Source organism: Chrysoperla carnea, chromosome 1 (genome assembly GCF_905475395.1).
Source record: "Chrysoperla carnea chromosome 1, inChrCarn1.1, whole genome shotgun sequence".
Taxonomy (NCBI): domain Eukaryota; kingdom Metazoa; phylum Arthropoda; class Insecta; order Neuroptera; family Chrysopidae; genus Chrysoperla; species Chrysoperla carnea.
Genome location: NC_058337.1, coordinates 136759747 through 137882194, shown reverse-complemented (window position 1 = coordinate 137882194; position 1122448 = coordinate 136759747). Strand labels below are relative to the sequence as shown.

Genomic DNA, 1122448 nt, shown 5'->3' with positions numbered 1-1122448 from the left:
CATAGGTCAATTAGGTTTTGGGTCCGTAAGACCCATCTTGTAAACCGTTAGAGATAGAACAAAAATTTAAATGTAAAAAATGTTCCTTATTGAAAAATTTTTTCGTAAACATCACTGTTTACTCGTGAGAGCGCAAATTAGGCTTATATTGTATAGTTGTATTATATGGGAATATTAGTTATGTATGTGTAATGTGATAGAGTAATCAACAATGTCTATGCATGGTATTTCAACAATTAACTCAGTCAATTGTTTGTTTTCACTTGTTTAAATAAAAGTTTAAAAATAAAAAAAATTTATTTTTTTTAAATAAAAGTATAATTTTCAGGTACATTACCAGCGTGATGGCTACTATCGTAAAATCTACTTTTCGACAGAAATTTAATCAATTTTTTTTCACAAACTAAGTATAAGGATAACAGCTATTAAATCTCAAAGTTTCAGAAATTTTGACCGTTTAGAACGCGAATTGTTAATGCCATAGTTCGTCATTTTGACGTAAATTGATCAAAATTAGGAACTTATATAGGCATTAATTATTTCGCGTTCTAAGCGGTCAAAATTTCAGAAACTTTGAGATTTATTAGTAAGCCTTATTCTTAGTCTGTGAAAAAAATTGGTTAAATTCTTTCGAAAATATTTTACAGTAGTGACTACGTGGGTTATTATACCTTAAATTTTAAGGATACTATCTTATTTTTACTCCGACTATACAATGGCGAGGGTTATGTGTTTGGTCCGTATGTATGTATTTTCATCTGTTCCATGCTAGCTTCTAAACTGCTTATCATAATTTGACAAATGAGGTATCGTTAGAAGCGTCTTGATCGCCCACTGGTTATAGGCTATCTGACATCACATTAAATTGGATATGGCAATTTCTAGAGGACATAAAGTTATGATCGAAAAACAAATTTCGATTTAATGATAGCATGTTTGGTATCAAATTAAAGGGCATAATTAGCACTATTCAAAAAAATATATATTGTTATATTTTATCATAAAAATATAACCGAAAAAAGTTTAAAGTGTATCAATTTTCGTTTGTTCCCACCTAGCTTCTAAACTATACTTATCATAATTTGACAAATGAGGTATCGTTATTCGTTAGAAGCGTCTTGATTGCCCGCTGGTTATAGGCTATGTGGCATCAAAATTAAATTAAATATGGCGCCCTCTAGAGGACATAAATCATGATCGAAAAACAAATCTGGATTTAATGAAAGCGTGTTTTGATATCAAATTAAAGGGCGTAATTAGCACTTTTCAAAAATATATTTATTGTAATATTTTATCACGAAACTATAACCCCAAAATAGTTTAAATAAAATAAAGTTCAAAAACTAAAACCCCGACGTTCTTAAAAAATCGAACTCTTAAAAGTATGAAAACAGGAAAACATTTTCATATGAAATTTTTATAATAAGTTAAATCGTCATTACAGTCGGGTGACCTCTTTTCGTTCCTGTGGAAAACTGGTTACTCTTCGAGGTCCCCGACTGTAATGACGATTTAACTTATTATAAAAATTTCATATGAAAATGTTTTCTTGTTTTCATACTTTTAAGAGTACGATTTTGTAAGAGCGTCGGGGTTTTAGTTTTTGAACTTTATTTTATATAACTAATCTTAAATAAGAAGACATAAATGAATCCTTTATTCTGAATTCATAAACAATAATTCTAAAGAAGTCTTAAATAAGCGCTCTTTCAGGGCTCTTTGTTAAGATGTCAAAAAAAAGACTTCTTTAGAGCTATTGACGAAGCTAACAGTTCTTAAATCGACGCATTCGACGTTCTCAAGACTTCTTTAAGTGTTCATTCTGAACAAAATAGACACGTTCAATTCGAAATAAGAAATATTTAAGACGTCTTAGTGACACAATTTAGTGCGTAGCTTCAATATTTTTAAGCGCTACAAACTTGGTACTAAACTTAACATACCTTGATATCTTTCAGATATACATGGTATAATAAATTATTGAAAACAAAAAAAACCGTAATGCCCAACTAATTGGGAATGTATGAGCACGGTAGTGGGGACACAATTTTAAAAATGTATATTTTTTCAATTTTGATGGTGAATTATGTTATAATTATGCTATCTGGAGTAATCTTGAAAATATCGAAAAATGAAAATTTTGTTTAATTATTTAGCTTTCGATATTTCGAAAACCAAGGCAGATATCGAAAAATTTAATTTTTAGTTTTCACCTACACTTATGAATTAAGATTAATTAAAATAAGTACAAATAATTTCAACCACAGGTCTAAACTTGCCTTGGCGTTCGTACTACTTTAAGGATTTTGATTTTTGAAGTCGTGTTGAACATACCCAAACAACCTAACTGAATTACTGAACGCGTTCATTAACAAGTGAATACTACACTACTACAGTACCACAATACGCATGTGTTACAAAACGGTTAAAGAATCTGTAAATAAATTTTTATTTTAAAAGGTTATGTTCAGTTATAGTACAGAGTTATTTTTTTATTAATGTTTTAAACATTAATGCAAAAATGTCCTCGAATTCTGATTCAGATTCGAGCCGTAGTGCTTCACCGTCAGGAGTAGGATCTGTACCTGCTAATGGTTTAGATCGTGATTCTAGGTAATTGTTTTATACTTACTTAATACCACTCACCCATTTAAATTAATGGTATTTGAGTAGATCAGTATCACCACCACAAACTGATCGATCTCGATCTCGATCCGGATCACCAGAGGGCTCACAACATTCAGGATCAAGATCACAAAGTGCTAATTCTAATCACAGTCAATCAGGTTCAGGCTCTGCTTCACCAACATCTCAAAGATCTAGATCTCGATCTCGTAGTAGATCTGTATCCAGAAGTGCATCACCAAATTCAAAGCAACAACGATCTCGATCACCATCCGGTTCAAACAAATCCAGGTATTTTATTATTTATATTCTATAATTCTTACTTGACTCTTAATGTATGGGAATCCTCATAAAAGTAGCACGGTTTCATTAACTTTTGTCAAACATCAAACAGTTGGTTAGGGTAGAACGACTTTTTAAATATTACGTTTGATGTTTATTTTTGGTATATTTGGTATATTTGTATTATAAAGACCGACACGCTTAGATTTGTAACCCAATCAAGTTATTAATGCACGCATGAATTTAAAACTTTTACTAATTTTAATATGGAATCCCCCTATTAGTATTTTATTATTATATATCAATGTGAAAATCTATTAAACGCACTTTTTATTCTTTTTTTCTATTAAAGGCACTGGCTCTTTGATGACATTCAAAACTCTGAATTAATGACCAAACAGAGTTTATTATTTAAGTAGGTAGATTATTAATTTTTACATTCTTCGTGTCTAATCTAATGCTGTTTACTTGTATCGAATCTATCCATGTTTCAAACAAAATATATTAGTTTTTTAATAATTACTTAAGAAATTTTTCATTAAAAATTTTAAACGATTTCTTAACTCAAACAAAATCGAGAATAATTTTAATCTCAAGATTCAGATTCAATTAAAGGTCTCCGCCTTGAACACGAACTGAACAACTTTTACTTGAAACATTACTGTATCTGATTTAGCTTCTTAAAGGATCTGAATGACTGATGACTTATCGGACATACTGTATAAGGAAGTCTAAAAGCCTTCGACTTGTAAGGATTACTCTCAAAAATTCAAAAATCAATAATTATCAGAGTGTCATAAGGTATAAATATCTTAAAATTAATAATAATAATCGAGTGCCAGTCAATGAATCTTTATAAAATCTGTGCGACTGCACTACTCCAGTCATCTTAGGGTTTCACCTCGAAATCTAACGGAATAAGTTGAATTGTTGTACAAACCTTTATTTTGATAGTACAATTAATGTTGTCTCCAAAGTCACGTATGATCACGCGTGCGCGTCCTTAGATATTCAAAGTTAAAAGTCTCGAAAGTCAGTTTTTTTGTGAATTTCTCGTTTCTGTTGCCTTCAATCGTATTAACATTTATTATAAAAGTTGTAGAAATTAAAATTTTCTATAAATTTTGTTTGAAACTTTTTTTTGTACGTTAAACCGTTTTTGAAATAGAGGGCGCAGAAGATGGTGCACTCAGCTTAACGTACTTCAGTGCTGGGTCACTATGAATATAAATACTCCAATCATTTTAGGATCACTTATTTTGACTAAGATGATCGGGCTAAAACTATTAAAGAATTATTTAAGTAATATTTAATGAATAATTAAGAGAAAAAACCGCATAATAGACTGAGATTCACTATTGACCCTGTCTATTATTCGGTTTTTTCACTTAATTATCGATTAAATACTACTTAAATAATTAAATATTACTTTATATTTATAAATATTGACCCTGCACTAAGGTAAGTACAGCACAGCGCTCCATCTTCCGCACCATCTATTTCAAAAACGGTCCAACGCATAAAAAAAGCTTTTAGACAAACAGTATCTCAGCGATACGTACCTTAGTGCAGGGTCAATATTTATAAATATAAAGTATTAAATTATTATTATAATAGTATTTAATCGATAATGAAGTGAAAAAACTGTATAATAGACAAGGTCAATCGTGAATCCCAGTCTATTATGCAGTTTTTTTTTCCATAATTATTCATTAAAAAATACTTAAATAATTATTGAATACCTTATGTTTATAAATATTGACCCAGCACTGAAGTACGTTAAGCTGAGCGCAACAACTTCTGCGCTCTATTTAAAAAACGGTTCAACATACAAAAAAAAAGTTTAAAGTAAAATTTGCCTCTACAACTTTTATAATAAATGGTTAATACGATTGAATGCAAAAAAAAAACGAGATATGTGTTCACAAAAAACTGATTTTCGAGACCTTTGACCTTGAATATCTAACAACCCGCACGCGTAACCATACGTGACTTTGGTGACAACATTTGTCGAATCAAAATAAAGGTTTGTACAAAAATTCAGCTTATTCCGTTAGATTCCGAGGTTGATTGCTTATTTTGACTAAGATGATCGGGTTACATTGTTTAAAGCTTACTTAAAGAAGTTAAAAATACAAATTTGTGCGATCTTACCCAGGGGGGTGAGAGCTTCTGCTGCTTGGAGGTGGAAAAATTTATGCTGAAAATGACAACGGGAATCAAGGATATAGGAATAAATTCTAAGCAAAAAGTTGATGAGTTCATTGAACCATATTTCGAAAAGTCAATACTTTCTGAGTTATTGGCAATTTAAATTCGGAGTATTTAATGTTAAATAATAGAAAAATTTGACTTTTTTGAAAAAAGTATATCATATAGTTTTTAATCCATGAAAATGAAAAAGTTACAAGTCATTTGCATGAAAATTGACGGAGTTATGATGAAAACAAAATTTATCGGACGTTTCTTTTTATGTTTTATTCAGCACAAAAACTGATGAATTTAGCACGGGAACTAAAATTAATGTTTGCCGCTTTCCAACAAACTTTATTTAGGTGCTGGCAACAGCAACGTACACTGCAAATAAATTAAATGGGCCGAAATCTGGCAACAAAAACGTGCTTTGTTGTGGGATTGGTTTTCTGCGGTAAAAAGTGGATCTGAATCTTGCACACATTACTAATAAATATTTTACATTAATAAAAATATTTGAAATTGTTATCTTTCGATGGCTATGATCCCGTTCAAATCGAATGTTTCTGCATGCCAAAAAAGGTTTTTTTTCACCAAAAACCCGATTTCGGCATCAAAGATTAATAAATTTTACTTGCTGCTAAAATATCACGCTCAAAGAAGTCTAAACGAAAAGATTAGGCCCGAAAAAGCAAACGTTTGTTTTTAAAACAAGCTGACGCTGACGCCGACAACCAACAAGCCGTCTGTGAGTTGTGTTCGTTTAAAGTTCAAATTCCATGTTCTTTACTCTCATTTTATGATATTCAACACAAAAGAAATATTGTTTGTAATCGAGAAGTCGCTCGTGACCATGCTGTGCGATTTATGCGCGACTATTAAATAAACTAAAAATGAAAAATAAACAAGTGAAAACAAACAATTGACTGAGTTAATTGTTGAAATACCATGCATAGTCAGTGTTGATTTCTTTATCACATTACACATACAAACATGTGACACATACATAACTGATAATCAAGTATAGTACATATTATAAAATTTCTGCCTAATTGGCGTCCTCACAAGTAAACAGTGATGTTTACGAAAAAATGTTTCAAACAAAAGTTGTTTAATTTTTGATAAGGAACATTTTTTACATTTAAATTTTTGTTCTATCTCTAACGGTTTACAAGATGGGTCCTACGGACCCAATTGACCTATGATGCTCATTTACGAACTTGACCTCACTTTTTACGTCCTGAGTACGCTGTAAAAATTTCAGCTCGATATCTTTTTTCGTTTTTGAGTTATCGTGTCCACAGACGGACGGACAATCGGAAATGAACTAATTAGGTGATTTTATGAACACCTATGACAAAATTTTTTTCCTAGCATCATTATTTTTAAGCGTTACAAACTTTGGACTAAACTTAATATACTATGTATATTTCATATATGCATGGTATAAAAACTGTGCTATTATGATTGAAATAAATAGGTAAAATAACTTTGTGATTGGAAATGGAGTTATTGGCCATAATTTTAAATATATCAAATGATTTTGAAAAATTTATGTTTGAAGAATTTCAAGTACTGTGCATATGCAATTCGTGGCTTTTTTGTTACACCTCTAGAGCAGGGCTTCTTAAACTATGGGTCGCGACCCCATTTGGGGTCGTGTAGCAAAATTCTGGGGTCGCGAAAGGTAAAAATACAATTTAACAGAAAATGTTTTTTAACTTGTAAAATTATTGTTATAAAGATAAAATAACAATTATCGTAGATAAATATATCATAAAATCTTCTAGTTCGGAAAGATTGTTTGTACCTGCATTTCTATTAAGAGTATTATAATAACTTGAATAACATTTACTATGAATTATGAAATGTTATTGGAATTAATAAAAAATATAAATTTATTTTTGTCAATCTCTAAAAGCTGAAATAATCCCGAGAAATAATTATCAACAAAATTTCTAGGTATTAATGCTGAAGAAACAGCTTTAACACATATTAAATCCCAATATCGTTCAGCGATAAAAAATGTTGAAGAGGTCTTACGTCCAGCAGTTTCAAACATTCCTCCATGATTTGATTTGTTATACAATAAAAAACAGGCACATCCATCTCATTAAATTTTTAACTTATACTTTAATTTAATACTTACCACGCAACTACTTGAATATATTCGAGAGAATTAAGACGGTCAAAATATTAATTTATTTTTCTTTTATATTTGTATGGGGTCGTCAAGAAACTCCCAATCATAAATGGGGTCGTGAATTACAAAAATTTAAGAAGCCCTGCTCTAGAGTATACTTTTAAAATATGTAACTTGAAACTTTGAAGAATTATGAATTCCATTAAAAGAATTATAATTTATTATTATTTCGTAAAATATTGTAATTCAACGAATTGTAATCGTAAAGGTCCATCAAAAAATTTACATTTTCATAGACAAAATAATATTTTGCTGAAATTGGGGGGGGGGGGAGGTATCTTTGAAATAATAAAAACAAGTTATCAAGATTTGAATAAATGGGAATTTGGACTTTTTTTGATGTGAAACATCTATAGCCGCTCGTAAAACCGATTTCTGGCGTGGCGCAACGCTATATGACGGTATATATATACAGTCTATATGCAGTAGTGTGTAGACAGTAGTAGTAGCTATATGATGGTATATATATACAGTCTATATGCAGTAGTGTGTAGACAGGCAGTAGTGTGTACAATAGATGCTGTATTTATTAGATATCTTGATAATGTTATGTCCAATACTTTGGTAACATACTTCAGTTACCATCGACCAATTGTCACAGTAATACCGTCCTCAGAGGCAACATCGAATGTAACTATTACCGAAGTCACTGATTAAACGAATTAAGTAGTCACGATTTGAAATAAATTCGTAAATTTTTGTATTTAATGAAAATAAATGTTTATTCAATAAATAGTCATCGTTATCTGGAAAAAAAAAAATTTTATTTTATCATTATGAAATATTTAGTTCCTATCACAATCTGTTCTTTTCTGCATATTACTTTTACAAAATAATGTCGATGTTTCACATCTGCCAGGCGTCGCGGCCCGCGGCTCACATTTTGTTTGTTTTTTTGTTTAAATTTAATCTTTCAACATTAAATTTTTCATAAATAGTCTAATGTAATTAGGTTTTGAGGGCAATAAATTTTTAACAGGTAGCGACTTGGAAATATGAGTTTGGGGTGTAAGTAACATAGTAAAAAACAATTAAACTCGAGACCTTTGGAAAATACGAAATGGGGGTTCATTTTAGGGGTTGAAAATTTTTTTGCGATTTAGGGCAAAAAATGACCTCGTAGCGGAAAATGATCAGCAGGAAAGTTCTTGATAATAATTAATTGTAAAACTTCTGTAAGGAACTTTTTTCAACATAACCTCAAATTCCATGAGAAATCGCGAAAAACTGTTTTTTTGTTTTTATTTTTTTTCTTGGTCAAAACGAATTTAATTTTCATGAACCTTGGTCAAAGTGTTTCTTTTTAACTACAGAAAATTCATGAATTTTTATGAAACCGAAAGACAATGTTTTCTCAGATTTTCGTTAAAATTGCTCATTTTTCAACGACAAACTCTCTTGATGTTTTTTTTCTTCGATTTTCATATTCTGCTTGGGCTTATTTAAGCCGTTGAAATGTCTATTTTAAAATGGCCTATCTATGTGTATGGTTTACTTTTCATTTAATCGCTTAAAATCCTGAAAAAGCGAAAAAACGATTTTTCGTCTGTAAACATGATTACTCCAGAACGAAAAGAGATTCAAACTAAAATTTTTATGGCCTGCTAAGGGCATAAAAAGTGAGTTAAAGCTAGTAAATGAGCAACAGCGTGTTAGAACCTCTATCGCTAGATAGAGTCTTTCTTAGCATTAAAATCCAATAACATATATCACAGTTATAAAATTATATTGAACTAATACAGAATTTTATTATACCATGCATATATGTTTAGTCCCAAGTTTGTAACGCTTAAAAATATTGATGCTACGAACAAAACTTTGGTATAGGTGTTTATAAAATCACCTAATTAGCCCATTTCCGCTTGTCCGTCCGTCTGTGGGAATTTTGACAGCGTACTCAGGACGTAAAAAGTGAGGTCGAGTTCGTAAATGAGCAACATAGGTCAATTGGGTCTCGATCTATGGGTCCAAAGGACCCATCTTGTAAACCGTTAGAGATAGAACAAAAGTTTAAATGTAAAAAATGTTCCTTATCAAAAAATAAACAACTTTTGTTTGAAACATTTTTTCGTTAACACCACTGTTTACCCATGAGGACGCAAATTAGGCGTAAGTTGTATAGTAATATATAAATTGTATATGTATGTGCAATGTGATAGAGTAATTAACACTATTTATGCATGGTATTTCAACAATTAACTCAGTCAATTGTTTGTTTTCACTTGTTTTAGATATATATTTTAGTGTTTTAACCATTAAAAACGTATGTATATGTTCTTGTCTGGCATTGAATATCAACCTTAGAACTAGATATATTTCTTTTTCAAAAAATATGTATTAACAATGTTTATTTATTCACTTTAGTGAAGTATTTAGTTTATAGAGATAGATACTATAAAAAGAAGTACAATTACTGTAAAAAAATTATTTGTCTCGCTTTTCGATATTAAATATATAACTATATTAATATCATTATCATGTATTTAACAAATATATTTTAGAGAAAAAAGTGTGGCAACTTTTTACATTTGTATGATATATTTTTTTTCAAAAAACGTCCAATTTTTCAGTTATTTAACGTTAAATACTACGAATTTTAATCACCAATAACTCAGAAAGTATTTGCTTTTCGAAATATACTTAAGGGACATTTTTTGCTTAGATTTGAGCGCTCTATCGATTCCCGTTGCCATTTTTAACATAAACCTAAAAGGGGTGGTTACCACCCTCTGGAAAAAAGCAACACTAGGCACTATATAACATTTGATATAGAGAGTGAACAAAGCTCAAAGCTCGTTTACTGGAGTAAAAAATGGATAAAATTTTTGTATTTATTTATATAATTTTAAAATATTAACAGCTTTCGATGGAACCAAAATTTATTGTTCTAAGTTTAAAAGTAATTCTTTATAAAATCTATATTTTAGTATATGCTTAATATTCATAAAATTATTACATTACGGTTTTAGATCACCTTCTGCTGAATCAAATGGCCAGCCTTCTGATAAAGAACGATCAGCGAGTCCTCAAAATCGGGCTAGTGCATCACCGGCTTCACAAACTTCACACAGGTGAGTAAATTATTTATTACAGTCAAATTATACAAATATTTATGTTGGTTCAAACATTTTTTAATTAATTTGAATTTAGACAATGTAAGAAATAAACCATATAGCCTTAAAGTTTAGGTTTTCGATCCCGATTTGTATGAAACTTCGAAAAATGCTCACATTAATGTTTAGTGTTGACCGGAGTTACCGAAACTGAAAGTTCATTTTTCGCTGATTCCACCAAAAAACTATTAATTTGAAATACAACAAATATCATATTTGAATAATATCAATAAACAAAGTTTGATTCCGCATAGCCTCCTGAAAATTTTCTTGCGTATTCTCACTGGTGTAGGGAACAATGTTTGGGGGTTACAAATCTGGACTAACGGTGTCTTCGGTAGGTATCAGGTAATCTAAGGGCGCAATACCTAAGCTCTCTCACGTTAAATTAAAAAAGCTGAAATTTACACAGAGTGTTCTAATGACCATTCTAAGTCAATATTGAAAAGGCCAGACCTATCCGAAGGGTCTAACACTCCCTCAGACGCAGTAGAAGGTCAAATACACAATCTACATTTTCTTCCATGATTATAATTTTGCTTCTAAAATTTTCTTTCGAAACACTACCTTCGACTCATATATTAAAATATTAAAATATTATAGTGATATTTCATTGAATATTATTAATATTACAGATATTATAAAAGTTAGTTACTCTTGTCTATAATGCACTAAATTACAGGTCTTATTTTATTATTTGAATATGATCAGTATCACGTACTGAATGTAAATGCACAAAATCCTTACAAAAATAGGCGGGGGAAGTGCCTCCATTTTAAGGAAAACCGTTTTAGGCAAGATCTCCATAATCGTGCACTTAAGACCAAAAATGGTAATAACTTTTATTGTAGATAATTAAATTACCTACCTTTTTTAAAACTAATTTTTTTTGTATCACTAACCGTTTATGACTTATACAATTATGACGATTTACTCATTGACTATTTGACCGATATGTCTTCTAAGATTTGTTTCCAAATGTATAAATTATCAAAATATAATAAATATAAATTTAAATTTGTATGACTAACAATCATTTTAAAGAAATTTTTTGTAAATACTTTTTCATTCAAAAATTATAATTTTTAATTTCATAGTGCTAATTTTTCAAATTTAGGTCAGGTAAAAAATGAAAATAATGAAATAATAACTCTTAGAAAAGCCTAAAATATAAACATTTCATAATTTGAATATCAAAATTCATAATTAATGTCAAAAAATAAGCTTAAAAATATATTTTTTTTATGTATAGCTAAAATTGAGGCCAAATTATGAGTTTTTTTTTCCGAAGTCTTATATATCGAAAACGGTGAGGCTTAGCAAAAAATGCCAGAAGTCAAAAAGTATTTAGAATGGTCCAAAATAAAAGTCATATACTTTTCAAATTAAACTTTTTGCCAAAACCACAAAATAATCTTGATTTTCGTCAATAACGAATTTTTGACAAAAAAGGTTTTTTTTTTCAAACGCTTATATATCAAAAAGGATGAGGTTTGGTGAAAATTGTCAAGAATACAAAAATGCTTATAATAGTCTAACGGTGAGGTTAAGTAAAAAATGTTTAGAATTATCCAAAATATAAAATCCAATAGATTTTTTAAATGTTTAATAAAGACAACATGGTGCCCGGGAGTATGGAAATTCTGCTCCGCCGCATGGGCGTAAATCGAAAAAGCACAAGCACTCACCTATATGACATTTTTGAGTACACTCAGACAAACATTTTACACCGGCTCCCATAAAAATCTATTGACGAGGAGAGAATTCCTCAGTTAGACTCTAGGTTTTTTTGGTTTCAATACCTCGATTACATGGGCTGTATTTTATTTTTAAAAAATTAGGGTTGCGTTTACCAAAAGTAAACGGAATATATTTATATATATTCCTTTATTTATATATATCACTTTATTTATATATATCACTTTATAATCCATTATAAAGAGATGCAGTATGATACCATTAAGAAGTCATTTTTGAGACCACTACTACTTAATAGATTAAAAAAATTTCTTCACCTACAGAATGCTACATTATCACCAATTAAGTTGTTTTATATTTTACTAGCTGTTAAACCCGCTTCGCTAGGTTGTTTTTGCACTTTTAAATATCAAAATTGTTAAATGAAAGACTTTTTTTTTAATTCTCTCTGTGTGTACGGAACAGTAAGATGTTTTTGGCCGATCCCAATATTATGTCTACACTCTCTGTGTGTACGGAAAAGTAAGGGAAAGATCGATAGAAACCAATGGAACATTCCAGAATATTCGAGAAAGTTCTAGAAAATTCGATAGAAATCCATAGAACATTCCAGAATGTTCGAGAAAATTCTAGAAAATTCGATAGAAATCCATAGAACATTCCAGAATGTTCGAGAAAATTCTAGAAAATTCGACAGAAACCCATGGAACATTCCAGATTGTTCGAGAAAGTTTGATAAAATTCAATAAAAATCCATAGAATATTCGAGAAAGTTCTAGAAAATTCGATAGAAATCCATAGAACATTCCAGAATGTTCGAGAAAATTCGATAGAAATCCATGGAACATTCCAGAATTTTCGAGAAAAATCGAAAGACATTTGTGCCAGTAGCGCCATCTAGTGAAAATTGTACTATTGACAGTGGCGCCATTTATTGAAAATTATTAGAACTAAAAAATCGAAAGACGCAAGAGTGATTTTTATACCCTGTATATATCTAATATATATCAAGGTATATTAAATTTAGACCCAAGTTTGTAACGCTTAATTATATTGATGCTACGAAGAAATTTTTGGTATAGGTACATTTGCAGTAGCCCGCCCGCCTGTCTGTGGCGCGATAACTCAAACCCGAAATGAGATATGAGACCCATCTTGTAAACCGTTTGAGATAGAACAAAAGTTTAAATGTAAAAAATGTTCCTTATTATTGCTACTATTCGTGAGGGCGCACATTAGGACAAAACTTTTGTGTTCATTTTTTCCAAAGCTATAAAAGATACAGAGTTGAAAATTTACAGGTAGCTTTCAACTAGTGGTCCTGTGAAACATTCTCGGAAAGAAAAGTGAAAAAATCTAGAAAATATTTTCGTAAACCAAATGAATAGCGACCGTAAGACCGCCATAATTGTGTTCGTTTTTTAAACTCTTCTAATTTATAAAAAAAATAATCTAATCGTTGATATTCAACACTTTCTATACAAGGTATTACGACAATTAACTCAGTCAATTGTTTTTTTTCACCTGTTATATAAGTTATATAAGCAAAAATATTGTTTAATTAATATAAATAACTAGCAGTTATCCACGTTATAGTCTTCAATTCTCTTACCTTCACTTTTGTTCACTAATTAATGGACTTTTACTATCATTAGCAATTTAGGCTGGGTGTCGATATATCAGTCACGACATTGCCTTTTCCCTCTCCAGATTATTTCCCCCCTCTGAAATGTTTCCGATTTTAAATAATATACAAAATAATAATTTCGAAAAAAAAAATCAAAATCGAAGCTGCTATTGACGACTTACGAGTAAAAACATTCATTGATTCTAAATGATTAAACTCATACCGGAGCGTATTGTCTAATAATTTAAGATACGTCATTTCCTCCCAGTTGAAAATTTGTAAGCTGATTATTAATTAACTGCGGGTATTAATAAAAAAAAATCAGGTAGCAGTAAGTTGGGGGAGACCTCGACAGCTGATGCATTTAAATAGATAATATATGCCCTCGCTTAACTACTCCATTACAACTTTTAAAGCATCATCTTACGTTCTTTTCAATGAGACAAGGCCAGCTGATATACATATTTATCCATAATTGGATATAAGCTTTCATCAGGTAAATTTTCAGTTGAGAGGAAATGACTGATTAAATTTTTTTAATTTTTTTTCTTCATGTTTGGGAGGCTACCGCCACTAATCCCCAAAACGAAACCTCAACTGACGTTCACGAGGCTTTATGATACTATTCTTTGATGCGTCTTACCAATTACCGTTCGAGAGGAAATGGTCGACCAAATTATCCCACGGGCTCATGTACTAAACGTTTGTTTAAGTTTTTTTTTATTGGTTAACTACAAAACGAGCTATTAGCTATAATGAATTAAAATGGTCCACCTTGTAAATCGATTAGCAGCTGCTAGCTTCAGTCTCATTGTAAGAAATACTTTGTGTTTTGGTTTTTTTATAGAATTACTCAGGGATTGATGTAAATCAATAAATCGTTGATGGTGGTATATATATACCTTAAATCGATATCAGCTGAATGTTAACGAACATTGCACCTGTCTAAAAGTGAATGAGATTCATTTTGAAACTAACAGTTAGCAGATCATCAGCATTAGAGACAGCCATTTAATAATTAAAGATGTCGCAGTTCGCAGCTTCTTTTCAAAGTTTTCTTTATAGATTTGGAGCGCCATCAAGAGCGTTGGTGTGTTTTTTTTTTTTTAGTCTAGTGTGTCGTAGTCATTGGCTGATCAATAATGTTTTAATTTTCCCTGGTGAAAATATTTTTCTGCTAATAGTCTAATTTAGTCTTGCAGTGTTCTGAAAAATAATTCTAGAAGAATGAGCAACTCTAAAAAATTTTAAAACACTCTGAAAAAGTCTGACAAGATCTATGTAAAACTTATTAAGCAGTTTGAAGACTGCATTATTACAAGTTTTTGGACTCTTCTAGAAGACTTTTTCAGAATTAATAAGAGATTTTATGAAAATTTAGCTAAAGATATATATTGAAACGACTAGATAACTCTGGTTACTCTTCAGAGCGAATAAGTAAGTGAGAATAAATAACTTCCTGGCAAATTTTTATATTCCTTAAGAGAAAAGTATTAAATATTTATATATAATAAATCCTGCAGTAATTGTTTTTTTAAAAATCTGAAATATATATATATATATATATATATATATATATATATATATATATATATATATATATATATATATATATATATATATATATATATATATATATATATATATACAGATGATGTCGACATTTCTCTTGTGCGAATGACCATATATTTAAGATAAAAATTAATTATTCAGTACATAAAGACCATTATTTCGAAAATGTAAGAGAGCTAAACTATGCTCAAAGTTTAGCAAATTATGGTCTTTAATGTACTGAATACAACTATCACGTAAGTCAGGAAAACTCTAAATAATTTCCTGGTAAATTTTTATATTCCTTAAGAGAAAAGTATTAAATATTTATATATAATAAATCCTGCAGTAATTGTTTTTTTAAAAATCTGAAATATATATATATATATATATATATATATATATATATATATATATATATATATATATATATACAGATGATGTCGACATTTCTCTTGTGCGAATGACCATATATTTAAGATAAAAATTAATTATTCAGTACATAAAGACCATTATTTCGAAAATGTAAGAGAGCTAAACTATGCTCAAAGTTTAGCAAATTATGGTCTTTAATGTACTGAATACAACTATCACGTAAGTCAGGAAAACTCTAAATAATTTCCTGGTAAATTTTTATATTCCTTAAGAGAGAAGTATTAAATATTTAAACATAATAAAACCGGCAGGAATAATTTTTTTTGAAAATCTGAAATGTTTTAAATTTTACTCTGATTAATTCAGAATAAATCTTAACTTTAGCTAAATTTTCATAAAATGCCTGATTAATTCTGAAAAAGTCTTCAAGAAGAGTCCAAAAACTTGTAATAATGCAGTCTTAATAAGTTGTACATAGATAGATCTTTTCAGAGTGTTTTTATAATTTTTAAGACTTACCCATTCTTCTAGAATTATTTTTCAGAACACTGAAAGACTAAGTTCGTTATACGCCAGTCAAATCCTACATTAAAATCGCAAAGTGTATAGCTACTTTTTTAGTATGTTATTTGGACCCCTTAGGAGAGTGTGAAACCACATTTTGAAAGCAAAAAAAAGTTGTAATTCCTGCGTAATAAGTGAAAAACCGAAAAACTTTTAGTTGCCATTATCATTTTGAAAGTATACTAAATTTAAACAATTTAAGTTGATCTACAGTTCCGTATGTCTAATGGTTTTTGAGATATGATGCTTGGAAAATTTCAGAAATGCTAAAATTTTGAGTTTTGCTTATGCTAAACCGTTAGAGATAGCAGCTTTGTATCGCTATTCAGCGCCATTTGTACCAGGTGTCGAAAATTTAAAAATTTTTTCGAAGTATTAGCTAGAAAACTTTTTTGGATTTTTTTCAATAATTTTTCATAAGGATCGCAAGTTGAAGCTACCTCCAAATTTTCATCCCTCCATCTTTTATATTTTTGGAATACTTTTGCTCTATACTTTTGAATATCTAAAAATAAAAGGAATTCGTATTGCCCTATAAAATTTAGTGTTAATATTATCGCCTTATATAAAAATTTGTTTTTTCCCATGAAAACCTTTATGCATTCTCTATTACAAAATTATCATTTTGTTACCTATTTTAAAATTTGATAATTATGCAAATTCATTTTGTAGTTGGATAAATTTAGCGGATTTTGATAATGAATTCGAAAAATATTTGCAATTGGCTAATTTTTTTTCAATAGGTTGCTTTTGTTGTAAAGAAATGTAGAAAAGAAGTTTTGCGGTTCTGAAACGATCCGCCCGACTGTGTTTTTTATCTCTACATTGTTTTTTGGTGACGTTTTTTTTGAAGATCTCTGCTTCTATTGATCGGATTGAGGCGAATAAAAAACAGAATTGATTGTTATGAATATCATTTAACCTCATGTTTTCAATTTTCTCTGATAACTTTTCGAAAAATGAAGGAAAGATGTAACTTATGGTGACAAAAAAGGGTGATAAATTTTAGTCCGATACGCATCCTTAATTTTGAGAAAAATGTTTTGTTTTAATAAAAGGTCATTCATGTATCAAACAGTAGAGAAAAAATATTTTTCGAATAACTGAAAAAAAAAACCAAGATAAAAGCTATGAAAGATTTGTTTATGTCTTTTTTTAGCAAAACAGAATTAGCATGGAGTTCTTATGGCAGACACAGTATATGACGTCAAATACTATATCCGAGGTCTCTGTCTAATATCCGTTTAATTAGCAGGTTAAAAAGCGTATATCTTACATATTTCTTAGTCGATTTTAATTTCAAGTCTTCTCTTTTACGATATTTTCATATTTTATTAAGAAATGCAAAAATAAAATTCCCTATTCCCTATTGAAAGTTTCCAATTGTTGATTATGCAAATCTGGATTTTTTCGAGCTTTTTGCATTTTTTTTTTTTTTGTAATGTTTCGGTTCATAATCCGATAAGTCTGATGATTTACCTGAACGAGTTGTTGAAATTTTTTCTCAAAATTTAGGTTAATTTATCACTCTTTTTTATTACCATAAGTCACATCGTTTTCCAGAATTTCAACTCAATTCCTTCATTTTTCGAAAAATTATCAGAGAAAGTTGAAAATATGAGGTTACAGCGGTTTTTTGAGATTTTGAGAAAGAGAGAAATCAATCCGATCAATAGAAGCAGAGATATTCAAGAAAACTTCATCAAAGAAAACTTCACGTGCAGAATCGTTCCGCGGATCGTTCTGGAACCAAGAAACCTATTTAAAAAAAAATTAGCCATTTGCAAAAATTTTTCGAATTGTATTACCAAAATCCGGAGAAATTCTGAAAATTTGATAATAATTATTAACGTGTAATCTGAATTTCTGCCAACGGCATCCATGAGAAAACCTTAAAAGTTTTAAATTTGCAATAAGCATGCACGACAAGAGGGCGAATAACTCAATACTAAGCCAACCGATTTCGATGATTCTTTTTTTAGTGACAAATTAGTTAGTGTGCTTCAAATTCACTAAAAATCACAAAATAAAAAAACTTTCAAAAAGAAAACCAACTTCAAAAGAAAAACTTTTCCAGTTAGGTTAGAGTAGCTGTCCTGCGGTGAGACTGTGGAGTGTAGAGAAGAAGGAGAATCATCTCTTATGACTGTTTGACCAAAAAAGTGTCCACAAAAAGCTGTTAGATTATAGTTCCAAAACCAACTAAAAAGGCGCTGATGACCACTGATGATTCTTGGCTATCCTACTCTATTAACTTGTTTAGTTATCTATCCTACTCTTATTACTTTGAGAGGCGCTGATGACCACTGATGATTCGATGTGAATTTGGCTATCCTACTCTATTAACTTGTTTAGTTATCTATCCTACTCTTATTACTTTGAGCACATGTTTTAAAATGTACACTTTTGATACATTATTTAATGCTTTACGATGGACACTTTTTATATACAGAGATGATTCTCCTTTTACTCTACACTCCATAGGTGAGACATACTTAGACCATAGAATCCGTTGTGATACTAAAATGGGCTTGGCCCATTCCTGACCACTGCTCCATGAACCATTCGGAGCTGTTTAAGAAGAGCTGGAAGAGCTATTATTATTGTAGCTCCACTTACAGGCTCGTCAATTGTAAGAACAAAAGAAAAATTTTTTAAGCCACTGATTCAAAAATTTGAAAGTGCATTCTTTTTGATGCTTTTTCTTAAACTTGAAGGCGATAATTATATTAAAACATGCTTTTAATGCATTAAATATTTTTATTTATATATATTTAGATCTAGACAATCTCAAAAATCAGCTGCGTCTCGTCGATCCGAATCAGGTGATACACAAAGATCAGGATCTGTAGCTACACATCGATCAGGATCTAGAACATCACAACGATCAGTATCTAGAGGGTCAAGGAGATCAAGATCTAGAGCATCACAAAGATCAGGATCTAGAGCATCCCAAAGATCAGGATCTAGAGTGTCACACCGATCTGGCTCAAAAACTTCACATCGTTCTGGGTCAAAAGGCTCTCATCGATCTGGCTCAAGAACTTCACATCGATCTGGATCAAAAGTGTCAAATAGATCAGATTCGAGAGGTTCTCAGAAATCTGGTGGTTCACAAGCATCTAATCAATCTGGATCACAAAAATCGATTTCTTCCAAAGCTCGTTCTCGATCGGGATCCCGAGCTTCAAATAGATCTAGATCAGCAGCATCAAATCGTTCTAGATCTCATCGTTCGGATTCTAGAGCATCTAATCATTCTGGGTCTCATGCTTCGAATCGTTCGGGATCTAGAGCAACTCAACGATCTGGATCACGAGCTTCTGAGAGGTTAGTGTATATTTTTGTTTGTTGACAATTTCATTTTAATAGTGAATCTGTAGTAGTATTAGTGAATCTCAAATTTAAATGTTTTTCACACAACTGAGAAAAGTCAAACAACGATAACTATTTATATTTAGCTACCATTCTATACATAAAAATTGAATGAAAAATGAATAAAAGACAATAGATCGCCCATTTTCTATTATATATAGGTCAATTAAACGGATCATACCGTCAATCTTTTTTTATACAAAATTAAGGTTGAACAATTAATTGAGCAGCTGCAAAATTCTAGGTCATATTACACGTTATAGCCTAAGAGCTAATGAAGTTATGTGCGACCTTCAAGTATGCAAGTATCTGATCGGTGCTCATTTCAAAGACATTTTAATTTTAATTAACTTTACTGTGAGCAATTACAAAAATTTTTCTTAATAGCGATTATGAAAAGAACTAGAGCAAGAGGGACATGCAAGTTTTACTTTCGAACAGGTACGTGAATTTTCTGTTGCGGAAAATAAAGATTTAAGGTTACTCTAATTTAAAAGAAAGTGCTTCTGGTATCCGCTCTATAGAAAAAAAAAGTTGAAATGTTACTCCTAAATTTTGGCGCTCTATAACTAATTTTAATTGTAAATATATTCTTTCATTAGATCACAGCATACAGTCTGCTTTCAGAATATATAAAGAAAACATCTAATCATATCACTTTTTTGTTTTATAGTTATTCTGGGACGGAACTAAAGCAACTTAAAGTTTTTACATTCCGCACTAACGTACCATCCCCTTGATATTAATCATCATTAGAATATAGAATTTCTATCTGATAAATCGGTGTGTGCAAACTTAAAAAAAGATTTAAAACGTAATAAAGACATTTTTAAAGATCGTGGAATAATCAAAATAAATTATTTTTAGATCTGGTTCAGTAGGCTCACACAGAAGTGGTTCACATAAATCAAGATCGAGATCTAGATCTAGATCAAAATCACAAGTGAATGATGCCGTCGAAGTTGATCGACAATCTGTTGCTTCAAACGACTCTGATGTAGGTGTTAAAAAATCAGATAAAGATAAAAAGCGGAAGCTGATTGATTCTGACAGTGAACCCGAAGAAAGTGCTGAACCTTCTGGTAAGTCTTCAATATTTATTTTTATTATTATTATTATCATATCAATTAGTTATAGTTATATTTATTTCTCTATAAAGACTTCCAACCTAAATCATTTTGAACATAATCCCTTAACGTTAATTAGAGAGGAGGAGAAGGAGTCCTCTAAGTTAAAAATTTTTAGTGATCATTTTTAAAAAGCGCATCCTCTCGTGTAGATTATGGACATTGTTAGAATGCTTATGGTTGAATACGTCTTTTAAAGATAAGTCAAAAATTTCCAGTAACATTCTCACGTCACATGAATATCATCTAGAATATTGCGTGAGATATAAGCTCACAAAGTTGAAAAAAATGTGGCGCTTACCGTCTCTATCTTCTCTTTAAACCATGTCATTCAGAAATCTGGATAAATTATCGATAGTAGTCTTCGGTAAAAACTGTCAAACAAAATTATTTCAGAAATGATCAAAGAATTAAAGGTGGAGGAGGGTTTAGCAAAAATTTTGGCGGATCTTTTTTTGTGCTTTGTGCCAAAAATTAGCTTTTAGACGCTCAAGCGGAGCTTAAAATCGGAATTCATTGAATTAACGATATTCCAGATTTTTTACACATAGCATAGTTAGTTTTACTTATTTATGAATATTCTTTTCGGTAGTACAAAAATACATAAATTCCAGCCGTTGCTATAGGATATAGTTGGGTAGGTCTTTGAATGATTACTAAAAAGTTTTTAGTAACATTTAGCATCATGTCAATATTGTGCAAGGTATGATAATTTAGCAAAAATTGTGCCTCGAAGTACATTTAAAACTTTTTTTTTTTATAATTGTATAAAGAAAAACAACAATAGAACTCTGAGAGGGACATGCAAGATTTATCCGCCAACAGGTACATCATTTTAATAAAGATTCAAGGTTACTCAAACAAAAGTCGGGACATTAGGCAGGCAATTGGGAGCAATAGATCTGAGTGGAGAGACAAATATGCAAAAAAAAAAAATGTTTTCGCAACTCCCAGATACGTAGCTGATATTTTGTTAGAATGTTGAAAACAGTTTTCCAAAATATGAGCCAGAAATTTGGGGAACCCTCAAGTGGAAGGGAGTGGAAGTTAAAGTATATACACGCTCCTTGTAGTGAAATAATGTATAATTTTGAAGTATACTGTACTAATTTGATCAACTGTTCATATACATATACATAATAATACAATAAATATCAAGTGAACGATGAGTGAGTCATTTTAGTTTTAATTTTTTAACTAACAACAAATACATCAATGATCACTGATCAGTTAGATTTTTTAAAATTTATGACTGTTTTTATACCATGTATATATGAAATATACATAGTATATTAAGTTTAGTCCCAAGTTTGTAACGCTTAAAAATAATGATGCTAGGATAAAAATTTTGTCATAGGTGTTCATAAAATCACCTAATTAGGTCATTTCCGGTTGTCCGTCCGTCCGTCTGTGGATACGATAACTCAAAAACCAAAAAAGATATCGAGCTGAAATTTTTACAGCGTACTCAGGACGTAAAAAGTGATGTCAAGTTCGTAAATGAGCATCATAGGTCAATTGGGTCTTGGGTCCGTAGGACCCATCTTGTAAACCTTTAGAGATAGCACAAAAGTTTAAATGTAAAAAAATGTTCCTTATCAAAAATTAAACAACTTTTGTTTGAAACATTTTTTCGTAAACATAACTGTTTACCCGTGAGGGCGCCAATTAGGCGAAAATTTTATAATGTACTATACTTGATTATCAGTTATGTATGTGTCACATGTTTGTATGTGTCACATGTTTGTATGTGTCACATGTTTGTATGTGTAATGTGATAAAGAAATCAACACTGACTATGCATGGTATTTCAACAATTAACTCAGTCAATTGTTTGTTTTCACTTGTTTTTTTTTATAAAATTAAAAAACTTGTTAATGCTCACAACCAATCTCCAATGCTCTCCATGTTAATGATCCGAACTTTAATCATTCTTTCGTAAACATCACTGTTTACCCGTGAGGACGCAACTTAGGAAAAAACTTCGGTGCCCATTTTCTCCAAAACCATAAAAAAAGCGTGTTGATTTTTTTCAGGTTAACTTCAACTAGTGGTTTTGTAAAACATCCTAGAAAAAAAAAAAAAACAAAATCTAAAAAATACTTGCGACATTTTTGAAAGTATTTTGGAGACGTCCCTCATGAGTAAAAAGGAATGTTTATAAAAAAATATTTCAAACAAAAATTGTTTATCTTTTTATAAGACATAACTTTTACATTTAAAAAATTTCTATTTCTAACAGTTCTACTATTCTATTTCTAACAGTTTACAAGATGGTTTTTTTTTCATTTGATTGAATGAGCAAAAAATTCAAGAAAATATTTTCAAAAATAGAATCACAAAGCCACTAGTTGAAAAAATTAACACACTATTGAAAAAATTAACACACTTTTCTTTTTTTTATAATTCGTATAAAACTGATTAAAACCACCCCCCCCCCCCCAAAAGGGGTTAGGTACGCTACTACGGGATCAACTTTTTTTACGCAATTTTTACAACCTAATAAACCACTAATAAATAAAATTTCAAAGATGCATTAATTGAATTAAGATGCAATTAACGCCTCTATTTGAGGGTGGCTTGAATCACAGGTGTTGTTTAGCAAATTGTTTTAACATTAATTTTAACATTCTGGCAAAACATCAACTAAGTATTTAACCTGGCTACTACCCCCGACTGACGCTGTGCCGTCATTTGTTTGAGTAAGCTTGAATTTTTATTTTTCGCAACAGAAAATTAATGTACCTGTTGGCAAGTAAAATTTGCATGTCCCTCTTGCTATATAGTAGTAGTAGTAGTAATACAATCAAAATTATTTGGAGACTGACCAGTGCAGTTTTACATTTTCTGACGCGATAGATTTAGCGGATCATGTGTTTTTAGTACAAAAGTTTTATAAAAGTTACTTTTTCACTTAAAAACTTGTTCTGGTTTTAATGTCAAATGAAGTGTAACATTAAAGATTAGTAATAAAGAGTCACTTGTCAGCTATGTTTGGATATTTGAAACCTTAACTGAAAATTTGATCTAAGATATTTTAAATCTTAAAAAAAATATCTGGTGTAAGAAATTTTTTCAAAACTTACTTCATCACACACAACACAAGATTTATTAAAGGCAAAAGATTCATAAAAACTAAAATTATGTTGGAACGCTGCACTATCCGCTGATTCCATCCACGAGTCTTCCAAATCTGTTACGTTGGAGCAGGGAACCAGTCAGAGAAATTTTCACAAATGTATTTTGTTTGAAATATAGCTACAGCAGAAGCATTATTTGGTGATGCTGATGATATTAGCAGTGAAGAAGAAAAAGGTGACGATGATAAACAGGAGTCAGATATTGAAAGAGATCGTGTTCGTAGTCGATCACGATCACGATCACAAGAACGGGATGATCGCAGTCGACGTGGATCAGACGATGATGAAGAAAGAGAGAAACATGATGTAAGCGATTTGTATATCTTATATATATATAAAACAAAGTCGTGTTAGTTAGACTACTTATAACTAAAGAAACTGCTTATTTATTGCCATTAAGGCGGAACAAAGTTCGCCGGGTCAGCTAGTTATTTATAAAATAGCTGTTGTATACCACTTCAATCAACGACCAACGACACTTAAAATCACTCGAAATATTTAAAAATCTCAACTCTGGGCATGGCTGTACGTTGGGAGTTTACCGAAAAACCTTCGTAAAATTATACATGAAATAAATAAACCGTTTTTCCAATTAAAAACATTTTCTCTATCGCTTGAACGGTAAAAAAGATACCCTAATGATCAAGGAAAATTCCTGAACACGATGCATCCAAAAAAAAAACCGAGTGCCTATATAAAATAGTATACCATTCAAGTAAGATTGTCAATCTTTTTAATTTTATACCATGTATATATGAAATATACATAGTATATTAAGTTTAGTCCCAAGTTTTTAACTAGAGCTTACAAATATTGATTTTACGAACAAAATCGATTGAAATCGATCGGTAGTTCTCTGAACTCAAAAATGAAGATGTTCGATGCTTTTGAGCTTCTAGCTCAAAAATTTCATAGACGTTTGATAAAACACGAATGAATAAACCGATTTTCACGCGGTTGGTGACATTCGACGCAGTTTTTGAAGCTTCATGAAGAATCTTTAAGTTTCAATTGATAGAACAAAAAGTTTTGAGGTTATTCCGAAAAAACGCTTTTTTGGGTTTTCTTTCGTCAACGATAACTCACGAACGAATCAACCGATTTTGACCGGACTGGTGGTGATCGACGTGGTTTTTTGATGTTGAGAGCGTGGTTTGATTTTGGAATTGATCGATATAGCCGTTTAAAAGTTATTCAAAAAAAACCACTTAAACAAATTTTTTTGCAGTTTTTTTGAAATTTCTCGAAATCTATCGGTTCGAATCGGTCCAAATAGTCCTCAAAATCAAAATCAAAAGTTTGGTCAAGCCCTTTCGGATGGCACCAATCGCGATCAAATCGGACAAGCCGTTCAAAAGTTATGAGAGGTTTACATACATCCACACACACACACACACACACACACACACACACACACACACACACACACACACATACATACATACAGCCATACAGACACCCTCGCGGAATCAGGGAAGCTTCCTGACACCTTAAAACGTCGAGATCTGATGAAAACTCGATTTTGGCAAAACGGGGTGAAAACAATAACTATGTCTCAACTCGAAGTCAACAAGAATTCATCCTTAAATAACTTCCCTATTTTCTTAGCGGGAAGTTAATAAAAAATGTGGGTCTTTTTCTGACAAAATTTTTTTTTATATTTTCTGTCACACAAAAATTGACGGTTTTTGTAAAAATTCGAAATTTTTTTTGTCCAAAGCAGCCAAACTGCTAGAATCCATCAAGCTCTTTATATTAAAGTTAATCCTAGACGGAATACGATTAATTTCAATTTTGGTGGAAATGGCACCTATGAAATCCATTGATTTAAAAGAAAAAACCATTAGATGTTCCTCTTATTTGCATTACAGCTCACTCATTTTACGTGCAAAATACTTTTAACAGTGCTCATTTTAAAGCTTATTTCAAGCACTACAAAACCCTATTTCATTAGAATGCATAAAATGTATCTGCTCGCCGCTAGATGGCATTAAATCACGCATCGATTAAATTTCTGACAAATTAAAAAACGGCATTGATCTTAAATATCTAGCTTAATATTGCACACTTAATAAAGAACCCATTTGTTAAATTTTTTACCTGCTACAATTTCGTTAATCGTAAAATTTTCGTTAAAATGCATATTTTTGGAGGTATTTGCAAACAAGTGAAAAAAAACAATTGACTGAGTTAATTATTGAAATACCATGCAAAGATAGTGTTAATTACCTTGTCACATTCCACATACATACATGTCACACATAAATAACTGATATCCCCAAATAATACATACTATACAATTTGCGCCCTCACGGGTAAACAGTGATGTTTACGAAAAAATGTTTCAAACAAAAGTTGTTTATTTTTTGATAAGGAACATTTTTTACATTTAAACTTTGTTCTATCTTTAACGGTTTACAAGATGGGTCCTACGGATTCATAGGGCAAGACCCAATTGACCTATGTTGCTCATTTACAAACTCGACTCACTTTTTACATCCTGAATACGCTGTAAAAATTTCATCTTTTTTCGTTTTTGAGTTATCGTGTTGTCAGACAGACGGGCAGACAACCGAAAATGGATTAATTAGGTTATTTTATAAACACCTATACCAAAATTTTGTTCATAGAATCAATATTTTTAAGTGTTACAAACTTGGGACTAAACTTAGTATACCTTGCATATTACATATATGCATGGTATAAAAACCGATGAAAAACATGAAAAAATTTCGAATTTTCAATTGCCAATAACTTGTAAAGTATTGGGTGTTTTGAAGAACTTTACAGAACATTTTTTCTAAAAATTAGGCCTTCTATCGATATCCAATGTTATTTTGAAAAAAAAAGTTTACACCACCGAGAAGGGGTTGCAACCTCCCCCAGGGTGCGTGCGGAGTTCAGATCATTAACACTTTTGAAGTTAATGGTAAGATAAGCCTAATTCCAAAATTTCTTGTAAATTGGTTCACAGTTAAAATATTCGGAGGTAAGACCCTATTTTTCGCTTCAATGACTGCACTAACGATGTTTAATCAAAATTTATCCTAATTAAATTTGAGAAGATATTTAGGTGTTGTGACAATTTTTCTTTATATAGATCGTATACATATTGGTAATTCGATACAAAGATTGAAGAAGGTTATACTCGGACTTATTTGCTCAAAATTTATCAATAAATCGAGTGTCGAAAATGTATGATGTTCGAGTTGCATTTTTTAACATTTTGACCCTTTTTTCCTACTAAAAATGGCGTATTGTACCAAAACTATGGCGTTCTTTTCGAAAAGAACGGAGTGTTTGGAATTTTTTGGAAATTTCAAACAACTGTCTCCGTAAAAATCATTAGATCTCGGTCATCACAGTTAATTTTAAAGCTTAAACTTCTAGAAAATTTGCATCATAAACTACCGCTTTGAGCCTGGAAAAATTGGAAAATGCGATCAAAATTATTGCTTATTTTTTATGAACTTTGGAAGCGTACAGGGAATGTACAAATGATTTTGCAAGAAATCGAATCACAGTCGTCTTATACAGAGTATCTTTTTTAAGTTAACATCTGTTTGAGACTTGAAAAATAACTTTAATCGATAAAAATGCTTCTAGGCACACACCATACGCAGGCATATTAAACTAGTATACTTCATAACTGGTAATCGATAGATGAACACTTTAAATTAGAAAGTTTTTATTGATTAAAAAAGTAACATTTTTCTCCAGACCTTTTTGAAAAAACCCTTCAGTTTAGACAAAAACGGACTGAAAAGTTTTCCCTAAAATTGTTTTTACGTATCAAAATTGTTATTTGGTATCAAAATTGTCATTTCGTATTATTGTTTCTGCGAAATCCTGTCTTAAACTATTCGGTTTACACAAAAATGTTTGCTTAATTATGAAGAAAAATTTTCTAATTTAAAGCGTTCATCTAATATTTTTCAGTTATGAATCAGAATGAGCTTTTAATTGAATGAACATGAAAACTTAGATCAAATTCAATGCCCGTATAAGATGTGTGCCTTTGAAATTAACATTTTTAATTTACAGCATTTTCCTCGATTAAATTTATTTACCGAGTTTCAAGCATATGTCATAGGCCAGTCATATCGAACACTAAAATCGCAAGAAAACGGCTAGTTCTGATTTTTTAATATGTTGTTAGGATCACTACTATCAGTAGCATATATCCAAGTTTGGACCTTCGAAAGACTGGTGCTAATTTCGCAGAACTCGAAAAATAAAAATCCTAAACAATGCGTTTTTTTAGAAAATATTTTTTATAAGTTTTTAAAATAAAAGAAATTTACTACAATTTGAGATCAGAACCATCTCTGTAGATTCAATACTTACCGAGATAAAGCTCCCCAAATATTGGCAATTTTTTCGAAGAAAGTGAAATTTATATTTTTGACTCTGATATCGGGGAAAATGCATGCAGGTACTGGGAAACCTTCAAACCATAATGGTTCGATTGTGTCACTTTGTCAAATCCAGTCGTACTCTTCATAATTTAAATTAATTCACATTGGTTCCGTTGTAATTTTCTTTGGTAGCAGTGGTAGCATATATTGTGCGCAACACTTTCTGGTTCGGTGATTTAAAGCACGGTGGGATTGTACATGAGTCCAAGTTTGTCACTTTAAAAATCTTCGTTGATCGAGTTAGAAATAAAACAGTTTTGGATCAATATTACTCGGCCAGGTTGACGCTTTTACAATTATTTACTCCGTATATATTTTACAAGTGTATTCTAAAATCGTTTCCTTAGATGTTTCGTCATATGCAAGTTTTTTTTCATCGAAATTAGCGAAGAAATCTTGCAGTTTTTCATAATTTTTAACCGACTTCAAACAAGAAAGAAGGAGGTACTCCATTCGACTGTATTTTTTTATGTTTGCTTTACCTCAGTACTTTCAACTGAGTGAATCGATTTTGATTATTCTTTTACTATTTGAAAGCTGGTGCTTTCCACGTGGTCCCATTTCAATTTGGTCCAGTTCTGACGATGGCATCCATGAGAAAACATATGTCTTAAATTTGCATTAAGTATGTGCACGACAAATGGACGAATAGCTCAATATTACGCCAACTGATTTGGATTATTCTTTTTTTAATGACAAATTAGTTAGTGTAGAAATTTTTCTATAATTTAGAAAATAAAGATGAACCTGAAAAAATCATTTGATCGTTTAGAACTAAGAAACCATCCCTACCATGTTTATGGATTTCCAGAGCCTCTAGTAGATTCATTTTTAAACCTTTTTGGGCAAAAAGGTAAAATTTAAATGATGTCGTAAGGTGTTTGCTCTGAGTCCACTAGGTGTTTTGCTAAAGTAGAATCATCAGTGTTGTTTTGATAAGATCCTAAATGTTCCCTTTTTTCAATTCAAAATTTCTACCGGTCTGCCCCAAGTATACTCCCGAGCAATCGTCGCAGGTTAAGTTGTAAATACCTGATTTTTTCATTTTTTCCACTTTTTTAAAATCAAATTCCACTTTTGCAAAACATCTAGTGGACTCAGAGCAAACACCTTAAGGCATCATTTAAATTTTACATTTTTGCCCAAAAAGGTTCAAGAATGAATCTACTAGAGGCTCTGGAAATCCATAAACATGGTAGGGATGGTTTCTTAGTTCTAAACGATCAAATGGTTTTTTCAGGTTCATCTTTATTTTCTAAATTATAGAAAAATTTTCTTCTAGTCAAATTGCCATTAGTTTCATTTTATATTTAATTATATTTTATATTAATTTATTTTATAACTTTTTAACCGTTTTTCTGAAAGAGAAAAAAATTATCTATTTTTATTTTTATTTATTATTTAGTATTTTTAAGTAATTTTTATCAATCGAGAACTGCCTTCATCTCTTTTAATGAGTAATTTTAACGATCTTGGATCATACAATAGGGTATTCCACTATTTTTGAAAAAGTACTTCAAAACGTTGATTTTGCTAATAAAAAGTCACCAAAAATTTATTTCGGAAAAATACACACGCTTTCTTGCCAAAAACTTAAATTAAATTTTAAACCTTTTTTAAACTGTTAAAAACGCGGGCATCCAATTTGATGACGTAATATGGGTGGTGTCACTATATGAAATAACACAAATAACTTTGACAGATATATTCATTGACATCTGATTATAATAAATATAAATACTTATTATCAATGTATTCGCCCCGTGTGTGAGTTTCGTTTCCATGGTAACGATACACTACTTTAATTTTAGAATTGTATGGATACATATATAATTGTATGGATTGCATTTAAGACTTACATTGAAAATTTAATATCATTGTCTCACAAATTTCAATAAATAATTATGATAATTTACATTTGAAAAATAATATTTGTGCAATTTGATTTCTTATTTTCACAATTTTTAATGCATTAAGTTTAATTAATTCGTGTTTTTCAATAATTTTAATTTGACATTTCTATAACATTAACATGTAAAGAACTGCAAATTAGTCATAACAGCCTCCTTTAATGCCAAAATTTTTCACTGGAAGCGCTGGCATCGATTTTATTGTCCCTACCATGGCTACGCACACAACGAATACATTATACCCAGCTGTCTACACTGAACTAATTGATGGTCTATGACTCATACCGCTATGACATCACAGCAGGGCTTACCCAAGTTTAGGTCACGTGATATACAGTTTAAAAATTACGATTTTTAATTTTAATATTTTACAAGAAAAATGTGCTTTTATGACTCGAAATCAGAATATTTAAGTATATCTTTACATAAGTTTTAACTTAAATAACGATAATACCCTATTGTTTTTATAAATATTTTTCAACAATTCTACAGGTTTCGTTATCACCTAATAATTATATAATTTCAATTTTAATTTTAGTATAAATATAGGTACGTTGTTTGTTTAAAATTATATTGTTATGAATTTTAAGCAAATAAAAATGTGTTTATTTAATAATTAAAGAAAATATTTCCTTAAAAAAAAAGTATAGTTTAGGAGTTATATTGAGAAAACCAAAAAAAAGGGTAAAAATTTTGAGGTTTTTCGAGTTCTTCGAAGTTAGCACCAGTCTTTCGAAGCTGCAAACTTGGATAAATGCTACTGATAATGATCCTAACAACATATAAAAAATCAGAACTAGCCATTTTCTTGCAATTTTAGCGATTTTTAGTGTAATATATGACTGGCCTTTCAACTTAAAAAAGCACCCTGTATATACACGTGTTTATCTAAGAGTGACTATCTTTCTTTACTTACATGACGTAAAGAACAAACTATTGGGTAATCAACACTGTCTTTACATGGTATTTCATCAATTAACTCAGTCAATTGTTTGTTCTCACTTGTTTATCTCTTTATGTTCACGGTCATCAAAAGTTAAATTTAATTAAAGGAAAGTTACTTAAATTTCGAAAAATTTTTTAAATATTTCATTTAAAATTAATGCTAGTATATTTTGGTATAATTCCATGACCCATCTAAAAAACTAAAAAAAAATTCCGCTAGTATTATTATGCTAAACTATTATATCGATTGGTTTCGTTTTATAGGATGAGGAACGCGAACCAGAACCAGAACCGGAACCTATACCCGAAACACGTATTGATGTAGAAATTCCGAAAATTACAACGGACTTGGGCAAAGATATACACTTTGTAAAATTGCCGAATTTCTTATCAGTTGAAACACGACCATTCGATCCTGAAACATATGAAGATGAAATTGACGAAGAAGAAACCTTGGACGAAGAAGGGCGTGCGAGATTAAAGTTAAAAGTTGAAAATACAATTAGATGGCGTGAGTTTTTAGACAAAGAAGGCAACAACGTAAGACAATCAAATGCTAGATTTATCAAATGGTCTGACGGTAGCTTAAGTTTACATTTAGGATCCGAAATATTCGATGTGTATAAACAACCTTTACAGGGTGATCATAATCATTTATTCATACGACAAGGTTAGTACAACAAAAATAAAAATCTACGAAGGGAAATTATTTACAGGTCTAACTGCAGTTGGAATAGGTACATTTTAGTTTCAAAAAATAATTAAAATCGAAAGAATAATGTCTGAGAATTATCTTCCCTCTCTGATAGGGGTTTAAAAGTATTTTGTTTATTTTTTTTACTCCAGTAAAAAGGGAGAAAAAAGTCGCAATTTCTAAATTTTTACCTATAGCACCGATTTTGATGAAAATTTTGGATTAAGCTTTGTTCATCCTCTCTAGATCAAAAGTTATATGGTGCCAAGTGATGCTTTTGCTCAAGGAGTCCTAATAACCCCTTCTAGGGGTGGAAATATATATGTTGAAAATAACGAGAATCGATAGTGTGATGAGTTCTAAGCAAAAAGTGTCATTTCATTTCAAAAGTTAATATTTTCCAAGTTATTGGCGATTGAAATTCGGAGTGTTTAACGCCTAATAACTAAAAAATTTGAAGTTTTTTGATAAAATTATCCCGTATACTTTTTAAAGTACTATAAAAGAACTTGAAAATGAAAAAATTTTCAAGCCATTTGCATGAAAATTAACGGAGTTATGATGAAAAAATTGTATCTTTTTTTTTATGTTTTATTCAGCACAAAACTGAAATTTAATTTATTTAAGTACTGACAACATAATCAAAAATTTCTAGCTGTTTCGGGCGGATTTAAGGAAAATAGACCCAAAAATAATAGACCGAAAAAATTTCTGTCATAGTGTCCCATTTTTGAGTGCATAAGGGCTAAAAACTTCAGAAACCAACCAACTCCTCTATAGCCAACAAACTCAACTTAACCAACTCGTAATTACAACAATACTCCAAGTCTATGAAATTTTCTGTCTATTTTTAACAATTACCATTTCGGATGTATATTTTTAACATTTTTGTATATTTGGATGTATATTTTTAACGAATTTGTTATTTTTAACATTAATAATTTTCCACCCCCTGGGGAATATCACCACTCTGCAACATATAATTTTTGTTTCTTGGGGTCTGTCTTATCTACTTACCGTCAAATTCTCAAATCGATTGGATTTATAGGAAATAATTTAGAAGTTTAATCATCGTATACTCGTGTTTAGACCAATATTTCAAAAAAATATGTCAAGTAGTAGTAGGGAAAAATTTTTTTTGATTATCAAACATATTGTAAAATATCATTAGTTTTGGGCGCGACTTTTCCTGTAAGCATCGCCCATAAATCAAATTTTTAAAGAAATAATTCGGAATTGTATATATTGCATATACCTTAGCACGAACCGCCCATAAAGTTGAAAAAATTGCATCAGCCTTATTAACTTTGGATCTCCTCTAAAGTACTTGGCTCGTGTATAGGCCATAAATTTGAATTTTATAGTTCGTGGGCATTATAACTTTTGATTAGCACTCTAATCTAGCTTTTCTCAGAAACATAAGAAAATAGCCAAGTCCTTTGCGTTGCTTGGTCGTTTTTTTTATCGATACTAAAATGTATCATTTCCGTCTACAGTCAGACCTGTATAAATTACTTGGAATAAAAAAAACCTAATTTGATTCGTGCAGGTACTGGTCTACAAGGTCAAGCTGTATTCCGTACAAAATTAACATTCCGACCACATTCAACAGAGAGTTTCACACATCGTAAAATGACGTTATCGTTAGCGGATCGTTCAACTAAAACTAGTGGTATTAAAATATTATCACAAGTTGGTATTGATCCAGATCAAGATCGCGCAACTTTATTGAAAAAAGAAGAGGAGAAATTACGTGCAACACCTCGAACGAAACCAACCCGAAGACGTGGAGATAAAGATACTCCACGTGTACATGTGGGTGGAGCAGGCAGTGGACCTGGTAGTGGTGGTTTTAGAGAAGACGATGCAAGTGACGATGAAGGCGCAATATCATTAAATGCTATTAAAAATAAATATAAATCAGGTTCAAATCAAAATAAAGGTGGTGGTGGTGGGGGAGCTGCCATTTATTCATCTGATGATGATGGCTCTGATTTGGATGCAGGTCGTGTTAAACGTATTGATAAAGCCAAAGTATTAAAAAGTATTGGATCTGATGATGAGAGTTCACAAGCAAGTGATTAAATTTAAATTATCCTCCACCAGTACCAGTACCACCAGTACAGTATCAAATCAATCAAATCAATTATTAACAGGACAACGTACAAAATATATTGTTTTAGGTCTTAAATACAATTCAAAGACTTCAATACTACACTTCCTAGGACCAGTCTATATTTTGGTAACTTATTTGATCAATATCTAATGTTTGAGTAGCCGTTGGTCATTGATTTTTACACATGCTATTTTTAAACGCTCTTTCCTAACTAAGGAGAATAAAAAAGTTTATTTTCTATGTAAAAAACATTGAAAAACAAACTTGCAGTTGTAATATTGGAGATCGGACTTTTTTAAAGTTTGTTGCCATAATATACATTAGCCCTAGACCTATTATGGGAAAATAGTTTTTAGGCCATCTAGCTGAAACTTTAGATTCTAGTGATCCTTCTTGATATATAAATAAAAAGTCCACTAGGCACAAAATCTTATAAACTCAGATTTTTCAGATATGTCCAAACATTATCTGGCATAATATTCGTCTAAAGAGAAGAAAGAATCAAAAGACTCTTTTTTTTAAAATAAAGATCCGTCTTATTTTCTTCATAGAGCGTAAAAGAAAAGAGACGGAACTAAATATCGCACGTCTCTATTTATAGACTATTATTATTTGTGTAAGTAAGTTACTGAACTGAATATATTTGAATTTATTGACATATTAAATGTTTTGTAAACAAAATCTACAGCATTAATAAATATTATTATTATTTGTTTTACTCTTCAAGTAAAATACACACTTTTGGCTTTAAAATGTCTTTCTTATCTCCTAAAACAATAATTCAATGAAAAGATTAAATTAAAAGCCATCAAATAATTTTGACATTGTGAATATTGTCATTAGCAATTTATTCTTCCTTAATGACGTTTCCTACGCAATATCTAGCAAAAACAGCTAAATGTGCAGATTTAGTGGCGTGAGTGCTGTCGTCAACGCATAACGATATTAAAGGAGATTAAAGGAGAAAAGTTAATGTCAATTTTTTGTTGATCTGTTACATTTCTGGTCAGGTTTAAGATTCTATCTTTTATTGTGCTTTTAGATAGAGGAGTATCTTTGATGCACTGAATTATCATACCTTTTTTATCGAAATCATCAAAAATGAGGGCGCACATGCTAATCGGGCTTGCTTCAAAAATTCTCTCGACAAGGATTGCTTGCCAACATATTAAATCATAGGCGTCGACTGTTTCTGAAACTATTTCTGACTTTCATTGCACTTGCAAGTAATTCCTTTTGCTCTGGTTCGCTCCTTAAATTAACGGATTTGTGATTTATTTCAATGTTTGCTGTGATTTGTTAGATGCGTTTAATTTTGATTTGCCCGCTAGTCAAAGAGCGCTAAGGTCGAAGGGCTTTGCTTCTTCCTTAAATCGTGTAACAATTTTCTTTATCTCTTCTAGTGTGGACATTTTCGCTTCACCTTCCATTTTGATAAGTATTATACGATTATTGTATTTAAAGTAACTAAACTCGTTTAAATACTGGAATTTTATTTTTCTGTACCGGAACCAGCTTTCCAAACTGAACCTTGTCAAATAACTATGCAAAAAAAAGAAAGTATTTTCAAGTGAAATGATAAGCTTTCGTATGCTTTTATTAAATTGTTTGAAACGAAATTTTTGCAACTTGCTATACTCTTTCAAATCTTATTTAAAAAAAAATAAGGAATACTTTTTTAATCACACTTTAAACCAATGAGAGGGATCCAGTTGCGTTCATTTTTAGCGTTGATGTATCAAATTTTTGAAATTTCAAATAGTTAATGTGTTTCACATCAAATGGCTAGTTGCGCACAAAAAAACTTTTGCTCTATTCGTAAAAAAGCTATAAAATTCATCTGTATTTTAAAAGAAATGTTACTGAAATTAGAAAACAACGTATTTTGTGCGTTTAAGACATAATTATGAGGGTAAAAAACCTGTACAGGGAATAGAGAATTTTCCCTTGCATTAAATTACAAGATTTATTTTCTTTTTTAAATAGGTTCAGTATGACTTTAAAAATGCACAAAACCCCTACAAATTTGGAAGGCGGAAGTGCTGCCATTTTGAGAAATACCGTTTCGGCCTATGGGACAATCCTACTAAGGAAGACTCTACCTAAGAATTTTAATTGGAACCTTTTTATAGGCCACTTTATAGACATATAATATTATACAGATGTACGGCTTCGCCATAATTATGATTGTTAATTATAGTAACACATTGAAACTAAATATAGAAAATTTATTAAAAAAAAAGCACAACACGATAAAGTACAAAATTTGTATTCGTTGTGTGCGTAGTCATGGTAGGGACAATAAAATCGATGCCAGCGCTTCCAGTGAAAAATTTTGGCGTTAAAGGGGGCTGTTATTACTAATTTGTAGTTCTTTACATGTTAATGTTATAGAAATGTCAAATTAAAATTATTGTAAAACACGAATTAATTAAACTTAATGCATTAAAAATTGTGAAAATAAGAAATCAAATTGCACAAACATTATTTTTCAAATGTAAATTATCATAATTATTTATTTAAATTTGTGAGACAATAATATTAAATTTTCAATGTAAGTCTTAAAAGCAATCCATACAATTATATATGCAACCATACAATTCTATAATTAAAGTAGTGTATCGTTACCATGGAAACGAAACTCACGCACGGAGCGAATAAACAGTATCCGAATACACAAAACAATAATATCAAAAGTATTTTTAAAAACACAAAACACGCAAAAGTCAAAGAGTGCAATATTTTTAAATATCAAAAGGAAACAACAACTTCCAAAACTCAAAAGCACGCTTTAAACACAATAATACAAAATAAATAAATATATCAACGCATTCTTATCGATCAACTGGATGATATAATGAAAAGTTCATTTTTTTACTAACGCGGCTCCGAGATCTTAAAAATATATAATTTATTTATTGACTTTTTGATCGATATCTCTTCTAATAATTGTTCAAACAATAAAATGATGATAATAATAACTTAACTTTTAAATTTACTTTCTTTTAAACTTTTTATTCTAAAATTAATATTATTAAAAAAAAATTATTTAAAATAAATAGATAGTGAACATTTATGGTCTAAAATGAACGATTGCGGAAATATGGGCCGAAACGGTTTTTCTCAAAATGGCCAAACTTCAAATTTGTAAGGATTTTGTGCATTTACGTGATTTTGTACGTGGTAATGAACCTATTTAAAAAATATTGCCATCGTAATTTAATGCATTATAAACAACTGTAACGGGCTTCTCTATTGCTTATAGTAAGGAAATTAATGAAATTATAATTTTGTGCCCTATTTTACAAACAATTATTGTAAAATATGTTTTATTAATTTATATAAAATACATTTTAAATTACAAAAAAAAAAAAAAAAAAAATTATTAATTCAATATAATAATCATAAATATTTATTGAAAATTTAAAAAATTATATCTTAAACATATTGAACAAAGAACAAAATACTTGTGCCATTGATCGTTGAATGGTTTTGGTATTAACCTTTTTTTGGTGCTATAATGCCTTCCAGTTGGGACTGAAATATTGTAAACAAAAACAGATTTATTAGTGAATCACTCAAAATTTTGCTATTGACAAAGAAAGGGATAAATTTATTGATTGACTGTGGAATCGATTTTTAAAATATCTTACGATATTAAAATTTTAGTTAAATAGCAGTCCTTCGATTTTCAATATTCTTCAAATTTTTTGGATAGACAAAATAAGTTTCCAAGATTTACTGACTAAAATAACGGGTATTTTGCCTGTTTTTAAAAGTCATTAATTTATACTTATTACAAAAAATTATCAGAAAAGGGCAGAATAATTTTTATGATTTTTAGAAAGCATGTCGCTTATTTTTGTCAAAAATACGATTAATTAGAACTAAGGATCCGAGTTAATGGACTTTTAACGTGTGATAATTAATGTGCACGTTACTAGCAGATATCAATTAAGACTGCTCATGCATGTTCTACAAGTTGAAAAAACATTAAAATGTATATTTTTAAATTTTTCAGAAATTATTACTCTTCTCGAAATTTCAAACAGGTATATCTCAGCGAAAAATATTTGGATCTGAATAATATATACAGTATGTCTACTTAAGTTGACTCCATATGGAAGACTTTTTTATTATAAGGTTCACGAAAAAAAGTTTGGTTCACGAAAAAAGGCAATAAAAATGAACGAACTGAAAATAACTGTAATTTCAATTTTAAATTAAATTTTGCAAATCCTACTTGTAAAAGTGAAATAGGGAGTCCGACTACACATGACAGTTGTGGTATCGACAGTAGGTACTACTTTAAATAAGAAGGTATTTGCAAATTTTCAACTCGGATAAACAAAAAAAATAGTGATGTTTACGAAAAAATGTTCCAAACAAAAGTTGTTTATTTTTTAATAAGAAATAAGTTTTACGTTTGGCATATTTCGACCAATTAAGAAGCTACAAAGTCGAAAAAAAAAACAAAATGTGCACATTTAAATTAGCTAGAACTTTTTTAATTTGGTATATAGTTTTTTTGTAATTTGTAATAAACTGTTTAAAACTTCCAACTACCTCCCAAAAAAGGGATATTAATAACTGTGGGATATTTCAAAAATGCAAAAATTTTTAGCTTTTAGTATCATGATTTTTGATTTAATTTTGTTGTGCTATTAACAATACAAAATATAAAAAAAATTGCTAAAAGTTTGCAATTTTCGCAAGAATTCAAAAATAACATTCTAATTTAACATAAAAATATATTTTTATAATTATTTGCACAATGAAACTTTGTCTAATTATTTTACGTTTTGTGTTATCATCAATGACTTTTAGAGCATATACGACAAATGAAAAAATATCGCGGAAACACGAAAAATGAAAGAATCTTTTTCCATAATTCCTATACTCGGACCCTGTTTAAAACCTCAATTTTCATGATTACCAAACTAACATTTCCAAAACAGATGAAAAGAATGTCAAAATTTGGGTGTAATATTGGATTGACTATGTAATTGATTAAAACACATTAGCCTAATGTAATTAGGTTTGAGAGCAATAAAATTATTAACAGGTGTAAATGTGAGTTTGGGGTGTAAGTAACATAGTAAAAAATTAAACTCGAGACCCTTGGAAATTATGAAATGGGAGCTCATTTTAGGGGTTGAAAAAGTTTTTTTTGCGATTTAGGGCGAAAAATGACCTACTAGCGGAAAATGTTCAAAAGAAAGTTCTTGATAATAATAAATTGGAAAACTTTTGTACGGGACTTTTCCAACATAACCTCCAATTCTATGAGAAAATCGCGAAAAATTTTTTTTTTTTTTTTTTTTTATTTCTCAGGCAAAACAAATTTAATTTTCATGAACCTTGGTGAAAGTGTTTCTTTTTTAATACAGAACAAGTATGAATTTTTATGAAATGGTACAGTAAATCCGGCATTTTGACTGGAAAAAATTACAATAGTGACTCTGAGGTTATAGATCGTTAGGGGGGCATGTAAACTTTAAAAAAAATTAAGAGAATTTTTCGTTCCGCTGTTTTTGAGAAAATCCAAAAAAATGGGAAAAAACAATTTGGAATGCGTTTTTCTCGGAATCTATTGATTTAAGGGAAAAGTTTTTCAAATAAAAAATGTAGAAGACACTGTCAGCTACATTTTATGTCATTGGAGCAACGTCATACGAGTTAAATTACAAAAAGTAGGTGGCGTTAAAGTATCAAAAAAAGGGTTTTCTACGATTTTCATTAAGAAAAAATGATTTTTTTGTAAAAGTGTAAATGAAAAAGTTGTTTGACTCAAAATTAGCTTCAACTTTTATTTAAACAATTTTTTTGTAAAACTTACCGTTTTTGAAATACAGCTTGCTAAAAAATCTGAAAGTTAAGTTTTTTAAAATTTTGAAAAGGAGTACTTGATTTCCTTTTTATTTTCTTGGTTTATTTTAAACATACATTGTTTTACTATAGCTCGGAAACGGTAAGTTTTTCATAAAAATTGTTTAAATAAAAGTTGAAGCTAATTTTGAATCAAACAACTTTCTCATTTACACTTTTACAAAAACATCATTTTTTCTTAATGAAAATCGTGAAAAACCCTTTTTTTGATACTTTAACGCCACCTACTTTTTGTAATTTAACTCGTATGACGTTGCTCCAATGACATAAAATGTAGCTGACAGTGTCTTCTACATTTTTTATTTGAAAAACTTTTCCCTTAAATCAATAAATTCCGAGAAAAACGCATTCCAAATTTTTTTTTCCCCATTTTTTTGGATTTTCTCAAAAACAGCGGAACGAAAAATTCTCTTAATTTTTTTTAAAGTTATTTAATGCCCCCCTAACGATCTATAACCTCAGAGTCACTATTGTAATTTTTTCCAGGTCCGGCCTTTTTTTCGTCTATATTGACTGAATCAAAATTGAAAAACAATTTTTTACATGAGATTTTTCAAATTTTCCGTTAAAATTGCACATTTTTCAACGACAAACTCTCTTGATGTTTTTTCGATTTTCATATTCTGCTTGGGTTTAACCGTTGAAATGTCTATTTCAAATGGTCTATCTAACTAAGCTCAAGCAGAATATGAAAATCGAAAAAAATATCAAGAGAGTTTGCGTTGAAAAATGAACAATTTTAACGGAAAATTCGAAAAATCTCAAATAAAAAATTGTTTTTCGGTTTCATAAAAATTCATGCTTGTTTTGTAGTAAAAAAGAAACACTTTCACTAACATTCATGAAAATTAAAATTTGATTTGTCTGAGAAAAAAATAAAATCGAAAAAAACAGTTTTTCGCGATTTTCTCATGGAATTTGAGGATATGTTGAAAAAAGTCCTCAAAAATTTTCTAATTTATTATATCAATAATTTTTCTGCTGAATATTTTCCGCTAGGACGTCGTTTTTCGCCCTAAATCGCAAAAAAACTTTTTCAACCCCTAAAATGAACCCCCATTTCATAATTTCCAAGTGTCTCGAGTTTAATTGTTTTATACTATGTTACTTACACCACAAACTCACATTTCCACTTAGTCGCTTTTAATAATTTATTAAATTAGGACGATGAAAAATATTAATTAGACTACATAACATACACTTGTACACTTGTACATATTACTTAGTACTTGCCTTTAATTGTAAATTAGTTTTCTTTAACAATGTAATTTCTTCATTATGTTTACGTTCTGATGTTGCTGTTTGTTCAGCAAAACGTCTCTCAGCTAATTCAGCTTTAGATCTTTGTTCTATTAATTGTCTTTCTAAACTTGCTTTTTCATCCTTCAATCGTTCAACATTCGATTCTAAATCAGCTTTACCTTGTTCTGACTAAAAACAAAGCTGTTTAAATCATCAATGCAAAGATGTTTTGTTTAAGAGCTAGCCCAACCAAAACATACAAACATTATCTCATAATTATCTCATCTGTCTGTTAACCTGCAGCAGCAGTACATTTGATATCAGCATTCATTTGTGAAAGACATCATCAAGTGCATTATATTAATTTATTAATTAAGTTATTAATTTATAAATGATGAAGATCGTTTCTTTCTTAGTCCATAATTTAAGCCGTTTCTTTTGAAATTATTTTATTATTTTATTCAACTTTGCGTTACTTCAAAACATGCCTTAGATCGACAATGTTTGAAGATCGGTTAAGCATATCGAGAAGTTTATTGATCCTAAAATCCTTTCCGATAGTTTTGAGGGGTTTAAAGTGGTGGTAGATTCAACAAAAATTTTTTTTTTTCGTTAAATAAAATTTTTTTTTGTAGTCTAAAATTTTTCGAAGGAAAAAACCTAACTGTCATTTAAAGTTCCAAATTTTCAGTGAAAAACGAAAAATTATTCTAAACGAAAATCAAAAAATTCAAAATTTGAATCCAAAGTATTTAGATTCCAAAATTTTTTCGTACAAGAAAGAGGAAGATGTAAAACGCGAATATTTGTAGAGCCTATACGTGTAGAATTAGAAAATGTATAAGTACTAACTTCAAAATCTTTTTTATTATAATTGTTATTTCGAATGTGTATGTGAAGTAATATGGTGTATACTAGAATACTATCGATTTTCTACAAAAAAGTAAGGATACTTTTTTGTAGAAAATATTTTGATCTAAAAAACACCAGTAAAATATTATCAAAACCTGAGAAGTTTGCACATAGTTTTACCGTACATTGACAAGGCTACTGACTTTTTCCAGATTTTATTTTAAGATGGTTGAATTTTGGATTTTTTTTTTCAACTTAAGTAGGGATGAAGAAAGTGAAGTACCCCCGAAAAAAGCTGCAAAAATTGCTGATTTTAAAATAATTTAAAGACAATTTGAAAAAAAATAATTTTTTTATGTTGTTAAGGACCCAAATGTTCTTGATTGGAATTAGTCTAATCGTTCTACCTTTTTTTAACAAAAAAATTCGTTACAGGGCAAACTCAGCGGAAAAGGATCGAAAAAGGGATTACTATGTTGAGTAAAAAATTCAACAGCTGAATATTTGCCGGTGAAGAGAAGTTGGGGCTTAAAGCGTGGCAAATGCTTTTTTACGATTTACGGCGTAAATACTCGTCCTATCAAAAAAAGTTAAATGAAATAGTTCTAGACAGTAAAAATAGAACTTTTATTTTTATTATTTTTTAACATAACTTCAAAATTTTCGAATAAAACCCAATAACCATTTTTTTTGGTTTTTCAATTTTTTATTCCGCAAAAAAAAATGTATTCGTTATGTAATTTGGAACAATTGAATTTATTTGAATTCCAAATAGTCTGGTTATGGGAATATCAGTTATGTATGTGTGTGTAAAGTGATAGAGTAATCAATACTGTCTAGGCATGGTATTTAAACAATTAACTCAGTCAATTGTTTGTTTTCACTTGTTTTTATTACGTAATTAGCGCTACTGGCCGTGAAAGACAAAAAAACGTGGTTTTTGGTAAAAAAATAAAATTTTTCAGTTTTTTGAATTTTAAGATTTCAATTCAAAATTCATATTCATACGTATATGAGACAACTTCTACACAATATTACATCAAATATATAATTAGTATTGCATAAAAAAATTACAAAATGGGAATGGACAATGAAATTTAATCTATATATATATAAAAATAGAGTGTTTGTTTGTATGTCCCCGATTTTCCCTAAAACTAACCATTGACCTTCGGTAGGGGATTATGTCATTGGGTAGCCCTTAGGCTCCCATTGTGAATAAGGGAGTTTGGTGGGGGTGCATTGTGAATAAGGGAGTTTGGTGGGGGTGGAATTAAAAATGATCTAGGAATTCATAGAAAATAGATTAAAAAATAGTTCTAATAATTTTCAATAGATGGCGCCACTGTCAATAGTACAATTTTCACTAGATGGCGCTACTGGCGCAAATGTCTTTCGATTTTTCTCGAAAATTCTGGAATGTTCCATGGATTTCTATCGAATTTTCTCGAACATTCTGGAATGTTCTATGGATTTCTATCGAATTTTCTAGAACTTTCTCGAATATTTTCGAATGTTGTATGGATTTTTATTGAATTTTATCAAACTTTCTCGAACAATCTGGAATGTTCCATGGGTTTCTGTCGAATTTTCTAGAATTTTTTCGAACATTCTGGAATGTTCTATGGATTTCTATCGAATTTTCTAGAATTTTCTCGAACATTCTGGAATGTTCTATGGATTTCTATCGAATTTTCTAGAACTTTCTCGAATATTCTGGAATGTTCCATGGATTTCTATCGATCTTTCCCTTACTTTTCCGTACACACAGAGAGTGTAGACATAATATTGGGATCGGCCAAAAAAATCTTACTGTTCCGTACACACAGAGAGAATTAAAAAAAAAGTCTTTCATTTAACAATTTTGATATTTAAATGTGCAAAAACAACCCAGCGAAGCGGGTTTAACAGCTAGTTATTATATAATTTTTCAGTTTTTTGCAATTTAAAGAATGTTTTTATGAATAGTGAAACATTTTCTTTGATATAATCAGTCAATAAAAATGATTGTGCAACGTTTCCCAACAGAATAGCACACAATCAATTAATGTGTTAACACATTCAAATCAAAATATAGAAGGAAAATGCCAAAATGGCAATGTTTTAAAATTATAAATATTTTACTATTAATTTTCTTGAAAATGCAGTTTGATTAATAAGAAAATATGAAGTTTGATGTGAAACAAAATTTTGAATGCAATAGAATTTTACTTTTTGAAATAATTGAGTGAACTTTAAATTTTTAAGGATTCTGCCCTCCCTTGGCGATGCCTATGATAATTTATCTTACGATATTAAAGCTGATAATTTATTCTAAGAGGTCAAGTAATCTGATACCTCCCGATTTTGAGGCGAACTCATTATCTACAAAACTTCTGACTAAATTGTTTAATACAATAATCATAATCGTAATTCGTTGTGTGCGTAGTCATGGTAGGGACAATAAAATCGACGCCAGCGCTTCCAGTGAAAAATTTTGGCGATAATGGACGCTGTTATGACTAATATGCAGTTCTTTACATATTAATATTATAGCAAATGTCAAATTAAAATTCTTGAAAAATACTAATTAATTAAACTTAATGCATGAAAAATTGTGAAAATAAGAAATCAAATTGCAAAAATATTATTTTTCAAATATAAATTATCATTTAAATTTAAATTTGTGAGACAATAATATTAAATTTAATCCATACAATTATATATGCATCCATACAATTCTATAATTAGTGTATCGTTGTCATGGAAACGAAACTTGTACACGGTGCGAATAGTAAGAGTAGATTATTCGGTGAAAAAAGCGAAATGTATGTCACGATAAAAACAAACAAACTTGGAAACGTTACCGCAGTCTGAACCGTATTTTACCATTATAAATGATGACTGAGTGGTCTTCCCATTTACTTATGATCGCAGTTTGAATAAAATTTTACCAACTATTTCATATGGTATGTGGCCTATTTCATTCGTGAAGAGGAAGATCTCAGCTTCACCTCAAACCTAAATTGAAGTATGTGTTAATTGATGGGTTAAGGATGTACGAGTCGAGTGTCAGGGTAGTTTTGAAAAAAAGGCTTGATTTTTTGGTATATGAAGTTTGACTAATAGTCGGCTAAAGGAATAAATAAAATAGCATTCTTAGGGAGTACTCAATAATAGTTCCGATTTTTATGATTTTTTTCAAAATGATTTTTTTAATCGACTTCAAACAAAAAAGGAGGTTATCAATTCGACTGTATTTTTTTTTTATATGTGTTACCTCAGAAATTTCGTCTGGGTGAACCGATTTTAACGGTTCTTTATCTATTTGAAAGCTGGTACTTCACGTGTGGTCCTATTTTATTTGTCCAGTTCAGACAGAGGCATCCATGAGAAAACCATAAAAGTCTTAAATTTGCATTAAGTATGCACGACAAGAGGACGAATAACTCAATATGACACCAATCGATTTCGATGATTCTTTTTTTAGTGACAAATTAGTTAGTGTACTTCAGTTTCACTAAAAATCGCAAATATAAAAAAAAACTTTTAACAAAAAGAAAACCGACTTCAAAAGAAAAACTTTTCCAAAACAAATTAATATGCACTAAAAAGTAAAAAAATAACGATAATATAATGTAGTTAAAATTATTGTTATTTTTGCAGTCGGTGTCAGCCAAATTAATGTAGCAAACTAGCCTGTCACAGTTGTTTTCTTGGCTGACACCGACTCCAAAAATAACAATAATTTTAACTACATTATATTATCGTTCAGCAAAGTGAACATAATATAATGTAGCAAAGTGAACATAATATTTTCAGGGAAGTGAAATAATCTGGAGGGGAATGGGCAATGTCGCGACTGGTATAACAACGCGCAGCTTAAGCGCTAATGATAGAAGTTTGAAATTTCGAGAGGATATTGATTTTATACTGTGGGTGTTATTTAAAAATATCTTTTTCGAAATTTATCTCCTAAAAGGGTGAAATAAGGGATGAAAGTTTGTATGAAAATATATACAAAGCTTCATTTTTGAGTTCTCTACAAAACTGATTTTAAAAACTCCTTTACCTATACAATGCTACATTATCAGTAAGTAACATGGGCTGTATTTTATTTTCAAAAAATTAAGGTCCCGCACCAAAAATTAAAAAAAATTCGTTAAAAAGTAAAACTGTCATTAATTGTTGTGAGCTTTAATTTGTGGAAGTTCATTGTATTTTCTTAATTAGTTTCGACAATGGGATAAAACCCGAAACATGTTAACATATTTTTTAAAATAAAAATAGTGGAATTGCAAATTATAATAAATAAATAAATATTTTTAAATAATTAATTTATAAAATTTTATTTTTCTAAAACTAAATTAAAACTGTCATTTTTGAGTTCACTAATTGATTTAAAAATTTTTTCACCTATAGAATAATGTTACATTATCACCAATTAGTATCGGTTGTACATATTTTATTTTTTTTAAAAGCTAGGGTTCCGCACTAAAAGTTAAAATTCATTTTTATTGTTATTAAGTTTAAATACATTTTTTTGTGAAAAAAATCACGCTAGAGTGATTTTTTTAATTAAGTTGTACATATATTGTTTGAAAAATATAAATAACTAGCAGTTATCCACGTTATAGCCTTCAATTTTCTTAACTTCCCTTTTCTTCACTATTTAATGAATTTTAACTTTCAGTGCGAATCCCTAATTATTTTGAAAAGAAAATACGACCATGTCATTTGCTGATAATGTAGCATTCTATAGGTGAAATAATTTTTAAAATCGGTTACGTAGTGAACTCAAAAATGTCGATTTCACTATTTAACGGATTTTTACTTTTGATACGGAACCTTAATTTTTTAGAAAATAAAATATAGCCCATTTTACTTGCTGATAATGTAGCATTCTATAAGCAAAGGAATTTTTAAAATCAGTTAAGTAGGGAATTCAAAAATGACGATTTGCATATATTTTCATACAAACTTTCATCCCCTATTTCAGCCTTTTAGGGGATGAATATAGAAAAATCCTTTCTTAAAAAACACCCACAGTAACTATCAAATATCATCAAGTGTCCTAGAGTTAACTGTGTACGTTTTCATGAAAAACGTACATTTTTAGATTCGAACTGATTTTAACAGATTTACAAGATAACTCAAAACCGAAAAGAGATATCAAAGAAATTTTTATAGCGTGCCCAGGACGTAAAAAGTGAGGTTGAGCTCGCAAATGTGCAACATAGGTCAATTGAGTCTTGGATCCGTAGGACCCATCGTGTAAATCGTTACAGATAGAAATTTTTGTTTGAAAATTTTTTCGTAAACTTTGGTGTCTATTCTCTCTAAAACTATAGATGATAGGGAGTTGAAAATTTGCAAGTAGCTTCAACTAGTGGTCTTATGAATCATTCTCGAAAAACGAAAAAAAATTATAAAAAATACTTTCGAAAATCAATAAATGGCAGCCCATTATTGTGAGTTTTTTTTAAACTTTTCTAATTTATAAAAAAATAATGCAAGTACAAATGATTTTAAAATCAGTAATTTTCGCAGCCGATTCTTGCCACGTAAAGGCAGTAACACAAGCGTTAACGTGTCAGATGTAATTTGAATAAGAAAAGGTAACTAAAATCGAGGTGTATTGAAATAAAGTAATATTTTGGTGAGTCTTGTTGTTAGCTCTTAAACTTCTTATATTGTGTACATACCAGTAAAGCTTTACGCATTCCAAAAGCTACACTACTAATATATAAAGTTTGATATGCTTCCATTGTCATTTTGAGTTCATCACGCACTCGTAATAATAACAAACCACGTTCAGCACAATTGATTGTTACTTGTCTAATAATTTCATCTAAGTAAATTAATTACAACACAAGTAAATATAATTTAATTGAATTGAATATCATAATTATTAAATATTAATATACTATACTATAATATATTAAATTACCAAAACATTGCGTGTATAATTGTCTTCGTATTGGACAAATGCCCGTTTCTCTGGCTTGTCTCTGATGTAATCGCATATCCAATTGTTCTTGTAATGATATCACATCTAATCTAGTTGCAGGTGTTGTTGATACCTTTCAAAATAAAAAATATACCTGCATTTCTAAATGAATATACTAATGGTGCATTGCATTGCATTGTCATTCACTCCACCAGCGGCGTGCATTACATATAGACAGAAAGACACTGCCTACCCTATATAATTCAGACAAATATGTATAATCATGTTCTGATATCTAATATTATTTACCTACGAGTACTATCAATAAACACAACATCTTAACGGGTATTATCTATAATTCCATACGGCATACATTGAATTTTGAGTAACTTTGCATTGCGCTGCACTAGCGCTGTCGAGTGCCTCCAGACAAAGTATAAATACAATAAAATGCCACACATAAGAACGGATAGAAAGACAGTGTCTTTTACAACACGACAAACTACGACATTTAACGAAGTAGCTTCGTTTCTTATTGATTTAAATACACCTACACTACAAGTTTGATTGATCAGTTGTGAGTTGATCTCCACACTTTATAGCGATTAATAGCAATATTATTTTCGTCTTATTGCTTTTATACTGAGTCGAGTCGAATATTGATTGTTTTGGTTTGTTTGTGGTTTTATTATAGTGTTTAAGATTTTAACATTAATAATAGAGAAAAATGGATAATATTCACTGCCAAACTTGTTCAGATGGTGTGTGTATAGAAAAAAAGGACATTTTCAAAACTATCTTTCGATGAAAAAAACCAAGTGATCGTGAAAGGTCGTTGTACACCGGATTTGTAATTAATACAAACTAAAGGTAAAGTCAATCGTAAATTCAACACAAAACGATCTGATTCATATTATTGACGGACAGATTGCAAATATAGCAATCGTTTGTTTTGTTTCCCTTGTCTACTATTTGCCAACAATAAAACCATCTGGAATGATACCGGTTACAAAAATGTTCATAATTTTTCTACGGCCGCAAAAAAACACGATTAATCTGAAAAACAATTAGGAGCTTCCCTTAGTATCTCACCTTTGGAAAAAATCCGTATACTACTAACACCACCATCTTTTAACTGCTATTACTTATTTAATTTTAATCTTTAAAGATCAGCCAATCTATGGATATTTGTGGTTACAAATCCCTACATCTTTATTTACTCACCATGACGATGAACCAAAACCAACATACAGTATTTTCGATTATATAGTAGCTTTTAAAAATTTCTGCCTACTCTGTCTAAAAACTCCGTGCACGCCACTGCACTCCACCAAAAAATTTTGCGAGTGTATATGATGAGATAAATGAAAAAATATTCCAAGAAAATTTGAATGGCATTTTAGCAGTTGTTTGTCTTTAAATATGGCAAAGAAAGCTCTTTTCGAATCAATCAGATTAACTATTGTTATTTAGTCAAGTTTTAAATTGACATAAATGTAGCCGAAGAAATGCCTTTCTGTAAATCCAAATATCCACCACCAGTTGGACATTTATTTTTCGAGGTTAGTGATGGACAAAAATTACAAATTTGTTTTTTACCCGACTGTCAAGGAGTGGTTATGTTCATCGCGCGTATCTTGTATATATGTTTGTAAATTTCTTTATTGCATTTTTCATCATTATATTTTTCTCCAAAACCCAAGTATTCTTAGATCGGTGTTTGAAAAAAGAAATTACAAAACCTATCGAGTAAGGCATCAAAATAAAGGAAATTAAGAGGGGATTACAAAAATATAAATGTTATATGTTTAAATTTAATCAGGAATAATAAATTGGTTTAACAGTTTTAATATAGCATAATAAGAGGGTTTTTTTAAGTGCTAGGAAACTAAAAAGACTAAAATAAAATTAATAATTAAACAAATAAATAAACCGAATGTGTTAAATAAAATCTGAAAAGAAAGAAACAAGTCCAGTAGTTTACATAGCGAATTTAACAGACTGTTAAAGTCGCTATGCAAACTACTGACCTTGTTTCTTTCTTTTCAGATTTGATTTAACACAGTCGGGTTATTTATTTTTTTAATTGTTTATTTTTTCTTTGGCTGTTTTAACTTGGAAATACAGATATGAATTCTTTATTTAAAAGAATCTTAAAAATCACTCTACTCTATTTTTAGTTAATTTACTAGTTAGTAAGTATTCTTTGTACATTGTTTTGTAAAAAGGTTGATGGTTCTTTGAAATAGGTGGTATATCTGTCATTTTACCACATTTTTAATTTAAATTTAGCCTTCTGGTAACGCAACTCATCAAAAACAAGCAATTTGATTTTATTAAATAAAACTTGAAAACAATAATATAAGACCTGTTGTCTCCAAGCTTGTCCATCTTCTTCCCATTCTTTTGGTGGTAAAATTGCATTTAGTATTTCTTCAACTTCGCGACGAACATCCGCAGATGGTGGGGCACATTTTGGACGAGTTGGTCCACCTGTATCACCGATTTCTTCCTATACAAAAATAAAAATATGATTATTTCTGCATAAATTTGAAGAATGATTACAACTTGAGAGGAGAGTGAATTGATATTTGATAAAGTAGATACGTACTTTTTTCTTGTCTGGTTGTTGAGTTTGTAAAACTGGATTATCATATTTGACTAAAGTGTCTGCTTGTGCTAATATACGTTCTGTCATCGTCTTTTTTATAAAATAGATGTGCTGTCAATCGGTCAATCAATATGTAGTTGTAGCGGCAAGTAGAAGGTAGGTATTCTCATTCATTCGTTGAAAATGTTCTCTATTTTTATTTTTGTTTATTTTACATAGTTACAATTTCATTGATCATTTAAATATTTCCATGGTAACGAATTCCGATGTTATAGATATAAATACATTTTTAGATATTATTATACAGGATACAGGGTTTTTAAAAAGTGTGGATCAAGACCACGGATCTAGTAATTATAGTAGGGATGTAGTATAAAGTCCTACTTTAGACGAGGGGGGTGTATCACTCAGGGGGGAAGCAATGTGCCTACTTTTAATTGGCTGCGGCTCTCATTTGCGGGAAATTCAAATAGAACGACAATATTTCGTATGTTTTAGATTTTAATATTTCTATATCCATGGTTTTAGATTGCCTCAAACAATATGCCTGCTTTTGATTGGTTGCGGCTGTTCGCACTCTCAATTGCGGGAAAATTTAAATGGGTAACGAATTCTGCGTGTATTGTAGATTGGCCCGAGCAAAAAATCTTTCTATTTAAAGTAAAATCTTTTACCCTAAAGAAAAAAATGTATTTTTTTTTTAAATAAATTTAAAAATATAATATTTTTAACTAATTACCCTTGGATGAAGGAATATACCTTTAATATTCCTATGACCGACTAATTACCTAAAGAATATATCGTAAATAATTCGTAAAATAATAAAAATAAAACTTCACTTATTTAAATTAAGATTAGGTTCACGGGTACATAATTCAATACATAAATAAGTAATAATTTCCCCAAATAAATTTTTACATTAATTTCATATTTAAAAAATTCTATAATACGTTGAAATTTATTATTGAAAATTAATCGACGTATTTTCGATCCCTTATAAAATATTCCTATATCCATGGTCAAGACATAAAAAAACTTGTGAAAAACAATTTGAAAAACGAAAAAATATGTGTACAATATTTAAAAAAACAATCTAAAGAAATTAAAATTGAACCCTCAAGTTCATCCCCTAGCCTGTAATAAGGGTCAACTTTAAAATCTTAGATGGAAACACCTCATTTTACAAGCTTTTATTTAACTTGCAATATACTTATGTATGTATGTTTGTATGTTTGTCCGGATGAAATCTTGCAACTCAATTTTGAAGCAGTTATCCTCAACCGATTGAGCTGAAATTTTGTATACATCTTTAAGGACCCACAATAAAAATATTTAGCTAGATTATAAAATTATTAACTAGCTAGACCGGTTTCGATTGCTTTGGCAATCCTCTTCAGTAGCATTAAACCTCTTAAAATTAAAAACTCTTAAAATTAAAAAATTAATTACAAAACTCCGAAAAAGGCCGCATCACCTTGAAACAAATAATAATATTTTTATTGTGGGTCCTTAAGGAGCTCCGTATACTTAGCAGATAAAATTGTTATTTTTCACTCAAACTATTTCCATTCATTTGGGAATCGTTTGGGAGGATTTGGGAATATAATTTTAGAATTTGGGAATTATTAGTTTTCCTGTAATTAATGATTCTTTTTTCAGCGTATAGTTAGCAGGTAGGAAATTAAATCCACTTAATTTTTATGTTATTCGAAAGGAAATCATTTGGGAATTACGATAAACACGGTTTCAGAGTTTGGGAATGTATAATTAATTAATTACATCTATTTTTTAGTTGATTGATAGGTTATGTTAATTAACCGTACACCTGAACCATTAATTGTTATATAGCAGTATGGCGCCAATATTCAAATATTACTGAATAATTTATTTTATAATTTATGTAAATGTTAAGTTTTATTTTGCCTTAAAACTGTTCTTATTCAATTGTAAATCGTTTGGGAAGATTTAGGAATATATTTTTATTATTTATAACTGATTAGTTTTCATTTAATTAATTAGTTCTTCAAAGCGTATACTTAGAAGCTAAAAAATTAAATTTTCACCATTTTTACGTTATTTGATAATAATTTACATGGAGACTAATCTAACTAATTTGGGAATCACATTAAACACGGTTTCATCATTTGGGAAAGTATAATTAATTTATTTAATATATATTACATTTATTTTTTAGTTGATTTTTTGTGGTTATATTAATGGCGGCAATATTCAAATGTTACTTCATTTGAAAATACGATATATTATCACTATATTGGCATAGATAATATATGGTGTTTAATGCATTCCCGTTTTTAATTGATATAATTTCGCAAACTCAAGTACGCCTGATCCCTGCTTCATAAGAGTTTATAGCATATACTTGAAACTCGATGTCGATATTCAAATATTACTGAATAATTTATTTTATAATTTATGTAAATGTTAAGTTTTATTTTACCTTAAAACTGTTCTTATTCAATTGGAAATCGTTTGGGAAGATTTGGGAATATATTTTTATTATTTAGGACTGATTAGTTTTCATTTAATTAATTAGTTCTTCAAAGCGTATACTTAGAAGGTAAAAAATTAAATTTTCACCATTTTTACGTTATTTGATAATAATTTACATGGAGACTAATCTAATTAATTTGGGAATCACATTAAACACGGTTTCATCATTTGGGACACTAAAATTATTTAATTACATTTATTTTTTAGTTGATTTTTTGTGGTTATATTAATGGCGGCAATATTCAAATGTTACTTCATTGACAATAATTTTGTTTTTTTAATTTATGTAAAATTTAAGTTTTATTTTTCATTAAAACTATTCTTATTCAATTGGGAATCGTTTGGGAAGATTTAGGAATATAATTTTATTATTTAGGACTGATTAGTTTTCATTTAATTAATTAGTTCTTCAAAGCGTATACTTAGAAGGTAAAAAATTAAATTTTCACCATTTTTACGTTATTTGATAATGATTTACATGGAGACTAATCTAATTTATTTGGGAATCACATTAAACACGGTTTCATCATTTGGGACACTAAAATTATTTAATTAATTACATTTATTTTTTAGTTGATTTTTTGTGGTTATATTAATGGCGGCAATATTCAAATGTTACTTCATTGACAATAATTTTGTTTTTTTAATTTATGTAAATGTTAAGTTTTAGTTTTCATTAAAACTATTCTTATTCAATTGGGAATCGTTTGGGAAGATTTAGGAATATAATTTTTTTATTTAGGACTGATTAGTTTTCATTTAATTAATTAGTTCTTCAAAGCGTATACTTAGAAGGTAAAAAATTAAATTTTCACCATTTTTACGTTATTTGATAATGATTTACATGGAGACTAATCTAATTAATTTGGGAATCACATTAAACACGGTTTCATCATTTGGGAAAGTATAATTAATTTATTAATTACATTTATTTTTTAGTTGATTTTTTTGTGGTTATATTAATGGCGGCAATATTCAAATGTTACTTCATTGACAAAAATTTTTTTTTTTAATTTATGTAAATGTTTATTTGACATTAAAACTATTTTTATTTAATCGGGAAATTTTCGAAGATCAGGAATCGTTTGTGAAGGTTTGTTTGAAGTGTTTTGGGAGTGATTAATGTCAAAATATTCAGATTTTGGAATTTTATTATTTGGGACTGATTAATGTCAAAATATTCAATGGATATTTTCTATATGATCATTTGTATCATTTTTTATGTAGGTGCAGATTAATGCTTTATGCGAAACTACTTTCAAATTTTTATTAAAGATTAATAATTCGTCCAATAAAAGAAGTGTTAATTAGGAAGTGTGAAGTGTGGATAGGATGTGGATAGGAAGGAAAATTATTGATAGTCTAACTGTTTATTCTAATAAAGATAAATAAATTGATCATCAATAAAAACTGCATTTGTATTGATAAAATTGTAAATAAAATATTTATTCTCATATAGTAGGTACAGATACAAGCTAGCATAGGAGGTATTTGAAATGTATTTAATTTGGTTTTCTTTTTGTACTATATAATTTCACAAATTTGGTTGAGTTGGTTTGAGCATTTTACAGAGTTTTTAACTTGATATATACGTAAAACTCGAAAAATTCAGTCTGATCCATAACTTGCAAACATTAGCCGAGCACTTTTTTTTTTGTAAATAACCGAATAGTTAAGACAGAGTTTTAATTTTTTGCGTGTTTCTTCATTCCAATTTGAACAAAAAATGATTTTTTATGGAAAAATAAACCACTTTCATTGGAATTATTGGAAAATATATTTCGAAGAGTGTCTTGATGCCGTAGAAACAATTATAATTATTTTGGGTAATAATTATTTTGGGTAAAACTTTTCAGTCCGTTTTTTCGTTAATTATACTGTTTTCGGCAAATGTTTCGAACAAAAATGTTACATTTTTAACCATAAAAACTTTCTAATTTAAAGTGTTTCTCTATCTGTTACCAATTACGGAGTAGATTGAGCTTTTCATTGAACTTAAAATCTTCGGTCAAATTTATAAATATCCGGTCAAAATTATAAATATAAATTTATAAATTCCCAAATGATGAAACCGTGATTAATATGATTCCCAAATTAATTAGATTAGTCTCCATGTAAATTATTATCAAATAACGTAAAAATGGTGAAAATTTAATTTTTTACCCTCTAAGTATACGCTTTGAAGAACTAATTAATTAAATGAAAACTAATCAGTCCTAAATAATAAAAATATATTCCTAAATCTTCCCAAACGATTTCCAATTGAATAAGAATAGTTTTAATGAAAAATAAAGCTTAACATTTACATAAATTAAAAAAACAAAATTATTGTCAATGAAGTAGCATTTGAATATTGCCGCCATTAATATAACCACAAAAAAATCAACTAAAAAATAAATGTAATTAATAAATTAATTATACTTTCCCAAATGATGAAACCGTGTTTAATGTGATTCCCAAATTAATTAGATTAGTCTCCATGTAAATTATTATCAAATAACGTAAAAATGGTGAAAATTTAATTTTTTACCTTCTAAGTATACGCTTTGAAAAACTAATTAATTAAATGAAAACTAATCAGTCCTAAATAAAAAAATTATATTCCTAAATCTTCCCAAACGATTCCCAATTGAATAAGAATAGTTTTAATGAAAACTAAAACTTAACATTTACATAAATTAAAAAAACAAAATTATTGTCAATGAAGTAACATTTGAATATTGCCGCCATTAATATAAACACAAAAAATCAACTAAAAAATAAATGTAATTAATTAAATAATTTTAGTGTCCCAAATGATGAAACCGTGTTTAATGTGATTCCCAAATTAATTAGATTAGTCTCCATGTAAATTATTATCAAATAACGTAAAAATGGCGAAAATTTAATTTTTTACCTTCTAAGTATACGCTTTGAAGAACTAATTAATTAAATGAAAACTAATCAGTCCTAAATAATAAAATTATATTCCTAAATCTTCCCAAACGATTCCCAATTGAATAAGAATAGTTTTAATGAAAACTAAAACTTAACATTTACATAAATTAAAAAAACAAAATTATTGTCAATGAAGTAACATTTGAATATTGCCGCCATTAATATAACCACAAAAAATCAACTAAAAAATAAATGTAATTAATTAAATAATTTTAGTGTCCCAAATGATGAAACCGTGTTTAATGTGATTCCCAAATTAATTAGATTAGTCTCCATGTAAATTATTATCAAATAACGTAAAAATGGCGAAAATTTAATTTTTTACCTTCTAAGTATACGCTTTGAAAAACTAATTAATTACATGAAAACTAATCAGTCCTAAATAATAAAAATAAATTCCTAAATCTTCCCAAACGATTTCCAATTGAATAAGAACAGTTTTAAGGTAAAATAAAACTTAACATTTACATAAATTATAAAATAAATTATTCAGTAATATTTGAATATTGGCGCCATACTGCTATATAACAATTAATGGTTCAGGTGTACGGTTAATTAACATAACCTATCAATCAACTAAAAAATAGGTGTAATTAATTAATTATACATTCCCAAACTCTGAAACCGTGTTTAACGTTATTCCCAAACGATTTCCTTTCGAATAACATAAAATTAAGTGGATTTAATTTCCTACCTGCTAACTATACGCTGAAAAAAGAATCATTAATTACAGGAAAACTAATAATTCCCAAATTCTAAAATTATATTCCCAAATCCTCCCAAACGATTCCCAAATGAATGGAAATAGTTTGAGTGAAAAATAACAATTTTATCTGCTAGCTATACGGAGCTGTTCAGGTGTACGGTTAATTAACATAACCTATCAATCAACTAAAAAATAGGTGTAATTAATTAATTATACATTCCCAAACTCTGAAACCGCGTTTATCGTAATTCCCAAATGATTTCCTTTCGAATAACATAAAAATTAAGTGGATTTAATTTCCTACCTGCTAACTATACGCTGAAAATAGAATCATTAATTACAGGAAAACTAATAATTCCCAAATTCTAAAATTATATTCCCAAATCCTCCCAAACGATTCCCAAATGAATGGAAATAGTTTGAGTGAAAAATAACAATTTTATCTGCTAAGTATACGGAGCTAGCTATTATTCCTATCATTTTTTTAACATAACCTCAAAATTTTCGAGTAAGATGTAAAAACCATTTTTTTTTTTTAAATTTTTTATTCCGCGAAAAATATGCAATATTTATGCATTTTGATACAATTGAATCTATTTTATTTCCTAATAGCATCGTTTTTTTTCTATGTCAAGTAGTTTCTGAGAAATTCACGTTTTTCGGTAATGAAGACCTCATTTTTAAGTCGCTCAAAAAGGTTTTTTTAACGTTAGGCAATTTCTGCGACGGCCATTTTTTCGTAAGGACATCAAATTTCATATAAAAAAATAAAAATATATTACTGTATTCAAAAAACTGAAAAATTATATAATAATCAAATTTCATATCCATTTCCACTTTGTTATGTTTTATGCAATACAAATTACATATTTGTAATATTGTGTGAAAGTTGTCTCATATACATGAGACATAAAATTTTGATTACGATTTTTTTATCAGTGATATATCTAGTCAAGCTAGATGTACGCTAGAAAAACTACCATAGCTAGTTAAGCAAGAAAAACTACCACCTACCGAAGGAGCTGCAAAAGAACATGTATTCAGGGCATACTTGCAACTACAAACTTGGCTTGGAAATAAAAAAAATCCTACTGACTGGGTGTTAGGGATATTTCACAAGTTAGTGTTTTTACTTTTTTCTTTGGTGATTTTAATTAATACCAGGTTGGTATTAACTGACTTTACCAAACTTCCGCTGTGGTGACTATGAGTCTACCTAACACACTTCTTGTGTTGCATAAGTTGTTTTTGAACACTTGTTTGAATCGGTCGATCCATGCCATGGATCGACCGATGTGTGTTCATAATCTTTTATTTTAAAAAAAATCACAATTAATTAGTTTCTTGATCTGAATAGATCGTTTCTTTCGGTTGATTTAATTAATCAATCTAAAAATATAATTTAAAAGTCGAGTCAGTGATTCTGTTCTCATTTTCTAAAGTTTCAATTTCAAGTGTTTGTTTTTCAATGTAGAAACGTGTGGTTTTCTACATTTAAATTTGCTATTTAACAATGTGTTAAAGTTTAATTTCGAAATCGATATTTATCTTGATAATCAAATTTAATTTTGGATTTAAATTCGAATAGTTCTCAGTGAACCATGTGTTTTTAGTGCAGTGCATTAAACATTTTACATATTTTTTCCCGCCATTGCGGGATTTAACGCAAACTACCATTTTCATCAATTAAAAGTCAATAACCAACAGTAAAACAAAAAGGCGTGAACAAATACAACGTAAAGGTTTGATAATTTACCCTAAATTCCCTTCTTCCTGACTTTATCCATATCAAACCTTTAAATAACAACTTTTATTCTTCTACCATCAACCTGCATAAAAAACTGGTGAGTACATATTTTTGTTATACAGTCCAACAGCTCTCAAACCTTCTTAAAATCGCTGAGTGTTGGGAAATATTTTAATTTTTGTGAACCAGCGATCAACGCCCCAACATTTTTGGTCCTTCGAGCCGGATATACGTTTTTTTCATTCAATTCAAATAATCACGTGTTTTTTCGTGTTTTTGTTCTTGACAAACAAATTATGTAATAGTTCATGCTTCTTTGAAAAACAATATTCGACGTCATTTTTCATTTTTCAAATTTGACAAATAATAAAACTACTCTTTTCATAAAATAGATGTCACTATTGACTATTTTTTGTTCAAATCACAAATCATAATATTTACATTTTTTTTTTCCAATTGTCAAAATTTATTAAATGACATTTCAAAAATAAATGTAAATAATTTACTTTTTTTTGACTTTAATTGTTAATTTCAATTTTTCTGAAAAAATTTAAAATTCTTTTAATTAAATCGCATTTGATTAAAAGTTCGTATTAATTCAATATTATTATAATACTCAATTGATTTAATTAGTTTCAATTTCTTGGGAAAATTCGTAAACGTATGGTTATTGACTTTGATTGATTTTTTTTTACATTAATTAATTTCACATTTTTTTTTTTTTTTCAATTCACCATTGTATTCTAAAAAGTTTAAATTGTTCATTCTTGGGTATCAAATAAATTCATTATTCATTCATTGATTTTCACTCTCAAGTATTCGAGTTTTTTTTTCAAAACGAATTTCATTTCATATAATATTGAGTTTCCGGGTAGCGTATGCTGATTTGTTATAATTTATTAAAATTTTCTTTTGATTTCAAACAAATTTAATTTCAGTGGTTCTGTAGTTCGATTGAGATCATCAACGTATCGCTTATCAATAATATTTTAATTATTTAAAGTCATTTGATTGTTTTATCAATCCTTCATCAATTAATATTATTCCTTTTTTCAATTTTATTTGCATTTTCATTCAAGCATGGCACAAGTCATTGACAGCTTACTCCAATATGGAGAAAACATGGAAGCAGTGAAGGAAAACCTACTCCTTCATCGTGAAAATGCCTTTGCGCAAGTAAACGCAATGTATGACACTGTAAGGGGTCTTACACAAGACGATTTCTTACAATGTGAATTATTATGTAAAGAATTGCCATCCTTCATTGAAAACCATAAAACAATTCAAAGTGATATTTTGAAATTTAATTCTGCCGTAGAAAAACGTAAGCGAATCGAAACAGTTTCAGCTCAAATAGCTTACGATCAGTTGACATTTTCAATCAAGCTGCATTACCACAAAATGAAGGCGTTAATGCCAAACAAAGTTTCTGATTCAACATCGGTTGATTCAGTCAAACCTCTTCAACAAGATAACAATTTAGCTCGTATTAATTTACCCCAATTCAATGGCGATATAGATTCCTGGTTGGAATTTATTTCTATATTTGACAGCCTTGTCCATTCAAAACATATGGACAATATTTGCAAATTTCGTTACCTTAAAACCTCGTTGAAAGGGGACGCTGCAGCAGTGATTTCTGGGTTTGCCTTAACTAGCGAAAACTATCCATTAGCATACGAAGCATTACGTTTTCGCTACAACAATAAAAGGCGCATAGCCAGTTTTTATTTACAAAAAATTTTAGAGTTCAAGACAACCCATTTGTCTAATTTAAATAATTTAAATTCATTTCTCACCACTCATGAAACTGCAGTAAAATCTATTCGCTCTATGGATTTACCAGATTTAATTGATTTCATTTTTTTCAACCTAACACTAAATAATCTGGACACTAATATGCGCCGTGAATTTGAATTACGTCATTCAGACAAGGAGATTCCGTCATACACGGATTTAATCACATTTGTTACTAATCAGCTTCGCTCATTAGAGTTGCAATTACCCACTACTCGCCCTAGTAGCTCAACGTTTCCAAAAGCAAACAAACCCAAATCATTTTTAGTAAACACCGCTCACAACACTAACAAAATTTCTTCATTTAAACAAAACTCCTTTTCAAAGTGTATTCGCTGCAGAGGCCCTCACAATCTCGCAGCTTGTCCTTCATTTTTAAAAATGGAATTATCGAATAAATATCAATATTTAAAATCACTTACTCGTTGTTTCAATTGTTTAGGTTCTCATCTTCGAAGCCAATGTGCTTCTAAAAATGTATGTCGCAAGTGTGATTCTAATCAACATCACACTACCCTTCATCCTGGGTTTCAATCACCGGTCACGTCGGCAACCAAAGCCACCGTTTCGGACTTGAATGCGTCTCCCTCAACCTCAATCACTCAACCCCCTCACAGCACCGGTAACGACATCCCGGCGCTGTCATGTACTTCATATGCCCAAAACCCACAAGGGGTCTTACTGGGCACAGCGCAAATTTTAATTAATACCCACAGTGGTAATTATTTTTCTGTTCGGGCACTTGTGGACCCTGGCTCCCAAGTGTCAATTATTTCATTATCATGTTGTCGTGCTCTTGGTTTACCTATCAAACCCACTTCAACTCAAATTTCTGGTATTGGCGCCACCGAAACCTCTTGTCATGGTACGGTTTCGTGTATTTTAAAGTCAAAATATTCTGACATAAAAGTCTCTACAATTGCATATGTCATGTCTACTATTTCGTTAAATTTACCTTCAGTTGAATTGTCTCAAGAAGTCATCAGTCGCTTCACGTCACTCAAATTGGCAGATAGCCAATTTTATAAATCATCCCCCGCGGATTTCTTAATAGGGGCAGATTTGTTCCCCTCTATATTGTCATGTACGGATTCTCAAACTATTCAGGGATTCCCTTCCGCCATAAACAGTATTTTTGGGTGGTTAATTATCGGTCCTGTTGAGGGCAACCCCCCTACTCAACCCATTTCACTTCTGAGCACTGCTCAAATAAGTGATCATTTACAAAATTTTTGGGAAACTGAAGAAGTTTCGGTTTCCATCCCCTCAAATCCTTCAGATATTTTGGCGGAACGCCATTTTAAAGACACGCATTCGCGTGACTCAACGGGTCGATACATTGTCGCTCTTCCGTTTCGTCCAGGCAGCCTCCCTGCCCTTTTCAACAAGGAGCGTTCACTCGCTTCCTTTATTAATTTGGAAAAAAGATTGTCTAAATTTCCTGAAAAATACAAGGCGTATACCGAATTCATGGATGAATACATTTCATTATGTCACATGTCAAAGGCAACTAACTCATCAGGTTATATAATTCCCCATCATTGTGTCACTAAGGACACTAGTACATCCACCAAATTACGTGTTGTTTTTAACGCATCGGACCCAGGTTATAACAAAATTTCTTTAAATTCATTATTGTTGGCCGGTCCTAAATTACAAAACGATATCTCGGATATCCTTTATTCATTCCGTTTTAACGCAATAGCCTTGTGTTCCGATATACGTCAAATGTATCGACAAATTTTGGTACGTCCAGAAGATCGCATTTATCAGCATATATTTTACCGACCATCCACTGAATCCGACGTCGTTGAATTTGAACTAAATACCGTAACATACGGCTTAGTTCCTTCCGCTTTTCTTGCACAAAGGTGCCTAAAACAATTAGTTATCGACGAAGGCAATCATTATCCTTTGGCTGCTCAAGCCCTTCTGCACAACACTTACGTTGATGATATTATTACTGGTGCTTCGTCTCCTGAACAAGCCAAAACTTTAATGACACAATTACAAACTTTAATGAGTAGGGGAGGTTTTGAGTTGCGAAAATGGACTAGCAACGATCCTTCTATATTAACTGATCTCCCTGTAGATCACATCGAGACGCCATTTATGTTCGAAACGGAGACTGTGTTCAAAATACTTGGGCTGCTGTGGGACCCAAACACAGATAGTTTTCTATTTCAATTCAAATCATTCGAAAACGTTTTGACAAAACGCACTTTGCTTTCCCATGTGGCAGGAGTGTATGATCCTTTGGGTTTTTTAGCACCTATTACCTTTAGCTTGAAGTGTATTCTGCAAAAGTTGTGGTTAGATCACTCAGGGTGGGACGACCCCGTACCTCCACATATTCGTCAAATTTGGGACCTCCATCAACAAAACATGTATCTCGTAGCTCAAATTCGCATTCCCCGTTTTATTGCTCCTTCAGAAAGTAGGTCGGTATGGTTGGCCGGTTTCTCTGACGCTAGTCAGCTTGGATACGCTGCTGTGCTTTATCTCTGTTGTGATGATGGATATTCAATAACATCCAATTTATTTGCTGCTAAAACTAAGGTAGCTCCATTGAAAACCCTGAGCATACCGCGCCTGGAACTCTGCGGAGCACTTCTGCTTAGCAAACTCGTCTCGTCTGTCCGTCAAACTATGCCGAATTTGTTCAAAATTCCCCCACGTCTATTCACCGATGCTCACATCGTTTTATATTGGCTCAACACTCCTCCACATTTACTCAAAGTTTACGTTGCCAATCGTGTTGTAGCCATTCAACAAATTACTCAACACATGTGCTGGTCATATATTCACACTTCTGTCAACCCTGCTGATATCGCATCTCGTGGACTGACTCCTGATCAGTTTTGCAAACCAACTCAACATAACTTGTGGTTTCACGGACCATCGCTAATTTCGGAGCCTCTCAGTCAATGGCCTCCTCCTTTTACGGATACAATTTCCAATATTGCTGAGCTGCCTGAAATTAAACCCTTGGTTCTCGCAGCCAATTTAATTACTCCGGATCAAATGTTAGAATTGTTTTCTCACTTTTCGTCATGGACGCGTTTGATCCGAGTTGTCGCATGGATGCTTCGTTTCATCAAACAGTGTAAAGCACGCCTACAGCATCTAGAACCCATTTCTGGTCCGTTGTCCGTCACTGAATTAGATTTTGCGAAAATCAAAATCATTCATATAACTCAAAAATATTATTATTCTTCCGAAATTCGTTTGTTGTCCGCTCATAAAGCTCTTAAAGGCAGTCTCAGCTCGCTCAGTCCGTTTTTAGATTCTTCTTCCATAATTAGAGTGGGTGGTCGCCTCAACCGCTCCCCACTCTCTTCAGCTTCCAAGCACCCCATTTTGTTGCCCAAATTGGCACACATATCTCAATTAATATGCGTTCATGCTCATTTGTGTTCTCTTCATTCTGGGCCCAGAGCAGTCCAAGCTTCTGTTCAAGCCGTTTATTGGATTCCCGGGCTTCGTGGTCTTGTTCGGAAAGTGATCCGTAACTGTCCCACATGCTACAGATTCCGTGCTGTGCCCTTCGCGCCTCAAATGGCCGCTTTACCCGAATCTCGTGTCACCCCCTCGAAACCATTTTCTCATACTGGAGTCGACTTCGCCGGTCCATTCATTGTTAAATCCGGCAACCCACGTAAACCTCGTTTAACAAAAGGTTATCTCTGCATTTTTGTGTGTTTTTCCACAAAATGTGTCCATCTTGAGTTCGCTTCAGAACTCACTACTCAATGCTTTCTAGCAGCACTGGATCGATTTGTAGCTCGTCGGAGTCTTCCATCCGACATATATTCCGATCAAGGTCGGAATTTTCTTGGCGCCTCACGCCTTTTAAATGAAATTTCTATTTTCTTACAAGAAAATCGCGAGAACATCTCCGATTATTTGTCTCTTAAAAGTGTACAATGGCATTTCAACTGTGCATATGCACCATGGTTCGGGGGTTTATGGGAAGCTGGCGTCAAATCCGCCAAATCGCTCCTCAAACGCATGTTCAAGGAATCTTCCTATTCCGTTGAAGATTATTTCACGATATTCGCCCGCATTGAAGCGGTGTTGAACAGTCGCCCACTGTGCGATCTGCCTGCTGATCCTTCTGAGGCATCGTCTTATTTAACCCCTGGACACTTTCTTACCGGCACCCCCTTGACCTCGTTGCCCGAACGTTACCCACCTTGTGAACAGCCCGTTCGTGACCGTTGGTTGAACCTACGACGCTTGGTTCAAAGTTTTTGGAAGCGTTGGTCAAAAGAGTATTTAAATACTTTAATTCAAAGAAACAAATGGAAATCGCCTGCCGCCACCCCTGAGGTTGGGGATGTCGTATTAGTAAAAGGGGATCAAACTCCCCCACTTTCTTGGCCTATTGGTCGTATAATCAGACTTCACATGTCTGCAGACGGTATACCTCGTGTTGCCGATTTAAAACTTGCGGATCAGCAAGTAGTTACTCGGGCGGTCGCCAGACTGCTTCCACTGCGTGGGTCGATCGAGTAGTCCCATTTTATCCTTCGCTTCCCCATTCATTTTATTTATTTATTTATTTATTTATTTATTTTTTTTTTTTTTCTTTCTTTTCCAAAATTTAATTATTTATGTATATCAAATATATATATAAATTTTCATGAAAAGTCATATTGTACACTTTCATAAGACAGGTTAGCATGGATTCTGCTTTTCTTATTAAATTTTTCTATTACAGCGGTCTTTTAGTCCACTCTTCGTCTGTGATTTTATCCACAGAACATGAGGGCAAATTTGAATACTCCATTATCAAATCTTCAATAGATCTATGCCTTGGATTTTTTTCTTTATGCCTTTCTTGTGATGTAAACTCGGTTAGTAATATGTCAAAAACATTTTTCATTTTTACCTTTATCTTTTATCCTTTGGATTTCAAATATCCTTGTTCTCTCTTATTGCATCTATATTGTTGACATTCTCAATTTGTTCGGTCCCATGTAACTGAATTTTTCCCTTTTTGTTTAGATAGGCTCAAATTCTATCGAATTTGGGGGGGCGACTTATGTTAGGGATATTTCACAAGTTAGTGTTTTTACTTTTTTCTTTGGTGATTTTAATTAATACCAGGTTGGTATTAACTGACTTTACCAAACTTCCGCTGTGGTGACTATGAGTCTACCTAACACACTTCTTGTGTTGCATAAGTTGTTTTTGAACACTTGTTTGAATCGGTCGATCCATGCCATGGATCGACCGATGTGTGTTCATAATCTTTTATTTTAAAAAAAATCACAATTAATTAGTTTCTTGATCTGAATAGATCGTTTCTTTCGGTTGATTTAATTAATCAATCTAAAAATATAATTTAAAAGTCGAGTCAGTGATTCTGTTCTCATTTTCTAAAGTTTCAATTTCAAGTGTTTGTTTTTCAATGTAGAAACGTGTGGTTTTCTACATTTAAATTTGCTATTTAACAATGTGTTAAAGTTTAATTTCGAAATCGATATTTATCTTGATAATCAAATTTAATTTTGGATTTAAATTCGAATAGTTCTCAGTGAACCATGTGTTTTTAGTGCAGTGCATTAAACATTTTACATATTTTTTCCCGCCATTGCGGGATTTAACGCAAACTACCATTTTCATCAATTAAAAGTCAATAACCAACAGTAAAACAAAAAGGCGTGAACAAATACAACGTAAAGGTTTGATAATTTACCCTAAATTCCCTTCTTCCTGACTTTATCCATATCAAACCTTTAAATAACAACTTTTATTCTTCTACCATCAACCTGCATAAAAAACTGGTGAGTACATATTTTTGTTATACAGTCCAACAGCTCTCAAACCTTCTTAAAATCGCTGAGTGTTGGGAAATATTTTAATTTTTGTGAACCAGCGATCAACGCCCCAACACTGGGATTGGAAGTCGTCACCGGAAGTTAATTTAATGCCAAAATACACAGAGGATATATGGATTAAAATGCACCAATTTATGTTTGAATTGTTTTAATTGCAACGACTGCTCTAATATTGATGCAGATAATTTTGAATAAAGAAGAATTAGATAATAATGAACAAAAAGACGGCACTCGAGAAGAAGAAAGCGAAGAAGAAAGAGAAAAGGTAGAGGAAGAAGACGAAGATAATGAACATGACAAAGAACAGTTTATACGTAAAAAAGCAAGATACAGGTAATAACAAGTGAAAACAAACAATTGAAACAATTGAGTTAATTGTTGAAATACCATGTATAGATAGTATTGATTACTCTGTCACATTACACATACAGACATGTCACACACATATAACTGATATACCCATAAAACACATACTATACAATTTGCGTATAATTTGCGCTCTCGCGGGTAAACAGTGATGTTTACGAAATAATGTTTCAAACAAAAGTTGTTTATTTTTTTTATAAGAAACATTTTTTACATTTAAATTTTTTTTCTATCTCTAACGGTTTCGATCTCACTTTTTACGTCCTAAGACCGCTATAAAAATTTCAGCTTGATATTTTTTTTCGTTTTTGAGTAATCGTGATGACAGACGGACAGACAGACAACCGGAAATGGACTAATTAGGTGATTTTATGAACACCTATACCAAAATTTTGTTCAAAGCATCAATATTTTTAAGCGTTACAAACTTGGGGCTAAACTTAATATAACTTGGTATATTTCATATACATGGTATAAAAATGTTTATATGTATAATTAATTTAAAAAAAATATGAAATAAAAGCGATTGAACTTTTATAACGCTGCGTTTCCTAATGAATTAAACTACATTTAATTCGATTGAACGGAAATAAGTATCGGCGTCCATAAATTACGTGAGGTGTTTTTTTAAATTTTCTGTCCCTCCCTCTCCCCTTGGTGAGATGTCGTGAGGTTTTAGTCAACCCCCTCCCCCGTCCCCCAATCTCACGTGAGATTTTTCAGAATGTGGGTTTATTACATAAACGCGTTAGATTGTTTATTGTAAAAAGAAAAAAACAATTTGGTTTGTGCTTTTATTTACGACTAGTTAAGACTACCAATCAATATTGCTGAGAGTTATAAATGTAATAAAAAGTTAAGAATAGAATACTTAAATTATGTCTACTGTGATTAAAAAAAAGAATTACTCTAATTCAGTCCATGGAGAATTATGCGCGGTCTCAAGAGAGACTATTGGAACCAACATGTCCATATGATTTTCGTGTGTCGCTGCCACTCAGCTCGTACGCTCTCGTTCATCGAGTCGCAAGTTCGGCTGATAGTGGCGCGGAAACAAAGGACAGGCTACACTGTACCGTGAATTAAGACTAAATTGAGCTATTTAGTATAAAATAAATATGGTGGTTCGACATTCAGTAGATATATAACGTCGAAGTATGAATGAAATAATTTTTTTCCGAACGAATTAGTGAATAATCGTAATCATATTACGTTAACGCTTAAGATTAAATTTTAAACATGTACATACAATTTGGATTAAATTCAACAAAATAGTATAATATTTTTTTGTTTCAATCAGAAAAAAAAATTGCGTGATATTTGTCGAGACCCCCCCTCTCCCCAACGTGAGATTAGATGATATTTGACTCGACCCCCTCCCCCCCTTAATCATCTCACGTAATTTATGGACGCCCCCTAAGGGTCACCTTTAATAATAATAATAATATATTAGCTGGCATACGTCTTATATTTAGGAATTTTCTTTTTTTTAAGATGCCGTTGAAATAGTTTTTCATTTTTCATACATAATTAGCGCTACAGGCCGAGAAAAAGAAAAAGCGTGTTTTTTCATAAAAAACATAATTTTTCAGATTTTTTAATTTTAAGATTTCATTTCGCATACAAATTTCATATTTATATGTATATAACTTTCAATATTACAAATATGTAATTTGTATTGCAAAAAAAATTACAAAGTGGAAATGGATATGAAATTTGATTATTATATAATTTTTCAGTTTTTTGAATACAGTAATATATTTTATTTTTTTATATGAAATTTGATGTCTTTACGAAGAAAATAACTGCCGCAGAAATTGCCTATGGTTAAAAAACAACCTTTTTGAGTGACTTTAAAATGAGCTCTTCATTCTCAGAAACTATTTGACATAGAAAAAAAAACCAGGCTATTAGGAATTAAAATAGATTCAATTGTATCAAAATGCATAACGATTGCATTTTATTTCGCGGAATAAAAAATAAAATGGTTTTTACGTTTTACTCGAAAATTTTGAGAGATTTCTAGATTTTTTTTACTGCCGAGAACTATTACATTTAACTTTTTTTCGTAGGACGAGTATTTACGCCGCAAATCGCAAAAAAACGTTCCCTACGTCTTTAAACCTCTCCCGCAAACTTTTCACCGGCAAACATTCAGCTGTTGGATTTTTTATCCAACATTCGTAACCCCTTTATCGACCCTTTCCTGCTGAGTTTGCCCCGTAACGAATTTTTTTGTTAAAAAAAAACTAGTAAGCTTACACTATTAGTACAACTTCATATAAAAGAAAAGTCAAGCATTTTATCCAAAATTGCTCTTACGCTCGTACATCTTTTAAAGAATTGATTGAATTTTACAAAACTATCAATAAAATATACATTTGTATAATTTTCACCAACTGAAACCCATCCAATAAAATATTCGATCGATACACGATACACAGATAGCTGAGAGACAATAAAATATAACATTATTTTATGTTATATTATAAAATATTTTCAATCATTTCAATTTATAATTAGAAAGAAATTACATTATTTTATTCAATTTATTATTATTATTATTATTCAATATTCAATATATTTATTATAAGAGAAACTATCGATAATTATTACTATTAAAATTTATATTATTTAATAAATATTTTAATTATTATTATTATTTATTTTATCAATTAGTTTTAATTTTAACTTATTAAAAGTTATTGTTACAATCTAAATGATTTTGAAACATCATATTCAGAAATTATAAACCTATAATGAAATTAGTTTTAACAGGGACGGAATTACATTAAATGGGGCTCCGGGATCCAGAAGACGCAGATCAAATCTGACGCTAGAATATGATGTCCTACTTAAATCTGAATAATTTTTGTACGAAACATTTTTTTCTAGTGTAAGTATCTTAAAAGATATTTGGATCCATCGATTAAAATGGGTTACTCTGTAAACAGGATATAACAATACAAAATTCCGATATCTTTTGGGGTTTCATACGAACAGTTTCTTCTTCGCTTTTGATTTATTGCAGATAAATAAAAATGCAACTTAATTTCTAATTAGTACGATATAATTATTATGGAAAAAATTAACAATTTATAATAATTTTATTGACAAAGTAATTTTATTATAATTCAATGAAAATTTTAAATCATTTTATAGTTATTTTAGTAATTTTATGGTAGGGAAGCTGGCAGTTCTTAAGTCATCATTTGAGTAAAGTTGAGAACACATTTTATCGATAGTACTGACCCAATACATTCGTAAGCTATGTATTGGGTAAGCTATGTATGTACATTAATAAGCCGTATGTGTTGCAGAGTCCGGCCGGCCGCAGGGCCCAAAAAGTCGCAAAAACAATTTTAAAAGTACAATTTTACCATAAAGACGAAACTTATGGATTAATTAAAGTCAAAGAACATTGCAAACATAATTTTAAAATGTACAAACTGACCAAGGTTGAACTTTGGTTAGTAGATCTAGATAGTTGGCGTAATTAATGGAAGACGACCATTTTCTATTTACTTAAGTAAGTTTAAACATTGGTCAATTTGAACAAATTTTTAATTACTTTTGCAATGTCTAACACGATTTCTTGTTAAAACTTTGATAGAGTACAGACGTATTTATTTCTGCTCTACAACAATAACAAGATATATATTTATTCTTATATTAATTAAACATACAAATTTTATTAAAAATAGTTATATAAAAAAACTAAAATTTTTTGTTTGTGTTTAAATTGACACCTTCTTATATACCGGGTGAGTCTATACTTATTATAGCTGTTATTTAGTAATTATCAATTTTTGTTCTTTTTTTTTCTCATTTCTAATTCAAAAATATAATTTTGTATTCTTTAATATTATACATTTTCAACATTATTATCACCAACTGATAGGAGGTGGCTGAGGATGATCCTTCTCCAGACCCTTCTCGGAGGGGTCTGGATAACCCTCCTCTTGATCCTGCAATCCCCGTAGAAACAGATAAGCTACCCATCCCATCCAGCAAAGATATCCCTACTAAAGAAAAACCCACTTATAAATATGCGGCCAATCTCATTGGGGCCTTTTAAAATCTTTATAGAATCAAATGACCAAAATTTGGGTAGATTACACCCATTAGCAGTTGGGCGTATATTATTTAATAATAATATACCCGATATTGCAAAGGTTGATAATTTGGGCCGCAATAGGATTTGCGTCCAATTTAATTCCCGCACATCAGCAAATCAATTCCTAAACAATCCCGTGCTACAAAAAGAAAACCTTCGCGCATATGTTCCCACCCACTGTGTCACTCGAGTGGGTGTTGTCAAAGATATCGACGAAAATATAGATGAACAAACATTACTTGAAAATATAAAAAACAATAAAAATACTAACATACTAAAAATTCATCGGATGTCAAGGAAAATGACATCTTCTGAAGGCGAAACATCCTATAAACCCTCTACTACCATCCAAATTACCTTTGAAGGCACAATACTCCCCGACTATATCACCCTATTCTACTGTTCCCGCCCCGTAGAAATGTATACCTTTCCCGTGACCCAATGTTATAATTGTTGTCGATTTGGACACATAACAAAAAATTGTAAGAGTTCTCCACGTTGTGCCAAATGTTCCAATCCCCACAAATCCGCTGACTGCACAACAGATCCCTCTCTCCCCAAAGTATGCATTAGTTGCAACGGAGACCATTCAGCAACGTACAAAAACTGTCCTGAATATAAAAGGCAACTTGCCATTAAACAAATAATGGCTTCAAATGGCCTTACTTACTTTGAAGCCAGTGGTCAAGTCCCAAAAATTTTAAGCAACGACAACCCCTCCAATTCTATCAATGTCTCTTCAAGACCCCAACAATTTCCCTTGCTATCAAATAACACACCTACGAACACCACGACTAAACCTACAATCCGACGGACGTACTCCAAAGCAGCTAACACGACATCTGCCGCTCCTATCCTCAAGAGACGTAAAGAAGCTTCCCCCCCTACAAGCCCTATGGCGGCCTAAATTAACAGCCTTCTGAATAGCCCCAATGGTAGGCCCAACTCACCCATATCTTACAATTTCCCATCATCCTCTACTTCTAATTTACCGTCACCCAATAATCCATTTTTTGCTACACTTATTTCTGTATTAAACTCTTTTGAACTAGACCCAGCTATCAAAACTAATATCGTCCAAACTATAATAAATAAATTCCATTATGGATCAGGTGTCCAAAGAGCTCAAATTGCTCCAATGGAACATCCGCAGCCTCAATCATAATAAACCCAATTTAGTCCTTATTTTATTTTCCTATCCCACTGATGTTGTATTGCTTGGTGAAACTTGGTTAAAACCAAATTTACCATCAAAGTTTCGTGGAAATCAGATTTTTCGAAATGATAGATATGATGGTTATGGTGGCACTGCGATTCTTGTGAGGAGGGGTGTTTCGGCTCAGTCCATTCCGATTGATTCGGGTAACCCTTTTTTCCAAGTAATCGCGGTGAGAGTTGCTGGCATATCTATAGTTTCCATCTATAATAATTCATCTCAAAATATTTTATCCTCTGAAGAACTCAACCTGTTGTTTCAGAATGTTCCCGAACCTATAATAATTGCCGGTGATCTAAATTACCATCATCCTCTATGGGGCTGCAATGCATCCGATAGGGGAGGTGATATTCTGACGGAATTCATGGATTCCAAAAATTTGGTTTGCATGAATGACGGATCGCCGACAACTATTCCTTCACCTCAACAAAGATCATCGGCTATTGACATTACTTTTTGCTCCCCTCACCTAAGTTTAATTTCCTATTGGAATATCCTAAATGATAGCTATGGTAGTGACCATTTTCCTATCTTGATAACCATTAATCATCAACACAATCTTCCCCTACCCAAACATTTTCCGCGAAGACAGTGTGAGAGGGCAGATTGGGATTTGTACTCTCATATTGTCGACGATTCCCTTCCAACTTTCACAACTGAAAATAATCCCTTGGAATGGTATTCCGTTTTTCACCAAACTATTACTTCTGCTGGTGATCAGGCCATTCCATATTCCAAACCTCCTAAAAAACCTATTTCTCCCACACCCTGGTGGGATAACGAGTGCAAGACTCAAGTACAAGCAAGGAAGGAGGCCTTGAAATCTCTTAAGGGTAATTTTACCCCGGAGAGATTCTGCACATTTAGAAGGCTCCAAGCACTAACCAGGCGTCTATTTAAGGAGAAAAAGCGAAATTCCTGGAAGATTTTCTGTGAAAGTCTATCCAGGAACACGCCTATCAAAGAGATCTGGAATAAGGTCAAGATGTATAGAAAGGCCATTAACCCTTATCCCCCTACTGCTGATAATCAAACTTGGCCCCTAGTTTTCCTACAAAACTTAACTCCGGATTTTGTTCCAATCCCTATAGAAATTCCGTTGATCCAGAACGATCATCCATTGGATTGTCCGTTTGAAACCTATGAATTGGAGGAAGTCTTGTCTGGTCTGGTGGATTCGTCCCCTGGTCCAGATAATATTTCCTATAGCATGTTGAAAAACATATCTGACAACGCCAAAACATCATTTCTGTCAGCACTAAATCAACTGTTTTTGCATTCATCTGTACCAAACGAATGGAGACACACAATGATCGTTCCAATCCTGAAACCCAATAAAGATCCTAATGCACATCAATCCTATCGACCAATTGCGTTAGCCTCGTGTGTATCAAAAGTTATGGAACACCTGGTAAAAAACAGGTTAGAGTGGTGGTGTGAATATAACAACATAATCCCACCGTACTCACGAGGCTTTCGTAAGAAATCGTCTACCCTAGATAACCTCTCTATGCTCTTGACTGATGTTCAGATTGCTCTCTCCGAAAATGGATACCTGGTTTGTTGCTTTATAGACGTGAAAGGAGCGTTTGACAATGTTGACATAAATATGCTTATCAACATACTTATGTCTTTGTCTGCTCCTTCTAAACTAACATCATATATATACAATTTTTTAAAAGCTCGTTATCTCACTGTAAAGTCCCAAAATCATTTATCCGGCCCTAGAACTGCATTCTTAGGCTTGCCACAGGGTGCAGTTTTAAGCCCTCTCCTTTTCAATATATATACCACTGGTTTACAAACTGTAAATCAGCCTCCCATCCAGCTCCTGCAATACGCAGATGATTTTGTCCTTTATTCGTCTTCCAAAACCCTACAAACAGCTATAGATAATGTTTCAAACGCTTTGTCCACATTACAAAATCATTTATTATCTATCAATTTGGAAATATCTGCTCCAAAAAGTTCAGCCATCGTTTTCACCAGGCATAGATGCAATGTTGAATCCATTCCTTTTCTCAATTCAGCTATCATCTGTCAAGCATCCTCAAAATTCCTAGGAGTCATTTTTGATGAAAAACTGAAATGGAGTTCACACGTCGACCATATTGTAAGTAAATGTACACCACGAATTAACATCCTTCGTGCTCTCACCAAAGTTTGGTGGGGAGCCGACCAAAGTACATTGCTTGCAATGTATAGACAAACCATTCGAAGTTTCATCGATTATGGTTCCTTTCTTTTATGCCCATTATCTAACTCCCGATCTTCAAAGATAGATAAAGTCCAATACCAATCCTTACGCATTGCCCTTGGACAAATGCGCTCCTGTCCCACTAATTCCCTACTAATTGAGGCAGAGGATGCCCCATTAATAGTCCGTCGTCTGTATTTAGCAAAAAAATATTTCCTCAACCAATATTCTTCCTTATCTCACCCTTTAATTCCTAAACTTATCCAGTTTAACAACCAATGTCTAAACTCCTCCTATTGGAGAAACAAAGAACTTCCTTTCCTTGTGGTGGCTTATCGTGTCTTTGCGATAATTCCCATTTACCAATCACTGTTACCACCCTTTTTCTCCTTTGAGTTTCTATCCCGATACACAAAAATCCCGGTGTTTGTTGATTGTGGGCTTGGCAAGAAGGATGCTGTTTATGGTTCATTTTTTGCCAATTCCACATTTAATGATTACCTTTACACCATCCTTCCTAATTACACTTACATCTTTACAGACGCCTCCAAGTTGACTGCAGATTCACGTGTGGGAGTTGCATTTCATTGTACTACCAGCGCACATTCTGCTTCTCTTAGTATATCTGAATTTTTTTCCAGCTTTTCAGCAGAATGTGTCGCTATTTTAGAAGCTCTCTCATACGTGGAGTCGAATAACATAAAAAAAGCAGCTATAATATCGGACTCACTGAGCTCACTTTCCCTTCTTAAACAAAATTCCATCTCTTCTAAAACTCCATCTATTATAGTATTGATTAAAAACACCGTACTTAATCTAATTCAAAATCGTTTCTCCGTTGCCTTTGTGTGGTGTCCATCACACATTGGTATACGTGGGAACGAGTTTGTTGATATGTTGGCTAGGGATGCAGTCCAAAATGGTGTACATGACAGCTCACCACCACCAGCACAAGATCTCTGGGCTGTCTGTAAGAAGTCTATGTTGAATGATTGGAACCGAATATGGAGCACATCGACAAAAGGGCGCAAATTGTTTGACCTACAGCCCACGTCAGCACTCCAAACATGGTTCCATGAATGGAATGTGGGCAGGAAAAATATCACAATAATTGGTCGCCTAAGAACGGGACACAACAGTTTACCCGCCCATCTACAAAGAATAAATATTGTTCCTAACGCTAATTGTAGATGTGGCTATGAATATTGTGGCATCAATCATATTACCTTCGCCTGCCCACTCTTTAATCAACATAGACCTATACTTCTAAGCTCCTTAGCCCGTATGGGTGTTTTTGGTCCTTATTATATGCCCCATCTCCTATCCTTAAACAATTTTGAAATCCTCTCTGCAATTTGCACATTCCTTAACAAGACCCAACTCCCAATTTAAATACAGACAAGTTATTTTTAAACATTTCGACTGTAATGTAACATAACACTTCTCTATTGTAAACATTTCCGCGGCCCCCAACCTATGTTTTTATTGTCATGTACCTTTGTTTAAAGTCTCGGCGGGTCCCGACGACGAAAATCCTTCTAATTCCTTATGTGTCCTCGTTTAACTATTTTTAAGTATCCAATAAGAATTGCGTTTTTTTTATAACACCCCTTTTTTTTTTACATTTTTCGTTTTTTTTTTGTGTCAAAACCTGAAAGTAATCTGTCCTAAACTCTGAAAAAAAAAACAACTAATTTTTTACTTCCTTTTTTCAAATTAATGAATTTTTATTTTAATGTTTTTTGTTTTTAGGACTACCGAAAATAATTTTCTTTTTGTTTCAATTTATGTATTTTTAATTTTTTTTTTTGCATTGTAAATTAAATGTACCATTGCTAATGGCTGTATAGCAGTAGCTAAAGCCAGTTTTAAAAAAAAAAAATAAAAAAAAAAAAAAAAAAATGTCTAACACCTGGGGAGACGAATTTTACAACATTTTTCTAATGGAAAATTAATTTTTTCTCATTTCTTTGACTTTAAGTTTCGGCTTTGGTAAAATTGTCACTTAAAATATTTTTCATGACAATTCGGGCATTGCGGCCAGACTTTTCAACGCATACGTCTTGGAAGATCAATAGCTTAATTACTAATGTATTGGGTCAGTACTATCGATACAATGTGTTCTCAACGTGAGCTCTTGCTCAAATTATGCAAAAATTTTTTTGTCACCAGCTTCCCTATCATTATATATAATTCAATGAAAAGTTTAAGTTTAAACTAAAAATTAAGAAATAAAAATGAAAATTGAAGTTGGTTATTGTTGATGATTTATTGCCGTTTCTTTAGACTTTTGATAAATGAAGTAATCTTTTACTAGCATCTAAAAATTTAAATATTTTATAGAGTACAATTCTATGGCATTTCTACAACAATTTAACTAAATTTTTTTAAGCTATAAATGAAAATTCGAAAAATCGGAATAAAATGTTTTGATATTTCGCTTAATTTTTCGAGATTAAATTAAACAAATGAAAACAAACAATTGATCGAGTAATTGTTGAAATATCATGTATAGACAGTATTGATAACGCAATCGTTTGTTTTTTGACGTTACGTAAATAAAGAAAGATATCCACTCTTAAATACATAACTAATATTCCCACACATAACTAATATTCCCATACTAATACATACTATAAAATTTGCACCTTATTAGCGCTCTCGTGGGTAAACAGTGATGTTTACAAGAAAATGTTTTAAACAAAAATTGTTTATTTTTTTATAAGGTTAATTTTTTACATTTAAACTTTTATTCTATCTCTAACGGTTTACAGGATGGGTCCTACAGACCCAAGATCCAATTGAACTATATTGCTCATTTACGAACTCGACCTCACTTTTTACGTTCTAAGTACGCTATAAAAATTTCATCTTGATATCTCTTTTCGTTTGTGAGTTATCGTGTTGGCAGACAGACGTGCAGACGGACAGACAACCGGAAATGGACTAATTAGGTGATTCTATGAACACACCTATACCAAAATTTTTTTCGTATCATCAATATTTTTAAGCGTTACAAACTTGGGATTAAACTTAATATACTATGTATATTTCATATATACATGGTATAGAAAGAATATTTTTGGAGAAAAATTTGTAGCTAGGTACAAAGGAACCGATCTAGCATGAACTGAAAGGGACATACGAATTTCCATCGAGTCGGCGGAACGTTTAGTATATCGGTTAAAACGTACTAAACGTTCCAGTAACGTGACTTATTTCCTGCTTCTATACAGTGTCTGGAAGAAACCCTATAAATTTTAAAATTTACAAAAATTAATACTACACCTACTCTTAATCTGTTATGCGCTTTGGCTCTCTTCTGGTATTGTTTTATCAAAATATTGTAGCGCGTCTTTCTTACATTCAATTCTTCCTTTAAAGCTAGAATATATTATTATAAAAATTTAAAAAAGATTTCAAAAATTAGTGGCCAATGGTTGTCGAGATGCAACTTACATTCAATTTCACGCTGATATGTTTCAGTTCTTTCTTCAGACTCAGCATGAGTTTTCGAAATATTTTCCATAAGGATTTTTAAAGTATTTTTTAAATGTAAAATCCTATTATCCATTTGATTTCCTAAAAATTTCAATCCCCTTCTGGCAATATCTATAATTAAATCTTGCCTTAATCCTGCCAGCATTAGCTATGGATAAAAATTTTGGTAAAATTATTTCAATTGTTTTTGTAAAGATAAATTTTTACATACCGATTTAGTGATTTCATCTGGTTTTAAATTTACACGCTTGATATGTTTAGATGTTTCTAGTCGCATGTTACATGCGGGGCAAATTAAGTTAGGTTCCGTAAATATTTCTAACAAAGTATGTTTGGTACAAAATATATGCGAACATGTTGTAACATACGCTGATTTGAGCAGTACTTTAGAACATTGTCGAAAATTACAAACTAAACGAAACTGAGACATTTTTTTGGAGTAGAAAGTTTAAGATTTTAATACTAAGCAAGCCAACTTTTATAATTGTCAAATAACAGTTGAATAGCAATCAGATTCTGCGTTCTAAGTAATAAAGCCAACCTAATAATATAAAATAAATAAAAAACTTTTGCTCACGAATTCATATATAAGGAAGTGAAACTACTATGCCGAGTTATAAGCGCCCGTGGCTAAATTATTAAAGCGCAATTTCATTGAGGCAACATTAGCATACGGCATTGAAGTATGCTACACATAGTATTTCAATAGAGGTAGAGGGAATACAAAGCGACAAAAAATATATCTGCTTGGCGCATGCTAAAAGTTGAACAGTGTCGTCGTCTATCCAACAGTGAACGGATCGGTGCGGATTGTAGCATGCAACGTGGAATCTGGACAAATTTAATTGACTACGTTGTCGCGCGCTACAATAAGCAACACTTGGCAACATCGAGCAACATGTCACCCAGTGTTGCTTCAGTGGAATTGCGCCTTTACATACATTCTTGTTACAGCGCCTATCTGTGCGCTGTAGTCATCGGTCGTTGCGTACTTTGAACTGCGCACCAGGCTGTCTTTCTATCGAACGAGAGAGAAAGCAATGTTTACTCAATTGAAATTGTTTAAATCACTTTAAATTGATTGAAAACAAAAGACAAAAACTGAAGACAATAGATAGACCTAAATTTCGATATTTTCAAAAGTATTTTCTGAAATTTTTTTTGTTTTTCTAGAATGTTTCACAAAAACACTAGTTGAAGTTAATTTGAAAAAAATCAACACTTTTTTTTTTAATAGTTTTTATAGTTTTGGAAAATGGACGTCCAAGTTTATTTCTAAGTTACACCCTCACGAGTAAACAGTGATGTTTACGACAGAATGATTCAAATAAAAGTTGTTAATTTTTTTTATAAGGAAAAACTTTTACATTTAAACTTGTGTTCTATCTCTAACGGTTTACAAGATGGGTACTTTTTTAATTAATTGAATAAGCAAAAAAATTCTATTTAAAAATTTTCATATCTCGGTCAATTTTGAAGCTAGAAAGTCGAGAGAAAAAGGAAAATTTGCCCAAATACTTGAGCTAGAACCTTCATTTGAATTTTTTTTTAATTTAATGCATAGTTTTTTTGTTAAATTGTAAAAAACTAATTACCCTCCCCCAACTACACCCCTCAAAAGCAAGAGGTTAGGCATGCCTCTAAGAGGTCGACACTTTTTTACGAAGTTTTTACAACCTAATAAACAACTGTGGAAAATTTCGCAGATGTATACATTTTTTTCTTTTAAATATTTAGTTTAATTATACTAAAATCGGTGTATAAAATTTATACATTACTATTTTATAAAAAAATAGGGATAATTTTATCATTTTACATTTACATAGGTCATGTAGGCGGGTTTAAGTTCTGACTTAATTATGAATTCTCACTAGGGGATTGTTTTTGGGTATACCAAGCTTACGAAGATATATATATTTAGAAGCAGGTTTAAGTAAAAATTGCTAAAGAAAATATTACAGCATTAGGATATTAATGCAAAAATACTTATGCTTAGAATAAAAAACAAGCTACCTACGGCTTTTTTTTACCATTTTTTAAAGTAAGACCACTATAAACGCATCTTGAGCGGGTTATGATTAAAAATAAACTAATAACTTTCAAAACCTTTATTTTCTAAAGCTTTACGTGAGAAATTGGAAGTGAATAAGAAACGGTACGAAAATTAGATTAGTAGTGTTATCTGACCTTTATAATCAAATAATCTATAGTGTCAAATGATCTTTAGAATGTATAAGTTTCAAATAGATGTCACTAGCTACTAGCGAAATACTTCATATACAACTCTCGACATATGAATACATACGACATACGAATATACACGACATACGAATATATACGTCATACGAATACATACGATATGAATATATACGATACAAATAACTCTCGGGACGTACTAAGCTCCGTATACTTAGCACATAAAATTGTTATTTTTCACTCAAACTACTTCCATTCATTTGGGAATCGTTTGGAAGGATTTGGGAATATAATTTTAGAATTTTGGAATTATTAGTTTTCCTATAATTAATCATTCTTTTTTCAGCGAATAGTTAGCAGGTAGAAAATTAAATCCACTTAATTTTTATGTAATTCGAAAGGAAATCATTTGAGAATTACGATAAACACGGTTTCAGAGTTTGGGAATGTATAATTAATTAATTACACCTATTTTTTAAGTTGATTTATAGGTTATGTTAATTAACCGCACACCTGAACCTATGGAGTGTAGAGTAAAAGGAGAACCATCTCTGTAAATAAAAAGTGTCCGTCGTAAAGCATTAAATAAGGATAGCGCAGTTGTATCAAAAGTGTACATTTTAAAACATGTGCTCAAAGTAATAAGAGTAGGATAGAGAACTAAACAAGTTATTAGAGTAGGATAGAGAAACTTACATCAAACACCCTTTTGCTACATAAGCGCCATTATAGCCACTTTATTTAATGCTATTTTGTGGACACTTTTTTGGTCAAACAGTCATAAGAGATGATTCTCCTTTTACTCTACACTCCATACCTGAACCATTAATTGTTATATAGCAGTATGGCGCCAATATTCAAATATTACTGAATAATTTATTTTATAATTTATGTGAATGTTAAGTTTTATTTTCCCTAAAAACTGTTCTTATTCAATTGGGAATCGTTTGGGAAGATTTAGGAATATAATTTTATTATTTAGGACTGATTAGTTTTCATGTAATTAATTAGTTTTTCAAAGCGTATACATAGAAGATAAAAAATTAAATTTTTCACCATTTCTACGTTATTTGATAATAATTACGGTTAATTAACGGTGTACGGTTAATTAACATAACCTATCAATCAACTAAAAAATAGGTGTAATTAATTAATTATACATTCCCAAACTCTGAAACCGTGTTTATCGTAATTCCCAAATGATTTCCTTTCGAATAACATAAAAATTAAGTGGATTTAATTTCCTACCTGCTAACTATACGCTGAAAAAAGAATCATTAATTACAGGAAAACTAATAATTCCCAAATTCTAAAATTATATTCCCAAATCCTCCCAAACGATTCCCAAATGAATGGAAAGTTTTTTTTCGAAAGTTTTAGTGAAAAATAACAATTTTATCTGCTAAGTATACGGAGCTTCCTTAAGGGGATATATTTTAACAAAATGCATAATACAGCCCACAGAGATGCTCATCTTAATTTGAATAATACATCTTTAGTTTGAATGACAATGCAAGGTGAGTGGCATCCTAATTAAATCCCATCGCTTCCATCATATTTGAAATACATGCGCTTTTTAACACGCTTTTATTAACATCATATAGTACAGGAGCTCGCAACGTTTTCGATAGAGAATTTTATTATTGCTGATTTTATGATATGTTGTTCCTCTTGCTTTTTTCGATAGAACTTGATCCATTTGGCTGGTAGTGGTTGCGTTTGGTACTGCGCAGCCTAAATGTACAGGTAATAATCCTTTTAAAAGTGTTTTAGTATAATTTTAATGTTATGTAATTTAAGTGTAAAAAAACTAAAATTAATTTGCCAGACGCTAATTCGGTTGCTAAACCTTGAATAAAAGCGGAAAAGTTATGAAAAATATTGCAATACTAATGACATTAGTATTGTATATACTTTATGTTATGACAATTTACAAGTGTGTAAGATGGCCGCGGTCGTATGGACTATGTGCAAGGGGGAGGGTCTTAGGTTTGGCAATACACGTGGCGCGCCGACGGAAAAATGCCGAACTATTTACACGCCAGCCGCCGACAATGTACATTGAAAATACATTGACAACTACTTTTAATATAGAGTACAAAATGTAGTATATATTGTATAGTGTATTTATATTATACTAGTATTATACTTTGGTAAATATTTCGAATTCTACCTATTTAATCTCAGTTTAAATATTAAAATTATTAATGCTATTTTCTCAATAAATTTTTATAATCAAAATAAGGACACAAAATATAACGATGTTAATATATGTGTCTTTGTTTAATAATTAACGTTATACTTTATAATATTCAATCGACTTCAATCTTTAAGTGTAAAATAAAGATTTTTATTGCATTTTGTGTATAATGTTATCTTTATTTAGTTGTTATCTCTCTTTAATATATAGTGTTTAATATTTGTGTATTTGGTATCCTTGTTACACTTCTGTTTAAATATGATACCAACTCCACATGGTGGTTGTAAAATATTGTGTACTCTTTTTAACACACATTTAAATACTATAATGCTATTTCATTTTTCTACATTTAATACACATTTTTATTGAGAACGAGTTGAAATAGCTAACGAATGTTTATTTAATAATTACAATACCTTTTTTGGCGTTAGTATATAATAATTATAACAAGTATTGCAAAAAACTTTCTGCTCTTTTTACATGCAGTTCAATGTATACAAAGAAAAACAATGGCCGCATGACAGGTGAATAGTTCTACACTTTCCACTAGTTGGCGCCACTTGGCTTCATGCACATAGTCAATAGGCGTTGTTGTTTTTATATAATTTTAGTGAAAACAGCAGCAGTCAGCATTCTTTTTTTTTTTAATTATCTTATATAATTCTATTGATTTTTTTTTTAATTTTTTTAATTTTAGGGTTTTGTATACTTAAATAACATAATATTAAAATTACAGACATACTAACATACTTTTAAAAGGTATATTACCTGTACATTTTAGGATTATTCCCTGTTAATTTAGGCTGCGCAGTACCAAACACAACCACTATCGCCAGGCCCAAATTTAACATCTGGTATCCGCTTCTAATGTCCGTCGAACTCTCATTTATTCATTATTTAATTAATTACTAATCATTTGTATCGTTTTACAACATTTGGTAGCAAGGAGAAACTATTATTTTTTGTTGCATTTAACAGATATATTGTAAATTTTGTAACATTCCAATGAATAAACCAAGTTTGTAACCTCGAGAGCTAAACGCAACTTTGTCAAAAATCGAAAAATCAGTGAAAATTTCGGATTTTATCGATTATAATTCTAAAGGACTAGTTTTTTATAAATCTTTTTCAGAGCGTTTTTAAAGCAGACTAAATTTGCTACAATATGAGACGAAAATGGACTCTGTAGACCCAATACTTTCCGAGATGAAGCCTTTCAAAATTTATCGACGTATCTAACGTCAAATCTGTTGAGGAAATCGAAATAAAGCTCTTGTGGTTAAATATTTAGAAGTAGTGTATTTTCAAAAATGTGAGTCTATATATTAAATTAAAATTAAATAAATGCAGTCAAAGCATTATATAAATAATAATTTGACATACATACTTAGCGCGTGTAAGTTCATTGAATTAAGCAATATTATAATTACATATTTTCAACAAAATCCGGTAGTTCTGATTTTTAGCAGACTTGTTTAAGATGTTGTGCCAATGAATAATCTAAATTTGTGACCTCGAGCGACGAACGCAACTTTCAGATTTTTTCGATTATAACCCTAAAGTGGTAGTTTTTGAAGTACCATTTTAAGATGTTTTTAAAGTAGACTAAATTTGCTATAATACGAGACTAAAGATCCAATAGTTTCCGAGAAAAAGCTTTTCAAAATTCATCATTTTTTCTAATTTCGCAATTTTTTGCAATTTTTAAGACGTCATTCCAACAACTCTAGCGGGAGGTATTTCCACTTACCTCCGACCACGTGTGCTAGTGTTGTTCATTGTCAAAATTCGTTCAAAACGACATAATATATTGCAGAAAATTGCGAAGTTAGAAAAAATGATAAACTTTGAAAAGATTTATCTCGATCTATTGTGTCTACAGAGACGATTTTAGTCTCATATTGTAGCAAATTTAGTCTACTTTAAAAACATTTTCAAAAGATACTTCAAACCGTTCATGGTTGTAATCGCCAAGATCAGAAAAAGCCAAAATTTTCGCGGGGTTTTTTCGATTTTTAACGAAGTTGCGTTCAACGCTCGAGGTCACAAACTTGGATTATTTATTGCGACAACGTCTCAAACAAGTCTGCTAAAAATCAGAACTACCGGATTTGACGTTAGCTCTGATGTATAAAGCTACGTCGATAAATTTTGAAAGGCTTTATCTCGGAAAGTATAATAACAATAATAATAATATTTAATTGCAAAGATCATTACATTATGGTATACAAATTGTCATACATAATTGATAGCAATAAAGCAATGGGACAAATAAAGATATATATAAATTCGATAGCAAAAATGTAAACAATAACAATATATAACGGGTTAAAAACAATAATAAGCAAAAAATGTAAATAACAGTAAAGGCTTCAACAGATGTTAATAACTAAACCGTAAAGAAAATTTGAAGATATTCTTCAAATTTTCTTATCGTAGAAAATTTGCTCTTACAAGTATATTGAGGTCGTATGGTTCAATTTCTATAAGATATTTTTTTAGTTTTCGCTTAAATCGGGTATGTGATTGTTCTTGTTCTTCTTTAATTGATGCAGGCAAATGTAGCAAATTTAATCTACTTTAAAAACGATTTGAAAAGTATTTATAAAAAAACTAGCCCTTCAGTGTTATAAGCTTCAAAATCCAAAATTTTCACGGATTTTTTTCGATTTTTGACAAAGTTGCGTTCAGCGCTCGAGGTCACAAACTTGAATTCTTTATTAGACCAACATAATAAACAAGTCTGCAAAAAAAAGGAACTACCGGATTTGATGCAGACTACTCCGTACTTTCAAACGACAAGGTTACTGTATTATTACTTTTACCAATAAATATTTACAATAAAATATTTACAATAATTGAAATTTAGCAACCCACGCTTTTTACGATAAAATGATTTTTTTTAATTGAAGGAAATTATTTTGTACCTTTTAGCTCAGCTAGTTACAAAAGTTTGTTTTTTAGTTTTTTTAAACTATTATTTATTTATGGACTAAGAGATAGAGACGTATTCTGCTCGTGATCTGTAGTCCTACCAATGTTGTCTTCATTATATGTAAAGGGGCTGTGGAAGGGAACCTTTTTCGGTAATGTTAGATAGAATCACTGATGCGAGGGTAGAGGATGCGAGGGTGAAAAGGAAAATCTGCTCGTGTTATGTAATACGTCCGCCCTTTTTGCAATATAATTTGCGTCACCTAAGAAGTGAAAATAGAAATGAGCGGATGACTAAGTCTTGCTCAAGGAGTGAAAAAATAGAAATTAAAAAAATCATATTTTTTGTTTTGCCATTTGATAAATAAAGGTGAAGGAGATACAATGTATGAATATCTGTAATTGCCTAAACATTAAGAAATATATTATGTTATAAACAAATCCTTACTAGTCCTTACTAATATTATAAAAGCGAAAATGACTCTGTCTATTTATGTGTTACGCAATCACGCCTAAACTAATGAACCGATTGAAATGAAATTTGGTTGGTTCATTAGTTTAGGCGTGATTGCATAACACACAGAAAAACAGAGAGACAGAGTTATTTCCGCATTTATAATATTAGTAAGGGCTAGTAATGTTTTGTTTATCACATAATATATTGCTAAATGTACCTGGCAATTACATTAACTATAAAAACTCCTAACTTAACATTACTTACATTATTATTAATAGATGTCCATAAATTGTATCTCCTTCACCCTAATTTATAAAATGTCAAAACAAAAAATATGATTTTAATTTTTTTTTCACTCCTTAGACAAGACCTAGTTATCTGCCCATTTAAGTTTTCACTTTTTATTCGACGTAAGTTATAATGGAAAAAAGGCGGACTTATTACATATCACGAGAAGATTTCAGATCACTTTCACCCTCGCATCCCTCACCCCCGCAACAGTGATTTTATCCACCACTACCGAAAAGGGTTCTCCCTCACTCCTTTTACATAATGACAACAACATTGAAAGGACTACAGATCACGAGCGGAACACGTCTCTATCTCTTCGTTCATTAGTCTTAAAGTTAAGTTTAGGCACTTTTCTTGAAAATCATCCTAGCAGGTCAGGAAAGTAGTTACGGACTTTTTTTAATTATTAATTGTATAAATAAAATACTTTTTAAAGCACAAGCTTTTATTGTACTATGATTCACTCATACATGACTATTGGTAATAGCTTGAGACGCTCAATATAAAATTTTAACAATGATTCGAAGCAGCTCAATGTATGTGTAGATAGCCACTGTTTTGTAATTTTCATAGTCACTGTTTAAATTATAGATATATATAACATATTGACTATGTGCATGAAGCCAAGTGGCGCCAACTAGTGGAAAGTGTAGATTCACCTGTCATGTGGCCATTGTTTTTCTTTGTATACATTGAACTGCATGTAAAAAGAGCAGAAAGTTTTTTGCAATACTTGTTATAATTATTATATACTAACGCCAAAAAAGGTATTGTAATTATTAAATAAACATTCGTTAGCTATTTCAACTCGTTCTCAATAAAAATGTGTATTAAATGTAGTAAAAAAGGTATTGTAATTATTAAATAAACATTCGTTAGCTATTTCAACTCGTTCTCAATAAAAATGTGTATTAAATGTAGAAAAATGAAATAGCATTATAGTATTTAAATGTGTGTTAAAAAGAGTACACAATATTTTACAACCACCATGTGGAGTTGGTATCATATTTAAACAGAAGTGTAACAAGGATACCAAATACACAAATATTAAACACTATATATTAAAGAGAGATAACAACTAAATAAAGATAACATTATACACAAAATGCAATAAAAATCTTTATTTTACACTTAAAGATTGAAGTCGATTGAATATTATAAAGTATAACGTTAATTATTAAACAAAGACACATATATTAACATCGTTATATTTTGTGTCCTTATTTTGATTATAAAAATTTATTGAGAAAATAGCATTAATAATTTTAATATTTAAACTGAGATTAAATAGGTAGAATTCGAAATATTTACCAAAGTATAATACTAGTATAATATAAATACACTATACAATATATACTACATTTTGTACTCTATATTAAAAGTAGTTGTCAATGTATTTTCAATGTACATTGTCGGCGGCTGGCGTGTAAATAGTTCGGCATTTTTCCGTCGGCGCGTCACGTGTATTGCCAAACCTAAGACCCTCCCCCTTGCACATAGTCCATAGATAGAGGATCCCCATGTATTGAAATTGGTCTGAATTTGAAGTTGAATTTATGATATATTTGAAATATATATATTAGCGGCACCAAATGACTGACTAGCACATAACATATGCATTGAATGGGTTTATTTAGTTCCCAGTCACTTACACTCAGGCGCTGTTTTACCTCCTTGTCTTTTATGTATACTTACCATGGAGATATAAGTAATATTTATCGTATATCATGTATATCATAGACATTTTACTTTAATTTTTTATAAATATTTTTTATTTTAAGTAGAAATACATATTAAGTTAATATTAGCTGTAAAGGTCAAATGCAAACATGAAAAGTTTTCTTTCAGTATTTTTTTTATTAAAAAATATTACAAATATAATTATATTACCCTCATGCATTAAATTAAACGTAAATCTAAATATTTCTGAATGGTGAGTATTGTAGTGAACAATTTATATCACAAAAAAAAACTATTTGTTTTATTGACGTTTAAAAAATTTCACTACAATAATTGATTCACAAGAGCTCTTGCACTATTTTTTGATTGTTAACTTGATTAAAATGAACTTATATATTGTACTGACCAAAAGCGTTGCCTGCTCTGCTTTATATAGTATGTTGCATCGAAAGAAAAAAGATGCTAGAAATATCTGGAATAAATAAAAAAATGTAAATCGCTGATTTGAAAACAATCGAACATATATATAAAAAGGATGAATATATGTTCTCGAATAAAGTAAAGTTTATGTGTTTGACAGAAACAACCATAATATCGAGACATTCAAAGAAAGATATGAATACAAAGTGTATTCATAGTCGAAAGTTGTTGCTGTTACCACAGTTACCCTACAGTATAATTTATTTGTGTTAATGGTCCATTAGTGGCTCTTATTCCAAAAAATGTTTTTTATCATCCAAAATACATCATCAGATGCAAATTTTAGACCTCCTCGATTTTTTTAGAGAGTTTAAACTTACTACCCAGTGAACACATGACCTTAATATGACGTCATATATAGGTCATAAAAAGATCATAGGTCATACGTCATATTTTACGTAAACATGACATAATGGTGACTCAATTGATGATGTTAATATGATGTCATATTGAATGACTTCACTAAATGTCCTCATGTCATTCTGACATTAAATGACCTCATGTCATACTGACATTAAATGTGATTTTGATATGATGCCATTTTTATGACTTTAATGTTACGTAAAACTGATGTCATATTTTAATCACATTATGACGTCATATCAATGTCGCAGGTTTACGTAATATTAACGTAAATCATATTCTTACCTCAGAAACAGGTCATACTGTTATGTAAATCTGATGTCATATTTTAGTCACATTATGACGTCATATCAAAGTCATAAGTTTGCGTAATATTTACGTAATATGTGAATCATATTCTTACCTCAGAAACAGGTCATACTGTTACGTAAAACTGATGTCATATTTAGTCACATTGTAACGTCATATCAAAGTCATAAGTTTACGTAATATTTACGTAATATGTGAATCATATTCTTACCTCAGAAACGGGTCATACTGTTACGTAAATCTGATGTCATATTTTAGTCACATTGTGTCGTAATATCAAAGTCATAAGTTTACGTAATATTTACGTAATATGTGAATCATATTCTTACCTCAGATACAGGTCATACTGTTACGTAAAACTGATGTCATATTTTAGTCACATTGTACGGTCATATCAAAGTCATTAGTTTACGTATTATTTACGTAATGTGGGAATCATATTCTTACCTCAGAAACAGGTCATACTGTTACGTAAATCTGATGTCATATTTTAGTCACATTGTGACGTCATACCTAAGTCATAAGTTTACGTATTATTTACGTAATGTGGGAATCATCAGAAATATACTTATACTCTTGTATATATATATGCCTCTCTCAACTAGAATATCACTGCTTCTTTCTACTAGTTACAACTTGGTGTATTATTCGCGGAGTTAATTTTATGTAATTTAGGGTATATAATCATGTTCCTTACCAGCAGTAGATATTGTTTTGATTTCTCGGCTGTACAGCTAAGATATTCTAACCCACAATGAGTAAATACATCATTCTGATTCAATGTATAAATTTTTATTATTGTCTAACAGGAATCAATAGATCAATTCATTACATACCGTTGACATTTTAATCTCGTAACCCCGAGCAACGGAAAAATTAGGGAACCTTACGAAAAAAAAAATCATATTATAGGAAGGTATTTGACATCATTATGACATCATTTCTAGGTCATTTTAATTACAATGTCGTGACATATAATAACGTAAGAATTATGTAAACCTTACGTAAGAATAAATCATATTTAAGTCAGATATTTGACATAAACGTGACGTCACTGTAATATCATTGTTAGGTCATTTTAATTACAATATCGTGACATATAATAACGTAAGAATTATGTAAATCTTACGTAAGGATAAATCATATTTAAGTCAGATATTTGACATAAACGTGACGTCACTGTGATATCACTGTGATATTTACGTCATTTTTTACGTAAAACTCTTACGTCAGGAAGGCGGAAATAATGACTCAAACCTGACTCATCTGTGACTCATATCTTACGTAATTATGACATTGCATGACGTCATTCTGACGTCATATTTACATCTAACAAATCACAGAATTTATCACAGTGAATTTTGGACTATAAAATACGCAGCACCAGCAGTATGTTTTATCATTTCTTCAGTGTATTCTGTTCAAAACCAAGATTCATTTTCTGATCTTCTATGATAACCATGTTCAAATAAACTGCTCAAAAGTATAAAAGGAACAAAATTTTTACACAAAATTTTACCTGAATTCCAAACAGCTGCATCTCTGCGAAAAATCATCAAATTTGGAAACTCAACAGTTCATTTGAAAACTTGTAATTTCTAGTCTTGGAACATATTGCTCAAAAATTTTTATCAACCCTTGCCGCTTTGCATGGACGGTTGAAAGGGTAAAAAAGGTCATCCCTAAATTTTATATAAGTTTAGAAGCTTACCAAAATTTTAAACATTATTTTACAACAAACTTGTTAAGACTTCTCGAAAGCTTGTTTATTTTTCTTGAAAATCAGCTATCAAAATTTACCATATGAGCTTTTTAGACCAAGATATTTGCATTTCAAGCAAATTTGAAAGGTTTTTACTAAAATGTTTAATAACTTACTACGATGTATTGTATTGTATTGTGTTTTACTAGTTATACCATGTATATATGAAATATACATAGTACATATATTAAGTTTAGTCCAAAGTTTGTAACGCCTAAAAATATTCATGCTACGAAAAAAATTTTGGTATAGGTGTTCATAGAATCACCTAATTAGTCCATTTCCGGTTGTCCGTCCGTCCGTCTGTGGACACGATATCTCAAAAACGAAAAGAGTTATCAAGATGAAATTTTTATAGTGTACTCAGGACCTAAAAACTGAGGTCAAGTTCGTAAATGAGCAATATGGGGCAATTGGGTCTTGGGTCCGTAGGACCCATCTTGTAAACCGTTAGAGATAGAACAAAAGTTTAAATGTAAAAAATGTTCTTTATAAAAAAATAAACAACTTTTGTTTGAAACATTTTTTTGTAAACATCACTGTTTATTCACGAGGGCGCTTATTAGGTGCAAATTTTATAGTATGCATTAATATGGGAATATCAGTGTGTGTGTAGCTATTTAAAAGTGGATATCTTTTTTTATTAACGTGACGTCAAAAACAAACGATTGTTTCATCAACACTGTCTATACATGGTATTTCAACAATTAACTCAGTCAATTGTTTGTTTTCACTTGTTTTGTATGGTTGTGTGCTGTTAAGGTAGTACCTACACGAAAGTGATATTCCAAGAATTTCTCAAAACTCAGAATATAAAATATTTAATTCATAATACACTTGCTGTTAAAATTAGAAGATGATTTACCATGCCATACATGAGATATTAGCAATTAAAAGTGACGCAATTTGTACGTGTACATGGGAGAAGTGTATAAAAATACACAAATTTACAAATATTATATTTATTTACCAATGAATGACGTCCACCATCTCTATGAAAAACTAATATAATGTAGAATACTATATTTAGAAAATATATAAATAAAAATAAAAATTATTTACCATATAGTTTCGATAAAAAACTTAAATAAATAACTCGTTTTAGCGATAATTTTTGTGGAAAGCATATAAAAACTAATGTTAAATGTATATATCAAAGTATGTGTGTGTATACGAATAGAAGATATAATTGTGTGTAACTACAGTCTGTTGAAAATAATAATTGTATATGTATAATAGTCATAGCACAGTTAACGCACTGAATGATAGTATTAGTCCAAAACTTTTTGACTGGACGGTCGCGGAGGAACTACCTTAATGTTTGTGCCTAAAATATGGTAAAATTATATTTTTTGAAATGTTTTAAAAACGAAAAGTGGGTTATTTCAGCTAATACAGGATTTCAAATCCAACTTTTCTTAGAAAAGCGAATAACTTGGTCAAAAAAGCTCGTACGGGAATTATATATAGCTCATTTTCAAGAAAAATAAACAAGCTTTCTAATAGTCTTCACAAATTTGTTGTAAAACAATTATATAACAATTTTAAGAATTTTTTTTTTTAATTTTTAGTTTACAATGATAAAGAATATTTGAAAAAATTTTGTTAGTTAACAATTGTCTAACTTGTTGAAAAATTAACTTTAAGATAAATTCCCAACGGTAATAAATATTCTTTAAAGTATTCAGAATACACCATAATTTTTTTAATTTTTAAATTAATATTTAATATCTTATTTAGTGTGAGATATTCGTTTTTGACGACATTACAACAATATAATAAAAATGACGCAAAAAGACCTATTTTCAGTATTAAATTAAAGTTATAAATAATGGAGATAGATTTTCTAGAAAGGGGTTTTTATAGATTTTCGAATGCGAATTTTAGTACACGGATACTTAAAATTTATATTGACGAGATAATTTTACCATCTCATTGTTTACGAAAACTCATTTTGAACAAATATTTCGAATTTCGTAAAACAACGGATCTAAAAATCAGGTCTCTCTAAGACTACGACGAATGCTTAGTCAGGTAAAAACTAAGCGTGGTAATTGAGTGCTTGCCTATTTTCCTATCCTGACTGTTTAGCACTTAATAAGCAGCTAATTGTGTTTCCTTAACATTCATTACTTTAGGATTGAAGAAATTTTCGATGGTACAGACAGACAACTGAATCAATTTTTGGATTATATCAATAACTTAAATTCTAAAATTAAATTTACGCTAGAAAAAGAACACAACGCGGAAATTAACTTCTTATATTTACAAATTTCCAATCTGGGTAGTAGATTGGAATATGACATATTTCGAAAACCTACATTCTCAAACATCACGATTCCCATTGATTCATTACATCCCACAAACCAAAAAATGGCAGCATATCAGTCAATGATCCATAGAGCATTATGTATACCACTGTCCACAGAGAAGTTTCAAAAAGAAATAAACACCATTAAAACCATTTGCGATCAAAAATGGTTTTGAAACTTCAATGGTGGATCGAATATTGGCAAATCACCAAAGAAAAATATGTCTAAATGCGGCATACCAAAGGGAAATATCCAAACCCACAAATTATAAACTCGTGACATATTATGGATGCACTCCTGACATAAGAAAAAATGAACTTCAAAAACTTGGTATTAACGTCGCATTCAAGGCTCCAATAAAACTCGTGACATAATGATCAACAACAAATAAAAACCGGACAAATTGAATCAATCGGGAATCTGTAAACTAAAGTGTAAGGACTGTTCTGGGGTGTATATAGGTCAATCAGGGAGAAACTTCAAAATTAGGAAAGGTGAACATTGGAGATACTGAAGGAAGAAAACAGGTGAATCAACATTTGCAAGCCACCTAATACAACAAGGACACATTCCTGACCAAGAAATGGAGATTTTGCATGTTGCCCAAAAGGGTCAAAAATTAAATCTATGGGAAGCTATTGAGATATATAAACATTAGAAAGGAAATTCAACCTTACCAAACGACCAAACGGACTTCCATTCGACCTTTTTCGACATTATCCAATAGCCACAAAGTAAAGCTCTCTACAATTAATTCATTATTTTATTATTATTTTCATTGCGTTGTGTCACTAGTACCACATAATGCTAGCAACGCAACTTTGAGTATTGAGTTGCGGTGTAAGTTACAGGGCACCTAATTTCTGATTTTGGTACCTAACTAGCACCTAAAAAGTACCTAATTTTAGGACAAAACTTTGTTGTTCATTTCCTCCAAAACTATAAAAGATAGGCAGTTGAAAATTTGCAGGTTATTTTAACTAGTGGTTTTGTAAAAGATTCTCAAAAAACAAAAAATAATTCTAGAAAATAATATCGAAAACTAAAACAAATTGCTGCCAATTGTCAATTGTTTGTTTTCATTTGTTTTTGTATACTATAAAATAAAAATTTGGATACTTGAAGCATGCCCCTTGTAGAAATAAATCTGTTATGGAACTCAGAATACTTAGTTTGAAATTTAGAAAAAGAATATGTGAAGTAAAACTATTTCTGAAAAGTCTGAAAATATTAATCAATCATTTAATAACAGAAAATGGTAATACATTAAGTTCTCCTAGAAGACTTTTTAGAAGTAATAAGAAATTTTATGAGAAATATCGACATCAAGTATATATATCATATATATTTTATTGCTCTTGAGAAATGTCGACATCAGATGTATATATATATATTGAATATACAATCATTCTGGTTTCTTTTCAAAGTTAATAAATTTAAATCAGAAAAACTCTTTAAATAATTTCCTGGTAAATTTTTATTTTCCTTAAGAGAAGTATTCAGTATGATAAAATTATAAAACCTACAGTAATTAATTTATCGAAAATGTGAAACGATTTAAATTTTACTGATTATAATTCTGAAAAACTCAGAAAAAGACTTACTCTTACTTTATTTAGCTAACTAAATTTTCATAAAATTACTGATTAATTCTGAAAAAGTCTTCTAAGAAGTCAGAATATTTCTTCCGAGGAATATCAATCTATTACCATTTAAATGATTGATTAATAATTTCTTTGATATTTTCAGACTTTTTAATCAGAGATAGTTTTACTTCATGTACTTCTTCTGAATTTCAAAGTAAGTATTCTGAGTTCCAGAACAGATATATTTCCACAAGGGGCGTAATAAATATGACTGTATAAGATATTTCGTTAACATAAATTTTATTCAAACTAAATAAATAATTTAATTTTTTAACATTGATAACAAATAGGTATTTAATATCTACTACATAGGTATTATTTGTTAATGCCAATAAGTTTAACAATTTAATTCACATCTATTATTGTTAAAAACAGATTCAGTTAAAAAGGTAATAGTTCAGTTTAGGCACTTTTCTTAAAAATCATTATAGAACATCAGAAAAAAAAACTATTTCAAGCATTTTGTACGTAGATTACGAATCCGTTGGTGGAGATAATGAAAAACTTTTTCAAAACACTTTTTCTTTAATTAAGGAAAATATGCTCAACTTTCTTGGTCAATATAAGTTATATTCCGAGCCTAAAATGAAATGAATATATGAAACTTTTACCACTAAAAATATTAGCCAGTTACATACTTTTTTTACTTAAACAGCTTCGTTACTGCATCTCGTAGATATAGATACTCTCCCAGTCCCAGTCCCATTATTCTTCCAGTCACATAGAAAAATAAAGTGTGGCATGTATTTTGCATTTTGGATTAAAAGGATGTTGACAATAAAAACATTGATTCGCAGCTGCAGGATCATTATATTCTATGTAAGTTAAACATGCTTTACAAGAACCGCATTTTACTATTTTATCTTTTTCAAATTTAATTGGGTATTGCACAAACAGGTGTTCTTCTAACAAATTATGGCACAAATAGCAAGCATAAAATTTTTTACATTGATAACACTTATTGGCAACTATATCCACTTGTGTATTGTAATGTTCACAACGCCCTTCTTCATCAACTAATAAACCATAAATTATATTCGACATTTTACGTCCATATTATTATTAATATAAAATTTTAATTTATTTACACAAATAATTATTTTAGCTGACTGTTAGTTACATCAGAGAATTTATCGGTAAAGAAGAAACGAAAGTCAATGCTAGTTTTTATCGCTTGAAATTTAATGCCATCTCTGAATGTACTCGAAAACTAAATGAGAACTAAAGAGATCTATTTAGTCTATAATAAACTAAATAGATCTCTTGATTACCTTATATAATAAGGTTTTTGTCTTGCATAAAAATTGTATTTATCCTATATGCATCATATTAGAAAACTTATAAGTATTTAATTAGCCTTTTTCCTTTAAAGATTAAAAAAAGATCCTCTAGATGGCAAGATATATTTGTACCTCCCCTCCCTAGTGTTTCCATCTAGCGGATCTTTTTTTAATCTTTGAAAAAAGCTTATTAACTTTGAAAACTTATTTATAAAATTCGATTATGTATAATAATTAAGTTGTATGTAATTTTTAAAATTGAATTTTTTAGATAATTTTTCAAAGTTAAAGATTATAAGTTTTCTAATGTCATGCAAATAGGATAAATACCATTTTCATACAAGCTCATATATTTTATATATTTTAAATTTTTATCTTTTATTTCGTGTGTTCAATTTTTAATAACCCAAATTATATAGTCGTTGGAGTCTCTGTTCTTTGTTTTATTATCGTGTGAATAGTCTAGTAATGAAATGTGAAAATATTCTGATAATCCAGTAAAGAAGACTCTGAAATCAAGTTTTTCTCTGATACGGCTGAAATTATATGGAAATAATCAGAAAAATGCAAAGAAAACGAAGGGCAAAGTAAAAAAGTTCTAAACCTCCGGGAACGGGGTAAAAATAATGAAAAACTACCCCGAAATACGACTTTTTGGGCTATATTTTGAAAATATCAAAAAAAGTTTCAAATAAAAGTTGTAGAGTATAAAATTTTAGGCCTAAGTCTTTCAGAAAACTCCCCCGAAAATTAGTGTTTTCTGTTCTATACGTGCTAGAAAGATAGGAAATTTTGTAACATTTCAAATATAACCGAAAAACGGATTTATCTCTTTTTAAGTAAAATATTTCAAAAACCTTGCGTATTACAGAAATTCCGAAGCCGAATACGAATTTAGCGACCCAAAAACTTTAAGAAACGTTTTTCTATCGCATCAATGTAATAAAAAAAAATTCGATTATCTGGACCAGTAAAAAATAATGTTATCAATAAAATTTATAAAGATAGTGTATTCTTTTATTATTCAAAAATGAAAAAAATAGATCTGTAAATGTGTTTGTTTATTAATAACATAATAATAATACCATTTGTTGACTTAAAAAACTCATTACAAAAAAACAGATAAAATCACAAAACGCGATGTAAAGCTACTTTTTTAGTATGTTATTTGGACCTCTTAGGGGAGTGTGAAACCACGTTTTGCAAGCAAAAAAAAGTTGTGCTACCTGCGTAATACGTGAAAAACTGGAAAATTTTCGGATTTTTTTCAGTTTTCGCAGATTAATACAAAAATGGACTTTTGACATTAGTTGCATATTAATAATTAATAATTAATAATAATTTTGAAGGTATAAGAAATTTGAAACAATTGAAGCCAATCTCCAGCTCCGTATGTCTAATAGTTTTTGAGTTATGATGCTGTTGAGGTTTGGTGTATATTTTCTCCAAAAATATAAAAGATAGTAAAATGAAAATTTGTAGGTAGATTCAACATGCGAGCCTTATGAAAATTTTCAAAATTTTCCACTACTAATATAAATGGCGGCTGGAAGCCGATTGGAACTACTTTTTTGGTATGTTATTCGGTCACCTTAGAGGAGTGTGAAACTACGTTTTGCAAGTAAAAAAAATGTTGTGCTACCTGCGAAATACGTGAAAAACTGTCGGACTTTTTTCAGTTTTTGCAGATAAATACAAAAACTATAACTTCCTAATAACATGAAACTGTGGGCATTATGTGAAAAAAAGTATACAAATTTCTTGAGTCTGTTGAGATTTATAGGTTTACACAAAATAGTTATTAGATCACAAAAAATTCAAATTTACTCTTTTTTGAGGGTCTCGGTTGACCATCTTTTTGAGACAACTCTTCTTTAGATAACAAGCCTTCATCAAAAGTAATACGTTTTTCGATGTGTTCTTCTGACGATAAGCTTCGCACTTCCCAAACGAATTTCCAACGACCTGTTTCACTCCATGAGTACACTTTTTTTTTCACATAATGCCCACAATTCCATGACAGTTTTTTTTTGTGTTTTACGATTAAAAGAGAATTATGCTATACAGACCCTGTTTTGCGCTTAAATGAAAGGTAATTACCTTTCATGTGAATTTTTCAAGCACCATAACTCAAAAACTATTAGACATGCGGAGCTGGAGATTGGCTTCAATTGTTTCAAATTTCTAATACTTTCAAAATAAAATGTCAAAAGTCAAAAACTTATGTCAAAAGCCTATAAATTTTGAATTAATCCGCGAAAACTGAAAAAAATCCGAAAATTTTCCAGTTTTTCACGTATTACGCTATTACGCACAAGTTTCTTTTGCTTGCAAAACGGAGTTTATACTCTCCAAAGGTGAAATTGTCTTGGGAAAACTAGTAAGACAAAATATGAAATGCCCGTGCCCCTAAAATTAACAATAGACTTGCGAAAACTCCCTAGACAAAATATGAAATGCCCGTGTTGTTTAAGTTCACAAAAGTCTTGCGAAAAGTAGTTAGACAAAATATGCAATGCCCGTGTGTGTCACTTCACTTAACAATAGACTTACGAAAACTCTCTAGACAAAACATGAAATGCCTGTTTTGTTTAATATAACAATAGTCTTGTGAAAACTAGTTAGACAAAATATGAAATGCCCGTGTTGTTTAATTTTACAATAGTCTTGCAAAAACTAGTTAGAAAAAATATGAAATGCCCGTGTTTTAATATTCTTGCGAAAAGTAGTAAGACAAAATATGCAGTGCCCGTGTTGTTTAATTTTACAATAATCTTGTGAAATCTACATAGACAAAATATGAAATGCCTGTTTTGTTTAATATAACTATAGTCTTGCGAAAACTCCCTAGACAAAATATGAAAGCCCCGTTCAGATGGAAGTGTGGCAGCACATTTTATGAGTATATCACAAATATTTTTCATCCCTGGCTTATCGAACAAAATATAAAGAGGCCCATATTATTTTCATATTATCGACCATAAATTACTAATTAAAAGATAAAAAATTTACATTTGCTTTATAGATTTTGAAAAGGCATTTGATTGCATTGATCGTAATTTACTATGGTAGAAGCTACCCAGCATAGGTCTGGCGAGATGGTATGTGTCACCGGACATGGTGCGCTGACTGGTGGTCACATTATAAACTAGCGCTAGGGTGACAGCTGGTAGTTAGCCATACATAAGAATAAGGCAAATTTTTATGCTATCAAATTTTGTTTATTTATAATTCGTCTATTAATAATAAAAAGAGTGTACATCAGTGAAAATTAACACTTAACTATGGCCTCTGATTTATTAAATAATTGGGGAGCTAGATTTTCTCAAAAAAAAAAAAAACAAAAAGTAGAAAATACTGTTGTGTTTATGGATGTTCAAGTAATGCAGTCCAAAATCCAGACGTTCGTTTTCATCATTTTCCAAAATCTAATCGGTTTTTCGTTAAAATCGAAAATTATTTTGGTGAAGATGAAAAAGTAGATTGTAGGCAAATGTGAGAACGAGTTTTGAAAATTGGAGTAAATGTTACTGAGCACATGGTGGTCTGCTCTTTGCATTTTACTAAAAATGATTACTTTTTACCAAGTGAGTTAATAATTTTGTATCTTTCTTTACTTATTGTTTAAAAATATACATATTTCTATAAGATACAGAAAATTAGTTATTTCATAATCTTGTTCTTTAAAAGACTAACACCTAAATGCATGCTCTATTTCTTAAGTTCATGTAAATTATTATTTGAATTTAAACTTAATATCTAATTTCTTATTTAAAATATAAAATTTATGCAAAGAATACACTCTTTAAATCAGCAGACAAAGATTTTTTAATTTTTTCAAAATAGGTCAAAAATAATCTGCAATTTTACGAATATATTTTTTACGATTTATATATGTATTTTATAATATTTCATTTTAAAAGAAAAACAATGAAAAAGGTAAACTATATTCAGTGTCATTAAAATTTACACTTACCGAGTACAATATAATAACACCGCTGTGAACTGTTTACATCTTTCACTAAGTCCAGCTGTGCAACTACACTTTGATGAAACAATTTGACTATTTTTTTGTATAACTGTTTTTATTTCATGGGGTTTATCTCGAAAAGCTGATGATTGTATACAATACGACAAAATATCGTATTGATCATTGTTTTGATTTTCCAACCCATTGTAGATTAAATGACCTGCATTAATTATTTCAATAAAGTCAAGAACTTGGTTTAATGATAAAAACATTTCAATTATTTGCGATTATATAAATAAAAACTACGTAACTCTAGGTAATTAAATCACAGCTGTCAACCTAGCAGTAGTTATACTTTTTAACCACCAGAGCGCGTAGCGCCAAGTGACACTTACCAATAGTGCCGGGAGTGGTTAAGCGGACATTTGAATGTATGGACATGCGCATAAGAAGATAAGTCAGAAATAATATAATGGGCGATAGAACACGAACACGAGAATATGTATTTTATCTTTGTATAACAGTAATGTCTTGTAAACAATTATTAATAAATCCAAAGTCAATTAAACTATGGTTTCTCATTCCATCTCAAAACCCACGATTACAAAAAGTGGCGACGAGGATGGTTATGGATTACAATAACGGTATGGTTATGGATTAAATAATATGTTAATGAATTATCAAAACGTGCTCATATGGGAAGAAATGGCAATAAACTTCGAAAATTGCTAAATATATTGGAATAAATTGATGAATTAGTATTATTATAACAAAAAAATTGTGATTACAACGAGTTTGATAAATTACAGAAATTTTACTATTGAAGTATTTTCACATAAAAATGGAAATTGGAAAACATGGTTGGAAAGGCCTAAACAAGCTTTTGAAATTTATGAAGTTGCAGGAGATAAAACGGTGCATTACTTACTTCATTACATGAGAATTGAAGCATATGAAATGCTTAAAAATGAAATTGCGCCAACTAAACCAAATGGGAAAACATATAAACAAATCATGGAAATTTTAAATAAACACTATGGTCCTGAAATATTAGAAATTGTTGAAAATTACTACTTTTATAAACGAGAACAAGAAGATTGTGAAAATGTGAAAAGTTTTTTGGCGTCATTGCGAAAAATTAAAAAAAATAGTGGTTTTCGAACATAAGCAAATACTGTTTTACGTAATCAATTGGTGTTTGGTTTACAGAATAAAGGTGCGCTAAACAGATGATTGGAAAGAAAAGATTTATCACTGGAAAAAGCGCTGGAAATTGCTATGAGAGTTCGAAATCTTGACCGGAAGTGAGATATTCAAGATGGCGGCCTTTTTGTGCCTTTTTTAGTTTTCTCAATATAAATTCAAAAGATTTGTGAGTGAACGATATGGCCTAAAGACATCGTTCTTTGCCTATAATAAAGCTAATTACATTTGCTATAATATCTTTTGATATAAGCAAAGAACGATGTCTTTAGGCCATATCGTTCACTCATAAAACCCAATTGCCAAAAAATGTGTAATATCGTTACAATTGCAGGATAACATTTTATAGCGTAGAATAACACAACTATTGATACATTTATTTAATCGTAGAAACTAATATCTACATCATAGTCAAAGTAGCAGTCGTCTGAAATATCGTATTCGATTTTGTCATCGTTACTTTGACATCAGTAACGTATGCAGTAACATACTGGGGAACGGCTGGATACAGTCGTACTCTTCATAATTTAAATTAATTCCCATTGATTCCGTTACAATTTTCCATAAAGGCGAAGCATAAATTAAGTGCAAAACTTTCAGGTTAGGTGATTTTAAGCATGGTGGGATTGTGCCTGAGTCAGAGTTTGTTACTTTAAAAATCTTCGTTGACTGAGTTAGATATAAAACAATTTTGGATCAATATTACTCGAAACAGGTCGACGGTTTTACAATTATTTACTCCGTATATATTTTACGAGTGTATTCTTGAATAGTTACCATGGCTGTTTCGCTGTATACAAGTTTTTACTAGCCATCGAAATTTTTGTCTAGTTGAAGAGGTTTTGTTTTACCTTTTTGTATTGTAAAGAAGCTGTATAGTTGGAGACAGGGCACGATAGGCAAGTAATGATTAACATAAAAGAGTATCTAACATCATCGTTAACTCAGACATATTGACATTTCACTTAGGCACTAAAACAATTATTTTTAATATCTACTACTTCCTAAAATTTTTTATTTATGTAAAAAACGATCATATCGCAAATAATAGAATCGCTAAATTTATACTGTCGAAGGTGGTTGCTTTAATTTTCCAACCGATTTGGGTTGGCAACCTGTTCTTGTAATGTTTTTTTTCGCTTGTTTCTGATTTGTTTGCAGGCGGAGAGGCTAGATAAAAAAAAAACGTAACAACTTTTTGTGTAACAAATATATATAATATCTATGGAAACAAAATAAAGTGTAACAAAAAAACGAAACCGATGTAATAAAAATTAGGTAATTGATTCTGATCTTTGTTAACTTCTGATTATTCTGTTATTAATAAGAATAGACATTTTCAGAACTTGATAAACGAAAACTTGATACATAATTAAATAATACATACTTTAGAACGAACGAAACATAGTCCCTACCTGGTGTCCCACAACACCTCTATTACCGATAAGACAAGTTATTTTGCGATTCGCTTCCGGACGATTGTAGATGTACATGATTTATCCTTTCAAACTACCTTCAAACTATTATGAAAACTAAACAGCAAATTGGCGAAAAATGCAATTTCTCTTTTTTTGGATTTATAAGGTTTGCGAGTGTGCCCTAAAAACGTCGTTCTTTGCTTATACTAAAGCTAATTACATTTGCTTTAACATCTATTCCCATGATTTTACCCATAAAATGAGTGTTTTCCTCGATATCTGAGCCGAAAATAGACCAAGTATGAACATTTCACTTTTTCGAAAAAATTGCCAATTTTTGGAGAGCTGTATCTCAGTAAGTATTAAACCAACACAGCTGGTTTTGATAGAAATTTTCTTCTATTTTAAAAACTTATAACTTACTTAAGAAAAAGGGTAAAAATCTGGCTGACATCTTGAATATCTAACTTCCGATCGAGATTTCGGTTGGGCAACCGGCATATTCGGATTCAGCAGGGTCAAAATGGGGGAAAAGACCTTCTACCCAAAAGTAATATGAAATGCTACTAAAAGTTCGATTTCCTGAAATTCTTATTAGTCTATTTCTTTTCATACTTTAAAAATAAACGAATTTAAACTTAAAATTAATAGGGTATTCCATTATTTTTGAAAAAGTACTGCAAAATGTTGATTTTGCTAATAAAAAGCCACAAAAAATTTATTTCGGAAAAATACACACGCTTTCTTGCCAAAAGCTTAAATTAAATTTTAAACTGACAAAAACGCGGGCATCCAATTTGATGACGTAATATGGGTATCACTATACGAAATAACACAAATAAGTTTAAATACTTATTATCTATGTATATATTATACCCAGCTATCTACATTGAACTAACTGATGGTTTATGACTCATACCGCTATGACATCACAGCAGGGCTTACCCGCGTTTTAGGTCACGTGATATACAGTTTAAAAATTACGATTTTTAATTTTAATATTTTAAAAGAAAATGTGCTTGTATGACATTTCATTTTTTCAAATTTCATTATTTATTTTTGACTAACGATAATACCCTATTAGTTGCTGTGGGAGTAATTAGGATTGAATGTGATACAGTGTTGTAAATGTAAAAAATTCAAGTGGTAATAATTTTAAATTGAGTCTTTACATATTTACCTATATAGTTTAAAAACTAAAAAGCACGCTTGTTGCTTGTTCTAAGTATTTATGTATATTATGGTTATCGGAAGTGTAATAAATGTATATAACTGATGATGTTCTATGTATGGGTATGATATTAGAGAGTTACCATACATACATACATACATACAGGTGAAGCTAATATAAGCTTGTTGAAAATGATAAACAACCACTCATTGGTAGAACGAGAATAAGAACGTTGGGAATTGATGTTAACAAAAGTTTATTTTTAAAGAATGACATGTGTAAAGGCAATATCTAATATTCTAGATGAAATTATGACAGAATTAAAAAACAAATATCCGAAGGTACTTTTCGAGTGATTTTGGAAGGACTAACACCTGTGGTTAAACCAATGGTTGAGTGCGGACTAGAAAAACTAGTAGAACTAGTAGAGTGCGAACTGAAAAGACAGTATTTTAGTTAAAGTCAGTGGGCTACTCCAATTGTTCCTGTCATTAAATCTGGAAATAAGAAAATATTGTGCAGTGATTACATAATTACTATAAATCTTCATTTGGTGATTGATGAGCATACTTTACACACAATTGTAGAATTATTTGCGAGTTTAAGCGGTGGTAAAATATTTTCAAAAATAAACTTATGTAAAGCCTATCTTCAATTACCGGTAGCAAAATAATTTCGCGAATTACTAACACTTAGTACACACAAAGAACTATATCAACCTACAAGATTAATGTTTGGCATGGCTTCGGCACCAGCATATGGCAAAGATTTATAGAGTCCATTTTGCAACATATTCCAGGAGCCTCTGTTTTCTTAGACGACATAAATGTCACGGGGCCAAACGATCAAATTGGCATGGAGCGTTTAGACTTAGTAATTGAAACATCAAATAAATGGAATATGCGGGTTAATATAAAAAAGTGTGAACTTTTCAAAAAACAAATCGAATATGCGTATACATAATAGGAATTTGGAATCCATAAATGAAATCCAAAATACAGGCAATATCAGGAATGCCTAGACCAAAGAACAAAGATGAAGTTCGATCTTTTGTAGGCTTAATAAATTATTACCGTCGATTTTTCAAAAACCTGAGTACAGTTTTATACCCAATCAAGAATTTACTTAAAGACAATGTTCCTTTTAATTGGAATGATGAATGTGAAAATCTAAAAAAGAAATGCAATCGGGTCGAGTTTTAAACACATTATAATCCAAAGCTACCAAGTATTTTAGCGACGGATGGTCCGTACGGCGCGGAGTGGGGCAGTTTTAAGGGACGTTACTAAAAACGGTGAAAATCCCATTATATATGCATCGCAAACTCTAAATGAAACACAACAAAAATGCTCACAAATAGATAAGAAAGCATACGGAATAATCTTTGGAGTAAGAAAGTTCTTTAATTTTCTCTACGGAAGGCACTTTACACTGTCAACAGACAATAAGCCGTGGATGCAGATTTTTCCCCAAGAGAAGGCTTACCTATACTGTCAGCATCGCGAATGTTACACTATGCAGCGTTCATGCCAGGATTTAGTTTTGACATTAAATACAGAAATACTCTTGAGCATAGAAATGCTTATTTTATGTCTAGACTATCTTGTAATGAATCTGGATTAGCAGCACGGTTACAAGCTTCATGACCACAATTTCTTCACTCTCGCATATGCTGTTGACATCTTTCTTCTCGGCAAAAATGCTGAATTCTTGAGAACTCTTGCATGCAGTTCTAAAGTTCCAACCACCGAAGTCTTTCCTACGGAATTTACCATCCAAGGAGGAGGACTGACGGTTTAAAAAGACGGAGAAGAGTATCAACATCTCGGTGTACCAATGGGCTTCTATGTAGCCCAAACTCCCCTTGATGCCATTTGGGTCTTCAAGGAGGACGTCCAGAAGGTATACGATTCTCTTCTCGCCCCCTGGAAGGAAATTGGAAGATACAAATATGTTAATCCTTTCTCGGCTAGCCTTTATACAGCGAGGCGGCAATGTCGCCAAAGGACTTTTGACTGACGCAAACAAGACGATCAAAGGGCTAGCTAAGAAATGGATGAACCTACCTCAGTGTTTCTTTCCTGAAATTTTATTCATCCCATCTTACCAGGTTGGCGCAAATCTTTTACCGTTGACCGATTCTACGGACGTAAGCACCGTAGTTCACGTTTTTACACTGTTGACCTGCAAGGACACCATTGTCAGGGAAAAGGGTCTGGTCCTGCAAGGACACCATTGCCAGGGAAAAGGGCCTGGTCCTGCTTGAAACGAGTAGTGAGACGTCGTATGGGAGAAAATCCAACCGAGGAAATGCTCGCAAAGTATCGGTCTGGGTCTGGCTCACTTGAGGGTTTATTAACACCTGACGGCGGAGACATTTTAAGTTTGTGGTCACAAGCTAGAAATGCGTGCCGTCGCTTTAACAGTAAAATTAGTGTGGGTTTCCATTGGTGCAGAGTAACGCGCGATCTCTCTGTCACCAATAACCGTCCTGTGCAAAGACTGTAGCGTATAATTGTCCCGGAGACGGCGCAATCCGTTGTTGTTCGTATGCTACGTTCAGCACTACGAGCATTCTACCTTACTAGACTGCTAGACAAAAAATATCAGGGAAAGGCGTACACCTGTACAACTCTTAAGGAAAGCGAGCAACCAGTTCCTCGGCGTCGTTCCATTAAATGGAACACGGCGACTCGGGAACGGGAATAAACGGTGCCGACGTTGTGGTTATATCAATGAGACATTACCATAGGTACTGAATCATTTTACCATTCATTCAACGGCGGCATAACATCCGTGGAAACGGCGACATAACGCCGTACAAGACCGGCTTGCTCGCGGATCGCGACTACCCCCAGGTGCTACCCTTAACATCAATAGGCAAGTACCCCGCGTAAAGAGTACTCTTTGCCCGGACATTGTGGTTCTAGAAGAGACTTGTAATGAAGTCAAAATCATAGAAATCTGCAAAAGCTCGACAAATATAATCAACTTGCTGCAAATATAATCATCTTCGAAAGGCTATAGGGTCTCATTGGATGCTTTTGTCGTTGGTTCGCTCGGGTCCTGGCTAGCTCAGAACTACGGGGTTGCGAAATCTTTGGGAATATATCCAAAATATAGCGCAGATCATGACACGATTGATGGCGTCAGGCAAGATCCGCTGGTCACGTGACATATATATTGAACACCTAGCCGGGCAGAAACAGTTCTATGATCAGCCTCTGTGACCCGCACACACTGTATTGGATTGAAAAAAATTATTGTGAAGTGATTACTTTGATATGTGTGTGCCGTGTGCTTTGTTATTGCGTATCTTTTTAAAGATTATTAAAATAAACGCTTTAATCTTATTTTAAGGTGGATGAAGTAGATTTAATAGAATCACCACAAATTAACACTATGGCTGTTAATGTAGATGAATTAGGAACGGCAACATTAAAGGACGATTCAATGAAAATATTAATTAACGGTTTGAAACATGGAAAAATAGTTAACGTGTGTATACCGATCGTTTCTTATAAAAAAGTATTGGAGGAAATTCATGCCGGGCATTTTGGTATGAGTCGTATGAAATTATTAGCAAGGATGTATTGCTGGTGGAAAGGAATCGATTCGGATATCAAAAAAACAGTAAAAAATTGCACTGACTGTCAATTAACACCAACAAACCCGACAAAAGTTCCTTACATAAATCGGATATTCCGAATAACCCATTTGATAGAGTCCATGTTGATTTTGCAGGTCCTTACAAAGGGAAGCTATTTTTTCTCTTAATGGACGTATTTACGAAATGACCTGAAATAATTATAGTTCCAAATATGTCGACGGTGTATCGAACTACCATTCAAGTGTATCGAACTATTTGTTCTGGATTCGGATTACCTTCAGTTTTAGCGATCACGGGCCACAATTTACTAGTGATCAATTTAAAAAAAATTTTAAAACAAAATGGAATTAGCCATAAAATACGGCGCCATACTATCCCGCTACGAACGGGCAGGCGGAATGATATGTTCAAACGATGAAACACATATTAAATTCGAAATTGATCGAAACTTTTTGCTGATGTTCCGTACAACGATACATCCAGCGACGGGAAAGTCTCCTGCGATGTTAATGTTTAATAGAAATCTCAAAACACGGTTAGACATAATGATTCCAAAAAAATGCAGAAAAACACTCAAAAGAAATTTCTAAGAATATTTAATTCCTCGAGGTGAATAAAAAAGTCGCAGTTCGTGAATACTTAAATAATACAAAAAAGTAGGTGTTTGGAAAAGGTATAAAAAGATTAGGAAATCTTCATTATTAAGTCAAATTAGATGACAGAAGTGTGTGGGATAGAAAAATCGACCAAATGCGCGAGGTAGGGGAAAATGGGTCATCGATCGACGAATCCAGAATTGCGTACTTTTCAGAATATCCTGAAGACCCAGATACGGTGAATAAACAAAAGAGTGCAGGTTTTTGTCTGACAATACGTATCAGTAATTCAGTGTAAGATTTAAATTTGAAACGTGCGTAGCTAATGAAGAGTTGGCATTAAACGAAAGTGTATGCTGGCCTGTGATTGATAAAATATCCGTTTTTTGTAATTTTGCGTCGATTAATGAGCAAAAACGTCATTCAAACCGTAAGTAACTATAAAATAAAAAATATATTTCTAACACTCTCTGACAACGTTTGCAAATCAAAAATGTGTTTAGATTTAAAGTAAATTGAATAAGGTAAAATACCCAATACTCGGATACAGAAAAAGGAGACCAATGTACTTGGACAACTTCAAACAATTTCGATAATTAGTAGATAAACATTCTAGATTTAAATAATAAAATTCATTCGTATAGGCTATGTTTTAAACTACATTAAAACATCATCAATACTAATTTCAAGCTATACAAATTTTAATAATTAAATTGTTTTTAACCAAACCTCTCAGTTTTGTTTTACTGATAACTGAATATTAGTTATGATAAGTAAAAATTGCAGAGAACTAAAAAGAATAGAGAGTTACGGGGAGTATTCGGCATACAACCGAATACAATGTTATATTAAAGTAATTTATATATTTATAAAAACGATAAATATTGCAAGAGTGCGTATAAACAACCCACCGATATATAGATGGATAGATGATTTGGAACAGTTAAATTGTTAGGATATCTTTGGTATGTAAAAGGAATACTTAGTACGATTCCAAAGGTACAAATATTAACGTTATCATTGCTGGACCCATTAATTTAAACGGTAGAGGTACATAGTCTTGTAGCTAAGCGCTTTCTGAGTGTAAAGTATTATACCTAAAACTTTCTAAGAAATATTAAATAATAAAATAGTCATTATTTTCCGAACAAGAAATATATTCATTCATTCTATAATGATACTATAAAAGTTAACATACCAACAAAATATTACAAACTGATAATGTTAATTCAAGGAAAACATTACCAAAAACAACAGATGTATATTAATAAGTAATAATTTTATAACTAACGTTAGTGAACATATATTAAGATATAAAAAAAATACTCTAAATACAATATATGACATTAGATTAGTCTCCATGTAAATTATTATCAAATAACGTAAAAATGGTAAAATTTTAATTTTTTACCTTCTAAGTATACGCTTTGAAAACTAATTAATTACATGAAAACTAATTAGTCCTAAATAATAAAATTATATTCCTTAATCTCCCCAAACGATTCCCAATTGAATAAGAACAATTTTAAGGCAAAATAAAACTTAACATTTACATAAATTATAAAATAAATTATTCAGTAATATTTGAATATTGTCGCGATATTGTTATATAACAATTAATGATTCAGGTGTACGGTTAATTAACATAACTTATAAATCAACTAAAAAATAGGTCTAATTAATTAATTATACATTCCCAAACTCTGAAACCGTGTTTATCGTAATTCCCAAATGATTTCCTTTTGAATAACATAAAAATTAAGTGGATTTAATTTCCCACCTGCTAACTATACGCTGAAAAAAGAATCGTTAATTACAGGAAAACTAATAAATCCCAAATTTTAAAATTATATTCCCAAATCCTCCCAAACGATTCCCAAATGAATGGGAATAGTTTGAGTGAAAAATAACAATTTTATCTGCTATGTATACGGAGCTATAAGTTGGCAATGTATTGACCAATTTTCGTATTAACATAAAATATAACCACAAAATGTGTAGTACCAATTCATATTAAAGTTAATTTTATACAAAAAACATGATATCGTATGATTGATATTTAATAAAAAAAGAAAAGCAAGACAAAAAAAAAACATACGTGCATAATTAGATTTAAGTGTTAATTAATCTAAATTACTAGAAAAATATTGTAATGGTGCTAGCCCCATTAAAAGGCTAATAACATTTAACCATCATGAAGCCATGAGAATATTAAATATATAAAGCGCTAATATGGTGATTAAACGAAATGTTGCGAATAACGCTAAAAAAAATTCAGCATTTTGTTAAACATCAGTAAACTAAATGTTCACGTATAAATGGGTCAATCACATGTGATTTATGTAAGTATTTACTACATATTAATTAAATAAGATAAATTAATCCCAAAACGTTTTGCGTAGTACAAATATAAACTCACAAAGCATTTGTTATTAATAAGTTATTTCGTTTCAGAATAAAAATTTAGATATTACTTAAATCAAGAATAAGAAAAAAACAAGGGAAAACAAACAATTGACTGAGTTAATTGTTGAAATACCATGCATAGTCAGTGTTGATTTCTTTATCACATTACACAATGCTCATTTACGAACTTGACCTCATTTTTTACGTCCTGAGTACGCTGTAAAAATTTCAGCTCGATATCTCTTTTCGTTTTTGAGTTATCGTGTCCACAGACGGACGGATGGTCGGACAACCGGAAATGGACTAATTAGGTGATTTTATGAACACCTATGACAAAATTTTTTTCCTAGCATCATTATTTTTAAGCGTTACAAACTTGGGACTAAACTTAATATACTATGTATATTTCATATATACATGGTATAAAAAGTTAATACGTGTTTTAACCATTATAGATACTTGGAATTTTAAACAATGAATATCCGCTGATTAACCATAAGTTAAGCCAACGTGGTGTGGTAATTTGCATATGGGAATAACATGTTTTTATAAATAAATTATATAATGATTCCAACTGACGATCGAAGTTTTATTGTAAATGTTACCCTAAGGAGAACCAGTAATTTACTATCTTATTTGAAATCACATCCGTTCATCATAGGTGAAAAAAGTGAGTTGGCAATATATATTGTATCCTTTACTAAACTAGTGGCCTTTCTTTGAACTAAAAGGATGATACATTTTTAAAATTCCATTACAAAAAAAACTGATACTTCATTACATGTACTGGTACTGGTACTTGGACAAATAAATTTTTATATAGCATTACTGAAATAACCTCAATTGTAAAAAAGTTATTAAAACCTTTTCCAATTCAAATATGTATTTTTACTGTTACAATAAAATATTTTAGTAAGTCCATATATTATTTAGATTCTTTTGATAACTGCTCGTTATAATTTACAATTTTTTTCTGGTGAAATAAATAAATGAAATTAATCAATGAAGAACTATAAATTTTCATTTATTATAAATTGATTTAACAAATTACTAACTACGAGCAATTTAAAATAACTATATTAATATATAGAGATCTACGTCTAGATCGTTCGAGTATTGGTCTCTGTTCTATTCAAGTTCTCCGATCAGTATAAAGCTCTGTCCAACTAATGCGGTTGGTTACTGTTTTACTATTTTCATTTTATTTATATTACAAATAAATAATGTATTGGTTTTTTAGCTTTAAATTCAATTAAAAATAATTCAATTTCTTGAATTTCGGTTATTAGGCTACAAAAATAACTACTCGATTATGAATTTAATTGAATACAAGTATATTTATTGTAAAACATTAGTTTAAAAATACAGAGACACGTTTTAGAATTAGTTAAACAATGACCACTCACTTAACGTCAGATTACTAACAGTAGTACCAACTTAGTTACAACACAATACCCTAGTGTTCAGGACAAAAATAATTCGATTTCTTCAACACTTTCCCTTATTTGAAGTCCAGGCAAACTAATATGATAGTCCCAGATTCTCTCTGAGAGCATGAAGTCTAAGGCGAGGAACAGGCTTCGTCAAGATGTCTGCCAACTGATGTTCAGTTCCGATATGGGCCACAGTTAACATGCCCGCTTTAATTCGGTCTCGGATGAACAGGTATTTTCGCTGAATGTGCTTGGTCCGAAAGTGAAATTCAGGGTTGTCACTAAGTTTTCTTGCTGACTCATTGTCAATTCTGAGAACAGGAACTGCTGATAAAGGATTTTCTTTATATATGCTGATTGGCCGACTTTGATGTCACCATCATGTTGTTCTATTTCAAGCTCAAGAAAGAAGGACGCTTCTTTCACAACAATATCAAATTGTGAACTTAGTTGTTTAATGAACAAGTCCATTTCAGATTGGCAACTTGCTGCGACCAACCCATCATCAACGAAAAGTGCAACGATGATCTTGCCAGCAGGAGTTTGTCTAATATAGACACATGGGTCTTCAGGGCTCTGAAGAAATTCCAAGCCAATCATAAAGTCATCAAACCGCTTGTTCCACAACGTGGAGCCTGCTTAAGGCCATACAAGCTTCTCTTCAAGCGGCAGACTCGATTAGTCCCATCTTCATACCCCTCAGGTTGCTTCATGAAGATTTGTTCCAGAACATCATCGAATAAAATTGCTGTTGCAACGTCAAACTGGCACAACGCCATCCTTTCCACAGCTGCAATGGACAACAACGATCGGACAACTTCCAACCGTGCAACCGGACTAAAGGTGTCTGCATAGTCAATGCCGGGCCGTTGCGCGCATCCTTTGATGACCAATCTCGCGCGATATTTGTAAACACTTCTGTCAGGATTACGCTTGAGTCGATAAACCCACTTATTGCTGATAGCTTTCTTTCCTGGAGGGAGTTCAGTCAATTCCCATGCATCATTCTTATGCATGGGCTTGATTTCGTTGTCCATGGCTGATCTCCATTCAATGCTATCTTTACATTTAATAGCTTCACCAAAATTAGTTGGTTCGTCATCAGTCAGAAATACTTCAGCAAAATTAGATGTTACATAGCCCTCTAGCCCTGTTGGGGCTTTTCTTTCCCGAGTCGGTGGCTTAGATGGTTTGTTAGGATTTTTAAGAGGCACAGAGAATGAATCCGAATCATTGCTTGATTCCCTATCTGAAACATCTGTGTCGGGCTCGTCTTCCAATGTTTCCTCAGCAAGTTTTTCTTTATGCACCTGATCTTCCTCAACATCACCACTCTTTTCTTTCTTGATAGGCCTAAGTTTCTCGATGTTACAATTTCCAACTTTCTCATGAAATATTACATCACGTGAGTCAACAACATTTCTCTCCTCAGGGATGTAGACCCGATATCGCTCATCACCATCATATCCGACAAGGTAGCCGATTTTTGCCTTTGGATCCATTTTCCATCTCTTTTGTGTTGGAAGGTGAACGTAACATTTAGAGCTCACCACTCGCAGGTGTTTGATCCGTGGTTTCTGACCAAACCAGAGTTCAAATGGCGTTTTATTAGCAATTGGCGACTTTCCCACTCGGTTGAGAATGTACCCAGCGGCGATGACAAGCTCCGCCCAAATTGCCACAGGAAATTTGGCATCAGGATTTGCATACTTAAATGTGCGTGCCATTTCGACTATTGTCCGATTTTCTCGTTCCACAGCACCATTCTGTTCTGGTGTGTAGGGGGCAGTTAGTCGCTGGGTCACCCCATACTCTTTTAGAATTTGACGCACATCACTGTGCAGGGCCTCCTTAACTGCTGATTTTTCTTTGGCGAAAAAACAGTAACGGTATCTTGAATAGTGGTCCTTAATAACGATTAAATAACGCCTACCATTGAAAGATGGGTCAAATGGATCGCACACATCACCAGACAACTCACCAGGAGCTGAGGCCTTAACTCTGGTTCCAAACGGTAGTCGATGCGCCTTTCCAAACTGACACGGCTCGCAAATTTGTTTGTCCATAGGAACTTTGATACCTAATTCAGATTCAAGTTTTAATCTGACATATCGTTTGTCCATGTGATGTAGCTGTCCATGTAATGTAGCTGACATATCTCAGCTACATTAACGCACACCTCTGCTGGTTGAATCGTGTGGAATGAAGCACAATATAGAGTTCCACCTGAGTTCCGAGTATCCCTGAACACTGTCTGCTCATTTATACTGAAGTGACAATCAGTGTCAGTTGATTCAAATTTGCTGTCATGATTCCGATCATGTGCCGCAAGTACAGACACAAGATTCCGTGATATATCAGGAACGTACCATACATCATTGAGAGTGAAAGTTTTCAATTTTCCTTTGTCATAGTTTGCGACTTCAATTGTTCCACTGCCAAGAGCCGCTATTCTTAACCTAACAGTCTAATCACAACACGAAATACCGCATTTAAACGTAGTGGGCCCATAACCTCTTGAATTTCCGTTATTAGGTTACAAAAATAACTACTCGATTATGAATTTAATTGAATACAAGTATATTTATTGTAAAACATCAGTTTAAAAATACAGAGACACGTTTTAGAATTAGTTAAACAATGACCACTCACTTAACGTCAGATTACTAACAGTAGTACCAACTTGTTACAACACAATACCCTAGTGTTCAGGACAAAAATAATTCGATTTCTTCAACACAATTAACATGTCCACTAATAAATTTTTGTCAAGTTATATTATATTCAAGTTGTATTATACTTATACAATACAATAAAAAATAGATTGAGGGAGTTTCATAACTATTTTATTTTGTCATTAATTTTTGATTATATTACTAGGAAAGAGTCAAGATATCAGTAAGTACTGTTTTGGAATAATGATTCTCGCAAAGAAATTGACGTGGTACTGTTGTGCCCTTAAAATGTTAAGCCATCAACCATTCCCTTAAAATTATTATCCCTTAAATTTACAATATAAAATTTCCCTCATTTATAATTTAGAATACAATGACCTGATCGAATATTAATTCATAATTACAATAAAATATTTTGCAATATTCTTTTGTTAAATACTCGTGTATTTAATATATAAAATAAAAATTAAATTTAAAAAACCAAAAACCCGACTGAGTAAAAAGTAAACCTAACTTCACAAAAAATGAACTGAAAAGAAAAAAACAAGTACAACAGTTTACATAGCGACTTTAACAGTTGGGACCTGTTAAAGTCTATACCGGCTCAAATCTTCCTAATAATGAGTCCCGATTGTTAAAGTCGCTATGTAAACTGCTGGACTTGTTTTTTTCTTTTCAGTTCATTTTTTGTGAAGTTTGGTTTACTTTTTACTCAGTCGGGTTTTTTCATTTTTTAAATTTAATTTTTATTTTACCCTTTTTTAGTTATGATTATAAGGAGGTAAATTCCGCAATCTTGTCCTTTCCTTGAGAGAGTTAATATCATTGGGTTTATTAAGTAGCTTACGGTGATCCAAACTTCTGATCATTCGCAAAAATACGTGAATTTAAATCAACTACACCTTGATCTAAAGTAGTTCCTTGTAATTGTAAGTAAAACCCCAACATAATATCAATGGCAACATTTTTTGCTCTATTTTGCCCTGACCTCGAAGTTCATCAAATTCTTTCGTCGATGGTTCGATTCTACTCCAGGTATACTCCTACTCCAGGTACATTGTCTTTAATGATTTTGACACCAAATTCTACATAAACAACCTAAGGCAGTTTTGGAAGTTCAATTTCTTAAATTCCTAATTATGGAGTTCCATGAAGTGAAGGTTCCCACAATTTATTATATATATAAATATTGGCTTATAAAAACATTCCCTGTAATAAGAGTCGAGACCCTTTGTAGGGGAGATTTCAGCCGGTCTAGATTTTAATCGATTTCGATTGTTAAAGCTACTATTCAAACGACTATATAGTCGCTATTTATAATAAGTTCTTTTTCTTTCAGTTTAATTTTTTTAATGAGTATAACGTCAGTCGAATAGTCTACTTACAGCTATTCAATGATACACCACTTGACATAGTTCGTCGGGAATCAAAATCGGCCAGCGCGTTGGCATCTAGTGCGCCACATGGGAACACACATACATTCCTTTACCAATATGGCGTCTGTTGGTCGTCATATTTCATTTTCATTAGATACTGCCATACCTTCAGTAGCACTAGCAAAATTAAGACAAATCGGACGTCTGGTGGTCGCCATATAGAATTTTCATGACTGCGATATCTTCAATAGCACTCACAAAGTTAAGACAAATCGATTGACGTCTGAATCATCAAATTCGGCCCACACGTTTGGTCTCAAGTAAGCCATATAGAAACACACATTTTCACAATATGGCGTCTGGTGGTCGCCTCATTAAATTTTCCTGACTGCCATATCTTCAGTAGCACTCTCAAGGTTAAGACAAATCGATTGACGACTGAATCATCAAAATCGGCCAACGTGTTTGGTGTCTAGTGAGACAGATAGAAACACACATGCTTTCTTTTTCACCATATGGCGTCTGGTGGTCGCCATATTGAATTTTTATTACTCTCGTATCTTCAATAGCACTCACAAGGCTAAGAGAAGTCGATTGACGTCAGAATCATCCAAATCGGACCACGCGTGTGGTCTCAATTGCGCCACATCCATTCTTTTCACAATATGACGTCTGGTGGTCGCCATATGGTATTTTCATGACTGCCATATCTTCAGTAGCACTCCCAGGGTTAAGACAAATCGATTGACGTCTGAATCATCAAAATCGGCCAACGCGTTTAGTGTTTAGTGAGACAGATAGAAACTCGCATGCTTTCTTTTTCACAATATGGCGTCTGCTGGTCGCCACGTTGAATTTTCATGACTGCCATATCTTCAGTAGCACTCCCAAGGTTAAGACAAATCGATTAATGTCTGAATCACCAAAATCGGCCCATGCGTTTAGTCTCTAGTGAGACAGATAGGAACACACATATATAGCTGATAAACACATTACCACTCTTTTGCGTTGCTCAGTCGGGTAAAAATGCTTAATTCAAGTCAGCATTTTCAATTTAATTTATAAAAACAATCCGTCACTTTTTGTTTGTGGACACACAAAATTTTTGTATAAATACCTTGCTAATACTTTTTATTTTGTAAAATCAGAAGTTTGTAGCGTAAAGTCATGTTCAACTAAATTGTAATATTTCGTCGAATTAAATTATATTATTTATTTTAAATATATATATTAAAACAAGTCTCAATTAATATTGGTGTTTACTTTCACAAAAGAAATAATTAAAGTACTGGTGTCAGTTTCCTGATTTTCGAATGATAAAATATTGATAAAGTACAATTAATAGATCATACAAACCATCATACACGACAAATTGGTGTCAGAAGTGGGATACAACAATTGGTCGTCGATATTGGTTTCTGGTTTATTTTAATACCAGCTGCAGCAATAAAAAGGTTAGAATCAATATAAACATCGATCAACATTGTATCGACGATACGAATTCGCCAAATCCGCTCGCAAAACTATTCGGAAAACTTCAATCAGCTCATCAAAAACTGTAAGTGTTGAATCTAATTTTTCATATTTTGTTTTTTCCTTGTTTATTCCTTGAAAAAAATTATTTATCAACATCTTTTTGCGATGAGTTACGGACGAAGTACATCTACAATAAATACAAACATGACTGACGATATAGATTTTCAAACATCACTTAGCTCCAACTACAACAATAACAGAACGCCCAATTTCACACACAATTGGGGAATACCTTAAAAGTAACACTTCCTTATTTACATACTGAGATATTGATGGATGCTTTCAATAAATTACCTATATTGACATCCAAGACGAAATAGTTGAGATTTCATTAGAATGTATAGCAAAAACTATTAAAAGAAAACTTCAAACAACTAGAACACAATATTTAATAGATGTAAACATTACAAACACAAAACAAAATAGTTCAGAATCCGTTTTAAGTTACTTTGAAAAATTTAACCTTTTACGGATGGAACAATTAAAATTATCTCGAGAAAAAGAACCTATTTCGTATACTGTTGTAAAGCACTACATCGAAAAAAATATTGCAAGTAAATTTTTAATTAATCTTAATTCTCAAATTTCGATTCACTTAATGGGTAGAGAATTCAATTCGATTGACGAGATTCTTCCCATAGCCCAATAATACGAAAATCGATTACGAGAACTAAATATGTTAAGAAATGCCAATGATAGATACTGTTTATTCTGTCGTCTCAAAGGTCATAATACTAAGGATTTTAGCTCTTTTCCTACAAATAGTTCAGAACCGATACAAACATCAACTTCTATTCAAAATCCTAAAGTTTGCGGCTTTTGTAAATTTAAAGGGCATACGATAGAAGAATGTTTAAAAAAAACGAATTGATGATCTTAAAACAACTCTCCCCGCTAGACAAAACCCAATAAACCATTCAGAATCCCATGATAATCATTCTTTAAACTATCAAAAAACCACTCTGGGAGCCTCAGAGATGGATTCCCCCACACAGAATATTACGGCTCAAACACTTCAAACGGAAGAATGCAACTTTCCAATTCTTCCTCTAAACTTATAAAGTTAATCTTTAAAAATGGTAATAAAAATTGTTCTTTTCTAAATGATACCGGGGCTAAACTCTTTAGAAAAATTACATCTATCAGGAATAGAGAATACAGTGCAATATACTAAAGACAATGTACGACAATGCACTTAATTCGCGATAAATTTCATTTCCCTTATTCTTTCCAAGTAGTCGACAATACCTTTAATCTTTTTACTGACGGCGTATTGGGAATAGATTTTTTAAATCATTATCATGCTAATATAGATACAAAAAATAATATAATTAATTTTAAAAATGCAATTTGCTTGAATCAAATAAAAAATGTCAACGTTGACAAAATAAAATATATAGACAACAACTAAAATTGAGTCATTTAAATGATACTATCGCCACACAAATAAAAAAATTTTTGTTTTAATAATGAGGAAGTATTTTTTGCTGATAACGAAAAACTTACTTTCACTAATACTTTAAATCACAGCAAAAAAATAACTGATTCAATGCAATCTATGCCAAAAATTATAGGTTGCCTAAAGTTAATGAATTAGAAATAAAAAGTGGAAAAAATAATTCTAACGCAGACACTCTTTCTAAACCTGTGTTAGTAATTCAAGATCTGCTAGCTGAAAAAACTTCCGACAATTTTAAACGTTGGTCTGAAAATATAACACATCTTACCAATGATGTAAAAACAAAGATTGCAAATAGTAGAAAAATTGCTATAAAAAATTTAAACACTTCAAAATGGCAAAGCAAGGCCCAATACGATAAAAATACCAAACCAAAAAAATTTGAAATCGGACAGAAAATACTTGTATATGATACCCATGCTCCCAAGCACGACAAGGATAAAAAATTAAAAAGTTACTATCAAGGACCCTTTGAAATAAAAAAAACATATCCCGAAAAACACGTAGCTCTTATTAAAATGTAAAGATTCGAAAAATGGATACATTTTAAATTTTTGAAACCTTTTGTTTCCGATGATTCTAATATTAGCGACAACCCTGATCCTAGCAAACCAGGCCCTAGCACAAGTTTAGATTGATCAAATTAAAACCCAGCATATTTTAACCATCTAGACGAAACTAAAATTATTAACAGTTACTTATCCTTAATCCATTATTACAATATTAGTTTTATAGATAGAATAATTAAAAACATACCCCAATATCTCAAAGGACTTGATCTGTGTAACATTAAACGACATACAAGGACAATGCAACCCTATACGAGAGTAATGTAAGCTTACCTTAAAGATTGGATCCAATGATCTAGCCGAAAGTTATTTCGATACTAATAGAGTCAAACGTACGATTAAATACGAACATGGATGGTTCGATGGTATAGGAAATATCTGGCATAAATTAACAGGAAATTCAGACGCGAAGGACACAGACTTCTTAATCAAAATAAAAATACCACTAGTTGACCTTAACGAATACGATATCTACCAAATTTATTCCCTACTTATATCTGATATATCCCATCGTTAAAAATCTTTATCAAACTATCAAAAAAAAAAAAAAAAACCCTTCCTGCTAACAAGCAAAAATCTTAGGCGACAAATATTAGAAACATCACTTAACAGTTGTAAATAATATCAAGAGCAAAAGTTCATATGCAAAGAAGACACAAAGTACATTGACAACAACGCGAGGAATGCGAATCCAAACTTTTCACCATAACAACTCACCTGATTCCAAAAGAATGTGGAGTTCTCGGGAAAATATTTTTCAACATCCAATTGGTTTACGGTCAAATTTACAATTGCACTAATGATCACACTGGTTATTATATATGTTTGCTTTAAATGTGGATGTCTACCCATAATATATAATTATCTACAATTTTGATGGTACAAAATCTCCTGTTCTAAAAGCAACCAAATTGCACCTGTAGTCCATTTCACGAAACGCGAAGAAGAAACCCAAAAAGCTGAAATCGAGCCACAATCTAACCACAATAACAAACCAACCCGCCATAGAAGAAAACGTCTACAGCCGCATGATTCTTCGTGGTTATCGTATGACAGTAACACTAAAACGTGTTATTGTCAGTATATGCCTGGTCCATATGAACAAAAAAATTGTAAAATAATACAAAGCATGATAAAAAAATGTGATGAGCCACTACCTGATTGACCTCAATACCCAATAGAAATAAGAGGAAGAGCAAGTAAGCCATAGTAATTTAATAATTTCTAATATGAGATAAAAATTTCATTTTAGGCTCGTATTTATTTTTAAACATATTATAGATTATTTGCTGAATCTATAAACGTATATTGACAATTTTCCCAATAATTTTTACATTATTTATCAATAATATTACAGATACTTATGAAGAAGCTCAGAAACGAGTTCAGTAATTAATGACCAAACCATATGCATATACAAGTACAAAAAGAAAAAAAAGCACTGAAAATTAGAACTAATAGTAAAAATTCAGAAAACCTAAAAAACAAATTGGATTCAGCTGCTATCAAATTTACTGATTCAACAAAAACACTGAGTACCTAATAATTAATATAATAATTTAGTAAATTATAAGAAAATTATTTATTTAATGCTAATTATTTATTTTTCTTTATTTAATGATTATTTGCGTTTAATAAAACTTTTTATTTTATGTGTAGTAAATATGATTTTTTAAAAATTACTGCAAATAGTAATTTATTTTCTGATCTACTTACTTAAATAGTAATTTTTATTTTTTTTTAAACAGAAGCTATTCGAGGTAAAAAATTTGAAAGTTTTAAAATTAAGAAGACTCAAGAAGAACATAAAAACCATAAAAAGATTAGTGAAATAAGCTTAAACGATCATCATCATCGTCGTCTGATAGAATAAGCCTAGTTGAATCAACTGATGTTAGTTATTTTGAAAACAGAAAATTCAGCTATTAGCAAGTCACTAAAAAAATCCAAAAAAAGGAAAAAAAAAAAAACCCACAATAAAAAGAAATTTATACCACATCATGATAGCACTACTGATACCAGTACTACAAATTCAAGCAGAAATTCGTTTACAACTGTCAAAAGTACATTGGAATATAATAGCAATAGTCTGTTAGATAATAGAGATGAAAAAGATGTAGCCTCAAATGAAGTTGATAATATTATACTTACATCTGATGAAAAAGAAACAGTTAAACAATCTTCTCATGAATGTCACAATAGTGAGTTTTTGATATGATATTAACAGCTAATGTGATAATATGAAAAAAATCTAATTTATTTACAAAAACAGAAAGAATTATTATTAAATATTTTCAAAGTATAAGTAAACAAATAGGAAATTTGAATAGCCAAATGGTCCAAAATACTACAGAAGTCAAGCTGCTTTCAGAAGAAATAAAAAAAATCTGAAAATGTTCCTCCAAAAATTCTGATTACGATAGTTATAATAAATCTTTTGGTAATGACGATAATAGTAATGATGGGGACATCGAAACCATTGAAAACAACAGAAAAATTACATTTGACTTTCCTTGTGAAAATATTGAAATTTTTACTCACTTTGATGAAACACTCAGTAACAATCTCAATTATCGCAAATCTGTAGTTGACTATGTTAACCCGATAAAATGCTGAAATCTATTATTTAATATTATACCATTTTTCTAGATTCAGAGGTTTTTTCATATGCTTAATAAAAATGAAAAACTACAAAAAAATATAGTGTCATAATACGAGGGTATTTAACCCGTGAAGTGGCAATACAATACGTTCCATCAAAATTATCTAATTTAGATAAAAATAAAAAAAATTTTAAAGACACCGAATCTTATAAATGTATCGTCGATGAGTAATTTTATTACGGTTTAATTAGCTTATAACAAATTTGTATTATTATTTATAACTTTACAGAAGCTAATTGACGTCTGATGTAAAAGACTCACTCAGTGATAAAGAACTTTTGGATGCTATGGCTACTGTTATTCGAAATGCAAGAGACTGGGCCGGGTTCAGACTTTTAAGATTACAAAAAACGAAAGTTAAAAAAGTTTTTTTATTACTTAAGATTATTTCCATTTAAACTATTTTTAATACCACAATAATAAATGAATAAAATAAAATTAACATTCGTTTTTTATTTCGGCATTATTGTTACTTCTAGTGAGCTTATTATACCATGTATATATGAAATATACATAGTATATTAAGTTTAGTCCCAAGTTTGTAACGCTTAAAAATAATGATGCTACGAAAAAAATTTTGTCATAGGTGTTCATAGAATCACCTAATTAGTCCATTTCCGGTTGTCCGTCCGTCCGTCCGTCCGTCCGTCTGTGGACACGATATCTCAAAAACGAAAAAAGATATCGAGCTGAAATTTTTACAGCGTACTCAGGACGTAAAAAGTGAGGTCAAGTTCGTAAATGAGCATCATAGGTCAATTGGGTCTTGGATCCGTAGGACCCATCTTATAAACCGTTAGAGATAGAACAAAAGTTTAAATGTAAAAAATGTTCCTTATCAAAAATTAAACAACTTTTGTTTGAAACATTTTTTCGTAAACATCACTGTTTACCCGTGAGGGCGCCAATTAGGCGGAAATTTTATAATATGTGTACAAACTATACACTAAATGTCGGTCGGTAATGCAGAAACCTATAAAGTCATTTACATATGTACTATACTTTATTAGTTATGTATGTGTCACATGTTTGTATGTGTTATGTGATAAAGAAATCAACACTGACTGTGCATGGTATTTCAACAATTAACTCAGTCAATTGTTTGTTTTCACTTGTTGGATTGATAAATTTATATTGATCTATAAAACTATACTTTTTTTGTATAAAATTGCATGAAAAAATTGAGTAAAAAGCGGGCCCAGACTGGGTTTGTCTCATTGGGCCCCAATCATGTTTTGCGTTACATCCCAATGTGGGGTCCCATTAGGCTGCCCAATGGGGACCCAATGAGGCTTACACCAAAATTTCTAGTCGAAAATTTTTCTGTACGTGATATTTCTTATAAAATTGATAAACAGTAGTAATTATTCATGTGAGGATCCATTCTTTATTGACAATAACAAATTAGTCAAAGATGAATCTTTACAGTACGACCCGATTTTCCTATTGAATAATTTAGTTACTGAACTTCAGGGTTGTTTTTTTCAATTAAGCTGGCACAAGAGAATTGTATTCAATGCTTGTTGCATAAAAAATTGTCGAATTTGTTAAAAATTGTACAATTTGTCAACAATTTGAACCTTATAATAAAAATACTAATGTCCACACAAAGTCAACAGTTCCCACTGACATTTGGGATAAGATTTGCATAGACTTTATCGGTCCTCTAATTCCATCTTCAGATGGTGGAATGAAATATATTTTTGCCATTTAGTAAAGTTGCTATTACATACTCTACACGTAGAGCTACAGCCGAAGTGGTTGTTAAATTTCTTCACAAAACGTTCATGCAATATGGCTATCCTGCTTGTGTTGTTAGTGATAATACCAAATGTTTTCTAGCCCAAAAATATAATTTTTTTTTATTTAATCATGGTGTAAGAGCAGCTTATATATCAAGCTATCACGCATGTGCGAATACGTCTGAGAGATTGAACAGAAATTTAAAAATAAATATGGCATGTTTAATAAAGCAATATGCTTTAGAGGGCCAGCGTTAGCATTCGTACGATAATTATCGTACACATTACATAATTTAACCCTACGTACGATAAAACATAGAGGTGTCGTTATGTGACCAAATTGTACGATAATCCAACGTATGCAACATAATTTTGCGATAATTTTTTTCTGTTCAAATGTTCCCACCAAAATTGAAATTTCACTACGCTGCCCTCTCGTATTAACTTCCTGAGTTTCAAATCATCGCGGTATAATTTGGATTTTTCTAGCTACTATCTGAAATTTTTTTTCACCACAGATATCACTGAATATAATCTGAGATAATATTCAATGTCATCTTGTTCTATCCGTGTACATTTTTAAACATTTAAAAATGTTATAATTATAGTTAATAAGATATTTTCATTTATAAACAAGTTGAGATAATATTTTTAAAGTTTAAAACAGTGCCAATAATTTAATTATTAAGAAGATATTTTAATTTAATGTATCATTTTAGATATTTGTGATTTAAAGATTAAATAATGATTAATTATTTTCATACTTCGCGCTCAATAATAATAAGTGAGACGACTATGCCTTTCTAATTTATTGAAAAATTAAATTATTTTAGAAAAATAAATATTGTTTTGTAATTAAATATTGTTTATTTACTATTTTGCTTATTAAAAATTAACATAGCTCACATAAATAGGCTTTAAAAAAAATTTTCTGTTGGTACGATAAATTGAAAAAAAAAAACGATAATTTTACGGCCCTGAACACATAATCCTGTCGGCCAACTATGCCAAGCTTTATGCTCTAAATTAGAGCATAAAGCTTGGACAAAAGTTTTACCATATTTTACTTTTCAATATAACAATAGCTACCATACTTCCGTTGGAACCAACACTTGAAGAAATTAAACAAGCATCAGTTAAAATGAATCATATAATAAATAGACGTAAAAGTAATTCTGTAGATGTTAAATACGAGTAGATCAGTTGTCTGTGTAAAACTTCCTAAATATCGTGCTTAATTTGATTCGGACAGTAAATTTCAACCTAGATATTCGGGTTCGAAAAGAATTTTACGTTTTACTCGACCAGTGTGAGTTGAGTTTTTTGATGAGAATGATAATACTCTATCTCGTGTACATGTTAGTCATCTGAAACCCTATCAACCACAGATAGGACTAAATAAATTTTTTTTCTCTTCTTTCCGTTATTCTTCGAATTTTTTTTGGGTAGGAGAGTGTTACAAATTGTTGGAAAATTAATAACAAATTAATATAATAATAATTAATAATAAGTTATAAATATAAAAAAATGTCTGTGAAAAAGGTTATTTGTAATATTTACTCTGTCCGTGACTGTGCTTTAAATAAAGAAATAACGTTAGGTTTGAATGTTAAAAGTTGGTTCTTTTTAACAACTCACCGTCATTGAAACAACATCTAATTTCAAAAATGGTTTGGCAATTTATTTTTTGAACACATATCATGTGTGGCGTAAATATATTTTCATATTTATAAATTATATTTTCGTTTGATTTTTAATATTAATTTTGAGAAATTAATTTAATTCAAAACACAAATAAAATAGTAGATATTTTCTTTGTCATTTATTTTTTGTTACACACAAGTAATCGACATCTGTAAAAAGACAGGGTCATATTATTTTTGGTCTTCGTATTTTAATTTACTAAGATCAAGTAAACCTGTGTATTAAATTTGTTTTATCATTTGAAATAATTTTTTTTATATATTTCTTATTTAAATTTCTTTTTTTTCTCGTGTTGCTTATGGCGGTCAGTTGTGAAGGGGCAGTTAATTAAATAATGTAATAGTCCATTGAAATGTTACAATTTTAGGGCCGAACTGAACATTTTCGGGGAGGACGCGATTTTATTTGTGGGACATGTAGAGGAGGTCAATACAACCTTAACCCCAAGTTTGTGGGGTTGGCGCCCTTGTCCCCCGCCCGCCATCTTGAAAAAAGGGGTGGAAACATATTTTGCTGTATCTCGTAAAATATTCATTTCTCAAAAAATTTGTTAAGACATAATTTGTAGCAAATTGTCGTAAAAAATTGATGATAAAATGACAAGAAAAAAGTTATTAAGCAAAAAAAGAAATTTTTGATTTTGTTACTTTTTTGCTCATAACTTTTTAAATTTTAAGTTTATCGCAAAAAGTCAAATAGACAAAATTGTAGCCACAACAATTTGCTACAAATTATGTCTTTACAAATTTTTTGAGAAATCAATATTTTACGAGATACAGCAATATATGTTTCCACCCCTTTTTTCAAGATGGCGGGCGGGGGACAAGAGCGCCAACCCCACAAACTTGGGGTTAAGGTTGTATTGACCTCCCCTACATGTCCCACAAATAAAATCGCGTCCTCCCGAAAATGTTCAGTCAATGTAACATTTCAATGGACTATAATTAATTAAATAAATTCACACTGATGGGCAAGACACATAACGAGGCTAGAATATGTTTCTAATTTGAACAATACTTAAACTTTTTTTTTGGATGTGAATTAATTAAGTTTTTTTAATTAAATTCTAAAACGTCAGACCAAAATGGCTGACGCTTTAACTTTGAAAGTTTGATATATTTGTATTTAAAAATCAAATATCTTTTGTTTGTTTAAAATAAACTAATGTTTTTTTAACGGATTTCTAGAAATTATTTCTTGTGAAAAATACCCAGGGGAACATACATTGGATACATATTTGGAAAGGTCAATGTCTGTCTGTATCTGGGGGGTAATCGCCTTCAGCGATTGCCTGGGGCCTAGCACGCAAAATCAAATTTCCATACGGATAGCATTTTAAAACCTGTTGTGTAATTTATTTTCACTTGATATGTTCCAGGGTTGATCATTCAAACACTATTTTGGTGAATGAACCATTCTGGAATGTTTCCCTTTTGAAACAACATTTCTATTAATTTTTAATACGAGTGTTTTGGGGGTTACGGAGGGAATTTCAAGAAAAAGTGGTTGTTTTCTTGTTTCTCGAATATTTATCGAGAAACAATTAAATAGCCCTATCCGGTCTTTTTTTTCCGTAACACTAATTTTGTTTAAAACATATTTTATTTCATTTTTGATGTTTAATTTCATTTTAAACAAAACTATTTTATGTTGATTTATCGTTAGCATGTTATTTAAATATTATTATCAATAAATAATTTTCGACTCCCTTTTTGTAGCTTTTTCGTTAAAATTGATGCATAATGGATTGTGATGTTATTGTGATATAACAAAAGCTCACGGTTAAAATTTTCAAAATAGTAAATCCGAATTTTTTATTAGAAGTAACGAGTAACTGAACGATACTATAGTAACGAGTACTAATTGTTATAGTAACGAATACATACGGGTACGCTTTTTTCGTTACTTTTACACCTCTAGAGTATTATATGAAATAAATGATAAATTAATCGTTACTGTCGTGTCAATTTGATTATTTACCTTCACAACTCTATATTATGTCTAAATCACTTCAAAGAGAATCATTTAATTTAGTATAAATACGTTTTGATTTTGAATTCTAGCAAATAAGAATGAACGTTTATTAAAATCATTTATGATGATGACGTATATATTTCTTAGTATCTTTTACTTTTCGGTTTAAAATGTTTTTCATGGCACAGTATGAATGCATATAAGAACTTGAAAATAATCGAATATCATTTATTAAAATTTAACTTCCAATTCACTTTTTTTGTTGTGTTATTTACTAATGTTTAGGAGATACTGGAACAGCAGTTTAGAATTGCAAAAGCAGAATGTGCTCAACGTTCCGAGGAAATTATTAAAAGCAAAATTACAGAGCTCCCAGAATCTCAGCAGCTTATAGTTTTGTATTGCTTTGATGCAGCAAAACTAAACAGTAATAAAATGCGTCGTTACGATTTGTCTTGGATATATGAGTGTATATTGTTCAGATTAAAAAGCAGTAATGCATACAATTTTATTCGTGAGCGAAATATTCTACCTCTTCCTCACCAAGATACACTCAATAAATATATTCAAAAGATAAGTGCGTCGGTTTTTGGATTCCAAACCGCTCTTTTTGATTGCATAAGAACAAAAGCATCATGCATGATCGTGTAAGATCGTTGTGGAATTCTACTTGTTGACAAAATGCAGCTTGCATCAGCAATTTTGTTTGATAGGCAGAAAAAAAATTCACTGGATTTGTAGATTTAGGGCGGCACACTCCAAATCATCAAAAAACGTTGCTGGAGACCATGCATTGGTTTTGATGTATGTTCAATTTCGTAGTCGATGGGTGCAAGCTTTGGCCTGTTTCATTTCCAAGAATGCTACTACCACTTCAATTTTACATCAACTGATTTTGGAATGTATCATTCTTATGGAAAACGCTAATTTTTATGTGGATGTATCAAGTGATGGAGCACAAACGAACAGAGGAGTCTGGGATATTTTAGGAATATCTGAAGATTTCGAATTTTGTGAACATCCGTGTAGGTAACCCACGTCGAAAACTGTTTATGTTTTCAGACTTCTGCCATCTCATTAAAAATGTTTGGAATAGTGTTATCAGCATTCATGGTTTCAGGTAAAATTAATATTTATCTATTTAAAAACAACAATACGATCATAAGAAACTAAGGTTTCTTTTGAAACGTCTACTGAATAATACTTAATACTCATATAATATTTTAGACTCCATACAGAATAGTAAAAAACGTCACTGAGAAGATGTACTGAATATTGAGAGATATGACGCCACCAACTCATCCCTACCCAATTGGTTATTAGAAGATGAAAGTTTCCTTAGCATTCGAAGTAAAAGTAGTTCCATTCATATTTAATAAACATGATTAGAAATATAAAATTATGATATCATTGGAGCATTTCTTTTTTAGTACTTCTCGACGCCCGTTGCAGAAGCTATGGAAATTTTATCGAAGACACATATTAGTTTAAAAGATTCTTTGCCTTCACAGCGTTTTATCCGACTGATTGACAATTTAATCAGAGCGATGATGTCAAGAACTCCACTGCAAGCTTTAAAATATTCACAATCGGAAGTGTATACTACAAAAAACAGGTATTTTAGCATTGATTTGCTGTTTCTGAAATAAGCGTTGATGAATTAAAATGAATTAACTCACTAAGATAACCATTTTGAAGTCGATCGTTGTCGTCTTTAAAATATTTTTCATTTTTTTCAGAACGTCAGTCGCTGTTCACGCAGTTGAAGGCTGTTCATCTGTTATACTTATTTTTTTCTGCAATATAAAATGAAATACATGATTATTTTGATCTTCTGAAATCAATGCTGACAAAGAAAATGTCATTCAATATTTTATTATGATAAATTCATGGAGCTGAAAAATTTTTACATAATAAATTTACCAATTATTATGTAAAAACTTGTTCAGCCATAAAAATATATGTATTATAGAATACATGATTATAGAGTTTTAATCTAGACAGTGATACAGTGAACACTTACTTATTGTTGTGATTAAAAAATAAATTGTCAACTTATTATTCTAATATTTACGTGAAACAACAAAAATACATAAATAGTTATAGTACACATAGACACATATACAACTACTCACTCTGAGTGAGTAGACCAAAACAAGTTACATAAAATATAATACCTACATGGATATATTAATAAAAACAACCAAAAAATTAATTTGTATACAACAAACAAATTAAAATAAAATATACTTAAAAAAATCTACACCATAAAAACAACTACACTTAAAACACTCAACATGCAATCACCAAACATTTTATCTACTCAATCACCATCAACCTCCACATACTCAAATATACTAAAAACTGAAACATACCCTACAAAACATCATGCGATTGTTATACAAAAAATAGACAACGTAGAATTCACCGATCATATATTAGCACTACGAAAAATCATAAATCTAAACGAAATCACTGACGCATACCCTATGAGTTTCAATAGAATATGTATATATCTGAAAACAAAAGAGATAGCCAACGAAATAGCGGAAAAATATAAAGAAATAATTGTAAATGGACATAATACCCCCCTCAGAAAATTAGTAACTCCAACGAAACGACTATTAATAACTGTACCAGCAAATATCCCCAACGATATTATATTACATCACTTAACAATCAACAAAATAAAAACAACATCATCAATAACCAGAGTTAAATTGGCAAATCCAGAATTGATGCACATAAATAGCGGAAGAAGGCAAATTTACTATCTTCCACAAGAAGAAACGCCGATTCCAGATTCAATTCTGATAGACCATGAAAATGAAACCCACCGAATCTATCTCAGTACTGAAAAATGCGAAATCTGCAACAAACATGGTCACACAAAAGACCGATGCAGAAATAACATGCAAACTACCACAACAAATACCTCTCAAATCCAACACTTACCAAATTCAAAAGAACAAAATATTCAAAAACCGGATGAAACAGAAACAACCCACACAGACATTCAAACCACAGACAACAACAACCTAGAAAACCCAACCATACAAAAAACCACCAACGATAAACCAAATACTCAAAATGTCACCATTAATTCAAATAACAATGTTAAAGAAATAGTAACAACCATCTCAAATAAAAATCAAATCCTCAAACGACCCCGCTGTACTTTAAGCACTAGCAGTACCCAAGACTCCGAAAATGAACAAACAATAATTATAACAGCTTCTCAAACTCCACACCTAGAAATAGAACGAAGTATTACTATAGAAAAAGCACCATCCCCCCAAGAAAATCCTATTACAACGAACCAGCCAGCAATATCAAACAAAGGACAAGGTAATAAAAAATCAAAAACTGATAAACAAACCACAATAGATTTTATTCAAATATTTAAAGAACCCATGGCATTGGAACCGGAAAAGTACATACTTAAATTTGAACAATTCCAAAAATTTATAATTGACACACAAGGTACCACAAATCCAACTAAAATAAACCAAATCATAAAAGCACTGAATATACGCCCAGAACACATCATAGAAATGATAGACGCCCTATATTACATCCCAGAAAATAATCCCAACGCTAAGTCCGCACTCACCAGGTTAAAAAAGAAAATTACTGCTAGCCCTAAGCAGAAGTCAGACAATGATGCTGATGCATCAAGTACTGGTGAGGAAGACGGAATCTCAACTTAAAATGAATCTTAATAAAACCATAATACAATGGAATGTCAATGGATTTTTTGCAAGACTGTCTGAATTAAAAATACTAATTAACAACTATCAACCCAAAATACTATGCTTGCAGGAAACTCACCTGACACCTGACCAAACAGCTCTATTAATGAACTATAATCAGTTTAGACACGACTATGTAGACAATGTAGAAAAGCATCCGGTGGAGTTGCAACTTATGTACATAAAAATTTATATGCCCAACAAATCAATGTTGAAACTCATTTACAAGCAATAACGGTAGAAATTTTCCTCACACAAAAAGACAAATTCAAAATATGTAACATATACATTCCACCAGACAAACAATTTACTACCGAAGAAATTCAAAACATAACCGACCAACTAACCGGACCATACATATTGTTGGGAGATTTAAACACACATACAACACTTATAGGAAGCGAAATCACAGATACTCGTGGAAAACAAATTGAAGATTTAATATTTACTAATAATAATTTAACGATATTAAACAATGGTAAACCTACGCATATTTCAACATCTACTGCCAAATTCACAAATATTGATATAACACTATCCACAACACATCTTTCCAGAAGGCTTATATGGGACACACACGAAGACCTCTGCTCTAGTGATCATTTTCCTATATTGATTGATCATTTACTACAACCGAAAAATAATCACACGACAGTAAAATACATATTTGAAGATGCTAACTGGGAAGAATACAAACTATTAACAAAAATTAAGGATGTAAAATCCAACTCGCTACGTGAAAGATTAGATCTCTTACATACTACAATAAACAATGCAATACCACAATGCATACAACAAAAATATATACATCACAAAAACAAGCAGGTTCCCTGGTGGAACAGTAATATAGCTGAATTAATTAAAAAAAGAAAAAGTATGATTAGAAAATACAAAAAAACAAAACTGCAAGAGTACTTCCAGGAATATAAAAAACTAAGAGCGAAAGTGAGGCAAGAAATATTAAAAGAAAAACAAAAATGCTGGAATGATTTTACCCAAAATATTAATAGCAATACATCAGAGCGGGATATATGGAACAGTATAAATAGAATTAATTGGGGAATTACTAATAACCAGAACACAATTAATGCGATAAACTCTAATGGTCAAATAGTAACGGAAAACAAAGACATTGCCGAAGAACTTGCAAAATACTACGCAAATATTTCTACTAATTATCAATTTGATGACAACTATTTTCAACAAAGAAATAAAATTGAAATAACATCCAATATAGACTTTACCACCCAAAATCAATTACAATACAACCAACCATTTACATTCCATGAATTTTCGCTGTCACTTAATCATATTAAAAAATCCTCACCTGGCCCAGACAATATTCATATAGAAATGTTCCAGAAATTACACGAATCATCTCTTAATCTACTATTAGATATAATGAACGAAATATGGAAAACAGGCGAAATCCCCTACAATTGGAAGGAATGCGTTATTGTACCCATATACAAAAATGGAAAAAATAAATTAGATCCCTCTAGCTATAGGCCTATATCTCTGACAAATCATATTTCAAAGATACTAGAACGCATGGCTTATAAGAGGCTCCAATGGATTATAGAAAAAAACTCATTACTTCACAATCAACAGTATGGCTTTAGAACCCAACGATCAACAATAGACTGCCTTACTATACTTGATATTGATATTAAAACCGCATTTGCAATCAATCAAAATGTCAATGCAGTCTTTTTCGACATAGAAAAAGCCTTTGATACGACATGGAGACATAAAATCCTACAAACTCTACACAAATGGGGATTGCGCGGCAATTTACCTCTATACATCAAAAACTTTCTGACACAAAGAACATTCAAAGTGAAAGTAAATGGCAAATATTCACATGCATACACCCAAGAAAATGGCTTACCACAAGGATCCGTCCTTTCTGCAGTTTTATTTAACATCGCTATTCGCTATCGATGATATTACACAAATAATTCCCTTTCCCACACGTTTCCTCATATATGCAGACGACATAATTATATATATCCCAACATCCAACCTAAACTATGCTCAAAAATATTTACAACAGGCAGTAAACCAAATAAACGAATGGGGTAAAAAAAACGGGCTCCATTTCTCAACGTCAAAAACCAAATACATGTCATTTCATAGAAAAACTAAACATAAACTTAACCTACAAATAAACAACAAATCCATAGAAAACACCAACAGTAAAAAGTTTCTAGGTCTACATTTTGACGAAAAGCTTAAATGGACTGCTCATGTGACTTACCTCAAAAATGAACTCACTCGGAAAATGAACATCCTTAAAATACTATCGAACAAAAACACAGGATCAGACCGCAAAACTCTAAAAAAAAATTTACTATGCACTCGTCAGATCAAAACTAGACTATGGATGTCATTTATACGCATCCGCAAAACCAAGAACTCTGAATCCTCTAAATATTATAAATAACTCTGCATTGAGGATAATTACTGGAGCTTACCGGACAACTCCGATAGAAAGTATTTACGCAGAATTGGGAGAACCAAACCTGGCGGAAAGAAGAACATTTATGCTGATGAAGATATGTATCAAAATTCACGAAAGACAAAATGAAATCTTAAAGCGCTCCCTCAAAATTCCTCTCATACTCAAGCACATCTTTAATAATAAAAAATCCCTTCCTAAACCAATTGCCTTATACCAACATATAACCCTTGAAAACTTAAATACAAACCTAAATCTAACCGATCACATTCTCCCTAAAAATACAATCCACCTACTACCACCATGGCAACGATTAATAATTAATGTAGATCTTACATTAAATGAAAATACTAAGCAATCAACACCAAATGAACTCTATAAACAAATGTTTTATGAACTCAGGCAAAATAAATACCATAACTACATAACCATATATACTGATGGTTCATCAACAGCAACATCGACCACCTGTGCCTTCATTTATAATGAAGCAGAGACTCACAAATTCAAATTGAACTCACTGGCTACGAACTTCACGGCCGAAGCACTGGCAATTGATCAAGCATTAAAGTATGTACAGTTGAATAAAGAAAAACTTCATAAAATTCTAATAGCATCTGACTCTTTGAGCACACTAAAAGCGATTCAAAATGAAAATACGCAAAACTCGCTTATACAAACCATACAACAGAAAATTTATACCCTCACCCAAACTTATCATCTAACAATCACACTGCTATGGGTACCAAGCCACATTAATATTCCTGGAAACGAACTAGCAGATCAAGCAGCCAAGGACGCTCACTGTAATGGAACACCCCTCCAAACAACTATAAGCCAAGATGCCATAAATGCAATAAAGCTACTCCTTAAAGAAAAACGCGACCAACAATGGTCTCGAATTACACAAAACAAGCTCCGCAATATTAAAGAAAATACAACCGAATGGCAAACAAGTTATCAAAACAAAAGACAATATGAAATAGCACTTACACGTTTAAGGACCGGACATACAAAAATTACACATTCATACATTCTAAATAAAACTCCTCAACCGATATGTGAACTATGTCAAGAGCCAATAACAGTGAATCATATTCTAATAAGATGTAGAAAACTAGAACGTATTCGAACAAAAACAAACTTCCCTGATACGATTGCTATTGCACTCGGAGATGACCAGGACACCATCAACACACTATTCTCGTTCCTCCAGCAAACAGGATTACTAAACCAAATATAAAAATTTAAACTCTATTCAAACTAAAATAAAATCAACGCTATCATATATATTATTAATTTTACCATGGATTATCATAACTAAAACATAATTATCTATACCTACTTATTTAAGTTCTTCAATATTATAATTACATTTATATACTATCTGTACATATATCTTCTAATGTTTCATCTATCACTGTGTAAATGACCTAGTTGTTAGAAACACAGTATAATAATAAAAATGTATGCGTCAGTCCAAAACTAACAGCGTCAAAAGTGAAACTTTTTATGTAATTCAAAAACTGTCAATGAGTGTACAAAAAAATACATTGCAGCAAAGAAAAATTGACTGGAAATTATAATAAAAATGATTTATAATAAAAATCAAGAAAAATCTACAGACTATCCCGAATTAATTACTAGGGAAGTTTCACTTGTACGTATATGTATATAGTTTTATGTATATGTAAATAATAGTACGTACGAGTGAAACTTCCGTAGTAATTAATTCGGGATAGTCTGTAGATTTTTCTTGATTTTTATTATAAATCATTTTTATTATAATTTCCAGTCAATTTTTCTTTGCTGCAATGTATTTTTTTGTACACTCATTGACAGTTTTTGAATTACATAAAAAGTTTCACTTTTGACGCTGTTAGTTTTGGACTGACGCATACATTTTTTGTATCTTCATTGACAATAACTGAGAATAAAAACAATATACAGATAACAACAAATAATAGATATACAGATAACAACAAATAATAGAGAATAAAAACAATATACAGATAACATTTAATAAATAAATAAAGATCGACATATTAGATTTAAATGTAAGTAGGTTTGAACTATTCTTGTTTAATAAAAACGCTAGTGTCCCATAAAAAGTTTCACTTTAATAACATTTAATAAATAAAGATCGACATATAAGATTTAAATGTAAGTAGGTTTGAACTATCCTTGTTTAATAAATAAATGGTATATGTACAGTACTTTATAATGGTATATGTACTTTAATAACATTTAATAAATAAAGATCGACATATAAGATTTAAATGTAAGTAGGTTTGAACTATCCTTGTTTAATAAATAAATGGTATATGTACAGTTATCAAGTCCCACGGCCTCTCTCACTCTGCTGGAGTAAATGGTAATAAGAAAGAGACAAGGAGTTTAACAGTTTGTTAGCTTGTTAGCTCTACGAGTTAACTCTCATGACAAAACGCTAGTGTCCCATAAAAAGTTTCACTTCAACTGTTAAGTTTATTTTTGTTGAATTTCTATTAAAAGTAAAACTTAACCTGAAACTAATTAGACCTAATGTATTAAACACTTAACACATTAACTGTGTTTGTAATGGTATCTACATAATTTGTTTTGGTTTCAGAAAGTGAACTCGAGATCCAAGAGCCCAATGGGGATGCTGTAGCAGATGATCCAAAACCAACAAAAACTCGAAAAAGAATAAATTAGAAATGAAAAGAAAAAAGAAAGCGCCTCAGAAACTTAGGTCTTGAGTACACTACAGAGAAAGGCAAAACAACTCATGGTAAGAGTTTTGTAAATACCAACTGTTCATGCAATAAAAAGTGCTTTGATAAGATAACTGAAGAAGCACGGAAACATGCATTTAAGTCGTTCTGGCAGTTAGGCTCATTTACTGCGCAAAACTGCTATTTGTGTGGATTGGTTAAACAAAGTGTATCAAAAGTTAGACGTCCTACAAACGAGCCTCGCCTTCCAAAGTCAGTCTCCAACAGTTTTTTTTATACATTCAGAAGGAGCAACTATCAACGTTTGTAAGAAATTCTTTCTTCAGACATTCCAAATCTCTGATGGCCGAATGACTCAAGAAATAAAGAACTTGAAAATTGGAGAGCAAATTGGATCTGACAAGCGAGGGAGTAGTACTCCGTCAAACAAAATTTCAGACGTACGCTTACAATCTGTTCGTGAACATATAGACAAATTTCCAAGTTTTCAGTCGCATTATACAAGAGCTAAAAACCCCAACCGTAAATAGTTATCACCTGATCTTAATTTGACTCTTTTACACAAACTTTATACTTTATCGGAGATACAGCTCTGTACTGCGAGCTTCTGCTGGTTCAAAAGAAGGCAAAACAGCTCGATTAGCAGAAATAACTTTGCAAGGCATTGCATATGAAGTAAAGAAGGCGTATTATATAGATCTGGGATCGCCGACTAATCTAAAGTGAGTATTATTATTATCCGAATGACTCTGCCGGAATTGTCTCTCAAACTTAAACCGCGTTTTTCTTGAAATTACATTTTTGGAGGTAGTTGACATGATATCTCAGGTTCTACTCGAACGATTTCTTTGAAATTTAGAGGGAGTCTTCCTTATAAATTTTTCCATCACCTGTAGTTAAAGAATTAGAACTGAAATATTTAAAAAAATTTCGAAAAGGTCCAAAATAATAGAGTTATTTACTTTACTTAGTAAGAATTTTAAAAATTTTTTGAATTCAGATCACTACAAGGTCTGGAATCGTGTCAACCAGAGTGTCATGATTTTTGCAGGCCACACTTCTTGAAGAATTTTTTAATTTTTTGCAGTTTTGAAAAGTGTCTACAATTGAGGCTTCTAGTCCAGAATACCTCCTTAATACTACTCTGCGATAGTATAGAGTAGGCTACATTAGAGAGACCATAAAAACAAATCTTACCACTTTTGGAGGGCATTGGTAATTAGTATCATTAATTTTAGATTTTATTAGTGGCATAATAAATTTTTCAGTTTCCCACAGACTGCAAAAGTTTTGCTTTTTCAATTGCAATAATGGTGAATCCTGATATCCGTTGCCCATTTTTTGAGCAATAGTTATTGATACCTAAAATTGATCAATATATATTAAATATAAAAATAAATATCAACCATCTATACTAATTAGACCATGGGATAGAAAGAGTGTTTTGTAAAATGATTATTAATTCATACTTGAAATTACGTGCGTGTCTTCCTTTTGGCGACTAACATTAATGATTATCGAGGTCCACACGAAAAACCTCCCAGTATAATAAAAAGTTATAAAAAGGTCTTGTTAACATTTATAGATCATGTTTCGAACATGTTTTGCAGCTTATCCTGAAACGATCATTATCTCCATAGATAAATGATGAGTTTCATTCACTTTTCAGATTCTGTTTATCGAGTTTTTCCAGTTTTTTTATTACCATTAAAAACGGCTAAACCAATTCTGCTGAAAACTCTTTCAGTTCTTCGCAAATACGCGATTACGCGAGATAATTGAGGCGAATGAATCCGAACTAACATACGTACACATACACACAGACATCACACTGAAAAGGTTTGGTTCGGATATTAAGGCCTTGAAATCGGGAAGAAAATCAGCAAAAGTGAACCATGTATGCATTCAAAAACAAAAATGCTCATCGGCAAAGTATTTTTGTCGGGCAAAATATTTTATTGTTTAATAATTATTAATGTTATCAAGTAGCCATAGAGTTCGAAAAATTTTCTGCTGCGTTTTTTCAGATCGATAACTTAAATATGACGCTATCACGCCCATTAAAATACGCAGTACTTTCGAATAAAGTCGCAGAGAGAAGTTTGGTAGACTTGCCAAAAGGAAGCCCTCAGGAAGTTTCGAGTATATATTAATCGTTTAAGAAAAACACTTTCTGTCCCGCGTTCTAAATACTTTAACTGTACCAAAAAATTTTCTTTTTCAATATTATCCCGAACCACATTAAAAATTCCATCTATAGCATAATGAGTTTTGTTCCGTTTTGTGAGTTTCAAATCTTTTAAATCCAAAAATGGATTCTTAATTCCTTCATCATGCTCGAGTCCTTTCAGTTTTACGATATAATTAACCTAAAAACAAAGTTTTTTTCTTTAAAAAAAATATTTTCTGGCAATACAATTACGGATTCGAAATCTGCATTTAGAGAAGAGAGATGTATAAAAAATTGTTTCGAAGAAAAGTTGTTTTTAGTTTAGTCGGGGTAGTAAGATGTCTATCTCCACACAAATATAACAACTTATACTCTTTTCTACCAAAACGCATTAATGACGAAAAAAAATTTAGATTTTGTACAGGGTTGGATAAAGTACAAAACTCGAAACTGTTTCATTGGCCAAAATGTTGACTTTTAATTTGTAAGGCAATAGCCGTAATCAGCTATTTCTTTATTCCTGTAAAGAACCTCGCACAAATTAAATATAATCTGCATTTCTGTCAAATATTTTCAAATTTTGGGAAATGGTAGTTAAAGTAGTTTAAGTACTCATTTATATAAAAAAATTATTGTAATTTAATTGTCAAAAATCATGTACGTATATATGTAGATGAAAATATTGATCCTAAAACTCCATATTATTGATCCACTGAACATTTAACACTGCTTCTTCTTTGAATTTCGTAAAATATGTCTCAAAAAAACAAGAATTAAACAAGTGAAAACAAACAATTGACTGAGTTAATTGTTGAAATACCATGCATAGTCAGTGTTGATTTCTTTATCACATTACACATACAAACATGTGACACATACATAACTGATAATCAAGTATAGTAAGTACATATTATAAAATTTCCGCCTAATTGGCGCCCTCACGGGTAAACAGTGATGTTTACGAAAAAATGTTTCAAACAAAAGTTGTTTAATTTTTGATAAGGAACATTTTTTACATTTAAACTTTTGTTCTATCTCTAACGGTTTACAAGATGGGTCCAAAGGACCCAAGACCCAATTGACCTATGATGCTCATTTACGAACTGGACCTCACTTTTTACGTCCTGAGTACGCTGTAAAAATTTCAGCTCGATATCTTTTTTCGTTTTTGAGTTATCGTGTCCACAGACGGACGGACGGACAACCGGAAATGGACTAATAAGGTGATTTTATGAACACCTATGACAAAATTTTTTTCCTAGCATCATTATTTTTAAGCGTTACAAACTTGGGACTAAACTTAATATACTATGTATATTTCATATATACATGGTATAATATGTATATTTCATATTACTGGAGTAAATCTAAACAAAAAAGTCGGTTATATGGATTAAATATTGCCAATAATTCCAATAATTCCAATTCCAATAATTTTTCCTGAAATTTCAAATCTTCATTCATATGGGAAAAAATGTTTAAAATGATTTTAATAATTGGTAATAAAAAAATTCTTTTGAAATTTTTTTAAATATTTATACACTTGCGTGTTTAAACAATTACAGAAAAAAATTTTAATTTTGTATAAATTTCAGTTTTGAAACTTTGATCTCTTATTTAGTTGAAAATAATGTTTCGTAAAACAATTTTATATCTTTTTTTATGCTTTTTTATCGATTGATTATGGAGAATCGATTGGAGTAAGTAATTCCTTAAAATTATCATCGTTTAATAATTTCGATAATGATATTTTATACCTCAAAATATTTCGAACTCATTAAATTTATCGTCTCTAGTTGCTGAAAATTTTAATAAAAAATAAGGGACAAGCTTTTATTGTACTAAAAAATAGAAAATAATTTTGTCTATAAGTCATACCCGACTTTTTGTAAAAGCTTGAGGAGTTTAATATCAAGGATGAATCGAAAAGTAAGGCATGTGGAGTAGATGAGGCGTTCCGATTCATTTTTGATATTTTAAATTAACCGCTTCAAGCTTTTACAAATAGTCGGGTATGAGTGGCTTATAGATAAAATTATTTTCTACTTATTTAGTACAATAAAAGCTTGTCCCTTAAAAAGTATTTTTTATTAAAACTTTTAATTTAAAGATGTATTTATATAAAATATGTTGGAAGCGATGGGAAAATCAGGACGGCGTCTTATCATGCATTGTCATCCAAGATAAATGTGCATGCAAAATTTCAGCTCAATCGGTTGAAGATATATATCTACTTCAAAATTTAGTTCAAAGAATCCACCGTAACATACATACATACATTGCAAGTTAAATAAAAGCTTTTATTAAAAATAGTGAACGCAACTATTTTCAAACTATGTTGCCAGTTTATATTTTTCGCTCTCTGAGGATCTCGAATAAGTCAACATACAGGGTGTTTATGTTGACATATGCTTGAAATTCGATAAATAAATTAAATCGAATAAAATGCTTCAAATGTTAGTTTCGTTTCGATTTATTAAGGATGTATAAGCATGGTAGTAAAGGATAGTAGTAAATTATAAGACGAAAAGTAAAGAATACAATTTTTTGATATGTGAAGTAATTTTCAAAATATCGAAAATTGAAAATTTTGTTTAATTATTTATATCGAAAAATTTTATTCTTATTTTTCGTCTACATTCATGAAGTTAAAACAAAATTCATCATCAAAGTTGAAAGTGAGGTACAAATAATTTTAACCACAAGTCTATACTTACCTTGGCGTTCGTACTACCTTAAAAATAAAAAATTGAACGATTTTAGGTTATAAGTTATAATATAAAGTTAAAATCAATGGAAAAATATGATGGAATTAAAGATATCTACAAGATTTGAAAATGAAAAAAGTCAACAAGACACATTATGCTCTGGATGGCATTTATGCTGTACTTCGAGATAATATTCCAAGGGAAGATATAAAGGTAATGAAAATTATCTCGATTAAACAGGTTGATATTAAATTTTTATTTATTTCCGATGTCGTTTTATGCTGCTCGCAGAAAAGGTAATGGGTATGAACCATTGCCATTTGCTCAACTTCATAAAAAAGATTTTTGTGATTGTTGGGAAAATGATCAATTCGTAATGCCAGCAATAAAAAATAGTATTAACGATACCAATTATAAATGTCCACCGTTAAAGGTAAGGTTGCTAATGAATGGTGTAATAAATGAGTTTTTAAGTGCTCACGTTATGAGCATTTTGTTCACGCTTTTATCTTTCAAATATATGTGGATAAAACTTTTTTTATTTTCATATAATTTTATCTATTTTCAAATAGTGAATTTCAGATTTCTTCAATCTGTCTACAGTTTTTATACCATGCATATATGAAATATACATGGTATATTAAGTTTAGTCCCAAGTTTGTAACGCTTAAAAATATTGATGCTAGGAAAAAAATTTTGTCATAGGTGTTCATAGAATCACCTAATTAGTCCATTTCCGGTTGTCCGTCCGTCCGTCTGTGGACACGATAACTCAAAAACGAAAAAAGATATCGAGCTGAAATTTTTACATCGTACTCGGGACGTAAAAAGTCAGGTCAAGTTCGTAAATGAGCATCATAGGTCAATTGGGTCTTGGGTCCGTAGGACCCATCTTATAAACCGTTAGAGATAGAACAAAACTTTAAATGTAAAAAATGTTTCTTATCAAAAATTAAACAACTTTTGTTTGAAACATTTTTTCTTAAACATCACTGTTTACCCGTGAGGGCGCCAATTAGGCGAAAATTTTATAATATGTGTACAAACTATACACTAAATGTCGGTCGGTAATGCAGAAACCTATAAAGTCATTTACATATGTACTATACTTTATTAGTTATGTATCTGTCACATGTTTGTATGTGTAATGTGATAAAGAAATCAACACATGGTATAGCATGGTATTTCAACAATTAACTCAGTCAATTGTTTGTTTTCACTTGTTTTTTAAATATATTCTTTCAGGTTATTCTGGAAATGCGAGAATTTCTCCCACCATGAGAGTAAAGGTGTAAACAAAAAATATTAACTTCCGAAATTGTAGCCTGTTCGTGTACTTTCGTTAGATTTATATAAATCGTATTTAGAATAGGGTATTATCGTTAATCAAAAATAAGGCATCAAATTTGAAAAAACTTAAAATTTATGTAAATATATACTTAAATATTCCGATTTCGAGCCATAAAAACACATTTTTCTTTTAAAATATTAAAATTAAAAATCGTAATTTTTTAACTGTTTATCACGTGACCTAAAACGCGGACAAACTCTGCTGTGATGTCATATCGGTATGAGACATAGACCATCAGTTAGTTCGGTGTAGACAGCTGGGTATAATATATGCATAGATAATCAGTATTTATATTTATTATAATCAGATGTCTATGAATATATCTGTCAAACTTATTTATGCTATTTCGTATAATGATACCGATATTACGTCATCAAGCTGGATGCCCGCGTTTTTGACAGTTTAAAATAGGTTTAAATTTAATTTAAGTTTTTGGCAAGAAAGCGTGTGTATTTTTCCGAAATAAATTTTTGGTGGCTTTTTATTAGCAAAATCAACATTTTGAAGTACTTTTTCAAAAATAGTAGAATACCCTATTCATGATAATAGAACATTTATTGAAATCTTCTATAATGTGTTAATATAAAATCGAAGACGTAATTGAAGGGTCGTGTTTGAGAAAATAACGAAAAAAACACGTCCTTAACACTTAACTGAACTCATATACTTATTTCAATCGCCTGACTCGATTTGGAGCGGCTTAGAGATGCAAAATAGAGCCTAAAAAATTGCGAAACTCCTATAAAATTCCAACCTGTTGAAATTGTATATTTATATTATTTTCGCAATTTTCAAGAATTTCTTATTCATATCATTTTTATATTCTTATCATTTTTAGCCACTGACTGGTTCTTTTTTGAGCCAATGATTTGTCTTTCTAATTTGCGTTTTCATTTGTAGGGTACATTTGCATTGGTTAAATACATACCTGACACAAGTAAAATTCCAGCGAATATAATCGATGGATTGTATAGAATTAATTATGAATTTTATAATAAAGAGGAAATGGTTGGTGGATATAAAATATATGCAGAACTTAAAAAAGAAGAAAATTTGGACGCGAAGATTTAATTTTTATTCATTAATATTCATATTTACGATCGTATTTTTACAATAGAAAAAATGGCTCTAGTAAAAGTTATTTTGCTCGAAAGGGGTCTCTTTATGGTGAAACTCAATTTCAATCAACTATTATTTATGATGATGATGAGATTTAACAATATTCCGAGCAAAATAATTAAATTTTACTGGGGTCACTTTTTCCAAATCATTTGGAAAACGATTGATAAAAACATGATTTTGTAATGAAGGATATTAAAGGTTTTTTCAAGATTGATAGTATGTTTCATTTATAATTCTACAAGTATTGCAGTTTAATGAGTGTTATTCAATTCTAAACCTTTTTGGGAACTCAGAATCCACAAAATTTAATTTTGCTCTATCCCATCCAAATTATATCAAATTTTGTATAAGTATTATATCAAGTATGTAATCCTTCTAAATTTGGGTCATATTTTTCAAATTTGTGGTCAAAATTATCCTAGCTTTAATACGATTCAAGAATGTGGAGTCCTGGTCCCGGAACTAAGCACATTAGTGATGGCTAGCGTAAAACTGACATAACAGCTGAAAAAAGTGACCCAAAATTAGTGGGATTAAAAAAAAGTTCCAATAAGATCGAATCAAAATTGCCCGTGTTATCAAAAAAATCGAATTTTTGAACTTTATTACGTCATCGAAATCCAAAAAATTTAATTTTGCTCTATTACATCCAAATTATATCCAATTTTGATTAACCAAGTATGTAATCCTACTAAATTTCGGTTTAACCTAGCTATAAGAGCAAGGAGATCTTTCTGGAGATTAATGAGTAAAAGTGCCATGTCAGTACCATTTAGGAAACCGAGGGCTACCATATATAAAAACGGTTATCAAGATGATACTTTTTTTATTTTAATAAACAACAGAAATATTAATATTATTTAATTATTATAAATAGGTAAATTAAAAACAAAAATTTTAAGAATTTGGTATGAAATTTTCATCCCGGAAATTCTTCTATTTTATTGCCATATATAGAAAACTCTGAAATTCAAACATGTACAAAGAAAAAAATCGAATGAAAAATTTTACGAATTGTTCGTTGAAATATTTTATCTTCTAATCTGTAATGGAAAAAAATGTCCTTAATGTACACTTTTCATACCATGTATATATGAAATATATACATAGTATATTAAGTTTAGTCCCAAGTTTGTAACGCTTAAAAATAATGATGCTAGGAAAAAAATTTTGTCATAGGTGTTCATAAAATCACCTAATTAGTCCATTTCCGGTTGTCCGCCCGTCCGTCCGTCTGTGGACACGATAACTCAAAAACGAAAAAAGATATCGAGCTGAAATTTTTACAGCGTACTCAGGACGTAAAATGTGAGGTCAAGTTCGTAAATGAGCATCATAGGTCAATTGGGTCTTGGGTCCGTAGGACCCATCTTGTAAACCGTTAGAGATAGAACAAAAGTTTAAAAAATGTTCCTTATCAAAAAGTAAACAACTTTTGTTTGAAACATTTTTTCGTAAACATCACTGTTTACCCGTGAGGGCGCCAATTAGGTGGAAATTTTATAATATGTACTATACTTGATTATCAGTTATGTATGTGGCACATGTTTGTATGTGTAATGTGATAAAGAAATCAACACTGACTATGCATGGTATTTCAACAATTAACTCAGTCAATTGTTTGTTTTCACTTGTTTTTTTTAGAATTATTAATTTGCATGTACAAACAATTGAACATTTTATAAAATGAAAATAATTCTTCCTTTTTCCTATAAATTTTAGTTTAAAAATTAAATTGAGTTGATTTAGTTGAAAATAATATTTTATAAAGTAATATTAAAAATTTTTCCGGAAGTAATGTTCTATAAAACTCAATTCCATATTTTGTTGGCATTTTTATTTATAAACTATGTTGATTTGGCCTCTGTAAGTCTTATTTAATTGTAATTTAATATTTAAGTACTCGAAAATATTTAGCAATTTTTGCTTAGAAATAACGTTTTACATTTTAATATTATAAAATTTTATGGGATTCGTTAATAGTGATGAAAATGATTTCAAACTTGTTACACGGGGGTTTCTGGAGTTGCTAAACACGAATATCGTGACAGAATTGGTCTCATAGGTACCTGGTGCAATGATATCTCCGGCGCCTAATGGATTTTTCGAGAAATTCGTCATATGGTCAGTCCAAACTTGTTACACGGGAGTTTTTGGTACCTCTGAGACCAATTCTGTCACGATATTCGTATTCAGCGGTCTCAAAAGCTTCCTAATATGGGGATACCGTTGCACCAGGTACTTCTGAGACCAATAAAGTCACAAAATTCATTTTTAAAGATTCCAAAAACCCCCTAGTAGCGATCATCCAACCTCCTTATGCCAACTGGAAAAGATGAATTTATGCAATCTGTTTGACAATGATGTAATGTTGTGTCCAGCTTTGAAGGCCCATATCAAACCGGAGTTAACAGTATGTCCAGTTCCTGCGGTGAGTTCAATATTTGTATGTTAATTAACATTGATGTTATTTTCCCAAGCTGTACGCCGACACGCGTATGACTAGTGTCTTTTTTTTCTTGTATAAAGTATTGTAATCGCAAAAAAACTCGAACATTTTAATCAAAAAAAGTGAAATATGTACTTCATCTTACCTATCACAAGATTCAAACATTCGTTAAGCGATTTGGTTCATTTAACTATTTAGTACAGCTCGGCAGAACCATAAAAAAAATTAAAGAAATCCGCCGAGATTTGTCAGACGATAATACAAGTAAATATATAATTAACATTTTTTTTACATGCGAATACGATAATACAAGTAAATATAATAATAATGGGGTTTAACCTCCGTTTCTCTGACATATACGCCTATAACACAGGCCACCCACATCATTATTTTTAATCTTTATTTATTTAATTACAAACATATTTACAATTACATTTTGATGTGGGTGGATTCGGTTACTTCGTTCTTATCCAAGCGACGACAATGTGATCAATTCTGCACTCCCATTAATTATAAATTGTTCACACTGCCGCTGCCTGGATTCGAAACCGCAACCTAAGTCTAAATGGACAAACAGACAAAGACAAACGCCTTAGACCGCTCGACCATTTAGGCTCTACAAGTAAATATATAATTAACATGTTTTTTATATGCGAACAGTGTACGTACAAAATGACCAATTATATACCAGATCCAAATGCGTATCCACCATTTGTACCAGGATCTCCAGGACAAGATAATTGGAGAGTAGCATTTACTTTCTATGATGGAGATACAATTATTACGGGACTATATGCATTTGTTCAGTTTTCTTATAAGACTGATATACGTGACATTTTATCTTAATATTATAAGATCAGTAACACACGAGCGCTGATTTTAACGCATTCAACACACGTTAACAAGCGTTAAAATTAACTTCCGTGTTAACGGTTCTATTTAATACAATGCATTGAAATACTTGCTTAATTAAATCAAAACAAAAACATTGAAAGAATTTCGAATTACGGGAACATTTCAAATTACTAATCATGTCACTTTTGTTAGAAACATTTTGAAGAAAAATAATAAGATTCTACAGTAATTATACAACAAACAATTTTGGGTGAAACTTTGCATTCAATTACCTTTTTAATAAAGTACAAATTCTCAATTTGATTTACTTTTTTTATTTCTTACCAGATACGCATCTGAATGAGCTTTTAATTGAACCTAAAAGCTTAGATCGAATTTAAGATCGCGTAATATGTGCTTTTGAACCTGAAAATTTTTGTTTTAAAACATTTTAAAAAGATTACGAATGTGTATTATCTGTGTTAAAAATAAAAACAAAAGTTCAATGTTAAAGGTCAATTTTTTTAAACCTTCGCCCTATTCCATCTTTTCATTTTTTTCTTTATTTTAAATACTATAAGCATTTATATAAATATAAAGGATTTTTCGGGCATATGAGATGACCTTTCAAACAATAGAAATCAAAATCGATTAATCCGAAAAGTCAAGAAGCTACGATGCCACTGACAGACACACAGACATGTTAAAGTTCACAACCCTTTCTGTTAGTCCTGAGTTAGAAACATATTATTTCATGAAAATTAGTGACATAACTAGGATCATAGCTGGCAGGTTTCTCTAAAAATACAAACATTCTTATTTTGATGTAAGCAAAGTACGTCTTAATACACCATCCTCTAAGAATGTACAAAAATGGCCCGGCTTTTTGAAGAAACGGTAAAAAATGTTAGAAATCGGATCGTGTTAGCCCCAAAATTTATTCAGGATCTTCCCGATAGTATACTTAGGACCAAAGATGTATAAGTTCATGGTGGATATACTTCATTCAACAAAACGGCAATTCCTTTGAATATTTAGGTACTTTGAATATTGCCTAATAAATTTCTTGGTGCTCCAATATTTCAGTCATAAAGAAAAATATGTTTTATGAACTTTTTTGCTAATTTTGAGCTAAACACGCACCTAAAACAGTGCCATTTTTTCAGTTTCAACAAATGAAAAAAATTTCGCATATTTTCTGAACCAATTTCGCTGATAAAACGTGAATACCTTACATATAGGAGGAAAATTGAGCTGCCCTCTTTTTGACGTCTATTAAAAAATCATGAATTTCATGTTTTAGTGTTTTTTAATGTTTTTCGAGAAATTTTACATGCAATAATCAAGGACAAACCATTATTTGGTAAAAAAAAATGCTTTCAACAGTTCTGTTGTATTTTTAATTTTTAATATTGTATAAAAAATTGTTCATGATGCTTTTTAATTCAATTCTATTCATTTTTTTGTCCTATTTTTGTGACAGTTACGTTAATTCGATTGTAAGTTTTCATATTTTAACGTTTTTAACATCACTTGCAAACTTAGTCCATGGCTTAAAAAGTTGCTGGTAACGATTGCATTATTTATGTATTCTAGGAAAACTCCTTAAATAAGAGAAATTTTTGAACTGTGACGTCCTATTTTATAAGCTAATAAAATAACGATTTAAGGATTAATTTTTTTTACGAAAATTGGCGAATTGAATGAATTAAGTGATGTACCTTTCAGTGTGTGTTGGTTCCGTAAAATGTCTCTCTCCGAGTAAAACAACTTTAACTTTTTTCCTAAAATGCTTTGTTGATCAAATAATTAAGGTTGCATGTCTCTCTCCTAATACAAAATAAAGTAAACCCAACTTAATTGAATCCCAGCTAATATAACAATGATAGAAAATTTTGTTTTTAGACTACTTATGATATAAAATTAGTCCCATAAAGGATGGGAGTAGTATAGTCAGCCCACTCCTGGCACAAAAGAATGGTACACTTTTACAAAAAGGGCAAACCTAGTCAAAATTGGAACCCTCAGTTGAGGATAGGTGACGTCACACAACCAAGATGGCGTCGGTAGGCGTGGTGAAAGTTGAATTGGTGGAGGGCAGACAGGAAATGGACATAAACGGGGGGGAGCGTTTTAATTGGACGTAAGATACGCGAAAGGGGTGTTATAATTAACCGAGCGAAATGAGATAAGCGAAAGGTGCGTTTTAATTGGACGTAAGATAGGTGAAGGAGGCTGGACTAAGGGAAAGGGGGAGTGAGATGACTCGAACGGGGGGCGGGACGTAGACATTAGTGATGATAAAATATAAAAATAGCTGGAATAGATAACATTTGACCTTGTTGTTGTTACGACTATAATTTATGGTTTATTTTTTTTTTTTTTTTAAATAAAAAATTAATTGGAATAGATAAGATTTGTTGCCTGTTCAAACTTGTTTGAATCGTCGTCTTTGTTCTAATTTTACACGTGCTATGAGATTAGATAATAATTCTTGTTACGACTATAATTAAAGACATATTTTTTAATAAAAACTAATTGGAATAGATAAGATTTGTTGTTACGACTGTGGCGGATGTCAGTCGGATAATATTCTTTGATCTTGTTTTCGGAAATTTTAATTGGGAGGAAAAAATAGTTGGAATAGATAACATTTTACTGAGATGTCATCAACCTGTTCAAACTTGTTTCAATCGTCTTTTTGTTCTTAAAATAATTTTACACGTGTTATGAGATTAGGTAATAATTTCTGGGGGGGATTTTTTAGAGTGTCGGTAATCATATAAAAAAGGTGTTCGACATTACGATAATATCAGTTTTCATTAAATATTCATAATAATAATAATCAAAATGAATCAAGCTGAATTAAAATTATTAAGTGGTTGTGCAGTGCGACCGTGTATAAAAATCGACGACTTGCCGCTGAAAACGAAAATAACCATACTAAAAATGGAGCGAATTCAAACGAAACATGGGCCATCAATAAAAGTTATACTGGATATACGCATGGATGGTACGGAAAACGAGGGAGTTTTTCTGCCATCTAGGTATGTGGTGTTGACGGACAATATGATCAAGTTATTTAATACCAAACCGGGGTATTTGAGGGTGGAGGAGAAAATTGGAAGAAGTCACCAATTAACGCTGCGCCTATTCGAAGACGATGATTGTGTTGACATCGAAGAAAGTCAAGCGTTATTTTAAAATCATTATTTTGTTGAATTTTGTAACTGTAAGATATATATATATATTTTATTGTAAATTGTTATAAACAAAAAAATTGTAAAAGTTTATGTTTTGATATTGTTAAAACAAAAATAAATATATTATGAATATTTTTGAAAAAAATGGTGTTTATTTCAATTCATTACAATTATGGGGTACAATGTCACTACAAAATCATATTGATCTGTTTCAAAATTCGGAGATGATTTATCCTGAATATTTTAATGTGAGTATTGTTTGATAAGATCAGTTTTTTAGAAAAATGTAACCAAATATTTTTATAGATGGAATTTTATCAACTTATGGACGCATGTCGTTGGAGTATACCTACAAAGTTAATAGACGCATTACGGTATTCTTTTTTAGAAGTTGATGATTGTTTTCATATTGCTGCATTTATAGTAAGAAATTGTTTGGATCCAATCCAATAGACAAGATCAAAGAATATTCATACCAACCGACTTCCTAGTCGTTCTAATTAGTTTTTATTAAAAAATATGTCTTTAATTATAGTCGTAACAAGAATTATTATCTAATCTCATAGCACGTGTAAAATTAGAACAAAGACGACGATTCAAACAAGTTTGAACAGGCAACAAATCTTATCTATTCCAATTAATTTTTTATTTAAAAAAAAAAAAAAAAAAAACCATAAATTATAGTCGTAACAACAACAAGGTCAAATGTTATCTATTCCAGCTATTTTTATATTTTATCATCACTAATGTCTACGTCCCGCCCCCCGTTCGAGTCATCTCACTCCCCCTTTCCCTTAGTCCAGCCTCCTTCACCTATCTTACGTCCAATTAAAACGCACCTTTCGCTTATCTCATTTCGCTCGGTTAATTATAACACCCCTTTCGCGTATCTTACGTCCAATTAAAACGCTCCCCCCCGTTTATGTCCATTTCCTGTCTGCCCTCCACCAATTCAACTTTCACCACGCCTACCGACGCCATCTTGGTTGTGTGACGTCACCTATCCTCAACTGAGGGTTCCAATTTTGACTAGGTTTGCCCTTTTTGTAAAAGTGTACCATTCTTTTGTGCCAGGAGTGGGCTGACTATACTACTGATGGGAACAATTGCAGGGTGCAGATGACACTCCATTCATAAAGAACTTTGTTTATAAAATTCATTCAAAATAATTCCTAAATTTTTATCTCATTTCAAAGGTAAGTGTAGTTGGTGCTGTAAAACTTGATAATGGCTATTCAGACACGTCATTACTCCAAATGAAAAATGTCAGTTTTTGCCAAATTTTCGACAACGACAAAATGATAATGCCAGATTTGTTAGCATGTATACAACCTACTGTTCTTGTTTGTCCTTATCCAAAGGTCAGTTTTATACGAATTGAATAATTTGTATCAATTTTTTGGATTTTAAAGTTATTAGTGGAATTAAAGTCGGCCGAGGCGAGGCTAGTCATCATTCTATCTCGGCCGAGAACGAGGCGAGGATAGTAAACATACAATCAGAGGCAGAGGCAAATGTCATATTTAGAAAGCGAGACAAGGCAAGCATGTACTAAAACCTCGCCTCGCCTCGTACCTCATGAAATACTAATAACTGTAATCATTTTAACAGTTATAACTGTAACGTATTATTATGTTGCGCCAAAAACACCCATCTAACGACACCGTTATTGCCACATATAGCAGCAAGATTATATTTTGGCCAGCAAAAATAGGTTATTCCTGTTTGTATATTCAAGGTATCAAGGTAAATACATACTAAAGATTGTCATTTAGAAAGTCAATTTCCTTATGTCATATGCTTGGTTCAATTTCCTTTCAAAATCTTATCAATGATTTATATCATTTTATTTTCTAATCAACATCAAAGGATTATGATGAAATTGTACTTATCCATACCTTTACATAAAATTATTTTTGAAGAAATTTACTTTCATCAACTTCAATTATTTTCATTTATACAGTATGTGCCATTCCCAGTGTAACAACCGTCAAATTTTGAAGTTTGTGCGAGAACGATTTTACGATTTATCTAAATAATTTTTTCAACATTCAGAGACGATGGTATGTGAGTTAAGCTGTGAGTAAATCCAGACTTAATGTCTAAAGTCATCTACAGTAATAAAAAGTTACTTAAGATCAGAATCAGATGGAATTTGGCGAAGGAGAAATTAAAAAAAAAAAAACATATTGACCTGAATGGGGTTCGACCTGATCATCAGCTTCATTTGGAATACTTATTTTTAGTATGAAAAATACTTAGTTTTTGGTTAGTCCCTAATCGCCGAATATAGGAACATATTTCCAAAAAAAAATTTCACGATATTTCATACACAGGTTGAATAATTTTAGTTTAAATTTCTTTTATTTCAAAAGGGTATTTAAATAGTTGAAACATTATTTGTTATTTTCACTGATTTACTATTAATTTTAATTACATTAAAAAGATGATTTTTTTCTGGCAACGTTACGAGAGTTTATTTCAAGACAGTTGAGATATTTGAATAATATCGCGATGTCGGATAACAATCTCTCTCAGGTAACGACCGTTCTTCTTCATTCGTTGAGTAATCCAAAATCCAACCATCCTAAAATCATTTTTTTTCGTAACGTTACCAATTTGGACGTGTTCAGTGTCGTATTATATTAAAATACGTATTAACTGTTGATAAAATTTGTACATCATCCAATATATCTATTGAGACTTTCCATTGTTCACCAGGTATATTTTCGGGTAGCTTATCTGGATCAGGCATATAATTTGTGAATGAATATACTCCCTAAAATGAAAGTTAGTTTTTTTTTAATTAAAAAATACTCTACTATATTTGAAAATGTGCTTCAAAATGTTGATTTTCTAAGAAAAAGACTCTTTCTTGCCATAAAATTTAATGAAATTTTAAGCCTTTTTCTCTCGCAAAAATACTGTCTGCCATTTTGATGACGTAATATTGGTAAAAACAACAGCCGAGTATGTAAATATTATATGTATAAATAAAGTTGATGGCAACATAATCTACAATTAATATGAAAGCCATCATCAAATTATTGCGTATTTTTGCCTATATGATGTCATATCACTTAAGGTAGTACCAGCATGAAATCACTTTTCGACAGATTTGGCCGAATTTTTTTTCTCGGGTTTATAATTGCTTTATTTATGAATTCCTAAAATTTCATAATTTTTGACCGTTTAGATCGCGAGATATTTAAAGACAAAGTTCGCGATTTTGAGGGTCATGTCCCATTTAAAGCATGTAAAATGTCCGGTTTCTCCAACTATTTTTTATGATATTTTTATATATTGAAGAAAAAGTAGAAAAAAATGTTTATACAATACAATTCTAAAAAAAAAATTTAGAAATTAATTTTCACTTTCGAGATATTAATTTTGACGTAAATTGATCGAAATTGGGACGTTGGCATAATTATTTCCCATTTTAAACGGTCAAAATTTCTGAAACTTTGGGAATTAATAGTAAGCATTATTAAATTCTTAAATTTAATTTTTCGTTAAATTCTGTCGAAAAAAAAATTGTACCATTGCTTTAACATAGAAACTGCAAATACCATGCTGGAACTACGTTAAGAGATAATTATTAATGGGAGAACGTTTTCTGCCATCATCTCCCGGTCTATGAGTACTACAATAAACGAGGAGAGAAAAAACGAAATCTATAAATTTTGACCTCATCGATTGTAATGAAAATTTGGTATTAAGCTTATTTCAACCTCTAGATCAAAAGATATATGGTGACGAGTGATGCTTTTGACCACGGGATGGTAACCATAGTTATTGCATTAAAATTGAATGGAAATATTTATTGGATTAAAAATCGTTACCTTTGCTGGTGGACATTTGTCTTTGGTATAGTTCGATGCAGCTATTATATCTGGAACGATCATCTTTTCAGTTTCAACGGTTTCACAAAGTAATTTTTTTTCTAGGTATAAAAGAGGTGATACTTGCCATCCATTTGGATATTTTTGATAACCTTTAATGTTTATCTAATTTTCAAAAACAAAAAAAGTTAAAAACGTGCATAATTGGGCAAACTAATTTTGTAATCACTTATATAATTATTACTCTAGCAAGTTTTCTTCTGTCCTACTCTTATCTCTCTTGTTGCTTTATCAAATTTCATAATTCATTCCTCATTTTCAAGCTTATTATGTCTAGATTTGACGAAAAATGTACTAACGGTGTAAAAATGTACCGATTAGGAAATAACACGCTAGACAAATAACTTGAACGAAAAAGTATCATAAATTTAAATAATAAGTTTATTCGGCAAACATGTTAGTTATTAAAGATGCTCTGCTAATACTCTAGAGATATAATTACTATTTTTTATACATGTTCTCCTAATACTAATTTAAGAATTTTTTTTTCAACACTTTTCTACGAATTTTGTTGTTTGTTGTTTTCAGCCACTGGTACGGGGTAGCCATGAATTGCGGTAATCTCGGAAGCGGAATTCCTCTCGGGTCGAGCTAGTACTTAATAAAAAAGGATATCTATCTTACTTTTAGTTTATCAGCAGAAAGATCATCACGCTTAACTTCAACCAGACCGTTAAAGCACATGTGTGTTTTATTTATTTTTGTTAATTTCATATATTTAAAATTAAAATAGGGATTGCTAGATTCAACTTCATCAAACCCTTTCATTTTTATGTCGTATTGTGCCTGAAAAAAAAAATTAGTTTGTTAATAATATACACGAAAGACGATTTTAATTGTAGAAAAATTTCGTACCATTCGTTATTTACAGTTAGTACAAGATCCGACTTAGGGTCGACCTTCACCCATCTGTTTACCGAATGAAAGTTATTTTTTATGAAATGTAAAATATTAACAAATATTCCTGTAACGGGTTGCCTTAAAAAATATGGTCCAGACCATTTTTAATATAAATATCAAAACTTGGAAAGCTTGTAAACATTATTTTTGACCAATATTTTGTGGCCAATCATATGCCACCGTAATTGTAACAAAATTATCTTTATTTAGATATGCCAGTCAATGAATTAACAGATGCACGTAATTACTATTTTCAACTTGTATAAATGCGATAATAGTGAACGAAAAAAGGCAAACAACATAGCTGCTACATATTCTTTATGGCTTTTACTTTCGAGTAGATCAAAATTGGTAAGATATGCAAGTCAGTGAAAAATTTCTAAAAATTTTACTCTTGATATTTTCACTAAAAGTAGTCTGGACCACATTTTTATAGGCAACCCATTGCAGGGATATTTGTTAACATTTTATATTTCATAAAAAATAACTTTCATCCGGTAAACAGATGGGTGAAGGTCGATCCTAATTGGGATCTTAGACTAAGTCTAATGGTAGTTAAAATCGAGGCTGGATGGGGTAATTTTGATCCAAAAATTATAAAAATCAGGTTAATTTAATGATTGGATGCCGAGTTTCTGAGATATCGCAATATTTAGATCGATTTTAGTCCGTATCTCAAAAACTATTCGACCAGTCAGCAAATGCACCCGATTTTTGTACTTCTTTGGTCAAAATTACCTTATATACTGAGTTTTATCGAAATTGGAGACGAAAAATGTTTTCCGATTTTTTGCAATTTTTTAAGGGGTAGTCAAACTCAATTTCAAGGGGCAATTTTCCTTTGAAAAAATCGAGAAAACCGCAGAAAAATTTTTGTTTTGGAATTTGACGAAACTCAGTGGATGGGGTAATTTTGATCCAAAAAGTATAAAAATCAGGTTATTTTAATGATTGGATGCAGAGTTTCTGAGATATGGCAATATTTGAATCGGTTTTAGTCCGTATGTCGCAAACTATTCGACCAGTCAGCCAATGCACCCGATTTTTGTACTTTTTGGGTCAAAATTACCTTGTATGCTGAGTATTATCGAAATTGGAGATAAAGAAAATGTCTCGATTTTTTGCAATTTTTTTAAGGGGTAGTCAAATTCTCTTTTTGGGTTATGAGTACGTTATGAAAATTTCATCTCGATATCTTTTTTCATTTTTGAGTTATCATGTTGATGATGGGACGGACGGAAAAACAAAAATGGACTAATTAGGTGATTTTATGAATACCTATACCAAAATTTTGTTTGTAGCATCAATATTTCTAAGCATTACGAACTTGGAACTTAACTTAAAATACCTGAATATATTTCGTATATATAGAATACAAAAAGTTATTGAAAGTGAAGCAGTTTTGATCGGTTCCCCAAAATATTCAAGTTTCTTTAAATTTTAATCAAAATACTTACCGTAAAAGCTTGTTGGTAAAAACAATACAGTAAAAGCACATAACAGCAAAAATAACGCAACATGATGAAAACTGAAAAAGATTAAATGGTTTTTGACTCGATATATATGTCAATGAGATTTTACAAATACGTGATTTATAGTTTCCGTGTTTTAAAACGGAAATGTTAACTTTTTAAAAATTTACTTGGATGTATGAAGTAGAAAAAGCAAGTGTACCTCTGTATACAAATGACAGGCTAGTTTCTAGACCGAAAAATGTTCAAAATCATATTCTCACAATAATTGCATAAAACTATATACCTGTCTTTCCAATGAAGCCAATTTCATTGATATCTGATATCCCCATCTCTATATATTATAAATGTGAAAGTAAGGATGTTTGTTTGTTTCTTTGTTACGCTTTCACGCAAAATTACCAAATGCATTTGAATGAAACTGTACAACAATATAGCTCATACATCATAATAACACATAAACTATAATTTATAAAGATACTTGCAGATACCCGCCCGCTTTGCTGGGCAATTTCTCCTTTTTAAAACAAAGAATATCACGTTATAGTCCTCACTTATCCACCCTTTTTCACAATTCACAATTTTATGGATTTTATTTTTTCGGTGGGGAGCTCTAACTGTTTTTGAAAATGAAGTTTTGCCCATGATACTCGTTGACATTGTAACTTTCTGTAGGTCCAATCATTAAATTAACTTGATTGTTATACTTTTTGGATCAAAATTACCCCATCCACTTAGTTTCATCAAATTCCAAAAATTTTTTTATCGATTTTTTCCTTTTAAAAAATTGCAAAAAATCGAAAAATTTTGTTTATTTCCAATTTCGATAAAACGCAGTATATAAGGTAATTTTGACCCAAAAAGTAAAAAAATCGGGTGCATTTGATGACTGGTCGAATAGTTTTTGAGATACGGACTAAAACCGATCCAAACATTGCGATATCTCAGAAACTCTGCATTGTAACTCATCATAGGTGAAATAATTTTTAAAATCGGTTAAGTAGTTAATTCAAAAATGCCGAATTATCATATAAACTATGATAATTCTATCATCTCCTTTTCACCACCAAAATTACAAAGTTTCATATAATCTTTCACCCCCAATTGGACTCTCTTAAAGAATGCATTTGTATGAAAAATGTAAAATAAACTTTTGTCTCAAACAATGAGCTCATATATCAAGTTTTACATTTCTAACTTCAAAAATGACATAGTTTCTTATAAACTTTCACCTCCTTGAAGAATGAATTTTTTGAAAATAGTAATACAGGAAGCTTTTGTAGTGAACCATGCTCATATATGATTTTTTACATTTCTTCAAAATTTACCAAGTTTCATACAAACTTCTTATCATTTTAACTTCTCGAAGGATTAATTTCTTGGTGCACACTTACGTAACTTAAGGAACATTTGTACAAATTTTCATTCTTCTACACACAGCGGTCTAAAAAACACCTTATTTGTGCATAGATGTCTAAATGGTTTGGAATGTTTTCGACGTGATCACGACAATATTAAATTTAATATTTAAATCCTATGCTATGTTTTACTTGGAATTGATATTTAATGGTTAACATAATTATTTCATTCATGATTAAATTAAATTAATTAACTTTTTGTTTAAATGTTATTCTTTGAATTTTTCCTTTTCTAGGAATATTTTGCTCAGTGGCGTCTTTACGACATTTTCTTAGGGGGGGGTAATAACTTTAAGAAGTCGCCTTGTAACTGTAAGAGAGGGTTAAAGGGAAAAAAATTAAAACAAACACTTTTTTAATAACACTTTATTATTTGTAATTTTAAATCTCTATGTAAAATAAAAACACTTTACAAAAATAAACTTTAGGGTTTTAAGGAACATAATGGTTATTAAAAATTATTAATAATAAAGTAACATAAACGTAATTTTTTTTTTGTAATTTAATAAAATACTACATAATACGTAAGAATGATACATAATATCACAAATATAAAATAATTATTTCAACAGATAAAATCTAATTTTCTTTTTTTTCAGTAGCAAACTTATTAATTATCGAATCAATATTAATTTCAACTTTGTGAGAAAACGTTTTTGAGTCAAAAAAACTTGCTTCCGGTATACCAAGTTCTCTGAATTTTGGAAAATTAAATGCGCGGAATGGGAAAGTCGGAATTCTCGTAACAGACTTGGAAGGATATTTAAATCTGATTTTCGACACAATAATTGAGTTATGACTCTGGGAACTAACTACTACCGAAGATTTGATTTTGTTTTCTCTTTAAGATTCATCTATTCCATTGTTTTTGTCAAACTTCAAATTTTATTTGAGACCCGATTTTCTTTTTTGTTTCCTTATTTCTGGGGGGTGGGGTAGTTACCCCTATTACACCCCCCCCGTAAATACGCCCTTGATTTTGCTTCCGGAGATACAATTAGAAATGGACAAGTCTACATATGAAATAGACAAAAATGCTGGATATATTGTTTTAAATTTTGCTTCCAGTTTTAATTCAATAGCATGGAGGGTAGAGTTGAGGAAGACCATATTAAATAGGAGTCAAAGTAAAAAAAAATGTCCAGCTGAATACATCAAATAACAGTTCTAAACTTGACCAGAATGGTGCTTGTTTATCAAAAGGTATTGGATGTGAACTTCTCCTTTTCTAACAACTTTTTTAGATCTTTATCTTACTCATATTACTTTGAGTACTTCTTTTAAAACTTACCATATTTGATAGCCATTTAAAATGTTCATTGATAAACTGTAAACGAGACGAAGTAAAACTGTATACAAGAGTAATTTTACAAAATATTTGCAAGAAACAGCGTGCCAAAATTTTATAAATGGGGAAAAACGTTTAAACAGTCTTATTCAGTACTAGCTGGGAACTACCCGCTTTGCTGGGCAACATCCCCACTTGCACCCCTCCCTCCACATTTCCCTTGCGTGGGATAACAGTTTTGTAATGTACACGTCATGTTCTTTTATTTGATACCCCACTTAGGTATATTTGTAAATATTCGATAATTCCTTCCCACTTTCTCGCTACACCTTTCTACCCTCCGAAGGTTAAAAAAATTTCTAAATGTAATTTAAAACATTCTGACCAAGTTTTGAACTATTAAAAGCCATAATTTAAAAATATGAATTTTTTATTCATGAACACCCCCGCAACCCCCCTTGTGGGTGGAATTTCGTAAAATCCGTTCTTAGCTGACCTCTGCATGGCAAAAGGAATATTCCTGCCAAATTTGAAGTCTCTAGGTCTTATAGTTCCAGAGATATCGTGATGAGTGACTATCTATATAGGTCTATAGAAAGTCTCCTATATATATATAGATTATAAACCGGTACTTAGCCTATAAAATAGGAACATGATGCGACTTACATCTGTTGTTGGGAATATAACGATTTACAATTTTTAGTTCAAATTTGATCACCATTTGAAACTGATTGCGTTAATTTGAAACAGATTTTAAAAAGTGCAGGAAATGAGCCAAGAGGAAAGATAAAATAACGGGAGTTTTTTCTAGAGTTCGCAATTTTAAATTAATATAAAACAAGAATGAAAATATTTTTAATGATATTTCGCAAATAACTCGTCGAATGTCGTCTCTGGTTGTCAGCGTAGACATCCAAAGAAACACGTGGCTTTCGCGTCAGACGTGTACCTTGCACAATCTGGATGTCTAATTTTCACACATCTTTTGCAGAAATTGCGATCATATTTCGCTAATAAGTCGTCAAATGTCGTCTCTGATTTAACAGGATAGATAAATGACTTTATATATTTAGATCGCACAATCTTGGAGAACAATTTATTCCTTCAAAATGAAGACGGAAATTAAAAAAGTAGGAAATGTTTTTATAAAAACAATCCTAGCAATTGACGTGAGTTGCCTAAGAATTCTGACCCATTTTCGGGACTAAGTACCGGTCGTCGTTTAAGGTGAGGTTATTATTGAGGTAGTAATCAATAAAACGAAAACAACTTTTTCAATCATTTTTTTTTTATTTCTAAGCTTTTCTACATTAATAGGGTGCTGTGGGTATTTTGTATCTAATAATAGTACGAGAACAGGCAACGTTTTCGAGAGTTAATTCTAAGACGGCTGAATCAAAGATATTTCTTGCAATGCAGTTGCGCTAACTACTTGCGCTGGATGTATTTAAATAATCGAATTTCTGCCTGGAAAAAAATTACATTTTTTGATTTTAAAACTAAATTACTGCCACACTAAGATGAATAGGTTTTTATTTTTAATTATGTCAATAATATCTGGCGCGGTTTTAGCAACGACTAAACTATCTGTCAATTATAATTTATACTGCTAAAAGCACATTAAAATGATTAAAAAAATTATTTTTAATTATTATAAAATCAGCGAAACTTCGCAGCTAGTTTTGGGAATGCGTACTAGTAAAGGCAGTTATCACAACCGTTTTCAGATACTAAATGCACTTCATCCTAACCAAATTTCAATAAACAGAAATATCCAAACTCCAGCCATCTTTGAAATGATATTTTTCCTGACGTTGGTAGCCCTTATGGCATAAAGAGACTGTTGCTCTAAGAAGTCTACTTGTCCAGTGAATTAAAATTACACAAAAGCTTAATGTCGTACGATATTGAGAAAAACACTCGCTTTTGAAATTATTTTTCCTTCCTCAAACACCTCCATTGTGATTTTCCATTGATCACCAGGTATATTCTGTGGTAATTTACGAGTATCAGGCATGTAATTCTTAACTGTATATACTCCCTGAAAATAAAAGTATTATTTAGTGAGTAAATAACATAGTCTCAGAGACGGTATAAAGTCGACCTACATACATCTGATAACCAGAAAAGTGTTCATGGCTATCATTAATTAAATTTAGTTTAAGGCTGTTCTATTCACATTTTTGATTGGCGTGAAACTTTATAATTTTTTTAAGAATCCTCTTAAATATTCATTGGTGGAAAAAAAATTTATAAAGAAAACCGGTTTTCCAGACAATAATGATTAGAGTTACAATTGAATTTCAAGCACTGCGATTATACCCTTTACTCTATCGATTTGAAATTTGAATAACGTTACTTACTGCTAGCAGACATTTCCCTCCCCACTCTCCTTCCAAAACGCTCGAAAAAGGGTAACATGGTTTGATTGATATTAGTCAGGAAGGGATTATTTCTCGGGATTATGAGAGAAAAGGCTCCATTTCAACTAAGGAACTTATTTACGACGTAGCACAAAATTAGCATTCATGGATTCTTTTACGTGCTAAATCCTAGAATACAATCGGATCGAATTTTTTATTGGATAACCGCTACAATTTATAATATTCACCTTATTGCAGTGAAGTCGTTTTCTCAATTTGAAACGAAATCATTCTACTAAAAATAGAAATAAAACTAATAGATTTGTGCTAAAATACCTTTCGTGGAGGACATTCGTCTGTAAAATTAGAAACATCTCTTACACCAGGCATAACCATCTTTTCACTATTGTAAATATCACAGTAGCGTCTATTTACATAATATAGTATAGGTGACTGTTGCCAACCGTTGGAAATTTTTTGGTATCCTTTAATATTTACCTTGAATATAAAAAAATAAATGTTTTTATTAGTATGGCAGACTATACGGGATAATTTTTCAAAAATTTGTCACTCTTATATTTTCAAAACGGAATGGACAAAAACGTATTGGCAGGGATTTAAATTATACAGTATTTAATCTTTTTTAAAGCGATGCCCAATTTTTTATGTGGATCTACATTTTTTGTAGCCGATTCTTGTCGCATAAAAACAATTTTGGTTTGAAAATTGTTGGCATCTCATTTTAGATATTTGTAGGTTTAAAAGCCTCTACAAAGAAAATTTTTAACCAGTTAATTCTTAGAATAAAGTTTTTTACCGATCCTAATTTTTGTTTTGTTTTTAATGTTTTTGCTCACATTTTAATTCTTAAAAAAACCGTAAAATCAGGTATCGTCAAGTGTTTTTTTTGGCTGTATAGAGTTTACCCCTCTTTGACGTCCACGTTTGAAAAAACTTAAGACTCGTTTCTCCTAAAATATTTTCGTTCCTCATAAAAATGAGTCTATTCCTGTTTTTCACAGTTTGTGATTTTACACTCCGTTTTGGAAATATAAGGCTAGAAACTTTTAAAAAAACCCCTGTATGAATGTAATTTTTGTGTTTTCGAAAGTTAAAAAATTTCTGTCCGCGTACGCAAAAAGCCCAGAGTTTTTCTCCAAAAGTTTTACAAAATAGGTTGCAATTTAGTAGCTTCTAGTTGTTCATTCGTGTTTCATTACCAACGTTGGCCACCTGGTGAATCTTTTATATGAATAAGAAAAATTTGGTATTTATTTATTTTAACAGAATGACGTTTGTCGTTGAAATTTTAAACAGTGTGCCATCATATTTTCGTTATTTAAATTAATATCGATTTAAAATTTTCACATAAAATTCTTACAAGAGTATCTTAAAAAAAAGTGATCCATCATCCTGTATGACTCCATCGTAAATGTGAAACACTATACTATACCGGTAATCATTTCAAATACCGAATGTAACCCATTTATCTCCAATAAATTAGGATAAAAGCTCTAGAATTAAATTCACTAAGACAACTACCCAACTACAAAAATTTTCGTAGAGGAAAAATTTGTTAAACACGACTCAAATTTCAAATTTCCCGTTATTCTGAAATGATTGTTAAATACTACGCTTGGGCCTTGATGAATATGCATATTCTGATAGAAATTTTACACTCTTCGTTGATCGTGGTAGCCACTTATACAATTAATTCATCATTTGAAATATCGTCACGCATTATTGACAAACGACCATTAAAGCATATTTGTGTCTTATTATATTTCGTTAATTTCATTTCATCCAATTTAAAAAACCGTTTTTTATTGAAATATCGATCGTCTTCACTCCAGCCTTTGAGTTTAATTTCCCAGTTCCTAGATCCAGATCCAGGTAACTAAAAAAAAATTCTCGTTAATAAAAGAGAATGTATTATTTATATTTTTATTTCGGAACTGATCATAACTATCAAGGTAAAGACAATACACTGTTTTTTTATCCACAAACTAAAAAAAAACAAACTTCGTGACCTAACGGTCTAAATAGGCTAAATAGGTTAAAGGATTAAGTTGATCATAGTGATTTCTGTTTTAAATCACTGTTTATTGGCGATTAATTTGTAATGTCATCTTCAAGTTTAAAATGTAACATAATAAATTTTGGGGAACATCATGTTCTGGCATCATATTGGGCCTAGTTTTCCAAGTTGCTTTAATGGTCAATTAGGACTCTAAAAGATAGAAGATAGAATAACACTTTAAATAAGTCAAATTTTCCTTAAAAAACTGACATTTTTTTATTGAAAACATCATTTCTAAAATCATTAGGTTTCAGAAGAAAGGAGACTTAAAAATATTTCGTCATTGTATTACTCGAAAGACAAAACGCTACTTACTGAAAAAGGTTTTACCCAAAAGTTGTCAAGGGCAATAAAGGACATTCGCCTGTGCCCTGAAATTCTAGTTTTTGAATTCTAGAACCAACCTTAATATACCTAAGTATCTACCAAATAAATTTTTTCATCAAGTGGATTCTTAGAGAATAGGATGTAACAATCGAACAAACAGGCACATGTACCTTCTATAAGGGTTCTTTTTGTCAGTTTTGATAACGGAAGACTAAAAAAAAGCCATCTTTAAACTGCCAGGACTCGCGCTATGAGCATTTTGCACTCGATTATAAACATAAATAACTTTTAGTTATCAAATGGTATATGTGCTTAAAACTTTTTCTATCTTCATATCATTTTATTTATTTTGAAATTATAAATTTTTCATATTTTTTCAATTTGACTACGTTTTAAAAAAAAAATCCTTCAGAAATAATGAGAATTTCTCTCATCACGAGAGTAAAGGTGCCAGAAAAAATATTAACTTTAGAAATTTGTAGCCATGGTTTGTGTATTTTTGTCCGTTTAATATTAGTCGTGTTCAGTAAAATAAAAAATAACTTTTGATAGAAATATAGTGAAATTAGTTAAAATGAATTTCATCATTTAGATTATTGCTCTGTTCTCATAGTCTTACTTTCGAACAGCATCCACTAATAATGTAATCAAATTATTTATAATTACCAAGTGCATTAAACAATAAATTTATATAAAACTAGCGGCCCCGACGGACGTTGTCCCGTAAAAACGTAACTCCAATTCATGAATACCTATACTACGTTTAGCCTGTCCGCTAAACCCATCCCGCTAAACCCCAATTTAACTCCTATTTATTGGAGTGGCCTGACCTTCGACCTTTGGCCTGACCTTTGATAGTAGAGCTCGCTGCGCTCGCATATGGCTCTAATAAATGCCTATTGACAATACCTGAATACTATTAAAAATACATAGTACACATAGTAAGTTGTAAAATAATGTGATATGATTTATATGCGCTCCCACCATTTAATGAAATTTCATTTTTTTCGTACGGAGCCCTCAAAAACAGTTGTACTGGACCAAATTGTGAATCTAAACCATTCTCAAATCCCCTTGAACTCACACAAAAAATTTCATCAAAATCGGTCCAGCCGTCTAGGAGGAGTTCAGTCACGTACACACGCACACAAGAAATATATATATTAAGATTATTTAGAGGCTATGATTTTCAAAGTTAAAAATATTTAACTCGCGAAATATTTGACGCATTTGCAGAACCCATGACCTCACGTGACTAAAAATTACCGAAAGATCGACGCAAGTGCTGAAGGATGAAGTAAATTTCGAAATAATAGTTTATTCGCCCACTATGTGAGAATCACTTAAGTCATATTACTTACACTCGGAAATGCGGCATTTATATGTTGGTAAAAGCATTGCAATAAAATCACATAAAAATAACTTAGCAGCATGATAAAGACTAATAGAGATCTAAGCGTATTTCACTTTATTTATAAAATGTCTATGGGATGTAACAAACACGTTAATTGTGACTTTCATGTTTTTAATCGGAAATAATTTTTTTTTTCAGATGTTCACATCATTTCCCCTCTGTATACAAGTTAAATTATGATTACTTGAAGCCTTCCATAAAAGTACCAAGCTAATTTCTACTACCAAACCATAAAAACAATAAGTGTTTTTCATTTTGAAGTAATCGCTCCTTAAAGAAAAGTTTGGTTTTGCTACATTTATTAACTGAAAGCATTTTATTCCAGTTGTCCTTTTGTCCTTTTGAAATTGTTAGCATTCTGACTGAGGAATATTACTCTCAAGAGAGTAATGGTCCTTGAAAATTGAAAATTTCGTCCGCTCAACGATTATTAAAGACAAGTAAACAATCTTCGCTGGCAATGCTTTATGTTGTTCTTAAGAATCAGTTCACAATTATCAAATTGAATCGCAAAGAGCTTTTTTAATAAGAAATTTTCGTATTTTAAAAAATTTTTACTCCATTAAAATGTTTCGATGTTTTGGTTATTTTTCGTACATAGAAGTCTGTACAAACATTAAATTTTAATTGATGTTTATAAATAAACTAATTCCCATGCTATGCAATTATTATTTATTGAAAATTGTCATAATTTTTCCATTAAAAACAAATATATACTTTTTTTTAAATTAATTATTTTCTTTTAATATTTCCAGTTATTTCCAAATATTTCCACTTAAAGTGGTAGTCACAATAATTTTCGAATATAAATTTTCAACATACTTAAACACTTTTTTGATATATTGTTACGTAACTCAAACTCACGGTTCATTTTAATATTTAAACTCTAGCTGTTTAATATTTAAACTCTCAAAAAAAGTAATTTCCTATGTCTATATTTAAAAAAAAAGAAGGTAAATTGTGATTCAAGGTACGATATTCTCTCCTACGTATAAATATTTCGTTCAGACATTCGGATTATGTTTGTTAGACACAAGGATTATTCTATATTGGAATTTCCACATGTAATCCTTTTTAGGTAAGCCAACTTAAAAACTTTTTCCTTTTAATATATCTTTTATACACGCATTTGTGATAACTTTGGCAAGAAAAACTTGTATTATGTTTGTTTCGATTTATATTTACACCTACAATATATTTTTCAGGGTTCCATACCAAAAAATAAATTCTTATGGAGACTTCTAGCGGAAAAAGCACTCGTGAGCAGTATAAATCTGCATCGCTTAGGTCAGATCTCCCATTCATTTGATTTTGCTTTTTATTAAAAACATGATTGAAGATTACCGGACTAGGCTAGAAATGTTTTTTCGGAAAGATTCTATCAACTGATAATTCTATCAATTCTTCCACCGAGTTTCATCAAATTCCAAAACAAAATTTTTTTTTGCGTTTTTGTCGATTTTTTACGACCTTTAAAAAAATTGCAAAAAATCGGAAAAAATTTTTCGTCTCCTATTTCGATAAAACTCAGTATGTAAGATAATTTTGACCCAAAAAGTACAACAATCGGGTGCATTTGTTGACTGGTTGAATATTTTTTGAGATACGTACCAAAATCGATTCAAATATTGCGATATCTCAGAAAATCTTCATCCAATCATTAAATAAACCTGATTTTTATACTTTTTGGATCAAAATTACCCCATCCACCGAGTTTCATCAAATTCCAAAACAAAATATTATTTTAGATTTTTTCAAAGGGGTACCCCTTAAAAAATTGTAAAAAATCGGAAAAAATTTTTCGTCTCCAATTTCGATAAAACTCAGTATATAAGGTAATTTTGACCAAAAAAGTACAAAAATCGGGTGCATTTGTTGACTGGTCGAATAGTTTTTGAGATACATACCAAAATGGATCCAAATATTGCGATATCTCAGAAACTCTGCATCCAATCATTAAACAAACATTTTTTCGAGCTGGGGATTTTTCTACACTTAATCGATGTATATTTTGTTCTTTGCCGATGATGTACAACTATCAACGATTCTACGAAACCACCTTATGAACAGATAGACAGACGAATATCTTACACACCTCTCTACGTGGTTGACTTTTATATCTTATTTATGAAAAAAGATGATGAAAAAGAAAAAAAAAAAACAGAAAAAAAACTTATCCGATATTTTTACAACAAAGATTATTTCTGTATTTCATTTACAGTCTCGATGCGTTTAAAGATTTATAACATTAGTGGTTTGGCTATGTTGCAAACGAGCAAAGCTGAGTTTAGCATTAATATTACGTTATTATGACATGTCTTATATTCATTTATTATATATTGCTTCGGACATTTTTATAAAAAATAATAATCTGGAGACCATAGAGATATGACAGATAGAAAACGCTAGCATTTAAGTGGATGCGAAATTGGAAGCGAGAGAAAAGACTGCCAGTGAGTTTCCCTGTGTCCTTGTCTAATATATATATATATATATATATATATATGATTATGACAAGGACACAGGAGAACTCACTGACAGTCTTCTCTCTCGCTTTGCATATCACACCCACTTACAAGCTAGCAGACCCCTGGCGTTCTGGAACTGTATTTTATCCATGGTGAAGACCTCATAATTTCTTTAGCCTCAGTTTTTTAATTATTAGTCCCGTGATGAGAGATTTTCTCACGCATTCTGTACATCTGCCATTATTCTTTAATTTACTGAGTACGAAGTTCAATAAGTGAATAATTTTATAATAAAAATTAAGATAATCATAATCGTATTCTTACATTATAGTGTAAATATTGATTGAAGTAATTCTTTCTTTATTAAAACTGATTTTTCTAGAAAATAAATATACTGATAGGTTATGTACCAGTAAGAATGCTTTCAATAAAAATTATAATTTTCAAAAGAGTTACAAGAACGTTATCTGCATTTATTAAACTTATTATTATAATATACGGTTCATTAATTTTTCTCTCAATATTTTTTGCTTGAACCTTTAGTCTCGTGATGATAAATTTTCGTATGGCTACGTTCCTAAACCAAAATAGGTATACAATTTGATACATTAGTTCTAAATATAAAACTACATTCTACGGCAAATTATTTTTGAGCTACATGAGACACTAATAGTTATATGTCCGCTTAGCTTGGCTAGTTCAACTTTTAAAACAAAGGCTACCATACCCGTCACTTTCCTTGGTCTCACTTGTCCCTCCTTTTTTTTTCAATTTCTCGGGTGTTACTTTTTTGGTGTAGAATGCCAATTTTTATGAACATGAAATATACCCATGTTACTCGCTTGTAGGTTTTTTTTTTGCTTTCGTAAACATTGAGAAAAAATGACAAGAAGCTGTAAAATCTAGTATTAGCCGCGAAGTTTTTATCTTTGTTTTTCCTTTACACTTTCCACCCACTGTTATTGAACTAAATATCCAATGGAATCAAAATTAAATAACAAAACAATAAATAAAAATGAAAAGTTAATAATGCTCTATATAAACATAAATTTTTTTAAATATTGAAGTTTTTATTCAATACAAAGACAATGGACATTCAATGTGTAATTAAACAAAGTTTTATACAGTTGTTATAGTCCTGTGTAATACCGATTGCATACATTTACCTATATCTATGAATAGTTAGGATCCATTAAACTATATTAAACTCTAATGAAGCTGAGCAAAATAGATAGAAAAAAATATATTGTAATATCGTCCCAAAAAAATTTATCTCCTTTCCTAAGGACTCCATACATAAATTTTAGGTTTCGGTTAAAATTTTTGAAAACTATAGATTAAAGTAGTTTTGATCATGCTGATCAAAAGTTCTTATGGGTTCAACCATTTGTCTTTTTTTTCTGAATCTATTTTCAGCACTATTCTAATATTCCCGCTTAAGATCGAAACTAATGCAAATTATATTAATTATATTTGCGTAAATTTGATAAAAAAGATTTTTATGCTGTAGAAGCACCCTGACCGAGGTCTATAATTTATTTCTGATACTTTTTTGCTCAGATTTTAAAAGTATATAGAACTAAGTATAAATTTGAATAGAAAATTTATAGCTAGAGATAAACATTATTATATATAAACTCATATAAAAAATCGTTTTTATTGCAATTAATATATAAAATGACTTTAATATAAAAATCTGTTAAATGGCATACCGAGTGTTTTCATAAATGATTCAACAACGATTATCCAGATTTCGTACTTGTCTAATTTTTCCACGTAAACTTCCTGCCATTTGTTTCTGCGTATTTTAAGGTAAATCTCTCCGTTTTTAGGTAAACGGCATACCGTAAACTCGATACTCGAGTCATGGTAAAAACATCATTATTCCGTATTTTTCTTTTTTTTTATTAATCTCCCAAATTTGCACACAAAAAGAATCATTGAAATTCCATTGGCTCACGGTAAAAAATATACTGTTATACCAGTCTTTTGATAACTAATTTTGATTTGTTATACCAGCCATTTAATAGTATACACCTCCCCTAATAAGGATGTTTTCTCTTAAAAAATGCATTTTTTTGTCCATATCTCAAAAGCCATAAAATATTAAAAAAATTTACAAGAGGAGAAAAAAATTGGCCAAGAAGTAAAAATAGATCTACTGAAAAAGAACACTACATGATCTAGTGAAAAAAGAACACTACATCATCAAGTATTTCTTAAATCTGTAAACGCAAAAATGAATGTATGAAAAAGTACTTCATTCTTAACAAATCACCCTCTACATAGAAATATTCCAATTGTTAAATAGATAACATTACTTATTATACCTTCCGCTACGTAGCGTAGAGTCAAACGACGAACGGCAAACTATTCTTTGTGTATCCACTTTCTATGTAATTCCAATTAGTCGCAGAAACGAAGCAATGAAGTTCGAAGAATTTGAACAGTAAGTCGAATTTGAATGCGGTTTTCGGCATTCGATTCGTTTTAGCGTCAGGAAATTTTGTGACCTAAATTGATTTATAAGAAATTAAAAATATGTTCAAGCTTTTTGGGGTCGCTGAACACGAATATCGTGACAGAATTGACTTCCACGGTATCCTGGGTACCAGGTACCAGGTGCCCGATTCTGTCGCAATATTCAGCGACCCCAAAATCCCCCGAGTAACGGGTTTGGTTCGATTATATAACGAATTTCGCGAAAACTCCAAGAGACGACAAGGATACCGTTTATCCTGTACACCAGGTACCTTGAAGACCAATTCTGACACGATATTCGATTTAAGCGACCCTAAAAAGCCCTGAGTAACAAGTTTGGAATCATTTTCATCTCTATTAACCGAATTGTGAATTTAAAATAATTTAAATAAAATATTTAAGGTTAATTTAAAATACAATAATAAAATGCAAACTATTGATGCATTGAAATCGACTTACAGTTCAAATTTTTCGAACTTGACTGTTTTTAGTGTTTCGTTTTTGCAACTAAATACATATGGTTGGTTGATAGTTGGTACAATTAACAGCTGTATTGTACTGATAGTCGTTTCTACATGCACTTTAAAATGATAGCACATTTTGTAAATACATATGTATTTATTATAACAATTTATTTTATTAGTTACAATGTGTTCTGGGGTATTTCCAGCAGTAAAGCACTTGGCGACAGATTTGCTAATTTTGCTTTTTCGCAGACTCAGAATAATGTTCGCTGTGAGATCTCAAAGTTGCAGAAAATTGGGATTTAAATAAAAAAAAGTTTAAAGAAAACTCCGACATAAAAGCAGATTTTATCGATTCGTTTGTAGAATTGTAGCTCCTTTACAGATGAAGCGCGTTTGATTTTTGTTTGTTTAAGAGCTAATTTGATCGAGAGTGTTCTGGGCTATATTTCCAGAAAATCTACTTATCCGTAAGAAGATCATCACCTCTATTCTAGTTTCTATCGAGTACGGAACCCTAAACTTGAAACAGAGCTAGAAACACTCTCGATCTATTTACCTTTTTTACAAAAAAAACCGGTTCATCCGTTTAGGAGCAACGATGCCACAGACAGATACTCAGATACACAGATGCACAGATATGAAGACACACAGACACGTTAAACTTATAATACCCCTGGTTTTTAACCTCCCGGGGGTTAACAAGTGTTGCCATTGTTTAGATGTATAAAATTTCTGAATCACTCTGTGATTTCGTATGTATTTTATTTTATTTTTATATAAAACGGTAATATATCGTACAGTATTACATTTTGTAATTTTGTAATTGAACTAAATTCACAAAAATCTGTAATTTTATTGCACTTACAAGTATTTAAATATACATACAGATATTCGAATCGAATATAATAAAATTTCTATTTATACGGAAAATATACTAAAGTGAATAAAATAATAACTTTAAAGTACTATATTAAAATTAATTTATTATTTTAAAATATTTCCAATAAATTACTCTTAAACCAATTCTTACAAATTCACTCTGTTGCATGAGTTTTTCATTTCAGGAGTTCTCATGGTAATGATCCATTACTTTTTATGAAAATATTTTTGTTTGAATATATGGTATTGAAAATTTAATATTACTTGATAACAAATTTAAAAAAAATTATGTATGTAATTTTGTCTTTTATTTTCACAATCCAAAATATCAAAGTTATATATTATGTTCGTGATTACCCTTTATTGATTCAAATAAGAAATGCACTCTTCCGAATAACTCCTAAAACATTTAAGCAAAAAGATTTAAGAATTACAATGATAAGCGGCATGTTAAGAATGCTTCTTTATAAATCGAAAATCTAAAATTATATTTTATCGTTGTACGAAATATTTGAAATAATGTTGGTCCATTCTATATACTTAAAGTTCAAATCGACAGAAAAAGTCGTAGGTAAAACCATTGAAGATAGAAATTTGAATTATTTTTAAAGATTTATAAAGGAAAAACCATAGTATAATCGAATTTCCTAGAAAATCAAATATCTTAATAAGGAAGAATGATAATGGGTGTGAAAATTTTATTATAATAATTAAAAGAATAACGGACTGAGCCTGACTAACATACAACGCACAGCCAAAACTTGCCACTGAAGATGAGCACTAAGGAAGAATTTGGGATTTAGCTCTTATGGTGGTGAAAAAGTGAATGGAAATTTTTGGATATATTAAAATGATCAGTAGAAAAACTGTTTATTCGATTTTTAAAATAATTTACCTTATAAAAAGCTAAATTATCAGCGAGTAACGAAGGTGGGTGTATTTTTTTTTTCAAAAATATTAGGATTCCGCACCAAAAATTAAAATCAACGAAATTGTAAATGAAAGCGGGATGTTATGTAAAGTTGTAATATAAAAGTAAAGTTTTATGCTCCTCTATACTTTATACATGTCGTAGAATAAAAGCTTCAATGTTTTTATAATAATTTGTTTAAAATTTGTATTTGAATGTTTGAATAAGTTTCTATAAATGTTCATGTCAACAATAATACAAATTGTATAAACACACATTTTATTGTATTTGTATGGAATTTAACCAAGAAATAATAAGTGTTAGCTAAGTGAATGACTCTCTATATCTTCTAAGTAATTGTACTTTGAGTACTTAGCAAGCGAACAAACGTTTATTTAAATGTAAAGTGGTTAGAAATATTATTATTATTATATTTATTATCATATTTTATCTTATATACGATTCTTTATTGAATAGAATACAGCGCCATTGCAAAAAGTTTATGATTCAAGCCCATGCAACATCATTCCAAATTGAAACGGTCCAACTTGACAAGCCTTGGTTTATCAAACTTTGGTTATGCTTTTGTTTACAAACTAAGATCATCTTGGATAATAAATCCCATCTTGGCCTTAGTCTAAGCCCATTTCCCAGCCCTAGCCTAAGCCTTAAATTGGGAAAAAATTTAAATAAAAATACTTTTTAAAGGACAAGATTTTATTGTACTATAAAGTAGAAACAAATTTTATAGGATATCTATCAAATCAGCTAATTTAAAGAATGCATGTAGGGAGCACCCCACGCTTTGAATTTATCCACTTTTTAATTTAATAAAGCATGTTATTTTAGTTTCCTAAGCCTTGTAAAAACTATATTAATGGAAATTTCTTTATTTGTATCTAAATTAGCGTAAATTCGGTCTTTAAAGTGATATTAGATTATCACAGAATCATGTTTTTTGTGACCCAGAGATACTTTTGAATACAAACTATGTCTATATGATGTTGTTGCCAAGCTTGCCAAGCACATTTTTACGAAAAATTACTAATACTATTTGTTGAAGATGTTTGTTATTGTTAGGCCCTGGACGGCGTTATCCTTAAAAACGTGGTTTCTAACACACAGTCAATCAAAAATTAGTATTATTAAGTAATTACATTTTTATAATGTTGTAACCTAATTTGTAAAAGTAACATGGTTTGATTTATTTAGCTGGTCAGCAAAAATTAATCTTTAATATTTTAAATTTACGTCACAATATTTTATATTTTGACCTAAATGTTTTTACATTTAAAGGCAAGCTAAATATGAAAATTCATACAGTGATTATTACTTAGAATTACAACTTAAATTTTAACCACATCATACAGGTATTATACATACTTAATAACATCATACAGTGATTATTACAACCTAAAGTTTAACTAATAACGTAAACCATAAGTCAACAATAAAGTGATATTTTCAAAAAAAAAAAAAAAAAGTCGTATTCATCTATAAAGGATTCATAAGGTCTCTCCTTTCAAAATATAAAGACCTTTGGTGGCAGCATCTCCCTGGACCCTTAACTAATTCAGTACCGTAACATTATACTAAAAAATGACATTAGCTTCTACATTTGAGGCGATTAATATTGTATCCATAGTTCTTATTTTTTTAAAAACCGTCAGTACATTTCGATTATCGAATCCTTCCGATTGCTTATATTATCGTTTAGATATTTTTCTTGGAAAGAGGATGTTTATTTTTAAATAAAAATTTACTCACAAACTTTGAAATATAAACACCTTGTACAAACATTTTACATGTAAGCATATATTATTATTACATGTAATAAAATATGAAATATTTATAAAAACTTTAAAACTAACTACATTTCGAATAAAATAACGAGTGATTATTCTTTTAAAATGCATACACATAAGTCTTTTTTGTTTGCAAATTGACAATATAAATGCTTTGAAAACATAATTTTGGTATAAAACTGGCATCGTTATAAAATCCCTGAGAGCGGTTGCGTACATCTGTAAAAATTGCTGATTTTATAATCATTTCAAAAAATCTTTTCCGTTAATGAATCACAACGATTTCTTTTTTGTATTATTTATTGCCATTTTTATATCAATTTGCGACCAAAAAACCGGTTTTTTTTTTTACAAAAACGAGCAATTTTTTTAAATCATGACTAATTTTGGTATTTAACGGACTAGAGATTTAAGATTTTATTTGCTCCTTTTTTTTGTTTCTGGGTCAATCTTTTCAGCTGTTTTGTCATTTCTTCGCTAGCTATTATTTTATGTGCTGAATTCCGGGACCAGGACTCCACATTCATTAAACCTATAAGAGCTAGGTTAATTTTGATCCCAAATTCGAAAAGTATGACCCAAATTTAGTAGGATTTGATACTTAGTTTACCAAAATTGGATAAAATTTGGATGTGATAGAGCAAAATTAAATTTATGGATTCTGATGACGTCATAAAGTTTAAAAATTTTTTTTGTTGATATCACAGGCAAATTTGATCGGATCTTATTGGAATTTTTTTTTGAAACCCACTAATTTTGGTCATTCTCTTCAGCTGTGATGTCAGTTTTACGCTTGCCATCACTTATGTGCTGAATTTCGGGACCAGGACTCCACATTCATTAAACCAAAAAGAGCAAGGTTAATTTTGATCCCAAATTCGAAAAGTATGACTCTTATTTAGTAGGATTACATACTTGGTTTATCAAAATTGGATAAAATTTGGATGTGATAGAGCAAAATTAATTTTTTTTAGCACAGGCAAATTTGATCGGATCTAATTGGAATTTTTTTTGAAACCCACTAATTTTGGGTCATTCTTTTCAGCTGTGATGTTCGTTTTTCGCTAGTTATCATTTATATGCTTAATTTCAGGACCAGGGCTCCACAATTTTGGAATCTATTAGAGCTAGGTTAATTTTGATCATAAATTCAAAAAGTATGAGGATTTAGTAGGATTACATACTTGATTTATCAAAATTGGATAAAATTTGAATGTGATAGAGCAAACGTAAATTTTTTGGATTCTTATGACATCATAAAATTAAAAAATTTTATTTTTTTTGATATCACAGACAAATTTGATCGGATCTTATTGGAATTTTTGAAACCCACTAATTTTGGGTAATTCTTTTCAGGTTTGATGTTTTTCACTAGCTCTCCCTTATCTTCTTATTTCCGAGACTAGGACTAATTGACTGTTAAATCTGCATTTCCGATTATTGTTTTCCACCTCTATACATTTAACTTCGAACGGTATTATTTTATATAAATGTATTTCTTTTCGATGTCGTCATATATTAAATATTTGCGGAATAAACGTTAAAATTTGCAAATAAAAATCACATCCTGTGGATATATATTCTATTGCTTTCTATATTTAAGAAGTAATAATATAAGTATTCTGATTCTCTCACAATTTTAAAGTAAAAGTTAAAAGTAGAACAGTGCAGTAGCACATTAAAACAGATGCAACCATACACATCCATATAATATTATGTGACTATAGAGAATTTACTTACTTACTTACTTATTGTTTGTTTGTTTAGCTTCAAGCATTAAATGCAATAAGGTACCTACCTATCTTTACTGCTTTACTGTATATATACTTTATATGGGAATGGCACAGGATGCTAGAAAATAGTTATTTCTTTACATCACTATTTGTGTAAAGCTGAATGATCGGGTAAAAAGAGTTATATATAATTATATTTCATATTATATATAATTATATATAAATTTATACAATTATACAGAAAAAAAATCCCTATCCCTATCCCTATATATTATAAAAGTGAAAGTAAGGATGTTTGTTTGTACAATAATTTCGCTCATACATCAGAATAACACATAAGCAATAATTTATAAAAGTATAATTAAAAGATATATAAATAAAAATAAGAAAAATTAAATTTGTTTTTTAACATTTCATAAATCAGGGTGAAGGAGACAATTTATGGACATCTGCCAATCAAGGTTATTAGACTAACTTTTTACATTTACAAAAACTGAAAACTGATTATATGAACTTTTATTTTTAAGCCACTTTTAAGACAGTAAAAAAATTTTATTTACTTTACTCACTTTTTAAAGATCTTGCCAGCTATTTACGGACAAAAACGCGGGCGCAGCCGCGGGAAAAAGCTAGTATATTATAAATGTAAATTATTAGATGAGCTTTCGTATATGATTTCCCTTACATCTTGTACACATATAGATAGAAAGCATCATTGTCTTTTCTTAATATTTATCCATCTTTCATTTCAACTTTATACAAACAACAACTATAGTAGAGCTGGCTGTAGAAGTAAATAATTTTAACTATATGTATAGTAACTAGAATCATGTTTATTATATTCATAGTGACTTTAAATAACAAAGATGGTTTTATATAAGTTATATTATACAAGAAGTATCATGGCCTACAAGCTAAGAAATTTGTCAAAATCCAGCATTTTACTTGGGAAAGTTAATGGATCTGGATCAAACCTATACGGTTAAGCAACAATGTTTCACCGTTACAGCGGATTTCCTATCAAATACACTATAAAGAAACAAAAGCCTCGAAGGTTTTCTTGACTCTCTATGGAACTTTGAATATTTTCTGCACTTTAAGGGAAAAAATTTTCTTGATACAAGAAAAAAAATGTGTGGATCGTAGGATCACGACAGAAGTGATTATGTAGAATGGCAATAAAATGCCATCTGTAAATTGGAAATATAACTATTTTTAATTTTAGTACACGAATGGCCTCTATGAGTGGGTCTTTATGAACGGTCTCTATAAAACTATTGATAATTTTAAAACACAAACGCTCCCTGTAAAAGGGAAATGAAGAGAAACCAAACATTACTTGCGTTTGATTCCATTGTGATGGAATGGATATAAACTTTAAAACCAAGGAATGCATTTTTTACACATAAATTTGTAATTAAATAAAATTTTGCTATCAATAATCACAATCTATTCTTGAAAATAAATATTTTTTACGCTACCATATGCAGGAAGACTTGGTTGTAACACAAATTAACTTATAAAGAAATTTTTTGCTAGAACTAATACTTTTTTATGTCGTTTCACTAAAAGTAATTGGTTCTGTATCATATTGTAACTGAATAGAGAGCAATGTATGTAAAATCTTGAGTTTTAATAACAATTTAAAAGTAGATTTCTAAGAAAATATTATTATATATGTATAGACTACCTACTTAAAATAGTTATAATAATATAGAATTTCATTTATATAGGGTGCCTATTTAATACAGTTTTCATTCATACATTTCGAAATCGACTCATTTTTAGGAGAAGTGAATATAGTTTTTTTTTTTTTTTTTTTCTGAGACGCCTTCACTTGATAGGCAAACACGGGTAAACTTTGCTTTTTTAAATAGAATTACATATTTTTCGTAGCAAATTTTTAATTTTTTATCTAAAAAAGCAATTTTATTGAAACATTTTTTTCCTTGACTTCAATTTCGGCCCGTGATTTCAGATATTTCCAGGTTAAAATGGATCCACTAAGAAAATTTTAAACGAAAAAATTTTCAAAATGATTTTTTACAGATTGAGCAGAAACTTAATTCTTCTTTTTATCTAAAACCAAGAAATATTTGTCCACAAAATTGTTTCCCTAAACGATGATAAATCCGGGTCTATCCTAAATTGAGGTCTAGAATTTTTTTTAAACAATAGGTGCTTTTTTCGCAGCAAAAAACAAGAATCTGTTATAGTACAAGAGTCGGTATAAGGTGGCCCTTAACCCATCTGATATGAAGACGAAACATTTTTTTAATTGACTTTTATTAATTGATAAAAACACCTATGATAGTTTGTCTATCGAAAAGTGGAAATGAAATTAATTTTGATCAACTCACCCCACAATAACGCTTGAATATTTATTTGTCTCCAAGATCGTGTGATCTAACCTCATTATTTTCTTTGGGGATATGTAAAGTCACTTGTCAACGCCGATAATTTAGAGACAGTGGACCACTTGGTATTCAACATTTGGCGAGCTACTGGATGCATAAATCATATTCCAACGTTAATGACATAAAAGTATCTTTCCCATAAAACCAGTTTCATTGATATTAAAAATATGTTTCTTTGTTTTATTTTGATTTAAAATTTTGATCCTCTAAAAGAAAAACACCCGTTACTATACCAAGTTAAAAAGAACAAACGAAAAATATTATATATATTAAAACAAGGAATAAAATTTTTATATTATATGCTCCCATCCATATATCAAGATTTAGGTTAATACTCTTCATTTTCCGTGTCATTGCCGTAAGGAAGACAAGAGCAAAAAAAAAGAAATTCAAGGTAGTAAAAATATAAAATTAAATTATATTTATATTATTATTATTCCTTTTTTCTCAAAAAAAAAAAAACAAAAACAAAGTTTTTAACGACTAAAATTACAATTATATTACTCATTACGTTTTTGCTTTTCTTTTTGTAAAAAAAAAGTTTAAATTATTAATTTTTTTATTTCGGTACTTCAAATATGGTTATAATAAAAGTTTTTCTTATTTTATTCCATAAAAATTGCATGTAAGGAATACCATAAAAGAGTAAAAATTATATATTTTACAATAAGTTGTTTTTATAACAGTTTCATATAGAAATACCAGAGCCTAAATGGCCGAGCGGTCTAAGGCGTTTGTCTTCGACTGTTTGTTCATTTAGACTTAGGTTGTGGGTTCGAATCCAGGCAGCGGCAGTGTGAACAGTTATGATTAATGAGGGCAGTAGAATTGATCACATTGTCGTCGCTTGGATAAGAACGAAGTAACAGACTACACCCACATCGAATATACTTGTAAATGTGTTTGAAATTAAATAAATAAAGATTAACAACTAATGGTGTGGGTGGCCTCTGTTATAGGCGTATATGTCACAGAAACGGAGGTTAAACCCCATTATTATTATATTATTATTTTCATATAGAAATACCTAGCCCAAAAAATAGGTCAAAGCTTTAGGGTACCAGTATTATCAATAGGGTATATACGTGAAGTTATTTTTTCGTATTTCTTTACCTTTACTTATTCTCTTCATTCATCAAGCTTCATTGAGATGGGACAAATTTGAGAGTGTTATAAAATATATTTTTTTACTTTAGAGGGTCTTTTCGCCACCCATGTTAATTAAAAAATATAATATTACAAGGAAAAATCGATCATACTTTACCGGGTACATTTTTGTGCAAAAATGCATAATTTACTTCCAGCCGGCGAAACGATCTCCTTAATGACGTTATCAAAATAATCATATTTTTCAAATATCTGGTCCTATTTTATCTATTTTGGTTGATTTCAAGAATGGGGGATCATACTTATAAAAAAATTTCATTCAGATTGGATAAAATTTGGCAGTGTTATCAAAAACACCAATTTCTAAAAAATAAATAAAGCTCAAAAGTGAATGGTAGCGAAAATTTAATATGCAAAGTAAAATTAAGATCCAATTTACGAACTTAAACTCACTTTTCGTCCTGAGCACGCTTTATGAATTTCAGGTTCGTACCTTTTTTTTTGTTTTTGGAATATCGTGTAGCCAAAAAATTAAAATGGACTACTTCAGGGATTTTACGAATATTTATATGGAAATTATCTTTGAACCATCAATATTTCTAAGCCTTACAAACTGGGGACTAAATTTGATATATATTTCATATACAAGGTATAACACCTCGTATGATCATTTCCAGATTATCAAATGTGTGTAAAAAATAATAAATACTTCAAAATATTGGTCATGAAACTATTTAATGAAATGGATGTTTTTTTATTTATTTATTTTTCCCGTCAACATGATAGCATCACCAACAAACACATTGATACTCTTGTTCTCTCACTAAGAGCATATATCGTAATTTCCCATGAGGGGTCGATCCACTCGAACCAAACAATATGTGTTCTATGTTTTAAGGGGAGTTAAAAGAGAACTGTCATCTAATGACACACAAGGGACTGTCATACTAGACAAATGACTAAGGTTTTACAAGTTGAACTGGACATAACAACTCGTTTTTTTTTTTGTGTGTCCACTAGGTTTGGTGTATATATAAGGATCATCTAACACAATCAAGGGGTAAATGAAAATGAAATATTGGTTTATTTTTCTCAAATACAATTCATTAGTTATTTGATAAAATTTATTGTCCATTTTACTTCCGTTACTATAAAAATTTATGGAAAAATCGAAAATATGCCATACACATAAGAATTTCTAAGAGATGATTTTCATTCACATAGAAGAGTTTTAGGCATTTTTAACCTGTATATGAATAATATATATCAAGGTATTGCAAGTTAAGTCCCAAATTTGTAACGCTTAGAAATATTGATGCAACGAACAAAATTTTGGTATAGGTGTTCATAAAATCACCTAAAGAAATCATTTACCATTTCCAGTAGTCTGCCCATCTGTCTGCCTGTCGGTATGTCGGTCTGTCTGCCATATCAAGCTAATTTTTATACCGTGCTCAGGACGTAAAAAGTGGGGCTAAGTTCGCAAATGAGCCACATAGGTCAATTAGGTGTAAACCGTTAGAGATAGAATAAAAAATTTAACATCACTGTTTACCCGTGAGGGCACAAATTAGGACCAAATTTTGGTGTTCATTTTCTCCAAAACTGTCAAAGATAGGGAGTTTAATTAATTGGGTTGGTTTCTTAAACTCTTCTAATTTATAAAAAAAAATAACGCAAGCACTGATATTCAACAAATTCAATACAGGGTATTTCAACAATTAACTCAGGCAATTGTTTGTTTTCACTTGTTTTATTAAAATTTTTCTTCTTTGACGATGTTTTTGTATGCTGTACAGTTACCCGCCTCTTGTCACAAATAGTGTATCGCAAATTGCAAGCATATTTCTACTAATTGACTAAAACGAACATTATACGTTAAAAACTTTCATAAGTTGTTAGTGTATAAGAGCATTTTGAAACTATACTATTCGTTATGTGCGTAGTCATGGTAGGGACAATAAAATCGATGCCAGCGCTACCAGTGAACAATTTTGGAGTTAAAGGAGGCTGTTATGACTAATTTGCAATTCTTTACATGTTAATTTTATAGAAAATGTCAAATTAAAATTATTGAAAAACACTAATTAATTAAACTTAATGCATTAAAAATTGTGAAAATAAGAAATTAAATTGAACAAATATTATTTTTCAAATGTAAATTATCATAATTATTTATTTAAATTTGTGAAACAATAATATGAAATTTTCAATTTAAATTTTAGTATTATTTTTAGACTTTGACATAAATTTCAAGCAACTTAACCTATACTGTTTACTACATTCTTTATTTTCTAGCATTACACTTACTTGTTTTTGGTTCATTTAACTAGTGAAAAAAATGACACATTCACTGTAAAATTGTCACATATTTTTATGTAAATTTTTTTTATTATTACATATAATATTTATTTATAATTTTTGTCTCTTGCTATAGGCATACATATAAAAACATACTCTGACAGCCTCCCGTAGTTCATGTTTTGTGTGGCGCTGCAGTCACACTCGAAGCGAATATGGACATACGGTATTCAATTGTAGGGAACTGCAAGTAACATTGAAATTCTACAGCGTTTTCAGTCTAAAGTGCTGCGTATGATAAGTGATTCACCATGGTACGTACGAAACGATAACCTATATCGAAGTTTATATATGTTTACAGTGCATGAAGAAATAGTGCGATTTAGTGAAAACTATGTGTATCGTTTAGAAATGCATCCAAATGTTTATGTGCTTAACCTTCTTGACAATAGTGAAACCTTAAATAGACTAAATAAACTTAATATTTTAGAACTAAAATATAGATTTATTTGTCATTCTAGTGATAATTATTGTACTTAAATTTTAGTATATAATTCTTTATTTTTGTATCTTCCATTGGGTAGATACAAATCACGATTTTTATCAAGTAATCACTCTATTCATAGTTCTTATTAGAACTGGTAATAGTTAAAATTAGGACGCTAAAAAAAAGCTTCAAAACATTTTTATAGAAAAATACATGTTTTAATGGATGTCATATGAAATATTACAAATAATTTTTTTTTTGTATTTTTATTATATTGTGTACTTTCACTTTTGCTTTGTTTTTTTCACAAATGGCTATCAAGTTACACAAATAATAATAATCATAGAACACTAACAATATCCTTTTTCTAAAAATGAATAATGATTTCGAATTCATAAAATGCTGTACGCTCTCGTAACATAACATAACATACCTACTTGTTTTCGTAAAATTATATTTGACTTTTATAAATGGTATTTCATTATTAACACACAAGTTATAAAAATAATAAAAATAATCATAATGAGAAAAGGTACCTATGTAAGGGAATCATATATTTATATATAAAAAAAACAGGAATAACAGGAATAACATACAATTATATCAACGGGAATTATTGTGGGAGGATATAAATTTATGTGCTTTTACCTGGATAATTTAAAAATAATAATAAAAAATTTATATTTATCAAAACAAATTAAATAATGAGATGATATATATTTTGAAATTATGAGCTCTAAGGAGTTATTATACCATGTATATATGAAATATATCAAGGTATACTTAAGTTTAGCTCCAGGTTTGTAACGCCTAAAAATAACAAAATTTTGGTATAGGTGTTCATAAAATCACCTATTTAACCCATTTCCGATTGTCTGTCTGTCCGTCTGTCCGCCCGTCTGTTAACACGATAACTCAAAAACGAAAAAGATATCCAGCTGAAATTTATACAGCGTCTATATATCTCGACAGTTCAATAAGTAAATTACCTTCTAAAATTTAACCCCCTTATAAGCTCTCGAAAACGTTTCCAGTTTTCGTACTATAAGATATTTGTTTTATGAAGAATAAACATACACTGATAGATTTTTGTATTCAATATTTTTAACTTATTGAATAATGCTTTTTAGCGAATTATTCGAAGAAACCGAAAAATACATACGATAACGATATTCAATTCAAAAGATATTTATAGTTCTATGAATGAATGCATTAGTTTTATATTTATGCTAATGTGATGAGAAAATTTATTACAAAGTTGTGTCGAAAATTGTAACCACTGCACTTTTTCTCACATAAAAATTGATTAGATCAGCGTCTGGGATTTGTGCTTTGTTATGGGAATTTCTGTTTGTTGATATTTTTCTTCCCTTGTGTAATAAAAAATAAAAGTTATTGGCATTTATCTATAAATATATAGGAGACTTTCTATAGATATAGATAGATAGATAGTCAGTCACTCATCACGATATCTCTGGAACTATAAGACCTAGAGACTTGAAATTTGGCAGGAATATTCCTTTTGCCAAGTAGAGGTCAGCTAAGAACGGATTTTACGAAATTCCACTCACAAGGGGGGGTTGCGGGGGTGTTCATGAATAAAAAATTCATATTTTTAAATTATGGCTTTTAATAGTTCAAAACTTGGTCAGAATGTTTTAAATTACATTTAGAAATTTTTTTAACCTTCGGAGGGTAGAAAGGTGTAGCGAGAAAGTGGGAAGGAAATATCGAATATTTACAAATATACCTAAGTGGGGTATCAAATAAAAGAGCATAACGTGTACATTACAAAACTGTTATCCAACGCAAGGAAATGTGGAGGGAGGGGTGCAAGTGGGGATGTTGCCCAGCAAAGTGGGCGGGTAACAGCTAGTTTGTTAATATATAAGTTTTTATTCAAATTATTTTGTTTGTGTAGTTTAGTGTATATACATTGATTACAATTTAAAATAAATCACGAATAAAAACTTTACGACAAAACTTAGTGACAAAAGTCAGTTCCATATTTAAAGAAGGGATTTCTCCAGAAAGATCAACTAATCTTAGAATCATTTGGAGCTATATCACAGAGGAGTATCAGAGACTTGAGTTTGACAGATTTCAACTACGTCTAAGAATTGCTCGAAGTCTGTCATTCATTTCAAAGAAAAAGTCGTACAGTGAAAGATGAGACTAGTGATCGACACTTGCTGATGATGAGACTAGTGATCGACACTTGCTGATGATGAGACTAGTGATCTGCGCTCGCTGTGAAGATGAGACTAGTGACGTGCTACGAATAGAATAAATACGTGATAGAGTGGTAGCTATTTCGGAGAATGAGCTTACCCCGCAATTGGGCGTCCTTGGAATATGCGCAGATCACTAGCCTCATCTTTATCATCATATATATTTATTTATTTATTTATTATGATATTTATTTTTATATTTATTATATATTTGACTAGTGTCAGATTAAAATTACACTAATCTTGTTTAGAGTTGATCGGCAACCCCGTGACAACTTAGGAGACGGATAGTTTAGAGTTTTTGCAGTCGTGACTATCAGAGAAGACATCTGTATTTTTGCAAATTAGATATTTGTTATCCACTCGAGTACTCCATTAACGACTTACTAACTTCATTTGATACACAGTTTAATTTATTTTTAAACTTAGAATGTAATGCGCCTTTTGGTATCAAAACTTTTTCATCAATCTTTAGCTGTAAGATGTTATTGAGAACTTATTTCTAGATCCTTTAAGCCTCTCTTGGTAACGTATAGTTGCATTTGAGATACACTGATGTAAAATTTTTAGAAGAAATTTCCTAAATGCCAAAAAAGTGACTTTCGTGAATAGTAAAAAAAATTATTTCACTATCAGTACCTGTTTGTTTACAGTTTACAATTTATAATCAAGTTGATAATTTTTGGCACAAAATTAACTGTAAAAATGCAAATAAATAAATAACAATTTTTAGTTAACGATAATTTTGTTGTTGATGATAACAATATTATTATAATAACAAATATTCATATTTATATGAAAATAAATATGCACAAAAAAAAAATAAAATTAAAATTAGTATAAATTTAAAATAAAATAAAATCGTGCTGCAGTTGTCAAATTATTGCACAATTTTTATTATCTAAATAAAAATGATAATTACATTTTTCACAAAAATAATAACATTATTTTGTAAATGGGCTTAACAATCTGTTTAAAAAATATTTTTTAACAAAACACTATAGTTGCAGTGTTGGTTATAGTAACTACCATTTTTGTTGTTTTATTCAGTTAGCGAAAAAAATCGGGAAAAAATCGTACCATTTTTCCCAAGTGATAAGGTATCAACAGGGGAAGATTTTGTGTGTACGATTTTAATGATATACCATGTTTTAGCTGGGAGAATTCTGGACAACTCGAAAGTCTTTTCGGTTTATTCTGAAAACTTTTAATTGCGCCATAACTCTAAAATTTGTTAAAAAACCCACTTTTTTGTTATCATAATAGAAAGATAACAAATGAAAAATTTAAAGAAACATCCGACACAAAATCACATCTGATCGATTTGTCTGTGACATCGAAGCTCCTAAACGGATTTTGAATTTTTATCTTGATCTAGAGTATTCTTTTCTATGTTTCAAATGTGCGTGACGACAAGCACACGAAGAGTTCCTTACCATCGTACAAGATATAACATCTGTACTTTTGAAATACTTGTTTGTATTAAATAAACAACAAGAGAGAACAGTAATAAATTACTAATTTAGTGTAATTTATGTTTACCTATGCAACACACATTACAAGTATGTATTATAAGTAAGCTACCAAATACAATTATTGATTAATGGTCGACATCTTTTTCCGTTTAGTGACCATTTTGTAATTCACCAACTCGGTTTTTATTTGTTATTATAGTTGTAATATTAATACACACTCTTAGAAAATTTAAAAAAAGAAAAAAAATTCAGCAGTCTATCGCCCTCTGTGAAATTTCGAAAGAACTCTGACAGACAGGCAGCCAGTAGAGTCTTATAGTACTAAAGTTCTGTTAGTTATCCTTCTGGTATGGAACCCTTAAAAGTATAATTCTAATTGAAAGGATGCTATATCCCAGCAGCACTAGCGTCAGCCATTCGGTAATCTTTAGTCGCATGATGAGAGATTTGCTCAAGCGTCATAGCCTCTACATAATTTTATATTAATTAATTTTTTAATGCATTTTCTTATTAAAAATAGTTTGATAACGTGATTATTGAATGATGTTTTAGAGTGATAATATTATAATTTTTACTAATTTTACCACAATTCTTTCACAAGTTTCTTTAATTTACTAAGTAGGACTTATTTTCTAACTAAATATTACCAGAAAATTTCCTAAGTTAATATTTTTGCTCTCACTTTTTCACAATTTCTGAAGGACTTGAAACGAACATCTTTTGAAACTTTAGATAGTTTCAATCACATATACCATTTGTAAAAGAAGAGTTATTTATGTTTAAAGTCCATAAAGTAGCATCATGGAAGTAAAAAAATTTAGTTTTACATACAAAAAACTATGACAATAGATAATTTGACTATACCGTGTGTTTTTTTTGTATGTTTTAATTTTTTTTATCTATTGTATGTTTAGCTCGTACGTTTATATGTATGTTTGAAATCTCTCCATGATGGTCGAGACATAGGAATGCAAATGACATGCACCAGCAAAAACAAAAAAAAATATTTTACCATTAATGGGTGTACGGATTCACCACACTTATCTTCCCAGTTTTTTTTTGGGTAACAATCACATTCCCTTCAGCTCACAATATTTCCTTCCATATATTTGGTGTGTATTTTGATTTTTTTTCTGTCTGATTTTTGCAACGGTTTACATAAAACTAGCGTATGGATTAAAATTATCATGGAACTATTTACAAGCCAACGTCCAGTGAAATCTTATTTACGTGAATGACACAATCCACTTGCGGTAAAAATTTCAGTTAAGATTAACGTGATTTCTCATTGTGATTCGATGCCAATAAAGAAATAAATATTAGGAATAGTATTGCACAGTGTCTTCCATTCTTTGGAGTATTCCTTTTACTTGATTTGTGGCTTAGGAATTATTCGACAACATTTTACTCTTTGAAAAAGATACTGGAGCAGGAGCAATTAAAATGCTATTATGTGATGGGAAGAAAAACTGTATGAAAGAACATTTCGGACTTTCATGATCTTCCAGTAGTATCAAAAGAGAAACAGCGTTTCTTTATGGCTCAGACTTCTAGGGGAGACTTCTAGTGAAATATATAAGTTTATCTCCTCCTAACATGAAGAATTTTGGATTTTTCTTGGATGTGCATCTGACTTTTCAATTTCCACCGTATTGACTTCCAGAGAACATTTCTGGGTGCGTATAATCTGTGACTTTTTCCATTATCTGTTTTTTAAAGAAAATCCAGTGGGTTCTTCTTTGAAGTCCTTCGAAAAAATACTCTGGTCTGGTCATTTTCCTGTAATACTTTTATATGACGGGAAGCAACACTCTTTGAATGAGTATTTTTAGCGTTCATGATTTTCGTCGTAGAATCTACAGATCTTGTCAGATGCTGATCTCAGTTCCTGTTCAATTACAAGATTGCTTCAGTCCTTGGGGAAACTTCGAAGCAGTCTTTAAGTATTCCCTTTTCTCCCAGACTTTCTTCCTTTTTTTAAGTATTACCTTTCTTCCAGGTGTCTCATCTATGACCCCCAGACAATATCAATTTTTTAACTCTCGAACCAGAAAAAGGGCGATTCAGTTTGGAAAAGTCTCTACGGAAAAAGGTAATTTAATGAAGATATGTTTCAAGTGCGGTCTCATCTATGACCTCCAGACAATATATATTTTTAGCTCTCGAACCAGAAAATGGCGGTTCAATTTGGAGAAGGCTCTACGAAAAAACGTAATTTAATGAAGATATGTTTCAAGTGCGAGTTTAGGGTTCGAATTTCACTTGATATCAAATGCCCTTAGGGTTCTTATTTTCGTTACCGTGTAAATATACGCGCATAAAAAAAATGTGTATGCCTACTTTTAACCGTGGATGCCACTAAATACTATCACATGTTATTTAATTTTTTAGCAATGTCAACAAAAAATAAAACCTCAATTTTTTCGTTTGTCACTGGTTCGTTACAATTAGAATGTGTCATATCATGTGTGATGCATATTGTTATTATTCGTGTGATTTTTATCATGTCAATTAGTTTTATCTTTTGGACGTTTATTTAAATTTTGTGTTAGTTGAATGAACATCATTTATTCGATTCAATCGTATTCAATTCAATCGTATTCGATTAAAAATATTTTTCACACTTAAGTGGGATGGCAATTATTTTGAGAAAACTGATTTCACGACATAATTTAACTTAATACACTGTTTTCTTATTTACGCCGTACGAGTTTTATTGGAGGCGTTTCCATGGTAACGATACACTACTTTAATTATAGAATTGTATGAATGCATATATAATTTTATGGATTGCATTTATGACTTACATTGAACATTGAATATTATTGTCCCACAAATTTTAATACATAATTATGATAATTTACATTTGAAAAATGATATTTGTCCAATATGATTTCTTATTTTCACAATTTTTAATGCATTAAGTTTAATAAATTTGTGTTTTTCAATAATTTTAATTTGACATTTTCTATAACATTAACATGTAAAGAACTTCAAATTAGTCATAACAGCCTCCTTTATCGCCAGAATTTTTCACCGAAAGCGCTGGCATCGATTTTATTGTCCCTACCATGAATACGCACACAACGAATACAATATATGATATATCAAATTATACTTATTACAGCCCAAGTTTGTAACGCTTAGAAATATTGATATAAAATATTTTTTGTTGTAGGTGTTCCCAAAATTCACCAAATTAATCCATTTCCGTGTTTCCGTATTCATGTCTCATGATGTACAAATGAGTTTGAGTCCGTAAATGAGCATCATAGGTCATTTGGGTTTTGGGTCCGTGACTCAATTTAAAAGTAAGTGGGCAAATTAGGACAAAATTTTGGTGTCCATTTTCTCCAAAAGTATAAAAGATAAGGAAATGAATATTGGCAGGTAACTTCAAATAAATGTTTCCCAATTTTTCGAAAAAAAAAAATCTAGAGACAGGAAAAATTTTGAAATTTTCGAAAACCAAAACAAATTACATCATATTTGCGCTGATGACTTTCAACACTTTTTATACAGGGTATTTCAAATACTCACTCAGTCAATTGTTTGTTTTTACCGTTTAAACAGTAATTATTTTTAATTTTTATTCTCATATTCTGGGTGAATTTTTTCCATTATATTTATGAAAACATTTCAAAATTTCAATTATAAAAAAGTAAATAAATTTTGTAATAAATGACTAGATTATTTTTCCTAGTCTATGAAATATAGAAGCTTCAACAATAGTGACAATAGTTTGTACGTGTTTCAAGATAAAAAAATGAAAAGAACTCTGTTACAGAAATAGATAAATCAGATAAGTTAAGAACAATAAGTAAAAAGGCCTCATATATTCATGTTTTCAACACCAACATTGTATGCAGTGAAAAATATGTGAATTTTATTTTCTAAGATTAAATCAAATTGACTATACCAGATCTATAAGTTGTGAATATATTGAGGGTAGACGGTTTTCTTTTTTTTTTTTTCTTTTTTTTTGAATAACAAATTGTCAAAGGTGTTATTTTAGAAAATAGACACATACTATTTAAGTATATGAATTGGTCCAGAAAATCCAATGCATGTAAATAAAAAGAAGATAATTTTAAACATTTTATTTATTGCGTTTTTGCAATAATATCTTCTTATTAAAATTAAAATTAATTCTAAGAGAGAAATCGTACAGGAGACGCTATAAGATCGACCTTCACCCATCTGATAACTCAGATCCTACACATTTTGTAAGAAATTTTATAAATAGATAAACACGTCTCATTAATTCGGGGATTGATAAAATGAAGTTTGATAATCAATTAATTAGAAGTTATAATCGAAGTTTGAGAAACAAATTTATGGAAAGTTTTCGTGGACAGCAGTTAGATGCGTGGAAAAATGGCAGAAAGTTTGTAACTGTTGCAACTGTGGTTAAAATAAATCAAAGTATATAAATTGTAAAAATTGTAAAAAAACAAAATTATTTTTCAACCTAATCAACAGTTGCAAATTTTTTGTCATTTTTTTTCCATGTATTCTGTTTTCCATAACTTTCTTTTAGCGAATTTCTTTATTAACTGTTAGAGTTCAAATCTTTCCGCCAAACTCGTCCGTCATATATTGATTGATCTAGTGATTAGAGTATTAGTTTTCCTTACTCTTTCTAATAGATATCTATCTCTATCTCTGTTTCTATGATACAGTATTGACATGTGTTCAATTTATATAATTTCTAATCTGTTTATATTAAATTAATCGTATCAAATAAAATTGTGTTTATCATTAATTATTTCTTATAAATAATAACTCCTTCCACTAACGCATAAACCTTAATAGGTTATGGGCCCAGTGGTCAGTTAATTATATGCAAAATTGAAGTGAGAAAATTGAGGTTACACTAACACGTGCCGTCAATGTATAAGAAATTAATTATGAGTATAATTAAGATCTGTGAGCTGAAAAAGGACAATTATGATTCCTGGAAAATTCATGCTCAAGCTTTGCTAGTGAAAAATGGTGTTTGGGGCTATGTTGATGGTACAAAAGTTATTCCATCATGCTCAACTGGAGCTGATGCCGCCACGAGGCAAATTGAACGTGATCAGTGGATTGAAAAAGACCAACTAGCAAAAGCAGATCTAATTTTGTCTATTGGAGCAGATGAATTGCATCATGTTGGAGATTGTGAGACTTCCAGAGAGGTTTGGCTTAAATTAGCTAGTGTTTTTGCACCTCAAGGTCCTTTGAAGAAGGTACAGTTATTGAAGACTTTGTTATTCACTAAACTTCAAGAAGGAGGTGATGTGAGAGAACACATTCGACGATTTTTCGGTGCCTTAGATAAGTTAGCTGCTATGAAAATTAATTTTCATCCAGATGTTGTGTCCATTGCATTGCTTTACAGCTTGCCTTTAGATTGGCAATAGAAGCTCGTGATGAATTGCCATCAGCTGATATTCTAAAAACAAAAATCTTAGAACATGCTGACACACAAAATAGTAATGAAGTGGTACAAGCAGCAGGTGCTATGGCTAGCAGAAATAATAATAAGGCAACTAGGTTCAACAAGTTTAATAAGAGCAATAGTAAACCAAATAAAAATCGTGATATAAAGTGTTATAATTGTGGAGCTCCTGGTCACAAATCACCAGATTGTAAGGAACCAAGGAGAAATAATAATTCCAATAGACGTGGTCAGAGAAGTCAGGCAGCAAATACAGCAGATGAGTCATACGCTGTGTGCTTTGGAGCTGTTTCTCGAGTTAACAATCAATGCAAGTTAATATCAGATGAACCATGGATTTTAGATAGTGGGTGTACTAGTCATTTGTGTAATGACCGAACCAAGTTCGAAGATTGGAAAGAATCAGTCGGTGGACAACTACATTTAGCCAGTAATTCGTCAACAGATGTACAAGGGCCAGGAAAGGTTGTGATACCTTTGCATAATAATGGATATCCAAAGGTGGTAGAATTAAAACATACCTTATTTGTTCCTGATCTTAGATCTAATTTAGTATCAGTTGCAAAAATTACTGATAGTGGTCATAGTGTCACTTTTACCAAAGATTCTGCTGTAATTATGGATCAAGAAGGTAGGGTAAGACTCAGTGCAATTAGAAAGAATAATTTATATTTTCTTTCACAGAGTTCCCAGTTTGCTAAGGTATCTGCTCATGTTAGTCAAGATGATCTACGATCATGGCATGAGAAATTGGGTCACTTAAACTACAGAGATGTGACAAAAATACTCAAAGATACCATAGGTCTAGATGCTGGAAAGATTGAGATTCCTGAGTGTGACATTTGTATTAGAGGAAAGATGACCAGTCTACCATACACGAAGAGTAAATCACCATGCAGTGAGCTGTTAAAAATCGTACACTCAGATGTTGTTGGTAAAATGCGAGTGCAATCGCTAAATGGGGCTCAATATTTTGTTTCATTTATAGATGATGCCTCTAGATGGTCGGAAGTATACCTTCTAGGACGAAAGAGTGGAGTAATTTCGGCGTTTGACCAATATAAGAGCCATATGGAGAACCAGATTGGGAAAAGAATTAAATATCTCCAATCAGACAACGGTAAAGAGTACCTGAGTAATGAATTTGATGGTCTACTTAAGAGATATGGTATTCAACGTCGGCTTACGATTCCACATACGCCTCAACAAAATGGAGTCGCAGAGAGATTTAACCGTACTATTGTTGAGATGGCGAGATGTCTGTTACTGCAATCAAAACTTCCCCAGACATTTTGGGCTGATGCTGTAGCCACAGCCTGTTATATACGTAACAGATCGCCAACGTCTGCTCTGGGTGGAATGTCTCCATATGAGAAGTTGAAAGGAAGGAAACCCGATTTATCTGAATTACATATTTTTGGATCTCCGGTATATGTGTTAGACAAGCTTCCAACTAAAGATAAGCTTGCTCCGAGATCAACGAAAGGTATATTTATAGGTTATCCACGTGAAGCAAAAGGATTCCGGGTGTGGTTACCTGATGCCAGAAAAACTGTGATTGCTCGAGATGTTAAATTTGTAAAAGACAATTTAGAGTTGTCTAAAGAAGAAAAACTGGTAGATTTCGTCGATGATGAAGATGAAGATAGTGAAGATGCCTCATCAAGCAGTGATAATGTGATACAGTCTGTTGAGACTACAAATAAGCAGGGACTTAGCCCGAAGAAAAGTCCGAAGATAAGTAAATCAAGTAGCAGCCCGTCTAGTCAATCTAAAACACCAAGATCTGCACCATTAAATCAGCAACCTCCAAGGGGTCGTGGCAGACCTAGATTTTTACGTACAGGTTTCAGAGGCCGACCAAGAAAAATATTTAGCAAATCACAAACTAGTGATGGGGGTATTCCAGATGGTGAAGTTGGTGATGATAATGTTGATAATGATGATAATGATAATGATAATGATTCTGATGAGCTATTTGCTGGTGTAGCAGAAGTTTCCATAAATGAAGCTTTAAATAGTGACGAAAAGGAAGCCTGGGAACGAGCAATTCAAGCTGAAGTAACGAGTTTGATCAAAAATGATACATTTAATATTGTCAAACACAACCAAGGACAAAATATAGTTGGATCTCGCGTTGTCCTCACAAAGAAGTATCTACCAAACGGTAATATAGATCGTTACAAAGCCAGGATAGTTGCTAAGGGGTACAGTCAAAGATTTGGAGTTGACTATCACCAAACGTTTGCCCCAGTAGCAAGACTAGAGTCTATTCGTCTGTTAATGGCTATTTCCGCTAGATATGGCCTTCAGGTGCATCAAATTGATATAGTTACTGCTTATCTGAATGGTCAACTCGATGAAGAAGTTATTATGGAAATGCCAGATATGTTGGAACAAATGCTTCATCGAATTAATCAAGGTAATGATCAAAATATGAAGTTCAAAGCTAAGAAACTTTTAAAAGCTATAAAGGATGGTGGTGATGCCTGTAAACTCAACAAAGCTTTATTTGGTCTTCGTCAAGGTGGAAGAAAATGGAATGAAGCTATTGATAAAAGGTTGAAAGAAATTGGATTAACTCCAACGTGTGGCGAACCATGCCTTTATTATGCTCAACGCAATAGTGATGTATTGTTTCTACTATTGTATGTAGATGACATTTTAATTGCTTCAAAAGATGTCAGATGGATTGAAGAAATTAAACAAGGTCTAGGAGAAACATTTGAAGTTAAAGATCTTGGATTAGCAAAGTCATGTTTAGGACTTGAAATAACACAAACCAAAGATAAAGTGGTGCTACAACAAAGAAGCTACATCCTAGATATTCTTCAACGTTTTGGTATGAGCCAGTGCAATAAGGTTTCGACTCCGTCTGAATTAAAAGTATATGAGGATGTCGAAGAAGACTCAGCTGATAATTCTCAAGAAAAATTTCCTTATCGTGAACTTATTGGTGCTTTAATGTATTTATCAGTAGCTACAAGACCTGATATATCGAATACTGTAGCTAGATTGGCACAATTCACGACCTGTTTTAAAAGGTATCATGTTGTAAAGGCAAAAAGAGTCCTAAGATACCTAGCTGGAACCAAAGACTTGGGTTTAGTATATACTAAGTCAAATGATTCAATTGTTGGCTATTCTGATGCTGATTGGGGAAATGATCCTGCAGATCGTCGCTCATTTTCTGGATATAGTTTCATATTGAGCAACGCAGCTATTTCATGGAGATCTCAGAAGCAACAAACAGTTGCATTATCTACAGCAGAGGCTGAATATGTTAGCCTAGCAGAAGCTTTCAAAGAAGCTCTACATCTTCGAAGCTTAATGATTGAGATTGGTCTAAAAGAACTCAGCAATATCAGACTTTATACTGATAACAGAGGTGCTGAATGTATAGCCAATAATCCTATGTTTCATAAGAGGACGAAACACATTGATATAAGATATCATTTCATCAGGAGTGCAATAAAGAACAACTTAGTGGATGTTCAACATATTCCAACTCAAGAGATGACTGCAGATGTCTTAACTAAGCCATTATGTCGTACTAGTCATGAGAAATGTGTACAAAAATTAGGATTAAAACTAATTGACAGACTCTGATGACGTTCGATTTGAGAGGGGAGTGTTAGAGTTCAAATCTTTCCGCCAAACTCGTCCGTCATATATTGATTGATCTAGTGATTAGAGTATTAGTTTTCCTTACTCTTTCTAATAGATATCTATCTCTATCTCTGTTTCTATGATACAGTATTGACATGTGTTCAATTTATATAATTTCTAATCTGTTTATATTAAATTAATCGTATCAAATAAAATTGTGTTTATCATTAATTATTTCTTATAAATAATAACTCCTTCCACTAACGCATAAACCTTAATATTAACAAAGGTTTTTTTTATCAATCAATGGGACTAAAATATGTCAAAAACTTGACTATAAAAGCAAATTGAGATTGTTCATAATATCTTTTGACAAAGGCTCATTCATAAAGAATTCACTCGAGATTTTGATAGGATTTTTTCTACTCGATTTTGAATGTACCTACACTCTTATGAAAAGTTTAATTTTTTTTTTCAATAATTTGTAAAGGTTTTAACTTAAATTTAAACAGTTTTTTTTTTAATTTCCATTGACTAGGTTTAGAGAAATCTATGACACCATATCATCCATCTACCGTTTAAATACTAAACTAATGCCATCTTTTAAAGTCATTTATTTTTAGACCAACTTCAAAAAAAATCAAGCTTTCTATTGAAAATTCCCTTGGCGCTCGTATATCCTTAAAGGGTTCCAGACAATAAAAACTAGATGGATAATCTGAAACCATAGTATTTTACAACAAAATTTTTCAAATGTATCGATGAATAAACTCGGCATTCATAGTCCAGTTTTTGAAGGGACCATTCTGTAGACCACTGCTGTATTTTTTTAAGAGTTTAACCTGCTTGTCACCGCCATATTGACTGCTTGACGTCATCAGTCTATAATATTTTTGTAATTGATTAAATTATAAAATAATTTATACAAAATATCTAATAAATTCTTTAGGACCCAACTTGTATATAAACTGTGAATAAAGGTCAACTTTATATCACGAAACTGGTACATAAATCGGCTTAGTTTAAGATATAAATATCATCTACTGTGGTGGTATATATGGAGAGATTTAGTTTTTTCTTATCTTGACTTATATTTTTAGAGAAAAGATATTCTATTTTTTTTTCTCCTTTTTCACACTAAAATATTTCCTTATAGGTAGTAGGTAGGTACGTATGACGTTGTAAGTAGAAAAAAATAAAACAGAATAAAAAAAAAAATGCTGACAACATATATTATTCGTTAAAGATATAGAATATATCATTTACCTACAAACAAAAAATCTGTTTGTAATAATCCTCTTAAGAGAAAAAAAACGGTATCAGAATTTTACACAAGGGTTTATAATCAGTACAAGCACTTATTTCGATACCAAATGAAATGAAAATGATCCAAAAAAATTTGAAATTTTATGTATCCATTAAGGTGGTACGAAGTCGCCCTATAAGCTCAGTTGGTTAAGGCGTAACCAATTCCGTCCGCGGTATTTTTAGGGTAGCGGGTTCGATTCTCGCCGTCGCAACTCTTAGGCTTCATAGCCTAAGTGTGTCCTTCGTGGACAGCCATTATAACCTAACCAAACCTAAGGTAGGACGAGCGTCAAGGCAAGTTTAGACGAGCGTACAGGCAAGTTTTTGAAATATCGAAAGCTAAGTAATTAAACAAAATTTTAGATATTTTGAAAATTACTTCAAATATCGGAAATTTTTATTCATACTTTTCGTCTTATATTGTCAAGTTATAACATAACTCATCATCAAAATTGCAAATGTATATTTTTTTTAATTTGTGTCACCACTATCGTGCTCATACATCCTTAATTAGTCTCGCACAATGGATTTTTCTTATTTTCAATAATTTATTAAGTTTTGAACTTTTAAATAGTTTTGTTTTAATTTCAATCGTCTAGTTTTGGAGAAATCTATGCAAACATATCATCGATTTATCGTTTTCCCGTAAAATCAATGTTAATAAATATGCCTACTTTTGAAGTCATTTATTATAGCACCCCTAAAATTTTCAGAATTGATTTAGACTTCGTCCAACTTCCGGTAAAAAAAAACAAGTCTTTTATTTTTATACGCGCTCGTACATTCCCAACTTTTATATATCGTTTGTGAAAAATTCATATCGGTTCTCTGAATGGTTTAGGAGAAACTAATTATCAAAGTCAGTTTTTTTAACCAAAAAAAGGTCTTTCTAATGTCGTTTTAGAAATACCTAAATCGTGTACTTTTTTTTATTTGTTCACAAAGGTGTTTTACTTTATTTTAATAATAAACCATAAAAAGTAAATCTGACATTTTTTTGACATTTCTTTGACATTTAATCCGTCTCAAGTAGCGTGACTTGAAGTTTAAAATTATATCCATATTTAATTGCGAACTTTTTTTTGGTTTACCGATCAAACATAGGTACTTAATTTTTCTTTAATCGAATTTAATGAACAAAGGATTCGTCAATGAAAAAAAATTCATGCAGAAGCTGCGTTAGCTAAGCAAATTCACTCAGAGATTGAAAAAATAACATATTTTTCTTTTAATCGATTATTGTATTTTTAATTTTTCAAGAATTCTTATTTCAAAAAGCAAGCGTCTGGATAAAAATCACAAGAGTATTTTTTTGCTTAAAACTATACAAAATACAAAAATATTTTTATTTTGAAAAATTAAAAATTTTGTGCTTTGTCCACACAGTTTTTTGCACTAGAAACTGGATTTCAATAAATTTGAAGCGTGGGGTGGCCGATATCTGTCAAAACAGCTAATTTAAAGAATCGAGGTAGAGATCACCCGATGGTTTGAATTTTACATTAGCTTTAAAATTGCTAGCCACATTTTAGTGTAATAAAGCGTGGTTTTTTAGTTATTTTTAATATATAATAATAATTAAAATTTCCCATATCAAACTGTTACTGTTTTAACAAATAGAGTTTTTCTTTTCGTCCAATCTAAGTCGACGTTTAAATACTGATAAATATCTCATTTAAAAACACTTCGAATTATTTCGTTTCAAAACACTTCGAAAGCAGAAGGGATAATATTAATTAAGAAATAACTATATATTATAAAATCATTTGTCTATGTCTCAAAAGTTGAGAAATATAAATTCTATAACATCACAAGGATTGTTAATGAAAAACTCATGACATTTTCTCTGTTGAAATAATATAATTGAGGGTTCTCATTTAAAAATCTATTTCTGAAGTGTTTTCTTAATAGAGAAAATGATTGTGTAGAAAACATCCCCGAAAATGTCTAGTAAACCCTTGTGTTGTTTAAGTGTCCTGATCAAATTAGCAATTGATGTGGGTAATGAGTTTATTGTCCCCTTATACAATTGTTTTATTTAGTTGTAATATATATACGTTTAGATTTACAGAGCGTAACAAAAAGAGAGTTGCCATAATTAATTAATCATCAAAATAGAAGGAAGAAAACATTTATTGAAGGTTTTCCATTGAAAGTGATATAACTTTATACTTAAATTAAACATATTGTATACTCATGACATATCATAAAATTTGTTTTTGCGAAGATTATTATTTTATGGCCATTTATGTGATTACAGCCAGAATTTTACCCGCAAGTTTTCTGAAAGGTGCGTGTCGGAAATACAATTTTTCGACCCTATACCTTCCGTTCGATATCATCTATGGCATTATTTTGGGTAACGTTTAAAGAAATTCGACCAAACCGCATTTAATGAACGCGACGTTCACATGTTTTTATACAAAACCAGTCGATTTAAAATTTCTTACCAAAGGATGCAAATTTGACTCATCGACAGAAAACTCATGCTCAAATTTATCGGGCGAAATGATCCACTAGGAATCATGTTGTAAAAGATGCTCCTACATGTAAAAGTAAGCTTAAGCCCCATGGCGTCAGTTTTACGCGGTACAGGTGAGTACAAGTGAGAATATGAATATCACACCCTTTGGTGTTACACCCTGGCACCAGTAAATATGTACGGCGTTGTTGGATACTACCTCTGAGTAAGTAGTCGAAAAGAATTACATGCCATTAAATGCCGTACAGAAATATATACCGAAGTTACCGGAATATTACAAAAATTTTTGATCACCCGTTAATTTCCGAAGCCCTACATGATTTGTTTCTGTAAGGAATTTATGTAATTCGTTTGGAATACATATTCAGAGTTAGTATCCAGCAACGCCGTACATATTTACTGGTGCAGGAGTGAAAAACCAAGAGGTGTGACATTCATATTCTCACCTGTACCACGCAAAACTGATGCCATGGTGCTTAAACTAAGTTTTACATATAGGAAGATTTTTTTCAACATGATTTTCGGTAAGTCCCCTAGACCCAAAAAATTTTTGTTTGAAAGGTAATTTGATCGAAAATATAAGAGAGCCACAAACGGAACGATCAGAGCTAATTTTGTGTTTCAGGTTTCTTTAAACTTTTAATTTATGTGTAATTACTTCTCGTACTCGACTAACTGTAACTGTGTTTCTGTTACACTCTGTAAATAGCTAATAGGATATTTATATGTTCATTTTTAGTAATGAATAAATTATTTGCTTTGTCATACTTAAAACCATTTCATGAGGGTTTGTTTAATTACATGTGCAGCTACCAGCTACCCCCAGCTACTCGACTATTTACCCTTTATTATTGTGCAAAAAAAATCAATTATACACAAAACTTGATTTTGTTGTATTTTATCAAAGTTCATGCAAAATATTATTTCATTTAATTGAAAACAGCAAATAATTAATTTTAATATGACCAATTTGGCTTCGTTTTCATAACAAACGATATGGTGTGAGGACTATGAGACCTGTCATGCAACCCATTAAAATGATTTCTCTAATTTGTATTAAATGTCTGATAAACAATTTGATAAGTGTCAATTGTTTATCACACCAATTCTGCTCAGGATTTGATAATAATCTGAAAGTCGCTGATTTGTTGTTGCCCAGAAAAACGGGTAGTTCACAGCTAGTAAAATATGTGTTAATCTGCGTTGGATAACTTTCTAGGTAATGTTATGAGTAGGTACTCAAGTTATCTACGCGACTTTATATCCGAACACTTGATATTTATCGAGAAAATTTTTTTTTTTTCAATTATAGAGAATTCAAATTTATTCTAGTCTCTATGCAGATGCTTGAACATAAGCATCTAGGTATGAAATCAATCTCTTGTGTATTTGAAAATTTAAATAATTCAATTTTTAATCTCAAACCAGTACGAAAATATTTGATAAACTAAAAACCTCAACAATCTATCTCTAGTCTATCTCTAACAAATTTATCGCCAGCTTCACTATCAAGTGTGTGTGTAGTATCTATACATATAGAAACGTAACACATGATTGCATTCATGTACACATAGAAACTTCTGTAATTTGCCAGAATTTTACAGAATGTTGCATGAAAAATCGCAAATCTATAACATAAGACCTAGATACAGGTTAGTACGATACTTTCCTTTTTTCTTAAAATGTCTAGACATTAAAATCAAGAACGTATGTAATAAAGACGTAAAACACGAGTGGAGAGGGTAAAAAGAAAAAAGGCGCTTATTTGGGCGAGGTCTAGTCCTCTCGTTCGTTGTGTCTTTTGTATTGCGCATCAGGTAGTAGTTTGTTTTCAATTTTCAATCAGTTGAAAGTGACTGAAAACATGTTTTAAATCACTAAGACAGCCTGTTGTGTAGTAGCTCGGCATAGGAAGTATTATGCCCTTATTATATGTCGTTCTTGATTAAATTATTCTGAAGGAATGCCCCCAGTCCAATTATATATAACGTGAGTGCTGACGGGTTAAATATTTAAGCCTGTTAGTATGACAGACATATTGATTGGCAGATTTTCCTAATAAGAACAACGTCTCCTTTTTTTATTAGGGCACCGGAATAAATTTTTTTTATCACTTCAGATGATGAATTCTCCCTCCACGAATAGAAAAGTGAAGTTGGTTTTAGAAAGCTTGACTAGTGAACAAGATATGAACGTTTAAAATTTCGAACTAAGCAAAAGAGGAAGATACGTACTAGTGACGTCTTACGTAGGTATCGCCGTAGAGATTCCATGTAAAATTTTGTTTGATAAGAGGAGATGGGCAACCTTTGAATGCAATCTTTGATTGCTTATAACTTCTTCGCTTTTTAATCAATTTTAATTTAACTCAATTTTTGTCATGGTATCAAGTTTAGTATTACGTTTTTATGGGTAATATTTCCAATTCGACATCAGGAGTATCCCCTATTATCAATAATATTTAAAACAAATTTTCTTGCAAACTTGTACTTTTCAGATACAGAATTTGACCAACTTGTTTGTGACATCCTGGATAATAATGGCATCTATACACTTATCTAGTAGGAAGAGTAAGTATTATTACTAAACTATCGTAGTGGATATAAATTTAAAATTTTAACTATTTCAAAAGTGTATAATATATAATTATAGAGCAAGCCAATGTCATAGCTTCACTATATATCTAGTATATAAACCTACATATTAACCATACAAAATGTTCGATTTACATCTAGGCATATAAATATCATGAGTATGACAGAATACATGCGTTAAGCAATACATTTAAATGAGAGGCATTATATACATGTGTTGAAGCTTCGATGTGCGTTGAGATAGTTGTAAGACGCTTGGAGAGTGGGAGTTGCTTAGTTGAATAGATCAACTACAACATTTTAGCCAAGATTCACAAGTCACTTTTGCATTTTCATATAACACCCTAAATACCTCTTACTTAGATGCATTACTTAACGCATGTACTCTGTCATACACGTGATATTTATATGCCTAGATGTAAATCGTACAATCTGTATATCTACAGAAATGATATATTCGTAGAACTAAATACTTTTGATCCATCCACACACATTATACAATTATAGACGTAGATATAAAGTGTTATCATCGTAGTTTGTGACTGGTTTTCTAGTGTGTGGAGATTTCTAGGAAGGTATAGGACTGAAAATAGTTATAGTTTGAACATGACCAGATTGTTTATTGGACCCACAATGGACTAAGTAATAGTAATAAAATAATTTAAATAAAATATATTTCCTAAAAACCAAGCTTTTATTGTAATAAAAAGTAGAAAATATTTAGTTCTATGAGGCATGAATATTGGTTAAAGATTAACGCGCTCGTTAAGAAATATCAAGGGTGATTCAAAGCGCTTCAAGCTTTGTGTGAGTCACCTATAAATAATTTTTAGTTAAAGCCAGAGGACCTCAATTTTAAATACCAAGGTTGAATGGAAACGTTTCAAGCATTTACATTTAAGCGTTTCAAGCCTTTCATGAAAAAAGCCGTTATGAAATAATCGCTTTTGAGTTCAACGCATTTTTCAGCTCCACATTGAAGCAGACATCTTGGAATTTTTCAAAAAAGATCATTCTCAAGAGATTTACTCTGTTCCTAGAGCAAATAACTATTCGAGTTTAATGTAGGCTACACAAAAGTTATCAGCACTATATATAAATTCATGTATAAAATATAAACGTAGAAACTTGTTAACAAATTGAAACAACAACATAAATACAGAGTGAACATAAACTCTATTAGATTTCAAATATTTCGGGTGTTATTCGAACTGAAGTACTCAAAACGGGTTCAGAACTTTTCTAGCAAAGGATATATCTATTAAAAACTAAAATTCGAAAATTTTCAATATCGCTAAGTATGATGGAGAAGTAGATATACATTCAATAAAAACGTGACACTCTCCACAGCGTATACCATTTTAAATGAAGACAGTTTCATATTTTTGTTATATATTTAAATATCGATTGAAATTTGGCACAGGTATACAGGATGTTGGGTTACATTTTTTAAGATACTTAACCGAAATCAGAACTTTAAAGTCACCGTATACTACAAATTGATAAGTAGGACCGCTTCTTAATATTTTGCCTAGTGTCAGAAATCATTAAATATATCAAAAAAAAAAAAAAAAAACTAGTAGAAAAAGTTGCTTAGAATATATTATATTTTTATACCCGTATACCGATTTTCATGAAAAAATTTGCATTTTTAATTTTTTCCTTATTTTGGTAACTCATAATAAATTACAAGTTTATTAAAATATTTGAATATCTACATAACACTATTAAATTATCAATTTATCCAATTTTTACATTCCACAGCACACTGGCTATAAAAATAAAAAATAAACTTTTATAACTAATTTGCTATGTAAAAACTGGACAAATTGATAATTTAATAAGGTTATGTATTCAAATATTTCAATAAACTTATAATAATTATGAGTGTATGTATATACAAAAATATAAGTGACTTTTTTAATGATCGATTTTTCTTCCATTTACATATACGATCCTCTAAAAATCTTCAATTCACCCTGTATATAATTAACATTGGTATTTAAATAATTTTCTATCACTTAAAGCAGGTCACGGATTTAAGAGTAAGCTAATTAATTCATGATAATGCATCAATGCGTAAAAGGATCATGGTAGGATAAATATCATTCTATACGTACACAACATTCATTCTACATACTCATCATGCTTTACAGTTACACAATTAAAATGAGATAGATATACAAGTTAGACTATATGAGAGAGTCTTGTACCTTGAATCAGAATTAAAATTTACATTTTTACAAGTTAAATTTACAAAATTTAAAAAAACCTCGACTAATATTTCAGACACGGAACCATAAACGGGCACTTAAAGTGCATTTTGAAACACTCTTCCTTAAGTTATCTTTTTTCTTAGAGCCTTCTCCAAACTGAACCGATTTTGAAGATCATGGCCTATTATTTAGTTGCTCCGGGTAAACTGGCAGTTGAAACATAGTATTCTCCAACAAGTGCACTTTCCATTAGGTACCTTTCAAACGAAACAATCAAAATCCGGTTCATCCTTTAAGGCGCTACGATGCCACAGACAGACAGACAACACACTCACATAGCGGTCAAACTTATGATAGTCTTCTTTTGGTTCGAGGGTTAAACATATATTAATGGATATAGTCTTTGCACACTATGGATAGACCTTAATTGTACCATGGATCACATGCAATGTACCTACTTAAGATCGTTTCCATTGATTGGAGGTTGACTGGAGGTGCTCATGTCAACATATAGTATTTACAATCTCACTTTAGTGGATAATATCGTACTACGAGATGAAAAGTTTAAAAACCTTACAAGTTTTTCTTATGTACACGGTAAGAAATTTATGGCGTTTACTACAATGCTGTTAAGGTATAGACATAGATATTATAGCATCTATATTAGCATAAGTAATATTATAATATTGAATAGGACTATCCCCCAGAAGTATTGTGGGTATCGCCAACCTGACTCCTATACTGCATTGACTCGTCCGCCATTACCATTGCTTATATTAGTATTCCCTAAAATGAAAAATTATTATCGCGTTCACTCCAATGCAAATATAGTGATATATATCAAAAAATTTCTTCTCTGAGACACTTCAGTCTCCCGGATGTTTGTTTTCCAGTTTTTAAACTTTGTTTTTAAGTAGTTGCTGTCTCATAGATAACCTACAAGCAACTAAATGGTGTTATATGGTACTTTATTCTCATGGTACAACGATTTATCCTACCGTATAACTTAATATATAACGGTAGCGATAGTACAAGGAATATTAAATGTTCTGTTTGAATAGTTTTTACCAACAAACAAATCGAAATCGGTTTGTTTGACATTTTAATAGTTTCGAATAACCGTAGATTAAATACTAAACCGATATTTATTAGGTATATAGAATTTGTTAATGTGAATTTTAACACGCATTTATATTTCTTTCAATTAAATATGGTGAAAATAACCGAAAATAAATAAATTTAATTTTATAATATTTACGGAAATTATAAATTTTTGAAATACGGACTAAAATCGAGCCAAATATTGCGATATCTCAGAAACTCTGCATCCAATCATTAACATAACCAGATTTTAATACTTTTTGGATCAAAATTACCCCATCCACCGAGTTTCATCAAATTCCAAATCAAAAATTATTTTATAATAAGTGGAAAGGTTTTCTTAATGTAAAATGTATGACTAGATTCTTAAACAACAAAATAAAAACATTTGAATATGATACATATTTTAAATAAAAATTTCTATGAAACAAAGTATAAAAATCATTTCGATTTTAAAATGAAAATAAATATAAAAATAATAACAGATATCTATCTACATCTAGTTGGTAAGTAGATGTTGAGAGAGATATAGTTATTTTAGAAATTCGAGCAAAATATTTTATTTCCTGAATAAAAATGTAAAGTGAGTTTGTCAAATTTTAAAACTAAAAATGATTTTAATAACCTAAGCACATGGTTTGTTAGTATCTTTATTACAATTTCAAAATAATATTTGAAATATTAATTTTCTGTTCTAAGTTCTACTTTCCATTTCTTCCTCTTCAATATTGAGCAGTTGAAAAATTCACAGAATTCTGACACACAAAACTTTTTAAGAAACAACTGCTCGCATTTTGCTAAAATCTCATAAAATGTGTTTCGTAGGTGTCAAATACCATAATAATAATGTTAATAAATAATAAATTGTTAGTTCAAGGGAACGGTTAATGTTAAAGTTGACTAACAAAATTAATGAATAGGCAACCTGAATTACGTATATGTTATAGATGTATAATAATTTTTGATTATTTGACAAACACTCAACATTTACATCACACAAGTTGCCTAATTACTAACTTTTTAAGTGAACTTTAACATTGATCGTTTCATTGAATTAAAAATTTATTGTTTATTAACAAATAGAAACATTTGCGCCACTAAGTCATATGCTACTAATGAAATTCGACACCTATGAAACACAAGACCTATTTCCTATATTAGCCGATTTTTGTAACATCTTTTACTGTACTATAACTGTATATAATTACACATTGGTTTTTACACTGCAAAATTTGGATAAATTACGAATATATGGACTGTCTTATTACTGATTACTTTAAAATATTTTCCGATTTCCACAGATTATCAAACTTCCAGTATAATAAAACTTGTAAAATATATCGGAATATTCATTATGTTGTCTTAGAAGTGCCTTGTGAATGTTACTTCTACCTACTCTACTTGTTTTATTTCTATTTTTATATTGCACATAATATAGAAAGTCTAAAAACATTGATATTGTAAGAGTTTTGAAGTCAAGATGGGTTGTTAAATAGCTTTGGTTGGGTGAACGATATCATGGTATGTATATTCAAGAGTAAGAGCTAGGAACGTCGCCAGAAGAGTTGATTATACACTAGTAGCGTCCACAGAAAAAACAACCAAAATGGCTGATAAATCCATTTAAAATAAAGAAAATTTGCATCAATTTTTATGTCCTTTAAGCAATATAAATTATAATTGCCAGACAGTTTTGCCGTTGTTGGCACCGTACTAAATCATATTCTAATAATTAGTGAAAAGTATATTATGAAATTTTGTAAAAATTTAAATTTATGTAGAAAAATACCTAGAAATTCTGATTTTGAGTCATAAAAGCACATTCTTGTTTTATTGTATTAAGTCGTAATTTTTAATTTGCATATCACGTGACCGAAAACACGAGCCACCATGATGTGACATCATATAGGCAAAAATAATATCTAATAATTACTAATTTCCTGATTGCACTCATGGTAATTGTAGGTTACCAATATTACTTCACCTAAAATAGTTGACATCGTTTTTGCGAAACTAAAAAAGGTTTAAAATTTAATTTAATTTTATGGCAAGAGAACGTGTTTATTTTGCCGAAATATATTTGTTTGTGGCTTTTTATTAAGAAAATCATCATTCTTGATAATAGTAGAATACCCTATTAGAAATTTTTTTAAATTCAGCATTCTTAAAGTGAACTTTAAAAAACGTTCCCAGTTCTCGTACAAGAATGCAAGTATAACCTACAATTCTGGTACGAAAGTAGAAATATCTGTTGGTATATCTTTTCTAGTTACTGACTATAAAATTGTCAGAATATCGTATATACCGCTTTTTACTATAATCTTATTAAAGTTTTATGTATTTGCTGCTACTAAAAAGAAAGAGGCGAGGTAGATATATATTTGCTAGATGGTATAGTAAGTATCATATCTAGTTTTAGTCTCTAGTAAATCGGGCACCGAGTTCAATCCAAAAAATATTTTAAATTATTCGATATTTTAGGAAAGTAAAGGTTTCTCGACACCTATAGAACTGGGTTCGATACCCTTAGGCTGTGTATTTTTCACTTCTTTATGTTTGTTGGAACTATGTTCCCTTTCTCAAGATATTCGTTTGCTGGTTGGGGTTATACCAAAAAAAAAAACTGCAACATATAGCAAAAAGCGACATCCAGGTTATCTAGGAAACTAAAACTTTTCAATCGATTCAGGTTGCCAACTATCAATTTGTATTTTTTGTCAAAAATTTATGTTTTATCATGTAGAAAAATTGAGTTGTCAAAGTTATCAGTAGTTAAAGAAAACAGAGATAATTTAAAATAAGTACAATGCAATTTTTATGTTATGCCATAATAAATATCCTGATTAAATCAAACGTAATATACTCACATCTTGGGTTGACTACTAAATCAGAATACCTTTCTAATCTAATACTAGAATTATTTCATACAAAAAATACCAAAAGTAGCTATAAAATTAAATTATTTAAGTATTTGACTTCTAAAATTAATACCTTAAATTTTCGTAAATAAAAAAAGTAAGCGCTACATTTATGATGAACCAAGGTATGAAAAGAACATAGTTCTTACCGAGTGCCCACGACACCTCTCGATCTTTTTTCTATATAAAAAGTGCATACTTTACGTGCAACCAATATTACTAAACTATAGCTGAGTGTAGCATAGCTTTTACTAGCCAGGTAGTTTTATATGTATGTGCGCACATAAACTACATATGTTTAGGAGAATATAATATTTGTACAAGAGCACTTAAAAGTAGAATAGATTGTATTATAGGGTAATTTTTAGTACCTTGAATCATTTGTATCTTTATTTTGAAGGGCACATTTTTCAGACTATATGAGAAATACCTAGCAAAGTTAAAATTTTAAGTTTTCAATAAAATTTATTATAAGTTCAGGAATAATAGTATTTTAAGGAGATGCGGTTTTACTTGGCATATTTGGATGCGCTGGTATTACATACTCCCGTATTTATGACGAGCAAAAATTAATTTTAAGATGAACACAAGGCTAAAACTTATTAAAATAATTTCATGATTTAAGTAATTATAAAACGAGATGATAATGCTTTTTGAAATGATTTTATATTTAAATTTCTTGGAAATCATTAAAATAATTTTAAATATAGCGCTATGTAAAAAACAAATTTATTTTACTCAGAAAATATTATCGCACATCAAACAAGCGTCTTGGATTCTTAGAAATATCCATTAAATAAATTGATATATAGTATTAGCGTTAATTTTTACCTTCTTTTTCGTTTACAACCCACGTTGATTTATAAAAAATGTTTAATTGATTTCAAATGAAAACAAATTCTGAAAATGAAAGCAATTTATTGTAGAGAGCTTTAATTTGTGGAAATCCATTTTAATTATTTTAATTTTACTAACCATTTCCACTTATTTCGTATGTAATATGTGAATTATGTTTCGAATTATGAATCCAGTTTCAAACTGAAAAAGTAAATAAAAATATTTATTGAAATTAAAGTATAAGTTTTTTTATTACAAGTGAAATTTACAAAATTTAAAAAAATCCTCTCCCTTAAAATACCTTTTTTTCTTAGAGTCACCTCCAAATTGAACCGATTTTTATGATCATACCGAGGATTATTCCTATTTTTTAGTTGTTTCGGGTACGGAACCCTATATTCGCACTTGAAACATAGCTAAGAACACTCTCCATTAAATTAACTTTCAAACGAAACAAAAAAAATCAAAATTGGTTCGTCCGTTTAGGCACTACGATGCCACAGACGGACAGATAGACAGACACACACACACACAGCGGGCAAAGTAATAGCAACTGTTTTTTGGTTCGGGGTCAAAAATTAGCTTGCAAAGTACTCAAAGTATCAGAACAATATTGTAACGTTCTACCCATAAGAATTCTTCGAAGTTTTGCTATCCTTTAATATTTTTAATACTGCCCTGTAATATCCTCCATTCACAACGACTGTCCGTAGAGGACTAACTTGTTATTTCCACATCATCCATAACTACACTTATTCATACATATCATTTTACGCCACCTTAAATGTCAAATTAATTTTATTATTCTAAAAACGACTTTCAAAGCTACCTACGATGTCAGACTTGTTACAATATGTGAATCGCCGCTGGTTTTATCATAACAACTTTTGTATGCTTTTGTATATCCTATGAACAAATAAGATAAAAACAAAAATGATAGATTTTTGTAAATTTTTTTTTGTTCCATTTTTCTTTATTTTTATTATAAAATATAAATAAATAAAAAAAGAATTATCTACCAGGTGTAAAACCTTCGGTTCTATCCGCCATCTCATGTAACTTGATGTATAAACTATAAATGGAAGTTTCTATTTTTTTATTTCTATCTCATCTTGTACTGGGTGGGGTATAAAACTCAAGTCCTTTTGAATCGAGAGGTACTTGTACTTAAGAAAAGTGCAGGGAATCTCTTACTCAAAAAATAATTTTCCAGATGTTATGGAATTTGGCATGCGCAATCTTAACATGAATACGTTCGAAAAATTTTCCAAAAAATTTGAGTTAAAGAATGAATTGCAAAAAAATTACACACTCCCCTCTAAGTACTATATAAGGTTAGGTTCTAGTCTGCCCACGATTAACACACTTAGACAAAAGGGCCAATTCCACAGTCACTCTGACAGTCCGTGGATTATCAGCTCCTTAATTATTCTGAGGGGCTGAGTACATCTCCTTTTTACGTGTTTTACACCAGCCTGTCACGATTATTAAACAAATTAATTTTTTTGTGCGTGCGGGAATGGTGAATGCTACCGCGTACAGAATTGGTTATGCTTAGCCAATTTAGTCGATTAACCAAGTAATTTCTGATCTAAAACTACTTTTATGCACCCGCCTGTATATTTCAGTAATTTTTTTATTTTTAACTGATTTAAATTTTCTTTTCTATCATAAATAAGTTTCGTATATCTTATCCATAATTCTATGTTGAGTTATCAGTAAAGGTTGGATTATATTGCAAGTAAAAACTCATTAATGTATATGCATTTGTAATAGGGGAAGTTGTAGTACCTAGAATATAAAATATCTAGGATTTTTTTAAGGTATGTTGATACCGAAAAAATGAAAATGATCCAAAAAATCATCCTTTTATACGTCTTTTGTGAAAAATTCATATCGATTCTCGAAACGGTTTATGAGAAATTACCTATCAAAGTCAGTGTTTTTAACAAAAAAAAGGGCACATTTTCCATAAACCGTACAGAGAATCGATAAAAATTTTGTATGAAAGATTAATTGATAAATAAAATTAAAAATTTTTGTAATCATTTTCATTTCAACTCCTTAAGGTATTTCGATACAGTAAATTGAAAATGATACCAAGTATTTCTATTTATCAATTAATCATCATTTTATACGTCTTTTGTGAAAAATTGTCGCTTCACTATTTCAAATTGAGCAAACGTAGAATCGTTGTATAATCTGTTTAATCGGGCTAGCCGGTGTCGCGAGCAAAGGAATTTTAATGAGCAAAGGAAAGGGGTGGTGGTAAAGGCAACTCCGAAATTTAAGGAAATAAAAACGCACTAAATTTAATGTTCTTCGGTTTGGTGCTACATTTACTTATTGCTAAATATGTGTCTCGCAATACAGCTAGGGAGGAAAGTTTAATAAAAGCTTCTTAAAAAATAAGAATACAAAGTTAAATAAATAATTTTCCAAAAATAGTTTAGACCATAAAAATTGTAAATTTTGGATAAACTGTGTAATAAAATTATCTTAATTTGAATAACTTTTCATAAAAATGGAAACTTTCCGAAAAATGTACAACTTGTTTTGCTTACTTTGTTGTTGATTTTTTATCGAAATACGCAGACGGGAAAGTTTAGAAAATTTGTTAATAAACCAGACAGTGATTTTAATTGAAATACCTAATTGAATAAAAGTTTGATGATAAAATTTGTTTTTGTTTTGCCGATGGGCAATTTACTATAACATGTTTTGGTAGACAGTCGTTTTTGTCAGCTAAATAATACAACCGATCAGAATAGCACTTATTATCAAACTTATACTATACGGTATAAAACAACAAGTGAGAGTTATTATTTATACAGGGTGTCTTCACTTTTCAAACGGATTACAAATTACAAATTATGAAATTTTAATTATTCATGCGTTATTAGTTAAAAACTTTAAGAAAAAAAAAGTTTTTTTTTTTTTTCAAGCTTGCCACCAAATGAATTCGAGCATTCAGTCTATAGTCTCACGATTGTTTGAAATGCAAGGAATCGCGAAGGAACAACTGCGATTCTTTGTATTTCATTTCATCGGTTTGCGTACTTTGTAGGTGAAACTAAGTTGGATATCGGAATAGGGTATTATCGTTAGTCAAAAATAAATCATGAAAGTTGAAAAAAGTTAAAATTTATATAAAAATATACTTAAATATTTTGATTTCGAGTCATAAAAGCACATTTTTCTTTTAAAATATTAAAATTAAAAAACGTAATTTTTAAATTGTAAATTACGTGACCTAAAAAGTGTGATGTCATAGTGGTATGAGTCATAGACCATCAGTTAGTTCAGTGTAGACAGCTGGGTATAATATATTCATAGATAAAAAGTATTTATATTTATTATAATCAGATGTCTATGAATATATCTGTCAAACTTATTTGTGTTATTTCGTATAGTGATACCCATATTACGTCATCAAATTGGATGCCCGCGTTTTTGACAGTTTAAAAAAGTTTAAAATTTAATTTAAGTTTTTGGCAAGAAAGCGTGTGTATTTTTCCGAAATAAATATTTGGTGCGTTTTTATTAGCAAAATCAACATTTCGAAGTACTTTTTCAAAAATAGTGGAATACCCTTTTCTCGGTTGACACCAATTGACACAATTTGATTTAAAAGCAACATCACTTGCGAATACTTAATAAATAAATCTAAATAAAAATACTTAGCCCCCCACCCCTCTCCTTCATTTACTCTATCCTACTATTATGTCAAATGCTGTACACTGTAAAAAAAAAAGCGTTAAAGAAGATTATATTGAATTTGATTAATTGAATCCAAAAAACTTTTATAGAAATGTTTGGAGGCTAGACTTTAATGCTTCCTGTATTTACACGAAAATGTTTGATAGTATCCATTGAAAAATATCTTTATGACGTGAATACTATTTATTGTTTAGCGAGTGAGAGTTGTCTGTCCATTATTCGAATGCTTGAATGAATATCATCCAATCCAACCAACAATATGACTGACGATTCGAATTAAAAGTTTACATTAATTAATGACAAAGTTTTGCTGTATACTCTCTACATATATTGTAAAATAACAACACCAAAACAATCATCACAAATACAGGGATAAAGTGGGATAGATTAGATCAAATTGGTACGATATTTATTCCATAAAACACTAAAAAACAACCCTGTCGAATTTCGAAAGATAAATATACTCAGGTTTAATAAAAATCAAATTGAAAAATTTTATAGGAAGTTCATTAATTATGTTCATTAACAATAACTTCGGTAAAAATCTTGTTATGAGTCTTAGTCTTCCGCAAATCAGTCTTGATCTTGCAGGGTCTTGGTCTTGATCTTAATACATATATAGATAGAATTTTGGTATTGGTCTTGTCGAGGTGGTACTATATATATTGGTCTTGGTATTCATCTTGAAAATTTTGCAAGTCCAAGGCGAATACTACAACACCGAGACTAATTTTGTTTATCACTACTGTTTAGTTATTTTTCGTGGTTGATGGGTTGAACTAGCACGTGTTGATGATTTTTTGATATCTCGCATTACTAGACTTATTAATGATTTATTTTTCGATATTTTCCCAAAAATAATTGAAAATTTTCAAAAAACTTTCCTTTGAACTTGGTGCCTTTATGTTTCCAAGTTTCATTGTGGAAAATTTTCAATTCAATTTTGCCAATATATCCTAATCTATTATACAGACAAACCATATACCTAGTATAAAATGGTTTTGTATATCGAATAGGATAGATTCAAGAATAGAACGTTAAGCGTATATGGCAGTCAATTTATCAGTGCGGTTTAGACTGTATATGTAAGTATGTATGTATGTATGATGGTGTATACTTTTCCTTCACTACTCATGTAGGTACCCACTTCTATCTAGATACTTTTTAATACAAAGCTTTATCCAAACTGTCCTATACAGATTGTTTTATATAACTTGGGTCTAATTGGTACAGTAAATCTGGCATTTTGACTGGAAAAAATTACAATAGTGACTCTGAGGTTATAGATCGTTAGGGGGGCATGTAAATAACTTTAAAAAAAATTAAGAGAATTTTTCGTTCCGCTGTTGTTGAGAAAATCCAAAAAAATGGGGAAAAAAATTTGGAATGCGTTTTTCTCGGAATCTATTGATTTAAGGGAAAAGTTTTTTAAATAAAAAATGTAGAAGACACTGTCAGCTACATTTTATGTCATTGGAGCAACGTCATACGAGTTAAATTACAAAAAGTAGGTGGCGTTAAAGTATCAAAAAAAGGGTTTTCCACGGTTTTCATTAAGAAAAAATGATTTTTTTGTAAAAGTGTAAATAAAAAAGTTGTTTGACTCAAAATTAGCTTCAACTTTTATTTAAACAATTTTTTTGTAAAACTTACCGTTTTTGAAATACAGCTTGCTAAAAAATCTGAAAGTTAAGTTTTTTAAAATTTTGAAAAGGAGTACTTGATTTCCTTTTTATTTTCTTGGTTTATTTTAAACATACATTGTTTTACTATAGCTCGGAAACGGTAAGTTTTTCATAAAAATTGTTTAAATAAAAGTTGAAGCTAATTTTGAGTCAAACAACTTTCTCATTTACACTTTTACAAAAACATCATTTTTTCTTAATGAAAATCGTGAAAAACCCTTTTTTTGATACTTTAACGCCACCTACTTTTTGTAATTTAACTCGTATGACGTTGCTCCAATGACATAAAATGTAGCTGACAATGTCTTCTACATTTTTTATTTGAAAAACTTTTCCCTTAAACCAATAGATTCCGAGAAAAACGCATTCCAAATTTTTTTTCCCAATTTTTTTGGATTTTCTCAAAAACAGCGGAACGAAAAATTCTCTTAATTTTTTTTAAAGTTATTTACATGCCCCCCTAACGATCTATAACCTCAGAGTCACTATTGTAATTTTTTCCAGGTCCGGCCTTTTTTTCGTCTATATTGACTGAATCATAATAATTCACAATTAGTTTAGAAGAACAATAATAGATCGTTAGATGAAGGGCTTACGTTTGTAAATTGTCCTTTTATCTCGTAGGAGACTGAAAACTCTAACAGCATTAACTATAATGACGGGAAATTTTTGAGAACTTGTACCTAATATCGTGGCTAATATCGATGAAAAATTTGTGCATAGTTCGAAATAACTATGGTATTATGACTTTGGCAGGTTTACTGCGGGCATAAGTAATAATTGGTTGAATATGGACTTGATTTAATTAGGAAGTTTTCACCATTTTATCAGTTTCTTTCATCACCACTTTTATACTTCCGTTTTTGTAGTTTTCATCCCCGTTTCAAAGATGAATCAGGAGACTTTTCAAATGAGGTCTATATTGATTAAGCCTTCTCTAGTTTTAACCAATACAATATAGTTTGAACAACAAATATAGACACACACACACATATATATTTTGAAGCGACCATATTCTTCCTCACTAACATAAATGGATATGTAATATACACATAGCAGCCAATAATATACATATAGAAATAATTTAATCCATTTATATCATACACACAATACATGCTACTATGGCTGTATGCATGTATACAGCCTGTTCCATAAGTCCTAAGCCATCCTTTGGTAAAAAATATACAGGTGAGCTTGAAACGGAAACATATTTTTAAAAAAAGTTGTAAGATTAAAAGTAAGATATCTCTATAATACCCTTAATTCGATACTTCAAGAAATGTAAAATTTATCCCTTTTATGGCGTAAACTGCTATATGACGTACAAAAACAAACGATTGCGTAATAAACACTGGTTCATACTTGGTATTTCAATATTTGTTTGTTTTCACTTGTTTATAGCTAACGTAACCTACGATATATTTTTCATTAAAAGGTGTCGAAGAATTTCTGAATCATACTCTAGAAGCACAAGCATAATATGCTTTGTTTATACGCGTATATGGGCAACGGAACCAACACTCGTGGTAATGTGATGGGTATGATTGGACAGTGGGATATGATATTACATATAAATATCATGAAATTGCGCTGTTTGTTGATAAATTTTCGAAATTCTTTATATTCGATCAGGTAAATATTTTGGAAATGGCTATTGAATGATGCGTAAAGGTGGATTTTATTTCATTGGATAGAGATAGCAAATCAATGGCACACATGCAATTGAGTGTAAGTTCGAGAAATCGACTGCAGCTTTCCATATAATTGTATACAGGCGAATATATCGAATTGAAGTCACATCTGCTAGTAGGTAGTCCGTTTGATAGTCATAGTTTTATGATGTAGTTTACTTCGAAGATAAAGGAATGGAAGTAGAGATAAATTGGTCATACATTCATAAAATCAGACAGGATAAATCCGCAAGAAGTAAGGAAGAGATGTCAAAAAATAATACACAGCGAAAGAGAACTGAAAGGAGCCGAAAAATTATAAAGCGAAGCAAAACAACTCACTCAATACAGAAACGGATGTAGGATATCCCTAGGAGAAGCGACAAGATCTGATGATGATACTCCAGTAAGGCTGCTGATTTTTAAGCCCCGAACTTAAAAAAAGGGGGTGTTATAAGTTTCACCGGTATGTGTGTGTAGGTCTGTCTGTCTGTGGCATCGTAGCATTTAAACGGATGAACCGATTTTGATTTTTTTGGTTTTGTTTGAAAAGTAATGGAGACTTTAGGGTTTCGTATTCAAAAAAACTAAAAAATGGAGATGCTCTTCCAAATCGGCTCACTTTGGAAACAAGAATTTAATGGAGAGTGTTTTTAGATATGTTTCAAATGCGAGTTTAGGGTTCCGTACCCGCAAAATGTGTCGATGGTATTTTAAATTTTGAAATTGCACTTGTTCAACAGGTTTTCAAATAAATGAATATGGGCTACATGTATTTATTTGAGTCTACATATGGAAATTGTTATGTCAAATGTGAAATTTCACTTTGTATAATTATTTTATTTAAAATGGTGTATCTAATTCTATGAAATGTATCTGCTCTAAATATATAGATATATCTACACAGATTTTACAAATAAAATGATTGATATAATTTTTTTTGTACTTTTTTTTTTTTATATTTAAAACAATTTTTAATTTTCTTTCCAACAATTTGTGCTTTTATCGAATTGAAATCGAAATGAATTTATTTATTCATTTCAATTTTTTTATTTTATTTTCAATTTTAATTGCATACATAAAACAATTTTGCTTTTGTTTAAAACATAAAATATATGTTTTTAATTGCAGTTTTTATGTTTTGAAAATAATGGCATTGTTTGTTTTTATAATAATCGATGGGAAACTTTATTTCGCCGTATTGAATAAGTAATAGGGAATATTCATGAAATTTAAATTTGGTTCAAATATTTTTTTTTTCCGTATCTTTATTGGCTGGACATTTCACCTAAACAATTATTTTAGAAATTAAAATTATTTTAATTATTAAAAATTAATTAATAAAAGTACAAATTCAGTAAGAGAAATTCAAAATTTCTAAAACGGAAATTCAAACTTTAAAACGGACATAACGTCATAGTATTCGCTTGTTAAATTCGTTGACATACTTTATGGTATTAATTACTTGTATTTTGTATGGAATTACATTGAGTTATATTATTCTACGACTTTTTATTAGAAAGCTTAATAATAGCGAATGTAAATTTTGTGTTGTAAAGTCATTTTTTTAAAGTGTAAATTATACATTGAACTGTCACCAATTGACAGGTCACATATTAATACGTCATCAACAGAGTCATTTAAAAATTATTCTGTATTTTAAATATTTTTTTACACTTAACTAACGCATTTTTAAACAGCATTTATATTTTTAACTATGTTATGACGATGAAAACAATGAATTAAAAATATTAAAAAAATACATGAATATTCCCTAAAAACAAAGTGAAAATTTCGAATTTGAAAACTTATATCTCTATCTCTGGGAACGTTACCAAAGTCAATATACAGTTCTAATAAATACAACCAGTATATCGTGGTTAGTTTTTCAGCATATAGAATTACATAATAAAATTAAAGGTAGAAACAAGTTTCTAGGATAATAATACTTCGTTAATGTCACGAAGAAGGTTAATTTTACATGCATAGAACTAGAGAAAGAACTTGATTGCTATTACGATTATCCTTGAAAGAGTTTAATGGTTATGTTAGACTATTAAACTTGCTGTTATCATTTTATGAAATGTAAAAAAACTAAAGATATAAAAATATATCCCATTCCTTAAATATTCATGGTATAAAAAAATCTAAATAAGAATAGTTCACTTCACAATTGGTTCAAAAAGTCGGTAGGTATACGAAGAACAACCCATGCCGTATAAAATCATTTTTCAAAAAAATTTAACGAAGAGTTTTCACGTAATTAATTATTAAAAATTGGAATTTTGTTGTGAATATCAAATGTTAAAAATAAACACTTACATTTTCGATAATGTTGCTGTCAAAAATTAATTAATAAATTGTATTATTGAAACTAAAGATCAGAACTCGCTAAACCAACCACCTAAAATAAACGCTTCTAGCTTATTACCACATTTGAGGCACATACATTTTGAGTAGGTAAACGAACTTAAATTACAAATTTAACTTACAGGACAGACATTATAGTTATGGCTGTAGAAATTGAAAATAATAATTTCGTATCTCCGTAATTAATTATTGTATAATTTTCGAATTAAATATGTTAATTTAATGATCCTCTAGATGTTCGAAGACATCGTTATCATTTGCCATGTTTTTTAATCAACAAGAAAACAATAAGCTCATTCTAAGAATAGAAAAACAAAGATTAAGCAGTCTAGTAAATACCAGTAATGACCAGTGCAAAAGGTCTAGAGTCAAGTGTAGTATTTGACACACATTTCACACAGGGTGTTATCAAGACTGTGATTTACAAATTTTTTCTCTACGAAAATTTTCCTATCTGCTGATTTGTCTTTCGGAGGACCCAGAAAATTTTGATTCATTAAGGATGGTATTCAAATCCCAAGATGATCGAATGACAAATGAAACAAAAATTTTTCTCATTAAAAAATCATACTTCAATAAGAAAAAAAATTCATACAATTTCATACCATTTGGCATTATTTTTAAACCAGCCTCTCAAATTTCTAGTCGATTTGATGTAACTATGAAATACTAAGCTTGACTCTAGACTTACTAATTTAACATGTTAATATTATGATCCTGTTAAATGTTCAAAGACATCATTTCGTTTGCCTTTTCTTTTTTAATCTACAAGAAAACAATAAGCCAAATCCATCCAAGAATAGAAACAAAAGCTTTTAACGGTCTAGTAACCATCGACCGCATCAGTGATGACCATTGTTAAAGATTATCAATTCTCTTTTCCACTTAAGAAAATTAACTTAAAATGTGTACTAACAATTTTCTATAATTATTTTCTATCACATTTTGTTGTTAATTTTCATTAAAAATAAAGCTCTACGTATGTATGTGTGTATGTGTGTATGTATGTAGGTATGTATACAAATATTTTCATATGACTGACATAAGTCGATTGGCTGCTATAACTTCGAAGATAACTCTACAAGTTGAAAATGATAAAATTGAGTTTAGTTTTATTATTGATATACCCTGTGTATAAGTTCAATTATTTCGAGACAGCACCCATTTTATTAAATGATGAAAGCATACTTGAAACTTAGTAAGTGGATTTTTTTTAGCGAGTCTACCAAACACTCTCTGTACGACTTTTTTTGAAAGTTTTGCGTTTTCCAATAGGTACAATATTGTCATATTTAAGCTATCGGCCAGACAAAACCCAGCAGGGAATTTGTCGGATACTATGATCACTTGATAACATTTTACTAAACAATAAAATATTTTGTCTGACAAACAAGTCGTAAGTTTTTTGAGCTATGTACCATAGTTTTTGAAACATTTTTATTCCCCTTTTTCTTGGTCTTATTCGTGTACCTCTTGAGGATTAATTCGACGAATGGAACGGCTTTCTTCTTCTTCATCTGGCGAAGTCTGGTTCATTGCAAAGAGTGCATTCGAAGCTGAGAGTATCTCTGAGGTAAACGCCATCTTCGAAGCTACGACAGACTCAATATTCGGCACATTGTCTTAAATTTCAGGTTGTTTGCCGGTAGATTGGTTGTCTCCGCCAGTTTGCAAACTAATCAGTGTTCCAGGTCTGGCTTGGATCTTTTTCCTCTTCTGCGTCGAATCCTGTTAGAGTTGTAGCCCCGTGTCTCCTTTAAAAACTCCAGATGACTGTTATTAAGGATACGTCCACTTATATTCAGGTAGATTCGTTGTGAGATGCGAGTGAGACTTCTCGCACCTTCGTTAAAGGCCATCCTCGTCAGTGCGAACTGTACCGGCTCGCTGCGTACACGTTGGAATGATTTTTTGGCGCTATATCGCCAAAAATAACCACCATGCCGTTTAACGGTACTTTTAAAGACTCTTCGATATTGGATTTACCTGTTAAAACTTTAACAGCTAAATTCTAAAAACACCGTAAGGGCTATTAAAAAATTTACCTGCTTATAAACGGTATTAATGAGATTGAGCATATACACGATCTAAGGATGATCCAAAGAAAAAATGACTTCTTTAAATCAATTTCATGCAGATCCATTGGATTTATTGTAACGGAAAAGAAAACATCCGGATATATATAATATACACAGGGTACATTTAATATTTACTCAAGAACAACAGTTGAAAGTATCAAAATTAACATTTATTAGAATTAGTGATTGTCTAAAAAGTATTAAACATTTTAGTATAACGTTATATAAGCTTTACGTTTTAGTTTTGATGATAGGATAAAACTTTAACTTTGGGTGATAGTGCCCTTTCTGTATATTTAAGATGGTCGATACTAACAACAGTCTAACATAGTATTATAAACACAATAGCTTGCTTGCTTGCTTGTGTGACTCTACTATGTACATACATATATAGTTTAATACTAAATGCATATATGATGTCAGTTTTCTAATAAAACTAATTAGATTATCTCATTTTATAGCCGATTTCACATAAGATATCAAACTATATCTGTACAATGTTATTATATTACATACAAGTATACATAGTATAATAGTTATATGTATATATGTATGTACAGGATGGAGCAAAAGTATTGATACTGTTAAATATCACGTCAGGATATTAAGATATCATCTCCTAGAAAGTTGTGGATATTATAAGTCAACACTTCGTTCTTTACCACGCATTTCTTTTAATAGTTTACCAGGTGTCTTCCGCAACACTACGCTGTGGGAAATTACAGTTTTTATGGAAAAAGATTAGAAGTTTCTAGTAAATTTTACGAAATTTTATAAATCCCCAATAAAAGAAATCAAAACTTTTAAACGGCTGATCTGATTTTCATGTAACTTACAGTGTTTTAATGTACACGTCATGCCCCTTCATTTGGTACCAGACTTGGGTATATGTGAAAATATTCGTCCCAACTTTCATCCCTTCCCATATCCCCTTACGTCGGGATAACAGTTTTGTAATGAACAACGTCATGCTCTTTTATTTAATATGCACCACTTGGGTATATTTGAAAATATTTGATTGGTCATGAATAGGAGCAACAACATGCGTGCACATAACGGAAAAAATTTAGTAGATATTTTATAGAACCGCAACTATTAGAAGTTCTGTATCAAATATTCATTCCATGATAGTTGATTTTAAAAGAAAATCTTTTATACTGTATTTCCTTTAGAAATCGGTTTAAAAATTTAACCTTGAAAATATCCTTCAAGGTCAAAATTTGAGAGACCATGTTACACAGAATTTTAATACCCTGAAAAGTGGTGTAGTTGCCATCCACACTCTGTAGGTATGCATGTATATTACAATTTTGTTAAACTTAATGGTTTTTATAGCATTAGTAAATGTTATACTACCTTCTTGAAAAGACTATATAAACGATTATACAGTACTTGAATCATATAGAGATTATATTTACAGGGTGTCAATTTATATCCGTTTTTTGTACATACATTAGCTTAGAGGAGTTGAACGAATAAAATAAACAAATAAAATCTTAAATATAGACAATTGGAAAAAGTAAAGAATTAAATTTTGAATTTATTCAAAATAAAAAATATTGTTGTATTTTTTGAACAGTTTTAGGCAAAAAATTACTCCTCTGATTTTTTCTCCAAGCGTTTAGGTTTCGAAATAAAATTTCTTGAAAAACTAAAGATGCAATTTTCGATTTAAAGAAAAAAGTGTTATTTTTTTTCCATCTCTAAGAGTATTCCCATAGTTAACTCAGCTCCTGCGTTAATCCAATATTGCAAAATAGTGAGTGTGATAAAACTAGACGATGAAAATTTGAGTATTTCAAGGAAAACAATCATACGCCATAACAAGTTAACTAAAACCACGTTAAATAGCCCAAAAGAAAAAGAATTCCCAGGATTTTATCAAAAATCGTTGGTATTCGGAGGAAATGCGATTTAAAAATATGACATTGTTACATTTAAATAAAATTCGGTAAATTTAGAAAAATTTTTTTGACAAAAGCTATCAAGGACAAGAAAAGTCATTCATCTGTTAAGATCATTTGAAAATCAAATTCAAATTACTAAAATTTCAATTCAAAGTCATGGACTCAGGCGAATGTCCTCTATCACCCATTACAACTTTTGGATTAAAGTATTTTTCTGTAGCTATCGTGTTTTCTTTTGATGTAATGAAGACACATTTGTCCGAAAGCCAACGATTCTTATGAGAATTGACTATTAAAGCAACCCGGAGAACTAGGTTCAATCTGATGTAGGTAAGAACATGATGCTCTACAAAACGAGCAATTAGAAATAACAGATTAAAATATTAAAATAGTCCACTCTGTATTTAGCTATTTGGCATTAATTTTAAGCAAATACGGTTTCATGATTTAAGTGTATGTGACTAACGGAAAGATATACGCTGATTCATATCAAAGTTGTGACTTTGAGTTTTATAGAAGCATTCATGAGATTGACACACCGTATATACATGTTTATTTCGTAAAAAATATACGCTAGTTAAAATTATAATTTGATTCTGAAAATAGCAAACTGTGAAATTGACAATTTTATGCTTTTTATTATTATATATTTTTTTTTTAATAAATTTAATTTGCTATTTTTAATGACAGTGATTAAGACATTTTAATAAAATTAATATGATTACCTTTTAACAAATATTCGTATCGATATTTTAATAAATATGACGATAAACAGAAACCTTGTAGCATGCCTTTTTTTCCCTACTTTAGTCTGGAAGGTGCCTAAAAAGTATTTAGGCTTTTACTAGCGTAAGGGAAAACTTTCGAGGTTTCCGCGTGAATAACATCATGTCAATAAAACGAAAAACCATTGGCAAAAGTGGCAAATTGGTTAAAAAGTTGAAATAAGCAAGATTAAAGATTATTACATAATATTACATCCTCTTTTTTTATTGTCAGTGGCTAAAAGGAGATGAAAAACAAACATTTGTTGGATTTTAAAATAAAAAATTTCGATAAAAATTTCATTATTACAAAATATGAAAAATTTTATGAAACATATTTTCGTGTTTACAATGTATAAAATTTTCTTCATAAACTCAATTCGAAAAAAAGTCAATATAAAGAAATGCATTACGGAGATTTATGTTTCGTAAATACCTATAGTAAACTTCAAAAGATCATCAAGTGTGTACAAGACTATTATCTATGAGATCATTCCGAACAAGAAAAATTTACGGTGATTTGAAATTTGTCTTATGACCATGGCCACTATAGTAATCCTGATATGGGTACCGAATAATGGGAATTGTGAAGCTGGCGAGCTTACAGGGGGAGGAACGAACGTGATCTCGCACTGAGGCCTTATCTCACTTCAAAGGGTCTTTATCTCTTCAAAGTCATTGCAACACTTATTAGAAACTCGCAAGTTTACAGGCACGCTGAACGATTGGGATTTCCAGTATTCATGATTATTAAACCCTATCACAGTGGGGAGGAGGAGGAAACAATGTCTCATCTTCTCTGTCACTGTTCAGCTCTTGCCATGAGTTAATTGGCTCATTTGAGTCAGCTTTTCTTTGAAAATTTCTCCTACCAAGAATCTTTTGACATTAAAGCACTCTCACTGTTCTTCAACAATTCTAAATTGTACGTGTAGAGGCCGGGGATGGGGTAATCCCCTTTTCATGTCATAATAAACCCTATAGTCTAAGTGTGTCTCAACCCTCGAGAACCCACTCTTATCTAAGCTAACCAAGCCCACTATAGTTCTCTTTAAAGCTAGTATAAATCCTTTCATCGAATGTTGATGATAATTATATATCCATTCTTCGAAAAGTAAGAGCAAGCTATTGCCGCTACAATTCGAAATATATTTGCTCAAAAATGTTCCATCATTCTGACCTCGAAAAGAGGAGCTCCATGCACCCAAGTGGAAAAGGAGAACATGAACATAAATGTGAATCTTCTTAATGATCATGATTGGAAGTTAATAGACTGCTAAAACTAGCGTAAAATCGGTTTGCTCTGTTCGCAGAGTAAAGTCATTTACATAATATTTGGTTTGCCGTATCTTTGTTTGAGACTATCTCAAACAAAGATAGGCGGATATAACTGCTTTATTAGGGCTCTGATAAAAGCAGCTACGCACCAAAAAAACACGCACATAATATACAATTTTTCAATATATGAACTTAACGCATATACAAAGACAACAAAACAGTAAAAATTCACAAGCAGCAGCAAATGGTCGATAAATATAAAAAAATAACTCAATTTCCAGATAACTTCATTTGATGGTCACAATAATTTCCTGAACATAAAGATTTGTATCACTCAAAAATACATATTCGATATTATAATACAATGTGATTGTTTCATAACGATTCATCACCTTGGTTGATGGACTTATTCTAATCAGATTAAAAATTATTTTCTTTAAAATTTTAATAAACTATAAATCTCAATCCTCACTACTGAGAAACTTGATTCCAGCAGACATTAAATTAGAAATCATAGTAATTTACAATAATACTGTTCAAGTGTATGAATAAACTATATAATAAACAGTCGCTCACTCCTACTTATACTACTAAGCCTACTTATATTATTATACATATAAATCATATTTTACTTATAACTTCTATCTTAATATATATATTTCTTGTGTGCGTGTGTATGTGACTGAACTCCTCCTAGACGGCTGGACCGATTTCGATGAAATTTTTTGTGTGAGTTCAAGGGGATTGGAGAATGGTTTAGATTTACCATTCGGTCCACTACAACTGTTTTTAAGGGTTCCACACCAAAAAAGTTAAATCTCATTAAATGGTGGGAGCGCATATAAATCATATCACATTATATTACAACTTACTATGTGTACTATGTATTTTTTATTGTCAATAGGCATTTAGAGCCATATGCGAGCGCAGCGAGCTCCACTGCCGAAGGCCAGGCCAAAGGTCGAAGCTCAGGCCGGTCCAATAAATGGGAGTTAAATTGGGGTTTAGCGGGATGAGTGTAGCAGACAGGCTAAACGTAGTATAGGTATTAATGAATTGTAGTTACGTAAAAGAGTAAAATTTGGGTTTAGTTGGTCTGTTGGGATGAGCTAACAGGTGGGCTTAGCGGGCATAGCGGGCAGCTAAACATAGTATAGATATTAATGAATTGAAGTTACGTTTCTACAGGACAACGTCTGTCGGGTCCGCTAGTAAGTAGTATAAATTCTTTTCATCAAAATTTTAAAAACTAAAGCTAAATATGCAAAAACTCGATATCATCAATTGTTTTCTAGAAATTAGTAAGAAAAATACCATAATATCGTCGTAACTTGTAAATACAATTGGTTGTTAATCACTTCTTTATCGGATATCAATTGAAAATCACCCTGTAGTGATAGATAGAAACAAGATGAAATTTGTTTGTAATACTTTTTGATTTTGTTTTCACTGGAATTTGTTTATTTTGCTCCAATGATTAAATGTGATGCTTTATATTTTCAATTATTTAGTTCGCATGACATAAAAACACCAGAAAGGTTTTTATTTGTGTTTTTTCTTTTTCGAAAAAGAAAAACTTGGAGTAATTTTAATAATGCTTCAAATAGTCAAAGTTTTTTTATTTGTATAAAAAGTTTGTTTCCTAAAAATAAATTGTGTGCAAAAACTTCTTACACTGAAATTTTTTTTAGAAACCAACTGAAATGCGAATATTATTTTCTGTGTAAGTTGAAAAATTCATTACTGGTAGACAATTGGTTCTCATTGGTTCTACACAAAATAAGTACAGAAGAGATATACGCCGCGTTCAATTTTTTGCAAGTAGAACCCTCAATTTTAATCGTAACGTCATGGAATTTCATAGTAGATAAATAACTCTGCAAGAAACTTAAAAAAAGCCAAGCGAAACAAAAATGAAGTAGGGACACTGAAATGTTTATTTAATCCAGTTTCTCAGTTGTTAAGCGTGTCAGGCACTGCCCATCTATGGAAAATTTGATGAGCATGAGAAGAGTGCTTAAGGTCTGACACACCTGCTCCGGTTTTTCGTTAGTATTAGAGGAGTTGCAGGTGAACACTGTTTTTGGTAGACTTCTTCATTCATTTGTAAAAAATTACGGAAATAATTAAGGTAATCTTGTATGAGTAGAAAAAAGTGGTATATAATGATCCCTCGTTGTTTTAAGTGAATCATTAAAGCCATCTAGTATATCTATCGATAGATGGCTTTCACGTGATCAAATTAATCGTTCAACAAAAACCAAGGGCGATGTATAAGCTTATTTGTGTTGTATAGCAAAAATATTAATTTTACTGCTCACGGTCGATGGTAAGGCAAATTTTGACATAAAATTTCTTTTTTTGTGTTAGTTTTTACCGGCTACTTGTTTTACTGTTGGCTTCTGTTGGCTTTTAATAATATTATAACACATTTTGATGTGCGTATAATTAATTATAAAGTCAGTTTTTATGACGATATTCAAATATGTCGTTACGGGTAAAATGATCCCCTTTAGATACGTAAAAATGATCCCTATTTATTGTTTAAAATTATAATACGGGTCTTGCATGTGATAATTTACATAATTTTAGCCTTCTCTAGCTCTAAACTTTAGTAAACTTCAAACATAAATTATTGATCGTATCAGATATTTTAACATCTTTTTTTGAGATTAACGAAAAATAAATTGGATAATTTTCAATAAAATGACAAACATTTTAAAGATTATATATCTTGTTCTTACATTGTAAGATGACACACATAAAGCTTTCAGATATAATTATAGAGGCTTTAAAATAATATAGGATTTCTCATCATATCAATGAAATCAGGGCATTTTGTTAAAAAAAAAATAAAAAATAAGATTTAAAATAAAAAAAAGTTGTTAAATTGATTATTGTAATAAATTCAATGATATAGATATATTGAAACGATGTTAAAAAAGAAAATTAAATGTGAGAAGTGGGGGAAACGAGGGGTGGACTAGTAAATGTTGTTATTATGTATATTACCAAACAAGTAAGTATTACGCATTTGAATAAAAGAGACTCGATAACGTATGATAATGATGAAGTCTTTGAGGATTTAGTAGATGCCAGAATCATCACGAATTTCATTCGTCTGGCTTCTAGCTTTGAGCTTTCTTTAAGGATGTACGAGCGCCACGGCAATTTTGGATAAAAAGGCTTTATTTTTTTGTATATGAAGTTGAACTAAGTCTAAATCAATTCTGAAAATTTTAGGAGAGGTTACCCGATCTAAATCGACCTAAACTTGCCTTGGTGCTCGTACTGATACTTCTTGCCTTCATTATATATCCTAAAATTGTAGCCCCGTTCCCTTAAGTGATGCAAAGAACATGCTCCCTACTTTGTTTGGTCTCATAATGAAGAATAGTATGTATGAAATTCTCAGGATTTCATTCGTTAAACAGACAGGATGCAAAAGAAGACTCGTAATATATAATTTTAAAGATTCTTGTGTCCTACGGTATCTATACGTTTATGTGTCTGTAAACTTTCTAGCGATCGGAATTCAAGTCTTATTTGAATAAAATTTTGTATCAAGAAGGGTTTTGGTATTTGAAAGATCAAGTTTGTTAATCAGAAATATCTACCGATAAACAAGAGGCGGGGAGTGCAAAAAGTACAAAATTTTGAATTTTTTCAAAACAAAAATATTTTTATTGTTTTTTCTTGTGATTTTTTCTCTAGGCGCTTAGTTTTCGAAATAAAAATTCTTGGAAAACTAAAAATGCAATATTGAATCTTTTAAGAAAAATGTGTTATTTTTTCTATCTCTGAGGGAATTCGCTTTGCTAACGCAGCTCCTGCTCTACGATTTTTTTTATATGTATGTTATCTTATTCTTTACAGTTGTGTTTATGGTATGTAAGTCACCGTGTTATTATTTAATATATTTGATTTTATATCTGAAATAACTGTACAATATCCTAAAAGGATAGAAGACAGTTTTCGATAAAAAAAATTGAATATACTTAAAAAAGAATCAAGAAAAAAATTTTTATGTTAAGAAATTAATATCCGCGATAAAAAAAATAAAATTTATAGGATGAATGTAGTACAGGAGACAGAAAGAGAGACAGAAGAAAATAGATGGTTGATAACACAATGAGAATACGATAATGCGATAGAATTGAGAGTGTAATAAAATAAATTGAAAAAAAAAGAAAAGAAAAGAAAATGATTATGTAAATGAAGAAGGAAAAACTAACTACTATTCCACATTGACAATATGAATAATAATATTTTTTATATAAAAAAAATTGTCAAGCATTGCTGATTATATAAATAAATTATTATTAAAAAAAAAATAACACTATAAACTGTTTTTGAAGTCCCTGTACTGAAGTACGTACGTAATACGTACGTATTGAAGTCCCTGTTTTGCATAATGTGAGTGTCATATCAGCTAGGCAGATGCCATACTTTTGGATTTCAGCTCCAATGTCAGAAATATCATTTACTACTTTTTTTTTTATAGCTAAACATATATTAATGAAAATTTCAAAAATAATTATTGCAAGTGCAAAACATTTAACAGACACAGTATGCCATGTTGGTGAATTATGTATTATGTTCTCCAGTTCAATATAAAAAACTAGCAGATACTCGTCCGCTTTGCTGGGCAATTTATCCTTTAAAAACAAAGACTATCTCAAAGACAGCCCTCACTTATCCTCCCTTTTGTTCACAATTTTATGGATTTTAAATTTTTGGTGGGGAATCTCAAATTCATCAAATTCCAAAACGAAATATTTTTTGGCTCAAAAAGTACAAAAATCGGGTGCATTTGATGACTAGTCGAATAGTTTTTAAGATACGGACTAAAACTGATCCAAATATTGCGATATCTCAGAAACTCTGCATCCAATCATTAAACTAACCCGATTTTTATACTTTTTGGGTCAAAATTAGCCCATCCACCGAGTTTCATCAAATTCCATTAGAAAACTTTTTTGCGTTTTTCTCGATTTTTTCAAAGGGGTACCCCTTAAAAACATTGCAAAAATCTAAGGGAAGAACATGACTACTCTTTAACTACTTATAACCTCGTTTTTAAAAACTATACGATATATCGCCTGCCTGGTAACTATATTTTATGTTGAGAAAATAAATTTAACATTTCAATAACTTAATTTAATTGAAATGAATCAATATATATTTTATAAATTAAAAAGTCTCGTCATAATTAAAAAGTAATCAATTAATAAAATTAAAGCACTTGTGTTTTTATAGGCTGATTGATAAAAAATTCATATTTTCAGAAAAATAATAAATATTAGAAAACAACCCGGCTTCATTTGTAATAGAAAAACATATCATTCATCATTCAAAAATTATGATACAAATTAATAAAAAATTAAAAATGATATTAATTTTATTAAATTTATTTGGCTTAGGGCCAAAATATTTAATAAAAAATAATATTGTAAAAAATATTTATTTTATTTATCAATTTATTTTTATAGTAATTTATGTTTTAAGCTTAATTTTAAATATTTATCGTAAAGATTATTTAAATAGTGTTATTGAACCATTAATGAATTTATATTTAACTTTAGTTTCCGATTTTTTAAATTTACTTTATCTTTGTTTACAAACCAAAGTTGTAATAACAAGTGAAAAAAATTTACAAAAATTAATTGAAAAATTGAATATTCACTATAATTTTATAAAAAATCAATTAGATAACAGCGTTAATTGGATACTTTCATTTTTTATTTTATTTTTTATTTTTTTATTTTTTATGGAACAAATTTTATCACCAGAATATAATGAAATGATATTTTTTACGAAACATATTCCAGAAATATTAGAATTAATTTATTTTATTTTTATTTATTTAATTTTCGATATATTTTATCAAGAATTGAAAATATTTAATCAAAATATAATTAATAAAAATTATAAAATAAAAAAATTAATTAGAATTCATAATGATTTTATTAATATTCTACAATTAACACAAAATATGTTTTCGATAATATTTCTATGTTGTTTTCTATTGAATACGATTATTGTGGCAGATGTTTTATTGTTTACGCGATCAGTTTATAAATATTGGGACTTATATCCATATGGAAAATTTATAGTTATTTATTTAATTTTGTGGGTTTTTTTTAAATTATGTAAACTTTTGTATTTAATTAAAATTTGTAATAGAGTTTGTAAACAGGTATTGATTTTTTTTAAATTTCTATGCAGAAGAAAAAAACTTCAGTTGAGAAAATTGTTTAAGTCTCCTTAAACCAATAACATTTTCTCGAATTAAATCAATCCACTTTGCGAGTAAGCTCAGAAAATATTTTATACTATGAAAATCTTTTATTTTGTTATATTTATCAAATATATTTAAACAATTATTTTATTTCTATTTTATACATAGTTTAACTGAATGTATATTTTGGAAAAAAATTCAAAAGAAAAAAATTCTTCGAGTTTTTTTTTTCATAAACCAAAAATATCTTTCTTAAAAGAGAAATATCTTCCTAAACTAAGGAAAACTGATTCGAATATTTTGGTTCAAATAATTTAATTCAAGTTAATTTTCTTCTGTTTATTAATTATTCAATTTTTAAATTTATTAATTCAATTAATAAATTAACTTTTGTCCAGGCAAATTATACAGTTATAATTTTACATAAATTAAGTAATAGAAAATCAATTAATCAAATACATAAACTTATTTTACCAATTTTATTATTAACACATAAACATACTGAGTTCAAGGCTTATATAATAAAAATAGATTTCGTCCTTTATATAACGGTACGGTTGTTGTTAAAAATTTCTAAATCGAATGTTTCTAAAATGTTAACTTTTATTTTACAGATTTTGCAGGCTATTGGAAAAATTATAACTACTCTTATTCAATTTGAGCAATTTTATCCATCACAGCTAACAATTTGGAAAACTAAACATTCACAAATTAATTAGTTTAAGGGTTAGTTATTCCAAAATTTAAAGTTTTCACTTCCATCGACAGTTCTTATAAGTAACTGACTATCTTTTTGTTTTTGATATTTCAAAAAACAGGGTGAACAGATACAATTTTATACGTCACCTTTAATCTTCATATATTTTCACCATATGGAAGAACAGATGATAAAGTATACAGAAGCATCCTTGGTATATCCTAAAGGTGAATTGATTGTTTCTCTCTCTATTTTAAAGGGGAATTGGAATAAATGTTGTATAAATATTAAGCAATAAAAAAAATTTTCATATTATTTTATTTACTTTTTAATGATCTTTGCCAGTTATTTATAGGTAAAAAATGCGAGCGAAGCGGCGGGTAAAAGCTAGTTGATTAATAATAATCTGCGAATTAAATGATGAGCGATAATATTTATTTCTCTTAATATATAAAAATGGTAGGCAAAAAATTAATATAATTAATATACGTTAGTGACAGTTATAAGAAAAAAATTCTAAGTGCAAGAGCTGCGTTATCTAAGCGAATTCCCAAAGAGATTGAAAAAATAACACACTTTTTTAACACACGTCTAGATAAAAAAGTATTTTTTTGCTTTAAACTAATTATATTTTTTATTTTGAAAAAATTCAAAATTTTTTACCTTGCACAACTCTCCTTCATCGATTTTTTTTCATTAACGAATTTGACGTTTCAAATACCAAAACCCTTGATACCAAATTTTGTGTAATCGGACTTAAATTGCGACCGGTAGAGAGGTTACAGACACATAAAAACATACATATATACATTTATTTATAAATTTACCACGAAAGTCAGTTTTGACATCTATTAGGCAGGATCGATGAACATTTCAAGAAATTTTTTCACAATTCCATCCTCACTACAAAAGCAATAGCTCCATTTCCTTTGGAAATTCGGTAACAGTCAATTAATAAAATTAAAATATTTATTATTAAAAAATATAAGTACTTAATCAAATTATGGTGAAAAAAAATCAATTTATAACAAATTTTTATTTTTGTTATAAGCAACTTTTACATGGATTAACTCATAAAAAATATGACGAATGTTAAAAAAAAATTAAAAAAAATATTAATTTTGTTATTAGTTTTTGGTTTAGGATCAAAATTTTTCATAAAAAATAAAATTTTGAAAAAAATTTATTTTTTTTATCGTTTTATATTTTTATTTATTTATATTTATCATTTAATTCAAAAAATTCATAATGATAAATATTTTGAAAATCCATTAGCTCCATTATTGAATTTATATTTGAGTATGTTTATAGATTGTTTAAATTTATTTTATGTTTTTATACAAATCAAAGTTGTTATAACAAGTGAAAAAAATTTGGAAAAACTTTTTAAACTTTTGAATTCTCAATACAATCTACTAAAAAATCAATCGAATAACAGGCATAATTATTTCACAATTTCTTTATTTATTGTATTAATTCTCCAATATGTTTTATTTTGTTATATGTTTTTTGAAACTGTTAATGTTCCGTTATTAATTCTTGAAACTATTCCATACATTTTTGAATTTGTTTATTTTAGTTTTATGTTTGCAATTTTTAATATATTTTATCAAGAATTTAAAATATTTAATGATAATATTTTTAATAAAAAATATAAAATTAAAAGATTAATTAAAATTCATGATAATTTTATCAATATTTTGAAATTAATTCAAAAATTATTTTCGATTATAATTGTATATAGTTTTTTTTGGAATACAATGATTGTAGCAGATATATTAATGACATGGAGACAACTACGCAAAATTTATAAATTTCTTCCTGCGGGAAAGTTTTTACTTAATTTTTTGGAATCTGTGGTTTTTTTGAGATTATTTAAAATATTATTAATGATAAACGCTTGTGATCAAGTTTGTAAACAGGTATTATGTTGCTTGTATTTATTTTAATTTTTTAATTAAATTAATGAATTTCTTTTAGGCAAATTATACGATTCTTCATTTACATCAATTGATTAACAAACGACAAATTACTAAATTACAAAAATTAATTTTACCAATTTTACTCTTAAAACATAAAAAAATTGAATTTACGCCATATAATTTTAAAATTAATTTCTTCTTGTACATAACGGTAAGGTTCGATATCATAAACTTATTGTCAGCGCCAAATATTAATATAAAAAATTAATATTTTATTTTTAATAATATTTTTTAAATTATTTACATTTTGTTTATTAATTATTAATAAAAAATTGTTATATTTTTAAACAAATAAAACGGTAGTGACGTTTTAAACCCCGATGAGGTCGTGAGCTAATCGGTTTCTATGGAAATTTGCGTTATAATATAGTGAAACCAGCTTAGAAACAAACCATTTATCATTATTCATATTATAGTATCAATATCTGGATGACCGAGCTTTGCTCGGTTTTTTTTTTACTTAAAAAGACAAATTTTTTCACTAAAATAAGAACCGTTTAAAACTCCACATAACTACCAATTTGAATCCCTTGGTACACCAATAGATGTCAGGAACAGTCCTATTTTACATTATATGTAAGAACCGTTTAAAACTCCACATAACTACCAATTTGAATCCCTTGGTACACCAATAGATGCCAGGAACAGTCCTATTTTACATTGTATGTTTCAGTTTTTCATGAAAAGGCGGATAAAACGACATTTCTGATAAATGAAACCTTGTTAGATCGACTTATCGCCCCAAAAAACCCCTACATACTTATTTTCATGAAAATCGTTGGAGCCATTTCCAAGATCGTAAATATATACATACAAGAATTGCTCGTTTAAATATATAAGATTTCTCCGTGCGATGACGTTACGAAAGCGAGGTGTTGACGCCACTGAATTAATAAGTATAGAAAAGCCATTATCAATTGTAAAATTACATGAAAAATCATTTTAGATAAAAAAAATTTTTTAATTTTTTAAAACAATATTTAGTAATCTATCGAAAAAATTAAATAAAAAAACATGCAACTTCTTTATTGTATATTCTGAAGGAGCATTTCAGGAGCAATTTTTTGATATATAATTGATTTTCATATATTAATATATGGCTTTAACTAGTTTATGGTATGTTTTATTCAAATTGCACATTTTTCAATTACACTTAAATTTTACATTTTGTTTCACAGATTTTACGAACTATCGGAACAATAATAACTGCATTTAATCAATTCGAAACATATTATCCATCGTTGATGACAAAATCGGCCTCCAAGCATGGAGAGGCTAAGCATTAGTAATTAATACCTATTAATGAATAATTAAAGCATAAACTAAATTTCTAAATTGTATTGGTATGTATTGATATTGAGAATAAAAAAAGTATTAGTAGGATGTTCAAATACTTTTTTATAACTGAAACTATAGCTACTTTTATTTTGTAAGAAGTCATAGTAAATGCAAGAAAATCACATCAAAAAGGAATTAAAGAACAGACATACAGGTTGCATTTCTTATTACTGTTTATATAGTGCGAAAAAACTGAAAATAATGTCAGAAAGCAACAGAGAGAGCTCCTAAAAAAATTTGGTTACTGATAAAAATACAATTTTTGTGAATGTAAACTGTATTCAACGTTTATGATGAATAAATATAATCGCATTAATGAATTTTTCACTAATATATACTCTGAGGGGGAGGCAATGTCTTGACTGGTTCGTGAGGATTTTGATTTTATACTGTAGATGTCATTTAAAAAAGGATTTTTCGAAATTCATCTCCAAAACCGGTGAAATGGAGAGTGAAAGTTTGTTTGAAAGTATATACAAGTCATTTTTGAGTCCAATGTGTATTTTTTTCAAATAAAATAAGTTCCACGCAGAAAGTGTACAAACATCCATTAAATCCATTAAAGGGATTAGACCAAGTATTAGATCATGCTTGACCGCCCAGATCATGGAGTTTAACATTATTGGATTTTTTCCATGGAATTTTTTAGAGTCTGACTTTTCTGATAACGAGTTTCTTTCGATTACTCACGCCTTGAGGGACAATATAGACCATTAACACTATTTAGATACATTTATGCAAAATTGAGATAGAAAATTTCAACAAAAAAAGCTTGTCTGTTATTCCATACAGAGCCCTATACTGGAAACTTTATGAATCAATAAAAAATTTACAATTTTTAATTAAAAGCCTTTGTTTTCTATCTCAATTACTTCTTACGTTAATTTTCTTTAAATCAGTTCCATGTGTTTGTCTTACGGATAAATCTATGGTTGGAGAACTTTCTCTATTTTCTATTTGCATTTGTAAAAAATACAACCTGATGAAAAAAGACACAAACATATATGGAATATCTTTTTATTTCTGTGACTAATAGTAAAGAGAATTTGAAGAAAGATTATTGCTTACTTGTATGATCGTAAAATTCATTCAAATAAATAAATCCATATGAAGATTTAATATGCTTATTGGAAAAATACTATTACACTGCATAAAATGTACTTACTTATATAGAGCTATTTGGCATCAAATACGGGTGTATTTTTAAAGCAAATGCAAAAATATTTGCTGTAGACGAAATAATGACACGAGCCAAACATCAATCTCAAATGTATGAAAGAATATCTAGACGTTTTATTTCGAAAATATAGATAGTTTTGAAGTGAAACATAATTTGGTAGATATGCAAAATATCTATAGTTAACAGTTTGGAAGGAAATCCATTTTCTTAACAGATATTCGAGCAAGAGAGACATTTGATGATTCACTGGTGCAATTTCTAGCCCTGAAAAGGGATTCAACAAATTTCAACGTTTAAATGATCAGAGTATCAAAATTCCTTTGGGAAGAGTATACAAAATATCCTAGAAAAATGCTTATCATCCTCAACGCAGACAAAAGGTCACCTTACAGCAAGCCTCTTAGACTGAATCAATACGCCATTTTACGCCAGGGAACCGAGCACCATGGATTACCTTATTTGAATAGGACTACTTATCAGTATCATTTTAAACCTGGAATATATTAAGTACCATGAGGACATTCCATCATTTCTATGGTTTATGGTCAGCAAATGGAATGAAATTACAAATTGTATACTACTCTTGAAGGAAACCATCATAAGAAAGGCCAATAATAAATAGGAGGAAGAACTTAATTGCGGATCTGCAAAATCGGCATGGCGAAGCTTCGAAGATACAAACGAAGCTTCGAAGATAATAACTCCTTTCAAACGACATCTATCTGCAGTTTTATAATACGTTATTACAAAGACATGGCTGCGAGACATCAAGCATACCGAGAGGTTTGACCAACGATTCAACCCCTCCGAAATGTGATCTCCATACACCAAACTTCGTCGTCCACGCGGAAAGAAATGTATCGCGTTAGCTATAATGCGGGTATGATATAGAGACAGGTACTATAACATCTATACTAGCATAAGTAAGTATTGAATTAGGATATGCACCATAGGTATTTCGAGTATCGCCAACCAGTATGGGCCTGACGCCTAGACTGCAGTACACAGTATGGCATTCACACCGATACTGACATTTGGATAACTCCAAATAACTTGTGCTCGATCTCTTTTTCCATTTTTAAAGATCAGTTTGGAAGACATAATCTCAAAACTTATGAAGTTAATTTTCATAAAAAAGTTAGTTTCTCTTACAAGAATAAATACAACTTTAATAACACTCTATATATGTATGTATAAACTGAATTTAAAATTATGCGAATGACACAAGCTTTTATACAAAGATTTTATTACTAAACAATACTACCAACTGCCATATCTCATTCTATAATGTTCAATTCAATTGTTTTCCTGAACATTCATTTGTTAAAATAAAAACGATATTATAACATTTACTTTATAGCAAATAATACGTTCTTCTATATACATACATGCAAACGTTTTTTTTTCTTTTTCATTTTTATGTCATTTCATATTATTGTTTTTGATAGAACAATAAAAAAAAAAAAACTTCAATAAATATTAGCACACTTTTAAAAACAAACAAATAATTTCAATTGTTATAAAAAAGTAAGTAAAATAAATCGCTTATCCTCACTTTTCTGTATGTAGGTTCACCTATGAGTGAGAAATTTGACGGGAAAAAAATTCGAATGGCTACTCTGGGTAGGCTAGATTACAGTGGTGTTCCGCGAGGCACGCACATTAGCCGTAAAATCTATTTTGATTCCCGATCTCCGAAAGAGGCTGTTCCACAAAGAGGATCCTTCGGAGGTGTTCAAGATCACCAGAATGTGTTTGATGCTGGTAGTTTTCCATTCGAAATTGCTGACCCGAGTGAGTCAGATGTCTTCAAGTAGTCCAGACAGGTGCATGAAGGATAGATAATCGTTACTGAGACGATTACTCTTTGAATTGGAACTACTTGTTCCAGTTATAAAATAACAACAGTTGGAAAATAAAAGTAAAGGTGGATTATGTTTCACGCTTCGTACCCGAAGTTCGCTGGTTATATTGCTTTTCCAAAGCATGTGGACCTGTTTTGTTTTCTGTAGAGTGCCGTTCTCATAAAACGAAAATACATGTCAAAATGAGCCTGGACGCTATTGACTAATACACAACACCATTTTTAATAACAAGGCGATTTCTAGGTAATGAAAATCAGTGACTAGGACGTAACAACAGCCTCTCAAATATGCAGGCAAAATAGCAGTTTTTTTTCAAAATACATATATTTTTACCACCATAGGAACCAATTAACAAAAACCTGTAATTTTGATTCAGGAAACAAAAAATAAGTAATATTGGTATCTTAAAACTACTGTATATCGTCGATCTTGCAGTGAAAAGTTTTTCGACGAGTTTTTACAAACGCTAAATAGAGAATCTCTTAGAATCCAATAGATAAATATAGTAGTCTTATCATATTAAACTGAATAATATCTTCTTTTTTTTTTTTTAAAGATTATTCAAAAAAAACGTTTTAAACTTTGAATTAAAAAGAAAATCACAATAAAAGAAACACCCTAAGGGTAACATAACCATACAACTCATAAGACACGGTTAAAGATTTTAATGATAACAAATTATGAGAAATATGAACACTTTTAAAAATAAAAACAAAATAAAGATATACTCTAGACATTGCAGAAGGTAAACAATTAAAGATGCAAGCTTGCCGGTAGTTGAGCGAACCACACAGGCAGGATTAGGTATGATGTAGTTTACAATTTTTTGCAAGACAAGCACAATTAGGGAAGCTGCCATAGACGGACGTTGTACAATATTTAAAATATTATATATTTTGTTTATTATTTGAGTCAGAACAAAATCGGTTGTGAATTAAAAGAAAAGAAGTCCCGTTGTAAGATTTTATATAGTATGAAAGACTGACCTGCCGTGGAGTTAATTGAAAATAGCGGCAAACGAAGTCTGACGACTCAGTATAGCAAACGCTCTATGGAATGAAAAGGACTTATATAGTTTTGTAGTTGCATTCAATTTCAAAGTATACGACCACAATAAAATTCCACAGTAAATCTGAAAGAAAAATCAGAAGTGAAAGAAATTGGGGTATTAGAAAATTATATTAGATAATAATCCAGCGGATCGCAATAATCCTAGATAGAAAAAGATAAAACCATAGCAAAGTTAAACAAAGTAATTTCTTATGCGCTGGGAAGTAATCCATTGACCTGCTGCAATAAATATTGTTCGCTCTGAAAATATATGTTTTCAAGTCGTTTAGCCACATTTTTGGGTCTAGGCAAAGAATTTCATTGATGCCTTTCCAGTAGTTGCTAATTTGAGGTCATTAGATGAGCATATTCAAAAAGTCGAAAGCACCATACCCTACGAAAGATGAAAATTATGAAATCTATGTTCTATTAGGACCAAGCGAACCTATTTCGTAAGCAAATTTCATTTCACTTCATCAATTTTGAACCAACTCTAAAATATTAAAAAACAAAAATAATAGTGTTTATTTTTGTTAAAAATATACATAACATTTCCCACTCAAAAACAAACTATATACACAAACCGTATTTTTTTGTTTCCCTCTTTTAAAATAAACAGGACAGGTGCCCATAATATAACAATCATGGGTGTTGGGTTGTAAAGCAGTTAACAGCCGCACTCGGTTGTTGCAACACACACACACACACACACACAAGTGTATAGTTTTGTCGTCGCATTCAATTTGTGCATTGCATGTAACAATGAGAGTATACTAGTCCGCCCAGGTGTTGCATAAGATATATGGTTTTATTATAAATACATGACATAACAAAAAGTATAGTCAGCAAAAGGTTTATATTGTGAAGTAAGCCGAAGGGTCAGGGGTAAAGTTTGAGAAAGGGAAATTTGAGAAGCTTTAGCGAGGCTTTGGTGTCAAACCATATCTTCTCCTTCGAAAATTTGCATATAGAAGGACTTTAAGGAGGCTTGGGGAATTTGTTGAGGTAAGGTTGCATGGGTTATCGACGGAAGGCATGCTTAGGCTGCAGAGCTCATTCCGCTGAAAATAGGAAACATTTCTTCACTATTTTGAGAGGCTGAGTACACCTCCTTCATGCATCTACCATACAATACAGCAGCCCTTCAATTAAATACTTTTGTATTGTGCATGTCTAAGCCATCTTCAACAAGAATTTCATGGACGTTTGTAAAATTCCTAACTTATGAAAGCTTCGTAAATTTCAAATCGAGATTTTGACTTCGTTAGCCTTTTTTCTGGCCTGAATCCATTCCCCTGTAATGGGGAGATGCCCGATATCATTCGATCGGAGATGCCCAACGATCATTCGGTTGACATTGTTCTTTTGTGAGTAGATGAGTAACCAACTCTTCGTACCCGAAATTCTCTGGTTATGTTGCTTTCCCAAAGCCGGTAGACCTGCTTTGTTTTCTGTAGGGTGCCGTTCTCATAAAACGAAAATCCATCTCAAAATTAGCCTTTAGACGCTGTTGGCTAATAAACAACACCTTTTTTAATTTCCAGAAACGCAAACCTCTCAAATTGCCAGGTAAAATACAAAATATTACGAAATACAATTTCTGAAAGGCCATAGACTACACTTGACTCTTGACTTATAGTGTTTGTTGCCTCCACAACTACTTATATTTTCCTAACAATGTGCTCTTCATAAACTTTTAGAACAGAAATAACAACAAACACATTAACTCTTGAGAAAAAAAAGGTAAAAGAAAAATGTCTCATTACAATATTTAAGTACTTTTATATATTTTTATGTTTTTTAACGTTTTTTACCATGAGATGACGACTTGGATCGTTAGTTCTGAAACAAGAAAATAAAAATATTAAAAATAATAATATTTATAATATAATACGTTTATACGTATACCTAAGATATAGTAAAGTTGTTACCATTTCTTATGTTTTTACTTTTTAGTTAATTAAGATAAAATAGTAAGAATAAGAAGTAAAATACATGTAAATGTATCTTTTTTATCCAGGGCTCGTAGTATCAAAACCGTTACATACTTCGAGAGGAGAAGGAAAAGTACCCACAATCGTACCACTAACCTTTAAAGCCTTACAGCTTGTGAATTAATCTTATTTCCTTTTTTTATTTGTTCAACTCTGTATTTTTACGAATTATTCATCTTTTTATGTACCCCCCTCCCCAGACTCTCGTGAAGTAGCACAAGGTCGAGTCAGGAACGAGAATGTGCAGTGGTTACTTGTAGTGCCTCGCCTGTCCTCGCTTCTTCTTGTCAGACTTAAAAAGCGTTTTTTGCCCCCGAGCCAAAGGCAACACGAGGCATCCTTACGAGTATCCTTCATTTCCACATTCTCGTGATTATTTGTGTAGTCTAGTAGCTAAACTCTACTCGGTCGGTGCGGTGACAAACTAAGAACTGCTACTGTTTGATAGACCACTACTCACCAAGGTAACAACTCTGACCTAGGAGTTTTGGTAGCCAAGATGGAAGACACACCAGAAGTTTTGGCGCTTAACTGGGTGCAACCAAGGGGCCTTCCACATCGGAGGGAGAAAACATTTGCATTATTTAATCAATCTCATTATTTTCTAAAAGTTTGTTTTCATTTTATTTTACAGCCCTGTTTCGAGTTTTGGGGGAGGGGGAGTCTGAGGGGTCGGAGGTGGATAACGAGCAATAATGAGCTAAATATTCTTAAAAGCTAAGGTTTAAATAGCAATTACTTCATGTCAGAATCAAATTAAAGCTTGATTTTTTGAGTTGTGATTATTATTTTTTGTATACCATACCAATAATTTCTAAGTTAATTTCTTGGGTGCACGATTAGCTCTGCAGCAATCGACCTCACTGTAGCATTACTCACAAAATATGATTAAGAAAAATTGTAACTAGGCGTCTGTAAGCCGCCATGCCACCTCGAAGCTTTGTAATACATTAAATTGTAACATGAAGAAGAAAAAAACCTATTCACATTTTAAGAAGGGAATGCTACACTTTTATTGTCATTTTCATAATATCCTTACAAGATTTATCTCATACAACCACAGGATGTTGTCAAGCATAGAATTAATGTGACAGACAATTCATCACCGAAAAAAACTTAGTGTGTAGATATGTTTGTCTCTATAAATCAATCATTCATTTATGTGTATTTCCTCGACTGGAAAAAGACGAGAAATTTAAGGTTTTTTAATTAAAGTGGGATTCGATATAAATATATATATATATATATTATGATTATCCTTGTACAGTTTTACGCTAAAGTTTGTACTAATTTTACAAATAATGATCTGTTATATGTGAAAACAATTACCAAGGATTCAAGGCTGGTAGTATATCCGAAATTCTTTACCAAAAAGATAACCTCCACTAACGATAAGAAGTTAAAGGAAATGTAGGCTAGTTGCTACAGTCATTTTAAAACTAAAATTTATAACGATAAACGATTCATGAAACCATGTAACCAAAATGCAGCTTTATAGATTTTTTCATGAAATAATGTATCTGGTTGAACTTAGAGCCGCTTTTAAAGCTACAACAAACACCTCATGCTAAAGCGTTAAAAATAAGGATGTTGGATTCTTCAGGGACTTGGAAAAATTAGACTAAAATTAAGAGTAGAATTTTCGATATATACCATAGTTTTTGTAATATTGATGCCTATAGATTTAGAGAAAATCACTTATAGAAGAAATAACACAAAAATGTCATTTATTTCATCACTTTAAATGTATTTTATGGAAAAACGAATGCCGCTTCTTGTAATTTTTTTGATACGAAAATATTTGTCATGCTTTTAGCTCATGAATGTTAGTTTTGGAAATTAATCTTAAAAAAATTAGCCTTGTTAACATACATAAGAAAGCATACTGTTAAAAACACTTCATTATGGGATTAATAGGTTAAAAACTCAAAATTTAACAGCTCAAATCCGTAAGGGGTATTAAAAACTATCTGCTTTGATAATAAAAATAGCCCTGTTGTTGCCCCGAGGAAGCATTCATTTACAAACATATGGATATCGTACACCGTTTTGTTTTTCTATCAATTAAAAATGAATAGCTCTTTTTTATCAAACTCAAGTAACAATTTTTCTTTTCTGGTATAGGTACTTTTGTCTTTAGGATCAAAAAGTTTTTAATTTTAAACAACAATTTGCAAGTTTTTGGAAAAATAAACTATTTCTCTAACATTCAAACATACTTTTTGAATTATCTTGTAAAAATAATGGAAGAAAAACTTTTGATTATAAAACAAACAAACAAAAATCATATAGAAATAAATTTTCCACAGACTTTTATTTTTATGTATGTAAGTTTGAGAATTTTCTACATTATCAAACACAATAAGGAAGTTTTAATAGTGAAAACAGGAAAATTACCTTTCTAAACATTATATACATGTAGGTAGTTATATAGATATAAATAAATTTATGCAATAATTAAATTTTGGTTTTAACTACACATATTGATAAACAAAAACATTTATAGTTCTATGAAATCCCAAACCTATCCCAAACCTATTTCATTAATAACCTTCTATATATAAATAAAGGTAATAATTGTAAAAGTGTACACCTTACGTATCTTTAGGTTATTATTAAAAGATATTTTAACAATTTACGTTTCTAACAATTCAACTGTTTGAAAAACAAATTATAAGATGTTTTCTTGGTATTCATCCAGATAACTTATTTTATTGATAAGGCTAGGAATTGAGATAACTGCTGTACACTTTAGTAAACTGTAAGTCTTGGTGATTAATGCCCGTTACAATAGTTTTTTGCGAAGTCACCATCTTAAATCATTGGAGCTGTTATTAGAACTCTTATAATATCTTGATAGCTTATAGACATTTGAGCAAAATGTTGTGCTTATTTTGGGTTATATAATGGTAAACAGCATTCGCAATGTTAGGTTTTTTTAGTTATCTTAACTTGAAATCGGTTAAGAAGTTTGGACTCAAAAGTGTACCAATGTGATAGGCATTACTGACCTGTCCTTGATATTCGCTTTTTTGGAGAATTAACAGTAGTAAGACACTGTCAGTTCCAGCTCAAATAAGAAGTGCGCAAAGGTTACGTAGATTGGAACGGCTTTGTTGTAGATCTATGCTCCCTGGTCTGATGATGTTTATTTGGAAGAGCTTGTCTAGTGACCTAGATTCGAACGGACTTGTCTGGTGACATAATTATGAGATAAAGCAATTATTTTTTTGACATAATTGTCTAATGGTGAATTGTCTGTTGACGTAATTGTCTGATGATGTATCGTGGAAGCTACTGGAACTAGATATGGATGAAAATGTTTTTTAAATAATTTCGAAATCAAGAATGAGATTTGAAAGCTGAACTCTGCTAAAATAATCCTCAAGGATCAACACTAACATGTGAAACCTGGTAAAATACATGTACGTATCCTCTGTTTGTCTGATAAAAATAGTATTTATTTTGAAACCCCGAACCAAAAAAGGGGTGTTATAAGTTTGACCAACGGGTGTGTCTGTTTGTGTGCTTGTTTGTGGCATCGTAGCGCCTAAACGGAAGAACGCATTTTGATTTTTTTTGTTTCGTTTGAAAAGTAATTTAATGTAGAGTGGTCTTAGCTATGCTTCAAAGGCAATTTTAGGGTACCCTACCCAGAACAACTAAAAAAAACCATGATCCTTAATATCGGCTTAGTTTGGAGAAGGCTGTAATGAAAAAGGTTATTTAATGGAGAGTGGTCTTTGATATGTTTCAAGTGCCAGTTTTTGGTTCCGTTCCCAAAGAATTTGTGGGAAGTTTTTCAAATTTTGTAAATTTCATTAGTGGAAAAATATTTTGCCTAGGCCTCAAAAATTATATTAATACTCGAGAAGGTCCAAAATTTAGTTTTTTGTCTCGCTCAAAATTTGCCTTTATTCAGATCAATTTTTCCGATAAAATGTTGTACGATTTGTTTTTAAATAGAATGAAAGATATTTTTTGAAATTTCGTGAAAAATCAGACATCCTTAAAATAATCATGCTGTATAATTTTTTATAGAATATTTTCCAGTAAACATTTCCTACAAAATATTGTGGTTTGTGATAATAACAAGGCAGTGAACATAGGTAGGTACCTTAATAAACATTTCTCTAAAATTAGCTTTGTGTGGGTACTCTTTGTTGTAGAAAAGATAAGTATTGTCGTCATTATAGAAATTGAAAAAGTGTTTTGTTAAGTTTAATTACCTTTAAATAATAATTATATAAACTTTTATCATGTTGTTTATTTTAAATGGTTCCTTTATTAGTTGTATTGATAACCCATACAAAATATTTGTACATAAAACTTTACGAAATTATCTCCAAAAATTTTATTGGTCTAACAATCTAACCTTTAATCCAATATTTTGTGATGTTCACAAAATAAATTTATGATTTGGTGGTTTCGGGTACATGGTATAAGAGCTAGTAGCAACGAAAAACTTAAAATATAATTTAAAACGGCTGGATTTCAGACACTTCTTTTCTGATTAAAATTGCGTCTGACCCCTGAGAGCGTTTACTGCGTTTACTATTGCGCATTATTGAAAAAGACTACAAAAATTCTGATTTTAACATCATTACAGGACGATTTCTGCTAAGATCATTTTTTCTTGTTGAATTATTGATTTTATATGTTTGGTTTTTTATGATACAGCGGCATTGTGTCTAGAACCCATATTTCCAAGTTAGGTAAGGCACTGTAAGAATGAATTTAAGATATACAGGTTCGACTCCTAGTATATGTTTCTTTTTTTCAGATTAAGAGTCCTCTGTGCCCCCCTTGGGAACGACCTGCCCCCAAAGGTGAGACGTATTCGGGTTGCAGTGGCTATTAAAATCGGATGATGCTCACAGCTTCTCTCCGTTGGGATCTCTCCCAGGATTTATGGATCCAAGGTTTTGGAAACGAACATTCTAAATCTGGCGCCTTGCAGATTTCTGCAGGTGCAAATAACATGTATGGAGATTTCGTCATCGTCCACACAAGCTCTACACAAGTGGGCTAATTAGAGATCCCCATGTTATGAAGGTGATAGTTTCCTGTCAAGAGTCCCATCACACTTGTGCTTAGATCACGCCAAATATTATTCTGATAATAAGAGTCTTCAAATAATTTTAGTGTTACTGTAAAGGGATAAATGACTGATTCCCACTTTGCCACATTAGCCGTGAAAACATACCATAACAAAATTTGAAATTTAAAATTGATTAAAAAAAGAAGTTAATCAAATATCCTTACCCGTCTTCTCTTTTGTTTAATTGCGAGATTTAAACGTTGATATTTTACAGATTTTTAAAAACCAATTTCACTCTTCTGTCGGTTCAGAAATAATCCTTTACCTGAAGTGACAAAAAAAAAACATTTATTCATCATCACCATTTTAAAAGAGATTAAACATCAGATGCAAGACGTTCTTCTTCAAGTTGAATAATGAAAGAAATATCCGAAATTCATATGTATTAAAATAAAGTCTCGAAAACGTTATCAGCTCCTTTACCAATGTCTTTATACTTTTATCACTTCCAGGAAGCTTTTAAAGCGTTAATAGCCTTCGATATAGTTTTATCTTCTTAAAATTTACTATTGGGAAAGCTTTTATGTTCTAATCTTTTAAAAACTCTTCAATTTTAAAATATTGAAAATTTTATAAACTATAAAATAATATTGGAAAAACACTAAAATAAAACGGTTTCAAATACAGAGTGACATTTCTTTTTTGTGGAAATGTTAAAATCAAACTATGATATAAATGCCCAAGAGGTCTAAAACAATAGGCTGTGCAAAAATATGATTTTCGAACATCAAATTATAGAAAGTTATCAATATGTTATCAATAAAACAATATATATGATAATGAGTTAAATATGACTATTCCAAAATAACATTTTCTTTAGGCAAAAATTAGTTAAAAATATTTTATCGATATTAAGGTAGTTTATTCGTGAATCCATTTTTTCGTTAAGAATTACTGAAAAACTAAAATAAGAGACTAAGAACAAGGTAGTTTTGCGAGAGTAAAAGTAGGTACAGGAAAACAAAGGAATCATTGCCAATTATCTTTGGGAGGTAAAAGTGAAGTAGAAGACGTTTAATGGAAATAGTTAAATACACGGGAATGTCAATTGTTTCTTTGGCTGTTATTTAACTAGCCATGTTTGTATTTATCTTTGTATATTTCTTTTTGGGTATAATCTTGCAAATGAATTTGAAAGCAGTTATACTTAACCGATTGAGCTGAAAAATTACACACACGTTTGGTTTGGATGACAATTTATGGGTAACTAAGTGACGGCCTACTAAATCCAATATTCCTAATACTGCCATGACATTTGGTATCAAATGAAAGGGTTTGCTGAGAAGAATACGAATAAAATATGTAATGATAATGCATTTTCATGGTATAATTTTCTATCGTTTCCACAATATTTTATATACATAATACTAGATACCCGCCCGCTTTGCTGGGCGATTTCTTCTTTTTAAAACAAAGATAATCACGTTATAACCCTAACTTATGCTCTCTTTTGTTCACAATTTTAAAGGTTTTATTTCTCGGTGGGGAACTCTACCTTTTTTGAAAATGAAGTTGTGCCCACGCTACTCGCTGACATTGTAACTTTCTATAGGTTCAATTATTAAATTAACCCGATTTTTAAAAAATTTCCAAAAAATCGAAAAATTTTTATAATCTTCAATTTCGATCAAACTAAGTATATAAAATAATTTTGACCCAAAAAGTAAAACTCTGCATCAAATCATTAAATTAACCTGATTTTTATACTTCTTGAATCAAAATTACCCCACCACTGAATTCCATCAAATTCCAAAAAAAAAATTTTTCTCGATTTTTTCAAACAAATTTTCAAAAAATTATGTTATGTAATCGAACATAAAATTCATGACTATTTGTATAAACTCAAAATATGATTTGGAGCGCCTCAAGCTTTTACAAATGTATTATGAATGACTCATTAAAATAATAGAAACAATTGCAAGCTAAATAAAAGCGTATTATATAATTTTAGTATGTTTTTAGCTCCGATTATGATGAGTAAACTTCCTTAAACAAAAAGTTTGATAACAATTATTTAACAATATTAATGGCTATATATACATACGAGTATTGTAAAACTTGGATATCTGTATAGAAAGTTTTACTGTAATAACTAAACTGTATACAATTCATTGGTTATACTGGTAGGTACTGCTATAACTTAATAATAATATATTTTAGATTGTATAAAATACAGCTACATTTTATATACAGGATGGACCACGTCAAACAATAATGGCAAAAAATTGTGAAGTAACTAAAATATGGATCAATTTTTCACAAAAAAAATTTTAGACTCAATGGGGGCGTCTCTTAGACACCTTGACCTTCAGAGTCTTTTAAAAGCCACATTGAACTCGTAACTGATCTTTTCTTAACTCATCACAGTAGCAAGAAGTTTCGGGCAAAGCACGATAATATGGATGTGATATTTACTTGTGGTGTATCGTCTGTCCTTGCCTCGTTTTGTTGAACTTCACTAAAAAAGCGATTTTTGTGCCCCAGTCAAAGACCAGACGAGGACCCAGGTGAATTAAAGCGAAGTTGATCTCCATATTCAGTAGCTATTGTGTCTAAAACAATAAAATGCCTATAACAATATTTTACAGAAAATTTTGTCTCATAATCAAGCAATTATCTAAAAAATGTGCCACACTGTATAATATTAGACTTTCTGTTTGTCTGTCTGCGTGTTGAAAGTTTTGGCGGTAGTCCTTCGTGTTATAAATCTGACTTAGACAACTTTATCGTATATGATATAAATTATTTAAAACTGTGGTAAAGCTCTCCAATAATCCACCAGGGCTGGATTAATCAAATAAGTATCCTGTTGTTTAGTTAGAAAGTCTTTAGTTAGGAAAGTTTTCTTAATAAATGTATAATTTACTACAATACACAAAGAAGAAATTTTAAAAGAAGAAAGAATCGTATTGCTCTCTTAACACTTACTCTAGACATGTAATTACTATTTTTAATACATGTTCTGCTAATATTAATTTAAGGACTTTTGACTTTTTTTCACAACCATTCTACGAAATTTGTTGTTTGTTGCTTTTAGCCACGGGTAAAGGGTCCCCACGGGTTACGGTAGCTACGGGTGCGTAATTCCTCATGGGTCGAGCTAGTTAATTTTTAATATCTAATAATTTTTAACTCCCGAACTAAAAAAAGGAATGTTATAAGTTTGACCGCTATGTATGTGTGTCTGAGACTTTGTCTGTCTGTGGCATCATAGCGCCTAAACGGATGGACCGATTTAAATTTTTTTGGTTTCATTTGAAAGGTAATTTAACGGGGAGTGTTCTTCATGTGCGAGCTTAGACTCTTATACCCGGAAAAACTAAGAAATTGTCGATGATCTTCAAGATCGATTCAGTTTGGAAAATGCATAACATATAATTTTAACATATAAATAATTACTATGGAAATGAATGGTCAAATAAACATGACTCAATTCATTTAGTTATTGGCTCAAGTTATTCATTAGGTTATGGCTCAAGTTATTCAAAACTATAATCCAAAGAACAAACTCAACTTAAATATTTCCATTTGAATTAAAATATTTCCAAAAATTTGTCCCAAAAAATGATGGCTCTCTGAGTATCCTTTTCATCCCATCTGATGTCCTTAACCATCACTTTGATAATGATTAAAGAAGGAGTGCTATAAGTTTAAAGTGTTTATCTTTGCGTCCGTGTGTTTTACAGTGGCATCGTAGCCCTTAAATGGTCGAAACAACTTGATTGAGAATATTTTATAGCTAAGTTTCCAAAAATCGATTTACAAAAATCAAATCGAATTTGTCGGGGGTTTTTTAAATTTTGTAAATTTCACTTGTTAATTGGCGTTTACTGTATCAATTACATGTTAACGATTGAAAAATAGTCAATATTTTAAATACAACGTGTGATTTATTGGAAATTTTATAAGAAAACAGCGCTTCATTTGATTCAATTGTCTCATTCACCTACTCTGCACACAGCGTATACAAAAAATCAATTTGAAAGCCTTAAAATATCTGTACTTGATAAAAATCAAATAAATTATTTCTAGTAAAACCTTAATCCAACTCTATTTATCAATATATTACCAATAACAACTGAACTAGTATAATATTTCTGTAATTCGTATACCATAAATATTAATACAAGTATAGTAGTTATCCCCCGAAAATTGATGAAGCAAATGTCACAAATTTTGTAATTTATTATATTATATTTTGTGTAGAATCTAAAATATATTTATTGGTGGATATCTAAAAATAATTGGCATTAAAATTAAATTAATAACAATGTTTTATTTTTATTTATATAAATAATTGTTTTGAAAAATTTAATTTATTGTCCAAGTCATTATGAAATATATTTGCTATTTTTTTTTAGTTGGCTGGGTTACATGCTTGCGGGAAAAATATTTAAGGTAGTTGCTCCACTGTTACAATTAGTACAGTTAAAGATGTTACAAATAAAGGAAAATGAGAGAAACCGCTTTCATTCTGCTAAAACGTCTTGGAAAGTGTGTCTTAGGTATCTTCATGAGTAAGTGGTGGAAATATTTTTATTTGTTAATGAACAATAAATTGTTAATTCAATGAAACGATGATTGTTATAAAGTTTACTTACAAAATTATTAAATAAGCAACTTGAATTACGTAAACGTTATACATATATAATAGTTTTCGATTATTTGACAAACATTGATCGTTTCATTGTTTGAGCACTAAAAAATCATTCATTTTTCGTCTTGCACCTTATAGAATAGTTACATTAGTTGTAGCACATTTAACTCGAAAATAATTTATTTTTAAACTAGTTTAACGTTAGCATGTAAATAGATATCAAGTTTTGTGTATAGTATAACATGAGTACAATATTCTCAGACAAATTAATGATCATACAAAAATGAGCCCTGGAACAAATTATGGTTCACTGATTTTGGGGTTTCAATAAATATTTGTTCGGAAAAAACTTGCAACTTTCGTTTCTTGATTGAAAATTTGTTGAAATTCTCCATTTACTGCCTGCCTCTATGTATTTCGCACGAAAAATCACTTAACTAAAAATGGACGATTTTCTACAAATTCAAATGTTTATCTGTGTAAAAAAAAAGCGTAACCTAAATTGTATTAAATAAGCCGGTTGGCTAGAAATAAAAACCTTAATTCTAGAAAATATAAATTTTTGTTTCTGAAAAAGCTATAAATTAATATTTTATACTCTTTTTCTTAACAATGTTTTAAAATATGCATTTATAAAGTGTTCATGATAAGAATACTGACAAAAATTGTCCAAAGCTACAAAATATTGTGAGATTCTTTTTGGTTCTTGAAGAAACGGAAGAAAATCGTAGAATTATTAGGTGCCAAGTTTTCATTTTGTGCATTTCAGAATCCATTTTGATTATGGAATACTCAAAATGTATGAAAGCATGTTGAAAATGTAATTAGTACGTTTCAGATTTAAGATAGAATGTCCGTAAACGAATTTTTTACAGAATGAAATAAAATTTTGTGTTTTTGGCACCACGAAAACGGTTTTTGACCATCTTGTTAAAAAAAATTTGTAAATATGTAGCTGGGTATATAATTTGTATATGTATACATACTTCTTATGAATATTATGTATTTGCACGCGCCTGTTGTCATAAATAGTGTAGGTACGGATGCATATAGCATGATTTTTACCCCCCCCCCCCCCAACAAAAAAGGGTGTTATAAGTTTTAATGCTATGTGTGTCTGTGTGCCTGACTGTGGCATCGTAGCGCCTAAACAGATTAATCCATTTTGATTTTTTTGGTTTCGTTTGAAAGGTAATTTAACGAGTAGTTTTCTTACTATGTTTTAAGTGCGAGTTTAGGGTTCCGTACTTGAAACAACTAAAAAACTGTCCTGGAGGGACACACTTAGACCATAGGGTCCGTTCTGATACCGAAAAAGGGTAGACCCATCCTCGGCCACTACTCCATGAACCATTTGGAGCTGTTAAAGAACAGCTTGAGTGCTTGGACGAAGAAGGCTCTAAGGAAAAAGGAAATTTAATGGAGAGAGTTCTTAGATACGTTCCAAGTGCGAGTTTAGGATTGTCTACCCGAAAAATTTCTCGAGGGTTTTCTAAACTTTGCAAATTTCACTTGTATGCACTTTACTAAAACGGATATTGTAACAATTATTGACAGATTCTACAAGAAATTTCGAAGAAAAGTCTCATCACTACTTCTTTTTAGAGATTACACGGTTCTTCCACAGAAAATACTGCAAAGAATTATGATGTTACATACAACTGTTTCATAATTTTAAAGCTCTATACTTCTTTACAATTCTTAAACTGAATAAAGTAGATACCATATTTTTCTGTTATAAGAAACATATTTAATGTACATTCAACATGTTTTAAAATATAAATCTTTATTTAAAGAGAAAAAGCATAATATAATAATAATATACAAAATACACTAAACAACACTACTGCCATACTTATGAGAAAAAAAATGTTATAATTTATTTTAATATTTTTCTGTATAAAATGTATGGTATGACATACTGACAGCCAGCTGAGTCAGTCATAACATAACCTTAGCAAAAAAAAAAAAAGAAAATTATAGAAATACAAAGAAATAAATAATCATAATAAATTTAAAATGAAAACTGAATTATATTTTAATCATAATTTTACGTAATATATATCAAAATTTATTATTGACTTAAAAAAATTAGTCTATGTTTTGTTTGTGTTTATTGATATCACTTGCAGTTATCCACATGCTTCGCTGAGCTTTTTACACTTTAAAAACAAGTGAAAACAAACAATTGACTTATGACAGTGTTGACCACGCATTTTTTTGTTTTTTACGTCATGTAAGTAAAGAAAGATAAACAAACACACACGTACATAATATATGTAGTGTATTTTTAAGTATTAACAATAGGTACCTGTATATATACACTGTGTTCTGTTATTAACTGCAGAAACCTAACTTCTCAAAATAAGCTCATCAAGAGCAACAAAAAAACTCTTTTCCAAATTTCGATCTGAGCCTTAATTTGGGAGCTACAGGTATGACAAAAATTGATAAATTTGATTATTCACTGACTGTGATTCGATAACCAGTAGCCAATGATAATCAGAAGATATTAGTAAATTTTTTTAAAATAATATTCAACTGAGGTAGGGATTTTTAGAAATTATAGCATAATTTGATTGGATTATATTATTTTGCAAAAACATTGAATTATTGTACTTAAACAAACAAACTATGTGACAATAGGTGTGGTTTGCTTGTTTACGTCCAATGATAGATTGTTTACTTATAAGTATTATTATTTTCTCAGAATAATAAAAAACAAAGAATTTATAAAATATTAAATTGTCCCACTTTTTATAATTTAAATATTTTTATTCTATTATTCTGAGAAAAATAATAATTATTATAAGTAAACAATTTATCATTGGACCTAAGCAAACAAACCACACCCATTGTCACATAGTTTATTTGTTTACGTACAATAATTTCATGTTTTTGCAAAATAATATAATCCAATCAAATTATGCTATAATTTCTAAAAATCCCTACCTCAGTTGAATATTATTTTAAAAAAATTTACTAATATCTTCTGATTATCATTGGCTACTGGTTATCGAATCACAGTCAGTGAATAATCAAATTTATCAATTTTTGTCCTACCTGTAGCTCCCAAATTAAGGCTCAGATCGAAATTTGGAAACGAGTTTTTTTGTTGCTCTTGATGAGCTTATTTTGAGAAGTTAGGTTTCTGCAGTTAATAACAGAACACGGTGTATACTATATACTGTTTCTAAACTATTTTGCGCTCTCACTGGTAAGCAGTGGGTAGAATACGAACTCAAGACCCAATTGACCTCTGTTGCTCATTTACAAACTGAACCTCACTTTTCACGTTCTTAGGACGCCATAAAAATTTCAGCTTGATATCTTTTTTCGTTTTTGCGTAATTGTGGTGACAAACGAACAGAAAGACAGGACGACGGACAACTGAAAATGGACATATTAGGTGATTTAATGCACATATATACCAAAATTTTATTCGTATCACCAATATTTTTAAGCGTTATAAACTGGGGCTAACCTTAATATACCTTGATATATTTCATATATCCATAATAAAGACTACTGCGCTATAGTCTTCACTTCCCTTGCTTTTACTTATTTTCCATTTTCACAATTTCATGGGCATTTTGCTTCATTTAAATGAAATAATTTTTTTAAATCTGTTCAGTAGTTTTTGAGTTGATCCATAACTAGCGCTGGACAATTTCACTGTAGATTGAAAACAAAGACTTCATTTATTTGGCTGTCACTTATTTCTATTTTTGTTTTCACAATTTCCAAGATTTTAATTTTTGGAGCGGAATCCTAATTGTTTCAAAATAAAATACGATATTGACTAGGTGACAATGTAGCTTTCTATGGGCGCAATAATTTCTAAAATCGGTCCAGTAGTTTTTGAGTTTAGTGCAGTAGTCATTACCAAAAAAAATCAAATGTTATCTCTTTTTTTAGAGTGGATTTTATACCCTGTATATATGAAATATATATCAAGAAAAATTTGATTTTTGTTTCGCATATTTTCTGATGCGAGAGCTTTAGTTTTTTAAGAAAATTCTTAGAATGTAAGAAAAGTTCATTATTTAAAAACAAAATCATGAAGAATTTTTCTAATTTCTGTAATACATTTTGTTTTTTCTTTTTTTCAAATGACTAGTTAAAAAAGACAAACTGTATAATTAATTATGGGCAAATTTTTGACATCTTGCGTTACATTTTTGAAATTTTCACCGATTATCTTCATTGATAATAAAGTTTTCATAGAGAACATTCTTTCAAATCCGATTAGTTATTTCAAAGGTAAGCGCGTTTAAACCAACTTCAAATATAAATCAAATTCTTCAGAATCATTATAGTTGGATATATTAGGTATATAATGAATTGAGCGTCATAAAATTGGACATTCGCGTCCAGTTCTTTAGAGAAAACACTCCATATGATTGGCAATCAGCCTACCTAAGATACTAAATTTAACATTTGGTATATATCAAATAAAATTACTATTTTTTTCGGGGATTTCTTATTAAACTTGTTTTAATGTTTTAATAATAAAAATATAACAAAACAAAAATAATACGAAAAAAACAAATTGTTGTGTATCTTATTTTTTTCTGGGTAGGTTTTTTTTTTTTGTTTTGTTTCCCAAGTTGGTAACAAAACATTTACTTGTTATAATAAGATTTATATAAAAATATTTTTATATCTTTTTATTTGACCTGATTCATCCCGTTGTTTTGATCCCTAAAGACAACTGACTTGTATTTCTCATATTTGTTTTCTATTCGGATATTGTTTATAATTTGTACAGGATGTACTTACGTACTTAAAATATTACGCATCTACAATAATATACAGGGTGCTATTTAAATTGGCAACATATTGAAAACTTTTTTATTATAAGGTTTTCGAAAAAAAGTTCCTCTTTATAAAAATCTCTGATTTCGAAAATTCAGATATTCACTTTTTACATTGAATGCACGTGGTGTCCATAAATTGAGAGAGTTCGATAGTAATGTTAATGTTCGTTTAGAAATGTAGACCAATTTGAACAGATAATTATGCAAGCGGTTCAAGAAATCACTCCCGAGATATGTAGGAATGTATTTAAACAATTTTGCAAAGGAAGAATTACATGTATGGAATGTGATGGTGGATAAGTCGAGGCAAAAACGAACTGAAAATATTTTGGGGCCCGAGTTTGATTGAGTTACAAAGAAACAGCAACTGCATTTATCCTACTTTTTGGACAACCAAGATCTCATATAAATTGTGTGATTTCGATGTAAGTCTATGAGTTTCAGACTGGTTTTATTAGAACAATCCTTGCAAGCAAGATAAAATACAATTTTCAATGAATTATTATAAATGTCTAGTGATTACTGCACAGTAAAAAATGTACTAGTTACAATGAAATATGCCTTAGCATGGTAGCAAGTAAATATTTACTTGCTATACTTTCAGCTATCAAATTTTTATTTCCTTGAAATGAGTTTTAATTGACTCGTTTCTTCTAGTCACTCTGTATTAAATAAACTATTAGTAGAGTGAAATTACGCCTTGTGTATGGATTAAAAGTTCGAGCAATGAAACTTTGGGGTTTTTCTTTTCACATCAAAATAAGTATTTTTTGAAATTTTTTACTTTCCCGGAGTGGTGCAAGATCAGCGACCCCCAAAACCCCTTTATACGTCATAAAAATTTTGAATTTGCAAAAAATATGAAAGCGGGAGGGGAAGGGGTGGATGTTGTAAAAAGTGCTATATTAATAAAAGCATCTAAAATTTTGGGTTCCTTTAGCATTTTAAACTATTTTGACCTCTTTTTAAAATCTTTTAAGATACATTTATTTCATACACCCCTTCCCCCTTACAGCGCGGGGGTTAAAACTAAAAAATTTTGCTTTAAACCATATAGACCTCTTTTAAAAATAGTTTTCTCATGCCAAAGCAAAAAACACCCCCCAAAGCCCGTCCATACACCCCCCAAACAATTATTTCCATAAAGTGTTAAATTTTCCGTTTTTCGCTAAAATATGGATCAAGGAGTCATTTTACGGGTAAGCCACTTATTATAAAATCGAAAGATAATAAAAAATTCTACAATTTAAAAAAAAATTTAACCTCGTAGGACAAAATGGCATAAAATGGCAGCCATTTTAAACAATTCCCTAAATTGGAAATTTTTGCCGAACTATTTAACGGATTTCGCTAAAATTTTAACCGAAAGTTGTAAGTAATAAAACCTACTATTGATATTAGTTTCATTAAAATCAATCGAATATTTTTCCAGTTATAGTCAAATGAACTGTTTTATCATATGTATGTATACATATATATATAACTGGGAGGGGAAGGGACGAAACCCCACCAAAAAATTATGAGGAGTAGTTCTTAACATGGACTACAAACCTACCAAATTTGGATATGCACCGATGTCTCCTTTTGCGAATATAAAATAAAAATGATAAAATTTCTGAAAAAAAATTTCATTTTTGACGCCATTTTGTTTTTTAAACATGTTGCACCACTCCGGGAAAGTAAAAAATTTCAAAAAATACTTATTTTGATGTGAAAAGAAAAACCCCAAAGTTTCGCTGCTCGAACTTTTAATCCATATAACAGCCTTTTTTTGCTTAGATTTACTCCAGTATATTCTTTCTGTAAATCTGTATTAAAAATGCCTGATTACATATTATATAGTTGTATAGAACAGATTGATACTGCTAGAAATAGGTTTTATGTTTTTAATCCGAGAAAATAGAAAACTAAGCTTTTTTTTCATTCTTGTTTGAAATGTCACATAAAATTTTTGTTTAATGGGCAATTGACTTGACCATATCATTTTACAAAATGTTTCAATCATGTTTCCTTCGAAAAATAACGATGGTTTTTTTTCCTGTTACGCAAATTGAATCTTGACGCCGTTCGTGCTATCGAAAAAAGAAAAAAAAAAAACTTAAAAAATGGTCGTCACGATTTTTACATATTTTAGGGCATGACAGACTAACAAAAAGTCTATATACATCAAATTCTTTGTCCTTTTTTGACCTGAATAAAAATAGTCGGTAGTCCTCACAATCGGTTCAGTTTGGGGATGGCTCTAAGGAAAAGGGTAATTTAATGGAGAGTATTCTTAGATACGTTTCAAGTGCAAGTTTAGGGTTCAGTACTCGCAAAATTTCTCGGGGTTTTTTTTAAATTTTGTTAATTTCACTTGTAAACGATTTTTACAATTTACTTATGGATACATTTAGGCAATATTATTACATAAAAGATAAAACTCTTGTGTGTAAACTCAAATCAATAATATAATGATACTATTTAGAAGTTATAAAAAACGAATATAATATACATTGGTCTGAATATTATGACAGCAAGTGCATAAATAAATGCTGACTTTTGATCTTTCTGACTTTAAATTCTTTTTAAGAATTTTATGATAGAATTTATTGAAAGATTCTACTTATTTGGACATCTTGAAATTCAAAACACAATCGTACATTCATGTCAAATATGTCTTCACTTGTCTTTGCATGTAAGAAGGTTCTTTGTTTTATATCTAAAAAACGATTTACATACATTTGAAGTCAATTTATTCCAAACTAAATAAATATTATTATAAAATGCATGCACTTCCATGACACATTGATGATTACACTTGACTTTTACTTATAAGTCGAAAATATACCCTGTGCACAAGAGAATGTATCCTGTGGAAAAGAATCTTTTTATTGAGTCATCATATTCGATATAAAGATTTTCAAAAAACTTCACTTCTCGGTCCGTGCAGTAAGAATTCCTCACCTGAAGTGAAATAAACATTTAGTCAATGTATAATGAAAATGGTGCCATACAGCCTCCATAATGGATTTTTTTACTCAAAACTATATAAGGAATCTAACGATACCCCATCAATACTATTTAGACCTTAACTAACCTTCTAATAATTTATTAAGTTTTTTTTTTAATTTCCACTCGACTAGTTTTGGATAAATCTATGAAAACATATCATCCATCTACCCTTTTCCCATAAGACTAATGTTAAATATTCCTACTTTTGAAGTCATTTATTTATTTAAATAATCAGGCCACCCCCTTAAAATTTGCAGAATTAATTTAGACTTAGTGTAACATCATATAATCCTCATTGGAAAACAATGATGTTTATGAAAAAATGAAAAAATGAAATTAAGTCTTTTATTCAAAATTGCCCCGATTCCCTAACATTCTTAAGTATTTCATGTTTTTAAATAATGTTGACTTACGAATTGACTTTATTTACATTTTGTATACATTTCGTTTACACATGGTATATCAAACTATTACAAATGATTGAGATATTATTATTTAAAATAACCATCACGATATTTCAATAAAATATTACATGTGTTCTTTAGAAACTTGCACTGCACACTTATAACTTGTTTGATATTTGCTGCAGTTAACTTTTTCGTTTTTCCACTCTTAAGGTGATTGTCCCAATACATGGACAGCTCTCAAGAATGAACGATAAACAAAATGCAATTATTTTTAATCTTAATGAAGACTTTGAAATTTTGATATTTTATGCTTACGAACTTCTGGCCAATTGTTTCCTCGAACGCAAAACTTTAAGTCAATTGCCAGATTTAACCCAAACAACATACATACATACATATATACACACAAACATTGCAAGTTAAATAAAAGATTGTAATGAACAAAATATATTTTTTTGTGGCTTTTTATTAGGGTAATCAACATTTTGAAGTACTTTTTCAAACATAGTAGAATACACTATTCGATGAGTTTCCATTAACTACATCCATTACCCTAAAATTATTCTGGTTGTGTGTAATGTGGTTTCATACAAATGTGGTGTGCTTCAAAACGTGAATTTGTATTTTCTTTAACAATAATATTATTATGATTTGAATGAAATATAATATTTGAAGTTCAAGTCTAGTAATAGTAATAGTAATACTAATGGGTTTCCCATTAAGAGTGTACGAATTTTAAACTTAAATTAAACAAGTTTCATATGAGATGTTTTTCGATTTTTTTTTTTTTTTTTTTTTTGAAGGAGTAGGTATTTCAGAATATTTTTATTGGAGTATAATACGTATCAAATGTTGCTCTTGTGACAAATACAATTCTTCAGTTTCTGAAGCACATAAATGAGGCTCGATATCATCGATTAACTCGATAGTGTTCGGTGACGTTCATGTGACTATATACCAAAGTTACTTTTTAAAATTTTTACCAAACAAGGAAAATGATTTTTTTTGGCGTAATTTTTTGGAGGAGGGAATTTTTTTAAAGGAGAATTTTTTCTTGGGTTATTTTATATGGTTTTCTATATGTAATATATATCAAGGTATACTAAGTTTAGTCCCAACGGTTAAATATATTGATGCTGCAAACAAAATTTTGATATAGGTGTTCATTAAATCACTTAATTACTCCATTTCTGGTTGTCTGTCCGCCTGTCATCACGGTAACTCAAAAATGAAATGAGAAATCAAGATGAAATATTTTATAGCGTGCGCAGTACGTAAAAAGTAATTTTGAGTTCGTAAGGGAGCAACCATAGGTCAACTGGGTCTTGGATCTGTAGGACACCTCTTGTAAACCGTTAGAGAGAGAGAGAAAAAAATAATTAATAAAAATTTTCCATATAAAAAAATAAACAACTTTTGTTCGAAACATTTTTTCATAAACATCATTGTTTTCCAGTGAGGATGCAAATTAGGACAGAACTTTGATGTCCATTTTCTCCAAAACTATGAAAGACAGGTACTTGAAAATTTGCAGATAGCTTCAACTAGTGGTCTTGTAAAACATTATTGAAAAACGATTATAGCAACAAATTTTTAGGAAATACTTTCGGAAATTCTCGAAAACCAGATAAATGGCGACAGAAAGGCCGCCATAACTGTGTTGGTTTTTTAAAAATCTTCTATGTAGTTAAAACATATATATTTAAAATATGGTATGGTTTGAAAGGGAAAAGTGCCCATAGTTTCCTCGAATGAGACGACTCTACACTTATTTAATTTAGGTTTAATATTAGGACACTCTTACTGGAATACCGTACACTAGAAATAGTAAAATTATATGAGTGTAGCATGTTACTATACTATTACTGGAGCTGGTAGTAAGCTAGAGTTACGTGATTGTGGTTTGAATTTAGTTATGTGAACTGGACTGGACGTACGTGATATATTCGAACAATTCTATGTAGTGGGTAGGTATAAGTTTAGTGCACACTAAACAGTTATAAGAGTATTGAGACACAAAAAATTATAATAATATTATAAAAAGAAAATAAATTGAGAATTATATTCAAATGAGATATATAAAATATGGTTTGCTTGTAAGCAATACAGAGTGAGTGACTCAATGAAGGTCACTTCAAGGTCAAATCGAATCCTTTTGATTGTAAGCGTTTTCAAGGAATTTTGCATCAAATTAAGGAAAAATCAACAAATTGCTCCAGAACAAAAGTTCTATGCGATCAGTGACGTGAAAAATGCAAAGTTATGAAAACTATTTGGCAATTTTATTCTTATACTTTTATAGTAAATTTATTTAAATATATCATTTAAAAAATCAGCTAGACCTTCAAATGATCTCCATGTTCAAGGTTAAGGTCAAAGTCAAGGACACCACGAGATATAGATTTTATAAGTGATTTTTCAGTAATTATTTTCTAAAATCAGAGGATCTCCAACCGTAGGCGTAGGTATCAAAAACCTAATATTTTCGCAAAGACTTAGTTCTTTTCTCTGTCTTTTGTATTCTAGTTGTGATAATATTTTCAACATTGAATTCTTAATTAGTTTTAATAAACGCCTTCCATTTTATCTTTAAAATTGAAATTTACATAAATTAATTATAAAATATCGATAAACGTATATAACAATATTTTACATTTTACTCCCTTCATACTAGAATAATGAATTCTTTGAAAACAGATTTCATTTGAAACTGATTATATATTCAATACTTTGATTCATTTATTATTCAATTAAAGATTATAATAACCAAGTACTCCTTACACCAAGAGCCAGCGGTTTGGAAAGTGCGTTAATTATAGCCAGTGGTGTGCTCAAAGTAAGACCACGAAAAAAATAGAACGATTAAAATAAACGAACGAAAAAATAGAAGAATTTTAAATAGAGCAAAATGCTCAGAAAACGAGTGTTGACGAGTTGAAACAAAACCATTTTTACCTTCAAAAAGTTTCAAGATCTTCATTTCTGAGATCAGAGGGAGTTTTAATACTTTATGAAAATCTCTCTTATTGGTATGTGCCTACACAATGAATCTAGCCCAGTTTCCAAAATTTTCAGATTTGGCTCTTGTTGTAAATCTACACAATTACTCATAGGAATATGTTTGTAATTGATATATCATATTATATTACTATAGATTGAATAATATATATTTAATATAAGTAATCTTTACTTGGGATTAATAAAGTTTATTGAATGTCTAGACAATTCTGATTCAATTCGAGAAGAGTGAACAGTATCAAGTTCTTCAGGTACAAATAACATACAATATCTTAGTGTGTTTCTACTGAATATTAAACTTCCAAATTTACATTATATAGGTACACAGGAAGTATGCGAAATAGCACACTTAACTTTGTGGAATCATTTTTGAAGAAGTTTCTTAAAGAAGACATATAACAGCCAATATGGTCAATTACTTAAATATCTCAGTATATACAGTCGAAACTACTTATAATGACGAAATTGGAAGATCCCTACTGAATTTCTATATAAACACATTCATGAATGTATCGGCTATAATAACATCCACAATAGCGACTAATATTCATTGGAATTATACACATATCGGCTATAACGCCCAACGCATGTATATATAGTCTGTTGCATTTAAGATGAAGACATCCTCATATTTTTTTTTAGTTATTTATACGAATATCGATCTGAAATTTTGCACAGTCATACAGAGTGGTGGGTCACCTTTTTTTAAGAGACTTTAGTGAAATCTGAACTTTAAATTCAGCCTACTACAATTTTACAAATATGGCCGATTATTTAAATTTTGTCTACAATTAGAAAAAGTAGCTTAGAATATATATTGGTCCACACTCAATATATAACATAACTATTAAATTATCAATTTGTCCTTTTTTATATTCCATAGGACACTAGTTATTATTATTATATTTTATAAATATTCAGGTAGTATTATGGAATTAAAAACTGGACAACTTGAAAATTTAATAGTGTTATGCATTCAAATATTTCAATAAATTTGCAATAATTGTGAGTGTAGTTTTTACACACGTCAAAGTCGAAATTAAGATTATCCAGACTTTCCTGGTTGAAATTTCTTTAGAAAGACTTGAGTTATTACAAATTAAATATCCAGCTATATTTTGTATATTTTTCTCTTTCATTCTGTATATGTGAGAAATGTAGACATAGATTCAATTAGTTTTGGGACAGTTAATAGTTTTTTTTATCATCTCTATTGAATTATTGTATGCAAATTGAATTAACATCGAGACGACAGCTGACACATTTTATATAGAAACACGCATACAGTTTTGTAATTGTGAGTAAAAAAAATATCTATACATTTTAATAGCTTTTGATTAAATGGAGCTTTGATAAACAGTCGTACGCAGGATATTACTTTCTTAAATAGATTATTTATACTAGTATATGTTCAGCCCTTACAGGTATAATTTCAAAATCAATGTCAAAATGTTGGAATTTTAGCTGATAAGCTATAAATTTTATCGGATATGCTATTCTATACACAACCCTTTAGTGTATATAATATTATGAATTAATATAAAATTTACAACTTTTTAACTGAAAAACTGTGTTTTTCTATTAAAATTCCTTCTTGCGTTAATTTTGGAACACTCTTTATAACTGTGGCCACCTTGTAGAACTATTATAATATAACTAATAACAAAGTTTTTAAATAGAATATTTTCGGGATTAATTATTGGTAGACATTAATAAAGATTGATAAGAAAGCCTGTTCTAACTAATAGACATTAATTTTCCTTTCTTATCTTAAACGTTATTGTTCGTTCATTTAGAATAAAAAAATGTTGGAGCTAACAAGATTAATATCGTCTAGCCAAGCCAATCTAAACCAAAACAATATGAAGTTAAATTCATTAACGAATATGTCTGTAATAATAATTCATTTGGTTTTCATTTTATTGTTCTAATCAAAGCAAGAACTGTGTAAACACATAACGATAAAGGCATACAGGATATCAGACGTAGATAATTGGCCCAACTATAGTTTTGTCTAATAGTAGATTACTGACAAAGGCATTATTATTTGTTTTTTTAGATGATTCCTCAAGTTAAAGCCAAAACATCATCAACATTTTTGAAAAAATTTGTAACGCTATATATGACGTCATCAAAATCCAAAAAAATAGAATTTTGCTCTATCATATAAAAAGTTCCTCCAATTTTGATGAACAAAGTATGTAATCCTACTAAATTTGGGTCATACTTTTCAAATTTTTGGTCAAAAATAACCTAGCTATAACAGATCTTAATTATGTGGAGTCCTGATCACGATTGCAAGCATACCGGTAGTAGGTTGTGAAAAACTTATATCATAGCTGAAAAGTTTGGCCCAAAATTAGTTGATTTAAAAAAAAATTCCATTAAAATCGGATCAAAATTGCTTGAGTTAACAAAAAAATCAAATTTTTTAACTTAATGACGTCATCAAAATTCAAAAAATTTAATTTTGGTCTATCATATCCAAATTTTTTCCAATTTTGATGAACAAAGTATGCAATCTTACTAAATTTGGGTCATACTTTACAAATTTATGGTCAAATTTAACCTACCTTGAATTTGTTCTAAGATTATAGGTTACCCAACATTTTAATAACGCAATCCTTCTGCATGCGTACTTCATCCCATCTAATTTCAATAAAAATATAAATGTTCAAAATCCAGTTGATTTTGAAAACGACTAAGGACAACCAACGCGTTGGTTTAATTTCATAATTTTAATAATCATGTAATGAAATAAACAGTATATGAAGTTTGTAATGAAAGAAACAGCTTTGACGTTCTGCTAAATGATAAAATTAAAGGTGACCATGGATCACACTGTCGTGTATTTTTTTGTGGTTTTGTGGTGGCACTGTTATTTTAAAATATGGTAGCAGACTATTAAATTTAAAAAATTTAATAACAATAACAATTTTCCACAATTGTTGTTAAATGTTATGATTTACGTTCGTCGAAAATGTAACCAGAAGTTAATTTAGAAAAATACTCATTAGGCTGGCATTTGCACAATGTCATGTTATATGGATTTTTATTGGCAAAGATTACCAAAAATACCCTGTTTTAAATATTACCCCTTTAACGAGTTTTTGATTTTAGCGTACAACTTGTTCGAGATAATGTATTTATAATATTACCGAGCAGATACGTATTGAGTTACATCTGAGGCGGTGTTATTATTATCTCCTTCCAAAGCCCAAATTTTGATATATCAGCAGAATCTTATTCGTATGTGAGCGAAACTTTGATAACTGCTTTGATTGAAAAATTTCCGAAATTGTTCTTAGGTATCCTAAACCGGATTTTGACGTGTTAATTTTGATAATCCAAAATGTCAAAATTGAAAAATAAGGAATAATTTTCAACATTTAGATTTTGTGTGGCTTTCCAAAATTAGTTTATTCTTACACTATTAACAAATTGTTGTACTATTTTTCAACAGGAAATCCATTGTCCAGACTTCTATAGTTATTTCGTGTATAAATAGCTTGCTGTAGGTTGGTGTTTTGTAACATCTGTGAATATTACAATACCTAAATTATTACCAGTAAACTGTACTACTTTATCAAAATTTATTTTAAACTGTTGAACCATAATTTTGTAGTGTTATTTGTCTGGAATTACTGACCAGATTTTAATATTCCCATAGAGAATGATTCTTACTTTCGGCGGGATAGTGACCGATATGAGTTCTCCCATCAGGTCTTCTCGCTTTGGGAATTTTTCAGTTATTTATGCAACAATTCGAGGGTATTTTATGCAACAGGGTGGGCCATTTTAATCTATACACCTAAATATTTAGTTTTGTAGCCAAGCAATCAAAAAATATATAAAACAAAAGTTGCAGAATTTGATGGATGGACATCGTGTTCTGACATCAGATTGGACCTAGTTCTTCGGGTGAATAAATATAAATATAAAAAGTTATTAAATATGATTTACGATTTCAAGTCACCCGCGGAAATAATCTTTTATCTTGGCCCTCGTGGATGAAAGTCATTAAATTTTAGCGGTGATTATACCATGTCTATGAAATATACCAAGGTATACTAAGTTTAGCCCCAAGTTTGTAACGTTTTAAAACATTGATACTAAGAACAAAATTTTGGTATAGGTTTATATAATCACCTAATTAGTCCATTTCCGGTTGTCTGTCTGTCGTTTGTCCACCTGTCCGCCTGTAAAAATTGAGGTCGAGTTCATAAATGAGCAACATATGTCATTGGGTCTTAGTCCGTAGGACTCATCTTGTAAACCGTTAGAGATAAAACAAAAGTTTAAACGAAAAAAATGTTCCTTATAAAAAAATAATCAACTTTTGCTTCAAACATTTTTTTGTAAACATCACTGTGTAGCCGTGAGAGCGCAAATTATGAGCAAATTGTATAGTATGTATTATTTGAGAATATCAATTATATATGTGTCACATGTATGCATGTGTAGAGTAACCAACACTGTCTATACATAGTATTTCAACAATTAACTCAGTCAATAGTTTATTTTCTCTTGTTTTTAACTTTACCGGTAAAAGAAAATCCAAACACTTAAACATTGTAAATTGTTAACCGTATAAATTAGGTATAATTTAAATAACAGATTTAATAATTTTCATAAATAAAAATCCCGCTATCGATTCTAATCAGGAAGTTTTAAAAACTTTTCGAAATATTATTAATATAAAATTTTTTTTATAATACTTAACAAAATAAAGTTCTTCGTTTATTAAAATATTTCTCTGTTACTTATAAAATATATAGGTTAAAATCTATGTGATAAAATTGAACGGAAATATAGAATATATATATTTTAAATTCATGCAAAACTTTCAAAATATTTTAACGATGGATGCTTTATTTCCGTAATTTATTTGAAATTCATCAGTTTATAATATATAAATAGTATAAGATATATAAATATAAGATGAATAGGTGTAAAATGGAAATGAAAAATCTTATTTTATTGAAGCGCTTCATTTCACTTTCGTAAACTAGTTAATGAAAAGCCGTTTTCAGTTTTCAAAACCGGCTCAGTGGTCGAGTTTGGCTACTGACTTGGAGGTTGTGGGTTCGAGTCCATTCAGCGGCAGTGTGTAATTATATTTAATGTGGGTGCAGAATTGATCACAATGTCGTCGCTTGGATAATTTCTTGTTTAAGAAATTTTATAACATTTTGTACAATAAGTTATTTGACAGTCTAATCGTTCTTAAGAAATTTTATAACATTTTGTACAATAAGTTATTTGACAGTCTGAAAATTGAAGCCACAATAGGGAATTTGCAGCATTATTATTTATTTAAGAAAATATACAAGGATTGAATAATACAAGGAATTTCAATTAAACCTTTATAAATACATTTTTTGATTAACAAAGTTTTCAAAAATCACAAAAAATTTCTAGGTCATCGGACTTTTTATCATTATTTTATCTTTCAAAGTTGGCTGAAAAAATGATGAATCATATAGGTCCTTATAGTATCCTTTTCAATTGGATATTTCTATATCAATAAATCTAGACAGTGTGATCTAGACAATCTTGTAGTTTATGAAAATACCATAAAAATATAAGGTGGTCGATGATATACATACAAAATTTTAATTTAATTATGAGTTCATCGAAGATCCATCATTTGATGAACGGAGACGACTATAGTAAGAGTATTGATAATTGAAGAGCGATATCTATATATTCAAATTTATAAACATCACTTGCACACAATTTATTATATATTTTTGTAGTTGGGTTGTATTATAAATCAAATTTAAAACCATGGTTATATGTATGTACCGTACAATAAACCTTAACTTTTTTTACAATTCTGTGGGCTAACAATCACCTTAAGTACAAAATTTTAAATTTTTTTTAAATAAAAAATATTTTTTGAATAGTTTTAAGCAAAATTGTACTCTTGTGATTTTTTCTCTAGACCCTCCTGCGTTACGAATTTTGTCATTGACCCAGTGCTTAGGGGATAAATAAAGTTAACTTGTAAATAATTCAACATTAAAATCAAGCTTTTTATGTTTACAAAAGCACATGAACAACAATTCTGTCGTTTGCTTGCAGCAGGAGAATTTCAATACTTCCACTAAAAAATCATAAATATGAACAGATTTATATGAAAGTAATATAATATAAAATATACAAAATATTTTCTGTTGTAATTTATATATTACTTCATATAAGATTTCTTATATATATAACCCGCTCGCTCGTTCGTTCATTCGCTTATGATCGCCTGCTAAACTCTCTATGGGTTGTATACTACTATCCTATAGTATATGGTCCAGGAGTCCAAAGGTTTTTTTGTCAGGGTAAGAAGCATCAAACTGATATTTTGTAAGTGGCTTCGTTTCGAAGAGATGTATAACTATTTTATCTACGAAAACTGTTGTAAGTAGAATGTTCTCTTTCACTCGGCTTATAAACTTTTAAATCCCAGGTTCAAGCACTAAAACTACGCAAGCGCCAGCGTATAATCGTGAAAGTTTGGATGGATGGATGTATGTATGTTTGTTACTGAATCAAGCCAGAACGGCTGACCAGATCTGCATGAAATTTTGCACAGAGATAAACGATTGCCTCGATTGTATCCCGGTAAAATGTATGATTCTCGTGGGATAAATTTGTTTTAATTTTTTTATAGAGAAATGGATCGTCATAATTTTTTGCATAAGTAATGATAGTTAATGGGCCAGAAAATGCAATAGGCTAATTTTTATCCCGACAAAATGTTTGGTTCCTTTGGAGTAGCATACAGGAACTGTGTTTTTTGAATGGTCTATAAAGGCTCCCTTTTGAAACAACCTTGATGCTTGTCATCACAAAAAAACGCTTTGATCTCCCGGACTAATAGTATACATACATATCTCTTAATGAAATACCACCAACTTTCGCAATAGGGGATTATATTCGTTAAGTCTTATTTGAATTTATCTTCGTAAATCTTGACTACCTATCTTTACCAGCTATAGCTAGCTAGTGTTTGTGCTCGCTTCCTTGTTTACTTTATATAAACATTTATACATCCGATCTTATTTAAACTAAGAATGAAATTGAAGCTTTGAGATATTTTTATGTAAATTTTACCTGGATATTTATGGATGCATTCATGAGCGTACCCGGTGTGACATAAAAACTTTTGACACAAAGTTAACTTTGATAGCCCACCCATTTTTCTAAATTGCGTAACACAGTACATTCCAATATTTTTTTTATTTGAAGCACGTTTTTTGTAATAATTAAAATTTTTATAAAAAACTCAACAACTTTTGTTTAAAAATTTTTTTTCGTTAATATCATGGTTTGTCCGAGAAGGTGCAAATTAGGACAGCTTTTTTTTTTGGTGTCCATTATCCATTTGGTATCCATTTTCTCCGAAACTATAAAAATTTGAAAGAAAAAAGAGTTGAAAATTTGCAGATAGCTGCAAATAGTGGAGTTATGAAATTTTTTCGAAAAATAAAGAAAATTTCTAGAAAATCTTCGAAAACCAAAACAAATTGTGGCCGTAACCGCCATAATTGTATTGATATTTTAAACTCTTCTAATTTATAAAAAAATAATGCAAACATGGTGAATTAACACTTTCTATACTGGGTATTTCAAGAATTAACTCAGTCAGTTGTTTCTTTTCACTTGTTATTCATATATTTGAATGTTTCAAATAAGAAGCGACTCTAAGCAGCTTCAAATGCTACTAATTAGGATGTAATACGAATAGATATTTGATATTTTTTGTTCGAATAAAATATATATTAAGATATTGTTATCTCTTCTCTCCTCACAAAGAAAACGTTCCACTACGACCTTGTTATGTAACTCTTACATACATATTTGTACAATTTTGTTATTTACCACCAAAAAAACAAAATGATAAGAAATTATACCTTATTATTATTACTTTTGTTGTTACAAAGATAGAAAGACCCCGTATTGTTTGAAACATTCTACGGATTCTAGTAAAAATTTATTATTGTTAAAACTATACGCAGAAACCATACAGCTTACCATGACTATAAAATATGGATTATTTTAAAAGTTTAATGATATGTTTTCTTTAATTCTTTTATTCTATTATTATATTTTAATTCTGAAAATTATTTTTTATTTCGATAAGATTATTAAAAGAGAAAGTATTTTTTACGATTTCTGGCTTGTTGGTTATATTATATCATGTATATGAAGTATATCAAGGTATACTAAGTTTAGTCCCAAGTTTTTAACGCTTATAAATATTGATGTTACGAACAAAATTTTGGTCTATGTGTTCATAAAATATTAAATTAGGCTATTTTCGGCTGTCCGCCCGTTTGTCTGTCTTTCGACAAGGTAACTCAACGGAAAGAGATATCAAACTGAAATTTTTATAGCGTGTTCAAGAAATGGAGGATGTGGATTCGACATTTTTTGGTCAAGCTACGTTGGCTTAACTTTTTTTTATAATCAAATAAAGAGGAGTTTAAAAGAAACTTAAAAACGAGGAATTTGTTGCGTTCACATTATGTTTGTAACATTCATTTGAACAACGTAAAAAAGGTACGTCCTATTAGAGAAAAGCTTTAACAAAAATTGAATTTTTCTAAATTTATATTTTTATATTTCTGTTGTTTTTTTTTAACAATTTAATAACAAAATAGCAAACATTGTTTATTTGAAGGCAAAAAGAAAATAATTTAAGATTTCATTCACTGCAAGCACGAATTACGTATAAAAAAATAAATATAAAAATGGAACAGGAACAACAAACTTCATGTTAGGTATGAAAATTGTATATTTTTCTTTCATTTCCATTTACCCTTTTTTATTATTATAAGTTATTATTATTTACACTATGTTTTTATACTAACAATGAACGGGGGCGGGGGAGGCTTTATTTCATTTATTTCATACTGGTTGTATTTATTTAAAGTCACGGGTGTACACAATGAGGATTTAGTAGGCTAAATAGTCTAGAGCGGTAGATTTTAGGGACGGTGTAAATGGTAATAAAATAGAAGTGAAATATTAGTTGGCTATAAAAATGGTAAACAACTAACGGCTGATTCACAACGATTAACAAAAAAATGCACAAAAATTCTAATATGGCCATGAAGGTAGGTAATTAGGAAAGTGATAAGTGGAAAAGAAAGTAAAAAATTCTAGAAATTACACAAAAGTTATGTTTGGGAATTGACTGAATCCTAGGTAATTAGGATGATTTTGAGCCATAAAATAAAAAATTAGGGTTAATTTAAAACTGAATGACTAATTTTTGAGATATCGTCTAAATCGTGTAAGAAAAGCTTTTATTTCATTGTGATTCCGGAGTTACATCGAAATTAGTCTACTCGTCATCAAATGAGCGAAATGTTTATGTTTTTGAGTGCTAATTACCTCAAATATTTGAAAAACACGAAATTTACTCTGGGATATCAGCCCTTGTATACTATTCCAGTTATATATAGAGATGTAATGGTTCAATTGTCAAAGAAACTCGATTTTTGAATTTTAGGCACAAAATTACTAAAAAAAAAATTCATCAAATAGACGGCTGAAAAATGATCGAAAAACTTGAGGAGTTGTTCGGAGAGAACAAATTTTTCACATATGTTATGCAATTTTCCTTAAAAGAAACTTTTTCTAGCAAATTAGGCAATTTCTATTTGAGAATATGTATTTCTCAAAATAAATTCGAAAAACATTAATTGAATTAAATTTTAATTGATATACATTTAGGCCCATTTATAAAAAAAGTAGTATTCGCTAAGTAGCGAGAAAATGTTGCAGAATTTATTATATTTTTTTTAAATAAATGTGTCCGAAAAAAATGCCAAGCTAAAAATCTTGACAAAAGAAAATAAAGTCCATTCAGAAAAGAGATATGGAACTGTAAATTTAGGTTAAAAAAATTAAGAACTTTATCGATTGTAGGGTATTATATCGAATCAATGACGTGAAAACTATTATATTGGCATATATGACGAACAATATTGCTAAAGTATTTTCGATTTACTCATACGACTTTCATATTCTAATCATTTCACGTCCTGACCATGTACCTGACCAAAAACTATGATATCAGTTGGAAGTTATTGACAAAATGTAGTTTTCATTGTCACATGAGAAGTGTATTTCAAATATTCGCTAGTGTTAATCGAATTTTTGAACGTTTTTTATAATTACTCTAAAGTTTCCATAAAAATTTTGCTAAAGTATAAATTTTCCAAGAAAATTTATCTAACAAAACCGAAAAGCTAGATATCGGTTGGAAATTATTGACAAACAAGTAATTATTCCGAAATATTAGTTCTCAAATAAGTAAGAAATTAAAGTGAAGTTCACTTGTTATATTCAACGCTGCTTTTCCACGACCATCGCCCAAGACTTTTGGGTAAAATCTTGCGATAGAATTCTTCAAAGAACTCAAAGTGTATGAAGGTAAACATATATCTAAATGTTATTTTTATATACCTAGAGTGATTTTTGTTAGAATTACTCTATAATAATTTTTCATAGACATAAAAATTTAGATCATTTATCATTTTCAGTAGTTTTCAAACGATATTACTCTGTCAATGCGACATTAAATACAGTGTTATTTGTCTTGAATGATCTAGTTATTTTATTGAAAATTAATGCAAATTATTAAGAATATTCTAAAATAACTGAATCATCTTGTATATTTTTTAGAGGTACGTTTTATCAAAAAAACCTATTTACTTGTCCAACAAACTTCTTTTAAAGATGAATCGTTCTAAAATTTTTTACTCCTTTTACAATTGATACACCTTTTTCACTATAAATTGCCAAAGTGAGAATATTGGAAATAAACATTGAAAAAATACAGAAGTTTTGAAAAATTTTTAATGTTAAAAATTATTTTATTTTTTGTCGGTAAGAAATATTTTTTTAGTATTATTATTTTTTTATTTTATTTAAGATCGCTTTTTACCAACTAGGTCATTAGCGAACGCAGCGATTTAGAAAGATTATTCCAAAAAAAAAGACGAATTTCAGGGTATTTATGTTTTTATCTTAATATTTTATGCCGTAAGACGCATTTTTACTTGTTTAATCCATCAGTACTCTCGTCAACCGTTCGGTAATCTTTAGTCACTTGATGGAAGATTTGCTTATTTCGCGTTCTGCTCATGCGTTAAATAATTCCCGCGTCAAATAAAAAATTTAATATAAATTTATTTTTTATTGCAGTAATCAATTTAAAATAGTTTGATGGGGTGATCAATGAGTGGTGTTTGAGAATGAAAATATTAGAGCAAAGAAATAATCTAAATAATTAAAATCATTTTAACTAATTTCACAATGTTTCTATAGCAAGTTTTTTTATTTTACTGAGTACGACTTATATTAAACTAACAATAGTATACGAAAAGGCCCACAAATTTCCAAATTTAATATTTTTTTACTTACACCTTTACTCCGGTGATGCGAGCAATTCTCACAATTTCTGAAGAACTGACTTAAAAAAATATATTTTAAAAAACTGAAAATTGCAAGTCGAAAATCAGTAAAATTATTTGAAAATGCCCAAAGTGGCGTGGAAGGGGAATATATAGTATAATTATGTCCCAGAGATCACGAACGGATTTATAACCCAGCCTGACCCTGCTTCGTTGAATTTTGATATCTTTTTGTATTTCCATATTTCTACGAGAATTTCAAGATATTAAAACTTGACGGTATTTAACAAAGGTTCCACATTTTATATCAAGAGTTTGAATGAAAAACATTTCCGTTATATCTTTTATGAAATAAATGAAATGCTTTTAAGTTAAAATGTTCAAGTTGAATGGAATATTCACACATCCATATACAGGATGAGACAAAGAAGTCTGCGATTTTGAAAATAGGTACTATAAAACTAAAATCCATCAATTTTTCTAATAATTTCGTACCATCTTCTAATAGCTAAAACAGCATTTATGGAAAATAAATAAATTGGAATTTTTCATTTGTTTTGACTAAATTAAGTAAATTGTGTTTTAAGCAACTGAAGGAAGTACGAGCGTCAAGGCAAGTTTAGACTTGTGGTTGAAATTATTTTTATCTTATTTTCAACTTTGATGATGAATTTTGTTATAACATCATGAATAGATGAAAAATAGGCATGCAATTGCTCGATAACTGCCTTACTTTTCGAAATCTATATAAGAGGATATTCGGGCAAATGCAAGAACAATACGAATTATTGTTTGAAGCTCAGTTTACTTACCGATGTATCAATAGATGACGTTAGTTCACAGTTCTCATATTTACCGATCTCATAGAGATCATACCTACCGGCTTATTATACCTACTTATTCTCCAACAGATGGAAATTATGAATGTAAGCCTGTTAACGCAATCATCCCTATTACAAACGAAAACATAGACGTATACACGTGAAAAACTGTTGGGTTTATGTTTTACAACGCTTTTAAAGTCGCACACTTCTCTGTCCTACCCTGGGCACACACATACACGTGTTCACCCATAAACACATATCCAGAAAAATGATATAAATGTACATGATTTTTCAATTGTCACCATATTTTTACAAACGTATATATAAAGAGAGAGACAGCATACATTCTCAATTCTTTGAGTATTCTCAAAAATCTCTAAATGGAATCACGTTCATATTTATTATATCATGTCATTTTTTCTATGATGTTTTGAAATGATAAAGATCAACATAATATATGTTTGTATAATTTTGTTAAGGGTGTGCGAGCTTTTGTTATATGAAGTTGGACTAAGTCTAAATCAATTCCGAAAATTTTAGGGGAGGTTGCCCGATTAATTTAATAATTAAATGACGTCAAAAGTAGATTACACATTAACATTGAGCTTGGAGGAAAACGGTAGACGGATGATATGTTTTCATAGATTTCTCAAAAACTAATCGGTGGAAATTAACCTCACTACTGCACTGGTGTATAATATATTGTACATAAAAATTTAGCATACGTACAGTACCATACGAATTATTTTTTTAAATATATTTTTTGAAATATTTCAATAATAAACGTCTTTATGAATACAAATATCATAGAATATGGTCTATTAATATTCAAAAATAATTATATTAACTGGTAAATATATTTCACAAAAGTTTTGAAGTGAAATTTGTTATTTTTCCTCATAGAGCAGATGTACCATATATTGTACAAAATGCATCAATGACTGTCAAATTTTCAAATTAATTAACTGCTGAAGAGGTTAAAAAAAATTTATTTAAAGTTTTAAAAAAACCTTATTAAGGATGTAGGAGTACGATACAAAAGGTATATAAGTTCAAAAGGTAAGGGTAAAATTTAACAGTGTCTTAAAATTAGCTAACAACAGATAAAGCATTCGAAAAAATAGATAGTTTTCTAGGGTAGAGAAGATTTGGTAATGATATAGAGCTGATAATTTCGTTTATCAGCTCCTCAATTTCAGAGGCTGAGTGCACCTCCTCATGCATATACCATGCAATACACCAGTCAGTCCATCACAAGCATACTGCGAACGGAATTTGTTACGCCTTAATCACCTGAGCTAATAGGGCGACTATATTATAGGTAAGTTTACGAATGAATTACCTTAATATACAACTCCATATTATTTGTTTATAAATTTATTATTTTATTGTTTATAATATACAATATAACAATAATACGATAGCAAACAAGTACAACAACAATAACAACAACAACAACAACAATGTAATCAACAGAATAACTTTAAAGAGTTTTTTTAAAGTATAAACTTTAAATTTTATTATTATAAAATATACATATGTATACAATAGTGAAATTGTTGTTTATACATAATATAAGTACTTATTATGTTATGTTATGTATAAGTACATAAAAACATAGCATAATTATACATATACATAAATTGTTGATGCAATTATAAAAAAAAAACAAAAACAAAAAAAACTTGTATTCTAGGTTATGCCACGTAAAAAAATCCACGAACCCAACCTTCTGCCGCATGGCATTTTCTAGGACAAATATATAGCACAGAGGGCATTTTCTTGATAGAGAAATAAAATTAGTAAAATTGAGAAAAAATCCTGCACCTTTTCGAATAAGTTCCCTAATAATCGCACAAACGTTACATACTGCTGGAAGACATTTGCAACTTAGCAACTGACATATACAACTTATCTGCATTTGAACTCCATTTGTGGAGGCTGTGCTGAACGTTAAAGCCATAAAAATGTCGAAAAAGTGCTTTCCCTTGGAAATTCATTCTAAATTGTTGGAATCAACCTATCCCATTTAAAAACATTAATTCGACTTGGAAACAAATTTACATAGCGTATATCAGTTCTTTTTATCTATATGTATGTATCCACACAAATTTCAGGTGAAAGCATGTTTCAGACGCTTTAGGCGCGGACACTCGCAACTAGTGACGTCACCCTGTGCTATTTCCTTCTCTTTGTATATTTAAATTCTGGTCTAGCTTTTGATGATCGAAATAAAAATTTCATACAATGTTTTGTCCCGATAACGAACGTCAATTGAAACAATAAAAAAAATCTTATTAAACTACCCTATTATTGGCTAAAAACACTGAATAATACTCAAAATACGTTATGTACAAAATATTTGATCAATGGCCGAATTCGGTTCTTTCGTTTAAAACATTACAAACATATGAATGAATGAATGAATGAATGAATATCCAATGAAATTAAATATACCTGTTACACTATACAATAATTTTGCTTATGTAAGCAAATCTATTTTATTTAACCGACGAATGTTACTTGTACTCTTGTACAGTACGTAGTAAACTACACCATTGAATTTAAAAGAGAAGGTTAAATAGAATCATAATAATAACCGGGGAGGATAATCTGTGGTGAATTTGGACTATAGGAACCAGACTATAGAGTTGGGCTAGGTAAGAGTCGTTCCTGGGATGAGACAAGCTTACCTTATACGGCCCGTTGTGACGCTTCGACGTCAACTTCAGCAGTTCGTAGAGGTCGCTCCAGAAAGGCGTACCATTCTTTAAACAATCTGTTCATGTGAGTGCGAACGTCATGATGTCTCAATCTTAACCCTTAATCATAAGGGTTATGATTAAGGATTATGATTAAGAGTTGAGATTGAGAGACAGGGTCTTACATCAGTACGACTCTGTCTCAAACACTTATTTTATTCATTACTAGCGACTGCCCACCTACTTCGATGGACGATTTGTAAATGCAAAATTTGAAGTAAATTGGATCAAGGAATTACGTTTTTTATACTAAATTTGCTCCCGTTTTCACCACCTTGCGGGTGAATTTCGCAAAAAACCCATTCTTCAAGTTTCAGATTTCTACAATAAGCAGTTTAGGTTGTGCGTTGATCCTCTAGTCAGTCATTCAGGACAAAGCGTTTTATAAAAATAGATTATATTTGGAACAGAAATGGGTATCTTAGCGGGTTAAATTCGCTTCAACGCGCTTCCTATGCAAGAGGTACTGAGTTTTAATCCCGGGGCTGGGAACAATATGTTGTAATTGCTATATAAATATATGAAATAAATTATCGTAAATATTTCTGTAAATACTTGTTTTACAGAAATTTACGAACTCGATTTTTATGTCCTGAGCACGCTATAAACATTTCACTTTGATATATTTTATCATTTTTGAGCTATCGTGGTGACAGATAGACAACCGAAAATGGACTAATTAGGTGATTTTATGAACACCTATACCAAAATTTTGTCCGTAGCTTGAATATTTTTAATCGTTACAAACCTGATAATAAACTTAGTATACCTTGATATATTTTAGACTAATCATTTAAGCTTAAATTAGGTAAGAATCTCGGAATTCGAGATACCCAGCTGTTAGTCTGTAAATAGTTGTATATTGACACCCTAAAAGTTGTCTCAAAACCTACATATGGTAGGGTGTAAGCAACTATTAAATTTCAAGGTCAAAGGTCACAAAATCGGTTTTTTGCGCTTTTTTTGGAAATATCTCATTTCCTATGGGTTTTTTGCTATTTGTATTTATTATCAATATTGTAGAACACAAAATTCTCTACAAATTTTGTTTAAAAAAATTTTTTATACGGTGAACCGTTTTCGAGATAGAGGGCGGAGAGCGCGCGGTCACCGCATCACTTCAGGTCAACCGGTGCCTCCGGTCGAAAACGCGCCATATATAGTTGATGAACTATCAATAAATCAATGATTATAAATATTTGTCAATTTTTATTAACTATTATATTATATTTTATCATTTTTTTCCTAACTTATCCACTTTTTATTCAGTATTAAACATCTTCTTCCTCTTCATCGTCGTCTTCTGGCTGCTGGTAAATTTCAAACTGGTCTTCAACGACATTTGTCTCAATTTCTTCCATGATTTCGGGATCAAAGGTTCCATCTTCGTTAATGTCGCTCTGATATGGTAGAGCATTGAGACAAGCTTGCCCATTACATTGGCCACAAGCTGAAGAGCATTGCAAGCCCGCTTTCCTGCATCCGCATCGCGAACCACAACCACTTTTGCAGTTGCAGAAAATTGTATTTAGCAAATCTTCTGGAGCAGATGGTAAAATTGTCATGATAGGCTCCAGAAAATCATTTCGCATTGCCCAACCCCATACCTGGGGTTCCAAATCGTGTCCTAACCAAGTTTGAACTTGATAATATACACGGTTGAAATCTTGATGAGCAGCTGCACTTATTGGTGGAATATTTGAAAGCTGCACAGGTTTATTAAGTTTTGTAGACTTGACGTAATGCGTATAACGAAGATGATCGAGACTTTTCACAGATTTCGGAGCATTATAGACTGCCAATAAGGTTTGAGTTCCACTGTCTAATAATCTCTGGGCCGAACAATTTTCTTCCTCAAATGCTGCAGCTAGTTCATCCAAATTTGTCAGTTTCTCAAAAACTTTTAAAAATGATTTTTTTCCCTTTTTAAAAAGCGCAGAAGTTGTGTCACAGCCACTTAATGCGTGCAGAAATAAAATATGTTTTTTGGAATGAGGATAATTATCAAAACTTTTAGTAGAGTATATCTCCGTTTTTACATTTCCTTTCCCAACTTTTTTAAAAAAAATTTCTTGTTCGTAAGAAATTTCTTGTTCTTCTTCTTCGACGTAGTGGAAGAATTTTAAAATTTACAGATTTTAAAGAGGCACTAAATTATTTTCTATTTCAAATGCCATTAGTGTAAATGGGAATATAATTATATTATGATTTAAGTTTTTCTCTTAATTATTTTTTAATTTTAGTAAACGGTTATCAGTATTATTGAATAGATATAGATTTAATGCATGAAGAAAATGATAAAATATAATATATTAGTTAATAAAAATTGACAAATATTTATAATCATTGATTTATTGATAGTTCATCAACTATATATGGCGCGTTTTCGACCGGAGGCACCGGTTGACCTGAAGTGATGCGGTGACCGCGCGCTCTCCGCCCTCTATCTCGAAAACGGTTCACCGTATAAAAAATTTTTTTAAACAAAATTTGTAGAGAATTTTGTGTTCTACAATATTGATAATAAATACAAATAGCAAAAAACCCATAGGAAATGAGATATTTCCAAAAAAAGCGCAAAAAACCGATTTTGTGACCTTTGACCTTGAAATTTAATAGTTGCTTACACCCTACCATATGTAGGTTTTGAGACAACTTTTAGGGTGTCAATATACAACTATTTACAGACTTACAGCTGGGTATCTCGAATTCCGAGGTGAACTTACTATAATGACTGGTCTATTCATATATACATGGTATAAAAAAACAATAATAACCGATAGACTTTGACGTTTAAATTTTTTTATATAATTTTGTAAACAAACATATACAATACGCAAAGTATTGTATACGTATCCTTAAAATTTTTTAATTTCAACTTTCGGAATGAAAACTTGAACTTTCTATTAGAAAGTAAATATAATTTGCTGACTTGACGATAATATTGGTTTTGGTTTAGTGAACAAACTAAAAAATGTTATTTTATATATCTATATTATTATTTATAGCAAAGAGTAGTTATTGTATGTAAGGACTCAAGCTAGAGTCTAGAGAGCTATAAGTGAAGTATACGAACACGATATCTGTCTTGTAAGATATTATCGTGATGTGGTCACGTTTCATGATACTATAATAATTCATAAATATATCGCGTTTGTATGTCTTAATATATATGAAAGGCATGCTAGTATTTCATGAAAAGTTATAGTGCTATAGAATAGGAAAAAGTATGCATTGACATGGGAAAATGTTTGAGATCATTTTCATTTTTGATTCGCCCAGGGTTTCTTGCACTCACTTCACACCTTTTTTGAAGGATTAAAAAGCTACTCCCTAGAGCTCTTTTTTAGCTAGTATACCAGTCCTTTACCCAAAAACTGGGTCGGGAATCAAATTTGAACGCAACTGACATCAATTCTAACCCGCTACCTACACACTTTCAGAGTATTCTCGCAGTGTATGTTCACCAACATTAGTCGAAGTGAAGCATTCACTACTACAATCGTTGCTGAAGCTGACGTCAAAGTGGTAAAAACCGCTGCGGTAGGTCCTTGTGCGTTTTGAACTGATCTACACAAGTAATCACAAGAATCTGGAAGTGATATCTGCCGGTCCTAGCGTGGATTCATTGTGTTGACTTTGACTTACATTCACTTTTTAAGCGAAGTCTAACAAGGCGAGACGCAACAAGTATCCCCTTCACATTATCAATCCTGGCCAAGTTTCGTGTTACTTTGCAATATTGTGGTGGAAGTATTAGAATTCTTCAAAAAACATGTATATTCTAATGTGATAATTCTCAATCACTTTGCATAAAAAATAATCATTTAAAGATTGTTTCTTTTCTTGCTACGCAGATTGAATCTGGGCCACATTTGTGCTATCGATAAAAGTTGCAAAAGTGAACAAAACTAATAAAACATATCAGGATTTTTACGTATTTTAGAACAAGATAATATTTTAAGTAAAAATCTATATATATCAAATTTTCGACGATTTTCCGAATCTTAACCTAAGCTGACTAATTACCCTCTATGAGATCAATCAAGTTCTTCCAGTTTGGATTGACATGACATTAAGAATGCGCATATCTCATCCTGAAGTCCTGATGTCCTCATGAGTCCTGAATTTCAAAATATCAATACGATTATATCCTATACTATGATGCACTTTTAAATTCTTCAATAGGAAATTTTAGTGTTTCATTTCAAGTTATAATATGAGAAAAAAACTGTAAGAAAGTAATATCTCTTTGTTTCTCATAAAAGCACCGAAAGTTTTGTTCTCATTGTAGAAATTTTCAGTTCACTAGAAGTTATTATTCCTTAAATTTATCTCACTCAGGTTAATATTTCTAAAAATATTATATTTTTAGGATAAATATCTCTAAATAAGAAGTTTTGTTAACTTCGAGTTGAGCGTTCATTGAAATAAATATCAAGATATTCGAAATGAAATTGTATATTACGAAATTTTATTTAAAAAATATAATGAAAAAACATCCAAAAGACCTGCATTTAGATAATTATCGATATTTTGATTGCGAAACAACCATCGTCAGTAGCTTAATTTATTAATATAACACCACCAAAAAAATTGTTTGTAATAGTTCACAACAAATTATTTAATGCATTGTGAACTGTTTCAAAAAATTAGGTGGTCTTGAAAAAGTCTTTTGTTGTTTTCATATTTACTTTTGATTTATATAATTCAATGAATAAATTTAGCCACTGACGATGGTTGCGTTGCAATCGAAATATCGATATTACGCGAAATATATGTCTGCTGTATGTTTTTTAATTATATTTTTTAAATAAAATTTCTTTATAAACAATTTTATTTCCTAGTATTTATTGACGACGAATCGATGAAGGACTTGATGAAGAAAACGTGATGTGTTTATTGTCTTGAATATTAGATATAATTATCTTTTAAAATTTTCATTTCTTTCGGCAAAAAAGGAAAACAACTTTATTATACACTTTAACATACTGAAAAAAATACTTATTTAAAAATAAAGTCTAAAGATTCATTTAATTCGATAAAAATATTTTGATTTGAATATTTTTATCATTTAAATGAAATTGATAACAATAAAAGAAAATTTATATCTTACGCATAGCATAATAATATATACCTTTAGGCTGGCTTTATTCCTTCTACCATCTTATACCTTAAATTATTATAATCTTTTTATTGATTACTGGTTCAAAATACACAAGTTGGTAAAAAACATGAGAAATCATTTCTTTATAATTTAATAGTTAAACATTTTTATTATTCAACAATTTGAGGTGATTGGCACCCTACAGTATTGTAAAAAAGTTTTGGTTTGTTGCACGGTACATATGTAAACCAAATACATGTTTTGTAGTGAAGTAATAAGTTATTTTTGGCTTTACAATACCACACAACTACAAAAATATATAATATATTGTGTGCAAGTGAAGGTTATAAATTTGATAATATAAATATCGCTTTTCAATCTTCAGTACTCTTACTATAGTCGTCTCTGTTCATCAAATGATGGATCTTCGATGAACTCATAATTAATTTAAAATTTTGTTTTTATATCATCGACAACCTTATATTTTTATGGTATTATTATAAACTACAAGGTTGTCTAAATATTTTAGATGTTTTTTTTTATCACATTCTCTAGATGTTTTGATATAGAATTATCCAATTAAAAAGGATAACCTATATGATTCATCATTTTTTCAGCCAACTTTGAACGATAAAATAATAATAAAAAGCCCGATGACCTAGGAATTTTTTGTGATTTTTGGAAACTTTGTAAATCAAAAAATGTATTTATAAATAAAGTTTTATTGAAATTCCTAGTATTATTAAATCCTTTCTTATTTAAGCAATAAAATAATATGATAAATTTTTACTTCTTAATGGGCTTTGCCAGTTATTTTAGGACAAATACGCATGTGAACCGCGGTTTAAAGCTACTATTTTATGTCTTACAATTATGAAGAAAGAATGACTTAATTTTCACGGGAAAATATGATCTTAGTCATGAAGCTCTGTAGTTGAGCTTAGTAGTTTGTTTTACATCATGTTCGAAATTAAACACCAGTTGTAACTGAAAGTTTTACTGTTAACTGTTTTATCGTTATCTTAGTATTTGATCCGGTCAGTGTATAAGCACACCTCCGGACTGATTATATAAATAAATTTTCGATTTCTGTACATATCTAATATCGATATCACCTTTAAAACGCAATAAAATTTTATTTATATACAACTGTAAATTCTAAAAGTTTATATTTTATATTTAAATAATAATATAATAATACAGAATCCACTCTTAACTGGTTTGTGTAGTACCAAGTACTCCAGTCAAAAGGATTTCAAATCAATTTTCTATCTAAATGAACAATAATATCCCAATGCAAATCCAACACAATCCTAACATAAATATTTTCAAGTCTTGTGAATTTAATAGATTTAAATTTTATCCTTAAAATCCAATGGGAATACACTTACTTACTGATGTGAATGTGCATGTATTTAAAAGTACCAAAGCATATTCTTACTTCTTCTTCGTCTTCGTCCCTCTGACTAACTTTGGTAAATATGGTTGTAAGTGCTGGTAGCGTCACAAAAAAGTAGATTTCAAGGGGGCTGAATTTGGAATAGTTATTTTCTTACTGCAAGTAGGTAAGAATGAAGCAACTTTGACATCTGAGAGCTATTGCGTTTACAAATTTTACTAATGAGCATTCCTGTAAAAATTAAAGAAAATTACAGATTTTAAAATAAAATTTCTCGTCTTTTTATCAATATAAATTTTATAATTTCCAGACAGTTTTACCGTTGGAAACGTCGCGACAGATTATCGCGAAAACTCACCTCCGTCGGCAGATATTTTACAACAATTTTTTGTTTTAAAACTTTGTAATAACTGTGTTTTTTTTCTTTTTAGTTTTTAAATTAAGTTTAGTATGAATAATTAAAAGTTCATAGTTTGAAAATAGAAATTATTAGCATACTAGCTAAGCCCGACCACTTTCGCTGTGGCTTTGTCCGATATAAATTATTAGGAGAGTAAATTTCATAAGATTTAATTCAACGCAATCGATCCTAGATGTTAATCGTAGTTTATCCTTCGTCTAAAATACACTTTAGAAAACGGTTCCAGCCCTTTTACCAATTTATATTATACTGAATGACAGAAAGACGTCTTGATTTTAGTTCCTATCTTAACGGAAGACAATAGGAACAAATCTTTGTGTATCTGTCTGCGAGTATATAGTAATACAGGATGGAGCCTTTTTGAATTTATTATGGCTAATAGATTAAAATTCAATTGTGTTAATAACTTTTAAGCATAGGTAAATTCGAGATCATTTGAAGAACACTCCGAAACTAAAATTTCTGGTCAAAATCATGGACACAGGCGAATGTCCTGTATTGTCCTTACAACTTTTGACTAAAGCATTTTTGTATAGCTAGCGTGCTTTCTTTCGATTAAAAGCAATAATGAGGATCTTAATTGGCTCTTAACGCATTCCGGAGAACAAGATTCCATCTGATGTCAGAACATGAAGTCCCTTATCAAACCCAGCAGCTTTTATTAAAGTAATTTTTTGATTGGTTAACTACAATACGAGCTATTATCCAAATTAGATTAATATGGTCCAGCCTGTATGTATTTATAATATGTCTGCGTGTGTGTTTGTGTGTGGTAGTTAAAATGTTAAGGAAACCTCATTGCTCCTCTGTTTCTTATCTTTGTCTTTAATTTTACATTAAATATTATCATTTACTATAAATGTTAGATTTTCTTTGTTAGTTTAGTACAAGTTTATCATAATTTTCATATTCATTATATAAATTGAATAAAAGCAGACGCTTATGACCTACGAGAAGATCTTGCAGCATTCTTACTATTTTGTATCTGTGGCAGAGATTAGTAGAAGCCTTTTTTTCAGTTTCAATTATCTTGACCATCAACTTTTGTTTATTTTATTTTTTAATAATTTCTCTTATTAAGAGCCTAAATGGCCGAGCGGTCTAAGGCGTTTGCCTTTGTCTGTTTGTCCATTTAGACTTAGGTTGCGGGTTCGAATCCAGGCAGCGGCAGTGTGAACAATTTATAATTAATGGGAGTGCAGAATTGATTACATTGTCGTCGCTTGAATAAGAACGAAGTATCCGACTCCACCCACATCAAAATGTAATTGTAAATATGTTTGTAATCAGATTCTTATTCTTTCTTGGCTGCCAAAAAGAATTTCTTTTTTCTTAGAACTCAATTTTATATGCTTAAATTTACGGTTTTTTAAAGCAAATATAAAAACTGTAAGAACAATATAAGAAACAAATTTTGTGGACAAATATTACTTGTTTTTCGATAAAAATAAGAATATATAAAAAAATTTTTCTTTTGAGAAATTGCTGAAATCAGGTTGGTAAATAATAATGGAAAGAATCACGTTATATATACGTTGAATGTAGGGTGTAAAAACGATTTATACATCAAAATATGGTGTAATCGGCAAGAAGAAAAAATCTAGACGATTTTCTGAAAAATGAACTTTTCTATATATTTCCAGGCCCTGCACTCTGAATATTTACAGACATATTGTTGCACATATATGCCAAAGAGCATAGGATAGAGGAGAAGCAGCCCATATGAGCTAATGTAAAATCGTAGTATACGAGTTTCAGCGCCTCTACCGAGTCAGGCTTTCAAACTTAATAGTTAATAGTCACCCCCGCAAAGTAGTTAAACTTAATAGCCATACCCGCAAAGGCCTACAAACTTAATAGTTGATCGCCTCAGACTCCAGATGTCACTTATAATTATACTTCTGCTTCTTGTCTATCCTATAGTCTTTGATATATGCCATAATATGATCGATATAAATAGACAGTAATATATAATATTCAAAATATTTCGTACATGTATATGTAAAGGTTGTCCCAAAATTAGCGCAAGCTATGAATGTTTGCCCATTTGCGTAGTAAAGTGTTGACAATAAAATAGTACAGGCAGAGTGACAGCTGGCAATTTAGGATTTTTTTAAATGGAGGACTCGATGATAAAAGATCGTGATTTCACTATTGCGCATGGTTTTAAAAATTGTAAAGTTTAAGAAGCTATAGCTCTCGCTTTTATGTCAATTAAGGTTGAAATAATGATTTAGCTTCATCAAATGTGAAAAGATTAATTTAAAAAAAATTCAGAGGCATGCGACTATGATATAGACCGCTCAAATCATATGGGGTTTAATATATTATTGGATTTTTTACCATGAAGTCTGAGATATCTGACAACATATGCTTGCGACTACTACCTAAAGGTTTAGATCTGTATCACAGCTATTCAGCTACATATGCAAAATGGTCAAGGAAAATTTCGACAAAAAAACTTCTTTATGCATTTGTAAGAGCTTGTTCCTACATATTAAAGCTGAAATGTAGAGAAGAACTAACAACAACCCTTTGACGTCTATAAATCCACTTTTCTGAGTAGTAGAGTGAAATTACGCCTTGTGTATGAATTAAAAGTTCGAGCATCGAAACTTTGGGGTTTTTCTTTTCACATCAAAATAAGTATTTTTTGAAATTTTTTACTTTCCCGGAGTGGTGCAACATGTTTAAAAAACAAAATGGCGTCAAAAATGGAATTTTTTTCAGAAATTTTATCATTTTTGTTTTATATTCTCAAAAGGGGACATCGGTGGATATCCAAATTTGGTAGGTTTGTAGTAAATGTTAAGAACTACTCCTCATATTTTTTTGGGGGGGGGGTTTCATCCCTTCCCCTCCCAGTTATATATATATGTATACATACATATGGTAAAACAGTTCATTTGACTGTAACTTGAAAAATATGTGATTGATTTTAATGAAACTAATATCAATAGTAGGTTTCATTACTTACAACTTTCGGTTAAAATTTTAGCGAAATCCGTTACATAGTTCGGCCAAAATTTTCAATTTAGTAAATTGTTTAAATTTGCAAAAATATGAAAGCGGGACGGGGAGGGGTGGATGTTGTAAAAAGGGCTATATTAATAAAAACATCTAAGGTTTTGGGTTACTTTAGCATTTTAAACTATTTTGACCTCTTTTTAAAATTTTTTAAAATACATTTATCCATACACCCCTTCCCCCTAACAGCGCGGGGGTTAAAACTTAAAAATTTTGCTTTAAACCATATAGACTTTCTTTTAAAAATAGTTTTCTGAAGCCAAAGCAAAAAACACCCCCCAAAGCCAGTCCATACACCCCCCCAAACAATTATTTCCAGAAAGTGTTAAATTTTCCGTTTTTCGCAAAAATTTGGATCATGGAGTCATTTTACGGGTAAGCCACTATGATAAAATCGCAAGATAATAAAAAATTATACAATTTAAAAAAAAATTTAACCTCGTAGGACAAAATGGCATAAAATGGCAGCCATTTTAAACAATTTACTAAATTGGAAATTTTGGCCGAACTATGTAACGGATTTCGCTAAAATTTTAACCGAAAGTTGTAAGTAATAAAACCTACTATTGATATTAGTTTCATTAAAATCAATCAAATATTTTTGAATTTACAGTCAAATGAACTGTTTTACCATATGTATGTATACATATATATACTGGGTGTTCCAAACCACCCGTCCAGGCTGATTATTCTTAATAGTTTTCAAAAAAAATTGAAACGAAAAAACACGTATCAAATATTTTTAGAAACTCTATCTAACCATACCAAAAACACCCTCCACCCTCAACCCCTGTTAGGGGTAGGGGGTGTAACTTGAAAAAATCAAATGGTAACCCCTATTTTTTTCTGCAGATTTGAATTCTTCAGAAGAAAAGACAAACATTTTGTCTAAGAAATTTTTCCCGATCTTCGGTAGATCACGCTACAATCGTCAAAAATCGTTCTTTTAGATTTGGCATTAGAATTGCAGTTCAAGTGAAGGCGAGAAAAGTTTTTTGAGTCGAGAATAGTTATTTCAATTTTGTTTTTGTTTTTTTGAAGAAAAGACTATTCTGTTTTGTTTTTCATATTTTATTATGATTTAGAAAAATTATTTTTGTAAAAATGTTTTTCTTTATTTTGGAAAGTCTGAAAAAAAATTAAATCTAAAATGATTCATATCTAATTCTTTCTAAGAGCTTTATTTAGTATCCTCCCAATTGTCTAGTGGTTTACCTCAATTACCGCAATTCGACATTTTCGCTTCTCTTTTATTTTCGTTGAATTTCTAGCTTTTGTGTTGCTTTTGTTTTGTTTTTGTTTTGGTTCTGTGTGTTTGTGTTTTTATTTTTTTTACTTTTTCGTTTTGATTTTTGTCATTGAACGGCGCAATTTTTATGCCAAATCTAAAAGAACGATTTTTGTCGATTGTAGCGCGATCTACCGAAAATCGGGAAAAATTTCTTAGACAAAATGTTTGTCTTTTCTTCTGAAGAATCCAAATCTGCAGAAAAAAATATGGGTTTCCATTTGATTTTTTCAAGTTACACCCCCTACCCCTAACAGGGGTTGAGGGTGGAGGGTGTTTTTGGTATGGTTAGATAGAGTTTCAAAAAATATTTGATACGTGTTTTTTCGTTTCAATTTTTTTTGAAAACTATTCAGAATAATCAGCCTGGACGGGTGGTTTGGAACACCCAGTATAACTGGGAGGGGAAGGGATGAACCCCCCCCCCCCAAATATGAGGAGTAGTTCTTAACATTGACTACAAACCTAATAAATTTGGATATCCACCGATGTCCTCTTTTGAGAATATAAAATAAAAATGATAAAATTTCTGAAAAAAATTCCATTTTTGACGCCATTTTGTTTTTTAAACATGTTGCACCACTCCGGGAAAGTAAAAAATTTCAAAAAATACTTATTTTGATGTGAAAAGAAAAACCCCAAAGTTTCGCTGCTCGAACTTTTAATCCATATAACAGTCTTTTTTTGCTTGGATTTACTCCAGTAGAGGGTTATTGGTTGTTTGCGTAACCAAAGTAATATGAAAAAGATGGCAACCATGAATCTCATTGATCTTTCATACGATCAATAAGAAACAATAGTCACCAGCCCGCTACACCTTCAAGATCTAAGAATGATACCTGATATGCTATAAATTTTACCGACATGCTATTCTATACATAACCCTATACTTTTAAAAAATTTACAACTTTGAATTAAAAAACTGTGTTTTCGCACAAAATAACCTTTTTTCGATAATTTTGGGACACCCCTGTACATGTATATGTTTTTTGGTATGTACTTTTCATCTATAAATAAATTTATGATATATGTTATTATATTGCGAAAGAGCTTTTAACATTTCGTATATTATTATCATGATTGCGATTATTATTATTATTACTATAGGTATGTATCTACATTTACTAACCTTCTACCTTCTACCTTTTAAAATGTAAATAGTTACCTGCAAATATAATATGTTGTATGAAATGTATACTTTCATATCTAGATATGTGTAAGATATAGGGTATCTTAAAATACAGTATAAAGTCTCTATATTCGGGACTCCAGTGTTGTTCGGGTAACATGATTTGGTTGGATTTCTGGGATGGCATAAAATAATTCACGTACAAATATATGTATATTGATTATGATATCACAGACGTAGGAAGCGGAATGAAAAGGGCGCGAGTGGAAGAATTGGATTGGATTATCGAGATTCTACTGACATAGATGCAATTGACAGCTATAAACTGTTTTATAAAATTTCGTGTTAACAAAATTAAATCTTAAATATTTCTACAAACGTTTCACTCTTTTTTGAAATCAAATATCGTCAAAATCGCTCAATTAATAACTATTTTGATAGAGTTTTAGGCTGTATCTCAACAAATTCTAGCCGAATCGATAAATAAGCCCTATTTTTTTTACGTAAAAATTACGAAAATCTGTTCGTTTTCAAGATAAGATTGGTTTTTCTTGACAGTTGCTGAATGTGAACTCTTGTAGAACCTTGTATAGTAGGTATTATTTTAATATATACTCTAGAAATCATATGTTTCTAGTACCTGTATTATTCATGCAGTATAGTTATAAATGTATAAAATAATAAGCAGAATTAAATTTGAAGTATTTATTCTATTAAAATGAATGAATTCAGTACGAGTGTAGTATTTGAATATTTACATTCTTATTTAATGTCAAATAAAATATTATACTAAATTTAATATTTTGATTTAATATTTGTATGATGTTTAAGTTTTTACAATTTTTTATCGCATGTTCCTCTTCAAACGTGTTTTATTTCCAAAATGGAAAATTATAAAAACACTAAAAGAATACAGACACTGCCGCATAGCTTAAACAATTACCTAACAATTAGTTTTTCTTATAAAGCCATAGTAGAATTAATATACCGGATTTTGATAATAAATTCGGTAAATAAGGCTGTAGGATAAATCTACCGGATTTTGATAATAAATACCATAAATTTTGGATAAGGGCTAACCTTTTTTTTGGGTTTCAATCCACACAACCTTCTGCACGTGGTTTATAATTCTACATTTTTTCTTTAGTGACGTTATTTTCTTGGATATCTCTCCCTGCTTTTATTGATCGGATTGAGACGAATAAAAAAATGAATTGTTAGTTAAAAATTTCTGCATCGACCGTTCTTGCAATCGAATCCTGAACATAGCAAAATAATCTCCAAACCTCAAGAAAACCACAGTAACCTCAAATTTTCAACTTTTTTATGATGATAACTTACATCTTTTTCCCGAATTTCAACTCCGGAAATTCCTACATTTTTCGAAAAGTTATCAGAGAAAGTTGTAAATTTTTTCTTGAGACTTTGAGGTTATTTTGCTATTCTCAGCGTTCGACAGCAATCAAGGTCGATGCAGAAATTGTTAACCAACAATAATTTTGTTTATTCGTCTCAATCTGATTCATAGAAGCAGAGATATTCTATCCAGTATAGGGATTAAATGGATCTACTATAATTGAATTGCCGAAGGAAATGCAGCTATTGCTTTTGTACTGATGAAGGAATTTTGGAAAACTTTCTTCAAATGTTCGTCGATCCTACCTAATAGACGTCAAAAATGACCATCGTTAAAATTTCTATATACATATATGTATCTCTATACGTTTATGTGTGTGTAAGCTCTCAGCTAGCGGTCACAATTTAAGTCCGATTTGAATAAAATTTGGTATCAAGAAAGGTTTGAAAAGTCAAGTTCGTTAATGAGAAAAGACGAATAATATAAAAAAAAGGAGTTGAGAGGTGCGCAAAATACATAATTTTGAATTTTTTCAAAATAAAAAATATTTTTGTATTTTATGATCAGTTTTAAGCAAAAAAATACTTTTGTAATTTTTTCTCTAAGCGCAGAGTTTTTAAATAAAAGCAATATCTCTCTTAAAATGTTATATTCGATTTTAAGAAAAATTTGTTGTTTTTTCAATCTCTGTGGGGATTCGCTTAGTAAACGCAGGGAAATAGATAAGAGATTCAAACATTAAAATCCATTAGTAATGAAAAGACTATCTTTTTCTAAGACAATTATTTTTAAACGTTGGTATAATAATGACTTACCATGTGACGATAATATTTACAATTAATTTGAATATAAATGCTTCTAACAAAAAAAAAAAGTGATTTTAAATAATTTAACCATTAAATGCATATTATCATCATCATAATAATATGATTATTAAATTAAATTAAATTTTTACTCTTAATGAGTGCATTGAAATTTTAACTAAGCTAATGACGTCATATTCCATAATCACAATAATTATAATAATAATAATAATAATAATGTTCAAGTATGTAGAGAGAGAGAGAGTAGGTACTTAGTTCATAAAATGTAATGGTTATATATAACAATAAAGAAAAGTCATTTTCATATAAAGAAACAAACACAAAGAATATATATAAATTATGCTAATATTGAAGAGTATTTAAGAAGAAAAATCTTTCTTAAATTCTGTTCATATACGACATCTATGTACAGGTTTTACAAGGGTAAGTCGAGGTTTTAATGAATATCTGCCACTGTGAGGATTTAATTCAGATAGCGATTTAAGATGGTCAGATTATTTCTACGATATACAGGGTCGACCATTTCAATCTATAATGGCTACTAGTTTTCCGGGTTCCTTTAATAGTTAATTTAGTTTCTAAGTGGTAAGAGATAGAATAACATTTTATATTAAAAAGTTTATCCTCATAAAAAAACTAATATTACTCAAATCTTTTTTTCGAAAATCGTTAGTCGGAAGAAATTTTACTAAAAAATATGTCACAAATGTATTTAATCGAAAAAAAAAATGTGCTAGTTTGAGAAAAACATTTAAGACAGAAGTTATCAAGGACAATAAACGTCATTCGTCTGTCTTAATAACTTTTAAGCCTAAGTTAATTTTCAAGATCATTTAAAGATCAAGGTGAAATAACTTTGAAACTAGAATTTTTGGTCAGTCATGGACACAGGTGAATGTCTTCTATTGTTCTTGAACTTTTCGTTAATGCATTTTCCTAAACCTTTCTATAGCCAACTTTAAGAATGGAATTATTTCTTTCAATTGCCATATATAATTTATTACGATAAATAGTAGAATTGAAGATTTTTCCTACGGATCAATTTTTTTTTTTTAATTTGATGAGAATTGGGCATATTTATTATATCACCAACAGTTAAAAAAGATCCACTTGTTCTTTTTACTCTCCTTGCAAACAAAATGTTTCGTATAAGCAGATGTGCTTTTTGATGATAGGTTATATTGAAACTTAGTGTAATTAGAGAATATTGCAGAGAAAATTTTTGTTCTGGGAGTTCTCTCAGTAAAGAAAGTTTCAGGTGTTAAACATACAAAATAGAGTATTCCATTCCTTTCGCAATTAGAAGTGACAATATTGCAGGTTTCATAATGTTCCACAAATGCGTAGCTCACCCTCGTCAAATATCAAGTGTTCAAGAGATTGAGCTCAAAGATTTGACTGACAGCTAAGGCTTGGTACGCACATGCATTATATGAAGATAGAGAAGGTAGAACTGCTTGAATGTTAAGCAAGATTGAAAGTTTCTAATTATCATTTAAATATGAGTTTGTGGTTTCCTATTCCGCAGTATATAGAGGTAGAAAACAACTACGAAAGTGTATTTTATATTGCTTTCTTTGTTCATTAAAATTTCTGTAACCAGCAACAAATGGTACCAACATATTATGTATAGCACAATAAAAACAAACAATGCACAAAAAAAACCGTTTTGTGTGCTTTAGATAAAAACATTTATATATGATGAGTGCCATATTAGTTAGTGGTAGAGAATGACATATGATGGCCTAGTTTGCTGTTCTGGACACACATATAAAAATAAATAACATCTTATTCAAGACAAGTTTACTAAACATTAATTCAAACGAGACATACAAAAAAATGTTTTTTTTATTGATATTTGTATAGACATATAAACGGGAGATCAACGGGATCAAGAAACATTGTGATTTCAATGGGTTGACTTCATTAATTGGGTTGAGAGTTTAACTTGATGGATAATATATGAAAACATTCTGTTTCAATTTTTTTCTCTATAAAGTTACTTGCTCATTTACAGCAGGTCTAATGTTAGTATTTGAAGTCTGGAAGTATCCACTGTCGTACTTTCGACTGGTAAGGAACTCCTGAAATTCTTCTAGATCTCTAGCGACATTTAGCCCTTATTTCAAATATTTTGTCATTTGCAACCCTTCCCTTATGCTTATTATTTTCCAATCTGGGTTTCTGTCAGATAATTTATTCTGTATACACATGACAGAGAACCCAAAATCGTTGTATAAAAAATTTGCTACGAGAAAGCCTCAGAAATTTTTGCCTTTTCTGATCAATATGAATGTACTTTTCCCACTCCACCCCCAAGTCATAGTTGTAAAAATAAGATATTCCGACATCTGACGGTTCAATCCTGTCATGTTATTATAAAAAAAAAATTGATATCCCATACCGTTTTGTTAACATTTGAAATTTAAACTGTATAGCTCGTTCCGAAATCAACCAATAAAAATTAACTTGTTCAAAAATTGCAGAGTTTCATGGAGGATATCATATTCTGACATCAGACTGGACCAAGTTCTTCGCTTTTAGAAAATAACTAGGTCCAATCTGGTGTCAGAAGATGATGTCCCCCATCAAACTCTGCAACTTTTGACTTCTTATTATTTTTTGATTGGTTAACTGTAAAAGGAGCTATTTAGCCATGTAAGATTAGAATGATTTACCCTGTATAGGCAACCATTTCTCAGAATTGGAGAAAAAGTAAACTTTTTTCAAATTTTTACAAAACTTTACTACAGTAACTATAATTTTTGGTTGTTGGAAAAATGTTTAATATCGTTAAAAGATGAACAAATCGTTACAGCAGGGCATTAATTTCATGAACACTAATTACACGCAAGTATAATAAATCACCTTGTTTTAGAAAATAGTTACATAGAAAAAAATAAAAACAAGGTTTTTAGCAACTTCTTGTTTCTCTAATTATATTTGAGCTGGTATATGTGCCAGTCGCTGGTATTCACTATATTCTCAAAGATAGATATTTTCACTCATATAGAACGCAAAAACCAACCCACAGGGACAATGAGTTAAATAAAACACAGTTGTTTGAATGATGATGATACGGGAATAGTGGAGAATACTGGAGTGAAATCGAGGGGGAAGAGCTATAGAGTACATAGCGAAGTGTGTTTCCTTGAGATAACGAGACGTATATACATTGGTCTTTGAATGAATGGTTAATGTGACATAGAATACAGAATATTAGCACATTCCTAACGTAATTTCGATTCCACTGTAAATGTTATTTAAGGTGTCCGTTATGTCATTTCATACTTGGTACTCCACTGCTTTAGCTTGGATGATAAAGTTCTAGGGAGTGCTATTTTAGAGACAAGAAATTGGTAGAGGAAGGAAACTGGAGTTAAAACAGAAATGAACAGATGGTCCAGGCCCAAAACGGAAAGGGAAGATAATGTTGACTCTATTTTTCCATGTATTTTTCTTTGAGAATAAATCAAGGAAATCATTCCGAAAGCCGGGGGGAAGGAGGTCTATTAGGGAGGATATGGTATACTGAGGATGACTCATGAGGGTGACTCCAATGTAGCCATAGATTTCCAGCCATAATTATAAGTTTGATATCATCTAGTCACAACACAAAAAAAATCATAAATCACAGAACCAAGCCGCAGATAACCACTTATGAATCTTTCGTAGAAAGGCTTGAGATCGTAGAATAAGACTTCGAAAAATTTGTATGGTTTGCTAAATATGGAAAATATTTTATAGCGCAAAAGTAGCGCAATTGATTTCAAGCCTAGAAGTTCCTGATAAGCGAACTTAATTATGCAATAACAGCTTGACTTTTAGTCAAGAGTGGAGTGCATTCTAGAAAATTGAATGAAAAAACTTTTGACAAAGTTTTCGCTTTCGTATGCCAATGTATGCTAGATTAGGTACAGCTACTGCTGCTAACGATATACCTATACATCTATTTGTCTGCCACATGTTTTCCTTTTTTTATGAGAGAATTTTTTTTTTTTTTTTTTTTTTTGTGCCAGTATACAAATTTTCTTTTTCACAAATTGAAGACATTTTTTCATTATTCTGATATTAGCAATAATTTTTTTTCTCTTTTAACATTTTATGTAATAATTTTCCTATTTGAACATTTTTCTCTGATATAAATAATTTTCATTTTTTTTTGTTCTCTTTTTTTTTTTTGAAATTTTTAAATTATACTTCATTCAGTAAATATTTGATGAGGTTACATGCTGATTTCCGCATCTTCATTTTCGTTGAGGTTATCAAAAAAATACAATATAATAAATATCTTCAAATGTCCAATACTTTAGAGCCTTATTGGTTTAATGGATTTCGATATGTATTCGGAAGACTCAAATTAAGGCCCGCATCGTTAAGTGACTGTAAAGAACGAAAAAATAAATGATGGTATATATTCATTCGCCATATAGCTTGAATTTAGCTCCAGCCATATAGCAGGACTTCAAGAAGGAGTTTAATTGTGACTCAACACAAACCAGGGGAGTTCTGATTACTGTATTTGTCCCAATTACTGGATTTGCTCCGATTACTGGATATTTCCGATTGTCAAGATTCTTCTGAATTTGCTTACATAGGCTTTGACATGTGTCTACCCAAGGACGTAATCAGTTTTCAGCCACGGAAGAGAGGGTTAATAACAAATGTTTTGGCATAGAGGACGGCAATTTAGAATTTTTGGACAAAATTTCCCAAAATCAATAATATTTTTGGGCATTTATACATGCTCCCACAACTGAATGCTTAATAAGTTCAGGTCTGAGGGGAGCTAATTTTCTCCCTTCGAAACGAAAAGTTTTGTTGTATGGTCATTTTTTACATGAACTTAGATTATTTATATTATTACCCTTTCTAGTTGGTGACATTTTTGGTTTTCGTTAAAACTTCTTCGGTAATGTAATACATCAAACTATTGACGAATTTTTTTATCACTGTCGTGTTTCGAATAAAGTGATCATCAACTGAGCTGTATAACAATAATAGTATACAGTCCATTACGTAATAAAGCAAGCAAAAAGTGCGACAGCGACTCGCATGTTGAGGGTTCCATAAATATTACTCGATCAGTTCATTTTAAAAACCAACCTAATTACCATCAATTAAAATCTACGTCCTTATCCTCAAAAAATATTCCTAATATTTATTCACTTGGCATTCCCATACCTAGAGAAATTTTTTTATAGTTTTTCGAATTTATCCGGATGTATGTAGATTTATCAGCAAAGAGTTGCTTTTTCATCGTTTTGATACGGAATATTAAAAATATATAAAACAATATGAAGAAATAGGTTAGATTCGAACGATCTACTTGACAAATAATGTTCGATCAGAGAAGAAAATGTCAAGAATGAACGATTGATGGCTAGTTTAAGAGGTGGTTGAAAATATCCGGTTACATAAAAAGTTGTTATTCTTTTATATATCATAAAAGTTTTTCAAGTGGTTTTTATTTTGTTTCATGAAGCTAATTTTTTTTTATATTGTACTGAATTATTTCAAAATTTTTCTACAACAGCAATTTAAGAATAAAAATTCGAAGATTCTTTGTAACAGTTAAAATATAGATATAGATAGGATAAGATGTAATACCTAGAGTGTCTAGTACTCTAGATTGAAATGAGGATATTTGATCAGAATACATGTAGGCTGAAGACTGGTAAATGTGGTTCTGTTTTTGAAAAAACTAAAAATACAATTTTTTTTCGTAAAAAGTTACAAAATTTGATTTTTATGGCTGTCTATTTACAGGCAAACCATTGCATGTTTCTGTTACAGGAATTTTTTATACCATATTCTAGATTTAAATATTTTTTTTCAAAGAAATTTACGTTTTCATGTGTTTATAAAGTTTTTGAAGTAACTACTCTTACTAAGATTTTGAGGAATATCGTGCCGTTATTATTTCGAATAATCCTGTACCATGAAACACTATAAGCTGAATGTTTTACTTGAGTTACAAGTTGTGTGTATTTGGTATGTTTTTTTTCGATTCTTTTTTCTAAGATATATTATATTTTATAATAATAAGTAATCTAATCTATTATATACTGTCAATACATAACTATCATTATGTCGATGAAAATAACCAAACCAAAGCCACATACAGAAACATCACTGAGATTGTTTGCTAATCTCTTACTTTTACTTTGACGATATCTCTCAATATGTGAGCTACATTAAGTGAGTATCTGTATACATACCAAGTATCTCATTTTGTAGAATCAAGCTGAAGATTTTTTTAACAAAATGATTTGTAAAAAAAACAAGGTCTGATTAATGCTGTTCTTTTAAGTTTTCCTCTACAAGCTTTAAATTAGCACGAAGTCTGGAAAGATACGAGAATATGGTTGTAATATTTGTAGTGTCTCGTCTGGCCTTGCCTTTCGTTGGCTGACTTCGCTAAAAAAAGCAACAACTCGATTACTTGGGGAAAACAACAGCTTTTGTCACATCAATGTTAGACATAACAATAAACTTCAAAGTTAGATGAGAGTTTGTCAGTTGGTTAAAGTGTTACTAATCCCGTTGGTAGTCTCAGTTGATTAAAGCGTTACTGATTCCGTTCGCGGTATCCCGCCATAACAACAATAATGTGGTAATAAGTGCTTTCTTTTGGCGAATTTTGCTCCACGACCAAATTATGATCACGAATGATAAGAGATAGAGGAAAACTTTAAATGAGAAAGTTGTTTTTTATAAAATATCAAACATTTTTTTATAGCAAAACATCTTTTAAAAACCAAATTCTGTGTAGACTCATATGAAGATAGAGAAAATCTTAAAATTTCAAAATTTACTCAGAAACAAGTAGAGATAAACTTTTGCACCAAAATATCCCTCGAAATGATATGGTTTACGGGAAAAGCTGGTAAAGGCGGTAAAGGATGAGCTAATAAGGGCGATTGTTTAACTAATTCTCAACACAACAAAAGTTAATTAATAGTTATGAAGGGCTGAAGTAGGTAGTGCATGGTACATGCCTCATGGAGATGTGATCAATCATACCAGATAAGAAAAGAGCAGAAGTAATTCCCGAAAAAGGTAGTAAAGTACATGTAGGGTTTCAAATATGCTTCTGGTCTACCAGAAAATGTCGGTACTTTATTTATAACTATCACAAGTTAAAAACTGTTAAACTAACAACTATTACTAAGGCCAGTTTTTCCAAGAGCCCTTCGGTCGCTGAAACAATACTTAGCTGGATTGTTTAGTATGAGACACTTGGTATGCTATGCATCTTGGAGAAGATGATTTTCTTTTAACCAATACACTTACTTAATCGTATTATCTTGTATGTATGATGATGAAAAGTGTATTTTTCAACTAAGTAACTTTATAACATCTTCTAGGAAAAGTTTATGATAAATTACTTTGAATGTATTCTTATTTATTTTTTTTATATATGTATTTTTCCCAGAATTTTTTTCTTCTGTTGGAAAAATGAACACTGTTAAGTCATTTTATACATCATTATTTTCTCTGAAAGGAAATATTAATTGCTTTTCTGATACTGCCAGAAGTAATAAACATTATGGTACAGAACCTGGATAGGTAATGCTGCAAGTGGAAATGGCTCATCTCAAAAAGGAATAAAAGTAGGATAGAATTATCTTTTTTTGTGAGGGTTGGTTCTTTACCTAGATTGGTCTCTGACATGTTTTACTTTTGCTACATACATATTACACATACCTTAGCGTGCCATTGGTTAATTAATCAATTATTCAAAAACATCTTGTATTCTAAGCAATCACAAGTAATTTAATTTTTTGATTTTCAGTTTAACTCATTCTCCTGACTTCTGCCTACAATGATTTTTTTAATAAAAATGCCCAGAGGGGCCTTGTAGCAAGCAAGTCTCGCAGTAGCTTGTGTTGTTTTGAGGGATAAAACACAATTTGTCTCTTTCTTACATTTTAACTAAAAGTTACGCTTCCACATGTGCGGCATTTTAAACAAAAAAACGAAAAATTGATCAAATCAAGTCGAAATGGGAAAAAAAACTCCCTTGTAATAAGTCACATATAAAATAGGCACTTTATTTTTAAACCTTCAGGTAAGGAAAAAAATTGGGGGAAGAATATTATATGTACATGCAGTGATAGGTCAAGAATCAGTTGTGATATTTGATAAAAACTAGAACTTTAAGAAACGGTTGTCAAGGTTCTACAACTTTTCCGCAGACAAAATTTTCGGATTTGGGAACTGTCTCTCAAGAAGACTGGAAATTTTTTGTCCTTCAAAGATAAGTTAAAGTTTATATCCTTACTTATAAGAGAAAAAAAAAAAACACTTTAAAAAAGTAGATCCTAATAAAAAAGCAAACATCGTTTCTTCAAAATATTTTTTCGTGGTTCAAATCAGAAATGCCAAAAAAATTATAACTAAATTTCTGAATTTACCTTTGAAAAATGTTATATACAAAAATGTTCCTTTGTGAAAATTTTCAAATTTAGGAACTTTTCTCCCAGGGGGGCTGGAAATTTTTACGTATCAAACCAAAATTGACGACAATTCAAGAAGGTGTCGAGAAATCAAACATTTCTGTTCTTTCTAGCTCTTATGCCATTTCAATCGTTTTGAAAGGTATCACAAATACTACGTCGGACCCTAGACCCATAATTTAAACGTAATTTAGCAAATAAAATGTTTAAATATTTCACAAAATTTAATTTTCTCTGTCAAATCTCATAAATTATAATATAATTTGTTTTTAAAATGGTACAGTAATGAACATCACGAACTAACCTTGCTTGTGCCTTTTCTAAATTAACTTCATTTTAAATTTATGAAACGGTGTGTTAAAAATACTACAGCGAAACGTATATATTATTTCTTTTAGTAAAACACTTACACGCCCACACAAATGTAGGTAATATGGGGAAAAGACAAATATTTTTTTATTTTTTGGAAACATGAAAGAAACAGAGCTTGAATATTCAAATTATATTTTTTTAATTTCAATACAAGGTTATTCAATCCGTGGCTGCCAATGCAGAACTACTACCCCATTCTATCGGCACGCCTGCCAAAATTTTTTCCCTCAATCCGCATGGACCTCAATTACATGGTGTGACCATTTTGGGAATGACTCATACTTCGATGAAGTATGAAGTTATTAAACTTTTACTCGCTGATTCACGAGTTGATCTTGAGTTTAATGGGGTCGAGTTGGTATGAGAGTTGCGATTTTTTTGGCACTTGGCTCAATCCTGTGATTGCTTTCATTCGCTGATCAACGGAGCTCAAAAAAATTATGTGGAATTTTTGACTAGCATTAACCCTGTGCTGTAAATAGCTAACTGTTCTACATTAAACTAAGCTATTTTGAGTTATTCATAATCAAAAATAGAGATACATTCGTAGTTGTTTTGTCTCAAACTATCTTTGCCGGAGTTGTTTTGGTACCAAGTCTATTTTTTACTTAGTTGTTTTGATCGAACTGTTTTTGTACGAAATTGTTATTGCTCGAATCGTTTTAACTAAGTTAGCTTAGTATGGAGCCTTTTTTTTAAATTTTATGAGAAAAGCGATCAATGAACAGTCATCAGATGTTACCAAGGATCGGAATCAAAAGTGATTGAACTAAAAATAAAATAAAAATAAGTAAAAACAAACAGTTGACTGAGATAATTGTTGAAATACCATGTATAAACAGTGTGGACGCAATCGTTTTTTAACGTCTGCTTTACTAAAAAGCTTTTTATAAGGAACATTTTTTGTATTTAAAGTTTTTTTCTTTCTCTAATTAGGTGATTACTGATTATATGAACACCCGTACCATATTTTGTTCGTAGCATCAATATTTTTAAGCGTTACAAACTTGGTACTAAACTTAATATACTTTGATATAAATTTCGATTTTTGCCCCAATTTCCTAGATCTGTTTTTTGTATTTTATAAATACGTATTTCGACTATTAGCTAGTCGTGATTATTCTTATTATGAATGTTACTCTTTGCAAATTGGGGCAAAAATCGAAATTTATTTCGAAATATCCTAGAGTTCTCATTTATTATCTTCGATAATATTTATATACTTTGATATATTTCAAATATACATGTATACAAATATATCGATCTAGATGGAATTCATCCAAACGACCTTCCGCTTGAGAAGCGAGTACCGTAACCACAAGACCATATCCTCTATGAGAATACTCTTAATAGTTCGAGATAAAAAAAACTACTAGACAACTTTTTTTGTCTAGCCTCCATCCATCTTACGTGTACAAGGAACATAATTCCAAAAAGAAAATTTGTGTTACACATATTACGCCTGTAACCGAGTTACCTTAAAAAAATATATATAGGTCACTATTACTTTTTTTTAATTTCAAAATTTTTTTTACATTCAAATAAAAGTATGTTTTATTTCTGTTATAGTTGGTATTTTGGGAACACACAAAAAAAAACCCAACTTTATTATTATTATATAATAAAGAAACTTTTTTGATTAAAATAGAGAAAAACTAAATTTAAAAAAAAATATAAAGACATCAGGTAAAACTATTATTATTTGTTTGTAAAAAAAAAAAAAAAAACAAAAAAAAAGAATTATAAAGTTTTTCATTCTTGTGTGACTTTAACGGCCATAAAGTTTTAAGACACAACCAACTAACACAAGTCAAAGTTCTATTAACACGTTTCATAAACTTAGTTAAACGTAGTGGATCATATCTATTTCTTTAATTTATATTATTATTGGTTCGTTGTTCGTATGTTCGTATGTTCGACGAACTTTGTTTGGTATTTTCTATTCCGATATATTTTCTCTCTTAGAAACTTAAATTGTCTGTTAGCAGTTAGTTTTATTCTTCAATTTATCTAATAATATAGATTTGTAAAAAAAAAAAAGAAATTCAATTTTATTATTATAGCTTTCATAGACGGCTAAGTAATGTTCCTATAGTTGGCACTAGAAAATTTGCCACTTCTCCCACAAAAAACAATAGTTTCCTTTATGACTTTTTTCAAAAAATTCATTTTTCAAAGGGGTGAAAGTTTATAAGAAACTATGGCATTTTTAAAGTAAGACATGTAAAACTTGATATATGAGCTCATGGCTTGAGACAAAAGTTTATTTTACTTTTTTCATAAAAATTCATGCTTTAAGAGGGTGAAATTGAGGATGAAAGTTTATATGAAACTCTGTAATTTTTGTCGTGAAAATAAGATGATAGTTTGTAGGAAAATTAATCATTTTTCAATTAACTACTAAACCGATTTAAAAAATTATTTCACCTATAATAAGTTACAACGCGAAGTTTGTGAGATATCGCAATATTTGTATCGATTTTAGTCCGTATCTCAAAAACTATTCGACCAGTCAACAAATGCACCCGATTTTTGTACTTTTTGGATCAAAATTACCTTATATACTGAGTTTTATCGAAATTGGGGATAAACCAAATTTCTCGATTTTTTGCAATTTTTTTAAGGAGTACGTACCCCTTTAAAAAAATCGAGAAAAACTCAAAAAAATTTGATGAAACTCGGTGGATAGGGTATTTTCGATCCAAAAATTTTAAAAATCCTGTTAACTTAATGATTGGATGTAGAGTTTCTGAGATATCGCAATATTTGGATCGATTTTAGTCCGTATCTCAAAAACTATTCGACTAGTGATCAAATGCACCCGATTTTTGCACTTTTTGGGTAAAATTAAACCTTATATACTGAGTTTTATCGAAATTGGTGATAAACAAAATTTTTGAATTTTTGGAAATTTTTGGAAAATTTTTTACCCCTTTGAAAAAATTGAGAATATCGCAAAAAAACTTTTATTTTGGAATTTGATGAAATTAAGTGGATAATTTTGATCCAAAAGTATAAAAATCAGGTTAATTTAATGATTGGAACTTCATTTTCAAAAAAGTTTGAAATATTTGCATAAAGTAACAAACCAATATAAACGAATTGGTCGAATAAATCTTTGTTCAGTTTAAGAAGACCGTGATTAATAACAAAGTTATATTTGATTTTGACTTTCAAAAAATTTCCACATGCTAAATTCTAAAAAAGAATTCCAATACTTCGATTTTACAGTCATCTAAGCAATATTAATTACTCTTGGGATATCCTGTATGCAGGTGAGTAGGTACAACAAATAAAGAAAAATCAAAATAATAGATGGGCTGGATTTCTTAATTCATATGAATCATCCTTTAAAACATTCATTTACGAATTCAAATAAAATATATATATTTAAAATTATAGTTAAAAAAGAAAACATGACATTTCGTTTTTTTCTCTATTTAAATTAAATTTTTCTTAAGAAAAAAACTTGTTGAATCCTTGCGTATATACATACACGACTATACACTTATATAATACAATGTATATAAATGTGAACGGGAGACTGTTGTACCAGTCGTTCAAATTTTGATATTTAATAGAGAAGAGTCTTAGAATATGATGGTGAAAATTTATTCTTTGAGTTGACGAGATTTGGTAATATTAAGGCAAAATAAATATCTAAATTTTTTATGTGTTATTAATTGCTAACTCAAACGTATAAAGTATTTGGCAAAGAATTTTCATGTAATCATTCATTAAAAAATAGAAATTTTTCATTTTCGATAATGCTGCTTCACCTTCTTAAAGATTAAAGAGTCTTCTCTATAAATTAAAGAGTTATATTTTTTAAATTAATGCTCGTACAAAACATTAATATAAAAAATAAAAAGTTAGTCGAAAATTTTTACAAATACATAAATTCAAAAGATAAAAAATTTACGAAAATTTCGTCAACTATGTCGGACATAGCCAAAAGAAAATTTTTGTTATTATTAGTAATTTAGTAAACATAAACCCTATAAACTCGATTACTAGGGATGTATCTCTAATCTTTTATCTAACAAACCTCAAGCCCTTTGTAATTTTTAAAAAAAATATAAATATTAAAAAGCTATTGAAAAATATGTGACCAATGGTACAAGATCATAATGCACCAAATATTATGACCTATTGAACCCACAATTGCTTCATCTATTGTACCTGAAGATATTTTCCTTAACATGTTATCTCTTAAGGTAACTTTTGCGAACAACGTTTTTCGTATTATGTTTGTGCCCGAAACATTGAAACCTTCAAATTTCCTAGTTTATTTTGCAGGTGATTCCTTCTTTGAGCTTACAGTAACAACTTCAAGTGATGTTTTTATTGAATGGCGAGTTGAATAAGTCACAGCAGATAGTACATACGTCTTTTATGTGTCAATGGTACATTACGTTTTTCGATTCAAGGTACATTACGATGCGCAGTTTCAAACTTTAATCCTCAAAATGTAACGCTATGTTTTAAACTGAAACATGGAATTGCAAGCTGTCCACCGAAAGGTATTGGTCTAGGTAGAATGTGGTTTAAAATACAAAACAGTCAACTTTAAAATACTAAAAAGTTTAATTTCATTTTGTTTAGTGAAATATTCATAGATAATTATCCTTGTGATTGCTTGTCTTATATAAAGTAAGTAAATTTCATCTCTGTACAATATCTATCTCGTAGATATCAACATTTTCAAGAATCTGAGAATAATCCAAGGTACAACATATTACCCAATAATATAATCGTAAATTTATCTACTGATGCGTATATTTAAACGGACGCTACTGTATCATCTAATCTACGTGTATCCTGGGGACTCATTACTTGTCGTTTGTGATATCAGGCGACGTTCGTTATCATTTCTCTCTCATTTTCTAGAGTTTCTACTTCACTTTAATGTATAATATGAATGTACTAAGTATATCTACGTATATACAACAATATTCTAGAAATTACTTAGCGTTCATTTGATTCGTACAGGGTGGTTCCGTTTTTCTTAAAAGATTTAATAAATTTGGTGTGGCTTATTTTGATGTTTTGCATTTTTGTGGCTTTTTTGGGTCTTCAGTTTTCTAAGAACAACTTCTGTATAAGCACGTTAGTGGAGATACAAATTAAATATTATATATATTTTCAATTTTGATGGTGAATTATTTTACAACATGATAATATAAAACGAAAAGTATGAATAAAATTTTTTGATATCTGGAGTAATTTTCAAAGTATTGAAGCTTTCGATATTTCGAAACCAAGGCAGATATCGAAAAATTGTATTCTTAGTTTCCTTCTACATTCATGAAGTAGTTTCCTTCTACATTCATGAATAAAATTCCTCATCAAAGTTGAAAATAAGGTACAAATAATTTCAACCCTAAGTCTAAAATTGCCTTGGCGCTCATACTACCTTAATAGTTGGATCTTCGCCTTTTACAACGTCTGATTGGTTCTATGTTTTACAGACATTTATACCTTGAACTTCGACTTACCATTGATTTAGTCGGCTAAGTAAGTGCTTTTGCCACAAACTCCGCTTTATTTTTATTTTTTAACCAAAAATTTTTTGCCTTCTCGCCTCCAGGCCAAAATATTTCTCCTCCTCTTTTTGGTAAAAAAGCTTGGGAACATCCATGGTGGCTAACAGTTTAAAAAGTGATTAAAAGTAGATAAATTTAAATTCGCCTATAGATAAATTTGTACGTGCATTCATACTAGTCAGTAGATTCATACAATTTCTTAGCATCTAAAGCTGAACATCCTCATACCTTTTGTCAGCATCGCATCGAGTAGTATCGACCATTCTAACACCATCGTCATTATGTATTATTTTATGTTCTACTCCCATTTAAATTCGATTCAGCAATAATGTGTTGTTGCTAATAATATGTACACTACCAATTCAAAATCAGTAACTATTATAAGTCAACTTAAGGATATTATTAGACAGTGTTGACGAGCGTAAATTGAGATACGGCATGGACATCGAAAGTGTATGCCTGGTATGTTCAACAGTGGTACGATCATTCACAAGTCTCCTTTCAAACTACATCGAAGTCGGTTCGTTAGTTTAAAGATTCGATGCCACAAACATACACACAGATACGAAGATACAAGTGTTAACAAATAACACCCTCTTTTTGTGTCGAGGATAAAAAATTGGAGTGAATGGACGAGTAGTTACTGAGATTTTAGTCTTAAACTCTTATATGTGGCTCAATCACAAACTGATATGATAAAAAGTAAAAGCGTATAAAATTCTTAGTTGCTCCAAAAATTGCCATAAAATGTTCATAGATACACCCTTCAAAAAAAGTTTAAAAGCCAGTCTAGTGTTGACAAATTATTTTGGGAAAAATTTAATAGTGTTTAATTTATTGTAAAGAAAAGGGAACGGCTGAAAGTAGATAATCAATATCATAAATTTGGTCATTGAGGCCCTTTAACGATTTTATGAAGGACCTAATAGACACTGTTCTAACTGTCTACCTTAAGTTTAACGTGTCGGTGTACTTGTGTGCATGTCTGTCATTTCGTAGCTCCTAAACGGGTGAGCCGATTTTGATTTCTTTTTTTTTTTTTTGAAAGTTACTTGATGGAATTCGTTCTTCGATCTTCTAACGAAGGGCCGGATTTTCATGAAATATAGCTAAGAGCAATGTCGATTAAACAAACAAAAATCCAAATCCAAATGAGAACATCACAAACAAATCGATTTGACCCGATTTTGTGGCATCGTAGCTTGTAAATGGATGAACCAATTTGAGTGTTCCCAGCTACAACCAAGAGTGTCCTTAGCAATCTGTCAAGTTCGAGTTAAGGATTTCGTACCAGAAACAGCTAGAAAAGAGGTAATGATTTTTAAACGGTTGAGTAGATTTTCTTGAAACACATCAAATTACCGTTAAAAAAACAAAATTGTTACTGGAAATAAGTTTAATCGTCCATTTTGGAGGTACGAATCCATCAACCTGATTTTACTTCGGGTCTTTTTTTAAGTTGTAATTTAATATTATGGACAATAAACTTTTTGAACAGTAGTGTATCTACCTAATATATATGGTATCTACACCTATTTATCTATGTTGCTGGCTGGTATTCTCAACAGACTTGTCCTACTCTTTAAATATAACACACATTTTCTTTTGTTTCATATTAAAACAACAAATATTTGTTTATTTATATATATAACAAACAACCTATTTAATCGACATTGTTATCATTATTGTTGCTGTTGTCTGTTGTATTCTTGTACATACAACAAATAACAAACATAACGTATGTGTTGTAATATTAAAGTAAAATTGTGAAATTAACACCATCAGTTAGTTGTTAAAAGTATTCCTTGGGTGTTCTATTTGAGCTACAAGGAAACTGTGCCTATTTTTAACTTCTATGTACAAATTGAGTTGACTCCAAGCGATATCTTATTCAAAGATGTAGGTACTGAGCAAGAAATAAATTTCAGCTTTGACTAGAATGAGGTTGATGAAATTCCGTGTGTACAAACCTACTTTTAACTCCTATGTACTAATTTAGTCAATTCTAAGCAATATTATCCAAAATTGCTCGAAAGATTGATTCAAGGACCCAGAACAGAGTGTACTATTTTCCCTTTCCAACTCCGAACAGAATTTATATGTCAGTCTTGACTCGAATTAGAGATAGATCCGCGGTTAACGTGGAAAATCGAAAATTTTTTTTCTATTTTTATTCACATTTCCTGAAATATTTCTATCATAAAACCTAACATCAGAAGACAATAGGCGCTGGATGGTTACAACTTCCTACTGATTTTCTTTGAAATTTTTCTCGATTAAGTCGAAATACTTTCAGTCGAAAATATGAAAGTAGATGAAAGATTACGAAGCCAACAATTAATATTGGCATTATGTCTGGGTCTGAAGTCTGTGGAATTTGTTAATAAAATTGTGTGCTTGAAAAATATATATTCTCAAATGAAAATAGTACCACAGAGAGTCTATGACGTCATCAGTTTGGTTTGTTTACAAAAATACATTTGGAAAGTCCGCCACTTTTTTAAAAATAATTTGATTTCCCATTCACAGGTGACGATTGTTTTCTAAAGTTTTACAATAGTTCTATTTCCCATTCACAGATAGTACTTGTGTACAAAAATTTAACAACAGTTCTATTTCCCATTCGCAGACAGCGCTCGTGTACTACAACTTATCAATAGTTCTATTTTCCCTTCACTGGTGGTATTTCGCATTATCAATATAAATTTATATAAATTATAAATTGAAAATAATTGAATTATTTTGGCCTGTCAAATATAAAAAATTAGCAAAGCAGTAAGAAAAATATCCAAATCATCACAGTTTTCTTGTCAGAAAATCAGTCAAAAAATTTTGGATTATATGCACGGTAGAACTTGTAGTGAAATGAAGTATAATTTTTGTCTAATACTGTACCAATGGAGATTTCATATACACAATACTCAGTCGATGATCAGTTTCTTACTTCTACTATAGTTGTGTCTGGTATTACCACAATAATCTAGTATATTATTGCGCAATCGCGAAGAAACTATCTAAAACAGAGAGAAAATAAAGTGCAGGCTGGGCCATTTGAATGAGAAAATAATTGTCAGCTAATTTTCAAAAAGTGTACTATACATAGAGGTGATGTGAGCGTGTTAACACCATGATTTTTACAAGGTGGGTAGTTGGTACTTGAAGAGAGAGCTATTATATTAAATATTAGTTGATTGGTAGTCTTAACACGTACACGTTTAGTGAGGTATATTAATCGATATTCTAAAGTAGGTTATTTTTATTAATGGGAAAATGGGAAAATGGGTATTATGAATCATTCTGCTTGGTCTGTTCAGTTCTCTTCTGTTCGTTTTTTGCTCTTATGCGGAACGAAATTGAGATAATGTTTTATAAATATTTAAATATTTTATGATATATTAATTTAAACTAATTAAAAATTTTAACAAACGCCTGACATAAACGGAAGCACGGAAAAATGGAAGCGTTTGGAGCACCGTAGCTCCTAAACGAAAGAAAACATTTTGATTTTTTGTTTTTTTGTTTGAAGGGTAATTTGTTTAAAAGTGTTCTTAGCAATGCTTTAAGAAAATCTGCTCATCATTTGGTGCGATACCCTAAGCCCTAAACATTTTCTTATTCCAAAATTGTTCAGATTTAAAGAAACCCCGACATAAAATCAGGTTTGATCTTTTCGTGGTTCCTAAACAGATAATCGAAGATAGTAAATGAGAATATTACGAAATAAATTTTGATTTTTGCCCCGATTTCCTAGATCAGTTTTTTGTATCTTATAAAAACGTATTTCAACTACCAAGTAATCATCATCAGTCTGAATTAGCTAATCGTAATTACTCTTATTATGTATGTTACTTGTTGCATATTTGGTGCCGGACTGCACGGAGTTACGAAATTTATTTCTTTTCTAGTTGTTATCCTGTGCGGAACCCTTTCTTGTTCCAAAACTGCCCAGATAATTTGTTACTTTTATAAATATTGGCCAATTAAAATTTTTTGCTTTTAAAAATTTGTTTATTTTAACCGTTTGTTCATATAGAATCCATTTCACTAATTTATATAAAAAATGATGCATTTATAGTTTTAAATAATTAAAACAATGAAAAATAAACACTTTTAGGTAAATATTTGCTACATTGGTGGAAAAATAATATTTTCATTACCCATAGAATCCACCGTTGGATTGTGTTAAAATTACTATTACCGAGTAATTATTTTAATGGACTATTTCAAAGTGATTAATATATTTGCTACTGTTAAAATGCATACCCGATTCTAAAATTGTCAGTTATGGCAGTTTAAGTCAGAAAAAACGTTCCAGTCCGTTATACACAAGCCAAGACTTGATTCTGGAAAAACGATCAACTAAAAGTTTATTCATTAAACTTTGTTGAATTTTGGGCTCTAATTGACAAGTCTTTTGGGGTTTAATTGAATTTTGGGCTCTAATTGACTTTATTTAGTGAACTAAGACATTTGAATTATTTCACTATATTGAATACGACTTATATTAGACTAGGTACCTTTAATACACGAACAGGCTTCGAAATTTTCGAACTTGAATATTTTAATATTTGCATTACTCTCGTGATAAGAAAAGTTCTCAAAATTTCTGAAGGACTTGAAAAAAATATATTTTTTCAAACTGTAAATATAATTATTTGAAGATAGGAAAATTCCCTACCACATATATCAATTGAAAAATATATTTATGTTTTAAATCGAACGTAAGCAGAATGCTCATAAAGCGAGTACTGACGGGTTAAAAGGTGGCCAAGTAATTCTGGCACACACTGTACAATATGCAATATTGTAAATTGTTATTGCATAGAAAGTATATGTTTCTAGATACACTTTTAGGTATCTACATTAGATAAATTACAAACTGGTTCTATATTTATCGATTCCATTATATTATTATATTCGATATAATAATAAACGTAGTTCAAACGTTTCATGAAAGGCACCTAAAATGTTTTTGGACTAATGGAGTAGTCATTCCATTTTCATACATGTTTGAACAGTATATTCATTTACATATTTAACTTTGATCTACATACATTCGTTTCAAAAAGATCAATTCTCTAAAATGATCAATAGACATGTTGACTAAATTTTCCACTTCATGTGAAGAATTCTCACTACTTTATAAACTAATTGTGAAAAAACCAAGAATCAGTTTCTATAGTAATTTTGATCCAGAAAAATTAAAAATCAGATTTATCTTCTCAGCTTTGTTCGATATCTGATAGGACAGGTTTAGAATTTAAAAAAAATAAATAAAAATTGTCACATTAGGCAGAATAAGTTTTTTTGAAGTAATTTTCAGTTTGATTTTCAGAGTCTTAATTACAGAAAAGCAATAAAATTGATGCAATATCAAATTTTCGGATAAGTTTCATAAAGATAATTGAAGTAATATGATATGAACAAATTATAGGGTAAGAGCCAAAGATTCTTACGATTTATTTACTACTTTTATTTGTTTACTAAATTTTTTGTTATAATAATTGTTGTTTTGTTATTACCATTCCTTCAAAGTGATTTTTATTAAATAATACGTAATTTAAAATGAGAGAAGGAAAATCATTCCAACCGGGTATCCCACGACACCGCTCGTTCTTTTATTATGAATCGTGATGTTAGAGTTTAAATGCAAGAAACAAAAGTTTTTCATTAATTTTTCATATTTATAGCATAGTTTGAGAATGTACTAAAATTAAATTTTCCCCCTTCAAAATATAGCTAAAGCACTTTTTATACCTCAACCAAACTTCTATACAAAGGGTTGAAATGATTGGGTATTTATGAAGCACTTTGATCTGTTCCTAAACGGAATATTTAGATTTACATATAAAGAGTTTAAGCATCTAAATAACACATAGTCTCTTGGCCTATTTTTGTATATAAAGCATAAAAATTATCATCTCAAATTCAGTTTAAGAAATTTTAAGTTAAATTGTTCAAACAAATATGAAGATTTTCAATTTGATCTTGGTAAGCTTAATTTTTTTTTTGTGTTTTTCTTAATTTCTTCTCATTATTAATCGTTTTCCCTTTATACATATGGAAAATTTTGGGTATTTTTTGGGTGTTTTCGATTGGCTTATAGACGTAATGGCATATTAATAATATTTAGATGGGTAATTGCAAGAGGTAATTTAAGAATCAAAATCAGATTTAAGAACTTACTGTATTATTAGCGGTTGCGGGAAAAAAAATTTTGTTCCTAATCATAGATTTCTAAAATTTATGCAAATATTTGCAACTTTAACAAACTGCACCCAGTAAATTTTACGGCCGCAATTAATTAGAGATGATGTACCTCTGGTATCGAGAACGGTTTCGTTAACTGTGTTTAGTAGTGCGTCATGCCGAAAAAAAAGCTGCGAAAATTGCTGATTTCAAGAATACATGAGTATGACATGTTTGATTTAAAGGGACCAAATTTTTTAAAGGTAGACTTTTACTCAAAGAATATGTGTTTAAAATTTCAACTTATGTATCCATGCAAATTTTTAAGAAAAAATTCATTGAAAATCGGTATAAAATACTTCTGCTCTTAAAGCGAAATCTCAAAAAACGACATATTTTGAAAGTTTTTGCTAACTTTCACTTGAAACGTTTAAAAAAAATAAAGTAAAAACCTTTTTTTAAGAAAGAAAGCATATTAGTAATGCCATCGAAAAGAAAAAAAGGATTTTTTAGCCCTGATGATGAATTTAATTATAACTTCATGAATGTAGACTAAAAATAAGAAATAAATATTGCGATATCTGCCTAGGTTTTCGAACTATCGAAAGCTCAATAATTAAAGAAAATTTTTAATTTTCGATATTTTGAAAATTACGCCAAATATCGAAAATTTTACTTATTGGTTCGGAAAAGCTAATAGATTAATATTCCGAATGTTATCCAAAAACGGATGTTGGTCCAATTTTTGTATATCCCTTTCGCTCCCCAGAAACAGTTAAATGTAAATTTTTTGAACCAAATAAAGCTACACGAGGTTTTTGTAGGTAATTTTACGTCAAAAAGGATGCTGTGATTTGTTCCTAAAGTTCATCGTTTTTGAGTCGTAATCAGTTTAATGTTTGAAAAATTTCCAGAAAGTCGGGTAAAAATAAATACTGTATTCTCGTTCCTTCTAAAATGAGGTGAACCATGTTTTCGATTTTTGTTTTATGAGCGTTCTCAATGAAAGGTGAAAAATCAAAAAAATTAAATACGTGTGTACCTAATCAAAAGTAGAACAAAATTTGAAAAAAATATTTTCTTAGTTTACAGTGTGTATATTCATGGTGGTCGAACATTGCCGATGTAATGCGAGGACTACATCTAAATTGGCAAATGGGAACAAAAATTTTAAAAAATTGTCGTTAAATAGGCAAAACAATCATCGAAGTTCTGTAAACGCATTAAGAAATCAAAACCATTTTGGAAGATCAAGACCGACTCGCAAACAAAAACACGATTATCCTACTAATAAAAGATATGATAAAACGATAACTGGCAAACAAAATATGGCAATTATATTTCCCCCCGGTCCAGGTGGTGGTCCTCCACAAATAATTACTCAGCAAGGAAATCCATCAATGTATCCTCAATTCCCTGGATTTTCACCCAACCACCCTGGTTATCCTGGACAAATTCCAGCCTTCGGTCCATTTCCATTTCCTCAAATCAACAGGCCACCACACCAGCATAATATAATGCACGAGCAAAAGGATTCACCTGAACTTTTATCATCCGAGGAAAATGACGGTTTATTATGGAACAAGGACCTGCATCAACACGGTATAATAGACAGCAGCGAAGATTCATTTGGATTTTCATCTGAGGAAGATGACGGTTTAACATGGAATAAAGACCCGAACCAACACAGTATGATAGACAGCGGCGAAGATTCATCTGGATTTTCATCCGAGGAAGATGAAGGTTTAACATGGAATAAAGACACGAACCAACATAGTATGATAGACAGCGGCGAAGTTTCATCTGAGTTCTCTTCAGAGGAAAGTGGCGAAAATGGCATGTACAGCGGCGAGGCCGAAAATAGTGAGGATTGTAATATAGTAATAAATATTAATTGAACCGAAAAATGTATTAAGCGTCAATTGGGGAACTGTGTGGAATAAAGGCGTAAGTGTGCTTACGCTCTTTTTGCTTCGATTCGTTTAAGGTCTCTAAAAACATATACCTTTCTTCCGTAGATTCGGTGTATTAAAGAGAGTCGGATCATCAGTATTGGAAAAGTTGAAAATTCTATGCATGAGATTTTTAATAGAAAATTCTCTTTAAAACAAAAATAGATAGCTCAAACCGTAAATTATAAGAAATTTTAAGCATAAAATAACCTGGAAAAAGATAAGATTCAAAATATCCTATTTTAATCTTTATGAGCGTTTTCTGCAAAATACACTGCGCTAATTTACGTCTTTATTCCATTCAGTTCCTTAATTTTTCTTTTATTTTCGAAGAAAATGTTATATGAATGAAATAATTTAAATAAAATAATATCAATAATACTACTGTCACTTTTATTTGCATATACCTCCCACTCCTCTCTCCATATAAATGGGCGATAAAAATTTTTTAAACCTGTAATTTCAAAATCAAGTTTTAAATATTGACTTCAAGCACTGTCGAATAACTAATGCTATCAAGTGTTCATAGTCCATGACAAATTCCATGTCGCGTTTTTTCAGACCGATAACTTAAATATGCTATTATCATGCTCATTTGAAAACGCAGCACTTTCGAAAAAATTCGTTGAGAGAAGTATGGTAAACTCGGCAAAAGGAAGCCACTAAGGTTTCAAGTATGTGGTAATCATTTTAGAAAGCACAATTTATATCACACGGTCTAATGGAGTCTTATAACTTTATGTACAAAAATCCATATCTCAATTCCAACCCAACCCATTTTTAGATTCCATTGCAGAAGTAACATATAACCTGGACAGCAGCAGATGGGTTCTTGATAGAGAAAATTGCACTGAGATCTGTTGTAGTTCAAGCTATAGTTTTTGATTTATTTTTGTAAATAAAGAATTAAAATTTTGTTTGCTTGAATGCGACTTTTGCCAACTGATTTTGACAAATTTATCAAAATAAAATTTCTTTTAACTTTGAATTTTTGCAAACTTAAAATTGTTTAACAACGCAATATGTATCATAAAAACCAACTTTTTTGTTAGTTTACAGTATTGTACATGTTCACGCTCGTCAAACATTTTGATTGTCATGCCATACCATCAACAAATTTGGTATATGGTATTGGACAACTATCGTCCAATAGGCATAGTAACCATCGAGGAAATATAAACACACTAAGAAAACAAAAGCATTTTGGAAGAACAATATTTGCCACACGCCAACAACAGTCTAAAAATTCTACAGATCAAAGATATGATGAAACACTAACCGGCAAGCAAAGTTTTAGAATTAAATATCCCAGCGATGGCAACCCAGGCTATACAATGAAACCTTACAACTTTTACTACCGCCCTGGCTATCTGTATTCAAGGAATCAACAAGGCTATCCCTATCATTTGAATTCATTATCATACTCATCGCAATCTACCGCAGGGTACCCTTTCAAACTACAAGGCAATGCCCCTCTTCAGAAAGAGAAGAAAACTTATTGGGGACGATATAATCTTTTTGTTTCTGATGAAGACGATTATGAGTGGGGAAACGAAGTGGATGATGAATGGGGAAACGAACAGGATGATGAATGGAGAAACGAAGACGATGATGAATGGGGAAACAAAGAGTATAATGAATGGGGAAAAGAAGAGGATGATGAAGAAGACAATGAATGGGGAAACGAAGGGGATTATGATTGGGGAAACGAAGATGATGATGAATGGGGAAACGAAGAGGGTAATGAATGGGGACAAGAAGAGGTTGATGAAGGCGACATCAAAGAGTATATTGATTGGGGAAACGAAGAGGATGATGAAGAAGGCAGCGAAGAGGATAATAAATGGGGAATCGAAGTGGGTGATGAATGGGGAAACAGAAAGGATTATGATTGGGGAAACGAAGATGATGATGAATGGAGAAACGAAGAGAATAATGAATGGGGAAAAGAAGAGGATGATGAAGAAGACAATGAATGGGGAAACGAAGTGGGTGATGAATGGGGAAACGAAGAGGATTATGATTGGGGAAACGAAGATGATGATGAATGGGGAAACGAAGAGGGTAATGAATGGGGACAAGAAGAGGATGATGAAGACGACATCAAAGAGTATATTGACTGGGGAAACGAAGAGGATGATGAAGAAGGCAGCGAAGAGGATAATGAATGGGGAAACGAAGAGGATGATAAATGGGGAAACGAAGATGATGATGAATGGGGAAACGAAGAGGGTAATGAATGGGGACAAGAAGAGGATGATGAAGACGACATCAAAGAGCATAATGACTGGGGAAACGAAGAGGATGATGAATGGGTAAACGAAGGGGATGATGAATGGGGAAACGAAAAGGATAATGAATGGGGAAACGAAGACGACTATGAATGGGAAATCGAAGAGGATTTTGAAAAAGGAAGCGATGATTATGAAAATTCTGGAGAACGAGATTATGACTTTCGAGATATTGAAGAGGATGACTTTGAAATCGACAATGATGAATCGAGTGACTCAAACAGTAAAGAAGGGTTACTAGCGGACGCAGCATCTAAGTACAAAGAAAATGACGGCTGTAATATAATAATAAATGTAAATAAATTAACCTAAAACTTTTTTAAGATTCAGTTAATAATGTTGTTTATTCTTTGTTTTCTATATATTCCCTTCGAAATGTTTTCTATTTAATAAAAATAATATACAAGTGCATGATTTAAATAAAATAGTTTTAACAAAATAATTTGGTTTATTTTAAATTTTAATACCCTCTGCGTACAGAATATGTAGGTACTAAAGTTATAAAGTTCCCAGTATAGGATAGTTGTCATAATGGGTCCAAAAATGGAAATCGAAATATTCAATATATCTTTACGTTTCATCGTTTTCAATGTATTCACACTTTCCGATTAACAATCGTGTGTTTATGTACAATGTCTAAAAATTTAAAAAAAAAAACCTGATATCTTATACCGTTTTGTTTTTATTTAAACTGAAAAATTGTATAACTCTTATCCAATCACACTTTACTACACAATCTTACAAGATATTGTAGTTCTTTTTAGTTTTTAATTTTCTTAAGATGGAATTCGCTTAACTAACATAGTTAGTTCCTGCCTGATGAATTTTATGCAAATTGTTGAAATTTAAAAATATTTTTTGACAGTTTTCAGTTTGCTGCATTACAATCTGCCAACATTATACTAGCTTTGCAAGCGGCAATGTTGTTACAACTGTTTCGAGAAATGCAAGAGAATTTCCATTGAACTTATACAATAATTTTCATAGTTTTCTAAGGAAACTAAAAATGTTGAAAGATGAAAAAATTACAACTTTACGAAAAAATGAAAGACAAAAAACCATTATGCTTTTACCGTTAATCAATTGGAACTCAATATATAGTTCGTATCCTGAACATGTCAAACCACTCAGACGGGACTTGGATACAGCTGACACTAACATACCGCATAATAGAGTCGCGTTTAAAAACACCAACATAAAGAAGAAAAATACGTCGACGACATTCAAAATTTCAACCACCACGGAATCTCTAGCAAAACGACAAGAACTTCAAACAAAACTAGAAGAACAAATAAGACGCAAAGAAGAAGAAGACAAAATACGAGCTCAGGAAGCAAGTCTTGAAAGACGCCGCGAATTGGATGCATATTTACAGGACTTGGATGAGCGAGAACAAATGAATTATGAATTTGATCAATTTGATGAAAATCCATTTGTTGTCAATGAGCGTGAATTTTCATATGAAAATGTTGATCCTTTTTTATCAGATTACGCATATGATCCGTTTTTACCAAATGACGAATACGATCAAAATTCTTTTGGAGACAACCATTACGACGATTTTTATTATAATAATCCATTCGAAACTGTTTACAATTAAGTTGGAATATTCTTAGAAAACATTATTTTAGTCGATTTTTTTTATAAATATCACATATGTCGATGTGCATCAGTTCTAACTGCTATCAAAAAAAAAAAAAAAAAAAAATACCCATTAGTTTCTTTAAGGTATTTCCAGCATGGTATTTGCAGTTTCTATGTTAAAGCAATGGTACAATTTTTTTTTCGACAGAATTTAACGAAAAATTAAATTTAAGAATTTAATAATGCTTACTATTAATTCCCAAAGTTTCAGAAATTTTGACCGTTTAAAATGGGAAATAATTATGCCAACGTCCCAATTTCGATCAATTTACGTCAAAATTAATATCTCGAAAGTGAAAATTAATTTCTAAATTTTTTTTTTAGAATTTTATTGTATAAACATTTTTTTCTACTTTTTCTTCAATATATAATAATATCATAAAAAATAGTTGGAGAGACCGGACATTTTACATGCTTTAAATGGGACATGACCCTCAAAATCTCGAACTTTGTCTTTAAATATCTCGCGATCTAAACGGTCAAAAATTATGAAATTTTAGGAATTCATAAATAAAGCTATTATAAACCCGAGAAAAAAAATTCGGCCAAATCTGTCGAAAAGTGATTTCATGCTGGTACTACCTTAAAAAAGACGTAGGTAATAAAGTCTTTAAAAATGACCTTTTAATTTTTTTTAAATTACACAATAATTTCTTTCGTCCTTAAATAAATGGCAAAGATCAATAAAAAGTAAATAAAATAATATAACCTTGTTTGAACAGATGTCCATAAACTGCATCTCCTTCGCAATGTTTTATGAAATGTCAAAACAATAAATATCATTTTTTAAATGTATCTTTAAAAATTATAGCCCATGTGTTATTCTTATATATGGGCTATATTATTGTCAAGTTTCTTTCAAATACATTCAGTAGTTTTTCCGCCAAATCGTAACAAACAAATAATTAAACACCCTTACTTTCACATTTATAATATATAGGGATAGGAACAGAGATGATATACAATAAATGGATTATTTTATTTGATAACAGATGGCACTTGTATTCAACGACAGCTACTTAATATTTATTAAGTTTCAACTGAATGGAACCGTTCCTGAGTATTATCACACATTGATTTACAAACCAGCATTTTCTTTATCTTTAGGTTTTTTTTCTTCTTGAAATGTTTTTTTACAAAAGTTGTATTATAAACTAACTACTATTTGACTCTTGAAATAAAATAATTTTAATTATAAAATTTTCCAATTTTTATTTTATACCCAATTGATATCCTTATTAACTAAAATATGTCAATTTGTCCAAAAATTACTACAAAGCTGGTTTGATATAGAGACAAATAATATAGTATCTATGTTAACCTAAATAATATTACAGTATTGAATAGGGCTTTCCACCAGAAGTATTGCGCGAATCACCAACTGCATTGACTCGTCCGCCATAACAATTGCTAAAGTTACCATTCCCAAAGAGTATAAGATGGAAGAAGAAGGATACAGGCAAGAACGTCAAGAACATTACTTTTTTGACAAAACGGTTAATCTCCTTCACTGGAAAAAAATTAATCAATGGTTTATATTCAAAGTTTAGAAGATTTCTTAAGATTTGGCTTGCGTGACTAAACTACCTCATGAAATCTATTCGTGAATTGAATTTCTGTAATCTGTAAGACTGTAAGATTAGACTGCTTGATGATAGTATTAGTTTTCAAAATAATTAATTTTTCATTACAAAATTTAATTCGAGTTTTAAAGAAATAAAAATTTTTTTTTTTTTAATGTATAGAATTTCGTAATTTAATGATAAATAAATCTCTACTTACTAAAACCCATTGAATAATCAATGACACTCTAAATAAAAATCTAGATTACTCATAAAATTAAAAGTGGTTAATATTTATGCTAGGTAGCGTTCATTTTGATTATATTTTCTGCACTAAACGAAGACTTCACTGAAATTGATAAAAAGAAACAAAAAAAAAAAGAAAAGACGATAGGCTGCCATGGGAATTAGAGACAGAAATAAAGACTTTAAACTTTTGAAATTCAGCAATTTGGGCCTAAGTTATTTTTTGATTGGTCTACTACAAAACCAGCCATAAGCTATAATAGATTAAAACGATCCACCCTGTATGGTATGTGGTATGCATGCCGCTTCCAAGGTGACGATTCAAACCATGGTAGCCATTAAATTAAAATTTTTACCCCCAATTAAATAATTAATATAATAAAATCGCTAAACGCGATCAGAATTTCGCTACCTTATAGCCTATGTACAAAAATAATCTTAATAAAATTTTACACAAAATAATATAACGCTTTTCAGAGTTCATTTATAAAAACATAATTTTTGAATTTAGGTACCTCTACCATGAGCAGACATTTGGAAAGAAGACATTCAAAAAGATCGTGTATGCAATTACCAAAACTAGCATTAAGTTTCAGAAATGGAGAAGTGTAAATTACAGAAAAACAAAAATCGGTATAAAATATGATACATCAACTGTGATTATTAGTATGTAGATAATATACCGCGAATTTTAGACGAAGAGCCAAAGATTTTTTTAGGCAGAAAATGTGGGTTTTTTTAGCTTTTGATTCTCTATCTATAAAGATTCTGATTTTTTTAGAAAATACCACGATATAATCTAATTATAAAGATTTCATCAAAAAATTTCTTCAAAAATATGCAATATTTCGTGATGTTGCCTATAATTTGCATGTTTCAATATGATAATGCAGTATGAAGCTATTGTAAACACCTTCAAATTCGAAAATGGATCAAAATATATGTGACCTAGCTTTTATTAGCTTATATTCAATTTTATTGAAATGACTCTAGTTAAGACATTCTAAGTGTACTCATCACATGTAAGATTATAGTAATAACGCTTAGAATGTGTGTTTTTAATGACATGGAGTAAAGGTACATATGAATCTAACAGAATCTTTCTACTTAATTTATTTAAAATATCTTTACTACCAAAACAAAATGAATCATTGGCTCTTGTTCTATATTTTAAATTCTTGCTCTCATCGTATAAAGCAAGCAAACATTCAATTAAAAATCAGTTATTAAAAAAATATGAAATCGTTGAATTTAAAAATATTTTAGTGTTTCAAATCAAATATGAAAGTTTCGAATTTTTTTTTGGTAAATTCAATTTTTAATTTTATTTTTTTACTTGCTTTTTGTGTTCCATCAATTAAGGACGTTGCGACAAAAATTACGTTTTCTTAGCATCATTTTTAAATCGTTTATATGCATTCTCATTAATGCCACATAAGCAGGTAAATTTTTTAAAACTCCCTACGGTGATAAATTTTTTGATTTGAGCTGTTTGCATTTTTAACATGTAAATGCTATATTGAAGTGTTTTTAAAGATATGCTTAGATATGTACCAAGGCTAATTTTCTTGAATTAATTGGAAAAACTTCATATATTCATTAACTAAAAATATGACAAATATTTTCCTATAAAGAAAATTTTAACAAGCGGCCCTCGTTTTTCCATCAAATACATATAAAATGATGAAATGAATTGCATTTGTGTTTTATTTCTTCTATAAGTGATTTTGTCTAAATCTTTAGGCATCAACATTTCAAAAACTATAATATCGAAAAATTTTATTATTAATTTTCGTCTAATTTTTCCAAGTTCTGACATAATTCATCCTGAAAATTTGAAACGTAAGTCTCAAATATTTTCATACACTCTGGGAACGTCCTTTTATCTGCAGATCTATTATAACTCATTCTTAGTACTATATACCAAAGCGTGGTTAAGTAACTAGAAACATTCTTAATCAGATTTATTAAAAATATTCGTATATTTTCAGTTCAGTTTCAAAAAAATATGCATTTTCAATATTGTTCCATTCCTTAAAAAAAACATCTGATTACTTGTCCCCTGACTTTTAGTGTTTTGTGTGTGATTGGATAATAACTGGGAATATCTCGGAAATTTCGCATCAAATAGAAATTTTGTAGAGATCTTTTTCGTTCGCCTAGATGTGCTTTTTTCGTTTTCCAATCGATTTTTTCAATATCACACGTACATTGAATATTTATAATGAACTGTCTTATCTGATTAGTCTTAAAAAAATACTTATAAAATATTTTGATTAGTTGGCAGTATGCAGTATTATTATTTCCAAAATTTGGTTATCAAACGCTTCAACCGATGTTTCTAACCGAAGATCACGAAGTGCTCGACCATTCAACAATTTCAACGAATTACGACGAGTATTAATGGGAATGGGAAGCCCAAATCGTGCAAAAGTTGTAAATTTAAATGAAAGTAGAATCAATGGGATACAAAAACATCATTCTAGACATCCTTCTAAAACGAACAATAATCTATATAAAGGTAAAAAACAAGTAATGGGCAAAGATATGACAATTATGATGTATCCACCTAACATGCAAGGCTTCCCAGGGATGGGTGGCTCACCAGGCATGTCTAGCGTACACCCACAACTTCAAGAAAACTCAAATGAAAATATTCCAGTATATGTTCCACCTTACTTAGATGAAGAAAATTCAGATGAAGACGATTCAGATGAAGATGATTCAGATGAAGAAGATTCATTTGAAATAAGTCCAATTGCTTCCTATTATCCAGAAGAAGATTCCAATGAAGACGATTCAGATGAAATAATTCCAGAATATATTCCACCTTATTTAGATGAAGAAGGTTCAGATGAAGAAAGTTCATTTGAACCTTCATATGATCCACATTATGAAGATTCAGATGAAGAAGTTCCATTTGAAGTAAATCCACTTGCTTATTATCCATCATTTTTAGATGAAGGAGATTCAGATGAAGAAGAATCATTTGAAAGAAATCCATTACTTTCAGATTATTTAGACGATGGTATTTCATTATTAAATTGGCCAGGGATCAGTCAGACTAGACCCTATCCCTTTGACCTTTGGCCTAGTCTAAATCATGGCATAGGCGGCGCCTCGAGTAGTGAGGCAAAAGAACGTTGCCAGATAAAAATCAATATTAAAAATAATTAGAGTTCGAAGAAAGATCATTGATGTATTTGCTTTAATAGTCAATTTAATTTTTTGTTTGATTTTTCCTTCGAGTACGTACTTTCTGCTTCTGTTGAGAGACAGAAAGTCCGAAATTTATGCTATGGTACCAAAGCATAAATGTCAGACTTTCGGCCTCCTAAAAGAAACCGCAAGCACGTACATTTGGCCGAAAATAAAGAAAAGTAGTATACATCACACGGGCAGAAAGCTTGAGAGCTCTGATCTGCGCGCCATCATATTTTTCTGCCCTTGTAGAGTAATATACTATTTTACTACTTTTTAATTATGCAAACAAAATTAGAATTCTTGTTGCTGGATTTACTGACAATCTTTTATTAAAATATTATTTGGTGTACATATTTGTATCATTTTCAATTCGATATATAAGATAAAAACATCAAAATCGTAAAAAATCAGTGAAAATCAATTCATCGAAATCATCGATAAAGGAAATTCTTACAACACTCATACAATAGAAAAATATTAAATTTTTCTTTTTTCCTAGTTCGTAAATTTATGTGACCCCAAACATTTTTATGAAGAATAGTTCAATTAAATTATATTTCAATAGAGCAACCATAAATTTACCAAAAAAATACACCATTCTTTTGAAGAAAAAAAAAAATAGAATAAAATCGTCAAGTATGTACAAAGACGAAGAAGCATTTAAATGGTTCCATTTTACAGAAGTTTATCATTAGTAACGTCGATTTCTAGGTATTGAATTCGAGTAGTCAAAATAAGTAAAAATTCTTCAAAAGTATATCGAGCCTTACAGACATTATTAAGCTCTAACTTCATTAATCAGAAAATTTTTTGCTATTCCCTAGAGAATCCTTGAATTATACGTACCAAATCCTTATCAGTAAAGAATTAAAGACACAGGTATGATTATATAGGTAACGTTTCCATTCTTAAAGAATATCGAAAATTGTAAATTTCATTTTTAGGTCTAAAAAATTTGAAGTAGAATACTTTTCCAACAAGCTTTTGTATGGTTTTTTTTTCTAATGAACTACTAAATACGTCCATTAATGGTCCAATAAACAAGCCGTTCGATAAAATTTCTTAGAACGCTCAATTAGACTCAACAGTTCATTTTTTTCCCCATTTTAAGAGACGGAACCATAAAAATGATTCGAAAAAAATTACAATAAAAAAGGAATCACCATATCAAAAGACGAGAATGTAAAATTTAGTAGCGCGAGCGAGGAACGTTTGTTATAGATAGGAGGAACAATAGTAAAGCGATGATTTTAAAACAGGGAGTCTTATCGATAAAGTTCTTTTCACAAATTAGGTAAGTATTGTAACGTTTTTTTTTGAAACTTTCTAGTAATTCAAATTATTATTACCTTTCCCAATAATATGTGATTACTTCTCAAATATTTTCAAAATTAATAAGCTTAATTATTTAAGAATCTTGTACGTATATCCAAATTTGAATTTTCACCCAACATTTGTGATTTACTTACACTAAATTTGACCCAAAATATGCTTTATTTTTCGTCATATTATGTATACTGTTAAGTTAACGATTTTAGTTTTAGTATAGATTTTGGGTTGATTCTACATTTATACCTCCAAAAGTGCAAAGAACAGTAAAAATTGTTAAACTTTTACAATAAGTTCAATGGATTTTCTGGGTTTTAAGTGAAACATAAAGCGAAGAATAATTTTTCGTTTTAAAAATAATTTATTTGCAGTATCTTGAAATTTTGGTACTAAAGTTATCAATCAGACCCAGCCGAGCTTTCGATTAATTGTTAAACCTAAATGTTTAGACTGCTCCGTATTATCGAAGTGTTTTCAATCGAATATTAATCAACCCTCGCAAGCAGAATGGCGAAATCTTTATTTGATTCAGTTTGGTACTGATTCTATGGCAAAAGTCGTCAAAGACTGTGAACATGTCGAGCTTAGATTGAGTTTCTGTTACGACAATTGAGGAAGTTTTAATATTTGTGTCATCCGCGTACATATAAAATTTATTGAATCTACTGATCATGTGTCCAATATGTGGTGACATCCTGTTTATATGAAATATATCTTTAAAGTGCAAAATACTTAAAATACAATGGAATACCCGGTCTTTGTATTGGAGCACGTTCGTATCGGCCTTTAGTGTCACCCAATCATAGAATTTACATATACGATAAGTTTACATTCTATCCTATAACTATTATTATAAATATAACTGTAACTGTGTTTGTTTATTTGTGTGTTGGTTTGTTACGCTTCCACGCAAAAACTGCTTGACGGATTTTTATGAAACTTCACAGTATTATAGCTTATACATCAGAATAGGATATCAGTTATAATTTATTTTAATATCTATTTCCGAAAATGAGGAAAACAACCCCTAAATATATTCACGCTAAGATTATGAAGTATTTACGCTCTAAATATGGGATTTTTCTCTTTGACGCATCATAATTAATAGAATACTTGGAAAAATTGTAATAATACGTCACAATTCTACTTCGGAAATTGAATAAATCAACCTCCAAAACAACCATTTTGAATCTATACATTCTACCTTAGAAAGTTGCGATTATTTGCATTGGACGTGAAATTTCATGAGACACATGGTAAAAAAATTGAGGAGTTTTAGTCTATACTAGCTTGATACCCGCCCGCTTCACTGGGCTTAAAAGTAAAAACCACCGCTTTATAGCCTCCACCGTAAACACTTGAAGGGATTGTTTTACGCAGCTAGAAGATATACACAGTTTTCAATTATTTAAATTGTAAAGTAGTCATAATTCATTGAGTATATCAGAAAAGGTAGCCATGAATTGTGGCATTTACTATTTTAAATTTTTACAGAAATATTTATGTTCATTTTCTGCTCTGTGATCATCATTTTGAACCATAAATTAAAGATGTCTATAAAAATTTAAAATAGTAAATAAGTGATTAAATTTATTAAAAATAAAAAATTTTTTTTATTATCTATATCTTTTTAATTTATAGCTCATTTATTATTCTGATTATTCGGATGTATGAGCTGTATTTCTGTACAGTTTCATTAAAAACCATTTGCTAGTTTTTGCGTGAAAGCAAGCGTAACAAACAAACACACAAACAAACATCCTTACTTTTTTTTTCCACCCAGTATTCGAAATAAAGAAGTGGAAACTTAAAAAAAAATCTCTCTGTTCTGATATAATGGCACAGATAAGAAAAAGCACTAAAATTTTTATGAATAAAGTTATTTTTCGGCAATTGTACCGACAATTTTAAAAAACGATTTCGCATGTGTAATACATCATCCCAATACAATGTACGCTTTTCTTTCTATTGTTAGTAAGTGTGAATATTATATTTTTAAAAATGCTTTTTCCTTCATGTAAATTTTTTATTTTTTTAAATGAAAATCTTTTTGTGAAAGGAGTTCAAGTTTTTTTTTCCGTCAAATTCTTGTTATGAAAACCGTTAGATGTTAGTACAGCAAGATAAGAAAGAGGAAACGAAATATAAAATTTTATGCTTACTATCATAAAAATCTTCGTAGTATTCAAGTTTCTTTAACAAAATACATCAACTATCAGAGACAGTTGTTTATATACTCTGGATATATTATATCAGAGTATATAAAAAAAATTTCCGCCCGAAGTATAGTCTTTCGATTACGTCTTCTTATACAAGATAATTTACTCAGATAAAGATTGTATCTTTGATAGAAACACTGTATCGCTCCGGCAGAACTCATCTGTATCCCAGAAGCATACTATCTCAATGATGAGATCTGGAAAGAAAATAATTTATGAGTTAGGCAACGCCACGAAAAAAGTTCAAGAAGTAGTTTACGTCTTCAGCACGCTATAAAAATTTCAGCTTGATATCTCTTTTCGTTTTTGAGTAAACGTGATGACAGACGGATAGACGACAGAAGACAGACAGACAGACAACCGGAAATGGACTAATTAAATGATTTTATGAACACCTATACCAAAATTTTGTTCATAGCATCAATATTTTTAAGCGTTACAAACTTGGGAATAAACTTAGTATTCCTTGGTATATTTCATATACATGGTATACAAATATATTTTTTAATTTTGAAGGCAAAAATTCGGTTGCTTTACGTTGTTGTGACGTTAGATACCTCAACCAATCTCTTATATTTGACGGACTTATCAGAAGTTCAGACGTTCAATGATCTCTAGAAAACAAATTGAACAAGACTTATAAGAATATCCGATGATTTTTTGAATTAAAAATTGTTTTTTTTTTTTGCCCCATTTTGTATTAATTTTTAGTTTTTTTTGTTACGAATACAAAAATCTAGAACCAGACACAAACAAATAATGACAAATGTTCTTTATCTGCTTCATATAATTAGTCAAATATTTATTTATTTAAATATACTGAGATTTATTTGACTTTCTTCAGTGTAAAATCCTTTTTTCTTATAACATCCTTTCTTAAATATAAAGGATGTTTTATTTAAGTTTTTTATCATCACGAATCAATTTTTAATTAAAAAATTTAACTATGACTCTGGTCCAGGATGGACGAATGCATAGGGGCTCCTGCCAATCAAATGTAAAAAAAAAATCAATCAGCAAATGGCTGATGAAATAAGCGAGCATGCGATCATCAATCTTAGATCTCAAAAACGACAAAGCTCAGAGTGCTTAGGAACCGTGTAAGTGCCGAGTAACAATTATGAATTGCATCAATTTTTATCTTTTATGAAAAAAACACAAAAGTTTTTTGGTCAGTTCGTTTCATACTTTCTAGAAAGGCCTGCGTTCGAATCTCGGTGCAGTTATTAACTTTTTTTTGCCTAGCATTAAAATGTCGGTTGGTGATACTAATTCATAAGATTTTACTCGCCTAAAGAAATTTTCACTTCGTTTTAATCAAATTATTTAAAAGAAAAAGCTACTCATGTTAAGAATGAGTATAATTTGTATTCATCCTATATATCGGCTAGAAAAAAATTAAATGAAGTATCCAACTTATTTTTATTTACTTATCAAATTGAAAAGTTTTTCTTCACAAAATAAAAGTTTATCTTGTATTCGGAAACCAGCCAGCCGACAATAGTCGACGATATACAGTTAACAGCGAGGAAAATGATCCACTAGAAACATTTTATGAACAGTATGATTGAGATTAATTTTTTTTTAAATTCTCTTTAATTAAGATTACTACAAAAGATATTTGTCAATATTTAGTTTACGCTGTATGTATCATATTGAAAACATCAATTATAATCGAAGAGACCATGATGTAAATAAATATCGTATGCATGATTAAAAGTAAAGAAAAAACAAAAAGTAATAATAATAAATAAGTGGATAAACAAAGTAAGAAAATTCAAGTTGAAAAAATAGCATTCATGTCTAGAACTCGAATAGCCTAATTGGTAGGGCGCTTGACATGAATCCAAGAAGTCCGGGTTCGACTGTTTTTTTTTCATTTAAGCATGATTCAGCTTTAAAGGTAATTTCCTTCAGAAATGTAGAAATTTAATATGCAAAAGTAATAAAATTTTAGAAATGAACTCGAATCGAATATGAACTTTATGTCATTAACTTACTCTTGTCTCATTAAGCCTTACACTTCGAATTTTCTATAAGATCTTTGACAAGAATCATGTCATTTTGCTAATAATATCTATTAATTGTATAGTTGCATTGTTTATTTCCTCAGCATAAATAATAATAGATTATGTATAGATAGGTATAATTTAATATTATCCATGCATCAATAAAGTTTAAATGATGGTCAGATCAATTTTATCTTATCTACATCATCAATTCTACTCCGCTTGTTATATGTAAACGTAGGGGTGTTATACAAAGCAAATCCTATTTGACATTAAACTTAACAATATCCTACATAAATCCTATCAATAAATACATGCGGATGCCCATATATATGTATATTGTAATGTATAAGGAATTCTTTAAATTTTGAAGGTAAGATTACAAGTAAATTATAAATTTGTCTTTTTGTTTTATGGCCTAAAACCCCTGTCCCAGCCCAAAATTCTTAAAATTGTAAAAATCAATAGCGTTTTCGTAAATTAAGAATCGAAATGATTTTTAAACATGGTTTTTCACAACTTCAGAAGAAATTTTTTTTTTTAAGATATCTCGATTTTATAAAAGGGCAGAGGTTTTGGTCATTCAATTTAATGAAAGTTTATCAAACTTTGCTAAAACCCGAGAGAAAATAGTGCCATACTTCAAATATAGCATGTAAAAACACCCCCCCCCCTTCCGAAATTTGAGATGAATTTTCGTAAATTATGGCTAAAAAAGATTTCTAAAAACCTGATGTTTCATATCGATATTTGAAATGGATTTTCGTAAATCATGCCTCAAAATGATCTTTTAACACCATTTTTAAACAGGTTAAAAAGAAAGAAATTTTGGAAAAATCGAAACTATTTTTTTGTAAATAAGTTTGATGAAAATCATTTTCCAAAGTCATTTGCACCAGGGAAAAGAAAAATTCACACAAAAAAAGCTCCTAAATTCTAGTTTTTGAAATAAAGCATGTATAGCCCGACTCAAATACCAAAATTGGGAGTCGGCCTCATATTCAGTTAATTTCGGTGAAAACCTTATAGTTAAAACCTAATTTTTAGAAAAACTGAAAATTACTTTTTTTTATTGAATTTGATGACAATCATTTTCCAGAGAAATTTGACCAGAGTAAAATATTTTTGGTCATTGAATTTTATAATTTGAATTATTTTCCAATGTAATTTAAATAATAATCCACACCACAATATTGCCAATTACGCACCCTCTTCGCTAGACAGTTTCAACTTTAAACACAAATAGTACCGCACTTTACTTCCTTTTTGCTCACTTGTCTTCCTTTTTGTTTCAGGGGTTTAAATTTTTTGATAAGCAACCCTAACTTTTTATAAAATAAAATAAAGCCCATGAATATAGAAATATTATTTGTAAAATCAATTTAGTATTCAGGGTGGAGACGAATCCAACAATACAGAGATGGTTTAAATCGGTTTACATGTTCTTGAGTTAAAAATGGTGTAACTAGCCCGACTTTGTTTTATATAATAAGATTTGTACCTTGTCCTCAATTTAATATCTCCGTTAATTTTTACCGATACATTGTCACCGCCGTAATTCAAAACGTTTCCTCTCCAGCTCTACAAAAGCTAACGTTAATTTCTTCCTTGAATATATAATAAACATCCTGTACATAAATGATATATAATTTAGGGGATCATTTTAGTTTATAATTATCATATATGGATTGGATTTAGATATATTCTATATATCTATCTATATACATATATTAATGTTGGAGTGGGAGGTAGGTATTATATTATTACATCCATACGCATTGTTGAAGTCGAACGTATACCTATTAAAATTTATAGTTACATTTTAATGTAATTATATGATTATATACGTAATATAATATAATCGAATATATATTTGAAATATTACATATATCATTCTATTATTACTATTATTGCTATTGTTATTATTGAGATATTATTAAAATTTATTTATTAGTGTTTAAGGCCCTTTTTTGACAACGACAACGAGTTATATTATTAGATGATATTATTATTAGATGTTAAAAATTATGGGATATTATAAGAATCGAACAGGAAAGTTCTTAGAAAAGCTTATCATATTTCTCAAATTGAGACAAAAGGACATACGATCGTATGATTGACATCGAATTTTTAGCGTTTTCACTTTTCCTCCCTTTTGTTTATGGATTTTTTGGGTCAAAATTACCCCACCCACCAAGTTTTATCAAATTCCAAAACAATTTTTTTGTGCGTTTTTCTCGATTTTTTCAAAGGGGTACCCCTTTAAAAAATTGCAAAAAATCGAGAAATTTTGTTTATCTCCAATTTCGATAAAACTCTGTATATAAGGTAATTTTGACCCAAAAAGTACAAAAAATCGGGTGCATTTGTTGACTGGTCGAATAGTTTTTGAGATACGGACTAAAATCGATCCAAATATTGCGATATCTCAGGAACTCTGCATCCAATCATTAAATTAACCTGATTCTTATACTATTTGGATCAAAATTACCCTATCCACCGAGTTTCATCAAATTCCATTGCTTTACCTACCACTATCTTTAAAACCATTGCTTCAAATATTTTGTGATTAAATATAGTTTCAGATTATCGATTTATAAAGACGCATTCATGTCATACCGCTTGGGAGAAAAATGGTTATTTTTTGAATATTGTAAATATTGTACACTTAAAATTCACATCCCCTTTTGAGCCCCGGGGCCGAATTTCCAAAAATTCAATGTTTTACCGAACAACGAATATTCAAGAATATTGTTTATGTAGATGTTACCTCACTCATTAACGCAGGAACTATATAATTATATTAGTTTCATTTTAATTATTTGTATATCGTAATTAATCGTACCCAAGTGTATCATTTATCTTAAAAAGTTTTATTATAAAATAATATTTAATGGTTGAATTTTGATATTTATCCAAATTTGTTCAAATAGGGGATAATCCTGGTATCGAATTGGTCATATAACCCATAAAAATGTAAAACTAGATTTGATACCATGATAAAATTTGAAAGTGAAATTAAAATTGATTTAAAAATGAAGAAGTTATAAGCAATCAAAGATTGCTTTCAAAGGTCCTTTCAACAAAACAAAGTTTTATATGTTATCTCTATGGCGGTACCCACGTAGGATGTCACTAGTAGGTATCTTCCTCTTTGTTTAATTAGGAATTTTAAACGTTCATATCTTGCATACTAGTAAACAATTTTTAAAAACCAACTTCACGTTTCTTTTCGTGAAGTGAGAATTCTTCATCTGCAGTGATAAAAAAACTTTAATCTGATCCCCCTATTAAATAGAAGCTTTGAAATTGAACTATAATGCTAGATAAATTGAAACAATCAATCATTAACTTTAAAAAGTTTCTAAAATTTAAAATTTTTAATAGTTTCTTTGATAAAAATAACTGAAACGCCCGGTATTCGATACTTATTATTTTCAAATTAATAAAGAACAACTACCTAAAACAACTCCTTCATTATCCCTCAAAATAAAATGAATATTTAAATATAATTTGCTCTACCATAAAATTATTTATTCATAAATAAATAAAATTAAATTTTCATTTGGCCTGAACGCAAAATAACATGTATGGTGGTAAAGTTATCTTTTCAGTTTAACAAGTGAAGAAAGTTAACTTTATTCATTGTTAAACATCAGTTTTAGAGTTTATTGAAAAACCATATACTTACTTCTATCATAGTAAGACCAATAAAACCAATAACTTCATTATAATTCAATTAAATAATAATACATTGTTGGAAGGAAGTAGTTGTTGTCTACATTATCGACCAGAGTAGTTGAGGACTGAACCGATACTGAACCAAGCAAGTTAAGTTTCGTTTTGTTCAAAATAAGTTATTGTGGGAGTCAGTTAGATAGATGTGTGTGGTTTATATATGGTGGACTCATTCATCACATTAATTGTAGTACAATGTATTTGAAAAGTTTCGGAAGGGTAAAAATATTTCAAGAAATAAATGGAAAAAACTAGTAGTTCGGTTCATATAAGCAAAAAAAATTAGCAACCAATTTTTGATGAAGGTCATATAATAAATCCAAATAAAAACTGTACAGTTTTCATTATTAATAAGTTCTTTATACCTGGGTGGGAACTGAACCGGGCGAGATTTTTCCGCCCGCTTGCAATCTATCAAGCAATTATGAATTACTCAAGAAAATCTAAAAGCTAGGACAAAAGTTTGTATCAATTTCTAAAGTCTACCATAAATCTGTCAGGCAAAAATTTAAAGCGCATTCTGCGTTTCCGTGGCTGGTTAATTACGCTTTGAAAGTGTATCCAATGTACTTGAATGCACTCAAAAGATGCTTTAGGTAAACTGTCCGCTATACTAAAATATTCGTTTTAAAGTATTTCTATCGGAGCGGATGTCTTTGAAAATTAACTCTTTACAATATTTTTGCGCAAGCCCATTTTTAATCTCATGTCGCTAGAAATACCTTAACATTACACAATACAATTTGTTTTCTCACTTTCGTGCAGAAAGTGCCAACTGTCGTCCCGCTGTGCAAAACGAAGTTGCTGCTTTCTGTCTCTGTAGTATACACACCACGAGAGCAAGTAAAGAATGCCTCAGACCTCATATTTCCTGACAATGTATATGAGATCTGAGACAGTTTTTACTTTTGCTCCCTGGACGTGTAATATAATATAATATGTACATAGACTGTCTGTATTCCATTGGTTTTTCTTTGGTTGAAAAACAGACACATAATGTCGACGTTGATATTTGAACAAGTGAACTGCGTTTAATTACATAACAAACAAGAGTAATCGTTCAAAGTATTAATAATAAGTACCTAAGTTATAGTCGGTCTAGAACCAAGCGTGGTATTTGTCAATATTTTCAGATTAAAACCAGTGAAATGCTTATTAACTCCAAATTATTTTTCGTTGTGCCTACTGAGGCATTGAATAAGAATGCTTAGAACAACAACATATCAAAAATTCAGACAAATAAGCTGAGTACTCATTATCATAGGTTTTGGGTTTGAACATTTCCTTCCGTTTTGAAACTGCCTGGCCCTAAATGTTTTACTTATTGGTATATGTAGTTTTTAATGTATCAAACAAATTATCGTTTTTAATTCGGATCAGTGACCATCACAGTAATTAATATTTTATATAAAAAATGTTTCTTTTCATGATTATCTTTATGTTAGTTGCTACCCTACATTCAATTCATTCAAGTCAAGTGATTTATTATAATTAAAAAAGAATTCTAATTTTTTTTATTGTTATTAAATGAATATTAATATTGACAACCTAATTCACTTTTCAAATGAATAAATCCTATTCTTTTATCAAGTTTATTACGAGGTTTTATTGAATTTAAATTAAGATTTCAGCGCCATAATATCACAAATATTATCCAGTAGCTTCGATAAAACAGCTTTTTTTGTTTACCAAATTCTTTGCCTCTGGCTAAATAAATCACTTGTATCAAAATCATTTACCTTAAAAAAATTGCAAAAAAAACGAGAATTTTTTTGAATCTCCAATATCGATAAAACTCAGTATGTAAGGAAATTTTGACCCAAAAAGTACAAAAATCGGGTGCATTTGATGACTGGTCCAAAAGTTTTTGAGATACGAAATAAAATCGATCATAATATTGCAATATCTCAAAAACTCTGCATCCAATCATTAAATTAATCCGATTTTTATAATTTTTGGATCAAAGTTCCCTCATCCACCGAGTTTCAACAAATTCCAACACAAAAATTTTTTTTGCGTTTTTTTCGATTTTTTCAAAGGGGTACGTACCCCTTAAAAAAATTGCAAGAAAAATCGAAAAATTTTTATCTCCAATTTCGATAAAACTCAGTATATAAGGTAATTTTGACCCAAAAAGTACAAAAAATCGGGCACATTTCATTGCTGGTCGAAAATTTTTTGAGATATGAACTAAAATCGATCCAAATATTGCGATATTTCAGAAACTCTGCATCCAATCACTAAAATAACCTGATTTTTTATACCTTTTTTTTATCAAAATTACCGTATCCACCGAGTTTCATCAAATTCCAAAACAAAATTTTTTTGCGTTTTTCTCAATTTTTTCAAAAGAGCTCCTTCAAAACCATTGCTTCAAATATTTCGTACAACGATTTATAAAGAAGCATTCATATCATACCGCTTGGGAGAAGAATGATTATTTTTTGAATTTTGTAAATATTGTATATTAAAAAAATCTTGGTAGCATTATAGCATACGTTGATCTATATTTGTGTATAAAATTATTAACATCACCTTTTGAGCCCTTTAGGGGATGATTTTCCAAAAATCTTACCCTTCTTAGTGTTCATTTACGTTTCTTAAGGAACGTGCGTACACAATTTCAGGCTTCTAGAACTAGCGGTTTCAGCTGTGCGTTGATCGATCAATCAGTTTCCATTCTTATATATATAGATTATGACTTAAAAAAGATTTAATTGTAAATATTCGATTTGGAATATTATGAATATAGAATTCAAACTTTTATTAATGTTTTTTATATTAAACAATAATGCTATACATTTATTAAATTAAAGTCACTTTTAAACTTTGTGGCACGTTTTCAATGCATATGCATTATGCAATATAATATAATTAATTAAATAAGTTTTGTACACGGGAGACAACTATCTTTATCAGGGATAACATCTAACTATGCAATAACTTTATTTTAACTTTAATGTTGTCTTGTGATAAATTATATTGAATTAGAGAGATGTATAGTTTTGTAATGTTAAACTTAAGAATGAAATCCCACATTGATATAAATAATGTAAAACGAATTTTGTAGGTAGATATAATATTTCTTGTAAAATTATTAAAATTATAATCATCTTCGAAAGTCGTTATTAACAAGTGGAATTTACAAAATTGAAAAAACCCCCGACAAATGCGAATTATTTTTTTTAAACCGATTTTTAGAAACTTAGCTATAATATGTTCTCAATCAAGTCAGTTCGACGGTTTAAGGAATACGATGTCACTGAGAAACACATGGACGCACAGGTAAACACTTTAAACTTATAACACCCCTTCTTTAATCAATATCAAAGTGATGGTCAAGGACATCAGATGAGATGAAAAGAATACTTAGAGACGTATCATTTTTTGGGACAAACTTTTGGAAATATTTTAATTGAAATTGAAATATTTGAGTTGACTTTGTTCTTTTGAATTATTGTTTTGAATTACCTAATTATTTTACCATGTCACTTTTCGAAATGAATTGAGCCACGTTTATTTGACCATTCATTTCCATAGCAATTATTTATATGTTAAAATTATATGTCATGCCTCTTCCAAACTGAATCGATTTTGGAGATCATCGTCAATTTTTTAGTTTTGTCGGGTACAAAACTCTGAGCTCGCACATAAAACATAGCTAAGAACACCTCTTTTTTTAACTCATATTAATAAATTCTTATGAATTTGTGATTAATATTTTCTTGAAAATCATTGCCATTTGGTTGTCGAATAAAAAACAATATTCCACTATTGTATGTTATTTGTAAATATAAATTTGTAATTTTGTCATTAAGCATTTTGGTGATAATACTATCACTTCAGGCTAAGAATTTCTACTATACTTACAGAAAATAAAAGTTGCATTTCGAGAATCTTTAGAAAATATGATCGTTCAAAAGTGTTAATTAAACCGGGATATTATCTTCTATGTATCGCCATAGAGACTTGATACACGATGCCATGAAGAGACTTGAAACAATAAACCATCAGCTCAGAGTCACTTCATCTAGCTCAGAGCAGAAATATCAATGCAAGCCCAGAATTAGAAAATTTGTAAACACATCAACACGGAAGGAAAATTTTCTAAGTTACATTAAATTTCCGAACAAAAGAACACAAAAGATTATTATTGAATGCTTTATAATCTGGTCTGACACCAACAGATTTCACCCACATACTGTGATTATTACTTTAATATGACCTTAAAATTTTAATGTAAATAATACCATGGGTATAGCAACAGTATACCGCGAGCTAGACTTGTTAAATTTTTTTTCGTGTGCTGCAAATTTTGCATTGCTTAAATATGTGAATTAGGCAGGCAGTATGCTGTCATTTTACATCTAGCAATACAATTTTATCCGAATTTTTTCATTCTTCTGTTACATTCACAAAAAAAATTCCTCGGTTACTTCTTAATAGTTTTCTGCACTTGGGTAACAGACTGTAAGAATAATGACAATGCTATCTTAAAGACAAAATAAATTTCTGAAACAAGCGAACTTTCAATTATTTCACGAAAGATAAAAGCTATATTATAACATTCGTGTGAAATGAAATACTGTTACTCAAAAAATCAACATTTCGGTAGAAAAAAAAGGTAGGATTAAATGAAAAGTATGTTTAAATGCTTAGCAGAGTTATACTAATATTACTTTGAAATTAACCTTGATGTCAAATTTCAAAGTAAAAATATAGGCTTTATTCATTTATTTATATATATATTATTCATTTACAATGGCAAAAAAATATGATTCCCTATGAAATTTTAAAGGAAATCATTATTTTTCGAGTAACTCTGGAGTTCCGATCTTTTTCTACGCCCTTTTCCATGTAGAATTTGGCCCAATACAAATATTGGGACTAAATTGAATATGGCTCAATGAATCTTTTCTGAATCGGAAACTTGGTTCGGAACTTCTTAATAATAATAATAATAAAAATAACTGTATTTAAATGGTCAGTTAATACAAGAGTCTTTTTACAAATAGCAGAATTTAAACAAATGTAACAATTTCTTAAATAAAATATGAATGTGAAGTAAAAAAGTAAAAAGAAACAAATTTTTATACTGAGAAAAAAAAAATTCATTATGTGGCATGTTTTAAGAGTTAAGCACGATGAAGCGTTTCAGTAATCTGTTGCAAAGCTGCCAAGCTTTAAAGTACTATCGCAATAGTTATGTATATCAGTTGTTTTCTCGATATTTAGAGTTGATATCAAATTAGGCAATACTCACTTTGATTCGCAATTAGAAGGTGTCTGTGGAGAAAAGCGTTTCTAACTGCGTAAGAAATGGGACATTTTACCATAAAATTTTCAAGGATTCCTGACTCCTGGGGATTCCATTAATATAGATTGCCATTAATGTATAATCTTACTTCTTGCTGTGCTATGGTTCTAATATTGAGAGGAAAATATAAATAATTGAGATCATTTGCAGGGATATAATATTTATTTATATTTCTTGGAACGACCTTATGTAAAAACGGTAATTTCTCCCTATAGTTTTCGTAAGTGGAATCGAATTGAGAACTTATTAGGACGGGCTAAGTCTACCGATTATCGAAAGATGGTAGGTCTGGCTCTTGATTTACAGACATTAGTATACACATTTATACCCACTATACAGAGATACATTCCCCACATGCATACACCACCTGATGAGAGTTTAAACAAATAATTATGAAATAATTTTATATGAAAATATTAAATTAATAATGATATACCTTGCTTGTGTTCCTGTTCTTAATGCATGCAGTTCGTTTGTAAAAGCATCATCAAAGTCTACTCTACATGCATGGTATTATGAAATCTTAAGCTGGATTAAGTTTATATGCTTGGTAAACAAAGTTTATTTATAGGTTTATTTATATATAAAACTAAAGCAGTTATGCGCATCTTCGCTGTTTGGTATCATTGATGTATGGTCCTCATCGTTTCATCCTTTTTCAGAGAAGTTCAATCGCAGATTTTATATTAAAATCCCAAGCCACCTTATCGAAAAATGGTGATATAAAACTAAAAATGTAGGCCAATTTAATCTATACACGTAGGTAATATGTCGTTTTGTAGTCAATCAATAAAAAAATAACCTAATCGAAAACGCATTTAATCGAAAGCTTTAGGCAAAAGTTGACTGCCCTTGTGTTTGTATCGTTGTGACTTATAAAGGATATAAGTCACATTTCCTCCAAAAGCTAATGTTTTTCGAAAAATGTTTTAAAACAACAATTGTTAGATTTTTTGAGGATCAACTTTCTTATTTAGTGTGTAATTCTATCTCTAAAGCCTAGAATCTAGATTGGCTATTAAAGAAACCCGAAGAACAAGATCCAATCTGTTGTCAGAACATGATGACCCTTATCAAACTCTAAAACTTTTATTTAAGTTATTTTTTGATTGGTTAACTACAATGTGTGTGTAATTCTGATGTATATCTTGAAGAATTTATTATTTAATAATTTCGACAGCGATTTCATAAGAAGGTGAAATTTCTATGATTCTTCTTGCTCCCTTTTTCGAGGAATCGTTAAGCTAAATTTGTTATAATAAAAAAATTTGAAGCTTTAACTTTGGCTCGAATGTGGAGCTTGGATCTTCTGCAGCGGTTTATTCGTTCGAGTACTATGACTTTTCGCAAATAACGAAGTGTTATTTCGACTATAACTTGGCAGATGTTCGCTTTTAGATGCTACAACGTTGCAGAGTGACCATGATACACACATGACTTACGCTATCTCCAATTCTTATAGCTTTCGCCGAATTGTTCGCTCACTAAGACGATTAAACTGGCCATAATATTATCGAAAAGTCTTAACACTACAAACTAGATTCTTGCTACAGAATTTTTATTTCTGTAGAATAAGTGGACAATTTAAGCGTTCAGCGTGGTTGAGCGCTATTTCAAACTAACTTTTGACGTTTGAAACAAATAAAACTATTCACAGTATTCATCCTTTATTAAGAACAGCATGCTTTGGTTTTCTGATACTTTCATGGTTTTTATACCATGTATATATGAAATATACATAGTATATTAAGTTTAGTCCCAAGTTTGTAACGCTTAAAAATATTGATGCTAGGAAAAAAATTTTGTCATAGGTGTTCATAAAATCACCTAATTGATCCATTTCCGGTTGTCCGTCCGTCCGCCCGTCTGTGGACACGATAACTCAAAAACGAAAAAAGATATCGAGCTGAAATTTTTACAGCGTACTCAGGACATAAAAAGTAAGGTCGAGTTCGTAAATGAGCATCATAGGTCAATTGGATCTTGGATCCGTAGGACCCATCTTGTAAACCGTTAGAGATAGAACAAAAGTTTAAATGTAAAAAATGTTTCTTATCTATTAAATTGAACAACTTTTGTTTGAAACATTTTTTCGTAAACATCACTGTTTACCCGTGAGGGCGCCAATTAGGCGGAAATTTTATAATATGTACTATACTTGATTATCAGTTATGTATGTGTCACATGTTTGCATGTGTAATGTGATAAAGAAATCAACACTGACTATGCATGGTATTTCAACAATTAATTCAGTCAATTATTTGTTTTCACTTGTTTATTATAATAATTATTTTTTGTAACTAACATACGCATTATAAAGATATAATAAATATTGTATTCTTACTTATGCACCCTCCTATAAATGCACTTAGTAGAGAATGTTTAATGAATAAAGGCCTTATCTCTATCTACATAGATGAAATATGATTCTTTATGAGTACATGAAACTGTTTTAGTGATAATGATCAAAACACCTGGGATTCGTTTACCATCGTAGTAAATATGATTCATATAGATGTCTCTAGTATTAACATATAGCGACCAATAGGACTACACAGCAGATATTAGTTCAGGTACAGGATTTTAAAAAATTACTACATCCGGAACCTATGATTTAGACATAAAAATGTAAATATTCCGTTGTAAAGGTCCGTTTAAAGGCGGAAATATGATGGTGAATTTAAATTTGGCCTGAATCTTCCAGGTTATTGAAAACAAATCCTGGTTCTTCCCAGTACTTCTATATTTCGTAAATCCTAACTAAATTATTTCAAGATAATGTTTTCTAGATTATTGTCCTACTCTTGTAGAAATACTATTTTCCAAATTTTCAGAAAATTTATCCAAAAGCTATTGAAAATAAATACAGGGTAACTACTTTAGTTGCCTACATTTGGAAAACTTTTTTGTTATAAGGTTTACGGAAAAAGTTATCCTTTACAAAATTCTCTGCTTTCGAAAATAATAACATTCAGCAATTCACTTTTCACATTGAATGTACAGGGTGTTTCAAATTGAGAAAGATCAATAGGAATGTTAGTGGTCGTTTAGAAATGTAAACCACTTTGAAAAGATAATCAGGGAAACGTTTCAAGAAATGACTCGCGAGATTTATAGGAGTGTACTTAAACGTTGAGAAAAAAACGAACTAAAGATAGCTGATAAAACTAATATTTATTATTTGTAGAATCGATTATTCCATAGCTTGCCTCGCATTTTTGCAACACTTTGTATAATACTACGTTAATATGACAAAACTCATATTTGGATTGTAAAATCCTGTCCAACGATTCTACGCCATGGACACACTAACGGACACAATCAAATTCTATAATATAATATGTGTTGATCCAGGTTTATGAATAAATAAATTTAATATGCAAACCAAACATTCACATAGTCTTATTACTACGAACTAACCTAGGCTCATAGTATAGTCTCTCTCTCTCCTAATAACCAGAAAACACAAGTACGGCGTTCTTTTTTCAGTATATACTTATCGATATCGGTCTTATATGTATATGCACGATGGAATCCGTTTACGGAGTGATTTAAATCGTATGTATTATGTATACAAAGTTGTCTCGTTCCAGAAACTGTAACGAATATTAAAGGTAATATTATAGTTATTTTGTTTGTCGCATAGGTTGGAATTGCACAATATACAGGTATCACGATACACAGGTATTAAAGGATATTTACAGAATATAGCTTTTTAACTTATTGTTTTGATAAATATTGTTAGTTAACTAATTTACATAAAATTGTACTATCGATATGAATTAGGTTACATATGTAAGTTAAAATCATACTAGCAATCGTAAAACTCAAACGACACAGTATCAAAATTTATTCAAGTATAGACGAAAATGGAAGATCCCGACTGAATTATTATACCAAAGTATATTGTATCAGATTTTCGTCATTTTTGATGAAGCAAAAACTTTCCTGACGTTGTAGTTCCTTGAAAATTAATTCGAAAACTACTTGTGGCCTTGTTACTCTTACATAGTCTTATAGAATAATAACTCTTGATTACAATTTCTGAGGCGAATTTCCATAAATCTTCAATAAAGCAGATTTTCTGTATGAAAATTCAACGAAATTATGGTTAAAACATTTTCGAAAAGTATTTAGTTTGAAAGAAGAATAAAAAACTAAAACTTTGATAAGGAAAACTTTTCTTAATTTGTTTTTCTTAATCAAATCGTTATCGGAGTCTAGATATCGAATTTGTATTCTACATATTATATTGTATTCTAACAGACATTTACACAAGAATTAACGGATTTCATTGTTAGATATCCTTTATCCTTATACATATAAAATATTATATATAAATGAATATCCTTAAGGATATTAATAAAATTCAGGTACATTGGTATAAATGTTTGAAAATCAATAAAATATTTATGGGTAGATATTATCTTATCATCAAAAAATGGGGCGTTGGTAAATTCATCGAATTAAAGAAGGTAATAAATTAGTTTTACGATTTATTAAAGAAAAAAATATCGTATTTGTAATTGATTATGTAGAATGGCAATAAATTGCCATCTGTGAATCGGAAAATGAACTATTGTAAGGTTCTAGTACATGAACCAAATATTTAAAAATTTCATTCTTACTTTTCGCCTTATTATTGTCAAGTTATAACATAATTCACCATCAAGATTTAAAATTTAAATTTGTATTCTCACTACAGTGCTCATACATCCTTAATTAGTCGGACACAACGGTCTAGGTTTTTTATTATTTTCAAAGATTTATTAAGGTTTAAACTTTAATTATATCTTCCATCTACCGTTTAACAATAATGCCAATGTTAAATGTGCCTACTTTTCCATTTACTTATTTAAATAATCGGGCATAATTCAGAATGCTTAATTTACTCCAACTTCATATAAAAAAAATCAAGCTTTTTAGTCAAAACTGCCTTGGTGCTTGTACATCCTTAAACGATACATACCCTAATTGTTTATTAACCGAATAGCTTTTATCATTTTTTACGGATGTGTTTTTAGAATATTTTTTTCTGGAAAATTTCTAGGAATATTTTTTCCTGGAAAATCTAGTCATGTTATTGATTAGAGGAATATACTAACTGCTGACATAATGTTTCACTAACAAAAAGTTTATATATATCACCCATATATTTCCAATCCTAGGACATTCTATTGTCTAAAAGTATTCAGGTGATGATGGATTAAATATTTACGAATAGCGTTTGGATAAAGAAAACTAAATTATTTCTAGATTCGTAGAATTCTATATATAAACGTTTTATATCGAATAGAGTTATCACACGTTTTGTGATTACTAACACATATCTAACGTTTTTCTAGGTAATTGATGTATATAGAAATTTGGTTGATGAACATACAGCTAAATTCATAACAATGTGATCCTTTCAGTGCCAATTTTTAAAAACCGGAGCAATAAGCATTCCAGAAAAACAGTTAAACTTGCTATACTTATGTAAAAAGAGTTATTTTATTTAATGTAAACTACCGTTTATCCAGCCCTTTTTAGAATCGCTTATTTTTATAATGTAAGGATACATCAATGATACATTTGAGCAAGAATCGAACCCATAATCACTTGCTACCAACAGGCCTTTGTTTTAGAAAAATTTAAAATATATTACAGCAATTGCAAAAGGAAATTAATAAAGGCATGTGGTATTTATGACTTCTACCACCCTACGTACGACTTGGTAGCTTGTACCCACACAGAGCTTATTTTTAAACCAGCAAGCAAGTATAGAAGACGATTTATTAGTATCTCGTAAGTAGGTACAATACTGCAGTAAAGTCTCGATAATTGGGAATCAATATAAAACAAGGACTGTTTCGATTACTGGATTTGTTACGATTACTGGAATTGTATGAAAAAATTCACTGTAAAAAAAATTAAGTATTGCAAAAACAGTATTGGAATGTATGTATTTAGGCGAGACTGTACATACAGCATCATACAGCATCGTTATTGTGAGACTATTGTGTTTAAAATCCAAAATGAATTATTTGTTTTCAGAAAATAATTAGTTTTGATGTGCTAAAACCATAATGACCTAACATATATAACTACGAAAAGAACATCTTCTTTCTGCCATGTCTAGAAAATATAAATTTGATGGTTACTAATTAGGGTAAAAAAAACTGCTCATTTCCTTAAGCCACAGTGTTTAACTGAAACATTTTGTACATGAAACGAAGAGTTAAAACATTTGGGAAGTGAAAAGTTCAAATTCATCACGAACCACAAACTACGTTAATATTCGTTGTAGAAAGCAGTCGTAACCGATAGAAAACCATATCCAAACTTTTAGAATTACAAACACATAGACAAATCTGTTTTTCACCAAATCTCTAACTAAACGTATTTCCATATATATCTGCTATCTTATTTCAAATTATATACATTATTATTTATGAAAGATAAGGACCGATATATCGAACGAAGCACATATATGTATAGCAAATAAAACTCATTTTATTTTTAATCGTCAATAATGTTTGGTACTTAAAACCTGGGATTTATACAGATTTACAGAAATGTGTTTTCTTAAGGCCGTTGGTGTAAGAAAGCCCCAGTAATAATAAGTTGAAAATAAATTTTTTCGAAACGTAATATTTTCAAATGATTTAAGTTTAAGGTAATGTCCGAAAATCTAATTTTTTCCTGAATGAAAATAAATTTTGAGTCGATGATTAGAATCATTGTCCCCTTGAGAATTGGTAAATTCAGAATTTTTTGTCAATAAGATATTCGCTACCAACACTTTTTGTACAGGTTAAGGATGTATGAGCTTGTATTTCTAATAAACAATTTTTTTTTAAATATTAATTTTTGTTTTTGTTTACTTTTAATTATGTATACGATATTTATTGACATCTTGGTCTCTCGATTATAATTGATGATTTTTAATATGATACATACAGCGTAAATTAATTTAAAAACATATATTTTTTCAATTCTGATAGTGAACTATAGCTTGACGGATATCTGACAAAATTTTCTTTTTCTATTCAGCTTTTGATATTTCGAAAATCAAGGCAGATAATCTAAACCGAAAATTTTTAACCTTATTTTTCGTCTACATTCATCAAGTTATAATAAAATTTATCATCAAAGTTTAAAGTAAGATAAAAATAATTTTAACCCTAAATCTACCCTGGTCGTACATCCCTTATATGGATGGAGACAATTGGCAATTTTTATTCTATGTTATTACTAATATGTTTACTTCCTAGTAAAATGTCTTGTCCAAGTGAAAATTATCATAAACTTTCAAAATATGTCGGTTTTTTTGAGAATTCTCCATAAGAGCCAATGCATTATATCGATTTTAAATTATTTTTTCTTAAAAACTTGTATGGATAACTAACCAGAAATTTTAACCATTTTTTTCAGTAAAAGTCTACCTGTCAAAAGATGTTGAGCCTTTAAATCAAACATTGTTCTCATACTCAAATATCCGTAAATTACTGCTTATAAACTTTTATACTATAGAAGACTATTATGATTGTAACAGAAACAAGTATAGTAGAATTATTGAAAACAGCTGATCACACGTTGAGTGTTTGTGAAGCATTCGCAATACGGTATTTAAGAAAAGGTATTCTTTATTTCACTATAAGCCTATTTACTGCTACCTTGCGTACAATCCAAAACTTTTTTTATAGAATATCCTAGCGGAGCAACTTCCTTAATAGTGAATAGAAAACACCTATAGAAACGTGTTTTCATGTGTATTCAGGACATCTGTTTTCTACATTTTATCTTCTAGAAATTCTATATAAAATAAGTAGCATAAAGTAAAGTAATATTTATCATTAAGTAAATATTATTTCATATTGATGTGTAAACAAACTTTAAAATAAATAGGTATTTTAGAAAGGAACGGGAAATATTGTTAAAATGCAGTGCAGTATTATTATTATACCAATACAATATGTCCCAGAAGTAGGTAGACACTAATGAAAAATATCATTTATGTTAAGCTCTTGATCTAAAAGAAAAATGTTTCATACTAAAGTTGTTGCGTTCAAAGGGGAGTATCGTAAAAAGACCTTACATTTGATTTTGAAACCCAACATGACCTTAGATTCAACGCGGACTGGCAAATAAAATTATAATATTTTTGTATACTTATTGACCTGTCAGTACTCGAGTTATGAGCATTTTGCTCACGCTCGATTTAAAACATAAATAACTTTTATTTTTCAAGTGGTATATATTGAAACAATTTCTATTTTCATACAATTTTATCTATTTTCGTTTTATGAATTTTTCGGAATTTTTTCCACCAATCTACAACTCTTGTAGATCAGTTGGTTAAGGCGTTAGGCCAATTCCGTCCGCGGTATGCCTAGGGTAGCAGGTTCGACTCCCGCTGGCACAACACAAATTAATTTAATTAATAGTTGTGATGGGCTGGTGTAGTGCATGGTATATGCATGAAGGTGCACTCAGCCTCTGAAAATTGAGGAGCTGATAAATGAAATTATCAGCGGAAAGGGGTAAAATACATAATGGTATCACAATGGACTCTATAGCCTAAGTGTGTCCTTCGTTGGCAGCCAATATAACCTAATCTAACCTAACCTTCCACCAATCTACATTAATTCTTTCCATGCTTAAATTCTTTCCATGCTTAAAACATTTTTCTATTCCTAGCTTTTCTTATGGATTTCTCATTGAAAGATGGTTAGAAACGTCATGGGAGATACTGTAAAGATAAAGTAGAAAATCTACCTTACTTTAAATGTATTATTATCAAAAATAAACAAACCATTTTAAATGGGAAATCAAACAAATCCATGTGATAAACAAATTGAGGGTAAGTAGCAATAAATGGAACTCATAAAACTTTAATTTTCATCTATTCACTGTTATTTTAAATTAAATCAATGATGATGCAGAGTTTTACAGATTGTCAAGTAATCTATGAACAATAAATTAAAGTTTATAAAAACCATAGAAGTAATAACATAGAGCCGTAATGTGGCCACCCAAACGGTAGATCGTTATAGAGAGAGACCTAAAAAAAGTATGCCTGTAGCTTCGTTTTCGTCTGTCTTATATTATCTCTATGAAATGCACAGACATGCACGTGTTTATAATAATAATAATGGGGTTTAACCTCCGTTTCTCTGACATATACACCTATAGAAGAGGTCACCCACATCATTATTTGTTAATTTTTATTTATTTAACTACATCCATATTTACAATTACATTTTATGATGTGGATGGAGCGACGACACCAAGCGACGACAATGTGATCAATTCTACCCCGCCCCCATTAATTATAATTGTTCACACTACCGCTGCCTGGATTCGAACCCACAACCTAAGTCTAAGTAGACAAACGGTCAAAGTCTAACGCGTTAGACCGCTCGACCACTTAAGCAACTTGGAAAGCATGTGAACATTATTTTTTTACCGACATTTCGTGGACAAGCATAAGTCGTATTTGGAATAAAATTATCTTTATTTGGATATGCGAGTCCAGGAACTAGCAGGTGAGAGTAATTACTATTATCAACTTGTGCATATGCAATGATAGTGAATGAAAAGAGACAGACAATTCGACTGTTATCCTCAACATATTTTTAATGGTTTATAGTTCTGAGTAGACCAAATTTCGGGAAAATTTCCAAGAGATTTTACTCTTAGTATTTTCATGAAAAGATGTCCACATTTCTTTAGGCAACCCATAACAGGGATATTTGTTAGGTAATATTTTACATTTCATAAAAAACAAATGAAAACAAACAATTGACTGAGTTAATGATTGAAATACCAGGTATAGACAGTGTTGATTCTGCAACCTTTTGTTTTTTTACGTCACGTAATTAAACAAAGAAAGCCACCCTCACGGGTAGACAGTGATGTTTACAAACAAATGTTTCAAACAAAAGTTGTTTATTTTTTTATAAGGAACATTTTTTACAGTTAAACTTTTGTTCTACCAGTAACGGCTTACAAGTTAAGATTCAATTGACCTATTTTGTTCATTTACGAACTCTACTTACTTTTTATACCATGTATATATGAAATATACATAGTATTATAAGTTTAGTCCCAAGTTTGTAACGCCTAAAAATATTGATGCTACAAAAAAAAAAATTGGTATAGGTGTTCATAAAATCACCTAATTAATCCATTTCCGGTTGTCCGTCCGTCCGTCCGTCCGTCTGTGGTCACGATTACTAAAAAACGAAAAGAGATATCAAGCTGAAATTTTTACAGCGTGCTTAGGACGTAAAAAGTGAGGTCAAGTTCGTAAATGAGCAATATGGGTCAATTGGGTCATGGGTCCGTAGTACCCATCTTGTAAACCGTTAGAGATAGAATAAAAGTTTAAATGTAAAAAATGTTCCTTACAAAAAAATAAACTTTTGTTTGAAACATTTTTTTGTAAAGATTATTGTTTACCCGTGACAGCGCAAATTAGTTCAGAACATAATTTTTATGTTATATATATATAACACATAGTATCAATTATTTGCATAGCAACAACATTGTTTATTTCAAACATATACGTCACTTATAAGATTGTATTATTTGTGTATCCGTCTGTGGACACGATAACTCAAAAACGAAAAAAGATATCGAGCTGAAATTTTTACAGCGTACTCAGGACGTAAAAAGTGAGGTCAAGTTCGTAAATGAGCATCATAGGTCAATTGGGACTTAGGTCCGTAGGACCCATCTTGTAAACCGTTAGAGATAGAACAAAAGTTTAAATATAAAAAATGTTCCTTATCAAAAATTAAACAACTTTAGTTTGAAACATTTTTTCGTAAACATCACTGTTTACCCGTGAGGGCGACAATTAGGGCGGAAATTTTATAATATGTACTATACTTGATTATCAGTTATGTATGTGTCACATGTTGGTATATGTAATGTGATAAAGAAATCAACACTGACTATACATGGTATTTCAACAATTAACTCAACAAATTTTCACTTGTTAAGTCCTAAGCACGCTATTTTCAGGTTGATATTTATTTTCGTTTTTAAGTTATCGCGATTATAGACGGACAGACGAACAACCAGAAATGAACTTCAGAATCAATATTTTTAAGCGTTAAAAACTTGGGACTAAACTTAGTATACCTTGATAGACTTCATGTATAAATAGTATAATAACTTTGATTCGTGAAGGTTGACCCTAATTCGGCTCTAAGACTAATTCTACTTATTCTCATTCCTGTTTGAAATTCTTATCAAAATCTTCATCATTTACTACAAATTGTCTATTTTTATTTTCTCATCTCAAAATTAGGTTAAACGAGTTAAATTGATAAAAAAAATTAAAAAATATATGTTATTCAGTTCATGTAAACACACACAACATTTTATAGAAATGTTATTCTAAATTCTCTCTAGGTTATTCTAAAATACAACAACCTAACTAGAGAGAGATACATCATTTATAAACCTATATAAACCTCAAAGGTATTTTAATGGAGAAATAAATAAGTTCATGATGTATTAACAACAGAACGTAACGTTCGGATGAACCAAAAACATAAAATTGAACGTATATAAATGAAGTTCATATAAACTTTGTGGAAGGATTTACTTAACCAAATGGAACCTAATTGAAAATTTGTTATGTTTTAGAAATGGAATCAAACAATATTATATCACCAATGAGAGCTTTAACTCAACTACAACATTTAATGTAGGTTACCATGTTTTTTGAAGGTGTTTTCATTTATATGCGTTTAGTGTATATATATATTTTATGTTGTTTACAAGATATCTTTAAATACCGTGTGCTACAGAAATGGTGTGTTAGAAAACAAAACTGAAACAAGTCAAATGGACAAAAATTCTTACAAAATTACTAGCAAAATCAAGTTATCATGTAAAAACTGGTAGTTTAGAATAGAAATACGAAAGCAGGCTCAAACTGTAAACCGAAACCATAGTAATTTACTAAATACTATCGAAAAATATGAATACTGTCAAATAATAATAAAAACTTTTACCAAAAAAAAAAAAAAACCGACTTACAAAACAAAAGAAAATTCCAAATCAAATTAATATGCATTAGAAAGTAAAAAAAATAGCGATAATATAATGTAGTTACAATTATTGTTATTTTTGGAGTCGTTGCCAGTCAAGGAAGTAACTGTGACCGAACAGTTTGCTACATTAACTTGGCTGACATCGTCTCCAAAAATAACAATAATTGTAACTACATTATATTATCATTATTTTTTTACTTTTTAGTGAATATTAATTTGGTATAGCCCACTACTGTTTCTTCAAAGTTTGAACCTAGTTATGACGAACTACTTGTCGCCATTAGTGATTTTCCAAATTGAGAATAAAATCTTGGTTACTGTTTCTTCAAAATTTGAGCCTAGTTATGACGGCCATATAAACTACTTGTCGTAATTAGTGATTTTCCAAATTGAGAGTAAAACGTTGGTTACTGACCTAGTTATGTAATTTTAATGGAGAGACGGTTAAGATAATTTTTTTTCTTCTCACATTTTAGAAATACTATTATACCATACTTTTTACATGATTCCAAAAAGCCAGCCAGCCTTCCGCTACAAACAGGACCATCTTTAACCTTATGAAGCTCCTGGACAAGAATCACCATTTTTTCGAAAAACTTCATTTATCTATGTTCACGTCATTACTGACATACAAAAAAGAGAGAAGCTCAATTTTTGTGTAAGAGTTGATCTGAAAAATTGATCTGTTAGAAATATGTGTCACATTTCTGTACAAAATACAAAATATTTGCATTTAGTTTACTCTGGTGAAGTTTTTTAATTTAATTACAGCAATATTTCCTTTCATTTTGCGTATTTTAATGGTCGGCAATTATAATTTCGTTCAATGTTCAATTGAACCTAATTCAATTGCATAAAACTAATAAAAGTATAAAAGTAATACTTTATAATTTTGAGGATTAGATCTTCGAAAATCGCATAACAAATCAATTATTTGTCCATTGAATCATGGGCTTAATGTATACAATAAAACCGCGGCTGTAAAGAATGATTTTTTGAGGACAGGGAAATTATTTTTTGTCCAATGTACCCCGTGAAAGAAGGTGACTGACCACAGATCTATACATAACTATGTTTCTATTTTGTACTCAATAATGAACAAAGGATGACTTTTAAATGACCTCCAAGCCAATCTCATAGTGCTGACACAATGCAACTTTTTTATCTCTTGAATTTTTTCGTAAAACTGTTTTTCGGAAAGCGTTTCTTTTCCTTCGAATTACAGCTTAAACTCAAGTTAAATGGGACAACCTATATACATAAGTACACAAAAACAGTGTGTTAAAATTTCGAAGAATATATTACGAAGCTAATCACAATTGTAATCAAATTCATGTCATTTACAATATATTGGATACTCATAAATTATTATCGAAAATTTTGATACAAAGTTGATAGTAAATTTGACAGATTTAAATTATTTTACAATACGTAAGAGACCTTTTGTATAATTGAAAATGTAAAAGTATATTTATCGAGTTGAGATATTGAACGGAATGAGTGAAAATTATAAAATAATTTCGATTAAATAAAAATATAATTCGAATAACAATAAAAGCTTAAAAAAATTAATATATATTTATAAATATTTGTAAAAATTAATAAAAATTTGGTGTATTTATAAAAAAAATATAATAAAATAAAAAAATAAACATATCAACAATTTATATTTAACAATGTTTAAAATTAAAATCTCTATAAATTATAAATGCGAAAGTAAGCATGTTTGTTTGTTTGTTTGTTTGTTACGCTTTTACGCTAAAACTAGCGAATGATTTTTTAATGAAACTGCACAGCAATATAGCTCATGCTTCAGAATAACACATGAGATATAATTTATAAAGATATATTTAAAAAAATGTATCAAAATTTAAAAATTAATTAAATTTGACATTACCATAAATTACATATTTCTATAAAAGTAGTCATTTGACATTACCATAAATAACAGATTTCTGTAAAAATAGTCAATATAAAATATTTTACGGCCATCTTTTCTGATATACTCAATGAATAATTATGACTATTATACATTTAAAAAAAATAGAAAATCATACACATAATTTACCTGTATAATAAAATAATCCTTACCATTATTTCGAGTGTTATAGAAAGGAGATAAGCGAGAGCGAAACGAATGGGTATCACTTTTAAACCCAACGAAGCGAATGGGTATCACTCTAGTTTAATGTAATTAGTTTTTATTAAAAAAAATACTAACATGCATTTTATAATAACGAATGAATAAATAACGATAAATTATTGTCATATTCAAAATTTTAATAAAATTTAAATAAAAAATACTGTTTATACCTTCCAAAAAGCTGGTAGGAGGCTCATAACCATAGTCGCATTTTGAATCGACGACTGAAATTCGAGCTGTAATCACAGGTTAATACTTATCAGTCAGAAATATGTCATAAAATACATAATCGATTAGAAAAAGGTAGTCAGTCATAGGGTCGGCGGAATAGAAAAATTAAAACTTTGGAAATACCGTTTTTTTTTTTTTTAATTTTTCGATTAATTATAGTTTGAATAATTAAAATTTCATAACTTCTTAATTGAAATAATTATAATTATTATATAAAACAAAATCATAAAATTAATCATGTTTTAATAATTTCTGAAACGCCATCTTTGAACCGTAATCAGAAGTTACCAAAGATCAGAATCACTATGTTAATAGTTAATTATTCAGCTTTAATTATTTTTACATAGGTGCCGTCTTTGTAATTGAAAAAAGTCTCCTTTTGATTCCTGTCCTAATTTTGATGACTTGAATGGAAATTTGACTTATTTAACAATTTTATTCTATACATTTTTTATGAATTCTAATATCAAATAGTTAATTTTATAATAACAAAAAAAAAACATTTCATTTAGTGATTGAAAAACAATTAATCATTTTTGGTTAGTTATAAAACAAAATATAAATATTTTATTGTTTTAATATTTCATTTAAATAAAACAATACAAAATCCTGAAATAATAAAATAACAATATAAACTAATTAACTTGAATATTCCATGTCCATTGTCCAATTAAATTGAATCGTGCTTTTAACTCATGAATATTGTTACCTATACCATGTATATGAAATATACCAAGGTATACTAAGTTTAGCCCAAAGTTTGTCACGTTTAAAAATATTGATACTTTGAACAAAATTTTGGTATAGGTGTTCATAAAATCACGTAATTTCCAGTCTGTCTTCTGTCGTTTGTCGTCTGGCCGTCTGTCATCACGGTTACTCAAAAACGAAAAAAGATATCAAGCTGAAATTTTTGAAGCGTGCTCAGGACGTAAAAAGTGAGGTCGAGTTCGTAAATGAGCAACATAGGTCAATTGGGTCTTGGGTCCGTAGGACCTATCTTGTAAACCGTTAGAGATAGAACAAAAGTTTCCGAAAAATATTCATTATAAAAAATAAACAACTTTCGTTTGAAACATTTTTTCGTAAACATCACTGTTTACTCGCGAGAGCGCGAATTATGCGCAAATTGTATAGTATTTATTATATGGGAATACTATATGTGGCATGTATGTATGTGTAATATGGCAAAGTAATCAACACTGTCTATACATGGTATTTCAACAATTAACTCAGTCAATTGTTTGTTGTCACTTGTCTTCCAAATTAATTTTAAGAAAATTAGCCTTATTACACAATAAAGCATACATTTTCCTATTAAAAACGCAAACAGCTATAGAAAACGTGATTTTTTGGGAAAATCCGTTTTGACATAAGTTAAAAGACGTTGTACTCTTGATAGTAGACTGAATTTTGCAACTAGAGTGGACAAAAAATGAGGGTCGAAATCAGACCAATTTTTTTCTTTATTGTATAAAGAAAAATATAAAGTGTACACATTAAATATTCATTCAATTTTTCAACATGTTTCCACATTAGATATTAAATAATCATCTCACAACAAAGTAATTTTAAATCAATTTTACGTCAATTTATCTCAATTTCGTCATAATATAACATTATATACCTTCATATATAGATATATATAAAATGAAATGTAGGTAATATAATTATTACTTAAGGTATAATCTATCTAGAGAGATATGATTTATTAATTTAGTGGGTGTCAATAATACATACTACAAACACACACACATTCAGAATAAATCATGGATTATCTAAAATTCTCGTTAATACTTTTGGCTGGATTATTTTGCTACTTTGATATTGGTAAATTTAATTTTAATATTATCTTATTATATAATATATAATCATTATATATACATAGATTATTATTCATTGTAAAATATAAATTAGATTATAGATTCTCTTGTGTTCAAAATACATTTATGTTTCAATGCGTTTGATCAAAGTTAAAGTGATAAAATTAATACATTTGATAAGAATTTCCGGAATAAGGAATATCTTTCGAGGATTTATTTCGCATTTCTTAATAAAATATGAAAATATCGGAAAAGGGATGACAAAAACTGAAATTTAAATGAAAATCAGCCAAGAGTTATGGATAAAATAAAGATTTCAAACTTCCAACTTGACAGATATTAGACAGAGAGATCGGTTATAGTATGTGACGTCATTCACTATGATTGCCATAAGAACTCCATGCTACATTGTGTATGCTAGACAGAGATATAAAAAAATTTTGATGGCTCTTGGATGTTTTTTTTATAGTTATTCAAGTTATAATTTTTCTCTGTACATGAATGAGCAAAGAAATCATCGATATTTCTTATTCAGAGGTTAGCCAAAAATCGTGTCAAAAGCATTTAGACCATTAAACTTTAAAAAGAAAATTCAATACACTATCTTTCGATCATATTTTCAAAATATTTGGTCAAAATTAACGTATCATCAATAAATTTCGAAAAGTCAATATCTTGGTTCCTAAATTTGGTATGAGGGCTAACATAAACGAAAAATTTGGGTTTCAAAAAAAAAATCAGTCAAATACGATAAAATTTGGTCAAAATATCTAATAAATTTGCGAACAATTTATTATATTTTATGTATAAGACAAAAATTTTACACGTAGGTCATGCTAAGTCATGCGTCACACCTGATGGAGATGACGGCGAATGTCTTCACATCGATGCATGTCCAACACTCAAATCCGCGTTATATCGCATAACCGGTCAAGAAGAAATTATGGAAACAAGTGAATTTTTAAATGCATCCACTTGTAGCATCGATCCAGCCACTGGTGATCGTATTGTTTGCTGTCCAGATGAATCTGAAATGGAAAAAGTACCATTAGATCCAAGTGAACAGAGATTTGGTAAAATTGAATTACCTGATCCAGACACTTGTGGTATAAGTCATGCTAATGATGCTTACTCCAGAATTGTTGGAGGTTTCAAAGTAGCCAAAGGTAAGAGAAGTTTATTACAAATTTATTCCTTCGAGACTTCGAAGTATCCAAACTTTTGGGAAATTTTAACCCTCATGATTTATTTTTAGGCCAATTTCCATGGATTGTTGCATTGGGATATAATCGTGGTAGCGCCTACTATCCAGATTACGAATGTGGTGGTTCCTTAATTTCCCCCAACCATATTTTAACTGCTGCTCATTGTATTGATAACCAACCGCTGTAAGTTATAAAATTGAATTTTAAAAAACTTTCAAGGAAAAGGAAAGAAAAGAGAATAAGAAAAAAGGACAAGCCTTTATTGTACCAAAAAAAATAGAAAATATTTCTTTCTATGAATCAGGCATGATTATTATTAAAAGCTGGAGGCGCTCAATTAAAAATATTATGGAAGATTCGGAGTGCCTCAAACTTTTAAAAATAATCAAGTATTAGTGACTCATAGAAGAATTATTTTCTACTTTTTATTACAACAAAATCTTGCTCTTTAAAAAGTATTTTAATTTAAAACTAAACAAAGTATGTATATAAATGTGGAAGAGCTGAGAAATTCAAGTCATGATATACAAATGCTATTTGTATTCCTCTCAGCAAACCCTTTCATTAGATACCTATATGATGCGAGTGAATAAAAAACCCTAATCTGTCATCTTGGGCGGTCTGTCATATTGAATGTAGAATGACGTGACTTACCTAGCCACAAAAGCTAGTTAAAGCTATGTATTTTTGCAGAGTTAAGGTCAAAATTGGAACATTAAACCCATTCGGTTCAGCTTACATGACTGGTGATATTGTGGAATCATATATGCATGAAAAATACAATAATGTTACAAATGTTAACGATATTGCTATTATTAAAGTACAATGGAAGAATTCAAGAGGAAAAGTTACTGATTTCACACCAAGCAGTAAGTTTTATTCAATATTTAATGAAAACTGAGAGCTAAATTAATTTAAATTTCATTTTTATGTAATTCTAGAAACTGCCGATACAATTTGCTTACCAAAAACGGATGAATTACGTAAGAAGACTTATGAACGATATTATCCATTCGTCACTGGATGGGGTCTTCAAGAATGGAGTAAGTTTTATTTAATTTTATTTTGAAGGTACCATTCCAAAATTTGAATAGATATATTTGAATAGAAGTAAAATCAAAACCGCATATAGCTCAAAAACCATTAAAATATTGAAATAAAGGATTTAGTATTCTTGTAGTATCTTCTTCTGAACCGTTCCTTGACAATTTTAATGAAGGCAGCAATTAAAAACTGCTTCAGCTGATATTCTTTGATCCATTGCATTAGTCCTCTCTTTTAAGCAGGCATCTTGACATTTTTTACTCTCTGAGAACATCCTGAATACTCTTGATCCGGAGATTTTTGCACAAATTGTGATTTCAGCTATTATGGCATCTACGCGAACTGACAATGTTAATCAACTGGCGATAAACATAGCGGTCGAACTTATAATACCCCTTTTTGGTTCGGGGTTTTAATAGAAACATCCAAAATTCAGCTTCCTTGAAATCAACTTATTTGTGACCATAATAGCTTTTAAAACATGAAAATGGTTTTTTTTTTTCAGATAAAACTGAATCTGCCAGCAATAAATTATTAGCCGTTCAAGTACCCGTAGTAAAAAATCAATTATGCTTCCAAAAATACAAAAATTTCAAACGTACCATTATCAATCCAAACGTATTATGTGCCGGCTATATGAAAGAGAAACATGATTCATGTCAAGGTGATTCAGGTGGTCCATTAATGTTACCAATCTTAGTTGATGGTGAATCACGTTACTATCAAATTGGTGTTGTATCAAAAGGTTATCGATGTGCATATCCTGGTATGCCAGCTGTATATACCCGTGTCAGTAAATATATTGAATGGATTACCCAGAAAATTAATTTGTAAGCTCTTTATACATATTTTATTATAAATGAAAATGAATGGTTGGTTGTTGGTTATAATGTGGGTATATATATGGATATCTATCTGTCTGTGTGACAGTGGGTGATGGTTAAAAAGGATATAAATAAAATAATTTATTTCTAATCATTTTGCGTTTTATTATATTATTAAGGCGTATACCTTTTTCCTTTTGTATTTCCTACATCATCTCGTATAAAATCCATCAATGGAGAAAATAAATTTCAATATGTATGTGTGTATTAAAAATATTTTCTGAAGATTTTGCAAAATTGATATGTATTTAGAAATTTATAATCATTTTCTCAAGTTTTCTCAAGTTATTGAAATTTCTATATATTTAACTTTTTGGACAGCAGAACAAAAATTTTAAATTAAAGTGACTTTCACGGATTGTCAAAAAAACTAAAAAATAATTGTGTAATTCGAAAATTCAAAATACTTAGCAGATTTTACACTTTTTAATTCAAGTTGGGTCGGACGATTAGACAGACCAGTTGTTAATGCCGAAAATCTGTCTTAATAGAAATATTCGATTAACTTGTCAAGTGAAGTTAATTTTTGTACTTTTTGGGTCAAACTTTGTTTAAAAAATGAGTGTTCTTTTACTCTCAAACAAAACATTCTTTATAATTTTTTCGATTTTAAAGTGGTTTTTCGATCCTCTTAAGAAAGATACATACTTAATAATCCGAAATTTGAATAAAAATATCAAAAAAATGGGATGCATATCTGGCTCAGTGGTCGCGCGATTTAAATCGTCTTTAAAATATTCGGCTTCTGACTTCGGTGTCGGGGTTCGAATCTAGACAGCGGTAGGGCAGTAAAATTGACCACACTGTCGTCGCTTGGATAAAAACGAAGTAACCGACTCCACCCGCAAATTTAATTGTATATTGGACGTAGTTTAAGATAAAATAAATAAAGATTAAAAAAATAATGATGTGGATGGCCTCTGTTATAGATAGATGTCTGAAAAACGGAGATTAAACCCTATTATTAGAATTATTGTATTTTATTAAATGCATTGTCCGAAATCCCATACTAGGAGTTATTTCTCGGATTGATTTTAGGCAATTGCTTGAAAATACTTGTCCAGTAGGTATTTAAGCAAACTGAATTATGGTCCTAATTACTAAAACTGCTATATTCGAAAACTATAACAAAATATTTTATTTTAAATGGCATGTAGTCTATATTTCAAAGGATATACCCAGAAAAAGAAAAACTTCCTTGCGAACCCAGTGACCCAATTTCTTTGCACACAAGTATACAATTTATTTATAATAAATAATTTATTTAACAAATCAAAACAGAATGTTATTGATTACTTCCATTTTGATTGAAATATTATATTATAAAGAGTATATATTAAAATATAAATTAAATAAAACACTACATGACCGACCTTCCCCTAATAGCACCCCTAACTCATCCATACAAACATTGCTTCCACATCACCATCACAGCAGTAGTATCTAAATGTAAATTAAATTATTGAAAAATCATTAATTACTGTTAATAAAATTAAAATAAACAATAAATATTATTAACAAATAATAATATTGTTTATATAGGTATTTATATTTATGTGTGTTATTGTTGTTACTGTATTCTAAACCGGGTGTACCACATTCCACGTTCTCACTTTGCTCCCGCTCATGCGCGACGGAAAAGGGGTGCACTTGCCCCCATCTCGTCTTGAAGGAAAATGCACAGAAGTTTTTTTATTCAGAGGTTATTCTGTTCTTTTAGAAATGTTTTCTGTTTGTTGGTAACGGTCTGAATTTATTAAGTTACCTTTGCGAGAGTCACACGCCTATTGATATTATGTTGACACCTACCGCCTTAGTAAAAGTAGTAGGGATAATAAAATCGATGCCAGCGCTTCCAGCGAAAAAAAAAATTTTGGCGCTAAAGGAGGCTGTTATGACTAATTTGCAATTCTTTACATGTGAATGTTATAGAAATGTCAAATTAAAATTATTGAAAAACACTAATTAATTAAACTTAATGCATTAAAAATTGTGAAAATAAGAAATCAAATTGCACAAATATTATTTTTTTAAATGTAAATTATCATAATTATTTATTTAAATTTGTGAGACAATAATATTAAATTTTCAATGTAAGTCATAAATGCAATACATACAATTATATATGCATCCATACAATTCTATAATTAAAGTAGTGTATCGTGACCATGGAAACGCTTCTAATAAAACTCACACACGGTGCGAATAAGACCAACAAGGTATACATATTGGTTCATTTTTTCGCATTTGGTTTTTGTTTGCTTATTACCATGCTCTTTGTCTTATTTATGTCTATCTAGAAATAAATTAAAAAGCTTTCGAAAACTAGAATTTCATAACTAACTGATTCCCTTTCATAATTAAAGTTTTTGAAAGGGTGTACCGGAGATCTGAGACATGCAGTGTGTGTAGGGTTTGATTGAATGTATAAACATAAATATTAAATATTATTTTAAATACATTCATAATTAAAAACAATACTCTATTGATCTATTTACAGGATAACAAAGAAATAATTTAAAAAAATTATTTTCACGTGTAAAAAGTTTGAATTTTGACTAGATCACAACTGTTCTTATCAACGAGAGCGTAGCCTCGCATGTTGAATAAAATAGAACAAATTACAAAAAGCATAATAAAAATTGTAGAAGCGAAGATATTACACGAAAAATGAAGTATTCGCAGCAGTGGAAGCTGATATGGAAAAAGAGACTAACTAAGCATACTCACTCTCTGAACACGAAATAGTGAAAAGTATAACAAATCACTATTGTGTAGTGGCAATTCACTATTTTCACTATTTCAAACTGAAGAGAGCAGAAGATATAGTTTCGATTTCCGGTCACAGTGTTATTTATTCGTTTAGTTCAATTTATATAAATATAAGCAAAAATTAATAAAAATTACCCCTCTGAGTGTAAATATCTACCTGAGCGGGAGTCGATCCATTTTAAATATCCCAGACTGTATTTCGAATGGTTTCCGAGAAACACGTTTACCTATTTTAATTTTGATAGTTTTTAAACGTTTGCATGTGAATGAATACTGATCAATACTTCATAATTTTATAAATTTATAATTGAAAAATTTTTTGAATGATTAAAATTTATTCAGAAATATATTCAAATTATAATATACAATTTTATTAATATGACAAATTAATAAATGACTAGAAAATTACTGAAATATTCAAAAGTGTCAGCACAAAACCACTTAATGAAAATTCCAATTTCTATAAAGAATTTATTTTAATTAAATAAGGTAAAATATTTGATTTTAGTACATTTTAACGTTTAAGCGTTAAAAATGAATAGAAATTGAAATTTTCCTATTTTATTCAGTTAAAACAGTTCCAATCGTTGATATCGTAGAAGCAAAACTGAATGAGAAAAAACATTTCATTTAGAAATATAATTTGTTTGAAGCTTTTAAAGTATATTCAGCGTATTTGCATTTCCTATGCTAAAGCTGTGGTGAAATTGATTTTCGACAGAATTTAACGAGAAATTTAATTTAAGAACTTAATAGGTTTACTATTAAGACCAAAATTTTCAGAAATTTTGAGCGTTTTAAACATGAGACCATTATGCCTACTCTCCTAATTTTGACCAATTTACGTCAAAATTAATATTTCGAAACCGAAAAAAATTGCTGTGATGACAGTTAGTTTTGCATGCTTTGAATAGGAAAATCGCGAACAAATGCAGCTGATTATCTCGCAATCAAAACGACTAAAAATTCTGCAATATCGGGATCTCAAAGCATTCTTTTTTCTCAAATTATTCTGAGCCTGTGGCATTACTCTGAGCCTGTGAAAAGGGCTCTCAAAGCTAATAATATTCTGAGCCTGTTGAAAAGTACATTCATGCTGGAAATACCTTAAGAAACTTCAACAATAACGCGGCATACTCAAGTTTTGTCCCTAATTGCTTTATTTTTACTACATAAAAAATGAATCGTGTCATAACTGACTTCATTAAAAAAAAGTCAAAATAACATAAAATAGAAAATTTGTATAATACTTTGTCTTTCAAAATAATAAATTTTGCTTAATTTAAACAAATTCGTCTAAATAAACTTGTGGATATCGGATATGTTCCCATTTTTAACCGACTTCAAACAAAAACGGAGGAGGTTATCTATTCGACTGTTTTTTTTTTTTAATGTTTGTTACCTCAGAACTTTTGACTGGGTGAACCGATTTTGATGATTCTTTATCTGTTTGAAAGCTGGTACTTCCCGTTTGGTCCCATTTCATTTTGGTACAGTTCTGACAACGACATCCATGAGAAAACCATATAAGTCTTAAATTTGCATTAAGTTTGCACGATACAAGGACGAATAGCTCAGTATCACTTCGATGATTCTTTTTTAGTGACAAGTTAGTGAGTGTACTTCAGATTCACCAAAAATCACAAAATAAAAAAACTTTTAAGAAAAAAAAAACCGACTTCAAAAGTAAAACTTTTCCAAAATATATTAAAATGCACTAAAAAGTAAAAAAATAACGATAATATAATGTAGTTAAATTCTTGTTATTTTTGGAGTCGGTGACAGCCAAGGAAACAACTCTGACAGATCAGTTTTCTACATTAGCTTGGCTGACACCGACTCCAAAAATAACACGAATTTAACTACATTATATTATCGTTATTTTTTTACTTTTTAGTGCATTTTAATATATTTTGGAAAAGTTTTACTTTTAAAGTCGGTTTTCTTTTTGTTAAAAGTTTTTTTTCTATCAGATGTACATCTACAATCGAAACCAGATTTTGATCCAAGAAGAGAGTGACATAACGGGAAAAGCATTTAAGACTAATTCATATTTTGAAAAAGAAGGCCTATACGAACTATGTCATGGATATTCGTGGTAGAAAAAACTCGGTGAAAATTAGTTAAGAAAAATATCACCCCTTTAGGATTGAAAGAAATATTTTTACGGTGGGTTTCAGCTAATAAAATATATTGATTTATACACATAAAAAAAAATATTAATTAATTATCAAAGTGAATAACATCCTTATCAATCACTGAACCATTTATTCTATGTGATTTATTATACAAATTTTTTTTGTCCATCTTTTTTCCATAAATACATTCCATTAAACAACAGAAAGAGAGAAACAAATATAATGTACATAAATAAAATGTTTATAAATTAAAATGGAATAAATAATTAAATAATGTGAAACATTTTGATAAATCAGTTTTTGTTGAAAGTGACAAATTTTTTTTGTATTATATACATAATAATTTATTTTTTTTTACATCCTAGTTTTTTACTGTAGGTCTAGGATAAGTCATTTCAACCCAGCTGAAAATTTGAGAGGCTTTTATTAAGATCCTATTTAACAAGACACTAACAAAATTTTAATAGCCGATAATTTTTCTTTCATGGTGATTGGGATTTTTTTTTATTTCACAGCTTAACATTGATGGATATTATTTAAGGGAAAAATTCCAATAAGATGAAAATGGAATAAAGAAATAAAAATCAAACTGCCCGAAGAAAAATCTAATGTTTGCGTTTTACAAAGTGCCGGGAGTTGGATATTCTGCTTTGTTGACTGTCGTGCAAAATGATTGTGAACTTTTAACTGATAGCATAATATACGCATAACTTTAGGCAGAGAAGGCTTAATCCGATAATTCTTTTTATTGGATAATGCATACTGCGAAGCTAGTACCATATTAATTTTGAACATAAATTTCGCCTCTAAGGGTAGAAAAACAAAGAATGATTGATTGATCACCCACTGAACTTTCATCTGTAAACCGATTTTTGTGCATGTTCATCGATTTCATCGCCAAATGTGGCCCGATTCAGAAAAACTTTTTTGTTTCTTCAAAATCGGGCTTGTAGTTTTTAATATATGGACTTATTCCTGTGATTGACTATGCTTATTACGAATGAAAGAGTACCTTTCAAATTCCCGACTGCAATCAATATTTTCCTTTTGAGCAACTACACTTTGAAAACGACTCTAACCACATCCTTAGCTAAAAATCGATTTTTACTTTTTGGACATTTTTCCTTGGTAGTATTACAATTACAATGAAAATATTTTGAAGCCCGCTAAAAGAGAGGGATTTAAGAGAGAAAGGTTAATCTTTCATAGCGGTAAAAGCCTTTACGCACGTCCTTGCCCGCAGTGCCATATATTTCCATTCGTTCTAAAAAGACAATCAAATACAACGGCTGGCTTCACTCTTATTAATGCCTACACAAATACATAAATACCTACACAAACACCCGCACACACACCTTACAGTTTACCACTTCTACATAAACATAAAAAATTAGGTCATTTTATGTTGTTGAATAAAATTTAATGAACTAATTTTGTGATTCATTTCTTCCCTTCAACCCTTGTTAAAAGTGTCAATGTGTGTTTATAAAAGGATATCCCATGTTTATTTTTTTCTTTTTCTTTTTTTAAATTAATGAAAATAATAAAATTTATTTAAATTTTGTAGCTCCAAGGTATGGTTCACAGAAGAGCTTAAAAGTGGTGCAAGAACTTAAAAGAGGTGCTATTCATCAATTTTGGTTTTGTTTTTCATCTGTAATCGACATTATAAATGCTATCTGGATTTAATTTTCGTAACCAAAAAAATTATCATCAACTAGCCATCCCTTAAGCATCAGCGAACATTCGTGCAAAACATCTGGGACGAAAATAGGAGAGTAGGTGAAATACGATGGTACTCGATTGGCCGATTGTACTCAAGTGTACCCAACTGAACCTTAGTTGTTTTGACGTTTCGTAAGCAGTAGGTATGGACATAGCAAGCGTTGACAGTCGAAAATTGGCACACGTTGTTTTTTGGACAATCCCGTATCCTCGTATTTGACTTAGCTACTTATTCTCACACCAAATCTTTTGCCACGAAAACCGATAGACTAGCGATTCATATAATTAGAGTCTCGATCCATTTTTTTAAGCTAGAGACTGGCCTATACATTGCTTACACATGAGTAAGCTCAAAATATGATTTACTATTAATAAAGTACAACAATTCTTGAAATATAATTTTCTTCGGTCTTTCTTCTTCGACAAAATACAATACCCAAAATCAACTCAACACAATGATTGCTTTTCTACATTAAATGGTTCTCTGAAACTATATAAATGAAAAAAGGTATACAATATAAAGTTCTTTAAAAAGAGATAATTTATTATAATACGGGTGGCCAAGCAAGTACTTAGGTATACCAAAGGCATAGCAAGCCAGTAAGCAGATAGGCAGGAAGACAGAGGCAATGTTGAATAAGAGGTTTGATATTTTAATGATGAAAACAGATTTATGAGTATTAAAACTGGAAATACTGCAGTACTGAGTATAAAAGGGAAACACGATTAAACGATCAACAACGTAATAGTAGTAACTTCTTGCTAACAAAGCCACCCTTACATACATTTGTACAACCTACGTATATAATTCAAACAAAGGGTTCAGAAAATAATATAGGTGGAGTAACAGTACCTAGAGTTTTTACTTAATATTTCGAAGGAGTGATAGGCAACGGTTAAAATTATATAATTTTGTATACAAAACGTGAGATCTACCACTTAAGGATGTTCCAGCATGGTATTTGCAGTTTCTATGTTAAAGCAATGGTACAATTTTTTTTTCGACAGAATTTAACGAAAAATTAAATTTAAGAATTTAATAATGCTTACTATTAATTCCCAAAGTTTCAGAAATTTTGACCGTTTAAAATGGGAAATAATTATGCCAACGTCCCAATTTCGATCAATTTACGTCAAAATTAATATCTCGAAAGTGAAAATTAATTTCTAAATTTTTTTTTTAGAATTTTATTGTATAAACATTTTTTTCTACTTTTTCTTCAATATATAATAATATCATAAAAAATAGTTGGAGAGACCGGACATTTTACATGCTTTAAATGGGACATGACCCTCAAAATCGCGAACTTTGTCTTTAAATATCTCGCGATCTAAACGGTCAAAAATTATGAAATTTTAGGAATTCATAAATAAAGCTATTATAAACCCGAGAAAAAAAATTCGGCCAAATCTGTCGAAAAGTGATTTCATGCTGGTACTACCTTAAACAAAATGAAATTTAAAAACACAAATGAATTTTCGCTTATCTTCTTTCATTCACAGCCAACTTGAATTCGGTAATAGTATTGAATTCAAGTAATCCGCTCGTCTTAGCCAAAAAAAAAGTAAACTGCGGAATCTATCGGAATTAGCTGAATATTTGTGCAAACTTTTATATTTATAGTACAAATGCTGTCTTAATGTCATATATGGTTAGGTGTCAACGTCCTTAGATATTCAAAGTCAAATATCGCAAAAATCAGTTTTTTGAGAATATCCTTTGCCTCTGCCATTATTGGTATTTACATTTATTATAAAAGTTGTAAAGAATAAGCTTATCTACAAGTTTCATCTGAAGTCGATATTTTGACAGTTATTGTGAAAGATCGAGCATCTTCCACGTCCTAATTTCAAAAACAGTTCAACTAATAAAAAACAAATTAGACGAAATTTTTAGAGAATTTTATCCTCTACAACTTTGATAATAAATGTAAATTAGATTGAAGGCAAAGCAAACGAGATATTTTGAAAAAATTGCGACATTTACCCTTGATTATCTAAGGACGCTGCCGCGTGACCATATTTAACTTTCTACAAAACATTTGTACTATCAAGATAAAGGTTTTTACAAGTATTCATCTTATTACGATAGATTCCGAGGTGAAACCGAAATCCGAAATCTCTCTATCGTTTCTCGAAATATATTCCACTATCTTCGTGATATAAAGACAAAATTTACTCACTAAACGGCAAGCACCCAAAAGAATGAATATCTATAAGTGCGTCTGCTTTCAACTAAAATAGAAATAACAATTATTTAGTGTAGCTCAGCAGCTAATGTAGCAAACTGTTCTGTCAGAGTTGTTTCCTTGGCTGACACCGACTCCAAACAAAAACAATAATTTTTACTACATTATATTATCATTATTTTTTTACTTTTTAGTGCATATTCATTTGTTTCGGAAAAGATTTTCTTTTGAAGTCGGTTTTCTTTTTGTTAAAAGTTTTTTTTTTTAATAATAAAATTTCGAAAAAGAAAAGAAGCAATCTAAGCGTGGGTGAAAGCCTAGCAGTGAATGAAATGAATTTTCATTCGCCCCCGAGTCAATGAAATACAGGTTTGTTGTTTCAATGTTTCATTCACTTATAGTTTTGAACGCTGCTTTCTAAACTGAACTGTGCATATTAGACATTCAATAGAGGGTCAGAAGCTTTCATTTTTAGGATCTTATATCATTAAGTAATTCCACCTTCAATATTTCGTGAACTTTTTTTATTTCAATTGAGGGTTGGTTACTTATTCGTATCGGTTCGATGGTATGTCGATATTGTAACAAAAGATGACGATTTGTTTTGTATCGTATACTTTTATATTATCGTAGAAGAAGATTTAGTAAGTGATTCTCTGATACTCTAGGTATATGTATGTAGGTATTATGTAGTATGTATCCTTGTCTATATATCTAGACACAATATTGTGTTAACAATGGTTACGATGTTATAAAGATACTCCTAATAATTCTTGTTCTTTTGTGTTAGAAAATTCCTTCTTCATACAAAAATATCAATATCATCCGTTTCTTTTTTTTTTTGTTAATAACAAAAGTGACAGCGTCTTATTGAAAAGAATGCGTTGTAGGCACTTTAGTTTCAATGAAATTTTTGTGTGCGCATTGAAAGGACAATAATTTTCCGTAAAATTATTGCGACAGCAAAAAAAAAAGTGAGATCAATAAATTAATTGGACAACAAAATTTTTGATTATTTCTTGTATTTAACTATCTGACCCGGCCACGTATTGTTATGGCTCAGCTTTGAGAGTGGATCCTGTTAGAAACTCGAAAAATTAAGAGTAAAATTTTTCGACATATACTATAATTTTAAAAATATTTATGCCTAAGAATTAAAAGTAATTTAGATAATCTAAGAATTAACGATGTTCCAGCATGGTATTTGCAGTTTCTATGTAAAAGCAATGGTACAATTTTTTTTTCGACAGAATTTAACGAAAAATTAAATTTAAGAATTTAATAATGCTTACTATTAATTCCCAAAGTTTCAGAAATTTTGACCGTTTAAAATGGGAAATAATTATGCCAACGTCCCAATTTCGATCAATTTACGTCAAAATTAATATCTCGAAAGTGAAAATTAATTTCTAAATTTTTTTTTTTAGAATTGTATTGTATAAACATTTTTTTCTACTTTTTCTTCAATATATAATAATATCATAAAAAATAGTTGGAGAGACCGGACATTTTACATGCTTTAAATGGGACATGACCCTCAAAATCGCGAACTTTGTCTTTAAATATCTCGCGATCTAAACGGTCAAAAATTATGAAATTTTAGGAATTCATAAATAAAGCTATTATAAACCCGAGAAAAAAAATTCGGCCAAATCTGTCGAAAAGTGATTTCATGCTGGTACTACCTTAAGAGTAATATAAGGAAAAATTAAGAGTAATATAGATAATTCTAAGAAAATGTGTTTTTTTGGGAACGTCCTTAATTGTTATACATGTAAATAAAACTAAGTTTGTTCGGGGGAAATTGTAATAACTTACACCACCATATATTGAAATTTATGGAACTTACCAAACAAGTTCACAAACAATGGAATAAAAACAGATGTTATCTAGAATATTCTAGTACTATACAAAAAAAAAATGTATATAATTATTGCAGTCCAAGCAATAATAATGTTATACAAAACTGAATGAAATAAAACATATATATATATTAGGGCGTGAGTCTATAAGGAAGCAAAATTTTCTTGTCAACCATCCAGATAATTCAAGTTTAATTATATTTTGACCACGAGACGTTAAATTTGACCAAATATCTAAAAAGATTACCCAAAATTAGTGGAATTACATATGAAATAGATTCAAATTGGATAAAATTTGCGTATGATATAGCAAAATCAATTTTGTTGGATTTTTATGACGTTATGAGGTTAAAGAAATCACCGTTTTAGATGTTTTGGACAAATTTTATCGTATTTGAATGGATTTTTTTTCGAAACCTACTAATGTTTGATCATTTTTTGTGAATTTTTTAAAACCACTATAGCTCTCATTAGTTGGCGATTCTTGGATCATATTGGAACATATGATAAGCGAAATAATTTTTCAAGCTTCTGCCTGTTTTGGCTGTTTTTTAGAAGTATTTGTTACTACGCGCATAAATATTACGCTAAAAATTGGTATTACCACTTTAAATTATATAAAAATGCAAACTTTTAATAAAATGATAATCAATTTAAAAAAATTGAACCCCAATTTACATTTCATTTTATTATAGGCTCACGGTCTAAAACTGAATGAAATTATATCTACACATAAAATAATATATTAAATGCATCCCTTTCAAAATATAATAACAACAATTCGTATTCGTTTTTGTTATCAGAATTGGATAATCGGTTGTAGGAAAAAGCCACAGAATTTGTGTACTGGGAATAATAATATAACCACAAATGTGGTTCTAGTGTACCCAAAAGGAAAGATTTATATTTTGCAAGACATTTAGAATTACATATATATTGTTGTTGTTCTATTCTTTAGTTAAAATGTTTGAATTCATTGCCACGATGATGACTGGCTTTTGTTTTATAGTTAAGATGTTAAATGGACATTGAATGCTGAAGTTAATGAAGGGTGAAAATACTCTTCACGTGCAAATGATATATAGCTGAGGTTTAATGTTCAGTAGATCCTGAACCAATGTAAAGGATCTTTAATAAATTGTAACTTTATTCCCAAAAATTATTTTTATTATTATTTAGTTATTCAAAGAAATATTAATTTCGGATAAAGTTTTACTCCGTTTTCTTCGTACTGTCTTGAAATGACAAGAAAGGTGCTTCAGTTTTGACTAAAGTTAATTATTATTTAAATTTTTGATTATCAATCGAGGTACTAGAACCGAACAAGTGAAATTTCCAAAATTTTAAGAACCCCCAAAAATTTTATCGGGTACAGAACCGTAAACTTACACTTGAAACATATCTAAAATCACTCTCCATTAAATAACGTTTCAAACGAAACAAAAAAAATAAAAAATCGGTTCATGCGTTACGATGTCACAGACAGACAGACAGACACACACACACACATAGCAGGCGGTCAAACTTATATCACCTTTTTTTTGTTCGGGGTTCAAAAATGAACAAAAGCTTGGAATTTAAAAATACAATTTTTTGGATCGAGGGTATGTAAAAAATGTCAAGACACAAAAAGTGTTTTAAATAGTCAAAAATATTAAATCAGTTGATTTGGTAATCAACTATTTGATTCAAACCACTCGATAATCGCCAAAGTTGATCGCTAAACGCTGACATCGAAAATCGCCAAACGTATCTCGAAAACAGAAAGGTAAGGTGAAAAAAGTCATATTACCAAAATTGTTTAGAAATTTTCAAGAAATAAGATCCAATTGGGTTTGAATTAAAACCGCACATTAATCGTTAATTTTGTCTATACGGAATTTTCTTCAAAACGACTTTTTTTTAACGTCTGCGCTAGGAAAAAATGTCGCGTGTAAATTTACCACATTTTCTAACTAAACTGACTTTTGCCTCACCCTTATACTTAATTTCAGCCTAAAAGATTTATATCGGCCTAAAAGTTTTATTTCCTGAACAATACAGAGTGGTCATCAAAAAATAACTTCAACTTAGGGTGCAGATTTGGCAGGAGAAAAGACATCATGTTCTGACATCAAATTGTATCTAGTTCTCCGGGTGACTTGAGTAGTCAATTTAGATCCTAAATGGTAAGAAATAAAATTACATTTTAAATTATATAGATCCTCATACAAAACTAACATTTTTTATTTAAAAAAACTTTTTCGAAAATCGTTAGCTTTCGGAGGAAAAGCGTCTTTAAAATGTACCATTATTGCATTTTTTGTTGAAAAAAACTTTGAAAACTTTTTAATGATGTATAAGCTTTACTTCATTTTTCTCTATTTTTTGATTACAAAAATTTATCCATGTGATCATAAATAATAAACTATATAAAATAAAATAGAAAGTTGATCTAGAAAAGCACATGTGCGGATGTTTGTAGTTTTTAGGGGAAGTTAATAGAAAGTTCAATGACATTATTATAATGTTTTTATGTTATTCAAATCAACTAGAATGTTATATACCCTTTCTAAAAAACATTCTTTCATCTATGACATATTATGTTAGACCACTATATATTTCTACCTAATAATGTTTGTTAGTTTTAGAGACATATTCTTCTAACCTTTCTAAAAGTTTTAATACATTTGTTCATTTTATGTGTTTTTATTAAGTTTATTATGCAGGTAGAGCGTTTAGATGAAAACTTTATTTAAATTCTACCCCATTTTTATAGTCCTTTGTTCATAAATTGCATAATAATGAATGTTCAAATACTAGTAATTCCTATCCACAAAGCTACATAAGTCGAGCCAGAAATTATTTTGCTGGTCTCAAATCAAAGTTGTCGATTTTCCAGCTGTTTGAAAAAAAAATCACAAAAATTTTCGACCATATTTGATTCTATTCTGACAAGTTTAGCAGAAGTATTTCCATAGATATTTTACCCAAAATTGGTCAATTGTTTGGGTATTATCAGAATAATTCGATTTGCCATCGATTTTGAATATTTCACTACAAAATAGTAATCAAAGAACATGCGTCAATCTAGAAATGCAAACTTCAAATTTAATTACTAAACCCCTTTATTATTTTGTGTACTCCAACCTTTCCAGCCATCATAGCTTTTGTTCGAAGGCTTTTTTCTTCTTCCTTCAAATGAAACTTTCAAGAACCGTGGAAAAAATTTTGATATAGAAAATTATTCCAATTTAATGAGATAGACACGTCTCAATTTTAAGAAGTACAAGACCTTGAGCTAATAAAGCGACGATAACTTCGATTTTCGTTTCTTCTTCTTTCAAGTGATTAAATAAGCTAAAATATTTATGCTATTTCAATTTTTATATACCCTGTATATATGAAATATATATGAAGGTATATTAATTTTTGTCCCAAAGTTTTAACATAGGTAAATTTAATCTCGGGTTCGTATAATCCATCTTGTAAATCGTAAAAGATAGAACAAAATTTTAAATTTGAAAAGTATTCCTTATAAAAAAAATCAACACCTTTTGTTTGAAACAATTTTTCGTAATTAAGGCAAAACTATAGCATCCATTTTCTCCAAAACTATAAAAGACAGATATTTAAAAATTTGAAGGTAGCTTAAACAAGCGATCTTTTCGAAATAAATTCTTAAAACGAGAAACATATCATTAACTACACAGGATATTTCAATAATGAACTCAGTAAATTGTTTTTTCTTACTTGTTTATCTTAAAAATAAACACCTCTTTTATTAATTTCAATTGCAACAAAATAAAATCTTTTCAAAAAAGTTAAATAATTCTTTTTTATATAAATCAAAATGTTGAAAAGAAAATATTATTTTAAAATGTTTAACAAATACACACACATAAAAACAAAAAATTGAATAAATTAACATACTTTAAACAAAAATATAAAATTGTTAAGAATAAGTAAAATATAATTTAAAAATCAACATTTTATAATATAGTAGATATAAGAAAACATATTTTAAATAATATATAAAGATTTTAATAAAAGTTTTGGTAGAGAAACATATGGTAAGGATATCATAAAATTATTATAAAATTTACTGAACTATTATTAATAGCTTTTTAAAAAGATCGGTCAAGTATGAATCGAGATGATGTGCTATGATAACATACGATAGAAAATTGTATAGAAATATTATTGTTATAAAGTTTAATATCGTTTGATGAACATTGATTTATTGCATTTAGCTTTATACGAAACTCGACGATGCGTTCGATTTATGTAGTTGCTCACATCACAAGAAAGCTTTTTTTTAAAATCCTTTCTTACCACTCTACTGGTTTGTTGCAATTGATGACAACAAAACTTTATTCCCATGAAAATAGGATGTTTTGAAAATAATGACAAAACACAATATTTTGAGCAGAAAAAGAGTGTTGTGAAGAGTGCCGTTTCTTGGCTAAAGTCCACGTATTGTCAAATATGCGATTACCATGGTAAGCAATATATCGTGCTAAATGTAGCTGATAACCAGCGAATCAATTTAAGTGCACGTTAAAGTTCCATTTAACAACACGTATTCCAAGTAAAGTTTCGTTTAAATCAACATTCATTAAAATCAGCATTGATTTGGTTTAGCCTAAAAAAATTCGAACTAAGAAATTTGTAATTTCGTGACATTTAAAAGACGGATTTGTGTAGGTACCTCGTTTACAAGGTAAGCGTGCAGTGGCTAAACTCAATTTTTAAGTGGTTAGATTCTTTTGTCAGTATCTATCTCTTCGCCAATAACTTATTACTCGTTCGAACTTCAATTAATGTGATAGGTTTTAATATTAATAGAAAAGTAAGAAGTCTTCAAGAAATAATCATATTTGGTTACAGAATCCTTAAATAAAATGAATAAATTATGTCTAAACTCAAATGATAATTATTTTAAATAATATAAGTAAATATAAAATAAATATGATCATCCTTATTTAATTAAACAAAACTTATAATCACGTATAAGTACAGGGTGGGCCATTTTAAGAGATAGAATAACACTTTAAATTAGAAAGTTGATTCTCTTAAAAAAACTAACATTTTTTTAAAATGGTTTTATTTCGCAGGAAATGCTTCTTAAAAATATGTCATCATTGCATTAAATCGAAAGGAAACACGCTAATAACAGAAAAGTGCTTTAGCCAAAAGTTGTCAAGAGCAAAACCGAACAGTCGCCTGTATCCATGAATTTGACCTGCAATTCTAGTTTCAAGGTGGTCTTCAAATGGTTTTAAAAATTAAGCTGAGCATAAAAGCAATCAACACATACGAATAACCTTCCTTGGTATTTTTTGTCTTACAAATTTTTCTAGCGTATTTTCTTTCGATGAAATGCAATGACATATTTTTAAGTCACATTTTCTCCGAAAGCTAACGATTTTCAATAAAATTGAAAATAATTAGTTTTTTATAAGAATCAACTTGCTAATTTAAAGTGTTATTCTATTCTATAGATTAAAAATTGTCCACCCTGTATGTATATATAATTTCACTTTCACTTGTTGTATAAAACTTTAAATCTAAAATAACATTATTAAGATTTTTATGCCTTTCACTAATTAAACTTGACAAACGAATGGTGTAGCATGAACGAACGAACGCAACAACGATTCATTCTACTGATTAAATGAGACTTGAACAAGTATATGTTTTGTGTAACTGTCTGTCTATGTCTTTGTGTATAAAATAGTTTTTCTAGCCATATAAATTACTTTGTGTGGTGGAATTACACTTTCAAAGCAACGCTTTAATAAAAGAGAAACACAGCTTTAATTATTATAAATTCTCTTTATTAAAATGAGTTACTTGATTTTATTTTAAAAGTTAAATTTAAATATATAAACTTTTATTTTATTTTTGGTATGGAAATTGACAAAACACAAATGGCGTGATTAAGAAAATTGAAAGTTATTAAAGAAATTTTTTTTGTCTCTTTATACTTGCTTACTAAACTGTCCATACATTTCGTTGAAATATAAAACTATTAGACAAGTACTTTGACCACAAAAATGGGTCGGAATATTTCGATTTAAGTCGGTTAGTTCGTACATTTTGTTGAATCTTTTGAATACTTACACAAAATTAAAATAATGTTATTTTAGGGAAATTGTATAACTCTCATTGCCATCTATTGAAAATTTATAAAACTCTAATCGGGATAAAAAATAGCATATCTTTTAAATTTCATTGAAATTGGTTGAGTGGTTTTAGAGATTAGCGAAAACGATTATTTTGACACGGAATTTTTATATATTAAGATATATCTCGAAAACCGACTTTCCCTTTTTTTAAAAAAAGTAATGAAGCATTAATTTATGACAAATTTTTTCTGTTCCAAGAAAACCATTCTTGCCTGTCTTTTTAAAAAAGATAAACACAAAAATTAATTTTAAAATATCCCGCTGTGTGTGTATAATTACTATCTATATAAATACAACGTCTTAGTATTATACACTGTTGTCACAAATAGTGGACTTTTATGAGAGCATGCTTTTATGTACTTAACTATAACGGTCTCCTTGTACTGAAGCCAATTATCAGTTTTGTTTCAGTTTGGCATCTTTTATCGACAGTATAATCGGCTTCCAATTCAATTTGCGTAACAAAATAATCGAGAATCTTTATTTTTTTAAGAAAGAACTATTGGAGGCATTCTTACAATTGATATAAATAGCGTCCAAATCAGTGTCCCGGCTCGCTTTTTCAACTGGAGACTGGTCTATAATCATGAATGAAATAGTATGAATTATAATCTATTTTTAATAAATATTCAGGAAACTAGAAAATGAAAAGATGACAATGATTGTTACATAACAGTTATAATAGTTATATGAGCGAACGATGGTACATTTTATTTCAGTTATTTCAATGACAAGGAAAACAATCGAACTTCACTTCTATCTTTGCATACTTTCATTTTAGATACCTAGAAATACTTCAGTTATATAAATTACTATTTGAAATTTGATTCGTTAGTTTGTAATAACAGCCAGATGATGCATTGTACTAGAAATTTATTTTATTTAAAATACAAAAGTACCTACCCATAAGTATAGTTTTATGTATAAAAGATGCATAATATTTTATATAAGATAATTTATACATATTGTTTAATGAGACACGTTTCACCTTTATTTTTTAAAATTTACTTACGAGAGAAAATTTTAGACCAAAAGTCTTTCCTTAGGTTAGAGTGGCTGTCCGTTGTGATATCGTAAAAGGGTTGGCCCATCCTCGGCCACTACTCATGAACCATTTGGAGCTGTTTAAGAACAGCAGGAGGGCTTTGACGTCGACTGACTTTAGGTCGGAGAGGTCGTCAAAGAAAGGCTGGCTCAAGTAAGTCCATCTCCTCATGACAAGAGCTGAGCAGTGACAGAGAAAATGAGACATTGTCTCATCTTCTCTTCACCACTGTGACAGCTCCTGCAGTAGTCGTGATACACTGCCAGGCCTAAGCGTTCAACATGCTTGCCGCCCAGCCAGTGGACTATATCTTTCCTTAATGACGGACAAAATATTTTGAATTTAGCAATTGGTAAGGGGACGGTTATTCTTACCTTCTACTAATTTTATTTCATTCTATAGAAAAGTGAGCTTACGGACATTTTCATTGAAATCAGACAAAATTTAAGAATTTAAAGAATTTACTTCGGTATTGTAAAAATGTTTTGGTTTATTGCACGGCAAATACATATAAACCACATACATGCTTTGTAGTCAAATAATGAGTTATTTTTAGTTTTACAATACCACGCAACTACAAAAATATATAATATATTGTGTGCAAATGCTACTTATAAATTTGTTAATATAGATATCGCTCTTCAATCATCAATACTCTAAAGATAATCGTCTCTGTTCATCAAATGATGGATCTTCGATGACCTCTTAATTAAATTTAAATTCTGTTTTTAAATCATTGGCAACCTTATATTTTGATGGTATTTTTATAAACTACAAGATTGTCTAAATAATTTAGGTAGTTTTTTATCACACTCTCTAGATTTTTTGATATAGAAAGATTAAATTGAAAAGGATAACCTATATGATTCATCATTTTTTTAGCCGACTTTGAACGATAAAATAATAATAAAAAGCCCGATGACCTAGGAATTTTTGGTGATTTTTGGAAACTTTTTTAATCAAAAAATGTATTTATAAAGTTTTTTTGAAATCTCTAGTATTATTCAATCGATACATATCTCCTTAACAAAAATATGTAAAAATTAATTTTCATCATCGATATTATATATGAGACAAATTTAGGATATTAATTATAGACATAAAAATATCGATAAAATTCAGTGCTATAAATTATTGCATGCGATAAGTACGGATTATATACGTTTTTATTTTATTTTTTATCAAACTAATTATTATATTGAATATAAATTAATTCGATACAATTAATTTGTAGTTGTTGTTGCTTTAATGACTTAATAAATTAAATCATAAAATTAATTTAATCTGGACAAATATATTTCATATTAAATTCATATTTATTAACGAACGAATAGACAAATATAACTAGCATCTATATAAATAGGCCCACATATAATATTAATACATAGAACTTTGGTATTTAGTTAATTATAAAGCCTTGTTCACATGTTACAAAAATTATATGAAAAAATTTCGTAGCACAACATTAACTGGATAACAGGTATGCTATTTTAAGAATAAAAAATGTAGACATAGTTTTTTCGGAATTATTCAATAAGTCAAGCAAAGACAATTTTTCATACTGGAATAATTTTTGATAAGGAACAAGCGAATACACATAATTGACTGAGTTAATTGTTGAAATACCCTGTATAGAAAGTGTTAAATGCCAACGCTTGTATAATTTTTCATATATACTTTTTTTGGTTTTCAAAAAGTTTAAAAAGAATTTTCTAGAATTTTTTTTCGTTTTTCGAGAACCTTTTACAAGGCCAGACCACTAATTGAAGTTACCTCATTTTTAATTACCTCATTTGCCTATCTTGTATAGTTTTGGAGAACATAGACAAAAATGTTTGTGCTAATTTAGTTTTACTTTATGCAATGTGACAAACCGGACATCAGGCAACTACCGTATTGCGATTGGGCAGGACATAAATAACAGTCTCTTAAATTTTTGTATTAATAAAAATTTTATTTGACCCTATAAATCAAATAAATTCAAACTTTTAATCAAAACTATTCAGCGAGTTTAATTTCTACATTAAAGAATTATACAAATCTAGCCTTCAAGATTATAATTAAATTATATGAATAGAATTGCTTTATACTACAAAATAAAATTAGGCATTTACCTAATTTAATAATATTGTTATTTGTTTTGTGATAATCCTCATAAAATTTAAACATAATGTATAATAATATTATAACTATAAATATATATACACATTATACATATAAATATAATGTAATATTATAATATAATATTTGATAATACTATAATGAAAATGAATTATATTGTTGGATAAATTACAGTCTAGACTATACTAGACTATACTCTAGCTAGACGAGTGAAAATCTATGATATTATTATATTGTGTTGTGTATAGACCAGTTTTTAGATCAAAAAATTGATGGGGACGTTGATCGAGAATAATATCAATGGGAATGTTGACTAATTTTTATTTTAGCACTTCTGATGAAGAATTCTCACTGCACGGACAGAAAAGTGAAGTTGGTTTTTGGAAATCTTTAGAAATACGCAAAATAATAACGTTTAAAATTCCAAATTAAAAAAGGAGGAAGATATAGGTTAGTGATGTCATTGCCCAATATCACCCTAGAGATCCGTAAAAATATATATAAAACTTTGTTTTTGCTGAAAGGAGATGGGTATCAATCTTTGAATGCTCATAACCTCTTAGTTTTTTAATCAATTTTAATTTCATTATCAAATTTTGCCATGGTATCAAGATTAGTTCTAAATTCGTATTCGTAATATGGAAAATTCGAAATCAGACAACTACCGTATTGGCTATCTTACTTCTCTCAAGGGTTATCTCGAAATATAACGATTTAACGGTTGATTTTTTTAGATTCGTAAATTTAATCTGATCGCCGTTTAGGTATACCAACAGTAAAGAAAACAAATTGAAGAATTGATAAATAACGTCTGGTTTTCAATTCAAGAAATGTGTTTTAGAAGAAATCCCAGCAAAATGAAATACGTCGAAATCAGATTCACGACTCATTTTGTGGACTAACTACTGCTCTAATATTGTGTACATATAGACTAAGTGACGACTTAGAACATCTATAATAATGTTAGAATTCTATGATGAATATGATATGTGTTTGTTTCTATCTGTTTTATGTATGAATTTTATATTATTATAATTATAACATTTATCATATTTTTGTGTTTATATATTATGTTTATTTAAGTTAAGTTGGTTATGTATACAGGCTGTTACAGAGAAAATTCATCAAACTTTCTATTCCTGAAATGAAACAACCAAAGTTTTAAAAACTTTTCCAAAGAGAAACGAAAACGTCCAAAGAATAAATAAATGTTCGTAAAACATCATATGACGTAATAATTTTGATTAAGATTTGTATATTCTGTCGTACATGTTGTGATTGGTCTCTTGCCACTGACAATTCAGATACCACCCACCTGTATACTTCGCTTCTCAAAAATGAATACAATCATTTTGAAGCTTCTCACAACAAATTAAAATGTTGAGAAGATATTTTCACGACACACTTCCACCCTCCCACTGATAATCCGTTAAGAATTCCTCCGTTTCCGTATGCTTGAAATTTCTGAATTTAAAAACATACCATGAGGCTCTTGGACTTCCCGTTATTTCCAAAATTTTCTTTAAAGGGATAAGTTTGAAGAGAAATCGGCGACGTTCAATCAATTGCCTTGATAAGAACAGTTTATCATTGAATTCAATTCACTCAAGTAGAAGACCAATTTATTTTGGACACATTTTTTTTATTTTCGTATCCAAAATGTGAAATAATATTAAGAATAATATGCATAATATAATAGGAAATCACTTTTCTTTATCGATTTTAACTCTTTTCGCTAGTTTAAATTTATAGTAATATAAAAAATCATATTTGTAGATTTTCATAATACAAAATTTTCCATATGAAATGTGTTTATTTCATAATATAACAACATAAAATTTTCACGTATATTTCAAAATTTTCACGTATATTACATATGCGTATCCATGCAGGAAGATTTGTGTATAGTAAAAACTTATGTATAATAAAATCAAAATTCAATATAGTTTTTTTGATATCTACTTTTTTTTCGCAATACGACTGACTAGTCGTTATTCCAAATGTTATAAAGCATATGTTAGATGATTTTAATACAATAATTTTTTTAAGAATTGCTTTTAAGTTGCCACGGTGGGATAATGGAAGTTTTATGGTGGAATAAATTGAGTTGAATCATGCAAACATAATAAAGCTGATGTCATTATGTTTGCCTAAATTATTTTAATTTTTACAACTATCATAAAATAATTAGTATCATGTCAAATATTCTGCACGCTAAACTCTGAAAATCATAACCTTTACATAATTTTATATAAAATTATTTTTTAATGCACTAGCTAATTAAAAATAGTTTGATTACGTGATTATTGAGTGATATTTGATAGTGAAAATATTAGAGCAAAAAAATAATTTAAAAAATTATATTCATTTTAACCAATTTCATCATATTTCTATCACAAGTTTTTTTTCAATTTACTGGGTGCAACTTATATTAAACTAACGATAATAAATAAATTAATTTTTTTTTTTGTTGCTTACACCTTTATTCTCGTGATCAAATCTTATATTTAAAATAACTGTAGATAGGTTAGGTTAGGTTTTATTGGCTGCCCACGAAGGACACACTTAGGTTATGGAGGACACACTTAGGTTACCAGATACGTTTTACTTCCTTTTCCGCTGATAATCTCAGCGGAAGCTTAACAGTCCCGAATTACAATCCTACACCAGCCCATCTTAACTATTAATTTAACTAATTTTTGTTGTGTCGGCGGGAATTGAACCCTAGATATACCACGAACGGAATTGATTAGACTTTATAATTAAAAAATTCAAATTCGAAAATGGAGAAATATTATGGTATCATTAGTAATTTGATTTTTTTTATTTATAGGCAATTTTATTACAGGTATGATATAAAAATTACAAAATGAACAACATTAAATCTTAATATTATTTTTCAAGCATATTTTTTCCTAAGTGGTACTTTTTTGTAGATCGTGAGTCTATATTTCGCCATTACGATAAGTTTTTAAATGAAAGTTAAATCATGAAATTGGATACAGGAATAAAAAATATATCGAGTACCCTGTAAAAACAAGGTAGATAAATTATATAAAAGATTAATTATTATTGTAAATTATAGTAAAATTTTGTTAATGATATCAGATTCAAAAACTGTTTATAACCATTATAGAATTTACCATCAAATATAACATAATATAAATGAAACTTTACCTAATAATATACAAAATACAAATATTCATAAATTTATTCGTTTAAACCAATTGATGCTAACAATTTTCAATGAATGACGTTCAATAAAAATAATATTGAATTGAATATTCTACAAAACATCATTCGTGTTCATCTTTCAATATATACGAACGAACCATCGAAATAAAAGTATCGGTTATTACTTATTATAAATCAATATATTTCATAAATAAATTTCTATTTTTTAAAAATTTGAAAATATTATACCGGATAAAAAATGTGTTCGGTTCTTTTATTATTATTATTTTTTTATATAGATTAATATTTCATTATTTAATATCAAATAAAAAATAAAAAATAAATTTTGATTTGAAGTAAATTCATGCGATGTAAATGAGATTATCTTTGATTTTTTTCTGTAACTCTTTCTTTCTGTTAGGATTCCGTTCAATATCAATTTGGCAAATTTTAAAGACCTTATTCATGAAGTAACAAACCGTATAACTCCCAATTTTTAAATACCTGTATTCATTGGTATGTTGTTATTCAACGATTTTGTACAAAAATTGCAGCATAAAGTAATTATATATTTTGTTTGGATAAATATAAAGGTTTGAATATTTACTCCGAAAAAACTCAAAATTTTTTTTTCTTTTAACTATATCCTCACTTTTTACGTCCTGACCACGCTATAAAAATTTCAGCTTGATACCTTTTTTCGTTTTTGAGTTATCATGTTGACAGACAGAGAGACGGGCAGACGGACAGACAGGCGCACAGACAACCGAAAATGAACCAATTAGGTGATGATATACCAAACCTATACACACCTATAACAAAATTTTGTTCGTTGCATCAATTTTTTTGGCGTTACAAACTTGGGACTAAACTTAATATATTTACTTGGGGATATATTTTATATATATATGGTATAAGAATCAGTAGGACTGAAAATCTGGTCCACGTTAGTGAAGCTAGTTAAAAACAATTGCAATAACAACTTGAACAATATTTAGGAAAAGACAACGATACTATTGGAAACATCATGGGTGGTCTCGGTCATATATTTTATTATAGTGTTTTTGTATAACCACTCTCACATACAGCTTCTGTATACGTATAAACAGGAGGATTCGAAAATATATGACAATCCTGACATACCTATAGGGTCAATCTAGATCAAAATATTTTAACAGATGCTATAAATCTGTGTTGGACAGACTTTCACTTTGTTCTGTTCTGAGTTCCGAAATGAAATGTAGATGGATGAGGTTTAAAATAGTTCGGAGTGCTTAGAATCGAAACAGAAAATAGTTCCCTGTAGTTAAATGGATTACGAGAGGAATTTTAATTTTTTTGATTCAAACGCGTGTTATACCAGAGTAAAATCTTAAGTAAAAAGTATGTCGCTTTTTACTCGCTTGTCGCTTTTATTAGTATGTATTAAATTTTATCAAATACACATGTCAATGATAAGGTTGGGGAGGGGATAGTTTGTTACTGTTATGTCAATGGTTAAATTTTACGTAAAGTAGGAATTTTATGTAAGCTTTGACAACCACAACCATACATTCCTCTTTGTTAAATTAGGAATTTTAAACGTTCATATTTTTCGTATTTCTGACGATTTTCTAAAATCAACTTCACTTTTCTGCCCGTGCAGTGAAAATCTTCACCTGAAGTGATAAAAACAATTTATTCAACAAGCCTATTACCCTTTATTTTCATATTTTAGAGGCGTGGGAAAGTTTTGTACGATTTGTGTGTTATTTTCACTTTTTAGAGGCGTAGGTAAAGTTTTGTACGATATCTTACTTATATTGTAAATATCTATTATATGTAAAGATATTGAAGTTGAGTTTTAAAGCGGACCAAATGGTGAAAAATTTGAACTATATTGCCTAAGATGAAGAATATTAGGTTTTATTTTTGACGTGACATTACAGAACATCCTATATACACCGGATAATGATGTATTCAAGTCATGCTCATATACAACTCACGCACGTACGATACATTCACGCAGAAAACCATATCTATATATATGTATAAACCCATCATCATATGTCGTTCTGTATAGATATATGGAGTTATGGGTTCTACTGGTTTTATTTCTGCATTTTAGTTTTTCATCTTGTGTGTGGTTTTTGTTCTATCACCCTTGTGTTGCAATATAATAGTCGTTCAGGTACTACTCTACAATATAATACCATGGTGACATGCAAAAATGCAATATAAAGATGCAAAAATGATGGCACAAATGACTACCTTCCTACTTTCGATCTTTATCCCAAGATAATTTAGTTTTTCCGTTTTGATCTTCATGTTTTACTACAATTAAAATTGATTTTCGGGTAACAGACTTGTTGTTGTATCTTTGTTGGTTTACCTCGGGCGAATTCATCTCAAAGAAATAGTCATGACTGTAAAATTGAACATATTTTTTTGAACATTTACACTTTCACACTCCTTTATCAAACTCCATTATTTACCCCTCATTTTAAACCTTAACGTGTTGACTAATGATGAAAACTAGACTCACGGTCTAAAAATATAAGGAAAATACGGTCTAGAGAAATAATATTAAGATTTAATTTTGTTCATTATGTAATTTGTATATCATTCCTGTAATAAACTTGTATATTTATAAAAAGAATGTCAATTTTCACTTATATATTATTTCTTTAGAAATGTTTTTCATACGGGTTGAGCTAGTATATGTCCATTAAAGTTTTTCTGACTTCATAACCGATTTCACCTGCAAACTTACGTGGCACGTTTTGCCATTTTATTGGAATCAGAATTGAATTCGAGATTTGCTTAAAGAAGCAAATCGCATATATTTCCCAACATATTTTTTTAGGAACTTTACTCGTTGCGACCTCCTTCAAGTATGTATTTAGATTTGAAACCAGTAGATTAATTTCACTAATGCCTCATAGAAACCCCCCAACTTAGTTAGAACCACTCAACTTAAACAAGCAAACATGCTAGAATGATTCATTTTCTTAAATATAAAAAAAAGTAATCGTATTCACACATTTTCGGAAATTTCCAAAGAGATGCGTAAAATTAGAACGGTCCACCTTTTTATTTCAAGGGCTAAATATTCTCACTTTGAGATTTAAAAACAAGCTCACAGTTTCGAAAGAAAAAGATACTATTTTTACATTTTAAAGATAAAACTAAGATTCTAATATTATATTTGTGACAATATATGTTTGTTAATAATAAATGTTCCATGCCAGTAGAGCATAAAACTGGTTGTTGGTTAGTGTGGATTATGATTACTTTTATTCGAGGGGAAAAAATTACTATTATTAGAAAATCTTATTATTATTCTATCCAATTCACGATAAATTTGTCTGATATTTGATTCAAGAAAAGATTTCTAATTTTTCGCGTCATAGTTTGTTTGGTAAAAATATGTTTCCGAAAAATTCAAACGTGATACAGAGAAATCACCACTCTTTAACAAAATTTATTTTCCTTCCTGCCTTAATTGGATGCAAAAATATAACCCAGTAACAAAAATCGGTGGACAGACTTGACCAAAAATCATGAAGAATAATTTCACGTTCGACAATTGAACATAAATTATTTTTTCCACGTTTCATCTCCTTTTTTAACTATTTTATTCATAGTCGTGTAACTTTTGGCATCTTCTGCCAAAAAATCTAGCCAAAGTAAGATAATTCCACCGGCAATCAGTTAGATGGCAAAATAACAACGCCATTAATATGAGTAAACTTGAGTTGAAAATTCAAATAGAAATAAAAAGTAAATCAATTTTCTTAATTATGAAAATTATGAAACAATTTATGCCCTTTCCAAATTGAATAGTGATGACGAAACTACGAGAAGAGTGATATTTGGCATATTATAATAGAACTTTTATCATCCGTAGTCTTATAAGCATATCATACTAAAAGCAGACCGAACTGTTAGCTAACAAAGTTTCAATTTAAACGTAGCTTAAATTTCTTTAGATAGCGCCCTCAATATAACAGTTTATTGTGGCAGTAACAAAGCTTGAAGTAGCTACGTAAATATATTTATATTATTTTTGTGAATTTAATAACATTCATTAAACGGTTCTACGTGAATTGAGGGTACTGAATTTTTGTAGCAAGAAGCGTCAATCGACAACTTGAGAGGGTAATTTAATGCACCCACAAAAAAAGAAAATTATTGTACGCATCTAAAATCTTAAATACTTTGTATTATTGTCTTAATTTCACCCCTCATGGTAAAAAGTTTTATTTTATTACATTTCTTTTTTCTTATATTTTATTTGATGTGTTTCTCATCTTAATCCACACAACAGCCATCATATGCATAAATTGTTTTTAAGCATTGTATTTTAAATAGAAAATGATACTCACGTTTTAAATAATTTTCACACGGATGTAAGTACAGGAGAAACATGCTCTTGGTTTATGAAAATTGTTCGCACTTCATTTTTCTTTGCACTAATTTTCTTGGAAAAAGTATAGGATTTTTTCGAGAAAGATATGTATATACGTATGCGGTTTTTGATTTTATGACGTCACACAGTTTAAAAAAATCAATTTTTTTTTTTGATATTATGGCCAAATTAGATCGTATTTGAACGAATTATTTTACGAAACCCATTATTTTTGGGTCATAAAATTCATTTTTCGTGGTGGCTATTTGCTTATAGATAAGCCCTTATACAAAATTTGGAAACCACGGTACTGCATTTTCGATATTTATTGAAGATGTGTAAAATTTGATCAAACCTTTGAAAAAAATGACCCAAAATTAGTAGAATTACATACTTGATAGATCCAAAGTCGATAAAATTTGCGTGTGGTACAAAAAATGAAAAATATGAGCCAAAATTTGTGGGCTTCAAAAAAAATTCGTTCAAATACGATCAAACTTGGCCAAAATTTAAAAAAAAATTTATTTTTTGAACTTCATGACGTCATAAAAATCAAAAAAATTTGATTTTGCTCTACCACGCGCAAATTTTATCGGCTCTGGATTTATCAAGTATGTAATTCTACTAATTTTGCGAAATCAAATTTTTTTTATTTTTATGACGTCATGAAGTTAAAAAAATCAATTTTTTTCAAATTTTGGCCAAATTTGATCGTATTTGAACGAATTTTTTTTGAAACCCACAAATTTTGGCTCATATATTTCATTTTTTGTGGTAGTAATTCGTTTACATTAGCCTTTATAACAAATTTGGAAACCACGATACTGCATTTTCGAAATTTAATGAATACTTACGTTAAATTTGAGACCGAATGTTTGAAAAGTATGACTCAAAATTAGTGAAAACCTTTCTTGAAGAATCAATTTCGTTCAAGAAAACGATTCCGCAAATATGACCTATACTAACTCACGTTGGGAATAATTTTCACACAGCTGTCTATGTTATTACCTCGATGCATGCAACTTGTGCGGTTGATATTTTTTTACGCATTCTATGAGCATACAAATAAATATACACACATTGCACATTAAAATTTTCTTGGTGGAATCCTTGATAATTCAAGTAGGTGCCGTGTGCCGTACGTACATATCAGGGTTCAAGAATAAATAAAAGGGGACGGTATGTTGCTTTCGTACACTATTTCCTAGAATTGTATTCGCATGTGTGTACGTTCTTTTTTGAAAAATGTGTTTTTGTGACTGATAAGAAGAGATGTAAACCAGGAAATGGACTCAGATAACGTTTGAAATATATTCTTTGTGTTGATAACCAGGGAAGATTTTAATTCTTTTGGGATTAGTAATCATATACACAAAGTAAAAAAGAATGTAAGAAAATTTAAAATTATCTCAGGTAGATAGTTATATAGGGATTTACTTTTAAGGTGAATGTACTTTGGTAACAAACCACGTGAGCCATTCATAAGCCTTTTATTCTTTTCGAACATTATTAGATTAAATGGAATTGATAAATACTATGAATTGGTAAATTTTTCAATTTTCAATAAAATTAAAACTTTTAATGTTTGTTTACTGATTTGTAACTAAGATGTGATTGGCCAAAAAATAACCTAAGCAAAAGTTGCAGAATTTGATGGGAGAAATCATGTTCTGATATCAGATTAGATCAAGTTTTCCGGGTTGCTTGCTATGCTTGCTAGGCTGAACGCATGCTATGCCTTAATCAAGGCTTACAGTTTCCTCGAACTTTTTCCCAATGATACGAATTGTTCACTCACTAGGATGATTAAATTGGCTATAATCTTCTCGTAGAAATCTACACATAGTTCTTACAGATTTATTATTTTTGTAGAAAAACGGAACAATTTGAGCGATGAGCGCTGTCGAACGTTATTTAAACGATTCACATCGTGAATGGAACTAACATTTAACATTTTAAACAAGCGAAAGTATTGACAGTTTTTTAATTTACAGAGTTGTAACCATATAGGAAATTGAAATTGGTTTACCTTTTATATAAGTAATTACATCTTAGAAATAATATAATATCTCTCTGATGTCTCTTTACGATATCACTAGATTATTCTACCAATAACTGTTGGTTATTATCAATGAAATCTATAACCAAATCAAATTGAACGCAGATTATTAACAATCTATAACGAGTAGCAAGTAGCAAGCAGAGAGTATCTTTGATCTATACAATATTATCAATCAACTAACTGTACGTATCAATAATATATCTTTGTATAAAGGTATCTATCTCTACTTGTATAATATTCCGTTTTAACTCTAACAAGTTATTACCAATAATAATAATCTCATTTTAGTACAAAATTGATTTGCTTACTGAATATTGTAATATATAATAGACGAAGTTTATTATAGATATTAAGAAAGTACGGCCGCCAAAGCAAGTTAAGTCTTGTGGTTGAAATTAGTTGTACCTTATTTTCCACTTTAAAAGCGAATTTTGTTATAACTTCATGAATGTGGACGAAAAATAATAACAAAAATTTTCAGATATCTGCTTTGGTTTTCAAAATATCGAAAGCTAAATAATTAAACAAAATTTGAAATTTGAAAATTAGGTACTCCAGATATCGAAAAATTTTATTCTTACTTTTCGTCTTATATTGTCAAGTTATACATCAAGTTAACATAATTCACCATCAAAATTGAAAATATATTTATACCATGTATATATGAAATATACATCTTATATATTTAAACGAGCAATTCTTGTATATATATATATATATATATATATATATATATATATATATATATATATATATATATATATATATATATATATATATATATATATATATATATATACCAACGATCTTGGAAATGGCTCCAACGATTTTTATGAAAATGAGTATGCAGGGGTTTTTTGGGGCGAACAGTCGATCTAGCAAGGTTTCATTTTTAAAAAAACGTCGTTTTATCCGTCTTTTCATGAAAAACTGAAACCGGCAATGCAAATTATAACTCTTCCTGACATCTATTGGTGTATATCGTAGTTAATGAAATACAATGCAAATTATAACTCTTCCTGACATCTATTGGTGTATATCGTAGTTAATGAAATAAAATACATTACCGGGACATTCAAATTGGTATTTGTGTGGAGACATTTAAAACGGTCTTCTATTAGTGATAAAATTTGTGTCTTTTTAAGAATACCGAGCAAAGCTCGGTCATCTAGATATTAGTGTATTAAGTTTAGTCCAAAGTTTTTAACGCTTAAAAATATTGATGCTAGGAAAAAAATTTTGTCATAGGTGTTCATAAAATCACCTAATTAGTCCATTTCCGGTTGTCCGTCCGTCCGTCTGTGGACACGATAACACAAAAACGAAAAAAGATATCGAGCTGAAATTTTTACAGCGTACTCAGGACGTAAAAAGTGAGGTCAAGTTCGTAAATGAGCATCATAGGTCAATTGAGTCTTGGGTCCGTAGGACCCATCTTGTAAACCGTTAGAGATAAAACAAAAGTTTAAATGTAAAAAATGTTTCTTTTCCAAAATTAAACAACTTTTGTTTGAAACATTTTTTCGTAAACATCACTGTTTACCCGTGAGGGCGGCAACTAGGCGGAAATTTTATAATATGTACTATACTTGATTATCAGTTATGTATGTGTCACATGTTTGTATGTGTAATGTGATAAAGAAATCAACACTGACTATGCATGTTATTTCAACAGTTAATTCAGTTAATTGTTTTTTTCACTTTTTTTTTTTTAATTTGTGTCCCCACTACCGTGCTCATACATCCTTAATTAGTCGGGCACTATTTTTCCACCACATACTGAGTGGAAAAAGTATTTCTTATCTCAAGGACGTAGATAAAATTATTTTATCTATTTATCTATGTTTCAAAAGTTATTGAAATTATTGAGGATTTCAGGAATAAATTTTTTTTAATGAAACGGATTTTATACTTATTGATATTTTAAAAAATTTGTATGTAAAAATACATACTAATACAAACTATAGATTCATCATCCATTTTATGTTCAATCAATAAATGCCTATAAAATGATTTGCTTATAATGGATAAAAATCTATATAGAACACTAATTTAGCATTTATATTACAACACAAATTAATACAATACATTTATATTTAGAATTCCGTTTCTAAATTATTTGAAATTGTGTGGAAATAGTCTGTCAGCGAAAGAATATCAGATTTTAAGCTATTTTAGAGCATTTCTATGAAGATAAGCTTATCATTTCTTAGAAAAGAAAAGTGAAGAAGATAAACAATGTATTAAATGTTAATTTAATGCTAATCAGTGAAAAATAAGATTGGTTTTTCCATTTCTTAGATATTTAGTTGATTAGTGATCATTTTTGGCTATGTTTGATTCTTGGTAGCCTCTTTTTATCGTCAAGTCTTTCTTTTAAGTTCGAGATAAGAATATCTGTAATGATAATTTGAAAATTTACCGAAATAAATCCAAACTTTTAATGTTGAATATAAAACAAAAGCATTTGGCATAAAAGACGATAAAATATAGCGTGTTTTAAATTATCTTTAACTCGTCAGCACTTCTGTTTTGAGCATTTTGCTCACGCTCGATTTGAAACATAAATAACTTTTATTTTTCAAAAAGTATATGTGATTGAAACTTTTTCTATTATCATAAAATTTTATGTATTTTCGAATTATGAATTTTTCTGATTTTTTCAACATTTTGTCAACATTGATGTAAGCAAAAAACACCGTGGAAAATTTAATAGCATTTTACAAAATTTTGTTTATTATAAAAATTAACATTCTACCAATTTTTATTAGACGAGGAATTTTGAAATTAACCTTCGAAGCCTACATACAAATTAACCTACAAGCCTACAAATACCAAAGGATTTTTCGTATTAGTAAAGATAATTACTGGTTTCTTTATGGTCCGATAATTTAAAGACACTCTATATATTCTAAGTTCCTGAATAATTTATAAATTCCAAAAAAAAAGAATCATTTGATAGATATCCGTTATCTGTTTAAACCAGATAAATATTGTTTTCCGGCATTAAATAATACACTTGACCGTTGTACATTTTTATTTTTTTTGTAGAATATATTTCATTTGTATAATAAGAGCTGGCTGGAAGACAAAAAAAAAAAACACACACACACACTAAGTAGTAAATGATTGATTGATCGTATTTAATTGGTATTGACAGTGATTTATTACACGACATCACCCTTTTTTCAATCCTATGTATATTTATATACAGTTCGTATTGTGTATTATGTATGTATTGTATAACGAGATGAAAAACCCGTTGAATTTAATAACCAGATAATTGTTTTATCGATAATCGATAAGGTATTTCTAAAAACATATGAACGTACACGGTAAGAAATGCATAACGTTTATTTATACCTATCCTTCCTTTTGTTCACAATTTTATGGATTTTAATTTTTTTGTGAACTCTTTTGAAAATGAAGATTTTGCCCATGATACTCGCTGACATTGTAACTTTCTATAGGTCCAATCATTAATTTAACCTAATTTTTATACTTTTTGGATCAAAATTACCCCATCGACCAAGTTTCATCAAATTCCATAACAAAAATTCTTTTTGCGTTTTTCTCGATTTTTCCAAAGAGGTTCCCTTAAAAAACTTGCAAAAAAACGATAAATTTTTTGTACCTCCCATTTCAATAAAACTCAGTGTATAAGGTAATTTTGACCCAGAAAGTACAAAAATTGGGTGCATTTGATGACTGGTCGAATAGTTTTTGAGATACGCACTAAATTATAATTATATGAAGATAAATATAAAAGAGATAGCATGAGCCAAATGCTCATAACGCGAGTACTGACGTTATTGATCTTAGACCAGCGAACATTTTCCATCCAAGACATTTATTTCTCGGTAATTCTACTTGGCAGTAATCAGCCTATCCCAGTTTAATACGAATACAATATATTATTGGTCTATGTGCATTGTAATCAGTTAATTGTTTATTAAAAACAAAAAAGGATAAAAAAATTTTTTTTATTCTAGTACATGAAAAGCAAATCTTTTACAGCATAACAACACAGCATAGCATCATAGCACAGTATAGTAGACGATCGAAGTTTATTTATTACATTTTTAACTAGTCATTTTCATTTTACTGCTGTGTTATTTTGTTTTCAATTTTATTATACAATCTATAATTATCGATTACAATTTATCAACTATATTATAGATTATTATACAAGATGAATCAAGATAAGCATTAAGAGAAGAATGGATATGGATGTTTAATTTTTTTATCGTTAATTTTATATTGTATGAAATACGAAACATCTTAAAACCATAATTCCTAGCCTTAACTTTACTTATAATACATCAATCTTACAATTTGGAAATAACAATAGGATTAACATGTCTAGCATATTTGGGGTTAACATGAAAATGGTGGAGTTAAAATGAATCTCCGAAAGGAAAAAATTATCATTTTGTAACATTTAAAGAAATATTTATGTATATCATTCTAAATAACAATTTGATAATATATGATCTGACCAAGGCCCATTAAATATCATTATTTGGGGTCATTAAAATTGTATTTTTCTACACCACCCCTCCCTGGGGTTTGATACAATAAAGCTCCTCTAGATTAGTTCTTTGAAAACTTTGCGATACTTTAATGCTTAACACAAAGACACATTAATTGTTTCACACAAAATCAATTCACAAACTTGGTATCCAATTATATTATATTTAAGAATGATTGAGCAAATACTTTTACCACTGTACTGTAATAGCATCCGTTGACAATGACTGTCCATAGAGAACTGATTTGTTATTTCCACAGCACCGATAACTACACATCTTCATATACGCCATTTCCATGGAAACATTAGGGCTAATGCCGCTGTCTTCTAGAAAAAATCTTCTCTCCCACCCACGATACAAGACTCGTTACAATATAAATAAAATGAATATATAAATAAGCGATAATCCTGATGTCGAATTGACCATATTACCCATAAAAATGTAAAACTAGTCTTGATACCATAACAAAATTTGAAAGTGAAATTAAAATTGATTTAAAAAATGAAGAAGTTATAAGCAATCAAAGAATGCCCTTCTCTTTTTAGCAAAACAAAGTTTTATATGTAATTTCTATAGTGATATCCACATATGACGTCACAAATGGGTATCTTCCTCTTTGTTTAATTAGGAATTTTAAACGATCATATCCCGCATACTAGTAGAGATTTTTAAAAACCACCTTCACTTTTCTATTTCTGAAGTGAGAATTCTTCATCTCAAGTGATAAAAAAAATTTATTCCTATTGTGCGAGCCACCACTAGTTTTTTAACATGCATTTTCATCGCTACCAAATAAATTTTCAAAGTGACCCAATTTTCCAACTTTATGTGAAAATCTTAAACCATTCTGTAAAACGTTGTTTATTATAGCAAAATAAAATTTCCGTATACGATTGTTAAATTATTCGATTTAATGATTGTCAATGTACATATGAATATGTAAATGGAAATTAATTGTCATGTACGATGTAGTACATTCTAAAAAAACCGTTCATTTGGTAAAAAATGAACCAACAAAACTTTTTTTGAATTCTTCTAAAACAAGGTTGTAACGAAAGAGCCATTATTCGATTACGTGGGCTACTTAGTATCGAAAATGATCGTGGTATTTAAAAATAAGAAGAATGAGCCATTAAGACAATCATTCTTCAACTCATCAAGGGCTAATTAATTTCTTTCAAAGTTTCATCCACCTTGACAGAAAATCGTTTTGGGTAAGGATTCCCTAGGATTTGTATACCTTGTATGTATAAAATGTATCAAGAATACACTAACTTTAGGCCCTGTCTGTGTCTCTCTGCCCTTCTGTCTGTCCATCTGTCAATACGATAACTCAAAAACGAAAAGAGGTATCAAGCTAAAAAACATACTTACGACGTAAAAAGTGAGGTCTAGTTCATAAATGAGCAAAATAGGTCAACTGGGTCTTGGGTTCGTTGGACCCTGCTTGTAAACCGTGAGAGATAAAACAAAAGTTAAAATATATAAAAATGTTCCTCATAAAAAAATAAACAACTTTTGAAATATTTTTTCGTAATCATCACTGTTTACCCGTGAGAGCGCAAATTTGGATAAAACTTTGATGTTCATTTTCTGCGAAACTATAAAAAAAAGAGAATTGGAAATTTGCAGTTAGCTTCAACAAGGTGTATCGTGAAACATTCTCGAAAAACAAAAAACAAATTCTAGCAAATAAATTCGAAAATTTTCGAAATTTTCGAAAACCAAATAAATGGCAGCTGAAAGTCGGCCGTAATTGTTTTGGTTCTGTAGACTTTTCTTATTTATAAAAAAAAATAATAAGAGCACTGACATTCAAAACTTTCTATACAGGGTATTTCAACAATTAACTCAGACAATTGTTTGTTTGCACCTGTTTCTATTCCATTTTAATGACGAAATTGTAGAAATATATGGTCCGTCATTTCATATGATTTGGATAATTTTTTATAAACGATTTTTTTACCTATAAATAACTTTTTTTTCAAATGAAAACCTCATTTTTCAAACAAAATACTAATAAATTCATTTTAAAAAACTAAAAATCAAAATCATTTGCTGAATGCATTTATTTCGTTATAAAACGATTTTAAAGTGTTATCAGAAAAAAATTCGTTTAATTTTAAAATGTAACGAATATAAACGTAGACTTGAAGACACTGACATAAATTCCCCAATACTAAAGCAGTTTTTTTCCAGAATACCAAAGTTGTGGCCATTGTTTTCCTTTGAATAATTATATAATTCACCCTGTTTACGTTAGTATATCTCTTTAGATTTCGACCTCTTGCGACGACCACACTATGACCATCATTTTTCTTTAAATAATTACGCCTCTCGACCAATAAACGAATTGTCCATACTAACAACTCCTCTTGAAGATCAGCGCTGTGACCTTATAAATGGGTCACCCATACTTTCTAAAAAGACCCGGAAATTTTATAGCAATGTCTCCAAGTCTATAACGTTCTCTGTGCGACACACAAAGTCAATATTATTCAAATATATAACAAAGTATGAAAAGAAATATATATCTACTTTTTTATATGTTTATTGTTCAGAATAGGAAGCTTTATCTTTCATGTGAATAACGATGTTGAATTTAGTTGTGAATGAAAATGTTCATCCGGTACGGTTTTTCGAGCATCAGTTTTTATTTTTTTATCAGCAATATTTTAGGATTCCGCCTCCAAATTGACCACGCATCCATAAGAACAAATGGACAAAAATTATTCAAGTTAATTTTTCGTGTTTCATTTTTTGTGTTGAATAATAAAAATTACATATTTCGACTAAAAAAAAAATATCGAGTCATACCAGCAAAAAAAACCCACCAATCTATTTCAAGGAAATGATGATTTTGATTTGAAATTACGATGGGTATTAAATTTCTGCTCCTATTTCAAGTAATTTAAAATGAAAATCAATGCAAGGATTATCTCTATTTTACCCCCGACTAACAAAGAAGGGTGTAATAAAATTAACGTGTCTGTGAATCTGTGTATCTGTGTGTCTGTCTGTTGCATTGTAGCTCGGTAACAGATTAACTAATTTTTATTTTCTTTATTGTTTGAAAGGTAATAATTTGATCGGAAGTGTTCTTAGCTATGTTTTAAGTTCGAGGTCAGGATTCCTTACCCGATAAAATTATATAAGAGGAATCAATCAGACCAGATTTTGTGTCGGGGGTTTCTTTACATATTTTTAGAGTGCTTTTTAAAACTTTGAGAGACCTTCCTAATTCCGATGGACTCTGTTCGATGTTCAAACGGCCTTCGAAATATTTTTGTACAATTTCAATTGTAAAATTCAATTCAAAAATAATATTATTTCACCTTCAAAATATTATAAACTTCTAATAAATTTTTTCATGAACCGTAAATAGAAGTTTTTACTACACTTAACGGATTTTATATCATACTTTTTTTTTCTTTGAATTATTTTCATTCTTTGGTTAAAAATATTATTGAATGTGAATATAAATATTTTTAGAGTGCATAGAAATAAGTATTCGAAGTTCTTAAAGAAATTAAGTGATTTTTTATACGAAGAAAACAATTTTATCCTAGAAACAAATTTATTACATATTAAAATAAGTAATTATTTAGAATATTTTTTTTTTTGGCATACTTTTATAAGATTTTGGAATATCTTGTGTCGCCAGTTAAGGCTACCCAATGAACTTTCCACAGATATCCATTGTCCTAGAATAAGTTGATAATAAAATTCTATAGTAATGGAAAGAATAGGCTTTTGTCTCCACTAAGGATAAATCGGATGGATAAATAATCATAACAAAACACAAAATTATTTTTAATAAAATATAAGGATTATTATTAATTTTATAAAATAAATTCTATAAAATTAACTATAGTCAGTCACGTGATAGAAAACGCCAATCAGAAAGTGTGACGTCAGTCCATGACAAGCACATACACAAAATATTTTATGTACTGATCATATCAGAAATAATTCTTTGTCACGGTTTAACGTCATTCCACACGCCATGACAGTGTAGATTGTTTTCAAAGTAAATTTGAATTGGTTTTTTCAAATGAAATAATCAGATATTAAGGTAACATATATATAAAGCGATTTTTTCAAATTTAGAACAAAAGCCTATTAAAATATGAAATAATCTAATTTTATAATTTAGTGTGCGGTTACATTATACGCCCTATTATTTTTCATATTCTTGAGATATAAATATACATTCATATTTATTTTTAAATAAACAGTCGCTATAGAATATATTTTTATATTAAAAATCACTCAATAGAAAATGATTTATAGAATGAATAGAAAATATGATACAAGCAAGCAGATTCATATTATATAATATGTTATATATGTATAATATGTATTAATATTTTTATAAATATTACAAAATAGTAACTTTTTGTAATCAGTTTTCAAAGGTAAAATATCAACTCTTTGATCTTCCATTTTTATAATTATCAAAAGTAGATGTAGGTATAAAAATAGTATTGATTTTACCTCTATATAAAGACTTAAAGTTACCCTTTTTACAACCTTTTATGTATGTATGCATGTAATTATCCTCAACCGATTGGGCCGAAATTTTGCATATACTCTTAGCTTGAATGACAACTTATGGATAGATAAGTGACGACATTCCAAATCGAATATGGCTCGCAAGATGGTGGACTAGTAATTTTATATGGATTCCCATGATATAGGTTTCAAACGAAAGGATTATCTGAGAAGAAGAATACCAATAACATTTGTAAAACGGGATGACAATGCATTTTTATGATACACATGGCCTGATTTTCCCATCTCTTCCACCATGCTTAATATGTATTCCTTTTTTGGTTTAAAATTAAAAATTTAAATAAAAAATACTTTTTAACAAAGCTTTCATTGTTCTTAAAAGCAGATAATTATTTCACAATTCATAAAAGTATGAGGCGCTCTGAATCATCCAAGATGTTTTAAATTGAGCGACTCAAGGTTTTACAAATAGTTTATTATATTTCTGAAATATAGACTTTAGTCTCATAAGAGTAATAGACAGATCCTCGACAAATACTTCGGCATTCTCATCTGGATGCCAGTCACGTCAATTGTTAGAATCCACCCGAAAAATATTAATAGTTCACTCCGATAATTCTCACTCACGTTTGCTTCGGAAAATCGATTGTTTTTGAAGTTAATGTCTCGATTTGAATCATTCTTCGTTTTAAGGACTTGTCTAGAAAGCTTAATTTCTGTATAGAGGTCGTGTGGTATTTTCAAAGGATTTGTTTAAAATCGAACCATTATCTTTACTAATTCACAAACACATAAAAATACCTTTTATCCAATTACAAATGAAAACTAGTTCATGTGGTAGAGTTTTATCTTTAAACTAAACATTATACACAAAAACGTTATTAAATAGGATTTTACTTTTTATCCATTAAATATATATCGCTCGCTGTATTCACATACAAAAAAAAAATTGAACTAGAAGAATGGAGTAGAAAAAAATAAAACACAAAAACTTATTTTCACAGAACTATCTGTGAAAATACTGCTAAAGAATATCAATTGATGTTTGATAAGATTGTTTTTGTACAGGTTAAGACAACTGTAAGGTACCTGTAAAGAAAGAGAGAATGGACTGAAAGTTCCCTATTCAACTGTATAGTTAATACGGGCAAGAAATTGTGAGAGTGATAAAGCTAATGTACGGGCATTAGTTGTCTCTTTCTAGAATTTCAAGAGACCCATTGAAAAGAGACAGGCCGCACAGTAGCTTTGTGTCTTTCTACAGAGCGGCTAATTTTGTGCGGATATGCTCAGTTCATTCTCTATGTGAAATTATAAGGAAATTGTAATGAAATTATAATGAAATTATGCCTTCGTTCTTATTACACGGTAAGAAATGAATGACGTTTATTACAATGCTGGTATGGTACCATTTTAATAAATATTGCTGGTATTCCATTATTTTAGGCAGAAGTATTGTTCCGATATATTAAATGGTTAAATAATCTATGTTAAAAATTTTTTAGCAAATCAAAATTATCGAAACCATACAGTATTTCGCTTACGCCTACACTTACATAGCGGTATCGACAAAAAAATTCGTTACCGTAATATAATCAACAAGGGCTCCAAATGTGGGAGGAAAGTGCTACGAATTAATTATGTATCGACTAATTTTGGAGATCTTCCATTTTCCAAACATTTATTCACCTCTATAAAGAAGGACCACTTTCATAAACATTAAAGGAACCCTGTAATTTTTTAGCCAAGTGGATATATTTTGAGATCAAATGCCATCGAATACGTTTAGGTAAATTAACAGTAGAAGTAAACAACATCTAAAAATAAGGCAGCAAACCCAATTTCAGGATACTTTTTTTCTTATTTGGAATATGACATCTCTAAGGAATCTCTCCTGGAGCTCTTTAAGTTGATGATAGGCTGATTTTTAGACCCAATTTTAGGTTATTTAATGCGATATGAATAAAGGGGACAAAAAGAGACAATTCTCAGAAATTAATGGTGTACTGCATGAAATTTTGTATCTAGAAGTATACAAAACCAGTGGTTAATTTAGGTCCAGAGAGGAGGTGGCTGCTCTGAATTGCTCTCATCTCGATACGCTCATAAACGAATGTTATGTTTTGAAGATGAAACCTGTATAATAAAACAATACAAATACAAAATTAACTTTATCTAAAATATCTTTTACATCATATTGTCCTCTTATAACAATTTTATTTTTATAATTCGAATTATATCTTCTTCGAATTAGGGTTTTAAATTAACTTCGTTAGTTAACCATTTTCCATAATTAAAAGAAAACAAATTCGTTGCCTCTAACTGTACAAAAAGGTTTAAATGTAAATTTAGAGCAAACGTTTAACTAAAGCAAGGTATATACAATACCTATTATGTTATATGTACATAACGTTTATATGTAGGTACACTGATAACTCCATGATATCTGAAGCACATAATATATTATATACATAATAGAAATTCACACTGATTAGGGACCATTGAGTTGGGAAAACATGATGGTTTGTTAGCGTGAAATCTATTTAATGTATACAAAATGGGCCAGTGAATACTAATAGAGGAGTAAGAATTATTTTAATGGATGAATCTGGAAATTATTGTCCAGAAATTTGTGGTAAAAGGACTGGCTTCGCCCATCATTAAGAAATGCGACGGAAGAAATCTTAGGCATCAAATAATAATCTTTCTTATAACCAAAGAGTTAATTGTTGAAATACTCTGTATAAAAAGTGTGGAATATTAGTGCTTGCATTATATTTTATAAATTAGAAGAGTTTAAAAAACCAACAGAATTATGGCGACCGACAGGCCGTTATTTATTTGGTTTTCGAAAATTTCGAAAGTAATGTCTAGAATTTTTTTTCGTTTTTCGAGCATGTTTCACAAGACCACTAGTTGAAGCCACCTCCAAATTCAACTTTCTATCTTTTATAGTTTTGGAGAAAATGAAACACCAAAGCTTTGTCGTAATTTGCGCCCTCACGAATAAACAGTGACGTTTACCAAAAAATGTTTCAAACAAAAGTTGTTTATTTTTTTATAAGATACATTTTTTACGTTTAAACCTTTGTTATATCTCTAACAGTTTACAAGCTGGGTCCTACGAAGCCAAGATCCAATTGACGTATGTTGCTGATTTACGAACTTAGCCTCATTTTTTCCGTCCTGAGCACGCTATAAAATTTCATCTTGATATCTCATCGTAACTCCCTATGCAGTTTATACTTGTCTCATTGTTACTCATAATGCTTTACAATACATACCAGTGAAACCGCAAATTTATTTGGTATGATTACTCAACGAACATTCTATACACGATAAAGCTTTTAGTATTATCTATGGACTACGATGACTGACAATGAACAAAGCGTTTACCTTTTGCTTAATTATTATACAAGCTAGTGTTAATCATACATATCTTTATAGACCAGTATTTAATTCGAATTTAGTTCGAATCTGATTGCTACCCAATCAACGATAAAGAAAACAACAATTGAATTAAAATCGCTAGATTTCAAACGGATTTTTTATATAGTTTAAGACGAAACTGCCTGTTAAATAATATAGTACAGTAAACGATGTTACAAATAAAGGAAAATGAAAAATACCGCTTACATTTTGCTAAAACTTCATGGAATGTGTTACTTAGGTGTCAAATAGCATTAGTAACGCATGAGTTAGTGGCGCAATTGTTTCTATTTCTTAATAAACAATAAATTGAGAATTGAATGAAACGGCCAATGTTTAAGTTGACTTAAAAAATTAATAAATAGGCAATTTGAGCTACATATACGTTATACATGTATAATAGTTTTCGTTTATTTGACAATCACTTAACATTTAAGTCATACAAGTTGCCTAGTTACTAATTTTTTAAGTGAACTTTTACATTAATTGTTTCACTAGAAATAAAATTTATTGTTCATTAACAAATAGAAACATATTCTCTACTACCTCAACTAATGATATTTGACACCTAAGAAACTCATTCCATGAGGTTTAATTTACTTTATTAGCCGATTTTGTAACATCTTTTACTGTACTTATAGTCTTTGTAGATCTGATACTCAAACTGTAACCTTTTCAAAATCCACTCTTAATTCAAAGTAAAGTAAAGTGAATGAAAATTATCGGAGTAGACTTAGAATGCCGACTCATTCGAGTTATATACCGGTCTATAATGTTGTTTATATAGAAAATCATTCTAAAATGACCCAGTACTCATAACCCATTGCCATAATACAGCAGTTTTTACCTCGTTTTGTAGTTGACCAATCAAAAAACAACTCAAGCAATAGTTGCTAAAATGTGAGTAAATTTAAATTAGAAAGTTGATTCTCAAAAAAAATTTACATATTTATATAATAATACCACCCTCTTACAATGGTTTGTGACGCAATTTCACTTTATTTGTAAATGGGTTAGTGTAATGCTACAACCTTACTTTTCATTAATTCATCATCTAAGAAAAAATAAAACCGAAAAATCTACCAGATTGAACCCTTTAAATAATTTACAAGACACAAAGGTTGACCATTTCAACTTATTAAATAATTAATCAATAATTTTACCTACAATAAAATGAGTCAACATGAGTCTTGTGTGTGTCATATTACAAACAAGAACCGACTTCACGATTGTAGGAATGAAAATATTAAAAAATGGATGATGAAATCAAAATATCAAGTAAATTTAGCTTTTCTACTTTAGCTTATACAAATTTACATAAGTCCATCACTTACAAATCACCAGGAATATATAACTCATTTATATGAAGATAAAATGTATACGGATTGTATTTCTCCAGATTATTTATACGCTTGAATAACATTTGTGATGAAAAGGAGTCACTGGGAGTCTAATCTGTGATTATTATATTAACCCGACCATCTTAGTCAAACAAAGAGGGCAACCTCGGAATCTAACGGAATATCTCTCGTTTCATTTTCCTTCAACTGTATTAAAATCAATCATAAAAGTTGTAGAAAAGATTGTTTAAATTCAGTTTATTCCATTAGATTCCGAGGTGAAACCGAAAAACGAGTTGTGGTAAAATTATCCACTTTTCTATGTTCAGTTCTTGAGAATACAATCTGTATAACAGGAACATTGTGAAGGAGTTTTAGCTGTGCTATGCTGCAGTTAACTATGTATATACATATACAGTAATTTCTGAATGTGTATGGGTAGTACCTACGATTGCTCTTCTAATGTTGCCTGGAAGCGATGGGTCTTACTGACCCATGAATAGAATGAGTAATGAGCATAAAACTTACTTAACATCCAAACGTACACAGCTATAACCGTATACGTATAACCTACTGCTTTTCAAGTAGATCAACTATTTAGATAGCATTCTACAACATCACCATGCTATTTATAACAGAATCGTAACAGAATCTTGGCACATGTTAACAAGGATTACGTATTTATCTTAACACAGACAGACTTTACAGAAATAAAATCGGAAAATCTGAAAATAATAAAGGTTTCTTAGGAAAGGTGAATAACCAAATAGGCTGATATAACTGCCACTTATTAAATAAAGGAATAATTTGATAGAAAGACTATCAGAAATAGCATTTGGTACTTGCCGACTCAGCTTCGTAAATTTAAGCTCGGTCAGTTGTTTAAGGTTATTTAGTGCCCGAAATTTCATTTTCGGGTCATTTCATCCGCGGAAATTCATTTTTCGGATAGTTCATTTTCGCTATATTTATCGTTCAGTCATTTCATAAGATAAGATAACCAACACTTAGAAAAAGTTACCGGCGAAAAAAGAGAATCAAAACCCGCAGAACACCAATAGCTAGCGTGAACGCATGGATATTCCACCGGAAGATTAACACAAGGGCTAAAATATCCGCATTTCTATGAAAAGTCGACACCATTGGAGCCACGGTCAACCCCTGTCCAACCAGTGTATCTTTATCATTGGGGCTAAAGTGTCCGAATAACCGTGCTAATTCGACCCCATTATAGGTATGAATAATCCGATTGGCATTTCAATCACAGGATTAACGTGAAATTAAGGTAAAATAATCCACATATTTAATGGCTATGAAGGAACAGCCAGGGACGAAATGGCCAAGGATAAATTTCCGGAGTTTCGAGGATGAAATGTATTTACGGATATGAGTCGCTCTGCAACCTTTAGAGAATTTTCCTAAGACAGACTGATGATTGTATTAAATCGAAACATAATAAACATATAATAACTACTCCAGCAACTAACATATAATATTATATACTGTATACATTCTTATATATCTGGATAATCATGACGATGTTCCTATCCTAGAAAATATACACTAGAAGTGGATATAATTCGATCGGTCTTGATGTTACAACATCTCTTCTGAAAATGTGAAGGAATAAATAAATGAAAGGACATCACCATAGCCGTCACACATATACGTATACGTATTATAAGGACAATAATGAAAACATGATAAACGAAGAAATGAAACGCCTTTAGCATAAAACATACAAAATGTTGCATAATTATGTTACATAACAGGGGATTGGACTAAATTTTTTTATCACTTCAGAAAAAGAATTCTCACTGCACGAATAAAAAAGTGATGTTGGTTTACAAAAATCTTTATTAGTATGCAAGATATGAACGTTTAAAATTCTTAATTAAAAAAAGAGGAATATATCCATTAGTGACGTCATACGTGGGTATCGCCATAGAGATTAAATATAAAACTTTGCTTTGATAAAAGGAGATGGGCAACCTTTGAATGCAATCTTCGATTGGTTATCACTTTTTCGTTTTTTAATTAATTTTAATTCCACTTTCAAATTTTGTCATGATATCAAGACTAGTTTTACATTTTTATGGATTATATAACCAATTCGACATCAGCATTATCCCCTATTGTTCATAGTAAAAAGGAATTATTGGATTAAAGTAAACGTGTTTATTTAGCTATTGATGTTCTTATAACAAGTAACAGTTGATTGCTTAAAAATTTTATTGAATCAAGAAAATATTTACTGGCTACCATGGTTAAGAACATATTTTCTTGTAATTAGTACTTTTTTCAGTGTGGGAGCTACAACTCATCAAAATAAATGAATCAAAATGCTTTGAAATATTTGTAGAGCTAGAAGAAGTTCTATAGCGAAATATTCGTCGAAAAACTTACTCAGGTTAAACTAAATATTAGTATTTTGTATTTCATGTACTTTCTAGAAAAGAAAGTGAAGCTATATATCTCTTCCATATGTCAGTAATAACGTGGCCATAGAAATAGAAAATGGAGGGTGGTCTCCATCTAACTACCAAATGAAGATTTACAAAAATAAATGTTATCTCCAGAGGTATTATCCTTATGTGTCTAGGGCTTCCAAAAGAATAACGACCGTCCTGATTATTTGACATCAATTCCGTGGATAATTAATTATAAAACTGGAAAATTGATTGTCAAAAATTTTCTTCTCCGGAATGTTAAATTTCCCTCCATTTTAACGAGTATTCAAAAAAGCTTTTAATAATATCTTAAAAACCAATTCCAGTGTTCAATAAGTCGGATACTTAAAGTCTAAATAATATTTTGTCTAACTAAGGCGTATAATTTTCGAACACCTGGTGAATAAATTCTAGTTCATTCTAAATGACAATACTATTAAATGTTATTCTTCTTCATCAAACATAATTGGATGACAACACACAGTAACAGTTAGAACTAGTTTTGTGTGTAAGTTCTGTGTAAATCTAAAATCCAATACTTCCACCATATATGTATTCTATGTCATTAATTTGGTTTTTGTATTTAATTCTAGTTTATGGATGTGCGTTGTTGGTATTTAATTTTGTTGCTATCAGTTAGTGTTTTATTCATTTATTTTGATCATCAATCCAATTGTTTGAAATTAACTATAACAGAAGACAATCTAGAAACATCACAAGCCTAATCGTTCGCCCCTCACATCTTTTTATGGACAAACTCTGCGTAGTAGACAGTTACTTGCAATTCAACTCGGAAGTTGCTACACCTCCGCAATAAAAAAAAAGCACTAGTTGCAAGAAAATATATTTTTTATATGGTAACAAGTTAATATTTACATGGTTTCAAGTTAATATTTGCTTTGCTGTTTTATTTAATTTATAAAGTTGCAAAGTATATTTAAATAATTAATTAACGAATAAATATTACAAATAATATTTATATTTGAATTGGATGTAGATGTTATTTGATTGGTGTAAATTGTCAAACCGATTTCATTGATTCAAGTTTTCATAGAAGTAACCTTGGTTTCCAATTATGCATTTGTTCTTATAGAGGATACCTGATTTAAACAATACCATTACAAATTTGATAGTGCTTTATGTAGTCAAATACTTATTTACTTGAATGAAGTGTTAATATCGTTGATTCAAGGAATGTTTACTTGTTATAAGAACATCACCCAAATGAACACGTTTACTTACTTTGACCCGTAAGTTTGTTTACTTTTGCACTGTTTACACGAGCACTGAAAAGGCGCAATACTGAATAAAAGGACAAAAAACACCAAAAAAAACAAAAAACAAAAAAAAAACAGCCAGCACTTCAGATATGCTACTACTTGCTTTGATATGATACGTATGATACAAGGTACCCCAAGGGGTATGATACAAAATACCCCACACTGAACTGCAGCTCCCGTTCAATGCCTACTCGCACGCTAGATCTTTCTGTGTAAGTCCTGCATGTGCATATATTTATCAAATTTTGCTACAATATTCGCAGAGGTTTATATTAATGATAAACTGTTACTGCCTATTTCCACGGACAGATGGTTAACGTGGACTGGCATGTGCGATACTTTTGATTTTTGTAATGCAACCTGGCAAGAAACTTGCAGTGTTGAAAGGATCTAATCGCTTCACTCTTAGCCAACCAAGACATATAAATACTCTAAAATAAAAGTAGATATCACAAAATTATATATTCTCGTTAGCAAACACAAGAGACAATATTTCTTTCAATACAGTTTTTAGAAAACACGACTAGAATTAGCCACTCTACTGAAAAGTGTCTTCGACAAACCCTAAAAAAGTTTTCATAAAACTGGCTGGTCTTTATTCCGAATATAAAGATTAATGTCGTCTGTCAGACATTTTGAATAATGGACTTTCCTTCTATATCCATAAGGATCAGTTAACAAAAATAATGGATTTATTGTTTATTACAATATTGATTAACTTGAATACAAGTTTTTAATGAGAAAAAATTAATGTAATTAATCATTGAATGAAAATAACAAAAAGTTAGAGCATTTATCAAAAGTATCAAAAAGATAATAAAAAATTTATAATCAAAATCAATCCCATAAATCTTTAGAATTAGACAAAGGATCACATAAATATTGTATTATTTTTATAATATTAATAGGATTATCTTCATTTGATGGGAGTTTGTAAAATGTGAATGCCTCCACAAGTTGACAAAAACAGAATATAACGATAATACCTTGCAATTTAAGAATTTTATTAAAAGCCATAAATATAATATATTCGATGAGATTACACATAAAATTTTGGTCTAATGTTGGATTACCTCAACTAATAATTTTTATCCAAAACGAATAGAAAGCTTCTATTAAAATTAAATTTAAGAGCTGAAACATTTCAAAATTGCTAAATATATTTTCCTTGATTTCCTTGATTTTTTTAATCATCTCAGAAATTAACTATCACATAGTCAAATGTACCCGATTTTCATTGGGTCAAAATTATGATACTTATACTGAGATTTCAAAAATCTCAGTATAAATCAAAAATGAAGACATTATTTTTCAATTTTTTTTTTAAGAATAATGGGCAAATTATAAAAATTATGTATGGACGTAATCTGATTATCTGACAAAAGCTCCAGTAATTCCAATGTTATCGGCCAAAGTCTTACAAAGTCTTAGAGTTTTATCTTTAAAATATTGGAGGAATATTTTCGAGATCCGTTAAACTCTTCCGTCGTACAGCCGATAAATTTATTAATATTTTTCTTATTTTTGGGTTTTTCTACTTTTTTTAAATATTTTCTGTGGTACAAAAGGATTCTTACGATAGTCAAAAATAAATTATGAAATTTGATAAAAACTAAAATTTATGTAGAAATATACTTAAATATTCTGTCATGATGTGACATCATATGGGCAAAAATAATATGCATTAATTACTAGTTTGAAGAGGGCTTTCTTAATAATTGTAGGTTATGCTCAACTTTGTTTATACATAATAATAATTACATACACTACTGTTATTTTAAGCAATATTACGTCACCAAAATGGCTGACTCCGTTTTTACGGGAATAAAAAGGATTTTAAATTTAATTTAATTTTATGGCAAGGAAGCGTGTTTATTCGTGGAAATCTAGCTTTTGGAGCTTTTTATAAGGAAAATCAACATTTTGAAGTACTTTTTCATACATAGTCGAATTCCTATTATGATTACTGTGGTTGCTACTTTTAAATACGTAACTATTCAGCAATACATTCAACGTTCGATATTTTATAAACTTCATGTACAAAGATATACTCTAACAAGATATGAACACACAAGACTACAATAAAAATATAGTTTTTTTTTCTATCATTTCGAATCTGAACAAACAAAAAAATAATAATAAAGAAAAACTTCACTCACATATTTATATAATAAAATAAAAAAATAAAATATAATATTGTCATTCCAACAATATTTATAAACTCTACTACTACTCTACTGACTGGAAGGTACTTCTAGGAATAGAGTTGGAGTATGTTGAAGGAGTCAGTCTATAGTATAAAAAAGAAAAAAGGATATTGTGATCAGTGAATTGTCAAACAAATGTAAAAAGGATCGTATAGTAGGACATTGATGTAGTGTAGACTATGTAGACTTTGTAGAATGTAGAATGTAGAATGTAGTTGATATGAATACATTGTGTACACAATCTTTAACGTTGTTTCTACCTCTATGTAAAACAAACTTGGAGGAAAAACAGAAATCAATTCAATTGATTATTCTGAAACTATGAGATTTTCCAGCTAAGAAATATCCAGTGTTCTTAATAAGAACCCTCATCTACGATATGCAACCTGTTGTTCACAAAAGCATTAATAATTAATTAAAGAGAATTGAAAAAAATACACTCGAACCAGGACTCGAACCCGGACTTCTTGGATTCATGTCAAGCGCCCTACCAATTAGGCTATTCGAGTTCTAGACACGAAATGCAATTTTTTCAACTCAATGAATTCTTTACTTTGTTTATCCACCTTATTTATTATTATTACTTATTATTGTTGTTCACATTTAATTATGCACACAATATTTACATCATGGTCTTTCGACTAATTTTGATATATAATATGTTACATTCAATCGTAAACTAAATTGACAAATGTCTTGTCTAGCAATCTTAATTAAATTTTTTTCAATTCTCTTTAATTAAGATTGCTAGACAAGACATTTGTCAATTTAGTTTACGATTGAATGTAACATATTATATATCAAAATTAGTCGAAAGACCATGATGTAAATATTGTGTGCATAATTAAATGTGAACAACAATAATAAGTAATAATAATAAATAAGGTGGATAAACAAAGTAAAAAATTCATTGAGTTGAAAAAATTGCATTTCGTGTCTAGAACTCGAATAGCCTAATTGGTAGGGCGCTTGACATGAATCCAAGAAGTCCGGGTTCGAGTCCTGGTTCGAGTGTATTTTTTTCAATTCTCTTTAATTAAGATTGCTAGACAAGACATTTGTCAATTTAGTTTACGATTGAATGTAACATATTATATATCAAAATTAGTCGAAAGACCATGATGTAAATATTGTGTGCATAATTAAATGTGAACAACAATAATAAGTAATAATAATAAATAAGGTGGATAAACAAAGTAAAAAATTCATTGAGTTGAAAAAATTGCATTTCGTGTCTAGAACTCGAATAGCCTAATTGGTAGGGCGCTTGACATGAATCCAAGAAGTCCGGGTTCGAGTCCTGGTTCGAGTGTATTTTTTTCAATTCTCTTTAATTAAGATTGCTAGACAAGACATTTGTCAATTTAGTTTACGATTGAATGTAACATATTATATATCAAAATTAGTCGAAAGACCATGATGTAAATATTGTGTGCATAATTAAATGTGAACAACAATAATAAGTAAGCATTAATAATTTTTTTGCCACTTGAGTGCTTAGACACCCTTGTGATTGGATTAAACAAATTTTTCCATGTTTTTTATTTTTTGTTTTCAAGAATCAAAATTATACTGTTTTATTAATTTTTAACCCCCGAACTAAAAAAAGGGATGTTATAAGTTTGACCTATGTGGGTGTCTGCCTGTGTATCTGCCTGTCTGTCTGTATGTGACATTGTAGGGCTTAAACGGATGAACGATTTCGATTTTTTTCTTCCGTTTGAAAGATAATTTTATGGAGAGTGTTCTTTGCTATGTTTCACGTTCAAGTTAAGGATTCCGTACCCGGAACAACTAAAAAAGGCGATGATTCTCAAAATCTGTTCAGTTTAGAGAAGGTTCTAAAGAAAAGGGTAATTTAATGGAAAGTGTTCTTAAATATGTTTCAAGTGCCAATATAGGGTTTCGTACTCGTAAAATTTGTCGGTAGTTTTTTTAATTTTGTAAATTTCATATGTTCTAAATATTTGTGAAAAATTTTCAAAAATGAAAAACCCTACCTATTCCTAAAGAAAAATTGTTTGTGTCCAATTTTAATAAAAATAATTTTTTAGAGTAATTTTTTACCTAGATAATGTCGATATTGGGTTCCTTTGCCGAGAGAAGGTCTAGTTTCTGAGAAATCACCCGAAATTGTATACGAAGGAACGTCGCGTAACGATTTCTGTCGATATTTCAGAAACATGTGGTTCATCACAAATTAGACAAGATTTTCGTGTTTTCTTAAAGTAAAATTATTAATAACTCCAAAAATGTTCTTAAATTATTCGTTTTACTCCCCACAAAATAATTTTCCATGTTCACAGTTAACAAGATAAAAATGACTTTTTTTCAAACTTAAGCATGGTCTTATGGTTTGTACATAGAGGTTGTGTGAAGTTGTTTGTTTGATACAATGATATGAACTCGACTCTTGTGTATATTTATACAAAAGAGCTTAAGAGTAGACGAAATAAATAGAAGTGGATATGTTGTGACGTTTACTGTTTAAATAATAATAGTTTTGGATATTTCCTTAAACAGATGCAAATATAAAGTCATTTTAATATAGTTGGTCATTTTAACTTGAATGGAAGTAACTATGAGGAAGTTATTTAAAGTTTATTTTACTGCTTGTTATTATTTTGGGATATATCAACCATTATGCCTCAAAATTGATCGATCACTGCTTGGTGGGGAGTTTTCTATTCCACTCATATGTTTCTATTTCTTAATAAACAATAAATTTTTAATTCAATGAAACGATCATTGTTAAAGATCACTTAAAAACCTTATCATTAGGCAAATTATACTACGTATATGAGAGTTTTTGCAAATAATCGAAAAACTTTTTCCCTTGTATAACATATACGTAATACAAGCTTCCTATTAATTCATTTTTTTTTTTAATTTTACATGGACCGTTTCATTTAATTAACAGTTTATTGTTTTTTAACAAAAAGAAACATTTGCGCAACTAACTTATGGTTTAGAAAAAAGTGAGCGGTCTATTTAATTTTCCTTAATTGATCGATTTTTGTAATATCTTTTACTGAACTATTGCCAAGCGCAACGTGTAACATACCTTTGATTTGGGTTCCAGAAGTCGAAGAGTGAATATTTTGTGATAATTCATAATCACAAAATATTTACTCTTAACCTTTTGGGTAAAAAGCTCATTTTTATATGAACTCAAACTCAATTTTTTATAAACAGTTTTGTTTTGCGTTGTATTTTGTCTTGTGTAATTTTTAAACTGATAAATAATAAATTACTAGCTTTTCATGCTTTAATTTCGGATAACACGTACCGAAGTAAAATATATGTTTTTTTAATTCGACTGTGTTTTTATTTTTATTTCTAGAAATCTTTACTTAGTCAGGATGAAAACTATACAAACAGTAAATAAAACTTTACAGACATTTAAATGTTATTTTTAAGTAAAGTAAATAAAATCAGTTTAGTATGAGGTGAAGAAAGCATTAAAAACCAATGCCATAGTGCAGGAGTAAAAGAAAAATATACGTTATTTTTGTATGAATAAAATAATCATCGAGGAAATTTAATCTTCTTTAATTTGTTTACAAAATTGACATACTTTCATACCGATACTGTCAATTTATCTACCACAAAAAATATATCAAGTTTTTATCTTTATTCCTCGCTGTGGCATTGCTAAAACAATTGAAAAATATAATTAAAATTATTTTGATCTGTTTGAATTTTTGAATACAAATCAATGTCACGTTACACGTTGCGCTTGGACTAAAGCTTTTTACCTTCTTAAATAAACAATAGTAATAAAATGTGTTTCGTATTCAGTAATAATAATTGTCAAGTTTGTTTTAAATAAATATAAAAGCTTATAAGTATTCATTTCGTAACTAATAGTAAAATATCTAAAAGTATACAATAAAATACAAAGTCTACCATAATATCAGCACGATAGGCAATTTCATGATTGGTTTTCTGCTAGCTATTATTTAGCGTATTTGTCTGTTAGGATTCTATTTCGCGTTTGAAAATTTAGCTACTATAGTAGATAAGATGGAAAAAATTTAATTAACCTATAATTTAAAAAAAAACAACGAAATTTGACATATTGAACAATAAAATTCTGAGATATCGAACTAAAGATTTGCTCTTCCAAATATTTTTTTAAGTCGGTATATTAGAAACTTTTTGCCCAATTATCAAAGGAACATGATTTTTCTATTTTCTGGGTTAATGCAAGTTTAGAAAATGATTTTTATGCAAATTGGAAACAAAATCATTTAATGATTTACTGCAATTTTATTCAAGCCTTAGAAAAAATAAAAAATCACAAAAAAAATATTTACTTTGTAATTTGATAAAACTTGATATAGAGGGTAATAAAACCCAAAAGATACATAAATCAAGTACCTACATATAACAACGATTGGATTATTAACTTTTGATCCAACACGAAAGTTTTTATTCGGAGCGATTTCGGAGATATATTGACAATTATCGTATCTATTCGCCTGAGCAGATTTATTCGATTTTGGGTTAATTATTTTAAAGAATAATCCATCGACAGTAAAATTTAATTGATTTTGTGATTGAACCATAAGTTTCTAATACTGGAAGAATTGCTTGGTTCTATTACTTCTCGTAAGAGCTTTTAGTCAATTTCTCCGAACTTCTCATTAATTGTCTAAATTACCCAACTATTATATTGAAAATTATTCTAGAAAATGATTTTCATCCAAATATATGGAGGAATAGACGAAAAATTGCTTGTTTTTATGGCATAAATTAAAAACTTGAGTAAAAATATTTCTTAATTTCTTAACGTAAAGTATACTAATGTTTGTTGTTTATGTAATGTTTTGAAAGTCTTTATGCATAGCGCAATGCCTCACAGATTTCTGATTTCTTTAGCCTTATCTAACTTAAACTGGTCTTGCGGTGGTGTAAGCTTCTTTTGGTAGACCCTGTAAAATATTCGATCTTAACTGCACACATATTCATCGTACATGGTGGTGTGGTAATAATAATACTTTGAACAAACCAACAATAAAAGTTTGTGGTACCTTTATCGAAACATTAAAATGCTTTTACAAATTTACGTCACGTTTGTTTTTTTGTTTTTTTGTTTTTTTTTTTACGTATACCCAAACATTTAAGAATATTTGTTGGTTGTTTGGTGGAGTTGAAGAAGAAAACGTATTTTAGGAGTTTTAGTACCTAACTATACGTCTACCCAGTTCCACACATATTATTGTATTGAATCGAATAAATAACAAAATTCTTATCATCACCTTATTGAGTAGGACTGGAAATGGGTGAAGAAAAAACACTTTTATTTTTTTTAAAGAATTTAACATACTTTTTAAATATAAAATGCTGTGGAATCCTTTTTTTTCTAGATTAGTGATTCGAGCAAGCGAGGTCTATTAAGCTACCACAACCATTCCAGCACTTATAACATCGAAAATTGTATAAAGGTATTTCTAACGACATGAGACTTAAAGTAGTTTTGCACGAAATTTTGCAAAGATGTAATTTTCAACGAGGAAGTTGACAATAAATATAAAATCATTGACCGTACCTGTTAGATGGTACAAATTTTCAAAGTTATCGATATTTAACACGAAAAGGGTAGGAATCCACAGTGTCAAACATTTTTGAATATTTTTCACTCACGTTTTTGCTATAAAAAGTAAAGTTTTAAAATTTGTTTTTTAAATTTATAACTTTTAAAGCTTTGCTTAACAGTGAGCTTTTAGCCCTACATTTTTGAAAAAGCTGAATTAACTTTATTTTAAATAATAACTTTTATTAAAACTAAACAAAATATTAGATTTGGTTTTCAAATATTTTCAGGTTTAAAATAATTTTTTACAGATTTTTCATTGCAACAAATAGCTTTTGTCCCATAATTTTTTTCTATACTATATACTAATATAAAATGCGTAACCAAAAATTGACCCCAATTAATCTCAAGGAAAAAAAATTGTATGAAAGTTGTCTTTTTTTACAAGAAAAAGCAAGAATTTGTAACAAAAAAAAAAATGATTTCATTTAAAAAATAAAGTTGTCCTATTTTCACCATGAAGACAATATCGAATTAAAAAATTAGATATTGTCCATTTCCACTAAAACTTAACCAATATACTCGTATGTGCTCAAGTTTTTGATTGCCTATTCCAATTCGAAATATGACGGTAGAAATTTTTTTTGACAAGACAATCTATATATGGTTGAAAATTCATGAGTATTTCTTACATTTTACTAAAAAAGCATATCATTTCAAAAACAGCATCTGAATTGAGTTTTCAAAAGCTTTAATTACTATAAATATTTACAAATTATGCAACATGAACCAAAACAAGCAATAAACTACGAATCCTAAAAATTTCCTTATTTAATATTTTTTTCAAAGAAAAATGAACTCTTTATTAAACAGATGACTTGTTATAAAATGGAAATTTATAAATTTTCTTTTATGTTTTTTCCACTACGTTCCCAGTTGATGGTGAAAGTGTTACTATTTTCATCATATTCTTTTATTATCAGATAGTTTTCATTGAAAACTTTTTAATAGAATGTATTTCTTCAATATTATATACTCCAAAGCTTACATCCGTATAAAATATGGGGCAGAGAGGTGTATAATTTTGAAAACACTATAAAACAAAAAAACTCATTATTTTTCTTACCATTTAAAAATACATAAAAATAATTTATGAAAGAATTCACGTTTTGTGATTTTAATGTAAAATTTGGCGTTATGTAATTATGTAATTTAACAATTAAAGTTTTTAATAAAGCATAATTTAGGAGTTTAGTTTCGTTAAAGAAAGCATATCTCAAAAGTATCACTATTGAAGCTATGTATTTTGCTTTTTAAGATATTTAAGATAATAAAAAATAATTTTAAGGAATTTTTGTTTGAAAACGTTTTCAATATCGCACATTTCTCTGTCCCACTCTGTACTTATCGCTGTTCTCGAAAGTGGAATGAGTCCATCTTTTCTTATTCTTCATAATGTTTGTTATAAAAGAATATCAAAGTCTTATACAAAAGTTGTACATGTTTACAAATCATTTTCTTTATATATTTTATGTACACAAATGCCTACAATAAAGTTGAATTAACTGTTTGTAGACAAACCTATTCTTCTCAATTAAAGGAACTTCACAGATATTTAATATTTTGAACTTGCTTTATCTTGCTTGATTTATCAAAATTGGATATAATCCAAAAATTAAATTTTATGACGTCATTAAGTTCAAAAAATCGATTTTTTTTATAAAATTTACAAATTTTATCCGATCTGAAAAGAATTGTTTTTGAAATTCACTAATTTTGGCTCAAACTTTTCATTTTTGATGTTAGTTTTCCTTTACGATTCACCTTTGTGCAAAATATTGGGACCAGGACCACACAATCTTAAAACCTGTTAAAGGTAGGTGAAATTTGACCACAAATTTGAAAACTATGAACCAAATTTAGTAAGATTACATACTTGGTTTATAAAAAGTGTATATTACTTTTTGATTTTGATGACGTCGTTAAGTTCAAAAAATCGATTTTTAACACAGCCCAATTTTATCTGATTTGAATGAAACCCACTAGTTTTGGAACAAACTTTTCATTTCTAATGTCAGTTTTTCGTTACTATTCATTCACCTTTGTGCTAAATATTGGGACCAGGAGCACACAATCTCAAAACCTGTTAAATGTAGGTTAAATTATCGAAATTGTATATTATTTAAGCATGACAGAGATAATTCAATGTTTTGTATATTGATGACGTCATTAAGTTTAAAAAATAGATTTTTTTGATAAAACAGCCAAATTTAATACGATCTGAACGGAATTTTTTTTAAAACCCACTAATTTTTGGTTATCAATCAGTTTTGCGTTATCTAACACAATAACACATAGCCATAACACACAGTACACATTCCCTCTTTGTTTTATACATAAGAACGTCCCTAAAAACTCGTCCTACCACATATATTTTATATGGCTAAGAAGATAGACTATTATCGATAGTCTATCGATTATTAGAAGATAGATACAATCGGTAGACTATTACAATGTTAGTGAATTCTGTCTACAATAAAATTAACATATTGTATAAAGGACCAGAATGTAGTTTAGAATAACATAAAATTGATCACTTTAGGTTATAGGACAATCTTTGTTATCTATATCTATGTTAATATTAAAATGAAACATAATGTTCTCATGTTTAATGTTTTTATTGCATTTTATGATAAACATAAAATATATATTGGCGCTGTTTAGTAAAGCTTGTGAAGCTTAGTTGATGTAACATATTGATGATACTAATTTGTATATTTTATTCTTTTATGCTAATAATATGATAAACTATCAATATGCGTATATAAATGGGATATTTTAAGATTAAAATTTCGATCTAGCAATAATATTTCAAGTCTTGTGGTAATAATCTTTTTATTGGTTTTCATTCAATGTAATGTAAATCCATTATTGATTAACGTTTGCCATCAAAAACTTTGCGACATTTTAGGACGCTCCTTTAAAATCGCAGTTCTGTTATCCTCATCTTTAATCCAGCACTCGCATTAAGCGTTCGGTAATCTTTAGGCCAGTGATGAGAGATTTGTTCGGGCGTTAAATATTCTTTAACTTTGTAAACCATAACCTCTACATATCTTCTAAAAATAATTTGATTACGTGATTATTGAATGATGTTTGAGAGTAAAAATATTAGAGCCGAGAAATAATCTAAATATTGTAATTCATTTCAACTAATTTTACCATATTTCTATCACAAGTTTTTTAAATTTACTGAGTATGACTAATATTCAACTAACTAAAGTGCACGAATAGGCCCGAAATTTTTTATGTAAATTTTTTGCTTACCCTTTTACTCTCGTGATGAGAGAAATTCTAACAATTACTGAAGATAGCCTTGAAGAAAATATAATTTTTTAAACTGTAGATTGAAAAATAAATGTGGAAAATTAGTAATTTGAAAATAAATAAATTATATGAAGATACAAAAAGTTTAAAAAAGATATTCCATTTGAAATATAAAATTAATTTAAATTTTGAAATCGAGCATGAGCATAATGTTCATAAATCGAGTGCTGATGGGTTAAATCTTAATTATATACTCTTCCTTAAATTAGTCTAAGGAAACAAAACGGAAATCACATCATTTGGTGTGTGCCCCAGTTGAAGTTGTTTTAAATCATAAAACAAGTTAGCTGAGAAAGACTCCGTGGAAATAAAACGAAATGTTCTTTAGACTAGGTCGAATAATTTTATTGTTTTAGCCCTTTTAATCATAAATCTTAATATTCCTAGATTTTTTTTTCATACAAAAAAGTTCAATATTCTTCGAACATGACGATATCCCAGGATATCGATATAACATGTTGTGGCATATAAATAACCGTCTAAAGACAATTGTTATTTTTATACATTCTATTCCCATTATCCTTATATAGATATATATACATCTCTGAGATCCATGTGTAGTAACAACATGTCCTATATATTTATAAAATAATGAAGGAAAATGGGAAATTTATTGTTTTTCCCTTAACATTTTTTCTTTCTTCATAATATTATGTTATACATAATAAAATCATATATTAAATTTATAAAGATATTATAGAGGAGGGTGTAGTACCAGGAATCAAAATTTGCATTTTAGTTTGATTGGACAATAAGGATGTTTCCAAAAAAATGAGTGTATGAAAATATTTGAGACTTGAAACAAATTTTGAGGGTGAATTCTGTTAATTAATTGCAATTAAAATAGACTCACAATCTAAAAATGTACCGTTTAGGAAAAACAGTCTAGAGAAATAATTTTAAAATTTAATTTTGTTCATTATGTAATTTGTTTAGCATATCTGTTATAAAATTGCCTATAAATAAAACGAAAGTAAATTACTCACTCATATATTTTTTCTCTAGCCTCTTTTTAGGTTAGGGAAAATTCGCACGATTTGAGCTAGTAGATGTATATAAAGAAACCATAGTAACCTACAACAATACTCTTTTAATTTATAAATAATTTGTCTAAAAAAAATAATTCAATACTAGAGTAATACCTACCCGCTTCGCTGGGTTTAAAAATAATGATTGATAAAGATTGCTCTCGCTTATCTCTTTCTATAACACTCGAAATAATGATTGTTTGCATTGTTTTATGGGGTACCCCATTGATAAAATCGAGAAAATCGGAAAGAAAATTTTGTTTCGGAATTTGATAAAACTCGGTGGATGGGGTAATTTTGACCCAAAAAGTATAAAAATCGGGTTAGTTTAATGATTGGATGCAGAGTTTCTGAGATATCACTATATTTGGATCGATTTTAATCCGTATCTCAAAAACTATTCGATCAGTCAAAAAATGCACCCAATTTTTGTACTTTTTGGGTCAAAATTACCTTATATGCAAAGTTTTATCGAAATTGGAGATAAAAAAATTTTTCGATTTTTTGCATTTTATTTTGAGGGGTACCACTTTGAAAAAATCGAGAAAATCGGGAAAAAATTTTGGTTTTGGAATTTGATGAAACTGGGTGGATGCGGTAATTTTGATCCAAAAAGTTTTAAAATTAGGTTAATTCAATGATTGGACCTATAGAAAGTTACAATGTCAGCGAATATCATGGGAAAAACTTCATTTTCAAAAAATTTAAATCCATAAAATTGTGAACAAAAGGGAGGCTATGTGAGAGCTATAAGTCGATAGTCTTTGTATTAAAAAGGATAAATGTCCCACCAAAGCGGGCTGGTATCTGCTAGTATAAGATAAAAATGCTAAAATACATATCTACTCTGATAAATATTCAATAAAAGGTCATTCTTAAATGACCTTAATCAATGATGAGACAGTTTGCAATTTGTAGATTTATAAACTTTTATACTTATACTTTACAGAAATGCAGAAAACCAGTTTCTAAGTAATTCATATATTTTCTTTTAATGCATTACGTAAATGTACTTTTCACAACTAAAGTGTGGAAAGTTTGGATAAAGAAATCGTAGAAGTAGTTCTAAATATAGTATCGTAATTTTAACAAAAATATATAAGTCTAACGCTGTTTATTCAAACATGTAACATAAAACTGTTGTTTTGTAAACCTAACACAAGCATACCGAGTGTCTGTAATCCGACTTCTACATTCACACAATCGGACTGAGTCTCTGCTGCTCTAGAATAGGAAGAAAATCCGTTTTTGATACTGTTAGACGGATATGATCAGAGTACAATTTATTATATGCTGGATACCGATAATATTATGGAATTATGGTGATGTTTTTCATTTCTCTCCCTAACTAACACTTACAAAGCAATGAATTATTGGAAACTTTGATATAATTTAATGTTTATTTCAAAGGTATAATTGCATTCAAAAAAAACACAACATTATTTACATATCAGACATATATGGTGGTTGAAAAACATACATTTTTAGTGTTTCTAGTGCCACCAAATATATCTGATATATATAGATAGGGTCACGTTTTTATTGAGCGCCAGCATACGTTAATTATTCCTCACAAAATCAATTAACAATCATGCTTTCCAATATATTCGATATATTTCAAAATAACTAGACAACTACTTGTAGCATTTCACTGTAGTATCGACCGTCCACATTGACTGCCCGTAGGGCACTGAACTGTTACTTTCACAGCACCCATAACTACACATTTTCATATGACGTTTCCATGGAAACCATGATCTATTTTTATTATTCGCACAGATACCTTCGATGTCAGACTATATTGCATTCTTCTAGGAACGACTCGTTACAATACTTTATGGCTAGACTTTAGTGTATCTCGCGCAGCAACCACAACCTCACTTTGTATGCTTAGAAGGACTATTTATGAGGTAAACTTTTGGTATTAAATTTTTAGAACCTGATGGACCGATGGCTAAGAACACCCGTTCGTACGTACATACCTAACATTCTGAATAATTGATAGCTGTGAATTGGATAGGATAAATTGGTTTCACGTATGTATATATATGTATATCGTATGCACTCTACAACATTTATAGCTTGTGTTCCCGTTACACCGTTCTCCTGTTACACCATTCTACCGTTACACATATCCCTAGTTGCTAGTAGTGTGTGCACCAATGTAAAACAACTGTTTTGTTTATTTATATTCCTACTAGTTATGTTTTATTTATATATACATTTGTTTTTTTTTTACGGTTTGACCCTGATTCCCTTTCTAACGAATGCAATTTTTATATTTTTTGGTTTATTTTTATTTTTTTTTTTTACAATAATTTTTCAAAATAACTTTAAAAGTTTATAAAAATACCAAGTTATAAAAACTGAAATAATATTTTATGTATTTCTTTTTTCGTAGCAATACCGAAAATTTTTTATGTTTAGTTTTCGGATATTTTTTTCACATCAGATTTTGAGTAAAACTTTATTTACTAAGAAAGAAAATAACTAGACCAATTCGTTGATGGTCAATCCGAATTGATCACCATGCTCCGAAATAATATGATGTTTAGTTGGTTTCTAGAAATCATCTCAGATTATTCAAGGAAAAATGTTAGAGAATCCTTTCATGACAAATGCCTACGTCATACAAAGAACGCACTCTCCAAGTTTCAGATCACTGCGATCAGCAGCTTAGTCTGTGCGTACATCCGTCAATCACTCATTCAAGACAAAGCATTTCATATGTAAAAATTTACGATCAGGCTGTATATAGCCGGGTCACCAATTAAATTGTATTAGTCCCACTCCAATCTTTAGCAATTTTTTATTTCGACAAATTGACAGATAAGTCAAACTATTTTTAATCACTATAAAGCAGCCAAAAAAGATTAAACAAACAATTCACCCCATTAAAAAAATTGAAGATGGACATAAATGAAGATTTCCAGGAACGAACTAATTATTTTTTTGTAATGAAAAACTTTGCCTTAGACTCTCTAGCTAGCTTCTGGGTAACCATTTCATTTTATACCATAGTAATACTAATACCAATGCATATAGTAATAATTACTCAATTATTATTATCATCATAAAATGATAAACATAAAATTTTATTTATAATAAACATTGTTTGTTAGTCACAAATGTATACAGGTGTTCTTAATAGAGGGTGACATATGCTTGATTTCGAAAAATAACTATTATCGATTAAAATGCTTCAAGCGAAAAATGTTGGGTGAAATATATATATATATATATATATATATATATATATATATATATATATATATACAGATATTAAACTTGACCTAGGTTTTCAAGCTCAATGAAAAACTCACTCTACTCCATAACTGGTAATCGATAGATGAACACTTTAAATTAGTGAGTTATTATTGATTAAAGAAGTAACCTTTTTTTGTTCGAAAAATTTTTCTGCAAATCGTACAGTTTGAGCAAAAATGGACTGAAAAGTTTTACCCAAAATTGCTCCTCTGTATCAAAATTGATATTGGTATAATTGTTTCTACGAAATCTAGACGGCCTCTCAAAAAATTCAATAAAAGTGATTTGTTTTTCTATAAATACCATTTTTGTTCAAATTGAATGAACAAATGCACAAAAAGATAGATTTTTTCTATCAATTACAGTCTAAAAAAAATGTTTGCGTATTAATAGAACAACTTTCTAATTTTAAGTGTCCATCAAATGTTTGTCAGTTATGAATCAGAGTGAGGTTTTAATTGGTATAAGATGTATCCTTTTGAAACTATCATTTTTCGTTTGAAGCATTTTTACTCGATCATCTTTATTTATCGTGTTTCAAGCATATTTCAACTTTAAAAAGTTAACACCCTGTATAATAGGTATATATATGTTTATAAAATTCAGTCATAAAATTTAGTATCAAAAGCACAAATTTTATATTAATCAAACAATAAATTTTCTACATGAGTGGATGCATTATTATACTAACTAACATAACATATAACCAACTAACACTCTGATTTTGAATATTATATTTTATTGCTAGCTAACTAACTAACTAATAAACAGTTATCGGAGGTACCCAACTACCTAGTGTTAGTGTTAGTAGTATATTAGATAAAATTAATAGGTGGAACTCATATAAACCACAAACCTTTTGCAAATTTATTACCTTTTTAATAAAATATTATGAATATGTGTAATAAAAAATTTGTGTTAATATCATGATTTATTTTGTAATTAAAAATATTTTTAATTTGTATTAAATTTTATCTTGGGATACAGTTGTGAAGTTTTGTGGTCAGACAAACTTAATGAAAATGCCATTTTTTCCAATTGTTTCAGAATATCTACCTTAGGTATTTCTAATTTTAAAAGTTTTCAGATGAACAAACAATGATGGAATGAAAAATTTAGATAAACGTAGCGGTATCCAATTTTATCAACAAATTTAAAAATATTGTGTATCTATTTTGATTACAGGAATTATTAAGTACAATGACTTCATTTTCACAAGCTCTTATTTATTGTAATGTAACTTTGTTCGCGTGGAATTCGCAACTCAATTTTGAAGCCAATATATTCAACCGATTGAGCAGAAATTTTGCATGCGTATAAAAATCGAATGACTAAACATGGCCTGATTTCCCCATCGGTACCACCGTATTTGATAGACATATATTTTTTAAAATTTTAAATAAAAAGTTTTGATAGAAAATACTTTTTAAGGGACAAGTTTTTCTTGTATTAAGAAGTAGAAAATAATTTTTTCTATGTGTCATTCATACATGACTGTTTGTAAAAGCTTGAGGCGCTATGATTCATTCTTCATACTTTAAATTGTGTGCCTCCAGCTTTTACAAATAGTCATGTATGAGTGACTCACAGCGACTCACACTTATTTTGTACTTTTAAGAGCAATAAAAACTTGTCCCTTGAAAATTATTATTACTAAAATTGTTTACTTAACATCATGTGCGACTTAAGATGCTACCTCTCTTCTATCTTTTAAAGTCAGCTGAAACAATAGACAGTTAAAAATTATGTACTTTCATATAAGTGGTAACATTTTACTGTACAACCCTATATATAGAGAAACTACGGCGAATGAAATACTAAACTCTAGAATACACATGAAAGCTTTATGAGTAAAATTCGACTTATCGCTACAAGTAGGACTTTTGGCGATATTGTATAAGCGAATATATCTTAGAAAGAAATCATCAAACCGATTTTTGTATTTATTACAGGTCATAAGTATTTTATTTGCGACGATTTATCACCTCACGAAAAAAAATGAGAATTGTGGAGAATTTTTCAAAGGGTGTATCTCTTGTATCAACTTCAGAAAATCTTTCGATCAAGGAAAAATAGATTATTTACACACTAAATTTATTGATAGATTTACAAATAATAAAAAAAAACTAGGCTATGAAAAATTGTTAAAAAAAAGAACAAAAGCTTTGAAATTGGATTACAAATGTGACCTAAAATGAATCGAAATTAAGGCATATATGTAGCTACCTTTGATACGCACATTAGTAACTTTCTGGTTACTGCTCAATTGATATGAATTTGTTGGCCTAAGCAAATCCATTATTCAGATACTATTAGTATTAGTAGAATTTGGTGGAAACGCAAGGAAACTATTCAGTATATCGTTAACGTACATATATTCAATATTTATTTGCGCTCCCATCAAATTTGATAAACTTGAGGCAAAAACTTTATGTTTGGCTTTGGAAAGTGGGATGATCTGGAAAGGAATAATTTTTCAAAAAAAATGATTACTCCAAAGCTTAAATTTCTGTTATTTTAACACCTCAGTACACTACAATCAAAAAATAAAAATTGCTAAATTAAAAATTCCAACCACATTTCAAAAAAAATGTCCAAACAAACAATTTCATATATCATTTAATATTAAAAAAACAAGTGTAAACAAACAATTGACTGAGTTAATTATTGAAATACCATGTATAGACAGTGTTGATGAAGCAATCGTTTGTTTTTTGACGACGTCACGTTAATAAAAAAAGATATCCACTTTTAAATAGTTACACACACACTGATATTCCCATATTAATGCATACTATAAAATTTGCACCTAATAAGCGCCCTCGTGGGTAAACAGTGAAGTTTACAAAAAAATTTTTCAAACAAAAGTTGTTTATTTTTTTATAAAGAACATTTTTTATATTTAAACTTTTGTTCTATCTCTAACGGTTTACAAGATGGGTCCTACGGACCCAAGACCCAATTGACCCATATTGCTCATTTACGAACTTGGCCTCAGTTTTTAGGTCCTGAGTACGCTATAAAAATTTCATCTTGATATCTCTTTTCGTTTTTCAGTTATCGTGTCCACAGACGGACGGACGGACGGACGGACGGACGGACAACCGGAAATGGACTAATTAGGTGATTCTATGAACACCTATACCAAAATTTTTTTCGTACCATGAATATTTTTAGGCGTTACAAACTTTGGACTAAACTTAATATACTATGTATATTTCATATATACATGGTATAATATGTATATTTCATATATACATGGTATAAAAACCTATTTAATAAATGAACTTCCTTCGACAACCTTATAGATATCCATACCAAAAAAAAAACATACACACAGAAGAATAAAAATAACATATTTAATGATGACATTAAATAATATTATTATTTATGGTGTCATGTTACCTTACGTTAGGCTGATATACCTCTACCCATATAACCATTTTCCTATAATATATAGATGACATACAATGTAATATGTGTTCAAATGCAGGCCATCCATGGTACAAACACACCACACCATCGCATCGTAGAGAACGTGCGTGTAATAAAGACCGTTCACACCATTTCAAATTCTCATAAAAAGGGTATGTGTATTATTGTTATTATTATTATTATTATTATTATGACAATATTATATCCCCATGAAATTATCGCATAATGTTTATTTTTATACAAGTTGATTAATCGTTTTCCTTAGATAAAGGTTTTTCTTGATTATTACACACAAGTCATGATCGAAAATCTCCTATGACATCTTCGTAGCGTAGAAAACGGCAAACTACGAACAAGAGTGGAGAGGGAAACATGAAACTCGAGTGGAGAAGGTAGTAGGAAAAAAGGCACCTATCTTGGCGAAATCTAGACATAGGTCGTTCCGTACTGCGTAAGCCTTAAAATAAAAAAGTTTTTAATATGTAATATGTTGTAGACAACCTAAGTAGACACGCATAAAATTATATTGATAAAGAATTGTGTCATTACAATTAAAACTTCTGAAATAAAAATCATGCACGGGGCGAATATTGCCTCTCTATTAATTCATTTACTGATAAGAAGTGAGTTTCAACTAAAAATATCGAAGCAAAACGGCTGTTGACGTATTTCCTCATTCACTGCTTCAAACTGATCGAACATATCCGAAAGCTAGAATTAATCAGAAATCAATTGGCAAATTCATATCATTTATAGGTACAAGGTCACACTTACTCAAAATATCTCCATCCTTCGTCCAAACAAACATCCCTAGCCCTGCTTCCAAAAAAGATTCATTTGTTGAAAGAGCTCTAATGAGTACAATAATTTTTTCCCCTACCGAGAATCCTGCTCATTACAATGAACATGAAATCTGAGACAGTTTGCTTTTACTCCCTAGATGTGTAATATACTTTTAACTCAACCTGTTTGTTCCGAAAAAAAAATAGTAGTCTACTTTTGGTGACGACACATATTTTTTTTAATGTTCTTCATCGTATGAATGAGACAATATTATTGTCGGTTTTTAAAACCGAAATAAAAATGTAACAAACATTTATTTTATATGTACGGTATATATTTTCCTGTTGTAACTATTTACGTCCGCACACACATAAACCGCTAAACTTACATAAAAGTGCCACATATTATATTTCCAGGGTACAGTTTAATTTAGATTATTTCAGGTGAACTTCAAAGAAACTATATTTTAAAATCGAAAATATGACTAGTAGAAAATTACACGAAAATTTAGACATTGTTTTACTAAGAAGGAAAAAATGATAAAATTACGAAATGGATGGAAATTGAACCCGGCAAAAAATAAATGTCGTTCGAATTTATACAATACAAAAATTATTCTAGGAAATTACGGGATATCGAAATTTTATTTGAAAGCGTGTAAATGTTCTTCTTATCAGAAGATATTGAAATTACAAATAGAAAAGTAAACATTGTAATCCGAACGTTGGAACTTTTCTGCAAAACAAAGTATCCGTCGTCCAACTTTCGAAAAACTACAACATTTGGTTTGTGGGACGGCGGCCATATTTTGTAAAATGTCCTTCATTTTTTTCAAAACATTGATTTCCTATTTAATTATCTTCTTATTTACCAAAAAACGGTTATGGTTAAATTTTCAGGCTGACGCGTAATTAAAAATTGTCGGATCCCGCAAACATACAGTTTAACCATAACAAAGACACCTGCTATTCACTATCTATCGTAAAAGGACCTCAAACTTAAGCCTACATGATAAAGTGTATGGCACCGTTTTCATGACCATTTTGTACACATAAACATTTTATTAATCATGTTAATAATTTATGGGAAAACATAAAATTTGTTTATTTGTATGTTGTTACTTTTATGTTTGAGGACAACAATACACACACAAACGTAGCAGCACGAAGGTCGGTCGACCGCTTTGCCAAAAAATTTATGTTTTTTTATTTTCAAATATGTACGAATTCGTTATACGTTTTTTTTTTTTATATCTCAAAGGTACAAAGATCAGGCATTATTATTTATATTTCAAAACATTTCGTACGTTGGGTAAGTTGTAATCAACTTAAAAACCCAAAATGATAGTAAAGACTGTATCTTCAACTGAAAATATATCAACCAAGAGAATAAGTTGTGTAAATACCTTGTATTAGTTCTGGGGCCCGTTCAGTGACGGATTTATGCTTGCTGCCTCCCTAGGCCCCGTTCGATGCGTCGCCCTTTTGGATAGAATGAATTTCATTAATTTTGATCCAGTTTTTTGTTTTAAAGTAACTTAATTTATTGAAATATAATTTTTTAAATATTATTAATAAACGATTCATATTTCTTTTAATATTAATCAATTTGAAAATTTCTTTTTCCTGGCTTTGGTCCGTGCAAAAACGTCAATTATTTCGTCGTAATTAATTTCTTGGACTAGTTGGGCTTCAATTGACTGTAATGCAAGTGCATTAAGTCCATCTTGCACTTGGATTTTCAGAAATTATTGAAATTTGCAGATGTAATTGAAGATTTTGCAAATATGAGGAATATAGAATTTTTTTTTTTTTATTTTAGATAAAACTTTCAATTTTTTGCAAGTTATTTTGATAATTCAAAAAATTGAAAATGGAAAAAGACGGGATTTATTTTTCATAAAAAGTTATTTTTATAAACAAAAAATGTTCTGGCACTTTTAAATGAAAATTATAACGATATTCAATACTCCTGAATAAAAGAAAATATTGAGACAAAGAAAAAAGTATTAAAAAGTATGAGATTGACTAGAAAACCAATACTTTTTTCTTTGTCTCTATACTTTTTTTTTTAATCAGGGACATACAAATCTTCGGTATTTTTATTTCACACTAAAAACAAATTGAGAAGTCATTTGGATTAAATAATTTCAAAATGCTTCATACAAGTGAGATTAATCTCACTAAAGGAACAGAAAGTAAAGAACATTACTCGATAAAGAATATCATTGATCGATTAAAAAATTAACATCTTACCCACACAGATTGAGAATTAGATTAATGAATTGGATTATAATATTTTCTATCGAAAATTTTTATAAAAACTATTCTGAACGAATTTTTATAGCTCTAAATTTTGTGACTCTAAAATTTAGGGATTTCATAAATTTTGCCGCCCTGAAATTCTGCCGCCCTAGGCCCAGGCCTCACGGGCCTAGGCCAATTGTCATCAATATATAAACCTCTAAATTGGTCCATAGCTTAATTATGCTTAGCGTTCCAACTTTTTTATCGTTCTTTTTTAACAAGCTCTTAAGGAAACTGCTCTGTGATTAAAATTTAATAAGAAATTTACAACATGAGTTGTAGTTACAAAGTTGTAGAAGATAAAATTTTCTACAAATTTTTGAAACTGAAAATTTTTTATCGTTTTTGAAATATAGGGCACAAAAGATGGAGCATTCAGCTTAACGTACTCGCCACCTTTGACCTTGAATAGCCTAAAGACGCGCACGCGTGAACTTATGTGACTTTTGAGACAACAGTTTTACTCTTAAAATAAAGGTTTGTACAAAAATTCAGCTTATTTCGTTAGATTCCGAGGTTGACCACAAAGAAAATCGGGTTGAAATACTCCAAAACGTTTTGGCAGTATTTAAGTGGAGCTACGATCTCAAATTTTTCGAACACGCAACAAGTAAATTGGTGCCAAGGATAGCTCCAACTATGCATATAAGTACAAATAAGTACTGGAATAGTGCAACCTTAAAATAAGCCGATTTAGATTTTCAAATATAATTTTATCGATCAAAGATATTTTTATCACACGTCAATACCAATGGATTTGGAAACTATTTCTCACTTTTTCAAATTAATATTTATCTTACGTTATACTTACAGTATTAGGTTTATGCTTGATATAATAAAACTATAAAATTGTATTTACATTATATTATATATTGATGAATGATGAAATATGTGTAGCGTGACATACTATTTATTTTATATCAAATTGTTTATACATAGAGAATGAAGGTAAAACCCTTTATATTATATATGATGATATCATAAATTATTGACAAGAATTTTCTCATTATGATTTTCGCATGAATGTCACTGTATATATAATACCGAGGATTACAAAAATGTTCATGAAAGAATAAAGAACTGGTAATAGTATTTTATTCAATTCCTTGTGTGCGCAGTCATGGCAGGGACAATAAAATCGATGCCAGCGCTTCCAGTGAAAAATTTTGGCAATAAACGACGCTGTTATGACTAATTTTCAATTCTTTACATGTTAATGTTATAGAAAAAGTCAAATTAAAATTATTGAAAAACACTAATTAATTAAACTTAATGCATTAAAAATTGTGAAAAATAAGAAATCAAATTGCACAAATATTATTTTTCAAATGTAAATTATCAGAATTATTTATTTAAATTTGTGAGACAATAATATTAAATTTTCAATTTAAGTCATAAATGCAATCCATACAATTATATACGCATCCATACAATTCTATAATTAAAGTAGTGTTTTGTTACGATTGAAACGCCTCCAATAAAACTCACACACGGTGTGAATATCAAAGTTTTTTTAATATATTCAATGAAAGAAAAAATAATAACTTATGTATTGAACTTGTATTCAAGATTGGAAGATAACTTTAAGATTTAGAAAAGAGGCACTGAAAGGCCGTTTTAATTATATTTTATAAAAATTTTGTATGGAATTCAACTAATTTAAAAGATATCAAAACGTAATTCTTGATAAAATTACAAAAAAAATTGTTTTCGAAAACGTTTTTCCCCAAAATTACGATAGAAAACAATTACAAACATGTTTTCTTTCTTTGACAAGTCTGCGAAATAAATTTTGAGGAGAAATCTTTTCTCCTCACTGTTTAATATTTATTGGCCCCTTGTGTCTTATACAAAGGGTGCAAATTGAAAATTAGTATTAATTAATTAATAACAATGTTTGACAATAACTAATTGCCTGTATCAATGGCACATATTAGGCTATAAAATATTATTTTTAAAAGTAAAACTAGAAATTTTTAATAATAAAACTTATAGAAAAATTACTTTTAATGAATAAACTCAAAGTAATTAATTTTCATATTCCCTACAATATTTAACAATCTTTTTGTATATATTTATACACCAAGACACTATACAACATAAATAGGAATTTATGCCAATATTATTATGGAATATGAAAAATTTCTTCATTTTTTGTGTGCCTACCTTCTACCATGTTGTGTTCCTTCTATTCATTCAGCTCTGGCTGGCTGGCTGGCATCATACTCTTATCTACGGTGTAGAAAGATGATAGGAAATATTTTTATTGATTTATTGTTTAATGAAAAACTGTGTTACAGCAGCACACATTGTGAATTTTCATCGTTATTATTTTTTTCTTTAACACTGACTTGGAAGAAAATGGTTTACTTATACAGGAGGATTTTAAACTATATAACAAAATTTTGGCAAATACTGTTGCATGCTTTTTTTTCAAGTAATTACATGCTTGTTTTATTAACATGGAATGAACTTCAGGTATATGAAACAGTATTTGCCAAAATTTTGTTTTATAGTATAAAATCATCCTGAAATGATTGATTATTACAATAACTCTAATAAATTAGTCGAACTGGTTCTTATATGCGAAATTCATGCGAAAATTTGAACCAAATTTCATATCATTACATTCTTCGTTTATTCAAATTATGTATGATAAAAAAAACAAGCTGTTTTGATTTTGATGACAGCACGATGCACAAACAATCTATATTTTGGGATTGGAATATCTTTTGTTTATTAAAATTGGAGAAAGTTTGGCTGTGATCAAGCAAAATTTTAATTTTATTTTCACCAAAACACATTTTTTATTTTGTTAATTTTGATAAATTTGAAATAATCAGTGAAATTTAAACATCCCAAAATCCATTTTTATGAATTTCGATTTCTTATATGAAATTAATATGAAATATTTTCGAAAAGTTTGAAGTCATTAGGAACTTTCCGAGGTATAGACAATTTTACATGTATTTCTTTCCCTACTTTTTCTGTCAAAATTTCTCGAAAAACTTCATTTACATCTATATACCAGTCTCTGAACGAAGATTTTTTTTTAATAACAACTTATTTTTCAATCAGCAAAAAGAGTAGTTTTTGGCATTAAATAAAGTTTAAATCTGAGTTTTCTGATTGCATTTTTCTGATTAATTCCCTCGTTCAAATTCAAGAGTCAAGAAACTTATGTACTAAAGAAATTCCTTTCTTTTTTCTGATGAAGCAATAATGAGTTATCCTAACTACCTCATGGAAATTTATTTCTTGAGGTGACTCGGTTCTCATTCCTACCACTAGCTGAATTTTCAATATTTTTTTAATGAAAATGTAGCAGAATATTCTCAGAATAATACTTTATAATGTACAATCAGTTTAAAATATTAATAAATAAGGTAAAAAATTAACAAAAATATAGTTTTTTTGTATTTCAGACCCTTGTACCTCTTTAATTACCTTTTTTAATTTTAATCTGAATTTTATCAAGAGTTTTTGTTGAATTCGGATGGTTAAAATGGATGTTTTGAATTAAAAGATCACCCACTAATAAAAGACAATATATCAGAGACACATATAATTTTGGATTGTCTTTGTACATTGACGTTGATATTTTATTTTCTGTCTTCACATTCATAATAATGCTGTCAAAATGATAAAAATTATTATGTTGTTTTTTTATTTATTATTTAATTCTTTAAGCAAATATCACATATTTTATTGTTCTTTTTGTACATTCTTAGCTTCTTCATATCCGTACATTGTTTTTATAAAATAAATCTTTTTGTTTAAATAAAAGAAAAAAATGAGATCCGAATATTTGAGAAGTTACATAATATTTTTATCAATACGAAAGATCAAAAACGTCCACTTGAAATCGAATACTCCTCAGACTGGAAGCTATTTCGCTGGTCTTTACTTCTTTTGCACAGTCCATTTTAGTAAGGCGGAGGCTAAAACTGAGGCTCAACATAGGTATAAGAATTGAAAGAAATCAAACTACCCGATCGTAGATAACACCAATGGATTTGCATTGAAGTCTAGCATGAAGGGACATGAAGCATCAGACTTACACGAATTCGAGATTGTTCCTCTACCTGAGATGGTGAATTTTGTAGCGAAATACTGTTTGATGTTCATTTAAACCATAAACTTACCTAGAACATAAGTATAATAAAGACTAGCCGACCCGAAATTCATCGGTGCGGTACCCGTGGCTAAAAGCAGGCTAAAGAAATAATATATAAGTGATAGAAAATATCAAAAGTAATTTACTTTCTTTTAATTATTTATAGGCAATTTTTTTACAGATAAGATATACAAATTGCATACTGAACAAAAGTATATCTAAAACGTGGGTCTCGTTTTCGGCGTCAGCTTAGCACGATCAGCTTTTAAAACATAGAATTTGAATAAGAATAAGTTAAACAGAAAAGCATGTTTAGGACATAATATATAAGATAATGTATGAGAACTCTAGGGTTTTTGCAGTTTTTTCCCCAATTTTTTACATGAGCATAAATTAAGCAACATTAACTAATTAATTTAGCATAAACTAATTAATTTAGTATTTCACTCGATCATAATAAAACTGAAAACCTATAATATTACGACATTGACATTTAGAGCAAATAAAATTGACAATATAACACAATATAGATATAAAATGTATATAAATATATTTTTTGGGTTGTTACCAATTATATTGACTTAAAAACAGTCGTGTAAACAATCAAATTCTTAATGAACGAGAGTAGAGCAAGAGTTGAATAAAGTTCATTCATGTTCGTTCATACGTGACATGAAAAAATTGAATATGAGTTACTAGACGGGGCAAGTTGGAGCTCTTTATATACCGCAAAATATTATGTGTTATATATTTGTCAAATAAAATGTTATATAAGATATATCTTAACTTAATATATAGAACGCAAACGCATGCAATCATTACTGATTGCATCAGCGTAGAGACACTCTTGAATGCATTCTTTATGTCCTGTTTAGACCCTGATACATTTTATTCGACACAAAACTGAATGTCCATCGACTCTTTAATACATGCAATTTTCTCAGTAACGGCTAACGGACACCTCGTCTTATTAAATAAACGTCAGACAAAATAATTTTTCACGTATACAAAGCTCGGTAGTTAGGTCTAGCCTTGCGGTGTCAGAACAACAAAAAAATTAACAAGAAAATACCTCATACTTAATTACTACAAACAAATATTAACTCGTTTCGAAAGTTAATGATAACAAACCGTTTTTATCAAAACATTTCAGAAGGTGTAAGATTTGCCGTATACTTTCCAAAAACAAAAAGACTGTATATTCTACTAGAATGATACCCATCCGCTTCGCTGGGTAGTAAATCTAGTAAATTTTAAGAAATTTGATAAATCCTTGATAAAAGTGTTAACAACTTTTAAACAGCTGAACTGAATTTCATGTTACTAATAGTTTTTTAATATACACATCATGCCTTTTTATTTGACAGACTTGAGTATATTTGAAAAGATTCGATCGTTCATCCCCACTTTCACCCCTCCCCATAATATCCCGTTGCTTTGAACTTACAGTTTTGTAATGTTCACGTCATGTTCTTTTATTTCATACCCGATTTGGGTATATTTGAAAATATTCGATTGTTCATTTCCACTTTCACACCCAACCTTTCAACTCCCGAAGGTTCACGATAGATAAAAACAATCCTTGAAGATTGGTTGTATATCGTGTCAAAATTAATACTTAGTCGATTCAGACCTTTTTAAGTTTTTGAAGCAAATCCCTTTCAACCCCTAGTTCAACCCCTTACAGCTCTTTATTTGGTTAATTTTATTTAAGTCGGTTCAATAGTTTAGGCATCATTGTAACATACATACAGACAGATAGAATTACTTTCGCATTTATAATTTAAGTAAGAATTTATTAAAAACTTCAACCAAGGGAACCCGTACCTATAAACTAGGCCCATAACCTGTGCAGTACTTTTACTTAAACCTCATATTTATTTTATTTGTAAAGAACTAAGCACATGTATGAGAAATTAATTAATAAATTAATGAACCACGTTCTTGTTTGTATTCAGTAAATTATTATATAGCTCCATATTATACGTTACTATACATATACGCGTACATACGCTTAGGTATGCTTACGTACGCTCATAGTCATCACCAGGTAGGCAGATATTTTATATATGAAAAACAAATTAATAATTTGTACCATAAATTAATTAATGTTTATGTTGTATTGATTGTATGTATGTTTTTCAAATATTTATGCAAATTTCTAAAAATAACAATTAAGTATAAATAACGATAAAATAATAATATTATTATTATCTTTTACAGAGTGTCTTATAACGACGTATTGGTGACGATTGTGGAAGAAACATTATCCTATGTAAATTTATTATACACGCAAGAAAACAAAAAATTTGAGCAATTAGATTTTGATCTAATTTCGTTGATTGCGCTTAAGTTAGAACCATAGAAATGTTAATGCGAAGAAATATTCATCAATTTTATTGATTTACCAGTAAGTCAATTTTTATTATTTTATAAATGGGTTCATTTAATATCTATATTTAGATGAATATTTCCCAAGATAGCCAAAAGATTCTCAGATATAAAGAACACCTTATAAGACTTCTGCAGGTGATATTTAGAAGCTATTCTATTAATCTTTAAATGAACAACCTTTGACATTTCAAAAAAAAGTAATTAAACGATCTGAAAATTTGAAAAAAATCAAGAAAAAAAAGAAAATTTATGGTGTTATTATACCATGTATATATAAAATATACATAGTATATTAAGTTTAGTCCCAAGTTTGGAACGCTTAAAAATAATGATGCTAGGAAAAAAATTTTGTCATAGGTGTTCATAAAATCACCTAATTAGTCCATTTCCGGTTGTCCGTCCGTCTGTGGACACGATAACTCAAAAACGAAAAAAGATATCGAGCTGAAATTTTTACAGCGTACTCAGGACGTAAAAAGTGAGGTCAAGTTCGTAAAAGAGCATCATAGGTCAATTGGGTCTTGGGTCCGTAGGACCCATCTTGTAAACCGTTAGAGATAGAACAAAAATTTAAATGTAAAAAATGTACCTTATCAAAAATTAAACAACTTTTGTTTGAAACATTTTTTCGTAAACATCACTGTTTACCCGTGAGGGCGCCAATTAGGCGGCAATTTTATAATATGAACTATACTTGATTATCAGTTATGTATGAGTCACATGTTTGTATGTGTAATGTGATAAAGAAATCAACATTGACTATGCAAGGTATTTCAACAATTAACTCAGTCAATTCTTTGTTTTCACTTGTTAATTTGATTCTGTGGAGAATTTATTGAGAAGCAGAGAATTAGAGTAAGTGTAAATAATTACTTTGTATCGACCTGGTGATTCATAGTTCTCATGGACTTATATAAGATCAATTAGATCCATGGTTACCTTATCGGAATATTATTTTAGCCAACCTAAAGTCCAGTACCCTTGTCTAGTTCTACCAAGAGTACCCTCAAATTTTGGACAAGATATCATTATATTTTGGTTATTTTATTCGTCTTGCGCAATTTATTAATATGTAAGGGCAGCCCTTGGATAATTGGTTTCAATACAAAAGATCAAACCTAATTTCGAACAAATCGAACAAACTTCCTTTCAAATAAAAACAAAAAATTCAAAATCAGTTCATCTCTTTAGAAGCTACGATACCACAAACCAATCGATCAGATCTGATTTTTAGTCGGTAGTTTTTATAAATTTTTCTTTAAATATCTTTAAATCTAATTATAAAAAGTTTTTTATCGAACCTCCCAGCTCTTAAGGATAAATATAAGCTTTCGAAAATCGACGTAAAATTGATTGCTCATATGGGGAAATCTCAAAAAACGACATATTAAGAAAGTTTTTAAAAACTTTCACATGGAACGAATGAAAACTATGGTAGATTAAGGATTGAAATTATTTTTATCTTATATTCAACTTTGAAGATGAATTTTATTATAACTTCATGAATTTAGACGTCAAATAAGAATACAATTTTTCGATATCTGCCTTGGTTGTCGAAATATCGAAAGCTCAATAAATAAAGAAAATTTTCAATATTTTGAAAACTGCGCCAGATATCGATAACTTCTTACTTTTCGTCTTATATCGTCATGTTATAACAAAATTCATTAAAAAAATTGGAAGTATATTTTTAATTTGTTTAAGTACCTGAAGTTACTTGATCGTCATGCTCATAAATCCTTAACTTTATCAAAACATTTTATGCTATATTCAGCTTCTTATATATTATATGCTGTTTATTTATTACATAGAACATAAAATTTAAAATCATAAAATATAATAAACTTCCGCTGTGCCGTTTAGTTTGTCTGAATTGATTAAGTTTATATATAAAATAACTTATAAGGTTAGAGAGATGTTATAAAATTTTATAATATCCGGTGTGGATAAGTTCATTACTGTCACTTCATCATCATTGAACTATTTCATTCTATGTAGATGCTCTTAGAAAAGCGTGTAAATTGAGTTTAAAAAAAAAAAAAAAAACTGAGAATATATATTTTTTATAATAATTTGATTTTAAACTAATTTTCACATCGATACTAAGATTCAGAAAATAACGTTGTTGCTGAAAATTATCCGGACACTACCAAGTTTCTTCAAAATCTGAAACAAAAAAAAGAATAATTTAAAAAATGATTCTACTAGTTGACACCTCAGAAGAATAAATTTCAGATTGTTTGACGAAACGATGAGAATTTTCGAGATCTCCAGAATCATTTCAAAATACAATCTTTCAGGTAAGATTTTTGATGATATCTAAAATAATACTCATTCAAATAATTCAAAATTATCCTATTAAGAGTATTTTCATCCAATTTCGAAACAAAAATTTTGTTGAAATTTTTTCGATTTTGTTAATGGGATCTAAGAAATTTTCAAAAAACGGGAACATTTTTTTAGTCTAATTTTGATAAAAGAATCCATTCTAGAAAATCTAAAAAACGGGATCATTTTTAGATTGGGTGATTACCTTGGAGCAATTTCATAAGTCGAATAATCTAAATTCACTTTTTTTGTGCCTACGGAAGAGACTTTTGCACAGAATATCAGAGATCACAAAAACATAATAGTTAGTTCTTATTTTACGAGTGGAATCTTTGAGATATTTCTCTAGTCATTCCAAAATAAATGTTTTTTGGACAGCATTTTTTATGATATTTCAAATATTGATACTCAACCGTTAATTGATTCCATTTTTTATAATTTAATTAAATTTAGGTCAAAATTACCTTATATAATTACATGTTTCATAAAATTCCCGAAAAATATTTTACAGTTATTTTTCCAAAATATTACCATTATTATCCATAAAAATATAACCCACTTGTCGATTGAATTTAGTTTTGTACACACTAAATAAACATGAGCATGTATTTAAAGATTAAACTTTAACGGACCTACTACCTTAAAATAACTTACAATACTAAATAGTACCTAAATAATATGTAAGAAGATATTTATCTTTCTATTTCAAAAAAATATAATTTTTATATATTTTTCTATGTAGAATTTTCGATGCTGTATGAAAGAAAAATGTTATTTATCGCATACACATAATATTGAAAATGTTTATTTTGTAATAGAAAGTGATAGACTTACTACACTGAAATTACACCATTCTTTTCTAATTACGCATAGTGTACTACACTGAAACAAAAAGAACAAGCTGATCGTTGAAAGAAAATACAACAAAAATACTAATTAATTGGATATGACTTGCTAGAAAGCTTTCAGTTGTTTTTATATTAATAACCAATCTGATATGGTCAGAGTAATCAAGATAATTATACGGAGTGTTTTGTCTGAAAACTGACAGATGATGAATATAAACGGATTAGGCATCACTCATGGAAATCGTGGCACATCGAAGAAAAACCTTATCTTATGGATGTACGAGCGCCACGGCAATTTTGTATAAAAGGCTTGTTTTTTTTTTGTAAATGAAGTTGGACAAGGCCTAAGTTAATTCCGAAAATTTTAGGGAGGACTGGGATCAGGGCCGGATTTAAATTTCTTCCGCCCTGGGGCGCTGAAGAAAATGCCGCCCTATGACTGAAATTTTATTTTAATAGTTTTGATATCTTATTTAAAAAAATTAGAATAACTAATTAATTGCAGAAAATTTATTATGTATTACATATTATTTATTACTGTTCTTTTAAATTAAAATTAATTAGTGTTATTGGATAATTCTCCAATTTTAGGAAAATTCATTGATCAATTAAAGTTTCTGTTATCAAAAAGACATAGATAATTTGAAAATATTTTTAATTCTTCAAAAAAACTATATTTCTGGAATTTATCAATTCCAGAAAATAAAAATATCAAATTTTATTTTTGCAAACCTTTATGGAAATAAATTAATTAAACTATTTTAATAGTTTTCAGTTAAATTTCCTATATTATAATATACAAAATTTTGATTTGATACATAATGCATAAATTATATTTCTTGAAAAATCATATGATTATTTAAAAGAATTAGTTAATTATATATAAATATTATCGAAGATAATAAATGAGAACTCTAGGATATGTCGAAATAAATTTCGATTTTTGCCCCAATTCCTAGATCAGCTTTTTGTATTTTTAAAATACGTATTTTCGACTAACAAGTAGTCATCATCAGTAAGAATTAGCTAGTGAATGTTACTCTTTGCTAATTTGGTGGCGGACTGCACGAAAATACTAATATTGGTAGTCGAAAATACGTATTTTAAAAATACAAAAAACTGATCTAGGAATTGGGGCAAAAATCGAAATTTAGTTAATTATATATTGTATTGAAAATATTTTTTCACTTTCCAAATTTTGCCGCCCTAGAAAATTAGCCGCCCTGGGCACTAGCCCCGACTGCCCCTAGTGTAAATCCACCACTGACTGGGATGTTGTCCGATTATTTAAATAAATAAATGACTTCAAAAGTGGGCATATTTAACATTGATCTTATGGGAAAACGGTAAATGGATGATATGTTTTCATAGATTTCTCCAAAACTAGTCGGTGGAAATTAAGAAGAAAACTGTTTAAATTAAAGTTAAAACCTTAATAAATTATTGAAAACAAAAAAAACCGGTTGTGCTCGACTAATTAAGGATGTATAAACACGGTAGTGGGAACACAAAATAAAAAAAATATATTTTTTCAATTTTGATGATGAATTATGTTATAACTTGACCATATAAGATGAAAAGTAAGAATAAAATTTTTCGATACCCGGAGTAATTTTCAAAATAACGAAAATTTAGTTTAATTATTCAGCTTTCAATATTTCGAAAACCAAGCCAGGTATCGAAAAATTTTATTCATATCTTTCGTCTACATTCATGAAGTTATAAAAGAACGCATCATCAATCTTGAAAATAAGGTACAAATAACTTCAACCCTAAGTCTAAAATTGGCTTGGCGTTCGTACTACCTTAATAGAACATCCTATATTTTTTTCTCTAGGTGCATGATCTAGTTAGTTTAAGAGGATGATGAATTCACATAGATTTCCGCTCTATATGTATTAAAATATTGATGAAATGTAATATCCGCGTCTATACACAGATGCATGTATATGCGAGTACCAATACGATTGACTGTTGGTTGCAGATTATTTTATACAACTGTTGTTGGTTGGTAAGCTTCACCAGAGCATCCACCAGGGCAGCAATACTCTCTGGTGGGTGACTGAAAATAATCTTATGATATTTTTCATTAATAACGACAAAAATGTTCTTGACAGTTCTTCAAAAGCAGATTAATAATTAAATATAAAAAAAAATATGAAAGAATATAAAAATTATCTACAGTATGCTTAAAAAATATGTCCAGTTTTCGTGTTATATCTATACCCTGGTGAATTTCACGTCGCTTTTTTTGTTCACTGAATCATTTCAAATGAAGCTATATTTGCTATTAATCTTAATTGCAAAAAATTTTTATAACAGTATCTACAGATTTGAATATTTTTTCATCATAATTCCCCAACTTCAATTTAATTAGTCCCAAAAAATGTATTAAAACTTATGTAAATCTAAATTGTTTAATTTAAAAGGGTTAAAAAATACACTCGCACCAGGAGTCGATCCCGGACCTCTTGCATTCCTAAGCGTAATCAGCCATACGAGCTAGACATGGAGTGTAATTTTTTTAACTCAAATTTTATTTTTGTTTATATTAGTGAAAATTTTATTTATTTTACATATTTTTGTCAAGAAAACTTTTGTAATCGAATAAATATAGCGTTTTTGACACATCTATCAAGAACATCCATTAAATATTCTCTATTCCTTGATGGGAACCCAGTTTATCTCATCTTCAAGGAAGGATTATTTCATACCATTCTCTGCTTTTATCTTTCCTGGTCTTATTTGAGGATCCTGCTAAACGATTCGTTTCCTTGTGTGTTCCATTCTAAAGTGTTTTTTCCTAAGGTCGTCTCGCCTGTCGTCTCTTCTTCTAGAAGCATTTCGAGCAAGCTCTCTTAGACGCACGCGGGCTATTAAAATAATCGTTTCTTAGTTATTTTTCCGATTATAAATTAACATCTTAAGAAAGTAATAATAAATATTTAGCACTGAAATGTAAAATATATTGGGAAAAAATTCAAATACGCTTATTATTTATGATTTTCGAAAGATGTTACATGGATTATCGAAAAGACTCTAAGGATTCTTAGTTTAAAATTCAAATTTCCAATGAATTGACCTCCAGTATTTTACAAACACTTTGTAGTATAAATAAAAAATATTTTTTTAAATAAATATAATATTTAATTATCCTGGATATAATTGATGATTTTTTATAAAACTAATGATTGCATCCACAGTAAATTTCTTCATTTATTAATTGAAAAATCAGAGGGGCTGAGAAAATAATTTTTCAAATGCATAGTAATAAATAATAATCAAAAACAAATAACTGTATCATTTTAAAAAAAGAAACAGAGAAATACACACCATACAGGAAAGACTATCAAGAAAATGTGGACGACATTTTGAGTTATGAACAACCAGTGACAAATGATGTAAATTAATTTTATTACATCAAATGTCATTTCGTTTGTCATCTCGGAATAAAAAAATTTAAATAATCATGTTTTTGTTGTTTTTTTTTTTTTAATAATTATTTTAAAACCAATGAAAATGACATGAGAAATGTATAATTTTAAATTAGTTAAAATAAGTGCTTTTACATGTTGTTCTTAAAAGTTGAAGACTTTACATGTCGTTCGAGAAAAAGTCAAACAGCCTCCGATAATTTTCATTCACATTTACTTCGAAATATAAGGATTTAAAATTTTATACATAAATTTTAAGAGCCATTTTTATTAATACAAAACTGAAAGTGCTTAAAGATATATGAGCATGGCAATGTTTTATAGGTAGCTTTTTACTCAAAAAATATATGGTTAAAATAACAGCTTAGGTATCCATGCAAATTTTTAAGAAAAAAATCATTGAAAATCGATATAAAAACATTTCTCTAATAGAAAAATCTCTGGAACAAATGAAAACAAATTTAAAAAAAAAAAAAAATCCAATTCGAAAAAGAGCTCAGAATTTGATACCTGAACATAGACTTTTACGCGATAGCCTGTCCCACGATACAATAAGATTCAAAACATAAAAAAATCATTAATGCGAAGATGCAAGTAGAATCCTGATGAGACTCGACTAATTTTTCTAGCTAAACATCAGTTTATAATCACTTTAGTTATTATGTAACTTATTTAGTTTAAAAATATATTACAAATTTTAATTAACTGTGTTGTAAACTACAGCCAATTATTTCTTAGAAAATTTTTAGTAAACATTTATCTTTCAATTTAAAATAACTTACTAGAATGACAATAAAATCATTAATTATGTAAGAAAAGTAATTTGTAAAAGGAATACTCGATACAAATTTTTTTATTTCTACAATTCAAACAGGAAAATGTCAATTATATACTTGTATGAAGAAATAATTAGAAACAAAAAGAAAAAGTGAAAAAAAAATGTACGACAAATGTTATTAGTCGTCCTACAGAGAAGGAAACCTTCACAAACGAACGACGTGCAGAGTAAGGAATGGAAAAAATAACGCATCAATAAATCGTACAAAAGAAGTTAGAATGGTATTCAAGAATGTTTCTTGAGCATCGACTTAATAAACAAAGCTTGATTTAAACGTGCATATGTAACTATTTAGTTTTAACTACACATTATTACATGTTTTAATACAGACCTTAAAACTTTTATATGATGAATGAGAAAATTATGGAAGCGCAAGAAAGGCACTAAATTTTTCAATCCTAAGCTAAAAATTTAAAATTATTAATTTGAAATTTCATATTTTTATCATTAATCAGACCGTTTTTACATTCGAGTTTATCGTAAATATCCAAAAATTTATTTTAACTGAATTATTATTAATATTTCCCCGATTTATGAAAATTCATCAAAAAGTACTATTTGTTCATACATACCGAGGGAACTCATTGATATCAAACTGTTTTTTGTTGATAATTAAAAAGAAGAATTAACAATAAATCGATAATCATAAATTTAGATAAACATAATTTGTAAGTTAAGTTCAAAAATTTAACTGGATGTTTTCAGCAACTCTGTATTGGTACGAATTAGGAAACTTCATACAATTTTACAACCAAGAAAATTTCATAATTAAATTGAATTCAAAAAACCCGACTGCGTTAAATAAAAACTGAATAGAAAACAAGTGAAAACAAACAATTGACTGAGTTAATTGTTGAAATACCATGTATAGGCAGTGTTGATAACTCATTCACATTTCAGTCACATTTCACATACATACATATCTGACATATTTAACTGATATTCTCGTATAATGCGCAAGTGTTGATGCGCAATCGTTTGTTTTTTTGACGTTACGTAAATAACAAAAGATATTCACTTTGATATTCCTATAATAATACATACTATAAAATTTGCACCTAATTAACGCCCTCGTGAGTAAACAGTGATGTTTACAAAAAAATGTTTCAAACAAAAGTTTTTTATTTTTTTATAAGGAACATTTAACATTTAAATTTTTGTTCTATCTCTAACGGTTTACAAGATGGGTCCTACGGACCCAAGGCCCGATTGACCTATGATGCTCATTTACGAACTTGACCTCACTTTTTACGTCCTGAGTACGCTGTAAAAATTTCAGATCGATATCTTTTTTCGTTTTTGAGTTATCGTGTCCACAGACGGACGGACGGACGGACGGACAACCGGAAATGGATTAATTAGGTGATTCTATGAACACCTATACCAAAATTTTGTTCGTAGCATCCATATTTTTAAGCGTTACAAACTTGGGACGAAACTTAATATACTATGTATATTTCATATATACATGGTATAAAAAGGTAAGATACATAGAGAGATTAACAGTCGGGATCCATTATTGAAATGATTTGAGCTGATCTGCATTTTAATGGGTACCGACTGTAAATGTAGCTATGTAAACTGCTGGACTTGTTTTTTTTTTCTTTTCAGTTTTTATTTGACGCGGTCTTTTGTGAAAAATTCATATCGATTCTCTGAACGGCTTAGGAAAAATTAACTATCAAAGTCAGTGTTTTTACCAAATAAAGTTGTACATTCTTATGTACAGCTCTTATTTTTGTATGATTTTAAAGCTTAAAACTTGAGGAATATCGATGAAAGTTATTCATGTAAAAGGTAAAATAATTTTTAAAAGTACCTATTGACTAAAAAATTAACATTTACTACGATCTCTTCATACACCACCATTTAAAAACGGCTGTTTTTAATAATTAATTTATTGTATACCGTACAGACAATCGATTTGAAAATACAGAGGGCGTATTAAATACTCATTAATCGACACACAAAATTTCTGGTTTTTTTATTAACATTTTCATTTTAGTACCGAGACGCCTTAAGCATCGTTTAAAAATAAAACACGTCTATGAATAGCGCCCATTATAAGCATCATCAATTTGGTTTAAAATTTATATATAAAACTCGATATGTATATAAAGTTAATTTCCATTTAAAATTACATTATTTTTCATTTTCTACTTATATTATTGAATAATAAAATTGTTTATTGGCAATATTTTGAGTTGTATTGACTTGTGTGTGTGTTTCCATAACATTTGATATTATTAGTTGATATAATTTAATTGTAACTCAAGTCACAGGAGGCAGCCCCACAGCCAGTAGTCATCAGTTTCAACGTTTCATATCGTACATAGATGTAGAAAAATATCTTCTTCTGAGAGTGAGATTCGAGTGTTATGATTAAATACAATTACAGAAATTGTACAAAATGGTTCCAAAAAAAAATTACCGTACTCTTTCGTAGATGTTAAGAGTAAGCGTCCCTTTGAGAATCGATAAATTCAAAATTTCTTGCCCGTATGCATAAGAAAGATATTCCTTACAGATTTTGTTCATAAAAAACTTAATAATAGGAACCTTAATTTACGACAAATTTTTGCTACCAAGAAGAAGGGGTCTTCCCCGGCTTATTAAAAAGATAAACAAAAAGCAATTTGTAAATATGCAGCTGTGTGTGGGTATAATTTGTATATGTACGCATACGATGTATAAGTATTATGTACAGTTATACGAACTTGGCTATAGCAGGCATTATACCTTAAATCATTTTCCTCCAAAAAGCGCATTCCTACTACGGGGAAATCAATGTAAACGAAAAGGCAACCTTCTTAAGTTTCATACTTTCATCAGCATTATCGTTTTGACCTTGTCTTGCTTGTGGAAAGTATATTTTTTGCTTTCTTTTTAGGTTTGATACAACCTGCTCCACCCAAAAAAAAAAATCTTATACGACTCAATTTCTTTCTTATTTTCATTAAAAAAATTCTTCTTATTTAGAAATTTTGGTGAAAATTACGTAAAAAAAATCATTCCACCATTTGAAGTTTGTTAAACTTGGAAAATATGGCGAGAAAAAACAGTCTTACTTTTAAAACGATAGCGAAGAGGAAAAAAAATACATTAAAATTCATCAAGCCTTCAAATAAGCGTCCTAAAGACTTTAAGCTTTCAAACGAATAGAAAATTTTTTAAATACGGTAGATTTTCGCAAGTTTGGGATACTTTTTATGTACTAGTAGTTCTTTGTACTTTATTTTCTCTCCAACTGTTAGAAGTAGCTGAATTAGATCAGAAATTTTAGGAATTTCTCGAAATAAGTAAACGTGGTTGAGAATTATTGGTAGAAATATTTTTGGAACAATTTATGTGAGTGATAACGTATTTTTTGGCTAGCGAATGGGCTATTATCACACGGTAAGAAATGTATGGCGTTTATTACAATGCTGGTATGGCATAGGAACAGACACTCAGTATCTGATAATAATTTACAATACAGTATTGTAAATAACGCCATAGTTATGAAGATAATATACCATACCAGCATTGTAATAAATGCCATTCATTTTTTACCGTGTATAAGACTGTCTTGAATCCCATGGCTACGTAAACCTGCCTTATCTTTGAAAATTAGAAAAATCTTGTTTTTAAAAATTAGGGGACATCTTTTGACAACAGATTGTTTTATATTCATATCAAAGTAAAGATATAAAATGTTGACGAGTGCAAAAGAGGATATTGGCATATTTGAGCGGGTGTGGCTCAATTGACTCTATACACACAAATGTCGTCTCCTTTGAATGATAGAGCTAATTTGAAAGGATGTAAAAAAGATGGTGAAATATAGTCAATATAATATGTATAAATAAGTGTACCTACTACTAAATATATATATATATAAGATACGGAGTATTTAATTTCCATCAGGGAGTTACATTCAAATTCCGCCTTTTTAATGGTTTCCTCTCCAAAGTTATTGCGATTGCTAATTTACGTTTATGCATATATATATATATATACATTTGTGGCTTAAAACACCAACACTTTATACGTTTATGGGGTTGTATTATGGGAAAAGTACAGTGTGATTCAGAGCTTAAGTATAGATATTTATTTCCATGTGATCAAATATAAAATCGGATCCATATCAAGAATCTTTCCCGGGAAAAGTTTAGATATTACTTTAGGAAAAATTTTTGTTGGCAAATTTTGATGTTGCTAAGAACACTTTTTAAGGCCCTTCTATATAAAGATGTAACATTCATTAAAAATAAATTAAAAATAATTGATTTTTTTTACAAAACAAATCATTTCATTTTACTTTTAATCGGTTTTTCCTATGTTCCCAAAAGAAATTTTTGTCAAGTTTTTGGAATAGATAACACTTAAAAATCAACAAATTCCTGGACTTTTGACAATTGACAAATGGATATTGTTATTATGCGATATATTTCTGGACCAAAATTTATCGAGTTTTATCGAAATTAGGAACACAAAATTATGATAAATTAAAAATCACCAACAGCCTCAAAAATTTCTTAAGACGGGGTAATCCCGACGGGGTAATATCCAAAAAAATCAAAACTGGGTTCTTATATCAATAATCCAATTTTTTCTATAATGTCGTGTCAAAATTCTGTTAATATAGGCGTCAAATGAATTAAATTTTTGTGTTTATTACGATCCTAAATATTTCAAGAACTAGAAACGAAAAAATTTCAATTTCTTGCTATTTTTTGAAACCTAGCCTTCACTATTAATTAACTGGTAATAGTTACGAATTTTTACTCATAGCTTAGAAGTTTTGAAAAACTTCTCTTATCACTTATCACTTATATGGATCGTTAAATAAACTGAAACACGTTTTAGTTGCAAATATGGTAATTCACAAGAGATAACAAGCATTTATTTAATATTTACAACCATTTTTAACACACAGAAAATAATTTTAATTTTTTTATATCGTCAACCGCACAACCACTTTTTTTCATTTATTAAAAACAAATAATTTTATTGCTGTTAATAATTGCTTTTTCTAATAATTTTTAATAATTTGCTTTTGAAAATTTTATATTAAATGGTTTCTTATACAGAAAGAGTATTAAAAAACATTTTAAATTAATTATTTATTATTTACAAATAAATTTGTGTTTTTTTTTTTTTTTTTTTGTATGTTAGCTTTTATTTAACCACCTTTTTATCCACGAATATATTTAGCGAGTAGTGTATTTGTAATCTAGGAATTGTTAAACATTTTAGAGAAAATATCTTATGTAACGCTTCATTTTTATACCCTGTTATATCGTTAGTATACCCTGTTATATACCCAAGTTTGTATCGCTTAGAAATAGTTTGTATCGCGTTCATGATCACCTCTAGCGGATATAAAGTTTTATCATAATGGTATCGTTTTAAAGGTATTTTTTTCTGGGAATGAATGTTTTCTAAATCGCAGTGTGATTCAAATATAAATTTGCAAAATTCATGAAATATAATTTTAATCCCCTAGCAATATGTTGTAACAGCATTCTGTCTATTTTTTTTTTGTCACAAAGGATAGAGTTTTGATTTCTCTCGATAGTCCCCATGCCTGACTATAATTTTCTAGATACTATGAACAAAATTTTGGTATAGGTGTTCACAAAATCACTTGATTAGTCCATTTCCTGTTATCTGTCTGTCGTCTCTCTGTTCGTCTGTCACCACGATTACTCAAAAACGAAAAGAGGTATCAAGTTGTAATTTTTGTAGCGTGCTCAAGACGTAAGAAGTGAGGTCAAGTTCGTAAATGAGCAACATAGGTCAATTGGATCTTGGGTCCGTAGAACCCACCTTGTAAACCATTAGAGAGAGAACAAAAGTTTAAATGTAAAAAATGTTCCTTATAAAAAAATAAACAACTTTCGGTTGAATTATTTTTTCGTAAACATCACTGTTTACCCGTAAGAACGCAAATTATGCGCAAATTGTATAGTATGTATTATATGGGTATATCAATTATATATGTGTAACATGTATGTATGGCTGGTAATCAACACTGTCTATACATGGTATTTCAATAATTAACTCAGTCAATTGTTTGTTTTCATTTGTTTGCAAACTAACATGCTATAATTTTGAATTTCCTATACGAATACGTGCCGAACTTTTCGACGAATTCAACGGATATAAACCAATGTTTTATATAGTTTAAATCAATTTTAATCATATTGAATTATATTTTCCACACGTGTATAATCTAATCCAATCCTACGTGTTGTATACAAAACAAAACAACACTACCTACATATCGTATAGGTATGTTATTTTACACCATTATTCCATGTTATTACACTTATTCTTTTTTTTAATATTCTTGTTGTTGTTGCTTGTTGTTAGTGTTATTGTTGTTGTTGCATCATGTTATACTACGATAGGAGTGTATACATTGCACAAAACTATATCTATACTAGCTCAAACCGTAAAGAATTCCGCTTCCCGTATTTACTGTAATCCGTGGCTAAAAACAGCAAACAACAAATTTCGTGGTGAAAAAAATCAAAGTTAAAAATAGTAATTATATGCCTAGAGTATTAGGACAGAATCTATAAAAACTAACATGTTTGCCTAATAAACGTATTACTCAAATTTATGTAAGATATTTTTTCGTTCAAATAATTTATCTAGCTTGTGTTTTCCTAAGCGGTACGTTTTTAAACCGTGAGAATATTTTTCATCAAACCTAGACATAATAACCTTGAAAATGAGGGGTAAATAATGGAATTTGATAAAGGAATGAGGACGATAAGGATAGGATAGAATAAAACTTGCTGGAGTAATAATATATAAGATATATTAAGTAAAATGATAAAATAGTTAGAGGTAAGTTTAAATTTATTGAGCCTTCAATGTTTGAAAGAAACGCAAACAAACCTGAAGTTGAAATTTAATAACAGCAATTTATATACAAGAGTTGCTCGTTTAAATATAAACTAGCAACTCGAACCGGCCTTAAAAGGGTGCAATGCTGATACTAAATATACTAGAGAATGTCTTTGTATACAAAAATCTCAAAATTATCAGTATTTCTCTACTATATTATGCATGTATTATACATAAAAATCTTCCTCTTGAATCACTATATCTATTTTATGAAATCGCATCAAAATCCGTTGCGTAGTTTTAAAGATCAAAGCATATATAGAGACAGACAGCGGGAAGCGACTTTGTTTTACACTATGTAATGATGGTATGGAAGACACCCCTCGTTTTTTAAAATTAGAAGTAGATTTATCCGTTAAGGTTCTTTGAATTTGGAAAAGAATCTAGTTGTAACTAGTAAACTGTAGCAAAAAACACAAACAATAACTTTTGCAATAATAATAGTAATGTTCCTATGTTATAAATATAGTATACATGAGTTCGTTATATATTTATTACTTCTATTATACATATAACAAGACAAACAAACATCACCATTTATTATACAACTAGCTTGATACCCGACCGCTTCACTGGACTTAAGAGTAAAAACCACCGCTTTATAGCCTCCACTTCTCTCGTGATCTCACTTATCCCCCTTAGATACCACTTTCGAAGAAATTGTTTTACACAGCTAAAATATACATGCATGTATATATGCACAGTTTTCAATTTTTTTAAGTGTAAAATAATCATAATTCATTGAGTATTTCAGAAGAGATGGCCAAGAATTGTGTTACATTTACTATTTTAAATTTTTACAGAAATGATTAATTTATGGATCAAAATGATAATCATACATGGAGCAGAAAAATGTCAGATTAAGTTTTATTTTTTATTTTTTTAATATATCTTTATAAACTATAACTCAAGTGTTATTCTGATGTATGAGCTATATTATTGTTAAGTTTCATTCAAATTAATTCATTAGTTTTTGTGTGAAAGCGTAACAAACAAACAAATAAACATCCTTACTTTCACATTTATAATATATGGGGCTAAGATTAAAATACAATTTTAACTCTACATCGTTTATCCATAATAGACTTAGAAATTATGTCAAAGAAAAACAAACGCTTTATCGGCCGTATAATTCCAAAAATTTTCTTTTAAAAATTAAAATTTTTCTAAATGGGTGTGGATAATAATTTCGAATCTGTATTATGTGAAGCGAATTTTTTCAATTTCTCTACATTCACTTTGTTCAACAGTTGCCTTAAATAAAATATTTTAAATTCAAAAGTGGATCACGAATGAAACTCTATCGAGAAAACGGGTTAAGCAATTGTTTTCTGTTGTAACACATTATAATCTAAACAATATCATCTCTCGGTTCAATTAGGTAGATATCGATAATTAATGTACATAGAATTATTAATTATTGAATCGCCCTAAGCGTAGAATCAGTCTAATATCGTATATAAGGTAATTGTCTGCTAATTACAGGTATCCTATTTTCAGTATCACTATTTGATTGATATACAGAGTGAGACGTTTAGCCTGAACGTAGGAAATGTTTAATCAAAGAATTGTTAATGAGAACTGCGATAGTCACTATATTACTTTAGATCGTAATATAGTGACTACCTCATTTTCATTTCAGTTTGAACTAAAATGGGGGATTTGTGAGAACGAGGGTTCTCATCTACGGTTCTTACTCTCACTTAACCATTTGTTACCAAATTCTGTATTTTGAATCGTAGAAATAGTAACTTCTGGCCTACTAAAAAAAATTAAAATTTTTAAATAAAATTAGCCAGGAGGGAATCTTAAATTTCCTTCCGCTTCGTACAAAATTGTTATATTTTCCAAAGCCTTTAGTAATTGATAGATTAAAAGTCTTGTGATTTTCCTTATTTACATGTGTGCTGATCTGATTGCCTAATGGCATAAAGAGTTTTTCGAATACCGGATTTTTTATGTTAGAAAAATAATCCTTATCAATTCTGTTAACCAACTTGTTTATTAACAAAATATGTCTGTTTGAAAAAAAAAGTTATGTCTCTGTACATATCTTCTAAATAATAATTAAAAAGTTTTTCCCAACACGTGCAATATTTTTCACCTAATACTTGCTCTTATATAAAATACTTTTTCATATATATACCTTTGATTCATATACCACCTACAAACGTGTCAGAATCTGTGATATAGAAAATTTTCTCTTTATACAATAATGTGTAGGTACAGTATGTATTTTTTAAAACTGTACATATATTTTTAAAATATTTATACTGAGGATGTATGCATTTAACTAATCATCATCAGACCATCTCACTAAAAATTCTTTGAATATTGTAAATCTTATGAGACAGAATCTTTATTCACCATAATCACCACAACAAACAGAGACTACGCATTCCTTACGAAATTCTCTCGCATTTTTCTATCTAATGCTCCGTTAATGGTTCTCCGTTAATAAGCTCCCGTTAATTACCGTTTTTAATTAGAAAATTTCTCAACTATTAGAAATCATCAAGTTATAATTCATCTTTTTTACAGAGAAATTTACGTTCAAAGTTCTAGAATATAAATTTTGAATGTTTTATTTTAGGACTCTTGACGTAAATTTCTGTAAAAATATAAAACTGTGCTGATAATGAAATGTTCTGATAATGATCTTAAATTTATTAAAATTGTTAAACATAGCGACTTTCAGCGTTTGGACTCCCGAAAATCTGTTTGATACTTAAAATGTTTTATTTCTTTGCGCTTCCACCATAAAAGACAAAAAATCTTAACAGTCGATACAAAAATTTGGCCGATTTTACGTCAAATATTTTGGAATTTCCTTGGCATTACGGAACTATACACAATTTTAAAAGATACAACCTGTATAATATACGAATAAGACATGTCTTGCTTTGTCACACGGAAGTCTAACTCTCATTTACAGTCGTATAGAAAAGGAAATATGAAACATAGAAAATACATATTTTTCTATTTAAAAAGTTTACTTTTAACTTAGGTAAGGTTTTATAAATTTTATTTTTTCGGAATTCAATTGGGATTAGTTCTAACAATATAATTGAATTTTTAATTTTTAACGAATGAAAAAATATAATAATGTTATAATTATAAAGCAGAGAAAAAGAATTATTTAAAATACCATGTTGAAAAATTTGAAGCTCATAATGACGCGAAATTAGCATGAGTACTTTTGTATGTTATTTAAGGGATATTTTTGGCATTACAGCAAATTGAGATCAGTAGTGGATTTACCGGGAAGCAAAGGAAGCAATTTTTTGGGGCCCCGCTTGGACAGGGGCCCCAAAAAATGGAAAATTTTCAAAACACATTCGAAAATTTGAAAAAAAATAAATAAATAACACATGAAAAAAAGAAAAAATCCATGTCAACAATATCGATCTTTCATTGTCCCCAAACGATTTGAAATTAGTTTAAATCTGTATTTCCCGCGTATAGTTGGCGCTTCGGTCACTCGTATTTGTGTCTTCGTCTGAACAGCTGTAATTCTAAAAGCATCATCGTCTCTTACACACAGAGTAATAAGTAATTATATTGTACCTCAGATTTCAATAACACAAAAAAACTCACTTCAACTTGGAATCAAAACTAGTTCAACGACCAGAATTGTACTATGATTGATTAAAAAATGAAAACACTTTTACTTAATCATTGTTATCGCATAACCTTAATAATGTCTTGTCAATGATCTTTTTGACTAAATAAGAACTTAATGATATTATTTGTTTTGACTTCATATTCATTATTTTGAAATATCGGGGGGGGGGGGTATTTTACAATGAGGGCCCCAAAAACCTGAGGTTGCTTGGGGCCCCGTCAGAGGTAAATCCGGCACTGATTGAGATTAAATTATAAGAAATTGAGTTTTCTTAGAAATTGAGTTTTCTTAGAAATTGAGTTTTCTTAGAAATTGAGTTTTCTTAGAAATTGAGTTTTTCGTTTTTCATGATTTTCTACGAATTTTTTTTTTGTCTGCTGTATATGTAAAAAAGATAGACATCCCGATGGTCAGTTTTTAAACTGTAGAAGAGGTTGAATGAAACTGACTGCCATTTTTGTCATCATATTGTGGATGTCTATGTTTTAACATATACGTCAGACAAAAAAAGCATGGACAAACATAAAAATAACAATACAAATCATGAAAATTCGTCTTTTTATGATAGGCTCCCGGTCTATTAGAATGGAATCAACGGTACAACATGAAAAAAAGAATGGTAAAATAGATTAGCTAGAAATAAATTTAAAGAAAAAACAATTTTTTCTATTTTTGGGTGAGTCTAACATATTTTTACAATATATTTATTCGAACATATCGGTGTCATATTTTGTTTCAAATGTAAATGGAAGTTTTAATGTAATTTTCATCGAATTTCAAAAATAAATAATAATATTGTAGGCAACATTAAATAGAACTGAAATAAATAATAACATTATGAAAGCATCAATCAGATTAAAATTCACTGATTAAATTATAAAAAAATATAATTCAATATATTCTTAATACAATTTAACGTCCATCATAATTACTTTATTTTAACAATAACACGTTACAGATTATTTAAAAAGTATAAATTTGTTTGAATCGTCAGAACTCCCGTTAACTGTTTGGTAATCTTTAGTCTAGTGATGAGTGATTTGCTCAATGTGTTCTGCATATGCGTCAAATATTTTGCACGTTTACTATTCTTTAATTTACTGAGTACGAATTTGAATATATGTATAATTTTAGGACAAAAATCAAAATTATCTTAATCATATTCATTAATTATCACTAACCACTTTTCTACGAAATTTGTTGTTTATTGTTTTTAGCCACGAGTCCAGGGTAGACATGGGTTACGGTAACCACGGAAGCCTAATTCCGGACGGGTCGAGTTATTTTTAACCGACTTCAAACAAAAAAGCAGGAGGTTATCAATTTGACTATATTTTTTTTTTATGTGTGTTACCTCAGAACTTTCGACTGGGTGGACCTATTTTGATGATTCTTTATCTGTTTTAAAGCTGGTGCTTCCCGTATGATCCCATTTTTGGTCCAGTTTTGCCAACAGCATCCATAAGAAAATCATAAAAGTCTTAAATTTGTATTAAGTATACACGACAAGAGAACGAATAACTAAATATCAGTTAGTGACAAATTAGTTTGTGTACTTCAGATTCACTAAAATCATAAAATAAAGTAAAACAAAAAGAAAACCGATTTCAAAAGAAAAACTTTTCCAAAACAAATACACACTAAAAGGTAAACAATAACGATAATATAATGTAGTTAAAATTATTGTTATTTTTGGAGTCGGTGTCAGCCAAGCTAATGTAGAAAACTGTTCTGTCAGAGTTGTTTCCTTGGCTGACACCGACTCCAAAAATAATAATAATTTTAGCCACGCTACATTATCGTTATTTTTTTTTCTTTTTAGTGCATATTTCTTATTTGTTTTGGAAAAGTTTTTCTTTTGAAGTCGGTTTTATTTTTGTTGTTAAAAGTTTTTTAATAGACTGAATCAAAGTAAGTAACCATTTTCAAAACTATCAATCAATATAGGCAACACACAATACATAAATGTAAAATTTAGAAGAGAATAATATAGACTAGCCAATAATGTTTTTTATTGAATAATATAGACTATCTTACAAATAATGATAAAACTAATTGGCCTCAATAAAAACTTCCCCCACAGAATCAATCATGTTTCGCGGTTTTCTATGATGAAACAGCACTATTTATATTTTAACCTTTACATTTCTAGAATGATAATATATTCGACAACAATTTATTCAATTTGTTCACCTCCATACTTTTTAAAATCATTGGACTCATCATACTGGTTTGGTGAATCCAACCCATAATCCAGACGAAAAACAATATATATGACCTATTTTTATAATAACAAATTATAGGGTCCGCTGTGAATTGAATATATGTTACATTATATTATTTTGTATTATATGGAATAATATTGTGTCCTCTAATGCTGCTTGCTTGCTTGGTGTGTCTCTGGATGGTGGTAAATGTAAATAGTGGTGTCAGAAGATGAGAAATATTCAAGCTTACTGTATTACCAAAGCCAGTATGTGTACTACAAAGTAACCGAATAGTTCAAACCACACTAACCTTATTTTTTAGCTAGGAGAAAATATGGAATGGGGTGAATTTTGTTGATGTTACACGATTCAATTTCTGAAATTCACATACTGTGTGAAATTAATAACCGAAAATTCTATGAAACTAATAGATCAGCCTAAAAAATGGGTTAGGAGTCTCGTTCGGACGCAATTGGGTTGTTGAATCATTAATAATCATCATTTTTTGTATTTTATTTCAATTCTTTATCATAAATAATATTGAATTTCGCCAAGAAAATAAAATATAAAAAAGAATTTACAGATTACAAACGTTAATTAGGCAAAGTGTGCTATGCTTGTGGCGTAATTATGTTAAAATACAAAAGCTGATGTTTAAATGTATATGTTTGAAGAAAATTTTTTCTTAGGGTGTTTTCATTTCTCTTTTTTAAAAAGGTTTGTAATTGTATGTAACTTTCAAATTATTATGAAAAAATAAAAATATTTATAAAACTTATATTTTTGTCTGCTTCGATAATTCTCAGTCACGTTTATTTTGAAATAAAACGATTTTAAAAGTTACAATACTGAAGAAAAAAAAATTGATAACTGGCGTCTCAATTATTTAATATGTTTAGGCAAAGTAGGCTATTAAATTAAAGTATTGGCAGGTTACAATTACGCACTTTTTATAATCCATTTCAAATTGACTGTAAAGTGACTATCTTATAGTCCGTTTTGACAAGCAATTTCAATTTTGTAACCTTTTGTCAGATTTCTTCAAAAAATTATTTTATACTAATCATGTAGCAATTAATAACACATCAAAAATTCAGATTTTTATCTTTACATTGCCTTACTGGTCGATCACCCTTAAGAAAAAAATTCACGAGTCAAGAATTACTTTTTTTCCTGTGTTAAAAATAGTTTAAAAAAACAAGTGAAAACGAACAATCGAATGAGTTAATTGATGAAATAACGTATAGACAGTGTTGATTACGCAATCCTTTGGTTGTTTACATCATGTAAGTAAAGAAAGATAGCCACTCTTACAAATCAATAAGAATAACTTTCCTCTCACTTCCTCAGTAGATGTAGTAATAAACAAACAAACACATACATAATATATGTTAAAAAAAAATACAATAGGTACCTGTATACAACTTATATAATGCTTCTAACCTAATTTGCACAATAACAAGTAAACAGTGATGTTTACGAAAAAATGTTTCAAACGAACTTGTTTATTTTTTTTATAAAAAACCTAGTTAACATTCAAACTTTTGTTCTACCTCTAACGCTTACAAAATGGGCCCTATACGAACCCAAGTTCCGAAATACCTATGTTGCTCATTTACAAACTCCGGCTCACTTCTTACGACCTGAGCACTCGATACAAATTTCAGCTGGATATCTCTTTTCGTTTTATAGTTATCGTCGCGACAGACAGACAGACGGACCATAGAAAATGAACTAATTAGTATGATTTTATGAACACCTATACCAAAACTTTGTTTATTTCATCGATACTTCTAAGCGTTACAAACTTAAGACTGAAATTAGTAAACCTTGATACATATTTCATACAGTGGTGGATTTACACTAGGGGCAATCGGGGCTAGTGCCCAGGGCGGCAAATTTTCTAGGGCGGCAAAATTTTGAAAGTGAGAAAATATTTTATATACAATATATAATTAACTAATTCTTTTAAAAAAAACATTTTATCTTTCAAGAAATATAATTTATGCATTATGTATCAAATCAAAATTTTGTATATTATAATATAGGAAATTTAAGTGAAAACTATAAAAATAGTTTATTTAATTTATTTCCAATAAGATATCAAAACTATTAAAATAAAATTTTAGTCATAGGGCGGCATTTTCTTCAGTGCCCCAGGGCGGCAGAATTTTAAATCCGGCCCTGATTTCATACATGTATACAGGGTATAAAAACAGAGATCGATTCACACAAAATTTCTCCGATTGAGCCGTGTAAACGACCATATTTTTTAAGGCTAAAATTTTTTTCTACTATCCACACAAGAACTAGACTTACTACACCACAGGGTTGATTTTTATATTCCATTGTCTAGTTTATCTAAGTGTGTCATCTTCTATTCTATATATAAATATCGTAGATTCTTTTACATAGATTTATCTCTAAACAAGTTTTCTTCTATGATAGTCTTCTTTTTAGTAAAATGTCATCTGATGTAATAGAAAACACAGACAGATGATATAATCTCAAAAGTATAATTTGAAAAACTCTATGGTTTAAAAAAAACCAACCAGAATATATATTTATTTATTTATTCTTTTTTTCTGTTTTGTGTATGTGGTTTTTTGTTTTATGTTTAAATAAGAAAATTTGGAACAAGGCAAGAATGTCGTATTTTTTGTTAAACGAAAATATATCGTAATTTACATAGTTTAAACACATGGCTGGAAAATTTTCATCTTGTGGTAAATATTGATCGACAGTTTTTCTAAGCAGGCTTTCAAAAAGAGGGCAGTTATCATAAATTAAATAATACCAGTCATCAAATGCGATTTTTGTACTTTTTAAGTCAAAATTACCATATATACTGAGGTTTATCAAAATTGGAGATTTAAAAAAATTTTTTGCAATTTTTTTAAGGGGTACGTCCTTTGAAAAAATCGAGAAAAACGCAAAAAAAAATTTGGTTTGAAATTTGATGAAACACGGTAGATGGGGTTATTTTGACCCAAAAAGTATAAAAATCAGGTTAATTTAATAATTGGATGCAGATTTTCTGAGATATCGCTAATATTTGGATCGATTTTAGCCCGTATTTCAAAAACTATTCGACCAGTCAACAAATGCACCCCATTTTTGTACTTTTTGGGTCAAAATTACCTTAAATACTGAGTTTTATCGAAATTGGAGATGGCAAAAATTTTTCGATTTTTTGCAATTTTTTTAAGGGGTACGTACCCCTTTGAAAAAATCAGGAAAATCGAAAAAAAAATTATTGTTTCGGAATTTGATGAAACTCGGTGGATGGGGTAATTTTGATCCAAAAAGTATAAAAATCCGGTTATTTTAATGATTAGATGCAGAGTTTCTGAGATATCGCAATATTTGGATCGATTTTAGTCCGTATCTCAAAAACTATTCGACCAGTCATTAAATGCACCCGATTTTTGTATTTTTTGGTTCAAAATTACCTTATATACTAAGTTTTATCGAAATTGGAGTTTAACAAAATTTCCAAAAAGTTTTTGTCAGAATTTTAGAAGTAAACCATAATCTTCTCAGTATTTTCAAGGTTAAATTAACCAAAAAAATGCTTTAAATTACTTTTTCAATAAACATTTATCATTATGGTCAAAAATATTTTTCTGTATAAAACAAACATAAATTTCCACGATTTTCTTTTTTCTCATTATATTATCAAACATTTAAAAACAAAACATAAACCTAGAATGGTCCCTCTACATTTCCTGTGATTGTTTCACAATTCAACACATACGTTATTTCCGAAAAACAGGAATGGTCTACCATTGTACACATGCAATTCAAAGGTCTATTTTATATGGTTGGGTTTTGTGTGGAAAATGTATATATTGAAGGAGGCATAGAAAATAAAGAAAATTAAATGAGTATAACACAATGATTTTATACAGTAACATAAATATAGTGAAATCATTGATTGTGAAAAATAATTAAAATAAAATTTTGTTTCCATTTTCTTTGACTTCGTGTCAAGTGCGAATTTTTGAGCAATTAACTTCTTTACCTGTTAACACTACGCTCTGGGTTGATTAAAAAAAATATACCAAAATCTAGTTCATTTTCCTATTCTGCGGCAAATTTCTAAGATACATATAAGACCTGATTTTTGAATAAAATTACCTGAAAACATGGTTTTTACCTAAATCAGAGACATAAAATTATATTCCCTATTTCATGCAATTTTGTTTCTCTTCTTTAAAAAAATCAAGAAAATGACTTAAAAGTCTAATTATTACGTAATTTAATAAAATTGGCCCAAAAACTAAAAAACTGTTCCAGTTTTCGATTGGTTGAGTTTTTTTACAATATCACCTAAAATCCCGTGCAAAGGCGTTTTATTTCGGAAAAATGGGAAAGATTTCTCGATAAATACACATTTTTGTCATCAGGAAAGTTTGATTTTTAGTTTTTTGTGTCTTCTCTGGTTGATTTTCTAATTGTGGTTGGAACTGGGTTACGACACTGAAGATGTAGTCGCTCGTATATGATTTTTATTTTTGAGTCAAAAGAACCCGATTTATGAATTTGTTTGACTTGAATTGATCTAGAAAAAGATTTTGATCCAATTCGAAGACAAAGATCTAAACTTTCCATTTCAAACTCGAGCAATCCAAGAGGCATGACTACATCTTTTTTTTATCACTTCAGGTGAAGAATTCTAACTGCACGGGCAGAAAAGTGAAGTTAGTTTTTGAAAATCTTTAGAAGTACGCAAAATATGACCAAATATGGCAAAACAAAGATAAGGATATAGGTTAGTAACGTCATTTATCGATATCACCATAGAAATACATATAAAACTTTGTTTTGCTAAAAGAAGTTGGGCAACAATCTTTGAATGCTTATAACTTCTTCGTTTTCTAATCAATTATAATTTCACATTCCCATTTTTTCATTGTATCAATGTGAGTTAACAAAATATATTATAATCGATTTGACAGTCGATTTATTTAATTAGTAGGCATTAGTTAGTTCATTGATATTACAGCAAACAGATTGTAAATTGAAACATTGTAGACTAATTTCACTGTACTTTACGTAAGTGAGAATTCATTCGAATACAAATAGTTATTTTATAACAATAATACTGGACTGTATCCGGTTGTTATGTAAAAGCATCCAGTTTAGTTTCTCTTCTCCATCGATCGCATCGTGGTTCAACGCATCCTATATGACAAAAAAGTGAATGTAAATGTTACATAATGTCCGGTATTACCACATAAGAAACATATATACCTATCGATAACCTATGTGCGGTACCTTTATGTGCGATAAAATAGATCCAAGTTTATTAAAAAATCGTTAAGCATTGTTCAAAATGGCCTGCTGAATTTTTTTACAAGCTTTTAATTAACTTGCAATATTTGTATTTGTGTGCACGATTTATATGGATGACAATGCATGGTTAGCTAAGTGACGTCATTCTAATATGGCGGATTTTTTCCATACTTTTTTTACTTTTAAATAAATAATTCAAATATAAATATTGTTTAAAGGACAAGCTTTTATTGTACTCAAACGTAAAAAATAAATATTTCTATTAATCAATCACGCATGCGTATTCGTAAATGCTTTAGGCGCTCCGAATCATCCTTGATATTTTAAATTTAGCGCCTCCGGCTCTTACAAAGAGTCATTTCAATATACGAAAATTTGTTTTTCGTTTTCAGAACCCCAACCTTGAACATTCGCATATTTTAACCAATATTTTTTGTGAACCTTTTATACATCCCTACTTTTTTATCTTTATGCCACACAAAACCCTTTTGCTAAGCCCTTTTCGGCAGTTAAAAAAATAAATATACTTTTCAGTGTCTTCTGAGGCATCTTATGACGTTAAAAGATACACGTTTCTTTTAAGCCCTGGAAGAACTCGAATAGATGTAATTTCAAGGATTTCGTAGTACTTTTCTTCGAGTCTCGGTAATCGGAAACGTTCTTTTTTCGGGAAATTTTTAGCTTGTTTGACTGTATATACATCTAATATGATTCATGTCTATGATTCTAAAAAGACAATAACACGTGTTTAATGTTGTGTGTACAGCCTCACTTAAATACATACATTCCAATCCTGTTTTTGTTACATTAAAGTTTATTTATAATGAATTTTTTCGAATATCAAGAGTAGTTGGAATACTTATTCATATTCACTCAAAACATATTTAAGCTGGTTCAATTTTTTTGAGATTGAACTTTTGGTCCACCTAATACGATCGGTCGAAGTAAAGACTGTTTTAAAGGTTATACGATATGTAAAGAGATCATCATCATATTAACTTGTGTCCCATTGTTGGGTAAAACATGTTATTTTTTTTCATTCAAAGACTTTGCCATTCTATGATGTGTACAAAGTTTTTACGCCAGATCCGCCTTTATAAACAGGATGCATCTTTTATAACTTTAAATACGCTTTTAAAAATAGATGTTTAATTCTTTATCAAATCAATAAAAAGGAAATTTGGCGGCAATCTTTGTTTCCGATTCTAACAATCAGCTTTAAGTGGAAGTAGACAATGAATTTTACTTTCCACAAAAAAAGCTAGGTAGAATTTCTAAATCACAGAACTTTTTTTCGGAGTAATTATCATTACCTCCCTAAAATATAACAATTGTATAACTTCACAGATTTTGGTTGTTAGACACTCCTATTTTCCAGATTAGGTATCATGAGACACCAGGTAGGAACTATGTTCCTTTCGCATTAAATTATTTGTTATTGAATAACAAGCATAATGAAGGAATGGTAATAAAATTGTTTTTAATAATTGTTTTCAAATTATGAAAATAGATATATTATAACCAAAGTAACCAAAGATCTGAATCAAAAGCTCATATTTAAAAACGCAGAATTGCAAAAAAAACTATTGACATGGCTGAGTTTCGACTTAAGGAAGGACCTTCTTGATGAGAAGAGAACTCCACAACTACAAGAATACGACTTTTTTCGGATACTATTAATATTTCAAGGCTATAAAAAAACTGACAATCGGACACATTTTTGACCAATCCCCATCCGCCATCCATAAGGAACATATTTCCAAATATGTGATTTTACCAACGGCGTCAATTATTACATCTCAGGCAGTTTCCACGCAAAACAATTAGAATGTCACGGAATGTGTTTGAAATTTCACACTCTTGTTGAATTCGCAACTTCCACGTAAATGCTTTTTGATTTTCAGACAGATATCTCAAGATATTTACACCCATTCACCTGTGTCAAGGAAAGTTTTACCTATATTTTCATTTTACAATTCTTAAACATACTATCTGTGTGCATAAATATACAATGTTCCAGAAAAACCTTTGAAGGTTACAAATAAAACAGTGTGTATGTAAGTCAGAAGGATTGTTATCCCGTTTTTCCTTGTGTGAAACATTTTAAATCGTTATTACACATCACAAAGTAAACTTTCATAGGTTTTTTTCCTTTTTATAGTTATATATGCGATGATAATATCAAAATAATACTATCTTTAAGTTTTAAAAACCCGTAGGGATAGAACAAGGAACCCTATAATAACAATAAAAGGATATACAATTATCCTTAAAAAGTAATTAACAGGCAAGGTAACCCTACATAAGAGAGAAATGAGTTTATTTTAGACATTGAATAAAAGGCTTTCGATGACTATTCATCATCAGCGGATAACTTCATCCGAGCTATTATTATTAAGAATCTAGAGCAGGATTCTTTGAGTAGTAAAAAGTGAAACTAAAATGTACGTCAATTGCATTAAAGCGAAAAACTTAAAAGTTTGCATCATAGCCACTGAATTCTGGTAACAAACAATATTCTCGGAAAATATCTTTCCAATGTTTACCTACTCTAATGAAATGATTTTTCATGCAAATTATAAATTAAAACATATTTTGGTTATATTTGTCTCTCATTAAGAGACAGTTTAAGTAGATTTTACCTAGTATTTAAAAAAAAATATGCTTACGAAACCTTTTCCTCTGTGTGCTCTATAAATGCACGCACTTCTCGAATTTATTTTATTCATTTATTTTTATTACGTTTGAAAACAATACTTTTAAATTCAAACTACTTTTGAAGATTGTGTAATATGATTTTTATATCGATAAGTAATATGAATTTTAAAAAAGAAACCATTAAAATCACACTTAACACTTAAACAGGGTGCTACATACGCTAGGTACAGGTAGGCCCGAAAGTAGAGCTGAAAAGGCACCGAAGCAAAGCCAAATTTGGGGAGTTCCATCCAGATATCATTCAAATTAAAAATAAGTATTTTGTCGATCAAAATTTTTCTCAAATTATTACAGAAAAAACTTTTTCAATTTTACGGCCATTTAATTTAAAACTACTAATGTACCTTGTTTTCCCATGCTAATCGATAGTTTCGATAATCACTCAGTAATTGTTTGAGTACTTTTGGCATTAGCAGTTTCATAGATTTTCCTCTGTTTTTTTTCGCTTTTTTGGATAAGTTCCTTTCATTTTCCAAGTACCTGGTAAACGTACCGTGATTGCAAATACTGTTCTCGTCGAGAATATATATCACAATCGAGGTTATGTTAATGTTATAAATATTAATCAAACTTTACTGATGTTCTTAGATTGATAAAATTTTGACGCATATCAATTGAAATGAAGTTTGAATTAATTAGCCTTTTTCCTCTGAAGATTAAAAAAAGATCCGCTAGATGGCAACACTAAGGGGTGGGGGTACAAATATATCTTGCCATCTAGAGGATCTTTTTTTGATATTCAGAGGAAAACAGCTAATTGATATAGCAGATGCTAGAGGCGCTAAATTTAAATTTAATCTACAGTATCCATTGACGTTAGAGTTATATAGACTGAGTGTCAAACGATTTTAAGCGTGCCAACATCTGAGGTAATTGCTTAGGTCCAACCATTGCATTGTAGATTCGTAAGAAAAAATGTAAAGTGATACACAGGACATAAAATAGGACTTTATTCCTAACATAAGAATTAACTTGAATCCGAACAGCAAATATGGTTTTCGAAAGTCAAGCATCCCAAATTCTCGAAAGTTCACCCCTTGACTTCGTTGATTTAACATAATGGGATCATACGCTTTCCAATTTTTTTTTTCGAATGTGCATATATGCTTAACAGGCTAAAATAATAATGCTTTCATGACGATATAAAACTTGATTCGACAACACGGATATGTTTTTGTGTTAAAAAAAAAGTATCTATGTTTGTACAATTTATAAATAGGAAAAAAAACAACTCGCAAAAGCTTTTTCGATACGTAAGCTTACGTTTTTTTTTCAATGTATTTTCTGTGTATATTGAATTCGTTTCACAAACGTAATGTAATATTGAATAAAAATTTTTATCAATTGTCTGACAATGACTTCTTATCTAATTCTCTTACTTTTGATTATTTACGAATTCTACTCACAAAATTCAATTGTAGGACAACAAACATCTAAATTTTCTGTTTATGTATTATATTATTGTACAGAATGTCCTCAATTTTATCAAAGACACTATTTTGGGATCGTTTTTTCAAGAAATATTGAGAAATTAAAAAAAAAAAAAACTGGATTTTAAACTGAAAACCTCATCGCATCGAATGATAAAGTTATTATATTACTACCTAATATAGGAAGTATTTTTTAGGTTTCCAGGCGAATTTTGCATTACCATCAGAACCGTATACATCTACAATACATACATTGACAATTTGCAATGACATAAAATATTTAAATTATTTTTGTTTGTTTTCCGGAATAAAATCGAAACGATATTCCGAAAATTCCTCATTTTTGACTAAATGGATGAAATTTGACTAATCATGGATTAAACTCTTTGTGCTAATAAGTATCCTAAATACTGATTTTTATGCTATTAGTAGACAAAATTCATTTGATTTTCACGATTTTACTTGGATCCGGCGTTATGATCTGAGCGTTATTCGTTGATCTTATAAAAAGAAGAAAAAATTCTGAAAAAGTTCGCCTCGGGTTTTTGGATTTAGTTATTTAAACTTAAAAATGGCAAGTAGCACTTTTAAAAATTTTAACTTTCATTCAATTCTAACCTTTCTTTAAACGTTTTATTCTAACCTCTCTTGTCACGATTCACCCAACTGTCAAACGAACCCAATTTTGAATTTTTACTGAATTTTAACAAAATTAGAATAATTTTTTCTTGATTTGTTACTAAAATTTGCACCATCCTGTATAAATAAGGAAAGTTTCTAATAATATTGTGCATAGAATCTTCAATGAAAATTTCGGTATGGATAATTTAATTTTACCTGTACTTCTCTCTCATTCAACGTATGGAAGAAGAAAATTTTATGTGTTATTTTTATCGTTTGGAAAAAAGAAAATTTATTAAATAAGTTCATTCATTGTGTAGATGTTGAAAACTTATTGATTAATAAAGAAAATACAACAAAATTTGGTTTGAATTAGAAAGGCCTCTTGCAATCCGAGATTATTTATTTGATATTCAGCTAGGCCTGTGTATAAAAAAAAAATTGTCTGTTTATTTATTACCAATATCGAAAAGGGCTTCCAAGAAAGATTAGGTACAAGCTTGAAATACGGAATACAAATCAAATTAGATAGAAAAACATATCCTTATCTAAAACATTTTTGGCGTTAAAATTATTTTCTTCGAAAACTTTCAACTCCATTGGAACTTATCATCGATACTACCGATAAATATAAATGGTATTAAAATTTGAAGAGTGATATCGTAAGTTCCATGAGTTTCTATGATGCTATGATGCGCGCGCACAGGGTGAGCAAAAAAAATTTTTAAAACAAAAAATTTTTAAAACGCAAAAAACTTTTTGTTTTGGAATTTGATGAAACTCAGTGGATGGGGTTATTTTGATCCAAAAAGTATAAAAATCCAGTTATTTTAATGATTGGATGCAGCGTTTCTGAGATATCACAATATTTGGATCGATTTTAGTGCGTATCTCAAAAACTATTCGACCAGTCATCAAATGCACCCGATTTTTTTACTTTTTGGGTCAAAATTACCTTATATACTGAGTTTTATCGAAATTGGAGATAAACAAAATTTCTCGATTTTTTGAAATTTTTTTAAGGAGTACTCCTTTGAAAAAATCGGGAAAAACGCCAAAAAATATTTTGTTTTTAAATTTGATGAAACTCGGTGGATGGGGTAATTTTGATCCAAAAAGTATAAAAAATCAGGTTAATTTAATGATCATGTACAAAACTTCATTTTCAAAAAAGATACAGTTCCCCACCAAAAAATTAAAATCCATAAAATTGTGAACAAAAGTTATAATAAGTGAGGGCTATAACGTGTTAGTTTTTATTTTGAAAGGAGAAATTGCCCATCAAAGCGGGCTGGTATCTGCTATAGTTTCATATATAGGTTCAGCCCTGGATAAAAAAAATTTTGAATTTTTCAAAACCCTATTTCTAAAATTAAAATCCATTCAAATGTATGCCTAATTATACGAAAAACCAATACAAAATCCATTGATTACTGTTCATATTTATTGGCAACATAACCATCTCATTGTATGAACTGATAATATTCATCCATATTTAAGGATTAAATTGGGACAATTTTCAACATTGATAATCACATTTTAAGGATAAAACAAAAGAGTTTAAATATGAACTCATTAATTAATTCAAATGGTCATATCCATTTAATTTGGATAGGATATATAATATTATAAAAGCCTACAATACACGAATACAATACAACATACAAAGCCTATGTAACCATTACTAACATTGATTAAAGCACCCATTGTGAAAATCATAAAAAAAAATGTTGCGTTACAAAACAGCCACAAAGCCTCTATGTATACATAGAAAATTTATCCAGAGTGTACTAAATTATTGTTTTACCGTCATAAACTACAAAAAACAAGTGAAAACAAACAGTTGACTGAGTTAGTTGTTGAAATACCATGTACAGACAGTGTTGATTATGGAATTTTTTGTTTCTTCACGTCATCTAAGTAAAGACAGGTAGGCAGCCAGACATACATGTCACACACACATGACTGATATTCCTATTGACTATGTGCATGAAGCCAAGTGGCGCCAACTAGTGGAAGGTGTAGAACTATTCACCTGTCATGCGGCCATTGTTTTTCTTTGTATCAATTGAACTGCATGTAAAAAGAGCAGAAAGTTTTTTGCAATACTTGTTATAATTATTATATACTAACGCCAAAAAAGGTATTGTAATCATTAAATAAACATTCGTTAGCTATTTCAACTCGTTCTCAATAAAAATGTGTATTAAATGTAGTAAAAAAGGTATTGTAATTATTAAATAAACATTCGTTACCTATTTCAACTCATTCTCAATAAAAATGCGTATTAAATGTACAAAAATGAAATAGCATTATAGTATTTAGATGTGTGTTAAAAAGAGTACACAATATTTTACAACCACCATGTGGAATTGGTATCATATTTAAACAGAAGTGTAACAAGGATACCAAATACACAAATATTAAACACTATATATTAAAGAGAGATAACAACTAAATAAAGATAACATTATACACAAAATGCACTAAAAATCTTTATTTTACACTTAAAGATTGAAGTCGATTGAATATTATAAAGTATAACGTTAATTATTAAACAAAGACACATATATTAACATCGTTATATTTTGTGTCCTTATTTTGATTATAAAAATTTATTGAGAAAATAACATTAATAATTTTAATATTTAAACTGAGATTAAATAGGTAGAATTCGAAATATTTACCAAAGTATAATACTAGTATAATATAAATACACTATACAATATATACTACATTTTGTACTCTATATTAAAAGTAGTTGTCAATGTATTTTCAATGTACATTGTCGGCGGTTGGCGTGTAAATAGTTCGACATTTTACCGTCGGCGTGCCACGTGTATTGCCAAACCTAAGACCCTCCCCCTTGCACATAGTCCATATAATACATAGGTACTATACAATATTTGAATCTAATTTAACTCGTCAATCTAATTTGCCCCGTAATTTGCACTGTTTCGAAAACAGTGATGTTTTCGAAAAAATATTTCAAACAAAAGTTGTTTATTTATTTAAAAAGGAACATTTATTACATTTAAACTTTTGTTCTATCTCTAACGGTTTACAAAATGGGTCCTATGGACCCAAGACCCAATTGGCCTAAGTTGCTCATTTACGAACTGAGCACGCTGTAAAAATTTCAACTTGATATCTTTTTTCGTTTTTGAGTTATCGTGATGACTTTCGGTAGAAAAGTTTTTAAGATGTGATTCAAAATATGCCAGTTTTAGTCAACTGGTACATTTAATCCATGCAAAAAGGTCCAACTTTCATAGCAAATATTTTTTGTAATTGACGGACAAAAAATTTTTAGTTTAGAAACTATCAAGCGGGCGGTTATTCTTAACATCTAATCAAAATTGAATTATATTCTGAATAGCAAATCGGAAAAACCTAATTGTGACCGCAGGTAGGTGTTTTCCGTACCTTTTTCACGTTTCTTCTGAAATTTATTCAGTCACAATGGAACAATGGTTAACCTAGTATTGCGCTTTTATCAAAGGTAGCTTTTTATTAAAACAATATCGAAGTACAAAAGTGGGAATCTGACAATACGTGTTTCAAATTCTATTGGAAATTTTGCGACTCACGTGTAGGTTAAATAATGCATTATTTGGTACAAGAAATGTGTGTCCGGAAACGATTCCTCTCGGAACTACAGTCATAGAAACATTGTACTTAGTATCGGATTTTTCTCCGAATCGGTTTTCGAAAAAATATTCCACGAAATATTATAGCTTGATGCTTATCATTCAGAAAAAATCCTTTGATCTCCCGGACTGTCAGTATATAGAGGTAAAAAAAAAATGTGTATCTGTATAAATGGAACAAACGAAACAATAATAATATGATATTGTAAATAGGGAAAAATATAATCCAGATGGGAATTGAATGGATTCATAAACATATGTTGGCTGTTGTTGTTGTTGTATATGACGGTTTGGCCTCTAAGCTCATATAAACATGACCACTGATGTCAACACTAAATTGGAGATGTCATTAAGAAAAATCAACGAAAATTTCATTACATAGATATAGTCACTGGCTATTTATAAAATTAACTACATTGTATTTAAAAAGTAACGTAATAACTAACGAATTTAGAAACATCCCGGAGAGCTTTCTTTAGATTCGCGGATACTTTTCAGCAGCCCTATTTTAAGGCAAAACTTAAAATCGGTCTTGTTTAACGTATTATGTTATTGAATAGCGATTTCGGAACAAATTTTAAACAATGCTTAAAGATTAGGGTTCCGATTGTTGCGAAAGTGTGTGTTTCCGGACACATTATCCTTTTACTAAAAAACTTATTTCAGCGTATCCTCAATCACCCTTGATTATTGAACATTTATTCCAGTCTATACACAACACATGCAGAAGTAAGTCCATAGACTCATATTTCCAGGTAGCGGAAACAGTAGTCATGTTCTTTGTTTGGCGTCAGATTGACGAAATATTCCACTTAACGCTAGAGATTTCGCAGTAAGCATTTTTCAATGTTGTTAATGCTCATTGCGTAATGAATTCTGCCGAGAACTAGACGATTTCGTCAGTTCAACGCCACACAAAGAATTTAAGTAATAGCTCGATTTACAGAATCGTTCTGATCTAGGTCTAATCTCTTTCCAATCTTAGTTCAATCTTTAATTATAAATACAGTCATTATTTGAATCACCAATTAAATTAAGTCGCTATAGGTAAATGATGTCAAAACGGGAAATCAAATTTTTTGAGTCTATTCTATGTTTGAATAACTATAACTTCATCAAACATTTCGATCTTCTACGGGCTTAAAATAAATATCTCAGACAGACTTGAAATGTAGAGAATACCATAAGTTTCCGTTTTCTTAATAAGAAAAACTGTAAAATGAAATATTTAAAATAGAAAAATTCTAAATAGATCCGCATATAGCCCCAAGAAAAGGTCTGGACTTTGATCCCTACCAGGGCTGAAATTATCATTAAGCACAAAAGAAATTTAAAATGTTTCATAGAAAGTTTAATTGAACAATTTGGAACCGCAATGTCAGTAGGTATTATTGCTTTTCTTTGGTGCGTGGTGTCAGGTGATGAAATACTTTATACTTACAGAGCAGAACCATCTAGTATTGAGTGCTAGAACTAATGAAATGTATGCGTTACGTTACGTAACTCTTATACCTCGCGTCTCATTTTACTCACTAGAATTTTGTATGTCGGGTCCTGAGGGATCCCCCCTTCAGGACAATGCATGGACTGGAACAAAATGCATGGACTTTCTGCAGTTACATATTGATATAAACGGCGATCAAATTTGACGAAAATTGTTTTAAATCGTTTTATTTCGATGTAAACATGAATGAAAATTGTCGGAGAAGTCAATTCAAACAATTGATGTGAGTTACGTCAGGAGTAGAGTTCCAACACATTTTCCGGGTTAAGAACTGGTATACAAAAATCTTGAATTTAAACGGAAGTGACACTGATTAATGACTATATAAAAGTAAGTGACTGGAATGGAATTGAACGAATATAAAAAATATATTGTAATAAAAGCATTTTGATAAAATAAAACGAATCACTTATATTTATATTATTAATTAAAATGGAGCTTTATGTGTATATAAAGCGAATGATATATGATAACATTTTGTGATTATATATGTAATATATTTCATTCTTTTGGTGCTTTATAAGTTGTGCTTATACCATTGCATGCCTGTACAATGTTACAATGTCGTAAGTCACAAAACAAAATTAAATGACAGTAGTACTCAATTTCAAAAGATTGTTGGAACTGTCGAAATGACTAATAGTTACACATCCCACGTTTGACTTGAGACGATGAATTGACTGGATTATTTTCAACTTCAATAATGTAGAAATGAAATCAACTCTTAACAATATTTTTTTTATGTGTTCGTTATATTGGTATGTGCCACCATGTGCTAGTTTTGTTTTACGGACTTCCAAACGATGAGGAAAGTTCTTAACTCGATTGTTTTTATTTTTTAGGTACATTCAGACACAGCACAGATTTTGCAAATTTTCAACGTTTTCAATTGTTTCATTTGAGTTGAAGCGTAAAATGTTTAAGTTTATTTTGTAACGATCTGATCTGACAAAATATACAGATGCAGATTGTAGCCGTAAAACAATTTTTTATGTTGGCCTTATAAATGATAAATTCGCCTGCCACTTTCTATTAATTGTAGTTTTACTCTAATCCAGGAACTAATGAGCATGGAAAACGATTTGGGGCAAAGAACCCTGCAATATTAGGTAAGAAAATGTTTCAAACACACCCTAAAATATTATTTGGATCGTTCTGATCAAAAGCTCTCAAAGCCATAAAATTTTTTAACGAGTGGTTTTCGAGCTACGATCTATATAACTATAATGTATGTGTAGCTTTGATCGCCCGTAACTCGAATACTACCTATTAAAAAATTTTGTGGCTGAGAGAGCTTTTGATCAGCGATTTGAAGAACATTTTGGAGCGGTTTCAAAAAGTTTCTTAATAAGCCATTTTCCAAGTCATATAAGTTAAGTACTATAAATAAATATAATATATGTAAGGTTAAAAATTTTTTTTGGCCGGGGGAGCTTTTGATCAGAATGATCCAAAGAACATTTTAGGGTAGGTTTAAAAAAGAAAGCTACTTTGCTATCTAGCATTGCGGTGTGCTTCCTTTTTTTTGTTTTTTATAATAAAATTTAAAAATAATTATGCATCGTCCGGGAATCGAACCCGGGCCGCCCGCGTGGCAGGCGAGCATTCTACCACTGAACCAACGATGCTGCACCGAGCAAGTCGAAATTATTATAATAATTTCATCGAATTAAAATATCTGTAAAAAAAATGGGGAAAACAATAGTCCACTTGAAAATTGGCATTACTACTAAAATTTTTTATAAAAAATTGATTTCCAATTCCCATATCTTTCAGTTGGCGAAATAAAAACATTTTCTTTTAGTGCCATTTATAAAAATCTGACTTAATCGTGCAATAATCATCAACTTTTTTCGTAGGCAATTATCAAATGTATGCTTTTTTATTCCTTGTCAAAATATTATGTTGTTTCGCGTAATTTCTTCGAAGTTGGTTCTATTTTCTATCTAAAATTTTTTTATACGCTATATTTGCTATTTTTTTCGTTATACCAAGTTAATGGTTTTATATATTCTTATCAACAGAAAATATTTATCATTGGAGCTTTATAAAAGATTTTTTTTTTATTATTATTTTTTATATACGTTGATATAGAAATTTCTATTTCCTACGTTTTAGTTTTATTTAAAAGTTTATATTCATTCAAAAGTCTAACTGAACTAGTGAGGATATTTTTAATAGAATAAAAATTATTCAAAGGGGGTCAGAACTATTGCTATTGTATTATTTTTTCTAAAATAATTGAACAATGCTAGTTAAATTTTAAAATATTATCATAAAATGATGAGAATAAACCCCCTGTAACACTTTCAGCAGGAAAAGGATTTCTTCTTTAAAACATCATTGTATTTTATTGCTATTGGTGTGATCAAGTACTTGGCGAGTCTTTTCCTATAATTTATGGAGCTTTATCTGGAGTCATTCCAGCTATCCTCTTACTCATTTTGGTATTTAGGAGGAATGTAATACATTTCTTTGCATTTTTATACCATGCATATATGAAATATACATAGTATATTAAGTTTAGTCCTAAGTTTGTAACGCTTAAAAACAATGATGCTAGGAAAAAAATTTTGTCATAGGTGTTCATAGAATCACCTAATTAGTCCATTTCCGGTTGTCCGTCCGTCCGTCCGTCCGTCTGTGGACACGATAACTCAAAAAAGAAAAAAGATATTGAGCTCAAATTTTTACAGCGTACTCAGGACGTAAAAAGTGAGGTCAAGTTCGTAAATGAGCATCATAGGTCAATTGGGTCTTGGGTCCGTAGGACCCATCTTGTAAACCGTTAGAGATAGAACAAAAGTTTAAAAAATGTTCCTTACCAAAAATTAAACAACTTTTGTTTGAAATATTTTTTCGTAAACATCACTGTTTACCCGTGAGGGCGCCAATTAGGCGGAAATTTTATAATATGTGTACAAACTATACACTAAATGCCGGTCGGTAATGCAGAAACCTATAAAGTCATTTACATATGTACTATACTTGATTATCAGTTATGTATGTGTCACATGTTTGTATGTGTAATGTGATAAAGAAATCAACACTGACTATGCATGGTATTTCAACAATTAACTCATTTAATTGTTTGTTTTCACTTGTTGTAGTTAATTTTGATATCAATCAGTTCTTGGTTCCGGTTTAAAATATTATGCTGTTTCTGGCCCCTGGAATGTACTAAGTATACGATTCGTCCAATAAATCTTTCTGTCAAATTAACAGAAAAGTTCAAAAAATCTCATTTTCCACAACGCAGCCCTTCAGAAAATCAGAAAAATAGGTTTTGCGATGTATGTAATGAAATTTTTCGAACATTTTCGTTAATTTGACTTTATTTTGAATCGCTTTTTGAAAATGTCTGCTTTCTAGCATATATAGAACAGAAAATCGTTATTTGAGTGGTTTTTCGCGCACTCTCTTATCAATTCACAAATCAAGCATTCAAAATGTAATCAATGAATAAAAGAAAAATTCTCATAAAATCAAATTGATAAGAAACAAGTGAAAACAAATAATTGACAGAGGTAATTGTTGAAATACCATGCATAAACAGTGTTGATTACTCCCTCACATTACACATACATACATGTCAAACATACATATATGTATTATATGGGGATATCAGCTATAGCTGATATCCCCATATAATACATACTATATAATTTACACCTAATTTGCGCCATCGCGGGTAAACAGTGATGTTTACGAAAAAATATTTCAAACAAAAGTTGTTTAGTTTTTGATAAGGAAGATTTTTTACATTTAAACTTTTGTTCTATCTCTAACGGTTTACAAGATGTGTCCTACGAACCCAGATATCAAGACCCAATTGACCTATGTTGCTCCTTTACTCGACCTCACTTTTTACGTCCTGAGTACGCTGTAAAAGTTTTTTTTCGTTTTTGAGTTATCGTGTTGGCAGACAGACGCACAGACAACCGAAAATGGACTAATTAGGTGATTCTATGAACACCTATACCAAAATTTTGTTCATAGCATCAATATTTTTAAGCGTTACAAACTTGGGACTAAACTTAGTATACCTTACACATTACATATATGCATGGTATAACAAACTTGGGGCTAAACTTAGTATACCTTACATATTAAATATATGCATGGTATAAAAATGTTTTAATATTTAAAGATATTTTAAAAACTTAATACATATAGGCAAGATTAGTATGTTTATGTGTATGGCGTTGCATAACTACCAATCAAAGAGAAATCGTACTTACTAAGAGTAACCATACTTAAACATTTGTCGGTATGTTAGGTACTGATAAAATACTTTTTGCCGCGATTTTTTGTGTCAAATACATACAGTGTTTATTTTAACCAAATTTAATGACTTTTTAAATGTTTTAATTCAAAAATAGTGTTAAAAACATTATTATCGATTGTTTTTGAGTGACTTTTAAGTGATTAGTGCGAAAATCAATTTACTTTTTGTATATTCCATATTAACCGGAAAGTGAACTTAACCTCATTTTTTGTGCAACCTGTTGATTGTTTTTACTAAAACTTTGTGTGTATTTGTGTATTTTTAAATAATTAAAAACAATGTCTTCGTATTTAGAAGCTGAAATTTCAGCAACGGTTAACGCGTTAGGTTGTGTCGATGCAAACGGAGAATATCAAGCAGATGTTCAAGTAATTGAATCGGTTAAAGATTTAATTCGATTTTTACGTCGGGATGATACAAATCATGAAATTCGTCGTATGTTGGGACAATGTAATGTTTTAACAACTGATTTATTACCAATGTCAAAAAAATATTCAGAAAATGTTGAGTTATTTGATGTATTATTAAGGTGATTATATAAATTTTTATTTTTTGATTCCGTTATTCAATAATTATTAATTATTATTAAACAAACGAATTATTTGTTAATATTTGTAATGAACACATATTTAATTGAATTGTTTTGAAGACAAAACCGAATTTGTATACATATTTCGAACATACACACATGAGCATCGTTGGTTCAGTGGTAGAATGCTCGCCTGCCACGCGGGCGGCCCGGGTTCGATTCCCGGACGATGCATAAATTTTTATTTAGGGGCTGTACTTAAATCACGTTACAAATTTAGGGAGAAGGAAGGGTCAAATCATAATAGTACTATTTGTTATCGTACGGGGGAGGTGGTCCTTCAACGCTTGTACGTAATTATAGAAAAACAAAATTTTGTTCAATTAAAAGAATTTTTAATTAAACTTTGCTCGCTTGATTATTATACCATGCATATGAAATATACATAATATATTAAGTTTAGTTCCAAGTTTGTAACGCTTAAAAATATTGATGATACGAACAAAATTTTGGTATAGGTGTTTATAGAATCACCTAATTAGTCCATTTCCGTATGTCTGTCGTCTGTCATCACGATTACTCAAAAATGAAAAGAGATATCAAGCTTTTTATAGTGTGCTTAAGACGTAAAAAGTGAGGTCGAGTTCGTAAATGAGCAACATAGGTCAATTGGATCTTGGGTCCGTAGGACCAATCTTGTAAACCGTTAGAGATAGAACAAATGTTTAAATGTAAAAAATGTTCCTTATAAAAAAATAAACAACTTTTGTTAGAAACATTTTTTTGTAACCATCACTGTTTACCCACGAGGGCGCTAATTAGGTGAAAATTTTGTAGTATGTATCAATATGGGAATATCAGTTATGTGTGTGTGGCTATTTAAGAGTGGAAATCTTTCTTAATTTACGTGACGTCAAAAAACAAACGATTGTGTCATCAAAACTATCTATACATGGTATTTCAACAATTAACTCAGTCAATTGTTTGTTTTCACTTGTTTCGGTTTGTTTTTTATCTATCTTAAATAAAATTCTTCACTCGTACACTTCTTCGTAAGCGTATTACGAAGATAGTCGAATTAATTTAAGATTAATTGCATTTATATAGATTCTGAAAACGGACGCATAATTTACATTTGTTATCTTAATTCAGTATTCTAATCTAGAATTTTGAAGTAATTGATTTTTTTTTTGCATATTTTTTTTCGATTATTTTAGTTTGTAAAATACCTACCTGCATGCAATTTGACTTCTAGACCAGAATCCTTCCTTAAAAGTTATTATACTTAATTTGATCTAACAGAATTTAATTTTCAGTATTATGTAAATCCTTTGAAATATTTAAGCCGTATATATATAATAATGGTACACATATCTATCTACCTTCATAGGTAAAAGTAAAAACCTTGATACGATAAAATAGTCATAAACAAAATTGAACTCAACTGGAAAAATGACACAATTGATCAAAGACATGGTATATTCCTATTTTCTATGATAATTTTAGATAAGTAAAGGAACTATTCAAATAAGTTATCCTTTGACCTAGAAATGATTTAGTTAAACTTGTATTACGACGACTATCAGAGGACTATCATATAGGTAGAATGTAGATATATACTCTGGTAAATAAAACGCGCACATTTTGTAAGTAGTGAACTTTATATTATTAAGCTTTTTGAAAATACACGGTGTTTCGAAATTGTTAAGGGTGGATAATCTAGCATCGGAAAATAATAGGGATAAGAGTTAGTTGTAAGTGACCAGTGTTGAAATGAGCGCCTGTATTTTTATGAAGTTATGGCAATTTCCTGCGTGCTAGAAGTAATTAAAGAGAGAGATACTGTAAGGTTCATAAAAAATATTGTATGAATTGCTAATGGCTGTGTAAGAGGTAGGGTGTTAAAAATATCGGTTTTTATCTCTAACTGGTATTCTTTAGTGACGTTTTCTTGAATATCTATGCTTAAATAGATCAGCATGAGACGAATAAAAAAAGAATCGTTTGTTAACAATTTATGCACCGACCATGTCTGCTATCGAAGCCTGAACGTAGCAAAATAACCGCAAATTCTCAAGAAATCTCTCATTTTCAACTTTCTCTGATAAATTTTCGAAAAATGAAGGAATTCAGTTGAAATTCTGGAAAAATATGTAATTTATGATCATAAAACAGAGTGGTAAATTTGGCCCAATAAATAACCGCAGCTTTGAGAAAAACGAATTTTTCTGAAAAATTTCAACTGCTTGTACAGTTCAGACAAATCCTCAGATAAAAAATTTTTTTTGTTTTGAAAATTAGAGGTTATTTTATGTACTTTCGGATAGTGTGAACTATTTTTCGCACTGTTTCAGGAAAGTCTTATCTATGTTTCAATTAAATCTATTCAGCCGTTTGAACATCATCGCCTATTTTCTAGTTGTATCGGATATAAAATCATAAACTCGTATTTGAAAAATAGCTTTGAACATTCTCGATCAAATTACAAAACTAGCAAAGACGCGACTATCCTCAAAGGCTGAGTAGATTTTCTTAAAGCATATCTAAGGACATTCTTGTTAAAATAAGCTTTCAAACAAATACCAAAAAGTCAAAATCGGTTGTTTCGTTTAGGCGATGCCGCATCATTTAGAATGTTTTAACTTTTGCGTTTATTTTGACCAAGAATATGTTATCCTTATTCTACCTTCACTATTTTATAAAATCTGTTTTATAAATTGTAGTTACATAACTGATATACTACATACATGCATATACAACTCCATCCATAATCTATTGTATTTTAAAAGGATAATACGATGCGGCTTACGTTGCGGAGTAAATAATATTTAAATACCGCGACAAAACATATTATTACATGTGTGTATGTATATGTATGTAACTATGTAATGTTCGTATGTGGATCTTACTTCATCTATCTGGTAGAAAATAGTAAAGCCTCAAATACATATAACAGTTTGTGTTGTGTTTTGTTGCACTTTACATTAGAACTGTAAAATATATATAATAATACTTACTTAGTAGTAGATATAGAGATAAATAAATTGTAAATACAACATGACTAGTTGTTGGCAATGCTTTAAGTTTATTTTATGTGTTTAACAAAAACAAAGTTAACTTTAGTCTATATGTACCTCAGTTTATATCTATGATGTTTATAGAGGTAGCTTTTGTCATATGGAAAGTATGAAAGTAGCAGTGAAAACGCAGCCGTCAGAATCTAAAAAATTTAATTTTGCTCTATCACCTCAAAATTTTATCCAATTTTGATAAACCAGGTATGTAAGTCTACGAAATTTGGATCATATTTTTTTCAAATTTATTATCAAAATTAACCTACCTTTAATAGGTTTCAAGAATGTGGAGTCCTGGTTTCGGAATTGAGCACATAAGTGATAGCTAGTGAAAAATTGACATCACAGCTAAAAAGAATGACCCAAAAAGAGTGGGTTTCAAAAAAATTCCAATAAGGTCGGATCAAATTTGCCTGTGTTATCAAAAAAATCGAATTTTTAACTTTATGACGTCATCAAAATCCAAAAATTTAATTTTGCCCTATCACATCCAAATCTTATCCAATTTTGATAAACCAAGTATGTAATCCTACTAAATTTGGGTCATACTTGTCTAATTTGTGATCAAAATTAACCTAGCTATAATATATTTAAAGAATGTGGAGTCCTGGTTCCGGAATTAAGCACATTAGTGATAGCAAGCGAAAAACTAACATCACAGCTGAAAAGGATGACCCAAAATTAGTGGGTTTAAAAAAAATTCCAATAAGATCAGATCAAATTTACCTGTTATCAAAACAACGGTACATATCGTCGGTGGCAAGTATACCTACACACATAATGTAACATACAAGATTCTATATAGACATACATATAACAACGTATTCCTATACGATATAGTATTCAATTAACATGATCACGATGATAACGATGATCAACTATCGACATCGTGAGATGGATCATTAATCTCTTGCAATCACTCTCATTTCATGGTATTACAAGCGGCATGACAGCACTATTTCTAAGCTTCTTTGTCTATGTGTACACTTATTATACAGAGGTTTCTATATTGTTTATGATAATAAACATTATAATATTGTACCATTTTATATTAAGTTATTTGAATTTGTACTGCATGTAAATAAATACAATTTTGTTTGCATAAACTAACACTAAACTGATGTTGTGTTGCCACAAAAAATAAGATTTAGAGTGTGAATATCTCTCTCTTTGACTCAACAATATTTTTTGTATGTCGTGTAATAATAAGAATTTGTGTCATCTTATACGAATATAAACTTGAAGAAATATAGTACACGATTCATTAGCATAAAGAAACAGTATCGTCATCGCATTTACATAGCGAAAGACTTGTTTTTCACACAATTGGATAAAATGAATGAAGAATGAATCTGATTTAAATGCTTTTAAGAAACTAAAATATCCGTAATAAAAGTCGTAATTGCTCGTAAAATTTATTATATCTTAATTTGGGTTTTTTACAGGAAATGTAATACAAAAATTAATCCGAATTTCCATAAAGGAATTTAAGATTCTGGACACAAATTATCATATAAAAAAAGTGGAAAATATATTTACCTCCTCAATTTTTGATATTAAATGTGTCGTAACATTCGGGGAAGAAAATATTTTGATTTGGATGGCAAAAGTGTCATCTCGAACTCCCAATTGATTGTGTGACAATGTTTTATCTCTGTGAAACGATTGGGGGAATGAATTACAAAGTCAGGTTCTGAGCCTTTTTATTTGATTACTGTTTAAAAATGGATGATGCCGTGAATTTCTTCTATAAAACTTTTCTTTAAAAATTAGTTATTTTTTTCCTAATTGGGTTACTTTTTGCCGAAAATTTATGAAAGGAATCTATTGAAACTAAGTAGCATGGAAATTTTTTTACTTCGTCGGATTTTCTGAAACTAGATGATAAAAAGGCTACCAATTTGTAGGTAACTTCGAGTAGTTTATTTTTAATAAAAGAGTTAAAATGAAGTAACAAAAAAACATTTTTATAACTTGTAAATGTGTAATATATATAGTTTCCGATCGAAGCTTCGGCTTCGGCTTCGGCCACCTTCGACCAAAAAAAACACCTTCGGTCAAACATTCGGCTTCGGCCTGAATTCAGGCCGAAGCCGAAGCTTTGGCCGAAGGTTCTTAGCAAACGTCGGAATTGAACGAATTGTACTAAATGTTATTATTTTGAAATAAATTTCAAGGTAATTTTTTTAATCATCTTTAAATTGACTTCTAGATCAACTTCTCAAGATCATAACCTCTAAATCAACTTCTAGAGATCAACTTTAATATTACAGTTTTAAAATCATGTTTTTAAACCTTCGGCTTCGGCCGAAGGTGGTGGCGATAGCCGATTAATCGGCTTCAGCTTCGGCCAAAAATCGACCTTCGGTCGGACACTAAATATATATCATGGTATACTAAGTTTAGTCCCAAGTTTGTAACGCTTAAAAATATATTCATACTAAAAACAAAATTTTGGTATAGGTGTTCATAAAATCACCTAATTAGTACATTTCCATTTTTCTGCCTGTGTGTCCATCCGTCATTACGATAACTCAAAAACAAGGTTGAGTTCGTAAATGAAGAGCATAGATTAATTGGGTCTTGGATCAGTTGGATCAACCTTGTAAACCGTTAGAGATAGAACAAAAGTTTAAATGTAAAAAATGTTCCTGATGAAAAATAAAACTACTTTTTCGTAAACATCGCTGTTTAGCGGCAAAATAGGACACAACTTTGGTGTCCGTTTTCTCCAAAATTATAAAAGATTGGTTGTTGAAAAAATTTCGAAATTTTCGAAAACGGGTATTTCAACAATGAACTCAGTCAATTGCTTGATTTCAATTTTTTTCAAAAAATAATTAGAGGGTAACGAGACAACAGTATTAAGATTATTCGTATTATTCGGAGGTAATCATTGTTAAAATATCTTTTTCCAACTTTTTTTAATTTTTCAAAGCTTTTCGCCGAAGTTATAAAAGATAGAATGTTGCTTATGCTTAAATAGCTTCAAGTTGATAGGTTATAAATCCTAATTTTAAAACAAATCTGTTTTGACTTTTGCGGATATGTTCTTTTGATTTTATAAAGGTTTTGTTTTTACTTTTGGGTAAATACTTTAAATGTGTTTTTCATTGGCATTAAAACTTATCTATAAATATTCTTGTGGCCAGTAAAATCTTCAATTTATAAAGCTTTAGGTAAATAATTATATAAAGTTTTGTAAATAAAATTAACAAATAATTAAGTAATTTAAATCTAACATGGTTTGTTTTAAAGATTTACTTAAGTAAATCATTAAAAATATAATAGTTAAACTAACTAACCGGTTGTTATGGTGGTTTTAAGTAATGTTATTAAATAGATTAAAACTCGTATGTACTTAGTATGTAGGTACTTGTGTTATATGTTCTGTTTGTTCCATTATAATAAAGTTTATTTATGAGAACTATTACAGATGTGCATTTCACCTCGAAATATAGCATTTAGCATAATCTTCTAAATAAGCCTTATTAGACGAAAGATGTGAATCTATGCCAAACTAAACAATTTGCATTTAAGTATGTTATATTTATTGTATACCAATGTATACATAAGTAGGTATAAGTCAGTTCAAAAATATTGAACCAACCACACACTTAGATCGGAATCTTTACCAATATTAGTTTAAAGTTATTAAGTACAGAAGCCAGAACTAAAAATACATTAATATTCTAAAATGTTCAGTAAATGTTGTGCATTATATTATCAAAAAAGCTGCGTAGTTTAAATAAATTAAGAATCTTTAACCTCATGATAACTAGCAACTTAGTTCTTTTTTACATCATCATTTTTTCGACAAAACCTAGTACATAAGGTTATAAATTTTGACTCAAAAATTACAAAAACCAAGTTGATTTGGATATTGAAAGCGTTGTTTTTGAAATCTATATATATATAGGAGACTTTCTATAGATCTATATAGATAGTCACTCATCACGATATCTCTGGAACTATAAGACCTAGAGACTTGAAATTTGGCAGGAATATTCCAGAATATTTGCCAAGTAGAGGTCAGCTAAGAACGGATTTTACGAAATTCCACCCACAAGGGAGGTTGCGGGGGTATTCATGAATAAAAAATTCATATTTTTAAATTATGGCTTTTAATAGTTCAAAACTTGGTCAGAATGTTTTAAATTACATTTAGAAATTTTTTTAACCTTCGGAGGGTAGAAAGGTGTAGCGAGAAAGTGGGAAGGAAATATCGAATATTTACAAATATACCTAAGTGGGGTATCAAATAAAAGAGCATGACGTGTACATTACAAAAATGTTATCCAACGCGAGGAAATGTGGAGGGAGGGGTGCAAGTGGGAATGTTGCCCAGCAAAGCGGGTATATTTTACGCCACGCAAAGCGGGCGGGTAACAGCTAGTATCGTATAAAATCGTCAAATAGACAGCTTTTGAAATTTCTGTTGAAATTGTATGAGAAAAACTACAAACATAATTTTGCCAAACATTCGTCTATTTGACTAAATTGACTAAAAATGGCGGTTATGGCTAGTTTGTTCCGTTTATGTGCCAGAAAGTGGAATTTCGGATCAAAAATGGTATGATTTTTTGAATACGTGACAGAAATAGTTTAATCTGACATTCGATTCGTATTCAGCGACCAAAAATACCTTCTAGTTGACAATTTGGGCTACATATCGCTGGGGCCCTATGTCGAGGGGCCCTATGATTAGGTTAAGTTGGCTTTCCGAATAGGTTAAGTTGGCTGAATGTTCCTTGGGGTCCTATAAATACGTTACAAAGAATTTTTATTCAAATCGGTGCTGTTTTCGCACTTTTCTATTTTAGACACTTTTTTCCGGTATAAAATGTGGTTATGATTAAACATAAAAATGTTTACAAATCTGATCACTTTTACTGATCAGTATTGTACTAACTTGTTATAATATTTCTAAAGTTATTATGTATAACAAGTAAAGTTTCTTCTATAAGTATTATAATAATAATAATAATTATTATTATTATTATTATACTTGAGACACAAATGTTTATAATTACGTAATGAAGATGTTTGTTTAATAAGAATCTTACATGAGTTTTTTCCATAATATTTGCTTAAAGTGATAATTTAATATTCTCAATAGTTCGAGTAACTTTTCAACTTTTTAAAAATATGCCCTTTGGCTTGTTTCAATTTGAAACAAGCTTTTAAAAGGATCTGGAATTTGATCTTCATAGACTGTTGCTTAACAGTCTCTCACCTTCAAATATTTAAAAAATCGAAACACCATTGATCAATTTTTTTTTGTTTATGAATTTTTTTTTTTGCAAGACCAGATCCAATTGGCGAGCCAAAAAAGTATATCTAAATCGATATTTTTCGAAGTAAACGTAAGTCGGTGAAGAAATCTTTCACGAATAAAATTGTTACATCAGTTTAATCTCTATTTCTGAATATGTACCTTTGTCAACCTACCCAATTCAATTGTTATTTAAAGGAATCCCAACAAATGATTGCACCTGAATTTAAGTAATCAGAGTCCTGACGTTTTTTTTTGGACTAACTGCTGGTCTATACAATAGTATTGAACACTAAATCATTTAAAAGGTAAGGTAAGCCTAGTTATTTATTTTCCAATTCTTATAAATATATAGGTAGCAGTACTACCTATAAATATAAAAGTTTATTTATATTATATACACAAATAAATAAATACATATTTATTGTATTGAATTTTCTAGACAGGAACCATATTTAGCTTTATTACACGAAGACGTTGTGAAAGTTTCGACCAACAAGCAACCGTATTCTTCTATATTATATATATAAGGTATTATAATATGGTTACAATAATAATGCTATGTTGCTAGTATAATATAGTTTGTTATAGACATATTGCAGTTAGGGAATGAAACTGTAGAGATGATTCCAGGAAAAATAATCCTTCGTCTTAAATAAACGTCGTAATTTAGAGGAAGTAGGACAATCAAAGATAGCAGACATCGAAGTAGATCTGTTTCCTACAAAAAATAGTGTTCTGTATGACTTGTTTTCTAGATTTTAGTTCGAGGAAGTGGGGGAATATCAGCACACGTTTTAAACCCTCTTGTCATTTGCAATACTTATCTAACGTTTTCCGAAGCTAAACCATTTTGAAGCTATGAATATTTCCACTAATAGAGTTAATTTCTTAGACTATTAAATATATGGCCTGGACTGAGCAAGGCCTATATTTCCGTACAATGAGAGAAATGCCAGCATCTGAGGTAATTGCTTGGGTCAGATTTATCAAAAAAATACATTTATTAAAAGAATATAGAGACATTTATCAAAAAATATACATTGAATGTCAAAAATTTTCATATCAAAAAATGTTTTACATAAAACATCGTGATTTCTCTGAACTTTTTCGCTTTTTGACTTAAAAAAATACTTATCACATATCACTTACTAATCTACAATGACAAGTATGACAAAAACACTTTGTTTTGACATTTCTACTCGGCACCGTCATGATGGATTTGACCCAAGCAATTACCTCAGATGTTGGCATACTTTAAATAGTTTGACACTCCTTCCATGTACTTAATGGTCTAAGGATAAATTCAATCTGCACGCAAAGAATGGTAGGTCTTGGTTAGTAGTAAAAGATGCAAAACATATTTTTCGATATGATATCAAAGTATTTGTATTTTGTCGTTCCCACGAAAATTTCTCCCTACCTTAATCAAAATTTAATTACTTTTTCAACTTCCTGCGAGACAGGAACGAGTCAATAATGCACTCTAATTTGTATATATCTAACGGTTTAAAACTTATTTTCGAAATGCATTTGTGATATATGATATATGCTATAATGTTATTCAAAGTTCAATTATTTCAAGAATTGCCTCTATTATAGAAAATATATAGAATTTTTGTAAAAGTAGTCGTATAAATAAAGATTCATATTAAAGTCGCAATGTGAAAACTTTACGAATTTATATTCAATTTAATAATAGAACTCACTATTTTCTTTATATGAATGTATTCTTTTGTATTCATAATATCGTTCTATGATTCTATGAATTTTTCCTTGATTTCATGTAGATAGAAAAACATGAACCATTTATATAAGAAAATTTTTATTAATAATACTTTTTAGCTACAAAAAAACACAATCATCCCGTCAGCACACGCGTCAATCGTTCAGTAATCTCTACTCACGTTATAATCCAGTCAAAATAAACATTTGACTTAGGAAAAATTCGCATAGAACTGAAAATTGCCAGAGACGTTAAATACATCATTATAAATGAAATATCAAAAATCCCCTTCGATCCTACTTCTGCAAAAAATTTTATTCAAGGTCAAAAGTATAAAATTAAGGTTTTTTCCATTTTTCTCGAAAACAGTAAGTATTATCGTAAAAATAGGTCGGACAAAAGTTGTAGATCATACAATTCTCTACAAAAATGGTCCAGTTACTTTTTCTTTTACGACTCACCATTCGTGAGATATCGCGGTTTTAATCTTTAGAAAATTCATATTCATCAATTATTTCTTCGTCTTCATTCTCTTCTTCTTGGAGAATTTCTGTTCGCTGTTCTAAGAAAAGGGATGCATCAATTGTCTCTTCATTAATATCATAAATATCTTCATCTGTTGTATTTGTTTCAATATTGGAGCAAGTCTGACCCTGACAATTGATGCATACTGGCGAACAAAATAATCCTACTTTTTGACAGCCACAATTCTTACTACAATCCGTCTTGCATTTACAAAAAATAGTATTAAGTAGTTTTTCTGGAGCAGGCGGGAGTAAAGTTTGAATTGGCTCCAAATAGTTGTCTGTTAATTTCCAACCCCATTCTTCTGGGTCCAGCTCATTGCCTAGCCACACTTGAACTTGATAATACACACGATACAAGTGTTGAAAGGCAGAAGCAGATGTTGGAGGCAGACAAGACAACTGTACTGTTTTATTGTTCCATGCAGATTTTACAAACTTCAAATATCTATATTTGTCTATGGAATCAATTTTTTTTGGAGCACCATACATTGCAAGAAGAAAACGAATTCCATTTGTAACGATGTCGTGTGGAGAAGAGTCAATCTTTGTGAATACTTCTGCGCAATGAATTAAATCATTACGTTTTTCAAAAAATTGATTCCATAGACAAATATAGATATTTGAAGTTTGTAAAATCTGCATGGAACAATAAAACAGTACAGTTGTCTTGTCTACCTCCAACATCTGCTTCTGCCTTTCAACACTTGTATCGTGTGTATTATCAAGTTCAAGTGTGGCTAGGCAATGAGCTGGACCCAGAAGAATGGGGTTGGAAATTAACAGACAACTATTTGGAGCCAATTCAAACTTTACTCCCGCCTGCTTCAGAAAAACTACTTAATACTATTTTTTGTAAATGCAAGACGGATTGTAGTAAGAATTGTGGCTGTCAAAAAGTAGGATTATTTTGTTCGCCAGTATGCATCAATTGTCAGGGTCAGACTTGCTCCAATATTGAAACAAATACAACAGATGAAGATATTTATGATATTAATGAAGAGACAATTGATGCATCCCTTTTCTTAGAACAGCGAACAGAAATTCTCCAAGAAGAAGAGAATGAAGACGAAGAAATAATTGATGAATATGAATTTTCTAAAGATTAAAACCGCGATATCTCACGAATGGTGAGTCGTAAAAGAAAAAGTGACTGGACCATTTTTGTAGAGAATTGTATGATCTACAACTTTTGTCCGACCTATTTTTACGATAATACTTACTGTTTTCGAGAAAAATGGAAAAAACCTTAATTTTATACTTTTGACCTTGAATAAAATTTTTTGCAGAAGTAGGATCGAAGGGGATTTTTGATATTTCATTTATAATGATGTATTCAACGTCTCTGGCAATTTTCAGCTCTATGTGAATTTTTCCTAAGTTATGACTTATTTTTTTTTATTTTGACTGGATTATTATGAAAGATTGGCTCAGATTTCTTTAACTTTTTAAAACATAACCACTACATAATTTTATTAATTTATTTTTTTAAAGCACTAGCTTATTAAAAATAGTTTGAATACTTGATTATTGAATGAAAAATGCATAATTCGAAAATAGATAAAATTTTATGAAGCTAGAAAAAGTTTCAATCACAAATACTATTTGAAAAAAGTAAAAGTTATTTATGTTTTAAATCGACTGCGAGCAAAATGCTCATAAAGCGAGTGCTGACGGGTTATACGATATCAGTTTTTTATATTGTGAAAAATCTATACACAAATTGATGTCAAAGTATAAAAAATATCACCTCTTTTCTAACTTCTGTTATCGCCTAAGTTTCTAATATCGTGAACGATTCATTTTCACACTCCACTGAAATATCCCTTTAAGAAATATCTACTCATTAGGTGGCGAATTGTACGATCGTTCGTACAAATGGAAACATGTTTCTAATTTTATTTTTTCAGTGTCATGATGTTGTTAAATCATCAAATCAAAGCAAGAGATTGTTGAAGAAACCAACTGCGGAATAATAAATATATGTTATTTTAGAATAATTTTTATTGATTTGATTAATCAATGCGAAGCCTATCATTTTTGAAACATTCAATTCGAAAATTTGTACTTTATTTCAATATTTGCACATTTTACTATAGCTTTTCGCTCCCTAAATGATGAGGTCATGATCACACTTGAAATATTTCATTCTTGAAGTTTGTTAAAAAGAAGCGCACAGACTGTAGAATTTTGTCTTCTTTATTATAAGATGCACCTACAGTTATGAATAAATTTCCATTGTTTGTAAACTAGATTTTGATTGATTTTTTTTCGAACATCAACATAATATTATGTTGTATTTCTTCTTGTGCCATCACCTTTTTTCTGGTTCAATTTTCTTGGATATATTCCAAGCATCATTAAAAAGCAGAAAGAATTGTAACATGTTTATATACCTTATAATACATAAAGGTATGATTAAATTAGTCCCAAGTTTGTAACAGTTCAAATAACTTGTAGTCAACAGTTCAAAATTTTGGATTATTAAATAAAATCGATTTGTCTGATTTGGATAAAAATAATTTTCTAGATTAATTTTAATCCAAAAACCATAAAAACACGATGGTCGATATCTCGGAGAAATTAAAACGCAAAATAAAGAAGATTTTTTCGGTTATAGATTATTTAGTGGATTCCAAACTTTTTTGTCTCATAGATTATTTGCTCATTGTTCATAATTTAGATTTCAGACGCAAAACTCGTAACAAATTGTTTATCAGAAAGTAGTTCATCACTCTTTAAATCACCAACTTCAAATCTTCGTCCATTATCCACCTGACTTTTTGTTTGACGCATTTGCCCAGAGTTTTATTCCGCTGGATCCGTGAGGCCTCCAATAACGAGGCCTGTATCATTCGTTAATGCGTGTAGATTTATTTTCATTGATCCAATTTTCATATTTTTGCTACTGTAGATCCTTTTCTATTTTCAGGACCCTCTTGTCTTATCGTAGACCTCTTTCGCCTTGAGATCTAGATCACTTTGTAAATGACCGATTTTGACTATTAATAACGCTAAAGCTATTAAAATTCAGCTCATTTTATTTAAAATCGCTTCAAAATACAGTATATTACATATCTAGGAAGCACAATTAAAAATGCCTCAGATCTCATGTTCATTCGGCTTCGCCTCGGGCGACAAACATGAGATGAAAGTCAATGAAAACAACGAAAACATGTCTCAGATTTCTTACTTGCCCCCGTGATGTTTTTACTATTTTTCTGCTCGGCGGGAAGTGTCTTCCTATCGAAGGAGAGAATACTTTTCGTGGAGGATTTTAGGCTAATTTTTGGGTTAAAATTATTCGATATACAAAGTTTTATTCAATTTTTTTGTGTCTGATTTGGATATAAACTATTTTCTAGAATTTAGATCCCAAAAATAGTAAAATCGTGTCCATTTGGCAACTGACTTGCAGTGTCTGAGATGTCGCCTAAAATTGTATACGAAAGACGATTTTCCGGAGCAATTTTAGGCAAAATTTCAGAAACTCATCGTTCAATTGCAAAATGAATCAGAACCTTAAAGGTCACCCAGTCTTTTTTAAATAAAAATTATAATATTTTGATTTATTTTTGTCATAACCTTTTTCTGGTTCACTATTTTTTTTGGATATAGTCCAGAAATCATTAAAAGAAAAAGTGAATATATAAGTAAATAACAAAAAAGGAACCTTTATATAATATTTTTTTGTGTTCTTGTTACAGGTTACTGGTCAATTTAACGAGTCCAGCATTATTATTGTACAATGAAGAATTGCCAACTGATAAAACAACCAGAAATCATTTTTTACAATTGATTGGTCATCTACAAACATATAAACTAGCGTTTGTTGATTCAACAGTATGGGCTGTTCTAAGTACACGTCTTTCAAAACTTTTAGATATTGTAAGTTGGTTTTTTTTCCTACAATTTTTCTTAGTAATGTTTCTTTTCTTTTGTTCGATTTTTTTTTTGTCAGTTCACTTGATTGGAAGTAATCTTGGGAAAAAAAATTTATTAAAAAATGTGTGATGATATTTTTCCTTGCGTAAATTTATTTATGCTTTGTATGAAGTTTGAAACTTGCGCTGACCTATTTCTATTCTGTAATTGAAATCAAATCCTGTTTGTAAATTTGTTATTTATAAGCATTTATTTAGTTTCGTCTGCCCATTGTTTGTCATCAAATCTTGTAAGTTAAATTTGACCCACTGTCCGGCATCCGATTGACCTGAAATTTTTTATGGATATATAAATCTAATGACATTGCATTTTTTGTGTAAATATGACCTGATTTTTCCATTGATATACATGCGTTTTTATACCCTGTATTTATGTATGATTATGATTATTATTATTATCCCTTCGATTTTCGACTTTAATTCTCTTTTATCGTATGAAATTGACAATCAATGACATTCATTGATGTATAAAAAATTTTCGAAATATCATAGTTTTTGAAAATTTTTTTCGAAATCGTACTAAAATTGGCAAAAGTCGGTTCGAAAACTTTTTCGAGCAAAACTAATTTGTTTCTTATCAGGAAAGTTTTTTTTCACTATTCTCATTAACAGCTAGTCATTCCAGCCTTCTGTTTTAATCTGTGACGTTTTTCCATCCCGTGTTGGAAAACACGGAAATCATTTTTTGGGTGGGTGGATTGCTATAATAGAAGACAAGCCGCTTTAAGATTATCAGCCATAGTCAAGTAAATCCACCAGATTTTGATAATCAATTCGAAAAATTTTGGAAGAATGTTAATTTTTTTAAATAAAAGGTTTTTTTCGTTTTAAAAAACAGAGAAAAGGAGTTTTCCAGTTCCGGAACGTTCCACACGACCTTCTCCACGCGGTTTTGGGGCAATTTAACTCTAAAATGTTTTCTTTGGTGACATTTTCTTGAACATCTCTGCTTCTATTGATCGGATTGAAGCAAATAAAAAAAGAATTGTTTTTTTATAAATTTCTGCTTCGACCTTGCCTTTCTATCCAACCCTGAATGTAGTAAAATAACCTCCAAACCTCAAGAAAAACGCAGTAACCTCATATTTTCAACTTTCTCTGGTAACTTTTCGAAAAATGAAGGAATTGAGTTGAAATTCTGGAAAATGAACTTACGATTCTAAAAAAGTTAGCCCGATACATAACCTCAATTTTGAGAAAATCGAATTTACAACAAAATAAACCTATTTAAAAAAATTTTCCGAATTGATTATCAAAATCCGGTAGATTTTCCCCACTATGATTTTCATGGTAACATAATTTTGAAATACTTGGTAGAAATTTGGCAATATTCGTTTGAAAGAAACATACTCTTCTTAAAATTGCTTGCTCTACAGTTATTTTGAATTTTTAATAAATATATTTCGTTCGGTCAATCTTCAATATTGGAAAAACGAAATACTACACAAAATTGTTTATTCCCAATTGGAGGCTCATTATTTCGTAGACCTAACTACGATTTGTCGATATAGAAATTTATTTTCACTGATAAAATTTTTGTTAACATAACAAAACCTTTCGATTTTTTTAAGTAAGTATTAAATTGGGACCACTAAATGTAATTTATAGTTATCGAAAAATAATACTTTTTTAATGGGTAATAAAGTTAATTTTCGTTATCGATATAGAAATGGATAGAAAAAAAAACCGTAAAATTATTCGAATTCGATCAAGTATCTTATTATTTATTTTGTTATAAGATGTTGTATGTGTTTAATCTCATATCAGTCTAGACAAAATGTGATTACACTTCATATTTTTTCGACTATTATACAATTAAAATGTTGTTTTTATATCGAAATTCTATTTTGTTTCTATTCCATCCTGCGACTTCCATAGTCTATTCCATTATATGACTTCCATAGTCTAATACATCATGTGACTTCCAAACTATATTGTAAAATTGATCGTTACCTTAACTACCGAGGTAAATTAAGATTTTCATTCCATTTTACTGGAGTAAATCTAAGCAAAAAAAGGCTGTTATATGGATTAAAAGTTCGAGCAGTGAAACTTTGGGGTTTTTCTTTTCACATCAAAATAAGTATTTTTTGAAATTTTTTACTTTCCCGGAGTGGTGCAACCCCTTTATACGTCATAAAAATTTTGAATTTGCAAAAAATATGAAAGCGGGAGGGGAAGGGGTGGATGTTGTAAAAAGTGCTATATTAAAAAAAGCATCTAAAATTTTGGGTTACCTTAGCATTTTAAACTATTTTGACCTCTTTTTAAAATCTTTTAAGATACATTTATTTCATACACCCCTTCCGCCTTACAGCGCGGGAGTTAAAACTTAAAAATTTTGCTTTAAACCATATAGATCTCTTTTAAAAATACTTTTCTGGAACCAAAGCAAAAAACACCCCCCAAAGCCAGTCCATACACCCCCCAAACAATTATTTCCAGAAAGTGTTAAATTTTCCGCTTTTCGCAAAAATATGGATCAAGGAGTCATTTTACGGGTAAGCTACTTATCATAAAGATAATAAAAAATGCTACAATTTAAAAAAAAATTTAACCTCGTAGGACAAAATGGCATAAAATGGCAGCCATTTTAAACAATTCCCTAAATTGGAAATTTTGGCCGAACTATTTAACGGATTTCGCTAAAATTTTAACCGAAAGTTGTAAGTAATAAAACCTACTATTGATATTAGTTTCATTAAAATCAATCGAATATTTTTCAAGTTATAGTCAAATGAACTGTTTTACCATATGTATGTATACATATATATATAACTGGGAGGGGAAGGGACGAAACCCCACCAAAGTAGTTCTTAACATGGACTACAAACCTACCAAATTTGGATATGCACCGATGCCTCCTTTTGCGAATATAAAATAAAAATGATAAAATTTCTGAAAAAAATTTCATTTTCGACGCCATTTTGTTTTTTAAACATGTTGCACCACTCCGGGAAAGTAAAAAATTTCAAAAAATACTTATTTTGATGTGAAAAGAAAAACCTCAAAGTTTCACTGCTCGAACTTTTAATCCATACACAAGGCGTAATTTCACTCTACTATTTAAACATTTTGATTTTATATAATAATAAGGGTGCTTAACCTCCGTTTCTCTGACATGTTCACCTATAACACAGGCCACTCACATCATTATTTGTTAATCTTTATTTATTTAACTTCATACATGTTTACAATTACATGTTGATGTGGGTGGATTCAGTTACTTCGTTCTTATCCAAGCGACGACAATGTGATCAATTCTACCACCCCCATTAATTTTACTTTTAATTGTTCACACTGCCGCTGCCTGTATTCGAACCCGCAACCGAAGTCTAAATAGACGACCGGTCAAAATCTAACGCCTTAGACCGCTCGGAAATTTAGTCTCCTTTTGATTTTATATATTTTAATGAAAATAATTTCTCTAGAAAATTATGATCCATTTACAAAATTCTTGAAATTATCTTATCCAAATCATCAACAAGCTCTCTATGATTTTTTCGATTTTCACAGCTAGATGAATAGTTTTCGAATTACTGACCAAAATTGGATTTTGGACGATACAATAAAAAATTTTTGATCAATCGTTAAATAAACACGGTAATTTTTTTTTTTGGGTCAAAATTACCCAAAATATCGAGCTTTATCCAAAAATTTTTTGTAATTTTCTCGATTTTTTCTAAGCAGAAAATAGCGAAATAATTGGAAGCAATTTTTTATCTCCAATTTCAATAAAAATCAGTATTGAATATGATAATTTTGACCCGTAAGTTTCAAAAATAGGATTTAATCCAGGATTGAGTACATACCAATTTTTTTTTTGCAACTTAACAACTTAACCAAATAAATTACAAAATTTTGAAAATCTACAAAAAAACCTTCAGTAAGAGAATCCGAATTTCATAATTTGGTAACTTTAATCTGTACGAATTCTTAAAAAATGCCTGGGAAAAATAGGTATAATAAAATATTTAGTAAAATCGAGAATGAACAGGTAACTTTGAAAGTTATTTCTTGTGACGAAAATAGAAATTTTTCTTATTCAAAGCTATTTTTGACTAAATATGGCGCACATTATGAAAACAGTGTCTATATGATTTTTCTCAACCATTCCTACAAGACAAGGTCAATTCTCTAGAATTCTCTGAAGTAATATTTAATAAAATGCTTTTAAAATATCAGAAAATAAATTGAATTGTTTTGTATTATAAAATTGAAGTAAAACTTATCTGTGTTGATAGACCGGCAGCTAACAACACTTAAAATTATCTTAATGTATACATAAAAATCTGAATTTTTATATGTTATTAACGCATGTTCTTATTGTAATAGGTCATGATTCATACTCTTAATTAAATATCTTGTTTTTGCTTTCCATTTTTCGCTCACCTTATTAATTGTAAGGAAAAATGTTTTGAACAAAAATTGTAATAACAATAACGACCTCCTGCACCTAGTTCAAATGGTGGAAATTAGTTTCAAACCATAATTTTTAAACAATAACTTCTAATGGCTGTATCTACGGTAGATATTAGTTTTTAAATGACTGTGTTGTAAGCACCCGGTCTACAAGAAATGCCGTTTTATATAGTATTAGATGATGATAACAGAGTTGTTGAAATAAGTACGTGCCTTTTTTATAATAAGCCCATCTACTTGAACAGAAATGGAATATTTACATATAGTTATTAAAAATATTTTTTTTCATTCAGAAAAAAGAAGAAAAAAAAACTGCCGAGAAAAACCCTCGCACTTATATAAGATCATAAATGTTTATAGAAATATATCGAAAAATAAACCAATGTTATCTAGTACAGAATTGTTCACGGCTTAATGTATAAACTTAATTCTTTTCGTACGAGAAGAATAATTCCATAATTTCTTATTTACGTAGGGATGAAGTTCGACTGCCTGTGAGCGGTTGCGTTAACTAACGCACCATAAGCATTAGTAAACCAACCCAGTTTTAATCTTGCAAATTAAAATTACCTCCATTCTTCAATACATAGTATAAAACAAAGTCGCTTTAATCCGCCTGTCTGTCCCTAATCCCTATGTATGCTTAGATCTTTAAAACTACGCAACGGATTTTGATGCGGTTTTTCTTATACATAGAGTGATTCAAGGGGAAGGTTTTTATGTATAATACATGAATAATATAGTAGAGAAACACTGATTATGTTAGAGGTTAAACGAAATTGTGAACAACAGAAAGGCAATTGACGGCATATGAATAAAAGTTAGGGCACAATAATCTGTATTTAAAATTGAAATTACCGAGCGAAGCGGATTGTTCGCAGCTAGTTTATTATAAAACTAAATCGTTTGAAAAAAATTGTTTCAATTATTTACGGGCGTTTATGTTTAGAGATTCACAACATAAAATTAAAATAAAACAAAGAAATTTTTTAAAAAATATCAATGAAAGTGTCTTTATTGGAATTTGAATATGATTTCGATCATATAGTAGCCACAATTGGCACGTAAGTGGCGCACTCTGGGTGTCCAATTTTCACAAACTTTTCTCAGAATTCAAAGTGTTCAAGTGTGTTTGATTTATTGGCGTAGACAAATAACTTTACACTACCCCCTACAAATAATTCATAAAAAAAAAAATTTATACAATTTACAATCGTTTAATTACATCGTCTCTGACGTGAATCTATTTATTATGAAACAGCAAACCAAACTAAAGAGTCTTGCCAACTCAAAGACGAGAACCTTTAAAAAACTCGCTTTAGAATAATATCTGCTGTGTCAGCAACGACAAAATTGTTTGGCGGCTATAATGATCATGAAAATGATTTTTTTTTAATTGTCCAAAAATGGTTTGAAAAATCAGCAATTTTTGATCCTATATTCTGGAAGGCTCACTAGTAGATGCACTTGTCGGAACCACTCTCCTTAGGCGGTAAATCAATTTCATCTCTATCTCATTTTAATAAGAAAAGAAATAATCAAAATCCATCCGTATTAAAATTAATTTTTTCGTGACGTTGCAAGAACTTATACCATGTATTCGATTTCTGAAACACTCAGTATCACATATGCAAATATATAAAGAAACAACTGAATAATTTGAATATTTTGTTCTTTGTTTGTTTGAATCCTTTGAAAAAAGTTTCTGTAATAAAACTTTTGATATTGATTTTAGATTTTCGATAATCTACTTTGTTTACATTTCCTTTCCTTTTTTTTGTTTTCTATTTTCAACAATTTTTCGTGAATGATAAAAAAATATTCACGCATTTGTAGGTTTTTTTTTTTTCTGTAGTTTTTTTTTCTAAAATATAATTTTTTTTTTCTTTTTTTCTCGGTCGAAACACAAAATAAAAAATTCTGAATATTAATAAAAGAAAGTGGGTATGAATTTGTAAAATAACCAAAGTGATAAATATTTTATTCATTTTTTAACTGACTTCATGAAAAGAAGGAGCTTCATCGCTTAATTTACATTGTAAAAAATATTACTGGTTTGAAGTAAACGTGTAATTTGCTGTTGACGTTCTTATTAACTTTTTGAGCCAACGAAGTCTGTCCGTCCGTCAGTCGGTCTGTCTGTGGACACGATAACTAAAAAAAGAAAAGAGATATCAAGTTGAAAATTTTATAGCGTGCTCAGTACGTTAAAAGTGAGGCTAAATTCGTAAATGAGCGACATAGGTTAATTGAGTCATGACCCATCTAATAAACCATTAGAGAATTTAAATGTAAAAAATGATTTGTTTGAAACATCTTTTTCGTAAACATCTCTGTTTACTCGTTGGTGCGGAAATTAGATGCAAATTAAATAGTATGTATTGTATGGGAATATTAGGTATGTGGGTATGTGACATGTATGTATGTGTGGCTATCTAAGAGTGGCATCTTTCTTTACTTACATTACGTAAAAAGACAAACTATTGCGTAATGAACACTGTCTATACATGGTATTTCAACAATTAACTCAGTTAATTGTTTGTTTTCACTTGCTAGCTTAGTCTTTGAAGTTGGTTTTTCAAGTTTTATTAAATAGTTGTTTATTTGTTTTATTTATTTAACGATATGAATGAGTGAATATATGTGTTTAGAGATGTTGTTGTATGATGTGTCTTGCTAGTTGCCTAAAATGTTGGTTGATGCCATATCATTGTGTTGTTTCGTGTGCTTTTTAAATTAATATAACACAATATTTTTGGTGTTTTAACATATCATCGTGACGCTTCTTTTTTTTGTTTCAAAAAATATTTCTTTTTTTTTGCTAGAAAAAAAAGCCGGCAAAATATATGACGAGTCTTTACATATTTAATGAACCCAATTTAAACATATTGCAGATTTGAAATAATCCTTGTAAAATAGTTGGAAATGTACACACGAGTTCAGAAAAAATCGTTCATTTTCTAATCTAAAGATTCTAAATACTCATAATCATTTATTTTCTTTTTTTTTTAATTTCTAATCAACCGCCCGAATTAACTCCCAAAATCGGAACTACATGTTCGGGATTAGGTCAACAAATTCTATATAAGTACTCAATATCAAATATTTTCATTCAGTTGATCCAAAGAATATCGAACTATTGAACATACAGACAGACACATGAGTGTTTCTATTCGTTGGATGTTAAGTTGGTGGAGGGTACAACTGAATCGATTACAGCGCTGTCATCTTAAAAAGTTTGAAATAACCCAGGCGTGCCGATTATTAGATTAATTCTTATTACTAGGATTGTATAGAATAATTCCCACAACATAAAAATGAATCATATTCGATGTATATACAAACAAACAATATCATTTTTTTTATTGATTCGAAGAGAACGGTGTGGACAAAAACGTGCGGACGGACGATTACTGGACATTTACGATTATCGAGACTTTTTTTCATTGCTTTGCTAAAATGAACTAAAATCAAATATATACAGTTAAGTTTTATTGAATTGCGTAGTACCTCTATGAGGCCTTGTTTCTTCTTTTGTTTCCATTTTAATAGCGGTAAATGGTTGTTTTTATATATTTAACTTGAAATAAAATTTACAACTTGTACGAATTTTTTTACCCGAGTTTGGTTGTTTTACACACACATCTGAAATCTTCTAGATTTGATTAGATTTTTGTTTATTTAGTCCGCTAAAAAATTCATAGGCGTCGCATGTGAACTACATAAACCTCACAAAAATTTTAACTACTTACCTATGCACGAGTTCAAGGCCATATACGTGATTGCTGTAAATTAATTTCATTGTGAAAAATACCATTCGCTCTTTATCCGTGTATTATAGTACTAAATATTTGACAAGTAATCGCATTGCCATTAAGAGAAATTAAGGGGAAGTCAAAATTTTCTTCAACGCCTCGAAATCTGTTCAAAGATAGAGTTACAAAAATATTGATTCTCTATTCATTTTCAGAAAATTTGAATGACATTTAAAAAAAAAATCTGTTTTGTTCCCACAAAAAGATAAGATACCTAGCTGACCCCGAACAAGCGTTCATGATATCTGGTTCACAACGTATTTTTTGTATCACCGAAATTTGAACCGTAAAAATATCGGCAATAAACTTAGCATTAGCCTGCTAATATTAAATAGTAAATTGTAGAAGAAAAATTAAATATTTTATTCCAAAGGGCTTTAGTATAAATAATTTTTAAAAGTATCACTTTTAATTTCCCTTAAGTCGCGTGTAAGAGTCAAAGTTTTTTTTTTTTTTCATGTAAAAATCATCTTAACAAGTGAAATACTCATTAGGTATCATATTTTTACCCTACATTATATTTGTACAAAGAGTTGCAAGATTATGTGTTTTTTCAGACCGATTAAATTCAATGTGTTTTTTCAGACCGAAAATTAACCTACCTCTAATAGGTTTCAAGAATGTGGAGTCCTGGTTCTGGAATTAAACACATAAGTGATAGCTATTGAAAAACTGACATCACAGCTAAAAAGAATGACCAAAAATTAGTGGGTTTCAAAAAAAATTACAATTAGATCGGATCAAATTTGTCTGTGTTTTCAAAAAAATCGAATGAACTTTATGACGTCATCAAAATTTAAAAAATTTAATTTTGCTCTATCATATCCAATTTTTATCCAATTTTGATAAACCAAGTATGTAATCCTACTAAATTTGGGTCATACTTTTCAAATTTGTGATCAAAATTAATCTCTCTCTAATAGGTTCCTAGAATGTTGAGTTCTGGTACGGGAATTAAGCCCATAAGTGATAGCTATTGTAAAACTGACATCGCAGCTAAAAAGAATGACCCAAAATTAGTGGGTTTCAAAAAAAATTCCAATAAGATTGGATCAAATTTGTCTGTTTTTATCAAAAAAATCGAATTTTTTATCTTGATGACGTCATCAGAATCCAAAAAATTTTATTTTGCTCTATCATATCCAAATTTTAGCCAATTTTATCCAAGTATGTTATCCTACTAAATTTGGGTCATAATTTTCAAATTTGCGGTCAAAATTAACCTAGCATTAATACGTTTCAAGAATATGGTGTCCTCGTCTCGGAATTAATCACAATAGTTAGCGAAAAACTGACATCACTTCTGAAATGAATGACCCAAAATTATTGGGTTTCAAAAACAATTCCAATTAGAGCGGATCAAATTTGCCTGTATTATCAAAAAAATCTAAATTTTTAACTTGATGACGTCATCAGAATCCAAAAAATTTAATGTAATTAAAATTAACCTACCTCTAATAGGTTTCAAGAATATGGAGTCCTGGTTCCGGAATTAAACACATAATTGATGTCTAGTGAGAAACTGACATCACAGCTAAAAGGAATGATCCAAATTTGGGGGTTTCACATTCAACATTGTTCATTAATACCTCTTCAGATATTTTGAGACATTCGGTAGAATCTTACAAGTAAAAGGTATACGAAGAACTAATTAGTGGAAAGATTAAAAAGTAATATTAGAAATTAACTCGTTTGTGCATTATATTACGCTAGTAAATATATATATATATACGTATTCTTTATTCTTTAAGTTCCTCGTACATATTTTATATCATTTTCAAACTTACCTTGACGATGTTCTACCTACCCATCAGGTACGTTCTGGTTTTATGTTATTCTTTAAGCAGGTATCTTTAACGTTACAAACATTAATCAGAATAAAATGAATATCACTTTACAACAAAACGCAATACGACGGATAATGAATGCGTCGCTTTGGATGAATGAACATTTTAATACTCAAACCCTTTTTTTTTTACTAGTATTGCCTTACTTGCTCTGTAAGTAATATAATATACGTTTTCATAATTTTATGAAAGGGATCTGTAACTAAAATTAAATATTATTCCGTTTATATAGGAGAAATTTGATCCCTTTTCTATTGCATTTACAGTTGGAAATCGTTACTTCTTACCACAATCATTAACCTACACAGAATATGGAAGGTGTTAATTCCAACTTCTGTTTAATTTGTCTTAAGAACCAATCGATCGATTTCATTTTTTTTATTATGGTTACAGACAGAATTTTATGCCCTATCACGAGGTAAGGGGTGCCATTTGAAATTTCAATGCCTAGGTACCGAAGTCGAAGTTTTTTTACTCAAAACAATAATCACATCAAATCAAGAGTTATTAAGGGAGGATGCCTTCCATTTTCTGTGTAGATTTTTCAAGAACCAATTGATCGATGTCATTTTTAACCCCCGAACTAAAAAAAGGAGTGTTATAAGTTTGACCGCTATGTGTGTGTATCTATCTGTCTGTCTGTGGCATCGTAGCGCCTAAATGGATGAACGGATTTTGATTTGTTGGTTTCGATTGAAAGGTAATTTCATGGAAGTGTATTTAGCTTAGTTTTAAGTGCGCGCTTAGGGTTCCGATCTCGAAAAATAATTTTGTAAATTTCACTTGTTTTTTCATGGTTGAATAGAGAATAGAGAATTTTATGCCCTTTCAAATGATGTATAAAAAGGTTAACCTTTCTAAGTACACTTGGGGTTTTTAAGACAAATATATAACTATTCATTAATTATCGAAATCTATCGAGCCGTTTAGAAAATACGAGGTTATAAAGAAATTTACAAACAAATAGGTATACATTCAAGTTACGCGTGGAAAACATAAGCACTCTTTGACAGGCGGGTAAATATGAATTCACTGTAGTGCGAAATAAACAATTTTCAGATTACATATTATTCCAAGAAATAATTAATATGAAATTGAGGTTTCAAACCATCGTAAACTTTCTGTTTCATGTGGTCAATATTTTAGTATTATAATTTCGTAGAATTCAGTTCGTTTAAACAGTACCTAGAAACGTTACATACATGTGGAAAATTTAAAAATTGTATACACAAGAGCTTTAAAAACAGAGAAGAATCTCATTCTATAGAGGTAAGAAATTAAAAAAATATTTATTTTGAGACTTCGAATTTTTATTTGAATGTGACAGAATAATGGAAGCTGTAAAAAATATTCCACAAATATTTAAAATTTAGCAACCCAACATAAGAAGTATGTATGCATGTCAATGATTTTCGCTTTTTAACACTTTCTGGTAGATTAGAACTAGTAATGGAAATCGAATTTTTGGAATCGAATAATGTTAAAAAGGAGTCCTTGATAGCAACGCCGTACGTAGAAATGTGGCAGGCAGTTCACAAGTGTCGATTCACTCAAAATCATTATTAGACAGTATAAAATTTCCGGGCTTTTCCGGGTCAGTTATTGTGATATACAGGGTAGTAAAAGAAAGTGGTCGAAAACCAACAAACTTGATTTCGATTAATTTGACAGCCAATCCAGGATAAAATGACAAATTTTTCAGATTTTTTTAAATATATTTTTTTCGATCGCTTCAGAAATTGTGAGTTATATTTTTTTTTATATATAATTTTTATTGAAAGCATTCTTACTGATACATAACCTATACGTACCTTTATTTTCTATATAAAATCGTCATTTTTAATATTTAAAGAATTAATTTAATAAATATTTACAATATAATTAATGAATATGATTATGATTATTTTGATTTTTGTTCTAAAATTATTCAAATTCGTACTCTAGCAGAACGCGGGAACAAATGTCTCATTACGGGAACATTACTCAACCTATACGGGAGTGCTGACGTGTTAAGTTCCTGTTGCTTCTCACTGCTTTCATTTAATATCCATCCCAACTATTACTCAAGATGCTTTCAAAAACATGCTTTCTCTTACAGAACCATAAATGTGTACTCGTTAAGTGAAGCTTAAATTATTTTCATCTTTTTTTTTCTGTAATTTTATATATTTCATTTTTTAAAATTATGTACCTTACCTGTGTCAGTTTGTTAGCGAGCACTATAGCAAGCTTTTTTTATATTTGTAATTTATGGTAATTGCATTTATACTAATTATGAAGCTTTATACGCCTGCTGTTTTTAACATGAAGGAAAATTTTTTATTGTACGCAAAAATGTATATAAATTTGTATAAATTACTTGGCATATTTTTTGAATTTGTGTGATGAAGCGTGTGGTGTTATTAAAGGTATAAGGTGACTTGACTGATTGTGGACAATGGTATGATGGGTGGGTGGGTGATATACGAAAATTATTAGAAGAAAATACTTTGTTGTTAAGTCGAAATAAAATAATTTTGATTTATGTTTGTGTAATCGTTTTCTCTTTGGACTTTCTTGTGGAATTTAATTAGAATTTTGTTGTACGGAGTTAATTAAAAATTGATTGTTCAGTGTAAAAATATTTTGATATGGTCCATGTCATTTTACAGGGTGGTCGGTGATGGAAAATTTCATCATTTTCTAAACTTTTTGAAATCGCTCGGTTAATAAAAGTTTCATTGAATTCCGAAACAAAAATTTTGTTTGCGATTTTCTCGATTTCTTCAAAGGGGTAAATTAAAAAATGAAAAAAATTGCAAAAAATCGAAAAACTTTTTTCATCTCCAATTTCGATAAAACTCAGTATATAAGGTAATTTTGACCCAAAAAGTACAAAAAAAGTACAAAGTTTTTGAGATATGGGCTAAAATCATAAAATATAATCGTAATCATAAAATAACGTGATTTTTATACATTTGGGATCAAAATTACCCCATCCACCGAGTTTCATTAAATTCCGAAAGAAAAATTTTTTTGCGATTTTCTCGATTTTTTCAAGTACTCCTTAAAAAAATTACAAAAAATCGAGAAATTTTTTTTATCTTCAATTTCGATAAAACTCATTATTTAAGTTAATTTTGACCCAAAAAGTACAAAAATCGGGTGCATTTGATTACTGGTCAAATAATTTTTGAGTTACGGGCTAAAATCGATCCAAATATTGCAATATCTGAGAAACTCTGCATCCAATCATTAAAATAACGTGATTTTTATTCTTTTTGGATCAAATTTACCCTATCCAACGAGTTTCATCAAATGCCAAAACAAAAATTTCCAAAAATCCCTTCTTAGTGATCAATTACTTACTTAAGAAACGTGTGTACAAAATTTCAGGATTCAAGACCCCACGGTTTCAGTTGTGCGTTGATCGATCAGTCAGCTTCCATTCTTATATATATATAGATAGGAACAGGCAAATCATAAGGATAAAGTGAGCCTTTTATAGTGATTAATAGTGAAACTAAATTATCTTAAGTCTAACTAAATAACAATTCGAAGCACCAGGTGGCTACATTTTTATTCACTTATACTTAGACCAATAATAGAAATGAATATCTATTTGAAATACAATATCGAATCATTTTTTAAATAACATTACATTTACGATATGACCGATATTTTTTCCCTCGCCACATGCCCTCTTTTTACGCTGTAGGTACGTACTACGATAACTTTGTAACAATATCGACATATAACATTTTATGGCATAATACTCTGGTAGGTACGATTATAATCGTTTTAGAAATTACTTTTAATGATAAAGTTTTCATATATATTTACTGTGGTAGAGAGAGCATAGAAAGACATCAAGGAATGAACAAGCAATTCAAAGAGAGAACTACAATGAGAACACATTTTGTAATATGACGTTTAATAAAAATAAATGGTCATGTTTTTATAAATGTATACGTTAGAGAAGAAATAGTGTGGCCTGGTCCGTAACATTGTTAAAAGTATTGATGATTTTATAGGATGATCAAATTATTTACTTTTAATTTGAAATAAAAACAAAACGGTATGGGATATCAATATGATTTTGATATTGGATCATTGCAGTAATATCTCGACTTAAGCTACTTCGATTTTTATACACTATGTCATACAACGGTGTATCCGCCAACAACATATATCTCGACATACACGAATTCGACATTCGCAGTTATCACTTGGTTCCATCTGTCGTGTAAGTTCGAGGTATTATTATATTTACGATTTCAAATAAATGAACTCCTCTCATTCTTCGCAGTAACAGTAACGCTAATAGACAATAATTGAGGAGCTGATAAGTGAAATTATCAGCGAAAAAGGTGGTAAAACACATAGATGATATCATAATGGGCTCTACAGCCTAAGTGTACCGTTCGTAGACAGCCAATATAACCTAATCTAACCTATTTTAAAACAAAATATGACAAATTTTAAATATTTATGATTGATTATGTAGAATAACAATAAATTGCCACCTCTGAATGAAAAATAGAACTATTATTAACTTTTATTACACTAGTATCATCTGTGAATGGAAAATAGAAATATTTTCTTTGTTTCGTACTAGTTTCATTGCATTCCATTGTGATGACGTTACGTTTTTACTGATTCACTCTGTACAATTTTTTTTTACTGGTCCGGATAATGAGTTTGATTTCAAAAATCACATTAAACGTTTGAAACGTGAAACTGTTTTATTTTGATTTCAATTTAAAAAAATTCGTAGCATAGGAGCTGCGTTAGCTAAGCGAATTTCCTCAGAGATTGATAAATATATATTTATAAATTTTAACTATGGTCATTTTTGACGTCTATTAGGTAGGGTCGATGAACATTTGAAGAAACTTTTTCCAAAATTCCATCATAAGTACAAAAGCAATAATTCCATTTTCTTCGATAATTCGCTAAAACGTATAACTATGATTTGATCATCCTTTATATAGAACTATAATGAGGTCACTGTATTATATAATGTGTGTCACAGTCATTTAGTGAAATTGAATTTTTTTATGACACAATTAGGTCAAAAGTGACATAATTTGATAATATTCTGGTTACATTCTGTGCATATTGCGTCGAATAAAAACATCTATTTTTGTCTAAATTAACTTCATAATTCTAAATCGATTATTGGGAAATCATTTTGCTATGCGGAAACCAGTTGTTTAAAGTAGAAATACGATAAGAGGTTTGAAGTGGGCTTTAGCAGTTCAGTCAAATAAATTAATCGATTTCAAGTAACCATAGTAATTTACAAAATAACTGTTTAAATATATGAATGAATGATTCAGTCAATATAGACGAAAAAAAGACCGGACCTGGAAAAAATTACAATGGTGGAAGAGAATTTTTCGTTCCGCTGTTTTTGAGAAAATCCAAAAAAAAAGGGGAAAAAAAATTTAATGCGTTTTTCTCGGAATCTATTGGTTTAAGGGAAAAGTTTTTCAAATAAAAAATGTAGAAGACATTGTCAGCTACATTTTATGTCATTGGAGCAACGTCATACGAGTTAAATTACAAAAAGTAGGTGGCGTTAAAGTATCAAAAAAAGGGTTTTTCACGATTTTCATTAAGAAAAAATGATGTTTTTGTAAAAGTGTAAACGAGAAAGTTGTTTGGCTCAAAATTAGCTTCAACTTTTATTTAAACAATTTTTATGAAAAACTTACCGTTTCCGAGCTATAGTAAAACAATGTATGTTTAAAATAAACCAAGAAAATAAAAAGGAAATCAAGTACTCCTTTTCAAAATTTTAAAAAACAATTAACTTTCAGATTTTTTAGCAAGCTGTATTTCAAAAACGGTAAGTTTTACAAAAAAATTGTTTAAATAAAAGTTGAAGCTAATTTTGAGTCAAACAACTTTTTCATTTACACTTTTACAAAAAAATCATTTTTTCTTAATGAAAACCGTGGAAAACCCTTTTTTTGATACTTTAACGCCACCTACTTTTTGTAATTTAACTCGTATGACGTTGCTCCAATGACATAAAATGTAGCTGACAGTCTTCTACATTTTTTATTTGAAAAACTTTTCCCTTAAATCAATAGATTCCGAGAAAAACGCATTCCAAATTTTTTTTTCCCATTTTTTTGGATTTTCTCAAAAACAGCGGAACGAAAAATTCTCTTAATTTTTTTTTAAGTTATTTACATGCCCCCCTAACGATCTATAACCTCAGATCCACCATTGTAATTTTTTCCAGTCAAAATGCCAGATTTACTGTACCAGAACTTTAACTTTTGGAATGAAAAACTGTAAAACGCTGTATTTGAACATCTCGTTAAATCATTTCATGAAATGAATATTTTCATTAAACGAACACGGACAATATAAATATAACACATTAATGTTGAAAAAAGTACTTTTATCTGGCGGTGTATGTGTTACGATAAAAGTTATACCATTAAACACAGCAGTATGGGCCATGGGGCTTAAAATAAAACTATTTTACACCGTTTACTGTACATTAGACACTTTTAATACCAACAATTTCAAAATGACCAAACGACGATAGAATCAACTCTTACCTCTTAGGATCTAAATTGACTATTAAAGCAATCCGGAGAACTAGACCAAATCTGATGTCCCCCATCAAACTCAGCAACATTTGATTTAGCTATTTTTTGATTAGTTAACCACATAGATTAACCCATAATAGATTAAAATGGTCCACTCAGTATATATACGTGTTCAACTTGTCGGTTTGTACGATTTTTTCATAAATCGAATTCAAATTTTGGTGGTAATTGTATTATATTATTAGATTAAAGGCTTGATTTGCTTTGTAATGAAATTGGGCTAAGTCTAAATCAATTCTGAAATTTTAAGGAGAAGAGGCTTGCCTAAAAGACTTCAAAAGTAGAAATATTCAACATTGGTTTTATGGTAAAACGGTAGATGGATAATATGTTGTCATAGATTTCTCCAAAACTAGTGGGTGGAAATTAAAAAAAAAAAAAACCGTTTGTATTAAAGTTAAAACCTTAATAAAATATTGAAAACAATAAAAATCCGTTGTGTCCGACTAACCAAGGTTGTATAAGCACGGAAGTGGGGACAGAAATTAAAAAATATATTTTTTCAATTTTTATGGTAAATTATGTTATAACTTGAAAATATAAAACGAAAAGTAAGAATAAAATTTTTCGATATCTGGAATAATTTTCAAAATATTTTTCGTCTATATTCATGAAGTTATAACAAAGCCATAATCAAAGTTGAAAATAAGGTACAAATAATTTCAACCACAAATCTAAACTTGCCTTGGCGCTCGTACTACCTTAAAAAGTATGCAAATTTTAAAATTTTCTGACACTATTCTATAGCACAACATCTACCTCAGTAAAAATTTCCATTCTAGTTAGTGCTTTCCATAATCGACTCATAACTTTTGCATCCCCTTGTACATGCTTATATTCATTCCTACAGTCAGTACAGTATACTTGTTCTCGTAGAAGTAAGTACACCGTTAACTTTTTGTGTACATTATGTAAAGTGATTGTTTTCTGGTTGAAAATTTATCACATATTTTCTTTAATCGTACGTACAACACTCTTTATTTAGTGGTTCATGGTTTTGGTTGGTTGTTAATGGTGTTTTGAATAAATGAATATTACTGTTACCTACTTTATCGACCTACCTACCTACCTACCCACTACCACCAAACCTCTTTAACATTATGTGCAATAACTTTTTATTTTATATGCTATATTATAAGTTTCATAAAATGGAAGATTATGTATTTAATCACCTTACGAAACTGTAACAAAAAATACCATCTATTGTGATTAGGTGGGAGGAGAAGGAATCAATTATCTTTAAACGAAAGCTGGGTTTTGTTTAAATTATTATGTAATACTTTTCATTCCAAGAGCTAAATTTGCTAGGTTAGAGAAACTTAACCAGAATTGGAACACGCCTTATTTTTAAATTTTTCGGATCAAAATTCCTCTATAAACCGAGTTTTATCAATTTCCGGACCAAAAAACGGTTTGTGATTTTTTCAGCTTTTCCATAGTCAACCTCATAAGAAAATTTAAAAAATTTAATTGTCTCCTATTTCGGCAAAACTCACTAAATATGATAATTTTGACCCAAAAAATTCAAAAAACCGATTTATTTGATGACTGAATGTATGATTTCGAAGATATTGTCAAAAAACAGTAAAAAAAAAAACGATTTCGTGGGTCGAGTTAAGACAGCTTATTTAGTAGTATATTACTCATCAAGGGAGCAAATGTAAAGCGAACATGAGATTTGCGACATTATTTACTTGCTCCCGTGGTGTGTATACTATTTTTCTGCTCGACGTAAGAGGAGTTCGACAAATTCGTTTAGTAGAGCGGGACGAAAGTTAGCACATTTCTGTCTGGTGAAGGAAATAGTGTATTACTAGGGAGCAAAAGTAAAGAATGTCTGAGATCTGATTTTCATTGTGACCTAAGGCGAAGCCGAGGATGACCAACATGAAATCTAAGTCATTATTTATTTGCTCCCGTGCTATGTATACTATTTTTCGGCTCTGGGGAGTCTAAAAGCGTCAACTTCGTTTAGCACAGCGAGACGAAAGTTGACACATTTTGCCCGTAGGTGATAAAAAATTGTCTCAAAAAAAAAAACAATCCAAATTTTTTGAAAATTTTATGTTTAAGTACACAAATTTAATTCACGAGAGGCTAGATCCGAATAAAATAGTAATTAGTACTCAGAAAACATGATAATTTAACCATTTATGGCATAATGGTCGACACCAACAAAAAACTGTCATGCATGAATAGAAAATAAATTGGATTGAATAGTAGAAACTTCCTATTCATAAATCGAACTTCAACATTCCGTAAATTTTTTTTGTCATCAATAAAAAAATAAAGGCGTAGGAATATTACTCTGTTTGAGAAGGACATAATTCGGGAAATTTCGCATTTGACAGTTACATACTATGAATCATCTAAAATAAAAAAAAAATTGTATATTTAAAAAATTTTATTGACTACAAAAGGAAAGATTTTATCTATAATTATATTGTTCGTAGAATTTTCGAAAAAAAAAAACAATGAATATTTTCCATTCGACAGATAATATTTGTTATAAAAAAATTCTGTATATTTATTTTGCTTTTAGCAACGAAAAAAGAATTTTCTATTTATAAAACAATTTTTGATACGATCCAGTCAATATAGTTACCAACTCGTGTATATATGGCTGGCATGCCAGGATATGCACAACGATATCCTTTTGATACAACACCAATTTGATAGTATCGTGTTTCACCATTATTTAGAATGGGTAACATCAGTGGTCCACCTGAATCACCTTGACATGAGTCATGTTTCTCTTTCATGTAACCAGCACACAATACGTTTGGTGAGATAATGGTACGTTTGAATTTTTGATATTTCTTTTCACAAAGTGTATTTTTCACAACGGGAACTTGTACCGCTAATAATATGGCACTTACTGTATTTAGGTTATCTGTAACAAAAGCAAGAAAGTAATAACAGTGATACTGATCGGGTATTCATCCTTGGTGACATTCAGGGTGGACCTTTTAATCTATTGGGGCTAATAAGTTGCTTTGTAGTTAACCAATGAAAACATACCTTTAACAAAAGTTGCAGAGTTTGATAGGGGACCAAGTTCTGATATCAGATTGGATATAGCTCACCGGGTTTCGTTAATGGTTTAGAAAGTTGATTTCACAAAAATTAACATATTTTCCAAAATCGTTTGCTTTCGGAGGAAACTAAATTTATGTCATTATTCAAAAGTCAGATGACCTTGAAACTAGAACTTTAGGTCAAAATCATGAACACAGGCGAATGTCCTCTTTTGTCCTTGACAACTTTTGTGTTTTCTTTCGATTAAATTCAATAATGACATATTTTTCAGTCTTATATCCTCCGAAAGATAACGATTTTCGAAAAAATGTTGGTTTTTGTACGAGGATCAACTTTCTAATTTAAAGTATTATTCTATCTCTTAGCTTTTTAGGATCTAAATTGACTACTAAAGCATCCTGTTGAACTAGGTCCAATCTGATGTCAGAACATGATGCCCCCCCCCGTCAAACTCTGCATCTTTCGTTAAAGTAATTTTTTGGATTAACTACAGAACGAGCTATTAGCCATAATAATAGAAGTGGTCCAGCCTATATACTAAAAACACAAAAAAAAGGTTTCGTGCAAAAACTCATAAAAATACTCAATTTAACTTTGACGTTGAAATTTTGTGAAGGTCAGTTATTACGACTATCGGTTATAGCGACCAATTGACATTGAAATTAGTCAGCAGTTATGAGCAACATGTGTAAATATGCACTTAAATAAATTTACATATCGCTTATAACAACTATCGACTATAATGACCAAAATTGGTTAGTTTTGGAAACGTAGAACGCCATTAAATTAATTTTGACATGAGGGAATCAAGCCGCTATTGATTTTCAGATTCTCCTATGAATGTTTAAGAAAATGTATTCCATTACTTACCATATTCTTGTAAGCCCCATCCGCTGATGAACGGATAATATCGTTCGTACGTTTTTGTACGTAAATCTTCAGTTTTTGGTAAACAAATTGTATCGGCGGTTTCTGAAAAAGTATAATTTTTTTGTAATTAATTATGAAATCTTTTTCGAAATAAATTCATTTACCATTAGGTTTGAAATCCACATTTTCGCCTTTTTCATTTTGCCATTGTACTTTGACGACAGCGATATCATTTTCGTTCGTAACTTCACTGTAATCTTCATGTACGTAAGTTTTAACCACTTTACCAGTTAAGTATGGATCTTTGTATGGATTTAATGTTCCAATTGCTACTTGAATTCTGCATAAAATTAAAGAAAAATTAATTTTTTTTAAAGAAAGTTGATCTTGTAAAAATCACTTACAAAGGTTGGCCAACAATACAGTGAGCTGCTGTTAAAACATGATTTGGAGCAATTAAAGAAGCTCCACATTCGTAACTTGCTTTGCCGATATCACGATCATATCCCATAGCAACAATCCATGGAAATTGTCCTTTAAAAACAAATAACTTTAATTTTTTACTGCATAAACCATTACATTCGAATCTTACCTCTGGATACATTAAATCCACCAACAATTCGAGAATATCCATCTTCGGCGTGACTAATACCACATGTGTCTGGATCAGGTAAGACATCATTTTGTGTATTTTCCAATGGTTTCACTTCTTTTAAGGAGTTTTCATTGGGGCAACATACTAATTCCACATCGGAATCTGATTTACATACTGAGTTCTTTAAAAATTGACTTGTTTCTTTGATTTCAAATTGACCTTCAATACGAAAAGTTGCTGATCGTAGTGCTGGACAGTCTTCAATTGGTTTACATTCTCCCGAATCGTAATCTGGTGTTCTACATGATGTAGCATTCGCTGTAAAAAGAATTGAATACCCAAATTAATCATTAATTTTTTTAGTGCAGTTTTAAAGATTTGGCGATCATTTTTCAGAAGTATTTTATCTTTTCTGGAAAACCTAACCACTTTCACCCCTCCCCCCATACCCCCTTACGTAGGAGTTACAGTTTTCTGATTTGCACGTCATGATCTTTTATTTGATACCCCACTTGAGTATATTTGAAAATATTTGATTAGTCTTTATGGGGTAGTGATTTTTTCATTGAGCTTTAAAAACTGATATGAGCTTGTAGCATAACTGAATTTGATAGTCAAAGAAATCAGGCAAAATACACATTAGCTTATGAGTTTTCGACTTAACAAGTATAGTTCGAGATACAGAGGATTTAATTGCTAAAATTTCCACTTTGAAAGGCGCAATTATTTTACTTACTACTACGTCATAATATTTAACTGACTACGATTTACGGAGTCCGCTTTTTGAAATTCGCGTTACATAGAATAAATATGTACTTACTATCAATACCTCGTAGGGAAATAATATTTTGTTCGAGCTACAAAGTCTAAAAAATTCTAGATACCACGTATTTAGGAGTTTAGCGGAAGTGAATGGCATTTTTTTCAACTTACTGATGATAACGACTTAAACGAGGTTCCACTGTATCTATTAATAATAATGTGATATTAACTACCCAATGTTTAGTGTCCGACCGAAAGTCGATTTTTGGCCGAAGCCGATTAATCGGCTATCGCCACAACCTTCGGCCGAAGCCGAAGGTTTAAAAACATGATTTTAAAACTTTAATATTAAAGTTGATCTCTAGAAGTTGATTTAGAGGTTATGATCTTGAGAAGTTGATCTAGAAGTCAATCTAAAGATGATTAAAAATATTACCTTGAAATTTATTTCAAAATAATAACATTAAGAACAGTTCGTTCAATTCCGACGTTTGCTAAGAACCTTCGGCCAAAGCTTCGGCTTCGGCCTGAAATCAGGCCGAAGCCGAATGTTTGACCGAAGGTGGGATTTTTGGCCGAAGGTGTCCGAATCCGAAGCCGAAACCGAAGCTTCGGTCGGACACTACCCAATGTTTGATCATTATTTACACAAAATTTTCACATTAATACTTAATTCAAATAATTAAATATACCTATTTTGTATTCACTATTTATTAACAACATATTAAACACCTTAACTAACAAAATATGAGGGCAAATTAGATTTGAAATCAATTTTTATATTATCAATATTATTTTTAATTGAATTTTTATAGAAGTTTTAGTAAAATTAATAAAATGCACGCAACACTAACCTGTATTAAAATACAACACACCAATAAAGAACGCTAGCGTTGAGTTTGTGGAAACCATTGCTAGAAGGTTCCAAAATGCAACTTACAAAATAATTTTTGATAAATAGTTTAAGAAGAGTATGTTTTTTAGTAATCAGAATTAATCTGTTAACTGGTTTTAATAATTTAATAAATGACTTTCTGATATTTATACGTATAATTAATAATGAATGATGTGTTTTTTTTCTTTTTTTGTAATAATATATCCAACAGTGTTATTTGAAATAATAAAAAAATTATATAAGTGTTTTTCTTTATAAACTTTGTTGCTAAAAAATTCGTTTTTTTATTATTGCTATAATTATTGTAATTTTTAGGATACCGTATTTTTGAAACAAAAAATTGTTTTAAATTGACACAAAATTTTTGTCCCTCATATATCAACCCTTAACTCGAAAAATGGATCGGAACACAAGCCACTTCGTTTGTCGTTCAGGTTCGAATGATCATTGAGACAGAAATAAAGGTTAGGTTAGGTTAGGTTAGATTATATTGGCTGTCCACGAAGAACACATTTAGGCTATAGAGCCCATTGTGATACCACCTCCTTTATGCATACACCATACACTACACCAGCCCATCGCAACTAGTAATTAAATTAATTTTGTTGCGTAGGCCGGAATCGAACCCGCTACCCTAAGCATACCGCGGACGGAATTGGTTACGCTTTAACCAATTTTAACGAGTTTGGATAAACTCGCAGCAAGATTATATATTTTCAGACTACGGATCCATGTAACATTCAGATTTTCCGATGTAGTCTGGGTTTATTTATTTTTAACATGCAATTCTAATGCGTGATTTATATACATGCATGATTATTTGGGATTTACCCAATGAAAATACGCAAATTCATAGATTTAATTGTATTTGGATCAAATTAAAAAATCAATGGAAGTCTTTTGTTATTTAAAGTTAAAAGTTGGTAAATCGTAAGTAGCATGGTAGCCTAAATTGGAATTACTGAAAAGCGGATCAATTCCTGTTCTAATGAGTACGAATTCTTATCGCGAGTTTGCATGGTTTATCTGATTTGAATTTGCATATTTGGATTGACCTTTAAAAATTGTAAGTACTAGTATTGCCATCTAGTAGTCTAAATTGGAATTATTGAAAATGGGTTCACTTCATGATTTAATTAGTTGGAATTATTATAGTCAGTTGGTGGGTTGCAAATCCCGGTTATCAATAGCCGAGTGAAGTTAATATTTTTCCTTATGGAACCGAATTCCTACAGTTTTTTGTGAATGTGTTCTGATTTTAAAGAACTGGATATTCGTTGTGTGCGTAGTCATGGTAGGGACAATAAAATTGATGCCAGCGCTTCCTGTCAAAAATTTTGGCGATAAAGGACGCTGTTATGACTAATTTGCAATTCTTTACATGTTAATGTTGTAGAAAATGTCAAATTAAAATTTTTGAAAAATACTTATTAATTAAACTTAACTTATTTTTCAAATATAAATTATCATAATTATTTATTTAAATTTGTGAAACAATAATATTAAATTTTCAATGTAATTCATAACTGCAATCCATACAATTCTATAATTAAAGTAGTGTATCGTTGTCATGGAAACGAAACTCGCGCACGGTGCGAATACAATTATATATGCATCCATACAATTCTATAATTAAAGTAGTGTATCATTGACATGGAAATGAAACTAGCGCACGGTGCGAATAAGGAAATTTTTCAAGTATTTAAGGATTTATAAACACGTGTCGAACCATTTTCATACGAGATAAATATACTGTAATCATACACACTTACCGAAGTTTTTTTTGTAAGCAAAGAAGAAGCTACAATTAAATACAGTTTTGGGTTTTTTATGTCCTTGTGTCAAGATTTCATCATTCATAAGAGTGTTGTTAATTGTTTATAGATATATGATGGTTATTTTATCACTCTTGGAAATTGTTGTAAAACTTACGTTGTTTATTAAATAAACAAATTAGTTATTTGGAGAATTAATAAATAAACAAATAAATTATTTGGAGATTAAATATTATTAAGGGGGATTTTTTAATCTTAAGAAAAATTAATTTTATAACAGGTTCATCTTAGATCATAAATCAACCATTCATAAATTATTATACCATGTATATATGAAATATACCATGGTATATTAAGTTTAGTCCCAAGTTTGTAACGCTTAAAAATATTGATGCTACGAACAAAATTTTGGTATAGGTGTTCATAGATTCATCTAATTAGTACATTTTCGGTTGCCCGTCCGTCCGTCCGTCCATCTGTCAACTTGATAACTCAAAAACGATAAAAGATATCAAACTGAAATTTTTACAGCGCACTCATAGGTCAATTGGGTCTTGGGTCCGTAGGACCCATCTTGTAAACCGTTTGAGATAAAACAAAAGTTAAGATGTAAAAAATGTTCCTTATCAAAAAATAAACAACTTTTGTTTGAAACTTTTTTTTGTAAACATCACTGTGTACTCACGAGGGCACACATTAAAAGCAAATTATATAGTATGTATTATTAATATGGGGTTATCAGTTATGTATGTGTGACATGTATAGGTATATGTGTAATGTGGTAGAGTAATCAACACTGTCTAAACTGGTATTTCAACAATTAGCTCAGTCAATTGTTTTTTTTCACTTGTTAAAGGTTAATTTCAGAGTAATTCCAAAAGTGGAATAGAAAAATTTCCGTATTTTTATTTTGACAATGCGCATAACTATACTTAAATACTCGAGGCAAACCACATAACAATTTAAACATGAAAAAATCAAAGGAAATTATTATTAATGGAGATAAATAATAATATTATTTTAAATTCGTTATTAAAGATATGATTTTTCAAATATTATTTGAAATTCATTATAACTCGGAAACTGTTATTTTTACAGGAACGAAATTCAAACGGTATGTTATTTTATGCCCTTTATATGAGTCGCCCTATTAGCTCAGTTGGCAAGACGTTAACAATTCCGCCCGCGGTATGCTGAGGGTAGCGGATTCGATTCCCGCCGTCGCAACAAAATTATTTTAATTAATAGTTGTGATGGGCTGCATGGTATATGCATGAAGGAGGTGCATTCAGCCTCTGAAATTGAGGAGCTGTTAAATGAAATTATCAGCGGCAAGGTGGTAAAAAACATTTATGGTATCACAATGGGCTCTATAGCCTAAGTGTGTCCTTCGTGGACAGCCCATATAACCTAACCTAACCTAACCTATGCCCTTTATAGTGTATACTTATTGTTTAAATTCAAGCTTTTTGAGTTACCGCCAAAAAATTTAGTTTTGCGGATATAAGGCTATTATAATAACATGAAAAAAGTACTTATCGTAAAAGTATGGCATATTTAAGAAATTTTGATGCTGGAAAATCGAATCTAAAATGAAAATGTGCAAAATTACGTCATATTCAACTTGAAAATTTAGCTTTTTTCAGTTTATGTATATTTATTTAGCTTTCAAGTTGTTGACGGAAACTCTGTTTTTAATTTTCCATTACCTAACTTTCCAAAAGGTGTTAATATTTTTGAGACCGAAATCTATATTTTTTGTACTATTATAGCCGCGTAAAGACGGAATACCCAACGTTTTATCTTGGATCATAACTGGTGAAATTTCGTGGCTAATACGTAGTTTACTCTACTGAACTTTCGTCTTCGCCATGGACAAATCCGAAAAAACATTTGTTGTAGTATAAACACTACATGAGTGCTGCCACCTTCAGCACAAAAGTTTAAGTTTTTTTATGTGTGTTAAAATTTTCAAGTAGTAAGTAGTCAGTAAGAAAAGACATGCTTTTATGTAACGTTTTGTTTTCTTTTTGTAAATTTTAAATAAATAATTATTGGACTGAATACATATTTTATAGTTCTTTGCCAATAGCAAACAAAAATCTATTAGAAATAAGGTTCTAAAAGTATTCTTCATCCTCTAAAATGTATTTTCTTGGCATAAGATTTGTTTCATAAAAAATTGATGAGTGTATAGCTTCCTTTTAGCTACAATCGGCAGATATTTTTTAATATAGAAAACTTTAAAATATTTCCACCCAAAAGAATCTGAGTAAGGTCAATAAATAACTCGACAAAATTTTGTAATGTTTAATGGCTTACAAAATTAAACTATTTTTTTAAATAAATAAAAATTGTGTAATGTAATAATTGTGAAATAGCTCACAAAAATGTTAAAATCTTTTATCGGTTTTTTGAAACAAGTCTCTTACAACTTACTCTAAGAAATTAGAAGGACTTAAGAGAATAATAATCTAGAATAATAGTTATTCTAATATTATATTCTAGCTTAACGAGAGAGTATATTAAACCTTCATAACATTAAATTAGATATGAAATAAAATTTTCTTCATTTTCTGTCATATTAAGATACTTAGTCAGAAACTTCATTCAGTGCGGGACAAAGTACAGATTGTGTATTATAAAATATTGCTTATTCTTCTCGAAATATAATTGTGAAAAATTGAAAGAAAATAAGAAGTGATATTGGTTTTAAAAGTCCAGCAAAAAAACTTGAATTGAATTTTTGTAACTTATGTCTACAGGACTCTGACTTAAAATGACGACTGCATTTCAAGAGTACACCTTTAATGATTTAATTCTTTAAGTCTTATTCTTATAAGACTTAAAGAATTAAATCATTAAAGGTGTACTCTCGAAATGTAGTCGCCATTTTTAGTCAGAGTTATAACAATTTGTTACAGTGAAGTAGCCTTCCCTATCCAGTAGTAATGCCATTACGAGCGTAAATGTGTTAGTGAGACAAAACGACCGCGTGACTGGCCAGGTGGTCACTTTCTTTTCCTATGCTACAAACCTACCAACCAATTTTATGGGTATCCGTTCTTGCTTGTGGTAAGACATTACATCGTATACACAATCTATACTTCTAATTTTATTAGAAGTTGAACGTTATTGAATTAAATTAATACGCTAAAAGAGAAAAGAATTAACTTACTTTTACTTTTAACTAAAATCCTTACATTTCGTTTTACTAATTTTAGTTATGTGAGAGTTGTTGCAAACATACACACACAATACACGTCATCATACAATGTGAAACGGAACACAACTCACAAAAAAAAACTTAAATCTAATTTATACTTAACAAGAGAGCGGAGAAGAATGAAAAGTATATGAAACGAAACTTTTTCCTATCTTAACTTCTTTTAATTTACTTCTCCGTTGTTCTTTGTAGTACATGTGGGCGAGTATTTGTAGGTATATGGGTGTGTGGAGAAGTGTACGATTTTGAAAATGTTGTAAAAAGAAATTGCATTCAACTAAACTTTTTACATTTTTTTACAAGCCAAAGTTCCTCATTCATGATAATTTTAATAACTTTTGTTATATTAACACATTATACCACTTAACATATGATAGTGAGACTATACACATCCTTTGAGCATAATAGAAAGGAAAAAATTACACAGAAGCCGGGACACGTTGTTTCATGTCTGTTAAATATAAACGCAAAAATTACACAGAAACCGGGACACATTGTTCCATGTCTGTTAAATATAAGGCAAAGAATAGGGAAGAATACTTTTAAACACCAAAGTTTCGTAAATTTTGTTCGTTTAAAACACAAGTTAAATAATGCCTAAGTTCTCAATTTTGACAATTTACATCAAAATTAATATCTCGAAAACGAAACGAAGTGGTGATATTTTTATACCATGTATATATGAAATATATCAAGGTATATTAAGTTTAGTCCCAAGTTTGTAATGCTTATAAATATAGATGCTACCAATCAAATTTTGGTATAGGTGTTCACATAATCACCTAATTAGTCCATTTTCGGTTGTCCGTCTGTTTGTCGACACGATAACTCAAAAACGAAAAGAAAAATTGAGCTGAAATTTTTAAAGCGTGCTAAGGACGTAAAAATAGAGATCGAGTTCGTAAATGAGCAACATAGGTCAACTGGATCTTGTAGGACTCATCTTGTAAACCGTTAAAGAGAGAACAAAAGTTTGGGAATAGTCATAGAGAGTCTTTCTCCGAAGCGTTTTCAAAATCGTGCACTTCTCTGCCTCACCCTGTATGTTTCTAATGAATAATGAAATAAGAAAGGCTTAAAAGAAGTTGGAAAATAAATTTTAAATTCATTTTATGAATAAACAAATCTCTAAAGTAAAATCTTTGTCTATTTGTTAATAAGGTTAAACTTTATAATTTTTGTATATGTAATCATACTCTTTTTTCTGCTTTATAAACTTTGTTATCGTTTAATCGAATTGTTTTGAAGAGAAAACTATATTGGTGTGGTACCGATCACAGAAGCTCGCTTCGGTGTATTTTTAGTTATAAAATGTATTGTAGATAATGTTTAGGCTAGGAACTATATAGTTTTAGATGTTTCGTAATGTATATTCCTTTTACAAGGCAAAAAAACAATTGTTATCGTGAAATTCCAGGTTTTCAGCAAAAATATCTATTTGAATTAATTGCGGTGTGAACTTAGGCTAATATGACTTTAGTATCAACCATCATCTTTGTCAACAATAAACAAACACAACCATAATAAATGAATACGATGGATACTATAGCTCTTGTAATATAAATATTGTGAACGAGCGTTCAAAATGACCCACATAAGAAAAGTAAACATTAGTTTATTTATTCCATTCTAATAAAAATAATGCTTTTGTACTTTAGTTTTCTTAACATACTTATTTAAATTGTAGTGTATGTTTACAGAAAATGTAGCACTTAGAGTGATAATAACACACTTTCTCGATTATATTTAAAATAAATAGTTTATTTACTTTCATAAATAAATTTTGTTAGATTTTACACTTTATTCTTCAAGCAAAGAGGAAGTATGTAACAGAGAGGAAAGAGATTGAATCATTCTTCATCTCGATTTTAGTTTTTCATTTTGACCTAAAAATGATCTAAAATTATCAACTCAATTGTGAAACTGGACATTTTGAACATCAGTAAGAAAATATCTCGTGTTGTGTAATATTTACCAAGGCATACTTAATTTAGTCACAAGTTTGTAACGCTTAAAATATTGATGCCACTAAATAAATTGGTATAGATGTTCATAAAATCACCTAATTAATCAATTTCCGGTTGTCCGACAACACGATAACTCAAAAACGAAAAAAAATATCATGTTGAAATTTTTATATCGTTCTCAGGACGTTAAAAGTGAGGTTGAGTGCGTAAATGAGCAACATAAGTCAATTGGGTCTTGGGTCCGTTGTATCCATTTTGTAAACCATTACAGACAGACCAAAAGTTTAAATGTAAAAAATGTTCCTTATAAAAAAAATAAACAATTTTTGTTTGAAACATTTTTTCCCAAACGTCACTGTTTACCCGTGAGGGCGCAAATTAGGACAAAATTTTGTATCCATTTTCTCCAAAACTATCAAAGATAGAGAGTTGAAAATTTGCAGGTAGCTTGAACTAGTGGTTGTTTTTCTTTAAAATTCAAAAAGATTTACAAATTTTATAAATTTCTACAATTAAAATTTTGTTGTTGTTACAAGTATCGGGTGTATTTTAGGACATACAAAGCGCGTGTTAAGCATGGAAGCCTCACATCTTTGTTAGAATAAAATAATAAATATTGCAAAATGGAAAATTATTTTCTTCCTCTGTGAAGTTGATGTTGTGGAGTTGATGTTGCGGAGGTTTATGTGAAGTATACATGAATGAATACTTGGTGTAAATTTTTACAAATTACTCTGTAATTAATTAATAGTTAATAAAATATTTTATTTCTCACAACTGCATGTGTTTCCCTGGATATTTGAGTACTAAAATAACAATAATAAATGTTATTTCTATTAATAAAGGGTATGTATACAATGCTCACAGTTGTTTTTTGAACTCTTTGCTCCTAAAGTGTACCAGCTATTGTATGAAAACTACATACTTCACAATATAATAATTGTAAATAATGGTAGTTTATTTACCATACACGGTGTCACAAAAGTAACGGGCCCATCAAACAAAAATTTTTAAAGGTTAAAATCTATTAGAACAACAAAATTAATAAAAAAACAAGTGAAAACAAACAATTGACTGAGTAAATTGTTTAAATACCATGTTAAGACAGTGTTGATTATGCAATCGTTTGTTTTTTTACGTCATATAAGTAAAGAAAAATAGCCAAACATACATACATAAATGTCACACACACCTATCTAATTAATATTCCCATATAATACATACTATATAATTTGCGATTAATTAGCGCTCTCAAAGTTGAAGATGTACAAACTCGGAACTAAACTTAGTATACTTTGATATATTTCATATACATGGTATAGTTATGGTAGTGAAGAAAAAGGTGTTGCATCTTTGAAATTTTCCACAGTTGGTTATTAGGTAGTAAAAACTTTGTACTAAAAAATCAACTTTTCGGAGGTAGTTGGAGGTTTTAATCAGTTTTTACAAGTAATAAAATAAATGAGTTCAAATAAAAGTTCTAGCTGATTTAATTATACACATTTTTTTTTTACTTTCTACCTTCAAAATGGAACGAGATATGCTAATTTTAAAATGGTGCATTTTTTGCTCATTTTATCAAATGAAAAACGATTCATCTTGTAAACCGTTAGATATAGAACAAAAGTTTAAATAATAAAGCTATTCCTTTTAATAAAATTAACAACTTTTATTTGAGACATTTTTTCGTAAACATCATTATTTACCCGTCGCGTCGATTTCTGTCTTATTTGAGATATTTTACAAAAAAGTGTTTCAGTTTATATCTTTTACACGAATCAGAAGTGAAATATACAAAATTTAAAAAAACCCCGACACATTTTTCGAGTACTGAACCCTAAACTCGCATTTGAAACATAGCTAAGAATAAATCCAAATCGCTTCATCCGTTTAGGCGCTACGATGCCACAGACAGACACACAGACAGATAGACATACAGAGACACATAGCGGTTAAACTTATAACACCTATTTTTTAGTTTGGGGGATAAAAAGTGGGTATTGCCATTTGAAATATTGAATATGAGCTTAGGGATCCTATTCCACAATCGTTTCAAGGTCACAATAATGTGCTCAATTAATACATTTTGTTTGACCATTAAAATGTATCTCTGAAAATTTCTTAGACCATTCAGTGCGCGTTATTTTTTGATACCCGACATAAAATATATATTTATGGGTAGTTAAATATTCTATCTCATATTTACTAGAAAACATTTTATTAACACACACATAATAATAAACTTTCGAGTGTTCTATTTTATATTATTTAATATTATTCATACAACTGGAGTAAATTCGTTTTCCATTGGCTGTTGCATTGCACAGTACAGGAAAATGCATAACAACGTACCAATATGATAAAAGGAATGAGGTTAAGGATGTATAGGTAATATTCCCGAAACTCATTCCTTTTATTTTGGTTTTTGCCTCGTCCCTTCGAAACTATGAAATTTATCGGAAAGACAAAAAAAAATTTGTCAAAACTTGCTATTCGTTGTGTACGTAGTCATGGTAGGGACAATAAAATCGATGCCAGCGCTTCCAGTGAAAAATTTTGGCGTTAAACGAGGCTGTTATGACTAATTTGCAATTCTTTACATGTTAATGTTATAGTAAATGTCAAATTAAAATTATTGAAAAACACTAATTAATTAAACTTAATGAAAAATTGTGAAAATAAGAAATCAAATTGCACAAATATTATTTTTCAAATGTAAATTATAATAATTATTTATTTAAATTTGTGAGACAATGATATTAAATTTTCAATGTAAGTCATAAATGCAATCATATATGCATCCGTACTATTCTATAATAAAAGTAGTGTATCGTTACCATGGAAACGCCTCCAATAAAATTCATACACGGCGCGAATAAGGAAACTATATTCTTTGCTTATCAGAACTATGTTCCTTTATCCTCTTTTAATTTGGGGATTAAAAATGAAAGTTTATATTTAATATGAGCAATGATTTCATCATTTATGTATTTATATTGCCTATATTTCTAAACAATTATTGAATTTATTTAAAAATATAGGTTTAAAGGCACTATTATTACATATAGTTTTTCAACTTTCGGCGCTAAATTCGGCTCTGCACGCAATAGATAATAGGCTTTATTTAATACTCTATTCACATACTATAATGATATCTTCCAGGTCGTATTATTAACGTCACACTATGGCCTAGAAAATCCTAGACAGAAATGAATCTTGTTTTAAGTCTCATATATGTAGTATTTGTATAAGAGTGTACATTTATCTATTTTCACCTAGTGCTATATATTTATCTTCTATAGAGATGCTGCTGTGCGATGCGCTTACTTTACGTTCGTTATCACGTCTACCTACATAGATAGATAGTGCGCTTTCACATACCTATTAAGATGATATTAACCTACTTCCACGATATAAAAGTTTTCGATAATGAAAAAAAAAAAACTCAGAAATTTATAGCACAACTCATCATGTGCTTTTAAAAAATATTTGTTTGAAAATAAAAAAGACGTAAGTTAAGAGAAAAAGAAAATTTACGTTGTGTGTTTTTAGTTTTATTTGCTCTGACAATATAGACTTATACAGTGTATCAGAGTTGAACGAGAGGGGGTGGATTTTGAATCCTTCTTTTCAGCTGGGATGTCAGTTTTTCGCTAGCTATCACTTATGGGTTTAATTTCGGGATCAAGACTCCACATTCTTGAAACTTATTAGACCTAGGTCAATTTTGTCAACAAATTTGAAAAGTATAACCCAAATTAAGTAGGATTGCATACTTGGTTTATCAAAATTGGATAAAATTTGGATGTAATGGAGCATAATTAAATTTTTTTGATTCTGATGACGTCATTAATTTAATAAGTTCGGTTTTTTTCATAATACAGGCAAATTTGCTATCTTGTTGGAATTTTTTTTGAAATCCACTAATTTTGGGACATTCTTTTCAGCTGTGATGTCAGTTTTTCGCTAGGTATCTCTTATGTGCTTAATTTTGGGGCCAGGACTCTATATTCTTGAAAGCTATTAGAGCTAGGTTAATTTTGATCACAAATTTGAAAAGTATGTCCCAAATTTAGTAGGATTACGTACTTGGTTTATCAAAATTGGATAAAATTTGGATGTAATCGAGCAAAATTAATTTTTGGGATTTTGATGACGTCATAAAGTTAAAAAATTAGGTTTTTTGATAACACAGGCAAATTTGATCTTATTGGAATTTTTTTTGAAGCCCACTAACTTTGGGTCATTCTTTTCAGCTGTGATAACAATTTCTAGCATGCTATCACCTATGTGCTTAATTTTGGAACCAGGACTCCACATTCTCAAAACCTATAAGAAATTAACCTAGGTTAATTTTGATCAAAAATTTGAAAAATACGCCCCAAATTTAGTAGAATTACATACTTGGTTTATCAAAATTGGATCAAATTGAGATGTGATGGAGCAAAATTAATATTTTGAATTCCGATGACGTCATAAAGCTAAAAAACTCTTCCCTTCCCTCTTTGTCCAGATATTTAATATGTTCACCTGCAGATTCAAAAAAACCATTTCAATAAAAGCAGCTTGAAGTAAAGAGCATCTGATAAGATGAAATACCACCTTAGTGACGGAGCTCTGCTGCTCATGAGAGGTTTTTTAGTGATGTTTGTGTTCTAAATATGGAATCTTTCACCCGTGTTTAAGGTTGTTTGACTTTTTAAACGACGCTTCGAATCATTAAAAATAATGTTTATTGGAGCAGTTGCAAACATTCCAATTTTTGTATTTAAAACGTCACACAAATTTTAACATCTCTACAACAGTTTCCTATTTCTACACTTTTATCTTATGTTTAGAATTTTCATTTCTTGTTTTGCAGTTTTTAATTTTCTTTTTTAATAATATATCGTGCACGTTCGACTAAAAGTCTTCAAGCTTTATTTATAATTTAAAAAAATAAAGCCTTATATAAATCCTCCTACTGCAGAGTCAAGTCGCCAAATAAGCTTTTTTAACTTCTATATTTTATTTAGGCCCACTTTTTCGCTTACGACCTTATCTCTCCAACGCCTTATCTGGCTCTTTTATCTCTCTAATGCTTTATCTGACTCATTTTTCTCCCAGTGGTAAGGATTCCGGTTTGTAGTGATACTTTCATCGATCATCTTCCAGTTTAACTAAATTTTAAAAGCAAAATATTCCCCACTTTCCAACGCATATATTTGCACTTGCCACCAATCATCATTAAGTCGTCCAGCGCTTTATTTTTTTTAATTTAGTACCACGGTAATAAATGGCGTTTACTACAATGCTGGTATGGTGTAGATACTATGGACAGGCTCTAATATTTATGCTAGCATAAGTAATATTCAGTTTTGAAGAGGGCTAACCACCACAAGTATTGCAAGTGGGCTTGACGCCCATATTGTATTGACTCGTCCGCCATAACTATTACTAATGTTACTATTCCCTCAATACAGTACACAGTATGGCGTGTAAAAATTTATATAGGAAGTTAAAATTTTCAATTACATTGTTTAAATTGTTTAAAAACTTTGTATATACTGAGTTTTATACTTTTGAATTTTAAAAAATCGAATTTTTTGAGAAAACATGCTCTGATTTTATTGAGGTTATTTTTAAGCTCTAGAATATGCTTTTAAAATTTCTTGCTTGGTGTTTTCTTGTACTTACTTAACAGGCTGGCTAGAAAAGCGACTCGAAATACATGAAGTAGGCAAATCAAAGAATGTACAAACAAAATAATTTTTGTATAGAAACCCAAAGCAATCAATTTGTATTCCTTGATATTCAAAACTTCAATGTTTATCTTGTAATTTCGTTGGTAATCGAATAACCTTAAGAATCAACCGAATATTTTCTTAGATTTTTATTTGGGTATAAAAAAGCTATTATATTTGTTTGTGTGAACTTTTTATAACAGTTACAATACTGTTACGATATATATATAAAAATTATGCGAGTAGTTTTTCTTTTCGTTATTTACTCTGAAAGAATAAGGTGTTATTTAAATTTTCTGGCTATAAACACTTTATTATATATTTTTTACAAACAGTCAAGGCATTTAAGGTATTTTAGACAGAAGAGAAGTGGAGTTAACTCTTTAAAAAAGAGAGAAGAGTGTTTTTAATATTAATTATAATTAGAAGAAGATATTTGACATTGAAAAATATAAATTTTGTCGTTGTATCAGAGAACTTTTAATAAAAAGAAAAAGTTTCGAAATTATATTTTATTAAACTAAAAAATTAAAAAATTAACATGTTAAATTTCAATAAGATCATGATTTAAGGAAATTTTGATCACAGGGATCTCTGGTATCGATGCAGTTGCCACCGCTTACCTTCCTTCCTGCAACTAAAGACTTTTCATCGGAGTATTTCTTTGTTAAGAGTTTTTACTTCGTATCATGGCTTACGTTTCATGAGTACCGTTCTCCTCCAGGTGTAAAGGCTAACTAGAAGACCATCTCTCGCATAAAAAATTGAAACCAAAACTACATTGACAATCAGTCTTCAGCCTACCTGCATTCCAATAAAATATCCTCAATTTCATATGAATGTACAGGACGTATAGAAAGAAACTACACATTGATTAAAGGTACATTGTACTCTAGGTTTACTATGTCGTTATATTAATGATGTTCACTTGCATTACAACTAAATAGTTTTGTACACGTTTTCATTGGAGGAATTTCATTTATTTTTGAACAAAAATATTAATGACAGTTAAACCAAATATAAAATCATGTCTGCCAGTTTTTTTTACGTTTACACAAAAACACTATGCAAAAAAAAAACTATTTTCAAAAACCAAACAAACTATTTATCTGAATGAAAAGAGTTCAACTATTTTAATTAAATGGTTTTTGTAATTACCATTTTATATTTTTCTATTTAGAATATTAAAATACAGGGAAAATATAATAATCATTTTTATTATCATTTGTAATATGTATACACGGTGATACATTTTTAGTAATGCGACGGAACGGCTGCAAATTTAAGTAACAAAACGACTCAACAAAATTTCAGGCAAAAATGATTTTTCAAAAAGGTTACAAGAAAAAATTTTCAAGGCCAAGAGAGCATAATTTTATAGCCTTGAAATAACCTTCAGCGAACGGAAGAACGAGTCAATTCAAAATTTCAAACGGAAACTTAAGTTCTTTCAAACATTGTCACGCGGAAAAAATCGAAAGCAGAAATCGTCATGAAAAGTAGTTAGAAACCTGGATATTTTACATGGCAAGTCATTTTCAAAAGAAGCAAAGTTATTTTTAATTAATTTTACTGAATTGTGACCTTGAGTTTGACATTTATTGGTTATTTGAAGATAACCTTATAGTCCGGTATCTCCAGACTCATAAAATTAAAATTTTTCATACATAAGTTGGAAAATTTTGGGAAAATTTTCTCAGGAATTCAGAAAAAATTATTTTGCTTCGATCAGATCCGCTTCATTGGTTTGTTAAACAATTAATTCTAAAAATTGAACATTTTTTATTTAGATTTTCGCTTATAGCTCTGCTTCTAGAGATCATACTATAAAATTCGCCTCTAATTTGCGCCCTCGTGGGTAAACAGTGATGTTTACAAAAAAGTGTTTCAAATAGAAGTTGTTAATTTTTTTATAAGAAACATTCTTTACATTTAAATTTTTATTCTATCTCTAACGGTTTACAAGTTTTGTCCTACGGACCCAAGACCTATGTTGCTCAGTTATGAATTCGACCTCACTTTTTAATTTCAACTTAATATATCTTTTCGTTTTCGAGCTATCGTGATGACAGACGGACAGACGACAGACAGACAGACAGACAACCGAAAATGGACTAATTTGGTGATTTTATGAACAGCTATATCAAAATTTTGATCGTGGCATCAATATTTTTATGCGTTACAAACTTGAGACTAAACTTAGTATACCTTGATATATTTCATATATATGGTATAAAAAGGCATACTTGGAAAGTTGTTGAACCGTTCCGTTCCTTATGTGACACCGTGTATATATTCAAAATTGTATGTAAATATTTTTTGTATTTGTTTGTAATTTTCCATCCAATTCAATCGAGAAATAATTGTGCATGGTATTTTTTATAATGATATTTTAATTATTTTTAATTAGCGAAGAAGCGTGGATCTATTTTTTTTTTAAATAATATAAAATCGTTAATTTAGTGTTTGTTGGCTATGTTCATTTATATGAAATCATTTAATGAAGCATTTTGTGATTTTAAAAAAAAAATTTTATATTGTTTATGATGAATGAATATTTTTTTAAATGAACATTTAATTTGTACAATTTATTCGCAAACAACATGTGTGGTTTTTGCTATTTGTTTTCTTTTTCACCCGACTAAGCAACGCAAAGGAGTGGTAATTTGTGTACCAGTCTGTGTCTGTTCCTATGTGGCACACTAGAGACTAGACACTTGCGAGTGCTTCTGAAGATATGGCACTATTGAAAATTCAATATGGCAAAAACCAAAAAGAATGTATGTGTGTTCCTATGTGGAACATTAGAGACCAAACACGTTTGCCGATTTTGATGATTCTGACGTCAATCGATTTGTATTAACCTTGCGAGTGCTACTGAATATATGGCAGTGATCAAAATTCAATATGGCGACCGCCAGATGCCATATTTTAAAAATAATGTTTGTGCGTTCCTATGTAGCGCATTAGTGACCAAACTTTTTTTGGACCGATAGCTTAAATATGACGTCATCATGTTCATTTGAAAATGCAACCCTTTCAAAAATAATCGTAAAAAGTTTGGTAGAACCGCCAAACGGGAGCCAAAACAAAAATGGTGCTGTACTCCGGACTAATACATATTTTCTAAAAATTTAATAACACTTAACCATTTTTTAATTGTACATTCTTTTTAATATAAATATTTTATGATGGAAATTATATCGATATAATTTCACCGTTCTTTTTCACCCCTACGTTTTATCCCTTATTAGAAACACTCAGACGTGAATAAAAGTTATTTTAACTTTTTCGATTAGAAACACAAGTGTCCTACACTCGTATTTCATAATGCCTACATATATTTAACCATGAAGTTAGCAATTTAATGTCAATAACCCTTAATTCAAAGAAAATTGAAAGATAATTAAGACCTTGAATTTGATTTCGAGAATTAGTGAACACTCTAGTAGATTTCGGGATATAGGGAACAATGTTTTTAAAAAATAAGAAGTGTTGTGTTAAATAATACGACAATGCTTAATATATATTGGGCATTAATTTAAATTTTGTTGCCAACTTCATGGATGATTTTATAATTGGCAATTTGTCAATTTGAAAATTATCGTATATAATCTACAGAGACATGTACTAATGGTTCAAAAACTTATTTGTGGTAAAAAGTAAATTTTGCTTAGAGATAACTTTTCAGGCTGTATTTAGACATCTTATTCTTATTGGATAAAGATTCTGCTTACAGTGGTATAATTGAAGTGTTGTGAAATAAAAATACCTGACTTGAGGTATAAATATGGTTAGATAACATCTGGTTACTTCCAAAGTTTGAAATAAATGAGGCGAATTTTCAAACCTTCAAAAATTATTGTTATTTATACATCTGTTTAAATATGATTGCGAACTTCCGCATACTAAACGACATCGAACATCCCCGAATAAGGATTTGTTCATAGGTTCTTTGTAAGAATCCGAACAATGCTTCAACTACAAATTTTTATCTAAGCTCCTAATCAGCTCTTTTTCAATAGTGATTCTATTTGTAAAAGCTTGAGGCGCTCAATTAAAACTATGAGGCGGTGCGCCTCATCCACTCCAAATACTTACTTACTTTTCGATTCATTCTTGATATTGAGCACCTCAAGCTTTTACAAATAGCCATGTTTGAGTGACTCATAGAAAAAATTATTTTCTACTTTTTATTATGATAAAAGCTTGTCCCTTAAACTAAGCGTGCATGCCAAATTTCAGCTCAATCGGTTGACGATAACAACCACTTCAAAATTGAGTTGCAAGATTTTATCCGTCCAAGTGTAGAACAAACAAAAATATCAATCGGTTAAGATTTTTACATAAAAATGCATGTCAGCTCACTGAACTATTAGTATTATTGATCAAGCATGAGGGACATTAGTAATATATTTTCGTATGATTGGTACAGATGTGCACATATTAACTACGTGATTATTATATATGATGGATGTTTAATTAGTAAAGTTTGATTTTAGCAGTACCACCAATATGTGCGCCATTTATAGAAGGGTTTGATTTATGGCACTATTAAAATTAATCGCTATTAGGAGTGTCTATGTATATCATTTTGATATAAACGTCTATATTATTCATAAGCATTTCATCATAGTTACAACTTGGGTTTGGCCAGATGAATATTAAACATACCTCCCTTCTTCTGTGGATTTTCTAATAGCCAGGTCTCTAGCTCAAAAAAAGATTCGGAATTCTGATCTGAATGCCATTTGCATCAATTGCTAGAATCCTTCCTACAAACATTTCTACCCTACTCCAATTAAGTAATTATACCATGTATATATGAAATATATCAAGGTATACCAAGTTTAGCCCCAAGTTTTTAACGCTTAAAAATATTGATGCCACGGAACAAAATTTTGGTATAGGTATTCATAAAATCACCTAATTAGTTCATTTTCGGTTATCTGTCTTACAATACGATAACTCAAAAACGAAAAATGATATCAAGTGATCGAATGGACCTCGTCACGTGTGTATATAGCTTGTATACTTGTGTGCTGTCTACAAAGCATCTATTGTTTGAAACTGACAATAACCTGGCGGGCACAGCAGACTATACAACACTAGAGTAATCTCCAGTCGTATGGCGGAGGTGACACACAAATTTTCTTCTTCGGTTTGCATCTTTTATCGATAGAATAAAAAACATAAATATCCAATTGCGTAATAAAAAAAATCGTTATTTATCGAAGTAGGCTGTAAATTTTGAAGGAACTCTAACAATTGAAGGAAATATCTTAAAAAACTTTTCCAGAAACCCTGCACTGTAGATAGATATAAATAATATTTATAATCACAATAATGTATTGATTACAGGAATGGCAAGAACGTACAGAAGAAATGGGTATAATTATTGAACGTATCTTGATTCTTGTCAGAAATATACTGCAAATACCAGCTGATCCAGAAGCAGAGAAACGACCAGATAATGATGCCAGTGTACACGATCAAGTGAGTGTTTATTTATTATTATTTTATCAAGGATTATGTTTTTTTTTTATTAATACATTTCTTTTGCTATTTTTTTTCTGTGAGTTTCATTTTTTTATCCTTTAGTTCATTTTAATTTAATCTCTTTTCTTTTCTCGTTTTAATATACCATTTTTTTAACCGATGTTCAAACAAGAGGAAGTTCGAAATTTAATGTAGTGGATTTTCGGTCGTAGTTCTGATATTCCAGTCATAGTTAAATAGTTGCCGATTTGAACACTTTCTTGTTAGGAAAGATATAAATATATGCAAGGCATACTTAATTTTGAGTCGATATAGAAATTTATATGTTCAATAGGTTTTATATTTATATATTCAATTACTTTTTTATAGAGAATGGGGAGGGGTTAAAAGTGTAACCAGCATTGCTATTTCGATTTTGAGCACGACAAATTGTTTCTTTAAAGCATTAGTAATCACTTCCAAGTTATAACTAAACTAGCTGTGAACTAGCCGCTTTGCTGGGCAACATCCCCACTTTCACCCCTCCCCTCAAATCCCCTTGCGTAGGGATTGCAGTTTTGTAATGTATACTTCATGCTCTTTTATTTGATATTCCAGTTGGGTATATTTGAAAAAATTATCTTATTATTCCCACTTTCTCGCTCCACCTTTTCAGCCTCGAAGGTTAAAAATAGATAAAAACAATCCTTAAAGCTGGTTGTATATTTTTTCAATATTTGAGCTTAATCGATGTACAACTTTTTAAGTTTCTGAAGCACATCCCTTTCAACCCCTTATTCTAATATATTATGCATGTATAATATCTATAAACCTGCCTCTTGAATCACTATCTATTAGAAATAATCACATCAAAATCCGTTGCGTAGTTTTAAAGATCTAAGCATACATAGGAATTATTGACAGACAGACGGACAGACATGCAGATTGAAGCGACTTTGTTTTATACTCATGATTTCTTTCTCTTTTACTAAAGTTGTTGCTAGCTAGCAAAAATCCCGAAATACTCAACGTGTAGCTTTTAGAACCATACAAACATAAAAATTTTGGGAAACTAAAAACATTTCTAGAATCGTTACCACTTTTCTACTTTTTTCTAGATATGTTTGGCATTTTGCTCAAGTTTTTAGGATATTTTTTTTACCGGAATCGATCTTTAACGTTAAATTATACATGATATGAAAAAATAATAATGCCAGTTTGTCGACTTGGTGAATAGTTATAGTGCCTTGATGAAGTCGATTCTATTAAAAAAACTTTGGTCGGTTTCTTGCATTTTTTTTTTTTTTTTTTTTTGTTCAATGTAAATATACAATTTTTTTTTTGTTAGAGTATTTCTTTTTTCCCGTAAATATATTTATCATTCTTCATTCCTTGTTCTTAAGAAGTATTTAACGTTTTAAAAATTTTATAATATACAAAGTAGATTTTCAGATATTTATTCCTTCTTTTTTTTGTGTTATTTATCTTTATATTAAAAAAAAAAAATAAATTAATATTTTATTTAGAAGGCAGTGAAATTTATTTTTAATTAACGCTGTAGCTTGTATTGTGCATCACTTTACACGAGAATCTAATCATTATTAACTTATTTACACGTTAAAATATTTGTAAGTAAAGAATGATGAAATTAATCTAGGATATGAGACGTCAAAAAATCCATGAACTCTTAACTTTCTGTCGTGCAGTAAATAAGCTCTTGAGTCAATGTGGAGCATTTTCTCTCATAAGACATTTATTTGACAGAACGGCCATTTTCGAGATAGAGAGCAGTGCAGAAATCTGAGGAAAAAAGTAATCCCTAAGAGTTTGGAATCCACGATTGAATTTCACGAACCCACGAAGTCAAAGCGTCCATTTTTGTAAACTTGGGAACTTCCCGAAAACTGCGTGAAACAAAGTAAAAATTGAAAAAAATGTCTCCCGCTTGTCAAATAACTTTCATAACGACCGCACAAACGTTACATAATACGGGCAGACATGCCACCTTTCCCCCTGGCCGTTCTGACAATTATATGTCACATCGACTCAGAAGCTTATTTACTACGCGGCAGAAAGTTAGAGTTCATGGATTTTTTGACGTCCCATATCCGATAATTAGCAGGATTAATACAATTTTAATTTGAAATAAAAGCAAAACGGTATGAGATACGATATATGATAGCGTAAGCTATAAACGGGTTTTCACGAGAGAAGTACCCAATAGTTCCCTTGATTGTGATCTTATACTTTTTCATTTAAAATTTAACGATAGTACCAACCTTAAAGATTGTTTACTTGACTGAATCCGTAATAATCTAGAAATTCTGTAAAGCTAATATCGCTGTATATACTACTTTTTATCATTGAATTAAATTAAAGCTCGTTGTGTTTACTAGAACTAGTAATGTATGCAAGTAACGTAATATAAAAATGAAATATCCAAGGTGGATAGTAGATAATTGAATTGATTAAAGATGATGCTCGTCATAAAATACTGATATTAAAAACGTACATAACATATAACTAACATACATATACATATATACACAAACGTATGGGAGACTGTTGTACTTTGGGTCGTAGATTACATTTATATATTTTGGAAAGCCATTTCTCTTTAGACACTATGTTTTTTTTGAACATTTAGATATTAAAATACAGCCGATAAGAATATATTTTTTTAAATGTGATCAATGGTACAAGACCATACATTCTACATCGTTTCAGTTTACTCTGAGGAATTGCAATATTGGAAGTATCTGATTCAAACTTCGAAAATTTGTCAAATTACTCTTGTATGCACCTTCTTATTAATGGTCTAATACCTGAAAAAAGAGATTAGCTGTAAAACCTCTAGAGTAAACCAATGCTCCAAGGGACATCATGATGATGCGTCTTTCCAAACTTTCTCCTCAATATTTTACGTTATTTTTAAAATTGATGATTGGCAACACAAAATACTCACCGTAAGTATTAATTCTAGTAGAATGAGGGCTAAATCTCGAAGCAAAAGATTTTATTACGTTTTTACAAAAATGTCTTACTTTAGTTTTACTTGAAAACAATAGCACGTGAACAATCAATCTCACGGTTGCTTGCTCTCGGTTGGAAATTAGACTTTCTCTCGTAAAGTTTCTCTCTAATAGTATAGATAGTTATATCTTTCACGAAACTGAAGGGTGATTTAAATATATTTTTCCATACAATCCTAGTAATCGGTAACACCCCAAAGTAACGTCAAGGTACAACAGTCTTTCCTTCGAACATACATACATACGTTTTGTTTCACCTGCATCATCACATTCGTTACGTGATTATATTAGAAATATTAGCAGTTATGAGATATGAAGGAAGCATAAAACAAAATTCCGTTATTTTAATTAATTTACTTTCTGTACCTACTATTTGCTAGGATTACCTACGGGATACTATCCTACTTCATTCAATATGAGTAGATGTTTCGATGTGTGGGAGTACCTACATTCTAACCTGACCGATAGCTATTTATTGTTTATCACAGCAACGTTTATGCTTCTATCATATCGGTAGATTGTAAAATTAGTTCAGCGATTAAATGTTTAGTTTTTATGGCTACAATTGTAGTTGGATCACTTGCAAACAAATACCTAATTACCTAGTCAAGTAACCTTCATTGATTGACAAAAATTACCAAATTAGCGACGAGTAACATCTGAAAAATAATAACAGTTTATCAAAAAATTTCATTGAAAAGTAGTTACAGTGTTTAAATTAGTAAAAAATCGAAATAAATTTTCGAATACAGAGAAATGTGTTTTTTGTCGCTAAGTTAATGACACTTTTACCAAATTAGCAAGGAATTCTAGAATTGCATCTGGGAAGATATCAAACGTTTCGGAAAGTCTGGTTATCTACGCACAACTATAAATCTCATTCTTTGGTGTCCTTTTAGTGTCTATTGATAACTGGGAGTATCAACCCGCCAACTGGCGATAATCATTCATACTAATTAAAACAAGAAGTGAACTCGTCATCAATAGTTCCAATTTAGACTACCAGATGGCAATCAAAGCAGATAAATTCCGCCAACGAGCGATTTCAATTCGTACTTATTAAAACAGGAAGATTTGAATCTAATTTGGACTACCAGGTTACTTACTTACCATTTATCAATATAAAAATAGACTTTAAATAGCATACCTAATTTTTTAATCGTTATCGACATGATAAAAATTTCTATCTTTTGTGTCTCATTAAGATGTATTTGTGCACTCTGGTAGTAAATTCCATTCATTACCTTGCAATCTCATTAGTGTGCATCACATATTACCCAGACTGTAATTTTTAAATATATCAGTGAATAAAAGTCTGGTGTGAAACACTCCAACGACGTCTATATACGGATGTACAGTTGAATTTGTTATGGCAACAAATATATTGCTTAATTTTTTACGAATTTTGAATTTTTCCAAAGGTAGTTTGGGTCCAACGTTGCCGCTGGCTTAAATCATAAGAGTCGCCTGTTCTCCATTCCACAAGACTCTCAAATTTGAAATTGACGAGTCACTATTTTGAAATTTTACTTTTCTAAGAAGTAAATGCTCATAGGAAGTATTAAGGGAACAAAATTTCATAGCTGCTAGTGTTAAATAGAAATCAATCCAAAGATAATAAGAATTGAATTTCAAGTTATAAATTTTTGTTAACACCTATTCAAAGAATATGTTCGAAATATTACCGAACAGTTTCTACTCGTTACTAATGCGTCACGAAATGCAAAACTGTTGCATACTTAGTGAAAAAAATTTCCTCACGTGTTTTATAGCTGCATTCTTTAAAGTTTTAATAAAATTAAATTTCCTGCATGCACACATATTCGTGTAACAAATAGATTCACATTCACCTACATGTAATGCAATTTTTTACAAAATACACCTTAAATTAAATTCTATGCTTTTTATTTGTTACACGAACGCTTTTCTAACTTGATATGTAGAAAGTTTCATCGTATTTTTAGATTTTTTGTAAGTTATAATAAAATACCCCCAACTCAGCGGTTATTGTTTTAAGCTAGACCTTCTTCATTAAACAATGACATCCCAATGCTATTTTAAATAGACTGATTAACAATGACGTTTGGCATTGAGAAGGTTCAACACTCTGAACCTGAATAATAAAAATTTCAATTATACAATTTAAATTTATAGAAATAACAAAAGATAATAATGATAAAGACCCGCCAGGTTGCCGTCAATGTAATTTTTCCACAATTTAATTTCGACATTTCAATGCTGAACCAAAAAATTAACTTCAAAACGAGAAAACATAACAGAAATAATTTAACAAAAGAGAAAACGGAAGCCTTTAACTTTGTTATCGGCCAAATGTTTACAAATCCACATTCAATTTACCTTTTTCATCTGAAGATTTCGCTAGATGGCAGTACTAGGAGGGGGGCTCATATAAAAGCCTTTGACGTTTCCGTATAACAGAATTTAAATCCTCTTCAACACGTCTCTGCCTTTTTACGATCTTCTGGAATATCAAAAAAAAAAACCATTCAATTAACTCAATTTATATATGATGTTGATTTAGTGTTAAAGACGATTTAAATTCTGTCATATGGAAACGGAAAAGGCTTTTAAGTGTACTTTCTAGTGCTGTCATCTATTTGTGGATTTGTTTAATCTTCAAAGGAAAAAGGTTAATTCGTGTTATCATAAGTAATTCTTTTCTTTATTTTTGAAATAAATCGCTTTTTATGCTTTTGGAGCGAACTCAATTATGGTCCTAAATTTTGATTTTAAATGAACAAGATTATGAAGAAAAAAACATTCGGGAAAATAATTCTAAGAAGTTTTTATTGAAATCATTGTTTTAAATTATTTTGAATAAGAAATTATTTCCAAAATCACTGTTTGAAGGTTAGAAACAGCCGAAAAGAAAAATTAGAGAGAGAGAACTATTATGAGATTTATAGCGATATATCTTTGTTCGACTGAATGTACGATTTTGTACTTATCCACGAAAAATTGATAAAATTTGAAATTTTGCGCATATTACCTTATATAGAAGCATAAAAAAATTATTATCGTAAAAAGTAACTTATTTCGATAAAGAAAGTTGAACAATGAATGAAAATAACTAAAAACTGTTTTTTACAAGCTTTGCTTTAGCTTCACCTGTCCGTTGCATGTAATCAAATCTTGCAAATTAAATTTGACGCACTTTGATAAGCTGATATTGTACTAAAAAGTAGAAAATAATTTTTCTTCGAGTCACTCATATATGACTAGTTGTAAAAGCTTGATGTACTTCAAATTATTTCATGGTATTTTAAACTGAGTGCCTCCGGCTTTTACAAAGTATTAATACAATTAATTAATCGCTACTTTTTAGTACAATAAAAGCTAATCCCTACAGAAAAGTATTTTTTATATAAATTGCTGTGTAGTTTTAATTATTTTCCAAAAGCTCCATGTGATAAAATAGTTATTTATTGGTTAATTTATTTTTCTCTTTATCTATTCACAGATATTATGGGCCCTACATCAAAGTGGTATGGTCGATATTTTCTTATACATAGCAACATCTGAAAACGAACAATTATATTACATGCATATATTGGAAATAACATCGTTAATGTTACGTGAACAATCCGCTGAGAGTTTAGCTAGTTCAGTGATGACACGTAGTATTGCTGAAAAGGAAAAGGATGAAATTGAATTGATCACAGCGAAAAAGAAGGAACAAATTGAAAAACAACATAAACTTAAAGTATATAATGGTGCCAGGTGTGTTTACCGTTTTTTTTTTTGTTCTTTTATTTTTTTTTATTCTAGCTTACGTTTTTACGTTTTTGTTGTTTTCTATATCTGTATTGTGTGTATGGGGTAAGTCACATATTTATTAGACAGAGTGTCACTCACTTAAACATGTCACGCATAAACATCTGAGAAGTCACACAGAAGCAAAACCTTCGTTGGGTACTTTTGAATGGGATACAAGCTAAACGCTAAAAATTCTATCTGAATTCAACATGACTGGTGAATCAGTGGTATTGATGCTGGACTGTTACCCAAAAAATCCGAGTTCAAATACCAACCCTGTCATATTTTTTCTACCTTGCTGGAGACTTGAGTAACTGCACCTTAAAACAAAGTTGTCACAGTTAGAAAATCCAGGACTTAGGAATTATTACGAAAGTCAGAGAAATCTAAGAGGTATCATGGAAACAACCCAGCAATAAAATTGACTTTCATGGTTTCTGAGTTATAATTTCCTGAAATCGCTACTTTGATTTTATGAGATTTTATCGGTGTTTTTTAAAGAAGAATTTTTGGAATTCTTTGACCAAAAAACACAAAAATCCAATTCTTTTGACGACTGGATAAGATCTCTCCAAAATATGTGGATATATATATAAACTTTCGGTCAACACCATAGGTACTCGCCCATAGGGTAAATTAATACGATTTATCGCTCGGTAAACTTACCAAAAATCCTAAACAATTTGTGTCTCGGTTTTTAATTTTTTTTAGAGTACTTAGGACATTATAGTCACAAAAACCAAGTTTGTTTGACTATTGTACAAGTATTTTCTGTGAAATTGCCAGAATTCGATAAAATAAATCGACTTTTACATGGGATTTTAGACGAAATCTCAGAAATTATACATCTTATCATAAAAAGAATTCAATTTTTCTATTTTTTGGATTAGTTTTATCGAAAATTCCGAAACAAAAAAATTATTTGTGATTTTTTTCGATTTTTCCATAAAGGTCTCCTTAAAAAGATCACAAAAAGTAGAAAAATTTGATTGTTTACAATTTTGGTAAAATTCAGCACAAAAGATAATGGATTCAAAAAAAGACAAAAATCGGTTTTTTCAATGATCGAATGCATATAGTTTCTGAAATATTGTCAAAAATGTCATTTGAAATTCGCATCGATTTTAGGCAATGTCAGAAATGTCAATGTCAGAAAAATTTATATTAATTAATAGTCAAACAAAGTTGATTTTCGTGACTCTAAGATTCTAATCTAAGTCTAGAAAATTGAAAAAGCGTTTTAGTTTATCGACTAAGTTGCTTAAAACCGAGTGTTAGTGAAGTCATGAAAATTAGACTTAAGACTTTTTTCAAGGACTACAAAAATTTTTCATTTTACTCGGAAGCTATGTTAGAACAAGACATCCAAAAAGAAACTCATTTACTCTAATTTTTCAGCTGTTCTTGATTAGAGTGGCCAACGAGATCATTGAAGTAGTCTATCGTCACGTCGGTTGAACGATTTTACTTTTTGCTTCTACTCATTAAAAAAGTTAATTATACTTCACAATAAATTATTCGTGAACATATCGACCTTCAAAAAAAGCTCATAGGTGCTTAAAGTAGAAAGTATTAGGGGGAAGATGAGGTCACCTTGTATTCACATTATAGAGAACGGTAATTTTTAATATTAAATATACAACAAAATATGATGTGCCTAGGGACGAATAATTAAAAGTTAGCTGTTACCCAATTTTTATTCCCAATGTATAAAATTATTTTTTATTTTATATGAAAAACGGAAAATTTACATAATATAAAAAAGTTTCATATCATTTTAATGAAAATTTGCTTTTTTTTGTTTTTTCGAAATAAAATGTCAACTACATTCCTTTTTTTCCCGGAAATGTCATTTCAAAATATTATTTTTATCTTTCAATTTTTCGAGATATCTTTAAAGTTTGACATGACTGTTACACACATATCATACATATGGCGAATTTCGTTTACGATGATACTATAGCAAGTTCCAATAAATTGTACTAAATTGACGTCACTAACAGCATATATAGTGAAAATCGTTTATAATGACTTCGCCTTATAATTCTGGTGATGAAAGATCTACTCAGAAACTATCAATAATTTCAATTATAAATGTCTTGTTTAATTAATCACCTAACATTGTGGCCGGAAGCGACTAATTTCGAATTCGAACGACAGGCGTTAAAAATTTGACTTTTTCATATAAAATAAAAAATTTTACACTCTAGATTTGCTCCAAATCTTTTGGGTTTAAAGGGTAAGTTTTAAATATCTCTAACAAAGAATTGATATCTGCTCATGATATCATAGCGTGCTCAGGGCGTAAAAAAAGTAAGGTCGAGTTCTTAAATGAGCAACATAGGTCAACTGTGTCTCGATTTTTTGCAATTTTCTTAAAAGTTTTTGTTTCCGATTTAGATAAAACTCTGAATATAAGCTAATTTTGACCCAAAAAATGCAAAAATCGGGTTTATGTATCGATTGGATGTATAGTTTCTGAGATTATCGCTCTTTGTGTCCAATTTTGGGTGATATCTCAAAAGCCACGCATCCAATCATTAAATAAACCCGATTTTTTTATTTTTTGAGTCAAAATTATCTTATATTATGAATTTTATCGATATCGAAGGCAAAAATTTTTTGTAATTTTCTTAAGGGGTACCCCTTAGAAAAAATTCGGAAAATTCGGAAAAAAGTTCTTGTTTCTGATTTCGATTAAACTTCCTACATAAGATTAGGAAGGTAAGGTTAAGGTTCCTATATAAATTTTCACTCAATAAATACAAAAATCGGGTGTATGTATCGATTGGATGTATAGTTTCTGAGAAAATCGCTCTTTGTGTCCAAATTTGGATTATATCTCAAAAGCCACGCATCTAATCATTAAATAAACCCTACTTTTGGGATTTTTTGGGTCAAATTTAGCTCTTAATAAATTTAAAGAATATCGAAGGTAAAAAAATTCTTATATCAGTCATTTTCTCTTTCACTGACGTCACTGTCCAATTCTTGCTATGAGGAGATTGACAAAGTGCTCCTGCGGTTCTTAAACAGCTTAAAATGGTTTATGGAGTAGTGTTCGGGGATGATTCGATCGTTTTTTGGTATCGCAGGATCCTATGGTCTAAGTGTGTCCCAACCCAGGACAGCCACTCTAAACTAACCTACCGGGTGTTAATTAATTAAATAAGCCAATATAATTTATTACTTTTACGTATAATTAAATCACAATTTAATAAATTAAAATGATTTTTCAAATATAGAAATTATCTTTTCATGACAAAACGTTTGGGTTATCAATTGTTAACTGTTTTGAAAAGACTTTGAAAAAATTGCTAAATTGCTAAAATCACCATTTTGTATTTTTTCTAGACATTCCCGTTTTGGTGGTACATATGTTGTAAAAAATATGAAATCAATATCAAATGAAAATGATATTATATTTCATAAACCATTCCATCAATTAAGTAAATTAAATTTCGATAATGAAAAGAACCCGTATCGTAAACCAAAGAATAAGCGTCCATTACACGATGACACAACAAATCAACGTCGTTCTGCGTTCTCAATACGACTATTTTTAAAGGAATATTGTATTGAATTCTTGAATGGTGCTTACAACACGTTAATGTATAATGTTAAGGATCGTTTGGTGCGAGCCAAGTCACAGAATAACGACGAAACGTATTATTTATGGGCAATTCGATTTTTTATGGAGTTTAACAGATATTATAAATTTCAAGTGAAATTGGTCAGGTGAGTTCATTTTTTTTTTATTTATGTTTATGGGTTTTTCTTATCATTAGTTAAACTTTATGAAATGGGAACAATATGGAACTTTTTTTACAGGAAGGGTCCATAAGATTTCAGACAGATACATTAAAAATATAATTGATCTTTCATAAGAAGTTCTAACTTCAGTTTTTCAATTTATTTTTAAAAGAACTGCCGGGAAAATTACTTGTAATTAGAAAAAACTGGCGAAAAAATTGAAAAAATTAATTCTCGTAGGGGAGCGATAATAAACTACGTCACGTTAAATTTCATCATCTTTCATCCCTCCCTCTTCATCACGGTGCGTCACACTCTTTGCGACCACACCCCCCCTAAAAATTTTACAAAAAGCAAGATTGCCTCCCCTCTCCAATACATTTTCACATTCAACCCGAATGACTTTCTAACTAAAAATTAAACAAGAAAAATTAGAATTGTTTGATGTACTGCGAAAATTACGTTTCCTTAAACCCTCCGCCCTATTGTGACGTCTTGTCACGCTAACCGAAATCCCTTTCCTCTAGTATGTGAACGTATTTTAGGAACCTAAGCTGACAACTTTCGCCTTCATTTCTGAGCCTAAATTGAACGCGGCTCATCAAATTTGTTCGCAGCAGCTTTCTGATCAAACCAGTTCACTTTAGCAATGCGTCAAAAATTTTACAATAAAGTAAAGGTTTTGAGATGAAAGCTAATAGTGAGTCATATAAATGAGAGTCTTGTGAGGAGTTCAAAGCGTTCAGGAAAAAAATGGAAAAAATTGATCAAAATCCTTTAGTTCTGTTGAAGCGTTTGCAAGAAAAAATTCATCAAACCCGGGAAATGAAAATGGGTATATTTATCAGGACGATCATGTATCGCATTGATAAGGAATTGCGATTCAAAACAAGGCCAAAACCGTATATTTCAACGACTAGCTACCACCAGGTGGTTCTACTGACTCCGTTTTATTCTTAAGGTATTTCCAGCATGAAAGTATCAGTCCAATATTCACTCAGAATTTTTGGTCGTTTAGACTGCGAGATAATCCGCTTCAAAGTTCGTGATTTCGAAGGTCAAAGCATATAAAACTCACTGTCTCTCTAACTTTTACGATACTAAAAAATTGTCTCGGCAGAATTAAAAAAAAAGTACAAAATAGCATCACATTGTTTTGTTTTCGAGATATTAATTTTGACATAATTTTGTCCAGATTAGAAACTAAGATATTAATTATCACGTGTCAAAATTTCTGAAACATTGGGATTTCATAGCATGCCCTATTCTTAGTCTTTGAACGAAAAATTCGTTACATTCTATCGAAAAGTGGTTTTTACCTTAGTTTTAGCGTAGGAACTGCAAATATTTAGCGTAGGAAATGAATATTCGGTTGGAAAATTTACGTTAATTTTTCTGTGTTCGAAAACAATAATTAACTTCTATTCCGATTATTTTTCCACGAAAACGATTTGTTAAAGAAATATTCAGCTTCTTGTAAAAAGATGAGATAATACGTATATGGGTTTTGGAAATTGACTTATTTTCCCACAACGTTTTCAGGTTTAACTGTATTGTAATTATTGTTGCGTAGTTGTTATTGTAGGTGTATATAAACGTATATACCTAACCTATATAATAAGTAAATACTTTGTATACATTATTACATTGCTTTTTAATTTAATTACTTATTATACTTTTAATAACGGTTATAAAAGTTTTTTGTTTTGTAAATATTTTATTTTACAACCAACCCCATAGACCCCTTGGTACAATGGTACATAGTACATACAGGTTTATAATAACTATGTGAGTAATGGCCTATTTAACTGCCACGTTTATTATTTGTAAATATTCAAAATATATTTTAGTGGCGTTCAACAAAATTAGTATATTCACATTTTACAATCATACAGAGTGAATCACTTTAATCGGGCAGTTAAAAAAACTGAAATGTAGAAACCATATATTAATATATTAAACAAAGCTGCACCTTGAATTGGACGTTAATCTTCATCCCAGCATCATCACCGAATATACATCATGTATGTAATACTCTTATATTGCCAGCGTTCTATGTTCCTCTATGAGAGAAACGCTGGAATCGCGCCTTCTTTTACCATTGCCCATTTATTATCGCGCCACGAATACTATTGTCCATGAAGTGACTCATGAGCAAGCAGTCACGGTCCTACACTTGAGACGAATATATCGTCTGTACGGTGATGTTTTCACCCTAACTCTCACTCTGCTGGCAATATAGGAGTATTACATATATGGTATACATACTCGAAAAAGTCAGCGGAAGTATAGCACTCACTACCAACTCTCGTATTACTTCAAATTGTATCTCATTGCTATGACTGACATTGAAATAGGAAGTTCTAACGCTGTAGAATATATCGTCTGCACCGTGAAGTTTTCACTCTGCTAGCAATATAAGAGTACTAGCTGTTAAACCCGCTTCGCTGGGTTGTTTTTGCACATTTAAATATCAAAATTGTTAAATGAAAGACTTTTTTTTTAATTCTCTCTGTGTGTACGGAACAGTAAGATTTTTTTGGCCGATCCCAATATTATGTCTACACTCTCTGTGTGTACAGAAAAGTAAGGGAAAGATCGATAGAAACCCATGGAACATTCCAGAATATTCGAGAAAGTTCTAGAAAATTCGATAGAAATCCATAGAACATTCCAGAATGTTCGAGAAAATTCTAGAAAATTCGATAGAAATCCATGGAACATTCCAGAATTTTCGAGAAAAATCGAAAGACATTGGCGCCAGTAGCGGCATCTAGTGAAAATTGTACTATTGACAGTGGCGCCATCTATTGAAAATTATTAGAACTAAAAAATCGAAAGACATTTGCGCCAGTAGCGCCACCTAGTGAAAATTGTACTATTGACAGTGGCGCCATCTATTGAAAATTATTAGAACTATTTTTTAATCTATTTTCTATGAATTCCTAGATCATTTTTAATTCCACCCCCACCAAACTCCCTTATTCACAATGGGAGCCTAAGGGCTACCCAATGACATAATCCCCTACCGAAGGTCAATGGTTAGTTTTAGGGAAAATCGGGGACATACAAACAAACACTCTCTTTTTATATATATAGATTACATATATATTATAAATTGAATGAACAAGCGAACAAAAAGATAGATTTTTGCAATCAATTGTTGTCTAAACTATTCGATTTACAAAAGATGTTTCAAATAAAAAATATTTGCGTATTTATAAAGAACAACTTTCTAATTTAAAGTGTTTAACTAATTTTTGTCAGTTATGAATAAGAGTGAGATGTTAATTGAACCTGAAAAGTTAGATCGAATTCGATGCCGGTATAAGATGTGTGACTTTAAAACTAACATTTTTCGTTTGAAACATTTTCCTCTATTAAATTTATTTATCGAGTTTCAAGCATGGCAACTTAAAAAAGTCACCCTGCATGAGTATTAGTTTGCTTATAGTATATAATATGTTCACTGAGGGAGTCAGAAGAAAGATACTCTTATTATTTTGTGAGTAAGAGTGGCTATCTTTCTTTACTTACATGACATTAAAAAAACAAAGGATTGCTTAATCAGCATTGTCTATACATGGTATTTCAACAATTAACTCAGTCAATTGTTTGTTTTCACTTGTTTCGTATATATTTAGATTTTTACCCTCATTTTTTTTGACAAACCCTGTATATAAAAAAAGGGAATGAGGAAAATTTTATTAGGGCAATTTAATATTTTATATTACCTAAAAAAAGAGAAATATATGTTTTTCCTCTTTCAATTTTTAGTTTGTAACAAGTTATAAACCACTCGTGAAAATTTGCAATGCCACCGAATTAAAATTATTTGCCATTACAAACAAAGTTAGCTACACAGAAAACAATTTTGGATAACTCTTTTAATTAAACTTAACCTACCGTCAATGATCTAGAAGCGAATTAATCAGCGAATAGAATTCACCGGGAAAATATTATCTACGAATAGCGAGACTCGTGGATTTAAGTGAAGAGAGATTCACTTAACCAAAATCTACTTATTTCCTTCATGACGGCTTTTGGAATTTTTCTATTAGAAACTATTTCCCAAATTGTTAAGAGTCATTCTCCTCATATGTCATGAATTTTGGAATCCAAATTATGCTTAACTCTTTTTTCGTTATCAGTGAAACAATGTCTGTATCAACATTCCATTTCATCCAACAACAAATGGATCAATATTACGAAATGATCAAAATGGATAAGAAGAAATTTATGGTCTGGTCAAGACGTTTACATCTTGGTCTACGTGCTTATCGTGAACTATTATACACATTAATCGCCATGGATAAATCGTCGGATCAAACTGTACGACATTCATCACAAGTTATTAAAAGTAACATATTTTATGTGATTGAATATTCTGAAACTGTGTTGAATTTAATGACGAATTATGATGAGTTGAAGATGTCACGAGCGTATTTGAAAGATTTGATTGAAACACAGCATGTCTTCTTAAAAATGTTGGAACATTTTTGTAAAACTGATAAATTGATTGTACAAAAACCAGTTCGAACAAAATCGAAAAAGAAAAGTAAGTGATTTTTTTATTATTAAGTTAAATAATTTCTAAAAATTTGTTCAAAATATCTAACTTCCATTTCGCTGAATTTATTTGTTGCCATTCAACAATACCTGAGCAAAGAGAGAGTGATGTGACGAATGTTGTATTTTTATATTCGCGATTGACTTTCCAATACAGCAAATTGTTAGATAGTTTTGGCATTTCGAATTGACCATGTTTGAACCGAACATAGCCAAGCTAATACAGGTTGAAAGAATGAAGCAATCGACATATAGACCATGAAACACCATTGCTACCTTCCTTTGGACGAGTCTACCAAACTTTTCTCTACAATTTTATCTCGAAAAGGCTGTTTTTTCAAATGAGCATGATGACGTCGATGCGATGACGATTTGAGTTATTGTTTTGAAAAAGGCATAAGGGAATTTGTCGGTTAAGTAATTAATAAAAAGGTAATTTAATGGAGAGTGTTCTTAGATTTGTTTCAAATGCGAGTTTATAGTTCCGTGATTGAACAATTTGACGGGTGCTTTTTAAATTTTTTAAATTTCACTTGTTTATCAAATATATTCGCCAAACATTTGTATGTCTCTTGAGAATGCAAACATTCGTCTCGTAGTAGAAAGTGTCAAAAAACAAAAGTAAAAATTGATGAGTTCCTGGGCGAATTTTCCCTTCTTTGTCATGAAAACACTACAAATAAGAGATTCTCAAACTTATTTCGTCTATCGCCCACTTCGAGAGTCAATTATGTTGCAGCGCCCCCCAAGTAAGTAGGTTTCAATTACATACTAGATAGTTTAATATTAAAAGAAAATTACAACTTACCCTTACCGCCCTCCTGTATGCTTCTTGCGCCCACTAGGGGGCCTTATCGCTTGCTTTGAGAATTACTGCTATAAAGGTTTACGACGCTAATTCGGATCAGCTTAAGGTCTCCGTAGATTTGAAATTACTGGTAAGTTTCGGTATTACAGAAATCAAGATAATAACCGAAATTATCGTGTTGTTATTTTAACATTTTTCAATAAATGAAAAAGTACCCAGTAGAAACAAAATTGTAACATATCTTTTACATTGATCATTTTCTGGACGCGGAAGTTAATCGGTTTTTCTAAACTTTGTGAAACTAGTAATAAAATAATACGTTTAAAAATATAATTAGGAAAAACTATAATTTTGAATAACTCGGTAGGTTTTTAAATATTAAACCATCGCATCGCATCGTTGAAGGTTATTCTGTTTGAGTTGATCATTATTATAAGTAATTACGATGGTTTTGTGGTTTTTCTGTTTATATAGAATCAAAATCAAAGGCTGTAAAATCATCACAACCAACAATTATGGATATACATGGTCAATGGGATGATGTTGCCACTCAAATATCTGTGGTTCTAGAAAATGATGGTGCTATACCCAAAGATATAGTACCGTTCGATGCAGCATCCGATGTACCAATCGATGACCAAAAGTAAGTTTTCTTTCAAGTTTATTCGCTTTCTTTCGTTTAAAGTAAAATCAACTTTTATGAATATAAATAACGTTATCAAGTATGAAGAAGTTTTTCGAATAAGTGAGCAAAGTTTTTTTTCAGATTTTAATGGATTGCTTTAATTCCAATTATTTTGGATAATATATAAAAAATATGCGTTTTCCATTGTTGAGTCTTTAATGTTACTTGATCATTCGAATTGTTTTTTGTAGGCCTCTCGGATTTAGCTTTCATATTTTTGATTCTATTACATCTTATATATTTAAACGAGCAATTCTTGTATATATATATATATATATATATATATATATATATATATATATATATATATATATAATATATATATATATATATATATATATATATATATATATATATATATATATATATATATATGTATGTAGGGGTTTTTTGGGGCGATAAGTCGATCTAGCTAGGTTTCATTTATCAGAAATGTCCTTTTATCCGTCTTTTCATGAAAAATTCATCAGACATCTATTGGTGTATAACGTAGTTAATGAAATACAATGCAAATTATAACATAACAAAAAGGAGGCGTTTGAGTAGTCTAAAGTGAAAAATATGACTCTTGCTGACATCTATTGGCGAATAACCGAGCAAAGCTCGGTCATCCAGATATTTCTATTAAGACAATAAATAATAACAAATATTAAAAAAGTAGCTGTGAACCTACCGCTTTGCTAGAAAACTATTTTTTTAACAGAAAAAACCGTAGTTAAAATTAAAATTTGGCAAACGTTGACCCTAATTTGTCTATAAAATTATTTTCATGGGATTTCCATATACAAACTTCATCTCCTTTTTCACCACCTGAGGAGGTAAATTTCCAAAAATCTGTAACTATGCTTAATTTCAAATGAATCGGGTGCATAGTTTTAGAGATCTCGTGATGAATCAGTGAGTCCGTGGTATTACGCTAGATTATATATGTAGATTAGAAAAATAATGAATTGATAATGGAAAATCGGAAAATTTTAAGTACATGAGTAGTTTTTAGTCTATAATAATTGATGGCATTATAAAAATAGTATTAAAGGCAAAACTACTGGAATCGCAAAATAAAAAACCGATGAAGTGCGAGTCTAGGGCTCCGTACTCAAAGAGTTCCACATCACAATTGCACCACTTGGTCAAATTATTTCAATTGTTCGTCCTTATGATTTTCCGAGTATCTCTTGTTATTTACTTTTCTACCATCGAATTAATTTTGTTAACATGGTAGATAAAATTCGTTTGCGAAAAATTGAAAACGAATTTTTGAATTTGTTCACCATTATCTATTTTTATTTGTATATCAGAAAGAAGCTTGGTTTATTATATGTGGCAGTCGCTCTATTGGCTCAGTTGATTAAGGCGTAACCAATTTCGCCCGCGGTATGCTTAGTTAATTTAATTAATAGTTGTGATGGGCTGGTGTAGTGCATGGAATATACATGAAAGAGGTGAACTCAGCTTCTGAATTATCAGCGGAAAGGTGGTAAAACACATATATGGTAACACAATGGGCTCTATAGCCTGAGTGTGTGTTTCGTGGACAGCCAATATAACCTAACCTAACTTAACCTATATGTGGCAGGGTTTGCTTTCACGGCCTGTTACTTCTTATTATGCATAGAACAATATTTTAAATGTTAACATAAATTTATGTTGATATTAAAGAGTAGAAGTGGAATTATTATATTTATAAATAAATAATATTTCTATGATCATAAAAATCAGACGTCTGGAAAATATAATTTCACAATTCTCATTTCATAAACATATTTACACAAACATACATTTATGAAAAACTTCCAATATTGGTTTTGCAATAATCTAATTATCTTTTCCTAAGAGCTTTTATTTATTACATTCTTTTAAAAGCTTTTTAATCCTCTTTTCTTTTTTCTCACAGAGCAGAGGCGATGTATAAGATACAAAGGTTGCTACGGCAACACGAATATGAACAAGCAATCGGTTTTCTTCGAGCTGCTCGGTAAGTAATCATAATTTTTTGTTTTGTTTTATTTTGTTTATAAATAATATTGTTGATGTTTTGTACATAAAATTTGTTCTTTGAACTCTTGGTTTATAATAAGTACTTGTAATTTGTTTAATAGCTCAATAATTGACTCAATATTTATCGATGTAGGTTTATTTTATCTATTTCTACAATGATTTTTTGCAAGATATTATTTACTATGGAATCTATTAAATCTATTAGGAAACTACTGAAGATATCGGTATGGTTTTTCAAATTTTTTTGTGATTTTTCATTGATTATTTTTAGCTATGTTTAATGGCAATATGACGAAAATAAGCTTGTTACTGATACAAATATTGATGAGCGAACGGGGTCAGGCATTTATCGCTTCGCTCCGTTGACGGAAATACTTTTCGAAACTTAAAACTTCGGTCACACTAACGTAAATTCACCGCACGTTTGATAAATTATTTGTGTTTATTCACACGGAAGTAAATTACAACGCATGTTGCAGGCAAAAATAAAGACAAATTTGGTTTGGAAGAAGATGGACACCAAACTTTGTCCTAATTTGTCCCCTCACGGGTAAACAGTGATGTTTACGAAAAAATGTTTCAAACAAAAGTTGTTTATTTTTTTTTATATGTAACATTTAAACTTCTGTCTATCTCTTAGTTTTTTTGTTTGTTTTTATACACAAATTTTGCGTTACTATTTTAAATTTTAATATGTGACGTCACAAAGCTTTTATCACCCCCCTACTCTTTGTCACACAATGTCACATTTCATTGACACCTTTCCCCCTTAAAGTGTGACATACTTAATGGATGGTCCTTTACGAATGTAAAGCATTGCGTTCGAATTAAAATTTTCGAATTCTAGATGCTTTAGGAGATGGTTTAACTTCATGTCAGATGTCTCTTTCAATTAAATTTTCGGATTTTTTTTTTCAAAGGGAAGGGGTTTGAGTTAATTACGAGGCTATATAAATAATATTCCCATGATTGGTAATTGTTGTAAGATAGATAATTCATGTTAGGTTTCTGTCAGTTGGGCACTGTCATTTGGATTCATTATTTTGTTCACTATACCTAACATTTTGTTTTATCATTTCCCGGTAAAAAAGATGTGAGTCTTCTTAGTAAGTTTCAGTTATAATTTTGGTTAAATGGCTTCGAATTCATTAAATAACTTGAAATCAATTCAAATGAATTTAAATTTCATAACCATCTTCAGAACCTTTATCCCACCATTCATACTTGATCGAAAGAAAATCTGTATTATGAAAATACGTTTAATAATTTGTACTTTATCGTACCTTTTCACTTACCTTTTTAATTAGGGAAAAAATAGATTTGTATTTTGTATATTAAAAACGTCTAGACAGTAAAAATATTTCAAACGATTGTTAGAAAATGAAAATAATTGATCAAAATATTCAAAATTTTTAGATTAATTTTGTTTAGCGATATGAAATTACCACTACTTGCACGGCTGTACTGTTTTTTTTTTATCATTGTTGATTTTGTACTAAATGAAGCTTGTTGAAAAGAAATAAGAAATTTCTTGGTAAAATGGTTGTACGTACAGAAAATTGATCATTCTTATGTATAAAACAAAGAAAGAGAGACGGGTATATAGTGTGTGTGATGCGCGGGCAATCATACCATTGAGTATGATGTGTATACATTCAGTTGTTAGAACATTGCTTAGAACAGTTGTTAGAACACACATTGAATCCTTCAATGTGTGTTCATTCATTTAATGTGTATTCTTTCTTTGCTTTATACATAAGAACGTCCATGAGAACTGAACTTACATCATATATTATAAATTCCTAACGATATGGTTGCTAAACTGTATATAATTATCTTGTCCACGCGATATCTTCCCGTTTCCTTTTTCGATTTCCATGATTTACCTTGTTATTTTAAAGCTTATCGTGCTGGCTAATGACGAAAAATAAACTTTCAGTTTAATATGTTCCACTTAGGAAAAAACAGGCTAGAAAAATAATATTAAGATTTAATTTTGTTCATTATGCAATTTGTATTTCATATCCGTAATAAAATTGCCTATAAATAAAATGAAAGTAAATTACTCACTTATTTATAATTTTTCTAGCCTGTTCTTACCCATGGGTACCGCACTGCGAAATTCTGCACGGGTTGATCTAATCAATATTATTGCTTCAATATACGCCTCAGCTGATCAATATACTGTTCAATATTGGTTAAAAAATATTGGTCGTGCGAGGCTAATCTAAGAGTTTTTGAGCAGAGAACACAGGACTCATGATGCTGAAGACAAGAAGTATGTATATAATTATTGTTGATGATTGTAAGTCGGTTGAGTCGGTACAATGAGTGAAGTATAGCGTATAGTATGACTTTAAACTTGTATGTATTATATACATTGTAGTATATACTAGTATATAATAGTATATAATACTATATAGTATATATTATATACTTTGTATGTATGTGCTTTATAGCGTATTTAATAACTTTATAATTAATTTCTTGGTTGAGTGGTCCAGAATAGATTACTCTATAGGGTTTGTTGTGTTTCTTTGTTGTATATATTTCAATTCATATATCAACCTCCTTATATAAATTGTGTATTAAGTACAGTGTGATCTAGATAAATGTACATTTCTTCCTATTGGATAATAAAGAAAAAAACTATACCAAATAATTTTATAGAATACATGTCATAACGTCTTTATCCGATGGCAACAGAGATTTAAGTTATGGCTTGAAATATGTCAAACAATTTATGCCTGGAAGTTTTATTCGTTCTAAATTGTGTGACTATTTCTCTTAAATAGTTAGAGTGATTACAAACGGGAAAAAACAGAAAATATCAAGGAATATGCTTAACTGAAGAAATTTACTAAGTAAATCCTAAAAAAATAATTTAAAAAATAACTTTGTTGTAACTGTGATTTTTTTGGAAAACCGAAACTAGATTTTTGAGATTTAATGGGTACTTCTTAAAAAGAAACCAAGAAATTCAATATTTTGTGCTGTCATTGTTTTTTTATTATGCAAAGCCAAGAATACCCTAAAAATAACTTGATTAATATAATGTCTAGACGAGTAGATCTCGAAAAACCATCGAACCATCGAAAATTTCTCTACATTCTTCGGGCGATATCATTGAAATTCCTAGAAAAATCGTTAAATAACTATGATTTTTATAATTTGTCAGTCAAAATCACTCTACATACCGAGTTTTATCAAATTCCAGAGCAAAAAGTAATTTTTGATTTTTTCGAATTTTTCCCAAGGTGTACCCTTAGTAAAATTGTAAAAATTATAGAAAAATTTATTGTCTCCAATTTCGATAAAACTCATCAGATTAGATAATTTTGGCCCAAAAACAACAAAAATCGGGTTCCTTTTATGATTATATGTTTAGTTTCTGATATATCGGTAGAATTCCAATGACAAGAGCGATTTCTCGAATCGATTCAACGTAATTTTATAATAAATATTTATCTTATTGTGAAACCAAATAGTTTTCTGTGACTTAAGTCCTAAAATGAAAAAAAAAACTACAAAATTTTTTTTTATAGAATTTCTACAATTTTTTTTATTTTATCTTTTCAATTATAAAAATTAGATTTAAACAAGTGAAAACAAACAATTGACTGAGTTACTTGTTGAAATACCATGTATAGTCAGTGTTGATTTCTTTATCACATTACACATACAAACATGTGACACATACATAACTGATAATCAAGTATGGTACATATTATAAAATTTCCGCCTATTTGGCGCCCTCACGGGTAAACAGTGATGTTTACGAAAATATGTTTCAAACAAAAGTTGTTTAATTTTTGATAAGGAACATTTTTTACATTTAAACTTTTGTTGTATCTCTAACGGTTTACAAGATGAGTCCTACGGACCCAAGACCCAATTGACCTATGATGCTCATTTACGAACTTGACCTCACTTTTTACGTCCTGAGTACGCTGTAAAAATTTCAGCTCGATATCTTTTTTCGTTTTTGAGTTATCGTGTCCACAGACGGACGGACGGACAACCGGAAATGGACTAATTAGGTGATTTTATGAACACCTATAACAAAATTTTTTTCCTAGCATCATTATTTTTAAGCGTTACAAACTTGGGACTAAACTTAATATACTATGTATATTTCATATATACATGGTATAAAAAGTTATAAAAATCGTAGCGTCTAAAATTCTCTGAAGAAAATATAAAATGCAAGTTGTTTGTGCGTTGTCTCCATACAAATGCCAATTTGAATATCCCGGCAATGTTCTTTATTTTGTTAAATACGATATACGTATAAATCACAACAGCTATATATCAACCAAAACTGAAAAAGGATTTCACACTATACAATACATACGAAGCGAACCACGTACAATGTATATACTCGCCAATAGAAGTCAGAAAGATTCAGATTTGCAGTAGATATTCCAGTTTTTCCTGAAAACACGGATAAAAGACGTTTTCTAAAAATGAAACCAAGTTAGATCGATTTTTCGCCCCCCAAATCCCCTGTACAATAAATTTCATGAAAATCGTTGGAGCCTTTTCCGAAATTGTTGATAATACAAGAATTGCTCGTTTAAATATATAAGACTAGCTGACCCGGCGAACTTTGTTCCGCCTTAATGGCAATAAATAAGCAGTTTTTTTTTTTTTTTTTTAAATTGGAAAAAAAAAAAAAAAAACATTAATCATTCATAATTATTTCTGTATTTTAGTACATAGGTTGCTCTTCATTTAAGTACCTTGTGATACACGACATTTTTTGTTTTATTATCAGGCGCAAAAACAAACAACGCAGATGGTCTTCCGACCCGTCTTCCCGACATGCCACGTATAATTGACCATGGGAAAAACATGAATGTTCTAGATTTAAACCACAAACTTTTAAGGATTGGCCAATAAGTTCATCATAGATGGCATCACCGCCGAAATAAATGTTAGTTCGATAAGTTTACCATAGATTGCGCCACCATCGAAATAAATGTTAGTTCAATCTGTTTACCATAGAAGGTACCACCATCGAAATTAATGTTAGTTCAATATGTTTACTATAGATGGCACCACCACCGATACCAAACCCAGTTATCAAGTCCCACGGGAATGCTGTCGAACGGGATAAAAAAGTATCCTATGTCCTTCTCCTGGCTCTAAACTACCTCCCTGCCAATTTTCAGCTAAATCGGTTCAGCCGTTCTTTAGTTATAAGTAGTGTAACTAACACGACTTTGTTTTATATATATAGATTTGCCATCAGGAGTATCTAATGAGTGTCAGCTTTAATAACATGGCACACGTTGTACATAAATATAATGAAAACAAATTTAATTTCAATTATTATTATTATATGTCTCTTGTCTGTTTAAATCCTTTTATTTATTAAATAAATAAAATATATTTTGTAGTAACCCGGTCAATTTAAACAAAAAATGAGAGTGAAGTTACATAAAGTCCCAACAAGCTGAATTTTTGTGAAGTTGTTCAAAACATAATTACAAACAATGTCTGGAAGTTCCCCATCATTCCCCTGTAAGGAAAAAATTTAATTCAAGGTCAAAGGTCAAAAAAATGAGTTTTTCGCGATTTTCAGCAAAACGGTACGTTTTATCATAAAAGTACCTCAGACAAAAATTGTAGATCACAAAATTATCTATAAAAAATGTATCAATACTTTTTTTCTTACGAGCCACCGTTTCTGAGATATAACGATTCTAAAAGTTATAAAAGTTGTTATCGTCATATTCATCAAAAAGTTTATTTACTTTTGTAAAGTGTAAAGATCATGTACTATTTTTACACGCAATAACTGGCTGTGATACGACATCTGCATTTTACAGGAGGGGTAAAACAGCAGTTTTCAAAATGTTTGAAAAACAAGACTTGTGCTCAATGTGCTGAAGTTTTTAAAAAAAGTGATTCAACTCAACAAGAAGTTATTACCAACGGCATCCGCTTTCTTCTTTCTATGTACGGAGCTCCTAAAAAAACTACCTGTTTAGATAAACATCGATATGCATGTTTCGTTAAAAATACTAAAAATAAAAAACAAGTTCAATTAGCTTGTCTTCCTCCAACCTCAGTTGCTGCTCACCAACATCTTCTTCGAGTATATTACCAAGTTCAAGTGTGGCTTGGTTATCAGCTAGACTCTACAGACTGGGGTTGGAAGTTGGTCAACAATATATTAGAGCCAGTTCAAACTTTAATTCCACCTGCGCCGGAAAAACTGCTGAACACTATTTTTTGCAACTGCAAAAAGGGATGCAGTGCTAAATGTGGTTGCAAAAAAGTCGGACTGTCTTGTTCTTTGGCGTGCACAAATTTTCAAGGCCGGTCGTGCTCTAATATTGAATCACAAACAATGGAGGATTCGTTTGACTCCGACGAAGTATCATGCGATACATCGCTATTGACGCAATTTACTTGCATCCAAAATGAAGATGAAGAAGAAGCAGGAGAAGAAGAACAAGAAGAAGATCAAGAAGAAGAACAAGAATTTGAAACTTACGAATAAGACGAATAAACTTCAACACTTTTTTTTCATTTACATCGCTTTTATCTTTCCCAATCTTTGAAAATTTCCGTTATTTTGCAATAGTTTAACATTAAACAGGATCACAACTGACCCGTGGAGTAGGCCTACTGGGGAAACCACGTTAACAAAAACGCGCTAAGTACACTACCTCATAGGTGGCGTGGAAACGTGTGCATATTATGACGATAACAACTTTTATAACTTTTAGAATCGTTATATCTCAGAAACGGTGGCTCGTAAGAAAAAAAGTATTGATACATTTTTTATAGATATTTTGTGATCTACAATTTTTGTCTGAGGTACTTTTATGATAAAACGTACCGTTTTGCTGAAAATCGCGAAAAACTAATTTTTTTGACCTTTGACCTTGAATTAAATTTTTTCCTTACAGGGGAATGATGGGGAACTTCTAGACATTGTTTGTAATTATGTTTTGAACAACTTCACAGAAATTCAGCTTGTTGGGACTTTATGTAACTTCGAATGTTTAAATTGACCGGGTTATAGGTAAGTAAATAAATATCTAGTAGACATTTTAAAGGTTTGCAAGTAATAATACCTAATTCATTTTATTTTATTCTATATTATCTGTTTGTCATTGTTATTTAACAACAATTGCATATTACATTTATATTGTTGTCTGTCTTATCACGTTTGTGTAAACTCAAAATATCATTTTCCTATTGTATTTATTTGTAAAAGTCTATGTTTGACATGTAATTGTCAAACTGCAAGTTATTAAATTTTATATTTAATAATATTTTAAGATTTATTTTTCAATTGAAATTGATACTTATTTGAAACAAAATCTTCTTAAATAATCATATAATTTTATCCATTTTGATTCCTAATGATGAAATTCTTCTTCACTTCTAAAATTTTTGGGCCTATTCGTGTACTCTCCTTAGTTTAATATAAGTTGTACTCAGTAAATTATAAAACAGTTGTGATAGAAATATGGTGAAATTAGTAAAGATTAAATTATGTAGAGGTTATGATTTACAAAGTTAAAGAATATTTAACAAGCGAAATATTTGACGCACGTGTGGAATGCGTGAGAAAATCTCTCGTCACGTTACTTAAAATTAGGTCGACGCGAATGCTGACGGGTAAAGAATTATTAGAAATTTTTCCAATAATTAAAACCAAACAAATTCAAATCATTTTGGGGGTGCTTTATTAACGTGCATTCATTAACGCTACTGATCTTGAGTAGAAAACATATTTCATAAGAAAACCTCCGAGAAAGTTTTCGGGTGGGGAACCCTAAACCCGTACTTGAAACGTATCTAAAGACACTCTCCATTTAATTACCTTTATCCTTAAAGTCTTCCCCAAATTGAACCGATTTGGAGGATCATCGCCTAGCTTTTAGTTGTTCCGGATACGAAACCTGAAACTCGTATTGGAATGCCTACTTTACCACAGACAGACAGACACAAATAGAGGCCAAACTTATAAAACCCCTTTTTTGTTTCGGGGGTTAATAAGAAAAGAAATATCAAAAATTTATTCGTCTTAAAGTAAACTCTCGAAAACGTTGCTAGCTCTCGTACTATTTCAGTAAATTCTCGCCAGAGGTAGATAATTGTGATTTTAAAAGAGCTTTAATTTCTTAGAAAACTACAAAGAAGTATATTTTTCATATTTTATAAACAAATAATCATAATACATTCGTTGCCACGCGTAATCTCTACTAGGAAAAACTTAAAATACAATAAACTTCCAGACATTAGAATTTTCTATTTTACTAAACAAACAACAATAAACGTACCTTGAATGAACTTTCTTTTTTATAATATACGTCCATTGTTTACAGATTTTTATTCATTTCTTTAAGTTACAACTTTTCCAAGAAAAACTAACTGTCAGATCTTAAAAATAGAAAAACAAGCTATTATATTATGCTGGAGATGAAGACTATTTATCATAAAAGCTATCTGATTACAACTAGTAAACAAACATTAAAAAACTTTTTTTTCCCATCATGGGGGGCTGAATTCAAAAAATATGATCATATTTGTAATGCCAAACTATATGCAAAGTCTCAAATTTTGATCTTGTAGCTGGCAACACTCTTTTGTTGCATAGCCAATTTTATAGTAGCACGAACCCATCTAACAAGGACGTGAAACTCCAGGCTGTATTTCTCCCGAACGAGAGAGAAAGCGATGTTTATAGAATTAATCACTTTCAATTGATTGAAAACAAACGACAAAAAATTGAAAAAAGAAACAGCTAGATGCGCAGTACAAAGTACGCAATGACCGAGGTTAGACTTCGCCCAGATAGGCGCCTTTTTTTTGCTACCCTCTCCGCTCGAGTTTTACATCCTTGTTATTTACGTCGAGTATTTACATCCTGTGGATAGCAGACAGTTGCTTTCTGTTAAGTTTCACGAGTTAAACTCAAGCTAGAGCAATGCTTGAAAATTGTTTAAATTTTTTATTTTTATGATATAAAAATTTTTATTAATTTTATGTTATGGTACGGTTAATTGACCTACAAGATTACAAGATCAGAACCTTATTAGATTATTTTATTTGGGGATATGTAAAGTCATTTTTCCTTGCCGATAAACAGAGACGATTGAATTCTTGGAATACAACATTCGGAGAATGATTGGCGAAATGCGAATGCAAAAAGTATTTGACAGATTCTAAAAAGCAATGTGAGTAGCGTTCCGATAAGATTCTAGCCCCAAAAAAATGATCCGAGACTCTATTTTGGAGACCACTCACACCAATTATAAGAATCTTTTTTAAATACATTTGTAGCCTACTCAGATAATTCTCAATCACGTTTGCTTCGAAAAATAACGATTCAACAAATTATATATTGCCGTTGATACTATATCATCGATAAAAGATGCAAAAATGACAAGTGGCGTCAGGATTTATATATTTTTACCCGTATGCAGTTATTGAAATAAATACCACGATTCTCGAAATAAAATTGTATATTAAGAACCATCCGTCAAGCTAGCAACCATCGTCAGTAGCTAAATTTATTCATATAACATGTGGTCTTGGGTCTGTAAGATCCATTTTTTATACCGTTAGTGATAGAACAAAAAATTAGAAGTAAAAAATGTTACTTATAAAAAAGTAAAAAACTTTTGTTTGAAACATTTTTTCGTAAACATCACTGTTTACCCGTGAGAACTCAAATTAGCTTAGAAACATTATATAGTATGACATTACAAATATTAAGTCGTTATATTTCGAAGTAAACTTGAATGAAAATTATTGGAGTAGGCCGCGGCCAGATATATTTTTTTGTAGGGATTCTAACATTCTCTTGAAACATTCATACGTTTTGTCTGAAAAGTCGCTCCAACTGTATCTGCAAAGAGTATCTTGATCAGTAGTGATACTTTACCTGGATCCGCGAAGTTCAAAACACTACTCTGTGTTACAAACTCATCAATTTCGACGTTCTTAGAATTCCGTACACCAAACGATTAACTTTAGTTTCTATTTTGAATGAGCTCAATTGTACACTTAACATTTTCTTATTTCATAGTCATCCTCATTGTATTTACCGGTCGGTGTGTGTATCCTTTTAAACTTCCTATCGTTCACACACACACACACAGACACATACACACCTACACACCCACATAGTTAGCTAACAAAAAGTAACTTTTTAACAATGTTTTTGTTGTTGTTGTTTGATACTTTGTAAACATTTGAACTTTCTCTACTAGTACAACAAAACTATTATAAACAATGGGATTTGATATTTTAAACAATATGAATAATATACACAATTTTAGCTGGCTGGATGGAATACTTTGTTGCTTTTTATTGTAAAAAACTTTTTGTCACTTTTCTCATTTTGTTCTTTATGTTACAACAATACCGTAGTTGTTGTTCCGTGGTATTATTATTATTATTATTATTATGATTGTTTATTATTTTTGTAAATAATATTTTTTGAAAAATTGTTGTATTTCTTGTAAAAGCTATGTCCATACTTGCATCTAGTGTTGTAAGAAACTAAATCGTTCTTATAAGGGCGATTTTCAAAGTTGAATTCCTAGAATTTTCATCAATTATCTATAGCAATAACAATTTAATCGAGAATCCATATTAAATCCGAATAACGAGTCCTACAACTATCACGAAAAATGATTCTTCCTTCCGGGAAGGCTTATGGAAATCACGCATATCGAAGGAAAAACTTTCAAAAAAAAACAAAAACAAAAATAGATTGTATTTTTCCAATTTAAATAAAACTTTGTACAAATCGAGTCCTTTTGATAACGAGATGCATCTGAGATATCTCCCTCTTAATAGTCAAATAAACTAGATAGATTTTCGTTACTTTTTGATCCCAATTACTCTAGAAAAGTAGAAAATTAAAAAAAACTGGGATAGCTGGATAAATCTAGCGGATTTTGATCATAAATTCGATAAATTTTTGCAAATGACTTATTTTATTTTAAATTGATTTCTTTTGTTGTAAAAAATACAGAAAATTTTTTTTGTAAAATGTTTCGGCTTATAATCAGGTATGGAAAAAAATATTTATCCAACTAGAGAAGGAATTGTTTGAAATCGTAAAAAATCGAGCGTATAAATAAAGGCTAAAACAATCGAATAAATGTCGATAAGTATGAACATAGCTTTACAACAAATTGTTTGTACTTCGTATATACAGTGCAACCTTAATATAACGTACCTCAATATTACGAATTCCTCGATTTAACAAATTTTTCGTAATCCCTTTGAATTGCCCATAAGAGTCAATGTAAAATAAACCTTTACATTACGAACATTTTTTGAGAACAATCTCTTTATAACGAATTTTCAACTATCCAAAAAAGTGATTTTAAACTATCAAAAATGTGCAAAAATATCTCTAATTAACGAATTTTGTCAACCCAAAACCTTTATATAACACGAAACATAATTAATTACCTCTTTATAACAAATTTTAGACCAACCTAACCTCAATATAACAAGCCTCAGTTTAACGAATTACTTGATATAACGAATACTTTCTTGTTCCCTACCAATTTGTTATATCGAGGTTGCACTGTATTATTGCTTATTATTTTTATGAATAATATTTTTGAAAAATTGGTTGCATTTCGTTGTTAAGATAACTTACATCCATGTATGAGAATCATAAGTTTGAAGTGAAGTGAGTATCAAATAGGAATGGCTGAGATTTGTACATCATTTTTATTTTTTGCTATTCTTTTTTATTAAAAATAATATATTGCATGCATAAAACTTTTAAGATATTTGGTGCATACAAAAGTTTGAGTAACAAGAAACTCTTGTTGTTAGTTTCTTGTTCAATTTAAATTTGACTTCATCTAACTAATATATCAAAAAAATTTAGAAATGTTTTGGATGTACGTGTAATCCGAAAGGTGGATATTCACTTTAGAAACAGGTGCCTAATAAGTTGCTTATCAAAATTACGTATTGAACTATTTGAAATATAGATTCATTCTATCTCTTTCGATGCCTTTCGATTATCGCTACGAAGATCAAACGCCACAACGAACTCTAACATTCGATGGTTATCTCACCTTGTGATAACAGGCTTAAACGCGTACTCTTTCCTGAGTTCCAGCAGAAACCTTAGTAATTTAAATCCAAAGTGTTAGTTTGTAGGAATGAACTGTCTAAAAGAAATTAACCACTCTTTTAATGCTCTATTTCATGGAAGGTTGTTGTATTTAGAAAGATAGTACCTGAATGACCGAGCTTTGCTCGGTATTTCTTTAGTTTAAAAGGCACAAATTTGATCACTAATATAAGAACCGTCTAAAACGTCTCCACACAAATACCAATTTGAATATCCCGGTAATGTGTACTTTACTTCGCTAACTGCGATATACTTATATATCATAACAGCTATCAATAAAACAAAACTGACAAAGACACACGGACTTCACACTTTACCATACATAAGAAGCGACCCACGTACAATGTAGATACTCGCCAACAGATGCCAGGAGGAGTCATATTTAGCAGTCGATGTTTCAGTTTTTCCTGAAAACACGGATAAATCGATGTTTTCTCAAAATGAAAGTCTGCTAGATCGATTTTTCGTCCCCACAATCCCCTGTATAATAAATTTTATGAAAATCGTTGGAGTCATTTCCGAGATTGTTGTTATATACAAGAATTGTTCGTTTAAATTTATAAGATTAGTTTATGCATGGTTGTCAATTTGGCTGCTTGACGTCATCAGTGATTTTCTCAATTGATTTTTGCGAGAGTTTTATCAAACTTAACTTGATAACGTTAAATTTTCATTTACAGAGAAGCATGGCCAGAAAATAATGATTTTGGTACACCAGACATGTCTAAAGATGAAGAATTCGCTGCTATCAAAGAAATATTCCTGGCTGATATTCAAGGTTAGTGTGTTATTATTATTTTTTTTTTTAAAATTAAAAATAAATATGATACGAAAATTTATACCCAATAACAAATTATAAACAACAACCCCAACTGGTAAACCCTTCTATTAAATAAAAAGGATTAAACATTATAATTTTTAATTTTAATTTTTAATTACGTTTGATGTAAAACTTTTTTATTATAAACATTGTTTTTTTGTAAAATCTGGTACAAAAAATTAATTTTAGACGAATATGTCGATAATAATATTCTGATTTTTTTTTTTTCGTTAAAGTAAAAATGCGTAAAACCCTTTCGATTTTACGTAGGTAAGCTTTTTATTTGTAATTTAATATTTAAAAAAATATAATAATAATAACAAAATTAATTCGTGTTTTTTTTCCATAATATAATTTTCGAACCTAATCAACTAGTACAAAGCACTTGGGTGTAATTCTTAGAAAAATTTCTAGAACTGAGTTTTTCTTTTTTGTTTTCTGAGAATGGTCATCGATTTATAATTCAGTACACATAATATTTTTGTACTGAATTTCAAAGATTCAAAAACGATTACAAAGTTGAACGGTTTTGAAAAAATGTAATTCCAAACTAAAAATACCAATTTCTGCTTTGTATTTTGTGCAGTTCAAATTCCCCTTTTCCAAACTGAGCTGGTTTTAAAGGTCATCGCCAATTTTTTATTGTTTTCGGGTACGACATCCTAAACGCGGAATTGAAACATAGCTAAGAAAACTTTCCATTAAATTTCTTTCAAACGAAATAAAAAAAATTAAAATCCGTTCATCCGTTTGGCGCTGCGATGTCACAGACAGACAGACAGACACACAAGCGGTCAAACTTATAACACCCCTTTTCTTTAGTTCGGGGATTAAAAATGTGTTTTTGAAGTCCTTCAGGAATTGTAAGAATGTCTCTCATCACGGTAGTAAAAGAGTAAGCAAAAAAATATTAAATTCGAAAATTTTCGGGTCTTTTCGTGTACTTTCGTTAGTTTAATATAAGTCAAATTGCTGAAGTTAGTTAAAATGAATTTAATTATTTAGATTATTTCTATGCTCTAATATTTGCTCTCTCAAACATCATTCAATAAACACATAATCAAACTATTTTCAATTATCTAGTAGATTAAGAAATTTTATAAATTATGTTGAGGTTATGATTTACAAAGTTAAAGAATATTTAACACGTGAAAAATTTGACGCATGTGTAGAACGCTTGAAAAAATCTCATCACACGCCTAAAGATTATAGAACAGTTGACGCGAGTGCTGACGGGCTAAGTTCGAACATTTTTCGTAATAAATACGCCCATAAGAACTGTACTAACCAGTGAACTTATTATTTTTTCAAAGCTGTATGAAGAGATTTTAATTACAATTTTTTTTTTGTGTGTGTTTTAAATAAATTATCATTTTTTTTATTTTACGGTGTTTTTCTAACAGACTTTGTTTTTTCAAATTTTTATTACTTCGGTTTTTCTTTCGAAAAAAATAACAACACTGTCTTTGGAGTATAATAAAAACTATTATCATTTTGCTTTTGAATTTTATATTAGATATACAAAGAAAATGCATGATTGAGAAAAGCTGGTTGTTCTTCTTCTCTATAAAAGGAACAGAGTTTTCTTTGTGTATCACACATATCTGAGAGAAAATTGGTGTTTCGTTTAATAGTTAGTATGTATGTCGTTCAAGTAGATTGGCTATGTAGAGGGATGTACTATATTACGTGATAATTTTGTATCGATTTGTTGTTTGTTTATGAAAATCATAAAAGAAGATAATCTAAGGTTTGTTTACCCTACGTTCAGTTTATTCAGATTCAAATCTCAGAATTTGTGAGCTTTGAATGACCCAATAACATAGAAGGTTTATCAAAATTGGACAAAATATGGATGTGATAGACCAAAATTAAATTTTTTGGATTCTGATGACGTAATAAAGTTAAAAAATTTGATTTTTTTGAAACACAAGCAAATTTGATCCGAACTTATTGGAATTTTTTTTGAAACCCACTAACTTTGAGTCATTCTTTTCAGTTATTATGTCAGTTTTCCGCTGGCTATCACTTATGTGCTTAATTACGTTTCTAGAACTCCGCATTCTTAAAACCTATTAAGACCTAGATTAATTTTGATCAGAAAGTTGAAAAGTATGACCCAAATTTAGTAGGATTACATACTCGGTTTATCCAAATTGGATAAAATTTGAATGTGATAGAGCACAATTAAATTTTTTGTATTCTAATGACGTCATAAAGTTAAAAAATTCGGTTATTTTGATAACACAGGCAAATTCGATCGGATCTACTTGGAATTTTTTTTGAAACCCACTAATTTTGAGTCATTCTTTTCAGTTATTATGTCAGTTTTCAGCTGGCTATCACTTATGTGCTTAATTACGTTTCTAGAACTCCGCATTCTTAAAACCTATTAAGACCTAGATTAATTTTGATCAGAAAGTTGAAAAGTATGACCCAAATTTAGTAGGATTACATACTCGGTTTATCCAAATTGGATAAAATTTGAATGTGATAGAGCACAATTAAATTTTTTGGATTCTAATGACGTCATAAAGTTAAAAAATTCGATTATTTTTATAACACAGGCAAATTCGATCGGATCTTCTTGGAATTTTTTTTGAAACCCACTAATTTTGGGTCATTCTTTTCAGCTGTGATGTCAGTTTCACCTTAACTATTGATAATGTGCTTAATTCCGGGACCAGGACACCACATTCTTGAAACCTATTAGAGCTAGGTTAATTTTCATCAGAAAGTTAAAAATTGTGACCCAAATTTAGTAGGATTACATACTTGTTTTATCGAAATTAGATAAAATTTGGATTTGATAGAGCAAATTAAAATTTTTTGAATCTGATGACGCCATAAAGTTAAAAAAATCGATTTTTTTGATAATAAATTAAAAAGGCAAATTGGATCTGATCTTATTGGAATTTTTTTTGAAACCCACTAATTTTGGGTCATTCTTTTCAGCTGTGATGTCAGTTTTTTATGGCACGCCATTTTACTATTTAATGTCCGAAAAAAAAAATGATCGTAATAATAATACATTATTATTATGTTATCATCATAATAATAATCATTTTCATTATGTACATAATTTTAATTCAATCATTTTTATTATGTACATAATTTTAATTCAATCATTTTTATTATGTACATAATTTTAATTCATATTAAATAGTAAAACGGCGTGCCATATATTTCCATTATGTACATAATTTTAATTCAATCATTTTTATTATGTACATAATTTTAATTCTCTATTTCCATTATGTACATAATTTTAATTCAATCATTTTTATTATGTACATAATTTTAATTGTCTATTTCCATTATGTACATAATTTTAATTCAATCATTTTTTTTTAATCTAATTCAAATAAAATTAACTGATTTATTATTATGTATCATCATAATAATAATACAGTTTTATTATGATGATAACATAATAAAAATGTATTATTATTATGTATCATCATAATAATAATACATTATTATTATGATGATACATAATAATAATACATTTTTATTATGTTATCATCATAATTTTAATTCTCATCTCTCTTTTCTCATCTTATCTTATATCAATCTCTCTTTTACTAAGATTTATTTTACAAAATATTAAATATAAAAAATAAAATTTCTGATTGAAAAAAAAAAATTAATTAATTTTTTTCTCGATAAAAATTAGCCTATTAAATAGTAAAATGGCGTGCCATAGTTTTTCGCTGCCTACCCCTTATATGCTTGAATCTCGAAATCCTCTCACTGAAAAGTGAAGCTGGTTTTTGAAAATCTTTAGAAAAATATGAACATTTAAAAATTCTAATTAAACAAAGAGGAAGATATAGTTATGTGACGTCATTGTACGGTATCACAATAAAGATTACTTATTAAACTCTGTTTTGCCTAAAACTGACGGCCAACAATCCTTGAGTCTTTTTTATAACCTCTTCGTCTCTTTATCAATTTTAATTTGTGTTTCAATTTTTGTTATGGTATCAAGACTATTTTTACATTTTTATGCGCAATGTAGATAATTTTAATGGGTATTTGTTTATCTCTTGTTTAAAACCTTTAAACCTTTATCCAATTATAATTTCCATCCATAATCAGTTATAATTCTCAGAAGTGATTATCAATATTTCAACAAATATTTTTAATAATCTTTGAACCATGATATTAATCAATTTTAGTATTAAAACAGTGGCGTTGCTGCAGCTGTGGTACTTGCCTTAAACTATTGTCTGCTAGTTAATAATATAATAATAATTAACTTACATTTCAATGGTAATTAACAAGATCGTTTAATTAGAGTGAGTGAGAATATGTTGATAACAATATTCTATAATAACTATAACTGGGTGTATGTTGTGTCTGTATGTATAATGTATATATGTGTTTATATGTTATATAACATAACATATATTAGATTTAATAAGCATTACAGACATTGTTTTCACCACAACATTATATATCAAGGGCTTACTGGTACTACCTATCGTGCTAAGTATGTGGGAAAGTGTTGTACCTTGAGGATAATGTATCTTGCGTTCAATAAAGACATGACACTATCTATGTACTTTATATATAGATAGAAGTATTCATTGGAACGCCGTTCAGTTGAGCGCTGGTAACTTCACGAAAAAAATGGTTCGATATTTAATTTCTTATTAAAATTGGGTTGGGATGAATTACGTTTGCCATTTGAGCAAGATGGCGAAAACTACGTGTATACTTCTAAAATAGTTCATTTTTATGATTCTAATTATACAAAATCATCACAATAACACGTGTTTAATCTTGTACAGTTTCGCTTAAATACATACATTTCAAAGTTAGTTTTACAATGCTTTATTTAATTTATAATGAACTTTTCTATTCAATGCCATTAATCGTAACAAATCCAATGATCGGAATCTCGTTTTTATTATCTTTCTAAAATTTCAATCAACGCTTTTTCGGCGAGAAAGTGTCATTATTTGGACATTTTCTACCATCTGACGAAATCTTGCTGTTATATCTTGGATCATCCTGTACAATTGTATATTATGAATTAAGGTACAACAGTCTTCCCTGTATACAGTGTATATGTAATAAGACTTAGAACAAGATGTATGTTTGATAATTATGCAATCATATAATAAATAGGATTATGTTGAAACTAAATATATATTTTATATGAGATACTTACTACATGTAGGAACTACACGAACTAGGAACTAGGAAGGTATATCAACATTTTATGTATGGTTGGTCATATAGCTGAAAATTTATAATGTAATAAATTTGATAATATTTTGTTAGAAACTTTGTGTTAGCGAGTGAATTTGACCGCGATGCATCGTAGTAGCATCAAAAGTAAATTTTCAAACGAATACCTAAATTTAATTTTATTGCTAAGCAATGGATATTTGTAAGGGTTGTTTTTTAGATATTTTCAACTTGAAATTAAAATAAAGCATACTTAATATAAATTAAACTTATTTAATTGGGATATTACATATCAAATTTGAATAATGTCGCAGATCTCATGTTCATAGGCGAAGCCGAGACTGACAAACATGCCACCTAAGAGTTTCTTTCTGAATACAATGAGACAAAGTAAATTTTTAAGGAGAAAACGCCTGAAATGCTCCGGGAATCCCTCTTTGCTGATTATTTTGCCAAAATTTTATGCAATATAGCGGAAACCATTCATCCAATCGTCCAATGAAGTAGATTTTTGAATTTCTTGGGTTATAATGGACCTTAAGAACTGAATTTTATAGAAATCAGAATTTAAAAAATTTAATCGATTTTGTCGATTTTTCCAAAGGGATACCCCTTCAAAAAGTTCCAAACAATCGAAAATAAATATTTGAAACCGATTTCGTAAAAACTCACTTTATAAGATAATTTATTAACCCAAAAAATTCAAAAATTCTCACCGTTGGGTGATTTGAAGAATCGTTTCCGAGAAATAGCTTAAAATATCCGAATTGCTATTCGCTGAATTTATACACAATATTGCGGAAAGTATTCATCCAATAGTCCGGGGAAGTGGGTTTTGAAGTTTTTTGGGCTCTAAGACCTTAAGACCTTACTAATTGAGTTTTATGGAACTCAAAATCTCTTCATCTTGGCAACTGGACAAAATTTTGGATATGAAAAATGCATAAGGTAAAAATTTGTATCGTTTTGGTTTGTGGTTCACGTAAAAAAGTAACGTAACAAATATACACGTACAAGTTATGTTTTTCGTAAAAGATGGTTTGTATATAAAAAATAAAGTTTGTTGGAGTTAGTTTATTTATAGCACATCTACACAAAATATAATAATCATAATCATAATAATAACAATAACATAATATTATTATAACCCTTACATTGAACTTCTAAAAACACACATGATGATGATACAGCTTCTTATATACTTGTTTTTCTTTTTTCATGTTATTTTTTCCCTAATATAGTTCATGAAGAATCTGACGTTACCATTGATTACACTCCTACAAAATAATATCCAACAATAAAATGAACATTTAAGTTTTATGGTTTTAAATTATCACGCACTTGACATATCACAACCCCAATCGTAGCCCTGACTTGTCAGAGCTGCTCACAGTGACTGATTGTTCCGCGGCACAAGACAATGAATCTATCTGGCAACTCGTCAATCTGGCGTATTGTATACAAAAAAAATTAAAACAACTATTTTACGTTATTATATATAATATACTAGCTTGATACATGCCCGCTTCACATATTATATTATTATTTTTGATTTGGTTGATGACTTATTATTTGACTTTCACTGTAAATATCCTTATAACTCATAGGTTTTATGTTTTATTAAAAGTTTTTTATTAGGTTATATTATATATTATATGTGTACTTAGAAAAAATACAGTTTTATAAATATTCTAAATTGAGTGTACTTTTAACAATTATTTTGCTTGCATTCGTGCAGTTATAAGATATTTTTAGTGTGATAACTTGTCTTACATTCATCTTACATGGGTCTGAATTTAGTCCAGAGTGAAATATTAAATGAAAGTGCAGTAGGATTTCGACAATTTAAATCTCAATAACCATAAAAACTTCTATAAATTATTAAATTTTCTTATTCCATATCCCTCAAAGTCTAATTAAACCTCTAGTTTAAATACAAAGCCTCTATAACTTCAACGAATAATTGGAATAATTTGGACATTAGAACTGGACTTTTATATATGTGTTCTTTTTTGACACCCTTGCGGTTTCAAAATCATAATCGAATAGCAAGCGAATATCTTTTCCCGGTCTTGAATATAACAAGACATTCGTTTCTCGACACTCAAAAAAATTAAATTTTTCAGTTATCGGTCAACTGATTTGGTTCATGTAAGAAAAGTCCATGCAAATAAATCAACTTGCCAGTTTTGGAGCTAACGGCTGCCAGGCTGGCTATTTTGTAACGGCATCTATTACATATTCTTCAGACTGTCACCTCAATTCTAGTGATATCAGTGTTCTTATAATCATTTGATTTTTATACAGTGAATGCCACAAACTTTTTTAAAATTGTGCTTACAATTTTTTACAAAAAGAAAAATATTACCTAAATAATAGAAAATTTTCCACTGAAAATAAAGATACACAAAATATTTCTTTATAAAAATTGTGAAAATTATATTTAGAAAATAGATAAAGTAAAATAAAAATTTGATTTTCAATTGAGAAAAGCTACTAGAAAGACTACATATATAATATATACAGGTTGGCCCATTTTAATCTATACACTTTGATACCTCGTTTTGTGACTAACCAATCAAAAATAACTTCACAAAACTTTTGATGGGGGACATCATGTTCTGACATCAGATTGACTGCTTCGGGTTTGTTTTAGTAGCCAATTTAGATCCTAAACGGTCAGAGATAGAATAATATTTTTAATTAGAAAGTTAATTCTCATTAAAAAACTAACAATTTTTCTTTAAAACATTTATTCGGAATATGTTAGTTTTCAGAGGAAGGTTCATGGAGTAGTGGCCGGGGATGGGCCAACCCATTTACGGTATCACAATGGACCCTATGGTCTTAGTGTGTTCCATCCCAGGACAGCCACTCTAACCTAACCTAACCTAACGTTACTTTTCAGAGGAAATGCGACATAAAAACATGTGATTATTGCATTTAATCGAAATATTATACGCTTAAAGTTGATCAATAATTGTAGGTCAAAGTCATTTACAAATGCGAATGTCCTCTATTGCCCTTGACAACTTTTTGCTTAAGTATTTTTCCGTAATTAGAGTGTTTTCTTTGGATTAAATGCAATAATGACATAAGTCGTATTTCCTCCAAAATCAAACGTCTTTCAAAAAATGTTTTAAATAAAAATTGTTTTTATGAGAATCAATTTTCGAATTTTATGTTATTCTATCTCTTACCGTTTAGGATCTAAATTGCCTATTAAAGAAACTCGAAGAAGTAGGTCCATTCTGATGTCAGATGTCTTTCTTCAAACTCTGCAACTGATTGGTTAACTATAAAAAGAGATATAAAGTGTATAGATTAAAATGGCCTATCCTGTACATACAAAGAAAACGGAAGAAAATATCATAAAATTGGAAAAATTTGATCTTTTTATTATTAGTAGTATATTTGTTTATGGAAACTATTTTTCTATAAGTATTTTACTGTATGTAATAAATTTCATTGGTATGTATTCTAAAATTCCATTACTGAAGAAAACGAACGCTATGAGTTAGAAAAGCTAGAGCTTTTAGCTGCCTGCTCTTGGGTCGATTCACGAAAACCATCAGAATGTTCTTCATATATGAAACATGTATGTAGTATACTCTCAAATGCTAGCCCGTTTGTGTTCTTTGTTGATGACGATTCTTGATATATTATTACTGTCTCCTTATTGGTTTCAAACAAAAAAATTGACTAAAAAACAATTTTTGAACTTTCGTACAATTATTTATTTGTGACTCTTGTTAAATCACAGTTATTGGTGATCAATTTCGCTACGAACTGTTTTTTATTTTACATTCAAAATGGATTTTTCTCAAGCCGAAATGCGCTCGACCCATGCAATACAAGAAATTCATACTTTAGAAATTACTTTTTTCCTAAGAGATTAAAATTTTGAGGCAAAATGACGTCCTTCTAACATGCATATGTCGGACATGATGACAGACTAGTGTTTTGTATCCCCTCCCATGATATGAGTTACAAATGAAAGGGATTGCTAAGGGAAATACATGTTTATGGTACGCATGACCTGATTTTCCCAGCGGTTCCACCATATTTGATGTACATACCTTTTTAAGTTATAAACTAAAAATTAAAACAAGTAAAATTTACAAAATTTAAAAGTGTCCGACAAATTTTTCGTGTGCGGAACTTATATGTACCATATCTAATAACACTCTCCATTAAATTACTTTTTCCTTAAAGCCTTTTCCCAATTGAACCGATTTGATGATCATCGCTTATTTATTAGTTTTTTTCGGGTACGGAATCCGAAAATCGCACTTGAAAGATAGCTAAGATCACTCTCCATTAAATTTTCTTTCAAACGTAAATTTTCTTTCCGTTTAGGCGCTACGATGCCACAGACAGACAGGTAGACTCACAATACTTTTAAACTACACCTATTATTTTACTTTTTAAAGTAGGAAATAGTTATTTTTGTCACTCAGATATGACAAGGTAAAGGCTTGAGGCGCTCCGAATCTTCTTTGATATTTTAGCCCCTCAAATCTTTGCAGAGGCATTTATAAATGACTCAAAGAATAATTATTTTTTATGAAAATTTTTTGAGATGATTTTTAAAATACTTAGGTAAATTAGACCATAAAAAGTCGCGGTAGTGAAGAGATAGAGAAACATATATGCAACACAAACAACACAGGATCGTCGTCTATTTCATTGCTCAATGGTGCTTGACAACTTCCAATATTTTACTACTACCTCTTGTGTCTCAAGCTATCTAACCATTGAAACCAACCAAACAGCCAACCTAACTCAACGTATACCATACAACACGGGCAAGCTCACTACTCACTACTCACAACACATAGCCATATTTTCATTCATACCGAAATGGAAGGAAAATGTTTTCTAAATAAAATGAGAAGTATGATAAATAAAATATCAACCGGCCTTTCCATATATCCTCAGACTCTTACATACACGTATAATATGTATCCATGTGTGTATGGGAGTTTGGGAAATACTAAACGTAGAACTTTTAAAAGAACAGATTTATAGAAACCTTTTTATATTATTAAGATGTTTTTATATTATATAGTATTTTAAAAAAAAGGGCTGACTGACCAGCTCTGTTGACACAGTTAACGGACTGACTGACATAACTGTTATTTATAAGCAATACACAACTTGTATAACAATTTTCAGCTTTAGTTAATTCATTTAAATACCACGGCAATCACAACTAAATCTTATTTATTTATTGTACATACATTAAGACTGACTGACCAGCTTTGTTCTAACATTTAACTGACTGACTGTCATGATTGTTATTTATATGCAATATACAATCTGTATAAAAATTTTCAGCATTTGTAAATTCTTTTAAATACCACGGTAATCATAACCATCTTGGTGGCGTATATCTGACCACTGTTCTACCGTTCACTTACGACTGACCGCAGTATTTGTGTATACACAACTATTTTAATAAATCATAAAATGATCAACTTTAATTATTTAAAAGACTTTTTGGCCTAGCTGTTAATCCAGAAAGAAAGAGAACAATTTTAAAAACAATTACTAGAAAAATTTAAAAGAATCTAAATGGATAAAATTCACTCTTCAGTATTTTTAAATCCCCTGTATATATGTATATACCTATACTTCTACAAATACATTGAAATTTTCCATTACAATTTTTAATATTATTTATTTTCTCTTATTTTCTTCTTGTTGTATCAATAAAAAATGAATTTTCTTACGGGACCGGGATAAGGTGAAGAATAGAATAAACTATAATTGGTTTGTTTTCATTTTTCTTTTTTTTTTCACTGTTGGTTGGATACAAGATAATAAATTTCTATTCAGATATAAAAAAAATTATTATTGAAAGTTTCAATTGACATTTCTTGGAAAATATATTGTTGAGTAAATAATATAGAAGTATCCCATAGAATGGATAGAATTTCGAAAACGTGAGATTAATAATTCAAGATTATCAGGTAGTTCAAGGTCAAACTAAATTATGGGTCACGTATTTTATTGAAATTCGAACATATTGTTCCTTATGTGCGAGGAATTGAAAGAAATATACAACAGCAAATCTCTTACTAATTAATATATAGATAAAAATTTATTTTGAACATAATTTAAATTTAAAGCAAAAGCGTAAGGTGTCCCTTCTAAATCCGTAGTCCTAATCCCTAGTTTTCATCTGTAGTTGTCCATGTAGCTAAATTTGTTTGATTTCCGTGTAGCCAACATATCGGAAAATAGTTTATTCTATTTTTTCAAAACATCTACATTTCTATAACTTTGTCGCCTTTGCGACTGTGAGCTATTATGGTAAAAGAACTTGAAAAGCGAAAGAAATAAAGGTGGCAAAAGTGTAGATTGAAACATACAATTTTCGGCGCTTTAGAAAGTTTTTCTCAGCCGAAAGTATGAAACCAAACATTGTAAAGGCCACAAAAATACTGGCATTTTCGATATGTTATCCACATTGTTTACTTCCAAATTTACTTGCCACAAACCCAAAATGGTCACCAACTGATATTCTATATCCTTCGAACTTGTGTTTTCTAAGGCTGTCTATACAGAGGCAATACCTGTCTGGTCATATACCCTGAGTACAAGAAGTAATAGAAGATATTTTTTACGTTTATTATTATCAAAATTTTGTTGCTTTAGCATCAAATCGACTGACAGACGCCAAGATTGGATATTTAGAACTTTGCTAAAATAATTTTGCTTAGTCAAATATCAGTCATATTAAAGGAGAATGAAAAGATCGAAACAGTTGAATACGGCAATTGCCTGATCAAGTCAAATTTGCCATATTACGCATAATAATGTAAAACTACACTTGGTACCATGACAAAATTTGAAAGGGAAATTAAAATTGATTAAAAAACAGAGAAATTAATAAGAATTCTAAGATTATTGCCCATATTCTTTTAACAAAACAAAGTTTTATATGTATTTTATATGTATCTCTATGATGATATCGGACAATGATGTCACTAACCTATAACTTTCTCTTTGTTTAATTAGGAATTTTAGACGTTCATATTTTCGTACTTTTAAAGATTTCCAAAAACAAACTTCACTTTTCTGCTCCTGCAGTGAGAATTCTTCACCTGAAGTGATATAAAAAAATTTAGTCAACAAACCTATGAATGCACTTTTTTCAAGGTTTGTTGGTTCTGATTTAAACAATTTATTAATGACCTAGAAGATCCCATTTGAATATTAAACAAAAATAGAGATCACACTCGCTCAAGCGAATTAAAACATTATATGCTTAACTTTCAAAATTATTAAGTTAATTTTGTAGTGTTTCGATTTTTCTGTTTTTATTACGTGCACAAAATTCAAATTGATTAAAACGATAAATGTTATCCTTCATGGGTTCGTGGAATATGTCTTAGATCACATATGTTTCCATATGTTAAAACACAGGTGTGTAGTATTCTTTCAAATAGAACAATTCACCAAAATTTCTTTTGTCAAAATACTAAAGCTAATTCTATTTTTGTATTAAAAAGCTTTCAATTTAATGTATAATTTAGTAGCTTTAATACTTATTTTTGGTTCACAAAAGAGATACAAAACTTAAGTAATAATGATTGTGAGTGTGTGTGAGTATTAAAATTTTATGTATCTCATGTGCGTAAATTTTTCTTCAATATATCCATTAAACACACAACGAAGAAAATCCTATTTCTTACATGCTTTTTTTTTCAATGTTTTTGTGTAAATTGAAGATTTCATTTCCTGTCACATATAAAACTAATAGCATTTGGTGCGATGATCATGGATGGTGTGTTTTCTGTTACAAGCATCGCTACGATACTGGAAAAACTGATTGATTATAATAATTCTGGATTTATTTAATTTTACCCACGAGTCAGAGAAATCCAACTGATCAGTAAAATTTAATGATGCAACTCGAGTAGGATTTTGTGGGTCTAATCACTGGAGTAAGCTTATTAGTCGTACTCGAGCTATTTACCCCTCCCCCCGTGCAATTTTCCCCACAATTCCTACACGTAGGAATGGTAAGAAAATTTGGAAGAAATTATTAGCGAGAAGGAAATCGCTACAAATTCAATAGAAAGAAATACGAGAAGAAACTTGTTTAAAAAAAAAAAAAATTAAAAATAAGCGAGCATTCACAGTAAAAATAAAACTCCAGCAAAAATAACAACTTCTGTTGGAAATTGGATGAGATAGAAGAAATGATAGAATGTTTTCTCGCTCTAAAATCTTTAAACTAGATCTTCTAAATGATCGAAAACAGGCGGCATAGATAGATAATCTAAATATAAGGAGCATAATTGTTAAAAGCTAGGAATATATCCAGGCAAAGACTTAAGAACGCTTAAAATATTTATTATGAAGGGCATCGTATGCCAGTGGGACTCACGTATCCGAAAGCGGACAGTGCCTAGCAAGCTCCCATTTTATTCTAACTTATCCCTAGAGAATATTGAAACGGTTTTTGTCTTCAACTGGCTGATCATGTTTTTAGACTTTTAAATTCAATAAAATCAAACTTAAAGAAAATAGGATCGCATTTACTTGGTTCATCATTTGAAAGCTACGTTCCACAAAGTATTACCTTCCCGGGCTCTGGAGGTTTATATCTACTTGAGACTTCAAAACGCAGTGTTAATGGGCGATAAGATTTACGGAAGATTTAGCTGGGGTTCATTTAAGTTCTCGTAAAATATGATTCCATAAGGTATGTAATACGGTGGTTGTTTGATGTCGAATTTGTTATGTTAGGCATAAAAATGTAAAACTAGACTTGATACCCTGACAAAATTTGAAAAAGAAATTAAATTTATTAAAAAACGAATAAGTTAAAAGCATTCAAATAATTTTTGGTCATCTTTTTTAAGCAAAATAAAGTTTTATGTGTATCTCTATGGTGATATCGGACAATGACGTCACTAACCTATATGTTCCTCTTTGTTTAATTAGAAATTTTAAACGTTCATATTTTGCGTACTTCTAAAGATTTCCAAAAACCAACTTCACTTTCCTAACTTTTGTAAAGTGAGAATTCTTCACTTGAAGTTATAACAAATTCAATTTTTCAATTTCGCCAGTTGTGTGTCTGGCTTTGACAATAGAGTGACGACATTTTCACACATATATAGAAATTTTATATATAGATATTTCTTTATTTTATTTCAATGATTTGTCTCTCTCATAGGAAATAAACACATGAATATCTTAGATATTTTTTGGAATATTATGCCGATATATTATCATGATCTTTTTCGATGCGCCAATATTCAACATACACATACATACATATACAGTTCAATTTTCATTTTATTATGATTTTTGATAGATATATATTGTATGTTTTAGTATGTATGTAATATTGTGTGCCAATATATATATATATATATATATATATATATATATATATATATATATATATATATATATATATATATATATGTATATCTACTTCCATTCAAGCTACAATTTTGTGTACCTACTCAAAACACAAAAGGTCGTGCACAAAATCTTCACCATCTTGATTTATACTTCTTCATATCAAGGATTATGCACTGAACAACAAAATTCGTTTTTCTAAAAAATTGATACAAAACAATTGACTCCTTCAGAAAGTAGCATTCAATCCCCTTCAAAAACCATTTAAAACTTTTCCTATACTTATCTTTTCCTTGTCCAAGAAATCGAATAGAATAATTAATGTATGCCATTATTTTGAGCGTTAACAAAATGTGTTTTTAATATTATAGAAGCTATATTTTTATACCTATTGCAATCTATGAACCCACAGAAATTTGCTTAGAATCTCCAAAAACAGTTCTAATTTTGATGAATTAAAAAAAAAATTGTTTATTATATATTATTGGAAAATCGGAAGCATTTAAATTGAAATAAGAAAATTGTCGGAAATAAAATTTAATTACCAGTACTTTCACAAATATGCCTAATTAAAAATAAAAGGAAAAGAATTTAAAGAGCGGAAAAATTTCTATTCTACACAAATCTTCGCAGGAATGAAATAAATATTGAATACCTTACGAAATATATAATAAATTAAAACGAAAAAACATTTCTGATTCTTTATTTAACAGATAGTTCGAAAATATCTCAGGCCTAAAACAAAAAGTATTTACCCTCGATGGTACATTTTGAACATAGCGTGGTCTGATCGCTGTCCTTTTTGAGCCCTTGAAACTATTTTTATGCCCTGTATATATGAAATAAATATCAAGGTAAACAAAATTTAGTCCCAAGTTTATAACGCTTAAAAATATTGACGCTACGAACGAAATTTTGGTATAGATATTCTGCCTGTCCATCTGTCCGGCCTTCATCATGATATATCAAAAACGAAAAGAGATATCAAGCTAAAATTGTGTGAATTTGAGTTCGTAAATGAACATCATATGTCAATTGAGTCTTTTTATTCTGATTTTTTCTCCTTACGACCCATCTTGAAACTGTTAGAGTTAGAACAAAAGTTGAAGTATACAAAATGTTCCTTCTATAAAAATAAAGACAACTTTTGTTTGAAACATTTTTTCGTATACATCAGTTTTTATCCTTGAGGGTGCAAATTAGGACAAAACTTTGGCGTTAATTTCTCCTAAGCCATAAAAGATAGGTAGTTGAAAACTTGCAGAGAGCTTCAACTAGTAGTTTGTGAAAGATTCTCGAAAAACGAAAAAAATTCTAGAATTAGATTATTTCGAAAATTTTTCAAATTTATTAAAAATAATGCAAGTACTGACATTCAACATTTTCTACCAACTACCTATGAATTTTACTTTTGACAAACTATGGAAGTAATACTGTATGGGTATTTCACAAAACTAGACATATTTCTTTTACTTATAATACTGGATTTTTATCGATATATTTATCAATTCATCATTTCACCCTTTTATTCTGATTTTTTTTCCTCTTTTTTATTATGTATATTATATAAGAACGTATATATTTTCACAGTATATAGATTTTTATTTAACATTCGTAGAATTCGAAAAATACGCAAAGTAAAAATCAAATAAAATTTGAATGAAAATCATAAAATTAGAATTTTCTTATATTGTTGATCGTAAAAAGAAAATTTATATGTTTGATTTAATTTTTCTTTAACAGTATCTATTGTTAAATCGAAATGTTTATGGAGCTTGTTAATGAGTTAAACTTCCCATTTTCTTAAATTGATAACAAGAAAATTATTGTTTTTTAAAATTATGGCGATAGATGACTCTCAAATGAAAATCAGGTTTATTCGAGTATATTTTCATATTGCTAGAGTTTGTTTCACTTTTGCTAGAAAAGTCCTTAATTGTTCAAGCTATGACGTGTACTTGCAATTTTATTTTTTCTAAAAGATAATTTGTTTTTTTCTATCCTCATTTTAGGAAAAACAATGTTTTTGAAATTGTAATCGAAAGAGAGTTATTTGAAATATTAAGAGCGGTTTCCTTCTGCATAAACAGATCGAGGACTGAATTGATTTCAATTTAGAGATCGATTCAGATCAAAAAGTCTCCAACATAGTTAGAAAATGGTAGAAGAATGCCATACCAACCATACTAAAACGCTTTAAATTTTCATAGATTTTTTATTATTTTGAAAGCTATCTCAGCGGTTTTTTGCTTCTAGCAACAACTTTAACAAAAATGAAGAAATCGTAGCCATCTCTGTATTTAAATTTGATATTTATAGATAACTTTTTTGCGTTCCAGAAATTATTAAAAGACGAACAGTTGTAATAACATGTTCTAGAAATGACGACATGCATATTAGAAACTCAGTATTCGTATGCAAGCTAAAATCAGTGAGTTTTTTTAACGGTTATTCAGAAGTTGAAAATCTAAGCTTTTTTTCAAATATAAACGATAAATGCGTTTCAGAAATTCGAAAGGAAATGACAATTAAATCACATAAGGCGGTCATTTTAAGCAAATATAATGAAGCTTCTTTAAATTGTGGTCTCAAAATCATGTATTAAATGCTAAAACGCGAGACTGAGACATTTATTGAACATTGTAAGTACTTCAAACTTTGTGACGCCGTAAAATCCTTATAATATATCATTACTAGCTGTACCTGTACGGAACTTCGTAGTGCGGTACCCGTGGCAAAAAACAGGCTGGAGGAATAATATATAAGTGATAATTTACTTTCTTTTTGTTTATAGGCAATTTTATTAAAGATATGATACACAAATTACAATAAGAACAAAATTAAATATTTTAATATTATTTTTCTAGTTCAACGTTTCCTAAGCGGTACATTTTTCATCATTAGCTAGCTCGATAAGTTTTAAAATGAACGGTAAATCATAGAATTTGATAACGAAATAAGAAAGATATCGAGTGGACAGGAAAAAATAGGCTAAAGAAATAACCTTACGTATAAAATTCTTTACCCTGAACTATTGACTGACTGACGAATCAACGCACATCCTAAACCGCGGATCGTAGAGACCTGAAACTTAGAGGGTGTGTTCTTTGTATGACGTAGGCATGCGATAAGAACGAATGTTCCGAAATTCTACTTCAAATTTTGAATGCCGATGACGCATAAACATTTATTGATGCAAGATGTGTTTCTTATTTTATTGAAAGTCATTGCCTACCGGGGTTTAAAAGGGGTAGAAATGTATATTGGGGATGATTTGCAACAAAGTTGATATTCGTCATAAAATTGTGAACAAAAGGCAGGATAAGTGAGGTCAAGGAAAGTGGGGGCTATAATATGGTAGTCTTTGTTTTTAAAGTTGAAATTTCCCAGCAAAGCGAGGGGGTATCTGCTAGTATCTAGTATATAGTCATTATAAAAGAATTCCACTGTATCCACTTTAAAAAATAGAACCAACAATACAATACAGAGAATTCAAACAATAAACTTATAACGAATGAATACATCCCATTTAAAATATTTTTTAATTACATTCGTAACAAAAACCAATAAATTCCGTATAATAATAATAAAACTTGAATGTTTAAATGGTCAGCAACTTTTTATACATATATAAATATAATATGAATTTCGATTCATATTTTATCAAATATTAAATGCTTTACATGTATAATTCTTTAATAAACATATATACCAATGTATAATAGTACGTTCTCGAATAAGGATTAGGGATGTCGATGTCGATGTCTATATGTCGAATGTTATATATAATATGTAATGTATTGAATAAACTCACTTATTCAAAGCATTATTATTATTATATTCTTTTAATATGTAGGATGATTTTAAAATAGATGACCGTGACTGCAGGACTTTATCATTGACGTTAAAATATTACAAAGTGAACATATGTCCGTAAAAAGGTTACAAGTACGGAGATACTATCACTTATTTCGCGCACAATTTGAAAATGCAGAATCCTTTGCATTTTGGAAGAATAAAATGCTTCGCATAAGAGTTTATTGAATTTCTGAGTGAAAATTTTTTATTACAGCTTCTCTCTCTCTCTTTCTGCCTTTCTCTCTTCCTCTCTAGGAGTACTGTTTAAGAAAGCAATTTTGTAATTTTTAAGTACAAAAATGGTTCTCTTCATAAATTTAAAGCATTTAAAAAAAAATACAGGGTTTCACAAATTTGAAATGCTGCGCCAATATGAGGTGATGGGCGGTCCTATGCTCTATGAAATTTTGTCATGTTTTGATGCTAAGAATGATGTTAAGTCCCAAAGCCACGAAACTTTTATTTAAGGTTGTTAACAAAAGCGATGGACGTCCCAGTGTTCCACTCTTTCTGCCCCTATTCAAAATCATAGAACGAAGTGTCGGCTACCAACTTTAAATACAAAAATTTTTAATTGATTAAAATCTTTTGTTTATGTTGACTTTTGTTCTATCTCTAATGATTTATAAGATTGATTGGTGAAGACTCGATTGATCTATGTTGCTCATTTACGAATTCAACCTCACTTTTTACGTTCTGAGCACGCAGTAAAAATTTCATCTACATATCTTTTTTCGTTTTTGAGTTATCGTTTCGTCAAACAGAGGGGCGGACGGACGGACGGACAACAGACAACCGAAAATGGACTAATTAGGTGATTGTATATTGTTACGGTACTGCCTTGTGTAATGGGTCCAGGAAAGATGCTGCCACCAAAGGTCTTTATATTTTGAAAGGAGAGACCTTATGAATCCTTTATAGATGAATACGACTTTTTTTTAATTATTGAAAATATCACTTTATTATTGACTTATGGTTTACGTTATTAGTTAAACTTTAGGTTGTAATAATCACTGTATGATGTTATTAAGTATGTATAATTACTGTATGATGTTGTTAAAGTTTAAGTTGTAATTCTAAGTTGTAATAATCATTGTATGAATTTGGAATATTTAGCTTGCCTTTAAATATAAAACATTTAGGTCAAAATATAAAATATTATGACGTAAATTTTAAATATTAAATATTAATTTTTGCTGACTAGCTAAATAAATCAAACCTTGTTACTATTACAAATTAGGTTTCAACATTATAAAAATGTAATTACTTAATAATACTAATTTTTGATTGACTGTGTGTTAGAAACCACGTTTTTAAGGATAACGCCGTCCAGGGCCTAACAATATACATGCTATAAAAAGAGTTTTTGATAGTTTTTGTTAATTGTCTCAAAAACAGAAATCTATAAAGCAGTAATGTTTTGAAACTTGTCATAGGTATTTATAAGATTTTAATAAGGTTCTTTGTAAAGATGTCATATTTTGGTGTCGTGTTATGATCCTTAAATTAATGCGTTTACTGTAATATCATGTAAATTGTCTTATAATAAATATAAGGTTTGACTCGCATTAAATTTAAAAACATCCTGTATATAAAATATTTGTGTCTATGGACGTGGATATATTCATAATATGGATATTTTTACCAATTTAATGCTGTTATTATTAAAAATTATTGATTTTTATATGCTCTCAAAGTATATGTAATCTTTGTTGTGGATTTACAGAATGTCCTAAAGTTCTTATCCTAATATTACTTGTGTAAATAGTACGAGAATATTAACAAGTATGGAAAGAATTATTGAAACGTATAATTTATTATTTATCCATATTTATAAACTTCTTTTTTGTCCGTCTGCTTGACTATTCGATACAAATTTTGTTTGCTGAACCTTTGCAAATAAAAAGCAGAGGTTTTCAAGCTTATTTCCTTTAATGCCCACTTCAAGATTCAATTATTTTCAGCGCCCACAAGGGGGCGGTCGTTATCGTTCACTTTGAGAAAGAATACAGTAGAGTTTCTGCAGAAGCCGATTAAATGCAGGTTTAAAATATGGATTTTCTGGCAAGTGTAGCGCGTCGAACGAAGTGTACAGCAAGCAATTTTTCGCACATTCTGTGAGTGTATGTACCAAAAAAAAAGCTGGGAAATTGTATTTATATTGAAGTGCTTTTGTCGTAATAATATTGAATAAGAGAGATTTATCGAAAAAAAAATGTATATACATATAAATAAATATACCTAAATAAAAAAAAAATTCATTTTATTTTCGTTATGTATATCGAATATATCGAAAGCTAAGTGGAAACATTTTTAATGGTAAAATTTTATTTAGCTCATATATATTATTGTGTTAACCATTGTAAAACGTTTAACCTTGAAAAGTTGCACAATTTTCATGTCCAAATTTTTGCTAACTCTCTATTGAATTGAATTTTATTTGTAACAAAAAAACTTAATTTTTTAAGAAATATGCAACGCAAATCTATAAACGATATACTACCACAGGCTGACTCATCACAAGATCTCCAAAATTTTGCAATCGATTGACTTGAAATTAACCCGTCAGCACTCGCGTTACGCGCATTTTGGTCATGCTCGACTTAGAACCTAAATAACTTTTATTTTTCAAATGGTTATATGTGGTTGAAACTTTTGCTATCTTAATATAATTTTATCTTTTTTCAAATTATGAATTTTCCAGTTTTTTTCAACCTATCCACTATTAAAAAAAAAACTTTTTTTTCCAAGCTCTTCAGAAATTGTGAGAATTTCTCTAATCTAAATAACAAATGTGCAGTTAAAAAAATATTACCGTCGATCATGTTCGGGCTGTTCGTGTAATTTCGTTTGAATGTTCAGCTGTACGCGGTAGAAATCGTTAAGGATTTATTTGTCAAAATAATGCAATGCGATAATTTTTAATTGTGTAATAATTTTAGAGATAATAATTGTAATCATCACAATTATGTAATCAAACTATTTTTAATTAGCTAGCGCATTAAAAAATAAATGTGTATAAAATTATGCATAGGTTATGATTGACGCTTGCACATAACGCGTGAACAAATCTCTCACGAGGCTAAAGATTACCGAACGATTAGCACAAGTGTTGAAGAGCAAAGCATACTTACTCATTCCGCGATATTAACGCTCTCTGAGAACGAATTTTTGGAAATTTAACTCCTAAGAAAAGGTTATGAAAATTTGTATGAAAATCCATCATTTTTGAATCCAATACTGATTTTATAAAATATTTCACCTTTAGAATGCTTTTTTATCATCAATCAGAATTTTTTCAAAAAAATCGGGTTCCGTATCAAAAATTTGTGAAAAAGAAGCCTTTGCCTTCATTTATCTTCTCTTTTGTTCACAATTTTTTGTTTAAAATGTAATTTGATCGAGAGCGTTCTTAGTTATGTTTAAAATTTTAGGGTTCCGTAAACAGCAAAAACATAGTAATGAAAAAACTGTCGATTAAATTACCTAACAAAAAAAAAAAAAAAAAACATCCAAATCGGTTCATTCGTTTTGAATGTTGATGATTTCTTTAATTTTAAAATGTTTGTTGTGAATGAAAACAACTTTGAAGAGACAGTTTCAAATACGATTATTTAATTTTCATCTGTTAACAAAATAAACAAGCTTATTAAATTGTGTACGAATCAATGATTGCGATCAACTTATAGAGATAGAGATCATATCATATTTAGAGACAAAATAAACCACAACATTCAATAGGATTTCGTGCATCCCTTTTATAGTTAACCAATGTTCATACAATGTAATATGAATTTAGATAATAATATTAATACATATACATTTATATATATATATATATATATATATGATGATAAAACAAGGCTTTATTTTAATGGATGAGGGTTGCAGCAGATTTTATACTTTGTGTGTAATGCCTGTGTGTTTGTTGTGAAAATGTTTGATACATTTTAGGATGACAAAATTAAATAATATTATCATTTTTCAAACAAATGTATGCTTTGTCAACGAATAGTCTTCGAGAAAACTTTGAAAAACGATCCGGGGTATCGTTTTTCTCAAAAACTATTCACCCCATAGTCAAATGAACCCGATTTTGGAAATTTTTAGGTCAAACTTACCTTATATCAAATTCCGCAATAAAAATTATTTTTTCGATTTTTCGATTTTTTTTAAGGGGTACCCCTTAAGAAAATTGCAAAAAATCGAAAAATTTTTAATGTTTCCAATTTCGATAAAACTCAGTATATAAGGTAATTTTAACCCAAAAAATTTAAAAATCGGGTTTATTTAACGCTTAGGTGGATAGTTTTCGAAATAACTTCAAAAATCAATCCGGGGTGTCATTTTTCTTAAAAACTATTCGCCCAATAGTCAAATGAACCCGATTTTTGAATTGCGTGGGTCAAACTTACCTTATAAATTGAGTTTTATCAAATTCCGCAATTAAAAAATTTTCCTCAATTTTTCGACTTTTTTCTAATGGGTAAGTGTTAAAAAAATTTCATAAAATTGAGAAAAACTCTTTGTCCCCGGTTGCGTTAAAACTCTGGACATAAGGTAATTTTGAACCAAAAAAATGAAAAATCGGGTTCCTTTAATGACCGGACACGTATTTTCTTTGATATGATAGAAAATCCCATACAAATATCGGTTTCTCGAATCGACTTCAGGCAACTTCTTAGACACTGTTTTTTTCTAATAGTCAACAATAAACTGGATTTTCATAAAATCAACGAAAAGTATTGATGCTTGTGGCCACTTGCGTAAATGAGGGAAGATTTTGCCTCAAAAAATTACATTCGAATATTGTATAGTTTATATACCTAACACATACCCATCATGTATGCGAGATGTATGTATCTCTCTTTACTTGCATGACGTAAAAAAACAATCGATTCCGTAATTAACACTGTCTCTACATGGTATTTCAACAGTTAATTCAGTCAATTATTTGTTTTCCCTTGATTTATTAATGGTATATGTATAAGTGTTTAAGTGTAGAATTGCTGATGATTATTTTCTGTGTGTAGTGATCTAGTGATTGATAATTTTCTCTGAATACAGCTCTTATATGTTAAATGGAATGTTGTAATTATATTTTAAAATGCATTCAAGAATTAATTAAAATCCTTTTCTATAATGTTTAATAAGTTCAATTTTTTTTTATTCATATTATTTATTTATTTATATCTTATTTATATTTATTCAATGAATATTTTACATCGAATAATTCTCTGGAATTTCATTTTACTCAGTGGATAGATTTTCCAATATTTTTATTTTTAATGTAATGCTTCTACAGAGTGATCAAAGAGGTAACAGCTGGTCTTTATACATTGGCAGATAATCTTTAAAAAATGATGATTCCTCATTAGACTTATAGCCGGGAAAGCGTTCTTTTTTAGACACAGGCAGTTTGAAATTTTGGAAGAAATAAATATTATTGTGAATATTGCCAAAAGGGCTGCTTTGATGAAAATTTGGCACGTAATGTCTCAAGCGTTGAGCATTCCATAATGCTATTTTATTTGCAATTAAGTAAGTAGTTTTAGAGATTTTTTTCTCAAAATAGGGTGATGTCATTCATATTTTACTATCGCTGGTTTTCGTAATACCATAAGGCGTAAATCATGAAGGATGCTTATGCTTATAATGTCGAAGTTCCAATTTTTACGGTGTTTGGGCAATATAGACAAAAAGATTCCAAAATATCAACACCCTATGTCTAGAAAAGGATGCTTTAAAGCATACCACGACTATAAATGTATTCAGATATTGCTATTATTTTAACGATATCTACCACTTGCTGAAGTCCTCCGGTTTATCCTGGATCACCCTATATATCATGTGTTTTTACTAATAGCTTTATTCTAAGGCGCTTAGTAATTCAACGAAACGTTTTTATATCCTTTAACTATAATTTAATTGAGTTTCTTTACAAAGGGACTGGATTATAATAGCCTTAATATGAGATTATTAGAAAATCTTATTGATACGGAAAAAAGTGTTTGCGGAAAAAAGCACTTTTTAAGTTATTATAAATACATATACGCGTGTGAAAATTTTGAAATTAATAATACTTTATAATGAATTTTTCGGTTCCATTTATAAATATGCTCCTTTATGTGTATAATATGTATATGAATACATACAATGTGTAAGTATTGTGTACAGTTACACGTCTATTGTCCCAAATAGTGTAAGTACATTTATGAACTTGACTATCCAGCGGGTGCGTAGTCATGGTAGAGACAATCAAAATGGCGAAAAAGGTGGCTGCTTTGACTAACTTTCAATTTTTTTTAGATATAAATTGTATAGCAAATGTCAAATTAAAATTATTGAATAATATCAATTAATTAAATTTTACTTCTTTACATTAGAAATTGTGAAAATGAGAAGGGAAATTGCATAAATAATATGTAAATTGGCATAATTACTTATTTAAATTTGATAGAAAATATTAATTTTCAATGTAAACCGTCAAATCAAATGTAAATAAAGTAGTGTATCGTTACTATGGAAAACGTTACCAAGAAAACTCCTGTGTGGTACAAATAACGCAGACATTATAACTTACGAAAATCGTATTTTTTTCGCAATAAAATTATCTTCCACTGAGAATTGGCATTTTTAGTTTTACCAACGATTTACTATTTTTCCTAAATAGTTAGTTTATTCTCGTGTAATAAGCTTTTTAGCATTAAAAAAAACTGTTTACCAAGAACGAAATCCAACATGAGATAGTAAACAATAAAAAAAATGGTATTATTTGTAATCTTTGATTCTTTCTATTTGTTCAAAAAACCTAGGTAGAGAGAAACAACTGACTGTGTTAAGCCACGGACATAATCCGATTATCATTATTTATAAAATTGTATATTTATCTTAGGTAACAGCAAGCTTTCAGTACTTACTGTTTGTTAGTTTCCCTCTAAACAAATGAATGATAATGACCTTTCAGTATTTGTTATAGTAGGGATTCAGATTTCCCTCTATACGTATTGTTTGTTGTGTGCAGAGAAAAGCTGCTTTACATTTATTCTTTTCACAGAAAAAGATTAATTTCTATAAATAAACAAATGGAGAATTGATTATTGTCGCTTTAATTTAGAAAAATATAAACATCTAGCTAGAAAAACTGACTTTTTTAAAGTCAGCTTTTAAATCCTTGTCAGTATTGTGTGACATAGAAAAATGGAATTAGCTTCTTGTTTGTGTTGATAATTCTGAAACTTACACCATTTGAAAAATAAAAGATGTTTATGTTTTAAATTGAGAGTGAGCAAAATACTCATAATGCGAGTACTGACGATTTAATTTCATTTCTTAGTGAACGTAGGTAGCGATGAATGAAGTGCGCTTTGCATCTGACAGTGGTTGCGTTAATTAATGCGGAATGGGCACTAGTAAAGAAACCTAATTTCTGTTGGGCAAATTATAATTAAATTCTTTAATAATAAAATTAAATTATTTTCAAATTAATGCCACACTATAAAATGATTCGAAATCATTTGTCAATTGAATAATTAAAATAACTGGGAACTAATTTTCGCTGGTTTCTTCGGAAATCCGCACTTATAACTTAGTTAATGCCGTCTAAAGGTATGATTGCTATGCTGCGACTGGCGCGAGAGTTTGATGCGCACTGCACATGCATACTTGACTGTTTCTTAAGAAGTGCCAAATGTGTGCGGTCCAACACATGCATACATAGCTGCGTCAGTACTGCTCTGAGAGAGGTATTCGCTCCGAGCGTGAATTTCGTTTCCATGACAACGATACACTACTTTAATTATAGAATTAATGGATGCATATATAATTGTGTGGATTGCATTGAAAACTTACATTTAAAATTTAATATTCTTGTTTCACAAATTTAAATAAATAATTACGATAATTAACATTTGAAAAATAATATTTGTACAATTTGATTTCTTATTTTCACAATTTTTAATGCATTAAGTTTAATTAATTAGTGTTTTTCAATCATTTTAATTTGACAGTTTCTATATCATTAACATGTAAATAATTGCAAATTAGTCATAACAGCCCACTTTATCTCCAAAATTTTTCACTTAAAGCGCTGGCATCGATTTTATTATCCCCACCATGACTACGCACACAACGAATAGCCGCACGGCTCGCACCAACTGCAGCCGCAACACACACAGAAGCATCATAGACAACGCTTGCATTAGATTTCATAGTAGCAGTATACTGCGTTAGGCGCTTGCGTCAATCGCAAAATAGGAATCATACCTTAAGTGTCAGACCAACACGGTAAGGAATTTATGCCGTTTACTACAATTCTGGTGATGTATAGATACAAATACTATAGTATCTATGTTAGAAAAAGTATTTTGAATATCATCAACCAGTATGGATCTGAGGTCCATACTACATTGACTCTTCCGCCATCACTATTGTTAATGTTACTATTACTTCAATGATCAAGTCAGTTTGGTGTTCACATCGATACTGGCAATGATATCCACAAAACCTTTCTTACCATTTCCAATATTGAATTCAACTTTTCCGAGACGTTGTCAGCCTTTATACCTTAATGACTTCGAATAGAAAATGGTAATTGCTAAAATGGAATTGAGTCCTTCATATAAACTCTTAAATCAACATTTTATCTCTTTTATAGAATCGAAATAAAAATGTAACATAAAAAAACTGTTATATTATTCGAATTAATTTTTTTAATGCACAGGAAATAATTATCTGGTTTACGTTTTTCCTCTGAATGGCGGGTGGGATTGAAAGAGCATTACACGTGGTAGGAGCTTGCCACCATATATGATAGAAAATATTTTACGAAGGGTGTAACAAAAAACGAAAGACAATCAACAATATTGTTATGAGCTGTGAAAATTGAACCAATTTTAATTAAAAATATAACACCAGTGTGTTATAATTTATTTGATGAATATGAACGAACCTTCGTAAATGTTGTTAATGATGCCCCGCGAGAGACTACAAACATTTATCATTTACTTCCTCCCTTTTTTCTATACCATATTCACATTCACAAACGTAGAATATACAGTTTTGCTTTGTCATCGTTATTATAATTACCTAAACAGTTTGTGTGTAGTGCAAGTACTCTCGATCTATACGCAGTCGAGTTCTTTATATAAATTATTTGAATCATATATTCAATATTATTTTATTCAACCCAGTAACCAAAAATTGATGTCTACTTATTTATTTACCTACAAGAAGATATGAATCAGAATTCAACAAAATTAAAAAAACCCTCGATAATTTTTTCGGTACGGAACCCTTATCTCGCACTTGAACGTATCTAAGAACATCCTCCATTAAATTACCTTTTTCTATAGAGTTTCCTCCAAACTGAATCTATTTTGAGGATCATCGCCTATTTTTGAGGTATTTCGGGTACGGAACCCAAAACTCGCACTTAAAATATAGCTTAGAACACTTCTCATTAAATTACCTTTCAAACGAAGTAAAAAAATCCAAATCGGTTCATCCGTTTTGCGGCTACGATGCCATATAGAGACACAGACAGACACACATAACAGTCAAACTTATAACACCCCTTTTTTTGGTTCGGGGGTTAAAAATACAGGACATATAAATTAAGACTCTCATTGATGCTACATACTAATTTTCATCACTCTACCTTTTATATTTTTGGAGAAAATGGACACCAAAGTTTCGCCCTAATAGGTTCCCTCACGAGAAAAAATGATGTTCACGAAAAATTGTTCCAAACAAAAGTTGTATATTTGTTTATAAGGAAAATTTTTTACATTTAAAGTTTTGTTCTACCTCTAAGGGTTTAATATAAGCAAAAATCAAAATTTTCTGAAAACCATGTACATTTTTCGAGCATCATAATTCAAAGCTAGTAGACATACGGAGTTTGTGAGTTGGCTTAAATTGTTTTCAATTTTTTAATTAATAGATTTCAGATTCAATGATTTATTTCGAAGAGTGTTAATGATTAAAAGTATCTTTATTTTAATTTCGTGAAACGTTTAATCGTGTTTAAACATAATTTTTTGTTAAAGAAATAATTTTTAATTTTAATTAATAATAAATTAAACACATTTGCAACGTTGCCAAGCGTAACTTACATTAAATTTCATACATTTTGTGATAATGTTTGTTAATTTTCTCAAAAACTTAAAGCAGAAATGTTTTAAAACTGTCATAATCATTCATCAGATTTCTAAGCACATTGTTTTCTCAAATGTAATTTGAGGCTACTGTTATTTTTCTGCTTTTTTTTATTGTTTATCACATTGATTTTCTGGTATTGTGTTCGTTATTGTCATGAAAAGAAACTTTTTTAACTATTTTTAATTGGATGTAATTTTTTTCCATTTAAGTTATATTCATCTAAAGACTGGTTCATACTTTAAAAAATACGACGTATTTTATTCAAAGAAATTTTTTTTAAATTTTTATTTTATCAATCATTATTCCATTTCATTTAATATTTATCTTTATGCCTGAGGGATAGATTGAGGTGTTTTTTTTTGCATACTATTTTTTTATTTTACAGCTTTCTTTATTTGTGTAATGCCAGTAATCTAAAACCGTCATAACTGTATAGTAACAGTATTCTAAAATGAGACACAAATTATGAATTGAATGACATTTTCTAGAAAAAAAGTATCTTTTGTTGTTTAATTTTCCATTTGGATGAATAAAACGTTTAAAAGTATGTAAACATCAATGGGAGAATGTTAAGGTAGTTCTTTCGTCGAAAGCTTTTTCTAAAACGAAAAAAAAAACTGTTATTGATGGTTTTATTTTCATTTTGTATACAAATTATGCATTTATAAATATATGTACCAACAGTTACCCGACCGCTTCGCTAGGCCATTTACACTTTGAAAACAAAACTGTTATAGCCACTTTCCCCTCCTTTTTGTTCACAATTTCTTGATCTTTCATTTTTTGGAGTGGAACCCTAATTTTCATGAAAATCAAGTACAAGCCATGTGATTCGCTGATAATGTAGCTTTCTATTGGTGAAAAACAATTTTTTAAATCAGATAAATAGTTGATTAAAAATGGCAAATTTTCTCATAAACTTTCACCTTAGGAGTAAAATTTCCAAAAATCCTTACTACTCACCTAAAGTGTCTATGTAACCCACATGCAAATTTTCACGGTACCCGGGAGTTTGGATTGTATGTTGATATGTCTGTCAGTTAATCAGGCAGTCAGTTACTCTAATAAATAGAAAGAAGATAGGCAGAAGATAGCGATATATATTTGTAAAAAGATAAACCTTTTACAATCGTTTCCCCAGGTAATGGTTAGCACTTTTTCTGGCTATAAGGCTATATTCTACGCGTTATAGTATGTAGTTTAGGGTTCCGTACCCGGAACAACTAAAACATAGGCAAGGATCGTCAAAATAGGTTCTGTTAGGAGAAGGCTGTAAAGAAAAAGGTAATTTAATGGAAAGTGTTCTTAGATTCGTTTCAAGTGCGACTTAAGGGTTCCATACCCGAAAAATTTCTCGGTTTTGATTTTTAAATTTTGTAAATTTTATTTGCGTTTGTTTATGGTATCCTTTTATTCAGTATTGTGTAAAGGTTTTTAATAGTCTGTAGACAGAAAATACTCTGTAGACTCAACTCCCTTAAAAATTGAATAGAAAATGATTGAAATTTTCAATCAATTTACATTAATTCATTGAAATCAAACAGCAGAATAATTCTAAAAACAAGATGAATGTAGACATAATGATCAAAATCATACAAATAGCACAAATAACACCTACAGAAAATAATGAGAAAAAATTGACAACAATTCACAGAATTTATTATTTACTAATACGTCAATAAAATGTTTACTCCATCTAGAGTATCGTGAAAAATGGGTCGTATGCATTAACCGCACTGAGTAAACCAAATAAACCATAAAAACCTCATGGGAAAATAAGAAAATTCCTATAATGCCCACAAACAAGCCGAATGAGCGAGATTGTTTCGAAATAACTGGCTTTGCGTCTGAAGGTTTTTTTACAATATTAATATTTAAGTACTCACAAATGTGGGCATATTCTCTTCGAAAGGTAGCTGAAAACGCTTTATCTACTAATTTTCTTTATTCATCTAAATTAAAGTTTCAAGAAGAATAATTCAGACGGAAATACTCGTACTGTTATCTTTTCTAGAGAGACAGCAAGTTACCAGTGATGACTCGATGTGGCAAGGATTCACGGAGAATTGTCAAAATAAAACAAATATTTGTAAATTTTAACGTAGGTCATATTCGACATTACAAAGATTGGTGTAGAAGAAAATTTGTGCAAAATTCATTATTGGTGATAACCAATTGTCATTTTTCTAGAAGAAACTAATCGGTAAAAATCGCGATACTTACATATTACCGGAGAATAGTGTGAAAAAAGTCAGCCAGATTAATCGTCAATTTGCTTCTAGACATAATAAAAATATAAATAATACAATCAGAATAAAAATAATAATTACATTTTTTTTTTCAGTGCTCGTTTATTCACAAAAACGATTTATTTATGAAGTAGATGTTAAATTTCTAAGAAGTCTAACTAATTAGTTCTGGCATCATTAAATTATTTCAAAGAAATTTTTTATGAATCGAAAAAAGCACAATACGTTTCTAACTAAGCCTTTCAAATTATTTTAAGCACAATTCGACTGTCACTCCCTTCATGTAACGATTAACTTTTTCCAACTTACGAACTCGAGAGTGTGAGAGGTAGACAGACTTGTAGGTACTGGTTGCCAGACAAACATGATACGTAAATATTCATGACAAAAATATAATTTTGTTTTTAATGTTTTGTTTCATGAATAAAATAGGAAAACCATTTGTATTTAAATGAATACAAAAATGATAAATTAGCACATTTATAAACACGTTAATGAATAAAACTAAAAATTACATACTTTACTATTTGAAAATATGAAAAACAGATGCATTAAACAACAATTTGAATGTCTATATGTATATGTGTGAATATGGTTTTTTATTTAAATAGTCCAGGCGCTGAATAGAGCTTTCACAAGAAGGAACCTAAATGACCTCTACAGAATTTGTCGTATAGAGAAGAGGATATCGATTTCCTCTTACTGTCTAAATGCGACCTTTAAATTGATATGTAGTAGAACAGTAAACCCATTAAAAATTAAAAATCGTTATAAAAGCTGATTCAATTTCACTTTCTTATGTTTGCAGCTGTGTAAATTGGAATGCTGTGAATACGTTAGCTTGTTTCAAAAGTCAAATGTTGGTTTGAAACATTTCATTTACGCTATGAGTCATTTAACTAACGCTGAAGGATGCTTAACGATCAAATTGTTCACTTGGTCTTCAATCTCTTAATTTTGAAACAGTGAAAATAGTGAATAGTCACCACAAAATAGTGATCTGTTATTTTGCTCTATTTCGTTTTTAGAGAACAGAAATAAGAATTCTTTAAGAACCGTGTTTAGAGTTTTACGAGAAGATTATGGTCAATTTAATCGTCTTAGTCAAGATTATGGTCAATTTTATCGAATTTGCATCATTGTGCTAAAGTTCGAGGAAACTGCAAGCATCGGAGACAGGGTAGGGAAAGGGGTGTCTGATCATCGTAGCGTTCACTGTTGCGTCTTTATCAACAAACCTGCATTGTTGGAGTACCTAAAATCTAACATTCATCAAATTTTATCCGACATAACCCCCCGAACCTGGCAAAAATTCATAGAAAATAGCCTCGAATGAATGAACAACTGGAGAAGATCCAGAGGTGACCATTTTTCTGCCATCACTTCGTTTTAAGTAAGATGATACATTTTGCGTGTTTAAAAAAGAAATTAACGTGTGAAAACTCAATTTTGATCATCCTTTATGAATTTTTTCTTAATTTTAGTTGGATTACATGTTTTGTGCATACCATGGCTGGACTCTGCGCTGAGACTATCGTATATACTATATATAGAGTATGCATCCATTCAGAAGTTTGTACGTTTTATATTCATTCGTTCATACCTCCAGGAAATATTATACAAAATGAAAAACAGAATTTACAAAATACATACATATATGCATTTTCATTTTGTTGTGAAAAAGTCACATGCATCTGAAAATAGTATAGTGTAGTACAAAGTCTGCCACAAAATATAGTATGGTTTTACTGGTAAAGTGGTCATGAAAATATATTTTTAAAGTTTCCAACGAATTTTCGTCCTTTAAGACTTCTTAAACTCCTCTCATTGTGCACAATAATCTAGAAACATTTGAGTAAATGTCTGTTTTTATTTTCACTGGGATAATATTGAAATTTATCTAAAACAATTAAATTGAATCCTTTCGAATCAAAACTTTTAGAATGATATACCATTAACATGTGTTATCCTGCGTTAATTCTATTCTTCTAACTATTTGAATTGAAATAGTTAGACGTATCAGTTTCGATATAATATTTGTAATTTCGAAGGGGAGTTATAAGTTTGAGAATAAAAAAGAGAGTTATAAGTTTGATCGCTATGTGTGTATGAGTGTGCGTCTCTTTGTCTGTCTGTGGCATCGTTGCGCGTAAATGAGTGAAGAGTGTTTTAAGCTATGTTTTAAGTGCGATTTTAGGGTTCCGTGCTCTACAATTTGAAAATGAGTAATTAGGTATGTTCGTGTGGTTTTTATTGTAGGACCCTGTATATTATTGTATACAAAATGTCAAGTGAAATATTTAATTAGTTTTTCTTGAATGCTATAGCAACCAACATAGCAGAGCACAACAGAGCCTTATACTTACCGCCCAACACGACAAGACAAGCTACGACGATATACAAGACAATAACAAAATAATATGCCAAGGTATTCAATTGCAAATTTCTACTATGAATGCAAAATAGTGCATAGTTATTATATACAGTGCTATTGTTTTTTAAATTAAACTTTGATTAATTGACTTTAAATTAAATTATATTATAATGTGAACTGGGTCATTTTAATTTCAAAGACTCGCAGCTACCAAACTCTCGAACACCATAGAACAACTATAAATTTTGTGACCATCAAATCGCGAATGTTCTTTTTAAATTGCGATCTTGATTGGGATATTTTAAATTGCAATCTAGAGGCCAAAACGTATTTTTCGATGTTAAATATCTGTTACCTTGAACGCTATAGATTAACTAAACAGGTGAAATGTAAAAGTTGTACCTGGCTGATATTTTATTCCACGACAGCTGAAGCCGAATCATTCAACGTTTAATAATAGAAAAATGAAATACTGATTGGTAAAAACTCATCTGATATCTGATATCTGAATTACCGATTTTACGCTCCTAATCATATAAAATATATGAAGTAAGATGAGTTTTTATGTACGTTCTTATGTATAAAACAAAGAGAGAATGTGTACTGTGTGTAATGGTTATGGGTTACTGTGTGTGATTGGTGGGCAACTTCAAGTGATGGGTCTGACCGGTTGGGTTCATGTATATACATATTCAATCTCTCTTTGTTTTATACATAAGAACGTCCATAAGAACTCTCCTTTCTTCTTATAATATAAATGGCTAACCATATGGTTTACAAATTGTATATATTATTATATTATAATCTTGAAAGTTTTGATGGATGGAAGGATGGATGTTTGTCTATCACGTCAAATTTGGTACAGAGATAGATTATAATCTGGAATAGCACATAGGTTTTTTATCCCGGTAAAATGCATGGTGCCCGTGAGATAGATTTATTTTAATTTTTCATAGAGCAAGGGATCGACATGATTTTTTGCATAGCTTGCATAGCTAGTGGTAGTTTAGGGTCCAGATAATGACAAAGTTCCTATGGAATAGCATACAGGAACCGTGTTTTTTAAAGGGTTTAGTAAAAGTTCGTGAAACACATTTTCAGCGCATTTTTCTCAAGAAGGCTTGATTACATAGTAACGATAAAATTTCTCAAAATCTCTTTTCATCGCCAGTAACACCGCCGGGAGCTGCAAGTAGGATTTATTTTGAAGCTTGTAAAAAGATAATCAACATCTTCCGTGGTCGACGTCGATAGAGTGTGATAATTCTCGGAGCTATTATGAAAGTAAAAATAACTAACTAGCTTTTTGGGAGAATGCTACACTCAATTAGAATAATAGGTATTATTCTAAGAAGAACGCAAAACAATCGAATCTTTTTTTTTTTACGAGCTTTTGTAGTGGTATCATTTTTCGATTGAGTACGGTTTTCGAGCGAAAAATTATTTGTTGTATTGTCAGTGGCAAATGATTTTCTTCAATATTCTATGAAGTTCTTAAAAACACAAACTGTATATTTTTTTATAAATGTTCTAAGAATTTAAAACAATTATTGCCATTGAATTAACAGCAACAGAAGGCTTAAATAGATATTTGTTTATCTTTGTAACAAGTTTGCATCCAAATTGGAATATAAGAAAAAACATCAACCTGCTTGCTTGCTATACAACTTTCAGACATTTTTTACTTGAATACATTTACCCTCCAAACATTTATCATAGTTAAAAATAATATATATTTATTTTTCTAGTTCGACTTTTCTATTCGAAGTCTGGTATTACAGCATATGTGGTGCTGTAAACTTGTTTCATTTTTGTTTATGTATGTTTCTAGTAAAATTTATTGACTATTTAAAACTAAAAAATTTTAGTAATATTTCTTTAATATTTGTTTAACTTGAGGCACAATTCTTATAAGCTTGGAGCGTTTTACTAATAAGAAGTTAGTTTTAGTAAATAAGTGCTTGTCTTCCAATTTTGTCTTTGTTTTTGTCTATATAGGTGCTTGTCTTTAGAGTATTTGAGATATCGTAATGTTTGGATCGATTTTCGTCCGTATCTCGAAAACTATTCGACTAGTCAAGAAATGCACCCGATTTTTGTACTTTTTAGATCAAAATTACGTTATATACTGAGTTTTATCGAAATTGGAGATAAAAAAAATGTTTCGATTTTTTTACAATTTTTTCAAGGGTACCCCTTTGAAAAAAATCGAGAAAATCGGGAAAAAATTTTTTGTTTTGGAATTTGATGAAACTTGGTAGATGGGGTAATTTTGATCCAAAAAGTGTAAAAATCAGGTTAATTTAATATTTGGATGCAGAGTTTCTGAGATATCGCAATATTTGTATTGATTTTAGTCCGTATCTCAAAAACTATTCGACCAGTCAACAAATACACCCGACTTTTGTACTTTTTGGATCAAAATTACCTTATATACTGAGTTTTATCGAAATTGGAGATAAAATAAATTTTTCGATTTGTTGCAATTTTTTCAAGGGGTACCCCTTGCACCAAGGGGTACAGTACCCCTTTGAAAAAAATCGAAAAAAAAATTTTTGTTTTGGAATTTGATGAAACTTGGTAGATGGGGTAATTTTGATCCAAAAAGTATAAAAATTAGGTGAATTTAATGATTGGATGCAGAGTTTCTTAGATATCGTAATATTTGGATCGATTTTAGCCCGTATGTCAAAAACTATTCGACCAGTCAAGAAATGCACCCGATTTTTGTACTTTTTGGGTCAAAATTATCTTATATACTGAGTTTTATCCAAATTGGAGATACAAAGATTTTTATACCCCTTTGAAAAAATCGAGGTTTTACTTATTGAAACCTACTCTGATAACCTCATAATATATTCACAAAAGAGGACCCAATAGTTTTGTATACATTTATGAAAATACATGAAAATCGACTGGTTTTAAAGTATAGTTTCCAATTGATATGTAACGTAAATTGCAGTCGCGTGAGGAAGACCTCAAAGAAAAGGTTACTTAACTAAAGATAGGTAAAGTAAGAAGTCAAATGGTTCTTGTTTTTCCAAATAAAGCTCCATGCATTTAAATAAATAATTTAGAAACCAAAAACAATGCGAGAGTAATATAAAGAATGTAGAATTAATTAAATAATTTATTTGTAACATAAAAACTTATTAGCAAAGTGAGTGTACCTCGACGTTATCTCGACTACTAGAATATTCTACCTCGACATACTTCTATTAGTTGTGTTTCATTTCATATACACATACTTACTAAATAATTACAATAAGTTTTATTTTGCAATTTATTCACAAAACTTTTGTTTTGTTGAGTTGTTACTAATTAGTTTCGAAATATGTTGTTCGTATTACACATTCAAACGGAACGTATGGGAAAGTGGTTAAGGTTGGCCAAAGTTTTGACTAAGGTTCAGAAAGGATTTAGTAAATCCATATACCGGTCTGGAAATTTCTGGGGAGAAAAGTTATTTTTCTACACATTGAAAGTTGCCTGAAAAGTGAAAATTAAAAAGAATTCAAAAATTTAGCCAACGTTGATTTTTTCCGTCTAAGCCGTGGCCCATCGCTAAAAATTTGCAAAGTTTATACTGAAATTATGTGGAAGAAGAATTTTAAAAAACCGAATTTGCATTTCGAGAAATAAAAATTAATCAAAGAGATGACAGTCGACTTTGCTCATTTGGCACAACCCCTACTGTGATCGTCCCGTGTATCTGCTTCACTTACACACAAAAATTGAAACTTTTTAAAGAACTCTTTCTAAAATACGTATGCAACCGATTGCAAAACACATGTATTGCTCAAGCTTTCCAAATTTTTTGTGAGTAGAAAAATATTCGTTATTGGCAAAGGCAATCCTTAATAGAAAGTCGACTTAGGCAACTCTCCCCTACGTACAGAAATACGTACAACTTTATAGAATTTTTTTTTTTTTTACTTTTTGTGTTATGTTAACTGTTTTAGTTTTTAACGCAAATGTTACTTAATTAACAATTTTAATTTGTATTTCATTGTGTACGAACCTTAGGTTTGTGTTTTTTTTTCTGTTATCGTTTGTATCTAAACGATTAGTATTTGTTTGTTTCCTTTTTTTCCCATTAGGTGTCTGATGATTTTTTTATAGTTTTATTTTTTTCTCTTTCTTTTTGTGATTATGAAGGCCTTATAATTAGTCAATTACTCTTCACGAAAGCCTGCTGATTGGTAGTTTTTATTAATTGATTACTGATAATTAACGAGATACATATATAAAATGAGTGTTTGATATTACGAAAATCAGTAACGAGGTCAGGCGTTATATTGGTCTATGGAAGGCCGAGACAATGAAAACCTAGTGGGCTATGCTTACCACTAAGTTCATGAATACATTTAAACAGTATTGTAATAAGCTACTTTGATTTCTTAATATTCTTCTATTTATTTAACGTTTGCTGAAACCCAATTTAAGCTTGTTATTGTAGCTATTATTTTAGACTCAGATTTTCGCATGGAAAAATGATTTTCCCAATACATAAAATAATTGTTTTTCAAAATAAATTTAATTCAATTAGTTTTTTTTTCATAAGAAGTTGGAAGGGGTATCGTGGAGAGCCCAACATTGTTATTGTTATTTTAATTTTTCTTATGACTCATTAAAAGCTGCAAATTCTAAATAAACAGCTATTTGGATAAAAACTTTTCGTTATAATAGACTTCCTTAAAGATATAGTTTAAGAATATTGTATAGATTCACTACACAACATCATCAAAGTATTGGATACAGTCCAAAACATAATCAATTGTGTTTGTCCAGACGTCTGGATAGATTATCAATATGTATGTATAACTGGCTTGTCGCGATATTAGGGAAAGGTCTCGTACCTTGAATCAAAATGTACATTTATGTGCTTTTTTTAAAGTCATGCATTAAAATATCACAATGTAAATTGTGATATGATCGTAAAATCGTTACGATGGTAAAATATCATGAATCACACCCTAATAAACCTATAGTTCACTCAGACTATGATACCTGAACGGGCTGTCTTCAACATCCAATCGTTTCAGTACAACTTTCGGGAATACACGTTTCTTTTACAGACAATATTTTCTCTTAGCGTTATCCCACGGGTTCAACGGATATTTTTTCAATGACTCGGGGTAAATGAGATTTTTCCGTACTTCGTTTTCTTTTACTTTTTATCTCATTTTATAAGAATATAATTAAAAATTAAGGCTTATGAATCAGCAGGCATCAATGGAACATTATGTTGTTTGATTGAAAGGATACCACTTTGCATATCTGAAACTTATAATTTAATGTGTTGTTTAAAACTTAAATGTGATATAACAACTTATTTACTTATAAGATGTGATTTATGTTAAGCATGATTTGAGCATGAAACCATGTTATCATCAACTCGTTTTATTACGCAAATTTCAGTTCCAAACTTATCATAAATTGCTGATAAAATTCTCTTTATTGTTATGCAGATCACGAGAAATAGATTTAAAAGTTTAAACAATGAAACGAAATAATTGTGAGCGAATTTTATTAATTTTTTATCAAGCTCTCTAATTATAAACAACGATGCTATTATTTTTGTATGTAAAAAAATATCTTTGAAACATATAAATGTAAATTTTAATCACTGGTAATGCACTTTCGTCTGCAGATTGGCTAGAAAGTGGAGTAGACGTACACAATATTTGAGATGAAGATATTGGTGATGCATACAGAAGAACCGGAAGAGATCAAAGTATAAGTTTATTCCTTGAGTTGTATTACCATGCAACTAAATTATTATGCTGCAGTTGCAAGATAACCCCAATCATTACATTCTATGTGTATTGATATTTTCTCTGCTCTTCTGATATATAATTACATACAGAAATTTATTATGAAACTTTGTGCTTCTGTTCATAATTCCGACTCATTATGATTACTAAATGAAAGTTATATTGTCTTATACTGCAGTATAAATATTATCAAGGATAATCAATGAGAACTCTAGGATATTTCAAAATAAATTTCGATTTTCGCCCCAATTCCCGAGATCAATTTTTTGTATTATATAAATACGTATTTCGGCTACCAAATAGTCATCATCAGTATGAATTAGCTAATCGTAATTACTCTTTTGTGATGTTTCTCGTTGCTAATTTGGTGGCGGACTGTACATTGATATCATCAATAATATACATTACAAATACTTACTTACTTAAATTTGTAGTTCCTAGCCTTGACTTTACCTATAATACATCATTTATTATGAAATACATCGAGATTTATAAACATTTTACATCGATCTTAAATTTCGAAGGCACATTGATATTTTCATGTACCTACAATTTATACTAAGTATCTGTCAAATTGTAATGTTAGTGACGTCAGCCGATCAGCTTCATTCAATTGACTAGTGCTTGCGCAATGCGCATGATCCTTATGCGCAATGATATTCGAGTATTTTTATCACCTGATTTTGACGTTTGAAATAAATTACAAAGTCAAACTTAAATTAAAAACTATAAATAAATCATGAAAGTAAATAAGCTTATATTTTTACAATCCATTACTAATTCTAGAAATTCAACCTTAATTTTGCAATTTTTATTAAATCCGAATTTGGAATAGGTGCCTTGTCCAAGTTCATTGTTTTATTACCCAGTCTTTGAATGCAGATGCTTTCACAAGCGTCTAATTCGCTAGGGTTGGGTTCTGATTCTATACCCAAAAAGGTTGTTTTTTATGAAATACTTATTAGTAAAGTTTCCATATGAAATCACACAGTCAATCTGGCGTAATCCGTATTGTTTTCATGCCCCTAACAACAAGTAATATCGCGGTTGTCTGTTCAGACTGTCGCATTGTTAAACGAGGTAGCTCTGGAGTTCCAAAGAAACTGTTATTCCTTCATACATATAATTCAGGGCTTAATGTTGACGTTGAATATAAATCGGATAATAAAATAAGCTAATAAATTTTATTACAGGTAGTTCCTTTATAAAAGTGTTATTTTATTCCAGTTTTGTGTTTTATAATGATTGAATTTACAATGTAATTGTGATTTAGTATATAATTAGAGTTATTTAAAAATGACTCTAAAAACATGTTGCTATAAAATTTCATAAGTAATAAAGTTATCAAAGTGAACATATAAAAATTTATCATTCTTGAATATCTCTTACGAAACTCTGTATTATCACAGACAGATTGTATTTTTTAAAACTGGATATAGAAAATACAAGAAGCTTGTAAAGTATGGGGTGTATAAACTGTAATTTTTGAAAATACAGTTGTTTGGCAGGAATAGGGGTTCTACAGCGCGTTCGGTTTTAGGCAATCGCAGACTTTTGCACATCAATAATTCTGTCTTGTAGAATATACCTAGAAGCAGACCCCTTTCAACCCTTTACAGCCCTAGAAAGTAGCCTTTGCTCTTTCTCAGGCTCTAGGCTATCTCTGTACCATTTAATTTCATTTAAACTGATTCAGCAGTTTAGGTGTGATTCCGTAACATACAGACAAACAGATAGGCAGAGTTACTTTCGCATTTATATTATTAGTAAGGATTTCCTCTACAGTAATTTCTAAAGCGTATATTCAGTTTCCAAAAATTCATACTGTACATTATAAATAAATAAAAATGCAACTTTGGATAAAATTTATGTCATTTCATTTTATTTGAGTTGGTTAGTTCTTTTTCATTTTTTTTTTTGAAGTTTCATTTTGCCGTTATGATTATTATTATGGTTAAAATGACGTTATAAAATTTTATTAATAAAACTTTTATGATTCGGTATTTCGGGTGCAATTACTATGATTTTTATTGTTTTCAGATATACATAATGTTTTGATTCTTAGATTTTTTTTAATGCATCATATTGTATGTATCAAGAATATATCAAATATTTTGTGTTTTACACAACGAATCATTAAGCTACAGGATGTACAAATAACTGAAATTTTAAAATTCATTTTACATAACATGCGTTAAAAAATATACAGTTCGAAAAAAAATGCGTATATCATATGATGGAACCATTCATTGGCTTACAAGATAAGAAAAAAGTTACGAGAAAAAGGCCTTATTGGATTATAATTCATCGCAAATTTTCCACATTCTTAGTGAATTTTGCCATTTAGTCATTTTTTGCCTCTTTTCTGCGATTACAGAAAGAGTGTACGAAATTTCGAATCGCTTAGTGTGTTTTTACACCAAAGCTATAATATGCTTGAGTAATCGAATTTCTACTAAAGATTTAAATTAACTCCTTCAGGTCTAGACGATAAAAAAATTCACACGCATGAATCTTAGAGTATTTTACATTTAATAAATTACCGTATTCACGAATATTAACGCACATTATATTTTAAATTTAAACGAAGATGGATTTCTATTTTCCATCTCTAGACATTTAAAATTTTTTGCTTAAAGCATTACTAAAATTGTTCAATTGGAGAAGGTAGAACAATATTGAACCAAGTCAAATTTTTATATTTTTGAGAAAATAAAGAAAAATTTTAACTGGTTAAAATTAATATTAACCATTGAAATAATACAGAAACAATATTCAATTTGACCCGTCAGCATTCGCGCTATGAACATTTAATGAGCAAGAAAGTAAACTTCGTTAATTTTACAGACCTGTTCGTGTACTAAATTATGTGGAGGTTATGACTTACAAAGTTAAATAATATTTAAAGCGCAAAATATTCGATTTTTGTGCAGAATGAGTGAGCAAATTTCTCATCGCACGATTAAAGATACCAGACAACCGAACGGTTGGTGCGAGTGCTGATGGGTAAATTATTTTTATTCTAAACAATAATATTCGTTTTTAAACGTTAAACAATCAATTTTTCAAAAAAAGACTTAGATATTTCGCGAGGAAAATGATACAAATGGCACTTAGATGCGTATGACATGGCAAAAATGGTACTTGGATCACTACAGTTCTACCATCTTCAATTATAATCTTAAGGTAAATGACTTTCATCTGTAATAATAAGATTTAAAATATAAATATAAATACAAATTCATTAAAAAATAATCTTAAAAACACTTTTTAATATATTAAAAGTTTTTCGTGTTTTCATGATTTTTTTTTTTGTTCGAACACAGTTCAGCAGCGTTTAAATCGGTATGGTATGAGTTTATGAAGGAGCTGATAGTATTTCACTCTCTGCATACTTCCATACACCGCACCGCATCAAGTATTGTTCACAAGAGTTAAAAGTTATTTTCTCTTTTGTATTTTCTCATTTTGTGTGTTGTGTTCTGTATGAGGTTGATTTTAAAAGCTTTTTTTCTCTTTTTTTTTTTTGTATTTTTAAGTTTATTATTAAATTGATAAGAATTTATGAATAAATCATTGTAATCGATTCTGAAAATTTGATTTTGGTATCTTTCATCAAAATTTTGCTCATATTTTAAAAGAACCAGACAAATGAAAAACAAATTAGTACATGCGGCCGTGTCCTAATACAGAAAACAAAAAAACTGCGAAATTTCTTGTTTCAAAAAAGCCATATTTTCCCCAATTAAAGAGATTTTTGATTTTATGCCCTATTATTTTTTGTTCTCGATTTTTTAGTTGGTACCAGTAGTTCTGTGGTAGTTAATTAGTTATTTAGTTTGTTAGTTCTGTATCAAAAACTCATTCCATGATATTTGATTTTGTTAGAAAATCGAAAACTTGTTCAGGTTTCTATCTTCAATGGTATGCCAATTTCTCTGCCGGTTCAAACTTTTCATATATAGCTTTTTACCCATTGTTTCAAAATTTATTATAACGATAAAATATAGTTTATTATTTCAATTAGACATTCAAGACATTTCAAGAGACATTTCAGACAACCATACATTTCAATAAACAATTAGACATTTCAAAAGACATTCCTTACATACCGCTTGTGAGAATAATAATTAAAAAACTCTAGTAACACGCCATTTGGGTAAACGTTGATCTTTATTTGACTATAAAATTATCAACATGAGTTTTCTATAAAAAAAATTTCATACTCACTTCCTCCCACTTACCACCCTCTAGAGGTTAAATATAGATATAAACCATCATCGAAGCAGGTTGTATATCGTTTAAAAATTTGAGCTCAATCGATGCAGAACTTTTTGAGTCCATGAGCAATACTAACAAACGAACGTAACATTTTTGGAACGAAGTTTCTTAACGTGGCTTGCCATGGTGATCAAACTGGCAGAGACTGTTACTTAACAATGTGATATAAGCATTGTGTGTGTAAGTGTGTGCCATATCCATTTCAATCACGATATGTTCATCTACTTAATATTATTTTTATTTATTATACTCGAATTTTGCTTTTTTCACTATTTACATCCAAAACTAGTCATGGATGCATATGCATAACTAGTTTTGGATGTAAGTAGTATGAAAATGGCCAAAATCTCATACTATAATTATGTACGCCTGGTCACATTTTGTTAACTATCTTACGAACATAAATTTGCAATGGTTAATTAGTCATTAAATTATTTGAACTAATTTGTGAGCTATTATTACCTATATGTATTTATTTAGCGTTTACATTTGTTTTTGTACTGCTTCGTAAGGAACTTCGTTCCTATCGGAGGTTCCACGACCGCTAACTTTTCTTTTTATAAATAAGTTGGCCGTAACTTTTCGTCGTTATAAGCAGTTTTGACTCTAATAATAAATTCCCGTGTAAGTGATTTATAGCGGTTTTTTATTTTATTTTTTTAAATAAAATACAATAACGTTTTATGTATACGATAAGTTTTATACTCTACTAGTCGACTATTCGTTCTACTGTTCGTCAATTGTTAGAGAGAAGTTTTAACTTCTTATATTATATATTAGATACAAATCAGAGAGCCCTTATACACACGCTTACTTTACTTTTACTACGACGGGGCTGCAGCTCTTCGCTTTTCTTATACATTTATATATATTGTAACTTTTGGTAGGGAAAATTAATGTGTATTTATTGTATCCAGCTGTGTGTGCTCATCTATTATATAAGGATGGTTTTTATTGTAAAATCATTTTAAACCGTGTTTAATTTCTTTTCAAAGTGTATATAATTTAAAATGGTTTATATGTTATTATGTCAAATGTGTTCCAAAATTTTGAGGAATATATTGAAAAGTATCCTTTATGAACATCTCGGTATCTTTTAGGAATAGGGTACTTTCACTAGTGAAAGATAAATTATGAAAATTGATAAAAATTAAAATTTATGTAGAAATATTCTTAAATTTTCTTATTTTGAGTAATCAAAGCATATTATTGTTTGATTATATTAAAATTTAAAGTCGTAATTTTTAATCTGGATATCACGTGACCTAAAACACGAGCCGCAATGATGTGACATCATATACGCAAAAATAATATGTATTATAATTAACAATTTGTTGATGTCTTTTATAGTAATTGTAGGTTATGCTACCATCAACTTTGTTTATACATATAATAATTACGTACACGACTGTTGTTTTTATCAATATTACGTCAACAAAATGGTAAGTTGGATTTTGAAAATCTTTGAAGTTCTGAAAATCTTTGAAAATGAACGTTTAAAATTTCTTATTAAACAAAGAGGAAGATATAGGTTATTGACGCCATTGTCCGATCTCACCATAGAGATACATATAAAACTTTTTCATGCTAAAAAGAGATGGAAAATAATCTTTGAATGCTTACAACTTCTTCTTTTTTTTGATTTAACTTTCAAAATTTGTCATGCTATTAAATCTAGTTTTACATTTTTATGCGTAATATGGTAAATTCGAAATCAGGCAACTACCTTATTGGACACTTTTCTCATTGCGAGAGCTGTACTATGAAAACCAATTATATAATTATCTAAATTTTTATTCCACTGTTAAGTAGGTAGAAATGCATCCGTTATCATTTCACAGTAATTTTCACATAGACAAAAATGTAGTTAATGAAACTGGTTTCTAAAACTAAAGCTGTTTACAGATTGTGGACAATTATCTCTACCCAACTTTTTCCCTCGTATTCTTCATTTCCCTAAACATGAAAAAAAATAAATAAATATTTTCTGTGGTTGAAAATATAATTTCGTACTAATGAAGTTTTTTCTCTAAAAATACAGCTTTTTTACAGATTGTGGGCAATTACCTGCATTCGATTTTTTTCCAGTTATCTTCTCTATGAGTAGAAACATGGAGAGTATATTTTTTGTGGATAGGCTCTTTAAATCCCGTATATATACAGTTGATGAATTTTTTTAATTTTACATTTACAAACATATTCTAGAAAATAAAATCTAAGGAGTAGAAAAAAAAATTATATATATATGGAGTAATTTAAAAAAAAGGACTATTTTCAATGGTAATTTCACAGTCTACTGATTATTGCTATTTATGCAGTGAATAGTATATACCAAGCGCATTTACATATATAGGTAGCATACGCTGCAATAACTAGAGTATTTCAACTTTCTGAGTTGAATGCCGGAGATTAGGTTTTAGTGTTTTTATATATGGTCCGTATATACACTTACCATCGATGCCGATGTTAATCCAACCATAATTTTTTTGAAAATATAAATTTTATAACTATTTTTCTAACTACATGGATAATTCACAGCAATATTCAAGTCAGTTGTAGCCTCAAATTTGGTAGTTTCCTTGACAATTATCGAATTTGACACTTTTCAGTGAACAATTGTATCGCCAATAACATTACGAGAAAATTGAAACATATTTACTACAACTATTAAAGTAAAGGACCCCGAAACTTTTTCAAACCGTCCCCAAAATGTTCTTTAGATTGTTCTGATCAAAAGCTCTCACGCTCACAAACTTTTTACTGGTAGTTTTCGAGCTACGGAAAATCTACACATATATTATAGTTATCGTACCTATATGACGAGGCAAACAGCTTTCTGTGAAACTTTTTCAAGCCACTCCCAAATATTCTTCGGATCATCCTGATCAAAAGCTCTCACGACCACAAAATTTTTTTAACGAGTAGTTTTTGAGCTACAGGCGACCAAAGCTACACATATAATATAGTTGTAATATACGACTACCGTGTGTTGTATATGTGTGTGTGTGTGAGTGTTTCTGCTTAGTTGTATTATGTTGTATTGTCCTGTTAGTTGGTGTGTACGTTGTTACTACCTGTTGTAAAATTTTATGGCTGTTAGAGCATTTGAAAAGAGCGATCCAAAGAACAGTTTTGGGGGCGGTTTGAAATGTTTCCCAGAAAGCCATTTTACATACTTTCTCACAAAATCATTTAAATATCACACCGACAGTTATAGTTATTTCTTATTTCATGTCTATAGTCATAGAGCCTTGTTTAAAACTGAAAGAAAAAATTCCGAATATAAATATTGTTTTGTTCCTATAAATATATAATCCTCAGAAATATATAGACAGAGTTGAAGGGGCATACACTTACAAGGACTACAGCAGGACACATAGAAAAAGCCGAATTTCACTGGTATCGTTAAGTAGTGAGGAAGAGAGGGCGATTCAAGAAAAATTGGAGGAGGAAAAATAACTGCCAGAAGCAGAGAAATCATAGAATGAAGCTAAACATCTAGCTCAAGATTGAAAGTTGATGATGAAGCATAATCCTGCGCGCCGTCCTATGATCCAAGAGGAGCGACAGGAACTGATGATGATGTAGACAGATCTCAGTTGTAATGCATGTGAATATAGAAAAAGTCGCGAAATGATGAATCAAGTCTTGATAATTCGAAGAAAATGAGGAGTTATAAGTAAGAGTATAATACGCTGTTTTTTAAATTTTGCAAGTTATAATTGTCAAATTTTTAGAAAAACAGTGTAACTGATTTAAATAAATCGTAACAAATTTTTAGAATTGAGCATAAATTATCATACATAAAATAAATATTATATCAATCGTAAAATATTTAATGTTGAGAATGTTTATTTATTAGCCATTACTTAAAAGTTTACAATCAATTAATTTAGGATCTACCAGAGCATCCTAATACCAAATTGTTTAAATAAAATTTTCGATTGATACACCAACATTATGCCCAATGGCATAATTGAATACGCGCTTATCGAATTATTTTATTTTTTTATATATGTTCAATTTATAATCGAAAATAATATATCACACAATGGTGAATGCAGTCAGCCAAAGCTACTAGACAGTCCGTCGATGCAACAACGAACGGTAACAACGCTTCGGGAGAGAGTATAAATTGTATTCTAAATTATTTTATTTCGAAAGCGTGGCAGTGATCGGTAACGTGTATATATATATAGGGTGCTACAGAATTGCACGGCCTTATTTTACGTCCTTGTTCCTTAGAATAAAACAGAATAAACAAAAAAGTTCATATAAATAATTGCCTGGAAATGATTTTTTACTGAGATATCTCAGTTTAACATTCAAAGTGATTGTTAATTTGACCGCTGCTTAGTTGAATGTGGCCGCTGTTTTTAGTTGAATGCAGCATTCAGATTTTAGCTTGCCACTTTCTGTAAAACGCCTTTCAATGGCTTCAAACGATTTGCGGCTCAGTATGATTGAACAGTAGCCGCACCACTGCAATAAGGTTAAAAGTATGTCGATTTTTTTTGTACTGTTGCTTCAACCTGTAGCTTTGTGTTAGATAAATCGCATTTTAAATAGTGCCTTGCAATACCTGAAACATCTTGTATAATGCGCGTATATTTATTAAATCGAAAGAATATTTATTTGAATTCCATCGTAATTTTTGTTGAATATTGAAGTTATTGTTGGAAAGGGGTTTGTTTTGTAACATATGGGAATCCTTTTGGTGAATTATTGTTACATAAAAAAAAAATCGAAAACTTTGCTTTGTTTTTATAATACCAGCTATTTTAAAAATCAATCAATTTAACGAATTGCTCGAAATAAAACTTTCTGACTGCATTTTTTTCTCTCTACATTATGTTAAATCTGTCTTTGTCTTTTAGTAAACGCTCTTTATTTTGTCTCACTGAAGAATCTATAGGGAGACACGAGAAATCACTATGACTCTCTTGTCTAGCTTGTTCTTTTCTGCTTAAGGGCATACCCAAAGAGAAGTTTGAAAGTGTTGTCTGCAGATGACATATTTTTTTCGGTAGTATTCAGGCACTAAGGCTTGCTGTTTTGTTTACTACAAATGTTGCATGTAAACTTGACGCCATTAAAAGTACACTATTAAAAACATCAAGTACATGAAGTACATGAAACATTTGTTAACAGCGTAGTTATCATCTTTGAGACAAAATTTCTGAAGTTAAAAATATCATCAAGGCTCGAGGTAAAAAATAATTGTGATTTGTCTTAGCGCTCGTCTATTACATGACGGACTGAAGATGAAATTCCGAATTGTAACGCTAGGAGTCATTACAGTTGTTTTGTTGTGGATAGTATGTCTATGAATTGAAAACCGGTAGCACTATTGCATTTTCTCAAATTGGTGAAGATTAACGAAAATTTTAGAACAATGTTTCAATGACAACAAAACTTTTAATTTAAAAGCATTTTAGCAAACGTTAATAATTCCTGTTTGAACTTCTATACTTTCAATCACGTATCGAATCAATATTTTCCGTATGGAAAACCTACATAAAACGAGTACGCCAGGAGTTCATCATGCCAACAATTGATTTGCTAGCATTGGCTACTTGTTGAAAAATTAATCGTTAAAAAGTTATAAAATGATGATTTATCACTCTCCATTAAATTACCTTTTGAGGATCTTCGCCTATTTTTTAGTTGTTCCGGATACGGAACCCTAAACCTGCACGTGAAATATAGCTAAGAACTTTCTCCATTAAGTTACCTTTCAAACGAAATTAAATTAGTCAAAATCGATGCCACAGACAGACAGACAGACAAATCTTTTCTGGTCAGCGATTTTTATGTGATAATGACACTTTTACAGTTTTTAATTGAAGAAGTAGTAAAATTTTTGATTTTTTCAAAAAGTCGCTAAGGATGCCAAGGCAGGCAGGTAGCTTTAAGTACGTTTAAATCTGAAAAAGAAACAGCAATGGTCTATGGAATGACTAGACCATTAAAAAAAAGTTGGCCAGTTCTATATTATCAATGGTTTTAGTGAGTGTGAATGTTAGGTACTTTATATGGGGCAAAGAATTTGCAAAAATGATTTTTTTAACACTGTAACTGTTAGAACAAAAGGTATTTTATCATGATGATGACCTCCTGATCTATAATTGGTATGTTGCATGTATGTTGCAATAACTATGTTATGTCAAACAACAAACAAATGTACATAGCTAACTAGAGCTAAACTAAGCTAATAAACGTTAATAAAATCAAATGACATATTCATTGCTTATTAACATTCTATGTTTCAATCAAATCAACTTTAATGTACGTACACAATAATGTCATACGTATTTTATTTAAAAAAAAAACTTTTTTAATCTATATTTTCACATTTTCAAAAGTAAAATGGAGATCTCTGATTGTTTTATTTAGTCGACTATCTTCCCGTTCTCATAACAAAAGTAATTACTTCCAGAAAAATCGATGCAGGATTTTAGGTCAAGAGAAGCAATTGTATTTGTAGTATGTAACAAATCCTTAATGCCAGAGTTGTACTTAGCCTTCACGGAATATTCCTTTATTTCGGGTTTGCTTTCGTTTTTCAATTGTTTTCTTATTTGAATACCATTGCAATCAAAGTACATCCTTATATATGATTGTTTGAAAACAAGAAAAATCTTATACCCTGAAAATAGTCTCTTGTTCCCGAAATGTATACCACGACACTAGATTGTTACAGATAAAATTCAATAAATTACTATCGTTTCGAATATTGCGCAAGCCTACGCCCAAAAGACGTACTAATTATATCAAAAATGATATTTTATTTTAATGTGGTCTTTTTAACTGTTTCCCCCTCCTTCCTAAATTGAAAATCATTGAATGGTAAATGGGAATAACAATTTTCCCTGTCTTCAATTCGATAGTGTGGTTTTTGGGATATCCCGTTGAAGGGATTCCCGTTTTCGTATAAAATGATTTTTCAATTTATTATCCGATTCTATCTTCCTGTAAGAATTATAAAAAGAATGGATATACGTTGTTTTAACCACGTTGTGAGCATTTGTTTCACGTTCGTTTTACAACATGAATAACTTTTATTTTTAAAATTAATATAATGTTATCTATTTTCAAATTTCGAGTTTTACAGATTTTTTCTACAAACTACAGTTAAAAAAAGTTTTTTTTAAGTCCTTCAGAAATTGGGAGAACTTCTCTCATCACGAGAGTAAAAGTATAAGCAAAAAATTATTAACGTCGTAATTAATACGGCCCGAAATTTTCGAGCCTGTTTGTGTAATTTCGTTAGTCGTACTCGGTAACTTAAAAAAAAACTTATGAAAGAAATGTGGTGAAATAAGATAAAATGACTTGAATTATTTAGATTATTTCTCGGCCCTCTTTTTAATTATTCAACTTTTTTTAATTAGCTTGTGCATTAAAAATTAGATTAATATTAAATTGTGTAGAAGTTATGATTTATAAAGTTAAAAAGTATTTAACGCGGGAAATATTTGTCGCATGTGCAGAACGCGTCAGCAAATGTCTCGTTATACGACTTAAGATTATCGGACGATTTACGCGTGTGCTGGCGGCTTAAAGCTTGGAGGGGCAATCAAAAATATCCAAGCCCCGCGAAAGAGAACGCCTAGCATGTCCAACAGGACATTAAAAACACATACACGATACAAAAACACATGGAAATCGCACGGATGATATAATCAATTTTTAGGCATGAAACTGCAGTCTTTACAATTCTTCACTATTTAAATTTTTTATGAACAATATTATGAATCCAACCCTGCGGATTATTAACTTTTGAAATGAATATGACTAAAAAATAGAAACATCTACAAAATGCACATTCAGTATTAAACGTATGCAAATTTCCATACACATAGATTTAGATTAAAAAAATGTATAAGTTGGCATTAAATAACACTTTCAACTGTTATCACGTTGATTACAGTCATCTCCTTTTCTCATGTTTGAGTATTCGTTGTGTGCGTAGTCATGGTAGGGATAATAAAATCGATGCCAGCGCTTTAAGTGAAAAATTTTGGAGATAAAGTGGGCTGTTATGACTAATTTGCAATTATTTACATGTTAATGATATAGAAACTGTCAAATTAAAATGATTGAAAAACACTAATTAATTAAACTTAATGCATTTAAAATTGTGAAAATAAGAAATCAAATTGTACAAATATTATTTTTCAAATGTTAATTATCGTAATTATTTATTTAAATTTGTGAAACAAGAATATTAAATTTTAAATGTAAGTTTTCAATGCAATCCACACAATTATATATGCATCCATTAATTCTATAATTAAAGTAGTGTATCGTTGTCATGGAAACGAAATTCACGCTCGGAGCGAATAGTATACACTACAGTTCTACAGTTCTACAGTGCCTACGTATATAGTATACCTTCATTAATGAAGACAAATAATACCTCTAGCAGCTGTCTTAATGAACGTTATATAATATAATACAATATAATCCATGATATAAGGATAACCTAGTAGTTGGCAATTGACTTTACACACCGGAGTATCGAACGGATAATACTCTATATTTATTACAGAATGTAACAGAAATAAAGACAGCAAATTATATTTTAATCGTTGATTGTTCAAATAAAAATGATTCTAAGGTAAAATGTCCGTAAAGCCACTTTTTTACAGAACGACATAAAAAAACAACGAGAGGTGTCGTGGAACACCCGGTAGGAACTATATTCCTTTTGTACCTTTGTATATTATAAATGTATCGCATACTTTTTATATTTACAACATACTTTTCTGAAAATTTAAGTTATTAATTTTTTTAATTCAAAAAACTTGACTTTTTGAAGAGTTTAATTTTATAGCTACTTTTAGTTTTTACTGCATGATATAATTGTAGTATTAGCTTAAAAAAGACACATAGTTCTGATTTAGTAGTTAATTTGGTTAGGATATATATTATTCCATAACAAAAAAATTGCATTGTACCCACTTTAAATTATCTCTGTTTTCTTTAACTTCTGATAAGTTTTCACAACAAAATTTTTTTAAATGATAAAACAAACACAATAAATTGACAGTTATAAAAATGTCTTCGCATTTTCGTAAAATTCATGGCAACCTTTAAAAAGTTTTAGTTTTCAAGGTAGCCTAGATGTTGGTTTTTGGTTTCTGTTGCAGTTTTTTTGGTTTTAACTCCCAACCAGCAAACAAATACCGTGTGATAAGGAACATATTTCCAAAAATATGTTCGTTATAATCGTTATAAAAGTTGGAGCTTTTTTGCATGGGGCAAATGAACATTTGATTAAAACTCAGTCATTTTGTATTCGTGTATTCGAACAAAACAGAGTTTTTGAGGGTGCTTTAAATTTCAAAATTTAAAAGAAGAGTAAATTCAAAGGTTTTAATTAAGTGCTTAAAATGAGAATAATGTTATACAACGTGGGTACAAAATTTTGCATTCTAAAAAGATCCTGTGCTTTTTTAAAACAGTATTCTAAAATTCCGCCCTTATTTCGCTCGTAAAGATCAACAAAATAAATTATTGTCATAAAAATTGCTAGAATTAAATGCCAATGATTTATGATTTTTCGGATCAAGTTTATCTACCTATTTTACAAACTGTATAATTGTTGTATTTTGGAATATAAATATTCCAAGTTCTAGTTATATTCGAGCTGATTTTAGGAGGAGAAAAATCGAATTTTTGTTTAGTATGATCTTAAAACATTTTGTATTTATAAACACGAACGTGGACGAATCATAACACTCGAGGCTTTACTGTGTGTTTTGTAGAAGTAAACAAACACATTGGTATTGTCAAGGATTCAAGTTACTTGATACACGTACTAGTTTAGCCCTCTATTTACTCAGATGGATTACAAAACACTTAATGTTCTAATAAAAACAAATGGCCCTTGTGCTATTTTATATTTGCAACTTATCGGTATTAAGAATCTACCGACAATGAATTTTTCATTACATTTCCAATTTCAACCTTATATGAGGTACCTCACTCGAAAAAAAAAAAACTAAAAAAGTAAGAACTAAAAAGCAAAAATTTGATGCTAGAAATTTACTTTCTTCGTTCTGAGGTACGAATGTTCTTTCTTTAGCCAAAATTTAATGAGAATTGGAAAAGTGGAAAAGAAGCGACCGAACCAATCAAATGTTTCTAAATTTAATAAATTTGTTCTATTATGTTCAGACAAAGTAGATAGAAACTAGATGGCAACGTAAATATTTGGTTTAACAAAGTAACGATGATATTTGGAAAAAGTTTCACCGAACGACTAAGAAATTACGGTGGCTGATTTATTCTATCTACTCTAACGAATAAAATGATTTTTGATTATTTCAGTACATATATTGTCGATTTAAGCGATATCAACCGTTGCAATAATACCAATCTTCATCTGGGGTTAATTTTGGCTAATTTGCTTTCTTGGTAAAGGTTAGCAAATTATTTGCAATATTAAGTTAGCTTTTCCTTATCCCCACGCCCTTAGTACAACTGTAGGTACTTAAATTTTTCCTGTAAAATAGATAATGGACAAACCCCTTGACGACTCTTCTATAGAGGTTTCCATTTCTCTAGTTCTAATGTTCCCGTTATTGTTTCTTTGCTCACTGTTTTTTAATGTTCCTAATTTATTATTAAGTTCAAGGCTTCTTGTTTTTTATTCCCGGATCAAAAAAAGGGGTTTTATAAGTATGACTGCTATGGGTTTCAGTCTGTGTTTGTGTAATTTATTGGGGAGTGTTCTTAGCTATATTTCAAGTGCGTGTATAGGGTTCCGTACTCGAAACAACTAAAAAATAGGTGATGATCCTCAAAATCGGTTCATTTTGGAGAAAGTTTTAAAGAAAGAGGTAATTTAATAGAAAGTGTTCTCAGATACGTTTCAAGTGCGAGTTTAGGGTTCTGTACCCAAAAAATTATCGTTTTTATTTTTAATTTTTGTAAATTTCACTTGTTAGATAAGGAAACCTATAAGAGGTGAATTGATGTTTCGGTAAATAGAGGGTTTAAAAAAAAGGTAATATAATGTATATCATCTACGTGTGTTATATACTACACATTGATTGACAGTCACTGTATAATAACAACACTATTTGCAACATGTCTCATATTTGACATGAAATGATTCGAAAACTTATAATCATTTATTTCATATACATATATTCGGAGGATATTCTAGCTGATTCGAGAGCTACTATACTGCTGCTGATAATGATGATGCTGTTAGGTGTATGTATGTTGTTGCTTGTTGTTGATCCTGACATATATCAATCTCATTTAATATACATCATTTTAATGAATATTATTTTCTTCTTGTAAAGCTATCATCATCGCACATAGACATGGTTTTTTAATTGAAATTTATGTGTAATGAGGTGTCAGTCATGCGTCATCGATACATGTATCTATACGAGTGTGTATTTGATATTCATTAGTGTCGCTTTTCTGTAAAATGTATGTTTTTTAACTTATCGAGTTTCTACGTTTTACAAAATTTTAGATGATAATTAAATACTGAAATCGTAATTATTAACAGGATATATAACAACCAATGTAATTACTTGTGTGAATACCCTGCAAAATTGTTAATTGATTTTTTAAATCTTACGAGTAAGAGCTGTTAAAAAAAAGTTAGGGAATGTCATACAACTTCTTAATAATAAAGTTAAAGGCCCAACGAAGGTATAACTTTATTAGAATGCTCGATTTTGAGCCGTATTATCTAATCCTATAGTGCTTCTTTATTATAATTATCTTAGTTTTCACACAATGATTTCATCATTTATGTATAAATATTGCCTATATCTACAAATAAATAATATTGTTTTCTTAAATATACAGTAGTTGGGTAAATCTACCTGACTTTGATAATCAATTCAGAAAATTTTGGGAGAAGGCTAATTTTTTTTAAATAGATTTATTTCGTTAAAAAAAAGAAAAATATTTCCGGTTCTTACATTGTTTTCTTTGGTGACGTTTTTTTTTTTTAGGATATCTCAGCTTCTTTTAACCTTGATTTTTCTGGGATAATGAAAAATGAAGGAAATTGTGTTGAAATACTGGAAAAAGATAACTTATGATCATAAAATAGAGTGGTAAATTTAAGCCCGATACAACCTCTATTTTGAGACAAACCAATATTTCAGACAGCTCGTACAAAATTTTTAAATATTTTTTAAATCACATAATTAGTCAGTTTCCGGTTGTCTCGATAACTCAAAAACGAAAAGAAATAAACAGCGGAAATTTTTAAAGCATGCTTAGGAAGTAAAAAGTGAGATCAACTTCGTAAATGAGCAACGTAGGTCAAGGTCGTGTAAACCATAAGAGATAGAGTAAAAAAATAAACAATTTTATGCGAAACATTTTTTCGTAAACATCACTATTTACCAGTGAGGGCGCAAATTAGGATAGAAACATTATGTATTATGTATATAGGTATTGTATACATTTTAAACTAACACGTTACATATATTTTGTATGTGTTTGTTATAACATATACTATATCCACAAAGATATTCTTATTACTTTGTGTGTAAGAATGGCTATCTTTCTTAACTTACATGACGTAAAAAAAACAATTGTGTAATCAACACTGTCCATACATGGTATTTCAACAATTAACTCAGTCAATTGTTTAAACAAAATTGAAAAAAATACTACGAATACTGAAAATCCTTTTTACACTAATATTAATGCAATTAAATAAATGTTGCCAGGGAAAAATGGTAATCTTTGTTTTTATTAATAAAAATAAAGTGATCTTTTAGGCTAAAAAATTGAATGAAATTTTTTGTTTGTTTTGTTTTTTTAAAAAAAATGTTCTTTCGACACCGGAGGTAAAACAACGATTAGCATCTTAAAGTTAAATTAGTTAAACTTAAGTAATTTTGAAATAATTTTGTCCGGATATTCACAGTTTCAAATCTCTTGAATATTCTTCTTTACAGAATGCTCTAATTGTAAAGGTTTATACATAAAATATACGACCATTTTCTCTCTTGTATATAAAATACCTACCTATAAGAATAGAGATGTATTTTATAGCTAGAGTAGTAAAGCTCTCAATTTCAAATAAATCCTAATTAATAATTAACATTCTCATATTTATTTAATTAGGTAAATTAGTTATAATATAGATGGATGGATATTTTAGTAAATACCTTATAAATTGAAAATCTTTCCCCTGTATAATACCTTATAATACAAACTTAACTTATACAGGGTGTTATATTCAACTGGATCAAATTAAAAGGTGTACATTCTACTGCATCTATAAAATACAACTCCGTCCTTAAAATTCATTTTGGAAGTATTTTCCTTCTCGCACATTCGTTTGCTTGTTTTCGAGTTAAAATCAAAATAACTGCACAAGACACCCAAAATCGACATCTAGGTTACCCAAGAAACTAAAACTTTTTCAATCGGTTCAGGTTGCCATGAAAATGTAAAAATCTTTTTATAACTGTCAATTTGTATTTTTGTCAAAATTTTATGTTTTATCATTTAAAAAAATTAAGTTTTGGAAGTTATCAGAAGTTAAAGAAAACGAAGATAATTTAAAATAAGTTATGCCATAATGAATATCCTAATCAAACCAAACGTAATGTACTCACATATTGGATTGACTACGAAATCAGAAGTATGTCTTTTTTAAACGAATATTTCAATTAATTCATACAGTAATAACTAAAAGTAGCTATAAAATTAAATTCTTTAACGAATCAAACAAATTTTTGACTTCTAAAATTAATACCTTTAATTTACAGAAAAATATTATTAAATAAAAAAATTAAGCGCTGCATTTATAATATTCCAAGTTACGAAAAGAATATAGTTCCTTCCGGATGTCCCACGACACCTCTATCTTTTTTAGTATTCATCATCTTTCTTCTAATCCCCTCTGGTCCCTTGGTTGTCGACGTTCTTTTGAATGACAATATTTTCTTGGATTGCTTTTATCAATTGTTCTAAGGATAATTTTAAATTTTGAAAACGGGTTTCAAGAAAGTTTTTTATAAAAATAATCTCTAGTTTTTTTTTGCATGGCCAAACTGTACTGTGCATAAATGCTACAATGTAAATAGTTTTAGGTTGGTATAACCTTAAACTAGCATGTTTATTTATTCTATAGTGTTGAGGTTAAGTAATAACTGTAGTACCGTAAAGGTATGAGATCGAAAATTATCATGATCCTTACTCCTTACTTCGACTCCACTCTCTATGTATATATGTTTATATGCAAAAGTGTATTTATGTATTGTATACACTACTATAAGAGGTAATAAGGTAAAGTATATTCCATCATTTTAGCTTGTCTAATATATTTTGTCTAGAAAATAATCAACTATTCACTTAACTGATTCTATTCCTTAATATAATATGTTGTGTATATACGTTTATATGTTCTATGTAGAGAAACTTCACTGAATCATGAACCCTTTCAAGGCATCGCAAAAGATATGCAGTAAAAACGTTCTTACACAAAATGTTATTGTTAGCTATTTTTTAAGTGCATTGAACAGCAGAATTATCGAAAACTAAAAAACAAAATGTTGGCTTACAAAACAAACAGTTTTAATGAAATTATTTTGTTTAAAATGTTTAGTTACTCTTAATATACAATGTGTCGCATTTAAGATGAAGACACCCTCACACTTTGGTCATTTATAGGAATATCGATTTGAAAATTTTCACAGTCATACCAGGGGGTGTGTCACATTTTTAAGATATTTAACCGAAACCTGAACCTTACGCTACAAACAGGCTCAGCTACTACAAACTGGCAAGTTGGTCAAATTCTTAAAACTTTGCCTACCACCAGAGATGGTTAGAGATATCGAAAAAAAATTATTTAAAAAAGTTGCTTAAAATGTTTTTTATGCCCATATACCGATTTTCATGTCAAAATTCGCGTTTATAATTTGTTCATTATTGTGATTTGCACTCAAAATTATATATATTAAGTTTATTGAAATATTTGAATACATTAAATTATCAATTTGTCCAGTTTTTACATTCCATAGTTATAAAATTATTAAATAAACTTGTAAAAACTTGTAATGAAATTTAAAAATCCGAATTTTGTAATGAATATCAGTATATGGGGAATAAAAAAATATTCTAAGCAACTTTTCCCAATAATTTTTTTCGAAATGTCACCAAGTGCTCTATTTATCAATTTGTAGTAGGCTGAGTTTAAGGTTCAGGTTTCTGTTAACTTGCGCTCCCACCATATTAAAAAAAAAATTTTCAAAATAAAAATGTAATCCGCTCTTCGACTTTCTGTGTAAAAGTCTCTATTATCTAGTCTCTAAGTCTCTATTATCTTTCTCTATAGTCTTTCTATGCATTTTCTGCTCCATGAAATTATTATATCAAATTTAAGGATCGATCCCTACGTAGAATCTATCATACCAAATAATATAATCATAACAAAGTAACCAAGTAGTCCAGCCACAAATTTATACAAAGTACAAACCAACACACACACACACACACACACAAATACACACACACATCCGTTAACCCACCCAATCATCCATCCGTACACACCATCCATTTACTTGGAAAAGTAAATACAACTTTTAGGGAAGTCTGTGTTGTTGAATCTTGATACTTTAATGAAGTGCAAACATTTGGAAATGTATACATCAAGCAGGTGTAAAGAAAGATAACAAATTATGTAGACATGTAGAATAAATAAAGTACACTGTATATTCGGACTAGGGCAAAACGTAGTATTTGACAGTTATTGTAGAATAGTTGGGAATTTGAACGTGTATAAAAAGTTTTTTTTCTACGAAAATTTTCATAGTCGGTGACACCACCTTCATGGCTTACTGACTCCGCCCTCGTTATTTTTAACACCCGAACTAAAAAAAGGGATGTTATAAATCTGACCGCTATGTGTGTGTGTGTGTGTGTGTCTGTCTGCCTGTCTCTCTGTCTGTTTGTGGCATCAAAGCGCCTAAACGGATGAACCGATATAAATTTTTTTGTTTCGCTTTATAGGTAATTTAATGGAGAGTGATCTTAGCTATGTTTCAAGTGCGAGTATAGGGTTGCGTATCTAGAAAAACTTAAAAAATGGCGATGACTTTAAAAATTGCCGGGTTCAGAATTAAAAAAGAGGTACGTCCACAGAAATTCTTGTTAGAAATAAGTATAAAGAATGTACGGTAGGTTTATTTATTCGCTCTGTGCCGTGCATGACTTTAACTTTAATCACAATACTTAATTATCATAACTATATGGATCAAAATATAAGTCTATGGATTGTAAATATGTTTTATATTGAAAATTTAATACTATTTTCTAACTTTAAATAAGTAATTATGTTAACTACTGTTCCAAAAAATATTATTTATGCAATTTCGTGTCTTATTTTCAAATTTTCTGAGGGAATATGATGAATTCATTGTTATTTTTCAATAATTTTACATTTACCATACCATTCACATGTAAACAATTGAAAACTATTCGTATTATAAACAAAACGCATGATTTATTGCAAATTTTATAATATAACGGCGCTGCGGTTGATTTGGCTGTCCCCTCCACCTTTTATGCTCGCTGTCAATAGGCGAATAAAAATATAAAACACGACTTTAAATAGATTCTCAAAGTTTCAGCTGTTCTTAAATGGATGACAACTATTACATATGGTCCTAAACTGATATATATGTAATGTTATTGTATATACTAATTGTGTGTATTCGAATATTCTGATTAGTGTGGGCAATGTACGGTAAAGCGAAATTAAAACTAATTTATCAACGTAGAATTACTAAAAGTTTTCACTGTTTCTCTCCGTACTAGATAATATTATTTCAAAATTGTAAATTTGAAACGAAATTCCAAGCTTAGCCAAATTGGTTTTTCGAGAGAAGTATACATAAGGTTGAGGTTTGTTTACCTTCGTCCGAAAATTATTTTTATTTGGTATTTCACAGAAATATTGCTATATATTTTTAATTAACAGAAATTGTTTGTTATTAAAAACACTAACATTTTTTCAAAGAATATCGATTGAATATTGTAGAAAAAATATTAGCGTTTGATTGCCATTGATAACGAAAGATATATTTGGAATAAACTCTCAAGAAACAATTTTTGCTCTGATAATTTATAAGTTTTACTATAATTTGGAAAATAAAAATTTACTTCAGAAAGAGTTTTTCGCAAAAGAGTCACTTAAAAATGTCAAAAATTGAGATAAAACTGAAAATCAATTTTTTTTTTTTAAATAGTTAAAATATTCCATGAATTTTGAATGGAATAAAGTAGTAACGAGTAAAAATTTCAATTTCTTTTGAACCGGTAAAAAACTGATTGTTCTCACCTGTTTAAAAAAAATGTACAATCATTATACACTTTGTGTTGAATAAATAATAATCGTCTGTCTCGAAAGTGTGTGTATGCGCTAATCTTTTCTCTGAAACGTTTAACGAAAAAACTTTCATTTTCTTTGGTTTGTTAACTTGAGATACAATACATACTAACTAACTCCTTTCAATTATTAACTTAGATAATACGGTTTTCAACATATTTACCTAAAAAATATAGACCTATACACTGTATTGAAGGTCAACAGGAGTATGCTACAAATCCGGTTTTATACCCTTGATTATAGAAGTTTTGGGGATGTCCAATAAGAAGGTTTGTAAGACGATTTTTACTAATCCTATCGATATTCACAAAATGGGGACTTATTTCAGCGAGGATTTTTAGGACAAAAACCGAAGGATTTTCAACAAGATTTTTCTAACTGTCCGTCGAATTATCCAGGGGATGATAAATCTGTATGTAGATTGATTTGGTGCTAATGAATTTTAAGGTGTATATTTCCTATTTCCCATTGCTTCTTTCTTTTTCTGAAAGATCATTGATTTTCTCGGGTTTAAAGGCTTTGTCTAACCGTCCAGCGTCTACTAATTGAGCTATGGCATTGTATTTTGATTTGTTTAATTGTAAGTAAGTGTTGCCACTTTAATTATCTTTAACCCCCGAACCAAAAAGAGGTGTTATAAGTTGGACCGCTATGTGTGTGTTGGTCTGTCTGTCTGTCTGTAGTATCATAGCGCCTAAACGGGTGAACCAGTTTTGATTTTTTTTTTTTTTGCTTAATTTGAAAGGTAATTTAATGGAGAGTGTTCTTAGCAATGTTAGTGCGAGTTGAGGATTCCGTACCCGGAACAACTAAAAACTAAGCTATGATACTCAAAATCGGTTCAGTTTGGAGAAGGCTCTAAGGAAAAAGATAATTTAATGAAGAGTGTTCTTAGATGTGTTTCAAGTGCAAGTTTAGGATTCCGTACCCGAAAAACTGTAGAGGGTTTTTATAAATTTTGTTTATTTCTCTTGTTATGTAAATATTTTATGTTTTCAAAAGCATGAAAAGACCGAAATCCAATATCAAGTAATACCATCTTATAATAATGAGCATCGTAATGAGAAGAAAATATGACTTTAGTGTTGGATCTCTGCTGCTCCCTCCCAAGTCTTTTTTAATTGAAGTTTATATTTCACACAAAAAAAAAAAATTCAAATACAGTGTAGCTCAGACAATTGAATATTTTTAATTAAATAACTTTTTTACCAGCATTTTAGAATATTTATTCAAAGTCAATAAACTTCTTTAGTTAATAAAACATTGAATACTTAAAAGATTATCATTATACTGACTGTGTATGGAGCTTCAACACAGCTCAGATATAGCAATGAATGACTTGTGATTTTATTTTAAAAAGCAAAATCTTTAAACAAATAAATTTTTTTAAAGCTTTTTAAAACTATACATATTTTTAATTGGCATAAATCTTATTTTCTTATATAAAAAGTTTTAGAGTATTAGTAGATCAGTCTTGGATTAATTTCGTGTTGATTTATGTTTAACCCATAAATGAAAATCCTCATTTTTTACGAGAAACTTTTTTATGGTTATTTCGTTTAAATATGACTATCTTTTCTAACGCAGTATTTTAAAATAAAAACCAATATTTTAAGAAATTTTCAAAAGAGTGATTAAGATGAAAAAGTGAATAAAGGCCGATATATTATACTTATCAGGGCTTCGAGAATCGCTCTTCATACCAAATTCTGAGCAATATAAAAAAAGTATTCACCTATTCGTGAAATGAATCTTTTGGGCTAGAAGAACCTCATAAACTAAGCTTAAGGGAAATCAATAGTTTAAACAGATTAAAATAACAATGATTGGTTATTTTTACTCATTTACCTGAATAAATTTTCAAGATACTTTTCAACACCTGTACCAAACTAAACACATTAAAAACTTCACCATCTGCAAAACCAAATCATATATGAATTTGAAAACATAACCGCACACACATATTCATTCTTAAGCCCATTTATAAATAATATAAATGGTTCAATTTCAAATACAAACTACCACAACATTTATTAAAAACTTTCGAAAACAAGAAATTTTCTTACCAAACAAATTAGTTTTCATTAAGAATTATATAATAACTTTTTAGTTTTCACCAAAAGTTTAAACATATAAATAACTCTTTAAATTTCTGTGCATGTATGAGGAAAAATAATAATTTTGGTAAGCGTTCATTTTACTAGCCATTGCTAAAGTTTTCTCAAAGTATTTTCTATTCTACTGTATCACATAATCAATCTGAATTTAGTAGGGTAAACCTTTGGCGTTGACAAGTGCAACCAATTTTTGAATCTTACCGTTGACTAATTAGTAGAGTGAAATTACGCCTTGTGTATGGATTAAAAGTTCGAGCAGTGAAACTTTGGGGTTTTTCTTTTCACATCAAAATAAGTATTTTTTGAAATTTTTTACTTTCGCGGAGTGGTGCAACATGTCTAACAAACAAAATGGCGTTAAAAATGGAATTTTTTTCAGAAATTTTATCATTTTTATTTTATATTCGCAAGAGGAGACATCGGTGCATATCCAAATTTGGTTGGTTTGTAGTCAATGTTAAGAACTACTCCTCATATTTTTTTTGGGGGGGTTTCGTCCCTTCCCCTCACAGTTATATATATATATATATATATGTATACATACATATGGTAAAACTGTTGATTTGACTGTAACTTGAAAAATATTTGATTGATTTTAATGAAACTAATATCAATAGTAGGTTTCATTACTTACAACTTTCGGTTTAAATTTTAGCGAAATCCGTTAAATAGTTCGGCCAAAATTTCCAATTTAGTGAATTGTTTAAAATGGCTGCCATTTTATGCCATTTTGTCCTACGATGTTAATTTTTTTTTTAAATTGTAGCATTTTTTATTATCTTTCGATTTTATAATAAGTAGCTTACCCGTAAAATGACTCCTTGATCCATATTTTTGCGAAAAACGGAAAATTTAACACTTTCTGGAAATAATTGTTTGGGGGGTGTATGAACTGGCTTTGGGGGGTGTTTTTAGCTTTGGCTTCAGAAAACTATTTTTAAAAATGGTCTATATGGTTTAAAGCAAAATTTTTAAGTTTTAACCCCGCGCTGTTAGGGGGAAGGGGTGTATGGAATAAATGTATCTTAAAAGATTTTAAAAAGAGGTCAAAATAGTTTAAAATGCTAAAGTAATCCAAAACTTTAGATGTTTTAATTAATATAGCCCTTTTTACAACATCCACCCCCTCACCCTGCCGCTTTCATATTTTTTGATAATCTAGTGCAAAATTCGAGATCAGCAACCCCAAAAACCCCTTTATGCGTCATAAAAATTTTGAATTTGCAAAAAATATGAAAGCGGCAGGGTGAGGGGGTGGATGTTGTAAAAAGGGCTATATTAATTAAAACATCTAAAGTTTTGGATTACTTTAGCATTTTAAACTATTTTGACCTCTTTTTAAAATCTTTTAAGATACATTTATTCCATACACCCCTTCCCCCTAACAGCGCGGGGGTTAAAACTTAAAAATTTTGCTTTAAACCATATAGACCATTTTTTTAGGATTTCGCTAAAATTTTAACCGAAAGTTGTATATTAAGTAATAAAACCTACTATTGATATTAGTTTCATTAAAATCAATCAAATATTTTTCAAGTTACAGTCCAATCAACAGTTTTACCATATGTATGTATACATATATATATAACTGTGAGGGGAAGGGACGAAACCCCCCCCCCAAAATTTACGCTTACGCTTACGCTTACGGATCCTTTCATGGATCCGTTTTTGAATTTCTTGCACTCAACTATTTGTCATAATAAATATTGTGTACCAATTTCTGTGTTAATATAGATATCTCTATTCAACCACCAATACTTTAACTATTGTCGTTTCTGTTCAACAATAAAATTGATTAACTGTGCCTTATTTTATCTCAATAATGAAACGGCTAATATTTAGGGTTTTTTTAAGCCCAGAACAAATACATCATTTTGTAGTTAATTAATTAAAATATCGAAAGTTAGTTTTTTTTTCTCTAGAATTTATATCTCCTTTGCTCCTTGCTATAATAAAAATTACAATTTCCTAACACTGTCCATAGCGAGGCGATAGTCTTAAACATTTTATGATTAATCTGAATCTTAAAATTGAGAAACTAGCTTTTATGTTGCATTGTATCGAAATTTGTTTAATTCCACAGCCAAAGATGAAAAATTCTCTATTTGTAAAAACTATGGAAAATGGATAATTTTATGTCCATGGTCTTCGTCTAATTTTGATTACGTTATAATCTTTTAATTGATAAATAACCATATTTTTTTATTGTAGTCGGACCTGGTCGGATGAAATTTACCAAAATTTAATTTATGCCTACAACATTTTATATTACACAATAATATTGTTACATATGGTTCAATGTATTTAAATTGCAATAATTTTATATCACGTGATGAAATTAGGTTATATTATCTTTAACTATACAGCCTACTTCTTCGACAATTGTTTAAAAAGTATATTTGTTTAAGTATGATACGCAAAGAAGGTAAACTTTCATTGGTGGGCGTTCGTAATTTATGTTAGATAATGATTTGAACAATTGAGTATTCGAAAAGTTAGTATACGGCTAAAAATAAAACTTTAATATTATTCAATGTGTTGAGATTTACTTTGTGGAATTCCATGATAAGAATAAAACAACAAATGTAATATTTGTATATATAAATTTATTTGCATAATCCACTTTTTTTAAAAAAATTTTTCAAAGAAAAATTAAATTGTTGTGTATACATTCGATCACTTGGATATGTTCTGAAGATGATCCAAGTGATCGAATGTATACACAACAATTTAATTTTTCTTTGAAAAATTTTTTTAAAAAAAGTGGATTATGCAAATAAATTTATATATACAAATATTACATTTGTTGTTTTATTCTTATTCAAAACTTTAATATTTCTCAAAAAATTACATGAGGATTGTGAAAGACACCCAGTGAGAAAGTGAGTAAGTATCTTTAATTAGGGAAAAATAATCGCTCCTTCAAAATGAAGAAATGGTAATAAAATTGAATTGGTTTATTTTTATTAAATAATTCTGAAAAAACAAATACATATCGACAGAAATAGTATTAAATTTCGACAAATTAATTTTTACTTTCATTAAGATATTAATAGAATCAAAATTTCCACGTTTTCAAAGGCCCAGGTGCAAGATAATAATCTGTTTTTTGTTGAAAATAAAACTTTATTTGATATTGAAAGCTAGGACACATTCTTAAATAAATATCGTCTGTAGATTGAAGTTTTAAGATACCCGATACGTACAAAATACCAAAATGTTTCTTTTACATATAAAGAAAGATATATAGATATGGGCTTTTTAACACAAAGTTTGTATAACTTTAATATGTATATAAATACTTAAATAGCTTATAAATTTTATATCATATGAAAATAAGTAATTATTTTCTTACGTTTTTGTTGTATCTTTACACTTTTTTTGTATTTTTACACTAACATTTTCGACTTTAAATTTTTTATCAAAGTGTAACTTATATCAATGTAGAAAAGGTTTTTTTTTTGTTATAGTTACAAAATTCTGTATTCTGATAGACTAATGGCGTGAATTTTTTTATAAACTAGTGCCTAATAATATCAATATTGAAAGTGTTTTTTAATGGAAAAATAGAAATTTTTCTATAATATCATTATCTCAAAGAAAATAACAAATTTCTTAGAAGTCGTGAAAAAAATCAAATATAATGATTAAATTAGTATTAGGAGAATATGTTTTAAAAATTATTTATATAAAAATATAGATAATTAGTTTTGAAATCTCTGTTTGAAAAAATTTGTTGTTACTTCTTAATGATGTCTTCAGTATTATGAGAAAATATTTATTATGTTTTTTCTTTATATATCTAGCTTTTTTTTCTAAGCGGTACATTTTTAGACCTTGAGTCTATTTTTCGCCAGAACTCAGTATGCTAAGCTCCCAAATGAGAGATAAATCATGGAATTTGTAAAAGATATAGGGACAGAAATGGTATGGACAGAAAAAAACTTGCTGGTGAATTAATTTTCAAGGATCCACGTTTTCTCATAAATGAAACGAATCCTGCTCTAAAGTAACATTTGTAAAATTAGAATAAACTGTTTTTAAATACTTTGAAAAAAAAATCCACAACTAACGTTTTGATTCCTTCTTCATTGGATCGCAAGTTGTCGTGTCTTAGTATAATCCGGGTTAAGTTTATGAGGTCCTAAAGTCATGTTATTGCCTATATTGTAGGCTCAAGTAATTTTTTACATTAATTATATAGTCATCATATTTACTTTTGTTCTATCTCTAACGGTTTACAAGACCCAGTTGACCTATGTTGTTCATAAACTCGACCTAACTTTTTTCGTTCTGAGATGGCAATAAAAATTTCAGCTTGATATCTTTTTTCGTTTTAGTGTTATCGTGTAGACAGGCAGACGGTCACCCAATCGAAAATGGAGTAATTACGTGGTTTTATGTTCGTAGCATCAATATTTTTAAGCATTACAAAAACTTGGGACTTTTGTTTTATAAACACTGGTAAAATACCATTTTTTAAATAATTGTGAATTGAAATTAGTATATCATTTTTTGTTGTATTGGTGTCCCTTTTTTTTATAAGTTTGAAAAGTTGCAATTTTAACATTGCACGTGTTTTTTAACACGATTCAAACATTGTTGATTATTTCTTAATTAAAAAACTTCAGATTTTTAAATATATATTAATCAAGAGCAAATAGCATAACAAAATCTACTTAAAAAAAAACTGGAACATTATTCAGATTTTTATCCGTCTTTTTTTCCATTTTTCATATTGTAAGACGTCACACGCTTTCCATTGGAAAAAAAAAATTATATTATAAAACGAAATATGATTGACAGCCATTAAATTGGGGTTGACGACATCATTATAATCATTGAACGATGTCGTTTTTTATTAAAAATATTATGTATTATGAAATACATAGAAAATCAACCCCTAGAACGTTTTACTCACAAGCTAGCAATATACAATCATAAAACAATTTTTATAACAAGTTAATAATTATTAGATGAGTGATAAAGAAAAACCAGAGTCTCATCATTATGTAAAGAAAAACTTGACAGATTTGTATATAATTAATTGACTAATAAAATATGGTTTAAAATTTTATAGATTGATTATTTTATATACTTTATTATATTTTATTTTTATAAAAAAAAAAAAAAAATCAATATATAATTATTTATGGATAATTATCTTTGTATGAATTGAGAAATATTCATAATAATTTGTTGTTTTATTTATCTCAAAACTAATTAATAGATATTTATTAAAATTCGAATATAATGAAATAATTGGATGTTTTATAATTTCTTAGTGGTTTTACTCATTTGTGTATTACTTTGACGACAAAACGGAGTAACGCATCGACTTAATTATTTGTCTAGCTGTTACGATTTTACGGCTTAACCGCTGAATCTATTTTTATGATTTACGGTTTAGAGATAGATGCGATGCGACCTTGGGAAGAACTTTGGCCACGAAAAACACTTAAAGAGGATAAAGAAGGGTACGAAAGTTTGTAGGAAATCAACCATTTCCCAAGTTAGAGTAAGGTTATTCACAGCATTATAGCTGATATTAAAACATAGGGCTTAGGCTATAATCTATTCAAATATTTAGCTTAAACCAAATCCCCGAAAATAGAAGAAATACTTCTAAAATTATCTTTTTAATTTCTATTCACGCTAGAATCATGAAGTTTTTTTTTCCTTTCTGTGCGTAGTAAAGTCAAATTAACTTTGAAGACTTTAAGATATACTTAGCAACCGCCCGAAAAAGGATAAACACCCTCAAAACTAACCTTTTTCTTCTAAATATGCTAGAAAAATGCGTTTTTTTGCTTGCGAAATTTCTTGAAACTATGGTAAAGTAAAAGAATTTTCACCGCAAACCATCTCCCCCTTTTAGAAAATCCATTAATTTATTTTTTTTACATATCATGGACTGTTTTTTGCTGTTATGGGTGACCAGGCTCCGTTCTTTGTTCAAAGGATGGAAGTAAAATTTGTGTTTAGGGAGCTAACTTAGCTGTTTGTGTTAGGTTGACATCCTCTATATTGCGAGTGCTAAAAAGGGGGGATAAGTTAGGCCAAGGTAATTGAAATGAATTATTAACCCGACGAAAGCTGGGGAAAAAAAGCTAGTAATTCATTGTTATAGTAAATAATTTAACTTACCCCACTCCGTTCATTCAATCTTAAACTTGGAAATTTAAACCTGGAAATGTAGACTGACGCTTCAAATTGTCATTATCTCCGTTTTCATGTGGATCACCACAAAATACAAACTTTCAATTTCCAATACTGCAAGTTGCACTTTTATATACTTACCATGTTCCATCTTCTAACTTTTGAAGAATACGAACTTTTGCTGTCTATCCAAAAAAAAAAAGCTAAAAAACCACATTCATGTTTGGAAGGAACTGCAATATTTATGAAGAAAAATTTGTTGGGAAAGTTTTAGAAAGTTGTTTTGTTTTAGCATAAACATAATAATATTAGTTAGTATGTTTAGCTACGAATTTTTGTGATACATCTCAGAAAACTACTAAAGATATTGAGATGCAATTACTCACTTTGCTATAATTCTGGAACCATTAAGAGTGTATGATAGCTAGTTTTATATCTATATAAAGAAGAACCATGAATTAAATTTAGCATTGAAAATGAGATGGTAAAATAAATTATCTTTTCTTAACGTCTTAACTGTTTTCTAAGACCCCATACATACAGGGTATTTAAAGATGAAATAAAAAATATACACAATTTTTTACATGAAATAATATTTATTTTTGTTTCATATCTTAAAACTATCACATTACATAAGTACAATATTTTTTTTTTTAAATACAAATATAACCTTTTTTTGTGACAAGTTGATTTTTTTCTTGTTTTAAATTTTCATTATTACTATTAAATATTTACACGGTAGCAAAACTTAAATTAAAGTATTTAAAGGAGTAAGTTTATTAATTACTTGATTAGTACATAATTGTTTTTTTATAACTTTTTATAATTTTTTTTTAAACCATTGAAGATCTTTCTTTACATAATGGTTGCATTAAAAATAATCTTGCTTGTATTTTTTTTTTTAAATTTTTATAAAAAGGAATTTTGTTTTTAGTTTAAATTGTTCTCTACTTATTTGAAAATGAGTAATTTGGAGAATATAGATTTTTGCAGGTTAGTGGTGGAATATACGAATGGGAGCGCAGATCAGTACCTTGACCATGTTTGTTTGTCAACACTTCCACTATTTCTATAACTATTTCATGTTAACTTCATTTAACACGTTTCCTTAATTCAAAAAATATATAAATATCTCTCGAAAAAAAAAAAACACTATTTTTTAAACAAGCCAATAAGAATGAAGGGAAATTGTTCATACAAATGAACTACGTAGATATAAAACATTTTTTCCCATTTTCGAAACTCCTTCGGGTTTTTCGACTCTGACGTTTTATCGTATGTAACCAAACATCGAAAGATGATTGGCCCTAAAATTGCAAAAGTATTAAAATAAGGACATGACTTTGTTGGGAAACAATGTCAGCAGAATGATAGTTAATATCATGACGCCTGAAATTAAATTTATCGAGTTACTTACTTTGAAATCTTAAAGTAAGCACTGGACTACCGATCGAAAGAGTTCGGAAGAAATGAATGTAAACGTAATTTTTCAACAAAGTTCTTAGTTTTTGAAATAAAATTGAATAAGGTATATTTTTTTTAAAAATAGCCTTTTTTCCAACTTTTTAAATTTTATTTTTAATTGATAAAATTACTGTAGATAAAATCTTTTTCATGGATAATTATATCGTAGTTTCGAAATATTTTCCGAAAATACCAACAACTGTTATTTCTTTACAACAAAGTTTTTGAAATATTTACTCAAATATATATTTCTATCTATATTCTCCAATCTCTCCATTTTCGTATTGATTGATTGCCTATCAGCATTAAAAAAAATTTAACATATATTTTCTAGAGACAGAACAGAAAAAAAAAAGAAGATAAATCACAAAAAACACAACAAAATGAAAAATTTGCTGAAAAATACATTTTCATATATTATTTATAATAATAAATATCATGTATTATTATCATAATACAAATAATAAAATGTTTATTTTAACGAATGATTAAGTTCTTTTTATTCTTTTTACGAGTTTGCGCAAACCGAAAATATACATTTTATGTGATTAGAGGTACAAAAACATCATATATTAGTGCGGATGATCTATACATATAACATGGGTGACAGGTAACTTGTCACATATATAATTCGAGAATAAACTATTCAATTAGACATTCTGTGGAATGAAAAATGTCTTCAATCTACGGATTTTTACATGTTGGAACTCTTAATTCGCATTCGAAACATATCTAAGAAAACTCTCCATTAAATTATCTTCTTTCCTTAAAGCTTTTTCCTGTACTGAACCGTTTCTGAAGATTGTCACCAATTTTTAGTTTTTTCGGGTACGGAACCCTAAATGCATACTTGAAACATAGCTAAGAAAATTCTCCAGTAAAAATTACCTTTCCAACAAAACCAAAAAAATCAAAATTGGTTCATCCGTTTACATACACACACATAACGGTCAAACTTATAAAACCTCTTTTTTTAAGTTCGGAAGTTAAAAATAAAAAATGTCTTGGTCTAAGTATGCAAGATTCGTCTTAGCAGATGCAATAGAAAAATTTGTATTGTGATTTTTTTTTTAAATCACTATTTTGGATAGGTTTTGGAAAATAACGAGATATTGTTAACGAACGCAAAATTTTCCAGTTCTCGAAAATCAAGTGCCTCTCCGTTCGATAATCTTACACAGGCACACATACAGGCAATCTAGTCTTAGATATGATTGAATTAGATTCCGAAGATTTTAGTTTTAAAAACGATTAAACTTTGTCGCTCGAAAATCGACAGTCTCAGATATATTGGGCGTAAAATATTCGCAACACTGTACCAATGAAAACTTTACCTTCCAACACTTGTCATTGTTTCAATACAGTTGACCATTTGGATTCAATATTTTGGTTTATTAACTGTAATTTTTCCGATTTATCCTATGACTTCGTGATTTATTTTTTTAAATTCATAATACCTGTGAAAAGCAGCATAATTACCCATGTTATTTGTCTCTATAAACCACCCTTTAATATTAATCATTCATATTTTCATGTTTTTTTTTTTTTGTTGTTGTTTGAGAGAAAATTTTTCACAAGAAATACAAGGAAATCATCATTCTTACTTAAAAGTAGTAAATGTCAAAAGTTTTTCTTTCGTTTTCTTTTCAGTTTTACTTTTTTTTTTTGTGTATTTCATTCTTTGTTTTGTCTTTTTATGTTATGTACCTACTCATTTTCGTCCAAAGAAGAAAAGTAAAGTAAGAATACAATAAGATTTATACATTACAAAGGTTTTAATGTTTATTCTTAGTAGCTAAGGAGTTGACATGCAATTTTATCTAAAACTGCTAACCAACTGATGGATGGTTGAGAGGCTATCCGTTTATAATGAGACAAGGCTTAATTTTATTTTTGTCTTGGTTGAGAAGCTGGCGCTGTAACTCGAAATATAAAAATAAAAAATTCTCGACATTTAATCCGATTTATACAATTATTCGGGACAAAATATCCGATGATCTAAAAATTCCACGACACATTCCTGTTAAACAAAGTTATGTTACCGGTTAAACCTGTTATGCACAAATCACAGTATCGAAATTTAACAGACAAAGTCCCTCATACATGATATTTTGAATAGCTTTGTCTATCTTAACACACTTGTACCTAACATATTAGGGTGAGACTTTATACATCAATGGCAAACGCACATTACGTATTTTCATTTGAAAAAAGAGAAAGAAACGAAAAAATTATACAGAAGATAATTTTCCTCTAGATGTCCGGTCTAGGACGTAACCAACTGTGGCACTCCTGTTCTTTGTGAGGGATACAAATAACATGATTATCCACGTAGCTAAACTCGTGCTAACTCGACCCGTTTAATGTCAAGGCTTACCATATAGATCACAGGATTGATCTTAAAGCCCAGAAACCCATAAAATCCTGCTTACTTAAAGGCATGGCCAACTCGTGTATCACAGGGTTGCAGTTGGAAGAGTGGAAGACGTTAACTCAAAAATTTTTGCTTTATTTCCTTACTGGATTTAATTGAGTACCAAATGAACCTAAAAGCCGCTTTGATAAATATTTCAAATTGAACCTCATGGACCTGGATAGAACCACGATAACACCTGGCTAGGTCAAGTAAAAATTTTTAATTCCAGCAGTCCTGGGTTCAATGTAATAAAAAATCTGGGTTTTCCAGCCAAGTGTTAGAAGCAAAAGTATTTTCAAATTGCCAACAATCAAACTACCACCCTAAGATTTTTTCACATAAAAATTAATGTCAGCTCCTTTTCTAAAAGACTGTTTTAATGTTTATTCTTAGATTTTTGTATGTTGTTTGCACGCAACTTTTCCTCTCTAGTGTGTGTGTTAATTTTATTTAAAAGAATTTGTTTGGGTAATTTTCTTTTTTTGTTGTTGCTGTTGTTTGGGTGCTAAACATAATTTTCCCTTTTTTCGTTTCCTAATGTTATGTTTATTATTTCCAATTTTAGTGTAATTTAGAATCAACAGCCTTGTGTTTTTTATTATTGTTTTTCTTGGAAAATTATCTCGTTAAATTACCTTATTTGCGTTGGTTATTTGAATATATTTTTGTCTTTTTTAGGAAATTTATTTTTAGTACCCCAAGTAAGTTGACAGTAATGAGCTTGAATTTATCCTTTTGGGAGAAAAATAAGTATATTATAGAATTATTCATCGCAGAATACATTGTCATTGATAGATTCACATCTAGAAATTATGTTTGGGAGTGGGGCGATCTTTTTCACACGGTTCAATAAGTTTTTGTTCCTGTAAGCTTCAATTTGATGGTTCATTAAAAAATGAAAATTCGTTTTCTCTCCAACACGCAAACAATTTTTCTTTACTCATACATTAAAAGCTTGAGCCGCTTCGAATCATACTTGATATTATTTTTAATCAAGTGACTTCGATTTTTATTAAGAGTCATGTATTAGTGACTCATAAGAAAAATTATTTTCTGCTTTTTAGGACAATAAAAGCTTATCCCCAAAAAATTATTTTTTATTTGAAAAAATAATAATAACAATATATTGCTTTTTTATTTTATCACTATTAATATCTGAAAGAAACCTTTTTCTTTATTTACTCACAAATATCACTATGTTTCTTCCGTCCTTAAATGGCGTTAGGTGAGATCCATACTTTGCCTACGGAACTCTAATCTATGAAGACTTTATTCGCTCTATGGTCGTTTTTTTTTTTATAAATATAATATCATAAACCTATATATAGAGAGTCATTATTCGATTGACTTGTCATATTTATTTATAAATAAATATTATACCTTTAAAATAGGTCAAACCTTGTCAAATGTTTTTTATTTACCTTTTTTGTGTTGCTAAATAAACACGAAAAAGTTGAGCAAAAAATACATAATAATAACATTGAACCTTTATCAACACTTAGTATTATTGTGGGTTTTTGTATATAAAATGGTATAGTTTTTTATGTAATGTGTTGAGTTGGCTTTATAAATGTTTAGGTGAATAGATAAACCCTACTTTCCTCATATTTATTTATATAACTTCCTTGAATATCCACCTGTCATCTGACATGACTTTTACCCAAACAAAAGTATTGTAGAAATTGACGTAGAAAAAATTGAACAAGAATGTCAGCGGGTGGATCCGAAATTAATCATTTAAAACGCGTTTATATTACAATAAAAATTTAACATTCCTTATTTTTTTGTCTAGTTCTATGATTTACCCCTCATTTGAAGCTTATGGTGCTGGGAAATATGAAAAATAGATTCAAGGTCTTAAAATTTACCGCTCAGGAAAAGCTAGCTAGAAAATAAGTAGTAAGATTTAATTTTGTTTATTATGCAATTTATATATCATATCTGTAATATAATTGCATATAAAAAAAGTAAACGATTCACTTATATACTATTTTTCTAGTCTGTTTTAAGCCACGAGTACCGCACCGAAAAATTCCTCACGAGTCCAGCTAGCTCCAGAAGTTAATCAATTCAAACATGTAAGAACATAGAAATCTCAATGACGATAAACAGTCATAGAAATCTTAATGACGATCAACTGATATCAGAAAAATGTTTTATCTTTGATTCAAATCAGCTGACTGGAAATCATAAATTGAAATTTTCCTTTAACTGTCGGAAACGTTTTGAGATTTACATTAAACCTTCCTGAAATTTCAATATTGAAGATATGTGCAGAGAAATCTTTCGTTCTTTAAACGCTTGTCGGCTGAAGCATTTTCCCTTCAGTGAAGACATAGAAACCTCAGTGATGGCATGCAGATATCTCAAAAAATCCTTTTTAATCTTTGATTGAAAGTTTAAATGAGTTAATCGGAATTCGTAAATTGTGATTTTACAATTACTATTTTTTAAGAGAACTACTGTACTGTAAATTGACTGAAACGTTGACAAGCGACCTCAAAAGCTAGCCATGGCTTTTGAGACATTGAGGCATGGCTAAACATTTCAATCAAGGTTGTTTTCTGAAAAAATCAATCAAATCCAGAATTTTATATCCAACCTGCTTTTGATATTTGAAAAGTCAAATTCATTAAAAAGCAAAATTGTAACGTAGCAAACGATACCATCTTCAAAAAACGTAATTTTCTGAATATCTTCGTAAAATTGTAATGAAATCTCGATCCTTCCAAAATCCGTGGATGAATTCAATGCAAATGTTCATTAAATGACCTATGTTCACTGTTTTCAACATGTACATGTCATCGTAAACAAAATCGATATGAAAGAGGCAAAGAATCCAAAAAGTGTACGTGTTACGAAGGTTAAAACTAAAACCATATTCGTGAACGGATAAAATCAATTTGTTTTCGTTTACTTTTAAAATTTCAGAGATGAAAAACGGTTACCATAGAATTGTTTTTAAAAGAGGTACTTGAAACGAACCAACCATTCTCATAAAGTCTATGGATTTGACATAATTTCAGACCAAAAACAAAACACTTTTATCCATGTCAGTATTTATAACAATTTTAAACAATACGTGACTAGCCAATTTTTTTGTATTTCTAACTTAAATGAATGTTTTTGACAGATAGAATGTTGAAAATTTTAGAACAAGAAAAGAGGTTGATTTATCGACGGGTTTTTGTTTCAATATTTTATTATTATAACATTGATACAAAAAATGTGCTATTTTATCATTATACTATAAAAACATTTACTACTAACATAGTCAATATTATCCAACAAGAAAAAGAGTATATAAAGCCACATGAAGAGTACAAAAAAAAAACTTTGCAAATAAAATGTACATAGTGTGAATTAGTGACGTAGGTAATTGGAATGATTAAAAATGTAAATATTGTTTCCTAGAAATTTCTATATTTTGTATTTACAATATTTTTTCCATATATTCAAGCTTTAAAAAGGGTAAATGTATTTCCTGTATAGTATCTGTCAATATTGATAATTCAATCGAGACTGGGACAGCATTAGTACAAGTCATCGGTAAAACAAATGACCTAAATTTATTATTACTTTAAATTCATATTTTATGCTAGTAAAGAGACTGGGCCTGTGAGAAAAGATTCTTCACTTACATTGTTCCAAATTTGGTTTGTGATAAACCCGTATTACTTGGAGTTATTATTTGTTGTCAAGCTTGACCCGAAGCTCAACAATCGTCAGTCAGGCTTGATTTAATATTAACCCGGTAGTTATATCATTTCTTTATCGATAAATATTAATGAGCGACTCAACAGACAATTAGTATTAAGTTTATGGCGGTGTAAAATATTAGTAGTTGATAAAAAATTTTCAGTCTATTTTCATAAAAAAGTTTTTCCGACCACTGTTTTTTCGGTTTAAATTCGACTTGTTGCCTCTCGTTTTCATTTTTGGTCACATTGTGCAAGGAACGACTGTTTAATAATTCTCTTGTCTTGAATTGTGTTTTAAATATATTATTTTAACACTGACCACTTTGAAAAGTTGTTACGGAATCTAAATTTTATTGTAATCTTCAATGGAATGACGTCACTTATTTCAGTTATTACTGTTTTAATACTAAGAAAATCATTTTCGCATTTGACACCGGCTTATTTAAAATGGAACCATGATAACAAGCTTAAACTGGTATTTTGCTGGCGTTGAATATTAAGAAACCATAGTAGTTTACAACAATATTGTCTTAAAGAAACAACTATCTAATAAAAATTTTCCCACTTTTTTCTAGTCATTCCATCACTGACTAGATCACTAAACTATTTAAAAAAATTTAAGCCTTCTCTTGACTGATATCACGGTTTGTAATCCCCGACGCAAAAAGAGGGGTGTTATAAGTTGAACGTGTGTATCTGTGTGTCTGTTTGTGGCATTTTAGCTCTTACACAGATGAACCCATTTTGATTTAGTTCTTTTTCTGATGGCAAGATGACTCTATCGAGACTGTTCTTAGCTATATTTCATGAAAATCAGTTCTGTTTGGAGAGATTCCGAGAAGCAAAAAACCACATTTGTTGGGGGTTAAAAAGAAATATCATAAAATTATTATAAAAATTGCCTGCTATTCATGTACTTTAAACTATCTTACTGGGGCATTCTGTATGAGTTAATTTTATACAAAAAACATTTGAAATATTTTTTATAATATTTTTTTTCTCATTTTAACGCCAAAAACATTTATTTATTTTTATATATTCTGCATACGTATGTAATATATGGATGTCTGTTGGTTAACTTAGTGAATAATTTACAATCAAATGCTTGTTACATGATTTTAACATTTTGTTTAGTTTAAATTTAAAATAAATTGACATATGACATGTTGATTGTCATACTTCAATTTATTTACTGTTTTTACAAATTAGTATTTTTTTTTTTGAAAATTTATACAATTTGTAAATAATTGACAATATTAACATCGTATTAACAGCTGGCTGTATTTTTTGAATCCGTTTATAGATAAAATTTTCAAAATGTAAGAGAATTTCCATATTTTTTACATCCGGAGTATAAGTTGGTAGAGAAGTATGAAAAAAAGTTTAAGGTTGATCGGATATTAAGGCAATTTATAGATAAAAATATCATTCTTTGCTATTAATTGCCAACTCGTATCAAATAATTTTTAAAAGAGGTATTGTTGAAACGTTTTTATGTGGTTTAGATTGTGTGTTTTTACGAGCATTAATTGTGATACTAACTTTGCGCTTATGAGTGTTTTCATTAGCACGTTGCTAATGGCTTGATACTAATAACGAATCGATCAAGTGCGCTAACTTGTCGAATAAGCGTTGATCACGTGATCTGGTTATGTCAATATGAATCGTTATTTTATATCCAAAAAAATTTTTATCATAAGAAATGGAATGAGCTGTACTTGTGACCAGGATATTTCGGTTAACTTGTAGACTATAATTTGAAGGTTTTTGTGTAGAAAGTATTCAAGCTTACCCTTTACCGAAGACAGGCTTTTACGAGAAGATTCGTGGCCCGATTTATTCAATTAACAAAATTAAATTGGCTTTTATAAATTCAATAAATTTCTTTCCAATTATGCCCCTTTCCAACGGTAGTAATTCTGTACAATGTATGCCTCGGGCAAGCGGGTTCGATTCTCGCATTTGGAACAATACATTAATTTAATTAATGGTTTCGATGGGGTGGTGTAGTGCATGGTATTAGTATTAAGGAGCTGTACCCAGCCTCTCAAATTAATTAAGTGGCTGATACCTGGTATTTTCAGCCGGAAATATGGTAAGACACATATAGGGTATTACAATGGGCTGTATGGCCTAAGTGTGTCTCTCGTGGACAGCCAATATAACCTAACCTTTGCTTTGTGTTAATATGCCTTGTTTGCTTTTGTGTTATTAAGCGTTCACTTAACGGCAAGTCGCCAAGAAATAACTATGGAACACTGAATTCATTGTAATACATTTTACACTAGCAATAACGTTAAGCGCTCTCAATTAACGAATTAACCTATAATACCGTTATACATTAGATGTCAATGGTTTATACAAACTATTTGGTTTGAAATATCAGTTTATAAAATCTCGGTTCTTAATCCGTCTTGTATTCGAATAAACTAATCAATATTTAAATATTCTTAAATATTCTATTCATTTTCAATTGAACAAAGGAAATTTATAAAAATAATATAAAACCAGAAAAATAGCATCGTTAATTTTAAATAAAAATGAAAATGAAATGTGAAACATTGACACTTTCTCAACAATTTTCATTCCAATTCCATTCATACAAAGCAAAGCAAAGTAATACCAATAAATTATTAAAATATATTCAAATATTCTTGTTTATCTTATCTCATTAATATTTATCTGGTATAACGTTTATATATATTCTCATCCATTGATTGTAGATTGTGTATAAGTGTGTACGATTTTACTTTTAGAAGATTGTTGTTATACCATGTATATGAAATATACCAAGGTATACTTAGTTTAGTTCCAAGTTTGTAACGCTTAAAAATAATGATGATATGAACAAAATTTTGGTATAGGTGTTCATAAAATCACCTAATTAGTCCATTTCGGGTTGTCTGTCTGTCCGTCTGTCATCACGATTTCGCAAAAACGAAAAGAGATATCAAGCTGAAATTTTAAAGCAAGCTGAGGTCGTAAAAAGTGAGGTCAAGTTCGTAAATGAGCAAAATAGGTCAATTGGGTTTTCTTTCATATTTTAAACCATTAGAGATAGAACAAAAGTTTAAATGTAAAAAATGTTTGAAACATTTTTTCGTAAACATCACTGTTTACCCGTGAGAGTGCAAATTATGCGCAAATTGTATAGTATGCATTATATGGAAATATCAGTTATATGTGTGTGTCATGTATGTACGTGTAATGTGATAGAGTAATCAACACTGTCTATACATGGTATTTCAACAATTAACTCAGTCAATTGTTTGTTTTCACTTGTTGTTATATTGAAAATCTTGTTCTTGTAACTTGAAAATAACATTCATCTATACTTATATCTATTAATAACTCTCTTGGCACAGTGAAATATTTATGAATCTTAATTTTAAAGTGAAGCATCGTGTAGGAGAAATTTATTGAAAGTTTGATTGTATCCATTATTGCTCAAAACTTTTTACAGTAACAGTCAAAAATAGAAAGAACTCAATAATTTTTGAAATTCATAAACCAAAACTAAAATGGGTGATGCCATAGGTGACTGACATTACATTTGACCCAAAATGCGTTTTATTTTGCGTCATATTATAAATACTATCTTGATAATGGATTTATTTTTAATATAGTTTTATGGTTGATTCTACATTTATCCCTCTGTAGTAAAAAATGTGCTCATAAAACATTATGACAAATGACTTATTTAACAAAATGCAAATGTGACTGTCACTACAAGCGACAAGAAGTCGCGTTCGAGAGTTTTTTTAATCTTCGAATGTCCTCTATGCAAGATCTATGATTTTAAATTGTCACAAGTTGGTGTACTTAGCTTTTTTCGTCGCGGTTATATTTTGGAACTTTTGACTTCAAATTATTCCAGTTTGTATTTTTTTGCTTTGTTTATTTACAAATGTTTTTTGTTTTTTATTTTCATACGCTAGTCAACATTATCTCGAAATTCCAACAATTTATTGTAAATTGATTTAAGGTATTGGTTTTTTTAGTTTAATAAAGACTCATTTTCCATTACTTAGAGGTTAATAATGGCACTCGAAATTTCAAACGGAAACTCTTATTTACGTGTACATACCTATACTTGATTGTTCTGAAAATTATTGAACTTCAAAGCAATCAAAGTTTCCCTGACATAAACTATTCAAAATTCGTGTGAAGTGTCCAGTTAAGAAGCAGCGATTAATCTTCGACGAGTTAAGTTTGGTTACTTTTGTAGTGAATTGTGAATGAGAGATTTGCTCGCATAAATTTTGGTAATTTAACTATTTGATACAAGACCAAACGCGTCATGTATCAAATAGTTAAAGATAGCGATTGGAGTCAAATTGGAAAAGAAATAACTCTTTGAACATATTGTCATACGCAGCAAATTTTTTCCAATTTTTTCTTTAAACCCATTTCTTTGGATCTTTTGCATAAAATTTATTCCTAAATAAGAAGATAGTCTTGTTAAAAAGATCTTTTTCTCTCAGTATAAAAAGATAATTAACTCATTAATCAACTTAGCACATATTTTACGAGACTTAGGTCTTAATTACTGTAAAAATGTTTCGTTTAATCATTTTTTCACTCATTCTACTAAAGATCACAATGATAAAAAATATATTTTACTGGTGAAATTAAGAATTTTCTCTTTTTCAAGAAAAATAACACAAGTTGCGAAATTGATTTAGTTGATCAATAGATATTTTTTTGTGGTATTATTTTACCCCCATCACCGTATCGTCAGACAACGTACATATCAATTGTTAAAGAAAAACTTTTAATTAATTTTTACTTAAAAAACAAACTTTTTTTTGTTTTTAAATTCGTTTGTCATTTTTAATTTACTTTCTCCATTGTTATTCGCTTTCTCAATGAGTCGTATAGAAAGAATAAAAATACATTTAGTCAGCCACAAAAATATCAAAGAGGAGAATTGTCTAGGTTTACCAGCTGTTTGAGTAGGCCATTCGCAAATATTTATTTTTTCACCTGAGTAAAATTTGTTAATATATTTTTCCTAAAAAAATCTTGGGAAGTGGTTTCCAAATTCAGGAAAAACCCTCAAAAATTGTTATTTTGTCGCTGTAAGTGAAAGAGAAACAAGGACATATCATGGCAAATATTGTGAATGCATAGTGAGCCTGTTTAAAAATATGCCTGGCGAATAGTTCAATATCTTAACCTGGTTTTGGTGAGAAATAATGAGATATTGTCAATTGTCTCCGAATTTGAGTCAAGTTTGGATGTTACAACGTGAAATTTGATTAAAATGAAAGAAAATAAATTGGAAAAGCACTTAATTTTTGATGAAATTGGATACCCGTCATTTTGACCATAAAGGACCGCAAGACCCATGATGAAAGCAGGTCGTAAAACTTTCTTATGGTGATTTGTAGAGAAAATTTTTTCGAAATATTCGGAATATGATGACATGCTATTTCCTTCTATTGAATTACAATTCCGAAAATAATCGCATGGACGGTAAAAGATCTTTAAATTTATAAATGCCGTTTACTTTTTTTGTTCATTGTGTAATCATGTTAGATATGTGAAAATATCTTTTTCTCGAACCTTTGTACTCAGATGCCTATATTTCTCAGATTCGTTTATACACGAAAAGGTATGGGATACATTAAAATATGATCGACCTTGACAACATTCTCATATATGTGATTCTTTATCCACAGATCTAATTATTTTAAGTATTATTCTTTCACTTGTCTAAAATCGTTACGTTCAAATAAGCGTTATTTATTTTTCATGTTAGCAACGAGAAAAAAACTTTATTGTAATATTTTATTGAATTGTGTTCGGCTGAAAAACTTTTTCCTTTTTTTCTCGTATATGTTGTTTTTCCAGGAATGATTTTTTAAACATATATAAAAAAAAGTTTTTTTTTTTCACTCAAGGCTAAAAAAGGGCTTTATATGTGTGTGTTTATACAAATATTCATATTGTGTTTATAGCTCTCGTCTCGTTTTTGATTATTGATTTTGTTTATAAAAGTTCGAAAATTGTTTTTCAAATTTTATTTGAATAAACAATTTATGGGATTTTTTTTCGAGATACAGTCACAAACAAAATTAGATGTTTTTAACTAATTGGTTTCATTTGTTATTGTATATATGTTCCTTAAGAAAGATCTGTAAGAAGCATCTATAGAAAGTTTCAGAACATTGTTTCATGTTAACATTTAAAAGGACTCATAAGCTCTCATTTTAATTCTTTTAGTTAAATGAATACAAGGGCATGTTTTTGATAGGACTTAGCATTACAAATAATTTGATGATATCCCTCAAATTTTGTAAGGATCTCGGAAAATGTCGAGAATTTGCAGTTTTTTTTCTCGAGGATATTAGAGCTTGTGTTGCTATCGACCTGCTTTGTTTAGTGTCGATTTCGTGTGCGATTGCTACAGTTTGGTCTCAGTTTAGTCTCGGAGACCAAGATGAGACCAATCGTATCGGCCTCGTGTGAAGCCTCACATTAGCAATCTCAGAAACAGCTCCAACGATTTTCAAAAAAATTAGTATACGGGGGTTTTTGGGGCGTAAAATTCATCTAGCTATGTTTCATTTTTGGAAAACGTCGTTTTATCAGTGTTTTCAGGAAAAACTGAAACATTGACTTCAAATTGGACTCTTCCGATAATCTTTGGCGACGAAAAAAAGTAAAATACCGGGACATTCAAATTTGTATTTGTGTGGAGACATTTTAAACGATTCTAATATTAGTGATATAATTTGTGGCTTATTAACTCAAAAAATAACCTAGAAAAGATTCTACTCGAACGAACGGGAATATAGACCTTATAGTATATAGTATAGAGACCTCTCGTCAGAATTAATCAGTTTATGTGACCAGGAGTTTAATGTCCAAATTTGATCCATTGAGTTAATTTTGTCCCTCAATTTGACTGTCTAGTTAAATTCCACAAAGAGGCTTGGAAATCAGTATTTAAGTCGCTGAATTGGATACATTCGATTTGAAAAATCATGCTTGCACGAAAAAATAGACTTTTTCGTTTTAGCTGGTAGAAATCTATTATATCTGTACTTTGGCCTTATCTATGAAACTGCTCTCATACGAAACAGTTTCTGATGGTGCTTTAGTTTAGTTAATAGATTTAGTTTATGCAATATTAGAACAAATTTCTAATATTTTTGTGAACTCAAGCCTAAATTTTCTTTTATTTACTTCGTCCTGATTATATCCCATGTAATATAAACCTCGATAAAAGCGCATCCTTTTGTGAAGCTACATATTCTAACTAAACTCAGCTTAGTTGGATTGGAAGGAGGTATGTATGGGTTGACCTAGCACGAGTTGTGCTTATTTGTAAGTTCTGTGGCTACGACATAAATATAGCAAACATACTACTTCGTATTTGCTTCGAGTTTCTCAATCAAACGTTAAGGAAGATTACATAAAAATCTTGGCTTCTATTTATAATTAGTTAGAAATCAATGAAATCAACGAAATTTCCTCTGCACGTTCCAAAAATTAACTTCTTTGCGGTGTATATAACGTTTGGGATTTCTGATATTTAATCACACAATGTATTATTTCTGATTTGCGCATATATTTCAATAATCTAAATAAGACAATCTGTTTTTTTATAAAAAAGCAATAAGAATAATTTATAATAAATATTTTTATAAAAATGCCTAAATATTAAACATAAATTGGCCCAAATCAGTATTTTTTTTTGTTAAAAACTAGGTAAATATAAAATGAATTCAGGTAATCTACGTCAAAATCATTCGCACACACATACATTCTAAAAGAGAATTCCATGCATACCATGGATTTTACAAATGTTGCCCGCATATATTCACCAAAACTATTTGAATACGTTTTCAACTATTTTGTTTTTTATTATTAAGTTTTGCTATCCATAGAAAAAAAAAATTCACTGATGAAAAAACACAAAATAGTTTTTCTTTGTTCACTGGATCTCAAAAATCACACAATTTTTTTGCAGCACACACATTTGCTCCCAATATTGTCATGTCCACATAATAATATTGTTGCTTGGAAAATGTCCGAAGATTTTTTTTACACTACTACGTTAAAGAATCATAAAGTACAGCCCGTTCTTCATTCGGGCCACGCAAATGTCACCATAAATCCGTAACGCCTGGTAAATGATTGACTTCAATATTATCGAATTGTTGTTCAATACCAGCAACACCGATATCACGTTGTTCAACTGGTATATGTCGACGACGATGTCGTCTATGACAGTAATCCCATCGTGTGACAACAAGTACAAGTATTGTCACACCTAGTACACCGGCAATTAGTACAACCATACCTGGATGTGAGAAATTTTCTTTTACAACATCATCATGTAACGGTAATGTTCCACCTGGTGAATTAACATCTTCGTCAGCAGTTACATCTTGATGATGGTTAATTGATGATGTTTTTATATCAACTACAGGGCTTAAAATAAACTTTGCCTCCGAGGATGTTGATGACGAAGATGTTTTTAATCGTAATGTTGTTCCTGCATCGTTATTATGAAATATATCACCTGGGGATGTTCTTGATGATACTGGGTTATGTGTTGTTGTTTTAATGATACGTACAATTCCCACACGACTTCCTGTTTGTTCATTTACATAATTTACGGTATCATTTATACCACCTTTCAATTTAACTGCTTTTGTTTCGATAGTTGTCGGTTCGGGTATTATAAAAAGATCTCGTAGAATTTTGGCACTAGTATTCTCATTCATTAACGGTCGACTCATATATTTAAACAGAACTGTTGAGTTAATTTTATCATTTTCGATTAAATTTGTGGTTATGTTTTTTCGTGAATATATTTTTGACATATTTACAGAATGAGAGCTTTGATTGAGTAATTTTTGTAAGACAATTTTTTGTGGTTGGATCGTTTTCTTCTTGATTTCATCATCAGTCTTTGGTGTTGTTACATTTATAATGTCTCGTGGAAGTTGTGTAATTGTTTTATTTTGAACATTATCTAAGCCTTCCTGTGTTTGTTCCGTATATTCAATTGGTGTTTGCATCGTTATATTGATTACACCCATACCTTCTTCGAGAGTGGAATTTAATATCTCTGATCTTATCGTTGTAGTATTATTAATGATATCAATTACATACTTCGTATCAACATCAGTGGTTTCAATATCATTACTTACAGTCGTTGAAGTCGTTATGGGAGGTACACTCATCTCCGATAAAATATCATCTTGTAAATCAATTAACAATGTCCCAGCTAAATTTGGTGGGGCTGCACATAAAATCGCACGATCATCTTCACGATTTTGCTGTCGCATCCATCTAGCTAACCACAACAACCCACTACAATCCAAACGATTACCAGTTAATCGAAGCGAACGTAATTGTGGAAGAAATTGTAATAAATCATTACGAATATGCACTAAACCCGCATCTGCTAAACTTAATTCTTGTAAATATTTTGCAGCGGATAAAGCGGCAGCATCAGCTAAAAGCATTCGTGCTAAGCCTGGACTAGCTGTTAAATCTAAACTCACTAAACGTTCTGGTGCATGTACCGGAAATGCTGTATCACGTGCTGCAGTTGCAACCGGTAAACCGGCTAAACGTAATACTTGTAAATGTGCGGGACCATGTAAAGCACCTCCTCCGAGTGCTATTAATGGATTGCCTGATATGTCTAGGGTCACTAATGCTGTAAGATCGTCAAATACACCTTCTTCTAATGTATTTATTACGTTATCACTTAATAAAAGTACTTCCAAATTCACCAGATCACTAAATTGACCCAACTTTAAATGTTCAATTTTATTTCGCTCCAAATGTAAAATTTTTAAACTGGTTGGTAAACTTTTTGGAACTATACGTAAATTATTCTCACTTAAATATAACATGAATAGAGTATCCAATCGTCCAAGAGCATCATCTTCAATGCTCTCCAAACCATTTGCAGCGAAATCGAGTAATTGTAACAGCGGATATGAATCTAAATCGCCACATCGAACTGTGTGAATCGCATTCCCAGCTAAGCGCAATGTTCGTACTGAGCGTGTTAACGCTGGTGGAACATGAGCTAAACCAGTGCGAGATGCATCAACAGCTTGTAATCGTCGACCGGTTCCCACTAATAAATCCCCTAAATGTGGATTACCAGCCAAGGTTAATCGTGCCAAACTTGGTAATGCTTGTAAAGCACTTGGTTCGACACTTGTTAATTGATTCCGAGACACATCTAATTGTTGTAAGCGTGTTAATTGACTAAAACAATCACCTTCCAAAGTCTCAATTTTATTATTACTCAAATTTAAATATTGCAGTTTAGTTAATTGAGAAAAAACACTTCCACCGATAGCACTTAAATTATTTGAGGATAAATCCAAATATTCCAAATGTTGTAAACCCACGAAACCATTTGATGAGATATTAAATAATCGATTACCACTTAAATTTAATGTTTTTAAATTAATAAAATCACTTAATAAGCAGTCATCGTTAATTAACTGGATTCGATTACAAGATAAATCTAAAGTAATTAACTTCGTTAAATTTGCATAATAAATCACATTATCACTTTTTGGTAAATCAGTGATTAAATTATGCGATAGATCCAATGATTGTAAACATTCTTCCAAACCATCAAAACTGATTTCATCCAAATTTTCCAGCATACAACCACTTAATTTTAACTCACTAAAATTTGGTAAACTTTGACTAATATTTGTTAAATCATTCAAAATCACTTGTGGATTAACGCTATTTAACGATGTTAATGTTAAACTATTTGTCGTGGCAGGTAATTCATTTAAAAATGTTATATTCGCACATGTAACATGAGTTATCACGGATTCAATTGTTATTTCATTCGGTATATCACGACAAGAGCATGAAACCGGACAAATGGTATTTCCTTCGGATATAAATACCGCTAGAATCGCGGTCACGATTATAAGATATATCATAATTGTTTTACATGTCCACGCGTGAATTTTTTAAATTTTTTGTTGTTGCGATTATCCTTTAAATTGAAAAATTAATTTTGATTTAATTCTCATTTTCACTTCGGTTGAAGCACATTGACGTGTTGAATGAACATCACGAACTGAGTGCAGTTCAATTTCGCACGAGAATGCATCATACTGTTACGAGTCGCGACAAACACCGTCAGTTGTGTAAACTAAACACTTTGATGCATAGAAAGCTCACATATGAATACTGGTAATGACCAAGAGTTAGTCGGTTTGTTGTGTGTGATAGTGTATGCTTTTCTACATCGAAGGAGATATTGTATGAATGTTGTGATGTGCGCACACGATAGATTCTTGACTAGCGCCGACGCGTCTGTTCTTTGTACTTTTCCCAAAAAAATGTGTGTGTATACATATATACAGGTTGCTTTTTAACAATGTTTCCACCTTATTGTTTTGAAAGCGGAATTGAAAAACATGTATATATCTACTCGATTTTTGGACTAATGAAAATATAGATAGTATGCATTTATTTTTTTTAAGCGCAAAATTTTTCAAGGTCACTCTGCGATTGTTTCAATGGAACCACATTTTTTTTTGACACAGTCTTAACGAGTAACTTAAAGTTCTTTTGCGAAAGAATTTTTTTTCGTAATAATTTATCTAGTCCTCAATTTTCGGGAGCTAATAATTGTAGGAAAAGTACTACTTGCTCGGAAATAATTTAACAGAAAAAATTATTTGCTTTTTGACAGAGAGTAATTGAAAATAAACTTGCAAATGGTTGCAGATCCCGAAGTTTGAGATTCAGGAGACTAAATTTTACAAAAATTATTTTATTCGTTACATATGGTAAGCAATCTATAAAACGAGAGGTGTCGTGGGACACCTGGTAGGAACTATGTGCCTTTTGGACCTTCGTCAATTATAAATATAGCGCTTATGTTTTTATTTACAAGATATTTTTAAAATTTAAGGTATTAAGTAAGTCAAATACTTGTTTTATTCCTTAAATAATTTAACTTTACATCTTCTTTTACTCAATATGTGCGTTCATTACCTACACTTGGTTTGATCAGGATATTTATTTTGGCATAGCCCAAAATTTCCTTGTACTCAATATAAATTATCCCTACTATCTTTAACTTCTGAAAACTCACTTTCATAATTCATTTTTTATAATTAAAAAAATGTAAAATTTGGGCAAAAAATACAAATAGACAAACTATTCAAATATTTTTGCATATTCTCAAAATTCATGGCTTGTTGAATCGCTTGAAAAAGATTGACTTAGGTAAAAATGGATGGTTTTAGGTGTCGTTTTTTTATTTGCTACACTTTTTTTAGTGTTACCTCCAAATCAGCAAACAAGACAGAACGATAATGTGCGAAATTTTTATTGCCCCCACAAATGATGAGATTCGTTTCTAACAATCATTCGAAATATTAAGTTGAAAACTTCTTTAAAAATCATTCTGTTTATGTGTATTATATGCATTAAACCATTTTCCGATTAGATTACGTACAATAATTTTTGTTATTTATGTCTAAAAAATAAATAGACACACGGATCAAAATTCAATGAGTTTTTTCAATAGATTTATTATCAATTTATTGGTATTACGTTCTTTCTTTTCTCTTCTTGAAAAAATAATGAGATGGTTTCGGTTAAATAAACAATTCGAGTAAACCTAACATGTATACACCTGGAAATATTACCTAATCGAATTTGATAAGGGTTTTAGTTCCGCCACTAAAAAAATATAGCCTGAAACAATTTTTTTGTTACTTAAAAATATGCATGAATTATTTCTACCCTTTTAATTAACTCGTGGCTCTCTTGGATATTGCTCCCAAATGAAAAAATTGAATTAGTTTTTTATTTTTTTAAAGGACGGGAAAGCCGTTTATTAGTTCTTTTTCCGTTTCTGTAGAGGTGCAACGATGAAAATTGGAAACACAGAAAATATTCAATTTCATATTTACTCTTTCATATTATCTAGAACATCAGATTTTTAAGTTGGGGCGTTAGTTAGGAATAAAACTTTTGACATATTTATTGTTAATAAAAAGTTTTGAATTTAACGAGAACCATTTGGCTTGCATAAGAAAATAATTTAAGAGTTTTTAAAATAATTAAAGAATTCATATATGAAGAAAATTCATAAAAATTTTACATCAGTTGATACTTACTTAGTTTGACACAAATGGCTTAATTTGAAGCAGGTGTTCCATATTTGAATTTATCCAGTCAAAATAGTTGTTTGTAATCGGAATATATATTTTGTCTAGAGAATAAAATTCTTCGACAATGGGTAGAACTCAAAGCACCATTAGCTCATTGACAGTTAAAAATAGCTGGGTTTTTACGATTTTGTGGTTTGTTGAAAAATTTTTGAGCAAGAAAGTAAAAAATTGTAACTTTATTACGTCCAGTTAGAGGTAATGTATGCAGCTTTAACGTAAAATCTTAAATCTTTTAATTTTATTTCAGTCAGCTCTAGGGGTTTTATTTAAAGTAATAGTGTGGAAATATCGCCTGAATTTCGATATCACTTTTCGTCTCCAGGACATATATACGCCATAAGCCTGCAGCGGGATTTGTATTTCAGATATTATCAAATTTAACCGAAATATGGCCTATTTGCTTCTTTATTTTGACTGTACTATATTTTTTCATATGGAAGTTATCCTACTTTTCCAAATATAAAATTCCACATTTAAAATTAAAACAAATATTATCCTTACTAAAATATTTCAATTCTCTCTTATACAAAACTCTTTTAATAATAAAATGCACAAAAATATAAATAAAATATATCTATTTAAAAGCGTTGGTGCGTTTGTTTGTAACAGCGTCTTTTCTAAACGATTGAGATAAGATTCATTCCCTTAAAAAAATTGCAAAAAATCGAGAAATTTTTATTATCTCCAATTTCGATAAAACTTAGTACATAAGGTAATTTTGACCCAAAAAGTATAAAAATCGGGTGCATTTGATGACTGGTCGAATAGTTTTTGAGATACGGACTAAAATCGATCCAAATATTGCGATATCTCAGAAACTGTGCATCCAACCATTAAATTAATCTGATTTTTATACTTTTTGGGTCAAAATTACCCCATCCATTATATCTTTATTTGGCTATAAAATGGACTTTCCATATACAAAATGACTTTCCAAAAAGCCCTTCTTAGTGCTCACTTACGTTACTTAAGGAACGTGTGTACAAATTTCAGGCTTCTAGACCCAGTAGTTTCAGCTGTGCGTTGATCGATCAGTCAGCTTCCATTCTTATATACATAGATTACAAATAATTTTGTTTTAACCGGGGTATAGCATATTACGAACTTAACGAGCAACTTAACATCCTAGAGCGTAGCAGATGGGTAACGATCAGTGTCTATTTATATATATAACAATGTTGGCGGTGCATATATATGCTGCATCATCATATTTTATCAAAATTCTTAATATAAATGAAACAGCTTTGGTTTTAATTAAAATCATTCCAAAGATATCTTTAGCTTTACTTTTATCTCTTTTTAAGTACACATTGTATGGTACAATTTTACATGATATTTGTGACGTGCTATCAATGATGTACACTAAGAGCAAGCAATTGGTAAATTATGCGCCTGTAAGATGGGCTTCGCCGCCCTATTATATCAGTTGGTTAAGACGTAACCAATTCCGTCCGCGGTGTGCTTATGGTAGCGGGTTCGATTCCCGCCGTCGCAAAAAAATTTATTTAATTAATAGTTGTGATCTGAAATTGAGGAGTTGATAAATGAAATTATCAGCGGAAAAGGTTGTAAAACACATATATGGTATCACAATGGGCTCTGTAGCCTAAGTGTGTCCTTCGTGGACAGCCAATATAACCTAGCCTTACCTAACCTAAGATTGACTTCTTATATTAACTTGTATTAGGTTAAAGCATCAGAATTTAGCGGAATACATAAGAGCTGGAATCTCGCGGACCAAGATTGTTTCTCATTATCGAAATCGACATTGAAGAATCTATCAACGAAAAAACTCGTCCTATCGAATGTGGAACGAAAACATTATTGTTGTCTATTATTAAATGATCTTCCTGTGTTAATTATTAGTAAAATAGTTATCCGTCAGTTCCCACGCGTAATCAAAATGATCGTCAAATGATCTGGAAAATTTACCTGGACTTAAAAGTTATTAACACAGACTAATGACCTTTCTTGTCTTTGATACATTTTGTCCAAAAAAATTTTCTAAGGCTTGCGTATTTTCATTCGATTATATTCAATATTAACATATTTTTGAGTCGCATTTCCTTCGAAAACTAACAATTTTGGAAAAATCGTATTTTTTTATGAGTATCAACTTTCTAATTTAATGTGCTTTCTATCTCTTACTTTTAAGAGATAGAAAGGGAAAACTAGGTCAGATCTGATGTCAAAACATGATGTCTCTCATCAAACTCTGAAACTATTGTTTAACGTATTTTTAGCTATAATAGATTAAAATGATCAGCCCTGTATACCTTTCCAAGAAATCCAGGATACCAAAAATTTTACCCAGGCCTAGCTCTTGGTGTAACAGTATTTTCAGCATACAATTTTATCATCCACATTGCATATTTTGCAAATAATTTGTATGACATATAAGATGTGATATTCAGGTTACGAAAAGTAAAGTTTTTACAAAACTAGTACTGTTGGTACCAACTGTATAGGTTAGGTATGTTATGTTATTTGGAAATATAGTTTGCTAAAACAGAAACTATTTTAAATATTAATACGTGTGTGTTTATAATTACCACAATTTCTACTTCTTTTTATACAGGGTAATTCGATTTCTATGGTACTACATGATATACGAGGCCATTTTGTGATTACGTTTGCAATTTGGAGGGGAGGAGGGTTTAAAAAATCAATTCAATTGCTCATGTGGGGAGAGGGTAGGGAGTTTAACCCATTCTTACGCAAGATTTTATGAATTGAAAAGATCTCGCAAAAATTAGACGTAATCCGTATTTCAGTAAAACTTTTTCAAATTTTGGCAAATGATAGTTTAAGTCATTCTTAAGAAAAGTTCCCATGATCACAAGTCGTGAAAATGACAGGATTTCATTTTATAGCTAAATTTAAGTTGGAAAATGTACTTATTTGTATAATATATGCCTATGTGTATATAGGCAAATACATGTACAGATATGTAAAACTAGATGCATACGTGTGTTTTTTAATTTTTGTAGAATATGTTACGAAATTCAAAGAAAAAGCAGTGTTAACTGTTCAGTGGATCAATAATATGAATTGTTAAGATCAATATTTTCAGCTATACGTATACTTAATTCCATAAAAATCGCCACAGTTAAAACATTCTAAGCGTACTCATTATATGTTATGTTATAATAGTAACACTTAGAATGTTTTAAAACGAGCGTTGTTTTTTTGACATAGAGTATACATGATTTTTGACAATTAAATTACAATAATTTTTTTTTTATATAAATGAGTACATTTTCCAATTTTAATTTAGCAATAACTTGAAATCCTGTCATTTTCATAACTTGTGACTATTTGAACTTTTATTCTTATATATAAAATTTGAAAAAGTTTGACCGAAATGCAGATTACATATAATTTGTGCAAGGTCCTTTAATATTAGAAATAAAGTATGTACATCGCGAACTTAAGTCTCTGTGCCAAAGAATAAAAATCTATAATTTAAAGTCAATGTAAATCAATTCTTGACCATCTTTTCTGATATACTCAATGAATTATGACTATTTTACATTTAAAAAAAAAAGAAAACCGTACATATATTTTACCTGTTTAAAACAATCTCTACCATTAATTCATTATTTCGAGTGCTATGGGAAGGAGATAAGTGTCAGCTAGGAAGGTGAAGGCTATAACGCGGTGGTCTTTACAAATTTTTACTTTGAAACCCAGTGAAGCGGAGGAGTATCAAGCTAGTTTAATTTATAAAAGTAGAATTTGTTTATTTTAAATCTATAAAAAGCAACATTATTGAAACTGTGTGTTCGAAAAGTTCAATAAAGAAATATCTAGAATTTAACTACCTTAAATAAACTATCGAAAACGTTACCACCTCTCTTCAAGAACATGAATTTCTCTGTACAATAATTACCATTCCCTACAAAATTTTCCATGATCGTATTTTATAAAATTTAATAATGTTATGTAAGTAAAACGATTTTCTTTCATCTTTTCCATACAAGTTCTATATGTGCAGAATCTTTTGAACGTTAGTGTAACATTAGTACTTTAAATTTAAACTTAGTTTTGTATTTAAAAATTTCATTAATTACTATCGTTCTTCTTTAGATAATCTTTTTACTCAAAGAATATATAAAAGGTCTGTTTCTGAATCTGGTAGATTGCAACCAGAAAACACAGAAAGAAGAAGAAGATCTTTAGATAACGTTTTAGTATTTTGTTTACAAATTTTTAAAGATGTTAAGTTATTTATGTTTGTTCATTATATGTCGTTTATAAAACATATACAAAGCAAGTGTTTGTTTACAGGATGATAAAAATTATAATGCAAAACAAGTGGAAGAAAAAACAATTGACTGAGTTAATTGTTGAAATACCATGTATAGACGGTGTTGATTACTCTGTCATATTACACATACATACATGTCACACATATATAACTGATATTTCCATATAATACATACAATTTGTGCATAGTTTGCAATCTCACGGGTAAACAGTGATGTTTACGAAAAAATGTTTCAAACAAAAGTTGTTATTTTTTATAAGGGATATTTTTTACATTTAAACTTTTGTTCTATCTCTAACGGTTTACAAGATGGGTCCTACGGACCCAAGACCCAATTGACCTATGTTACTCATTTACAAACTCGACCTCACTTTTTACGTTCTAAGCACGCTTTAAAAATTTCAGCTTGATATCTCTTTTCGTTTTTGAGTAACCGTGATGACAGACTGACAGGCAGACTACAGACTGACAGAATATGGTAAAATTAGCTAAAATGAATTTAATTATTTAGATTATTTTTCTATGATCTAATATTTTCACTCTAAAAACATCATTCAATAATCTTGTAATAAAATTATTTTCAATTATAACTGGTGCATTAAAAGAATGAATTTATATAAAACTATGATGATTTTCAAAGTTAAATAATATTTAAAACTCAAAATATCTTACGCATGTGCAGAACGCATGAGTAAACCTCTCATTACGCGAATAAAAAGGTAATTGTATACGGTAGACGCGAGTGCTGACACGTTAAACTGTATTATTTTAAGTTTTCGATCAAGACTGGTATCTGGTGTCAAATATATGAATATATTGCTTTTTCGAATTAAATTATACATAAAATTTAAACTTCCGGTATGTATATCGATGTTTACATCATTGTTTTAATATAATTATTAAATGCATTATTCATATTTTTAACAAGCAATAATAATATAGGTCAAATTAATTACTAAATTGTTATAATGCTGACTGTTTTTTACATGCTACAGTCAACAGTGAACCTATTATTTTGATGATACCGCTAAGAGCACTAAAACAAAAACCACAATAAATATATCTACGTATATATAGAGATAATTAAAATTATTGATATTTTATTTTTTAATTACTCTAAAACTGTACCATTTTATTGTAAATTTATTTATAATTTGTTAACTGTAACTGCATCAAAATTTTAAAATTGTTGATGCTGTATTTTAATATTGTTTGAAACAATACAAATGTCAAAGTGGTTGTTTAAAGCATCATAGTTAAAATTAATTTGACGCATTCGATAGTTTTTGACATGTCAATTTTATATAGCAATATTCTAAAAATTTATTGAAAATTTTCTCTACTGCTTTATGCCTTAATTTCATTTTAAAATCAACAAATTTTCGCATATTTTTTTCGAGAATGCAGTGACATGACCAGTTCGTTTATCAACTCTGCAAAAGACCTAAGTCGATTTTGTGCGATCGTGCAAAATTGGTTAGCCGCTCACGTATGAATTTTAAGTGGATCAAGTTCCACTAATGAGACCTATTTTGACTATCAATTAATTCAAGCAGAACGTCTACAAAATCTAGTAGGATGATAAATATCGCCTTCTCTTCAAATTTTTGACAAATAAATCATTTTCGACATCAATTTCAATTTCTCGAAGGCATAGGAGAGAAATCGCCAAATGAAAACTATTACTATTTTCTATTTAAGCTCATTTCTAAGTTAAATAGGTTCTTTTGATTTCTCTGAATATTCTAAAATGTAAATACACTGTAAAAAGAGTGTTTGTTTATAGCGGCTAGCTGTGAATTACCCGCTTCGCTGGGTAACTTCAATTTTAAGTAAAAAGATTATTATTGTGTTATAACCTTTACATAACAAAGCTTGGTTCACAATTATGCATAAACACCTCACTCTGGAATCATTATATTTAATAGAAAAAACCGTATCTAAATCCGTTGCGTAGTTTTAAAGATTTAAGCATACATAGAGACATAAGAACAGGCAGCGGGAAGCGATTTTGTTTCTATATATGGATATGATCTATATATGGATATACTATATATTGATATGATCTTAATATGGTAACAAGTAAATATTTTTTGGTTCAAGAAAATTTTAAAGCTGTAAAATACATATTTTCCTGAAGTATTGAAATCGTCGACTCAAGAAATATTTATTTGTTATAAGAACAACAAAAATAAATAAACACGTTTGCTTCATTCCAATAATTTTTTACAGTGTATATTCGTTTGAAGTGGTATATATTTGTAAGCCCTTTATAATGCTTACCTTTATACACACAAGAGATTATTTTGAACGGTCATTTATTCTTTAATAAATTTTAAAGTAAGTGGACTTAAGAAAAATAGGGAAAAAATTCATTAAAAACGGATAAAAAACTACCCTCGCACATCTTTATATAAAACCATATATAGCAATAAATCAGCTTTTGAATTTTATTAATAAGTTCATATTCACCCTCATAGTAACGAACAGCATCATAATATTTTGCTGTTTAAAGTTTCTTAATTGAATTTATTGTGTGATTTTTGAAAAATAATATAAGAGATTTTTCAAGTTCTAAAAAATAAATCATTTTATTTAAGTTGTTCCTTTTTTTTTTATGTGAAAACAACTTTTAAATTACGAGATATTATTTAATATTCCGTTGCGTTAAAGTGTTCGGTTTTTCATTTTAAGTGCTAATAGCTGTATCACTTGAGAAATACTCAATTTTTATCAAAATAATTCTTGCATGTCAATCAACCAAAATCATTTACACTGGATTAAGGAGATATGCAAGAATTGAATAGCACTAGGGATTTCAATAGAACTTTGTGAATGCATTTTTTGATTAGCAAAGTTTCCAAAAATCACAAAAAATTCCTAAATCATCGGGCTTTTTATTATTATTTTATCGTTCAAAGTTGGCTGAAAAAATGATGAATCATATAGGTTATCTTTTGCAATTGGATATTTCTATATCAAAAAATCTAGAGAGTGTGATAAAAAACTATCTAAAATATTTAGACAATCTTGTAGTTTATAATAATACCATAAAAATATAAGGTTGCCGATGTTTTAAAAACAAAATTTTAATTCAATTATGAGTTCATCGAAGATCCTTCATTTGACAAACAGAGACGACTATAGTTAAAATATTGATGATTGACGAGCGATATCTGTATTATCAAATTTATAAGCAGCACTTGCACACAATATATTATATATTTTTGTAGTTGCGTGGCATTGTAGAGCTAAAAATCATTTATAACTTGACTACAAAGAATATATTTGGTTTATATGTACATATGTACCGTGTAATAAACCATAACTTTTTTACATTACTGTAGATTTACAATCACCTTTAATGAGAAAGAAATGCATTACTGGGAACAAATTACCCAAGAAACTCTCTAACGACGAAATTAATTTGCATTTATGCCGCCACCAATTTTATCCTTGACTGAAGTAAAAAAGGGAAAGGTCCGAAAATGCAGGCTTTAATTAAGATAGTCCTTCGTTGTGCTGACAGAAATAAATCGTCGCCTTACCGATGACATCGCACTAGTTTATCAAAATCGTGCGTGTTAAAAAACAGCATGTTCATGATTCCCAACATTTGTTACAACAAACAAAACACTTCTAATGATCATTAAATTACATTGTGACAGTTCGAACCCTTGATGCTAAAATCTGATTCACTTTTAAATCTAAGCTTTTTTTCATACATACATATAAAATTGATACGCTTGTCTAATTAAAACTTTTTTTCTGTGCTGTTGTTGTTGAATTGAAACGATATAAAATACAACAGAAAATAATCATCTAGTAATGGAGAGTTTTATTTGACTTTTGTATAGAAAGTTAATTAACAATAAAATCAGTTTGAGAGATGAAGATATTTTCCAATTCTATTGAAATTGGCATGTTATTGTTAAAGCTTATCAAAGCTATGCAGTTAGTTAGTTAGGATGTTGTAATATAGTCGAAGAGGGAATTACCCAGTAACGAGGGTGGGGGGCAGGGAAGACACAGATACACATAAACCATCGACAGAGCAAGCACATGATTGAATATCATCAAAACCAACAAAATAAACCTTCTTCTAAATAACTCTGGCTGGTGATGCTAATGTATTGTGTATACACATGTATAATCAAAGGGTGATCATTTTAGGTCCGTGTTGGGGGGAGGGGGTGATAGTGGAGATGTGTGTGGGTTAAACTGCTGCGTGGATAAAACATTTAGTCAAGATAAGAGAATAAAGTCAGTCAATTAACTATACAATGACAGCGAATAATAGATACAGATATTTGGAAAAACATTTTGTAGGATAAACAGTGTCGTTTTATTCATGGATCGTGATTTGCGTTATAGTAGACGATAGTTACGAATTTGGAAGATCCTGATCTCGGAATGGGGCTTAGGGTATTGTCATCTAGGGAACAAGAGTAAAGAATGTCTCAGATCTGATGGTACACCCTCGGCTATGCAATGAACACATGAGGTCTGGAACATTCTGTTTTTCCCGTATTGTGTATATTATTTTTCTGCTGGACGGAGGCAGAAAACGGCAACTTTGTTTAGCTCAGCGGGGCGAAAGGTAACACTTTCCGCCCGGAGGTGAGAATTTTTTCATTGTCAAATAATGCGTCTTTTCTTGACTTCAACCTTAGACTCCAACTCATTTTTTCTTTATACAGCTAGAATTTTCAGGGAATACGCCACTGTAATTAAAATGACTAATGTCGTATTTTAAATATATGAGCTGCCAACGAACATTTATAAACATTTCATGACATATAAATAGAATAAATGCTCGGTAATGTCCCCTCTTTAATAAGCACAAAATGTTTTTTAAGATGAAGAAAAAAAATTATTATGTGGTGTCCTCTAAAAACTTCTTTCTATGAATAAGAGATGCTTTGCTGTCTTGTATAATACTAATGTTGGTATAACAGATGAAAGACGGCGTTTTTTTTATTTTTAAGGATCTACGTGCACGATACGGTAGAAGAGTCAGGAACAGAACTAGATAGTAAGCGGTTCCTAAAACGCTGTACCTTCTTTAATAGGGGCGACTAGTGTTTACTTACTTAACATGCCTGACAAACTTTTAAACATTTTTAACCTCAATGTTAGCTATTATGAAGAAAAGTAGATTTGAGCAGGGATTGGCCCGGCAATCTTTGGCATTCTGGACCTGCGTACTTAATTTAGATGCCACGTGAATAAAGTATAGCTGTGTAAAAAATTTTCGTCCCGGTGCCATTTTTTTTCTTTCATTTAAAACTACTGGCCCATGCTAAAATTGTTCGGGTGAAATGACCCGGAATCATGTTGAAAAATGTGCTCCTGTATGTAAAAATTAGTTTAAGCACGATGGCGTCAGTTTTGCGAGGTAGTACATATGAGAATATGAATGTCCTACACTTTGGTGTCTCACCCTTTTGCCAGCATATATGTACGACGTTGCTGGATAATAATTCGAAGTATTCGAAGAGAATTATATAAATGTCGCACAGAAATAATCCGGTAACTTAATAGAAAAGTAAATCTCATAACTGCGGAACCGATTGTAAAAAAAAAAATGTTGAGCTCCCCTCAATATCCGAAGCCCTACGTCATTTATTTCTATACGGTATTTATGTAATTCGCTTCGAAAACTTATGCAAAGTTAGTTTCCAGCAACTCCAATCATATTTGCTTATGTAGAGGTTTGACACCAAAGAGTGTGGCATTCATTTTCTCACCTGTACTTAACTTCACCGCGCAAAACTTACGCCATGGTGCCTAAACTTACTTTTAAATACAGGAACTTTAAAAGTTAATAGGAGGATCTTTTTCAACATATTTTTAAGAATTTTTAAAAATGAAATATATAAAGTAAGAAGAGTTTGTATGGACGTTCTTATGTATAAGACAAAGACAAATTTTCAGACTCATCACTTATCATATACATCATATACAGTACATTCCCTTTTTGTTTTATACATAAGAACGTCCATAAAAGCTCTTCTTATTTCATACATTTTAAATATGCCTAACGAGATGTGTGCCAAACTGTATATATCTTTTGGAGGCGGTGCGTTAGTGGTCAGCGACAAGGTGATAAAGGGTTTTATGATCTTATTGTGACCTTCTTGGGTAGCCAACATAACGTGAAGAGGACACCGTGATCGAATATCTTTAAAAATAAACCATGATGTAAAATCTATAATATACGTACCGTTTGGGACGGTATAATATATAAACCAAATTCGTAACCAATAGGAATGAACAAATAAAGAGATGGAAATAAATGGATGAATGATCATACTATTATAAATGTTTTTTGAACAGAAAAAGTAAAAAGTCTTTCTTCTTCTCTCTGCAACAACAAAAAATCAATGCTCTGGAAAAAAGAAAGGGAATAGAAAAATGATGTCTTTGAGTGAATGAAGTAAACTTAATTTATTATACCTACCAAAAAATATTTCATCATATTTTTCTTATATTTTTTCTTTTTATGTCGTATTATTGATTTTTGTGTGCATTCTAAACAAATTTTGAGATAATTTGTTCAAAAAAATTTTCACGTAACCAGAGATAGGTCAGATAGTAATTTAGATTGGCCAGATCTCAAACAGCCTGTACAACCTGGCAATCCAATTGAGATCCGTCTTTAATGTTCGAATGTTTATTTCCTAGCAAAATTTTTTGAAAACGAAATAAGCAACCAATTTTATTTCGTAATATAAGTGGAGTTTGGTTACCCCTTAGCATACATTTGTAATTGATAAAAACACGAGATAATCGAAATATTTTCGAGTCACGTAAAAGAGAATGCTTCACTAATACGAATTTTCGTAGATAAAAAGACTTAGCATAATAAATTCATCCAAACTCCAATTTCTAGAGATGTATTTACCAATGACAATGCTGTTTGAACTAAAATTCAAACAAAATAATTTTTGGTTATTTTCAATGATATTGGAGATTATTTTAGATCTTTCAAATCCGAAAGTGAAATTTACAAAATTAAAAAAAGCCCCGACAAATTTTTCTGGTACGGAACTCTAAACTTGCACTTGAAACATATATAAGAACATTCACCATTAAATTACGTTATTCCTTATTATTTTGAAAATCGTCGTACATTTTTCAGTTTTTTTTTTTTTTTTTTTTTTGGTTCGGATCCCTTTTTGGATGTTTTTTTTCGGGTGTTAAAAAAAATTCATTAACTAAAAAACACTATTTCAATTCTTTTGTGAGCATAATTCGAATTATATTTGATTTCATTGCTTTCAAATTTAATTTTTATAACGGGAAAATTTTAATATTAATTCATATTCATCTAAATGAAAAATTTAACTACTACTTTACATTTTCGATTGAGTTATCTAAAGTTTTTTAACATGAACAAATAGTTTGTTATACTATTTTTGTGTCTATTCCGTCAAATAAAATTAAGTAATAGTAAGGATAAATTCAAGCTATTACAAACGCATTTTATAACACTTAAAATCTTGATACCACAATTTATTTTAGTGGAATAAACTTTTAAAACTAAATAATATTAAATGGTGAATAAAACCAACATTATTTATTTTCTAATCTCTTCAATTTTCCCTAGAATTATTATTAAAGCTTACTCACTGCGTCGTTGAATCTATCTACACTTGACTGATCAAAATGCAATATAGCGTTGTTTGTATATAAAGAATATATATAGAAAAAATCTTGTATAAAACGGAGAAATCTTCTTTTTCCATTCGTCGTTCGTTAACCTTTGCGTTTTTGATTTGGAGGGTAGATAAGAAATCAATTAAAATGGAATATTTCTATCGTTATTTATGAAAATTGGAAAATAACGCATCGTAAGTGTAAGTTTGGTGTGTGTGTGATTTAGAGAAGTAATGTATTTTTAGATATCTCTTAAGTTTCACTTCAATCTTGTTTAAATTGCTTTGTACAGAAATTGGAAAAATTGTATGAGAAACGGTATAGAAAACCAATTTTCTGAAGTGAAAACTCCTATAGCCGCGCTACGATATGTAATAATATTTGGTAGGGTAAAATATTATGGTTACGCGTCATCAACAAAAGAAACTAAAACAACACCTATGTAATAATAATTAAATCTGTACAATAAACTATTAAATAAGTGATTCTGATCTTTGATAACTTTGTTATCTTATCTTATATATTTAAACGAGCAATTCTTGTATATATATATATATATATATATATATATCAACGATCTTGGAAATGGCTCCAACGATTTTCATGAAAATGAGTATGTAGGGGTTTTTTGGGGCGATAAGTCGATCTAACAAGGTTTCATTTTAAAAAACGTCGTTTTATTCGTTTTTTCATGAAAAACTGAAACATACATCGCAAAATATGACTCTTCCTGACATCTTTTGGTGTATATCGTAGTTAATGAAATACAATGCAAATTATAACTCTTCCTGACATCTATTGGTGTATATCGTAGTTAATGAAATAAAATACATTACCGGGACATTCAAATTGGTATTTGTGTGGAGACATTTAAAACGGTCTTCTATTAGTGATAAAATTTGTGTCTTTTTAAGAATACCGAGCAAAGCTCGGTCATCCAGATATTTATTTATAATAGTTTTTTACACATACCCGTCAATAATTTCATATTACAAATTATGAAATTGTAATTATTCATACTAAAAGTAATTAAAATTATTCTAGGCCAATTGTCCACTGGTTTTCTTTTCTTGTGTGTATTCTACGCAAAGCAATACCGATAAAATGTTTATGATTTTTTGGGTACAAACGGAAGTGTAACGAATATGGGATACTCGGTATCGAGTATCGAATATGGGTTCTTCTGACTGGCTATCCTTTATTTTTAACTCCACCATAACTTCAGTATTGCAGACAAAAGCTGCCGAATGTAGTCGAACACCAATTTCCGTTCCATAGTTATTGATAAATGGTGTCTTAAGGAGGTACTAACAACAAGACAATTTTGGATAAAAGTTTAAGTCTAAATCAATCCTGAAAACTCTAAGAGACAGGGTGGTTGCTCGATTATTTAAATAAATAAATGGATTCAAAAGCAGGCAAATTTACCCACTTTTGGGAAAAGGTAGAGAAATGATATGTTTTCTTAGATTTCTCCAAAACTAGTAGATAGAAATTAAAAATAATTCAAACCTGAAATAATTTATGGAAAAAAAAGAAATAAATAATACACATTGTATCCGACTAACTAAGGCTGTAGGAGCATGGCAGTAGGGACACAAATTAAAAAAAATATATTTTTTCAATATTGATGGTGAATTTTGTTTTAACTTGACAATATATGACGAAATGTATCAATAAGTATTTTACGATATTTCGATAACCAAGACAAATATCGAAAAATTTAATTCTTATGTTTCGTTTACATTCATGAATTTATAATAAAATTCATCATCAAAGTTGGAAATAAGGTACAAATAATTTCAACCCTTAGTCCTAAAATTTTGCTTAAAATAGAACTACGATAATAAGATAAACTGTCTAATAAAAAATAGCCCATTTTTTTAACAGTCTATTTATTGCATAGAGCAGTGTTGTTTATTTAACTTGGCGTCTTTAATGATTTTCCTAATATAACATTACACCTGTATACAGAGGTGTTTTGAGACTTTGACACAGCATATTGTCTCCCTTTTTATTAAATGTCATTTAAAAAGGTGACATTTTAAATGAGTCAACCTATACTATATAATTATCATAATTTATCAATCAGTTAAATATTCAAATTTTATCCAAAATGAGGGAAACATTATTTAAAGTAATATAAATATAGTACCTACTAGACTGTTGTTATAAGTACCTACTATTATAAGTATACACTTTGCATGTACATACATACATAGACTGACTACATTATATTAATGTTATATGTTTTATATACAGCTATAAACTTGTATTAAAAACTTATTGTTCCCTATTGGTGACAACAATCAACATAATAATAATTAAATGGGAAACTGTAGTGAATGAGAAGGGAGAAATAAATTGAAACGAATAACGTTTAAAACTGAACGGTTATTTACTCGAAAGCATATTCTTTTTAAAAATTAGAAACGGTATACCCAAATACAGTCGGATTACATACTTGGTCCATGACAATTGGATAAAATTTGGATATGATAGAGCAAAATTTTTTGGATTCTGATGACGTCGTAAAGTTAAAAAATTCGATTTTTTTGATAACACAGGCAAATTTGGTTCGATCTTATTGGAATTTTTATTGAAATCCACTAATTTTGGGTCAAGTTTTCAGCTGTGATGTCAGTTTTTCATTATCTATCACCTATGTATTTCATTCCGGGACCAGGACTCCACATTTTCAAAACCTATTAGAGCTAGGTTAATTTTGAGCACAAATTTGAAAAGTATGACCCAAATTTAGTAGGATTACATACTTTGTTTATTAAAATCGGATAAAAGGATGTGATAAAGCAAAATAAAATTTTTTGGATTCTGATGACGTCATAAAGTTAAAAATTTCTATTTTTTCGATAACACAGGCAAATTTGGTCCGATCTTATTGGAATTTTTATTGAAACCCACTAATTTTGGGTCATTTCTTTTCTGTGATTTCAGTTTTCGCTAGCTATCACTTAAGTGCTTCAATCCGGGACCAGGACTTCACATTCCTGAAACGTGTTAAAGCAAGGTTAATTGGATAAAATTTCATTAAGATCGTATCAAGGATTTCATCTGTGTTCAATCTGTGTCGCATTAAAAGTATATTAAATATCCATAAACTTGTATTAAAAATTTGTTATTCCCCATTGGTGACAACACAATCATAATAAAAAATAATAAACGAGTCAAGGAGGTTTTAAACAGTCATTGAATGAATAATACTGGAGTAAATCTAAGCAAAAAAAGGCTGTTATATGGATTAAAAGTTCGAGCAGTGAAACTTTGGGGTTTTTCTTTTACATCAAAATAAGTATTTTTTGAAATTTTTTACTTTCCCGGAGTGGTGCAACATGTTTAAAAAACAAAATGGCGTCAAAAATGTAATTTTTTTCAGAAATTTTATCATTTTTATTTTATATTCGCAAAAAGAGACATCGGTGCATATCCAAATTTGGTAGGTTTGTAGTCAATGTTAATAACTACCCCTCATATTTTTTTGGTGGGGTTTCGTCCCTTCCCCTCCCAGTTATATATATAGGTATACATACATATGGTAAAACAGTTCATTTGACTATAACTTGAAAAATATTCGATTGATTTTAATGAAACTAATATCAATAGTAGGTTTTATTACTTACAACTTTCGGTTACAATTTTAGCGAAATCCGTTAAATAGTTCGGCCAAAATTTCCAATTTAGGGAATTGTTTAAAATGGCTGCCATTTTATGCCATTTTGTCCTACGAGGTTAAATTTTTGTTTAAATTGTAGCATTTTTTATTATCTTTCGATTTTATAATAAGTGGCTTACCCGTAAGATGACTCCTTGATCCATAGTTTTGCGAAAAACGGAAAATTTAACACTTTCTGGAAATAATTGTTTGGGGGGTGTATGGACTGGCTTTGGGGGGTGTGTTTTGCTTTGGCATGAGAAAACTATTTTTAAAAGAGGTCTATATGGTTTAAAGCAAAATTTTTAAGTTTTAACCCCCGCGCTGTAAGGGGGAAGGGGTGTATGAAATAAATGTATCTTAAAAGATTTTAAAAAGAGGTCAAAATAGCTTAAAATGCTAAAGTGACCCAAAATTTTAGATGTTTTTATTAATATAGCACTTTTTACAACATCCACCCCTTCCCCTCCCGCTTTCATATTTTTTTGCAAATTCAAAATTTTTATGCCGTATAAAGGGGTTTTTGGGGTCGCTGATCTCGAATTTTGCAATAGATTATCAAAAACAATTGTAATATTTTTAGGGGGTGTACTTATTTGGGCCAAAAGTTCGAGATCAGCGACCCCAAAAACCCCTTTATACGTCATAAAAATTTTGAATTTGCAAAAAATATGAAAGCGGGAGGGGAAGGGGTGGATGTTGTAAAAAGTGCTATATTAATAAAAGCATCTAAAATTTTGGGTTACTTTAGCATTTTAAACTATTTTGACCTCTTTTTAAAATCTTTTAATATACATTTATTTCAACACCCCTTCCCCCTTACAGCGCGGGGGTTAAAACTTAAAAATTTTGCTTTAAACCATATAGACCTCTTTTAAAAATAGTTTTCTCATGCCAAAGCAAAACACACCCCCCAAAGCCAGTCCATACACCCCCCAAACAATTATTTCCAGAAAGTGTTAAATTTTCCGTTTTTCGCAAAACTATGGATCAAGGAGTCATCTTACGGGTAAGCCACTTATTATAAAATCGAAAGATAATAAAAAATGCTACAATTTAAACAAAAATTTAACCTCGTAGGACAAAATGGCATAAAATGGCAGCCATTTTAAACAATTCCCTAAATTGGAAATTTTGGCCGAACTATTTAACGGATTTCGCTAAAATTGTAACCGAAAGTTGTAAGTAATAAAACCTACTATTGATATTAGTTTCATTAAAATCAATCGAATATTTTTCAAGTTATAGTCAAATGAACTGTTTTACCATATGTATGTATACCTATATATATAACTGGGAGGGGAAGGGACGAAACCCCACCAAAAAAATATGAGGGGTAGTTATTAACATTGACTACAAACCTACCAAATTTGGATATGCACCGATGTCTCTTTTTGCGAATATAAAATAAAAATGATAAAATTTCTGAAAAAAATTACATTTTTGACGCCATTTTGTTTTTTAAACATGTTGCACCACTCCGGGAAAGTAAAAAATTTCAAAAAATACTTATTTTGATGTGAAAAGAAAAACCCCAAAGTTTCACTGCTCGAACTTTTAATCCATACACAAGGCGTAATTTCACTCTACTATAATAATAATAAATATTTTACATAAATAACTGTAGTTTTATATAATTCTTAACAATACATCGTAGTTCTACGTACAACAAGCATTATTATAATAATGATCAATGCTACGATGCGATGTAGTACTACGCTACAGCTAATAATCGTTTCGTAGGTTCTATTCGTTCGTTTTTGTATGATGTATGATCAAAGAAAATGAAAATAATAATTAGTTGTAATATTAATTTAAGATAGACATTTTAACTTGAATATTATTACAGTTGGTATGCGTGTATTGTTGTATTTTATAATATGTTGTATTATTGTATGAACAAACAAACGTTCTTTTTAACTTATTATAAATGTGTTGTGACGCTACTAGAAAAGTCCGAAAAATTGTAAATTTTTCTTTCCAGATGCTATGATCTTTTGTTCACAACTTTCATGGTTAGAATGACATTAAACTCGTCGTAAATAATCCGAAAAGTTTTGAAATTTTTGTTTCTAGATGCTATGATCTTTTGTTCACAACTTTCATGGTTAAAATGTCAATAAACTCGTCGTAATTTTCCTCTTTTCTTTGCATTTTCTAGCTTAATATGATTTTATCTTTTTTCGACTTATGAATTTTTCGACAGTTCTTATAAATATATTTCTTTCAAGCCTTTCAGAAACTGTGAATATTTCTTTCCTTACGAGACTAAAAATGTACCTAAGCGAAAGGGGTGTTGCACTTTCGTTACTTTAATATAAGTCAGTAAATGCAAAAACTCTGTTATAGAAATATGGTAAAACTAGCAGATACCCGCCCGCTTTGCTGAGAAATTTCTCGTTTTATCACGTTATAGCGCACACTTATCCTCCCTTTTGTTCACAATTTTATGGATTATAATTTTTAACTTTTCTCAAAATGAAGTTTTGCCCATGATACTCGCTGTCATTGTAACTTTCTAAAGGTCCAATCATTAAATTAACCTGTTTTTTTATTTTTTGGATCAAAATTACCTCATGCACTGAATTTCATCAAATTTAAAAAAAATAAATAAAATTTTTTTTTCTGATTTTCTCGATTTTTCAAAGGGCGGTCGTCAAAAATTTGCAAAAATCGAAAATTTTTTATTATCTCCAATTTGGATAAAGCTCAGTATATAGAGTAATTTTGACTCAAAAAATTTAAAAATCGGGTACCTTTGATGACTGGTCAGTTCCTGTTACTTTGACAATAGATCAGAGTAACATTCGTCATGTGGATATTCGGACTTGTTCATTACATTCCATGTATGTTGTCAATTGTTCATACACATTCATTCATTCGTTATTTTCATGTAATGAGTATATAACTTTTGTTTTAAGAACAATTGTAATTAAAAGCACAATCATTTATGATTGTCTTTTATGCATAATGATAACATCTTTCATCTTATTTATACATCTTACATCATCTTACAACATCCATCTTACTTCTTATAACGCATATTATTCTTATTATAATTATTAAAATATTTATAGAGTGTTTTTAACATAATGATTGATTCTATTAATTATATTCTTTGATAATTATGAACTTGAAATTTAATTAACCTTACTTAATAAATACCACAATTATAATTAATACAGTAGTATATAAAAAAAATTAATAGAATTGTTTGAGACCCAGTAATTTTAGGGATACAGTTTTCAGCTATGTTATTAGTTTTTCCATTTTTCAGAATACCGGGACTAGGATCTCACATTCTCGAAACCTATTAAAGCAAGGTTAACTTTGACAGCAAATTTGAGAAGTATGACCCAAATTTAGTTGGATTACATGCTTGGTTCATGGCAATTGAATAAAATTTCGATGTGATAGCCCAAAATGAAATGTTTTTGATTTTGATGACGTCATTAAGTTAAAAAAATCAACTTTTTTGATAACGCAAGCAAATTTGATCCGATCTTAATGAAATTATTTTTGAAACCTACTATTTTTGGCACACTGATTCATTTTATGCCACAGAGCATCAGAATTCAGCAAGGGTCGATATAGTCATAATTAAAAATAAAAATGAGTCTAGGAGGTTTTTTTATATTCATTGATGAATAATAATAATATTTCATCATTACTTCCACCCCTGGGAGTTAAATGTAAATAAACACCATCCCCCAAGCGGGTTGTACCTATATGGTGTCAAAATTTGAGCTCGATCGATGCCGAACTTTTTGTGTTCATAAATAATACACAATCGAACACTAAATTTTTATAAATATAGAGATCACAAATAAAATTTTTAAGTGGGTTTCGTCGTTGTGTAAACAAATTTTTTTTGAATGTTCGTACTTTAGAAAAATTAGTTTTAACAAATTTTCTGTGTCATATTTCACTTTAAAATTAAACTTAAATTTGGAAAAAAAAAACAGTTTTTGTTATTAATATTCATAGCTTGTAATATTTATTACACAGTTTTTTTTATGCTTGAATATTTATTATTTAAAAATAATTGTTATTAATGATATTTTAATGAGTTATTTTCAGTTATTTATTATAAACAAAAACATAATTATTTATATTTTATATTGTTTTATAAAATAAACAACAAAGTAACAAAAAAAAATTATTTGTATACATTTTGTTAACAAGTTGACATGAAACTTTGATTAATCTAAATTTTGCATTAATGAAAATTGAAGAATATTACAAAAAACACGAATTAATATTATTTTAATATGTAAATAATTGTTGTCGGATGTAGAAATTGAGTTGAATTATAGGATTTTCCAGTGAAAGTTAATTTTGTACCACAGTTTCCAGGAAATAATGTGTTATTTTTGGCTTTACAATATCACGCAACTACAAAAATATATAAAATATTGCGTGGAAGTCATGCTTATAAATTTGATAATATAGATATCGCTCTTCAATCATCAATACTCTAACTATAGTCGTCTACGTTCATCAAATGATGGATCTTCGATGAACTCATAATTAAATTAAAATTTTATTTTATATCTTCGACAACCTTATACTTGCATGATATTATTATAAACAACAAGATTGTCTAAATATTTTAGATAGTTTTCTATCACACTCTCTAGATTTTTTGATATAGAAATATGTAATTGAAAACGATAACCTATATGATTCATCATTTTTTCAGAAAACTTTGAACGAGAACTTTGACCTAGGAATTTTTTGTAATTTTGAAAACTTTGTAAATCAAAAAATGTATTTAAGAAGTTTCATTGAAATCCTTAGTATTATCCAATCCTTGCATATCTCCTTAAGGACTTATATTTACTCTATTGTTTCATAAAGAAATCTAACCCAAAAATTTTTTGTGAAAAACATATTTATTTAGTAAATTAAAAACGTTGGTTTTTTTTTGGCATATATTAAAACTGCCTTAATCAGCACTAACTTAAAATTATAAAATCTAATTTATTATTTTATGAAAATGTGTAAAACCTTTAAAGTATATGAGCTTAAATAAACCAAACTCATAAAGTTAAAAGAAAATTATATTTGTCATTTTATTAATAACCCTATTTTTTCATAATGTTGACTTTCGTACTTTTGTCATCAGGATTTACTTTCTTTGTTCCCGTGTAATGTAAGTATCTCTATTAAAAATATTGTTCTAAATATTCACACGACTTCCATATAATATAATCGAAGAAGCAAGAAACTAAACAAAGAACACAGTTTGTTTCAAACCAAATGGACGAATTAAGATCCGGTCCATTATTTGATGCAAACAAAGTATATACATTAATCGTTTTAAGTTGGTTGGAAACTTTCACCAATAGTTAGACTTTTCTCAACATGAACCGAGTAAATATTTGTACGTGGAAGTTACTATTAAAATAAATGTGTAACGTTAAAAAGATTGAATCACGTAAAATAAAATGATGCAATTAAAATTTTTTTTTTTTTTTTTTTTTTTAACTGGATAAATAGAAATTAATATGCCTTTGAGACATTTACAAAAAAAAAAGTTATATTGTAGCCAACTGTCATGACTAAAGGATTCTATATTCATTTTAAATGTTACTTCTAACGGTTTTCCTTAAAAGTTTCCATCTAATAGACATTATTAAAATATCTGGCTAAATCAGTGTAATATTTTTACTCTACAAGATAATTTTACTCTTAAAGTTTTATATTTTAAAATATAAATATTTCAAAACAGAATGATTTAAAAGTTTAAATCATTAAAAGCATATACTGTTTGTAAACCATTTTGTTAGTCATTGATATTATATGAAATAAGGAGAGTTCTCATAGACGTTCTTATGTATAAAACAAAGAGGGATTGTATGTGTATATATGAACACAGTCGGTCAGATTAATCACTGGAAGTTGTACACATACAATACCAATCACACAAAGTAACACATAAGCACCATAACATACAGTACACATTCTTTCTTTGTTTTATACATAAGAACGTCCATAAAAACTCTTCTTACTTCATTTATTTTATATAGCTAACGAGATAGCTATGAATCGGTATATTTGTTACATTATTTAAACATTTAAATCTTTGAGAGTAGAATTAAAGCAGATTTTTTGTAGTACTATTTAGAAGTATAATTTTATTAAAGTATACTTTTAAAAAAGTATAAATAAATTGAAATGGAAGAAATATATTAACGTAAAACTACTTAAAAGTAGTTTATTGTAAGTAGCATTTCCAGTCGTAAAATAAAGAGCAAAATCCTTCTTGTGTTGCCAAAACTTCCATTATGTCTTTTTGTTTTTAAGTTCTACTTACCATTAGGCTCAAAACTTTATGTAAGAACAAAATTTGGCTAGTGTGGTGTCTTTGTTATGTTAGGTTAGATTATATTGGCTGTCCACCAAGGACACACTTAGTCTATAGGTTCCATTCTTATAGGTTCCACACTTAGTCTATAGGTTCCATATATGTGTTTTACCACCTTTCCGCTGATAATTTCACTTATTTCAGCTCCACAATTTCAGAGGCTGAGTGCACCTCCTTTATGTATTTACCATGCACTACACCAGCCCATCACAACTATTAATTAAATTAATTTTTTTGCGACGGCGGTAATCGAACCCGCTACCCTAAGCATACCACGGACGGAATTGGTGACAATGTCTTTGTTAATTTCGTAAATTATTTAAATGGTCTATCACAAATTTCAAAGCTCAATATTTTTACTGAACCCTTATAAAAAGGAGACATGAATTGTTTGTAATATGATGATATTAATTGAAAAATTGAAAGAAGTATACAAATATTGTTTTAATTGTCTAAACATGAAAATGCCATTAACTCGAAGGGTGGTATGAATTTGTATATTTAAAGTATCTACCTATTTGTCATCCCCTCATTAAAAAAGCACGACTACTTTGTACTGCCATTAGTAATAGTAGGTGTATATCCGATGTGTGTAGTATATATTTTTTTCATATTTACATGTTTTTATTTTTTGTTGTTTGTGTATCCAGTCAGTTGACGACTGAATTTAAAAATGTATATTTAGTTTCTAATTAACATAGATTTCTGTCGCGACATTAAGAATGTAATTGTCGTTTTTTTATATATTACTTTTTTTTTCGATGGAGTTTATTTCGATGTTTCTACTTAGAATAATAAAATTGGAAATTATTTTATTTTTGGATTTAATTTGAAATCCACAAATCATCCAATAAATATTTTGGAACTATGTTCCTTATCGAACGATATCGCACGCATATGTTTGCAGATTAGGAGGTATTACCACAAAAATTGCAACAGACCTCAAAATTGAACATGTAGGCTACCTTGGAAACTAACACTTTTTTAATCGATTCAGCTTGCCAAGAATTTTTAGAATATGGTAAAAATTTTACAGTTTATGGAAAAAGTTTTTATTAGTCAATTAGCATTTTTTGTCCAAAATTTATCAGAAGTTAAACATAGTAGAGATATTTTAAAGTAAGTACAAGGAATTTTAATCTTATGTCATATTAAATATCCTGATCAATGAAGTTGTAGGTAATGTACCCACATATTGGGCTGGCTCCTAAATCAGAAGTATGTCTTTTTTAAATTAATATTACAATTAATTCATAAAGTATAGAGTTAAAGTAGCTGTAACATTTAATTCTTTAAGCAACAAAACAAATATTTGACTTTTTCACTTTCGTGCTACTAATACTAATCGTGCCAGTAAAAATAAAACCTAAAGTTACCAACGCACAGAAATGCAAAAAGTATCGAGAGAGAAAAAATAAAAAAGCAACAAGTTAGCGTTCTTCAAAACTAATATTTATAATTAATTACTAATATTTATATGTACAAAGGAACATAGTTCCGACCGGGTATCCCATGTCACCTCTCTTCTATTTGATTGAATTCAGTTTCAAAAAAATTCCTTTTCCACATTATTTTTCATAATTTCTGAAATAAGCGTCGATTTTTATTATGTGTCTACAGCAAGGTCCATCTTTGTCATATATTTTAGATTTCCTAAATTATTGTTTAAAGGAAAGTGATGGAGATAAGTCCAAAAATATGATTGACTTTGACGATATGTCGTCACTGTAATTTCAAAAGATTGCACCTCATAATTTCTAGATTACTGTTGATTCTGTCTATGCCATTTTTTTGTTGACACTTTTGGATGTTTACCCAACGTAAAAGACGTTAAATAGGCGTTAAATAAGTACAAAAAATTCATCTATTTCACTTTATATAATTCAAGCTAATTTTTGCCAATTTTTGCCAATTTGATTACGTTTGGCTTTTGGTATAAATAATTTTTACTTTTTGTTTTAAATAATTGCATAAATCATTTTTGTCAATTAAAATTTGCATACTTTCCACCTCACGTATACTGTATTTATAAAAATTTCTGAACACATGCTCAAAGCTACAACACAAGTGTACAGAAAATTTATACAACTTTTAAACATTGAATCAAACCACCATAAAAATGTAATAAAAAAAACGATGTCGATAAAAAATATATAAAAAGTATAGTAAATATATTGTTTGAATAAAAGATTTTTTTTAAACCCATATTTTATAGTCATATTTCGAATATTTTACGATGCAATAAACTGTTACAACAGTTTTTGCTTGGCCAATATATCTATACATTTATTTCATCTCACTTCCAGACTCCAATTTGCCACAACACATAAGCTGGACAGTGGCAAGGATATGCATACGCGCGTATATTCGATAGAGAAAATGGCACACTGGAAGCTAGTTGTTCGTTGGAATGGACACTATCTGTAGATACACTGTTGTACTAAATGAATGTTGCTGAATAGTACAAATGACTTCAATTAGTGTTATTTTGTGTATAAAAATTTTTCCCGCAGTTTAATAAACTGTTTATATTAATAGTGAAGATGTATCGGATTTTATTTTATTGAATATTTGGTGATTATTAACTTCCCAATTTTGAGCAAAATATTCTAATGAGTCGTCGGAATCAAATCTGAAAAATTGAAAATTATCAAGGAATAATAATAGAAACATAAAAATCTTGGAAATTATCCAATAATAAAAAGTATTAGCATCACAGATAAAGATTTTTTCCAAATTACGAACAATTTTTTTTTACGGTTTGCTCGCTTACTTTATTTTTAATATTTTATCGATATTCTTAAGGATGTACGAGCATGACATAAATGTTTGATTTAAAGGCTCAAATTAAATTGTTAATTGAAAATGTAATTTCTGATCTATCGTCTAAAACGTCATATGGTGGACAATGAGGTTTCACCTTTAATTTCCATTATTCATATTATATTAAAGTCAAAAAATAAATCAATTTCTTTATAACGAGATGTCCTTCAACAAAATGTCCTTCCTTTTTCAATTTTTTTCATATTTTGCGTATTACCGGACATAAAAAAAGGTAAAAATAATTGAAATACGATATTGTTTCTAGGATTCTAGGCCTTTTAGAAAGGTCTTTATAGAACTCCTACAGTAGATGTACTTTCTTAAAACTATCTAAACAATTTTCGTTGACTGTATCCAATGTTTATGGTGATACTTCAATATTATATTAACTTGTTTTCAAGTTTGATAGTAAATGATAGATTTATTACATTCAAGACAAAGGGATCGATCCTTCCTCGAATGTACAGGTTGTCTACATAGTATTTAAAGATGGTTGAAAATCACTACATCAAAACAGTGGCCTCAAGTTACTAGTGGGCAAAATCTGTAAATGCGGCTCTTTTTTAGTCTTCTAAATGTTCTTGGCGCCCCCCTCAAAATTCAGGTTATAAATCGGGCTAAAATTTACCACACTTTTTATTATCATAAATTAAACCTTTTTCCAGAATTTCAACTCAATTCTTGCATTTTTTGAAAAGTTATCAGAGAAAATGGAAAATTTGGGTAAATACGGTTTTCTTGAGCTTTTGAGGTTATTTTGCTATGTTTAGAGTTCCATAGCAGACAGGGTCGATGCAGAAATTCATAACAAACAGTAATTTTTTATTAGCCTCAATCCGATCAATGGAAGCAGAGATATTAAAAAAAATTTCACCAAAGAAAACAATGTGGAGAAAAAAGCGCGTTTCGTTTTTTATAACGAAAGAAACCTATTAAAAATAAAATTAGCCGTTACCAAAATTTTTTCGAATTTATCGAAATCTGGTAGATTTATCCAATTGGAATTTTGTGCTGTGTAAATTTTTGTATGAAAAGCAAAAATAAGAAACTTTCTGGGTAGGACAGTCTATATTTATTATATTACACATTGTAAGGTATTGATGATGTTGGAGATTTTTGAAGTGGACGTCAACACTTCACCACACCAATGGCAATAGATTAAAGCTCTACCGATCACTTTACCCATTGTATGTATGTAATACATAATGTAGTTCACCACCAAACACAATAATGTCAGTCAAACACACAAGCTCAGCTTGAGTTTCCCCTCTCAAACTAATGCTTAATACTAGTAACGTATATAGATTTTCCCTTGGATTATTGTAACTAGATAGATAATAATAGTATCCAATCACCCTTCACTTATGTGGGAATAAATATTACTAAAAAAATGTTATTATTGTAAGCCATGACCCAGATTAAATATTTGACTTAAGGGGAAGATTTACCTATGTATGTCACTCAATAAAATGTACCATTTTGTTTGTCAAAATCAGGAGTTATAGTCATGTATCGATTTTGATAGCTGCTTAGCAACATTAAGGATGATATTCCAAAAAGCTTCATCGAGATTTAACATCTCGAACAGCACTCATAGAAATACCTAATTATTTTTATACTGATAAATTAACAAACTTTAATTTGGACCTAGGTTAGGTTAGGTTACATTGACTGTCCCCGTAGGACACACTTAGTCTATAGAGCCTATTGTGATATCATATATGTGTTTTACCACCTTTCCGCTGATTTCATTTATCAGCTCCTCAATTTCAGAGGCTGAGTGCACTTACTTCATGCATATACCATGCACTCCACCAGCCCATCACAACTATTAATTGAATTAATTTTGTTGCGACGGTGGGAATCGAACCCGCTACCATAAGCATACCACGGACGTTAATTTGGACCTTAATTTCCGGGGAAATTACTCGTCAATTATTCTACTAAAAACTTGAAAAACGTTCATTAAATCGTAAAATAAATGAAACATAAACTTTACTCGTGTTTCTTGACTATAATTTACGATTCATTGTATATTTTCACTAAATTAGACATACTATTTTGAAGATCAGGTGCAAAATTTTCCGGGTTTTGCCCTTCATTGTATGATATTTTTGTTCTAGGATTATTCGAGCATTATCTTCATGGCGGGGTAATTTAGGGGTTTGTATTGTTCGTTTAAAAGGTCTAAATTTTTAGCACCTAGATAATCTAGAGGAAAAAATGTGAATATTTATGTTATTAAAACCAAATAACACTTTATGAAAACAATTTAAACATAAAATTTTTCTAATTTCTATTTTCTTGGTCGATAACCTAGTTGGTATGCTTAAAATATTTCATGGTTAACGAGGGTCTCTACAAATTTGATGATCTTGTGATGGTATTCTTGCACTTCACATTATTATCTACAGATCCGAAATTTTACCGATTAATTTGATGGACGCAAAATTACCGTTAGGAGCTAACCGAAATAGTTCCGATAGCTGAGGGAATAAATGATCTAAAAGAGTCTTAGCCCAATACCCTTTTGAGTATTTTGCGTTTACATACCTGGCTTAGATTGGCGGTCTCGCTGGATCTTTTTAGGCGAACTATAAATTCAAACGGCAGTGACGTAAACACACCGATTTTGTAACGCCACCGTACGGAGAAATGATAAAATAACCTGAATAATAGTAAATGGTTTGTCTATCAACAGACTTTCACTCTATTATAACGCAATTGTCCATAGAAACTAGCCGAAAAATGTAAATTTAGCGTTATTCCGATTGGCTCACAGCCTCATAGGGTGTAAATACATCACTACCGTTTTGTTCAAAAATATAGGTATGTTTTATTAATAACCTCTCAACTCCACTCAACTCTCAGTGCTGCTCTATCCTCAACGCTGCTCCACTCTCAACGCCGCTCAACTCTTAACTCCGTTCAACTCTTATCTCCGCTTAACTCTCAACGCCGCTCAACTCTTAACATCGCTCAACTCTCAACACTGCTCAACTCTCAATACCGCTCAACCTACAACTCTCAACACCGCAGAATGAATATATTTACGGTTATTATTCAGTACAAGAAAAAATGTATATATGGTTGAAAGAACACAATATGAAATGCAAATTAGATCGTGGTTTCTGGTGTTACCACTACCTCCCCTAACCCCACCCTCTTAGAATGTCTAATATTATGTATACTATTATTCTACCACATTGACGTCGTCGCACCGCTAAAGTTGGCCTGCTGCCTGTTTGCCTGCCTATTTGGTGGTTGTTTTATTGTCAACGATACTAAAATAAAAAAAATAAAATAATTTTTTTTTTCTTTTATATAATATAAAAAACACAACGTAATAGCAACCGTTTTAAGAGATTGTGCAGGTGATATGAAAAATGCACCCACTTGTGTCGCTATCTTCCATTCTGTACTCTTTCTTCATTTCTTCTAGCGACAATGTTAGTGTTGGGTTGAATAACGATTCAGGACGTGATATTTGCTTGGTTTTCAATAAAATATTTATTTTTTTTTTTGAGTATATTTTCGTGAACAAAAAACTAGGATTAATACGCGTTAGTTATTTTATTTTTGACGCATTGCTGTAGTAAGCTAACAATACGTACGCAATGGCTGAAACTGGCTTTCATTCAAGTTAAAGGAAAGTTCGAAAATCGTTTTTAAAATTGAAACCGCTCATCTCGAACAAGACCTGTTTTATTATACCTATTGATTCAAAAACAAATTTTGAATCAACATTTTTTGGTATTTGATAGACCAAAACCTTCGCTTTTCAAAATGCTAAATTTTAATTGATGGTATACAAAATTAACCAAAATATAATCTGAGGAATTGAACTAACCTCAAATTGGTTTTGGTCTTGGCAAACTTTTTTAGATATACTTTTTAAAGTCGTATCGAAAAAAGAGGGGAATTTTCTGTAATAAATCTCTCGCGTGCTTGTGTATATAAATGAGTCAAGAATTGGTTTTTCTAAACTATCAATTTAAACGGCAGTGACGTCAACACATCGCTTTCGTAACGCCATTGTACGGAGAAATGATAAAATGACCTGAATAATGATAAATGCTTTGTCTATCTACTAGCTTTCACTATATTATAACGCAATCTTCCATAGAAACGAGTCGAAAAATGTAAAATTTGCGTAATTCCGATTAGCACACAGTCTCAACGGGTGTAAATACGTCACTACCGTTTTTTATTCAAAAAAAAAAACTATTTTTTATTAACAATTAACTTAAAAAAATTAATCTGCGTATCATTTTCGGGAATGCGCAATAGTAAACTTATTAAACCGTTCTCTAGTGCAAGACTTCGACATCCTTACTTAATTTCAATAAGAAAGGAAATATCCAAAATCCAACCGTGTGAGAATCAAGTTAAATGGAGGCTTTAAGATAACATTAAAAGCTTTTTTTTCAGAAAATTATAGTTAAATGAATTTCACAATCGTTTTCTGAATCGAATTAATTCACTCCAACATTAAAGCTAACATCACTTTAAGAGTATCGTTAGAAGTTTACATTTTTATATTTCTCCATATAACTGGAAGAGCAATTTGAATAAATTTGGTTTAAAAATTCAATGCCTTGTACACAGTTATATTTCTTTTATGAGAGAAATTTTTTTTTCTTTTTTCTTTCCTATATTCCTGTATATGTTGTTTAAATTTGACTTTTTTCATTTGGTTTTTAGATTTTTGAGATATAATTTAAGAAAATAAAATCAATTTTTTTTTAGTGCTTCTTCAATTGAATATATTTTACTGGTTCAAGTATAATATTTTCTAAAAGTTTTTAAGCATTTTTTTTTCTTTCATTTTATAAAACTTTTCAATTTTTTTTATGATGAAAATATACAAGGAAACTACTTAAAACTTTTTTTAAAATTTTCAATATTTTTTATTATAGATGTATATATACATAAAAATTCTTTGATTCTTTTCCACATATAGGTGTGTATATGTTATTGAATATTGAGATGTTATCATTTATTGACAGCTATTTGATATTTTCTATGAAACCTGTTGAAAATTCAGGTGTAACATGTAAACAATCTCCAATGTCTAAATTGATTTTTTGTATTATAGATACGTATATCTACCAAAATGTAATCATCAGCAGTATGAATTAGCTAATCGAAATTGTTGTCCTGAGAAAACTGGACTTAGTCATTGGGATTAATTTGAAATTTTACTGGTTATGGGTTGAAAATCGAAAACTGTTATGGAAATTCGGGAATGAAAAAATTAATTAAGGAATATTGAAACTGTTCAAAAATTAGAATTATTTTATTTATCTTAGAAATTTAAGTTTTCTTTTGTTAACCCCGAACTAAAAAACAAAGGGCTTTATAAGTTCAACCGTTATTTGAGTGTGTCTGTTTGTGTGTCTGTGGCATCGTAGCGCTTAAACGGATGAACCGATTTTAATATTTTTGGTTTTGTTTGAAAGGTAATTTAATGGAGAGTGTTCTTAGCTACGTTTCAAGTGCGAATTTAGGATTTCGTACCCGAAAAAAAAATAAAAATTGGCGATGATCTACCAAATCGGCTCAGTTTGGAAAATTAAAGGAAAAAGGTAATTTAATGGAGAGTATTCATGGATATGTTTCAAATGCGATTTTAGGGTTCCGTATCCGAAAAGTTGACGGGGGCTTTTAAAATTTTGTAAATTTCACTTGTTGAAGTATAATGGATAAAGAAGAACTAAAAAACACAAAAATTCAATGAATTTGACGACTAAAGGAACGCTTCTCGACTAACAGGCGAAAATTTTTCCAATCATTGATAATACTTGAATAATCGTAAAATGATCCCGATTTTTGTACTATTTGAGCCAAAATTATTCCATATTCTAGATGTTATAAATATTCGAAACAGTTATTTGGATATACAACTATTGATACCAAATTCGAATGAAAACGGCGGCATTGACTTAACTCTCCCTTAAACAATTGTGGAAGATTATTGAAGCAATAGTTTTCGTTATATAGCTTGAAAATTCATTAACTTAGGATATCCTTTATTATAGTCATATCAGAGATATATAGAGGTTGTTGAAAATTAAATGAATTGAAGAAAATCTAAACAAATCGTTTTAGAATGAACGATTCAACAAACAATTATATTATTGAAATACAAAATTTGTTTAAAATACAAATCACATCTATTTAACAATATTCAAGTATAAATAGTTCTTTATAAAATAAAAATACATTTATTTTAATATCCAATTTACTATAATAGTTTTAGAAAATAAAACTAAATACAAAATGCATGAGAAGGTCGCTAAGGACAGCCATACTTTTTATTTATTTGCCAAGATTTTTAAGGATGTAGGAGCGCCAGGGCAATTTTGGATAATTCTTCTTATTTTTGGGAAACACAATTCAAGAGAGTGGTCATATTTATAATATTGTTTCGACATATTTATTGCTGTAAATGATGGGTTGTACGAATCAGTAGCTTAGTCCAATATTTACCTAAAATTATCGACGTTTCATTAGATTGAAGAGTTCAATCTTAACTACAACAAGTGAAAAAAGAAACAATTGACTGAGTAAATTATTGAAATGTCATATAAAGACAGTGTTGATTATGCAATAGGTTGTTTCTTTTCGTCATATAAGTAAAGAAAGATGACCACTCTTAAGTAGCCATACATACACACATAACTGCTATTCCCATATGATACATACCATTTAGTTTGCACCTAATTTCCGCCCTCAGCGGTAAATAGTGATGTTTACGAAAAATGTTTCAAGCATAAGTTGTTTATTTTTTTATAAGAAACATTTTTTACATTGAAACTTTTCTTCTATCTAACGGTTTATAAGATAAGTCCTACGAACCCAAACCTAATTAACCTACGTTACTCATTTACGAACTCAGCCTCACTTTTTACTCTGAGCACATAAAAAGTCTATAAAAATTTTAACATAATATCTCTTTTAATTTTTGATTTATCGTGATGACTAGCAGACAGATAGACAACCAAAAATGGACTAGTAAGGTGATTTTATGAACACCTATAGCAATATTTTGTTTGTAGCATCAATATCTTTAAGCGTTACAAACTTGGGACTAAACTTAGTATATCTTGATATATTTCATACATGGTATAAAAATGGTCTAATCTTGGTAAAAATAAGCTTAGTTTTTTTTCCCTTATTGAACTACCTCCTTTGATTATTTTAAATTTGAGCCTATACATTCATGATACTTGCCACGATGATTTTAGATCTGTTAAAGCTGTTCATGTATACCTATACATTCATATGTACTTGAAAAAAAACTTTATCTCCAATTTTTACGCTATTGTTTGAAAAACACATGTATTGGCTAAAAGTTCCAAATTTTTAATGGCACGAAGAGTTCATATTATCACTTCAAGTGTAGTTAGCGGGATTATCTATACAAATTTCTCCTACATAACATTAGAACATATGTACATACTATAAGACAGTCGTCAGACGTATAAATACGTTTCTACTTATTTGATGAAAATCTTATTACACACAAATCCTCTCCATATGAATTCGAATCCGAATGAATGTACGTACAAATGTAGTAAGTATTGTTTTGTTTTCAAAAACATACAAACATATACACCATTTAAATAAACTTTAAATTGAAGCAACAGATATTAAATTGATTCAATCATATTAAACATGAAAAGGCGATGAACGTTGCATCAAACCAGTTATGTTTCTTTTTTATATATTTTTTACAATGTAATGGCAATGTTAAATCCAAGTTCTCGACCTCGGCAAATGACCGGATCATGACGTTAAATAAGAAAAATCTCGAAAATTTTTTTTATTTAGTTTTTATTTTTAGAGAAGGTTAATTTTGAGATCAAGCTGATTTTTATAGCACCGATAGTTTCGAAGATAAAGCTTTTCAAAGTTTGTCTGTTTGTTCAAGTTATACAGTTTTTCGGAAAATTTTATCTTATAATCCGTTCGAGATAGAACAAAAATTTAAATAAATGTTCCTTAGAAAAAAAATAACCAACTTTTTATTTGAAACGTTTTTTAGTAATCATCACTTTTTACTCGTAAAGGCGCAAACTAGGACAAAATCTTGGTGTCCATTTTCTCCAAAAATCTAAAAAGATATGAGGACTACTTGTAAAACATTGAAGACGAAAGAAAACTATTTTTTTCATTTAAATGATATTGATTGATTATTTATTCTGATACACCCTGTATAAATGCCCTGTAAGATATCATTTTGAATCCCACAATTTAAAAAAAAATGTATTCCATTCAAATTGGAAATTGAAAAATTGAAAATAGCTTGTACTACCTCCTTTCAAAATTTATATCATTCCAAAAATAAGAAAATTTTATAGTGTAGCTTTCAGCTTAGTAGGCAGCATTTATTGTCACTTTGATCTGTACGTGGTCGTAAAAATCACATCTGTAAGTGATGACTTTTTCATTACATATTTTGAAGTCATTATTGGTATACAATCAGTAAATGTATGTAAATTATAGATGGAATTACTTTGTGATGAAAGCTTTACTTTAAGCACTATCATCTCAAAAACAGAACGAACGACAAAATATACTTTTAACTCTACTATTTACTGTAATGTACAGCAAGCAGTATAATAGTTTGTAATTTAATAAAAATAAAGGATAAAAACTGATATTGCTACATAAAAATCTTTACAGAAAGTTTATGAATTATTAATATTAGAAATTGCTTTGAATTTTTTTAAATAAGAAATTTTATGCAAAAATAAATTTGCAAAAATTCTCAATGATTTTGTGTTTAAATTGGAAACACTTCTTATATTCTAAAATTTTCTGAAAAAAACTATACTTCTAGCATAATCTATGAAAATATATTATTTTTCTCTCAGAAGACAAAAAATATGCATTGAAAATTTTTTTTTTCAAATAACCAATATTTTTTTCCCCTATAAAATGCGAATTGTCTACAAAAAATATAGGACTACAATTGAAAAATTCCAGTTGATCACCATTTAACCTTGAACTTATCCACCTAAAAATGAACATGCATTTGGAATTATTTATTTGTATTTTTACAAATGTTACGTTAAAGAAATTTTTGTATTTTTGCAAATTTCACGTTAAAGAAACATTCTATATACTCTTTTGGTATAGTATAAACGTAGATTTCTCGAAAACGGGATCAGTCCCATCTACACATTTCGGTGGAAAATAATTCTGAAATCTTACTCTTACGACAAGCTAGCTACGGGCCGTGGTGCCATCCATGATTAAAAGAAAGTGGCGTTTCCCGCGATTTAAAGAGAAGTTTTATCTTTACTATGTAAATTAATCAAGCCTTCTTGAGAAAAACGAGCTAAAAATCTATTTTACGAATTTTTACAAAACTCTTTAAAAAACACGGTTCCTGTATGCTATCCGATAGGAACCGTTCAATTTTCCGGGATAATAATGAGCCTATCTCATTTTCTAATCCCTAAACTACCACTCAAATTTCATCTAGAACCGTTCATACGTTCTGGCGTGATTGAATAAGCAAACGTCCATCCATCCCGATTATAATGTTTATCACATATCTGATTTTCTATGATATTGAAAAGTGAAAAATATTCTATAATAAAAGGGAATACCTTCAATATTTTATGAACTTCTATTAAACAATAACATTGACATGAAATAGAACAGCTTACAAGAAATTTGTTCATCTTGTTGAATTTTAAATATGTAAATTCTTATTTTATACATTAAACATAACATTATGCTACTCAGTCTGAATAATATATTTTTAATATCTCAAAATAAATGATCATGAACTGTGAGAGAAAGTATTGCTTTGCTTTTTTAAATTCAATACATTATATGAAATTATACTGATAAACTTGATTTTTGAAAAATTGTTTCATTTAACTCTGCATTCAATATGCTTTAGCTGTAGTTAAAATATGAGCTAGATAGAGTTGAATGTGCATAACCCGAGGACCGCATTTTGTGAATTGATTCTTGTTCAGGAGAGCTTATAGATTAATATTCCGAATGTTGCCAGAAACCCTATTGGTTCAATTTTGGATCCCTCTCTCTCCACTCAAACAATCAAATGTCAATTTTTTGAACTAACTAAAGCTACCAATCGTTTTTTTTGGGTAATTTTAAGTCGAAAAGATTTTTCAGTTAAGTGCAGCGTTTTTCAGTTAACAGTTAAAGTTTGGAAAAACTCCAAGAACGTTATTTTCAAAGCTGAAAATAAATGCAAATAAATTTATGATCTTTTCAAAATCTTAAAACCATCTTTGAACATCTTTCATAAAGTTGTGTGAGTAATTACAGATTGTTTAATTCTAGAACCTCAATTTCTGATTGTTAAAAATTTGTTTAATGATGATGAGTGTTTACGCCGGAATTCGGATTTTGAACTTTTTTTTGGTGTTTACACAAATTTTGTTTAAAGAGAATTAAATCTATTTTTTTTGAACGGAGATATTCTGTCTCCTTTTAATTTGAGTAATTGCCCTTTGCGCAATTTGCTACTTATCGAGTGATAGTCAACGCGAACACTTCGTTCTCATTGTGAATTTAAAGCGGACAGTGTGTCCCTCATTTTTGTGCTGTACAACAGTAGTGTAATCAGATAGTGCGTCTGTATACCAAGGACAGTGCGTCCTCATCTTCTATATGTGTTATTAGTTCGTACGTATAATTAACGTTCGGTAAACGGTTTACTTATCAAGTTACTACTTCAAACTAGTTCACTATAATATCCTCTAATTATCCATCCTTTTATCCAAATTATGTGGGTGAAACCAGAAGAAGTTTGAAGATTATTACCGGAGTAGGCGTTCAAAAGGTTAGTGCAAAAACCATTTCATTTTTATTCACATTTTTCCGTATAAATTTATTCGAGAAGTATTCCGACTTTGGATATTACGTCCATTAGCCAGAGCCACTACATTTTTTGGTCCTTCGAAGCGGATTGTGAGCCTGGGGAATACGTTTTTGCATGATTTATGCGGAGAATTGTCGAATTTTTGAGAAAAAATTGGAGTAAAAAACGTGTAAAAAACGCGCGAAAAGATATTTTTAATGATATAACTTGTTTTCGCCAGCAAACAAGCTTGTTAGATAGTTTTATCGTGTGCGCATGTCTACAACGTGAGAGTGAGACAACATTACATACCAATGATATGCGCAGTAGTTACTTAAAACACTGTTTTATTGAGTGAATAAACAGATATTTTTGTTTCATAATTTCAAAATTTTCGACGGCTTCAAGTCGGTGTTTATTGTTTATATTGTTTGAGTATTATTATCATTATCATTTTTCTGTAGATTTGGGTATTATTGACTTTTTGATGGAATAAATACTTTTTACAATATTTATTTCGAAGTAGAGTAAATGGTTATTTAAAACTGGTTACTTGTATTTAATTTAACACACACTTATTGAGTACGTATTATTGTTTGTTTACATGATAATCAAAGTGTTGATCTTTGTGTACGAAATATTTATTTCAAATCTTTATTTATTCTTATAATATTTATTTCAAATCAACCATTTAATCGTTTATTTACAAAATACTATTTAGTCTATTTGTGTATTTCTTGTTTACGTACACCTGCTGTCACTGATTATTGACAATAATGGCTGAAGCTAAATTAAAATCAAAATTAAAGGTTTTAACTTCGAAAAAGCAAACCCTTTTCAAAAGAGTACAGTTATTATTTGATAAAAGTCAAAACATTGCGGATGAGACAATTGTGAATGATTTTCTTATCAGATATTCGACTTTGAACGAGTCCTGTAATGAGTTTAAGCTCCTAGTTGATGATATAAATTTAATAAATTTAGAGCTAGATCCTGAATTTGAGCCAAATTGTCAAGAATTAAATGTGATTGATGAATTGTTTTGTCACATTAAATCCGTAGCTGATTCTCTTAAGGTGAAAACATCCGAGCAAGTAAATGAATCGGTGAAATCGATTGGGGATATAGTCTCTCCTAGGCTACCTAAAATTACGATTCCATCGTTTGATGGCAACCCGTTAAGATGGCCTATATTTTATGCTACTTTCAAATCATTGGTGCATGAGAACATAAAATTGGATAGTATTTCCAAATTACATTATTTATTAGGAAGTTTAACTCACAATGCACTCGCTTTATGTAGTGGGGTACCTCCTACACCTGAAAATTATTCAATTATGTGGGATTCATTAATTGATAAATATCAAGATTCCCGGCAGATAGCCTTTATGTATTTGGATCAAATTTTGAAATTCAAACCTTTTTTAGTGGAAAGTGGTCAAAATTTAAACTTATTTGTTGAAAAATTTGATAGTGCCGTTAACGCTTTAAAGGAAGTAAAGGTGGGAGAGTTATCCGATTTTATTTTAATGACAATTGCCTTACAAAAATTAGATGTGCATACACAGAAGTTATTTGAACAGTCATTGGCTAAAGGGGTCATTCCCACTTACAATGAACTTTCCGTTTTTATCAAAACCCAAGCGAAAATACTGAGTCGAACTAGTGGTTCAGCTAATTCCAGTAAGCAAGCAAATTCTAAGGCGGTGATGCATTCATTTGCTATTAGTGCCGATTCAAATTCATCCGATGTTATGAGTAATAATACGTATGAGAAATTAATTTGTCCAAAATGTAAGGGAAATCATAAACTATTCAAGTGTCATAAATTTATGTCTTTAACGCCTACGGAACGAGTCCATGTGGTTAAAGCACATAATTTATGTTTCAACTGTTTGCATTCCAATCACGGTGTAAAGAATTGTAGTTCAAACTCGAGCTGTCGTAAATGTTCAAAACGCCATCATACGCTTTTACATTTTCATCATAAGTCAGATGCCAATGGTAAAGATAATTCAGAAGTTTTAAAGGGTAATCCCTCCACATCGAGTGTGTCAGTTGAATCCAAGCCATCTCCTCCGGTGAGTTTGTGTTCGACATCAGAATTAGTGCAATCGAAATATACTGTATTATTGGCTACAGCTCAAGTACATGTTGTATCTCATTTTGGAGAAAATTTTTTATTTAGATTTTTGATTGACAGTGCAAGTCAATGCAATTTCATAACTCAGAGGTGTTGTCAAAGACTCAAGTTACCAGTGAATCGAGCGTGTCTGACCGTGTCAGGAATTGGTGTTTCCGAAAAACGCGTCAACGGACAAGCTCAATTAAAATTTTATAGTAAATATGATATTCACAATAAATACACGATGGATGTTTTAATAGTTGATAAAATTACGGATCAGTTGCCAACCTGTGTGATTGATAGTGAAGTGTGTGATACATTTAAAAATTTGCGTTTGGCAGATGATGAATTCTATCGACCGAGTGAGATTGATGGAATGATAGGCGCCGAGTTAGTGCCCTACATTCTGAAGGGACTTCGAATCACAGGTCCGGATTCGCCAGTCGCCCTTGATTCGACGTTAGGTTTCATTATTATGGGTAAAGCGAAAGCTGAAGTCACTAATAACATTATTCAATCTTATTGTTGTGTTAACTCTCCCCTTAATATGGATCAACTCATCCAACAATTTTGGGATATAGAGGAAGTGCCAAACGGTACCGTGTTAAACGCAGACGATTTAGAGTGCGAAAAATTATTTGCGGCGTCTGTTAAGCGAGACGTAAGTGGTCGATATGAGGTAGCTTTACCATTTAGAAAGATTTTTTCTGATTTCGGAGACTCTTATACTTCTGCTTTAAGACGATTCCAAAACTTAGAAAAACGATTCGCCTCTATGCCTTTGTTTAAAAAACAATATATGGAAGTTATACGTGACTATTTCGACCAAGGTCATCTGAAGACCATAAGTGGTCTACATCCTAAATCATGTGGCTACTTTATTCCTCATCACGGGGTTTTTAAGGCTAGCTCCAGTTCTACACCATTACGAGTGGTTTTCGATGCGTCCGCGAAAACCGATAATGGAATATCTTTAAACGATACTTTATATACCGGTCCGAAATTACAAACTGATATTTTTGACATTCTACTTAATTTTCGTTTATTTCAATTTGCTATGACATCAGATGTGAAACAGATGTATAGACAAATTAAATTGTGTCCTCCTCATCAAAAATATCAATGTATTTTGTGGAGGTTTTCTGCTGAAGAACCTATTCAAATTTGCCAATTAACCACGGTTGCCTTTGGGGTTAAGAGTTCTCCCTACTTAGCTTTACGCACTTTACGCCAATTAGCTAACGATGAAGCGAAAAAATTTCCTTTAGCGTCCGAGATAATATTACGTGATATCTATATCGATGACATAATTTGTTCTGTGGCCGAAAAGTCGATCGCGCATAACATTTATCGTGAATTAGTCGGTTTATTCCGAGCAGGAGGCATGGAACTAGTAAAATGGGCGACTAATTTACGTGAGTTATCTGATGAAATTCCTGATCATGCTCGTTCAAATCAAATTTTGGAGTTCCCTACGGAGTTTTTGAAGGTGCTTGGCTTGCAGTGGCAAGCAAATAGCGACGTTCTAAGCTTTTCTATTAGTGTTGAAAATTTAGAATGTACAAAAAGAAATATTTTGAAAACTGTAATGCGTATCTGGGACCCTTTAGGTTTGCTTGTTCCGGTATCTTTACATATGAAATTACTAATTCAAGAATTGTGGCTACTCAAACTTGAGTGGGATGAACCTATTCCAAATTATTTACAAAATATTTGGAAGGTCTTTCAAAATGAGTTAAACGACTTAGGTCAAATAAAAATTCCACGTCATATTGGATTTAAAACGGGTTCTTCGCTAGAATTGTTGGCATTTTGCGATGCATCGTCCAAAGCATATGCCGCAGTTATATATTCCAGGATTATAGATCCGGACCGTCACATACAACTTCATATATTATGTGCTAAATCCAAAGTGGCTCCAGTTAAAACAATTTTAACTATCCCTCGTTTAGAGTTATGTGCGACCTTATTATTAGCAAAACTTTTGAAGTGTGTTATTGCCCAATATTCGAATCGAGTGAATATTACTAATGTGTTTGCGTTTTCCGATTCAATGGGAATGGTGCTTAATTGGATCAATGGTTCCCCCCATAAGTGGAAGACTTTTGTAGCTAACCGTGTATCAAAAATTCAATCGTTAATTGATGTGTCGTCGTGGTATCATATTTCTAGTAGCGATAATCCAGCGGATTGTGCGTCTCGAGGATTATCACCGAAAGAATTTCTTGAACATCCGTTGTGGTTGAGTGGACCATCATGGTGTTCGCGTGATAGGTCAGAGTGGCCTGTAAAACCCTTTACAAAAAATATTGAGCAAGAAGTTGTCTGTGAGGCTAAGACAATTTCGTTACCCGTTTTCGAAGAGGAAGAGCATCCTCTTTATTCATTAATTAATCGTTGCGGTTCTTGGTTAAAATTAATACGATCAACCGTATTTGTGTTGCGATTCGCTAGAATATTGCCAAAACGGCAAAATATTATAGCTACAGATTTAACCAAAGCCGAGAATTACTTAATTTCTAGTGTTCAACGTGTTCATTTTCGAGAAGAGTTTCGTTTATTGAAGAATGACAAACTGTGTTCTCCGAAAATACGCTTTCTGAATCCTTTCATACAGGATAACATTATTCGGGTAGGAGGTCGTTTAGTCAATGCGGTGATTGCTTACGACCAACAACATCCCATGCTACTCCCCAAAAGAGATCATTTTGTTGATTTATTAATCGATTATAATCATCGATTCAATTTACATGCCGGACCTCATTTATTATTGTCCATATTGCGTCAAAAATATTGGATTTTAGCCGCGAGAGGAACGGTCCGTTTTCGTGTACAAAAGTGTAATACTTGTTTTAAAACTAAACCGCGTTCACACGCACCAATTATGGCTGATTTACCCAGTGTCAGAGTATCTCAAGCTAAGGCATTTACTTATACCGGTGTCGATTATGGTGGCCCATTCTATATAACGTTAAGTAGGCATCGTGGAGTACAATCCCAAAAGGCTTACATCTGTCTTTTTACATGTTTGACAACCCGAGCGGTTCATTTAGAATTGGCATCAGATTTGAGTACGGATGTTTTTTTAGCTGCGTTCAAGCGTTTTCTATCTAGACGTGGGCCGTGTTCTACAATTTATTCTGACTCAGGTACAAATTTTATTGGTGCTAAACGATATTTAAATGAGTTGTATGAATTTGTTCAATCTAATCTCTACCAATCAGCTATAAATTCAGAGTTGTCTTGTCGACGTATCATTTGGCGATTGAATCCACCCACTGGGAGCCATTTCGGAGGAGCTTGGGAGAGTATGATAAAATCAGTTAGGACTCACTTAACTAGAGTTATTGGGGAGCAAATTTTATCATATGAGGAATTTTCAACCGTGCTCATACAAATTGAAGCCTTGTTAAATTCACGCCCATTAGTCTGGCAATCTTCAGATGCGGCCGAGGGTTTGCCGTTAACCCCGGCTCATTTTTTAACGTTAACCCCTTTACAAAGTTTACCCGCATATAATGTACTTGATAAGCCACTAAATAAGTTACAAAGAAAGGAATTGCTTGATAGTTTGGTCCAATCGTATTGGAAACGATGGCACCAAGAATATTTAGGCGAGTTACAAACGCGACAAAAATGGAATACTCCAACCTGTCCTGTAACTCCGGGTACTTTAGTTTTAATTAAAAACGATAATTTACCGCCACTTCAATGGCTTACCGGTGTAATAGAAGAGGTATTTCCGGGAAATGATAACATTATTCGTGTCGCCACGGTCAAAACCAAAAATGGAGTATATAAAAGACCAGTGGTGAAGCTGTGCCCCCTACCGTCCCAATAATTCTTTAAAGATTTTACAAACGGAATCATACGGCTCAATAAGTGTTAAGGACGTATGATCCTAAATTTGAATCTACCAGTTTATTTATTTATTGGTTTTATTTTTTTTATTATTAAGTTATAGAGTTCTTTTTTTTTACTTAATTTTAAAACAGTGTTTTAAGGTGGGGGGAATGTTTACGCCGGAATTCGGATTTTGAACTTATCTTCAAATCCGACTCTGGTTTTTGGTGTTAACACAAATTTTGTTTAAAGAGAATTAAATCTATTTTTTTTGAACGGAGATATTCTGTCTCCTTTTAATTTGAGTAATTGCCCTTTGCGCAATTTGCTACTTATCGAGTGATAGTCAACGCGAACACTTCGTTCTCATTGTGAATTTAAAGCGGACAGTGTGTCCCTCATTTTTGTGCTGTACAACAGTAGTGTAATCAGATAGTGCGTCTGTATACCAAGGACAGTGCGTCCTCATCTTCTATATGTGTTATTAGTTCGTACGTATAATTAACGTTCGGTAAACGGTTTACGTATCAAGTTACTACTTCAAACTAGTTCACTATAATATCCTCTAATTATCCATCCTTTTATCCAAATTATGTGGGTGAAACCAGAAGAAGTTTGAAGATTATTACCGGAGTAGGCGTTCAAAAGGTTAGTGCAAAAACCATTTCATTTTTATTCACATTTTTCCGTATAAATTTATTCGAGAAGTATTCCGACTTTGGATATTACGTCCATTAGCCAGAGCCACTACAATGAGAAAACTTAATTTTTTGAGAAGGTCCTTAAACGTATAAAAGAAAGATTTTGGGCTACTGTTTTTAGATTATAAATTTTACATAATCTATTATGTAGCTGAATACCATTTCGCAAAAGCGCTAATACATAAACCTTAAGAAAGACGAATCTAAAGGATATATTTTATTTCCAATTTCGGAAAGAACAAACTTTAAATTGCAATATAAAGAAGAAAAGAAAAAAAAATGTGTTACCAGAAAAAAGGAATATAATTCTAAAATGTATCATCTAATAACTTAAAAAAATACGAGTAAAGCTTTATGAATACAGCAGTAAGCATAAACCCATTCTACACTTTACAGAGCGTTTTAAAATTGCGAGGCACTATTTTGAGTATGAGCTCTCTTACACAAAATCAACAGAAAAGTTCAGATCACAACATCCTGCTTTATCACGATTACATTATTTTGTAACGCTAGATTGGATGAAATCCATGACTTTCTTTACTCACAAGACAAGTTTAAAAATCTGGTTTTGTAATAAATCATTTTTCTAATACTAACATGTTCTCTTTCGATTAAATGCAATAATGGCACACTTTTAAGAAAAAATGTTTTAAGTATAAATGTTATTTTTTTCTGAGGATCAACATTCTAATTTAAAGTGTTATTCTAGTAGTATCTCTTGCCTTTTAGAATCCTAATTGACTATTGAAGCAACCCACAGATGCAGTAGATCCTGATCTGATGTCAGACTATGACGTTGTCCATCAAACTCTACAAGTTATTTTTTGATTGATTAATTACAAAACGAACTATTAGCCATAATATATTAAAATGGTCCATTCTGTATATATGATCTTTTTTTTTGTTTATTTTATGTTACAGAACCCACGGCCACGACTAAAATAGTACCTTGCAACTCTGAAACACCTTATATAATAATATTACTTTTTCCAAAGATTCTCTTCATACTTTTTGGGTTTTGTATTCAGCTTGCTGTTGCTATATATATGTATACTATCATTATATTGTATCTTTTATCGTTGTTCGCCACACCTACTCCTCTATTCTTTTGCACGGATGCATGATTTAGTTTGTTTAGTTCGCATAATCGCATTGTGCAGAACAAGACATCATATTGTTTTTTTTATTACTTTCTCCCGATTCGTTTTACTAGAGGAAGTACTGTGATTATTTTCGATACTTCAAAATGTTCATTTCTTCAAAAAATTTTATGTTTATCTACGATAGGTATGGAAGAACTATGTATTATGCTTGGATTCGAACTAGTCGGGATTACGATTAGATCACCACACATATAAGTATATAGTTCTTTTTTCGATAGTTAAATAATTGAAAAATCGGGAGCATATTTCAGAATCTGGAGCGAAAGAAATTTCAATGACAAGGTCTGGGTTGATTTATGGAAAAACTTTTTGTGAATGTGATGGCACTTTAATTAAGTAGAGAGTTATTATCCAAGTTATTGGAACTATGTTCTTTATCGCACGTGATCGTTCTGATTAGTTTGTTAGTTGAGAGGTAAAATCAAAAAAAGTGTGACAACAAAACCGACACCAAAAACCAACCATTTTCATCTAAGTAACCTAGAAAACTTAAATTTTTTCAAGCGATTCAGCTTGCCATGGATTTTGAGAATATGCAAATATATCTTTATAATTTATCAATTTATATTTTTTGTCAAAATTTTGTAATATAAAATACAAGAAATTTTATGTTATGTCATAATAAATATCCTGATCAAACCAAATGTAGGTTATGTACACACATATTGGGTTGACTACTAAATCAGAAGTATGCTTTTTCAAAACTAATTTTACAATTAAAAGAACAAAACAAATATTTGACTTCTAAAATTAATACTTTAAATATTCAGAAATAAAAAAGTAAGCACTACATTTATTATGTACGAAAGTACGAAAGGGACATAGTTCCTATCGGGTATTCCACGACACTTCTCGTTTTTTTTTATGTAAAGAAGAAAGGAAATTAAAATTGATTAAAAAACGAAGTAGCTATAAGCATTCAAAAATTTTTGCCTTGCTTCTAGCAAAACAAAGTAATCTATGGTGATACCGTGGATTATTCGCGTTAATTAACACTACTGTTCTTAAACGCAAGAATTGTTTCATCCCTATCTCAGATGAACAATGAAAGAAATATATGAAAATCCGGCGTCTGCAATAAAACTAATTTCTTTGACATTAAATGTAACTTTTACTGTATTAACTTTTTTTTATTTCTTTTAAAATTAGAAGACTTGAATATTATAAAGTGTGGTAGTATAAGGTTGGTAAATCATAACATAAATTCGATTCACAAAAGAGTCTAGTGAACTTTCTTTTCTATACATTCCACAATTGTTGTAAGTTAATGTATGTAAGAATAGGAAACACAAAGTTACTACACAGACAATGCACATATTATAATATACGAATGTATTCGTACACACATATCATATAAATCTGACGTTACGTTGTACGTTATACGCGCCTTACTCCTCTAGTCTTGCTTGGTCTTCGTTCCATGTTTGATGATACGTGTAGTATAAACTACTAGCTATTAAAATTCTAGCCCGTGCTGTGTTCGATACCAGAAATATCCAGCTGAGTGCTTTACATGTATCGAAGAGCATATATTTTAACTCCCAAAATTCTTTCGTAAATTAGTTGGGAAAAACACAAGAAATGTTCGTTCGTTGTGTAAATAATAAAATACCCAAAAATTAATCGATTTATAGTATTTTCTCGAAAAACAAACTCTATATGCTATATTGAAAACTTATATTCGGCCAGTTCCTTGGCCCTCAAATTGGCCCCTTTTGAAATGGTTTAGCTTTATTTGGTAAGTCAGTTACGACTTACTAATTTAGTAAGTTACTCTAAAAAAAACACCCTTAGATAAACTTTGTGTTAAATGTTTTGCATAGACACTTCTGAATTGTTTATTTTCAGGCAAAACGCTTTGTATAACAACGTTTTAGAACAATTAGCATGACTTAAACGCTATTTAGATGTGTCAAAACGTTTTGTCAAAAGGTGTTTTGTTTCATTGTAGCATGCAGATATGAACTTATATAAAACAGATATAAACTGGGTTTGAACAATCAACTGGGGTTGAATAAATAGAGATATTGAGAAATCTTAGTACTTTATAACATTGCTGTTAAAAAGTCTAATAAACAACCCACTTTTTACCTAGTCATTCCATGATACAGACCTCTGCTGCATTTAATCCCCGAACTAAAAAAATGGGTTTTTATAAGTTTGACCGCGATGTGTGTGCGTGTCTGCCTGCCTGTCTGTCTATGGCATCGTAGCGCCTAAACGGATGAACCGATTTTAAGTTTTTGGCTATCGTTTGAAAGGTAATTTAACGGAGAGTGTTCTTAACAATGAGTGTTTTTAATTGCGAGTTTAGAGTTCCGTACCTGAAAAAAAAAACTAAAAATTAGGCGACGATCTTCAAAATACTTTAAGGAAAAAGTTAATTTAATGGAGAGTGTTCTTATATATGTTTCAAGTCGAATTTAGGGTTCAGTACTCGAAAAATTTGTCGAGTTTTTTAAATTTCACTTGTTGTAAGATTTAAGTCTGCTATATTGACTGCATGTCGTCACTGATTTCAGGGATTTTCCCATAATATAATTTTTTTAATTTAATAATTATCTCGTACTGTATCCGTCTTACATATCGGTACTGTCTTACATATTTGAACCTTAATGCAAAGGGCTATATATTATTTTTCAGTCTTTGTAACATACAGAAAGGAAAACTGTGTTTTTTTTTTTTATTTATTTAAAATAGATTTCAAAAAATAAATTTATTTTTGTTGGTTCTCGTATTATTTATCGTAGTATAGTTCGTTGTTGCTTTAATATTTATTTTTAATGTTGTGTTGTTCTTTCTTTATCTTTTTTTTTTTGTATTTTTTGTGTGTGTATGTGTGTGCTGTATAGAAGGCTTAACTGCTTGAGGCTGTTTTTATTTTTATTTTTGTGTTCTTTGTTTTTTAGACAGTGAAAATCAGTTTTTATTTTTTATTTATTTATTATTTACAATTCTAATATTCTTGTTTTTTTTTTTTTTTTTTTTTTTAGTTTTTCCCATTCCAGCTTTATTTAAGGTTGAGATGTATTTTCTTTTTGATCTTGAATTTAAGTTCTGTGTTAAATCAATCCCTCTACATTGATTTAATCAGTTAAATCCACGTATGAGTGATTATATATCCGTTTTTGATAAATGGTAGATAATGTTAAAAGAAGGGCAATTTCTCAATACATCTTTAGTCGGGAGAACACCCTTTTATAGCTACTGACTGTTAAAAGTGTGGTCGAAAAATTATATGATTGTAAATGTTGCCAAAAAAGATGCTTAGAAAAATTGAAAATTGGAAAGTATAGTTTAAGAATTCTGTATTAAAAAGAGGATAAATTATAAAAACCAATGGTAGAGATATGAGTGGATCATCACACCATTTCAAGAAAAAAATACGTTGCGCCGCTGATTTTATTATAAATACGGTAACGTTAAGCAATGTCTCATGCTTATGCCACTATGAGCTCTAAATTTTCAACTTTCCTAAGTAAGCGTTTTGACAATAATATTTCATTCTACAGATGGTGAAAAAGGCAATTTGAAACAAAAAGCTTGATTTTTTTTATATTTTAGGGGGATTGCCCTGACTTGAAATAAATGACTTTAAAGTAAACTCATTTAACATTGGTTTTATGAGTAGATGGATGATATGTTTTCATAGATTACCCAAAACTAGTCGGAAATTAATTAATAAATAAATTAATAAAAATTATTGAAAACAAAAAAGGCCGTTGTGCCCGACTAATTGAGAATGTATGAGCACGGTAGCGAGGAAACAAATATTGAAAAATATATATTTTCAATTTTGATGGTGAATTATGTTAAAAGACGAAAAGTAAGAATACAACTTTTCGATATCTGGAGTAATTTTCAAAATATCGCAAATTTAAAATTTTGTTTAATTACTTAGCTTTCAATATTTTGAAAACCAAGTAAGATGTCGAAAAATTTTATTCCTTTTTTTTTTCGTCTATTTTCATGAAGGTATAACAAAATTCACTATCAAAGTTGAAAATAAGGTACAAATTATTTCAACCCTAAATCTGTTATTGCCTTGGTGCTCTTATTTTTCAATTTTTTTGAATTCCCAAGAAAAACCATTTAACGAGTGAACTACCTTAATTCCTGCTGTTATTTGGACAAATCTGGTTATTTTGATGCTTGCTAGATACTACTTTCTAAAATTATTATTAAACCCTTACATTATCGATAAAAAGCTTTTGAAAACCCTTTCACTAAGCCATGTAAAAAGTTTATTATAGTGAATGTTTTTATAGCTAAAATTGCAACAAACCTTTTTGTACGTAGAAAGAATCATAAAATATTTTTGTGTCCAAATGTTGTTGTTGGTTGATAAAGATGAATTTTCACTATCATGAATGCTTCTTGCGGTATTATATATTATTATTGGTTCAAAAATAAATTGATATGCTCTCCGTACTATGTTAGGTAATACTCAAACATTGGCTCGTATATTTATATATTTTTGTGACATAACCTACATTATTTTGTTTGGTTACATATTTGTTTGTTTATTAGACAAAATGTAACAATACATCTTTTTGATACATTCGATATTTTGTACGTGAAATATCTACGTTCATATACAACATGTACAAATACCAACTTTACTTTTTAAAGGGATAAAATAGAACTTACTAAATTGGGTTCCTTATTCTTTATTCAACGTGTTATTAAGATTGATCGGACATTAAGCCAATGAATAGATAAAGATCGGAATTTTCGATATGTCTGTAATTGTTATCTTTTACGAATAAAATACTCTGACAAAGGATTTTCTGACAAAGGTTTATATGAAACTCTGTAATTTTGGTGGTGAAAAGGGGATGATAGTTTGTATGATATGTCATTTTCAAATTAACTGCTTAACTGATTTCTGAGATATCGCAAAATTTGGATCGATTTGAGTCTGTATCAAAAAAACTATTCGACCAGTCATCAAATGTACCCAATTTTTACCCCTTCGAATAAATTGAGAAAATTGCAAAAAAAATTTGTGTGATGGAATTTGATGAAACACAGTGGATGGGGTAATTTTGACCCAAAAAGTATAAAAATCAAGTTAATTTAATGGTTGGATGCCGAGTTTATGAGATATCACAAAATTTGAATCGATTTTAGTCCGTATCCCAGGGACTATTCGAACAGTCATCAAATGCACCCGATTTTTTCACTCTTTGCATCTGTTACACTTTGTAAAATAGTATTGTGTATTGTTAAAGTTTACGATAACATTGTACGGCTGGCTTATACAATTTCCTGAGCTGTTTGATAAATTGGAAAGTAAATACATATTTGTGTAGTTTTTTACTATCTGTCACATAAATGATACCTTTGGAAGTGTATCTTTATATACACATTGTTTTATTGAAAGTACTCAAAATTTTCTTTGATTCTTATCCTACGATAATATTAATGGAAACTATCAGTTTTGTAAAAAAGAAAACTTTTTAAAATTAAAAATTTCTGTAAGCTAACTTCGCCGCTTTAATAACAACAAATAACAATGGTTTGTTTAGTAAGCTATATTTTGCTTTTATAGGCAATTTTATTACAGATATGATATACAAATTACATAATAAACGAAATTAATTCTTAATATTATTTCTCTAACCTAGTTTTTCTTAAGCAGTAAATCATGGAATTTGATAAAAGAATAAGGAAGACATCGCGTAAAAAGACAAAAATATGTTAGAGAAATTATATATTAGAGAAATTATATATAAGGGAAAATCACTAATGAAGTCAAATTGTTAAAATGAGAGTCATAGTCAAGCTTAAATCTTAAAAAAAAAAAGCAACAGTGGTCTATGGAATAACTAGACTATTTAAAGACTGGGTTATATTTTAGTTGACTGTCCATTCATCAATTTGATCAATTTTGTCATAACTATGGTTTCATAATATCCATCTATTTATTATTCAACGTCAACTGAAACCAAGCTTAATTCTGTTATCGTAGATCTACTCTCAGCAACTACAAAAATTCAAACTACAAAAACCATAGGCTATTTTTAAATTTCTTTTCTTAAACTATGTATGATAAATTTTTTAAGTAATAAGAGTAAATAGAATTGAATTTATCGATTTATCGAATTAATATTATTGCTTTTATCGAACTCCAACGCTTTATCTACAAGAATGTGCTAAAGTGAAATTTCTTTTTCTATACAATCGGTATAAGTTTTCATTCTAGTTTTTTTAAAGTAACGGTTTATTTCATTTTATTTAAAAATGTTCACATACGAATGTCAACTGTAATATATATCCAGTAATTCACTATTCATCTAATATATATTTTTATACTTATGAGCTAAAATTTTGATGCGATACTTACTATCAAACATATATCATTCTTTTTTGGGTTTTTTATTAAACAAAAATAGTAAATAATACGTTCTGTCACGGTTTTTTAAAAATAATAAAAATGGTAAATAATGTGTTCTTATTGTCACGGAAGCATTTTAAATCATTATTAAAATATATAGAACTTGAAAAAAGACAAATCATGAGTTAAGGTTGTTGTCTTGCTATGGGCATATCGACAGAAAATTCTAAATTTGTGTATACTTATTAGGAATATTATAATACATTAACAAAGAAAAATTCGAAGTCGATTGACCGTCTCTAACTTGAACTAAATACAATTAAAGTTCGGATAATGTACATGGAGAGCATATAAAAGGTTACGTTTTGTTGTGTTTTTTAATTCTAGAAAAAAAACTAGATAAAAGATATTTTCTTCATGAATTTGAGCATGTGAAAAAAAAACTAAAACTTTTGACCGCTTCATTCTTGAGATATAGTCACTCAAAGTTATTTAAATTTTTTGTATAATAGAAACAATTATATTTAGATTATAAGTTAGTGTAAGAGAAATGTCTATTATATTCAGAATTACAGATGTTTATTATCATACTATTATCATACAGAATACGTGATAAATGGACAGTAGAGTTAAAAGCATGTCAAAATTAATACTTATTTGAGTGTGCTAAGCATATCTCGACGTACATAATACCACTGCTGTATGAGTACACTATTTTTACAATATTGTGCAAAGACAACCACCTTAAATGACTTTTCTTAGATATTCAATAAAATTGAATTTTTAGATTAACAAATGTATTCTGCTGTATTTAATATAACAAAAGGAAATTTTTTCACCGTCTGTAGCATGAAGGTTATAGAACAGGAGAAAGATCGCTATGTACTAAAGCATTAGCGTACCTGTCCCTAAAAATTTGTAGAATTTATAGTCAATTTTTAAGCCACCAGCCGCACTGTCATCAAGAAGTAGTATCTGCGAAGTGGATGAAGTTAGTTGCATAATGTACAAATTGACATATCATTTGAAATTAGCGCACAACAGCCCGCTTTTATTGATACTACGTATTGATCGCAGCACCTCACTTATTTTATCCATATTTCGGGGACAATATTTTCTATAGCGATCGTTCTCCTGCCTATATGCTTCATGGTCTGTAGAATGAGATATTAACAACCAAAATGTACAATGTCTTACTCATGGAATTTTAATATAATTAGCCTTAATATTCCATACTGTTTTCACAAATAAGGCATGAAGTAGTAGGTAGCTCCGTTGGTTTACAACCAATTCCGTTCGCGGTTTGCCTAGGGTAGTGAGTTCGAATCCCACAGTCACAACAAAAATTAATTTAATTAATAGTTGTGATGAGCTGGTTAGTGCATGGTATATGCATGACAGTAGTGCACTCAGATTCTCAAAATAATTGAGAAGCTGATGAATGAATTTATCAACGCAAATGGTGGTCACAATGGACTCTATAGCCTAAGTGTGTCCTTCGTGGACAGCAAATATAACCTAATCTAGGGACTAAAACAAATGAAATACCTTAAGCAGCACCACTGTCACCTGTGAATAAGAAATGAAAGTATTGTGTGGAATGAAAATATTAGACAGTGAGAAGAAGGAGAAGGGGTGCAGTTTCAAACTTCATTCCATGATGATGACGTCGTTTTATTACCGATTCACTCTCTGTATTTATTTTTGAAATTGTCTACCTAAAGAAGTTTCTCTTCAAAAACGTAAGGAGTAATCAAATAGAACCAATTGTATTTCTGACGTCGTTTGTTGATTTTCTTACGTTATACATTTTATTTATGTGTGGCCATTAAGTCTTCAAAGAAAAAGAAAACAATTGAAACCAAACAATTGACTGAGTTAATTGTTGAAATACCATTTATAGACAGTGTTGATTACGTAATCGTTTGTTTTTTTATGTCATGTAAGTAAAGAAAGATAGCCATCTTTGATAGCCACACATAGATACATACATGTCACACACCCATAACTGATATTCCCTTATAATACATACTGTATAATTTGCGCTCTCGCGGATAAACAGTGATGTTTTCGAAAAAATGTTTCAAATAAAAGTTGTTAAATTTATTATAAGGAATATTTTTTTACATATAAAATTTTGTTCTACCTCTAACGGTTTACAAGGTGGTTCGTACGCACCTAAGAACAAATTGACTTTTGTTTCGCATTTACGAACTCGACTTCACTTTTTATATCCTGAGCATGCTATAAAATTTCAGGTTGATATCTTTTTTCGTTTTGAAGTTATAACACTATTTTCATCCTGTAAAAATGACATATCTACATAAAAAGGTATACAAATTTAATTATTGGCCGCAATTATTCCATTTATAATTATTATACACAAAATTGAAAATATAAATTATTGAATTATCCTCTAACATATGTAGATATTTATAAAAACAGAGTGTTTTGGCGATAACCTAAATCTATTGTTGGTTTTCATTTTATATACTGAGGATTTTGTTAAATAAAATATTTAAATTAATTTAATTGAAAAATACATTAACTGAAATAAATTTTATTAAAACCATTCAAATTGTTGCTGCTGCGCTACACAGAGAAAAAATACATAACAGCAAGAGCTAAAGTATAATCAAGTTTTTTTTTGTTCCCTTTTTACTTTGTAGTACTCATTGTTGGTTGTTATTAGGCTTTTTGTGTTTTTTAGTAAAATTTTGTGCATTGTTTCTCATAATTTATTTATTAATAGAATTTACGTTTGTGATGATGATTATCTCTCTACATTCAGTTTAGTAGGTTATACAGAGAGTTCAAAAAGAAGTATCCTGTAAAATAGCGATATAGTAGTGCGACTCGTGTCAGATGTAATTCTGTTTGTGTGTTTATCCAAAAACCTGACACTTTTTTGTGCTTAAGTATGCTTAAGTACTTTTGTCAAGGGGTGGAAAGTGGCAACTTCGTTTTGCACAGTGGACAGAGAGTTGACACTTTCTGCACAGAGGTGAGAAAAAGCAATTTTTATTAAAATCCCATGTGTTCTTCTATCGAATCGCTAAATATTCCTCATTGTTTTTGCAATTTCCATAATTTACCCTTCATTTTAATGATTATCGTATTGCTTAATGGCGAAAAGTAAACCATCGGTCTAAGAATGTACCGCTTAGTAAAAAACAAGCTTAAATAATAATATTAAGATTTAGTTTTCGGTCAGTATTTAATTTATATATCATATTTGTTATAAAATTGCCTCTAAATAAAATGAAAGTAAATTACTGTTGATATTTATCACTTATATATTATTTTTCAAGCCTGTATTTAGCCACGGATAATACACTGAGAAATTTAACACTCCTATTCAACCTTGATTCTTTATTTGAGGTCCGTGAACCATTGAAACGGAACTCCTCCTGTATTTTCAAAGACCTAAACTTTTCTACCTTTTGTCATATAGTAAAATTTTGCTAACAATTTGGAAAGAATAACTTTTACTCCAAAAACACATACCTGTTTTGTTCGATGAATTGTATTTCTGCCGGCGTCTTTTTTTTTAAATACCCTGTACAGATTAAAATATACAAAATAAAATTTAATATTATCTTAATTGAATCATTCTTTGTTTTGTTGTTAAGTTTCATCGCTTATCCAAGTCCTATTATAACTTTATCTCATTTTTTTTTCATCGTGCTAATAAATATTCATTTTCTGAGTAAAATAGGAATATTTACTGACGGATAATTGAATTTAATATCTCAGCTTTGCTTTTGATAAAATTGGATAGTTCTTTTATTCGTAGTTATGTTACACTTACTATAAAAAACAATCTCACAAACTAAAAAATATGCTAAAAGGTGTTTAATCTGTTTGGGAAACGTGTATCAATAAAAAAAAGTCCCTAAAGAACCAATTCCCAATGAACATGTTTAGTAAAACATAAGTTTTTTAGAAATTATTTAAACTGAGTTAAAAAACTTTTCAGGAATGTATTATTTTAGTTTTTAATAAAAATTTTTTTGAAAGAAAGAAAACTTTTTTGGAGAACGTCATCAACATTTTAATAAAAAAAAAAACCAAAAGACTATACACATCATTGAATACTTGGAGAAGTATTATAAAAGAAAATTTAAATTTTTTTGGTTGGCAATTGTTAAATTCAATTGTAACATTACCATTTTTATGACTGGGACTATATTATAAGCGAAGTTGTTATATGAATCACGATAGAAAGACAATAGATACGCTGCTCTTGGTAGTGTACTTGGTAGTGTACTTGATTTAGTGAAAATTAAAAACAATGAAATTAAATTTTTAGGACAATAAAACTGATGTTTTTTTCTGGCTAGATGCTGTAATAACTCAATACTATTTGCGTTGAAATAATCACCAGTTAATTCTCTAATGAAGTCTTCCCTATCAAATATTTATTTCATGCTTTATCATATTTGAATTAAGTAAATTATAATCTCACGAACAAATGTTTTTTTAATTTCTTTGTAAAGTGAATTTATAAGCTCACTAATGTGTACTTATTGGCACATAAAATACATTAAATTTCGTAAAGTTGTTATAAATTTGATCGTGCAAGTTGTTTCTCAGGTTGTCAGATAAAAAATTTTGGTCCTTTTATAAACAGGAGGAGCCATTTTAATCGATGTATCTGATTATCTCACCAGAAGCGCCTCTCATTTTAACAAAAATTGTAGAGTTTGATGGGAATGGGAGGCATCATGTGCTGACATCTGATTTGATATAGTTCTTCGGGTTTCTATAATAGCCAATTTAGATTTTAAACGGTAAGATATAGAATAATACTTTAAATTAGAAAGTTGATCCTCATAAAAAACAAACATTTTTATCTAAAGTATTCTTTGGAAAATCGTCAGCTTTCGGAGGAAAAATTTGACATATTGCAGTTAGTCGAAAGAAAGCACACTAACTACGGAAAAATGCTTTTGTCAAAAGTTGTCAAAGATAATAGGGGACATTCGCCTCTGTCCATGACTTTGACCTACAATTATCAACTTTCTAAGTGTTATTTTATCTCTTACCGTTTAAAATCTAAATTGGCCAGGAAAAAACGCGATGAGCCATGTCCAATCTTATGTCAGAACATGATGTCCGCCATCAAACTCTAAAATTTTTGTTTAAGTCATTTTTTATAAGATGGTGGCTTCTTACACGCTGATGGTAGAGTTAAGACAACGCCGCCATTTTCAGCTAAACTGGTTTGGTATCCCTGGTTATGTAAAGGCTGTAACCAATAATAGGCTGTTAATCAAGCTGTTAGATATGGGCATATTAAACATTAATCTGCATTGTTTTAACTCTCCCTTAACAAACTCCAGCCAACTGATTTATCTGAGCGACAATAAAACGATTATGATACCAAACCTATTACCTTCACATCATGATATTTAAGAATATTCTTCTTGTTGTAACAACAATTTTTGTTCCAAGTTAATTTCCTTTTGTATTATATATTTTATTTTCATATCTTTTTAAAATTTTCCGTATTTTTGTTTGTTTATTATCAAAAGCATAATATATACATACAACAAACAATATTACGACTCTATTTGCTTGCTTGTCTTCTATTAAACAGTCTTTGTTTCACATTCTTTCAAATAACAATATTGAAAAAACGTCAATAATTTAATTTTATAACATAATAATGGTTGGAGACTTCTTGTCTTTTTTTTTAAAAGAAAACTAATTTTTTTATTGTTGCGAAGTCATTGGAAAATGTTTGATTTTATTTGGCTTTGTTGGTTTTAAAATTATATTTGTTTGATATATTTACAACCTTTTTATACAGACTTTAAGTTTTACTTTGTTTGATAAGTAATTTAAATCGTATGAAAGTGTAGTTTTCATTTTCATCCATTACAAAAATTAATCAATCTAGGGATCTTTTTATCCTATAAGCGAGTCTTTTGTAAATTAAAAATGTACTTACCAATCAAAATAACAGGCCTACAAAAACGATATTAAACAAACGATATTAACCACATACAGTCTACGTATTCGATTACTCTCAATTGGGATTTTTAACCAAATTTTTTTTTGACAAAAATGGAAACATCATATATAAGTTTTACAACAAATCAGTTTTTATTTTTATTTTTTTGATAATTTTAAAGTTACAGACAGTTTTAAAAGAACTTTTCAAAAGAGAAACAAAAACGCCCGACAAAAAAAATGTAAAGCATCGTTGTGACGTAATAATGTTAACTGAATAGTTTACACTGTGTACAATTATTAATTAACATTATGACGTTACACGATCTTTTACGAACATTTTTTTATCGGGTGTTTTCGTTTCTCTTTTGCAAACTTCCTTTAAAACTGCCTGTAACTTTAAAATTATCTTGAAAAAATAAAAACTAAAACCATTTTTATAAAAACAATTTTTTTTTCCAAAATCCCAATTATATGTATACGGTTCGAAATTTTCTTTAATCACTATGAAAGTATAGGCATGAACTCAATACTGCATAGTTTCGATGATTAGGATTTGCAATATAGTGTGGGACTCAAGACCATACTGTCGAGTTGAACTTACTATATACTATTTGAAATGAACTTATGAAATTAATGTTTTATTTTTTATTTCCAGGTATGTCCGTTCCGTAAATCGTGTCGATTATTAAGGTGTAAGATGTAAGTTCGTTTTTATTGTAAAACAAATATATTTTAAGTGCATGTAAAAAAGCATTGTTTACATAAATTTATTACAATAACACTCAAACTAATAGACCAAGAACCAGTGACCAATTTTAGGTTCGTAAACAACTACTGAAATGTTGGATCGTATACAACAATGAAAAAATATGCGTTCTCACTCTAACTCATAAGTTTTTCGCTCTGGCAGACTGTTGGTGATGGAATTTCATTCTGGCATTAAATATTATGAATTATTAATATATTTTCTTTATTCTGTTAAAATTTCAAGACTGATGAAATGACAACATTGGATTTTTTTTAAATAAATATTTATAGCGTTCTGGCAACAATTAGGAGGGATGTAAATTTTCTGGCAAAAATTGTATTAAGTAATAATACTGGAGTAAATCTAAGCAAAAAAAGGCTGTTATATGGATTAAAAGTTCGAGCAGCGAAACTTTGGGGTTTTTCTTTTCACATCAAAATAAGTATTTTTTGAAATTTTTTACTTTCCCGGAGTGGTGCAACATGTTTAAAAAACAAAATGGCGTCATAAATGAAATTTTTTTCAGAAATTTTATCATTTTTATTTTATATTCGCAAAAGGAGACAACGGTGCATATCCAAATTTGGAAGGTTTGTAGTCCATATTAAGAACTACTCCTCATAATTTTTTGGTGGGGTTTCGTCCCTTCCCCTCCCAGTTATATATATATGTATACATACATGTGGTAAAACAGTTCATTTGACTATAACTTGAAAAATATTCGATTGATTTTAATGAAACTAATATCAATAGTAGGTTTTATTACTTACAACTTTCGGTTAAAATTTTAGCGAAATCCGTTAAATAGTTCGGCCAAAATTTCCAATTTAGGGAATTGTTTAAAATGGCTGCCATTTTATGCCATTTTGTCCTACAAGGTTAAATTTTTTTTTAAATTGTAGCATTTTTTATTATCTTTCGATTTTATAATAAGTGGCTTACCCGTAAAATGACTCCTTGATCCATATTTTTGCGAAAAACGGAAAATTTAACACTTTCTGGAAATAATTGTTTGGGGGGTGTATGGACTGGCTGTGAGGGGTGTTTTTTGCTTTGGCATGAGAAAACTATTTTTAAAAGAGGTCTATATGGTTTAAAGCAAAATTTTTAAGTTTTAACCCCCGCGCTGTAAGGGGGAAGGGGTGTATGAAATAAATGTATCTTAAAAGATTTTAAAAAGAGGTCAAAATAGTTTAAAATGCTAAAGTAAACCAAAATTTTAGATGCTTTTATTAATATAGCACTTTTTACAACATCCACCCCTTCCCCTCCCGCTTTCATATTTTTTGCAAATTCTAAATTTTTATGACGTATAAAGGGGTTTTGGGGGTCGCTGATCTCGAACTTTTGGCCCAAATAAGTACACCCCCTAAACATATTACAATTGTTTTTGATAATCTATTGCAAAATTCGAGATCAGCGACCCCAAAAACCCCTTTATACGTCATACAAATTTTGAATTTGCAAAAAATAGGAAAGCGGGAGGGGAAGGGGTGGATGTTGTAAAAAGTGCTATATTAATAAAAGCATCTAAAATTTTGGGTTACTTTAGCATTTTAAACTATTTTGACCTCTTTTTAAAATCTTTTAAGATACATTTATTTCATACACCCCTTCCCCCTTACAGCGCGGGGGTTAAAACTGAAAAATTTTGCTTTAAACCATATAGACCTCTTTTAAAAATAGTTTTCTCATGCCAAAGCAAAAAACACCCCCCACAGCCAGTCCATACACCCCCCAAACAATTATTTCCAGAAAGTGTTAAATTTTCCGTTTTTCGCAAAAATATGGATCAAGGAGTCATTTTACGGGTAAGCCACTTATTATAAAATCAAAAGATAATAAAAAATGCTACAATTTAAAAAAAAAATTAACCTCGTAGGACAAAATGGCATAAAATGGCAGCCATTTTAAACAATTCCCTAAATTGGAAATTTTGGCCGAACTATTTAACGGATTTCGCTAAAATTTTAACCGAAAGTTGTAAGTAATAAAACCTACTATTGATATTAGTTTCATTAAAATCAATCGAATATTTTTCAAGTTATAGTCAAATGAACTGTTTTACCATATGTATGTATACATATATATATAACTGGGAGGGGAAGGGACGAAACCCCACCAAAAAATTATGAGGAGTAGTTCTTAACATGGACTACAAACCTACTAAATTTGGATATGCACCGATGTCTCCTTTTGCGAATATAAAATAAAAATGATAAAATTTCTGAAAAAAATTTCATTTTTGACGCCATTTTGTTTTTTAAACATGTTGCACCACTCCGGGAAAGTAAAAAATTTCAAAAAATACTTATTTTGATGTGAAAAGAAAAACCCCAAAGTTTCACTGCTCGAACTTTTAATCCATACACAAGGCGTAATTTCACTCTACTATAATATTGTAGAAAGTAATTTCCTAAAATTTTATGACTTATACTTTAACAAAAATGAGCCTTATTTCTTACCCTCTTTAAAATTTTAGGGTAGTCCAACCCGGCCACACATGGCTGCCAGAAGTGGCTTTTCAGTATCTGTAGGTATTGAGGTTTTTTTATTAAAAGTTTCACTATACTACTAATTCATGGCATATAAAACAAAAATTATATTACTCTTTACCCTACAAGTATAGTTATTTCGTACACATATAAGTGTAATATTTTATTAGGAAATTGCATATTTCATGCCATTTCATTTGTATTTATTTTTATACAGGGTTGTTCAATTAGATGTTACTATGGGGGAGACAATGTGTCCAAAAACATGTTACCATTTAAATGGGGGAGACGTGTATATTAAGAAAATTACGTAAGAGTAGCATTTTATAATAAATAATAGAGCATATCATAATGTATCATGCTCTTAAATTTCACGTCTCCCTCCATTTAAGTCGTAATATCATCTTGGACAAAATCTTTTCCATTTAATTCTCTGTCCTCTTCCACTGACATAGCAGAGACGCAGTGTCCAAAACCATGTTACCACTTAAATGAGTAAGACATGTACATTAAAACCTTTATTTAAGAGTAGCATTATATTATAAATAATAACTTATATATCATAATATATTACCCTTATATTATGTCCTTAAAATACACGTCTCCCATTATTTAATATTTGGTAAAAACATTTTGGAAAACATGTCTCTCTCCTTTAAGTGGAAATGTCTTGTTGAAAAACTCTGTATATTTTATTTATTATTATTTTTTAATAACTTCTTCATCAATAATTATGTCAGGCGTAAGCATAAATTAATTACGTGGAAGATAATTCAAATTGAATACTTTTCCAGAAGTCTTAAAAGGTCGTAGGCTAAATGACTTTCTAAGATTGTATGATAATTGTATAAATTTTAAATATAAACAATATACAAACCTAAATGGAAATTTACTAAAAAAACAATCAAATTGCTTTTTTTCGAACGATTATCGGGTTTTTAAGAAAATTCGATTCAAAAAATTTCTTTTTCTGAGTATAGTGTTGATGTTTTGCTGAGTATGTACCTTGAATCATTATGTGCAGATATTGATATTAACTGAACAGCATTTGTATGAAAATAAAGATATTTTATCCGAATGCAGATAGGCTGACGACTGTTTGTCAATGAGGTTTTCTTTTTGAATAAAATAAAAATAAAATGTTTTTGCGAAAAAAAAATTAAATAATGGTGTGGCCCTAAAAATGTTTATAATCAAATCGATGCTTCCACTTTTTTTTCCTTTCTAAATTGTTACGATTTTTCATACCTGTTCATAACTTTTCGCGATAAAAAATACAATTTTATGGCTAGAAATATGAAAGCATTTAATGTATTTCTCAATCCACTTGCTGCGCATGTAATTTTTTACGATGATTAATTCGAAATATTTGGTTAGGTTTTATATGTTATTGATGAATTGTTACATAAACAACAGACGAGCTATTTGTGCTCTGTTGTTTCAATCAACCAATGTTAATATATATACAAATCAATGCTTTCACTCATGTTGATATGTAGGTACAACACATCGCTCGCTAGGCGGTTATGCTTGTAACGTTAAAGCTATCCTGCTGATTTGTTTTTAATTAATATTTGTTTTTAATGAATATTTTAGATTTTAAAAATGTGAGCGATGGATTTATTTGGTCTGGTTTATTTCGATTTTATACTTTGTTTATATAATGATGGAATGATGGAATGTTGTTAATTTATTATCATTATTATTATTATTATTGTTAAAATTGTTGATTTATTATCATGAACTTTGATTATTTTGTTTACTAAAGGTAGATACTGTTTTGTGTAGACACATTTTTTTATTATATTTTATGCCATGTATATCTGAAATATATCAAGGTATACGAAGTTTAATTCCAAGTTTATAACGCTTCAAAATATTGACGCTACGAACAAAATTTTGGTATAGGTGTTCATAAAATCACTTAAATAAATCACCAAATTGGGTCTTTAAACCCATCGATTGTAAACCGATAGAGATAAAAAATGTACTTTATAAAAAAAATAAACAACTTTTATTTGAAATTTTTTTGGCAAACATCACTGTTTACTCCTTAGGGCGCAAATAAGGTTATAACATTATATAGTATGTATTATATGGGAATATCAGTGTATCTTTCTTTATTTACATGACGTAATAAAAAACAAACGATTGTATAATCAACACTGTCTATACATGGTATTTCTACAATTAACTCAGTCAATTGTTTGTTTGCACTCATTGTCAATAAATTAAATATGGTACATGTATCCTGCTCGTAAAATGGGTCGTTTCAACGATCTACACAGCACTGGAAAACATCGTTGGAATTATTCTCTGCTAAATTTCCTTAATGTTTACTTCGAGAAATGTTTTGTAAACGACTTTTGCTACTCGTAAATGGGATCTGATCAAGTTTATTCTGACGATGAAATTGATAAATTTGCGTAGCGTAAAACATCTCGTAGGATTAACCCTCCATGCGTAGGGTTAAGCAAAAATTAAACGTGTAAAACAGTTAAGCAAGTCAAATTTAATTTTCCAGATTAAAGATTAGATCAGATCTTTTAAAATTCGTTTAAAAATCGTTTTAAAATTTTTTATACTTAAACTTTTGTTCTACCTCTTACGGTTTTAAGATGGGTCCTAAGATCTAATTAACCTATGTCTGTATGTTGAGATTGTGCAGCGGCACTCAAATCAAACTGATTAGCTCCCCTTTTTTAATTTCTTCTTCTATTATTACATATTTATATGAAAATGCAATAAAATCTAAATTTTCATTGGAAGATTAACTATTACCAACAAAAAAATTATAAAATGCTCTTTATTATAAACGGGAAATGGATGCATACTCGAATATTCTTATAATTTTTATTATTCGAAAAATGTGAAGAAAAAATAAAGAATGAAAATTTTCCTAAAAAAAATTTAATACTTAAAATGAAATATTTGCTAACTTTGTATGACTTTATGGCTACTTGGTAGTAGTTATTCGAATGCAGTATTAGGTACTAAAGTGTAACTATTAAAGTAGGGCTGTGTTTGGGTTTGGGTAGAATGAGTTGACTGTCGTCGCTACGCTAGTTAGAATATGCTAGAATATTGTTAACTTGTCTATATATTGTGTCTATCATTCATTTGTTACATTGCTGTACAATGCATAGACATATGTGCAGTTTATTGTGGGTCGTTATTATATTTATATGAGTATATAGATATATACTATTCCTTTCAACCCCTATTTCATTCATTCATTGTTCTTTGTAATATCTATGGCTGAAAATATTATGTACAAGAAGTTTTAGGATCTAACGAGAACCTGACCATTTACACAACTTTTTCTTCTTCTTTATAGTATAAGAGCTAGTAACGTCACGAAACGTTTGTGTTTGAAACTCGACAGTAATTCTTGCCAAAATGCTATATAGTAAATCGCACTTTTGGGCCCGAATTTTCGGTTACGGTTAGTATGGTCAAAGATAAGTTTAAATTTGAAAAAGCGGAATGCTATCTTTTGTGGGAAGGCTATCATCTTGGTTTGAAGGGGTGAGTTTGTTTTTTGGCAATACCTGCTGCAATATTGATTTTAGCGAAAAAAGAGCTGAAATCATTTTTGTAGAGAATAACATTTACAAAAAAGGTCCCATGCGTTTTTGAGCGCCAAATTTGAGACAAATAATGTTCCTTTTTGAGATTTAAGAATTTTACGCGAAAGGAATGGAAAAAAGTCTTAATGTAAGTTATAAACAGTATAACAAGCAACAACATTTGTCTAAACAATTTACTATAACTGATTGTTCTTGCGTTAGAGTTCGCCAAAGTTGAGCAATCCCAAACAAAGCGCATGTATAGTTATTTAAAAGCAGCTTCTGTACCTCTAAAACATTAATAACACTATTTGTATGCCCTTTCAAATGAGGTATCACAAGCTAGAAGTTGCCATTTCAAAGTTGGGTTGGGTAGTTTTGAAGGGATGAATGTTAAAATTTTAAACATTTTTTAACCTCCCCCTCGATATTTAAATCGACATGTTTTCACTCAAAACAATAATTCCATCAGGTCAAGAGATATTAAGAGTGTATTCTTTTGAAATGAATTCACTGTATAATACACTATTTCATAAAACTACATATATGTAATTGATTTTTATTTTCATAAGCTATGTTCTACCAATTCGAACCTTTTGTGACTTTAGCATGCAATAACTAATTAAGAAATAAGATATATATTTTTTTGGTAGGTGTCACTTTGGAGTTTGGTATAAAAAACTACTCCCAAAAAATTTACTTCTTGTTTTTTACAGTTTCTAATATCGCAAAAATTAAAAAAAAAGTGTTATAATTAAGATATTTGCAATAGGTACTAAGAAAAACATCTTACGTTCAGGGTTGTTACCTCCATTATTCCCTTACTGTAGGGGCTAAGAGTGTGAGATTAAGTGTATGGTTATTTTAGATTGAAAAACAATAAAAACAAGATAAGAATCGTTCATCAGACGCGAGTGCAATTTTCATATGATTATACCGCTAGACTCTTTGGGCAACAACTGCTTTTCCAAGCTTTCAAAAAAAACCTGTTACGCCATTGAAACAGACGTTTTTCTGCACGTATAAATAGTAATTTGTAAAATTTTTCTTTAAAAAGAAATTAAATAGTTAGTGACAAAACGTAAAGCTTACTGTACTTTTTATATTTTGTGCCATTTGGTGTACTTTATAAAGTTTTGTATTTTGTATCGTTGTATTACATTCATTCGTCGTCTGTTTTAACAACTTACATGCTAAAGCAGCCTAATACGAATACTCCAACAGTTAACTATATACACGCAAACTTATATCTACAATGTGCTTCTCTACTATATACTATGCTTTAACTACACCCTTCTTCCTTTTGCCAATAATATTGTATGAACTTGGCTGCTGTTTCTGTTGCTGTTCCTACTTTAACAGACTGACTGACTGACTGACTGCTTATACTAACAATACATGAAGCGAATGGCATATTTTTACACACATTTAATGTGAATAAAGTTATAGTTTAGTTATTATGTTGCAGTGAATTTTTGTATTCGAGAGAGGATTATTTAGGGATGTCGAAAAAATCTAAAATATTGCATCGAACTTAAAAAAGATACGAAAAAAACGGCATATTATACTCGGGAGCAGTTTTCATAGCATAATGTAGCATTCGTAAATTGATTCCTAGAGATCTATATTAACTTTTACAAAGAATTATATTCCTTTAATTACTAATCATTATAGCCGTTTTTACGCGAGTATCTTTTTACCAATCATTATGCCGGTTTTCCACTAAACGGGCAAACAAAAAGAAAACTGAAACTCGAGTCGAAAAAAACAAAACTGTAACTTTTTACAAACTTTTTGGAAACTGGCAATGTATTTCAGTTTCCAATGGCTATTACAGTTTCAGTATTTTTTGTTGTTGGAGTTTCAGTTTTGTTTTTGTTTGCCCACTGAGTGGAAAACCCACATTAGATTTCTTACAATTGCCATGTTTTAAGAATGTAATCATTTTGCAATCGCCATCTTTGGTCCATGCATCGGGCCAAATACCCTTTTGGTGAGTATTTGGCCATTGTATAGTATTTGGGAAATTTTATTTATCTCTTATTTTGATAAAAATATCCCCCTGGTTAAAATACAATCCAATTTGCCGTTTGCCGATATCTAAATTCTTTAGCTTTGAAAATAAATGAATCAATCAATCTCATTTTTGTTATTTTTAGGTCGAAATAACCCTAGTAATTGATTTTTATTAAAATCGGGAACAAAAGATATTTTTGCAAACTTTTGCAATTTTTCCTTAAAAAATGTAGCAAAAATTTGCATGTTTATCTCAATTACCCCATTGATCCTTCACACTTAAAAATATTTTCGTAAAAGTTACATGGAATCATAAATCGTTCATCTTAGAAAGTTTCAAAGATTTTGTAGGCAGATTTATTATTTTTCGGATTTTAAGAGTACGGTTACCATCGCTTTAATCGTGATTTACTTGTACGAAAACTGATTTACTCGTACAAAAATACTGCTATTTTGTACACCCCTTATAAAAAATATACGCATCTTATAATATTTGCTTTATAAATATAAATTTGATAAAATTATACACATTTTCAAAAAAAATGTTATTACATTGAAGCCGATTTAATGCCATGGCTACACTGTAATATAGATGGAGCAGCATTATGTTTCCTAATTTTTTTGGGGTTACAACTGATGTTCTTTTAATAAAATCAACTTATCGGTGTAATCTTCTCTTGTTTTTGTCATTAAATAGATTTTTCTATTTTTACATATATATTGGAAGTAGTATTTATGGATTGTTTCCAATACTTTTTTGGAGACAAAGGGATGATATTTCTTATATTATTTTTTTTTTAATATAAAAAAGTTATTTTGTTTTAATATTTATGGAAGCAATAAAAAAGAATTATTCATTTTTAAATATGAAAATATGATTCTAGACATTTTACTCTTAAGTATCATTGTAGGGGATTTTTTTTTTAGTTTTGCGATTATGTTTTTAAACTGTGATCACATAAGGAAGCAAAATTTCAATGATTTTTTTTTGTTTGAACTTCGGAAAGTAATGTGAGATTGGTAGTTGCAAATTTTCTTGCCTTTTGACGGTTGAAAACTTTGTATCGTTTATTTTATATACAGTGGAACCGCGATAATCGAATTTTTCGGATTAGAGTGTACGACCCCAGTCTCCCTGAAGGCTTGAACTTTTTTAAAAGGAGTACTTTGATATCTGAAAAATTACATATCAAAGTGATAAGATTTCAACCATTTTCTAACTTCAGGCACGAAGCATTGATTTATTTATAATAAATTTGCATTGTTATTTCTGTTACGTATTTCGGATTTCAAGAGGGTGTCGTATTAAACAGGCGCCAGAAATCCGCGTGTCTGCTTTGTTGTATTGTCAATAACCCATTAACATACATGACAGGCCAAAACATATTTTAAAAAATGCAAAATTCGAAGCATGAACATAAATTCAACAATCGACCCAAAAAATAAATCTCATTTTTCTGTATAACCAAACTTACAGTAAAAGAAACCAAAGAATCATAGAAATTTCGTTTCGTTATGGCCGGGGATGTCGTTCCAATTACTTAACACTTAATCTTCATACTAAAGCATAGGCGTGATTTTCTGCCATATTAAGCTAAATGCTGAATACTGTTGTCCATGTAACTTCATTTTTGACCTTCGATAACTGGGAGTTGCAGCCGCCAACTGGCGATAGTAATTCGTATTAATTAAAACTGGAAATTCACCCGTTTTCAGTAGTTCCAATTTAGACTGCCAGATGACAGTACTTAGCATTTTTGAAGGTCAATCGAAATATTCAAGTTCAAATCAGATAAATTCTGTCAACTGGCGATAAAAATACGTACTAATTAAAACAGAAAATTGACCCCTTTTCAGTAGTTCCCATTTAAACTGCCAAGTTACTTACCATTTATCAATAATCCATTGAAAATAATTTGAATAAACATGCTGACAATATTTCACCTACTGGTTAAAAAAAATACTACCGATTTCTGGTATGGTAGCTCCTAAACTAATGCATGTAGGTGATAACATATCTTGCAAACCAATATTTTGAATTATGTTTCACATTTCTCAGAAATTAGTTGTAGAAATTGATATTTAGCGTAATTGACATTTAATACTTTAATAAGATTTACTAACAGCATATATATTTACCACAAATAGCGTGTCAAATGTTAAAGTTTTCCTATTTTGATCCATATGTCTTGAACTTTGTCTGTCTCAAATATCATTATTCCTAGAATAATTAACGGTATGTTGAAGCGAATCAAATGTCATAGGTTCCATATTTTGATCCATGGTTCTTGAAATTCTGGTTTCACAAATAACAATATTCTTAGAATAATTAACGTTATATGATAACGACATCGTTCGTAGCCCAGAATATCATTTGATACAAGTATTCATGAAATCAACTTATCTATACGGAATAGTCGTCATAGAGAAATGGAATATGTGATCTTTGTTTTGTCGGACGAGGACACCAATATAGGAATAATTATTATTTATTCGGGAGTAAAGTTTTAAATAGGAAGCAGAGGAAATACGAAATTTAATAATAATAATCATTCGATATGATCGCCATTTACAACAATAAGAGTACAAATCTTGGAAAATATTTTTAAACGGTATACGGATTTTTGAGAATTTTTAATAAAAGTCTGTGGGTCAGGTTCTCGAAAATTCGTTTAAAATTCAAGATAAAATTCAAGGTTCATACGGCATTTATCAAGATCATTTGTAATAAATGGTAATCAGATTTTAAGACAACCGGTGCCTTAAAAAAGAACTACGATAGCAGGCTTAACCTACATTTCAGCAGGAATAACACAAAGATGAATAATAAGTAACCATAGTAATTTAAATCAGTACTGTTCAAATGTTTGAATGGCCTGTGTAATCAAAGAATTCATGAATGTCCTGTTTAATAAACCACTGCTATTTTTTAACGACTTAAGCCATATTGATTGTAGGACGTCATTAGGTATTTTCCGAACGAAAATCATCAGGCTAGGCTAGAAATGTCTTTGAAATATCCGGGAATTAGGATCAAAGTAGGATATTTTGAATGAAAGCTGCTTGTTATAGATGAAATTAAATTAAATTTCAATTAATTCAAAGTGACTCGCCAAAATTCCTTCCTATATACGTGAATCAATTTTATCCTGATCCTTTTATGAATATAGTATTACAAATATCTCATTCCCAGTGGCACAAACAAACGTACACACATATGACAAATGAACGCACACTATTTGTGAGACAGGATTGAATGTAAGATTTTTATAATAATATATAAAGAAATTTTTTCTTGAAGCAATGTAGTCTTGTATTATTGTTGTTATTATTCTCCAACACAATGGCAATAAAAAAATTGTTTCTTTTTCTTATATAAATATAATCTTTCTTGAGAAAAAAATACATATGTCTTGTGTGATATGATATATGATCGTGTTTGTCTATGTCTATGGGTGTCTTTAATTTGGGCAAAAACCTTCTGGAAAGTCACATGTTAAATATGGTACGAGCATTATTTGTCTTAGTTGAATATGAGTATTCGATAAAGAGAGATAAAGATCTTTTCAATAGAAACTAATCTCAGACTAAAATGATTAATAAACTAAAGATTAATACTAGACTAAATGATTAATACATACTTGAAACTTTGTGAGTGGCTTACTTTTGACGAGTGTAAACTTTTTTCTACGATTTTTTTCGAAAGAGCTGCGTTTTCAAATGAGCGACTTATTTGATTATCGATCTGAAAAAATAAACCCTACATCCCTTAATTCCGTACAGTTCTTTTCACCTAGTTTTAGGTTTATTAAATCAGAGTTCCTTAAAAATCTATAGTCTGGATGATAATAAAAAAACTCCCAGAATGTTATTTCTGTTCAAGATGGCAGTTTGTTTTATGACATTCATGGCAAGTTTGTTCAAAAACTCGTTCTAAATGGTAGTTTATGAGTCCGTAAATTGTAAATATGGTCTCATACCCAAAATATCAAGCACAATGATTCGGTCCGATTCATAAAAGTTGTTGAGTGAATCAAACAGTGTTTTAAGATTCAAATGCGAATTATTGATCAACATTTTTTATAATCGACGTTTTTTTTTTAATTTGAGAGTCTCCCAATGATTCGATAAAGGATTTTCATTTTCAAAAATTTTCATTGTAACATAAAATCATTGATCACTATATTTCTACATCGTTTATGAGTTGTATTTCAAAAATCCTTTTAGTGTCTATTGATAATTGGGACTATTGGGAGTTGAAATCCAACTAAAAGGCAACTGGCGATAATAATTTGTACCTGTTAAAACAGGGAGTAGACTCATTTTCAGTAGGGCCAATTTATACTACCAGATGGCAATACTAGTACTTACCATTTTTAAAGGCCAATAAAAATATTCAAATTCGAATCAGATAAACTCCGCCAACTGGCGAAAATAATTCATGCTAATTCAAACAGGAGGTGGACCCGTTTTCAGTAGTTTCAATTTAGTCTAAATCTTGAAAATCTCGTAAAAATAGTGCCCACATTTTAAACACTTCTGCGTATGTGCTATACATGTTATATTATGATGTATTAATCATGTTACTAGAAAAAAAATTTTTTAACTTTTCGTAGTTCAAAAGAAAATTGTTCTGACATATTTATTTTTTGTTGTGTACATTTGATGGAGTAGTAAATTTTTGAGGTGTGTTTGTTGTTTGTTAACTGAATTAATGAAGTTTATAAAATTATATAAATAATTTTAAATAGAACAAATAATAAAAGTTTTCTGTAATAATGAAGTTTTGTACATTCAACACACAACAATATGAGTTTGGTTATGAATGAAAAATGATTATTTAATTTTCATTCCACTGTACACGAAGTATCACATACATAGTATTAACTAACTTTCTGCATATTCAAATAAGACGAAAGTTTTAGTTAATCATTAAAATATGGAGAGTCTGGAGAACAAGACTAACGTCAATGATCAAGTAAGATAAATATGGTTGAGTCAAAACAATTCAAAATTTATCATGACGTATTTTGAGAAATCTACGATAGCTTTATTTCATCTCATATTTACAGAAACTGTCTGTGTTTGACGATTTCATATTAGTGATTATCCAAATTTTGGGTGAATTTTCAGAGAAAAAACGGTCACATTTCATATTGTCTACAGAACAGAGGGTTGTATAGTTTCGTAAATAACATTTCTACGAAATTTCATGGGTGGCTTTATTTCAGTTTAACCTACTTTAACCTAGGATATTTTGGCATAACATAAAATTTTCTTGCACTTACTTTAAATTATCTCTATTATCTTTAACTTCTGATAACTTGCTTTCACAAGTCAACTTTTTAATGGCAAAATTCATGGCAAGCTAAAAGGTGAAAATGGTCGATTTTTTGTGTCGTTTCTTTGCTACACTTTTTTTGGTTTTAGCTCCCAACCAGCAACAACTCAGAACGATAGCGTGTGATAAAGAACATAGTTCCAATATACTAGAAAAGATCCATTTGGCCATGAACGATATAAAGCCAATAGTTCATTTTCTTTGAAGAGAAAAAATTTCATCAAATAGTACAAATTCAATTCTCTTAAGAGTGGGAAAGTTTTCTTAAAAAATCATCCCCCATTTCACTTTCATATTCATAAATAAAATTCCAAACAAGCTGTAAGTTGTGTTGTTACATCGTGTATTTTTTCTATGTAAAATAATAAAAGCATTGTTGAAAGTCGTATGTCAAAAACTTTTACATTTTCTAGTAATATTTATTTTTGGTTTTCATTATTTGATTTATTTATTTAGTTTTTTAACTCTCCTTATTATCATCATTTCGTTCATGTATACTACCAAATTTTATTTAAATAAATTGTCTGACGCTTGACGACGCCTTACGCTCCTCACGTCTGCCTGTGTGATGTCTGCCTGTACGTTCGCAGTGGTTGTTTAATGTAACGTAATATATTAGTTTTCTTTTTTCCAAAAAGTAATATTTACACTTAAAATTTAAATAATTCTTACTTGAAACTATGTGGAAAGAAATGTATGGAAATTTTACAATATTTAAACTTTATTATGTTGGTAACGTTAAGTGGGAATACAATCAGAGATAATATGATTAAAAATGACTTTATCATTAGACAAAATGCCTATATTACGGTCATTGCGGGGAATATTGTCAGTCATACAAAAATACTTATTGATAGAACAAAAATTTTTTGTAATCCTTTGTTAAGGAGATATGCAAGGATTGAATAATACTAGGGATTTCAATAAAACTTTATAAATACATTTTTTTATTAACAAACATCACAAAAAATACCTAGGTCATTGGGTTTTTGATTGTTATTTTATCGTTTTTAATTGGATATTTACTATTATATATCAAAAAATTTAGAGAGTGTGATAAAAAACTATCTAAAATATTTAGACAATCTTGTCGTTTATAATAATAATACCATAAAAATATAAGTTTGTCGATGATATACATACAAAATTTTAATTTCATTATGAGTTCATCGAACATCCATCATTTGATGAACAGAGACGACTATAGTAAGAGTATTGACGATTGAAGAGAGATATCTATATATTATCAAATTTATAAGCCGCATTTGCACAAAATATATTATATATTTTTGTAGTTGCGTGTTATTGTAAAGCTAAAAATAACACATAATTTGACTACAAACCATGTATTTGGTTTGTATGTATGTACCGTGCATTAAACTAAAAGTTTGTAACAATACTGCAGGGAAACAAACATCTTAATCAATAACATATAAATTAAAAATTTAACCGGGTCTGGTTGATTCGTTTGTGGCATCGTAGCTACTAATCGAATGTACTTATTTAAGTTTTGGTTGAAAGAAAATTTGACCGAAAATGTTCTTAGCTTTATTTCAAGAAAATGTTTGAAGATCTTCTGCTCTTTTCTAGTTTTTAACGGAAACGGAACCCTAAACGCACACTTGAAACATAACTTAGAACACTCTCGATGAAATTATCTTTCACACATACAAAAAAATGCCACAGACAGACGTACAGATAGACAGATAGACAGACACGTTTAACTGATAACACCACTCTTTTTGCCAGTATTATTATTGAGAAATTTGAAGTAAACCTTGAATTCTTGAATCTTATTCGGTTATAATTATATTTATTTCAATCATTTTCTCACGCATGCGGTAATGTGCAAACGAATGAATGAATGCGAGCGAGTATTTGTTGCAAAGTTGTAAATTTTTCAAGTATATAAACAAATAAAAAGAATGTTTAAAAAATAACACACATTATGTATGCAAAGGCGTTATTAAAAGCCGATTAAATCACATTTTGTGTACTGAAAAACAAATCATTTGTATTATATATCGCAGAAGCAGAAGCAGAATGTGTTCGAGTGTGAGAGGAGGGAGTACGTATAATTCATTCTATTGTTTATTTTTTATATTCTATCCGTACACATTTTTCTATGCATATCCGCCACTTAACACCATAAAGTGTATAACAAATTGCATATCTAATTTTTATTACAATTTTGATGTAACAAAAGAAAATTTCTTCTTCATTTAATATGTAGGTCTTACGTATCAGGAAGTTCAATTAGTCAAAGGAAATGCGTCGTAGATGATAAACGAGTAATATATATCGAACGTTTATTTTTATTTTTACTTATTATTTTTACTTTCGAAGTTTTTTCTCTGGCTATCACTGGGACGAAAAAACAAATGATCGAATATTCGAGTTGGTCAAGGGAGAGTTAAGCTAACACAATTTCAAATTTGGTTTGGCCATATAAAGCTTGGTCATAAATATACGATTGGTAATGCTTCTTATATTAACAAAGATACCAAAACTAATTGGCTAAAAATGGCGTAATGATTTTCCTTTTAAAAAATTGAAGAAAGGTATAACATTAGTTCATAAATTTTTTGGATTCTGAGCATGTCATAAAGTTAAAAAAATCGATTTTTTGGATAACACAGGCAAATTTGATCCGATTTTAATGGAATTTTTCTAGAAATCCACTAATTTAGCGTCATTCTTTTTAGCGGTGATGTCAGTTTTTCGGTAGCTATCAGTTACGTCCTTAAATTCGGGACCAGCTCTTCGCATTCCTGAAAACTATTAGAGCTAGGTTAATTTTGAGCACAAATTTGAAAAGTATGACCCAAATTTAGTAGGATTACATACTTGGTTTGTTAAAATTGGATAAAATTTGGATGTGATACAGCAAAATTAAATTTTTTGGATTCTGATGACGTTATAAAGTTAAAAAATTCGATTTTTTGATAACGCAGGCAAATTTGATCCGATCTTATTGGAATTTTTTTGAAACCCACTTAGTTTGGGTTAGTCTTTTCAGCTGTGATGCTGGTTTTTCGCTAGCTATCACCCATGTGTTTAATTTCGGGACTAGTACTCCACATTCTTGAAACCTACTAGAGCTAGGTTAATTATGATCATAAATTTGAGAAGTATGACCCAAATTTAGTGGGATTACATACTTTGTAAAAATTGGATAAAATTTGGATGTCCTTATTCCGGTAACAAGAATATGTCCTTATTCCGGTAACAGGACACCACATTCATGAAACATACTAGAATTAGGTTAATTTTGATCACAACAGCGAATGTATTATGAATAAAATTTTAATCCAATTTTGTTTGTAGTACTCTGTATTATATTTTTTAATTTATTATCAAAAATTTTTGATTTTGGAGATTAATCAGTTTTTTTGAGTAATGAGTTCTTAAAAAATATATTTTGCTCGGAAACGTAAAAACAAATCAATACTTTTATTTGAAACTCTATCATTTGAATAAATTAAAAAAGTTATGACACGATTATGGCTACTCTCCCCAATTTTGCCTTTATACTTTTATATTAAATACTAAAAGTATATGAATTTTCAAAATCGTTAGAGTCGATCCAGATATATAATAGGTGCAACCTAAATACTTGCCATCGACGCTATGTATTCTCGTTACGGCCCTGTCTTTTTCTCCCCCTTCAATAAAAAATCTCCATCGACTTTTGACATTCTAATCGTAAACATAAAGATCTTTTTAGATTTTTTATTTTGATGCTCTCTAATATTTAACATCCCTCCATATCCATTTCCGATTACCCATTCTTGTCTGTTGTCGAATATATAAAAACAGTATATTATTTATATGAAATTTGTGTTTTTTCTCAATATTGAAAGGACATAAAAACAGATAGGACGACGAACCCCTTATGTTACAAGCAACGTACTTTCAAAAGTATCGTTAAAAAAAATTTATGATTCATATCGAGCAGCAGGTGCTTTCTGTGCTTTCCTTATAATTTTCTATGATACAATTCAAAGAATAAGATATTATCCTTGAACCCAAGCGTGTACTATATGCCATTCAAGTGGTGTATATTATATATACATCATATATAATTTTGTGGAATGTTCCATGTCCAATGTGTATGCTCTTTCATAATGTATGAAATGGGCATACAGACTAAATTCATTTAATCACTTCTTGTGAAGAATTCTAACTGCACGGGCTGAAAAGTGAAGTTGGTTTTTAAAAATTTTAGGAGTACGTAGAGTACAATATGAACGTTTAAAATTCCTAATTAAACAAAGAGAAAGATATTTAAATATTTAAAAATCAAAAATTTAATTTGCCATTTCCTCGATTTTTTCAAAGGGGTACTTCTCCAATTTCGATAAAACTCAGTGTGTAAGGTAATTTTGCCCCGAAAAGTACAAAAATCGGGTGCATTTGACTGGTCGAATAGTTGTTGAGATACGGACTAAAATCGATCCAAATATTGCGATATCTCAGAAAGTCTGCATATAATCATTAAATTAATCTGATTTTTATACGTTTTGGATCAAAATTACCCCATCCACCGAGTTTTATCAAATTCCAAAACAAATTTTTTTCAAAAAGTATCCCTTAAAAAAATTGCAAAAAATCGACAATTTTTTTTAATATCCAATTTCGATAAAACTCAGTATATAATTTATTTTTGACCCAAAAAGTACAAAAATCGGTTGAATTTGATGACTGGTCAAATAGTTTTTGAGATACGGACTAACCAATCGCAATTGGTACCAGAAGAGAGATAATTTAATTACGAAAATAATGATTTAGACTTGCGTGAAAGAAACTATATATGGTAAAAATTGATTAAAACTAAAAAAACATTTAATTGAAAATAGCTATGAACACTATTTGATAGAAAAACTATGATAGGAGTGCTTAAAAATCAAAAAAATTTCATAATTTTATTCCATTATGAGATGGATCTTAGCTTAGACCATTATTGAATCTGATGATGATATTTTATTGAAAAGTGAACCATTGATTTCAACGAGTTTCCCATATTCTGTACAAATAGTTACATAGGATAAGAATTAGAACTGTTTTCAGTCGAGTAAGTTTATAATATCAGCATTCAGCCACTCGACCAATGTAACTCTGCTTCATAAAACATTTTGAAATCACATAACACATTACAGGAGAGACAATCGTATTACGATTATATGTAGCTTGGATTTATTATTTTAGTTGGATTTTGTCTCAATTCTATTTTTTATGAGATTGCGATGTGTGAGTCTGTATATATCTATGTATCTGTGTATGTTGCACCCTCTACTTCATCCGTTACCGTTTTTTATTATTTTGTTTCCTCTTGGTTAGTGATTTTATTCACATACAACAATGATGATGATGATAGTCGATAAAACTCAATTTATTATAAATCGATTTGAAATAGGCTTTTTATTAACTGGATTTCTATTTTAAAATTGTATTATAAGTTGAAATTATTACTTTTATGTGTGACCATAATGGAAATTATTGGAAATCTTCGATGTTTTGTGTATTTACGACACAGAAATTAAGAATATAAATGAAAATTTGTTATTCATGAGGACATTTGCCAACAAATCTTAATATTACAACTCAAATAGAGAATTGATTTTTTTTTAAATTCGTTAGAATATTCTGTGGCTACTGACTTATAATCATCACTTCAGTATTCTAAAACTACACGAAGAACGTTGATATGATGATTTGTATTTATCTTTCTCGGGGTGAGGATGTAAAGGTGATACTTTGGGTCTCTCGCCTGTTCTCCCCTCCCTTTGTCAAAATTCGTTAAAAAGTCGAAGGCAAAACTATTCATCCAGGCGAGAATAGGCAAGCTTCATCTCCAGATTCTCGTGACCTCTTGTGTAGTACAATAGCTATTGTGGTTTATATAAAACACACGTTTAATCAATCCACTGGATTTGGATAGGTAAATCAATTGGATTTTAAAATTGAATTCGAAAAATTTTTGCAGATGGCTAATTTAAAAAAAAAAAAAAGATTTTGTTGTAAAAAATTCCGAAAAGGTTTTTTTCGGTTACGGAACGATCCGCGCAAACTTCTGCACGTGGTTTTTATCCCTACATTGTTTTCATTGGTGAAATTTTCATGAATATCTCTGCTTCTATTGATAAGATTGAGGCGAATAAAATCTGAAGAAAACCGCTGTAACCTCATATTTTCATCTATCTCTGATTACTTTTCAAAAAATGAAGGAATTAAGTTGCAGTTCTGGAAATAGATGTAACTTTTGATCATAAAAAAGAAAATGTTTCTCAAAAACCTCAATTTTGAGAAAAACGAATTTTTCTGAAAAATTTCAACAGCTTGTATAATTCAGGCAAACATTGAACTTTTTTTTTTTAAATAACAGGTTTTCTATGTGCATGTATTTTGGATAGTGCCAACGTTTATTTTCGAAACCTTATTATGAGCCGAAACATTACAAAATAAAAATGCAAAAAAGTCAAAAAATCCAGATTTGCATCATTACAAGGTACAATAATTGAAAATTTCCAATTATTTCAGGTTTTGAATACTTTTTTTTTTTTAAACCTGAAAAAATTACACAATGAAAGCTCAAATAGATGAAAGCTCAAATGTAAGTAAACAACAATCGGATACTTGAATTAGATTCACAATCTAATAGCTTCCAGACCTATTTTGATGGATGATTTAGCTAAGAAGTATTTGTACGTGTATTTTTTGCATTCAAGAATAGCGAAGATTCAAGGATAATAATGAAATTAGTGGTGCAAATTGAATTTCTGCTTGAAATTACATTCTCTTTATAACTATATATCTAAAAAAAACAACTTAAAAATCAATTTCCACCTGATGTGAAAATTGAATTCTGATCACATACTAACTAAATTTTCTATGGAATTCAATTTATATTTAATATTATTGAATTTCATAACTGTAAACAAGCATGTTATGATTAAAATTTTTACATTTTAATAAACATTATACATTGTAGGTACTAAAAAATTATCAACCGTAAATTTTTAATCCAGTTAATTTAATCACCGTGGAAATGAATAAATTCATTATGGAAAATGGTTTGCAATTATGTTACTTTAAAATTAAATGTAAAAATTATTATTAAATGTGATTATAAAATTTTCATTTATGAATTGTTAATTAAAACTATCAGAAATATTATTATGGACCAATAAGAATTTAATATCTGGATGACCGAGCTTTGCTCGGTTATTCGCCAATAGATGTCAGCAAGAGTCATATTTTTCACTTTAGACTACTCAAACGCCTCCTTTTTGTTATGTTATAATTTGCATTGTATTTCATTAACTACGTTATACACCAATAGATGTCTGATGAATTTTTTTCACTTTAGACTACTCAAACGCCTCCTTTTTGTTATGTTATAATTTGCATTGTATTTCATTAACTACGTTATACACCAATAGATGTCTGATGAATTTTTCATGAAAAGACGGATAAAAGGACATTTCTGATAAATGAAACCTAGCTAGATCGACTTATCGCCCCAAAAAACCCCTACATACTCATTTTCATGAAAATCGTTGGAGCCATTTCCAAGATCGTTGATATATATATATATATATATATATATATATATATATATATATATATATATATATATATATATATATATATATATATATATATATATATATATTTATACCATTGTACCCTTTTACCATTACAAAAGTATTGAATTGCTATAGGTCCTGAAACCTCCTGCTTTCATTAAACAAATAATATTTAGTGACATAGATGAAATCTATCTTATATATTTAAACGAGCAATTCTTGTATATATATATATATATATATATATACAAGAATTGCTCGTTTAAATATATAAGATAGATTTCATCTATGTCACTAAATATTATTTGTTTAATGAAAGCAGGAGGTTTCAGGACCTATAGCAATTCAATACTTTTGTAATGGTAAAAGGGTACAATCACGAAAAAATTGATTTTAAGGCGATTGGAATTTGGATATTTCTTTTTTTTAAGGATGCACGAGCACCAACACAATCCCCGTATATTTTAAATGTGAAAGTAAGGATGTTTATTTATTTGTTTGTTTGTCTGTCTGTTTGTTTGTTACGCTTAACGCAAAAACTAATGAATGGATTCGAATGAAACTTAACAATAATATAGCTCATACATCAAAATAATTAGATTAGAATTAATTTCTATACAATTTAAGTTTGTTAAAGAATGTCATTTTAGATTTCTAGGCAGAAGTTCGATTGCTTTACTAGTACGCAATTTGCGTTAATTAACGCTGTCGCTCTCAAGTGCAAGACGCATTTCATCCCTACCTAAATAAGGAAATAAATATTTGAAATTTAGCCGTGTTCAAATCAACTATCGAAACCATAAAATGCAAATGTGTACTTAAACTATCGAGTAATCACTTGAAGTTTATATTCGAAAAAAATTCGTTTAATTCACAAGGTAATGGAATTTAAAGACCTTATGGTAGCCAATAATTAATTAATACATATTGATTAAAATTTAAACTTTCTCTCTATATTATTGTTATATGTGTAGGATGTGAAGTAAGAACCATAAACTTTTAACCAATTATGAACATTTCACTGATTTAATAATAAATTTTCTCTCCCTTTAAATTTTCATTTGCAATTTAATCGTTTCCGCTTTGCATAGTTTTAATTACAATCAAATGCATTTGAAATATATATCCATAGGTAGATATCTATAGTATATCCTATCCTATTAGTCGAGACGTTGAACAATACATAACAGAATCTTCTTATACCTTTTTCTTTTTAGATGGATGTGAAATATAAACGAAATTAAGTTCCTTAATTTCCAAACAGCATACATTTTATTAAAGAGTCTTTTCCGTTAAAAAAAAAATATTTCTGTTGTTTCATTTCTGTATTATTTCATGTCTTTAGAATACACTCCAAAAATTATAATTCGTATTATTTTAAGTTAATTAATTTTGAATTAATTAATAAAAGTTTATAAGTACAAATAAAAGAGATACCAATTTTTAGAGTATTATTTATCTCGAAAACAACAATCACTTCTAAAAAACTGGTTGATAAAAAACAGCAACTTGGAGAACAGGAACAATCATCTTATGAGGAATAATTTGTCATGTTATATGGTTCAGGAATCGTTAACTAGATTTAAAAGTTTTTAACTGTAAAACATAAAAAAACACCCTTTACCTCGAAACGTGGTTTTGCAAAACGTTTCTCTCGATTCTGACAATATGATCTCAAAATTCAACATCTGTCAAAAACAATTTTTTATGACCATTATTTTTTCAATTTTTTATTAAAAACAAGTGAAAACAAACATTTGAGTGAGTTAATTGTTGAAATACCATGTATAGACAGTGTTGATTATGTAATTGTTTGTTTTTTCACTTCGTGTAAGTAAAGAAAAATAGTTTGGCATACATACTTGTCACACACACATAGCTTATATTCCCATACATGCAATATAATTTGCGCCGTCACAGGTAAACAGTAATGTTTACGAAAAAATGTTTCAAACAAAAGTTGTTTATTTTTTTATAAGGAACTTTTTTGTTCTATATCTAACGGTTTACAAGATCGATCCTACAGACCCAGAACCAATTGGTTTGCTCATTTACGAACTCTTTTTCACTTGTTAAGTCCGGAGCACGCTATAAAAGTTTTAGCTGGATATTTTTTCTTTTTTGAGTTATTGTGTCCACGGACAGACAGACGGAGTACCGAAAAACGACTAATTACGTGATTTTATGAACACCTATACTAAAATTTTTGTTCGTAGCATTAATGTTTTTAAATTTTGGACTAAACTTGGTATACCTTGATATTCATATATACATGGTATAAAAATATTAGTTATGCAATTTCGTCTCACTTTTCACAGTTTCTAATGAAACAAGTTTTATATATAAAACGCATGATTTATTGCAAATTCTGTAAGACCGTTTCGTCAACCAATCCAAATCATTTTCAATCACGTGGTAGCAGCTACAAATATTTAAAATATATTTAAGAAACTATGCCCTTGGTATATTTTTTTTCTCTCATTATTTGTTGTCTTTAAATGACACTTTCCTTGGACCATGATGAAAACTTTTCTTTTCTTACTCGAAACTACGATCATGTTCGTGAAAACTAGTGTCCGCATGTTCAGATGCATTTTTCTTCTGATTCCATCGTTGGTACTATATAATCCCATGTACATATTATATTCTATTATAATATATTAAATGAAACTCGATGAAAATTTCAATAATTCCTTAACATATTTCACATGCACCAGCACGTTTTTGTTTGAATGAATAAATTTAAATCAATCTACAAATATCTAAAGAATTATTTGTTTTAAATGGATTGTTGTACTTGCTTAACCATAATGTTATCCAATCAGATACGATCCAATATGTTATTAATTTTATAATGCATGCTAGCCATTATAATAATTTAACCATAAAATATTTTTATTAGTTATTTTAATGTTTTTATATTGAGGTTTCTGATTGGCGCACCTATACAGTTATTTTAAATGTAACACAATGTATTTTTATTATTTTGTATTTTTAATAATCCGATTTCACATAAAATTATATAATAATATGACATTATTTTATGAGGAAATATCATTGAACGGGAACTATTATGGTAATTTGGGAAATTTAGTCCGGCCGTTAACTAATCAATAAGGCAATTTGTTTTACGTAAATATAATAAAACTAGCTGTGAACTACCCGCTTTGCTGGGCAACATTCCCACTTTCACCCCTCCCCCCATATTCCATATCCTTTTCTAGGTTACTATCTATCACCTAACTAAATTTCATCAAAATCCGTTCAGCCGTTTAGGCATGATAGAGCAAAACTCCCAGCAAAAACCATAAAAAAATCACTAACTCAATTCAGTTTTCTGCCTACTTCCTACCCCCTAAGTACGATGACGTGATCATTTTGATCTTATATCCGTTTTTAGGTAACCATCTATTACCTTACTAAATTTCATCAAAATCTGTTCAGTCGTTTAGACGTGAAAGAGCAAAAGTCCCAACAAAAACGACTAAAAATCACTAACTCAATTTAGTTATCTGCCTACTACCTACCCCCTAAGAACGATGGCGTGATTATTTATAGCCTATGACCATTTCTAGGTTATCATCTATTACCATACCAAATTTCATCAAAATCCGTTCAGCCGTTTAGGCGTGAAAGAGTAACAGACAGACAGACAGACAGAGTTACTTTCGCATTTATAATATTAGTATAGATGTTCCTAAAATATCGTAAACTAAGTAATTTGTATGACGTAATTGTAATAAAATGCGCTAAAAATATCGTAAAAGCGTCAAAAATCAAAGTTTTTTTATGTTTTCTTCTTGGAAAGCGCCGTAAAGTAAAGTTTTCGTTGCATAAATAGAATTTTTAATGAATTTTCTTCATGATGAAAATGTTCTTGAAGCTCAATCAACGATTAATTTTTGTACAATTAACATTATTGTGAGTTCTGCCATAAGAGATTGCGTTAAAAACCACAATTTGTGAATGAAATTTTTATTATTCAAAATTTTGCCGCGCGAGAGGCTCCAAAACCGTGTTTATTGTAATCAAGGGACTTTGAACTATCTTCTACCGCAATAAAAATGAAAAACTTTCACCGTATTGCACAAACAGCCTGACAACTTTAAGATAGTACAATCGTTTTTCTGGAATAATTTTGGAAAAAAATAGATGAGTATTTCGTGGGATACTTTTGAAATTATAGATTTTTGTATTGTTTTGGGTATATTTTAGGGTATTCTTTTAGAAAATTGCAAGAAAATTTAGATCCAAATCTCTATTTTGATCCAAATATTTAAAAATCGTGTTTCTTTGTTGAATTAACGCATTTATTATGAGATATTTCCTCAAATCTGAAGTATAGATGAATTTAGGGGATCTAATTTAAGTAATTTCTTGGAAAATACTTATATAATTGAGAAAGGACGAGATTTTCGTAAGTTTCGGGTTTTATACACACAATTTTTTATATATTTTTGTATCATAAACACATATTTTAACTATATTGGAGAAACTTTTCTCTTTTCCATTTTCACGTTACTCTTTGTACAATGAATAACATTTCATTATAAAATACTATAGACTCGTCCACTCTCATATATATTATGTTTTAGTGGAGTTAATGAATGTTTTTACTTGGAAGTCCTCAAGAACAGCTCCGATTTTGATGATTTTTTTTCAGAACGATTCTTTTTGTATATTATTTAAAATCAGAAACATTTCAAATGGGAGAAATAATCTGGAGGGAGAATAGCCAATGTCGTGACTGATATATCGACTCCCAGCCTAAATCGCTAATGATAGAAGTTTGAAATTTCGAGTTATTGATTTTATACTGTAAATGTCACATAAAAAAGGATTTTTCGAAATTCATCCCCTAAAAGGGTGAAATAGGGGATGAAAGTTTGTATGAAAATATATAAAAACCGTCATTTTTGAATTCAATATACGTAACCGATTTTATAAGTTCTTTCACCTATATAATGCTACATTATCAGCAAGTAAAATGGGCTATATTTTATTTTCAAAAAAATTAAGGTTCCGCATCAAAAGTTAAAATCAATTAAATACTGAAACCGACATTTTTGAGTTCACTACGTTACCGATTTAAAAAATATTTTCACCTATAGAATGCTATATTATCAACAAGTGACATGGCCGAATGTTCTTTTCAAAATTATTCGGGATTCGCACTAAAAGTCATGGTCAGGACAATCCATTAAATAGTGAACATAAGGGAAATTAAGAGAATTGAAGACTATAACGTGGATAACTACTAGTTATTTATATTGTTTAAACAATATTTTTGCAACTTATATAAAAAATTCATTCTTGCGTGATTTTTTTCCACAAAAAATGTATTTCAACTGAAAGGGTTTAAAGCTGGTGGGAAAGAATTTTGAAACTAGATGCCAATAGACTACCAAGAATATGTTACAATCAATTAATGTCACTTGATATAAATGGGGGTATGGATTGCAAATACAATTGGGTTACCCAGTTACAAGAGATACTTCGAGATCTTGGTTGTATAAACACATGGAATGAACAACGGGCACAAAGTATTAAAGACAACAGCGAAGTGATTCTTACCAATTATCAAAGAGAACTTTCCAACATGAATAAAAATCTAATTTTGAACTCCAGTTACAGCCCTATGTATCAGTATATTTTGAACGACTCTGTAAAATACCTTAAAATGAATTTAAATTTTAGTAAGATAAAGCTAGTTAGCCAAATCAGAGTCTCAGGGAAGCAAATCGTTAAAATTCATGCAAATGGCTGTTTATATAAATGGAAACAAGAAGAACTTTGTATTATTTGTAATTATAAAAAGCCTGAAACACTTATACATTTTCTTTTGGAATGCCCGATTTATAAATCGATGAGAAACCACTTTATTGGCAAGTATTTAAATTCAAATTTTAACTACGAGAATAATTTCATGGTCAAGTTTGTCCCCAGGAAAAATAAATGATATTTTCCACTTTGTAAATGGCGGTCTTAAATTGAGGAGCTTTTGTTTAAACGAATAATTGCACTGTTTGCTGCATTTCATACATTTTGGAAATAACTCAATGTAGAAAGAATTTACTAATTATTCGATTTAATTTTTGTTTTTATTCGAATAATATTTATATACTTAGTCTAAGATTTAACTTTAAGCTTCAATTTATAATTAATGCATTTAATTTAATTTTTTACTTTATATATACTTTCTTTTTTTTTCTCTCTCTCTCTTGTATTATTGTTAAAAGCATTGTTTAATATTAGTATAGAGAATGTACCAACCGCTGTAAGCTTTATTGCAAATACAGTTACATTTATTATTATTATTATTATTTCAACTGAATAGCAATAAAAATTGATTTTAACTTTTAGTGCGGAACCCTAACTTTTTTTAAATAAAATACAACATATGTTACTTGCTGATAATGTAGCATTCTATAGGTGAAAGAATTTTTAAAATCAGTTAAGTACAGTTTTATATATTTTCATACAAACTTTCATCCCCTATTTCCCCCTTTTAGGGGATGAATTTCGAAAAATTCTTTCTCATGTGACACTTACAGTATAAAGTCCATATCTTCTCGAAATTTCAAACTTCTATCATTAGCGATTTAGGCTGGGAGTCGATATATCAGTCACGACATTGGCTATTCCCCCTCCAGATTATTTCCCCCATCTGAAATGTTTCTGATTTTAAATAATATACAACAAGAATCGTTCTGAAAAAAAAAATCATCAAAATCGGAGCTGTTCTTGAGGACTTCCTAAGATTGCCTGTTTTATGTATTCATTGACTCCACTATTTGTACATTGTATGGTTTTAACATCCTTGTTTATTAATTTATGATATAATAAAACATACATGTAATAATTAATACTGTTTGAAAGAAAATATGATGCTCCTCGAATGCCCAGTTTGCTGTGAATATTTAAGTGCTTTTTGAATAATTTTGCTTGACCTGTTTCATTCTGTAAAGTATTATAAGTATAGAAATCGTTCAAATAGACTTGATTTCACCAAATATGACTAACAGTTCACCAAAATATGTCAAAATATTTTCAAAATGTCATATTACTTTCTTTTTTTTTAGGTTAAAATATTTCTGAAGCACCCATCACTTTTAGGTAATGCGTGTGCATACCTTGTATACTTGTGTACTATCGACAGAGTATTTATTGTTGAAACTGACAATAACGGGACGGACACAGCACCCAGTGTTGCTACTACTCACCGATGCAGAATGACAATGTAGCTACTCAGCCAACGTATATCGTTCGTCTTTGGAGTTTTTCGGGTTACCATATATAAATTATACTACATAGTACATATAACAGGCAAAGCATCTATTGTTTGAAACTGACAATAACGTTACGGACAGGACACACTGAACAACACTTAAGGAGTAAACTCCAATCGTGCGTCCGATCTGATATACTCAATTTTTTATTATTTATCATTTGTATTTTATCCAATTAGGAAATTAAAAGTAATGCCATTTAATGGATGGGAAATGGATTATTTATGAGGAAGCATCTGAAGCACCCATCACTTGTTGGTAATGCGTGTGTATACCTTGTATACTTGTGTACTATCGACAGAGTATTTATTGTTGAAACTGACAATAACGGGACGGACACAGCACCCAGTGTTGCTACTACTCACCGATGCAGAATGACAATGTAGCTACTCAGCACACGTATATCGTTCGTTTTTGGAGTTTTTCGGGTTACCATATATAAATTATACTACATAGTAAATATAACAGGCAAAGCATCTATTGTTTGAAACTGACAATAACCTTACGGACAGGACACACTGAACAACACTTAAGGAGTAAACTCCAATCGTGCGTCCGATCTGATATACTCAATTTTTTATTATTTATCATTTGTATTTTATCCAATTAGGAAATTAAAAGTAATGCCATTTAATGGATGGGAAATGGATTATTTATGAGGAAGCAGAAGTCCATTTTTATCCCTAAGCCTTTAATAAACGGATAGTCTGGCAAGAAAAACAAGCAAAACTCAAATGAAACAAAACTTTTTTCGACAATTGATAAGCAAAATAAGAAATCTTAGACACTCTATGGTAAAATTGGGCATACTTCAGGTTCTCTAAGAGCGAATAAAAATATTGTCAAAAAATATGGGAAGCACTTTAAGGGGCAAAATAAAATTGTGGAGAGCTTTGCAAACTTTTGCTTTCTGGATATCAAATTCGAAACAAGCAGAGAAAAATGATTTAATACTTGTATCACGCCTCGCGGATACATCAGATAGAATATACTCAGATAGCAAATAAAAGCCAACCATCACCCAATACAGCTGACAAAAGAGAAAATTCAGGAAACTAAAACTCGAGAATGATAGTTGTATATTATCTGATGAATATTTTAGGATTTCATCTGTGGTCTTTACATCTTCCTCACTCAAATAATCCCGGATTAAGTACAGTGGTAAATTCATTTGTTGACCTTTTTGTTTATTCTCATCTTGATATTTTATATTTTAAAAAATGTCAAGTTTTCATGAATATTCTCTAGCTAAAATTTATTCATAGCATTCGTTATACTAACAGTCCTCGTTTTTATTCAATCTTATATATTAACACATTATCATGACGTAATTAATTTAAAAATTTTGTGTTTATTTTTTTTATTATGCATACATTAAAAATTCTCACCAAAAACTGTATATAAAATTTTTGTATATATTCTATGTAGTCAAATTCACCAGTGGAAAATATGCCAGTCAAATGTGAAAACGTGACTTGCATATTAATCGATTTAATTTGGCGAGAAAAATGAAATTGTGACACTTTTTCAGTTGTGTAATCAACGTACGCTGTTTATAATTTCTAATAGACTATAATTACATTGTGATAATTATAATATGTTAATTTTCATGAAAAAATGTGAATCCTTTTTTTTGCAGTAACGCCACAGGAAGAAAGGTTAAGCGAAGATATTTACCTGCTCGTTAGTCTTTTGTATTTAAAATCAATGAATAATTTGTGAAGCGATTTTCTTGAAAGTTTGCAAAGTTATTAGAAATAAATATAATTTTAAAAAAAGGAAAATTTCTTCGCTTATCTATGTCATTTAGCTCTTTAATAATAACTCCGTTGGATAAATATTACTCTAAGCGCGCGGAAATCCGTGGTATATCAACTCGATTCCCACCAGCGGCAACAAAAATTAATTTAATCAGTTGTTGTAGATTGTTTGTTAAGTGGAACCCTAGATGGCAAGTGAATTATTAATTCATCCTCTCAAAGTTAGGACCCAAAAAAATTTCCGAAGAAAGGTATTGCTCTCTAAGATATAATCTGACGGTGTTCAGCCACTGTAATCTAGCCAAATACAATAAATTTTAGAAGCATTTATAAAAAATTAAACGGCTGTTTTTCGACATATAAAACATCGTTCTACTAAAAAATTTGAACAAGCATTAAAATTTTGAACCATTAAAATAGAATGCTATCAATTAATATTTTAAAATACCATCCAGTTTCACGTTCAAAATTAAAATTTAAAAATCAATAAAACAATAAATAATTAATACCATTTTTAAAATCATTTGTTCATATAGGTATACATAGATAGGTATTACATTTATTCGAGTATGGTAGAAATATAGTGATTCAAGTATCAGTTTGCATAAAATAAAAGATTTTGGCTCATTCACTGTATTGTATCTCTCTATTGTATAAGAAAACAAAATGGAGGAATACGTTATTATATTTACAAAACTAAATAGTAACCCCTTGTTTCAACCAAAAGCCTCGTTTGTCACTAACAAGATGGCGGTGTGAGTGACTGCGGATCTATACCGTTGCGCTTACACCAACCAAGAGCATATTATCCTAAAGAATAAAGTGTGGTGATTTTGTTTTAAGGCGAAATTTAATAATCACATATTCGTTATTTGCTTATAAATATAAAAATGTCACTTAGGTCACTTTGGTTCAACCGTCCTCATTTGTTCTTACTGGTTTATTGCAATACATTAAAAGTGTTAGTAGAAAAAGATAATGCTATTACAGTGTTTTACAAACTATCGTGGTCTACTTACACTCAATTTAAAAAGTGTGTACACTAAGTTTCAAAAAGAACATGTTCCATAGTTTATTTATTCATTTCATTATCATGTTTCACCATACATTCATGTACCTACAGTTATTGTTTGGTACTTAAATATTCTGGATAATAACTATACAATAGTAGGGACCCACTATAAAATGAACATGACGCTTTTATGCTTTTGTAGTGGGAGATATGTGATGTTCAAATAATTACACACAATCACCGTGAACAATTTCAATAGGCAATAATATTTGATAATAATAATTAAAGATCGGATTTTTGGTACTGAAAAATGAAATAATTGAAAATAAAAAATGTTTTTAACAATGGTAGAAATCAAAGGAACACAAAAATTCTTCTTAATCTTTTCTTTGAAATAATGATTGTTTTTAGTATAGCCAATTATTTTGCCGGTTCCTATTTACGTCTTCCGTCACGTCCAAAACTCTTCGTTCTTAAGTATGAGAGTATCAGTTCTTCAGATTCTTCTACGCAATCTCCTTAGTGTGTGTTTTTGTGATATTTGGATTTTCCATTTTTTGCAACGAACTTCCTTAACGTGGCTTTTGGGGGGGGGGGGGTAATCGAACTAGTAGAAAGCGTCTACCAGGTAAGAATGTGTATATGCATGTACGCTGTGTATGTGTACCGATAAATTCTAGAAGATAAAACTAAAGACCAATCAAATTGAACAGTCATATATTGAAGTAAGTCTCTATATAAATCAAAGTACTATGTAGAAAACACGTATTAATTAAATAGTATTTCTAATCTACTGTCGTAGTAAACATACCTTCGTTAATTTTCGTTGAAGTAAGTCGAACTTCTATCGCCGTGCCGACCGCTTGACCTCCTCAATATTTTCTTTGATTAATTTTATCGATAAAAAAAATCACCAATTATTGTCGGCTACAGCGTTCCTTTTCAAAAAAATTAGAAACCCACGTAATAAAAATTTATGGATTGAAGTAAATGCGTTTAATTGGTTGCTAGTGTTCTTATAATAAGTAAAAATTTCAACGATCTCAATACTTAATTTAAGTAAATAAATCATTGACTGCTTCGAAATTAAAATAAAGCAAGTTTCTTGATCAAGAAATTATTTACCTGCTACTATGCTAAGAACATTTTCTTACAAATAGTACTTTTTTTAGTGTGATTTTCTAATATACCTACCATGCAATTAAAGAAAAAAAAGTTAAGAAAATTTTTACTTTTAACTTGTTTAAGGAAATTTGTGTATTCTGAATTTAATATTTAATCTTCGAAGCTGTTAGTTCATTAACCAAAATCATTTCCTAAAACTGAAGCCACATTTCGATTAGACAACAATATTTGCATAGACTATTGCAATGTTGAGGTTTAATCATTAATAATTACAGTATATTTATGCGACCAATTGAAAATCATCTTTGAAATGCAACAACCAGTTTAATTTCAACACGTCCATTAAAAGCCAATTTGATGTAACATTTTACAATACATGTTTTATATGTCTACATTCTATGGTCTAGAGCCACGTATAGAATTTGTCAATTATTTGAGAAAGGCTGAAAATTATAGAACCTTCTTTGTCAGGGCTTAGCCGAATAATTGTTTTAATAATTCCCACACTCTTCGTCTCCGTGGCTATAACTGTATTGAGAAATAATCATTATTTTAAAGTTATCTAACGTCATTTACTATGAGACTACTATGTTACCCGCCTACATCACTGGACAGTTCCAACTTTAAAAACAAAGACCTCCGCGTTATAACTTCACTTTCCTTTCCCTTTCTTATCTCCGCTTTTGTTCATAATTTCATGGTGCAGAACCCTATTTTTTCGATGAAAATGGAAAAGAGTGACTCGCTGATAATTAAGCTCTCTATAAGTAGTTTTTGAGTTTATTCATTATATTGGTTTTTATTGGCATTTTTTTGACACCTTGAGTTTACATTATTGCAATTTTGGTAGGGATTTCTAATTTTTTTGAAAACAAGATGCACCTCATGAAAAACATCAAACAAAAAATGTCTTAAATTTCAAGCACCGTTGAAATGACAGTGAAATGTCGGCCTGGTCCTAAAATCTTCATAGTTTCTATATAATAAATATTAGAATAGTTTTGGTAAATGGAATATAGGTTTAATTTTCAGGAAATTGAGTATATAGAATTATTAATAACTGAATTGTAGGTAAAATGTGTTGTATATGTGTAACACACATCACTGGTACAGCTACTATACATTTACTTCTTATTAAGGCCTTTATTGTTCACACTCAACACTCATACTATCGCCTACTTATTATATGACCTGTTTCTAAATTTTGACAATATTATGCTGTATTAAATTGTAGTAATATTTAGTAATGTGATAGAAGATGTACTTGTATTCAAAACCATATTCATATTTTGTACCGAGTGTTAAAGGTTTTGTCAAATTAAATCGAAGCCATTTGACGGTCAGAGTAATAACTACAAGATACAATTCCCCATTCGAAGATGGTTTTACCCGTGTTTTTATTTTCGTTTTTTCGATTTATAAAAATTTCAAGAAAATAAGTGATTTTTTTTCAATTTCAATCAATTAATTATGACTTCAGAATAAGAAAATTGAAAACATTTTGATTAGAAGAATAGTTCTTGATATATCGCTTATAAATTTTCATATAAAGACGTATTCTTGAATCAATTTTGGATCGATTATGTAACGTGTCTGGTATTGCGGATGGTTTTGAATATCGTTTCTAGAAGCGATATCATAAAGAATGCATGGCTTCCATTGAAAAAGATTAGATGGTAAAATGTAGTTATGGGTACTATAAAATTACAATTTAGTCGATATGGAGAGTGCGATCTGATAAATATATATTTTGAAAATCAAGATTGTTAATTGATTTTTGGTGGAATAGTTAATGTGCTTTTGCATTCAATCAAAGTTTTCAAAGTATTCTGCTAGGGGTGTTAAATTGTACCGAATGAACGAGGATTAGAACGTTACAATATGTTAGAAACTACTTGACAAATTAACACAATTTTTGTAGTTTTTCTGTCAAAATTTCTTTGAGCATCAAATTTATGAAATTCTGAAACAAAAATTTTTTAAAGAGTCTTAAAAACATTTCTACTATCGGAATAGATACTTCTCTATCACGCTTACTTCGAAAAATGATGTGTTTCTGAAACTGATAAACGTGACTTTTACGATATATTCTAGGGCAAGGACAGACTCTCAAGCAAAAGTCCATGTATTTTAATGCCCTTTCAAAAATCAGTTTTCAATTTTTAATTTATTTTAATAGGGGATAATCCAGAATGTCGAATTGATCATATTACCCGTAAAAATGTAAAACTAGTCTTGATATCATGGCCTTTGAAAGTGAAATTAATTGAAATAGGAGGAAGTAAAAGTAATCAAATTGCATTTAAAGGTTGCCCATCTCTTTTTAGCGTAACACAGTTTTATATGTAATCTCTATGACGATACTCATGTATGACGTCACTAGTCGGTATCCTCCTCTTTGTTTAATTGGGAATTTTAATTGTTCATATCTTGCATACTAGTTAATATTTTTAAAAATTAACTTCACTTTTCTATTCGTGAAGTGAAAATTCGTCTGGAGTGATAAAAAAAATCCAATCCAATGGCCTATTATCACGTTTAGACGTGGAAGAAAATTATCGAAGTAGACAGGAAATGTTTTTAGAAGGAATTCAAACATTTGACGGTGAATGATATCTTGATCAAAGCTCGAATGTATTTTTCGGGCTTAATATCAGTCTATTAAGTCATTTTTGTTCTCTTCTAGTCTGGTTAAAAGAAACTTGACTGTAACTCCCTGTAAATATAATATTATTAGATACCACAACTAGTAGTCATTGGTATCAAGTAAATAGTAAGTAGTATGTACCATTCCATTGCATTTGGTAGCAAAATTGAACACATTGGTACTACAAGTAACATACACACTTCCATATATATTCCATATTCCATCCTTCGGTGTTCATAATACTTGTGTTGCATGGAATAAAACGTTCGAACTACACATAGAACATATATACAACAACGTTCATTCATTTAATACAATTGTTATGTAATTACATTCAATGGTTATGTGTTATGGAAATTTGAATTTAATATTGCATTCAGATATGTATTTTAATTCTCATGTATGTGTGTTAAATACGTGTAAATATTAGGTACAATATTCAATTCAATATTACTACTTCTGGTACAGAGTGTTACAGATAGTTTTATTGTCTTGTTTTATTTGTGTTAAATAGAAGAATTTCTGAAAATATGATGAAAAATTTAAACAAATCGAGAAATTTTTGTTATCTCCAAATTCGATAAAACTCTGTCTATAAGGTCATTTTGACTCAAAAAGTACAAAAATCGGGTGCAGTTGATTACTGGTCGAATAGTTTTTGAGATATGGACTAAAATCGATCCAAATATTCCGGTATCTTCGAAACCTTGCATCCAATCATTAAAATAACCTAATTTTTATACTTTTTAGATCAAAATTACCCCTTCCACCGAGTTTTATCAAATTTCAAAACAAAAACTTTTTTTTTCGTTTTTCTCGATTTTTCCTTAATCAAGAATTTCCAAAGTTCGTGTACATTCTATCTCGTACATAGGTGATTTTATCTGTGGTTTTATTAAATGTAAGTGAATGCTTTGAATCCGTTCATTAATTTATAAAATAAATAAAATTCCACTTTACAGCACAACACATGTACTCCAGTGACATTGTGCAAGAGAACATACAATTTAAAAGTAATCAAAATTTAAACTAAAGTTCACCTATTTAAACTTAGTATATTTATTTTTTGTTATTTTTATTTTATTTCAGTAATTAGTTTTCCTATAATTTAAAGAATTCTTTTTGCTATAAATGTTTTGATAGAAAAAATGAAAGAACAACAAGTGAAAACAAAGAATTGACTGAGTTAATTGTTGAAATACCATGAAAAGACATTATTGATTACACTGTCACATTACACATACATACATGTCACACATACATAACTCATAGTCCCATATAATACATACTATACAATTTGCGCTTAATTTACGCCCTCGCGGGTAGACAGTGATGTTTACTAAAAATGTTTCAAACAAAAGTTCTCTATTTTTGTAAGGAACATTATTTACATTTATTCTATCTCTAACGGTTAACAAGATGGGTCCTACAGACCCAAGATCCAATTGACCTATATTGCTCATTTACGAACTCAACCTCACTTTTTACATCCTAAGCTATAAAAATTTCAGCCTAACGGACATACGGACAGACAGACAGACAGACAGACAACCGGAAATGGACTAATTAGGTGATTTTATGAACAACTATACCAAAATTTTGTTCACAGTATCAATATTTTTAAGCGTTACTTGGGACTAGACTTAGTATATCTTGGTATATTTCATATCCATGGTTTAAGAAACATAACAAATGAATCTTTAAATTATCTATTAAAATATGGTCATTAAAGAAACATGGACGGTATCAATGTAAATAACAATTCCTTCCTTGTATGATAAATCGAAGATATCCCACTACAGGAATATTTTGTTGTTGTATTTCTTCGTTGGATACCTTGGAATATTGGTAGCCTTTTAAAGAGGCCACAAAAACTCCTAAACTCTCGTTGAGTATTACTAGTTTTAGAAATTGTATATTTTTTTAACTATATCTTAATATAGAAATCTAGGCCCGCTGAAACAAGCAGATACACTTTGACCTAGTTTGCTCAATTGACTGTACTAATATAATATTCCATATTACAACAATAACACACGTAATATTGAATTATGTATAAAATTGAATTATTTAAATTAAAGAGTGATTTTCGAAAAACCATTGAAAGTGCTTCACGTATTCAACTGTTATTATTATTATTATTATTATTATTTATAGTTAGTTATCTTTAAAGACTAAAGCCAGGCGTAATATTTGACAGTCATTTCAAAACGGCCTGAAAGTGAGATGTGGTTATCAAGGTCTTGTATTTCAACTTTTTCCTGTACGAAAATTTTCATAATTACCGGAACTTTTATTTTAGGAGGTGCAGAAAATATTTAATTGCACTTTATTCTTTGAGGGCGATATTAAATTAAGAATATATTTGAATAAAAAATCCAAAAATCATTTCATCCGAAATAACGAAATATCCACATGCGACACTTAAAGGAGGTGGTTAAGACGATAATTGATCATTTTTGATGATGACTTCAGATCAAAGTTATCATCAAAAATGAAGAGAGAATATGACTAAAATGATTCTATTTCCTTATGGAAAGAGTTAGGCAGTGACAAAGAAGCTATGAAATCGTCTCACGATTGTGAATGCTCTTGCAATTGTTGTAATTGTCAGCAGTTTCTTGTAATAATCTCACCGTTTTTTTTTCTTTTTATATAGGCACTTTAAAGTGACATAACATCTTCGGAACGCCTACGATTGAACTCTGACCACATTCACCTTGCATGTGAAGCATACCGCGGAATTAACAAAATTTCAAACCTCCTGAATGAGAAATCTCAAGCTTCGAAAATCTTCGTACAGAGTCTTTGTTGATGTTAGAATACAAAAAGCACTATCGGAGAGGTCGCCAAAGAAAAGATGATTCATTATTTCCTCGTGATGAGAGTTGGGCAGCGACAAAGAAGTTGAGAAATCGTTTCTTCCTATCGATTGTGTCTGCTTATGAAATTGCCTTAATGCATTAGCAGTGTCTTATAGTAACCACACTGTTTTTTCTTATCTTTTGAAAGTGACATAAGATCTTTGGAACGCCTACGATTGTCCTTTGACCACATTCGTCTTGCATGTGAATCTTACCGCGGAATTAACAAAATTTCAAACCTCTGGACGGAGAAATCTTAAGCTTCGAAAATCTTCGTACAGAGTCCTTTTTGATGTTATAATACAAAAAGCACTATCTTTAAAACAACCTCTCAAAGTTCCAACGGTTTTGTAATGACTATCAAATACACACACTTGACTCAAGAACTATTTTGTTTTACTATGAAAACATTAAAATTATTAATAATATTTTATTCATTATTATCAATAATATTCATTCTATATATTAGTTGTTTTTTTATTGTAATTATGTTTTATTTTGTTGTAAACTAATAACAAAATATATATAGGTCATCATTTATTCCTATTCTGTTCAATATATTTAATTAGTTCTGTGTTACGTGTAATTGGTATGTGCATGGGAGTGCGAGCACAGCTGCTATAAAATGCTAATGTAATTAGTAAAGTTTGCATTTAATGAGAAATTGAATGAGTGACCATTATTAGTCCAAGCCAATTGGCAATATGTATTGATTTTTTAAGATTTTGATATTTATATCTTAACCCACCAGCACTCGCGTTATAAGTATTTTTCTCACGCTCGACTTAAAACATAAATGACTTTTTTTTAAATGGTATTTGTGGTTGAAATCTTCATATGATATTATCTTTTTTCGAATTATGATTTCTTCAGTTTTTTTCAATCTATCTACGGTTTTTTAAATGCAGGGTGTCCGTAAGTACCGTACGTTTTTGTTGCATCAGCTAGAATATAAAATTCTAAGACGCAGTCCTGTTACATTTGTTGATCCGATGCACAGATAGTTAGCTATTAATTAAAATAGCCAGCCAATCAGAAGCATTGTAACTAAAAATTAAGACCACTCAATTCTGACTGAGACTGGCTAATTAATGATTTTTGATAGATAATTAAATAACTATTTTTATTGTTTAAAAAAAAAATTTACTAAGTATTCAGTTTGAGCATAGTCGAGAGCTGGTAATTTATTGGTATCAAAATTAATTATTCAATACTTAATAATAATTATTAAATAATTTATTTTTAATCATTCAAAAATAATTAATTAGTCTGTCTCAGTCAGATTCGAGTGGTTTTAATTTTTAGTTACAATGCTTCTGATTGGCTACCTAGTTTAATTAATAACTAACTATCCATGCATCGGATAAAAAAATGGCAGAAGACTTTTCATCTTAGAATTTTATTTTCTACCTTATGCAAAAAAATCTTACGGTACTTACGACACTCCCTGTATATTCTTTCCAAGCCCTTCACAAATTGTGAGAATTTCTCTCATCGCAAGAGTAAAGGTGTAAGCAAAAAAAAAATATAACTCGGAAATTTTTGGGCCTGTTCGTGGACTTTCGTCAGATTAATAAAAGTCGTACTCAGTAAATTAATAAAAAACTTGTGATAGAAATATGGTGAAATTAATTAAAATGAATTGAATTATTCAGAATTTAATTATTTAGCAAGTTTATGTCTCTCCGCTGGATCTGTTCATTTCTATGTTGTGTTTCTCTAAGATTCATTTTGATTCAATCACTTTCAATGTGAGCCTTCAGTAAAAATAGTATTGATTGTCTCAATCATTATGCGTGGATCAATTAACTGCCTAGGTGAGCAGATAAAGTGAGTAAAAGTAAATTATTAACTACTCAATTAAATGCGATTTTTTGCGAAGTTCTTAAATAGTAAAAAAACGTACAAGTCATTGTTTCATTAAAATCAAGTTTATTTTTAAGTTTGACTTTTAAACAACTTTCATATAGGTCATTCAGGACTTCCTTCTGAGAAAATTGTCTGCCACAATACTTTTGTTTAAACAGCATGTAAAAACGTTGGAAAGGAATCGAATTGTTAATAATTTTTTACAAATCGTACAGAGAATCGAATTGAAATTTTAACAGAAAATGAAAAATCCATGGAAATTGTTATAAGTGTCACGGAACACTTATAACACGAAGTCTTTAAACTGTAAGTTCGATTTTAATAGGTTTAAATAATATGAAATTTTAAAAAACCAAATTTGTTAAGAAAAAATTTATCTTTTCGTACATCGTCCTATTACTTAAATTTTCGTTTTCATTTAAATATAAACTACATACCATATGGAAAATTAAAATGTGTTGTACACTGTAAAAAACAATTTTTTGATTCAAGTTAACACGTATACTTGGCTGTTTATGTTCCAATTACAAGGAAAAGTTTCTTGAATCAATGGTCACCATATACCTACTTAATTTGAGTAAATAATTATTTGATTGCTAAATATTTTCTTGAACCACGAACAGTTTTACCTGCTACCATGTTTTGAACATATTTTCTTTTGACTAGTACTATTTTTAACAGTGTAGTTTGAAGTATAATAATCGTTTTTGTATTAAAATGTGTTTTATTTCATTCGTTTACGCATCTAATATATAAGAGTATGATGTAACTAACATTAATTTAAACTCATTACATTTTAAATAATAGGAATGAATGTCTTAAAAAAGACATTAAAATACTAAAATGAAGAAAACCACAATTTAAATTAAACAGTATTTAATAATGATATAAGAATCCTTCAAGTCATTTCAATTCTATTGTGTTGTGTTGCTTGCGTTCACAATACGTTTTTAAACGAAAAAATTTTACATTCCAACACCCATATTTTTGTATAAATTTAGGGATATTAAATTTAAACTAGAATATGATTTCCTCGGAAACAAATTTTATTTTATTTTATTTAACTTTCAACGTTCGTTTGTTCGGGTTAAATGTTGCAACGGAATTTTAAAACAGTTACCCTCAATCAATTGAGCTGAAATTTTGCCTATCCATTAGCCAAGTGAGGTCATTCTAAATTCAACATGGCGGATTGTCCAAGATGACGGAATAGTTTTTTATGTACTCCCATGATTATCAAAGAAAAAAGCTTGCTTCCGCAAGGACAGCCGTTTATTTTACTTAAAACTAGGAAATAATTATTTGTATGAGTCACTCATGCATGGCCATATGTAAAAGCTTGAGACGCTCCGAATTATTTTTGAGATTTTAAGTTTGAATATTGGTCGATAGCCTAGGAATTTTTACCTAAATCCGGGAAAAGTTCCGAAAATCTTGCAAACTATCTATTAATACAAAAGAATTTTACCAACGTTTTGTTAGATTTAAATAGCCTAAACCATAATTCTTATCCAAATCATAAACAAATTTTGATTATTTTTTCGATTTAATCGACACTTGATTTCTTCAATATTATCGGTAGAGCTTTAAAAGATAATAAGAATTTTTCGTCTTAGAATTTAGATCAAATAGGAAAAGTTTATTTTACGATCAGTGAATAGTTCTCGATGTACCGCTGAAAATTTATCTAACAAATCGTCAAAGTAACAAACGGCCAATCGTCAAATTAACCTGATTTTTTTATTTTTAGTATCAAAATTACCCTGTTTACCAAGTTTAATCAAATTCCTAAACAAAATTTGATTTATTGAAAGTCGACCAATAATCTTTTTGAAACTACCATCGCCATGTATATTTAATTAATCAAAAAATCGGTTATAGATTGTACTTTATTTCATTTGTGTATATATATATTGTTACAAAATGACATTCTCATTTTCTTTATTTTATCATTTCCTCTACTCGTAACATTCGTTTGAAACATTAAATGCTTGTTAATATTATTGAATCGTTAAATATTTTGAATATTAGAGCCCAACAACTGGTATTAATATCGTATTTGTACAATAATGACTTAAACTGTTACCATACTCGTTAAAATATTAAAAGTGTTTTAAAGGTAGTTCTCATGTTATTTTATTTTTCTACAGAATTGAAGCAATATATCTCAATAATTTTGGTCTATAATTTGTATTTATGTGCAAACTTTTTAGACATTTTGAGTAATTTTTGATGTTTGTATGCGATATGATATTAAATTCGAAAAAGTGTACGGCGTTAGTAATTTTTGTTTTTGTTTTCAGGTATGTACAAATGGTTCAAATCAGATATGATTAAAGATTGGCATTGTTATTGGGTTGATTTTTTTCTTAAAAAAGTAATTTTTTGGGTAAGTTTATTCAATTTCACATTTTTTGAAAACATGATGAGACAAAAATTTCATTTTTTAACTCTCGAACCAAAAAAACGGTAAGTTTCATCGCTATGTGTGTATGTCTCTCTGTCTGTGGCATCGTAGTGCCTAAACGGATAAACCGATTTTAACTGTTCGGGTTTCTTTTGAAAGGTAATTTAATGGAGAGTGTTCTTAGCTATGTGTAGTGTGCTAGATTAGTGTTCCGAACCCGAAAACATTTAAAAATTGGCGATGATCTTCAAAATTGATTCAGTTTGGAAAAGGCATGACATACTAAGGAAATGAATGGTCAAATAAACCTGGCTCCATTCATTTCGAAAAAAAGAAATGGTAAAATAATTAAGGAATTCAAAACAATAATTCAAAAGAACAAAGTCAACTCAAATATTTGCAATTGCAATTAAAATATTTCCAAAAATTTGTCCCAAAAAAGGATAGCTGTCTAAGTACCCTTTTCATCTCCTCTGATGTCCTTGACCATCACTTTGATATTGATTTCAGAAGGTGTGTTGTAAGTGTTTATCTGTGCGTCTGTGTGTTTCTCAGTTGCATCGTAGCCCCTAATCGGTCGAACCGACTCGATTTATAATATTTTATAGCTAAGTTTCCAAAAATCGATTAACAAGAAATTTGAAGGGGGTTTTTTAATTTTGTAAACTTTTATTTTGTATTTAAAAAATATTATTTATGAAATTTCTCTTTTTTAAACAATTTTGCATGTAAATAATTGAATAAAAGTTATATATTATAATAATAAAACCAATGATTTATTGTAAATTTTCAAAGAGAACAGTGATGTGGTCGATTCACTTGTACCCTCCCCTTACTTTGTGCACACAACGAATAAATGACGATGAAAGATAGTAAAATGTTACTTACTGCGATTATCATAAGTGAACAACCTTAACGATTAGTTTTACACCAAATGCATTCCATATTACATATAACAAGAGTAAAATAATGGATACTAGCAATAATAATAAAAGAGCAATGTTATTCACTTGGGCTTTGTGTATACGGTTATTTATTGTGTGCACAGATCTTGGATACTTGTGTCTACTATTATGTTCTTTTTGTATCATAGTGTCTACACTATTTCCACTGAGTATAAAGTAGACAGAGACAGTCTTATTATACTGTAACAGTACCATTCGATACTTAGTGTAATACACTTAGGCCAAAAAGATCAAACGAGTATATGTTTATGTATTATGTACGCAAATTGAATTGATCGACTGAAGACTTTAATATATACGTTCTACCTACATAGGAAAGAACTTTGTGCAATTCTATTTAGCTTCTACATTCTACATCCTACAACATCGAACTCATCTTCTGTGTTGATCATAATATCGGTGTAATGGACCATGATAATGATATAGAGAAACATTACTGTCTAAAAACCAGGCAACATACATTCCTCATACTATCAGGGACTTTAAAAATAGGTCTTCTAGATGTTAATCCTTTACTGATTTTAGAGAAATTTTTTGAAAATTTTTGATGGTGTTTATTTGTTTACATAAAGTTGTTCGGAAATTACGGCCATAATCTCTATCCCTATATATTATAAATGTCAAAGTAAGAATGTTTGTTTGTTTGTTACTCTTTCACGCAAAAACTACTGAATGGATTTTCATTCATCAAAGAAAGATAGTTAATCTTAGGTAACCATAGTCATGTATATACAACACGACTGTGGGGTCACACATACATAATTGATTTTCCCATATAATACATTCTATAATGTTATAATCTAATTTGCACCCTCAAGGGCAAACAGTGATGTTTACCAAAAAATATTTCAAACAGAAGTTGCTTATATTTTTACTAGAATCATTTTCTACATTTCAACTTTTATTCTATCTCTAACGGTTTACAAGATTGGTCCCACGGACCCAAGATCCCAGCTTGCTATATGTTTTTGTTTTTGATTTCTCGTGTTTATAGACGGACAGACGCGCGGATGAACAGACTACCGGAAATTCACTAATTAGGTAATTTAATGATCATCTATACCAAAATTTCTCGTAGCATCAATATTTTTAGGCGTTACAAACTTTGGACTGAACTTAGTATACCTTGATATATTTCATATATACATCAATACTTACGTAGTATGAAACAAAGTCGTTTCCGTCTGTTTGTCATTAATCCTTTTGTTTGCTTAGATCTTCAAAACTACGCAACGGATTTGGATGCATTTTTTTAATGGATAGAGTGATTCCAAGGGAAAGGTTTTTATGTATAATACATGCATAATATAGTTGGGTAAAGGGTTGATGAGTTGGCTGTTTACAAAACAAATCAAGTCCAAATTTAAAACCTTCGTTATAAGATTAACTTTTACTCTTACCACTTTTTCTAAATTTTCTTCGTTTAATAAATTTCCAATCCGATTGTTTAAAATATATGTTAAAAGTTCTACTTTAAAGTTTGTTCCATTTTTAAATTCATGAAATCATTTTTCTTGTACACTTGTATACATTTCAAACGTCTTGTTAGTATGAAAACGCATTTCAAAATCCATGACTAGACTAAAGTACTTTATTTTATACAATAAATAAAATTACTTTCTCTTTTGTGTAGACTTTGTGAAAAGAATATAATGTATGTATACAATACACATACAAAAACAGGCAATACACTCAAACAAAAATACGGAAAATGGATAGGGAAAATTTCTTTTTTCTTTTGTGAAAACAGTTTTTGAATTGTTTTTATTTGTGGATGTACACCACCTACCAATTGATTTTTTTCCTCCATATATGAATTGTTTTGAATGTGTGACGGCTACTGTACTATGTATACAAAATTTCGAAAAAAATCGTTTTTCGCTCTCTGAAAAGACTACGATTTTCTTGGTTGTTTTTCTTTTTAGATTCTAGAATTCAATTCAAGAGAAAATTCTAGAATTCAATTTAGCATTGCAAACAAAGCATACAAGTTTCAAATGATGAAAGAAAAGTGGCAAAAATGATTGGGAAGTTTCGTTCAATCGTAACGAATAACAATCAATATTATGGTGTCCAAAACATTAAAAATGAATTTTTCAATATGCACTTCTTTCGTTTTACTTCGAGGTAAAAGCGAGAAAATAAGCTGTATTGAAATTTGTGATTGTGTCTACAATTAGTATGCAAGAAAAAAATAACGAGAGAGGTAGTGGGCCACCCGATAGGAACTATGTTCCTTTCATACCCTTCGTACGTTACCAACTCAGCGCTTACTTTTTTATTTATTAGATATTTTTCTCAAAATTTAAAGTATTAATTAATTAAAATACTTGTTTTATTATTTTAACTGTATGAGTTAATTGTAATATTAGTTTAAACAAGTGAAAACAAACAATTGACTGAGTTAATTGTTGAAATATAATGTATAGACAGTGTTGATTACTCTATCATTATACATACTATACAATTTACGCCTAATTTGCGCCCTCACGGGTAAACAGTGATGTTTACGAAAAAAAGTTTCAACCAAAGTTGGTTTTTTTATGGACTAATTAGGTGATTTTATGAACACCTATACCAAAATTTTGTTCATAGCATCAATATTTTAAGCGTTACATACTTGGAACTAAACTTAGTATACCATGCATATAACATATATGCATGGTATAAAACACCATGCCTGACATTAAGTTTGATCAGAATATTTATTGTGACATAACATCAAATTTCCTTGTACTTACTTTAAATTATCTTTACTGTCTTTAACTAATTAACTCATTTTCACAACTCATTTTTATACCATGTATATATGAAATATAAATAGTATATTAAGTTTAGTCCCAAGTTTGTAACGCTTAAAAATATTGATGCTACGAAAAAAATTTTGGTATAGGTGTTCATAGAATCATCTAATTAGTCCATTTCCGGTTGTCCGTCCGTCCGTCTGTCTGTGGACACGATAACTCAAAAACGAAAAAAGATACCAAGCTGAAATTTTTACGTAAAAAGTGAGGTCGAGTTCGTAAATGAGCAACATAGGTCAATTGGATCTTGACCTATGGGTCCGTAGGACCCATCTTGTAAACCGTTAGAGATAGAACAAAAGTTTGAATATAAAAATTGTTCCTTATCAAAATATAAACAACTTTTGTTTGAAACATTTTTTTGTAAACATCATTGTTTACCCGTGAGGGTGCAAATTAGGCGTAAGTTGTATAGTATGTATTATATAAATTGTATATGTATGTGCAATGTGATAGAGTAGTCAACACTATTTATGCATGGTATTTCAACAATTAACTCAGTCAATTGTTTGTTTTCACTTGTTTATAATGAAAAATCATTAAATTATATATTTTTGCATATTCTCAAAATTCATGGCTAGTCAGTTTCCTAGATGATCTAGGTGACAATGGTCGATATGTTTTTTGGTTTTATCTCCTATTTTTGAGTTAATTTTTAAAATTTCGTCGAAATTTAGTAACGTTTTCCAATGTTTATTTGGAGGTAGCTGAATTTTGGGTACTTTTATTGAACTTAGAAGAGATGAAGAACGTCCTGCGCCTGAGAGCGATTTAGTTAATTAACGCTGGATGCGCACCAGTAAAGCAATTTAATTTCTGTATAGAATCTAATGATTTAAAAAAATTGGCTTTAAATTTCCATCCCAGCTGATTTCAACAAGAAAAAAAATGTTCGAAATCCAGTTATTTTTTCCTTGACGACTTGATGAATAAAACGATTTAAAAACTTCATTTTTTAACTAATTTTCTATAGCATTAAGGCAAATATACTTTTTTGTTGCCAGAAACGGTTGTGACGAAAGTAAATTCAATGTTTACGTTACTATAAACAACCTCCAAAATGAGAGAGTATGAAGCTTCTTCATAGCAGATAATCGACATTCTACTTACTAGGTTTCATGTTTTCCATGTATGGTAACACGCGATGTTCGGAACATTAGGTAATCAAAGAACATTGTCATTAGTTATCGAGGTCGTGTGAGTATTTCAATCCACTTTATTTTTCATTTTTTCTGTTAGTAAGTAAAGCTATTATATACATTGTTATACGGTATATTATTTAAAATATATTGGATTTGTTTCATATGTTGACATACAAATTTGCTTTTATCGTTGTTGGCGGTATAATATATTAGAGATCATTATGAATGGCAGTCAGTATGCAAAAGCTTGGAGCTAGAAGAGCGACGAAAGTCCAGGGGGAGGGTGTAGTTAATAAATAAATGAATGTATATTCAATTTTATGCATTATTAAGTAATTATTCATGTTAGATTATAATCAAATTAGTTATTTTAAATTGAATTGAATTATTGTCATTTTATATGTTTTAGACTTAATCAATCATTATTAATGTATTAATGTACGATATAGAAAACTCGTTGAATAATCATTGTTACTGTTTAGGCTTTAGGCTCATATTTAGGCTTTAGATAGTTCTTATATGCCTTATCGGACGATTAGTGCCTCTTACATGGCTTAAATTTTTTAATTCCTAAGGAAAGAATATAGCATCAACAAGGACTTTCCATCATATACGATTTTGGGTTAAATTTCTGATGTTTTAATATCCCCGATGGTCTTGTCCACTGTATTTCGATATGTTTTTCATGGCCTCCTTGCTCCACGTCTTCCTTTGAAGATTCCGAAGACACGCTAATAATACGTTTCTGATAGTGGTCTTTCTTCTCAGTGTGTGTTCATCTACAGTCGATAGTAGTGTTTATTTATTTTTCAAGTTGATTATCGAGTCTTGTGTTTAAAATCGTACTAAGTTAAGATACTGTTTTTGGTGATTATTTCATTATGCCATATTTCAGTTTTAAACATATCGTCTAATGTTGAGGAGGTAAAGTTTGAAAAACAGGCAATAAGGGGTATCAGTTGTTAATATTATAATTTATATTTCCGCTGTTATTAGCAAACCTTAGTCAGCAATTAGAACAAATAAAAAAGAAAGAATTATATGGCCCCAAGTGAATATAAAGTAAGTCGAAATTGTTACTCTGAACCTTCGGAGAAGAGTATTCCTATAAAAGAAACTTGTAATGTTTTCGATGAAGATGTGGCCTTGTAGGAACTGCGAATGTATTTGGAAAACAGCGCTTCTGAGTATAATTTATGTGGGTGATTTAGAATTGGTAGGTAGCCTAGTAAGTGGAGGAACATGGTAAATCGACCGTAACGTTGTTATCTTATAAAATTTGTAATAATTCATGAGTTTTATTTCAAATATGACTACGTTTCACTTGTTCACATGTAAATGGTATAGTAAATGTCAAACTAACATTATTGAAAAATAACAATTAATTAAACTTTTTGCATTAGAAATTTTTAAAAATAGAGACCAAGTTACATCCATAATATTAAATATAAACAACTCATATTTTGTTACAAAATCCATATCTACAATCATATATACAACCATAAACTTATAAATCCATACAATTATATTAATAAAGAACTTTAAGGTTACTATGGAAACAGCCTGAAATAAAACTCATGCACGTTGCCAATATTCGTACATAAGAGTGTAATTCACGAATAAAAAGAATATGCTGTCTAGGTAGGTGTTAAATGACTAATGGTGGCATTTTTTTTCTTTACCCATTTTTAATTCATGAAAAAATAAAAAGACAAAATTTAATAACTTATTTAAATGCATTCTGATTGTAATTTTAAATGATTGACATGTTTTATATGAAACATAATAGAAAAAACAAACATAAATTTTTCTATTTTATTTAGATTAAAATGATTATGTCAGAAAATAAACAAAACAATACAGTATGTTGTTTTGAAGAATTTTTTTTATAAATAAACAAAATAACATATATGCAAATATCATGTTGTGATGTCTGTATTATAAAATATACATGTTGCATTCTTTAATATTGTAAATAGACGATAGGATAAATAAATAAATAGAATCTAAGGGGGGTACCGCAAGTGGGTTCCTAACACCCAGACCAAGGATCTTCTCTCTGTGCTCTCCTTGAGAAAGACTTGAGAAATCCTACGACTTCGGGTGAGAGATGCTATGAAAATCAGATGAATCTGTAGGATTCTGTCAAAGTCACGCATAAAGTCCACACCTTCTCCGACGCAATCTCCCTCAGGATTGATGGATCCAAGGTAGTATTATATCTTGTGTGATGGTACGGGACCCTTCGTAAGCGAGTTCGAATTGCACTCGGCCGGTTTTATTTCTGGTAAAATCTCGAAATTTATTTTAAGTTAACACCTGAATAACAATTTATACCCCTTGATGAATTCACATAATGTCTATCAGAATGAGTCCACGTAATAAATTCCAGCTGACTTCTGAGAATTTCATAATTGCTAATGTTGTTCAAGGACTATTATTGTGATTTATGCAAACGCATTTTAAACCGTATATGTACTTTTAAAAAATGCAACCTGTATAAAAATAGTACATAAACAAATTTCATAAATATTGAATTAACTCAAAATACATATAAATGTAATATGTATTATTTTACATATTTCACAAAACTGTGTTTTTAATAAGTGAACTACATTATAGTTATAAAGCTGATCTCACATAGGAGACACTTAAAATTCTTATTCAAATATGAATATACCAAAATTGTACAACAATTTACTAAGCTTAGATTTTCAGTACTAGTCAAACAAGAGAAAATTGAAACTTGAATGAAAAAACGTTGTAGTTTTGAAAAATTTGCCAATGGATCATAATTGTTGTCTGCAGGAAATAACTTTGCAGGGAAATATACAAAACTTGATTTACAGGGCAATATGCAATTTGTAAACCATATCTTTAGCCATTTATATTATATGAAGTAAGAAGAGTTCTTACAGACGTTTTAATCTATAAAACAAAGAGATATGGTATGTGTATACATGAACTCAGCCGGTCAAATTCACTGGAAGTTCTACACATACAATACCAATCACACAGAGTAACATATAACCATAACACATCATAACACAAAGTACACATTCTTCTTTGTTTTATACATAATACTTAACGTCCATAAAAACTTTTCATATATTTTATTAGGCTAACGAGATAGCTTGCAATCAGTATAAGACTATTCGTTGTAGCGTTGGCAGATTTACTGCACTAATACAACTACCAGTAAGAGAACTATATTTTTTTTCTCTGTATCGCGTTTTCTCTCACTTTGATTGGAATACCTAAATATATTGCTGAAGTCTGTCTAAGAATTTAGAAAAAGAATGTGGAATCGCCTGAATATATTTATTATTTTATAATACATCATACCATACTTCAACTTTTTGAATAACTTCCTCCCTTCACGCTGCACCCCTCTGTACTCAACATGTACATAATGTTATAAAAATATATATGTATATAACTAGTATTGTTTTAATTTATACCCAAGAGCATAAGTTGTTTTTTCCTGAGTTACAAGCTTTCTATATATGAACATTATGAATGGTTAATATTTAATGATTATCTAATAATAAAATAGAGCTGAATTAAACTCCAAACATCTATTATGAACATGTTATTTTGTTAGTTTTTTTTTTCATTATTAACTATGTTTTTAAAATTTATATTTGCATATTGTATTTATGTTTTTAAAAGTGGTTTTTGTAGCTTTATTGTTTAGTGTCCAGAATCGATTATCTCGTTTTTATAAAACTATCCCTACGATCTAGTATCGTTAATAATGAATTTACTTTCAAAAGTTTTTTATACCCTGTATATATGATATATATGTCAAGGTATACTCAGTTTAGTTGGTATAGGTGAACATAAATTCACCTAATTAGACCATTTCTTGCTGTTTGTCTGTCGACACGAGAACTTAAACAGGAAAAGAGGTATCAAAATGAAATTTTTATTGCGTGTTCAGGACGTAAAAAGTTAGTTTAAGTTCGTAAATAAGCAACAGTTCTCTCGCGTTTAAGGTCCGTAGGACCCACTTAATTATAAAAAATGTTCCTTATAAAAAAATTAACGTTTTGGTAAACATCACTGGTTCTCCATGAGGGCGCAAATTAGGATAAAATTTTCAAGCCCATTTTCTCCAAAACAATAAAAATAGGGAGTTGAAAATTTACAGGTAGCTTCAACTAGTAGTATTGCGAAGTTTTCGAAAATCAAATTATGGCGTTTGTTGGTTTGTTAAACTCTTTATAAAAAATAATGCAAGCACTGACATTCAACACTTTCTATACAGGATATTTCAACAATTAACTCATTTCTTTGTTTTAACTTTTTTTTTGTTTTTTATTTAATGAATGAGTGTTATTTCAAATGACAGAAGAGAAGCTCAATAATTGCTAAAAAATTTGGGAGCGCTTCAGACTTTTTCTATTTTACTAAGCCTTTAGTTAAGCGATTGTGTTTAATAAAAGTTGATTACCCACGTTTGTAACTTTCCAAGAAGTTGCCTTGAATTAACCAATAATTTATACCCTGACATTTTGTTATGTAAAACAAATATTTACAGAAATGTATACGATATTTGATTTAATAAATAAATAATTTCAGACAAAGCTACAACGAAACGTGACCGAGCTAAGCTAGTATTCTAAAATTTTCACGTAAGGAACTCAGAACTTCTTACATAAAACGTCCAGGCTTAGTCTCTTGGCTGCATTCCTTCGTAGAAGCTGATAATGGGAAACATAAGGGATTTGTTTGATTTCAGAAACGTAAACCCATAAACCCAATGTAGTTAATTTGTTCTTTTAGCAAAACATTTCGTCAAATAAAATGTTATTGATCTTGAAAATAAGATAAAATTCACAAGGACACGTAATCCGGTCGAATTGGCGTTGTAACCCACTAGCATACATTTAAACCATAAAAGAGGACGAATAATTTTTTAATTTAAGGTTTCATTCTTCGAAGAACATACATGTCTCTTTAAAATAACATTAGCTTGTGATGATATTAATAAAAATAGTGTACTTTATACAATAAATACTCGAAGGATTTTTATCGTTTATATCGACATATGACCTGTGGGTAATATGTGCTTGTTATAAGTTCAAGTGAATGCTTTACATTTTTCGATGTACTTTAGTTTTAATATATTTTTATTTAAAAAAAAAAAAAGAAGTTTAGAATTCTTTACATGCATTACTTTTTGTCTACTATTGTTCGTCTATAAAAAATATTTCAAATTTCCACGGTTGAGTAAAAAATTTCTATTAAAATAATTGGTTTCACTTTCTTTTTTTTTTCATGTAAAATTTTCAATTTATAAAAACCGTAGATATTTTGTTAATTAATTAGTTATATATTTTTACAATTTTTTATATTTTTAACTAACAGTTCCTCAAGATTTCGTATCCAATGGTAATTTTAACTTTTGACAAATTCTATGCCATCAATATTTCGAGAAGTACTGCGATTTAAAGTTGAAAGGTTTAATTTTGCTTTCACAGTTAATCACTAGATCGAGAAAGCGTGTGTATTTTAAAGATTAAAAAAAACTTTCCAATTATTTTATAGGATTTCTTTTTCAATTAATATTGAATTCTATTTTTCAACTTCGCACAAATGAATTGAGAAAGACTTTAAATCAAATATTTTGCCAATTTGTTGGAGGAGAAAATTCTCATGCAAAAACCCTAGTACAAGGTCCTTTTAAATCTATCTCAAATTTCTACTAAGTTAACAATTTTAATTTTAATAAAAATATTGGATTATAAAATAAAAGTATTCCTGTTTATTTAAGGTAGTTCTTTCCCTACAATCCAGTATAAAATTATTTTCTTATTACTCATTTTATACGTATTCGTTGTGTGCGTAGTCATGGTAGGGACTATAAAATCGATGCCAGCGCTTCCAGTGAAAAATTTTGGCGATAAAGGAGGCTGTTATGATTTATTTGAAGTTTTTAACATGTTAATCTTATAGAAAATGTCAAATTAAAATTATTGAAAAACACTAATTAATTATAAGTTTAATGCATTAAAAATTGTGAAAATAAGAAATGAAATTGCATAAATATTATTTTTCAAATGTAAATTATCATAATTATTTATTTAAATTTGTGAGACAATAATATTAAATTTTCAATGTAAGTCATAAATGCAATCCATACAATTATATATGCATCCAAACAATTCTATTTTTCAAGTAGTGTATCGTTACCATGGAAACGCCTCCTATAAAACTCACGCACGGTGCGAATTCACACTGCTATAAAACTACACTACATACAACTAAATTTTTTACTGCTTAATGTAGTATACACCACTACAATCAATACAATACAATTACAATTATTACACACTTTTCATTAAAAATAATACTCTAAATGTAATATTTAATTTAATATTGTAGGGAAACTTATTTTAGGCGAAATAAATTGTCTTTATATTTTAACGGCGTGTGTTACTTTCTAGGCTTTTAATTACTTTCTAGTTTTGAAGGTTTCTTAAGATTTTGCTGAAATGACCCAACTACCTTAACGTGAATCAAGTAATATAATTACTATATGTATTGACTCACATAAATTAAAACTTTTCATTTATTTTAATCATTAAAATATAAAAAACTGTTTTTCTTTTTATAAAATAAAAATTTATCACAAACTTATGCATGAATGGTTTTTTGTCATATAAAATATTTTTCATGAAAATTATTTCATTCGAAAGGTTGTCTATTACTCAAAGAAGCTTTATACCTTGATGTTGTTTTATGTTTGTTAATTTTTTGTTTCATTCATGTAAAAGTATCAATTTTTCAAGAGTTCTTCATTAAAATTGGTGGCATGAGGTAACATAATGAATCTTAAAAACAAAAATTTTATAAATAATGTTTAAATTTTTTAGATGAACTCATTTTATTCTACAGTAGTTCAGCTCCTTAGAGATAACAGGCTTTAGATATGACTTGAGAAAAAAATTTAGTTCGGTTACATGACTGGAGTCTACTTAAGTGTTGTATGGTATGCTGTGTTCGTCAGGTTATTGTCAGTTTCATACAATGGATGCTTTGTCTGTTATAAGTACTATGTAGTATTATTTATATATGCTAACCCGAAAAAACACGAAGACGTTCGATGTACATTGGCTCTTATGCTATGTAGTCATTCTGTAGCGATGAGTGACAGCTACATTGTGTGCAGTGTCTGCAGGTTATTGTCAGTTTCGAACCCTAGATGCTTAGTCGACAACAGATAAATATGCAAGTTATACATAAATATTACTAGAAAGTGAAAGTTGCGCACCAAAATCGTAACGGGGGTCATTCCATCACTAAATTTTACTCCTCATATTTTTTCATACTGGTCGCCTTTTATGAAAATTGATTCTTAGCAGTTTGGAGCAGTAAACTCCAAAAATCGTGACTAAAATGTATCAATATTTGATGAAATTTTGGGCCACAACAAGTCGTATTTTCAATTTACAATTTTCACGAGTCGTATTTATTCTTCAAAATGTCTGAATAAATGAATGGAATAAAATCAAGCTGTATATGTAAGTGCGGCCCTTATGGTCCACTCCAACAACTTGCCAGATGATGCTCAACATTTTTGGACCGATTACAATTTTCCGTATACTTAATTTTAAGTGTTTAAAAATAATATAATTTGCACCCGTATAGATAATAATTACTTATATAGATTTATACTTATTCTGTAAATTAATATCACAGGTGAAGAAATATATGAGATTTTAAATAATTCCACATAAAACTTTCAACCGAACCGAATAGATTAGAAAGCATAACTTTTCACTAACTTCACTTAATGAAAATGTTATACATAACAGCTAACTATCTTTTTACATGCATAATATATTACCCAGTATTTTACATTTCCAATGGACACGTAGTCATTGATCATGAACCTTGGAACCATCACTGAAAGTAAATCACATCATCCTAATCAATAGTTCTCACCCCCCAAAAAATTTACTATGGCTATCAAGGGCAGAAAATTTCAATAAAAAAAACAAAATATGTTTTACATTTTTATCTCGACCCCAGCAATTACGACATTTCATGCTCCTGAGGATAAGTTCTACCAAATCTTCATGAGCCATCTTTGAAAACGCATATTTTGCTTCTTAACAAATTCAGTATTTAGGAAAAATTGCTGAAGAAAATAACGAACGTCATGAGGCAGTATTTAAAGAGTTTCAAAGTGAAACATCTTGGATCTACCCTTTCTATTGGGGCTGAGTTACGCCAAATCAGCGGCATATTTTTGAATTTAGCGCCATAGAGCAGCACTGCAAATTTCACCTCTTTCGTATTTTAAATTATTAGTTTTTTTTAATAAATTTTAATCAATTTTTTTAATCGATACGTTTTTTAATCAGGCAATTACCGTATTTGGTGCTGATTTGCATGCTTCTTGCGATGTTTGAAAGCAAATGACTAAACCTATGGAACCTTAATGATATCGTCCTTATCAAAATTCAATAAATTTTCGTAAACGTTATTACAAAATATAGTATTCGAAGATATATATATATATATATATATATATATATGCACAAGTAAAATACACAAGACTCGTAGAAGACGCAAGCAAAGAAGCAAGGCATCTCATCTGTTTTCATTGCCTGCAACGCGTCACTCGTGTACACGTTGTAGAGTATCTGTAATGTATATGATAAAGATTATATAAATAAGGAAGTTTTAACGTTTAAAAGGTTGAAAGACCATTTATTACTGACACGAAGTATTCATTCATTCATGTTAAGAGATAGATTTACTACTCTTGAGTAGAAAGCAATATGTAATGTAATGTGTTATACATACCGGGTGGGTCTTTTTAATCTATAACGGCTAATAGATCGTTTTGTAGTTAACCAATCAAAAAAATAACTTATACAATAGTTACAGAGCTTGATGGGGGACATCATGTTCTCACATCAGATTCGGATCTAGTTCTTTGAGTTGCTTTAATAGCCAATTTAGATTCTAAACGATAAGAGATAAGAATTTCAAATTATTAGTTTAAAAATATCTTTAAAGTTTATCGATAATTGTAGGTCAAAGTCATGGATACAGGGACTGAAAACTTTCGCCTACGACATTTCTCCGTGTTGTTTTTTTTTCGAGAAAATCCAATTATGAAATATTTTTAGGCCGCGTTTCCCCCCGAAATCTGACGATTTTCGAAAAAAAAAGCTAGGCTGAAAAATTTGTATGTGCGGAACAATTTTCTAATTTATAATGTTATCGTATCTCTTAACATTTAGGATCTAAATAAGCTATTAAAGAAACCGGAAGAACTAGGTCCAATCTGATGTCAAAACATGATGTCCCCTATCAAACACTACAGTTTTTGTTAAAGTTGTTTTTTGATTGGTTAGCTACAAAACGAGCTATTAACCATTATAGACTTAAATGGCTCAACCTGTATACATGCATGTTATATGTTAGGCTGTTAGACATCAGACAGTGTAGAAGTGTACAGAAATGTAAAAGTATAGAATTTCAAAATTTAATTATTTAGTTTTGTTATATGTGTACCTCTACATTACATGTATTAGTTTTGACAAGTGCGCGTACGTACGGCTACGGATGAATATTTTATATATGTAAAATTTATTTGCATATTTATTTTAGAAATAGATGGAAACACATTGAAAAATGAAGTTGTTTGTAGGAAATTATAATGAAAGTACAAGACCCAGTGCCCATCTGCATACATTGATAAATACACCTCTAGAAATTGTGAGAGATGTGACTTAATGATACCCTTGGTCTCACAAGTTTACTTCCGAATATTCTTGGAAGTGGGACGTTATCTTTCAAGCACCTCGAAAAGTTTTCGATCAGCTTCGTAGCCTTCCATTGGAAGTTTATCTGCTTTTTTCATGAGGAAGATTCTCGAATAACAAATGGAAAACCCGTTTTAGTCTCCACTGGACTCAAAAAAGGATATTTGATTTACGTCAAAATAAAAATTGTTGGGAAAAAATTTTTTTAGTATTATTTTCCTAATTGATGCAAAAAAAAAAACCGGGTATTTATCCATTTGAATTCTGCGGTATTTATCCATTTGAAGTCTAATTTTAATTTTAACACCAAGAAAACGATCATAGTTGGTTGCAAAAAGTTCCTTGAATGTACTATGGCGTGGAGTGCTTTGCTTCATGCCAATATTTCGCCATCTGTGGTCGTAGAGATGCATGCAAAATGATAAAGAGCACGCATTTTGTTGAATAACCACAGATTAAACTAAGGAAACTATACCGATGAAATCAAGGCCTAATAGGCCCATACTGCATTGACACATCCACCATAACTATTGCTAATGTTACTATTCTCTCAATGGTCAAATTAGTATGGCATTCACACCGATACTGACATAGTATTATCCACACAAAAATTTCTTACTGTGCACAAGCTTTCCTGGCTTCCAAAATGTTAAGCTGGCCAAATTCAGCCATTAAACTTACTTTGACTCTCATTATTTGCTTGAAAGTTTTGATAATTCCGATAAGAAAACGAATACAGTTTTTACTACCCAAATGTCAAACGCATGTTTGAAGAAAATTTTAATTTAAAAATTAAAGTTCTGAAAGGAACACTAGTAGTAAAGTCGTATATGAATCTATCGATTTACATATTGTTACTGTCACCAATTCACAAGGGGTAATAAGATCGTCAAAAAACCAAATAAACAAATAGCCATTTTGCAATAATATCCTCATAATAAAAGGATATAGGTATCTATATATTCTCGCTTCTATTCATTTCACATAGGTATAGGTTTTTTGAACCAAACATTACAAGGAAAAAAGGATCATAAGTCGTTCGGTGAAAGTTAAATAATATAGTCGGTTTATATGAATTTTAAAATAGTCCTTTTTTCTCTAATATTCTTTCTTCACGGTAAAATTACCTACATGAGTTGTGATCCTGTGCGTGTGTACACATTAAATTTTTTTCGGTAAAAGATAGATGACAAACATTTTAGGTACGTAAAACCGGTTTTATAAACGAACATTTCATTTATATCTGTTTTTTTTAACCAATCGTAAAAATGAAACTTATTGACATTAGATGTAACATTGCACCTTTATACAGAGTGTAACGCTATTTTTTACAAGAATGGTACGCATAAAACTTAAAAAAAAAGTGAAAAAAAACAATTGACTGGGTTAATTGTTAAAATACCATGTATATAATTGTTTGCTTTTTGGCTTCACGTAAATAAAAAAAGATATCCACTTTTAAATAGCTACACGCAGATTAGCACATTACTGATATTCACATATTAAAACATTCCATAAAATTTGCACATAATTAGCGCCATCGTGGGTAAACAGTGATGTTTACAAAAAAATGTTTCAAACAAAAGTTGTTTATTTTTCTATAAGAAACATTTTTTGTTTTTAGAAACTTTTGTTCTATCTCTAACGGTTTAAAAGATGAGTGCTACGGATCTAAGATATCTCTTTTTGTTTTATCGTGTTGACAGACAGACGGGCAGACGGAAAGACAACCGCAAATGGACTAATTAGGTGATTCTATGAACATCTATACCAAAATTTTTTCATCAAATCAATATTTTTAAGTGTTACAAACTTAGGACTAATGTTAGTATACCTTGCATATTACATATATGCATGGTATAGAAACGAAAATTGCTTTCGTTATAAATTATATATTATTGAATGAAAAAGCATAATGAATAAATGGCTATAAAATTGTATTTAATAATTTTTTTTTAAGTTTTAGTTTATCAAGTTATGAAAATAGTCATTTTTAACCCCCGAACCAAAAAAAGATTGACCGTTATTGTGTCTGTCTGTCTGTCTGTGCCATCGTAGTTCCTAAACGGATGAACCGATTTGGATTAATTTTGTTTCGTTTGAAAGGTAATTTGATGTGAAGTGTTTAAGCTGTGTTTCAAGTGCGAATTTAGAACCTGGAACAACTAAAAAATAGGCGATGATCCTCAAAGTCGGTTCATTTTGGAGAAGGCTCTGAGGAACAAAGTAATTTAATGGAGAGTGTTCTTGAAATATGTTTCAAGTGCAAGTTTAGGGTTCCATACCAATAAAATTTCTCGGGGGTTTTTTTAATTTTGTTCATTTCACTTCTCTTACTAATTATTATTGTAACAAGTGAAATTAACAAAATTTAAAAAACTCCCGACAAATTTTTTGGCTACGGAACCCTAAACTCGTATTTCAAACAAAACCAAAAAAATCAAAATCGGTTCATCTGTTTAGGCGCTGCGATGCTACAGGGAGCTTTTTTTTAATTCCTTTTTTTTAGTTCTGGGGTTAAAGAAAAACAAATCATAAAATTAATCATGTTTTAGAAATTTTATCTCAAACGCCATCTAGAAACAGTAACAAGAAGTTTCCAAAGATCATAATCACTAATTTTGATTTCACTTTTTGTCATCTTTTTACGGTAATTTCATATTTTGTTAAGATAAAATGCGAAAAATAAATCGTGGATATTGCCCTCTGCAATTCTACAGGATATTGCCTTCTGAAAACCTTTTTTAGAGGGTAAAAAATTAAAAATAATTGAAATTAATAAAAGAAATTATTTGCACAAAAATGCTTATTGTCAAATATTTTATTACATAATTTTGTCAAATTTTACCTTTAGAAGTAAAAAACTAAAGAATTTGGACCTAGGAAACTAACTATTATTTCTATGTTTATTAAAATGATATTCAAATCGGAAAGACTGAGAAATTGTTTACAAGAAAATGAAAATCAATGCAATAATTGTAAAAGAAAAATTCAAATCTTGTTTGAAAGAGAAACACAAAATTAAATTTTATTGTGGTGCGACATCCTATATAAAACGTTTCCCCCTTATATTTATCCGTAAAAGGGAAAAGGTTATGTATGCGTATGTGATGAAAAGAAAAATCATTTTCATTGATATTGGTTTTTTTAAGTCTGGTCATTTTCTTTGTCTAATAAATGGTGTGGCAATTTTAAAAGTGATAAATGATATGAATTTTATACATAAGGATTTGGCTTTTTTTTTTATTTTTATGTGGAATATATTTGTGAAAATAGTTTTTATACCATGCATATATGTAATATGCAAGGTATACTAAATTTAGTCCCAAGTTTGTAACGCTAAAAAATATTGATGTAACGCACAAAATTTTGGTATAGATGTTCATAAAATCACTTTCCGGTTGCCCGTCCGTTCGTCCGTCTGTGGGCACGGTAACTCAAAAACGAAAAGAGATATCAAGCTAAAATTTTCGAGTCGAGTTCGTAAATGAGCCACATAGGTCAATTGGGACCTATCTTGTAATCCGTGAGAGATAGAACAAAAGTTTAAGTGTAAAAAATGTACCTTATAAAAAAATAAACAACTTTTGTTTGGAACATTTTTGAAACATCACTGTTTACCCGTGAGGACGCAAACTAGGCGCAAATTGTATAGCATGCATTATATGGGAATATCAGTTATGTATGTGTGACATGTATGTATGTGATATGTGACATTGTAATCAACACTGTCTGCATGCTATTTCAACAATTAACACAGTCAATTGTTTGTTTTCACTTGTTTCTTTATGAAATATTTGTTATGAAATTGCATCAATATTTTATTTTTCAAAAAGGTATCAAGATTTTTAATAAGGTTTTTTTTCCTATCATACAAAGGTCAATGTATTCTAAAAAGAAGATTTCAAATATATATATTATATACAAATCAATCTGAGGGATTTACGCACTTTTTATGTGCTTTTATTCCAGGAAAAAATAAATCCGTTTACAAAACAAAATTTGATATTAATAAAAGGCATATTTAAAAAATTTAATGATGTTTTCGGTACTTGTTTTCGGGGAATATTACTCTTAAGGTAGTACCAGCATGAAATCACTTTTCGACAGATTTGGCCGAATTTTTTTTCTCGGGTTTATAATAGCTTTATTTATGAATTCCTAAAATTTCATAATTTTTGACCGTTTAGATCGCGAGATATTTAAAGACAAAGTTCGCGATTTTGAGGGTCATGTCCCATTTAAAGCATGTAAAATGTCCGGTCTCTCTAACTATTTTTTATGATATTATTATATATTGAAGAAAAAGTAGAAAAAAATGTTTATACAATACAATTCTAAAAAAAAATTTAGAAATTAATTTTCACTTTCGAGATATTAATTTTGACGTAAATTGATCGAAATTGGGACGTTGGCATAATTATTTCCCATTTTAAACGGTCAAAATTTCTGAAACTTTGGGAATTAATAGTAAGCATTATTAAATTCTTAAATTTAATTTTTCGTTAAATTCTGTCGAAAAAAAAATTGTACCATTGCTTTAACATAGAAACTGCAAATACCATGCTGGAACATCGTTAAAAACTTGGTATCTTTTATGTTTATATCTGTTATTGAACCACAAAATAGACTTCATGGAAGTATCGGCTGATAATTTAAAAAATACACGTTAAATAAAGCCAACTTTGGCCGTCTGGTTTTATCCAGAGATTAAAAAAAAAAAATCAAATTTCATGATTAATTTTAAAGTTTTTACATTTGATAATTGTTTTGATCTAATTCGTTTAAGCTTATATTAATTAGCATTAATCGCTAGTATGAAAATATTGAGGAAAAACACAATCACAGTCATAAACCGAGACAATTTTATACTATTTGCTCGAAGTTTTTTAGTACTTAAAAAAATTTTTCAATTTATTGGGCAATTTAAGAAACAATTTTCCAGAAATGTTTTTAAAATCTATGCGTTAAGGCTGTTATTTTTGTACAATATTGTCAAAAATTCTTGGATTTTATGTGTGGTAAGAGTATATAAGCTTGTAATGAAATGAGTAATAATTTTTGTCTGATACGCAGTTGATTGAAATTCCCAAACACTAGTTCATTCTGCATCACAATACTTGAATTATAGTTGTTTCTGTTTAACTTTACAATAAAACAGTTTAACTTTGAGTCATTATATCTCAACAATAAATCGATTCATAAGTTTTTTTTTTCTAATCAGAACAACAAATCAATGATATATAAGTTATTTTAAATTTCTGACAGTTATTTTTGAGAATTGAAAAACTTGTTAGAATCATAACCTCTCCAATGCCCTCCGTGTTAATGATTGACTTGAAATCAGTTTGAGTTTGGCCAATCGACTTCAAATTTAATGGTAATTGTATAATAGTATCCTTAATAAGTATTCAAAAATTTATAATTGTTGGAGCTTATACGCCCATAGACACATAAGGTCTTACACAGATAAATCATGTTTTTAAAGGTTTACTTTGAACTTGATTGGTAAATTGAGCTTTTTAGTACTTGGAAAATATAAAGTTGTGAATGTATTAAAAAGAATATTCTCAAATACATGTTTGAAAATTATTTTGAATTTTTATGAAAAAACGTTAAAATTCTACCAATTACCAATGGAAATAAACTTTGATCTGTTATTATTTTTCATATTACATTTTTTTACAAACATACACATTTAATTTTATAAACGAAATATTCGATGAAAATTTTTGTATAGTACACAAAAGACAACAATTTCTCTCGAAATATGTAAAAAAAAATAAAGTCGTTATGATAGAAATTCTATGAATATTAATTATGCTATATACAACGAACATCCTATCAGAAATTATGTAAAAAATTTTTTTATCTATATCTCTTCAGATACAGGGTGTTCCAAACAGTTTAAGACAAAATAATATCAGAAATTCTACATCGAATATCCATCGAAAAAGATTCTCTACAGTTTTTAAATTCGATGCACTATTTACAATATTTAAGTTCGCAAAACGTGAGTAAAGATTATTTTCCGGATCTTGCCTGTTCTTGATTCCAATTTTTGTATACTTGTGATTTTTTTGTAAATGTCGCGCGATTTTGAGATATTTTTAGTTTCATGTATGGAAAAACTCCAAAAAGGTCATTTTCAAATAGTTTTTGAACTTCCTATGATTAAGCTCTGGAGAGTAATTACAAGCTACTTTTTTCTAGAGGCTTATTTTTCAATTCTTAAAAGATGTTGAATTCTCTTCAAGACAGAGATACTAAACATTTCAGTCCTACACAGGAATTAAAACATCTTTTATATAGAATTATTAACAAATAATTACGTGGGTGGTCTCTGTTATAGGCGTATTTCAGAAAAACGGAGGCTAAACCCCTTTTTTATATTTATATAGATTGAAAAATTGAGACTTTAGAATTAAGTTGGCTGTAGAATTCAGATCAGAGACACCCCGTAATCTCTTCGATGGATACAGGAATGACTGACTTTTCCATATTGTATAATTAGGTACTATACTGATAAATTTTATGTGTATTTTGTGTTGCCTACACGTCGTATGTATTGATGATATATTCAGATATACATACAATGTTTGATATGTACATATGGCAACGTTTGTACGTCCGTTCGTACGTTACTGGAGTAAATCTAAGCAAAAAAAGGCTGTTATATGGATTAAAAGTTCGAGCAGCGAAACTTTGGGGTTTTTCTTTTCACATCAAAATAAGTATTTTTTGAAATTTTTTACTTTCCCGGAGTGGTGCAACATGTTTAAAAAACAAAATGGCGTTTTTGAAAAGGAAATTTTTTTCAGAAATTTTATCATTTTTATTTTATATTCGCAAAAGGAGACAACGGTGCATATCCAAATTTGGTAGGTTTGTAGTCCATGTTAAGAACTACTCCTCATAATTTTTTTGTGGGGTTTCGTCCCTTCCCCTCCCAGTTATATATATATGTATACATACATATGGTAAAACAGTTCATTTGACTATAACTTGAAAAATATTCGATTGATTTTAATGAAACTAATATCAATAGTAGGTTTTATTACTTACAACTTTCGGTTAAAATTTTAGCGAAATCCGTTAAATAGTTCGGGCAAAATTTCCAATTTAGGGAATTGTTTAAAATGGCTGCCATTTTATGCCATTTTGTCCTACGAGGTTAAATTTTTTTTTAAATTGTAGCATTTTTTATTATCTTTCGATTTTATAATAAGTGGCTTACCCGTAAAATGACTCCTTGATCTATATTTTTGCGAAAAACGGAAAATTTAACACTTTCTGGAAATAATTGTTTGGGGGGTGTATGGACTGGCTGTGGGGGGTGTTTTTTGCTTTGGCATGAGAAAACTATTTTTAAAAGAGGTCTATATGGTTTAAAGCAAAATTTTTAAGTTTTAACCCCCGCGCTGTAAGAGGGAAGGGGTGTATGAAATAAATGTATCTTAAAAGATTTTAAAAAGAGGTCAAAATAGTTTAAAATGCTAAAGTAACCCAAAATTTTAGATGCTTTTATTAATATAGCACTTTTTACAACATCCACCCCTTCCCCTCCCGCTTTCATATTTTTTGCAAATTCAAAATTTTTATGACGTATAAAGGGGTTTTGGGGGTCGCGGGGGTTGCACCACTCCAGGAAAGTAAAAAATTTCAAAAAATACTTATTTTGATGTGAAAAAAAAAACCCCAAAGTTTCACTGCTCGAACTTTTAATCCATACACAAGGCGTAATTTCACTCTACTACGTGTGTTTGTATGTATGTATAATATATTTAGTTTTAGACTCTTTCATATATTCATTATTTTTTATTTTATTTTTGAAATATGCCGTTAAATAGAGACTACAGGCGAATGGGGAGTTTAGCAATAATTGAAAGTTGAACTGATATATTTCCAGCTCGTTTGTGGTATCAAAAAAAATTAATATGTACTGAAATACAACTATTTTATTTTACAAACACTTGTGAAAGTTGTTCTGAATTTCATTCGGCTATAGTCCTCTCTAAAAAATTAAAGTGATGAAATGAATGGCATTTGTGTGTTTTTTTTCTCAATCTTTAGGCATCAAAAACTGTGGTATATATCGAAAAATTTAACTCTAAATTTGCGTCTAATTTTCGTCTAAAGTCCCAAATATTTGCCGACATTTATTTTTTTGAAAACGTCCTGAATCGGAGTAGTTAAATATATTCTAGAGACGATTTATATAAGTCTATAAACAATTAACCCTTATGAATAAAGCAAAAAAGAATAACCAAAGCCTAAAAAGGGTCTTGCTTTGAAAGTTTTTTTGTAATTTTCGGTGCTATTCGGTGCTATTATATGTCCCATGGTATGTTTATTATACAGAGTGATTATTTAAAAAAATTTCCGCTCTTATACTTTGGATGAGGAATAGAAAATTAAAAAAAACTCGCAAATTCATACCTTCTCAATTTTAAGGAAACTACCCACTTATTTTTCCATTCTGGTTTCGAAATACATGGATGAAAGCTTTTTAAGAAGTCACCGTGTTATCTCCTGATAAATAATTTAGTTTAAAAAAATGTATGAATCAATTTTAAGGAAAATGCTTAAATAAAATTATAAGAAATATAAATTTACCTTCAACAAATTTGATATGCCCTGTAAAATGGTTCCAGTACGTACATTACATGTACTTCACTGTACAGATATTAGATATATAAATGTGTATTGTATGTTGTTATATTAACATTAGCCTGGCGTGAAATCAAATATCGTATGTAAATTAGGAACGGTCGTTGGGCTTTATTCCTATGGGATAATGTATGTTCACATTGAATGGCATATCACTATACGTATATATATGTTGTACCTTTTGATAACAATGTGATTTATTTTATATGAAATTCTTTTTAATATCATAACAACCATCATTTTTATTACAAATTTGTTATTACGACTGATTGATTTACTTAAAACTTCCTGTAATGTTATTTCAGAGCATGAAAATTTTTGAAAACTCATGGATATTTTGAATAATCTGATAAAAGATATGTGATTGCTTTATAGAAGTATCGCTGCGAAAATATCAGTGTAAAAATATCATTTTCTGTAAAATGCTATTGATTGATAAAGACGCCTAAGATACAAGATTTCGTAATTAAATTATCTCTCTTCCGATATCGATTTCGATTAATTTCCAGATCGGTGCAGCAACTTAAATTGATTTACCTGTTTATACAGATTGTAATCAGAAGAAAGATAATTTAATTACGAAAACAAGGATATAGACTACAAAGCCAACAGTCTCACAAAACGGTTGCATTTAATAATAAGCCAGTAGAACTCATTGAGTAATGCCTGCCACTCCCAGAAAAGATTACCCAAAGAGAGAGGAGAAGGGAGAGAAAGGGGCAGAATTTAATAGACATGATAATATTTCAATTTAGGATATCAAGAAGACTTTTTCTTCAAAGGAAGGTATTATATTACAGGAAGGTAGGAAAAGACAAGAAAGAAATAATTGTTAAGTCGCCTATTCTTGTCACTGTTAAGTTCTTGCAATGTCAAGACCGCCACAAGTTTATTTAAGCTTAACTATTCTTTGACGACCTCTGCTGTTCTTCAGTATGAAGAATATATTTGACCCTTGACCAAGGCTTGGGAAAGGCTTGACAAACCCACACGGTAAGAACATTTTTTGTGTATATCACTATGTCAGTATCTTATAACGCCATACTGTATCAGTGTGAACGTCATACGTACTATATTGAGGGAAGAATAACATTAGCAATAGTTATGGCAGACTCCAGTATGGACAATAGTTATGGCGGGCGAGTCAATGCAATTGTTCTAGTGGATTGCACTATTCAACACTGTCAAATTACTTATGCCGACATAGATACTATATGTACCTGCCTCTATACCGTACCGGCATTGTAATAAACGTCATGTAATTTCTTACCGTATAAAGCTGATTTTTTTCCTCGCTTATGAAAAGGTTGGCTTACCAAGCTCTAGTCAAAGTTGTTGTATTCTCTCTGCCTTATATCCCAGCTAGCTGAACGAATACTTTCTAAATTAAAATGAATCACCCTGTATAATTTGTTTTATAGTATTTAGTATATGAGTACTAAACCAACCCAATAATGTAATATGGTAAGCACACATGTTATTTCCTATATATCTGTTACATCATACTCAACTACAACTACAATTCATTCACTCACAGTTTAGTTTAGAATGACAACATCAGCAGTCAGCCTGTAGCCTGTAGCCTGTAGCCTGTACCCAACAACCATTCATTGAGTTGTCGTTCATATAGCTTTAGGATATCATTCACAGTACAGTTTACCATATTTAAAGCTCTACACATATTTTCTATGTAATATTGTATTATTTTATACAAATGACGCTTATATTTATAAATATATTTATTTTTCTATATGGAGTAAAAGTTTAGATTGTCTCAGATCTCATGTTAATTGTCATGATAAACATGAGATCTGAGACATACTTTACTTGCTCCCGTGGTGTGTATAGTATTTTTCTCCCCGTAGGAGGCAGAAGGCGGCGCGGCAACTTCGTTTTGCACAGCGGGACGAAAGTGTCTCAGCTCTGCACGGAGTCTTGGAAAAGGCTTGACAGATCATGTGTCGATTTATTTCTTCGCTTGGGAAAAGATTGGTTAATCCTTGACCAAACTTTAGGCAGGGAGTGGCAAACCAATCCTTTCCAACGTAGATTCCATTATCAAAGTTGACATTTTCTTCTTAGATGTGTCTTTATTTGTTCTTCTCGTGTGGATTGTCAGCTTACTGAACGGTTATGATTATTTGATCAAAAATTATTTATTCGTCACATACGTTTGAATATGAATAACAAAATGAGGAATATGAGATAATATTTTAATAAACATGAACAAACTCTGTATCCAAAGTTTTAATTAGCTGACGTCCATTCATATATCACAAGAAGGTTTCAAATCTGGTAGATTGTAGTGTCCGACCGAAGCTTCGGCTTCGGCTTCGGCTTCGGCCACCTTCGGCCAAAAAAACCACCTTCGGTCAAACATTCCTGAATTCAGGCCGAAGCCGAAGCTTTGGCCGAAGGTTTTTGCAAACGTCGGAATTGAACGAATTGTTCTAAATGTTATTATTTTGAAATAAATTTCAAGGGAATTTTTTTAATCATCTTTAGATTGACTTCTAGATCAACTTCTCAAGATCATAACCTCTGTATCAACTTCTAGAGATCAACTTTAATATTAAATTTTTAAAATCATGTTTTTAAACCTTCGGCTCCGGCTCGTTGTGGCGATAGCCGATTAATCGGCTTCGGCCAAAAATCGACCTTCGGTCGGACACTAGTAGATTGTTAAAGCTTATTTTACGTTCTTTAAACTAGGATTTCTTTACATACTGTCAAGCCGGTTTTTAGCAAATATAGCTTGAAAAACCATAGAGAAAATATATTTTAAAAAAAATGGGAAAATTAAATAAACATTTAGAATCGCTTCCATTTGTTAGGTATATTTGGCCTTTTTGAAAAAATTTTTAAGGATCTTTTTATCAAAATTGACTTTTTTTCTGAAGGCTAATAGTTGAGAAGGCCAGGAGTTAAAATATTGCCCAGTAATTTGGGATCCAATGTCTCCCATGAAGATTCTTCTTCTAACTTAGACTCAATTAAAAAAAAAAACAGGACATCGTGGATTGGACCTTCATCGAAATTTAAACTTCAAATTAAAAATAACCAAACAAACACTTTTTGCTTATAATTATTTTGAGTTTGTAATAATTAGTAGGATTTGTTTATTTACATTCTTGGAATTCATATGATTGTTTGATTTGTAAATAGAAATATTTTTTGTTAGAAACTCTCAGTTATGAATCTCGTACAGCAACCCAAACCCTCTAAGCTTAGCAACGTTATACGTAGCTACAGGAATTATCACTAATAATAATAATAATAATAATAATAATAATAAAAATTTATTTGTTTAAAGATTTTACAACCTTTTACAAAGAATTAAACAACAAAAAAAACACAAAAATATATGTAAGAAAAACAAGAAAAAATCAAACTCAAAAGAACAGAAAAAATAAAAATTCTAGAAATAATCAAAATGATTGGAAAAAAAATTAGCAATAAAAGTATACAATCATATTAAGGATGTTCCAGCATGGTATTTGCAGTTTCTATGTTAAAGCAATGGTACAATTTTTTTTTCGACAGAATTTAACGAAAAATTAAATTTAAGAATTTAATAATGCTTACTATTAATTCCCAAAGTTTCAGAAATTTTGACCGTTTAAAATGGGAAATAATTATGCCAACGTCCCAATTTCGATCAATTTACGTCAAAATTAATATCTCGAAAGTGAAAATTAATTTCTAAATTTTTTTTTTAGAATTGTATTGTATAAACATTTTTTTCTACTTTTTCTTCAATATATAATAATATCATAAAAAATAGTTGGAGAGACCGGACATTTTACATGCTTTAAATGGGACATGAACCTCAAAATCGCGAACTTTGTCTTTAAATATCTCGCGATCTAAACGGTCAAAAATTATGAAATTTTAGGAATTCATAAATAAAGCTATTATAAACCCGAGAAAAAAAATTCGGCCAAATCTGTCGAAAAGTGATTTCATGCTGGTACTACCTTAATTCATAATGGTAAAAAAAATATAAATTCTAAACCTAGAATGACAAATTTCTTCATTCATTCAAAAGAAAAGACCTTATCATGAGAATTGTTTGTAGAAAATAAAAAACTTTTTTTATATGTGAAATAGTTTCACCGTATAACAAACCTTCCAAGTCCCAAGTCGTAGAATTGAGTTTCTTGAAAAAACCGTCACGCTCAAAGTTGTAAACAGGACAAACAAACAACAAATGATGTAAAGTTTCATGAACATTTAAATTGCAAAGAGTGCATGTGGCAGCCAAATCTATAACATAACTGATTTTACTGAAAACAACACGCAAAATTTGTTTGTTCGAGGTACGGAGTTGTGCAAATACTCGAATAAAAGACAGAGGACAGTCAAAAGTTAAATAGTTCTGATATCCATCTGTAGCTATAAGATCCCTAAATAACGGGTTATATGTTGACAAGGCCACCCTTTCAATGTCTTGTTTCGCGTAGTATCTTTGAAATTTCTCAAGAGTGGTTCTTATTCTTGATTGCGAAAGGAAATCGCTATTTAGAATGTCTACTGAGTCAATTAATTCGAGTAGGTTTTTAAATTGAGAGACCCAATTTAACTTAATCGGGACGGTTTCGGAAGTATTGGTTAAGTTTAGAAGCCTTTTGTAGCATAACTTTGGATATCGCTCGTCGTCCATGCGCAAAATTCTTTTCAACCAAAAAAGAGCTGATTTGATTGCTTTAAGAGACAAAGGTGATATGCCTGTTTCAAGACGTACTACATGGTTTGGTGTATTCCTTGGCAGCTGAAGAAGTTGCTTAAAAAACCCCACTTGGACGGATTCAATTAGGGATAGATACCGAAGACTCCATATTGGGGCACAATAGAGTAGAGAATTTAATACGCATGATTGGTAAAGCTGTATTCGTGAGTCCCAAGAAATACATTTGGAATTAGCCAAAGTAGCCATTACTGAAGAGATAGCTGCTTTTCCTCTTTGCACCGAAGTCTCTAGCGCCTGATGGAACAGGGAAGAACTTGTGAACGGTATTCCCAAGAAATTGAATGTGTTAACAACTTCGAAGGAGAGTTTTTCCAATTTAAGCACTTCACTCTTTGGATTTTTGCCTCCGTTTTTAAATATCATGATTTTTGATTTTTTGTGATTGATTACCAAGCTGTTATTTTTAGCATAGGAGGAAAGCAATGAAATTTTTTTGACCAGATCCGAATAACTATCACCTAGAATTACGAGATCATCAGCGTACAGAAGCAATAAAATATCGTTGAGACCATCGACATTTAGTCCACATACTCCATTGCAACGAAAAAAGTCTTCGATGTCATTAATGAATGCTGAGAAAAGCCACGGGCTCAACAATTCACCTTGCAGTACGCCTTCTTTTACGGGAAACTCCTTACTGAACTCACCATCTACTTTGACATGGAAATGTGCATTTTCATACAGATTCTTTAATATTCGTATAATCTTCCCACTGATTCCAAAAGAAAAAAGTTTATCAAAGAGTTTAGAGTGGTTCAGAGAATCAAAGGCCCTTTTGAAGTCGACGAATAAAGCGTACACTCGTCTACCTGGAAGTCGAAGCTGTAGTTGAATTACGGAGGTAAGAACAAATATATTGTCCATGCAACCCCGATTCCGTCTAAAGCCTGATTGTGCTTCGATAAAAAAATTATTTAAATCTGACCAGGCGTTTAATCTCCGGAGAAGTATGCTGGTGAAAAGCTTGGCAGAAGTATTGCAGAGAGCAATGCCACGATAATTTTCATGGTTATTTACGTCACCTTTTTTATGTAGCATCTGTATAATGATTTTACACCAGCGCTTTGGAAGTTCTTCTAGTTTAAGTATTTTATTGAAAAGAGTATTCAGGTACAACAACTAATTTTCAGGGAGATTTTTTAAAAGCTCATATGAAATCCCATCAATACCAGGAGCTTTAAAATTTTTGCTATCGTTCAAGGATGAAGTCAATTCATCGAACGAAATATAAACATCAAGAAATGGATGTGTGACATCAATATAGCATTTGTCAGAAGAAATCACGTTTCTACTATATATATCAGAATAAAAATCTTCCCAAGACTCGATTGGAAGAGAGAATTTTTTTGGACGACGACGAAGAGAATTAATAGTATCCCAGAACGTTTTGCTATCCTTAACGTTAGATATTTTATCTACAATTAGCTGATGGTAGGTCTTTTCTTTATTTTTAATTAAATTGTTATACTGTTTTTTCACAGTGACATATTCAAGCGTAATATTAGGTTCAAATTTAAGCTTTTTGCACCGTTTAAGAGTGTTTTTTAAACTGCGTTTAGCCAATTTGCACTCCTTGTCAAACCAAGGATTGCGATGGTAGATGCGTTCTTGGGTAAATGAGGCGTGAGTGCGACACATTTCCAATTGTTGGCTTACTTCCCAGATCGATTTTACCAAGTTTTCGTACGCGAAATCGCAATCGGATACAGTCCAGTTTGTGGTAATTCGGGGGCTCAACATCATGGTGTGATAATAACTACCCGCTTTGTTTGAATCCCAATTGATATGTGAAGAGAGAGTAGGCGATTTTTTCTTAATAATTTTGTCTGCTTCAAGCTGTACGGTAAGTTTAAGCTCAATAGGGAAGTGGTCGGATGAAGAAACAGTATTAGTGACGTAAAAATCATCGATAAATTGTAAACCATTGAAATTACTCCATAACAAGTCGTTAATACTTTTTCCATTTTATCACTATCATTTAGAAAGACATTTGTCTAAGGTGAATATCTTTTGTTAACAATCCAAAGTAAATTATTTACTAAAATGTGATGAATCTGATTGAGACGAAACTATACCATTCACGTTGATTGTAGCTATTTGTATTCTTAAACTCATAAAATTATGAAACTATTTCGAACAGTTAGTTCGCTAACTTTTCGTAATGTTGGGTAGTTTTGCGAGCTAACACTGCTTCAGTTAACTCGGGTTGGCCTTTCAAAGATTCACAATATCTGCCGCACCATTTTTCAAGTTTTCTGATTTTCTATTTTAACATCAGCATATGAGTAATGTGGGTGATTTTGAACTAGAAACATAAAATTTGTTAATAACTCGACTTCACCTCTAAATATCGATTCTCTCGATAAATAAGTATATTATTTGTAATATTTAACAATTGGAATTTTGAACCAAATTTTTTTTTACAAGAATGGAAAGATCAATATGTTTTATAACAAAATTGTTTTTATTTTTTGTTTGTTCATGACAATCTTAAAGTTACAGACAGTTTTAAAAAACTTTTCAAAAGAGAAACGAAAACGCCCAATAAAAAAAAATTTCGCAAAATATCGTTGTGACGTAATAATATTTATGAGTAGTATAGTATACTGTATACAATTGTTAATTAACATTATGACGTTACACGATTTTTTACACTAACATTTTTTTTGTCGGGCGTTTTCGTTTCTTTTTTGAAAAGTTCTTTTAAAACTGCCTGTAATTTTGAGATTATCATGAACAAATAAAAACCGTTTTGCTATAAACATATGATCTTTCCATTTTTGTAAAAAAAAAATATTTTTTTTTTCAAAATCTCTGATGGCCATGGTACATTATTATTGAACAATTTTGTACATGGTTGATTTGATATCATCATTATGAATGAAATCAATCTTGATCTGAACCAATTGTTTAAGAACTATGTGGTATAGGTAGGTATATAAACATAATAAATACCACATGGTAACATTTAAATGTTAACTTATTTACACGATACAATCATCATTGTTTTATTTATAAATACATTCATTTAACTCTATAACATACAAACAACGCTACTACTATACCTATATAATGTTCTACAATCACTGTTAAGATAATTATTTGTTTAAGTATTTATATTTATAGGTGGTAGTCTTAAGAACTGGATATAGAAAATACGTGTTTTATTCTTTTAATAGTTGTAAATAATATTGTATTTGAAGTTTCTTATAAATATGGTGGGAGCGCAAATAAATGCATAGTGTATAGATATATTTCATATGATGGCTTGTTTAACTGCGTTTCCACCATTTATTTATACCTTTTTTATTCAAAGATATATTCAATACTTTTCGGCAACCCTGAATATTGTCGACAACTCTAAATATTAAGGTATTACGTGCCCCAAGGCAAGTTTAGACTTGGGCTTGAAATTATTTGTACCTTATTTTCAACTTTGATGATGAATTTTGACATAACTTCATGAATGTAGACTAAAAATTAACGAAACTATTTCATTAACGAATAGAGGAAATCCGAAACTGTCCAGCTGTTGCTAGTGGGACAAATCAGACGTATTGTGTTCTTTGGGTATTTCTAATTTTTTATATAACTACACTAAGGATATATAAGGATATATATGTTATGTAGCCGGATAATTTTTTGGTTTAGTATCGGGTTTTACGATGCACAAAACCACTCAAACACAAACATTACTTAGAGCTGATAAAAAGCATAAAATTTCATTATTTGCTAGTTGAAAACCAAATGAATGAGTCTACACGAGTTATCAAACTGGTACGACGTTTGTCTTCTTCAATATCAAGATATTTTTTATGAAACTTTAGAAAACTGATAAGCAAGATAATTGATTCGTTTCAAAATAACCGGGTACACAACACGAGCTTTGCTATCTCGTCTAAATCATTCCGACAACTGAAAGTATAAAGAGTTGGCAGCGGCTCTTTGACTTCTCAACTTCGAAAGTGTTTCATCTTTTAATAATTTGCCCATATTTTATGCGCAAGCTTTTAACAACAAGCTTAAAACCATATAAATATTTCTAAAAAATACATGCTGTTAAGAAACAATACCTTATCTTTGTTTTGAATTGTATAGGTAGACATAATAAAGTATATACATTTATTTAATTTATGTATCTATTAAATGATGTAGTTAACTTTAAAAGTGATAAAAATCACTGTTAATTTCTAATTAACATGTTATTTTCTGCTCATTAATTTATAAAATAATGAAACTGTGTCTTTTATATCTATTTATACCGGATGTATCTATCTATAAAGTCTGTCGCGAAAATTATATCAAAAGTGTGCTTTAGATACATAGTCTATAGAAATAAAACATTAAAATTGGTTTAACTTTTATTTTTATTCTGGTTTTGGAAATTTTATATTTGTACAGCTTTCTTACTGAAGTTAACGAAGTCCTCAAATATAGAAAAATTATCCCTAAAGATATATTCGAACTAGTTTTTGGTTCAAAGCTAACAAAGAATTACTTTAACACACTTATTTAATAAGTATTATTCACATATTATAATTATTGAAATAATAATCAATGGGGCCATTCAGAACCGTCTAAAAGTATGGTATAATGATTTTCTTGGATAGAGAAGAAAAATTATCCGGTTAAAACAATAATCTTGTAGCAAATAAAATAATCTGTAAAATATTATTTAAATTGTCTTTCGATTAAGCTTCAAGACCAGTGCTGTTTAGACTGAAATATTTTAAAAATTGCGTTTAACCGACTAAGTATTAATCCAGAAAAACAACCTTGAAATTAGTGTATATATTCGTAGAACATTCTGTATAAACTTGATCCAGTATTTACAAATTAAATTATTAATATTAAAATGATTTTATGACAAATCTAGGTTACTACTTTACTACTTACATAAGTCCAGGCTTATCATATGTTTCAACCAACCAAACAACCAGATGGGTATTCTCAATGGACCAAGATTTATGAGGAAAAAAATAATAAAATTTACTAATCAAGTAAAAATGTGTTTCATTTTGAAAATTAACAAACCTTTTTAATCTAACGAATAAAATATAAGATTCTTGTTTGATCTAATGAAGAAAAAATATCTTTGATAGATAGATCAAATAACACACGGACAAAAAATCTAGGTAGATACTTACTGACAAAAAATATGTACACTGTTTGTTGGTTGATGTGAAGTTAGCACTTTTCGAGCTAAGTTTTCACTCGGGTTGAAAACAAAGCTAATCTCACGTCATTTGTGGTCATAACGAAGCTAAATGCGTAATATGAAAATGCCAAATAAAACAAGTGAAAACAAATAACTGAGTTAATTGGTCAAATACCCCGTAGAAGTGTCTTCCATTTTTGAATGATTTCCGCCATTCCTTCACATTCTAACACCTGTACACGTATGAATACGTACACGTCTGCGTAACGTTGAAGCTCTAACAGTTTCTTACTATACAATCCCCCCCCCCGTTTTTTTTGCTGTAGCGTACTTCTGATTGGCTACCCATTTTAATAAATAGCTAAATACCCGTGCATCGGATCAAAAAATGAAAAAGGACTTTTTTCCTTTTATGTCCGTTACTCCTGGGACATCCTGTATAGTCGGCTAACTAAAATAAAACGTCCTTTGTACGTTTTGATGATAAGTGAATTTCAGATTTTTTGTAAGAAATTTGTTTTAAAGGGCCATAACTTTCTATTGCGTGAGCCTAGAAGTTTAAGTTCCTTACAGCACTCGCCTGAAATCGCTGAGATAATTGTCTTCGATGGGAAGGCAAAATGGTGGACGCTTACGTCAAAAAGAAATTTTCATAAAAATATTTTAAATTAAAGCGATTTTTAAACGAAATACGATAAGTTTTCTTTGGAATACTTACATTTAAGAAATCGAGTGTTAACTTCACACAAGTCATTTGTTAAGTAATACTTACTTAGCAGTGAGTACTACTTAAATATAATATGAATAATCTTCTTCCTTTATATTAAATTCCCTATAGAAATCTAGGATAAACGTCTCTTTTATAACTTCACTAAGTATTATAACATTTTACCTTATATATATATATATATACACTTACTTACCAATGGAGAACTCCCATGTGATCAACGCAAAAACTCAAGTTGATACACACACACACACAGATGGGTACATACACTTATACACACTTTGTGTAAATAGTGAAGTTTTTGATTATATCGTTTCACAACATTAATAGCAAGTTTTATGGTTGAACAAAATATTTTTAATTTGATTAAAAGTATGAAGAATATTTTAAATATGGGTGTGTTTGAGGTTTTAGGATACTTATTTTAGGTGTTTCGATACCAAAACAAAAGTTTTATCCAAAACCTGAAATTGTGTGTCAATTAATTGAGTATTCAAGGAGATATGCAAGGATTGAGTAATACTAGGGATTCCAATCAAACTTTTAAATACATTTGTTTATTAACAAAGTTTTCAAAAATCACGAAAAATTCCTAGGTCACCAGGCTTTTTATAATTATTTTATCATTCAAAGTTGGCTGCAAAATTTTTTTCGATTTTTTGCAATTTTTTTAAAAGGTACCCCTTTGAAAAAATCGATTAAAAAACGCAAAAAAAAAATTATGTTTTGGAATTTGATGAAACTCGGTGGATGTGGTAAATTTGATCCAAAAAGTATAAAAATCAGGTTAATTTAATGATTATAGAAATCTGTAGAAAGTTAAAATGTTAGCGAGTACCATGAGCAAAAGTTCATTTTCCGAAAATGTTAAAGAAAACTTAAATTCCATAAAATTGTGAACCAAGTGAGGATTATAACGTGACAGTATTTGTTTTATAAAGGAAAAACAACCCAACCAAAAACCATATTTATCCAGAAATATTATTCAAAAATATGGGAAAAAATGATGGTTATTATTTAGGTATAAAATTGGACTTTATTTTATAAATATTTCCATCATAAAAAAGAGTCATCCCGATATATTACACACATGGATTATAAATATATGAAAATAAGTTACGACTCTATCTATGGTGGTTAAATTACATGGTTGTCTAGTTTTACTAGCATGGCCTTGCATAAACCCAATACTTATTATCAATATGTTGGTAGTAATTATGGGTTGAGGGGTAGATGATTTTGATCATTGATATTATACGCACGTCCTCCACAGAGAATAGTTCTCATTGCTATACCTGTAAGCATAAAATACTTTTAATATTACTTCCTGAAATATTTGAAGGATGCGTCATACAAACTTGGGTAAGCAAATAAAGTTCTAAAAACGTTTCGTTTCTGATATGTCGTGCAAAATTGTTTTTTATTCGCCACTTATTGTTTAATCACAAAATCAATCACATCTCATTGGACGATTATAATATTCTTTGAAACGTCTTCAGAAAAGCTCCAGAATTGAAACTGTTCGTAAACAGTTTTCATCGTATCATTTAATGATCACGACTTATGTATATTATAGTCCGAAATTAGCCTATATTCAGCATGTTACATCAAATTCCGAAGCAAAAAATTTCTTGATTTTTTTGTAAGAGATGTACGAAAATTGTGAAAAATCGGATAAATTATTGTGTTTCCGATTCGGATAATAATCACATTCTATTGTTATTTAAACCCGGAAAATACAAAAATCGTCATTTAACGGTTTGACGTGTAATGTTCTAGATATCACCCAAAGGGGTATTTGAAGGGTGATATTCCGATGCAATTTTAGTCGATGCCCCGGCGAGTGGTTATTCATTCGTAAAATCAACTACATTTCAGGCTTTCTTCATTATTTATGGTATTAAGAGCCAGAAAAATGAATGTTTAGCTCGTTAGTTATTAGATAATTATTCTTCAAAATATCTACAAATTTGCTCTGAAATGTATGGTTATTTACGAAGACTTGGCGATAAATCCAAAACTCTTCACTTATTGATTAAAGAAACACGCTTTTTTTATTTTGGGATAAGGTTATTGCAAATGCACTGTTTTATAAAAGTTAGAATGAAACACATTTTGTTGATTAATTTCTTCTCTGAGATCAGTTCCAATCAGTCTATCTGTTTTCAAGGAAGCATAGGACTATTACAGGAGCTGCCACAATGGAGGGAAGATGAAGACTGTTTCACCTTCTTTGCCACTGTCCAGCTCTTGCCACGAAGAGATAGACTTACTTGAGCTAGACTTTTTTTGACGACCTCAACCAGTTCATAGATTTGTTGTCCTGGATGGACCAACTCTTTTTCGGGATCATAACGGACCTTACAAGGACTAAATATCACTACAGGTCAGCCAGTCTATCCTAACCTATCCTAGTTTCCGATGATATTGCCAATAAGGTTGGTTTTAGAGCAAGATCAGGAGTGCTACTCAGAGGTTCTAGGCCCATTGTGATGTCCTACATGGTTTTACCATCAGCCAATCACAGTTAATAAATACTAATATTGGTTGTGACGGAAATTACCTTAGGCATATCGCGTATGGACGTGGTTAAGCTCTTATTTACTAGGGTTTGACATAAAGACAAATAGAGTAAAATAAATGAAAATATCTACAATAATATTAACAATATCGTAAATAAATACATCTATATATGTGTATAAATAGATTTGCCGACAGGATACTCTGAATATATGAACCTCATGGATATATAACAGAATAACAAAATGATAGAAAATAATAGGGGAAAGTTTATCAAATATGCATCAAATGAAGCCCAAAGGACATCTTCACAACTTCAAACTAGTAGTTGTAGTACACAATACCATAGACATAGTTACCGTAGCTACTAGCGTAGCGTTAGATACATCGATATACCTTTATCTAGATGTAGAAACATAATTTATACGTTTACAACATTGGAAACCAATACACAATATTAGTATAATATTCATGCATATAAGCACATATGTTGAGTGTCACAAAATTAACGGAACTATTTTAGTTGTCTGTTTTTTAGCTCAAATCCAGCAGAAAAGATCATATACATATATGACCGAAATTAATTTATTATCGAAATACAGACAATCCACTCATATTAATCAAAAAGGAGTCAACCTCTGAATCTAGCGGAATAAGCTAAATATTTGTACAAACTTTTATTTCGATATGTCAAATGTTGCCTAAAACTCACTTGTGGTTACGTGCCGGGGTCCTTTAATAATCACGGTCAAAGATCGAAAAATCAGTTTTTTGATAATATTTCGTTTGAATCCTTTTTTTACGTTCAGCCGGTTTTGACATAAAGAATGAAACGATATTTTGGGAATATCCTGCTAGTATGATTTAATAGCTTCTTAAAGAAAATACTACTCTGTTTGCTACAGAAATTTTTGAAACGTTTGATCAAAGGTGAGCTTTAAGACAACATTTATACTTTTTCATATTCACAAATGATTGGACATGTTTTTTAATTAATTTATCGGAAACCCAACATAATAGGCAAAAATTCGACACGGTTGATAAACTTTCTTACGTCTGTCAATCGGAAGGAGAGTGCTTCCAGGCACGTGTTCCTGATAACAAATTTATTCATTCTGAAACATCTGGTACATGAGTGCAACATGTATTGTCTAATAATTTGCCATTTTATTGTAGGTGTACTTCATATTATTTGAATCATAGAACTGAATGTGTAGTTCGTAGCCTGAAGCAGAAAATACTTTATATTGGTCAGACCTTATCAATTTTATCAACAAAGATACAAGCTTAACAGAATAATCCCTAAAACTAGTTGATATTGATGAACCTGTCAATTTTATCTACTAGTTATTTCGTAGGAAAATATATATGTGATTTTAAAGGTAGTTCTATTAGTTCTTCGGAGCCAGGACAATGTTAAGAAAGCTGATATTTTTTATGTTCTGGGTCCAAATTTTTAATTATCCTCCCAATAATGATGAATATCTGCTTGTTTTCTTTTTATGATGAGAAGATAATTGACTTTTCGACACCATCGATACTTTTAACCGACAATCAATAAAGTATCACATACGTATTTCGACTCCAAGATAATTGAAGTGTAGAACTTCATTGATGCCAATTTTTTCAGTCTCAGATCAAAGTATACATTGTCGAAGAATTGATTATTCGATATTCATTACTGTTTTCAATATTTCTGGTAGAATTTTCTACAACAAACCACGTAGAATACGTTGAAAATATTAAACACTCAAATTCTCCTTACGTCTAACACTATTCTTTTTTTTGGTTTTTTTATTTGATTTGATTTAAATGAATTTCGATTTTCGAAGAGCCAATGTGTATTTCTTTTGTTTCCACATTGGTTGGTATGTTCAAAGTGTTTATTTTAAGTGCTTTCAATGATTCTATACGATATGGAATGGAATGCCTTTCATGGTTTAACTCAGAGCCTTGAATGTATACTTTCAAATAGACAAGCAGTGAAATTCTCAAATTCAACCATTGGTCTGCTTTTACTATGGAACAAATTTCAAATTTAATTTCTCAGAAGGCAATGGTTGGCAGTACCCTGCAATGGCCTTTGTAGCTTTTATCTAAAAATTTAACACTTATTTCTTTGCTTTTAATTTTATAAAAATTTGCAGTTTTTCATGCCAAAAGCATAATCAAAAATCATATTTTTCAGCTTAGAAAAAATACTTGAACATTTCTTTGAAATAATCGTTTTAAAATAAAGTTTCAGAAACATTACCAGTTGTCTTGGACCGAAAGGGTATCACAAATTGTTTACTCATATTTTAAATCGTGTTTTTTTTCTTCAAACTACAATTCTTTTTTATCTACTTCGAATAACACTTTATTTTAAAAAGTGATCCCATATGAGAGTACTGAACAAATATATTTTGAATATTTATTTAACAATATATGTATGTACATAAATATAAACAAATTTCCTTTGAGATTATCAACAGGAATATTGACTCATTCAATATGAATGAGTGTTGCAGTTGCCTACCATATACAGAATGTTTCATGAACATTAAAATAGTAGGGCTATGTAGGGCAAATAACTCGTTTTGTTCACCCGGAAATTATTGCTTGGAGACTTTTAAAGAATCAAATTGTCTTCTATTTGTGATTAACTTTCTAAAAATACGAAGTTTTCACGTGGATTAAACCAATGGACTTTTTGTTTTTGTATGCAAAATGAATGTCGATTCTCACTTCAGAGACTCATCATTTCTTCACTGTTTTATCATGCCTCATCAAATGGGTTGTTTGGATTACATATCGCTCTCTTTTTTTTGGATTTAAAAAACCATATTTTCCCCAGACACCCTGTATCGAAAAATTATTACATGCATATCACACTTATAAATAATATATTCAGCAAAAAAATACAACTTATGACTATGTGAATATTTTATGAATAATTTTGTATTTTTTTCAATTTTATTCTTTTCAAAAACGCTTTATTTTACTTTAAGGTTGAAATTTATGGGAATAAGATTTAGAAATTCATTCGTAATAAATGTATTAAACTGTTATTAGGCACTAAAAATTGGTCGATACTCTAATCTGAATGCAACTTTAACAGTAAGAATCATTAAAAAAAAAAAAAAAAAACATTTCTAGCCTACTCCGGTAATTTTGTTTCATATTTACTTCAAAATATATCAATTTTGAAGTGAAACTCCTGTAACCGCGTCACTGAAAAAATAAAAACAAAGAGTGAATCGGTAAAAAACGTGACGTCATCATATTGGCATATTACGGTAAACTCTATTCGATAACTATAAATTATAGGCCAATCGCTTCAAATCGGTTGGCGTGACTTACAAGATTCGATTATATGAAATTTTGATTGATAGTTTTGCATCGTTTATTAATAGTATAAATGGATTTTAAATCGAATTTTCGTAATGGAATGAGAATTATCGGGGTAGGAATTTTGAAGGGATTTTAGCAACTGATATAGTGGCTTCCAAATCAGACCTCCGGACCATTTTACGAGCTAGGGATTGGTTTATATACCCAGGCAATATTAATAGATATTAAAATTTTAGACATCGTATTAAAAGCTTAGTTACACAATTGACCCATTCACGTTCAGAATGAAATTATTTTAAAATATTTTAAACTTAAAAACAAATTGATTGATGCTCTGAGAACTATTGATTGAAATACAGGTGAGAATGAATGGTGTAGGTATATAAATTGAACAAGTTCTTGGAATGTAAAAACAGAAATTCAATTTAAAATTGAAATTACTTTCTGTCTGTCACAAACTTTGACAATTTGACAATTTGTATGACTTTTTTTTTACTACTTACTATCAATGAATTCAAAAAAAGAAATTATAACAGAAATTGGATTATCTTTATGATAAAATAATTTTTCTTCTTTCAGTAAATAATAATCTTTTTAAAATTTAAATTAATATATAGATAAATATTAATTCTCTTCTCTTTTGAGAATAACAATTCGAGATAGAAAACTTTAAGCAAATTGATAATCTTTATCAAAATAAAAAATACTTTTTTAAGTGCTACATTAATTTTATTTCATAAATCAATGAGTGCTTTTTGTGATTCTACACATAATAATTTCGTCAATTTTCTTAAATCTATTTACGCTGCACTCGACAGGACAGAATTTTGTCAAAACATATTTATTATATGTCTTCGATTTTGATTGGTCATATACACCTCATTTGGTATCTTCAACTTGTTGAAAATATCATATTTTTAAGGAGATATGCAAGGATTGAATAATACTAGGGATTTCAATAAAACTTTATAAATATATTTTTTGTTTAACAAAGTTTCCAAAAATCATAAAGAATTTCTAGGTCACCGGGCTTTTTATTATTATTTTATCGTTCAAAGTTGGATATATTTCTATATCAAAAAATCTAGAGAGTGTGATAAAAAACTATCTAAAAAATTTAGAAAATCTTGTACTTTATAATAATACCATAAAAATTTAAGGTTGTTGATGATATTAAAACAAAATTTTAATTTAATTATGAGTTCATCGAAAATCCATCATTTGATGAACAGAGACGACTATTGTTAGAGTATGGATGATTGAAGAGAGATATCTATATTATAAAATTTATAAGCCTAATATATTGTATGTTTTTGTAGTTGGGTGGTAGTGTAAACCCAAAAGTAGCTCATTACTTGACTGCAAATCATATATTTGGTTTATATGTATGCACCATGCAATAAACCAAAACTTTTTTTTACAACACTAGGTTTTTAATCACCTAAATGGGGAAAAAATAATTCTGAAAAATTGATGTGATTTCATTTTAGAGCTCTTTCAAAATCGCACACTTCTCAGCCTCACCCTATGTATACAATAATTAAATGTAATTGATTGGTTGATTTTTCAACAAGTTTCATACATTATAATATAATAAAATAGCGTTTTATTTTATTGACAATATAAATCACCATAAAATTTATAATAATTATTTCTAATTTAATCTCTTCTCATTTCATTTATTTCAAAATTAATTTAATTTATTAAAATTGATATTTTAATTACAATATTATTAATATTATTTTAAAAGGGTATAAACATAAATTTTGAACAATTTTTTTTTTCTATATAAATGGTAAATGTATTATGAAAATTTAATTACATAACAATCTGCGAATTAAATAAAATTTATATTGTGGAACACAGATGGACTACTCATCATTTTAGACTTTTAATGTTTATATGTAATAAAATATTAAATACAATAATTTATGTTTTTGAATAATGAGCTATAATAATTATTTTATTATGATCAGGTGCCTATAAAGTTTAAATACTCAAACAGGGGTGTAATTGAATGATTACTTTTAAAAGCGGTAACGTATGAACTTGCAGGAAAGATAGGTATATGCACATTTTTGTATTAGTGAATTTTCTTTGAAAGAAATGGAACTATTGCTCTTGCACTGATGATGGAATAACTGGTAAAATTTTTCAAACTTCCATCATTAGTACAAAGGCAATTGCTCCGTTTCTTTTGGTGGAAATTCGCTAATACAAAAATGTAAAAATCTATATATATGAAATGATTTGTCCTGAATGATTGGCTGACGGATCATTGCACATCCTAAACTACTGATCGTAGAGACCTGAAACTTGGATAGTGTGTTCCTTCTATGACGCAGGCATCCGATAAGAAAGGATTTTACAAAATTCTATCCCTAAGGGCTAAAAGGGGGATGGGAGTTTTGTATATGGAAAGCCCATGTTAATAATTTTATAGACAAATGTAGATCCACGTTTACATGTTTGTCATGTTACTATATTTTTTTTAACTTGGTTAATGGTTTATATGTATTTGTGCAGTGAATTTTAATTTTTTTTCTCACAAGCGGTATGTTTGGAATCATTATTTATAAACTCAAAGCCTAAAACTTTATTTTATCGTTGTATGAAATATTTGAAACGATGATTATTATTATTTTGATCGATTTTTGTCCGTATCTCAAAAACTATTCGACCAGTCATCAAATTCACCCGATTTTTGTACTTTTTGGGGTCAAAGTTACCTTATATACTGAGTTTTATCGAAATTGGAGATAAAAAATTTCTCGATGTTTTGCAATTATTTTAAGGGGTTAGTTACCCCTTTGATAAAATCGAGAAAAACGCTAAAACAAATTTTGTTTTGGAATTTAACGAAACTCAGTGGAATGGGTAATTTTGATACAAAAAGTATAAAAATCAGGAGAATTTAACGATTGAACCTATAGAAAGTTACAGTATCAGCGAATATCATGGGCAAAAAATTAAAATCCATATAATTGTGAACAAACCGGAGGATAAGTGAGGGCTATAACGTGATAGTCTTTGTTTTTAAAAGAGGAATTGCCCAGCAAAGTGGGCGAGTATCAGCTAGTCTTTTATAACGTCGAAATTTGTTACTCCTTTTAATGTCGCTATAACTGATTTTGACTTTGTTCAATATGCTTGAATTATTTCTTTTTTAACACTGAAAGTAATCTCTGCATTAGCATTTCATTTAAATAATCCTTGTCATATTGAATGTATTAAATAAAAAAAACTTTCATCATCAGCATTCAGATACATAAATTTATAACAATAAATGAAAAAATAATAATGGATCACAATCATAAAACACTTGAATGACTTTTGAATGCCTGCCCATAGTCACTTAGTTACTATTCGCCTTTGTCTGCTTGCGTGTCTCTCTCATCTACTATGGATTATTTTAACAATTTAAATCGCTTCAAATAAATCCTCTGTTCAAAAGTAATATTCTGTAAGTGACATTTAAATTAAAAATAACAAGGATAATAGGAAGGAAATTTTGTTGAAAAAAAAAATACAACATCAAGCACAAAAAATAAAGAAAAAGTTTTTAAATCTCTTCTGTCTCTCTTTTGGTGGTCCACACACTCGTATATAGAGAAAATTTACCCTTACCTTTTTAGTTTAGTTACTGACAAGAGTATTTTTTTTAAACATTTATTATGTCAACGTAAAAATACTGATTGGGACTAAAAATGGGACGAACATAAACATATTCGAGAATTTAAACTCGTATCTTTTGTTAATTGGTCAAAAGTAAGAGAAACCTCTGAATCTAAGGCCATATTTTCCCCTCATGGATTTTTTTTTAACACCGCTTAGAAAAGGGGTGTTTAAAATTTAACATATGTGCATATGGCGAAGCAGATTTCCTTGAAACATACGCAAAAATTATCTTTCAAAAAAAATCTTCTTTTGATAATGCCATAGATGACTGGACCTTTTGCAGTCCAGTCATCTATGTTTTCGATTGAAAGCAGATTTTTAGCATTTCATGTTTTTGAAACTTTGAAATATTTACATAAAAAGACTTATTACCTTCATAATATGGGGATCTCTAATGATTCCACTTGTAGAGCCTGTGTGGTGGATGACGAAACCTCCATATATGTTATTTTCACCTGCAGGAATCTACAGGGCGTCAGATTCAGTCCTGAAGGAGGTCCCGGCGGAGAAGCTGTAGACTTTCTGACCTTGACAGAAACAAATAGCTTCATCTGTCTTCAGGTAACAGGTCGTTTTCAAGGAAGGTACAGAAGACCCGTGGTCTGGGCGCTAGGGATCCACTTACGGCACTCCTTTTATGTTTTTTGATTAATTATTATTACATAAAAGGGCTGGAAGGGGGAACAGAGAATTGGGATTTGTAAAAAACATTGCCTTAGCAACAATTATAAACTCTCTTGCTTCATTCGGAGGAGCTTTAAATGACATCCCCATAAAGACATTTTCTTGACACTTGCTTTACCTGCCTATATTACTTGTAAACCCTTTAACCGAACGGCAAGACACGAAACGCCAACAAAATTGCAAAAATTCATAATATTTCGATATAATAAAGTGGGGAGTGGTTCTGGAAAGTTTTTATCCCCAAAAGCCACTTCCTTGACGCTAACCAACCCACCTGTTTTCAAACTTCGAGGTCAATTTGTACAAAACGCAACCATAACTGCCCACCTTTCTTTAATTCTGTTAAAATTGATAGTCTCATTTTCTATGATGGCTAGTCTACTAAATAATGCAGTCAAGCTTTATAAGCGCCCGCCATCAAAATAAAAGATACTAAACCTCTATTTACTACTATGTTTTACTAAAGGATAATAATTTGGTCTAGTACTCTTGTTTGTGCATTTCATTTGTGACTGTTTTTTGTCATTTTGTTATTTTAAATCAGTGTTTAAAGTTATAATGTATGTCGTATGTTTTCTTGAAAGTCACATTAAAAGCCTACGTCATTGGAATGAAAAAGAATGCAGGTTTTTCTACTTTATTATTAGGCATATACTTGAATTTTTTCTAGCACCGAACTCATAATTAAGAATATAATATGTTATAATAATATATAGTTAGAATATATAGTTTAATTAAACAAGTTTTTCAACACATGTTTTAATAAATTTTAAGAATGTTAAAAAAAAAACGGAAGGGGGACACCGGTTAGTCGACACTTCCATAACAATAAATCACACTAGTTTACAAAAATTTAATTTCTCTTTAAAATCTGTTTCCTCGATTTTTATGGTGGTTTTTGTTTGCTTATGACATGTTATTTTCAAATATACTTCATTGTGTCAATACAGTTAATAATCCGCAAATGTGAAATATGCTGAAAGAGTTCCGATGTCAAAAACTCTGGTTTGTTCGTGTTCCTTAGACCTTATTACTATGAAAAATGAGAAAATTAGGGTGGTCAAAATACTCCAAATAGTAACAGTGAAAAAAATTGAAAATTTCACCTCAGAAATCGTCTTCCGGGGATTTTTGGGATCTCTGACTATGAATTCAAGGTCAAAAACAAACTGAAGATGGTTGCAATCCCATTATAACCACCCTTAGAAGTCACAATGGTATTTTCTGGCTTATTATTAGGTGTGCTATCAAAACTAGAGCTGCCGAAAAATTATTCAAGTTATATATGACATGACTTAGCATGTCATGTAACAGCCAATCACAGCAATTTTCCCGACAACAAATACATTGTAAATTAGTGTTATCAGGCAATGTTTCAACACTCTATCTCAATTTGATGAAGCTTTAGAGGTTCACTTATTCCTTAAATCTGCGAAAATCAATTGTAATTCGCTATAAAAAAGAAACTTCAACTTCAAGGAAAAGTCAAACAAAAAATCATCATCAAAATTAATTTGAAGAGTACAACAACTTCAAATTTGCAGCCCCTCCAAAATCCTTCAATAGGCGTAAAAAATTGATTTTTCTTCTTGTCTTTTTTTGAACTTCCAACTAAACAGGGGAATGTTATAAGTTTTACGGACCTATTTGTTTGTCTGTCTATGTCTATGTCTATTTTGATTTTTTGTAAGATAAGTTATTTGATCGAGAGTGTTCTTAGCTATGTTTTATCACGAAATTGGGTTCCGTACCTGAAGATCTCTGTAACTGTGTGCCTGTCTGTTGCATCGTAGTTCCTAAACCGATGAACCTATTTTGATTGCTTTTTATGGGTAATTTGATCGGGCATGTTCTCAAGTGCGAGCTTAGGATTCCCTATCCGAAGGGCTCGAAAGGGGTTTAACATATTTGCAAAAATTATTATTTTTATGGAAAGATAATAAACGATGTGGTTGGCTAAAAATATCAAAATAGAGAAAAAAACGATGGCTTTTTTTTATAAACAACAATATTTTTATAAGGTTGTTTTGTCTAGGTTCATCTTATTATAAATTCTCTATCAATATGTAGGTTGTTGCATCTCATACAATTCCCATCAGTAAAATAGAAAGTTTTCCCTTTTATAATATTTATTCTTACTGCATTCATTCTTATTTCATAGCGTCTCATGAGACTTTATTTGACAATATTGACGAAAAAAAAAAAACACACACACACAGAAACACCAGAAGACAGTTACACTTTTATGTCATTCTATGAATAATATAAAAATGATGAATTGTCTTTTAAGATAAGATTTTGTGTTTAGATTGGTAAAAGTGTAAAATATGTTTGTTTTTGAATTTAAAATGACAATGATTTACTATGTGAATAATTTTAAAAAGGAAATAAAAGCTGTTTTTAAGAGGAAATACAATTTATATATTTGAATTGTTTTTTTTGTAAACTTGACGTGTTCATTCATAAAATATTGTTAAAGAGATTTTTTGGCTATTTTCATGATAAGTCTAAATAATAGGCATGTTGACTAAATTTTTTTTATCACTTCAGGTGAAGAATTCTCACTGCACGGGCAGTGAGTTGTGAAGTGAAGTTGATTTGATGAAAATCTTTAGAAGTACTCAAAATATAAACGTTTAAAATTTCTAACAAAGACGAAGATAAAGTAGGTAAGTGACGTCATGTCCGAAATCATAATAGAGATACAAATAAAATACATATAATACTTTGTTTTGCTCAAAAGAGACGGGCAAAATTCTTTGAACGCTTCTTCGTTTTTGAATAAATTTTAATTTCACTTTCAAATTTTGTCATGGTATAGTATCCCTATATTCCTATATCCCTATATATATTATAAATGTGAAAGTAAGGATGTTTGTTTGTTTGTTTGTTACGCATTCACGCAAAAACTAATGAATGGATTTGAATGAAACTAAAAAATAATGGAGCTCATACATCAGAATAACACATGAGCTATGATTTATAAAGATGTATTTTAAAAAAAAAAAATTAATCTGCCATTTTACTGCTCCATCTGGTCATCATTTTGATCCATAAATTAAAGACTTCTGTGAAGATTTAAAACAGTAAATATTAATTCATGGCCATCTTTTTTGATATACTCAATGAATTATGACTATTTTACACTTTAAAAAATTGAAATCCGCATATATTTTAGTTATGTAAAACAATCCCTTCAGCTGTTTTGGAAGAGGTAGGTGAGATAAAGAGAGGTGGCGGCTATAAAGGGGTGGTTTTTACCCTGTTAAGCATTCGTTTTTTTAAACCCTGTTAAGCGTTCGGCTATCAAGCTAGTATTACATATTGGCTTGTTTTACATTGAACGACATCCTTATGTAAAATGCGAAGGACAAATTTTGGTTCAATTTATTGCCATTAAATAAAACAAAACGCCTTATTGTCGTATTAAATATACGCTTTTGACTAGATTTTGTTGGAGAAACCCTACAAATTCCTCCATATTTATGCTGATACTTCTTCAAATTTTCAGTCAACACTTAAACCAAGCAAACAACTCAAACAAATCGATAATTCTGAAAGAAATGTTTTTGATATATTAGTAAAAAACTGATATAAGTTTGCTAGGCAGACTAAATCCTTTTTTGGGAGGAAGTCACATGTACACAAACAGCTCTGTCCAGATTTGGCAAGCCTTTAAGACAAACATGCTGTATTTTGTAAAATAACTATTTATGATAAACGCGATTACTTATTTTAATCTGATCACGATATAAAAAAAAAAATTTTATTATATTTTATACATATTATTAAATTTTTTGTACTATTGATATCCTGGCGATAATATTATAAAATGCTGAAGTAATCTGTTATTTTCACAGTTCAATAATTATTATAATGTTCCTAATCTACATATTTTCAATTCATTCGGCTCGGTCTAATATTCAGGCTCAAGGCTAAAAGCATTGTTGTTGTAATACATACTATTTTTAATATAAAAAGCATGAAAAAAATTTGTTATGAAAAATAGACTTTTGACAAATATTTTTTACATTAGATGAACACGATAAAAATTTTAATATTCTTAAATATAATTTTAATACTTTATTCATATAGAGTCTCGATAATCGAAACCCTTTTCGTCCACACCACTCTCTTATCAATCACTCAAAATTAATATTGTTTGTGTGAATATAATTTTTAATGTCTAATTTTTATTCATTTTTATGATTCCTAAAAGCAAAAATACAATAGCATCACAATGACTTAAGTCCTCATTATCGAGACTGTACCGTATTGCTTACCACAGATAGTTTTAACAAACTTGACCCATTTTCTAAGAGAAAAATGATCGATTCAAAAGTCAGCTGTCAGCTTAAGTAAGGAATGCGACCAGAATTCATTCAATAAACAATAAACAAATGATTACTTTCTCTGTTCATGCCTATTTTTAATTTAATTAATTTTTATGAATTTTATCTGTACGGTTTTTTGCAGGCAAGCCTATACCATGATTTTCGTAACTAAATTGTCTTTCTTCTGATACCAATTTCAATCGGGTAACAGATCGGTATAGTTACCTATATTGACTTTCCTGTTTATATGGTATGAACAGATCTACCCCGATATTTCAATCAATGGTTGTTATCAGAAGAAAGAAAATTTTATTACGAAATTAATGGTATAAGCAGGCTTGCCCGCAAAAGGCTGCCCATGGACAAATTGATTCATATTAATTTAATTTAAAATAGACATGAGCGCATTTCGATAGAAAAACTATGATAGGCGTGTTTATCAAGCAATCGAATTTCATAAAAAATATATCTCACCTGGTTTATTGGTGAAGTGCGACCTTATACCGTCTCTTATACTTGTATAGATTCTTTAGATATGTTGTTCAATTTTATTTAGATTTCAATGAGCTATGAATTATGTTGCATAAATTTTTTAAAGCTGTTATTTATAACTTTGTACTAGATTCACATTCTCTCTTAATGTGTAAGAATCGGGCGTAAGCGGATCTTATGATTGCTTATAGTAGCATTTTTCTTCTCTATAACTCATCACTGTCTTTGATACTTTAGATAGATGTATTTTATATTCCTATTCGTCTGAGATGATGTGTTACACCTTAGATATGTTAAGAACTTGTTATATATCTGATCTTCTAGAGTAATTTCAAGAAATATAAAATAAATAATCCAATTTTTCAATTTTCTTAGCAACACTAATTCAAACTATGGACTATTAAATATTTTAATAAATCATATTAACCTAATTAGGTTTTTTTTTTACGGACTTCTACTTGACGTATAATAAGAGTGTGTGTGTATGTGTGGGAATGTGTGTAAGTACTTTTATTTGTGAATGATCATCATAAAATAATAACCAACAAGAAAACTTATCAAGTTTATGTAAGTGAAAATTCATGTAAAACATAGATATCATCTGTAATAAATCTCACACTTCTTCTATACGAATATATATTTCGTTATAGGGTAATGTGTAGTGCCTATCACGGATACAATTCACCTGGAATTATGCTGTAGTTTTTCCATAAATATTGACTACTGTCTTAACAGTAAAAAATGTACCGGTTTGTTCAGTTTTAAATAAAACGTAAAATATTTAAGAGGTTTGGAAATGTGCAGTCATGTAGCTTGAATCAAACAACATACGGTACCACTAACATTCATGATAGTATATACACACAAAATTGAACAATTCTTTCCATCTTTTTTTATGGGAAACGATGTATAGGTTAGAAAAGAAGATGCGAAGAAGAAGAGGTTAAAAGAGAAGATGCCTGTAAGAGAGACCTGAAAAGACCTGAGAGAATCACATTCATTCTACGACAGTGTTCCTTAGAGTGAATTATAACGATTGTATATTGAAGGGAGCGGCTTCAGATACAATCGGCTAGCGTGATCCTAGGCAATAAGGGTGTCATCTATAATAGACTATACCTTAGTATGTACCATGGATCAGACATATTGTATCATGAATCACGGATTTTATTTTTCTTTCATTAAAATTTTTCAAACAATAGTAAATACGAATAACAGTGTTATAAATCTGAATATTGCCATTGATTGTTTTCCACTGATGTATACTTTAAAATCAGATGTATGTATATTTTGATCTCTGATACTACACTTTCCCCTGTAGTAGAGAACTAAAGGGGAAGGAAAACACAAGTAAGTTACTACTATTCTATTACTGTTGTTTAAAGGGAGGAAGGGATACGCTTGTGATGTGTCCTAGGATGTATAATATGTACAGATATATAGATATATAGATAGAACCTAACCTATATTTTATACAATGTTATTATATAGGTAATATGAGATATGTGATATGATAATATTAAAAAAATTTTTAACAAAAAGAAAACTGACTTCAAAAGGAAAACTTTTCCAAAATATATTAAAATGCACTAAAAAGTAAAAAAATAACGATAATATAACGTAGTTAAAATTATTGTTATTTTTGGAGTCGGTGTCAGCCAAGCTAATATAGAAAACTGTTCTATCAGAGTTGTTTCCTTGGCTGACACTGACTCCAAAAATAACAATAATTTTAACTACATTATCCTATCGTTATTTTTTTACTTTTTAGTGCATTTTAATATATTTTGGAAAAGTTTTCCTTTTAAAGTCGGTTTTCTTTTTGTTAAAAGCTTTTTTTATTTTGTGATTCTTAGTGAATCTGAAGTACACTCACTAACTTGTCACTAAAAAAAAATCATCGAAGTGATATTGAGTTATTCGTCCTTTTGTCGTGCATACTTAAGACTTTTATGGTTTTCTCATGGATACCGTTGTCAGAACTGTACCAAAATGGGACCAAACGGGAAGCACATGCTTTCATACAAATAAAGAATCATCAAAATCGGTTCATCCAGTCAAAAGTTCTGAGGTAACAAACCAAACAAAAAAAAATACAGTCGAATTGATAACCTCCTCCGTTTTTGTTTGAAGTCGGTTAAAAATATATATAAGTGGGTATCTAGTTTAGTTTATACTATTTTACTTTTCTTTATTTATAATTCTGTTCTAAAAAATTTGAACAGTTAAGCAAAAAAACATGATGTTACTATTCGTACCGTGCATGAGTGTTATATTTGAGGAGTTTCCATGGCAATGACACAATACTTTATATAATTTTATGAATAGGCAATTAAGTCTAGGATTTGAACAAGGTTTTTAATATGCCTTAATCTTTTCACTTGAGAGCTCACTCTTTGCTCGAAATATGGTGGAGATATTTTAGTTAATGTTCCTAAATGGAAGTTATCGAGAGTATCTTCTTTGACTTTAAACCTCAGAGCCGCAATTCGGTATTCACTCCCCAAAATATTGGATATATTAGTGTATAATCTCATTAATAATCTAGGAGTTATAAAGTATACTAAATCATTTATTATTTAGCGATAAGCGACGTAGATGCATTCATACTACAAATTAATTTAACTTTAACGCCTTGCAATATCTAGAGCTCGTTTTGCTTTTTTACTTCAACAGCTATAAAAAATTTTTAATAGCAAAAACGTTTAAAAAAATATATAAATTACTTCAGGATAATTTGAAGACAAGATATAGCTCCGAAGGTGAGCGTTTTCGGACACAGGGAGTGTTCAAAGAATAGCTCAAAACGACATGGAATATCAGAAACAAAGCGTTTCAAATTTTTTGCTCCTATTTGTACCTAGATAAAAGATACCAAACAACTTTTCTAACCCTTATTTTTTCTGAAAGTAATAAAATTAATGTAGTATTCGTTGAAATTGAGACCCTGATAAAAAAGTCCGATACATAAATTGGAAAATTTCCAATTAAATTCATTGGAACAAATGGGATTCAATTGGGAACAAAATTTCCAAATCATTCCAATTAATTTCATTGGAACCAATTAAAAATTTTAAATCCAATTTTAAGAGAGATGAATGGAAAAATTTTTTTATTCATTCCAATCAAAACTTTTTTAATGGTTTCGTCGGATTTAATTGGAAAATATTCAAAAAAATTATTTTTAAAAATCTGGTTTTTTTGAAAACATGAAATAATATTTTTATGCAATGTGCACATGTCTATACGTTGTTACGGTTGCCTAGATATAGATCAAATTAAAATAAAATTCTCGCCCATAGAACATTGTAAATATTTTGGGAAAAATAAAAAAATAAAAAAATAATAACTTTACCTAATGAACCTTATTCGTGGTTTTTATTCAGTTAATTAGCGTTGAAAAACTAATAAAAATTTATAGTAGAATAATTTTACTTCAGTTGCATTATGCTTTATGATAAAACATTCATTTCTTTCTTTTTAATAATTTTTAAGTGTTGTATTTTATTTAAAGAATTATAAATTAGGGAAAAATTCTTGACCGCTATTTGATTTTGAATAAATATTGACTTAATACCCTCCTAAGCAAAAAAAAACAAACTCCGGGAATAAGTAACTAATGATTACTTAATTAAGCTAATAGAACACAATTAGGTAAAATATTACGATAGGGTGCAGTTTCTATTATTTTTCAAGAGTTATTGCTTTAGATAATACAATAGAAATGTGGAGAACTAGTAAATTGTATAAGGACAATTTAAAAGTGTAATTGATGTCTTTTCTTTCCTTAAGCGCACATTAATTTTTTATGGGAAACTACTAAGATAGTGTTGAACTTCGATTTCAAACAATAGTAGTTTTCTTAACCACTAATTTGTATTATCCTTTCTGGCAGAAAAATTTTCTTAACGTTTATTTAATTGAAATTTAATATTTGGATTAAATAAATACACTACAGAAACAATGATTGAAACAACAATTAAAATTTTATAAGTCTTTATTTTTCAACAATTGAAAAAAATTTAAATACACAATACAATAATTACATAAAAATTATAAATCTAATTACATAAATATGTATTAAAAGTTTCATTGTATAGTCTCGCATAACTAATAACTTATTAAATTAAAATTAATAATTTAGTTTTCTTAACCACTAATTTGTATTATCCTTTCTGGCAGAAAAATTTTCTTAACGTTTATTTAATTGAAATTTATTATTTAGATTAAATAAATACACTACAGAAACAATGATTGAAACAACAATTAAAATTTTATAAGTCTTTATTTTTAAACATTTGAAAAAAATTTAAATACACAATACAATAATTACATAAAAATTATAAATCTAATTACATAAATATTAAAAGTTTTATTGTATAGGCTCGCATTACTAATAACTTAATGCATTAACATTAATAATTTAGAATGATTTTAATTTAGAAAATTGTAATTGTAATAGTTATTTAAAACACATAATATTTTTATAAAAAGCGGTTAATCAAATGAATATTTTCAACCGTTCAACCGTTTATTTCAATGGCTAGTTTGCACTATTTCTTAATCAAAGGAATTAATCAGAGATGAAAGTATAAATTATTAGATCCGGTCACCTAATATAAATTAAATGGATGTTAAACTTTTTGTAATAAATTTCTTATTTCTATTATTGTACAATCTTAGTTTCGTTTATATTATTATTAATTGTCAATAATTTTATGCAAAATTGTTAAAATCAGTTTTAAGATCCCGGACCTGACCACAGCAATGCGCTGATTTGTATCACTCGTAGCCAAATTGTACATCGTTAGAGGTCCTGAAACTATGACATTAACGCTCCTCGTATATTATGTATGCCATAAAGGCTGATTGTATACGATGATGTACGTTTGTCAGAGGATAGCATGACAGGTACCAGTATGCAAGAATGCATTTTACATCGAACTGTTAACCATTTACATCAAAATTAAAATTAATAAATATATATAAACATTTAAGATTCATCAATCAATACGAAACAAAATCATTGATAGACAAATTTTGGATGAAAAAGACATCAGACGGGTTGGCAAAGCTGTAATAAATTTATCAAAAACAATTTAAACGGTAGTTTCGGCGAACACCTGGTAAAACATTAATTGTTATCAAATTTCTTATTTCTATTATTAGACCATCTTAATATCATTTATATTATTATTAATTGTAAATGATTTTATGCAAAATACGTTATAAACAGTCGTCACCAGTAGGCAAACAGTATCCGAAAAAGTGTCAGCTGCACTTCGATTATATACGCCGCAGATACTGACACTAATCCGCTGCGTCTCGCAACTGATTAGACTGTTAACCATTTACATCAAAATCGTAATTAATAAATATATATAAGCTTTTAAGATGCATCAATAAATATGAAACAAAATCATTAATAGACAAATTTTGGATGAAACAGACAACAGACGGATTGGCAAAGCCATAATAAATTTATCAAAAACAATTTAAAACGGTAGTTTCGGCGAACACCTGGTAAAACATTAATTGTTATCAAATTTCTTATTTCTATTATTAGACCATCTTAATATCATTTATATTATTATTAATTGTAAATGATTTTATGCAAAATACGTTATAAACAGTCGTCACCAGTAGGCAAACAGTATCCGAAAAAGTGTCAGCTGCACTTCGATTATATACGCCGCAGATACTGACACTAATCCGCTGCGTCTCGCAACTGACTAGACTGTTAACCATTTACATCAAAATCGTAATTAATAAATATATATAAGCTTTTAAGATGCATCAATAAATATGAAACAAAATCATTGATAGACAAAAAAAAGTCATAATGAAAAATACAAAAAGCGTGATAGCAAAATATAAACAATTAGTTTTAGCAGTTCTACAGTAGAATAACTAAAAAAATTGAGTGATATTAATACAAGTAATGAAAAAATTTTAATTATAGTTATTATAATTTTAAAGTTATTTATTAATTAATTGTTATTTTAGCAATTAAATGCCACGACTCGACGTCGTACGTTGACTGGTCGTAAAGAATGTGATCGTAATCGATCATTAATGGGTGATCATTCTTTTGAGATTTCTCAAAAGAATTTGAATTTTTAAGTATGTAATGTATGTCATCGTCGTTGCTTTGATTTACAAATTAATAAAGATGGGTTTTGTTGTATTTGTCATAAATTTAAAATCAAAAATGAATTGAATATTTTCACAGCGCATAATAACATGGATCTATTTTATATTATACCATTCGCGAGCCATTACAAAGTTATACTTTTAGCTAGTAAATATATATAAGCTTTTAAGATTCATTAATAAATATGAAAAAAAATCATTAATAGACAAATTTTGGATGAAACAGACAACAGACGGATTGGCAAAGCCATAATAAATTTATCAAAAACAATTTAAAAAGGTAGTTTCGGCGAACACCTGGTAAAACATTAATTGTTATCAAATTTCTTATTTCTATTATTGAACAATCTTAATTTCGTTTATATTATTATTAACTGTCAATAATTTTATGCAAAATTGTTAAAATCAGTTTTAAGATCCCGGACCTGACCACAGCAATGCGCTGATTTGTATCACTCGTAGCCAAATTGTACATCGTTAGAGGTCCTGAAACTATGACATTAACACTCCTCGTATATTATGTATGCCATAAAGGCTGATTGTATACGATGATGTACGTTTGTCAGAGGATAGCATGACAGGTACCAGTATGCAAGAATGCATTTTACATCGAACTGTTAACCATTTACATCAAAATTAAAATTAATAAATATATATAAACATTTAAGATTCATCAATCAATACGAAACAAAATCATTGATAGACAAATTTTGGATGAAACAGACAACAGACGGGTTGGCAAAGCTACAATAAATTTATCAAAAACAATTTAAAACGGTAGTTTCGTCTACAATCTTAGTTTCGTTTATATTACTATTAATTGTAAATGAAGTGTCTTTTCCTAACCACGGCAGTATGTATTAAGCATATTTGCTCTTACACTAAGTGTCTAAAAGATTGATCACTTTGATCACATTGAACGTGTGGATGCTGTTCAAAGGGAATCACTAAACGGCGACATTTCTTCACATGCTGTGGACACTTTCAGATTACGTTGAACGTCATCATTACGCACATACCACGGAGATTGTCAATATTCCGATTTTCATTTCCAAAGTTTTCTGAAAAAGTATTACATTTTGTAATTAGTAATTTGTGCATAAATTTTATTGATAATTTTTTTAAAATATTTAATCAGAGCTATTTTCGAAAAAAGTAACACCTTTCATTAGTTTTAACATTAAATATGTTTCCTAGATGATCGCGAGGAATTGATTGGTCGCATAAGGACAACTAAAATTTTCTAAGTTTATCTATGTTAAGAATATGAATTATCAAGTTATAAACGAATTGCAGATAAAAAATGTTAACTTTAGAATTTATGGTCAAAAACCGAGGATTATGCTTCGAAATTCGAAGACAAGCGAAAATCGGAAACTTCGGTCCAAAACCGGAAAGTTGGGAGGAACTCGGTTTATTTAACGGTATATTTGTAAAAAAAAATTATTTCGTAATTTTATAGAAGCTTACATCGAGTTATAAAAGATAATGAAGTTTAAGTATTTATACCGACTAGCGTTAGTTAGCGACGCTATACATAATAGCGAAAAATGTTTCTAGTTTTTGGGAAATTTACATAGGGTTGATAGTTAATTTTGTCAGTTAACCTTGTATTATCACAATAAATTGTTCGTACGTTCGAGTAAAACTTCCAAGGAGAAATGAATAGCGAAATGTAGATTTTTTGTTACAAAAACAAAAATACTATTTTAATTAATAAGTACGCCAGTAAAATCGTACGAAAAAAAAACAGCTAAAATCACAAAACGCGATGTAAAGCTACACTTTTGATATGTTATTCGGACCCCTTAGGAGAGTGTAAAATCTCGTTTTACAAGCAAAATAGTTTTTTCAGTTTTTGCAATTTAATTCAAAAACTAATGGGCTTTTGGCATTAGTTGCCGCATCATTTTGAAAATAAACAAAATTTGGAATAATTTAAGCCGGCCCACAGTTCGTATATCTAATAGTTTTTGAGATATGATTACTTTTGTTAAACCGTTATAGATAGGACAAAAGTAAATGCAAAAATGTTCCTCTTACCAAAATAAACAATTTTTGTTTGAAAAAAAATTTCGTAAACATTATTGTTTTCTCCTGCAGGGGCAAATTAGGGCAAAATTTTGGTGCCCATTAAAAATCGTATTTTTGTGTTACCCGTATATCTTTAAAATAAAAATATTTTTTAACAAAAATTGGTGAAAATTTAGCTATTTCTAATAAGCCAAAGAATAGAGTTTTTGCAAAAATCGATTTAAAAACAATTGAGTAAGTTTATTGTAGAAATATCATATATGGGCTGAGTTGATTCCTCTTGTGTCACGTTACACATATAGAATTTGCATCTAATGTAAACATTCGTAGTGATGTTTACAAAAAAATGTTTCGAACAAAATTAAAATATATAATCGAAAAAAGTTAAATTTTTGATAAGGAACATTTTTTTTACATTTCAACTAATGTTCTATCTCTAACGGTTTACCAGAAGAGTCCTACGGACCCAAGACCCAATTGTCCTATGTTGCTCATTTACGAACTCGGCCTCACTTTTTACGTCCTGAGTGCTTTGTATTTAAGCTTGATACCTTCTTTTGTTTTTGAGTTATCGTGTTCACAGACGGACGGACAATCGGAAATAAACTAAGTGTTTTTATGAACACCAATGCCAAAATTTTTTTTGTAGCATCAATATTTTTAAATGTTTCAAACTTGGGACTAAACTTAATATAAGTACTACATATATTTCAAATATACATGGTATAAAAAGCAAACTTTAATACGGGAAAAATCTCAGAGTACCGAATACCGATACATTTTTTAGTACAATACAATATTAAAATTATTTCGCATCCGCGTATTTAATTTAGTTTACGACACTTATCTATATATCTATATATATAATAAAACTAAGTCGATAAAATGTGCGGGCCGATAAAACTTAAAAAGGAGTCCCGACACGATAAAGGGACTTATGTGGTGTGATAGCCCTTTATCCCTCCTCGAACAAGAAAGTTCCCGTTTTAATCTAAAGGGCATGTTTTTAAAGATATAAGGGACTTTCCGACCCTTCAACTTGGAAATTAAGTGCATTGGCGCCATCTGTTATCGAATATTTGAACTTCGTTCAAGACATCCAATAGTCATAGTGTATAGTCTCCATAGTGGCGCCATCTGTTATCGAATATTTGAACTTCATTAGAATACTCTAGAAGGTGTGAGAGAGAAATTTCTCGAATATTCTAGAGCCTAGCTCTCTGAATATATAAGAGCCCGGTGTCGCTCACCAGAGTTAGTTTAATTTGAACAGCGAAACGAGCGATTTCAAAACGAAAAGAAGAGAAGTTATCTGTGAGCCTTTATTTAGAAGTATCACGTGTGAGTATTTTTAATAGTGTGTTTAATTAACTCACGATTTTGAAACGAAATAGAAAAAAGTTATTTGTGGGTTTTTATCGTGAAATTTCAAATGTGAGTATTTTTAATAGTGTTTAATTAATTCTAATGGTTTTTTTTCTTTAAATTGTAATTTTCTTAACCTTCAAAAAGTCGCGCGGCGTCGAATTGATGCCTTCTATATACTTTTGGCCGTAAACAAAATATCGCTCGACCGCTTGAAGGTTAAATATATTTTTTTTTGTCTCAACGTACCCCACGTTTCCGTTACAAAATGTTTATTTAATTTATATACAATGCCCAGACGTAAGAGAGGAGGAGATTTGGCCAGTTCTGCAGCGAAACGGCGAAAAAAAAAAGAATCTCGAAGAAATGAAACGGAAGAAGAGCACGAAGCACGTTTACAGAATCAACGGACCAGAATGAGTAACCTGAGAAGCACAAGAAGCGAAGAAAGAACAGCAAATAAAAGTACTGAAGAGTCGAGAATTTTAAAAGATAATCTAACAAAGGAAGCATTCCACTACGAACCGACGAAAAAATATTACAATCATAAATACGTTGTTATTGGAAAAATGAATAACGTTTGCCAGTTTTGCCATGCAAAAAAATTCAGTAAAGAAACACCAGGTCTCTGTTGCATGAATGGAAAAATTCGATTACCACCAATTGAAGCACCTCCGCAGGAATTTCTGCATTACATGCTCGGGGAAACACTAGAATCAAAACACTTTCTCCAAAATATAAGATCATATAACTCCTGCTTTCAAATGACTTCTTTCGGTGCTACTTCGACTAACACTAATAGAAATGAATTTGAATATGTATTTTCAATTCAAGGGCAAATTTATCACAAAATAGGATCGTTACTGCCAATGTCTAACGAAGACCATAAATTTCTACAAGTATATTTTATCGGAAATGAAGAACAAGAAATTGATCAACGATGCACAAATTTTAATGGACTGAGACGCGAAATAATCCAAGATGTACAGAGGATCTTACACAAGTATAATCAACTGATTTATATATTCAAAACAACATTAGACCGCATGATTTCTGATGACTATAAAATTGTAATTCGAGCCGATAAAAGACCACGTGGAGAACACGAACGCAGATTTAATGCACCTCAGGTAGATGAAGTCGCCATTGTAGTTGTGGATAATGAAAATACAAGCCGTGACATAATTGTACATCGAAGAAGAAAAGGACTACAACGCATTGCAGAGACACACCGTTCATATGATGCTCTTCAATATCCGTTAATATTTCTGCACGGAGAGGACGGATACCATTTCAATATAAAACAAATTCATCCTGAAACAGGCATAGAAACAAACAAAAAAGTCACTTCTAAGGAGTTCTATGCTTACCGCTTAATGATCAGAGACAATGAAACATATAATCACATACTCAACACTCGCCGTTTATTCCAACAATTTCTGGTAGATATGTACGCAAAAATAGAAGCAGAACGGATGCTTTACATAAGATTGAATCAGAAAAAACTACGCACAGAAGAATACATCCACCTTCGAGACGCGATCATGAATGACGGCAATATTGACGATATTGGAACAATGGTAATCTTACCCTCATCATACATAGGAAGTCCAAGACATATGCACGAATATACACAAGATGCCATGACCTACGTAAGAAAATATGGACGACCTGATCTCTTTATAACATTTACATGCAATTCATCATGGCCAGAGATCAAAGAACAACTAAAATACGGACAAACCTCCATAGATCGACACGATATAATAGCCCGAGTTTTTCGACAAAAACAAATACGATTTATTGAAGTCATCACAAAATATCACATCTTTGGAACTGTTATTTCATGGATGTATACAATTGAGTGGCAAAAACGAGGATTACCTCACTCACACAATCTCATATGGCTACACGATAAAATTTATCCCACGGATATCGACAAAATCATCCGAGCTGAATTTCCTGATCCACAAAAAGATCCGGAGCTTTACAACATAGTAGTGAAAAACATGATTCACGGACCATGTGGATCATTAAATTTCAATGCGCCATGCATGAGTGATGGAAAATGTACGAAAAAATATCCAAAACCGTACTTGGACGATACCAAAACTGAAGATGACGGCTATCCCAAATATAGAAGACGATCACCGAAAAACGGTGGCTTCACAGCAAAAATACGAATACAAGGCAGAGACGAACTGGAAATAGATAATCAATGGATAGTACCGTATAATCCACTACTTTCCAAAATGTTCCAAGCACATATAAACGTTGAATACTGCAATTCAGTAAAATCTATTAAATATATATGTAAGTACGTAAACAAAGGTAGTGATATGGCAGTATTTCAAATAGTCCAAAATAGCGAACAAAATAACAGAAATGATGAGATCCTCATGTACCAAATGGGAAGATACATCAACAGTAACGAAGCAGCGTGGAGGATTTTTAGTTTTCCCATACATGAACGCGAACCAGCTGTGCAACATCTAGCAGTACATTTGGAGAATGGACAGAGAGTTTACTTCACAAAAGACTCGGCTAGAAAAATTGCAAGCGAACCACCTCAGAACACAACATTAACAGCTTTCTTCCAACTGTGTCAAACAGATCCATTCGCCAGAAAGTTATTGTATGTCGACGTCCCTATTTATTATACGTGGGACAAAACAAGGAAAATTTTTCAACGTCGGAAACAAGGAATGCCAGAGGAGGGTCATCCAGAAATCATAAAAACTAACGCAATAGGTCGAGTATTCACTGTACATCCAAACAATGCCGAATGTTTTTATCTCCGGATGTTGTTACACGAAATACGGGGACCAACAAGTTTTACAGATCTCAGGACCGTTAATGGCTACCTATGCCAGACTTACAGAGAAGCATGTCAACGCTTAGGATTATTGGAAAACGACAACCACTGGGAATTAACACTACAAGAAGCCACACTCACAGCTTCAGCTGAACAAATTCGAGAGTTATTCGCTATAATATTAACAACATGTAACCCATCAAACCCAAAACAGCTATGGGACTCTTTCAAAAGGAGTATGAGTGATGATATATTGTACCAAGTCCAACAAGCTAATCCTGAACTGACTATAGAATTCAATGACGAGATCTTCAATGAAACACTCATTCGCTTAGAAGATAAATGTTTAGCAATAAATAATCAGGCCTTAGTAGAACTTGGAATGCCAGCACCACAAAGAAATGCTTTTAGTGTGCTAAACTACGAAATTATGAAGGAAAAAAGTTACAACATCAATGAACTACTTGAATACATTGCTCACAACAAACCACTTCTCAATGACAATCAAAAAAAAGTTTACGACGTTATAATGAGCCGGATAAATAACAATATTGGTGGAATTATTTACTTGGACGCACCAGGAGGCACTGGTAAAACGTTTCTCATAAATCTAATACTGGCGGAAATACGTGCTAAAAAACTCATCGCACTGGCACTAGCATCATCTGGCATTGCAGCCACACTTATGGAAGGAGGACGAACTGCCCATTCTGCCTTACAACTACCATTGAATATAGCCGAACAACAATTCCCGGTATGTAAAATTTCAGGAAAATCTGGACGTGGTCAAATTTTAAAACAAGCTAAAATTATCATCTGGGATGAATGCACCATGGCCCATAAAAAATTTATAGAAGCCATGGACAGAACATTACAAGAATTGCGAAAAAACTCTGAAATAATGGGAGGAGCTCTACTCATACTCTCAGGAGATTTTCGACAAACACTTCCAGTTATTCCCAAGTCAACATCAGCAGACGAGATCAATGCATGCTTGAAAAAATCACATCTCTGGCCACAAGTACAAATACTGCAATTAACAAAAAACATGAGAGTTGAATTATCAAGAGATGAAACAACAGCACAATTTGCTAAAATACTTTTACAAATCGGCGAAGGTACATATCCTACTGACCAAACGACCGGCCTCATTGAACTTAATAGTGATTTCTGTAATATAGCCACTACTGAAGACGAACTAATCGACAAAATTTATCCAAATATTATTCAGAATTATACTAATGCAGAGTGGTTATTTCAAAGAGCAATTTTGGCCACTAAAAATAATATTGTTGACGATATCAATTTTAATATTCTAAAGAAAATACCTGGTGAAGAGAAAATATATAAATCGATCGACACGATGGTATCCATTGAAGAAAGTGTCAACTTCCCCACTGAATTTCTAAACTCTTTACAAGTACCAGGAATGCCATTACACTGCCTTCGTCTGAAAATTGGAACTCCAATCATACTACTCAGAAATCTCAACTCCCCAAAATTATGTAATGGAACTAGAATGATCGTAAAACAGCTATCGAATAATATCATTGAAGCTGAACTTATTTCTGGAAAGACCAAAGGACAGACAGTATTTATACCTAGAATACCTCTGATCTCTTCGGAATTGCCATTTCAATTTAAAAGACTGCAGTTTCCAATAAAATTAGCCTTTAGTTTTACAATTAACAAAGCGCAAGGACAAACTTTAAAATATTGTGGCATTAACCTCAAAGAATCCTGCTTCTCTCACGGTCAGCTATATGTAGCTTGCTCAAGAGTAGGAAATCCAAAAAATTTATGTATATATACTCCGGACAATAAAATGAAAAATGTTGTTTATAAACAAGTATTGTAAATAATGAGAAAACGTTTTCAATAAACTTTTTTTTTACTTTTTACGTCATAGTTTATTTTTTTATTTCGACTCTACCACGTCATCTCATATCAACTCCCGGGCGAAGCCGGGTTTTTAAGCTAGTATATAATAAAACTAAGTCGATAAAATGTGCGGACCGATAAAACTTAAAAAGGAGTCCCGACACGATAAAGGGACTTATGTGGTGTGATAGCCCTTTATCCCTCCTCGAACAAGAAAGTTCCCGTTTTAATCTAAAGGGCATGTTTTTAAAGATATAAGGGACTTTCCGACCCTTCAACTTGGAAATTAAGTGCATTGGCGCCATCTGTTATCGAATATTTGAACTTCGTTCAAGACATCCAATAGTCATAGTGTATAGTCTCCATAGTGGCGCCATCTGTTATCGAATATTTGAACTTCATTAGAATACTCTAGAAGGTGTGAGAGAGAAATTTCTCGAATATTCTAGAGCCTAGCTCTCTGAATATATAAGAGCCCGGTGTCGCTCACCAGAGTTAGTTTAATTTGAACAGCGAAACGAGCGATTTCAAAACGAAAAGAAGAGAAGTTATCTGTGAGCCTTTATTTAGAAGTATCACGTGTGAGTATTTTTAATAGTGTGTTTAATTAACTCTCGATTTTGAAACGAAATAGAAAAAAGTTATTTGTGGGTTTTTATCGTGAAATTTCAAATGTGAGTATTTTTAATAGTGTTTAATTAATTCTAATGGTTTTTTTTCTTTAAATTGTAATTTTCTTAACCTTCAAAAAGTCGCGCGGCGTCGAATTGATGCCTTCTATATACTTTTGGCCGTAAACAAAATATCGCTCGACCGCTTGAAGGTTAAATATATTTTTTTTTGTCTCAACGTACCCCACGTTTCCGTTACAAAATGTTTATTTAATTTATATTTTATAGAATACAATGCCCAGACGTAAGAGAGGAGGAGATTTGGCCAGTTCTGCAGCGAAACGGCGAAAAAAAAAGAATCTCGAAGAAATGAAACGGAAGAAGAGCACGAAGCACGTTTACAGAATCAACGGACCAGAATGAGTAACCTGAGAAGCACAAGAAGCGAAGAAAGAACAGCAAATAAAAGTACTGAAGAGTCGAGAATTTTAAAAGATAATCTAACAAAGGAAGCATTCCACTACGAACCGACGAAAAAATATTACAATCATAAATACGTTGTTATTGGAAAAATGAATAACGTTTGCCAGTTTTGCCATGCAAAAAAATTCAGTAAAGAAACACCAGGTCTCTGTTGCATGAATGGAAAAATTCGATTACCACCAATTGAAGCACCTCCGCAGGAATTTCTGCATTACATGCTCGGGGAAACACTAGAATCAAAACACTTTCTCCAAAATATAAGATCATATAACTCCTGCTTTCAAATGACTTCTTTCGGTGCTACTTCGACTAACACTAATAGAAATGAATTTGAATATGTATTTTCAATTCAAGGGCAAATTTATCACAAAATAGGATCGTTACTGCCAATGTCTAACGAAGACCATAAATTTCTACAAGTATATTTCATCGGAAATGAAGAACAAGAAATTGATCAACGATGCACAAATTTTAATGGACTGAGACGCGAAATAATCCAAGATGTACAGAGGATCTTACACAAGTATAATCAACTGATTTATATATTCAAAACAACATTAGACCGCATGATTTCTGATGACTATAAAATTGTAATTCGAGCCGATAAAAGACCACGTGGAGAACACGAACGCAGATTTAATGCACCTCAGGTAGATGAAGTCGCCATTGTAGTTGTGGATAATGAAAATACAAGCCGTGACATAATTGTACATCGAAGAAGAAAAGGACTACAACGCATTGCAGAGACACACCGTTCATATGATGCTCTTCAATATCCGTTAATATTTCTGCACGGAGAGGACGGATACCATTTCAATATAAAACAAATTCATCCTGAAACAGGCATAGAAACAAACAAAAAAGTCACTTCTAAGGAGTTCTATGCTTACCGCTTAATGATCAGAGACAATGAAACATATAATCACATACTCAACACTCGCCGTTTATTCCAACAATTTCTGGTAGATATGTACGCAAAAATAGAAGCAGAACGGATGCTTTACATAAGATTGAATCAGAAAAAACTACGCACAGAAGAATACATCCACCTTCGAGACGCGATCATGAATGACGGCAATATTGACGATATTGGAACAATGGTAATCTTACCCTCATCATACATAGGAAGTCCAAGACATATGCACGAATATACACAAGATGCCATGACCTACGTAAGAAAATATGGACGACCTGATCTCTTTATAACATTTACATGCAATTCATCATGGCCAGAGATCAAAGAACAACTAAAATACGGACAAACCTCCATAGATCGACACGATATAATAGCCCGAGTTTTTCGACAAAAACAAATACGATTTATTGAAGTCATCACAAAATATCACATCTTTGGAACTGTTATTTCATGGATGTATACAATTGAGTGGCAAAAACGAGGATTACCTCACTCACACAATCTCATATGGCTACACGATAAAATTTATCCCACGGATATCGACAAAATCATCCGAGCTGAATTTCCTGATCCACAAAAAGATCCGGAGCTTTACAACATAGTAGTGAAAAACATGATTCACGGACCATGTGGATCATTAAATTTCAATGCGCCATGCATGAGTGATGGAAAATGTACGAAAAAATATCCAAAACCGTACTTGGACGATACCAAAACTGAAGATGACGGCTATCCCAAATATAGAAGACGATCACCGAAAAACGGTGGCTTCACAGCAAAAATACGAATACAAGGCAGAGACGAACTGGAAATAGATAATCAATGGATAGTACCGTATAATCCACTACTTTCCAAAATGTTCCAAGCACATATAAACGTTGAATACTGCAATTCAGTAAAATCTATTAAATATATATGTAAGTACGTAAACAAAGGTAGTGATATGGCAGTATTTCAAATAGTCCAAAATAGCGAACAAAATAACAGAAATGATGAGATCCTCATGTACCAAATGGGAAGATACATCAACAGTAACGAAGCAGCGTGGAGGATTTTTAGTTTTCCCATACATGAACGCGAACCAGCTGTGCAACATCTAGCAGTACATTTGGAGAATGGACAGAGAGTTTACTTCACAAAAGACTCGGCTAGAAAAATTGCAAGCGAACCACCTCAGAACACAACATTAACAGCTTTCTTCCAACTGTGTCAAACAGATCCATTCGCCAGAAAGTTATTGTATGTCGACGTCCCTATTTATTATACGTGGGACAAAACAAGGAAAATTTTTCAACGTCGGAAACAAGGAATGCCAGAGGAGGGTCATCCAGAAATCATAAAAACTAACGCAATAGGTCGAGTATTCACTGTACATCCAAACAATGCCGAATGTTTTTATCTCCGGATGTTGTTACACGAAATACGGGGACCAACAAGTTTTACAGATCTCAGGACCGTTAATGGCTACCTATGCCAGACTTACAGAGAAGCATGTCAACGCTTAGGATTATTGGAAAACGACAACCACTGGGAATTAACACTACAAGAAGCCACACTCACAGCTTCAGCTGAACAAATTCGAGAGTTATTCGCTATAATATTAACAACATGTAACCCATCAAACCCAAAACAGCTATGGGACTCTTTCAAAAGGAGTATGAGTGATGATATATTGTACCAAGTCCAACAAGCTAATCCTGAACTGACTATAGAATTCAATGACGAGATCTTCAATGAAACACTCATTCGCTTAGAAGATAAATGTTTAGCAATAAATAATCAGGCCTTAGTAGAACTTGGAATGCCAGCACCACAAAGAAATGCTTTTAGTGTGCTAAACTACGAAATTATGAAGGAAAAAAGTTACAACATCAATGAACTACTTGAATACATTGCTCACAACAAACCACTTCTCAATGACAATCAAAAAAAAGTTTACGACGTTATAATGAGCCGGATAAATAACAATATTGGTGGAATTATTTACTTGGACGCACCAGGAGGCACTGGTAAAACGTTTCTCATAAATCTAATACTGGCGGAAATACGTGCTAAAAAACTCATCGCACTGGCACTAGCATCATCTGGCATTGCAGCCACACTTATGGAAGGAGGACGAACTGCCCATTCTGCCTTACAACTACCATTGAATATAGCCGAACAACAATTCCCGGTATGTAAAATTTCAGGAAAATCTGGACGTGGTCAAATTTTAAAACAAGCTAAAATTATCATCTGGGATGAATGCACCATGGCCCATAAAAAATTTATAGAAGCCATGGACAGAACATTACAAGAATTGCGAAAAAACTCTGAAATAATGGGAGGAGCTCTACTCATACTCTCAGGAGATTTTCGACAAACACTTCCAGTTATTCCCAAGTCAACATCAGCAGACGAGATCAATGCATGCTTGAAAAAATCACATCTCTGGCCACAAGTACAAATACTGCAATTAACAAAAAACATGAGAGTTGAATTATCAAGAGATGAAACAACAGCACAATTTGCTAAAATACTTTTACAAATCGGCGAAGGTACATATCCTACTGACCAAACGACCGGCCTCATTGAACTTAATAGTGATTTCTGTAATATAGCCACTACTGAAGACGAACTAATCGACAAAATTTATCCAAATATTATTCAGAATTATACTAATGCAGAGTGGTTATTTCAAAGAGCAATTTTGGCCACTAAAAATAATATTGTTGACGATATCAATTTTAATATTCTAAAGAAAATACCTGGTGAAGAGAAAATATATAAATCGATCGACACGATGGTATCCATTGAAGAAAGTGTCAACTTCCCCACTGAATTTCTAAACTCTTTACAAGTACCAGGAATGCCATTACACTGCCTTCGTCTGAAAATTGGAACTCCAATCATACTACTCAGAAATCTCAACTCCCCAAAATTATGTAATGGAACTAGAATGATCGTAAAACAGCTATCGAATAATATCATTGAAGCTGAACTTATTTCTGGAAAGACCAAAGTCAGACCAGACAGTATTTATACCTAGAATACCTCTGATCTCTTCGGAATTGCCATTTCAATTTAAAAGACTGCAGTTTCCAATAAAATTAGCCTTTAGTTTTACAATTAACAAAGCGCAAGGACAAACTTTAAAATATTGTGGCATTAACCTCAAAGAATCCTGCTTCTCTCACGGTCAGCTATATGTAGCTTGCTCAAGAGTAGGAAATCCAAAAAATTTATGTATATATACTCCGGACAATAAAATGAAAAATGTTGTTTATAAACAAGTATTGTAAATAATGAGAAAACGTTTTCAATAAACTTTTTTTTTACTTTTTACGTCATAGTTTATTTTTTTATTTCGACTCTACCACGTCATCTCATATCAACTCCCGGGCGAAGCCGGGTTTTTAAGCTAGTAATAAACTAATGATTTAATCGTTGCATTAATTCATAAATTTTTTTTACTAAAGCGTCTGCTTTTTATTGTATTAAAGGTATAATAGTAAAATTTCCAATCAGTTTAATAAATGATTTAACAATTTTCGTGGTAGTATCAGTTAATTACTTTTAAGAAAAAATAAATGATCAGCATATTGGTTGAGGGTCGATATTTATTGATAAATATCAATCGCTCAGTTAGACTCGCCGCAGTCAATGATAGGTTTGAATGAACGAATATTTAAAAAGAAAAAAGAAAAAATAAAATATAATTTTCTAATTGTTCGATTATATACTTTTTATCACGTATATTGGATATTTTAATAATAATTGTAATAAATGAAAAATATTTACCTTTTGAAGGCCCGTTGCTTTGCATCAAATATGAAACAGATGTAGTTGTTAAACGTTTTATATTTTTATTTTCCAATCGGCGTTCTGGAAAAAAGGTTTTAATTATAATTTAAAATTGTATTATAGGTAATAATAAATATAATTATTAAAATATTCTGTATGCAAATTACTTACATTAAAAAATGTGTTGAATAAACAACTATATTAATAAATGTTGAGACTATATTAGTAAATGTTGTTACAAACTAAACGTGCGTACACTTGAAAAATTTTTTTAAAACTGCACATTATGTTAGTAAAAATGATGAGATGAGTGATGACTCATCTCAAGTTTCTATGCTAAACTCTCTTAAACACATGTTTCTTTATAGGTTTAGTATACCATTTTAATACCTGCTTGAAAAAGGGACAAATTTTTAACACAGGTACAGGCAGAACATAAAAAATTTTAATTTTGCTTGTTATCATAGATAAAATATAATTTCTGTAATATTTGTTTGTTGTAAGTTGTTATTATATATAAAACTACTATTACAATTCATTATAAAATACACGTCTTCACCATTTAAGAATATTTTCTACCATTTTAGTGGTGAAATTTTGTTGGGCAAAATATCTCCCATCTAGGTGGTAAAATTTTATTGAAATGGTCTGCATTTTGAAGTAAACTAATAGGCCAGAAATATTTTCGAAAGAATTCTAACTAGGAGTTCACCAAGAAAATACATCAACATTTTTTTTAATGTAATACATTGAGACTGTGCATCAATATTTTCCGATTCATCGGTTAGAAACATCGATGTTTTCTCAAAATCGATTACCCCTTGCGACGAGTTTACGTTTTCATGTAAATTACCAAAAACCTCCGAGTATATTCCAAATTAGCGAATTACCCCAAGACGGGTGGAGTATATCGATATCTATATCGAATCTGACTTCGGAATAGTGATTAGGGACTCCGAAAACTTCCGAAGATACATTTCTGGCCCATATCTTCAAGGTTGGAAAATTTTCAAAAATCACCTGGGAAATGGATTCTAGTAACGGGCTTATTTGGTTCAAAGCAATGGCCAAACTGTCTAGCGGCAACAAGTTAGATGTAGATTTTGGTATATGGTTGAGGTACATAAAAATGCTTCATGTTACACTTTTTTCATTTAAAATGAATCGTCTAAATGTAACTTTCTAAATCAAAGTAACTGAAAAAGTAAAAAAATAGCTACAATTTTTAGCTGAATATCATCGATTGGATGTTTTATGAAAATGCATTGATATATTGAGTAGATCAATAGCTTATCAAAATATCGGATCGCTTTTAGGAAGATAAAAACAAACAAAACAGTCATTTAAAGATGGGTACATTGAGACCTTTACTAAAACAGTTCTTTAAAAACCTGGACATTTATTTATTGCACCTATTAGATCAATAAATACCATTTTTTCAAGTCTAATATTTACTGAGATATTTAGATTTCTGAGAATAGTACAAACAAATTAAAAATTTCAAACTTTATATTTTAGAACAAACGATAAAAAACTTTAAAATTTAGAACTTTGAACGTTATTATCTCCGTATATATTGAAATTGGGAAAAATTTCGATAAAAGTTCAGTTTAGTACGTCAGAAAAAAAAAATTAATTAAAAAAAAAGGAAAATGGTGAAAAGTTAAGCGTTTTACAGGAAATAATTACAAAATTTAATTGTCATTTTCACTCATCTTTCAAACTATTTTCGTGTCTAAAATAAATAATAGGTTAAATAAATTAAAGAATTATTTTGATAATTATTAAAATGTGTAAAATTATATAAAAAAATTTCTAAAATGGATATTTTTTTTTTAGGTATAAATTAAAAATATTTTATATTCTCATGTATAGAATAGACTAGCTGGGAACTACCCGCTTTGCTGGGCAACATCCCCACTTGCACCCCTCCCTCCACATTTCCTTGCGTTGGATAACAGTTTTGTAATGTAATTTGTAAATATTCGATATTTCCTTCCCACTTTCTCGCTACACCTTTCTACCCTCCGAAAGTTAAAAAAATTTCTAAATGTAATTTAAAACATTCTGACCAAGTTTTGAACTATTAAAAGCCATAATTGAAAAATATGAATTTTTTATTCATGAACACCCCCGCAACCCCCCTTGTGGGTGGAATTTCGTAAAATCCGTTCTTAGCTGACCTCTACTTGGCAAAAGGAATATTCCTGCCAAATTTCAAGTCTCTAGGTCTTATAGTTCCAGAGATATCGTGATGAGTGACTATCTATATCTATAGAAAGTCTCCTATATATTTATAGATAACTTTATAAATTACAGTGTGTCTATCATATAAAGAAATATTTCATACTCAAACATTACTAAATGTTTTTTATTAGTGGATCAAAAGATGAACAAAAGAGCCAAAAACACGACCCCATTAAAGACATGGCCTACTTGTGGATCAAAGGATTATTGCAATCACAGTGTAAATGCGAGGGACAAATTTTCAGTCTGGTGCGTCCACCCTGTAATTGCATTTACCGTGTGATCCGTGGATTAGACATGCCTTTAATTGGGTCTTGTTAATGCGGCTCTGGGGGTTTTGCCTCTTTCTTTCACTGTGTGATCCACGAATTCATTTATTAATGAAAATACGTAAATATATTAATGTATTTTTTGACTAAGTATGTTGCATATGTTTATTTGTATGATGGTATTACACCCTGTAATTAGTAATATATAATATCTATTCTACATTATAATAAAATATTTTCAATATACAAACTATAAATATATATTATCATTTTCGAATTTTTATACCCGTGTTTATGAAATATATATCAAGATATACTTATTTTAGTCCCCAATATGTAACGCTAGAATTATTGAAAATTCACCTAATTAATCAATTTCTGTGTGTACGTCTAGCCGCCTGTCCGCCATCACGATAACTCAAAAAAGAAAATAAATTACAACTTTTGCTCGAAACACTTTTTTTTTTTTTGTAAGCATCATTGTTTTTTTATGAGGACGCAACTTAGGGCCATATTTTGGTTTATATATTCTCCTAAACTACAAAAGATAGAGAGTTGATAATGGCAGGAGGTTCAACTAGCAAGTCTTGCAAAAGATTTTCGAAAGCAGAAAAATTTTTTAAAAAAATACTTTTTAACCGCCATAATAGGTTGGTTTTTAAACTCTTCTAATTTTTAAAATAATACAACTTGCGCTTGTTTTTACGTTGATTTAATTTATAATCTGTTAACTATGCAACTACACGATGAAGATTAATTAATTATAGGATAACTAATTATGCCCAATTTATAAAATTATATTCCTAAATCTTCCCAAACGATTCCCAAATGAACAAAAATAGTTTTAATGAAAGATAAAATTTGTATCTGTAATGAATAATAATATTTTTATATGGGGGTATGCTTATTTATACCTCTAAAAACTGGTAAAAACCCGCAGGTGTTCATATTTTTGGTAAACATGTTTTTTTGCCACTACCTACTACTCTGAGATCAGGGTTGGCAGACGCGTGAACAGTAATACTAATAATTATTGTATCAGGGCTGTGAATTTTATTCATTTTTAAACACTCCTATCATAATTTTTCTATCGGAAAATGATTTATGGCTATTTTTAATTAAAATAATCAATTTTTTGCAAGCATTATTTTCGTAATTAAATTATTTTTCACTTGATGTATTTCGATTGGTTAATAGACTTTTGTTGATCTGTCCATACCATATGAACAGGTATAAGTCAATACAGGTAACTATACCGATCTGTTAGCCGATCGAAACTGGTATCAGAAGAAAGAAAATATAAATACGAAAATAATGGCATAAATTTGCCTACAAAAAAAATAGACATAGAAGATACTGATTAAAATTAATTTAATCAAAAATAGTCATGAACATTTTTCGATAGAAAAATTATGATAGGCGTTAAATATTATCAAAGAAAACTCTAAGATATTTCGAAATAAATGTCGATTTTTGCCCCAATTTCCTAGATCAGATTTTTTTATTTTATAAATACGTATTTCGAAAACCAGGTAGTCATCATCAGTATGAATTAGCTAATCGTAATTACTCTTATGTTACTCGTTGCTAATTTGGTGGCGGACTGCACCATTGAAATTGGGGCAAAAATCGAAATTTATTATGATGCGTGTTTAAAAATATATAAAATTTCATAAAATCTAAGTCTCATTTGGTCATCAGATGGGTGAAGATAGACCTTTTTAACCGTCTTTTTGACTAGTTGCAACCTTATTTAAACGTGTAATTGTAATAATTTTTTTATGTTTTGTCATTATAGAGAAAAAGTAAGTAACTTGATGCAAAAAGCTCGACTTAGTTTCATTAATGGAAAAGGCATTAAAAATCGTAACAAATTTCAATTTAAAACAAGTGAAAACAAACAGTCAGTGTTGATTTCTTTATCACATTACACATACCAACATGTGACGCATACATAACTGGTAATCAAGTATAGTACATATTATATATTTCCGCCTAATTGGCGCCCTCACGAGTAAACAGTGATGTTTACGAAAAAATATTTCAAACAAAAGTTGTTTAATTTTTGATAAGGAACATTTTTTACATTTAAACTTTTGTTCTATGTCTAACGGTTTACAAGATGGGTCCTACAGACCCAAGACCCAATTGACCTATGATACTCCTTTACGAACTTGACCTCACTTTTTACGTCCTGAATACGCTGTAAAAATTTCAGCTCGATATATTTTTTCGTTTTTGAGTTATCGTGTCCACAGGCGGACGGACGGGCAACCGGAAATGGACTAATTAGGTGATTTTATGAACACCTATGACAAAATTTTTTTCCTAGCATCATTAGTTTTAAGCGTTACAAACTTGGGACTAAACTTAATATACTATGTATATTTCATATATGCATGGTATAAATATTACCAAAATTACAACCGTATTTATATCTGCGGTCGCTATAACCTAGTTGTTAAAAAGCGACCTTGTAATCGTGATGACAGACGGACAGACGACGAGACGACAGACGACAGACAGACAGACAACCGGAAATGGACTAATTAGGTGGTTTTATGAACACCTATTCCAAAATTTTTTGCTTAGCATCAATATTTTTAAGCGTTACAAACTTGGGACTAAACTTAGTATACCTTGCATATTACATATATGCATGGTATAAAAATTTTGTATCGGTTATAATATCAAGCACTTATCACTTTTCCATTTTTATACCATGTATATATGAAATATACATAGTATATAAGTTTTTAACGCTTAAAAATAATGATGCTAGGAAAAAAATTTTGTCATAGGTGTTCATAAAATCACCTGATTAGTCCATTTCCGGTTGTCTGTCTGTCTGTCTGTCGTCTGTCCGTCTGTCATCACGATTACTCAAAAACGAAAAAAGATATCAAGCTGAAATTTACAGCGTGCTTAGGACGTAAAAAGTGAGGTCAAGTTCGTAAATGAACATCATAGGTCAATTGGGTCTTGGGTCTGTAGGACCCATCTTGTAAACCGTTAGAGATAGAACAAAAGTAAAAAATGTTTCTTATAAAAAAATAAACAACTTTTGTTTGAAACATTTTCTTGTAAACATCACTGTTTACCCACGAGAGCGCTAATTAAGTGCAGATTTTCTAGTGTATATTAATATGGGAATATCAGTTATGTGTGTTTGGCTATTTAAGAGTGGATATCTTTCTTTATTTACGCGTCAAAAAACAAACGATTGCGTTATCAACACTGTCAATACATGGTATTTCAACAATTAACTCAGTCAATTGTTTGTTTTCACTTGTTTTAAAACTGTATATAGATTATCGTTCAAACCTCTTTTGTGCTGTCATAAAAAAAAAAAAAACTAAAATTCGATAGATTTTAAAATTATAAGAACCAACACCATCTAAACGTGAAACAGAGGACTAGGAGGATTCTCTCTCTGACGGTAATGTAAAAATCTAAAATCGTATTATTTCAGTAATATGTTGTTTGTGTTGCATAAACAAATTACAAAATGGACTAAAATACCAAGTTTCGATCAATTGGAAATGAAAAAGAATTTGCTTGTAATAATAATAATAATCATCATAACCATAACAATAATAATAATCATAACAAAATTTAAATCAAAAATTTCCACCATGTTCCAATTTATGAGACGGACGGAAATTGCATATTGGGTTCTGTTGGAATTTAGTTGGAATGAATTGGAAATTTTTAATTGGATTGTGTCGGACTTTTTTATCAGGGGAGGGTTTGTAAATATGATCAATTAGAATATTTATCATTAAATTAACACTACTTTTAATCAAATAAATGTTTATGTATTTTATATTCATTTTATTTATTTGAAATAAAATGGGGCTTGTTTATATATTTGCTCTTTAGACCTTGAGTTCATGTTGAATCGCAATCTCCATTTTGATTTTGTTGATGGTTTATGAAGTATTTTTGGTATAACAGATCGAGTATCGAATTGTATTTTTATACAATTTGTATTATCTGCCGTATATATTTTCAAAAAATACACTAGAAATAATAGTTTTCTTGGATCAAGAGTGCTTAAAGAAAAACAAATATTTTATTGTGATAATACAACAAAATTATTGATTGGAAAAAATTCTTGGCTCTTGGAAAAATGTATAGCGTCAGAAAATTTTTTTTTCTATTGATAACGCAGTACTTTAAGAGTTTGAAAGAGTCGAAAAATTGTAGTGTTTTTTATGATTGAGCTCTAATTTCAACTCTTTTGGAGTTTACAAAGTTCCTTCCAACATCTACGCATTTTTTATTCAATAGTTTTCAAGGAAAACTTTACGGCAGATAAAAGAAAATGAAATTCGACACTCAAGCATGAGTTTAAACCTCTAGTTTTGTTATCAACTCTAGTTTTTGTTTTTCTTTATCAATACGCTTTTATCATAGTCTCCCGGTCTTATAAATTATAGATAGACGGATTTGAATTATTTAATTTTTTATTTAGATGAATTATGGTTTTAACCCTTTCATCTTTTTTGGAAAGAACCCTCTGGCAATGAGAGAGAATACAACAGCCTTATTAATTTAACTTGAAAATGAAATTAACGAGTTTAATAAATAATGTTTCGTTTGGTTGATGTTGCCGATTCTAACAAAAAAAATGTAATCAAAACCATTTTACTCAAAAAGGACATTAGTAAAAAAAATGCCATGTATATTAAAAAAAAAGTAACATGGTAAAGACAGAATAAAAAATATAAAGCAGATATTCTCATTTAACGATATTACCCTTCCTATCAAAAAATACCTGGAATCCCAGGGTTTTCAATGAAAATTACTAGTGATCTACTTCATATATAAACTAATTTTCTGTATAAAATTCATGCATAGTTAATTATTAGTATAATAAAGATATAATTAGCTTCTCAGAAATTATATTAAAAAATAATTCTTTACCGTCAGACAAGTAAAGAGGGCTAAGTCACAAAATCTTTATTTTGGAATAAATACTTTAGTATATAAGCGAATTAGATTATTGCATCTAAAGGTATTATACTTAAGACAAAAAAATGGCCGTAGAATTAAAACATAAAATACCCGTATTTTGCCGTATGAGTTAAATCATATCATTTTACTCTTCTTACCAATTATACTTCAGGTTTGTAATTGGGATCCTAAAATAAACTTTCAGAAAACATTCAACTCAAAATTTTTCGAAATTAACATTTTAGACTTAATTCCTTTCTACATGAATGCAAAGATATTTTTATTAACAAGAATTTTAATAAATGGGATAAAAATACAGTTAAATTGTTGTTAAGTAAGTTAAGTTGAGCTAAAGTGTTAAAACAGCGATAATTTGATGGTGATGATACACAATACAACGACATCAGCTGCTATTTCTACAGTCACTTCGAATACATTTACAACAAGAACAACGACTTATTTTCAAAAAGTTTGACAGTTTTGTAAAAGTTCATACAAATGTCAAGATAATGTATTCTTGAACAATATGAAGACAAAATATACTGAATATACGTATTTTATGTAACAAAGACGAACATTTAGTAGATTTTACGTTAAATAGACGAAGAAAAAATGATATATAGGGTGTTATTAGTATTTCTTAAACGAACCTAAAAAAAAACATTAATTAAGTCATTCCTGACTAGGGTAATTCTGCATTTAGTAAGCAGAATTTTAACAAAACAATTGCTCTTAATATCACTTGTAAGATCGGAGATTTTTAGTCATTTAATAGCATGTTTGTAGTATCTTCAATTTTTAGCAATCAGGAATTCCCATCTTAATATATATATTTCTTGTGTTCGTGTGTATGTGACTGAACTCCTCCTAGACGGCTGGACCGATTTTGATGAAATTTTTTGTGTGAGTTCAAGGGGATTCGAGGATGGTTTAGATTTACAATTTGGTCCAGTACAACTGTTTTTGAGGGCTCCGTACCAAAAAAATGAAATTTCATTAAATGGTGGGAGCGCATATAAATCATATCACATTATGTATACTATGTGTACTATGTATTTTTAATAGTATTCAGGTATTGTCAATAGGCATTTATTAGAGCCATATGCGAGCGCAGCGAGCTCTACTATCAAAGGTCAGGCAAAAGGTCGAAGGTCAGGCCACTCCAATAAATAGGAGTTAAATTGGGGTTTAGCGGGATGGGTTTAGCGGACAGGCTAAACGTAGTATAGGTATTCATGAATTGGAGTTACGTTTTTACGGGACAACGTCCGTCGGGGCCGCTAGTAGACTAATAAAAATAAAAAGTTTGTCTTGAAAAGTATTAAATTTAAAAAAAGAAAGAAATGGTAATGACTTTATATGTGTTTGAACTTTTTTTATTTTGAGTAAAGGTATTTTTAACGACCTGAAACTACAAGCTGTATTGCACAAAATTATGCAAAGAGTTGTTAGCTATTAGCATGTTTAACTAAATTTGAACGACCTTGAACATTTCATTAAACTGTTTTTAATGCCATTCATTCGTTGACCTGTATAACAAATGACACTATTTCATAAAGACCATAATAACAATTTTTTTCGTGTGGTAAACTCAATTCTTGAACATACTGTAGAAACGTGAATGAAGTATCCAGCAAAAAAGTTTGCGTACATTCTTTCGTCTTCAGAAATTATAAATTAAAGTGAAGAAATTATCTAGATTATATATTATTTGTAATTCATCATAGTGTCTTATTAAATAAAGAAAATATTAGAAAAACGTGTAAGATCAATTGTACAAGGTGTTCAAAAAGTTCGAGGCCACTCCTGAATGTTTAGGAAATAATGACTGAAAAATAAGACAATTTGTAACACCAAAATTGTAGCACGTTGCTTGTAGAATCTGACCTTTTTTTATCTCCTACTTGATTGCTTGCAGTTTTTGATTATAAAAAAGAGAAGTTTAAGTGAAATTGGTGAAAAAGTGGTGTTAAATATATAAAGCTCTTTTGTATTTCAACGAAAATTATGAAAACTATTCAGCAAATTTTTTCTAATACATTTATAATGAATTCATTTAATCATTAAATCATTCAAGAATCTCATTTAAAAAAATTAACTTAATCAAGTTGCGTTTGTGGTAAAAATTAAGCTCAAATCCGATGTCACCATTAAATTTTGCGAGCGAAATTTTACAACTGTTGTCTTTTTGAGGTCTCGAACTTTTTGAACCTGATATATATCTACAGGATGTCTAAAAGCATGGTTATAGCTGAATAAATCGTCAGGTTATTTAAGTATTTTCTATGTAGGACTCGGATCTTTGCTGTATTCACACTTTTGAAACACCTTGAATACATATATTGTATGCAGGCAACGTCAATTCGAATGAATATATACAATATTCATTTCAACTTGAAACAATTTATAAGAAAAATATTTTTTATTTATTTTAGAAAATGAAAATTAATTACGTAAATTTGATGTTTGAAAAATGATTTGAAATTTCTTAACAAATTGTACATATGTGTTTTAAGTAAAAAAAGTTTTTGACGTCACGTAAGTAAAGAAAGATATCCACTATCAAATAGCCACGCAGACATAATCGATATTCCCATATTAATACATACTATAAAATTTACATCTAATTTGCGCCCTTTTGTGTAAACAGTGATGCTTGCAAAGAAATGTTTCAAACAAAAGTTGTTTATTTTTTTATAGAGAACTTTTTTGTTACACTTAAACTTTTGTTCTATCTCTAACGGTTTACAAGATGGGTCCTACGGACCCAAGACCCAATTAACCCATGTTGCTCATTTACGAATTTGGCCTCACTTTTTACGTCCTAAACACGCTATAAATAAAGGATTAAATTTCAGCTTGATATCTTTCTTCGTTTTTGAGTAATCGTGATAATAGATGGACAGACAGACAATCGGAAATGGACTAGTTAGGTGATTTTATGAACACCTATACCAAAATTTTGTTCACAGTATCAATATTTTTAAGTGTTACAAACTTGGGACCAAACTTAGTATACCTTGGTATATTTCATATACATGGTATAAAAACTTAAGTATAGGTATCGAAGATCAATATAAAAAACCCACTTTTTGGAGTTATTTGATCATTAAATCAAAGATATATAAAGATACTTACTAACTCGGAAACAACTTTATAAGAAAAATATGTTTCTATCCATCGATTAATTTTTGTTACCACAAAACCAGTTGATAAAACTCACACTATCAAGATTTCTTTTTGGTACGGGATACGATATCTTTGACTAAAACATATTATGAACACATTTAACATAAGAAAAATGTATGTCTAACATGACCCCTAACGCCATCTTCACCAGTTCTCGATAAAGTCTTCATACGACACTCGTTTCTCGTATATATTTTGTTCACACTAATATTCGTTAAAAACACACCATTATTTTACGATTGATGTTCCCACATTGACCATTATAGTAAATTTTTTAAACTATAATAAATTCGAAAAAGGATTATTTGAAAATATATTCGTAGTAATGTTTAACCTTTGAAAGTTTATTACTATAGTATAAAAGAAAAACGCTGAGTAAACACTTTTTTTACCAAAATGAAGCTGTTGTGCTGTGTCTAGTACAAAATGTTTATGGTTCACGAAAAAATAAATACAAATTCAACACTTTCAGTCTAGACTGAGTAGTATTTATGTATATTTATTTTTTTTAAAGTATGTATATGAGCACATACATTTACAGTTTTAGTTAGTTTTTCTAATCTTTGCATGTTTAATGTACCCGAAAATTTGTTTAATTTTTTTTATTTTTTATTTGGTATTTGTTCCTTTTTGTTTTGAACATATTGGGGTGTTTACTTTTGCACTGTATGTTCAGTGTAAGCAAACTGGTTTTTTTACAAGGTAAACTATTTTTTAACCGACTTCAAACCAAAAAAAAGGAGGTTCTCAATTCGACTGTATTTTTTTATTGTTTTTTTTTTTTTTTGTTTGGTACCTCAGAACTTTTGACTGGGTGAACCGATTTTTTTGATTTTATCTATTTGAAAGCTGGTGCTTCTCGTGTGGTCCCATTTCATTTTGGTCTAGTTCTGACAACGCTATCCATGAGAAAACCATAAAAGTCTTAAATTTGCATTCGTTATGCACGACAAGACGACGAATAACTCAATATCACGTCCACCGATGATTCTTTTTTAGTGAAAAATTAGTTAGTGTACTTCAGATTCACTAAAAATCACGAAATAAAAAAAACTTTAAACAAAAAGAAAACTGACTTCAAAAGAAAATCTTTTCCAAAACAAATTAATATGCACTAAAAAGTAAAAAAATAACGATAATATAATGCAGTTAAAATTATTGGTTTTTCTGGAGTCGGTGTCAGCCAAGCTAATGTAGTAAACTGTTCTGGCAGACCTGTTTCCTTAGCTGACACCGACTCCAAAAAAAACAATTTTTTTAACTGCATTATATTATCGTTCATTTTTTACTTTTTAGTGCATATTAATTTGTTTTGGAAAAGATTTTCTTTTGAAGTCGGTTTTCTTTTTGTTAAAAGTTTTTTTTATTATGTGTTGGTACATTGAATTCTCTGAGAGTACTAGCCCCAGACAAGAGAACGAAACCAATGGCTATTTTCAAATCATATATTGATATTTATCTGAAAAGACCTCATTGTAACAAAACTCATATCAATTGATGAAATTGCTTTAAACAACAATTTCTCCATGCTCCCTTCTACGATAATTTCGATTCAAGATATATCAAGGTATACTAAGTTTAGTCCCAAGTTTGTATGACTTTAAAATATTGATGCAACAAACAAAATTTTGGTATAGGTGTTCATTAAATCCCCTCCATTTTCATCTGTTTTCCATTTCCGTTTGTTTGTGGGCACGATAACTGCCAATTTACCATTTGACTAAAAAATTTTTAAATTGAATCTAGTCAGTTATAAAGAGTAATTTTATCTGTTAGATTTCTTGTTTTTACAAATTCATTATTAATTTTTTTTATTTAACTAAACAACATTTTCAAATAAATACAGTTTAAAAACCAATTTTCTAAAATGTTGAGATAACATCAAAACAAATAGAGCGTGAGTCTAGAATGAAACCTTTACTTTAAAGAATTGATAAAAGGTAGAATCAGTAATCAAGAAAAATGAATTTATAATTATGCCTCGTGTGTCAAGTTTATGGAAATTCAGTTTTTCAATGTTCCTAGTTTTTAACTTTAAAAATTGGCCCTATTTTAAAAGAAAACCGATACTTGCATACAAATACAAGTTTTATCAAATATAATAATTGAGAACTCCAGGATATATTGATCATATTTTCCAAGTATATTTCTAATTGTGACGTTGGCCAATTAGCTTCGATCAGGTGATTAGTGTTTGGAAAATGAGTATAGATCACGTGACCGCTTTTATACCAATGATATTCAAATATTTCATTACAAGATTTTGATTACAAGTGAAATTTACTAAATTAAAAAAACCCATGACCAATTTTTCGAAACCTAAGTTCGCATTTGAAACATAGTTAAGAACACTCTCCATTAAATTACCATTAAAACAAAACCAAAAAAATCAAAATCGTTTTATCCTTTTAGGCGCTACGATGCTACCGACAGATTGACCCACAAACAGACAGACACACATACATAGCGGTCTGAAACGGAAAATCAATTATGAAACTAGATAATAATTTTTTAGTTTGTTATTTTTATTTTTAAAATTCGGTTGGTAAAATACTCGACTATTATTGGCCTAAAAATAATCACGTGAATCACCCTCATTGGCCAAACACTAATTACAAACAAATGCAGGAAGTTTGCAACTACAAATAGAGTTGAACAAGGATTTAAATTTTTAAAAGGCACTTTACAATTCAACCTTTTTGAGGAAAAAACACAAAAATTGAAAAACTCGATTTTCATAAATTTGTCAAACGAGCCACTATTAAAAACTCATTTTTTATTGAAAAACTTCCCTTTATCAACTCTTCAATTAGTAGGCAAAAAGAATAATACATATATGGTCTCAGTATGAGCTTACGGTCTTTAAGTATAAAGTAAGTACGATTTTTCAATTAAATATAACAGAGTCGTTAAACATTTTAAATATATATACAAGAATAAATTAATAGCTTGTGCTACAACAATTGTTATATAATAATAATAAAAACAGGAATATATTCATCTTGTTGTTGAATCTTTGTATCGTTTGGAAATTGACTGTGCATTCAAATAAAAAGAAACAAAAACAAAAAATAAAACTAAAACTAAGTATAAAAGACTTATTAAGGATGAATAAATACAAATAGTTGAAGCAAGCCAGTATAAGTATAAGTATAGTAAATGTATTTAAAAACAAATAAATTGAGATACTCACAAAGGTACAATGAAACTAAACAAAATTGTTATCAAACTAAATAGTAGTATTCGGCGAGTACATATTTATTAAGTGTATGTAGTTAGACTACGATCACTAGAAACTTTAACCTTACGATAACTTTTGAGCACAATTAACAGATCCAAAAAAAATTTTAGTTTTCTTTAATTTTCAGTTGAATATTATAACTAACCGATAATTTGAAAGTTTAAAAATAAAGTTGACCTTATAGTTTTTAAAATATCTGTATATGGCATAAAAAATATCATAGTTTTGTCATTTTTCGTCATTATTAAATGAATAATGAATGTCCCATATTTGGGACAAATGTTATCAAGTGAAGTAAAAATTAGCTAAGTTGCTGGTTATCATGAGGCTAAGAAATCTATGAGGTGAAGGTAGGATTGCCGAGTCGTAATAAAACCTTGCCTGTATAGCTAAAGAAAACTTAAACACACTATATATAGTTCAGTAACGTTGTCGCCTGAAAGTACGCGGTACTATGTGTCAAATCTGGTAGTTCTGAGTTTCTGTAGACTTGTTTATGATGTTGGTTCAATGAATAATCCAAGTTTGTGACCTCGAGCGGCGAACGCAACTTTGTTAATAATCGAAAAATCCGCGAAAATTTCAGATTTTTTTCAGATTTTGGCGATTACAGCCCTAAAGGGCCATCTTTTAATAGTGAAACTTTCCGGTACGTTTTTAAATTACACTTAATTTGCTTCAATATGAGACTAGAATTGTCTCTGTTGACCTAAGGAAAATGCTACGTAGTAGTGCTCCCAACGGATGTTGATGAGGACATTCACTTGCTAATTAGCCTCACTGCAATCTTAAACCAATATTGTGGTATATATTCATCTGTTGCAACATCTTTTTATACCTTGCATATATGTAATATGCAAGGTATACAAAGTTTAGTCCCAAGTTTGTAACGCTAAAAAATATTAATGCCACGCACAAAATTTTGCCATAGGTGTTCATAGAATCACCTAATTAGTCCATTTCCGGTTGTTCGTCCGTCCGTCCATCCGTCCGTCCGTCCGTCTGTGGGCACAATAACTCAAAAACGAAAAAAGATATCGAGCTGAAATTTTTACAGCGTACTCAGGACGTAAAAAGTGAGGTCGAGTTCGTAAATGAGCAACATAGGTCAATTGGGTCTTGTAAATCGTTAGAGATAGAACAAAAGTTTAAATGTAAAAAATGTTACTTATAAAAAAATAAACAACTTTTGTTTGAAACATTTTTTCGTAAATATCACTATTTACCCGTGAGGGCGCCAATTAGGCTGAAATTTTATAGTATGTACTGTACTTAAATATCAGTTATGTATGTGTCACATGTATGTATGTGTTATGTGATAAATAAATCAACACTGACTATGCATGGTATTTCAACAATTAACTCAGTCAATTGTTTGTTTTCATTTGTTTATTTCAAAATTTCAACTGGAAACCACTATTACTTTAGTTTGTAATCTCAAACGATTGAAATTTCAAGCGATTTGAATAAAGTTTTGTGGGGTAAAAATAAGTTTTAGGGGCAGAAATGTAATAGCAGTTGTAAAAAAAGAAATTCTATGAAACACAACAGTAAATGTCTTTGGTCTTACATAAAAGGAGATATCAAACCTTCAAAAGGACATAGCCTGGTCACCACACAAAAATGGTTGGAACGAATTACAAAACCGGATGATTGAAAACAATATTATATCCGAATTCCAATCAGGGTTTAGGGCATCATATGAAACTATGGACAACATAGTCATAATAGATGCCCTTATGAAAAATGTTTAGCAATGAAAAGGCGAAAACTTTACTGTTGTTTTATTGACTCAAAAAAAAAGCTCTCGATTCAGTCGACCGAAACATGCTATGGGAGTAGTGACGACTTATACAAATTTCATACTATCGAAGAGGATAAGTTTGTTGTTATGATGACCAAGTTTGTTGTTTTACACACATTAAAACATGAAAATGTATATATGAGCCATTCTGACTTTTAACTAGTAAATTGTAAAGAATTTATGTTATTTTACTTAATTTGTTTTTTAAATTTTTACGTAAATACATATTTTATAATTTTGTACTATTCTGTAACACAAGCTGTAATTTTGTAATAATTGATTTGCTTTTTGTATATCAATAAAGAATATATATATGTTATTACTTTAGTTGGTAGTTAAATTTAAACCATATTATGGGTACACAAACAAACCGACAAGTTTTTTTGTAGGGCTCTACTTCGATACGACGGTGAAAAAATGTGTATATTATTTCAAAGATAATCAACTCCTTTTCAACTTTTTTTTCACCTACAACTCTTGCTAGATTTAATCAAAAAATTCAATAAAAAAAAAAAGAATTTTTTATAAGTGTACCTGACGTCTTTTCGGCCGTGCTTCTCCCCGAAAAAGATCTATAAGAAAGCTAAGTGGTGGTCTAAGTACATTCGCCTGTTTAAATAGAACTACTAACTGAGCAATAGAATATATTATGTACAATTGTTGTTTGTAGTAAAGACAATAAAACGACCAATACAACCATATTACAATGGATTGTATTACTTAAATTTAAACCATGCGACATATACCTCATTTGTTGTTCTTTTTTCTGTTTTTAGTTAGTTTTTTTTTGTGTTTTTTCTATAAAGTTACTCTCCAACAAATAACGATATTTTTTCTCTGAATAGTAAGGATTTAAATAGAAAAATATATATAGTAGTTAATAAAAAAGACATCTATGCCAAATAATTATTTACGGGGGTAATAAATGAATTTGTTTATTAAAAATAATAGACTTGGAAAGACTGCTATAAAATTTGTAAACCTTTTCTTACAGTATGGTAACTTGTTAATGTGCTATGTAACTATTGAAAGGAAAATATTGGTCACAAAGTTTGCCGTCAAGATTACGCCTTATCTAAAGGAATAAAAAATAATTTTTTTCAGGTCTTATTTAAGTCTAACGTATAATATTCTGTGCTTCATGAAAATCATTACGCCTGAAATAAATTCATTTAATCACACTTCGATTACGTTCGAATTATCATCGCTGTTTACATCATTTTCTTTTCGATAATTATGTTATTCGAACTGTTAATGGATTGTTGTGCTGTAAAAAATGGAAATTTTACGTCGTGTCTCCAAGTCTATAAGCTATAAAAGTATTTTATTTAAATTGCTAATCAACTGCAGTTTTTATTTTTATAGAATATACAATTTATTTAACTTTATTTTCAATGAAAAAAAAAAAATTAATGTTGATCAGATTTTTTTTAAATGGCACTTTTATAAATGCCAGTTAATTGTTTCTACCCGTAGGCCTGTACTATACAAAGTAGCATGAATTTTTACGAAATATGTGTTATAGCGAATATGTATTATAACGAATATCTCAAAAGTTAATACGAAAATTACAAGTTAGGGATCAGAAATTGAATGAAAAAGTACAATTTTTTGTCAAACTAGCAGAAACACAAAGGGCAAAAAATCGAGAAATTTTTTTAAGCTCCAATTTTCAAAAAACTTAGTATATAAGGTTATTTCGACCCAAAAATTTCCAAAATCGGGTGCATTTGATGACTGGTCGAATAGATTTTGAGATACGGACTAAAATCGATCCAAATATTGCGATATTTCAGAAACTCTGCATCCAATCATAAAATTAACCTAATTTTAATACTTTATGGATCAAAATTACCCCACCCACCGAGTTTCATCAAATTCCAAAACACAAATTTTTTTGGCGTTTTTTTCGATTTTTTCAAAGGGAAGAGAAGTTGCTGATTTTGGATCCGTTGAGCAGAAAAATAATATTCACACCACGGAAACAAAAAATCTCAGAACCCATGTTTGTCATCCTCTAAACATGAGATCTAAGACGTTCTTTACTTTTACCCTCGAGATGTGCAATTTACTATTCTTCGAGATAAAATATCTTGATCTAGTTTTTAATACATAGACAAAAAAACATATGTTCTATGAACATAATTAGTTTGGTTCCGTTGTTTATCAAAAATAGATAATTTATCAAAACAGTAATAAATAGTTAACTTATTTGGCAAGTTTTTTAATAAATTTAGGTTAGTAATAATTATGTAAATGATTATTTTACCAAGTTGGAAAATTGAAAAACAAATAGAGCAAGAAACTATATTTCTATGTTACTCGAGTGAATTTAATAAGAAAATACTTCAAATATCTTCTATTTTAAACTTTTTAAAATTTTTATTTTATCGTAATGTAGGAGATAAAATTAATACAAGTTTTCACTTCTTAATCTATGGAAGAAATAGCAATTTCTTTGAAAATTAATTCGTTCATTCATTAAACATACAAACAACTCATGCGTTTGTGTCAACTTCACCACACAACTCCGTACGGTAGTTGTATCGCATTTTTCATATTTGATCTCGCGATCAGGTTGAGACAACCTCATATCGGTTGATATTAAGAATTTTTCTGTTGTGAATATGTTTGTATTTCCGCTCGACTATTTTTTAAATTGGATCTGGATAAATGATATAATTATTTTGAAATGTACACACAAAAATGATTACAATGTATCCATCCAATAATAATGGCAGAATGAATTGGCTTGTTTTCTTATAAAATAGTACATATTGTGTTTGTATTGGATGTAAATAAAAGTTTTAGCCATCCCATTCGACTTCTTCTATACTGTTACTATTACTGTACACTAACTATTCTGTATCTACTGTTCAGTATATCACATGTATATCACAATCCATTTATTATAATAAATTATACAATAATCCCACAAAATAGATAACATTGCCAAATTTTCTTTGCATTTACATTTATTTGTATTATTATGTAGATAAATACTGAATGATTCAAAAATATTATTATGCCCAAATATCTTAAACTTCAACGATTAAACAGTTTAGCGATTAGTTGGTTAGTAAATAGAGTTTTTAATCGTGTTTTAATCGTAAAAATGAATCGGGCTTTCGTGGAGAAGGCTGACCGATTAAATGCCATACTTTTTTGTCTATTTTAATTATACTAGAATAAATTTTTCTATTTTTTTTTTTTCAGGTATGTACAAGGAAGAACAGTTTTGGACTATTCAAATTTTCATTTTTCCGTTGTAAGTAATTATGTACGTTTATAAATCTTTTAAATTTATAGATCTTTTACATTTTATGAGTTTCTTGAATTCTTTTCATCAATTTCAAACTTTCAATTTGGGAAATGTTTTCCATCTTCAGGTTCCCACGTACATTTACCTTCTAAAGTAACGTTAAAATAGCGAGAAGAACTTCTTGCCCACAGATAATTTCACAGTAGTTTTGGTAACGAGATCAATGTTGCCAATCCCGCTAAACAGACGATAGAAAAACACTAAAAACCACTAAAAATTCAAAATTCAATTTTTTTTTGGATCCGTTTTTTTTTTTCGTGAATTTTTCTCGGATTTACTTAAAATTTTTAGAGATAAAATTGGATTTTTTTAAAATTTCTAACTGGAAATAAACCCTCAATTTCACACATAAGATTTTTCTAGATTCATAGTAAGAAGCGAGACAAAATAAATTCAGTTAATTAAATTACGTTTTTTAATGTTAAATAAAGGAAGACAAGAAACAAAATATCCTGCCGCGCTTTGCTTTGAACTGTTATCAATGTTAGGGGAGCTTCGAACATGATAGTGCTTGTTACAGTAATTTTTTTTAGCATCTTGTAGTTAGCCCTCACAGGCACATAAGATTACTAATAATATTGTATAAAACTATATACATATCTATCTAATAATATACTTTGTGCAGCAACATTATATTTCGAATACAAGACACTTGGGAACAATTATTCATTGAAATACAACTGGAAAACTGTCGCCACAGTGTCTGTTGTTCATTCATTCGACTACGACTACTACTTCCACTCACTACTCCATTCTACTTTATATACATAGTCTATTATTATTATAAAGAAATGGAAGAGGTTTATTATACAGGGAGTCCCTCCTTCTTTACAGCAACAGTAAACTGGAGAATGCATGATTAGAATGTTACGAAAATGTGTGATCAAGTTGCGAGGTTGATATATGTTAGTGAAGATAGAAAGAGATCAAGCTTGTTACGAAAACTGATGATAGAAAGAGAGTTATGTTTCAACAATATAACAACATCCATTTCATACTATAAGTATATAAAATATAATACATTAACACAGAGACCCAGTAGTTTAGTAATAGAACACTAGACTAGGATACCGGAGACCAGCATTCAAAACCCCATGAAAAAAAAAAAAAAATACGTTTTTAATATTCAATAATCTTAGAAATAATATACATTCTATATGTATATTCTATTTACACCAAAAGATGAAGCTAAAGAAGTTCTGATGTAATGAATATTAGTTTGTGGTGAGTGACACCCTGTAAACATTATTATTTTAGGTGAAATTTTTTCCTTGTTTCTTTGGATATGCATTTTTATAGTTTTTCCTTTATTTTTGCTATAAAAATACAATGGAAATATATACTATCGTTTGTGCGAGGAAAAATTTTATCATAATTTGCGTTTATTTATTTAAAACTATTCGTTAAGATTGAAAGTTTTATATGATAACAAAAACCGACTGTATTTGCCTCAAACTATAATTGCTGCTGTTAGTCCAGTGGAGACTAGTCTACAATATAATATTCTTCATAATATATTTTAGTAACCTTCTACAGAGGTAATAGTGTGGTCACTTTAATGATGCGTACTCGAGATTATGTACAAGCTATATATTTTCATTATATATTTGAGGTTGGTCGGACAATTAAACAATGTTTTGAAAAAAATCTGAACTTTGATATGTGTGATCATACTGATGCCAGTTTTCCACTAAACCGAAACTGTAAAGGCTATTACATTGTCAGTCTTAAAAAAGTTTGTAAGTTTGCAATTTTGTTTTTTTTCGACACTAGTTCTTATTTTGTATTCGATTGTCCACCAGTTCTTGTTTCGACACTAGTTCTTGTTTAGTGGAAAGCCGGCATTAGTGATACGTAAATAATTTTTTGAATAAAATCTGACCATGGTTTTTCTTGTAGGTAATTAATTATTAAAAATTGGAATTTTAACTTGTTGCGAATAAAAAATGTCGAATGAAGGCATTCATTTTCGATAATTTTGCTTCCCCTTCTATATATTCAAAAGTAAAATACTTCTAATTTTATAAATTTTCATACAATACGTTAAATTAAAAAAAAAAAGTCTGATGAAGCGTTTTGTAAATATCTGAATTAAAAAGGTAAAAAATTCACGAAAATTCGTCCACCATACATTATGGTGTCAAAATACGATTATTTACTATTTTTATTAATTAATAATTGAAAAAATCCCATCATTAATGGTGCTTTATTAAATTTAAATAATTAATTAATAGATTCCAATTTTTTTTATTTCTATATAAAAAATTTAAATTTTATTATGACTTGCCGACGGTAATGGATGATCAACCTTAAAATGAGTTTTAACACAATACTTTCTTGAAGTCCTTATACACTGCCTAATACTTTTAAATCAGTAACAACTCTCTAAAATTAAATTAGTGAAATTTCACTAATTCACAGTGAAATTTCACTAATTTTTTTAGTTGAAATCCAGCAACTTAGAATTAGTGAAAATTCACTGAATGATTCAGTGAAAAAAGAAATCACTAATTCATCAGTAAAAATAAGATTCACTAATTGATAAATGGAAATATATTTCACTGATTTATAAGTGAAAATTTAAATCACTAATTTGTGAGTGAAAATAACTATTTTAATGGTGACAGTACTTTTAACTAATCCATTAGTTACATCAAACGGTCTATTAGTGAAAATCGCCAATTAAATTAACAGAATTTACTAATTCTTTTATTGTTGTGAATTAGCAAAATTCACTAATTTATCAGTTAAAAATACTATTCTATTCAATTGGGTACTTGTAAGTAAAATAATTTTTTATTAGGAAAAGGAAAAAAATATGTTCATTTAATAAAAATTTTATTGTCTTTGTTCATCATATAATTATAAATTTTCTTGTTGAAGCACTAGAAAGAAAGTTATCGCTTACTGCAAAAGTACATTTTTCATTGTTAGAACTTATGTTAAAACTATTATGAATTTCATTATTGATTTTATATGTTATATAAATAGCTGATACAATATTTTTGGGTTTTACTCCCATTTTAAAAATAAAATAATCGATTAAATTATAAAAATTCATTAATTCCTTTGGATACTCCAAATTTAATACATAATAACATCTGTATAGTCAATCAAATGCAAATATTGTTTCCAGTTTTTTGCCTACTTCCATCGCCTTGAATAAATGAACCGTTTCCAGATTGTCCCGATTCTATTACTATGTAGGGTTGAATGCTTTCTTTGGAGTTCGCAGTTACTTCTTCGGGAAATTTTTTCAAATTCCTCTCTTCCTAGAAACATATAAAATAACTATTGGATTAAAAAATTTTGTGTGCCGGTGCTATGATTAAAACATTGCAATGTAACTGTATTACAAGAGAAAAAACTTCACTTACTCTGCATCAAAATTTTTAAATCAAAATTTGACAGTCTTCTTTGCACGAAAGATCATTTGAAACTGTTGAAGTAATGAAAGAATCATAGGTCATAAAACTAAAATATTCTTTTATTATACTGTTATGTCTTGGTTCATACAAGTATGTTATATGTCTCTGTTCGTACAAGTAAATAAAGAACTTTAAATAAAAAGGGGGGACAATCACTGATAAATTAGTGAAAATCAAAGCCATCAATGCAATTAGTCATAAAATCACTGATAACCAAGTAAAAATAACTGTATAATTAGTGAATTCTAAACTGGCTAATACAATTAGTGACAAAGCAACTGCTAATTGATGAAAACTACTATTGAATTAGTGAAAATTGAAATCACTAATTGAGATAGTGAATGTTTCACTGATTAATCTAGTAAAATCACTCATTTTACAGTGAAAAAAATTTCACTAACTGAATTAGTGAAAATTTCACTAATTTAATTTTAGAGGGAAAATTATTTAAAAATATAGGCAATATTATTACATAAATAATAAACTCATTGTGTGAAAATTCATTTTTGTTGTATAACGAAAATATATAAAACTTATAAATACTCCCACGCAAGATACTAAATTAGATTAAGATAGGAAATTTTAATGCTCTCTTCTTTTATAACGAATTCAAGGTTCGTTCACAGGTTTATGAAGAGCATACCACCATCTTCTTGGAATATTCCAAGAATCTATTATTTTTGTCAAAGAAATATAAAATAAGCTTTGCTATAAATAAGTTATATTATGTATGTAAGTTATTTTGCTATAGATATTATGTTCCCTTAAAATAAATCCAGAAACAATAGAAACCAATTCTCATATTTAATTCAAAATTGTCGAGAGATAATATTAAGGTTTGATTTATTTTAGGATATGTTATAAATATTACTTGATGGGTCAACTAAATATTTAAAATAATTGACCCTAGGTCAATCAAAGCTTTCATTTACATCTAGAATATATCGTTCGTGTCACAATTAAATAAAATATTTATTAAACCTATATACCTTCTAGCATTCTAAGTCAAGAGCAGGTGATCGATTTTCTGCGGTAATTTATGAGAAATAAGACAATTGTGAGACTATTTAAGGTAGTACGAGCGGGAAGTTTAGACTTATGGTGGAAATTATTTGTATCTTATTTTCAACTTTGATGATGAATTTTGTTATAACTTCATGAATGAAGACAAAAAATAAGAATAAAATTTGTAGATATCCGCCTTTGTTTTCGAAATATCGAAAGCTATTTAATTAAACAAAATTTTCAATTTTTGAGATTTTGAAAATTACTTCAGATATCGAAAAATTTTATTTATACTTTTCGTCTTATATTGTCAAGTTATAATTTCTCCTCAAAATTGATAATGTATATTTTTTTAATTTGTGTCCCCACTACCATGCTCATACACCCTTAATTAGTCGGACACAACGGTTTATTTTTGACTTCAATGATTTATTACGGTTTAAAATTTAATTTTAATAGTTTTTTTTTTAAATTCCACCTGCTAGTTTTAGAGAAATCTATGAAAACATATCATCCATCTACCGTTTTACCATAAAACCAATGTTATATATGCCTATTTTTAAAGTCATTTATTTATTTAAATAGTCTGGCAAAACTCTCTCCACCCCTGAAATTTTCATAATTGATTTGTACTTGGTCCAAAATTGCCCTGCCGCTCGTACTTCCTTAAAAAATATGAAAACAAACAATTGACTGAGTTAATTGTTGAAAAATGCTTTTTTCTAGAAATTTTCTTCGTTTTTCGAGAATGTTTCACAATAGGTGAAGCTATCCTCAAAGTTTCAATTATCACTATCTTGTATAGTTTTGGAGAAAATTGACACCAAAGTATGGTTGTTATTTCTGTAGAACAAGAGAAAATTTGAGTGTTGACCTTCAGTTAAGGTAGTTCCTCCGCGACAGTCCAGTCAAAAAGTTTTGGACTAATACTATCATTCTACGCATTAAATGTGCTATGACTGTACCATATATTTTTTTCACAAGACTGTACTTCCTCCACTACTACATCCCCTATACGTATACACACACACTATGAAATATACCTCTGTATGGAAATGTGGCAACGTCGCATTATTCTTATTATTATTTATCCTATACCTATACATGTACGTATTACTACCCAACTTATAAACTATACAGTATCCGTTGCCACATCGTTTCCATACCACTAGTCTTTATATCCCCTCCACAAAAAATCATCGCTAAAAGGAGTTATTTATTTAAGTTTTTTATCGAAACTATATGGTAAATAATTTTTATTTTTTTTTTTATATTTTCTAAATATAGTATTCTACATTATATTAGATTTTCATAGAGATGGTGAACGTCATTCATTGATAAATAAATATAAATTTGTCATTTTTCCACGCTTCTCCCATGCTACGGGCACGTACACGTACAAATTGCGTCACTTTTAATTGCTAATATCTCATGTATGACATGGTAAATCATCTTCTAATTTTAACAGCATATGTATTATGAATTAAATATTTTATATTCTGAGTTTTGAGAAATTCTTGGAATATCACTTTCGTGGAGGTACTACCTTAAACGATCACATCGTAAATGGAATGTTTCAAACTAACATTTGACATCTAAAACAAGTGAAAATATTTGTAAAAATATAAGATACAGAAATTGGATCACCCCTTAAAAAACAAATATTTTTGTAATTATTCTATTTCGGAAACATGCAAATTCAACAAATCAAAACAAATATAGAACTTTCTCCCTCGTAAAATATTTGCCTTACAAACTTGTACCAGTTTTGAAGCCATACAAATTAAGTACATATTATTGAAAATAGTTCTTCGATTTGAAACTTGATATAAAATACCTTATGTTCAAATCGAACATTTCTAAAATAAATGATGAACCAGTAGCTTTGTAGTAATAATTAGTTAGTATGACACTTGGTTCATATAATAATACATATAATGTATACATATCAGGTCATTATATTTTATTAGTTTAACACGTGAATGATTTTATATAGTAAAGTGTATTGAACCGAATAAAATGCAAATATTTAATAATTATTTTACACATATAACGATTTTTTTTTTTAAATATAAAAAAATTAATATGAATATTGATGTGGTTTAGTATAGTTTATGGTAACCATGACCAGTGATGGTGCACTGACGTTTGGACTATTGGTGTGGGTATGTTTATTGGTCTTTATGTGGAGATATTGTTGTTAAAATTGACACTTTTACTCCTATTTCAAGTCTAATCTATTAATTCCAGACTCCGTAAATATTATGACGATATTAAGGTATATCTTACGGCATGAAACTAAAAATAGTTTTGCATGAAATATTACAAAAAGGTAGTTTTTAACGACATAAAGTCAAAAAAATTGTAGAAGCATGCACCGACTATTTTCATTTTTTTGTCGATATTTAATACGGAAAGGATAGGAATCTATGCTGTTTAATAAACATTTTTGAGTTTTAGTTCGCGTTTTTGCAAATCTGTAATTTCAGTAATTACAGTTCTGTAATTTCAACGTTTCCAGATTAACTGCACTAATATCATTGTCTGTCTTTTCTTTTTTTCTTAGAAGTCGCATTCTCTCATACTTCGAAAGAAGTACTTAAAAATTTTAAAGTTTCCATTTTGATTCGTAAAAAGTTGATTAAAATAATTTATCACTCTACCAATTGAGTCACCTTTTACGTTAGCTCTGTACTCGATGGACATTGTTAAAGAGCGGATTCTTTGGATAATTTTAAGTCCAAAGTGCCTTGTATACTTTTGTCCAAAACCCAATAACTAAAAAAGCTATGGGCACTCTTATGTCCTCGAAGATAATAGTCAAAAGGAGTAAACGTAAGGTAATACGAGTGCCAAGGCAATTTTAGACTTAGGATTGAAATTATTTGTACCTTATTTTCAATTTTGATGATGAATTTTGTTATTACTTCATGAATGTAGACGAAAAGTAAGAATTAAGTTTTTTTTTTTCAATTTCCACCGACCAGTATTGGTAAAATCTGTAAAAACATGTCACCCATCTACCGTTTTCCTATAAGGCCAATGTTAAATATGCCTACTTTTGAAGTTATTCATTTGTTTAAATAATAAGTTACCCCCATCCCCCTAGAATTTTCAGAATTGATTTAGACTTAGTCCAACTTTACATAAAAAAAAAATGAATCCTTTTATCCAAAATTGCTCTGATCGTACATCCTTAACAGTAAAGTTTTTATTAAATTAAGAAAATTGATCGTAAAAGGAAAGGAAAGATTTATTTCCTTCAACATTTTTTATGAAATTTGAATGGCATGAATCAAAAATTTTTATTCAAGATAAAAGGGTTTGAACGTGGAAATTAGTTTATTGTTTCTGGAAAAAAAAAGTCATTCTTCAGTGAATCGTCTCTAGTTATCATTACAAATAATAATCACTGATGTCAACGAAATATTAAAAAATATGTATATTATAAAAACATGATAAAATATCCATCAGATGATCATAAACTCCATTCTACATTCCACATATATATTTATGTGATATGTTGTGATATGTGATATCACAATTCTAATCCGAATCTATTATTTATTTATATGCATATAATAATGGTAATATATTAATCTGCATATTAAACGAGTATAGTGACCGACCACCGCATATTCACAAAAAAACAAAATCCGAATATTATTCTCGTATGTCATCTATTTTGATATATCATCACGTCACTTCCATACGTCGGCTTTTTTATAACCTTAAATGAAACTTAACATCAATTTATCGCCAATTTTCCTCAAAAACATATGAAAACAACCAACGGACTGTGTGAAACGATCGTTTGTTTTTTTTAAATTATGTAAGTAAAGAAAGATAGTCACTCACAAATATATAACATACTGTAGGGTCACACATACAAAACTGATATTCCCATATAATACATGCTATAATGTTCTAATCGAATTTGCGCCCTCATGGATAAACAGTGACGTTTACGAAAAAATGCTTCAACCAAAAGTGGTTAGATATTTTATAAGAAATCCTTTTTACAATTATACTTTTGTTCTAACTCTAACAGTTTACAAGATTGGTTAGAAAATGTATAATATCAGAAAATTGAAACATTTTTCCTATCTGTTCAACTTGCGAAGCAAATCGATGAGGAATGATAATAATTTTAGAACTGCATTCGGCCAAGATAGGTGGATTTTAATCGAAGATATACAGAAACTTTTTTGGATAATTCTATCTGGTCTGTTCGGAGTATCGTTATTACGTTTTCTATGGAAGTGGATGTTTTTCAGAACTTTGGCCCAACCATCTTTAGAATATATTAAAATAAAATTACGGTAAATTTTTATGCGTATTTGATGAACAAATAGAATAAAATCAAATTTGGAAAGTTATTCAATGAATTTGGATAATTTGGGACTGATATCAATGGAATATGGAAGTATATAAAATTTTCTATATAGATAAATAAATATATGTATCATCAATGTCTACTTAGTTTAATGTTCGTTATCATGAATTGTAATTATTCATTCATACAGAAATGGACATACATACATACAAACACACATGTATGCATATACCGGAAGTTTTTAAAAAGATATACCGATATATATCGGAAGAATTAAAAATTTTTTTTTTTTTACTACATGTTAAAATTCCAAATTTTTAATAATTCAAGATTTATGAGCAGGACAACATTGTTTGATTAATCTTCAAATTCTTTAGGGGTAGATTTTTACACAAAGAATTTGTGTTCAAAATTTCAGCTTAGGTGTCCATGCAAATTTTAAGAAAAAAATAATCGAAAATCGATATAAAATGCATAGCTCTTATGGAGGAATCTCAAAAAACCACATATTTTGAAAGTTTGTAATAATTTTCACTTGGAATGAATGAAATAAAACTTAAAAAAGAAAATTTTTAAAAGAGATGAAATTATTTTTATATTATTTTCAACTCTGATGATGAATTTTATCATAACTTCATGAATCTTAAGAGGAAACAAATTTTTCGATATCTGCCTTGGTTTTCGAAATATCGAAAGCTGAATAATTAAAAAAAAAAATTAAAATTTTTAATACTTTGAAAATTACGCCAGGTATCAAAAAAAGTTATTCTTACTTTTCGTCTTATATCGTCAAGTGATAAAGATAATGAACAACAAAGTTTTGTTCTAGTTTGCGTCCTCACTGGTAAACAGTCATGTTCACGAAAAAATCTTTCAAACAAAAATTGTTATTTTTTTTATAGAGATCATTCAGATCGGTCCTACGGATCCGGAACCCAATTGACTGTTGCTAATTCACTAACTAAGCCTCACTTTTTACGGCTGAGCACGCTATACAAACATGTCGATAAGTCTTTTGGTTTTGTAGTTATCGTGCTGATAGACGGACGGATACGCGGACAACCGAAAATGGACTAATTTGGTGATTTTATGAACACCTCTACCAAGATTTTTTTGGTAACATCAAAAAATTTTGAAGCGTTACAAACTGGTACTAAACTAAGTATACCTTGATGTGTTTCATATATACATGGTATAAAAGTAGGTAATTTTTTTTAAATACCATACTCTATAGATTCAAAGAAAATATACAGACCTCACTATATTATATGCCTGTATTGTACAATTAGATTGAATAATAAACCATGTTGTTATGTAATTGCAATTAGATTGTAAACAGTTATCAATTAATTACTATTAAAGTGTAAACACCTGATAATCTAATTTACTATCAGTGTGTAAATCATCGATAACTAATTACGTTTAACTTAGGTAGCCTCTAGGTCTACCTTCGATATTTAAAAAACTCTCCGTACACCATGTATTCATCCATATCGGTTTTTTATGAACATAAAAAGAAAATAAACATAATTTACTGGTGAATGGTGTAATATTTTCTGTCCATTACTCGTTTTGTACCGTACATTAAATTTTTATTTTTTTTGATAATGACTAAGTGACCCCGAATAGGCACAAAATTAATTTCGATTTATTTAATCACATTTTATTTTTTATCTTTATGTATTTATTATTATCCTACGTTTTACGCACACTTCATTTTACTGTTATTTTTTCTCCTAAATTAAATGGGAAATGTATTTACATTGTTTTGCATAGTTGTTGTTTTTTTGCATACTTTTGCTATAAATCAAAATTTGTGGTTTTAAAGATAAATAAACTTTGATTTGGTGTATTTTGTTAAAAATACATCAAATATATAATGTTTAAAAATTAGAAGTATTTTATTTTTGGGAAGTTTCTTTCAATGTTTTTTCTCTATTTTGGAGAAAATTTTTGTTTAAAATACTACAGACCAATAATATTTTTACGTGTCTGATATCGTCAGCGGCTGTGAAGGCCGTTTCTAAAAGAATACATTTAAGCTTGACATCTAGAATAGCATCTTGAATAACAACAATAGTACAAGTTTTCCATGATAACAAGGTATATGAAAATGTGTAGTTATGGATACTGTAAAAATAACAGCTGAGTTTTCTACGGGCAGCCAGTGTGGATGGTTGATACTAGAGTGCAATGCAATAACCATTACACGATATCAAAGTTTTCAAAGAATTGATTCGTTCTAATAATCGGTTAGAGAATCGTAGTGTTTTATGAGAAAAGTAGTAAAGAAGAGTGGCAATACAAAAGCAGGGTTATTCAATAAAATGAATGTTAATACTTGTATGGTAATATTTAGATTTAAATTTTCTGTAGTTGCGCGCTAAATATGGCTACTCTAGAAAAGAGAAGAAAATTAGCAGCTTTGTTCTTCCCAGTTGCTACTTAATTAACATCTTATTGGACAATCCTGTATAAACCGAAATTATCTGTATGTATAAATGAATAAATAACGTCTATGTAGAGCCAAAACTCCTGGACGGCGAAAATTTCCATTTCTTTGACTCTGTAAGTGAGCACTAAGGAAGGATTTAATTTCGTATGGATTTGTTTTATGAAATATTATTGGATAATAAGGCATAAGTAGTTTAGGTTAGGTTAGGTTAGGTAAGGTTAGGTTATATTGGCTGTCCACGAAGGACACACTTAGGCTATAGAGCCAATTGTGATATCATATATGTGTTTTACCACTTTTCCGCTGATAGCTTCATTTATCAGCTCCTCAATTTCAGAGGCTGAGTACACCTCGATCATGCATATACCATGCACTACACCAGCCCATCTCAACTATTAATTAAAATTATTTTGTTGCGACTCCGGGAATCGAACGCGCTACCCTAAGCATACCGCAGACGGAATTGGTTATGCCTTAGCAAACTGAGCTAATAGGCTACTTTAATTTTTGAATTAGAATGACTAAAAATGCTACACCATGATATAAGATGTAAGATCAGAGCTCCGAGAGCAAAGGAAATGAAGTCTTTAACGCGATATCAGTTGTTTTTAAATAGAAACTTACCCAGCGAAGCTGGTGAATATCTGCTAGTAATTTATAAAATAGTTCAAATGAATGCTTCATTTTAGCAATTTATTGAATCGTTAAAAAATAAATAAATATGTGTAAGTAAACGATTGGGGTCAATAGTCATTTACAACTCTTTTAGCTCGAAGCTTTTTTTTTTTTGTAAAATATTTACGATAAACTGATTACAAAACACTTTATTTCATTTTTTTTTTGTACAATATAAAATAGAAAAGTTCGCATAAAATTTATTTTCTAAAATGCAGTCACCATCACATATAGTTTTCACAACGCTTGCAGAGTCAAATAATATTACTGCTAGCTGTTGTATATTTTTTTACATTTTTTTTTTTTTTGCTCGACATAGAATGATATATAATATATTATATGTAAAGCCATTTAGTTTTCCCAATATAGAGTTTTTCAGTCATATTTTCTCGTGTCGTTAAAATATGGGTGAGCAAAATATTGAAAGTTACTTTTCACAATAATTTTTTAACTGATCATTTTAAAGATTAACTTATTTTACTGATGCCACTCATGTCCGTGTTGAATTTTCAATTGAACGGTGTAATATTTTCTGCTATGGTTGAACCTTAATTTCTGATTATGTACAACTGCTTTTGGGAACGAGCATATGTATAGAATACAAGACATAATTGTCGAGAGCACCGAGAGAGAAGTTTTTCTTGTTTCGTAGCACTAAAATTTCGTATTTAACCATATTTTAAAAACTTTATAAATAAGGTTATTTAAATTTCCTAGAAAAAATGGTTGATTTCTGCTAGAAGTGAGAATCTCTAAGCGCGAAAGAGATTAAGCTGTTCATTATCAAAACGAATGTTGTTTGTTTTGATTACCATGAATTCTAAGAATCCGGAAATGCCGATATAAGAGTCGTCTCTCGGGAAATCGTATTGTATGGGATGCATTTTGGGGAAGGGTGCACAAAAAATTGAAATTGGTGAATTTTCTCGTAGTATGGCAATGATATACGGTTTCGTAAGCGAAAGGCCAAATTTTTATTGCAAGTAAAAGGATTCAAAATACAGGAATAATCTTCAAAATGATATCACGTTCTCTAAAATTTGATTGATGAAAAAAATACCGAAAAAAACTGTTTCAGATAAAATATTTTAGATAGACTAGTTTTCAGGGGGTTTATTATGATAAGCTGACCAAAAAAAATCCTGTAGTTTCGAATTATGAATTTCCCCAAAAATTATTGATTGTCTTTCGCCACTCCAGAATTTGGCATTTTGGTGTAACCTATCCTTTGGTGTAATTCAGTCTTTTCAAGCAATGCATGTCGTTCTACATTCCATTTTTTCGTTGAATTTTGTTTTTAAAACTGAAAAAATTTTCTCAACAAGTATTTCTGCTACTTTCTTAAAGTTGTCTCGAAAACTGTATGTTACCGTTTTCATAGATCCATTCTTCTTCCATAAAGTAGTTCCTGCTGTAATTATCAGTGTCGGCCGTAGCTAGAGGTTCTGAACAGGTTCGGTATTTAAGTGTTAAAGACGAACTTTTCCTTTTTTCATAATTTCAAATATGGCACACTAGTAGCACTTTGCTTGGTGAAAAATATTTGTCATTCCCGTTCAGTTTCCGAAAGCAGGGAGTAAAAATGTAACATTATTTCATATTCTCGTTGTCTACATGTTTACTTCTTGTATGATATATATGCCTATATGAAAGTCAAGCCACCCATTGAATTCTCTATACGAACACAATATATTTACAAGTAATATACACCACTATACACAATATCATTTATAACATATATATATACTCTAACTACAGTTTTGAGATTCAAGTTTGTGCTTATACTAGCAAAGATTCATATCGTTTGATTTATTCATATTGTACTGTGTACGAAAATTTGTTCTTTTTAGTATGTTGTAGCACACACAGTGTAAGTAGAAAAAGAAAGTGCTATTACATTGTGATAAAGCTTTCTTTTCTATTTACACTGGTTTATGTAATACACTGAGCTATAAGAAACAAATGATTTAATAGACTGGTGTTTTGCACAAAAAAGGTCAGGACTCTGATTAAGAGCCCTTACGCAATCAATAGGGAATATTCATGATGTCCAATTGGCCATATTACCCATAAAAATATAAAACTAGACTTGATAACATGACAAAATTTGAAAAGGAAAATAAAATTGATAAAAAAACGAAGAAGTTATAAGCAATTAAAGATTGCATTCAAATTTTGTCCATCTCATTTAAAAAAAAAGAAAGTTTTATATGTAATCTCTATGGCGATATCCACGTATGACGTCACTAGTGCGTATCTTCTTCTTTGTTTAATTGGGAATTTTAAACGTTTCTATCTTGCATACTAGTATGCATTTAAAAACCAACTTCACTTTTATATTCTTCAAGTGAGAATTCTTCATCTGGCTTCGCGTGACTTCGCGAGAGTGTGGGAATAGGAGAATACGTCTACTTTGAAATATACCGTTTTTTTTACAAACAATAACACCGTCTATACGTCATAAATTCCGCTCAGAGTTAAGGGAAAATAATTTTTAATTGTTCTATTTCGAAATAAACGCTAATGATACCTATCGGAGTTGGCTAAAAATGTTTTTTAGTAAAATTCTAGCAATTAATGCTAAAGGTTCGTGATCAGAGTCCTAACCCAATGTTCGGTCTGAACACCAGTCTAGAATATCTGTTATGTAACCGAAAAACCATACTCTTGTGTGTTTGATGCAATCAATTTATTTATATATTCTGGGTTTACATAACCATCGTGAGAGTCATAAAAAAAGGTCAAATACGTTGAGTATAATATCAATTAAAATATGATTTGTTTTTAATAGAATTATGACGAAATGATCAAGGGTATTACTTTTGTAGTAACGCTGTGGGAAATGACGTAAATTCTAATTTTATAATAAAAAAATTAAATCTTTTTTTTTTATGGATTATATAATAATTAATGGTATTTCTTTTTCTATCTTAATTCATAAAGATGCTTCAGCATAATTTGTATGGCGTTATTGTGTTTTCAACAAAATCAGTGGAGCTAATGATTTTTACTCGAATCGCAGTGATATCACCTCCGTATCTCTACTGCTGGTTTTCATAGTTTATCATACAAGACTTTCAATCGTGTAGGAATTTTCTAAGCAGCCGTTAATATTCACAATAGTGTCCTTTTTTCCCCAATTTTCGAGATAAAAGCCTTTCTCGGCTATTTTCAGCATTTGTTGAAGTCCTGAAGTTATAAGTTGGACCATCTTGTAATTATTAATTTCATAAATGCCTAACAACAACTAATTTTCAAGTTTAAAGTTAAATTTGTTAATAAGCTTAAAGTATTATAACGACGCGACGTTAAAAAAAATTGGCTCTTTTTACTTTTTAATCAATATTGGAGATAATTTTATTTAGTTTCCAAGTAACTACTAATCATTGTAACAAGAGAAAATGTTATGATATAACTTATTTTTAATTTTAATTATTTTCTAATACAATAAACACTAAAAATTCAACACACGCATGAATTATTATTTTGTTATTATGTTAGAGAAATATTTATTATAAATAAAAATACAATATCTATTACATAATCAGTTGGAAAAAAAATGTAATTTGGATGACGCATGACTCCCTTGTACCTTTATCAACTAATCAAAATGGATTAAAAAATAGTCAAAAAGAATACCTCTTTTGAAACATGCGAATTCTCCATATCACTACAAACAGGGCAGGGTAGTTAAAAGGTTCTTAACTAGATTTTCTAGTTAAGAAAGAAAGATTCTCTTGTCTAAGGCTTATGGATGTGAAATATCAAAAATTTTCGAAAACACCTGGTACAAAGAAGTTCAGAAGGGTAAAAATTGGTCTTTTTTGCAAATGAATACAATTTTTTGCAGTTTTATTATAGAAAATAATTTAACGGGGTTAGACCGCTCGATCTTTGGAGGCCATACAAACGGTACATTACGTAAAATTAATTGAAAAAATTTAATAAATTTTCATAAAAAGTAAAAATGTCAACAATTTTCAAGCCTTTTTCTGCCATATAATCTATTTATTATGAAACGGCAAACCAAAAGACTCTAACAGTCAGTTCTTAGTTCTAATCAGTGGTTTAAAGATGCACAAAAAATAGAATGATTTCACTGATGGCTAAAATAGACAATGTTGTTGGAAATTCGTCATCGAAATAGTTTTACGATTTTAATACTGCCCTTGCTTGTAGTCGAAGGAAGTGAAAAACAGAAACTTTTCCTATGTAGGTGTTTTTCTATTAACTAGTCGTCCGTTTCAATAATCAGTTAATTGAATATAATTGTTTATGTCAATTACATAGACAACGCGTTTGCACCAGGTATGTTTTTTTTATAAATAAATTGTACGTTGGAGGTATGAATGACGTAAAAGGTTTTTTTTTGTCTTCCCACAGGAAAGTTATTGTATTGCGTCCGTAAATCCAATTCTAATTATTTATTTTTGAGAAATACAATTATATAATCCTGTATATATACTTGCTTTATGAGGATGTCACTTTTTAAGGATGTACAAGCGCCAGGGCAATTTTTGATAACAGGCTTGATTGTTGGCCAATTATTTTAATAAATAAATAACTTCAAAAGTTGGCATATTTAACATTGTTCTTATGGGAAAACGGTAGATGGATTATGTGTTTTCATAGGTTTTTCCAACACTAATCGGTGGAAATTAAAAAAATAACTATAAAATTATTGAAAACAAAAAAACCCTTTGTGTCCGACTAATGAAGGATGAATGAGCACGGAATGTCTCGGTAGTAACACAATCGGTATAACAAAATTCATCATCAAAGTTGAAAATAAGGTACAAATAATTTCAACCGTAAGTCTAAAACTACTTTGGCGCTCGTACTACCTTAAATTTACCTAAAATTAAACGAAATTAATTCGATAACGATATATTTTTTCTTTTCTTAATCATTCAAAATCATTAAAATCTTTTTATTATCATAAAAAAGTATCAAAAATCCAGGCGTCTAGAAATACTTTTTTGTGACTTTGCCAGATCTGTATAAATTATTTCCTCTGCATCACCCACGATATTTTCTAATATTCAATATTTACAAAACATTCATTTTGTTCACTTGTTAAAAAATATACCTAAAACATAAAATTGGGGGAGAAAATTAAACGGACTAAGTAAACAAAAACCTTACGGAAGTAACCACTTTTTATTATATTTCCGTTTTTTATGTGTGTGTGTGCTTTCAGCTAAATGTGTTGTACTCATGTTACAATATATAACCACAAATAAATATCAGTAATAATTGGGGGGTTTATCAGTAAATAATAGTGTTCAACCATCATTTTCGGTAAAAACTCTATAGAAACGTGTGTATTTATTTTCGTCTTTGGGGAAATTCCCTTTTACCGGTGCATTCATCACTCGTTTCTCTTCTACAATACAGAAAAACAAGTCGATAATTAATTTCAAATCGTGCCGGGATTCTCTATCATCTCAGCAATTTTTATTGTAGTGTAACGATTTCCAAAAATGAAACCCCTGGAATTAAATCTTCAAAGTTTCGAGAAAATAATAGAAACCATTTTTATTTTAACAAAATTTTTTTAGATAGTTTCCCCAGCACTATTGTCAGATTTTAGACATACGGGTTTTGGAGATACACTTCTCAGGCAGATAAAAGTTTTTTACTTTAAAGAAGTTTTTCGAATATTGGTGCTTAAATAATTAACGATAGGTGAGACTTTTTCTACAAGACAGGAAAGAAGTTTGTCAATCAATCAGTTCGTCATGGTTTGATTCTCTCTTCCAACTATTTTCATAAAATTTTTCTTCCTTTTTGGGCTTTTGAGGTAAATATGATAGCTTTTAACAGAAAACATTCTGCTTGGAATATAGTTCCTACCGGGTGCCCACGACACCTCGATCTTTTTATTTGGCAAATTATTGTGTCTCAAGACGTGACGTAACTACTCATGACAATATACATATACTGCTTTTTACGTTCAAAAGTAAAGAAGAATAAAATGGTGAACCTGGTGAATAGTTTTCATAACTTGTAGATACCTAGAAACTCTTATATAAATATTGAAAGGTTGAATGTTAAGTTTATGTAATAATATTAGAGGTCATGTAAAATATACCTAGAGCTAGAAGGGGGCGCTCCAGAAACCATGGATATATTACCAACATAAATATTTTACCTTTTGTTTGAAATAAGATATTGATATGGGTTATTATAATAATACGTTCATATTCGACTACAACAACTTCACCCCCTTTTTGGTGATGTATTGTAACTTTTAATAAGCATACACAGTACCTGCCATGTATGTATACAAACAAAGTTTATTCTATATGTACAATGTGAATTAAAAAGGGATGTCGTTGGTAAAAGCAAAACTGCAAAAAACCCTCCAAGCTGTTTTCATAAACTGAAAGCCATTTTAAAGTCACCAGTAAAACAATAAAAAATTATTGACAAACTGACCGATGTTAAACTATCAAGTTTCTATTCCGATAATTTGCGAATCGCCAAAATCGGTGAATTATAACTTGCAAGAAATCGTACATTTTAAAGAACGGGAATTAATATTGTTGTAATAGTTGAAAAAATAATTGAAAATTCAAATTTGAACGTTTGTCATCTTAATAAATTGAAATGCAGGAAATTTGGGCGTTAAAGAAGTTGAGACTGTTGGATGCTTCGTCTCTTTTTAAAGACATTTTCAGAAACCGTAAAATATAATTGTCAAAATTACAATATAACATCAAATACATAATTACTTAAAAAATTTAAACCAATAAAATTACAGGACTTTTACCTTGATCTTTTTAAGTTAGCCTTATAAACTTTGGAGCTCCATAAACTTGCATGCCTTCAGAATTTCCGATGACCAATCGATATATCATGGAATAAGTACAAAACAATTGTTAATAACAAATGGAGACAACAATCAAACCGTTATCAAGTCAAGTAAATCCTTTAACTCGGACTTAGCTAGTCATTCGGAAGTTCGATTTTGATTTTTAATCAAAAGATCGAGGTGTATTGATTAAATCAAGTGAAAAAAATCAATAAACTTTTATTGTGTTGTTCCAAAGAAAATTAAACAATATCGGAGTTATTGATGTAAGTGGTAAATACTACCGATTTCTTAGAGCACTCCGTGTATTGATATTATTTCAAGGAATTACAACCATTATTGTAAGTAACAACCTAGTTCTTCACCTACGCATTTTATATTTATTTAGTATTGAATTCGCTTCGTACATTTTTCAAAACCAGGAACATGAAGAACTAGTTTAGATCTTACTTTTTGTTTTGAAACTCATACTGGAGAATTATTACTGTTGAGAATCATTTCCATTTCAAATTTTTCCCTTATACTTCGGCGGAAAATTGTTTCTAACAAAAGAACAGTTTGATACTTGACGAAAAACGTTCTAATTTAAGTTTTCATCTATCTGTTACAAATTACGGACATGAACTAGTTTTTAGCGTCTTATGTCTGATATCTAAAATTGCAACTGTAAATTACTGCCAATCGTTATCTTGTAACCGAATGTGTCAATGGCAGATATAAGTTTATAAAACAATTTAAAGTGTTGTTAGCTGCCGGTCCATATTTGCCTGAACTATAGAAAGTAGATTTGATTTGAGTTATTATTATTAAATTTAATAATAAATGATTTTTCATATAATATTTTATTATAAAACATTTTTCTTAGAATTGAGTAATAACGAACGCATTGGTATTCGATAGGTATAATAAATTTAGTGGCTGTTCGTTCATATCTGTATTTAATTTAATTTTATTTTGTAATAATTCACATCGTATGTTCTTCATTATTTTTAAATATCTACAGCTTGTACATTTCCTGGATTAACGTAAAAAGAAATTTTACTTTTTTTGTATATCTTGTAGTATAAATTGTTGCAACAAAAAGAAAACCGACTTCAAAAGAAAAACTTTTCCAAAACAAATTAATATGCACTAAAAAGTAAAAAAATAACGATATAATAATGTAATTAAAATTATTCTTATTTTTGGAGTCGGCGTCAGCCAAGGAAACAACTCTAACAGAACAGTTTGCAACATTAGCTTGGCTGACACCGACTCCAAAATGAACAATAATTATTATACTATCATCATTTTTTCTTATTAATTTGTTTTGAAAAAGTTTTTCTTTTGAAGTCGGTTTTCTTTTTGTTAAAAGTTTTTTTTATATTGTGATTTTAGTGAATCTAAAGTACACTTACTAATTTGTCACTAAAAAAGGAATAATCGAAATTGGCGTGATATTGAGTTATTCGTTCTCTTGTCGTGCATACTTAATGCAAATTTAAGACTTTTATAGTTTTTTCATGGATGACGTTGTCAGAACTGGATCAAAATAGATCACCAGCTTTCAAATAGATAAAGAATCGTCAAAATCGGTTGACCCAGTCTAAAGTTCTGAGGTAACACACATAAAAAAAAAATACAGTCAAATTGATAACCTCCTTTTTTTTGTTTGAAGTCGATATACCTTGTTTGTATCCATAGATTTATGACCCAGAAGGATCTTAACATTAATTCCGAAGCCACATGTCTTGCTTAAAATCGTGCATAACTTTTCTTCTTACTTTTTGAGTCTTTACTAATTTCTGCAGAGAATTGTCATCTTTTGTTTGCTCCAGTGGTTTTAGAACACCCTATATATCATTCATAGTCGAATACCATGAAATTGTTTTAACATATACCAAACGATTGTCAGAATTAATATGTGTTTTTTTCCACGAAAAAAGACAATGCAATTTCTCATAAAATTTCACTCAATTTGATTTGAAAAGAATGTGCATTTTCATCAGTGACTTGCTAGTCAGTTAGAGACAATTCTGACAGATTTGTTTTAAACCGACATTATTTTCTAACAAAGAGTAAACGACCTTCATAGACTGCTAAAAATATTTATTTTTCGAAATTTTTTCAAATACTTTTTGTAATTGTATCATTAAATCAAAGGTGGTTATCAAGATAATACCAACATTATGAATTTAACCAAAAATTTGCAAATTTAGCAGTTAAGGCAATTAAGACTCGCTTTCGCATATCGACAGAAAATAAATTTGTGTATATTCATGAAGAATATAAAAATACATTTACCATAAAAATTGGAAGTCCAGTGATCGTCTCTAATTCGAGGTAAATTCATTTAAAGTTCGGATAATTAACATGGAAAGCATAGGAAAGTTTGTGTTTTATTGTGTTTACAACAAGTTTTTTAGAAAAAAGAGAAAAAGATTCTAGAAGAAAAATCAGATTTAAGATTTAAAAAAAAATATTTTTTATCCTTCAACTACAGCTTTTTTGCTAATGCCAGAAGCTTAGTGACCTATTTTTGGGACGAGTAAGTTTACGTATTCAGTTTTAGTCTCCTTGAAGAAATATTCGACTGCATGATTTAAAATATTACACCTGGTATATGTTATAGAAGCTTTGGACCTTGAGCACACAATAAAGCAAAATTTCCATGATTGATTTTTTTTTTTTTGAAATTTTACTGCGTTTATAACTCTTAGATTATTATTTTTGTTTGCATTTTTGAGAAAGAAAGTGTTCAATCAGTGGTTCTTGTGTCAAATTTAAAGAAATCGGGTTTTTTCGATTTTTGTGTTTTTTTATGATTTATTTTTAAGAGATAGTTGGTTTTAGGAGATAGTTGTTAATAAAATGATACGTGAAAAAAGACAACTGACAACCAGGTACCACATTTGACATTACAAGAACAAAGGAATTCGCAGAAAAACGCGAATGTAGAAAAACTCAAGTTTTATTAATTCCACTTTCGAATCAGGACTGAAACCTCAATTTTCTCTATTGAAAAACCTACTTTTATCAATCCTCCAAATAAATAATAGAAAAAACTAAAGAATCTGAGAAGTTTCCCTACAGTATAGACTTACGATCCAAAATGTCGATATTTTGATTGATTGATAAATAAGGGTATTAAGAAGACCGTATTGTATTCGTTGTAATATCAAGATTGGATTTTGTTTATTATTATTTTATTGGTTTTATTTGTTTTTATCATGATGTATTATGTGTGGGCATGGGTGTGCTTGTATGTCTTACGTTTACGCCTCTTATTACTTGTGATAAATCGATTTTTACATAAATTTTCATTTACAATAAATCTAATTTATTACATTTTATATGCTAAGGTAGTTCCACACACTACGTTTTGCACAACTAGCAGATAAAACGTTACATGTAGATTGGAAAATTGCGCAGTTTTGAGTCCGGCGCGAAGAAGGTGCAGCTACAGCGATAATTGAGCAAAAGGTAGATGCTATGTTCCATCAAGTATAATGGAACGATTGAGTTTTGTCATAACAACCCCCTTCCTCTATCGAATCAATATATTCTTAATGGATATTCAATTCGTACGAGGTAAAGATAATTATTTAAAAATTCTTGGAGTATAATTTAAAAGTGTCGTCTTGGATTTTCTAATTGGTCAACGGATTTCAGTCTCCGATTACATTTAGTGATGGTTAATGGATTCTCATTGGTGAATTCACGTAGTAACCTTTTTGGGCAAAATTTTTTCCTTAAGATTTGATACCTTTGTTTTTGTAGCAAGACACCATGCCAAAATTGCCAATAGTATTACCTTCTCCGTGACGATATCACACATAACTGAGCGAAATATACAGACATCACAGACAAAAGGTTGTGCAAAACGTAGCGTGTGGACCTGCATATATGTGTAAAGAACGTAATAATGTAAATACGTAACATAAAATAGTGAAGGTTAATATCGGACAATATTGTAGGATATTCTTGACCTAATTTTGATTGTTATTCGAAAACAGTTTCAAAACAGTTTTACCCACAATGTGGCTTTGATTTTGATTGTCGAAAGGTCGCCACATTCCCCTGATATTAAACATATTCTATACAGGGTATGTCCTTAATTAACTAAGTCAATTGTTTGTGTTCACTTGTTTTTATTGTATCTCCTACTTGAATCTTTTGCACGCTCTATCGGACATTGAATATAGTAATTTTTAGGTTAATTCTTAGGTCAACACAATTTTTATAATTCATGACAAATCCGACCTCTAATTATTATTACTCTGCAAAAATTTTATACAGAATTTTAAAGAATCAAATTTTTATTTCTAAAAGTTATAAAAAAAACCAACAATTTCATGAATCACACTTTATATATCACAGTTAGAATACAAATTTAACATAATGTATGTTCATTCAAATATTAAAATGATCCATAATTTATTTGATGGTAGTTGAGCTATACGAAGCTCAACCTCTAGCTCTACCATTAATGGTAGCTACCATGGCAGCTACCATATATTCATTCATTGTTTAGTAAGAAATAACAGTAATACAATCTGTTACATTATTCAATTGTATTACATTTTAAAATTTGACTATACAACAATTCTCAAACTTTATGCGATTTTATTTTATTCAATGTATATGAAACTAGTTGAAAAATTAAAGCTACATTATAGTACGGTTCTTAGTTCAAAAAATGGGTGGAAAGTTAATCCTGGCTCGAAGTGAAAGTGAATGAGAATTATAGGAGTAGTCTTGAAATGTGCTTTAAAGCAATTCTAATAATTGATATGAGCTGCGACAGGATTCTCAACCAATTTTTCGAGGTAACGGTCAGTCTTTTAAACATATTTTATTAATTATTTCGGAACTTAATCATCATAAATTCGTTTTTTACAATATATTCTAGCCTATTCCGGAATTTTCAATTCACTTCGAAATCGGACTCGTGCAGCGAAGAATCTTAAAATCGAAATCGTGGAGCGAAGCGGGCGTGGAGTATAGTCTATAGTCTTTCTCGAAAAATCGGTTATCGAACACTAAAACAATTTGAACCATTAGCTCCTGAGACAACCGCTCGTGTAAAATATATTTAAGTCCCTTGCATGGCTTTATAGTTTTTTAGAATAACATATTCAACGGACATCGAACAGTTAACTGAATTTCATACACATGAATTTATTCAATTTAATAGTGATTTGCTTTGGGTACCTAACCTGGTTGGAAGTACCTCAATCGAAATGTAATATGCTAAGGTAAAATCTTTGTTTAAGTTCTGAATGAAACAACTGAATTTATGTGAAACCAAACTAACAACTTTTGTTGTAAATTATATTCATGTCTATATTTACTATTTATTTCCTTCATAATCTATTCTAGCTCGAGTTTTCCATAATAAATTCGAAATGTAGAAAATATGATTAGCTGAACCATTTATCAAATGTACAGAAATTTTTATTATTCGAGCGTTTTGGAAAAATATATTATTCTTATCAAACATATTGATTCAGTAAACATGGTTTAAGGCCACTTCGTAATCGAGCAAACAAGTAGTTAAACATTCAACAAACGTTCTGGGAAAAGCAACCCAGTCAAGTTATCTTGTAGTTTTCGTGTATCCCACTTTTTTTCCTCCTCCAATAATTCTAACCAATATGTAATACACGATCTCCTATTTGCAGAAAAAGAATATTTTATCAAAAAAGTATTTTTAGAAAAAATTTCCGAGTTTTATAATTTTTGAAAAAAACAAGCTTATGGTTTGTTGTGATTTTTTCAATTTTTATAGTTCCGTACCAAAAGGATAATCAACATAGGAACGTCCGCTCGTCTGTTTATCAGCGGGCAATATCTCATAAACCGCAAGATTTACAAGACTGAAATCTTGACATAGTGTGATTCGCTATAACAACTGTACGGTAGTTGCCCGGTGTCGAATTTGCCACATTACGCATAAAAATGTAGAACTAGACTTGATACCAGGACAAAATTTCAAAATGAAATAAAAATTGATTTAAAACGAAAAGATTATAAGGTATAAGCATTCAAAGATTGTTACCCATCTCCTTTTAGCAAAACAAAGTTTTATATGTATTTTATATGTATCTCTACGGTGATATTGGACAATGACGTCACTAACCTATATCTTTCTCTTTGTTTAATTAAGAATTTCTAAAGATTTTCAAAAACCAACTTCACTTTTCTGCCCGTGTATTGAGAATTCTTTACCTGAAGTGATAAAAAAATAAATAGTGATTATGCCTATTGGGTTTTGTACCACATTTCTACGATAAATAGTACATAGTGTTATATCTTGTACGATGGTACGGAACCTTTTGTGCTCGATTTCGATTCTCAATTGATCGGTTTCTAATCTTTCCAATAAAGTTGTCAGCATTTGTTTCTAGCGACACGAGACACGATAGGCAAGTCTTGTGATTTGTTCGATTTTAAATTTTTTCAACATAAGTGTTCAGAATTATTCTCGCCGCATCCTAGAGGTGCCAGCCTAAAATGCGTTAAAGCAAATAAATAGAAATTATCAGAATAACGTATTAATTCAATTAAATATGTTTATTCAACAAAAATATAAATTAATGTTTACTCAACAATATTATAATAAAAACATCTTTATCATAATTAGTAACTCAAATAAAATAATTGTTAATAATATATAATAATCTTCTTATTCCTTGATGATAAATAAATACCGTATGTATGTATGTATTTATGATCATCATCGTGATCATTAGGTACTGATAATTTCAAATGATAATGATTCAATTAAAATAAATAAACTATTAACGGGTTTGTTATCGGTTTTATATAAGTATATGATTATACTTATATTCCCGGCAAATGCAGGCCTATTAAAATTATCTGTGAAAGCGAAGAAGATGCAAACGTATTAATTTATAACTTTCGCTCTGCTAGTAAAGCAAACAAAATATTGGTATCCGTCAGAAATGACCGAACCAAAATGCAACAAAATTATTATAAATTAGTAAAAGAAGATTTAAATAAGCGGATATCATCAGGTGAGGCTAACCTCATAATTCGGCACATCAATGGTCTACCACAAATTGTTCAAAATCAACAACAAAAAAACTTGTAAATTACGGTTCAAATCCTCTATTTTCGTTATTGTGTCAGAATGTTAGGGGCCTTAATTCAAAGTTAAATAAACTCAGAAGTGCAATTCCTGTTACTGGTTGTAATATAATAATTATAAATGAAACTTGGTTATCATCTAATATTTTGGACTCGGAACTTGGTTTTGATAATTACTGTGTTTATAGATGTGATAGAACAGTACAAACAAGTATCAAAACTCATGGTGGTGGTGTATTGATGGCAATTCATAACCATATTAGCTCTTCACGTTTTTATTGTCCAAATCTTCAAAATATTGAACATGTTTTTGTGTCTACTGTCATCGGTGCTACCAAATACATTATTGGTACTGTTTACATCCCACCTAATCAAAAAACTGACATCTACCAAAAATTATGTGATGAAGTGGAACAAATTTGTAATCAAAATCCTTTTACCAAAGTTATCGTATATGGAGACTTTAATCTACCCGATTGGCCAATACATCCTGAAGAATATACTGTTCCAACTCATCTAACATCTTCAACACGTATAGTTTTTGATTCCTTCATTAACGTTCTTGGCTTAGTGCAGGTGAATCAGACAGTAAACTGTTTAGGCAGGGTGCTTGATCTGGTATTTACTAATACTAATGTAGTGGTTAAAAAATCGAATGTTAATCTTGTTAACGAAGATAATTATCATCCAACTCTCAATATTTATGCGTATTATCAGTCTTCTCCTGATCATAATCTTGAATTCAACAGTATTGAATATAATTTTTCCAATGGTGACTACGAATCAATGAATAATTATTTACTTCATTATCCGTGGAATACTATGTTTAATTTATCAAATGTAGATGACTGTGTTAATTATTTAAATAGCATCCTTTCATTAGCTATTGATGTCTATGTGCCGAAAATTGTCACTAAAAATTCATCCTTGTATCCCAAATGGTTTTCATATGAACTAATTAAAAAAATACGGCAAAAGAAAATGTATCACACTCTCTACAAACAAAGCACCAAAACTGAATATTATAACAATTTTTCACATCTCAGAGCTGAATGCAAAAAGCTATCCGCACTTTGCTACAATATCTATCTTGAAAAAACAGAAAATTCAATTCAAAATAACATAAAAAAGTTCTGGAACTACATAAATTCAGTAAATTCAAATACAACTTTGCCTTCGATTATGTACTACAATAATGATACTGGTCATAATGGAAACGAAATTTCAAATCTTTTCGCAAAATACTTTGCTTCTGTTTATGAACCCAACACCGCAGTATCGTCAGTCTCTAGATCTACAGACAATAATTCCAATATACACATAAATAATTACTACATTTCTTTTATTGATATAGAGGTTGCAATATCAACATTAGATAAACGAAAATCTTCTGGTCCAGATAATATTTCTCCAATTTTGGTGAAAAGTTGTACTTCTTCTCTTCTTCCTGCTCTTCACTATATTTTCAATCTGTCTTTAAAAACTGGAATCTTTCCTACATCTTGGAAATATAATTACGTCGTTCCTATCTTTAAGACTGGCGAAAAGTCCTCAATTTCAAATTATCGACCTATTTCCATCCAGTCCGTATTCCCAAAACTGTTAGACTTTATAATATGTGAGAAACTGCGTAGTGATTTACAATTCACTATCATACCTCAACAACATGGTTTTTGTCCTAAAAAGTCAACTATTACCAACCTTCTTACTTTCCAAAATTTTATTTTGGACAGCTTCAACTCTGGACATCAAGTAGATGCAATATATTTAGACTATGCAAAAGCTTTCGATAAAGTAAATCATTCTTTACTTATTTCAAAATTGATAGCCCTGGGTATCTCGGAACCGTTTAGTAAATGGTTGTGCAGTTATCTAACAAATAGACAGCAAATTGTAAAAATAAAATCCTTTACATCACTCCCCTTTCATGCTTCTTCCGGTGTCCCCCAGGGATCCCATTTAGGCCCTCTTCTATTCCTTATGTTTATAAATGACATTTCGTATATTTTTCCAGATTCCAATTTTTTACTCTTCGCTGACGATCTTAAAATATACTCTAGAATCTCTTCTATTTCCGATTGCAACAAGCTTCAATCGACATTAAACAATCTTATTGCTTGGTGTTCCTCAAATTATCTTCATTTAAATATTTCCAAATGTTCTATTATTTCCTTCTCTCGTCTTCATCAGCCAATCCAGTTCTCCTACTATCTTGCCAAATCTCCTCTCGTTAGGGTAAGTTGTGTCAAAGACTTGGGTGTAATATTCGATAGCAAGCTTACGTTTAATAGTCATATACTTACAGTAAGAAATCACGCCATGAAAATGTTAGGCTTCATAATACGAAATTCGTACAACTTTAAAAACCCTCTTAGCTTTGTTGTTTTATATAAATCATTAATTCAACCAATTCTTGAATACGCTTCCCCGGTGTGGAATCCTACTTACCTTAATAACAATACACTCCTTCAGTCCGTTCAAAACAAATTCCTAAAAAAACTTGCCTTCAAATCTAATCTAATACCCGACGATAACTCCTATACTGTCCTTAGAAATATGTACAACATCCCTACCCTCCAATCTAGAAGGGAATACTTTGATATTATTTTTATATTCAAATTACTCCACAACCTCATCGATTCCCCTGAACTCCTTTCCTTTTTACAACTTCAAGTCCCTTCTATTACACTTAGAACCCCAAAACTATTTTACATCCCACCTCAGAAATCCAATTACATGCTTTCTTCCCCTATGACCCGAATGATGTTGAGATGTAATGACATAGGCATTAGTTTAGATCTGTTCAATTCTAGCACAAGCATTATAAAATTCAAAAATATACTTCGCACTCATATTAGCTAAATTTGTTACTGTTATTAATTTATATTTATATTATTACATTGTTCATAATTAATGTTATTTTCATAATTATTGTTTTTGTTATTGTTATTGTTATTATCATCATATTTATTTTAATTTGTTAAATCTTGATAGTTTTTACATTTTTCTATTTCTGTTATTTATTTCTTACTACTTGCACATAAATTTTTGTATTATTTTGTGTAAATGGATTTGTTCCGTAAATAAAAAAAAAAAAATAAAATAAAATAAAAAATAAATATTATTAATATTATTTATATTATATCTAAGCAAGTAGGGGAGATTAGGTGAAAATATACTACCTACAACCTACTCGGTAAGAAATGTATGGCGTTTGTTACAATGCTGGTATGATATAGGGACAAATACTCCAAAATTGGCTGATAATACTCTATATAATATTGCCGCAAGATCCATAACTGGCGTTATTTACGATTCAGTACTTTAATCCGTACAGCATTGTATTCACGCCTATACTGACATAGTGATATCGGCAAAAATTTCTTACCGTGTAAGAAACAATGTATTTTATAACCTTACCAAACATTGTGTCGCATTTATGGTGAAGATACCCTCATATTTTCGTAATTTACAGGAGTGTCGATTTGAAATTTCGCACACACATACAGGGTGATGGGTCACATTTTTTAAGATACTTAACCGAAATATGAACTTTAAACTCGGCCTACTACAAATTGACAAATAGGGTCGATTCTTTATATTTTGTCTAGCGTCAGAGATGGTTTGAGATATCGAAAAAAAGTATTAGAAACAGTTATTTGGAATATTTTTTTTTATTTGGAGATCTCATGTTACCTGGTCATTTCACCCTATCTCCTCTATTAATTTTTCGATAGAATTAACGTACTAATGATAAATTAATGTAAATATTGGTTTTTCTTGAAACAATTACGCTTCATAATTTTCGTTTTATTCTAAAGTATATTATTATTATCAAGTTAATATAAAGAGGTTAATAAGGTACAGGGGGTTTGAAACTGTTTTGTCTAAGCTAAAACTCGCTTTCTAAAAATTAAACGTGCTAAATGTGCATTTTTATATAAATTTTTAACTTCTAAACAAATTTATGAGATCAGTGTTACCTATGATATCTTTCATATAAGATAATGGATCCAATTATGGCCCTTCAAACTGAATCGTTTTTGTGAATCATGCCTTATTTTTTAATTGTTCCTGGTACGAATCCCTAAATTTGCACTTGAAACATAGCTAAGAATACTCTCCATTAAATTGCCTTTCAAACCAAACAAAACAAAAAATCAAAATCGGTTCACCCATTTAGCCGCTATATTGCCACAGACAGATATACACACACACACACACACACACACATAGCGGTCAATTTTCGACGGTTCTTTTGGTTCGGGGGTTAAAAGTAGTATTCAATAACAAATTTATTTCATATTTCGTGCGTAAAAACTATCACAGAAAAAAGACAACACCACCTTAAAACAAATAGGCCCTGATTTTAACGTTCGTTATAAGATTTTAGGGACATAACAAAGTCAGTACATCCTTTATAACTTGTGAATGTGAAATAATTAAAGAAAAAAGGCTTAAATCGTAAATTTTTTACATTTGGATACCAAATGTCACATTTGACATTGAATCCCAGCAAAGCTTCTGTTTTTTATTTGGTAATTACCTTTTCGTTAGGAATTTATTACAATTGAGTAAAGTTTCCAATTTTTTGTCTCTAATTGATAATTTTTGGTCTCTTATTTCAATCGACTCTTAGAAACTTCTATCATGAACAATCGATATTTTGAAGACACCAGATATTTTTGGCTATTCTACAATCGGATTTTGGTTATTTGAAAAATGGCAGAGCTCTTCTACTGGCAATAAATTAAAACAACACAAAAATACATTTGATCCTGTATTATGTAACCTGATAATTTTACAAATTATACAATAATACTCTGAACGTATTATTTAATTTATAATAAAAACTAATTGAATTTTCTAATTAAAATTATTATATTATTTTAACAATTTTATTTAAATAAATGTAAATCCACATGAAACTTTTTAATCATTTATTAAAATTAAATTAACGTATGATATGTTATGTTGTTGTTTATTTATTTAAAATAACAAATTGTTGTTAATTTTAATATGATTAGTAATCAGAATTAACTGGAAATCATAATAGACTGGGTGCTCATTCGCATACGTTGTCTTTGATGAGCACACCTCTAGAAATAACTGTGTTTACCAATTATTTTTTGAAAATAAAAACAAGTTTCTATGGCAATTTTATTAAAACTTGAATCGAAGTTATTGAAATTAATATATGTATGTAACATTTTTTGGAAATAAAGAATGTTTTTTTACATAAAAGCTTAGGTTAGGTAAGATTATATTGGCTGTCCACGAAGGTCACACTTAGGCTATAGAACCAGCCCAATGTGATACCACCATATATACATAAAAGCTGTTACTCCTATCATATTAGGTTTTGAACTCGGAATCTAACGGTATAAGCTGATCACCTGTGTGCGTTCTTAGATATTCAAGGTTAAAAGTATCAAAAAAACAGTTTTTGATAATATCTCGTTCCCTTTGTCTTCAATCGTATTTACATATATTATTAAAGTTGTAGAAGTTTAAATTCTCTACCAATTTTGTCTCAAACTTTTTTTTGTACATTTTACCATTTTGAAATAGAGGGTGCAGAAGATGGAGCGATCAGCTTAACGTACTTCAGTGCTGGGTCCATATTTATAAAGATCAGGTATTGAATAATGAATAACAAAGTAAAAAAGCTCTATAATAGACAGGGTCAATCATGAATCTCATTCTATTATATGCGGTTTTTTTACTTCATTATTAATTAAATACGAGCAAAATAATTATTTATGAATATTTTTCTACTTTTAAGTACAATAAAATCTGTAAAAAGTATTAAATTTTTTTTTTTTTTGCTTTAGTTATTAATTAGATGTATTTATCAGTAACATCATTTAGTGATGGGCATTAGGACTATAAATACCAATGAATGTATTATGTAATGCCAAAAATATGTATACAATTTTTGACCATTAATCACAGATTAAATGAAATAATATAGGTGCCACTGTATAATTAGAATAGTGGAGGCGCATGGTGTTATTTCGACAAATAGGGGAATTTATGGTTGATTTTTGTTTGTAAATTTAAATAATAATTCATAGTATTTGGGAATAATTTTTGAAAATGTTTTAAATGAATAAAATACTAGTCGTACATACATAAATTTAATTATTGAATATTCAATTTTTATATATAAAAGAATAACTGACTTACTGACATATCAACGCACCGGAGCAAAAAATCTTTGATTTGAAATTTGCACCAAAACATTAATCCCTGCAAACATTAATGATTGCGAACAAACGGGAAAATAAGTGAGTGAGTAACGCTATAGCATTTTCTTCTGGAGTTGAAATTGTCCAGCAAAGTAGACAGGTAACTTCTAATATATTATGAATACTTTCAAATGGCCGGTGTAACTTGGTTAAGGTTTATTGTTAAATTTTTTTAAAGTTCGATGTCTTTTAAAACATGCTGCCAGATTTTTCAAAATAAATTAATTTTATATTTAGCTTAGACGTTCCAGTGCTCTCGAATAAAAACTTAATTTAATTTGTAGACGTTCTCTATTCATTGGTATATTTCATTCTTCAAATGGCAAATCTACTCTTATAACGAGTATGTAACATTTTATTTCGGTTTCTCAAAAGGAATCGAAGAATTTTCAGAACACCCATAGAATTTTTGCTAATAAATCACACATGTCCGAAAACCATAATTGTTATTACAGTAATAAACAAATTCATAACATTATTTTATACTAAAATAAATTTTACATTTCCCCGAATTATTTATAATTTATTTAAGAGCTTTAAAATGCAGTAATAATTAAATATGACTAATTATAATTACGATTATACATTTCGAGATTAATTAACCCACATCCAAAGCTGATAATGCGTTTAAAAAATGATGAACTTTATATGTGCTCATAACATTTTTCTTTCCTAAATTTTAACGATTCCATTAAGAACCACCTCAAAGTATATGAAAATCAACAGATTGTGGAATTTTAAAAAAACTTTCCTAAAAAATCTCAGAAACTATCCTAAAATAAAATGGATAATATATGTTTTTTTTGCTTTTGTAATAATTTAAACTTTTTACTCTTTTCGATTTTACTTATATTTGATTTTTAGGGTTTTACCGTAAAAAATCTTCGACCAATCTTCAAATGAATCTGATTTTTGCATTTTTGGTGTCAACTTTAAGGTAGTACGAGCCCCTAGGCAATTTTAGATTTAGGGCTGAAATTATTTGTAACTTTGATGATGAATTTTGTTATAAGAATAAAATTTTTCGATATCTGTCTTGGTTTTCGAAATATCGAAAGCTAAATAATTTAACAAAATTTTCAATTTTCGATATTTTGAAAATTACTCCACATATTCAAAAATTTTGATATTTCTTTTCGTCTTATACTGTCAAGTTATAACATAATTTACCATCAAAATTGAAAATAGATTTTTTTTAAATTTGTGTCCCCACTACCGTGCTCATACATCCCTAATTAGTTGGGCACAACGACTTTTTTTATGTTTTTAATAATTTATTAAGGTTTTAACTTTAAATAAATGCCCTGTTTTGGAGAAACCTATGAAATCATATCATCCATCTACCGTTTTACCATAAAACCAATGTTAAATATGCCTATTTTTGAGGTCATTTATTTATCAGGGCAAACCTCATCCACTAAGATTTTCAGGATTGATTTAAATTTCTTTTAAATAAATCGTAAGCCTCTGACTATTGATTTTCATGCCTTTTTGTTAATTGTTTTCTTTCGTAGCTTCTAGACGATTCGTGAATTTTCTAAAGTCTTTAGGTTTTGATTACAGCCTATTTCGTTCACCTTTATAATAATTAATGCTGATTTTCGCTGTTCTAAAGGGAATTGAAAGTTGGATCTGGTTCATGCCAACTCTTAGTAATTTTATAGTTCGTCCATTTTGAAATACTTTGTGCTTACAAAAGAACCAACATAAAATTACATAGTTACAATTGGTTCGATTGTTAGTATTGCAGTCTGTAACCAGAAAAGTAATTTTATTGTTTATTAACACAAATATTTTATGAATAATAAATATGATGTCTAGTTCAACTATGGCTCGTGGCAAGTGGCTAGTTAGCCACCATATTTTCTACCAATATAATAGATATTCGATCTATTTGTATTTGTAATTGAAGGTAAAAATCCACTACCTCTAACTAAATACTCTTCAATAATGTATTTAAACATATAAACAAATTAATAAATTTATTTTATTTATTCATTAATTATTGTGGTTTTTGTGGTCAATTTATTGTTTAATAAATATATTTATTGATATTTGTATTGTATTCTATTTAAATCTAATTATAATGCTACCTCTATATATTGATTTATAGTCAACTGGGTGGAGTCTACAAATATTGACTTTTCCACATAACAAATACTCTATCTCGCATTTTTAATATTGAATCTACATCTTCAATAAACAATCTGTTCTCAATTCTCAACAATATCAATATTCGCACCGTGCGTGAGTTTTATTGGAGGCGTTTCCATGGTAACGATACACTACTAATAATTATAGAATTGTATGAATTTATGATCTACATTGAAAATTTAATATTATTGTATCACAAATTTAAAAAAAAAATTATGATCATTTTCACTTGAAAAATAATATTTATGCAATTTGATTTCTTATTTTCATAATTTTTAATGCATTAATTTTAAATAATTAGTGTTTTTCAATAATTTTAATTTGACATTTTCTATAGCATTAACAAAATTTTTCACTTGAAGCGCTAGCATCTGTTTTATTGTCCCTATCATCCAGTTATTCGTCTTTTGTGATTCAAATTCATATCAATTCTCTAAACGGTTTATGAGAAATTAACTATCAAACTTAGTGTTTTTTCCAAAAAAAAAGGACACATTTCTCATAAACCATACCGAAAATCGATATGAATTTTCACAAAAGACATATACAAGAGTGATTAATTGATAAATAAAATTTCAAATTCATTATACTTTCAACGTTATTTACCATTTGATGAAATCTTGTTCATATACCTTGTTCCCGTATATTATTTTCAAGAAAACTAACGTAAATGGTTAAAAGTCGTTACACGTTAGCTCTTCCACCTTAGAGGTATGTGTGAGTATTTGACACCAAATTTTAATTGTAAGCATGTGTACATTTATAATTATCATAAAATAATTTATCATCTAACTAAATTACTATTATCGATTATTGTTTATAGGTGATTGTACAGTTTACGACAAATATACAGTTTAACTGACTGTGCTGGTGCTGTAAAATTCCTTGAAAATATTGAGAAAAAACACAGTGACATCAACACCTCGCTTTCCTAACGCCATCGTACGGAGAAATGATAAAATAACCTGCATAAATGATAAATGGTTTATTTCTCAGCTAGTGGCTTTAACCATATTGTAAGACAAATATCCATAGAAACCGATTGGCTCACAGCCTCAACGTAGGTTAATACGTCACAACCGTTTTATTTATTATTAGTTTAACAAAAATTACTTAAATATAATTTAGACGAATTATTATTTCATTTATATTTGAATTTGTGGAAAAAAAAATTAATGCAACTTCTCTATTAATGACAATTTTTTTAGAAGAAAATTTTATAATTTCATAGCGCATTCATAAGTTAATAGCACTTTACTATTACACCTTATATTGATCATTTAATAATTTTTTATTATATTATTTTATTCTAAAATTGTCAGATACAATAGACAAAGGTTATTAGTTAATAATGATTCGATATATTCTGTTGTTTATCTGCCATGCTTATAATCTTTATGTGTTTTTTATGATGATCAACTAATCTTGTATACATCCTGTCTATTGACCTAATTTCAACACATTCATTCCAATTGTGTCCTGGATGAATGATAATAATGTATGATAATCGTTTCATTCCATGTAATTGTACAATTATTGGTATTTTACACGGGACTTCAAAACTAGATAGTCAGTTTTATTTCCGTTCTTATGCTGTTCTTGCAATCCTTCATTTTATTTATTGTACGCTTCACTGTAACATATTATGGTTGCATGGCAAACGATTAGAAGTATCTAGTAAATTTTACGAAACTTGAGAAATCTCTAATAAAAGAGTTCACAACGTTTAAATAGTTGGATTAATTTTCATGTAACTTGTAGTTTTTTGACTGTACACATCATGCTCTTTTATTTGATACCAGCTTTGGACATATTTGAAAATATTTGGTCGTACATATATAGCTTGATAACCATTGTTTCTTTTTCGAACACCGATAAAATATAGTTGCAGATTTTCGATTATTAAAGAGACATTCTTAACACACTGCTTGTGAGATTAATAATTAAGATTATCTTTTGTAAATATTTTAAATCACATGAAATAAAAAACAAAATTCTAGTATCTCAAAATTTAGGCAAACGTTGATCTTTATGACCTTAAAAAACGGTATGCTTTTTAACAAGAATTCCACATTTCTTTCAGTTTTGGAATACATTGTACTGAGTGTATTTTATTGATCTAACAATTTTAATATGGTTCAGTTAATAATAAACACATAAATATTTATTTGTAGGATATTAGTTAGCTATTATCTACAGATGATAGTTCAATAATTATTATTATCATAATTACAACGAAATCGGTGTTTTTTTTTTTTTTTTTGCTTTGGGGAAAAAAACACGATTTTATTGTTTGCCATTTTACTAGGATTATTTAATACAGAACTGGATCAGTCATTTTAAATTATCAGTTAATTTTCAAATTACTATTTTCTTTATTTATTATTATTTCATTATCAATTTTCATTATTGGTTTTTAAAGCTAATGGCTTATATGTCACATATAATTACATGGAAATTTGGTTGTATTCAATTTGATTATTTTTAAAATATATGAAATAAATAAATAGTCTAAATTAAAAGTGTAAGAACGACCTTTACGCATTTTTTATGAAATTTTATTTACTGACTAGCAGATACCCGCCCGCTTTGCTAGGCAATTTCTTCTTTTTAAAACAAAGAATATCACGTTATAGCCCTCACCTTTACCCTACCTTTTGTTCACAATTTTATGGATTTTAATTTTTAACTTTTTTGAAAATGAAGTTTTGCCCATGATACTAACTGACATGGTAACTTTCTATAGGCCCAATCATTAAATGAACCTGATAATTATACTTTTTGGATCAAAACTACCCCATCCACTGAGTTTCATCAAATTCCAAAACAAAATTTTTTTCCGGTTTTTCTCGATTTTTCCAATTTCGATAAAACTCAGTATATAAGGTAATTTTGACCCAAAAAGTTCAAAAATCGGAATTTGATGACTGGTCGAATATATTTTGAGATTCGGACAAAAAAAGGTACAAATATTGCGATATCCCAGAAACTATGCATCCAATCATTAAATTAACTTGATTTTTTATACTTTTTGAATCAAAATTACCCCATCCACCGAGTTTCATCAAATTCCAAAACAAAAATTTTTTCCCGTTTTTTTCGATTTTTTCTAAAGGTTGAGTACCCCTTAAACAAAATGCAAAAAATCGAGACATTTTTTTAATCTCCGATTTCGATTAAACTCAGTATATAAGGTAATTTTTGGAAAATATAAAAATCGGGTGCATTTGATGACTGGTCGAATAGTTTTTGATATATGGACTAAAAAAGATACAAATATTGCGATATCCCAGAAACTATGCATCCAATCATTAAATTAACTCGATTTTTTATACTTTTTAGATCAAAATTACCCCATCCACCGAGTTTCATCAAATTCCAAAACAAAATTTTTTTTGCGTTTTTCTCGATTTTTTGTCGAGGGCTAAATTGATGTATAAATTTTATCTTTTACGGTATTTTAAAGCATTAAAAAATATTTGAGTGATACAAATATTATTTTTATTCATAATTTTATTTATAACTTAGATTTAAATTTCATACAAATTAGTTGCTAACTTAACTAGTCACGTGACATCCGAACTATTTTAACCTCGCGAAGCAAACAGCAAATACAGTACGTTATTATACCATTATTTTAACTCTACTTGACAATTTTAAAGGAATATAGAATTTTAAAATCAATACAACTATTTTTAATATCAGTTTTAATATAAAAAAATGTATTAAATACAATTCGAACAAAAATAACACACACGCACACACACACACATAGAAAAAAACGTTTTTTAAAATTGAAAATCTAAAAAGCAAAGATGGAAAACTGTCTATGCTTATAAATGATATTTTATGTCGTAACATAGTTTGACACGTATTGGTTTTCAAACCATTAATTTTTCCATTAGACATAAAAAAAAATCGTGAGTAGCAATGCTCCTTCACTTAGGGCATATTTCCTTCTTATTGGATCCTTCTGATTGTTTAATATAGTTTAATGAAATGGGATATTCATCTTTCGATGTTTTGAACATATTACTGGAAGGTTGTGGAGATACTACCAAATGCAGTTTTCATGGTATTAAATCAATTATCAATAATATGATATGCATCTCAATTTGAGGAAGCTTTTAAGGTGTAAAAGCACTTTCTTTACGTTAGCATCAACTGCATATCGATTTTCAACTCATAAGTTCAATTCGAATGAGCTGTAGAGATGAAAAAAAGAGGATTTATCTCGCACATTCCCATCCAAATTTCTAGAATCAATCCGAATTTGATACCACCTTTCTTCCTAAACAACTCTATATATGAAAAATCAGCCTAATTGTAGCGGAAAAGCAAATCCGTTGACCTTCCAGATCCGGATCCATTAATCCGTTGGCCATCGATGCAGTGAATAAGTTTATATTTTCGTGTAAAAAATATGACCAAAAACAAAATAGACACATTTGCAATATAAACAAAAGATCGTCGACATTTTCTCTGTTTTTAGCTATGAAACTTATATGATGTGACATTTCAACTGACATTCTAATAGCTAACTATAAATATTAAGGTACATGAAGTAAGGGTTGAAAAAGATGGCTTGCTAGTTTATAGTTTGTTTAGTCAGAAAAAGGGTACTTAAGGTTCGAGTATGGAAAATTTGATAACGAATGGATTATTTTCAATAATTTAGAAGTTTTTTTATGTAAAATACTTGAAGATTGGGAGGCAAATTTGTATTCTTCTCTAAAAACGCTTAAATCTAGATCACAATACAGTCATTTCTAAGTTCAAGAAGTCAATCCCGTTAAAAAATTTTGTAGAATAACAATTTCATGTTTGGAACGTGAAGGTGGATCTTCAGTTGTTTTTGCCTCAACGTATCCATCTTCGTGTTCCATACATGTAATTGTTCTTTTACAACATTGTTTAAATACACTCCTATATATCTCGGGAGTGATTTGTTGACCCGTTTCCGTTATTATCTGTTCAAAATGGTTTACTTGTTTAAACGACCATTAACATTCCTATCGAACTTTCTCAATTTGTAGACTTCCTGTACATTCGATGTCAAAAGTGAATAGCTTAATGTTAATATTTTCGATAGCAGAGATTTATATAAAAAAAATTTTTTTTTCGTAAACCTTATAATAATCCTGTAGAAGAATTCTCTTCTCTCTGATGTTAGAAACTGGTTTTACCTATCAGGTTGAACGCGAACTCTTTCGTATTTGATAGTAGATAGTAACAAATTGAAAAATTTTCAAATTGGCAAAAAAGCCACCATTTTTTTCCAATCGTTTTCTTGAAAATCGTTTCGATAGAACTAGAAAGTTTACGCACATTTATTTTTACAGTAAACTTTGAGAAGTCTAAATTATCGAAAAAGTTCATTAGGATTAATTTCTTTAAAGCCCTCCACGACGAGGAGTATAGAAAGAAGTAGTTCAAAAAGTTGTTCTCTGCTTCTCCTTGACATAAATACGACATAAATACTAGCTTTGTAAGAGTAAAGTGTATTCTTAACGTCGATTTAATGAAGTTGATTATTCTATTGTGGAGAAGTTGAAAGTTTTTCTTGTATCAATTATATTATTACGCAATTTTTCATACGTCAATCATTTTGAAACTTTCAGTATGTAATAATCATACTTAAATATACGCTTCTAGGTAAACAGACGTATGCGTTTACATTTATGGATACGCGTGTATGACAAAAGATCCAATTCAATGTCTTTAACGATGAGGAAAGAGACAAGAAAAAAAATTGTATAATAATAAAAGAAAAAAGAAAAATAATATTCAAAAAGAATAAAAAGAAAACAAAAATATTTGAGGAGCGAATCAATAATATCAACTACTGAAAATTTAAGTAATTTTTGACATTTTTCTCTTTTTGTTTCCGTATTTTTCTTTTCGTTTCCAGTTATGATAAATAACAAAACATAATATATCTACAGAATGTGACAGTACAATTAGTATGTAAAAAAACTGAACGTCTTGCAAAGAATCGAACAAATGTCTTTTCAAGTTTTAGATGAAGGCTCAGTCAAGTATCAAGGTGTCTCACGGTTTACCATTCATTCCATTGACCATTGCTGTCTTTTTAATATATAAACTTGCTTATGGCTTCTATTTTGACCTTTGACGTCATCAGCAATCTTCTAAATTTGTAGATTTTATATAAGGCAAAAAGTTAAAAGCATCTCATACTCGTGACTGGTAAGATATTAAAATTGCAACGTTATTCTTAAAAAGTAACAAAAAATTTGATCTTGCCAGAACAGAGGCAGTTGTGAGAATGAGCTGTTTTTTGGTTCCTGCGTTATGTTACGTAAATCAACTAACTGGGCGAAGGTGGGAGATATAGGTTCATTAACTTTCAAGCGAGGAACTAAACTTATTTTATTCCCATTCAAAGATAATTTTTAAAAATCTCGCCACATCTATTTCTATGACATTCTGTATAAATATTTTTGGAAGAATAAAATATAACTTATGGTGGACATATTTTTCATAAATAATCATAATAATAATAATAATAATCATAAGCATAATAACAATAACATAGAAAATGATGATGGTATTTCTGGTAGATATGTGAGATATAAATAATATTTTTTTATTAAAAAAATTTTTAAATTTTTTTTATTGCATCTAAAAAGTCTAATTTTGTCAAATTTCTCCTATCACTTTCATATGTTTTATCTTTTTTTTTGATCTAATAGATCAAAAACAATTTTTTGCAACAACAAGGTATATTATCCTCGATGTTAAAGCACGAGGCGTTGTGTTCACAACAGTTCATTTAATTGATTAACAATTGTCAATAAATCGGAACATGTATCAGCATTTTTAATTGCACTACATGCTAAAAAACTGAAAATTTCTCTTAAATATAGTTAATATATGGTGGAAGCGCAATTAAGTAAGGTAATATACACATTTTTACCATTTATTATACATTTATTTGCGTTTCCACCATATTTATTGTAACGTTACTTACGAATTTTTCTGATACTTACCATGACAAAACTTATACAAATAAAAATGTTAAACAAATTTGAAAATGAAACGGTGAAATGCAAATTCCATTTTTGGTTTACCTGCCTTTTAGTCAATTGTTTAAAGGTACGCTAATCTTTAACTAAAGTAATCAAGTTATTCGATTTTCGTCTTTTTTGTAGATTTCTTGTTTGATTGCCGCATGCGGGGAATAAAGCTATGTGCTACAAAAAAAAAGTTTGAAAAGGGTAGAAAATTTGCTACTGATGAAAAGATTGGATTTGAGTTTCTTACGAAATCTGTACATAAACAAATGTAAACGTTAAATTGATACAATTTCATTAACTTACTTTTCTAAATCTATATTATACATCTAATCTGTTTTTGATTGCTAATTAAAATAAAGATATAAACTAAATAGTTATAAAATTTTTGAAAGAAGTAACGTTTATAAATTTTTGATCGTATGATAGCTAATATAATAGTAATTTGGTAAGTATCAAGTGGATGAACATATAGTGGTTGCCGTGGGTATGCACACACAGCATATCTCACAGTAACGTGGATTTCTACCAGTTAGCTCACCATGCCAAGCCGCGTTAAGGATCGTTCAAAAAATTTGAACGGGCTTAAGGATTGCAAATATCACATCAGATAAACTTGTCGAACAACATGAAAATAAAAAAGATTATATTTTCCTAAATCAATACGGTATCGGCCAAATATTACTCACTTTTATCAATCCTTAAATATCGGTTATTTGTATAGTGAGCTTCTAAATCGTACATGATAGTAAATGAAATTTAAAAATTTTCATTTTTTTTATATGATATAAAAAATACACTAAAATAACCATTATTTTTATTTTATTTTTTTTATATTTTATAATACTTATGTACCTAATCTTTTATATTGTTGTTGGTGTTTCAGTTGTTTGTTTGTTTGTATGTTTGTATGTTTTGTTATTGTTGTTGTTGTTGTATAAATTTTGAGTTGAATAATAATATTGTTGTTTAATATTGTGTTATTAGGTACTACTGTACTATATTGTTGTACGTGCAAATAATAGGCTATGGGTCAGGATTGATCAGTCATTTAATCCGCCAGCACTCGCGTTATGAGCATTTTGTGCACACTTGATTTAAAACATAAATAACTTCTGTTTTCCAAATGATAAATTGTATGCACTTTTTTTTTTTGAAATTCTTTCAGAAATTGTGAGAATTTCTCTTATCACGCGAGTAAAGTTGTAAGCAAAAATCTATTAACTTCGGGAATTTTCAAGATTGCTCGTGTGCTTTCGTTAGTTTAATATAAGTGGTATTCAGTGAATTAAAAAAAACTTGTGATATGGTGAAATTAGTTAAAAAGAATTTATTTATTTAGATTATTTCTCTGTTGTAATATTTTCACTCTCAAAATGCATTCAATATTCACGTAATCAAACTACTTTTAATTAGCTTATACATGAAAAAATAAATTTATGTAAAACTATGTAGAGGCTATGATTTATTTACAAAGTTAAAGAATATCTGACATGCGAAATATTTGACGCATGTGCAGAACGCTTTAGCAAATCTCTCATCGCGCGACTTAAGATTACCGAACGGTTGACGCGAATGCTGGCGGGTTAAGAACGATTGGATATTTGATAAATTATGGCCACCGTTGTGATTGATTGTCTTCCAAGATTTCGAAGTGGGAAAAAACCATTTTTATTTATCTGATTATTTGAATACTTTTCCTCAATTAAAATTATTAAATTTAATCCTGCTAAGTCAACGAGAAGTCTACGGCTCTGAAATTTTTCTAACTAGTAAAGTTTGATAGAAATTGAAAACCATGCTAGTCGTTATGGCTCAAATACTATGCATACCCCAAGAACTATATACTGTACGTGGCTGTATATATTATATTGTTTGTCATTATTGTTGTTGTTTGTAGTTGTTTTTTTTTTTCAACCACTTTTGGATAATAAATGAGTTTTGAGAATATAATTTATTATTCTATAAAATTTTTGTGATTTTTGTTACATTGGATTGTATATAATGAAAGATAAATTTTTTTTAATTTCATTTATTAGAAGCAGTTTGTCCATTTATACGACACAAAAATTTAAACAAATTATTAACACGTTAAGCTGGGAATTCACTTAAAAGGAGATGGCACAAGTGACTTACCTTTCAGAAATATAATTATATTAATCAAGAAAAGATAATTTATAATATAATGTTTTTTTTAAGTGTAAAGTTAAACATGCAGTGAAATATAAGAGTTTAAAATAACACGGCGACTTACATACCACACTCACAGTTCCATTAAACAGAAGGGTCTAACATATTTTATGTAACATCATTTTTAGTATTATTTTTTATCAAAAAGTGAAGTAAACGTAAAAACTTTTATTACTTTCCAACTCAACTCATTTGATACTATGAACGATTGCATACTTCGCAATTTAATGAAATTTCTACACTATTTACATCTCTTCGAGAATTGTAAAAGCACATACAATAGATAAATAAGAATAATTTAAATAAAATTGGTAGAAAAGTTTTGCATTTTAAACATCCAAAAAATAATGCATTTGAATCTATCTACACGCTAGCTTGTAAACAAACCGAAAGTTATTTATAAAAATAAAATTATATTTAAATGATTTTCTTGTATGTGACTGACCTAACATTGTTTTAATTATACTATTGTTCTGTGTTTTTGTGAGGTAGGTTTCGAGGATTGAGAAATATAATTTAAAGTGTTAATTTATACAAATAAATAAACAAAAAATTAAAATATTAAAAAAAAATTATTTGTATTCAATTAATAACTTAATGGTAATTACAATATCCAGTTAACAGTTCATTCATACAATTTAAACAGTATTGTTGTTAGTTACTATGGTTTCTTGATAGCTATCTTTTAAAGCAACGTTGAAACCCAGTTTAGCCACATTCATTTTCAAAGAAAACTGTGCCATTTTTACTGTTCAAGAAATTTTTTAGAAGTGTTCTTCCAATCTTAAGTACGAAAGTCGATACAATGAGATTCGCTAAAAGTAACGGCGTATAAGATCCGAGAATTGCCACATAATATTAGAATCCTCGAAAAAAGGCGAAAATTTTTCGATACTTTTTTCTCGTGGATTTAACATAAAGCAAAAAAAAAAAAAAAAAATTGCTTGATCATATTTAATTGTGCTAGCACTGATAGTAATTTTATTTAAGGCAATTAATTTCTTACTCACTTTATAATGACATAGTTTTCTAAATAATTTTAATCCTATTAAAACATTATCATTTTAGACTCGAAATACCAACTAAGTTTGTTTTTCGTAAGTGTTCATTGCTAGATAAAATTTGAACTGCACCTCAAACTAAAATTTAAAAGTATTTTATAATTATTACATAGAATATTATCTATATTTATTAACATACATTATAGACCGTAAAATAATGACATGGCCAGATATTATATTTTCGCGTTTAGTCTTTGAAGGTGTCGAAAATGATATCAGTTTTGACCAGAATGTGAGAAAAATATTAACATTCTGGCCAATTTCTTATTTTATGTGTTTAAAAAAGTTATAAGCTCATTTCTGGTGAAATTTAGATAAGAATTCGGATCATTAATCATACCTACATTGGCTATGTGGAAGTGTAAATGAGCCATATGTTTGGAAAAGAAATAGCAATACTGGTAAAGAAATAGCAAACAAAATACCATTCTCGGTCCGATATTTAATATCAGAAAAAATAAAATTGATTTCCTATACTGTTTTGTTTTTACTAATTTGATCATCCTATCCTATAATTTTCACACGGGGGGAGGCAGAAAGTAAAAGTAAGACACGAATACTTATCGCTATCATACGGTCTAATTTATTAGTTCAAGTACCAACCAAAGTATATGATATCACAGCGCCACAGTTTGTGTAATAGCACTATATACAAGTGATGATATAATAGTTTGGACAGAAAATGATTCTTTGCTAATACCCTCTTGACTATCATCATATTATAAAGATAATAAAAATATTAATAACTTTATGATATTAAAACTTTTATTGTAGTTGAGTACAGTGTGTTTTTTTAATAAATGCGATTCCTTGCTAAAGGATTCTTATGTCAGCAAAAGACACGAAATTATTCAAACTATAAAGTACGTATTTTCAATCTGTTAACTTAATTTGCATGTATACTGCTTTATGTGAGGCCGTTGTTTCGTGTAACAACTTTCTTCTCTCACAAAATTCGGATACTTTAATAAATATCTACTTAAGACAATATTTGAACGATAAAATCTGTTGCCTTTGTATGTCAAATTAAATGATTTGTGTACTTTGCATTAAATTGTATTCTTTTTTAGTGTTCCATACCTGAAGGGTAACCAACAGAACCCTTAAACTAAGACTTCGCTGTTCACCTTCCTGTAAGCAGACTGAATGTAACAACTCACAATAATCAGTGTGACTGAAGTTTTCACAGAATGTGTATTACTATTGCCTTTATATTAAAAATAAATGTGAGAATCCTTCTCGCACTTAATCGAATTTTTAATATTATCTGAAATAAATACACTAAACCAGTCGCACGGTAGTCAAAATCTGGACTGAAAGTAATTTTCTAAGAAGTTAATTTGTGCGTTGGCCACAAATTTTTGGGTTATTTTGTTCCTCAAGGTGAAGAAATAAAGATGTGGCCATTTGTACCTCGAAATTTGACTTGAACATGGAAAAATCGTAAAATTCAGTTCTTTGGCTAAAAAATGCAGTTATTGAAAAAATCCAAATTAGTCTTGTAGAGTTAGGTCAATATAACCTAAAAAAACCATCCGTTGTAATTTTGGTCAAAACCCCGACTTCTTACCTAACCTTGAAAAATTCAGACCTTGAAAAAGTGCTAGATTTTCAAGGTTGGGATTTTTTTAGGTTCGCTCACGGTTTAACTTTTGCCGCCGGACGATTTATTTTATCTTTTGGGTCTCACCAATTTTGGACACTCTTAGTTTAATTCCAAATTTGCGACCTTCTAGCTATCAATAAAAAATTCTACAGCGCTTTGAAGGTAAAAACAGTGCGTGCGTATCACTTACTTGTCATCTTTTCGTGTGTTTGAATTTTAATTCATTTCCTTATTCTGACCTAAAAATATTACTTCCGATAGATGATTGAAATTATTTAAAAGCAAGTATTCATTTTAATATATGTATAGTCGTCTCAAATGGTATAAAAATGTATCCTGTAATTATACAAAATAATATTTAATCCTTTGTCCTACATATATTCTCTATTGCAATGACCATATTATATCAAGCATTAAGTGATATTCAATTTGAAAATTTTCTCTTTACTAGATGATATAGTTTTAAGCAAAAAAAAGTAGTATCATACTCTACTACTCTATATGAAAATAGTATTCATTAAAACTCGTATGAGGTTTCTTTTAACCATATAAATTTATATTATATCGTATATATATCCGTATACATTTAAGTATATGGTACTGAAAGTACAGAGTGGATTCGTGTATTTTTATTCAAGCCAAATATTTGATTAATATTTGACATAATAAAGCCCTATTAAAGCTATCTTACTGAGCAAAAGCCTCTCCTAACAGTGGCCAATCAGCTTTGGCTGTTATATCGTGTTCACGTAGTGCAATGTCCAGTGCAAAGCATGTTCTTTCAGTCTCTCTGTGTGTCCAGGTTACCGCCACTTTAACTGTTTTATACTAAAAGGGAATATTCCATGAAATTTAAATTTGGTTCAAATATTTTTCTTCCGTAACTTTATTGTCTGCACATTTCAACTAAACCATTATTTTAGTAATAAATATCTTTTTAATAAATATCTAATTAATAAATGTACAAATTCAGTGAGGGCATTAAAAAATTTCTAAAACGGAAATTGACATCATAGTACAGGCTTGTAAAATTTGTTGACATACTGTATGATATTAATTACTTACATTTTATATGGTATTTCTTTTTATTAGAAAACTTTATAATAACGAGTGTAAATTCTGTGTTGTAAATTCATTTTTTTAAAGTGTAAATTATACATTGAACTGTTACCAATTGACAGATCACATACTTATACATCATCAACAGAGAGCGCCAAAAAACTGCGTTTAAATATCTCAAAATTATAATGTATTTTAAATATGTTTTTACACTTAAATACAGCATTTTTAAGCAGTATTTATATTTGTTACTTTGTTATAACGGTGTAAACAATGAATTAAAAATATAAAAAAATACATGAATATTCCTACTATTGAGACATCTTTTATTTTGGATTTCTCTCTTATGAAGGAAGTAGAAAAATCAGAAATAATGTAATACATGATACTATACAATACAAATAAAATAGTTTCAAGGAAATACGTTCTGGACATGATAGCAACTAAATATTTTCTTGGTACAAATAAAACACTTTGCTATACTTTTAATTTTTAAACAATTAAATACTCATTTTCTTATATTAAGTATTGAGATTGTTGATCCAAGAAATTTTAGTATTATAGCAATCAACAGCCAAGTTAATGTCTTTACTTATCGATCAATCATAAAATGAATTATTATCGTGTCCTTGGATCAATACAGGTTCCTAGGGTACAAAAACATAACGCCCAGCTAATTGTATTAAAATTTTTTGAATTTTTAATCCAGTAATATTTTACGTTAAATAAGAAACTCCTTGATGGCAAATGAACCCGCACACTTACTGGACGATCTCTCTTACCCCACCCCCATGCTCGTAGTACTCGAAATATATGTTACTTTTGATTATACAATCAAATTATTTTGCTTTTAAAATTGAAATCGTCCAGCGAAGCGGGTGGTAACTACCTTTATAAATTGTATGTTTTATTTTGGCGTATGAGCTACATTATTGTAAATTTTGATGTCAAAACACCCTGTATATACTGAACAGTATATTGTCGTATTGTAGCAAATTTATAGTTTACAATAAAAGTTTTGAATTTTTGTAAGGCTGTTTATAGCCGTAAAAACACTTTCTGTCTCTTAAAATTACTTTTCATTTCTGATTGTTTAAAATATTAAGGGATTTGCATGCGTTGGTATAAAATTTCCCAAGTCTTTTTAGGTGGCATACACTCTGAGTATTGCCAGAGATCATTGATAAGCAAAACTTCTCATAGCAAATTAGTCCAGATGTGACCAGACTGGTTATTGTCGGAGATACAAAAGGAAGCTTGCATAATGAAAAAAAGTCAGATATGAAAATTCCATAGTTTGAAGTCAAATATGAAAATTCCATGGCTTGATGAATTGCAACCCGTTTTCTTTGTCTTCAAATTTCTAGAGGCGGGAAATAAAAGTACCTGCTATCTTAAGAACCAAATTTTATGAACAACTCTGCCTGTATAAACGCCTGTTCTAAAAAGGACGATTCTCTATGATATAAATATAGACTAAAAATAAAACTTCTATACATAGTGAATTCTCTACTATTCACTACTGTACCACTTTTTTCTCACTCTCAAGTGCTTGTCCATCCACTCATCTCAGTCAGTTTGTCGGTCGATCTTGTGGGTTGGTTTGGTCGATTACACCACTAGGTTGCTGCCTTGCTCTTCAGTTCTTCAGTGTTACCTCCATTCTATATATCTTTCTATATTGAATTCAAAAAGTAGTACACTATATATTTAATTGCTTGGAAAAATGAAATATTTACACAATTTAAAAAAGACTATACATATAGAACGATATTATGGTATAGAGACAAAAGGTTGAACAGAAAAGATATCTAAATTTTGTTAGCGCCATAAAAATATATACACTGTAAAAAATTGTACGAGCTGCAAGAAAATATGTAGCAAGTATGTATTTTCTTAGGTTAGGTTAGAGTGACTGTCCTGGGGTGGGAAACATTTAAACCATTGAGTCCGTTGTCATACTAAAAGAGGGTTTGTCCTCTCCTGGCCACTACTCCATGAACTATTTAGATCTATTTAGAAACAGCAGGAGTGTTTTGACGCCAACGGACTTCAGGTCGAAGAGGTCGTCAAAGAAAGGCTGGCTCAAATGAGTCCACTTCCTCGCGGCAAGAGCTGGGCAATATTTTCTTAGTTCAAATAACTTTATTTTGCAAAAAATTTTCTGGAATAAAGTATTAAAATTATTGACTCAAGGAAAATTTATTTAACAATATCAACATAGGAATATACATGTTTACTTCAATCCAGTAGTTTTTTCTATCTTCTATTATGAATTCGTTAGCAAGTTTAGTTCAGTTCTATTATAAATTCGTAAGCAATGTTTTTCAATCGCAAAATAAACAAGATTTTCGCCTTTTTGAACTAGTAAAGGTAATGAAGCCCATTAATATAAAATTTCAGACATTTAACGATTAGATGAGGATTTTTAGAGATTTTTCTAGATTGGTCCAGAGTAGAAGGTTTTGATCCGGCTTTTGAACAGTGTACCAAAAACTACTTACCCAAGTATTTAAATTCACCCATTTTCTTTGTGTTTTTGTGTCAAAATTACCTTTTGTACTACGTTTCATAAAGCTCTGAACAAAAATTTTTTTTGCTTTTTTTGATTTTTTTTAAATATAGAAAATTGCAAAAAATTAAGAAAGTTTTTTGGTTTCCGATTTGGATAAAAATTATTTTCTGAGTACTTTGGGACAAAAATTTAAACTAAAATTGTATACGAAACGTGACATTCCGAAACAATTTCTTCAGTGGGTACAGAAACTGGTCGTTGAATCGCAAAATGGACCAGATATTGGTATGTTTGGTATAATAAAGATAACTGAGGCCCAGAGGCCCAAAAAACATAGAGCAGAGCTAATTTAATGCTTTGATGAGTATTTTTCTGGTTATAGCCGAACTTGCACCGAACAAAAAACTTTTTGGGGAGGCTTTTGGACCTTATACAAAAAATTACCCATTCCATTCTTAAATTAACCTTGTTTTGAATTTTCAAGTCAAAACAACCTTATATGCCCAGTTTCATGAGCTTCTGGAACAACAAAATAAGATTTTTTTATCTCTTTTGGGATTAATTTTTAAAGAGTACCCTTTAAGAAACTTGGTAAATACCCCACATTTAAATTGACATTAAAAGGAACTTTAGTATTTACGTCACAAACACGTATGTCATGTAAGATGCAGTTAATCAAAATATTATACCTTTTGTTTCTGTATCGTGAATTATACATACGTTTTTGTAGAATATGTAGTTTTAAACTAATAGTAGTTTACTACATGTATTTAAGTTGTAAATTGTTTTATACCTATTTTTAGTATTTGGTTCATGATTCGTCCCATTATTTATACTAAATACACACAAAAAATAAAGAAATAGCAATACCAACCACAGAAATACAACACAGAAAAATATATGAGAATTCAGAATATAATAGCTTAATATAATGTTAAAAATGTTTGTAAATATTAGAGATTATTATATATGGGTCAATGAGGTTACACAAAACGTCCTAAGAAATTATTATAAAACATTTTTTAAATTTATTTTCCAAGCTATTGTAAAGTAATTGTGCTTATATTTAAAAGTCATTGGGAAATTTTTGCTAATTATTTGCTGTAAAATGTAAATATGTAATAAAACAAGTGAAAACAAGTAATTGACTTAATTGAGTTAATTGTTGAAATATCTTGTATATAAAGTGTTGAATATTGGTGCTTGCATTATTTTTTTATAAATTAGAGTTTAAACAACCCACAAATTTTACTTGGTTTTCGAAAATTTTCGAAAGTATTTTCTAGAATTCTCCATTTTTCAACAATGTTCTCAAGACAACTAGTTGAAGCTACCTGCAAATTTTCAACTCTCTATCTTTTATACTTCTGGAGAAAATGGACACCCAAAACTTTTGGTCTAATTTGCGCCCTCAAGGGATAAACAGTGATGTTTACAAAAAAAAATGTTTCAAACTAAAGTTGTTTATTTTTTTACATTTAAACCTTGGATTTATCGATAACGATTTACAAAATGAGTCCTACGGATCCAAGACCCAATTGACCAGCGTTGCTCATCTACGAACTGAGCCTAATTTGTTTATGTCCAGAGCCTAATTTTTTTATGTCCAGAGCACGTTAAAAATATTTCAGTTTGGTATCTCTTTTCGTTTTTGATTTATCGTGATCACAGCAGACAGGCGGGCGGGCATCCAGGAATGGGCTGATTAGGTGATTTCATGAACATCTATACCAAAATTTTGTTCGTAGGATCAATATTTTTAGGCGTTACAAACTTGGAACTAAACCCAGCATACCTTGATATATTTCGTATATACAGGGTATAGAAATCACAAGTTTAAAAAATTATTTGTCTGCCCTAACGGTCTGAATTTTGTATTGTAAAAACGTATTTTGATTAGAAGATTATTTTGTTTTATTTATTTACTTTTTTTTTGTCTCAAAAGATGAATCAAATTCGAAGACAAAAATCGAAAAATGCTCACGAAGATCACTTTCAGATTATTCCTTAGAATCTATGTACCCCACCGTTTTCATACTACAGTTAATTAAAACTGACAGACAGACAACCGGAAATGGACTAATCAGGTGATTTTATGAATACCTTTACCAAAATTTTGTTGGTAGCATCAATATTTTTAAGCGTTACAAACTTGGGACCAAACTTAGTACACCTTGATATATTTCATATACATGGTATAAAAACAAAATAAAAATCAAATAGATATCATTCTAATTAATTAAGTTGATAATATAAAGAAGCATTTTATTTAAATATTTTCATTTAAAATAAAATAAATACTACGTAATTGTTATTATTAAGGATTCTCATTTTGTTTCGAGTTCGAGGAGGAGCTACAGCTATGTTTTCTAATGAATAGCAACATTCTATATTATGAAAATATTTTTATATTCTTTTTATAGAATGTTCTGTGAATATGCATTCCATCTAATTATATCATTTAATTTACTTTACTTTATTTTTTAAATTCTAGAATGCAATTCTTATTATATACATTCGAAGAATGCTTTTTTTAATTGTTTAACATCTTTTTTATATAAACATTATAGATAATGTAATAATATATGTATTTTTTTGATCAAAAAAATTGAACATAGGTATATCGTGTAAAATAATGACAACCTCATCCCGAAGTTGGTCGTTTCATATTGAAATAAAGTACTTTCAAACAATTTCCTGATGATAACTTCCATGAAGGAGATTAATTTTAGTTTAATGTCATGCATTTTATTGATGGAAAATGAAATTATACTTAGTTGGAATTTATAATCGTGTAATCAAGCGCATCGATGAATTAAAATAAAATTTCTTTGCGTTTGCTTTAAATATAGGATTAGGTTATTACGAACACATAGCTGTCATGTCTAGTTCATATGTGATTGTGTCAACTACATAAAGATTATTGTTACTAATTTACAGAAAGTTTGAAATAAACTTATTGATCCTTTTTATAATATATAGCATATTTGTGTAAATATATACAACCGTCAGTACCTCAGTCGGTACAACAGTATTTAACATCCATCGATAAAAACGTGTTATACATGGTACATTATGTTTTTAAGATACAATATCTTAATGCATCATGGATCAGTTCTTAAAGTACTAAGAACCACGTACTCTGATTATTCCTGTAGGCGCCCTCTTCAATATTTTATCGTTGCAGGTCACTATGGGGAACAAAATCATAGAATGTGTGTGGTTGAAACATTGAAAATCTTCCACTTTTCTCCGACAAGCATTCACAAGAGCATCAACAAAACAATAATTGTAAAATTTAATTCATTCATATTCTTATTGTAATAATACATTGTGTTGTTTGATTCATGGTGCCTGACCTTGCGTTTTTGAAATATTACCTCTTAAAAATTTAATTTATTGACCAATAAAAAATGATTTTTACTGATTTGAATTATACTTTCTAATATTTCTTTCATTTTTAATAGGGTGAGGAATTTGTTGAACTTTTTCTGATTTAGATTGTATGGCTGGCAACCACAATGGGTTCATATTTTTATTATTTAATGAAAAATAATGGTTGTATGATGATAATAATATAGAAAAACAGCCCTATTAACCTACAATTTTTTGCTGTAACTTGCTATAAATACTTGTGTCTAATAGCAATTTAATAACGTTGTAAATAGCATCATTAAAAATTGTTATTACATTCATTTATTAAACAGTTTCCTTGTACATTCAATCGCTATTGCAATCAAGATTTTGCCTTTTACCAATCATAGCACACATTTTGACAATAGGTTATAATTATTTTGTTTAAATCTGATACAAGAGCTAGCAACAACGTGCGGGAGTGAAACCGAATTATTTCATTTTCTTTTTCAATTTATTTAATTTTTTTTTTTTTGCTTCTAAGTCACTTTTTTTCTTATCTTACGCTTGCTTTTGTTTCCACGTAAGATGAGTTTCAAATTATAAGTTCCAAATTTTCACTGGAAAACTGCTTGCTCCTTTTTTTGACCTTCGACTTAAGCTATCTTAATCTCCATCCTTGTCTTAGTCTTAGTCATGTTTAAAAAAAAATATACAGGGCTAAAAGGGGCACATAAACAAAAAGCTTTGAGTTTGATAAATTTAAATCTTTTTTTAACAGTAAATAAGCACAAACCTTTGTCTTCAATATCCAATATAAATCTTTTCTTAATTGCTCTAACAAACAAAGTAAACATAAATTGAATGACACGGTAAATCGAGAACAACAACAATAATAATATGCATCCGTAAGAGCAGGTAGATTGAGCTTAAAAAACAGGCGGGGGGCGAGGTTGAGGTAACTCAAGTGAGCTCTTGTGATGGAATGATTATCGAACTACACCAAAAAATACTTTTTCTGTCTTTTAGGCTTAGTATCCTTTTCGGTCAGTATAATTTCTTAAATTATATCATTGGATAAAAATGGTATAAATATTAATAGATCTACCGTGTGAATGGACATGGGCGTTATAAATAATGTTCCTACACCTACTTGAACGTTTTAATTTGTTCTAAGTGCATAATTGTTTGTTTATTTATGTGTTTTTATTAGGGTTCAGTTAGTTCGTTTCAGGTTCAGTAGGTTTTAAAGTTAATTAAAAAATTTGAATTATTTGAAAATTTAATTCGAAGTAGAATTTCATGTGTGAATTTTTGATTTTCAATAATTGCCATCTTTACATCGTTAAGCAATGAAATATTTGAAAAAGTCATTTAAATAGGGATAAAGTTATAAACCTGATTCTAATCTTTTTGATATCTTGAACTAATTTTGTTTCAGCTACCCCCGAGGTACATCCATCTCGATTCATAATCAGTAAATCATAGAAAAAACATTTTATTATTTATAAATGCTTCAAAATTTAAGTTTCCAAAAAAATTGACCAATTTCAGGGTTTTGACAGGAAACAATTTCGTTTACTGTTTCATAACATTTCAAATTTTCCCCATCTGTATTTTTTATTTGCATAGAATTACACCCATTTATAAAAAAAAATAATAATAATTTTATACAGAAAAATTCGTTTTTCAACACAACATTTTTATTTGAAAAGAAAACTTTGTTTTTGTAAACTCATTTCCTCCATATTGTGGTAATTTTATTTGTAAAAATTGTTACTTTGTATTTTTTTTCCACAACTTTTTTTTATAGTTGGAAAATATTTCAATGAAATTTGAATCAGAAAAAGTTTTTATTAAAATGAGTCGAAATAAAAATTTTAGTTTATTAAAAAAACTGTTACTTTATAATAGCAACATTGTAGTAAGTAAATTAACATAATATTTATCCTACTAGTAAAATTTATTGTAAGGAAACTATAGGTCCTTAAAACAAACGTTTTATTATTAGGACCATGGAAGCATGTAAATTATTATTATATACTTCTGTCAGTAAAATTTATGACTTATGAGGGAACTTCTAAAAAAGGGAAGGGAAAGGAAAGGGAAGTTCTAAAAAAGTCTATGTCTAAAACAAAAATCATTTAGTCCTTTAAAATTTTATTAATTTACCCACGTCCAACATGATGCAGTTTATTTGAATATTCAATTTTATGTTGCAGCTTTTAACTAATGAATTTTAAACAAAAAATAAATAGTTTCTAAATTATTACAAGCTTTCGGTTTTTTTTTTACATCCAATAAAATCAGCTATAATTAAGCTAATAAATATATTTGAAGCATTGATGTTTCATTTATTATTTTTGTTTGATTTTATACAAAAAACATTTAATTTTTAAATTAAACCGATTTTGCCATATTGTTCCGTAATTAAATAAATTGTATGGAAATGTCTTCTGTTGAATTTTCGATGTTTGTTTAATAAATTCAATGAGAGTCTTTACTTCCAATTTCTAGCTAAAAAAACTGACTAGATTCTGAGATAATCAAAATAAATATTCCTATTAAAAATAGAAAAATTATTTATCGATTTTCTTCAGTAGGAAATCTCTGAACTTTCTTTTTGAATTGATTTCTTTGAGATTTTTGCATTTAAAATTATTATTCTTACAGTTGTATATCAAAATCCTTACAACATCAAAATTTCCTGATTATTAACTTTTTTTTTTCAGGTAAGCTTCGATGAATGCCAATTACAAATGCTGTAAAAACATGAGCAACATCAATACGAAAGCAATTTTATACTTCAAGCAAGGTATTAACATAATTCTTACTCAGAAAGTTTCCAATTTGTTATAACATTATCAGTAATTTAAATTTATACGGCGAAATTAAAACTATAATAAACTCAGTAAAACTCCAAATTTTTAAGATATTTAAAATTATCTGAACTTGTAGTTTTTGTATTTTTAATATTAGAGATTTGTATCGAATGGAAACAAAGCCTGGAATATACACATTTAATAGGTCGTTCCCAAAAAAATGAGTGTATGCAAATATTTGAGGCTTACATTTCAAATTTTGAGGATGGATTCTGTTAGAACTTGGAAACATTAGACGAAAATTAAGAGTAAAATTTTTCAATGGATATTATAGTTTTTCAAAATATTGGCATGCTTTTATCTAATGAATTTTAGTTTTCCAAATCTAAAAAACTAGCTTTATTACATAATAAAAGATACTTTAAAAAACACTTAAACATAAAATTGTCATGTTAACGTAAACTTAAACTGCTCAAGTCTATAAATTTTATACCGTAAGGGGTATTAAAATTTCTTCTCCTCCCGTCGGAAAGAGACAACTTTCGTCCCGCTGTAACAAACGATGTTGTCGCTTTATGTACATACCACGGAAGCAAGTTAAGAATGTCTCAAATCTCATGTTTATCAATCTTGACTCGGGTAAGAATGAACATGATATATTTGACATTCTTTTGTTTCTTAGATGTGTAACATACTATTCCCTGGATATAAAAGGCATTAATGAGAATGCACCACCCTTCCTTCTTCCAAAGTCAGTACGGTGGCCATACTTAGTCTGCCAAACATGAAAATTGAAAGTTATGTACCACCCTATAATTGGACATCTTATTGAACAACTTTGTATTTGACAAAAGTACCATTAACAAATAAGCATAGGGCATTATTATTGCATTATTTAGCATAAATCCGACCTTGTCCGGAAAGCAATTTAAATAAACTAGCACAAATGTCCACCATAAAAAACAGATGCAATATTAAAAAAATCTTAAGCAAACATGTTAAAATATATATAAGGTATAGTTACATAGAAACATATTTTCAAACTAATATCCGAAAGTTAAAAATTACGGATATTAGGAATGTAGTATAATTTCCTGTATTTAAAAGCATAAGCATTTTTTTTATATAATATTTACTACTGTAAAGCTTTAGTAAAGTACCTTATCGAGGTAGTATCGAGGTCAACTTTTTTTTTTTATATATTTATACTTTCTATGGTATCATTCATAGAGATACGAATATCACATAAATTATAAATCAATTATAAGGGAGTTCTGGCTAATAAGTAGTTATGAAGGCAGCGTTTACATTTTCTGGAATTAATACAATACTGAAAAAGGGCGATATTGAGAGATCTATACTACTTATATTATTGTTACGGCAAACTTTTAATTTCCCTACTAGCTCAGGTTAGGTTAGGTTATATTGGCTGTCCACGAAGGATACACTTAGGCTATAGAGCCCATTGTGATATCATATATGTGTTTTACCACTTTTCCGCTGATAGTTTCATTTATCACCTCCTCAATTTCAGAGGCTGAGTACACCTCTTTCATGCATATACCATGCACTACACCAGCCCATCATAACTATTAATTAAATTAATTTTGTTGCGATGGCGGGAATCGAACCCGCTAGCTGGTCACGCCTTAACCAACTGAGCTAATAGGGCCCATTAGCTTAATATGATAAATATTTGCTTTTTAGTCGACTTCAAAAAAAGGAGAAGTTGAGAACCTTCGAGAGTTTTTTTTTATGTTTGTTACCTCAGAACTTTTGACTGGGTGAACCGATTTTGATTATTCATTTTTTAATTGAAGTAAACTGACAATGGCATCTATGAGAAAACCGTACAAGTTTTAAATTTGCATTAAGTATGTGCGCGACAAATGGATGAATATATCAATGTCATATATAACACACGCAGCTTTACCCTAAAAATTTATGTTATACTTATATACGAACGTTATTTGAGAGTCATTCGAATATATTTATAACATAAATATATAATAAATTTTATATCCGGACTCAAGAAAACTTTATTTACATTTGATTTAACATTAAATATTAATTTACTTGTTGTAAAAATATCAACAAAAATCAAAATTTATATTCCAATTTCTGTTTTTAACAGTAATCTACTTTATTCAAAATGATAAAAGTTTTCTTCTTATTTCCTACGCAATTTGGCCTTTGTATGAATATATATGTTCTGGGTAATGTGTTCAATACAGACTTTTTTTCTGTATTAAATACTTCACCCATAACAAATATATATATATATTTACCCATAACATATGGAGAAATCTTCTGGTCATGTTATACAATAAAGTTGTCTTCTAGATAAAATTTAAATACTTATTCTTGAAAATTAGAAAGGAATTCAGTACGGTTAAATGTAACTGGGAATATCTAGGCAATAATGGATGCAATACATGGAAATTAGAAAACTTCCTTCATTTTTCGAAAAGTTATCAGAGTAAACTGAAAATATAATATTACTGCGATTTTCTTGAGATTTTGAGACAGTTTTGCTATGTTGAAAACTCGATAGTAGACAAGGTCGATGCAAAAGTCATAACAAACAGTTCTTTTTTTTATTCGCCTCAATTCGATCAATGGAAGTAGAGATATTCAAGAAAACGTCACCAAAGAAAACCATTTACAGATAAACTGTAAACCCACGTGCAGAAGGTCGTGCGGATCGTTCCGTAACCGGAAACTTCCTTTTTTCTGTTTTCAAATCGAAATTAGCAATTTATAAAAAAAATTAGCCTTCTCCCAAAATTTTCGTAATTGATTATCGAAATCCAGTAGATTTACCCCAATAATCAAGCTTCACGTTTAACAGCCCTCGTGTGTTGAAATAAAAAAACCAATGTTTACATGAATTTTTCAACATTGCATGTATCGTGCTGCTCCGCAAAGCTGCAGTTGCTTTATGGCTGGTATCATCACAAAAAATGCCATGAAATTTCTCATACACTGCTTGTTGCTACAAATCTTATGGCGATGGAATTTTTTTTTTTTTCATATCCATACTATAATATTATAAATGCGAAAGCAACTCTGTCTGTCTGTCTGTCTGTCTGTCTGTTACTCTTTCACGCCTAAACGGCTGAACGGATTTTGATGAAATTTGGTATGGTGATAGATGATTACCTAGAAATGGTCATAGGCTATAAATAATCACGCCATCGTTCTTAGGGGGTAGGCAGTAGGCAGATAACTAAATTGAGTTAGTGGTTTGTAGTCGTTTTTGTTGGGACTTTTGCTCTTTCACGTCTAAACGGCTGAACAGATTTTGATGAAATTTAGTAAGGTAATAGATGGTTACCTAAAAACGGATATAAGATCAAAATGATCACGTCATCGTACTTAGGGGGTAGGAAGTAGGCAGAAAACTGAATTGAGTTAGTGATTTTTTTATGGTTTTTGCTGGGAGTTTTGCTCTATCATGCCTAAACGGCTGAACGGATTTTGATGAAATTTAGTTAGGTGATAGATAGTAACCTAGAAAAGGATATGGAATATGGGGGAGGGGTGAAAGTGGGAATGTTGTCCAGCAAAGCGGGTAGTTCACAGCTAGTATTTAATAAAAATAAACATAATTTTCTCTTTTAAAAACATTTATAGTTTGACATAATATACCAATAATAATAATAATTTTCTTTTTTTTCTAAAATAATTGTATATATATATATATATATATATTTTTGTATTCCATAAAAATATGTCATTTTGTTGGACGTGACTTAAATAACACATAAAATTATTACATGACACTGTAATTGTTATTTATTCAAGAGCATTATATTGTGAATATTATAATATAGTATCCCTTAAAAAAAGGACATAAAACTGAAATTATATTATTATGATTGCTAATAATGTGAAGATATGATCCGGAAAAAATGTATACAGGGCGAAACATTTTAATCTGTTATAGCTATTTGCACGTTATCCAGTTATCAAGTTAACCCATAAAAAAATAACTAAGACAAAAGCTGTAAAGTTTGATGGGGTACATCCTATTCTGACATCAGATTGGACCTACACAGTAAGAAATGCAGGACGTTTACTACAATCCTGGTATGGTCTATGAGTATCTATGTTAGCATAAGTTTTATTACAGTATTGCGTAAGGCTGTCCCCAGACGTATTGTGAGTATCGCCAAACAATTTCTTGATGATATCCACAAAAAATTTCTTAGCGTGTACCGTGTACTGTACCATGACTGAAAAAAGGTCCACCCTGTATATTTATATTCCATTTATCACATAATATAATATTGCAGTAATGATCGTAATGATTATGATAAAAGAATTTCTACATAAATTGCCTTTTTTTGCAGTTACGTTTTTTATATCCGTAAATTGATCTTACCTGCTTTTGGCCATTCTGTAAAAACAATTCATTAATAATAGATTTTACGACTAGGCGGAAAATTAGATTTCTATGATGAGCTAGGAGTATATAGAAGCAGGTGAAGCTACCGCAAAACTTATGGAAATAGTTGTATCTCTGATTTCCACGAAAAGTTTGTTTTAGGCTGCTTTGAATTTGGCGACTATGTTCCCACTGGCTGAAATTCGTTTAAAATTATCGTTCTCTCAACCCCAAATTCTGCATGACAGTCTTAGGTTAGATCGGTGATGCCCCCTCCTCAAATGCTATCACAAAAAATTGTGTTTTCGTCGAAAAATTTTACTAAGAATTATTATTTTGTCTGAATTTAATTTGTTTTAAATTAGCCTACAGCAACTAACTTCGAGAACATTTTGCAAATATGTCCATAATAGTTGAATGTCATTCTTTTTCGAATATGAAAACATGATTCTAGGTATGAACATAAAAAAGTTTATTGTAACGACATAAATAATAAAAATTCCAAAATAAATTATATTTACAAAAACTAATTTATAGACTATCACAAAATAAAAATGTTTTTCTGCTGACACTCAATTACTGACTATACTGACTACTGGTTGGACGTTGTTGCTATCTTGTGTTTCCATTTGTGTGTGATGATACATATTTTTGACCAAAACAATTTTTCTACAATAAATATTACATATTATATATTTTTCACGATCTAAGCCATTTTTTTAGTAAAACAACTTCGTCTTATTGAAAATATAAGAATAAACCTATTTTTAAAAAAAAAACTGTGTAAGAACTCCACATGACATCTATATATTAATTGTAATTTTTATGTCGAAAATTTGACGTAATGATAAGTGTATCTTTGTGTCTCTGTGTCATTTTAATCAAAGTTTTAGAAGGAAATGGACTCCACGAGACCTTGTTTGGTCTAGCTGAATTTAACTGCAGATAACTTTGCACAAAATACTACGCTATTTTTTTGTACACAGAGGTTAAAATGTGTATGCTTTCGTCTGCAAACATGAAGGTCACTTCTTCAATTAAGGTATACGGAGAGTAAAACGTGCTTAGAATTAAAAAAAAAAGTGAATGTAGTTTTTTTAACTCGTGCGTACATTTATATAACAACAGAATGATACGTTTTTTATCGTTGCTAGAACGAACTAGAAAAAATCAATAAGTAAAAGGTGGCGATCAAAATGATGTTAAGTAAATAATATTTTTCTTGGAAATGAAAAAAAAAATTAAAAAAGTAAGGATCAATTAAGTTAAAATAGGTGTATTTTCAAGCTATTTTTATATAATGGAAGGAATGCCCAAATTTAGTAGAATAACATGCTTGGTTTATCGAAATTGAAAAAAATTTCGATTTGGTAGAGAGAAATTCTGTGAAGTTCTTTTTTGGATTTCTATGACATCCTTGAGTTAAAAAAATTGATTTTTTTTTGATAACACAGACAAATTTGAACCGATCTCAATTGGAATTTATTTTGAAACCAACTAATTTTGGGCCAAAATTTTCATCTGTGATACTAATTTTTCCCTACCATTCACCCATGTGCTTAATACCGGTATCAGCAAACCACATTCTTGAAAGTTATTATAGCTAGGTTAATTTTGACCACAAATTTGATATGTATGGCCCAAACTTAGTCGGATTTCATATTTGGTTTATCAACATTGGATAAAATTTGAATTTGGTATAGCGAAATTCAAATATTTTCATTTTTGTGACGTCGTTAAGTTCAAAAAATTGATTTTTTTGATAACATAGGCAAATTTGATCCGATCTCAATGGAATTTTTTTTTTTTTTTGAAACCCACTACTTTTGGGCCAAACTTTTCATCTGTGATATTAATTTTTCCTTACCATTCACCTATGTGCTAAATACCAGTAAAGCACTCTATATTCTTTAAATCTATTATAGCTAATTTAATCATGATCACAAATTTGAAAAGTATGTCCCAAATTTAGTAGGATTCCAAACTTAGTTTATTAATAATTGAATAAAATTTGAATATGATAGACAGAAATTTTCTTATAAGTTTCAAAATTTTTCTTTTAAATTAGATTTTTGAGTAAACATCTTTGACATTAATTTTGACTACTTATTAAGTTGTCTCTCTCTGAAAACAAAACATAAAATTGTTCTATTATTCTAACTGTACAATCTTTTTCATCACAAAATTATTTTTGCAAACAAATATTAATGAAAATTTTAAATCTGTCAGAAAGTTTGTTATAGCCTTTTTGTAACATGTGTATGTAGGCGGGCGCGCTTATTTTACATAGTAATGAAAATATTTTATAGGTTACATAATATAGGTTCTAGGCTCGTTCGTAGACAAGCGAAGTTAATATTTTTGTACGTACGTATTTATAAAATTGATAGAGAAAACTGAAATCTCTTACTTTTTTTTGTGTCTAGACATTGCTTTAATTTCCATAACTATCGAAATCTGCAGCTTTTTAAATATTTTAAACGTTTGTTTGCTTCTTTATAAAATAATTCAAGAATGTATACTGATTGGTCATAAAACGAGTTACCTAAAATGACAGTAACAATAATACTTTTTTTAAAAGTCTAATAATTTAGACAGGTTACTCACTGACAAAAATATGAATTGTTTCGAAATCTATTAAAATACTAATTTTTATTTGGAAATTTAAAATTGATCGTATTTAAATCATTGTTTCCGTGGGAGCCAAATTAGTCTTCCAATATAGAAGACAAAAAATTTCTCAAATTTTAAGAAGTTTTCACGCCTTTTGAAAAAATAGAACGAGAAAATATTTATAATTTTCTCAAAATTCATATTTAGGATAATTTTTGCCCAAACTTTGCAAAAATTAGATTTGTTTTAGCATCCATCTAACAAATTTTTGAGGATAGTATGTTTTATCTTACTAACGATTTTTTAAGAGATAAGTATGTTAAAAGTCGAGAAAAACTTGGCTCTATACTTATTTGAATAAAAATTCATTTTTTATGAAATTTTGAATTTTTATGAAGTTGAAATTATAAGAAACTTTGTTTACACATTTACGAATTAGTTTATTTCTATTAGTGAGGTTATAAAACTAGAAATTAAACAGTCCGACATTCCAAACATTCAAAATATTTCAATTTTGTGGCTAATGGTATTGGAGTAACTCAAGATATTAAAAATTTTCGGCTGAATATTGCAATAGTTCTATTATCTAAATTGCAATAGTCTAAGGCTTATTGCTTCTGAGTAAGTGACTGCGTGAAAATGTTGAAGAGTTTTCATATTGCTACGTACTACTGAATGTTGCGACAGCCTTAACACAAAATTTTCTTCAGTTTATGATACGGAAAATTACGAACCTGGAACTTGGAACATTGGTATCTTTCACCAGAGCTTCCTTCTGAGATCGTAACTTCGATTTCGTCCTGGAATAAAATAAGTTCGATTTAATTCATGTTAACCCCTGTACCGCAAGTTAAAAGAAAGTCTTGCTAGACAGTTTCTAACACACTTTCAATCTATGCTTCACCGGTAGTATGTTGATACTACATATATTATACATATACAACTACATGGAACAAACACAACCATAGATAACATATTTTGTATGCATATCATGGCAGGTATATTATAATAATGTTGACTAAATTTTCAACAACATTAAATATAGAGTAAATTAAGCGACGTCATTATATATCCCATTAACAGTGATTACACAAATACTGTCTAGGGATACAAAACCTTAAATACGTGTATAGGTACGAACTGTACATAGATACATAGATACCTAGCTAGATACATTGTGTATCTATGTGGAACTTTTGTATCTATGTTTTATACCTACGTGTTTTATTATTATTACTAGAAGATGAAACCCATTGTATGGTATAGGAAGATCGTCAAGATTGAACATCATTTTTTTATTCCTACAACAAAGTAAAAAAAAAAATAGAGTTAAATATTTGAGGCGTTTCAAATTTTGAGTGTGCATTCTAATAGAACTGGGGTAAACTTTAAATTAAGAGTAAAATTTTTCGATATTTACCATAGTTTTTGAAATAGTCATGCCTTAAAATTTGGAGAAATGACTTATAGAAAAAATAACACACAAATGCCATTCATTTCATCACTTTAAATGTATTTTATGGAAAACGGGTAATGCTTGTTGTAATTTTCTTTAAAGGAAAATCTTAAAAAATTAGCCTTGTTACATAATAAATCAAATCTTTAAAAACACTTCAATATAAGATTTACACAAAACTCACATTTTAACAGCTCAAATCTATAAATTTAACACCATAAGTAGAATTAAAAAGGGCAATAATGAGAACACGATTTAAAAATTATCCTAAGAAAACATGATTTTTTGGGAACGTCCTCAAGGCATTTTAATCGTAAAATAGTTTTTCTTAGAATTTTGATAAAATTGAAATGTAAGGCAAATAAAAGTATTCTGTATTTATTTAAAGAAAAGGAAATAGGAAGTTTTTTTAATGTCTGCAAAATGGGATATTTACAATAAAAATTTATACAGGCTGCAGCTATACCGAGTATTAAAAAAAATACTTTGTTATACCAAGAAAGCGATTCTTGCCCGTCTTGTCATAAACATAAAAATCAACTAATTTTCAGTTGTGAATTTGTATTGATGGGATATAGCCGGCTCTTTTTAACTTGATGTATACGTGAAACTCGAAAAATAAGTTTTATCGAGGAAAATGCTTCTAGCGAAAAACGTTAGTTTCAGAGTATTGAATTTGATCTATGCTTTCATGTTAAAACGTCACTCTGATTCATAACTGTCAAACGTCAGACGAACACATTAAAACCGAAAGTTATTCTTTATAAAAATGCAAACATCTTTTGTTTGAAACATTTTTTTGTAATCCGAATAGTTTAGCAAATTGATAGCATAAACTCAGATTTTTGCTCGTTTCGTCATTCAATTTGAACAAAAATAGTCTCTATAGAAAAACAAAACACTTTTTTTGGAACATTTAAAAAAAGTGCCTAAATTCCGTAGAAACGAGGCATATGTCAACTTTAATAAAGATTTTATACTGTTGTCAGAAATTGTGCCCGAATGTAAGAGTATTAATTGAAAAAATAAAATAAAAAGTAGTGGATATTTATAAAAGAAACTCATGGTTAGTTCATTTTGGCTTATTCGGCGAGTACACTCGATGAGCATACTCCGCAAGAGTGTGGGTTGGAACAGACAGACACAAACTGCTAGACATTGGATGAAGAATATTCTTTAAAATTATTTTTATGGTACATACGATTTACTCAAAACTCAACAATATAATAATCATAATCATACTAATAACACATTCATTGTATAAATTCTTAGTTGACTTTCTAACTCTATGAACGAATGAACAAACCACTTGTGTATTCACTACAGTTTACAAACTGGCTGGCAAGGTAGTAGGATAGTTTTAATAAATTATATGATGTTATGTGATACATATTATGATATATTACTATATGATGGTCATTTGATGTTTTATGATGCTATTATTTTATGTAGTTTTCATTTAGTTCTACCTAAAATTTTCTATGCCATGACTACAATTTTAAATCTTCATGTATATCATATTTATTATGGCCATAGTTACAGATTATATATTTTAAAAATAAAAAAATAGTACTTGTTTGGGGACAAGCTTTGATTTTTTTCACTTTAGTCACTTATACATGACTATTTGTACAAACTGGATGCACTCAACCTAGCGCCTCAAGCTTTTACACATCATGTTTAAGTGGCTCATAAGACAACTTATTTTTTTACAATAAAAGTTAGTAAAATAAAAAGGAAAAATATCTTTTATTTAAAACTAAACAAGGGAAAACTAATAATTGACTGAGTTAATTTTTAAAAAACCATGTATCACACAAACATAATTGGTATTCCCATATAATACATACTGTATAATTTGATGGGTCCAACAGACCCAAATGCCAATTGTGCTATGTTGCTTATTTACGAACTTGGAAGTACTTTTTGTGTCCTAAGCACGCAAATTTCATCTTGATATCTGTTTTCGTTTTTCTGTTATCGTGTTTTCAGATGGACGGATAGACAGATAACCGAAAATGGACTAATTAAGTGATTTTATGAACACGTACACCATTAATTTGTTCGTAGCATCAATATTTTAAGCGTTACAAAGTTGAGACTAAACGTAGAATACCTTAAAATATTTGAATAGCAAATATAGTGGAAGTAATGACAAAATCATGTCATAAATACCTTTGCAGAAAAATAAGAAAATATGAAATAGGAAAAACACCTCTTAAACTACCCTTTTTACGTCTATTCTCGCTAGAATGGTGAGATTTTTTCCATTTGAAGCGTAATAAAGTGAAATTGGTAGAAAATAGCGAAAAATATTCGCTGCAACACTCCAAAAATGGAAAATAGACCTCCAAAACTACGTTCAAAACGTTATCTAAGTGAATCTGAATCAATGATTCTCAAAATTCATTAAGTGAATACTATTTAGTTACAAATAAGTCCCAAAAATGTACACGGTAAGAAATGTATGGCGTTTACTACAATTCTGGTATGATATTGAATAGGACTATCCTCCAGAAGTTTTGTAGGTATCGCCAACCTTTATACTGCATTGATAACTATTACTAATTTTATTATTCCTTGAATGGTCAAATCAGAATCGGTGTCTACACCGATACCGGAATATCGATGCCCGCAAAACTTTTTCCCGTGGACACATCTTTATGTTTATAATATTATTAGGTTTTTGAAGGTCTAAATAATAGGCTGTCTTGTATTGTTTTATGCTATTATATGATCTTATATATAATTGAAGATAACCTTGTGTCACCTTTAATTAGACATGGTGTCTTGTCTATTAATTCAACAATATTGAATTCCTTATGTGAGATCTGTACGTGTGTATGTTCTCATACAATTTAAATCTTGATTATCTGATGCTCTCTGCATTACTGATTTGAAAGGCAAATATTACTACTGTTCACTGTCTATTACATACAAAATACATCTTATTCATATCAAAAGATGATAGTTATGTATTTGTATAAGGAATGCTTTGAACATTACCAATAATTAACTGTACAGTTTCTAAACAAACCATCTGAGGTTTAATTGGTTAAATCTCTATACAATTTAAGACAATGATCGTATGACCATTTGAAGTATATTCGAACTGGAAAAGAACTAAAAAATAATCGAGTTATCACCTAATCGAAAGGAAAATTGCTTAAAAAAAAGCTTGAAATAAGCATTTGGTTTTAATGTTGTTTTTTTTGTTAATCGCTGATAATGTAGCTTTGTATAGTTAAAATAATTTTAAAAATTGGTATTTTTCACCAACTTAGAAGCTTAAGTTCCGAAAATCTTTCTCTATTGCTCACCTACATTGTCAAAGAAACTCAAACCGCATTCTCAGTTATTTTTTTATATAAAGAGAAATAAGAAATTTAGGAATATGAAAAAGTAAAAAACAATTTTTCCAAATACAGTAGAATCTCGATAACTTAAACCTCGGTAACATAAAAACCTCTGTTACTTCAAAAAATACTATGTTCCCTTCCCATCAGAGCCCAAAACCTCTATAACTTAAAATACGCAACCTCTATAACTTAAATAAATAATCTCTGTATAGGCCCTCAGTAACTACATAGAAACATGTACATACCTCTATATTAACTAACGTACATAGAAACATGTACATACCTCTATATTAACCTTTACCTAACATAGACACTTGATAACTTAAAACCTCTATAACTTAAAATATTTTGTGTTTTCCTTGGACTTTAACTTATCGAGATTCTACTGTAATATTAACACAGTTCATTTGAAGTTTTCTCTCATTCTATCGAATTAAACTGAAATATTTTTCAGAAAAAACATCTCTCAATAATCTTCTTTTAAAGCGTTCTAATCTGTGAATTTTATTACAAAATAGATGTATTCGAACTTTTCGAACAAGTTCTACACTCAAAGCAATTGATCGAATCTCCGGAAATGAAATTGTTGACGTCTTCAAACTTATATTATATCAAAAATATTTTATATGTATATTAATTTGATTTAACCTCCGTTTTTCAGATATCCGCGTTTAACGATGGCCACCCACGTCATTATTTTTAATCATTATTTTATTCTATTCTACTATTCATATATACAATTAACTTTATGATGTGGGTGAACTCGATTATTTCGTTCTTGTCCAAGCGACGATAGTGTGATCAATTTACCGCCCCATTTATTATGATTATAATTGATCAGATTCCCGCTGCCTGAATTCGAAACCGCAACCTTTCAGTCAGTAGCCAAACGAGTAAACTCGATTACGCTTCTAACTCGCACGGCCACGGAGCCAGTTATCAAAAATATTTACGAATTCGATTTGCGTTAAACAAACTGAAGTTAAACAGTAATTTTTTTCACACATAATTTTATTTTTATAACGTTTTCTTTATAGTTTATTTTTTATAGTTTTACTTTTCTGTTTTTTTTTAACGAAATTTTGATGATCTTTTTGATATGTTGAATATTATAATAAATATCACAATATGAAAAGATTTTATGAATAAAATAAATAACTGAACTTGATTTTGTTCAATCATTGGCAATTTTGTACAACAGGTGAGAAAATATGTAATTTATGATTTTAATATTGAAGTCATAACTGACATAAATAATACAGCAGATTCAAAATTCAACCAATCAAAATCTCCTGGAATTATTATTTTGTATATATATATATATATATATATATATATATATTAAAGTATTTTGAGTTTTTATCGATAGCACATATATGGTAATATTGTTTTTACAGAGTCTTCCAGTAAAAATGTTCTTTTAGAAAGATAAGGATATTAAAAAATTAGTAGAATCATTTATTCAAAATTTATATACCTAATGGTATGAGAGAAGAAAATCTTTTTTTTTAAATTTTTATGTGCGAAAATCGATTTGCTGTGAAAGTCAAAACAGCAGCAATGTTAAAGATGTGTTCATAAATATAATTTTGAATAATAATGCGGAATGTAGTTTATTTCGGTGTTAAAGAAAATTGCGAGTGAACAACGTTAGCAACGTATAGAAAAATTAGTTTTTCCATTTTCAGGCTCAGTTTTCCATTTTCTTGACTATTCAGAAACCTAATTATATGTGTCAAAATACTCACTTTCATTAAAAATAGAAAGTTGACTTTTGCCTCAAAAAATTTCATGTTTACGTCCCTTTTTCGATAAATAATTAGATATGTTAATCACGCAGAAATTTTTCCTCATCTGAAATCAATTGCTATATTTTTCAGTCTCCGTCGGAATAGAAGCCAGTAAATAGGGTATACTTTGACCTTCACGGTATCTTTAAGTTTGATTTCGTTGAAGGACCTTGTATTAACATAATATAGACATGAACATTGTGTGTATAGTAAAATTTAAATTTATTTTTTTCAAACCATATACGCATATGTTACCAAATTTATTCATTCATATAACCAAAAAATATATAAAATATTCTACTATATGCTATATAGAAATGAAATCTGAATGACTCTGCAAATAATAGTCCACAAGCTCACGCCTAAAAAACTTACTGATTGCATCACCGTGGACACTTTATATATGAGTTATTTATATACTACTGGACAACTTCTTACTTAATAAAATTCTCAGTAGTAGGACCTTCTCTTTCTTGGACAAATCATTGAAAATTGAAAAATTAAAGGCACTTTTTTCTATTTAAAGTGTAAATAAAATGTTTTTTTATTTACTATTCGTTGATTATCTGGATAGAATAGCAGAAACAAGTTATTTAATTATTTAAATCTTGAAGATGCATTCAAAATTTTGGAAAATCCATGAAAGAGCACGCTTCGCAATCAAAAATATTATCTATAAATATATAGGAGACTTTCTATAGATATAGATAGTCACTCATCACGATATCTCTGGAACTATAAGACCTAGAGACTTGAAATTTGGCAGGAATATTCCTTTTGCCAAGTAGAGGTCAGCTAAGAACGGATTTTACGAAATTCCACCCACAAGGGGGGTTGCGGGGGTGTTCATGAATAAAAAATTCATATTTTTCAATTATGGCTTTTAATAGTTCAAAACTTGGTCAGAATGTTTTAAATTACATTTAGAAATTTTTTTAACCTTCGGAGGGTAGAAAGGTGTAGCGAGAAAGTGGGAAGGAAATATCGAATATTTACAAATATACCTAAGTGGGGTATCAAATAAAAGAGCATGACGTGTACATTACAAAAATGTTATCCAACGCGAGGAAATGTGGAGGGAGGGGTGCAAGTGGGGATGTTGCCAGCAAAGCGGGTATATTTTACGCCACGCAAAGCGGGCGGGTAACAGCTAGTTATATATAAAGCTTCCCAATAGTACATAATAAACACATGAGGGGACAGTAGAATCATAGTCATTCAGGTAATAGTTTTTCCTCCCAACCAAAAAAAATGGACGCGGCAAAGTTTGCTCGCTATATGTCTCTGTCTTTCAGTCAGTCGTTCTATGACATTGTAGCTCATAAACTTTTTGTGTTTTTTTTGAAAGGAAATTTAATGGATAGTATTTTTAGCTGTGTTTGAAGTGCGAGTTTAGGTTTAGGTGCGAACTGAAACAACTAAAAAAATGGCGATGATCTTAAAAATCGATTTAGTTTTTGAGAATGTTATAAAAAAAAGGTAATTTAGTGGAGAGTATGTTAAGCATTGTTTAAAGTGCGAGACTAAGGTTCCGGGGTCCTTTTAAAATTTTATAAATTTAATTTTTTTAGAAATGTTTTTTACTTATTTTTTTTAAATATTTATTTAAAAATGGAGTTATACTTGGTTCACTATTTTATCCATGCTCTACAATCGTCATTTAAAAAGTCTCAATAATTCTTCAGTTTTTAAAGCGTAAGCCTTTGGACTAAATAAACCTTAGCAAAACAAACCAAAAGCATATTTTTATAGTAACTCTATACTGCTATACATAAGTTTTATACTCATTTTTTAGACATTTTAATTAAATAGAGGAACAAAAATACTACACTAAGCAAGGGGTAAATTTTTATTAATATTTTTATTTAAAAATATATGCTTTTAATTGGCATTTAAATTAAATTGCCTAGGATTCATTTTAATATTAAACAAATTTTTTTTTTGTGTGTAGTTTATGGTTTATTTGTCAGTTTTATGTTATGTTCAATTTTATACAGGATGTTGTTAAACTAAGTCTTACGGCATAAAATGAAGAATAATAAATTATTGAAGCGAGTAGCGGGTTCGATTCAGGCCATTACAACAAAAATTAATATAATTAATATTATATATATATTTAACTTTATTTGACGTAAAAAATCAATTTATACAATAAATAAAAGAAAATAAACTTGTATCAATCAAAATGAAAACTTAAAAATAAAATAAATAACAAAAATAATATTAATAATAGAAATAAAACATTAATTGCAATAGAAATTATACAAAGACGGACAGAAAAAAAAAAAGAAAATTAATGAAAATAATCATTCTAATATAAAATGGAAACATAGACGGCTTCATTTGATGTACGACTCCCTTTTTTTTAAGATGTGTTTAAGGTAGGCTACCACGGGTTTTATTTTAGCCTGTTCGGACACATTCAAAATATCTGTGGCAGAGTATATGTTTAGGCGAATAAGCTCATCTCTTTCTACACCTGCAGTTCCAGGACAATCTTCTATCAAGTGTTTTATACTTTCAACCGCGTCACACATGGCACACACTCTAACACCCTCTTCTTTCTTGCTGTTCCATTTAAACCCATACATACGAAAACTTGCAATCACATACCTTTCACTCCTCTCACTTATACTCAGATACCTTGCTCCTTGCTCGTAGTGGTGTAACATAGTGAATATTTGCAAGGATTCCTTTACGCTGATATCACCCAGGTACTCACTAAGAGCAAGTTGTTTAATTATTTTTTTTGTTAATAATTTATTACATTCGTGCAACTCATTCAGCCCTCGTTCATCCAATAATTCATCCAGCTTACCCATTGATTCTTCATTCATACAATTTATTTGCAGATTTTTGTCGCTGGTTTGTACTCTGTAACGATAATTTATAGCTTTCTGTATACAAAGATATTCCACACTTTTCGTTCCCAACTCTAAATTAATTGCCGAATTAGGTATGGATTTAGGTACACATAAGATTTCTTTAAAAAAGTTATGCATAACAACATTAACCTTTTTAAAGTGATCCTTATATTTGGCGCTATTATTCACCCAAATTTCGCAGCCATAAGTAAGGATTGGTAGTACCAAGGCATTACACATTTTTACAATCACGTTTACGGGAAAATTCTCATACCTATACACATACCGCCTAACACTCATTAATACTCTTTGCGCTTTATCACACATTCGTTCCACATGCTCATTCCAACTCCCATTCCGTGATAATATCACACCCAGATACTCGAAGTTTCCCACATTCTCTATCACATGTTCTTTAAATTTCCATACCTCATTTGCACTGCTCTTTCGCCCATTACTTACAATCATCATTTTCGTTTTTTTCACATTTACACTTAGCTTCCACAACTCACAATATTTCTCTAGCGCTTCCAGGCTTCTGCGCATCCCACCAACTGTTTTTGATGTAAGTAAAACGTCGTCTGCATAAAATAATACCTTTATTTCTGCACCGCTGATGCATGGAGACGTTGTACTTACGTTATCCATCCACACATACAAATCATTAATGTACAGTAGGAAAAGGAGTGATGCCAAATGGCAACCCTGTCTTAAGCCTTTGTGCGTACCAAAATTTGAGCTTACACCACCATTACCTGATCGAATGCAACAAGATGTAAACTTGTATATAGATTTAAAAACATTTATGAAGTTTGATGGTAAGCCGATGGATGAAAGTTTTTGCCACAATAAATGCCTGTCTACTTTATCAAAGACTTTTTCGAAGTCTATGAAGCATAGATATGTCTTTGATCTCTTAATACTTAGTGATTTGTCAATGATTGCTTTCAAGGCCAAGACATTATCCATGACTTCATAGCCCCTACGGAATCCAGCCTGTGTGTGGTTAATGATATTGCTTTCATCAAACCACCTCCATAGTCGATCAGATAAGAGCTTTGTATATAGCTTGCTCAAATTTGGTATTAGCGTTAAACCCCTGTAGTTAGTGGGATCATTAACCTCACCCTTCCCTTTGTATAGGTTGCTGATGACTCCCGTGGACCATATTCTTGGATATACATGATTTACAGTCATAGCATTGAATAATATATTTAATATCGGGCCGAATTCTGGACATTTATTATATAAAAATTTTATAATTTGGTTCAAAATTCCATCCCGCCCCGGTGCTTTATTATCCCTTGCCGTAACTATAACCGAATGTATATCCATATCATCAAAAGCCAGATCAAAGTCATCATTCTGGGCATCTGTCCTCACTCCTTCTTCCACTGTATTCTCATTTTTATCGTCTTGGCTATACAATTGCTTATAATAATTCTGCCATTCATCCAAACTTATTCCATCACTCATAACATATTTATTCTTAAAACTAAGTATCTTCCATAATAGCTTAGAATTGTTTTCATTCGCAGCCTCGTTCACTCTCTGCACATAGTCCGATTCATACATTTCCTTTTTACCCACACACATATCGGTAAACGAAGACTTGCAATCTAAATATTGCTTCAGTGTCAAGTCAGTTTTATTTCTCCACATTTTCCTCAATTTATATTTCAACTCTTTCCTTTTATTTTTACATTCGATATCGTACCAGTCGACATAAGAAACTGCACTGTTACGATACCTACATACTTCCAAGTCTTTGCTAATAAATGCAACCCATTCTTGTAGTACCACCGTCGCTTCGTTGATTTTATCACTTGCAATCAGATGTTTCAAACCGATTAGAAACAAGTGAGATTCTTTACTGTTAATCCTATTTATAATATCCGATTCCTTTGTTAAATCCCACTTGTATCTCGTCAGTACGATACCATCATTTAAATTTTCTTTTTCTATTGTGTTAAAAAAGTTTGTTGTCACTTCAAGAGGAAAATGAGAAGACTCAACTATCTCGCCAACTTTCAAGTCAATATGATTATACCACAAGTCCTTCGTTACGCATACGTAATCAATTACACTCTTACCCAAATTCGAAACATACGTCCATTCGCCACATTTGTCACTCGATGCCCTTCCGTTCAAAACCACAAAATCACACTCCTTAATCATACTTAAAAATTTTTTCCCGTACGCATTTACACATTCATCCATACTATGCCTTGGTACTAGTACGTCACATTCAAAATCCATATGATTCAACTCCACCCCAATTCTAGCATTAAAATCCCCACCCAAAATTATAGAAGCATTTGGATATCTCTGTATCAGATCGCATATTTCCGTTCTTAAAATTGTGAAAAACATGTCGTTAGATTATTTTGAGTATATAGGCTGCAAGTAAACTACACCCACTAACATTTGATTCCCCTCATTCTCAACTAATAGCCACACGATCTCTTTCATTCCACTTTTAACCTCACTTACCAAACCTTTCATGCTACTTCGATAGAAGACAGCCAAACCACCAGGGTATCTACCTCTGTTTGTATCCCTCACGCCACCCTTACTAATACATTCATAGCCTAGTAAACAAGGTATTTCATCTGAAGCAGTCCATGTTTCCATTAACCCTACAATATCAAATTTATTAAGATATTCCATAACTTTTCCATTTGAAAATTTCTTCTTAAGGCCTTCTATATTCCAAAATGTAATTCTCAGTTTTTTCGCTTTATATCTTGAGTAATCTTGTCAACCGTATCATCCATTTCGCTTGAAGATTGGGCAACAGGTCGTTTACTTCCACGCTTGCTGTAAGCTTCTCTTTTTTTTCTTCTTTCGTCTGCTTCTCTAATTCTTAGTTCCTTGGGCAGATCATCGTTTATAAATATAGGAGTTCCAGCCAGCTTCTTCTTTTCTTTCATAATACTTAGCTTTGTTTTATGATTATTTAACAAAACTTTAATCGGCCGAGCGTTGTATTTATTGTTACCAAGCCTATATACTTGCTGAACATCATGTTTTTTTATATTGACAGCCAATTTACTGTTAAGTAAATCAATTAAAGCATCCTCTAAGCCCGTGTCATCTTTGTTTTCATCAACGCCATGAATGATTATATTATAAGAGTTCAACCTTTTCTCTAATTGCAAAATAACTTCTTTTTGATTTTGAACAGTTTTTTCCATGACATCAACCTTGTTTCTTAACCCTTCATTCGCCACTTTTAAGCTATTTATTTCTTCCATTAATCTCTTTTCATTTTCATCAAACCTCTTAAGAATAGCATCAAGCATGATTTTATTTTGTTCATTTAAATCCATTATAAATAGGTCGGAATAAAAGCAAAAAAACAAAATTTAAAAAAATAAATAAAGGCAATTGATCAATAGCCACGTGCAGGATTCGAACTCAAGCGTTCTATGGTTTTAATAATGGGAAGCTGATACTCTATCCAATAAGCCACCAAGCACTTAAAGTTAAATTACAATATAATAGACGACAATAACATAATCCACTATCAAAGTTTGTTTTTCAAATATTATGTCATATAAAATACAACATAACAAACTTATTCATCGAAAACGAAAAAACTTAACTTTTCACTTAATTTCAGTTTTTTTAGAACAATTAATTAAAATAATTGAGTAAATTATCCACTGTCACTAAGATTATGTGTATTCAACTTTAATTTTTTCAAAACTTTGCTATAAAGCTAACAATTTGATTAAAAACAAGTATACTTCAAACACGTCTGTACACTCCAACCAGTTTTGATATATCTAATATAATTAATATTAGTGATGGGCTGGTGTAGTGCATGGCATTTGCATGAAGGAGGTGCACTCTGAAATTATGCATCTCTTCTGAAATTAATTCAGTAGCTGATAAATGAAATTATCAGCGGAAAAGCTGGGAAAACACATATATAGTATCACAATAGGCTCTATAGCCTTCGAGTGTCCTTCGTGGACAGACAATATAATCTAACCTAACCTAAAAGCTATAAATAAGAATCGTTTTTGAAACAGCCTGTACGCATGTTTATATTTTTAATTTTTATTAAGGGTTGGTTATTATAAAATACGATTACTTATTTTATTATTCCCCCACCCATGGTTTTCTTATTATTACTTTTTGTGCATTTAAAACCATTTTTTTTATTCATCCAAATGTGTACTCATATAATTTTGTTTATGTGCAAAGACTTATTACAACATCCATTCTTTTGTTTACAAATTTTTTAATAAAAATTCTAGGTATTTATATTGCATTTTCCACCCTTTCCTGTACGATAAAATGAAATCATTTGCAACATATTTTTCATTTTAAAAACAATTATTTTCTCTTTCTAGTCTCTTAAGGATGCACCGCCTTCATTTATTCTTCCCTCCAAATGTCCCCCGAAAAAGTTCCACAAAAATTTTACTATTTGTATAATGCATACGTTTCTTTAGTAAAATGTAACTTTCGAGTTCATTTACAAGTTTCGCTTAATCGAGTTATATAAATTACGCGAATAGCTAAAGAAATGATAAATCAGCTTAGAATGTCATAGTTGCAAAAAACATCAATTTGAAACTGAACGGTTAAGTTCTTGTATTTGGTTTGGGTTGTCTCGTTTTGGCTCTCAACTTAACAGGATCCTGTACCTAAATTTTTTTTTTATATTTTCTTTGAATTCAATTTGATAGATATTCAAAGTCTGGATATTTTATACAGTGTGTCGTACTAAAGATGAAGACACCCTCATCAACCATACAGAGTGATTTTTTGTGTTTAAACTACTTAACCAAAATCTGAACTCATCTTATTTTCAAGTTGACAAATAAGGCCGATTCTAAATATTTTACCTAGCGTCAGCGATGGTTAGAGATATCGAAAAAAATTATTATAAAAAGACAAAATACGCATTTTTCATTTTTTTCATTATTTTGGTCCACACTCATAATTGTCTGATAAATTTGCTTCAACATATGTCCATTAATTGTGTCTCCTTCACCCTGTTTTATGAAATGTCAAAACAATAAATATATTTTTTCTTTTTTTTTTTTAAATATATATCTTTATAAATTATTGCTCATGTGTTATAATACCATGTATGAGCTATATAAGTGTCACGTTTCATTCAAATCCATTCAGTAGTTTTTGCGTGAAACCATAACAAACAAACAAATATCTTTACTTTCACAATTATAATACATAGAGCCAGGGATTTTTGCGTCTTAAATATGGATGTTCTTTGAAATATAATTTATGAGGAAATAACGATTAGATAATTAGACATTAATTTGATTATAATTTATATCTGAGTAATTATTACAACGAATATACAAATATAAATATGATATAATTACGTATAACAAGATCATATAACAAGATTATAAGAACTCATCTGATATGATACTTGTTTGTTGGATCGGATTAAATTATTGTGTTACATGTTTCACTAAATATAATTTCAATCCTTTCTAAAATTAATTTTATCATTGATTTACGTTGACAAACAAAATAAAAATATTTTCCTTGAGTTCAAAATTTACACTGTTAATATGATCGAGTTGTTAAGGCTGTACATGAATCCATCAGACATGATTCCGATTCCTGTTATTTTTATATTTTCTTAAATTCTTTTTAATTAAAATCTCGAGAGTAAAAATGTAAGCAAAAATATTAACTTCGTAAATTTTCGGGCCTGTTCGTTAGTTTAATCTAAGTCGTATTCAATAATTTAGAAAAACTTGCTGATAAAAATATGGTAAAATTAGTTATAATGAATTTTTTTATTTAGCTTAATTCTCTGCTCTAATATTTTCACTCCCAAACGTCATTCAATAATCACGTAATCAAGCTATTTTTAATAAGCTAGTGCATAAAAAATGTGTTTATATAAAATTATATTGAGGTTATGATTTAAAAAGTTAAGTAATATTTAACGTGTCATATATTTGACGCATGTGCAGAACGAGTGGGCAAATCAGGCAACTAAAGAATACCGATAGGTTGACACGAATGCTGACGAGCTATGCAAACTATTTGAGTTCGTGTATAGTCGCGTTTGTCAACTTGAAAAATATAATTTAAAACAGTAATTTCAGCTCAACCGGAATTAAGTTTCTAGTACTTCAACTATCCTGATAAAATTTTATATATTTTATTACAATGACCAGTTTTTTACGATTTCGTATTTCCTCACAAAGTTGATGATGACTTGAAACCATAAATTAAATTTTCTATATATAAAATGTATGGCCATATAATTCTCACTTCAGTTTTTATTTAACCATGAATAGTAGTAGTGTTTTTATTACGGTCACGTCACGTCATGACATACACCATCAATGCAGCCAGTGTCTAGTATAGTATATTAAATGTATAGTGTATCAGAAAAACATAGAAAAAAGAAAAAACTATAAAATCAAGTAACATGAATATACATTTTAATAGCTGGAGCTTGAAAGTCGTAAAGTTGTAGAATTATCATGTGTCAGTGGTGTTTTTATGGTTCGATACTAATAAATCAAATTAACGCTATTTTTTTATTTGTAAGTATGATTGTCACAGAAGAGTGGAAAAAATTTAACAAAGAAATTACGCTAGTTTATTTGACGAATATCCTAAACTGGTTTCTGAGGTTGGCGAGATACATTCGTGACGTTATTTTTATAGATACTATTGTCACATCGAAATTTCCCAAAATTGAGTCATTAAAAAAATGTGCTATTTGTATCAAAAATTCATGACATTCATTGCTTTTTTTATTACATATTAGGTAATATAATGAAAGCATATTAATTTTCTTACAAACAAAATTCTTTTTCATGTTTTAAGTATTGATATTAGTAATTTTTCTTTTTTTGGATTCTGTCAAAAAATCTTCTACCACCCTTGTCCCTGTATCAATACTTTTGTCTTCATCAGTTATAACCTTCTTTTTTATCATGTCCTTAGTGGTTATTACTTACATTTTAATGAATAAATAGGTACAAATGAAATTCACTGACGAAAGAACACAGTTAAAGTTGACAGATATGTACCCAGCTGTTTTCACTGAACTAACAGTTAATGCCACAGAATATTATACATAGAGAACGCCATGGCCCAAAATTTGCAATATGATGATTGAGAGAGAAGACTACCAGTTAGTTCCTACGTGTCCTTACCTAATCTATATGTCATTGACTAGAAATTGTTTACATTATACAAAATCTCTATATGTATCATATGATTATGACATATGACTATAACAAGGATACATAAGAACTAACTGGCAGTCTTTCCTCTTATTCATCATATCGCATCCACTTACTGGGTAGCATATCCCCCGCATTACTTATGCTTAATATTTTATGGTTATTGCCTATATGACATCACATCAGAGCTCGCTCGTGTTTTAGGACACATGGTATACAGTTTAAAAATTACCATTTTTAATTTTAATTAAATAAAACAATTATATGCTCAAAATGACTTAATGACTCAAAATCAGAATATTTAAGTGTATTTCCAAACTTGCCTTGGCGCGCGTTCTATACCTCAATACATTGACAAAAAAACTGTGTCAATTATTTTAGTTTCATCATATGCATTAAAATTTGTGAGAAAAATAAACTTTTGCAAAGACAACAGGTTAAGAAATTTTAATTTTTTCCGTGTTTTTGCCCATATCATTTATGCAGATATCATTAATTAATTATGATAATATTTTTCACACTATCCAATAACCTATTTGGCAGTATAATATAGCTAACTAGCCCCTGTTTTGTATTCGAAACAATTTTTGATCAAATTCCTAATTTATAACCAATCTTTAAAAAATATTTTTGGTTACTTTTGAATTTAATATCGATAAAACATATAATTTTATATGTGAACTTTAAAACAAGCATTTATAAATACTTAACGTAACGCTAAAACTGAGAGAGTTATTAACTTTTCTAACAAATATATTTTATATAGTTAATCCAACCAATAATAATGTACAACTTTTAACTATGTTTTAATACAACAGATATGAATAAATTATTCGGCTAGTGTATGCATATTGGATTGCTTGTTGTTGGGCTTAAATCTCATATTATTAGTCTGCATATATTATTATTCATTTTGGCGGAAAGTTTTCCAAACAGATATTTATCAAGTTGTGTAAATATATTTCATTGTACAGAATGAGTACATATCTTATACGGCTCGTGGTAGAAAGTAATATTTTTTTCTATTTCACTGAATTTCAGCCTCTTATTGTATTCCATTATATATATAAATGTCCGTTATATACAATACTAGCCGGATACCCTCCCGTTTCACTGGACTTAATAGTAAAAAACATCGCTTTATAGCCTCCACTTCTCTTGATGTGCACAGTTTTCAATTCCGTTAAGTGTAAAATAGTCATAATTCATTGAGTATATCAGAAAAGTTGGCCATGAATGGTTTGACATTTACTATTTTAAATTTTTAAAGAATACTTTAATTTTAGGTTCAAAATAATGATTATAGTTCTGCTCCATCTATAATCATTTCGAACCATAAATTACACATTTCTGTAAAAATTTGAAATAGTAAATGTCAGATTAAATTATATTTTTTTTAAATATATCTTTATAAATTATAGCTCATGTGTTATTCTGCAGTATGAGCTATATTGCTGTACAGTTTCATTAAAAACCATTTGCTAGTTTTAGCGTGAAAGCATAACAAACAAACAAACAAACATCCCTACTTTCGCATTTATAATATGTAGAGATTTGTGACAACAGACGTTGTACTGTACATAATACTCATAAATATATGTATACATATACTAACAACAAATCGTGGATAATAAACAAAGTAAAACTATAATTCCTTTTTTTCGAACAAAATGTGTTAATTTTACTTTTACCGTACGTCCTTAAATTCTGTTACATTCTGTACATGCATTATACAAAACAAACGATAACACTTATTAATTATACTGAGTGAATAATATTTATTATTAGACAATTCTGGGAAAATTTGTTATCGGAGTGTTATCCGTATCCGATTATAATATAATGAGAAATATAGATATCGAAAATCATGAATCACGAACTGCTCAATTTTGATTATTAGGTTAGTAATTCTTGGTATATTCATAGATAACAATATTGCGTAAATTATTGCAAAAAATTTTAACTGTTACTTTTGTACAGAACACATCTACTTACCTTCATAATAATCAAATTTGCCAACATTTTTGGCAAATATAGTCAAAGTACATACACTCAATACACACACGCAATTCGTCTAAATATTTCCATTATTAAACACTGTATATTGTTTATACAGGGTGTTTTTTTAACTTGACATTTGCAAAAAATAAAAAAATAAGTCCGATACAAAAATTTTTGCATACAAAACTTTTATAATTTGAAAGCTTTGATCAATTCCCAATGCAAGTTTATTTTTACATAGATAGGTTTTACGTTAAATGGTGGTCACCTTCATTTTTAACTCCCGTACCAAAAATGGGGTGTTATAGGTTTGACCGCTATATGTTTGTGTCTGTCTATCTGTGGCATCATTCAACTGGCAACCGTACCCAGAAGAACTGAAAAATAAGGTTTGACCTTCAAAAACCGATTCATTTTGGAGAAGGCTCTAAAGTGAAAGGTAATTTTATGTAGAGTGTTCTCAGATGTATTTCAAGCGCAAGTTAAGGGTTCCGTATGCGAAAAATTTGTCGGGAGTTTTTAAAGTTTTTGTAAATTTCACTTGTTTCAAATGCAATTTTTTTTTATAGGTTATGCGTATTTTATGGACTAAGAGCCAGCGCTTGCCAGACATACGTTAAAGTATAAAAGCTGAAATTCACACAGAGTGTTCAAATGACCATTTTAAGTCAATATTGAAAAAGACAGATCAATCCGAAGGGGCTAACACTCCCCCAGACGTGGTAGAAGGTCAAATGCAAAAATACACAATCATCTACATTTTCTTCCATGATTATGAACTTATTTCACTGCAAGAGTTATTTTATTATTTAAATATGTTCAGTATCACGTACTGAATGTAAAAGCACAAAATCCTTACAAAAATAAGCGGGGAGATGCCTCCATTTTAAGGAAAACCGTTTTAGGCTATATCTCCATAACCGTGCGCTTTAGACCAAAAATGGTAATAACTTTTATTGTAGATAATTAAATTACCTACTTTTTTGTAAACTAATTTTTTTTGTATCACTAACCGTTTATGACTTATACAATTGTGACGATTTACTTATTGAATATTTGACCGATATGTCTTCTAATGTTAGTTGGATGGATTGATATGTCTTTTTCAATATTGACTTAAAATGGTCATTTGAACACTCTGTGTGAATTTCAGCTTTTATAATTTAACGTGAGAGAGCTCGGGTACTGCGCCCCTGATTACCTGCTACCTACCGAAGGAACCGTTAGTCAAGGTTTGTAGCCCCCAAAGATTGGTCCCTACACCAGTGAGAACACGCAAAAAAAATTTCAGCTTTTATACTTTAACGTATGTCTGGCAGGCGCTGGCTCTTACTCTATTATAAAGGGAAAAAGATATTTTTTTCATGAAAATTTTTTGTGATTAGAGTAAAAATTAACAGTTATTTTCATTTCCTTTTTATGTGTTTTTTAAGAAAATTCGTAGAATACTTAACATTCTAGCGTCTAAGTGTTTTTATTTAAACACGAAACTTGTTTCATACTTTTTTTGTAAATGTCAGACTAAAAAGACATTCTGTATATAAAAAAAATACCTACATTATGTGTGTATTATATGCACGCTCAACCTGGTTTCAGTAAGCGTTTACTTACGTTCATTGATCTCAAAAACGTATAGAAGCGTAGTTAAAAGATAAAATGTGTTATCTCAAAGGCCGTGTTTTTTTTTCTCCATTTCATATAAGAAGAGCTGAGTATATTTCATTACACATAATATTTTCTCAAAATATTTACCTTTATTAATACAAACATATTAATTAAGATAATAATAAAATTATATACGGGGAAAACTAACGAAGAAAGGGAGTGAAACATTTCATTTGTGAACATTCTACACCAAGATCATATCTTGGGCTTAGTGTTGTGTGTGTGTATCATGGGATATTATTACCACACATTCTCCAAAGATAAGTTATAGGCGAGCGGCTCATTTATGATTAATTAATCTAAAGTCGATTCTAATGACGCTGGTTAAAAACGACGAACCGAACATGAATATATTGGCTATAACGACATCAGGTATAAGGACATATGGGCTATAATGATCAATATTCATTGAAATACTCGCTAACATTGTAACTCGTTGTTATGTTCCATAACAAAATTTTTCTTAGCGTTTGTCTCGATTTTTTCAAATGGGTACCCTTAAAAAAATTGTCAAAAATCGAGAAATTTTTTTTATATCCAATTTCGATAAAACTCAGTATATAAGGTAATTTTGACCCAAAAAGTAGAAAAATCGGGTTCATTTAATGACTGGTCGAATAGTTTTTGAGATACTGACTAAAATCGATCCAAATATTGCGATATCTCAGCAAATCTGCATCCAATCATTAAATTAACGTCATTTTTATACTTTTTGGATCAAAATTACTCCATACATCGGTTTTTTCCGATTTTTTCCAAACATTCCAAGCTTTACACAATTTCATTTGTGTAAAGTTTTTAGTATTTTTCTAGACATTTCTTGAATGTCATAAATTTATTTCTATGATTTACCACTCGCCTAAAATATGTATATAACTTGTTTCCTAAAAGATGCAATCAAAATCAACCAACATAACATTTATGGAAGACGATGACTATCATCATAGTCTTTTCTATCCATCTAACATCCAACCCTTATTCACTTATAACGGTATTACTAGATTTCTAGGTAACGTAGATATAATAGCACCAAAGAAAAGGGAATATAAATGTGTATACACATGAATAGATTGTAAATAATGTGCACATCGAATTCGAGTAACTCTGTAACTCTGGTGGTGTTCATTGTCCCTTAAACCAAAACAAATTATATTACGTTATATATGTATGCATGTATTTAGAGTATGTATTAGTTGTGCAACGAATAAATGTATTTTGTATATTCGCGAATGTTAACTTTTAGTCAAATATACACGGTATATGATTGACCACTAGTCTGATAACCAGATGAGACATATTTATACCTTGAATGAATGAAATATATATCAAGGTATACTAATTTGAGTCTCAAGCTTGTACCGCTTAGAAATATTGAGGCTACAAACAAAATTTTCGTACAACTCTTAAAATTTCCTAAGTTGTTAATGACTGGCTGCCTGTCCAATCTAAAATAGAGCGTGCTCAGGGCGTTAAAGTCGATTTTGAGTTCGTAAATGAGCAACGTAGGTCAATTGGGCATTGGGTCCGTCGGAACCATCTTGTAAACCGTAAGAGATAGAACAAAAATTTAAATGTAAAAGTAATTCTTATTATAAAATAAACAACTTTCGTTCTAAAAATTTTTTCCTAAATATCATTGTTTTTCTATGAGGGCGAAAATAAGGACACAATTTTGGTGCCATAGAGAAAGACAGCCATAATTTGGTTGGTTTTTTGAACTTTTCTAATTTATTAAAAATATTACCAGCACTGAAATTGAAAAAAAAAGGGGACTAATAAGTTTGACCGCTATGTGTGTGTGTCTTTCTGTCTGTCTGTGCTATCGTAGTACATAAACGGATGAACCGATTTTGATTTTTTTTTTAATGGATAGTGTACGGAACAACTAAAAAGTAGGCCAAGATCCTCAGTTTGGAGAAGACTCTTAGGAAAAAATAATTTAATGGATAGTGGTCGTAGATATGTTTCAAGCGCGAGTTTAGGATTCCGTACTTAAAAAATTTGTCGGGGGTTTTTAAATTTTGTAAATTTCACATGTTTACCAAAACATTCGCATCGTTTCTCGCGAATATTCGTGGCATCACTATTATGTATGCGTTACACTGAACTAGCTGAACAAGAAAAGGAAATCCCTTATTTTGGTATCTATACTCCATATATTGAGTGGGGGTGGTTTTTGTATACGCCTATTACCTGTGTGTGCGTTTGTATTATGTACCTTCAGCAATTTTGAATATATAAATTTTCATACATAGCGAAATATTGGATGGTTTTAACATATTCCTTTAATAATTTTTTTTCGGGAATGATGAAAAAATGTACTTTTTTTATGTTTTGTAGTTTTTCATCAGGATATTGAAAAATTTGATTGGTGCAACCTCCTGTGATTGTTATTCTCTTTTCGAACATGCTGAACACGAAAGTTGAATCCATTTTTATAGCTTTCGCCTTACATACACCAATTTTCTGAGAATACGATATGTGATGCTTTTTGAATGATTTGTTCTTCTTTTTTATAGGAACAATTTTTATATTTCAACTTTTGTTATATCTCTAATGGTTTACAAGATGAGTACTACTGACCCAAGGCTTATGTTGCCCATTTACGAACTACCTCTCACTTTTAACGTCCTGAGCACGCTATACAAATTTCAGCTTGATATCTCTTTTTGTTTTTGAGTTGTCGTGTCGACAGACAGACGAACAGACAACCGTAAATGGACTAATTAGTTAATTTTATGAACACCAATACCAAAGTTTTGTTCGTAGCATCAATATTTTTAAGCGTTACAAACTTTGGACTAAACTTAGTATACCTTTATATATTTCATATATTCATGGTATAAAAAGATATATATGATAGATAATTTATTATATGATAGATAATCTGCATATACTCCAAATAATAATCGATTCAGATCGATTTCCCCCGCTTACTTACTTACATTGTTCATTCAATCGTCATCATTATTATTATTATGAATAATTAATAATATCAATATATTATCATCTATCTATACCTATAAACACTACATATATGAATATATGGATGATATAGGATATTTGAAATCAATTATTAGATTATAATCCTACACAATAATTCATCAAATTCATTGTACAGGATTATTACAAAAGATTGGTAAACCGGAAAGGTGTAACTTAGTCGAAAGATGGCGAGCAAACAAGAAGTGGCCATGTAAAACGAACCGAAAATGGAAAACCTGTTGTAAAGATTGACTCACAAAGAGGAAGGAGTTAACTCATATAATATTTTAAAAAAGCTTCAAATCCTACAGGTTACCAATATTTTTTGTGGATGAATGAAGAAATCTGTAAAAAACCGTTACTTGCATAGAATATTGTACATAGATAACGCGAGGGATATGCCAGCCTGTATGTGGATGCGTTATCATGAACGAGAGAGAAAACTGTTAGTTAGTTCCTATGTGTCCTTGTCATAGTCATAGCATATGATGCATGGAGATTTTGTGTAATGTAAACAATATCTAGCCAATGACATATAGATTAGACAAGGGCACATAACTAATTGACAGTCTTCTCTCTCATTTATCATATCGCAAATTTTGGGCCCTGGTGTTCTTTATGTATAATATTCTATTTGTATCTCCTCTAATGAAACAGAGAAATATTCTCAAAGAAGAAGTAAGAGGCTACTTTGACGTTCCTTGTAACGGGTCGGTAGTATGTTCTCTGCGCAGGGAACTAGCCACAACATGTCTAAAAACTACACAGGTGTGCGGGAGTACCTTACAAACACGCTTAGATTAACACACACTGTGCAGGTACAAAATATTGAATTTTGATTCTTCTGTGATCACCTGTAAAGTTTGGCCTGCATGGGATGTTTAGTTTGGATGGTAATGCATGGTTAGCTAAGTGACGTCATTCTAAATCCAATATGGTAGACAAGATATAGAACTCGTTACTTTTATTCAATAATTTTTTTCAGACATTTACTTATCAATTACATGTATACAATTGAAAAATAGACATTTTTTAAATGAAGTGTGTGATTTATTGTAAATTCCATTCGAGAGCAGCGCTGTGATCGTTTGAGTTTCCCCTTCTACCTACTTTGTACACGACGAAGTTCATAGCTTTGATTAATCTTTTGTAATAGCCCTGTATACAGACAGCTAAGTAGATAGATATGCATTGTATGTAATATATTCAATTTTAATTGGAATATTGTTTTTTATTTAACGTTTTATAATAACAAATCATTTTAATATTAATTGTTGGTTTCATATTGTTGTAGGTAGACCTAGGTAGAGAATTATAAATGAATTGTTATCAATCCAACTCTATTTTAAATCCATTTTTGTACCTCCATATATAATGATTTCAATGTACTTAAACGTAGTAACTTAGGTTTCTAAAACACAGTTCGCTCTTTACAAGCCATAAAAGATCTAAACCTTGAATTTTTAAATCAATTACTTCTCGATTTAATTTTCTCTCTCCTGAATTTAATGCTTTGCTGTAGTCCAAGAACAGATATTTTGAAAACGTTGTGTATAGATTTTTCAAAAAGGTCTAAAATCATTCAGATTCTTTTGTAAAATATTCCGTTATTCCTAATTCACACCAAAATAAATATAATTATTAAAAAATATTCATTTTTCTAAGCATTTAGAATTGCACACGTAAACTATAAGGAGGTCTGGCCAAAATTTGTTTAACTGTCGAGTTGCAAAAATTTGTTTAACTGTTGAGTTATTCGAGTTATTTTTTTAAAAAAGAATTTAAGAATTTTTCCCAATTTTCATCAATGAAAAATGATACAAATACCACAAACCATAAACTCCAAAAAGAGTATATGGAAGTAACGTGGTCAATGGACACCGTATTATTTTATTTTTCAGCTACTAATACTTGAATGCTTATTATTTACGGGAATTAAAAATGAACAATAATAATTGGTACCTATCATATAATAACACAAAAAAATAATACAAATAATAGTTTGGAATTAAAAATAATTTTTATTTTGATCATTTTAATCTTCACTAAATATACCAACGTTGTTTTTTTTTAATACACGGTAAGAAATTCGTGGCGCTTATTACAATGCTGATGTAATATAGGGACAGATACTTTAAAAGGAGCTGCTAATACTTCATGTATTATGGCCGATAAGATCCATAACTATGGCGTTATTTACAATACTGTATGGTATGTCAACTTTGGGGCCACATGAATAAATAGCAAAGAGGCTTAAAAGCATAAGAAACGTTTTTTTTCACACTGCTCATAACTATAATATACAAACCTATTTTGTCATTTTAATAAATATTGCTGATGATGCCATTAGTAGCATCAGCTATTTGCCAGGAGTATTTTATCCATCATCAGTCAGTATGGGCCTACATTTAATGGTAAAATCATCAATGTTTAAAATTTTATCGCAAATCAAAATTATCAAAACCGTACACTCTGATGGGCGATATTGTGAAGAATCCATAACATATTAAATCTAAGGCTACAGTACTTTTTAGATTTTGGAATATATATAATTGATTGTAAGCTATAAATCGATGGAAAAATTTAGTTTATAAATCAAAATTTGATAAAAATTTTTTAATAAAATTTGGTAGAATATTAATGAAAATAAACTTTGGAGTCTTATTTCACTCACGTCTACTAAATTTAAATTTAATAATATTCAGAATTATTTCAAATAATTGGATCATCAGAAATATTTTACTAAAATATAATCAACCCAAATACATATTATATCGAATTATAAAATATAATATTTTATGTTGTGAGAACATCATTGATGGTTTATATTTTCCTATTGTTGTGATTGACACGTTGAATGAGAAGCGATAAGCTAGTTTGGTTTACCGAGTGTCATAGACCACCTGTATACCAATTTTAAAATACATGGTACAAAAAAAAAAAAAAAAAATAAATAAATAACACAGAGGAAAAAGCGCTGGCGTGGACATGAGTACTACCTGCGTGGACATGAATGCTACTGTTTATTCAACAAAACTGAGGTTTCAACCAAAATTGCTTTTTATTTCTTTTTAAATAATCATCCGTTAAATGTGTCTAAATATTTTCCGAGTACTCGACGATCGTGGAATAGAAATGATGCTTTGTTAAACGATTAATACATGCTTGAAACTTCGTGAGTGGGTTCCTTTTGGGTTCCTACCAAACTTCTCTCGAATTACTTTTTTTCGAAAGTGCTGCGTTTTCAAATCAGAATTCAAATGATTTTTCAGACCGATAGCTGAAATATGATGTTATCATCAAGTTTGTTATACTCGCCAAAAAGAAAGTCACTCAAGTTTCAAGTATGTATTAGTCATTTAGCAAAACATCCTTTCTGTCCCACGGTCTATAAAATTTAGGTCATCGCGATTTTTAACAAATGTATTCCGTTTTCGAAAATCTGTTTGGTAGACCTCAATTACCAGTGGAGAGAACATGTCTGAATAAATATCTTTGCGAACACAACTGAGAGATTTCCATAAAAATATTTTGGATTTTATTGAATATGTTCCGGGTGATCTAAAACACCCGGTATAGCGTTTTATCTTCTACCTTTACGCTCCACATGGAACACACAACGTTCTCAATTCTAATAATAATGATGATGCTAACTTACTAAATATATAGAGTTGGAACCCTAGGGTCCACAATAAACGTCAGCCATCAATAGCTGGATGAAGTAGCTACATACAATACGTACAGACACATATACATGTAAGCGGTTAGAATAATACCACCAATCGATCGATCAATAATAGGCCAAATTCTATTCTATATTGTGTGCTGCTGGATAGAATGTAAACGTTTGTATGTGTACGTATTGAACTCAGACTTTCATTATAAACAGCATTTACACAATGTATTTGGAAGGTGAACGACCCAATATGAAAGTCTTCGTCATCCACCGAGTTTCATCAAATTCCAAAACAAAATTTTTTTTTTCTCGTATTTTTCAAAAGGGTACCCCTTAAAAAAATTGCAAATAATCGAGAATTTTTTCTCCAATTTCGATAAAGTATATGAGGTAATTTTGACCCAAAAAGTACAAAAAGCGAGTGCATTTGATGACTGGTCGAATAGTTTTTGAGATACGGACTAAAATCGATCAAAATATTGCGATATCTCAGAAACTCTGCATCCAATCATTAAATAAACCTGATTTTCATACTTTTTGGATCAAAATTACCCTATCCACCGAGTTTAATCAAATTCCAACATTGCGGTTTTTTTTTTTCGATTTTTTTACATTTTTATGCATAGTATGGCAAATTTGACATCAGGGAGCTAACGTATTAGAAAGACGGAATTTCAACTGACAATCCGGACAGCCAGAATGTGCTAGACAATTCTCGATTAGAATCTTGAAAATTGTTTCCATAATAGGCTACGTTTTAAAGTAACAATAATAGTTCATCCATTAATTGGGTCCTTCACCCTATTATGTGTTATATGTCTATCGCATTCTAAATGCATAAATTGTCCATATATTTGTTGTAATTACATGTAGACAGTTTGAAGTTTATCTATCTTTGTTTAACACACAATCAATATTTGTGCATTCAATATCCCTATAAATTTATATATGTCTGGAAATCGTTTAATGATCAATATAGGACTATAAATTTTTTTTTATATGTAGGTATAAAATTATTGGTGTTTACGTCTAATTTTATGAGATTGGTTTCGCATAAAATAATTTCGGGTCAAGTTTTATTATCACACTTCATGTAAAATGTTTCGAAACAAAAAAAAAATTGATTCAGAAAATATATGAGTAAGTATTGTAAAATAAATTTTCTTTTTTGATTATTATATTAACAGAATTTTAGCGAGTTCAAACAATAACTTTAAGGAGTTGCAAAAAATATTTGAGGCCTCATTCACCCTGTGACATAATAAAGTTTTTTTCTAAGGTGCCAACAACAGCAAGTAAACAATATGTTTTATAAGTCGTTAGCCACACTTTTATAAAAAACAGGAAGTGTATTTTGACACAGGAAAGTGTTTCAAATAAAATATATCTTGAATTAGAAAACTTGACATAGCTAAAAAAGACCTTGAATTTCATTTTGACCTTAAACATTTTACCAACGTTTTCCAACCGAAAAATGTTATTTCTTATCGGCTATAAACTCAAGGTGACTTTTATATCACCTTAGGTAACACAGTTAAATTCAAGTATATTTGGATGTCTTTTATGCTCTCACTTTAATCCTGCTAAGACTTTTTTTTTTAAATTTTGTTTTAGAATTTAATGATTGGATGCAGAGTTGCTGAGATATCGCAATATTTGGATCGATTTTAGTCCGTATCTCAAAAACTATTCGATCAGTCTTCAAATGCACGCGATTTTTTACTTTTATCGAAATTGGAGAAACAAAAAAATTTCTCGATTTTGTGCTATTTTTTTAAGGGGTACCCCTTTGAAAAAATCGAGAAAATCAGAAAAAAATCTTTTGTTTTGGAATTTGATGAAACTCGGTGGATGAGGTAATTTTGATCCAAAAAGTTTAAAAATCGGATTTATTTAATGATTGAACAGAAAGGTACAATGTCAGCGAGTATCATGTGCAAAACTTCATTTTCAAAATAGTTGGAATACATAAAATTGTGAACAGAAGGAAGGATAAGTGAGGGCTATAACGTGATTGTCTTTATTTTAAAAAAGAGAAATTGCCTAGCAAAGTATCTGCTAGTTTTAATATAATATTGAACAGCATTTCTTGTTGCTCGAATCGAATTTCTCTCTCGAAGAATGTTGCCAAGAGATGTAAGTGACATTCTCCGCAAATCCCTTCGGATTCATATTATTCATTATTTGCTTTTAAAATTTGTATATTCTACATTTTATCTGTTCACTATTCTGCACTACTCTTTGCCCGCTAAAGGTTTTTCCCCTAGCTGGCCATCGCTCCCAGCTGGCCAGGGCGATGCAAAATGATAACTTTCCCTTCTTCCTTTTAACATATTTGAGAGTTTTCACACTTAATTTTCAAGTAAACATTAAAGTTTTTTTTTTAATTTTTAAGTTTGTAAAAGTAAATTAAGAAATCAATCAATCACACTAAATTAGATCAATTTCCAATCGTGTATTTAATTGATACTAGTTTTTGGTAATACCACCCATGTATATATCTATATATTATTGTGGTCCAGTTCTAAATATACAATGATTGGTCCAGTGGCTGAATATATATTTCTACATAGACAACATGGCAGGCAGCTTAAACCTATTTACACGATATATTTATATACACATTTAACCATATAGAAGTTTAGTCACTGTAATGTTATTGAATTTATTATATATTTTCAAACTGAAATGTTATTACCTTCATCAAAGTTGAACTTTATTACCTACTAGCCATAAGCTAGCTAGCTATACCTATGTGTATGAAAACATCACATTTTGTATGAGTAATAGTCATAAATTCATGCTGAAATACGCTTTTATTTATTTATTTACGAATGTTAACCTGTACCCAAGTACCCAACTATACCTTATTTAAATATTCTAAAGTACATGTATTCTCTACAGATTTTATATAATTGGTTAGTAATATTAGATATTTAGATTAATATTTATAAATATTAGTTTGGGAGACCTATTGGAAAATCGATGGTACAATTCTAGTGTAGTGGACTCTATATACTATAAAACGTTTGACACACACGAGTATAATGAAATTTTTAGATAAAATATTTGTCAATTGTGTTTAGCAGACTAGTTTAACAAAAATATTTAACAGTTTCTTAAGTAATGTCGGGCTTTCTCGATTAAGTCACTCTCCATTAAATTGCCTTTTTTCTTAGAGCATTTTCCAAACTGATCCGATTTGGAAGATCATCGTCAATTTTTAGTTTTTTCGAACACTGAACCCTAAATTCGCACTTAAATATGTAGCTAAGGACACTCGCCATTAAATTACTTTTCAAACAAATCCAAAAAAATCAAAATCGGTTCGGCCGTTTAGGCGCTATGATACCACAGATAGAGAGACAGACAAGACACACAGACAAACACACATACATAACGGTCAAACTTATAACACCTCTTTTTTTAGTTCGGGAATTAAAAATAAAAGAGTTTAAAATAAAAGTTGTTATAAAACTTATATGTGATTTTTCCATTTTAGTCCAAAAATGGTTAGAAAAATAAATGGTAAGTAAGACTTCTATCCTAATTTTGTTGATATCAAGTCCAGAAAAATAAACTTTCACCCCGAGGTTTTATGATTTTGGAATATATTTGCCAGGCTTAGGACAGTTAATAATTTTCTATAATTTTTATTGTATTGGATATAATAATTCAATTCTTTAGAGAATTAACTTTGATTGAGTATTTCATTTGGGCTAATACGATTTTAACAAATATTAATAATAGTGAATTTTACAAAATAAAATTCTAACTAATTTTCAGTTACCTTAATTAATGTAATTTTTGATTTATGTAAAGTTTTATGGATTATCTTAATGAAACCATTTTTGGATTTTGAAAAATCAAATATTCAAATAATTTTTTTTATCTAAACATTTATGAGAAACACCTGCTTAAATCTCACTAAAATCTTGGAAAAATACTTTACTATAGCATTAATGGCTTCATCCTTTAGAGTTCTCGAAAGTTGTGCAATAAATTTTATAGCTCTTCTCGCTTTCAGATGTTTTACCCATTTCAGGGACGTGGATTTGATCATCACTGAATCCTTGTTATTTTAACATCATTATTCAGGTTTTCCTACTTCTTATTATCCAAATAAAGCTTCGTATTAGATATTCTAATATATGTAACTTCGATATTCGGAGATGCTCGTATTTAAACGAAAATCACTCTTATCAAAAATTCCAAAAAATTGCAATAAATAACACAAGGATATACTTTTGCGGAAATTTCAATATAAACGAATTAAAAATTATAATTATTCAATTATTCAAAGTAATACCTAGACGTTTATAATTGTTCACCTCTTTTTTATTCCCAAGCATGGTCTCGGGGTAAATGTTTTGCTAGTTTTGCTCCTTTGTTCAATTTTCATTACTTAGAATTGTTTTGGTGAATGGCCAAAAACCCTTATATCGTTGGCGTCGTCCTTTAAAAAAAGGCATCGCTAAATGTAATAATAATAATAATAATAATAATAATAATAATAATAATAATAAATTTATTCAAAAAAGTACATAGTACATAGAATAAGTCACAATTATTGAGTCATCATGCATCAAATAGCAAATTCCTCTAAACTATAATAATTTTTTTGCAACAGCATTTTTTTAATTTTACGTTTAAAATGATTTAATGGTAAACATTTGTAATCATCAGGTATTTTATTGTAGATTTTTATACAATTATTGATCGTATTATTTAGTATAAATTTTTTACGTGTTTGAGTGATTGTCATTTTATCTTTATTTCTTGTCAAATAATAGTGTTCACGTTGATATTCCTCAAAGAGTGTTGGATTCTTTTTTACAAAAATTGCACATTCAAGAATGTAAACGTCCACCACTGTTAAAATTTTTAATTCTTTAAACAGTGGCTTACAATGGTCTAGATAACCTGCATTTGACATAATTCGTATACATTTCTTTTGGAGCTTTAAAACACTGCCGATCATCGGTGAGTGTCCCCAAAAAAGAATACCGTATTTCACAATAGAATGAATGTTCGCAAAATAAACTTGTTTCAGTTTTTCAATGGAAAGCATATTCTGTAGCTTTCTAAGAGAATAAGTCTGTTTAGCTATTTTTTTATTTAAATGTTCGATGTGTTTATTTCCATTTAATTTATTGTCTAATATTAGCCCTAAGAATTTAGTTCCATCAGTTATCGTAATATTTTGATTGATATTTGGCAAAGAAATAGAGTTTATTTGAGAACTCCTAAAACAAATAGCACTAGTTTTTGCAAAATTGAGTTGTAGGCTGTTGTTTTCAAACCATGTTTGTAGAGTTATGACAGATTTCCTTATATCTTGTTCTAGACTATTTAGATTTTTGCCGCGATAAAAAATAGAAGTATCGTCGGCGTACAATATCATATTTTCATTTGACCTATACGGTAAATCATTTATATAAAGTAAGAACAGGAGAGGCCCAAGAATTGAGCCCTGGGGAACGCCTCGTGAGGTGGCGTGCCAATCTGATAAGCTGTCAATAATGGTATCTTCTACACAAGTTGTTACTTTAACACATTGTAATCTATTTGTCATGTAAGATTCTAATAACTGTAAGGGAATTCCTCGTATTCCGCAATAATATAGTTTATGCATTAATAGCTCTGTTTCAATGCTATCAAAAGCTTTTGTTAAATCGAGAAAAATAGCTATGGCTATCTCGTTATTATTTAGCGCATCTAACACATTTTTAAATGCTTTAAATATGGCCTGATCGATTGACCTACCTCTTATAAAGCCATGTTGCTCTGAAGCAAAGACGTTTTGACTGGAAAAGAATAACATTAACCTTTCGTATATTATATGTTCATAGATTTTTGAGAATATTGGCAGTAGGGAGACTGGCCGGTAATTAGACGGAATTGATTTGTCGCCTTTTTTATAAATTGGTCGAACAACAGCCTTTTTTAAACTACAAGGAAAAATTCCTTGGCTTAACGATAAGTTGATCAAATGTGTCAATACTGGAGTTATGTAATGAATAGAGCTCTTTATGACAATCGATGGTATACCATCCCACCCAAATGAGGTTTTATTTTTTTATTTCATACATGTGCGAAATATCTCCATTTCATCACAGGGGTATAAAAAGAGTGTGGAGCTTGTAGTAGATATTTTTATATCTTCGTAATTTGGTTTACTTAAATTTAAGTTTACCGCCGTATTTAAAAAGAAGTTATTGAAGCAATTTGCTAAATCAACAACATTAGTAATTTTTTGACCATTATAATCTAATTCATCAATTTTAGAACTGTTAGTATTAGTGCGGTTCAGAGATTTATTAATAATATTCCAAATGACTTTTGTTTTATTGTCAGCAGTATTTATGATATTATTATAAAATTCTTGTTTTGTTTTTTTGATTAATGTTTTCATTGTATTGCATAAATTTTTATACACATTTTTTAAATTTGCAGAGTTGCAATTATTTAAGTTACAATTTTTGATTTCATTCCAGACTTGTCTTTTCTCAAGTGACAGCTGTTTTATTTCGTGAGAAATCCATTCTTTATTATCAACGTTGTTGTTATTTTGTTTAATCTTAATTACCGGAAAAGCTATATCAAAAAAGTATTTGAATTGTTCAAGGAAGAGTTCAAATGCTTCGTTTGCATCGTAATTCTCCATAATATAATCCCACGATACATTATGTAACAGACATAAAAAGCTATTAATGTTTTCCTTTGAAAAAACTCTTTTGTTAACTATTTTAAAATTTCTTTTCAAATTTCGACTCATTTGGAATCCTAGTATTTGACAAGTATGATCCGATATTGTGTTTGAGAAAACATTTACTTTTACGGGATTTATGTTTGTAAAAAAATTATCAATACAAGTTGCCGATGTGTTTGTTATACGCGTCGGTTGCTTCACTACTATTTGTAAATTATACGATAGAAGAATTTGCTGCAGGCAGCGAACAGATCTATTACATTGTAAAATATCTATGTTAAAATCTCCACCAATTATTAATTGTTTCTTATCATTTTTTTTATTGAAGATTAAATTTAAACAATTCTCGAACAGATTAAAGAACTCATCGATATTCCCCGCTGGTGACCTATAAATACACATAACTATAAGATCACTTTTGACTAGTTCAATTGCTGAACACTCAAAATCACATTCTTTTGATAAGTTTTGAATGTCAATTAACTCTTTAACTTCAATGTTTACTTTAGTCAGTATGCAACATCCCCCGCGGTACTTTGAGGATCGTGAAAATTTTGATGAAACTGTATATCCTGATATATTCAGAATTGTAATTTCATCTTCATTAAACCAGTGTTCAGTAAGACATATGATTTGAACATTTGAAAATAATTTCTGATTGTACATTTCTTCCAGATATATTTCAAGTAGATTGTCCTTCCCTCTTAAGCCTTGGATATTTAAATGAAGAATTTCAAAAAGGTATTCTCCTTTATTATGCAATTTTAGGTCTGATTTAGATTCCTCCAAGGGGTCGTCGAAAAAAGTATCGTTTAATCACTGCCCCTTTTGGCCAAAAGCTACCATCATAAAGTTGTTCTTGTAAGCTTATATTTGCCTTTATTTTGAAACATGCATTAATGCCTTTAATTTCCAATTGAGTTACCTCAAAAGTAAAATCAGGCAATTTACGGTGAAGAAAATTTTTCACTTGCTCTTCAGTTGTACTGCTCTCCATTCGACCCAAAAAGATCCAAATGTTTCTTTCTGCTGCCGAAAGATTGTTTTCTTCCTCTGACTTCCCAATAACGATATTCTTCGTTTTTCTTCTTTTTCTTCTTACTTCAGTATAGCCGTCTTCGTCCGCTTGGCTACCGCCAACACCAACACTCTGTTCCATCAATTCAATTTCAGGAACAGGCATTACTCTGGCAAACGATAAATCATTCGTAAGCGTTTGTGCATATGTGTATTGCTTAGTTTTTCGAGGATCGTTTGTTTTTTGTTTTTTTAAAATAATATTATCAGCGCCATCAAAATGAACATTTTTAGAACTAAGTCTTTCAAAATTTTGGTTTGTTGCTTGACTTTGTTTATTGTTTGTATTCAACTCCACCTGTTGACTTGTATTTGAAGTTGTCGCTATCGTGGTGCCAAGTTGGAATTTTTTAATTTCAGCTAGGAGATTGAGGTTAGTTTTTCGTAGCTCGTCAATTTCCGTTTTTGTTGTACATCAAGCTTTCAACCTACAACATATAAATAAGCCCACTTTTTTTTACAGAAAGGTATAATAAAATTAATTATCCCTTAAACCGGGAATTATACCTTAATTGGACTCAAACAAATTCAAATAAAAATTAAGAAGATTCCATAATTTTCAAAAGATTTTCGTAATTGTATATGATTCTGTCATTTGTAAACCAAATGTAAATAAAGCTTACTAATTTATAGTGACACAAGACCCTAAATATTATTTGAACGCACTTAAAGCACAACTTTGTATTTATTTGTGTAATATGTAAATTCATGTGTTGTGTAGATACATGTTATTTAATTTTGTTGAAGAAACAAAAACATAATCTATTGTTTTAGCAACACATTTCAGTGAGTTGAGTAAAGAAGAAATCTTATTAGAAATTTATTTATGTAATAATAATATCTTCTCTTGTCTTGAACAAGAACTTACAACACAAAATAATGAGCACTTTATGGCAAATCACACGCTTGCATAAAATTTCAAGAAATTTTTTAGTAGCCTCTAAGAGGTTGTTGTCTTTTATTTCCATTTTGCTTTAAGACCATGTCGCTAATATCTAAGCTGCAATTGAATACATAGTAGCTGCAATTGTTTACATAATTGACATATGCTGCTCATTTACGAGCTCAATAGAGCTTTTTATGAGCACGCTATAAAAATTTTAGGTTGATATCTTTTTTGTTTTAGTTATCGTGTTGACGGGCAAACAACCGGAAATGGACTAATACGGTATTTTCATGAACACCAATATCAAAGTTTTCTTCGTATCATTAATATTTTTAAGCGTTCCAAATTTGGGACTAAACTTATAAGTATCTAAGTTACACTCTTATATTATATAGAAAATTTAACGATTTTTACTGGTTAAGGTTGATCGGACTACACTGCAATTTTACGGTACAATCGCAAGGTTTTTCTTAACAAAACTGAACAAATTTTCGTCTCTAAATTGATTATTTAACTTTAGATAGATGGACATCTAACATCACTAGTAATCGAATTTAATTATTTTTGATTGGATTTGGTCTAATTAACTAAAATCAAATTTTTAAATCAATCTTCAAATTCTTCATCAAGAGGGTGGTCTTTTTTGGAAGGCTTGGAAGGACTTAAAAGAATTACGTTTTTATCACTATATTACTGACAGCTAATTGCTCTAGAGCGATAATTAATTTTACAACATATTCTCACGCTAACGTGTGAATAGCTAAATAAACAACGTGAGACATATAGGTATATAGAATGAATTAAGTAATATTACTTGATACCATTAGAGTGCACACACAAAACGACATTTATTTAATTTTTCAACCCATTGAATATTTTATGTATACAAGTGAAAATTCTTTGAAATTAAGTAAACTAAAGTATACCTATAATCATAATAATCATAATATACACTTTCTCTACTCTTTTAAGCGAATATTGTGTTGATAAGATATGTATCGCTTTTACTATATTATTACAAAGAGACGCTTTTGGTCTAGGGTTAGATGTAGTTTTTGGCAGTCATTTCAAAGATATATAAAGATATTCTTTTCTTTATTTTACTAACGCACAGGAATAGTATACAATTATTAATTAACATTATTACGTTACACGATCTTTTACGAACATTTTTTTTTTTCGGACGTTTTCGTTTCTCTTTTGAAAAGTTCTTTTAAAACTGCCTGTAACTTTAAAATTATCATGACCAAATAAAAATTAAACTTGTTTTGTTATAAAACTTATATGCGATCTTTCCGTGTTCTTTGAAAGTAAAAATATTTCAAAATAGAAACCTTCTAAGTAAAAATATTTAAAAAAATATAAATCTTTGAATTTCTTGCCGTTCTGTAATGATTGTCAAACACTATGCTTGTTCCTAGACTTATTTATTTCACCTCTTTTTCTACTCTTTACTTCTTATTCGATTTTCTACAGGTGTTTAATGTAAAGGAAATAAGTATCCAAGTATTATACGTATACTAAATTAATTATATTCATGCTTACAAGGTTACGTAGAGATGTGTACAGGTCTATGTTTTTATAAAATAATAAATAAAATAATATTTATAATCGTATTTATTTTTAGTAAAATGAAACACTTGATGAACAGGAAGATGTGTTAAATTTATAAGGGGAGCACACTTTTGGTATTAGATCGGAAAAGTATAGTAGTAGTAACATTACAAGGTTTCTCAAAAGTCTTGGGCGGGAGAAACGAACTAAAAAAGAGGTTGACATTCGCAAAGGTCGGATTGTGTTTTTCAATATTACATGACGTTTTTTTTTTAGGTGAGGGTCACATATTTATGTTGGCAACATTATTTCGTTTGCTAACCCATTTGAAAGCAGACAAATGCTTTGTGTTTAGTTTGGTGTATCATTTCATAATCTATAGACTCAAACCAGAGCAATGCTTGCAAATTGTTGAAATTTTTATGAAATGTTTCTATTCAAAATTATGAAGTTTTTTACCAATTTCAAGTAAAAGACCTTAATTGACCCCTACTACCGTGCGATCTAATCGCATTATATCTTTTTTTTTTAGGGTAATATAAGTAAATTGCCTAAGTTGATAAATCAGTCGTTTTACAACAACATTCGGCGAGCTATTGGCGAAATACGGCCGCAATTTCTGTCCGAAATGTGGCAAGACCGAAATCATATTCAAGCATTTATAGCATTAATTTATGACACCCTTTATTATTGAGATTTGACTATCCTCTTCGTTATTTTAAGTAAAATTTAACATAAGGAAACTTTTGTAAGAAACAAAGCTGTAGAAAATAAAATTCTCGATAAACATAACCCGCCCATTTTCAACATTTGCCGTTTTTTCCCAGAAACGAAATACAAAACTTTAAACTAAAACGTTTTGTATTCTAAAACTAAGGTATCTCATTTCTGTTGCTCATGACTTTGTGAGTATCTTGTATAATAATAAAAAATTACAAAATATTATATTGGAACCATGAAAAATCGTATTAAAAACTTGGGATGGTTGTAAAAGAGAAGAGAATATCGTTTCAGTGAAAAAATATTTTTAAAACCAGGGTCAAGGTTTAAGTATACACAGAAATATTATTCCTTAAGGATACAATAAAATAAAATTTATATAACCTCAAATAAATTTAAATATAATTTATGATTAAAAATAATTAACATTATATTTCCTACATTTTATAAATGAATGAATTTTATATTTTAAAAAACAAAATCTGTTTTGAACAAAACACCAAACATTATTTGAAAAGAGATTACTGAGGAATCGGCTTAAACCAGTTAATTTTAAGCTACTTAACGCAAAATGTTTGATTTTTGACTAAAAACAAAATTCTTAAACCAACCGATATGAGGTTATCTCAACCTCATCGCTAGATCAAATATGGCGAAGGGTACCACGAATGTGATAAAACTACCGTACGGGGTTGAGTGGTGAAGTTGTCACAAACGCAGGAGTTGTTTTTATGAAAGTAATATATTGTTAATAATTTTTAGACATTTTCCATTGATGATTTCTATTGATTGAAATTCATCAAAGGGGCTATTTTTGGCCCCCGACTAAAAAGGGGACAATTTCTTATTTTTTATTAAGTCTCTTGTTTTTACAGGTTTAATTTATTGTTAGTTTTTAATAATTTTTATTTAACATATACTATATCATTTACATTTAAACAATTATAATTTGTCGTATTTAAAAATAAAACGCATTATTTATTTTTATAAGATGACAGCGCTGTAATCGATACGGTTGTACTGTAATGCCTTTAGCACATGTAACTGACTATATGTAACACCGTTCCTGGTGTATAATAGTTAATTGAAATGTTACATTTACATTGCATGTATATGTATTATGTATGTTGTACATTGATATCGTGCGAATGACATCAAAGGTGTCCATTGACAAGCAAAATGTATGTCCTGTATAATAGACATTATATATTGTTTAACGCAAGTAAACACGCATCAACATTCATGTTTTTTGGTAATACAATACATGTAGAAAATATTGAATCACCATACATGAATATTGAAATTGAGTATTGTTTGCACCCCACTAACATTATCAGATTACAGCTACCCTTTGTTGGAGTAGAACAGGTAAAGTGGTATAGAACAAATTGTGACGGAAATAAGGTATACAAAATATGAGGAATGAAAGCTATTGATGTTCAGAAACACAAATCCTATGTAGTTGGGTAAATCTAAAAGCCGAAACAATATAAAACAAAAATGCAAAAATCGCGAAAAAAAATCCAGATTTACATCCTTACCAGGTACAACAATTGAAAATTTTCAATTTTTGAATACGGTTTTTTTTTTTCTAAACTTTGGAAATTTTTAATTGTTGTTCCTTGTAATGATGCAAATCTGGATTTTTTCGACTTTTTAAAAAAAAAACGAGTACTTGCGTGAACTGTATGAGCTGTTAATATTTTCAGCAAAATTCCTTGTTCTCAAAATTGAGGTTATGTATCGGGCTTAAATTTACCATCCGTTTTGTGATCATAAGTTACATCTTTCTCCATAATTACAACTCAATTCCTTCATTTTAGAAAAGTTATCAGAGACTTGATATGAGGTTATAGCTGTTTTCTTGAGATTTTGAGGTTATTTTTGGGATTTTGAGGCTATGTTCAGGATTCGATAACAGGCAAGGTCGATGCAGAAATTCTTAACAACCTATTAATTTTTTATTCGTCTCAATCCGATCAATAGAAGCAGATATAAGCAAGAAAACGTCACCAAGGAAAACAATGTAGAGATAAATTGTCCCAAAACCGCGTGCAGATTTCGTGCGGATCTTTCCGGAACCGGAAAACTATTTTTGTGCATTTTTTACAACAAAAGAAACCTACTTACAAAAATTTAGTCTTCTCCCAAAATTTTCTGAATTGATAATCAAAATCCGGTAGATTTCCCTAACTATTTGTGAAACTGGAATCTTGTTTATTATCTCTATCTTCAATTTAAAAAAAAAAAAAAAGTTGTATAAATATCATCAAAAATGATATCGGTTTTATGACACCAGCTACAATATTTTTCTTTTCGGTAATGTTGTAAAAAAATTATGTGTTGTTTTACATACATATATCTTCATACAACTTACATATATATCTTTAAATTTCATCAGTTGTCACATAACGTGTTATAGACATATATCATCATACCATACCATACGTATCTACTTTCTTCATCTATCAAATATTTACCAAAAGCTCTCGTTCTGACTATTACGAACCAGATATATATTCATAATATGTTAACCAAATTTTATAAATTTAGTGAGGGATGGTCGTCAAAGTAGTACTTTTAGCTTATATCAAAGAGATATTGGAAAAACTTTCGCTTAAGTCGTAAGTTGCGGAAATCATTATCAAAATGTTGTAGTCAAAGCCGGCCTCTTTGTATTCTAGGTGAATTCATCGTTGAAATATACGAAACATATACAGATATCATTTAAAATTGTGTAGAAAACTAATTGAATGGAATAAAAAACCAAATTTGTTCAATTTTTCGAAATTTGAATCTTGGAGAGGAAAATGCGCAAATAAATCATACATATACAAACATTTTAACAATTTAAACAAATTTTCCACCAAATTTATTATGAAAATACATATCTATCAAATATGCTATGGAAGTTCAATACCCACTTGGTGGTTCTGATACCCGCTTGATTTACTATCCGGCTTAACTATCACAATTTGTATGCACGAAATCAATGATGGTTTCAGCTTCTGTTTCAGCCAATGAATAAAACCATCTCAAGTAGTTTGTATTTCGATTACGAACCCAACTAAACATTTGTTTCAAATTTGTGCGGACTTTATACAAGTCAAAGTTCCTCAAATATGATATTTTTCATAGCTTTTGTCATATTAACACATTATACCATATAAAATATGAGAGCGAGATAGTACCCTGCAATAGATTAACGCAAATTAAGTTTCTCAGTTTAAACAAATGGAAAAAAACGAAAAAATTACACAGAATTCGAAAATTTAACTCATCACTTAAAATTGTCAAAAAAGTTTTCTCTGAAATTATTACGCGACTTTGAGTCGGTCGTAATCAGTACTGCTTAAAATTTCCTCTTTGATAATTGAAAAAGTTTATTGCCCAATACGAAAGAAAGAAGTAATGACCTTATAGAAAATTTGAAGTGTTCAACCTGCCAATAGTGCTTACCTAAACAAGTTTCCCCTGCATGAATAATATATACCAAAAAAGTATGTGTGTGTGTGTGTGTGTGTGTGTGTGTGTGTGTGTTTATAGGAAGGGTAAAATGATATCATTAGTTTACATCTGTGTAATATATACATTTTGATATCAGTAATATAATAATTTATATAATCTAAAAGTACTGATGCATAATATCATACAACAAGAAATAAACCAACCACACAAGACCAAAAACCAACCAAGGCAGTGTATGCCATAGTACTACATACAATAATAACCGTTACCTGTCTGCTTCGCTGGACAATTCTACCTTTATTAGAAACAAATATCACCAAATAATAGTCCGTTAGCCTTCTCCTTAGACACCAAATTAATAAATAGAAATAAAGCTTATTGATGTCCAAATGGGCAAAGGCTCTTACATTGGAGAGCACTTTCTTCTGTTTTGAGTGGATTTGACCCGTTTTGACCAGCTTCCGTTAACTAAACCATTCAAATCGTCGATCCACTATTTGTATTAGGAACCCCTTTTCCTTTTGAGTTTATATGGCACCCACATTGTACAGCGCTTTAATTATTTACTTTCTGCTTGCTGAAGAATTGGCTCTGACCATCGCCACTTCATAGCACAAAACCTCGCCCCAACATCTTTGTCTATAATTTTTTTCTTTTTGTTTAAGCTTATTGTATAAAATGTTGTTCTTTTTTAAGACGTGAGGTAAGTACACAAGCCTGAAGTCCGTAAGTTAGAACAGGTACAATGTTCGAGTTGAGAACTACACTCTTCAATTTCAGCGGCAAATGGCCAAAGAAATATATTATGCATATGAACCTCATTAGTTTAAATATTTCACGAATACAAACAGACGCACCAACATTGATATAAAATGATTATACTATACACATTACCCAGAACAAACACCAACCTCACGACTGTATATTTGGAAGAAAATGGGGTATCATAACATTGTAAGAAGTTTTAATTTACTTAAATTTAATATAAAAAAAAATGAAAAATGTATCTCAAATATATATTTATGTTTCAATTTTTTTTTATGTTTTAAAAAGTTTCGATCAGGCAAAAGGTGAAATAATGCAAGTTGGTTCAGAAGGTTTTACTTTGACAGGAATGGCTTAGCTAGAAAAACAAAGGAATTTTAATGGAAAGTGTTCTTAGATATATTTCAAGTGCGAGTATAGGATTCGGTTTTAAAATTTTGTAAATTCCACTTGTGGAATATTAAGGCACTTATCTTGGTGGTAAAGCACTAGTCTTAAAGAAAATGATAGTCTAATCTCCGTCCTTTGGATTATATCAACACTGAGAAACTGAGATTACCTATTTTACTGCGGAGAAAACCGAATACGGCTACTGAGAAAAAAGCCCTCTATTCATTGTCGATTGCACTCCCTCACCTTCATAATTTATATATCACACTTTGGATTTTATACGAAAGATTCCAAAAATTATCCGCTACTAAATAGTCAGGATTCAGTTCCAAAAGTAAATTTGAGACATCAGAGACTGATAAAATTCAAGAAGGATATGGAAGGTCTACAAAGAAACTAGGCGTTTGTAACAAAATGTATTAGAAAAAGTTCATAATTTTGTAGGAACTGTATATTAACTTAGTGGTCATCAAATTGTTCTGAAAGGATAGGTACGGATTCCTGGAGAAAATAAGAATAAAAATAGAGAAAAATTAGTATGAAAATGTGTAGAGTAATTTGTCGTTAACACAAGAATACAATTTACAAGCGGTGAATGTATTTTTTTTTATTTAATATCTACACAGCAGGACACTGTCAAATATCTGTCAAACATGCAAAGAATCGTGTTTGAAGTAATAAATAAATTTTTTGAGGTATACTATTTTTTACCCAGAAAAACATGTTTATTAATTTAATAATAAGATATTTGAATATTTTTGATAGATAAGAATGAAAACATTGTTAATATAATTTTCAACAAATGAAAAACGTGTTAGACAGCTTTCACCGAATGTATAACAGGAGGACATTAAAGGTAATTGGCCTGAAATTTCGAAGAAGTTTTATTTTAAATAGTTTTTTTATTTTAGCGTGCTTCGCACTAATAAGTTAACTTAAAAACAGATATTTGGAAATTAAACCAAGGAAGCCAACACACGCTGAAGGAAAATGTTTCTAGATGTAGAATTTTATAGGATAAAATTCGAATTCGCCGAATAATCGATTAGGATCAAGAAAGTTTTTATCAAAAAATTGTTTCAAATACACTTTTTTTTTATGGTTGGCTGTCTAACGCCAGCAGAAAAATGTGACTATCTCTTCGGCGACCCAAGAAGTGAAAATAATCAATTTTCATATAATACAAAGAAAAAGTTATTCGTAAACCAATATTTGCCATCATCTTTAATTTTATGTAAAACTATTATACAGAGTGATCCAAGTTACAAATCAAACAGCTGGATTTCTTCAGATGGCAGATTTCATTAAAATAATGACAATTTCTAAAAACACTTTATGTGAAAGCGTCCTTTTCTGGCAGAATGTTAAAGGAAGAAAAATGGATATTTTTATGAAGATTTCCTTAACTCCTGCTTAGATCAATCCGAAATTTACCAGTTTAAGCTAGGAATACTCCATAATTCAAAGCCCATGGTGATAAAATACGTAAACCAGCCGTGAAAATATGGATTGATATGTTATCGCCACTCATTTTCTTTCAAATACAATGACGTTATGTAAAGCTCCATGCCTGGAGCATTGTGTAGCAAATTTCCAGATTTTCTCGAAGCCGTTTTGGCAATATTCACAATAATATTCAGTTTTTCGAAAATTCCAACACACTGTATCTTTAAAAGGGCACTTTCCCGGATATAGGTATATTAAGAAAATGTTATTATTTTAACGTTATGCCATTTGATGGAAGTCCTGCTATTATATCCTGGATCACCCTGTATACCGTCTGCTTTTTGGATATTAACAGTTCTACAGTTTCTCTTACGCAGTAAAATGCTATGAATAGTAAATCAAAATAAAAATTTAAATACACTTTAAATTTAGAGATGAAAATTTGCATCGAATATTAAATAATATTTTGTATTATTTATTTTTGATATTAAAAGTATTCCCTTCAATAATTTAACCACACTTTTTAAGGAGATAAATATGTCTTTGCTGTTTTCGAATCTTTGTTGTTATTATTATTATAAATTAAAATGCTTTAAGCTAAATCTAATTAAATCAAAAACCAATTATATCGTTCAACCCCTCAAAATTAAATATTTGATACGATAGTAATTGTGATATAATAAGTGAATGATAACTTAAAGGCAATATTATTAAAATAGATGTTGATTTTACCCAATATTATGCATGTTTTGTAACTTTAAGTTTACTTCAACTTTATGTAAGTAATAGATTTTGGTATTTTATTTTGCCCATGGCAACCAACTAGTAATTGTATTTAGATCTTACATTACTATTACATTTCATGTATTTTTAACCGACTTCAAACAAGAAAGGAGGAGGTTCTCAATCCAACTGTATTTTTTATGTTTATTACCTCAGAACTTGCGGCTGGGTGTACCGATTTTGATCATTCTTTTTCTATTTGAAAGTTATTTCTTCCCGTGTGTCGCATTGCAATTGAAAACCATATGTCTTAAATTTGCAATAAATATGTGTGCGACAAATGGACGAATGACTCAATATAACGCCAACCAATTTCGATGATTCTTTTTTTAGTGACAAATTAGTTATCTTACTTCAGATTGAACTTTTAACAACAACAAAAACCGACTTCAAAAGCAAAACTATTCCAAAACAAATTAATATGCACTAAAAAGTAAAAATATTAAACTCATATTTCGGTATTTTAACATATCGACATCTTATCGATATCGAACTTCGACGCAACGTATCGCATGCAATCATGTAAACGTATATGGAATTGAGTGGAAGATTGATATCAAATTTGCCACATTTTTCAGAAAAATATAAAAGTGAACTTAATACCAAAATTTGAAAGTTAAATTAAAATTGATTAAAAAATGAAGAAGTAATAAATATTCAAAGATTGTTGCCCATCTTTTTCTTGCAAAACAGAGTTTTATATGTAACCTGTATATGGCGACACTCAACAATTACGTCATTTTTAAAGTATCGCCGTCTTTGTTTAATTAGGAGTTTTAATCGTTCATATTTTGGGTATTTCTAAAGATTTTCAAAACCAACTTCACTATTCTGTACATGCAGTCAGAATTTTTCACCTATAGTGTTAATTAAATAAACTTAGTCATCATTCCAAGCATACTCTCAAATTAATCTATGTTATTTACCTCTAAAGACATCGATATTACAAAATTTTTCCAATTGGTAGTTTTAAGAAGTTCCCGAAGGCGAAAGTCAAATTCAAGGTCAGAATAAGATTTCGGCCTTCAAACTGACATTTCTTTTATCTGATGAATTTTAGAAAAGTTTTTAATGTATCAATTAAAATCATTCACCTTGTAATTAAAAGGTATAGTTAACAATATTTAAAATCATATTTTCAGCACAATTTTAAACAACTTTTATAAATTCAAGTGTTATTAATCTTATTTCTGGTGCATTCATTAATTGTTTCAAAGCAATTTTTCTCTATCGTATATATTATTATTATTTTCCTAGAGATATAAACTAGAAAAACCATTAGACCATTAGACGAGTAAAAATGATAAATACTTATTTCTAAAATACATTTAATGCAACGAAAATATATAAACTATATGAGTATTTTATGGTATATTTTATATATGATGTTAATGTCTTCAAAGCTTCCACAATGGAACGTTGCTGTAAGATTTTTTCTTCGCTGCTCAATAGGGGATAACCCTGATGTCAAATTGGCCATATTACCCATAAAAATGTAAAACTTGATATCATGGCAAAATTTGAAAGTGAAATTAAAATTGATTTAAACGATGAAGTTATAAGCAATCAAATATTGCATTCAAAGGTTGCCCATCTCCTTTTAGCAAAACAAAGTTTTATATGTAATCTCAATGGCGATACTCATGCATGACGTCAATAGTGGATATCTTCCTCTTTGTTTAATTAGAAATTTTTAACGTTCATCTTGCATACTAGTAAAGATTTTTAAAAACCAACTTCACTTTTATGCAGCTCCAGTGATAATTCTTCATCTGAAGTGATAAAAAAACTTAGGCCGATCACCTATTTTAAGTTTATTGAGTGTGATTTTCATTTTTGCACTGCGAAAACGTTCAAAAAACTAATTTTGTTCAATTAACCATCAATTTCACAATCATATGAAATCATTCTAAATATATGAAAGGCAGACCTTAATGTTACATGATGAAAATTAAATCAGAAAAAATACCCTACGATACTCAATCGATCAATTCTACGTTAAAAGAGAAAAAAAAGACCACTTTATTTTTCTGCAAAGTACAGAAAATAAATTACAATACACCCCGGCTGGTTACACCAATATTTTTAGCTCTTACTTCACCTACAAACCAATCATTATTCAAGTGCATTAGGTTTTGTGTCGTCAATCCATGTCAGTCAAGTTCGTTAGTACATACTCATACATTGACCTCTTGTTTACAATTTTCTTAGAGTATTCTCTGTCCTGTGTTCATTCTCTAATCATTGAAAAGATAGTATTTGAAAAAAAATGTAACTTAACCTGTCAGAATTCGCGTCAACCGTTCGATAATCTTTAATCGCGTAATGAGAAATTTACTCACGCGTCTGCACGAATATTCCGGATGTTAAATGTTTTAACTTGATAAATCATAATCTCTACAAAATTAAAACTAGCTAATTAAAAACAATTTTTTAAAGTGAATTTTGAATGCTGTTTGAGAGTGAAAATATAAGAGCAGAGGACAAATTATGTAAATCACAATCACAAGTTTTTTTTAATTTACTGAGTACGACTTATACCAAACTAACGAAAGTATACGAACAAGCCCGAAAATTTCCGAAGTAAATATTTTTTGCTTACACTTTTACTTTTGGAATGAGGGAAATTCATTATTCGAAAATAGATAAAATTATATGAAAATAGAAAAAGTTTTAACCGCATATATCAACCGTCATAACGCAACTGCTGACGGGTTAACGAATAATGCTGGACAGGAGCACATTCCGACGCTAAGTACGGATACTCAACGTCATACAAATCCTAGTAAGAATGATGTATCTCTACTACCATTACTTCATATTTCGTATTGTCACGTTCCTGTGAAAATTAGTCTCGTACAGTCTTGAGAAAAATCGGAATATTATCGAAATTTCAATGAGACTCGACTTAATCTTCAGTTTCGTCTCGTCTAATCAATGTTACGTCTCGTGAAGTATTGAAATGAGACCGATTAAAGTATTGATATCATTTGAAGCCCTAGATTTGAAATATTACAAAAATTCCCAAGTGCCCGTAAAGTAAAACTGGGGTGTAATTTGTTGTCTAACGCCTTATAGAAGGTAAATAAATATTGAAACAAAAAAAGTTTTTTTAAACAAATATTTTTATTACCGAATGATACTCATAGAAAAAAAGTTCTAGGAGGAAAAACTCACTTAAAAAACAGTTATTTACGAAGGTTTTGTAAAATAGTTACTTACAGAAGTGCAGAAAGTTCGTTTCAAAAAAAAAAAAAAATATCGCTGATCTCTCAACAAGATTTATAACTCGTTAGAAGATATCTATTATCATTAATGGTTTGATAATGTTAAAAGGAAACAAGTAACTAATTAGGCGCAACGAATGAGAGCATTAAAGTATATATATGGAAGAAAATTCATTATTCACGATAAGCAAAAGGGGAAAATTTGTTGTTTTAATAATGGGTGTGTATTTGTAAATACATGCGTGTATATCACTTTAGATATATGTATAGACAGTTTTGTTATCTATAAAACATATCTTATTTTGTGTGTTATCTTTTTTAAATGATGTAACAACCATCTTTAACAACAACTGCCATCATAGATTCCTCAAACTACTTCAACTCATCAATCCATATTTTACTCCCTTTAACTCATTTTAACGTTTGTGTGTTGTATGTTTGTCATTCAATAAACGTGTTTGTATAATCATTTTACTTTACGAGTAATATTATTAAAAAAAAGATTTGTTTTTATCAAAATGATGTTTACCTCCATATTTAAAATTTTAATATAAAATACACTTTTTGAGACAAGTTTTTTTATAATAAAAAGTAGCCAATCATACTTATTATGAGCCACTCATACTTGGTTGGCTATTCGCAAAAGCTGAATGCGCTCTGCTTAAAATATCAAAGATTATTTGTAGTGCCTCGAGCTTTTACAAATAGTCAAGATTTTTTACAAATATGTCAATGATACTTGATAGCTTCAGCGGGATGGGGTTTTAGCGGGAAATAAAAGCTTTTATTAAAATACACACAAACAAGTAAAATTAACAAAATTTAAAAAACTCCCCAACAAATGTGGTTTTTTCCTTGGGAATATCTTCAAACAGAATAAATTTTCTTAAAGCATAACTAAGAAACTGGCCAAATTAAGCTACTTTTCAAACAAGAAAAACTAAACTAAATAAAAATCGGTTCATTAGTTAAAGAACTGGGGTGCCACAGACAAACACACAGATACACAGACAGAAACGTTAAATTTATAACCAACATCCTTTGTATCGGAGGTTAAAAACGAATTTCTTGATGGAAAATTTTCCTTCAATCAAGTATATTCAAGTATATTTTTACTTTTAAAATGATGAAAATAAATTTCTTTGTGCGCAAAGAAATTCACTTGATTCCAGGAAAAAGGCCTAGTATAAGTTATTTGTTTCGTGCCTCAAGAAAATTTTGGTTATATTATTGAGCCAAGAAAACCATTTTTCTATGGATAATAATATATCACGAAGAATACTACTCAAAAAAATTTATTTGAACAAAATAAATTTTTTCAAATTGATTATGAAAATGCAATTACCTTACGTAGTATACAATTCTTACTCTAATTTATGAATTTATTGCCGCGATTCCCATATTTATGGCTTCTTTGAGAAGTAAATGATGAAATATTTTCTTTCGTGTATACAGAAGTCATTTGAACAGAAATTATTATTTTTTAATTTTGTTAATTCTAAAAAAAAAAAATGTTTGTTTCGTATCTTGCTTAGGGCTGTTTTAAATTAATGTGCGATGAATTGAAGCGTGTTTCAATCCGACAACTTCTAATAAAATCTCTTTTATATCTCATGCATTTTATTTGTGGTATATTATATTGCCGCTTCGCTTGAATATTTGCTGGAGGGTCTCGAATGTTCATTCAATTATCAATTTGTCGATTTGCTAAAAGAAACAAATTGGTTTTCTTTTAACATGTTCACAGAAAAACTATTATTAGTTCTAAAATTCTAAAAATACCCTGTACAGTGCCCTACTCAAATTAAATGCACAAAACCTTTCAGTAAGGTAGATAAGTTGGTAACAATTCTTCTTGACATACTAAAAAAATGTATCGATGGATTCCAACATTTTAGATTTGTTTATAACAATTTTTGAATTTCATGTATGCGGAGCTCTTTATCTTGAATTACGATTATTATATATATTATGGAGGGAAGAGATAAGGTGAATCATTTCTATATATAAAAAGTGTCCACAAAAAGCAAAGAATTGGTGGCGCTGCTGTAGCATAAGTGTAAGTTTTAAAAGAAAGTAATAATAGTAAGATAAAAATCTATAAAAAATTGTTTGACAAAGATAGACAATTTGACATCAAACACAAAGTCATAACAGTAAGATACAGATCGAAGCAAGTTGTTAGAGAAGAGTAGAGAAGTTTTCATTAAACACCTTTTGCTACAGAAGCGCCATTCTGGTAAATTTTAGACATGTTATTTTACTTTTATTCAGATTGTATTCCTTTACCTCTACGCTCCATATTATATATATAGATGATACAATTCTTATATTTAAATAAATATATTTATCGTATTATTTAAAGGTACACATTTTTGATTTGTGATATAATATTTTCTCTAAATTATATCCATGATCAAAATTCCAATACATATAATTTCAAAATGATATCAATCCCTTTAAGCAATATATTTATTACTCCGAAATAAACTTTCTAAACTCAATGCTATTATAATCGTATTATATTACAATATGATGCGTCTAACTATAATATAATATGTATAATATTATAATATCATATAACGCACAAAATTTCATATAATAATTATGATATCACATGCAATCATGTTCATTATTATATTATATTCATATAGTATAGACTAGAGCATAGGATACCATAGCAGAAATTAATATGTTTAATTTGTGTGGGTGATCATTATTATTGAAGAATACTACCGGGTGCAACAAAATTAAATTTTATTTTCATGACTATTTTGGTTATATTAAAAGGTACTAACCATAAAGAGAAATAAAATTATTTCTTAAGACTATATAAGCGGAAAAACTAAAGATATGTTCTTTTTGCATATTTGTATTATTGAATGTGTTTAGAATACACTCCAAAAATTATACAGCATAATGCGTTTTATTTTTTGTAAAATAATACAAGTTTATAAAACTTAAAGATCTATAAAATAAAACTAAAAATCCGATGACTACAAAATTTTGTTTTTAAAAATATGAAAACATAAAAATATTTTCATCTGAAATTGTTATGATAAGTAAACGACCTCTAACATTAAACAGTTTTCCACAGGACGGAAAAGAGGTTCCCCGACTGTAATGACGATTTTACTTATCATTAACAAATTTCAGATGAAAATATTTTCTTGTTTTCATACTTTTAAGAGCGTGATTTTGTCTTCGTCGGGGTTTTAGTTCTTGAACTTTATTTTATTTAAACTATTATGGGATTGTAATTTTATGATCAAGTATAACAATATATATGTTTATATTGGAAAAGTGCTAATTTTATTTGATACCTAACACGGTATTATGAAAATTTGTTTGTAGTTCATGACTTTATGTCATCTGGAGGAAGCCATATTCAATTGAATGTGACATCAAATAGCCTATAACCAGCGGACGATCAAGATGCTTTTAACGATACCTCACTTGTCAAATTATGATAAATAGCTTTGTAGCGAACAGATGAAAATACTTACATTTTAAACTGTTTTGCGGTTATAATTTCGTGATAAAGTATAACAATATATATATTTTTGAAAAAAGCTAGTTACGCCCTTTCATTTGATATCAAACACGCTATCATTAAATCGAAATTTGTTTTTTGATCATAAATTTATATCCTTAAGAGTGTCAATTAAATGTGACGCCACAAAGTGTATAACCAAACCAGCGGACAATCAAGACACTTTTGGCGATATCTCATTTCTCAAATTATGATAGGTAGTTAGACGCTAGGTGGGAAGAGATTGACTTATGATGTAGTCCAGGAATCGCTAACTAATGATAGGTAAGAATATTGATAAAATGCATACACAAATCAAAATTAACAACTGACTGACTTAATTGTAGAAATATCCTGTATAGACAGTATCGATAATCAGTGTTTGCATTATTTTTGATAAATTGGATGGGTTTAAAAGACCACACCCTTATAGAGGACTTTTGGCCGCCATTTATTATACTTTTCGAAAATTTTTCGAAGTATTCGTCGATTTTTCGATTTGTCGTTGATTTTTTGTCTAAGAAACTGAAATAACCCTTGAATGTCCACTTCTTTCTCCTCATATCGTTAAATTTAGTAATTTATTTTCATCTTCTCCGAGCATGCCAAGATGAAATTACGTGTTAAATTATCTATTTTATTTCTTCCAATAATAAAATTTGTTTGACAAGTCTCATAAACATTTTGTCATTCAAACTTTCTTTAACACACATAATAATTAAAATAAAACGTTATTGAATTTAAAATGAATCATTCAGTATGTTATTAAAAACATGATTACTGTCTAGTATTGTTGTTGTATTCTGTGGATGGGGTGGATGGACTGTATGGGCATTGTTCATTTGGGTTTAATGATATGATGGTTGCTGACAACAATCTAATAATGAAACTACTGGCACTGGTGTGTTTTGTATATTGTTCAATGCAATGGACGAATAAAGGATAAAATTATCACTAGCTGATTAGAATAAATATAAATAACATGGCCTTAATATTATTTGGTTAGGTTTTATAAAAGAACAGGAACGGGTTATGAATGTCATATAAAGTACAACATCGTAAAGAGTCGTATAATCCTACAAGGGTTACAGACAGTTATTAATTTAAAGAATCGACCTTTGTTAACAATTTGTTTGAAAGTGAAATGTTTAGCAAATCTGTGGAACGAAAACGGTTGAACGAACACCTAATACGTTGCAACACGTAGCTATACATTGTAAGTTAAACAAGGTGATGGGCAGCAGAAAAGAAGTGTAAAGGGAAGGAAACGTGCGATCAAAAGTCCAGTGTGTTTTGCTGTAAGGATTTTTACTTAAATCTTGTCCTATTTGGCTGTCCTTACATTTATATCAAAAAAGGGGAGCTAAACAGAACTGGTTACTTTTATGTAAACTAGTTTAAACAAGGCGAATGGTAATCAGGAGAGTTAATCCTAAATAAGGAATTTGACAATGTCAATTTTAGGTAAAAATTGTTTGGAATCCAATTTTACCTTATTAAGTCCTTTTCGAGATATTTTCAGGGCTGACTATTTTATTCTATTATGGTTAATAGCTCGTTTAGCTGCTTAACCAAAAAATAAATTTAACGAAAGGTGTAGAGTTTGATGGGGGAGATCATGATCTGACATCAGATTGGACCTAGTTCTTCGGGTTACTTTAACAGTCAATTGAAAGCTTTAAAGGTAAGACATAGAATAACACTTTCAATCGTGTGCGATAACTCAAATAACGAAAAGAGATACCGGGCTGAATTTTTATAGCATGCCCAATAAGTTATAAGTGAGTTTGACTTCGTAAATTAACAACATAGGTTAATTGGATATTGGGTCTGTAGGACCTATCATGTAAACCGTCTGAGATAGAAAAAAAATTTCGTTAACATCTTTGTTTACCCGTGAGAATACAAACTAGACAAAAGTTTCCATTTTCTCGAAAACTATACAGGACTGAAGGTTGAAAATTTGTAGGAAGCTTCAAATAGTGAATATAGTGATTCAAATTTAATATCAAATCTGTCGTACAATACAAGGAACGATAAATTTCGAAAGAATGGCCAAAATTTTCCCATTTTATTTGACATAAATGATTTTGTTTTCTCAAACATAATCAACACTGTCTATACAGAGTATTTCAACAATTAACTCAATCCATTGTTTATATTCACTTGTTAAAATTAATATTGTTTTTCCTAACTTTTTTTTAACTTTTTGACGTTTTAATATATGAATGAATAATGATGAATGTATATGATGCAATCTAGTTCAAATTAATATTCAGAAATTATGCAAACATCTTGAATCATTTATTTTCATTATCCACCCCTGAGTGCCTACATAGAGAAGAGCTAGCTCTAGCTCTAGCACTAGCTAAACAAAACCTTCATCCATACAAACCATATAACTAACTATCCACTACAACTATCCATTATATTGTATACATGTTATATAAATGGACCAAAATTTTGATGTGAAATGAGATATTCAAATGTGTAATAGCGTTGGTTATTCATTTCACTAACCCTATAGTAGAGTACAAGATATAATAGTATAATATGCTGTTTGTTAACCAAGTGTTACAGTAAATTCGTCATGCACTAACTGCGTGATCTTAGTGAACCTTTGTAAATGACGTAAAACATAAGTATAATATTCGATTTCAAAGCTAAGATGCTTGCTACACGAATAAAAAAAATGTCAACCATACTTACATACCAATCATTGACTGAAAAGGCAAAAGATACCTACTTTTCATTGAATGAAAAGGCAAAAGATACCTCCTTTATTATAAATTTTAATGTGCTGTAAACTTTTATATGTGTATTGTATGTGCGGTTATTAATTGTAGTCGTCGAGTCATTAATTGATTTCAAAAACATTTTGGCCAAGACATTCTCGAATGTTTTCGTGTCAATCAAAAGTAGAATAATAAATCTTTGTTGTGCATTATATCTCGTGATGAGTTCTATTTTCTTCAAACTATCGATAGAACAGTTTGGGTAATCGGTCAACCCATCGTACGATAACTTAGACTCAACGCCTTTTTGCCCATATATCTTGTATCATCCTGTACTTCCAACAATTCACATTTACAATAATAGAATATTATTTGTGTTTATTAATGTTGTGGCTTGTCTTATTGTTTAAAGTCTTAGAAGCAGAACAACGTATATCAAACTCGAAAGTTTGTTCTTTTTGACTTGGTGTAGTACACTCAGTGAAAAAAGAAAACCATAGGGCTATAACAGCCTAATAGTCTAATAGTATCTTTTTCTACTTAAACTAAGTGTAAATAATGTATACACCATTGCACAAAAAAGAACATATAATTTCATTGCAGCGCGTGTAGGAGATAAGATTATATAAATTATTAACACAATAATGGACCTTACCAATGTGCTATTATAATGACAGTTCTGGGGAGAGGCTGGATCACTTGACTTAGAAAAGGGTTTGTTTTACAAGTTGATTACGATTGTGTGTATGTAATGATAATAATCATAATTTTTTGTTTTACGACGAATTTATTGTTAAAGTTGGAAAACCCTGTCTTGGATGTTACTTTTTTAATGTTAGAGGCAAGATATGTTCGTTGTTTATTGCGGAAGTTGAAATAAGTTTTGATATCCTTCGTATATCTAAGAAAGGTATTCAATTATTTACTCCCAAAAGTTATGAATTTCATCAGGATTCAAAATATTTTTTTGTTATAAATTTAAGGGTTTCTTTGGATATCAACGGGAATAATTGGAGAACAAAAAATTTTTCGTGGAATAGAAAAAAACATTGCAAAATCATTTTTCAAGCTTATTTTAACCCAAGAAAAACGGTAATATGGCCCAAATTAATGCCAAATTAGTATTTTCATTAATACGGCTTGTAAATTTTTCTCGAATCCGTAATATCGAATTCGAGAACTTAAAAATCGAATTATTTTTCAAACCAATGCTTCCAAATGATCTCAAAACATGTTTTTCATTATAATTGGAGGGAAAAAAATTTTCTCGATTTTTGTCGATTTTTTTAAAGGGTACCCCTTCAAAAAATTCAAAAAAATCGACAATAATTTTTTATTGCGGAATGTCTTGAAAATCATTTTTCAAGCTAATTTATACCCAAGAAAAACGGAAATGTGGTCCAAATTAATGCCAAATTAGTAGTTTTAAAAATAAAACTTGTATATCATTGCCGAATCCGTAATATCGAATTCGAGAACTTAAAAACGAAATTCTTTTTCAAACTATTACTTAATTCAAATTTTCAAGTGAATATTCATAGCTTCTTGGTCAAAATGATCTAAAAACCTGATTTTTATTGTAACAAATAAAAAATTTTTCTCGAATTTATTTTATTAAGGGGTTATTAAGGGGATTTGAAGATATTGAGGCAGTTGAGCTCATTAAATCTCATTTTTACTTCCTTGGACATATTGATATCGAAGATTTTGTATTTCTTAAGACGTGTGGTGCCCACATCCGTTTTTTTTCCATTCATTAATTTCCAATCATCCCTTTAATTCATTAAAAACCACTTCAGTAAATGACTTTTTAATACAGGCCTTTGATTAATTAAAAAGTTGCAATAACCCTAAAAAAATGCTGCGATAAAAATGTTTATTAATTTATTTTCGCGTATATACACTTGTTTTTTTCACATACTTTTCAACTTTGAAAAAAGTTTCCCCTCTTATTTAAGAAAACCAATAAACCAATTTAATAAATGACAATAGTTTATTATGCATTCAATTTTGGTCACATTTGTAGTTGTAAAAGCAATTAACTTCCAACATCTGTAATGACTATCATCTCTCAATTAGTATGCATGTCTCATACTCAATTCAACTCAAACTAAATGACTAGCAATTTAGGGAATATTAACTAATTTCATCTTGAAGTATATTGAGCTATTGCTCAATTGTGTTGTTGATGTAAACGTTTGGTTTAAGAAAAAACCATAAACAAAGGTAACTTTTTGATGAACATTTAGTCTAATCCAAAAATGAATTGTACAAACGACAACGTTGTACAATTTGCTCTGTGTGCTGTGATGAGGACATGCTTGCTGAACCGTTACACGGATGAACAATATATGATAGTATTCGTTGTAGCATTGATAGATTCATTGCAGTAGATTTATTGAATAAAATTTAAAGAGCTATAGGTTGAGTAAATTTGTTTTATCACTTCAGGTGAAGAATTCTCATTGCACGGGCAGAAAAGTGAAGTTGGTTTTTGAAAATCTTCAGAAATACGCAAATATGAACTTTTAAAATTCCTTTGACAAAGAGAAAGATATCGGTTAATGAAATCACTGTCCGATATCACCTTAGAGATAAATATAAAATACTTATATAACTTTGCTAAAAGGAGATGGGCAATAATCTTTGAATCCTTATAACTTCTTCGTTTTTTAATCAATTTTAATATCACTTTCAAATTTGTCATGGTATTAAGTCTAGTTTTACATTTTTATGAGTAATGTGCAAAGCTTATTTTGTGCAAAATGTTTTTTTTTCGGTCACTTCAAATTTTTTTCATGACTCCATAATAATTTTCTTTTTAATTATTCTTAAGAGGAAATTTGTTTTGTTTACGCAGCTTCTACGTTACGAAATTAATAATTTAATATCAAAATGCAATTACTAATAAGAATTGAATTTAATATTTTATAAATACAGAAAAAAAGGGTTATATAAAATGATGGCTCGATTACGCGTAATAATTTCATTGCACCACTCTCTTTACACCCACCCACCCACGCAATGTAATGATCAGCGTAAGTAATAATAATACAACTAATAAATTTTTAAATTGGGATTCTGGGGTGTTTTGCTGTTTGTAGTACATGGCTGTTATACAAATTCAAATAATACACATTATAGAATATGGTAAATGTTTATCAAGGATTTACTTACCCTATTTATTTTACATATTATATGGGGTGATCTTAAAAACTGTAACTTTGTTTACATTAAGTATATTTTTTTCTGTGCTTTTTTAAGGTGTACCAAAATTTTATCGAATCGATTACAGTCGGTATCTTAAGAACTATTTGTCCTAATATTTTAAACTTTCTTTGAAGTGAAAACTTCCATAGGTGCTTTGTATTATTTTCGGTAGGGTACAATCGTATGAATTCAAGTCGGAAATGTGGCGTCAACGTCATCATCATAGATATAACACCTAGGAAACTAAAACTTTTTTCAATCGAAAAAAACGGAACCTATGTAATAATAATTAAAGCTGTCCAATTATCTATTAATTCAATGATTCTGATCTTTGGTAACTTCTGATGACTGTTCATAGATGGCCCTTTTTTATTATTATAATAGTTTTTTTATACAGACGTTAATAATTTAAATTTACAGAGATGAAAATTCATACTATTCAGATTTCCGTCGACAGTCCCCATGAATGTATTTCAAGACTTCCGTATTTCCGAACCGGAATTTAACATGGGCTTTGATATCAAATACTCTATCCGATCTCTCTGTCTTATTATTAGTTTAAAATGCTTATATGATCCGTATTTCTTAGCCGATTTTAATTTTAATTTCATTTTTCGTCATCTACTTTACGATATTTTCATGTTTCGTTAAGATATGCGAAAGAATTTCGTGAATCTATTCTCAATTGGATGATTATTCTTAACATCTAATGAAAATTTCATTTCATTCTATAAAAAAGTGATTCTACGGACATTGTACCTTAAACCGAGACTGTATTTTTTCGAGTTTTATCGAAAATTTAGAATAAGAGATTATAAAATTCAGAAAGCAATCATAATTTTTTTGGTCTCACAAATTTTACAAGACACGCAGTATATTATCTCTACTAATTTGTTGTATGTATGACCATATAAAAGCATTTTATACAATACCCTAATTCAAAATTCACCCCACTAAACATTCTATAAAAAGCTGGTTATTAAATATACACATATACCTTTATTGTATAATATGAACCCTCATTTGCGTTTCTCTGTTCAAATTTAACGTATTTTTTTATTTCACAAATGGAATGAAGAAGAAATTTGGTTTTTTGTTGTTTTGTTAGTTTGTTGGGATGGATAATCTGTATACATGAGAAATGGAACCTTCTATACCGCTCCAAACACACAGTTTTGTGTAAAATCAAATAGCACAAAGTAATTCTCATATATTGTGTTCTTGTATTCTTGATTTTTGTTAAATATTGGCTTTATTTATTTTATTTTTTTTATTATTATATATTTTCTGTTCCAATGTCAACAATGAATTATACTGGTAAGCGAAATTATTATTTATATATGTTGTATTGTACGTTTTTCCCTCCTTTATTCGAGATTAATACCGTTCGTATGGGAAAGAATGAAGGGAAAATTAGGACAAACCAAAACGAAGTCTCTCCGATAAAAAAAAAGTTTGTTTTAAACATTGGTCTGCACATTAGTGTCGATTAACAAATGTATACAAAACTTTATTTGACTTACTTCGGGCGAGCAACAAGAATCTACAATTGATACATGTAGTGTTTTGCCTGTCTTAGCCTCGACATTTCCGTCTTCGAGTCAAAGATAATATGAGATCCCCCGACGAGTACAGACGAGATTAATCTTCACATTCTGGTGTATTATTTTGAAATTCAGTAGCTATTGTGGCTTATATAAAACATGTTTGTGCTATTCATAATAGTATATTTCTTATAAGACGTTTTAAAAAAAAAAATCTTGCTGTTAATTTTATGAAAAAAAATGAGTCTAAATGGCCGAGCGGTCTAAGGCGCTAGTTTTAGAACGTTAGACTATTTAGACTTAGGTTGCGGGTTCGAATCCAGGCAGCGGCAGTGTGAACAATTTATAATTAATGGGAGTGCAGATTTGATCACATTGTCGTCGCTTGGATAAGAACGAAATAACCGACTCCACCCACATCAAAAATGTAATTGTATATGTTTGTAATTGATTAAATAAAGATTAACAAATAATGATGTGGGTGGCCTCTGTGATTAGGCATGCGTCACAAAAACGAAGGTTAAACTAAAAAAAAAAAAAATTTTATGAAAAAAAACAAAAATGTGTGTCACTTTCGACGCACGACTGGAAATTACTCCTTAAATGTTGTAAAGAGCGCTTTATTCGTCAGGTTATTGTCAGTATCAAACAAAAGATGCTTTTTCTGTTATACGTACTGTGTAGTAAATATATTTTAACCTGGAAAACCCGAAGACGTATGATGTTCCTTTGGCTGAGTAGTTATTCTGTATCGGTGGGTAACACCTACAACGTGTGCTATATCCACCAGTTTATTGTCAGTTTCAAACAATAGATGCTTTGTAGACAGCACACAAGTATACCAGCTATACGCACGCATTTCTAAAATGTTTACGGTGAACTAAACTGAATGTGTAAGACGAAGATATTCGAGCCCCATCCTGCTTAGATTTTGCAATTGGTCTTGCACACCACTGAGTATAGGATACTGAGAACATATTTGTTCGGAGAACAATCTGCTATTTGACCTATTATGGGCTTGAGTTGCTACATCGTTTCGCTTTTTGAACGTTCCCATTTCATTTACATTCAAGGTATTTACTATAACTCCAGTTGAAAGACTCAAAACTTTTGTAATTAGTTCCCTCTTGCAATTGTTATAATGAGATTGTCGGTCTACGGGAATAAACATATTTACCTCCAGACAATTAAAAAAATTATTGATATAAATTCAAGGAATCATTTATTTATTTACACAAATAAATATTATTTTCTTTTCTGCATTCAAGAAAAATAATTATCTTCAACGTAACATAGCGCACATTTTCTCCAATGTGTTTATTTTATAATAACTAACACTCACTGGTATAGTTACATAATATTAAGCTCCTGATAGAAAGTTATTTTTTTACCCCCGAACTAAAAAAAGGGGTTGTAAGTATGACCGCTATGTATGTGTGTCTGTCTGTCTGGCAGTGGTATCGAAGCGCCCAAACGGATGAACCGATTATGATTTTTTTGGTTTTGTTTGAGAGCTAATTTACTGGAGAGTGTTCTTAGCCATGTTTCAAGTGCGAATTTAGGTGCAAGAATTCAAGTTTGATCTGCCAAATCGAGTCAGAATTTATACCATGCATATATGTAATATGCAAGGTATACTAAGTTTAGTCCCAAATTTGTAACGCTTAAAAATATTGATGCTACGCACAAAATTTTGGTATAGGTGTTCATAAAATCACCTAATTAGTCCATTTCCGGCTGTCCGTCCGTCCGCCTGTCAACACCATAAATGAAAAACGAAAAGAGATATCAATCTGAAATTTGTACAGCATACGCAGGACGTAAAAAGTGAGGTCGAGTTCGTAAAGGGTCAACATAGGTCAATTGGGTCCATTTTGTAAACCGTTAGAGATAGAACAAAAGTTTAAATGTAAAAAAATGTTCCTTATTAAAAAATAAACAACTTTTAAAAATGTTCCTGATTAAAAACTTGATACAAATATATGTTTGGTTTCATAATAAAAATTCCTACGACTATTGTATGGAAATAGTGACGGAAAAGCAAAATTTTTAATCAGATATCAGTTGTTATTGTTCTGGCTTATAAAGGTCATATGCACCTGGCTTGTTTTATATTTATTTTTAATAAAAAATATATATACTCAATTCTATGAGAAGAGTATTATTTTTATCAATGCATACATATTATATTTATAGAGAGACGCTTAATTATAGCTAGAGAGGATGTGAAATATTTAAATAATGAGAATAATAAATAGAAAAAAAAATTATGTATGGTATATCATCTATAGAGAAACCCGCAAATGAAGCAGTTTGTAAAATGCATACTTACTGTAGGGAAAAAAAAGAATCATCATCACACTATCAAATTGAACCGACCATCGACCGACTAACGTGCGAAACTATGGGTTTGTTTTCACTTTCAAGATTAATAAAATTGAGAAAAAATTTCTATTTCGGTGCTAAAAGTTTATCCAAGAAATTCCAGATTTTTTGAACTGTTTTGTTTTGGAACTGAATTATTGAGCGTTCCTCGAGTGGGGACTAGACAAAAAACCGACACTTTTTTTATAGTATATTATCTACAAATATTTATAGTATTCTCAATGATGCGTTGATCTTGTGGTTACGGTATCCTCCGCTCTTCATGTGCTCCTCATGCAGAAAGTTATCGGTTGTCCACGTCAATACCTTTTACATAAATTATAGCGAGATGGACATAGTTCCTACAAGGTGTCTCTCGATATCTCTCGCTCTTTTTTTACATTGTTCTTCGTTGGAGCGTATGATTTATTCTTAGTTAAATTCAAAAATATTTTAATTCGCTGTAATTAATTCTAAACTTAACAGAAGCATCGGAATTATTGATCGTAATCCGATAAAACTACGAAAAACCTTTCAAGCAATTAATGTGAATGCCATGAAACAACAATGCTAAGTAATATCCCGATACAATGAGCTTTCAAACTTCAAAAATTGCGTTGCAGAACGATACCCTGAACTTGTAACACTTCTCATTTTTCTGGGTCTATTAATAATGATATTAACGATATTTTAAAGCTTCTTCTTTGATTCTTTTTTAATTTTCGATAGTGAAGTTGCTATGACTTTATTATTGGGCTATGCCTGAGATAGATTGTGCCTGAAATTGGATAACGCAAACACACAAAGTAAAATAAAATTTATGTTCGTATAACAAGTAAATATTTCTTAAGTCAGCGATTTCAATAATAAATTTAAGGTAAGAAGTGTTTGACTGCTTAAAAATGAATTCATGGTAGTAGGCTAAATATTTTTTCTTAAACTTAAATTTTCCCTTCCCAATTCCGTTGATATGGTAGAGCTGATAGAACGATAAGAATTCTTCAATCTAAATACTGAATATCAATTTTAGATTCAAATTTGGTAAAGAGCGTAGTTTCATTTCGTAACAACGAACGATGACCTCTCATCGAAAAATATTTCTATAAATATTAATTTAAAGATCTAACTGATCTTTTGCATGTTCCACTAAGTACTTTCTTTGATCTTATCCAATTAAAAACAAACCTTTCATCGCATTATTCTTGAAGTATTGATATAACCAGATGCAGGCATAGCAACATTACTAAAGCAAATTGTATAAGGGAAACAGCGGTAACCTGTCTACAATATATTTATACGAAAAGGATGGTAGGTTTGGTTTGGTTGCATCACCAACACTATTTATATCGTCAAGAAGCACCCACCTAGGCTTCTGATGGTGGTGGAGATGGTGGTGCATATACCGAAGTACCATTTGGTTTGTTTGTCTGTCTTCTTGATACTACAGATTATAGATAACACACATAAGAGTGTGGCGTTAGCCTAGGCTAGAGCTACCAGTTATATCTATGGAGCTACTATTATTCTGCTGCTGGTGTTGGTTATGTAATAGACGACAATATTATATAAAACGGAAACATCAGCCATTATTGTGCCACACTTTATGTAAATACAGTATGTTGTAAAATGAAGATGACCGAAGCTGAGGGTTCCTCAAATAATGATCTCTACAGATTTGCCATTAAGAGGGGAAATGTGGAATGGAGATTCTGTTTGAATGCGCAATCCTCTCTCTCAAACAACACCATTACTTACGATGGACCTATTTCCACTCAAGTGTAATAAATCAAGCTTTGCCAAGAAATATTTCAAGGTTTATTAAATCTGTAAGACTTCTAGAGCTGCGCCTTTGAAGCAAAGGAGATGCAGTAGATAAAACTGGTTGCAGTACAAAAAACCTTCTAAAAGTTATTCTTTTAAATTGATTGTAATCTTGATGTAATAAATTAGACCATTAGGTTACATAGACTGAACGTCAAACGATCTTAAGCATGCCAACATCTGAGGTAACTGCTTGGGTTAAATCCATGCGGTGTAGAAATGTCAAAACAAAGTGTTGTTCTCATACTTGTCATTGTAGGTTCGTAATAAAAAATGTAAAGTGAGACGTGATAAGTATTTTTTTAAGTCAAAATGCGAAAAAGTTCAGTGAAATCTCAATGTTTTATGTAAAAAATTTAATGATATGAAAATTTGACATTCGATGTATGTTTTTTTGATAAATGTTCCTAGCTGGTCCAAGCAATTACCTCAGATATTGGCACGCTTAATAGTAAAAGTGTAATATTGATTTGCTGGCATATTGTCGAACGCAGTTTATTCAAATTGAATTTAACAATTTCAATTTTTTGTTAGATTGAACACAAAACGGTCGATTTTCGAAAAAATGTGTCAATTTTCCCTTTTTCAAACCGCTAAATACAGTAAATTCCATATGGCACCATCAATTTATTTCAACTCTGGCTTGTCTTTATTAATTGTGCTTGCAATAGGTTTTATGTTATTTATGTTGATGAAAACAATAGAAAATACAAACCTTTCATACCGTGTCAAATTTCTCCAGAAACTGAAACCGTTTCGAACAAAATTTATTGGCAATTTTACAAAAATTAATTTTTTTGTCTATCTTAACATATTGTGAGATGCTTCAATAACTGTGGCAAAAACCGCTAAATTAGCAGTAAATGTAACAAATAGAAATAGCCGAAAAAATTTGAGTATAAAAATGAAGAAGAGCATTTCCAGACATATGTTCCCCAAACCAATTTGCTTGTTTTGGTATACCTTAACATCCCCTAGACTATTGGCCATTTATTTTGTTACATCCGGTATATGTACACCACCAATGTCGCTATGTCTAGCGCTAACAATGCACTGTCTATTGCCGCTATGTATGTATATGTATTACCACCATTCTACCACCGTCACATAGCATCATACCTCATATCCTCATAATATTACAATTACAACCCATTTTACTGTACCCATCCTTACACCCCCATACACATACATTACACCACCACCCTATTATTACATCACATGTGGGTGACCAAACCCATAGTTCAAACCAAACAGTATATGTATTAGACCGTGAGGCTATTATAATGAAGCGAAATTTTCGTGGTTATTTTTGTCTACTACCGAAAAAATAATGGATAAGGGTTTATGATTGTCGAAGGAGCCGGAAAAGGGGTTACGACCTTTACAAGCTTTGTCCCATTTTTCACGTGTTGTCCATAGCTAGCTTTTAGCGTATACGGCAAACAAAAACACAAAAATCGAATTTATTTCAGAATTGATTTAGACTTAGTGCAATTTCATATAAAAAAAATCAAGCCTTTTTATCCATAATTTCCCTCGCGCTCGTACATTCTTAAAAACGTTTTTTATTTAATATTGGCTTGGTTTTAGCAACAGCAAAACTTTAGATTATAGTTTACATTGCTAAATGTTCATGAAAAGTGGTTTTTGAAAATTTGTCTGTTGATTTTACAGCAATTTTCTGGAATGAACACTCGTAAAATCGGTAAACCGCTCTCAGACATTTTTACTGCCTAACTTCAATAAGACAAAATATTCAATAGCCAGCCGTCATAAAATGAAGAGATTGTTCATCTTTTTCGTGAGATTTCTACCTCTTATACCATTATGAGCTAACGGTCGCATGGTATGTATGCATGAACCCAATGCTTGCCGTCAGTGGTGAATGGCGGTATCTCTGTATATTGTTGTGTGTGCATTGATGAACACATGTCTATATTGGTTTGTGTCATGTGTGTGTACACATCTATGTGCATTGCTATGTGTGCTGAGCGGTGCTTGCTATGTCAATAACAACATTTTTCAATTAACCGTCTACTATTGACCACATTTTATACATATGTAGACCAATCAAAATGATATCAAGTAGCCAAAAAAACTATATGAAATCATCCGACGGTTTAAAATAAATGACCCGATCGGAGTCTCGGCTGAAGTTCTCCAAAAAACTACTTTAGCTTACTCCAGGAATTCTCAATCTCGTTAAATTTCAAAAATTACTTTTTTCGTATATTTTAGACAAGTTATGGAACAAAACTCTATCTTGATACAAATCTTTGTTAAAAAATAAAATCAAAGGAATTTTGTTCAATAATTTGCGTTATCGAGCTTTTTAACAATGGTTTAAGCTGAGGAATTTTTATGGTTCTTATTTTTACATGGTGAGGTTAATTTATGTGTTCTTTGCTTGTTGGACACACAAGGACTAAGTTAAATTACGAATAAAAGTTTCAATGTTTTAAGTTATTGAAGTCGTCAAAATGTAGAAACTTCATTACTTGAATGAAGTTACTGAAGAGGAATGGCGTTATTACTCGTTTAAATTATAGAGGCTTTGTATTTTAAGTACGTTATCGAGGTTTTAGGCTTTGATGAGAAGGGAACAAAAACATTTATTAATATATAAATGATTTCAAATTTTCGAGATTCGAATATATATAAAATTCTAGATCCTTATTCGAATCGAAAAAGCTTAAAGTAAAATAACTTATCCGGATGCGATTAACATACTCATCTAGCATGAAAATTTGACTGGTGTAATACACGTATTTTTCATACATACATCGACTGGGTTTTTTTTGGCTATTTTTTTTTTATATTTTTAATTTATCTGATGGATTTACTTTCATCACCTTTTTCACACATTCAATTCCAATTTTGATGTGATGACATTGTATATGTAACGTTGATTCTCACGTCCGATTTATTTATTTTTATATTTTTTATTTTCCTGAACATACTTGTTCAAAATATAATGAACCAACTGAATGTATTTGTACCAAATGCAGTTATTTTTAGTTCGGAAAACGACCTGCAAGCAGTGTTGCCAAACCATTTCCTTCAAAAACGGTAGATTCGGTAAAAATGCAGTAAACTCCAATATATTAACGTTTTTTACTGAAGTTTTCATTTACTTTCCTTTTTGTCCCATTGAAGATTAAAATTAATGTCAGTTTTTATTTGAATTCTACACAATTTCCTCGGTTTCTACTTTGCTAACCGCTCCGGAAATTATTTTTTCCAATTTTAACTTCGATTTTTTAAGCTCTGCCATATTTACTGAAAGAATTCAACGAAAAAGCATAGACAGGCAAAAGGGTTGCAAGTGACATAAAAGGGACGATTACCGTGAGACGAATTTTGATATGTTATCCATTAAATATGTACTTTGCAGTCCTATCCAAGTAATTCGGTGTTTCCATGTTGTCGAATTTGCCATATTACGCATAAAAATGTAAAACTAGACTTCATACTATGACAAAATTTAAAAGTGAAATTAAAATTGATTACAATACGAAGAAGTTATAATTCAAAGATTATTGTCCATCTCCAAAACAAAGTTTTATATGTATTTTATGTGTATCTTTATGGTGATATCCGACAATGACGTCACTAACAGTAACCTATATCTCCTCTTTGTTTAGTCAGGAATTTAAAACGTTCATATTTTGCGTACTTTTAAAGATTTTCAAAAACCAACCTCACTTTCCTGCCCGTGCTGTGAGAATTCTTCACCTGAAGAGATAATAAAAATTTAGTCGACAAACCTATTATCAAACATTCCTCAACTGGTATTCTTGAAACCAACTTTCCTTTAGAAATAACGATGTTGATTGAATTTTTTGGTATATAGGAAAAACTTTTCTATACATTCAAAGTAAATCATATTGTTTTACTTTTGAAGCAATACTCGAATAAAAATTTGATCGTCTGACCACAAACTGTTATAGAGTTGATTTAATTTATTTTTAATTGAACTGTCCTTGCATTCATCTAACTATACACCTTTTTATTTAGAGATTCAAAAGTATTTTCATTTTTAATTTAGATTAAATAAAATACAGCTACCTACACAATAGATTGTATGATATTGGATAAATAGATTATTGATTTTGTGTTTGTTCTGTTATTCAATATCAATTATGAATCAATGGTAACTTTTCAAAGATTTATTAACATTGTTTTTTATTTTCTAAAATTAGAATATTTTTTTTATTGAAAAGCTTGTTTATTTGTTTCATTTATTTAATTTTTATAATTGAAAAAGTCACATAGTTTAAACTTTTTTACTTAGAAAAATTAGATTAAATTGTTCGACGTTCGATGCGTATATTTTACAGCGATTTTGAACCTTTAGTCAATTAAATGGACAATTAACTATCTACCACTATAACTTCGTACTAATTAAAGCAGGAAGTGGGTCTGTTTTCAGTAGTTCCAATTTAGACTAGCAGATGGCAATACTTGTAATTACCATTTTATAGGCCAATCAAAATATTATAATTCAAACAAAATAAATCCCACCAACTGGCGTTTAAAATTTGTATTAATCACAACCATAAGTGAACCGCTTTTTCAGTTGTTCCAATTCAGACCACCAGGTTACTTACCATTTATCAATAATTATCGAGTATACTTAACAGGAAGCAATCGAAATAACGTAAGTATCCAAATTAACCAAGTACAAAATTTGACTAAGCTCATTGAAATCTTGATTTTTAAATTGTGTTAGTGGAAATGATCATAACAGCTCATAATTCATGCTTTAATTATTTTACTTTCACCCTTCGGAAAGAAAGTCACACTTTTTGAACCTATATGAAATAAATAATTCATAATACCGAACAAAGGTATCCAAGGGTGTGTGCTTATACATACAGAAATAGTTGACCAAACAATTTTGCTTGCCTTCCCACAAACCGATTAACTTTATTTATGGTCTCAATATAAAATATTTTACGATATAATTTATATGAGACACAAAAAAAAAACCTTTTGTATAATAATGTCTACCATGATACTATGATGTAAGGGTACCGCCACTGAATTCTTGTACGTCGTATAATAATAATATCTATCTAATATATATGTAAAGGAGTATATATCATCCCGTTTCGATATACCCCTTTCTTCCCTAATATATGTTATCCTTTGGGGCGTAGGTATCTAAAATTATAGTCGAATAGTCGTATTGCCTAGTTTAATGTTTATATGTATTTATATATGTGTACACAAATTGAATGGTATGGAAATATCGAACATTAATTTGATCAAGTTGCAACGAGTCATTGACTTTTTGACTCTTTTTGTGCTAATAAGCCATGGAGACTCAATTACGTGAAAAATATCTTCCAGACTTTTTATTCGACGAAACGAGGATGTATATGTGTTTCTCATGTTTGTGGCTGACTTTTGTTGTTTCATTGTAGATCAAAAATACCTGAATCTTTTAACAACTTTGAACAACTATGGTTTTGTAAGAATTGTGGTCACAGTTCAAATTTTCGTGACGATAAAAAATTCTTTTGTTAAAGTGACGTATCGTTAAAAATATGTAGATAGTTCGTCTATTTATCAGTTAAAGATTATATAATATGCCATAATCATCACACTGACAAAAATATTTTTAATGCAATTGTAATGCTATGCACATGTAAGTATCACGGCGTTGAGAGTGTAAACGCGTCAGCACTCTCCGTTAAGAGTGTAAACGCGACAGAATCCTTCAGTAATCTTTAGCTGCTTGACAAAGAGATTTGCTCACGCATTCTGCACATGCGTCAAATATTTCGCACGTTAAAAATTCTTTAACTTTAGAAATAATAACCTTATTTATTTTTGAAAACTGCAGAGGTAGGTTAAAAAAATTGCATATATCATAAGAAAAATAAAAGTTATTTATGTTTATAATCGAGCGTGGGCAACCTGCTTAAAACGCGAGTGCTGACGGGCTAAAGACTGCTGTTATATCTGTTATTTATTTAATTTAACATGTTCAATTTATAATGGCTTTCAGTGTACCTATACATATTTATAATACACAATATACAACATTAAAAAGCTTGAACATATTAAACCAACATTCACAAAACTTTAGTTTAGGCCATGAATGAATAGACTTCAAATCACAGTCCATATATTAAACTATTTTACTATTACTATACTATTATTTTAAATAGGATCTAATGATGCATTTAAAATAGATAATTTCAGTCATATATATCTGCATTTGTAAAAGGTTTTCCATTAAGAGTCGTAGAACTTTAAACCTAAATTAAACAGGTTATGTATGAGATATCTTCAAATTTTTGTTTTATTTAAAGAAGTATTTTATGACAATTTGTGTTATAAATCATCCCAGCAAAATGTAAATCACAACTTGTTGGGAAAATTCAAGTTTTTAATTACTCGACTGCTTTAAATGATTCGATATTACCATTCTTTGTGCTTAAGTTTAAAGTTACTTGATCAAAGCTCACATTTTGACAACTTTGTTTAACCTGTTTTGTTTAAAACTTAGCAAACGATTATTAGTCGACTGGTAATTACGATATAAATCAATAAAAATTTAATAGTATATGGCAAGTAACTCAAACTGAATACTCATTTTAGTCCAGCAAAGCAGCGATTGCATACTTATCTGGTTTCATACATCATATAAATTTCCATAAATTACTCTTTCAAATGAAGAATATCCTAATTTTATGATTATTTTAAACTACTTATTAGACAGATAATAGACAGAGAGGTCCTACATAGATGTTACGAGAAAAAGATACAAATATGTCTTTAATGGCTTTCATAGTTATTCTTCGAAAAATAATATTTCTCTGCTGTTTGCAAACTTAATGACATTTTATTAAAGAACGATAACAAAATCCCTATTTCGATTATGTTTATGTTTTATACACACATTATTTAATTTAAATCCAAAGTTCTATCTATCATTCTTAATGGAAAACCTTTTTCATAGTTAGAGGGTACTGCCCTACAGGGTTTATATAATTAGTTAATTATGTTGCATTTTAGTGTAGAATGTATTATGGATGCAGTTCTATATATTCTGTCACAAAAGTGGATTTAATTACTGATATTTAGTATTGGTACCTCCTTTTATCGGTAGAAATTAGTTTATTGAACTAATCTATTGAAATATTTTGTATTCAATAGGCAAAAAATACAGGATGCTTTAAAATCCGATGCTAATGGCATAAAATCTTTACCGATATTGGAAGCTAAACATTTTTTACATAGATACTTCTTGTAAAATCAAAAACTACACATTCAATCGTCAAATATAATATAATAACGTTTTTTGTAATTTTTAGGTCAACATTACCTGATAGATTGAGTTAAATCGAAATGGGAGCCCAAAAATGTTCTCAATTTTTTCAATTTCAATACACACTTGGGTGAAATTGAATGTTTCAACTAATTGTCTAAAACAAATGTTTTATGCAATTTGAATCTTTAGGAGAAACAATGAAATATGCTTGTAACTAATTGAAAATTACCATGCATTATTCTCACTTAATGCTTAGGTGTAACCTTGGATGTGAAAGCCTATGCATATAATTTAATAAAAACTTATTGTTTTCAAATTCTATTAATTAATCTGCAGGTCATTTACACAACAAGACTGCTGTGAATGCACCCTTTTTTATATTTTATACAAAGTCATGTTATAATTAATCTACTTTATAGAAAATTATATAATATAGAAAATGTTGGTTGGAAAAACTCTATACCATCATCATAGCTTGGTCACCATAACCAATATACCGCGTGGTTCAGAAAAAATGAGATATGACCAAGCAAGCATTCCGATGAACGATTTTTAATTAAATACTTGCTGCTGAAAAGGAACAATACTTGTTACAGGAACATTTTCGAATAACAAATGGAAAAATAATTTGCACTGATACTCGAGAAAAGAGGATGTTAGATACTTGATGAATTCGTGGTGTGTTCATTTGTTGGTCGGTGAATTTCAAGCTTGTCTATATAAAACTGACGTATTCCGTGAAGGAGAACGCCTTGCTGCAGGATTTTCGTGGAGAAAGACGCTGCTCAGGATAGACAAACCATTCACACTGAGATGGATTCTTCAATTTTTTTGGACCTGAATCCGAGAATTATTATAAAAATGGCAAATAGTTAATGGAGGCCTTAACTTAAAAAAATTTTACTGACGAAGATACACTCATCTCCGTTATAATTTATATCCTTTACGTTGAAACCAAATTTTGTGTGCCAAGGCTAATAAAAAACTTTTTCGATTACAACAATTTATTATTAAATTTTCTCGACTGAATTTTTATACCCATCTATTGCCATACACAACGACTTTTCCAAGGGGTACACGCAGAGCCCATAGGTCAGTTAATTTTAGACCTAAGTTGTCTTTATATATTTGAATGTACTTGGTTCCTTAAAGCTGGGTTAAAGCAGTTTACTTCGTTTGAGCCTGAGTACAATAGGGGATAGTCCCGATGTCGAATTGACCATATTACCCATAAAAATGTCAAACTTGAATTGATACAAAATTTGAAAGTGAAAATAAAATTGATTAAAAAACAAAGAAGTTATAAGCAATCAAAGGTTGCCCATCACTTTTTAGCAAAACAAAGTTTTATATGTAATCGATCTCTATGGCGATGCCCATATATGACGTCACTAGTGGGTATCTTCCTCTTTATTTAATTAGGAATTGTAAAGATTTATAAAAACCAACTTCACTTTTCTATTCGTGAAGTAGGAATTCTTCAACTGAAGGGATACAAAAAATTTAATCCGATTCCCTATTGATCACATAAATCTGCAGAGGTCTAGCCTGATTATTCACCACGTAACCAAGACGCGTTGAGGCTGCACTACCCGCTTTCGTTAATGATTCATCAATCGAGTGACATTATCATTAAGCATGTTTACCTTAGCCTAACTTTTTACAATCCTGACACACCCTGTATATAAATGTAACGAACATACCGCACCGCCTACAATTATTACAGTCATCCACACACATACATACACACATAACTTTTTCATATAAGTTGTGTATATTCTCTCATCATATGAATTATCGTATTATTAAAACTTTGTGTACCATATGTGATAAAAACCATACAAAAAATATTATATACATATATCTTTATATTTTGTATATATTATTATATAATATATATATATATATATATAATATTTTTAATTACTTATAGGAATTTTAATTAAACCGAACTCATTTACATTTAATAGTTTATTTAATAAATGAAAAATATTATATTTAAAAATTTTTAATTAAAATTATTATTATTATAAATGAACTATTGAGTAGTGAATGCTGTTCGTTGTTATTCTTTATATTAAAATATGAAATATTTTTTATGAACTATTAAGGTTGGACGGACAGTAGGTACATTACAATTTTACAGTACACTCTCATTTTACGGTTCATTTTTTCTAAATAGTAATTAACATTTTTAATCTCTAAATTACTTATTTAAATTTAGAGACCATAAAAAATCGCTAGTACAGTGCAACCTCGATAAAACAAATCTGAAGGGAACCAGTAAATATTCGTTATATCAAGTAATTCATTAAACTGAGGCTTGTAATATTGAGGTTAAGTTAGTCTAAAATTCGATATAAAGAGGAAAAAAGTGTCGGAACCTCTCGCGACATGAATTACATACTATGGAGCATACTAACTGTCATATATTGGTGGGACTTTATACTTTATATAAAGGTTTTGAATTGACGAATTTCGTTATTTAGAGGTATTTAAATTTTTTATTATAGTTGAAAATTCGTTATAAAGAGACTGTTCGCAAAAATATTCGAAATGTAGAGGTATATTTTATATTGACTCTTATGGACAATTCAAGGGGATTGCGAAAAATTTGTTAAATCGAGGAATTCGTTATATTGAGGTTCGTTATATTAAGGTTGCACTGTATTACAAAAATCGCATTCTTCCTTTTTATACCATGTATATATGAAATATACATGGTATATTAAGTTTCGTCCCAAGTTTGTAACGCTTAGAAATATTGATGCTACGAACAAAATTTTGGTATAGATGTTCATAGAATCACCTAATTAATCCATTTCCGGTTGTCCGTCCGTTCGTCCGTCCGTCCGTCCGTCCGTCTGTGGACACGATAACTCAAAAACGAAAAAAGATATCGATCTGAAATTTTTACAGCGTACTCAGGACGTAAAAAGTCAGGTCAAGTTCGTAAATGAGCATCATAGGTCAATTGGGTCTTGGGTCCGTAGGACCCATCTTGTAAACCGTTAGAGATAGAACCAAAGTTTAAATGTAAAAAATGTTCTTTATCAAAAAATAAAAAACTTTTGTTTGAAACATTTTTTTGTAAACATCACTGTTTAACCACGAGGGCGTTAATTAGGTGCAAATTTTATAGTATGTATTAATATAGGAATATCAAAGTGAATATCTTTTGTTATTTACCTGACGTCAAAAAAACAAACGATTGCGCATCAACACTTGCGCATTATATGAGAATATCAGTTAAATATGTCAGATATGTATGTATGTGAAATGTGACAGAGTTATCAACACTGCCTATACATGGTATTTCAACAATTAACTCAGTCAATTGTTTGTTTTCACTTGTTATTTTTTAAATTTTAACGTTATTTACGAAATTTAATTCATAAAAGAAGCAGTTTTTTTTTAATCTGTAAAAGATGGAGCAACATTATCGAAGAATTATGCGTTCATTCAACACTTGCATTCTCAATAAGTTAAAAATTCAATTTTTAATAATAAATTACATGAAAAACGTCGCCATTAGCTCACACCCTTTTTTAAGGCGTAACCAATTCCGTACGTAGTATGCTTAGTGTGGCGGGTTTGATTCCCGCCGTCGCAACAAAATTCATTTAATTAATAGTTGTGATGGGCTGGACTTAACCTCTGAAATTTAGGAGCTTATAAATGAAATTATCAGCGGAAAGGTGGTAAAACATATATGCGGTATCTTAATGGGCTCTCTAGCCTAAGTGTGACTTTCTTGTACAGCCAATATAACCTAACCTAACCTACATGAAAAACCTTTGTCAGATTTTTTAAAAAAATCGTTTATGCGTATAAAATAGAAATTAATAACATATCAAAAATTCAGACTTTTATTTATAGATTGCCTTAATGTCCGATCAAATTTAAGAGTATAGAACTAAAGACAAGATCAATTGAAAGAGACTAGAGATATTACTCTAGTCGTTCCTTTACCTTGAAATCCTTGAATATCGAGAAATTTAAAAAGTACTTTAATATCGAGTAAAATTCCTTGAATATCGAGAACTATAAACCATAAATTTATTCTTTCACGTATTGTAGATACAAAGCGAATAACGGATATAGTCCAATACATAAAGCTTTATTAGGTTTTTGTATCTTAGAAATTTAGGAAGTAAAACGTATACTTTTTGTCATTTTTTCGCGACATTATAATATTTTATTTACCAAAACAAATTTAATGCAATTGAGTTCTTCTCAATTAAGCGAGATAGAACGTTAATACAGTTATTCGAAAAGTTATATAACAGAAGTTATTCTAGAAGTTATAACAGAATTAAATCCTAACCAACCCAGCAAAAATTTTTTACAATTGAAGAGTGACGAATTTGATTTTGACAATGAAAAAGTCAATTCGTTTAATTGTATTTAGAAGGAAATCTTTATGTATTTACTTATTAATGAAAGGGAAATAATGTAATGATACGAACTCCAAAGAAAATGAATGAATATGCTGACTATATGATAATGAAAAAAACATGAAGAAATATATATTAATATTATTGAAATGAACATCATTAGTTTTTTACACTTCATAAAAATAAAATTACTTTCATTTATAACTCTAAATAGCTTTTATATAACAAACAAATCATACGATTCCACTCATTTAACAATCTCATTTACGTATTTCTCTTCTAAACATACTAAACTTATATACTCTTAGTTTATTTTTGCTGCATCAAAAATTACCTTATGCACTTCTATGAGATAATATTTTCAACCCATTCAAAGCTTTCTAACTCTTGCAGTTTTCGTAATATTTATGGACACCTTACCTATGTAGAACATTAAACATTTGATCAAATTGTACAGAGTGTCACACAAAACGTGATACTATCTTTCATGAAGCATGGTGATTAAGTCTATGAGTAAGAAAAAAATCTTGAAGGTTTTGAATCCTACGTGCCATTAAACATCTTTGTTGATCATCGTTTTAATTGTAATGCTTTTTCACTAATGCGTGTTAATTTAAGGAGATATGCCAGGATTTAATAATACTAGGAATTTCAATAAATATAGTTTTTGATTAACAAAGATCCCAAAAATCACAAAAAATTTCTAGGTCATCGGGCTTTTTATTATTCCTTTATCGTTCAAAGTTGGTTGAAAAAATGATGAATCATATAGGTTATCCTTTTCAATTGGATATTTCTCTATCAAAAAATCTTGAGGGAATGATAAAAAAACTATCTAAAATATTTAGACAATCTTGTAGTTTATAATAATACCATAAAAATATAAGGTTGTCGATGATATAAAAACAACATTTTAATTTAATTATGAGTTCATCGAAGATCCATCATTTGATGAACAGAGACGACTATAGATTGAGTGTACATGATTGAAGAGCGATATCTATATTCAAATTTATAAACAGCACTTTCTCAGAATATATTATATATTTTCGTAGTTGCGTGGTATTGTAATACTGAAAATATCTCATAACTTGACTACAAAGCATGTATTTGATTTATACGTATGTACCGCGCAATAAACCAAAACTTTTTACAATACTGTATGCAAAGTTGATGTTTTTGCACAACTCTATGTTCAACATTGAAAAGGATGTGTAACTGCCTGTATATATAATGACAAGCTAACGTTCCATTCATTCAGTCAGTCACTCATTGTCATAGATATTAGAACACAACACAATCATATCTACATATTCATTCATATTGGTATATGAATTATTATTATGACTGTCATTATTACACTAAAATGTCATTTAATATTGTATTTAACGCTAAAACTGACAATACCAAACCATACCGATAGAGAGCTACCACTGCTACCAGCTACCACCACCACTCTCTATAATTAAGTTAAATGTGGTTCATCACTTACACCATACTACATCATACCATCGTTACACCAGTGGTGTGACACCACATCATATCAATGAGGTTATTTTATGTACACGGTTTTGGACGATAAAAATGTACGACCATTTATTTATAATCAATACCTTTTTTAATCATTAATAAAAATACATTCAATTAAATTTTGAAAATGAATGTCAGTTTATTGGGAAAATCATTAATGACATCAAACAGTTAAGTAGATTAGTGGTCTATGGAATGACTAGTCTAATCAAAAAGTGGCCGTTTTTTACCCGACTATCAAAGTGGCTATGTTTTACGCACGTATCTTGTATGTATGCATATTTGTTAGTAAATTTCTTTATTAACTCATATTTTCCAAACGACTCGATTAATTTGGACAATTAAGGAATCGTTATATTCGTCTTAAAAACTCCAGTGTCCTTCCTTCCAAGTTTTTTGACGAAAAAGACAAAATGGCGGATTTTTAGCACGATATACGTTAGGTGATACAAATAAGTAGCACAAACTTTCGCTAAAATTTCAGCTTTCTAACTATTGCGATCTATGTGATACATCTCGATGATAGACAGACAGACAAACAGAAGAATGTGGAACGGAACCCTGAAAACGTCATCCTGAGATTTGATATTTAAATAATTATATTTTAAAAATTCAAGTCCTTAATTTACAATGTTACAAATGTTGTTACAAGTATCACACACAATGTTACACAAATCGTATGTGTGTGTGTTATAGTGGGTAAATCTTAATTACAAAAGGGTTTGTCTAAAATTATGTAAATTTAATCTACATTGACCATTTGTGAAAATGTTTTAACTATTTAAATGACAAAAAAATTAAATGTTCCTTATTCTGAATACAAAACTAACACATATTTAATTTATATACCCTGTGTATACGTCCTGAAGGAATAAAAATTAAATGTTGTCTCTAGTTTATATCAATTATTCATCAAATGGACTTATTTATGCTTTTTTGTTTTCAATTTCCTTCTGACGGAATTGTCTTATAACCTAATTTCTGACATTGATGCAGAGATTATTATAAAAAGTAATGAAAATAAACAATTGATTCGGCTAATTGTTAAAATACTCTGTATAGACAATGTTGAATATGAGTACTTGCATTATTTTTAATAATTAAGAGAAGTTTAAAAAACAAACACATACTTTTTTGTATTTCGAAAATATTTCACGAGGCTCGAAACTACCTACAAAGTATTATCTCTCCATTTTTTATAGTTTTGGAGAAAATGGACACTAATGTTTTGCCCTAATTTGTTCCCTCACGCGAAAACAATGATGTTTACGAAAAAATGTTTCAAGCAAAAGTTGTTTATGTTTTTATAAGGAACATTTTTTCTATTAAATTTTTGTTCTATCTCTAACGGTTTAAAAGATGGGTCCTACGGACTCAAGACACAATTGACCTATGTTGCTCATTTACGAGCAAGAATTACGAAAACATTTTTGCTTTTAAATTTTTGTTCTATCTCTAAGGGATTTAAAGATGGGTCCTACGGACTCAAGACACAATTGACCTATGTTGCTCATTTACGAACTGAAACTTACTTTTTACTTCTTGAGCTCGTTTCAATAATTTCAGCTTGATATCTCTTTTTGTTTTTGAGTTATCGTGTTGACGGACGGGTATATGGACAAGCGGAAAGAGGATTAATTATGTGATTTTATGGAATCGTAGCATTCAATGTTACAAAGGGACTAAAATGAGTATACCTTGATATATATTTCATAATTACAAGATCGGCATAAGTTTGCAATTTTCACCCTTGCTTCGAAATTTTTCCATCCAATTTCCGTCGAATTTATAAAGTTTAAAATTTTTCGAACAAATAAAGTTAATAAATTTACCTCTAGTCGGAAACATAAGCTTTGCGTTTTTCAGGGAGTTGTCGAAAGAAAAAATTGGCTTGGAGTTATCACTTTCGAATATCAACAAATATTTAAGAAAAAAAAGTAATTTTACGCTTAAACTACCTTAAATAATCTAACAATAATATTTTATTATACAAATTTCTAGTATATAAATATCTTTTGTTTGTGTTTATCCATTCTCCTATACTCTTTATATCGCATTTAAAATTAATGTCTCAATTAAATATTGCATTCGAATGTTATGTCATTATCATACAAAATAATACACAATAATGGTTGTATAATAATGGTTGTTAAAAATGTAAATAGGTACGCTGTTTTATATATTTTAAACTCTTTAATGGTATTAAAATGTTTTTATTATTATTGAAGGTACTTAAAAAATATCACTATCGAACTAAATATGCACAGGTTAAATGCATATCAAAATAAAATAGTAAATTTTCGAAATAGGGTTACAGATCATTTAAAAAAGACAAATCTATGAATATAGACATAATATATTTTAATGCGAATAACTTCCAAGATCGGAAAGTAGGTACAGGACCTCGCAATATTAGATAGGAAAATGGCTTTCTGTGAAACTTTTTTTAACCCACCCTAAAATGTTCTTTGGATCATTCTACTCAAAAGCTCTTGCGGTCACAAAAATTTTCACTAGTAGTTTACGAGCTACGAGCGATCAAAGCTACGAATAAATTATAGTTTTAGTATATTACTAGGAAAATGTCTTCCCGTGAAATTTTTCCAAACCGCTCCCAAAATTTTCTTCAGATCATTCTGATCAAAAAGTCTCACGACCACAAAACTTTTTACGAGAAGTATTCGAGCTAGGGGAGATCAAAGCTACACACACATACATTATATTTATTTTTGATTTTTGAGATTTTGCAAATTTTCGATAATTTTTTCTAGAATTTTCTTTTGTTTTTCGAGAATGTTACACAAGACGAAGGAAATGTTAAAGCCATCTGCAAAACTCCCTATCTTTTATAGTTTCCCTATCATCGCGGATTAACATTGATGTTTTCAAAAAAATGTTTCAAACAAAAATTGTTTATTTTTTTATATGGAACAGGTTTTATATTTAAACTTTTGTCCTATCTCTAACGGTTTACAAGATGGATCTTATGGTACAAAGACCCAATTGACTATGATACTCATTTACGAACTCAAATTCACTTTTTACGTCCTGAGTACGCTATAAAAATTTCAACTTGATATCTTTTTTCGTTTTTGAGTTATCGTGTTTACGGACGGGTGGGCAACCGGAAATAGACTAGTTAAGGGATTTTATGACCACCTATACCAAAATTTTGCCCTTATCTTGGAACTGGAATTATTTATTTCATATAATATACTGGGAATAATAATTTTCTTATTAAAATTTTTACTTCTTCGAATAAGAAAATTCTTCTATAAGAAACCGAGTTATATTATTCCTGTCATCTTGATCAAATGTTTGGATAAACAAAAAATAATTTCTATCGATAATATATTATTTGACTGAATTATTATCAACATAGACTTAAATTCGCGCACAGTGAAGACTCTCTCTAAAACTGAAGACAAAAACTATTTTAATATACAAGAAACATTAAGTTTACATAGACTTATGTGAAGTTACATATAAATATTTTCTTGTGTAAAATATAGGTTTTTTCACAAGTCACAGGTTTAACAAATAAAAAAAATGAAAAGTAAGTGTATTTTTTTATTACAGTCATTAAATTAAGGTGAAGGTAACACAAATAAAATTTATAAAAAACATATTGTGCGTAGAGTTAGACTGTGAGCGTAGGTACATCAAAATCTTTGTACCAAATATTTTATGATGACCTATTTTATTATGTAACAACTCTAACAACCGTATAAATAAATGGCCATCCATTTAATGTTTTATATTATTATTTATGTACATATTTACATATACACTGACTAGTATTGAAAATTAAACAGAATTGGGAATCTAAAATGGAATGAAATTCAAAAAAACAAAAATTTTATACATAATGAGGTCATCTAGATTCTAGAGCTAAAGATTTCAAAAATGGTATTATGACACACATTAATGTATTTATGAGGGTAAAAGTAGTTAATTTTTCCTTAAAACTTCGGTAAAATCGGATAAAATTTTGCAAATTCTTTCGTTGCCACTACTATGAAGTGTTGAGGTAAAGAGTAGAGGAAGTTGGTTTTCAAAAATGTTTACTAGTATGCAAGATATAAACGCTTAAAATTCCTAATTAAACAAAAAGGAATAGCATAGAGATTACGTAAAAAACTTTATTTTGTTGAAGGAAATGGGCTACCTTTGAATGCAATCTTTGATTGCTTATAACTTCTTCGTTTTTAATCAAGTTTCATTTCACTTTCAAATTTTGTCATGGTATCAAGTCTCGTTTTACATTTATGGGCTAATTGTATATCAAGATTATCTCCTATCGACCTATTTCTCTTTTTTATTATTAATCCAAATTTTTGACCTGTTATTGCCTACACAGAATATTTAACTACTTACTTAATTCATAGCACAGTATTTTCAGTAATAATCACCACTTATTTTATCATAAATTAAAACAAACAACAATAATAATAATCATAATAATTTCGATTTTATAAAATAGATGCTAATAATAATAATAATAATAATATTTACGCAAATATAAGTTTAATGGCTTCTAATTTGAATAAATTAATATCATTTTAATTACATCTATCTCTTGTATATGTATTATCACTAACACATTTACATTGGTGAGTTTGTAATAGTCTGTAACTAAGTGTATTAAGTCTATAGTCTAAGCGCAGAAACCAAATAGTTAAATTCCGGTTGAGAAAAAAAAGATTCAAGATGCTGTAGTTTTTGCATATTTTTATAAATTTCGGAAGCTGTTGTGAACTATATTTTTACATTTGAAGAGCCTAAATGGCCGAGCGGTCTAAGGCATTAGACTCTAACCGGTCGTAAAAATTGTTGCTATTTTGCAATCTTTTTTAATTTTTTGTAGATTGTTATTTAATACTCAAAATACTATCACCTGAAATTTTATATGTAATATTAGAATTATCCAATTTGGAGCGAAGGAGGAAAAGTAATAGCTATATTTTATGTCCCTCTCTAAATCATGATTAATAATTTGACTAAACGTGACCTGATGGTAACCAGCTCAGCTCCTTGACTATATTAAATGGTGTCCCATATTGATTGCTTTAATGAATTCAATATATACATAATTATTGAATGAGTTGAGTATATTATATTATGATATTCAAGTAAAAGGTATTATGTTGGAGACGATTGAAAAACCAATTAATATCCGTGGGTGTGGTGTAAGTACCTATCATGGGTATTAATTGTGTTTGAACAATCGATTCGAATCGACCAAATCAAGCTATATGTCTAAAAATAATGTTAAAATTTTATTTGAATTTTTAAAAGGTATTAAAATATTATTTAATGTTTCTTTTTCTATTTGTTCTAGATGAATCGAACTTTGAAAATACTCCTACCAACGAAATGGAGGAAGAAGAATCCGATGGTAAGTATTCAGTAAATAATAATCACATAATATCACCTAGATTTCGAGATTGTTGCATTTTATATCCTTCAAAACAAATCGAATCGATCCACGCAACTCATCTAGTCCTTAGCTCAACGAATTCAAAAGAAACTTTGCCCTCGCTTAAAGTGCTTTAGCTATCCAAATTGAGGCTTGAATTTGACGCAGATCCTGCGTAACATTGGCATTTCATCGAAGCATTAGTCTTTCTCCTTATCTTGAGCCTTCTGGAGCTGTAACCGTTGCCTTTCTCGATGTGACCTAAATAAAACCTTCGATTGATACTGTCTGAGTCCCTGAGGAAAATTGATAGCTTTTGTAATTCTAAAGCATTGGAAAAACTTTAGAAATTATCAACTTATAATATTCCAAATTCTCGTTTTGAATGGAACTGGTTATGTTTCTTCTGGAAAGGAAGAACGAAACACTCTAAATGTAGAGGATCGTAAAGCTTCATATCTGAACGCTGTGCTTTAATATTTGTTAAAGCCAGAGATAGAAAGAAACAGTTTCTTACATAAAATGATATCCCCTAAACCATCTAGCGTACTTTCAGAGATGGTAACGTGAAAAACATCTGAATTTCTGGCTAAAATGACTCGAAAACAAAAAATTTTTAATTTGTTTCTTTGAAAGATTACTATTTATTTCCCAAAATTACAGAAGAATTCAAAGGATTGCCTTTTTCAAAATGATTCTGCGCAAATCACTATAGTTTTCTTTTCCCAAAGTTTGATCGTAAACAACTAAATTCTAGGCTCAGAAGATCTGAAAATCTCAGAACTAGGCAACGGATTTTTTCGAATTTTAATATGAGATTTTTTTTAGATGGAAATGAGGAAGAAGATGATGATGAAGAATCCGGTCCAAAAATGAAAGAATGCAATTTTAATTTTACTGAATTTGTAAATAGATTTGCACGTCCAAAAGTGATTGAAGCCTGTGGATTAGCATTAAAACAATTTGACACAAATACTGAATATACAAATCATTGCATTGTTAAATTGTTACATCGAATTGCATTTGATTGTAAAATGCCAACGATGTTATTTCAAGCAACAATATTTCGAACATTTCAACGTATTTTAGATAATCCATCAAGTAAACATAAGGTAATCTGATTAATATAGATCATTTTTTATACAAACAATATTCCGAACCCCTCATCATCAGATTGGAATGTTATATTTCATTGGCAGAACAAAACAAAAATAACTCCAAGCACACTTCATAAGTTACATGTATTGGATCATAACTTTGATAATAGTTTCCTTAAAAATGTGCATAGATGTCGTTATATCACACACGATATATTAAGGGAAGATTTCGGTTAACGTTATGGTGTGGGTGAAATGTTTCGGATCATATCTTTAATAATAATGCCAAAAGAAATATAAGTCAAAAATAAATAATTTATATTAAATATTTTTCATTTATTTTGCAGGAATTAGCAAAATTTGCCATATTTATAATTCGAAAATTTGTTGAAGTAGCACAACAAAATCCAAAAGTGTTCATGGAAATGCTATTTTGGAAAAATTCCCGAGAAGCGTACGAAATTGAGGAAGGTTATGGAAATTACCAACAAAAGTATGTATTTCTATCTTTGAATTTCTTCCCATCCAAGTTTTCCCAAAAAGGCAATAAAAATCATGTTGTTTTAGATCTGAAGCTGCAAAGAAAGCATGGACTGAAGAGCAAGAAGATGAATTACGCCGATTGTATGAGGAATATCAAGCGAAAAATATTGAAATGAGTAAGTTAATTTGAAAATACGATTTTTTTAATAAATAATAACTTATAATTTTTTATTTTTGAAATAGATGCATCTGAATGGATTACAGCTAATTTGATAGAAAATACTAGATCACAAAAAGCGGTTACAAGGAAACTAAAAGAATTGGGATTGTTGACATCAAAACCAACATTGATGACAAAATGGACCAATGATGATGAAGAGGAACTCCGGGATCTTTTTGAACAATTCAGAGATTCTGATGGTATGACTTTTGAACTAATAATTATTGACTTCCTAAAAGCAAACACAGATGGTATTCGTTTATCACGACATAATAAATTCTATATTCTATAATTTTTAAAAGGAGTAGAAATCATTAATTCGTCGTCACCAAAAAGTTTTTATGACCAATGGCTGATAAAGCTTTGATAATTAATCATTGATCAAGTGGAATGTATCTTTTGATTTTATGCGCGATCCGATTTTTATGACTTAGACTGTCATTATAAACGAATTTCACTGTCATTGAAACAAAACAAAATAAAATCGATGTTTTGTATTTTCTGTTTACAGATGTTGTTGAAAATATTGTCAATCGTATATCTACTGATCGTTCTAAACGAAACATTACACAGAAATTATTGTCATTGTCGTTAATTAACGATACAAAAGAATTAAAGAAGAAAACAAAGAAGGCGCGTAATGGTAAGTCAATATATACGTTAAGTAAATTAATTACAACAACATTGAAAAGTTTTGTCTTTTTTGTTCAAAGTAACATATTTTGATGAACGTTAACTTCATTTATAGGACGATTTTTTCAAGTTTCAGTCTGTTAGTCGTAATTTTTTTGCGCAGTTTTCTCTTAAAATTAAATCAAATTTATTATCTATTGTACAAGAAAGATTATTTGAACCGAAATTTTAAGCAAGGTTACTTTAAATACTTTGCGGAATGGAATTTTTGTAAAGATTTTAAGTGATAACACAGAAACTAAACATCCAATCGCTCTATAATATTAATAATAAGACAGAAGAGGGGTACCGCAAGTGGGTCACTTAGACCAGGAGTCCTCTGTGAGAACGACCTGCCACATTGGATTAAAATCATGAAGCTTAAGGATTCTGTCGAGGCCAGATGCCACACAGAAAGCCTACAGCTTCTCCGTCGGGATCTCTCCCAGGATAGATTGATCCAAGATTTCGAGCGACAACATTCTGAACCTAACACCTTTCGGAGCACTTAAAGTCTATAGGTATAGTGTGAATGCTACTGTTGAGTGTCAAAAGCCACGGTACCCCAATATTAGATCGTAGTCTCTAATATGATACTGTAGGTTATTGTCGGAATCGATTTGTTAGTTATTTAAAATGTTTTAAAATAAAATAAATTTTGAGATACCCGTTAAAATGTAAACCAAATACAATTTTGATAAATTACATAAATCTAAAAATACATCTATCTATCTCTTACAACACACATACAAAGTATACAAAGAATAAAATAAAATATATGTAGCAAATAATAATCATTTGAAATATACACAAAATGTAAACAAAATAACAATAAATTTATTCAAATGATTATATACTATATGTATACTACTTACTTCTCTTAAGAGAGTACTTAGTCTATACTTGAAAATATATATAATATAAAAGTGTCTTCCGTTTTATGAATAAATATAGACTCAAATATATATTTAAAGTAAAGTGTATTCTCATATTCCCTTAACAACACCATACACCACCAATGCACCCCCTCTATCTATTTAATGATTAATGGACAGTCACTTAGCAAGTATTGTATGTATAAATATTTGGATGTATTTTATATAAACATATATGAGCAAAGGCAGAAATAAAAATTTGACATTTATCTAAATGCCAATCTAGAAATAAAGTATAGTCGGCTTTAATATGTTGGGAAAATCCCTCCTCAACTCGTCTGGAACACTGAAGTGTTTCAGTATGGAGATTTTGAGGTTATCTTCCTATGTTTAGGGTTCGAAAGCAAACAAGGTTGATGCAGAAATTCATAACAAACAATTCGTTTTTTATTCGGCTCAATCCGATCAATAAAAACAAAGATATTCAAGAAAACAATGTAAAGATAAATTGCCCCAAAGCCGCGTGCAGAAGGTCGTGCGGATCGTTCCTGAACAGAAAAACTCCATTTCTATATTTTTTACAACAGTCCTATTAAAAAAAATAGGCTTCTCTCAAAACTTTCCGAATTTTTATCAAAATCCGGTAGATTTACCAACTAATATCCGAAAATACTTTTTGACAAATGCTTAGATGAATTTTTTTTGAAAATGATAAGACAACTCTTAAACTAAGGCCACACTTAAGGAGTCGAAAACGACGTTAGTCGTATTTCCAGTGATTTATCCAGACACATTCAGCTTGCCTAGTTTTGTGTTGACCGAATTCTTATTCTTGGTGGCAAAACATACAAAAGAACTTTAAGTTAGTTGAAACTTAATGGCCATGTTTACATGTTAGGTTGTTAATAAATAGATATAATTTGTAAGATCATTTACTATGCAATGACTTCAGTAAATTTTACATACAAAGATGCATTTTAGATGACATTTTAGGAGACAACTTGAAATTTTTCACATTAACTAATATTTGCAAGTCATATGATTTATTTGAGAAGTTTCTTTTTCTTTGCGAGAGAAAAGATTTGCTACTTTAAGTGATTTATCGACTTGAATTGAGTGTGCACTTAACAAGGGAGTATCTCTTTTTAATTCCATAAACACTTAAAATGTATGTTCTTGTGAATCGGAACAGATATTTCAAATTCTAAGATAGTAGATAAATCCCTATCCCGAAAAATGGATCGGGGCTCGAATTTGAACCCCACGTGTATCAATTATTATAATCCTTCCAAAAAACATTTACAAACAAAATATTTCTTTCTCCAACCTTTTTCATTCACGTTTACTTCGAAATATAACGATTATTCTTAAATCCAAGCGCCATTTATGTAAAAACAAACTGGAAAGTGCTTGATAAATCTTATATGGGTTGGTATTTTCAAAATCGGTTTGGAAAAGGACTGAGAATTTGATATACACATGGATAGTCTTTCACTAAAATTTTGCGTAAAAAAAAAATCGTTAAATCGCTATTTTCCGAAGTTAACGGAGTAGGCAATAAAGGATTTTGGAGGGATTCTAACAATTGATGCAAATGGCGGCCAGAGTCCCAACTAATTTTTTAGGCTATAATAATAATATTAATATTAGTACATAAGAGTTTTTCCGCAAATGTGTTCCTAGCACCTAGACCAAGTGGCCTACTTGGCTCTCCTTGAGAACTATCTGTCAGAGATTTCCGGGTAAGAAGTGCTATTTTAAGCAGATTAAGCTATAGGTTCACAGCTTCTCTGCCGAGATTGCTCCCAAAATTGATGTATCCAAGATTTTAGACCCAAAAATTCTATACCCTTCAGGAGCAAATAGCATGCAGGGAGGTATCATCCTCTTCCATACATGCCCTTCACCCTGCCAGGAGTATTATAAAAACCCTTCTAAACTGTGTTGTACTTGAGAATTTTCATTATTCGGGCTAAACACTAGTTTGATACTAAAGAAAGAATTTTCGTTATCGAACTGTCTGAATGTTGAAATAAATTACGTGAACTATCTTAAGTATCGTAAAATAAATAACATAAATGTGATTACTGTTTCAATAGCAAGTAACTATTTGAAATTATTGAATGAATTATTTCACTTTCGCTGAACTTTGAAGAATGTTTAAAATAAATTAATGTTGTATAGAGTAAACATGGCCCAAGTATTTATAAACAGAAACAATTTTGTTATGAGATGTATTATATTAAACACTTCGTCGTCGAATACAGGAGCTTTATGATATAAATTCTCTTATCAAGTAGCTTTTTCGGTTCAAATACAAACAGAATGTCTTAAAATTCATATCAACCCAACAATATTACCTACAATCAAATTAAATCCCGTTGTTATTTGAACTACAAGTAGTACAAGTATAATTGACTGAATTAATTGTTGAAATACTCTATATATAGACAGTGTTGAATATCAATGATTTTGTTTTAATTTCAAAAACTATTCGACCAGTCATCAGTCAATGCACCTGATTTTTGTACTTTTTGGGTCAAAATTTTCTTATATTCTGAGAGTTTTATCGAAATTGGAGAGAAAATTTTTTTTTTTGATTTTTTGCAATTTTTTTAAGGGGCACCCCTTTGGAAAAATCGAGAAAAACGCAAAAAAAATTTTTATGTTGGAATTTGATGAAACTCGGCGGAAGGGGTAATTTTGATCCAAAAAGTATAAAAATCGGGTTAATTTAATGATTAAGTGCAGAGTTTCTGAGATATCGCAATATTTGGATCAATTTTAGTCCGTTTCTTAAAAACTATTCGACCAGTCAGTAAATGCACCCGATTTTGGTACTTTTTGGGTCAAAATTACCTTATATACGGAATTTTATCGAAATTGAAGATAAAAAATTAAAATCTATAAAATTGTGAACAAAAGGGAGGATAAGTGAGGGCTATATCGTGATAGTCTTTGTTTTTAGAGGAAAAATGCTTATATTGAAAAAGCTGAAAACAATTTACAGAAATGAAAATAAAATAAAACCAATTGAAAAAGAAATTTTCATTATTATTACCATACTGAAATAAACGAAATGAAATATGACAAACAATTTTGGCACTTTCTGTACTTTGTTGATGTATAACTTCATAAATACAAAGATGAATACCATTGTATTATTATCATACACTCCTCATATAATTTAACGTAGCTGATAGACAGATACAGATATTTGAGTCTCAGCTTTCAAAAGCTAATATTTAACATTCAATTATACGCACCATAAAATTAATAGCTATCTTTTGACTACACATCACATCATATCATACATATACACTTTTATATCATTGTATATTTATTATATGTTGTTCTGTATTATATGTTGTGTTATTATTTCGGTCGTTATTATATTATTATTATTATAATAAACCCAAAACATGGTACGGGAGAAGAACGGGATTTCTGGTAAAGATATCGTATTTATCTGCCACTCTGTATAAAATTCGAGATCGTAACTCCAATCACTAAGGTATGATCTCTCTTCTTTTTCGACCAGGTTGAATCGTGGGACATGTAGAGGAAGGTAATCTGTTTAGACCATACTTCGTTCACCTACCTTTATGAAATAAAAGAATTTTGGGAAAAATTGTAAGTGGTATCTCTGTGCTTTGCAACGCTACCATGTCGAAAGGCCTTCTCGGAATTATTTCAATTTTGGGGATTTGCATAGGGATATGGATTTTCTTCTCCTACGAAATTATTCCCTCTATTTTTCCCGGACCAACAATAATATGTTGAAAACAAAAATACACATCAAATTTTTAATATACGCATTCGATTTTATTCATAAATATTTTTGGGTACAATGTAAGGAATGTATTTTGGTCTTAAAGTTAGCCAATACAAAAAAATACTGCTAAATATTCCCGCCATTGAAATTAGGTGAAATTCGATATTTAAAGTAATTCTAGTCCAAAAAAATACAAATGCAAAAAGTGATTACTTAACAAATGGATGAGTTGTTTTTGAAATATCGGCTAAAATTCTCCGAGGGAGTTTTGTTCGGAAGGTTTATGTATATTTGGATCCGAGATGAATATCTAGAAATTAAAAGCTCTTACTCCATGTATCTGCGAGAACACTATTATTATACACACAAAATTATAGTAATATTGGATTTCCAGCACTTCCATAACTATTAACAACATTTGATTGATTTCTAAAACTATAATCCTGCTAACTTCATGGATATGTTTTTTTTTTATTATATTATGTCTGGTTATAAAATATTTTTTATTATTATTCAATTATTTATTTATTATATAAAAATTCGATATTTTATATTCGTATGTGACATATGTGAATGCTTTCGACATAAAAAATTTTGTTCAAACTATCAAGTGTGAAAAATCACTTCTGATGTTTATAAAAGTGTCATATTTTCGAATATAATGCCAATACTATAGACGGACTCTTTTTTTTTTCATTTGAATTTTGAATTATTTTCTAGAAATGGTGTTTGTTTCAATCTTAACGAAAAGAAAAATAATTGTCTTTCTTTTGACACGCACAGGCTGGTAGACCCATTCTGGACTTCAACAAACTATAGGGGCACTGTAATGGCTGTTGAAGATTGTATAAACATTTATCTCCTCATGCTATAAACAAAAAATTTGCCATTTAATTATATGTTCTAAGGTAATATTTACATCTTCAATCTCCATTTCTCATTCAAATCAGTAGAGGTCAGTTCAGTATTTTAGAGTCGCGAATAGATAGACATAAATTATAAAATTATTGACTGTTTTCTCTTATCATGCAGGTAACCATAGAATCACAAATATTTCAAAAAAACACTATATTCGCTCCGAGCGTGAATTTCGTTTCCATGACAACGATACACTACTTTAATTATAGAATTAATGGATGCATATATAATTGTGTGGATTGCATTGAAAACTTACATTTAAAATTTAATATTCTTGTTTCACAAATTTAAATAAATAATTACGATAATTAACATTTGAAAAATAATATTTGTACAATTTGATTTCTTATTTTCACAATTTTTAATGCATTAAGTTTAATTAATTAGTGTTTTTCAATCATTTTAATTTGACAGTTTCTATATCATTAACATGTAAATAATTGCAAATTAGTCATAACAGCCCACTTTATCTCCAAAATTTTTCACTTAAAGCGCTGGCATCGATTTTATTATCCCTACCATGACTACGCACACAACGAATATTACTCATAACTGGGAGCTAAAACCCGCCGAATGGCGATAATAATTCGTACTAATTAATTTTAGACTACCAGATGGCAATACCTGTACTTACCATTTTTAAAGGCCAATCAAAATATTCAAATTCAAATAAGATAAATCTCGCCACCTGGCGATACAAATTCGTATTAATTAAACAGGATAAGTACAGCTTTTTCAGTAGTACCAATTTAGACCAACAGGTTACTTACTATTTATCAATAATATATAATATCATTGCATCAATACTTCTATAAACAAGTTGTTACGGAATGCTAGACCTATTGTATCTACAGTTGTGTATTGCTATTTTGTCATATATGGTGATAACGAACGATTTTTGAATTGAAAAATATTTTATCACATAATATAAAAATGTCACGCAATAATTTAATGGGCCCTGAGACTTCATTGTAATTCCCGATTGAACAGCTTTTATACTCCCACTGTTTTTATGATAATAATGAATTTTCGTTTTTATTATAAATATTATTTTATTTTATGATCAACAAAAAAAAAATTATGGAAAATATTGATAAAAGCATTCCCGGGGACAAAAAAAATGCTCACCTGATAAAATTTTAAACAAGAGGCAAATGGTAGCCTGAAATTAATTGTTTTCTCCCATCAAGGTCTTAGTTTATAATTGTTCATTTGGCCGCGTCTATATTTGTGTATTTAAACGCAATTTGATGCTGAAAGACTTTCGTATACATATATAGCATAGTGATAATTGTTAATCGTTACTTAACGCAAGTAACGTGTCGCTGAAATCAGCTTCTCCTTCTTTAAACCACAAAATTTTTCTCACAAAAACCAATAACTTTCAATCCAAACATTTTTTAGAAAAATTCACACAATCCCCAACAGTGCAAAGTTGACATTGGTGTCTTAGGTTAGGCTAGGTTAGAGTTGCTGTCCTGGAGTAGACACACTTAAATTCTAGTGTCCGTTGTGATACCAAAAAGTTTTCCAGCCTCGGCCACTACTCCATTAACCATTTGGAGCTGTATAAGAACAGCAAGAGTTCTTTTAGGTCACCATACTTCAGATCGAACAGGTCGTCAAAGAAAGGCTGACAAAGAAGATGAGATCTCGTTTTCTCCTCCTTCCGACTATGACTGCTTCTGCAATAATCTTGATGCACTGATAGGCCTAATTTTTCAGCGAGCCTGTCGTCTATCCAGTGTCCTGTAGCAAATGAGCTGCAAGTATTTGGCTTATAGAGGCAATTTGAAATTAAATAAAATTTTCGAAGTACCTATGATTGTACTCCGACCGTCTTGCAGTAGGTACCACAGGTTTGTTTCTTTCTTCATCTAAGATGTGCCTTATTTGTGTTCAACTCAAAAGTGTGTAGCTTAAATGGCATTGTTTCCGGACACATGTGCCTCATACCAAAATGCTTTTTGAAGATATGTTCCTCTTTTCGAAATGGAATGAAAATTCGGAGAAATATTATTCGTAAAACCGAATGGGCAAATTTCAGTCTAGCAAATCAAGAAATGAATCATGATAAATAATTATCACACATTTTCTGCGAGATTCGGAACAATTATTCAAATGTGTGAAGATTTTACTTGATTAACATATCAAAATCATAAGAAATATGATGAATTCGACATTGAATTATGATAACATAAATAATGGTGCTATGTTAATTATGTATACTCATATAGTTTTTCTCTATGTTCATTAATTTTACACCATTACAAATTCATAGAATATAGCTAAAGGGTTTGTTAAAATAGATAGCAATGAAAATGAAAGGATAAATATCGTACTGTAAATAGTTTGCCAACAGGTAGAGAAGGATTAAGTCAAAATTCTTTTAAGATTGTTAAGTTATAATTTATGGAATTAATATTAAAACGCTACACCCATATTTCTTATATATGTTTGATAGAACAGTACAGTGAAAATTTTTTATATCAGAAATTATAAGTTTTTAGGTTGATCGAACAGTAAATTGCAATTTTACATTTCACTATAAAATTTTTAACAAAAAATTTAATCCGTTAATTAATTTTTTTAATTTAGATAGCATCTAACATCTATATTAAATCATATTTATGTAGTGATTTAATTTGTAAAATAATAAATAATTGTCTTTTGAACTGTCTGTCTTGACGGACGAAAATTATCGTGAGTATTTTATTTTTAAGATTAAAACTCCTCGCCAGAATAAATTTTTAATTTTTTAATATATGGAAGATGGGGCAACATTATCCAAAATTCATGCCTTCATTTGTTATTAACAACATGTTAAAACTCCAATTTTTAAATAATAAATTACGTGAAAACCCTTCGTCAGATTTTTTTCAATGTCCGATCAACCCTACGAAGACTTGACTTCATATTTCATAACCATTTCTTGTTACGACTCCTTTGGGATTAATTTACATAATTTCAGATGGATTAATTATTCACTTATTTTGTTTGTATCCAATTATGGAGTTTATTTTAATCAGCATCGTTATTTCAAAATGATAATTTTTCAACTTAACCCTTTCTTCTTGACGGCACAGAGAAGGAATATAATTTATTTGAGTTGGTGTAAGAATGTATGTATTAAACACATAAATATCATATTGTTTCCACTTCCTCTTCTTTATAATAAATGACACATTTATGATACTTGGTGCTTCCTTTTCTTATCTCTTGTTAGAAATATAATAATAATGATTGTGTAAAACCAATTAAATTTGATATCATGACGTGTCTATTTCTATTTCATAGAACAACCAAAAACATTAATATCCAAACTGAACACGAAATTATTATAAGGTGTTTTAATAACTCGACAAATGGGTAATTAGTGCATCCTTATACTAAAATTGTGGAGGAAACTGTAAAATTTTCACTTTTTTTGATTTTAGATTGTAAATAATAAAAAATAGTTGATAAAAACGTGCGAACCATGGTGCATGAAGAGTACTCCATTCTGAAATATCATATTGTACAATGAACCACACCCTAATGTACCTTGGATCACCCCCCACCGATTGCATATTCACACCCCACCCCCACCGATTGAGCTACAAACATCCATCTATCCATCCATCCAAACTTTCACGGTTATAATAAATATATCAGATATCAGATTCTCTCTTATACTTCGCATACCTTACTCAACTTTAGTACATGTATGTTACCTATTAATTTTACATTATGTTTCTATATTCAAAGTACATCACTTTACAATTTTAAATTTTATGTAGTGACTCAGTCTTGCAGAATTAGGCCCATGCTTTATTAGACACTCTGTATAACTAATATATTACACAGAAAATAAACTTTCTTAAATTTTCCCATCTTTCTAATAATCATAAATTTATAAATTATATAATAATAATAGATCGTATGTACAACCTAAGAATATATATAGAGATCGAAAACCAACCGCCGATTACTTGTCTACTAGACAAACTATACTTTCACTTGCGTGTATAATATATATATTTTAGATATTTAATATCACGTCTTTAATTTTCCTCCTCAAGTTCACAACTCTCATGTTCTTCTTCTTCGTCTTCTATCTGAACACACAAGAAGGCTGGCTGTATTGAACGGTTTGAACGTTCCATAGTGAGTGAACGAATGAATTGTACGGTTGAGTGCCTTAAAAATATATCAAATTAAAAACTAATGTAGTATGTTGTTGATACTTTTATGGTGGAATTATCGATGATCAGCATATTAAAATCAAATTAATGTTGAATTACACAGTGTTTAAATAACATTTTTATGGATCTATGTTAAGAAATGTTATTCTAGGATTATTGACGTGATTTGATTACTTAAATTTGTTCCATTTCAGTGTACATTAATATTAGAAGTTTATACGAATTTTATGTGGGTTAGGGTACTTCTACATGAATATAGGTGACAAATTCATCTTGACAGACTAGTGCAACGCCATTTCGAGTCTATTAAAAACTAGTTGGAGGCTTGTCTCACGATTTAATCTACAAAGATCTAAAATCCAATTTTTTGAAGATTAAGAAAGATCCCTTAGATAGCAGCACTAGGAGTTAGGTACATAATGTTTTGATTTCTCTATGATAATGTTAAACGCTTGTTTTATCATTGAAATAAATGAATTAAAAACAATTTTGGATTTCTTTGCTGATGAAATAATGAGATTTCCTTACATTATATAAATAATAATTATTCCTGGTTTATATGATGACTTGTTAAGGGTATTTTAAGTATGATTTTTAATCAAATCTGTAGGTCTTCTCTCTGATTCCTACTTTTAAACATTATTTAAGAATATTAACTCAGAAGTTACACTACTTTCTTATTTTAAAACTATTAACATGGTTTGAACGTACATAGATTTATCTAATAGTCTGGTCTGTTATTGTACATTCCGTTCTTTATATTATATTCATGCAGATATAAATCAAACAAGATACAATACTTTCATAAAACGTACATAATATGCACGTACACAGGCAAAGGAAAGTCACATTTGAATACCTTAACATAGCGTCCCCCAATCTTTATCTGCTGTTATCATATAATATTAAACATCTCTATCTTTACAGGGTGAAATGTAAGTCACTCTGACATTGTCATTTGTTGAAGGGCATTCTATTGTAAGCGACGCTGCCACTGGCCAACAATAACTTACATTATTCAAATAATAAGCACGCCTATGGATAGTTCACTATTTCGCCACAGTGAATCCATACTTAATAACCGAACTAATACGAACATACACGAACATTAATGAAGAAGTCGATAATCAATACGAGTGTAAGAAGGAAGCCATGTTGTTGAATAGAATATTTTAATTTGTTTAATTTTGTATAATCGTTTAATAATATAATTGTTTTCAATTATTAAGTGTTATTAAAGTTTAATACCCCTATCCTGACACCTCAACCCCCTTACAACCTCAGAAGTGAGATAAAAAATCCATTTTCACTCTAAAAAGTAAAAATTTTTTTTTCCCTCCATTTTTAACATCTCCGTCATCATACATTTCCTCCAATTTTATTCGTGTTATGAATCCGGGATTCAATCGCTGGTGTATTTATCTGGGATAAATCAATAATGCCACCGAAAAAAGACAATAAAATGGACGAAGATGTCGCAAATGTTATCAGTGAGCTACAAAACCAATTGGTCAAAATGCGACTCGAATTGGATCTATTACATTCAAGTCAATCAACACCAAGAGTTCAAACCGAGTCTCAACAAGGTGAGTCAATCGATATTCTACACTCAATTATTCAACATTCACCGGAATCGTCAAAAACTATTCCCAATTTCGATCCACAAAGTACAACTGGACTTACACCAAAACAATGGATAGATGTTGTAGAAAATGTTTCAAAAATGTTCAAATGGAATGACACATTTACAATTCTACAAGCTAGTTCTAAACTTAAAGAAGCAGCGAAATACTGGTTCGACACCGTCAGAACTACTATAAATTCTTGGAAAGATTTTAAAAAGGAGTTCATTGCAAGTTTTCCAACCGTAATCGATGAAGCTGACATTCACGAACAACTTTCAAAACGCCGCAGACGCTTTAACGAATCAATAGAATCGTATGTTTACGAAACTGTTGCCCTAGCAAAACGTATCGAATTAAATGAACAAACAATTATAAAATACATAATTCGTGGCCTAAACGACAACGAATTAATAAAAATTATTTCGCTAAACAACTATAAATCTCACCGCGAAATACTCGCACACATAAAAAAATATGAATCGCTAACTAAATGCAATAAAAGTGATCATAATTACTCCAGTAACTCAAAACAAAATTATAAATTAACAGAAAATTTAAATCAAAACAAACCTCAAGCTGTTACTAAAAATATTACTAATAATAAAAGTGAAAAATGTCCTAATTGTCTAGAACCTGGACACACAGTGGGACGGTGCCCTCAAATAAAGTGTTTTAAGTGTCTTAAAAACGGACATTTAGCCAGAAATTGTTTAATAACAAACAACAATAATAAAAACAAAGTTTCAAACGATCAAACTAAAAATAATAGTGATGACTCAACAACAACCGTAAATATGGTTCAAACAAAAAACGTTCAATCAAAAAACTTTATCAAAAACATTTGTGTTAACAATGAAACTATCGAAGCACTCATAGACAGTGGTAGTGATATTAGCTTAATGACAATAGAATGTGCTAATAAACTTAAAATATATTTTTCAAAAGATATAGTAAATCAACGAAACATAAGTGGTTTAAATTCATCAATCACGCGAACACTAGGTGTAACGTACTTACCTATAATCATCGACAACAATGAAGTTGAAGCAAGAATTAACATAGTGCCTATGGGAGTTATACCGCATAATGTTATTCTTGGTGCAGATTTCTTAAGTTTACCTAACATTATTTTCCAATATTCTAACGGAAATTGTTCAATCAAAACAAAAAATGAAAATGAAAATACCACATTCAGTGATCCACATCAACTTAGTGAATATGAAAGCGAAATTTCATCCATCATGTCTATAAATATCGATGAAGATTCTACTTCAAATCATGATATTATAATCAATGAACAAGTTGACAGCAGAACGAAACAAGAAATTTCATCTATAATTAGTGATTATCATTTAAAAGTGCATAATAAATCAAAATCATTTGAAGATCCACCGGACTTTGAAATGACAATTCAATTAAACTCAAGTGAACCTATTTTTTTTAGGCCCAGAAGATTAGCGTATTCCGAAAGACGTATTGTCCAAAATATTGTCGACGAACTACTCAAGGAAAATATAATTAGACCCAGCAAGTCAAATTATGCAAGCCCAATAGTACTAGTTGAAAAGAAAAACGGTGAAAAACGCATGTGTGTCGATTACCGCGCTTTAAATAAAATCACAGTTAAGGACAAATATCCTTTACCGTTAATTAACGACCAAATAGATCGTCTCAAAAGTGCAAATTATTTCACAACACTAGATTTAAAAAACGGATTTTTCCACGTAAAAATGGCTGAAAATTCAAAAAAGTATACTGCTTTCGTAACTCCGGACGGTTTTTACGAGTATAATCGTATGTGTTTCGGCTTATGTAACAGTCCCTCTTTTTTTCAACGTTATATTAATTTTATTTTTGACAAACAAATTCGACTTGGACACGTACTTACGTATATGGACGATTTATTAATTCCCTCGCGTGACATACCCGAAGCAATAACTAGATTAAAAGAAATATTCAACGTAATAAATAATTATAAACTCATTTTACGAATGGACAAATGCAGATTTCTTATGTCCAGTATAGACTATCTGGGATTCACAATTAGTGCAAATACTGTTTCACCCGGTACTTTTAAAACAGCTGCTATTTCAAAGTTTCCGCAGCCACAAAGTGTCAAAGATATCCAAAGATTTCTCGGTTTAACAGGATTCTTTAGACGTTTTATTCAGGATTATTCCATCATAGTAAAACCTCTAACAAATCTCTTAAAAAATAACTCTAAATTTCAATTTGGTAAAAATGAATTACACGCGTTTAATACAATAAAAAATTTATTAATTACAAAACCTGTTCTTCGCATTTATGATCCAAACGCAGAAACAGAACTACACACGGACGCAAGCGCAAAGGGTTATGGCGCGATCCTCCTTCAAAAACAAACTGACAATCAGTTTCACCCAATTTATTATATGTCAACTACGACATCCGAAAACGAATCAAAATATTGCTCATTCGAACTCGAAATGCTAGCTGTCGTCAAAGCTGTTGAAAAATTTCGTGTTTATTTACTTGGAATTCATTTTAAGTTAGTAACCGACTGTAATTCTTTAAAATTAGCTATTTCAAAAAAGGATATCAATCCACGAATAGCCCGATGGATTTTAACTTTATCCGAATTTCATTATACTATCGAACACCGTAGTGGTACTCGAATGTCACACGTCGATGCATTAAGTAGATGCATGCTAATCGATGCTGAAGACCCTATACTAAATTCAATACGAATCCTTCAAAACAAAGATCACGAGATCAAAAATATTAAAGAATCTATTATAAACGGAACAAACTCAGATAATAATTTCGAATTATATGCTGATATAGTTTGCAGAAAAGTGAACGATAAAATATTATTTTTCATACCCAGAGCTATGCGCAGATCAATTGTCGAAATTGCACACGACAAAAATGGTCATTTTGGTTTAGACAAAACAATGGAATTTCTCAAAAATTCATACTGGTTTCAAAATATGCGCAAATACGTGCGTAAACACATCGAAAATTGTGTCAAATGTTTAACCTTTAACAAACCAACCGGTAAAAAAGAAGTTACTTTACACAGTATTGATAAAGGTACACAACCCTTTACTATGGTACACATAGACCACCTAGGTCCCTTACAACGGACGAGAACCGGACATAAACACATTTTAGTTTTAATTGACGGTTACACTAAATTCATAATAATACGACCGACAAAATCGACATCAAGTTTAGAAGTAATAAACATTTTAAACGAAATATTCTCAATATTTGGAAATCCCGAACAATTAATGTCCGACCGCGGATCATGTTTTACTTCACAAGACTTTGAAAATTTTCTTAGTAATGAAAATATTAAACACATAAAAAATGCAGTGGCAACTCCACGTGCAAATGGTCAATGTGAACGTTACAATCGTACGATCATGACTGTACTACTAAAAATCTCCGAAACCGATAACTGGGATAAAAAACTACCGGAAATTCAAAAATATTTCAATCGTAATATTCAAAAAAGCATTGGAACGACTCCATGTAAAATGATGTTTGGATTCGAATTACGTGGAGGTGATGATCAAATTCTACGAGACTTAGTTAATTCGATAAATACCGATCAACAAACCGAAGATTTTAATTTAAATACAATCCGCGAACGTGCTGAACAAAAAATTAAACGTTCTCAGGAAATAAATGAACGTCTTTACAATTCACATACACGACCACCCCGAAAATTTAATTGTGGTGATCTCGTTATGATAAAACGCACTAATCCAGTAGCAGGCGCTAGCCAAAAAATGTTACCGCGCTATTTAGGTCCCTACATTATAAAATCTGTCCTAGGAAATGATAGATACGTGGTGGAAGACACCCCCGGAGCGCAACATACAAACAGATTTTTCTCAAGCATTATGTCATCAGACAAACTCAAGAATTATTCAGCAAGTGTTTCAACCTCATCAAGTGATGCTGAAACCGACACGGATGAGGACATCCGTAATATCAGGACGGCCGAAGCTGTAAGCGACGCTGCCACTGGCCAACAATAACTTACATTATTCAAATAATAAGCACGCCTATGGATAGTTCACTATTTCGCCACAGTGAATCCATACTTAATAACCGAACTAATACGAACATACACGAACATTAATGAAGAAGTCGATAATCAATACGAGTGTAAGAAGGAAGCCATGTTGTTGAATAGAATATTTTAATTTGTTTAATTTTGTATAATCGTTTAATAATATAATTGTTTTCAATTATTAAGTGTTATTAAAGTTTAATACCCCTATCCTGACACCTCAACCCCCTTACACTATAGCTAAAAAAAAATTTAACATAAAAGCAGAAATGTTTTGAAAGCAAAGATTATGTTGTAGCTATACACAGTTTTCATGCAATTGCAAATAAAAAAGTTACAAGTATTTTCAAGTAATTAGTAATTTATTTGAAAGATTTAACCTTCCAATGAATAATGGAATAGTATTTAATGTAATGCTTTGAGTCTCTGTTAGATTTGAGTATTCTTAGTGACATAAATTATGCCTTTCAAAGCGAAAATTGGCTGTTGGAAGATTAGTATAACATTTGTAGGTACTTGACTCACAGCAAATACTAGTTCAACGAATTACAAAGCAAATGTTACTTTTTGATATTTAAATGTTAAGTTTCCAATATTTCTCAACACTAACCGAAACGAATATTGACTTATTTAGATCAGCCAAACCAATCTATTGAAATTCTGGAACTTGACACATAATATTTGACTTATTGTGATTGAAAAAATAATCATATTAAAATCATTCAATTAAAAATATGGTGGAAGAGCAATTAAATATATAGTACATATTCAAAGTTATTATGCACCATCACTTATCTGCGCTTCCAACATTTTTTACAAAAAAAGTTGCAAATTTAACATTCTTTTTATGGTTGTAAGTCTTAACTTTAAGAGGTCTTTTTAGTTTTTTTAGACAAAAAATTCCCTTTGATTTGTTTTTCTTGGAGAATATTTATTATTTATGAAAAAAGTTTTTACCAAGAGTGTGGGTCTTCTCGAATTTTTCCGGATATGTGGCTTATACCAATCCTAGGAACATCTTAAGGGTCTAGCTTTGTGTCTAGTTTAATCGAAATCGTTTGAGCCGTTTTTGAGAAAACCCCCAAAAAAAAGTTTTGCCCATGGATGTGGGCCTTCTCGAATTTTCCCGATTATAAAGGCTTATACCAATCCTAGGAACACATTAAGGTCTAGCCTTATGCCCAGTTTAATCGAAATCTTTAGAGCCGTTTTTGAGAAAACCCCAAAAATCCTGTTTTGCTCTAGAGGGAAGTACCCTTAAAAAAAGGCCTAGGGAAAAAATGAAAAAGTCTGGAATTATGACCAAACTGAACCTATGTACCGAGTTTGAGAAAAATCGGTTGAAAATTGAAGGCTCCAGCTTGGTAACATTTTTTAAAAACCACTTTTTTGAAATCAATTACCCTCAAAACGTGTATTTCCGTTGTAATCCCGATATCGATTTTTTTTTTCGATCACAATACTTTATTATATTTATAATATAATAAAGTAAAAAGTATAGCAAATTTTATTTTGTTTTTTTTTAATTAAAACACATATTAATAGCACGTCTACAATGATAGCTCTAAAATGGGGTGCAAATCGGTTCCCACTCTACCATCGCTTTCAGTGGTCTAAAACAAAAATACAGTTGTTATTAATATCTTCTTCTAGTTCCTAATGGCCAAAATAAGTCAAATTTAAAAAAAATAAAAAAATTGCACATGTTTTTGTAAAAAAAAAAAACCCGTATTTTGCTCTTTTTTGACAGATTTTGCACATTTGGGTACGGTTTTAGGCTATTTTCAACAAAGTTAAATAAATAGTGAGAACCGCTTTTAAAATAACTTTTCGAGGAAAACAAGAATAAAGATTTTCCTTTGTGTGTATATTATCAATGTACTTACCTGTCATTAGTCAGCGATTCCTGGACCATTTTATAAATTAAATATTTTCTCATAAGCTTCTTCATGCTCTGCAAGTTGCTGTTTTTGAGCTTTTTGGTTTTCCGAATTTATTGTTATTACGTGTGTTGAATATCACGCAAAAAATTGGTATTGCCTGTATTGTATTCCTTTATAATTTGTTGGTATATTCTAAACATATTAAATAATACAAAAATTCAAAAAAAAAAAAAAAAAAAAAATATTTAGAAAAATTCAAAAAACCCCTTTACTAGGTCTAAATTTTAGTACACTGGTAAAAATCTCGTTCAATTTTTAGTTCGGAATATGTAATTAATACTCTTGAAAGATTAACGCATATATTACATGACATCCTGTAAAGCATTATATATTACATATGTCTACCAAGATACGATAAAGTATTTGCAATTACTTAAGTAATTATAGGGATGTAGCAATATTTGTAATGACATTGTTAGATGGTTGTAATCCGAGTAGTGGTTTGTTACTTGTATCCAGTTGATGCAGATGTAGATGTTGGTTGGTGGTAGCTGTGATGGGTATTTTCATAAAATAATAGGAGAGTCGTCATCATCATCATCATCATCTTCAGAGGGTGGGTGTTGGTTTGCGTGTGTGTGTGTGTGTGTGTAGTTTTAAGTTTTGCACACCCACTACTTCTATCAGTGGTAGACAACAAATTTTCTATTTTATACAAGGAAAAGGAAACCATTGTAATAAGAGATATTGTGTTTATATTATTAGAATGCTGTTGTAAATTTATTGGCTAGCGATTTTTTTCCATACCAAGATTATAAATCGGGATTATAGTTTTTAGAACCGTATAACCGTTTTAGCCGACCTTATGAGCTCAATGAAAAAAGCTGATGATGGAAAGCTGAGCGCCGAGAAAAACTTAAAATGCCCAATATTTCTACCATGGTTATTTTATTTGTTTAAATATAATTCGGAATGGTTCTTAGAAACGTTGGATGAAAACCTGTTCAAATGTTTCAAAATTTTCAGCTATTTTCTAAGAAAATTTCATTGTTTTCAGTTTAAATTAATTCTCAATCGCTCGAAAGATTAACTTGAAATTTGCAAGTCTTAAAGTATATTTTTCTGTAATTGAGTCACATATTTACTCTCCACAAGTGATAACGCAACTTGGCGTATCTATAAAATAACTTAATTTATTCATTTTTAAATTACTGAACCTTTTATTGAATTATGCATGATTGACCGTTTATTTATATGATTACCTTACTATGATGATCAAAAAGTTGCAAAGACATAACAGATGTTACACAAAGTATCAAGATTGTTTGGTATTTTGAAATTACACTTAAAATCTTTTGATGACAATTTTCGGTAAATGATATCTATACCTATACGTTCGCTCCGATGGTATTTCTATCCTGATGATTGTAAGTTTACACAAATCCTTAAGATTTTAATGTGTCCATTTGTATTTACGTAATATTACAACTTGTAATATGAGAAATGTATTTAAGATGACGATTTAAAACTTTTAATTAATTGTTTTAAAATTATATCACAGGAAACTTCACTTCTCTTTGGATTTCTTATTCTGAGCCCAAAGTCAGGGCTGTCAAATTTTATATTTTCCGTATTGGGCGAGCTGTTACGAAAATCGACGTTTTTCCTTGAATGTTTTTTGGAGAAACCTCATTATTTATGGCGAAAAAAAGGAAGATATTTTTCATGTATTAAAGGCTGTATAGACCCGGTAAAACCGTCATTGAGTATGAATAATTTTCGGATGGAAAGTTATTGCAGGATCCCGTTTGAAAAATGCTCCTAAACTTAAAAGTGCAGGTCAGGTTGCCGGTTTGTAACCTGGTAGGATATTGTTTAAACTAATTTTTTTAAACAAATAAATAATATTGACCGAAACCGTTTTTGGCATTGTTGTATTTTTAAATTGTTGGCTTTGTTGTATTTTAAGTCCTTGACTGTTAAATAAAAATTTTCTATTCTATACATACTAGAAAGATGGGATACGGGAAAAACATTTTTCGAACTTTTCTGTTTATTTAATTTTATTTCGTGTCGATTGGTGAAGCTTCCATCTCTTTAGTATTTACAGAACAGAAAATTTTTTTTTTGGGGTGGTTTTTCGCGCGTTATTTTAACAATTAACAATCCAGCACTTAAAATGCAATTAGGCCAAAAGTTTTTGCAGAATGTTGTTGAGTAAGCTTTACACTACCAATAATAATAAAAACTTCATATATATTAAAAATCTTAATTTTTTCGTACACTTTTTGATGGATGAAAATCGTAAAAATCGCGTTTTACGCGCGACAATATTTCAACTACGCCCTGAATATTATTAAGTATTTTGGAGTTCTTAAAACGATCAAATTTCTTAAAACAGAATATTAACGAATAATTCGTGAAGCTACTCTCTGTGAAGAATTAAAAATTAAATGACATTCAAAGATCAATGCAAATGAGTCGAATCAAATTTCATTTCTATCGACAAAAAACTTCCTCTAATAAATTCCAATTTGTTATTATATCACTGCTTATTGGGAAAAATATAAAAAATCATTCCCTTTCTACCTCGATCTTTAAGAAAAACTCGCATCGTTATTTATACCATTTATATATGACTTGTCATTATTTGTTGTTGCAAAACATTAAATTACAGGAGTGGATTTCAATTTGATTCTATTAAATGGGAATTATATAATATATTATATGGAAAAGTAGTAACATTTTAACATGTTGTGAATTTGTTAGGGTACACTTGTACCACCTTCATCTCATGCTTTTATAATACACCAGCGGTGGGCATCCGTTACTCTTTTTATATTCTTTTTAAATATATCATAGTATATTAAGTTTAGTCCCAAGTTTGTAACGCTTAAAAATATAGATGCTACGAACAGAATGGTATAGGTGTTCATAGAATCACCCAATTAGTCCATTTCCGGTTGTATGTCCGTCTGTCCGTCTGTCTGTCAACACGATAACTCAAAAACGAAAAGAGATATCAAGCTGAAACTTTTATAACGTGCTTAGGACGTAAAAAGTGAGGTCGAGTTCGTAAATGAGCAAGATAGGTCAATTGGGTCTTGGTTCCGTAGGACCCATCTCGTAAACCGTTAGAGATAGAACAAAAGTTTAAATGTTTCAACAAAATATTTCTTATAAAAAAAAAACTTTTATTTGAAACATTTTTTGTAAAAATCACTGTTTACCCACGAGGGCGCAAATTAGGTGCAAATTTTATAGTATGTATTAATATGGGAATATCAGTTATGTGTGTGTGGCTATTTAAGAGTGGATATCTTTCTTTATTTACATGACGTAATAAAACAAACGATTGCGTCATTAACACTATCTATACATGGTATTTCAACAACTAACTCAGCAATTGTTTGTTTTCACTTGTTACTCAATAAGCTTCCCTGGTAGTTTTCGTATCCTCCAATGAGAGTAAGCAAGAGAAGTATGTTCTTGAGATGAGACTCACTCAGTGTAAATACTATTTTTTTTTTATATTAAAACATTTATCTGGGGAAAAATATAATATTGTAATATAAATTTAATTATTTTTATAGACTGAAAAAGTAATGGTCTTTTCATTTATTATAATCACTTTTTAATTTTTCAATTCAAAGTAATCATCGAAGAAATTCAGAGTCGAATGAATAACCAAATAAAATTATCCCTGAAAACCTTATCCCCACCCCCCAATCCCTATCATTTGCATGTGTATAGTAAATTAAAATTCCTCTTGTTGTATAATAATTTTAACAAAAGGAAACTATTTTCTGTTTAGATTCTAAACAGGTAGACACTCTGTATTTAAACTATTTTTAACATTTTGGAACATACCTCTCTTGTCTAAAGCCATAAAGAGTATAACAAAGTCAAAGCCTGCCCAGCTATGCAATACACCATGTGCATCAGGTCTCAAAATATATAATAACAAGTGAAAACAAACAATTGACTGAGTTAATTGTTGAAATACCATGTATAGGCAGTGTTGATAACTCACATTTCACATACATACACATTTCATTTTTGTCACATTTCACATACATACATATCTGACATATTTAACTGATATTCTCATATAATGCGCAAGTGTTGATGCGCACTCGTTTGTTTTTTTGACGTCACGTAAATAACAAAAGATACTCACTTTGATATTAATAATAAAATTTGCACATAATTAACGCCCTCGTGGGTAAACAGTGATGTTTACAAAAAAATGTTTCAAACAAAAGTTGTTTATTTTTTTGTTAGGAACATTTTTTACATTTAAACTTTTATTCTATCTCTAACGGTTTACAAGATGGGTACTACGGACCCATGACCCAATTGACCCATGTTGCTCATTTACGAACTTGACCTCACTTTTTACGTCCTAAGCACGCTGTAAAAATTTCAGCTTGATAACTCTTTTCGTTTTTGAGTAATCGTGACCACAGACGGACGGACGGACGGACGGACGGACGGACGGCCGGACAGCCGGACGGACGGACGGACGGACGGACAACCGGAAATGGATTAATTAGGTGATTTTATGAACACCTATACCAATTTTTTTTTTGTAGCATCAATATTTTTAAGCGTTACAAACTTGGGACTAAACTTATAATACTATGTATATTTCATATATACATGGTATAATATGGGGTTGTTATAGTATAGTTGAGTCGAGTGCAATACATACCATATGGTGGTGTGTTGTGCAACATGTATTATAACACACGAGTGAAGTAAAGTAAAAATAAGTTACATTGTCAGTCATGCAATAAATCTACAACATACAACCTAACATCTTACAAGTGAATTGCAAGGTTTAAGAGATATATGTATGTATGTAGATATTGCTCCTTCAATTTTGATTCTTAGAAGTAATAAATGTAGAGGAAAATCGCTTCGTATTCTAAAAATACTTTAAGGTTTTAATTAGTGAGACTTGAAAAAAATACACTCGCACCAGGAGTTGAACCTGGACCTCTTGGATTTAAGCTAAGCGTCTTTGCTAATTAGACACAAAGTGTAATTTTATCAACTGGTCGATTTTTTTACCATGTACATTTGAAATATATACTAAGTTTAGTTCCAAGTTTGTAACGCTTAAAAATATTGGTTCTACGAACAAAATTTTGGTATAGGCGTTCATGAAATCACCTAGAAGGTCCATTTTCGATTTTCGTCTCTAGCAAGCTGAAATTCAGATATCGGGCTTAGAACTTCTTAAGAGGTCCAGTTCGTCAATTCTCTCTTGGGTCCATAGGACCCATCTTGTAAACCGTTAGAGATAAAAGTTTAAATGTACAAAACTCATGAAAACAATTTTTATTTATTTTACATGCATTGGGGTTTTGGATCAAATTTTGTTTATAAGACTTCTGTATCCACTTTTTAATCTTTCTCTGGTAAGATTTCACCAAAGAAACAGTCACTTACAAAATGACTTTGTTTGGAAGTTATGGGATTCAAAACAAAAAATGAAGACAAAGTCAATGTCAAGTCTGATCTTGATTGTGAGTTTCATCACTTCAACTCATGTGTATTACTAATAAGATTTAATCGATAGATTTAGCTCGACGGTTCTTGAAAAGATTGGATTTTCCAGCTCAAATGTAAATTTCTTGATGATTACCTGAAAATGTTTCAAACAATATTTATAGACCTCCTTTTCGCGAATAGAATACCTTGATAATATTGCCACATTGCTTAAAATCAATTTTGAAAAAGATAATACTTTCCAAAAAGTTTGATTCTTCGGTAGATTCTTCAAAGTGATCAGTGTCTACATCGATTAGGGATCAACATTCACTAATCATACTGCATACTGTCGCATATGCATTAATGTAGTTTTATACTTTGTTGCTGCTTATCCATCGTTAACTTTTTTTTATGTGAACCTTCTTTCTAGGATACGACACAAAGTATGAAAACGACGATGCACTAACTCAGTACTCACTATTACTCTTTCAATGACTATTTTCTTTTATTTCGATTTTTATAAATGTTATTTTGTGTTTGATGTGTAGCAAAAACATTTAAACATTTCATCTGTACAAGATGTATCAGAATCAGAACTTGTATTAGAATAAATATTTTTATTTTTATCTCTAGTTATCAGGCATGACCATTTAAAGTTGATCATTCTGGATGGATGGATGTTCGTTACTCTCACGCCAGAACGGCTGAGGGGATCAGGATAAAATTTGGCACAAAGATTCATAATAGCCTGGAATATTGCATAGTCTACTTTTTATCCCGGTAAAAAGTATGATTCCCGTGGGATAGATTTGTTTAAATTTTTCGTAGGAAAAAGATCAGCTTAGGTAGGGGTAGTTTAGGGGTCAAATAACATAGGCTAATTTTTATCCCGGAAAAAATTCACGGTTCCTATAGGAAAGCATATAGAAACCGTGTTTTTAAAAGGTTTTGTAAAACTTCATGAATTCGATTTCTAGCGTATTTTTTTCTCAAGAAGGTTTGATTAATTTACACAGTAACGATAAAAACTCTCAAAATCTCTTTTAATCGCGTTAGTAGAAAATACCACTCCCTTTTAATCGCGGATAGCACCCGCAATTCTAAGCAGTTCTAAGAATTTCACTGTTGCATTTTGTACACATGCATTCCTGATCCTATTGCTATTGTAAATGAAAATACTTAGAGTAACTACAAGAGCCGTAGGTAGGTATTACAGTTGTATGATAGTAATGTAGTAGTAGTGGATTCGTAGGAGGGATTTGAAACCCTACGGAGTACTTTGATTTTATTAGAACAAAATAAATTGTATCATGGGTAATAAATATGTCGCAATATTGTTGAGAATGTATTGTATGTGTGACCTTATCTTCAGTATATATATATATATATATATTTTCTATTTAGAATCCATATTTGATTGCATCAAATGAAATAAAAGCAATAGTAAATGGAATCTTTCACTTATATTATTCCTCTGAATTTTATTACTTATCCTTCCTATTTCAAGATGTATAGAAAATATTCCACATATGGGGTTTTAGTGTTAGTGAATTCCTTCTTCGTGGAAAATGAGCCATTGAGCTTGTATCTCAGTGATAGGTTTCTCATTGATAGGTATCTCAGAAAATATCTCACATTATAATATTATAGAGTCCATTTAAAGTGTTGTTCCATTTCCAGGCAAATAGATTTGGTATTTCAAATCTTGATTAATAGATGTCGAAAAAGATATTTTTCATTTGATAACTTTGATGCTTCCAGTATTAGAAAAACGGTTGAACGGTAAACCATGAACCTGAGAGAAGATTTGAGGGATCTTTGGAATTTTTTTAAGTTTTATAATGAACATTTGTAAAAATGAATTCAATTTTATTACAACTTATGATCTGACTTTTTTTTCGAAACGACAAAACCGGCACACAATGACTACTAATTATAAATTATAGTTTTTGTTTTTGGAATATATCATTTTTAATTATTATTATAGTATTTGTTGAGTTTACGCAGCTCCTGTGTAACGAATTTTATTACTACTACAAACTGATCTGATCTTGATATGTTTTAAGGTGCATTAATTTTTATTTCAAATTTGTTATTTTTATTTCAATTGTATTCTTCTCTGTTCTGAGATAAATATCCTTCTTAGATATTTATTTGCCCTTTTTGTTTTAAATTGAATATCTATTTGTGAAAGATATATCCTTAATTTAATGTTTAAGATCATTGAGTCTTTGATGAATATGGATATACTTAAAAGTTGTAAAATTTTGTTAAATTCAACTGCATACAGAAAGTTTGAAAATTATTGAAAGTGAAAAAATTCCAGGAAAATTTCACGATCTTAAGTAATTTCTGTCGAAAGCAGATTGAAAAATTTTCTATATATCACTTAAACGTTCAAATGGTACTGTGAGTTTTGAAATAGTGCTGTGACCTTTTAAGCAAAGATTTTCGAATATTATTTGAGTTACATGAACTACGCTGCGAAAAAATTTCTTGTGCAGAGTTATAAAATATTTTTTCTAGAAATCTAATTGATTTTGCTTATGACAACAAATAAGGATGTCTAAAATATTGAAAATAGCACGAGCTAGAAATAATTCTACCTTCAATGATTTTCGAACACTCTACCCTTGAAATCAGCTAATCAAAGTAAACTTAATCCATTCTTCATTTCCAATAAAGTAAAATAGATTATTAACAAATGCGAAGGATTTGATTTGGCCTTTGGAGTTGATTGGAGTAGCAAATTTAAAAAAATCCATGTATTGGGAAAATCATTTTCCATGCGACAACCGGTGTTTTAAATAGGCTTTAATTGGATTTTATTGAATAAATAGATGCTCATTAAGAAACCATAGTCATTTACAACAAAACTGCCCAAATATATGAATATAAATTGTCTAGTAAAAAATAGTCTACATACCACTGCTGTTTTTTAAAAAGGTTTAAGCCTGTTTATGGCTGCTCTATTGATTGATTAACGTCAGTAGTGATTTTCTCAATAGTTGCTTTCACTACATTTTGACTTTTTATTTACTTTTTTACGTATCACTTCCAAATGTAACTGGAGTGACGAAATATTCTATAACCTGTGCATTGTTGGAGTCGCGAGTTTTTCATGAAGTGCATTCAATTCTCTTTCCTATGATTGGTGTCATATATTTCTGAGCAGTCTGGGGATAAGCCCAAATTTGTACTTTGGCCAGAAGCCCGAAACTTAAGAATCGATCAATTAAGCCGTAAATCTTTGAAAACTTTGCTAAAAATTGTAAATCGGTTATATTTTTAGTGTCTTTAGTCGTTCCGCAACTGACATAGCGGTAAACTTTGTGATTGTATAAACTGGCGTGCACTTGTAAACCGCGCACTATTTCATCACCCTATTATATTTGTCATTTTGGAAATAATAGTTTAAACATACATTAAATTAGAACAAACATTAAATTTACTATACAAACATTAAATTAGAGTTAATATTGAAATATTTAATCAAAATATTATATTTCCACGAAAAGTTAATAAATATTAAATTTTATAATTTAAATACAAATAGTTCATCAACATATTATTCTCCCCGAAAACTTTTCATGCATTTAATAAATACAATAATTATAACAAATGAAAATTTATACCTATATTTGTTGCGTACTGAACCGAATTTAGTAGAAAATCGTACGCGGAATTATTTGGCTTCTATATTGTTTCATTAAATTATTTTTACAGTGTGTCGCATTTAAGATGAAGACAACCTCATATTTTTGTTATTTGTAGGAATATCGATTCGAAAATTTGCACAGTCAAACAGGATGATTTTACAAATATTATCCGAAATCTGAACTTTAAACTCAACCTACTACAATTTGTCAAATAGGACCGATTCTTAATATTTTGCCTAACGTCAAAGATGGTTCGGAAAAAATTATTCGAAAAAAAGTTGCTTAGAATTTGTAGTTGTCTGAGTTTAAAGCTATGATTTCTGTCAAAGTGTCTTATAAATGTGACCCATCACCCTGTAGGACTGTGCAAAATTTCAAATCGATATTCTTATAAATAACGATATTGTTATAAGTTTTCACGAAAATGTTTCAGCATTAATGTAATAATTATTGCCTATATTTTTGTAAAATAATACTAATAGGTACAGTTCGTCATTGTTTGAAAACAACTCAATTTAATAATATATGTCGTCTACCGAATTCTAAATAGAAATCACTGTACATTTTTCCGAAATATGAAAGTTTTCATTATTTTATAATTGTCTTAAGAAAATCGATAACAATTTGAAAAATAGTATTATTTAACTGTATAGCTATATTTACTGTGGAGCTTTCTCTATAGCTTTGATTTGGGGAATGTACGGCAAATATAACATGGAGATTTTAATTCGAGTCAAAGTTGTCGTCCTATCTGCCGCCCTTTTCTAACAATATTCGATCTTGTTACCACAAGCGGGAGAGAGGAATAAATCTCAAAATTGAAATAATTTTGTGGAGGCTCTTTTGACATAGCTGTGTTGTGAAAAATGAGCCTGTACTTTAATTCAGAAGTAATATACAAGTACGCCACCTCCCTAAATTTTTCCATCAATCTTTCATTGCTTCCCTCTGAAGGTAGCTGGGCGAAATTTATCCTGCCATTTTAGGGGACATAATGCAGCTACTCGGATTGGGACTAAGAGATCGAGTCTTGCTGTAAGATGGCAGATAGGATGCTATCTTGAGACTTACAATCTCTACGCAGCCATCTGGACCGACTTTTTTAATGTATCTCCTGGACTAATTCATTCTATTAAAAATTTTTATATAAAATCCTATCATTTTTAATTGAATATCTCTTATGAACATACTGTTTTGTGTACTAATTAACTATTTTTCGTATATTGATGAATAATTTTCGTGGAAATAAAATGTAAATTAATTAACAAATTCACGTTGATAGAAAATTTTATTTAACTTTACAAAATTATAATTAACAATTTGTTGTGATCATTCGCAGAAATCAGATCATTTCGTGGAACTTTATTTCATAAATTTATTTTGATTTGGATATATCTATTGTATTCAATATTAAATTTTCGATATTGTATGTTAGTGGTTTTTGAAAGGAATTTCGAGGATGTAACAATTATGTCATAATAAGGCTGCCGTTTTGAATTATTTTAATCTTGTTGTGTTAAAACCCTTTTATTCATATAGCTAAAAAAGCAGATGTTTTAAATTTTTAAATAGATGAACAGATTATCGCTTACGAAATTGAATTGGCCTTTATCACTGAATACTGTTTCAAAAAAACGCGTTGAAAGTTTCAAAAGTTGCTTACACTCAATTAAATTTTTTTTATTGCATTTATCTTTGTGAATATTTCTTAGATCAACTTGAAATTTTCAGAGAATATACTTAAATATATGTACATTGAAAAGAATCGATTCTATGAAAATTCTAACTGGATATAAACCCAAAATTAACCGTTATCAATAACACAACAATATTTTTAAGCCACAATAGCTTCTAAGATAGTGGAGAAGAAGCTCGCCTGTACTTGTCTGAGTGTCTCGTGTTGCCCTTGATTCGGGTACAAAAAATCGTGTTTTTAGCAGAGTCGGAGAAGCTGAAGAGAGAACTACCGAGACACAACAAATATTACTCCCGAATTCTCGTTCCTCGCGTGACTCTGTGCTGCTTCGTTAGAGTATGGAGGCATAACAGCAAGATTCCTACTTCACGTAGGCAAAGTTGCGGATAATAATAATAGTTAGTTTACAATACAACAAAAGTTTTGAAGCATATACAAGTAAAAATACATATTTTAGTGTACAACAATAAACAATACAACAGTTGAAAATAAATAAGTTTACAATTAAATTTAAATTATTCATAACAATTAAAATTTATACAATGGAGTCATAGAAACTACATGTGGCTACATTTTACACAGTTTTATACTGGCGAGTAGGAAGGGGTTAAATTTTATTTCATTAAAATATAATTTTCACACTTTAATGATGTAACAGTAAAAAGTTGTAATCCCGATGCGATGCATCTTAGTTTTTATAGAAACAGCCTCTGTATCTAACAATATCTATAAAGCTTCCTCTCGAAGTAGCACGAAGTCTGGAAAGGCGGAAGAGTGAAGGACTGAAGGTAATTTGATACTTGTGATATCCCATCTGTGTAAGCCTCGCCTTGTTCGACTTCGCTAAACTAGCAGTTATTTGACTGTGACTTGAAACTATATGTACATTTTCAACTCCCTATTTTTTATACTTTTGGAAGAAATGGGCACCAATGTTTTGTCCTAAATAATGCCCTCACAATATGGGTCCTACGGTCCCAAGACCTTGACCTATGCTGCTCAATTACGAACTTAATCACACTTTTTACTTCCTGACCACACATAAAAATTTCAGGTTGATCTCTTTACCTTTTTAAGTTATCGTGCTTCCAGACGGACAGACAGACAACCGAAGCTACTAAGCGTTACAAACTTGGGACTAAACTTGGTATACCTTGATATATTTAATATATTCATGGTATTCAAAAAAACTTTTCAATAGAAAGTAAACTTATAAGCAATGACAACGAAAAAACCCAATGAGGACACCATGCATACAAGAATGCAGGACAGGTTTAGGGTTTAAATTATTTTTATCTTACTTTCAACTTTGATGATGAATTTTAAAATAACTTCAGAAAAATAAGAGTACAATTTCTCGATATCTACCTTGGTTTTTCGAAAATAATGAAAACTTCACTTTGGCTACTCCGCAAGAGCACTACGCAAGAGTTTGGATCGGGGGCAAACAAAGGAACAGATCAATAGTATCTGAAGAAGTATCTTCGAAGTTTCGTGGTAACAAATTATAAATATGTTTATAAACATTGGAAATGAAATGAAAATTTGCTGGATCTTAGAGGAAAGGGTAAAACAGCATTGTTATTTCTCATCTGTATACTTTTGTACACCTTCAGGGCAATTCACGACTATCATTAGTCACAACTCTCTTACATCTGCAAGGAACAAACATACATACACAAACGTATAAATATCTTGTTGTATATCATATTGTGATTATATCAACAATAACAATAACACTATTTCTAACTTTAATATTTTCTCACACACAACCAGTTTAATATAGAACTTGGTGGTGTTACATCAAGTTGTAACACCACCAAGTTGTACTCTACGCCCTCTTCCTATCCCTCAGTTGCTCCAATCCTTTTGATATAGGATACAGAGTTATTCGATTAAGTTTATAACAAAAATTATTGTTTACGCATATCGATTATTATTGGGTTTTTCAATTGGGATAACCCACTAATTTTGGGCCAAAATTTTCATCTGTGATGTTAGTTTTTCCAATATGCTAAATACCAAATTCTTGAAACCTTTTGTAGCTAGGCTAATTTTGGAAATAACATCCCAAATTTAGTGGGATTTCATACTTGGTTGACCAAAATTGGATAAAATTTGGAGGTGATAGAGCGAAATTAAATTTTTTGTAATTTGATGACGTCATTGAGTATAAAAAATTGATTTTTTGATAACACAAGCAAATTTTATCCGATCTTATTGGAATTTTTTTTGAAACCCACTAATTTTGGGCCAAACTTTTCATCTGTGATGTTATTTTTTCGCCACCATTCACTAATATGCTAAATACCGAGACCAGGACCAAACATTCGTGAAACCTTTTGTAGCTGGGTTTATTTTGACCATAAATTTGAAAAGTACATCCCAAATTTAGTGAGATTTCATACTTGGTTGATCAAAATTGGATAAAATTTGGATGTGATAGAGCGAAATTAAATTTTTTGTATTTTGATTACGTCATTAAGTTGAAAAAAAGATAACGACTTATTTTAGTAAGACGAAGTCTATCACTGAACTGATTCTAAGGTGAAAATGTTTACACAACGAGTGATGTTGCCGCAGGAAATTCTTCTGCATTTTACATAATCCTTTGAAAGATAACCTGTATCACAGTGAAAGGCAATGTCCATGTTTTACCTTGAATCATCTTATATATTCAGATACACTAGAATATATTTATAAAACCGGGAAGAGGTTTATTTAATACGAAACAAGATTATTATTCTTGGAACTTTTTGGAGAAACAACATTACACGTTGTTTTGGGTTGAAATTTATAGTAAAATGCATGCAAATCGATTGCAGATTGTAGAATGAGAGAAAGTAATCCCGCTGAACAACAACGTCAGTCAGAGAGTGTATGTAGAAATATAGAGTTGAAAACATTTGTGTGATGAATAACAACTGCAGATAAACTACACTCACTAAAATCCAACAGGCATACCAACTTGTCGACATATTTTGAAACCAAAACTATACTTACATATACGAAATTGCAACAAATGTGCTTCATTCAACAAATTGAAGTGAGAAAATGTCTACATAGTATACTTATCCCATATGTATCCTTTTCAACATCTTTCAATCTTCTCGTTAGATGTGCTAAGAGATGGGAAGTAGAAAGTACGATAAATATAGAGAGTTCGCGAAATAATGCCTTTGGCGATATTAAAGATAGTCCTTAGAATGTAACAAAATTCATAATGAAACAAAAACTTGCTTTATGACGATTTGGCTCGATTTAAAACATAAATAACTTTTATTTTCATATAATTTTATCTATTGTCGCATTATCAATTTTTCGTATTTTTTCAAAATATAGTTTGAAAGAATCTACTTCTTCAAATCTTTCTTGAGTAAAGGTGTAAGCACAAAATTATTAACTTTAGGAAATTTTAGGGCCTGTTTGTGTATTTTTGTTAGTTTAAGTCGTACTCAGTAAATTAGAAAAACTTGTGATAGAAATATGTTGAAATTAGTTAAAATGAATTTAATTATTTAGATTATTTCTCTGCTCTTATATTTTCACTCTAAAACATCACACAATAATCATGTAATCAAAGTATTTTTAAGTAACTAGTGCCTTAAAAAATTATCTATAAAAAAGTTATAAAGTGGTTATGATTTACGAAGTTAAAGAATATTTAACGTGCGTAATATTTGACAGTTGTATAGGACGCATGAGCAAATCACTCATCATGCGATTAAAGATTACCGAAGGGTTAACGCGAGTGTTGGCAGGTTCAGAAACTATAAATTCGTAACTTGTTCTACCTAGTCTATAAACTCATACTGATTTATGTTTAATACATTTGATACAGAAATTGGCAAGAAAGTTCTTTGGAATTCATTAAAATGAGTATAATATTCATAGAAAATGTCTGATAACAGACTCTCTGTACTATATTTATAATACGCGGTTGGTTCATTCATTCATCTTCTAGACGTTGGTGTCGCCATATGCTTAATTTCCAAACCTCTAAATTCAAATGTTTAACATATAAGCAAGTGTCAAATATTAAATAGAAATTTTACTTCCATAGTTAAAAATTGATGTTCGCATTGAGAAAAATCCCTAATATCGTGAATTTAATTTAATATGACAGTCCTAAACTAGCTTAAATCTTAGAAAATAGCCGTAGTCTTAGGAACGATTAAACATTAAAATTGGGCTATTGCCGCGTCCTAATTCTGTCTTTAAATATTTCTATCTCTACCAAGAATTAACGAATTATGACGAATTTTTCGGTTCCAAGAAAATGTTTCCGTGCCGTCTTGTTGTAGTACGAGCGCAAAGGCAATTTTAGACTTGTGGTTGAAATTATTTGTACCTAATTTTCAACTCTGATGATGAATTTTGTTATAACTTCATGAATGTAGACGAAAAATAAGAATAAAATTTTTCGATATCTGCCTTGGTTTTCGAAATATTAATATATTTTTGAAAACTAAATAATTAAACAAAATTTTCAATTTTCGATATTTGGAAAATTACAGATATCTATTAAGTTATATTATAATTCACCATCAAAATTGAAAATTTATATTTTTTTAAATTTGTGTCCCTAGTATCGTGCTCATACATCCGTCATATATACACAATTAGCTCAACTTTTTTTTGTTTTCAATAATTTATAAAGATTTTAACTTTAATTTATATAGTTTGTTTTTAATTTGCACCGAATAGTTTTGGAGAATTGTATGAAAAACTCATCATCTACCGTTTTCCCATAAGATCAATGTTACATATGCCTACTTTTGAAGTCATTTATTTATGTAAATAATCAAGCAACCACCCTAAAATTTTCAAAGTTAATTTAAGCTAAGTCCAACTTCATATAAAAAAACTCACGCCTTTTATATAAAATTGTCCTGGTGCTCGTACATCCTTAAAAAGATAAACACAAAAAATAACTTCTAAAATACAGCTGTGTATGTATAATTTGTATATGTATACGTACAATGTCTAAGTATTATGTACAATAACATGCCTGATGTGACAAATAGTGTACGTTTATATGAACTTAATATTATGACTATAGCGAACATTTTACCTTAATTAACTTGATTTTCTTTTCTAAAAAGATCTTTGATAATTTTCGATTGTATTTTCATTTCATTTATTAAAAAGTATTTATACCAGACGCGTTATGATTGTTTAATATTATCCAGTCTACTAGACATCAGCAGCACTTGTTCAAATACAAAAGATTGTTAAGAATTCAAATAAAGAAAATGTCAAATAATTTCCCCAGTAAAGACATTTCTTGTTATGATTACTATTATTATTAAAATAAAATATCAAACAATTGTCTATTGTAATCTATATTATAACACGTTACATAACAGTGAGAATATAGTTTTATATAAAACACTCAGACATATCTCTAGCTAGACACCTCTACCAATTGCATGTAACTGTTATTACAGCTCACTTGGATGAAAGATTAAAACACCTTTCCATGTTGTTACCAACAGTCACATGTTCGGAGAAGATATGTTTAGTCCAGAAGCGGTGTGATAGACTTTGAAGATTGACTAGTATAATTAAAATTGTAGACAGTTTTTTTTTTTTAAAGAAAACCTCTCTCTGAAGGACGAACCACGGGAAGAACAAAAAATTACGTTTTTAGAATCATCTGTATGGTTTATTCTCATTAATATGCTTCATAAGATGGTAGATTTAATACCCTTCACGATGCTAAATTTTTAGATTTTGCTTTTAAAGTTTGCGTTTTAACATGTAAATTCAATATCGAAGTGTTTTTTAAGGTATGCTTATTATGTAACAAGGCTTATTTTCTTCAGTTAATTTGGAAAACTAATATTCATTGGTTAAAAGCATGAAAAATATTTTCCTATAAAGAAAGTTATAGCAAGCGGCACTCATTTTTCCATAAAATACATTTAAAGTGATGAAATTGCGTGTATTTGTGGGTTATTTCTTCTATAAGTGATTTCTTTAAATCTTTAGGCATCAATATATCAAAAACTATGATATATATATAAAAAATTTACTCTAAATTTTCGTCTACTTTAATCAATTTCTAACAGAATCCACCCTGAAAATTTGGAGCGTTATTCTCAAATATTTTCATACACTAATTTTTTTGGGAATGTTGTTAATCTCTAAAAGACCACCCTTCATCTTGCTTAATGTGTATACCAATACCATTTTGGCTGACAATCTTTGATTATTTCTTTCGTTTCTACAGCAAACATGTCGTCTAGGTCTTTAACTGACCTTATTTTCATGAAAGATTCTCCAAAATTTCCCCTACACTCCTAGTAAATGTATTTGGTTTTGTGTGTCAATCGTTTACATAAGGTTAGCATATTTTTGCGGTATTCTTATCTTGGGTAGCGGGTTTGATTTCCGCAGTCAAAAAAAAATTAAGTTAAATATTGGCTGTGATGGACTGGTGTAGTGCATGGTATATGCATAAACGAGGTGCACTCAACTCCTCAAAATAATTGATGGGTCGATAAAAGAAGGCATCAGTTAAAAGGTGGTAAGACACAAATGTGGTATCACAAACTGGCCCTATGGCCTAAGTCTGTCTCTCGTGGACAGCCAATATAACCTAAAAACCTTTAATAACCTAGAATATTTTTTTGTTTCATATAAGCATGAAAATAATGAGCTAACATTTTCGGGTGAAGGAATGAGAATAAAACTTGGGTAGCTAAGACATTTTCATGCTGGTAATATAATAGTTTGAGCTGAATGACATACCTAATTCTGATATTTAAAATGTTTTTTATTTAGATATTTAAAACGTAAATTTTAATATAATTATTGTCATGCCGCTGTCTCGATTCCTTACTGCTAAATCTATTTAGCTTACCTACCATCTCCCAAACTCATTGAACGAGGTCTCTAACTAATGACACAGGTTAGCTCCTTAACTACAAGAGTTACATAACAATAACACAAACCAAGAATAATTATAACAAGAATGTCATGATCATGTAATATTTTCTTCTACATTACAATACTAACTAGTAATAGGTAGTAGTACTATAGGTAGTACTGTACATATTGTGTGAAACCATCACATTGAAAAGAGACATATTATTATTACACAACACATATTATTATTATGATTATTATTATTATATGCCACCCACATCTGTTACAACACTAACAGTAACACTCTCAAATCACATACAAAACTTTAAAATTAATATGAGAAATGTTTGTTTGTACTTGTGTGCTTTGCTAGGATAAATCAGAGTTTTAGAGTTTTGTTGAAAACGAAAGTGTTTAGGTATCATTTAGTAAAAAAAATTTGTGAGTAGTATAACTCTATCACTGATGTCATATTTTCCCCTATTCGGTCGAGTTAGTAATTGAACAACATAGTTCAATTGAGTTTAAGGTCCGTAAGATCCATCTTGTAAACCGTTAGAGAGGACAAAACTTAAAATGTAAAAAATGTTCCCTTTTAAAAAAGAAACAACTTTTGTTTGAAATATTTCTTCGTAAACATCACTGCATACCCGTGAAGGCGCAAGTTAGCATAGAAACAGTATAAAGTATGTTTATACAAGTACCTATTGTTTTTATTTTAAATTTATACCTTACATAATTTAACTTTTTAATCTCGATTCATATTTGGTGAATCTAAAGAAGTAAGAATGATAAACCGATATGCGCACAGTCTACACAGAAAAATTTTTTCTTAACAAGCACTTTCTAAACAACACAAATTTAAACTTATCTAAACAAAGATAAGCCAAATGGAGGCGGGCTTATGTGTTAAAAAGATGCAGGGCGGAGTAAAAAAATGAAAAGATGTCTGCTATACGGTACGTCATATAGGTCAAATATTAGGATAACCTTTGTATGTCATTAGTGAGAATTGACCCTTATCTGGCAGACAGTACGTCACTTAATGTTTTCGCGTGTGAGGTCAATATAGTAGGGGAGCCAAGGATGCTAAATCGGGATTTACTCGAGCGTCGAAGAGACCTATTGGATTGCGAAGCTTAGATGATAAGAAGAAAAAAATATCATATAATATATACACTTTCATCGGTGGGGGGAGCGGCTATAAATTTTCAAAAATGTAAAAAAAAACAGTTGCATGGACATACTCGAGCGCATCAGATATTAATAGCATCCATGTCCTACGTTTTTTTGAAAACATACGTATGTTAATCTGATTGTTTCCATGATGGGGGTGGTCGCGCGTAAGGGTTGAAAACGGAAACAAAAAAAATTTAATCGAGCGCGTCAGATTTTCAAAGGGGATGTTAAGTGAACCTAAAAGAAGGCTCTTATATAATAATCTGACGATTTGGATGTGACCTAAACTCGCAGCCATTATAAGAATGTGCAAAAAAAAATCGCCATTTTGAAATACTCGAGCGCGTCAGATTAAGATATATATGGTTCATTTATATATCTTAAACGTGCTGTCTCATAATCTGACGATTATCTGGAGGGATTCGCCTAAACTGACAATGGAAAGAATTTTTTTTTGTATTTTTGTATTTTGACAGTTTTTTGTAAATTAGTTTCACCACAAAACACACACTTTACATTAATGTCACTCATAGTAACTTTTTTTCAAATTTTAATTCACATAATAAACATCAAAATCGCAAAATAATTTCAGGCGTTACAAATACGTTGTAAACAAAACCATCTGTGCAATCAGCTGTCATGGCGTCATGGCAACAGAACCCAAAGTGGGGACGGAGTGAGAGAGTCATAGATAGAGAAAGAGTGAGAGAGGAATAGAAACGCGAGAAGGGGAATACCGGCATCACGTAGCTGCATGCATTAAACTTTATCGATTATTTTTCCTTACTTCGGCTTACGGAAATCGTCAGATTATATATTATTTGTGAACGTTGAATTATTACCTTCAAAATAAAAAAAAATTTAGCCACGCTCGAGAAAGTCGAGATGACGTTTTTTTTTTACAAGTTTGTAACCCACCTACTTCTTATCGTCAATCGAAAATTGTCAGATTAGTGGAATATACACTTTTTAGCATATAACTAACTTACCCTACCTTAATCTGACGCGCTCGAGAATTTCAGATGATCAATTTTTTTTTACTAATCTGATCCTTTATCCTTGACGCGCGGCCACATATACGGGGCTAATACTTAGTGGAGGTATTTAATGGGGTACTAGGTTCCTCCCTGTATGTTAATCTGCCGCGCTTTAGTAAATCCCAAAATCCCCTCTTGGGCTCCCCTACTAATAGGACAACCTTTGTATATCATTAGTGTACATTGATCCATTACTGGCAGACTGCACGTCATAGACAAATTATGTAAGCGGCAAAGTGTGTAGCCACAGTGACGCAGTGATGCGCATACAGTTTAGAGGTATCGTTAGTTGATATGAGGAAATGTCTTTTACGATTGGTAGGATTAGGTGGAGGGGAATGTTGTTTGAAGAAGTATATTAAGGCGTTGAAAAATCTTTATTAATTCATAGTTTAATAAATTTTTAATATGGCTAAATATTTATTAAAAAAAAATGGCATCAAGTCAAGATGATATTGTAGTGATTGAAGGACAAGATGTATTGCCAACACCTCAAAGTCTGTTAAACGCGTACAATAAACTTAAGGAAATCAAAAAAATGTCTGACTTAAAAAAAAATATTAAATATAAAGTTTTTGATATTGCCAATGTTAATACAATGTATGGTACACAGTGGTATGTGGAATTGGAGGCCAATAAGGTGTTCCTTCCTCGAAGATTTCAGAAACATTTGTCACAATCTATGGTTGACGATATTTTATCAAGAAGTGACCATATCACGGTCCTAACGAATTTAACTCATCTGAAATTGAATTTGTATAAACTTGAAAAAACAATTTCAACAAGACCGTTTGTAATTCACAATGGAAACATCAAATTCAAATTTATTACTGGAACGAAAATTTCACCTAAATGGAAGTCGATCATTGGTTGTAGGATTTAATTCGTCATTAAATGTATGTGTAAAAATATTATCAAAAAGGTTTGAAATTATTTTGTGTGAACGAGAATGGATTGAATTACAAGAACTTTTTACATATGTAATGATAGGTATGTGTAGTGAATTTTATAATATAACTTTTAATGTAAATAATAAAATAAATGTCCAAATTTGTAAATTTCATAAACAAAAAAAAAAACTTTTTAGATACAATTATATAATTGAACCCATTATTATTAAATACAAAAAAATTAATATTATGGAGGTTATTAGGAAATTAAAATTACTTGCAAGGAGAATTTCTAACGAATCTTGCACATCTGAAATGTTTGAATATGCAGTGGAAAATTGTGTTTCATCGTTGTGTAGTCAAACTTATCTTTTACTAAAAGAAATATGGTTTTATTATCCACATACCTATAATATATGAAAAATTATGACTAACAATTGTTAATGTAGGAATTGTAAAAAAAGAATGATCGATGCTTATAAAAGATTTGAAGTAAGATTACAATCATTTAGTAATACATCTAAAGAATGGTTGAGTAAAAAATCTGTAGAGTTATCGGAAGCAGGGTTTTATTACACAGGAAACGCAAATGAAATTAAATGTTTTTGTTGTGAACTCGTTTAGAATCAATGGGAGAAAGATGATATACCGTTTAATTTACATGTTCAAAAATGTTCATATAATTCAGATGTTCAAGCCATCACCAATCATGGTACTATACAAAAGGTTTATAATACTTATTATCCCAATAGTAATTTATCGGATCCAGTAACTGCTGTAGAAAAAAAAGGAACTGATGGAATTAAAACAGATTTTTTTCAAAATGTTTTTGCAAAAAATGGAATGGACCAAATTGAACTTCTGAAAAACCTGGCCAATGTTTTAAACAAACATTCTGAATCAGGTGGTAGCTCTTATGAAGACCCTCATCATCTAACTACCATCGTACATCCTCAAAACTTTGCAAATATTGTTCTAGCATCTACAAATCTATACATGTGTCTATATTTTCGTGGAAATATGCTGAATAAGATATGTATCTGTGAGCTGCATTTGTTGCAAATAAAATATCATTTAGGGAGTTTAAAATTATACACAAAACTTAATGTATATTTGAATGAATGAATAACAGAGGGATGTTTAGAATTTTAAGTTGAATTACAATGATATAATATAATAATGATGATAATGGTGAAAATGAATAATGAATTGTTTAACACAAAATAAATTTTCTTGAAAAGCAGAACCATATAATATCTACAACACGTCTTATTTCTATTATAACCGGATGCTTCGTTCAAGACATGGAGAGATAAGTTATTGCAAATAATTCAACTGATATTGAAATTTCAAACTTGGAAAACTAATACCTATTTCTTATCCATTTTGATTAATAATCAATCGAGAGTATTGTAGGCAATTTTGTGAAAAATGTTTGTAATGTGCTATATGAATAAATTTAGCTACTGACGATGATTGCGTTGCAATCGAAATATCGATATTTAGTGAAATATAAGTCTGTTGTATGTTTTTAATTGTATTTTTTAAATATACAATGTATTTCTTAATATACAATTTTATTTCGAGTATCGTGATATTCATTTCAATAGCTATGGCATTGTTTGTGTATCATTTTTCGACGGGCAACATCATGTTTTGACGACCAACCCTAAACTAATGAAAATTTTATAATATTTTTTTCTACACTGGTTTCATTTTAATTTTATTATTTTAAATGAAAAACCCCTTATTTGAACTAAAAAATGTAAAAGTACTTTATTTATAAAAGGATCAAAAATTGTTTATAGAAAAACACATACTTAGGTAAATTTATTTATTATATAAAAGAAAATGTCCTTTTACAAAAAGTGTTTTGTGAAAATTTGTTCATGGACAAAATTGTTGTATTCACGTAGTGGAAAGCCTTTTAACTACGGACAAATCATTTTCACTTAAGTGGCAATATTTTACAAAAATTTTCCTTCGTTGTTCGAGTCAAAAACATATTGTGGGAAAAAGGAAGACAAAAAAATTTTTTTTAGTAAAAATAACTGCTTCTATAAGTTTGGAGCTTTTGTTAATCGGTTTTTGTCATTTTTTGGTTAGCTCCAATCCTACAGGATTATTAAAAGAATAAACCATTTTAATTACGATTTTGTAAATTCTCATTGAATCGAAATGATTTGAGCTATATTTGATAAAACCCAGATGAATGTCCATGGTAGTTGTGTGGAAGGGTCTAAACATTTACAAAAAAATGGGAACGTTCCCAAAGATAGACTTTTAATACTTTTTTTTTCTATGTCGGAAATTTGGGACATTTGTTCAATTTTATTTACCACTAGTTCAGTGTATCTATCAGTAAAGAAAAAGAGTTTTGGTCTTTATTTCAATTATTTTCATTTATGGGTTCCTTTTTTAAACCTTAATTGTACTTTATTACATTGAATTAAATGTAAAACTAGTAACAAAACTTTTTCACCTCATTCCTTGTAGAAAACCATAAAAGTTTATGAATGGAAATTATTACAGAAATAAAAAATTCACCCTAGAAAATACGAAAAGTCAAAAATGTAATCCCTTTTAATCTTAATAATAGAAAAATTGATCAAACAGTTAAGGAAAAATTTGAAATTTTATACTCAAAATATCTCTTTGCAACACACTCCCCTACTTTTATTATGCAATAAAGGCTTCAATTTAAAATATATTAAAAATTAATTTGAATGAATTAAAAAATAATCCATTGTGTTTATGTTTGTTACTATACATTCCTGCTTGAATTTTCTTTCTTACGTTCACTTAAAAATATATGTTAACGATTTTCTTTATGTAAATTGAGTTGTGAAAATCCTTTATTATATACTTTGGGTATATATATATATATATATATATATATATATATATATATATATATATAGACAAATATTTATAAAAATATATATATATATATATATATTTTTTTTTTTTTTTTTTTTTTTTTTTTTTGATATCAAGAGGGGGAAATGCATGACTGCACTGACCGGGAAGTCTCCTTCTCAGGGGACATCCGGCACGGTGCGGGGCTCGGACTAGTGTGTCAAGTCTAGAACATACCCGCTAAAACCTAACCTCTTGAGGATACTCCTTTGTACCCCGCGCGGAACCGCCGTCAGGCATTACTTCGCCCGGGGAGGACTGGCTTATTGCTGCCTACTTCACTTTTGCCTACTTCGCTGTGGGCGTCTTCTTGGTCGATCTCCCTGGAGGATCTTCATCATTTTGGCCGCTGCATCGGCCACTGCCTTCCAGTATATATATATATATATATATATATATATATATATATATACATACATATATATATATATATATATATATATATATATATATATATATATATATATATATATATATATATATATACCCAAAGTATATAATAAAGGATGTATTAAATTAATGTGGGGCAAAGTAGAAACGATTAAGATAGCTTAAAAAGCCCTCTTTAAAATTTTATTTAAAAAATTCAAAAAGTTTTTTAAATTAGTAAATTATACTTTAAATAAAGTATTCGCACTGTACATGAGTTATATTTCAGGAGTTACCATAGTAATGACATAAGATTCTATTAAGATAATTTTATGGATTGACATCTAAGTCTATGGTCTTTGGTTTACATAGAAACTTTAATTGCATATTCTAACAAATTTCTAACAAGTTTTGAGTTCCGTAATGGGAACAACTAAAAAAATACGCGATGATCTTCATAATTTGGAGAAAGGTCGAAGGTAAAAAAGGTAATTTTAATGGAGAGTGTTCTTAGTCATATTTAAAGTGCGAGTTTAAGGTTTTGTACCTGAAAAATTTTCCTAAAGTTTTGTACCTAAAGATGTTATAAATTAATTTGGAAAGTCTAATGAGAATTTTTTACAGCCTTTTCAAAATCGATATCTACTGTGCATCACATTTTATTATAATAAACGCACTTAATACCTGTTTGATATTTATATAATATTATAGGTATATAGCATTAAAAATGCTAATACATTGAAATTTTATTTTAAATTTTAATAATTAACAATTCATAATGAATTTAACAACTACCTACCATTTATTTATTATACCTACTTATCTACTTTATACTTAGATCACTATAGTTTATTTTATATTATAATTATTACAGGGCTTAGTAAAATACTTACTTATTTTAATACTCATAGAGCCGTATTATCTATCATTTCCAAAATCAACAGAATGATAGAATATTATCCATTGATACATAGTCACCATAAAATGTAGGAGTTTAACAACCATAACGACAGTTATAGTATTAAACTATAATTTCTGATGATTATGAAATAGAAAATATAGATTTTCTATTGAAATGTGCACTTTACGCAAGTAACATCGTTGAGAGGTTATATATATTTGTCGAATTTCAAATTTAATCTACCTTTAATAGGTTAGAAGGGTAAAATTCAATTTTAGTCAAATTTTATTCAGTTCGGCTAAATTTGGCAGTGTTATTAAAAAATCGATTTTTGACCTAATGAGACCAAAATTCAAATAAAATAATGGACCCGACTTTTCTAATTTTTTGGTCAAGATTACATTTTAAATTGAGTCATCAATCAATAATAGAAACAAAAATTGCTGCCAAGCTTCCCATCAAACTCATTATAGAAGGTTATTTTAATCCCGCCCAAAGAGCTTTATGAATCGTTATGTCTTGGAACGGCATAAGTTCTTTTCATATTTGTTGCATTACACAATAGAAGCAGTAAACGGTGCAAAAAGTTTCCCAGAATAATCTTATCCTTGATATTATCTTGAAATATTAATCTTAATATATATATATTTCTTGTGTGCGTGTGTATGTAATTGAACTCCTCCTAGACGGCTGGACCGATTTTGATGAAATTTTTTGTGTGTGTTCGTGGAGATTCGAGAATGGTTTAGATTTACAATTTGGTCCAGTACAACTGTTTTTGAGGGCTCCGTACCAAAAAAATGAAATTTCATTAAATGGTGGAAGCGCATATAAATCATATCACATTATGTATACTATGTGTACTATGTATTTTTAATAGTATTCAGGTATTGTCAATAGGCATTTATTAGAGCCATATGCGAGCGCAGCGAGCTCTACTATCAAAGGTCAGGCCAAAAGTCGAAGGTCAGGCCACTCCAATAAATAGGAGTTAAATTGGGGTTTAGCGGGATGGGTTTAGCGGACAGGCTAAACGTAGTATAGGTATTCATGAATTGGAGTTACGTTTTTACGGGACAACGTCCGTCGGGGCCGCTAGTAGTAATATAATCGTTTAGATGGTCTAGTTACGTTAATAAATTTTTTTTATTCTGCTTTGTTCACCAAGGAGTACATAATATATTATTTGACGAGACAAAAAATTAGAAATTCAATTAGAGTTTTAAAAAAATACAATTACGCGCATTATTGTAGTCAAAAGTGTATAATAATTGTAATGTTAAATTAAAAGCGTGTGGTGGTCGATACCTATCAAACCAGTTAATGTTAAGAATGAATGTAGAGAACACCCCACGCTTTTAAATTATTACAATTAAAGACTTTATCAACTTTTTAGTGCAATAAAGCGTGTTTTTTTTAGTTTTCTAAACCATTATTTATTACCAACAAATCACTTTACATATGAATACTAATATATGACCGGCCCTGATAATCTCTGCATAACCATATAATACTTTTTAAGATAAAAAATTCAAAACAAAAATGAACATTACTAATGGTTTGTGTATATACGCACAAACAACGCACATATAACGCATATATATTCATGCATAAAATAATGATTTTAGAGGGTAAACGCCAAGAAAGAAAAAATAGCGAATAATAGGTATACATACATATACAACATATACACCGTATAGTAAAGTCGAGTTAATAGAATTTTTTCTTATACGCACAATATCTGTTTTACAATGACATTTAGAATGTTGATAGTAATGGCAGTGTATTCAGAAAAGAAGAAAAAAGAGAAAAGACAGATGAAAATCTGACTCTATTTTGAATAATATTGTATACAGCGGGTTTTTTGGAGTTTACTCCTTAAGATATTTCCACCTTGATATTTTTTCCAGTTCTTATGCTTAAGCTGTGGTAAAATTTTTCTTCGACAGAAGAGCTTAATAGGGCTTACCATTCAATCCTAAAGATTCAGAAATTTCGACCGTTAAAAACATGAGATAATTATGCCTACGTTTCAAATATTGACCAATTTACGTCATTAGTATCTCGAAAACGAAAATTAATATCTAATATCGTAAAGAATAGCTGGGAGGACAGTGAGTTTTACATGCCTTGAATGGGGAAATCGCGAACCTTGCAGCTGATTATCTTGCAATCTAAACGTCCAAAAATTCTCCAACTTCTCGATATCACTACTAACATTATTCTAAGCCTGTGAAAAAAGTTTACCAAATCTATCGACAAGTGAATTTATAAATTTATATATATTATGAATCAAGTTTCATATAAGTGCTTGGTATAAAAAAAATATAGGGAGTAAAATCTCGTGATCGAATGGCCTCGTTGCGTTTCTGGTGTGTAACATGCCGTGCACACCTTTTGAGTAATGTGTGTGTGTAACTTGTATACTTGTGTGCTGTCGAAAAAGCATCAATTGTTTGAAACTGACAATAACCACACAGTGTAGTATCCGTGTAGTACCCACCGATTCAGGATGACTACATATCTACTCAGCAAACGTACATTGTACATTTTCAGATTTTTTCGGGTTACCTTATATAAATTAGCAATGAGATACTTGTGAAGTAAGACGAGAATACTGCGCGGGAGTTTTGATAGGAGATCATAGCCGGGGACTTCTCTCTTAGATCTGAAGAATTTTTTATTGCTCGGCAAGCTTAAAATTAACAAATATTCATGGGGTGCAATATTCAAATAATAAGTAGATAACTAAATGAAAAATGCAAAAAACAGTTTTCCCGACGCAGAGTTAAGTTTTCTAGACATTAATTTAAAGCTTGTTGGCTGATTCCCCTGTTAGTGAGGTCTGCAGCTTTGAATACTTACGTAGAGAAGAGACTGCCTTTTAAATTTCTAAATGTTCTAAAATGACTTTCAACCTGCGCCAAGACTGATTCTTTTCGATTCAAATTCTCAAAGTAGTTTCTCAGAGGACATTGGATAAGAAATTAATTCTTGAAAATTTACCATACTGTATACAAATATATTTACATAATATGAAGTCGGTTGTTTTTTCTTTACATTTTATAAACCATTGTAAATGGTGATAAAAAATAGATTCACCTCTGTTTACTAAAAATACATATCCCCTCACCTTTCTGCTTCTATAGTAGTTCCTTTCGTATTCATACTTTTATCCTTGTAGTTGGAAAGCAGTCAACCCTAGAGCATATAGGTTCATGTATGTAAGTATTGTATATACATACAAAAGTTTTTTAGACGTAGACAAACTGGTTAGTTTTTCAAATAAGTGAAAATGTGAGGGGATATTTATGAGGCCTATCTTTATGTGCAAATCTCATATATGTCCTCTGAATCCTTTGTTCAGATGGAAATCTTAATAAAATAAGTGTAAATTTCTTTAAAACATAATACAGATTTTATTTCCAGATTTATTTCCGTAAAAAAAAAACAGTTGGGACTGTGATTCTGACGCATTTCGCATCAATTATTGAGACTCGAAAAATATAGAATAAGTTAGAATGTTCGCAAATATACTTTTTACAGAATGAAAGAAAACTTTTGTGTATATGTCAAAAATGAGACCTGCCCTCTTGAGAGATGCTAAATTAAAACTTTTTCAAGATATTCGTCATAAAAGCTGGGACTTTTGCATGGGTTAAATGTACCGGCAGTGTGTGTATAATTTGTATATGTATACATTCGATGTATAAGTATTATGAACAGTCGATTCATAAATTTGGTTTAATTGCCGTTTATACGGTAACGATAATGAATACAAAAATGAAACAAAATTGATAAAAGACGTCTGAATTTTTATACATTTTTGGATCTGAAAGGGCATTAAAAGAAGTCTATATGTAAAAATTCCGCCTCTTTTTAAAATCATCTTAGTTTAAATTGAACATAAAGTGATTCATCATCTTAAAAGCAATTAAGGATGTACGACCGCCAGTGAAAAACTATTTAAATTAAAGTTAAATCCCTTAGAAATTATTTAAAACCAAAAACAAAAAATCCGTTGTGCCCGTCTAATTAAGAATGTATGAAGATGGTAGTGAAGACATATATTTAAAAAAATATATTTTTTCAATTTTGATGGTGAATTATGTTTTAACAATATAAGACGAAAAGTAAGTATAAAGCTTTCAATATATGGAGTAATTTCAAAATAACGATAATTGATAATTTTGATTAATTATATAGCTTTTGATATTTCGAAAACCAAGGCAGTTATCGAAAGGTACAAATAATTTCAACCCTAAAACTAAAATTTCCTTGGCGCATCTAGGTACTACCTTAAGTTTAAGGAAAAAAATTTAAATCATTATACCTCGAAGTATAAGTGAATTTATTGTACCAGAATAGAAATGTTTCTGAAGGAATATCTACAATTTGATGTGAGTTTCGTCAAGACTTCGACCAATTTGTCTAGCTAAGAACCGGTCTACTAGGAAACACCATTCATATATTCTATAATAGAAACGTTAATTCAAAACCACAAAATCCGATTTCATCACCAAAATATTATAACCAATATTGTTTAAACCACATTCAGTCGAATAAGTCAAAAGCAGCCATCATTAGACAAATTGAATTCTAATTGGATATTGAACATTGATTAGAATATTTTCCTCATTATCGCCTCTATTTATTTATAACAAAATATATATTTAAGCTTATCCAAAGATTACAGGATGTTCCTTGATTCTTTGGCCATCCTCTATAGACCGTGCGACAAAAAGGGTGCTTTATTAAATGATTAATGGATACTTGAAACTTCGGGAGCGGCTTCCTTTTGGCAAATCTACCAAACTTTCTCTCTAAGACTTTTTTCGAAAGTGGTGCGTTTTCAAATTAGCATGATAACGTCATATTTGAGCTATCGATATGACCTCTTGATAACATGAATAAAAATTAAAATATTTCTCTATCTCTTACCTTTAAGGAGCTAAATTTACGATTAAAACAACCTGGAGAACTAGGTCTGATGTCATAACATGATCTCCGTCATCAAACTCTTCAAGTTTTATAGTTATTTTTTGATTAGTCAACTAAAAAATGAGTTTAGCCGTAATAGATAAAAATGGTCCATCTGGTGTAGCACTAGCGATCCGGTGCGGCTTCGCACGCTTTTAATTAGGATGTACACATAAAAGCATTCCGGAAAGAATTATATGCATGGGGGCTAAAGCCGTTTCGTGGTTTAGAAGGAGCTAGTGGATAAACAGACAGACGTGAATACTTTCCTTCTTTAAAATCCATCAAAGAAAACAAAATACGATATTTTCCTAAAAGAGATTGTAGGTACTAAATAGATTTTTCAACGTGATTCGATGGATGTAAGTATATTTCTTGGTATGAGTGGTATCTATTTGAATTGTAAGGTATAGTGAAATTTATTTAAATTGAGTTGTGAACTTTGAGGGAACTAACTGAATGTAGATTGTAGATAAATGTACTTTTTTTAAACTTTATAATAATGTCAAATAAAGGTCATACAATTATCATATATCTTATTTTGTTTTGTATTTATATATTGAATAATACCTTGGTAAAATACAACCAACTTCAAGTTGTTTAAAGTAATATAGGATAACTACCGCAAAAATCGCAAAAATCATGCTTTGCGTAATGGCCCCTAAATATACAAAAATCTCGAGCTGAATCTGTTTAAATTTTATTAGTTTTAAAACCTTGCTCAACAGTGAAAACGCGTTTTTTTTTTCGTCGAATCCTCTATTTCGAAAAACCCTAAACTTTCAGTTGTTCTTGCTTTTTTATTGTCACACAACACTTTACCACCCAAATAGACAAACATTCAAATTTTGCATTCATTTTTAATTGTTTTTTTGGAGGGGTTTTTTTTGGAGTTCCGACCCATTTTTCAAGCTAGGGAATGGTCTATAAATATAGTTTCAACTTACATTTCAAACCAGACATTATTGTTTTGAATAAATTTAAAAAAATTGTCATTAATGTCTGCCATATCCATAAAAATATAAAAACAGGTATAAAATTTTTTAATATCTCCATATTATTATTATTATTGTTTGAAAATTGAAAGAGCAAAAAAAAAGCAGCCGACTATAAAATTTTGGTCATTTAATTATTCAAATTAAAAATTTAATTTAATAATATAACAATGAAGTGTGGCAGACGGGTGGCACAGCAGTAAGCTACCACCTTCTTCAATGGGAATGTGGTGGAGTATGATGATGGATTTTAACTTTAAAAAATATATGTTTTAAAATAATATTATTATTAATATGAAAAGTAATTAAAATGAAACACAAGCTAACAAAAACCCATTTTATTGTTATTATTATTTAAAACGTTTGTTGCCTAAACTAGGCTTTAGTGCTGACGCAAGACACTGAAAATTTCGAGACGAGATAATTTTGTACTGCCTTCAATAGAAGAGTTACGATTCTTGTTGTTAAGACAATCAAGACAAAATAGGAAAGTAATTTACACAATTTATTATTTACACTCAATAACAGTTCAATATCGAATTATTCTATATTCTAGGTATTCGAAATATTCTAGGTATGGTCTTATCTAAATGGTCTTGTACTTGAAACAAAGCTAAGAACAATATCGATCCAATGACTTTTCAAACAAGCAAATCAAAATCGGTTCATCCGTTTAGGAACTACAATATCACAAAATCAGGTCTGATCGATTCGTTTGTGACATCGTGCCTCCTAAACGGATGAACCGATTTTGTTAAATGTTATCGGGTACGAAATCCTTAACTTGCACTTAAAATGTAGCTAAGAACACTCTCGATCAAATTACCTTTCAAACAATAAAAAAACAAAATCGGTTCATCCGTTTAGAACCTACGATACCACAGACAGATACAGGCAATACATAGACACACAGATACAAAGATACACAAATTCGTTAAACTAATAACACCCCTCTTTTTAATCGGGGGTTAAAAAAACGCTAGCAAAATTGGTTTTATCAGGTTTTAGAAAAATGTTAGTTTCTTTTTTATAGATTTTGCTCCTTTCTTATTAACAATTTGAAAGATAGTCCTTTTTGAGTTTAAGTATGTAACGATTTCGCACATTTTGCCTTCAGATCAAGTGTTTAGCTCTAGGAGACCACCAAGTTAATTAATAATAATAGTTTCGACAACGTGTATCAAATTTTTCCATACGACCAAAGTTTATGATGTCTTACATCTTTAATCTAAGAGATTAAAAGCGAAATTTTGAAAACTAATCGACAAGCTAATGAAACATCTTGCGGCTTCACTACTGAGACTATAACGTCTCATAATAAAGTCAAAATAATAAATGATAATAATAACATTTTAAATGATGTTTACAATAAATATTTTAATGTTGATTTTGAGAAAATATTTTGAAATATTTTATCTAAAGCTGTAATATTTTGATTTTACTTTTATGATTTTAAGGTAGAATGTCCGTAAACACACTTTTTTACGGAGTGAAATAAAATTTTGAGCAGTTATTAAGAATAAATGTCCCCTTGAAAGATCCAAATGAGTATGGCCTAATTTACGACTTCTGTGAGATGTTTTTGTCAAAGTCGAACAACTTTCATTACGAACATTTTTATCAAAATCTCTACGTTGTAGAAATCTTTAGAAGAATTGGTTAAAATGATATTGGCTTAGTATATATAATTGATATTTTTGACAGATATGTCGATTAAAACATTCTAGAAATATTAAACATAAGTCGAAAAATGAAACTAAATCTATAGAATAGGAACATAAATACAAAAATAAACAATCAACAGAACACAACAGAACGAACAGAGAAAAGTACAGAACAGAAATGGAAGCATAACACACAAAACCATTTTTGGCATTGTTTTAAAATATAAAATTTCATTGTTTTAAAAACATTAAATAAACAGACAACGAAAACTACCACCGAAGGTATATATTTTAGGAGCTGGCATATATTTTAATGTAAAATAATTGACTCAACTGTTTCATGGTTTCATTGTTGTTGACTGTTCGAGTTCTACATGGATCTAAATCCATGCGTTGATACAAAAAATTTATTTTTAACACTTTTTTTTTTTAAAAACATGCCAGGTTCGATATCTCGAAAACGTCGGGTTTCCCAGCCAACTGCAGAGGAAACAAAAATCTTTTCCAACTATCAGACGGCTTTTTACAAAAAATGCATGCCAGCTCCTATAACTAATAGTATAGTAGCAAATAGCAGAAAAACAGGAAGACAACAGATATGGTGTATAAAGGAACGATGAATTGTGGTGTTTTGGGTTATAGGAATTATAACCAACAAATGTTGGGTTATTATCAAATAGTATGGAAGGAATGAGAATGGGGAATGATATCAATTTAGTTGTAAATTTACTTTAAAGGTCCGAATATCTGTAAAAGGTTTGAATTTCTAATAAATATTGTTAATAGACACACAGAAACCTTCCGAGAAATGCATTTCAGTCAAACGAACTAAAAAAGTTTTAAAGAAGGTTGGAGCTAAAAGATCTTTTTATAATTATTAAATTTTTTGTGCTCGATGAATCGAAATCCATAAAAAGTAATTTTTTCCGTATCACAGCCAAAGTTTATCTGCCTTTTGTACTAATTTTAAAATTTTTGAGTAAATTTAACAATTCCGGGATTTCTGAAAGAGTCCTGAGAAATTGGTAACTGGGCAGCAAGTTTTAAGTTGATGAATATTCATAAAGGATGATATTTCAATTTTCACCCTGCTTTGTTGAATGCTGGGCACAATGACTTTTGCTGCATCCAATTATCTTCTTATCTGAATACCATTCATCCACTTAAGGTTTAAGGTTTCAAATTATGCCTACATTTGGTAACACGGCGAAGTTATTCAAAAATACGATTTTTTATACTTGATTACGTCATACGAATTCATTAAGAATAATTCAGCCCACTCACAGCCAAATTTTATCTGACTTTAAAAAGCCAAGTAAGCAATTTTCCAATTAAAGATTTTTTTTCTAAAAATTTTTAGGTAATATATCATTTTAAAATTTCCATCTTGTAATTTTTCAATTAATTACACCTTTCTTTCTGATTTTGGATTTTTACTGTAACATCTATGTGTTTTAATTTAATGTTGATTCAGTAGGTTGGGGTTTTTAGAGAACTACCCAACATATAAATATGTCTTTCTACTGCCTCTGCCTCACTAACCCATCCATGCCAGTCAGCCTCAACCCCCAAACCTAACACCATGCAAGCCTACCGTATTATTTTATAAAACTTTTAGACAATTTAATTGCATAAATTATGAATATATTTTGTATAATGTTGATATACAATTCAGTTCAGTCAGTTTTATTTTTTACCTAAATAAATATAAAGCTGAAGTCTTCCTTCATATTATGTAGGTATAAAATGTAATGTTTTTTTGATAGTAAATTGTTTTTTAAAGGGTAACGAACGAGGGAAGTTGGACGGTATGTAAATATTGGGAAAATTATAACGTTTTTTAGTTTATTATTATAATGATGATAAATATATTACGAGAAATAATATATACTACTCATTTGTTGTGCAAGTTGACTGTACCAAGAAAAAAAAAATTGCATCTTCTTTATTCATTTATGAAACTTTATGATTTATTTATCCTTCATTTTAAACCTTATCATGCTGGCTCGCTGTCTAAAAATGTACCACTTAGTAAAGAACAGGTAAAAAAAAAAGGTTTTCTTACAGTAAAAAAAAATATGACGTCTAATGTAAAGAAATTAAATAGGAAAGTTATAGATCTCAAAAAAACACGATTGACGTCTGGTAATTCTGATTTGGATGTGTAGATGCCGAGAAAACTTTTTTAAATCTGTTTATAACTTTTTTCTTTTTATGCCGTGTATATATGTAATATGTATCAAGGTATACCAAGTTTAGTCCCAAGTTTGTAACGCTTAAAAATATTGATGCTACGAATAAAATTTTAGTAAAATTTTTCATAAAATCACTTAATTAGTCCATTTCCGGTTGTCAATCTGTCTGCCCTATTGTCTGTCCGTCAATACGATAACTAAAAGACGAAAAAAGATATCGAGCTGAAATTTTTATAACATGCTCAGGGCGTAAAAAGTGAGGTCGAGTTCGTAAATGAGCATCATAGGTTTATCGGGTCTTGTAAACCGTTAGAGATAGAACGAAAATTTAAATATAAAAAATGTTCCTTATAAAAAAATATACAACTTTTGTTTGAAACATTTTTGGTAAACATCACTGTTTACCCGTGAATGCGCAAATTTAGTTAGGAACATATTGTATTTATACACGTATTGTACTTGTGTGTAAGAGAAGTAGATATCTTCCTTTACACAGATGACGTAAAAAAATAAACGATTCCACACAGTCTATACATGGTATTTCAACAATTAACTCAGTCAATTGTTTGTTTTCACTTGTTCGATTTTAAAGTTGATAATTGTTGAACTTATGAGTAATGAGTTCACAAACTTACAGTTTTTTTAAACAAACAATTTTAAAACTTTTTGAAATATGGCATTTTTTCGAAAAAAAATCAACTTTCGTAAAAACTCTCCTCTTGGTCCAGGGATTGGTAGGTGCGAATTACATTTTTTACAGATGCTGGTAGCCTATACTGTCATCGAACTAACGCTTGAGAATTTCCGATATTCAAAAACGTGTGAAATAAGTAGGTGCTATTGGTGGTAAATTCTCTTTTTTACGGAAAAATTTAATTTAAAATTTATTTAAAAAAAACTCAATTTGTAGATCATAAAAGTTTATTCATAAAATGACGGCTAATTATAATATGGGCGGATTATTCATAAAAGGAGACATATAGGAAATTAGAAGAGACTATGGGGTATATGGGCTTTTTTCCAAAAAAATGTATCACTTTCCATACGAAAAAGAATGCAAATTCATACATAGAGATGTTTCATTTTTAATCAAGAAATAATTCATAAAATTCTATGCAAAGACCCACTTGAATCATTTTAACGACAAATTTCATGCAAAAATGTATGTTACAAGTATAATGTTTTAAAGGTACATATTTTCAATACACTCAAGTTTTTAAATAGAATCATAGAATTTATAGAATTTCAGTAACAAGAAGGTTTTGCTGATGTGTGTGTAATTGTAGTAGATTTTATATTAAATTGAATCAAAAATGTAAACAAGGACGTTAATTATTATTTACTTAGAAAATTTTGTACAGCTTTGGTTGGAGTTGGAGGTATAAAATAAATATTAAATTACATTATTTGTGATGTATGTATGATAATTATGTTCATTGACTTTTTGATTTATATCACATAAAATGTCTGTTATCATACAGTATTAAAAAACAAGGTGTTTAAACAATGCCACAATGAGTGAAACACCTTTCTTATGCATATTTGTTTGACTTTCAACAGACAAAAATACTCATACAATTTTTTTTTGCATATCTTAAAAAAATATGAAAGTAAAAGAGATGACAAAAAGTGAAATTAAAATTAAAATCGGTGAAGAAATACGGATGATATAAACATTTTAAACGACTAATTAGATAGGTACTAGACAGAGAAATCGGAGATAAAATTTGACGTCATATACTATGTGCGTCATAAGAATCCATGTTTGATAGAAAGAGATACAAACACATCTTTGACGGCTTTTATCTTGGTTGTTTTTATAGTTGTACGAAAAATAATTTTTCTACCTCCTAGTCGAAAGTGCATACTTTCTGGCCGCACATGACTCCAGAACGAACTACCTTTGTGGCTTGTTATTCTGGAAGCATAGCAACAATTTGTAAAATTAAAAATTCGATTTAAAAAAAAAAATTCAAATTCTCACTTGTAGTATGTTGAGACTAATTTTTACAGCTCCTCTTTATTGGTATGATCTGACCCTGACTAACCTCACAAAATTTATTTATAGATAAATATAAAAGGTCATTATTATACGAAATAATGAGAAACAGCACCTTCCTTCGGCTAAGAAAAATTGTATATTTTTGAAAATTTAGTAGCTTCATGCAAATTTACATATTTTTTATCGCCATATTTTTTTTACTTTAGATTTTTTTATGTAAATTAGTAGAAAAAAATGTCGCTTACTCTAAATTGTCAAGATTATATTAGGAAGAACATTGGTGAACACATTTTAATGATTTACCGTGAAGCATAGCTAACCAATATAGGTATCAATATTTTGAAACACCTGGTATATTTATTTAAACAATATACAAATAATATAGGTTTCAGTAAATTTTCATATAATTATGTCGTAATATAATGTTGAAAATTTATATTTATTTAACTTAGGTAAAATATAGAATTGTTCATACAAATACATTATTTTTAAACATTTCACCATGGATTATTATGTATGAAAACAATTCTTAGTACCTATTTATTATAATTAGTACCTTTTTATATAAATTTTGACGAATTCAATATTATTTTCCATAAAATAACTAGAAATGATTATATGTATATCGAATTTTTGAAAATTTTTCATCTCAAATCATAAAAACATACAATATACTAATTCGAGGAAATATTTTTTATCTTGGACAATATTCAATTGAAAATAATCAAAAACTAGCTATTTAACTATAATTCTAGGGGATTCTAGGTATTTATCTGATAAAAACCTGGGAGTTTAGTAAAAACTGGGTATTACAAAATACAATTACAAATCTGTCTAGATCTCTAGATGCCTGGAGAAAAAATACATAATCTTAATATATATATTTCTTGTGTGTGTCTGTATGTGACTGAACTCCTCCTAGACGGCTGGACCGATTTCGATGAAATTTTTTGTGTGAGTTCAAGGGGATTGGAGAATGGTTTAGATTTACCATTCGGTCCACTACAACTATTTTTGAGGGCTCCGTACCAAAAAAATGAAATTTCATTAAATGGTGGGAGCGCATATAAATCATATCACATTATGTATACTATGTGTACTATGTATTTTTAATAGTATTCAGGTATTGTCAATAGGCATTTATTAGAGCCATATGCGAGCGCAGCGAGCTCTACTATCAAAGGTCAGGCAAAAGGTCGAAGGTCAGGCCACTCCAATAAATAGGAGTTAAATTGGGGTTTAGCGGGATGGGTTTAGCGGACAGGCTAAACGTAGTATAGGTATTCATGAATTGGAGTTACGTTTTTACGGGACAACGTCCGTCGGGGCCGCTAGTAATACATATAATTTTATAATTCGGTTATTTTCTTGTGTTTTTCTAAAGACATATGTTACTCGTAAAGCGTTTCAACAATTTACTGACGAGTTACAAACGTTGCCAGAGATTTAAAGCCAGGAGAGTTGAATTAACAAATAATTACGATTAGCGAATTCAAACTGATGGCGACATCATTGATTGTAGTCTAAACGCATATTTAAAATGAAAAGGTCTATTTAGTTTTTGAAATAGATATGAAATTTTAAAAGTTTCATTACAAACATTATTTCAAACGGTAAACTTTTAATGTAATCTCTGAACTAATATACACGTGAAAACCTTTTCTGAAAGTACAAAAAGTTGTACAAAAACTATTGCATTGATTGAGTCATGATACAACCGTTTGAAGACAATCCATCGTAATTTCCTTATTCCATACACAATCAAATTTTTCCCAAAAACGGTTCGCGTTAACAACTATCACATTTTATGAACCATCGAATTGTTATCCAAACTATACTTGCACATGTAGAGCACAAAATTTTTATCTTAGTAAATATTTTAAAAAAAGTTCATATTTAGATAATTTATCTTGATTTAGAAATATTATTTGACATAAATTGCTGATGTAAATATTTCAAGTTCCTAATTTATTCATTAAGGAAATATTTGTTTTTCCACAGCATATGTATATTTAATTGATTAAATATAGAGTTCTTTACATGCAAACATAACATAATTTTATACAATTATTGTTAATCTGTTTGATATTATATCAAAAATATAGATTATCTCAAGATACTGTATTTAATATATTTATTTAAATCTGATTCGGTGCTCAATCAGCCAAAAAAATTCCTAATACTGAAATTTTCATTGGATATTGCACGCTTAAGAATGTGGAACATTATCTGTTAGAAAATAAGGTTTGGTATTGGCTATAGATGGGAGCTATCAGGCTATTACTGTTATATATGATCAACCAAAAGCCAGATTATCCTTGAAGGAACGTGAAGTGCAAGCTTACATGCGAAACTGTTAGCGTTACAAATCGGAATTATTTTATAAATATTTTATATTACATTTTATAAATATTGTTTATAATAGTAAATTTTCAACCGTCTCTGCATTTGTAATTCATTTTTTCTATAAGTGATTTTCTTTAAAACATTAGGCATCAATATTTCAAAAACTGTGGTATATATCGAAAAATTTTACCTGAATTTTCGTCTAATTTTCCCAAGTTCTAAAAGAATTCACCCTCAAAATTCGAAAAGTGAGTGTCAAATATTTTTATAGACTCATTTTTTTAGAACATCCGTAAGTGCAGAGGAAGTTGTTCTGCAACAAAGCCCCTTATAATCTTGTAGATGTAAGTTAGTAATGTAAATCCATATAACTAATGTAATATTCTATAAAACTGACAAAGTATTAAGTATGTGTTACAATTAATTTATGAAACATTGATGAACTATAACAAACTATTTCACCTGATATATCTTTACTTATATACGTTTTACTAAAGTGTCTGTCATTGATTTCCTTTATTACTCTTTCCATGACATACATTATGAACATAAAGTTCTAGAAAAAATATACTAAAAACAACTCAGATACCGTTTCACTTTTTTTTTTCTTTTTTTTTTTTTGAACTTGAAGCGATTATTACCTCTCGATTACCTAATACCCACCCAAAAATTTGATTATTGTATCTGTCAAGAAACTTTATAATGTCTCCTTTAAGTTTGATTAATTCGAAAACCGAATAATTCGGTAGGAAGGCAATGAAGAAGTTTGTATTAATATGAAAACATGTAATGCATTTATTTAACTTTTAATAATGATAGAAAGTACCTAAATTAAAAATTGAAGGAATGTTTTGTAAGCGAGTTTTTCAAAATTCGGCTAAATTAGACGCGGTAGACATTAGAACAGAAAAAATTTTTTAAGACAAAATTTCTATTCGGATTAATGACGGAAAATAAACTCACGGTCGAAAAATTTACCGCTTAGGAAAAAACAGACATAAAAATAATATTAAGATTAATTTTGTCATTCTGTAATTTGTATATCACAGCTGTAATCAAATTCTCTATAAATGAAAAGAAAGGAAATTACTCACTATATATTATTTCTTTAGCCTATTTTTAGCCACGGATAGGTTGAGCTAGTTTTTATCTGTTATTTCTTACAAAACAAGTTTTTATAGGCTCTATAATAATAATAAAAATTTAGTTTCCAGAGACCAGCCAAATATATCTCTATTCTATCCAACATAAAGGAACTTTTTCCTTACTTTTTTGTTGCGTTAATATTTGATGATTGTTTTGTGTAGACATTATAAACACTCGTATATAATTATTTACCTGAATGCCATGCACATGTATAAAGCTCTCAAACAACTCTCTAAGTAAGTAGGTAGGTATATTAAGAGCTAGTCTATATACCTAGTTAAAGTTATATAGATATATGTGGTTCTATCTGTACAGGGTAATTCAAATTATAAAAACAGGACTTGATAATAGATCAAATGATAGATAGGGATAGGGGTAGGGATAGTATTTATCTCCTCTAATATTTTCACTGTCAAAAATGATTCTATAATAAAAAATAAATATATAAAATTATGTAGAGGTTATGATTTACAAAGTTAAAGAATATTTGACACGTGAAATATTTTACGCATGTGCAGAACGCATGAAAAAATCTCTAATTATGCAACTAAAGATTACGAAACGGTTCACGCGAATGAATGGTGATAAATTACTAAAACCAACGGTAGAGATATGAAAATGTCATAAGATCGTTTTCAGAAAAAAGAAGTCTCTATCATCACTGACTGACATGCCATTTCCCATGCTTGGGACCTTTTAAAAGAAAGTTACAATTTTTCTAACCAACCGTTTCTGCAAGATTCACAATAATAACTTTTTTTATCACCCCGTAGCTAAAAACGGACGCTATACTATAAATGTTTTGGGAAATTGTTATTATTTTAACGTTATCTACAATTTGATGAAGTCTTGTTATTATAAACTTGAATCATCCTGTATATGTGCATGTAGACAGACAGGGAAGGTATTAATTTCAATGTAACTCAACTACTAGTCTCCAGTTTAGATGTCAGGTATATTCTTTGCATGATTGCTAAATAGAACTGGAGCTTGAGTTAGAGCTATCTAGGTGAGTAAGGAGTTTATCCTGTTGTTATTGGATATTAGTAGTGTTGTAAGGGAGGGAGGTATAACTAGCGTACAAGTAGCATTAGTTAATTTTATAAATACATATAAGCGGATGTACATCTATATGAAACTAAATGGATAAGTAAATAGTTGTGAAATGTTGAATAATGCAAATAAACATGACATGTATTTATTAGATATGTTATCATTACTGCATGTGTCAGAGAAAACGATCTCTGAATCGAAAAAGCTATCCCTGAAAAAGATCCCTATTACTATAACTTTCGAAAGCTAAGAAAAGATAAAGTTTACATTACTTAAACTGTAAGCTTTCTAGAGTTCTAAGCCTAGAGAACGAAGAGCACTTGGTTAATTATCAGTGTTACTTGTAGATGACAGAAAAACTGTAGCACTCTTTGAAATATCACTTAAAATCTTGCTACGGGAAATAAATGTTAGAAGAGCTACAATCCAAATCTTAATGTTTCTTAGTTCGATTTATTCAAAAACTTTTCGTATGTTCGAAATATCATTGGTCATACTATTTTCAGTAGCGCTCATTATACATGATATCGAAAATTTTTCAGGATTACAGAACTTTGTACATAGCAGGCTAGAACTTTACATATATGAAACAAAAACGATTCGTAATTTTTAAAAATCATTTCCATATTTTCTTTGTAAATTTTTATAACGTGGCTAGCGATATTTTGAAGAAACAGTTCTTGAAACAAACTAAAATAAAAGAAACCATAATTTATAGAGCCACTATCTGCCTTCGGTAATTTTGTGTTTACTCTACACGAAATTGCAGATTACAAATAGAGAAATTACTCCGTCGCACAGTAAAAATTTGGCAGCTCTCACTCTTGGTAATGTATTTGTTTATCTTTTATTTGTTCGATTTAGTAAAACTACAAAACAGTTTCGATCCAAGAATATAAACACCAATGACAACATTCCATGATATTTACTGCTTAACTAGAATACTTACAAACACTTATTAATTGTTCTACAAGCAACTTGTAGAAAAACTTCTTTCTATAATTATAAACACATTATTAAATAATCGTATTATTAAATTATTTAATTAAATACTTCTTTTAATATTTCTTTTTTCTTTTTTACAGCCCGCAATAATCAATCTGGTAGTAGCGATGAAGATAGCGATAACAATGCTGGCCCGTCAACTCACAAATCACGATCCACTAATAATAAAAAAACTTCTTCGAAAAAGAACACCAAAAAAACGAAGAAAGATGGCGCAGCATCTAAAATAGAATCTATTCAAATACTGCTTAGCATCGTTGAAGAAATGCAAGAACCGTTGAAATGGCTACAAGAAAGTATATCCGATACGGCTGATGATCAGGAAGCTGACGCTGATGAAGATGGCGTACCTTTAGTTCCTATAACTGAAGAAGAGTCTACCGCAATGGAAAATGAAACGTTTGTAAAATTATTAAAGGCGATGGGTTTTCAAGAACCCGATGGAGTCCAAGTAAGTATTAAGTAACACTAGTTAAGAAGTGATTTGCAAAAGTGTGCTTAAATATAAGTGGCCCAACTTATTGGGCTCGAACCCGTAAACTCCCAGCTACAATGACACGTATACTATGCCGCATCTCGTACCTAATCAGGAGGAATATAAAAAAGTAATCTCTAGTGGACACTTTATAAATTAGTGAAACAAAATCTAATCATCCCATCGAAATTAACAGCGCCATCAAATGTCGAACAAATTAGTTTAGATTTTACGTTTGAAATATTCTCTTAATGCTATTACAACGTACATTTATTAACAACCATAGCTTCCCTCAGTATTCAATAGATGCTTTCGATTGTACAGCTTTCAAATGTTTATTTTTCTACTTTCGAATAGATGTCGTATTGACTTACTGATGTACGCAACTCTGGATTATTGATTTCTGTTTAAATTGCAGTTTCAAATAAACATCACACTGGAGAGATAAAATATTTTTAAATATTAAGGTATATCGCGAGCTATAGTCTCTGTGAATGAATTAAACGACGCTATCAGAAATCTTAGTCGGTGGTGTAGGTATCAGGGATGCGATTTTAAAACAACCCAATAAGTTTTGGCTTTGGCATATTTTTAACTTCCCGCACTCTACACGAACCGGTAAAAAAATAATAGTGTCCATTTTATTTATAATTGCCTTCAAAGATTTTAGAAAAAATGCGCCAATTAAAAAAAAGCTTGCATTGGCCAAAACTGTATAAAAATGTTTGGTTAATTATCATTCAGAAATTTATTTTACCGGCTTATTAACCAGATAACTTGCCGGTAAATAATCAGATAATTGTCCTCTCGAATCACTAGTAGGTCTAATACACAGTTAGAGAAGCAAAATTTCATTTTTCTCAACGAAAATAACAACGAAATCGAAATCAAATTTCGAAATCATTTACGTAAATTATTCAATAGTTAGAAACCATCTTCTAGTATTGCTATCACTTCTACTTTTATTAACAGGCGTAGTTTCCCCCATTATTCAATAGATGATTTCGATGTTACAGCTTTCAAATGTTCATTTTCCTATTCTAAGATTACTCGAATAGATGTCGTGTTAACTTACTGATATGCGCAACTCTGGATTATTGATTTTCCTAAGCAGTGTCAGTTTTAAATAAACGCCAAATTGAAGAGACAAATATTTTTAAATATTAACAGCATTTTTTGTGTTTTAGGAAAATTACTGGCGTATACCAGGGCGATTTACTGCCGATGAATTACGTGAAAAAAGTCAGTTAATTACCGATGCCTTAGAAGGTACTTTAGAAATTCCAAATGATAATGTACCAGAAGAAATTCAAAATGAAAACAATCAAAGATACGCGGAATCTTCATCAGATGATGAAGATGTTTTTGAAAGAGTTAAAAAATTCATGAAAAATTCGGATGATGAAGATGAACTTGTTCTAACGAAAAAAGATAAGTCCAAGAAGAAAATGTCTAAAAAAGAATTTACTCAACCGGAGGAAACAAACGATTTACTAAACGAAGCAGATGCTTTATTGCGACAAGCTGTTGATGAGAGTGAATTAGTAGAAAATTCTCAGGATATACATCCGAAGAAAAAATCAAGGATTGTTGTTTCAAATGACACAGATTCCGAAAATGATGAAACTAATATCGAATCGAATGATGATCCCTTTGATTTATTAATTGAATCTACGAAAAATGATAAAACAAAAACAAGTAAAATTCTTGATAGTGATGATGAAAGTGAAACGAAAACGAAAAGTAAGCCCAGTAGAAGTAAAATTGTTGATAGCGATGATGAAAATGAAACAGTTAAGAAAAGTAAATCGAAAATAATTTCTGATGATGAATCCGATGATGAAATTAAGAAAAATAAACCCAGTAGTAGTAAAATTATTGACAGCGATGATGAAAATGAAACGATTACTAAAAGTAAATCGAAAATAGTTTCCGATGAGGAATCTGATAATGAATCTACAATAAATAAGTCTAAACGTAGTAAAATTGTTGATAGCGATGATGAAAATGAAACAAATACTATCAGTAAGAGTAAATCGAAAATAATTTCTGATTATGAATCCGATAATACTGAAAAAGTGGAAAATGATGAAAATAATAAAAGAATTCGATCAATTGATGATAGTGATTCCGAATCGAATGTACCGAAAACAAAACGGGCAAAAGTCATCATAAGCGATGATGAAGACTGATTTCGCCTTTTTTCGTTTTTATTTATTATTAATTTTAAAGTAATAATTCTTTTTTCGTAATTTTTATAAAGTAGTTATTCTAGCGTGAACGAGAAGGGTATCGAGATGTTTCAATTGTTTTTTTTCTCTAATATTTAATATTGTTTATGGAAAATTTGTTTTTTTCAATTTTATTAAAATGGAAGTCAGTTATTTTATTCCATGTATCTGCAGAAATGATAACTAACAAAGTATTTGTAAATATAGATTTTAATAAATGAAAGAAGTTAGGTTTAATTCGAAAGATATCAGTAGAAGCGGACTTTATCTTAGAAAATTTCCTGCTTTTTATATCCTTTTTTAAACTGTTTACAACTTTAAACCACAATCTCTTCATTTGTGCCCGAAAAGTTTCTAAGCATAATTTAGAATCAAATGACACCTTTATCATAATTTACTGAAAACTAGGTACGGTTCTTCCTAAAATGGTGGTTGTTGGCTAGACTCTTTGCAAAATATTGTGTTTCATATAAAACATAAATAAAACGAGTCCTTAAAATTATAAAACCATAAAAAATTTTCTATGATATTCCTAATGCAGTATTATTTGAGACCAGAATAGCTCCTTTTTTTAATCATTCATCGCATTTATGAATTCTTATAAATTTTTCGTAGTTTCATGATTTTTTTTTTAATTTTTATTAATTCTTTGTAACTTTTATTGATATTTTTTTATTTTATTACTTTTTTTCTATTTCATTTTCTGTTTTTGTATTTGTTCAATTTTAAGCTATGTAACTGTTTTTTCTAAATAAATTTTTTGAATCTTTATTTTATTTTTCATTTTTCTTCCTAACTATTAAGAATAGATCTCGAGGGGCAAATCAGACATATACAGTTTACTTTATGAGTCTTTTCAAAATCGAAGAACCAACAATTATTAGAAACGTAATTTCGTAAACGTAGCCAAAATGTCCTATCCTATACTTTCTGGATTTTAATAACTTCTAATAGGTATTTAATATTTGCATTGATTGGTTAGGGCTACTTTACATACAGCACTCCGTCATTTTGAACCTATTTTTCTGCTACGTAACATTAATAAACGGGGATGCGAGTGTATCGAAGACCGTAAATTAGCAATACCGGGTGCTTCGAAAACCATAAATTACAATGTTCATCGATTTACTACACCGCGAATTGCAGAAAATAGTTCCAAAAATGAATTTCGCCAATAGGTTATTCAATGATTTTTATATCGACTACACGACTATAAGTCAGTGAATTTTCTTCAAAGAACATTGCTGTTTTGTGAAGATTTATGTCTCTCCAGGAAATGGGCGGCCCTGATGTGCAAACCCTGTATCCGCTTTCTCCCTTTGGCAGGCATGAATACGTTAAACTTTTAAAAATAAAAAACTTAAATCATAATAATAACAACAATAGGAAGCTTACTTGGGAAAATTGAAAGCTATATAGCTACATGGAGGTTGGCTATACGGCTGTGTATATTTCTTCATTCCAATTATGTCGAATTTTCCAGACTAATTACGATTTTTATAATTAGACGCTACGAAATTGATTGATGTGCAAATATCAGGAGTACAAATGACAAAAGAGGATGCCAAAAATAAGCCATTTCTAAGTTTGATTAATGTCGATTCAACGCCATCTTATGCTCTTCTATATTCGACAATATTTCTGTACTAACAAGGAAGGGCTGATTATGTTTAAAAGGATTAAAATGAAAATATAATAAAATTAATTAAATTGTTAAATAAATATTTAATTTAAATAATCATTAAATAAAGTTAATTATCACTACAAGTAATTAGCTTACATAAAATATATTTGTACATTTAAAAATAATAAAAAAATACTACTATTATCACTTGTCTTTGTCACAGTTGGTATCAAAATTTAAAAATTATCCTTGATCGGAGATAATATGTTGCAATACATCATCAAAACCAATTTTTTATCCAAAAAAATAAATACTGCTTCATTTTATTATTATAAATTGAATTTGTTGTTTGGAGAGTTAAAAGCACTTGCTTGTACGCAGAATTCTATTTTGTTGTTGTTTTTTTTTTTTAAACACTCACTAAAATTATTAACAAATCACTCAACTCTTTCTAAATAGTGCCCATTCTTAGGTATAAAATTATAATTATTCAATAAGTGGAATTAATAGAAATATTTGAAACCAAGTAAATTGTTGTAGTCCAAAAATCGTGCCTTTGTGTCTTTGTAATCTGAAAGAATACAAATTTTTAAAATTAATGCCATTTATAATTTTTTTTTTAATAATACTGATATTACGTAATCGTGAAGGAATATTTTTTTTTGGCTCTGAAGTTTTGTATGAAAATTACAAATACTATTAATATGGGACACAGGGAATTTTCAGGGAATTGTGAAGCCCAAGATTTTGCTATAAACGGTACAAGACTGTCAGACACAAGTAACAATTCGAGAGTTTCCTTTGCAAACTGCAAGCTGCTGAATGAGGTACTGCAAAAGTTTGAAGACAATCTTAGGTGTCCCGAAGACCTTATTCCGCTTCAAAGGGCAATATAAAGATAAGTTTTACAGGACATTGAATAGGTGCCTGGCACACTGAACGACTGCATCTACCAGTGCATCTGTTATGGCTTACAGAGCCCCTTTGAGCTGAGATAAGATCTTCGGAACGCAGCTGCAATTGTACAAATGCGTTCTATATTGATAAAAATTATTTCTGTTTTTGTATTGAATTCTTGGCGCAATTTTTAAATTTGATGTTTTTCTTACCACATAATCCTGGATATAAACTGGATTGTAGTAAACCATAGCTTCTACAGGATGGTGGACCAACAACGTAGGGTGCTGTACCAATGACATTACCTCTGAAATATAAAATTTTCCAATTAATTTAATCAATTACAAACGTAAAGAGTGAAAATATTTATTTAGTTTTGGATAATTCAATTGGATACTTATGGTTCGTGATTCACCAAAAATCAACATACCACAAAATGCGAGTTGGAATTTTAGGAAGAGCGCAGTATGCTGAGGAAGTAGATCAACGCGTGGATATCAATTAAATGACTTTTTGTAGATATAACTTTGATTAATATTCACTCGTTGATCTACTTCCGATGAATTTCGAAAATTTTTCATCGGAAAATAAAATTGTTCTTCTACGATTAAGCCCTATTCATTCCAATTTAAAGTTTAGCTAGGTTTGCGATTGGATAGGAGTCCATTTTTCCGATTAAATCGTGTTCAATCACATCTTATTTCAACTGGAATACAATTGAAAGTTCTTTCATGGAAAGTACATTGTGAGTATCGGGTTTTCCCTATTTTCTTTGAAGTAAAATGTTTGTACTATTGAATAATTTTTATGCCGATTATAAATTCTATCAAGCAGTAAAAAAAAGTTACTGATGTCACAGTTTGAAACTTTTATAAAATTATGAAAAATTTGCAAGTACTTACGCTGGTCCATAATTGCAGATATATAATTTGGTATAACCACGTCCTTGGTCAAAGTAAAATGTATATCCGCATCCAATTAAAGATGTTTCACTCCAAACAAGTTGTGAATAATGTCCAGTGTCATCGACATATGTGTGACCAGAATTGATTGAAAACTTTTTCACTTCAGCAAACCATTTATTAATTTGTTCAGTAAAATCTGGTTCAAAACTGTGATAGTCAGTTGGTTTACGTGTTGTCCATGTTGCTGCTAAATTTTGGCCCACATAAAATCGTTCTGAAAATAAAAATAATCTATGAAGATCAAGTTCGTTAATGAGAAAAATCGACAGATAAACCAGGGGTGGGGGGAGGTTTTGGCTTGCAAAGTACAAAATTTTGAATTTTTTCAATATAAAAGATATTTTTGTATTTGCAAAAGTTTTAAGCAAAAAAGTACTCTTGTAATTTCTTTTTTCTAGACGCTTAGTTTTCGAAATAAAATTCTTGGAAAACTAAAAATGCAATATTCGATTTTAAGAAAACTGTGTTTTTTTTTAAATTTCGAAGGGAATTCGCTTAGCTAACATAGTTCCTGCGCTACGACTTTTTTTTATGTCAATTTACAGTTTTTATTTTATGTGTCAAAATCAGGTGATAAAATACTAAATAACATTGGCCAAAAAGGATCACGTGATCCATACTTTTTGGCCAAATAGTAATCACATGATCGATGTTGTGGTAAATGACGTCGCAATTTGCGAGATACTTGGAAAGTATAAATTGCAGACACACCAAATTGGCAACGAATAAATTACGTTTTTTATAGCTGATTTGTACTGATGATGTCTACATGGTAGTGGAAATAGGAATTTATATAATACAAAAATTGATCTAGTAAATTGGGTCAAAAATTGAAAAATTCTGGAGTTCTCATTTATTATCTTTGAAAATATTTATACTTACCAACATGTCTATCAGTATCGTGAGCTATTGAACATTGATCTGCCCAATCTTGTGCTTTTGCTGCTAATTCATCATCCCATTTCTGTAATAAAATTATAATTTTAGATAGCAGAAATTCAACTTAGCAACTGTTGTACGTTTTTACGTTTTTTCTTTTTATTATGGGTTCATCTTTAATTGAATACGAAGAATTATGAAGTTGAATGCTATAAAATTTTTAATTAAATAATTTTTTTTTTTTTTGAAAAAAAAGTTGTTTAACTTTATACTGCATAGTACAAGCCAATCAATTATCTTAATTTTATCTATTTATTTTTTTATATTAATTTAGTTAATTAAACAAGTCATAAACTAGATATAAACATAGATTTTTTTTCTATTTTTGATTTATTACAATATTCATTTCGTTGATTAATCATTACTTTTTATATTCTGGCTTACGAATCATGTTTAACGGGAGTTAATGGAATCACGGATTTAGAGAGAAGCTAATTGTCATATACAAAAAGAATTCCTATTTGACTATTAGACCTGCAATTTCTGAGATGTCACCCAAAATCGTCTATCAAGGGCGATAGCCCGAAGCAATTTCAGTCGATATTTATCAAAATTGAAAATTGATGACTTTGAACTTACCAATTCCATCATGTTCTGTGCCATAGGTTGTCCTCTAATTTGACCAAGAGCCACCGATGATCGATAATTATTATGTACATCCAGAATTTGTTTTTTGTGTCGTGGTGTTAATCCTCCACTTCCTGTAAAGAATTAACAACTTTTTAATGAGCTTCATCAGGGATTTTGTTTAAAAAAAAAGGAAAATTTAAGTTACTTACGAATAATAATTGGTTTTGATGCATCGACATTTTGCAATAGTGTAATTGCCATACAGGAAACTAGTAGTATGAGATTCGATAGTTGATTCCTGTAACAAAGTTAATCGTTGAAAATCTTTGATATAGACTTGATAAAATTGAAAATCGGAAATAAAATTTGTTTATTATACAAGAAAAAAATGTCCCGTTTTCCTTGAAATGGATTCCTTCTCGATAAAAGAATTGGGGGAGGGGGTCAATTTCATTCTGATGGATTGTTGTTGAGATTCTTTCAAGCAACAGTTCTAGCCTTATAATAGTTCTAGCGCCCGGTCTTCCTGAATGAGATACATACGCAGAGCAGTCACGGTCCTGCTTCAATATGTTTCTGCACCGTGATGTTTCGCCCGTTACCTTTCACTCTGCTGTCAATATAAGACTATTACATATATGGGTATATCGCGAAATGTAGTCTTGCCATCTGTGAGTGAATTAAAAGAAGTCATCAGAAATCTTAGTCGGTAATGTAAGGTAAACAGAAATTTATGGATATACACATTTATATAACTTTGTGTGTAAAAGTGATTGAAAACTTTCAATTAAAATATAAAAATTTTCAAACGCAAGAATATTTTCTTATGATCAAAAAGTTCTTTAATTTATTATTTACAATAAGATTGTTTTTACAAAAAGCTTTTAATTTTTTATGAAAAAAGCAAAATAGTTTTGACTTCCAAATTATTCTGTTAGATTTTGTAAGAGTAAGAAGGACACAGTCATAACTTGGACATTCATTTCCAGGAAACCCAAACACCAGAAACTTTTTTCCTTTAAGATATGAATTTATCTCCAATGCAATACATTTTCAGTGTCCGTACATTACATTACATGATTTGTTATTATTCTCATTTTCATAGTAAAAAAACTATCGACCTTGAATTCACGAAGTTGACCTTATTTTGTGTGACATATCAAAATAAATTCTCTCTCTATTTTGGAATCAAACTAAAATATTTATACAAATAAATAGACTATACAAATGTCCTTAGAGTATTATACAAAAACCATTTTCGGTAATAAATATTAACAAGTTTTTCACACTAAACTGCGCCTATATCCTCTATCCTTGTTCTATATTATATCCATCTCTCTTCCTCCGTTTAATGTCTTTTTCAGTTTTGTGTGTGAATAAACATAATTGTGTTTGTTAAAACATTTTAAATACAATTTGTTGGTATTGGTTTGGTGTTGGTTATGGTGTACCTAGCTAGATCCCACAAATTAGTTTGATATAATTAATTCAATTTAATTTAATGATTATCTAATAATATTTAGAATAACATTGTGTGGTGTATAGAAAAGTAATTGTAATCGAACGTTTTAGGATATCTCTCTATGGATATTTAACAAAATTACATGTAATTTAAAATATATAGGTACCAATTCAATGTGTATATATATATATATATGATATGAGAATGGAATAATGGATAAAGAGGTGATTTAAAAGTCATGTGAAATTTCTTTTTTTTTTTATTTAACAGAGGTTTTTCACATCATTAAGAAAAATTATGCACTGCAAATATTTGGGTCAAGGTAGAGTTCAGAATAAATTTGCTCATTAACTCATTAATACCTTTCATTTGATACCAAACAATATTGTTTCATTTAATATTAAAAGTGGGATGATATTTAAACCTTTTTATACCCCGTATGTATGTAAAATATTTCAAGGTATATAAAGTTTAGTCCTAAAGTTTGTAACACTTACAAATATTGATATTACGAACAAAATTTAGTTATGCAGGAATTCATAAAATCACTTAATTAGTTCATTTCCGGTTGACCGTTTGTCTACTTGTGGAAACGACAACTAAAATAAGATAGAGATATCAAGCTGAAATTTTTTTTGCGTGCTTAAGACGTAAAAAGTGAGTTTGATTTTTTTGAGTAAATGAGCAACATTGGTCAAAGTTTTGGGTCCGTAGGACTTATCTTGTAAACCGTTAGAGGTAGAACAAAAGTTGAAAACTTGCAGGTAACTTCACCTAGTGGCCTTGTGAAACACTCTCGAAAAACGAAAAAATCTTCTAATTTCTAAAAAAAAATAATGACCTTCACTAACATTCAACACTTTATATACAGGGTATTACAACAATTATCTCAGTCAATTGTTTATTTTCACCTGTTTTAAAATCAATGATTTTCTTTGCATGTTACCGCAGTCTTTTCCATGTTTTCAATCGAATCCACATTGAATTGTTTTCTGTTTCGTTAAAGAAGAAGCTGTTTTTTAAAAGTGCTGCATTTGGTTGAAATGGAACGCTAGATCAACAAAGTTTTGGTTACTGACCTGGCGCAATAATTTGTAAAGCTATATACGAAGGTATATAACTTTACGAAGGAATTTCTCATCGAGTAAGCGTTAAGGGAAAAATTCCACGACACTTTATTAAAAAAAGGCTAGGATAGGTTAGGTTATATTGGCTGTCTACGAAGGATACACTTAGACTATAGAGCCTACTGTGATACCATATATATGTTTTAACACCTTTTCCACTGATAATTTTATTTTTAGCTCCTCAATTATTTCGAGAGGCTGAGTGCACCTCCTTCATGGTGCCGCTACCCTAGGCATACCGCAAACGGAATTGATTTCGCTTTAACAAACTGAGTTATTAGAGTTGGCTTTATGAAAATAAATAAGGAAGGCAATTTCGTATACCGAAGATAAAAGATCGACGTGGAAAGTGTAAATTACTTTTCTCATATCTCAGTTTCGATAAATTTACCAACATAGAAATTATTTTAAAAATATTTAATATCGAATATTTTCGAGTAGAATATCTGTATATATTTATTTAAATACCAAAACGTACCCATTTTCTCGAATGTAATCGATATAAACGTATTATTATATATATATTTTATACCTATATATAGATAGGTATAACTACACAGGTGTGCCAATTGCTTCGTTACCTCGAATATTATATACACAATGCCATCCAGCATATATACATAGAATACTTTACAGAACCTAGACAAGCAAATCTATATTAATATATATTTGAGAGTGTACCTGATATCAATATAGAACGAACTATATATAGTTAGTATGTGCTTTGCTATTGTACATTTTAATATCATAATAATAACATGTCGTGGTGAGTACGATCCGGGATCCCATAAACTACTTCAGAAATCATAAACAATTTCCTGATTGAATAAATTTTCAAAAATTTTCTTTGATTATGCGGAATGTTTTAATGGCTGTGGGGTGGTTCAAATAAGAAATAAAGCTTTCCTTTCAAATAATTTTTTTGGATTTTATCAGCTATCCTTTTTTGAAGAGTGCCAAAACATTTTTTTGTTTCTGTTGTTGGAGTTTCTCGAACGTGAACACTAATTAGCTAAAAATTTAATATATTCGACGTTTAAAATTAGTAAATCTAGATACATTTGAAAAAAATTATGAAATTTACCCGATTTTTGTGCTTTTTGCAGAAAAAATTACCATATTTTCGATTTTTTAAATATACCTACTCCAAAAAGAAATTACAAAAATCGGAAAGAAGTATATTATACACATCTAGGGAGTAAAATGGCAGATCTCATGTTAGTCATGTGATCTGAGACATTTCTTACTTGCTCCCGTGGTGTATTTTTTTGCTCGGTGAAGTCGGTAAGCGGCAACTTTGTATTGCAAAGCGGGACAAAAGTTGAGACTTTCCGCCCGGAGGGGAGAAAAAATTGTTTTTTACGAATTTAATAAAACTGTGTATATAAGGCAATTTTGACCCAAAAATTCAAAAATTACGATCATTTGATGATTACGGAAGTAGTTTCTGCGATGTCGCCCAATTTCCCACAGAAAGTAACGTTTCACGTGTTGATTTCCGGCGATATTTTTGAAACAACTCTGTCAATCATTAAATGAACCCGAGTTAGGTATTTTTTGGGTTAAAGTTACCCTATTTGATAGGTTTAATCAAATTCTAATACAAAAAGTTCTGTCCGATTTTTTCAAAGGAGTATTTCTTAAAAAAATTGAACAAAAAAAAACATTTTCCAGATTTTACCTAGATTTCGACAATTACTCAGTATGAAAGATAACTTTGACCCAAAAAATATAAAAATCACGTTTATCTGACAATTAGACAAATATTTTCTGTGATATAACCAAAAATCTCATACAAAGTGCGATTTCTGGGATCGATTTTGACCGATTTCTATAAAATCCAAAAGCTTGAAAAAAATGTTTCTAGAATGTTTCTAAAATTTTTTAAGTTTACCGATTAAAATACGTGATATGGAATACAATTAGTGAAATTGTAGAAATCGTAAAATTTGGTTATGGGTATGGATAAAAATAATCATTAGGGAAAATTTTTTCGAACATGTTTTATGAATCTCCATAAAAGTTTTATAGTTTGTTGGTACCTAAACTTGACAAAAAATTACAAAATATTGCATTATTTAAAAATTTTATGATTTGGCAAAAATTTTTACAAAAGGTGTATAAGAACATTATAGACATTATTAAAATAATTCGATTTTTTCAGGTTGAATACAATATTTTCTTAATCATGAAAATAATAATGATGCCCACACAACCAAATATATGTACTGAGATTATTATTGTTCTCAATCAATTATTAATTTGTGGGTGGGATGTGTTTTTGGTCGAAACAGTTTATATTAGACAGATTACAATCATATTGATACCGATACGATCTGATGTGATATTGGTCTAAACTCTAAATAAATAAATAAATAAATTTCGAACTATTTTAACTCAACACTGATTAATAAAAATTAATGACATTCAATTTTAGTAGATTCTTTATTTAGGGATAATTGAATTTGAATTATTGTTTTCACAAGCGCAACGCATTCTTTAAACGGCGATATTTAAAAATTATCAAACGCACTTGTGATAAAATGGTAATGAAACGCGTAAATTATTAAGTTAGATATCTCAAATGTCTGCTGCTTTGAGATTTTTGAGTCATCTTCGAATGAGATTATAAAAATAAAACAATTTTTAAACAGCAATGATTTTGAAAGTTTTAAAAACCAGATAAAATAAGTTTAGGTTCTTATGATAAATGATTAATCATAAATTTGTACTTGACTTTCAGACATAAATACAAAAATTATAAAAATTATACGATTCTCATAAATCCACACTCAATTAACGTCAATTAATCGTAAAGAAACAAAGTTGAATAATTATTCTAAGGATCAATTCAACTCCGGTTTTGTGGTTGTTTGAATATAATATAAAATGACATCAACTTGTGTAAATTATCGTAATAAAACTCTTATGATAGTTTATTAACAAGAAATCGACACTAATAAAATATTACTACTGTATTATATAAACATAATAAAATAAATATTTTAAAAAGCTGTTGAAAGTTGAAGTTATAATAACTACAGGGTGGTTCAAGTTATAACAGAAAGATTTCATCAAGTGGTAGACAACTTTAACTGGCCAGCATGCTCACAACGCGAGTGCTGAAGGCTTAAAGAAAAACTTAATGCGATTACCACATGTTACAAGTGAAAACAAACAATTGACTGAGTTAGTTGTTGAAATACCATGCATAGACAGTGTTGATGCGCAATCGTTTGTTTTTTTGACGTCACGTAAATAACAAAAGATATTCAATTTTAAATAGACACACACACAACTGATATTCCTATATTAATACATACTATAAAATTTGCACCTAATTAACGCCCTCGTGGGTAAACAGTGATGTTTACAAAAAAATGTTTCAAACAAAAGTTTTTTATTTTTTTATAAGGAACATTTTTTACATTTAAACTTTTGTTCTATCTCTAACGGTTTTCAAGATGGGTCCCACGGACCCAAGACCCAATTAACCTATGATGCTCATTTACGAACTTGACCTCACTTTTTACGTCCTGAGTACGCTGTAAAAATTTCAGCTCGATATATTTTTTCGTTTTTGAGTTATCGTGCCCATAGACGGACGGACGGACGGACGGACAACCGGAAATGGATTAATTAGGTGATTCTATGAACACCTATACCAAAATTTTTTTCGTAGCATCAATATTTTTAAGCGTTACAAACTTGGGAAGAAACTTAATATACTATGTATATTTCATATATACATGGTATAAAAATGTATCATAAAGTAGTATATTTGGCTGTTGACTAAAATTTGACATAATTGTCATTCCCCCTGTATTATCTCACTCTGAACATTGAAACAAGAAATATGCAATTTTCTGCATAAAATCTTCATTTATTTGTTTACAAAATTAAAAATTTACGTGCTTCAACTAATAATAAACATATTCATAGTAATAATAATTACACATGTTGGATTTGTGTTACATGGTTTAGCGATAGCTGGGCAGGCTTTGTCTTTGCTGCACTCTTTATGGATTTTAACCAGAAAGATATGTTCCGAAGTGTTAAAAATAGTTTAAATAGAGACCTCTGTTTATCTAAGTTGATATAATCTGTTTATAATAGTTGACTGTTGCTAAAAGGTTTAGGAGTGGGGATAATGTTTTTGTGGATAATTTTGTTTGGTTATTCATTCATCTCTGAATTTCTTCGAGAGTTATTTTGAATTGAAAAGTAAAAAATAATTTTTTTGTTAGTAATTTAAAAAAAATAATTGGTAGGTACTCTGTATTTAAACTGATTGAGTCTCACCTCAGAACATACCTCTCTCTTGCTTACTCTTCTTGGAGAATACTGAAACTACCTACAGATCTTTCTGAGTGAAAAGAGTAACTGATGCCCACCATTGGTTTAGCCTGTGTATGTTGTGTATGTTATCGCATCATAAATTAAAAATTTTATGAATGGAAATGTTAATACTTTTTATTGTAATAAAAAGCATGAACATATGTTTATTAAACACGCATATAATTTATTATAATTGTTTTAATATTTTTTTAAACTATAAAATTAAAAATAATTATAATTGAAGTTAGGTGAAGTTCATGGCTTTTGTTTTTAGTTAATCCGTAGGTACCGAAAAGAATCTAAAAAGTGGAATTAAATGCTTTATTTTGATATTTGAAAAAAACGAACAGATAATGTATAGGAGTACCGCAAATGGGATTGCTCCCACAGCTTCTCCGCTGGGATTGCTCCCATCATTTATGAATCCAAGGGTTCAGATTTAAACATTCTATAACATGTATGAAGGTTTCGCCGTGCTACGTAAAGGCCCTACAAAAGAGAACATTAGGGACTCCCATATTCCGAATGCATTTAACTGTTCACATTTAATTTTTTTATACCCTGTATATATGTAATATATATGAAGGTATATTAAGTTTAGCCCCAAGTTTGTAACACTTAGAAATATTGATGGTACAAATAAAATTTAGATATATAGGTTCATAAAATCACCTAATTAGCCAATTTCTGGTTTTGTTCGTCTGCCAGCATCATAACTCAAAAACGAAAAGAGATATTAAGATGAAATTTATAGCGTGCTCAAGACGTAAAAAAGAAGATTAATTTCTTCCTAAATAAGCAACATAGATCACAAGGTCTTGTCTTGATAGAACAAAAGTTTAAATTTAAAAAATGATCCTTTAAACAAAATAAACAACCCTTGTATGAAACATTTTTATGGAAACATCACTGTTTAACCGTGAGACGAAAACTAGGACAAAACTTTGGAGTCTATTTTCTCAAAAAATATAAATGATAGAGAGTTGAAAATTTGTACGTAGCTTGAAATATTAGTCTTCTTTCGAAAAACGAAAAAAATTATAGTAATTTTTGAGTATCAAATACAGCCATAATAAAAATTAAGTTCGATCGTAACTTAAATTAAGTTCGATGAAAGGATGTAACTTAAATAATGTCAGCACTGACATTCAACAATTTCTATACAGGCGAGTTCTATCGAATTAAAACTTTGTGAACTTGGACTAGACTTGACTTATATAATGTTTATTTTTTGTGTCACATTTTTATTTCATAATACATGTAAATGTTTATCACAAAAATTAAAGTAAGATTTACGTGTATGAACGAACTCGTAACATTATTATGATATGTTTATTAGTTAAAACATTTTTACATAAAATGTCTGTGTAATGTCATGTCGGTGAGGTAAAAAAACATTTTTAACATAAAAACAAGTAATGCACTTATAATATGTGTTATTATGAGTTAATTAAAATAAAATTAACTTTATTATTATAGACTTGGAGACACTGCCATAAAACTGTACCTAAGTTGTTTGTTAGTATACGTGTAAGACGAGACTCTTAATGTACGAGATTTAGTTTACAAAAGTAGAAGTTTTTTACGTTTGGAACTGTGTTACTTATCGCACGGTATTTGTTTGTAGGTTGGGAGCTTAAACCAAAAAAACTGCAACAGACACCAAAAACGGACATCTTAGTTACCTAGGAAACAAAAACTTTTCAATCGATTCAGGTTGCCATGAATTTTAACAAAATGCAAAAATCTTCTTTTAACTGTCAATTTGTACTCTTTGTCAAAATTTTATGTTTTATCATTTAAAAAAAGAAGTTGGATGGTTATCAGAAGTTAAAGAAAACAGAGATAATTTAAAGTAAGTACAATACAATTTTTATGTTATGTCATAATAAATATCCTGATCAAACCAAACGTAATGTACTCACATATTTAGTTTACTACTAAATCAGAAGTATGTCTTTTTTAAACTAATACTACAATTATTTTATACAGTAAAAACTAAAAGTAGCTATAAAATTAAAGTCTTAAAAGAATCAAACAAGTATTTAACTTCTAAAATTAAGACCTTAAAATTTCAGAAAAATATCTTGTAAATAAAAAAAGTATGCGCTACATTTATAATTTACCAAGATATAAAAGGAATATAATTCCAACCGGGTGTCCCACGACACCTCTCGATCTTGTTTAATCTATAGAAGGTAATTCTGTCAGATGTTTTCAAAAAATTATTTTTCACGGATGAGATAGCAGTTGATATCATATCAAAAATTCAGATTTGTATCTACACATTGCCTTAATTTGTCGATTAACCTTAAGGGTCGATCATATTCCTAACAAATGAATTGAAATTTTATGTTAGTGTCTTCGAGTCTATAATTTTTTTTATATTTAAATAGAATTATCATGTTGTACGATCAATCATAAACATTTAAAAAAACTTTTTTTATTTTTAATTAAATATTAAATCAGTTTTAACACTTTTAACGCGACTAATATAATGATTTATGTGTCTGGGGGTGATAAAATCGTTAAAGTTTTTGAAAATGTATTTCAATTAAGATTTTACGCAAATGTGTGTGAGTTAAAGATTAAAAATTTGTAGACGATTTTTTTTGCTTGTTAAAGGTTTAGTGACCTATTGTAAGATATATAAAATTATCCAAATTCACAAATTATAAAACAATTTATTTTGTGTCTGAATGTCTGATACTTTTCATAGGTAATTTTTTATGAATGTTAGACAAAAAATATTATCTTCGAATAATTTCTGTTTTTGTGTCACATCTTGAGATATTTCTCATTTCTATATCAATTTCCATGATTTACCCGTCATCTTATGACGAAAAATTGACTCACTCAAAATTGAGAAAGTAAATTACTGTCGTTATTTATCACTTATATATAATTTCTCTTGAGTATTTTTAGCCAAGGAAACCGCACTGCGGAATTCCTCACGAGTCTAGCTAGTTTAATGAAAAATTACAAATTTAAATATTGAAATTATTGGAATTCCCATTAAACAAAAAAATACCACTTTTGATTTTTAATACTATGATGGCAATTAATAAACTAATCGTAATATGTAAATTATTTTTTATGCGTATCTAAAATGTTAGTTACCTACAGACAGAGAGATCGAGCAGCCAGAAGAATTCATTATCAAAAAAATTATTAATTTAAAACAGTAATAAAATATAATGATAAGTTCATTTACATCTCATTAATTCATTGACCTATGAGTGTCCATTATTGGGGAGAGTGAAGTATCAGGGATCAAAATTTATAAATATATGTTTTACAAAACCATTTTTTTTTTGTAATAAATAACGTTGAAAATAGTTCGTCCCTATGAAAACATTAGAGGTTTTTTTTTTGCTTTTAGTTATAATGCCCGGTTAAGTTCATAAAAACATATTCATGTATGTAACTATTTGTGACAACAGAAATGTTACTGTACATAATATTTTTACATCAAATGTATACATATACAAATTATACATACACAGCTGCATATTTAAAGATTGAATTTTTTGTTTTATGTTATGTCATAATAAATATCCTTATCAAACCAAATATAATGTACTCACATATGGGGTTGACTACTAAATCAGAAGTATGTCTTTTTTAAACTAATACTACAATTATTTCACACAGGTAAAACTCATCAAATCAAACAAGTATTTGACTTCTGATATTAATACCTTAAATTTTCAGCAAAATATCTTGTTAATAAAAAAGGTAAGCGCTACATTTATAATGTATCAAGGTACGAAAGGAATATAGTTCCTATCGAGAATTCCACGACACCTTTCGATTTTGTAAACTTATAAAAGAACGAACGCGCTTTCTGAAGAACTAGAACTAGAGGAACTTTAATGTAATTTAAGGTAAAATTCAAGCATCCAAGGTACTACACATTACCTTTTATATTTATTTCTAATTTAAAAAAATAAATAGAATTCCGTTATAATTAATATGACTATTAAAAATAAAATCATTCTTCATACTGTAGTGTCAAGTTTATAATTTATTAATTATCATTCATTAAAATAATATCAATTAATCTCTTTTATGATGAATTGTGACAGATATGTATTGTATTTTGTTTGTATATTTATTTAATTTTATTAGTATCAACTTTTTATTTTTCATAACTAACTGTTTTAACTGTACATTTATTTTATGATATTTTTGATTGAATGAAGAAAAATTTGATATAATCGATCGATTGATAATTAAATAAAATTTATTAAAAAATAGTTTTGAGAATGGAGTTTATAAAAACTCTTCTACTATGTAGGAAAAAGAGAATCCTATATGTATTGCGAATTATAATGGAGTCTTTGAGTTGTGAAGCCGTATTAAATTATATTTTTTACCAATAAAAAAGCAAATCTGTCGCATGAAAATTGATGTAGAAAACTATATTAAAATGACTTTTCAATCGAAAAATTTTCGCAGCTTTTTTCGGTAATACGCACTAGTAAAGGAAATCGACTTTAGATGACAGACATATTGTATCCCTGCCTAATTATAATACGAAAAGAAATATTAAAATTTTAACCGTCTTAACTTAACTTTTTAGTTCGTTTTCAAAACTATAACTAATAATGTAAGAATCATAGAATTTTTCATCTTGACTTTATGTTCCTGTAAAACTAGAACTACTCAAACAGGTTTGCCCGAATAACCAGAAATGTTGTAAACAACATTTGAAAAAACTGCTCACGAAATGAATTTGAAAAAACTGCTCACGAAATGAATTTGAAAAAACTGCTCACGAAATGACCATGTTTTTCCGACTGCTTGTACAGGGTAGTAGTAATAAGAGAATAAAATTCAAAGTAGAAAAACTCTATGAAATTTTTCGATGCGGTGCTTGTTTTAGATATAATTTGCTATAAAATGTATAAGGTTTGCTTCCATCAATGGGTGGATACCAGATGAAAAATTTCTATGGAAATGAAATTGTGACTCCAAGAAACGACTGATCGCATAATTCGACTCCAAGAAAGTGTAGGTAGCAGTGTAATGGCGGTTGAGGAAGGTATAAATATTTATCTCCATGGTATATACAAACAAAAAACCATAGAATAATTCTCGTTAATTTAATTTATATGTTCTAAGATAAAGCTTTACACTCTTTTCTCCATTTCATTTTTAAATCAGTAGAGGCCCGCTCAGTGTTTTGGAGTTGTGAATAATTTACATCTAATATTGCAACCTTTCTCTTTAAAAAATTGCACGCAATTTAGAAATATTGAAAACTCATAAAATAAAAGATTATCGAATTCAAATGAACACCTGCGAATTGTTATTATTGCCATAATTAATTAATAATAAAAAAATACTTTAACTGATGAAAATTTAAGAAGTTCACCTTTAAAATGGACACATACAAAAAAAAAACACAATCAATTAAGTAAACTATACTTAAAAAGTAAAAGTTCAAAGGTTAATTTTATTAAATCGAAATCATTTAGCAATTCACTTAATCATCATTAAATTGAAAAATAGTAATAAATTATCGAATTAAATAAAAAATTATTTTCAATATTGAAAATGATTATAATTACATTTAAATTGATGCAGAAAAAAATTATTTTTTCCAAACAGTCACACGCTAGCATGACAGAAGTCTTATATTCTGTGTAGTTAATTTTTGTTTATATGATACACAGATTGTAAAAAGTCAGAAAACGTTAAATTCCCACATTACGTGTGAGCAACATTTAAAATTTGTCCCACGCTATCGTGTAACTAGACATAGAGATTAAATTACATAATTAACATAAAATTTAGAAGATGAGACCATATGTAAATGAGAGAAAACAGGATTTATAAAAATCTATAATAGATTATGAATTCATTTTCAATTAATAGATGATAAACTTATTGGAAATAATTGAAAACCAGTTTAAAAATAAAATAATAAATAAATAAGCAAATAAATTATTACAATTTTTTCGATAAAAATTTAAATAAATCTATTATTCAATTTATGTTAATTGGGTGTCCTTAAACTTTTACTGAATTTATTTCTTTCATTATTTAGCAAAATATTTTCAGAAATTCTTATCTATTATAATTAGAATAATTAATTATAATATTTGCATTAATTAAAATATTTTTTTTTTTTCAATAAATTTTATTTTTTTATTAAAATTTTACAACCATTTGATTGAGTCTTTTTACAATCATTTCATTGATTTTGAAATGTTCTTGGCAATGAAATTCCCAGACAAAAAGTAGTCTGTCTAATCACTAGGTTGACCTGATTGTCGAGGAAGATGATAACAATTCGTCGTCAGAAGTCATCTTAGTCGCTCTATTAGCTCCGCCCTGAGTAATTCCGCCCGCGGTATACATAGGGTAGCGGGTTCGATTCCCGCCGTCGCAACAAATTTAATTTAATTAATAGTTGTGATGGGCTGGTGTAGTTCATGATATATGCATGAAGGAGATGCTCTCAGCCTCTGAAATTGAGGAGATGATAAATGAAATTATCAGCGGAAAAGGTGGTAAAACACATATATGGTATCACAATGGGCTCTCTAGCCTAAGTGTGCCCTTCCTGGATAGCCAATATAAAATAACCTTACATACTGTTCTTAAAAAAGTAAATTTTTCTTGATTTTAATACTTAATTTAAGAAAATGAGTATTTGATTGCTCGCGAATTAAAATATAGCAAATAAATGTCTGCTTGAACCAAGAAAATATTTACTTGAAACCTGTTACTGCATATTCTATAATTCCAAAACAAAAAGATTCTTCCTATTCAGAAAAATTAGCTAGCAGGTACAAAAGCAATGACTTCCATAGGCAACAGATACAATGTTTACCTGAAAATCTTAAATTTCTCGTAGGTGAAAGACAAAGGAAAAGCATACACTAAATGATTTGGTGTATCGCAAACTTTTTGATTTACGTGAACTTTAAACGTTTTTTTTTCTTTGTAACTTTTTCGAACTTCATTTCATTCCTAGAAATAAGAATGGTCAAAGGTACAAAACTGATTAAGAGTGTATGGTTGTTGTATTTAAAAAAAAGCTCGAAATCTTTGAATATACAATTTTCGAACATTAGATGATAAATAAAATGTTTAATAAACCCGAACGAATATATTACCAAAATTGTTTATTAGAGTTAAATTTGAACCTTTTTAAATATAATCGGATCGTAGAAAAAAAATCACGTGTGAGAAACGTAATTTTTCCGAATTTGTGCCTAATTCAAGAATTATTAAGTTAATAGATGAGTTTTTAATGCAAATCGTTTTTCTCTTATAAATTTTCAATTAATAAAGATATCAATACAAAAACCCGTTATGCCAGAATCAATTTTACTTTCTTACGATAAGAATATTTATGGTTTGGAAATTCCGTCGAATTCAAATGGTAATTTAATTTTAATTTACTTTAATTCAATGCAAATTATGTTAATTTAATTCAAATTTCATTTTATTAATTTATTGAAAATATTAAAAACGTGATTATTTTAGCATACACCTATTATTTGGGCATTTCTAGTACTTATGGCGCCTAGACATAATAATTCAAGGTTAAATTCATTACAATCAGTTGTATTTGTGGAATTTAGAAAGTCGACAGACATTATCATAAAAAAGCAAGCATGTATTTTTTGGACTAAAGAAAGAAAAATTCGTGTGAACGCCGTCAAACAACACAGAACAAAGTTGTTATGTTAGCGCTTGCAACGTTTTCGAGAGTAATTTCTTTTAACATGGCTTAAGGACGTTCGCAAAAATCACGATTTCTTAGGATCATCTTTAAATCGTTAAAAAAATTCTCATTAATGATTTTTATAAAAAGGTAAATTTTTAATAGCCTTACGGTGTAAAATTTATAAATTTGAGCTGTTATAAGTTTGCAAGTTCTAACAGAATCCATCGACAAAATTAGAAATGTAAGTCTCAAATATTTTCATACATTGATGTTTCAGGGGGACGTCCTTAATTTAGATCGTTATTTGAACTTGGATAGGTATGAAATACGTCTTGCATCTGAAAGCAGTTAATTATCATTTGATACGCCCTATTAAAGCAACCCACTTTTAATTATTAGGAACGGCAAAACTGTCTGGAAATTATAATTTATATTGCTAAAAAGACATGAAAAATTGTTTTATACAAAATTGTCTTAAATTGATCACAAAGTCAGCAATTTTCGCAGCTTTTTCGGGAATGCACACTTGTAAATGTAGTTGCGCAACCGCTTTTATTTGCTAGGCGTACTTTATATCCCCACCCTTAACAGTAAGAAGAATCTGTAGTCCAATACTTCAAAAATTTAGAGGAAATTTGGAAAAATTAAAAGTTTCGGATTACGGGCACAACCCTTTGGTCGGATTATCTCCATTATCTTTTGTTTAGAATAAGCGAAAAAGTATCAATTTTAAGCTAGCAGAGCAATTAAAAATTATTGGAGCAAGTGTGGTTCTTTTAATAATGTGCTTGCTCAGATCTGTTGGATTACCTAAAGACTACGTACATTAAAAATGATTTGTGGAAAACAATCGCAAAAAATGCTTTCTAGCTTCATTCCTGTATTTTGAAAATAATTCATGTTCTCTTCTCTAGGAAGTTAAGGAGGTAAGTGCATTTTTAAAATGCAATGATGCATTGAATACTCAATTGTTTTTTTAGCCTAGACTGTAGCCTAGACATTCTTTTGTTAAGTATAATAATAGAAAATACCCAACCTTTAAAACAAATGAAGTATTATTTTTATTATTTTTATTTGAGAAGGAACCTTCTAAGATTTACATATGAAGGTGGTTCCATTATTAAGAGGGCTATTATCACCTTATTGTGTGTGACATAATAATCTTGTTTATTGTTTATTCAATTAAGATATATTCTTGTTTTGATAATATCACAAAACAATATTTTGGTGTAAACAAAACTATAAACATTTTATTTTTTATCAACAAATCAAAACACCTGCTAATTTGAATTTTTCGATAATTATGATAATTTTCGTCGTAATAAACAAATATTTATTTTGACTTTCATTTATCTATCTATTTAAGGTCAGGAACCCACGAATAATAGAGTTGACACGCGTCGAATGAAGATATATCTACTAACTTGAAAAATGTGCGATTAAGCTAGTTGTGTTTAGACTTACGTACGTTTTCTATATTTTGCAAGATTTAATTCTCTGATGATATTTTTGATTGTAGATTTGTAGCCCGGAATAAAGATTCATCAATTGTTAGAATTCTTTAAAAATCATTTTAAAGTTTTCCGATAATTTTCATTCAAGTTTTTCTTCGAAATATAAGTTCTTCCAAAAAAAGATTGCTTCATAGCGTGTCTCGCCCTTAATTATGTAAAACTCTCTACCCTATTCATCAGTTTTGTCTCAGTTTTGCATCTATAATCGGTAATAGAAACGGCGTTAAGATCCAATTTGCGTAAAAATAAATATTTTTTTTTAAGGAATGGAGCTCTATAGAAACAGGATGTTGTCCAAAAAAGTTGCAAATCTGTACTAAGTTGACTCTATTAGATACATGGCCAACTCGCCAGACCAAAAGGTGGACGCTATCGCAGGGTGAATGTAAGGGCCAAAAATTCGCAGACCCGTGCTAGTTCGGCGCTATTAGAGGTATGGCGAACCCACGGATCATAGAATGAACGCAATTACAGGATGAACGCGAGTGACAAAAACTTGCCGATCAAACTGAGGTTTATCATAATAATAAAAAAAAAACAGAAGGAAATCTTTCCCTGGTATTTTTAACCCAGGACCTGAAAGTTCTTTACGTTTCAGATACAGGAAACACAGAAGTTGACTTAAGTATATAAAATTATTGTTACGAATAGTGGGTTGTTGAATTTGATTATACAAGAAATATATTGTCTCTAAAATTTTTAAGAAGACAAGAGACACATGCGGTAGGCATGGCCATCACACGCCGCGCTGTCTACAATAAACAAACTTGTATCTCTACAGTCTACACCCAACTATGTAACATTATAGCCAATAAATATCATTTTTATAGTTTGTTGCTTATGTTAATGTTAATAATGTTATTTTAATTTATTGAAATTATTTACTAAAAAAATACATTAAAACAAATCAGAAGACTTGAATTTAAATAAATTAAAAACAAGTGAATTGACTGAGTTAATTGTTGAAATACCATGCATAGACAGTGTTGATTTCTTTATCACATTACACATACAAACATGTGACACATGCATAACTGATAATCAAGTATAGTACATATTATAAAATTTCCGCCTAATTGGCGCCCTCACGGGTAAACAGTGATGTTTACGAAAAAATGTTTCAAACAAAAGTTGATAAGGAAGAATTTATTACATTTAAACTTTTGTTCTATCTCTAACGGTTTACAAGATGGGTCCTACGGACCCAAGACCCAATTGACCTATGATGCTCATTTACGAACTTGACCTCACTTTTTACGTCCTGAGTACGCTGTAAAAATTTCAGCTCGATATCTTTTTTCGTTTTTGAGTTATCGTGTTCACAGACGGACGTACGGACAACCGGAAATGGACTAATTAGGTGATTTTATGAACACCTATGACAAAATTTTTTTCCTAGCATCATTATTTTTAAGCGTTACAAACTTGGGACTAAACTTAATATACTATGTATATTACTTATATACATGGTATAATAAATGACATAATTTTTTAATTTCTTAGAAAAATGTATTTTTTGTCTGAACATTTTTTTAAATGATATTAAATCTTTAAGTCTTTTCTTTCCAGAGCAAAACGACTTTAAGGATGATTGGATAATTAGCCAAGGCATAGATAAAAATCTGAATTTTTGATTTGTTATTAATTCCTATGAGTGGTTGCACTCGCATAAAATTCAATTTTAAAAGTTGAATAAAACATAGCCCATAAATATTATTGGATGATCAAAAATTGTTTAAACAGAAATTCATCAAAATCCGTTGAATTGATTTGAAGTTCGTTCACACATGAATATTTTTGTATAATATTATCGATTAATATTATATGAGATTCAAATGGATATAGTCTATAATCACCAATAGTGATTACTACAAATTTAAATTTATTAAGACATGAAAATTTAATTATTCAATTCAAAATTTAATGTGCAAAAGTTTTAAAATTTTCATTGAAATTTGTTTAATTGATTAGAAGTAAAATCTGTTTAGTACCATTTTCGATTAATATCATCTATAAAACCTTTTTTATTTAACACCGTTTTTGATATTATTTTGTAAAAGGGTAATAGTTTAATAAAGCCTGTTTCTAAAGCAACCCATTAGTTAAATATATTTTAAATTTAAGGATGTATGAGCGTGAAAAAAAAAATTGAGCCTTTAAAAAACAAACATTGTTGTCATACATCCGTAATAAGGCTTAAGCTCGAATTTTCATCGAAATCGATGCTATAGATCAAAATTTAGAGGTTTCGCCTTTTGCTTCTCCTTCTTTATTGGTGTATAAGTATTACTAAATATTAAAAAAAATTAAATAAAAAAATTTTTTAATTCTACTTACATTTTGTTATAATTATTAAATGCACAACTTTATAAAAAAAATATATAATGATTATTTCACTAACAAATTAAAAACTTATTTATCCTAAAAAGAACCGTACAGTCGTTGATTGATCGACGGTTGATAATCAAATGAACGAATCGATGGTCAGTTAACAGATCTTATACTGTACATTTGGATTGTACAATTGAATAAATTATCATCATTGATGTGTATTGATTTTATGTTAATTCTTTTTTATTTTATTTTTTTTACTATATGTGTGAATCTTTTTTTTTACAAAAAAATAAATATTTGAAAAATAAAACTAGTTTATCAATCTCCACTGTTTAGTTGTTCGCACAAAAGCTATAATTTTGTTATATAATTTATAGCCTTATCTATAAATGTTGCATTAATCGTTTTCATTCAATTTTATGTAAATTTTAATACAGGGGCTTAGTTTGAATGGATTTTAGTTCCTGATTGGATTTTTGAAAATTTTTGGAAAACTCGTTTTAAAATAAGACTTTTAATAAGTCTTGTAGTAAATTTTTCCCGAGATTTGTATAGTGTATTGTCCGAAGCTATAACATGGACTTTTTTTCTACAAAAAATAACTATCTTTGCCAAAACTAACACTTGATGAGCCAAAACTAACTGTGATGAGCAAGAGGCAAAGAAAGAGAGCCGTCAAATTTGTAAGATTTCAAAAATAAGTTTATAATTATGAATCCCGCACTTTTTCGTTACAATGTGCGTGTTAGGCTTCGTACATTTCGTGTATAAAATAATTCCAGAACTGGTAGAAATTATATTCTGATTGTCTTGGCTATAAAAACCTAGGTTTTATACCACATTAGCCAGGGCAACAAAAATTCTGCAATGGATTTTACACTATTTTTCTTGATCCCAGATTTACAAGTACACTCTTCCCAATCAATACATTATCGGATAATTTTGATTTAATTCGAAAAGTGACGGTTTGAATTTTTGTTTGAATTTTTGTTTTTTGCAATGTGATAGCAGGTACGTTTGAATGCACGGCTTAAGAGTCATTTTGAAATTGATTTTAAAAAAGGTCGGAAATCAGATCTATCTTTTGATTTTGTTTATTAGTCTGTCTCGAAAATTATGGATTAAATAAAAATTTTATGTAAGTAGCCACAAGGCATAGGATTCACTTCCATCGCATGAGTCGGGCTATTCACAAGTGTGGGGTAAAGGAAAGTGAACGTTGGTGATAACTGTCCGCTATCCATTGTCGTCGATCTATTAGCACGCTTTGATTGGCTATATTTAATCGTTAATCCGCTAATTATCAGCTGTGAAAAAAATGGTAAAGAAACCTTCAAACTTATCTACGAGTGATTTTGGAACACTCTGTTAACGTTAAACTGTTCCCAGAGACGGGCTTAGCCTATTTCTGTCCCTAGGAAATTTAATTTCTGCGTTGGTTTTTGTAACTTCGTAAATCTTTCTGGGGTAGGAGTACTTTGCTCAAAGATTTATCTTCTTTCTTTAACTTTCCTTCTATTTGAATAATTTTTCTTTTTTTTTGGCGCACCTTTTTACCCGCGTTGTTGGCGTAGCCAAGGCACTGTTGGCGTAGTCAATAGTCCACCTCTGGTGGCTCTTAGATCATCAGACTTTTTCATCGACTTTTGAACTATTGATAAAATTAGGGTGTGTGTTTATCGATTTTAAATAATTTGAATTTTGATCTTGATTTAATTTCATTAATATGTATTAATATAAAATTTTTTGATTACATTATTATTAAAATTATAGTAAATTGATAAATTGACAAAAATTAGCATTTTATTACTATATTCAATGAGTCAAATTACTAATGGATTCACAATTCCAATGATTCACCAGCAATAAACCACCTTTTTACTCTTATGAAAATATGAAATCATCTTTTTGGTCAAAAAAATTGCGATTTTAAGTTTTTTTTGTGTGTTATTTAATCCTCTTATCTATGATTAATCAATAAAAGGACATAAATTTTAATATATTTTTTGTCAATTTTTTAAATTGTATACAGAGTGTTTCAAAATTTCACAGTACTTACTATGTTAGGTGCGTGTTAAGTACGTGTTCATTACTGAGATATTGGAGCAATAGATATGTATTTAACAATACAAGATCCGAATTAATGGTTCAAAGTAGCCAAATTTTTGACGCATGAAGTATTCATTGTGACGAATTTATGTACTTTGGCATTGGATGACTCTTGGTTATTGTTCAGGCTTCCGGGATATACTTTCTACAATTTTCCTTTCCTTCTAAATTATCTGCCAAATCTACTCTAACTTTTTTGAAAATGAATATTCGCTGACATTGCAACTTGCTATAGGTCCAATCATTAAATTAACCTCATGTTTATACTTTTTTTTTTGCGTTTTTCCCGATTTTTTCAAAGGGGTTCTTGAAAATTGCAAAAAATCGAAAATTTTTTTTTATCTCCAATTTCGATAAAACTTAGTGTATAAGGTAATTTTGACCCAAAAATTACAAAAATCGGGTGCATTTGTTAACTGGTCGAATGGTTTTGGAGATACGGACTAAAATTGATCCAAATATTGTGATATCTCAGAAACCTTGCATCCAATCATTAAATTTACCTGATTTTTATATTTTTTGGGTCAAAATTACCCCATCCACCGAGTTTCATTTCATTTTGCGTTTTTCTCGATTTTTTCAAAGGGATACATTAAACAATAAGGAATATTAGATTAATATTCGGATTTATTTTGTTTATTCATAAAGAACAATAAATATTTTTTTGTTTATCATTTCAAAATTGCTTCTCAAACTGTAATTAATTAAAATATTTCATTGTATAATTACTATAAATGTTGAAATTTTAAGTAGTAGTAGCTATTTATTTATCAGATTAAGTTAAATTTATTTATTTTTTAATTTTTTTACGTTTGCATTATGTATATTCCATATTATGATAAAACATTTCATCTATAGCAACAAAGAATCGTAAAAACGATCAGGTTGCATCTTTTAAAACCGTATATATAGAAGGTAATTTTGTTCTGTCCAATTCTTTTAAATTCAGTGTAGGATATATGACTTTAATGGCCAAAATTATGTGTTATTTAAAGCCATGCATTAAAATAAGAAGTCACAATAGAAATTGTCTCTATATATTAGCATTCTTGTTTCTCAATACCTGCTATGTATTTTTTGAGAATATGAATATTAAAAAACTATCGATTAAAATGCATGATCTGAAAGCGCTCTCACAATATTTAATCATTAGAGTTCACTTTAGTGAAGTCTCATCAACATGTATGTATCTACAATGTATCTACAAGTTTCTCGTACAAGTTTCGATTACACTGAGTGTCAAGCAACAATTTCAATTGGAATATATAACAACCCGGGAAGAATGAGATTTCTTTAAAAAACTTATACATCGTTTACTTGAACTTAGTAATCCATAAAATAAAAGAAATAATTGTAAAATTTATTGCATACAAATTATCATGTATCAATGGTACATTATGTTGATAGATTCAAGGTACATGACCGCATATTTGAAACTTTATCTCCTCAAAATTTATGTTTAAAACAGCCATATTGTTGTTCCATTTAAAGCTTTAAATATTGTGCTGTTGGTTTTCATATACATAGCTTGACGTACTCAAAATGCGCCTCAGGTCTCCGATTGAAAAATAACTTGGAATCTAAGCCTTACATCTAGGTGGAAAGAAATCCGCCGTTGTTATTAAGGTATATACATTTTTGAAAAGTGCAGCTTGGATGTTAAAAATCTTTGATGTAAATGACTCGTTGCGTTTGAGGCATTCCTTTTGCAGTAACAAAAAATAAATAGGTTATGTTGCAATACAAGGTTTTGTTTCAAGTCAATCACGATTTGATGATTTTGCAAAGCTACTACGATTAAATAATTTTCCATGAAGGTAATAATACGGAATAATAAGGAAATTTTTTTTAAACAAATAAAAAGCATTAAATTTTAAATTTTTATTTTTGTGATTTAACCTTGAATTACTTTTTGAGTTAAGCAAAGCAGTCACATTTTTTATCACGCATGCTTTATTTGTTTTTAACATTTTTAAAGTTCTTAAAATAACTTGGATAAGGATCTTAAACCTGCTTTGAGCGTCACATGACTTCTGTGCAAAGATTGAAATCTCGGTCTTCAATATCAGAAACTTCCCTATTTTATAATACGACCATAAACATCTTCGATGAGGCAGTTTTTCTCAAAAACTTATTTGCAAAGATTAAATACTCAAATCTTTTACTTGGATTTTAATCCCCGACTTACAAAGAAAGGTCATATATGGTTATCGTGTCTGTGTATCTATGCGTCTTTACGTGGCATTTTTGTTTGTTTGAAAAGTAATTTGATCGAGAGTGTTCTTAGCTATATTAGTGTGAGGTTAGGGTTCCGTACCTAAGAACAATTCAAACGGATGAGCAAAATTTTCTTGGAACATGGCTAAGAATACTTCTAAACAAAACAAAAAAGAATCAAAATCAGTTTAGCAGCTACGATGTCACCAACACTTTGATCAGATCAAATATTGTGTCGGTGGTTTCTTTAAATTTATAATTTGTGCCTTTGAAATAATTAACTTTTCCTAATACTAAGGACTAGTTTGTTAATTATATTTAACAACTTCTATGCGAGATGTCCGTACATTCTGGTCTAGCTAACATTTTGTTTCAAACGTTTTAATTCTCTTTTGAGTCATGATCAAGCGAATCACTGCATTTATGTGTCAAAACTTGCCGGGCTAAAATATGTTGCAGGTGTGAAAAAAGGCAACTTTCTATGAACAGGCAAGCATAGTTCCTGTACATGGAAGTAAAAACATATCAATAACCATTGTTTAACTAATAATTATTTATAATTTCATATACAAAATGAACAACACAATAAAACATGTTTCGAATATTAATTATAATTAGCTAATTGTTTTAAAATTTTGTTTTTTTTTTCTTTTTTTCACTAAAAAAAAAACATTAATAAGTTTAGGGTCAGGCATGGTTCTGTCTCAAAGCATTTTAAATTACAAAAATTTGTACAGCTTAGATCATCTCATACTTTCGAAAGAACAAAATATTCATTGTTCGACATCTAATTTTCATGGGTCGAAAAAGTGATTTTTGCATTTTATATTAACTTATATGAATAAATATATAAATTTTATGTGTGCCAGATCCTCTGAAATAGAATTCCCCGATTAAGAAATTTTCGGTGTCTTAAAATGAATCGGGGTCACAAAATTCATGGGTTTCTGGCCATTCGAACGATTCAGTTCTCAATTGTATTGAGCAAAAGTACAAATGTAACCAAAATCTCAAAATATCTAAAATTTTAGGACTACTATTCGAGCTTATCTCGATTTTCAAGCTAGAAAAGCTACACGAATTTAAAAGTACTTATAATAAATACTGTACTACTAGCGATTCAATCTTCAATAATCGTATTAGAATCCGGAAAAATTCATCATTGAGAGAAGCATGTTAAAAATCTGATTATTTCATAGACTTTTTGAGGGATGAAAATCTTAAATATCGCGTTTTTTCAAATTTTTTCGAATTTATTATTTGAAAACTAGAGGGTTTAGAAAAAAATGACTAGGAGCATTTTTTGTTAGTTTAGACCCCAATTATATGATAAAATTTGTTTCAAAACAATTCGGTCATTATTACTTATTTGTTTAAAGAAAATTACTTTAAATTATCCTATCGGATTACCCACTGGCAACCTGCACTTTTACGTTCAGAAGCATATATGAAACGGGATCCAGCCAAAATTTTCCATGCGAAATTTAATAATGCTTAATGATGGGTTTTGCCGGGCCTATCTCGGTAATAAATAAAATATTTTCAAATTTTGTTAACATGTCAACTTTTACTCAATACAATATAGACAACATAATTTCATTATTTAGAAAATATCGTTGGTGGAAATAGAATGCGTGGTTCTACTTGGCAACAGAGTCTCGATTTTCCAACCCTTCAGGAAATGACATTCAAATTCAACACCCGACCCTAGAACTGAATACATAATAATTATCATAATCATAATCATAATATTTTCTTCTTGTTAACACATTCATAATAGCTATTTTGTTAAAAAAATACATTTATTTGCTTTGCATCTATAACCATAGATATATAGAATTTGATGATGATGCTTGCTTCTCCCATATTATTAAAATTAGGTCAATGAACAAATATAACATATATTATTCTTTAATACATATGTATGTAATGTAATTACAGGATTCAATTAATACATACAAAACATACCTAACATTTAAATGTCCTTGTAATAATGACCATGTTGTATTTGAAAAAAAAAAAAAAACGAACTGAAGTAAATAGCGTTTTAATTTGTATATAGTATGATTATAAAATCCAAGTACTATCTAGTCACAAGGATAATGTGAGCTGGCAGATTTGGAAAGCTTGCACCAGTGAAGATTCTGGAATCAGCGCTGTATAATATGACAAAGAAAGGCCAGAATCTATCAGAAATGATACAAACAATCCACTCCATGTCCTCAGATAGAATTGCAAAAACGCAATAAACCAATTAAATGCACAAATTAGAAGCAGAAATAGTCTCCACGGACTCCGAAATCACAACTGATTAACTTAAATAAACCAGAAAGAAAAACAAAGAACACCAAAAATAATCCAATTCAAAATAATATTTCGACCGTTCAACGAAATTTAAATGGCTTACGTAATATATATATACCACCAAACAAACATCTCCACTCCTCTGACATCGCAAACTTCGAACACTGGCAAACTTACGCACTTCTCAACAGCAAATGGAAAATTTACAGCTATAGATCTTAAAAAAACTATATCAATAATAACAATAAATTTAATTTGATTACCTACTGGCACTGCGTATATGACCATAGTAGTTAAACACGTAGTATAATATTTAAAAAAAAAAAAAAAACAAGTGAAAACAAACAATTGACTGAGTTAATTGTTGAAATACCATGTATAGACAGTGTTGATGCGCAGTCGTTTTTTTTTTTGACGTCACGTAAATAACAAAAGATATTCACTTTTAAATAGACACACACACAACTGATATTCCTATATTAATACATACTATAAAATTTGCACCTAATTAACGCCCTCGTGGGTAAACAGTGATGTTTACAAACAAATGTTTCAAACAAAAGTTTTTAATTTTTTTATAAGGAACATTTTTTACATTTAAACTTTTGTTCTATCTCTAACGGTTTACAAGATGGGTCCTACGGACCCAAGACCCAATTGACCTATGATGCTCATTTACGAACTTGACCTCACTTTTTACGTCCTGAGTACGCTGTAAAAATTTCAGCTCGATATCTTTTTTCGTTTTTGAGTTATCGTGTCCACAGACGGACGGACGGACGGACAACAGGAAATGGATTAATTAGGTGATTCTATGAACACCTATACCAAAATTTTTTTCGTAGCATCAATATTCTTAAGCGTTACAAACTTGGGACGAAACTTAATATACTATGTATATTTCATATATACATGGTATAAAAAAAGGCCAGAAAAAATATCGTGGTTTAATTGAGATGATTGAAACATGTGACCGAATATTGATAGCAGTAGAATAAAGAGATAACTGAGTCACAAAAAGAATCTAATTTGTATAACTAAGTGGTTTAGTAAGTACAAGATATCTGCCTCCAAAAATGGTGATGACGAAGGAAGAATCCCACTGTCAGTTCCCGACATCTGAAAAAGGCGACAGGAATGAAAATCGAGAAAATAATAAGCTGTGCTAAAAAGTGGTAAAGTTTCAAGCTTAAAGAGGTTACGTATTAAAAAAAATAGAATAACTAGTTTGATACCCATCCGCTTCCCTGCGATTTAAAGTACAAACCACCGCTTTATAGCCTCCACCTCTCTTGATCTCACTTATCCCCCTTCCATATCACTCGAAGGGATTGTTTTACACAGCTAATATATATGCACAGTTTTCAACTAAGTGGAAATTCCTATCAAACAAAAAAAATGTTTCTAGTTCATAGATGTAAACCCCGAAAAAAACACTCTTTACAAGCTTCAACCTTGCAAGGGTGGAGAAGACACTATTTTGCTCATCAATTTCTCAAAATCGTAGAAACGTTTCAACTCATCTACCTCTTTTTGCTGAATTTTCTGTCTTTGAATGTTTGTTGAACGTTTTACTACCATTTTATTTTCAAATGCACGGCTTTTTCACTTGCATAAACGAGCGAAATATTATGTAAACCATGGACCGTAAAATGAGCATCCGAAAATGCAATAAAGTTGATTTTTTTCTTAGAAATTCTGTCATTGGTACGACATTTATTATTTTAGAAAATTGACAACACCAATGATCAGTAAACACCCTGTATAAAATATAAAAAAAATTACATATAGGATATAATATTTTTACTATAAAACACACCTTTATTTAATTTATATATATGAGAAAAATAAACACTATTTGTAAAATTTATTTCCATCAATTTCTATCATATTTTCTATATAACAACAACATAGAGACGGACGGCATCAGACATCAATACTAGTATAGATATCACTATAGTAGGTATATAACAAGCGACAAGCCACCAGCTACCGATGATTATGATTAAAAAATGTCATCATTTTCAAACAGGAGAAATATTATTTAATATTTTATCTATTTCTCTAATTACACATCAAACTAACTAACTAACTCACTTTATAAAACAAATACAGTTTATTAAACGATTCTATTAAATATACCGTATAGCAAGTACACACATAGAGATGAATGAAAACCTTGTTATATGTTTATTACCAAGAGTCTAAATGTAAACATATTGGTATGTTGAATTTAAATTGATTAACATTCTGAAGGAATTCGGTTCGTAAATATATAAAACCGTCGTGATTTTGAAAATACGTGTAATTTAAATACGTTTACCGTGGGAGTTTTTATAGATTTGGTAATCTTAAGACAGGTGATCAGTAATTTACTTACGCGTTCTGCACATGCGTCAAATATTTCGGGTATTAAATGTTTTTTAAGTTTGTAAATCATAACCTCTACATAATTTAATATAAATTTATTTTTAAAGCACTAGCTAATTAAAAATAGTTTTATAACGTAATTATGGAATGATGGTTGAGAGTGAAAATATTCATGCAGGAAGTGAATCAGTAAAAATACGTGACGTGACGTTATCACTTTAGAATTTTACAAAACTTGAAACTCTGCCTCTTTTTTTTCTTCTCACTATCTAATATTAATCGTGACTTGATTTCATTTTTTAAGTATGACCTGATTTTCTCCTTCGTTTCCAGCATATTCAATACACATACGTTTCTTAGTTTTAATCTAATCACTTGATTTCCATAAAATTCATACTCGAGGGGCTCGAATTATGAAGTTTTGACCGGGGCGGTTAAAACTTCAACTTTCACTATTATTTTTGCATTTATCAATCCTCAGAAAATTTGAACTGAGTATATTAGCGCATTTGCCAAGTCTCCCCCATACTTTTGATATAATAATTTAATTGATCAAAATCATTTTGCGTGTGAATAGGAAATGTGTTTAATTATACAAATTATTGTACACCTATGTATCATTTCCGCTTGTGAGAACTACCTATATAATTAATCAATAAATTTTTTCTACACCCATTAGAATTTTATGGAAGTATTGTCCGATCATAAGTTTAAATATACTAAAAAAAATGTTTTGGAATATATTTGAGACAATTTTTCAAAAAAGTGGAGGCCGAAATTTTCTAAGGTCAGTTTCGAAATATATGCAAGGTGATTCAGATAAGTTCAAGAGAAAGAAATGCAGAAATTCTGTATTGAATTTCGAATTTCAAAATGTTCCTTTGCAGCTCTTGGATTCGGTGTACCTACTAGTAATGAGATACGTTTTTGTTTATTATTGATGACGTCACGTATTTTTACCGATCCACTCTCTGTATTTCGGTTTTGATTAGTGCGAGTAAAAAACTTTCGGTTCAAAAACAATTTTAAAAATAAAATTAGTTATATGGAGTGTCTTTCCTAAAAGTTATCTTTATAATTTTTGTGTATGATTTTTTCGGCATTTTTATGCCAGAGATCTGTGTGTTTCAGGTGCTGGGAAAAGTACATTAGAATAAATTTGTCTTGAGTTTGATTCTTTTATCAAAAATATCTAGTGGGAAAGAAATATAAAACTTGGATAACATAAATTTCCCTTCAATTGAATCCACTTTTTTCCCCAAGCTAAAAAAAAAGACGTGTTAAAAGTGTGTGTGTGTGTGTCCACCTGTCTGTCTGCGTGGCAATACAGCGCCTAAACGGATGATCCGATTTTTTTTTTCTTTTGTTTGAAAGGTAATTTAATGGACAGTGTTCTTAGCTATGTTTCAAGTGCGAGTTTAGGGTTCCGTACCCGAAAAAACAAAAAAATTGGCGATGATCTTCAAAATCAGCTCAGTTTGGAAAAGGCTTGAAGGAAATGGGTAATTTAATGGAGAGTGTTCTTAGGTATGTTTTAAGTGCAAGTTTAGGGTTCCATATACGAAAAATTTTCTCGGGTATTTTTAAAATTTTCTAAATTTCACTCATAGAAAATAGTAAAGGTTCAATTAAATTGTATCAATAAAATTCTTTATCGAAACGAATCTTTAGAAAACAGCGTTGCTTTTTCTTGTGCTTGGAAATTTTATTTTATTTTTAACATTTAACAAAAGTTTTATTTTTAACATTTTTTAACTCAATTGTCACGAGACTACTCCTTTCAGGAAGGAACCATTCTACAAATGCATTTAAAGATAATTATTTCTTTCCAGTGTAGGTGGAAAAGAATTAATTTAACCAACAAAATAATATGAAGGTACTTGTTTTCACAAAATTACATCTTCATTCCTATATATAATTAATTAATTTTTAATTCCTCAACATGAATTTTGACATCACAAGGGGAAATATTTAAAAAATGAACAGGAAGATTTCGATGTTCATTTTTTCTAGTTTAAAATAACATGCATTAATTACATTTATTTGAAAAACAAGGAATATTTTTTTAATCATAAATAATTAGAAATGTAATTAATTTATGTTTCAAAAAATAATTAGCATAATTCCATAAAAATTTTGTGTATAACATATTTTTTTTATTTAAAAAAAATCATGTTCTACAATAAATCATAACACTATTTTAATATGCAGTACGAGCGATCTATGGTACGGCCTATAGTTCTGAAAAGCTGTTTGGAATACAGTATCCCAAAAAATTAAGGTATTTGATATAACGTTTTGTTTTCATTCGAACCAACTTTATCCGATATCATAGAAATTACCAAACCAATCGTTAAATATATCTGGTTTAAAATTTTTTGATTCAAATTTACCCTAAATACCCAGTTTTATCAGATACTAAGCACAAGGTTATTCGTGATGTTTTTCGATTTTTTGTTTTTTTTTGTATTTTAATATCGGAAAAATGAAAAAATTTGATATGATTTTAAAGCTTAAAACTTGAGGAATATTGATAAAAGTTTTTTTATGTAAATGGTACAATATTTTTAAAAGCACTCATTGACTAAAAAACTATCATTTGTTACGATTCCTTCATATACCCACCATGAAAAAAGGGCTGTTTTTAGTAATTAATTTATCGTAAACCGTACAGAGAATCGACTTGAAATTTATTAAATGCTCAATAACTGACACACAAAATTTCAGTTTTTTAGTTACAATTTCGTTTTGGTATCGAAACACTTTAAGAAAATTTGCAGTATTTTGGTGAATTTTTTATTACCCAAATTACTTCATTAAACGATTTTCACAACGATTTCAGACGATAGGTTGGCATGCTTGTTCAATTTTTTGAATAAGTATTACCTTCCATATATAACTTGTGTTATAACATCAAAATTTGACGAAAAGACTGGCAAAAGCGGCACGTAGAAATTGGGGTGTTGAGGGGAGAAAACGTTACTGATTTTGGACAATATTAAAAAAATATTCTTGCCAATATCGGGTCTTGATTCCATTACTTATTGCCTAGATAGCGCCGGTTTAGCTTCTAAGCTATACATCTTTGTTACAATTATTAGTATTGCAGAGTTTAAGATAGTTATGGAGGGTTACTTTCATCATCTGTCAAAAGCTATACCAAAAACAGATTTAATTTTTTATCATCCAGGCCCCACTCACATGAACGACTAGCCTAGTGATTGAATCTTAATTACGATCCAGAATTTTGGGCAGGGTTATACCAACACTATTTTATATTTTAAACATATTAATTTTTTAATAATAATTTTTTTAACTAATAAACAAAATAATGTACTTTATGATTTTAACGTAATCTTGAAATGTAATGTATTACATTTTAACACATATTTCATTTTTTTTTCTCTTTTTTTACACCTACAACATATTAATAATATTTGATGTAATTTTATGATTGATATCGGCTGTATCGATATTTTACAAGTACATATGCAAATTTTTACACATGTTCCGATTGTATGGTTCCGTATATTTGTTTTGTATGTATAGTATTGATTATTAAAACGGATGAGACAAAGGTCATTTCATTTGTGATGTTACGTGGGAATTTATTTTGTCTAATTAAAACCGTTATCTTGTTAGAGATTTATAAATATGATGTTTAGTTTTTATACCATGCATATATGAAATATACATAGTATATTAAGTTTAGTCCCAAGTTTGTAACGCTTAAAAATAATGATGCTAGGAAAAAAATTTTGTCATAGGTGTCCATAAAATCACCTAATTAGTCCATTTCCGGTTGTCCGTCCGTCTGTGGACACGATAACTCAAAAACGAAAAAATATATCGAGCTGAAATTTTTACAGCGTACTCAGGACGTAAAAAGTGAGGTCAAGTTCGTAAGTGAGCTTCATAGGTCAATTGGGTCTTAGGTCCATAGGACCCATCTTGTAAACCGTTAGAGATAGAACAAAAGTTTAAATGCAAAAAATGTTTCTTATCAAAAATTAAACAACTTTTGTTTGAAACATTTTTTCGTAAACATCACTGTTTACCCGTGAGGGCGCCAATTAGGCGGAAATTTTATAGTATGTACTATACTTGATTATCAGTTATGTATGTGTCACATGTTTGTATGTGTAATTTGATAAAGAAATCAACACTGATTATACATGGTATTTCAACAATTAACTCAGTCAATTGTTTGTTTTCACTTGTTTTTAATGCGTTCACAAAACATGATTAGTTTTCATGAGACAGTAATTCAAGACCATGAAACCTGTCCAAATTGTGGTATAAGTTAGTAAATTTATCCAGTCGTAGTGAAAAATATCTCGTGGAAAAAATTAATCCCTCATGATTTTCTTGTCTAGTGATTTCCGGGTAGACTCGGTTGTTGTTTTAGATATAACCGCCATTGGATCATCTGGTACTAACTAAGTAGAATTTACAATGATTTTATTTGAACTATCGGAAATTTTTTTTTGTACTAAATAACAAAAGCATAATTTTTTTAGTCGATTTTTTAATATTTTTAAGTGAAACTGCAATTTTTTCTTCATACAAAATGTGCATTCAAATTATATAGTAATTTTGTTGTAGCCAAATAAATGAATGAATAAATTTTCGAATATAGTGTGCCTGCATAGAATATACAGTGTGTTCTAGAAATCTTTAGCCATCCTATAATGAGAAATTATCACTAACTTATTCCAATAAGTTAAAAGAGTACATTAAAAAGATTTTAAAATAGACTTTGACGTTACATTCGAAAGTTGCTTGTTATATATAAAAAGACAGTTTTTCATAAATTATTATTTATTTTTTCGCTAGTGACTCTGGTAATGATTCATTTACTTTAACATACCATTCTGAAGTCTATCTTTATAAAAGAATTAACTGACTGCCTGACATATCAACGCACAGCCCAAACTTCTAGAACTAGGGCCATCAAAATAGATTTGTGAGTTTCAATGACACTGTAAGTCTGTCTTTAACTCTAAAGAACGATTTTAGGAAATTGAACTCCTAGGGTGTTGAAAAAGAGGATGAAAATTTTTATAAGATTTCTTCATCATTTTGTATCCATTATGGTTTAATTTAGCATTTATATTTATATATATATATATATATATGGACTATTTTTTGAAGATAAGAAATAAATTAGACTTTACAAAAATAATTTAGAATTCGCACCAAAAACTAATATACCCGTGAGCTTGTGTAATACCCGTGAGCTTGGTAACAAAAAGTATGATAAGTGAGAGCAAAAAAAGTGAAGCTATTTCATAAATAATAACTTTCAAATATAAAGCGATGCTCGACTTCAATAAACTTTTGATTTAAGTGTTTTTCTGCATCTACTTACTTCATTCTTCTTTTTATTAATTAAAGGTTTAAGGATTTGTAGAACATACTGTATATTGATTGAATTGGTTTCGATTCGATTTCGATATGGACAAACTATGTCAATATTATTGTAATGTTTTTCATATCATTATATTGCATTCGAATCGATTTTTAATTTATTTTCAACAAACCCTCCGCAGCATTTTGTTTGCGTTATTATTTCATTTTATCATCATACTTTGTACATATCTACAATATTCAATCATTTCCAATACGATATTAATTCCTATTGTACATTCTACACCCCCCCCCCCCACCCCTAGGGTCGATACAATAAACAATAACAACAACACTAGGTGAATTCTTCTCGTGAAGATTTGGTATGAAATTAGAATGAATAGATTCACTTATTTGAAGCTACCTACAAATATATTTATACTCTTCTACTTTATATAGATTTTGAGAAAATGGAAACTTAAGTTATTCCTTAATTTGGACTCTCACGGGAAAACAAGTATATGTACGAAAAAATGTTTCAAACAAAAGTTGTTTATTTTGAAATAAAGAAAGTTGCTTTTCAACAATCTCAAGCTCAAGTGATTACAAATGACAGACAGAAAAATGGACGGACAAACGAAAACAAACTTTGGTGATTTTATGAATACTTATGCCAAAATCTTGTAGCATCAATATTTCTAAGCGTTACAAACTTAGAAATAAATTTAATATACCTTGATATATTTCATCTATACGGGATTGGAATAGGCTAATGATTTTTTTTGGGAGTGCTTTCATATTACTAAACTACGGTTTTTTTAATTTTTTGTTTATTAAAAACCTTTTTATTTGTAATTATTATTTGTAACCTTACATAGGTATAAATGTAAACTTAATAACATGGGTACAAAACATTCCACACACACAGAGTGGACCCATTTAAGCGATATTGTGAAAAATCTTGATATTGAAAAAGAAAAAAGATTTTACTCTCAATTAAACATAAATAAATTGTTTCTAAAATGTTTTATTTGTTATTCGCATTTTTGATATAAATTTATGGATGGAATATAAATATTATCGAAGATAATAAGTGAGAACTCTAGGATATTTCGAAATACTGTGAACAGTATAAATTGTAGGTACACGAAAGAATCATTGTGCAGTCCTCCACCAAATTAGCAAAGAGTAACATTCATAATAAGAGTAATTACTAGCTAATTCTTACTGATGATGACTACTTGGTAGTCGAAAATACGAAGGAAATTGGGGCAAAAATCGAAATTTATTTTATGGATGGAAGTATAAGTCTATGGTTTGTGTATATGGTTTACATTGAAAAATACTATTTTCTAAATAATTCAAATAAGTTATTATGTTAGTTTTCATTTAAAAAATATTGTTAATGCAATTTAGTTTTTTATTTTCACAATTTCTAATGAAACAAGTTTAAATAATTGTCATTATTCAATAAATTTTATTTGGCATTTACAATACCAATTACATGTAAACAATTGAAAAATAGTTACATTGTAACTAATATGTGTGATTTATTGGAAATTTCAGAGAGCAGAACAGAGCAAAGAGATACCCTTGATCATGTAGAAGTGTTAAATATTGAATCAAAAAATGCACCTCTATATACCTATTCTATTTAAGACAAACTGTTTCGAAAAAAATATATATCTTTGTTAAGTTCTTTGAGTTTAATATTCATTATTTGAAAAATTATTTTGTATTTAGAAGATTTTTTTAAATTGTCCACTCTGTATTTAATACAGTATAGACTGATGATCATATTTACAACACAAAACTCATACATAAAGTATTTATTTATTTAAATACAATACTTTAGGATTAAATTTAAAATTAAAAATAAATTTACTGTTTGCCATTTACAAGTTACAGCAGAGAAGTGTAAGATTTTGAAAACGCAGATAAACAAAAAACTTATATAAACAAAATTTTCAAATAAATTTTATTACCAGAGTAAAATAAAGTATTTTAGAAAATATAAACAGACATGTTGAAATTATATAAACAGAATTGTTGAATTCAGAAGTGAATAATAAATGGACCTCTTGTTATCGAGCCAGAACATCGTCTGAAATCAACTTTTGGATAACAATAATAGCTACGAAAATATGAAGGATATAAATGTACAATACAAAGAAAGGAAAATAACACTTGGTGACGTCATAAGCTGCAATTTCTATATAGACTACAAATCAAAAACTGTTTCGCAAGAATAAGATGGCAAAAAAATTATTTAGTTTTAATTTCATATCTTGTCATCATTTTTCGCACTGTGAGCCAAAAACTCAAAATGATGAAAACGGTCAAACGAAAAACATTCCTTATATTCCACAAAATAGTGTAGTTTCCTATAGTTTCAAACTTATATTAGAATAAAGTTGATGTGTTTATTGTTTTACAGCGTTTTCAAAATCGCACTCTTATCTGCGCCGCCTTGGACGTATGTATTTTTTTACGTATAAATGTGAGTTTGCATTTATGTATGTATGTAATATTTTATTGACAATTGATTATCCAATTACACTTATGTAATCATTCATACAAGGTGTTTAAAATAGGAAGTGGACATTGAAAATAGTGGTAAAACGGTATAAAATAGCTTAACATATAAAAATATCGATTTATTAATAGCATAAATTTTTGAATTGGAAACATTTTGAGGGCGTTGGGCACTTCGTGGATGAGAAAAAAGCACTGAACTAACGTGACCCGAAACTAAACGTCAAAAATTGCCTGGGGTCAGTGGTAACTCGGCAGAAATGTCAAATTTTTTGCGTTAAAAATTTCAATTTACAAATTAAAAAAAAACAAAAAAAAACACACAGTGTCATCTTTTTTTTATTAACCTACGAAAATTTTGAATAAAATATTTAATTAATAATACTTTTAGCCACAAAATAATATTGAGAAGAAAATTCTTTAGAACAATTTGATTTGAAGTATTACCAATGGGATACCTACTATCCCCTCGTTCGATGTTGGGAAAATCATTGTGCCATACGACAACCAGTGGCTTGAAACGGAATTACAATAACAGGCTTAAACTATAAACTTTCAGCAAGCGTTAGCGTTGAATAAATAGACGATATTTAAGAAACTATAGTAATTTACAACAATACTGTTCAAATTTATTCATTTGTAACGCAACAATGTCTGTTATGAACAATATAGAGGTAAATAGGGTAAAAACTAGAAAATTTTCTTCCTAAATCATAAAATATATAATTATAAAACTTATCATCATTTACATGCATGTCCAATGTGTATGCGATATTGTAAATGTTGGCCAGGCTATTTATACAATAATATTTTAATGTATTTTGTTTAATAATTTAAACAAATCAATATCAGTTTTCATCAATAAATAAATAATAAGTGTATATGTTTTAATAAACCTACAAAATTAAAAACTTTTTATTATCACACAAAAAAAAAATGTTTTTTAAATAGGTCTTTTAAAATGGGTCTATATATATTTCCTTGTTTTAAGATAACTGAAATTACAGCGGTTATAAGTGGTTTTTTTTGAAACCCACTAATTTTCTGTCATTTTTTTCAGCTATGACGTCATTTTTTCGCTAACTAGCACTTATGTGCTTAATTCCGGAACCAAGACTCCACATTCCTGAAACCTATTAGAGCTAAGTTAATTTTGATCACAAATTTGAAAAGAATGGCCCAAAGTTAGAAGGATTACATTCTTAGTTTATCAAAATTGGAAAAAATTTGGATGTATTAGAGCAAAATTAAATTTTTTGTATCTGATGACGTCTTAAAGTTAAAAAATTCGATTTTTTTGATAACACAGGCAAATTTAATCCAATCTTATTGGAATTTTTTTTGACACCCATTAATTTTGGGTCATTCTTTTCAGCTGCCATGTCAGTTTATCGCTAGCTATCACTAATGTGCTTGATTCCGCGACCAAGACTTCATATTCTTGAAATATATTAGAGCTAGGTTAATTCTGATCAAAAATTTGAAAAGTATGACCAAAATTTAGTACGATTACATACCTGATTTATGAAAATTAGGTAAAATTTGGATGTGATAAATTTTCGATTAAAAGAATAATTATAAATGGACTGATTCGAAATAATTTTAAATATTGCTGCTTTCAGATTTCAATTCTCTAAACATATAACTGACGTATATTAGTTAGACTCCAACTGTCCAATCTTTTTCTCAGTTTAAGTGGTATAAAACTTTTTGACAGCTGGTCTATATAGAAGACAATGTGGTAGACTTTATCGAAAAATCACAATAGAAAAAGTTCTCGACAAAAAAAATCTATAAGTAGGTATTATTTATATAAACAAAATAATTTAATTCTTAGTTTTCTAAGAAAGCGAGAGAGAGACCCTAGCGCTCACACGTTCTATAACTTAGTATTAAGAAAAACAAAATAAAACTCCTTTTAAAAAGTTTATAAATCAGAAAGTGAATGATGTATTTTAAATTGAACAAACAGAAGACATTTTTACAAAACTTTTATTTGTTATTGTCTGTTTAATACTATAACACAAAAACGGTATTTTTTTCAAGATTTACAGGATGTGGAAAATGACCCAGCAATATTAAATTGGAAAATGATTTTCTGTGAATCTTTTATTAACCCATCGTAAAATTTTCTTTGGATCATTCTGATCAAAATCTCTCACAGCTACAATAAATTTTAGTAGGTTTCGAGATACGGGCGATCAAAACTAGGAATATATTACCTATAGTTTTAGAATATGACGAGAAATGGGAAAACCAGATCATACTTACTGTAAAAGTGCATAAAAAACCAATTTAAATGTGTTATTCGTATTCTTTTGAGCAAATCCTTTCATTAGATACCCATATCATGGGATTGATTTTAAAAACCTCTAGTCCGCCAGTCACTTATTGATTGAGGATAACTTCTTTAAAATTCATTTAGTAATTCAGAAATGTAATCGAACACAAGACTGCTGGTGTCTCTCTACTATAATCTCCTCCCAGCGATTCTAATTTCAGCTATTGTTCCAAACCGTTAGTAATCGTTGTGCCTAGGATCATCTTTCGCCAAAACTTTGGAACAAATATTGGAATTACCTCAATCTAGAAAAACTCAAACCAAGATTTTTCATTTCATGTGACGACAAAATAGGTTTTTATTCGAAGATTTTCCGTCAGAATCGTCAGTAGTTGTTTCACACAGATTTTTGACCCAAAATTCTAGACGAAATGTTGAATTAACCTTAATCTTCAGAATTGGTGCTTATTCATAAGAAATGCTGTAGTTCTAGAACTCAAAGAGTGAAAGTGATGAATTGTAATCGGAAATTGTCGCTAAAAATCTTTATGGGACAACTAAATTATGAGCACTCATATATTTTCTTCATTTTGTACTGTGTTCAGTTGTATTTGTTTTTTGTTAAATATGTAAAAAAAAAAAAGAAACAATACCCAAATTGTGACAAAAGTGCGAAAACACATTTTCCATATAAATAATTTAGTAATAACAGCTTCCTTCGTTGTTTTGTTGTTGGGATCTACTTACTATGTAGGTATGTTTATTCAAACAAACAAACAAACACATGTGATATCAAAATGTGGCTTCGGGCAAAGAAAACGAATCACAAAGATTAACACTCTAGCGGATGCGGGCAGACAAAGATTAACTTTCCAGGGATGTCGAATCGATCACTCTATTACTTTGCCTGTTTCAAAATCGTACATGTTTTTCAGACATATTTTCTCTCTACAGTATTATCATTTTTTTCTGAAGAATTTCAATCGTTGAATTGACAACGTGCATGTAATAGAAAATAGGTTACAGAAATTCTAATATCAACTATTGAGGCTACTATTTACATCAGTATCAGCTATTTATATCAGTAGCAATACACTTAAGATGAATCATCTCAATCTTAAGATGACTCTCAACATTTCCAGATTTATATTGTCAAAGTAATAAAGGTCAGGATACTAGGATAAACGTTATTAAATTATTGTAAGTTAAAAAGTAGAAAATAAACAATTATATATCAAAAACTTTGAATTATTTTGTGTTTCGATTTCTATACCTGTATGGGTATAGCGAAAAAGGGTATACGTTATTTACGCTGCTTTATACAACAGACCTAATATATAAACTCGAAAACGTATATAATAGAAGAGATAGAGAAACATCTAACACTTCTTTGTTAAACATAACCTGTCCTAACTTTTAAAAGGCAAATTGTATATACATACATATATATTGTAGGTATAATACGTTTCTATTTACCTCGAACACTCGACTTTGACTTTATACGTACCTACGGTTTATATACCTAATATATACAAATCTACAATGTATTAGCTATTACATACATACATATTGCACATGGTACCAAACAAAAGCCTTCTAGATATACAAGATGGTCTTAAAAACTGCAGAAATGGGAGCAAATTCATTGGTTTTGACATCCAAGCCCAGTGAAGCGGGATGGTATCAAGCTAGTTTTGCACCGAAAAGACAGTTTTAAGAAACATGAAACAATATTTTAAGAACGTAATTATTCGTATTAAACAAAATAAAATTGATTTAAATTGCGTTATTTACTACCCGGTAAAACTACTATTCATTGACCGATAAAATATCTGAGCCATCTGTTATAAGCATAGATTTATATAACCAGTCAAAACCTAATTTTTTTCGATAATTTGTTACAAAATCATAATATTTACAATTTTTATCGAAAATAATAATAATATTTTATAATTTTTAACACAACGAAGCCTGGATTCATCTAAGTATGTAATTGTAACTTCCAAACGTTTGATTCTTGGATGGTAGCAAATTTCTTTGCTAGAAACAATGAATTTTGTACAGCAACGAATTTTGAACGGTTAAAATATCCTTGTAAGTAGGTACCTATCATTTTACTTGTAGTAACAGTTTTTTTTTTTTCACAAAATTCACATGGAAAAGTTTTTTTTCTGCACTTTGAGTTTGTTTAGGTTGAATTAAACAGCTTCTATCAGTTTTCATCATAGATTTCACATGAAAAAGGGCTTTTCTTCAATATGAATTCGGTCATGCTGAAGTAAAACAACTTTTCACGTAAATGTTTTATCACAAACTACACATAAAGAAGGTTCATCTCCAGCGTGAATGATTTTATGTTGAGTTAAATTGCTTTTTTGAGTAAATGTTTTTATACCATGCATATATGAAATATACATAGTATATTAAGTTTAGTCCCAAGTTTGTAACGCTTAAAAATAATGATGCTAGGAAAATAATTTTGTCATAGGTGTTCATAAAATCACCTAATTAGTCCATTTACGGTTGTCCGTCCGTCCGTCTGTGGACACGATAACTCAAAAACGAAAATAGATATCGAGCTGAAATTTTTACAGCTTACTCAGGACGTAAAAAGTGAGGTCAAGTTCGTAAATGAGCATCATAGGTCAATTGGATCTTGGGTCCGTAGGACCCATCTTGTAAACCGTTAGAGATAGAACAAAAGTTTAAATGTAAAAAATGTTCCTTATCAAAAATTAAACAACTTTTGTTTGAAACATTTTTTCGTAAACATCACTGTTTACCCGTGAGGGCGCCAATTAGGCGTAAATTTTAATAAATGTACTATACTTGATTATCAGCTATGTATGTGTCACATGTTTGTATGTGTAATGTGATAAAGAAATCAACACTGACAATGCATGGTATTTCAACAATTAACTCAGTCAATTGTTTCTTTTCACTTGTTTAACAATCTGTTTGATGGAATTTTGAAAAAACTTCTTCAAATGTTTGTTGATCCGACCTAATAGATGCCAAAAATGACAATCGTAAAAATTTATATATAAACGTAAAATAAAAAATTTTGAAATTTTTCAAAATAAAAAAATCTATTTTCAGTTTTAAGCAAAAAAGTACGATTCTCTAGACGCTTAGTTTTTGAAATAAAAATTTTTGGAAAATTGAAAATTCAATATTCGATTTTAAGAAACGAATTTTTTGTTTTCTCAGATCATTACTTTATCAACTCTTCACAGATTGATGCAGACTTTCAGAACCATCCGGTGAGTGTATGCATGTAATCAGAATCGAGTACTCTAATACAAACTAATACAATTTAACAATTCAGAACACACATCCTGAAATAAATGTTTAACATTCAACAATACCTTGTATACGTTTTATATTTGTACAGATAGATATTTATATTGTTAGACCTTTTTATTTTTGGGCTTAAAACAATAACAACGGGCCCTTTGAGAAATAAAAGTATTTTAAGAATTTAAAAACATGTACACATTACATGTGTACATGTGGAAATATTATATGAAAATGGTTATAAACCACTTACAAACGATCGTTTACCACATTCCTATGTACATTTTTGGTGGTTTTTTAGTGTTTGGTTTTTTTTCTTTATCTCGCATGAAATATTTGGTAAATTATTCATTCGCTAATCTTAAATAGAATTTTATTTGTTATGAGAAAGTAAAATAAAAACAATATTGTTTCTTGATTTAATTTGATTTTATTGATTATATGCAATAAAATAATTTTTTTCGGATTCTTATAGAATTATTTGAGAGGGAATTAATAGACTGTTAGACAATGGCAAATATTTTGACTGTGCCTTATTATCTTACTTCTGTGACCGCGGAGGGCGGGATAAAAAGTAAATCCGTGTGATCTAAAATGACAAAAAATTTTGTGGAAATTTTTCTAATTCTAACTGACATTTTCCATTTTTCTAATTCTAACATAATAACACAACTTTTACTGAAACTATTTTTCATTGATTATTGTAACGAGCCTGTTATCATGGATGGCTGTGAAGGTCGTTTCTAGTGATAACAAAAAGAGTAAATGATTTTCATGGAAACGGCTTATATTTAAAAGTGTTGTTGTTGAAAGGAAAACTATTGGTGAAAGTTGCTTAGCATATTTATTTACACTCATATACTGCATGACAAAATTTGTATTTTTAACTTTTTCATTATTTTGGTCCACATTAATGTGCTGTGGAATGTAAAAACTGGATAAATTGATAATTTAATAGTGTTATGTATTCAAATATTGCAATAAAATGTAATAATTTGGAGTAAAGACAAAAATAATGAAAAAATTAAAAATCCCAATTTTGTCATGAAAATCGGTATACAGCGATCAAAAAAATTCTAAGCATTTTTTCAAATAGCTTTTTTCGATATCTTTAACAATCTCTGGCGCTGGAAAAAACATTAAGAATCGGACCTATTTGTCAATTTGTAGTAGGTTGAGTTTAAAGTTCTGATTTTTCACAAATAAAATTCACATTTCTAATCAATATTTCCATAAATAACTAAAATATAAGGGTGTCTTCATCTTAAATTCGACACACTGTATTTCGTAATCAAAATTATAAATTCTTTTTCTGTAGAACAATCAATGTATTAAACATTATAGTATAGCAAAGTTTTCAAAGAATTCACCTAGTGGCATTTTATTGTATCGAAACTACGAGGGATAGAACGTTACAATATTATTGAAATAACTATTATATTTCTCAAACGAAAACGACCTTCGTTGAAGTAGTAGCAACTAAAGACCGATTGTTTACAAGGAAAATTACGAAACAATGTGTTATAAAAGTCACAATAGTTACTGAAGTTCACAAGTATTAATGCGAATGTTGAGATGAAGCTTGCCTGTAAGCACCTTAGTGTCTCGTGTTGCTTTTGATTTACAAAAAACCCGCCTTTGTATCGAAGGTTAACAAGGCAAGACAGAAGAGGCGAGACCCGATTTTATGCAAACTTCCTGAGATTCTGGAGGAGGCTTCAGACTATTTTCATATTACATAAGCAGAATCTTTATATTTTTATATAAGTTTGTTACCACAAAACCCACCCAAACACAATATACATGACTAAAAACTTAAATATAAAATAAATATTAGATATTTGTTTTCTTAGAAAAAGGAATCAACAACAAATATCTACAAAGAAAAACAATATCTGTAAGTATGTACAGATAGTCAGATACCCTTTTGATTTTTCTTTTTGATAATGACTTTGGAGTTTTTATTCAATATATATCTATCTATATATGTTATATGAATTCTAAACGTTATAATATTATTGCAATGCGAAGAGAAATCAGAGAAGAACATCAGATAAAAGAGAGAATATACAATATAATACATTGGTACCCGAATAGTGAAAATTTGTACCAATACTTTGTAATATTAATTATCTAATATGGATCTTGAATTTAAGGCAATGTATATATAAAAATCGGAACTTTGGATATCCTTTGCTAACTATAACGTATAAAATAATCTTTGGAAAAATTTGACGAAGTATTTTCATATAATTAATCATAAAAATTGGAATTTTATCATATTGTTAAAAGAACGAATCCATTTTCGATAATATTATTGCACCTTCTATAGATAAAAAGTAAAAATGATTAAAACGTACGTTAAAATGATAAAAAAAAAGAGTAGTAAAGGGTTTTGTAAATATATACATCTTAAGTTGATTGCAAACCTACAGTATTGTAAAAAAGTTTTGGTTAATTTCACGATACATTAAATAAAAATTTTGTTTTTATATCATCGATAACCTTAATACTTTTATGGCATTATTATAAACTACGAGATTGTCTAAATATTTTAGATAGTTTTTTATCACACTCTCTAGATTTATTGATATAGAAATATCCAATTGAAAAGGATAATTGATATGATTCATCATTTCTTCAGTCAACTTTGAACGATAAAACAATACTAACAAGTGAAAACAAACAATTGAATGAGTTAATTGTTGAAATACCATGTATAGACAGTGTTGGTGCGCAATCGTTTGTTTTTTTGACGTCACGTAAATAACAAAAGATATTCACTTTTAAATACACAACACACACACAACTGATATTCCTATATTAATTAATACATACTATAAAATTTGCACCTATTTAACGCCCTCGTGGGTAAACAGTGATGTTTACAAAAAAATGTTTCAAACAAAAGTTTTTTATTTTTTTATAAGGCACATTTTTTACATTTAAACTTTTGTTCTATCTCTAACGGTTTACAAGATGGGTCCTACGGACCCAAGACCCAATTGACCTATGATGCTCATTTACGAACTTGACCTACTTTTTACGTTCTGAGTACGCTGTAAAAATTTCAGCTCGATATCTTTTTTCGTTTTTGAGTTATCGTGTCCACAGACGGACGGACGGATGGACGGACGGACAACCGGAAATGGATTAATTAGGTGATTCTATGAACACCTATACCAAAATTTTTTTCGTAGCATCAATATTTTTAAGCGTTACAAACTTGGGACGAAACTTAATATACTATGTATATTTCATATATACATGGTATAAAAATCCCAACGACCTATGAATTTTTTGTGATTTTTGATAACTTTGTTAATCAAAAAAAGTATTTATAAAGTTTTATTGAAATCCCTAGTATTATTTAATCCTTGCATATTTCCTTAAGAAGACACTTTCGTATGGAGATAATCATAATTCAAAGAACCGTCTCCTGTTTTCCAAAACTTATGCTTTGTGATACCATTTCGTTTGATCTTTCCGCCGATTTTTGTTGTTTCTGGTATCTGATATAACTAAATACACATTTATACACAATAGCTAATGTGGGAAATATCTTCAATCCACCTAATCTATTTAACTTTATACGCATGTGTTATGGTGGGTGGGTGTTTGGATGGGTTGGTTTGTTTATTGGGTGGACTTGTTGTTTATAAGTAAATACTAGCTTTTTGGATAGTAGTTGGGGTATAGTAGTAAAGCTACTTAGTTCGAGACTAGAATAAATAAATTAAATCTACAATTTCAACAGAGAATAGCTGTAGAACTCTTTAGTTTTATATGTTGGTATGTATTATTTTGTCTTATAAACATATACAGCACAACCTACACCATCGACCATTTAATGCTTTCAGTGGAATTCACTTCATTTGACACCAAGCCTCTGATACTACGCTGGAGAAGTCTGGTGCGTTAATTTAAACAGTATCCACCCTTAATAACTCTTGACCTGTGTAGTCTATCTTAAGAACCAATATATCGATTTCATTTTTTCATTATGGTTGAAGAGACAATTGTATGCTCTTTCAAATGAGGTAGCACAAGGTAGGGGTTGCCATTTGAAATTTCAAAGTTGGGGTGGCTAGGGGCGAAGAGGTGAAACCTAAAATTCTCTAGGAACCCTTTTTGAACTTCTCCCTCGATATCTAAATCGACGTGCTTTCACCGAAAACAATAGTCACATCGGGTCAAGAGTTATTAAGGGTTGATACTTTTTAAATGGACACACTGTATAATTGGTTTTACGTTAATTGTGTTATAATTTTCATTCGATGTCATTATAAATGAACTTCACTATATCCGTTATAAAATATTATTAGTTTGAAATTATCATTTAACGTTATAGTAAATAGTTATAGTAACTATGTACCTTTTAACAAATACATGCAATTTTTCTTTAATTGTTTTTAATATTTTAATTTTTTTTAATACTTTTTAACCTACACAGAATTTATTATTGAAGACCTTATTGTGGAGTTACGTTAGTATTGAATCCTAATTGTAGGTGTTACCTTAGACATATTTTACCTTTGCACTATATATGAAATAAATCAAAATAACCTTAAAACATAATTTCGAAAATGAAGAGAAAAATTTGTTGTTATCGAATTCAATGAGAATCGTCTTATTGCATTATCTGAACGTGCGTTAGTTTGAAAAACACCAAAGGACTTTTGTTCTTAGAATTTCGTAGTTTCCGTTTGACCGAATGATATTAGGACGGCCTGTATAAATTTTGCTAACTCTTAGCGAGAGAGTAATTTTAAACTTTCTAGAAAAGGCCCAAAAAAGTGATTAATAGAAAAACAGTTCTCAAAGGAATAAAATCAACGTTGGGTCGTAGAATCTACGTGGCTAGACAACTTAAAAATATTTGTCACAAAAATGATATTCACCAAATAAAATTATATGACTATAATTAAAAATACAGATTAGATAGAAAATTATAAAATATAATCTAAAATTCAAATCATCAAAATATTTATAATAACATATCAGAGTTTTGCACGCCTTACACGCCATACACTTTTGCTATAGTAATTTGTTCTTTTTGTACAAGAAGAGAGAGAAACAGTCTTTATAAGGGCATATGTAATGCCATGATCCTTTCCTTCTCAGTGTACTACATCCGACCAAAAAGAACATGCTTGGGGTGTAAATCCAAATAAATATAGAATATCTAAGTATTTGTACCCACAAAAACACTTGTTAAATCCACAATAGATAATATTTATTACCTTACACAAAGACATTACATTTAATCGGTCTAATTTAAACTCATATACCATTATAATACTGTATATAATCTATATACAGTGTGTCCAATTAAGTCGACACCATATAGAAACCTTAACCTAGTTATTATTTTATGAAAAAAAGGTTATTCTCGATAAAAAGTTTTGCATGATCCGGAATGCAATATAAAATAATCAGATATCAATTTTCTCCATTCGTATACGAGGTTTGATTTCACTATCGATAATATTTATTGAGAAAAGTTGATCCTAATTGGAAACTACAGTCAGATATCCAATATTATCCGTCTATCATGTAAAAATAGATTTTGATATTTTTATGAACTCATCTTTGTATTAGCATTATAAGTTATATCTACACATCGACATTAAATCCAGAATGCACTGAAAAAAAAACGAATTTTTTAGAGTTAACACTAAAACATTAGATAATTAGAGTTGAAAAAATCTGTTTTCCTGATTTGATCCGATTATTATTAGAAGTTTTTTTGAAACCCACTAATTTTGATCCAAAATTTTTAGCTGTGATTCTAGTTTTTCGGTAACTATCAACTATTTGCTTAATATCTGGAGCAGGACTCCCCATTCTTGAAGCGTATTAAAGCTAGGTTAATTTTGACCAAAAAAAAAAGTATGACCCAAATTTAGTAGAATTACATACTTGGTTTATCAAAATTGGATAAAATTTGAATGTGATAGAGCAAAATTAAAATTTTTGGATTTTGATGACGTCATTAAGTTCAAAAATTTGATTTTTTTAATAGCACAGGCAAATTTGATCCGATCTTATTGGAATTTTTTTTGAAACCCACTTATTTTGGGCCATACTTTTCAGCTGTGAAATTAGTTTTTCGCTATCTATCACCTATATGCTCAATATCGGGGCCAGGACTCTCCATTCTTGCAACCTATTAAAGCTAGGTTGATTTTGACCCAAAATTGAAAAAGTTTGACCCAAATTTAGTAGGATTACATACTTGATTTATCAAAATTGGATAAAATTTGGATGTGATAGAGCAAAATTAATTTTTTTGGATTTTGATGACATCATTAAGTTCAAAATTTTGATTTATTTTATAGCACAGGCAAATTTGATCCGATCTTATTGGAATTTCTTTTGAAACCCACTTATTTTGGGCCATACTTTTCAGCTGTGATATTAGTTTTTCGATACCTATCATCTATATGCTTAATATCGGGATCAGGACTCTTCATTCTTGAAACCTATTAAAGCTAGGGTAAGTTTGACAAAAAATTACGACCCAAATTTAGTAGGTTTACATACTTTATTTATTAAAATTGGATAAAATTTTGATATGATAAAGCAAAATTAAATTTTTTGGATTATGATTTGACATCATTTAGTTAAAAAATCTGACCTTATTATGGAGATATGTCCAAGTATTGATCGGTACAACCTACCCTACCATGATCTACCTACCTAGTGAGTGTCACCTTGTACTATTTGTAGATATAACACTTATGTTATGTTATGTTATAATATGTATGTTTCAGATGTAATTTACAGTGATTTCATTTACATAAGTTAACTAACTTAGAGTCTCTCTCATACAAATAACATAGTTATGTTAGAATAGAGAATACTTTTACCCTAACTCAATTAATATGAGTAAAACACACATACCTCTAAACCTACCTTAATACACCCAGTCCCGGTCCAGGTGTAATATTTGATAGGCAACAGAGAATGGTTAGCAATTTTATAGAGATTATTGTCAAAGTTGTGGATAAAAATTTAGTTCATTGCCAGGCAGTTATCTTGCAGAGGTACTAGAAGGGGTTTATGGGGGACGATATAAGGTTAGATTAGGTTAGAGTGTTGTCCTGGGTTGGGACCATTTGAGCCATAGGGCCCGTTGTGATACATGAACCATTTGGGTATAAGAAAAGTCGGGAAAGCTTTGACGTCAACGGACTTCAGATCGGAGAGGTTGCCAAAGAAAGCCCGGCTCAAGTGACAAGGGTTGGGCAGTATTAGAGAAGATGAAAAATTGTTTTCTCTGTGACAGCTCTTGCAATAATCGTGATCCACTAGTAGGTTCACTCGTTCAGCGCGATTGCCAAACAGCCAACAAAAATTTTAAAAATAATTTTCTCCGACACTGAAAAGAACGAGATATCAGCGGAAGAGGTAATTTTCAACATGCCGGAAGGCAAATACTACTCTTTGTAGATTATCGAACAAATTAAAAATTAAAAATTTTGCATGTTTATTGAAAGAGAAATACTCGGTTATGAATATTTTCTGATAAAAACCCCCATTTGGCCCTAGATTTACTACCTTCGTACATACATTTATGTATTTAGTAATGGTGGTGGGGATAGAAGAGGGGGTTGATTAATATTTTAACCATCGTTGAGTGTATACTCACAAAACAACAACAGGTAATCATACACATACATATTGCTACATGAAAATATTATATTATATTATATTATATTATTTATAAAGAGGGTTTGTGCAATCCTGATTTTAGGGAATATTTCTAATTTCCCATTACCTTTTTTTTATGGAAATTATGTTTTTCAAATGAATGCTTACTTACTGTGTTATGATTTCATAGATTTCTCCACAACTTGTCGGTGGAAATTAAAAAAAAATATTTAAATTAGAGTTAAAACCTTAATAAATTATTGGAAACGAAAAAAAAATCCTTTGTGCCAGTGGTACAGTAAATCTGGCATTTTGACTGGAAAAAATTACAATACTGACTCTGAGGTTATAGATCGTTAGGGGGGCATGTAAATAACTTTAAAAAAAATTAAGAGAATTTTTCGTTCCGCTGTTTTTGAGAAAATCCAAAAAAATGGGAAAAAAAAATTTGGAATGCTTTTTTCTCGGAATCTATTGATTTAAGGGAAAAGTTTTTCAAATAAAAAATGTAGAAGACACTGTCAGCTACATTTTATGTCATTGGAGCAACGTCATACGAGTTAAATTACAAAAAGTAGGTGGCGTTAAAGTATCAAAAAAAGGGTTTTCCACGGTTTTCATTAAGAAAAAATGATTTTTTTGTAAAAGTGTAAATAAAAAAGTTGTTTGACTCAAAATTAGCTTCAACTTTTATTTAAACAATTTTTTTGTAAAACTTACCGTTTTTGAAATACAGCTTGCTAAAAAATCTGAAAGTTAAGTTTTTTAAAATTTTGAAAAGGAGTACTTGATTTCCTTTTTATTTTCTTGGTTTATTTTAAACATACATTGTTTTACTATAGCTCGGAAACGGTAAGTTTTTCATAAAAATTGTTTAAATAAAAGTTGAAGCTAATTTTGAGTCAAACAACTTTCTCATTTACACTTTTACAAAAACATCATTTTTTCTTAATGAAAATCGTGAAAAACCCTTTTTTGATACTTTAACGCCACCTGCTTTTTGTAATTTAACTCGTATGACGTTGCTCCAATGACATAAAATGTAGCTGACAATGTCTTCTACATTTTTTATTTGAAAAACTTTTCCCTTAAACCAATAGATTCCGAGAAAAAAGCATTCCAAATTTTTTTTCTCCATTTTTTTGGATTTTCTCAAAAACAGCGGAACGAAAAATTCTCTTAATTTTCTTTTAAGTTATTTACATGCCCCCCTAACGATCTATAACCTCAGAGTCAGTATTGTAATTTTTTCCAGGTCCGGCCTTTTTTTCGTCTATATTGACTGAATCACAGACTAATTTAGGATGTATTAGCACGGTAGTGGGGGCACAAATTAAAAAATTTATATTTTTTTCAATTTTGATGGTGAATTATTTTATAATTTGACAATATAAGACGAAAAGTAAGAATAAAATTTTTCGATATCTTGAGTAATTTTTAAAATATCGAAAATAATTTTGTTTGACTATTTAGCTTTCAATATTTCGAAAATCAAGACTGATATCGAAAAATTTTATTCTTATTTTTCGTCAACATTCATGAAGTTATAGGAAAATTCATCACCAAAGTTGAAAATAAGGTACAAATAATTTCAACCACAAGTCTAAACTTGCTTTGGCACTCGTACTACCTTAACTGTTTTTATACCATGTATATATGAAATATTCATAGTATATTAAGTTTAGTCCCAAGTTAAAACGTAAAGCTTAAAAATAATGATGCTAGGAAAAAATTTTTGTCATAGTTGTTCATAAAATCACCTAATTAGTCCATTTCCGGTTGTCCGTCCGTCCGTCTGTGGACACGATAGCTCGAAAACAAAAAAAGATATCGAGCTGAAATTTTTACAGCGTATTCAGGACGTAAAAAGTGAGGTCAAGTTCGTAAATGAGCATCATAGGTCAATTGGGTCTTGGGTCCGTAGAACCCATCTTGTAAACCGTTCGAGATAAAACAAAAGTTTTAATGTAAAAAATGTTCCTTATCAAAAATTAAACAACTTTTGTTTGAAACATTTTTTCGTAAACATCACTGTTTACCCGTGAGGGCGCCCATTGGGCGGAAATTTTGTAATATGTACTATACTTGATTATCAGTTATGTATGTGTCACATGTTTGTATGTGTAATGTGATAAAGAAATCAACACTGACTATGCATGGTATTTCAACAATTAACTCAGTCAATTGTTTGTTTTCACTTGTTATCCATACGATTATTGTATAGTTTTTTTTCTATTAATTTGATATTATTTTATTTTCTTTTTCACACTTTTTCAAACTGTCTGTATGCTATCCAGTCACAAACTACATTAAAACAAGTAAAGAGGTGCAGGCAGGTAGTAGGTACTCTATATAATAATACTAAGAACCTCATTAATTTCGATAATATAAAATAAACTCATTTTCTAAAATAACTTTATTAATTTATATTTAATAACAATATAAATAATTTGTTGTTAACGTTATGTTGTTATGTTTTCAACTAAATTACACACACATGGTTCTTGTGATCACATGGGGTTACCTACCAACTATAGTAGAATATAGTTATGGTCTACTGGTCTATGAATAAAAACATGGACTGGACTGAACTAACTGGTCATTTAAGGTAGAATGTTCGTTATAGTCGGAAGATAAATGACTATAGCGAACATTCGAACGTTATAGTCAAGTACGTCGAAATATGCTCATATATGTTAATAGCTGCGCCCCGCGATGAAAGAACGAGAGTTTTTATCGTTACTGTGTACTAACTTTTACAAAACCCTTTATAAAACACGATTCCTGTATGGTATCCCATAGGAACCGTGCATTTTTCCGGGGAAAAAATTAGCCTATGTCATTTTCTGACATTTAAACTACCACTAAATATGCAAAAAACATGATTATTTGCTCTATCAAAAATTAAAACAAATCTATCCCACGGGAACCATACATTTTATCGGGTAAAAAATAGCCTATGTGCTATTCCAGACTATAATCTATCTCTTTGCTAAATTTCATCCAAATCAATCAGTAGTTTTAGCGTGAAACAGTAACAAGCATCCGCCCATCCATTCATCCCAACTTACACGATTATAATATACTAACTTGATACCCGCCCACTTCACTGGGCTTAAAAGTATAAACCACCGCTTTATAGCCTCCACCTCTCTTGATTTCACTTATCCCTTCTTCCATAACACTCCAAGGGATTGATCGTTTTAACACAGCTAAAATATATGCACAGTTTTCAATTTTATTAAGTGTAAAATAGTCATAATTCATTCTGAGTATAGCAGATGGACATGAGTTGTTTTACATTTACTATTTTAAATTTTTACAGAAATCTTTAATTTAAAGTTCAAAATGATGATCATAGATGGAGCAGTAAAATGTCAGATTAAATTTAGTTTTTGTATTTTTTTTTTAAATTAGAAAAATCCATCAGGCAGTTTTTACGTGAAAGCGAAACAAACAAACAAACAAAATTTCATTTCATTCTGCTTTAAACTGAGCTTACGGACATTCTACCCTAAAATAGAGAACATTATATTATGTAGTGTAATAAATGAATAATTTTAATAGTTTTCCATCAACTAGGCTTTGTTCAGGATGTAGGATATTAAGGACAACTATCTACAAAATTAGGCATCATTAAACAATCCTTTTTTTTTTGTGAACAATGGGGAATACGCATAATAAAACTTCAAAATAAACCATAAAGTTGAGTTAAAGAATACAATTGGTGAAAAATTAAAATGGTTTTGGTAATAAATTTAAAAAAAATTATATTATGGACACTAAATAACTTTATTCTAAGTTTATAAACAGAAAATTAGAATGACTTTTTATATAGTATGTTCCCGAAGACCTCAAATACCCTTGTATCACACAATTCTCTTAAGGATTCAGAAAGTAGTTCAAGCAAAAGTTGTTCGCATTAAAGGGGAAATAAATTGAATTTTTGGCTTCAATTTTTTAAGACTAGAAAGCTTGTCTCTGTTGTGCAATTGGTATTTATATACTTTTTTATAATATTTCTTTTGTGTCTATCATTCGTTTTTCATCGGGTATTACTTTTCCCGTTTAGCAAAGTCTTTTACATTTAACAAATCGATGATTTTGTTACCTGATTCTATTGAAATGATATCACAGAGTAATCGAAAATAATATATACCTGTTTTATTGTTGTTGAAAAGTATAATATACAATACAATTATCCATCTTTACAAAAAAGAAATAAATCATTAAATTCTATTCTATTATTAATCAAACTTTATACAATAGCACATATAATATACAAGGTGTCTCGCTCGCTAAAAGACACCTCTACACTTCAATAGTCCAAAAAATTTAATCAAAATTTGTTAGATTGTCAAAGAATTTTCTTCTTTTAGAAAATCGTATGGAAAATCACTCGTCTTATTATATTAAATCATAAAAATTACTGACTGAAGTGTAGTTTCTTATATATCGAAAAATACGTTTTCCATTTTTCGAAACTACTAAAATTTTGTTGGCTCTTCTATGCTTATTGAATGATCCAAGCACCGGAACTCCTTTGTGGGGGAAAATGGGTAATATATCGAGATTTTTATACCATGTATATGAAATATACCAAGGTATACTAAGTTTATTATACCATGTATATGAAATTTATTAAGGTATTCTAAGTTTAGTTCCAAGTTTGTTACGCTTAAAAATATTGATACTATGAAAAAAATTTTGGTATAGGTGTTCATAAAATCACCTAATTAGTCCATTTCCGGTTGTGTGTCTGTCTGTCTGTACGATTACTAAAAAAGAGAAGAGATATCAAGCTGAAATTTTGTAGCGTGCGCGTATATTTCTTTTATAGCGTGCTTAGAACGTAAAAAGTGAGGTCGAGTTCGTAAATGAGCAACATAGGTTAATTGGGTCTTGGATCCGTAGGACCCATCTTGTAAACCATTAATGATAGAACAATAGTTCAAATTAAAAAATGTTCCTTATAAAAAAATTAACAACTTTTGTTTGAAACATTTTTTCGTAAACATAATCTGTTTACCCATGAGTTGGCAAATTATGCGCAAATTGTAAAATATTTATTATATGAGAATAACAGTTGGGAATATCACATTACACATATATACATGTTATATGTGTGACATTTATGTATGTGTAATGTGACAGAGTAATCAACACTGTCTATACATGGTATTTCAACAATTAACTCAGTCAATTGATTGTTTTCACTTGCTTATCAGAATGTCAATATCTACAAAATCCTACATTGTGAGCAGATTTGACCGAGATCCAATTTCCGTAACATTATTGCTTGGTTTGCTATCTTTTAAACGTTGTTTTTCTCACCTGATTGTTCTGGAATCTGGAATCCTTGTGACATCTTGTACATGGTGAATATAATGCGGTTGTAATCAGTATGCTGGTCAGACAATTCGAGTCAGGTGTTTATCAATAGGGGGTCGATTAGAATCTAGTTCGTGACCATTAAACAACCGCTAACTATCAACATCAATGTATGTATGTACATACCTACGTGCATACGTACATACGTACATATGAGTATGTATGTATGTATTTATTTATTTATTTACGTACCAAACAGATTTCAAGCAAAGAAAGAAAAGGGTCATTGAATCCTTCATCATTATTTATTCGACCCTTTTTGAATCATCAATTTATTTAAGGTTAAAATATTATTTGTTGAGATTCATTTGCATACAAAGAAGATCTGTTGAATAAACAATCAAAGAATGTGTAGCGATTGTTATTAAATGCATTCAAAGTCCAGCGAAATTTGATTTGTAATTATAGATGAGTGTTTATGCCGTACATATCGAAAAATAATTCCGTAACAAGTCATTGGCTAGAAGTTTAAGGCCAACTAAGGTAAATGTACTATATTACGGGATGTTAAGGCATAATACACTTTGAAGCTGATTATTGAAATAAATATTAATATTTCCACTATAAAAATTGATTTGTCGTATAAAATGATTTATTGAGAATTAGTTTTGATCATTTTTTTACGCCAAAGTCTTTAATTTATAGTATTAAACGTTAATTTTCTGGACTTCGAGTCTGTCTCTAATTCCGTGATAAAATTTGGCTTTGAACCTGATTCCGGGAATGAATGTACATAATTCCGGGATACACACTTAACATAGGTAAATTAAAAAAATTGTTTAAAAAAAATTTTAACTATGGATTAATTTTAAAAAAAAATCATAACGTATTGCGGAATATTAATGGCAATAAATCACTGGTATTATAAATATTAACGTTATTAAATTAAATAAGTTAATAGAAATTGTTATTTTTTTTCTTTTGATAATGGTAAAAGTTATTTTAACATTAATAATCATCAAAAACTAATTTAAATGACAAAATAAAGTGAAGTTTCAATTTTCTCCTATACAATGTGATACTCCCGGAATTGTATACATAAGTAAAAACTCTGTTCATTATTCCGGGAGTTATAAACATATTAGATACTTATCATAAAAAGTAAGTATTTAAGCATAAATTAACCAAATTAAAAAAAAATCATATCCCGTAATTACCTCACAAAAATCTACGGTATCTACTGCTTCGATCGATATATAATATTTTCATAATTATATAACACCAATTTAAACTGAGAGTTAAAAATCATTACTTCTTATTTTCTCTACTTACGGTAGACTCCCGTAATATGGTTCACTATCACTGATTTAAGAACATAATTCCGGAAATCATAATTTAAAGAAAATAATTAATTAAAATAATTTAAAAAGCTTTAAAACGATTTATTTATTCATTCTAATCAATATTTTTACATATTCACAAATGATTACCTTACCAGTACAGTAAAAAAAGCTTAATAATCAAACACTGTCACCTTACGCATACAGACAACATATTTGTAATAAAACTAGATGTTAACCGATCGGTCAGTTTTTCGATCAATATGAGTATTTAAGTGTGATTTGATTTGTTCAAAAGCTGATTTTTTTGTTCATATTTTAGTTCTAGAGGCTCTGTTATTTTTTAAAATTAAAAATTTATTTAGTTGTTTCTTATTTTTTGATTAAAATAAAAAAAACTCCCGGAAGAACGTACTAACCCGTAATAATGTACATTCACCTTATTTAAAAAAAAAAACTTTTTTATTTAACTTTTTAAACTGAAATCCAGCCACAGTGATGAATTAAGTTGTAATGTATATTGTCCCTTATTCCCGTTTGAGATCTTTTGGGATGGCTATAAATTAATTTCTAGAAGAATACACAAAGTCTGTCATGTAAGGTTCCTGTAGGAATAACAAAAATAGAACATGGTCTCAATGGAAACGACATATGTGAAAATCTGTAGTTATGGGTGCTGTAGAAATAACAGTACAGTTCACTACAGATAGGCACTGTGGATTGTCCAAGATGTAGTAGCGATTGAATTTTATAATTTATAACGATGGAATTTTCGATAGGGCTTTTAAAGTTATGTCAGCAGGAAAAATCATCATAAATGAAGAAACATATTTATATTATTAATATTGTACAACTTACCTGACTTTTACGATGGTTTAAACTTAGGTTCCTTCGTTTACCTTTTTATACAGCCGGGGGATAATCACTTGTTTGGGATTTGAAACTAATTTATTGAGTTTATGAGAACATTTTTAGTATAAAGATGGTTGTAATTTGAATATTTTTGAGAGTTGATTCACGGTCGAAATTTTGGATGATATCGCTTTATATTTCTTTCTGTTTTCTACTCTCTACACTCCATTCACACAATTTGTGGGATAGAAAACGTCGCATTATTAGTTTCTAGAATTTTACCCAAGATACTTTCATTAAAACTACACATTTTATTAAAGAGTAATAATTTTACATACATGTTTCCCATGAGCTTTTATACTTAGTTTAAGAATTGTGTCAAATTCTAAATATAAACAACTAAAACTATTTTTGGAAAAGAGGTTATTTATCAAAAAGTGTGAATTATTAACATAATGATACATATTTGAATAATTTACAAAGATTTTAATTATATTTGGTGAAATTACTAAAGTTTAAAATGTAGGTAAACTAAAAACTTCACGTGTATATGTATATGTACACGATAACAGTTTTTCAGTGGGCTTTTAAACCGAACGAAATCTAAAATTCGCTTTAGTTAACAAAGAGAAGAGCAGCTGTAGAGAATACTCTTTACGTAGAGAAGCTTATGGATAAAAAAAATTACAATTTGCTCTGAAAATGGGCTCTAGCCTGGGAAATAGGAAAGCTTTTTACTTCCTTCTGATACAAAGTTTTTGAACACATCTCTCTGAATGTGATGTAAAGACATTCGTATGTGTGTTGCATATCTGAAAAACAAATTGAACCGATGGAATTTCGAGATTTGGACTGCAGTGGTATTGATGAAAATTTTTGATATTTAGATTTCAATAGAAATTTCTCTTTTTGACTAATTAAAAAACGCAGGTATCTAGATAAGTGGGAATTTAATTTGCAGTCGAAAATTATTTGATTATTTCTACTAATTTCAATCTCGGAAATCATTATAGACATAGCTAAAATAAATCAACAAAGGTAATAGTATAAATAAAACACATGAAATAACTTCTTTTTTTTATTTCAATAAATCTTTATTTTAAAATGTTATTGAAATAGTATTAAAGCTACATATAAATTTTTCTTTTTCATCTGAAATTTCATAGTTCAACATTATTTTTTAAATTCAAGTAGTGAATTTTCAATTATCATTATCACATTTAATATAGTTTTTTTTTTTAAGTGAATAATAATTTTAATAATTTGAACAGTGATTATCTGGATAAAATTCCAACTAATAAATTTTTTTTTAACTATTTAATAGCCACATTAAATTTTCTAACTATAATATATAGGGTAAGAAATTCATTCTACAAAAAGCAAAGATTTTTTTTTTTAATAACATTATTTTATATGCTTATTGTCGTGATAGTCGCAGAAAGAACAAGTAATAGACTGAGAACCAATGACATCAAATATGTCGTTATTTGGTAATCAAACATTTTGCAGCGTTTAACAACAATTTATCGACAATCGGATACAAGTATAACAGTGATAAATAAGAAAGGTTAAAACTGATTGAAAGATAAAAAAACTCTTATTGTGGAAAAAATAAAGATGCTTAAAAATTGTTCGGCTTTCGACAAAAGCTATAATTTCTTTACAGATTTTTTCATATGGTCGTTGAGACCTAGCAAAATTAACGTTTTTACCGAGACATACGACGTAAACGTAAGTTATTTGGATTCCAAAGATTGTGATTACGTTTAAATGCAAGTTTGAGGTTGAAACAATCTCAGAAAATAAAGCCTTTTTTATACTTAAACGGTGCAACTTCTACAACATTCGTGATGTCCTGGTAGGCTTTGGTTTTTTGGCTCCCATCCAATTCAATGTAAAGTGCGTTTGTTATAATCTGGAGACTCTTTTTAGGGAGATAATGAGTTCCTATAAGCACCTTCCCAAGTATGTTCTTCTCAACAATTGGTTACCCAAATCCAATAATTGGATATCTTCGCTTGTCCTAATCGGTTTTTTATCTCACATTACGGCAGCGTGCCTTTATCTTTCAACAAACTTTGACTTTTCTAGCCAATTTTATCGAAGATAACAACGATATGTTTAAAACCAACAGAACCTTTTAAAGTCTTTCAAAAACAGCAGTTTTGATGATCTAGATAATTAAATCTTATCATTGAAGAAATTGAAAGTAACAAAAAAGATGAAACACCGTTCTGTGGTGCCCCGGAAGGCTTTGTAAAGTGCGTATGTTATACTCTTGGAGACCCTTTGCAGGGAGTTCCCAAGTATGTTCTTCTCATTAATTGGATACCCAAAAACCAATAAATGGATACCTTCGCTTGTCTTAATCGGTTTAAATTTCACATTACAGCAGTTTGTCTTTATCTTTCAACAAGCTTTGACTTTTCTAGCCGATTTTATGTAGGTAATAAGGCTTAAATTTTTTTTTTTTAAATTCATATAACAACGATATGTTTAAAATCAACACCTCTCAGTCTAAAAGTAATTAATTATAATTTTTTTTTTCTCAACATTTAATTAATTAATTAATATTTTTTTTGCATTTTTTTTTTTTAAATTATGCTTTTGATAACACGCTGCTCTAACATTGAACCATGATATTTCAATATAAATTTGTTTTTTTAAAAGATAAAGATTTTTTGTTTTTTGTTTTTTCATCATTTTATCCTTTTTTTTTTTTTGCTTCTTTAGTTTTTTTTTTTTTTCATTTTTATTTCTTTTCTTAGACAACTGAAAGCTACATTAATATTTTTTTTAGCTTAATTTTTTTTTTTTTTTTTTTGTGTATAATACATCTAATAATATGGTTTTTTGTTTTTTTTTTATGCTCTAGTTTTTTGTTTTAAGACTAAAATATTGTTTATAATTTTATCTTGTTTTCTTACTAATTTTAATTAATGATAATTTGTCTACATTTAATATTGACTTTTTAGAGTAGTCGTTTTTGCATGGAGAGTGAAAAATCACAATGATTATACAAAACAGAAAAAAAAAGAACGGAAAAAAATTATAAATTTTCTAAAGCTTATATGTCTACAAGATTCATTTTCATTTATATAAGAGGTTTCATGAAAAAATAATTCCATTGTGCAATTTTTTAAAGGTCGAAAATTAATTTCCTAAGTTTCATTTTTCATAATAAGGCAAACGAAATCTTTTAAGGCAGAGATTGAAGTTGTTGAAACGACAAACTTTTTTTAAATTAATGGTACCACACTATTTTTAACCTCCGAACTAAATAAAAGGAGTGTTATAAGTTTGACCGCTATTTGTGTGTCTCTCTGTCTGTATCTGGCATCGCAGTGCCTAAACGTATGAACCGATTTTGATTTTTTTTTGTTTTAGTTTGATGATCTTCCAAATCGGCTCAGCTTGGAAACGGCTTTAAGAAAAAACGCAATATAATGGAGAGTGTTCTTAGATATGTTTCAAATACGAGTTTAGGGTTCCGTAGCCGAAAAATTGTCGAGGGTTTTTTAAATTTTGTAAATTTCACTTGTAGTATAGTATAGTATAGTTTCCACACAAAAAATTGAAATAGACGGCGCTAGAATAGAAATAAGGTATGTTTTGGTGAAAATTTTTCATGAAACATCTCATACAATTTAGTTAATAGATGAAAACTCAAGTATATTATTTATAATAATTTTTTTTTAAATATAATATATAGTTTTTTCTTTAATTTTTTATTATTTACAAAATAATCAAAATATATACTTATTTTAATCTGTATTTTGAACTAATTAGGCCAAGTTTACACTGTGAAAATTTTTTTATTAAAACTTTTCACGGTGTAAGCTCGACTGAAGAAAATAATTAATTTCATAACCTATGTTTTATAATAATAATAGACCCAACATGATACAAACTTGGTACCTCTGGATGACAATTTAACATTCTGATACTTGTTAAATTTTCATCCAAGGGAACCAAGCTCGAATCTGATTGGAGGCATTTAAAATGTATTTTCATAAATATGCATAAAATTATAATATATTTTTTTAATAAAATAATAAATCGCTACTCATAATTTATTTATTAGGATTACAGCCATTTTTATACATCGTAAACTATAATTTTTTTTTTTTTCATTTACATTTAGATTTAAATTGTAGGTTATTTTAACCATTTTTTCTTCATTGTCAATTTGATTAAAATTTTTCTTCGAGAGTGTTAAATAGGGATTTGCCAAGACACTAACCTTGATATGCATTTGGTTTCCATTTTTTTTTTGTCAGCATTTAATAACAATTAATTTTACAATTTGATGAAATAAATATTTTTTTTACATAAATTTTTTTAGCACAGATATATTTTTTTTTTTTGGGATAATAATTTTTTTTGGAAATTATCACATCAAAACGCGTTATGGTAGTACATTTAAATTTTTTGGATAAATTAGACCCTAAATATTTAATTATGTATAATATATATAATTATCTTTTTTGTTTTTTTTTTTTGGTAAATAATTAATTTTTATACTTTGTATTTTATGATATGTATTCAATTTTTCGTTCATCACAAAGTTCCAAAACAAAATGAAATTTTTTTGGGAAGGCTAGTTATAACATAAGATTTTAGAGACTTCGATTCAATCTGGATATAATTTCTTGGACGAAAAAGTGCTAAATATTATAAGGAAAAACTCGTGTCCATTATTTTTGAAAAATTTATTAAATAGGGTTAAATTAGGCCTCTTTCAACAACACACAATTTAGTGCTAATTTCTTACAAAATTTTCGTCCAACATGAGACTTTAAAAACTTCCCCACTTCCATTTTTTTTTTTATATCAGCCTTAAACTTCTTAGAAATAACATATGGAGTTCCATTAATGTTGGCACACTAAAATTTTTAAATAAAATCTTTCTTTGAAAAGTATTCCAGATATGTTCTTTTTGAAGTCTCCAACAATTTTGATTGTGATAGTGTCAGATGGTTTTAAAAAGCTTTTTATTATAATTATCAAGTTTTTTCAAAAAGAAAGTTTTTTTTTATACAAATATAAAATATTTTTTAATAACATTTTTTTTTTCATAAATATAATTTACAATATTTTCTCTTTTAAATTTTACATATTATTTTATATAAAGAAAAGTGAAAATTAGCTTTTATACTAATAATAATATCTTGTTGTTTTTCTTAAAAAAACGGTATACAATAAGGTCGTTTTTCATGATATGTATATGTTGTTTGTTTTTTTGCATAAGGTTGTTTTCTCTTGTTACTTATACTTAATGTAAATTTCGTACTTAATAATAGCCGAAAAAAAATAATAATAAAAAATTGAATTTATATTTAATAATTTTTTTTGTTTAGTAGAAAAGAGATTTTCTTAAAAAAACAGGCCGTACAACTACTTGCATAGGTTAAAATTACATTATCTTGAATATATTACCAATATTTTTTCTTCCGATGTCATTCATTTCATATTTAATATTAAAAATTTTTTTGTGTCAAAATTATTGTTAAAATTTTTAAATTCATACACAGCCTTCTACAAAGTTATAAAATCCATCTACAAATGGATTATCAAAATAGAATTAGACAAGGTATGTGCGATAGAGGAATAGTTTTGGTTCAATTCGCGCACGTACCCAGCCGACGCCATCTTAGCTTGTTCCCGCTTGCTGATTCAAATGTTGTAAAAAACGTTAATACGTTTGTGTGAACATTCCCTGATTTTAGAAATGAATTTTAGCAATTTTTTATGAGACAGCTCGACAATGCAAATATGTAAACAAAACATTGACCAACTTGACAGCTCGAACGTAAACAAATAATCAATATGGCGGTGATTGGGTACCGTGCGAGAGAGATTACCGAAAGTGAGAGAATGTTTCCATCGTACTTCTGCCTGCGCAAGAGCATACCTTGTCTAATTCTACCATGTGGATTATCAACTAAGCTGGAATTTAGAGTCATTCTTGTAGTAAACAGCGATTTATAGAAATTGCCCTATTTTTAGCGCCATTGATGGGGTAATTTAAAACTTCTATATCGTATTTTTTTACTGATTTAGTTTTTACACACTGATTTCATCAATAATGTAATAATATTGCCTATACCGGTAAGTAATTAACATCATTATTTAAAAATATAGGCAATATTTTTACATAAATGACATTTACATTGTATAAGAAATCAAGGATATGAAGTAATAAATATTTCAGTACCGTATACAAAGATGAACCATGAAGCCATTAACGAAAACAGCAAATTGACACATTTTTCCCTAGAAATGTTTTTTTCATGGTAATATATTCATTTTAAAAGAAAATTGGATAATTTTAACCAAATTTTTTGTTACACACATACATTAACGCACACACAAATACAGCACACAAAGTTTTCATTTGTTTTTTTGGTAGCATATTGGCGTTTGTAAAAAATAAAATAAAAAAGGTTCCTAATTTACTAATTTTTTTTTTATAATACTACGATATGTATTTTGCATAAGGTTTTGTTTAATTTGAAATTGATTGCTATTCTGATTTCAAAGTGTATCTTAAATTTCTATAAAATTAAAAAAAATGCATACATTTTTTTGTTGGGATTGTATTTTACCATGTTTGATGTTTTCTTATAAAATTTGCAATTAGCTATAGAGTAAAATGCTAAAAAATTTGTTTTTTTCTCAGTGCAGTTTTTTTTTTTTTTTTTTTTTTGGCAGGAAAAGAATTATACTGTTTATCTTACCTTTGCACAAATTTCCTACTTAAATAAAACTACTTTTAAGTAGGTCTATACTATAGCATTTTTATTTCAATATATTTGCTATGTAGTCAAGTAAGGAGTTATTTCTGGCTTTACAATACCACGCAACTGCAAAAATATATAATATATTGTGTGCAAATGATGCTTATAAATTTGATAATATAGATATCGCTATTCAATCATCAATACTCTAACTAAAGTCGTCTCTGTCCATCAAATGATGGATCTTCGATGAAATCCTAATTAAATTAAAATTTTGTTGTTATATCATCGACAACCTTATATTTTTATGGTATTATTATAAACTACAAGATTGTCTAAATATTTTAGATAGTTTTTTTATCACACTCGCTATAATTTTTGATATAGAAATATTCAATTAAAAAGGATAACCTATATGATTCATCATTTTTTCAGGCAATTTTGAACGATAAAATAATAATTAAAAGCCCGATGACCTAGGAATTTTTGTGATTTTTGGAAACTTTGTTAATCAAAAAATGTATTTATAAAGTTTTATTGAAATCCCTAGTATTATTCTATCTTTGCATATCTACTTATGTTGTATTGTTTAGGCGTTTTTAATTTAAATACCTATAGTTCTTTGAAAGTTGAAATTTATTGAAAAAAATGAATATTTTAACATAAAACTATTCAAAAGTGGTTTTATATAAGTAGAAAAACTATGCATTAGTAAAATAAACAGTATAATTCTTTTCATGCCTTTTTTTTCGTTAATGCCTATTAAATTTTTTTTTTCTTTAATTTTTGTTTTTTGGACTTATATATTAAAATTAGCTCCGTGTATAATATAAACGTTTTAAATCTAATAGTTTTTTTTTAGTATAAAGAAGTTTTACGATACAAAATAGATCTGTAGGCACTATTCTAAAATGTAATTTAGGCTCTGTAAATTTATATATGTATATTTATAGATTAATTATAATATTAATAATTGTTATTAAAAGACTAAAGAGGTTTGTTTTTGTTAAATTTATAATATTGTTTATTTTATATGTGATGATCTAATTGAGTTCATAATCAATACAAAATAAATTTGTGGTTTCACATAAAATTCAAATTTTATACATAATCATCACAATCTTGTGTTTCCAGTTGAGAATCAGTTTGGTAAGGTGAAGTATCCTAAAACATCTCCAGTCAATTAAGTCATACTGATCGAAGCTTTGCTGTTAACTTTATGGTTTTTTGTGAGAACAACGAGCGATTTGTTAAAATGGCGTTAGCCTGGCTTCTGAAGTTTGTGGTACGGTAATACCATTGTAGTTAGTTTTTAAAAATGCATGCGGGTTTGCCAGAAGCCTCTAGAGTCATATGTATCGAAACTAATTTAAAATTTTCTCAGTATAAAATTGAAGTATTTACTAAATTTTCTTTGATTGCAAAATTCAATGACTGACTTATTTGGAATCAAATTTGTACAAACATGTCATAAAGTTAAAAATATGGTATACCAGCTGTGCGGCTTCGATAGAAATACTGATCATTTATCTCATATTTTAAAACTTGATAAAAATTTGCGGTAATAAATAATCGTTAATGGGATCAGATGTTTCCGAGTTATAAGCAAATTTGTAATTAAAGAAGTGTTACGTGCTGACAGTGTCGATATAAAGTTAGCAAAAACTAAATTTTACAAAATAGAAAAGATGGTATGTATACAGTACTACCCTGATTATAGAAGAATTTTCAAACTCAGACATGTTAGATCATCCAATACAATTAAAAGATTAATAATGTATTATTATTTACTTATAATTTCACTTCTCTATTTATTAACTTTGTCATTTTGATCATTCATGTATATTGGAAAGTACCCCGCACTAATCACATCGAAATTTTATCTCGGTCGCATTTGCTTATATTGTGATTTTTTGTTCTTGGTACCCTGAGCAAAACTTTCATTGGCCATGTTGTTAAAGACTTAAACGTTTCTGAATTGTTTTTTGTTCCAATAGGATTGTGAAAGTTTTTTTTTAACTGTTTAAATTCACACTCAATTAAAATTTTTTGGCAAACCTTACAGCAATTTTTGACATATCAACTCACAGACCTGTTTTTTTACATTTTCATCACCGAGCTCTTTAAAACTTTTGATCAGGAGGCCAATTTCTACAAATTCTCGCAATATGAGCAAAGACCGAAACCTTTATTCTTACAAGATTAGTGTGGGGTCCTTCAATTTCAAATTCATAAAATAATGAATGAAATTAATTAATAAATAATAGGTTATTAATGATAATTAATATAACAACACTATTTGCAATTAGAGAAATATAAACAGTCTTATTTATTTACATTTTCATAAGATATGTGGTATATTTAATTAATTACGAATTATTTACGTTTTTCTTTAAAAAGGTTTTTATATTTCATAACCATTTTAGAAGTATGGTGTTCTAAAAAGCAAATAGTTTTGTTAAAAAATTTATAAATGGGTAAAATTTTCAATTTTAAATAGATATTAAAAAATTATTGTTAGTGAGGCCCAAGTACACTGCCCTGTGGTACACCAAGACTGTTTACAAAAATTTCCCATTTATAATGTTCAAATTTGTTCCACTGTAACAAATCCACTTGATTTGTTATTCTCTTTCCAATCTGAAAACTCTTTAATTTTTCTTTGTATTGTATCAATTTGGAAAGCTTTGCAAGTCATTTGTGTCCGTAGACTGGTTTGTATAGGACAAAGTCATGATTTATTTAACCTGTAAATTTGACCCATTTTTTCTTGAATTTATAAATAATAAAGAAGCTTTGTGTAATTTTTACGTATTGATAAACAAATACGGTAACGTCATAAGCGTAGTTAATTTAGATTAAGTTGAAGGTGATCTAAATTTCTTAGTAGTTTCATATAACAGAAATTTAACGAAAGAGGTGTTGGATTTTCGGTAAGCGGGTGTAAATTTCTGGGATGGATAATATTCATTTCGATAGAAATTGACTGATGGTTCCTGAAACCTGTTTTCTACATCAAGAGTTGGACAGAATCCCTCTGATAAACCTGGCACTCTTATTCATTTCAATATAACTTCATAGGATTTGAGATCTACAACCGTTCGGAGAAAATGTAAGGAATTCTAAACAACATTTTGTATCAGTTACATAACGTGCATTGCATAAACGGGTGTTTTTTTCATAGCTGTGTTTAAAAAAAATTTGAAATGCAAATGAATCTTATCGAGCCCCAGAAATTACCAACAACCCATTTCCCGGAACTATCCTGTAATTCAATTCTAAAAACTGATATTTTGATTGAAAATTTTGGTTTTTTAATGTTTGTGATGTATTGTGTTTTTTTAATCTATTTTTTTTTTTTTTATTTTTTTTTTTTGTAAAAGTTCCTGTATTAATTTTTTTTTTCTTTTTGGATAGTGTTAATTTACTTAGTTGTTAGTGTTATTAATTTATTTGACTATGTATATTATATTTAAAGTTATATAATAGGTTTTTTATATTTAGTAATAATTAATAATTAATAATTAATAAAAATGACATGTTGTGAATGCAATATAAAATTTGGTACTTTTAGAATTAATAAATTGTACATATACAAATTTTTTTTTATTTTTGTATTATTGACATAAGCATAAGTATAGTGTTGTATTTTTTATTTTTAATATTAAATTATTTATTAATTTTTATTATATATAATAATCTTTTTTGTTTGTTTTTAATACATTTATTTACAAAAATTCTTTATGATATGTTTTGGATTTTTTTTATACTTAAAAAAAATTAAATTTATGCATTATTATTTTTGAAATATTTTTTTTTTTTTTTTGTTTGGCCAAAAGTGTTGCACCTAATACAGTAGGAAACACAGAAAAAGCGAAGACTTTATGGATGACAAGTCGACTTGATATCTGGTCGACTTGATATTCTGGTATTTTCAAGTTGAGAAGGCTGAATGTAATGGTTTTCATTGTATGTCATAACGAAACTTCTTTCGTCAGAAAAAACTGCTAGTCATTTAAAATGTACAAAAAATTGGAGCAATAGAAGAGAAAAAAAACAAACGATGGATCGATAAAACAGAAAAATTTTCACGAAAGCCAAAATAAACAGCAATTTCTGTGCTTCTCAGTATATTATATAATTCTATCTGAATCCCTAACTTTTCATTTTACAAAACTTTCCAAAGTATAAACATTGTTTTTATTAAGCTTTTGAAACAAAGCGAAATACAGTTTTTCTTCATCGATTGTGGCCACGCAAACACATTAATAAATAATTCTAAGTTTGGGATTTCTTTTTTTTTTTAAATTATCATAAATCCGGAAAAAAATTTATGATTGTCTTTTATGATTTGAAAATTCGGAGTGTTGTGAGGTTTCCAAGGTCTTTTAACTATATTTTATTAAAATTAAATCGCCTGCGATTACTAAAAACATTTGTGAATTTCCGTTGTCTCAAAGTTTTATTTCAAAAATAATAAAAATTCTTAATTTAAAATAGAAATAATTTTTTTTTTTTATAAAGACCCTATATTATATTTTTTTTTATACACATTTAAAATACCAATCTAAATCGATCATTTTTGGACCAATTTTAGATTCTCAATATTCATATTTTTTTATATTATATATATAATTCAACTTATCACCGGCTTTTATGAGCATCGTCAAAAAATCAAAGGATTTTAAAAAACTATGATAACTTTTTTTTTTTTTTTGATTTATAATATTTACTAATTAATAACATTAATTTACATTTAATTTTTAATTGCAAGGATATTTTTAAAAAAGATTCGACTATATAAATTTTTTTTGGAGGGGAGAAACAAATAGGAGATAATGTCGAAGAGAATAATGGGGTATGTGTGTGTTTGTGCTACAAATTATTTTCGATGATTAGACGCTTTTTTTCATAGTAAAAAATAACAAGAATTTTTTTTTATATAAAGATTTTTTTTCACTAATTATTAGCTATTTATATTTTTAGTACCCAAGTCATAAGTATGTTGCAAAAGTTTTTTTATAATTTTTTGAAAAATAAAGAGTCCAGTTGATAAGAGCTCAAATTCAATAAAAAAAAAGTTTCGTGGAGGTTTAAGTTTAATTGGTTTTATGCAAATATATCTTCAGCAAAGAGTGTTTTGCATTTTTGAGTTCACTCTAAATTTACTGGTGAAAAGTTTGTAATTTTTTTTCTACTAGCAAGAATTCTTAGAATTCCATAGCATAAAGCAATTTTAATCCCGCAAAATTTTGCAGTTTAGTCCATAAATTATTGGCATTAAATCATTTTCTGTTGCCTTGATGAAATCAGAAAATTGCCAAGGGACCTCTGACCACTGTATATGAAAAATGGGTTTCGGTTAAATGCCGTCAGAATTCCATGTCAAAGTTCCCGATTTTCATTGAATTTTAAGAGGAGTCGAGCTACATAATTTGGAATCACTGAATATTTTATGGCTGAAACGATGATGACAGGAAAGAATTGATTTTTACCAAAGTTACAGGAGAGCTTACACAAAACTTTTCTAGATATCTTCACGGCTTTTGATAACAACGAATAAAATGGACTTGGCCCTGAAATAATATATTTCCCAATATTCTCTAGAAAATCGAATTAGCTTGATCGGAAAAGCTTTTTAAAACGCTTCAGTTAATGTATATGAAGACTAGCTGAAGGAAATATTTCCCAAACTTAAACCTGGACGAAACTATTTTGCTTCACTGACTTTTATTAACTGGCGATAAAAGGCTTTTTTTAGGTAAAATAATTGAGCTGTAAAGACCGTATACAATTTTTCAATGTGATATGTAATTAGGAGGGAAATAAAAAAGCATTTTAAAATGTTCTAAATTTCCATGGTTATTGGACCCATCTAAATTTGGCAATACTATTGTTTAATTTATTTATTAAGTTACAGCTCAAACATTTGTTTTTTTTTTTGGAAAAATTTTGAAAGTAGAAAAAGAGATAATTTATAATTGAAAAATTCCTTCAAACAATTCTGGATTATATTTTTAAAGTTTTTCGATTAGTGGTGTTTTTCGTTAAGCGTTTCGTAAATGATACGGTCTAAATTTGGAATCTCTATAAACGATCGAATCTAAAAAGTAAAACTTCTGAGAAGAATTTTTCTTTCGCAGTTTTTAGTTCCGATGTCTTGAGAATGCTTTTGAAATAAAATAGTTCTAGTTCTATGATTGGCTGATTAGCCAATCTTTGCTCGCTGAGCATAACAAATCATTCGATACTCTAAACAATTTTTGATGCCTATTGCCGAGATTTTGTTCACTAATCGAATAAACTTTAACCTTAAAAAATCTGTTGTTAACCTCAAAAAAATAATATTTTATTACAATCAAAAACCGAAAGAGATTTAAACTGGAAAAAATGATTTATCAACAATCATAAATAGAATGAAAATTACATTTAAAAACAAAAACACTTTAATTAAATTTTAAATATTAATTACAAATGTTTTTTTTCAGTAAGAGGTTTTCCATTAAGAGAGTACGATCAATAAAAACTAAAATTTAGCAAGTTGTATATGAGATATCATGAAAATATTCTTTTCATTTGAATCATGCATATATTATACCAGCGAATCGACCGCGTGCACTCGATTTTATATCGTTAATGGATATTTTGTCGCCACTTTTTGGGCAATAGGTCATATTAACTGACCTAGTTGTTTCAAAAATTTTTACCAAACGATGCATTATCAACTCGTTCTGTAAGGTAAGTAGGTCAAAGGGAACATTCAGCTCAATAAAAAAGGTTCAGTAATTTGCAAGTTATGTCAGCAATAATTATATGCCCACCGAAGCTTCGGGTACAATTTGGTTTCAATTATGTATCACGCAACTCGACATGAAATACTCTTTTAAATAAAATAGAACGAGAGGTGTCGGAGGACAACCGGTGGGAACTATGTTTCTTTCGATAACGATTAAATCTGGACGATAACGTGAGCTAAGGAACCTAGTTCAAACTTCTAACCAAAAACTTCTAAACCCTCATATACAATTTGTTTAATTTGTTTTTTAACTTGAGTAAACTCTCAATGGAAAACCCATTAACAACATAATTTTATTACGCAAATGATGATGATGGATAATGCACACAGAAATAAAGAAAAAAAAAAGATTTCTAAGAGATAAGAAGAACTAAGTAGAAAAGATTACAACCCTTGTGATGTCGAATAATATTATGCTTTTCATTAACATTTTTTATTTTTTATTTTAAATATTATATTATTCTAATTAAAATTAGTATTCATAATCATTTCAGTTTTATTTTATTTTATTTTATATAAAAATAATATATTCTTTAATATTTTATACATCAAAGAAATATTTTATAATATGCTCTATAAATATAATAAGTTTGTTTTAAAATACGTATATTTATTTTATATTCTTCAGGTAACATTTATTTATGTCCATCTTGGAGAGAGAGATGGCTTGTCACAAATTTGTTAGTTTAGACTTATTTGATAATTAGTGGAGCCATGAATCAAGTATTATTTTTAAACCGTTGTCTAGGATACGTCCTATTTATTTATAAACCTAGTTAGACATATGGATCGAGCACCAGCAAATATAAAGCTAACTTCGACTCACGCTTGGAAAAGAGCATTTCCAATCAAGTCCTAAGTTCTATAATTTCATTCCCACAAATACAATAAAGATATTCCAAGTGATTTCATAAAATTTAGGCTTGATTTTATCAAAAAATATCGTATAGCAAGATTATGCTGCTGTTTGTTTATCGGCCGACTGCCGGCACAAATGCCTCTTCATATCAACTGGATTTATATCGAAAATAAATGCTTTTTGCACTTACATTTCAGCTACGTACGTGGCATTTCCATTGGTTAATTCGATTGATTCGAACAGATGAAAGATCTTTCTTTGAGAATGAAAACCCAGAATGAAGGAACTTATACGGTTATTTAAAAATATTTTACTTGTTATGTTAATTAATTTAAGTGACAATTTTTGATATCTTGAGATTATTTAGAGTTCAAAAGGGTACTTTTAAGTAGGCCAACATTTCCAGGCAAGGTTGACGATAAAGAACGTAACTCGTAAGTTTTTGTAATTTCGTTGGCCATAATAATTTCAGGCTTTTTTAAATAAATTTTGAAGTGAAGATTATTTACAGTTCAAAATGGTATTTTTTAAGTAGGCCAACTTTTTCCAGGCGATAAAGAAATTTCCACGTAAGTTTTTGTATATTCCGAAACTGTCATAGACAAAAAATGTAACATATGCTCAAGATATTTATAAACCCAATCCCACTTGATCGAATAATTCATGTTATTGCAATGATTATTCAAATTTTGTAATGAAATATTTGCTGATGTACGTATATTTTTTTTCAATCGTGAGTGTTTTTTTTTCTCATCAATGAAATGAATGTATGTATATTTTTTAATAAATAATTAAAACACTACAGATTGGAAAAAATAATATTACACATTTTTAACATGCGCATGAATTTACTTATCACGTCACGGTAAATAAAAGTATTTCAATATGAAATGGCTCATTTCTTATTAGACAAGTTAAGTCACTTTGACTAAAACATTTGCCAGATTTGAATCCTTAAGGGACTTACACTGATGACGTCCAGGTGACCCGTTTTCTTGATTCTGTTTTAGAAGTATTTTAGAAGTTTCTCGTCAATTTTAAGTATAAAATTGATGCCGCAAGGCTCATAAACTTATTCGCATAAGATCTTTAAAAGAAAATTAGGGCCGGAATAGAAAACGAATTTATCCAATCAATCCACTCACAAATTTCCCTTTCTTTGCGTTAATTATAATAATTTTTAGCTCTTTGCGAAAAAAAGCTTGATAATCAGATACCAAAATGTATAACTATAATACAGCCTTTTTAGAATTTAAACAAATTAATTTTATCATGTCAAAATGGAACGCCGTTTATTCTATTTGGAAGTAAAGTTAATCCCACCAAAAACATTCGGTAAAAACTAACCAAGACCCGATGGAGCTGCTTGTTTATCTCTAAAAAGTAATGAAATTTAGACAAAGTCGTGCCAAGTCTAATAAGGTTCCTTGCAGCGATTTTTTTATTATTATAGTTAATGTTTTGTGACTTGGCCGTTGAAGGGTACACAAGAGTACAAAACCAGGTGCTCCATGACACCATTGCACCAATCTGAGACCACGTCAACGTCCACGGCCAAGTCACACAACATTAACTATAATAATAAAGAAATAGCAGTAAGGAACCTTAGACTAGGCTCGACTTTGTCTAGATTTCATTACTTTTTAGAGATAAACAAGCAGCTCCATCGAAACTTGGCTAGTTTTCTACAGAATGTTTTTGGTGGGATTTTACTTCTTTTTGTAGACGCGTGGGCATATTGATTTTTTTTCAGGATAACCAAGTACTCCAGATTTTCGATTATCCTACTTTTTATAGTTTTCCCTTTATGTGGCCGTTAAACCCTAATGTACCAAATTTCAGCTCTCTGAGTTTATGGGGAGTACTAGTTCTATTTTGATGATCATGAGTGGGTGAGTGAGTGAGTGTCTTAATGCGAAACTTTGCTTTCGCTTAACTTCGGAACTAAATGACCTACAGACTTGAAATTTTGGATTTTAAGTATGTGATTATAGCTTACTGGATGACGATTTCTGTGTTCTGGTCTTATCCAGAGATTCTCAAATAGGGACCTGAAAATGTGGCGAAATGGTTCCAGTAAGGGATGGTACGGCAGTGTTTGCTTCGCGCTCGATTTGGCGGG

General features: G+C 29.8%; 11 protein-coding genes, 1 long non-coding RNA gene and 2 other non-coding genes across 16 annotated transcripts; 7 read left to right on the top strand and 7 right to left on the bottom strand.

Annotated features, from left to right (window-relative positions):
* Positions 1–2401: 2401 nt before the first annotated feature.
* Positions 2402–36220, top strand: LOC123305833 (another transcription unit protein). Its single transcript, XM_044887669.1, has 8 exons — positions 2402–2613; positions 2674–2916; positions 10273–10374; positions 19010–19561; positions 20474–20688; positions 23992–24179; positions 31411–31816; positions 33390–36220. Exons 1-8 carry the CDS (start codon positions 2522–2524, stop codon positions 33923–33925), a joined length of 2334 nt encoding a protein of 777 aa, XP_044743604.1. The 5' UTR covers positions 2402–2521; the 3' UTR covers positions 33926–36220.
* A 1132-nt stretch (positions 36221–37352) lies between these two features.
* LOC123305837 (axonemal dynein light intermediate polypeptide 1) lies at positions 37353–50663 on the bottom strand. Its single transcript, XM_044887674.1, has 6 exons — positions 50480–50663; positions 50237–50380; positions 47869–48001; positions 47624–47769; positions 41079–41276; positions 37353–37493 (listed from the first exon to the last, which is right to left on the bottom strand). Exons 1-6 carry the CDS (start codon positions 50564–50566, stop codon positions 37455–37457), a joined length of 747 nt encoding a protein of 248 aa, XP_044743609.1. The 5' UTR covers positions 50567–50663; the 3' UTR covers positions 37353–37454.
* An 83761-nt stretch (positions 50664–134424) lies between these two features.
* On the bottom strand, positions 134425–139399 carry LOC123295370. Its single transcript, XM_044876703.1, has 4 exons — positions 139340–139399; positions 137970–138134; positions 136963–137127; positions 134425–134481 (listed from the first exon to the last, which is right to left on the bottom strand). Exons 1-4 carry the CDS (start codon positions 139397–139399, stop codon positions 134425–134427), a joined length of 447 nt encoding a protein of 148 aa, XP_044732638.1.
* A 12695-nt stretch (positions 139400–152094) lies between these two features.
* Positions 152095–155927, bottom strand: LOC123306089. Its single transcript, XM_044887964.1, has 4 exons — positions 155862–155927; positions 154129–154290; positions 153445–153609; positions 152095–152381 (listed from the first exon to the last, which is right to left on the bottom strand). Exons 1-4 carry the CDS (start codon positions 155922–155924, stop codon positions 152232–152234), a joined length of 540 nt encoding a protein of 179 aa, XP_044743899.1. The 5' UTR covers positions 155925–155927; the 3' UTR covers positions 152095–152231.
* A 154742-nt stretch (positions 155928–310669) lies between these two features.
* On the top strand, positions 310670–313156 carry LOC123305924. 2 transcript variants are annotated; one of them, XM_044887763.1, is made up of 3 exons: positions 310670–310723; positions 312007–312868; positions 312940–313156. In XM_044887763.1, exons 1-2 carry the CDS (start codon positions 310700–310702, stop codon positions 312817–312819), a joined length of 837 nt encoding a protein of 278 aa, XP_044743698.1. In that variant the 5' UTR covers positions 310670–310699; the 3' UTR covers positions 312820–312868; positions 312940–313156. The 2 variants fall into 2 exon arrangements, with proteins under 2 accessions (XP_044743698.1, XP_044743697.1); XM_044887762.1 differs by having other exon boundaries at positions 312007–313156.
* Positions 313157–313940: 784 nt separating this feature from the next.
* LOC123295356 (bifunctional endo-1,4-beta-xylanase XylA-like) lies at positions 313941–316129 on the top strand. The gene is made up of 2 exons (XM_044876680.1): positions 313941–315458; positions 316037–316129. Exons 1-2 carry the CDS (start codon positions 313941–313943, stop codon positions 316127–316129), a joined length of 1611 nt encoding a protein of 536 aa, XP_044732615.1.
* A 3731-nt stretch (positions 316130–319860) lies between these two features.
* Positions 319861–322132, top strand: LOC123305952. Of its 2 annotated transcripts, none has more exons than XM_044887794.1 (2): positions 319861–319921; positions 320897–322132. In XM_044887794.1, exons 1-2 carry the CDS (start codon positions 319898–319900, stop codon positions 321791–321793), a joined length of 921 nt encoding a protein of 306 aa, XP_044743729.1. In that variant the 5' UTR covers positions 319861–319897; the 3' UTR covers positions 321794–322132. The 2 variants fall into 2 exon arrangements, with proteins under 2 accessions (XP_044743729.1, XP_044743730.1); XM_044887795.1 differs by lacking the exon at positions 319861–319921 and adding an exon at positions 319968–320058.
* A 30409-nt stretch (positions 322133–352541) lies between these two features.
* Positions 352542–355906, top strand: LOC123305100 (venom protease-like). Its single transcript, XM_044886716.1, has 6 exons — positions 352542–352689; positions 353513–353848; positions 353938–354070; positions 354581–354756; positions 354829–354930; positions 355437–355906. Exons 1-6 carry the CDS (start codon positions 352629–352631, stop codon positions 355763–355765), a joined length of 1137 nt encoding a protein of 378 aa, XP_044742651.1. The 5' UTR covers positions 352542–352628; the 3' UTR covers positions 355766–355906.
* Positions 355907–468430: 112524 nt separating this feature from the next.
* Positions 468431–468501, bottom strand: Trnag-gcc. The gene has a single exon. It is a non-coding gene; the product is annotated as a tRNA-Gly (tRNA).
* Positions 468502–471421: 2920 nt separating this feature from the next.
* Positions 471422–1045393, top strand: LOC123305050 (protein timeless homolog). Its single transcript, XM_044886653.1, has 17 exons — positions 471422–471690; positions 485997–486177; positions 527142–527276; positions 533772–534031; positions 537422–537805; positions 541972–542378; positions 543672–543840; positions 545777–545857; positions 558700–558797; positions 979847–979903; positions 980753–981036; positions 981369–981514; positions 981589–981680; positions 981748–981924; positions 982236–982367; positions 1042208–1042578; positions 1043790–1045393. Exons 1-17 carry the CDS (start codon positions 471440–471442, stop codon positions 1044792–1044794), a joined length of 4230 nt encoding a protein of 1409 aa, XP_044742588.1. The 5' UTR covers positions 471422–471439; the 3' UTR covers positions 1044795–1045393.
* On the top strand, positions 471854–471924 carry Trnag-gcc. Its single transcript has one exon. It is a non-coding gene; the product is annotated as a tRNA-Gly (tRNA).
* On the bottom strand, positions 505318–509220 carry LOC123305051 (venom protease-like). Its single transcript, XM_044886654.1, has 6 exons — positions 509049–509220; positions 507430–507750; positions 507242–507371; positions 507002–507177; positions 506838–506939; positions 505318–505821 (listed from the first exon to the last, which is right to left on the bottom strand). The coding sequence occupies exons 1-6, from the start codon at positions 509104–509106 to the stop codon at positions 505493–505495; spliced, it is 1116 nt and encodes a 371-aa protein (XP_044742589.1). The 5' UTR covers positions 509107–509220; the 3' UTR covers positions 505318–505492.
* LOC123305052 lies at positions 802508–816476 on the bottom strand. Its single transcript, XR_006536828.1, has 3 exons — positions 816345–816476; positions 816171–816254; positions 802508–803346 (listed from the first exon to the last, which is right to left on the bottom strand). It is a non-coding gene; the product is annotated as an uncharacterized LOC123305052 (long non-coding RNA).
* A 1238-nt stretch (positions 1045394–1046631) lies between the features above and the next one.
* Positions 1046632–1068419, bottom strand: LOC123305094 (venom allergen 5-like). Its single transcript, XM_044886710.1, has 7 exons — positions 1068294–1068419; positions 1050038–1050126; positions 1049838–1049959; positions 1049202–1049283; positions 1048257–1048533; positions 1047567–1047661; positions 1046632–1047028 (listed from the first exon to the last, which is right to left on the bottom strand). Coding segments are annotated over exons 1-7 (735 nt in total). The 5' UTR covers positions 1068296–1068419; the 3' UTR covers positions 1046632–1046960.
* Between the last annotated feature and the right edge of the window lie 54029 nt (positions 1068420–1122448).

Bases quoted from the DNA above. Each gene is read 5' to 3' on its own strand.
- LOC123305833 (XM_044887669.1), top strand. From the start codon at position 2,522: ATGTCCTCGAATTCTGATTCAGATTCGAGCCGTAGTGCTTCACCGTCA. The intron at 2,614-2,673 runs GTAATTGTTTTA...GTATTTGAGTAG, and splicing joins GGTTTAGATCGTGATTCTAG to ATCAGTATCACCACCACAAA. The intron at 31,817-33,389 runs GTTAGTACAACA...TGATTCGTGCAG, and splicing joins TCATTTATTCATACGACAAG to GTACTGGTCTACAAGGTCAA.
- LOC123305837 (XM_044887674.1), bottom strand. From the start codon at position 50,566: ATGACAGAACGTATATTAGCACAAGCAGACACTTTAGTCAAATATGAT. The intron at 50,381-50,479 runs GTACGTATCTAC...ATTTTTGTATAG, and splicing joins AACAACCAGACAAGAAAAAA to GAAGAAATCGGTGATACAGG. The intron at 47,770-47,868 runs GTAATTTAATAT...TAATTTACTTAG, and splicing joins ATTATACACGCAATGTTTTG to ATGAAATTATTAGACAAGTA.
- LOC123295370 (XM_044876703.1), bottom strand. From the start codon at position 139,399: ATGAATGAAGATTTGAAATTTCAGGAAAAATTATTGGAATTGGAATTA. The intron at 137,128-137,969 runs GTACAGTTAAAG...GATCAATTTTAG, and splicing joins TTGAAAAAGAAAATTTTTTG to GTATCAATAACTATTGCTCA. The intron at 134,482-136,962 runs GTAAGATTTGTT...TCTAACAACTAG, and splicing joins ACCAATGCCCTCCAAAAGTG to GTCATTTACACAGTGATAGA.
- LOC123306089 (XM_044887964.1), bottom strand. From the start codon at position 155,924: ATGTTGCGTTATTTTTGCTGTTATGTGCTTTTACTGTATTGTTTTTAC. The intron at 154,291-155,861 runs GTAAGTATTTTG...TTTTTTTTTCAG, and splicing joins TTTACCAACAAGCTTTTACG to GCACAATACGACATAAAAAT. The intron at 152,382-153,444 runs GTAACGATTTTT...CTTTCATTTTAG, and splicing joins ACAAATGTCCACCAGCAAAG to GGAGTATATTCATTCACAAA.
- LOC123305924 (XM_044887763.1), top strand. From the start codon at position 310,700: ATGAAGATTTTCAATTTGATCTTG. The intron at 310,724-312,006 runs GTAAGCTTAATT...ATATTTTCTTAG, and splicing joins AGATTTTCAATTTGATCTTG to TTTACAGTGTGTATATTCAT.
- LOC123295356 (XM_044876680.1), top strand. From the start codon at position 313,941: ATGTTCACGCTCGTCAAACATTTTGATTGTCATGCCATACCATCAACA. The intron at 315,459-316,036 runs GTAAATAAATTA...GACAGTTTTCAG, and splicing joins GCTGTAATATAATAATAAAT to TTTGCTGCATTACAATCTGC.
- LOC123305952 (XM_044887794.1), top strand. From the start codon at position 319,898: ATGAAAGTTTCGAATTTTTTTTTG. The intron at 319,922-320,896 runs GTAAATTCAATT...TATTTTGATTAG, and splicing joins AAGTTTCGAATTTTTTTTTG to TTGGCAGTATGCAGTATTAT.
- LOC123305100 (XM_044886716.1), top strand. From the start codon at position 352,629: ATGGATTATCTAAAATTCTCGTTAATACTTTTGGCTGGATTATTTTGC. The intron at 352,690-353,512 runs GTAAATTTAATT...TTTTACACGTAG, and splicing joins ATTTTGCTACTTTGATATTG to GTCATGCTAAGTCATGCGTC. The intron at 353,849-353,937 runs GTAAGAGAAGTT...ATTTATTTTTAG, and splicing joins AGGTTTCAAAGTAGCCAAAG to GCCAATTTCCATGGATTGTT.
- LOC123305050 (XM_044886653.1), top strand. From the start codon at position 471,440: ATGTCTTCGTATTTAGAAGCTGAAATTTCAGCAACGGTTAACGCGTTA. The intron at 979,904-980,752 runs GTAAGTATTCAG...GATTTTTTTTAG, and splicing joins GGAGGAAGAAGAATCCGATG to ATGGAAATGAGGAAGAAGAT. The intron at 981,681-981,747 runs GTAAGTTAATTT...TTTTTGAAATAG, and splicing joins AGCGAAAAATATTGAAATGA to ATGCATCTGAATGGATTACA.
- LOC123305051 (XM_044886654.1), bottom strand. From the start codon at position 509,106: ATGGTTTCCACAAACTCAACGCTAGCGTTCTTTATTGGTGTGTTGTAT. The intron at 506,940-507,001 runs GTAAATGAATTT...ATACTTTTTCAG, and splicing joins TGTGGATTTCAAACCTAATG to AAACCGCCGATACAATTTGT. The intron at 505,822-506,837 runs GTAAGTAATGGA...CTTTTGTTACAG, and splicing joins ATGGGGCTTACAAGAATATG to ATAACCTAAATACAGTAAGT.
- LOC123305094 (XM_044886710.1), bottom strand. The intron at 1,048,534-1,049,201 runs GTAAGTATAAAT...TTTTATTTTCAG, and splicing joins CGATACTGATAGACATGTTG to AACGATTTTATGTGGGCCAA. The intron at 1,047,029-1,047,566 runs GTAAGAAAAACA...GTATTCTTTCAG, and splicing joins TTTATATCCAGGATTATGTG to ATTACAAAGACACAAAGGCA.